Source organism: Canis lupus, chromosome 8 (assembly GCF_048164855.1).
Source record: "Canis lupus baileyi chromosome 8, mCanLup2.hap1, whole genome shotgun sequence".
In the NCBI taxonomy this organism is placed as follows: domain Eukaryota; kingdom Metazoa; phylum Chordata; class Mammalia; order Carnivora; family Canidae; genus Canis; species Canis lupus.
This window is the reverse complement of record NC_132845.1, coordinates 1,300,397-2,353,405: the sequence shown is the minus strand read 5'-3', so window position 1 is coordinate 2,353,405 and position 1,053,009 is coordinate 1,300,397. Positions and strand designations below refer to the sequence as shown.

General features: G+C 38.7%; 6 protein-coding genes, 5 long non-coding RNA genes, 2 other non-coding genes and 1 pseudogene across 33 annotated transcripts; 7 read left to right on the top strand and 7 right to left on the bottom strand.

Annotated features, from left to right (window-relative positions):
* Positions 1-38,363: 38,363 nt before the first annotated feature.
* Positions 38,364-38,469, top strand: LOC140639291 (U6 spliceosomal RNA). Its single transcript, XR_012036062.1, has one exon. It is a non-coding gene; the product is annotated as a U6 spliceosomal RNA (small nuclear RNA).
* A 55,376-nt stretch (positions 38,470-93,845) lies between these two features.
* CTH (cystathionine gamma-lyase) lies at positions 93,846-118,422 on the bottom strand. 2 transcript variants are annotated; one of them, XM_072834054.1, is made up of 12 exons: positions 118,042-118,422; positions 113,792-113,873; positions 111,651-111,746; positions 109,319-109,428; positions 107,142-107,273; positions 103,335-103,392; positions 102,626-102,703; positions 101,183-101,335; positions 98,909-99,030; positions 97,888-97,940; positions 94,902-95,040; positions 93,846-94,423 (listed from the first exon to the last, which is right to left on the bottom strand). In XM_072834054.1, the coding sequence occupies exons 1-12, from the start codon at positions 118,207-118,209 to the stop codon at positions 94,397-94,399; spliced, it is 1,218 nt and encodes a 405-aa protein (XP_072690155.1). In that variant the 5' UTR covers positions 118,210-118,422; the 3' UTR covers positions 93,846-94,396. The 2 variants fall into 2 exon arrangements, with proteins under 2 accessions (XP_072690155.1, XP_072690154.1); XM_072834053.1 differs by lacking the exon at positions 118,042-118,422 and adding an exon at positions 113,968-113,986.
* A 3,608-nt stretch (positions 118,423-122,030) lies between these two features.
* On the bottom strand, positions 122,031-150,155 carry LOC140637508 (uncharacterized). The gene is made up of 3 exons (XR_012034597.1): positions 150,022-150,155; positions 148,208-148,279; positions 122,031-123,021 (listed from the first exon to the last, which is right to left on the bottom strand). It is a non-coding gene; the product is annotated as an uncharacterized lncRNA (long non-coding RNA).
* A 7,070-nt stretch (positions 150,156-157,225) lies between these two features.
* ANKRD13C (ankyrin repeat domain 13C) lies at positions 157,226-242,886 on the top strand. 2 transcript variants are annotated; one of them, XM_072834045.1, is made up of 13 exons: positions 157,236-157,644; positions 180,134-180,175; positions 192,167-192,271; positions 197,469-197,554; positions 198,912-198,957; positions 204,159-204,225; positions 208,358-208,502; positions 213,465-213,596; positions 216,886-217,047; positions 228,731-228,810; positions 230,065-230,163; positions 233,732-233,832; positions 240,612-242,886. In XM_072834045.1, the coding sequence occupies exons 1-13, from the start codon at positions 157,269-157,271 to the stop codon at positions 240,740-240,742; spliced, it is 1,572 nt and encodes a 523-aa protein (XP_072690146.1). In that variant the 5' UTR covers positions 157,236-157,268; the 3' UTR covers positions 240,743-242,886. The 2 variants fall into 2 exon arrangements, with proteins under 2 accessions (XP_072690147.1, XP_072690146.1); XM_072834046.1 differs by lacking the exon at positions 216,886-217,047 and having other exon boundaries at positions 157,226-157,644.
* A 1,429-nt stretch (positions 242,887-244,315) lies between these two features.
* Positions 244,316-286,021, bottom strand: SRSF11 (serine and arginine rich splicing factor 11). Of its 5 annotated transcripts, XM_072834052.1 has the most exons (13): positions 286,009-286,021; positions 272,324-272,533; positions 266,243-266,376; positions 262,353-262,462; positions 260,266-260,358; positions 258,918-258,967; positions 257,396-257,523; positions 255,532-255,613; positions 251,294-251,425; positions 248,121-248,210; positions 246,147-246,242; positions 245,807-245,945; positions 244,316-245,702 (listed from the first exon to the last, which is right to left on the bottom strand). In XM_072834052.1, the coding sequence occupies exons 2-13, from the start codon at positions 272,506-272,508 to the stop codon at positions 245,505-245,507; spliced, it is 1,437 nt and encodes a 478-aa protein (XP_072690153.1). In that variant the 5' UTR covers positions 272,509-272,533; positions 286,009-286,021; the 3' UTR covers positions 244,316-245,504. The 5 variants fall into 5 exon arrangements, with proteins under 5 accessions (XP_072690153.1, XP_072690148.1, XP_072690149.1 ...); XM_072834047.1 differs by lacking the exon at positions 286,009-286,021 and having other exon boundaries at positions 244,316-245,699; XM_072834048.1 differs by lacking the exons at positions 248,121-248,210; positions 286,009-286,021 and having other exon boundaries at positions 272,324-272,539.
* Positions 269,219-269,322, top strand: LOC140639227 (U6 spliceosomal RNA). The gene has a single exon (XR_012036018.1). It is a non-coding gene; the product is annotated as a U6 spliceosomal RNA (small nuclear RNA).
* Positions 286,022-286,167: 146 nt separating the features above from the next.
* On the top strand, positions 286,168-334,299 carry LRRC40 (leucine rich repeat containing 40). 5 transcript variants are annotated; one of them, XM_072834042.1, is made up of 16 exons: positions 286,168-286,351; positions 286,546-286,620; positions 300,241-300,422; positions 301,534-301,607; positions 304,006-304,135; positions 306,982-307,105; positions 310,163-310,305; positions 312,406-312,578; positions 313,921-314,008; positions 314,126-314,171; positions 320,231-320,339; positions 323,345-323,452; positions 325,547-325,657; positions 328,173-328,250; positions 330,505-330,671; positions 332,883-334,299. In XM_072834042.1, the coding sequence occupies exons 1-16, from the start codon at positions 286,201-286,203 to the stop codon at positions 332,894-332,896; spliced, it is 1,773 nt and encodes a 590-aa protein (XP_072690143.1). In that variant the 5' UTR covers positions 286,168-286,200; the 3' UTR covers positions 332,897-334,299. The 5 variants fall into 5 exon arrangements, with proteins under 5 accessions (XP_072690143.1, XP_072690141.1, XP_072690142.1 ...); XM_072834040.1 differs by having other exon boundaries at positions 286,169-286,351; positions 330,505-330,690; XM_072834043.1 differs by lacking the exon at positions 286,546-286,620 and adding an exon at positions 292,793-292,902 and having other exon boundaries at positions 286,195-286,351; positions 330,505-330,690.
* LOC140637770 (uncharacterized) lies at positions 331,511-337,893 on the bottom strand. The gene is made up of 2 exons (XR_012034801.1): positions 336,134-337,893; positions 331,511-334,777 (listed from the first exon to the last, which is right to left on the bottom strand). It is a non-coding gene; the product is annotated as an uncharacterized lncRNA (long non-coding RNA).
* Positions 337,894-338,580: 687 nt separating this feature from the next.
* On the top strand, positions 338,581-419,894 carry LOC140637771 (uncharacterized). The gene is made up of 8 exons (XR_012034802.1): positions 338,581-338,851; positions 351,146-351,231; positions 351,637-351,743; positions 360,377-360,461; positions 365,272-365,492; positions 370,791-371,008; positions 374,921-375,964; positions 418,436-419,894. It is a non-coding gene; the product is annotated as an uncharacterized lncRNA (long non-coding RNA).
* Positions 339,492-350,482, top strand: LOC140639207 (uncharacterized). Its single transcript, XM_072837696.1, has 5 exons — positions 339,492-339,744; positions 340,099-340,415; positions 340,558-341,049; positions 341,624-341,775; positions 346,320-350,482. The coding sequence occupies exons 1-5, from the start codon at positions 339,492-339,494 to the stop codon at positions 346,486-346,488; spliced, it is 1,383 nt and encodes a 460-aa protein (XP_072693797.1). The 3' UTR covers positions 346,489-350,482.
* LRRC7 (leucine rich repeat containing 7) lies at positions 348,838-840,618 on the bottom strand. 11 transcript variants are annotated; one of them, XM_072834029.1, is made up of 28 exons: positions 840,488-840,591; positions 733,822-733,919; positions 697,454-697,529; positions 651,155-651,357; positions 614,598-614,715; positions 596,060-596,138; positions 585,007-585,096; positions 582,137-582,193; positions 521,493-521,556; positions 480,287-480,361; positions 474,364-474,508; positions 469,099-469,171; positions 451,199-451,328; positions 450,074-450,189; positions 445,299-445,368; positions 443,222-443,321; positions 440,617-440,741; positions 438,357-438,605; positions 433,322-433,522; positions 430,154-430,265; positions 429,761-429,941; positions 426,425-428,105; positions 422,334-422,474; positions 414,076-414,195; positions 392,595-392,816; positions 377,917-378,009; positions 364,066-364,140; positions 348,838-350,809 (listed from the first exon to the last, which is right to left on the bottom strand). In XM_072834029.1, coding segments are annotated over exons 3-28 (4,629 nt in total). In that variant the 5' UTR covers positions 697,455-697,529; positions 733,822-733,919; positions 840,488-840,591; the 3' UTR covers positions 348,838-350,701. The 11 variants fall into 11 exon arrangements, 10 of the variants coding, with proteins under 10 accessions (XP_072690130.1, XP_072690132.1, XP_072690129.1 ...); XM_072834031.1 differs by lacking the exon at positions 697,454-697,529 and having other exon boundaries at positions 364,066-364,123; positions 840,488-840,618; XM_072834028.1 differs by lacking the exon at positions 697,454-697,529 and having other exon boundaries at positions 429,761-429,881; positions 840,488-840,618.
* Positions 517,379-536,211, top strand: LOC140637772 (uncharacterized). The gene is made up of 4 exons (XR_012034803.1): positions 517,379-517,416; positions 519,569-519,703; positions 522,070-522,206; positions 535,570-536,211. It is a non-coding gene; the product is annotated as an uncharacterized lncRNA (long non-coding RNA).
* Positions 840,619-905,391: 64,773 nt separating the features above from the next.
* LOC140637507 (uncharacterized) lies at positions 905,392-1,031,044 on the bottom strand. The gene is made up of 3 exons (XR_012034596.1): positions 1,030,843-1,031,044; positions 1,021,137-1,021,203; positions 905,392-905,576 (listed from the first exon to the last, which is right to left on the bottom strand). It is a non-coding gene; the product is annotated as an uncharacterized lncRNA (long non-coding RNA).
* On the bottom strand, positions 916,855-917,357 carry LOC140637506 (U3 small nucleolar ribonucleoprotein protein IMP4 pseudogene; annotated as a pseudogene).
* Positions 1,031,045-1,053,009: the final 21,965 nt, after the last annotated feature.

Here is a 1,053,009-nt window from a genome sequence, read left to right as displayed (position 1 = left end):
TTTCTGACTTACCTATTTCACTGAGCATAATACCCTCTAGTTCCATCCAAATCATTGCAAATGACAAGATTTCACTATTTTTGATGGCTGATATATACATATTCCATAATTCCATCTCTCCATAATTTGGCTGATAGAGCTGATAATGCTGATAGAGCAGCATTATCAACTGGGATGCATGTACCCCTTGGAATCTGTATTTTTCTACCCTTTGGCAAATACCTAGTAGTACAACTCCTGGATTGTAGGGAAGCTCTATTTTTAACTTTTTGAGGAACCTCCAAACTGTTCTACAGAGTGGTTGTACCAGTTTGCATTCCCACCAACAACACAGGAGGGTTCCCCCTTTCTCCACATCCTCACCAACGCCTGTTGTTTCTTGTGTTTTTAACTTTAGCCATTCTGACAGGTGTGAGCTGATATCTCATCATGGTTTTAATTTGTATGTCCCTGATGATGAGTGATGTTGAGCAACTCTTTAATGTGTCTATTAGCCATCCGGATGTCTTCTTTGGAAAATTGTCTCTTCATGTTTTCTGCCCATTTCTCAACTGGATTATTTGTTTTTTGGGTGTTGAGTTTAGTAAGTTCTTTATAGATTTTGGATACTAGTCCTTTACCAGATATGTCACTTGCAAATGTCTTCTCCCATTCCATAAGCTGCCTTTTAGTTTTGTTGTTTCCCTCACTGTGCAGAAGCTTTTTATCTTGATGAAGTCCCAATAGTTCGTTTTCGCTTTTGTTTCCCTTGCCTCCAGTGATATGTTTAATGTATTTGAAAAATTATATAACTCAACAGCAAAAAATCCAATTAAAAAATGGGCAGGGAAACTGAAAAGACATGTTTTTCATAGAAGTGGAAAACAGGCACATAAAAGATTCTCAATATTACTAATCATCAGAGAAATGCAAATCAAAACCACAATGAGATATTACGTCCCATCTGTTAGAATGGCAATCATCAAAAAGACAAGAGATAACATATTTCTCAAATATGGAGAAAAGGGACCTTTATACACTGTTGGTGGCAACTGAAGTTGGTCAAGTCACTATAGATAACAGAATGGAATGCCTCAAAAATTTTTAAAAAGGACTACCACGTGATCCAGCAATCCCACTTTTGGGTGTATATCCAAAGGAAATGAAAACAGGATCTGGAGATATCTACACACCCTTGTTTATTACAGCATTATTCACAATAGCCAGTATATACAAACAATGTCAGTGTTCGCCAATGGGTGAATGGATAGAGATGTGAAATACACAGACGGAACAGCGTTCAGGCATAAGAAAGAAGGAAATTCTGTCATTTGTAGCCACATGGGTGATCCTTGGAGGCATTACGCTAAGTGAAAGAAGTCAGACGGAGAAATACAAATACTGTCTATTATCTATATGTAGACTCTTTAAAAAAATGAACTTGTAAAACTGAGAGTAGAACAATGGTTACCAGAGACCATGATGCAGGAAAAATGGGGCAACAGTGGTCAATGTGTACGAATTTCCAGTCATAAAATGAGTTAAGTCCTGGGGGTCTAATGTACAGGATGGTGATTATAATTAATAAGAATGTATGATATACTTGGAAGCTGCTGAGGAAATAGATCAGGAACGCTCTCACCACACACAAACCCACACAAAAATCACAATTATGTGATGTGACACAGGTGTCACGAAAAATAAAAAGGAAAGGATAATTATGGGATGTGATAGGGGTGTTAGCCAATGCTCTGATGCTAATCACTTTGCAATATGTAAGTGAATCAAATCAACACATGTACGCCTTAAACTTACACAATGTTATATGGCAATTATAGAACAACAAAGCTGGAAAAAATATTTTATTTTTTACTTTTTACTGTTTTACTTTATCTTTTATTTCTTACTTTTTACTTTTTTACTTTATCTTTTATTTTTTACTTCTTTTAAGTAAAATATTTTGTGGCTGCTTTTAAGCTTTTTTCTTTATCACTGATGTAAAGTAATTTGATTATGATCATCCATGGTGTGGATTTCTTCATTTTTTTTGTGATTTGGCTTCATGGAGCTCCTTGGACCACTAGGAATTTGGAAATAATTACAACCGTGATTGCTTCCAACATTTTTTTTCACCCCTCACTCCCATTGTCCCCCAGTTCTAGAATTTCAGCTATTAAGAATGGTATACTGCTTAGTGTTATCCTCTAGGTAGAACCAACTAGATAATTTGTAACCTTAAAATGAGGGAGGCCTCATTCAAAAATTGCTAAGAATTTCAAAAGGCACCAGTGGAACATTAAGCCAAGTGAGTGCAGGAACTGTGTGACAAGAAAGGTGGCTCATAGGTAATCAAGACTTTTTTTATATTATTCCAGTCTTTTTCTCACCCTTCAACTTGGATAGCTTGTGTTGCTGTGGTTTTCAGATCATTTATCTCTTCTTCCGTAGTGCCTAGACTGCTGTCAAGCTCATCCAAATTTTGTATTTGGGGGACTGTATTCTTCGTTCTACAAGTGCCATTTGGTTCTTTTGTATTTCTTGCATTTCCCCTTATGGCCATGTGTTCCTATATAGCCTCAACCAGAGATTAAGAAGAATTAATGGTTGAGATAGTCTGTCTCACCAGAAAACCAATGTGTCTCAGCACTACGTAATCTCCAGAACCTCTCACTCAGCTCTAAAGAAAAAAGAAAGGAGAAAACATCTGTAGCTGTTCTTGGCAAGACCTCAGACAGCCACCCTGCACACGCGGGACGCAAGAGACTTAGCATTCAGCCAAAACTCAAGAACCTCTCTGACGATTCCTCACTCCTCAAGCTGACCTCGCTGGTTCTCCCTGAATACCTTCATTCCTTTGTTTGACATTATTATATGTGCCAGGCACAGGAGTCCAGGGAGCAAGTACCATGGTTTACAGTACTACAATTTTGGGGGTTTTTATAAGTAGGCTCCATGCCCAGCATGAAGCCCAGTGCAGCACTTGAACTCACAACGTGAGACTGAGGCCTGAGCTGAGATCAAGCTTCAGACGTGTAACCGACAGAGCCACCCAGGCACCTCTACAATTTTTTTTAAGAATACTTTCTCTAAAGCTTTTCCCCAGAATTACACAAAATTAGGTACCTCTAATATATAATATATGTCCTTCCCTGGCAAAGCAAAACAACACATGCTGTACACCTATGAAAATCACAGTTCAAATCAGGCCCAGTGTACGTAATAATTTTTGCCTTCATCACATAAGTATCTGCTTAAATTTGGTTCATATACATAGCATCATCATGTGTTTTTTTTTTTAATTTTTTTTTTATTTATTTATGATAGTCGCACAGAGAGAGAGAGAGAGAGGCAGAGACATAGGCAGAGGGAGAACCAGGCTCCATGCACCAGGAGCCCGATGTGGGATTCGATCCTGGGTCTCCAGGATCGCACCCTGGGCCAAAGGCAGGCGCTAAACCGCTGCGCCACCCAGGGATCCCCATCATGTGTTTTTAAACTACATTAAAGATTGGAATAAACTCCAACACGCTTATTCACATACGTTATGAATAGTTTCTAACACATTAGAGACGATCGACTTAACAATGGGCTGCTGAGCGCACTTGCCTTTGTTTCGTGGTCAGAGTTCTGAACCTCCCGCCAACTCTCTGCACATATTCAACCTTCTTTTCAGTGTGTAGTTGATTAGTCTGTGTTCTATTCTTTTTGTGAATTTCACGTTTGCTTCTAGTAAGCTCTACAAGAGTGTCAGTGGTGGTCATCATCAAAGTTTCTGCACATCCTACAGCCAAAACAAAGGGAGTACACAGAAGATGGTAATTGTCATCCATAAGACCTGATTTCGAGTTGTTGAGTTCATCAAAACTGTCTCCTTGTTCTCATTAACTAGCTTATTTTAAGTGCTAAAAATTTGAATTTTTCAAGTAAATTATTATTAACACAATACTGCTTTATGTATTCTATAGGTCTTATATACTGGAAGTCCGCAGTAGATATAATTTTTCCTCAAATATATTTCCCCTTCCCCAAATCAGTTTTGAAAACCACTATTTAAGACGAGCAAAAAAATGTCAATGTTCAGAGAAACTCTGAATGGATTCTTGAGAGTGTACATCAGGCCACCATCAGAAATGGTGACTCGCCCATTCTAAGTTCGCCTCTGATGGGCATTCCTATTTATGATTGACTTCTTTTTCCCCTAATTTCCACGGTGAGGAAATAAACAGGATGTAAGGGAAAATCATCTTGCAGAGACTTACGCACTAGTCACTTTTTATTTTGTGGTCGGTCTTATTTTCCCAAAGTAGGTTATGTAGGGGAAAATATATGTGTGTGTGTGTATATATATATATATACACACACACACATATTTTTAATTAATATCAAGGAACTCTGATATGCTTTTTTGCATCATTAAAGATCAGAGACTGGAGATCCCTTGGTGGCTCTGTGGTGGAGTGTCTGCCTTAGGATCAGGGTGTGACCCCGGGGTCCCAGGATCGAGTCCTGAGTGTCTAAAGTGCAACCCCATTGGCGGGCCCTTGGGGGGCAGCAGTTCCCAGACCAGGGCCTGCAGAGGGGTAGCGTTGGGCACTGCTGCAAGAACGCTGGTAGGATGCTGCGGGGAGGTCGTCAGGCTTCCAGGTGGACCTCTGACATCAAGCGGGTGACCTTGTGGGAGGTCGCCGAGCTCTCGGACGTCAGCCTACTCGGTTGTGAAATTAGAGGATTTTGCTCTGCTTCATGCCCTCTGTCAGCCAGAAAACCTCCACAATTCTGCAGTAACCTGTCAGGAAGCTTGTAACACAGAAGTGTGCTTTCACTCCCCGCTGGACTCCAGCCCCGAGAATTGTGCCCAGGAAATAGGAAATTTTCCACGACTGTTTCTTGAATGAATAGAGGCATAAATAAGTGTCTGTTGAATGAACGCATATGTAAATATGTATCCTTTCAATGACTTACTAACTACTTTATGATTTACGTTCAGGGGACACGTAAAGAATTTTTTTTCAAAACTCCCAAGGCACCATGAGCTAAAACCCATGGTATAAAAAAAAAGAAAAAGTCACAGACTAAAGATGATATTTTCTAACATTTTTTGCTCCATAAAATACCTGGAGATTAATATACGAGCCACCAGGTGCAGCACAATAGACCGAGATCAGTGAAACCAGTGAGCCGAGATCGCCGGTTAGTGTTTGGGGAAAGGAAAAAAGTAGATGAAATCATTTTTTTTTTTCAGTTTTTGAATCTTTTGAACCGATGTTTCCCAGACTTCTAGTTATAAAACACGAAGTCAACAAATTCTGAGACGAGATATTCAGACGTCTAAACTGCGAAGGAACTTCGTCGTGGCCTGAGGCAGGCCCGCTGGGGCACCTATGATCCACTTGCCTCCTACGTATGTTTCAGTCTGAAACTAGGAATATACGGTGACCACTCGTGGGCCTCAGGAGGGAGTTTTCAGTGAAAGGTAAAAACACTTGTTGAAACCTACTGTATGCCACGCTTTTGATTTATATTGGCTCATACAACCCTCACAACACCTCACAGGGTAGCCTTGGGATTGTCTTACCGGTAGGGGCTTCCCAGAGTCACCCAGATATTGAGCAGCAGGGCCGGAACCTGAGCGGAGCAATTTCTCACACCCCAGCCCCCGGCCTTCCCACTGCCTCATTGCCACCCCAGGAGCGCCAGGAATCTCTTCCCTTCTGGCACATGTGCTCTCCCTCCCCCTTCTCTTCCTCTGTCTGGTTCCTCTTCTGACCTTCATCCCATGACTCAGTTGGTCTAATTTAAACCATTCAGCTAAACACTGGGTCACTTTGGTTCTGTTCCTTTCCTCCTGTCCCCTGCTCTGCCCTGGGCTTTGAAGAAGACATAGAAAATAAGAGTCTCAGACAGAAGCTTTGCCTGTGAACATCTAAAGATATTACTAAAGACCATGCACACATACTGATCCTGTCATTCGTTGAACCAGGAGTTCTTGAGGTCCACCTCTGGGCCACGAATATGTTCTGGGCAAGGAAGAATACGTGAGCAAGTAAAAGATATTAAAACCCCAACCCCCATGGAATCTATTCTATTAAGTTGGAGGGGTAGATATTAGGGAAGAGGAAAACGATAAGCAAAATAAACACAAGTAAATACATAAGATGTTAGATGATAATAAGAGGGCAAGGAAATGGGTAGGAGTTGGGGAGAGAGGTTGGCTGCATCTTTAAAACAGACCGCCAGGAGAGGTCTCCTCGTGGAGATGATGACACTTCAGCAAAGACTACAGAGTGTTTATCAATTTAGGTCAGAAGAGCATTTCAAGCAGATGGAAGAGTAAGTGCAAGACCCTGAGGTAGAAGCCCACCAGGCATCCTACTTACTGAGAAGTAAGGAGGAAGCCAGTGCGGCTGGAGATGAGTGACTCAGATGACGGTCAGATTAGATAAAGTTAGAGAGGTAACAGGCCAGATCGTTCAATGCCTCACAGCTTGAGGAGTTTTACTTCTACGCTCAGTGAGATGGGAAACCATAACGGGTTTAAACCAAGGAGGGACATCATCTGACTTCTGTTTAAGTAGGATCACTCTGTGTGCTTATGTAGGATGGACTGTTGGAGACAAAAGCAAAAGTAGAAAGATGGGGTAAGAAGCTATTGAAAATACACGCGTGTGTGGGTACACACACACACACACACACACACACACACCAGTCTACTTATAGTAGTTTCATTCACCCTTTCTTTTTTTTTTTTGTCACTTAATAAACATTTTGAGAGCCCACTGTGTGCAAAGAACTATAAATGATATTAGTAAAGCCTCTCACCTGCTGCCCACTCCTAACCAAGAACTTGGAAAGGGGACTGCTATACACTGTAATCCCCTAAAACTCATATGTTGAAATACAGTCCCCTATGTGATGTGTTGCCTGAAGACAGAGGCCTCCGAATAGGATCTGTGCCCTTGCAAAAGAGGCCGCAAGACGGTCTCCTGCACCTTGTACTACATGAGGAACTCGGAAGCAGGCTCTCACCAGACACCAACCTGCCAAGGCCCTCATCTTGGAGCTCCCAGCCTCGGAACTGTGAGAAATAAATCTCTGTTGTTTCTAAGCCACTCAGTCCACAGTATTCTGCTGTACTTGCCCAAACGGGTGAAGACAGGGCTTCTCTACAAGCATTGCACCAGCATCTTGCCTTCCAGGAAGACCTGACAAAGCCTCAAATAAATTTTTTGTAACTTGAATGCCTATCAAAGTAAAGACACACAACCACAGAGACCAACTTTCTGGATTGCCACATAATCAGCTTACTGCATTTGATATCGTTCCCAGAACTGCTGCATGTTTCCAGAGAAAAACTGTAGGGTTCATAGAAACACGACTGCAGCCCTTAAAAAAGACACTGATAATATCGGCAATTATTTTTACTGAAAGAGATTTCCATGTAATTCAAGAAAGAACTGCAGTCATTTTTGCTCTTAGAAAATATACATAAACATTATTCAAAGTTTCTACATCTTAAGATTCCAGGAAAAGGAACTTTGTTTTTAAATACCAGTGAGATGATCTGAGGGCCCAAAGCTCTGCAGTAATCCTGATGTTGTCCAGGATTGAAGTTATATAACAAGACTCTCCGATCAGAAAGCAAGCAATCAGAGAAGCATGGGGCAAAGTCACTAAACTTCGTAGCTTTAGCACATTTCTTGCATTGAAGCATCACACTAGAAAAAAGCATTGACCTTAGAAATCATATATATGTTTATTGCTCCTGGGATCTTGGAAAAATGCAACAGATCATCATTTCTATTATAGAATCTTCCATCTTCAAGTAAGAGGTTTGGGGAAGGGAAGGAATAACAAGGTTTTGGGGGAAAGTGTGATGTTGGAGCTTGAGTACCATCCATCTTACACCTTGATGCCTTGTTAATGCAGTTTGCTTTCCCATCTCTCCTCGATTCAAACACTCTTATTCATCCCTCAATTTCTTCCGGGGCACGTTTCCTGCAGAAGTTTTCGCTCAACATTGAACCTGTCTAGTGTTTGCGTGTGTATCTTATCACTTACCACGTATAGTGACTATCCTATCCATGAGACGATAAGATCCTTGATGAAAGGGATCCTATCTAATTCACATTTGTACCCATAGAGCCCACCATGGTATTTGACAAATAATGCGTTCAATGTTGATTACTTGAAATGGATTAAAGTGTTAAACATAAGACTCGACATCATAAAACACAGGAAAGAAGCTCTTTGGCAATGATTTTTTAGTCATGACACCAAAGAACAAGCAACGAAAGCAAAAATCTAGAGAGTATAATGTTAAGCAAAAGGAGTCAGAGCAAGACAAATACCATATTTCACTCACATGTGGAATTTAAAAACAAAACAAATGAGTAAAGGGGAAAAGAAGAGGCAGACAAACCAAGAGACAGACTCTTGGGGTGCCTGGGTGGCTCAGTGTGTTGAGCGGCTGCTTCTTGATGTTGGCTCAGATCACGATCTTGGAGTCCTGGGATGGAGACCTGTATGGGGCTTTGCACTCAGTGGGGAATCTGTTTGAGATGCTCTCTCCCTCTCCCTCTCCCCCTACTCGAGTGCTCTCTCTCTCTCTCTCTCTCTAATATAAATAACAAAATCAAAAAAAGAAGAAAGAAAAGAAGAAGAGAAAAGAAAAGAAAAAAAAGAAAAAAGAAAAGAAAAGAAAGAAAAGAAAAAAGAAAAAAAGAAAAGAAAAGAAAAGAAAAGAAAAGAAAAGAAAAGAAAAGAAAAGAAAAGAAAAGAAAGAAAGAAAGAAAAGAAAAGAAAAGAAAAGATTCTTAACTCTGGAGAACAAACGATGGTTACCAGAGGGGAGGTGGGTGGGGTTGTGGTGGAAATAGGTGATGGGGATTAAGAAGTGCACTTGTCGGGGCGCCTGGGTGGCCCAGTTGGTTAAGTGTCTGTCTTCAGCTGGGGTCATGATCTCAGGGTCCTGGGATCAAGCCCCAAGCCAGGCTTCCTGCTCAGCAGGAAGTTTGCTTCTCCCTCTCTCTGTCTCTTCCTCCCACCCTGCTTATGCTTGTTCTCTCTCTCTCTCTCTCTCTCTCAAATAAGTAAATAAATAAATAAATAAAATCTTTAAAAAAAAAAAGAAATGCACTTGTCATCAGTACTGGATGATGTACGAAATTGTGCAATCCGTATATTGTACACTTAACATTTATATAACACGGTATGTTAACTATACCGAAATTAAAAGAAAAAGTAATTAAAAAAGCAAAAATCGACAAGTGGGACCACATCGAACTAAAAGCTTCTGCTCAAAAAAAAAAAAATTAAAATTAAATTAAAATTAAAATAAAAAATAAAAGCTTCTGCACAGCAAAAGACACAATCAACAAAACCAAAAGGCAGCCTATCAAAATGAGAGAAAATATTTGCAAAGCATATACCAGAAAAGCAGTTAATATCCAAAATATGTAAAGAAATCACACAACTCAATAACAAATTTTTTTTTTAAGTCTAATCTAACAATGGGCAGAAGAACGGAGCAGACATTTTTACAGGGAAGATATCCAAATGGCCGGTAAGTACAATGAAAAGATTTTCAGCCTCACTAATCATCAGGGAAATGCAGATCCAAGTGCCGGGGAGACGCCCCCCCCCCCTCAGTGGTGTCATCCGAAAGACACCCAGATGGTGTCTTGTCATCTGGACAAGAGGTCGCGGAGGCCACGAGCGAACAGCACAGAGCTCCCCCCCCCGCCCGCCCGGGGCAGCAGCTCCCCTTGCAGGTGCACATCCGAGGGCAGTGAGCACAGCCTATGGAGGATACACACGCGCCCCCACTCCCAGGTCCCTTGAAACAGTATTCACAGCGGCCAAGACCTGAAGGCACCCGGTGTCCGTGGACAGCTGCGTGGGTGCAGAAGACGCGGTACAGACGGGCCCTGGACTGTTGTTCAGCCTTAAGAAGGAATGAAATCTTTCCATTCGCAACATAGACGGCCCTGGAAAGTGTGATGCGGAGCCAAACAGGTGCGTCAGAGAAAAGCAAATACGGATGATTTCACTCACAGGTGGGAATTTAAGAACCAAAAACAATGAGCAAAGGAAAAAAGGGACCAAGAAAATGGATTGGTAGTTCCGGGGGCGGGGCAGGGGGGGCTGCAGGCGATGCTGCAGGTGAGCTGCAGGTGACACTGCAGGTGACGCTGCAGGTGACGCTGCAGGTGATGCTGCAGATGATGCTGCAGGTGAGCTGCAGGTGACGCTGCAGATGATGCTGCAGGTGACGCTGCAGGCGAGCTGCAGGCGACTCTGCAGGCGACTCTGCAGGCGACTCTGCAGGCGACGCTGCAGATGATGCTGCAGGTGAGCTGCAGGTGACGGGACCCGAGCGCCCACTAACCATGCAGGTGTGCGCCGTGCGGGCCGCACGCACCAACACGACACGGTGCTCAGGACCCCGGAATCGCAAACGTAGATAAATTAATACCGTGTAAGCCAGTAGGTCGGCGTCTAGAAGGGCAGAGGGCGCCGTTGGGTGGGCGTCAGTTCCTGCGGCGTCCCGCCTGCCCGGAGCCCTCCCACCCCACAGTCCAGTTGCGCGGATTTTCTGACCCTTGAGGCCGCCCGTGGAGCCTCTGCCGCGGATGCGGGGGTCCTGGTCCCGGGGCTGCCCCCGCCCTGCCCGCCGCGCCCCGCGCACCGAGCCCCCCGCGGCCTCCGGGGCCTCACGCCCCCCCCCACCCTGCCCCAGAGGCCCCCCCACCCTGCGGGCTGCTCGCGGGGCTTCCTGCGGGTGCGGGACGGGCCCCCACGGAGGCCGGGGGAGGGGGGAGGGGGGCGGCTGGGGGGCATGGGGGAGGCCGGGGGTGTGCTGGTACACAGGCCAGGGCGCCCCAGGTCGGGGGTGAGCTGAGAGGGAAAGGGGCTGAAAATTCCTGCCCTTTCCTCGCCTGGTTGGTTCCTGGGGCGACAGACCCCATCCTTAGATGCTGTACAGCCGTCACCGTATTAACATAACAGGACACTTCTGTTCTTCTCTTCCCTTAGAAAATTCCAAAGGGGATGAGCACTGGGTGTTATTCTGTATGTTGGTAAATTGAACACCAATAAAAAATAAATTTATTATAAAAAAAAAAGAAAATTCCAAAGGTATCAGGGGCTCTGTGCCGGAAATGGGACAGTTACCAAGCACATATTTCTTACTGTGAATCACAGTATCACGGCCTCTGATCCTTCTTTGCCCTGTACACAGAGAGCTCTGCAAAATGCCCGTGGCTCTCTTACAGAAAACAGGCTGCTGGCTTCCCACTGACCTGAGGATAAAACGGAACCGAACAGTGTCTACAGGCCCTCACGACCCGCCTTAGCTGCTCTCCAGTTTCATCTGGTGTCACTCTGAACGCCAGACCCACGTCCTTCAGCTCCACCAGTGGGCACATTCCTCCCAACCTTGGGACTTCTGCGCACGCTCGTTGTGTCTGGACCATGTCCCCAGGTGCACCCCTGCCCCTCCGCATGCTCCCCTTACCACCTTTATTCCATGACCTTACGGCCTAGATCATGTTCTCATAATTCGGTCCTTCCATACGGTGCTTCTTTCCAAAGCACTCCTCCAACCTATTACTAAATTGTGAATTCTCTACATACGTATTTGATTTCTACCCACTCTTTTGAAATCTGTGCTCAGCAAGATACAGGGCAGGCACCGTGTCTCTTTTATTCATCTTCGGGCCTCAACACCTGCTCTATCTCGTAGGCACTATGAGTATCCAAGCTCCTGAGCCTCGAATATGATTTTTCATGACATCTTCTCTTCCCTCCTCAGGACACCTTTCCCTACCTCTCTCTCTCTCTCTCTCGTGCAATGTTTCCACCTGGAAGTCTCCTTTATATTCCTCAAGGCGACGCTCAGCTGTCACCTTGTCATCACGGTTTTACCCGACCACCCACAGGAAGCAATGACAGATTCCGCCTCCTTGATCAACAGCGTGATACGGAGCTTAGTAGAATGTGTGACCAAGTCTATGGCAGACATCTCAATGGGCCCTACTTCCCATACAAAACTATGAAATCCTTAAGCACATAAATCATCATCGAAGTCATTTATTTTGTTCCTCAGATATCTAGCTTTCCTCTTTCTGAGTGTTTGGTTGAATTATGCTTCCTATCCCCTCAAAGGCAGCCGGGACCATGTTACTTGCTTCGGGCAATGAAATAAAAGCGATAGTGGTCTGTGTCTGGGGTCAGGGGGGTGGGGGGGCACTCAGGACCTTGATGCCACGACTCCCGCAGGCAGAGTCTGGAAGGTGAGACCCATGATAGGAAGAGGAGGAAGGAAGAACTGAAACAAGAAAAGAAAAGGGAAAGGTGTTCACATCAGCCTAGACCTATCATCTCCCTGCCTTCACCCTCCTGACTAATTCGGAATTAGTCATTTAAGGTTCATCGTCTAACGTTCACTCCTGGGACACACCTGGCTGGCTCAGTCAGAAGAGCACGTGACTCTTGATCTTGGGGTCGTGATTGGAGCCCACGCTGGGTAGGGAGATTACTTAAATGAATAAAACTCTAAAAAACGTAAATTAAAGTTCACTCCGGCATCACTTCTAAGATTGCTCTTTGTTACATATTTTCAAAGATGTTTGCATAACAAACAGCCACACAGACAGTGTCTCTGTTCAGAGCAAAGGACAAGTTTGCGTACAGTCTGGGAAGATAAAGACAGCTCCCCTCTCTGAAGCAAGGACAGGTGTGTGCTGCCTTTTATGAAACATTCAGATGCTCAAAGCTAAAGATTCCTCTCCCGTAAAATAATGAGCTACAGATCCAGGGTCATCTGTCCCTCTTGGCAGTATCCTGCAGGAATTGGGGCTCCAGGAATGGCCCAAAAATGTTGATGGATACTCTGGCTACTGCTATTTCTGTGAGTAATAAATTGACCTCGGCCTTTGACTCAGGGCCTTATGTCTTCTACCGTCTCTCATGAGACTGTGTCAGGCTAACTTGTTAATTTTAAGGAGGGTAAAATCTCAGAGTCCTCACAATTCTTAAAAATAAGACGCTCAAGAGTAAACATTTCCATAAATATTGCTAATAGCACAAGTGTTAACCGATACGTTTTGATATAGTCACTCTATTATCCTGTGATTGTGGCCTTTGAGTTTTAAAACCTGAAACATTTAATTTTCAAGGGTTTCAGTTTCTGAGGTCCCAAAACCTGGGCTTTTAAAAATGTAAAATTGGGGGCACCTGGACGGCAAAGTCGGTTAAACCTCTGACTCTGGGTTTCAGCTCAGGTCGTGATCTTAGGATTGTGAAACGGAGCACGGCCTCCAGCTGCGCACTCAGCGCAGAGTCTGCTTGGGATTCTCTCTCCCTCTCCCTCTGCCCCTTCTGCTTGTGCTCTCTTCTCTCTCTCTCTCTCTCTCTCTCTCTCTAAAATAAATAAATAAATCTTAAGAAATAAAAAAAAAGTGAAAAATAAAATGTATAACGTGGCATGTGTGTACAATGGAATATTACTCAGCCATAAAAACGCAATGAAATCTTGCCATTTATAGCATCATGGATGGAACTAGAAGGTGTAATGCCAAGTGCAGTAGGTCAGTCAGAGAAAGACAAGCACTACATGATTTCCATGCATATGTGGAATTTAAGAAACAGAACACATGAACAAAGGAAAAAAAGAGGCAAACAAACAAAAAACGGATTCTTAAATGCAAATGTTTGCCGGACAGGTGGTGGCTTGGGGATTCAAAGTACCCTTAACTCGATGAGCCCTGAGTAACGGCTAGAATTGTTAAATCACCATATTGTCCACCTGAAACCGATGTAACACCGTATGTTAATTGCACTTCAATAAAAATACGTTAATTTTTTTAAAATCTTTTATTTATTTTTAATAATAAATTTATTTTTATTGGTGTTCAATTTGCCAACATATAGAAAAAAAAAGTAAGCAACATGAAAACAGGAAAAAAAAACTCTTTTAATAAACTAAATGTATGCTTTAAATGATAATTTAGAAAGAATAAAGGAAAAGTCCAGACTACATAAAGACCCCCTCGTTTTTAAGGATTTATTTGTTTTCAAGAGAGAGAGAGAGAGAGAGAGCATGAGTGGGAAGGGCAGAGGGAGAGGGAGAGAATGTCAAGCAGACTCCACACTGGGCGCAGTGCCCCGGCCTGGGGCTCGACCTCGTCACCCTGAGGTCATGGCCAGAGCTGGAACGAGGAAGTGGAACCGGCTGAGCTACCCCGGGGCCCTAAGCCTCCCTGTGACAGTGGGGGTGTGGGGAAGGGGGAGCAAGAAGAGAAGGCAGTGAGGGCAGGAAGGCTGCCTGCTGCTGGCCCCCTGCGAACGAGGCCTTCAGGCCGGGGAGGGTGGGGGAGGCAGAGACACCCTGAAGTGTGAGGGGACAGGCGGTCTGCGTCCTGTTTTCACATGAACCAGACAAGACTTACGTTCTTGTGGGATCTGTCCAGCTGGACCCTCCGCCCTTCGCCCACCACCGGGGCCAGCAGCAGAGCTCCAGTTTCTCTGTCCCCCAGGGCGACTCCAAGGCCCTGCGGCCCAGGCCCACGTGTGTCCGGGAACACAGTAGGGACGCACGGGCACTGGTTACTGACAGGGAGAGAAGCAGCGCACGTCTCAGCTCGTGTCCTGTGCGTGGACACCAAGAACCAAGGATGAGGGGAAACCCTCTCTGACCCCCCGAAGCCCTCCCGAACCCACACACAGTACAGGGACGATGAGCAGGACGGCCGGTGCCCCCAAACGATTAAACGAAGATTTCTTCTTCACCAGCAGACGGGACAGGGGTTCAAAATAAAAATATTTTTTAAAAAAAATGAGGAGTGCTTTTTTTATTTGTTCTTGTACATCACGGCCCGCACTCTGCACTTGCTAGGCCTGCGATCCTAAAACAATCAAGTTCAAGGATACATTTACTGTGATTCATCATTTAGAAAAAATAAATAAAGGGAAAACCAAGGAACTTCTTTTATGTTCCTTGCCAGAGTCTCCTGAATTTTTCAGCTCTCGTTATTGATGGATTCCCAGTGCACCTGCCACTACCTCTGCAGCGAGGGGATTTTAGAGACTTTACATCCTGCTAAACAACCGGCAGTCCTACAAATAATGGAAACTACTCCCCACCCCACTCTACCCTCCTCTGACTACAACTACTTTGCGGGGACAGGGAATTGGGAATTTCAACGCCACACACATTTCCTCTGTACAAGTGGATAAAAGAAACTTTATGCACAAAAGTGTCGATTTCACATGTAAAATTCATCCCTGGACTGTATTAGCCTCCCAGAGCCTGGGGAGCTTTAAGATCCTGGATTTTCTGAACCTCTCTGCATTCTTTCAGAATTGTACCCTTCAGGGGCCCATCTTTACCCCAAATATATTTTGACAACAGAAATGTTCAATGAAACTGGAAAACTAAATGACCTTGCAGTCTTCTGTAGAGCTTCTCCTACTAGAGAGACGTTAATCAGTTTTTATAACAATCAAGCAGCAACTCCAAAGCTCAAATTATTTGGGGGGGAGGAAGGGGTGTTTGTTTTTTATAGTAAACGTTGATTTAGATAAACAAAAGATTAAATTATTTTAAATTAAAGTTTCTACCAGACCAAGACATGCTGAAGAGGTTACAAATTTAGCTGTGTCCTCAAGGGAACTGAAGGTGATAAAAACAGGAGAGAAAAGTTATATGATTTAAAAGAGAACTTGATATAAAGCAGTCACCAATCCCCAGGTAAAGGTTATATTTGAGAGACAAAAATAGAGAGAGAATAAAATTTTACTTCCCCAACACAAATCTTCCACAAACCTCCCTTGTATATGACCTTCTTTCCCCAATATCTATCATATTGATGTTGTAACGGTTTACGAAATGCTCTCTACACCTGTTGCCCCCCCCCCCCCGCAACTTTGGCCTTCTTTTTATTCATATATAAACCTTTTAATGATCTCTTAGGCCCTAACCCAAATCACACACACACACACACACACATCTCCTGGGGCCCTAACTGATGTCTCCTCGCTGATAAACCCCCAAAATGTCTACAGCTCTCCTTGCCAGGCCAGTAACACCTTTTTCATCCTCTGATCTGCCACTTACGTCTGACCTATCCGATGGATCTTGATGTTACTTTGAGGGTCCGGAATGTGACTAACATAATTTTCTTATTCCCAAAAGAGCCCTTGTCAGTACTCAATAATTGAAGTAATTCTAAAAAATTATTCCAGAGTTGAATAAAAATTAAATTCCTTGATTCTACTGGGAAAGTATTACAATCTTCCAAAAAGAAGAATTTACCAGTTGAATGGCTCCAGTTGATATCAAGTGGCCAGTTTGAAGGGATACCTGTAGATACCAATTACACCCTTGTGTTTAGGGCTTTTGGACTCTTGAGTTCTAATGTTTTTCATTATGAGAGATAAAAAAAAATTGAATTTAGCTGCTCCTGAAGCTCTATACTTCAGAAATTATGTTGCAAATAAAATAGTAAGTCGATGAGTAAAGTGGAAATAAGCCAGAAACAGATGGATGATACTTCCCTCAAATCAGACCTGACTTTAAAAGTTTAAGACAAAGGTGATTGGGAAAAAAAAAAAAAAAAAAAAAAGCACCAAGCAAGCAGGATCCTGAGTTTAATACCTCCCAGAAACGTGTACAAGATATCTTGATAGTGCAAAATCATTTGGACTCATCCATCCCTGACAAACGGAGCATAAATCTAGCCTGCAATATCTTTCTTCTTTATTAGCCTTCAAGATATGCTTCTCCTTGAGTAAATGCACATCCCTCCCTTCTAATCTAATCTCTCCAATTCTTTCCCAATTGTACATTTCTTGTGCTTAGCATCATATCTTGGTAACCAGTTTTACAGAGCAAAGAAATAAAAGTTTTTTAAGAAGCCAGAGATCTATTTTTCTGGGGGGGGGGGAGAGAAAAAAAAGAACTTCACACACACAAAACGATGCATGAAGGTCAAAGCAATACAACGAACCTTATTCTGACTTCAGCGTTCAGGTCAAAGGGCTTATTTGTTCTCCACCACTTTTTAAAACTATAAATTACAAACACGAGCAAGTATTTACGGTCGCTGAAAATGATGTAACGAATTATCCTCCACCTGGCAAAACACTTCCAGTGCAAACATGTTAATGAACCAAGCACGTAGGCTAACCCCGCAGTGACGGAGTGACGATGCCGGGGATAGGATGGATGCTACAGACCAGGCTTCATCCCGAGGCCTCCCTGTAGACCAGCTGTGCGACCTCCACCAGCTACTCAAATTCTGAGTCCATTTCTTTATCTTTGAGATGCTGGTACGAGGATTAAGTAAAATACGTGCATCTCCTTAAAGAGAATCATCTATGAACATTAGTTTCCTCCAAGTCCAGGGCTGGTGCAGCGCTTCAGGAAGCCATCCAAGATCCGGGCTCACTGCTGATCTCTGCTCTCCCCACTTTATGTATATATATATAATATATAATATCAATAATATTATATAATTATATTAATAATTACATATTATAATTAATAATCATTAATATTTATTATTTAAATAATATTTAATTATATTATTATATGATTTTTATCCCTGTACTGTATTACTCAGTAATTTTATTTAATTTTATTATATTATTATATTATTTTAATTATTTAACTTAATATTTAAAGTGAGTTTCTCACAGACAGTATAGGTGGGTCAGTTCTTCTGAACACCCAGAAGATGGATTGCTGGATTATATATTAATTTTAGTTTGAGTGTTTTGAGGAACCTCCATACAGCTTTCCACGGTGGCTGCGCAAGTGTGCATCCCTGCCAACGGCGTACATGGGTTCCAATTTCTGCAGATCCTTGTTAACACTGATCTCTTTTTGATATATTAGCCCTTGTAACAAGTGTGAGGAGATATTTCATTGTGGTTTTTTTTTTTTTTCATTGTGGTTTTATCTTGCACTTCCCTGCTGATTAGTGATATCTTCTCACCCATTGGCCATTTGTGTAACTTCTCTAGAAAAATGTTTACCCAATACTTTTTGCCCATTTTAAAGTCAAGTTATTTGTGGGATTTTGTTTTGTTTCTGTGGGTTGCAGGAGTTCCTTGTATATATTAGATATGAGCCCCTGATCATAAGATATATGGTTTGCAAACAGTTTCTCCCAATCCATAGGTCTTGTTGTCATTTTGTTGACTGCTTCTTTTGCTGTGCTGAAGGATTGTAGTTTGGTGTGGTTCCACTCTATTTTTGTTTTTCTTACTTGTGTTTTTGATGTCATCTCCAAGAAATCCTTGCCAAGACGATGTCCAGAAGCTTGCCCCAGATGTATTTTTCTGAGAGCTTAATAGTTTCTGGTCTTATGTTTAAATCTATAATTCATTCTGAGTTGACTTTTGTGTATTATGTAAGGTAAGAATCCAATTTCATTATTTTACATGTGACTATCTGATTTTCACAACACCATTTGTTGAAGATACTATCCTTTATTGCATATCCTTGACTTCCTTGTCAAAGATCGGCTGACCGTTTATGCAGAGATTTATTTCTGGGCTCTCTAAAATTTTCCAGGGATCTAAATGTCTATCTTTATGCCAGTACCATACTATTTTAGTTACTACAGCTTAAAAATATATTGTGAAATGAGGAAGTGTAACACTTCCAACTTTGATCTTCTTAAGATTTCTTTGGCTCTTTGAGGTCAGTCGTGATTCCATATGAATTTTAGGATTTCTTTTTCTATTTCTGTTTAAAATGCCATCACTATTTTGATAGGGATCACAGTGAGACTGTGGATCCCTTTGGGTGGTATGGACATTTCAGCAATATTGTCTTGCTGTTTGTGACCACAAGATGCCTTTTCATTTATTTGTGTCTTTAATTTCCCTCAGCAAAGTTTTATGATTTTCAGTGTACAAGTTTATTTCTAAGTCTTCTGTTCTTTTTGAAGTTATTGTAAAGAATCATTTCCTTAATTTCCTTTTTTGGAAGTTTATTGCTGATGCATAGAGATGAACCATTTTATATGTTGATTTTGCAGCCTACAACCGTACTGAGTTTGTTTGTTAACAACTTTTATTGTGTAGTCTTTGGAGTTTTCTATATTTAAGATCATGTTATCTGCAAGCAAAGAAAATTTTACTTTTTCCTTTTTGATATGGATGACTTTTATATATTTTTCTTGCCTAATTGCTCTGGTTAGGACTTCCAGTACTATGTTGACTAGAACTGGCGAAAAGAGGCCATTCTTGTCTTCTTTCAGATTTTAGAGGACAAGCTTTGAGTTCTTCACTATTGAGTATGATACTGGCTGGGGGCTTTCTACATTTGACTTTTACAGCAATGAGGTAAATTCCTTCTATAACCAGATAGTGGAGAGTTTTTATCATGAAAGGGTGTTGAGTTTTGCCAAATGATTGTTCTGCATCAATTGAGATGACCATGAGACTTCTATCTTTTATTCTCTTAGTACATTGTGTGAAATTATTTTCCTCTTTTGAACCATCCTTTCATCACAGGGATAAATAACACTTGATCACCTATGTACGATCATTTTAATGTGCTACTGAATTTGGTTTCTAGTGTTTTGTTGAAAATTTTCGCATCTATCTTCATTGAAGATATTGGCCTAGAGTTTTCTTCTCTTGTGGTGTCTTTATCTAGGTTTGGTATTAGGGTAATGCTGGGCTCATAAAACAAGTTTGGAACTGCACTTTCTTCTTCAATTTTTTGTAAGAGCTTAAGAATAATTTGTGTTATTTCTTTAAATGTTTGGTGTAATTCACCAGTGAAGCCATCTGGTTCTGGGGTTTTCTTTTTAGAATGCTTTTGAGTCAATCTTCTTATTTGTTATTAGTCTGCTCAGGTTTTCTATCTTCTCACCATTCAATCTTGATAGGTCGTATGTTTCTGGAAATTTATTCATTTCTTCTAGGTGATCCAATTTGTTGGTATATAATCGTGCATAATTGTCTCTATGATCCTTTTTAAAATCTGTGACTTCGATTGTAATGTCTCTTCTGTCATTTCTGACTTTGAGTCTTCTCTCTCTTTTGCTTAACCAGTATAGATAAAGGTTTGTTGATTTTGTTTACCTTTTACAAAAATCAGCTCTTCAGTTTCATCAATTTTGTTCTATCATTTCTGTTCCCTATTTCACATATTTCTACTCTAATGTTTATTATTTTTCTTCCTTCTGATAACTCTGGACCTGTTCTTCTTCTACTAGTTTCTTGAGGTATAAAGTTATATTGTTATTTGCAATTTTTCTTCTTACTAATGTAGGCATTTATCACTATGAATGTCCCTTATAGCATCGTTTTTGCTACATCCCAAAAGTTTGGGTATGTTGAGTTTTCATTTTCATTTATCTTGAGATATTTTGTAATATCTACTTTCCATTTTGATTTCTTCTTTGGTCAAATGGATGGTCAAGAGTGTGTTGTTTAATTCTCAACATATGTGTGAATTTTCCAGTTTTCCTTCTTTATCAATTTCTAGTTTTATTCTATTGTAGTCAGAAAAGATACAGGGTATAATTTCAATCTTCTTAAATTTGTTTTGTGACCTAACTTGTGATTTATTCTGAACTCTACTCTGTGTGTGCTTAAAAAGAATATCTATTCTATTATTGGCTGCGATGTTTTGTAAATGTCTGTTAGGTTCATTTGGACTATAATATTATGGAAGTCCACTGTCCTTTTATTGACTTTCTGTTTCAATGTTCTACCCACTATTGAAAGTAGGATATCAAAGTTTCCTACTATTACTGAATTGCTATCATTTCTCCCTTCAGATGGGCCAATGTTTGTTTTACATATTTAGGTGATCTGATGTTGGGTTCAAATATGTTTATAATTGTGATCTCTTCTGATGAATATTTTATCATTATTATATCATTATTATATCATTATATATCATTATATAATACTTTTTGTGACAGTTTTTGACTTAAAGACTATTTTGTCTAATGTAAGTATAGCCACTTCTGCTTTCTTTTGGTTATCATTTGCTTCGAATATCCTTTTCCAACTTTTCACTTTTAGCCTATATGTGCCCTTAAAACTAAAGTCACTCTCTTACAGACAGCATATAACTAGATCTTGTTTTTTTTTTTTTAATCCATCAGCCACTCTATGTTCTTTGATTGAGGAGTGTCTGTGCCCCATCCACACCCCAAATCCTAACTTTCAAAAGTGATACTATTAGTATATGGGGCCTTTGGGAAGTGACTAGGTCTTAAGGGGGTAGCTCTCATGAACAGGATTAATATTCTTATAGAAGAGATCCACAGAGCTCCCTAGCTCCTTCCCCTTGTGAAGATACAATGAGAAGTCTGCAGTGAAGAAGAGAACCTTCACCCAAACATGATGGCACCCTGATCCTAGACTTCTAGCCTCCAGAACTGTAAGAAACAAATTTCCATTGTAAGCTACTAGTCTGTAGTATTTTATTATAGCAGCCCAAAGGGACTAAGTCAGCTTCTTTAAGATGACTGTTTTGAATTCTTTATCAGGCAATTCATATATCTCTACTTCTTTAGGATCAATTACTAGAGATTTATTTTATTCCTTTGGATGTGTCACATATTCCTCATTCTTCATGTTCCAACAGCTGTAGGTTGATGTCTGCACATTTGAAGAAACCATCACTTCTATCAGACTTTATGGACTGGCTCTGACTGGGGAAGATCTTCATCAACCTGGCTAGCTTCTGGCCTTTGTACCTAAGTGCCCCAGGTGTTCAGTCATTCAGTCTTTCTTCTTTCTCTTCTTTTCTTTTCTTTTCTTTTCTTTTTTTTTTTTTTCTTTTTTCCTGTTTTCTGGAACCCATAATCTCATACTCCCTCTGGTGTCTGACTGGTTCCTTTGGCTGTTTCCTTTGCCATTTACTGTGAACAATAAACAGAAACTGGCTTCCAGGGAGTGCATTAAAGCACTGGATATGTTGAAGACATTTTCTATTTCCCTCTCTCTCTGCTGGAGGAAAGGTCTCAGTTATGAGACGCTTCCCAATCTTGCAGATCTATGCTGGCTTTGAGGAGCTTTCTTCTCCTTTTCCTTTTTTCCTACCTATTCAAGGCATCCAAAGAATGCCAATTCTTTCAGCACTCAGTGAGAGGCAAGACAGAAACCGGCCCTTTGGGGCCTACGGTAAAAGAGAAGAAGACCAGGTGCATGCTCCACTCTCCTCCCTCTCAATACATAACTGTAGCAGTCACAGGCTGAGCTGACCTCTCTTGGCCCTGAGCTCTGCCAGTTTGCGGGGGTTGGGTTGACACAGATAAAATGAAATTACTCTTCTTACCCATTTCAGTGCAGCTGTTTTCCATTTTATGTTTGTCTGAGGTGCTGCGACTTCTTAATTAGATTCTGGACTTCTCATAAAGATAGTCTGGGACTGCCTATTCCACGATCTTTCTGACATCACTCAGAAAATTCAGGGAAAATTAGTTTCATCTAACCCAATGTATCCAAAATCTTATTTCAACTTATAATCATCATGAAAAAGTATTAATTAGATATTTTTATATTCTTTTTTACATACTAAGTCTTTGGAACATGGTGTGTACTTTACATTTATAACACATTTCAGTGTAGCTAATGACTAGTTACTTCATAGACAGTAGAGCCCTAGATCTTCTCCGTATCCATGGACATCCACAGATCTTAATTCTTTTCCCAGGGGATGATTCTCTTCATCTATCACTCTCCAGGTCTATAAGTGAGGCAGACATGATAGAGAATGTCTTTCCTGGAGCTACATGGTTTTCACAGCCCCCTCATAGTTTATGTATGTTTGGAGGGTCCATTGATGACTTTAGAGGTTGAGCAATCATAGTCTGTTGCTTGTTAAGTTTATGTATCTTTGGCAATAGAATTCCCTCAAAAAATAAGTATTGATTCTGATTAATTTTTTTTAAGATTTTATTTATTTAAGAGAGAGTGTGTGATAGAGAATGAGAGAGAACATGAGTGGAGGGGAGGGACAGAAGGAGAGGGAGAAGCAGGCTCCCCACTGAGCGCAGAGCCCAACGCAGGGCTCCATCCTGAGACTTCAGGATAGTGACCTGAGCCAAAGGCAGACCCTTCACCGACTGAGCCCCCCAGGTGCCCCTGTTCTATTTTTTATAAAGCAATCATAGTGGAAGATCTTGTGCAGACAGATTCTTAGGATATCTCAGGAGAGACCTGAGCTTAGAAGAGACCTGGGGCCTCCATATTATGTTTGCATTGGCTTTGGTGACAGACATAGGAGAGGTTGGCATTTTTATCCTATCAGTTAATACAGATTGCAGTCTGAGATAAAGTGTCTCCCCTATTAAAGATGTACTTCCAGAGGCGACTGGGGGACTCAGGTGGTTAAGCATCTGACTCTTGGTTTCAGCTCAGATCATGATCTCATGGGTTATTGGGATCAAGCCCTGCATCAGGCCCCTTGCTCAGCTGGGAGTCATGAAAGATTCTCTCCCTCTACTCCTCCCCATCAAAATAAATAAATAAATAAATCTTTTTTAAAAATAAAATTAAAAACTAAAAATATACTTCCTTCTCAAACATTATATGGTCTCATTCATTTGGGGAATATAAAAAATAGTGAACGGGAATAAAGGGGAAAGGAGAAAAAGTGAGTGGGAAATATCAGAGAGAGAGACAGAACATGAGAGACTCCTAACTCTGGGAAACGAACAAGGGGTGGTGGAAAGGGAGGTGGGCGGGGGGGTGGGGGCGACTGGGTGACGGGCACTGAGGGAGGCACTTGATGGGATGAGCACTGGGTGTTATGCTATATGTTGGCAAATTGAACTCCAATTTAAAAAAATATATTTAAAAAAATGTACTTCCTTCTCCCCTTGCTTCCAGTAAGGTAGCCAATCATCTGGCTTGCCTGGGACTAAGAGGGTTCCTAGGATATGGACTGAAATACTCCCAGGCCAACAGGGATGAATTTGCCACACTAGTTTGCAGATAAGTCAGATCTAGACTTATGTTGTCACTTTTAGGACTTTTTCCCCAAAAACTCCATTCCCACTGTATTTTACCATCTGTTATTTATAGCAGCCTGCTTCCAGGTTTTACATGTTGTATTACTTATAAGTTGCATGTGACTGCAAACATCAAAAGCCTATTTTGGAAGCTTAACCAAATAGAAGAATATTTTTCTCAATAACTAGAAATAAGAAACTAGATAGTCCAAGTCTGCCATGATAACTCCATAAAAAATTCAAGTTCTATCTAACTTTTTTCCACTCAACTTGAACATTTGGCTTTTGCCCTTATCATCACAAAGGCTGCTCCATCTTCAGGAACTGCATGTGTATTTTAGGCAGGAAGGAGAAGGAAATTTAGGGTGAAATACCAAAAAAGGCACTGTACCAACTGAGGCTGTGCTAATAAATTTGTTTAAGACTTTATTTATTTATGAGAGATACAGAGAGAGAGGCAGAGAGAGGGAAGCAGGCTCCATGCAGGGAGCCCGACATGGGACTCGCTCCTGGGTCTCCAGGATCACACCCTAGGCCGAAAGCAGGCGCCAAACCGCTGAGCCATCCAGGCGTCCCGAGGCTGCGCTAATATTAACCAAAAAAAGATTTTCTCAGAAGCATATATCTCATTGCCTGGATTATATAGCTACTCCAAGCTGCAAAGAAATCTTGAAGATGAGTATTTTTCAGTTTCATTGAAGCTTCAAAAGAGTACAGCTCCTGAGGAGCCTGGGTGGCTCAGTCTGTTAACATCAGCCTTCCACTCAGGTCATGATCCAGAGTCCCAGGATCCAGCCCTGGGATCCAGCCATGTGGAAAGTCTGCTTCTCCCTTCTGCTCTTCAACTTTCTGGTGCTCTCTCTCAAATAAATAAATAAAAATCTTAAAAAAAACACACACACAAAAAAAAACTATAGCTTCTGTTAGTAAAGGAGAAAGGAAGAAGGGTCTTGATCAGGTAACTGATTTATAACTGAATACTATATAATACAGGTAAAATTTATTTTATTAAATTTGACAGAAAAAATATACAAACTTTTTGAAAATAAAGTAATGATGGGAGGGCCTACTTTTACATGTAATTTTTCAAAAATGAATTTGCTCAGTGATTCAGTTAAGTTCATGACTTTTATGTGAAAAACTTCAAAGAAATGTGGGTGACCCTAAAGGAATTAGACTGAACCAAAGAGAGTTTGAGTAACTCCAGTCCTTGTTTGTTTTTGGTAATTCTTCAATGTCTCTGACTATTCTAAACCAAAGTCATGAACTCTGTCACCAGAGTGGTAATACAAATTAGTGACAAATATTGGCGTAAGACATATATTTTGATTACATGTTAAAAATGGCTTAATATTCTTCACATCTGGAGAAAAATATGCTTTCTTCCATTTTTTTTTTTGAAGTACATTGACTGTTAGGTCTATTTTTCATTTTTCCACTTTCAAGACATAGGACAGAGAAATAGTTCTGTACTGTGAGAAAAATAACAGTGCAAGCACGATGATAGATGGCAACTGGCATTTGGCCTGGATTTGGAAAGCCAGTTGTGAGTGCTTGTGTCCAGCCAATAGGAGAGAACCCACCCTATGTAAAAGGGGCCTAGTGCCAAGAGCTAAGCACTTAATATCACACAGAAGTTCATATTCAGTGTTGCCAGATTATGTTTAGGAACTGGATGTTTTATATCAGAGTTCCTGACTCTTAACTGTAGGTTCGGAAAAAAAAAAAAAAACATTAAAACAATGTACAAAGTAGGCATACCAGTTCTGTAAGTCAGATTGTAATTATGGACCATTAGTTGGATACTTCTGCACTAGGGAAAAACCTCAGAAAATTTCCAAAATGCCATATATACGGAAAGCAGTACAAGAGCATTAGCTGTTCGGACACGAGGCAGGGAGAAAATGAAACTGGTAGACCAGATTTGGAGGAGAAGAAAGGCAGAAATCACACATGATAGGTCCTGATGTCATAAAGGTGTGATCAACGCTTTAATTAAATTTTGCAAGGACTCTTTGTATACACTTCAGACTGATTTTGATCACTTTTCAAGTAATAGTAGTAATCAGAGCACTTTGATAAAAAACAGGGCTGGCTGAAGTGGTCGACACCAATAAATGTTAATGAGGTTCAATAATGTTTTGCAGACAAAGTACTAAGTCTTAAATTTTGATCTACAGAAGTCTGCAAATCTGTGTATGACATAGCCGCAAAAATGTGTGGGAGAAGGAAAAGAGAACTACGAGTTGGATAAATAAAAACTTAAACAGTATAGCAGGATGGTTAAAAAAAAATTAAGCAGATCTGTTTTAAAAGCTAGGACTTCGCATTTCATAGTTCTACAAAATGTGGTGAGTTATCTTAGTTTTTCAAGTATCAACTTTCTTCACGACCCAGCAACTGCACTACTGGGTATTTACCCCACAGATACCAAGGTAATGATCTGAAGGGGCACCTGCACCCCAGTGGTCAGAGCAGCAGCGTCCACAAGAGCCACACTATGGAGAGAGCCCAGATGTCCACTGACAGATGGTGATGCATAAGGACGTGGTATTTATGCATACGTCGGGATATCACTCAGCCATCAACAAAACGAAATCTTGCCTCTTGCAATGACGTGGACAGAACTAGAGGGTATCAAGCTAAGCGAAGTAAGTCGATCAGAGAAAGACAATTATCTCAGGATCTCACTCATATGTGGAATTTAAGAAACAAAACACAGGATCGTAGGGGAAGGGAGGGGAAAATAAGACAAAATGAAATCAGACAGGGAGACAAACCCTAAGAGACTCTTAATCATAGGAAACAGACTAAGGGTCTCTGGATGGGTGGGGGTGAGGGGACGGGGTAACTGGGTGACGGGCACTAAGGAGGTCACATGATGTCCCGAGCACCGGGTGTTACAGAGGACTGATGGATCACTGGCCTCTACCTCTGAAACCAATAATATGCTATATGTTAATTAATTAAATTTAAATTTTTAAAAGCATCGGTTTCCTTATCCACAAAATCTCACTAGCGAGAGTCCCTAGCTGAAGGATTGCTGAAATGCTTAAATTCCTGTTTAGGCACTATATGTGTTTAGCAAATACGCTAGCACAGAATGAGAACTGCAATACCTGATAGATAGAAAGACTCTCTAAGAGTATGCATACCTTTTTAGTCATATTTTTATATATAATATTCAAGAAGTCTATCACAGGCAAGGAAGTTCCACCAATTTTACCAGTTTGAATTATTTTTCCTTGAAGATTCTAAATACATATATAGCCTACTCATTCTGCAGCACTTAGTTACAGGAGGGTATTGATTGATTTAATAGACATTTTCCCTGGTTATACCAGCATTTTTTTTTTTTTTTTTTTTTTTTTTTACTGACAGAGGAAAAAAATGTGCCCTAAAGAACCGTGGCAGTTTTACTGTGCTTTACCCACAATCTCAAGTTGACATGGACTTAGCAAACCAAGGCCACTTTTCTTTCAAACATACGATGACTTGACAAGTGTGCGTGGACGCCCGCGGCGGCCTGGCAATCCATCAGTCGTGTTTCTCTCACTGAGTGATGCGCACGAGACAAAACACGCCTGCGGTCACAGGCCTCCCCTTGGGGTTCTTTTGAGGCTAGAGGAGAAGTCCTCTCTTTTTGAAATCTCAGAAATTGCCTTGTCGTAGAAGACTCTTCCCTGCAACACCCTTTGCTCGGTTTTTCCCCGCCTTGTGCACGCAGGGGCCAGCTGTGTGTTGTTCAGTCATGTTCCATCGTGTATGGAAGGTGACCCCCAGCCCCCTGTGCGAGTGAGCCAAACCCTAATCTTTTTATGTGGATACTTCTCCCAGTAGACAAGAGAAAGCTTGAAATGTCCAAAGCAGCGCTTAAATTCTGCACCATTGATCTAACAGCTGATTCCTCGGGTCACTTTTGAGTGATAAAAGCAAAGTCACTTCCTAGGGTTTCTCCCCCCTCTCAACAACAAGCATGTATTAGGCGCTTCACAAATACCTACCAAACTAAACTAATATTTTCCGTTTCCTTTTGACAATGACCAGCAGAGCCAATGTACTACTGATGTAATCTAAAGTGTACACGGCTTGTTCCTGAGAATAAACCACAAGGTAATGAAGTCATGAAATTGGAAATCTATAAAAATCAGAGCCAACTCTAATAAAAGAGGTAGAGCACAAGTTTTGAGTCGAGAAAAAAAAAATAAAACATTCTAATTCTAAACTAATACTAACTTTTCCTGAACTATGAGGCCTGCTGAAGAGAGAAAATAGTGAGCCCAACCGGTTGAAAGTTCAAAATGATTGTGTTAAATAAGAGCACCAGGATTTTCCCATGACTGCAAAATTCACTTGGTTATCTGTTACGGCATTCAGCGACAACCTATTTTGAGTCATTTGAACAAGAGAATTAAGGTTTCATCGAGGAGGAAACAGCAATTCCAGTTACATAAATGTAAGCAATTCAATAAAACACAATTTCTTCCGCAGAATTTGCTGGCATATCAAATAGATGCAATCAGTCTATAACCCGGACAGCTCCCATTAGGAACCTTCCTGATAGTAAAACAGGTGGCATAGTTCTGGGGGTGTAAAAAATATTTAGGTATGACTAAACACAATCTGAATCTTGAAATTTTAGGAAAAACATTTTTTGGACTCAAGTCCATTCCACCGATTCTCGTATGTGTGTCTGAAACACCCCACGTGTGCTTCAACTCACACTAGGCAGGAACTTGGTCTTTGCCATATAAGCTCCCTACTCCACTTCTCTGTGAGCAGTGTGTAACTATTTTTGCCTTAAATGTGTGTATTTTCTGGGGCTCTGGGGTGGCTCAGTCGGTTGAGCGCCGGCCTTCAGCTCGGGTCAGGATCCCGGGGTCCCAAGTTGGGCTCCTTGCTCAGGGGGGAGCCTGCTTCCCCCTCTGCCCCTCACCCTGCTCCTGCTCTCTCGCTCTCTCTCACTCTCTCTCTCAAATAAATAAAATCTTAAAAATCGTTTTTTTAAAATACATATATTTACATTTATATTTAATTTTGTCTTAAATGTTTTGCTTTGCATTTGTAGTAGGACGAGCATACTTGAGAAAATGCTTTAGAAAATGTAATTACTTCCTAAACCATGTGAGTTCCAAAGGGGAAAATATTTTCTTTTTTCTTAGAATGTAAACTAACAAGAGAAAGTAAGGCATGGAAGACATACGTGTGATTAAATAACATGACAACCGAGATCAAAAGTTTCTGGAAAAATCCTAAAATTCTCCTCTTCGAATGCGCATCTGGTCCTTCCTGGTCTCTGAGAGAGCATCGCACAGAGACCCAACTAGGGCCTAAATCTTAATGAAGAACCAGCTGCTGCTTTTCTTGATCCTCCGTTTGTTTCTCACTTCATTCATTTCTCTTATATTTATTTCCATTCGTCAATTCTCTTTATTTTTTCCAGCCCTTGCTTAAATAATTTGAGTTATTTTCAAATTGAGCTATAAATGAACTTGTACGTACTTTTCTTAGCAACTTGGAAAAGCAAAAACCTTCATTGTCATTCAATTTTAAGTACATTGTAATTTTCATTTTGATTCCCTCTTTATCTATTAGTATTACTTTTTTAATTGATAAAGCTATGTCGTTTTTCTAAATAATTTTTTAATTCTTGGCTTCTGATTCAAGGTACTGTGTTCAGAGGACACGCCCCAATCTTTACTGGAATTTCTTTTGAGAACTACTACCCGCCCAATCCTTATTATTGTTTCATTTATCATTAAAAAGAATGTGCATTTTCTATTTTGGAGTGCAGATATCAAGCTATTACTTTTATTCAAAGCCATTACATTTTTTATCTACTTGCTCTATCAATTCTTGATAAAGGTTTATTAAAAAAAATCTCCCAGTGTATTTGTGAATTGGTCAAATTCACTTTATAATTTTATCAGTTATACATTTTGAAACAGCATTGTGTACACAGGCATTTGTAATTTCCCTATCTTCTTACTAAATTCTTCTTTTTTTATTATGCAATAATCTTTATCTCTGTTAATGCTTTTTGCCTTGGTCTATTTTATACTATTTTGTTTTGCCACCTTTCTTTTGATTATAGTTTTCCTGATATGTATTTTAATCACTCTTTTATTTTTATATCTTTCCGTGTGGTTTAATTTCAGATTTGACTCTTGGATACATCATATAGCTAGATTTTGTGACGTTTATCCAATTTAATTATGTTTTTTATTAGTGAAAATTGATCAATATACATTTTTTTTTAATTTAACTTCAACTTGCCAACATATAGTATAACACCCAGTGCTCATCTCATCAAATGCCCTCCTTAGGGTCCGTCACCCAGTTACCCCAATCCCCTGCCCGCCTCCCCTTCTGCAGCCTTTTGTTTGTTTCCCAGAATTTGGAGTCTCTCTTGGTTTGTCTTCCTCTCTAATTTTTCTCCACTCAGTTCCCCCCTATCAATAGGGAGAAATCTTATCAAATCTTCATATGTACTATCACACTGGTCATAGCTTTACTATTTTCTTTTTTGTTTTCACTTTTTCTCCTTTGCCACATTCTACTGAATTGATAACTTTATATAATAACAGTAACAGCTAAAGTTGATGAGCATTTAGTATAGGCTAGCTATTGTAAGGGCTTTATGTGGATGAGTTCCTATAACCTTCACGATAACTCCGTAGGGGAGGAGCTGTGAACATCTCCATCTTACATTGGAGGAACCTGAGCACAGACAGGCCACGTAACATGTTCCACATCATGCGGCCAATACAAGGTGAAGCTGGATTTGAAATTGGCAGCCAAGTTCCAAAAATTGCTCTCTTAACCACCATATCATACTCTTTTTATAGCACCTTTCACAATGATTTTTTTTAGACGACTTTTTGGTTTCAGGAAAAACCTACACTTACATCCACAACAATTTCCAAACTATGAATATTTTCTAATCTAACATCAGCAGGGGAAAATGAGCAAAAGTTTTCTGTAAACCTACTATAATGTTACTCTTCTATTGATTGCCTAAAACTGAGGAGAAATGGGGGAGAAAAATCAACACATGGCCTTATGATTTTTTTAAATTGCATTTTCAAATTAAATGCATTCAAAGGAAAACTCTTTTGACCTATAGAACATAGAGCAAGCGATGACCTAGCGCCTCCTCACATAGGCCTTCAGACAGCTTCTGCTTCATGCTCATTGGCCCTTACGCTGGCATGCAAGAGGGTTAAGCAACTAGGGGTGAGGCCCCATGGAATGGCCCCGAGCAGGACATGCACTTGAAGAAGCGTCAAGTGCCAGAGCTGTGAGTGAAGAAGCTGTCCTCCATATTCCAGCCCCCACCCCTGCCATTCCAGGCATCCCAGCAGGGGCCCAGACTTTGTGGAGCTGAAACCAATCATCCCTATTGTGCCTTGGCCAAAACTCTTGACAGAATTAATGGAAACATTTGAACGATTGTTGTTTTAAGCCACTCCTTCCTCTTCTCTAATTTCCGCATCAAAGTCCAACCGGTCCATAAGATCAAGGAAGAAGCCATGTCACATGCCTGTGGCAGTGGCAAGGATGTCCACTAAACTGCAGCCTGACTCTGATTAGAGGGTGGGACATAACAAGGACATTTCTTCAGTATATGGAAGGATAATGGCACCCGTGAATAACATGGGTGAGCACTAAACACACCTTATAGCCATGGTATGGAAAATGTGAGCAATTAACTATGGATCATGGCAATAAATTGAGATGCAAATTGAGGGCAGAGACTTTTTTTCCTTTTTAAAATTTTTTAAAATTTCATTTAAATTCGATTAACATATAATGTATTATTGATTTCAGAGATAGAGGTCAATGATTCATCAGTCTTATATAACACCCAGTGGTCATCACATCACATGCCCTCCTTAACGCCCATCACCTGTTACCCCATCCCCCCACCCCCTCACCTCCAGGGACCCTCAGTTTGTTTCCTATGATTAAGAGTCTCTTATAGTTTGTCTCCCTCTCTGATTTTGGAGGCTTTACCTGCCAAATTCACCTAGAAAAGAATCTAGCAGGGGCACCTGACTGGGCTCAGTTGGTAGATCATGCAACTCTTGGTCTTGGGTTCGTGACTTCAAGCTCCATGTTGAGTGTAGAGATTACTTAAATAAATAAATAAATCTTTTTATAAAAGAGTCTAACAAATGCATAACAGACACTGTTTATTAAATAAATTATAGGATTATGGAAGCACACATTTTGCATCTAATTTCTACAAATATTAATATGTCCTTTTTGTTGACAAGAGAGTTTCCTATATATTTTTTCTTTCTGATGACTGTCACAGGGTTGGGATGGGATAAGTCACAATGGCTTCTGGGGACTATTTGATGAAATTGTCTAAGTGAAAATGGACACAGAATAATTAATACAACCTAATTAAGTTACTGAATTTCAGGGACAAAGGAATACTTTACTTACCCAGAGGAGAAAACACATTTAATGGTTAATTTTACGTATCAAATTAACTAGGCCAGGGGTTATCCAGATATTGGTCAAATCTTATTCTAGGATTTGTCTGTGAGGGTGTTTCCGGATGAGATTAACATTCGAATCAGAAAACCCGGTAAGCAAATTGTTCTCCCTAATATGGATGGACCTTCTCCAAATCAGCTGAAGACTTGAATAGAACAAAAAGACTGAGGAAGAGGGAACTTTGCCTGCCTAACTGTTGAGCTAGGACATCAGCTTCCTCCTGCCCTTGGGCTAGAACTTGCACCAATTGATTTTCCTCAGACTTTCAGACTTAGACCGAAAATTATGTCAGTGGCTCTTTCGGTTCTCAGGCCTTTGGAGTCAAACTGGAACTACGCCACCAGCTCTCTTGGGTCTTCAGCTTACCAACTGCAGATCTTGGGCCTTCTCAGCTTCCATAATCATGTGAGCCAATTCCTTATTTTATGTATTATATAGTTTATATCTACACCTATATAAATACATAAATTAGATATAGATATCTCAGGGACACAATATCTACATGCCCTTTTTGGACAAAATCCAACCAGCCAAGAGATGAATCAAAATAAAGGTCTCCTGAAATAGGGAAGTTGTGGTGAAACAGCCAAGAACAAGACTTGTGGTCCCCAAACAGCACTAAGAAAGCCTGAAAACATGAAAATGACAACTTACCTAGAAAATCAGCAAGACAGAGGAAGGGATGAGAGTAAATTGAAAAATACATATATTCTCATTTAAATAATAGCAAAATAATAGATAACATTAAAAAAACTCATGGAACAAATGGCTCCAAAGCCTTGGTTTTTCAAAACCTTTTATTATTAACTTTTGAAGGATTCTTTACAAAGTAATATATCTTCATGAATAAACATTCACTTAAATTTAGCAATTCCATCAGTTTCATCCATTTTCCTTTAAAATTTTATTTAAAAAATTAAATAAAAAATAAAATAAATAAAATAAATAAAATTTTATGAAGTTAAATTTAAAAATTTTAATTATAAGAGTGCCTTGCTGGCTCAGTCAGTAGAGCATGATGCTCTTGATCCCAGGATAGTGAGTCCAAGCCCAACATAGGGCATAGAGCTTCCTCAAAAATAAATAAATAAGTAAAATTTTAAAAATAATAATAATAAATTAAAATTTTAACATAATAGAGAATGGATGAGATCTATTTTTTTTTAAGATTTTATTTATTTATTCATGAGAGACACAGAGTGAGGCAGAGACACAGGCAGAGGGAGAAGCAGGCTCCCTGCAGGGAGCCCAATGCAGACCTTAATCCCAGGACTCGGGGTCATGCCCTGGGCCGAAGGCAGACGCTCAACCACTGCGCCACTCAGGTGCCCCCTATTATTATTGTTTTTAGAGAGAAATAGGAAGGGAGGGACAGAGAGAGAGAGAGAGAGAGAAACTTAAGCAGATTCCACATCCAGTATGGAGCCTGATGCAGGGCTCAGTCTCCCAACCCTGAGATCATGACCTGAGCCAAATCCAAGAATTGTATGCTTAACCGACTGAGCCACCCAGGCTCTCTGGATGTAAGCTATTATTAATCAATTATTTCTCTTTAACTTCTCTACCCAAATATACATAGAAAACATGTTAAAAAGCTTTTTTTGCTTTCCCAGAGAAAGTGTCCCCTACAAACATTATGAACATTATATCCCAATATGTTTTCCACATCGATAAAACAACAAATATTCCCAAGCATAAAAGAACCCAGGAAATATAAAAATCTTGAGAACAAACATGTATGCTTTAATTTATGCCAGTGAACTTAATTCAATAAAGAGATGAATTAAAAGTATGTATAATTAAAATTATTTTTGTTTTTAAATAGTGAGAGCCAAAACCATCTTTACCCCTTTATTGTCTACCTTTCTAGGACTTTATTATCCCACGCTCATCATCAATATAACTTTAGCATTCCAAAAAACTCTTACACAGTAAAATAAAAGTCGCAAGTAACTCTTTTGTTCTTTCCAATTTCATGAAAGGTCCATTAATTTTTCATTTAAAGAAACATAAGTGACAGTTTACATCCCCAGGCTCAACCCATCACCTCAAAATCCACCAATTTTTAAATATTACAACGGGAGCTTGGTTAAGGGAGAAAGAGCGTGGCCGTGTGATTTGTGGAAGATTATCTTACTACCACCTGTTCTGTCCAGAAGGTCTCAGCTGTTGTAATTAAAGAGTCATACCTCCCATAATAAATGGTAATGTTGGAAAGGGTAATTGTAATGTGATAGTTGTACCTTTAGTTCAGTGGTTTTCTAATTCGGTGTGAGAATTTACCAAAGCGCAGAGCTTATTAAACACACCAGTTCCAAAGCCTTCTTCCAGAGAGTCTGATAGGACCCAGGAGAATGCATTTCTCTCAAGCACTCCAGATGGTTCTGAGGCAGGAAGTCCATGATCCACACTTCTGACAAATGCTCCTAGAGACGGAAGGTGAAGGTGTTACACAGGCTTTTCTCCCCTCAACCTCCCAAGAAGGAATGCAACAGCTACCTTTAAAACTCTATTTTTAAGGAAGTTAAACCCACCTCAGACCTTTGTTAGGGAATCTTAGTCTTTGTCGTCTTGTTTGCCTCCAGCTTTTATGTACTTTTTCCCTCCTCATCACTATCCTGATCTGAGATATGCTTGAATTTTCTTGCTTGTATTCACTTCTTGCCTAGATTATTTACCTTGTATTTTCTTATTTAGTTGTAATTTTTGTTAAATTCTATCTTCAGGTTGCTGTAGACTAACTAGTAAATTACTTCTATCCGATAGGTCAACACTTAGTCAGGGGTGCGGTACCTGACTCCTTTGGAGCCATATCACGACTGCCATTCCTTTTATTGTTCAACTGTTTGTTTTAAGTCTGTTTGTTGGATAGTAATCTCTATAAGAACAGAGAGTTTGTCTCATACCCAGACATTTTTAAACCAAAATGTATCCATGATACTTGTTAAAGAACAGAAAGGTAGAATGTACTCAACAGAACTACCATGATGGTGCTAGAAGCCACAGAAATGGAGTTTTGAACTGAGGGAATGTGATTGGACTCAACTCTCAATACGAGGAAAATGGGAATTTATAGCAAAGGAGTGGGGTGCGGGATGGAAGGGAGTCAGTAAAAGGGAAATAGCAAGGATAAGGGCTATTCTGGCTAAACTGACCTAACAGGATGCTTGCTGAGTGTAGATCACAGTGCTCAGACATGACCTGAGGGATGATGGAGGATATGGGACCCCATCAGGATATCAGGAATGGGGGATTCTGGTTAAACTGATACATCAGTGTTCTTGTAACACTGGGCAATGCAGAGATCAACACAGAAAAAAAAGGAAAAAAGTCAAGGCCTAGTTAAAAAAGATCTCAAAAGAACCCAGTAAGAATTTGATCAATGGAAGAATTTCTGGAAAAAAAAAAAAAAAACAGGGTGGGGCAAGAATCTTCATCACTACATCTCCAGATCCTAACAGAATGCTTCCACATGACAAATCATCAGTAAATATTTGCTAAATTAGTTAGCATAAAAATGAAAAATGTTGGTCAAATTCATTGATTTCTATGTTAGTGGAACCAATGGTAAGATAGGCTTTCTAACAGAAATTTGTCAACGAGTTATATTATTACTTAGGAACACTCCTCATTGGTGATAATAGAACAGCATAAAATATCAAATCTGAGAAGGAATCAGTGCAATGAAAAGATTAAAAGTCTTTGAATCTTGGGACACCTGAGTGGCTCAATCAGTTAAGCATCTGCCTCTTGGCTTCAGCTCAGGTCATGATCGAGCCCCATGTCGGGCTCCACGTGTAAGGAGTGTGCTTCTCTCCCTCACTCTCCCTCTGCACCCCCCCTCTCTCACACACACAAGCTCTCTCTTGCACACACACACTCTCTCTCTAAAATAAATAAATAAATAAATAAATAAATAAATAAATAAATAAAATCCTTTTAAAAAAGGAAACTTTTGAATTGTATAAGAACTTTTTAAGATCCTAAGTAATAAATTTATTCTCTGTGTGATCTTAAGCAAGTTATTAAACCTTTCTGGGATTTCGATTACCTGGAAATTGGTGGTTATATTAACTAGGTCACTTATTTATGGGTTAGAAGGGTTGACAAACTATGATCTATGGGCCAAATCTGTTCTTGTGCAGTCTAGGAACAAACAGTGGTTTTCACATTTTTAAATAGTTGAATAGAAAAAGGAAGAGGAAGACAGACTCTATGTGACCCACAAAGCCCAAATATTTACTATCTGGCCCTTGGGAGAAATAATTTGCTAATCCCTGTGTGATGGTTAAATTTATATGTCAACTTGACTGAACCAAGGAATGCCCAGATCAACCTTATTTGGAGGGTATGTCTGTCAGGGTGATTCTGGATAGGTTAGCATTTGAATCGGTGGACCCAGATTGCTTTCCCCAATATGTGTGGGCTTCATCTGATCCATTGACAGGTTTCAAAAAGAACAAAATAGAATAAAAAAGCAAAGGAAAAAGAAATGTATTTCCTTGTTTCCTGCCTGCTGAGCTGAGCTATCAGTCTCCTTCTAACTTGGAAAGGAATTTGCACCATGGGCTCCCCTGGTTCTCAGGTCTTCAGATCCAGACTGGAATTATAACACCAGTTCTCCTGGGTCTCCAGCTGGTAGGTGGCAGATCTTGGGACTTGTCAGCCTCCATAATCATGTGAGCTCATTCCTGAGAAGAAATCTCTTCCTGTGTTATATATGTACACTATTGGTTCTGTTTCTGTGAAGAACCCTGACTAACATACCCTAAAATGGTAAAATGCTAACGAGCTGATATAGGCAGTTGAGGTAGGTTAATGAAGGGACTGAGTCAAAGCAAATTGTTTTTTTGTTAACAATGTCATTAATTAATATAGAGGAAAAAAACATTCAATAGGTCAATAATCACCAAGTGCCAGAAGGTGTGTTGATTTTCTCCAGCAACAAAATCTCATCTAGAAAAGCAGCTACTAGAACCACCACCAGATTAGGCTGACAGTAACCCACTTTCATTCTCTAAGATCTGCCTGTCTTCTAAACAGACCCAAAAGGTGAGCTGAATTGGAGCTGTAGACATCGTCATTCCTGCATCTCCCAAGTCCTTGCAGGCACTAGCTTCAGCCATCGAGTAAAGGCGGGCATAGAACACCCTTCCCGGTTTGCGTGGAACTTTCTTGGTTTGGCATTCTAGGACTCCCCTCAGTCCTGGATGAGCCAGAGTGGTTCCTCATCCTAATATAAGGAGTATAATAGTGATTTGGTTGCTTCTAAGTGACCTGGAGAACTAGAGGAAAGAAAATTATAAACTCAGAGTTTTAAGTCAACCACCCAAAGTCTGGGTCAGGACCTGAAACTCTAGAATGGACTGTCCTGAAAGGAACCTTTGCCTTACACGGGGATTAGATTATAAGTGTCTACTGATACCAATTTAAGTAACTGTTTTGCCACTGCATGCCGTGAAAAACAAGTGCACTTTTTACCAATGGAAACAAGGTCATTGCTGCCTTTAATCACATCCAAGAACCAATTCCAGAAAATCCAGAGCCAGTTCAGGATACCAATCCTTAAGGTTATGTTCTTCTGGAACCATGTCAATATCAACTTCTACAGTAGGTTCAATCAGAGAAAAAGAACTGGCCTAAGTGATACAGAAGAAGGACTTTATTATGAGATTAGGCCTTTCAGTACCCTGGGGGCTGGTAGTGCCGCACGTTGTATTTGAAAGGAGAAAACAAAATTTTACTACTCAAAGAGTAAATTCAGGTTAAACTCAGCCAATTTAGAACTTCTCATTTTCTGCTTCTCTCAAAGAAATGGCATATAAGTTCCCAAAGAAGGGTCATCCAAAGAAGCCAGGAGGTGGAGTTGCGGGGAGGGGGATTGCGCTCTTTGGTAACACATATACCAAAATTGGAACCATACAGAGAAGATTAGCATGGCTCCTGCAGAAGAACGACATTGCAAATTCATGAAGTGTTCTATATTTTTGCCTGTGATTTGCCCTGGGTCTGTTTTCCAATAAAAGAGGGAAGAAGAAGGAGAAGAAGGAGAAGAAGAAGAAGAAGAAGAAAGAAGAAGAAAGAAGAAGAAGAAGAAGAAGAAGAAGAAGAAGAAGAAGAAGGAGGAGGAGGAGGAGGAGGAGGAGGAGGAGGAGGAGGAGGAGGAGGAGGAGGAGGAGGAGGAGGAGGGAGGAGGGGGAGAAGGAGGAGGAGGAGGAGGAGGAGGAGGAGTGGGAGGTGGGAGGTGGGAGGAAGCCTTGTCCCCCTAGTCTCCGGGGCCTACGCTCTGCTGCCATCTAGTGAGATTCCACCCGCCCGCAAGGCTCTGTGTCCTCCACCCACCTTGGCATTCCTCGGGGCAGCCAGGTTCCCACCTGGTCCTTGGTCTGAGGGTCCACGCCTCTTTCCTCTGGGGTGTCCCTCATCAGGAATAGAAAACTTTCTCAGGTCTTCCAAGCTTCAGGCTCTCTCTCTCCCCCCCCCCCCCCCCACCATTTTCTCTCAACAGCTGTGTCTCCTTAAGGATATGGGGGAAACCAGCACCTCACCCCAGCCCAGCGCCACCGACTTCCATGGAACCTTCTGACCTCTCACTGTACTTTGGGGCCCTCCTGCCACAGAGGCACGGGGACCCCCTGACACAGCGAGGTGGCCTTCCCGTGCGGTTTCAGACGGGAAATGAGGAAACAGGTGCTCCTACTTCCCGGGGGGCCGCCCTCTCCCCTCACTGAGCCCTTGCAGGCTCTCCTCGCCCTTCGCCGGCCAGCGCCAGCCTTACCTCCTCCACTCTTCTCCCAGTTCGGGCCCACGGAAGGTTCCTCCTTCCTGTTTTGCTTGACTTTATTTTTGTTTGCTGGTGCCGGATTTATGTGTTACGACTTTACTAAAATAGTCTAAATATTCCGTGCACACTCAAAATGCTGCATTTTGTCCAAACTTGTATAACCAAGCGAAAGCTGAGCTGCCTGTCTGCTGGTGAGGGCCTTGGGGCCCTGCAGGCGCCCGGCCTCCACCTGCGGCCTCCACCTGCGGCCTCCACCTACAGCCTCCACCTGCAGCAGGGATGTCGACCTCCTGCTCAGCAGCAAGAAACAGGCTGGACCAGATCCAGAGCATGGAAAACAAAATAAAACAGGGCAGTTGAGAAATGCAAGTGTTCCTGATAAAATAAGAATGGAAATTAATGGTACAAAGTTGGAAATTTATGCTTCCTACTCGAAGCTTCTCAACAGTCAGAGAAATCAAAAAACTAATAAACCCTATCTCTTCTGGTTGGAGCCCACTTAATTTGCAACTGCAAAATCCAGTCTGTAGCTTATGAAAGCAATTCTTCTCCTTCAACAGCTATTGACGAGAAGATGCAGATTTTCAGCACAGGCCCCTCGCAGTGATGAATGGATATCATTTCCTTTTGGACTAAGTTCCTGGAACTTTGGTCACAAGTAACAGCTTCAGAAACCTTGGAGATAAGCAATAGCCCAAGTGAAAGTACCTACGAACAAGATTTAAATACATATGAGGGTGACCTCTCGAAGCAGCACAGAAAAGCCCCTGTGCCCACTTCCCCCCACCCACCCCATTCTCTGAAAAAATAGAAGTGTGCAATGTAAAAATGTAAGGAAAACATGAATTTGCTCAATTTGGCTTTCCTGAGATAGTGTAAATATTACATTTGAAACTGTTTTAACAGGAAGCAGATTTTAGTTGCTGGAAACAAAACGTGAAATGTTTCTAAAGAAATGAGGAATAAATTCTTCTGCTGGTGTGTAACGGAAGATCCTAAGAGCCTGTGAACTGCACCACCATGTTATCTTCCCTATTTGTCTGGTGACCATTCTTTTTTTTTTTTTTTAAGATTTTATTTATTTATTCATGAGATACACAGAGAGAGAGAGAGAGAGAGAGAGGCAGAGACACAGGCAGAGGGAGAAGCAGGCTCCATGTGGGGAGCCCGACGTGGGACTGGATCCCAGGTCTCCAGGATAGCGCCCCGGGCCAAAGGTGGCTCTAAACCGCTGGGCCACCCGGGCTGCCCTCTGGTGACCTTTCCAACAGGACCGTCTCCCCATCGCCACACCCTGCTCCCCCACCCGGCCCGAACTCAACATGCCTTCTGTTGGGTCCTCCTTCGGCTCAGGGCCTGGGAAGACCAGCAAGATGCTGGGGAAGTGTGCTGCACCAACTTTATTCTTATTTTGTTGTGTTTGTTTGTTTAAGATTTATTTATTTATTTATTTATTTATTTATTTATTTATTTATTTATGAGAGAGAGCGTGAGAGTGCACGAGTGGGGTTGGGGCAGACGGAGAGGGAGCATCCCCTGCAGACTCCCCACTGAGTGCAGAGCTCTACACGGGGCTGGAGCCCCTGACCCATGAGACCATGACCTGAGCCAAAACCAAGAATCCAACACTTAACCTGCTGAGCCATCCAGGTGCCCCTGTTCTTATTTCTGGTAACATCGGAAAAACAAGCAAAATTTCTAATTTTTGCCTTCAAAGCAAACATTTCTGCCTTATCTGAGTCTGATTTTTATTTGTAAGGTTTTGTGAGAACTTGATCGGTAAAGTCGTCATTTAGTTCAACAGGAAATGTAATATCCTGCAGGCTTGTTCAACCTTGATTCCTCGTATTTCTGTACTAATTCACTTACCTATCTAGAGATTGGAGAGTATCTCTAGAGCAGGAAAACCGGAACTTTGAAACTCAGTTGGGATCTAGGTTTCCTACTGTGGCTGCCTTTTCTTCTGGTCGAGCTCATTTTTTTTATTTTTTTTAGGATTAGTCTGTTTGGGTTGCTATCACAAAATACCATAGATTAGGCGGATTATATACAACAAATATTTATTTCCTACAGTTCTAGAAGCTTCAAAGTGCAAGATCCGGGAGCCAACACACTTGGATTCTGGTGGGAGCCCTCTTCGGGATCGCAGAGGCCGATGGCTCACTATGTTCCCCGGGTGAATGAGCGAGCAAGCCCTCTGGAGTTTCTTTAATAAGAGCGTGAATCTGCCTTGATGATTCCCATCGTGATCTGATCAAAGGCTCCAGCCCCCAATACCAGCAATTTAGGGGTCAAGATTTTAACATGTAAAAGTTGAGAGGACTCACACACTCCGGCCACAGCGAGACCCGGGCCGGTTCATTCGCTGGGCCTTTCGGCCTCTGCTCCTGGACGGTCGGCACAACCACGGGGCGTGGTTTCCCTTGCGAAGCACAGGTTGGGTTTAGGCTGCGTACTTTGTTTCCAGGTAGAAACTCTTCGTGGATATCAGTTTCCAGACGAGCACATTTCGCGGGAAGGTGTTGCAGCGCTCGGGGTCTTCTCACTGCTGAGGGAAAGGCCCGCTGGAAGGAATGCAAGAGACTGTGTCAAGTGGTTCTGGAAAACATACCAAACCTGGAAGACTCTGCGTCACTGCACACGTTAGGTTTTCTTTATTGTCTTGCAGGTTCAGCAGCTTCTCAGAAATCTGAAGGAATGTCGTCCGCTGTCAGGATCCGGGCGTTTAGGCCCCAGGCCTCCTGTGACAGGCAGCCCAGCGGCTGTGCTCACGCTGCCCTTGTGCCAGGGGGAGATTTTAAACCTCTCCTTGCCACGTTGATCCAGCTCAGTAGTCTCCCAAATCATAATTTAGACCCATGAGAGGTGCTTTCTCACTTAAAAGCCACGATAATGATATAAATGTGTTGGCGTCTAACCTGTGTTCTATACTCTGGGGCAAAGGAATTCTCGAAGGCCCCGGGCCTAGGAACACCAAGGGAAGGACCATGGCATAGAAAGCAGTGGGTGTGGGCGAGAGGGGCATACGGGGTCACGCTGACCATATCACTCTGCCACAGGATCTGTGGTCCAGGCTGTCCGTCTGTCCACAAGGAAGCCCATGTTCTGACGCCACCTGTCAAGAATTCCAGGCTCATTCCCTGTCCTGCCTAATCCTTCCCCTCACGCACGTGTGCCCCTTGCCCCTACAGTACATCGTCTGTGCCTCCTCATGCTCCATGACCAGGAGGTTTGGTTTTTTTCTTCTCCACTAGAACCTTTCGGTGTAACACCCCCTCCATCTGACAGCACGTGCAGTAAGCACCCAGCTCACATCGATGAAGGAGGAAAACAAGTGATGAACACTGCTCATCGCCTACAGGGTTGATTTTAATCGTTGAGCGCTTACCTTACCTTGTCGCTTGACAAACAGATGACTGTTCACTCCCCGCTCTGCCCCCTTCAGGCCCCACTTCCATTATGGCCACTCGACTGTGAGGTCTTTGAGGACAAGAAAAACATCATTAGCCTGTGTCCCCTGAAGCACATATCCCACTGCCTGGAACAAAATTAGTATTTTAACTGAATTCACAATATTTTCTCAGGTTGGCTTTTGCACCTTGTGTATCACTAAGTGGGCACTATTCTATCCTCCGTCACAGGCTTTAAAATGCATTTTATAATCTTCTCACTTTATCTCATAAGATTTACTGCAAATGGAAGTCACTGTGAGTGAGTCAACACTTATCATCAAGCTATTATGAAGATTTCAAAATGCTTTAAAATTGATTCAGCAGTTAAATATTTCTCCATTGCTCCTTAGAGAGGCCCTAGAAATCCTCCTCTTCTCCTTCTCTCGGTAACTTTATTTTATTTTGGTTTCTCAACATTTTTGTAGGACATTAAAACAAACCACTGAGACAAATCTATGAGGCAGTTTAAATGAATTGGAATTTGTAAGAACTTTCCTTTTTAATCTGAGTCCTCTAGGGAGTAGTAAAGGCAACATTTTGCTCTTGCAATTAAATTCATTCTGTCTTTTTCTTTAGAAGAAATAGAGGTTCCAGTATCAGGGCTCATTATTTCATCTTCCATAAGAGTTTAAACACATCTAACAAGGTAACTGGCTTTAGGAGGAACGAGATACGAGGAAGTAGGAAATCCATGACATAAAGTATGATTTAAGGACAGAAATCTGATAGTAACACCCTTGTGGGAAAACTATTGGACTTCAGTCAGTGATGGGGTCCAGTGTTAGTTATATTAAAGACATAATTCTTGTACAAAGGCCAAAAACTATTGTGGTTTTGTTTTGTTTTGTTTTTTGTCCTCTCTGCCAATCTAGTCAATTTCCTCGCCTGGTATTTGTGTTCATTGTCAAATTATACCATGTTGTGGGTAGGCTTCCAGAACCTTCCCACTACCAACAGTGGTAATAAGATATTTGACTTGCAAGTACCCCCAAGAAATCAAATAACTTTAATTGGATACTAACAACTTTAGATTCTTAATATAAAACAGCATTTCAATGCTCTATGCAAAGAGCTAGATCATAAATTCAATGTAGACACTTTCTTTTCTAAAGTAAAAAAAAGAAAAGTTCAAAAGGAAAAAAAAATTACCTTTCACTTACCATATCCTAGGGTGGGGGGATAGGTTACATGAGTGATGGGGATTAAGGAGCACACTTGTGATGGGCACCCGGTGTTGTATGGAAGTGTTGAATTGCCATAATGCACACCTGAAACTAATATTACACTGTATGTTAGCTACCTGGAATTAAAATAAAAACTTTAAAAAAATAAGTTTAAGGGGCACCTGGGTGGCTCAGTGGTTGAGCATTGGCCTTTGGCTCAGGCCATGACCGCCAGGGTCCTGGGATCAAGTCCCACATCAGGCTCCCTGCATGGAGCCTGCTTCTCCCTCTGCCTGTGTCTCTGCCTCTCTCTGTGTGTCTCTCATGAATAAATAAATAAAATCTTTTAAAAAACTAAAAATTAAAAATGAGTTTACAAACATTTAAACAATTACCATTTCCTAAAGGAGAAAATTATCACTCTATAATAAACATGAAAGCTCTCTCTTCTTCTATGATTAAGTCACATCTCATAATAGGAATTTGATATTCAAACAATGAGAGAAATCAGATTGTCAAATTTTTTGAAGAAGTGACAAAACAACCGCTTTGTTTTATTTATCAAAAAATCATATATTAGGGGAACCTGGGTGGCTTAGTTGGTTAAGCATCTGCCTTCGGCTCACATCATGATCCCAGGGTCCTGGGATCCAGCCCCACGTGGGACTCTCTGCTCACTGGGGAGTCCGCTTCTCCCTCTGGCCCCGCCTCTCCCACCCATGGTCTCTCTATCTGAAATAAATAAGTAAAATCTTTTTAAAAAACCATATATTAAACTTTGCTTTGGAATGATTTCTCAAGTTAAGCAAACACAAAACTTAGAGCACAAACACAGAGGAACTTTGATGAAAGGATTCCAGCAAAAGCAGAAAGACATTGGTACAAGGAATGTCTTAACTATAAAGAAAAGGAAGTTGCAAGGTTTTGGGCCAAATGTTTGTGGCACCCAATGTTTGAAGCTAGTGTCAACTGTTTCTTTGTGCACCCGAGTCAACCATTTACCTCATTCCCAGAGAATCGAGTGAATCACAGCAACACAGACATCTCAGCAACATCCTCTAGGAGATAAAAGGAATAAAAGAAAGCAAATATTAAACTTATATCATTATTTTCAAAGGAAAAATGTTTAAAGCAGTTTCTCCAGTTGGTTTTCTGTTTTATTGTTGTTTGGTTTGGGTTTCAGGAGTGGAATATGCAACCTCATGTTCGGGATCTAGTTTTCTTCAAAGGCACAGCAATGTGTGTTGTCTTCCAAATTTGCAGAGTCCTGATGGAAACATTAAGAATCTTAGGGAATATTAACTGCTTTGTACCCCCTTCAATTTTTGTTATTTCGGGCAGCCCAGGTGGCCCAGGGGTTTAGCGCCACCTTCGGCCCAGGGCGTGACTCCTGGGGTCTCGGGATCGAGTCCCATGTCAGGCTCCCTGCATGGGGCCTGCTTCTCCTTCTGCCTGTGTCTCTGCCTCTCTCTGTGTGTCTCTCATGAATAAATAAATAAAATCTTAAAAATAATTTTTTTTTGTTATTTCTATTTTGGTTAATCAGAAAAAAAGAACTAACATGAAATTAGAGGTAATTAGTCACAGATCATAAAATGAACGTTCCCTAAAGTGGGTCATTAATTTTTACATCAGTTACTTAAAAGGTGGCACTGAAATTAATGTCCAGCATGCAAGAGGACTCAGGATCAAGCCTGAAACAGCAACGTAGGACCCGAGAGCTCAGACGAAGGTTGCACATTGAAAATGAGTGAGAGTAAGCAACGAATGGCACATGCATGCTTCTCTTGAATTTCTGTATTATTCTAGTCATCTGTATTCCCCACATTTGTCATTAAAGCTCCTGGACATAAGAACCTGAAAAATATAATTAAACTTTTTATATACATTCAATTAATATGCATTTCATAATTTTGAAATTTTGTGACCAAATAAAGACACTTATCTTGCAACAATTGTTTGGTCTACCCTTTTCTTTCTTTAAGAGCACAATACCAGTTTGCTTTAAAAAAAAAAAAAAGCAGCATCACTAATGAAAACACCAAAAAAGAAATATTTTTGGAGAATGGCATAACAGAATAGAAATTCTCTAAAGACAGAGTCTCAATTTATCATTTTCTTCCTCTTATCCACTGGAAAAGATCCTCAATCTCCCAAGAATCAGTTTTTGTTTATCAGGCATATAAACAAAAGAATCCACAATTTATAATGTAAGAATGATAATAAATTAGAATGCCATCATGTATATTCCCTGTGGCATTTTTTATCTAGCAGCTGTCTCCTCTGTCTCTGCTAATTCTCAAAAACAAAACTAAATCTAGATAGTCCTCTTATAAATTGTCATATATTTCTGGGAACATTGGAAAATCTTCAGCTACGCTGCAATTGTGTCACACTATATATAGTAAGAAAATTATTATATTTTTGTCAACTTCCTGGTAGCTGTTGGAATTAAGTCAGGTTTTTATGAAAAATCACCAGAAAACCTTTTCTAATTATAGCATTGCCATTTGAGTAACTGATCATAGATTCTAATCTGTTCTAGTATTCTATTAATGTTTTAAATTACTAATACCATGTTATTGAACATCAATAGAGCATATTGTAGTGCTTAGGAAAATGCCTGACACAAAGTAGATTATTCAATATTTTTTTTTTTTTAATAAATGAGGGAAAAGGGGCTCCTGGGTGGTGCAGTTGATTGAGCATCCAGCTCTTCGTTTCAGCTCAGATCGTAATCTCAGGGTCATGGGATCGACCCCGAGTCGGGCTCCACGCTCAGTGTGCATTCCACTTAAGACTCTCTCTCCTTCTCCCTCTGCCCCTTCCCCCGTGCATGCTTACAAAGTAGGACAGACAAGTACGGTAATAGTTATAAGACAACAGAAAACACAAGAGTCAGAAGATAAGGGAATATACAAGGGTTAACCAGAGAGCTCAGCAAAGGTGTCATGGAAAAGGTAGCATTTGAAACAAATAATGAAAAGAGGTAACAAGCCTTTGCCATATGACATTAGAGAAATAGGATATCCCAAGCAAAGACAACACAGTGTACTTTTTGGGTTTCTTCAAGGAGCTATGACTAACCCACTTTTACTGGAACAAATGGTCAATGTAGAAATAAAGCACAAGAGTAGCCTGAAAGTTGATGTTCAGCTTGGGGCTGGGGGGTCCACGCTTATTGTAGTAGGTAAAGGCTTAAGGTTTGTATCAGTCAGGATCTGAAGCAGACAGCACATTCCAATGGTATCAATGAGCGGAGTGGGGTGAAGAGAATATTTACAAAGGGTGTGGGCTGAGTAAGGGGCGACAAGGGGTAGGAATAACATCCTGCCACAGCAGCAGAGTCAGCACCACTGGTCCCAAAAGGCCAAGTGGAAGGAAATGTTACTGGAACCTGAAGAGAGAAGCTGTAAGAAAATGCCTCCTGACATGAAGCAAGGCCTTCCCTGGAGGTGGGCAGGCAACCTGAGTGAGCAAGGAGAGAGCCTAACTTCCTTCCCTCCAGGCTGCTGCAAGTGCCCCCTACTAGCTAAATCCAAATGCAAGCCAGAGGCAAGGAAGCCCATTGATGTGGTCCAAATAGGTCTTCCTCCCAGGGCATCCAGCAGGACAGAGAAGGGAATGGATGTGGAGAGGCAGGAGGCAGATACCTAGCACAAAGTTTGGGGGGCATAACTCTTCTTGGGAAAATTAATCCAACAGTGTGGTGTCAATCCAATAGAATCAAGATGTGCACCTTAAGAAACTTCTCTGTTGGAGAAGACTAATAAAATGAGAGATTGGGCCTCAATGACAGTGGAAAAAGAAGTGAAAATTTGTCTATGAGAAAAATTATGGTGATACATTTTGAGGCTTCCAAAGGGTTGAATGGGGGAAAGGAAAATAAGAAACCCAGGTTTTTAAATATCAGTTCCTGGGAGAATAGGCCATTTTAGAAATGAAAATTAAGTGCTGGATTTTAGAGTAAAATAGGTAGAGCTGCTGAGTCCTTCTCATGGGAATGGAGTAAATGGGAGAATGTGTGCTAAGAGCAGCACCTTAGAAGTCAGGCACAACCCAAAGCACAAGAAAATGAATCCAGATCAATTTGGGGTCTAATATTACCCATATACCCTTCCTTAAAAAAACAAAACAAAATAAAACTACTTTTAAGAAATCATGCTGCCGATCTTTTCCCAAAAAATATTATCCAAAAAAAAACACATAAATAGGCAAGTCTTAGGGAAGGACAAGTGGGAAATATCTAACATAGAATGAAAAAAAAAAAAGCAAACAACTGTAGTAATTGTGGCTATAAAACAAACTGCACAGTCATAACACTCAGAAGGCTGCATAAAATAAAATCAGTAATTTGGCAATAAAACAAATAAAATTCCAAGAAAATACCAAAACAAAGAGTAGGAGGGGGAAGAGGGAAGAAGCATCACTGTCAGCAAGGTAGTGTCATAGGGCCAAACCCATAGGTGGAGAGAAAAGAATGTGTCTGGAAGAGGTATCTGTGCATGGAGGAATTGGAACATAATCAAAATGTCTTTAAAATTGGGGATGGGAAGGGGTGCCCGGGTGGTCAGTCGGTTAGGCGTCTGCCTTTGGGCCCAGGCCATGATCCCAGGGTCCTGGGATGGAGCCTTGTGTCAAGTTCCCTGTCCAGTGGGGAGTCTGCTTCTCTCTCTGCCCCTCCTCCTGCTCTCTCTCTCTCTCTCAAGTAAATAAAATAATTTTAAGATGTTTAAAATAATAATAATTAATTAAATAAATAAAATTAGAGGAGGGGAAATATGGACAGTCAATAAGTTGCTTGGAAACAGCTAATCTTTTGTAAAACGATTACCATGGGATGTGTTATCATGTATCGTTACATACCCGGCAAGTAGCAGAAATTCAAACTAACAGTTGCTTAAATAAAGTGTGGGTGGGGGGAGGTGTTACATGGTGGGTCGACAAGCACTCTGGGGACGGGCATTTCGGGAATGACAATGGCTTAACAATGTCACCAAGAGCCAGGTTGTTTCTCTTTCCACTCCCCCATCGTTATTCTGCTGGCTTTTGCTTTCACCCTTAGCCCCTCAAGACATAGCCAGATGTGCCCGCTGTACCTTATGACCTCAGGCCTGTATTCCAGGCAACAGAAAGGGGAGAGGCAAAGGGCGAAATGGCCGTAACAGTCCACACGTGCACCCAAATCTCCCCAGTGGTGGCATCTATAACTGGATTATTTTTTCATTGGTGTTTTTGTAGTTTTTGTTTTTGTTTTCTGCTTACTCTGAATTTTTCCAATGATCGTGCGCTGAATTTTGCCAGAAATATTTTATGACCTTATTTCCATTTTGCAGAAAGATTAATTGATCAAGAAAATCATAAATCTCTTCCTAAATCAGTAAGCCTCTATTGCTCTATGATTCTCAGCATTTTGAATGATCTTAAATTTTATTTTTAGCACGGACCACGTACCAGAATCCTTCTTGTGGAAAATGAGCTGCAGTGAAAACTTACTTTTATGTACCAAACCCCTGGGAGCACAAAAATTATGGGTTGTCTTAGCAAAAATGCTGAGCCTCTAAGAACTTTAGTTAATGCATCCAGAGAGGTTCTGTATTTCCAAGTATCTAATTGCAACTGTTAAAAATCTTTCCCAGCATGATCTTCCCAGAAGGGGAAGATGTGAGAACAAGAAGAGAAAAATCAACCTACAATGAACTTTTCAATACTCACCTCTATTTTCAGATTTTGCTTAAACAGTCTAGAACGTGCCCGTTTTTACCATCCAGGTGAATGTGATTTTTAAGCACCTAATAAAATCATAGAGTACCAAAAAGATTGCTAGATTTTGGAAAGCAAAGAAACGGCTGTGCTTGAGTTAGAAGTAAGCCCTCACTGTTCCCCAAACTAGAATGGTTCCTGTGATTAACGTCCGTGATATACTGAGGATTCTAATCAGATTAACGATCTCATAATGCGTGGGTTAGTCATACTAACAGTGGTGGCAGAAAAGCAGTTAAAGTCTGAAAGAAGAAAATGGTATTTAATTTAGGGTGACAGATTTTCCTTCCTTCCTGGTCTGCAAATAACGCAAGAAAGCCACTTGCTGGGTGCCGCTCCCCAGCGAGTCAATAGCCTTATTAACTACCCGGACTCCCCCCAGCAATTCCGGGGTGGGGGGCAGGGGGGGTCCCCCCAGGCTGCTCAGCCCCCAGCATGCACTCCGCCCTCCCACGTCAAGAGGAAGAGGGTGGACCCTGGCTGTGTGTGTCCCCTTCATTCTCTTCTCCACCAGTGGGATTGTGTCTGACTCACAAAAAAGAGCAGCTTCCACGTCAGCCAAAGCTTGCAACGGTAGCTCCCTAACGTCGGTGTGAATCCGTGCTCTCCACTGAGCAGAATCACCATCTTTAACAAGTCACTTGACATATTTGGTTCTCGGTTTCCTCACCAGTGACGTAGGTGCCATCGTGAAGATGACGAAAGAGCGGGCCTCAGCAGTGCCTTGAACACAATGACCATTTAATATGTTTTCGCTGTAGTATATATTATTTTATGTTATGTTACATGATATTGTTAAAGCCCCACCCATTTTTCGAGACTCCTACGTTCCCGTCCAGCTTTCTCGAGGAAGCCGTCACCTCCACAGGGTAGTCTAAGCAATCTGCCCATTTTTGTAAGACGTATTGTCCGTCCTGTCTTATAAGTCACCCCCCAGGTGTCTCATAACCTCTCGGGAAATCTTGATCCTAAAGGGTCTGGTGTCCTAATCCTGACCAAAGTAGGAGAAATACTGTGGTCCAACAGCCTGTGTGTTCTGGAATAATTCTGAGCCCTAGACTTCATGCAAATGAATGAGCTCCACCCAACTTGCTTGTCCACTAAGCTGATTTTCTTTTTTCCAGTTCGAATTTCCTTGCCTATAAGCCCAGGTGTCCAGAGCCTCACATCTTTCCCTGAACCCATTGTCCTGAGTTTGTATCTCTCGCTATCTCCTGCCTACAATCATCTCCCCCAAAAGGGAGGAGACTATCTTTCCTGCTTCCTGCTTCCACCTCCCAATCACAGGTAAGGACTATGCTAAAACTATACTGACCACCTAAGATCAGAGCATATGTGCCAGCAATGCCTACTCAGGTTTCCTTTGGCTTCTAAACGACCTTTGTCATAGCCCTTCCTCGCTGTGACCTCAGCAACATGACCTTGAGGAAGGCCCATCTCATGGGCCCACAAGCCCGACAGGCCAGAGCGATTGAGACTGTCCAGACCCTCAAGGAGAAGTAACCAAGTTTATACTTTGTCGCAATGAGAAGCCCCTGAGGGTTTTAAAAAGGGAAGTGACACGATGATAAAATTTGCCTTTTAGGAAAATCAGTCTGAGTGCCGTGTGAAGACATCTGGATAATATCTTTTTATTGTAAACATCAAGCCAGTTATGAAAGGAAGGAAAAACCTGAAGGACGAGAGGCCCAAAGAGGCTGAGAGTAAAAGGTCCAATGTTGGAAAGTGACGCACAGGCGGAAGGAAGCGGAAGGAAAATGCAAAGAGGGTCAATCGATAGAATTTCATGATTACTCGAGTACATCATGGGGTAAGAGAAATGAGAAAAATACGTTGCTTACGGTCAACTATCACATGAAAGCTTCCGGCCTCACCACCTTGGGACAAGCATGATCTCAAATGTTTTCATACATGGGTCAGCGCCCGGTAAATACGTGTTCAGCTTAGGGACAGAGAATCCCTAAGTCCACCTATGTTCTCGGCAGCCAGCCTGTCTCCAAGGAATTCTCTTATCAAAACCTGGAACTTAAGCTGCAAGGCAACTGTAGCCAGTTTTTCCAGGTTTGCATGGAAAATAATGCTGACAAAAATTGCAGAAACGCCTGGAAACTAGAATATCAGTTCACTCATTGTTGGAGAGGCTATGAGCTGACCCGATCCTCCTCGGTGTTATTAATAATCATTAGACTTAATTTGGACAGGAGCTCATTAAGCTCATTAAGCTTATCCAATGTAAACCAAACTTAAATCATCGCATTTAAGATACACCAGCGGTTCTCAAACTTCCGTGGGTATCGACAACCACCTGGAGGGTTTTGTTTTCCTTTCTGATTAAAAAAGTCAGCGTTTCTGATTTAGTTGATTTAGAAGAGAGTCCGAGAAGTCACTGGGAGAACCACTGCCTTAGGACAGGACTTCCAAAAGCTCAATTATAAAAACCAGCTACAGTAACATTAAAAATAAAGAGGCCCGGGTCCCCTGTGGTCGCCTCTGAATCAGAGGTCAGGGGGCGCGAGCAGGTATCCGTCTTTTAGAGAGTGACTCTTGTAAGCAGCCAAGCTTGCGCGACGCTACCCTAATGCAGCTCATGACTTGGGTCCTGTTATTATTCTTTTTTTGCAAAAGGGAAAACCGAGACTTGGCGAGCTCTAGTCCCTGCAACGTCCGAGCCCTTCGCCCTTCCACTGGGCCTCCACCGGGCTCCAGGCTCCCGCACTGAAGGTGCCTCGTGTGGAGGTACCAGGGGCCCTGGCACCCAAGGGCCCTCATCCCGCCTACGCCGGGGTCTCTGCAGCCTGGCCCCAAGCACATGAAAGGGTCGGTGAGAGCCAGGCCCCGTAAAACAGTGCCATGCCCAGGTCAGATTTCAAACACAGGGCAGCTGACAGCAAACAGACCAAAAAAAAAAAAAAAAAAAAGTCAGTTCAAACAACCAGTGACATGCAGGGAAGCAGCATCAAGTCATCATTTAAATGAATTGACTAAAAAATGAAATCAAAACTCTCAACCCACTAAGTCTTAGGAAGCAGAGGAAAAACAGAGATCGGCTTGGGTGCCAGAAAATGCATTTTACCGAGTATTTTATAACTGGCTCGACATTTATAATAAAAAGATATTACCCAGATGTGAAAAGCCTTAAAAGTGCCTTACAAAGTGTTTTACTACATATTTCAGGATTCTCAGAAAATGAAATCCCGCTGTTTGCAGCAACGGCGTCACATACACAAACTGTCCTTGCAGCTTCTTCCTCTGAAATGCTCCATGACTAGATTGAAGGATTCTTAAAATACATAGTATTAAAAAATAAAATAAAATAAAATAAAATAAAGTACATAGTATTTTGTATTCTTTGTAAACTTACGTGAATAGTGGCTAACCCTGATGGAGTGCTCTGTGTCTCTTTACACGTGTAGTCCTCACACCAAATATTTAAGGTAAATATTCTTATTTTCCTCACTTACACATAAGGAAACTGAGGCCCAGATAAGGACGGAGCTTCGCCGGCAGGTGGTGGAGCCAGGCGGTAGACCAGGCCGCCGGGCCGGGTGTCACACGCGCAGCCCGAGCGGGACGCTGCGCCCTGGGCATGGACTGAAGAACAGGTGCCCTGGGTTCACTTACCTTCTGCATCTGTGTGTCCGGGAATCGATATTTGCAGTAACAGAAGCATATTATGTGGATGAAACAGGGAGAATAAAGAAGGAATCATAAAGGAGGAATTCTCCAAAAGCGAAGGTGCCTAATTCAGTGATGCCCAGGCAAGGGAGGAACAGGGGTCCTCACACTTGCAGGGGTCGGAGCACCGGCCGCCGGTTGTTTTTCAAAGAGCAACTCTACAGGGACGAACAAGCTCGGCCAGATGACTCGAAAACTTTCCTGCTGCCAACTTGGCACCGAGCCTTCCGGGAGGATTGGGCCCGAGGATGAGCTGGGCCTTCTGGACCCCAGTCCTGGCGCTCAGGCTGTACGGCTGGGCCCACAGGGTGGCTGTGGCTGACCCACGGCCCCCCAGAGTGGCAGTGGACTTCTGTCCTGTTGGGTTCTTTTCAAAGATTTTATTTATTTATTCATGAGAGACCCAGAGAGAGAGAGAGAGAGGCAGAGACACAGGCCGAGGGAGGAGCAGACTCCCGACATGGGGCTCAATCCCGGGCCCCCGGGGGTCACGGCCTGGGCCCAAGGCAGCTGCTCCCGGGCTGGGCCACCCGGGGTCCCAGTGAACGTGGACAGACTCAGAAGACCTGCGAAGCCTAAGCCACAAGCAGGCCCCTGTGCTCTGTCCCCCCATCCCCCTCGCCTGCCTGAGGGACCCTGACATGGTGACCGTCTCCTACACAAGGACACACCCACAGCGAGTGTCCGTGGAGGGCAGAGTCAGGCACCGCGTCCCCAGGCCATGGCCGGTGTCAGATGCCACACTTGGGCGCCCACGTGGGACGAGAGCCCCTGGCTCGGGGGTTCCCTCCCCAGCTTGCTTCTCTGGATCCAGTCTGATTGGGGGCAAGGCCATGACACTAACCTTATAAATGCTGGATGTTCCCTCACACTAGAACCCCCCGCCTTCAGTTAACAAAGAGACGAACCCACAAGGGTTCTCCCATCCCAGAAACGCTTAAAGTCATCCATTCCGCCTACCGTGGCTTTTTATTTTCCAAAATATTTCTTATTTTTATCAAAGTAACACATGAATAGAGTTCAAAAACCAAGTTAAGATCCAAACACTCACAAAGAAAAGCAATTATTTTCTGTTACCCCTCCCCACTTATCCATTTTACTTTCTAAACGAAAACACTTCCTTTTTTTCCTTAATTTTTTCTTATATTAAGTGGGCTCCACACCCAACGTGGGGCTTGAACTCACAGCCCTGACATTAAGGGTTGCAGGCTCCGCTTGCTGAGCCGCCCGGCGCCCCGGGGCCAACGCTTCTGAAGTCCATTCAGTCCTATGTTGCAGTCATGTCAGACCTCAGAGTAATATTTTAGGCCGCTACTTGTCATTGAGCTATTCCAAACCGTATTCATGCCCCCCCCTAACGTATGCGCATGTAAATCTGTTCTCCCTTTCTCTAGTCTCCATTTTTCTCCCAACACAGTTATGTAAAGTGTTGGTTAAAATTGCTAAGCTCTGTTTATACTTTAGGACTTTGTGAAGCCAAGAACTTTACAGTGATTATATTTCCCTTCCTGCACGAACCTCCTGGAATTTCTCAGTTGGTTTCCTTTTCTTCGTAAAATTTACTTTTTATAATAATCCTTCCCTTTTGTAAGGTTCAATAGAGCATATCCTCTATGAAAACTCTTTTTTCTAGAGATTCTCTTGGAGAGATGTGGGGCGCCCGGGTGGCTCAGGGGTTGAGCATCAGCCTTTGGCTCAGGGCGTCACCCCGGGGTCCCAGGATCGAGTCCCACGTGGGGCTCCCTGCATGGAGCCTGCTTCTCCCTCTGCCTGTGTCTCTGCTTCTCTCTCTGTGTCTCCAATGGATAAATAGATAAAATCTCTAAAACAGAAACACACACACACACACACAACCCTCTTTTTAATTCTCTTCTGTTTCCTACCAGATTTCTGTATTTTTCTTTCATTGTTCAAGTTCCTCTCCCAAATATACAGCGATCCTCTTTTGCCTATTCGTATTTCAGAGAAAGGCTGAAAAACTGATGGAGGCTACTATCCGCACGAGTGGGTCTCAAAATATGGTCCTTAGCTTTACCCGGAAACTTGTTAAAAGGCAAATTCTCTGGCTTAATCCAGTCGTCAGAAACTCTGAATTTGGGTTCAAACATCTGTGTTTTAATAATCCCTCCGAGTGATCCTAATGCACACAGAAGTCTGAGGGCCAAGGCTGGCTGCCATTGCTTCTGGGTCACCTGGGGGGAACCGAGCATTCGTGCAGGGACATCTTTCCTATGGGGCTGCTAACTCCTTCAGGGACGAAATCTTGGGTCTTTTGCCCACAGGATAAATATCCAGCTGCCGGTGCTCTGCTGGGGGGTTGGGAGTGGGACACAATGAGCCCTGCCTCTGATAGGATGGCAAGGCGGACAAAGCGAGGCTTGGCTCTTTCAGAAGGGCTGTCATTTTTGAACAAAGAGCCACCGTTCCAATTCTCTAAGATATCTGTCTGTTTGAGCCAATGATTCAGTTTCCTGAACCAACTTTCTGAGACACTATCCTTTCCATGAACCGTGATCACCTGCAGTAGGTGAGTAGGTCCCTGTCCTTGCCACCTGCAACAAAAATAGAGTAATTTAAAATTACAAACACCTGCATCCTATGTACTATTTGATTTTTTTGGCAACTCAAAAATGTGTGTCAGGAAACAACAAAAATAATTCCAGCTGTTTAATAATAATAATAATAATAATAATAATAACAATAAATTCAGCTCTTCACTTTTAGAAAGTACATTTCATGTATTTCCACCAAAAACCATTAGGTGGCACTTTCTGCTCTGCTTATAATCACTATTTTCTCCTTTGCTTCCGGGGAAATCTTTCCTGGAGGTCCTTGGGCCTGTTGTGGCGGCTCTTCAAGATCTCCTGAGAAAATTGTTGCGTTTTAGTGACTCATTTAGTCTTCGGTGACTCATTGAATTAGTTCTGCTGCGTTAGCAGAGTCAAATAACGTCCCCTAATTGTTGATCCCTCTGTCACAAGCTGTGTGTGTTTTTGCCTTGCCCAGAAGGAAATCTGAATCTGAAATCCCAGCTTCGACAAAGTACCAATCAGCTGCCTTAATCCAAAATGTAGAATGTTTGCAAGCTTGTCGCTCTGGGGATATTTTCTCCCTTGCAATAGGGTCCAACCAGGTGAAGTTCAAAAGCAAAAAGACGGTTCCTGCAAATAAACACAAGTTCCCTCCACAGAATGGTAACAATGGTCCTTCGGCTTTTATAGGAATTTCCTTCTAACAAGCTTCAGTGATAATGCAAATCAGTATCTCGTTGATCATCGGGGATGTTTTTTCTTAGTTGGGAGGATTTCCTAAAGATTTTCCTTCCAAATTTTCCTGTGTATCTAAATGCTACTCATCCTTTAAGAATCTGCTCCCGCTTGACCATCTCTGACAAATCTTTACCAAAATATCACTGTTTTCTAAGCTGAACTAGGGGCCCCTCGTCGGTGCCCTGCATATGACTCACATGACACTTACCACAGTCTTAAAACTGTCTTTTTGTGAGTTATACCCCCTTAACGAGGGAGGCTGTGTCATAATCGTTTCTGTGGTGCACGTTGCCCTAGAGCCCCGTGGAGTGTCTAGTTAAATTTTCATTTGAAAAGCAGAATAGTCCTTAATTATTTGATGAGAATCCTTAATGTTCATTCTTTTTTTGTTTATTTTTTTTCCTTAGACGTCAACAATCCGGCTAACTCTTGAAGTATATCGCAAAGTAGCACCATTTCATATAGGGTGGGGCTGGGAAAGAAGAGCCAAGATTGCTGGAGTGGTAGAGACGGCCAGAAACAGGCGGGTGTCCTGCAGGAGCAACACGTTGTTCGGTTACTTCCCGTCCTTCGAAATGTCATAGAGTCTTAAAATATGTGAGTTTGGTCACCGGGAGTTTTTCCTTAAAACTCTCACCTTATTTTGCTAGTTTATCTCACCAAATAGCATGTATTTTCCATGACAGGAAGCAGTTCAAAACAGTCATACAGGTGCCACAGGCCTTCCACACTGAAAGGTCAGGAACACAAGTTAGAGGCACTGGCATCCGAATCATCACCCGCTGGCGGCTTCACGAAGGTAAAATGTAAATGCTTCCTTTGAACTCCAGCTGGCTCTCTTGGTGGGACTGGGGGGGGCGTGTATTTTTAGGGAGATGTATACAGACATTCTAAACAGAGGGGTAAAGTCTGGTTTTAGGAGAAAAGAGGAATTTTACGATGAATGATTCTTTACCATCTCCCAGGAGGAACTGTGAAAAAAATTAGCCAGGTGACGAAGTAGAAGAGCGAATAGTATTAACGACTCCCTCTGTGTCCTGCCAGCTGAAGAACGCCGCGCCTGTCACAGGAGATGATGAAGGAAGAGCCACAGACCAGCCTTCTTGCTTGGCCAGGAGCAAAACCGTGTGAAAGTGACCCAGAGAGGCCCCGTGGTTGGCCCGGGCCCGGCTCCCTGGCCTCGTCCAGCAGGTGGCCCAGCAGGAGGCCCAGGAGGCAGTCCAGCAGGTGGCCCCGTGGGTGGTCCAGCAGGAGGCTGAGAGGGTGGCCCAGCAGGTGGCCCAGTGGGTGGTCCAGCAGGTAGCCCAGCGGGTGGTCCAGCAGGTGGTCCAGGAGGAGGCCCAGCGGGTGGTCCAGCGGGTGGCCCAGCAGGCAGTCCAGTGGGTGGCTCAGCAGGTGGCCCAGCAGGAGGCCCAGCAGGTGGTCCAGCGGGTGGCCCAGCAGGAGGCCCAGTCTAGGAGCAGAGAATGAGGACTGTGAGTGACCAGGGCTATGCTGCTGTTTTCATGAAACTCTCGTCCTCCAGGTCCTCTCCACAGCTTGCGTGAACCTGCAACGAGTAGAACTGAGGAAACCAAACTTACTTGGTTTCAGTCCCGCCTTTGCCAAGGGCCTCACACGGGCGGACTGAAATGTGATTTCGTCCCAGTTTGCTGTTCGGAGGGGAAGGATGGCTGGGTGCTCTCCCCCGGGGTGCGCACCTGGAGCCCGAGGCCCGGGGAAGCTGGTTCTTTCCGTTTGCGGAGTCATGGGGGAGGTGGGGGCACGGAAGCCCTGGGTGACTCTGAGGCTCGGGCAAGGCATTCCGTGAGCTTCCGTGTCCCCTAAAGGGTCGATGATGGGATAAGGAGCCCACGGGGCTGCTGCCCGAGCCAGAGAAGGTAATCCTAACAACCACCCAAATGTATCATCTTGGAATAAATTTCTAAGGAGTAATTGTGCATCAAGAGGTGGATTCATAGACGCTTGCAAGCAAAAGGACTCCTTGACAACTTTTCTTTTTGAAGAACAGTAAAAAAGAAAAAGAAGAAGAAGAAGACAGCTTAATTGGATAAAGAAATAGAACTAATGTACCCAAGAAAAGGTAGGCATAGCCCAGCCACCAAAGTCACAAAGAGCCAGAGTTTTGCCAGGGAGGGATCTGCAGGCCTGGATTCCTATTCCAAACAGGTGCTACCTGGTGTGCGTTCCTGAAACCGGGCTCGCAGAGTCTCCAAAAGGCCTTGAGCCTTGCCCTAGAGTCACATCCACTACTCAGAGTGGAAAAATTAGTTTACTATTGAGTTTATTTGACTTCTTGCAATGAGCAGAAATGGCTCAGCTATTCCTACTGTCGCCCGCCGGAAGATTAGATTCAGAGTAGGGCCGTGCCTCCGTGGGGCTTGAGCCATTTCCCTCCTCAGTATCACCTAATGGTACCTCTTCTCCACCATAAGAAAGTGCAACGCGGGGATCCCTGGGTGGCGCAGCGGTTTGGCGCCTGCCTTTGGCCCAGGGCGCGATCCTGGAGACCTGGGATCGAATCCCACGTCAGGCTCCCGGTGCATGGAGCCTGCTTCTCCCTCTGCCTATGTCTCTGCCTCTCTCTCTCTCTCTGTGTGTGACTATCATAAATAAATAAATAAATTAAAAAAAAAAAAGAAAGAAAGTGCAACGCTCTGCAGATGAAGTAAGTCAATGACTCCCTTCATTTTCACATGGTCCAGTTTTGCACAAGCACCCAAAAAACAATTTTAAAAGAACAATTTTCCCTTTGTAGAAGGCTTCCCACAAGTACTATTTCAATGTGCTACTGATGGACTTTAAGAAAATAGAAATGTCACAAGAAACCTTAATAGGCCATGCCTATGGAATGAAATGACCATAAAGTCCCTAAACAATGGGGTTCAGAGAGCTCCCAGGGTGGTGAACACACGGAGGTGCCGGGAGAGTGGTATGTCCAGAGAGGGCACCCAACCACCCTCTCCACACCCTGCCCGGTGTATCTTTTCCATTTGACTGTTCCTGTGTTGCGTGCTTTGGGAATGCACTGGTAATAGTAAATAAAGTGTCTTCCTGAGTTCTTTGACACATCCTAGCAAATTATCACATCTGAGGAGGGGGTTATGGAAACCTACGATCTACAGCTAGTTACTCAAAAGTACAGGTAGCCTGGGATTTGTGAATGGCATCTAAATTGGGGACAGTCTTGTGGAACCTCAATTCGTGGGATCTGAAACTGATTCCAGGTAGACGGTGTCAGAACTGAATTGTTGGGCACCCAACTGGTGTCCAGAGAGTCAGAGAATAGGTTGATATAAGGGGGGAAACACACACATATTTGGTGTCAGAAATGAGTAATAGTTTAAGTATTAATTTTGAAGAGAAATAAATTTTACTACTTTAGAGCTTAAACATAAAGTTAGAAATGAAAATTTACGTTCACATGAAAAATGACCCATGAATGTTCATAACAGTTTTATTTGTAACAGCAAAGTACTAAAGAACCCAAACGTTCTTCAATGGGCAAACTGTTGAATAAACTTTGGTGCATCCGTAGAATGGAATGTTATTTATCAATAGAAAAGAAGGGACTATATATAGATACCCATGACAACCTAAAAGGTCTCCCAGGACATTATACTGGCTGGGAAAAAAAAAAAAAAAAAAAGCTGACTTCAAAAAGTTGTATATATTGTATGATTCCATTCCTAATATATTCTCAGAATGTCAGAACTATAGCAAGAGAGAACTGATTAATAGTTTCCAAAGGGCAGAGGTATGAATGGGGGCAGCAAATACCAAGAAGTAGCGTGATGAAATTCTTCTATGGAATAGTTGGAATAGTTCTCATCTTTTTTTTTTTTTTTTAATAGTTCTCATCTTAACTCTGGTGACGGCTACATGAACCTATACCTGGGATTAAACTGCACAGAGCTACACCCACAAATGAATGCAGGTTAAAACTGGTGATGGGTAAATTAAGTCTGGTTTATTTAACCAGACGAGTTAATAGTCTGGTTAATAGTTCAGTTAATTTTGATAGTCTAGTTAACAGTAATTTTAATAGCTTAGTTAGCATTTAATAGACTAGTTAACAGTAAGGTACCAATTGTACTATAACAATATGAAATGAAACCACCGCGGGCAGCTGGGCGAAGGGGACATGTGCGAGAGTCTGTACTATTTTGTGGTAACTTTCCATGAGTCTATAGTTATTTCAAAATGCAAGATTAAAAAAAAATGCAAGGTTAAAAAATAATTAAAATAATATATCAATGGAGATTTAAATTTTTATATTTAGTTGTTAACATTTGCTCTGGATTTCATTAATTTTTAAGAAAGTGGGAAATTTTTCCCCCATGTGTTATACAAATGTTGCTGCCTTTTCATGGACCATTTCTGAATTCACTTCATTCTGACCTGAAAGTAGAATGAAGCATTTCATTGACCTCCTCATTAAAACAAAAACAAAAACAAAAACAAAAACAAAAACAATCTATTTTACAAGGCATTGGTGAACAATACAGACTTCATTAAAATTTGCATATAGGAAACATTGCATAATATACAATATTAAGTTCCTAACTAGAATATGTAGAAGGATCCTGTTCACAATTACAACAAAACCCATAAAATGTGTAGGAAAAATATAACAAAAATATGTATAAATATATATCAAATTATAAAATCTTCTAAAAGATATCATTGAAAATTTAATAAATGGAAAAATATAAAAGTTCCAGATAGGAGAAGATAATGTTACAAAGATGCAATTCTCCCATTATAATTGTCAAAGTCAAAGCAATTACAATCAAAAATCACAGGAAGATTTTTTAGAAAAATTGATAAGCTTGTTCTTAAATTGATATGGTAAAGAAAAAGCATGATAATAAAAACAATGGCTAAAATTTCTGATCACTTAATATTTTCCATGCAGTGTCACAAATTATCTTATAATCCTCATTGTAACAATATTATCATCATTACAAATGAGGAAATTGAGATTAAAGAAGCTACGGGGCACCTGGGTGGCTCAGTCAGTTAAGCATCTGACTCTTGGTTTTGGCTCAGGTCATGATCTCAGGGTCGTGGGATCAAGTCCCCCAACAGGCTCCATGCTTGGCAGGCAGTAGGCTTTGGGATTTTTCTCTCTCTCTCTCCACCCTCCCCAGCTCCGTCCTCATTCATGCTCTCTCTCCTTTTCTCTTTCTCTCAAATAAATTCTTTTAAAAATCATAAAGGAGCCAAATGATTTGTCCAATACCACCAAATGAGCAAGAGGTAAAGCATTACCTCTGATCACAGCAGATCTGACCCAGAGTCTCTGCTTTTAGCCACTAGATTCTTCTACCTCTGAAGATATGAGTCCATAAATTCTTCAAAAGAAGAACAAAAATGAAGAACTTGGAATGGTAATTTAATAGTCATAATAATTGCAGGATGTTGTGTATGTACAAAGATAAACAGTAGAAAATAGAGCTCAAGAAAGGATCTGCAGACCTAGAGATGGAAACTTAGCCTGTAATATAGGTAGCATTTCATATTAGTAGAGAGAAGATGGTCTATTCAATAAAAGGTGTTAGTATAATTGGAAAATGTGAAGTTTGAGAGAAAGTCTGGAAAAATCAATGTTCGGTAAAAAATAGAGTATTAGCCCTACCTCATGACATATGCTAAACACATTAAAGATATAAATGTACTGAAAATTATAAAAACCCCTAACGACACGTGGGTAGCACAGTTGGTTGACTGACTCTTGGCTTCTGCTCTGGTTGTGATCTCAGGATCATGGGATTGAGCCCCACATGGGGCTCCATGCCCAGCGTGGAGTCTGCTTGGGACTCTCTTTCTCCCTCTGTCCCTCCCCACCTCATGTATGCAAGCTCTCTCTCAAAGAAACTTAAAAATCTTTTTAAAAAATTATTTAAAACACCTAAATATCTATAAAGGGATTTTTTTTCCAAATATTGAAGTAGAAAGGTCTTACAATCCCAGAAAACATTAAGAAAAAAATAGACTGATTTGTCCCAATAAAAATAAAAACTTACATGACAGGAGACACCACTAACTAAATTAAAACACAAGAGACAGAGAGAAATATTTGTAAGATATATAATAAACACCAATAACCAGATCAAGCAAGGCATTTTTTAATAAGAAAATCAAATACTCTCATTAAAAAAAAAAATGTGTATGTATTGGGACACCTGGGGGGCTCAGCAGTTGAGCGTCTGCCCTGAGCTCAGGGTGTGACCCCGGGGTCCTGGGATCGAGTCCCACATCGGGCTCCCTGTAGGGAACCTGCTTCTCCCACTGCCTGTGACTCTGCCTCTCTGTGTGTGTGTCTCCAATGGATAAATAAATAAAATCTTTAAAAGAAATGTGTATATATAGATGTATATTGTACAGAGAAAGAAATTTCAGGCAATTCACACATACAAAACTGTGATATTCCATTAAAATTTTTAAAAAGATGTTCAATCTCATCAACAGAGAAAAGCAAATCAAAAACAAAAATGAAATATTGTTTTTGCCTATCTGACTGGCAAATTTATTACAGATTGACAATAACAGGTAATGCTTTAAGAAAATGAGCTTTTTTTTTTTTTTTTTTTTTTTGGTAGAGAAAAAAAAGAATTGATTTCAGTGAGGCCAACACCAGGAAGACAGCAGACTACTGCCTCATGACTGCCTCCAGAGCGCCAAAAATACTTACTAACATTTTCTCTTGAGCCTTATTGTAAAAATACAGTGTGTGATACAAATAACCTACAAAATGTGAGTTAACCAACTGTTATCAGTCTTCTGGTCAACAGTAGGCTGTTGTAGTGAAGTTTTTGAAGTCAAAGTTGTACTTAGATTTTAGGTTGTTGGGGGTCAGTGCATCTAACCCCCACATTGTTTGAGAGTCAACTGTACTTGTTCTGTATGTTAATATTTTAAAGTTTATTTGAGGAGGAGAGGGAGGGAGGGACAGAGGGAGAGAATCTCAAACAGACTCCCCTCTGAGCACCGAGCCTGCTGAAAGGCTTGACCTCAAGATCCATTAGACCATGACCCGAGCAGGGCACCTGGGTGGCTCAGGTCGTGATCCTGGGATCGAGTCCCACGTCGGGCTCCCCGCAGGGATCCTGCTTCTCGCTCTGCCTGTGTCTCTGCCCCTCTCTCTCTGTGTGTCTCTCATGAATAAATAAAATAAAATAAAATAAAATAAAATAAAATAAAATAAAATAAAATAAAATAAAATAAAATAAAATAAAAAAGATCATGACCTGAGCAGAAACCAAGAGTCTGATACCACCCGGGTGCCCCTGTTTTGTATGTTAATTTAAAAGGCTCTGGAAAAATACACACCAAGACACAGCCAGCAGTCGGGACACTGACAGGACATTGGCAGCAGTGAGAAGATGAGTGGGTAAGAGGGACATTACTAGTTCACTCGTGTGTTTATTATTCTACAAATCTTACAAAGAACGTATTTGTGTGTTGCTTACGTAAATTTTAACAGAAAAAAATGAAATTGATATGGATATAATGACCTAGAAATGTAGCAAAGATAAATTGTTGATTTTTTAAATTACAGAATCACGACTGTTCGCACACGCATGTATAGGTATATACTCTGCAGGGATGTGTGTGTGGGTGTGTGTCCGAACGGAATCGCATGATTAGCTCTGAAAAAGGGGGTAGGGCCATGAGATTCGGAAGATGGAAGGGACAGGCAATGTTTCAGTTTTGCTTAAGTTTTTGTAATATAGATTACAGATAGATGAGAGAGAGAGAGAGAGAGAGAGAGAGAGATGGAGAGATAGAGAGATATTGGTAATTTTAAAAAGTTTAAGATAATACTTCTTTGCCTAAGGTTCACGGCCCTCTCCAGTTGGCCTTAAACTACATTTTCAAGCCTTTCTTTCACTTCCAAAACTTGTACAGTCCTTTCCATCAGCTCAGAACTGCTCTTTACATAAAGGCATATGTAATCACCTCAAGTCAAGACTGCGGGGAGCAGCTGTGTAAGGTGTGCCCTGCCTTAGAGCATCAGGCCAGTGGAGTAAGTGGGGAGCAGCTCGTGCTCGCCAACTCTGGCATCGACCTGGCCACCTCCCTGCCCTCAGCCAAGAGTGAACTTGCTCTCCTATGAATTCTTCTGACTCAGTCACTATCCTTTATAGAATAGTCATTTGTTGACTTTCTTTTCTTTTTTGGCGAAAGCCCTTGAGGAAGAGAAACTTCAGTTTACTATCTTTCCAAGTGCCCAGAACCCGTGTAATTGGGCAAGAAGTATCTGCTAAATGAAGAACGTATTTCTAAGTGTGCCATATACACCAAAGTAGCAGTGACCCTTTCGGTGTATCACACTTTTATCAATATATAAACCTACCTTTCACTACAACTGGGGAGATCTATATATATATATATATCGTTGCCAAACTTCGAGCTAAGTAAGCCATGAAAACTGGAAGGCAATATCCAACTTACAAAAGAGCAAAAATCTCATCACTTAACTTCAGGCTGAGACCAAAATATAATTAGCTATTTATTAAAACATAAAATTCTTTGCCCCTTGATTATATAAATGAACCAGATAAGGGAAATAAGCATTCTAACCAAATAACAATGCAGGATTGGAGAAAATCAAAGAGAAGAAAGATGATTTGCATTTGAAGGCAAATTAATACCATAAAGTATGCAACAAATATTGTGGCATTCAAAAATATTCTGTGGACTAAAGATACTTAACCCACTTCCCTAAAGGGCTCCGTTAATAGGTCATACTCCCAGGGGCTCTTAGGCTAGGCCAACAAGTATCATGAAGCAGGAGCAGACTCCAGTCTGTGGTCTACATTCAAACCAGGATGTGCTGATTAAGCCCCAAAGACTGGACTACAGGGAGCTATATAGTCAATAACCTCTGGGGATCATATTTGAGTATTTCAGCCAATTTAATTAATGTTTTTAGGTGCCAGCTTCCTTATGCAACGTGTATGTGCACTGGATAGATCTGTAGGCTTGACCTTAAATTTAGGGTTCCAGGATTTAATACCAGGATATCAGGGGATTGTATAGTGAGTGAAATGAAAATTATTTGGAGAGAAGCTAAATCCTTCTGCTACTCCTTAGCCAAAACGCCATGTTAATTACTTGTAACCTATTGATAATGGTTAGACTCTTACCTGATTGCCAGCGAACCTTATTCCTTATTGGCAAGATTGTTCAGGCAATGTGCTCAGAATTTCCAGATAATTTTATTTGACTTCCATAGTTTAGGCCCAAGAATTAGCTTGAACTCAGGTGCACAGAGCTAAAAACCTGCACCATAAAAGTAGCTCATTGAGAATCAAAGTCCTGGAAGATGTTTCATATTGATTTCATTTTGTTTTAAAGCAAATAAGCATTAAAAAACAAATAATTTTCTAAGCAGAAATGGCAAGTTTTCTGGAGAAGACACAGCTGGGCCCTTGGACATACTGCAGTCTGGTATAAGGGATGATCAATGGCTCATGGCGTCCTCTCCTACCTATGAGAGGAGTGAAGTTTCTCTATGGTCCTTACCTTGTGTCTACAATTTCTCACACTGCCCACCCTCTCCAAAGATCCTTCTTTTCCTAGATATCTGGATTTTGATGCTTTAATATTTCCCAGGTCACAGAGTCAATCAATAGAGGAACGAATTCACCTTACTAAGATGTTTTATATTCTCTCTCCCTCATGTCCCTGATTCCAATTTTAAAATTAGTGACACTTCAACCTTTCCCTCATGCCACATCTTTCCCAGCATATCTATGCTTTTGAAGACTCACTCTTGTGCGTCTCACTTCACTCTCCGATTCCTGACATGAGGAGAATCTCAATAGCAACTCATGCAGTCCTTCCTTTTGTCCAGTTATACACTTACTCAAGTGTGGTGGTCAGCCATTTTTCTTTGATTTCTTAAAAGGCATTTCATCAATAGCAGACGTTACTGAAGATTCAGGGAAATGCATAAGGTTTATATCAACGCAACACAAATGATCTAAAATTAAATGTTAGGCCTACCAGTACTTAAAAACTGTTCCTCAGTGTGTTTCCACCAACTTGAATGGCAACCTTCAATATTGCTACTCAGTTGGTTTGCCTCTTCACCTCCCCTGCCCCCCCCCTCTTCGCCCCTCCCCATTACTCCTGCTTGACTGGAGTAGGCAAATTCCTCTATCTTCAAAGCAGGCAATATCATCTCTCTTTGGCCATACTTCTATTTTCTGTTCTCACATCACTCTGACCATAGCCTCTTCCCAGCCCAAGGTCTTTACCCTTAATCACAACATCCAAGTCCTTTTGGCCACGGAAGGTAACCTAGTAACAAGTTCTGGGCGTTAGGACATGACCATCTTTATAGTGTGTATGGTGCAATCGATGAACATCTTTCAGGTGTATGTGGTGCAGGGAGTGGCATTATTGTGCCTACCAAACTGCCCATTCATTCGAACCCTTGGCATTCTCATATAGTTAGTGGAACGCACGTGGCAAATCCATTCTAGGGATTAGTTTCAAATATATCAAAATTAAATGTGTACATTCTCTTTGACTCCATATAACTTCACCTCTGTGAAATCTATGCCACAGAAATACTTACACATTTATATTCATTCAACAACTAATTATTGAAAGTATATGACACACCAGGTATTCTTCTGGTTTCTAGGAATAAAGAGAAAACCGTTGATCTCAAGCCACTAGTGGTAAAGCACAAGGTAATATGTATCATGCTAAATAGTGGTAGATGCTTTTTCCAGCTGATCGGACCAAAAGCTTCAGAGTCTTTCTTAATTCCTCTCCTTTCCATACAAACCAACACATCTTCCTGGTTCTATCTTCAAAATGTGTAAAAATCTGACCACTCCGTGTCCACAAATATGCATTTACAAAAATGTTTCCCAAAGGAAACCAGGAAATTACTACTAGATGAAAGGACAGCAAATAACAGGTAGGACACAAGCAAACAAGCCTCTACTGTGATACCTTCCGTACCAAAATGTATGTAACACAAAGTCTAGCCAAGTAATTAGCAGTTATCACACACTTGCATTTCATGAAATCTTCATAGCTATCTACCTTATTTTTATTATTGCCTAAATATTTTATACCTTACCTGAAGATACATTCTACTATGACGGTCTCTGTTGGACAGATCATTGAGTTAAATGAGTGTGATAAAGCAGTACATTGTCATATACAAATTGCTGTGAGTAAAAGCTAGCGTGGTAATGTAGTATTAAGATGGCACCAAAGTAAGATCTCACATTTTCTGGAACACATGAGAAACTTTTTTAAAAAAATCACAGAGGCAAATCCAGTCAAGACCAAGACCCACATGTTGGCATACCTTTTCTGTGAGGAGTGACATACTGAATATTTTAGGCTTTGCCAGGACAGGCCATTTAGAATCTGCCACAACCCTCCCATTACAGCACAAAAATAGTCACAGATAAGACATAAACAGCTGATCATGGCCAGGTTCTGGTAAAATCCCAAGTATCATATAATTTTACCCATTAAAAAGGTTAGTATGAATACCTAAGACACTCATTTTTAAAAACATAACCATAGGGATGCCTGGGTGGCTCAATGGTTGAGCACCTGCCTTCGGCCCAGAGCGTGATCTGGAGTCCCAGGATCGAGTCCCCCACCGGGCTCCCTGCAGGGAGCCTGCTTCTCCCTCTGCCTCTGTCTCTGCCTCTCTCTGTGTCTCTCTCTTTCTCTGTGTCTCATGAATAAATAAATAAAAACTTAAAAACAATAAAAACATAACCATAACCATGTTTTCAGTAGTTGATAGGCCAGGGGCCACAGTGTGAAGGTCCTTGGGGCAACCAGTTCTGTTCAAACAACATAATATTGAAAGACATGAAAATGCATAGCCCAATAAAGGTGAATTAAATGCAATTTAATTACATCAAGTGTGTCTAAAACATTCCTATGTTTAAAAGTGTGCTACGAATATGGTTCAGAACCCGGCAAGTCCTCATCTGGCCTCTGCTAGATGTGACTTTCTTCCTGAGTGCTACCGTTCAGAATAATAAGTGTCAGAGGGTGAGAGCAGGCTCTAATCCTTGGTCTATATTCGAAACAAAAATATCTTGACTCTCTTCAAAAGAACATCCTATTTGAAGCTTAGTAGTCAGGAACTGCAGGGCAGTCTATTTTAGTATAGACTAAATTAACACTCTCAGCTGATACTTCACATGGGTTTGAGAACATGTGCACTAATCCTTCCAGAATCCGTACTCTCCATCTTCCTTGCAGAGCAGCAGGATTTAGTGCCCAGATATAATGGGGGTTAAGTAGTGGCTGTGGGGCACATCAGAGCATAGAAAAATTACTTGGACAGAACCTGAGTTTTCATTTGACTCAATTCCTGAGACTTATTTACTTTCATTACTATTAATTTTATTCCAACTGTTTGGGCTGCCTTTTTTTTTTTTTTTTTTGGCTGTAAAGTTATTTTTTTTAATGACAAGATTGCCAAATGAATGAATTAAAAAATTTTATTGACCACCGCAACTTTAGCTTAGGAGCCAGTCCAAACAATTGCACAAAGCTAAATTACACAATTTAAATCATTAAAGTAGTTGGATGAGGATCAAAATTTCTGAAGAAATTCTGCATTGATTTTATCTTACTTAAAGCACATTTTAAAGCAAACAAGCACTGAAGTCAATATCTTACTAGACGATAACTGCAATTTTCTCCAGAGATCATTGCAAGGCCCTCAGTCGTCTATCTCTTTCTAGTATGAAACAAAGAGGGGACGCCTGGATGGTTCAGCAGTTGAGCAACTATCTGCCTGTGGCCCAGGGCATGGTCCCGGGGTCCTGGGATCGAGTCCTGCATCGGGCTCCCTGCAGGGATCCTGCTTCTCCCTCTGCCTGTGTGTCTGCCTCTCTCTCTGCGTCTCTCATGAATAGAAGAAAGAAAGAAAGAAAGAAAGAAAGAAAGAAAGAAAGAAAGAAAGAAAGAAAGAAAGAAAGAAAGAAAGAAAGAAAGAAAGAAAGAAAGAAAGAAAGAAAGAAAGAAAGAAAGAAAGAAAGAAAGAAAGAAAGAAAGAAGGAAAGAAAGGCAGGAAGGGGCCAAAGACCCAAGGACCCTGGGAGCACCACATTTGAAAGAAAGTCTCCCTTTCCCCACTCTTCTTCAAGCATTTTTCTATCCCTTTCTCGGGAATACCCATGCCCCTTCCTATAGCTCCTCTTCCTCATGAGCATCCGGGGCATTCATGCTGCCCAGGACCCTCCCTCCTTGCTTGACAGAAGGAAGCCTCTGACAAACTATTTCCAACAAAACATTAGTGACTTAAATACATCAGCCTCATCATTAGAATTGACACAGCCAATTCTAATTTAACCCCACATGTCAGCATATCCGGCCTCCAGTCCAATCCTAGATCCTTTCTCCCAGGATTTCTGTGATTTCTATGGTTAACCCTCTCCTGTCACTAATGCGTCTATCCCAGGATCCTTCATTATCGCCTCTCAAGATGTGTTGTTCCAACAGGTGAAACTTAGGTTCATGTCCTTGTTTTCTGCAAAAAGAAAAACAGGAAAATGAAAAACACACGGGTCATTTGTCTGGTAGCCTTCCGTGAAGGCCTAGGGACATAGATGAGGTTATGCAGCAGTGACACACATAGACGGTTCAATATTACCCCACCACCTTTGAGGGAAACCATCAGAACACCCAGTGCTCATCAATGACATGCTTAATGCCATCACCCAGTTACCCCGTCCCCCCACCACCACCACCCACCTCCAGCAACCCTCAGTTTATTTCCTATGATTAAGAGTTTCTTATGGTTTGTCTCCCTCTCTGATTTCATCTTGTTTTATTTTTCCGTCCCTTCCCCTATGATCCTCTGTTTTGTTTCTTAAATTCCACATATGAGTGAGATCATGTGATAATTGTCTTTCTCTGACTGACTTATTTCAATTAGCATAATGCCCTCTAGTTCCATCCATATCAATGTAAATGGCAAAAGATCATTTTGTCTGAATCTAACTTTTCTCTCCTCCTCCCCAGTCTCTAAAGGCAAGGGAGCTGAATGGAGATTTATTTACTCATTGAAGTGAATTACCAGTGAACTCTCTGCACTTTTGAACCAGCTAGAGTTCACTTTTATTTATAAGTAACTCTTACTTCATTCTGTAACATTATGCATCCTTTCCACCTGGTTAAGTGTTTCTCCCCATAGTGTGTTAAAACTACCTGTTTAGATCTCTCTTCCGGATAGACTGTGAGCTTTTCAAAGTCAGGAATCAAATATTATTGTTTCATTCCTAACTGTTTATTGTGAAAAATAGTCTCGTGAACTTCTGACACTCATCATCCAGCTTCACCAATTATCAATTTATGGCTGATCTGGCTCTGTATACCTTGTCCCTTGCTCTCCCCAAGATATCATTTTGAAGAAAATCCAGATATCATATAATTGCATCTGTAAAAATTTTAGTATTGGTCTCTTAGAGATAAAGACTCATTTAAAAACACATGACCATATTGGTACTATCATAAAGACATTAAAAACAATTGCTTCATTTAATCATGATTTGTTTTCTAAGTCTCCACTGCACGCAGCACCGGGCACATGGACGTGCCCAATCACTGGCTGTTGAACTACTGCACTTTCAAGAAAGCTCGTTTTGAGGAGGCAATACTCAATGTCTCCTTTTTTCCCAATGAATTCTGCAACTTTTCAAAACTCTGTCCAATACTACCTTTTCTATCAAAATTTCCTTAATTCTCCCAAATACAGTTAATTACTTCCTCTTGAGAGCTTTATAATTCATCATTCATATTTTTCATATGGATCTAAATAGTATGCATCATAATTATCCATTTCCTTGTCCGTGTTCCTGAATGTTGGCATTCTTTTAAAGCAATAATTGTACCTTGTTTTAATCACAGTAACCTCAACTCCCAGAAAGGCTAGTCACAAAAGGGATCATATAAGTATGTGAGGAAAAAAAGAAGGAAGGGAGGGAGGACATAAGAAGCTGGGGCTCGGTTATGCTTCCTGTCATAGGAAGTCTGTGGGGCATTCCCATGGCACCCCCATACCCTGACTCCACTCCTAAGTAAGTAATAAGGACAGAGATGTTAGTTTTACTTATTACTTTATCTCTAGCACCTGCAATAGTACCTAGTAAGAGTTTAATAAATGTTTATTGAATAAAGGAATGAATGAATAACTTAATACAGAGAAGGCCTTGGCCCTACACAAAAGATTGATAAGTTAAATGTGCATTTGTAAATTGTTTATCATATTAATATTTTTTAATGATCACCTGCTTTCACAAACTTTTCAAATAAACCAAATATTTATACTAGTGTCCATCATTTGTGTTCAAACCAGGATGTATTCCTCTCAGAAAACGTATGTATTATTTATTGTCTTAAATGCCTAACTAATAATCAGTGACCTGCCGGGAACTTGATTTTAATGTAAGATCCACCAATATGATCAATGCCTTTGATTGCTAGACTCAAAGGCAGAGGGCATTTCTGGGTGTAGTGATCTTAAGGCAAATGGCAACTCAACAATCAGAATCCATGCTTCTTCCTTTGGCTTAACTGGATCCGTCCCTCAAATCTAGCAGAGTAGCTGGTGGATGGGTCTAGCTAATTCAATTTACTGGGATAGAAATTACATTCTCCTTCTTATCCTTGGCTCAGAAGCTCAGTTTGGTTTACTCTGACCTGGAGGTAGTATTGGTCTACTTGTTTGGTTGTCAGTGAACTCTGGGCAATGGAGTCAGAAGCCCCTAGGGAATCCTGTTGGTGTCCCTCCTCCCAGACTAACAGTCAATAGCTTCAAGTACTAGGAGGCAAATCACCTGATCTACCATTTTAAGAAGACAAATATCCTTAACTTTCATTCCAAGATGAAATTATCAAGTTTTTGTCTTATCTGGATACTTAATCTACAGCTGACAGTTGATGACTTGGCACCTGCCAGGCTGAGACAAAAGAAAAATAGAATAGAGAGGGTGCAAAGCATCAACATCAAGTACGTGAGATTTCTGTCAACCCCCGGCCTCTATTTACACTCTTCCCACACAGCATGTCTACCTTTCAGTAAGTAGCCTTTCTTTCCTAGAGTGCTTCAAATTTTGATGTTTTTTTTTTTTTTTTTTTTTTTTTTAGATTATTTCCCATCCTGGAGTAAAATAATCTGATAAACAAATTCATGTCGAGATTTTCATGACATCTTACTTTATTCTACACACACTACACACACACCCCTACAGACACACACACATATATTTTTTAGCCAGGGGATTTCCAACCCATCCCTCAATTTTCAGTGCAATAATCATTTCTCTGAGCTAACCCACCACGGAGTAAATGCCCTTTCTCACTAGAACTAAAATTATCTCAATAGCAAATTAGAAAGGTAAGCCACAAAGTGGGAAAAAATATTTGCAAATTACCTATCTTATAATGGACTTACATCTAGACTTTGTAAGAAACTCTCAAAATGCAATAATAAGAAAACACAACTCGATAAAAAAGAGACAAAAGATTTGAACCAATACTTCACCAAAGAAGACCTGAAAAGATGCTCATCATTATTAATAATAAGAAAGGAAAAAAAAAAAAAGAAAGGAAATTAATACCATAATAAGGCACTTCTACATACCTGGTAGCTTACCTAAAATTAAAAAGACTGATCATGCCACATGTTACAAAAGATACAGAGTGAGTGGAAATCTCATACACTGGTGGTAGGAAAGTATAATAGTGGAATGGCTTTGGACATCAGTTTGGCAGTTTTTTAAAAAGTAATAAATGTAATAATTTTAAAATAAATTTTAAAATGTAATATATACTTACCATATGACCCAGCCATTCCACACCTAGGCATTTACCTAAGAAAAATGAAAGCATCTGTTTATATAAAGACTTGTATGCAAACAGTCATAACAGCTTTATTTATAATAGCCCCATACTGAAATCAGCCCAAACATCCATCAACAAATAATCAGATAAATAAATTAGGATTTAGCTTTACAGTTGAATACTTCTTAGCAATAAAAAGTAATAACTTAGCAATAAAAAGTATACACACAGAAACATGAGTAAATCTCAAAGTAGTTATGCCAAGAAAGGGAGGCCAAACAAAAAGAATACATACAATATGTGCGTTTATACAAAAGTTTTAAAAATATGGGACACCTGGGGGGCTCAGGGGTTGAGTATCTGCCTTTGGCTCAGGGCATGACCCGGGGTCCCGGGATCTAATCCCACATCGGGCTCCCCGCAGGGAGTCTGCTTCTCCCTCTGCCTGTGTCTCTGCTCTTTCTGTGTGTCTCTCATGGATAAATAAATAAAATACTTAAAAAAAAATTTTTTTAAATACAATGTAAACTACAGTGAAGGAAAACAGACCTAGAGTTGTCTGAGGAAAGGGGAAAGAGAAAGAGAAAGGGGAGGGGTTGCAAAGAAACAAGGAAATTTGGGGGAGTGATGGATATATTCCTTATCCTGATTGCAACAATGGTTTCTTGGGTGTCAAGACTTCAGATTGTACATTTTAGATACACGTGGTTTGTTTTAGGTTGAGTTATACCTCCATGGGGCACCTGGATAGCTCCGTAGGTTAAGCTTCCAAATCTTGATTTTGGCCCAGGTCACCATCGCATGATCATGACATCGAGCCCCACGTTGGGCTCTATGCTCAGCCCAAGTCTGCTTGGGACTCTCTCTCTCTCTCTGCCCCTTGCCCCACCACTCGTGGGCACTTTCCTTTCTCTCTCAAAGGAAAACAAGAAGTTCAATGATACCTCCATAGATCTATGAAAACAATATATGTCTTTAGGGATGAGGACCAAATATTAATTATATTTGTGTCCTTGAGTTCTGGATGCTGCCCGCCCCAGCTAGAGAGTAAGCAGACAACAGCACGACAATTGTTGGCAATTGGTGAATGAGAGAAGACGGCGAAACCAGGTCCTCTAGAGAAACCTCGCGGGCCGACGGTCATGTAGATTGACTCTCAGCAAGTAAACTCATCTCAATTTCTGCAAGTTGTTGAAGAATATTTGTGGTGAAGCCTGTTTCATGGAATACTTTTGGTTTTTGATAAATGTTTAGAAAAGACTTCCTATCATAAATGTCACTAGAATTCTGAGTGGGACCTTAGTACTCTATGCTGTTCTTAATTTCAGGTTTTCATTGCCTTTTGGCTGACTCTTCATTCAGAGCCACGGGAAAAAAAATAGTCTGTCGGTTGCAAAGTATGAAGAGAAGGAAGAAAAAGCAAAATTATTTTATCTATTTTATCTTTGATTAGAACATGATGATGAGTAAAATCCTAAAATGTTTATAGACTCCATTAAAAATATCTGGCAATAGATACAATAGTGAATAATTTTCTTTCACTTCATAACACAAAAAAGAAATACTGGTGAAGTATAATACATCCATTTGACCTGGGCTTAAAATTTGTAGTAAAAATGTAAATCATCTATATGGTAAAATTCACTCTTTGGCACTTTGCTCTTAAAAAGCACCAGGCTCTATAAATCTATATTTATTATTAATATTGGCTCTGAAATAGAATAACAACGATGCCATTAGTTGCAATTAAAATATTTGCCAAGGATTAGCTCATCCAGAAGGAACGTGGGAAAGACAGAGAGTTAATAGAAAAGGAAACACAAATGAGTCTTAAAAATAGGAGAAGATGCTCACTAAATACAAACTAAAATTATGATGCAGTACCATCTTTTAATGCATCAGATTAGGAAACATTTTTAAATCTGATAACTCCATATGTGTTGGTAAGTGTTGGAGAAAGAGGCACTTTTGTTCCTTGTTGGGGGAGAGAGCAAATTAGGGCACAACGTCTATGGATGACAACGGGCAGTGTCTCTCACAATTAAGAAGCACATACCCTTTGGCCTACGCGACCTGTCCGGCCTGCTCGTGAGTACACCAAATTTATGTTCAGTAGGAATAAATGCCAGGCACACACGTCCCTTTTCTTATTATTTACTATTAATGTATCGTATGAACATAAGAGAGCCCACCTAATATAAAATTTAAATGATGATATAAATTGTCAAGATTGAAGTTTCTACATCATATCTCTTCCCGTCTGGTCTATAAATTCTCACCAAGTGTGTCTTTCTTTTTTTTTCTTACATGACCTAGCAACCCTATCTGAAAAACAGAGACCATACCTACCCATAGCTACATGATATTGCACCCAAAATATCTTTTTTTATCTCTGTTTCTGCTGTGCCTAGCACAAGCACAGCACATCTGAGGATTTCATTACAGATTTGTTGAATTAATCTAGAGACTGGAGAGATTTAAGGAGTACTAAGGAACTACTGCCAGCGAGGAATTTTTTAATCTTACGACATCCGTGATTTTGTATAGGGACAGGAGGGGCCTATTTTTGACTCAGAGTCCAAGCAGAATTTGCCAAAGCAAATCTAAAATAACCCCGAACCCGCAAGCACAGCATGTGAAACAGAGACCTGTAACATCAAGAAGTCATTTTTATATCTAAATGCAAATAAAAAGGCAGCCAGTGGTTTGCCGAGCATATTAGGAGAAAGCATATCCTTCTGCAAAAGACTGTTAATAAGGGCTTGATCCTCAAAGACTGCACTTCAGATAAGTGCGGAATCAAAGTCCGGCCTCGTATAAGAGCCCTAAAGGCAGAAGCTGACAGGTCATATTACGTGGGACAGGACCCATTTGGGACGCACTCAACAGACTGCAGATAGGACCAGAATGGAGACTGTTTCTCTACTCCAACAGATAATGGATGTCACTGGAGTCTTAGCAAAGGGAGCTGAGGATTATTTCTGAGCCAACTAAGAATCCTTTAAAGTCCGTTACATGTAAGGATATGAGGTAAACATTTCTTCTTTCAAGATCTGTGTGTTTAGTCCTGTGTATTTATTTATTCCTTATCTTCACAAAGTCCCCAGGTAGAGATACCAAAGTTCTGCGAGAGTCCTGACTATAGCGCAGGTCGGGGTGAAGTGTGCCCTGAAGAACTGCAACGAAGCCTGCCTCGATCTTGAAAGGTAAAGAGCTAATGCCAATGTAGATCCTTCCAAACAGTTGTCTTTGAAAAATCGGACATGGCTGATGCTCCCTGGTTTGGGGGTGGGAGGGTCAAGGGAGACGATGCAGTAGAAGTTTCTTGGGTCAAAAACTGCTGACTCTATCTAGACCTCTCTTGGAAATTGATAAAGCACCCTAGCTCGCTGTGCTGGAGAGCTGCTGCACGAAAGGAACAGCTTTAACATCGCATTTCTCGAATGTACGTGATCAAAGAAAGGTGTTCTGATAATCAATAATACACAGAAAGATCTCCTATTTCACAAGACAAGCTTGGGAAGAGTATGCCACTTGGGGATAGTAAGAGACAAACTGTAAGGTGCCTCAAATATAACCAGGCCCCATAAACAGAAACTGTTTTTTCCCATCGCAAATCACAAATCCGTTGAACACAGACATTGATGGTTTAATACCCAGTATCCAGGAACCAGGGTAGAATTTGAAGTATCTTGGAGAGAATGACTTCCTGGGGAGCCTGTCTCCAAGACTTTGGTCAGAAATGCCGCCAGATTGTTTGGTTTGACCAACTGGAGGCAGAATGCAATGGCTCAGAGAAAGGGAGCCAGTCATGCAACATCCAACGTGCTCTTGGGAAGCACAATCTCAGTTAAGAAGGCATTAAAAGGAGAGGAGGGGATCCCTGGGTGGCTCAGCGGTTTAGGGCCTGCCTTTGGCCCAGGGTGCGATCCTGGAGTTCCGGGATCGAGTCCCACGTCGGGCTCCCTGCGTGGAGCCTGCTTCTCCCTACTCCTGGGTCTCTGCCTCTCTCTCTCTCTATGTCTATCATAAATAAATAAATAAATAAATAAATAAATAAATAAATAAATCTTTTAAAAAACTAAAAAATTTAAAAATAAATAAAAGGAGAGGAACTGTTCCAGGCCGGGTAGAAAGGTTCCTGACATAAGAAAGGTATAAAGGTTACGGATGATGGGTAAGAGGTCACTGGAGAAATTAACTCTGTTTCACAAATCTTTGTGACAAACTGACCTTATGTGGCAATTTGCAGCTGTTGTCTCAGCCTGAGAGCCAATAGCAACCATTTTGACTCTCAAAAGTGTTTTAGAAAAAAATAAGTAAATTTTAAAAAATGAAGTGTTTTACTGTGGGTGTAAGCTGCATGGGAACTCCCTGCCTGCTGAGTGCCTGCCATGTGCCAGCTGCACGGAGAGTAATAGAAATTTTATTATTTTATTTTATTTTATTTTATTTTATTTTATTTTATTTTTATTTATTTATGATAGACATAGAGAGAGAGGCAGAGACACAGGCAGAGGGAGAAGCAGGCTTCATGCCGGGAGCCCGACGTGGGACTCGATCCCGGGACTCCAGGATCGCGCCCTGGGCCAAAGGCAGGCACCAAACCGCTGAGCCACCCAGGGATCCCCAGTAATAGAAATTTTAAAAATCACGATCATAAGGCTGGTTCCTTGCACCCGAAAAGTGAACAATGTCATTACAGAGGCAGGGACGGCATGTCTAAGACCAGCTGAAACCACTGACGGACAGGTCTTCTAGGTCAAGGTCAGCCAACAAATTGCAAAAAGCAAGCAGCGAGGGGAGAGAGCATAATGCTCTTGAGCTGTTGGGGAAGGGAGACGGGCAGCCTGGTACCTGGAACCCAAACTGAATCGCTGCCCAGAGGGGACAAAGACATAAGTCACCAGTTCCTCGGGCCTGGAAGCCCAGATGCGGCAGTGCACGCACCCCAGGAAAGGCCAGGACTTTCCCTCATCTCTTTCAGACCACAAATATTCCAAGTTTGGAGTTCTATATATTTCCCCCCAAGAACCTCCTAACCTTTTAGCTCCCAACAAAGGGAAAAGGCAGGTTTTTGGCGTCTCGACCCCAAACTGCACAACTGGTTTAGTGTGTGTACCTCATGAGCTTTTTGTTTTCAGAAACCTCCCCAGGTGTAGGGCGGCCACTGCGTGGGACACCATTCCAGCCGCCCCTTGCTGAGCTCGATCAGCTCCCCATGGCCTCAGGGGAGGACCTATGCCACCTTTCTAGAAAGCACTACTTCCTTTTAATATGCCCTACTTCTGAGCAGAGCCATGGGAGGCCACAGCCGTGTGCCCATACAACACCCTTAGCGCTTGGTGGACCTGGGGGTCCTGGGAGGGGACCCAGGCCCAGCACGGCCCAGGCCGGCCGGGAAGGTGGCCGAGGGATTGCCTTAGCCCCAGCGAGTCAGCTCAGGCCTCCTGAGCTGGGGCCCTTTCATGGGGGTGCTTCCAACGCCCTTCAGGGCCTCCACAAGCGTTTCAGGGCCTCCAGGAGGGCTCCAGGGCCTCCACGAGGGCTTTGGGGCCTCCGGGAGGGCTTTGGAGCCTCCATGAGGGCTTCAGAGCCTCCACGAGGGCTTCGGGGCCTCCAGGAGGGCTTCGGGGCCTCCACGAGGGCTTCAGGGCCTCCACGAGGACTTCAAGGCCTCCACGAGGGCTTTGGGGCCTCCACAAGGGCTTCGGGGCCTCCACAGGGCTTCGGGGCCTCCACAGGGCTGCAGGGCCTCCAGAGGGCTTGGGGGCCTCCAGAGGGTTTTGGGGCCTCCACAGGGCTTCAGGGCCTCCAGAGGGCTTGGGGGCCTCCAGAGGGCTTGGGGGCCTCCAGAGGGTTTCGGGGCCTCCACGAGGGTTTCAAGGCCTCGGTGTCCCAGATTCCCTCTCCAGCTCGCAGGGCGGCCTTCCCTCGGCCTGGCCAGCCTGGGGGGGCCTGGACGGCACCTCACCCCCAGGGGGGCTGGGGCTCCCAGCGATCCAGGAGCCTGACATGGCAGGACGGCCCCATCCCCGGCGCCCTGAAGGGAGGCCACACCGCGGGGCCCCTCTCGGAGGCGCCCGTCAGTCCCAGAGCCTACGGGCCAGAGTAGACCAGGGGATGAGCCCAGGGCTGACGTGCCCGACCCTACGTAGGCCCTCAGTGTACCTTGTTCACCGAACCACTGGATTCCTCAAGCAACGGGCACGTCTGCGAAACAAAATAGAATCCACGGCATCTTCCTCAAAGGCAGCAGACGTTCCCCCAACAGGAGATATTTTTAAAGCACACACGGTAAAACATGCAAGGATTTTAGGACCCCAAAGAGCACTGACATGCAACCCTTTACACTGAGATTTTGATCATCTTAGTACGACTCACTAAAAGATAGGAAAAGCGTGTAGAGGCTCTTAACCATTGTGAGTTGATTTTCCCAGGATTTCGTGTTTTATTCTTCATTATCCAATGCACCTTTACGTCAAGATTCTAGGAATCCTTGCTAAATCTCTGCCACCATTTCTTTTCAGTGGAACTGATTTGAAACCAGGAATCAACTATGCAGGAACCTTTCCCCAACAGATTGTTTTAATTAATTCTAATTTTTGATCAAAGTATTGCATTGGAAGCATTTTCTCTTCTGCTATTGAAATGCCATGATGATTAGCCGAGAGAAAAGTTTATTTCTTTTCTTGTGAAAAGAAAAAAAGAAAAGAAAAGGAAAAGAAAGAAAAGAAAAGAAAAAAGAAAAGAAAAGAAAAGAAAGAAAAGAAAAGAAAAGAAAAGAAAAGAAAAGAAAAGAAAAGAAAAGAAAAGAAAAGAAAAGAAAAAAGAAAAGAAAAAAAGAAAAGAAAAGAAAAGTTAATACTCTTCACAAGTATTTCTTGTGCTGGACATTTAGTGGGCTTTTCCAATCTGGAGTCACACATGTTTCAATTCCAGGAAATTTTCCAGTATAAGAACTAGTTGAAAAATTCTTCATTTCTGTTTATTCTCTCCTTCTGGGACTTATGTGAGTGGATGGGGAACCCTCGGAAATAAGGCCATCTTTATTTTCCTATCTTTTCCCTCCTATAACCTCTTTGTCTTCTCACTTTCCTAGGGATTCTCTGAACTTTACTGACTTTTCTTTTGAATTTGTTTTTATTCAGCTGCCTTAGTTTTAATTTCTTGGAATTCTTCTATATTCTGATTGCACTTTTTCTGACATCCTCTTCTTGACTAACGGATGTCATGCTCTTATTACCTCTCTAAGGATAAGGACTTTAGGTCCTTTGATGTTTTCTTCTGTTCTCTGCATCATCTCTGCTTCCTCCAATGATTTCCTTTTTTCTGTTGATTTGTTTCGACGTCTAGTGCTCCTCAACTATCAGGGTCAGCCAACTATGGCCCTAGAGCTAAATGCAGCCCACAGCTTATTTTTGCAAATACCTTGATTTCACTTTCTCTAAAGACTAAATCTTTAGTCTCCTGTAGGAATAAAGAGGGTTAGTGCCCTGGTTAGCCAGTATGGGGGAGAAGGCAAGGTCAATCTAGGAGCTTCTTTAATAGACTCGTAAATAATCCCCTATCTTGGGGTCCCTTTAATACGACTTAGGCCTACATTAGGAGTTATCTGATATTCCAATTTCTGAGCTTCCCCAGGGTTCCTCAGGGCAAATTGATTTACTTGTCCAAAGGGAAATTGCTATCCCTTCTATAGATAAAACATTCACCCAACACACAAGGTCACCTTCTTGGTCTTTGAAGAGCCTGAGGGGAAATGTCACCTATACAACAAAGAGCTGGCTTCTGTGCTAAAATCACTATCCTGAGAAACCCAGCTCAGGATCAATATATACCAGAGTGAAGCCATCTGGTAGCGATATTGCCAAATATAATCTGCAGTGTAATTGAACATCTGCTTAATGACCTTTGAGAGCTCCAGGGAATGGTTTCTAGCCACTGAACCAAGGATGTCACTAACCACATTTCAAGTAGCCCAGAGTATGTCCGGAAGAATGATTTTCTGGTTAAGCAGAGGCCTCTTAAGCTTTCACACTAAATTAGACTGATACTGGAGAGGGTAGAGTAATGGGAGTCTTTGAAAAGAGATAGGGTATCTAATCCAGTTTTGCAAAGAGCGATTTGCTCTTAACAAATCCCGTGTTCGACTCAGAAAACAGCTCTGAGCTCAGAGATGCTGGCTTCAGAGCATGTAAAGCATTTTGCCCTAATTTTAGTTCCAAGTAGCCATGAGACAGAGAAAAGAAAGTGAGAGAAGAGGGAGAGGGACAGGGAGATAGAAGAATAAAATATAATAAAAGATGACTTCCATGAATAAATCAATCACTGACCTCTATTCAAAGACAATTTTTAAAAATTTTCTAAGTACATAATAGAAGACTAAGATGAAGCCCTTGTTCACATGAAGCCTAGTATAAAAATAGGAGATATGTATATCAGAAATATGGGATCACAGAGGAGAAAAATTATTTCCAGCTAAAAAGACCAGAGGTAGCTTCATGGGGGTATGATTGGAACTGGCTTCTAAAGGACAGATTAGATTTTGAACCAGACTGTAATAAAAAGAAGGACCAGAAATTCAGATTCAAAGAAAAGCAGTGCTTCTCACAGGTCAGGAAATATTCCAATTTTGAGGCGTCTTCCTGGCTCAGTCAGGACGACAAAAAAACTCTTGATATCAGGGTCATGAGTTCAAGTCCCATGTTGGGGATAGAGTTTACTTAAAAAAAGAGAGAGAGAGATTCCAATTCTCAGGCTCTCAGCGTAATAAAAAATAAAGAAATGAAAAAACACAAGGTTACCATCTATATACAGATATATAGTCACAAAAATATAGCGTATTTTAAACATTCAGTCTTGTGTATATGTCTGTTTAATTTTGAGGCAATATTTTAAAAATATAAATTTAATGGGATACCTGGGTGGCTCAGTGGTTGAGCATCTCCTTGGGCTCAGAGCATGACCCCGAGGTCCTGAGATCGAGTCTCGCATCAGGTCCCCGCAGGGAGCCTGCTTCTCCCTCTGCCTGTGTCTCTGCCTCTTTCTCTGTGTGTGTGTCTCTTATGATTAAATAAATGAAATATTTCTTTAAAAATAAATAAAATAAAACAATAAATTTAAAACCCTTTTTGAATCAACCCCTCTGCCCAAAGAAATGGTCTTTTGGTGTCTCACAACCATTCACTCCAAATAGACTCTGGGATGTAAAAACAAAGGAAGACAAATTTATAAAGCTTGTTCAGAAGAAATAAGTATGATCTTGATGACAGAAATATACAGGTTAGGTGGGCTTTTCCTTTTTCCTTCTGTATCTTTTTTTAAAAAAATATTTTATTTATTTATTATGAGACCCACAGAGAGAGGCAGCGACCCAGGGAGCCCGAGGCGGGACTCGATCCCGGGACCCCGGGGTCACGCTCTGGGCCCAAGGCACACACTCCACTGCAGAGCCCCCCAGGCGTCTCTCCTTCTGTATTTTTAAGAAATGTTTAAGGAAGTTCTTTCAGGATAAAGGAGGCACATAAAATGTAATTTTTTTAATGGCTTAAAAGCATTTATCTCTGTCCTTCGTGTACCTCTTCCCTCGTCAGCTGCAGTAACCACTTGCCTTCCCAATAAAGCATCTCAGATTTTCTTCCTCATCAGCTTTGATGCTGCAGCAAAAGCTTCCTCATCAGCTTTGATGCTGCAGGATGCTGCAGCTTTATTATTAAAGCCCGATGTGACTTTCCTTGCACCGGGAGCAGACTCCCGTGTCATAAACACCCGATGCTCTCTGTTCCAAGAGTCAGATCAGCAAGAGAGAAATCGTGCTCTGCGGGCCGGAAGCTCCTCTTCACAACAAAAACAGTCCATCAAAGTCATCGTAGATGCCAGAACCCGCTCGCTCATCAAATGGCCACTTCATGTTTTGCGAATCCCTTTTGTTTGGCCGACCGCACTTCACACAGAATTCACCCACTCCCCCGGGGTTCTTTTTCCTGTGACTCTGTTCTCAGAATTAATCATCATGACATTTCAGAAGCTGTTGCTGAACAGATCCGAGTTCATCAGACAGAGAAGTTGGCAACCTGCATTTCTCTAGACCTCAGGAGACACTGGGTTGGGAACCGCCAGGCAAGAAACTGTCGAAGGAGGTGGAAATGGGGCAGGGCCGGGGGGGTCACAGCAGCAACAAAAACTCTGAGATCTATCGGAAGAGGTCTCCCAGGATAAAAACAGGTAAAGACCGAGAGCTGGGAGTTCAATCTGAAAATAACCAGAGCATCGCTTGAAGGTAGAGATGTCGAAGTTATAAACAGTCTTGTTAGCTTCGGTATCTAAGTCATAGCTCCTTGTGTCGCAGGGAGCGGCTGTGCATCAGCTCACAGAGGATGCACCCTTAGCCGTCCTCTGTCTACACGGCCGTTTTTCTCCACTGACGAGTGTGTGTAGGAAGACGGGCACTAGCATGATTTCCGATGCTAGTGAAATAGGAAATTTCAGATTGAAATTTGAAGATATCTTTTTAATGAATAGGATTTAAACTATGTATATGCTATGCCTTAGTCTCCCTTTGGGAACTTAGCTTTAGGCCTTTCTCCATGAGAAAGACGTGCTCATGATCCCTCCCCCTGCAGTGTGACCCCCGCTCTCCCCATCAACAGGCCAAGGCTCCCCTCCAGCCCCGGGATCCGTGCTCGCCCTGGATGCTGTGCCAGCTGGAGGCCCTGGTCTCAAGGGCCCTGCGCCGTTCCTCTCTCATTTCGAGTCCTGCCGCTGCCATGGTAACAGGCCTGAGCTAGCGGGGCCCTGAGAGCCGTTCAGGGAAAGTGGGACTAATGCTGGATGGAAAATAGAACAAGGTGTCGACAGTATGGATGGACCTTGGGTTTGAGGAAACAGAAGCAAGAATTAAGGGGGAAAAAAAAGAGAATGTGACATTCATATCTTTTGCAATATTTTTTTGCAAGTATTTTTACTTTGAGAGGATTCATACAGAGAGGATGACAGTCTGCGGCAATTGTCCCTTGTGCATCAATCTAGTAGACTTTGCACACGCTGTAGTTTTATGGGTTGCTGTTCTTCCCCTTATATATATCAGATATTATCCCCTACAATCAGCTGAGAGAATGGTTAAGAGAAGGGAAAAGAAAAAAGGGAGAAAAAAAGAAAAAGAGAACCTCAGGGAAATGAACTGTATCGCATCAGCGGGGGGCTGTGCGGTGACTCCGGCCCTGCGGGTAAGGACTGGCCTCGACCCCCGTGGGCTGCCTCTGACACTATTAATAAAACTCTGGCACCAGCCCGGATGTTCCCGAAGGTTCACCAAGGATCACTGATATGGTCAGTCTTTTTGGAAACAAAGAACCACGAGAACACAGTATCAGCATTTCCGGCAACTTTTAAGACAGTGACAGGCGAGACGACAGTGGGATTTTGGGGTGTCTACGGTCAGAGCAAAGCCAAAGTGTAGGCGAATTTGGTCATGACGGATGCGGGCGGAGAGGGGGTGAAGACTTCTCTCCTGCAGGTGCGCCCCGAGGGGGAGAGGGGATCCGCCAACAGCCCCGCCACGCAGGCCGCGTGGAGATTCAGGACAGGTAGTGGGGTCCGGGCCCCGTGGGGGTCCACGTGGACGCAGGAGATGAGCCCCGACCCGGGCCCAGGGCCCCCAAGCTCCGCAGCGCCCCGGGGTGCCCTTGGTGTCCCTGCAGACCCCCCTCCTGTGCGCTGCTGGGCTCTGCGGATCCTCCAGCCGCTGCGCTTCCCGATGACCGGGAGACCCGGAGGAGATAAGCCGTCTGCCGAGAGCCCCAGGAGAAGCAGCATCAGGATTCGGGTTCGGGCCCGGGGCCTCGGAGGCCGTCCGTGTAACCCTGTCCTGTACCTGAACATCAGGAGGCCGCGTGTTCCCGGGCGGGCGGGCGATGGGCTGCTGTCGTACCCCTCGCAGTGTCGCCAGCCCGGCTCGTCCGTCGGGTTAAGAGGCGAGTCTTCCAAGGCGGAGTCTTTGTATTTTGTGGCAATTGTACGAAAGCTGGGCTTGGCCCAGTTTTCCCTTCTCGACTCCCGAGGGTACGTCTTGCCCGGGAGGCTGAGGCGCCCAGTAGAGGCCACCGGGCCGGGCGGCCTCCCCCCCACATGCACCTGCCTCTTGCTGTGGTTTCCGAAATCGGGCCTCGGGCGTCGGGGAAGGATGCAGCCTGCGGCGCGACGGGCCCTTCCTCACCCAGAGGGAGGTGTTGGTCTCCACCGCACGGCTCCCTGGGCCACACGGTTGGATTCCGCTCAGTACAGAGCGGGTCACGGGCAGCGGGGGCCTGGGGAGCGCCCAGGGGCCCCGGAGCGGAGCCGAGCGCAGGGCCAGGTCCACCCTGCGCGGGACCTGGGGCGGGAAGGAGGCAGTGATGTAGGTCACCCCGGCCTCGGTGAGGGACGCACGACTGTGTCTGCAGCTGCGGGCCAGGACCCGGGAGCAGGGAGCCGGGAGCAGGGAGCCGGGAGCCCAGAGCCGGGATCCAGGAGCCGGGAGCTGGGAGCTGGGATCCAGGAGCCGGGAGCCGGGAGCCGAGGGCCAGGAGCCAGAATCAAGGAGCTGGGAGCCGGGAGACAGGAGACGGGAGCCACAATCGAGGATACAGGAGCCGGGAGACAGGAGATGGGAGGCAGGAGCCAGGAGCCGGGAGACAGGAGACGGGAGCCACAATCGAGGATACAGGAGCCGGGAGCAGAGGGCCAGGAGCCGGAAGTCGGGAGCCAGGAGCTGGGAGCCGAGGGCCAGGACCCGGGAGCTGGGATCCAGGAGCCAGGATCCAGGGGCCAGCAGCCGGGATCCAGGAGCTGGGAGCCGGGAGCCTGATCCAGGAACCGGAAGCCAGGAGTGGGAAGCCAAGGGCCAGGAGACGGGAGCCGGGAGTCGGGAGCCGGGAGCCAAGGGCTGGGAGCCGGGATCCAGGAGCCGGGAGCCATGAGTTGTGAGCCGGGACCCGGGAGCCTGGAGCCGTGATCCAGGAGCCGTGAGCCATGAGCCAGGATCCAGGAGCTCGGAGCCAGGAGCAGGGAGCCGGGAGCCGGGAGCCAGGAGCCGAGAGCTGGGATCCAAGAGCCGGAAGGTGGGAGCCCGGAGCCGGGATCCAGGAGCCGGGAGCCAAGAGCCAGGAGTCAGGATCTGGGAGCCGGGAGCCTGGAGCCAGGCCACAGGGCCCACGCCTCCTGCCCCCCACACACACACATGCCCGGTGCTCTGTGCCCCCAGGTTCCCCGAGCGGGAACTTCTTCCCAAGAGGGTCGCAGAGATGAGATGGGAAGAGTAGTTGGGGTCCACAGCAAGAGAAGCCTTCAACCCAATGTTGTGGGCTCCAAAGAGGTGGGAAGGGGACCGCGAGCTAGGGGACGCGGAGGCTGAGCAGCCGCAGGTGACAGCCAGCAGGTGACAGGCAGTAGGCTCTGGGTCCCCCAGGGACAAAGAAGCGAGTGGCCCCCTGGAGCCTCCAGAGCCGACCACAGCCTGGCCGGCAGCACCTGGATCTTAGAGCACTGAGGCCTGGTCCACGTCTCCAGTTCCTAACTAGGGGGTGAGACAAATTGGTATCGTTCAAGCGGCCGATTGGGTGGTAGTTTGTGATGGTAGCGATGGAAAACTAACACAGAAGGGATGTTAGAGATGCGGTTTTTAAAAAGATTTGATTTATTCCTGAGAGACCCAGGCAGAGGCAGAGACCCAGGCAGAGGGAGAAGCAGGCTCCCCACGGGGGGACCAGGGTGGAACTCGATCCCGGGACCCCAGGGTCATGGCCTGGGCCCAAGGCAGACACTCCCCCGTGGAGCCCCCGGGCGTCTCCTTAGAGATGTTTTACCTTAACTAAATCCCTAGTTTTGATCCACAACCGGAGCTGTGGAATGTTCTTCCAAACCTGTTCATCTGGCTAATATCTGCTCTGCTTTCAAGGTTCACCTTGAACATCTCTTCCCCCCGACGTGTCCCTGGACCCCCAGGACCCGCTCAGGGACCCCTGCCTGCAGGGTCACCCACTGCCCGCACCGGCCAGCGCCCCCCAGCTCCCGAGGAGCCTGGCCTGGTGGTTCCCACGCGGAGGCTCCCAGGGGCACCTGTCCCCGCGGTCACACCTCCAAGGCCTGAGTGGGGAAGACATGTGTCAGAGCTCCCGCCCCCGGCCCCCCGGCCCAACGCCTTCCTCCGGTCCCCACTCCTCCGGGAGTGGAGCGGGGGCCCTGGGCCGGCAGGGGCTTGATGCCCAGCCCCACCGGCCCAAAGGCGGGCCCCCTAGTGCGAGCCCCTCCTCCTAGAGGTGAGGTCGTGGTGGCACCTGCCCAGCAGCCGCGGGACACTTCCTCTACCTGGAGGCCGCAGAGGCCCAGGCCAGCGCCCGGCTCAGGTGCCTGTGGGGGGCCGCCCGGGCTCCTCGGACTGGGACCCGCCGCCCACAGCCTTGGTCGCCCTGTTCCCCAAGTGTCTGCGAGGGGATCTCAGGGAGGTCAACTAGCAGGCGCCCATCCTCCGGGCGCCAGGCCTGCACACAGCAGGGCCCACCTTCCCCAGAAAGAATGAATTCCTTAGCAGATGGCCTGCAGACGTGAGCAGCAACGCGGGCCTTCCCCGTGGTTCCAGTCCGGCAATACAGGCACACGCACGTGCACACACACGCACACACGCACCTCACTGGTCCTGTTTCTCTGGAGAACCCAGATAAGAGAATATCAGACATGCAAATATGCCATCACGTACAACTGGTCAAACTAAAAATACGAAGAGAAGATCCCTATTTTCCTTAAGTGTTTGCTTCCTTGCGGTGTCAGACGGGACTCCTTCTGTTCAGGGCATCAGTAGCAAGCAAGCAAGGGACAAAGTGGCTCAAACGCAAACCAACAAACCAACAAAAACAAAAGAAAAGGGAAAGAAGGCCCGGTGGGTGCCAGGCAGTCAAAAACCAGAGGCGGCCACGCTGATTGCCCGACGGAATCGCCCTTGTAGGTTTTCGGTTCTCCTGCCTTTTGCAAGGTCTGTTTGATTTTATTTTAGAAAGATTTTACTTATTTATTCGACAGAGAGACAGAGCATGAGCACAAGCAGGGGGAGCAGCAGAGGGAGAAGCAGGCTCCCCTCACCCCTCCCCACCCCGGGCAGGGAGCCCCACGCAGGGCCATGGACCCCAGGACCCGGGATCCTGACCTGAGCCCAAGGCAGATGCTTAACCCACTGAGCCCCCCAAGCGCCCCGGGGTTTTTGATTGTTAAGAACCAAAGCCAAGAAAGGATACCCGGCACTAAGTATTTTTTACATCTTCCATGCGGTGAACCCCCGACGTGGAAAATTTTTAACAGGGAACTTCCTTTCTTGGCTCTTTTAAGACAAGAACAACTTCCAACCTTCCCATCACATTACAGTCACCGTCGCCGCTGCCTGGTGACGGTCGAACTTGTAATCTTGCCTTAAGGTTTCAAAATCCCCTGTTACCTGTGTGTTAGCTGCCCCGACGGGCCAGCGGATCCTCCCTGCGATAAGCAAGTAAAACAGCAACGACGACCAAGAACTCGCCCACGCCAGTTGGTGGAAGCAGCTTGGGGCTAAGCTAAGGGGATCCCCTCTTCCCCTCCTGCCAGCAACCAGAATAACCAGTCTGTGGGTTAATGACAGCAGGGTTCTAAGTCTCAACTGCAACACGACTTGAACCCGCAGTTTTTATTTGCCGTGACTCCAAAATTCAAAACACTGTCTGTGCAACTGGGGAGAGAGCTGGGAGCCGCGTGACGGTGGTGCTGAGAAGCCAGAGGCACAGCTCGCGGTGGCTGGGCACCCCCTGCCCCTGCGTCTAGGCCCCCTGAAGCCTCCCGGAGCACGCGCTCTCCTTATCCCCGTTTTACTGGCGAGGACGCCCACTGATGCTGAGCGCCGGCAGGTCAGTTGCCCAAAACAAGGTCAAGTCGCTGGTAAAACACGCGTGCGCTGCGCTGTGAACTCAGCCTGATTCCCACTCGTCTATAATGAAAGGCTTGTTTTCTAAAAACTGCTTTCCTGGGGCACCTGGGGGGCTCCGTCAGCTAAGAGTCTGCCCTCGGCTCAGGTCACCATCCCGGGGTCCCGGGTGGAGCCCCGGGGAGGGCACCCTGCTCAGTGGGGAGCCCGCGTCTCCCTCACCCTCTGCCCGCACCCCCCCCCCGCTTGCTCCAGTTCTCGCTCGTGTGTGCGCTCTCTCTCTCTCAAATGCATAAATAACATCTTTAAAATAAGTAAATACATAAACACCTGCTGTTCTGGTGTCAGGGAGCAAGAACTTACTGTCCCCTTGAAGGTCCTTCTAGCTGGACTAGGGTCTAACTAACAAGGGACACTGAGCAGGGGAAAACCAGGTTTACTCCGTAGGCACAGTACAGGGGCCGTACACAGACATGTGTGACCCTGGGCCACGGGCCAGGGTGGCCTCAATGGCAGTGACCCCGGGTCACGGGCCAGTATGGCCATCGACAGCAGTGACCCCCGCTCATGGGCCCGTGTGGCCTCGATGGTAGTGACTCGCTCCCTGGAGCAGGTCTTCTGGTAGAAAGCTTTTCCTGAAGCTGCTGGGTTTTGATTGGTTTTTGACTAAAAAAATAATTGTCATGCCAAAGGAGCCCGTCTCGAGGCGGCCTGCCCTGGGCCCCTATACCTGTAACTCCCTAAACTCTATGGAACAAAATCGTTTCTGAAAAAAAAAAAAAGGAAAGAAAGAAAGAAAGAAAAGAAAAAAATATTAGGGAAGGAAGGGAGAATGTCATCATGTTCCAATCACTGATCGCATTACAGGCCCGGTAACTTCTAGATTGGCTTGGAGGTTATCAGATACAAATGGACCCGGCTGGGCCCCGGGTGGGGGGGCTGCGTCCGGAGGATCCCACCCGGAACCACTGCTCCGAGTCTCCCTTTCCTTCTCTGTAGAAGGTGGGGCGTGCTCGTGCCTTCTACGGGAGCAGGTGGCAGGGAACAAGGGGGCTGACACCTGACAACTAAAACACAGAGAGAAACCAGGCCTGAACTTTTTTCTACTCGAAGGGATGGAGGTGCGCAGTCAAGACAGCAGCGAAGCGCGACGTGGGCGCCCGCCCGCACTCTGGGCGCCTGTGTGGTCGGAGGCCTTGTGCTCGGAAGACTGGGAATATTTGCACTTTCTGACACTTCCCACTGGAACAAGTCTAAATGGATTGTGGGAGCCATCAGTCAACATTGAGTCAAATGTGGATATTAAGAAGAAACAAATCCAGCGATCCTTTCTTCCACTAATTTTTAATTTCTTTTTTTTTTTTAAGATTTTATTTATTTATTCACGAGAGACAGAGAGAGAGCAAGAGAGGCAGAGACACAGGCGGAGGGAGAAGCAGGCTCCATGCAGGGAGCCCGACGCGGGACTCGATCCCGGGTCTCCAGGGTCACGCCCTGGGCCAAAGGCAGGTGCTAAACCCGCTGAGCCACTCAGGGATCCCTAATCTTTAATTTCTACCCCAAAGCAACTGTACTTTTCATCACACCTTATTTTTTTCTGAGTATGCCTTTGTATTATGAAGCCAATAGGATCAGGGTTTCTTTTACTGTGGGGACAGAAATTCTTTTTCTTTTCTTACTTATTTATCTTTGAATAATTCCTAAGAAAATTCTCCTTATTTTGAACAACACGACCTTGGCCACTGGATGACTTTTAGTGTAATCGTGTTTACCATCTCTGTCTCGCTCTCCTTTTTCTGCTCTCGGCCTACATGGTTGTCTTAGGAAGCATTTCTGTTCTTCTGGGTTTCTCTAAAATGCATTACAAGCTTTATTTCCTTTGCCCTGAAATTTTCTTTAGGTCTACCTGACTTATTAGGTGATTAGTTTTATCTTCACATTATAAAATTGCAGAGTAGTAGATTTCCACTTTTGTGAAAATAAATGTGTGGTTCCCAAGTGTTTCCTGGCTTCTCCGTGGAATCCAGGTCATGTAAGGCTACTCCGTGGTTAAAAGGGATGTCTATTTTTTTTTTAATATATATATTCCAGATTTTATTGTTACTTTCTATTGTGCTGGAGACTATCTCAGAACTAGTAGTCTCCAGCACAAAATTCCAAAATAACAGACCACTTTACCGACCTTACCTCCGACACAACTCACTAAAAAACTAAGAAAACGTAGAAAAACATCGAGTGGAAGAGCAAGTGCCATGTCACTTATTATGTAATAGACAGAAGCCAGGAGTCAGCTATGGAAAAGCTCTCAGATGCAAGTGTGGGGGCCACAGGCGACAGGAATGAGCTTGCTGTACGTCGCCACCCCTGCGCCGGCCTCTCCTGGGTGACACGCACGACGCTGTAGGTCTACTCCAGGTAATAGGACCCGCTGGCCTTGGTATAAGACACGAACTTCACTCAGAATTTCAACAGCGACCAGTAAACATGAGGGTAGAAAGAAACGTTGAACGAAACAACTTGGTGGGCCTAGTGCTCTGGAAGCCCGACCAGAATGTGGCTTATTAGTTCCCTCCTGCGGGACCGGATGCATCGTGAAAGGGGTGGCGGGTGGAGGGTGCGTGGCGTAAAGGCCAAATCACTGTCCCCGTGTCCGCTGTGGGAATGCAGAGACATGCCTGCTGATAACCAAAAGTTGTGGATGAACCCTGTAACCCCTAGTAGACCCGACGGCCCCTGGCGGGTGGTACGAACCGAGCCTCAAGCATGGGCATCATGGGTGACCGTGTCAGCTTGGCGGGGCTCACAGTCCCCGCCATTTGGGCAGAGACTAGGTCAGATGCATCGGGAAGGTGACTTTCAGGCGTGGTTGGTAAGTCAGCAGCCTTGGAGTGACGGAGACGGGCCCTACGGTGGGTGGCCTGCACCCCCTCGGCGGAAGACCAAGCCATCTGGCCTCCAGCCTGCAGCCCGGGAACCCGGGCTGAGGTTCGGGCCTGCGGGCCTGCTCTGCAGATCTGCAAGTCGAGGCAGCAGCTACTCCTTTCGGGGAGCCCCCAGCCGGCGCCCCTGCCGGGACGGGCCAGCCCCACACCACCTCACCGCATCAGCCAGTTCCTTCAACTTACTCTCGGTCTCCCTCTCCCCGTCTCTGTGCTCTGCTCCTCTGGAGAACCCTAACACGAGGGGGGCCCTGTTCACTCGAAGCTGAGGGACTGAACATGCACACAGACAGCGGCTGCACCATATAGAACAACAGAACTTTGACCTAGTGTGTGCACTAGTCTAGAACTAGACTAGTCTAGAACTAGAACTTTGACCTAGTGATCTCCCACGGAAAACCCTTTGTCTATGACCAGCAGCTGAGGGGGCCTGCCTGCGGAAACCCGACGGCTAGCTCTAGTGACAGTCCAGGAAGCCAGACGTTGACTTCTGGAACAACCGGCCCCAAATGGCCAGCACGTGGTCGATAACGGACAGCCTCCATGGCTGCAGTGTCCGTTTTCACCTGAGGCCCACCTGCCAAGCGAGCTGCCCCGCTAGCCGGTCTCATCAGACGGCCTACCTCAAGCGGGGCGGACTGCAGCATCCCCAGGCCAACAGCCCCCTGCTGGGGCCTGCCTGAGACCTTCGCTTTGTTCCACTACAAAGCTTTTCCACTCCTCTGGCAGCCCTAATTTTTAATTTTTAGGTTTCTTTTTTTTTTTTTTAACCTTTCTGGCTGTGATTTAATGTTACCCATTTAAAGGTCCTCTGACAGTTTTAAATACGGAAATGTCAGCCTCTCGTCTACATCAGCAGATATGACGATTTCTACCTTTTATGCTCTGCTTCCCTTTGAGGCCCTATCAAATCACGAGGGACAATAGCTGACTCCCTTGTAAGCCTAGAACGGATAGTGCTTCCTTTTCCGACTTAGTTGGTCGTTATTTCCACAGCACCCAGGTATAGGCTCAAGGTGCTGCTGCCCACACAGCCAGAATTTCCAGGCGCTACCATGTAATTCAAAATGTGAACAATACGTAACAGATGGCCTACGTATTCACCTCCTGTCCTGCAGTATTAGTCAAGTTCAATGTGTGCTTCTTAAAGGTGAAACAAATGCTAATAGCAAACAAATGACTAAGAGTCTTGACTATAAAAACAATTTAAAAAATCTATTTGACTTATGGCTTATTAACAATAGCTTGCTGACTATGCACTGAACTCTAAAAGATGCTGTTTTAAGTATTTCTTTCTTTAGGCTCACTAAGTTTACTATTACATATAATATACGCATCAAAAGCGGTACGTCTCTCTATAAAAGTGCCTTCTGACCTCCCATGACACACTCTATGATCTGCAAACACTAAGATTTGGACATGATACTTATACAGTTGAGTTTACAAAAATTATTGCAAGTGACCGTGATCTCCTAAGACTTGAGGATTAAAAGGACCCAAGAATACAAGTCAATGCCACATAATATAGGAATATCACAATGGGATGCATTTGGTAATTAGATTTATTTTGTTTTTAAATAGTAAGTACAACCTTATATCAGCAGAATTTCACAGTAGGCTTTTCAAGTATTTGATTTTTTGGCTTATGATAATTAATTGTAAACCACTGTTTTGAGTGCTGTCTTCAACAAGAGCAAAAATCACTCTTGATTTAAGAACATTCATTTAATAATTTAAATTCTTCAGAAAAACATAGAAAATGAATTGTCATTGTATTGTAAACATGATCGATATAAATCTTAAGCTATGGAAAAAAGATCACAACCCCAAAAGCAGCACAAACCCCACCTCCTGCAGAGGCAAATGTATACCAAAATTATCAAAAGGATATTAACAGAATTGACCTGTCAATTACAATAAGGGAAAGAGGAAACCGCTTTTAACAAGGAGGATCACCGGAAGGTTACAGCTCTGAAAAGTAATGAGGTGTCTCTAAATTTTCACTTGAAAATCCCGCAAAGGCTCATTAATGGTCCATTCGATTATCTAGAGTTGATCTTCTTGGGAGGCAACTTCTACTAGCAGTTCTGGAAGGCTAGTTACGACCTGCATTTGGAGGGTGCTGTATTAAAAGTGAAAGAAAAATATGTTATTAGAACTGCAGGCAAAGACTTCACGTCTTCTAAGGACTCTTCTCTCAATACCATCCCATTGTTTAAATCTGCACTTCAGCGGAGTTCCCTGCACACGTCTATACGCCGTCTATCACAGGAAAACATCCGAATTCAGTGAGGCCACCCTCTGTATCAACAATGACACCACGGTGCCTGGGTGGCTCAGTCGATTGACTCTTGACTTCAGCTCAGGTCATGATCTCGGGGTCATGGGATCAAGCCCTCCACCCACCCACCCCCACCCCACCCCCCCCCCCAGCCAGCCAGGCTCTGCACTCAGCAGGGAGTGGGCCTGAGATTCTCTCTCCCTCTCCCCCCACCGGCCCCCTGCGCTCTCTCTCTCAAATAAATAAATCTTTAAAAAATAAAACAGTGACCACTACCCCCCAAGATTAGGCTCACAAGCACCAGAATAGTTAAACTTACTGCTGCCTTCAAAGCTTGATCTAGATCTTCGAGTAGGTCCTTCTTGTCCTCTAAGCCCACAGAGAGTCGGATCAGCGTGTCACTAATGCCAAGGACATCCCTGTCGCTCTTAGGCACCGATGCATGGGTCATGATTGCCCTGAAAGAAAAGAATGAGCACATTTTCAATCACTATATTGTATCTGTCTCATAAACTGCGATTATTGTCAATGGGCTTTTCTGTTCTAAATATCAAGCTCTTCCTATGCCTATAAGGCTTCACAGGCCAAAAAATAAGGAATTGTAAAAATCATCTTTTCCAGTCATTATCTTAAGTGAAAACTACGACCTTTTAGCCTTTCTACACTCCATCCACACAGGGAAGGTGCCAATCAAGACTCCCAAGCAAGAGGGGAAAAGACAGCCTCCAGCTGCAGATTTTAGCATCTGCCTGAAAGAGGCCTTGGCCAGAGGTTCCATACCCCCGGCCCAAGCAGCTGGACTTACAAAGGCCTGTTGGACCAAGAACCAGCCAGGACTGATTCCCTCCTGACCCATGGATTAATCCAGAATGGCACCGTGTGAGGCAGCTCGGGGAAAGGCAATCCAGGGAGAACTCCGGTGGCAGCCGGGGAGCATTAGGAATTCCAGCACACGACCCATGGATGTAGAGGCCTGGAAGGGTTTTCGGCCCTATCCAGCGGCTCATCGTCGTCACTAACACGGATAAAGCTAAAGCACCCACCACGGGTCAGGCACTACGGCAAGAACTGGGAAACCAAGAAAAGTGAGATATTCTTCTCTACCCCAGACAACAACGCAGAAGCCAAAGACTCTGACAATTTCAGAAACACAAGGGTCTACGCTACCAGCAACATCGAGGCCTAAGTGGCTCCGTCCAATCACGCCCGAGATCCACGGATGGAAGATCTCGGACGTGGGTGACATAATCGCGTCTCCTCTTTCATCGCTCTACTGTGGCTGTACCTGCCAACGTCCTCCTTAAATGCTCTGCCTTTTAATTCCTTGAGAGAGAGCGTACACCTAAAAACAACGTACGCCTCTGACACCACCAGCCCTGTGCACGAATCAGCCTCTCCACACGCTGGCTGTGCGGCCTTGTGAAAGGCACCTGTCCTCAGAATCAATTTCCTTATGCAAAATAATAATGACAATAATAGCTATCATTTATTACAGGCTCACCACGAGGCAGGGACTCTCCTGGGTCATTTGTGTGCATTCATTCTTTTTTTTTTTTTAATGAATAAAAGGTGATAGAACTCCCATCCCCAAAGTTTATCACAGTCATCAAAGGAAGGAACACATATAAAGCATCTGCAAGTACCCGGAGTGTACTAGATGCCTAATAAAAAATAATACTTCCTAATAACAATTAACATCTATTGGGCCCTTGGTATGAATCAAGGCATTGGCTCTGGGACATTTTTTTTTCCCCGTGTTCCCATAACAACCCTAAGAGCCGAGGACAGGGCCATCCACCTTTTGCAACCGAGGAAACAGACTGGGAGGACACAGGTAACTTCTCGGAGGTTGCACGGTTCATACGTGTTGTTAGGCTGGACCAACCCCGTGCATGCTGGCTCTGCTTCTTCCCTCCCCTATTGCAATGCTGTACTCGTTGCAGCAGTTGTCACCCTCACAGAATGAGGGTGACGGGGCGGACAAGCCCTGACCTAAACTCACTCGTCCACTGGCAGGCGTCGGGGTTATGGCCTCGCCGGTTGGTGCAGCTCAGGGCCCAGCCACTGCGAACCACATCCTTAACGGAATCATTTTTGAGACAGCTTTAAAGTAATGCACGTTTCAGGACTATGAAAAATTACCCAATTTCATATGCCGAGTGTGCCCTCTTGTGCATCCGGACTTATTAGCAGGCGTCTTCCTGAAAGACTCACAAAAACCTATCTGGATTAGCCTCATTATTTGGGCATCATACCTTATTTTTTTTTTTTTAGACTTTATATGAAATTGCCCGACTCTTCACAGTGCTTCCAGAACATAGCTATTCCAGAAATGTTTATGAAAATTAAAACACAGACGCATACCAGGTACACTCAGTACTCCTGAAAATTACTGGGTAATGATGTGATTACCACAGCAATATTCACATCACTCGGGCAGAGGTTCATACAATAAAATCCGGGTACAGCTCAGGAATGCTCGATGGGACAGGTAATCAGTCAAAGGTAACTTATAGTTTGATCATTAATCCCATTTTTATGGATGAAAAAAACTGAGGCTCAGAGGTGAGTAACTGGTGGAGCAGGTCCCAAATCCAGACCTAGGCTACTCCTCCCTCCCCTCATTGTTTCTACACAAAGCCCAAAGCCTCAAGAACGAAGCCGCTGACACATTCCTACGTGGCATCTGAGTCATCGGCAAAACGTTCTGAATCCCTGTTTCCTTGTCTACAGAATAAGCTGCTGGGACGTCTGATCTCAGGCTGCATCTTCCAATATCCTCTGGTGCTTGATAGAATCAGATGAATTGACTGGATTGGGAATGGCAAGTAGATTTTGGGTTTGTCTTGCAGATACACGAAGCCTTTCGAGGTTTCGGCCGCGATGCGGTCTGACCGTCGGGGGGACGGAGGCTATTTCATCGGACACGGTCCCTGCTTCCAAGGAGCCTGGACCTCAGCCCTCCTAATACAAAGTCCCGCAACCTCCCTTCCAGGGCGGGGTGGGATAGAACCAGCAGCCCCGGGTCGCAGGTCAGAGATCCTAAAATATAACTCCGCTGGAATCGCGTCCGCCTTCGGCCGAAGGGAAAGAAGCACAAGTGGAGGCGACGCAAGTGGCTCACTGGGTTTCATCAGGGTCTCCAAGCTGCTGGGTCAGAGGTTCACTCTGATTAGAGAGCACGATGCTCTTCTTATTGTCAAATGACTTGAATTGCTCCTGATTTTTCCATATTCTTTTGTAAGCAATTGTAAAAGCTGACATCAGAGTTAAAACACGGAGGAAAAACAAAAATATATACTCACGGCAGCTCAGCAAGACTTTCGTATCCTCCCAAGCTCTCAGCCAGAGTAAATAGCTACGGCAAAGAAAACATTCATTTGGATCTTTCACTACAACAAAAATATAAAACTAAATGGTTTTAATAAAATGGCCCTGGACAGAGAGGGTGGAGAAATGGTGGTGGATCATGAAAAAAAATACAAATTGGGAGAGAGACCCAGAGAGAAAAATGAACATAAAAATCACTGATGTCACCGCTTGGACATGGGGTGTGCAAAACTTTTAAAACATCACAAGTTGAGGAAGGTGAATGTCTCACAGCTTCCTGATTTGTTCTTCTACTTGAGTAATAGCTAACGTGAGCCCTAAAACCTCAGAATTACTACATTTGAGACCTGGCTCTGCGGGGGCCCTTTGAATAAAGATCGCTACAGGTCTCCCAAGTCGCCTGCGCTTACTTACTCCCTCCTGGGCACATAACACACACCGGGGGAAAAAAAAAAAAAAGAAAGAAGAAGGAGAAAAAGAAAAAACCCGGTTTTGTATTTAGTGTTATAGTGTCACAGAACTTTACAAATAATCCCCAACTACTGTCCCGGCTGTACTGAGTCGCATGCCCCCCTCTTTCTGCTTTTCGTGCCACTTCTCACAGCAGGGGACCCCGACTCATGTGGCAGCGGCCCAGTCGTGACACCTGCTGGACGCGGGGCCCGGGACCCAGGACTGCGAGCTCCCTGCGCCCGGTGCACGCGGGGGCCTGTCCCCGGCCCGGGCCCTCGGCCAACGTGAAAGCCCCACGGAGCCCCCGTCCCTGCCCACGGCCCACGGAGCCGGGCCCAGGCTGCGGCTGGCGGGAGCCTTTGTTCGGTGTCCCGGCCACAGGTTACTCCGAAGCGTCACGGAGTGTTTCATTGGGAAAAGGGGTTCGGTTTCTGACAGTCTGGAAAGCCAGGGCATCAGGGGAGGCCACGGCCACGGCCACGGCCACGGCGCCCGGTGGCCTCGCAGCTGCCCCGCCGGTGCCAGAGGCGGCTGAAGCTTTACCTTGAGGTGCTTGAGAAACGCCTCGGCGTGCACGAGTGTGCCCTTGATGTAGAAGGTGATCATGCCCGGGCAGCCGGTGCACTGACGCTTCGCCAGCTCGTGCTGAGGATGCGAGGGCAGCCCTGCGGCCGGGACGCACAGCGAAGGTCTCGTTAGAGCCAAACAGGGAATTGCAGGGAAACGTAACATCCACCGTGGGCCTAAGCCTAGGGAGGACGGCTCGGGGCCAGGCCGCCTCCGGTGCCCCACCTGGGCCCGACCGCCTCCAGCGGCCCTCTGGCGCGTCCGCCACCTCCCCGGCTCCCCTGGCCCCGGCGGCTCGCACCTTCCTCACCCGGACCCTGTACAAGCTGTCGTCTTAGCCTGGAACATTCGCCCCTCTGCTAAGCGCATCATCCTGTGATTTCTTGTTTAACATGGGTCTTCCCTACCAGACCCGCTCCGCGGGGAGAGATCCGCTTCTCTTGTTAATAATTGGACCCCGGAGCCTAGTCCAGGGCTTGCTCCGTCATGGGCAAGTGATAAACATTTGTTGAAAGAATCGGAATGTCAGGGGTCCCCGGGGGGCTCAGCGGTTTAGGGCCGCCCTCAGCCCAGGGCCTGACCCCGGGGTCCTGGGATCGAGTCCCGCATCGGGCTCCCTGCGTGGGGCCTGCTTCTCCCTCTGCCCGTGTCTCTGCCTCTCTCTCTCTCTCTCTCATGAATAAATAAACAAAATCTTAAAAAAAAAAAAAAAAAAGAATCGGAATGCCTGTCCACACCCTTCCTTCTAACAGGTGCCCCCGCTCTTCAAGACCCAGGCCAAAGCTTTTCTCCCTCCCTCCACTCAAAACACAGCCAACAGCTCTCTCCCTGGGGGACACAGAGAGCGTCTCACCTCCTGCGTAGTTCTGCCTTAGTTTATCTAAGTTCCTCGGGGGCAGGAAGCAAGCGTCACTCCCCTGTCCACCCACAGCCACGATGCTAAAACATCAAAAGGATCCTAAGTGACCAATTACTTAAAGCCACCACAATTAAAAGGCCAGTAAAATAAATTCGAGGAGTGATAGACGCCCACTAAGGCCACATGAGCTGGCAGTGGTGAAAAAATTTGAAAAGGAAGTTAAGACAGCTTCTGGGGAATTGTGGTGCGTAAGCAGCAAGTCTCAATTTGATGAGTATCCAGTCCCAACCTGAATCAGGTAAGAGGTAGAGCTCATGCCCAGTGGCAGACCCAAGGCCTGGGCACAGACCAACTGGGAAGTACAATCTTGGAATCTTCCAATCTTCCAAGATTGGAAGTTGCAATCTTGGGACACTGAGCCGAGCCTCCAAGCTAAGGATCATCACTGGAACACCCAACGCACACAACTTCGCAACATCCAAGCAGCCTCTAGACCTCAGGCGACACCAGGACACGGGCCATGCCTATCTTCCCACCACCAGACCCAGCACCGAGCCTGACACACAGCTACCTCACAACAGGTGTCATGCACAGAATGCCTAGGGTGACCCACAGAATCCTAGTGTAAACACAGGTGCTTAGAAATAATAGTGAAAGGGAATAGAAGGGAAGGGAGAAGAAATGTGTGGGAAATATCAGAAAGGGAGACAGAACGTAAAGACTCCTACTCTGGGAAACGAACTAGGGGTGGTAGAAGGGGAGGAGGGCGGGGGGTGGGAGTGAATGGGTGACGGGCACTGGGGGTTATTCTGTATGTTAGTAAATTGAACACCAATAAAAATAAATTAAAAAAATAAAAATTAAAATTAAAATTAAAATTAAAATTAAAATTAAAATTAAAATTAAAATTAAAAAAAAAAAAAGAAATCATATCAACATTGCAGCACGTGGGCGGCTTGGTTGAGCACCTGACTCTTGATTTTGGTTCAGATCGTTATCTCAGGGTTTTTTTATTTTTTTAATATTTTATTTATTTATTCACGAGACAGAGAGAGGCAGAGACACAGGCAGAAGGAGAAGCAGGCTCCATGCAGGGAGCCCGACGCGGGACTCGATCCCAGGTCTCCAGGATCACGCCCTGGGCCGAAGGCAGGCGTTATACCATTGAGCCACCCAGGATTCCCCTATCTCAGGGTTTTTAGACTGAGCTCGGTGTTGGCTCCACACTTACGGGGAGTCTGCTGAGGATTCTCTCCCCGCCCCTTTCTCTTCACCCCTCCCTCTACTTGCACACACCTTCTTTCAAACAAATAAATCTTAAAAGGAAAAGAAAAAAAAAATTAAAAGTAAAATAAATAAAAAAAAAAAGAAAAGAAATCATATTAACTTACCAGGATAGATGACCTTTTCTACCCGAGGATTAGATTCCAGAAACTGAGCAACTGCCATTCCATTCTCAAAATGTTTCTCCATTCGGACGTGTAGAGTCTTTAGTCCTCGATTGCACAGGTAACAGTCCACAGGGGATGGAACTGCTCCAATAGCTGCAAAATGAACATATCCTGGGGTAATCTGAAAGGTGGGGAGAGACCCAGAAGATGCTCTCACTCCCTTTTTTTTCAGTCCAGTGACTGCGAAGCGGGCTACCCAGGTCAACGCTGGCGTTTCCGGGGGGAAGTTAACATATCGAGTCAGAAGCGTAAGAACGAAGCATAAAGAATGCTCGAAGACCTGGGCTTCGGGACGAGAGCGGAAATGAATATCCTGCAAACAACACGAACTTCTCAAATACGAACACACACAGTCCTCTCCATGATTTCCACTCAAGGACACACTGCCCATAGCTGAACCTTGTATTTCTTTGAACATGTAGAGAAAAACAGCCTCAGTTCCTGTTGTTACTGGTTCTACCAACATTCAACTTAGCTTTTTTTTTTTTCAAAAGTGACTCTAATGAGGATCTTGTTCAGGTACCAAGAAAAGTTTGGAAAGACATGATTTTTGTCGATAAAAAAATGATGACCAAGAATCAGGTAACATGACAGGAATTCACTCTCTCTTCTGTCCCATAGAAACATCTTAATTTTCCCCCAGTGCAACTTAGCTTTTGTCTAAAGCAGCCTAGGAGTTACTCTGCCTCCCAGATACACATCTCACCTCAATGTTTTATAAATGAACTTATTAAGCACTGAGTTTTGGTTTTCTTCCTCCGGGCCTTTTTTTTTTCTTTCTTTTTTACTTTATTGCTTATTTCCTCTATTTATTTATTTATTTCATACTTATTTACTTTATTCTTAATTATGTGTGTGTCTTACCTGTCAAATCGCAATGGCTAATCTAAGTGTCTTCAAATAAACAATTACCCATACTTGAGATAACTAAATTATCTAAACAGGAAATGGTACTTAGACATCTGTTAAAAAATATAAGTTTATATATTAAGTGCTATTTAAGATTAACCACCATTTCAGATATAAAAGATACAGTGTAAGAAAGCCATCATTCCAAATGTGTTATCTAAAGAAAAAAATCTAGTAAGTCTGAAAACTAAAAATTCAGTTGTGCTTTCCCCAATTATGGTCAAAATTAACATGATTTTGAGAAATAACAGAACTGATATCTTGAGTCATGTTGTAAAGCCCGGTTATGCTCTAACTATATTTTTATATTCCAATTTTTCTACTTTTTTTAAAAACCAGAATGTTTCTCCTCTATTTCTCATTTCTTCCCAATTTAGCAGAATGCCATCACTTCACAACATTTAGTGGAACTACAAATATCAAATGTCGTCTCTCTAAGAGGATAAGCGTAAATGCAGGCTTTTTAATACTTACAATTTTGTAAGAAACGGAGCCTGTCATGGAGGCTCTCAGAATTAACAGACACTAAGCCCATTACGACATCACTGTGGCCTAAAAGCAAAACAAAAACCTTTAAGTTAAAAACAATATACATTTATTCTTCATTCTAAAATTTAAAAAGGTGACTTTCATTTGAAAAAACTCTCTGGTAAAAGCCCTACAGAATAAGTTTAAATAAATTGTATTCCATCTGAGGATGCCCGGGTGGCTCAGCTGGTGTTGGCCCAGGGACCTGGAATCAAGCCCCACACCGGGCTCCCTGCTCAGGGAGACTCTGCTTCTCCCTCTGCCCCTCCCCCCAACTCATGCTCATTCTCTCTCTTTCAAAAATAAATAAATAATTTTTTTTAAAAAACCTGTATTCAATCTGACAGTACCAAAAGCCGTATCTGTAACAATGAAAATAAAAATCACATAAAAATTGTTTCTTTTTAAGCTGTCAGTAGGATAAAACTGTAATGTCTTTGAGTAAATTTTAATCCTCTGTTCATGGTCATGGGCATATTTTGTCTGCTATAAATGAAATCCCATATTTTATCCGAAGTACAATTTTTTTTACTTTCTACATGACTCACAACAAAACCTGAATAATAGAAGGAAAAGGATCAACATATCACGCCTTTGGGTATTTTCATCTACCTATGGAAAGGAATACTCAAAGTGTAGACTATGTATGCCTTACCATTCATATATTTTGTCGCTGAATACATACAAATATCAGCTCCCAGCGCCAAAGGCCGCTAAAAGGAACAAAAGATTTTCATTTTTTAAATGGTAAATCTCTTTCAAAAATGCTTCATGACATGCCAATTTGCTGTTGTAAATGTCATCCCTATTCTAACTTTTCAAAAAGTACACGCATCTTAAAGTTCTCCAGGGTCTCTGATGGTATCTTTCCCCTTTCTCTCCCACCAAATAAAAATACAAAGTCTGGACCCAATATTCAATCCAAAAGCACAAATTTTCTGGAAATAGCAAGTGAACTCAGGTCAACAGGTCTCCTGAAATTGTTTCTTTAGAGCAGTTGTCGGCTGGTCCTAAGTTAAGTGTATCACTAAATTTTACAATGCAGAGATGCTGACATTTTATGACTCAGTAAACATATAAAGTAGTCGACGTAAACACTTAGCCATTGTTACATCAAGTGAGAAGAAAACTAATATGCTTAGATTTTGATCATTAAAACCTGATACTATATGCTGTGATCATTCACTTGATGTGCCATGATCTTAACTCTTAATTACTCTTTTTTTCTTAATTACTCTCTTATTATACTAGTTTTGCCGAGCGTAAAGTCACTTAGAAAGAAATTTGCTTTCCTTCATCTGATTTTCCTGCAATTCAATCCCTTAGTCTTAAAATCTCTTTGTTTATAAGTGAGAATTAAAGTTATAATCAACTTATTCACTGAACAATATATTATCATCTTTCTATTTACATCTTTTTTTTTTTTTAAAAAAAAAAAGTAAGCTCTATGCCCACCACAGGGTTTAAAATCACATTCCTGAATCAAGAGTCGCATGCTCTCCTGACAGCCAGCCAGGAGCCTATTTATATTTTCTTTAAAGGAAAGTGTGTGTGTGTGTGTGTGTGTGTGTGTGTGTGTGTGTATGAACCTCACCAGTTGTTTAGTCTTTGGAAGGTGTTAGTATCAGGGGCTATAGGGCTTTTCATTTGGGGTGTTTCAAAAATAGGATGTTTTAAGCCAGGTGTTACTCGAAGCACTCTCTACATAGGTGTTTGCACATCTCCAAAGTGATAGAGTCAAACTAGATGATGGTCTCTCCCAATGGTAACATTCTCTAAACTCTGTGGTCAAAAGAAAATGAAAAAATGAAGAAGAATAACTAACATCTGTTGACCTCATTATATGCCAAGAACCACATTAAGTACTTCACAAATCTCAGTGAAGCACTATATAAAATATTTTACCTGACTCAATAAAATAAGTACTTAAAGATTTTCATTGTACAGCTGGGGAAAAAAGACTAAGAAAAGCAAAAGAGGGGCACCTGGGGGGCTCAGTCAGTGAAGCATCTGACTTGACTTCAGCTCAGATCATGATCTCAGGGTGGGGAGATCGAGCCCCTTGTTGGGCTCCACACTGGGTGTGGAGGGTGTGAAGCCTGCTTAAAATTCTCCCTCTCTTTCTCTTCTGTGCCCCCATTCCCATCTTGTCCTCTCTAAAAAAGGCAGGAAGGCAGGAAGGAAGGCAGGAAAAGAGGGAGGGAAGGAGGGAGGGAGGAAGGGAGGGAGGAACAGATCATTCAGATTAAAAAGCTGGGAGAGCTAGCACTCATACCAAACTATATGAATCCAGAGGCTCTACTCTTGAACTCTGAAACTTTACGATGGCCTGCCCATTGTGCTTTTTGTGACATTTTCAGAAGATCCAGAAGACAAACGGCAGGGAAGAAAGAGAATATATCTAGTTTTCGTGAAGGTAAGATAACGAGAGGACCTTTGTAGATCTGCTTTATGGAACTATGACATGCGGCTGCTGAGGGACAACACAATTCTGATTAACTCAACTGGAATGACTCCAAATTGAAATGAAGCAAATTGCAGACCCTGGCATGAGGAAATGTGATGTGGGCTTCAGAAAGGTAGAAAAACTGGACCTATTTTAGTGACAGTAAAGGGGGGAAAAAAGGGCTAGGCCTGATGAGTAATCTGGGCAGGCCCAGGCTAACATAATTCATGCAACCTCTTTGGGAATATACAGGACTCACTGTGACTCAGCTAGAGCAACCCTAGGCTGTGTTAACTAGCCTAGCATAAGTGGTATACGGGGTAAGGAGTTGGGATAAAGAATTCAAGAGTGAAAATCACCTGGGACAAATAGATGAGGCCAGGAGAGCTTCACTTGGAAATAGACTGTTTTACCTGATATAAGAAGCAGCCAAAGCTGTATGGTGAGCCAAAGGCAGGTGGACCATGAAGCTATCCAAATGCAGTGTAGCCAGGAAATGTGTTTGAGGAAAACAAGATAAAACCTAGTAGTGCTTTCTCAATAAAACGGAAGGTGAAGAACAGGTTTATACAAACTCCCAAAGAATTGGCCAATTGCATGAAGGCAGCAGCCTGCGCCAACTTCGGGAACCCAGAACAAGGTGGGCTGGGGGGGAGGGATATTAACTATAGAGCTCTAAATATCTGCCTAATTTAAGAGTAGCAGAAAATGAGCTGGGCTTTCAGGAACTCGACAGAGTAAAGGTAAAGTACAGGAAGTGTAATAAGAATGATCATAAGGTACAGGCAGCAAGCAAAGAGCGAGAAGAAGGTTAGCTCCCAATAAGGAAAGGAAACAGATTGAGCTACCTGGAGGGAAGAAAGAGAAAACATGTGGGAAAAAGGGCAGACAACTGGTCAGTTATAGAAAGATCCCTAGATGATCTACCCAAAGGAGCAAAACAGAAAAAAGTACCTGAGAAAAAGTAGGAGAAAAAAGAAAAGGAATGGACCATGAAAGGGGGAGTTTGAGATGGGAAGAGATGTACGTAAAGGGGTAGGCAGGAAAAGAGATGGTTTAGGGACACCTGCATGGCTCAGAGGTGGAGTGTCTGCCTTGGGCCCAGGGTGTGACCCAGGGGTCCTGGGATCGAGTCCCACATCGGGCTCCCACAGGGAACCTGCTTCTCCCTCTGCCTGTGTCTCTGCCTCTCTGTGTCTCTCATGAATAAATAAATAAAGTCTTTTAAAAAAGAGTGAGAGATGGCTTAAAGGGAGTATTATAAAGGCGTTGGTACTTATAGCTACAGCGTGAAACAGGCAGTAGAAATTCCTAATACAAACGAGGTAAAGCTATAGGGAGCTGGCCATAGCCTGTGGGGCACTGAGGGAAGAGACACCAGAGAGGAGCAAAGTGAAGAAATAATATGTGTGATGTACACTGAGGTGTCATGCAGTTTAGCTTCCATTTATTTGCAAAGTTAGCCAGGTTTAATGATATAATGTATATATTACATATATTATGTAATACATTTAAATATATATTAAATTATACAGCTTAATTATATATTTTAATAACTTAATAATACATTAATATATTAAAAATAAACATATATACGTTACATATGCAACATATATGTTTTTCAGTCACACCATATATATATATAAAAAACATCATAATGGACTTATTACCAGCTCATAAACATTAAAGTCCCTATTATTTCTAAAGCACTGACAGATAAGAATCACATAATAAGGCCAGCTCTTCAGAGAGTTCTCACATCCTAAGAGAACTTAAAAGCTTTAATTAAGACAACTTTTAAAACACACAAAGTCCCATATCAGATATGAACCTAGGGTTGATTGAAAAGATATTAGCTAATGGTAGAAAAGGTCCCATTTTAATTATTTGTCTAATCAGTAACTATGATTAGATCCCATGAGTTTGATAATGATTTTAACATAAATAAGTCTTTGCTTTCCTAGTTACAGGTGTCTATAGTCCTCTAATCATGCCAAAAAAATTATTTTCACTTACCTGGAAATATGCTGACATAAAAGTATTATCCACGACCAAAATGATGTCGCCACGTTTATGAACGGTGTGTGCACAGGCTTCAATGTCAATCATCTTCAAGCTTGGGTTTGTGGGGGTTTCAATCCAAACAAGCTAAAACAATTCAATAAATGATAATAGTTTATGAAAAATATACTGCACGGATATACGTGCCATCTATTGTAACCATGTGGCACACTGCCCTGGAGGAGCGTGGGTGATGAGGTTGCAAGGTTCGAATCTGAATCCTAGCCCCCATTAATTTCTGAGAGGCCACAGTTAAGTAACTACCCTCCAGATTCCCCGAATTGTACATCTGTACGGTAGGGCTGATGATATTTTATAGAGCTGTTATAAAGATCAAATGAGGTAATGTCACGTATAAGCAGAAAAGTGCTCAAGCTAATTCTTGTAAGGACTTTCCATTAAAAAGAGGATCAAGTTCAGAGACATAATTCAGTGTCTAAGAATTTTGTTCTCCAAAGTAAATAACATACAACACCGAGATTATAGCCTGGGAGTTTCATTAAAGAGAACTATGCCTATAATGCCAAACACACCTTAAATATTAACTTAAAAAGCGCCAGTTGCATTAGAAACTATAAAGTAAGCACCCAGAACTTGAAGAGCGTGGGTTTTAAAGTGCAGGAGAGAAAACCTAGTCATAGCTCATTTAAGAAAGAGGCACTAGCACATCCCAAAACCTAGTACAATTCAGACACATAGTAGATGCTTGACAGTAACTTTAAAGACCAAAGAAAAAAGAATTCCTTTTGTTAAACAAGATGCCACTGTGTTGCATGGCATTACCTACAGCCTTCTTTGTAAAAGGGTTAATGATTTTTGTCACTGTGTAAATGAACTATGTCTCTACAGTTTAAAATTCTTCCCATTCTAGAGTTTCACTGTAGAAAAGTTCAGGTAGTTAAAATAATGCATGGTCTACAAGAACCGAATTATTTTAAAAATCTATAAGGTTATTTCTGGGCAAGAATCTATTACTCCTATTCATGATAAAAAATAATCACAATGAAAGGAATAAATACAAAGTTGATTTTACGGGGACTTAAGAAAATCTACTTCATACAATGAGGCAGATATTTCAGGGGGGAAAAATGTATTAATTCAAGTCAGTAGAGAGCCACTACATAAAGTTCTGTTGACCAGGATTAACATACTCACATTTTGCTTTTCTCCCTTAGAAACACTGAGACCAGCTATTTTAATAAGTATCTTTCCTCCTAAGCAGGATAAAAAACAAGTTCCTTGAAAGCAAACCTTAATCACTCAAAGCTCCCCCGTGTGTTAATCTTCAAAGTAATTACTTGGGTGGGAAAAGGTTTTCACTTTTTAGCGATCACTGATCACTGCGGCATAATCTTGATTATACAATTCAAACCGTTTAATCATTAACAGAAAGTTGGAAAAGGCTGACTTAGAAAAGACACTGGGCCTTCTTTTACCCATGCAGAATTTAAATGAGGCCCCAAGAAAGAATATCACATATGCCATTCACCCGGGCACAAAACACCTTCCGGTGGCGTACAAGCTTCCCGGGACGAGGCTAAAGATTGCTTGTGGCCCATTCTCTCCTTGCAACTGTTATGTTGTTGAAGTATCGCTTAGAATTCTTAAAAAGCCAGGATGCTTAGGGTCTGGTCTGGGGTCTTGGCAAGCTTCCTTTTCTGCAACCCAGTCTCTGTGATGACTTCTGTTCCCAAGACCAGCCTGGTACCGCAGCACAGCGCTGTCCACTCCTGCTCACAGATCTTTTTTAAGTTCCTCTGTGCTGGGTCCTGTACTGAGCATTTCATCCGCCCTACCTCATCGAATTTACACAACCACCATTCTATAAAGCAGGCGCAATTACCCCCATCTTGCAGATGAAGAAACTGAGACTTTGGTTAAATAATCTGCCCGTGATAGCACACCGACTATGACACAGAATTAGAACTTGGGTCCTGCTGTGGAATTCATGTGCCCATCCATTATACAATAATATCCTGGAGAAGCCAGGCCCATCTCCATATCGTTGATGGTTTCCAATGGCTTCTAATAAAATGTGTTATTTAAACTGAAATTATGTCCTCCGGTAAACAAAATGATGAAAACAAAACGCCACCCAGAAAGCAGACAAAATTGAAAACTAACTGAGTTACCTTGGTTTCTGGTGTAATGGCTGCCTCTAGCAATTTGATTTTGGAGCAATCCACGAAAGTAATCTTTAATCCAAATTCACTTGCCACCTGCCTGAAGTACCTGTTTGTACCTGAGGCAGACAAAAAAATCAGACAAAACAGAAAGGACACTGTACTGAGAAATGTTCATTCTTTATAGGTACAAATCCTTTATAAATATAAAGAAGCGTCAATCGCGAATAAAAATACAACTGACAGCAATTCTAGGTGGGTTAGATCATTTGGCTATCTTGTATAATAAAGAATATAAGCCTTGGATTTTAAACTACAAGTTAAAGAGTCAAATAAAACACACTTGATATCCGTACCAAATGGCATGAAGCAAAAAAGTTTCTGAAAACACACAACTTCTACTCTTCAGACATTGAGTGGCATGCTCCTTGAAACATCAATAGGTTTTTTAGCAATTTCTTCCTAATACTCAAATTTAAAATAAATGAACCAATATCAATAAAATGTTCGAAATAAATTTTCAGGGGCGCCTGGGTTAAGCGTCTGCCTTTGGCTCAGGTCATGATCCCAGGGTCCTGGGATCGAGTCCCTGCTCAGCAGGAAGCCTGCTTCTCCCTCTGCCCCCCCCCCCCCTCGCTTCTGTGCTCTCTCTCTCTCTCTCTCTCTGTGTCAAATAAATAAATAAAATCTTTTTAAATAAATAAACTTTCAGTCTGATTATACTTTGATGATAATAGAAAAAAACTGGTTATTATTCTTTAGCTTTTCTCAATCTTTTTGTTATGTGGTTCTAAATGCTTTTATAGATAAATGAGGCAATATAAACCAAACAACTACAGTTTCATGGTGAAAGGAGATAAATTATTCAACTTTGAATAATTCGTCTTACAAACACTGTTCTGGATTTGATTTTTATTTTTACATAGGCAAATTTAAAGGAAAATATTTGTTGTTATTGATAGCCAACCAAAAAAGAAAGGAAAAGTATTTTATGATCAAAGATATACTGAATTTTTGATGCTATATAGACTGACCCTACATAATGTGATTGAAAAAGAATGTAAGGAATTGTTAAAAATCAATAGCAAATTTCAAGATTCAGTACCTATGTGTGCCATGAGGTTTTTTTTTTTATAATACACTATAAAAGTAACCAAAGGTGTGCTCTTTCTACCATTTCTATTTAACAAACAATCAGGGAACAACGATAAATACAAAGCACCGCAAATTTCTAAGAGGGTTAAAATGATTGCTAAGAGTAAGTCTCTTACTTCAAGGAACTTACATATTTGACTTTTTACTAATAGGAGACAGATAAAATGATAATATTCTAGAAATCACGTTTTAATTATTTGGGAGAATCTGGAATCCATATCCCTATCTTTATAAAAATTTTTGCTATTGTTTTGGGCATAAAATCAAGTCTTGCTTGAAGGTAAGGGCAACCTGTCTCACCACTTTAAATAACTTCCATTTAAAAAAAAAATAAAAAAAATAAAAATAAATAAAAATAAAAATAAATAACTTCCATTTAAATTGTTCACTTTAAATAACTTGCACTAAAAAGTGTTTAGAATGAAAGTTCTTACATTTGAACCCATGACGGACTGCAAGGGGTAAGACCCTTGACCCTAAAATTAAAATGAGAAATACTGACTGTAGTCTTAAGTACACTTTTCCACTTTTCCAGGGAAAAGGTCCATACTTCAAACAGGTTTTCAAAAGTTTCCCTAAAACCGCAAGCGTAAGTGTGCAGGGAGGCTAGAGAAGTGGGTAGAGATAAGCTGTTTGAGAGTGACCTGGGCTATACTTCATCTTCACTGCAGATAAACGTTTTAAATAACACTAGAACACTCTTTAAACACCATCTTCTCTGAAGCAGAAGGTATCTGAAAGTTGATCACAACTACATCCTCATTCCAGCAGCAGTTAAAAAAAAAATTAATAAACAAGTGTCAGAGCATAGACTCTAAATGTTTACACTCTTCCTTTACCAGGTCTGGGCCAACACTGAGGTGTCCATCACACCTTTAAAAGATAATAAATGGGGACACCTGGGTGGCTTAGGGGTTGAGCGTCTGCCCTTGGATCGGGTTGTGACCCCGGGGTCCCGGGATCAAGATCCACGTCGGGCTCCCTGCATGGAGCCTGCTTCTCCCTCTGCCTGCGTCTCTGCCTCTCTCTGTGTGTCTCTCATGGATAAATAAACAAAATCTTTAAAATAATTTTTAAAGATAATAAATGATCCATAATCCTGGTAACATTATTAATATATTTCAGGACCCACTTTATTGTCTTTAAGATATCAGCTGACGCAACCTGAATGAGACAGGTCACCTACCTCCGTACACATCATCCATACAAATAATTTGGTCTCCTGCTTTCAAGAGATGGGTAATAGTCACAGTGGCAGCTAAGCCTGAAGCAAAGGCCAAACCTAAAATGAAAGCCAAGGGAAGAGTAAACCAATTAGTCAAACCTCTGGGCTGAAAAACACCGACAGTATCTCCCTGCATTAGCTTGTGCTCTCACCTCTGCTGGCGATTCAGGACAGCCAGCACCACTGAGTCACGAGGGGTCCCCTGATGAATACAGGTACCCAACCCCCCTTTAATTTTAATTCCTTGAAATTAAAATATCTTTAAGAGAAAAAAACACCTAATTCTGCTTTGGTGGTAACATTTCTCTGAAACACTTCAAAGAAATAATTCTTTACAAAATTCTGAGACGAAAGGCCAACTGCCAATTCAATTACAGCTTAAAATCAACAAACTGAAAAAAAAAAAACATAAAACTTCAGAGCCAAGGTAAGAGTCACTCACTGACCACACGGCTATCCAAAACCCAAAATCAGGCCTGAGAGGTGTCTGCGGAATTGAAAAACTGGTTTGTTTGTTTGTTTGTTTGTTTGTTTTATTTTTTTTATTTTTAAGTGTAAATCTCTTTTAAACAGATATGATCCCGAAACCTCATAGAGAACAAAAACAATTAAAACAATTAATAAAAAAATAAAAATTAAAAAAATAAAAAAACAAACACGCCTGGCACTGCGTACATTAAATACCATGGAAGGAAATATCCTGACAAAATATCAACACATCCCCTTCATGATAAAAATCGCCTGCAAATGGTTGAAGGGAGAGTCCAATTAACTTGAAAAATGTGACTCTTAAAATCTTCTCAATGAAGTCTAGGTTGGGGTCAGCTCTGTGGCTAAGCTGTCACCTCAGTCAAAGCCCCCGGGTGTCCCAGAGCTGGTGGGAAAACCCACCGGCCTGTGAGCCCTGTGAGCCCTGTGAGCCCTGTGAGCCCTGGGAGCCCCATTGGCCCTGTGAGCCCTGTCAGCCCTGTCAGCCCTGACAGCCCCGTCAACCCTAGGAGCCCTATCAGCCCTAGGAGCCCCATCAGCCCTGGGAGCCCTGGGAGCCCCATCGGCCCTTGGAGCCCTGTCAACCCTGGTAACCCCGTCAGCCCGTGAGCCCTGTCAGCCCTGGGAGCCCTTCAGCCCTGGGGGGCCCTGAGAGCCCCGTCAGCCCTATGAGCACCGTCAGCCTGGGGAGCCCTGTCAGCCCTGAGAGCCCCATCAACCCTAGGAGCCCCGTCAGTCCTATGAGCCCCATCAGCCCTATGAGCCCCGTCAGCCCTGTCAGCCCTGGGAGCCCCATCAGCCCAGTCAACTCTAGGAGCCCCATCAGCCCTATGAGTCCCACCAGCCCTGGGAGCCCTGTAAGCCCTGGGAGCCCCGTCAACCCTGGGAACCCCATGAGCCCTGTCAGCCCTGTCAGCCCTGGGAGCCCCATCAGCCCTGGGAGCGCGCACCTCACGCACCTGCGGGCAACCACTACATCAGCGAGGTTGAGTCTTCAGAAAGAATTCCCCTCATCCAAAAGAAAAGAAAAACCTCCCCCAAACCCCCAAACCCCCACAGACATTTCCAACCCCTACACTCAACGCTGTGAGAAAACTCCTAAAACTCATTTTCTCTTCCCCATTCCGTCTTCGTTTATATAATTTATATAAAAAATACGAAGATGATTTAACAGTCATCCACTCCCTTCATGAGAAGATTCAAGGGGCTAACCCCTAATGCCCCTAATCCCTGGGGGCCCCCCGCAGGGCAGCAGGTAAATGCAGCCCGGGTTGTGCAGTGCTCAGAGGTAGTGTTACGAAACTCCGTTAATATTTACTCGTTTACACGGACACGTGCAGACAAAGAGTGCATTTACAGGAGTAGTAAACGGCAAAGTCTTGCCATTTTTGCCTCAACTCCTACGTATTTTTGCCCAACAATCACACGCACGCGTATGACGCCTGTCCTCCACGCCCTTGGGCCAAAATCTTCAACATCTTCGTAAAATAAAAAAATCTGAACTGACTAATCCTTATCTGTTTCCGACTCTAAGTTCTGTGCCTCTGTGATTTTGCTGATAGGCGGAAGAGTGGGGTCTAGACTCCACGAACCCTGAAGTGGAAACCACTTACTGTACTTGGCCCCATCTAGGGCCGCCACGGCTTTTTCCAAGCAATTCCTGGTGGGATTTCCAGAACGGCTGTATTCAAAGCCCTGAAGAAAAGGAGATAGAGTTTATCTTAAGAGATTTAAGTTTCCGTATCAGAGTCCTGACACAGACCCCTCCACAACTACGGGTTCCTCCTACCATCGTGATTTTCCACTATTTAGCTGTGACACGTCTTGCCATTAAATAGGAGCTGCACAGTCCTGTGGCTGCAGCGGTGGGAGAAGGCCCCGAAGCCCACCAGCCTGGATTAGAATGCTAGAGCTCCACTTACGAGCTGAACGCCACATACGTAAGCTACTGAACATTCCCTGACGTTGATCTCGGTACCTGAAGATGGGAATAAAATACAAAAAAACTAATCCTGTAAAATTGTTGTGATGATAAAATTATATTATGTGTAATAAGTTCTCTACGTGGTGCCCGGCACATGCTAACTACTAGAGAAACGGTTGTTTGCATTATTAGCATTATTATTCCTCATTAACCTGGGGACACCAGGAAAAGGGAATTACCGGAGCCAACAGAGTAAACTTAGGTCTGACCCAGATTTCATTTCCCAAGACCTAAGTGGTTCAAGTCCTGTTTAGCGTCCTACAAGAAACTACCAACAGGTCCTACAAATGCTCCAAGTTCAGATCTTGGCTCGACGAAAGTGACTCAAAAATACAGGGTAATTCTTGGCACCGTGGCTACATACAGTAATTTTTTTTTTAATTTGCTCTTTTTACATTTACCGTACTAGGGATATTCATCCAGTCATTTTATTTAATATCGTGGTCTGTTTTTTAGGAAAATGAAGCCAAAGGTCCTAGGGAGCATCGGAACCAGTATCCAAACCTAGGATTTAAACATTGACTGAAAATGCTACAATTTTCTCTCAGTGCCTCATATAGCACACAACAAAACACAACAACCACTTTTTACAGATTCTTTAGGATTTGGGAGCTCCCAGTACTAGTAATGGGTGTATATATACATTATAGATATAGGTACACACACATATATTTTAAGTTTTGGTTGTTTGTTTCGTTGTTTGTGACAAACTGAGTAGACCTATTTAGTAGGGTTTCGGGATATCCTCATCCCTCCCTACCATCACCTCTATGATGTGATCCCCAGGCAGAAAAAAGTCTGTGCGGATTCAGGTGGCTACTGCCACAGAAAGGCACCCCTGTTGCCATGAGGATTTACTGCAGAGATTGAACTTTCGGAGGTAGATGGAGAGGCGAATCCCAGTGGCAAATCCCGACCCTCACACCCATTCGATGGCTTTCCAATGGACTAGGAGAAACAGGTGCTTCTCATTCAGCTCCTCAGATTCTCTTTAGGGCTCTTCATGGAGTTTTTAAAGGTATTAAGAGGTGTTTGGTGTTTGTAGACTTCATCACCTCCGTTGGCTATCTGAAAATATCTAATTATTGATTTCTGGTTAAATGGTTAACTTTTGTAGCAAGACCTAATAAAACCTGGACAGTCACACATTCACAGAGCCTACAGCAGCAACAACAGACTGTAAACTTGGAAAACAGGCTGCGTCCCCGTTTTGGTTCCAAAATAAAGTAGCTGGACGTAACCTAAACCAACTGTAAAAATGCCCTTAGAACTCTACCTCACCAAACAAGGGGCTAAGTTTAAAAGAATTTTCCTAAACTCACATAGCATGACACGCTAAAGAGGTTTTTGAAGTGTAATCCAAGCTTTGGACTTACAAAGTTTACTGAACTAATTTCCTTAAAAGCTCAGCAACTTTTAATACTCCAGGATCTCGTCAGTATTACTAAAAGGGATTAATAGGTACTGCTCTTTCAAAACCTTACAACTCATTTATCTATAGCTCTGGGTCAGTTCCTTGTAAAAAAAAAAAAAAAAAAAAAGTGTGTCCTGTCCCTGCCCTCTGACCTGGCTACTATGAGGATCGAATGGAAAAGGTGTAAATGTGAACACCGTGAAATACCAAACTACTGAGCAATTATAATGCACCATAAAGTCTAACATAAATATCAACAATTTATGCGGTAGGTGCTATGATTAACTGCATTTACTCAGGATTAACCCGAGGCTTGGAGAGGTTAAGCAACCTGCCCAAGGTCACCCAGATCAGAAGAGGTGGGGTCAGCACTCAAACCTAGCCCTCCGGTGACTTATGCTGTGAATCACTAAACCATACTGCTTAAATGATGCAATGGGTCAGATGATTAGCAGAATTACTGGAGCACAGCAGGGTGTAGCCTAATGCCTCCGCGTAGCTTCTAGAGCAGGGCTGCAATCCCAGCGACACCAGTTACTAGCCATGCGGCCTCAGTTAGGCTACTTAATATTCTCAAATCTGTTTATTTAATGGGAAAAATGAGAACCTATCCAGACGAGGGTTGTCGTGAGGCTCATCCCCGACCATACCTGTGACGCACCTGACACATGACACGCAGGTCTGTATCTAGCCCTTAGCAGCTACTCAATCACTATTAACATTGAGCACAGCCACTGAGCATGATCTTGATCCCAGGTCAGTTATCAGATCCTGAGGGTTGTTTTGTTTTGTTTTTTAAAGATTTTATGTATTTATTCATGAGACCCACACACAGAGAGAGGCAGAGCCACAGGCAGAGGGAGAAGCAGGCTCCATGTAGGGAGCCCGAGGCGGGACTCGATCCCGCGGCCTTGGGGTCGTCTTCAGCTGAAGGCAGAGGCTCCACCGAGGAGCCCCCCAGGTGCCCCCTGAGGGTTTTTTGTTTTGTTTTGTTTTGTTTTGTTTTTTTAGTTGACTCCCTACCCCGGCTTTATGATTTTTGCTGCTAAAGGTAATTCAACAGTTATGACCCTCAGTTTTGAACTACCAATTTGCCAAAATTACACGAATTTCAGTTCAAATCTGTACAGTGGGACGCACTGTTCCTTCCAGTCCTGCTTGTTCCAAGAATGTGATCAGCGGGCCGCGAAGGCAGAGGGTCAGCGCCAGGAAGGTCCGCAGGTTGGTGCCCCCTCCCGTGCACGCTGCCTTGCACACCGCCGTGCACACTGCCTTGCACACCTCCTCCACACGGCCATGCAGACGCCTCGCACACGGCTGTGCACTCCGCCTTGCACACCTCCTTGCACACCTCCTTGCACACCGCCTCGCACACCTCCTTGCACACCATCTCAGACACCGCCTCGCACTCCGCCTCGCACACCTCCTTGCACACCGCCTCGCACGCCTCCTTGCACTCGGCCGTGCACACCACCTCAGACACCGCCTCGCACACCTCCTTGTACACCATCTCAGACACCGCCTCGCACTCCGCCTCGCACACCTCCTTGCACACCGCCTCGCACGCCTCCTTGCACACCATCTCAGACACCGCCTCACACTCCGCCTCGCACACCTCCTTGCACACCGCCTCGCACGCCTCCTTGCACTCGGCCGTGCACACCACCTCAGACACCGCCTCGCACACCTCCTTGTACACCATCTCAGACACCGCCTCGCACTCCGCCTCGCACACCTCCTTGCACACCGCCTCGCACGCCTCCTTGCACTCCGCCGTGCACACCACCTCAGACACCGCCTCACACACCTCCTTGCACACCATCTCAGACACCGCCTCGCACACCTCCTTGCACACCGCCTCGCACACCTCCTCGGACACCGCCTCGCACACCTCCTTGCACACCGCCTCGCACGCCTCCTTGCACTCCGCCGTGCCCACCACCTCGGACACCGCCTCGCACACCTCCTTGCACACCATCTCAGACACCGCCTCGCACACCTCCTTGCACACCGCCTCGCACACCTCCTCGGACACCGCCTCGCACACCTCCTTGCACACCGCCTCGCACGCCTCCTTGCACTCCGCCGTGCCCACCACCTCGGACACCGCCTCGCACACCTCCTTGCACACCATCTCAGACACCGCCTCGCACACCTCCTTGCACACCGCCTCGCACACCTCCTCGGACACCGCCTCGCACACCTCCTTGCACACCGCCTCGCACACCTCCTCGGACACCGCCTCGCACACCTCCTTGCACACCGCCTCGCACGCCTCCTTGCACTCCGCCGTGCCCACCACCTCGGACACCGCCTCGCACACCTCCTTGCACACCACCTCGGACACCGCCTCGCACTCCGCCTTGCACACCTCCTTGCACACCGCCTCGCACTCACTCGGCTTCGCACACCGCCGGCGCCCCCGCCCCCGGGGAACCCCCCCCCGCCGCCCGGGCCCCGCTCACCGCGTGCTGGCCGGGGGCCCCCTGCTTGAACGTGGTGGACAGGGAGATGGGGGGCACCACGGCCTGGGAGCTCCACTGCTCGGGCTCCTGGCCCACGTGGATGGCCTGCGTGGCGAAGTGCGGGAAGCGGGGCTGGAAGCCGTTCGGGGCGGCGTCCGGCTCCTGCATGCCGGGCCGCGGAGGGGACGGAGCGCGGGGGCAGGTGCGACCGGAACCGCGGCGACTGGGCCGGAGACGCGGGGAGCGGGAGCGGGAGCGGGAGCGGGAGCGGGAGCAGGAGCGGGAGCAGGAGCGGGAGCGGGAGCAGGAGCAGGAGCAGGAGCAGGAGCCCGCGGGGCCGCCGACCGCCAGGCTCGCAGGCCGCACTCGGCGCGCTGGACCTCCGCGGCCGCCGGGGCGGGGCGCTCGCGGGGGCGGGGCCAGCGGGAGCCAATGAGCGACGGCCGCGGCGCCACGCGCGTTCCTCATTGGCCGGAGGCGAAGGCGTTGCCCGGAGCGCCGCGGGCCCGCCCCTTCCCGGGGCACAGAGGGCAGTCCACGCGGTGCGGGTCCCCCGGGGCGAGGTTCCTGGGGGGGGGGCTGGGGGAGCCTGGGGGGCTGGGGAGCCTGGAGGGGTCGGGGTGCTGGGGAGGCTGGGGGAGCCTGGGGGAGCTGAGGGGCTTGGGGGAACTGAGGGCCCTAGGGGAGCTGGAGGGGCTGGGGGAGCCTGGAGGGGGCTTGGGGGGGCTGGGAGGCTGGGGGTCTGGGAGAGCTAAGGGACTTCAGGGGACTGAGGGGCTTGGGGGGCCTGGAGGACTGGGGGGGCCAAGGGGGTTCGGGAGGGCCTGGGTGTCTGGAGGGCTGGGGGGGTCGAGAGGGCTGAGGGGCCTGGCGGATCCTGGAGGGCGGGGGCCTGGGGGAGGCCGCCTCGTTGGCTCCAGGGCCCCCCAGCCCCCCGCCCCCCGCAGGCAGAAGCTTCGCCGGGACACGGAGGAAGGCAGGCTGGGTGGTGACACCGGTAACCTGCGAACAGGCCGCACAAACAGCCTGGAGGCCCGCAGCCTGCGTCCCCGACCCCACCCCCACCTCCTTTGCCCCGAGGGCGGTGCTGACCCGCGCCAGCGACCCAGGGCTCGACCTGCCGGATCTGCAGCTTGGACGCTCGGCAGCTGCGGCACCTGCCTTTCCAGGGACACTGAACCCTGTCCTGCCCCAGGACTTGCGAGGGGGGAAACGGGAGGGAGCTCATGTTCCTTAAGCAACGGCAAAGCTGCTGCGGTCGGCATCTCTCCTCGGAACCCTGGAAGCTTAAGAGCATTCACATTTGAGCTTTTGTCAAGCGTCGTTGAAGTACCCCGGGAAGCTCCCCCTGATGAAAAGACTGTGGCTTCAAAACAAAACAAACGGAACCCACCTTATTGGAGCCTCGGATCTTTACACAAAATGCCTTCTTTGTTGCACAATTGACAGCAACAGTTTTGCAGGAGAAGGGAAGCAGTGGGTGTGAGGATTTACCTCTCACCTGCACCCAGAGCCCTACTCCCCAAGGGTCGCTCCCTTAAAACAAACAACAAAAATCTCCTTGTTCCCTAAACAATACAGATGTGACCTACTTAGTGCTGTGCCTATTTTCTAGGACTAGGGAAGTTAGGGATATTTCTGTTCCTGCAAAGTATTAGCTAAAGATCTGGAACTGTTGAACCAATTAAGAAAGCAGAGAATACAGAATAAACAGTTCTTAAAATGTTAAGGACTGTGGCAATTTGCCTTGCAAATTAGCTTCAGGGACACTTAGCCAGGAAGCTGCTGGAAGGGCAGTGCCTAAGGGCCTGTGAGCTTCTAGAGGCCTCGCAAAACTTGTATGCCTGGCGGAAGAAATGGATAGACTCCGAAACACTGATAGATACTGATATATGTTTAATTAATATTTTTTGTTTAAAATATAACGTGTCAACTGCAAGTCCTCTCGAGGCAGATGTAACTGTACAGAGGTATGTTTTTATGTAAAATGTCTAGGGACCCAGGAGCCTCTAAAACGTCCTTATTAGGGGCACCTGGGTGGCTCAGCGGTGGAGCATCTGACTTAGGCCCAGGGCGTGATCCTGGGGTCCTGGATTGAGTCCCCCCTTGGGCTCCCTGCAGGGAAGGGACTCCCTGCTTCTTCCTCTGCCTGTGTCTCTGCCTCTGTGTGTGTGTGTCTCTCATGAATAGATAAATAAAATCTTAAAAATAAAATAAAACAGTCCTTATTAGTTTACCTCCCAATATTGGTGAGCAAAACCTGGGTTGTATAAATATGAATATTTTATTTAGTGTTACTGCAATAAAGGATTCTTTAAAAGCTAGCACCAATATAAAATGCTCTAAATGATGCCCTTTTTTACTCTTATAAATTGAGGAGAGTTTATTAGATGGCAGCTTAGTATTATGTATTGAGGATTCTTACGACTCGGCAATTTCATCTTCACGTGTATTCTTACGTGTGTCCAAAGATGAGCCAGGATGTTCTTTATACGTATTTTTGCCATTTTTAATATCAAAAGCATGGAAAACAGCTTAACTGTCCATCCATAGGAGAGCAGTCAGTGAGCTATGGTATAGCCACCGAGTGGCAGCAAAGTAGGAGACTGATGCCAACTGGCATGTCCTGAGCTCTAATTTCTGACACAATAGAGCAAGGTGCAAAGAAAAGTATATGTTATGCTTCCTTTTTTTTTTTTTTCAAAAGACTATATACCATGTTGCATTGTTTTTAGACAGATATATGATGTAATGTGTATAGAAACCATTCTGGTAGTAGAGAGCCATGGATCCCTAGCCGGAAGGTAACTTTCTTTATGTTTATTTGCTTTTGTGTTCCATTTTCGTACCATGGGCCTATTTTACCTTTTCAATAATAATAATACTGCCAAAAGTCCTAATTCAGAAATTGCCGTTAAGCAAATTATTTAGCAAAAAACTTTTTTTAAGATTTTTTTTTATTGATTTGACAGAGAGAGCACACAGGCAGGAGGAGCACCAGGGAGAGGGAGAGGGAGAAGCAGGGTAGAGGCAGTGGGAGAAGCAGGAGCTTCTGAGCCAGGAGCCCCACTGAGCCAGGAGCCCCACAGGGGGCTTGATCCCAGGACCCTGGGATCATGGTGGGAGCCAAAGGCAGGTGCTTAACCGACTAAGCCACCCAGCAAAAAACTTTTAAAATAAAAATAAAAAAAAAAAAAACTTTTTAAATAAAAAAAAAAATAACCACTTTAGAGTAAATGCCTGGGATGTGTGCCAATTTTTCATGTAAACTAGCTTGTAAACAACAAAATAGCATCATAATACCTACTGAAAAACTATTAATTCTAGAAACTGGGATTCAGTGGGGGCATATATTTTAGAGGAAATGGGAGACTTCTCATTTTTTATATTACTCCTTAAGCCTCTTACACAACACAAAGTTCATTATTACTCTTGTAATATATGCTTTTAAAAACTATGAAAATGTCACTGTACTGCTTGCATATGTACACAAAGACCTCAACTACTCTCATTAAAGGCCGGCTGTGGATAAGGATATTGTGACTGCAGAGTGCAAACAGCACAATAAGGACCTGGGGTTGGGGGCGGGGGGGCTGTCTACATATTATTATTGTCAGTATACATATGGAAAATTATTAGATCCATTTTGTTTTATCTCAAAGGAAAAAAAGTCTTGCTCTCCCTTAGGCTTTTGCAAATGAAATTATAAGAAGGGAATTGGGGGCCCAGAGAGAAGTCCTAAAGAGCTTAATTTGTGGGTTTGTAGATCACTGCAGGGGGCCAAAGCCCTCCAGATATCACTTACGACACACACCTTCACTTGCCAGTGGAAACAAGTTTTAAAAATAACAACAAAAAGAAGCAATCTGGTTTTGATACAACATAATTGGAAGTGACATATCTTGAGAACAAAAGTCTTAACACTGTGATGCAATTACTAAATTTAATATCAAAAGACACATTGGAAAAAAAAACAAAAGACACGTTGGAGAGCGAGTTTCTAGCACAGTTGCTTTGTTTTAGTGATGAGATGCAGAAAATAGAAGTGACGTGCTCATGCGAACACATTCAGTGAGTATCTGGGCTGAGAATAGAACAGACTTTCAGGCATTTGGGATGAGAAAGTAAAACAGAAATCATTAGAATGCATTCTGCAGCGATATAAAAGGAGCAAAATATGACTGGAAAATGTGAGGAACGACTGACTCAGGCACTTTTGGCCGTCAGTAAACAGTAAAGAGTTTTGGCGTCAGAGTGCTTGGGTTTGAAGCTCGGCCCTCGCACCTGCTCTCTGTGACCTTGAGCAGTCAGTGTACTTAACCTTCGTCTCCGTTTCCTCCTACGTAAAATGAGAAAAATAGTAATACTCGACAGTTCTCAAAAAAAAAAAAAAAAAAAGGTCCTTAGAAGCCCATGGCAGGCCAGAGATAGGGTGGTGGCCTGAAGGCAGGTGGCCTGAAGGAATAGCACTGAGGTCAGAAAGCTACTTTTTGACGTGTTTGACATTTTTGGATCTTTGCGGAGGCAGGCCACACTCAGGCCTCGTCGTCTAATGGAGAAAGGGGGTGAGGTCTTTTTCCACAGCTCACAAACCACCACAGAGATAAGATATAAAACGTATGATAAGGTGACTCGAGCCATCCAGCCATGCCGAAACCTTTTTCAACTGGCAATATAGCAATTGGAAAGCTCTTGACATTGTTGCTGACAATTTTATACCACAGAGAAGACATTTCAAAGGAAGTAGCTCCCCATGTTGCAGGATTGCCTGGCCTACTGCAGAGCAGGTATCCTTCCTGGGGGCCAGCTGCATACCCCGCCCCCCGCCCCCCCCATTTCCACCAACGCCAGTTGAGAACCATGGCTGGAGGAACCGAAAGACCATTCTGAGTTTAGTCTTTCCAACAAGAACGGATTGGTGATGGAGACATATGGAGAACTTGAGGAGAAAATGACTTCTTATCCGGAAGATTGTGGTATCTAGGAAGAGGAAAGCCAGATATATAAGACATACTAGACCAAACCTCCCCAAACTATGCCCTAGGAATATCTGAATATCTGTTAAAAAAAAAAAAGGCTCTTTGGTGAAAACTGTTTGGAAAACACCACATATTCAGTCATCTTTAGATTCCTAATGCCCATTCTTAGCATGATTATAAATGGTCAGAGAGGCCTCATGGTAAGAAACCAAGTATGAAATATTTCAAAAGGGAAAACTCTTTTCTCCATATACCTCTTAATATGTTCTCTTCCTATGGCCCTTTTTCCATTTCTGCTGTAACAGTGTTCTGTTAACAATTTAAAATGAGCTTTTCTGCACAGGTTTAAAATATTTAAGAAAAGGTATAAAATAATAAGAAAACATAGGTCAAGAAATTAGTAGAGAAATTTCAACTCTTCCACTAATTTTTGTTTGTTTGTTTTTTATGTAACAGGAATGTCAGTACTTTAAGATTCTCTCTTCTCATCCTTTAAATCAATCATAAATTCCCAGTTGTCCACAACTGGGTCAATTTCTTTTTTGAATGGCCATTATAGCTATGAAAGCTCTCCCTACTCTTTTTCAAACCCCAACTCCAGGACTCTCTTCCACCTTCTCTTCTTAGTAACTTCACAGAAAAGTAAGTGTGAACTCAATTTTCTCTTCTGCTCCCCAACTTTTACCACTCCTTTATTGTCTTTTGTCTTATCTGAAAGTCACACTCTTACAATAATAATAGTTATAACAACTTCCTTTGTTGCATTAGAACCTTCTTCTTAGGGTTCTACATAGTTACAGTTGACCTTTGAACAATGCAGGGGTTTGGGGGGCTGATACCCCCACCCCACACTGTCAAAAACGTGCTGTCAAAAATCCGCATATAACTTTTGACTCCCCCAAAACTGAACTACCAAAAGCCTACTCTTGACCCAAAGCCTCACTGATAACATAAATAGTGGATAAACACACATTTTGTAGGTTATACAATATATATTGTATATTCTATTCCTACAATAAAGGTGGCTAGAGAGAAGAAACTTATCAAGAAAATCGTAAAGAGAAAACACATCTACGTTACTGTAGTTTACCAAAGCCGTGCGTAAGTGAACCTGTGCAGTTCAAGCCCGACTGACATCATCCAATGTCAACTGTATTTTCTAATCCTTACGATAATCCCAGAGAGTAGGAATTACCTCAATTTTATAAGTGAGAAACTGAAGTTCAAAGAGTTTATGTGATTTGTCATGGGGTCAGTGAATGAAGACTCTAAAAGTCTAGATCCCATCCTTGACCTTCTTCTACATTTTTATTATATCCTCCCATCCAGCTCCATTCCCTCAGGATATACAACCATGGTCAAGCTCCTCCTGTTAAAAAAAAAAAAAAAAAAAAAAAAAAAAAAAAAAAAAAAAAAAAAAATTCCTGACCCCCTTCATCCTTCGCTAGCAACAACCCTAATTCTCTTAATCTTTTCAGGATCAATGTATCTTTTAAATACATGCTCACTTCTTCATGCTCATTGCTGCCTCCTTGAGCAGGAGTGTACCTCAGTCTATTCCCTTTCCAGTTGACCTTGCACGTTACGGGCAACATTGTTTTTCTAAAGTGTAGTTTTGACCATGTCAGCACTCGAGTGCCTCCTCTCAAGAAAGGACTTTGTCCCTAGAGCTCTGTATACATGTGTGGTGAACTACCAGCATCAAGCTATACTCATTCTTCATTAATTTAGTCATTCAACAAATTACTATTCGATGCCAGTCATGAGCAATCCTAATGTTTTGTCTTATCTCAGGTCCTTTATTACCTGTCCCCTGGAGTATCTATAACGCCTCCATTCTACCAGAAGGAATGTTGAAAACAAAGGTGCAAAACTGATCATGGCATGCCCTGCCTACAAAAAGCTTAAATTCCTTTACCTGGCATCCCAAACCCTCAGTTATCTTGCAAGTTCCCTTTGCTTATTAAAACTGCTACTACCAAAAACACAAAAACAAAAAAAAAACAAAACAAACAAACAAACAAACAAATAAAAACTGCTACTACCTAGATTGGTCTGCCTCTTTCTTTTGGTCTTTCTTTGTCCTCTGAGACCAGGGGCCAGTTTCAGATTACACCAGGGAAGCTCTAAGAGGGTTGCAAACCAGCACATCCCCACCCCTCTCCAGTCGTACCAAGCTATGTCTAGTTCCTTGAACATACCAATGCCCTTTCATGATTATGGGTCTTTATACACATGGTTATCCTGGGACTTTCTTCCCCCTTCCTCGCCAGAGGAGCTAATTCATATATATCTCAGGTCAAACTTCTCTTCTTTTGGCAAATTTATCTGAAGTTCCTATCCCCAGAATTAGTTTCCTTCCCACAGATATGGGTTCCATAATAGTTCTTATTGTTTTTAATTGAAATTCTTTGTTTAAATGTCTTTTGCTAAATTATATGTTCCTGGAAGGAAGGGGGCAATGTCATCTTAGTATCCTAAGCACCTACCTCTGTTTCTGGCTTACAGAAAATGCTTAATAAATATTTGTTAAATAACTAAGCAAATACTAGACAATCGAGGGAACAGCAATACTCACTCTTTGTCCACAAAAAGTCTAAAGAGTAAATAGTGGAAGCACACCGTTATTGCCACACTACTAACCGTGTTGCTTACGTGTTTTAAATGAAACTAACTTTTTAATGAAGGAATTTTCTTCCCAAATGAATGATAAACAGCAGATGATAGGAAATCTTTAAATATATTCATAGATCTTTTGTTGTCTGGAGTGATTTTTCTGAAGTATAAATATGACCATAGAAAGAAATGAATATGAAAATCGAACCAAAAAGACCATTGGGTAATTTTATTCAAATATACTGGAGCATTAAAATTGGGTTCCTCATACAGTAGTTTTTATTATAAGTAGACCTGAAAGTCGTATTCCCCCATTCATAACTCCATGGTTATTCATTAAAATTCCTTTAACCGGGGCACCTGGGTGGCTCTGTGGTTGAGCATCTGTCTTTGGCTCAGGACGTGACCCCAGGGTCCTGGGATTGAGTCCCACATTGGGCTCCCTGCACGGAGCCTGCTTCTCCCTCTGCCTGTGTCTCTGCCTCTCTCTGTGTTTGTCTCTCGCGAATAAATAAATAAAATCTTTATAAAAATAATTATATGAGAATACTAATAGTAATTATGGCAACAGATATGACAACTCAGAAGTGGATGATATCTTAGCAAAATAAGCATTACCAATGTTGACTTAAGAAAGAGGGAAAATTTGAATAGACCAAAGAACAGAGATGAGAAAAGCGAGGAAATTTCAACCATTGAAAAGTGATTACATGCAGCTCAGAGAATTTCATTTAAAAAAAAATTTTTTTTTAATTATTTGAGAGAGGCAGAGTGTGTGTGGGTTGGGGGGGGAGGTGGGAGGAGCAGAGGGAGAAAGCTAATCTTAAGCAGATTCTCCGCTCAGCATGGAGTGGCTGGGCTCGATGTGGGGCTTGATCCCAGGACTCTGAGATCATGGCCTGAGTCACAAACAAGAGCCAGACTTTCAACCGAATGAGCCATCCAGGTGCCCCAACAGCTCAGAGAATTTCAGTGTTCATGTTCATAGGAAACTCAGAAGGATCTAGTTAGTGTTAAATGCAGTTACTAATAAAGTAGCTATAATGTTATGCCCACGATTATAAATTTCCAACAAGCTGTTGCTAATACTGCTGGTCCATAGTCCACACTTGGAGTAACAAGGACTTAAACTACTGCAGTCATAGCAGAGGGAGGAAGTTTCTTAGGTTAATTTTATGATGCTAACATAATCTTAATAGGAAAACATGACAATGATAATATAAAAAGAAGGAGGAAAAGAAGAGAGAGAGGGAAAAATATGGAGGAGGGAGAAGTAAAGCTACAAAACAATATTATTTAATGGAAAATAGGCTCCAGCAATGTATCTAAAGAAAGTTATAAATGACCAATAAGCTTAGGTTTAAGATTAGGAAATCTAGCAACCTAATCCACTAAAACAGCAAATTAGGGAAAAATTCATATGATTATAACAACATGTGATAAAAATGCATTTGAAAAAATATAGTCATTATTTTTAATAAACCTTTAAGTAAAATTGCAACACAAGGAAAGTACTTACATGTAATAAAAATTATTTCCAAAACTCTATTTGGTTATTATCTTAAATGATTAAACCTTAAAATCATCTTATTAAAATTTATTATCCGGGATCCCTGGGTGGCGCAGCGGTTTGGCGCCTGCCTTTGGCCCAGGGTGCGATCCTGGAGACCCGGGATCGAATCCCACGTCGGGCTCCCTGCATGGAGCCTGCTTCCCCCTCTGCCTGTGTCTCTGTGCCTCTCTCTCTCTCTGTGACTATCATAAATAAATAAAAATTAAAAAGATATAATATAATATAATTTATTATCCTAAATGGTTAAAAGCCTTAAAATCATTTTATTAAAATTTGCTTTGGAAGTTTTCATGAAATCAAGATGAGGAAGCAAACAAAAAAAAAATTAGATAACTAGCATAAACATCAGAAGAGAAAGCTGATGGTTTGATAGTATTCCTGGGAATACTTTTAGTATTTAGGAATATTTTTAGTATTCCTAAAAACACCTAAGACTGGTGAAAAACAAAAACGATCTGCTGGAATTAATAAGGTAATGGAGCAAGCTGGCCAAATAGAAGAACATACATGAAAATCAATACCTTAACACCTACATAAGTACCTACAGAGGAAGTGTAAAAAGATATGCTACTCACAATATGAGCAACGCCTATAAAATATAAACTGTGTAGGAGTAGATGTAATTAAAAAAAAAGAACAAGAAGAAATCATTGAAAGAAAGTTCCATGTACCTAGATGGGGAGATTTGATAAACATAAACATATTGTCACAAAATTAACATCGTATTTTAATACAAATTCCAGTTAGAATTCCATGGAGGTGGAGCTGAGGGGCAGAAAAACTATTTGACAAAACAAAACAGGTTTAAAGATGCAGAGATGAGGGAAACCTGGGCGGCTCAGTTGGTTAAGCAGCTGACCCTTGATTTCAGCTCAAAGTCATGATCTCAAGGTCATGAGATCTAGCCCTGCACTGTGCTCTGTTCATTTAGCGCAGCGTCTGCTTGAAATTCTCTCCTCTCTCTCTGTCCTCTCCCTGCTGTGCTTTCTCTTTCTCTCTCTCTCTCTCTCTCCAAAATAAATAAATAAAAGTCTTTAAAAAAATAAATAAGGTGCAGAGATGAGAATAAAGTTGCTCATTTCTGGGGGTAAGAGGTGGTAGATGAAATAAATTTATAAGAATGAATGCCTGAAAAGAGCCAAGAAAATTATGAAAAAGGACAATAAGGGACCACTGGTATATTAAATACCAGAACACATCAAAAATCTTCTGTACATGGAACAGAGGGGTAAGTATGACCACTTGTGTGCCTGAAAGGTTTAAAACAATAGGTTCTGAACCTATTTACATAGGACAGCATCAGAGGTTGTAAAACAGGTTTTGCAACCCATTGTCCGTCTTCTTGTAAGAGGAGGTAAAGAAGTTGATCAAGATGTGGGTAGCAAGGATTTTGTTTTAAACAAATTTCAATGTGCTGTGTATTTATCATCCATCTGCTCCCCAAGGGGAAAGGAGACATATTTTCCCCATCTCCCATATGTGAGCCAAAACACTGGGATTTCAGAAGACCACTGACTTAAAATGGATCTCCTGGAATTTAGGGTGTGTAAAGATGACCTCTTGATACCTGAAAAAATGTAAAAGAGAATAGATGGTTGGTACTGGGTTGGTAGCAGGGCAAAGAAAGGGCAAAGAGTTGAAGCAATCGATAATTCTGCAATAGTTGGGTGAAGGTATCAGAGCACGATGTGGTCCTCACAGAAAGGAGCTAGAATAAGACATCCACCCAAGAAACCTATCGTGAAGGCTGAGCGAGAGTCTACGTGCAGAGTGTACTACTAGGATCTGCCAGGTGAGAAGTGACGAGTAACAGTCAGAGGACCTGTGAGGGGACAATCCATAGGGATGTGTGGGTCAGGAGTGGTCAAGATAGATGGTTCCAAGAGAGTTAGCTTTGGATGACTACCAAGACCAGGGACACTTCACAGCCAAGAGAGATCTACAGACGGCACCAGTCGTAAGCCCTCCTACATCCCTGAGACTGTGATGCTGACGTCCTGCCACCCGAGAGGAGCAGGAAACAGGAAATGAAAGAGAAGCAAGTGAAGGACCCACAGGAATGATAACGACTGACCATGCTGCCTCCTTACCCTCTCAGTGCCAAGCCTAAGGTAGGCACAGGCTTGGGGTAACAGGAAGTTTTATATTAGATGAGTGGTTGGAGCTTTCATATTTATTAATATCTGAACAAAAGTGGAAAAATAATCTGGTCTCATTGTATCTGACCGAGACCTCACAGAGGTGGAGTTGAGAGATAGAATAACCCATTTGACAAAACAAAACAGTTTTAAAGATGCAGAGATGAGGGCAGTCTGGGTGGCTCCAGTTGGTTAAGCGGCTGACTTGATGTTGGCTCAGGTCATGACCTGAAAATGATGAGATCTAGTCCTGCATTGGGCTCTCCTTACTTCGTGTAGAGTCTGCTTGAAATTCTCTCTCTCCTCTCCCTCTGTCCCTCCCCTTGCTTGTGCTCTCTCCAAAATAAATACATAAAAATCTCTTTAAAAAATAAATAAAAGTACAGAGATGAGAATAAACTCCCTTCTGCTTGTCCTCTATCCATTTCTACTTCATTCAGTTAACTGTTCACGTGATCGTATCAACATGGTATTAGAACAGAAGTGAGAGGAGCGGTGAATGGAAATGAGAGCCCAACATTAGGTCCACAGTAAAAGGAGTGGATCTCTTTAGTAAGTTTTGCTGGAGTCTAATCTAGGAGACTCTAAGGACAGGCTCAGGGTTGGAGAGCTCTCCACCCCTAGCCTTGAAACTCAGAAACAAAAAACATATTTGATTTTAAAGATAAAAGATTTTGGTATGACAAAAGAAACCCCAATAGGTAAGCAAGTGTTTGGAAATACTGCCGACAGAGGCTTAATTATCTGTATGTAATCTACAAAGAGGTCTTCCAAATTGATTTTTATTTATTTATTTTTTTGACTTTTTTAAAGGCAAAAGAAAAATTCTCTTTTCTAAGAAAACTTAGAAAAAAGTTAAGATAATGAATATACAAGTCATAGAAAAGCAAATCTGAACGATGAACCATATATGAAAAGGTGTTCAAAATCACTACTGATCAAGGAATTTAGATTTGCCATGACTACAAATATCATTTTATACCTAACAAGCTGTCAAAAACCCACAAGAGATAACCCCTGAGGATGCTGACTACTTATTTTACTTAGGCACTACTCTATATGTTTGTATGAATTGGCTTGTGTGATCCTCAGTACAACCCTGTGACGAAAGTACTAGAATTATCCTTATGAATAAAACAATCTATGTGCAGGTATATATAGTCATTGAATGTATAATTCCATACCTGGGAATCTACCTCACGTAAATAAAACAACCAGCACATAAAGATAAATGTATAAGGATATTTATGGGGAACGATGAATTAGGTGATGATTGATATATCCGGAGAATGGAATATTATGATCACATCAAAAAAGAATGAATTAGAGCTGCAACAGTTGACTAAAAATTTCCCGAAGGTATTGTTGGATGAGAAAAGCAAGATGAGGGGCACCTTGGTGGCTCAGTCCATTAAACGTCTGGCTTTGGCTCGTCATGATCCCAGGGTCCTGGGGTCAAGCCCCATTTTGGGCTCCCTGCTCAGTGGGGAGCCTGCTTCTCCCTCTCCCTCTGCCACTCTCCCTGCTTGTGCTCTCTCGAAAGAAAGAAAGAAAGAAAGAAAGAAAGAAAGAAAGAAAGAAAGAAAGAAAGAGAAAAGCAAGATGAAAATAATTCTACATATAATATAATCCCATACTTACAGAATTGACTATCAAAAACTTTAAATGTATGTGTATATGATAGAATTCTCGGAGCCTTGAGAAAAATAGAGAAAAAGAAAGAAAGCTGTTTATAAATAGTCCTTATAAAATAATGGTAAAGAGCTTCCATTTAGAGTCCAATTTTATAGACTCAAACATGAGATGTACCACTTAACTATGTTACTTAAGACTAGTAGCTTGGCCTCTGCGTCCCTTAGTTTTTTTTTTATCTACAAGATGGAGATGATTCCAGTATAGACATCATACAGTTGTTAGGATGATTAAGTGAGTTGATGTACACAAAGTAAATAGCCCAGAGCATAGTGAATTCTCAATAGAAGTTATTTTATTATTATTATTATTATTATTGAGAAATGGGAGGAGTCAAGTAAAAGATTTTCAAGTTACCTGAAAAAAATACTGTACAATTGCATTTGCATAAAATTATGTCCATATATGTATACATATTTTTAGTAGACTTTTTTAGAGCAGTTTTAGATTTATAGCAAAACTGAGTGGAAGATGCAAAGATTTCCATCTACGCCCTGCCCTCACTCCTGCATTCTCTCATCCATTATCAACATCCCTCACCAGAGTATTACATTTTTTATATCTGATGAACCTGTACTGACACATCGTAATCAACCAAAGTTCATGGTTTACATTAAGGATCACTCGTGGTGTGGTACATATTTTGGGTTTGGGCAAATATATAATGATGTGTATTCATTATAGTATCATAGAGTAGCTTTATTTCCCTAAATATTCCCTAAAAATTCTCTGTGCTTTCCTGACTTGTCCATCCCGCACCCTGACAACCACTGATCTTTCTACAGTCTCCACAGATTTTGCCCTTCCAGAATGTCATACAGTTGGAGTCATACAATGTGTAGCCTTTTCTGATTGATTTCTTTCACTTAGTAATAAGCATTTTAAGTTTCCACCACGTCTTTTTGTGGCTTGATAGATCATTTTCTTTTTAGCACTGAATAATATTGCATTGTCTGCATGTATCACAGTTTATCCATTCCCCTACTGAAGGACATCATGGTTACTTCCAGGTTTTGGCATTATTAATTAAGCTGCTATAAACAAACATCCATATACAGATTTTTCGTGGACATAAAATCACAACTCTTTTGGGTAAATACCAAGGACAGCAATTGCAGGATTGTATGGTAAGATTACATTTGTTTTTGTAAGAAATCACCAAGCTGTCTTCCAAAGTGAGTGTACCATTTTACATTGCCAAAAGCAGTGATTGAAAAATCCCTGTTGCTTCAAAATTCTCATCAGCATTTGGTGTTGTCAATGTTCTGGATTTGGGCCATTCTGAAAGGCATGTAGTGGTACCTCGTTGTTGTTTTAATTTGCATTTTTCTGGCGACATATGCTGTGCTTATTTTCCATCTGTGTATCTCCTTTGGTGAAATGTCTGTTGAGATCTTTGGCCTATTTCTTAATTAGGTTATTTGTTTTCTTGTTTTGAGCTTTAAGAGTTCTTTGTATATTTTAACACCTGGGTAGGCTCAGCTGGTTAAGTGTCTGCCTTCAGCTCAGGCCCTGATCTCAGGGTCCTAGGATGGAGCCCCACATCAGCCTCCCTGGTCAGCAGGGAATTTGCTTCTCCTTCTCCCTCAGCCCCTCCCCCTGCTCATGCTCTAAATAAATAAATAAATAAATAAATAAATAAATAAATAAATAAAAACTTATTAAAAAAAAAGAGTTCTTTGTATATTTTGGATAACAGTTTTTCATCAGATGTGACTTTTTTTTTGTTTTTAGATGTGACTTTTGCAAATATTTTCTCCCAGTCTGTGGCTTATCTTCTCATTTACATTGTCCTTCAAAGAACAAAAGTTTTAAATCTTAGTTTATCAATTCTTTCTTTCATGGATCATGCCTTTGGTGTAGTATCTAAAAAGTCATTGCCATACCCAAGGTCATATAGATTTTCTCTTATCTTCTAGGAGTTTTAGAGTTTTTGTGTTTTATGTTTAGGTCTATGATTTATTTTTTATTTATTTATTTATTTATTTATTTATTTATTTATTTAGTCTATGATTTATTTTGAGTTAGTTTCTGTAAAGGGTGTAAGATCTGTGTCTAGACTCTTTTTTTTTTTTGGCATGTTGATGTTGAGTTGCCCCAGTACTATTTGTTGAAAAGATTGTCTTTGCTCCATTGTATTGTCTTTGCTCCTTTGTCAAAGATCAGTTGGCTACATTGATAGCCGTCTATTTAAGGGCTCTATTCTATTCCATTGTTCTATTTGTTTATTTTGTCAATACCACACAGTCTCATTGTAGTAAGTCTTGAAGTCAGGTAGTGTCAGTACTTCACTCTAACTTTGCTCTTTTCCTTCAATAATGTGTTACATATTCGGGGCTTTTTGCCTCTGTATATAAAACTTAAGATCAATTTATTCATATCCACAAAATAACTGGCTGGAAGTTTGATTGGGATTGTATTAAATCTATAGATCAAAAAAAATCTATAGATCAAATTGGAAGGAACCTATATCTTCATATTATTGAGTCTTCCTATACATTAACATAGAATGTATCTCTATTTATCTCATTCTTCTTTGATATCTTTCATCAGAGTTTTATAGTTTTCATTATATACATCTTGTACATATTTTGTTAAATTATATCTAAGTATAATTTGAGGAGTGCTAATGTAAATGATGTTGTGTTTTCAATTTAAAATTCCATTTGTTAAAAAAAATAAAAATAAAATAAAATAAAATAAAATTCCATTTGTTCATTACTGGTACATAAGAAAGGAATTAGCGGGATCCCTGGGTGGCGCAGCGGTTTGGCGCCTGCCTTTGGCCCAGGGCGCGATCCTGGAGACCCGGGATCGAATCCCACGTCGGTCTCCCGGTGCATGGAGCCTGATTCTCCCTCTGCCTGTGTCTCTGCCTCTCTCTCTCTCTCTCTCTGACTATCATAAATAAATAAAAATTAAAAAAAAAAAAAGAAAATTTAAATAAAAATAAAAATAAATAAAAAAAAGAAAGGAATTAGCTTTTATGTATGTATATACTTTTTAATAATTTGATGATATTTTTTCAAGGACTGTGTCATCCTTAAATCTATTTCTTGAAATTTTCTTTCTCAAAATAAAACAGTACAGTATATTAAACTTTGAGTTTCATATAAATTCCAAATGTTTATCAATTTCTAGTCTAAAGAAAAAGTCACAGTACAGGTGGACTTCAAGTAGAAGGCAAGTTTATTTAAAATAATGCAGGTACGGGGGTCTGGATGGTACAGATGGTTGGGTGGTCAACTCTTGGTTTCAGCCTCAGATGGTGATCTCAGGGTCCTGGGATGGAGCCCCACATCAGACTCAAGAGCTCTACATGGAGTCTGTTTGGGATTCTCTCTCCTTCTCCCTCTGCCCCTCACCCTGAGTCTTTTTCTCTTTAAAATAGGTACATAAATCTTTAAAAAGTAAATAAAATAATTGCTATCTCTGGCCCATGTACCTAAACAGAAACAAAAAAAAAAAAAAAAGGATAAACTTATCTTTCTTGAAACTTACAAGCATGAAAATACAGTGGAGAATTTCCTATTTTTCAATGGAGCAATAATTTGGTTCATCGCAGAACATACTGTTCTTGCTAAATGAATCAGTAGAAATGAGTAGTTGATTTGTTTGAGAAAAATATGTGTTATCACCCTGGAAAAAGAAAGATGGTACTGGTTTTCTATCCTGAAATAGGTATAGTTTTTAAAAATACTTATAACCAGTAATACTGATACTGATAATAATTTTTAAAACCTATCCATTTGTATAATACTTTCAATTTCAAAGAATATTCTTATACACAATATGTTACACAATCCTTACACTAATCTGTTGAGGTCGGTATTATTGTGATCCCATTATACAAATGGGATAGCTAAGGTTCAGAGCATTTAAAAAAACTTGCTTGAATTTATACAACCAGTATGTAAATTGATGTACCTAGACTGAAGCTTGGGTCTTCTCATTCTAAATTCTAATGCTTACCCATACCTGATTACCTACTTACTGTAAATATATACACTATATCATCTTTATTCATTTGTCATTTATGGACACTTGAGCTGTTTCCATTATTTGGCTATTACAGACAAGGCTGCTATAAATACACCAGATTTATCTATAAAAATAAAAAAGTAAAAAGACTGAAGGAGAAAAACCTTCTAACCTGATATATAGGTGGAAAGTAGATATTTCCATCTTTTTTCCACCTTAGATGAAGACGTCAGAAGAGAATGGATAGAAAGAAGGAGCAAGAGAGTGATGGCTTAAAATATGTCTATTTTATACCCCTGTCCTCAAGACTTGAAGCCTAATTCTCATCCCCTGGAGTGTTGGCTAGGCTTGATGATTCTCTTCTAATAAATAGAATGATGGTGTACAGTTTCAGAGACTAAGTCATAAAAGTAATGTCTTCCTACTTGCTCTTCCTTTTGGATATGTCCCTCTAGGAGAAACCAGCTGCTACATTATGAGAATACTTTGAATTCTAGGTAGAAGTCCACATGGTAAGGAACTTTGGTCCACAGCCAATAACTAACACTAATTTGTCAGATTCTTGGAAAGAGATCCTCCAGCCCAGTCAACCTTCAGATGATTGTAGCCCCAGCCAACATCTCTACTACTATGACATGAAAGACCCGACCCAGAATGTCTCAGCCAAACTGCTCCCCAGTTCCTGACCCACTTAGTTTAAGCCACTCAGTTCAGGGACAATTTATTACACAGAAATAGATAACTGATACAAGGGCTTCGGTGTAAAAAATGTAAGTATAAACCAGGATGCCGAAGAATATTTAGAAAATCAGAGGGGCCAGAGTAGGGTCTAGAGGCTGTGTGTTAAGGAATCAGTTTCTTAATAAGTAATAAGTATATAAGGAATAAGTATCTCTTACTTGTTTATATTAGGAGTTTGTAGGGAATTATGCATGTTGAAAATCACATATTTTATTGGTCACTGGGTTAGCTGTTCACCTCATTCTTTTCCAGTTATATGTTGAGTCATTGTCCAACAGGAGTTGGCCTCTCTCCCTCCAGTCTGGAAATACAGCCACAGACCAATGCTCCCTTTTTACTTTCTCATTTTCTCCAGCACTGTAGGCAGTAATCAGTGGTTGGCATAAGACCTTGGATCTGTTTCCATCTCTATCCAAAGCATATTAGAAATAAAGGGCCACACTTTCAAAAAAAAAAAAAAAGTGACAGGTCTTTGTGTTAAACTGAAGTAATGGTGACACTTTCGAAGGTCCTTTGGAGTTATGTGACCTGATTCATTAAAGGATTGGAATGTAAAGAGGAATGATTGCTAATGGGTACAAAGTTTCTTTTTGAGGTGATGAGGTATTCTAAAATTGATTTTGGTGATGGTAGCGCAATTCTACAAATATACTAAAAACATTAAATTCTACAGTTTAGATACATGAAATGTATGGTATGTAAATTCTATCTCAATAAAGGTATTATTTTAAAAAGAAGGGTGGGGAAAAATAAAAAATAAAAAGAGTTAAGAAGATACAACCTTGACTTCCCAGTGATCAAAACCCAACTCTGACTTTGCAGTGACTTCAGTGTTGATCCTCCTTAAGTTATCAGGAGGCACAGTTTTTGAAAACATAATCGTAATTACAAGAAAATGAACCAGCAAAATATATTTAGAGCCCTTAGAAACAAATGCTTAGGTTTCTGAATCTTTGTGCAGTGTTTGAGCAAAGAAATTAACATTTGTTCAGTGTCTCCTACTTGTCAGGCACTTTGACATACATTATTCATTTAATTCTTGTACAATTCCATAAGATGGGGATTATTATTCCTGCTTAAAGGTAACATAGCAAGTGATAGAGTCTAAATTTAAATCTACGTTGTCCAGTTACAGGTTTAGTGTCCCTTCTATACTCTCATAAAAGAACCATACAAATTGCTTATCTGTCATATTTGTACTGTAAACAACCTTGTTGTCTTTTTTAATGTATATATTCTCTCCCTTAGTGATTTTAAGCATCTTATTGGCAGATGCCATTTTTAAAAAAATAACTTTTGTATCGCCTTTTATTCCAAACGACTAGCCTAATGCTGTGACCACATAAATATTTATCCGATGAACATGTTAAACCTGGAATGATAACAATAATTTCGGGGTGATGATTACTTCAGGATTTGGGTTGATGCTACAACCTCATGTATTGTGTATGCCACTACAACCCTCACAATCTGCAAGATTATGCAATAAAAAGAACAACGTTGGATTGAGGCAGACCACTCAAACCTATGCAATTTTATGGTCAAAGTGCTATCAAGAAAATAATTGAGGGATGCCTGGGTGGTTCAGCGGTTGAGCGTCTGCCTTCGGCTCAGGGCATGATCCCAGGATCCGGGATCGAGTCCCACATCAGGCCCCCTGTGAGGAGCCTGCTTCTCCCTCTGCCTGTGTCTCTGCCTCTCTTTCTGTGTCTCTCATGAATGAATAAATAAAATCTTTTAAAAAAAGAATAGAATTAGTACATCTGAAGAAACTTTGGACAGCCTAGATATCTCAATGTGTCTAGAGGCTACTTTAGGGAATACTAAATATGGGGAAAAGGGATGGGAGTGCAAATGCCAGTGTGAAGACAAAGTAAATGAAGAATTGCTTTGAACTAATAGGGTTGCTATTTCTCCCAGATGGAGAAAGACCACCTAAAAGGGGAACCTTTGAGGCGCATATCAATGATTTTAAAAATGACATTTATCCTTAGTCGATCATTAGTATCAGAATTAGGGGTGGCAGTTTGCTATCTACTGAATCATACTGGAATTTAGTCCCTAAGGACTAAATTTATTTACCAAATACTGTCTATTGATTTATTTACCAAATACTCTATCTAACGTTGCAATAACCTTACCACATGCCTCGTTCCTCCCTGCACTGCCAAACTCCCTTCCCTCAAAAACATTTTATAGCTAAGGAAATTGAGGCACAGAAAAGTCAAATGACTTGCCTAAAGTAACTTATCTTGAATCCAAGCAGACTGGCTCCAGGGTTCCTGTTCATAACCAATAAACCACCTACTCTCAGATATTGTCATGTGATATTATGGGATCTAATCTGATGAAATATTAGTCACTTTGTAAGTCATATCAAAATCTTATTTCTAATTCACTGAGTAGGGTCATGTAAAGTACTTCTGAAGGTTTTATGTATCAGAAGATGAGGGATCAACGTTTTTAGTTAATTATATTTAGGATAGTCGGTTATTTTATTCTTACAGAACACATTGTTGAATCCTCTTTTAAGTGCTTGTTGTATATAACCACTGGTTCTAATCAATTGCTGGATGCATTTTCTGCTTGGCTTTCCTATATTACCAAGGGGATTGATTAGCCCATTTAATTCTGGCCCAGTACCTTATTTTTTTTTTTTTCTGGAAGCATTTGGCTCACTTAGAGTTCTCTCTCTATATATATATCTTGCTTATACAGGTAGAAAAAAAGCACCTATCCATATTTCACAGACACATACTTATGGAATTAACAAAACACGCCTATATATTAATGTCCCTTATTTATATTAAAATCATTAAAACTTGAACATCTATTATATTCATTCTTTAATATTCAAAACACCTTTTTGTACATCCTACATTAACCTTTCTTTTTTCAATATCATTAGCAAATTCATGGGCTTTTTATACTCAACTTGTTTCAGTTAGCAAAATCATGATAATAAAGATTCTGATGCTCAGATTGTCAGGACTTGGTGGCTGGAAATCCCCTTATGATGGCTCTTAGTCCTTAAATATTGCCCCTGAGGGGGCTCCTGGGTGGCTCAGTTGGCTCAGCGTTTGCCTTCAGTTCAGGTCAGGATGCCAGGAGCCTGGAATCGAGCCCCACGTCTGGCTCCCTGCTCGGGGAAGAGCCGGCTTCTCCCTCTCTCCCTTCCCCCTGTTTGTGTGTGCGTGTGTGCTCTCTCTCTCTCTCATTGTATCTCAAATAAACAAATAAAAATTTTTTAGAAATAAAGAAATATACTGCCCAGACATTATTAAAATTATCCTTGCTTTCTAACGACAGACAAATAAAAAACAGATTTTCAAACAAAATTTTTTTTTCAACATCCTCTACAGAATCCTATTGCTTTTTTTCCTAGAACAGCTTTAAGGGACAAATATCTGGGCTGCAAGGGTCATGCATGACTTTCGGTGGTAGGCCAAGATGCTGCTACTGACATTGGTGCTTGATGACTTTCAGCACAGAAATGGAAAATTATATTTCTTTATAAGTTTATGAATTCATATTGAGTTTTTCCAACCCAACATTTTATGGTTTTTACATAGTATTTTTCTGATTTTGTGAAGTTTCAACAACCGCTGAGGCTTTCAACTATGCCTTCATCGGCTGTAAACCTCAGCTATCTTGATTTACTCATTTGTAAAACTGATGTATTCAAAGGATCGTTTGAATGAAACAACACATGTAAAGGGCATACAGCGTCTGGTAGGTAGTAAACTCACAGCCGTTGCTGGCTATAGCTGCGGATACAAAGCTCAGGACTGTTTTCTCTCTCTTGGTACCTTCCCTCCCCCCATCCATCAGGTGTCCGACAAGCTACCATTTTAGTAGAACTCAGCCTTAACCTTTAACGATAGTTGTTTGAGCTGGGACAGGTATTCGGAGGGACTCTGGGTCAAATGCCTGTTTACAAGCCTTAATTGTCATAATCTCTTCTGGGAATATTGGAATTAGTAGATTATGAATATTCTCTTTCCTTCAGAGTCAATCATTTTAAGATAAGTGTGCACCCTCTCCTAAGGATAAGAGACACATTTATCTGATGTGTCCTCATCTGGTTCAATTCGACACGACAAGAGAGGAAGGGCAGAGTCACAGAGGATAAGAACTCTCTTGATTTGCAGATTGGGGAGGTGAGGGCAATTTTTTGAAGAGAGGGCTCATTGTGTGATAGCAGGCACCCCCAAAGTGTCTAACGCTAACTTATAAATGAGATGAATAATCTCTAAAAGAAATTACTGATATTCTAGAGCAGCACAGTCCAGTAAAACTTTCTTTTTGGCCTTTATTTGTGCTACCCAATATAGTAGCCACTAGCCATACATGGCTTTTCAGTACTCGAAATGTCACTAGTGCAACTGAAAACTAAAGGCACAAAATTAATTCTATATCATTGTAACATACAATCTATACAATATAATTATATGTAGCGAGCACTTATTATATTGGACAACACAATTTTAGAAGTGTCAGTGAAACTGCATATCATACTTATTTAAAACTTCAGAATTTGGGATCAGTCGTGGGTACAAATTTGGTCTACGCTATTGATTATCTGAATGAATTTAAGTACCTTATTTTACCTATCTAAGCCTCAGCTTCTTTTCAACAGAAAAGTGGAAATAAACCATATTTTGTAAAGGATGGTGCTACTCAAAGTGTGGTTTGCATGTCAATGCCCATCAGGGAACTATTTGTTACAGGTCAGAAATTAAGAGTAAGCGACATAAAAAAAATTGACAGTGATTTTGTGTCTTTCGGTTCTAGTAAAATTTCACATGACACGCCAAATTTTCATTTTTCTCACTATTTGTTTTTGTTGTGTTTTACAAAATTATCAGTCTGCAACAGATTACAAATGAAAGATGATCTTTTACTGTCAGAGATTCACTGGGTGTATGGAGCTAGAAGGTCTAGAATGATGTCTGTTTTGTTACACGGGATTGATGAATGGCTATTTGGTCTTGTAATTTCTCAGTCTCTAAGGCAATAGAAACAATTCCTCCTTTGCATTGCTCAGAATATAATCCCATTGATTGATTCTGTGCCTGACTAACCATATCCAGGCCTGTAAGTCTCTTTCCTTGAACAGCTATCAGGCACAATAAATTAGAGTCTGTGCAAGCTAATAGCCATTTATTTCACTCCAACAATTGATTGTACTTTTGGCTGAAGAAGGTGTTGTTAATAATGTATGTAGGAAATGAAGTTTGTTAATCCAAGTAAATAATGAATAATATGTATTTAACCAAGAAAAACAGATTATTTTAAGTAAAGTGGAGCAGAGTAGATTTTTAGGACAATGGAAACAGATTGTGTGAGACTATAATGGTGGTTGAATGTCATATATTTGTCCAAACCCATAGAATGTACGATACTAAGAGTGAACTCTAATGTAAACTATGGATTTAGGGTGAGTGAGTGTGATGTGTCAATGCAGATTCATCAGTTGTAATAAATGTACCTCCCACTCTGGTGGGGCATGTTGCCAATGGAGGAGGCCGTACATGTGAGGCACATGGGAAATCCTTGTAAATTCCTCTTATTTTTGTGGTGAACCTAAAACTTCTCTAAAAAAATAATAAAGTCCCTAAAAAAAAAAAAAAGAAAAATTAATGAACTAAAATTTCTGACTTAATGTGGAAAACAAAGATTGTTAGCCTTCGCTGCTTTGGGGACTTATATGGCTATTTGGTAATAGTGTTTAAGGACTACTGGGTCTTAGAATACCTGAGTGGCTGAGTCAGGGAAACATCTGCCTTTAGCTCAGGTCACGATCCCAGAGACATCGAGCTCCATGCTCAGGGGGAATCTACTTCTCCCTCTCCCTCTGCCCCTGCTCCTACACTCTCAATCTCTCTCAAATAAATAAGTAAAATCTTAAAACAACAACATAAAAGAACTACTGGGTCTTAATACACTGGCGTATATTGCATAAGAATATACTTTATACTATGAAAAGAAAATTAGACAGGATTTATTACTAGGGACCACAAAGACCCATCATCATTAATTTTTGGACCATGTCTTATTAGATGAATATATGCAGCTATTTTATGTTGAAAAGAATTTGAAAGTCCAAATGTCACAGCAAATAATCAATATGTATTTTCTAAGGTTTTATTTGAGTTCCAGGTAGTTAACATCCCATATATTACTTTCAGGTGTACAATGTAGTGATTCAACACTCCTATGTGACATCTGGTGCTCATCACAACAGTGCACTCCCCAATCCCCATCACCTGTTTAATACATTCCCTCATCCACCTCCCTTCTAATCACCAACAGTTTTTTCTCTGTAGTTCAGAATCTGTTTCTTGGTTTGCCCCATTCTCTCTCTTTTATTTTTCCCTTTGCTCATTTGTTTTGTTTCTTATATTCCACATGTGAGGGAGATCATACAGTATTTGTCTTTCTCAGACTGACTTATTTTGCTTAGTATAATAGTCTCTAGATCCACTCACATCTTTGCAAATATCAAGATTTCTTTTTCTTAAAAAAAAGATTTGTTTATTTGAGAGAGAGAGAGAGAAAGCACAAGCAGGCAGAGCGGCAGGTAGAGAGAGAGGGAGAAGCAGGCTCCTCCTTAAGCAGAGAGCCTAATGCTGGGCTACATCTCAGGACCCTGGGATCATGACCTGACCTGAAGACAGACACTTACCCGACTGAGTCACCCAGGCACCCCAGATTTCATTCTTACTGATGGCTGAGTTAATTCCATAACATATATACATACATACATGCATACACACTACACATCATCTTTGTCTGTTCATCAGTCAGTGGACATCTGGGCTCCAACCCTAATTTGGCTATTGTTGGGAATGCTGCTATAAACATCAGGGTGCATGTATCCCTTTGTATTAGTGGTTTTATAACCTTTGGGTAATTACCCAAAGTATTTACCAAGGTAGTTCAATTGCTGAATCATAGGGTAGTTCTATTTTTAACTGTCTGAGGAAGCTCCATACTGTTTTCCAGAGTGGCTGCACCAGTTTGCTTTCTCACCAACAATATAAGAGGATTCCCCTTTCTCCATATCCTCACTAACACCTCTTGCTTCCTGTGCTGTTAATTTTAGCCATTCTGACAGGTGTGAAGTGATATCTCATCGTAGTTTTTGATTTGTATTTCCCTGATGGTGAGTGATGTTGAGCATCTTTTCATGTGTCTGTTGGCCATCGGGATATCTTCTTTGGAAAAATGTCTATTCATGTCTTGTGCCCATTTGTTTACTGGATTATTTGTTTTTTGTGTGTTGAGTTTTATACATGATATATTTTGGATACTAACCCTTTATCAGATACGTCATTTGCAGTTATCATCCCTCATTCTGTAGGCTGCCTTTTAGTTTTGTTGATTGTTTCCTTTGCTGTGTAGAAGCTTTTTATCTTGATGAAGTCCCAATAGTTCATTTTTTATTTTGTTTCCCTTGCCTCAGGAAGACATACCTAGAAAGAAGTTGCTGCAGCCAATGTCAAAGCAATTGCTGCCCGTGTTCTCCTCTAGGATTTTGATGGTTTCAGGTCTCACATTTAGGTCTTTCATCCATTTTGAATTTATTTTTGTGTCTGGTGTAAGAAAGTGGCCCAGTTTCATTCTTCTGCATGTTGCCGTTCAGTTTTCCCAACACCAGTTGTTGAAGAGACTGTCTTTTTCTCCCTGGACCTTCTTTCCTGCTTTGTTGAAGATGAGTTGACTCTACACTTGTGGATCCATTTCTGGGTTTTCTCTTCTGTTCCATTGATCTGTGTGTCTGTTTCTGTGCCAGGACCATATTGTTTTGATCGCTGCAGCTTTGTAATGTCACTTGAGTTCCGGAACTTTGATGTTTCCGACTTTGCTTTTCCTTCTCAGTGTTGCTTTGGCGATTCGGGGTCATCTGTGGTTCCATACAGATTTTAGGATTGTTTGTTCTAGCTCTGTGAAAAATGCTGTTGGTATTTTGATAGGGATTTTATTAATCTATAGATTTTATTAATAGGGATTTTATTAATCTATAGATTACTTTGGGTGGCATTTTGATAGGGATTTAATTAATCTATAGATTTTGATAGGGATTTTATAAATCTATAGGTTAATTTGGGTGGTATAGACATTTTGACAATATTTGTTCTTCCCATCCATGAGCATGGAATGTCTTTCCATTTCTTGGTGTCATCTTCAGTTTATTTCATCAGTGTTTTATAGTTCTCAGAGTAGAGGTCTTTCACCTCTTTGGTTAGGTTTATTGCTAGGTGTCTTGTGATTTTTGATGCAATTGTAAATGGGATTGATTCCTTGATTTCTCTTTCTGCTGCTTCATTATTCTTGGTATATAGAAATGCAACAGATTTCCATAGACTGAATTTGTATCCTGAGACCTTACTGAATTTGTGTATCATCAGTTCTAGCAGTTTTTTGGTGGAGTCTTTTGGGTTCTCCTTGCCACTTTTGGATACTTTTTATTTCGTTTTCTTGTCTTATTGCTGGGGCTAAGACTTCCAATATACTATGTTATAGTGGTGAGAGTGGATGTCCCTTTTCTGTTCCTGATGGTAGAGGGAAAGCTCTCAGTTTTTCCCCATTGAGGATGATACTAGCTGTGTTTTTTCATATATAGCCTTTATTATGTGGAGTATGTTCATACTTCATCTACTGAGATGGTCATATGGTTCTTATCCTTTTTATTTTTTTATTTTTATTTTTTTACTAATGTGTTGTATCACATCGATTGATTTGTGCAAAGTGAATCCTTCTTGCAGCCCAGGAGTAAATTCCATTTGATCATGGTGAATGATTTAATGTACTATTGGATTTGATTTATTAGTATTTTGTTTAGAATTTTTGCCTCCATATTCATCATGGTTATTGGCCTGTAATTCTCTTTTTAATGGAGTCTTTATCTGGTTTTGGTATTGGGGTAATGCTCTCCTCATTGGATGAAAGTTTTCCTTTCATTTATATTTTTTGGAATAGTTTGAAAAGAATAAGTATATATTTAATTTTTTTTGCCCCCTTGAGATACTGGGTATATGGAATACCTTATGGTTTATAGGCAAATGTGTTACGATACCAATAAAAGAGATTATTATAATTATATGACTGAAATATACCCAATCAAAAGGCTTCAATTACAAAGTGGTCACTCAGAGAACATATGTGCTTAATAAAATCTTGAGTAAATGATCTCAGAAAATAGATGCATCAGTGAAATAATTTATGTTACATAAGCAATTTATGTTATTACAGCTGCACTTCAATAATAAGAAAACAAACAAATAATATCTTATTAAAAGATAAAATGAGGGGCACCTGGGGGGCTCAGTGGTTGAGTGTCTGCCTTTGGCTCAGGTCATGATCCTGGGGTCCTGGGATTGAGTCCCACATTGAGCTCCCTGCTTGGAACCTGCTTCTCCCTCTGCCTGTGTCTTTGCCTCTCTCTCTCTCTGTGTGTGTGTGTGTGTGTGTCTCTCATGAAAAAATAAACAAAATCTTAAAAAAAATAGATGAAATATAATTACATAAGGTAAAAGAAGTTGAAATCATCACATAATATATTTGAGTATAGATGTGTAAAGTCTTCTAAAGAAATATAATGGCTTCCTGTATCAGAGTTGATAATAATCACAGGGAATGTTTTTATATTTGTGTATTTGTTTCTCTGTTGAAGAATAATTGACATACAACTATTCATTTACTGATGGACACAGATTTCTTCTATATCTTAGCTATTATAAATAATACTGCAATAAAAGTAGCAGTGCAGCGGCGCCTGGGTGGCTCGGCGGTTGAGCGTCTGCCTTTGGCTCAGGGCGTGACCCCGGGGTCCTGGGATCCAGTCCTGCATTGGACTCCCCACGGGGAGCCTGCTTCTCCTTCTGCCTGTGTCTCTGCCTCTCTCTCTCTGTGTCTCTCATGAATAAATAAATAAAAATCTTTAAAAATAAAATAAATGTAGGGGTGCACATGTCTTTTCAAATTAATGTTTTTGTTTTCTTTGAATAAACAGTAGTGGAATTACTGGATTGTATGGTATTTCCTTATTTAATTTTTTGAGGGATCTCCATCCTATTTCCCACATGGCTGTACTAATTTACATTTCCACCAATAGTACACATGGATTCCTTTTTCTCCAAATTCCCACCAAAGCTTGTTATTTCTTGTCTTTTTGATACTGGCCATCCTGACAGGTATCTTATTATGGCTTTGCTTTACATTTTCCTGATGATTAGTACTGTTTAGCATGTTTTCATGTCCCCATTGGCCATCTGTATGTCTTCTTTGGAGATATGTCTAATTGGGTTCTCTGCCTACTTTTTAATCAGATTTTTGTTTTGTTTTGTTTTGAGTTGTATAAATTCTTTTTTTAAGGTTTTATGTATTCATGAGAGACACACACACACACAGAGAGAGAGAGAGAGAGTCAGAGACACAGGCAGAGGGAGAAGCAGGCTCCATGCAGGGAGCCCGACGTGGGACTTGATCCCGGGTCTTCAGGATCACGCCCTGGGCCGAAGGCAGGTGCTAAACCGCTGAGCCATCCAGGGATTCCCGAGTTGTATAAATTCTTATTATTTTGGACATTAACCCTTATTGGATATATAACTTGCAAATATCTTCTCTCATTCAGTAGGTTGCCTTTCATTTTGTCAATGGTTTTCTTCACTGTACAAAAGCTTTTCATTTTGGTATAGTCCCAGTAGTTTAATTTTGCTTTTGTGTCCCTTGCTTTAGGAGATAGACCTAGAGATATGTTAACTAAGGGCATGTTCAAGAGATTACTCCTTGTGTTTTCTTCTAGGAGTTTTATGGTTTGAGGTTTCATGGAATGTTTTAATATAGCTAAAGAAAAAAAAAAAAGCAACAAGTAGATGCATATGAGATTGAGGGATGGAAGTGTTAGTCATCCAGGAATGCAAAGGAAAATGAGTCATAGAGACACAAGTTGGCCCTGACCCTCAAAGCATGGTGTGCTGGTGAGGAGTGGATTATTACTCCTCAGGTCTTTTGAGCCTCCATCTGCCTCACAGACAGCATTTCCTTCTTGTGGAAGAGTGCACATCAGGTTCCCAAAATGTAATGCCATTAAACATTAGAATCAAATACTTGACTCCTCTTATTCTGATTCCATGCTCACCAAGCAGCCTTCTGCTTATTTGGCCTTGCATGCAGTTTGTCTACAGGGGGGTGCACTGATGGATAATTCTAGTACATTCAACCATTAATTTTAGATTGGAATTCTGATATATTAGTCTTTTATCCTTGGCTATCTCATATCCATCCCTGGAAAATGGATTCACTCTTAGGGAATTGACAAAATTAGATTTCTTTACTTGTCCCAGTGATGACAAGCTCACAGACTACGGTGAGTCTATCTTCCTAAGTGTCACTATAGAAAGCTCTTGACTGTCAGCCAACATTCTACCAACAATAATAGTCCTTCGCATTCCCTGGGCCAAATGTTCCTAACAGTCAAGGAACCATAATAGGTTTAGATTTTAGCATTAGGGGTCCTCAGTAATTTTATGATTGCTTGACTTATTTTTCTACTCATGATATTGCCCCCAAATGACCCGAATGATGCTATTTTGGAAGCTGCAAAGGTAGAATGTGAGGATAAGAGTTACCTGAGTGCTAGAATGAGAAAGTTTGAGAAAAGGAAAAAAAAAAGAGGGTAAAGTTGGAGTAAAGATGGCATCCTTATGACACCATCCTTATGATAGCAATTTCACATACTGTTTTACCCTGCTCAACACGTTCTAAACTCAACTATTCACCAGTATCTGTCTTTTCTCTTGTTAATGAAAACGAGGAAATGCTAAGGAACAAAGACTCTATGAAGCATCTTAAAATCAGGCAGGGTTCCTTCTGCTCCTTGAAGGAAGAGTAATAATGGTATCTAGAAAACAGATAAATAGAAGGGAGAAAGCTCAAGGAAGCAAACCCAAGGAAGTAAAGAAAGGTTTTATTCTTTTATTAAGGTTGCAATGCACTGATATTTACATTGGCATTTGGAGCTGTTAGTAAATCACAAATCTTTAGTTAGAAGCACTTGGACTTTAAGGAAGATGAAGGAAGGAGCAACCTGAGAAGAAAATACACTTAACAATGAAATTTTCATTGGATTTCATAAATGCCAGTGCTCAGTGTTAATGCAGAACACTTACCATACAATGTCATCATGGCTACTGTATTTATCAAATCTTTTTAAAAAGATTTTATTTATTTATTCATGAGAGACACGGAGAGAGAGAGGCAGAGACACAGGAAGAGGGAGAAGCCGGCTCCCTGCAGGGAGCCCAACGTGGGACCAGGATACAGGGACCCCAGGATCACGCCCTGGGCCAAAAGCAAGTGCTAAACCGCTGAACCACCTGAGCGTCCCTATTTATCAAATTTGAATTTATAGATACACAAAGCAATTTTCAGAAACTTACCTGTAAGGCTGAGTGTGGTTTGTACATGCCAAGGGACACTTGCTATGTGTTTATTCTAACAAAAAGCAAGACCTAAAAAAAAAAAAAAAAAGCAAGACCTAGTTTAGGGGACAGATAATATGGAAACCAAACTTTGCAATGTGAATGACAGAAGAGAACTTTATCCCAGGTAATGATTTCTAATCTACACACTACGAGTGGTAAGATATACAATTTCATCTAGATACTGATTATAATATAGGGTTCGTATGGAAAGTAAATTTATAAAACACCTCAAGAATGTTAAATAAACCAGCCCATCATCCATTAACCAATTAACCACTACAGCAAATATATACTGAGGGTCCACTGGTGCCAGGCACTGGGTGGGGGCCATAGATGTTATGGTGAATAGAACATAGTCTCTATACTTTTAGAACTTGTATTTCCATGGAAGATACAGAAAACTAAGTCAGCAATTACACTTGGCAAAAATAAACATAGGTAGTGGTCAAAGTGCTGAATTCCCTGGCAGTACATAGAAGCACCTAACTCAGGTAAGATAAGGTGCAGGTGAAGTACTGGCAACTAATTTGAGATTTAAGGACAAGAGGAAATAGTACAGATGAACTTTTGAGGAAAATTATTCAGGACAAACAAACAGTTGTGTACAAACTGAAAGTGCCAACATTATTGGTAAACAGAGTCAATGACACCATGATGATGTTTGTAATCCGCTTTCAGTTCTTTGGACTTTTTCTAGAGGGCTATTGAAGATTTAAAAAATATTTAGTATAAATATTTGATGCACACAAAAAAGCATGGTAATATTAAAAATTCTGTATATACATCACGAAGCTTAAGAAATGAAACATAAACACCTTTTAAAAGGGGGGGGACCCTAAAAGCAAAAATTAGAAATATATGCTTAATACAAATACGTCTATGATGGAATTTCCTTATGAATACTTAACTGAAGGCACTTCTTTCCTTCATGCTCCATAGAAACCACTATCCTGAATTTGCTGTTATTATTCTGATACTTTCAGATTCGTACTTTAACTACATACATAAATCTAAATAACAAAAACAAATGAGAGGTGAGTAAGTTTGCCTGATAAAATACAATTGTAGGACACTCAGGTGAATTTGAGTTTCAGATAACAGTAATCTTTTAGTATAAGTATGTTTCAATTATTGAATGGATATTTGCAATATAGTCCAATGCAATATTTGGGACTACTTACATCAAAAACTGTTTATCTGAAACTCAAATTTAACCGAATGTCCTATAATTGTATTTATAAATCTGGCAGTCCAAGGGGTGAATGGATGTGGGGTTCTGCACATGCACGCATGAATGGGAAATGGAAATCAGAGACACCACAGTTTGGAGGCAGTTTTAAGCGATAGTGACCTGAACCCAACGATGGTCACTGTAAAGTCGAGAGACATGGTTCAATTTTAAAGCCATGTGAAAGGTAGAAAGGTCAAGATTTAGTAACTGGTTGAATGAGGGAGGAATTAAGAGTGATGGAAGTGATATACAGGTTTGCCAGTGGGATTGCTCATGGAAATAAGCTTTACATTGGACATATTGAGTTGGATGTTATCTTGAGGAATATTTAGGTTAATGGATACGGTATGTAGCTGGATGTATTCTAGGCAATAAAACAGAACCAGGAAGCCATGGACACAAGTACTGACCCTGATCCATCCATTCCATTTAATCTCTTATTTCATCTTAGCCTCTTTTAGGGAAAAATCCACTCCTATCCTGTCCCTGTACTGTCTCTTGTTCCAAGCCCTTGTTGGTGATCTAAAAATAATCTCACCTATAAATGGCACAATGTTATCTTTTCATATTCATCTCATATTGACTTGTTTTCTCATTACGCTCTTGGCATCTTTCCTCTCTCTCCTGCATAAGTCTGTGTGTTTTATCTGTCTCAGAGGAATTCCTTCCTTCCTTCTGGAACTTCCACAGCTATTGGCTCTGGTTTCCTTGGCAACCTCTGCCTCTCTGATTTTTTTCTGATTATTTAAGAGAGATCTGACTAAATCACTAATAATCCCTGATCAGAAATAGGAGGGAAAAAAAGAGAAAGTGCCCAACATTGCCTCAGAGAAAGGAAGTGGGAAGATTGAGAGGAAACAGGAAAATACTGAGACCTAGAGAGATGGATGTAAAATGTGTAAGGAAGGTATTGATCTACGTGGTTTGTTATTTTCATTTTCAGTGCACCGTTAGGAATGTTGTCAGGGGATGCTCCAGACGATAACCTCATTAGCCAGGCAGCTGTATCACCCATCCAACCAGAAGTCTCCTAGACCTAGCTCAACCAATATGGAGTGTAGGAAATCATTCTTTAGATTATTGTGAAAATATGAAATATAAGTCTTCAGAGAAGGAGCGGAAAAAGGACTAGTCTGAACTTGCTTTAATGTTTGCATTAGAAATAAGAAATATATTAGTATTCAAAGTAAGGGGGATTGAGTAAGATTAGTTAACCACCAATCTTAGCTGTAGGTCTGTTGATGCATTTATAAAATACAACCAGGGAGATTTTATTATTGTGTACAGTGCATTCTGTATTTCATACTGTGATATGATTGCTTTTATTAAATTAAGACACTAGGATGAGGATCAGATGCTTTGTCTAAAGCTGATACAGATATATACATTTATGCTAAAATTCAATCCGAGAATCAGGCTTAATTCTCTGGTCATTGCTGGGTGTCAGTCAATTGACCACTATTTGGATTCTTAGGCGCACCAAGAGGGAAATTAAGAAGAGGTGGCTGTAGGACAAAGAGGTAGCTGTATTATCTAGTAGACTCAACAGTCAAGTTACAAATTTGAATTGTCGGATTGAATTCTATCTCAGTAACATTTGAATAAGAAATAAATTTGCTGGAATGTCTGGGTGGCTCAGTGGTTGAGCGCCTGCCTTCAGCCCAGGGTGTGGTCCTGGGGTCCTGGGATCGAGTCCTGTGTCAGGCTCCCTGCATGGAGCCTGCTTCTCCCTCTGCCTGTGTCTCTGCCTCTCTCTCTGTGTCTCTCATGAATAAATAAGTAAAATCTTAAAAAAAAAAAGAAATAAATTTGCTGTTTGATGATGTTATTCACTCACTACTTATTGATATAATTGAAAATCATATTTTATTTCATTTTTTTTAGTTCAAGACACCATGACAAGAGGCAAGTTTTTTTTTTTCCAAGTGAAAATCTCACTTTAAGTCTGAATGTAGGATTTTTGCTAACTGCTCGTTTTTGTCTCCCTATCATCTTTCCCACCTAGTTCCTATTATGAAACAGTTTTTGCAGTTTGGGATGGTTTATCCCCAACTTTCTGGATTCAGAAATGAGTGGTTATTGGGCAAAACTAATCAGGGTAACCACCTCCCCTGCAGGGATTTGTTTAGGTAACTCAGGCCTGAGCCAAACGCTCTCCTGGATACAGGGATTGGACAGGGTCCTTTAATGAGTGTCAACTGCCAGACTTCTGTGGTTGTGGGCCCTCCCTCTGGACCTGAAGGAGGGAGCACCTGGCTCCCGTTACTGCTGGCAGCTGTCTTGTTCCCCGTGGAAGCCGCCTCTGGACCATCCTCCAAGCACCTTGAGTCACCTAGAAACTGACATGCGGTTTAGACCAGGCCGTTCTTGAAGACGTATCTCTGCCCCTTTCTATTATGTAAATCAATAAATCCATTTGATTTAAGCCTGTTTCAACTGAATTTATTGTTATTTGTAAATGAAAAACAATCCAAAATGAAATATTTACTCTTGGGTCTCCCATAAGAATCTAAGAGAGTAGTAGTCAACTTCGGTGGAGTCACATTGGGATTATTTGTTTATTTAGCATCTCATCATTTAGCTTACAATTGCCTTGGCATATTTTAGACACTTTGGGGTTTACATTCTAATTGATCGATTAGTTCAACAGCTTTTAATTATTAAGTATTCATTCTTTAACTGAAAGGCACTGCGCACAGAGCGATGGTGAACATAGTTCTAGTATTCAGAGAGCTCAGAGGACTGGCTGACAAAGCAGACAAGATATATCAGGGAGGCATGCAAAAGTTAAAATGGGTAATCAGAAAGCAAGCAATGGAGGGACACCTAATTCAGAAATGGTGGGGTGCTGGATAGGAGAGAAGGAGAGAGAGGGTGTCATTAAAGACTCCTAAAAAGGAGTTACTTAAAATTTTTTTTTATTATTATTGGAGTAGAGATGACATGCAATGCTATATTAATTTCAGGCGCACAACATAGTGATTCAACAGTTCTACACATTATTGTGTGCTCGCCATAGTAAGGGGAGCCACCATTTGTCATCCAACATTGTTATAATAGTTTTGACCATATGCCCATGCTGTACTATGCGTCCTTGTGACTTTTTTATTTTATAACTGGAAGTTTGTACTAACTTTTGTTTTTGTGCTGTGGACCTCTTTGGCGGTCTGGGGAGGCCTAGGGGCCCATTTTCAGAATGATATTTTTGAATGCATAAAGAATACCTTGGATTGCAAAGGAACAGCTATTAAGATACTTTTAAAAACAAAAATTCACTACAGTAACGATATGTGCTTCTTTACTAACTCATTAAGGAGTAAGATCCAGTAGTGGACATAATTATTAACATTTAAGGTTGAGGTAGTGATTAGTGTAAATAACATTTTGAGATATCTATGGCAACTATAATGTGATACAGAAATAGCTGTGTTTTCTTGTGTTGCAAAGTCACAAGAACCGCTAAGACTTTTGTGGTTCATGATCTACATTCATAATAGAAAGACGTGCTAACGTTTATTTAGACGTTTGGTTCAAGGTAATTTCCTGGACCCCTGAATTCTATGCCAAGTTAAAAAAAAAAGAAAAGAAAAGAAACCTGTGCTGAGACGAGAGAGAATTGAAGCTAATTTTGACAGGCTGAAGGAGGTACGTAGGTGACGGAAGTAGAAACGGGCTTGGGACATATGGCAGATCTTGTGCACAGGCATGGAAACATGACAGAGAATCAGGGACTGTCAGCAGATTGTTTTGGTTAGAATGAGGAATGAGTTTGGCAACGCGGTAGGAGGCGACGCCGGGAAGTTTGGCAGAGTCTCCCGTCTTGGGAATGTGTGTTGATTATACATTACGGTGATTAAATGTGATCCTGTCTTGACTGTGTTTGCAATCCTTCGCAAACTCTCCACTGCCTAGCACGTACAGTCCTAGGGGCTTACAGTGGCTCTTCAGGATGCAGCCCCAGCTTTCCTTCCTAGTCCTATTTACCCCCACTTTCTCTGTCACATACTCTGCTCCAGGGATTCTCAAATACACTGCTGCACTTATGCATACCATTCTTTTGACTTCTGCTCATCAGCTGGATGACCACTTCCTGGGCCTCAGTTGCTTCATCTGTATAATGGGGACAGTAAGTACCTCATAGCGTCGTGAGACTAAATAGGTATTGAAACTGACTTGAAGCAACGCCTGACACATGGTAAGCTCTCAGTAAATGACAGTTAGTATTATTGGGATTATTATTGTTACCTTTTTCCCTGTGCCCAACTAGTCAACTTTGTACATTCTTGAAAGCCCAATTCAGACAATTACCCTCCAGAAACACTTCCTGATCACCTGACTTCCATTTCCTCCAGATAGAATTAATGACTTCCTCCTCTGTATGATGTCAGGGTCTCATACAATTTCAATTCTTGAATTTTTCACGATGTATTGCGATCACATATATATATATATATATATATATATATATATTTTTTTTTTTTTTTTTAAGATTCTGTTTATTTGTTTGAAAAAGAATGAGAGAGCACAAGCAGAGGGAGCAATGGAAGGAGAGGAAGCTCAATCCTAAGGACCCCGGGATCATGACCTGAGCCGAAGGCAAGTTGCTTAACCAACTGAGCCACCCAAGTGCCCACAACCTTCTATTTTTATATCATTTTTCACTAATTATATTGTTGAACCCTAAAAATAAGGGCTGAATATTACTTTTTGGTGTCTGCAATGTTGGATTTTACTAGGGAAACTACTAAGGTACTTTTAAATTCTGGATCCAGTGATAAGATACTTCTCAGGTAATGGGTAGACTATTTGGTGTAGGTTTTAATCATAACAGGATCCTGGCCACTCTTTTTATATACAACCTTTATATATTGGTGTTTTATACTGGACTGGACCTTAATTTCTCACACTACTTACTCTTCCTTGGGGAACTCAAAGACGTCTGTGGTCATCAATTACTGTGTAGTGACAACTCCTGAATCTTAACTCAGACCTCTGCCTTCTAGGGTCATTTCAAAATATACAAAATGTACGTCCTCTAACTGCTTCTAGGTGAGCAACAAGAAGCTTCAATTTGATATGCCTAAATTGGAACTTTTTTTTTTTTTAACTCTTAACACCTGCTGTGGCATCACTGACTAACTAGGCTGATGCTCTCATAATTTCTCATCTGAATCATTGTATATTTAAAAAAAAAGATTTTTTTTTCTGATTAATAAAAATGAATACTTTCTCTTCGTAAAAAATATTCAAGCAATGTAAGAAATACATGATTTAGCAATCTCATCTTCCAAAGAGAACCACTGTTCACTCTGTGTAAAGTATGTTTTGCCAGTTTGACACGCATATACTAACACATTTTTTTTATTTTTGTATATTTTTTTATTGGAGTCCGATCTGCCAACATACAGTATAATACCCTGTGATCGCCCCGGCAGGTGCCCCCGTCAGTGACACACTTATTTTTGGATGACTGCAATAGTCTGTGAGTTTCCTTGTCTCCAGAACAGCCCCGCTGTAATATATTCTTCATACATACTTTTTCTAAAGTCTGAGTGAATGAGTGACTTTTGTAAAAGGGCAAATCTCACGTTGCCATTCCCCTATTCAACACGCCCCAAAGGCTAACCATTTCTTTTGGGATAAAGTCCAAACTTTGGAGAAGACCTACAAAGTCCTTCGCGACTGGGCCCTTTGCTATCTCTCTAGCCCTGCCATCACTGGATCGTGCTACATTCCAGCTTTGAAGCACCGGGCTGGTTTTTCCAACTGTCGGGTGAGGCTTAAACATAATCTCACGTGGAGATAACAGCAGGTCAAGCGCCAAGCATGCTGCTAGCCTTGGGGTCAACCAGGAAGAGGTTTCTGTATGTGTATGTTGGGCCTCTCTTGCTTTCTGAGGAGCATCCTTCGAGGTGGTTAGGTAATGCCTGAACTTAATTGGAACAGAAAGAAAGAAGGAAAGAAAGAAAGAAGGAAAAAGAAAGAAAGAAAGAAAGAAAGAAAGAAAGAAAGAAAGAAAGAAAGAAAGAAAGAAAAAGAAAGAAAGAAAGGAAGAAAGAAAAGAAAAGAAAGAGAAAGGAAAGAAAGGAAAGAAAGAAAGAAAAAAAGAAAGAAAAGAAAGAAAAGAAAAGAAAGAAAAGAAAGAAAAAAAGAAAAAAGAAAAGAAAGAAAAGAAAGAAAAAGAAAAGGAAAAGAAAAGAAAAGAAAAGAAAGAAAAGAAAGAAAAGAAAGAAAGGAAAGAAAGGAAAGAAAAAAAGAAAAAGAAAGGAAAGAAAGAAAGAAAAGAAAGTAAGAAAGTAAGAAAGGAAAGAAAGGAAAGAAAGAAAAGGAAAGAAAGAAAGAAAAGAAAGAAAAGAAAGTAAGAAAGAAAGAAAAGAAAAAAAAGAAAGAAAAGAAAGAAAGAAAAGAAAAAAAAGAAAGAAAAGAAAGAAAAAAAGAAAAAAGAAAAGAAAAGAAAAGAAAAGAAAAAGAAAAGAAAAGAAAAGGGCAAAAACAGTTTGATTTGAATAGATGTGAAGGAACGCGGGAGGTGAAACCGGGAGTGGCCGGGAGGGCTGCAGGCAGGATGCAGGCCGGTCCCGCCCCCCCCCCCCCCCGCCCCACCCCGCGCCCCTTATTTATTTGCAGGGCAATGAGGTCGCAATAAGGCCTCAGGAAGAAGAGATTTGAGAAAAGCACCTGCCCGTGTAAAATGCGGCTTTGGAGATGAAAGGGGTGAAGCTAAACCTTGGGGTTATTTCCCTGGCTCTCTTCCCTTGTGGCTCCCCACGGCTTTGGCTGTGTGGTCCAGAGCTGCGGGATGTTGGACGTGACCTTGGCATCCGGGGGCATCCGGGGGCATCCGTGGTGCTCTGCCCTCCGCAGGCGCCGTCGGGGGGGGGGGGGGGCACCTGCCTGCAATTGACCTAGGTGCCGCCGCAGACCGTGGGGACTCTCTTTTTTTTTTTTTTAAAATTATTTTTATTTATTCATGAGAAAGAGAGAGAGAGAGAGAGAGGCAGAGACACAGGCGGAGGGAGGAGCAGATCCGTGCGGGGAGCCCGACGCGGGACGGCATCCCGGGTCCCGGGGTCACGCCCTGGGCTGCGGGCGGCGCTAACCGGCGGCCCCGCGCATCCCCGCGCAACCCCGCGGCGACTCTCCGGGCCCGGCCGCCGCAAGGCCAAGGACTTCCGGGGCCGGGCTCGGTCGCGCGGCGTCTCCCGTCCTGCGCGAGCCCCGGGGAGGCCGCTGCGGCGGGCGCAGGTGCGCGGGCAGCCGGGGCCGCGGGGCCCAGCCCGTCCCTGCGGGGGGGCCGAGGCGGCGCGTCGCGGGGGCGGGGGCGGGGGCGGGGGCGGGGGCCCGGCTGGAGGCTCCCGGGCTGCCGGCGGGGCGCGCTGCGGGCCGAGCGCGGGGCGGAAACACGCGGCCGGGGAGGCGCCGCGGGAGCCCGGGCCCGGGGCGGGAGCCGGCCGCTCACGTCTCGCGGTGTTTCCTCCCTCCGCCCGCGGGAGCTCTCGCGAGACGAGCCGGGGCAAGATGGCCGTGCCCTGCTCCGCGCTGTGAGGCGGCGGCGGCGGCGGCGGCGGCGGCGTCGCGGCCCCCGAGCCCCAGCCCCCCCGCGGCGAGCGCGCGGCCCTCGGTGCCTCCGCCGGGACATGCGCCTGCCCCGGGCTCGCGGGCGCCCGGAGGGTTCATGCTGCGCCGCGGGCCCCCGGCCGCCGCTCTGATCGCGCCGCGCCGCCGCAGCCCCTGCTCCGCCGCGCGCCGGCAGCCCCCCCGCGCCCCCCCGCGCCCCCGGCGGCGATGACCGGGGAGAAGATCCGCTCGCTGCGGAGGGACCGCAAGCCCAGCAAGGACGACGGCGACCTGCTGGAGCCCGGGGACGACGAGGCGGCGGCGGCCCTCGGCGGCGCCTTCCCGGGCGGCAGGACCGGCGGCGGCAAGGGCGGCAGGCCCGGCCCCCGGGTCCTCAGCAACCACCACCGGCTGCCCGCCAAGCCCGCGCCCGCGCCCGCGCCCGCCCCCGGCCCCGGCCCCGGCCTCCCCGCGCCGCCCGCCGCCGCCGACGGAGGCCCCGGCCCCGCGCGCTTCCCGGTGCACGAGAGCGTCTTCAAGGGGGACGTGCGGAGGCTGTCGTCCCTCATCCGCACGCACAGCATCGGCCAGAAGGATGACCACGGTGAGCGCGCGCCGCCGCCCGGGGACCGGCCCCCCGACCGGCCCGACCGACCGGCCCCCGACCGGCCCCCGCGGCCGCCCCGGGCACTGACGCGCGGCCCCTCCTTTGTGTACCGGACGCGGCGGCTCCGCGCTCCCGCCCTCCCGCCCTCCGCGCGCCCGCCCGGGCACCGGAAAGGGCCCACGTCCCTTCATTGCCCGGCCCCGGCCCCGGCCCCGGCCCCGACCCCGACCCGGCCCCGCGGGCACCGCTGCTCACTTCCACCCGCCATCGGGTTGTCTGCTTCTTGCTTGCTTGCTTGCTCTTTTTCTCCCACCCGCCCCGCCGCTTCCATGAAACTTAGTTCGATACAAAGTGTCTGATGGAATGCAAAGTGTAGACACTCTATCGAGCTGGATTCCATCCTAAAGGTAAAGTGTAGACACTCTGTATCGAGCTGGATTCCATCCTAAAGGTAAAGTGTAGACACTCTGTATCGAGCTGGATTCCATCCTAAAGGCAAAGTGTAGACACTATCGAGCTGCATTCCATCCTAAAGGCAAAGTGTAGACACTATCGAGCTGGATTCCATCCTAAAGGTAAAGTGTAGACACTCTGTATCGAGCTGGGTTCCATCCTAAAGGCAAAGTGTAGACACTCTATCGAGCTGGATTCCATCCTAAAGGTAAAGTGTAGACACTCTATCGAGCTGGATTCCATCCTAAAGGCAAAGTGTAGACACTCTGTATCGAGCTGGGTTCCATCCTAAAGGCAAAGTGTAGACACTCTGTATCGAGCTGGGTTCCATCCTAAAGGTAAAGTGTAGACACTCTGTATCGAGCTGGATTCCATCCTAAAGGCAAAGTGTAGACACTATCGAGCTGGATTCCATCCTAAAGGTAAAGTGTAGACACTCTGTATCGAGCTGGGTTCCATCCTAAAGGCAAAGTGTAGACACTCTATCGAGCTGGATTCCATCCTAAAGGTAAAGTGTAGACACTCTGTATCGAGCTGGATTCCATCCTAAAGGTAAAGTGTAGACACTCTGTATCGAGCTGGATTCCATCCTAAAGGCAAAGTGTAGACACTATCGAGCTGCATTCCATCCTAAAGGCAAAGTGTAGACACTCTATCGAGCTGGATTCCATCTTAAATGTAAAGTGTACACACTTTGTATCGAACTCGATTCCATCCTAAAGGCAAAGTGTACACACTTTGTATCGAACTCGATTCCATCCTAAAGGCAAGGTGTGGACACTGTATCGAGCTGGATTCCATCCTAAACGCAAAGTGTAGACACTTTGTATTGAGCTGGATTCCATCCTAAAGGCAAAGTGTAGACACTCTGTATCGAGCTGGATTCCATCCTAAAGGCAAGGTGTAGACACTCCGTATTGAGCTGGATTCCATCTTAAATGCAAAGTGTAGACACTCTGTATTGAACTTGATTCCACCTTAAAGGCAAAGTGTAGACACTTTCTATCGAGCTTTCTATCGAACTTGACTCCATCTTAAAGGTAAAGTGTAGACACTTTGTATCGAACTGATTTCCCTCTTAAATGCAAAGTGTAGACCATTTGTATGGAACTAAGCCACACTGTAGAAGTTGATGGGCATCTGATACCTGGAGCAAGCCCCTGAAATTTTGTTGGAGTAGAGTGTTGAGCGTTTTGTGTGTTTTTCGTAATTGCTGATAATAATGTTTCACCTTGACAGGGCTGTGACTAAGAACCGTACTATGATTTTTCGTAGTGACTTCATCATAACCGATATGACAAAATAGAGTACCATTTATTATTCAAGGGCCGTATTTCTACTTTTTGCCGTAACTCGGGAGCTGAATTTTTTGTTCCTTTAGTTTTACAAACAATGTGATTGAGTTGACCTCTAAGCAACAGGACATTTATTTATTTATTTAAAAAATATTTTATTTATTTATTCATGGGACAGAGAGAGAGAGAGAAGTAGGCTCTATGCAGGGAGCCCGACGTGGGACTCGATCCGGGGTCCCCAGGACCAGGCCCTGGGAGGAAGGCAGATGCTCATCTTTGAGCAACCCAGGCTGCCCCACCAGGACATTTATTAATGAAAATGAATGTGAACCCTGATGTTGTCAGCATCTAATAAGCCATTTTAAATTGGGTAGTTGACAAATATTGTTGATAACTATGCTTTTAAATGAACATGACTATGGCACACATTTAATTAGAATACGCTCAACTCAGTGTTCAAAATAACACATAACACATTAACGAAATGCTTGCTTGAGGAATAAGCTCCCTTAATTCCATTGGACTTTGGGTTTCTTATCTAAAATAAGGGCGAAAATGAGATTAAAAAAAAGAATAAGATTTCTACTGGTTGTGTAATTCTCTAACAACGACACTTGTATCTGAATTTATAATACTGTAATAATATCACTGGCATTTATCAGGATTCAGATCCTCAAAAAATACCTGAAAGCTGCACCTAGTTTTTCATTCCTACATTTACTTAATCCTTTTACTGTTGTTGCAACAAGCATAATATTGTTTGTTGGTGGTAATTATATACTAACCCTTTGAGAAACAGCTTTTATAGGAGATGCATTATAGCTTCAGGTTATTCATCACTTAATTAGGAAGTTTTTTGGACTTGGCCTTCAGAGTAGGGGTGTGTGTGTGTGTGTTTGTGTGTGTATAAATTTAAAATACTTACCTTGAAATATCCGTGAAAACAGATTAAAGTTTCTTTTTGAGCATTAATTTCCTTTGAAAGAAGAGATGGATGAATATGACTGACAAAGTATGATAGTATAGTATGTTACAATTGATCTTCTTGGTTCGTCACGGAAAATACTAAATTATAGTGTTATTGGGCTTCCATATTCTGTAATCCAGCATTTAGAAATTGATTTGTTAAAATACAAATTCTGTTCAAAGTAATTAGAATCCGAAATCCCTTACGCTCTTGTCCTTTGTCCACTTGACTTCACTTTTTAAATTGCCTTGATATACCAAGTGTTTGCATTGTACTTAGCTGCCCTTGTATTGTTGGTATTTCTGATGATTGTAACCAGTGGTTCACGTACCTTTGGAAAGCGTAATTGGTTTTCTCCTGCGTTATATATTCTCATCTCCGGAACCCCCTGTGGCCACATAATTTCTCCATTACATTACATTACTTTTATTTCTCATATTTTACTAACCTGGATACTTTATTTAGATTTTAAGAATATTTTTTCCTTCACATTACAAAAGATAAATGCTTTTTAAGTCACCAGACATTTAAATACAAGCTATTATATCTGGATTGTTATAACATAAGTGCATAGCAGATTCATACACTCATACGGGTGCATAGCAGAACCATACAGTCATAGCACATCATACCACATAGTTGTATATTCATCAGAGAGATTCCTTCTACAGCATCATGATGATGACTATCATCATCATGAATACAATTTACTGAGTGTGTCAACACTATGCTAAATGCTACCTACATTATCACATTTAATTCTCACAATGACCATGCATAGCAGATTGTTTTATCCTTCTTTTAAAGGTCAGGTAAGTGAAACCTAGAGATGCAAGGAAACTTTGCTAAAGTTTCATACTTGGTATAAATTGCAAAGGTAGGAGCTGAACTAAGAGCTGGTACTCCAAAGTCCATGGTCAGCCTCTGTAAATATTTCTGTTGATCAGGACCCACTATACTGCACAGAATTAGATTCTATTAATGTGTAATGTGGTAATTTACAACAAGATTCTTAAATATATTTTTTCTCATTTAGTCTTTATAATAGCCTTATTTTGCCATTGGACAACTTTCAGAGTTTTTCTGTAGAGCCCAAATCTCTCACTCTTGTTTGTTCTTTCTTTTTTTATGTGATGGTACAAATAACTGGGCCACCTCATCCACATGATAGCCCTTTAGATATTTGACAAGAGCTATCACATTCTTATTGTTAGGTTAAACAGTCTTAACTTCTGTATCCATTCCTCCTGTGGCATGGTTTATAAAGTGCTTGCTTAGATGGCCCATGAAAGAGTAAATGCTATATACATGTGTTAAATAAATGAAAATCTTAATCATCTTCTTTTAGTGAAACTCAGTTTGTTAATTCTTCCCTTTGAGGATGGTGCTCAGGACTAACTTTAGTTGTCTCATAAGTAAAGACAAAAAGGAGGCTCTATTGCTCTAAGCAATATACATTTAGTAATGTGTACTACTAAGAAGCACACATTAAATAATACAAAGCAAGAATATGTTGATTTTTTTAATACTGCTTTTTCTCAGGTGATTGGATCTCTCTTTTCTATCCCTTCTTGGAGTTTTTTTTTTTTACCTCAAACAGAACTTTACATTTATTATATTTTATCTTATTATTTTTGATCCTTTATCCTACTTCACTAGAAAGCTTATTGAATCTTAATTTGGTCACTGTTTAGCTCGCTATTCATTCTTTCAGTTTCCAGTGATCTCTGATTCGATGAACTTTTTTTTGGAGTGCGTGTGTATGTGTATTTTACAAATTACTGACTTGAATAGGAGTAAAGATTGAGCTTTTTCTTTTGTGGTAAAGTGTTGGTTGACTATGAATTGCTTTTTCTGAGTCATCAGTTATTTTGAGGAATACTATATCTGGATCCAAACATATCTTTGAAATATAAGTTGAATACAGTAATAGATATAACATCATGAATATATTGTGTTTAGATATGCCAAGTGATTATGACTTATTATATACATATATATATAGTAAAAGCAATTTTGGGGGTAAGGAAAAAAGATAAATTACATTAAATGTACACAAATTTATTAAACTTTATATCTTTAGTGTGTCTTTAGTTAAATACTATTTTTTATTTTTTATTTTTTTAAAGATTTTATTTATTTATTCATGACACACACACACACACACACACACACACACACACACAGAGGCAGAGACATAGGCAGAGGGAGAAGCAGGCTCCATGCAAGAGAGCCTGATGCGGGACTCAATCCGGGGTCTCCAGGATCATGCCGTGGGCTGAAGGCAGCGCTAAACTGCTGAGCCACCCGAGGTGCCCCTATTTTTTCTTTAGTATAGAATTAAAGTTTAAGTCTGAGCCTTTTTTCACATTGTAAAAATTTTTCTCAGTCACTTTTGCCATTGGTAGTTAAAGTATCGTGGTGACATGCTGTTTTTGAAAATTCATGGTAATGAGTTTTACTTCTTTAGCACCTTTAGAATTGAGAATGCTTATTCGGCATATAGAAATTTTCTTCATTTTGACTGCACTTCTTATTTGTTAAACATGTAATTTTGTTTTTCCCCTTGAGTTAAATATCCTTACACGTAAAGTACTTTCTCTTGGACATTAATCAGAAGCTTTTAGATACCAGAGTGATGAAAGTCCTTGATACATGAATTGCTTAAACCAGCCTTTCCTAGATATGAACAATTTCTGATGTATTCTGAGAGATTTGGCAGTAGATTTCTACTGCCTTTAATTATATTGCCTGGCATATGACAAGCCATCTTCTCTATATAGTTAATTTTCATTTTTACTGAATTGTAGCTTAATCTTTATGTGGCTGTTTCACACAGTGATTAGAAATTTCAAATCTAAATTATATTTTAATTGAGAGTATTGCTGCCAATGTTGGTAACTCAAGGGAATGGTAATGAAATGGTTAACCTGTATTGTGTCTCTGCTGGTGGCTGGCACATTTTTTCAGACAGGGATTTTAAAACATCTTAATTTCAGAAGGATTAAAAATATATGTTTAAGAATTGAGGCAATAGCATAATCTGTTTGGTGCCCATGTGGTAGATTTATTTTGGCTTATTCTATGTAAATCTTTAAATTTCTTTTTGATATTATTTTCTCTGATTTGTGTTCGTCACTAAAATCTTTATGATGGGTGATGCATTTTGCATCTGAGTAGCGACTATAGAGCTACACTTTGCATGGCAAAAAAAATCTTGAATTAAGCCTTAGATGAACAATTTTGGCCAAGAGGGTTACAATGATGGCACATCCTTAAAAGAACAGAAATGGTTTTGTATTTTTCTCCTCACATTTTGTGGTTTTTCTGGACTTTGGTTTTGAAAGGCAGACCTCAGTTTGTCTTAGGAAAAAAGCGAAGTCGTTTCTGGAGGCTCAAGATAATCCATTAACGTGTCACGCACCTTCACTTGGTGGTATGAGCGGAGTTTGGTGGTGAAATCTGTCACTTCACTGATCTCTCAGTGTTGATTCAGTCGATCTTTACCACCATTGACATGACCTTCCTCTCACCTCTTCTCCCATGTGCATCTCCCGACAGAGTAGGACTGTACTTGGCTTAAGTTGCTGTTTCCTGATGGCGTCACTGTAAGTATTAGAATGTGACTTCACACTTTGAATTGTGATGTGAACACACCTGCAGAGCTATCTCATAAGAAGGTGGGAGGAATCCTCTTCTCTCCTTTCCTGTATTGAGCTATAATGGGAGCTAGAACTCTGACCTTTCAACTTTGGCAAAAAAAAAAAAGAAACAAATGAGCAGTTATTGACCACGTTGTGTTCTTTGCATCCTCAGTAAGGCAGGAGAATTCTGGAGGACTCCTTGAAGAATTGAATACTAGGCAGTCTGTCCCAATTTGATGTCATTCTTGAGTCATAGAAATCTAATGCAGAGTATAGTGTAATTGGCAGGATGCTTTGGGTTCTGGAAAATAGGCATAGTTCCTTAAAAATTGAGTGGGGGCTCGGCAGACAAACAGTGTGTTCTTGTTTACATACTATTTATTTCATTGGGAGATAGATGGAAGATCAGTTTTGGAGCAATACTGAAGTGTGTAAAATGGGGTAAGGGAAAGAGAAAAGGTCTATTTCCTCTGTGAAAATTATGGATGGTGTTTGTTATCAGAATATAGAGATTTAACTGTGTGACTTAGATGAACTTCATCTATTCTTAAGGCTGTTGCTCCTGTTGAAATCCTGAAGATGCCTGCAAAACTAGAAGGCTGTCTCTATATTTGGAATTAGATCTAACTTTGGGACCATGCTTTTCTGCAAACTGGTTTTTTATGAAATTATGCTATTTACTTAATTACTGAAAAAAAGCAGATATAACAGTATCTACTTCTTGAGGCATTATAGTCTCAAATGGAAGACTGTACTTGAAACCATTTTAACTCTGAAAGCTAATATAATAGTAATATCCATTGATAGCAATACCTTATTCTCACTTGTGGTGTTAAGTACCTTTCAGCAGAAGACATTCTTGTCCTTGAGGTTTAAATAGTACTTCAGTTGAGGTTTTATCTGGTACTTGAATTTATCCTGCCTGTCAGTGTACTAAAGGATTAGGTGTATTTGACTCTCCTACAAGTCATCTTTCATCTACTGGTGTGACTTGGTTTAGTGTATTTGGATTCTTGGCTGTAGATATTTATCAGTCATGTTAATGCATGTGCTCTCTTACTCAGCACTACACTGAATTCTATAAAACCACGTGTGCTGTGTTGAATATCCTCTTAAGCATGTACATACCCTTTGGTTGGCTTTCATAGAGAATCATGTGGAGACCTGCATTGTTCTGGGATGGAATGCTTTTTTGGAGAGTTAAAAGAGATTTTAACACTATTCTCATGGCTCTTTATAGTTATTTTTTTCTTTTCTTTGTTCATTCATTGCTTCATTTAACAGATACATACTGAGCTCCTAATATGTGAAAGTGTTTTAGGTGCAGGGGTTACAGCAGTGAACAAAGTGGTCAGAGTCCTTGTTCTCATGGAGCTTATTCTAATGCAAGAAGATAAGTAATAATCTAATAAATATGTAGTATGACTGATAATGATAACTATCATAGAGTGAAATAAAGCCAGGTAAGGAGAATAGAGAGTGCTGGGATTACAGGGGAGGGGAAGTAAAGTAGTATTTTGTTGAGGTCAGGGTCAGGGAAGACATCAAGGATAAGAGAAATTCAGTTACCTAAAAAAAATTAAGGAGCAGATATCTGGCAGACCAGAGTTTCAGACAGAGAATACAAATGTAAAGGTACCATGTTCAAGGGGGTAGAAGGAAGGCCAAGTGTGGTTGGTATGGGGCGGGGGGAGTGGTAGGAGATAGGAGATTTGAGAGGTAGCAGTGAGTATAAGCATGTGGAACTTTTGCAGACCAGTGTTAAGGATTTGGGGTTTCACTCTGAGCAAAATAGGAAGTCAGGGTTTTGAGCAGAGGAGTAACGGTGATCTGATTTTAGAAGACTCAGTCTGGCTGCCATATGAAGCAGAAACTTGGATGGGCAAGGGTTAGTTTAATGTGCTGTTAAAAGTAGGGGTAACTTTGGAAATAATAAGTAGAGCTGGTTAGGAGTCTGTGATGGATGTAATATTATGTGTGTATGGTTGTAGTAGTATAGTACTGTTTATGAGAGAAAAATACAAAAATTCTGTTTATACTGCTTGCTTGGATGGAACTTGAAAGGTGTCGGTAGAAGTTGGAGCTGTGTTGGTTCTAGTACTTAGAATTTTCTGTTTTCTCCCTACTTAGGGGCAGGTGATATCAGAACTATTTTTATAAAGTCATTACTTGCCTTTTTCACCATGCTGACATTTTTGCTGATGGTTCAAAAGCGGTGGTGGGCAAAATTGTTGGAACCTGAGTACGAATCAAGGCACTGAAACTGCTGGTATTCATTGCACATTCACTACCACATACTTGTAGTTTAAAAAAGAAAAATAAAAAAAAGCCAGTTTCTCTTAATGTCTATGATGCAACTTGTGAAATGATTACTTTTATTAAGTTTTAATCTCAAGTACATATCTTTTTGATATTCTTTCTGACATAATGTAGATTTTGCATGATGTTGTTCTGCATGTTGAAGGGAAAACACTTGTGTAGTTGTTTGAGTTGTAAGCCAAACCAGTAGCTTTTGTCATGGAACACTATTTTTACTTGGAAGAACAGCTTACAGACAAACTATGGCTATTCCAATTTGGATAGTTGGCAGAAATTTTCTGGAAAAGGAATGAAATGAGCCTGTGACTTCACAGAAAATAATTGGTAGTATTTGTTACCAATTAAAAAATTCAAGCTTTGAATAAAAAATTAGAATTTGGGAAACTCGTCTTTGTCACTCTTAAGTTTGACCGCTTCTGTCACTGAGTATGACAGCTTCCCAGTATTTAAAGACTTCTCTGGTCAGATTGGTGATATTACCAAATGTGATTTTTTTTTGTTTTGTTTTTTTTGGTATAATGAAATGTGTTGACATTTGGAAGATCTGCATAACTCCATTAACTTGTATTTTTCACATGATCAGTGTATGATGTTCCAAAATCATGCATCCATAAAAGATCTATTTAAAGTGCAAGAGGGACGCCTGGGTAGCTCAGAGGTGGAGTGTCTGCCTTCTGCCTAGGGTGTGACCCCGGGGTCCTGGGATCGAGTCCCACATCTGGGGGACTCCCCACAGAAAGCCTGCTTCTCCCTCTGCCTGTGTCTCTGCCTCTCTGTGTCTCTCTTGAATAAATAAAAATCTAAAAAAAAAAAAAGTATATATTTGTATATAGTACAAAAGAAACCAGTGTGTTTCAGTGTACTCAATACAAAAAGTTTATTGACACGGTTTTAAATTTCACATTGCAGCTAACCTTTAAGAAATCACCACTTAGTTTTGTTGTAGTAAAGAACATCTACAATTATTTAAAAGCGCCATTAAAATACTATTCCTTTTTTTCAACTGTGTATCTTCTGAATCTAGATTTTCTTCATATACTTCAAAGTAAAATTTACACATGATTGAATGCAAAAATAATTATAAAAGGTTAGCTGTCTATTAAGCCAGACATTAAATAAATTTATTTTAATTTTTTTTATTATTTTTTTTATTATTTTAATTTTTAATTAAAGAGCTTAAAATAGCATACTCCCGTCATTTATTTTTGTTTTGGGAAATGCAGTTTTTTTCATAAAAAATACATACTGATATGTAATGGAGTTATTGTAACTAAAATTAATAAAGTTTTACAACATGTAATTTTAATTTCTAATATGGTAAATATCAATAGATGTGTCCATATAAACAATCCATATAAAAGATCTTTAATAATTCTTAAGAGTATAAAAGGGGTCTTGAGACCAAAAAGTTTGAAAACTATTGGTCTAGTAAAAAGCATACAGATTTTAGAGTCAGGACTCACACATTTCTAGATATATAATTTTAGGAAATTACATAATTATTGTTAGCTTTATTTTTCTTACCTGTGAAATAGGAATAATATTTGTCTCAGAGGGTGTTGGGGTAAGATAAGGTTTATAAAGTATATAGGATAGTGTGGGCATATATAATAGATGCCCTGTAAATCCAGCCTTTTGGTTGATAATTTGCATACTTCAGCAATGCAGTGGTCTCAATGTTACTGGAATATTTTTTGTTCATTTGACAGAACAGAATTCATTTTATTTACCAAATTAGAACCGAGGCATGTGATTTCAGATTTAAAAACTACATTGTGGAAAGTTGGCAGGTTATTTTAAGTTTTTAGTATCTTTTATGTAACAAATTAGCTTAAGCAGCAGATTGAGATCTTAGAAAACTGAGGGAATGTCGTGACTGGGTGGCTCAGTTGGTTAAGCATCTGCTTTCTGCTTGGGTCCTGATCCTACAGTCCTGGGATCGAGCCCCATGGTCCTGCGATCGAGCCCCATGTCCTGCAATTGAGCCCCATGGTCCTGGGACTGAGCCCATGCTGGTCAGGCTCTCTGCTCAGTGGGGAGCCTGCTCTCTCTCTCCCTCGCCCCTCTCCCTGCTTGCACGCACACTCCTTCTCTCTCTCTGTGTCAAATAAATAAGATCTTTAAAAAAAAAGAAAAAGAAAAATGAGGGAATAGTAGATGTATAACTGGGACATCTGAGCACTTAGTTTCATGGTATACTTGGCCAGTATAGTAAATCCAGTGTTGGCTAGAGGAGTAGGAGAAGAATGATGAAGAAAATCATGCTGATTTATATTTAAAATATTGAAATCAAAGCGTAATATTCAGTATCATTAATTATGTGTATTTCTGATTATGTACTTACCTGTAAAATGAGGATTGAGTAGTTGAACACAAAGTCATTTCTAGTTCATAAATCTTTTGAAAATGTGATTAATTTGACTTTGTAAAATTACAGTAATTTTAATTTGCTTCAGTAGATACCAGTGATTTTGCCCTTTCTTTTTTTCCAAATTATATTTTATTTGTTTTATTTTTTGGTGAGAGGGCAGAAGAAGAGGGAGAGAGAATCTCAAGCAGACTCCACACCAGTGCAGAGCCTGACTTGGGGCTTAATTTCACAACCCTGAGATCATGACCTGAGCTGAAATCAAGAGTTGGGAATTGGGCAGCCCCAGTGGCTCAGTGGTTTAGCACCGCCTTTGGCCCAGGGTGTGATCCTGGAGACCCAGGATCAAGTCCTGTGTTGGGCTCCCTGCATGGAGCCTGCTTCTCCCTCTGCCTGTGTCTCTGCCTCTGTCCATGTGTGTGTGTCTTTCATGAATAAATAAATAAAATCTTAAAAAAAATTTTGGAAACTTAACGGACTGAGCCACCCAAACGCCCCACCCTTTCATCTATATATTCCTTGAGGGTTTAAGAAAACAGTAATAATCTAGGTATATAAAGGCCTGCTTTCTTTACCTAGTGGCTCTGTCTAGACTTTGGTGGATTCTTAATTTAAGTTTTTGAGAAGTTATTACATTCACATATGACAAAATTATAAAAAGATGTAAAAGATACATTATAAAAATAGTTTCTTTCCCAGGGTACCTGAGTGGCTCATGGGTTAAGCTTCTGACTGTAATCTCAGCTCAGGTCTTGATTTTAGAGTCCTAAGTTTTGGCCCCCCAGAACGCCACACTAGCATGAGGCCTATTTAAAAAAAAAGCTTTCCTCCCACTCATCTTCACCCACTTAGTTATCCTTCTTGACATCAACTGGTGTTACCAATTCCTTGTTTTCTTGTTACCATTGTCACCATTTAGAACATGGTCCTTTTAAATTTTCTCCTGGAAGATAGAGAAGTGAAGACAGACCACTATTATTACCTTTTACAATGTTAGGGGAAAAAAATGAGTATTTGCAAATTTAGAGATTTGATTTTAAATGTCTCTCTCTCTCTCTCTCTTTTTTTTTTTTTTGCTGTCAAATTTTTATCTCTAATCCAGACTTCTTGGAGTTCCCAGACTTTATAATCATCTCCACTTGGGAATCTCAGATATTTCAAAATTTTTTGCTCAAATGTTATTATTTTCTACCTTATACCCTCCCATCCGGCCACCCAGCCATTTATTAAATCACATCATTATTCACCTGGCTGCTCAAGCCTCAGTCATTGGGGTCATTTGTCTCACCTCCTCCTCCTACCTATACATATCGAACTCACAGGTTATTTTGAATCATTCTACTTTCTGTCTCCACTGATTGGGCTCTACCACCACTTTGAGACCAATTTTTATTATCTTTTCCCTGGAATATTACACCAGACTCTTAACTAGTCTATGTCCCCTTCCATTCCATTCTCTAAATGTAGTGAGAGTGATCTTGAAATGTAACTCGTATCATGTCATTTCCTTGTTCAAAATTCTTTAATGTCTTCTCTACTTAAAAGTAAGTTCATATTTCTTACCGTGTTAAAGAGCCCCACATGATCTATAGAGCCCCACATGATTCGGCCCTTGCCTGCTTCTCTGATACAATGTTGTACAAATCTCTCTTTTTTTCTTTGTTCTGGCCATAGTTGTTTTCTTTCAGTTCCTGGAATCTGACAGGTTATTTCTGGTCTCTTGACTGTAATGCTTTTCTTCTCATCCTTTGATTTCTTAGTTCCTGCTCCTTTTTAAGATCTCATTTTAAACATTATCTCATTAGAAAGATAATGAGAAGAATTAGAAGACTGCCTGGAGAATCAGAAAGTAATGTCTTTTATTATTTTTGGTCTTAGCTTAAGGTCATTTTTCCGAACACCTATCACAATCTATTTTGTCTTATTTTTCTGTTTTGTGACTATTAGTTCCATGAGGACAAAAGTTATTTCTAGCTTGTTTAGAGTTGAATCTTTTGGGCAGCCCGGGTGGCTGAGCGGTTTAGCGCCACCTTCTTCTGCCCAGGGCGTGATCCTGGAGACCCGGGATTGAGTCCCGTGTTGGGCTCCCTGTATGGAGCCTGCTTCTCCCTCTGCCTGTGTCTCTGCCTCTCTCTCTCTCTCATGAATAAATAAATAAGATCTTTAAAAAAATAGTTGAATCTTTCATATCTAGCACTATGCCTAGAACTTGGTAATACTGAGTTAAGTATTAAGTGAAAATGAATGGATTTTTACCTCTGGGTAAAATGTTGAAAGAGCAGAACATTCGAACTTCTCTCCTAACTTGACAGTAAGGTACAATAATGACTCTAGAATCAAGTAAACTAGATTATGAGAGAAGTTTTAATAACAGTTAATATGTGATTATATATAGAAGTTATATTGACTGACAGGCGTTCTATCCTAGAAGCAATGCAATATGACATGCAATCCTTACTGATTACAGCAGGGGTCTGCAACATAATTAAAGGGCAGGATAGTTATAGAGTTGTTGAATCACTGTTACACACTTGAAACTAATGTAACATTGTATGTCAACTATACTTCAATTAAAATTTTTTTTAAAGCTAGGATTTAGTAAATACAAGCTTACAGGTTGTATCATCTGTTGCATGAAAGTAGCCATTAACAATTGATAAACAGCACCTCGTTATGTACTATTAAAACTTTATTTATGTCATGTCTCTGAATTAGAGGATGAGAATGTGTCTAATATGGGAAACAGATGGGTGGTTGAGTGGCCCAGTCGGTTGGGTGTCTGGACTCTTGGGTCGTGATCTCAGGGTGGTGGGATCGAGCCTGGAGTCTAGGCATAGATCTTGCTTAGGATTGGGATTCTCTCTCTCCCTCCCTTTATACATATAGGAAATAGATGGCAGGGGGAAGTTTGTGCCCTACAGCAAGCCCACCTTTCCTTTTGCCTTCATTTATTGCTCTTCTTAAGAACATAGCTGTATCAAAAAAAAAAGAAAAAAAAACCCAAAAACTATTCCTAGTACCTTATTGAGTAGAAAAATTCATACCAAAGAAGCAAGTGGGCAAGAAAGTTTATTTTTTAGTCCACGGCTGGATTAACCTGAGTTATTATATTTATTTTAGTTTATTTTTTTGTAATCTCCATCCCCAAGGTGGGGCTTGAACTCACAACCCCGAGATCAAGAATTGCATGCTCTTCAGACTGAGCCAGCCAGGTGCCCCGCCTAATAAATAAGTTGTGTAGCCAGTACAAAGGCTTTTGTAAGGAAGACTTTTGCTTTTAAAATTATTAGGAGCATGAATACTTGCTGCAATTCTAGCAACTTTATCCCCTACTTATCTTCTGTTTATCTTAAACAGCTTTATTGTGATATAATTCACATACCATACATTTGAACCATTTAAGCTGTACAGTTAAAAAAAGTATTCAAAGTTGTATTCAGAGTTGTGTAGCCATTACCACAATTTGAGAACATTTTCATTACCCTAAAAAGACATCCTGTACCCTTTACCTTTCACTTCTGACCCTTCCCCCCATTTCATTCAGCCATAGACAGCCACTAATATCCTATACGTGGAATCACACAGTATGTGGTCTTTATGACTGGGTTCTTCCACTTAGCACATTGTCTTCAAGGTTCAGCCACGTTGTAGCATATATCAGAATTTTGTTCCTTTCTATTGCCAAATAATGTTCCATTGCATGGATGTACCTCATTTTACTTATATATTCATCAATTAATAGACATTAGAGGTTTTTCTACTTTTTGACTATTATGAATAATGCTCATATGAACATTTGTAAGTTTTTGTGTGGACATGTTTTCATTTTCTTGGGTATATAGCTTGGCTAGGTCATGTAGTAACTGTGTTTACCATTTTGAAGAACTGCCAAACTGTTTTCCAAAGTAGCTACAGTATTTTACTTTGTATGAGGTTTTATTTTGGTTTCCCATCCTTGCCAACACTTGTGTTAAGTCTTTTTTGTTATAGCCATCCTAATGAGTATGGAGTGGTATCTCATTGTAGTTTTGACTTGTATTTCCTTAATGGCTATATGATTTTAAGCATCTTTTTGTGGACTTATTGGCCATTTGTATATCTTCTTTAGAGAAAAAGCTATTCAGATCATTTCCTATTTTTAAATTGGGATTTTTCAGATTATTATTTAGTTTTAAGAGTTCTTTTTTTTTAAACTTATTTAAATTCAATTAGTTAACATATAGTATATATTAGTGTCAGATGTAGAGTTCAGTTATTCATCTGTTGCATATAACACCCAGTCCTCATTACATCAAGTTCTTTATATATTCTGGATATTATCAAACATATAATTTGCGAAATATTTTCCCCTCTGGGTTCTCTTTTCACTTTTCTGATGCCATTCTTTGCAGCATATTTTAATTTTGATGAAGGCCAGTTTATTATTGCTTTTGTGCTTTTGGTGTATCTGAAAAATCGTTACCGGGATCCCTGGGTGGCTCAGCGGTTTGGCGCCTGCCTTTGGCCCAGGGCGCGATCCTGGAGACCCAGAATCGAATCCCACGTTGAGCTCCCGGTGCATGGAGCCTGCTTCTCCCTCTGCCTGTGTCTCTGCCTCTTTCTCTCTCTCTCTCTCTGTGACTATCATAAATAAATAAAAATAAATAAAAATATTGAAAAATTGTTACCTAATCCAAGTCACAAAGGCTTACTCCTTTGTTTTGTTTTTCCTAAGAGTTTTATAGTTTTAGCTCATACATTTAAGTTCATGATTTATTTTGAATTAATTTTTGTGCATAGTATGATTGATCCATTGATATATAGGTCTGTCTTTTCATGAGTACATGCTGTGTTGATTACTGTGGTTTTGTAGTAAGTTTTGAATTTGGGATGTGTAAGTCTTCCAACTTTGTTCTATTTCAAGAGTGTTTTGGATAGTTTGGGTACTTTGAATTTTTTTTTTTAATTTTTTTTTTATTTATTTTATTTATGATAGTCACACACAGAGAGAGAGAGGCAGAGACACAGGCAGAGGGAGAAGCAGGCTCCATGCACCGGGAGCCCGATGTGGGATTCGATCCCGGGTCTCCAGGATCGCGCCCTGGGCCAAAGGCAGGCGCTAAACCGCTGCGCCACCCAGGGATCCCTGAATTTTTATATGAAATTTAGGATCATCTTGTCAGTTTCTTCAAAAAAGCCAGTTGGGAATTTTGATGGAGAGAGTTTTGAAATTATAGACTAGGGAACCCTCGGTGGCGCAGCGGTTTAGCGCCTGCCTTTGGCCCAGGGCGCGATCCTGGAGACCCCGGTTCGAATCCCACGTCGGGCTCCCGGTGCATGGAGCCTGCTTCTCCCTCTGCCTGTGTCTCTGCCTCTCTCTCTCTCTGTGTGACTATCATAAATAAATAAATAAATAAATAAATAAGTAAATAAATAAATAAAAGACTATTTTTAGAAGTACTGTCATTTTACCAGTATTTAATCCACAAACTCAGGATTGTCTTTCCACTTATTCAGGTATTTCTTTCAATGATGTTTTGTACTTTTAAGAATATGTCTTGCACCATTCTTCTTTGATTTCCATGCAGCAACTCTCTCTCAAATGTTTGATTTTCTTTGTTTTATCTGTAGTATTAGAATAGAGTCTTACAGGGAAATACTTAAATATCAGCTTGTTCTTTTTGCTTCAGAGTTTAGAAAAGGTTTCTGCTGTTCATTTTTTGAATGAATTGAGAGGAAAGTGGGAGCAGTCTGATTGTCCTTTCCCAGAATAGATTTGAATACATTTTCATTTCAGGATGGATGAACAGAAAAAAAAAAATCAATTGGTTGTCTTCGAAAAATACTCATTATACAAGAAGTGTCATTATAAGTATCCTGAAGATACTGTTAAATAAAGTCCTAATGGTATAGGAAATTGAATGAAATAAAAAATTCGTTTGAAAACAGACTGTAGTGGAAAGAAGAAAAATTAAAAGAATGAGAGATAAGCTATAAATAGTGAAGCTACACTTGTATAGATTTCATCTTATGAAAAAAAAAAAAGATTTCATCTTATGAGTAGTATATATTTCCAGAGAATAAAACAGAATAAGTGGATCAGAGGCAATACTCAAAGCTATAAGTAAAGAAGAAGACATTTTTGATCTAAACTTAGTTTAGACTCCAAAGTCAGAGCTCATAATGTGTTCCAGGGAAAATTAATGAAAAGAGAATATGTGTATCTTAGTGATATTTTGAAATTTAATGAAGAATTCTATATATATACAAGTAAAGAACACAGATTATTATTTAACAAATGAATATCAAATTGGCTTCAGATCTCTCCAATATTAGATCTTCTGTAGAATTCTTTCTAGGTAAGTATTCCTTTGTGAAAAATACAGTAACATTCTAGAAAATAGAGTAACCCCATGCTAGCATTCCTGAAAAGTATTATTTAAAGAAGTATCCCAGATCATAAGAGATGAATTTACATGATTAACCCAAGAAAGGAGAAGTTGTATCAGAAAAAGTTTGAGAATGAACATTGAAAACAGTTAAATATACCATAGATGAAGCCTAATAATCATAGCAAATATGATTAGAGTCTTGAGAACAAAGTTCCAAAAAAATCTTTTACTTCAAAATTTAAAAGACATGTATTCTATGAAGGATAAGAAAAAGGTTTATAACTCCTGATTGAATTAGTGAAACAAAAATGGAGATGAGAAAAAAAAGTATTGACTTATTTTTTTTGTTAAAGAGAATCAGTGATGTGTGGCTGGCTTAGTTGATTAAGCATCCAACATTGATTTTGGCTCAGGTAATGATCTCAGGGTCATGAGATTGAGCCCCATGTCAGGGCTCTGTGCTCAGAGAAGTCTACTGGAGATTCTCTCTCTCTCCCCCTTGCTTGTACTCTGTCTCTCAAATAAATAAAATCTTAAAGAAAAAAAAAATGTGTGGGTTTTTTTACTTTGTTAGATAAATGTGAGTTTAAAAATATTTTCTAAAAAGGCATTAATTTTGCAACAAATAGAATTTAAAATATATCTGCCTATATTGTGTTATTGCAGAAGATAAATTACAAATTACATTTACATAGTCCAAAAAAAAAAAAAAAGGAATAGAGAAGCAAAGCAAAAGTGCTTAAAAAATAGCAGTCTCCCAAAGTATGGTTATGGCAAATAAGGTTTTCTATTCCTATATTGTATTAGTAATGATTCTTGCCATTATAAGTGGAACTCATACTAGCTTAAGCCCAAAGCTTAAGCTTCAACTGCAAACTAGCTTAAGCCCAAAGGCATTTATTGGTTCATATAACTGAAAATGATAGGGTAGGAGCAAATATTGGACATGCATGTATCTAGACCTCCTACAGTGTTTTTAGGACTTTAGAAAAAATTTTTTTTTCTTTAAATAATCTCTTAGTCTGCTATTATGTAGAACTTCCTTCTTTCCTGTTGCAGTTGGGCTTTATCTATTTCAGTTTTCAACCTCTGCACTTGACATTTTGTGCTGGAGAATTCTTTGTGGGAATAAGCTGTCCTGTGCGTTGTAAGGTATTTAGCAGTATCCATGGCCTCTACCCTCTAGATGCCATCAGCACCCCCACTCCTCAGTTCTGATAACCAGAAATGGACTGGACACCACCAGCTGTTCCCTTGGTGGAAAAATTGTCCTTGATTGAGGACACTAACTTATTTGTAGAAAATAGTTGGTCCCATACTCATCTTCAAGCACTGTGGTTCCAGCAGCAAAAGACAGTCTTCCCTACCAGTTCTTTAAAAGAAAGGAAGAAAGGAAGGAAGAACGGGAGGGAAGGAGGGAGGAAGGAAGGAGAGAAGGAAGGAAAGGTTAGGTAGGTAGTTTGATTGCAGAAAAGAACCTTGACTTTGGTGGGAATTGTGTCCTTCCCTGAAACAGTTTTCTATTGGATATCAGACTGGTTAGGTTTAAGTCATGTCCTCTCCCTGGCTCATGTATTTAAGGCATGAGATTTGTTACTGAAAGAAGTAGGGGAAAAAGTTCCAAAAATAATAACTGTGACATCTGGTAAATGAGAAGAAAAGGACACATCTAATGGAGGTTGGAAAAAATGGAAAATTTGTTGTTAGCGGTAAAAAAATATGAATGGCAAGATTAATTACTGATAAAATTGAACTGATAAGAATGGTTTAAAAGCACTAGAGAGTAATTATATTTTGATAGAAGTTATGATCATTAGTCCTCATAAAATTATCTCATCTTTATGCATTAAGAGTATCAAAGAATAGAAGGCAAAGTATAGGGAGAAAAGTTAGCAAATAAAATCAAAGTAGAATTTCTGCTTGTAGTAATGATAGACTAGATTATTAGGACTAGTCTTCCTTAGAAGCAAATAAGAATAAAATATTCAACTTAAGGGTACTAGAGATCTAATGACGTAGGAAGGAGTTACTGGGCCAGGATCTGGCAAAAGATGGAAATCCAAAGATCTGAGCTTTGCATTTTAGGTTATTTTGCTCCAGTAGCTTTTGCAAAGCCAAAAGAAGTAGTTAGAGGCTGAGCTGCACTTTTAACAGCCTCACTGTGCTAAGAGGACAAAAGATAGAGGTCAGGGCCTACCGAGGGTGGGATATCTCTTAAACACTCTACTGTTTGGGCTGTAACTTGAAGAGCTTATACCTTAGGAATAATAGTGAACAAAAACTGAATCAGCTCTGATGGAGGCTGGAGCACAGCTTTGAGTCATTTGTGAAGGCTAGAAAAAAATGTCAGTCCCTGGATTAATGAAGTCTCATACCCCCTGCCACATGTCAAAAGCAAATGAAAGTATCTGGAGGATTTGTTTCTTAGGCTTCAAAATTTTTATATAGAGAGCGCATGAAATACTATATCCAGTATATAATTAAAGATGACCACTTATGCTGTTCAGTCTCTCTGGAGACTGAACAGCATGAGTGAGAACCAGGGGAAAAGAAACCCATGAGAGCTTTGTTTATTGTAATTCTTATTAGAGGCTATAAATAACAATGCTTATTATGTTCTTGGGGGGTAAGAGACAAGTTTGAATATTTAAGCGGAGAACTGAAATTTAAAAATTGAAATCATGTATTGGAAAGTGAACAAAGAAATTCTCAAATGAAAAAATATAAAAGCTGAAATTCAAATAGAATAAATAGGCTTACCAAGAGGTTTAGACCCTGAAGAAGACAGAATTCATAATCTTGGAAAAAGGTTAGAAGAACCTTTATATTATACCTATAATGAAAATGGGAAGCGAAAGAAAGAAAGTTAAAAAAAAATAGAAAGGGTGAGAAATTCTACATTAATTGAACCCCAGGAGAGAAGAGAGGAAGGAAATGGAGCTAAAGCAACATTTGGAGAGATACTTGCTGAGAGTTTTACAAAATTGTTGAAAGACACTGATTCAAAGACTCAAGAAGTCCAAGACAAGCAGAATAAAAAAAGGAATTCACATCGGAGTGAAATGGCTGATAATTAAAAACAAAACAACAACAACTAAAAGCAACCCACAAATGTAGCCCAAAATGTCACATTACTTTCAGAGGAGGGGTAGAAAGTCCTATAGCTGGCCTGTCAGCAAAAAAGGAACCCTAGGACCACATAGAGTGCTGGGTGTGGCGGGGAGGAAGGGATAACAGCTAGTCAATGATTATGTGCTCAGCAAAATATTCTTCAAGATTGAAGTTGAATATGTGTTTACAAACAAAAATTTCACTTATCTCAAACCTCCACAAAAGCTAATCTTGAAGGATATGTTTTGGGTAGAAGAAAAATGAGTCTGATGGAAGGTTAGAGATGAAGAAAGGAATGAAGAGCACCAAAAATGGTAAATATTGATTCTATAGAATAAAAATACAAACTTGTAGGACTAGATAAACTTTTATAACTAGCATAAAAGAAGATACCTAGCTCCCTAAAGGGTATGAAATATTTGGAGGACTGAAGTTTGTCTTTTGGAAAATAGCTTATACCAGTAACTTGCCAACTAGTGAAGTTCACTTAGTATTATAAGCAAAACCTTTTTTGGGGGGACATGCTTCAATGTATGATTATTAGTAAAGCTTGCATATCTCAACTAGAATTAGTTATGAGATGTGAAAACTGGGGAGTTTACCTCATTGCTAAGGGAAATTTGATTTTGGAAGAACATAATCTGAATTATGTTCCCCAAATCTGTTTTTTTTTTTTGTTGTTGTTGTTCCCAATAGTTAAGATCAAAAAATTTATTGTAGTCCAGATTTTTTGTTTTGTAAAATTAGAGAAAATTTAAGTTTAATGAATTTATTACACTTCTAAATTTTGCACAACATACTATTTGCCGTATTTACAGCCAACAATTCATATTCCATTGTGCTTTTATTGAGCAAAAGATTTTGTGTGTGTGTGTATGTGTGTTAACCATTTTGGCAGTTTTTGTCAAGCTAAGAGAATGAGGTAGATCATATATAAGGTTTTTAAAAAATGTCAAATCTTGTTTTATTCTGTACATGATTTTATTGGTAAAAATTATTCATGTAGTGCCTTCTGTAAAAATGCTCATATCTGAAAATCCGTGTACATTAATTCAGTAAGTTTATTTTCAAATATTATGTAGTTTTGCTTTCTTTTATAATGAAAATGTTTTTAGGTTACTAGTGTGGCTTAGGGTATCATTTTGAAATTAAATTAATCATTGCATAACATCAACTAATAGGATCTAGTTTAAACCTCGTAGCATAGCCTATAATTCACATTAATTTTCTTTTGCTCATCTTGCCAATATCATTATTTACTATTCTCTTTTACCCCCACTAGTCATATTTGTTTGTTTCCTAAATATAAACCGTTCTTCCATTTGAATGTAATTTGAGGGAATTGTTTTTAACATGGAATACTAGTCTGTGTTGCTTTGTTTGCCTATAAATTTCTAACCTATTCGTCAAGACTCATTTTAGTCTGGTCCCTCTCCAATAGTTAATTTTATTTGCACAGGCAAAATTAGGAGGTCTGTTTTATGTCCCACTATCATGCTATACTCTCTTCTATTCTAATAAATAGTAATAGCAATTATTTATTTTCCTATCAGTTTAAGACTTCTGAACAACTTGAGGGCTGGGATTGGGTCTTTTTGATATCTGTCTCCAAAGATGAATATATAGTAGATATTTAAATTCTTTGCTGAATGAACAAAGAATGATATATAGAGAAATTAGTAGCAAAGGAATCTGTGAAATCTATTGGGAGAAGAAACCTCAAAAGTAAACTGGGCATCCTTTTTTTGGTGGGTGTTGAAGGGGGAGGTGGAACACATTGTGTTTAGAAACCATGGTGTTTGACTGACTTTGAATTTGCCACATAAGCAAGAACATTTTGTAGTCACCGTAGTTTTGCTTAAAATCTGCCAGTGAAATTTCTGAAGGAACCAAAACCACTTTTAAATAAGATTTCCTATGTTTTTATACTAATTTAATTTGTTTTTTTTTAATTTTAGGAAACACTCCTTTACATCTTGCTGTGATGTTAGGAAATAAAGGTTAGTAAATATTTCCTTTCTTATGTTTAACCTCATTCATGTATTTTCACATTTAGTTAAAATTTTAAGATAGATTTTGTTTTTTGAGTTTTTAAAAATCTGCCTGATTTTTTAATTTACTAATTGAGTTAGGATTCAGTATATTAAAAATGACAATATTTTCTCACTTCCATAGTTCATCTCGAGAGTTAGTAAAAATCCTGTACTAATTTTATGCTTTTTGAAACTATGATTTTTTTATTTGTTTTATCAAGCAAACATTTATAATTTCCAAATATTAAGATTTGTTAATTATTATAATCCTTTTAATATTCAAAGAGTTTTTAAGATTCTTTAATAGGGATTGTTTTGTATCTCTAGACTCAGAACTCTAACCTTTTGTATGTTATATGATGGTAAAAACTTGTTTATTCTTTAATTAAAAAACACCTTTGTAGACAGGTGATTTAAAAGATTTACTTTAAAAAAAATTTTTATTTATTTGAGAGAGAGAGAGGGAGGGGCAGGGCAGAGGTAGTGGGAGAAGCAGACCTCTCCCGGGACCCTGAGATCATGACCCAGGCTGAAGGCAGATGCTTACCTGACTGAGCCACCCCAACATCCCTAAAAGATTTACTTTTTAAGGCTGTTTTTTTGTGCTGTCCTATTATTCCTATTCAGGAAGAGAAGTAACCAAGACTGTATGAGGAATCAGCCATCCTTCCCTTCTCTCTGTACCTACCTGCTTACCTGCCATCTGTCTTATCTTTTATGGTGTGTCTGCTGTTTTTTTTATATATTTGTAAATTTTATCTGTAATACATATAACATTAGGAGGAAAACAAAGCAAATGTGTAAAATGTTAACTATTGAACCTAGGTATAGAGTATTTGAACAATCATTGTGATCATCTTTCTGTTTTTCTGTATATTTGAAATTTTTTATAACAAATTATTGAATGAGGGCAGCCCCGGTGGCTTAGCAGTTTAGGGCTGCCTTCAGCCCAGGGAGTGATCATGGAGACCCGGGATTGAGTCCCACGTCAGGTTCCCTAAATGGAGCCTGCTTCTCCCTCTGCCTGTGTCTCTGCCTCTCTCTCTGTGTCTCTCATGAATAAATAAATAAAATCTTAAAAAAAGAAAGTATTGAATGAAAAACAAATGGTATTGTTATGCTTCATCATAGGTTAATATTAGTCTGTCTAAATTATATTTCACAGAACATTAGTTTTATAGCACACTGATACGTATTTAGAGGCAGCTAGTATTTCCAGGTCAAATCAATTTGAAAAATAGTGGATTAATAAGTATTAAGCAGTTTCCTTTATTTTGGACATTCCTAGAACTTTAATGTGCTAATATGCATTGTGATCTTCTGAGTTGGGGCAGGTGTTGGATATACAGTCATTGTTCCCCAAAGTTATTTGATTTGCTTTTTTCCACATGTAACTTGAGAGACTAGAGTTCCGTTGAATGTATTTTTGGGAAGCACTTGGTTAGATGATTCAGGGTCTACAAATAATGTCAGTGTTTGCTTTTTCTGAATCCTTTTCATGTAGAGTAGGTACAACAGTTAATATACTGAACCATTTATATTTTTTTAGTTACATACTCTTTTTTTTTTGTTTTATGGCCTTTTAATATATTTTTGAGATTTGGTTACAGGAGCAATATTTAAATGTGTAGTGGAAGATAACACATCTACCTTATTAGTTCTGTAAATTAATTTTTCATTGTACCACTCTTCGATCTGTGCCACTACATTCTCTTTTTATCTTCTTCTTTATAGATAAACTATACCTTTACTGATTTTGTTGTTGAAGGAAAACTTGCTATTTGTATACTTGTTTGTAAACATGGTAAAAATACCCAGGACCCTCAAATAATGTTTATTCATTGATTTAAAGAGGGATACCCTAGGACTTTTACACTATTATTTACTTTTCTCATTCATCTTAACTTATTAACCTTATTTTTTCATTATTAAAGTCTGATTTTTTTCTGAAATTCTAGGTCTGTTGGCCATGTTGGCCTTCTAGGTTGGGAGGTTGTTGAATTATGGATTTGAATTGAAATGGAAAGAACATTATACTAAAAGAATATTTTAGAAATCCTTAGAAGATGAAATAGAAAAGTAAACTATTTCTTATCCTTTTGGTTAGACATCAGAGAAGGGTTCATTAGGCCAGTTGCTGCAACTTTTAATTCATTCTTTTGGATCTGCAGTTTTTGTATAATTTTTTCCCTGAAATAACTCCAGGGTTAGTATTTCTGGATGTTCCTTTTTCTTTGCACTGTCCTATTTATCTTATTCTCTCTCTTTATATTTTATTATGTTCATAGCTCTTGCTTATTTGTATGTGATTTCTGTTCCTTATAATTTCATTTTATCCATCTTAAGTCCTAATTTCTTTGTGGCACATTTATGCATTTTTTAAGCCTTAGTGCCTTGGTTGTTAACTACCTTGTTTTTTTTATTAACTTGTTAAAATTATTGGGAGAGGCATTTGATTGATCTTGTTTTTTTTTTTTTTTTTTAATGTATCAGATTATGTCATAGGTGACTGGTGTATTTATGATTATCTGACTTTTTTTTAGACGCCCATTTCTACGTCAGTTGAATTATGACAGGTGAGTGAAGGACAGACATTTAGCAGGGTTTATGGCATATCAGAAGATACTGTTGACATGTCTAGCATGTACATAGATCATACCAATCTTATACCTTAGTTTACACAACTAAGATATTGCTTTAGATTGTTGTCCATCTTGCATTTTACAATTTTAAATTAAAAATTTTGAGGATTCTTAAAGCCTATTTTGAAGGCTATTAATAAATGCTTCTTGAAACAATAAATACTTCTTGAAATAATACAATACAAAGACATATAAAAGTATCCTCTCTTCTACTTTTCCCCCTAATAGAATTAACATTAATAGCCTAGTGGGCATCCTTGCACCCCTTTCTCCTTATTTATATAACATAGGGGCTTAATTTGTTTTTACTAAAGTTGAATCACCATACACAGTACTTTGCTAAATTTTTCTTTTCACTTGAAAGTTTATCATGAAATTGTTATATATAAGTCTGTAGATTTGTAGTCATAGTTTTGTTCCCCTAACTTCTTTATATGTCCACACATACACACTTAACTTTCAGAAAACCCCATGATGGTAGATTTTTTTGGAGAATCCATTTTATTTATTTTAAAAAATTCTTTTTTAGCTGTGCTGTTGTCCTTTTTCTATATTAACCCTCATCCCTTTTTTAAAGTTTTTATTTAAATTCCAGTTGGTTAACATACAGTGTAATATTAGTTTTAGGTGTAGGATTTAGTGATTCATCACTTATATACAACACCGAGTACTCATCACTACAAGTGCCTTCCTTAATACCCATCACCCATTTAAACTATCCCACTGCCCACCTCCTTTCTAGTTACACTCAATTTGTTCTAGGTAGTTAAGAATCTCTTTTCCGGTTTGCTCCTCCCACCCATGTTCATCTCTTCTTAAATTCCACATATGAGTGAAATCATATGGTATTTGTGTTTCCCTGGTTGACTTACTTCTCTGAGCATAATACTCTCTCGATCCATCCATGTCATAGCAAAATGGCAAGATCCATTCGTTTTGATGGCTGAGTAATATTCCATTGTATATATTTATCACCTTTTTTATTATCCATTCATCAGTCAGTGGGCATTTGGGCTCTTTACATATTTTAGCTATTGTTGGTAATGCTGCTATAAATATTGGGGTGTATGTACCCTTTCTAATTAGTATTTTTTGTATACTTTGGGTAAATACCTAGTAGTGTAATTGCTGGACCATAGGGTAGGTCCATTTTTAACTTTTTTGAGGAACGTCTATACTGTTTTCCAGAGTGACTGCACCAGTTTGCTTTCTCACCAACAATATAAGAGGATTCCCCTTTCTCCATATCCTCACTAACACCTCTTGCTTCCTGTGCTGTTAATTTTAGCCATTCTGACAGGTGTGAAGATATCTCATCGTAGTTTTTGATTTGTATTTCCCTGATGGTGAGTGATGTTGAGCATCTTTTCATGTGTCTGTTGGCCATCGGGATATCTTCTTTGGAAAAATGTCTATTCATGTCTTGTGCCCATTTGTTTACTGGATTATTTGTTTTTTGGGTGTTGAGTTTTATACATGATATATTTTGGATACTAATCCTTTATCAGATATGCCATTTGCAGTTATCTTCCCTCATTCTGTAGGCTGCCTTTTAGTTTTGTTGATTGTTTCCTTTGCCGTGTAGAAGCTTTTTATCTTGATGAAGTCCCAGTTAGTTCATTTTTATTTTGTTTCCCTTGCCTCAGGAAGACATACCTAGAAAGAAGTTGCTGCAGCCAATGTCAAAGCAATTGCTGCCCGTGTTCTCCTCTAGGATTTTGATGGTTTCAGGTCTCACATTTAGGTCTTTCATCCATTTTGAATTTATTTTTGTGTCTGGTGTAAGAAAGTGGCCCAGTTTCATTCTTCTGCATGTTGCCGTTCAGTTTTCCCAACACCAGTTGTTGAAGAGACTGTCTTTTTCTCCCTGGACCTTCTTTCCTGCTTTGTTGAAGATGAGTTGACTCTACACTTGTGGATCCATTTCTGGGTTTTCTCTTCTGTTCCATTGATCTGTGTGTCTGTTTCTGTGCCAGGACCATATTGTTTTGATCGCTGCAGCTTTGTAATGTCACTTGAGGTCCGGAACTTTGATGTTTCCGACTTTGCTTTTCCTTCTCAGTGTTGCTTTGGCGATTCGGGGTCATCTGTGGTTCCATACAGATTTTAGGATTGTTTGTTCTAGCTCTGTGAAAAATGCTGTTGGTATTTTGATAGGGATTTTATTAATCTATAGATTTTATTAATAAAATAAGGATTTTATTAATCTATAGATTACTTTGGGTGGCATTTTGATAGGGATTTAATTAATCTATATATTTTGATAGGGATTTTATAAATCTATAGATTAATTTGGGTGGTATAGACATTTTGACAATATTTGTTCTTCCCATCCATGAGCATGGAATGTCTTTCCATTTCTTGGTGTCATCTTCAGTTTATTTCATCAGTGTTTTATAGTTCTCAGAGTAGAGGTCTTTCACCTCTTTGGTTAGGTTTATTGCTAGGTGTCTTGTGATTTTTGATGCAATTGTAAATGGGATTGATTCCTTGATTTCTCTTTCTGGTGCTTCATTATTCTTGGTATATAGAAATGCAACAGATTTCCATAGACTGAATTTGTATCCTGAGACATTACTGAATTTGTGTATCATCAGTTCTAGCAGTTTTTTGGTGGAGTCTTTTGGGTTCTCTATGTAGAGTGTCATGTCATCGACAAACAGTGAAGGTTTGACTTCTCCCTTGCCACTTTTGGATACTTTTTATTTCGTTTTGTTGTCTTATTGCTGGGGCTAAGACTTCCAATATATACTATGTTATAGTGGTGAGAATGGGCGTCCCTGTCTTGTTCCTGATGGTAGAGGGAAAGCTCTCAGTTTTTCCCCATTGAAGATGATGCTAGCTACGTTTTTTTCATATATAGCCTTTATTATGTGGAGGTATGTTTCCTCTAAACCCACTTTGTTGAGGGTTTATTTATCCTGAATGAGTGTTGTACTTTGTCAAATGTCTTTTTCTGCAACTACTGAGAGGGTCATATGGTTCTTACCCTATTTTTTACTAATGTGTTGTATCACATCGATTGATTTGTGCAAAGTGAATCCTTCTTGCAGCCCAGGAGTAAATTCCATTTAATCATGGTGAATGATTTAATGTACTGTTGGATTTGATTTTAGTATTTTGTTTAGAATTTTTGCCTCCATGTTCATTGTGGTTATTGGCCTATAGTTCTCATTCTCTCTCTCTCTCTCTCTCTAGTTCTCTTTTTTTTTAATGGAGTCTTTATCTGGTTTTGGTATTGGGGTAATGCTGTCCTTATAGAATGAATTTGACAGTTTTCCTTTCCTTTCTATTTTTTTGAATAGTTTGAGAATAAACTCTTCTTCTCTTGAGGTAGGCCTGTGTTGCTGTATACTTCCCCCTTATTTCTGCTCTGTGTGTATCCCAAAGATTTTGGACGATTGCATTTTCATTTTTATTTGTTCCCTTGTATTGTTTAAATTTTTTTCTTTAAATTTCAACTTGATCCTTCATTCTGTAGTAGCACGTTTTTTTAACCTCCATGTATTTGTGGTCTTTCCAAATTTTTCCTTGTGGTTGACGTTAAGTTTTATAGTATTGTGGTCCGAAAAGATGCATGGTATGATCTCAGTCTTTTCTTGTTTATTGAGGCCTGGTTTGTGACCTAATATGTGATCTATTCTGAGAATGTCCATATATACTTGAACATATATTCTGCTGCTTTAGAATGAAATATTATTCATTCATATATTCATATATTCTCTGAATATATCTGTTAAGCGTATCTGGTCCAGTGTGTCATTCAAAGCAATTTTTTCCTTGTTTATTTTCTGCTTAGATTATCTGTCCATTGATGTAAGTGGGGCATTAAAGTCCTCTACTATTGTTATATTATCATCAGTGATTTCCTTTTTTTTTCTTTAAAGATTTATTTATTTATTTATGATAGAGAGAGAGAGAGAGAGAGAGAGAGAGGCAGAGACACAGGAGGAGGGAGAAGCAGGCTCCACACAGGGAGCCTGACGTGGGACTCGATCCCGGGACTCCAGGATCCTGCCCTGGGCCAAAGGCAGGCACCAAACTGCTGAGCCACCCAGGGATCCCCAGTGATTTCTTTTATGTTTTTATTAATTGTTTTGTATATTTGGGTGCTCCTAAGTTGGGGGCATAAATTTTTACAGTTATTAAATCTTCTTGTTGGATACTTCCCTTTATTATGATATAGGTGGCTTTCTTTTGATGTCCATTTGCATGATAAATATTTCTCTATTCTCTCACTTGTAATCTGCAGGTGCCTGTGGTCCAAAATGTGTCTCTTGTAGGCACATATAGATGAATCTTGTTTTTTTATCCATTCTGATACCCTATGTCTTTTGATTGGAGCATTTAGTCTATTTACATTCAGAATAAGTATTGATACATACTGGTGCCATTTTATTACTTTTTTTGTCATTGTTTCTGGAGATTTTCTATGTTCTTTTCTAGTCTTTGTCACTTTTGCTCTTTCCTTCCTACTCAAATAGCCCTCTTTAATTTTTTTGCAGGGCTGGTGTAGTGTTCACAAAGACCTTTAGCTTTTGTTCATCTGGGGAATTCTTTATCTCTCCTATTCTGAATGACTGCCTTCCTGGATAGAATACTCTCACTGCAGATTTTTCCTATTCAGCACCTTGAATAGATCTTGCCACTCTCTTCTGGCTTGTCAAGTTTCTGTGGAGAGGTCTGCTGCTAACTTAAGGGTCTTCCCTTCTAAGTTAGGGACTTCCTTTGTCTTGAAAATTTTACGGTTTTCCTTCATCACTATGTTTTGCAAACTTAACTATAAAATGTCTTGGTGTTGGCCTGCTTTTGTTGATTTTGATGAGAGTTCTCTGTGCCTCCAGGATTTGGTTATCTGTTTATTCCCCCAGGTTAGAGAAGTTTCCAGCTGTTATTTCCTCAAATAAACTTTTGACCCCTTTTCTCTCCCTTCTTCTTCTGAGACTCTTATGATATAAATGCTACCATGTTTGATGGAGTCACTGAGTTCCCTAAGTCCACTCTCTTGTGATCCATTGTTCTTTCTTTTTGTTCAGCTTAATTATTTTCCATAATTCTGTCTTCTATTTCACTTATTTGTTCTTCTGCTTCTTGCATTCTTTCATCATTACATCTGGTTGCTTTCAAATCTCAAATACTGCATTTTTCTTTTCTGCTTGATTGTTTTTTAATTCTGTCATTTCTGTTATGTTTCCTGATCCTGTTAGTAATGGCTTTATGAAGAAGAGGTCATCTATTGTCCAAGGCCTGGTGCTTCAGGAAGTGCCTCTGGTGTGTGCTGCCTGCAGTCTGCTGCTGTGTTTTATCTGTTCTTTCTCTCAGGTCAGTCCTCTGCAGAGGCTCTCCTTGCCTGTGGTGGACGGTGTCAGGACCTTGGCTGGAGTGTGGCGAGTTTTAAGTAGGTGTGTTCTGGTCTGCTTGCTAAATGAGACCTGATGCTGTTTCCACTAGAGTTGAAGCTTTGCAGAACTCTGTGGTTAGTAGTGGTGTGTGTGGGGATTTGTGCTGGTCTTCTGGGGGAGGGGCCCTCTGTGCTGGTCATTAGGCACACTTGCCTGAGAAAAGCAACACCAGCAGAGGGTGGCAGAGTGGGATCTGGTGTAAGCAGGTTAGGCAGCCAGTGTTGGCACTGGGCAGAGTACTGACATTGATTTCTGCTGAGGGGCAGGTGAAATGGCTCTAGCCAACTCTTTTTGTCTCTGGAGATGGGAGTCCAGGCCTGCTGCTCTCAGGGAAGCCCTCTCAGAAAAATGAATAATTTTCCCTTGTGTGTCCTAGGTGTTTTTGAGATCCCTGTTTTCATACTGTGTGTCTCTGGGTTGCTTGCCTGCGTGGAGCAGTGCTATGTACTTTGGGCTCTATTGTAGCCAAGCCTGCTTACTTTTAAGATTGGTATTGATTGATTGATTGATTGATTGTGTGCCTGTTAGCAGTGAGAGGGGCAGAGGGAGAGAGGCAGAGAATCTTAAGCAGACTCTCGTTGAGTGTGAACCTGATGCAAGGCTCAATCTCAGGACCTGGAAATCATGACCTGAACAGAAATCACGAGTAGGATGCCTAACCAAATCAGCTCTCCACATGTCCCCAGGCCTGCTTACTTTTAAAACTTCAGACTTTAGGGACTTGGTGTGGCAGGGACCTGTGCTGGTCTTCTGGGTAAGGGTCTTACTGTGCTGGGACCCATTCAGGCTTGACCCAGAAGAACAGTGGTGCCATGTGCAGGGATGTGGTATATGGAGCAAAGTAGGCTAACAAGCCAGTAGTGTACAGTGTCGGTTAGCCGCCCTCAGCAGGTGCCTCTGTACTTATGCTAAGGGGTAAGGGAGTGAAATGGTGACCTTGGGCTCCTTTGTTTCCAGAGAGGCAATGCTGTCACAGGTAAGATCCAAGGAGAGTAAACGGTCTCCCCTAAGCCCTAGTGATCCTCAGATTGCGCTGTCTTCTCAGGGGTTGCTTGCTTGCCTTCTCTCCAGCTGGAGGGCAGCACCCTAAGGTCTCTGTCCCAGCCAAGGCCAAAGACCTCCAAAACTCCAGTCTTTGAGCCCTGCTGATCGCAAAACCTCACAATAATCAGCCCCTCACGTTTTCCCAGGGAGTGGCTTCGGGGAAGTGTTCTTGTGCTTATACCTGTGCTTTCTGCTCTCTCACTTTTCTGTGACCCGGGCTCTCTTCCCTATCCAGAACCCTCATTCCTTTTCTCCTCGCAAACTGCTTCTTTGTACTTCCTACTTTCCTTGATGTGGCCTTTTCTCTCTCTCTCTAGTTGTGCAGTTTGTTCTTTCAGTCCTCAGGTCAATTTCTTGGGTATTCAGAATGATTTGATGATCACAGTGAACATTCAGATACTCTACCTAGGTTCAGTAGTTGTTAACATTTATCATATTTACTTTATTTTTCTCTTATTGTTAAATATATTATTTTTGCAGTATCATTTGAGAGTTTGATGTAGACATCATGACATTTTAGCTCCGGATACCTTGGCTTGCATCTCTAAGAATAGGACAGTCTCTTTCATAACCACAATATCAGTATCATACTTAAGAAAATTAATACTGTTGTTATAATCTCTTATATCTAATTCATATTTAAATTTTTCCAGTTGTTCCAAAAATGTCTTTTATACGTGCTTTATATTGAATCAAGAACCAGTTAAGGTTTACTCATTGCATTTGGTTGTTATGTCGTTTTCTTTTTATGTAGAAAAGTTTGCCCACTTTTTTTTCCCCTTTGTACTTCACTTTTTGAATAGTGTGCCCAATCAATTTGTAGAATGTCTCTCATCTCAGATTTGCCTGATTATTTTCTCGTGATGTAATTTAACTTGTTCCTTATCTTGTATCTTTTCTGCAAATTGAAAATAGCTATCAGGGCTTGATATGATTCAAGTTAAACATTTCTGGAAAGAATATTGCATAGGTCATATGAATTTTATATTGCATAACATTAGAAACACATAATGTCAGGTTATATGACATTATGTGTTTCTAATGCCACCACATTTGGTCACTTGTTTAAGCTGATGATCTCCAGATATTTTCACTGGAAAGGAACTTTTTTTTTTCTCTTTATAATTAGAAAGTAATCTTGGGATGATACTTTGGTATCATGTGAGTATCCTATTTTCTAGCACTATCATAGCATTTAGCCTCATGACTTTAGCATTCATTGAGGACATTTGCCTAAAAGCAGTTATTACTTTGGTGTTGTAATATACCTATTTTCAAATTTTACCATTTCTTCTACATTTATTAGTTGGCATTCTTCTGTAATTTATTGTTTTTAGTTTACTGTGTTATAATTGGACATTATTCTTTTTGATGCTCGGTTTCCCAAATTTGGCCGGTGGCTGACTATTTGACCAGATTCCTTGGTCCTTTTGATGCGACAGTATTCTTAAAAAATGGCTGTATATTACTGTAGTGGTATAGATGCATCCTATTAATCAGTCATTTCCCCATTATGGATGTTCATTTAGTTTCCGGTATGTTTGCCATTTAAGCTGTTAAAATATACGTTCTTGTACCTATATTCTCTTTCTTTCTTACTTTTGAAAGGGTGGGGAAGAGGAAGAGGAGGTGGGGGAAGGGCAGAGGGAGAGAGAATCTTAAGAAGACCATGCCAACAGGGAGCCCTATGTGGGGCTTGATCTCACAATCCTGAGATCATGACCTGAGCTGAAATCAAGAGTCAGATGCTTAATTGACTGAGCCACCCAGGCGCCCCTCTTGTACCTGTATTCTTATATACTGCTGTAGACTTTCTTAAGCACCTTTGTGAAATTTCTGTATTTATTTTACTTTATTCTAATCAAACTTCGTATAGTTATTCCTAGTGCTGTATGCTAATATAGAGGCTCCTCCTATAACTAGGAATCACATTCTTCTACCTGTGCTCAACCACAAGACATTGTCATAACACCCTTATTTCCTTCAGAGCACCTGTCATTCTCTGACTTATTTTTTTTACTTATTAGTTTACTTACTTTCTTCTAACAAAGGATATAAGCTCTCTGATAGTAAGACCTTGTCTTTCTTTCTACCGCTTATATCCAGGACTTAGTGCTTAGAAATGGTGTATGATAGGCATTCGGTAAATATTTGCTGAATGATTGATTGAATGAATGAACCATTCATGTAGGAAATTTAAAATGGGTAGCCATCCTAAATTTCCCATGAGCCTCAGTTTTGAAGTTTTTGCCTGTTAATATACTTTTTACTGCTAATTTTTAAGAAGAATATCCTATACCTTAGACTTTTTTTGCTTACTAGAAAACTGTCCAGATTTGTTCTTGGACTCATAAACAGACTTTTTCCTCTTTTGGGTGTTTTCCTGAAGTAAAATAATTGTAACATTTGAAAAATAAGGGTTTATAGAAACATTTCTGGTCCTTTTTGAAAGCCCCCCTTTTTTTTTTCTGAAATAAATTAAGAACTTTCTATTTGATATCACATACATACAAATCCTTTTTTGAGTTTTATTAGTAGAATTTTGATATAAATTACTCGTGTTATCTTTTAGACTGTGGAAATATTCTCACAGTACTCTAGTACTCTTGGGAATAATTATTAAGGAACATAATACTTCTTTGGAGAGATACAATTTATTTTTAAGTAATAGAATAGATCTTGAATCTGAGGATCTGAAATAACTTTGTTAGATATATAGGGCTTTTACAAATTATTTTTCTCTCTGTTACAGTGTTTATTTTATAGACCTATTTATATCATATTGATTTCTTAAATTTCTAAATGATTTGTATATTCATAGATTTAAAAAATTGCATGATGTTTGATATTATTACCACTTTATGTTTCAGAATGTGCCCACTTACTTTTGGCTCACAATGCTCCAGTAAAGGTGAAAAATGCTCAGGGATGGAGCCCACTGGCGGAAGCCATCAGCTATGGAGATAGACAGATGAGTAAGCAATATAAATTGTTGTTTATAAATATTCTAAAAATATGAAGTGATACATTTGATAAAGTTTTCATTTAGTATAACTTTCTATAATATGAAATGTTTGTAGTTATTTGTAAACTTGTATGTGAATTATTCATAACTTAGGAACTTGGATATTAGGAAGAATTGAGGAATCATGTTTGAAAGCATATTGTTTATAGTTTATTTTCTTTTATACTATTCTGCTCTACTGATATTTTTCCATTGTTTTATTTATTCAGTATGAAGGATTTTTAAAAGCTCTGAGACCTGACTGTCCTTTCTGGCAGATACTTAATTATATGAAACATTAATTGGAACTGAAAATAATCACAGTGTTTTATAATAGTTATCTTTTTGCTTTAATTGGTGGGAATAGATTTTACTGAAAGTGAGAAGGAAGTCTCTTTGTTTTGGTCTTTGAGAATTTCAAAAAAAAGTCACATGTTTTCTCATAGTACACACTGTGTTCAGTTACTCTACCTTCCCTCCTCCTGTTCCTGAGTTGGGTTTTTTTTTTTCCCAACTTCATATACAGGTTTTATTTTTGTCAGGCACATCTCAATAGTTGAAAAGTTTGTAAAATTTAAATCTGGATGAGTGAGAATATTATCTTCCTGGTAATATCTTTTTACAACTGGGATTGAAAATTAAATCTAGGCTGTGGAAGGCACGATTTAAAAAATTGGGCAGTTTTATTAAAGAAGTGCATTAGATTGAACACCCTTAGGATGTTACATGCATTTAGTTCTATTTAATACCACAGTTTGGGCTCTTATATTTTAGCTTTATATGTAATCCACATACTACATCTTTGTGGACTTTCTGCACATTTTGGGCAGCTCCTAATGATGAAGCTACATTTGGGCTTGGGATTTAATGAGATAAAATTGTGATGATTTACCAGTTACATGAGAATATATATTTATATTTTGTTATTTATTGACAGTTCTCCCTTTTGGACAAAATCAAGAGCTCCTAATGAGAGTTAGAAACCATACTAATCCTAGAATTATGTCAGGGAAAAGACAAAAAAAATGCACAGATCTAAAAAACTGAGAATAAATTAAAAGTTGCAGCAACCAGTCTAAAGGAACTTTCTCTGATGTTTCTAACCCATTAGCAGAATGGAGAGGAAACCAGATGGATTCCTGGGTTTCTGACACTGACTTATGTGGTTTTCACATAATAACCTTTATTTAGAGTCAGTGAGTATTTACTGAGTCCTTTCTATAATGCATGTATCTATAGTAAGATGTGGAGAATGAAGATATGGTCTCTGCTCTTTAGGAAGGCCAAGAAACAGTTTTCTTGGAAAATCAATTACTAAATTTTAATGTAAAAGATTGAGGTGCATAGCAGTTGAGATCTGCTTTTAAAGTGATTTTCTTAAAAAAAAATAAAAAAAAAAAAGTGATTTTCTTCTGTCAAGTGATGTCTAAGATATACATTCTGAATAGTATTCTATTGCCAATTATTATATAATTATGTATCTATAATTATTCAGGGATTAAAAAATTATGTTCCATCACATGAAATGGAAATATTTAACTGCTAACTTAAATAATAATAAATTTAACAACTATAAGCTACATATTTAGAAATATATGGATAGGGGATCCCTGGGTGGCTTAGCGGTTTAGTGCCTGCCTTGGCCCGGGGTGTGATCCTGGAGTCCCGGGATGGAGGCCCGCATCTGGCTCCTTGCATGGAGCCTGCTTCTCCCTCTGCCTGTGTGTGTCTCTCTCTCTCTTTCTCTCTCTCATTAATAAATAAATAAAATCGTAAAAAACCCGAAATATATGGATATATTTATAATAGTATTAAATGGGTCTATACTTTGAAATTATTTTAAATACTGTGATTTAAGTTTTTGATTACTTAGCTTGTGTTATGTTAAAATTTTCTGGGCATAAAAAAAATTTTCTGGGCATAGAAAATTGCATTATTTGAAAAATCTGAGATAATATATATTATCTAATTAGCAAAGTATAATCTAATATTATAAATTAATAGCAAAAACTGTAACCCCTTTCTCTTTTTTTATCTGATTTCTGCTGTTGTTTTTGTGGTACAGAACAGTGAGATATTACTAAACTATTTGTTGCAGACTAGAACAATAGTCTAGGGAGGTGGGGCCGGGAGGCGGGGGCAGTGAGCAGCACCCGGTTGACTTAGTTGGAAGAGCATGTGACTGATGAAGAGCATGTGACTTGATCTCAGGGTTGTGATTTTGAACCCCATGTTGTGTGTAGAGATTACTAAAAGAAAACCCAAAACCAAAAACTTTAAAAAAGAAAATTTCAAGATTATGTTGCTTTTCTGCCTTAATAATAATTACATGGTGAACAGTGATCAGCCTCCAGGTCAGTATCAAAAGAGAGAGATCAGTCCGGGATTTAATTTATTTGATGTTAGATTTATTGAGTTTGAGTTATCTATGGTATGTCCACAGAGCTATTTAACTAAGAAGTGGGAAATAATTATTCTGGAGCACAAAAGGAAGTAGAGGGCAGACGATACAGATTTAAGTGATTCTCGGAGCAGGAGGGCATAGTTCCAAAGGCTTTAGGCACAGCCAACTGAATACTTTAAAAGTACTTTGTATGGGAAAAGAAGGAAAGAGAAAGTTAATAAGCTGTGGTTTATTGTTCTTCATTTGAGTCTTTGTATGAATTCTAATACCATCCATATCCTCTAAAGCTAATTTTTAATTTTTATTTTTTAAAAGATTTTATGTATTTATTCATGAGAGACTCAGAGAGAGAGGCAGAGACACAGGCAGAGGGAGAAGCAGGCTCCACACAAGGAGCCCGATGTGGGACTCGATCCCAGGACCCTGGGGACATGTCCTGAGCCGAAGGCAGATGCTTAACCACTGAGCCACCCAGGTGCCCCGGTTAAAGGAATTTTAATAAATAACCATGGAGTTATAAATGGGGGAATATGACTTTCAGGTCTACTTACAATAAAAACTACTGTATGAGGAACCCAACAATGCTCCAGTATATTTGAATAAAATTACCCGATGGTCTTTTTGGTTCAGTTTTCATATTCGTTTCTTTCTATGGTCATATTTGTTCTTCAGAAAAATCACTCCAATAGACAACAAAAGATCTATGGATATATATAAAGATTTCTTATCATCGGCTGTTTATAATTCATTTGGGAAGAAAGTTCCTTCATAAAGAAGTTAGTTTCATTTAAAACAAGTAATGTTCAACCACTGAGCCACCCAGGCGTCCCCTCTAAAACTAATTTTATCTTTATTATCAGTCATCATTAATGTGATTCTTACAGTATGGGAGTACAAATCCTTATTCCAAAAAAGGTATTGCTAATTTTGTATAATTGCATTCTAAATGTTTGTTTCTGTTTCCATAAGAAAGTTTGAGTTGATGCTATTTTTAATGTGAAGTTTCATAGAACAAGCATCTCTTTGTTACCATATTTTTAAAAATGTTTGGCCAGGGCAGCCCGGGTGGCTCAGTGGTTTAGCGCCGCCTTCAGCCCAGGTAGGATCCTGGAGACCCAGGATCCAGTCCCACGTCGGGCTCCCTGCATGGAGCCTGCTTCTCCCTCTGCCTGTGTCTCTGCCTCTCTGTGTTTCTCATGAATAAATAAATAAAATCTTAAAAAAAAAATGGCCATTTTAATGTAATTGTTATTTACTGCATGTGGTCAGTGAGTTTCAATATATTTACTTGGTGTAAAATACATGACTTCCGTTTTTCATTAAGGTATCTTTTCTATCTATGAATTGAATTATTTCCATTCTTTACCTCGACACAGAGGTTTGTTTGAATTTAAAGGCAAATTGCCTTCTTTGGAGTCAAGGAAGATTTATTAAAGTACTTGAGCTTATTGTGGAGAAGAATTATAAAAAGAATTCTATTAAATTGGCGTAATCTAGCTTTGATATTAAGGTTAAATTACAACAAACATGAGATTAGCCAGATTCATACAAATTTGAATCTGGAAATAACCTTAATGATTATCCAGGTCATGGTTTCTCAGATTATTTGGATTTCACAGACCAGAAAAAAAATTATGTTTGAGAATTGATGTGGAGTACCTAATGTTTCATTTTAGCATGTAAAAACTCTAAAAATGATACTTTCTTCTGCAATCACCATATTAATACAAGACATTTTGATACCAAAAATAGTAGAAAGAATAGTTCTTAAATTGAAAAAAATATATAGTTTATAAGTAAAAAAGTAACCCCAACCTGATTTCCAATTTTTTCATTTTACTGCAGATCACTGGGAACTTGAACAGTTGGGCGCTGAAATGTAGACTTGTATTTGGAAACTACTAATCTAGGTCACAAAGCTAGTTGTAGGACTGTATGATGAACTGAGATCTCTTGTTCCTTTGGTAGTTAGTTTTAGCTAGTTCCTTTATTCTAATAGGTAAAAATTATATTTACTTAATTGTAAGCAATTTATATTGAGCCTTTACAGGAATTTCATAGAGGTTTTACTTTATTTTTATTTGACAAATGAAAAAAAGAAACTGAAATTTAGTGAAAATAAGTAACTTGTCCATTTACATGTGGCTAATAATTAGTAAAGCTGGGGTTTGCACTTAGGCAATGTGTCTAAATCTCAGTCTGAACTATTGAGAAAACAGTATGGAGGGCCTCAGGTTTTTTTAGATTCAGAAGTTCTTTTCACGGACATAATAGGATTTGTTTTAGTATTTTTTCTGCTGTGTGAGAGTACAACCTGTAGTGAGAAAAGAACACAAACACCCAGTAGCAATTACAAATAATTACATTTTTATAAAAGTAATATCCAATGGGATTTTTGAGATCTGGCTTTGAGATCTTTTAGATCAGTATTACAACAGGAGATTGTGTCATCTGAGATTGGTTAATCTTGGCTCACTCAGGTAAATCTTAACTGATAATTAAAAACTAGGAAAACTAGTGTAAATACAAGTTCATGTTGGGGTGTCTCTTCTCGATTTTCCTTGGGGTTCATAACAGTTTTATTAAACTTATTAACTTATTTATAATGTCTCTATCTGTATATGTCTGTGTTTAATAAACCAGTGGTTTCTAACATGGCAAAAAAGTTTTTTTTATAAATTTATTTTAATTGAGCTATAACTGACAATCTAACATGGTAAAATTTATTTTAAATTAAATAATTTTTTTTTGATTTAAACCTTAGTTACGGCTCTTTTAAGGAAGCTTAAGCAGCAGTCCAGGGAAAGTGTTGAAGAAAAACGACCTCGATTATTAAAAGCCCTGAAAGAGGTAGGCTATATATCTCTTTGCTCATCTTATACCTCAAGAGTAATTGTAAGTGTACTTTTAAGCATTTTTAAAATGCAGTCTAATCACTTGATTACTAAGAGTCAAGCAACGGTAAAAATCCTGTTTGAATTGAACAATAATGATAAAATACTCTGATTATAATGTATAAATTTAATGCTATGGAAGCACCATTTACTTTGGACTAGGACGGTGAATAAAAAATTACTGTTTTCAATAAATTAGATAAGACCTCTAAGAAAAAAGGAGGCTAATCATAATTAATGGCAATAGTTTTCGTTTGTCCTTTGGGTTGGAAGATTCCCTAAGAGCTGAAACCACTACCTACTAGCAGCATTTTCTTTACATAATAAAACTCTTTCTGTCTGTCCTATGTCAGAGCCGGTGGTAAGAGCCGGTGTGCTGGCACAGAAAGGCAGAGAGCTTTATTTTTTTTTTCTTATTCTCATTCACTGTATTTTTGATGTATGAAAGAACTAAGGGAGGAAGACAGACCTATCATGATAACTGTGTGTCCTCTGGGGTATGCTTTTTTTGTTTTTATCTCAAGAGATCAATTTTTTTGAAAATTTTTGATCACAGTAGTTTCCTTAACAGTTACAGTTTTTGCTGTCTAGCTTCTAATTTGTGAAATACAAACTTTCGCCATATATCTCATATGATGACGTGTTATTTCAGATTTAGTAAACTTGTGTTAATTACCACTTTATAGGGATCCCTGGGTGGCGCAGCGGTTTGGCGCCTGCCTTTGGCCCAGGGCGCGATCCTGGAGACCCGGGATCGAATCCCACGTCGGGCTCCCGGTGCATGGAGCCTGCTTCTCCCTCTGCCTGTGTCTTTGCCTCTCTCTCTCTCTCTCTCTGTGTGACTATCATAAATTAAAAAAAAAAAAAAATTACCACTTTATAGGAAAAAGTTTCTATTTCATTGTGTCATTTTCTTAGTCCATTGTGAGGCTGCATAAAAAGTCATTTTGGAACACATCTAAAGTTATTAGCTATTTTTAGTTAGAGTTATTATTATTGTTTTGGTTATGCTGAGAAATGGACTATTTATTGATACCAACTTAAATGCCTGTCAGTTTCAGATATGTTCTAGTAAAATCTGCAGTTGTATATCTTCCTTTGTAGATAAGTATAATAATGTGTGCTATTGTAATGTTTTAAGTAATTTAACCTTATTTTTTCTTTCTCCTATTCCAAAAATTGAAACTACTTTCTATTCCTGTCTATAGACCTTTAGTGATAATAGATTTTTTTTTAAAAACTAAAATATTCAATTGATATGAGAACTGTTAAACTAAGGTACATTCAGTATTTATTTGTATTTTGTTTCTCAGCTAGGTGACTTTTATCTGGAACTTCACTGGGATTTTCAAAGCTGGGGTAAGAATGTGTCATATTTTACTGTAAAATATGTTCCAATGTGGAAATGCACGTGCAAAAATAGCTTAAATATACATGTTAGCAAATTTGAACTTGTCCTAAGGAAAATTACATCTTTTTCATCACATTGAATGTAATGGTAATAAAGCCCTGTAGTAATACTTAATTATCCCAACCTGGTTAGTAACTTTCAAAAGTCTTATTTTTAAGACTGAAAATTATTCTTTTTAAACAGAATGAAGATTTAAGTATTTTAATAAATATAAGGAATTCTCAAAGGGAAGAGAATAATTTATGGGATTATTAGATTACTAATTTTTTTAAGGTTTTATTTTATTTATTCATGAGACACAGAAAGAGATTACTAAATTTAATGAGATTTGAAATATAATACTTAGATCCCTGAATGAGAAGAATTCAGTTAACATTATTTGATTTTGTATATTTTGTCATCTTTCAGTCATTTTGCTACTTTTATTGTATACTTCATATATATACCGTTTGGTTGTTCACTGTTTCAATTATTTATAAAACCTTAACCCCTAGATATTTTAGAGTCAGTTAATGATTTATCTTGGCATGATAAGTTTCTCTCCTCCCCATTTTAAACCTCAGTCCATTTAGGGAGAAAACCTTTGTATCTAAAGAGGAAGTGTGATCCTAGTGACTTTTGTTAATTAAACAACTACTAAAACAACTAAATTTGGGTTTCATTTTGAAGATTTAAAAACAATGTAATCTGTGTATAGGTTTGGACATAATGAGCTTATATTTTTTTAAGCATCTGAATTAATTTCTATGAAATAAAGATATTTAAATATTCAGTTATTGACAGCTATAAAAATCACTGTTAATGTTTCATATGAATGCTTTCAAACCCTTTTTAAAGTTTACATGAGTGTAAGTGTGCATGTAATACACAAATACATACATGCACATATATATTGTATCCTCAGAATTAGTTGTTTTAATGGGATCTTGCCATTATATCATTATACAGTTTGTCACTTTTATATAATGTATCATAGGCATCTTTCCATATTGTTAGCTCATGAGGAAGTACTTCAACAACTACAAAATAATGTGTAGCATGAATGATTAAGATTTTCCTAGTGTGTTTAATCTCTAAGTGTAAAGTTTTGATTTCTAAAGGTCAGTTCTTTTCCAACATTGTTACAACACTAGCTCATTAGGTTAATTTTGGCTCCATCAAAATCACACATGATTTTGTGACTCTGTAGGGCTACCTTGCCTTTATGCTTTATATATCATTCAGAGTCCAGGTGTCTTAGAACACTGAGAGAAAAAGAGGTTTGTAGTAGCTTTGTAAAATAGAAGAATTCCAAGTCAGATTGGTTTAAAGCCTGAATACCATTTTTTTTTTTCATGTGTAAAAACCCTAGGTCTGCTTGGCAATCTTATACTCAAGGTTGTCCCTTGAGCATATTGGTTCTTTAACTGATTCTCAAGAAATTGTTAGTGGTTTACATTCTAAAATAGTTGATTTATCTTGCTGAGCAAATGTTTTAAAATATTTTAAAGTAACATTTCAGTTACATAAAGAAATAGAAATGAATGTAATCACTACTATAATTGTACATATATCTGTAGTTATAAACAGTATAAATGTTGTATAACCAAATTCATGACATAACCACTGTGGTATTGGTTAAAAGTATTGCTTCTTTGGAGATTTGACTTTGGTGCAAAACAGCACATCTATTTCATTGTTGATAAAGGATTTTTCTGATTTCGTGTCAAAACTACTAGCATCTGATGGTTAGATGTCATGTATGATTTTAAAAATGAAACTTATTGGCTAGATTTAATTTAGACCCTTTGGATTAAAAAAAAGCAGCACAATCCTTTTTGTTAGATTTGATTAGTAAGCTTTTTTTTTCTAGAGTTTAGGTGTATTTCTTTCCATTGTCAAAACCCCTAATATTGGAGCACCTGGCTGGCTCAGCTGGTAGAAGTGACTCTTGATCTCAGCATTGTGAGTTCAAGCCCTATGTTGGGCATAGAGTCTATTTAAAAAACAAATGAAGAAGGAGGAACTTATAAATTCCCTTTGCAAACATAAAATGCTAACAAAACATGACTTTTTTTTTTTTTTTTTTTTGCTTAAAAAGAAACCCCTAATATTGAGGGGAAAAAAGGAAACCCAGAAATAAGGGGAAGTTAAAAAATATTGAGATCCAGAATTAGGTTTAATTAGAGGTAGTGGAGGATGCACACTCTTTCTCATATTGTTATATTTAGTGTTTGGCTGAAAGCCTCAAACTTGGTTAATAGCAAGTCTGAAGGCAACTAAAACTATTCCAGCTTAGGTTTTTAGATAAAGAGAAGCTTTAAATTGGGATCAGAAGTACTGGCTCCTATTTGATGTGGGAAATCACATATCTTTCCTCTGCCTCAGTGTCATTTTTTTTTTTTTTAAGATTTTATTTATTTATTCATGAGAGACACACAGAGAGAGGCAGAAACATAGGCAGAGGGAGAAGCAGGCTCCCTACTGGGAGCCTGATATGGGATTCGATCCTGGTACTCCAGATCATGCCCTGGACCAAAGCCAGGCATGCTTAACCGCTGAGCCACCCAGCCGTCCCCGGTGTCTTCATTTTTAAATGGGGATAATAACTGCCCCAGATATTGCAAACTTTTTTTTTTTTGGTGTGGATAAAATTATGTTTTTGAAGGAAACCCTTTATATACTTACTGTAAAAGCATGAAATAATTTATAGTATAATAATCATGACTTCAAATTTAGCTTTGTGTATATGGCATATTTCAACAGAAAAACTGTTTTTAGAGTTTCTTTACCTCATAATCTACAGAATATCCATTCTGTATTTGAGACTGTGTATTATAGATGGAAAACATTACGTTAATAAACTGTTCTTGATATCAGGAGTAAATAACAGCAAAACTAAGATTAAAATGTAGAGATTTCTTTTTTTCAACTCAGTGAATTATGCTACTTTTGGAGTGTTATGTTAAGCTCTCAGATTATGCTGAGATAACCTCAGATATAGAGAACTTGATCAGTTTACATGAGGGAGAATAAAGTCATTGCAGAATTGGGAAGATGCACATTGCTCTAATTTTGGAATGCATTAAAATCTAGCAGAAATCTTTTTTTCTATGTATTCTCTCTTTCCTTTTTATTAGCTTTTGCTTCTCAGTCCCTAAACTTATTTTCTCTCTGCATTTCTCTGTTCCTGCGCTTCTGATTTTTGATAAGTATTGATATATAATTCTAAATTTTGTTATAGTAGGTTACCATGCTATTTCAAAAGATGCAATAAATTAAGTTAAATTATCTTAAATTAGAGTGCTATATTTTAATTATCTTTTTCATGCTCTACTAAATACTTAAGGATAGGAAAACTGGATCTTGATTAGACAGCATAGAGAAGAGCTTTGATCATGTATATAGATAAATGCTGTTACTGTTGTTTTCAAGTTCTGTTGTTTCATATAAGGAAAAATTTTATCAGAAAATGATTACTGAGCCATCAGAAAGAAAGAGATCTTGCCATTTACAATGCTGTGGATGGAACTAGAGGGTATTACGCTAAGTGAAACAAGTAAGTTAGAGAAAGATAGATGCTTTCACTCATATGTGAAATTTAAACAAAACCGATGAACATAGGGGAAGGGAAGGAAAAATAAAATGAGATGAAAATTGAGAGGGAGGCAAATCATAAGAGATGCTGAACTCTAGGAAACAAATTGAGGGTTGCTGGAGGGGAGGTTGGTGGGAGGAAAGGATGACCAGGTGATGGGCATTAAGGAGGGCAGTTGATATAATGAGCAGTAAGTGTTATATAAGACTGATAAATCACCAAATTCTACCTCTGAAACTAATAAAAAAAAGAAAATGATTTCTTATATTTTTTGACTAGGGTAACTGTAGATATTCCCTTTGGGCAGTAACTTTTCTTATTTGTGTACAGTAAAATGTCTAGAAAACTGTCTTTAATGCCGGAAATCATTTTAGATTACATGACCTCTAGGAATTTAAAAAGGACATTGATATATTAATATACCTTTTTGGATAATTAGACAATATTGATGTTTTTTAAAAAATTAGCTAAAGGGCAGCCCCGGTGGCTCAGCAGTTTAGCGCCACCTTCAGTCCAGGGCAGGATCCTGGAGACCCGGGATCCAGTCCCACGTTGGGCTCCCAGCATGGAGCCTACTTCTACCTCTGCCTGTGTCTCTGCCTCTCTCTCTCTCTGTATCTCTCATGAATAAATAAATAAAATCTTTAAAAAAATGAAATAAAATAAAATAGAAATAAAAAGTTAACTAAAAAACTAGCCTTTAATTTCTATAATAAAGTTTTTACTTCTTTCTAACCGAGGTTGATTATCATTCATTTTTAAAACACTGAGTTTTGTAAAATATGCACGTAGTATATCTTATACACACACACATTCTTATATACACATGTACATGTGATGTGATTTTGATTTCAAGTTGTTTGGGCTTCACATTATTTCTTTTGTATGTGGTAGCTTATTATATCCTGTATGCAGATTTATTCATCCATAGAATAACCTGTATTTCCTAAAACATAGCAGACAGTAAATAATAAAAGAAATCAGAATATGTTTGTTATATGAATGTGAACAACACTGAATGTAGAAATCTGTAGGTGAATAGTATGATTCCGTTTTACAGATTTTGAAACTGAGGTTACACAGTGAGCTTCAGTAACCGAGGTCACATATTTGGAATTCAAACTCAAATTTGACTACTTAGCTCTAAAATTTTTTTTTTAAATACACATTACTTTCCTACTATTTAATGAGATTATATTTAAAGGATCAGATAGGATCCAGGTTAATCAGGTTACCTATTCAGGGTAGTTTAGTTGCTGTGGGGTATGGTTTTCGCATCTATAATAATGTTCTACAGTGTGTATCCAAGAGTGGCACTGTATTGACTGCTATTCATGTGTGTTTGTGGGAGGATGTGAGTGTTAAACTTTGTAGCAATTACAGTTAAATAGTGGGGATTTGAAGTTGCTCGGAATTGCTTTGTGTATTATTAGTGGAAAAATACTATTTTAAAGGAAATCATTACAATTTTAGTGGATTAATAAAATGTTGAAATTACTCTTTTTCTAATTAAGAAATGTGTAATGTTTCAGAACTTTAGGTATTTTTTATCTTTTCTTTTTAAAAACACAGTGCCTTTACTTTCCCGAATTCTGCCTTCTGATGCATGTAAAATATACAAACAAGGTATCAATATCAGGTAAGGTGACTTGATTTTTTTCTTTCTGAGTAACAGAAAATTGAGATTTAGAGGAAGCTTTTCTTTCTGTATTAATAGGTTGCATTTGGATGTAGTATTTTATAACTTAAACATGTTGTAATATATGCACAACATTTTATCTTGAGACATCCTGCGGAGAAGAAACCAAAGATATAAAATCTTGACTAAATCAAAGGTATTCTTATTCAACTGCTGACTATCTAGGAGGCAATCAGAGTGAAGATCACAGGATCTTAAAATGAGAAGATTTAAGATGGTTATCTCTGATCCTGACTATTTGGGGAATAGGGACACACATAAGGAAGACCCAACTCTTGTCCTTTTTTCTCCATCCCTCTCATACCCTCCCTCCTCTGTCCATCTGTCTAAGCATCTGTTCCTTCTAGTGCACACTTTAAGGCTAATTTTAATTTTCTTCTTTTTCTTTTTAAAATTAAGATTGATTTTTGGATCTGATGTTATTTTACTCAGTTTAGAGTTTTATTTTTATTCTTTGTATCTTAAACTTTGTATTAATACAGGTATATTTATAAATTATACATATGTAAGATGTGTATAATACTAGTGAACTGCCAACTTATATTTATATATCCATATTTTAGTGTATTTATAAATTATATAAATAATTTTGTAAATCTATTATAGCTCTACATATCTCCAGAATATTAATTTGGACATGTAAGGACCTAGAACTAGAAATATATTGAGATAATATCATAAAAACTTTTCATTTGATAAATGAGAAAATATAGAGAGGTGAAGTGATTTTTATAAGTGCATATTGTGAATTAATAGCTGAGCCAGGACCTCTGACTTCCTGTCCGTTCCTACCATGTCACAAGGCAGAAATTTTAGAAAGTCAACTCTGAGATTTATTCTGAGATATGTTGAATTATAGTGAAGAGATAATCTTTAGTTCAAGGTTAGTTCTAGAGAAATTGTTCTCAAGAAGTAGAATTTGATTAAAGTAGAAGTTTCTGGTTTTTGTTTTTAAAAAAATAACCTTCAGATGTTTCTAATTATGAAAGTGCATATGTACATTAAATTCATGATCATTATAGAAACCTTGCAAAATACAGAAAAATATAAAAGAAAAACTAGGAAGAGTTTTGATAATGATAAGATTTATTTCAGTAGCCTATTAACATTATATTATGATTTCATCATAAATTATACATCAATGTAAAAATGTTTACTATAGGTGCTTGCCAAAGGTGGTAGATAATTTGGGAGTGTAGTAGTATTTTCCATATGCTACTTTAAAAAAAAGGTTAGTTTTAGTTGTGTTTGATTCTTAGATTTAGGAAAAAAGTTTCTTTTAAAAAATTATTTCACATTTATATGTGACTTGAAAGTAAATGATATGATGCATATTACATAATGAGTATAAATAATAAAACCACAAAATGGTTAAAATAGAGACATGAGAATAAAAGCCTGAGGGAGAATAATTGTGTCAGAGAATATAGATTAAAGAGAAACTACTATAATTTAGGAAGACACTCAGCGCTGGGGCTTACATAAAGCAGCTGAGGATAAAGGAGAAATGTGATAAGGTTCTAAAGCTCTCATTAACAAAGTTTACCAGATTAATGGAGAGGCTGGGTTTTAGGATGGACAAAGGTTTTTCATAGATGAGAAGAATGAAAAAAAAAATCCATTATATTAAATAACTTTCATGTAAACATCATGAGACAGTTTTTTAAAAAAATTACTACAAATGAAACTGAATTTTAAAATATGTTCAAAGAAATCTTTAAAGTTTACTTATATTTCATGACAGACATGATCATTTAAAATATTTTTTCTGGTGTCAAGGAGAAATTAATACTTCGGTGGAAATAGGAAAGTGTAAGTAACTTTATTGTTGCGAATGTTAGTAAATGTTTTCACTATTAATAATTATGAGGTTATAGATTACCTCATAATAATACCTGATCATTTCAGTCAGTGAAATGATCAGGGCAAACTTTGCCTCATTGCAGGCTTTTTTCTGTCTTTAGGGAAGGCTCTATATTCTTTTTCAGTGTTACTTGGCAGTTTTCAAGCTTTTATGTCAAAAAGAACACTTTCTGTTTTTTCTATTTTTTTGAACATTTTCTATTCAAATCTTTGCAGTTATATAATTTTTTTCATGGCTAATTACATGGTAAGAATTACAAAAAATATATTTAGACTCAAAGGCTTAAAGCGAGGACTAGTTAATACATTAAAATACCATCATGATAAATTGTATCATTATAAGGCATGTAATACAACTTCCGAGGCCATCCAATATGTCAGGGATATTGCCGAAGATGTTTTGGGCAGCCTTTCAGTTGAAATTTACAAAAACACAAATGAAATAAAAATTGACAATGAGTGATATTTGATGTGGCTAGATCAAAAGGTTCAAATGTCACCATGTCAGTGTGTCTTTGTCTTTCTGTCTCTGTCTCTCTGTGCATCTCTTTCCTCACTATTCTTACCTGCCAACCCCTACCAGTCTCATCCGGGATAGGCAACAAGGAAATGGAGGCAGGAGATTACTCTTGTTTCTTTCCCTTTTTTATGTGGGGAAGTGGAGTACCCTGGTAGCTGAAGCTCGAAGTCCAGATAGACCACTTAATAGAAAATGATCTATTCCTTTGTGATATTTTCAGTAGCCTACATCTTACAGAGGTAGGGGATAAGCCTCTGTTACTGGCATTATTTTCTCTTATGCCACATGTACAAGGGGTAACAGGACATGTTTGGTAGTATAGGCACTACTACAGTAGCTGGCCCCCTGGAAGTGGACCAGGAGCTAGAATTCAGCTGTAAAGCAGCAGGCAGGATTCACCCCATGGGAATTGTTGATTTGTTTTTTTAGGGCTTTTTGATTTCACTCTTTGGGAGTGTATACATTTTGTATAGCTCAGGAAGGAGGCTCTTGTACATAAGGTAACCATACTTCCCTATTTGCTCTTGGTTCATCCCTGTTGTCCTGGCAAAATTATTAATAGTATCACCTTCACTTTTAAAAGGTACTAGTTTTGTTGATAAATTATATGTAACCCAAGTTACTCTTTTGATGAAGCCTAGAAGATACGTTCCAGTTCTCAGATTTTTCTGTGTAGGGAAATGAAGAATGCTCATTCCCTTTGCCTAGTCTGGGATGAGAATTGAATAACTTATGAAGTAATGAATTCTTGAAAACCCAGTAGGTGTGATCAGCATCTTTTAACAGCTGTGTCAACCCATTTTTTAGATTAAGGGTGGTGTTTTGAGCAGCCAGTAAGTGAGATCCTAATGTGGTCTCCTACAAAGTCTGGTGTTAAGATTGAAGCACTTCAGGGTGCTTGTAAGCTTTTCCATTCTAGTGTTATCACTCATTTCAGCAAGGTGGTTTGTGGAATTTATTTGAGACCGATCCATTGGGCTGGGCCATGCCAGGCCTTGGTTACCAAAGAGTATGATAAATACACAAGGACTGATCCATAAGGTTTTTAGGCTGTGGAGATGATGGGAAAGAGAATGCTAATCCGAATCTGGGAAGTCAAACAGAAAGGACAAGAATTTGGAGTAAGTTAAATGATTTATGTAGTTGAGGAATGAAGCAAGGTTTGGTATCGGATGGTTAGGCATAGGCACAGATGTAGATCAAAAGAGCAAGACTGGACACACAGCCCTTAATCTAGGAGTGTGGTCCATCCTTGCTGCTGTACCCTCCTTAGGTACTCTGCTGAGCTAGCAGCATGGTCTCATTGGGATCAAAGAATGTTAGACAAGTCTTCTTTCCTTTAATGCCCTTCACAGTTGAAGTAACTTCTGTGGAGTAGTTGAAGTAAGGGCAATGGTAGGGAACAAGGTATAGTTAGGGAGATATTTGAACAATGTGGAAACAATCTTTTCCTTGCTGGATTAATAAAGTACATATTCAGAAAATGAAATATAGGAAAAATGGAATATATATTTAAATATTCTTTCAGTGTTTTTAAATAAGATACTGTAACTTTCATTAGAAGTTTGACTTTGAAATATGGTGTTAGCATCTCGGTTTGAGTTTAGAAGCAACAAAGCTTGTTTAATTATTATGGAGTTTTATCAAAATTTCATTTGCCAGGATTTCTCATCTCCCCATCTTTCACAGGCTTGACACTACTCTCATAGACTTTACTGACATGAAGTGCCAACGAGGGGATTTAAGCTTCATTTTCAATGGGGATGCGGCACCCTCTGAATCTTTTGTAGTGTTAGACAATGAACAAAAAGTTTATCAGCGAATACACCACGAGGTGAGCATGTCGTCTTCTCGGTATTTCTCTAAATGTTTTTTTTTAAGTGTGTATGTATGCAACCAAGCTTCAGTGTAATTGTTTGAGTCATAAAGTCTAAGTGAGATGGTTCATTCCCGAAGCTTTCATTTCTTTACAACTAGCTTTAAATTTCGTTTTAATTTTTTTATTTTTTTATTTTTCTGGTCTTCATCGTGACCATTCCATTGAGACTTTGCTCATAATTGATGATCTCCTAGTTAAATGAACTCCAACTTGCTTGACTTCTCCTTTGTAGCACTCATTTGTTGAACCTGTGCTGCCCCTTTGACCATTTATTGTCTTGCTACCTTAACTTCTTTTAATGTTGCTGATCATCTCTTGTCTCCCTAGTAGCGGCATCTCTTTTGGCTGTCTGTACTCTTTTTGTACTCTTTTACTGTCCTTAAGTCTTTGGCTATTTTTCTCTATCTTTTCCCTTTTCCTTCTGTCACGTCTTATCTCCCTGTTGTTATTGCCTCCACAAGCACCACTGAAGAATCATATATACGTTATCTTTATCCTTTGTTCCCTGAATGTCCCATTCCCTGCTATAAACCAAAGAAAAAGCTTTTTCTGTGCCGCTATATCATTGATACCTTAAAGATGTTTTTAAGTCAACATTTTATTTTGCCACTGTTGCTTTTTTTTTTCATTTTCTTTGTGTTGCCTAAGATGGCAGTGAGCAATGAAGTTTTAGATGGAAGAGAAGATATTCCTTGTGGAGGAAACAGAATGAATAAAGTCAGGAGAGAGGGAATGAGGATGGTCTGTTTCAGAAGCAGAAAAGAGATCTACTTGACTGTGGTGAAGGTTTCTGTTATTGAGCATGGGAATGTGGTTTATAAGAGGCTTTAAAAGCCAGGTAAAATAACAGAATCTGCTTTAGTTGGCAACAGAGAGTCATAGATTCTTAAATAAGGTATTGATTTGATCCACAAGTAATTTAGGTGCTTTACAGCTTTTCTCATTAAATCTTTAAAATAATCTGTCAGAGCAAATAGTTTTATTATCTCCATTTTACAGATTAGAAAATTGAGGCTTATAGATATTAAATGACATCTTCAACATCACACAACCAGTATGTTGTGGATGGATCGGAAAAAGGGAGAGATTAGAGGCAGGGAATTTATGGAAAAAGTTTTTACTTTTTACAGTTTTACAGTTGAGAAGTGATATGGGTGGTGCAACGAATACTTAAAGAAATTATAACTTATATTTCCAAGAATGAAAGACTGACTTGCTGGTAGTTTGAGTGTACTGAATTGAGAATTAAAAAGATTTAAGGGTACGACCCAGCAATTGCACTGTTGGGGATTTACCCCAAAGATACAGATGCAATGAAACGCCAGGACACTTGCACCCCGATGTTTCTAGCAGCAATGTCCACAATAGCCAAACTGTGGAAGGAGCCTCGGTGTCCATCGAAAGATGAATGGATAAAGAAGATGTGGTCTATGTATACAATGGAATATTACTCATCCATTAGAAACGACAAATACCCACCATTTGCTTCGACGTGGATGGAACTGGAGGGTATTATGCTGAGTGAAATGAGTCCATCGGAGAAGGACAAACATTATATGGTCTCATTCATTTGGGGAATATAAATAATAGTGAAAGGGAATAGAAGGGAAGGGAGAAGAAATGTGTGGGAAATATCAGAAAGGGAGACAGAACATACATACTCCTAACTCTGGGAAACGAACTAGGGGTGGTGGAAGGGGAGGGGGGCGGGAGGTGGGGGTGAATGGGTGACAGGCACTGAGGGGGGCACTTGACGGGATGAGCACTGGGTGTTATTCTGTATGTTGGCAAATTGAACACCAATAAAAAATAAATTTATTATTAAAAAAAAGAAAGAAAGATTTAAGGATGAGTGTTGTGCTTCTACCTTGAAGAGTGGAATGATGTGGTGCCAATGGTAGAATTGGAAGTTCTGGATATGGAAATAGGTTTGGGGTTTTAGATGATGTTAATTATGAGTCATTTGCTAAAATCATTCTACTTGCTTCAACCTTCTCTTTATCAGACTTTGAAGTATTTGCTATCGTTGGTGACTCCAGTTCTTAAAATTATCATTTCATTAGGATTTGACTTTGATCGATTGTTCTTTTCCCATCTCTTCTTATTGTTCTTTGCCTGTTGCTTTTTCTTTGCCATCTCTTGAATATTGATGTACCCTTAATGTGGTTCTCATTTTTACAAACTGTCAGAATAATCTCTTCCATTCCTACATCTTGAACTACCTGCTATAGGTTGGTGATTCACCAGTATATATTTCTATCCCAGATAGATCTCCGAAGGAAGATCTACCTACTTAAGTTCCTAATGGATATGATATATGTCTCCCAGGTGCCTCAAAATTCAGCTCATCTAAAACTTAATTCTGTTTTTTCTCCTCCAAACTCCAAACCTGCCCTCTCTCCCATTGTCCTTTCTTTGATGGATGACATTAATCTCTATTCAGCCAGAAAACTGTGAGTTATTTTTGAAATATTTTCTTTTATTCCATGTTTCTTAAGTAGAGAATGTGTGTAGTCCTTTCTGTCTTCCTAAGGTCTTATAATTATCTCTTTTTAGTTGTACCATTACTGCCACAATTCAGATTTTCATTCTATCTCAACTGGTCCGTTGTAAAAATCTCATAAATGATCATCCTGGTCCCATCTTGTCTTCTTCTAAATTATCCCACATACTAGAGATAGATTGAATAATGAAAGCAAATTCATGAAAACTGCCTTCCTTAAAGATATTTTAAAAGATCCTTTTTCCTAAAGAATAAAATCCAAATTCCTTAATATGGCATGGAACCTTCTTGACCTGGCTTTTGCCTACCTTTCTAGACTCTTTTTACCTTACTAACTTAGGTACCTTCATACTGAGCTCTTTGTGGTTTTTCAGATGTACCATGCTGTTTAGTGCTTCATTCCTTTGTTCACATTATTTCCACTTCCTGGAGGGCTCTTCTTGCACTTCCACAGTGGTAGGGACCTACTTAGTGTCACTTCCTCCCTTGCCAGGTGACCATTGTTTTGTTTATGCTCCTACTAAATCTGGTACCATAGAGCTTCTGATACTATATTCATTGTATGGCTTTCTTCCTCTGCTCCCCTTGGTTCCTTTAGTTGTATTCCCTGGTACCTAATACAGCACATCAGTACATTCTAGGCTAGAGTTTGGCAAACTCTTTCTGTAAAGGGAGAAATAGTAAATATTTTAGATATTTAGATATATTTTTGGGCCAGATGGTCTCTGTCACAGCTACTCAGAAGAACAGAAGAGTTCTGTTCCAAAAGTTTATTTGAAAAGAGGGTTTTTGAAACTTAAGGCAGTTTTCTTCATAGACCATGTTGTATACAGCATTGTTCCCAAACTAATACATGAACTCCTAATTAATTTACAGTATATTTGAAACATAATATCTAACAGTTCTTTGCAACCTCTGCCAGCCAAAGTTTTTCTTTAGACAATTGTGTTCAGAATCAGTTTTGTTGCTAGGACTACATTTTCACCTTTTATAGCTTTAGCATTCTTCACTTGTAAAGGGTGAAGGAAATGGCACTGTCCTAGTACCAAGGTATTCTTTTCTATAGACTCATAGATTCAGCAATTGACTATGTCTGGGTGAAGTTTGGTGGTGAAGAATAGAAAATGGGCATCTTGGGAAGCTGGAAATCAGGAGTTATTTGAAATAGAGCCTCCAGTCATCATGAAACCCCAAGGACAAACTGTAGAAATGCCTCCTCAAAGAGAGGAAAAACTAAAACCAGACGAAATCAGACAGGGAGACAAACCATAAGATACTTTTAATCATAGGAAACAAATGAGGGTCGCTGGAGGGGAGGGGTGCGGGGACGGGATAAGAGGTGATGGGCATTAAGGAGGGCACTGGGTGATATATAAGACTGATGGATCACCGAGGTCTACCTCTGAAACCAATAATACATTATATGTTAATTAATTGCATTTAAATAAAAATTTTAAAACTCTTTGGACAATTCTTATGCCCTAGTCACCTCTCTAGGTTCTGCCTGTTTCCTCTTTTTATTTCCCCTTAAGACCCTGGAATATCAGAGTCCCTCTTGGCCTATTATAGAATAGAATCTCATTTTATACCTACTCATTTACCCTTCCTTACCTGGTTATTTAGTCTTCTGTCCCTGAAGGAAGCACAAACCTTTTTTTTCTCACTTAAAAAAATTATTATTAATCAATTATTATATACCAGCACTGGGGAATATGGAGAGGATAAGCCTGAAACAAGACTGATTATTAAGTTTTGAAACCATGGGTTGATATTTTTGGATTCCCTTTCTGTCTATAAGGAATATAGAAAGGATCTCCTTCCTTCCTCCCTCCCTCCCTCCCTCCCTCTCTCCCTCCCTCCCTCCCTCCCTTCCTTCCTCCCTTCCTTCCTCCCATACCCATCCTTCCTTCTCTCCTTCCCTTCTGCTCTCCTTCTCTTCCTTCTACTTATAGCTTTTGGGAAAGAAAGGCTCAAATGATAGTGGTGGGTCTTTGGAGTAGAAAGAATTAAAGTAAGACTGATTTATATTTAAGGAAAACCTTTATATTGGAATTTTGTCTCAGACCTCTCAACTTAATTCTTAATCTTTTAAAATTGCTCTGTTTATTCTATATTTCTATAATGGGTAATCCAGTATTGTTTCCATAACATATCTCTAACAATATAAGAGTACTGGATTTCATGTACCCTGTAATTATAGATTTATAATTAGTCATAATTCTAACTTATTTAGAGATAAAGAGTTTAAACTTCTGTAATTGGCTTTTAGAGTAAGTAGCACTTCACATGTTTTAGAATGTGTCCTTTTTTGGTTTTTGAAATCTGTAACATTTTAATTGTTGATATTTTCATATGTAGGACTAATAACTTTTGAAAATCTAGATTCTTATATTTACCTTTTACCCCCACTGCAGGAATCAGAGATGGAAACAGAAGAGGAGGTTGACATTTTAATGAGTAGTGATATTTACTCTGCAACTTTATCAACCAAATCAATTTCTTTCACGCGTGCCCAAACTGGATGGCTTTTTCGGGAAGATAAAACAGTATGTACAAATCTTGATTTTTCAACTTTAAAAATTGTTCAGTATTTAATGAACAATTAATAATTATTATTATTCATTATTCATATATTAATAATAATGAACAATTAATATTGCCAAAATAATATGATGGAGATGCAGGAAGAAGTAGCTTACTGAATTGTCTTCCAGTGGTTTATTCCTTCTCCTGAATCCAGATAAGGAATGGTTGTTTACAGAATTGGAAGATACTCTTACAAAAGCCAAGAGAGAAAGTTTAGCTCATTTGAATTTTGTTGAGAAAGATTCTTGCTGTCAGCTACCTTGTTGTTTGCAGGGAACAGTGTCTTTTAATGGTTCTATTACATTTCTTATGCTTTTATTCCTTAAGAGGATGGCAAAGAGGGATACACTTTTGAATTCGTTTCCCTGGGTCTTTTTTTTTCCTTTCCACTTTTAGACTTCCAAACTACTCACTCGCTGTTTCTCAGTATTCTGTATATATGACTAAAATAAGCTTTCATTTCTATAATATTATCATTAAATTAAATTTCTGTGGAGGTTCGTTCCCTTAGTGAATTGTAAATTCTTTCCATAATTCTCATTGCATTTGTCAGCAAGAGGTTCTATAAGATTATTCAAAATATATTTAAAAATTTTTAATTAGATATATGAAGAAGCCTTTTTTAAAGTTTTAAATAAAATTAAAAATAAATCATCACAGAGGCACCTGGCTGGCTCAGTCAGGGGAGCATGCAACTCTTGATCCTGGGTTTGTGAATTCAGGTCCCACATTGGGTGTAGAGATTACTTAAAAATAAACATATTAAAAAAAAAAGAATAAATCATCACATAGGTAAAGGTCAAGATTTATTGCTTTTAACAATTATGTTTTAAAAATTATGTTTCCTTATACATAGAAATCTAATATATTCTTACTGGGAAAACAAAAATAGCTTATATTAGAGTTCTCTTAGGAGGAAATCAGTAGGAAATCTCTCTTTCTGTATCTCTATATACCTAAAACACATAGATACATGTATATCTATATATAATATATGGATATAGAGAGAGAAGGAGGGAGGGGTGTAGGGGAGATTGATTTATTTAAAGGAATTGACTTATATGAGTATAGGTGCTAGCCAGTCTGAAATCTGTAGAGCAGTCTACCAGGTTGGAAATTCAGAGAAGAGTTGATAACGGTCTTGAGTCTAAAATCAATAGGCTAGAATCTCAGGCAGGGTTTCTATGTTACAGCCTTGAGTCAGAATTGCTTTTCCTTTGGGAAACTTTAGTCTTTGCTCTTTGGTCTGTATTTGTTTGGGTGAAGTCTGCCTACATTATGGAGGCTAACTGGCTTTATTCCAAGTCCACTGGTTTAACTGTGAATTACATCTAAAAAATACCTCCACAGCAACATCTAGACAGGTATTAGACCAGATAGCTAGGCACTATAGTCTAGTCAAGTTGACACAAAATTAATCACCATACAACCTTATAGATAAACCTGTAAAGTGCCACTATATCACTACTCAATCCCTAGAATACTTTGTAGAGGATTATCCATTTATATATCCTCTAGACCTTTCTTATGCTGTAAATACATTAATATGTATCCATAGTAATATGTATCTTTAGTGGTTGATATTTATTTTTTCTAGTGTCCTATTATGTCTTTTGTTTTGCAACTTTTTTTTTTACTCTTTAGTATGTTTAGAAAGCTTTTTCTTATCAGCAGTACCAGTTCATTTTTTTTTAGCAACTGCATAGTATTCCATAGTATGGATATATTGTAGTTTATCTAGTCTCTTATTTATGGACATTTTGATGAATGACACACATTTGTGTCCAGTTTTCTGCTATTACAAATGATGTTTTGCTTACCATCCATTTACATGCCTTTGCATTATCTGTTATAGATAGAAAAAAATGGAATGGCTGGATTTTGAAGAATATACACTTACAATTTATTTATTGATATGATAATTTAATAAATGCTTTTTCATTTTAAGATTTCAAAAACTGAGAATTATCTCCTGAGTATTTCTCAACCACAGAAAGATTCTCACTATTAGATGTAGGCTCATCAACTTTATTTTCTAAGCCTATTTGGCAACAAATAGTATTATGGGATTTCCAGTTGTGAACTCCCACACTGCAGTCCATTTGTCGGTTTGAAGTCTTATTTGTTTGTACTCTGTTCTTCTGGACAGCATTAGAAGGATCACCTCAAGAGAAGATAAAAATTGAAGCTGCTATTCATCTAGTGCTACTGCTAAGCAGCTTAAAGCTCTTGAACAGCGTCTAGGTGATCTTCTAAAATCTTTGACAGGTAAGGAGGGAGTCAGTAATAATTATGGTTCCCATTTTGTAGGTAGAAACAGGTGCAGAATGCCTAACTTTTTGGTGACTGGTAAGGAGGCCACCAAAAGTAAGGTGTACATGGAATCAACTCTAAACACAGTTTTGGAATGCCAAAAAATATCAGCAAGATGGGACCAGGTGATTTGCATACAGGTAGAAATGGGAAGCTTGTTTTCAGTAAGTTATTGATCATGGGTTTTGTAGTAAGGTATTTGAAACTGACCACTCATGGGTCTGAAAAAGGTAAAGGTTAATGTTGAAGGAGGACTTCATTGAAAGGAAGTAATAACTCTTTTCTTGGTATCATTTATATCACTTGAGTTTTCTTACCCAAATCCATAATGTAAACACTTAATTGTATTGGTCAGCAAGACCACTCTGTTGTTCTCTCTTCTTTATTGAAAGAAGCAATCAACTGTAACTCGAAGTTAGATCCTGTTACAGAATAGATTATTGGAACAGGTAATTAATTCTAGGTGTGCTAGAGATTCCTGTGTGAATTAGAATATTTATTTTCATTCCACTTTTTTTTTTTCTATCTGTAAAATGGGAACAGTAATTATCCCTGACCCCTCCTTGTTACTCATGGTGTTTGACTATCGGCTAAATAAAGTTTTCAGATAGCTTTGTGCTACTTGGGAGTAGATTCTAAAGGAATACTATGTGGTATTTTTATTTATATTTAATCATTTGCAGATTATCATATATCTTGTGTGTCTTAAATTTTCCTTTGCAAATGTGAAATGTGTAATTTTGTATATAATTGAGATAATTTGATAAGCTCAATTACCAAAGAAGTATTTATTTTTACCTAAATGCTACATGTTTGTGGAAAAACATGTATATTTGAAACTTTCTTTTTAATCTTTAAAACTTAAGATAAACTTAATTCATTTTGTTATTTTGAAATATTTTAATATTTTATTTTGATTATTTAATTTTGTTTTAGGAAAGAGTAGGAAACTTTTTGGCAGACTTTTATCTGGTGAATGGACTTGTTTTAGAATCAAGAAAAAGAAGAGAACACCTTAGTGAAGAAGATATTCTTCGAAATAAGGCCATTATGGAGAGTTTGAGTAAAGGTGGAAACATAATGGAACAGAATTTTGAGGTATAATATTTACTTCTAATTTATAACATGCTAAGGAGAGAAGGGGTAGACTTCATTCCTGGCACTCAGTGAATTTATATCAGTACACTAAGTACACCCATAGGGGTTGTTTTGTTTTTTTAACTAGCTATCACCTTTTATTTTTCTGTGATAGCGCCTTTGGTGGTTTTTTGTGAATCTATTCTTGGCCTCTGAGTCTTCATTAATAGATTAAAATCATTTTGTAAACATGAAACCCAGTGTTAAATTTTAATTTGTGTCCCTTTGCATATCTTTCCTGCTTCACCAACTGAAATCTTGTGTTGCTTTGAAGGCCCACTAAAGAATTACCTCTTTTATGAAGTCATTTCTAAGCTGTAACTTCCCATAAGTTGTATTCAGCATGTATATCTTGAGAGCATGCTATATGCAAAGAATTGTGTGACAGTAGGGAAAGGGGAGGGGAAGTTAGGAGATACAAAGGTCTATGAGACATCATCATTGCCTCTGCAATCTTATTTCCTCATAAGATGAATTGGATGGGTTCTTAAATTTATTTTTTATTTTGACAATTTTAGATTTACAAGTAAGTACAAGAAAACAGTACAAAGAATTCGATACTTTTAATCAAGATTCCCCAAATGTTAACATTTTACTACAGTTATAAGCAGTGCTTTTCAAATCAAAGGCAGCATAGGGACCCGTTAGTAGGTTATGAAATTAATCTAGTGGGCTATGACCATCCTTTTTTAAAAGAGAAAAAAATGAGAACCTAAGTAAAGATGTTAGAGTAAAACCAGAGCACATCACATGTAATATGGGTCATTATTACCTAACGAAATAATAGTTTCAGGGGTGTATGTGTCACATAAATACACAAATGTGTGAGTGCTGGTTTGAAGTGTAAAATATGACTCACAGGAGTAAAAAAGATTGAAGGTTACTATGAGGAGGCTTGAATCCGTGAATGTGTGGTCTTTCTCCTCTGGTATTATGCTAGATTATGTTTTAGGGATAAACTGTTTCAGAATAGTATGTCAGGTTCCAGCTAATTCATGGTGATGCTGTGTGTGTGGAAAATATTTTAGTTTTTTAGAAAGTTCATGTGTTTTGTGAATCAGCCATAGTTTATTTAGTTAAATAAGTGCAGAATATAAAATGTTTAAGAATCCTCATTAAATGTTAAGGAAACATTGTGATTATGCCAGTGTAGTGTGATCCCATCCCCTTCCTGCCAGATCCTCTTTGTATTCGTTTTTCTTTTGGCCTTGGATTAGAGCCTCATAGGACTTCATTTTCTGGGAGACTTCTGGTATTAACTGATCTCTTGGTCAGTAGGAGATGTAGGACACGATATGCTCAGGGAATAGAAATGGAGATGAACTGAGAGAGGGAATGCTGAGCTCAGTCTTTGACACAGCTGCTACCCTCTTCCATTATTGACCAGACAAAAGGCCATTTCTTTGGACTTGCATTTTGATTAAGATTTTATTGAACTTGTCTTTTTAAAAAATGATTTTGTTAGTTAAAAAAAAAAAAGATTTTGTTAAAAAAAGATTTTGTTGTCGTGGTAGGTATTGCTACCTATGTTTAAGTTTGTCAGTAAACTATTTTGGGATGAATACACAGAAACAAAACTTTATACACTAGAATTTCATGGGCCATTAGCCAGCCATTTGTCTTCAGTTGTCTTTTTAACTACATTTAAACTTAACAGTATACAACTTGATTTTCTTCAGGGCAGAAATGATAACCTGATGCACCTGAATTGTTCAAGGGCCATTTAAATGGCATTTTAATCAGCAGTAGTTTTGAACTTTGAACTTAAAACATAGTTTAATTCCAAAGAGGTATGTAATAGAACCAAATAATATGAAATAAATTAACTAAACAAGCTTTCAACTTCTGATCAGAAATTGGAAGAAACAGTTCCTGTGTGAAGCATAGCCCTTGAACTATATATAGGTGATGATGATTGATGAATATTTAAATTCAACTTGTCAATTTCTACAAAAGATAAAAAACTTGGTGGGATTTTGATTAGGATGATGTTGAATATATAGATCAATTTTTACATAAAGGTCTGCTCGATTTTTCTTAATTCATCTTTTTATTCTGAAATAACCATAGGTTCAAATACATAGTCCTAAGAGTATGCCTCACCCAGTTTTCTCAAATGGCAACAAACGTCTTGCAAAACAGTAATACAGTATCATAACCAGGATATTTACATTTCCAGTCAAGATACAGAACATGTCCATCACCACAAGATCCTGTATATTCCCCTTGTATAGGCACACCTTCTGCCTTTTTGCGCCTTCCCTGTCCTTCATCCCTGGCAACCATTAATCTGTTTCTCCATTTAAAAAATTTTGTCACTTCAAGGATATTGCACATAACCTTTTGAGATTTTTTTTTTCCACTCAGCTCAGCTTAATTCCCTGGTAGTTTTTCCAAGTTGGTGTGTAAGTCAATAGTTTGTTCCTTTTACTGCTGAGTAGTAGTCAATGTTGTGAATGTACCATAGTTTGCTTAAGTATTCACCTGTTGAAGGAAACATCGGTTGTTTCCAATTTTAGGTCATTTCAAATAAAGCTGCCATGAACATTCACCTGTAGGTTTTTGTGTGAATAGAAGTCTTTATTTCTCTGAGATAAATGCTCTCTTTGGGAATGTGTGAAGCTTGTGTATGTGTTTGTGTGTATGTTTGAGGGGTATATGGGGAGAGGGGCCCTGGAGGAGTGGGCCATCAGACCTTGTGTGCCTCACCACCCTGGTGGCTCTAGAGGACAGTTCATGCCAGTTGTCTGATTTATCTACTCTGTGTACTGTTCGTACTGTAATCGGGCCCAAGTGTCCAAGAACACCCAGCTCCAGTGAACAGACCAGGTTCAGCTACTTGCCACCGGCAAGATCCAAAAGCAGAGAGACAAGTGGTTGTGAAATAAGGAATTTATTTTCATGACGCCAACACCAGGAAGATAGTTAACTGAAGTCTCAAAGACTATCCAAAGTGCTGAAAATACTTCTGGGTTTATGTAAGGAAAATGTGGGACAAAGCTCAGTGGGCACATGCTGCTGAACAGTAAAAGTCAGGTTGATCATTGTCTTGGGGGGTCTTGCTGGTGTCAGGGCAGTTCTTATTGCTTGAGGGAGTAGTCTGGGTTTATAGTATCAAGGGATCCTTTGCTTGTAGGGTTTTTTGCCTGAGTTAAAAGATGACTGGAAAGAACTTAATTAGAAAGTACAGCCTGAGGTCAAATGGAGGTAGTGAAGTGCTTTCTAGCACTCATCTCTAGAATGCCCACATCCTGCCCTTGCTTTAGTCCATTCAGAACTCCCTCCACAATGAAGAGTTCACACATCCCTCTCTGGGGGGGGTGGGGGGGGGTGGGGGGTGGGTGGATTTCTTCATTCAGGTCCAAGTGCAATGAAGAGTACAATTAATTAATGGATTGGATGGTAGTTAACATGTTTAGTTTTATGAGAAACTGCCAAAATGTTTTCCATTTTCCATTCTCTAACAAAATACAGTAGATTGGATGGCTTAAACAACAAGGGTTTATTTTTCACAGTTCTAGAGGCTGGGAAGACCACGGTCATGATGCTGGCTATTTGCTTCCCAGATAAGGGTTTTCTTACTGACTTACAGATGACCTCTTGCTGTGTTCTTAGGTGGGGGAGAGCACTCTGGTCTCTTCCTTATCTTATGAGGACAGGAATCCCATCATGTGGGTCCCACTTTATGACCTCATCTAAATCTAATTACTTCCCAAAGGCCCCACCTCAAATACCATCTCATTGGTGGTTAGAGTTTTAACACGTGAATTTTGGAGAGAGAGGCATTTAGTACATAACGGATAGTGAACAGTGCTGTCTCATTGTGGTTTTATTGCATATCCTTAATGGCTAATGATATTTCAGTGCTCATATTTTCATGTGCTTATTTGCCATAAAATATACAGATTTATATCCTCTTTGATAAAATGTTTCTTCAGGTCTTTTGCCCATTGTCTAGTTTGTTTCTTTACTGTTAAATTTTAAAGTTCTTTATACATTCTAGGTACTAGTTCTTTGTCAGATGTGTGTGCAGATATTTTTTTCCTACTTTGTAGCTTATTTTTTCATCCTATTAAACTGGTCTTTGGAAGAGGAAAAGTCTTTAATTTTGATAAGATCCAGGTTATCAGTTTTTGTTTTATGACTTCCACCAAATCTAAAAACACTCTGCTTAGCTCCAAGTCCCTAAGATTTTCTCCTATATGTTTTTGCTGAAACTCTTATATTTCTACATTTTACTTCTAAGCCCATGAATTAATTAATTTTGTATAAGATTTGATGTATGACCAAGGTTTATTTTTTTGGCTTGGATGTCCAGTTGATTTAGCATCATTAAAAAAAAAAAAGAAAAAGAAAAAAAAGAAAAAAAAAGGTCTATCCTTCCTCCATTGAATCACAACCTGCTGGAATTTTTATTGGGGTAGTGTTGAATTTATAAATTAAAGTAAGGGAACTTGATATCTTAAAAAATATTGAGTCTTCTGTTTTATGAACATGGTATATCTCTCCATTTATTTAGATCTTCTGTAGATCTTCTGTAGATCTTCTGTAGAACACTTTCAGAAGTGTTTTGTAGTTTTTAGTATACCAATCTTACACATATTTTACTAAGTCTCCCTCAAGCATTTAGTATTTTTTAGTACTTTCATAAATGGTAATGTTTTTATAGTTCATTTTCTAGGCATTCCATTATAGCATATAGAAATACATATGATTTGTCCATATTGCTAAATTAATATATTAGTTATATAGTTTTTATAGACTCTTTAGGATTTTCTACAGATGATCATGTTTCCTTGCCAATCTTTTAGCCTTTGTTTTTCTTATTGCACTGGGAAGTAACACCAATATAATATTGAATAAGTAAGTTTTGAGAGCAGGTATCATGCCTTTTTCCTGACCTTAGAAGAGATTTTTTTTTTATACATGTGAATTTTTAAAAATCATTATACTAATTTTCAATCTGGCATGAGTAATTTCTTAATTACTAAGAGGCATGGGTATATTATTGTTAGCTCTATAATCCTTGTAAGATTACATTTTAATTGTTTTAGAATAAAGAAAATACGTATCTCATTATATATTGTTTGGACTTTAGATAGGGAAGAACTGAAGAATTACATTTGAGAATCTTTTTGAAGTTCAATTATAAATATTTAGAAGAAATTTAAAGAAAACAGTAATTCTGTCAGATACTCATCTATATATATAATTTGATTTGGTTGAATCAGGTAGGTGCAGGATGAAAGAACATCAAAATAGAATTGATAAATGTAATTATAAAAAGACATACAAATCAGCGGTGTATTTTGTGTGTGTGTATTTCTCCTAGACACAATTTGCTAACACATGAAAAGCAACATGAAGCTGATATCAGTTTAATTATATTCGATAGTGGCATTAAAGGAGAATAGAAATATTTGAATGCATTTTGTAGATAATTTTAGGAAGGTATAGTTCTTTAAACCTACATAAGCTTTTTAGGAAAGGTATATATTAATTAACATGTAAAGTTTAAAAATTGGGGTCAAAAAGAGTAAAGGGAAGGATCCATTGAATTCAAGAGTCATTTAATGATGAACTATGTTTAAAATTTTAACAGAGTTTAAAAGAATATATACCAGTATTGAAATTAATAGCTGCTAGGTCATATTTGGTAGTACAAAAATAAATCAACACAAATCAACATAATGCTTTATTAACTTTCAAGTCAGGATGAAATATAGATTAGTTACTCAAATGTATAGAAATAGAAAAGGATTCTCCAGTGGCCTAAGTTGAATGAAGTACCATAAACTCAAATTGAGTTTCTACAGTAAAAAACTGAATCCATATTCATCTCAACAAGTTGTTTTCTTATTTATGTTGGCTTAAAACTTTGGAGTTGTTTTTAGCATGGGCATTGTATTAAGTGTTTCATATATCATTTCGTTTAATTATTATAATAGCCTAATGAGATGAGTTTCATTGTCCCCTTTTAGAGAAAGGAAACCGAGGTTTAAAGAAATTAATCTATATGAAGTCACAAAACTAGAATGACAAAGGCAGGTTTTAATTTTAGGACCCTTACCCCAAGATGTCTGTGTTATAGTTGTTTCTTGCTGTATATTCAGATATTTAATATGTCTTAGCAATTCTTTCAAAATATTGGGAATCTGAAGTTGGAAAGGGAGTGGGGGAAACTTAAGATAGAATTCTGGAAAGATGCTACTGGTAAATGTTAAAAAGAAAAATCAGTATTGTGATGTTTTTAAAATTATGTGTATAGAACACATATTGGTAAAAAAAAATATTTTTGGCTTGGAGCATTATTGAAAATTTCAAGAACCTAGAAAATACATAGGACTATTCTGATTGTTTTCAGAAAACATGACAATATATTTTGAAACCAAATTTTTTTTTAAGATTTATTTATTTATTCATGAAAGACACATAGTGAGAGACAGAGGCAGAGACACAGGCAGAGGGAGAAGCAGGCTCCATGCAGGGAGCCCGATGTGGGACTTGATCCTCCATCCCGGGATCACGACCTGAACCGAAGATAGGCACCCAACCACTAAGCCACCTAGGCGTCCCTGAAGCCATATTTTAATAGAATTTCAGTTTTTTAAATGTCTAATTCTCTTCAGAATAAACTTATATTCTTTATTGTAAATGAATATCTTTGAGATTTTTTGTTCTTAAGGCAAATATTTGTTCTGATTTCTATAAGAAATAGTTTTTAGATAGCATTTAGGAGGAATTATTTGCCATTTAACTAGTTTCGCCATGCCTCCTCTTCCTTTCCTTTCCAGACATGTTTTTAATATTTAGTACATATTTTTGACAAGGTTTTTTTATAATAAAATTTAAGTCCTCAGAAATTCTTAAGTCACCGATGCTTAAATTCTTAAGAGCACTGATTGGTGCTCTTTTTCCTTTTTGTTCCAACTAATTATTATTGGAGGAGGGAATAATGCCCTGTTTATATCCTAGATATGAGAGTCTTTGGTAAAAGCATTTATTTTGTGCCAACTATATAGAGAGAATACTGAGTTAAGATTCACTAATGTCTTTTTTTTTTAAATATATAAAATCTCAATAGGAATACATAGATATAAAAGACATGAATGTCTTAAACTGCTAGAAATCTTTGCCATATAATAGAATAATAGCAAACCTAGTAATACATTTTAAAAAAGTATATTTTTTGTATGCTTCAGGGAAAACAGTCGTTAGAATTTTTGCCTTTAATTATGAGGAAAGGTTTGATGACATTTCAGTTACAGAGCCTGTTGACTTTGGGAAATAACATTTGAAAGCCATCTGCTGTCCTGTGGCAGCTTTCATGTCTTCCTATTTTATTAGACAGCGATGGTAACAACGTAGAGGGAACACTGAAGGGTTTAGCTGCAAGTGTCAGTATATAACAAAAGATCAATGAGAATAAACACATTAGGAAAGACCTTATTAAAACATAATAATTGGTACCATGATGAGATGAAGTACTCAGTAAAAGGTTAAATTAGATTCATTATAGTCTTTTTATAAGCTGGGTAATGTGCAATGTACAATTTAGAAAGAATTCTACTAGAAACAATAGAGATAGAAGTTTTTTACCTGAAAAAATATACTTGTGACATACTTTATACATTGTCTAATCATGCCCGGCGAGGGAGTCTTTACTATGATAATATGCATATATATATATATATGCACATGATAATATGTATGTGTACACATGTGTTGCGCATATATAAATGTATATGTATATATACATGATATGTACATATACACACATATATAATATATATATATAAAAACCAGTTATAGCCAAATGTACACAAGCATTAACTAAACTGGAAGCAAGAGTAGACAAATGTTAAGCAGTGTTGCCTAGTTAGGGATTTGGATGGAGGTAAGATTAGCCTTTGCTGTAGTTCTGGGTTGGAGCAGGAGTCTTAAATTTTTCCAGTCTCTTCCCTCAGAATTACAGGTTCTGTTAGCATGTATCTGCCTCCCTTTTGCAGTATCACAGGATACCGTTTTACCTAATATCTTCTCACAATATTTATAAGGGTCACTAACCGTCTTTTATGCCTGCTTGTCATTCCTCTAAGCCATTGCCACATGCTATAGTAGTATGTGTAGCATTCCGTTATATGTATTAAATTGGTATTGGTTGCTTTTTTCTCATGTAAAAAATTTGAGTTTGTGGTTTCTCTGCTCTGCGGGTTAATCTCAGACCTAGTCTTTTTTTAGTCTTACTTCTCTGTATTCTTAGATGTGACTCTTCATCTACATAGTATAAGATCGTTTATTACCTGTGTAATATTCCAGCTAGCAGGAATAGTAATTCCTAATAGGAATTTGGAAGGAAAGGACTTGCCTGTTTTGTTTGTAAATCCAATCAGAAGTTGCACACATCACCCTGCTCACATCCTATTGGTTAGAACTCAATAACATGGTAACACTTAGCATATTTTTCCAGGATGGCTGGAAAAGAAGTCTTTAGGAAGTCATATGTCCAGGCAAATTTGAATGAGAGGCTTTTTTTTTTTTTTTTTCTTCTTCACAATAAAGAATAGGAGAATAGATACTGGGTGAACAACTAGTAGTCTCTAATGTCTTCTTGGTTAGATACCTATCTGATGTTGCTTCTATTTACCATATAAGTACTGATCACTCTCACAGAATATAGTTTCAATTGTGACTACTCCTAATCATCAGCTCTGTAGTGCTCTAAAATTTAGTATGTGTAGGGGCCCCTGGGTGACTCAGTTGGTTAAGTGTCTGATTCTTGATCTCAGCGCAGGTCTTTTTTTTTTTTTTTAATTTTTTATTTATTTATGATAGTCACACACACACACAGAGAGAGAGAGAGAGAGAGAGAGAGAGGCAGAGACATAGGCAGAGGGAGAAGCAGGCTCCATGCACCAGGAGCCCGACGTGGGATTCGATCCTCGGTCTCCAGGATCGCGCCCTGGGCCAAAGGCAGGCACCAAACTGCTGCGCCACCCAGGGATCCCTCAGCACAGGTCTTGATCTCAGGGTTGTGAATTCAAGCCCCACGCTGGGCTCCATGCTGGGTGTGGAGTTTATTTAAAACAAATGAATAAATAAAAATAAAATTAGTATGTTTGAATCTGATCAAACAATTTTATTCCTCCTTCCTGTCTTTCTTCTCTATCTTGAGTGGTGGCACCATTATCTACTACCATTACCCAAGCCAACAACCTGAAATTTGTCCTTCGACTTCTTAGCTCTCCTTACGCCTGTGTCATCAGTCACAAAATCTTGAAGTTTTCTTCAATCTGTTTTTTTCCTTCCATTTTGAAATAGTATGCTATTACTGTTTCTCATTTGGATTCCTGAGATCAGTTTGTAACTTACATACTGCTCTGAGAGTGATCTGCCTAAAATAAAATGAACTATGTAATGCCTATGCTCAATAGCTAAAATGTATAGAGTAATTACTACATGTCAGGCAGTGTTTTGAATGAGGTACTTTATGTTGAAGAAATCATTTTTATCTTCACAGCAATGCTGTGAGCTTATATAGTTGACTAAACTGAGACAGAAAAGGTTGAATAATTTGTCTAAAGTCAGGTAATAATTGGTAAAGGCAGGATTTGCTGATTATTGTGGCTCCAAAATTTGTGTTCTGAAAATCCATATTATATTGCTTAAAATATTTGTCTGTTGCTTCCTGTGTAAAATGTGGTCTATTCAATGCACAAAATGGAAGGCCAGAGTACTCTTTCTCATTTCTGTCTTGCTTACCTACCCCTGTATCTTACTACTTTGTCTCCATGTGTTCTGCTCATACTAAGTGTGTATCACATGACTCTCCTGGCCATTGTGCTTTCCTCAGTCTTCTTCAACTGGTATTTTTGTTCCCTTTCTTGTAGACCCCTCTGTTCAGGAACCGTGATTCCTGGCACTTAGCTTTGGCTGCCCCAGTCTGGGTCAGAAACCCCCTCTTTATGATTTTAGGTCATCCTTTAGATCCCTTAATCAAAGTCCCGATCACTCGGGATTATAACCTACTCTCTGTGTGTCTCTTTGTAAAGTTTTCAAGAATGGAATTGTTGTATTTCATATTGCCTGGTGCTCAAACACTGTTAGTTTCCTTTTTTCCCCCACATCTTTCTGATGCTATTCAAAAATCTCAATCACTTCTAACCAAAAGAACATATGGCTCTTTTTCAAGCATCTTTCTCTTTAAAGTATTGTGATTTTAACAGTCTTTTGGCCTTCATGACAGCTTGATGCTCAGATTTTTCTTTTTTCTTATTGATTAATATCTGGCTTCTTTCTGTCTTTTTTTTCTCTTAATGCCATTGTTTTTAACTTAGTTATCAACCTCCTGTTTTCGCTTTTTTTTTTTTTTTTTTAATCTAGTCAGAGAATTCCCAAACCTTTTTTTTTTTTTTTTTTTTAGAATTCCCATATCTTTAACTGGATTCTTCCCTTTTCTTTTTGTAACTGCCCTCTGGGAACTTCACAGTATACAATTGTGACTGTTATTTACTCAATACTTAATTCTGTATCAGGCATTATGTTCTTTCTTTGCCATTTCTCCTTGATTTTGTTAGGTGTCCTATGTTTTGCAGGTGAGTTAAATTGACATGAGAGAATGTAATGCCCAGATTCCCACAACTACCAGGTATTGGAGCTAGGATTCCAACTCAGTTTGTTTTTTTCAAAATCCTTGATTTTAACAGCTCTAATATCCTGCCTACTAACATAGTAGGTAACACTGTGCTATGAATGGGACCCTCTCCCCATGGTAACTATGTATCTTGTTATTTATATCAGTCTTTGATTCCTTGCCCTTTTGCTCCACAAGTTTGTCTCGGTAGTTTTCCATAGCAGTTTTTAATTTCTGCTGCCACTCCCTTAGTTCCTTATTGCCAGTTTGTCCTGTGGTGATACCAATTCATATTTAGCAAAAAACAAGTTTTAAAATTCGACATGACCTTTATGACTATTGTTGATCTCCCTTTTGAACTTTCCTTTCCAGTTTAAATAAATCAGTCTTTTGTGTGTGGGTTTTTTTTTTCTTTTCTTTTTTTTTTTTTTTAACCATTCTCCTCGTCTAAAATAATTCTTTTTTATTTTGTTTTCGTTTAAATCTGGGCCCCAGTCCCTTAGTCTCCATTTATTGTCCATAGACGATTGCTCTCTTTTCTAAACTTCTGTTTTTTTGGTAAGCTCATTTGGCCTTTAACATACAATATTTTGTATTTCTCAGTTATGTCTGTATGTGATGTTTTTTTTCTTCTTCTTCTTTCCAACTTTGAATTGTAAATTCCTTGAGGGTTAGTTTTTATACTTGTCTTTAGTTCCCATGTTCAACATCTGGCATAATAGCAGGAACAATTTTAGATGATTAAGCTGTTGGACAAATGGATTTTATTACTTTGATACTTGTCTTATTTGAGATTTAGAAAAAAAATGCTAATAAATCTTAGTGAGCTTAAATCACCATGGACTTCTCTCAGAAGAACTCCTTAAAGCATTATGTTGAAGAGATTTAAGTACATTAGTAATTCACATAGTTTATTACATGTCTTCATTTTATATTTTTAAAAATATGTCATTTTTCTTTTTTCCTCCCTCTCTGTCTTTCCCTCTTTGTTTCTTTTTTATTTTTTGGCAGCCGGTTCGAAGACAGTCCCTTACCCCTCCTCCTCAGAACACTATTACATGGGAAGAGTATATATCTGCTGAAAATGGAAAGTAAGTATTTTTGTTGTTGTTTATTGATTTTCTTTTAGAAAGAAAGGACTTTTTTGTTTTACTTTATTTTATTCATTGGTTTTCAGAAAGAACAATTTGTAAAAACATGAATATTTAGGTGTAAAATTATTTTATAAAGAATTTTTAGTGTAGTTTTGTCTGAAGCAATTCTTTTATCATGTAAAATGTAGATTAAGTATGATGAGGGAGGAAAGTAACCCCAGTTACATTTGAATAAGTTGTAGAGCCTTTTTACATCCTGGCTGCCATTTTATGTAACCCCCAAACTTACAGACATTATTCTAAGAAAATGTAATGTGAAGAATTTCCCACTACAGTTGCTTGAGTTTTTTCCCTTATATATGAACTTTTATAATCTGTTATTATCCTTAATCTTTAGCATGGTGAGTGAAGTTGTTCACTATTTTTCTACTTTTTGACATTCTGAGCTCATCTCATCATTATCTGTTTCAGCCTGTGCCAGGCCTACTTCTCACCATCTTTACATAAGACTTTGCTTAATGTTATATTACTGATCCTTATTAGAGTACCTATTACATGGTTTGTATGTAGTAAACATTTACTAAATAAAAGGATGATAAGTGAATAAATGGTTTATTTTGAATGAATAAATAAAAAGATTTTTTTCTGGTCAACCTTGTCAAAGAAAGTATATAGTTGTTAGTAGAAAATGTTTTTTCCTTTTGGTAGAGAATAAAATATTAGCTACTTCCATGATTAGGAAGAAGCTGTCATGACTTATTTTGGTTAATATTTAAGGTTTATTATTATACTTTTCTAACTTCAAAATATTTCCATCTTATAATAGTCTATAGTTAATATAAAATTTTTTACTCTTTACTTCTTACTGGTCAGTGCTAAGAAGTGTAGACAGTAAAAGAGAGTGAATTGAATAAGTGATTTTAGAGGTATGCAATATTTTGTTCCAGAGATACAATAAAACTGTTTAAAGTTTATTTCTTCTAGCGATTTGCTTTATTCCTAAAAGTAGTGATTATTAAAATTACATTTAATATGAAATTTGTTGACTTTCTGAACCTTATGCTAGTTTCTTTTTTGTTACCCTTGTCTCATTTCTTATACATAAGAAGTCCTTTTAGCATAATTTAAATTTATTTCTATACAGAGTAAGAAAAATTGATTTATTGTCATTAGAAGATGACAGATTCTTCATAGGAAGATGGTAGCATGTAGAAAAGGTTTCCTAATTTTTTTTTTTTCTTCCCATTTTAGAGCTCCTCATCTGGGTAGAGAACTGGTGTGCAAAGAGAGTAAAAAAACATTTAAAGCGACAATAGCCATGAGCCAGGAATTTCCTTTGGGAATAGAGTCGTAAGTTTGTTACTAACTATATAAGTTTATGAAAGAAACTATGCAACCCTAAAGGCTGTAATAATATTTGTATCTGAGTGTTGCATTTGAGGCCTTTGAAATGAAAAAGCAAATAGCCATTGTTTGATAGTGTGTGCACACTTCTAGGTGTTTTCTAGTTCACAGACTACTAACATTTTTACTCTTTTAACCAGATAAGTTTTTGAGTCATTTTTTTAAATTATAAAAGCAATAAATGAATCCATGGTTATTATAAAAAAATCTAACAGCATGGAAGTTCATGGAATAAAAATGAGTTTACTGTTATGTCACTAATAGTTAATAAGTGAATAACTGGGATGGGTATTTTTGTCTAGATTTTTCTGTGTGTTTTGCATTTTTTTTTTTTTTTTTTAAATTTTTTTTTTTTTTTAATTTTATTTATGATAGTCACAGAGAGAGAGAGAGAGAGAGAGAGAGAGAGGCAGAGACACAGGCAGAGGGAGAAGCAGGCTCCATGCACCGGGAGCCTGACGTGGGATTCGATCCCGGGTCTCCAGGATCGCGCCCTGGGCCAAAGGCAGGCGCCAAACCGCTGCGCCACCCAGGGATCCCTGTTTTGCATTTTTTTATAGGATCAGGGAATAGTTTATATTTTGTTCTGTGAATTTCATTTTTTCTTTTAAAAATGAGTGTATCTCAGAGTTCTCCCAATGATTACATTTTTCTCTCTTCTTTCCTTGGTATTTTTAGTATTGATGTACTGTCCTTTGTTGTATCATCCTCCTGCTGATAAACATTTTGATTGTAGTTTGTCATCATTGTAACTAGTACTGCAGTGAATGTCTTGAATATATCCTTTCAAACCTGTACTCATCAGATGCTCATTTTAAAAAATCCCAATTTGTGGGGCACCTGGGCGGCTCAGTCAGTTAAGCATCTGACTCTTGATTTTGGCGCAGGTCCTGATCTCAGGGTTGTGAGATGGAGCCTTACATTGCGTTGGGCTCTACGCTGGGTATGGAGCCTGCCTAAGATTCTCCTTCCCTTTTTGTCTGCCTCCCCCTCTCAAAAACTAGAAATCCAATTTAGAGAGGTGGGTGGAGTGGGAGAGATGGGTGGGTAGAGCTGACTGACAGAAAGGTAACTTCAGGCTCCTTTCTAAAGGAGGGGATGAATTGAAGCACCATATGATTTTTCCTTCTTAGTTTTTTCCCTTTCTAGTTTGGCCTAGTATATTAAAAAATAATTCTCAGGGTGCCTGGGTGCCTCAGGCAGTTAAGCGGCTGCCTTTGGCTCAAGTCAGAATCCTGGGGTCTTGGGGTCAAGCCCTGCATCGGGCTCTCTGCTCAGCAGGGAGTCTGCTTCTCCCTCTCCCTTTGCCCCCCCCCCCCCCCCCCCCCGCACACATGCGCTCGCTTTCTCTTTCTCTCTCTGTCATGCTTTGTCTCAAATAAATAAAATCTTTAAAAAATAATGCTCATAGAAGAAAGGAGGACTCCTATTTTATGTACATGTCTCATACTTCTCAGGAACCAAAATTGAAAAAAAAAAAAAGGTAGAATGAGCTATGCAGCCCTCAATCTATAGATCAGAGAGGGAGATTGATAGTTGTCAGAAGATGTGAGAAGGGCATTAGCCATACCTACAAATCTGCATGATTCATCCTAGTTTGGACCCCACTGACTCAAGGATGCACCAGGTTTATATTCTAATAAAGAAGAAAAATGTGGCTGATTTATAAGAGGCTATCAATTTTAGGAGTTATCCCAATTTCACAGTTAGCATGTGAAAAAGAAAATGGATACATTAGAATTTATAAAATGTGGCCATTATAACCATTCCTTCTAAAAAAAATTAAAAACAGAGCATGTACAAGCCAGATAAAATATTTATTCCACAGTAAGATACAGGTCAAAGAACAGAAGAAAATTCCTTGTAAATGCTACAGAAAAATGTAAGAAGAATGTGAAATAAGTAAACTAGGTCATTCTAAGATGAGATGATAAGATAATAGAATGAAACGAGGAGGAGATTATAAGGCTAGGAAATACATTAAGCACTAAATAACACTAGTGTGGAACAAATACATTAGAAACAATAATGAACACAATAGATGTGGCTGAAAAATAAAATTTGATAGCTCATCGTGAATTTAATGAAAGAAGAGGTTAAAGAATTAGAGAAGCAATATTTATGGAGGACAAGAAGGTTCAACATAAGGATCACTGGTGATCCATTTACATGAAAAGCCTCCAAAATGTAACCATAATAGCAAAGTAGGGTAAAACACAAATCCTTTGTAAGGAAAAACAATCTGTAGCATAACATTAGGTTCTAAGAAAAATCTAAGGATGATTAGTAACAGTAATTATCCTGATTATACTGTTGGACTTCAGTTGTTAGTAAAGAAATCCAAAGGCATTTAGGCAAAAAAAAAAAAAGGTAAAAACCTAGCTTTGCATTTTTTCACATCTTGACATTTCTGAGACAAAGACAATGTGATCATGTAGTGTATCTGGCTAAGATGTCATTTACATATCAAGGCAATTGAAGAAAACACAGAAGAATTCAAGACATATGGCAGCTAGAGGTTCATTTTGAAAGAAAAGTAATACTACTTGAAAATGAAATCCAGGGTCAGTGGTTGAGCGTCTGCCTTTGGCCCAGGGCGTAACCCCGGGGTCTTGGGATCAAGTCCCACGTCAGGCTCCCTGCATGGAGCCTGCTTCCCCCTCTGCCTGTGTCTCTGCCTCTCTCTCTCTGTGTCTCTCATGAATAAATAAATAAAATCTTAAAAAAAAAAAAATGAAATCCATCCAACCAAAAGATGAAACGGGACATTACAGTTAAAGACTAATGGAATATTGAATTCAGGCAGGCTTTATGAAATTGTAATTCAGAGGGAAAGAAGTATAAACTGAAATTTTTTGCCAGCTAAATTTCCCTTTAAACATACAAGAAAGAGGGCAGCCCGGGGGCCTCAGCAGTTTACCACCGCCTTCAGCCCAGGGCGTGATCCTGGAGACCCGGGATCCAGTCCCACGCGGGCTCCCTGCATGGGGCCTGCTTCTCCCTCTGCCTGTGTCTCTGCCTCTCTCTCTCTCTCTCTCTCTCTGTTTCTCTCATGAATAAATAAATAAAATCCTTAAAAAAAATAAAAAACATACAAAAAAGAAACACTCATTTTTGAAATCTGTAAGAAATCAAGCAATACAAACAACATAAGAGCTCTTCACACATACAAAATTGACCGTGAAATTCAGCCACCCGAGCAGTGAGACTAATTAAAGGACTCTGGAGTGTGTAGACTTCAGGAAGAACATGGGTGTAAACCTTTCATTTAAATATAAATATAAAAATCAAACAACTGGAAACTCTGGCTTCAGAATCAAATGTAAATGTTGTAAACTTTGACACATGAAAGAGAGTAATAAAAAACCAGGAGACGTTTCCTCATCCTTAACCTCTAGACGTCAGTACTCCTGTCTGAGTTACAAAGCATGCGAAGGCATGCAGTTCTAAAACAACAGAAGGACAGAGGTCAGTTTGAAAAATGATAATATTTTTTTCTCCTTCCATTTTTCAGATTATTGAATGTTTTGGAAGTAATAGCTCCCTTCAAGCACTTTAACAAGCTTAGAGAATTTGTTCAGATGAAGCTTCCTCCAGGCTTCCCTGTAAAACTAGGTAAGAGAAAATTTATATGTAACTTCAATGTCCATTAGAAATACAGATCTGATTAGTAACATTTAATAAGAAATGTACTTGGAAGGAAAATGATTTCCTAGTTGCTTACATTTTTATAAAGTTTTCCAGTGATTACACGCATTGAGATTTATGTTTTATATTTTATGTTTAGAACTCCAACAGAGAATTAGAGAATTCTAATTCTACGGGATTTAAGTTAAATGTAAGGGATATGCAAATATTTCATACAAGAGGGTGTGAGAACTTAAAATGCCCTGTGATAATGTTTTCTAATGTCAAATAGGGAGACTGGGTTTTAGCCCAAATTTTTAGCAGACTCTTGAGTTTCTGAACAGTGGGAATGTTTGTGGAATCTTAACAGTCACTATTCTTGGGTAAAATAATACTCATACATTTTATCTTTTAGTTTTAAATGTTTAAGCTTAATTTCATCTTAAGCAATGATCTTTCAAAGCACTAAACTCCTGTTTTTGTCTGTATTTATCTTCCTAAGTATATCAGAAAACTGGGAACAGGAGACTGTTATATGGTTCTTTAGGAGTTTCGGCTTAGATTTAGTGTTAAGCTTCAAAAGAGCCAGTAATACCACCCATGTTCTATTTGGATGGTCATTAAATATGCCACCAATTATTTAATCAGTGCTTGCTGTGTGCCAGATGCTTTTCTAGGGATGAGAGATGGTAAAAGTCTCTGCCCTCTTAAGGTTTACATTCCAGTGGAGAGAAAAATAAATATATAGTAAGTATAACCTTTATTTAATCCCTCAGATAGATTTTATTTTTTTTATTCAACATTACTAAAATCACATTTCAGAATAATTAGGCCAAAATGCTTTTCTCTCAGAAATAATGCTTTCATTGCTAAAAATTAAACATGACCTTCTCAACTTTACAGACTTGGAAATAAGCATTTTGTGGGTTAAAATGGATTTTAAAACATTTTAAAAGGTCACTGTAGATTCCCTTTGTAATGAAATAGTATTGAGAACCCAGTGTCTACTTGAAGAAACCAGTGATAAGATCATAAGGTAGAAATGATTTGAAAACTAAAGCAATCAAGAGATGTGTGTTTGAGCTGCTGGTAGGGATCATTATGTGCTCATTTCTGCAGAAGCTTAAAATCCGATTGTAATATTCTATAGCCCAAAAATAGTTGATGCATTGGACTCTCTTCTAGGTACTATATTTTAAAGAGGCACAGTGACAAACTAAAACAGTGGGCAGGGATTGAATATATGAGAGTTTCTAACTATCTCTGTATTCATATCTATTTAAGTCCCAAACCTCAGTCAAACCCACAATACAATATAGATTTGTATTTAAAAGAAATGTTTTGATTATGTGAAAAGGAAAAAAAAAAGTAAACTATACTTCTTTGCAGGCATTTCTCTAATATAGAACCACATTCTTTTTTTTTTTTTTTTTTTTTTAGAACCACATTCTTAACAAGGGATTGATAATGTTTTGCTTGTATACTTTAAAGTTATTGGGAATTTGTTTACCTTTCTCTCTCTCTCTCTCTCTTTTTTTTTTTTTTTTGGTCTTTTTTGTCCTTCTTTTGAATTAACTCTGTAAAACTCTGATCCTGGGTTTGTTTAATCTTCCACCAGTTTTCTTATGTGTTCAGGCTAAAAAATACAATTGAAGGGAAAATTATAAAAATTTAGAAATTGTTAATACAATTATGTTTTCAAAATCAGCCAGAGCTTTAAATGCTAATTATGAATGACCTTTTCGCTTTTTTGCTTCTTCTCCCATTTTGCTCAAAGGCTAAATTTGAACCTCTTTTATCAGTCCCCAGTTTCTCCCACTGCTTCTTTCCACAGTCTAAGCAGGTGGTTTTTGCTTCCTTAATTACAAAAAACAATCGGAAATGAGACCTCCCTCTTACTTTCACCCCCTCCATACAGACTTTTTTGTCCCAAGTCCCATCTTTTCCTTTATCTTTCCTATCTCAGTGGAAGTGGTACTTCTCTTCTTAACTTGCATAATCTTTCCATTTGTACTATGGATCTGTTCTTCCATTTCTTTTAAAAAGCTTACTCTATCAGGTCTCCCCATATTTTTCTTTTATCTTCAGACTTCCTTCTCTAACTGCTTTTTCTTAGTTGTTAGGCTTTGTTCAGGTCTTTTCCCTTTCAAAATTTAACCAACTAAGTAAAATAACCCCTTTAATTCTACCCTACTTAGCACTTGGTCCTTAATCTTTGTTTTTCATAGCCAGGCTACTTGAAAGTCTAGTTTTATATCTCCATTGTTACTTTTATCTACAATTATATTGTAAAGGGGAGAAGGTGAAGGCACATAAAGGGAGGCAGAGTTTCTCTACTTCACTTGAACTGCTAAAAGGATGACACTAAAAGACTATGGCAAATTAGTTATATATAACATATATAAAATATATATAGCTAAAGAAACTATACAAAGAGGTATATTCAAAAACACTATAGACAAATGAAATTCTAAAGTAGTGTGGTAACCTACAGGAAGGCAAGAAAAGAAAATGAAATAAAAAACCAGAGACAACAACAAAAAGGCAGACTTAGTATGTGAATAAGTCCATTAAATGTAAATAGTCTAAATAGACTGTTAATTAATATGTAAATAATTCCATTAAATGTAAATAGTCTAAATAGACTGTTTAAAAGATAGAGATTGGCAAAATGGATTAAAAAACATGACCCAAGTATATGTTCTTTTCATGCCTCCATATATGATATAGGAAGGTTGAAAGTGAAAGGATGTTTCATGTAAACATTAATCAAAGGATAACAGGAGTAACTCTCTTAATGTTAGATAAAGTAGATTTCGGAGCAAAGAAAATGATCAGAAACAGATAGGGATATTTTATAATGATGAGAGGATCAATTCATGAAGAATAGCAATTCTACATGTATATGTACCAATGAACAGAGCTACAAGGTAGGGGAAACAAAAACTTCTGAAAGAAATGAAAGGAAAACATCTAAAATTATAATTGGAGACTTCATCACTCTTCTTCCCTAAACAGTTGATATAACAACTAGACAGAAAATCAGCAAGGATACAGAACACCTAAACTACAGCACTTAATTGGCATTTATAGTACAGTTTACCCAACATTGGCTAAATACACGTTCTTTTCACACGCTCATGAAACTTCCTATACCAGGGTAGGCCAAATCCTGGGCCATAAAACAAACTTCAATAATTGTAAAAGAATAAAAAATTAATCATTATATATTCATACTAGACAGTAAGAGAAAAAGAAGAGCAAAATAAACCTAAAGTCAACAGAAAGAAGGAAATAACAGTAGAAATCCGTGAAAGAGGAAACAAAACAAATCTTGAATGTCAATGAAGCAAAGAACTGGTTCTTTGAAAAGATCGATAAAATGAACACATTTGCAGCAAGACTGATAAAAAGGGAGAAAACACAAATTATCAAAATAAGGAATAATATGGGATAGTACTACAAGCCTGCAGAAATCAAATGGATAATAAATACAGTAAAGAATGAAATGGAGGGAACAAAGGCATTCAGAGCAGAAAGAAAGAAAACTTTTTCTGTTTGCAAAAGACATAATTCTGTAAGTAGAAATCCTAGTGATTCTACCAGAAACCAGAATTCATGGGTTCTGCAAGATGGCAGGATACAAATTAAACATAAAAAAACCAATAGTATTTCTAAATACTAGCATTGAACACATAGACATCAGAATTTAAATATTAAGTACTATTTACAATTAGACAATTGTAAAAAGAAATATTTAGGCATAATTTTGACTAAACATATACATTATTTATATGTTGAAAATCATACAACACTAATGAATGAAATTAAAGGAAGATCTAAACAAATGGAGAGACATACCATGCTCATGGATTGGAAAATTCAACATAGGAAAGATGTTCATTCTCCCCAGTTGCTATGCAGGTTTAGCATAGTTCTTGCACAATCCCAGCAATAGTCTTTTGTAGAAACAGACAAGATTATTTTAAAATTTACATGGGAAGGCAAAGAATCTAGAATATCTGTATTAGTTTTCTAGGGCTGCTGTAACAGAATACCACAAACTTGGTTGTTTGAACAATAGAGCTGTATTTTCTCATGGTTTTGGAAGTTACAAATCTGAGGTCTCTTTCATGGGCTTCCGGGGCTATCCATGCCTCTCCCCTAGTTTCTGGCGATTTTCCTTGTCTTCTAGAAGAGTCACTCCGATCTTTGCCTTCACTGAACTTCTTGCTGTGTGTCTCCAAATTTCCCCATTTTTAAGGACGCTGATCATATTGGATTAGAGATCACTCTAACGACTTTTAACTTGATTACTTCTGCAAACTGCAGACCCTATCTCCAAAAGAATAGCCAAAACAATTTTGAAAAAGAATAAAATGTGAGTTGTCTATTCAGTTTCAATATTTACTATATAGCTGTAGTAATCAAGATTGTGTGCTACAGGCTGAGGGATGAATATATAAACAACATGACAGACAGAGAATCCAGAGATAGACCCTCATAAATATGCACACTAATTTTTTATAAAGATGCGATAACAGTTTGATGGAGGAAAGATAGCCTTTTCAACAAATGGACATCCAAAGGCAAAAAAAGGAACCTCTACCTAAGTCCTGCAGTTCGTATAAAAATTAGTTGAAAAGGTATCATGGACTTGAGTCTACATATAAAATGTAAAACTATAAAACTTTTAGGAAATAAACAGAAAAAACTTTAGGGATATAGGTTTAAGCAAGGAGTTCTTAGACTTCACAAGCATGATGTGTGAAAAGAAAAATCAATGAATTAGACATCATGAAAAGTGAAGACTGTTTGCTCTCTGAAAGACTTAGTTAAAAGAAAGAAAACACAAGAACTTTTAAAACTCATCAGTAACAGAACAGGCCCATTAGAAGAGGGCAGAAGACACAGACATTTCACCAGAGAAAATACGTAAATGGAACGTAAGCACATAAACAATGTTGAGTCGTATTAACCATTCGGGAAAGGCAAATAAAACCACAGCATCACTTTACACTCCGAACAGAATGGCTAAAATAAAACATGGGAACACCAAATGCTTGTGCAGATGTGGGAAAAGTGGAGCACTCAGTACGGGCCGAGTGTCTGTGTCGTAGCCCCGAACTAGAGGCGGCCAGCTGTTCACTGCATGTTCTCTCTTCCACTCTTAACTGTGTTTATAATTGATACTCCTGCTGTTAAACCTGCTGGCTCCGCTCTGTTATCGTTCTGATAATCTCTCCAGGACTTGACTCTCTTGTGTACAGTCCTCATCCCTGTGAATGATAGGTCGTCTTCAGGTTTCCTCTGACTTCTTGGACAGAACTCTCTCTCGATCGTCTCCCTGCATGTCTGCTCCTTCTGGAACGCGTCTCTCCTTTTACTCGTCAGCCTCCATGACATTCTCATCACATCTGCCCACACAGTGCACGTCACCTCCCTGCTCACGACCTTCCACTGGTTCTCCTTTTCATCCAGAGAAATAGCCAAAGACTTGTTGACCTAAACCCCACCTGATCTGGGCGCCTGTCTCTCCTCCTGTTCATCTTCCTTTCACTCACCTGTCAGCCACACTGGCCTCTTAGCTGTTCCCAGGATACACGGGACGCTGTCTTTTTTAGGGCTGTTGTACTGTTCCCTCTGCTTGGGATTTTTTCCCTCTGGGCAGCTGTATGGTTCACGGCTCAGGTCTTTGCTGGAAGGTCACTTAATTGATGTTTTCTCATGACCACCCTGGTCAAGAGCTCCAACACGGAGACTCCTTTCTCCCCACCGTGCTTTACTACCTCTCTCTATATTCTTAGTTACACTCACTTTCACTTATTTCCCATGTCTCCCAACCCGGATATAATCTCCATCGATGAATGATTTATTTTTTTCTCCCACTCACTTGTTTTTTTCCCTTGTTTCCAATGCCTAAGATGGGTCATTAACTTTTTCTGAAGGATAGTAAATATTTTAGGTTTTGTGAGCCATATGGTTTCTGTCACAACTACTTAATTCTTGTTGGAAAACAAAAGCAGCCATAGACAGTAAGTAAATGCATGGCATCGTATGTTCCAATAAACTTTACTTAGGGACATTGGAGTTTAAACTTCATGTAATTGTGTGGGTGTGTGTTTTTAACCATGACAAAATGTAAAATTATTTGTTATTTGTATTTCTTTTGTATTAGAATGAAGAGAAATCAGCTCAGGGTCCGAATAGTATATACACTATGATATGAATAGAAAAGATGCCAGAATGTGAAAAGTACAAATATATCTGTCTCTTGGCCCCAAGAAAAAGATAAGAACCTGGGGGACTCTGTCTTAATAGGTTTAAGGTTGGGAAGCCATGAGAACTTGTATTTGTGATGTGATTCTTTTTTTTTTTTTTTTTAAGATTTTACTTATTTATAAATGAGAGAGAGAGAGGCAGAGACACAGGCAGAGGGAGAAGCAGGCCCCATGCAGGGAGCCTTACGTGGGACTCGATCCCGGGTCTCCAGGATCATGCCCTGGGCCGAAGGCGGCACTAAACTGCTGAGCCACCCGGGCCGCCCTTGTGATGTGATTCTTGATGCCTTGGTGTGTCTCTCTCTCCACCAATACAAAGCCCTTCTCCAAAATAGACGCACCCACTGTTGGACACGTATTAGGACTCATCAGTTCCCGAGTATTCAGTGCTTCCTTACATTTAAGGGGCGTGGATATCTCGGATAGTATTTCTAGTCTGTAAATAGATAAACATTTTACAATGTTGTCATTGATCGTCCTCTCTAGATATTCCCGTGTTTCCTACGATCACAGCCACTGTGACTTTTCAGGAGTTTCGATATGATGAATTTGATGGCTCCATCTTCACTATACCCGATGACTATAAGGAAGACCCGAGCCGTTTTCCTGATCTTTAGCTGACATGGAAAGTGATGTCCTCTCACCAAGGAAAGCAAGCAGATACAGAGACCCAGAAGTGAATCCAAGTAGAAGGGACAGGTGTTCTGAGAAGAAAAGGGAATTACATTGAGCCGACACATCAGTAATACGATACAATGAGATGGGCCTTTAAAAAGAATTTCGGCAAGTTTCCTGATGTGCCATTTTCAGTCTTTTTAAAAATATACATATTATAAGTGTAATAGTTTGACACCTTAATGACCCTGAGTACTTCTTATGTAAAACAGCTATAAGTGCTGTGATTTGTTTTTAAAGATTTTTACACTTCTTGTTGAAATATATATGCATATAAATATATCTATATCTATATCTATATCTAAAACACTCCTGGACCATTAACATAAATTAAATGTCTTAAGAGATATGAAGCCCTTTTAAACTTGTCATCTTATATTCAAGGTGACATTTATAAATATTCCTTCAAGCTTTGTTTTCATAAAATGTAAACTATGTAACATTATGTATAGTTCAGTAATTTGAATGTTTGTTCAGTATAATGAACTAGAAGGAATGCAGTTTTCTGTAGATGAATGAACCAAATGGTAACCATTAAACAATTGCATTTATATGTTGCAATACATTTCAGAAGGAGCGTTCACTCTGCAGGGAATAAGGTACCTCCTTTAGCACCTTAGTGCAATTCATTGTGGTGCTATTTGTTTTTACCTGAATTCTTTCTTCAATGGAAAATGTTTGTTACTAATCTTCCTTTCATAGAACCTCTATTTTTTCTTTTTTTTTTTCTAAACCTGAGTTTAAAAGTCCTTTTTGTGTTCATGATAAGGTATGGTTAGCATGCTTAAAGATATTCCTCTTCCAAATCTCAGCACTTTAAACAATCTCCAAATTTTTAAACTCGCTTCCTAATAAGTGCACATCATTCTGATTATTCTGTTTGTTTTTAATGGAATATGGATGCATTCGTGTCAGTTTAAAAAAAAAAAAACCCACCCACGTACTTTGGACATCCCTACATACTTAATGCTTTCAAAGTAAGGTAAAAAAACATTTTATATGCTAACAGAATATATTTGTTACAAGCTAAATTCCAGAAATGTACACAGGATTGACGATTCCTACTGTTTATTTTTTTAAGTCACGAGAAAATATTTATTGATTTTAATCTCCAAAGTGAAATCATGCATTACTCATTTTTGCATTTAAAATTTTTCATATTTATTCCAAGACGGTTTAAAGGTCCAAGACTGAAAATAAATTAGGGAGAATAATGTTTAACAGTCATAAAATGTTATGTTATATTAAAGAGCTTAGCTAAAAAATGTTTTTTAAATGTATCCTGATCAATGTGTCAGAATGCATCTGTCAAATTTTGTAGAGCGACCAACAGTCTAAACTTTTTCCAGGATTTTAAATAATTTGAATGAATTTAGAGACTTTTATTGAAGAGATGATTTATTTAAAAATCCAAAGCATCAACCATAAGAAAATTTTATAATAAACATCTATAAAGCTGCATCTTCCATGCTGAAACACGACATTGCATATGTTGACATTTTATTACATTTTATAATGAAGTGATCATAGTTACAGATTCAAAGACCAATTACTCCCACCGTATGTGGGTCTGTTGAATTTTGTGGAAAGAGCTGGTAAACCCAGATTAGGTTTATGGACTAGCAGTTGATCCCTGTTATTTTGGGAAGGCTTGTTGATCAGGGGACTTGGAGGTGGAGTCCTCCCGTGTGATGGCACGGGCGAGCAGGGCTGCGGGGCTGCGGGGCCGTGGCCGTGGCCGCTGTTGCCCCGGGCCCTCCCCGGGAGCGTGCTGTCCTGCAGGAAGGTGCTGCGGATCTTCTTGCACACGTGCGGACGACCTGACGCAGAAGCAGCGTGGCAGCCTGCAGCTTGGGACTTGGGTTCCTCGGAGCTGTGACTGGCTTGCTGGGGTACACTGGAGGTAGGGAGACTACTGAGAACTTTTGCACTTGGATTTTGTTCTTAACTCCTCTCCTTTTCTTTCATAAAGAGTAGTAGATTATCCATTCCAAAATGTCTTTGATCACAAAGGACAAGCAAATGTATCTCTTATGATGGTGAAAACAAGGAGTCAATAAATGCAAATAAACTTTTCACAATATTAGACTTTTCAAAATGTGCCTTTTAATCCAGTTGTTGAGTGCAGCGCTGTGCGCGCTGTGTCCCGGTGCCTGAAGCGCACCGTCCGTGAGCAGATCCAAACACCCTTCATTTTGATGATCTCACGTGAAAACCTAGGTTTTGCGGGAGTCCACAAAATCCCACGTGCCTTCCATTTGTGAGCGAAGCAACTGTTGGAAGTCGGGAGGCGGTAACGAGGTCATCCTCGGTGGCCCCTGAGAAGTGCTCGGTATCCCTGCCCCTGGGACAGGCGTCCCTGCAGGACATGATTCCTGTCCTCAGGGAGATGCTTCCCGACACCCAGGTCTCCTCCCTCTGCACCTGTCGGGTGTCACAGGGGGAGCATCGGCCAGGTGCGGTGGCTGCCGGGAGCACAGGTACAGGTGACGGTCTGGACGGCTTCGGGGAAGCTGAAACACTTCCCATAGCTGAGCCCTCAGCGGCGGGCGTGCGGCTGCCACCACCCCCAGTCAGGAGGCCCCGCGACTTCACTTCTAAGGGCCACTGGGGGCGGAGGCCCTGCGCAAACGGGATCAGCACCGTTTGTACTTTGTGTGCATCACACATTCTTACACAGGGGGAAACGGTAGAGGGTCATGAGAGAATGAGCCTGCAGGTCCTGCTGGGGATGGAACTCTGCGGGGGGGGGGGGGGGGGGGGGGGGGGGGATGGAGCATGGAGCCCTGGGGGGGATGGAGCCCTGCGGGGGGGGGGGGGGGGGCGGGGGCGGGGGGTGGCGGTCCTGGATGGCGCCCGCGCTCTCCGGGTGCAGCCGCGGGCCGGGCTCCCCGTCCTCGTCCCACGGACCCAAGGCGGGTGTCCCCGCGTCCCCGGCACCGTCCGTCCGCACAGGGGCCCCGGGGGCACCGGCGAGGAGGCCAGCGCTCCGGGCAGGGAGGGGGCCGCGGGGCCGGGACGCGGGGTGGCGCAGTCGCTCACCCGGACAGCGGGGCACATTGGACCGGCTGCTCCGAAGCCGCCAAGCAGCCGAGGTGGCCGCGCCCCAGGCCCCTGCCCCCCCGCCCGCTTCCCTGGCCCAGCCCAGGGCGCCCCGCCCTGGGTGGGGGCGACGGACACCCACGTGGGAGCCCGGGACCTGGGACCTGGAAACGTCGAGGCCCAGCGCCTCGCTGCTCCGCCTGGAGGCCCCGGGGCGGGGGGCGCCGGGTCCTCAGGGTGACGAGGGGAGGCTCGGGGCACCGTCTGGGACGACGCCCCCCCCCCCGATGGCCCGAGACCCAGGGCGGCCGCAGCTGGCCGTGCGCCCCGCGAGCCCCCCTCCCCCGAAGGCGCCGCCGGGCCGCACCGCCGGGTCGGGGCCGCTGTGCTTGGGGTCCGCTCGCGCCCCTCGGACCCCCGGGGTGTGTTCTTGTGTCAATAAACACAAATGCAGGTTTACAGGAGCATCAGCATAAGTTTAAGGGTTTTATTATCAAAGTCTTGTAAAACAATTTCAGAAACTGTACATCAACATGGCACAGACTGTAGCCTACTTTTGCTTTTACTGCACAAAAGTGAAGCTCGAAACTCCTGTAACTAAGAAAACAGTCGCCTAACTACTTTGCATTTAACATGGAATCACCGTGTGCATAAGGTTACTACTGCAGTAACAGTAACACAAATTTATTGGTTTTATACAACTCGAGATCAAATAAAAAGTACATTATCAAGTAGATTTGTCTTATTTTAAAAGCATATGAAGGTCAATTTAAAATGCACTACCCCTTTTTTCCAACACGGAGATTAAAACAAATTAATAAAAGACTGGAAAACTGACAATCGGGACGAGAGAGAACTTCCTTTTGCAGATGGACTCAGGATAGGCAGACGCGTTCACTGATGTCACGACGTGGAATAAATTATTTCAGGAAAACAAATTCCCAAACACCTTATGAAAAAGTATACAACTCTACTTCAAAATATGCTACTGACCCACTGCCGGAGACCGCTTCCTCTGAAACCTGGTTTTGTAATTAAAGCCTAATCAGCCATCAAAAAAAGGTTAGTGCATATATATAACCTTTCAGAGTTAAACAAAAGCCACGAAAATTCAGCCACGAGGCTTAAAGGATTATCTATTTCAAATGTTCATTTTCAGATGTAACTAGAAGAATGTTAATTTGTCATGTCAACAAACAAGACCGTAAGGAGATCCATCATGTTGGAGGATTTTAATGACATTTAGGATATTCCTGCCACAATTAACATGCAATCAGTGCATTCCCTACAGGGCTCTATACGGCAATGAATCAAATTCTAGAAATACTATAAGTGAACTGACTTAATAAAGAGGATCATACAACAGAAACAATCCATGCCTGCTGGAGACGCATGCAGCTTTTCGTTGTGTTGTGAAGCAGCACCAGGTTGGTACAGCTGCTTGGTTACTCGATCAGATCTCACCACGTCAACAACTGGTTACTCGTGTATCGTTTTCTAGAAGCTTTGGGGTGTAAATGACTAATATCACTATCAGGAGCTTTATAACCATTTGTAACTCAGAGCTGTGCACACCTAGGTCGGAGATGAACAAATACAGCGTTGAGGTCGCACGAGGAATGACACTGATGCATGTTTACAGGCGGGCGCCACGGGCCGGGCTCAGTCACTCATGTCCATGTCCTCCTCGTGATGGTCATCCCCATTCACTTTGGATTCCCGGAGGGCGTCGCCCGGCCCCTTCTCCACCGAGCACTCCTTCGTCTTAGGGGAACTCGGTTCGGCTGCCTTCTTCTCCTCCTTCTTCTCCTTCTCGCTGTCGTAGCCCTGCTCCTCTTCGTCGTAATCCCGTGTGACCTGCTTTGCCAAGGAGAATAAAGAAGTAAACGTCTTTCCAGAAAGACCGGCTGGCAAGATCCCCCGCGCTCCCCCGAGCGCCGGAGCAAACCCGTTTGTAAACCTACTTTGACGTCTTTGTCGCTCTCCGACTTTCGTTCCCGGTCCTTCTCCTTGTCTTTACTTTTCTTCTTCTTGCTTGTTGATCGTTCCCGTTCATCTCTGCTTCTCTCTTTGTCTTTATCTTTCTTCTTCTCCTTTTTATGTCTAGGGGGACAGGGACACACACAGCCTCAAACCAACGCGCTCTACGCACTGCTCAGTTCCCGGCGAGTGCGGCTGCGCAGCCTGGGTCAGGGCACAGGGCACAGGGCACAGGGCACCGAGCCACGGGAAGACCTGGGGGGGGGGGAGGGGGCGGGCGACGACGACGACACAGACCCGGGGCCCCAGCACCGACATCCTTACCTCCGAGGGGACGGTGAACGCGACAGCTTTCTTTTAGGCGACCGAGGCTTTTTGGGAGACCGGGTGCCACTGCGACTCCGCCGCCGCCGTCTCTCTCTAGAAGCACAGACGCACCAACCACGCTTACACGCGGCCCGCGCCTGCTCCTGCGGCCGCAGCTCGGTTCTGGAAGGCGCTGTTCCTCCGTGCCCCCCCACCCCCACACACGTGGCCCCTCCTGCTTCGGGCGCTCGCCTTGAGACTCGGGGACCCGCAGGGGGGCCACCACCGAGGGGAGGCACAGAGGGACACCCGACTCCACACACCTGCTCAGGCTCCTCCTCGCCCTTCGCCCCGTGACCCCCCAGGCCCCCAGCTCTCAGGCTTCGTCACACGGTCCCTGCAGCCCTGGACCCGCACAACCGCCCCCCAGGGTAACCCGGGTGGAGCGGGTTCAAACCTCTGCGGAGGCCGGAGGCGAGGCCGCGCCGTGCTCCAGGGAGGACGCCCCCGTGCCCCCGCGGGCACCCGCCCTTAGCCCCGCTCCTGGCCACCATCTAGCCCCGCCTCAACCTGCCCCTTGTGGACACTTCACGGACACTTCCTGCCAACGGGGTCGGCGCCACGCGGCCGGGGCCAGGCGGCTGTCGCGCGTGCTGCCCCAGAGCCTCTAGCGGACACCTTCCCTCTGTGAACCGCTGAACGGTCCTCCCCGGAGGCCCGGGCCCCTGTCGACCCGAGTTAGTTCACGGACATGCGGGCGGACTCCTGGGCTGCCGGCGCTGGCTGCTAGGACACTTGCGAAGACGTGTCCGTGTGGCCGCGGCGCTTTACACCCCCAGAGGGAACTACTGTGTCAAGAAATCTGGACTTTTTAAGGAATGGCCAAATGGTTTCCCAAAGCATCTGCCCCATTTTACGTTCCTACCAGCAACGCACAGAGTTCCAGTGTCTTCACATCCTCCCCAACCACTGGCTATCATCTTTTAAAAAAAATCTCGCCATCCCCTTCTGGGAACGCCACATTTTTGATGTAAGCATCGAGAGAAAAAGCACAACGCGCAGTGCTTCTGATCTGCACTCCCCTCAGCCTCTCACGACCCACTGGCACTTGGTTACGTCTAGAATCCTTCGCACGTCCCAGGTAACAAGGGCCTTCCTAGTTTCTCTACGATTTGCAAGCACCTCCTAGCACTCTGGGCCATCCTGACTTTCTTGATCGTGTTCTCTGACACACACGCCTTTAGGAGCGATGATTTCCAATTTTTCTCTATTTCTCTTTCGTTGCCATCGAGGAAACCACTACCAGATGCAAGGCCATAAAGAGTTAATTCTATGTTTTCTTCTCGAAAGTTTCAGTTGGACTTTTATATGTAGGTCTTTCATCCACTGAGCTGTTTCTTATACAGAGCGTGAGCCTCCCAGTGAATCTGCACAATCAAGATACCACAACAGAGCCCGGCAGCGCGACAGTGCAAGCGGGTGTGGAAGACGATGGAAGCAGGCGACGCTTCCTACAGGCGTCGGAACCACCTCGGGAGCGAAAAATACAGGTTCTGTGCAGTGAAGCTGCAACACCGAAATTTTCACTGTGGCACAATAAAGGATCTAGATCGGAACTTACATACAAGGCCTCTCATTTTATCAATAAACCGGTGCCTGCATGCACGTGGATGTTTTAAACATGACGTAATGAAGTTAATGTAGCACTTCAGCGTATCTTAGCCATTAAGACGTCACCGACAGACCGAATCAGGATGTGCCATGTATTTGGCAAACCTAAAACCTGACCTCTGTTGAATTCCATGTCATTTCAAACAGAACGCGGGAAAACATGAAGTAAAAACCCTTCACGTTATTCTTCACAAATGGCCTTTAAAAAACGTCGACACTGACGTATGCACCTACGAACTGGAAACCATTTCATGCCCACGGCCCACGGATATTCTTGCGCAAGTTATAAAAGGTGCCAAGAACACAGTACCACCCCCTCACCTGCTTGCACTTCTGGAACGTCTGGCTGTGCTGTAACTTTTTGGTGGTGTTTTGGAACGTTTCTTTTCTTTGTCTTCTTTCTTTTTGTCTCTAATAAACAAACACAATTTTAACGAACGCATTAAATTAACACAGCGCTGCAAATAACACCGGCACAACGAGCTCCGCTGCCACCTCCTTACAGAAACGAGCTGAAGTGGCAGATCAGTGGGAAATAACTTAGAGACAAATTCCACTTCCTGCTGTTCCACATAAACTTCTCTCCAATAGAGCAAAACAGACTATGCGGTGAAAAAATAATACAGGATGTTGTCCAATTTCCTGGTACGCTGGCAACAGACACCAACAGTTTTCACAACGATCTCCAGGCTCCTCAACGGCCCCTCTCCTCCCAGCGGGTCACCAGCTTCCCCATTCACACGGCCCTGCGTCCTCTACTCTCAGGCCCAAACCCACGAAGTGCTACCACGTTTAATCATCAATTACCAATATTCTTCCCAAGCACATACCCTGCGCTGCTGCTGACCTTTACACCATGGACCACGCCCACCTACTTTCTCCTGCTACACGTTCTGGGCTCTCCAAAGCTATCAGAAAAATACCCCATCACACTGGGCTGTTCCCACACATACCTCAGTTCTCAATCTTTCACATATTCTTGTACATTTAACTTTTACTTCCTGCAGCATTTCCCCCAGATTACCCTTCTCCCCAAGATCCTGGGTAAAGGTAATCAACATATTTGTTGAATGGGAAGTCCTGCACCCACACCTATACCTATCCTCGACTGTAACGGCAGAGATTGGAAGTATCCCTCCATTCCTTTTCTTTTTTTAAAGATTGTATTTATTGATGAGAGAGAGAGAGAGAGAGAGAGAGAGAGAGGCAGAGACACAGGAGGAGGGAGAAGCAGGCTCCATGCAGGGAGCCGACGTGGGACTCGATCCCAGGACCCCGGGGTCACACCCTGGGCCAAAGGCAGATGTTCAACTGCTGAGCCACCTGGGCCCCCCAGTATCCCTCATTCCTCTTGTTTTTCTAAGTCCTTCCCCTCTTTGGTCACCCTGCTTCCATGACTTACCCCCTCCTCGTTCCAATTCTTTAATTTCTAGTTACTGTGATTAGAGTCGCCCTTAAGGACTCCCTCATGTTTCCCCAAACTGATCCTCTATCAGAAATCCTTCCAAAGTACACATTTGAAAGCAGTAACCCTCCATCCTGTAACTTTTCCGTCTGTTCCCACTGCCTCCTGGGGCAGGTACAAACTCGGCAGTGGCAACACCACAGCCTCCGGTTTGTCACCTGTCCCACAACACCTCTTCGACCTCATCTAGTTTCCCCGGTGCTACTCGCTACCCTGCCATTCCAGGTACTTACGCTAACTCTGTAAACAACATCCTCTGCCTACAGCCACGCTCCAAAGTGCAGTCAACACCGTCAGAACGCAACCACCAGTCACTTCTCAATCATCTTCCCAAACTACTAACAAGGAGCCTTCCTTGGTAATTACCTTGATCCCACTCGTATAAAAAAAGGCCCTTGAGGGAAAGCATGCCCAACTCCTCTTTGTATGATACACATTTCATTATTCAGCTTTGCTTAATCAATTGGATTAAGAGAACCCCCTCTGTAAAATAGAATAACTAAAAGCCTCCTCACGGCTGAATACTCAGCAGAGCCACCCCCAAAACTTTGTTCCCAGTTGACTTACATGCTCACCAAGAACAAACTTTTTTGGACTCTGATTATTTTTAATTACATAATTAAATATATAAATGGACAATAGTATAAAAAGTCGCTTCTAGAAAATTAGGCAAATATTTTAGAAAGAAACAGTTGCTAAAAAAACACTAGCATTGTGCAACTGTACGTGTGCGACAACTATAAATGTGAAAAAAATAATAAAAGCCTAAGCCCCTTTTTTAAATTTATTTTTTAAATCTATTTTATTTATTTATTCATAGAGACACAGAGATAGAGAGGCAGAGACACAGGCAGAGGGAGAAGCAGGCTCCATGCAGGGAGCCTGATGTGGGACTCGATCCCGGGTCTCCAGGATCATGCCCCAGGCTGAAGGCAGACTGCTAAACCCCTGAGCTACCCGGGCTGCCCCCTAAGCACTTTTTAAAAGTGATAGTTCTCTTGCTACTGTGAAGATTGTTCAAGTGCAAATACAATGACATGGCAAATGTTACTCAAGACTACATATTAGGGATCCCTGGGTGGCTCAGCGGTTTGGCAGCTGCCTTCCACCCAGGGCGTGTCCCCGGGGTCCCGGGATCGAGTCCCATGTCGGGCTCCCTGAGGTGAGCCTGCTTCTCCCTCTGCCTATGTCTCTGCCTCTCTCTCTTTTCATGAATAAATAAAAATTTAAAACAACAACAAAAAAGACTACATATTAATTGGGACCCCTGGGTGGCTCAGCGGTTGAGCGCCTGCCTTCAGCTCAGGGCGCGACCCCAGGGTCCTGGGATCGAGTCCCGCACTGGGCTCCCTGCATGGAGCCTGCTTCTCCCCCTGCCTGGGTCTCTGCCTCTCTCTGTCTCTCTCAGGAATAAATGAAAAATCTCTGAAAAAAAAAAAAAAAGAAAAAAAAGAAAAAAAAAGAAAAAGACGGACTACCCATTATCTTAAAAGGGTTTGGCCCTATATGAAAGACCACTGCTGAAAGAATGCATGTTTAAGTCAAAAGAAAATGTTAAGGTACGATGACTGTTTAATGAATCCTCAACTTTAACCTCTAACTCATTCCCATCATGAGATAAGGGGACTGTCTTAAGCACGGCTCAGTGTTTACAATCTAGCAATGCTTAATGTTTATAAGGTGCCGATAACGGGATTTTTTTAAAGGTGAATTAAGGCATAGTTGTCTGCCATAAACTTTCCAGCATTATCAGGAGGAATGGTGGTAGCACTATAGCTTTAGCAGGGTTGAGTGTAAAGAAGGAAATGAAAGAAGGTAGTAGGTCACCTAAAAATTTTTACTACAAAGAAATCTTATGTAGGTTTTCAGCTCTAAGGAGAAATCTCAAGTTTACAAATTTGAAATAGTTCCTTTCTCCAATCTAACCTTAAGTCCTTTCATCAACTCTTTTGTCGGTAAGTAGCCCGTATTTAGGATCTTGGGAACTCTCAAATCTGTCTTCTCAACTAATGTCAATGGTCCACCGTACCTGGTTTTTGATGTGCTCCTTGACCTTCTACCTCTCTCTCTAGAATGAGATCTTCTCCGCCTTGGACTTTTGGATCGTCGCCGACTCCTTGACTTCGAATGTGATCTCCTTCTTGATCTGCTTCTTGACCGCCTAATAATGCAAAAGAAAGCCAATACACATTAATAAAGGCAGAAAGACTAGGTTTGTGACTGGCTTACTAGCATCAAATGATTCAGATATATGGGTTACCCATCAATAAGTGGGGGTAAATTTCAATCGGTTGCTGGTATTATTTAGTCCATAAATAAAACTTTTTTTCTTAAGATTTTCGTATCTTGGAGTGACTGGAGGGTTGGGGTGGGGGGGGTGGCAGGGGGTGGAATCTCAAGCAGATCCTGTAGCCAGATAGCAAGGCTTAATCCCAGAACCCTGAGATCATGACCTGAGCGAGCCAAAACCAAGAGTCGGATGCTCGACTGACTGAGGCACCGCCAAGGGGCCCCTAAAACATCTTTGATACCCTAGAAATGAATACTTAATACCTGGAATTTCTCACCTTTTAATCTTTTTACTCAACCTGTCAAAAGAGTCCTATGCCTCTGACATTACAACTCTGAACCTGAAAATCATGCTAGAGAATAAAGGAAAATAAAAAGTATCTGATTCATTAGCAGCATCTTCCACAACTACATAGAATATTTTAGCATGTGTATTATGGGATTCCTCCCTACTGCAGGTTAAGTCTATTTATCAATACCAAACACTTATGTGTGCTTACTACATGCTTTAAATTATTCTCAGCATAAGTACTGACATAATAAATCATAATAAAGCATATTATTCCCATTCTATAAATGAAACCACTTAGTGTGTTGTTGCCTTCTACAATTTCTAGTTGTTCTCTGAAATACTATTTCACTTCTCTGATTTATAATTTGAGAGAAAGCCAAGCAATGGAGCCCGACATAGATCTATACAACTCAGCACAAACTGTTTAACTCTCATTTCCCTTCAAAACTGTCACTGCCTCTACATCATCACCTCTTTCCTGTCACATAACAGAAGCATTTCTCTGGGCCCTCTCCCTACCTGTTTCCTCAATCCTGTACACGTTCTCTTCCAGGACTTCAGAAGCACAATTAACATTATGATGTTGTCACTAATCCTTTTGTTTCATTCTCTTTTAAGAATAATTAAAAATAAATTGCATCCTTTGCTTAAGACTTTTATCATTTAACTTCTAGGGACCATTGAATGTGCTTCTATGGGAAACTTCTATTATAGCCTAAAACTTTTCACATTCGTTCTTTCAAGATGCCCAGAGGACAGACACTTTAAAAGTGATAAAGATCTATATTCAAATCTCAGTTGCAAGCCAGCAAGTGGAGAGCATTCTTTGAGACTATTACTTCCACAAACAAAAACAGTATCATCTATATTAAAGTATTTGTTACTTAAAATGAAATTTAAAAGTTCATCTCAGTGCCTTAGTGTAGGTGCCCTTCTTTCCTCTTGCTAGCGTCCTAATACGTCTGCTGTTGCCTCCTCCTCTAAAAATCGCTGTTTCAAAACTCATCACTAGGGTCTTCCTGAATAAACTTCCATTTTAATCATCTATTTTTGACCATATTTGGAAACTGCTAAAACAATCCCTTCTCAATAACATGTCTATAGCCTAGAAATTGTTCATGTAATGCTTACCTACTGTTCAGTAAGCTTCATAAAAATGGGCAGTAAATTTGTCTTATTCAACACTATACTTTTGAGTAATTACTATAGTGCCTGACTCTAGCAAAAGGTAAAAATTTTACCAGTATTATTTTGGGTGATATTGACTCTAAAATACCAGAATCATCAATTTCTTCTTAAAAATTAGAAAGATATTGGAAAACAAAAAATTGATGTTATCAGAATGAAGTATTACTCATCTTTTGAGGATTTTTGGCTTTAAGAAAACCTTAAACTCACTATCATTTTAAATAAATGGAGTAATTCATTTTTCCTACCTTTAATGTATATGTAAAAAACAGATACAGAAACTACAAATCATAAGCACATTCTTAGAATGTCTTCCTAAATAATTAATAATGTAAAATAGTTTCAAATACCTAATAAGCAGAGGTACCGCGTCCATCTGTTCACTATAAGGTCCTGAAAGTTATTTTTTTAAGAGTAATGTGCTGCAGAACTACTTTAACACACTTAGTAGCTTACAGTAGTTCTTAGAAAAATCAGAGAAATATATGAAATTAGCATATTAAAAAGTTTGTTGAAAGTATGTCATTTTACAAGCCAAGATGCTTAAGATAATACTGCTCATAATAATTCCCTGTTATGACGTGGTTATTTCAAGTGTCCAAAAACACTCTTGTTCAAGAAATTAAGTGTCTCACTGTTATTTCCCATTGGTCCATACTGAAGTAACTCAAATTAAAATCTGATTAACAGTAGTATGTACTGGTTCTATACAGAAAAAGGACTTAGGTTCTCAAACTTTTTAAGTGTTAAACCTAAGAGCATAGTCTGGAAAATTAGGATAATTAGTACCAATTATTTCACATAAAGAGTAAAATTTTAGCTGATCCTGAGTGTTTGCTTTTTCCTTTTTGTTTAAACTGGAGTTCCTCGGGTGCAGATGAAGATGTGGCAAAGAGTGTTAGGCAGAAGGGAATATTATGAGCAAAAACACGGAGGGGTACGGAAATGTATATTTAGGCAAAAAGTACTGTAGTTAAGTGTTTTGGAGTGGCAAATGAACAAGTGTGGAAAGATAAACTGGGCTGAATAGTACAGAAACCTGAATGCCATTCTCAGGTTTTATTTACCACGTTCTTAAGGCCAATAAGGGCGCTCCTCAAAGATTAACATGATCCAGACTTGGTTTTTTTGAAAGATATCTTTAAGAATGAGACACGCTAGGGAAAGATGGGAGGTAAGAAAAAAAAGAAAAATAGAGGACAACCCTGTAACATTCTGCTATAGACTGAATTTTGTGTCCCTTCCAAAATTCTTATAGGATGATATGAGGTGGGACCTTTGGGAGGTAATTAGGTCATGAGACTGCAGCTTTCATGGGATTAATGACCTTACGAAAGAGATCTAAACCCCTCATCCATTCCCTGTGAGGATAAAGTGAAAAGTCTTATTAACAAAGGTCCTCAACTAAACACTTATTTTGCCAAGACCTTGATCTTGGACTTCCCAGTCTCCAGACACGAAAAAATAACTTCTCTTGTCCGTAAGCTACCCAATCTATGGTATTCTATTATAGCAGCCAAGTGGACTAATGCATAGCCTTGTAGGAGTCTATGAAGTGACTTGACACTGTCATGAGGTCCATAGGTCAAAATCACTTTAAAAAAAAAAAAAAAAAAAAAAAAAACCAAGATATTTGCCCTTTTCACCATGTTGACATTTGAATGGTGCAAAAGCAATGGTGGTGTCAAAGGGATAGCATCTTCTTAGCACAAATCAAGGCAGCAGCAACTGAATTGCCCTAGCAGTCGCTGCATTCTTCATTGGCAATTGGAGTATGCCCTTGCAGTAAAAGAAAAAAGAAAAAAAGAAAAAAAAGCCATTTTCACTAGAGGTCTTTGATGAAGCAATATAAACCATTTTCTTAAATCTGGTTCTTTGAATACTATTAACACAGTACTACTAAGTAGTAAACATTAAATCTAGTCCCTTAAGCAATGCTCTGTACAATAAATGCATAAATCACTTCTCAAATTAAAGCTCAATGGCTGTTGTTATTAAGGAACACGATTGTGTGAGTTGTGAATTTAACTAACTGCTTTTCCCATGTGAAAAGTGAAAGAACACGTTTACTGGGAAGAACAAGTACGACAAACTGGCTGTTCAGACTAAGGTACCGGCAGACATTTCCTTGAAAAAAATGCATGAAGCCTATCATCTCAAGAAAAATAAACTTGTTGCTGATGATAAAATCTGAAGTTTCAAGAGAAAATTAAATTTTTGCTAACTCATTTTAGCGCTCTACTCCCAGTGCCTTCCTCCCATCCTTGGATTTTGGAGCTTTAAAGTACCAACTGTCTTGTCTGTTCAGGCCATCTCCTTTCTCCATGTATACATATGGGAACCCACACACTAACCTCTGCTAACGGCAGCAGTTACTAAAACACACTTTAGCCAAGTAGAGCTAAGTAGATTAACAGGTAGCAAATTAAGAAGAATGTGAAATACAGAAATTATCTTTGTCTAAGGTATAATTAACTACCTACAACAACCAATCTAACCTGTGCCTAGAAGACGAAGGGGTCCTCCTCCTCCTAGAACGTGATCTTGACCTCGAGTGCCTTCGTTTTTCTTCTTTCTTATCTGGATTTAAAAGAAAGGAATCTGGATTTAGAAGTCATCAGATAGAAAGATTGTGCCCATTTGGGAGTTATTCTAAGAAATTATTATCTTAATTTTCAGATTTTATATATATCATCCTTAAATGTTATGTGATCCCTTTTTCTAGGCGTTCAGTAGGTCCAAATTAGACTTCTGATTTTCAGCTAGCCAAAGGTCCCTTTGACTATTTCATTTGTATCAGACTCGGAGGGCTGTGACGTATTATCCATTAACAACCTAATGAAAAGGATTATCCTCATTCTTTATAGGTTCCTAAATGAGAGTCCCTTTTTCCATTCCCAGGTTCTACTTTCCTAAATATAATTCACCCAGATTACAACTTTACTTTCATCTGTTATGCATTAATAACCTCTCTCCAACCAGCACTTAACTGTAAGATAAATATATTTAATAGATTCAAAATAACCAGAAATATAGGGATTTTTAAATTCTTGCTCCATTAACATGTTCCTTCTTTACCACCTAGGTCTATGCTCCTCTGCTAAGGAAATTCCTGTATATTTATGTTAAAGCGGTTAATACACAGGCTTAATATTTATCCTTCAATTCCAGAACGTCAGGACTCATTCACTCTTTGCACTATACTACTCTATGACAGAACTGGATTTTAGTAAGCTTAGCTCTCTTTCTTAATCTGAGCACCTCCTCTTCCTCTCCAGTTTTCAATGTATAAGTTAGAAGGAGACAGACCTAGATGATTTGACTCCCATTTCCTAGTTTTTAAACAACATTGAAACAATTCCTTTAACTTGAGACTTAAAGCCACTGCATTCTCCATACATGGTCTATAATCAAAGTGAGATTAAGTTTTTCTTTCACACTTAGATCATTTTATTAATATAATTTATTGCAAATGTCAGTATTAATAAGAAAAATCTTCAGATTTATAAGTAAATCACTTTTAGTAATTCCAATTACTAGCTGAGTTTTCGATAAGAACAGAAAGTTGCAGCATGGTGCCCTACTTTGGTGTCACATATATCCAGCCGTCCATCTAAAGCTCCTACTGCTTGCTTGCCTTGTGGCCTTGGACTCACTGATTCTGATGATTTAATAACTGATATAAAGCACTTGGTATTAATTTATCCAACATTACACTTACAATCATCTTCCTAAAACTATATATACCTAAAACCTTGCCATTTATTAAGAAATACGAGTGAAAAATCAGTAAAACGTTATTTAATGGGGGGAAAAATAATCCAGGATGAAACATTCAATCTATATAGGGCAGACGGTAGGATAATCATTTCATCTCAGAAAGACAATCTGTGAAGAATAAGGTATTTGCTTTTCTTTAAACAAATGTCATTAATAGAAGCATTTTTAGAAAGTTCTCTAGGTCAAATAAAAGACTAAAATCAAGGAGGCGATCCCAACAGATGCCAACATAAATCCAGGCTCTAGGATTCAAGAACACATTACTCTTTGAGGGATGGGGTAGGGTGTCGTAGGATGTTCAGCATCGTAGGATGTTCAGCTACATCCTGCTCCTCTCCCACTGGAGATGCACTTGGTACAGCCTAACAATTACGTACCTCCAGATATTTTCAAATATCAGGGTGACATATCCCCTACCCTCACCCAGGAGAGATCACTCTACTACGTCATCTTTTATCACAATTTAGAAAATTAAAAAATGACTACAGTATTACTCAACATTATTCCCAAACTTAAGCAACCATCATTTTCACCAACAATCCTATGGTTTAAGATTCAACACAACCACCTAACATATTTTACCTGGTTCTATAGCAGCAGAAATTAGGGACTGTGCTTCTCGTACTCTCTTCATGGCTTCCTCTATTTCTTTACTAGAGGTATCTGATTTCAGACTTGGTGAGACAAGACCAGCAGCTACATGATTCAACCTGAAATAGAACCAAGAACTGAGATCTGAAGTATTTTAAAACACACAACAGTATTACAAATAAATGTGTAAATGTTTCATATACCATCATCTTAGTAAGATACTACTTGAAAAGGGGGAGGATTTCATGTTAGTTTAGGTAAAGGTATGTACAGTATAGGAGGATCCTTTCCAATATTTACAATGGCATCTGCATTTTAAAGACCCAGAGACACCTGGAATAAGAGAAAGTACTTATTTAATTTTGCTGAACATCCATTAACTTTCCATTAACACAGGGTAAGAAATGCCAGTACCCATGAACATACAGATGCCAAAGATTTTTGATTGACAGAACTTTCCTTCATATAATTTATAAACTTTCTAGAGCAACATAATTTTGCTGGGCAAGAGTATTACTTGTAAGGCTGCAGATGGACAGATAACGAGGCAGAAGCCGATGGCACACCAAAGTTACTCAATGAAATTGCTGACTGGAAAGATGACCCTTTTAAGGATTTATACGTGTGTGAAAAAATTACAGACGACTGCAGGACAGTTAATCATTTATGGGAGAAAGGGCAATGTAAACAAAAATGGGTACAGAGGGAATTTCAACTGTGCTGGTGTTATATGCTGGTCGGTAAGTACACGCTAAGATTTTACCAGGTAATTTTTAAGAAAAAAGGCACTAAACTACTATAGTGAAATGATTCTGTTCTCCTTCCCCCCGTGCTCTCCCACTGATTTATCGTGGATTTTACCAAGCAGGAAAAACATTAAGTTCAATTTTAATATATCAAAAAATTATCAAGTGAAACATCTCATGACTTTTGTTACATTATAAACTACAGAACCTGACTGTTAACGGCACACAGAGAACTCTTCAAAGCACCTAAAAACAGACGTTGGTATTAGGTGACATGTGCTAGGTTTCTGCTCTGGGATAGTGTTTCCTTCACTTGTCTCCCTGACTCCCAGGCTCCGCCTCTCCCATCTTAACCTGAAGGTCTCCTTGTCGTAAGTTCCCATAGCATCTGTGGACTTCTTGCTGGATGCAGATACTTTACTGTATTTGAATATGTCTCCCTTTCTGACTAGAGTAAAAATGCTATGAAGGTACAGACTTCTAGTAGGTACTTTGTATGTATACATTTTTCAAGTGAATTAACTAAGGGTAACACTTAGCTCTTTTCCTGTCATCCTGGCAGAAGGTGTTTACAACTGTTCAGAAAGATTCAACTTACACTAAAAAAAACCCTTTATAAATGGGCTTACGTCTGAATTTTGCTCCTTGTTTCTAGAAAACAAATTCTGTATTGTATAATTTGAAAGAACTTTTAACTATCTAATATCTTCACCATTCACATACTATATATCCGTAACACCGCTGTAAACACAGAAAAAAATCCTTACTTGGGGTCAACAGTACTCATTAGCTTCAGCAACTGATCTGCGGCAAGAGACTGCAAAAACAAAAATACAGCAACGGTGAGAAAACATAAATGATCGCTATTTCATTTTTTCAATATGTTGAAATGCCTTAAGATAATCTGGGCAACTTACAGAAGTAATATTTTAGGGACATGAAGACCAACGGAAATATAATGCCAGTGAAAACACATATTAAGCTGAGTGCTTTAGCAAGTAAAAATATTATGAAGCTGTAAAGTCTAAATCTTATAAAACAGTTTACCTCCTGCTTATTTTGAGACTTTTTGACAAGCTTGTTAGCTCAGTTTCAAAGAAACGTGTAAACAAAACTCCAACTGCTTAGGCAGTATAATAAAAGATTTCCACAAGGTCAGGACTTCAGGAAAAAAGTTTCGCCAAATTACAATGAAAGAAAACAAAACTTCTAAGAGAGTAAATAACAAGAAAACAAATTATGAACCTTTCATGACTGTTTACTGCCTCCAAACATACTGATGTACTCGGCTCCCCGTGAAACTACTCTAAACTACATAAAGCAAGAGATTCTTTAATGGTCAAGGGGCTAATGATGCAGTGACCTTTTAAACTTCTCATTAACAACTTTATAAAGTAATAAAAAAAATTATTACTATACTACAGTAATCAGTTATCTCCAGTTCTGGAAATGCAAACTTTAACAGTTAATGGAACAAATCCTTTATTTATAAAAATGAGCTCATGGAGGTTCCTCAAAGAGTTGAAAATAGACCTGCCCTACGACCCAGCAATTGCACTGTTGGGGATTTACCCCAAAGATACAGATGCAATGAAACGCCGGGACACCTGCACCCCAATGTTTATAGCAGCAATGGCCACACAATAGCCAAACTGTGGAAGGAGCCTCGGTGTCCATCGAAAGATGAATGGATAGAGAAGCTGTGGTTTATGTATACACTGGAATATTCCTCAGCCATTAGAAATGACAAATACCCACCATTTGCTTCAACGTGGATGGAACTGGAGGGTATTATGCTGAGTGAAGTAAGTCAGTTGGAGAAGGACATACATTATATGGTCTCATTCATGTGGGGAATATAAATAATAGTGAAAGGGAATATAAGGAAAGGGAGAAGAAATGTGTGGGAAATATCAGAAAGGGAGACAGAACGTAAAGACTGCTAACTCTGGGAAACGAACTAGGGGTGGTAGAAGGGGAGGAGGGCGGGGGGTGGGAGTGAATGGGTGACGGGCTCTGGGGTTTATTCTGTATGTTGGTAAATTGAACACCAATAAAAAATAAATTAAAAAAAAAATAAAAATGAGCTCAAAGTTGAAGGGTATGAAGTTATACCTGAGAGTTCAAGTTTGCTCCAGGAAGCCCAAGTGCAGCAAGGGCAGGATCAAGAGTAGGAGCTCCCAAAGCAGCCAATGGAACAGCGCCAATCTGTGAAATTTCAAATTTTATTTACTTAAAATTTAACTTTTATTTCTGATACTGAAGGATCATTGTTTTTCCCTTTAAAGGACCACATAAGAACTAATTTAAGTCTGTAGCTATGTGCGCTGTGTTGCAACTACTCAGCTATGTATGCCAATGCAGCCTGAAAACAGTCAAAGAAAATACTAATAAGCAAATAGGCACGGTCATGTTCCAATCAAAATTAACAAAAACGAGGGTCTGGCCCAAGGGCTGTACTTTGCCTATTAACCCCTGCAATATATACTAGAGCTTCATTTTTCACTCACGACAGCACATTTATCCCTAAAACCAGAAATTAGAAAAAGATACAAGAATTTTACATATCTGTGTGCCAAAAATGATAAACATTTGTTGCTTCTTAGCTCCAAATCCACTGTTCTTTGCCCTGTTTTGTGACAATGAAAGCAGAACCCTTATAAGCATTTCTCCCTCGACAGCTGGCACGGTGTTAAGCTTTATCTGTAGGGGGAGGCAGAAGGAGGACACTGTAGAAGGGGTTTTTCTTCCTGGCTCCAATGTTCACTTTCTGGTTGTAACAGTAACCACAGTGGGATGCCCAGTGGCCTTCACTTCTTTAGTGACCATCGGTATCATCCTCTTGGGCAGCTTCCTACGAGTTCTGTGGGCACCCCAGGGGACTTGGTACTTCCATCCTTTTGAAGGTGATCTGAAACTTAGCCTGAAAGGGGGAAGAGGTACCCCCTCATCTGTGTTCCTTCTTCCTCAGCATCCCAAGTACTTCCTCTAACTGCAATTACTGTATTCACTGGGCGTTCTGCGAAGTTACCTCCTGTTACTAGTTAGTAACTCTTTATATTAACCTTTCCCTATTCATATCACCACATGTTCTTTTTGTCTCCTGCCTGACATAATTCTACTCAGTTAACAGATGCAGACCATGCAAAGTCCTATAGCTTTGGAGGCAGTCTAACTTGCTAAGAACTGTGCTAAAAGCTCTTCTAGTAATATCTAGCAAATAAAAGGTACCAAACTTCCCGTACTTTGTTTATGGAGTACAACTCAAGTAGTGTCACTATAAAAATGTCTACCTTCGTTATTACACAATTTTGTATGTTGAAGGTATCTACAAATTACCCAGATCCTCATTTTGTAAGTAAAAAATGAGGCCTTAAACGACAAAGTTATACTAAAAAAGATGGGAATTCCTGATTTCAGCCTTTTTCTGGTACTACATGGTTCACTTAATAGTTAACTTCAAATACAACAGTTAATGAAAAATAGAAAGGCAAAATGAAAAATAGAAAGTAATGCTGTTATAAAAAAAATGCTGGTTGAGGCTTGCTGTTCACTATTATCTCTGAAACCACTACTGATCAGTTCTAATCTCTCTGAATGAGAATACATGACATTTAAAGAGCCTTTTAGTTCTCAAACAGTATATACTATCAGGGTTAGAAACATTACCTAGCAAAAATGTTCTTCAACTTTATGTCACCTTCCCCATGTTAAAAAAAAAAATCTGCTTTAAGAATTCATTTTTATTTCAAGCCACGTGCTTAATTCAAACCTCAAGAGCAAAAGATCAAAGGGCATTGAGTGGGGAAATAAAAACACAGTAAGTCCAAATTTCACCTTTATTTTCTTTCTGGGTCCAAATGAACATACTATTTTTAACAGCATGTTCCAGAGAAGTCTCAGGTCTCATGAGATTCCAGCCCTGCCCACAACAGTTCCTTATGGGTTATTTTGAGAGCTAGCGGCAAACCAAATATAGCAGATTTACGATATTCAGAATGCTCTTAAAATGCAAACTTCCAAGAGATCTCCTTTAGTACTTATGATCATATCTAAGACAGCCTCTTACAATACTAGGCACACGTGGAATCACTCTGTGAACTCTAATCATGACCGCACTGAAAAAGCTCAGGTATGTTTAGATTTTCCCACAATCCTGCGTTCCTTTCCACCCTTTAGGAGTTCGACAGAACTGGGAGTACCTGGGTAAGTGGGTTGGGGGTAGGCAGGAGTCCACCACCGGGCAGAAGACCTGCCACTGCATTAGCTGGTGCCAACAGAGACAAAGCCTTAGTCTCATCAGGAATAACTCCTGCAGAGAAACATCCTTGCATTAGAACACGCTCTTTTGCAAGACAGAAAACACACAAAAACACCCAGAAAATGTCTCCCTGATACACCACCTGAGTTTGTTGAAAGTACTTATGTTCGCTAAAATATAAAGCTTGACTTCTATGATTATTTATCATTAATTTTATGTCAGAATGAAACTTCAATGTGTGAAAATTTGTTTCCTTTTTCTCTACAAATGGTTAAGTTTCTAGAGTAAAAAAAAAATAGCACAATACACACTACTTTTTTGTTAACACTGCCAAGATTTCATCACCTGTACTCGATTTTTAAGTCATGAACCAAACGTAAGCAAGCACAGTCGGTTCTCCAGGGGTGTGCTCTCAACTTTCAAAAGCTGTTTTATGAACAACGACTCGTGTCGGCTGCTTCACTATAAAGCACACAGAAAAATCAAGATACACAAGACAAAAAAAGTTTGATTTAGGGGTTAATAATATGGTACAGTTACTATGATTTTCTTTTACACCTACCATACAAATTTTGTAAAAATTAAGAGAAGAAAAGTATGTAAAGGAAATATTCTGTTGGAATCAAGCGTAGGGCTTTTGCTGACTCATGAAAATGAATATGAATGTTTCTGAAGGTCTCTGAATACACACACAGGACGTGCGTGTGAAAGTGGGTAAGAAAGAAAGAGAATAGGTAAAACAACATGGCACATTCCTTACCTGTACAGTAAAATGCTTTATGTTCCAACATGTGCCATGCTAACCATACCAAAAATGCTGCTACATAAGTGTCAGTTCAAAAGCTAACTCAGTTCAAAAGCTAACTTAGCCAAACTCCTAAAGCCAAAAACAACATGTATGTCTGTTTTTAAAAGCCTAATCTGTGTATTCAGATAAAATCTAAGGGCCCTAAACAAATATTTATGTAGACAATTTAAATTCTATCCAACAGCAAAAGCCCTATACAGATGGATTAATCTGTTAATGTGCCCAAGCCCCCAAAATGAGAGTTCAATAATACAATTAAACTACATATTTGCAAATACCAGTAGTATTTCTGTAATACATATTAAGAAACTGCATCTCATCATAAAACATACAATATGTACAGGGCACTTAAGAGAAACTGGATAAGCTGCAGAAGAAAACTGTTGGGTGGTATTTTCAGCAGGGCCTGGTATATAGTTCAGGCTGAACCAGGGAAAAGAACTGTAAAACACAACAACAAAAAAGAAAAACCACTGTTAAATAAAGGTAATGGTTCCTTCCACCTATACTGAGAAGTGCCGATAATATAAACAAATGTATACTACACAGCACTGTTATCTTGCTTGTGTCAGAGCTGTCATCAATTTAGATACCAAGAGTTATGGAGGGGTGGGGGGAGAAGATCATTTAGATATAGGGCATTAATGCATCAATATTAACAAACCTACAAAGATTATGGGATAATTTTGCATGCAAAATTATGTCTCAAGAGGATAATATTAAGTATCAACATCTTACTCAAATTAGTGCATTTGCAACATTTCTGGCAAACTAAAATCCTCTTGAATTTATTGTGAGACACCTGATAGAAGATCTGCATCCATTAAAAAAAAAGTCATGCATCTGATCCTCTGATTTAAAAAAGACTATTTAAAAATAAAACTACAATTTAAAAATAGCAATGAGGCCCCTCACCAGTTAATTTTCATGCGTCAAGAGTATTTTTTTTACTGCTGCTTTGATAGAACCATGAAATACTGCATGAATGTGTAGAAATGAAAGAAAAAGAAACAGACAAAAGAAACAAACATTAACCAAGGAACCTAAATAACCCCCAAATCCATTACTATTACGAGTTCCTTCCAAATCCAGCTATCTCAGTTTTACCAATTAAGACTATTCCTTACCGTACACTTTGTGTCTATTGTTCTAAAACACTGACCAAGAGCCAACACCAAAGTGTTAAGAGCTAAAAACTAGGGTGAATGGTGACAAAGGGATTGAGTACATCAGTTATTCAGCGGTGGTAACATTAATACAGCATACCATACCAATAAATCAAATACACCAAAAACAGATTCTGGAACTTAAAATATTTCTGTAATTCTATATACCCTCCTAAATATTTCATTTTCAGAACAGATCTAGAAAGGTTACTACAAGTCTAAAAATACTTTTGAAAGCCAGTTATATGATATACTGTATTATGTTCAGGACTCGGGAATAGGATACTTAGCCAGTAAGAATTCTTTAAATTTAAAGTCTAAGTTTTGCACATTACTCACATGATTTGAACTTTTTTTCAAAAACTGTATTTTACTTATCCTAAGTTTGAATTCTGTAAATTTTCTCTTGGTGATACGTCTTATCCTACAACAGGCACACTGATATAAAAGAAATTGCTTAATCAAAACACACTAACTCAAACGCTTATCAGCACATATATTTTAAAACCTTAAAACAGGGCTCACACACTTTAATATCATGGAGATAGATGTACTACTATTACATAGCATGCCTTACTTATTAACCCATCTATGAATGCAATTTAATTTCTTAGAAAACCACAAAGGCAATTTTTCTAAGTTTTAAGGACTAGACATTTCACAACTTTTACACGGCACGGTGTAAATGTTCACACTGGTATTCAAAGCTCTGAGATAGCATCTAAAGTTAACAACATCGAAATTCTGCTTCCACTGACCAGTTCATTTAAGGGGATAGCATTTAAATTCTGGTCAGCATTACGTTAGTTAGCTTAAAATCCAGTAATTTTATCATATTTCAGTGCTTTCTTTGATCAAAGTTTATAGTTACCGAAAAGCAAATCAAGTCGCAGTACACTGGGAACAAACTAATTATAAAATATGTCTCAGAAAATTTTACAAAATGGAATTAATATAGTGCTGTCTCGTCACAGTGGCTTTTTTAGATCCAAAAACCCTGCTCATTATTTTTCTGTCAAATTACTTTAACAGCCTAAAATGTAAAAAGAGAGAAAATGTAGTTAACAAATGGTTACACCAGGAAAACACTTGGGGGACTTGAGTGCTTGCTGGCCTTTAGTTAATGTCTAGAATCCCCTGTAGCTGCAGAGGACCCACTGTTTTTCAGTCATCTGGAAGAGTTTTGCATTTGCCTTCTCCACTACAAAAATCACACACACAAATAACAGAGAGAAGAATTTATTATTTAGAGATATCTAGAAAATATAGCAAGAATGAACAAGAAAATCTGGCATAAAAACAAATTACCCAGTGCCCATCTGGCACCTAAGCTACAGGAAATCTTGAACTTTCATAAAAACCAAAATCATTGCAACCCTTGGTATACTGGAATTCAATGTGGGATATTTTTTTAGTTAATCTGTCAGAGGGAGCACTACATACATAAAACTAACCTAGTCATTTATTCAAAACAGAAATAACATCATGCATTTATTTGGAGGTTTCTATGTAAATTAAATGTGCATGGAATGAACCATTCACCTTCAGGACTTTTTCATAAAACTCAACATTAAATTAACTAAGTAGATACAGCTTAAGAAATTACAATTAGGGATACGGTTTTAACGAACTTAAAATGTTTTAAAAGAATGCAAAAAGTTAAATATCTTATAAGAACAGGTCTAATTTTTAGAATTAAAAAAATCTGCAAGTAAAAACACGGACTGCAGTATAACAAGGGTTTCAAAATGTTAATAGCTTAAATTTCTAACATGCTACTAACGCTCACTCTAGAACTATACTGAGGTAGATGGTCATCATAGGATGCCCTCATAGGTAGTTAAACAAAGCACAAACCTTCTGCATATGGTACGACTATCAAAGCTCTGTCAACGAATACAGTGTTTGTCAGATGCTGTGCCACAACTGCTGAGTCCGGATCATGGAACTTAACAAAGCAGACACGGGATGAGACTGGCAAAGGTGAATCACTACAAAATAAACAAGTAACATAAAAAAAAAGAGAAAAAAGAATATCAGCTACAACACAAACGTATGACTCATAAACATTTGCATTCCAAAAGTAAAACAGGCAGATAAAAATACGTATCACATGTATTTAACCACTTCAAAAAATTTCAAATAAGGTACTGCCCACTGAACTCAAACTGCATGTAGACAGAAACAATCACTGTTTAAATTTACAGTACATCAAATTAAAAACCGTTTGAAACTATAATCTCACAGTTTGAGAAGACCACCAAAGTGTCAACATTTTTCCCATAGCACCAATACCAGCTATTTTAAATTGCAAGTAAAATAATTTTGGTTTAGAAAACTTTTCGTTACTGATAACTTTTCAGAGTAAAAAAAAAAAAAAAAAAAAAAAAAAACACTACTTCCACTTCAGGGACAAAAAAATATTGCGGGAAAGTACACCTACCTACTTGACAATGAGTTTTCTTGACCTGCCTACTAGGTGCTGTCCTCTTCCACCTACAGCATATTATAACTTCGAGGCATTATAAATAATTAAGGCTGTCTTACTCAGATTGCTTTCAGAAAAACCAAACAAAAAATGTGTACACACATGGGGATATATAGTACCCCCTGGTATCATTACACAAAATTCCCCCAGCAAATTGCTTTCTTAGGTAAAACAAGTGCTAAAATGCAACCTACAGCAGAGTAAGAAAGAAAGATTAGGCAGTGAACAGCATTTTTGTCTTTTTAAAATACAAGGTGTTTCAAATTTCTGCCACAAAACTCTGTGAAAAAAGGGAAAGATTAAATAAAGTTAAGAGTTGCTCCCTTAACCCCAAACCAAAAGTTGTTTGAAAAGTAATGGCTTAAAACAGTCATAATCACATCATCCCCGGCTAGACATCAGAACCACCAGCGGGGGTGGGGGGGGGGGGGCGCTAGGCTCTTCACTCTGCATGAATTAACGCAAGATCTTTTGATGTACGGAATGCCTCCTCCTTCTTTAATTCTCTGTGACCATTTTAATATGCACCCAGGGTAAAGAACAACTGCGTTATTATAACAACGCAACTGCATCTTAAGACTCAACAATGAAAAAAAATCTTACAATAAATTGGAATGGTTTTAAAATAGGTCTTATTGCTAGCTTTTCCAAATAAATTAGATTTTCATGTGTACATAAAAATGTAATTACATCAGACTCGGTTACACTGGTATTTCAGAGGTATTTGTTGTTGCAAAGAAAACTCTTCATAATTTGAGCACTAACATGAAGCCATTACATACGTAGCCCAAGCACTCAAACCCATTAGAACTTTCAATAGGTTTCTTGAAAGGCACTGGCCATACACCAATCAGTGATCCAAATCTAGGCTCAAAGCAAAGTTGACAATACTGTATATCCAAATGGAGTTTTAAGCCATCTTATTAAAGGAAGCTTACTGCCAAATATTTTCGAAAAGATACAGTGTTTTTTTTTTTGTTTGTTTTGTTTTTAATGTGGATATAGTGTTGTTTTAATGGGAAGCACTACGGGTCTAAAATTTAACAATGTTGCACCTATATATTGGAAAGAATGCCATTTCAGCAGGTTTTAGCTATTGCACTTCTCTTTTCTTACATATCCACATTTTTACAAAATTAAAAAGCTCTTTAAAATGATGCTGTCCTTCATTTTTAACACCTAACATGATGGTTTGGGAAGTAATAGACATTTACATTTCTGAAAAAATGATCCCTACCATTTCTTTGACACTCTTGTCATCTGACTAAAAAAGAAAATGACTCTAATATTAAGTTTTTAAAAAATATCAATACAGAGAACAGTTCCTTATAAAATAAAATTAGGAAATACTGCCTACATGTTCAGCGTATTTCCATTAATTTGGCAATTTAAATGATTCATAATTTTTCTATCCATTCATGTCATGGCAATATTACTGCTATTACTTCCAGCTATTACTTGGTTACATCAAACCCGTAAGTGGTGTGGAAGTAAAAACATGAATAATTAAATACCAAGGAAAAGAGAGTCACCGTAAGACAACCCAGAAAGACAGATAATTCATTTCTCCTTGCTTCAAACAACCTTGTTTAAAACCATTACTATTTGGACTCAGTTACAGTCTTATATATTCTCAGAATTTATTGAAAGACGACACATGCTAAGATAGCATGTAAATTTCACTTTCAGACTGTTGCATGAAATCAATTTTTCTACCTTAGAATTTTGTTCTAAAAATTTGTTTTCATCTTTTACGTTTAAGAATTAATATAGATGAGGTAGGGCAGTTGATGAGAAGCAAGATAGGAAAAAGCCAGCCCTGTGTGATGCTTTTGCCCTTAGGTAAAGAGTGGTATACTATTTTTCCCAATCTTTTTATTAAAGTGTTCTCTAAGGATTGTTTCCCAGTCTTCTGGGATGCTCATGGAAAATTCAGGTTTCTGTTTTCCATCAAGCCCAATGAATTTGAGAATCCCTTTACAGGAGGGCTTTGATTCTTAAGATCCACGGTTGATATTTATGCCAACTAAAGCATGAGAGCTTCTGGTTCAGACCACTGATGACATGCTTTCAACTCCCACCGTGATACTGTGTTAACCATTTCTGGGTGGAGAATTTGGGGCTTAAAATTATTAATAAAGGCATCTCCTAAGCCCTCAAAATGGCAGATCTGCGACAAAGGTAATGTTCACCTGAAAATGTGACTCTGTTGACCTTATAGCCCTCTCCTCCATTGAGTTCTTATTCAGTTATAAAGAAATACAGCAAAATGTTGCACTTAATAAAAAGTTCTCAAAGATAATCTTACCCAAGTGTAGTTACTTATGATCATTAAAGTATTTTTGGTGCTCACTTCCACAGCACATACACTAAAACTGGAATGATAGAGAAGATTCGCATGGCCCTCTGTAAGAATAAGACTCAAATTTGTGATGTGTACCATACTTTTATTTTTTTTCTAAGACAGTTTGTTAGAATGTCTGCAAAACTCTTCCTTAGAAATTTACTGTATTAGGTTTTATTTTTTTGCTCTGAAAGAAAATTTTAATTTTTTGTTTTCCAGTTGGATGAGTGAGCACATGAGTTCAATGTCAGTTTGTTAACAAGTCATCGGTTTCCGTCTACTTGCCTATGCATTCATGGAAAATGGAAGTCTTTCGGTCAGTATAAAAAATAATCTATTTTTGGCCACCAAAATAATTACCTAAATAATTGATGTGAACCTTCAGTTAATGCATAACTCTGACATATGCTTCCCTGGGATCATTACCCAATAAACACTCCAGTTATATTCTCCAATCTGAAATACACTAAAACCAAACATTGAAAGAATACTAACTGTCAAAAGAATGATTCCACTCATTAGTTGTTTGGCTGAATCAAGGAAATACTTTACCAAGTAGTAAAGGAGAATCACAACACTGGGGTGGAAATATGAATTCTGACGGTGGTAGAGTGATTTGGGAGTGCAAAACAACGTATGTGAATTTCAGTTCACTTGTTCAAAAAAACAGGTTTAAGATAAAATAGGAAAGCATCTAGCATATACTAGACATTCACACAATGCTGAATTTCTAAAATGCATTTTAGGAACAACTAGAATCAAAGGAAATACTTTCCTTTAGAAGAGAGGGAACAAATGAGGGGGAACGCCGACAGAGGCTTTCAAATAGCTGTTAGGGGCTGTCATACTGAAGAGAGGGTGAGAGTATTATTTCTTGTTAAAACATCATTATCACTGGGTGAAATTATAGGCCAGCAATTTTCAGCTTAAAAGAACCAAGAAAGAGAAGGATTCAATAATGAAACAAAGGGAGAAACCTTCGTGAGGAGGTGGACACTGAAATGTCTCCTGTAATCCCAGATCCCACAATCACCACTGCCCCCTCCCCATAGGTATTTATAACGGAAAGCACCATTTCGGAAAGCACCATTTCGGTAGGTGTGGGTTAAGGCTGTCCTATATGTACTTTAAACAATGCTCCATAGGTGATGTTGCTGACCTAAGGGGACACATACTCCAGGAGAGGAAGCTAAACTTAATCTGACAGTTGGTGAGGAGTGCTTTAGAGAAAAACAAGGCAGTTAAATTTAACGGGGGAGGAAGGGAGGGAGCAGGAGTGTTTTATTTTCATACAGGGTGATCAGGGAAGGTTTCTCTGATTAGGTGACATTTGAGTAACAAAAAGCAGCAAGCATGTCATAGACATCTATCTAGGTGAAGAGTCCTAAGTGAATATGAATGCCTTTGGTGGAAAAACAAAACACACATACACCCCATAAAAAAAAAGTAGCAAACATGTTTATGATAGTTAGAATTTTAAATATTCTGAACCATTTACTCTTATTCTATGAGTAAAAAAGTAGATTTTTGGAATGATGCACCTTTTTGGAGCACTATTTAGGACTCCACAGCACGTTATCCCCGTCAAGCTAATGCTGAAAAGAGTAATAAGCTTAAAGAAATTGTCCAGAACATTTCCAAGTCATGCAAGTGAGATTAGCAATTAAGACTTACATTAAAAAAAAAATCCACGTTAAATGAACAAAAGAAAGACTCTACATCCATCCTATTCAAATCCAGAAGGCCACTGAGGTAGTACTAGCATCTACTATATTGTAACCTTGTACAGTGTCAGATGAGAAATTATTTATATGTGGGAACAAATATAAAGGAGTCAAAGAGCAAAAATGTGTCAATATTTATCTTCTTCCCAATACGGGAAAAGGAGTCCCAACGCACAGCACCCCAGGTCACGTTATCTGATTCACATCAGTCACCCTTCCCCCCCCCCCCCCCTTATGATGGAAATACTCCTCTGACAACAAAGCAAAAAAGCCAAGACTGGTCCATCAGGACTCTAAGACACTGGTCATTCATTCGGTCAAAGAGGAGCCCGGAAAAGCCTATACCTGTGTCACCTTTTCACAAATGTGTCCTAAGAGCATCTTCAAAACAAAACATTTTAAAGTCAGGAACTATAACAAGAGTCTTTCTTTGTAACTTGCTGGGCTGGAAAGAATGATTTCATAAATCAATCCGGTATGTCAGATATTTTGAATAATAGCATTATAATAATGACACGTGCCATTCTCATTTTCTGCGTTTTCACTGTTAATTTCACAAAAACTTAACAAAGGGCATGTTTTCAGAACATGGAATAACGGCAAAATATTTTTTTATATTCCTATTATGAAAGCTATTTGTTCTTCCTTACCAAAAGCAGTCAAGTTTCCGTTCAAAACAAAATGTTTGTTCCCAGAATTCTACACTTCCTGAAAATCAATGAACTCTGAAACCTTTCTCTGCATGTATACTCCTCTAAAAATTCAAGACAACATAGTCCTCTGAAGACAGGAGGAATCATCTAAAAATACTTTCAGTAGAAAGTGATGAAATACGGAAAGTACTGAGCTCTGCAGTAGGATCAGCTTCTACTGGGGGACCACGAATGCGGAGTACAAGCACGGGGCTCCGGGGAGGGTCCGTGCTCCGCGCGCCCGCCGCTGCTCGGCACGTGGGTCCCGGTACCGGTCACCTCTGCTCACGGCTCCGACTCTCCCCGGCGATTCACGCCCTCACTGCTTGTGCAGGGAGCAGGAGTCCACGCAACAGACACAGCCATGCTAACTCCAAGATCCACCGTTGTGTAAAGCCCCTGGTCGGAGGCGGAGGGCAGGGTCCGCCGTTCGGGGCTGAGCCCCTCGGGCCCCGCGGGGACCTCGCTACCGCAGCCCCGTAGGGACCCAGGACGCGGCTGCTCCTCAAAGAGCTCCAAACACTCGCTTCTGCTCAAAGCAGCCATCGCGCGGCGCCCCGCGGGCCCGGCCGCTCCGGGGGCCCCGTGCCCTCCCCCCCCCCCCCGCCCGGCCCGGCCCCCGAGAGCGCAGGCCCGCGCGGCCCGGGCCCCGGAAGGCGGCGGCGGCGGCCAGGCCCGAGCGCTACTCACTCTGGCGGGAAGAGGCGCAGCTCGTCGATCTTGCCCAGGAAGCCGAAGAGGGTCCGCATCTGCTCGGAGCTGGCGCTCGGGGACACGTTGGTCACCTGGATCACCTCGGTGCCGCCGCCGCCGCCGCCCGGCCCGCCGCTGGGGCCCGGGCCCGCCGAGCCGGGCACGACGCTGCTGCTGCTCATGGCGCCGCTCGCCGCCGCGCTCCTGCTTTAACACATCAAACACACAACAAACCGTGAGAGGGGGGGGCCGATCCGCCGCCGGGGCTCGGGCCGTCCGCCGCCGCCGCCGCTCGCCACCCGCCGCCGCTCGCGAGGGGGGAGCGCGCGAGCCCGCCACCGCGAGGAAACAAACGGCCGCCCCCACCTCGCCGGCCACCACCGCCCGGGCGCGCCCCGCGCCCCACAAGGCCGTGCGCGCGCGTCACCGCCGCGGCCCCGCCCCCGCCCCGCCCCCCACGCCGCCGCGCTCCCCGCCGCGCCCCGCCCCCCCCACGCCGCCGCGCTCCCCGCCGCGCCCCCCCCCCCCCGCGCCCCGAGCTCTCCCGTGGAGCGAGCGAGAGGCATCAACTCCTGAGAACAACAAGCGCTGGCTCCTCTGCACAAGCTGCGCCGTCGAGCACGCGCTCCCATCAGAAATGCTGCTTATTTCTTCACGCAAGACCACCTAGGGATCTGTCCAGGGACTAAGGAAATTTCCACCGCAGCTACCAAAATTTTCCTATCCTAAAATTTTATGTCTTTACACACATTTTGGTGACATTACGTTTCTTTTACTGATATACTTAACTAATGCTCAATAAGCAAATGTTAGTGCACAAGCTGACTTTTTAAAAGCACACTTTTCAGTACCTAAATATGTCCAACTATATGATCTGAAATTTCTACAGAAAAACTTGATCTCCATGCCTATTCTTGCTTAAAATACTTCTGAAGCTTTGACTATAAAAAAATTGTCGAATTTTTCAACCCTATTTGAACTCCCGTTTTCATCCAATGTCACCCAAACCCTAGCAGTTTCCCAAATGCGACAAAAATCTCTAATTTAGGGGCACCTGGGTAGCTCAGGGGTTGAGCATCCGCCTTCCGCCCAGATTGTGACCCCGGGGTCCCCACAGGGAGCCTGCTTCTCCCTCTGCCTGTGTCTCTGCCTCTCATGAATAAATAAAATAAAAAAAAAACCCTCTAATTTCACTGTGCCCTTATCCACATCATTACTGACCTCCCTCACTACCTAACTACCATCCTCTGCTCGGCCTTCCGCAAGCAGAAGCTTCCTCTTCTCCGCTCAACGACAGAAAACACACACTCTACTTATTATAGTGACATGTATCTCCTCCCAAAGTGGTTGAGTTTTCTGGGTCAGTTTAAGATGTAAGCGCAACGTCTATCACATAGTAAATGTCCAGTAAAGGTGTTAAACACATGAATAATGAATTAAACACATGCCTTAATGACAGAGCTATTTATTCTAAGACAATTGTTAAATATTTTAACAATTTTGCCCTCAGTATTTTTGGAGGCTAAAACCTGAAGCCTTACAGACTATTTTTGTTGCTGAATATATCTACAGGATAATGAAGTCAAGGGTGTGATTTCTGAAAGACTAGAACACAAAGTTCCTGAGACCTGGATGGAGAGGCTATCAGCTGGGTGTGAGCACTAGCTAACTCACTTCTGCTACTTCTTATAAAAACAAGGCATGGGGCGCCTGGCTGGCTCAGAGGGGCACGCATCCACCTTCAGCTCAGGTCATGATCTCAGGGTCCTGGGATTGAGTCCTGCTTTGGGCTCCCTGTTCAGTAGGGAGTCGGTTTCTCCCTCTACTCCTACCCCCTGCTTGTGCTCGCTCGCTCTCACAATACTGTCTCCAATACATACATACATACATAATCTGACATTTTTTATATTCATACTCATTGAGTGGCATGCCATTTGTTGTAATTCGTAATTTTCCTGAGGCTTATATTCAACCAACATAGCCCTTATTTTTGTTTTGTATTTATCTTCTCATTTTGAATCAAACGCATGTAGCTGCTAATTACAGATTAATTTGATAGTTAATTTGTATCAGGACCCACAAAACGGGAGGCTGCCCTAGTGACCTGACTCATGTTACAAATCTAAGTCAGCCTGCACTTATGGGAATCACCTATCCAGAAACCCCACATACACCAATCACAATCCTCTAACTCAGCTTGAGTTAACTTACCTAGGTAATAGGACCTGCTAGCTTTATAAGGAACTCCTTCAATCTCCTGGCCAATCATGCTGGATTTGTGTGCCACCTCTCCCAATGTTCTCTAAAACATGCTCTTGGCTAAAATCTTTTGGGAAGTGTTCAACTGTTTGTGAGGCACTGTAATCCCCCAATCCATGCATTGTCTTCTCTGTAATAAAGGACATTAAATTCATTATTGTTTTTTTGTTTTGTCATTTGACAAGTTTAATACTTTCTAAAAGTGAATACCTGTGCATGCTACAGTGCTCTATGATAAAAGGACAACACAAACGCAGGGTTCATTCCTGCCTTTTTTTAAATGTTAGCATCTTTTCATTCATTCTTTAAGGTGGATACACAGAAACCTTTTATGTTATTCTACATATATTTGACATATTTCATAATTACACATTCAAACCAAGAAAGAGTTCTGTGATAAAATCTTTTAAATCATCACAAGCCAGTTTATGCATAACTTACTACATATGCCAAGAGATGGTGCCTCTGAATGGAGAAACAATGTGGTAAAAAAGAATCCTATTCTAAAAAGGAGAATTTTTGAGTATTTTATTTTCAAATCATCTGACAGGTAGAAAATATACTAGACTTAGAACACTACCCTGTCATTTATTAAGTGTGATTTGAAAAAATTTCACTTCGCTTCTAAGAATCTAAGTTCAATCAGAAACTGAATGAATCATAATTCTGAAAATATTTCTAGGTCTAATAAACTGATTAAATAATTAACTACTTTGATGACTTACTGTCTGTTGCCCATAGAGATAACTGAAGGCAAATACATCAAAGCAAATAAGTATAACCAATCTATAGATTTATTTTTTAAGATTTTATTTATTTATTCATGAGAGACACACAGAGAGAAGCAGAGACAACAGGGAGAAGCAGGCTCCATGCAGGGAGCCCTATGTGGGACTTGATCCCAGGGCCCCAGGGTCATGACCTGAGCCGAAGGCAGACGCTCAACCACTGAGGCACCCAGGCATCCTCAATCTATAGTAGTTTTAAATCACTTCAGATTTGTTTAGGATCCTGATTAAACAAAACTGTAAGAAATACAGAATCTGGAGATGAATATCATACTTGCCTTATTTTTTTTAAAGACTTTATTTATTCAAGAGAGACACAGAGAGAGAGGCAGAGACACAGGCCAGAGGAGAAGCAGGCTCCCTGGGGGGAACCTGATGCAGGACTCGATCCCAGGACCCCGGGATCACAACCTGAGCCAAAGGCAGATGCTCAATCACTGAACCACCCAGGTGCCCCTTGTCTTATTTACTTTAACCTCAGCGTCATAAGCAGTTGTTAAAAAAATCTGCAAATTCCTTCAAATATTATGCACCTGTTATGTTCCAGGATTTTCTTTTTTAAATGCTTCTTCAGTGCTTTCTTTTTTTTTTTTTTATAGATTTTATTTATTTATTCATGAGAGACACAGAGAGAGAGAAAGAGAGAGGCAGAGACACAGGCAGAGGGAGAAGCAGGCTCCATGCAGGGAGCCCGATGTGGGACTCGATCCCGATCCCAGGTCTCCAGCGCACTAAACTGCTAAGCCACCGGGGCTGCCCATGTTCCAGGATTTTTCTAGACACTAGAAATAGAGCAGAAAAAGATAGGCAGTGTCCCTGATTGCCTATAACTTTAGTATGGCAAACTTTCAATAAATACACGCAAAGATGTAAGGGAGTAACATGCTGCCATGAAAATAAACCAGGATAAAACATAGGAGAGAATGTGTTACTGAGCTGAGACTTTAATAAAAGGTGGAAGCAAGCCATTTGAATTTCTGGGGGAAGAGCCAATCCAAACAGAGGAAATAGCATATTAAAAAGGTCCTAAGGGTAAGAATAAGTTTGAAGCTTTCAAGAAAAGTTGGAAGACTATTCTTTATTGAATGAATAGTTTCTAGTTTACATTTCAGAGAGAGACTTACAAGGAGATCCTGTCAGTATCATGTGGAAAATAAAGTGAAAGAAATATGCAAAGGGAAGGGCCATAGCTCATCTTTGGAGTGGACTGGGAAGGCTTCTAGCTATATTTGCATGATAAATATTACCCGTTACCAAGGGTTAATGCTATTTCTAATCCAAAGCAAAAAGTAACCTGTCAATTTGGTCTATATACTAGTCTTATTATGGCCTGTATAGTCATAGTCATTTTTGGCCTATATATATGCAGTCATTTTTGGCCTATATAGTGCATGATTTCTGAAAGGCTTTTGGAATATAGAAAATAACTTACAGGCTCCCCATAATAGAGTACTGTTGGCAATGGGTAACTGCTAACACCACACTGCAGTATTATTTAGAATATCCTAGACATGGAAAAAACTTGTGTCCACTGACAAATGAATAAAGAAGTTGTAGAGTGTGTGTATACGCATACATACATGCGTATGTGTATATACACAGTGTACTATCTAGCATTCAGCCATAAAAAACAAGGAAATCCTTCCATTTCTGACATGGCTGGGCGATGCGGGCTTTATGGTTACTGAAAAAAGTCAGACAAGGAAGACGAATATTGTAGGATTTCACTTATATGTGAAGTAAAAACAAAAACACCCCTAAACTTATACAAAAAGAGATCAGATCTATGGTTACTAGAGGCAAAGGTGGGGGTGGGGGAATTGGAGGAAAGTGGTGAAAAGATACAAACTTCCAGTTATAAATAAGTACTAGAGATGCAATGTACAATATGATGGCTATATACTTAACATTGCTGTATGATATATACGCAAGAGTAAGTCCTTAAGAGTTCTCATCCCAAGGAAAATATATTTTTCCTTTTTATTTTTTAATCTAAATGAGATGATGAATACTAACTAAACTTATTGTGATAATTCACAATATACGTAGATCAAATCATTATGCTCTACACTTTAAACATATACAGTGCTGTATGTGATTTATATACAAATGTGGCTGGGGAAAAAAGAACACTTGCAAAAAAAGATATTTCCAATGCAAAAGGAAAAAAAATTCTCATATATTATTTGGAAATCCTTCAAATAAAAGATAGGATTTGGTACAGATATATATATAATCACTCTACCCACTGGATATCATGTTCCCATTTGGATAAATCAAGTCACCTCTGTTACTGTTAGCCACTTTTGTGCGAACTATTTTAGTATATATGCTGCTGAAGCGAGCACATGTGCAAACTAATAGAAGAAATGAGTTCTCCTAATTGACACAATTTTGCAAATCTGCACAAGCAATAGGACTTCAATCAAACTTGTTAAGCAGCAATTCCTATCTTGCAAATACATTTTTTTGAGGACAGGGAAGGTAACAGTATTGGTGTTTGTGTTTCCTCATGCCAGACAATATCTAGTACAAAATCAGTATTTGACAAAATTTACTATCATCTACATGCTTAGAAACTTCACAAATGCCTCACTCAGATAATATACTTAGCAAAGGCTTGCTGAATGAAGACAGGAATGCATCTGTCAGATTTATAAGAAAATCTGAGATAAATTGTCAAAGTATTTGGCTATCCATTTTTCCTCTATGGCTATAGAAAGCAGTAAGAAAAACTAGGAAGTACACACTAGGACAGAAAAAAAATCTACTTCAATTTATTTCCAAATACTAGTTTTGCATTGTCTAATTTATATTGTCTACCAATGGCATGAGAATCCGTATTTTTAAATTGACAGCACAGGATCTGTGAACACCTTGAAAATTTACATAGAGGAAAAAAAGTGATAGTCTGGACATTAAAATGCAACTGAGGGTATCCCTGGGTGGCGCAGCGGTTTAGCGCCTGCCTTTGGCCCAGGGCGCGATCCTGGAGACCCGGGATCGAATCCCACGTCAAGCTCCCGGTGCATGGAGCCTGCTTCTCCCTCTGCCTGTGTCTCTGCCTCTCTCTCTCTCTCTCTCTGTGTGACTCATAAATAAATAAAAAAAAAATTAAAAAAAATAATAAAATGCAACTGAGAAAAGGCCACTTGAGGGACTGTTTCACAATCTTTGAAAAAAGAAAAAATATCCAGTAGAGTTACAGGTATCTTTAAATAAACAGTTTGAAGTATTTTAATATTAACAGTTTTCCCTGATCAAGGAATTAAGACATTTTCACCATTCGAACTTTTTCCCCCTCCTATGTTATAAAAATAATTTTCTCTTCATGAGGGAAAATTATTTCTAAAGTCTGATAAAATTGGTAAAAAAGAAAGTGTACTCAACTCAGTAATAAGAGGACCTATAATAACCAAATGCTTTTATTTTATTTACTTATTTATATATATATTTTTTAACCGAATGCATTTAAAATGTCTTTTAATCCTCACAACAATTAAAAGATGCTACAGTGATTATGAAAACAGGCTGAGTCAAACTAAATTAAAGTAATTGTGACTCTGGTTCATTACTTTGTCCTTCAAATTCCTTATCTGAAAAATGATAGTAATGTTCACCTCACTAGGCTGTTAAGAGGATGAAAACACTAATACACATGCTTAGAAAAGATAAACTTCAACTATCCTTACTTTACAAATTAAAAATCTTTCATTTTGAAAAATGGTCACCTCAACTGGGTTCCATTTAATACCATCACTCTATTTTAGGCTAGTGCTGTCCCTTGGACACCATTCACATGGAAGATATGATCAGAAGAGCTAATATACATAGCAAGAAGAGTTTCTTAAGATCTCGCATTTTAATATAGGCTTCGTTTGTGGCATATTTTAAAAATTATAAAGTAATAAATGGAAAATGTTAAATATTCAGATTATAAGTGTAAAAAAGTACAAGTACCCCATGCTACTCCTCTCTGCATGTTCTCAACCATAGGTGCTTCCTACAATTAGCCATGTGAGCCCCAATTCCCTTATATGAGAAATGAGGACACAGGTACGAGTTTTTAAGGTTAGAAATGTTATGGATATGAAGCACCGACCCCACAGTCCAGCACAGAGGCACCCCAAAAATGATATATACCACTGTAGGAAAGTCTGTGTTCAACTTCCTTACCTTTCCTATGTCTTATCGACTGCCAAATACAAAAATACTTTGTAAACTGTTAAGTGGTAGTCAACATGCAAAATGCACTTATTAGATTCTCTTTCTTCCAGAGGCTGCTGCAACTGAAACATGACACCAACAGATTTCAACTTTTCATATTCACTTTGATTCTAAAGCAAGACTTTATCAATAGCATGCAGAGATAGATGATGGCTACACAAAACATACCTTTTTTGACAAAATGCAAATGTGTTGGGGTGGTTCGGTGGGTTAGCATCTGACTCTTGATTTCAGCTCAGGTCATGATATCAGGATCATGAAATGGAGCCCCATGTCGGGCTCTGTGCCCGGTGTGCAGCCTGCTAAGATTCTCTCTCTACCTCTCTCTCTCTTTCTAAAACAAAACACCAACAACCCCCCTCCATCCAAAAAAACAACAAAAAACCTGCAAATGTTCCATGGACAACATGAAAGGGTTCAATTACTTTTCTACAGTTTTAGAGTATTCTTATTTCCAAGACGTAAGTAATTGCATATATGCTTGATTAATCTTAAAAGTACTGTGACATGGGTCAGAGCCAACAAACCATCAAATGACGAAAGCACAGGGGGTAAAAAAGGGAAAATATTACTAAGTACGCTTAACAATCTGAATTTCTGATAAACGATGAAGCTAAACATAATGCTTTTTCCCAAATGCCACTCCAGTCACTTGAAGCTATGAACTATGAGCTGGAATTAACTCACAATGAAGTCTAAAACACGTGGAGATGTTGATCAAATAATTATTTTGGAGGGAAGAGATGGTGGAAAGGTAACTTTCTAGGAAATGAATTAAAAGAAAAAAGGTCAGAATCTCTAAAGTGGAAAATAATCAAAGATGTATTAACAGTAAATAAATTCAGTGACAAGTGCAAAACATGTATTTCTATAAAGCTGAAGAGCAAAGCTGGGCTCACAGATTTGCACTGTAGGGACCAGGTATTTAGGTGTTCAATAGTGTCTCAACATACCAATGATGGTACCTTCCATATTATTTAAGTACAGGTAACTGTGATATTTTAAGTGATGGGGAAAAAAAAAACCTGATGTGGAAAAAACTGTGGACAGTGTTGAAGTTATTCTCAAAGTTAAACTAGCATTTATTTGATTGTAATTGTGAGTATAAATATTCTGCCTTGAAATTTGAATATTAAATTTTTAAGTAAAAATCTATTGATTGTAATTGTCAACAAACTACCAAATTATTCTTATATTCTCCTCTTACCAACTTAAATTGACACTAAGAATAAAGTCTCAGTGACCATATTATCTTATTAGAACAGTCGGGGAGGCTTTGTTCATATAGAACAATATTTGTCATGAATAATCCTCTGATTCCTCTTTAAGTATTAAGCAAATGAAGTTGTAAGCCAAATCCAGCAGAAAAAAATTGTCAGCAGAGAGTGATATAAAGTCAAATTTTAAAATAGTGGATTTTGATTAAAACCAACTTTTAAACAGATTTATTTGACAGTGGGTTTGTATGTATTAACACAAAGACAGAATGATATTATGAAGTACATTCTAGGATTTGGTACCCTAATTTTCTCTATTAGTTAACTGCTTTAAAGGAGACAAATTCTGAAATCCTATAAAATTAATATTTTCAGTCTGAGAAACATTAATCTTGGAAAAATGAGCAAGAAAATAGCTTTTAAAGGTTAGGAGTAGGAATCCTTGGCAATAATGGGAAACATTCCCAGCTGATTTTGGAAAAATCAATAAACATTTATTTAATGACATAAAGACTGCTTTATAACCACCCACTTCATCTTTTTTTTTTTTTGATAGAAATAAACCAAAAAATAAAACTAATAGTAATTAGAATTAAAAAATGTTTAACTAGTTCCTCCATTTTCCTTCATAGGAAAAACACTAGCATGCAGAAGCCATTTTATTTTTTAAAAGATTCATTTATTTGGGCGGGCAGGGGGGAGAGGAAAAGAGGTTTTTGTTTTTTAAAGATTTTATTTCAGAAATAGAGAGCAGAGCAAGAGTGCATGGGGGTGGGGAGGGCAGAGGGAGTGGGAGAAGCAAGCTCCCAGGTAAGCCTAGAGCCTGGGGTGGGGATCCATGCCAGGCCCCTGGGATCATAACCTATTGAAGGCAGACACTTAAGCGACTGAGCCACCCAGGCACCCTGGAAGGAGAGTCTTAATCAGACTCCCCACGGAGTCCCATGCAGGGCTGATCTCACCACCCTGACATCAGGACCTGTGCCAAAACTAAAGTCAGATACTCAACCAACTGTGCCACCCCCAAGCACCTTGTAAAAACCTTTTCAAAAGAGTAAAATGAAAATGTTATCTTCCCAAAGCTGAGGACCGAAATTCTTTTGCATTGAAAGCTGAGAGAAATGTTAAGAACCGCTATTTTACTCAAAGATTAAACTACCTAGAGCAAGCTTCCTGTTAGAGGACTCAAAAGTAAAAAAGAGGGGGTGGTCCTGGCTAAGCTTCCGACTCTTGGTTTCAGCTCAGGTCATGATCTCAGGGTCATGAGTTCCAGCCCAAGTCAGGCTCCCCACTCAGCGGAGAGTCGCTGAGATTCTCTCTCCCTCTCCCTGATCCTCCTGCTTGTTCTCTCTTTCAAATAAATACATCTTAAAAAAAAAAAAATGAAAAAGAGAAGCATAGGGAACATACAAAAAATAGATATAAAATGTTCTAAAATAAACTGCACTCTCCATCAGAAAAAATTATCACAACTCACTAACAACAAAATACAACTCAAATCTACATTTTAAACTATGAATAGAAATGCAAAATATGTACTGCCTTCAGTGAAATAGTATAGAATGTTTTCTACTGACTACTTTTATTTTTTTTTATTTTTTATTTTTTTTAAATTTTTAATTTATTTATGATAGTCACAGAGAGAGAAAGAGAGACAGAGACACAGGCAGAGGGAGAAGCAGGCTCCATGCACCGGGGAGCCTGACGTGGGACTCGATCCCGGGTCTCCAGGATCGCGCCCTGGGCCAAAGGCAGGCGCCAAACTGCTGCGCCACCCAGGGATCCCCCTGACTACTTTTAAAAGTTGGTAGTTATAGGCATGAATGGAAAACATGCGAAACTGCGAATTGAAATTTTTAAAGGAAACTAAAAGACACGGGTAATGAACACCTGAAAAGTTGAGTTATTTAAAATATGGAGAGCCCCTGTCCTATATGATTTTGCTCTCAATTTTGATCATTTAAAACAACTTATTGATAGAGGCACAAATACAGAAAACTTTGAATAATAAGTATGTAAGAATGTAAAAAAATCCCACTCAAAAAACATTAAGCATTTTTTTTAAGTTCAACAATTCCAATCAATAATGACAGTGTTAAAAAGTGAAGTGTTCTTTCAATAAATAACTTTACCATAAAATAGCAGTTCCCACTGAGTAGGCAACATTCTGAAAGATAATACTAATTCAAAATAGGTTACATCTAAATCTATTAATTTACACAAAAAGAAACTTCCTAGAAATGTTTGGAAAGCAAATTCACTTTGCTCTTAGGTGGTAACATTTTTAAAAATTTTGCACAAATTAATGTCATTTTCCTTTACTACAGTTTCTTGATTTGCCTCAATAAATCCATCTTACTTTTCAGCTTTGAAATAAATCTAACGTGTAGCAATATTTATGAGAGTAATACAGACATGTTTGAAAATGTCTTACTAAACTGTAAAAGGAGAAGTAAGCCACTCTATCTTACTTTGATAAAGTACACTTTCCGTTACCACACAGAATAGCATTTTTTGGTTGATGTAATTCTTAGGCACATTTTTTCTTCCACTTTTTTTCATTTGGCAAAGAAGGTGGACAAGGCATTATTTACTTTAATAAAATGAAAATAATAAATTGTAGCTAAGCAAATTCTGCTACAAAAGGTAGCTATGGAGTAGACTCCAGCCTCTGCACAGGAGACATCCATTTCATGTTACTTCAAAAATCCTTTTTATTTTTTTTTTAAGCAAATGTTTGCTGAAATGCTCAAGCTGAGAAACTGCTGGGTTTTTTTGTCGGCAGTGAATTCTTCCTAAAGTAATACAATTAACATAAGGTGCTAAGTCCCAGGAAGACAAGTACATATCACTCTATGCTCTGATTATGGAGGCTCAATTCAAGTTGCTTACTCTGTACTTGCTCCGCAGGCATAACACACGGTGTACTATAAATAAACACTCATAAAATTTTACATGTCAGTTTATACCTATTGAAGTTTACCACAAGTATATGGTCACTTGGATTTTCAGAATTACTTTGCCATTAAACAGAATTACGCTTCTCTCATAAAAAAATGCAGCAACGTTTACTGTAAATGTCAATAACAAAATATTGCACTTCAAGCAGAAGCACAACAAATGAAAATATTACACTTTGCCTATTACTTAAAAAAAAAAATTGAGCTAAGAAAAGAATCTAGGATGGGGGACTGGTGGCTACTATGAATTTTCATACTTGAGTAATTCATCCTCCAAAGGCAGGCTGTTACAAACCACCAAAGAGGAAAAACTTTTCCCTAATTAAAAAAAACAAAAAAAACAAAACAAAAAAAAAAAGGGCAGCGCGGGGGGTGGGGTGAGGAGGGGCTCAGCGCTTTGGCGCCGCCTTCAGCCCAGGGCATAACCCTGGAGACCAGGAATCGAGTCCCACATCCGGCTCCCTGCATGAGGCCTGCTTCTTCCTCTGCCTGTGTCTCTGCCCCCCCCCCCCCATCATGAAATGAATAAATAAAAAAATAATAATAGTAAAACCTAATTGAAGTGTCCCTTAAAATGGTTCTAGGATAAAGAGGTTGAAGATGATGGCATAAAGGCCAATGGGCAAATCCTAATGATTAACAAGAAAGATTTGCGAGAGGGATCCAGTTTGCGTTCTTGGCCAGACCACTTACAGAACCTCGTGACCTTCAGCAAGTTTCTGGGTCCCTTTCAGCCTCCTTTTCTTCACCTGCAAAGTTGGTCACTGTTCTGAATATGAGAAAGCAAAGGAGATCCCCAGACACTTGGGGCTCAGGAAGGTGGTACCGATCATTACTGTCAAGATGAACTTGTGGCAGGGAGGAGGCTCACTGGAGACCTTGCAAAAACTACGGTCCTCGCCTCACAACCCACTCTCCCTGCGGGTGGTGTTGCTCTGCTACTTTTCTGCTACTCACTTTTAGCGTCAAGGATTCTGAAGAAGAACGGAGAAGAAAAAGCAGGGATTGGGGGTGTTGGTGATGGGGGTGTCGTTGGGGGTGTTGGTGTTGGGGTGGGGGTGTTAGGGGGTGGTGTTGGGGGTAGGGGTGTTGGCGGTGGTATTGGTGTTGGGGTGGGAGTGTTGGGGGTGTTGGTGGGGGGGTATTGGGGGTGTTGGTGGGGTGGGGATGATATTGGGGGGGTGCTGGGGGGGTGGGAGTGTTGGGGGTGGTGTTGGTGTTGGGGGTGGGAGTGTTGAGGTGGGGGTGGGAGTGTGGGGGTGTTGGTGTCGGTAGTGTTGATGGTGGTGGGGTGGTGTTGAGAGCGTGTTGGTGGTGGGAGTGTTGGGGGTTGTTGGTGTTGTTGGGGGTGTTGGTGGTGGGGTGGTGGGGGTGTTGGTGAGGGTGTTGGTGGTGGTGGGGTGGTTGGTGTTGGAGTTTGTTGGTGGGGGGTGTTGGTGTTGGGGGGTGGTTGGGGTTGGGTGGTGTTGGGGGTGTTGTTGGTGTTGGCGGTGGGGGTTGGGGGTGTGGGTGGTTAAAAGCCGCCTCTCAGGGGCGCAGGATCGCGGCGCCCCCCGGCTTGGTGGAGGGCTGGGGGCCGCTTCCCCGCGGGACACAATCACTCCGGGCAGCGGCAAGCCGAGCCCCGCACGGCCCTGGGCATCGGGGGCATCGGGGGCATCGGGGGCACCGGAGCCCCCGGGTCACTGGCCCGACGGGCCGGGGCAAGCGCACGCTCCCGACCCGACAGCGCGTCTCCGGGGCCACCGGGGCCGGCAGCAGCGTTTCCCCGCCGGGCGGAGCCGCCGTCCGCGCGCGCTCTACGCCGGGCGCTAGTCCTTGCGCGGCTGGGGCAGGCGTCCTTCCGAGGCTCGCGAGAAGCGCCAAACCCCCGGCCCGGAGCCAGGCCCCGGCCGCGGCACCGACGGAGGCGGCGGGATTCGAACGCGGGTGTCGCGGGCTTCCGGGCCCGCCGGGCTGCTCGGGTCCCGGGAGGCGGAGGCGCAGGCCCAGCCCCCCCCCCCCCCCCCCCCCCGCAGGCCGGGCCCGCGCGGACCGACGGCCTCGGGGCTCCCCCGCCACACGCTGCGGGCCGCGCCCAGGTCTCCCGGCTGCGCGCAGGCCCACAACCGGGCCTCCGACCACGGAAGCTCGTCCCGCCCCGACGCCCGCGGCCGCCGCGACCGCCCAGACGGCGAACCCGCCCGCCGCCGCCCGCCGCCGCCCGCCCCGAGCCCGTGAGCCGCACTTACTCGAGCCGAGCGATTTCCCAGACGCGGGGCCGGCGCCGGCAACGGGAAGGGCTCCTCTACGCGGCAGCCCGGGCGCCGGCGGTGACGACATCGGGGCCGCGCCGCCGCCAGCGAAGGCCCCCGCGCACGGCCGGCGGCGCCTGCGTGACGCGTCACGGGCGGGGCTGCGCGTGCCGGCCCGAGCCTCGGAACATGTCGCGGCCGCGGGGCGTGGCGGGCCGCGACCCGCGAGCGGGGTTCCGAGCCGAGCGGACGGACGCGGGCGCCTCGGTGCCCCAGGGGCTGTTGAAGGCCGCGAGGAGGAGCGGACAGCTGAACCTGTCGGGCCGGGGTCTCCGCGAAGGTGAGGCGCCGAGGTGGGGCGGCGGGGGGCGGCCGGGCCTTCCCCTCCCCCTCCTCCCCCAGCCCTTGACCCCCCGCGGCCCCGGGGCTCCCGCGCACGCGCACTGCGCGGCTCCCACGGGCCCCGCGGCGAGCGGCGGCTTTTTTTTTTTTTTTTTTTTTTTCTTTTTAACCACTGTGTCGCGTGTAGAGTAGACGGAGCAGGTGAAAGGGGCCGTGATGGTGATGTAGGCTCCGCTCTGCCTGCAGAAGCCTCTAATGCCTGGAAACGTAAGTGTCTTACAAGCACGGACGCCGACGCGCGTCGGTTCCCCAGACACACGGTTTCCCGCGGGACCCTCCCGTGCGGTTGCGGTTGTTTTGTTTTTGTTTTTTTTTTTTTTTTTTTTTTTTTTAATCTGTTTGATCCTGTACTGACATTTATCACCACCGAATGTACGTATTTGTGTATTGTCCTCCCTGCCCTCCCGCTACGATGTTAGTTTCGGGAGGGCAGGGAGCTTTGTTTCATTCATTGTTGTATCACGAACACCTCCCCCCCCCCCCCCCCCAGAAAAAAAAACAATGTGTGTGCGGTTCATAACAGACTCTTATTAAATGTTGGTGGAGGGAGTAAGTGAAGGAATATTGAATATTTTCCAAGTAGTAAGTGATGCGCCGGGTGTGGAGGCCGAGAAAATTAAGGCCATTCCGCCTTTAAGGTCAGCGTTAGCACAAGCAGAGCCGTCTCAGGCCCCCGTGAATGGGAGCTGCACTCTACCTTACTGCAGTTAAACTCCGTATTACAATGAGAACAAAGCTCAGGAGAATCCCAATATCAGAAAGACAACAACAACAACAACAACAACAACAACAACAACAAAACAAAGACAACAGAGCTCAGAGAATCCGGTATTAGATCTTAAGAATTAACTCCCCCACCCTTTCCCCCCATATTGGAATGGGGGAAAAAAAAAATTCCTCCGCCGCTTCTGAAAATCCCCTAGACCAGCGCATAAAACACCCAGCTGTAACCCACCTCGGGGTCCCAGCCCCTGCTCTGCTGTGTCGGGTGTACTTGGACCCAAGCTCGAGCTTGTAAATAAACCCTCGTGTGTTTGCCTCAGTGTCGGCTGCTTGGTGGTTTCTCGGATTCGCAGTCTCGGGCACAACACCGGAATGTACTTTTGAATTGGCCTCGGGTGGTTTTGTCTTTTAAAAGTCCAAGGGAGGGATCCCTGGGTGGAACAGAGGTTTGGCGCCTGCCTTTGGCCCAGGGCGCGATCCTGGAGACTCGGGATCGAATCCCACGTCGGGCTCCTGGTGCATGGAGCCTGCTTCTCCCTCTGCCTGTGTCTCTGCCTCTCTCTCTCTCTCTCTCTCTGTGACTATCATAAGTAAATAAAAAAAATAATAAAAAAATAAAATAAATAAAAGTCCAAGGGAGCAGATGAAGTGGGTGTGCGTCGTATTTCCGTGAGGTGGGGGGGGTTGGGGAATAGAAGTAGGAGAAGCACATGGCATTTGTAGCTTACATATCAAAAAGAAACCCTTGTTGCCGTAAAGTACAAGGTGTTTACCTAATTGTGGCCTTCGACATCTGTCTTTCAGCCTTGGACGCCCAGCCAGGGTAAAGCGGGGCTCTACGTAGGGCCTCTTGGGGGGCGGTGCTCCTTAGTTACCTGCCTTTGCTCATATAACTTTATTTATTTTTAAAGATTTTATTTATTTATTCATGAGAGACACAGAGAGAGAGACAGAGACACGGGCGGAGGGAGAAGCAGGCTCCATGCAGGGAGCCCGTCGTGGGACTCGATTCCAGGTTTCTAAGATCAGGCCCTGGGCGGAAGGCAGGCGCTCCACCTCTGAGCCACCCGGGCTGCCCTCCTGTAACTTTATTCATTTAAATATTTATTCATGACAGATACACACAGAGAGAGAGAGAGAGAGAGAGGCAAAGACACAGGCAGAGGGAGAAGCAGGCTCCATGCAGGGAGCCCCACATGGGACTCGATCCCAGGTCTCCAGGATCACACCCCGGGCCAGAGGCGGCGCCAAACCGCTGGGCCATTGGGGCTGCCCCCTCCTGTAACTTTAAAATGCATAATGTCATTGTACCTTATTTTCTCATTTATAATGTGGTAGTGATGACTGGACCCGCTCAAATTTAAATGAGATAATACACACAAAGTACTTGGCACATGAAAACTACACCATAAAAACTGTCATTATTTTTACTGATGTCACTATTGACATTTAATAGGCTTCCTAAATGCTTTCCTGGATTTCTTTAAATCTCACACTCTGCATCAGTGTCATCATCAAGAGTTTTCTTTTTGAAACCCGGATCTTATTATGTCACTCACAGTATTTAAGGACTCCCCATACATAACAAGATTCTCTATAAAGTTCTTGGGACAAACATACAAAAACCTTTTGAAATGTTGCCCCATAAGTATTTATAAGGCCCTCCCATCTTTTCTCAGAATCCTACACTTTAAAAACAGTGGCAGTAATGAAAGATTATCTTCCGCAAACAACTAATCTTTTAAAACATAAAACAGTCTTTTAGATTGTAGAACAACAGTCTCTTTAGAATAGTTTAGGTTTCCAGAAAATTGAACAGATGGTACAGAGCCCCCATGTATAGCCTTACCCCAGTTTATAGCTCTCTCTTTACTAACATCTCGCATTCAGTGGGACATTTGTTACAGTTAATGAACTAATATTGACACATTATTATCAAAGCGCACAGTTTATATTACTGCTTTCTCTCAGTTTTGTACAGTTCTTTGAATTCTTTGAGTTTTGACAGAAGCGTAATGCCCTGTATCTGCTGTCATGGTATCATTTAGAACAGTTTTACTGCCCTAAACATCCTGAGTTACACCTGTTGGTTCAGGCCAGCTTGGCAGCCACCTCCTCTCTGCTCCTGTAGCTTTGCCTTTCCCCAGAGATCATATAGTTGGAATCCCAGAGTATGTAGCTTTTCCATACTGGCTTTTTTCACTAAGCAATATGCATTTAAGATTCCTCTGTGCCTTTTTTGGCTGGATAACTCATTTCCTCTTATCCTGAAATAGTAGTATATGGTATGGGTGTACCATTTTCCTTTTGTATATGTGCTGCCGAAGCAAGCACTATCCATTTACCTTTTGAAGGACATCTTTGTTGCCTCCACTTATTGGCAGTTATGAATGAAGCTGCTGTTTGTGCTCAGGTTTATGTGTGGACATAAATTTTCACCTACTTGGATGTAAAGCTAGGAGTGCCATTGCTAGATCCCATGGTAAGCCTGTCCTTAGCTTTGCAGGAAACTGCCAGACCGTCTTCCGAAATGGATGTACCATTTCGCATTCTTAACAGCAGCGAATGAACGTTCCTGTTGATCCACATCCTTGCCACCCTTTGGTATCATCCGGTTTCTGGAGTTGAGCCCTCATGGGAAGGATGTAGTTCTATCTCAGTGTTGTTTTACTTTGCTATTCCCTAATGACGTATAATGTGAAACATCTTTTTATAAGCTTGTTTGCTCTCTGTATATCTTCCTTGGTGTGGTGCCTGTTCAGATCTTTTGTCCATGTTTTAATCGGGTTGTTTGTTTTCTTAGTGTTGAGCACGATTGTCCTCTGTCTTTTTACGCTGCATGTCTGTTCAGTTAGGGTTTAGCGAATAAGTGATACACAGAAGGCGGCCAGTGGCCTTTTGGATTTTTTAAAGTCTGTGTTATATGAAGACGTATAGATGAAAGGTACATGAGTGTTTTTGTTTCTGACATAAAGTAATTGCAGAAAAATGATTACTGTTACTATTTTTTATTAGTCTATACATTGTTGTATTTTTAAAGTTATACTCATTTTTTAAAAGTCTTTTTGGGTTGCCAGGTGGCTCTCAGTTAAGCCTCCGACTCTTCGGCTCAGTGAGTCATGATCTCAGGGTCATGAGATCCAGCCCCAAGTCGGGCTCCGCACTGGGCATGGAGGCTGCTTAAAGATTCTCTTTCTCCCTCTCTCTCCATCTCCCTCTGCCATCCCACCCTTGCTTGCTCTCCAAATAAATAAAAATTAAAAAGTTCATTTTTATCTTCAAATATTATTACATAAAATTGTGAATTATGTTCAAAAGTGATAACCAAACATGGCTTCTTTCTGAGTGCTATTAATATGTACTAGGTATCATGAGATATTTTATAAAAAAGATATGAGATAATAAATATGAAAATGTTGGAATTCTGTGGGGAGTTACAGATACTAATTTAAGTCACATTTGTTATACACCTGCTGTGGTTTTCCAGATATTGTGCGAAAGAAGCAAACTAACACTTCAAAGAATTTATAGTCACATAAGCATTTTAATGTTTGATTCAAACTTATTTATTAAGAATTGCACTTGCTAAATAACATATACTCATGTTGTATTCTTAAGTCTTACCTCCATGTTTATGCAGTAATTTAGAGGTATCTGTAATGTACACTCCTGTCCATTATTCCTACATTGGAAAAATAGAATCTAGCCTTTAATTTTGTTGTATATAACCCAAAGGAGTTAAAATTCTGTTAATTCTTTAGCTTAGATGATGGTCTCCTTGAATTGATTTTTCTTAGTGGAAACTCTAAGAATAGTGAGACATTTTATTACCGTAATAAGGTGTTAACTGGTACCTAGTACGCATTTATTTTTATCTGACATTGAAAGGGGTACTCTTGATGGTTTTACTACCCTTTCTTTTTGTAAGCCATAGTTCTTTTATGAACGCCCATTTATCATTTTCTTCTTTATACAAGTGTCTGTTATAGAAAAAGTACAAGCTATAGGAAGCAAAAAAGGGAAAATAATCATTCAGGGTTAGTCACTTGATATTTTGTAGGTTTTTCTTCTAAAGTTTTTCATGTGAATAGGATATATAATTTATCTTTTGTTCTTTATTACTTAACAAATTTAGCATTGTGCACAGTCCTGCTAGACTTCTGTTTATACATTTTTTTGGTGTCACTTGAAAAATCTGATTTTTAGTGAATATAATATTTTATGACTACTATAATTTACTTAAACATCTGAATATTGTTGGCAGTTTTAAAGTTATTCTTGAGTCAGTTCTATAACTTACTGACAAAGGTGTGCTGAAATAAAGTCACTGTTCATAACTAACTTCAAAGAAATATTAGAAATATTCTGAAAATTTTTAAATGACAGCTTTTTCCGAGCAAGTACACAAAAATATATATCATTGTTTGGTTTAGTATGGATCTTGCAGCTTTCTCATTGGACCAAGTAGAAGAAAGATGGAATTTAAAAGGAGGTATTGATTGTTGCCTTGTGGTTACATGACATTGGTAGAATAGTAGCATAGAAACTGTTTTTTGGGTGATACATCAAAAACTGAATGAAAATAAAAGGTATCAGAGTTTGGAACAGAAGAATGCTGTATATTTTAAAGGAAACCACATTTTGAACTGACAGGAAAAATGGTAAGTGGATAATTTACTAAACAAACCAATTAAATTTGCTTGGAAACCATATTATTTAAAAGGGCAATATGAGTATAAGGCTATCTTTCTTACTTTGAAGAGAGCAGTTTTGTTAGTTTCTATTTGTAGAAGTAAATCAATAGGTCTAGGGTGTCTAGGCCTCAAGATGTTATGCCATCTGTTTTAAGGTACTGAGAATTTGCCTTATTCAATTATGACATAGTAAAAACCGTAACATAAATTGTGTATTTCCCAAGTTTTAAATAACCATCCTTAATCTATATTAAGTGTCTTCTGCTTTACTATTTAGCTTAATTCTGTATTTTGACTACTGTTTGTCTTAATGGAATAACAGCTAATAAGAATTAACCAAAGTATCAGATTTTAGTAACAAGTTATACCAGAAAGAAACTATTGAGCGGATCATCTAAAAAACATTCTTAGAAATGAAAACAATAGGAAAGTGTTTTAATCTGTATATCATCGCAGAATCTTGAGGTAAAAATTTAATTTTTAGTATACTGAAAGCCAGGGAAGTCTACTTGTTTGGATTATAAAACAAGGAACAAGATGGTTAATTGAAAGTGCTATTCCTATTTCTTGATCTGTTGAAATAGTTCTGAACCTCAGTATTGCAATTTCTTGAGTAGTATACCTCAAGTTATTATCAATGCCAACATTTGCTTAATACATTAGTGCAAAGTTAAACTTATCTCTATATTAATATGTTCATTTACTTGCATTTTAGTATGGTTTCTTGAGTAGGAGAAGGAAGGGGACGTTGGTTAAGTGAATGCCATCTATCGTAGATACTGTCACAGGAGAAGTACAGATTGGGAAGAATGGAATTACAGTTTCAGTGAGGCTTATCTTCACTATAAAACTGAATGTACCCTGACATTAAAGTATAAATTCAAGCTTGTTTTTCTCTTAAAGTGATTGGTAAATATGTTTCCTTTTTTATATGTTAAACATTGTTTCATTTTTTCTTACAGCATCCTGCTGGACTTCCAGGAGTTCTCTTCATGCATTCTAATATAACAGTGACTCAAGGGTTCTAAAACACAGAGACTATCCCTGTGCACCAACTTCAAGCTGAAACTGAGTTAATGCCTTCTATGTAACTGTTTAATTTTGCTCTAGAGTATATATATATATGTGTGTGTGTGTGTATGAGTGTATTTGTTTCTTAGTAAACTTTACATGTAGTCTGAAAGTGACACTGAGGTATTACGGATTGTCAGTATGGGATTCTTTAAAGGGGCCATTGGTTGCCATGAATAAACTTGTGGAGAAATTTGTAATATTTGTCAGTGAGCTTTCTCTGATCTTTTACATAGTGCTAGACTTACTGGTTTATTCTTTTAAAATCCTCATAATTGGGTAGATCGTTTAGTGAATGGTATTTGTAGGATAAGCTGTTATTAAAATATTATTCTGCACCTAGCAAAAGCCTTTTTGTATTATTATTGCTGCATCCTAGCATTTAAGTTACTGTGGGACCCTCTCATTTAATCAGCAAGGAAGTTGGTAACCAGAGATGTTAGATTACTGGTCAGTTTGATTTGTTGCACAGTTTAAACCAAGCCTTAGTTCTTTGACTCTTTCGTCAGTCATACGTCCATGATGTCATACTGTGTATTATAGTTTAATATATTTACAGCCTTTTAGAAGAAGGAGTCTACGTATACTAGGGATATAGATCTTAATAGAAATGATCATGGTTTTCTACTTTAAGGAAATATCATGTACTAGGGTGATCATTATATTAATGAAACTGTTCAAAACCATCAAAAAAGATTTTTAAATCTCATGATTTGTTGCTCCTGTAGTTTACCGTGTACACATTCTTTCATCCTTCATGTAAACACCATGTTAAACATATTTATTTCTTCTCTGTTTCTTCCCTTACCCACTTCTAAGTATCTTCTCCAAATTAGACAGTTCTCTGCAATCAAGCCATCTGTAGTCCCCATTTCTATAATTGGCTATTGTCAGTAGAATAAAGAGTAATAATGCCAAAAAATCATGCAAAGAAATCTTTTCTCAGTCTTTGTTAACAGCCATTCTGTTCGTTGTAGAAGCCCCTAGTCACATATGGATATTTAAATGTTAATTAACCAAAATTAAATAAAATTAAGAATCATGTTCTTCAGTTACCTTAGCCACATTTTAAGTGTTCAGTAGCTATATGCCCCTAGTGGCTACTGTATTGAATAATGCAGCATATAGGATATTTCCATTATTGTAGAAAATTGTATCTGGTAGTATATGAAACAAGTATCATCTTGGGAGAAATATATGTGTGTATGTAGCTGTATGTATGTATGTATGTATGTGAGCTTATGCATATATATACTTCACTTTGTTCATTCACTTGATATGTACATATGAGTATATGTATACATACAATTACCTTGATATATTACATCATCTTTATTTTACTTTGAGTACCGTATTGGGGTATAATTTACAATGTGTGCATCCATTTTAAGTGTACTATTATTCAGCAAGTATATGTGTGTGTGCGTGTATATATATATTTATACACGTACACACACATATATATACATACATTCAATTTTGTAAATTGCTACCACAATAACAAATATAGAATATTCCCAACACTCAAAAAGTTCCTTTAAGGCCCTTTTTTTGTCAACCTCACTGCTAGTTCCGCACAACCAGTAATCTGCTTTTTGTTAGTATAGATTAGCTGCTTCTAGAGTTTCATTTAAGCAGAATTACATTTGCAATTTTTTTGTTTTAGGCATCTCTTGCTTAGTATGTTTTCTGAGGTTCATGTTATTTATATCAGTAGTTTTCTTAAATTTTTCAGTAATAATAGTCCATTGTATGTATATACCTCAATTTGTTTATCCATTCACCTGTTGATCACCAGTTGCTTGTTTTGGGCTATTATGAATAAAACTGCCATGAACTTTCAAATACAGTCTTTGTGTAAACAGGTTATCATTCCTGTTGAGTTACATACCTCAGAGTAGAACTGCTCAGCATGTAGTGATAAATGTGTATTTAACTTTGTAAGAATTTACCAAGCTTTTTGCTCCTACTAAACAGAGTCAGTTGTTTCAGGTCATTACCAACACTTTGTATTGTCAGTCTTTTAACATTAGCCATGCTTGTGGTTGTGTTGTAATACCTCCTTATGGTTTTATTTATTATTTCCTTAGGTCTCATAATGTTTAGCATCTTTTCCAACCGTTCATTGGCCATTTGTAGATCTTTTGCTAAGTGTTCAGATTTTTATTCTATTTTTAAATTGGGCTATTTGTTTTTAAATTGTAAGACCTTTTATATTTTGGGGATACAAGTACTTCTCAGATATCTATCCCTATTGATATGCAATATATTTTTCCAGTCTGAGGGTTAACGATTTCTTTAGAAAAATATAATTTTTTTAATTTCGAGGAAGTCCAATTTATCTTTTTTTTTTTTTTTTCCTTTTGGGAGTTGTACTTTTTCTGTAGTAAGAAATTTTATCCATCCAGAGGGTGTGAAGATATTCTCCTCTGCTTTTAGAATTTTTATAGCATTATCTCTCATATTTAAGTCTATGATCCATTTTGAGTTAACTTTGTCATAAGGTAAAAGTTGAGGTTCACTTTTTATTTATATGAATTTACAGTTCCAGGGCCATTTGTTGGAAAGACTATTTCTTTCTTATTAAATTGATACTTTTGTTGAAAGTGAATTGACAATATATAATTGCATGCAATTTTCCTGAACTCATCTCTTCTATTGGTTTATATATCCTTATACTAATACCACACTGTCTTGGCAAACTCTATGGTAAGAATTTAAATCAAGTACCGTTAAGTTCTACAACTTTTTTCAACAGTTTCAAAAGTTACTTAACCTGTTTTAGTTCTTTTCCATTTTGATAATATGTTTTAGAATCAGCTTGTTAATTTCCACAGAAATGCCTTCTGAGATTTTGATTAAGATTGTGCTGCCGGGGGATCCCTGGGTGGCTCAGCAGTTTTGGCCTGCCTTTGGCCCAGGACACGATCCTGGAGTCCTGGGATCGAGTCCCACGTCAGGCTCCCGGCATGGAGCCTGCTTCTCCCTCTGCCTGTGTCTCTGCCTCTCTCTCTCTCTATGTCTATCATCAATCAATCAATCAATCAATCTTTAAATAAAAAAAAGATTGTGCTGCTGAATCTGTAAGTCATCTTGGGGAGAAGTGACATCTTAATAATTAGTTTGTAATGTGATATATTTATCTGCTTATCTAGACCTTCTCTAAATTTTCATAGCAATATTTTATATTTTCATACCACAGGTTTTACATATATTTGTTGAGCTTAACTTTGAGTATTTCATGGTTTTAGATGCTGTGTGTTATAAATCTTTAAGCATTTAAAAAACATTTTCATGTATTGATTGCTAATGCTTAGAAACACAGTTGATTTTTGTATGTCTGGAATTCTGTGGACTCTCTAAATCCATTCCATATTTTTTTTTTTTTTTTTTTTTTTTTTATAGATTCCTTAGGATTTTCTACATAGGTGATCATGTTGTCTCCTAATAGAGACAGTTTTACTGTTTCCTTTTCAATCTGAATGCCATTTATTTGTTTTTCTTATTGCGTTGGTTGGGACCTAGAAGTGAAATTCTGAAGTAGTGATTGCGTTGGTTGGGACCTAGAGTGAAATTCTGAAGTAGTGATAATGGGCGTTCTTGTCTTTGGGGTGCCTGGGTGGCTCACTTGGTTAAGTGTGTGCCTGGCTCAGGTCATGATCCCAGGGTCCTGAGATTGAACCCTGAGTCAGGCTCCCTGCTCAGCAAGGAGTCTGCTTCTCTTCCCTCTGCCCCTCCCCCCTGCTCCTGCTCTTTCTCATTTTTACTCTCACTTGCTCTCTCAAAAAAATAAAACCTTTAAAAAAAAGCACTGAAAGTCTTTACCATTATAAATGATGTTAGCTATATGCTTTTCGTTTTTTTTTATTAAGATTTTATTTATTCATTCATATGAGAGACGGTGATAGAGGCAGAGACATAGGCAGAGGGAGAAGCAGGCTCCCCAAGGGGAGCCCTATGTGGGACTCTATCCTGGGACTCTGGGATCATGACCTGAGCCAAAGGCAGATGCTCAGCCACTGAGCCACCCGGGTGCCCCACTCCATGCTTGTCATAGAAACCCTCTATTAGGTAGAAGGAATTACTTTTGATACTTAAGTATTTTGAGTGCTTTTATCTTGTTGAATTTTGTCAGATTTTTTTTTTCATTGAGAATCATTGGTGTCTTTTTCTGTTAATATGATAGATTGCATTGATTGATCTTCAAATGTTAAAAGAGTCTTGCATTCTTGATACAACTCCCACTTGGTTGTGATGTATTTTTTAGATGTAGGTAATACATTTGTTACGGAATTTGGGGCCTATAATCACTGGGGAGTTTGGATTATAATTTTTTTCTTTTTTTTTTTAATGTCTTTGTTTTTGGTATCAGGCTAATGCTGGCTGTATAAAATGATTTAGGGTTTGTTCTTTCCTCCATTTTCTAAAAGACTCTATGTAGAATTAATATCATTTCTATTCTAAATGTCTGCTAGAATTCACCAGTAGAAGCCATCTGGGCCTGGGGTTTTCTTTGTTTTAAATACTTAAGTGGGAATATTTAAAATAGCAAATTCAATTTCTTTAACAGATGCAAGGCTACTCAGGTTTTCTACTGCTGTTGTGTTTTTCCCGCCTTTCAAGGAATTTGTTCATTTTATTTAAGCTGTTGAATTTATAGATGTAAAGTTGTTTATAGTATTCCCTTATCCTTTTAAACATCTGTAGGATCTAAGGTAATATTTCCATTTACAAAGAACCAGGTATTGATTTCATTGTTCTTTATTCTGTTTCATTGACTTCCCCTCTTTATCTCTTTGCTACTGTTTACTTTAGGCTTAATTTGTTCTTTATCTGGTTTATGATTGTAGCTTAGATCGTTGTAAATGAGATTATTTATGAAGCAATACTGGCTATGAGTTGATAATTATTAAAGGTAGGTGGTGGATACCTGGAATGATAATTCATTATACTATTATTTAAATTTATGTATATATTTGACATTTTATATAATACTTTAAATATTTACATAAAGCAAATGAGGGGCTCTTGGGTGGCTCAGTTCGTTAAGTGACCAACTCTTGATCTCAGCTCAGGTCTTGATCTTAGGGTTGTAAGTTCAAGCCCTGTGTTGGCCTCCACACTGAGGGTAGAGCCTACTTACTAAATAACACATTAATAAACCTTAATGCATAGTAACTTTTCAAATTTATATGCCTATTGACATCCATTTTTACCTGATAGTATCTGTTTCATTAATTGGTAAGCTACTTTTAGGCTGGCTCTATAGAATTCCTCAATAATTAGGACTTTTTAAGAATTTTAGTGGTTCTTCGTGTTTATGGGTGGGGGAAGAAAAGTGACATGAATCTTGATGGTATAAGCTTTTGAAGACATTGGGATACCTCACGAATAATTAAAGGGGAAAGAATGAGCAGTGTGTCAGTGTTTATGGAAAAGCAAATTGATAAATGTTCAGTAACAATATAGTATCAACAATTATCCATCCTTGATCAACTATCCTTGTTAGTTCCCACAAGGACAAATTTTGCTAACAAAAAATCTAAAGTAATTTTAAAACTAACATTTATTTAATGTAGTTAATGGGTAACATTTTCATTATGTTGTGTATAAATTTCTTGTGCTCCCCGCCTCCCACCAAAATTTGTTATTACATTATTTTTTAATTATTATTATTTTAATGTACCTCTGTATAGGTGTTAGAGAAAAATAGATGCATAAATAAATGCTCTACATATCTTTTTAGGAGTAGAATTGTGCATATCACATAGCTTCTCTGTACTTTTTAGTGTGTGTTTTGTATTGTTTTGTCTTGCCTTTTTTGTTCTGTAACTTTTTGTTGGTGACTTAACCTGTATGGCATATAGTAACTTAATTTTTTTTTTCTCAAGTGACACTGCTATTTAGTCAAATATATAGAGCATCCCCATTTCTGCTTACTTGTGGTGTCAATCAATTCACATGCTAATCTGAGTTGATCTGTGTTTCTTATTCCCACTCAACCCCCCATACCTATATACCAAAATAACAATAGTAATGGTAGCTATACTAAATGATACGTTTTATACGTTTTAACACAGAAGCTTATAGTTTCTGAGTCTACTTACATTGTGTAATATTCATATTAGCTAGAGATCCAGTGGTAGAAGTGTAAAGAGACTATCTAAGCAGAGAGAGGTAGGAGAGGAATATTTTAATCCATTCTAATATGAATACAGGTACCCCATTTTTTGAAGAAGTATAAATCTCATGACTATCAGAAGCTTTGCTTGGCTTCTGTAGAACCATTGTATCAGATTAATAATCCTGAATTGGACTTCAGTGTTCTGAACTTGAAACTTTGACCACACCTTTTCATTTAGTCTCATTCTGAAATCTTAACCTAACACTGCAAGGTATAACCAGTTGTTGCCTTGATTAATACCTGCTTACAATTCTCAATTGTACTAATATGTAGTTGTACTTTTATGAAGGAAGGACTCTAAAATAGTTTTGCTGCAATGCTATAGCAAGTTTTAACACCTCCTGGAGTTTCAGATTTTATAGTGGTGAACCTGGACTCTCCCTGTTCAACTTGTATGGTCTTACTTGCTATGTTTAAGAAGTTACTGCGTTTGCTGCAGTAGAATTCACACAATACTGTGTGATAAGGAAGAAACAAAATTTTATGTCCGGTAAAATAGCAGCTGCCAGAATTAGTTATGCCTTCCAAATGTCCACTCCGAGTCAAGACATACAGCTTTGCCGGTGTTTGAATCCCATTTCTGCTACTTACTAACTGTATGGCCCTGGGTAAATTATACATCCTGTGCCCCATTTTTCTTAAAATGAGAATAGTAATAGCTCCTAATTCACAGAGTCGTTACAAGTTTTAAATGAATATGTTAGAAAATTGCCTAGTATTTATAAATATTAGCTGTTCTTAGCTATTATTATTACCAGTGCTTCCTCAGTATGTGCTTCTGTTATAAACATGTGACATCACCTCATAAATGTTGATTTCCATTTTTATTCTGTTGGTGTAATGGGAGAGTCCCTCCTTTATCCGTCTTCTAGATCTACCACAACGTGCTGTGCAAAGTATACATGTAGGCCCTATAGTTGAATGAAGCTACAACTGAGATTTACTATATAAAATACATACCACGTTCTGTTTTTGAATAAAATCAACTTTAGTTGTAACTCATTGCTATTAGAATTTTTTAAGTGTTTTTTTTTTTTTTTTAACGTTTCAGAAATTGCTTTTCGATAGATAAGCCGAATGGTTGTTACAAAGGTATGTCACTTAGTATCTCACTTCCTGTTTTCTTTCTTTTTGGTGTGCTGGTGATGGAAATAGTGCCTCAGTGTGTCTGGAGAATAAATGTGGATGTTCCCGAGGAAGCTAACCAGAATCTTTCGTTCAGTGCTGCCGAGCGGTGGTGGGAGCAGACAGATTTGACCAAACTCATCCTATCCAGCAATCAGCTTCAGTCGCTTACAGATGACCTGCGACTCCTGCCTGCGCTTACTGTTCTTGATGTACGTTGACCGATGATGGGTCATTAGTTGAAGAGACTCCAGAGGTCAAGTTAAGCATCGATATACAGAAAACACATGTTTAATTGATAGAATACAAAGAGGAATAAGTTATTGGTGGCCATAGCATGAGGGTTCCGAGTGCACATCCTAACATCAGGCTTCTATTCTCATTGGCTGTGTGACCTTGGGAAGGTTACCTCCTTGTGCCTCAGTCTCCACATCTATAAACCACGACTAAGATTACCTATTTTTAAAAATTGTTTTTAGATTTAAATACATTATTGCATGAATCTGTATTTAACAAGTGGTTGCTGTTGCTCATCTTATTTTGTATTGCAGTTATTTTTCTCATTATTCTAGACATGAAAGCAATACTTGAAATTACATTTTTTTTAACTTGTCTTCAACACTGACTTGAATTATTGAACTTAAATTTTTGTGTATTTATTCAAGGACTATTTTTTAGTCTCATTTAGTCTCATTTTTTTAGTCTCATTAGTGTGTTTATTTAGACTATTTAGTCTTGTCATATTGTCAAGGAAAGCATGAGTAGTTTGTTGCACAATCTATGGAGTTCTGATGTACTTAGGAACATCAGAAATCTTGTAGTTCATGTCTGAAAATGTTGACTCTGGTCAAATTTCCAGAGAATTTTTTATTTTCTTCATTTGTAAAATGAATAGATTGGCTTAGATGGTCTCTAAGGTTCCTTGTACCTTGAAAATAATATGAGAACATGAGAGGTCCCCCTCCTCTTTCTCTCCCTTTTTTTGATATGTTGACATAAATCGTACTATCAAGTGCTATTAGTTTTTAACCCTCTTAAAGGTACAGCTATGTTTTTAAAATATTAGTTTTTAACCCTCAGTGAGGTACAGCTATTTTTTTAAATAGTAATATTTAAAATTGATGACATATCACTTCATGATTTTGAACAGAAGTTTGGTCACTTCAAATTACTTTTCTTCTTTTATACGTAGAACAAATTAACAGTACTCCAACTTTGCTGTTGAATTAGAATAACAGAATTATTATTGAAGAATTTTGTACAATGGCAAACTCATATGGTTAATTATGACTAAGATATTGACTGTTTTTAAATAACTTTTAGATACATGATAATCAGCTGACATCCCTTCCTTCAGCTATAAGAGAGTTAGAAAATCTTCAGAAACTTAATGTCAGGTAAAATTTAAGCTTATTTAATTTCAGTGTTGCTAATATAAGGGTGTAAATCTGATATTCTTAAATTTTTTTCTAACATCAGAAAATATTTTTGTATTATCAGAAAGTGGTAAAAGAGAAGAATTTTAAATTTCCTCAGATTATTTTTTTTCCTCAGATTATTTTTATTTTTGTTTTAGAATTACATGCTTTTCTGATTTTAAAAATATAAGGCCTTTTTTTTTTGAAGTACTTTGTTTTATTTATTTACTTTTTTAAAAAAAATATTTATTTATTGAGAGAGCGTGTATGCACGCCTGGAGGACAAGGACAGAGGGATAGGGACTAGCAGACTTCCTGCTGAGCAGGGAGCCTGAGGACCTAGGGCTTGATCCCAGGATCCAGGGATAATGATTTGAGCGGAAGGCAGACACTTAAGAGGCTGAACCGCCCAGGCGATCCCCTTTTTGTTTTATTTTTATGTAACAATTTTTACTGGGTATTTTAGTAACTGTATTGTTGATATCTCAGGTTTTAAGTTACTGTGATATTCTAAAAAATAGAATATTTTTTCCAAAATCTAGGAAATAGGAATTTTGAATAGGAAAAGGAATATTTTGAATATTAGGAAATAGGAAAAATTTGAAATGATTCTTTCATTAATGGTAAAAATGTCATGGTTTAAATATTAGTAGTATTTATTTATTTATTTAGATTTTATTTATTCATGAGAGACAGAGAGGCAGAGACACAGGCAGAGGGAGAAGCAGCTCCCTGGGGGGTTATCTGATGTGAGACCCCCATCTCGGACCTCCAGGATCACGCCCTGAGCCAAAGGCAGACGCTCAACCGCTGAGCCACCCTGGCGTCCCGAATATTAGTAGCTTTTAAACTTTTCTGAGAACTCCTGGGGTTCTGTAGATGTGCTTCTAGTACTCATTGGTAGGTGTATGGGAAGCCGGGCAGCTGAAGCTCTGGCTAACTTTGTTTGCTTTTCAATACACACCTAGACTTTCAAGAAATAATAACTATCTTATATTATATAAGATATTATATATATTATATTATATTATATTATATATTATATCTTATCTTATTATTTCAAGAAATAATAACTATCTTATATTATATAAGATATTATATATATTATATTATATTATATTATATCTTATCCAAGGCATGGATATGACCTGCAAAGTCAAGAATGGGGAGGGTTGAGAGAAGAGGTGAAGGAGTATGGATTGGGTATGGCAATGGCTTTAGCTTTGGCTTCCAGCACTTTAGAAGATAAGTGTTAGGATGGAGGAAGTAGATGGAGAATGGAGTAGAAGAAATGTGTAGCTAGAAATGTATTACGTCTCTGCCCAACTATGTCCCTGTGACATTTACAAAGATTTCAGTTAAGTGTCCAGTAGTAATAGCAAATTTTTGACAACTGTTTAGTGGTTTTAATTTATTTTAGAAGGTATCTTGTGGTATTTTTGTTTTAACTACTTTGATTTTTGTATAATTTAAGGTTATTTTTACCCCATTGTATTTCTTATGTCACCCTGTTATTTGTTAAATAATTGTAAATGGAATAAAAAATAGAATGGAATTCCTAAGTGAATAGTTGAGATAAATCTGGGAATAAGTTAAATCAGGTCATCTCTTAATTACCAGGGAATGTATCATCTTTAGTGACTTGGGACATCTAAAACAATAAACTGAGTAACTCTACAGAAGGACCAAGCTGAAAATTTAAGACTAAGAACAAAGAAGAGTGAAGTTGCATATTACATTTAGCTGGACATGCCAGGCCCTTAAACAGAAATAGCTATTTTTGTCTTGAGTGCCAGCTTGAAAACATAATCCCCATAGAAGCTGTAGTGTATATGTGCCCATATCTCTGTTAAAATTCTAAAATTCAGATATGGGGCACCTAGGTAGCTCAGTCAGTTAAGCATCTGGCTCAGGTGATGATCTCCGGGTCCTGGGAGAGAGCCTTGTGTCAGGCTCCCTGCTCAGTGGGGAATCTGCTTCTCCCTCTCCTGCTGTCCCCCACCCACTTTGCTCACACATACTTTCTTTCTCTCTAATAAATAAAATCTTCAAAATAAAATTCAGATACAGTATGAAAAATTAAAAGAGTCCAGTGTATCCTTCCACATACAAAATCAAGAGTAGGCTCTAAGGAAGCAATCAAAAGTTCACAAATTATTTGGTTTTAAACCTTTATTTCTTTGTTTTCTTTGAAACTCAATTTGATTACTCTAGATGACTATAATTTTAATGAGTTATACAGTTTTTGGATGTGAACTTTGATAAGTTTTTAAAATTAGTTATCCTATTTCATTTTTTAAAATGAGCCCATGTAGTTAGCAAAAATACCTAACCTGTTGTTACCAAATTACTCAGCATTTATTTTATCAATCAATAGCCATAACAAACTGCAAATACTTCCTGAAGAAATTACAAATCTAAGAAACCTGAAAGGCTTGTATCTCCAGCATAATGAACTAACTCGTATACCAGAGGGATTTGAACAACTTTTCAATTTAGAAGATTTGGTAAGTTGTGATTTTTGAATGTTTATATAATTTGGGGCTGATGGGATTTTTCATCAGGCCAAGAAATTGTATATATGATTGAAATAATGAAAAACATGGACAGCTGATTATATGACTAGATTATCAGAAACCATGTTTCCATTAGATTGCTCAATCAGTAATTGTAAATTTATTTTTCCTATTTTTTCTTACAAATTCACCTTAGGTTTTAATAAAAGAAGAGGGTATGGAAGAGGGTAATAAGGATGACTGTTACCAGAGGATTTTATGACTTTGCAAAATAGAGAATAGGTGTCTTTAGCATAAATGAATTCCCATTTCTATACCCATTCCTTCTTTATTGTCCCCATAACTCTCCTGTCCTTTGAGTGTCCAGTTTCCTTTAAGTCCTGCCTTTTCTTCCCTATTTTTCAGAATGTCACCTGACCTCACAAGATTTTCATTCTGTGTCATATCCTAAATAGAGATAACCGCAAAGCAATACAGATATTATTTTAAGAATAATGAAAACAATAGGCACGTTGCTTTGTTCTTTACAAACAGCAAGGTACATAGTTTTATCTTCTAGAACAGATATGGAACTATGGTTTATTAAAAAAACAAACAACACACAGTACCTTCTCTGAAGCCATGTTACTAATCAGGAATTCAGGATTTTAACGTAAGTCAGTTTGACTGCAAAGTGTATCCCTTTTTTTCTCCCACATACCCCTGAAAGAGTAAGATTCCATTGTAAAATATTCGATCTGAAAGACTTTAGCCAGATTAGATTAGTTGTTCCAATATGTAATCTCTACTACACATAGTTACTTCCTCTTATATTCTTGTTCTTTTCCCTATTACATATTTTCAAAAACTTACTTATGTCACTTTAAAGTTTATTTCTCATTAAAGGGAAAATTAATTCTTTTACCTTTTTTTTTTTTTTCCTGTGAATACATCTTCCTTGGATTCCCCTCATCTGCTCTAGTGCTTGAAATCAACATATATAACTCTCCTCAACCGTTCCTTCAATATCTCTCTTTGTTGTATTTCAATCTGATCAGATTGGACATAAGGTTTGGAAAGTGAAAGGCATAGGTAGATAAAATGAATAGCTAAAGAAGGAGCCATCAGATTTTCTTATAAAATTTAATGGTAAAAGATAGTAATTGATATATAAAAAAAGAAGAGTGTTTATATTAGCAAGGAAACCTAATAAACTATAGCAATTCCCAGTTGTTTCCTTTTTATGGGTTCCCAGATAGTCATTTGCATAATGAAAGGATATTTCAGTTGAGAATTGTGTTCTTAAGGACACAGTATTAAATCATAAATGTGAACATTAGAAATATAAGCATATTTAATAATTTAAGCAAGTACTATTTCTTAAAGTTATATAAAAACTTTAGCAATGGTACTAAGTAAATATTTATTGAAGAAGTGACAGCATACTGATTAATTTATATGTAAATATACATGTTTTATATCTAACTTATTAACTGCAATAATTAAATGTTTAACTTCATTAGTAATTTTGTTGATTAGGGTTCTTTTACCTTAAGAATTTTTGTGAATTAATATCTTTTCTGTGTCAAAAACTTAACTTTTTTATTTTGAAATAATTTTAGATTTATAAAAATGTAGAGAGTACAGAGAGTTTCCATAATTTGACATTTTACATACCCATGGGACATATGAAAAACTAAGTTATTAACATTGGTACAGTATTACTAACTGCACTATAGATTTTAAGATTTTCCTAGTTTTTCCACTAATATCTTTTTTTTTTTTTTTTTTGTTCCAGGATCCAATCCAGAACACTATATTGCATTTAGTGTCAGTAACATTTGATATTACAAAATATTTATTTAGTTGTAGTCTGTTGATTATTAGTGTTTAGTGTCGGAGTTATAGATTGTTGTTTCTTGTTGTAGACTGATGTCATTTATAATAGCAACTGTTTATAAAAAATAGCTGATCTAGCGTTTTTACCTTTTTCTGTCTTCTTAATTGATTTAGAGTTACAGAATGCAACTGTTTAATGTTAGACTAGATGAAAGTCTTCAGAGAACAAGTTCTCTTAAGTCATTTTTTTCTTATTCACTATTGCAACTGGCCCTACCTAACAGTTGGCTGATTGCTAATGGAGTACTTACACCTTATTCAGGTGTCATAAGAATTATCTGATTGTCTTTTAAATGAAATTTCAAAAAAAAGTTCTCTCAAAACTGTTTATGTTTTAAAGAAAAAATGGAAGCAATAACTTAAACAGGTATAGACATTCGATAAGCAAACTTGAATGAAGAAAAGTAGTAGAGAGTAAACTCCTGGACTTAGTCAAAGCAGACTTCTGAGGTCAGCAGAAGAACCAAGAGGGAATATTTTTTTTCCTTAAAAATTAAAATGTCCATTTTCTCAGGTGTATTTTTTTTCAAGAGTTTTCCTTCCTTGCAAAGATATTTTTCATTTCTTTTTACAGTTTACCCATAGTTTGCCTAATTTTTCACAGATATTAAAAAAAATTGGATGAACAAATAGATTTTTAATTAAAAACAATGCATTATATAGCATGACTTAATAATAGAAATATTTTTTTTTTTAAAAAGAAACCTTTATGTAAAATATTTCTGAAGTCAATTCGTTCTGATTCCTTTCTGCTACATTATTGGGCATATGGTGGTCTCATAGAACACTGAGGTAATGAATGACAGACAATTTTTGAAATTGTCAGTGATTGAGCGTTACAAACGATTATCACCTCTGAAATATTCTTTCTTTATGTTGCAATCTCCTCAAAATCCTGGAATCACTTTGAGGCACCCATCATTTACTTATTTATTCATTCATTCTTTCTCTTTCTAAAGGATATTTCCAACAATCGTCTTACAACTGTTCCTGCTAGTTTTTCTTCTCTCTCCAGTCTGGTGCGACTCAACATTTCCAGTAATCAGCTGAAGAGTTTGCCAGTGGAAATAAGTGGAATGAAAAGTAAATCGTTTCTATTTTAAAACATACATAAGTGTGAAGTTGGTGCAACTTATATTTAGAAAAATAAATTGTAATATAGTTACAGGGAAGTAAAATAATAAATTTTATGGTGGTAAAGCAAATAATAGTGGTAGTCATATTATTTGCAGACCATTATTGTCTAGTTTAACTTCCTAAACAGTTACCATCAAAAGCATATTTTGGCATATCAAAAAGAAGAAAATAAGATATGATTATGAATCATGGTAAAACTATATACCTGAGATATTGATTAGAGTTATCTCTTCATTCATTCATTCAGCATTCAATAAGAGGTATTCCCCTCTCATAGGTGATTCTCCTGGTGGTTATGTTATAGCTTGTAGACTCCTTGTGGTTCAAAGGAAAGACATCAGGAGATGGTGTCAAAAAAAAAAAAATGGCCATCATTTTTTTTTAAGGTTAAAATAGTGGTTTTATTGAAGTTTACCATTGAATCATTGTGTTGAACATATTCTAGAACTAATATTAAGGGATAAAAAAAGATTGAAGGTATGTTTCAGTACCTTTTAAATAATTATACTTAGTTCTCTTAGAATTCTTGATTTAGAGGGCAGAATCATTATAGTGAGTCTTTTGTTTTAAAGACAAACTATCATTATTTCTTGGTTGATGAGCATACTGTGTGTCAGCTGTACACTGTTTACCTTATCTAGTCTTTTCTGCTAATCATGTATAACCCCTCTTCATTTTTTTTAAACCTCCCTTTTGTGGAAGTTACAGGAGTGATTTTGTATAGATGATAGATCAGTTTGAGATAAATTTGTAAAATTGTGCTCTTTTTACTTTAGATTAATAGTCATTTGTCATTTGTAATAGGAATGTGTAAGTTAAATCTTCCATAAATTGAGTTGATACTTTAGGGGAGCCTTTACATGGGATAACAGTAATTGAAACTTTGCTTGTCTTTGCTGTTTTTCAATAAAGGTGCTAAAAAGTAGAGCTAAACATAAAATACATTATCTTAATATATAAGAAGCTTGGATTTTTTTTCATAAATTGGACATATCTTGAGAGATAGGAAAACAGGGAAATCAGTAGAAAAATACTTTGAATTTATAGCAGTTTTTCCAATATTCTATATAAATAATGATTGAACGCTTTATCCTTTTTGCCATGACAGTGATACTTTTAAACTGTCACCAATAGGGCATATACGTGTTTTTTCCACCTTTAACAACTAGACCCCAAGAACAATATCTAACACTTGTGTGCTTCTTTTTAACTCAAATGCTTTTACATATATTGTTTTGCCATCACAAAGTTATATTAGGTTAGAAAGATGTATATTTTTTATATTTTAGAGATTCATAAACCTAGGCTTATAAATTATCTTATAAAATGTTGAGCCAAGGCTTGAGTTATGAATCACAACATTTCTGTAAGGGTTTGAATCCTCTTACTCCATCCCCATTACTCTTTCCACTATGCGGTGCTTGTATTCTCAGTCTCTTAAATGCAAACAGTTGTGAAGACTATGGTGTCTGTTTTAAAACAAACTTTTAAAAAAAAAAAATTGAACAAACTCTTCTTCATAGAATTTCCTGGATTTGGGGTGGATCACATTGTGACATTTTAAAAATGCTCTAGCCAAATAATACATAAATTATTATAGCATTTGTTGAAAGTAGTGCTATTACATTTGTTTTGAAAAGCAAGTAGCCTCTTTAAATACTAAAAGAAGCAGTCTAAGGCAGTATCAACCTAGACTTGCATTATATTAAAATTTGTAGGCTCAAAGTACAGCTAAAAAGTTGTAAAATGCATATCACCTATTCAAACTAGAGGGTTGAGAGTGAATTGAGGAAAATATGTGATAGCCATTATAAGTGGAAGAATCTGAGACATGGATTAGGGAGAAACCTGCTTATGAAATGCTTAAGGGAAAGAAGACCTTTACTTTTTTCCATTTTTGTTTTCTTATATGCCTTTTAAGAAAGAAAAATCCAGGAGGTAAGAGAGATGTTGCAAGTAAGAACATCCTTCTCGAGCTATAGTATGCATTCTTGTCCATAGTGTTAGCTGAGATGTTAGAGAAAGGATGTAATTTAAGCAAAAATAGGAAAAGAAATGAAGACAGGGAGGGAGGGAGAAAGACAGTATGGATAAATGGAAAAATAGGACATATATGGAAATCCAAGACTTTTGGACAGAAAGTCAACTTGCTTAGTTTAAATACATGTGTCTCATACTAGCCAGTTACTTGACATCCATTCATGCAGTTCATATGTATGCATGTTTATGTCTTTACCTGAAGCTTTTTCTTTTTAAAGATGTATAATTATTATAGGGGTGCCTGAGTGGTTCAGTTGGTTAAACGGCTGACTCTTGATTTCACCTTAGAATATCAGGGTTGGGAGATCAAGCCCTGTGTGGGGCTCTGTGTTCAGCAGAGTCTGCGTGAGATTCTCTCTCTCCCTTTCTCTCTGCCCCTGCCGCTCTATAAATCAATCAATCAATCAATCAATCAATCTTAAAGAAATAAAAGATATATAATCCTGAGGAAAATAATATCATAGTGTGTAGTTTATATTTTTAGAATACCTTAACAGAGTACTAGAGTGTTTTGCTTTTTACTATTACAAAGATAACTTGGACTATTATTAAACATCCTTAAAAAAAAGATTTTATTTATTTATTTATGAGAGACACAGAGAGAGGCAGAGACACAGGCAGGGGGAGAAGCAGGCTCCATGCAGGGAGCCTGGTGTGTGGGACTTGATCCCCGAACTGTGATCATGCCCAAAGGCAGAGGCTCAACTACTGAGCCACCCAGGCGTTCCTATTAAACATCATTTTAATGCCATTTCCCTTTAATTATAATTAAATATAAAAGCAATCAATGTATGTTTTTTCCTTCAGTATTATTCTAGGATTCTTGATTATTATAGCAGTATATAGTAGCATGGGTTTGTAATTCTTCATGACGTACACATTCTTTGAATGTATACATAATTATAGACCAATATTTTTCTCTTTATTAAAGTATTTTTGTTTTTCACTTACTATGTATTGTAGGATTAAAGCATTTGGATTGTAATTCAAATCTTTTAGAAACTGTACCTCCTGAATTGGCTAACATGGAATCACTAGAATTGCTTTATTTACGGAGGAATAAATTACGTTTTCTACCAGAATTTCCTTCTTGTAGATTATTAAAGGTAATATTTATCTATTTATTTATTTATTTTTTAAATAATAAATTTATTTTTTATTGGTCTTCAGTTTGCCAACATACAGAATAACACTCAGTGCTCATCCTGTCAAGTGCCCCCCTCAGTGCCCGTCACCCATTCACCCCCACCCCACGCCATCCTCCCCTTCCACCACCCCTAGTTCGTTTCCCAGAGTTAGGAGTCTTCATGTTCTGTCTCCCTTTCTGATATTTCCTACCCTCTTCTTCTCCCTTCCCTTTTATTCCCTTTCACTATTATTTATATTCCCCAAATGAATGAGACGATATAATGTTTGTCCTTCTCCGATTGACTTATTTCACTCAGCATAATACCCTCCAGTTCCATCCACGTCGAAGCAAATGGTGGGTATTTGTCATTTCTAATGGCTGGGGAATATTCCATTGTATACATAAATCACATCTTCTTTATTTAAAGGTAATATTTAGTTGATTACTAAATAACTATATATTTTCCAAAGGTTAATTATGAAAATGAAATTTTTAATCTTGCTTTAAATTGGGAATATGTATTATATGTTTTCCCTATATGTTTCAGAATTTTAATGACTAAATACGTTAATGGTATTGTTAGCAGTAGATTTTTGTATTTTTATTTTTATTTATTTTTTAAAGGTTTTATTTATTTATTCATGAGAGACACAGAGAGAGAGAGAGAGGCAGAGACACAGGCAGAGGGAGAAGCAGGCTCCATGCAGGGAGCCCGATGTTGGACTCGATCCCAGGTCTCCAGGATCAGGCCCTGGGCTGAAGGCGGTGCTACACCGCCGAACCACCCAGGCTGCCTGTTTTTTTTTTTGTTTGTTTGTTTGTTTTTAAGAAGTCATCAAGTTTAGGAGTTTGTCCATCTCATCTGGGGAGTAGTTTATAACTGGAGAAGTAGATGATGAGGCTAACATAGTAAGGTGGAGCCATACTGTAGGACACCCGTAGTACTAGGAAGGCATATGTATCTAATTTAAGTTGCCACATCTCCTGTTTACTTGACCATAATCGAGTCTGTTTAATTACATTCTTTTGGTTTTAAGTATATAGCATTAGCATTGTCTTTTAAATTTGTCATAAACGTTGTCTTTTAACATTGTTCTCCTTCATGTGTTTTTGTATATTAGAGTTAAAAGGGCTTCTCTTTTTTTTTTTTTTTAATTTTTATTTATTTATGATAGTCACAGAGAGAGAGAGAGAGGCAGAGACACAGGCAGAGAGAAGCAGGCTCCATGCACCGGGAGCCCGACGTGGGAATCGATCCTGGGTCTCCAGGATCGCGCCCTAGGCCAAAGGCAGGCGCCAAACCGCTGTGCCACCCAGGGATCCCTAAAAGGGCTTCTCTTAAACAGAATGGTGGCAGTGTTAAAAGGAACTGAGAAAGTTATTTAGTTGAAGATTAATTATCCATCTGATAATTATAGATTCTGTTAATGGGAAATCACTATATTTAATAATCACTAATGAGGAGCACCCAAGTGACTTAGTTGGTTAAGTGTCTGACTCTGGGTTTCAGCTCACATCATGATCCTCAGGGTTGTGAGATTAAACCCCATGTCGGGCTCCCTGCCGAGCATGGAGTTGGCTGGAGATTCTCTCTTCTGCCTCCGACCCGTTCATGCACTTTTTCTCTTAGTCTCTCTGAAATAAACCTTAAAAAAATGATTACTAATTAAAATGTTGAATAACAACAAACTAATTATAATTTCTTATGCTTATTCCAACTTGTTTTTAAAACTTTAAAATTTTTATCAGCATGGTTCTTGGATTTGTATTTTTATTAATTCTATAACTGTAATTACTAAATCATTTCTGTGCTTTGGTTTGTAAACTTTGAACTTCCTGGCAGATTAAATCTTTAATTTTTTTTAATTATCAGAAAATCCTTGAACATGTTCTATTTTTACATTTTTAGCTATAAGATAGCTTACTTGTAATTGCAAGCTTAAGCACCTGAATTAGTTAGAAACTTATGTTTTTTCCATGTTTTTCAGTGATTTGAAATTAAGATTTCAATTTTATTTTTAATATCTAATATAAAATTGAATACAGGAATACATATGATTGATCTTTGGTTTTGTAGGAATTACATGTAGGTGAAAACCAGATTGAAATATTAGGGCCAGAACATCTTAAGCATCTGAATTCTATCCTTGTGCTAGACCTGCGGGATAATAAGTTAAGATCTGTTCCAGATGAAATTACACTACTACAGTCTTTGGAAAGGCTTGACCTAAGCAACAATGATATTAGTAGGTAAGTTTAAAGATCAAATGAATAAGAAATCATGCCTGCATTTGCTTATAATTCATTTGTTAATATTAATAAATATTTGCAAAAAATATGTAGAGATTTTTTTTTCTAAATTCACTAAATATTTATTGGACAAGTATCATATGCAGACCTACAAAGAATGGTTAGATTTGATCCTTGGCAGCAAGCTTAAAGTACTGATAGAATCAGGTATATTTATAAGTTACTCTGATTCACTCAGAACAGAAACTGAGAAATCAGGATTTTTATGTTTACTGCTCTAGCTCTGACTCCTAGATCAATGTCTGGGTAGATAGAAAGTGCTTGATAAATATTTGTTGAATTTATTAAATGAATGTGAAGCCATGGAAGAGATACAAAATGCTTTGAGGGCTTAAAGGAAACATAGGAATCAGCAATTTATTGAAAGGAGTTGGCAGCCTTTGTAGAAGAAGAAACATTCTTAGCTGCTGGATGGGACTGGGACTAGGGTGAGGCAAGTTACGTTCTTATAGCACAAAATTTAAGAGCACACTCACTTTCAGGATCCTGCCTTGCTCTAATCCACCATATGATCTTTCAGGGATGACTGTGATTTTTAAGTGCACACATAAGGTGTCACAGTGATTCACTTGGTGGGACAAAACTTAAGCATGAAGAAAACTTTGAAAGTTCAGGAAATTGTAGGGGTATATTTAGAGAACTGCAAGGAATTGAGTTAACCTGTTTAGTAGGGGACATTTAGGGAGATGGTGAGGAATTAGGGCTTGAAAGGTAAGTTGAAGCCATGTGGAATAAGTCCTTAAAATGCCTCTGAAGAGTCAGTTTTCCTTCATGAAGAAACGAGGAGCTACTGAAAGATTAGGAGCAGGATCAATTTGATTATAATCTTATTAAAAATATAAATTGGTGATTGTGGGGTGAGTACAGTTTTTGTGGGTACGAATGGTTTTGTGAGTGGGAAATAATAATAGATTATTAGGGACGAATTTCATTTGGTTACTTGAACAAAATCAGAACATTTAGTATCCTTGAATATGGCTGTCTTGAATCACTGATTTATTCAAATTTACTTTTTACAATTTTTATTTAGCAAATGTTTTGTAGCTCATACTTTTTTTTAGCAATCACAGTATGACAGTTTCAAAACAGATCTCTTTTTTCTTTTACATGTTCAGCATTTATCTGAAAAGGAAATACTTATGGCCTATGTTTCTTGGACTCTCTTTGACACTATTATAAGATATATAGTTGGTCATATGTTGTTAGTTTTATACTCAACTATTCGGTTGAATTATACTTAACTCTTCATGTTAACCCTGAAATCATTTTAATCTTTTTGTAGTCTACCCTGTTCATTGGGAAAACTCCCTTTGAAATTTCTGGCGCTAGAAGGAAATCCTTTGAGAACCATACGAAGAGAAATTATAAATGTAAGCATATTTAGAATTCAGTTCTGGTCTTTAAATTTGAAATTCAAACATACATTTTGATCTATGAAACTACAAGGTATGTCTTGATGAATATATGTCTTCTCTCCACCTTTTCAGAAAGGAACCCAAGAAGTCCTAAAATATCTGCGAAGCAAGATTAAAGGTACTTTTCTATTTTTTTCCTGTATTTTGAAGGATAGTATGAAAGACAGCGAAAAGCTAATAGTATATAAATTTACATGTATTGTGAGTATAAATTAGAGGAAATGGTCCCTGACAGGTGGTTTTAATGCTGAATCCATACAGGCCATAAATATGCTGAAATCATAAAAAAATCCTTAATTTCACAGTAATGCTTTATCTTTAATTTCTTTGATTTGTGTTATAGTATGTCAGTTGGAAAATAAAAGATTCAATAAACATCCTAGTGCTTTAACTTTGAAAAAAGAGCAAAACTTGACTTTTATGATATGGTATAGTATATGAATTCTGTTGACTAGGAGGCATATTAACAACTATTTGAATACTTGCTTCATACATAGTTTTGCTAAGTTCTGACAAGAATAAAGATAAAACACATTTTTCAGGATATGTTAATTTAGCATGAATATGCATCAAAAGAGAAACTGATACTGTACATTTAATTTTTAATGCCTCAATAAATTGTGCTATATCCCAATTTTTATTTTATGTGTGTCATTGTAGGATACACGAGTATATTTAAAAAGTCAGCTATACTAATGTATTGGTGTATAACAAACAGTCTACAACTTAGTGGCTAACCTAAGCAAATGTTAATTTAGCTCACAACTCTGGTTATGCACAGCCTAGCTTAGCACCATATTGGCAGTCAGTATATGTTAAATTAATAATTGTATACTTCAGCAATTTCCATTTACAACTGTGGTCTTCAAATAAATTAAAATTTTCTAAGACTCTTATTTCCTGCCAATCAAGGCATTTCATTTCTTTTCCAGGTATGCTTTCTCCTCCAGAAATTAATTTTTATTAATTATTCTGATATGAATCAGTTAGAAGTCATAGCGAAATAATCAAAACAATTTTTAAAAAATATTTTATTTATTAATGAAAGAGAGAGAGAGGCAGAGACACAGGCAGAGGGAGAAGCAGGCTCCATGCAGGGAGCCCGATGCGGGACTCAATCCTGGGTCTCCAGGATCACAACCTGGGCTGAAGGTGGCACAAAACTGCTGAGCCACCCGGGCTACCCCAAAACAATTTTTAAAGACTTAATGTTTTTAGAGTAGTTTTAGCTATACAATGAAATTGAGATATTTCCCATATATCCTCTGCCCCCACACATCCATAGCCTCCTTCATTTATAAACATCACTTACCTGAATGGTATATTTTTTTTCCCAAGAATGAACCTACATTGACACATCATCACATCCCAAATCATAGCTATGTTGGACTTCACTCTTGGTGTAGTATATTCTTTGGGTTTGGGAATTTATTCACCATTGTAATAATCATACAAAGTGTTTTCACTGCCATAAAAATCTGTGATCAGTCTGTTTATCCTATTATCCCCTTTATCAGCCCATCTGTGGAAGCCATTAATCTTTTTCTCATCTCCATAGTTTTGCCTTTTCCAGAATGTCATGTAATTAGAATCGTCCAGATTGGGTTCTTTCACCATGTAGTATGCATTTAAGTGTCCTCCATGCTTTTCATGACTTGATAGCTCATTTTTTTAGCACTGAATAATCTATTGTCTGGATGTACTACAATTTATCTATTCACCCTACTAAAGGGTATGTTGGCTGGTTGCATGTTTTGGCAATTATGAATATATCTATTCTTTTTTGCATGTGGATCTCCTGATGTTTCCAGCACCATTTGTGGAAAAGACCCTCTTTATTCCACTGTATTTATTGCCTTTGTTCCTTTGTCAAAGATGAGTTGACTGTATTTAGGTAGTCTTTTATGGGCTCTTTGTTTTATTCTTTTGTCAGTTTTTTACTGTCTCGATTACAGTGGCTTTATAGTAAGTCTTCAAGTTGCATAGTGTCAATCCTCCCACTTTGTTCTTCTCCATCAATATTGCATTTGCGATTTTGAATCTTTGCTTTATATAAACTTTAGAATCAGTTTGTCACTATCCCCAAATTACTTGCTGGGATTTTGATTGGGATTGCATTGAATATATCAAGTAGGGAAGAAGGGACTTCGTGACAATATTGAGACCTTTTATCCATGAATATGGAATAACTCTCCATTTATTTAATTCTTTGATTTCATTCATCAGAGTTTCTAATTGTCCTCATAGAGTTCTTATACATATTTTGTCATATTTATATATAAGCATTTCATTTGGGGGGGATGCTAATGTAATTACTATTGTGTTTTTAATTTTAGATTCTACTTATCGATATAAAGGAAAGCAATATACTTTTATATATGAACATTCTATCCTGCAACCTTACTGCGTAATCACTTACTAGTTTCAGGAGGTTTTGCTTGTCCCATCTTTTGGATTTTCTGCCTATGATCATGCCATCTGTGAACAAAGGCTATTTTATGTCTTCCTTCCCAATTTGTGTACTTTTAGTATCATTTCCTTACTGAATTGCAGTATCAAGGACATTTCAGTATGATGTTCAGGAGTGGTGAGAGGGGCATCCTTACCTCATACTTCATCTTAGGGAAAGGGTTCAAGTTTCTCACCATTAAATATGACGTGAGTTGTAGAGTTTGTGTAGATACTTCTCGGTAAGTTGAGAAAGTTCCCCTCTATTCCTCGTTTACTGAGAATTTTTATCATAAAGGAGCGTTGGCAGTTGTCACATTTTTTTTTAAAGGTTTTATTTATTCATGAGAGACAGAGAGAGAGAGGCAGAGACAGCAGAGGGAGAAGCAGATTCCAAGCAGGGAGCCTGATGGTGGGACTCGATCCCAGGACGCCAGGATCACGCCCTGAGCCGAAGGCAGCACTAAACTGCTGAGCCACCCAGGCTGCCCATGTCACATATTTTTTTTTGGTTTTTAGCCTATTGACGTGAAGCATTACATTGATTTTTGAATGTTGAACTAGACTTAAAATCCTGGGTTAAATACCACTTAGTCACAGTGTATAATTTAAAAAATACTTTTTAATATTAAATTTGCTCATATTTTGTTGAGGAATTTTGCATGTATGTTCATGAGATATAGTGCTTTCTAGTTCTTTTCTTGTAATATCTTTGTCTGCTTTTGGTTTTAGGTCATTGTTGGCCCCAGAATAAGTTAGGAAGTATTCCTTCTGCCTCTGTCTTCTCAAAGAGATTATAAAAATTGATAAAATTTCTTCCTTAAATCACCAGTGAACCCATCTGGACCTGGCTTTCTGTTTTGGAAGGTCATTAAATATTCATTTAATTTCTTTTATTAGATATAGGTGTATTCAGCTTCTATGTTTCTTTTTTTGTGAGTTTTGGCAGATTGTGTCTTCCAAGCAATTGGTCCATTTCATCTAGATTACCAAATTTGTGGGAATAAAGTTGTCAATTTTAGAAAATTTTCATCATCTCAGTGAGAATTTTCATACTTTTTAGCTATTATGGATAATGGTGTGATAAACACTTATTTACAGTGGGAGCTTGTGTTTTCATTTCTCTTGTGTGTATATCTAGGAGTGAAATTGCTGGGTCAGTGGTAAATTTATGTTTAGTCATTTGAGGAACTGCCAGACTATTTTACAAAGCAGCTGCACCAGTTTCCATTCTTACCAGCATTGTATGATTTTATATCCTCACCAACACTTGTTTTCTGACTTTCTGATTCTAGATACCCAGGTAGGTGTGAACTGGCACCTCACTCTGGGATTCTTGCATATTTCCCTGATGACTAATGATGTTGAGCATCTTTTTGTGTGCTTATTGGCCATTGGTACATTTTTAGAGAAATGCCTTTTCAGACCTTTTGCCCAATTTTTAATTTATTGAATCTTTTTATTATTCAGTTATAGTAGTTCTTTATATAGTACAGATATAAGTGTCTTGTCAGATGATTTACAAATATTTTCTATCCCTTTGTGAGTTTGTTTTTCATTTCTTGATGGTGTCTGTTGAAACATAGAAGTCTTTTTTTTTTTTAATTTTGATGAAGTCAGGTTTTTTTTCTTCTTTTCTGCTTATGCTTTTGGTTTCATGTCTAAAAATCCTTTGCAAAAACCTACTTTATGAAAATTGGTTCCTATATTTTCTTCTAAGAGTTTTATATTTTTGCTCTTACATTTAAGAACTTCATCCATTTTGAGTTAATTTTTATATATAGCATGACATAAGGGTCCAATTTAGTTCTTCTGTCCAGTTTCTTTGCACCATTTCTTGAGACTACTTTTCTCTCCTCATTGAATGGTTTTGTCATTTTTATTGAAAATCAGTTGATACAGGGTTCATTCTGGACTCAATTTTATTCTGTTGATCTGTATGTCTGTCCTGTGCTTGTACCACAATCTCTTGATTATCATCGATTTGTAGTAAGTTTTGAAATCGGTAAGTGTAAATCATCTATTCTTTTTTCTCAGGATTGTTTTAGCTATTCTGCATTTTTTCAGTCCCATATGAGTTTTGGAATCAGTTTATTGATTTCTACAATAAAGTCAGCTGGGATTCTGATAGGGATTACATTGAATCTGTAGATCAGTTTAGGGAATATTGCCATCTTAGGTTTTTTAATTAAAAGGTTGGTAAATGCACATGGCAAAAAAAAAAAAAAATTCAACCAGTATACAAGGATATATAATAAAGAGAAAATCTCTCGCATAGTTCCCTCCCAAGGCATGATAAGTTCCCTCTTTACATTCTTTCTGATGCTGATTATTAAAATTAGCTCTTTGAAAATGTTGAGAATACTCTTAGTATGTCTCAGTATGTTGTCATACTCATATACACATATGTTTAAAAAATAATGCTAGGTTTTGTTGTGATTTAATATTGCCTATCTCCTGATCTAAATTGGCAATATATATTTCATATTCTTTAAAGTGACATAACCAAACTGCTAGGGTACTTCTAAATACTAAAGCATTACTTAATACTGATAGATATCTTGGTGTCTTTTATTTTTATTTGATACGGTCTTTTATTCTATGCTACTTCTATAAATAAAATATCCATATGATGTTTGCATAAGAAATACTAGCTTAATGATTATTGATTAGTGAGTAATTAGTGAGCTCCATGCAAGAGAAATATACTTCACAGTATTCAACAAATGTTCAATAAAAGCCTACTGGAGGAAAACCTGGGGGGGCTTAGTGGTTGAGTGTCTGCCTTTGGCTCGGTGTGATCGCAGGGTCCAGAGATCTAGTCCCACATCGGGCTCCCTGTGAGGAGGCTGCTTCTCCCTCTGCCTGTCTTTCTGTGTCTCTCTTGAATTAATGAATAATTAAAATCTTTAAAAAACAAACAAATAAATAAATGCCTATGGGGCTGAAGCAAGACAAGGGGTACTACTATTTGTTTTATGTTCTTTTGGTGTGCTCTCTGCTTTTAACTTATGATGAATGCTAGGACTATTTCATTTTTTTCACTGTAGAAAATTAATAGTCATATTTTACTTCTGTTCAGATGGCTTGAAATCTCTTGCAGGTGTCCTGAAATATGCCTATTTGGTAGACATTTGTGGGAAGTAATACTTTTCCTTTGTTAACAAATTCCTTCTAATAGACCATATTATTTTTCTTCTCTCTTTTTTTAAAGATTTTATTTATTTATTTGAGAGAGAGAGAGATATATAGATAGCAACAGAGACAGCAAGAGAGAACATGAGCAGAGAGGATAGAGAGAAGCAAGAGCTGGACGAGGGGCTTGATCCTAGAACTCTGAAGTCATGACCTGAGCAGGAGGCAGATGCTTAACTGACTTAGCTACCCAAGCGCCCCTCCATATTATTTTTCTTAAGAGGAAGGATTAGTATCATTGTTTCTTCTGAGAGATTGTAGTTATTCTTTGAAGGTTATTTTCTACTCCTAAATTTTCTTAGGATAGGATTTATTAGAAGATTTTGAAGCCATATTATAGTAATTTTACCTATTTTCTATTAATTAAATAATAAGTTCTAGATGTAGATTTGAGTTATTAGAAATAAAGTATATGACTAAAGACATTCTCACCAATAATATCTAGAAGTCATGTGTACATTTTTACTATTTTCAGGAATTTAGAAGTGACTTTATAGTATAAATATTGTTTTCATGTAACTTTTCTCTTGCCAGATGATGGACCTAACCAAAGTGATTCTGTTGTTGAGACTGCCATGACACTACCAAGTGAATCCAGAGTCAATGTACATGCTATCATCACATTAAAAATATTAGACTATAGGTATGTAATTTTCTTTTATTTTTTTTTTAATTTTATTTATTTATTCATGAAAGACACAAAGAGAGAGGCAGAGACACGGGCAGAGGGAGAAGCAGGTTCCATGCAGGGAGCCTGATGTGGGACTTGATCCGGGGTCTCCAGGATCAGGCCCTGGGCCAAAGGCAGGCACCAAACCACCGAGCAACCCAGGGATTCCCGGTATGTAATTTTCTTAAACACTGCAGAACATAATAGGAAATTTTGAAAAATAATCCTTCAGATGAAAGGAAAGTTGGTGAGGAAGAATTCATCAGAGTGTATTGGTATTTAGAATAATAGCAATTGCAGAAACAGTGATGAGATAAGAGCATATTAAAAGTACAGTGAACTTAAATGACCATTTCTTCAGTGATTTGTGTTTATTATGCTTTAGAGATAAATGATTATTAATATTGACATTTTTATAATAAAGAACATTTTATGATTATAAAAAAGAATGACAGTATTGGCTGGTAATGTAATTTTTTGACTCAGTAACCAACCTCAAGAGAGGATTTTATTTTTGTTTATTTATTTATTTTAAAGATTTTATTTATTTACTTATGAGAGACACAGAGAGAAGGCAGAGACACAGGCAGAGGGAGAAGCAGGCTCCCTGCAGGGAGCCTGACGCGGGACTCCATCCCAGGACCGACCCCAGGATCCCTCCCTGGGCCAAAGGTAGATGCTCAACTGCTGAGCCACCCAGGCGTCCCAAGAGAGGATTTTATATTGGGAAGGTCTCTATTAGTAAATAAGAAATTAGTATTATTTAGTTAATGTAGACCTAAAGCAGGCAAAGCATTAATACGTATAAGCCAAATGATAAGCCATAATAATATGCTCTAGTACATATGTATTAAACCTGGAACAATTGCAGTATTGGTATAAAAGTTGAGACAGAAACCTAAAAATGTTTATTTTATGGACGTGTATTTGATTCCGAAAAGAAGATACCTATGCAAAGATTGTTAGGTACTCTTTCAGTACTGCCCAAGGCAACAATGATAGAAGTAACCAATACTGTCAAAGCTTCTACTGTGATTAGCTCATGTCTGGATATTATAATGAAAATACAAAAGGATACAGATTGAAGTTCCAAGTTCAAGTCAGGTGACCAGATTTATTGAGTTATTCAGTCTTCAGATTATTCAGTCTTAATGTGTCAGTAGGAACCACCTTCTCAGCAGTTAAGATACAGTTTCCATTTCAGATCTGTTGTTTCATTTACATTGTTTCCACCTCTCGTCTGACATTCTTCATTGTATATAGAAATCACTGCTTAAGCCTACTTCCTTCTTTGTAACACAAGAGAGTCTTCCATACTTAATATTTGCATCCCTCTTTTCTCATAGCATAACATATAGCATGTCTTTTCTTCCACATAACATACTTACTTATTCAGTAGACATTTTTGGAACCTGCTACGTTTTAAATCCTATGCTAGGTGTCACAATACACTGATGATAAGACAGACTTAATTTCTGCCTTAGAATTTTTTTTTCTCACCCTTTATTCCTTCAACCCTGGATATCATTTATTGAGTTCCTGTTCTATGCTAGGCAGGTATTTTACATATGCTGTTGCTTTTAATCTTCCAAAGAATCTATAAAGTAATATTGATACAATTGTATTTGTACCAATATCAAATGGTATTTGATAACCATTCCCACTTTTTAAAGTCACAGATACCACAGAAGTGTTATAAAGATAGCACTGAAGACCATGCATCTTATTACATTTTTTGATTCTGAATTTATTGTAATTTATTTTCCTCAGAGACTTTAACTGGAAAGGAGTATTCCATTAAAATATAAATGAATTCTCAATCTCAAGGCCTAAATGCCTTCAACTAATTTTTTTCAAGAGTGTGAATCTGCAGTGTTTGATTACAATAAATCAGTTTCCCATGACTTGAGCGTTTCTGATTGAAAAAGTAAAAATGCTTCATCTGCACAATAAAAAATAGGGCCCTACAGCAGTAGAGGCTATAAAAACTGAATTTAGGGTGTCTTTTTACCTATCTGTATTACAATGCCTTTCTTACAGGTTTCTCTATATTGGATGTTATATGTAATAATTGTTTCTTCTTTGTATAGTCATTAGTTTGGCATCCCATTAATATTTTTCAGTGGATGATGTATTAGGCATAAACATTATAAAAGAAGAATGTAGGGCTAATTATAGCATCAACATTGTTAAATCTGCAAATGTCAGAGTACTATTATATTTTTATTTAATATTAAATGTATACTTTATTGAAAATCTTATTGAAAAGGAAATTTATTTACATTTGCATTTGCGAAAGATCTGGCCCATATAACAATGAATAACTCTTCAGATTCTAATTTCACAGAACTGAGGTTAAGAGAAAGTGAATTTTTAAGAAGCTCCTTAATGGTAAAAAACCAGGAATAGTTTAGTCTAAGGCCACTACCCTGTCTACCTTGTCACATGCTGAAGCAGAGAGAAATTGGCTTAGGTGATGAGAAACAATTTAGTATAATGTTGATAATGCTTAACTTTTAAAAATGAGTATTACCTTGCAGTTAATTATTACATAGCTACATAAAGTTGACAGATGGTCCCTGTTAGAAAAGGGATGACAACAGTTTTAAAATTACAGATTTAGTTTTATTCTGAGGTAGAAGAATCCACTTCCTAATTACTATTTACTATATGATTTCTAAACATCTTAGACTCTGAAGATACATGTTTTTATTCACACTGAGTATGTGAATGCTCAAAAGGCATGATACAGTGTATTGCGATATGATATGGTGTCTAAATTCTTCATGGTTAGTATTTTGTGAGTTTGTAGGTTTTTGTGACATTCTTTACAGAGTTTCAAAATGTTCTTCATAAGCAACTGCTTTGCTGCCTTGAAAACTCTTATAAAATCTTTAAGGCCCTTTAAAAGTGAAAAGTGATAATCATATCTTTCTGACTGCTAAGAATGATGCATTTTAAAACCATTTTTCATTTAGTGATAAACAAACAACTTTAATTCCTGATGAAGTATTTGATGCAGTAAAAAGCAACATTATCACTTCCGTTAACTTCAGTAAGAATCAGCTATGTGAAATTCCTAAAAGGTGAGAGTTGTTCATGATGTCATTTCTATTAAGTTGTGACTCTTCCTCTGGTGTGTTTGCATCTCAGTTGCAAGAATAATTATTTTTTCATAGTTTTCTAGTAGAAGTATATGTAGAATTTTTCTTATTATTGATACTTGAGGGATTTAGCAAAATTCACCTAAGTATTCTCTGAGACATATTAACATTAGTTCTGAGAGGTATATTTTTTTAAATTTGGTTTCTTTTTCATTTATAGTTTAAACATGGAAAATGGGTGTTAGAATTATTAGTGGAAAAGTTTTAAGACACAATCCAAAGCCAGGGCCGTGTGGATTAATAGGAATTTTCATTTTGGGCTTTATGCTAATGAATTGCGAAGCCACTGAATTTTTTTTCACTGACTGTAAAAGTAATAAAAAACAATTAATTCTGTCAATATTTTCTTCGCAGAAAAGAATACTTCACTATCAAATATTACAAGTCACGGGCATTGTACTTGTACTGTTCAGTATGTCTTTGTTAAAATTAGTTATAGCAAAATCTTTAGGTTATGAGAGAAAATTAGTATAATATTGAACTTTTAAAATGATTGTTATCTCGTAGTAAACTATATACCCAAAGAGAGTTGACAAATAACCTTGCAATTAAAACAACAGCGTGAGAAACAGGATAGGGTGATGATAAAGAACTTGGACAGTGGAGTCAGTTGCATGTATCTGAATCCCAGATCTGGGAGTTGTGTGGCTTTGGACAGGCTAACTAGCTGCTCTTAGTTTCCCTACCTATGAAATAAAGAAAGTAGCTATTTTATAAGAATTAAATTAAATGACATGATCCACACAAAGTACTTAATTGGTGCTTAGCCCTTAAGTACTTAAAAAGAAAAAAAAAGATGATTGGGAAAATAACAGTCTGACTGTCAAAAATATTGTTTAGATGTTAAAATTTTTAAAAAAGACTAACTTGCTTTCTATTTTGCAGAGCATACTTTGGAAAATGTATCTTAAAAGTCAATTAACTTTGAAATTCCATAGCAGAAGGAGATCTAGTCCATCTACTTCTCTCTTCTTTAAAGGGCTCTGGGTACTGGACAGAAGAACTGAGCAGTTAGATTTGTCCTCAGTTAGTATAAGTCTGCCTGGGGAATCCTGGGTCAAAACTGGGAATGGAGGTGGAAGGAGTTAAAACGCATCACCTTCATCACTTATTTCCCAAGCATACTTTTCACTATATAATTTCCTGGTTGTGAAAATAATACTTATTCATAAAATTTTGGACAAAATGAAGGGACAGATCATTTTTAGTCCCATCATTGATTTATTCTGTTCATGGCATGTTTTACTTCAAGCTATTTCCCATTTAGAATTACCTATACCATTTCTATCTTAACTGGTTTCTTTATAAGTGTTTTCCTCTGTTATAAACAATACTTCTAAAATCTAAATTATCTAGTACTATAAGGTGGTTAATTATGGCAATGAATAAAACAAAACATACTATTTCTTTAGATCAGATTTCCAGAATTACCTCAGTACATATACGCAAAAACTTCCCAAAAAGGTTTTATCAGTTACCTATCCAAACTCATCTTTCTTTAGCACAGCAGTTGATATACTTTCTTTCATGTAGTTTCATTTGTTGGCAAATCATATCTAACATTTCTTAGAGTTAATAGCGTGCTTTAAAATTACTAAGGTTGGTTAGGCTTGCTTAGAAGTGTTTAAGTCTTTCTCTTTACGTCTTTGACTTAAGTTATTTAGTCATGACACTTACCAAACCTCGGAATTAACTTAATATTTTCTTGTAGTCATGATCAATATAACGTTAATTTGAACAAAAAAAAATCTTATACTTTAAAAAGTTTGATGTATCATAGTTAAAAATCATTGTGAGGTACTCAGAATATTATATTATGCAGTCTTAAAAGAAAACTACTATGTTACAGAATACACATCCAAACTGATTGAAATTTTAGTGAGAAAAGTAAAAGTTACAGGAAATCTTAATTTTAGCAAAAATAATATAGGATTTTTCCTCCTGTGATCTCCTTGGAGTTTTGAAGTTCTGACAGTAAATTCAAGAGCTAACATTTTAAAATTGTTTTTGTTTCAGGATTGTGGAACTGAAGGAAATGGTTTCTGATGTCAATCTCAGTTTTAATAAGCTTTCTTTTATATCCTTGGAATTATGTATGCTTCAGAAATTGACTTTTTTAGATCTCAGGTATTTATTGATGCTGTTGCTTCACTTTTTTTCATTATAACTTGTCTTTGAGTTTAGCCTAACATCTGTTCTTTCCCTCGTATTTCCTGAGTACGTGTGGAAATTGCTCTTTAGTTTATTAATAAACATTTTTGGACAAATCTAAAATTAGGCATTTAGGAAATATTTTAATCAAACATATATCATTTTAGGCAATTTATAAGTTAAGTAAGAAATAATTATTTAAAATATTACAAAAATATTAACACATTCTTTAAATTTATGCTTAAAATTACAAATAGCCCATGGAAGTGTTTGTTTCCAGTTGTTCCTTTTCTGAAAGTAAATGGCATAAAACTCAAAATCCTATGTTGGCACAGCAGCTAGCCTGGCTTCCCTTAAAATAAGAACCTATTTGGGGGCTCTTGGGGACTCAGTTAAGTGGCTGCCTTCAGCTCAGGTTATGATCCCAGAATCCTGGGATTGATCCTGCATTGGGCCGGGCCCTCTGTTCAGTGGGGTGTCTGCTTCTTCCTCTCCCTCTGCCCCTCCCTGCTTGTGCTCGGGCCCTCCTTCCCTCCCTTTTCTTTCTTTTCTTTTTTCTTTTCCTTTCTTTCTTTTCTTTTTTCTTTTCTTTTCTTTTCTTTTCTTTCTCTTTTCTTCTCTCTTTTCTCTCTTTTCTCTCTTTTGCTCTTTCACTCTCTTTCCCTTTCAAATTAATAAAATCTTAAGAAGAAAACCTATTTGGTTTCAAAGTATAGTAAACATTCAAGACCAGAAAGAAAGAAAAGACCACCATGAGTGGCAACAAAAGAAAAGAAAACAAACTATTTAAGGCTCTGTGGAGGTAATAGGAAGTTTAATTTAAATATGTCCTAAGTTGAAGTGACAGGATCGGAATTGCTACAGTTCTTTGAGGATTAGTAAAAATAAATGACTAAGAGGTAGATAGTCAAATATTTATTTGTTTGGGCTTTCAGATTTTTTTTTTAAATATGTTATTTATTCATGAGAGACACGCAGAGAGAGGCAGAGACCCAGGCAGAGGGAGAAGCATGCCTCCCTGCGGGAGCCCGATGCGAGACTCGATCCCAGGACCTGGGATCATGACCTGAGCCAAAGGCAGATGCTCAACCACTGAGCCACCCAGGTTCCCCTGGGCTTTAAGTCTTTATTTGTATACTATTACTTCATTATCTACACTTCCTACTCGTATGTTGTTACGAGGTGCGCTTTTAGTTTATTTAAGCTGTAACTCCTCTGCTCTGCTCAAACAATAGGTAAATAAGAATAAGCTAAGTTTTTTCTGTTTAAGGATTTATTCTGCTTGTAGAGACTTTTTTTGGCTTATGGGATTAAAGCAAATCTAATACTCTGCTCCTATTAAATGTCGAATTGCCTCTGTTTTGGTGTGGCAATTACACTGGCAAAGCTGTGTAAAACCATTTTGTAGTGTTCAGCATTAATGGAGCAGAGAGAATAAATTCATGTACTCGTTACTGCTCTCTTTATTTTTGTCCCATTCTTAGAGCGTGTTATGTGTATGCCATTGTCTATACCTTCAGGTTTCTAATTAAGTGACTAATGTACGCTTTTATATCTGATATCAGTAGCTATATAAGACTCTTGGAAAAGGGTAGAAACCAGCAGTACATTATTCAGTACAAGTTATTAGAGACAGTAACTGAAGAAAAGGAAAAAGAACATAGGTGTAGAAAGTATGACAATATATAGGCTTGACTTCTGAACCCAAAGAAATTTAGAGAAAATGACTCCATTGTAATAGGTAGCCATCTAGTTGGATATAATTTTCTCACAAATATTTTCTATTATTAGTAATTATATAGAGCCTAGAATCCTTCTTCTTGTTGTTAACCTTCCTTTTAACATTATTCCCAGATCCTTCTAACAGTAAATGAGATTCCGTTTACTGCCATCCTTGATTATAAGATTCTTAAAAATATTTCACATTAGCATTGTACAAATTGAAATTCTAAACTTAGTAGAAATGGACTTGCTTAATACCTATGGAGTAGAGAGCTCCAAATTTCTAGGTATACAGAATCTCATCACTTTCTTGTTTTTTGTTTTTTCATAAAATTTTACAGTTCTGCTTAGAATTTCATGTCTGTATGTAAGATATATATGTTAAACATCAATCAGATATTTGTGGCATCAAATAATACGGTATTTACAGGCATGATCTCTCCATGGCTGCCCTATCTGTAAGAAGTACTGCTGAGATTAGTTCGAAGGAGGGAAGTGATTAGTTTGCAGTATTTGCCCCATTAAGTGTATTATTAAAGATTTGGTTGCTTTATCAATTGGTTGTGTATTGGTATTAGGATTTGGCACACTAATCAAATACCTGAGCCAGCTGACTGATTCACAATTCTCAGGACTCAGCCTTAATGCGATTGGATTAAGGACTAACAAACCAAGCTATGTAGTTTTATGTCTGGTCAACACGTTAATTATAAATTAAACTTGTACAAATTTTCAGACTTCATAAATCATCTTTTTCTTTCCAATTTAGGAACAATTTTTTAAATTCTTTGCCTGAAGAAATGGAATCGCTGATAAGATTACAAACAATTAACCTTTCCTTTAACAGGTGAGAGAACAGACTAATCTATGACTAAGGATATTTATGTGGAGAATTTATAGGTCTTAGAGAATACACCTCAAAGAGTCCAATCAAAAGGCCTCGTGTGTTTATTTAAATATTCAGGTTTATTTTCACCTTATTCTAGTTAGAATTGAAAGTGATACTGCTTTCTTAGAATTTTCACAGCTGATGTCTAGTAGACTTTTCCTTTTAACAATTTTAAGAAACTTGTAACCTAGTAGGAAGACAGATGTAAATAAATAATTATAATTGCTATAGTGAAAATGCAGTGCCTAGGAAAAGGTGTTTCCTGAGATTGGCCAAAGGTAGAGGAGACAGCATTGAAGCCAAGACCTAAAAATTAGACGTCAGCCAGACACACAGGGATCAGGCTTCCCAGGCGGAGCACATGATGGGCACTAAGGCACAAATGAATGGGAACATGGTGTGTTTGGGACACTTCCAGCAGTTTGATATGGCTCGGACCCTCAAGTGAGGGGGTAGAGGAGTAGAAATAATAAGCCAAGTTGGTCATGTAAGCGGGAGCGAGTCCTTTCAGAGCTTTATACGCCAACTAATAGATTTTCTGCAAACACTGTAAAGATACTGCTAATAATTAAGAGTAGCTGATACTTATTGGGAGCTTATTATCTGCTGTCACAGGACTAAGGGCATATATTATCTCATTGACTCCTCACAAAAGGTAGAGGTTTCTCTCACTGTGAATCTGTCCTGTTCATTTAAAAATCAAGGATTAGAAGTTAAGGGAATCCTCCTAAGCTTTTCTTTTTTTTTTTTTTTTTTCTCCTAAGCTTTTCTATAAAATGTCTCCACATAGGTATTCTTCCTTAGTTCACTTTTATTTCTAATGAAACAGAATTACTGGCAGTATAATTAAGTAAATATTAGATATTTATGCTTTGCTAAGGTTCACAAAAATAGTAAATTATAGATCCGGGGTTAGAGCTCAGGTGGCTTGCCTCCAGTGCTTGGGCTCTTAACAACTAGGCTGTTTGTTTCCTATGATGTAAGCTGATTCTGGCAATAATCTAAATATTAATAACTAACATGTACTTACTGCATTCCAGCTTAAACATTCAGCCCTTATAACAATAAGTTTAGTACAATTGTTATTATTCCTCATCTGCAGTTGAGGGAGCTAAGGCACAGTGATGTGTCTAAAATACTGCCTATTTAAATTTTTGTTCTGTCTGCTTCATTATTGCTCATGCTTTCTCATGTTGTAGGTTATATCAGTATTTAAAAATATAATGTGCTTCTCAGATAATTTGCTAATCTTTGTGACCTGAACTATCAGTTCTCTATTGTCTATTGAGCTGTCAAAAACATTTTCATGTGATGTCTTTGGGAAGATGGCAGAAGCTAACTTCTGTGTTAACAGGTGAACTACATCTATTTAGATTCCCTTGTTCAGGCATTGCTGAGAAAGAAGAGGGAGGACTGCTTTGGGGCAGTTTGGTCCCTCCGTACTCCTAGGTACTAACTCTCCAGTCCCGCTGGAACTTCAGAGCCATCTTGAGTTTATGCTTGCCATTGCTCGCTTGCTTGCTTGCTTTCACATCAAGGCAACAAGACAAAAGGGCAGTATGGGGAAGTAAAAAGGCCACAGCTATTAAACTCTCCTTCAGCCCATCCCTTGTCTTTTCTAGTCCATGCCACAGTTTATCTCACACTGAAACCTTGCTAGCCACTGTCCCCCAAGAGATCCTTAATAATGTTGCTCTGAGCCTTGCCTTCTTTTTTTGTGACATCTACAGTAGTGCTTTAGATGAGCAAGCAGCAGTCAGTGTTAGTTTGTGATCTTTTCAAGAACCAAAGGTGCGCGTATTTTGGAAGCTTCCATTGGAGCAAAATATAAATCTCTAATATCTACTTAATATATTGGTAGTAATTCCATTTCATAAGAAGTAAAAGCAAACCAAGTAAGAATACCTACATGGAGATCTTTGTATAGAGGCTCTTGGGAGGATTTTCTTGTTTCATAAATGTGAAAAGAAAAACATAGGAGAATTTAAACTTTGGTTGGATTTGCACAATAAATACAAAGTGTTACAAAGTCTGTCCACTTAACATATGTTTCATGGTTTCCAGAATCCATTCATTTTCTTGAAAATTTGAATAGAGGACTTAAACCAGATACAAAATAAATTACACTGAAGAAAACTACATCATGGTATCAAACTTAAGATCATTTATTTGAAGGAATGATTTTGCCTTGATTCTGTTCATATTTTAATAGGTTCAAAATACTACCTGACGTTCTGTATCACATTCCCACACTTGAAACAATTTTGATTAGTAACAACCAAGTTGGATCTGTGGACCCTCAGAAAATGAAGGCAATGGAAAATCTGATCACATTGGACCTTCAAAATAATGACCTCCTACAAATTCCACCAGAGCTTGGTAATTGTGTGAACTTAAGGTAACCACACCATTACGCCAAGGTTTACCGTTTATTTGATCAGTTTGTAAGTTGTTTTTGTCTTGTTGAGGTACTCCCAGGAAAGTTGAGGTAAACAATTTAATGTGTTAAAAATAACAGGATCCCAATTCCATTTTTCAAGTTTTACCAAAAATGTGTATTTTTAGCTTTGTTTATTATGGCATAATCTATGTGTAAACATAGGAACTGATGGTTTTCTGATCCTTTTGTCATCACTGTGTGTGTATAACTCGAAACTCCACTGCATAAAAAATGTCAGGGAAATATAAACTCCCCAGTTATGTATATAAGGTTTTTCAAAATCTGATTACAGACTTTGACCATTTATTTCAAGCCCAGCATGGCCTTTCTTATTCTGTGTTTGTTGTTACTTGAGCCTTAAATGCCTCTACCCTGCTTTTATCAGTAATCAACCTAAATATCATCTTTGAAAAACCTTCCCTCTTCTCCAAGCAGAGTTAGTCCCTCCCTCTGATTTTCTATCCTGCCTTTTATGGACTCATTTATACCATTTCTTTTTCCTCCTTTAGAAGAGAGTTGTCCCAGTGCCTAGAACACAGTGAGCACCCAATAAGTGCTTGTTAAGTGAATTAAAGAGAGTTTGACATGTCAACAGAAAGCCAAGTACTTAAGCAGAATGTGTCAGAAGTAGTTTAATTACTGAAAACTGTATATGATGGTTTGGCATATTTTACTTTACCGGGGGGCACTGGCAGCTGTTTCGGTACCTCAATATTCGTGAACAGTAAGAGGCAAATACAGTTGGTTCTTGTTATTTACAGTAATTGCATCTTATAAAGTGAACACCAAATTAATGAGTACTGAACCATTACTGCTAGGGGAATTATAGACTTAGGCTCTTTGGAGCCTCTAGTCACATTTTCATGAACGAGTCAATATAGAACCTTGTTTTTGTGTGTGTTTCTGTATTTACTATTATTCATTAATATTTTAACTATGGCCAGACCACACTATAATTCACGCCCGAATGAAGCTTCTCTGGTATATTTATCTTCTCTGTAAGGCACACGACACCCTTCATGTGTTTAGGAAAAGTAGACAACACTTGAGCCACCACACTTGTGGGGCGTATTAAACAGCAAACTCACCAACACAAAGTACAAAAATGCAAAAAATGTTGCACTCCTAAGTAGATCACAGAAAGGACAGTTGATTACAGTATGAGAACTGACACAAGAAGGGACAGCATCACCTTATTTGACCTCAGCTGAGAATGTGCCTATTGATGGACTCAGATTTTTTGGTGCTGTTGTGCATATCCAAAAATGACCTCGAAAGTGCCATGTGTACTGATTTTGGGGTTACTAATAAATTTTAGTGGTAGGCAAATTAGCACAATATGGAGCCTGTGAATAATGAGAAAACTGGCTGTAATTAATTCCTTTTTATAAATTAAGATAATCAGTCTTTAAAAGAATTGTCACAGCCCATTCAAATTTTGAAGATATAATTTAGATCTACTGTACAATGGGGTATGAATCCTTTGGCTTTTGTTTACACAAATACTTCAGTTGCTGAAAATTAAAAGTCTCTTTATCTTATCATTTATTTCATTAATTATATAAAAAAAACAAATCAGCCAGAACATGTAAATAGATTTTGTGTGTGTATCTGGTCAAGGGAGGTAGAGTGCAGGCATGTGTCCTGGTTTCCCAGGGTCAAGGGCGGATATATTGGTTACATTATAGTCCTTGGTATGCTGACGAGTGTGCTCGTTGTAATGTGTAAATAGAATTCAGCCATGTAGTTCTCATCGTAAGATTGAGAAGAGGATGGATTATAAAATGGTGATTCATGTCACAGCTCTTCTGTTTAATGGCTGTATGATCTTGGACATAACTGTCTTCTCTGAATTTCTGTTTCCTTAATGGTGTCTACATATGATGCATTGTGCTGAGTAATTTATGTGTTATAATTAAGAGAGCCAGCGAACATAAATTACTCAGCACAATATCTTTCATATAATAATTATTCAATTAATGTTGTTTGGGTTATTGTAGTTCTAATTACATCTGTTGAAATGTTTAGATTTGAAAAGGGACAAATAGAAAAAAAATACACAGATTATATTTATAAAATTGCAAATGAAATTAGAAGAAAAGCCTCCCTAATAGAAAATGTAAAATTCTTAATTCTGTTTTTTTGTTTAGAACATTACTACTAGATGGAAATCCATTCCGTGTTCCTCGAGCAGCCATATTAATGAAAGGAACAGCTGCTATTCTGGAATATTTGAGAGACCGGATTCCTACTTAAATTGGAGCTATTTTATAATCTTGGTCATGTTAATTCTTAGACTTCTTACATTGATAAATAACATTTTTCTAAGGTATTATGCATTTGTAAAGGTGATAACCACATGCAGTGTTCATGCATTTATTCTGAATGATTTGTATAAGATTTATCTTACTTTCATTCCTTATAGCAGTTTCTTCAAAAGTGAATTTTTAAGTTCGTTTGATATTTTTATAATGATAAAGCATTTTTGTAAAAGTGGGGATTTCCCCCTATTTCTGTTTGTGTTACATAAAATGTGAACCATTGATTTGAATATGACCATCTAATTTCTACCTTTTTGTTAGATATAAAATTGAATTTTATTCCAAACTGTTTTTTGGTGTAAAAAAAATAAGACTTTTCCTTACTCATGATAAGACTTTTGTGATGTGATTGGTTTTGGTATAAGTTTTAAATTAACATTCACTGTCTTGTTTTTGTTTTAATCTAGTTGAAATGTTACTTGTTTAGCCTTTTCCCATTTTATGAAACCATTTTGTCAGAATTTCTAATGTAACAGAAATGCTATATGAAATGTAGTTATTGGTAGAGAAAACAGGGAAGAGTGTTGTTAAAATTGCTCTCACAGTTTTGAATCTAAAATTTGACAAGTTTTTTTTTTTTTTTTTAATGACTTCTTAGTATTTAGTTTCCATACAATGATCTAGTACTTCTGGATTCAAGAAATTTGAAGGGATTGGATCTGCATATTTTTCCCTCGAAGTATGTTTAGAAATACCTTTTGTTCTTCTTTTTAAAAGTGCTGAAGAGCTTATTTTATTAATTCAATAGATATCAGCAACAGAAAATAATAACATGTATCACATAGAAATCCTGGAAATTTCTTAAGTACTTATTACTAAGCAGGTATTTGTATACATTATCTATCTGTTGGTGTGTTCTAATCCAATCTTGTGTATCTTTTTTATTTCCAGGGCCTTACTTTTCAAATTTGCATCTTATCTTCATAAGACTAAACTTGTTAGCCATGTGGAAATTTTCTAAAAGGGAATTTGCTATAGGTTAACTTGATTTAGTAAAAATAAAATAGAAATATTTTTACTTACACCAAAAATGTCAGAGGTAAAATGTCAGAGGTAGGCTGATCAGTCATGATGAAACTTGCCATGTGATTCTATTAAGTAACGAATCAACAGAATGTATATTAATTTATATAGTTAGGTAGGTAGCTAGCTTGCTTTTGGCTCATAGAGGCATGCTTATATTATGAAAAAAATCATTGCTAGTAAAGATAAATACATGTTCATAATAAAAATTACATTTTTCAAATATGGATTATAATATGGTTATGTTTTTGGTTTAAAAGAAACATTCTCTTTTCATACTACAACTCTGTGGCTGACTAAGCAGTCTGCTTCAATATTAAACAAAAGACACTTTACAATAAGGTGACATTTTATTATTTATACAATAAAGAGACTTTTAGGTTATTCAAAACACGTTTTTAAATACTGAAAAAGTTGAGTACACCAAAGCCGAAAAATGGCTCTGCTATACACTGCACAGCATTATTGTAGTCCCTGTATTTTGTATCTGTACAGAAAGCATCTTCAAATGCATTCTAATCACATTGTACACCTTTACCAATTAGTGTCAATACATAAAAGAAACTGGAGAATACAGCTTGCATTTGCAAATTAACTGACAAAGTGATTAATTTCACTGATTCAGTAAATTTAAAATATAGATTCATAGGACTCCTTTGCACATAAAATGAAGCAGCTTTCAAGGTCATTATGGTCTTATACTGCAAAAAAAAACAAACTCCATTAAGTACATTCACAATCTATGTTAATAAAGTAGTAAATATGTCTTCATTCAGTGTTTATTTACATCAATATGTAGTTCAACTAAAAAGTACTGTTAATTGTACATTTTTAGCACATACAAAAATGACAACTTTTTATATAAGCTCAAAATCACAATTATCTCAAAATATTAATTACAATACAGCCATTTCAATTAAACATGTCATGATTTAAATTTTTTTTTTTTTTATAAAATGGTAAAATTTTTTACTAAAGTAAGCAATCTGCTTTGAGTTGGCTAGAGTTCATCCATGTAGAAAACCTTAAACGTTAAGAGGTGTTTCTTGCCCCCTCCCACCCGAGTTTGTATACAGCCACCTAGCCTAGCAAAGAGACAGAAAAGGCCCCAATTTATAAAGATTAAGCCTCTTTTGCTATACTCCTGTGGCTTGTTTCTTCCATAAAAGCTTTACAAGGGGAGTATCAATAAACTATGCAATGAAATGCATGCATTAATATACAATGTGTCTATGTAAAATGTTCCTGTTTACCAGTGCACATTAAAATGTTCACAAAGACCGCAAAAGAAGTCATAAAGTAGCATTTATAAAGATCTAGCAGTTGCGAACTGTGAACTTGAAAACTGCTTGATAACATAATGAAATTTCTTTGAAAACATATCCCAATTCAAGTTCTTTCTCTGGCTGAAGGAGTTCTTGTTACTTGGCCTTAAGATGTCACTGTTGTGCTGCACATATGGTAGTGAAGTCAGATTTTGAAAAAGAATGAGTCTAGAGACTGTCTTCATCTTAGTAAAATCATGGCCCAATGTTGCATCACTGCATAGGAATTTTTCTTAAAGAAGAGTGAAATATTTCACTAACTGACTTACATGATCTCAAAGGGAAAATGAATAATTTGTATGTGTGTGCATATGAAAAATATTAATATAAATGGGTGGAATTAGAACTTCTTTACACAGTATCCCCCTCCCCCAAATAAGTAAGATCCGAAGCAACCGGTTGTCGAGTAGTTTAGGAATGGAAGGAAGAATCATTTTCATGGATACTTAAAATTCTAAAACCTAGTATCTAATATCCGTTTACTTACCATTCTTTACAGACTAATTACACAAATCTATCACTGTCTATTTAGAATTGCTGTTGTTAATAACTCTTCCTTGAGTATAAAGAGACCATAGTTCATATTATGGGTTACTTATGTACAACTGGGTGGGCGGGGTGCCCCTGGGTGGCTATAAAGTGGGAAAAATGCAACTACGGCATTTGCAACCTGACTTCTATAAGGTCATCTGAGATGGCCTTTGAAACTGACAAACAATTTAGTAGATTCACCTCTGAGTTTTTAACTCGGAAAAAGTCGCTCCTTCACGTGCCATTGTCCTTAAGCTTCATTTAGTCCTTTCTGTACACAGTACGAAGAGCAACTTGCCCGGATTTGAGACAGCTTACCTGCCTATCAATTATCTTTCTCTTCACTGCCAAAAGAAAACAGTAAGGCTTGTGTTTTTAAGGAGAAAAATGCAGCTGAGGATGTTAAAGGAAAATACCTAAACATCGTAACGCAGTATAAAACATTTATTGCATTCCATTGACACTAGGCGTCATCAAAGCTAAAATCACATTTCCTGGAGTAGAACTTAACATTCAACATCACTCACTGCCCTGAACGGATGCCTTTCCCACATTCAAGACCAATAAGAGTGGAAAGACTACAGGTAGGGAGTCTAAAATTTATTTCAGCATTATACTCTGAAACTACATTAACCATCCTAACAAACATGGGAACTGCTTTATGTTCTTATCAGCCTGAGACTTGCAACTTGGTTTTCCTGTGGACTTTCCAAAAAATTAGGATTTCCTGACTCAATAAGAGATGTTCTCTGGTAGAGTGCTGGGGAAGGGGAAGAGAGAAAGATACAAAGAAACAGCCTGTGATTTCTTTTGTCCATTCACCAAAAGCTTTCCTTAATCCAGCTACCACAGAAGTCAGTTGACCTGCATACCTGGGCAATGTTTAACCTCATTTACCTGTGCAAAAACCAAGTGCACAAAGAAAAACACCTATATACGTGCCTCTCTACAGAGACACAAAACCTGAGTTGCAGTAAGTTTTTATATAAGAAAGCTTTTCTTCATGTAGGAAAATAACCTTTTAAAGGGCCAAAAATACCTTTGTACAATATAATCCAGTGACTTTAAAACTTCAGTGTGCTTAAGTATCCCATATTTTTATAAGACCCGACAAAGAAGGAATCATTTACATTTGATGATTTTCTTAGAGATACCCATGGTTTTATTTCTAACATCTATCTTCATTCCCCTGAATTCATTAACTTTTCAAAAAAAACTGAATAAAAAGCATATTCAGCATGGAGACTGTTTTTTCTCAATACTGAGGACATAGGAGACTTGGGGTGGCTAGGCTTAAAGCTCACTGCCAAGCCACGGTGGGATTCTAGAACTCAAAATAAGATACAGGATGTTATTACGGGAGAGATTACTTGGAAAACACTTCTGTAGGTGGAGTTGGGCCCGAGTCTGCAGGAGGCCTTCTCTGGCTGCAGCGGGGTAACTCCCAAGCCCTTTGCTCCCCAGGCCCCGCAGGTTTCCTGCCTCTTCCCTACGGATCCTGCATCGCCCGGGCTGTTACCAGGTTTCCGTGCGTGTGTCCATCCTGTCGCCTCTTCCCCGGAGCTCAGTTCTCGGGATGGCTCCTTGGCTTCCCCTCACCTGGCACTTGACTCACTGGGAGGAGGTCTGTGTAAATGTCCCCATTGTCCTAAAATCAGACCGACTTAAGGCCCCATTCGAGGCACACTTGTTCCCTGCTGTGCACATCTCGGGCACACGGAGGACGTTTTATGGGAAGGGGAGCGCCAGTCGCCTCCCCCGCGTTGCCTGTAAGTGGCCCTTGGGCCGGGGAGGAGGAGGAGGGGGAGCCGCGCGACCACGAAGGTTCCGTCCTGGCCTCTACGGACACCTGGATCAGGAGGTGCAGGGAGTCGGGGCCGGGGGGGGGGGGGGGGCTGCGGCGTCCCCGCGGAGGATCGAGGACCGCGCAGACAGCTCCAAGCGGAGCCACACTTTGCGCCGGTGACTCGTTACCATGGGAACCGATGCAGAACAACGAAGGCCTGACGGGAGGCTGCGCACCGGGCGCGGAGAGAAGCGACAGGGAGTCCGTCCGCCTGACGGGCCGTCGGGGCGCCCCTCGCGAGTGCGGGGAGGCGAGGCCACGGGCCCGGGTGCCCGCGGGCCGCTGGCGGGGCGGGGGCGGGGGCGGGGGGCTCCGTGCGCCGCCTCAGGCCGCCCCCGGCGAGCAGCCGCCCGTCCCGCGTTCCCCTCGAGCGGCCCGGCCCCCCGCCCCCCCTCAGCGGCGCCCGAGCGGGGAGCCCGAGCCCGGACGCCACGGCCACCGCTCCCCCGCAGACGGGCTCGCGGCCCTTCCGTCCGGGCGGCGTCCCTCTCGCGTCCGTCGCGTCGCCGGGGCTTCGCCGTCGGGGCCCCGGAGCCCGGAGCCAGCCGAGGGCCTCCTCAGGGCGCGCTCAGGCGGGCCGCGGGCGGCGTGCGCTCACCGCGGGGCCGCGCCTGGCCTTGCCCTCGGCAGGGCCCGGGGACCCACGGCCCAGGAGCGCGGCGGCGGGCCGCGTGCAGCGTGACGGGTGGGCGTCCGAGGGCGGCGCGTGGAGCATGACGGGTGGGCGGCGGGCCGTGCGCAGCAGGATGGATCAGCGTCCGAGGGCGGCGCGTGCAGCATGACGGGTGGGCGGCGGGCCGTGCGCAGCAGGATGGATCAGCGTCCGAGGGCGGCGCGTGCAGCATGACGGGTGGGCGGCGGGCCGCGTGGAGCATGATGGGAGAGTGTCAGGCCATGGGGAGCGAGACGGGTGCGCCTCCGGTGTCATGGAGCGTGACGGATTAGCGTCGGGCTGCGTGGAGCGTCACGGGTGGACGTCCAAAGGTGGTGCGTGGAGCGTCACGGGTGAGCGTCCAAAAGTGGCGCGTGGACCGTGACCGGTGAGCGTCCGGCGGCGGCTCGGAGCGTGACCGGTGAGCGTCCGAGGGGGGCGCGTGGAGCGTGACGGGTGGCGTCCGTGGGCGGGCGTCGGGCCTGAACCCTGCGCGTTCGCGCCGAAGGTCCGTCTCGCACTCAGGGGACCACGTGGGCTCCACGCGGTAGAAAGTTCCGCTGCCCGGGCCTCCCCGTGTGAGCACCCGGGGCGCCGCACGCCACAGCCGGTAAACACCAGCGGCCGTTTGAGAGCGCGAGGAACGACGTCTTTCCGAGCGGGCCCTGGACGTGCGCCCTGCCCGCGCCGCCGAGGACGCCCGAGGACCCCGAGGCAGCGCCCACCGGCTGGCTCTGCGGGACGAGCACAGGTCACGGCCGCCGCCAGCCCGCTGCGCCTCCGCGGCGGACGGGCCTGGGAGCTCCGTTTCCTCGTCCGACGCGCCGGGACTCCCCGCAGGGCAGCCGACTTTCCAGAACGTTCTCGGGCATGCGCGTGCCGAGCCCACTTTTATCACGGGGTTGCAGTTCCGCTTCTAGGTTAATTCTTACCCGACCTTAGAATAAAATCCTTAATTTTAATCTCAAAGAACAGACGAAAACGCGAGGATTTTGTTGGGTGGGAAACCGCAGCGCTGCTTCTCCCGCCGGCGTGGCCCGACGGCCTGGTCCCCGAGGACAATGTCGGGGACGTGGGGCGGCCCCGGTTCCGGGTGCCGCGGGGGTGGCCGGGTGGCCCCGCAGCCCTCCGAGGCCTTGGGGCGGGGGTCCCGGGCGCCTCGGCCGCGATGCTCGCTTCCTGGGAGGTGTCACGTGCCCCCGCGGCCACACGCCAGTGACTCAGTTGAAAGCCAAGCGTCGAGAGACAGCAGGCGTCCCCCGCCCCGTCCCTCCCCGTCAGGCGGCGCCGCCTCCGTGACTGCGGCCTCGGCCGGTGAGGGAGCCTCCCCGGGAGCCGAAGCCCAGGGCGCGTGGGAACCGCGGCAGCCCCGCCAGTCCGCCTCCCCGCGGGGGCGCGTGGGGCCGCCCGGCTCGCGCCACTCCACCCGCGCCGCACGGCGTCCGCTTCGGGGAAGAACACGTGGGGGACAGGAGCCTGCCTGCGGGGGAGGGAACGCGAGCCTCCGCACACGACCCCAGGTCACGCGGAGGGCGCCGCCCAGCCTCCCGCTCCAGCCTCGGCTCGTGGTTGGGCTCAGGTCACGACCCCGGGGTCACGATCCTCTCTACCGCTCCCTGTGCCCGCCCCGCCCCACCTTCTCATAAATCTTAAAAAACCCGGATCCAGCCGACGGGCCGTCCGCCGTCGCATCGGGCCAGGAGGGAAGGCGCTACTGCGTGGTTCTCCGCTCTCGCCTCGTGTGTGCGCCCACGCGGCTCCTCCGCACCGTCGCTCATCTCCGTCTCCCACGGTCCTCGGCGTCCTTTGCGCGTGAACGTTTGCGGCCTCCGCGGAGCGTGCAGCGAGCCAAGGTGTTTTCATTACGGCGACTTTCAACAAGGACAAGCTGCGGATTTCGGCCGCGGAAGGGCTGGGAGAGGGGCCTGGGCAGCCCTCGACGCGGCCGCGCTCAGCCCACACCCGGGCCTGGGCGAATCCTGCATGTGGGCGCGCTGGCGGCGCTTGCGGGGGGGCCACCAAGGAACAGAGCGTGCAGTGCTTGAGCTGCGAGCGGCTTGTGCTGAGCCAGGCCCCTGCACCGCAGGGCCAGTAACTATCATTTTTCAGAAATACGTGAAAACCTAGAAAGAAACAACAGACAAGGGACTGCCGCGTGTCCGAGCCCGCGCCTCCAGTCGGAGCTTCTCAGGGAGATGGTCGCCAGCCCGGCCTGGGACGCTCGCCGGCCGCGCCCTGGTGTGTCGCCGCGCTGCCTGCTGCACGCCGTGCCGCGACCACGCGGCGCCCCCAGCGCGGGCAGAGCCCCTCCCGCCCGTTGACCGACCGGCGGGCGCGGCTGACCAAGTCCGTCCGGAGACCCGCCCCCAGCGACGGTCGGACGCTCGTCCTGAGAGAGCGCGCCCTCCGCCCTCCGCCCTCCGCCCTCCGCCCTCCGCCCTCCGCCCTCCGCCCTCCGCCCTCCTCGCGGCTCTGACGCGGTCTGACGCGGCTCTGACGCGGCTGCGCAGAGGCTGGAGGGCGGAGGAGCACGTTCTCCTCGTTCTGCTTGGGGTTGAAGAAAAGACGAAGCGGTCGGAAAAGAAACAACGTGGACCCACACGCGGGGCGCTCGAGGAGGTTAGCAAGGGGCGTCTCAGAGAAAGGCGCGGGCTACGCGGCGGGGCGGGGGGCGGGGGGCGGGGGTCGGGGCCCCGGAGCTGGGCTCGGGCCGCCGGAGGACGCGGGTCACCCCGACGGCCCGGGGCTCGGCCTCCCGGAGGCGGCCAGGACTGCGCCCGCCGCGCGGATCCCCCTCTCCCCGCTCCGGGGCTTGGGCCTGTCCGCGGCGGGGACCCCGGGACCGGGGACGTCGGGAGTGTGGCCACGCAGCCCGCCGCGCCAGCACCGGGGGTGGGGCCGGCCCAGGCCTGTGTCCGCCGCCGCCTTCCCGGCCGCCGGCCTGTCTCCCTCGACGACGTCGCCCTGAAGCCCGGGGACCAGGTGCCAGGTCGTGTTTGACATTAGCCCGGACCTCGGAAAACTGCCCGGTGATGACGGTTGTTCTTTAGTGAGAGGACTTTGGTGATTTTTTTCGGGCCGAGAGGTTGCCTGCCTCACAAATTACCCATGGCATTACGAAGGAAGTTTCTGGAAATAAATAGCCATAGAATGAGAAATAATTTTGCTAGATGCCTTATTCTTTCATTTCGAGATCTCCCTACTTCTGGAGACTAGGAGGGAGGCCAGAAACCAAGAAGAGCCGAGAGACCATGCTTCCGGCCGGAGACAGAACAGAGAGGGAGAGAGGAGCGCGCCCGCCCCCAGGCCGATCCGGTGTCCGTCAGGCAGCCTCTGTGAGCCTCGGTCAGTCCCTTCTCCCTCTCCTTTTCCTTTTTCCATTCATCCCTAATAACTTCCTTATTTCTCTCCTGCGTCCAGCCTTCGAGTCTGTCCTCACCCTCATGATGCTAAAGTGCTCTTCCCTAACATGAAGCACTCTTCACTATTCTGAAATCCTCGTCCGACTCTAAAATGTCACTTTACTTTTCATTTTACTTTTCATTTTCATCTCCGTTGGTTCACACAGACATTGGCATCCTTTTCCTCTGCAAATACATAAACACGGAACTGTGAGACCAACGTGTAGACCTATGGAGAGCCTGAGGCACCAAACTCTTAAAGAAAATAATGATGAAAGTTTCCTTCAGTGTATACTTATGGCTTCTAGAATTTAAAAAAAAATCCCCCAAACGAAGCCATTATCAGCCATCTAGCAAGTTCTCTTTGTGTCAGGAGATAGCAAGTTCTCCTCGTACAAAGGAATGGAAAGTAATGGATATTCTTTGTATAAGCAAAATGGCAGATGAGACGTGGATTTAACACTGAGAATACTTCGCTAAATTCTGTAGTCAGTGTGCTTTCCAACTCAAATGGAAAAATTCGAGAAATATTTCCGAGAGAAAGCTGAGAAAGAAAGGCACAGAAATCAAGATCCTACCAGGTAATAAAGGAACTGTGGTGAGGAGTGTACCAGCCCAGGCCTTTCCCCTGTTTCTCCTTTGAGGGGCTGGAGTCCCCGTTTCCCCCTGTAAGGGATGTAGCTAAAGAAGCTAATGCTGGTGGAGCATAAATAGCTTTCTCTCCACTTCCATAGCAACAGGCCAGGTTCTGACCTCTGTAAAAGTGTGGCTGGGGGCAAGCGGTTTCCCCCAGTTAACCAACATTTTCTTGTGACTTATCTAAATAGGCATGTTACAGCTTTTGCAGCAGTTCTTGATAATTCTGGCTGGAGGGTAAGACATTTTCACTTTTGGGATACAGGTGGAAGCCATCCACGAAATGATGCCAAAACGCAGCGTGTAAGCCTTGTCAGACTTGAACTGTGGCCAAAGGCCTGTGGACGACTCTTCTTTATTGTACAATAGGCAGCATGAGGCAGAAGCTTCATTTACTTCCAGAGCTAAAATAGGGTGGGGACTCCCTCGGCCCAACCACCTCTCCCTAACCCCATTCCCGACCCAACCCAACTCTCTTAACCATTCTTCATGCCTCCAAATTTTAAAAATAGCTTTTGCAAAGTAATCTACCAAGTCACAACGTACAGGAAGAAGAGCGTTAAACAGAGTCTAAAACCAGATCCAGCCACGCACGGAGTCATGTTACCTCTTGAGGCCTTGGGCCTCCAAAAAAATGAGGGAACTAGGCTTATTATCTGTAAGATGCCTTTAAGTCAGAACCACGGCCCTGTGAGTTGAAATTCATGCACTCGTTCCTCTGAAACATTCCTGGAGTCTGTATGCACGACTTCTTCCAAGACAAGAAATAAAACCCAAACAAATCAAAAGGATAGGTGCTATGTATTCCAGGTCAATGAACAAAAGCCATGTCTTAAATTTTTTGGATGGTGTTAAGGTCCTTAGGACACAGAAAAGAGAAGTGAAACACAACTGCTGACACATGACAGAAGAGCCTAAAGGAGGGCAGGGGAATTAGATTAAAAGGGAGAATTAAAAAAACCAAAACCTGAACCCCCCCAGAAACCCTAGGCATGGTGAATGAACTGAGAAAGTGAAACGTCTGTGGTGTAAGATTGTGCAAGCTGGACACCAACTTCCCATTTAATTTGATATTTATTGTGTTTGTGTGCCAGGCCTGTCATCCGTGTGATCACTGTATAAACATTTATTGAGCACCTACTATGCTTCTGAGACTCAGACAGGCCCCAACGATACATGGTGAGCAAAACCGTAAGTGCCTTCTGCAGCTCTTCGGTCTGGAAGCCTCCCAAGTAGTTTCTGATCCCCTCCGGAGTGTACAGTTGATAGGAGAGGACGCGTAAGTAACAAATAGCTATGAGCTTAGGTGGAATGGGATAAGTGCTATAAATACACCAAAACCGGATATGACTATGATCATAAGAGAAATTTCTCTCAGTTTTATCTTGGTGGTGATGCTTGAGCTGGACTCTGAAGGCTGCATATAATTTTGGTAATTTAGGAAGAGGATGGGGAGAGGATTTGGTGGAGGGACCAGTGTGGGCAGAGGCTGAGGTTGCCAAGCACGGGAAATACTCAGGGAAAGCTCAGGATTTCCAGGGGTCTGAAACACGGACGAGGTGCAGGCAGGGTGAAGAAGCAACAAGTAATTCCTAGATTCAGAGGAATCCAACTTCCTTGGAGGAATGAATGGACGTCCGTGGTGTGTAAATACGTGTGATCCCACCTCACGCAAACAGTATTTTCGTGGGACGGGATGAACCAGGTGCAGTGGAAATGTCCTTCTCCCCATCAAAGGACGTGAGGTAAACAAACAGGAAACGCGGCTGGCTGAAGGAACATCCAGCTCATTGCATTTCCGGGTGCCTCCTTCTAGTACTGGATCCCGACGACTCCCACGCTCCCCGTAGTCTGTCAGAGGCGGTAGTCATAGGAGCAACCCTCGGGGGACGTAACACAGAAGAGCCTCCTCATCCAAAAGCCCACGCCTTTTAAAGAACTCATCACTTCCATGTCTTTCCCCCACATGTCGGGGGCAGATAGACACGGTGCTGGGCCAGGCTGAGCAGTACATTTTTCATTATATTCTCTCTCTTCTTTGCAACAAACCAACTGACAAAATTCTCCACAGATTCGAGGGACTACGGCCGCTACTCATCCTGTCCAGTAAGTCTCCACTTTGGCCACTCACAGCCTATCAAATACTGCCCGACATCTTGCCGAATATTGATAATGGCCGCCAAAGGCCGCAAGAACCCGTAAGGAGAACTATCTACAGCTCCGAGGGATCAGCCATGCTCAACCCCAGAAGACAGTTGACCAGATAAAGATGCTACTTCCTTTTGTGATACATGGGCTGAGGGCAAGGACAGAGGGACTCACCACATTGCCTTGTCCTGTCTTTTTTCCTGGGAGCTCTCTCATCTTCCCACTTGATTGTGAGACTCTGTGCAGAGGAGATCATGTTATATACCCTTTGCAGGGCCTGGTAGATAGCTGAAGCCCAACAAATGCTTATAAGCGTTGCACTTACTGTTCTCATTCTATTCTTCAATAAAATTCCCCCAAATGTTTTGAATTTTGAATGACGTACCTCGGTCATCTGAGATTCAGCTGTAGTAATTGTCTTTCTATGGAGAAAATATGGAGTTTTCTGGCAAAAATAAAAGTCTCAAAAAAAAAAAAAGTGTCTGTTCTAAGATCTTTTACTTCAGGTAGGGAGTGACCCGACCATAGGCTGCTTATGTTATTTTAAAGACACAAAGAAACAAAAGGAAAGCCTGGCACAAATGAGTGTGCAACAGTGATAGTTTCTAGGAAAAAAATATATGTACTCAAACTAGAGAAAGATGGGATGATTTATTCAACTTTTCTCAACACTCATTCCCACATACATTGAAAAGTATGCTCAGTTTGAATATAATATTTGTAGAAGTTTACTCAGGGCCTTTTCTTCAGGTCGGGCTGACACTGGTTCCAACCCCAGGCTAATGAGTCACAGGCACAGGATTTCAGTGCTTTCTACATAAACCCTGCCTGGATTTCATGATCTTCTACTCTTTGATGTGCTGCTATTAACAAAATCAGGCCAAAACAAACAAACAAACAAACAAAAAGTGTTTTGGAGCATCGTTTGGGGAGATTTCAGGGCAGCTGCAGAGGTAGTCTTCTCTGCCTCTCTTACATCTGGTCCCATTTCTTATCTTGCTTAGTGCTCAGTGGGTTGTTACAGAGTGTGAGCTGACTCCCTACAACAAAATCCAACCAGGGAAACTGGCAGGTGGAGTAATGCTTCTAAACCTTCTAAAGCTGGAACCAGTGAATTTTTCCCCTGCCCTAAGATTTTCTCTTTACTTCCCCTAGAACTGCTCTCAGGAAGATCAAGATAATCATATAGTTAAGAGTCCAGGGGATTCAATAGTCCTAGATTTTCATGTATTTTTTTTTTTTTATCAAAACTTGAGTGTATGGTCCCCCCAGCCCCTCCCATATATCAAAAATCTCTGAATTCTCCAGAGTAGAAGTCATGCAACTTTGACCCTCACAGGAGAGTTTCCAAACCATTCTCTTACAGATAGTGTCAAACCTGAGGAAGATTGGAACCTCTCCCCATAACAAACCAGCTGGCAGGCTTTGAGTCATTGATACAGTAAAATTTTACATTCTAAGAACAGAAGTGGAAACTTGGTTCTACTAAGGCATTATCACCCTCCCCCTAGCACACGAGGCTGGTTTGTTGTTAGAGACAGAATTGCTCTACCTTGGCACCTCGGTTAATGCTACTACTCCCCTCCCCGTTCCTTGGTCACCCAAGGAAGTTCTTCCCGAACTGGAAGCTGGAACCCTCAGCAGATCCTCAAGGGGTTCCAAACAACGAGAACTCTAAGGAGGCCTCTTATCCTTGTGCAGCAGGACAGAAGTGGCCATCCACTGCATCTGGAACACCAAAGGGAGTCACAGGGACGAATCTACAGCAGCAATAGCAGCAACGAAGATAGGCCAGTTTTACGTACGAGAAACGGAAATGCCCCCCGAAGGTCCAGAAAGTAGCAGCTACCCAGCTGGACTGCATCTGCTTTGAGTTTCACACAGCAGACTGCATCTGCTTCAGAAAATATATTCTCGGAAGAGTTTAGATCAAATGAATCCGAATGGATGCAGAGGAGAGCTGGCACCCAAGATCTCCTATGGTATTAACCCACGTGCTTTCTACCATGCACATCTGCTCTTCCACCGCGTTCTATTTTCTCACTGTCACATACACTTGGGGAATGGCCTGACGGAGCCATGGGGCAATATTCTGGGCCAAGGCAGGATGCTTTTCTTAATGGAAAGCAGTTATATTGCTAAGGAAAAAAAGTTCATGCAGGTGATCTCAAATCTGCAGATCCCCCCCCCCCCATTCCTACATGATGAGGTCACTGTCACTACCAACCATAAGAGAGGGCACATCACCAACCCAGTGTTTGAATATTTTATTGAGCTTCAGAAAGATTTTAGCATTCCTGTGAGAGGAGCATTCCTGGAGACTCAGCCCTGCTTTTCTGGATGCTAGAAAAAGGACCCATCTTCTCAACTTATTGGATTTCATTATGTTGCAGAACTTTCTACTGACCTACTGTTCTAGTAAACCCAATGCTGGTCAGTATATCAACAATCAGGCAAACATAGTGCCTGATTGAATATATCAAAGGCTCAGAGTGATAGTCCTTTACCAATGTGCCTCCCTACCTGGTTATGTTGTATTCTTGCCTCTTGATAACAACATACCCATGATGTGTGTGCCGATGACGGGCCAGAAATCGATGGAGGACAGTATTAAGAGCCAATGAAAAGACAAGTTGACGAACACACTATGTCTTCCAAATTTTTAAATTTTGGTGAAGATATTAAATATGATTTTATGATTTACAGTAAAATGTTTTTCTGGCTCCCTTCATCTAATCATTTTGGCAAATTCAAATACTTTTCACTTCATATTTGAATGTATAAACCTAATCTCTTCATTTTCCTCTGTCTAAATATACTCTTTAGTTCACCTGCTAAAATAGGTCCTACTTTTAAAATAAGGAATCATATTAGTAATATGTGTACAATCGTCTTTAAAATTAAAAACAAATTGATGCTGATTTGTCATCCTCACTAAAACTACTTTTCATCTTACAAGTCGTAATCCAGTCTAAGACCCAGAAACAACTGGGATTGTTTGAAGTTTACATAATCAACAGTTTTGATTAACCCGGGACGCATGTATTTTATAGGTTTCAGTGAGCAATAAATTAGCATGTTGTAAATATCAGCACATTATACTGATTTTGAGTATTCCTTGTCAAATGTACAGTTATGTTTTAAAATTACTGTATTTGGTGACTTGTCTGGAAGATGGGAAGTATCATAAGAGAGAACCTTTGAGGCAGTGTATTATAAGTCAGGTAAATCGTTTTAAAAATCGTCCACGCATGTCTACTTGGCTTTCAAAATCTGTAGGAACTCTACCAATACTTTTCAGTGCTTGTTCTTTCCACCATCGTGTTTTCCATTCCTCATCATTATGTCTTATTGATCCGCTAGATATAGACAGCTTCCTCAGTAGAAAAGATCTCAATAAAAATCAAATACCAAGAGGTGAGTCTATTGGAGTCATCACAAATTCACTCCTTCATTCTTCGTTGTTGTCGATTCTCTTTTTTAAAAAGGCATAACTTTAACTTTTTTGTTGTTGTTGTTAACATGCACCAGATTCCAATTTCAGGTAATAGAACCCATTTCTCCAAAAGTCAATACTCAGAAATTAATGTATTTTTGGTTTTAGTCATCTGTGGAATGAATTAGATTTTTTTAACCCCTTCAAGTAATTAGTGATTTTTTTTTTCAGTCAATCTAAAAAAAAAAAAAAAAAAGCCTTTTTTCATTATTACCTGCCTCTTCTCAGTCTGCAGCATAGCAGTACAATGGACCGTGAAGTGCTTTGGCACATCACATTTCTTTTCCAGTTGGTCAGGAATCCCTTTTCTCTTTCTCTCATTTCCTGTACAACAGGAAAGGTTAAAATACTGGCCCAGGACAACGTTGTCACACCAGGAGTGGCAGCGGTGATTACTATGATCCTTTTAGCTCTGTGCCTCAGAAGCATCTCCTGAAGCCCTGGGTTTGATGTGGAAACCTGACATAAGAGACTTGGGAAGTCCTATATGTGGCTCTTCTTCTACCTCTCCCATGAAAGATTAAACAAAACTGATGGGACGGGTTGAGATGCTTCACTGACCACCAGACTACACCCATGAGTTTGTTTTTCCTTTCAGTGATCTGGTGAGGCCAGTGGGGGGTCTCTATCTGGATTAATGACGATCATCCTATCATAGCAGCTGGAAGCGGTGGTACCGTGGTTTGGTGTGAGTTTTTAACAAAGAAAATTAGGCTCTGAAAGACATTTCTCATCAGAAACTGTCGATATATTAAAATGCATTTAAAAGTTACTTCTGGGAAACATATTAAATAGGCCAATCATTTAATCATTTGCTAAATGTCAAACCCTATAAAATCATGGTATAATGTCACCCTGACGTAAAGCAACATCAAAATTAGTGCATCATCTATAAAGTGAAGTATCATTTGCCTTCAAGTGACAAATTCTATTGCCAAAAAATACCACTGTACTTCTAATAAGTGACACTCATTTTAATAGACCCTACAAAAATACAGTATTTTCAATGTCCCCATAAAACAGTTAACTTACAAATATTACTCTCAGAGCTTTGGTGACATCAATACATGATACTATTGTGAAAATCCTAATAGAATACTTGAAACACTAGCATGTAAACTAAATTCATTTTATATATATACATATATATGTATACATATATGTATATATATGTATATAATGAGCTATGTGGAAATATGAGAGAGCATGCATACACCCAACTCTGGGAAATTATTCTGAAATTCCAAATTAATATTTTAATCATAGTAATGACTAATATATAAAAGAAATATTTTAAAGAATTATAAAATGGATTTTGATCATTTATAGAGGAAAACAATTCTAATGTAAAAATAACGAATTCTGTATCGACTATGCTTGTCTTTCCAGTGAGACAGAACCCAGGATTGTATACTTTGAAACTTTTTTGGAAAAAAAGTATTTTCCCTATTTTTGCCCACAAAAACAGGCACTGACATTAATAAATACAGTGGGACCACAGCTCTGAGAAATTATATTTGAAGTTTCATATTTAAATACCAAAGTTTTTTAATCATCCACCATAACTTTCTAACAGCGGTCTTTCTTAATGATAAATTTTATCAATCTCCAAAACTCATTTTAAATTATTTAAAAGTAGCAAATTAGATAAAGCAACACACAAATAAATTCCACATTTACAAGTAAGGAAAGCACAGGGGCTACAGTTTATAATCAACATAAACTTGAAAGAAATAAAGCAATATCTTTCCTGCCACCCATCATTCACTGCATAAATTTGTGGTGAAAAGGATTTATCTATAATGACCTTTAGTCTGTTTCTTAATTCTGTGTGTATTATAATTAGCTAAAGGCATTGAACAAATTAATTTGTCCTATTTTTATTCCGGTCCCAGAGATAAATGGCTAATTTATGAAATATTTCACTCTGTGTTAATGAGAATTTAGCAAATGAATATGGAACCAAGTATAAACACTTTATACCATATGTACAGTTACTTTCATAAGGCATTATCATGTAATTTTTATTGAAAAAGATTCAATATAGTAAAGTCTTATTTTAAGATATAGTTTCTTTCTCAATCCGAGATGTTTAGTTTATGAAAATATTGTTTTCTCTATATTCTTTTTGTATATATGCCAACATATACCTGTGCTAGAAATATTTAATGGGAATTACAATTCTTTATATTCGTATTTTCTATATAAAGGCATATACAACTTTGAGGCAGTGTTTCTGATGGAGAGCAGAATTCGTAAAGAGCTTGTATGTGCTTCCGTGCTCCGAAATTATATGAAATCCACTTCGAGAAGAAACTTATTTGATTAAAAAAAAACAAAACAAAAACAAAAACAAAACTGCACCAATGCACAGCCAGAGGCTGACAATTAAAACTAATACATAACCACATGAACATCATATTTATATAGTTAACATTTTTAAGGATGATCAGTGCTAACATATAGTATTATACATTTGGCACTAATGTTTGCCATTGGTCCAGCAATTGGCAAAATTTGTTTCTATGTATAAATTTATTTTTGAACATTAGGTCTGGCTAGACGTATCTTCACTATTTATAAAAAATATTTAGACAGTAAGCTCACGTTGAATAACTAGGTCTACTGTATTCTGGAAACTCTTCAGTAGTAATACAGCTTTTTCATGTTCCATATGTACAAAACTATGTCCATTTGCCTGTGAACACACAAATAAAACAGGGCAATCAATGCAAGATACTTGTCACCTCACCATTGTTTCTAATCATAAGATTCAAGGGAATATTGAGGAACCAAAAACTATCAGTTTTTAAAATTCACAGTAGAATTGGAACTATGGAAACAATCAATTTCACCCAGCTTTGATTCCATTTATTGATTCGACAAATATTTATCAAGCATCTAGTATGTCCTGTCTAAGGCTGCCCTCGCCACTGTTCTAACCATGGAGACACACTGGTGGATAACAGACGGGTACATTTGAAATACCGTCCTTGTTCTGTGGTTGGTCTTTTGATCTGTTTTGTTTTTGCAGGTACTTAGTTGAGATGTTTTGGAAGTGTCCACAGGACCACTGCCTTCTTGCTCTGGAATTACTGATAGGCGAATCCCTTCAGCAAGGTCAGATATTGCACTCATGACACACATAATTACACACTTACAGTCTTATTAAATCTTATTTTTACTCACTAAAAAGTTCTCAGTTAATACATTTTTATATTAAGGAGATTATTTTATTTCCCCTATTGCTAAATGCAAGTATATTCATTATGTATTCAGGTGGTTCTCAATGGCATCCAATACACCTAAGAGATCCATCCCTCAGAGGTAAAGCACACAGTGCGACATTAGTAACAGTGAAAATGCCTGCCATCTTCTAGTCAAGAATGATCAATCTATGCCTTCGATATCCATTTTAGACATAATTAGCCTAAGGTTACAATGTTGGGGTTCCGGCTGGTTATTAATTGATATTTACATGCTTCTCTATTGTGAGTGCTCATTTTTTTCTACATTAAATTACAGATTCTCTTGATTGGAATGATTTTTATTATGAATATACAGAGAAGTGGATCCCATAAACCTTCCCTGTCATGAAGGCCAAAAGAAAACCATGATCTTATTGAAACTTGGTAGGAATAATTCTTGGAAACTTAATGACTAACAATTATGTAACTGTTTTCCTGGCATCTGGGAATCAGTTGATTTGGAAGAGTCAGCTAAATTGACTACTTGGCAAAGTACAGACAATAGAGCTGGTTAATCGGTTGACATTTTCAGTTTTCAATTGATGGATACTAATTTCGGGAACTCATTGCCTTTTTTAATTCTTTCTTAAAATATGATTAATATTTCAAATGCTCAAGATATTTCACTGCCTTTGGCTTTTTTAGAATTTAAAACAGATCTCCATCAGTACTGTATAGACTTTATAATTTAAGTGAAAGTCATCTCGATACATTATATTTTATCACTAGTTTGTTAAAATTGGTTGGCTAATGGTATGATGAAAAAAGAAGGTCCTAAAATATTGCATTTCTTAAACCACAGTACATCTAACAAGGAAAATCCTAGGATACAGAAAGGTAAATCCATGAAAAGCCATATAGCTAGAAGCATACATTTGTTTGAATTGAAGAATCTCCTTCTCTATCTCCCTCTCTTCTCTCTCTCTATCTATATATACATATATGTATGTATATATACATACATATATATCTCCTTTAATATCTATAATAACATTTAATTATTGGAAATGCCTATTTCCAAAGTTGGCATTGGCTGTTTCAGTAGTTGGGTAGAACTTCAGCCCCAATTTTTTGCATAAGTTACAATTAAAACCAGACAACTGTGTCCGTGTGATGTTATTTCTGGTGGGGCGATGATGTGGGATAGAGAACACAGCATATGGTATATTCTTCTTTTTATTCTCAATCTGTATCTGACATCAGGAAAATAGCAAAATAGCAGGTGAAATGTATGCTTATTCCACCATATTTTTGAGGAATATACTAACTACCTTAATGCCTTCAGTTTGACCAAAAAATATACCTGAATTATGAATTAAATTTAACTTTATTTACTCACTTGTTTTAAGTAAGCTGGATACCCAGTGTCGGGCTGGAACTCACAGCCCTGAGATCACGGGTTGCATATGCTCTACTGACTGAGCCAGCCAGGGGCCCCTGAATCCAACTTTAATAATAGAGTTCTTGAATGTCCTCAGTAATCACTCTGTGAGCACCCAGATTGCTCAAAAGACTCAGAAGACTCAAAACCTAGAACTGCATTGCACTCACAACCCACCAGGAATTTTCAGGTTTGAATTTCAGTAGCTTAGTGTTTCAGGGAAAAGGAAATGTTCTAGGATTTGGAGGCCACAAATGGTATATTGTCCTTCATTAGACTTCACCATTCCTGGTTTTAGGAACTGTCAGTCTCAAAAATAATATCAATTTTAAGGGCGTAAGTGGCACAGAACCCAGATAGCAAATTAGTCATAGTTGTTAATTTTGAATACTTCTATCAAAAGGTCTTCAAAAAGGTGTGCTCCACTTCCACTATTATTTATTTATTTTTCAATCAAAAATGTCTGCTATGTGTTAGTTGTGCCCAAGGCACTGTGCTTGGCACTGGGGATAAGAAGTAATAAGAGGAGGCTCCCATCAAAGAGGTGACCATCCAGAAGGGGAAATTAGCCATGGACGTAATTAAAAATAACATAGAAAATGCCTTACCTGTAGTAGGCACTCAGCAATTGCTGAATTGAATTAACATCAGAAGAGATAAATTAAGTACTAGGGTAGCTCAGTGGAAGGAAAAGGGAAGAGGGAAGCTGTTTCTCTGAAGTGAACAACAGGAGTTTGCCCCATGCTCGCACCTCGCAAGAGTGTGATTGGCGGGGGCCCACCATCCTTGTCTCACTCAATCCTGGAGTCCCTTCCAGCCCTACACATGTGAACAGCTGGCTCTTTCAAGTAAGTTCTTCAACAATCCATGCAGGGAAAAGAGTTTTAAGATGATCTAGGTATGCAATCATTTTTAGAAGAATTTAAGAGTAAAAATACCAGTGAATTTAGACCCTAGGCCTTAGCATAGGAAACGACCATAAAAATTAGCTAATGTGGCAGGGCTTGCTAGGAGGTGGGGAGAGTTCGTGGATTCGTTTCTTCAAAATGAAGAGAGAGAGCCCAGAAAGTTCCTTCCTCTGACAGAACTTTTCTGGAGACAGAGAAAGAGGTAATAGGAGAGTAGGAGAATAGGAGCGAGTGCAAGTGGGATCTAGGCTAATCCTGTTATTTTGTAAGTCAAAGCGATACACTTCAGAGAGGCCAGGCCGCCTGGGGCTACACAACCAGGGCTGGAAAATCTGATACCAGAAGATTCCTTCTTACTATTTTTCTCAATACTTCACTGAAATAATAGCACCACAATTGCTTCCATTGATTTGACCTGACATTTCATTGATTATGACAAAATAATGAACATTTTCCCCTTAAAACTGTTGCTGTATCACCTCCTGACATAATTTGTTTTTTTATGGTGGCTGCAAAACCTTAATTCTCATTCAGATTCCTATCAGGATTAACTTAAGTCATTCCAAAAATACTGGTAGAAATAACATTTAGTCCTAAATTAGAATCTCTAGAAACGCTGAATCTCTCATTCTTATTATAGTGTTAACTCTGGCTTAATTGGGTTCTTGTAGCCATATGTGAGCTTTCTCTCTCAAAAGTGGAAAGCTTAAGTCAGGCTATCTGCTAGGACAGTGCCAGGAAACTTGAGAGGAAATGGATTAAAAAAGAAAACTTTTAGGGTAGAATCTATAAATGTGGCATTTAATTGAACAAGGGTATAAGAAACAAACAAGAATCAGACTGTGATGCCATTAGGAGAAAATAGAAATGAAGGAACAGCTCAGTTGGGAAGGCATCGAGTCTGAGGCCATGGCAATGGATGCAAAGGGAACTGTTGATCATATATTTAGAAACAAGACACGAGTTCAGGAAGGAGGTCAGGGTGGCAGCGTAAGCGACAGAGGTTAGGTTTTACTGCAGTTTGGTATTCACCACACAGAATCCGGAGGGATTTGTCAGAAAATACATGTAAAAGGGAGCATTGTAGAAGGAAAGGAAATCTAACCAGGGGATTGGGACGGGGTGGCAACTTGGGACATGCAGAGCAAAGCTGATAGGTGGTGTTTGCGGTTGGTTGCCCTGCGCAGCTAGGAAACTGACGTAAGGGAGGGGAAGGGGACGGGGAAGCAGAGCTTAACTCTTCCTGCCAGAAGATGGTAGAAAGCTGGCTCCAGTTTAATGGCTGAACCGAAGAGCAGGGATTCTTGTGGGACAAATGCTAGAGAGGAAAGAACAGGACAGCTGGGGTCCAGGTAGATGCAGGCGGAAGGCTAACTGGGAAGAGTGGTCCTGAGGGGGATCAAGGTACTGTGCTCACAAAAGTAGCAGGAAATCCAAGGGAATCAAGTCTTTTCCAGTGGCCCCAGTGAATCCCAGCTTTCCGCAGCACAGAGGGGAAAAAAGCAAGGAAAGGGCACAGCTGGATGAAGTCAGGCCTTGTATCTGGAGCTATTTCCAATAAAACAGGCTTCAAGATGTTCTGAACCACAGTCCGGGTTCTGATCCAGGGCTAGAAAGAGCCCTCAAAGAAAGGAGCTTTTAACATCACTTTAAACCATCAGCTTCTAGTTTCCATGCTTTGTAAGTGACAAATGAGAGTTATATAGTTGGAAGCTCAGGTACAGAGCTGACTTCCCAGAAGGAAATAAGCAGATTGATGACTTAGATCACTGAGGCAAATAAACAGTAGGACTCTACCTGTAATTTTAGTCTCCAGAAATATTTTGGATCTAAAACCAGAGCTTTGGGGGAACTTCAAGAGGCCTATTTAAGATGCCACCACGAGAGGCTGCCTGGGAGTGGCTTCGAAATTCCAGAAAGGGGGCCCCTGGGTGGCTCAGCGATTGAGTGTCCACCTTCGGCTCAGAGCGTGATCCAGGGTCCTGGGATCGAGTCCCACATCCGGCTCCTGCAGGGAGCCTGTTTTTCCCTCTGCCTGTGTTTCTGCCTCTCTCTCCCCCTCTCTCTGTGTGTGTCTCTCATGAATGAATAAATACAATCTCAAAAAAAAAAAAAAAAAAAAAAAACCTCACCCCAAAACAAAAAACAAAATACCAGGAGAACTCTGAAAGATCAGAAAGCTCATTATTTTAGAGAGTCTATTTAAGATTAAATGGGTTAATATATGTCAAGTGCTTAGGCCTGGCACACTGTAAACTAATCAAATGTTTCCTACTACTATTAATATTACTTTCACTATTGCCTTCTTGAATTTTCATTAAATTACAAGAATAGAAGGACAAAATGTCAGAGGAAGGAACTTTCTTTTTCTTGTTTAGTAAAAAGTAAATGCATTTTAAGATGAAAATGTGAGGACCGGTGACAGTATATGAAATATCCAGGATCCCAGAGCTAGTGACTGGGTAGGAATTTATATTACAGAAGTCAGCTTAGTAACTTGGCACATGATTCATTTCATTGGATGTTGTGAGGTTGTTAATGAATGTTTTAGGTTCATTAAGAGAATTCAATTTTTTAAAAAAAATTTTATTTATTTTACACAGAGTGAGAGAGCACAAGCAGGGGGGGCAGCAGAGGGAGAGGCAGAGGGAGAAGCAGGCTCCCCACTGAGTAGGGAGCCCGATGCAGAGCTCGACCCCAGGACACTGGGATCATGACCTGGGCTGAAGGCAGACGTGTACCCAAAACTAAGCCACCCAGATGCCAAAAGCAATTCAGTTTTTAATATGAATTGAGCCATTTCTTGATATGGAACATTATGTTAGGCCCAATGCCTGGCAAAACCAGGATGGAAGGGGTTGGAAGGAGGTGTTTGAATGAAAGAAGAATCTCAGTTCAAGAGAAGCTTTTCCTTCCACTCAGTACTGAAGAGCAAAGGGAATTTATATTGTATTTGTTAAAATGAATCTGGCTCTCTGGCTAACATCGTGGGCAGTTCAGACAGGAAATCAGAAAATTATGTGACTACATTGGTGTCGGGCTTTTCCAATTAAAATGAACCTGAGAAGAATCCTAATATTTCAGCTAGTAATGTTTTGTGGTTGTCTTATGTGTGTGAACAGAAAAAGGGCTGAGAAAGTAAAGTCCCCTACTCGGTGATATTGATTGCAGGTGATTAATCCAATGGTGCTTTGAAAAGTAAATGTATATAATCTACATTTGTGCATTTGATATTTTGAATATATGTGTAATATAAGTGCAAAAGATGATTTGAAGAATCAATGCTAAGTTAATGAAATTTTAAAATACATTGTCACAGTTGGTCACATACATGTTTTATATAAACACAGTCTTGTGGATTATAATAAAATGTGTGTACTTTAGAGGAAACAGTAATTTCATGAAAAATGAGAAATAAATGAAATAGCATATTAAGTTAAAATGAAGTTAATAAGAAAAAAAATTGAGGAAAGAAAAGATATTCTGAATATCTTATGCTTCAAGAATATATAATTAATGGGTTTCTGGCTTTAGCTCATTTGAAAATATAAAGGAACCTTTTTACTGTATAATCTTGATATTGTTTCTAGGAGATATCCTGCCTTTTTAAAATTGCACTTGACATCAGTGCCATAAGATGCTTTTTAATTGTCCCTTTGCATGATTTAGACTCGGAAAGATGGAGGGTTAATGAATATCATATTTACAATTACAGCAAAAAGTAGAGCTTTGCAATTATGGCTCACCAATTTACTGTAAAGTCTACTTGGTTTCTCGATTTCATCCTCTTGTTCCTTCCAAGATTTATCTTTGATTTCCTTCTCGTAAATGTTTTGTTAAATGCATAAATTTTGGATGTTTATACTACAGAAATTCTACAGAGGATGCTGTAATTCTCCCAGGAATTTTGTTGTATCCTTATTATTCAAAGCTCTAAATTTAAAAACTAATTGCTAAGAAGCCCTGGCCACAAGGCTGGTGGTATTATGCAATAAGAAGGACAGCATTTCAGAATTAAAAAAAAAAATGATATTAGGGACTTAGGTGTCTGATTATTGGTTGATTGAAACCCTCAGGGACAAACATTTAAAGGGGGAGTCCACATGTATTTTGTGCACTGGATATACGTTAGTACAGTAATATCTCTTCAGATATAGGCCTATAGCTCTTGGAATGAGAGAAAACTAAAAAATACAGCAACCGTGTTAGAGCTACAAGGGCAAGCCTTCATGGTGTTTAATCTCAACAGCAAGACATTACGAGGAACAGCAGGAATCTTAAATAATCATAATTATGTTTCACATTGCTACCTGGAATTTGTTCTCACTTCAGAATTTTAATCTGATAGAGCACTGCACTCTATCACTAAATATTGGCATATATTTGGAGCTGAATATGCTGCATAATTGATACCACATTGACCTTCTGCCAAGTCATTTGAAAAATTTTCCTTTCTATCAAAAATCTGAGCCACATATCTCAAAATTCTTGGAGAGTTCCCATTTGCATCTCATTTTTTAAATGTGAGAGAATTTGAAGTCTTAATGGCTTTTACTGCAGTATTAAAAAAATCTTCATAGACTCAAACATAGATAAGGATTTCTCTTCTATCTTAAGTGCACACACATATTGCAGCTTGAATGTTTCATGAAGTCTGGCTCAAAAAAGACACGGCTGGCTACCAGAGATGTGTCTAAAGACTTTGTCAATTATTTGTTTAGGAATTTGGGCATGGAACTAATAATACGTAGTGATCCTGAAGACACGTTTACTTATTCAATCGCTTTGATTTTAGAAGGCCTGTTTTCTTCTTTTCAAACATGCTGAAGGAACCTCTCTAACAAATGAATTCCCCACGTTCCTTTGCAGAACAGTTCCCTAACAAGCTGGAGCCCCGGGATGGAGTCCCACATCGGGCTCCCTGCATGGAGCCTGCTTCTCCCTCTGCCTGTGTCTCTGCCTCTCTCTCTGTCTCTGTGTCCCTCATGAATAAATAAATAAAATCTTAAAAAAAAAGACAACTACAAAATGGGGATGCCTGGGTGGCTCAGCGGTTGGGGGTCTGCCTTTGGCTCAGGGCGAGATCCTGGGATCTATCTGAGATAGAGTCCCTCATTGGGCTCCCTGCATGGAGCCTGCTTCTCCCTCTGCCTGTGTCTCTACCTCGCTCTTTGTGTCTCTCATGAATAAATAAAATCTTAAAAAAAAAAAACTTGCAAAATGAGCAGAACTGCAAAATTCAAACTCTCATTTTCAGGGGGCTTGTGTAGCCATGTTGGTCTCTGTTGGGTAGAGCATTTGCTCTTAAGACAGGCGAGAAGTTGATTTCATTAAGTGCTTAAAGTCACCTTCTTTCCTCTCTTCCTCTTTCATTTTTTGCTCAGGTGATTTTGAGCACATCTACTTCCTAGCCTAGGCTGTGTAAAGCCAGGGACTTAGTTACACTCCTTATTACATATTACACCGCTTGGCCCAATACTCTGTACACTGTGGCATTTGATATATATTTTCCAAATATATAAATAGAAAATGTGATGAATATGATGCTTTCAGTAAAGTCTGTTCCAGTAGAATCAGTTTTGCATAAACGGAAGAAGCTCAAATAAGTCATTTAGCCTCTGTCAACAGTAGATACCTTGCAGGGTTGTTGTGTGATATAAATGACACCATATAGGAGTTAATTGTTATTTTTATTTCAGCCAATTTATGGAAGTTAGAGCCAGTCTAAGAAACTTAACTTGTTTTTATTGGTTTTCCAGTTTTTACTTATTATGTAGAATATTATCTTTTGCTTTGCAATGTGTGTTTACTCAATCTTTTATTAGTTGACTGTACTGAACTTCATAAATTGAATAAGATATGCGGTGAAACTCTGGCATATGAAGCCATACACATTTGTGAAAATTATTGTTGTCTTCTAATTAAATTGTATTTAAAAATCTCATTCTTTAAATGTCTTATTAAAAACAATAATTTCCCTGAACATTAAGAATTATATGATTACTGACCCCTCTGCCCCACTTTTCCTCCAACCTCTCTGATGTTTTTCATTTTCAGCCACCTCCTAAGATCAGCTAAAGTAAAGCATCAACTCATTTGACCAACCTCTCTGATGTTTTTCATTTTCAACCACCTCCTAAGATCAGCTAACGTAAAGCATCAACTCATTTGACCTTGCTGGGAAATGCTTTAGTGAAGTTTCAACAGCTTAAGTTTATTTTTTGAAGGGTCCCAACACTTCATTTTAACCATAATGAAAATTTCTCACTCTACTTTTTTTGGTAGCTTTTTTTGGGAGAAATTTTTAAAAATTCAGAGACATGAATATACTCTAACCCATTCTGAATGACTCATGATGATAATTATGAACATGAACACCGTGGGATAAAGCTGTGGGCCCAGTTAGATGCTTCTATAAGAGACATTTCCCACAGTGTGTTCTGTGGAGGTAGTTAATGGATGTTGTTGGTAAAGAGAGCTGTATGGTCAAATATGTTTGGGACATATACATTTGTAAGATTTCTTAGGTTCTGAAATGCTTGATACATTGTGAAATCCTAAAACAAGGGATAGAGTCTGAGGTGGCTCTGAAACTTCTTTGACTAAGGAATTCTTTAAAAAAAGACATCATAAGGGATGCTCTTGGGAAACACTGTGGAGTCTATACTGAATGACTCTGCTGTGCTCTTTGAGTTTTGTTATGTTAAAAGAAGTTTTTCTCTTCCCAGACCATGAAGCTGCCAACTGTAACTTCTTGCTTCTGGCTGTGTGCCTGGATCCAGAGGCTTTCCCCTTGGTGGTCTGGAAAGCTAGGTACAAGACTCCAAGTATGAAATAAAGCCTTTCTTATGAGCAAAAGTCATGAAATTTAGTGCATGGACTTTGTGACATTCATTATGACTTCTCAGAGGCACTTTGCTTTGAGGTTATTGAAGAAATAAGCTTTAGATAAGTAAGATAAACTGTTAGCAGTGAACGATGCCTCCCGGTCATTCAAAGACATGTACAGCTTCCATTCAGGCAAGGAGGGTTTGATCTCCCGGTCAGATACAGACACAGCACTGGGTATCTGTATACGGTAGGTTCAGGCATCCATGGCTATTTCATTTATGCTTTTGGGAAGTCTAAACATTTTTCTCAAATTCTTGGCCTTAAAATTGTAGTATGGTAGAAGAGACTATGAAATAATCTTCAATTAGGTATCATATTAGTATAGTTTATATGACAAAAATCTGTTTTGATAACTGGTAAAACTTGGATGTGGTTAATAAATATCTATAAATTATTTATTTTCTCTTCTTCTGCCAAAGTGAGGCTCCTATCTGGGGAAGGGGGTAGGAAGGTAAATGAAAAGGATAAGGTTTGACTACAGTGATATAATAGAGTATTATACTTATATATATATAGTATGTAATATATTAGGTAATATACTTAAAAATGAGCCTCAGGCTATGACTGTGAACCACGTTAACTATCAAGTATGATATATTCTTTTTTTTCAATCTATTCATCTTTTCAACGGAGTAAAATTAATGGATTTTCTGTATTTTAATATATTTTGAATTTAAAATGTGTAATAAATTAGATAGATTTTTATTTTTAACTGGAAAGAACATTACAAAAAAGAAACTATGATGTAAAGCCAATGAAATTAATATTCAGAAATGGTCAAATATTGGCAAATTCAGATGGCTCAATCTAATAACCTTTTTTTAAAAAAATAATGCATGTGCTTTCACTTGTTCTCTCTCACTCCTGTATATTTGACTTTATGGAGGAGGAGGAGGGTGAGGTTGGGAAGTATCGGTTCTCCCAGCATGGAGCTAGCTCCTCATCCACAGGGTCCTACAGCTATATAACTCACTAAACACAGTAGGTAACTTGGGTATGTTCATTGATTATAGTGTATTTATTCTGGGAAAATGAATAGTAAAATGACAGAAACATTAACATTAATTAAGATAATCTCTTAATGCACACTTCTTTATGTAATTCCAATAACAAGTGCATGATCCCATAACAGAATAAGAAGAGAGTAATGGATGAAAAGAGTTATAGACAAAGAAAGAGACAGCTCTTCTATAATAAATTTAGGGTTTGGAGGAGATTTGGGAAAGATATGTCTTTTTTGCTATTCAATGTCTCTTCTGCTATTTGCTTTTGGGTTACATCAAACCCAATAACTGCCATCGCTTAGGCTCATTCATTGTTTTTGTTGTTGTTGTTCATTTGTTTATTTCTTTGTTCCTTTACCTTTATTTTCTAGGCTGTTACATTGTCATAAAGACTTGTCAATAAATTTGCTCCAGGAAGGACATATTTTAAGGATTTTCTAAATGAGAGATAACTAATTTTTTTCCATTATTCTTTAAACAAAGAGCCAGTAGTGTTATAAGGAGACAGAAATATAATCTGCCCTTTTAGCATCTAATGCTGGCAATGATTTCAGTTTAGAATTAGCCATTCTTACCTCTTTCAGAAAGTATATTGCCACTTGTGCTTTTTAACTAGTATAAGTAGAACTGCGAATATAGTAATTCATTTGCTTAGGTTGTCTGCGCATTTTTATTTTGCTGAAAATGGACTTTGATTTTATTGTACTAGATGCAAATGAGTCTAGAGCAAAAATAAAATGTTATGTTTTTCACGGTCATTTGTGAAGAGAAGAGCCAACCCAGGTGCAGCTCTTCTGCAGATTTGTGGCTTTTAGCTGATTCGGTTTATCATTCCTTCCTACTTCTTGCATTCAGGATTGCTGTGTCTGTATACCTCTTAGGGGCTAGAAATACTCAACCCTCATGTCCCCACATATAATCCTAGAACGGCCCAGCCAGAAAAGTGTTTTAATCCTGCGAATACGCACTAACTGAATTCTCATTTCCTTTCTGCAGGATATCTGTATTCATCTAAACTGATTGTCTGTCTATCTATCTATCTATCTATCTATCTATCTATCTATCTATCTATCTTATCTATCTATCTACCTAACATCTGTCATCTCTCACCTGTCTACAGATATATAACATTTTAACATGTGTAACAAATATCTACATCTAGATATATTTTTTTCTGAATCCAGAGAGAAAAATCTTTCTTTTGCTACCTGTGTCATGGATGAGGGCAACTCCCAACCTTGTCTCAAGCTATGGAAGGCTTCTCTAACTGGCATAGAATTCAGATAGATCAGAGATCTGAGATTAGCTGGCTACATTTTTTTTCTAAGACTCAGAAATTCAAAATCATTTCTTTGAAATTCAGTAGAGGAAAAAACTAGCCATTTCCTTTGCTAAACAGCAGCATTTACTGTTAGGGAATTACATTGTTAGTTTACTCTTGGCCTTTCATGGAAATTTATAAAATTATTGAATAGTTGAATTTTTAAGATGAGGGGATGTCAGATATAATATAAACCACAGTTCATTTTACACATAACAATTATGAGGACCATAGGCATGATATAAAATGCTTAAGATCAAAGGGCTACTTAGGAAATAAAATATATAGAACTTCCATAACAAATGGTAAAAATAAATTTAGATTATTTTGTGTCTTTTTTGTTTCAATATTTTAACTCTAAAGATTAACTGCTGGCTTGGTCTTCTGCCTGCATGGAGTGGACTCAAACCTGTTCGATGCTATTTCTACTGTGGACATTGTTATGGGTTCCAGCAACCCATGGTCTTCGGAGAATTATCATTTTTGAAAACTCGAGTTTTCAGGATCTTGCTAGTTTTAAGTATTTCTGAGAATAAAATATTAATGCTATATTTGTGATGTATATATAAATATATGTATATACCGTTATCTAGGGTTTCCACTTCTCTAGAACTTTTTGAAGGTGTTCGGTAAATAAAAGATAGAAGATCTCTTCAGAGCTGAGTGACCCATTTCTGTTATACAGAACTTTAAGTTAGATAGTACGTTTTAATAAGTTACCTTATATATAGTTAAACTTTTGTTCAAGTATCTGAGAAGGGGGGTGTAGGGAGATATAACCACGCACTTTACAGTAGTCAAACAGTAATAAGCTTACTGTTAAGAAATTAAGTATCCTATTTCACAGATGTCCTATTTCAGTACTTCACTGCTCTTACATATACTTGATAGCGATGCATAGATTCTTATACATTTCAATTCTTTTTATATCACCAAATAACAGTAGTCACAGAAGCAAAAGGATGCAGAATATCTACCATGTGCCATTTGGCATTCCAGTATTTACTGGAATATGTAGAATTATATCAGATTGAATTTGTTTCTGACTTTCCTCTCAACCCTTTGCCCCCACATAAACGCAAATAAGAAATGTGAAAAGAACTTATTGCCAGTCATTTAATTCACGTCCCTTGACGTAATAACACGGTTACGTATTTGTTCTAATGTGGCATTTGAAAGCGGTGCTTTTTATCTCTCTTACCTGAAGGATCTTATCACCAGGCTGCAGCAGGTTGGATGCTGGTCCATCAGGCTGAACCCTAGTAACAAAGATACCCTATAAGTCAGAAGTAACAGAGGTTAGGATTGATTGTATTATCAAGAACTAGGCCTAGTCAAAAATTTATTCATTCACATAGAAAACAATGAAAACAGACTAAAAACATTTTATACATGTAAGGTTCAAAGATTATCAAAGTATTTTTAAAAAAAGGCACCATTTTTTAAGTCAAATGTAAGAAAAGCAACATCTTTACCTGCATAACAAAAGCTGATCTTGATTTAAGGGGCACCTATGATTTATAAATTAATCTCATGGCAGAGTCTTAATTTCTTTCTTAAATAATTTGAAATATGATACTAAACCATCTTTCATATAATTCAGAAATCACTCTTAAGTTTTTCTTTATTGAAAACTTCTTCTATTTGACAGATTGTAAATTCAGAATACACTTTAAAAACCTTATCAGAATTACAAATAAATACTGGTTTATCTTAATTAGTATTACTTTGTATGTTACTTGAAATTTTAATATAAAATGCATGTGAACAAATTAAACACAAGAAAATTCCAATATGCATTTTAAACACAAAATTTCTGCCAACGTAGTTACAAAATCCCCAAACTGATTTAGTTTATAAAAAAGTCAAATTAATTTTGTTAATCATGTATATAAAGCAAGCATTTATTGAATGCCTACCATATGCTAGGCCTTGATTGCTAGTGTTATAGAGTTACACAGAATGTCATTTTTGGCTTCAGTGAGCTTATAGTAGATAAAAGTCAAGAAATCAACCATTATTAAAACATTAAAAATATAAATAATTCATATAAAATATATGTTAAAAATAAAGAGGCTATTTCAATAGCATTTCAATAACTCAATATTATTTTTTAGTCCCCAAGAAGTATTAATAGAAGGTAATATTGTGATGTCATTGCCTGTAATTTAGGAAGTCCTCTTATTTGTCGATTTAACATTTGTTATTTGTTGATTTGTGGATTTGACTCTCACTTAAGTCCACTAACTTTATGTGTGTGTGAATGGTTTAACAAAAAGGCCCTAGTTGAAATACTTCTATGAGTGTTATCATTTAATATTTCAGATCTTTATGAAGGTTATTAATTTAAAACTGTTGAATGATTTTTATCTTTCTGATTTTAATCTGTTTTCCTTTCCATTTAAAGATGAAACTACAGACAGCTATCAGAATCTTTGGAAAGCTGTGTAACTTTTAACCAACAATTCAACTTCTAGAACTTTTCTTAAGGAAGTAACTTGACAAGTTGCAACATTCATTTCCTCACACGTTCATCATAGTATTATTTGTAATGATAAAAGTCATAAACCACATCTAAAAGTCTAATAACAGAACTGATGAACTACGTTCCAGTAAATTTATACAAAGGTATGATATGTGGTCTGTAAAAGTGAAGTCCTAGATGGCAGCTATGGAAGTACACTAGTCCTTAGGGAAATAAGCGGGGCATAAAACATTATACTGTGGGATGCTGTTATTATGCTATGACATTATTTTTGCTGAAATGTTTATATGTATATTTGTGTGGGAAAACATCTGGAGGGATATATTCCTAAACGTTAACAGTGGTTGTACTGGGTGATGAGACTTCATATATGTATATGTATTTTCCCCCTTTTATTTATCTCTCTTTTCTAATTTTTCTGCAATGATCATGTACTGCTTATGTAATTAAGAAAATAGTAACAAAAACTTAAAAAATGTTCTAAGTGAACAGTGTCACTATTCACTAGACTGATGCTCAGCTCATTACTTTCGTCTGTTCGGTTGTGCAGGTGCTTAACTCCAGCGGGAGGGCAGAGCTGGTCACCTGGGGAGGACGGTCCCCCACCCCCGGGGTCATCCTCTGGAATCCCTACAGGACAGCCTGCCCCTTCCAGCTTCTAGCTGAGGTCCGCGCTGCTGGCACATAGGCTCCTTTTTCCTTTCCTTCTTTTTTTTTTTTTAAGCACCGTATTTAACAGAGAGCGGGCAAGAGAGTAAGAGCGAGCAGGAGCAGGCGAAGTGGAGGAGAGGGAGGAGCAGGCTCCCCGCCGAGCAGAGAGCCCAACGTGGGGCTCATCCCAGGACCTCCTGAGGTCATGACCTGAGCCGAGGCAGCCGCTTTCCCCGGCGGAGCCCCCAGGGGCCTCTAGTCCCCGTTTTCCACCTTTGGAGCCACCAAAGGGGCACCTCTTGGACCACTTTTCTGTCGTCACACCTCCCTCCAACCACAGCAAGCGGAGTCTCCGTTTCTAAGGCCCTAGGTGGTTAGACTGGGCCCCCCTGGACCCGGGAGAACAACCTCCTTACCTCAAAGTGCATAATTGACACCCCCCTGCCAAGTCCCTTTTGCTGTGTGATGGAGCACATTAACAGGTCCTAGACATTAGGAGGTGGCTATCTTTGGGGGACCCTTTTCTCCTGCCTTCCCCACAGTGTAAGAAGTAGGAGCACAGCCCTGGGGTTAGCCTGCGTCCTATTGAGAACCTGGGCACGCTAAGTAGCTTTGGTGTGGTTAACTTTCCCTCCCCTGCAGCATGGGCGCAGCGGGGCACACACCTCACGGTTATGAGATGGAGCGAATCTACAGACACCTAGACCCGTGCAGGCACGCACCGTAGCCTCCACGAGTGTTAGAGTGTGACAACTGAGTGACACCCCAAGGGCTTTATAACCAGTAGATCCCAGATGAGAGTTCCTGAGTCTCCAACAGCACCAGAGGTTCTCTGGAGTGCCCAGCAGAGCAGAGGGTCCACGTGTCCTCTAGGGCAGAGGGCGGGAGGAGGGCTGGGAAGTCCTGTCTCACTTGTGGTTTTCTAGTGGCGGCTCTCAGGGACAATGGCTCCGATCGTTGTTCACTGTCAGCTGTGGACACGGGTCCCAACGAGAGGGCCTGCTGATGGTTCTTAGGAACGTTCAGGGCCTACTTGCTTTGGTGGCTCCAAGTCAGGAGCACTAGCTCTTTTTCATAACAGCTGCCCCTGGCTTATGGCATCTCTGAGCATGTTTTTCTAACGTCTGCCATCCCATGCTCAGCGCGACGGTTGTCCCCTCGCACCACCTCCAGAGAGCGTCCCACCACAGAGGGACCCACGCACGTCGGAGCCAAAGCCTATCTGGAGACAGCTGGACAGGAGCTGCTAACGGGCATGACCTGTTGTCATTTTTCTTCCCCATTTTTAAAAAACCAGCCCTTATGCAAGTCATTAATGTCTTTTTTTTTTTTCTAAAAGTATCCAGAATAGATTTTCTAAAAAAAGTTTAACTTTTCACAAGTGATTTTGAAAAGTGGCGAGTATGGGAGGTTTTTCATAGTGTTAAGATCTGACCTTGTCTTTACAGGTTACCTAGTCTATCCACCTCTGGACATAAACTTTAATGGACTCAGAAAGTCTACAAGGCCAACATTTAACATTCTCACGTTAGAGGAGAAAGGAACTTTATATAGCTTTTTAATGATGAAGGTGAATGGCTCTGACAGACTCAGCTATTGTGAATGTAGGCCCCAAAATAGAACTTGTCTTAAGGGAACTGCGACTTCAATTTCTGAAATATGCTTTTCTTTAAAATTCTGAAAAATCTTGGCTGGAGCTGATGCTAAGAAATTGGTTTCTAGGAAGGCCATATCTCAAACAAAAATTGCATACTCTTATCATTACGATTCAGAACACATTCATTAAATATCATAAAATATAGTACCTTAGGCTTTCATATAATTACGAAAGTTCAAAAAGGGTTTCTGGAGGGAAAACTGACTCATAAAAAGCAAACCCAGTTATAAACTCAAGAGATTTTAAAGGTTATTGTTTTGTTTTGTTTCTTTTTTTGCCAAAAGTATGCAAATAATTTTTTGTTTTCATGGGTTGGGCAAAATTAATCTGAAGCTGTGTTGTGGCTCGTAGAATTGACTTGACTCCCATGATTAGTGGAAGACTCGACACATCAAGGATAAAGGTATCATCAGTAGTTCCCTTCTCTGGGAATCAGAAGTGTGATCATGAAATTTTTTTTTTTTTGATCACAAAATATTTTCAGACTAATTACTGAGTGTCAAATCTTCGGCTTTGAACAATTTGCTACCTTAATAACCGAGGAGTCGATATGTGGCACAAGAAGAGGATTTACCACATGGCCGTTAGAAACTAGCGGAGAGTGGGGAGGGAGAGAGACGGAGAGAAGGGGCCTCGGCAGTGAGCATGAGCTTCTGTGTATTAACGAGTCTTAGCTGACAAAACAATGAAATGTTAAATTCACAGGACAGGAACAGAAAGAATCATTTAGAAGCCTAGGAAATTTGAGCCTCAAAAGACAATTGACCAAAGTCCTCTAAAATTGCACAGAAGTCTTGTGCACTTCTGTGCGTAGATGTTTAAAGGAATGTTTAAAGGAATAAACATAAATGTTTAAAGGATGTTTAAAGGAATAAGCATATATAAACATATGTATAGTGTGTTTATTTATTCATTAAATTCTCACACATTTTAAAGTAAACATTAACAAAGAAATCACTTGGCCGCATTCCTAAAAAAACGTATTAAAAGTTCATTGGAGCGACAAGGAGACTGGTAAAACCTATAGGAAATGACTACACGATTGCAGATACCCTAGTGGCAATATAATGGAGATGGTCCTAGTGGACGAAGTCTACATTGTTTGCCCTTTAGGCTTGGTTGGTTGGTTTAGTAGCCAAATTTTTGAAAAATATAGATTATGTATACCAATATAGACAATAAATAAATATACACACACTATATATGTTTAATAAGTAAATATATAAATATATTTATATAGTTTTCAAGATACTGCATTTCTGACTTGCCAAAAGCATCCCAAAAGTAAGCTACTTTCTTCCCTTTTATTTGAGATTCCTGTAGGAAATGACACATTGACTACTAGAATATTTTTTATAGTTTCATGCTGATCATGATGCACTACTCTTTTTTGGGGGAAATTTGAGTGTCAGGGTTAAAATTATGTCTGACTTTGGTTACTTTATAATTATAATTTTCCTGTTATTAATTGCTCCCGGGTCCCAGTTACTAACTAATCGTGAAACATCTCCAGGATGTCTGTTCATTGTGACTGAAAGTGCCTTGGCTTCCTGTTCATTTCTTAGTGAAATTCTTGAGACTAAAAAAAGAGATGTTTTTCATTTGATTTTCATATTTTCTTTTAAAGGTAAATGATCATACTCCTTCCGTATTGTCTTTTCAGATTTTTGGCTCTTTGGAAAAAATTAAAAAAAAATCTTTTCATTTCTTTTATTTCACGGATTCTTTAGAGCCTATCTTTACTGTGCCACCTTGACTGGGAGTGAATATTTGGATTGCTGAGCTTCATACAGTTTACTGATTGTGTCAGAGCCCCCCATGGGTTTTCTTTTCAGCTTCAGATATAGCCTAAAATAGTAAAAACTATTAGAAACAGGAGTGGGGGGACTGTAGGTGGCTGTGGATTCTTCTTTGTAGCAATTCCTAAACTGGTATTGGTAATCAGCTTTCTGATTATCATCACGGCAGGGTTCCCCAAAGCCTCCTCAATGGCATAATTTTTGACACTATTTCAAAATAATGAACTGAAAAGTGAAGAATTCAGAGAAAACTTTGCCACTTTTGCTAAAATAAGGTTTTTGCAGTGAAAAATTATTTTGTTGGAAGCTATATTCAGTCAAACTATGATCCCTTTAGACTTAAGTTGTGGTTTTATTTAGTAGCAAAAACACATCATTGTATAGTTGGACCACGCTAGACGCTCTGCTCAGAGGTGGCAGTGAACTCAGGAGGTCGGGAGGCCGTGCTCGATGCCCAGAAGGCACATGGCCTGAATATAAGCTAATCTTTTATTTAAAAATATAACACACTGTGAATTCTGACCTATGAGTCTAATTTTCTGGCATAGTTCTACGACTTTCAGGTTAACCTGTCTTAGTCTCTCTTGGAAATCTGTCCTCATCTGTCTGTGGCTTTCCCCCAATCTATTAGAAGAATTCTAAGGGAGAATTTACAAAATTTAAGAATCAGCTCTTTGAGTTTTACATGATTTCTTCACACACTCAAAAGAGAAACATGACACAATAAAAGTGTTTTGTAGTTATTTGGTTTTCTTTTTTCACTTGTGTTAGATTCCTATGATCTTATCTCTTGTTACCTGGTTCCCCCCCCTCCGCCCCCCTCCACCCCGGCCCCCTGCTCCGCCCCACCTAAGGGTGTTGACGCCAAACTTCCCTCCTCCTTCTGATCTAGTTTTGCAAACCTTTTCTTTTGCTACCAAGGAACACAGATTTGGTTCAATTGGTGGTTATTATCTCTTACAGAAACTAGGACTATGTTCTTATAATATAGCAGTGCCCCCCCCTTTTTTTTACGAAAAATATTAACCAGAAAAATTACAAGGATTTAAAAGCTGATTTAAAGGGGTCTCACTGTGAAAAGTCTAACAGAGTCGACTTCAGGGTCCATACTGAAGAACCAGGTGCTTTGGCAATTTCTCAGATCCCATGGTTGAAAGCATGCAGGTCCTAGGGCAGTGCAAGCATAGATGCAAGCATATTGGAATGTCTAGGACTAAAGTGCTTTCAGTCTGAAAGATGGAAAGGAAACCCTATTGTGTTCATAATAATGTGCTGGATGCTTTTGCGGACCCGCCCAGATTCCCTTTACCAAATTGGTGCTCGTATCCCTACAGGTATTGCCAATGGCTCACATCGGACACTTCTCTTGAAAATGACCCTCAGCCGGGAGCCTACTTACTATGAAAGGCTTGGAAGGTTATACCCTCCTCCCTGGGGGTGTCCTACAGCCAACATGACACCGGGGTGCAAAGGACTGTTGCCCTCTTCAAGGTGACACCGCCCTGGTACCGTCCATCACCCGAGCACTCTGCACAGGCCTTCCGCATCTCTGGTCAGTTTCTCCCCTGCCCTACCTTGCACCCATCACTCCTTTTAGGTTTCACCCGAGAGCACTTCTTCAGTTAACTACTTGCACAACAATCCCCAGCTCGAGCTTTGTACCTAGGGGAACTGACTTTACACAAGTACAAACTACAAAAATTAGAGCTCTGCGGTATCTTCTTGCTTGGTACGGATATGCAGAGTCTATATTTTGCTTTCCAGTGATTCTTTGGAGGCCAGAGTCAGTACGGAATAACTTTGGGGGTGGAACGGAGGAAAAGTGGATGATACTATTATTAAATACAAATTATTGACATATATCTCAAATGTTACGTGGATAAAAAAAAATTTAGAAAATATTGCTATAGGCAGAGACCGCGTAGCTATTCCTTTTTATTTATTTATTTTTGTCTTATTTCTCATATTTCCAAGAATTCTAGTTGGTTTTTAGACTTTGGATTATACACTTTTCAAGCAAGAAAGTAGGAATACTACGCGGCCCCTGGAATACCACTTAAATCATGTAGTAGTAACTTCATAAATGAAAAAAGGTTTCACACTTCCCCAAGATCTTTTTGACCCTCAGTAATGAACTTTCCTTCATTGATGGGCTTGTCAATTCTTGTTAGTCATTATGTAAGGAACTATTTATGAATTAATTTTAAGCGCTTTCGTATTTTGACTGAGAAGTGACTAGTGCTTTTTCAGTAAATGTCAACAAACTTAAAAGTCTCTAAATCTTTTCCCATATTTTCTCCCTGCTTATTTTACTCACTTTGTTCCATGCCAAATGGGTAAAATGATGCAGCAGATGGAACATAAATAATGTGTAACTCTAGCAGACTAATGTAGCTGCTAATACAGTAGCCGTGTACTTGGGCTTCAATTTATTGAACAGTATTTTACTGATTGTTATAAAATATCACACAGTGATAGCAACTTAATTCCAGTGATTTTCTAAATATATTGTTAATTAAAACATTTCAGTTGGTGTTCTTATTTCAAATGGTGCTTTTTCATTGCCTTATATTTTTCACATGTATGCCCCAGTGATTTTTTTTTTTTTTTGTGAAGAACCAAGCTTGTGTTGAGTTTTATTATATTCTTTTATAAGCTGAGTCCATGTCTTGTCTTCTTTGTATTATAATGTCTGGAAGCTGCATTATCCAACTGTCTAAAGCACAGTGCCATGCCTTTTAAAAAAGTCTCATGTAAGTGGAATACCTGTGGGAATCGTGTTTTTTTTTTTTTTTTTTTTTTAAGATTTTATCCATTTATTCATGAGACACACAGAGAGAGGCAGAGACACAGGCAGAGGGAGAAGCAGGCTCCCTGCGGGGGGCCCGATGCGGGACTCAATCTCGGGGTCACGCCCTGAGCTGAAGGCGGATGCTCAACCGCTGAGCTCCCCAGGTGCCCCCCTGTGGGAATCTTATTGACAGAAGATTATGAGGAGTACATTTCTATCAATATTTCTAAATAGATTCTCAAGATTTTTTTTTGACACAAAGAACAGAATATGAAAAAAATATACTTTTTATTTTTTAAAAATCTCACTTTTAATGTCCTCAAAGTGGCATTCTGAACCTCAAATTACAATTTGACTAAGATGCAGCTGAAATAATCAATTATGCTTTAAAACAATTTATGCTTGGTACTTATTTTTTAAAAATTAGTTTTATATCTAAGGGCATTTGGGTGGCTCAAAAGGTTGTGTCCAACTCTTGGTTTTGGCTCAGGTTATGGTCTCAGGGTTGTGAGATGAAGCCCTGTGTCAGGCTCTGTGCTGGGTGTGGAGCCTGCTTAAGATTCTCTCTCTCTCTGTCTCTCTGTCTCTCTTCTTCTGCCCCTTTCCTACCTCACCCCCACCCCCTAAAAAAGAAAATCTACAAACAATTTTTAAAATGAAAATTTATGGGCAGCCTGGGTGGCTCAGCAGTTTAGCACCGCCTTGATCCTGGAGACCTGGGATCTAGTCCCACGTTGGACTACCTATATGGAGCCTGCTTCTCCCTCTGCCTATCTCTGCCTCTCTCTTTCTGTTTCTCATGAATGAGTAAATAAATAAAATCTTAAAAAAATAAATAAAATGAAAATTTAGTTTTATATCTAAAAAAATTTTTTTAACACCCTTCCTATGTTTAGTCCAAAATGCAGTATGTAAATAAAGAGTATTATCGCTATCCTTTGCTCCTGAATGTTATTCTCACATAATTCATAGATTCTCCAAATTACTTTGCATTACAAAATCACTTGAAGTAGAATTAAGGAGGGGGTAGATATATAAGTTATATTACAAAATTATTTTAGAAATATAGAAAGTAAATCATATGTGTCTAGTAGTTGTACAAAATAAAGGAAATATACGCAGTTTCATATTTATGCAGTGAATGTAAATCGTATGCTGTGCGGAGTTCTAGACATATGTGTTTGCTATTCTTGATTTTTATATCCATGAAGAATATATGACAAGAAGTAGGCATACAGCATGTGCCTTTCTCATAAGTCAAGAGCAAATCTCCTGCAACTTTTGTTTATGAATCACCCAGTGCCGTGAGGCTGAGCAAACCTGGAAAATCATTTTTGTGCATCTTCTAACTTGCCACTGCCAAGTGTTTTCCTCCGGGTGTTATTATTCCTGAGTAAGATATCAAGTAAATGCTTCAATTCTGCACCTCTAATCCTTCTTCTCTTAACATTAATCATATAACATTTTTTATTTGATGCAATACCCAGCTCCACACAAAGAAAAAAATGTTCCATTGTTTTTCTAGGTGAGGAGGGAAGGGTGTAAAAGTGTTTAGGCCCTGTTGCTGGCTGTTTCGGCATCTGGAGCCAGTCTTTTAGAAGTCAGGATGAAGTATAGTACAATGCTCTAAATTCCAGGATATTTATGTAGGGTTTATTGAAGATTATATTTTATATTTGCCATGACTCTGGGCTTGGGATTTTACCTGTACCAATGTTTAAGATATTTAAACATTTTAAGAACATGGATTTCTTCCTCCTACCATTTCCGTGTCTACATGCAGATTGCCCAAATCAGTGGAAATATGGGTAGGCTCTGTGACATCTGCTTAACGTGGTTATTATGCTAAAACTGTGGAGAATGAGTGATTGCTTGGTTCCAATGCCCCAATATGTATACGTCCTGATGTCAAGTGTTTTGGGGATACCGGTAACATAGCTTCCGTTTTGATGCTACGACCAGATGCTCTTCATGGGACTCTTCAGTACTATGCTTTCAGAGCATATAGAGAAAGGGGCTATGAGTTTTCTTAAATATCTTTTAACTTTAGGAGCTTAGTCTTTCCTCCTTAAATGAGGCAAGGAGGGATATCAACCCCTGAACGATGAGCTATGAGAATGCATCATTAAAAACCCACTCATCTTCAGGGTCTTATGACTTATGAAGACACTACAACAACGTGGTATCAGTCATCCATTTAATCCAGTCTCTTCTTTCTAACAACAATTTTCAGTGGAAATTGTATTGGTCAATTATGTGAATTTTGCCAACACGAGTTATTATCCCATGAACATTCAAAAATAGGCCAAGATTATTGTGGTTTGTTCCATTGGCAGAATCACCACTATCATGATACCTTAGTCTAAAAGCTATATATAATTGCTTAGTAATCCACTGTGTACAGTCTGCGTCTAATTATCTAGGTTCAATAGAGAATACATGCTGACTTCCAAGGACTTGTTGAAACAAATATCTAGACTATGACTAATTAGAGGACGTTGTAATACTTTCAATATTAGAATATCATATTAGTTTCATCTCTACAGGGTATAAATTCATCATGTGGCTCTTCTGCTAAGTGGCATTTGCAGATAGAGGCATGCATCATAGTGCTTATTAAGAGAAAAGGACTTAGAGTCAGATCAATTTGTGTTCAAATCTTGTCTGCCACAGATCACCTAAATGACCTTGGATGAGTTAATTAACCCCTCTGGGCCTCAGCAAAACGAGGGATAATAATACTCAACTAATACAAGTTGTTATGAAGATCAGATAAGTATATGTATATAAAGAGCCAAATAGAGTGACCAGCACATTACAGGTACTCAATAAAAGGCTGTTATTTTTATTACTTTTACTATTATTATCATCAGATTTGTTAGATCAAAATCTTTCATCTCTCCGCAGTGTATGGCTCTCCTGACAGCAATGTTTCCCTATGATAATAGACCAGATCATGGCTTCCACCCACTTCCCTGGGAGGGCAGAGGCAGGCATTATGTGGGACCATTTTTCATCTGGTTTTCTACACTTTTCCCTTTCCAAGTACGTAAAAGCAGTTGTAACCTGGAGGTGAGCCCCAAATAATGAACTGCATGATAAGTGAACTGGTCTGTTCAATCATTAAACCTTGTTCTGACAGTGACGTGAGCTGCGGGACTGACCGTGCTCTGCCCATTTAGCCCCAGGACACCATATTTGATTGGGACAAACTTGAGGTCTTTGAGAGGAGTTAAGTTTGTAAGACCAGGTGCTGTTAGAAGCTGTCAACGTCCAGTACAAAACAGTCCCCATGTCTGGCTCAGTCCTGAATTCCCCCTAAAGCCTCAGTTAACTTTCAGACTGTCTTAAGTATTTTCTGCGTAAACTCATGCTACCTCAGGTTTTAAATGGGAACTTCTGTCAGACTGAACAAGAGAGCTCACTTTTGCCCCATTCCCATATTCCCAGCCCATATTCCCAGGCTTTTGGGGTGACTACTTGACACTGCATGTTTTCTCTGTCCAACTCGATAGCAGGTAATCACTTTGGATTCTATCTCACGATGGTCCTTGGCAGTTGGCTGAAACAACAGCTCTCATCAATTGTAATAAAGAGGATGGAATAAATCTACTGTTTACCTTATATGTGAAATCCTCAATGTCTCAGAGACATTCAGGTATCTTGGATACTTAGAATTTTGACTGATACTGCAAAGGATTCAAACATTCATGAGCAGTAAGTAAAATAATATAGTGTGGTTTTTAAATTTTTTTTTAAGTTTTATTTATTTATTTTATGATAGACAGAGAGAGAGAGAGAGAGAGAGAGAGAGACACAGGAGGAGGGAGAAGCAGGCTCCATGCCGGGAGCCCGACATGGGACTCAATCCCGGGTCTCCAGGATCGCGCCCTGGGCCAAAGGCAGGCGCTAAACCGCTGAGCCACCCAGGGATCCCCTATAGTGTGGTTTTTGAGAATACTTCTAATCCATGAGGTGTTTATTGGAAGAGAATACGTATCATATTAAAATTTAGCTTTTGCTTGACTAGGACTCCTCAAAAAGCACCCACCTCTGACTCAGGTAATAGCTGTTGAATGTAAAGATCTGTTTAATTTGGTTCTCCTCACTCTCAGCTGTGAATTAGCCAACTTATGAAAAAGCAGCGTGTTTTTCAGTATTGGAGAGAGGGGTATTTTTTTAAGTTCCTTTTCACTTTCTTACTGTTTAGCATTTTTGTTACTTTGGGCACTGGGTTCTACTCTAAATATTATGCTACCACTACAAGAATGGGACACTGGGCTAAAGAAATGCAACTGAATTCCCAAGAGATTAATCCCTTTCCTTGTGAGTGAATTACGTTCATGTAATAATTGGCAAACCCAATGTCTTTAGATCCTCTCTACACTTTTAACTAAACATCCACCATATGTTTGGCATGACATCAAAAGTGGTCAATAAATTAAGAGCAGTCTTGAGAGGCTTCTGCAGATCTGGAACTTTTAATTACTCTCATCAATTTTGCAATAATAGAGACTCACTTTTCAGATTGTGAAGTGCTTTAGAGAGTAATCAGGCGAAGAAGAGTGCTTTTGAGGGGGAAATCTTTCAGTGGACACATTATCAATTTGAGCTTTATATCTGTTGCATTTAACCAAAAGAGCAAATTATAATATCATAGAAGTAGTTCAGTGTCATCAAAATGTTACAAATTAGAAGTTAAATTAATAGTTATAAAATGTTCATATTTGTCATAGTGGAAGAATTACAGGCAATGATCTTAAAGCCTTGCATTTACTCTCTCCTTCAGTTGAAAATAACAGCAGAAAAGCAACAGCATTCAGACCTCTTGACTATTTAGCAGTCCGTCCATCCCTAACTTAAAAATTTATTACCCTGTGCCATCCAGAAATACAATGAAAGGATGTATATGCTGGTGAGAAAGGAGAGAAAATATGTCTTTTGGATTCCAACTATCTTAAGAATAATAAGGTCATTAACTTTTCATTGGAAGAACTTGTGGAGAGGTGAGACTAGAGACAAAGAGAAGGGTCAAGATGAATAAAACAATGATTTGAGGCTTTTAAAAGTATATGTTTCTGATAATTTTGAACTTTCATACTCTTTGCCTTAAAGTAGATGGATAATTTGTTAACATTAAGTAAACACCTGGTCCTACCAAACTAAGAATATTTTAATTTCACTCTATGAATGGTTATTCTCAACATCATTTCCAAATAGAAAGGCAGTATTTCTGGTGCACAGACATTCTAACTGGCATTCCCCTGATTATATAGGACTGCTTCATATACATTCCTTATATTCCTTAAAGAGATTTTAATCACCTGATCCTGGCGACAAAGCATTATTTAATCATTCTGTTACCATGAGGAAACATTTTCCCAACATAACTGATCTGCAAGCAAACTTTTGGAAAAATTTGTTACAAATTGCCTGTATAGGTTTCTTTAAAAATATATACAATTGTGAACAAAACACAAAGCCAAAAACAAACAACTCTCCTTTCAAAGAGAATGCTTCATTTTTTGCCCTATTCTTAGGATTTGTCAAGCACTGTGGTGCTGGACAAATTTTTTGAAGTCCAGCAATTTTTTTCTGACCTTTCTTTTTCTGCAGTAAAATACAGTGTTTTTCTAATTAAAACTGTCAATAAGAAATTCACTTCTTACCTTGTCAGAAGGTTTAAATGGATTTCCTTGTCCGCTAATTCCACCACTGATACTAAATCCAAGGCCAGGATTCTTTTCTATTCTCACACAAAACTATGTAAAAAAGATATAAAAATGTGATCAAATATATTTGATAAACAAATATAAACATCTTCAAATAACATTACAGTAGAAAAGATTTACATTTCAATGAAGTTCTCAGGGTTAGCCTATGTTAGTACACAAAAGACAAAATATTTAGTGCTTCTATAGGCAATAAGTTATGATTGAAACTAGCTTGAAATTACCTGGGCAAGCAGAGATTAGTAAGTATTTATTCATTATTGTGTGTAGAAACACACTCTGATTAGCAGTTTTTGAAAATTAAAAGCTTTATAACAATAACAAGACTGTACATTATTTCAATTACTTTTTTTAAATGCACATATATTCTGGCCACTTAGAAAGGACAGTATGAATAAATGGAAGAAAATTTGCAAATATACATTGAGGGAAAATGCGACTATTCAGATAATTTGCTACTGCTTTCTAGGAGGCTAGTACAATTCATCTCGTTGGCAGATGATTCTATTGTTTAGGAATAGCAGGGCTTTTATTTTGAGAAAGGGGAGAACTTTTGACCGTAGTTTGAGTGAAGGTGGAACAGAGGAAGAATGTAATACTCAGTAATAGAAGTTTTGGGTTTGGCAGCAGCTCCTGGAGAGGCAGTTAGAAGCCTTGGAAGACAGAGGAGTGCACTGAAAACAGAAAGAGGTCAAGAATATGGAGACTGGGGAATAGTCAATAAATATTTATGACCATGAGGGCTAAAATTCTGGTGTTCTGTGCTGTATTATCTTCCCAAACCCTAAACCATCAGGGAAAGCCTGTTAAACACAAGAGTTTTGTGCTTTGAGACCTATGGGGAAATGATGGCACCCCAAGTTAGGTCCACCTCACGTGAAGGCTGGAGTAAAGCTGAGAGAGGGTTTTAAGAGTGGATGCAAAATGTAGATCAAGAATTCAGCAGAAGGGAAATCATTGCCAGGAATGACTTCGGGAGGCAGTAACAAAGCTAGGAATTGATGGTGATCCTGAGCTGGGATATGTATGAGGATCACGGTGAAAATGCTAGTTTTCCATATTAAGTGTGATGAGGTGACCCAAGATCAAAAGACTTGGGACCCCAGAGGGCGCATACACTTTGGTTACAGAAATAAAGAAAGAGAGAGAGAGAGAGAGAGAGAGAGAGAAGAAAAGAAAGAAAGAAAGAAAGAAAGAAAGAAAGAAAGAAAGAAAGAAAGAAAGAAAGAAAGAAAGAAAGAAAGAGAAAGAAAGGAAAAGAAAAAGAAAGAAAGAAAGAAAGAAAGAAAGAAAGAAAGAAAGAAAGAAAGAAAGAAAGCCACTTTTATAACTTTTAAGGACAGAACTAGTACTGGAATTAGGGGAGCCAAGTATTACCAGAGATTAGCAGGCAAAAGATTCATAAGGAGTTAAGAAAAAAGTCTAAAGAAATACATTGACAGATATCTTGTATTTATATAAATATAAACTGGGAAAGTTCTTAAAGATGATTGGGATGTTTGCTTTATTAAGTAGTTTAATGTTTCCCCCAGCAGTCTTGCTTAGTCAGCCTATTAATTTGCTTGTAGACAAATGTAAATGCCCAAACACTCTCTATATTTTTATTTTCAAGATACTTTTAATCTCTACTTCTTAGTTCAGAGCAAACTTGAGTACTGTTCCTGGCTTAATTAGCATATATTATGAGTCGCTGGGAACTGTATTAATTAGGTTTGGCCATTTAATGAGACTATCCTTAATTTACTCTCATATTTCATAATAATAAATATAATGTTTAACTATTACATAGTTCACTTGCAATACAAGGGCAAAACACTATCCACTAATGTGATTTTTATGGTAGAGTCTTTAATGAATAGTTTCTAGATTATGAATAACTGCAATTACCATAAGTACTTTCCCATATTTTTATTTAAAAGATACGTTTAATTATAACTTTTCCTCTAATTGAGCTAGATTTGTTAAAACTAGTTATCATAGGGTAATAGCAACTACAGTTTATAGTAGTTTTGTATTTATACGGCTCACCATCTGTGGATGTGAACATATAATAGCTTCGATGTAGCTCAAAGGAATAGTTTAACTTTATTCAATATACCTTCAGTTTACCTGGTAATCCTTTTTCGTTATTAGTGGTTAATTAGAAAATGGAAGAAAGGAACTAATATGATTTTCACATTTTACTTTCGTGCTTCCCCATATATCTGCACATTTCCGATTAAATTATTTGAAATTTGGGTTATATCTTTCTAATGTGAAAACCTCATATTGCACAGAGAAATATATGGAAGGGGTATAGACTGCTGGCGTTCCCCAGGCCACTATAAAACCTGAAAGGAAACATATGCAACAGATTTTATTTACAGAGTAAATTGCCAAGAGTACTTTCTAGTGGTTCTCCTTCAAGGTACTGACTATATCTATTTTATATTACTGTCAATCTGAAGGCACTAAAAATCTAAGGGAAACAAATTTCATATGTGCCAAGTATATGAAGAACTGCCTCAATATATTCTTTAATAATAGAAATAATAAAGATGACACTGTGGTTTTATAAATGTGACAAACAACCATAAATTCTGGTCTGAAGCTAGACCGCCCTTGGGCATGCCGTGGTATGGCTAATGGGTTGTGTTGCGACTGTTGTGTCCCATAAAGCATGTCGGAGAGAGTATTCATCCCACATATAACGCGTTCCACCTGCCTGGTAACAGGGCCATAAAATGTAAGAAGAGAGAATACCTCACAGCCACGAAGCAGTCGGAAACTAAAGAGGATTGGCAAAGAGGAAACGCAGTTTTCTTAGCAAAAGGTCAGAACTGAGAGGCTACTAAATAGCTTTTTTAGTGAAAATCAGTGTTTCTGTTTTCTATTAAGATATTGGTATCAGTGAATGAAATTTCTGGCCAAAAATATAAATGACAGCCTTGAAGTCAAGGGTGTATTTGCTTCTTTAGATTCTGCTTCCATCATTTGACTTTACTTCATGCTTCTGGCCTGCGTCCATCTTGCTCTAATTAACATGCTGGGCCTTATTTTAGAGAGGTCTAGGATTAAATGGATTGTAATGTGGCAGTGAGGTCCTGCGAAGTCGTAATATATAATCTCTAGAAGGTAGTTATCTGAGTTGGTCTTGCAAGGCTCTGGCAAGAACAAAGGAAATGGTAGCACTGGTGTGTACATGTGTACATACAAAAAATGTGCGTGTGTGTGTGTGTGTTGGGAGGTATAATTCGGGATTAGGGGATTGCATTCCAGAAAAATATTTTGTGATGCTGTAATGAGCTGGTTTATTATGATATGTTCCAATTACGATTCTCTTTCCTGGCAGCGTGTAGAAAAGCTTTGAATGGATACCTGTTGCTTTTGCTGCCCACGATCCACGCATCCTAATTCTGGTGGCTGTAACCTCAATCTCTTTTTGAATAGCCACCTACTTCTTTATTCCCAGCCTGTATGCTTTGGATGCATCATGTTATCTAGGCCTAAAACAAAGCACTGTATCCTCTAGAAATGGGATTGTTTACAGGATGGGGAGGTGATCCAATCAAAAAGGAGTAATGAGATGCCTACCAGGATTTCCAGGAGAAAGAATCTTCCTTTCTCTCCATCTAGTTTTAAATCTGAGAGTGTCTGGAGCTTTTGACCTATTTTTCTACCATGAGATGGGAACCAACCCACTGAAAGAAGTCATGAACCTAGCTTTCAGCCTCATCTGTAGCTTGCCCATCCCTGAAGTTTCAGCTAACGGTATATGAGTTTAAATCTTTTTTTTTTTTTTTTTTTTTGCTTAAGTCTTATTAGGTTGGGTTACTTATAATCAATAGCCCTGCTTGATGAAAAATCAAGGGGAAGATTGCTTACTTGTTGTAGAAGAATTGACTTTTCTTATCTTTTACTTAAAAAAAAACCCAAAATATATAGTTTAAAAATCTTTTTGGGAAGTGAAGCAAGCAGAATTTTAAAAAATCGATACTGATGGGAATTCAACGTGAGGTTTTGATCTATTGGAAGGTTGCTAATTGTTGAAGGATCCAGAAGGAACCTTGTAATGAAGAACATTTCTCCTCTGAGGCCATTTCTAGGCCTGACTCCTAAGGGTATTATCATAGAGTAGCTCTAGTGAGGTGGCCACATCCACATGGATTTTTATGCAAGTAGGATACTTGAATCACTTCTATGAATCATATCTATTTTATATCTATTATAAAATAGATATTATTATCTATTATCTATTTATCTATTACCTATTTAGATATCTAGATATATCTATATCTATTTCATATCTATGTCTTCATTGACTCTCTAGAACAATGGCTGGCACTCAATTAACTTTTGTTTGAATAAATATATGCATATGCGACAAAAGATATTTTCAAATATGCATTGTCAAAAGTATATAGTGGCTCCTTCTTAAAACATGTGATGAGCTATTAGAAGGTATGCCAGTTGTTCAATGGAATGCTTCAATTATGCAGTTAACTGCTTGGAAAAACCATGATAACTTTGAAAACAAAAATTGTTATAGTCATCATGATTCATGCCTTTATTCCATAAATACTTTTTGGTTCCCTACTAAGTGCCAGGCACTTTTTCCAGACATATAAAATATCATTGCCCTCATGGAACTTACATTCTAGTGGGGAAGACATATTAAATACATAATCAATAAATAATTTCAAAGAGTGAGATGAGCTGTGAAGAAAATAAAGCAGGAAAGGTAAGAGTGATGGGACAGGAATGTGGAGCCATTTTAAGGAGAATAGCCAGGAGATGATATTTCAAATGCTCAAGTGGCATTTTAGCAGAAATATGAATAATGTAAAAGATCATGCAACAGACAAAAAGAAAAATGGGAAAATTATGCCAGCCCCTAAAGTCAGCGATTTTAAATGCCCTAAGGATAAATGGATCCTTATAAAATCAAGAAACAATAAGATGGCATAAGGATAGACACACAGATCAATGAAATAAAATTGAGAGTCCAAAAATAAACCCTAACCTTTTATGGTCAGTTCATTTTCAAGGTAAAAGGTCCAAGGTAATTCAATGAGAAAAGAACAATCTTTTCAACAAATGGTACAGGGACAATTGAGTATCCACATGCAAAATAATGATTTTTACCCTGTCTCACACCATAAATAAAAATGAACTCAAACTAAATCAGGGACTGAAATGTAAGAGCTGAAACTAAAATAACCTAGAAGAAATAAGAATAAGTCTTTATGATCTTCAGTTAGGCAACGATTTCATAGATATGAAAACAAATGTGATAAAAGAGATGACTGATTTTATAAAAATTAAAAACTTTAGTGTTTCAAAGGACACTACAAAGAAAGTGAAGACAACCCATGAAGTGGGAAAAAATATTTGCAATTTATATATATGATTAGGGTCTTATATTCACAATATATGAACAACCCTTAAAGTTCAGTAATTGAAAATCCAAATAACCTAATTTAAAAATGGGCAGGGCCACCTGAGTGGCTCAGTCAGCTGAGCGTTTGACTCTTGGTTTTGGCTCAGGTCACGATCTCGGGATCAATCCGAGCCCTACTGTACTCAGGGTGGAGTCTGCTACAGATTCTCTCTTCCTATTCCTCCTGCTCTCTCTCTCTCTCCACCCTCCCTAAGATAAATGAATAAATAAATTCTTAAAAAAAAACACCTAAAAACATGGGCAAAGAATCTTAATAGGCTTTTATCTAAAGAAGACATATGAATGGCTAATAAATGTATGGAAAGACACTCAACATCATTAGTCATTAAAGAAATATATATGAAAATCATTACGGTATACTACTTCATAGGGTGGCTATAGTAAAAAAGATAGACAATGGTGAGAGTGTGAAGAAATTAGAATACTCCTTCATTGCTGGTGGGAATATAGTATGCGGCAGCCACTTTATTTACTTATTATTTAAATTCAATTAATTGACATATAGTGTATTATTAGTTTCAGAGGTAGAGCTCAGGGATTCGTCATTTATAGCACCCAGTGCTCATTCCATCACGTGGCCTCCTTAACGCCCATCACCTGTTACCCCGTCCCCCAACTACCCTCCCCTCCAGCGACTCTCAGTTTATTCCCTATGATTAAGAGTTTCTTATGGTTTGTGTTCCTCTCTGATTTCATCTTGTTTTATTTTTCCCTCCCTTCCTCTATGTTCCTGTTTTGTTTCTTAAATTCCACATATGAGTGAGATCGTATATAATTTTCTCTGACTGACATATTTCACTCAGCCTAATACCCTCTAGTTGCATCTACATTGTCGTAAATGGCAAGATTTCATTTTCTGATGGCTGAGTGATATTCCGCTGTGTATAGACCACCCCTTCTTTATCCATCATCTGTCAGTGGACATCTGGGCTCTTTCCACAGTTTGGCTGTTGTGGACACTGCTGCTCTAAACATTGGGGTGCAGGGGATCCCTTCAGATCACTACATTTGTATCTTTGGAGAAAATACCTAGAACAGTTGCTGGGTCGTAGGGCAGGTCTATTTTTAACTTCTTGAGGACCCTCCACACAGTTTTCCAGAGTGGCTGCCCCAGTGTGCATTCCTACCAACAGCGCAGGAAGGGGGCTCCCCTTTCTCCACATCCTCTCCAGCATCTGTTGTTTCCTGTCTTGTTCATTTTTGCCATTCTGACCGGTGTGAGGTGGTGTCTCATTGTGGTTTTGATTTGTATTTACTGATGTGGCAGCTACTTTAGACAAGGGTTTAGAAGCTTCTCAAAATGACGAACATAATTACTATTTAACCAAGTGATTTGATTCCTCAGTAACCTTCCCAGGAGAAATGCAAACATAATCTGCATTGAGACTTACGTATGAGTGTTTATAGCAATATTATTCATAAGGCCCCAAAGTGGAAATAATCCAAAGGTACATAACCTGATGGAAAAACAGTTGTGGTATAGCCATACGATGGATTGTTACTTGGCAATTCAAAGGAATGGATTAGCACTATATTCCACGCTTAGCACATTATGCTAATTTCAATTTCAGTCACAGATTTCAGTCAGTCACTAAAAAACTCACATATTTTATGGTCTCATTTATATTAAATACCCAGGATAGGCAAATATGTAGAGACACGAAGTAGATGAGTGATTGTCTAGGGCTGGGGGCAAATAAAGGAAAGGGGGTGTGGGAATGACTATTAATAAGTAAAAAGTTCCTTTTTGGAATAATGAAAATGTTTAAAAATCACATGATGGTAATGGTTGTGTAATTGTATAAATATACAAAACCCACTGAATTGTATACTTCAACAGATGAACTTTAAGATGTGTAGATTTTATCAGTACGGTTAACAACAATAACAACAGCAACAATGAGTTCAGCATTACTAGAGAAAAATATGTAAAGGAAGAGTAGAAAGAGAGGAGGCGGCGGCCAGATCTGTAGGGACTTTATGCCATAGTAAGGATGTATATGATTTCAGAAATTTCGAAGCCACTAGGGCTTTTTAAACAGAAGAGTGACATGATCTGATTTATATAATGACATGGTATGATAATACATAATATGTAATATATTAAACATATCATTATATATAATCATTATATATTATATTATAACTTATTATATAATCATTATATATTGTTATATAAGGCAGTTATATGTAATATATAACAATATAATAATATAGTAATACAATCAAATACACAAATGTTAATATTCAAGAATAATTAAATTTTTTACTCTTCTACTTCCATACTTTTTTTTTGTTGTTGTGAATTACAGATGCAAGTCCAACTCAAAGTACTAATTAAATCTTTTGAAAAGACATAACTAAATAGAGTGATGAATAAAATCCTCTGATGTACCATTATCTAGATCTTTCAGAAAAAATTAGCCAACTCCGGAACAGAAATTCATATGCTTTTTTGTCCGTAAATAAATTATAAAGGTCATTCATTTCATTTCCTTCATTTTACACTTAAGGAAACCAAGAAGATCATACATATATTTAGTGGAGCACCGAGAGAGTCCTTCTGTTCCTACTATAGTGTTTACCGAATTCTACTATTTGGCTGCACAGAACTTCGAAAGTCAATTCATAGATTTTGTGGTGTTGAGTTACACATTACTTGTTTCAAACTGTGGATTATAACTTCAGAGTTGGAGCATTATTTTGGTTCCCAAAGAACAAAATTCTAAAGGGAAGTATTTATAAATAGCAACACTCTAAGTGGAGTAGAATGAGGTTATGGGAGTTCCCTGAAATCAATTGAGTAAAAAACATATATTAAAATCATTTTAATATCTACTTTCTAACCATCCTTATCAAATTATTGCCTATTAATTTAAAAATCCATAATTTAAATAAAAAAAAAATCTCCAAGTTTTTATTCTTCTGTCAAACATTCAGAATAATGTTTTCTACCCTTGGCCTCTACAGAGGAAAGCCTCACCTTTGTGAGCTCTTGGGGAAGCTCACCAGAGCATCTAATCCAGAGAAATGTCTGAAATCTTGTCTTTTTGCCAACTGTCCTCTGTGTATTATTAAATATGAAAATGATTTCTTCCAAGGCAGATTGGGAGAGTTTTGGAGTTTTGTTTTCCGTCGAATATTATAGATGAAGGTCACTTTGTATGACTCACAAAGACTAATTCTAAGGTAATTCAATATAATCAGTTCTCTTTCAGGGACATACTCAGGAAGAGTCAGAAGACAACCATGGGGCTCCTGCCATTCTGATATGAAGGTTAATTAGTGGGTGTTCTCCTCCCGTCTGGGGCAGACGCGGACTCAAGGGTCTATGTTTCCACCGCTTACTACTTCAGCGTGAGCTCGCTGCTGACTTCGGTGCCTGGCTCTAGTGCAGCAGGCTGCAGCATATGGTGCAGTAGACTCAAGACCCTCGATTCTAAGGCCAGCTCAGCTTCTAGATGGTTGTGTGACCACAGGCAAGACAGCCCACTTCTATGCAGCTTACGTCTCTACTCAATAAAACAGACACGGCTCTATCCGTATCACATCCTTATGCATGGGATCAAGTCAATTAATATATGAAAGGGTTTTGAGATGTTTGGAGCATCATGTTGATGTCTTTCCTTCCTACTTCTGCTTTCGTATCTGTATGTTCCACGTGTATAGACATATGTTGTCATGGAGTATACATTTGCAAAAAAGAAACACCAAGTTGGTGTTAGTTTTTTTTTAATTTTTAGCAAATTATGAACAAGTTATGAATCAAATAAGTGATAAATAACAATATATTATTCACCTGGTAAATTAAATTGTTGAGTTAGACAGTATACCTATATTGTCTCTTAGCCTTGGCTACACAATGGAATCACTTGGGTAGTTTCAAAAGTCCCATTAACCAGGTCTCATCCAGACTAATGAAATCAATTTCTCTGGGGTTGAGGCCAAGGCATCAGTGTTTTTTAAAGGCCCTGAGTAGATTCTAATGTATGGTTGAGGTTGAGAACAACTGATACACAGTATTGCATCGTGAAGGGGAGGATAAGGCGCATAAAGATCTTTGCTTGGACTAGGAAACCAAGGAAAGAGCTGATAGGAGAAACACGAGGACTAAGGAACAGGAGGGCTAAGAGGTTTTTTTTTTTTTTATGTGGAGTGGGATCAGGCCTTCACTTTCTGGCTTTCCTCAGTTCACTACTTAATATAACTCTGACTCTAATCCTTTATTATGTTCGCCAATAGTCAAAATGGTTTGTGCATTAAAATCTCTTTTTAAAGTTTAATCCCCTGAAAATGAATTTCAAGTAACATGCACATGGTTTTGTGTTGTAGATGATTTGTTAAAAAGAACATCATTATTAGAAATCAGATTTCTGGGGACACCTGGGTGGCTCAGTGGTTGAGCATCTGCCTTCAGCTCAGGGTTGTGATCCGGGAGCCTGGGATTGTGTCCCACATCGGGCTCCCTGCAGGGAGCCTGCTTCTCCCGCTGCCTGTGTCCCTGCCTCTCTCTGTTTCTCATGAATAAATAAAATCTTATAAAAAACTCAGATTTCTAGTATAGAAATTAGTACCTTGAATCTGAGTAGCACTTTATGGCTTAAAAATTACTTCCATATATTTAATTCTAGAGTTGAAAACTGTCTAAATCAAAACTGATTTGATATTTAATGCTGGTGAAAAAATACACATGTAAACCTAAGTGCATCAAGTTAGAATTGTTAGGCATCTTGCCCTGTTTTATTGTGATGGGTGGTTTGAAAGTTGAGATATCTCATTGAGAAGGAACAACAAAGTTTGCTAAGTGCTTCTTTATGGCTAAACAAAGTTAAGAACTCTGGCTAGGCAAAAAATGACATTCATTTTAATTCAATGCCATCAGTGGTGGCACTCATTATAGATGTTCATTGGCGTATGGAACTTGTCCTAATCAGGTTAGAAATGCATTAGTTCTTTGGATCACATTAGGAGATACAGAGATTATGCTTTTGTTAACAATAAAATTTTTCACTTGTTTAGTACTTTTTGCTTTCCAAAGCATTGGAATTTTTCATGTGAGTTCAAGACCACGCTCTACCTGCATAAGACAGTTCTGGAAGTCTGAATTGTAGCCAAAACAGATTTAGTTAATATTACTTGACAAGAAGAAGACACTGAGGCCACAGCAGGTAAGTGTCTGAGATCATGTGGTTAATTTAATGGTAAGATTGGAACACAAAACTTTGGTTTTGGGTCAGAGAAACACTAGGGCTAAAATTCCAGCTTGACCACTTATAACTTTTACAAGTTACTTATTTTCTCTGCGCCTTGATTTCTTCATTTGTAAAAAAAGGAAAAAGAAAAGATTTTTGTGATGACTAAATGGAACATTATGTGTAAACAGGACCAGCTATGTAAGTAGCGGTGCCCAATGAAAACATGACGCTCCCTGTTCAATGACTGTTACTAATCCCAAGTTGGCAACAGCAGAGCACTAAGCCAAGTGTGGGGTCCTTCTAAACATAGGACCTTGTGCAACTGCACCGTCACACACCCCTGAAGCCACGCCTGTGTCAGTATTTACGGCACATGTACTGTAGAGTCCTCTCTCCTTATCTGCAGTTTTGCTTTCCATGGTTTCCATCACCCTGGTCAACTGCGGTCTGGAAGCGGATGATCCTCTTTCTAATTAGTCTTCAGAAGGTCACTAGTAGCCTGACGCTGTATCACAAAGCTTACGTCATCCACCTCACTTCATCTCATCATGTAGGCGTTTTATCATCTCCCATTACCACGAGAAGGGTGAGGACAAGATATTTTGAGAGGCAGAAACCACATTAACATAACTTTTATGGCAGCATATTGTCATAATAGTTCCATTTTATTATTTAGTATTGTTAATCTCTTACTGCACTTAATATATGAAATAAACTTTATCATAGGTTTGTATGCATAGGAAAAAACAGCATATGAGAGCTCAATGTTACCCATGGTTCCACGCATTCACTGGGGGCCTCGGAATATATCCCCTGTGAATAAGGCGGGACCAGGGTACACACTAGAGCATGGCAGCCGCTCAATGTATGGTAACTGTTGTCCTTTCTTCGATTTCATTCAGACCACTTTTCCCTAAATTCAAAAATGTTTAAGTGTATATTTTTTTCAACTATAGCATTGTAATAAGTGATAACTTTTTTAAAAAAGTAAAATCTCCGAACTTTAATAGAAATTAGTGTGTTTCATCATGCTGTGTACCTCCCTGTACCATGTTTATGTTTACTTGCACCTAAAGGTTATGAATGATTTAGGTTTTTTTCATATTGAGCAAATAGGTCTTCCTCAACTTACAATGGGATGGTGGCCCAATAAACTCATCATAAGTTGAAAATATTATAAGTCAAAAATGCATGTAATGCACCTAACTACTGAAATCATCGCTTAGCCTAGCCTACTTTATATGTGCTCAGAACACTTACATTAGCCTACAGTTGGACAAAATCACCTAGCGCGGGGCCTGTTTTACAATAAAGTGTTGAATTATCTCATGAGATTTATTGGCTACTGTACTAAAAGTGAGAAACAGAACAGCTGCAAGGGTACAGGATGTTGTAAGTGCGTTGGTGTTTACCCTGTGATTCCACTAGCCCACGAACACGAATTTTGATCTCAAAATCCAAAATTCGAAGTATGGCTTTTACTGAACGTGTATTGCTTTGGCACCATCGTAAAGTTTAAAAATCTTAGTCAAGCCTCTGTAAGCTGCAAAACGTCTGCACTTGACCAAATTAACATCCTTGTGATCATTTAGGAGAACTCTGTTTTTCTCTTTATGGCTCTTTTATTGCAGCACTAGAAATGCCTTATTAAAACAGAGTGTCTTGATTTATAGGACTGAAACCCACATTAGAAATTTTCAGTTACTTCTTTGGTCTTTGCACTTCGATCACTACCCTATAATTTTCATGTGAAACTGTACAGCTACAAAATATTTTAAATATCTCTATTTTTCCCTTTTGCTAACTATGGGATAAAAGCCTTTAAAGTGTGCATGCACACACACACATATTGAAGAGGTCTGAGTTTTCAAAAGAAATATAACTTACGAAAATAAAAAAATACATGGAATATTTTCATTATAATGTGACATCCATAACCTTCAGTCTCTCTCTCTCTCTCTCTCTCTCTCTCTCTCTCTTTGGTTTTATTTTGCTTTACTTGCTTTTCTGTTTGTAGATTAGGGAGGTTGGGACTGATAATGATAAAGTTCCCTCCAATATTTTAATTCTTAAAATGCTGTATTTCTATTTCTTCTATTTTCTATGTCTGTACTTGCAGTGCCAAACTTACTGTGCATGTCTGTAGAATTGCATTATTTAACTCTTAAGAAAACTTTTTTCTTTTTTAACATTTTATTTATTTATTCATGAAAGACACAGAGAGAGAGGCAGAGACCCAGGCAGAGGGAGAAGCAGGCTCCACGTGGGGAGCCTGATGTGGGACTCGATCCTGGGATCCCCGGGTCATGCCCTGAGCTGAAGGCAGACGCTCAACCACTGAGCATCTAGGGGCCCCTGAATGTTTCGGTTTGTACCTTCCAGTTTGAAAGGCACGTGATGTTGGAGCTGTGGATCAAAACACCTGTCAGGGATGGCAAATACCTTCTCTAAAGAATCATAGTGTTGTAAGTTTAATAAGTATGTAAACTCTGGCCTTTAGTAATCCTCTCATGGTCAACCTATACAATTTATGTATTCTTGAGAAATAATGTAAAAAAGGCCTTTAAATTTAGAGTGCTCAGAATAACTGCATGCTAATACTAGGCGTATTGTTCAAAGTAGGTGAAACAGGATATTGATCTCAGTGGATTTTTAAATGTGCTGATTCTGTGCAAAAAAAAAAAAAAATCATGTAGCTACTAATAGGAATAAGGAAATCCAAGAACTGCATTGAGTTTTATGATATTTGTTGGGGGAGGGAATATGAATAATTTTTAACCTTTTAGGTGCCTGTAGTAAAGCATAATTTAGAACTTTATTAACTTTTAAGAATCTCTGGAGACATTAAAAACCTCATATCATTACTTGATTATAAGCACGTGTCTGATTTATTTACCTTAAATCCAACACTTGACCTAGATCACAGCAGGACGGGAAGAAAACTATCTTTAAAAAAAAGCTTATGATTCTGAAGATGACTAATACCTAATCTCAGCCTTAAGAAAGGTATTAAGAAACAGAGGCAATGTCTAGAGCAGCTGGGATCCAAATAACAAATGGCTTTTAACAGTGTAAAGGAAAAAACTGGAGAATGAAGGTAATGTCCGAGATGTTTAGAAAATAAGGCAGGGTGATATGTGAAGCTTGAAGTAGGCAATAATAAAATGAAATCTTATAAAACGTATTAAGGAGTTAGAGAAGTCAGTAGGAGCTATGCCTATTTGTCTGAAGAATGAAATAAGAGAAATTAATTTTGTGAGAGTATGAAGATCTTAATGTCTTACTTTCTAAGCATAATATAATTCAACAGATAAGATCCTATTCGGTTTTCTGGTTCCAAGGAAGAAAAATACATTCTATAATGGAAAAGTAAATCCTAATTTTAGATAGGTCAGAAGAGCAGCAATTTTTTTTGCTACATGGATTTTATCAGTAGTTTTTGGAGCATTTCAGAAACGTTTCCCTTCTAACTGCTCTTTATCATTTTCTTTGTAGCAAAGCTTTATCTTTGTCTTATTCAACAATCAAAAGATAGGACTTTTCAAAAAGGTTTCCACAAATAGTCTACTTTTCACATTGTCCAGAGGCCTTCGTAAATACACCTTGCCCACTGAAGCTCTGTAACATTCAAAAGCCATGCTATAGCACTAAATTAGAGGTGAAAGTGAGTGGGAGAAGGTGTAGGGTCAACCAGAAAAATTCCTAATTCTTCAGTTTCTCCTGATGTGAATGAGCATTTTACCAACTATTAATTTTCGTATGTTGTAGTGTTGAACCAGTGAAAATAATGACAAAACCCCTACAAAGAATGTTCTGCTCCGTTCAACATGGTGACAGCAATAATTTGTCCCAGACTCCATGAGTGGTGTGTGTGTGGGTGTGTGTGTGTGTGTGTGTGTGTGTGTGTACGTGAACCATGGATTCCCTGGACTTCCTTGAACATTTCCTAAGAATTCATCAATGATAAAAAGTCTTCTCACCTGCTCCGGATATCCATCCATACTTCTTTGCCCTTTAGTTTGAATTAAGCACCGTCCAGGCTGAGGTCCCCGGGTGGCCTGTGAAGAGGGGATCTGAATAGGCAATGGTGACTGAAATTGCTGGATGGTCACTTTGTTTATATTTCCCTCATATGGCTGCTGCTCCCGGCTACGATGCTGAAGGCTTTGGGACCCCATCAAAGTCTGGATGTGGCTACCTGCCTGTGGAGAAGATCATTTGTTAGATGCAGATTGGTAGGAATGAAAGATGTGATGAAAGTAGAACACACGTACAGAATACCTCTCCGGTAGAGTGGCATCCTCGGGCTCTCGGCCACTGCTGGAAGGATAATGAAAGCACAGCGAGCGTCTGCCTACTGTGGCTCGTGAAAATGCTAATATTGGAGTAAGGTCGCATGAAATACGTGTGTAGTCATCTGGTGTCTTGCTCAAGATTATTTTATCCCCCATTTTAAGAGACCAAATTCTCTCTGAAAAATCTCGAGAACAAAAAGAAGTCGCAACTTTTAAAAATAAAGTGGAGTGCTATCTGGTATTTTAGTTTTAATGACAGCAGGGAGAGATACAAGAAGGGGATATCAGGAGGAGAAGGACACAGCCTGGTTCCTGAATCTGAAGCAAAAGAACCAAAGTGTGTATATTCCCTTACGTCACAGGCGCAGAGTGAGCTTGTCCAGGTCAGGGTGCTATTGACTCAGGTTCTGCATTATTAAAGCAAGAGTATGGTTTGGGGAATCTTTCAGTCACCTTGAAAATGATCCATGTGGCAAATTCCTGTATCTGTAGCTCATGGAGGGACTAGGTGTGAAAAGGTCTTCAGCGTGAGCTCTGTCTGTAGATCTTCTCATCGTGAGCTTCGTTAGTACCTCGTTTAAAGCGATAATGATCATTTCTCAATTCTTCAGGGTGGCTCTTGGAGGGAGAGGGCACGCTCACTTTGGTCTCCTATCTCCAAATGATATGGTGCCCACCACCGTTCCTTGCTCACTCTGATTTTCTCACCTGTGTTCTAGCCTACTTGATATCTCCTCCACTGAGCAGGCAGTTCTGCTTGTGGGCTGGTAACCCAGAACGTGCCTTTTACGATTATGTATGGTTTAACATGGAGGTCTAACATGGGAAGAGAATGCTCATCATTAATACTTTTAAACATATGTTTTACTGCTATGCTCGGTACTTCATCTATTTCTATGGAAGCATCTGAAGGGTTCCTTCCTGCATTCATTTTCTTTCTTGTTGATCTTTTAAGGGTAGATCATTTGAAATTCAAAAGTGAATTTCACCTTGGAATTCATTAGCTAGGGAAGCCTGTGAATTTTTCTATGTGTAACCAATTTGTGATTCACTAGTGGGGGAAGTCTGACTAATCAAGATTTTTGATTAAAAAGTCAGATTGGAGGAATAAAGGAAGAATTAAATATGCATTCATGGAAGATATTAGTTTGAATTTTTAAAAGTTCTTAAAAAAAAGTAACATTAAGAGACATAAGGAAATGACAGCGAACACAGAAAATCATTTGGGGAAGATGGGAGGCACATTGCTTGGTTCCAAACAAGAGGTGATTTCAGTGAAGAAAATACTCAAAATTATTAGTTGGCAATACATATGGCAAAGTAAACAACCATTTGATTATATTTTTAGGTACCCAACTGGTTGTCTTGTTATCATGGACAATTTTTTACATTTAGAAACAGTAAAAATATTTCAGTCATGAGAAATTGGAGGAAAAGATGCAGAAAAGAGACTCAGGCTATACTAGCACAATGTGAAAATCATTACCAATCCAACACTATCCAACACAGCTAACCAGAAATGGCAAAGCTATAACATCATAAACACAACTGAGATAACTTCATAAAAGGCAAATGTATCTTTCTTTCTTCCAGAAATCTAGATGCCCTTCTCAGAAATCTGAATGAAAGGAGATGTCGCACCTTTGAGAGCTATTCTAGGTGACTGAACACCCTCCTGGCCCAGGTTTTCCCCTTAGTTTGATTCTCTCCTACCTCCATGGAATTTTATGTTCTCTTGTTTGGTAGGAGAGGAAAACCGTGATAAAACATATGACATTTTGAGCTGCTATACTCTGAATGAACTCCCTGGCATGCTAGGTTATATAGTTAAAGACCATGATTTCCTGGAGTTTGAAACACTGATGATGTAGACCTACTAAAGCTGACTAGCCTGGCTATAGAACAATAAATTGATTTACACTTAAATCTGTTTGTCTTAAGTCAGTGCTTGAGCCAGTGGAAAAGAGGAAAACCAGCAGATTAATCAAAAGTCATCATGTAGACAAGCAAAGAATTATAACACCCAGAAAAACTTAGAGGGATCCAGAAATCACTTTAGGTCCATCGATGCATAATCTACATGAGAAAATCAGTTAGGACCACGTAGCAATCCCTCATTGATTAGAATATTCTGGTAATGGTCTATCCAAGGGTGAAAACCTGATTGCATAGAACTATGATAGTGTGTAGACTTATTTTTTCTGGTTTATTTTTTCCCTCTGATGGAACCGTTGGAGCCCAGGATTATGCTTTGATTTGGAAGTCCTCGAAGGCAAGCACCATATCCTACTTACCATCTCTAATGACTGGCATAGTAACTGGTGTTTAATAAATAATGGCTACTATCGAAACACTAGGTGTTAAACCTATCTTGCACATATTACCTCCTTTTGTCTTTACAACAGCATTAGAGGTGAACTAGTATGAATTATTACTAACATATTTTACTAATAAGGAAACTAAGGCCTGGAGATGTTAAGTAGCTTTCCCAAGTAATTTTCACTACTGGTAAACTGACAGGATCAGGATTTGAACCAAGGCATACTATTAAAGATCATGCTCTCAAACACAAAATTATACTGTAATCCCCCAAATAGACTCTCTCCCCCTCATAGTTGAACTGTGAATTGAAGAGGAACCATGAAAAGGAACAAAAGGATCAGATCGTAGGGTATATTAAATTTCTTTAGCAGCTCTTTAATTTGCCAAAGGGCCATCCCAACTTATTGAATCAGGTCTGTGATCTATTTTAGATCCTATGGATGTGACTTAGAGCATTATAGTTAAGCAAATAAATGCATTTAGTAATCTTTCCATGATTATGAAGTGAAGAAGCTTATGTTCTCAGTTTGGTAAAACATCAAGTGGGCATGGAAGGAATGTGCTGTAAAATGATTCTGTTTCCATCAGTATTGTTCTTTCACTCTCTACTGGGGCTACAGTGAATGGGGATGGGGAGTGACAGCTTTAGAAAGCCAAGAATTAACACTTAATTTTGTGTGAAGTTAAGCAAACATCAATGACAAGATATCTAAAGGGACAATTATGGTGTTGGAGGAACTGTAAAGAGAAAGTTTTTATTGACAGGCACAAAGGCTTAAGAAAGGTAATGAGGATGCTCATGATGAAGTACAAAGGGCTAATGAAAATGTAGCAAATGTCAGAGGCTGCATTTGTTCAAGCAGAGGGTTAGCTCTGAGAACACTGACTCATACTGAAGGGGAATTTGAACATAAAGGTTTTTGTAAAGACTGGGCTACACATGTGGAATAATAAAAAGAAATGGAGAAGATTTGACATTTATTTGAACTTTCAGGGGGAGGTTGGACAAAATAACATGTATTTGAGGGGAATAATGATGAAATATAGTGTTTTCGAGTTGACCCAAAAAACATACTGTCAAAATTTATAGAGGAAAAACTCCAATATCCATAGGACCCAAGAAAACATTAATGTCAACACCACAGAAAAGAAATATTGATTTGATACCAAATGGCACTGTTCATGCAAAATTCAGCCCACAGTTCATCAGGCTTATTATGTAGAAATTTAAAGTGCTTGGGAGGCTTTGTATGATATAAAATAAATTAGTTTCTCTCTGCAACAATGCTTTGGTTCACACTATTCTCTTAGAAAAGTCTTAGAAAAGACTGTTAGACTGAGAAGTGTATTACCCAATTTGGTCATCTGTTTTACGAGCCATCTTGGCTCTTGAACCACTTGGGGTTACTTCCAAAAATCAAACACAGCTTCAAAGGATGACGGTTTATGCCACTGAGAATATTCAAATGGACACAATTCATTCTCTCAAATTAAGTCCCATAGAGTTCAAAAAATGTTTGGGAGCAGTGTCAACAATACAGAATCATCTACAAAGGATAACTCAGTAACTGATTTCAAGGAACCAGTGACACTCATTTAAATGAGTCAGTTTCAGTAATTTTGTAAAACATCATCATCAACAAAATAGTCCAATTACCTTCTATTTATATTATGTGTTCTATAGTGATTTTTCTAGTTTTAAAAATCTAGGCAGTTGGACTTCTGCTTCCAGGTAGATGGACTAGACATACTGTTCCCTATTCCCTCCAAGAACAACTAAAACCTTGGACATTTTATGTAAATAAATATAAGGAAACTCTGGAAAGAAGACAGAAGAAAGCAGATCAACTACAGACATGGAGACGACGTAACAACATGGCAGTGAATTTCTTGAGTTTTATTTTTGTGTCATATAGTCCAGACTTGGGGTTGAGGAAGTGGGCAGCCTGAAAATGCCAACAGATGCAGAAAAGAAAAGCCCCAACAGAAGCTTTCCCTCCTTAGCCAAAGGACCAGAAAATGGGCAGCCCAGCAAGATAGAAGACTTTTAGACGATGACAATTCTACTATAACTAAACACCATGGAAAAAACTGACCTCACCCTGACAGTGCCAGTGACAGCCAAGTGTGGAGCCTAGAGATCTAGCCTTATAAAGATGTAACAAAGCACCACCACTCATGCTGGGGTGGTGTTCAAGAAAGCCAAGTGAGATGACACTGCATTCAGCCCCATCTGCCTGTAGCAAGTCTTCCCCCAGCCGAAGGATGCTGATGGAGACTACAGAAGGAGCCTGGGTTTCCACTCCCACCCAGCAGGAATGAGGCAACTATCTTGGCAATAATATGATTAGAGAGGACCCCATAGAGGGTCGGGACCTTCTCTATTACTCAGTGAAGCTACCCCCACTGAGTTTTCAGTGGAGACTATCTGGGGAGATAGAAATTTCTTCCTCAACAGTAACAAGAAGACTTTGCCTTAAGTGTCAGTGGAGACTGAATGAGAAAATTGGACTTTTCCTTCCCTGGCCAGAATGAGGCAGTGCCCTGTTCTTCTCCAATTGGAGTGGTGTCAGGGGAAGCCAGCTAAACAGAAGGTTTAAGTACAAAGCAGATTTTATAACATTATATGAAAATATCCAGGTTTCAATCATACCAAGAACCAGGAAAACATAAAACTGGATGGAAAAAGATAATCAGGAAATACCAACACTGAGAAGACAGAGATGTTAGCATTATTTGACAAAGATTTTAAAATAGCCATTAAAAGAAATTCTTCAATGAACAATTATGCATATGCTTAAAACAAATAAGAAAAAATAGAAACCCTAGAAAAAGTATAAAGTCTTAGCAAAGGAACAGAAGATATTAAGAAGAAACAAATGGCAATTTTAGAGCTTGAAAATATAGTAACTGGAAAGCTCAGTCGATGGGCTTAACAGCAGATTGTAAAAAAACAAAGGAAACAAACAGTAAACTAAAAGATAGGGCAACAGAAATAATCCAGTATGAATAACAGAGAGAAAACACACTGAAACAAAATGAACAAACTATTAGGGACCTATGAGACCATACAAAACTTCTAACAATCATATTGAAAGGAGAGGAGAAAGAGAATGCGGCTGAAACCCAAAGAAAACCATGCATAGACACATAATTAAGCTTCTGAAAAATAAAGACAAAAAAATGTCTTAAAGGCAGCCGAGAATAATGACATCTTACGAATGAAGAAGACAATTCAAATGACAGCAGATGTCTCATCAAAAACCATGGAGAAAGGAAAGAGATGGCACAATATTTTTCCAATGTTGAAGGAAAAGAATAGTCAACCTAAAATTCTATACCAGTGAGAATGTTCTTCAGCAATAAAAGGGAAATTGAGACATTCTCAGATGAAGACAAATGAAGATTTGTTACCACCAGATCTGTCCTAATATAATGGCCAAAGGAAGTTCTCTAAATAAAAAGGAAATAATAAAAGAAGAAGCCTTGGAATATTAGGAAGGAAGAAAGTACATGGCAAATAATATATGCGTAAATATAATGTACTTTCTTTCTCTTCTTGAATTTTTAAAGTTATGTGTGTCGATTGAAGTATGACTATGGCACTATCTGTGGTGGTTTTAAATGTACATAGAGGAAATGTCTGACAATTATAACGAAGAGGGTAAAGTGAAACAGAGAAGATTTCTACATTTCACTTGAACCATTAAGTGATGACACAAGCAGACTCTTGTAATCTATGTATATACAGTGTAATAGCAGGAGCAACCATTTAGAAAGCTACACAAAGAGATTTACTAGAAACACCATACATAAATAAAAATGAATTCTAAAAAATATCCAAATAACACATAGGAAGCAGGTCAGAGAAGATGAGAGAAGAAGAAGATGAAGAAGAAGATAGAAGGAGGAGGAGGAGGAGAAGGGAAGAAAAGAGAAAGAAAGAGAGGGAGAGAGCGAGCGAGTGAGCGAGCAAACAGAAAAAAAAATAAGATTAAAGTGTAAGCCTTAGGGACACCTGGGTGACTCCGTCCATTAAGCGTTTGCCTTCAGTGCAGGTCATGATCCCAGGGGCCTGGGAGCAAGCGAGGCATTGGGCTCCCTGCTCAACAGGGAGCCTGCTTCTATCTCCACCCACCCCCCCGCTCATGCCCACTCTCTCAAATAAATAAATAAAATCTTTAAGAAAAGTAAACCTTAATGGGTCAATTCTTAAATGCAAGGAGACTAAATGCATAAATTAAAAGATCTCTCCCCCATTTATCACTGGACAGAGGGGATTAAAGAACATTATTCAACTATATGCAGACATTATTTCAAATATAACAATATTTGGCAGGTAAAAATATTGCCCCAAAAGTAAAAGGATTTAAAAATATATGTCATGTCCTAATATTAGATAAAATCGATTTCAGAGCAGAGAAAATATACTAAAGAGAGGGAGGATTATTACATTATGAAAAAAAGAGTCAATTCACTGAGAGGACATAGCACTCTTAAATGTGTACACAGCAAACAACAGAGCTGCAAATACATAGAGTAAAATTGATAGAACTTAAAAAGAAATAAACAAACCCACAATTATAGTTGATCACAACACTCGTGTCTCAACACTTGATAGACTATACTAAAAATCAGCAAGAATATAGAACGCAGCGATACCATCAACAAACCAGACCTAATCGTCAGTATAGACCCCTCTACCTGATAGCAGAAGAATACACAGTATCTTCAAGTTCCCACAGAATATTTACTAAGAATGTATCCTGGACAGAACACAAATCTCAATAAATGTAAATGAATTGAAATAATAGAGAATGTATTCTTCAACCAAAATAAGATCACACTAAAAAATCAATGACAGAGAGATAAAACTATCTGAATCCTTGGAAACTAATCAATGCAGTTCTAAATAATCCATGGGTCAAAGAGGTCTCGAGGGAAATAAAATCATACATTGAACTGAATGTAAATAAAAATATGGCACAGAAACATTGGTGAACACAGCTAAAGCAGTGCAAAGAGGAAAATTTATGACCCTAAATGGATGTACTAGAAAAGGAGAAGCCTCAAATCAATAAATAAGATCCTATATCAAGAGCTTAGGGAAAGAAGAGCTACATAAACCCAAAGCAATCAGAAAGATGGATATAATGAAAAGAGCAGAAATTAATGAAATACAAAGTGAGTAACAGACAAAACAGATGGAAAGAGCTGCTTCTTTGAAAAGATAAAAAAAATGCTTCTAGCAAGACTGAAAAAGAAAAAAAACAGAAGATACAAATTACTAAAATTAGGAACGAAGAATGGAATATCGTTACAGATCCTGTAAACATCCTAAGACTAATACTGTAATACTACAAATAACTCTACACTTATAAATTTGACAATGCACATGAAACGGGCCACTTTCTTGAAAAAACTCAAACTATCATAATTCATCCAATATGAAACAGATAATTTGAATAGCCTGGTAACTATCCAGATCAGAATCTATAATTTAAAAACTTTCGGGGAAAGAAATCTCCGGGTCCAGATGGTTATGCTGAAGAATTCTACGCACGTTTAAACGACAACAATCAGGCGCTTAGGTGGCTCAGTCAGTTAAGCTTCAGACTCTTGGTTTCAGCTCAGGTTACGACCTCATGGGTCATAAGATGGAGCCTTACATTGGGCTCCACCCTCAGTGTGGAGTCTGCTTGAGATTCTCTCTTTTCCTCACCTTTTGGCCCTGCTGCCTGTGTTCTCTCTCCCTCAAATAAATAAGTCAATCTTAAAAAAAAAAAAAGAATTAACATAAATTCTACATTCTTCACCAGAAAATAGAAGAGGAAGGAACACTGCCCAATTTATTTTATGAAACAAATATTGCCCCAATAACAAAAGCAGACAAGGACAGTACCAAAAAAAAAAAAAAAGAAAGAAAGAAAGAAAAAAAAAACACCAACAAAGTAAACTACAATGATAAATGCAAAAACTCTTAAGAAAACACTGGCAAATAGAATTCAGCAACATAAAAACAAGATACATACACCATGACCAAGTGGGGCATAGTCCAGTGATTCAAAGCTTGCTCTGTATTTCAAAATCAACCAATGCAATGTACCATGTTAATGGGCTACAGAAGTAAAATCGTTATGATCCTATCAATGAAAGCAGAATAAATTTGACAAAATTCAGCACCCATTCATAATAAAAACTCCCAGAGGTATGGAAACGGAGGGGAACTTCCCCAACCTGATAAAAAAACACTTACAAAAAACTTACAGCTAACATAATACTTAATGTTGTAAAACTGAATACTTCCTCCCTAAGATGAAGACCAGGCACAGATGTCCACACTCGCCACTCTTTTTCAACATAGTGTTGGAAGTTCTAGTCAATAGAATAGGGTGAGAAAAGAAATAAAAGCCATACAGATTGAAAAGGAAAAAATTAACCGTCCTTATTTGCATATGACATGATTGTCTACATTGAAAATCAAAAGAATTAACAAAAATAAATTCCTAGAACTAACCAGTGGGTTAAGCAAGTTTGTAGGATACAAGTTCAAATGTATTTACATATGTTAGCACAGACGTGAACATCAAAATTTCAAGCAACACCATGTACAATAAAAAAAAAAAAAAGTGAAATTCTTAGGTGTAAATCAAATGAAGCTTGCACAGCACCTACATTCTGAAAACTACACAATGCTGATGAAAGACATCAAGAAGATTTAAATAAATGAAGGCATATTTATGGATTGGAAGATTTAGCATAGTAAAGATGTCATTTTCTCCAAATTGATATGCAGGTTTAACAAATTCCTATAAAAATCCCTGTAAGATTTTTCTTTCATTTTCATTCAAAAATTTATATCAAAAGGCAATGAAACTAGAATAACTATTATGACTTTTGGAAAAGAAGAAGAAAATAGGAAGAATAAGCCTGATTTCAAGATTATTATAGTTACAGTAATCAGGACTCTGTGGTATTGGCAGGGGGACTGACAGGTAGATAAATGGCACAGTGCAGAGAACCCATAAACAGACTGACAAAAATCTGCCCAGATGATTTTTGGCAAAGGTGCAAAAGCAATCTAATGAAGGAAAGATAGCCTTTTCAACCAACGGTGCTGGCACAAGTGGACATTCATAGGCAAAAATAAATGGACCGTGACCTGCATCTCACACCTGATATAAATAAAAATCAGCTCAAAATAGATCACAGACGTAAAGATAAAACATCGAGAATGGAAAGCAAACCAAAGAGTTTGAGAAAAGATTGGCAAATCACGTAGCTGACAAGAACTGCATCAAGGAGAAAGACCTCAAAACGCATAAGTAAGAAACTAAGTAATGCACTTGGAATGATGTTGAAAGATACGAAGGGGCATTTCGCCAAAGACAATACAGATGGCAGCAAACTGCACCTGGAAGGATATTCACCATCATCAGCTATTAGAGAACCTAATGCCACAGTGAGACATCACTACAGACGTGTCGGACTGCCTAGATAAAACAGAGTGACCCCAACAAATGCTGAGGACGATGAGGGGAGACCGGATCACTGAGACGCTGCTGCTGCAAAGAGAAAATGGTAGAGCCATTCTGGAAACGTATTTGGCAGTTTCTTAAAAAAAACTAAATAATGCAAGTACCATATATGATTCAGCAGTTCCTTTCCTGGACATTGATCCTAGACGTCAGAATTACAGTCAGACGAAATCCTGGCCATGAATGTTTGGCACAATTTTCTTCATAACAGGCTCAAACCAGAAACAACCCAGGTTTCCTTCAGGGGGTGCACAGGTAAGCAAATGGAGGCATCCATACCATGACATACTAATCAGCGAGGAAAGGGAAGAAACTATCAACACACATGATGACGTGAACAAATCTTCAGAAAATTATGCTGAGTAAAAGAGCTAATCCCCAAAGATTACACACTGCAGGGTTCCATCTGTATGGCATTCTTAAAATGACAAAATTATAGAAATGAGGGGGGGTTGTAGAAATGCCAGGAGTTAACTTAAAAAATAATAGAGGAAGTACAGATAGCACAGTCTTTGGAGTCTGATGACTCTGGGTTTTATTTCTCGTTCTATCACTTTTGGGGTTATGCGGTCATACGCAAGTTACCTAAGCCCTCTGCTTATCATGTGAAAACTGTAGACAACGACAACCGCCTCACAGAATATTGTGAGGATTGAAGAAGATAATGTAATAAATTGAGCATATTGTTTGGTGCATAGTAAGGACTCCGTAATTGCAATGAGAATAAAAAGCTCCCTGCTAAATAAAGGTCTGATTGTTCTTTGGACATGGCAATGAATAATCATCCCAAAGAACTGTTTTTAAAGCTGTTGCGATTAATTAATGACCATTTGCATTAGAAATCGCTCCTAAAAGTTAGCCAATAATTAACAGTCTCACTCAAATAACCATGCTTCGCCAGTTCAAAGTCAATGAACCCCTAAATATTCCAACTTCTAAAAATCCACCAATCCTTGAACTCCATGCTTTCCCCAGACTCCAGTTTAGTCAGAAATCTCTGTGCCTTACAAGTTCTTTGCTAGCAAGCAGTAAATTAGGCATTTTGTTTCAGATGTTGAGAAATGGCCTCTTTTATGGAGAATAGCACATACAAATTTAAAAAACAGTCTGGAATGCCTGGGTGGCTCAGCAGTTGAGCGTCTGCCTTCAGCCCAGGGTGTGATCCTCTATGTCTCTGCGTCTCTCTCTCTCTCTGTATCTCTCATGAATAAATAAATAAAATCTTAAAAAAATAATAATAATAGTTGCCAATAATTAAACACCAACATGACAGACATTGTAATAAGTATTTTCCATCATGATCTTAATTTTTAGGACCACCTTACAAGATATGCATCACTGTCCTCTCTTCCCCACTGCAGACACTCAACAGCAAAGCTTAATATACCCAAGGGCCAATTAAGGTCAAACTTAAAGCTCACAGTTTTTGTTTGTTTGTACTCCTGCTTAAAAGAAAAAAAAAAAAAAGCAAGACCTTAAAAACTAATTAAAAAATTGGGATTCTTTTTTTCCCCCTGCAGGTTAGTGCATAGTTGAGTTTTCATGTTTTGGTGTAATTGTCATTTTACAGGGATTGATCACTATTTGGTGCAGTTTTATCACTTTTACCAGTGGTTTTTGGTGACAGGATTGAGGTGATTTTTTTTTTTTTTTCTTTGAAAATGGAGACAGTATTAAACAGGAAGTGGTGGCTGGAATCTTCGATGATATGATCAGGAAGCTGGATATGCGCAATTACTGAGAAACAAAATGAACAAAATGAACAAAATTCAATATGATGCAAGAATCTATAGGTAGGTTTCAATCATGCGTAGATCTCCTGATTCTGTTCCTTCTGAGATTCACAAAAGTAAAGAATTTGTAAATGTGTCAGACTGAACAAAATGAAGTTTGGAAAACAAGTGCTTTTAAGATTATCTAAAATAGGGGCGCCTGGGTGGCTCAGCGGTGAGCGTCTGCCTTCGGCTCAGGTCATGACCCTGGGGTTCCGGGATCGAGTCCCACGTCGGGCTCCCTGCTTGGGGCCTGCTTCTCCCTCTGCCTGGGTCTCTGCCTCTCTCTGTGTCTCTCATGAATAAATGAATAAAATCTTTAAAGAAAAGAATATCTACAATACTTGATATGTGTAGGGTCAAGAACAACAAGTAGAAGAGCACTCAAAAATGATTTTTTAGCACATGACTGGAGCCAGGGTTTCTTTCTCTCTTCGGAGCAGGGAACAGAAGAAACCATACCAAGCTGTGGCAAAACGTACTAGCTAACTCTGTGTCTCCTATATTGCTGACGTTGAGGGTTATTGGCTACTGCAACAGGGCTACGCTATGATGTTTTCTGAATTTCTGTGGTTGAGTCGGGGGCGGGGGCGGGTCCCTTCCGGGATAACACCGTGGTCAGACCGGGCTGTAGAAGCAGACCTTCCTGGGCCCCAGTCCTGCGTTCTTCAACTGCATGCCTAGAGAAGACTTTTCTTCCGTTGACATTTCCACCACCTCCTATCCGCATTATTTTTGAGAACAAACTCCATTACGTGATAGAAATAGAGTAAGTTTAAAACGTCTATGAATCACATAATACTAAAATAAATTGATTAAGACTGCATCATCCTAGCTGTCAGCTTAACAAAACAAATCTTTGAAATGGATCATTAAATAGAGGAAGTTGCTTCATTGATTTCTTCAAAGGCTTCTTCCTGATCCGGCGACTATTACTGAGGACACAGATCTGCCTCCGAAGGGTCCTCTTTTCATAAAATTTTTGACTTCCTACAGGTCACGTACTCTTGCTTTGGCATTTAGTTGCTGCTTAACAAGTCTTTATATTTATTCAGGCTTCTCTGTCTTAGATCAATAATCTGCAATTATGGGGGGGGGGCATTGAATCTCATTGGTTATGTTCATTCTTATTTCTCCAGTATAGGGAAAGACACGGCCGCATTGATTTACCGGAAAAGGTAACATGTTAGCCAATCAATAAGCTAGGTTTCAAGAGTCCATCTGAATAACAGTTGTGATTCTGGTCACATAAAAGGAATGCGAATTGAAATTCTCAAGACGAGATTGAGCCCTTAGCTCACAACTCCCATTATTGTTCCTTGGACTGTTCTACGTGTTTTAACTTGACCTCTAGCAATGCATTTTCATTCTCTTCTGGATCAATAACATATTTATGCCATAAAGACCATGTTGAGGCTGTTCTAGTAGAGACAAAGGCATATAGGCGTCAGGGGAAGAAGTTAGTGCTTGTTCTTAATACAGTCACTAAAAATAAGCATCAGAAATTTCAAAGAGCCTCCGGTGAGTGGATGCTAACAATATTATCCATAATTGATACCCAGCCACAAAAGCCATGATTTTCACCTACCTACCTCTCTTGCTCCTGTCCCTGCCTAACCTGCAGGGGTATTTGTGGGAGGGTGGGTACGCTTGCCTCCCAGGCAACTGGTGTGTTGCTTAAAACCCCTTTTTCAATCTAAGGGTAAGATTTACACAAATAATCAGTTTCAGATTATATCTGGATACCCAAACTCCAAGAAAAGTAGGGTTGCATTGTTTTAGGTACAGAGAGTCATTTTCAGAGTCCTGCTCTATCCAGAGGGATAGAGGTTCATGCATTTGGTATCTTCCCAATGTCCCCCTCTCCTTTTTAAACTTTGGTCCTTGAAAAAGGTGGCTTTTGGTCAAGAGTAAAACTTTGCATACATTCGCGTAAGAAACGTCTTTCTGGGGATGATGTATTGTGCGATGAGGTTTTCTTGTTTTTGTAATTTAAAAATCTGTAATCGTATGACTTCATCAACTTGGCCTTCCACTGACTCAGTTCTTGGGTTTTGGGCAGAGCCCCCTGACGGAGGGTGCGTTTGGCTGCTATCTCTTCCTGGAGCTCCGCAGCCCCGTAGATATGCCATCACCATGGGTATCGGGGCAGTCTTTATTTTGCTCAACACGGAGCCCTGACACCACCATGAGTGAGGGCGACAGGAAGAGGGTGAAGGAAGCAAGGAGAATCTCAACCAACCAAGTGATTCACAAAGACCGTTTCCTAACATTTAGAAAAATGTTTGGAGTTACGAACGGCTGTAGAAAGAATTCCAATCTGTTCTTGATTTTCGGTGCTGGCCAGTCTACCAGAAGAATAAAGAAAAACCTACTCAGACCAGTACAAAATTTGCTCCCATCAGACACAAAAAATGAGGCCTGGGAAGGAGAAGCAACAAGGCGGGAGCCAGGACCGGGCTGGGCGCTCACGGTGATGGGGAAAGCTGTTCCCACTCGCCTGTGGACTGACCCAGGCCAGGCTCTCCCCCGGGGGCTCTTCTCTGTTACTGGTCTACACTGGGAGGGAAAAATGCAAGGCCTCGGGAGAAACCAACGCAACCAAACCTACGCAACCTGACACACCTCTTTCTGTATAAAAGGAGAGTTTAGCTACAGAACTGACAATTCCTAAGGGTGCAGAATATTTTTTTTTTAATCTCACTTTTATTTTAAACTACAACTGATGTTCCTGATTCTGATGTAGTTGATGGAAACGAGAAACATTTCTATCTCCCTGTATCTCATCTTTTATATGTAAAGTTTACTGGGATGATTTTCCTATCTGCTTCTTCCACATTTTGACTTGCTCTTTTTATTTTCTAAAAATTTGTTTATTTTAGAGAGAGCGAGCAAGCGCACAAGTGGGAAGGGCAGAGAGAAAGGGAGAGAGACTCTCAAGCAGACTCCACACTGAGCACGGAGCCTAACGTAGGGGCTTGATCCCGGACCCTGAGGTCATGACCTGAGTTGAAACTGAGTCGGATGCTTAACCAACTGAGCCACCCAGGTACCCCTGATTCAGTTGTCTGAATGATGTTTTGACCAGATGGTCACAGCGACACAACATGAGATTTTCAGAAGGTATTTTGGATCTTTTCTTTCTAAATACATGTAGTAAGAAGCAGTAAAATGCATTATACTAAGATATATGAGAAATGCCAAAATTAAAATAAGGAATGAATATTCCTTCCTAGGAACTTAATTAAAAATTTTAAAAATTCTTCATATGATCTGAAAGAGCAAAAATTCCAATTTGGGGGCCTTGGAAAGAAAGGATAAAATGAACATGAAAATGATAAAAAAAAAAAAAAAAGCCCATATCGTTTCTCTTGAATTTCTTTAAGTTTCTCCTAATGAGTTTCTGGGCATGCCTCAGAGATGCCAAGCATCTGGCAATCATGAAGCCCTTCATGGCTGAACTGGCACCAGAGATGTGAGAAAATCATGGGCAAATTCAGCACGAGGGATAAGTTTGTGAGCCAAGACTAAATTAGCTACGCATTTATGCTTTTCTTTTCAACGGTGTCCATCCCGGTGTTGACCCTTGATTATCTATCTTTATTATTCTAGCTGCCAAGCAATTACGTACTTAACCTAGAAAAATAGACACGTGGGAGGGGAAAAGTCACGAATGCTAAAAGAGAGCTTTGAAAGTCTAGTCTTTACATATTAAAATTTTTTCAGATTTAATATCACAAGGATTTTAAAGTTTTTTGGTTATTGCCTTTTCCGGAAAGGAAATGTTTTAAGTTTCATTTGTTTTAATATGCCACTTTAGCCTTTGGGCTGCAATGCTTTTCTGTCCAGCATTGTTCTATCCTTCAATTTTAAATCTTCTCAGGGATATTCAACCTTAAGACTCTCAGTATTTTTTTTTTTTAAGGCTTAATATCCTTAAAAGAGTTTATCATTTCAGAGTTAAGGAAAAACAGCCTTGTGACTTGTACGGAAGGAGTCGGCCAAATCAGAGTATAATGTTTGACTTTATTTTTTATTCTTTTTAATTTTTTTAAAAAATTATTTATTTGAGAGAGAGAGAGAGAGCACATGGGGGAGGAGCAGAGGGAGAGGGAGAAACAGACTCTCCGCTGAGCGGGGTGGGGTTGGGGGCTTCCGTCCCAGGACCCTGAGATCACGACCTGAGCACCATGACTTAACGAAAGGCAGGCGCTTAACCAACTGAACCACCTGGGTGCCCCTAATGTCTGACTTTAAAATGAAAAATTTTCCACTTCCATTTTATTCTATGACCTTCCTACTATTTTTTCTATTTCTATTTTACTATTTTTTTCTAAGTGCAGGAGAGTAATCCAAAGTATTTAGTCACCTGTGGAACCTTGGCATGTAATCTAACCTAAACTCTGTGTCTCTGAGAACCTCCGTTTTTTTCTTTTATACAGTGGATAAAAATACTAGTACTTACCTGATGTGGTTGTCATAGGGCTTAGATGAAGAAATACGTTAGAACATTCAGCACAATGCCTGCCACAGAGTGATATTTAATATGGTACATGATAGTTCTTACCAAGGTGACTGCAGCATAATCCAATAGACAGAGATGTGAAAGGAGTCTAACATACAAATATCCCTGAAAACACTGTTGTTTTCAGCCATTGCAAAATTTTTAATAGCAATCCTTAAAGTGCTGGAGTAGTACCACTCGGAACTCGGGGAGATTTACGTTGACTGTGACATGTTCTTCTAGCAATGACTCCCATATTTTTTGGATAAATGGACATTTAAAATTTGAGATTTTGGACACTGACGTGGCAAGAGAGAATTAACAAGTCAGTTAGATCCTACTTCTTGCCACTCAGAAAAAAAGAAAAGAAAAGAGAACAAAGAACAAGTCCAGATTTAAAACTCCCACATTTTGCCAAGGATGAGTACTCAGGACAGAAGCAGTGGGTAAAGAACAAAACGCTTTCTGATCGATGAGCAACTTTTGTCTAATTACTTTGCATGTCTAAAATATTTTATGTGTTGGAGGGCACCCAAATTTGTTCTCCTTTGGTGCTTGGGGCACTCATGGGCATCCCCATGAATACTATTGATATTAGTTCACCAGAGAGCTATGGTTCAGTCACCGTTCAGTCTAAACGTGTGTCTCCCACTGCATCTCTGAAGCATCACAGTGGTTTCTGGTCACAGTAGTATCACAGCACTAATACCACACAGTTGGGGTATCACAGCAGTAACACAGGAGTACCTCTAGGCATAGCAAGAAGATGAAAAAATATCTGATACATACAGAGACCTCAAGAAATACACTCAAATGGAGCTGGCTAAGACTTCACTACTTGTTTTCCTTTGATTCCCCATTCCATTAATAGTTCAATTTTTAATTTTCCATTCTCACTCTATCTGGCCCAATGACTACTCGTTTCAACAAAATGTAGTATTGATTTTTAAAAGCATTCGCTGTAGAATGAAATATAAACCCAAGAAATAATCGTATAATTTTCAGAGGTATTTCAGTAAATCCTGTAGCCCAGGCTGATAATTCCATTACCATTTTCATTTCCTTAGGTCGTTTTTCACTGAATAGTAATTAACTTAATATATTCAATTGTTATATATATTACATTCAATTATATGTTTTATTATTATACAATAAAAACCTGAATTTGAAAATTTAGAGCATTATTTATGCTCTCCATGTGATAATAGGTAGATATATCTGTATGTTCTAAAATCTCAGATTTTAGGCAAAAGTGCTATAACTTGGGGTAGTCTGAAAATGCATCTCGTGGGAAGAAGATACCAATGAATTTACACACGAAAGACATCATTTCACATTTGACAAGAAGTATAAAAGGTTATGACGTTTTCAGGTACATTAAACAACTGTGTTAGTCTTTAATAAGATCAACAGCCTCACAAATGTTTACTCCGTACGGGGTTGCATGAGGTTCTTAAAGCAAGTAGAGAAGCAAGCAAGTGATCATGATTTGTACTGATGATATGATTGAACATAATATTATGGAGTTTGAAAATAATTTTAGGTAAGATGGATATACGGATGGATAATGTAAACATCTGTTAATTCCATTTAGAGTAACAGGTGAATAAATCTTTGTCTTTTATGGAAAAATTAGAGTAGCCCTTTGCAACTATGTAAGTGGATATGGTTTCCTCCTTTGGTCAGGCCACCTTCCCTCGGCTCTGATAGGTATTCCCTGAACTTCCTGTCATCATATTCATCCTCTTATATTTCCTCATAAAGAAATAGATTCTCTTCCTTTCTTCTTTGAGATTTTCAACTTCCTTTTTACCGGTAGCTTCTTATCAGCCTTCCAATGTGGTCAGAGGTCTGCCATCTTTAATATTCCTTTTGTCTTTCTTCTATCCCTCTTCAGAGTCTACCATAATTCTCTCATTCCTTTCTTGAATTTTTGAGGTTTCTATGTTTATCTACTCCTTACTGTAGGCTCCAATGGATTCCACTCCATCAGTTAGATAAACTCCTTTTGCCAAGGCCACCATTCTAAATCCAAAGAGCCTTTAGTTATACTTACCTTGTTTGATTTTTTTTTTTTTTTGGCACCACGTAACACTGTTGGCCACTCCCTACTTAAAACATTATTTCCTTTTAGTTTTTCCTTCTTGTTTCCTAGTGGTCATTGGAGTTGAAAGCCTGATCTATTCTACTGCAACTGATTAGTCAAAGCCAATCATGATTTTATTAGACTTGCTGGGGGTGGAAAATCCTCAGCTATTTTGAATCAGTGAGATGTAAGAAGAGGTTTGTTGAGGGATTTGGGAGGTTTTGCTTATCAGAGACAGCTGTTAGGAACTTGGTTCTCTCCCTTGACTGATTTGAAAGAGGAAGCTTGTATCTCCATTTGTCATTGGCAGCCAACTTAAAATAATGAGAGAAACCAATTTTAGGATAAGCCAACAGTATGGATAGGAGAGCGGAGAGAGAGAGAAAAAAAACACCCCTATGTATTTAGGTTAAATAACTGGAGGCTAACTCTAATCTTGATAATTAGCTAAATATTCACCTAACATTCAAGGCTGTTTCCCTTGATTTTTCTATAACGTGTGGCAGAAAGAACCCTACTGATAAAATCTTTGATTACTCCTTCTCTGTTCTTCTTAAGAACATCCCTTAAATGTTGGCGTTCATGGAGTTCTGTGTCATCCATCTGTCTCACTCACAGCTCAATCGTGACATGTGTTTTGATGATTGCTAAGTTTGTATCTTCAGCTAAGATTTCTTTCCTGAACTTCAGATAAATATATCCAAATATCCACTAAGCATTATCACTCAGATACCCTAAACCTCCCTCAAATCAACACATTTAAAACTTAAACTACCCTCCTCTCCTCCACCTCCACCTATTACTCTTTCGGTACTTGCAATCTCAGTGAATGGCACAACATCAGTCCCTTGTCTAAGTTGGAAACCTGTGTGTCAGCCACGGAGCTTGTATCTATCTCCTCTATCCCACGTCCAGTCAATCACAATATCATATTGGCTCGCCTTTGAAGAAGATACTGAATCTATGCATTTCGCTCCCAACCACCGTAGATCACAAAAGAAGCTTTTTACCTGGTTCCAATGCCTTTCTACAACTCCTTCTCTGTAAAGCTATCAGAGTGTTCTCTAAATGAAAATTTAATCTTGGCTTTCCCCTGTTTAAAACACTTCAATGCTCCCCTTCTCCTTTCCTTCAGAATAAAGTGCAGTGTGATCAAACTTCTGTTTACCTTCCCTCCTTATTTTACACCACTCCTCTCAACTTACTTCAGTTTCTTTACTAAAAAGGTGCCCTTTCCAGATACTCTCAGAACCCTATATCCCAGCTTTATAGCATTAATCACACTGTTATGTTTTTCTGCTATGCTTAATACTGCCCAAGAGGTAGACTAATAACATGTGTAACACATACAAATATGATCATTCAATAAATAATTTTAGGTAAAATAATTTGATAGTTAATATGCATTTTTTTAAAAAAAGCAGTGGAAAGTAGTCATCAGGAGGAAAATCATCACCTAGATTACAAGTAAAGTATACGATTATACATGTAAGTTATGAAGCACAATTACAAAATAAACACTTGTGTACTTAAGAACTAAATGTAAGAGCCACAATTCGGCTTAGGAAACAAGACAGTAGCAAGAATAATGCAAGTTTCCTCCCTGATCCTACCCCAGCCTTCCCTTCAGAAATAACCACAATCATAAATTTCGTTAACCATTCCCTTATAAAAATAGTTTTCTGACTCATGTACTTATGCCTAAACAATATATTTTTAGTTTTGCTTGTTTTTGAGATTTATAAATATGAGTTTTGATGTGTTCCATCTTCTGAAACTTGTTTTTTACTCAAATTATGTTTCTAAAGTTTATACACATTATCATAATTATGATTAACTAATTTTCACTGCTATAAAATACTCTTCTTTGTGAATAACAGAGTTTATTTACATGCTTTCCTGGTGCTGGGCATTTGGGTTTTTCCAGTGTTCTACTGTTGTAAACATTACAAGTGTCTTGAATAATACCTCACGAGGGTAATTGTTGGAATGTAGGGTATGTGCATGTTCAGCTTTGTAAGATAATTTGATACCAAAGTGATTGTGCTTTTTATTCCTATAAGAACCATAAAATGGTTTCCATTGCTCCTATACTTGCAAACAACTTACATTTTTCAGACTTGACTTTTGTGATTAATAGGTATAAAATAGCATCTTTATTCTTGCATTTCTGGTTGCCAAAAATATTTAGTTTTTTAAAATATTTATTTACTATTCCAACTCCCCTTGTATTTTACCATTCTTTTGTATTGTGTTGTATGTCTTTTCTTATTGATTACATGAGTTTAAAAAAATATATTCTGGAATACCCATCCCTTGTTCCTCATATATGTTGCGATCATCTTGTGCTTTTCATTCCCTTCACGGCAATTTAATAGGTGGTATTATAATTACCTACTTATCACTTAGGCTACCTCAGTAGACTAAAAGGTCTTCAAGGTAAGACACCATCTTACTCATTTTTGTTCCCCAGTATCTAGCAAGCGCTCAATACATAGCTGAGTACATACAGTTGCTCAATAAGGATTTATTGAATGAATGGGTGAATGAGCTGCTGTGACTTTAAAAATGGTCAATCAACCTTTTCTAGTCAAATTTCATTTTACACAAACTGGCTACACACCATACTGCTGAGCTAAAGAGTGTCATTCCTGTACTTGCACTTTGAAGGTGGGAGCCCGGCACTGGTAAGAGGTGATAGTACCTGCAGAGAGGTGGCAGGATATTGTCTGCAAAAATTTGTTCCCAACTCTGAACATTTGGGAGTGTTCATTTCTCACTCTTTTCGATGTACCTATAGTTAACTAGACTCCCTATAGTGGGATAATATTTAGCCTAAATTTATTACAAAATTAGAAATGATGCTAAGACACAAGATATGGATTACATATTACAATGGATGCACAGGTTTCATGGGTTGTGTCATTAATTTGAAATTGGTTACCTTTTTAGTAATGGTGTCCGGAGGTACATCCCGCCTCCCAAGAGGATAAGGATTCCATTGGCCACTAGGAGATACATCTTCTTGTCCATTGTCTAAAATGTTGCTTTGCTGGGACGGGGTCTATTGCGAAAATGGTATGGCATTCTTTAGTGATGTAATAGAAGTTTATCATAGTTTTCTGAAAAGAGTCCCTAGTGACTATGATAAGATTAATTTTGCTTAATTGCAGCAAAACAAATATCCTGAACTGGAAGTATTATTATACACTATTTACTCCATAAGAATTCTAAATTGACAGCTTTTGGACGCAGTGAGAAATTCAATTAAAATAACCACCTTAGAGTTATTTACTGAATTTTAAAGAAAAGTTTAGATTATTTACAGTACCTGAATAAAAAAATATAATCAGAATAACATCAACCAATTCTTTAAAATCACAACATTTAAAACCTGCTCAATTCATTTCTTTAGTATGATCTTACCATTTAGAATATAAGCTGAAACCATCTAATGCATAGTATATAACTTTCAATATTCCAACCACAACTTAAACAAATTTTATAAGGCTGTACGGATTCTGGTAGAACATGCTTTGCACACTAATCCAAAACAGTGTTAATAGTAGCATAGTGTAGATTTATGGTTCTATGACATTACCTACAGAATCGCTTTTAGGGAAATATGAGAGGAACATAAAAAAATACTGTGCTATTAGAATCGCAGCATAAATAAATGACTGTTTTGATTCTGAATTTATTTATATAGATCATTTGTGCTTTAAAGTTTAAAGTCGTCATATATTTTAGCGGATTTACTGCTTATTACTTTTAGTAAATAATAATACCCCCTTTATTGTTATTAATATTAGATACTGGGGTGGGCTCCCTGGTCTGATCTAAGTAATAGCAAGGGATTGATTACACACCACCAGAAAGACAGCTTCCAGCGGAGGGATACAGTACTAGTCTGTTTTTCCTGTGGAAGCAGATCAACTTTTCTGAAAGACTTTCTCCTGCCCTAACCTACAGGCTATCCAGGCACTCCTTGATTTCCTGGGGAATTCTTATGTGGGTGAGAAATTACGCTCAGTGTTTCCTACACCATTTCCTGTATATGTTTTGAAGGGTCCCTATGGATAAATAAAGCCTGGTTGGAGGGTGTATGTGCAGCTCTTCTGTGTGAGGAGCTGCCCAACCCCAGGAGGGGAGAACTGGGCCATTCTCGTCACAACGTGGCACAGTTGAGCTGCTTGGCAGCCCTCATCTGGTTACACAGAGTGGTCCTAGTCGTTTTTTTTTTTTTTTTTTTTAAAACAATTATTTAACCATCCAATCTGCATTCTGACTGCATGCATTTATAAAAAGGGATTGCTTGGAACTGTTTTAAAATAAGATTATGACCCTAGATGAAGTTCTCCTAAGGTCTCATGGATATAATGAAAAGTAAGGAGGTAACTCAATTTTCTTCTTGTACTTTGGTCATATAAACTCCTTTCTCATGGGTCTATCAGAAGTGTGAAAAAAAGAGAATTAAAGTAGTGCATCGAAGCATCAAGGTTAGTTAGGAATGAATTCACTTGTGTTTGTTTGAAAAATCCCATGTAGGTAACACATTTAAAGTACATACTACTTGAAAAAAAAAAAACAGATAGCTACTCAATGGCTGTCTGTGTTCAAGTATTAATTTCTTAGTCTTTTCCTTTTTCAAATGAACATGTTTGCACATGCCCGTATACAATTTTTCTGGACATTAAAATATGACAAGTGAAATCATTAAAATTAAGCAGTTAAAATATAAGTATTTAGGGTCAGCACTACTGGCAAGTGCTCTTTTGCTTATTTTTGGTTTAAATTGATGGTTTAAACTAATATCCATGTCATTCTGGCTTTATTTCTTTGCCAGTGAAGTAGGATAATGAATGTGTTCATCTTGCTAGGTGTGTGTGCAAAATCTATTTTTGAGAAGTGGCCAAAATGTAGTGCAGTTATCTTTTTTCTTTTTTTCCCCTCCATAGCATCCTCCTCTCCTCCCCTATTTCCTGCACTAGTCTTGCTTCTGCTGCCCAGATGTGACTCCCAGTCACAGGGAACAACTGAGAATTGCAGAATTCTTTCTGGTGTTAAAAAAACAAACAAACGTGAAAACCCTTTAGTCAAAAATCCTGATATCATGATGGTGTAGGCTCTTCACTGGTTTAGGAATCAATCTTTCTCTTTCTAAAATTAGAATTAGCAACCACACCGATTCTACATCACAGGGGTCAGAGAAAACATAAACATGCAGACACATGAAAAAAATCCTTTCACTAGACATCAAAATTAAAACAACTTCCTGAAAGCAATTTCCTTTCTTCATTTCAAGAGTGCTGTGGCCTGTTTGTTTTTAATAAGTGAGGCGCCCTGGGAGCTTAAGTTTGGAGAAATAGAAAGACTGTGAAAGCCGTTTATTAATGCTGGGGTTGGGGTGGTCCAAAAGAGAATTATACAAATGGGTTCACGGTCTGTCTCAAAAAATGTATAGCTATTTACAAAAAAAACTGTACTTTAGATAAAGTGCTACTGAACTGTACATAGATGCAGTTGCTCAGTTGTTAAAATTCTATAAGGGATTAAAAGGAACAACTGAAAAATATACCCCCCAAAAGAGAAATTCTGTAGGCCTTTAAATAGTTTAAAATCATAGAGAAAATGGTCACTATGATTTATGAAAAATCAGAAATTATATTTGTTAAGAAATACACGAATGCTAGTTTTGCTGAAGGAATACAGTCCTGGAAATGACTGTGGACATTCGTAGATTTAACATTTACGTTTTCGACCACTGGGAATGACCATGAGGGACTACTGGAAGAAGTAATTTCTAATTTTGCTGAGACATAAATGTGCATGAATATCTGTGACATATATGCCACGTGTGTGAGTGTGTGCATGCGTGTGCTTACGTGTGTCCATATGTGAGTCTGTGTAGGTGTAGGAGTCACATCTATGAATAAATGGGCTTAGCGAGTCCAGTGGTTTTGCTTTGGTTAGCTAATTAATGGGTGCACCGAATGCTTGGCAAATATACGTAGTACATAAAGCTGGAGAAGTTATACGAGAGGGGTATTAGCATTTGGCACATTGCAAAGGTCTTGGGATGTAGGCCTTAAGAACTCAAGGATCTGTCTTGCTTAGTAATTGGCATATAGTTCACGAAAGGCATTACCATGGATTCAAAAGTGTCTGAAAAACAATTTTCCCTGAAGTATTTCTAGTGAAAATTATGGTTATTCGTTTTCTGCATATATTTTTTAAAAAATAGGTATTACGAAGACAAAGGTATGCCAAATTTCATTATAAATGATTATGATTTCAAGGGTTCAATCTGAAGGTTGTAATGTAACATTTAGATGATTTTTAAACCAGCATTTCACTATTTCATCTGTACGAGTCCTAACGTTATTATTTTGGTAATTTTAGCCATTGTCCATGAGGACTTATGTGGATTTACAGGTTGGAGGTTTTTTTTCATAATTAGAAGGATAAGTGAATCTTTCTTGAGTGATAGGTAGCCAATAATAAATGCAGCAGAATCAATAGAAACTACAGGCAGAAGTTGCCCCAAGGTGCTGCATAAATCTTGCTTTGCTTTCGGTGGAAAAAAAAATGGAATTAAGTAAGTAACCTTTGAGATTAGGGTGAATAAATGCATAGCAAACGTTGCTACTATTTGACCCTGAGTCATCTGCATAGATGCAGTAAGAAAGGGCAGAAGAAATTTTAAGATAATTTAGGTGCACACATTTCTATCCCAATTTCTCTAATCCAAAAAGATAGTGTATCAACTAATAAAACACATAGCAAGGCCATTTTCTTCCAGGCAAAATTCTATGAAAAGATGATTTATACATATATTTCCATAATTTCAACTCCCCTGCCCCTGGAAGTGTGATTTATACTAGTGCCTGTTGCAATATGCCAATAAGCAGCGGGCGCTGCGCTGTGATACGATGGTGGTGGGAGTTAGGAAGGAACAAGTAAAACAAGGTGTCAGCTCCTCCAGCATGGGGGAGATGGAAGCGACCCCACTCTACTGGGGTTTCTTCCCCAGCCCCACTCGTCTCTGGGTTGCGGGAGCAACAATGACTTAACCTGTGACTTTCTTGTGCTCACGGTCTTTGGCCTTTGGCCTTTGGCCGCCCTCGAGCATGTTTCTCGGTCATACGAGTGCCCAGGAGATGCGGGTGGGTGTTGAGGTGCGGGGGTCAGCGTGAGCATTCATTACGCCCTGCCACCTGCGGCACACGGGGCCTGATGGGGGTCACGCTGGGTCCTGGCTTGGTTAACGTGGCCTGCTGTGTTTTCTTCTCTTCATCCCACAGAATCTATTTTTCTGGGTGATTGTGAAGACGATGTGAGATAATAAGTATCTGAGAGGGCGCTATCGACTACGAGGAGTGGTGTTCCCTGAAGGGGCCAGGCCTCGTAGCTGGGCGTCCAGCAGAGCCAGGCTCAGGCTCTCCCTAGACCACGACCCCGGGAGGTGCGGGCTGCGACAACGGAGCAGGACGCAGGCTCCGGGCCTGTACGATGCACAGAACACCTCTCCTCGTGAGGTGGGCGTGAAGAACCGTGTTTAAAGTACCTAATGGTACCAGGTGCACAGTAGATTCTCAATAAATCCTAGTCTTTGTACTTCTGGCAAAATATTTATTCTACCATTAATCTGGTTAATAAAAATGGCAATTTGAACTGACATTTTACGATATTATATTTCCATCTAATGACATACAACTTCAAGACAATAACTAAGCTCCATTACAACAGAACACATCCGAAGAAGCACACGGAACCATTCATAATGTCATAGAAAGTTGCCTTAGATGCTTTTTGGAGAGGCAGCGAATAAATGATAAATGAATAAATGAATGAATAAATAAAGAATAGGTGGAAAATGCCAATAATGTTATGATTTGATCGTTGACTTCTGTATCTTAAATGTTCTGGTTACAAGTACTATTAAAGTTTTTAGGAAATTAGAATAAACATCAATGAATGAAAACATGAAAGGAAATTAAATGTTAAAATAATTCTGTTGTATTTCTCGACTTTCTGTTAATATCTTACCAGGCTTCATAAAATCACCATCGCCTACGTGATTTACTGTGTACAGCCCAGGAAGCCTACATGTGGCTTGTAATCCGTGAAAAATGTGTGCAGTACTTGACCTGGCGTGTAATAAACGGGAACAAATCAGAGAGCTTCCAAGCCCAGAAAAATCTGGGAGGGCCTTTCCTTTCCATCTACGTAAATATTCACTTTGCAAACCGAAGTAGAGATTCTTCCATCTTCGTTCGCAAACGGCTATTTCCTTCATAGGTGGATGATAAATTTGTTTAAAACTTTTGAGGAAAAAAAAAATGACTAGGTACGTTTGGTGACCTACATAGAAACTCAAACCAGAAAAACCAAATGATCTGCCGAGTGAGGCCCCGAGCTAGCAGAGACCGCGCAAGCGGAGGTGGGGAGGGGCTCGGAGTCACGGAGGCGCCCCGGCTGGGTTTACACCTGCAGAACGACGGTCTCCGTGGGACAGAAAATACAAAAAAGTGCTCCTTTCTCTTAACCGCCAGAGCGGAGGCTTGACAAGCAGAGCGTGGGGGAAGGAAGGGTGTGGGTTCAGCCCCCCAATGTTCCTGGAGGAGCAGCTGCCCCCCCATGTCCAGTGCTGAACCGGTGATGATACGTGAAAATATTTATTTAGATTCCTTGGGACATCCCGGGCTGGAGGTGGCTCGCACCGTCACTTAGGAAATTTATAAATAAAAACAGCTCCCATATTTCTTTGGGAGAATGAACGGTTTCATCAATTTTATTTACTGAAAACGCTTGTTTATCAATTGCTCTTACTCTGTATTTTCAACGCAGTTCTCATGGCTGACGAGCATTTAGAGACTGCAAAGAAATCTTAAATTGCTGATGCTAATTTTTATCATCTTAAGTAGCAAGACAAAAATGTTGCAATGGGTTTTGATGCATTTGTAAGCCCAAGGAAAATAATTATTTGCCTCTCCCCTCTCCCGGTGAGACGGGTTCAGGGAAACTGAACCTCAGCCATAAGGCCTGTTAGGAATGGTCAGTGGAGCCAAGAAAGGAAAAATTTAAAAGCGGTTGCTCTAAGACTTGGCAGAAAAACCAAAGGGATTTTTGAATTAAAGAAGCTCCGCAGAAGAGCTGTGTCTGAGCACGAAGATCAAGGGGCAGAGACTGAGAGTGGAAACCATGGGAGTGAGTAGAGTCTGGAACATTCTGGACACATCAGGCCTACCGCTGAAAGTTTGTAGGGCTTACAGTGATAGTTTGGGGCCATAAAATCCTTTAGGGGTAGTGGAATAATTGTCCTGTCTCTATCCCTTTTCCTCCCTTGCCTTCTCTTTTCTCTCCCTCTCTGTCTCTCTCTCTGGTGTGGACAATAACGTAGTGAGGATAATTCATCTTGAGATGGAGTCTTTCAATACTTGAGTTATATTGGGTTTGCAATTGAAGGTTGCTTCCAAAGAGGATTCCTTTAGGTCATCGCTGTCCAACCGAGAAAGGTTGAAAAGTCTAAATAGTGTAACTCTGTACTATTTTTCTGGCATAGATTATTTTAGAGCTGCGGTAACCGTTCATGAACCCCTTTTCTAGGGCACCCCAAACAAGACCAGGAAATCAATATGGGAACACAGAGGTAACCTAATTTATATTTGGGGCCTTTGAGGAAGAGTGTTTCAAATACGTTATCACGTTTCCGACTCTGGATGAATCTATATCATCCTAGAGATGGAGGAGGGAAAAGGGGCCAAACATCACACGAAATGAGGGGCTCTCCATAGAATGTGGGGGTGCAAGCGACAGCTCCTTCCCCATCAAGATCTCCCTACGCTGCTAATTGAAGTTTGAAACTCAGCCTTCTGGTGTAAGGGTTGGATTTCTATCAATTGCCAAGCCCTCGGGGCGAGGGGCCTCTGAGCTGTGACGTGGGAATCCGTGAGGGCAGAGGTGGGAGCCCCGGGGTGGGGGTCGTGCTGGCCTGTCCTGGCTGCTGGGACCTCCTTGGATTCGTGTCCCAGTCCTGCGCTCGGTGATGGCGAGAGTCTGGCGTTTGGCCACAGGAGCGGTTGTGTCACCGATGCGGGCACCCCCGGGAGCCAGGCCTCTGTTCGTCCCCCACCTCAGGTCCCGCCCCAGGGGACCGGGGACCGGAGAAACAGCATTCGAAAGTTCTTGACTTTGTGACTTTTAATTTAGTTAGTTAGTTAGTTAGTTAGTTAGCTTGTCCATCGCCCACCCGCCGGGAAGCCGGCGATGGAGCGGCCTGGCCCTAACCGTGGCTTCGCTGCTCTCTGGGGCACACGGGCCTGAGGCCTTGGCCTCGCACGTCGCTGTGTTCACGGCCCTGCCCTGCTGGCACCGCTCCCTGGCCCTCGGCCTGGCCAGGCTCCTGACTGCACCACGCGCGTCGTCGTGCTGACACATGGAGGGAAAACGACTCACCGGTGGCCATCAGAACGTCACTAAGACAGAGGCGTCAACCAACCGAAACAGGGAAAATGTACGTGCTCAGCTGTGCCTGAAGAAAAGAGCCGAAATGCTCCTTTGGCGGTGGGGGCCTCTCCCAGTGTGTCGTGCGGGCGCGAGGCCTGCGCGCCTCCTCCTGCAGGAGTCCGGGGGCAGGTGCCCGCTGGCCAGGCCGCCAAGCTCTCCTCGTGCTGCCCCCCGGGGGGGGGGCTCCCGCCGAGCCAGGGGCTGCAGGGGCCCGGGGGGGGGGCGCCGGCCACTTCCCTTCCCAGTGGGGCTCGGTCCCTGTGGGCCCCGCCGAGGCCGACGCTAATCCTAGCTCTGCGCTCAGAACCATCAGCGAGGGGGGACGGGGCTATGTGCAAAAGAGTTCAAAAGAACGTATGTTTACAAACCTACACACACACACAAAAGAAAGGAGAACAGACGATAAAAGGAAAAGAAATGGGTCCTGAGAAAATGAGCCGTAGAGCAACTCAAAAAGCCATGGATCTGCTCAATCCAAAAAGCACAGCCGTTAAGCAGGACCCGAACGTGGTCGTAGCCCGAGTGCTCGCCCAGCGGCTGAGAGCCCGGGCTCTACGGTGTTTGCCCTTGTGCTTTTTTGGACTCGGGAGAGTCTTCCGAGCGGGGCCGTATGTACAGCCTACACACAGTAAGTGAACAAACAACATTAATCGGCTTTGGTATGCTGACACATGTAAGGCAGTCCATACTTACTTTCTGGAGAGGTAGTTCTTGGAGATCAAATTTAGACTTAGTCTGCAAGTTTAAAGTCATGCTTCTGCCTGCATGCATTGCTGAAATACCTCCATAGGGCAGCATGCCAAGGTTAACTGTGTTGTGTTTGTAAGCAGCATTCTGAGTAGAGGAAATAATCATGTGACAGGGTGTGAACACATGCTCAACAAACTGATCATTACATGAACATGTTTAAATTCATAACATTTAACTTTAAGCGGGCAAACGGTAACTTTCCTTTCAACATGCACTTGGTCACACGGAAGCATACAGTCAACAGTGTTAGTTATGCACGTAATGGGCACCATCCAAACTACAGAGAAGACAAAAGCAAGGGTACAGTCTGCTTTACATCTGCTGCTGCCTCTTGGATGTCACGATAGTCGTGACTCTGGACAGATGCTGTTCACTAGTCTATTAATTAAAAAAAAAAAAAGAAAAGAAAAAAAAAAAAAAAACAACCTCCGGACAGCGAGGTCTTATCAAATTTTGCCAGCTCCGAGTCTCACGCTTCTCTTTCACACAGTGAGGTGAGCGCATACAAAGGACAAACGCCAGCTTCTAATTCTGCCTTAAAACAAAGGCACTCCAAGGTTGGAGCCAAAATCAGCGTCCTTCGTTGCTCGGGCTATAGATGTAATTATAGGAACTCAGAAAGAGAGCTGGTCAGAAAAAAAAAAATAAATAAATCATTCAGCCTAACTATCGGCTAACTGAACTGACTGATTAATCGAACCAGTCAAATAAATTGTAGGTGGATCCAAAGTTTCTGACTTTTGCCTGTTTGTTTCTTAAAAGTCACATTTTAAACTGGGGGAATTCCGTAATGAAACTAAAAGAACTGTGATCTGAACTACGGATGCTCCTTATCCAGTGCACCTAAATACCTAGGGAGCACCCTGGTGCCACCCGCAGGGTGGCTGCCCTCCCATGGGTGCATCTCAGGGTATTCCAAGGGGCCGACAGCTAGTCAACCTTTCTTCTACAGAACTTCATACGTGTGTCCCGCCATCCAATAGGTTCCGTTAGCACAATCTCCACTTTCCACCTCTCATCAAAAGGCAGTAATTGCCAGTATTTGGCCCTTTTAAATAATTCTCTTATTTGGGGGGAAAATAGGAATCTACCCCAGTTAACTCAGTAAACTTTTTAACCACTCCGTATTACTGAGCCACAGCAGCAGGCGGCTATTCTAGTCGGAGGACGTCGTGTGCCAAGTCATGACTTTCAGCGTCAGTTTCGCTGAACTCAACTGAAAGACTATTCTAGGCCTGGTGTGCTTGTCTACGGATCATGTTTGTTATGGGTCCTCGGCTGTTTCATCCAGAGATTTTTCGTTGTCACCAGCCGAAGCTGGAAAGGACCCTGAACGTCTCACTCTGGCACCTGAAGGATTAAGGTCTAAAATCGCTCCAGCCGAGGCCCCCCTTGGCCCCTGTCGGAGAGTAGCGGTCTGGGGCACGGGGGTTCACGCTTTAAACTCCCTCGGTCTCGGTGGGACTGTGTGGTGGAGGCAGGAGGCCCGGGGGGAGGCTGCAGGAGAAAGCAGCATCTTGGGTCCACGGTGGGAGTCGGGGCTGCCTCTCCAAGGCTGACGGCGGCCGAGACCCTGACCCCGCATTAGCTTGGGCCGTGAAGCCCACCCAGCGTCCGGGCCTCTTGGCAGTTCTCCCTTACGAGGGATGGACAAAGATCTTGTAGTTTCCAGTGTGACTATTGGGTTTCCGGGTTTAAAGCCTCAACTAAAGGAGACACACCACATCTCTGGTGCAGCCCGACTTCGGACGGGGTGTCAAGTAGCACAGCTACCTCCAAACTACTTTTACGTAAAAAGTCTGTGCTTTGCTACCCTGAATTCATCTTTTTGAGGAGCTGGGAAGTTTTAAGTAAGATTCAGCTTGAATAGCCCCATAATACGATGGGGGTGGGGGTGGGGGTAGGAGGGAGAGGGGTTACCGGGAGAAAACAAGAGGAGAAACTCTCGGGATCTAGTGGCTTGAAGCGATATTCTGGGGTGACCTAACTTCTTGGAATTAAATAAGAAGCTATGGACTATACATTGAAATTGCTCCGGAAGACCAAGGGCCGACCGGGGGTAACTGCAAACAGGCAGGGGGAGCGAGCAAACTCATCGAAAAGGACAGTGTCGTCCCAGCAGCAGGAAACACGCCTGGGTGTAGTTTTAGGGACCTGGATCCGGGACAGCCCGGGTGCAGACTTCCGCACCCCTGCCCTCCCCCAGGCCTGTTTTCCTCTCTCCAAATCCCTGCTCCAGCTAGAGGAGGAGCTCTGATCAAAGGAGAGGAACCATTTCTCTGAGAAACTGTAAATAAACGATGGTACCAAATGCTTAGCATCTCGCCTTCTTTTTCATGCTTTGTTTTCACTCACTCCTCTGTTGCCTCAGTTTACTAGTCATTGCACATAATGCTCCGAAGAGCTTCTTAGAACCTTTCTTGACTAGTTCATCTTACCCTGTTACGTATGGTCGTGTCTACACGAGGCCAGAGTTCCCAAACTGTACTGTATTATTTGGCCCCAAATATTTTCGCCCTCCAAGTTATCTGTCTACATGGAGGGCATAGGTTGAGGTAAGGCATGGTGACAAGTGACCAGGTGTCTCCCACTGACAGCCAGTCATGAGGCTTTGATGAGGCTCCCTTCAATGGGACTGAGCACACCTATTTGAAACAGACATTCTGATGAAAGATTTTGCAAGGCAGAACCAATTTCCACATTGAAAAACTAACACCCGCACCCACATTTATTAGTTCACTTGTCCCTAAAAGTAATTGTTTTCTTGTCATGTAGACACGACCTACAAACAATATAATCACGTAAAAAAAAAAGAGTATACCTGAAAACACAATATTATTCAATATTAAGGAGATGTAAGTGCAGTGACCTGTGCTTTTACCAGGACACCCGATAAAACAGTAAAACTACTGAGCGAAACTTTCTAATGATATATTATTACCCAGATCCCCGATTTGCACTAGGTATTTAAACTCTGGAAAACAAGAACAAAAGCCCCTCTTTTCACAAAAAGGACCTTAAGACTCTAAGATCGATGCAGAGCACGCAATTTTGCCCTCTACACCAAAGCCGCAAAGTACACTCAATGATAATGGTCAATTGATCATAGCTCTAGAAAATAAAATATCGGATTTCTCTTAAGGAGATATGAACAGGCAACAAAAGGAATTCTAGGCTTTAAAGCAATATATATATACAAACTATATATATATATATATATATTTTTTTTTTTTTTTAACTCTCCTCAATCACTACGGATTCCGTGCTGTATTGTGACTCAGTCTGTAACTGAATTGGGATTAATTTCCTTTTTTCGGTTGCACTATCCACACAGAATCTGTACCTTCGCAGTCGTCATAAAGACAGCACCTAGTTTTGTTGCCTATCGTATGCTCTGAACGTAGACATTTCTTTTTGTGTAAAAATCAGCGTTCTAAATGGCAGGATTTTTTTTTTTTTAAATTAAATACAGTACCGTGTAGGAGGGCATTCAATCTCTGCTTATTTTATTTTTCTGTTTCTTGCTGGGAAGATTATTGCTCATTAGAAGTAATAACTTCAGCAGTCCCATCGCGGTAACCGTATGCCAGTGTAGTAAACACGTTAGGCCTGCCTTTGCTGTAAGCGAGTCTGTGCAGGAAGGGGCTAAATGCTCACTTTTTTATAGATTCAATCAAAATCATACTCTTTGGGTCGCTAGAGAACAGTTGTGCGTCCTAGGAGAGGCATTCCGCCTCAATGGCTGGCAAGCAACTGAAGCGCCAGCCCATATAATGGAGTCAGGTTCTTTCTCCCTAGCAATACTTAGGCTCCATGTGCTAAGTCATTCACCTACGGGTTAGGGACTCTGGAAGAGCATTAAACAATATCCACGAGAGACTCTTATGATCAATTGCCCCACAACAGAGAGAGAAAGAAAATGCCGATCATCTATCCGGTCATGTAGTTCATGCTTCACTACATGTGCTTAGAAAGGCCGATCAAGTAAAACTAAAGGCAGGAGGGATATTCTTACAGAGAAATGCCAGACATACCCTGTCTAACCTTCTAGCTTCTATATGTCTAAGCAGCTGTTGTCTCCAGTCTGCAGGCATTTTACCACAGCTCTCCTCTCCCTTCACAGGAGTGGGCCTCGTCTTTATATCACTGTTATCTGATGGCTTGTCACCATAGTTACCCAAGTTATAGTCAGATGGTATTTTTTCCAAAAGAGCTGCCATAGTAGGCCTAGCTGAGACTGGCCTGGTTTGGGAGGCACCGTAACTCTCTGTACTGTAGCTTCTCGCAGACAACGGCCTCCTCTGGGTAAGGTTTTTAACCGGAAAACTTCCCGCCTGAGCTTTCACTTCTTGATATGAAGGGTGTTCATCTTCGTACCTGCCATTCCTTTTCAGGAACTGGGACTCAGTCACTGAAACGCTGCTTTGGCGATCCAGCCCTCCCCTATACGGGGGCCTGCCGTACCTCTCAGGCGGAGGCAGCTCCTGAGGTTCACTGACCCGGCGGAACATGGCCATTTCTGTGGAGCTGGCCAGGGAGTCGGCCCTCCTCAAGAAGCCCGCCCTGGCGCCCTGGCTCGCGAACTGGGCGTTCGCCACAGCGTCCTCGCTGACAGACGGCTGGGAGAAGGAGAACATCTGCTCCATCGGTGGGTATCCTCTGTAAGCTCTGGGACTGACCAGGTCCTTGGCCACGTTTTTGCTGGGCTGTTGCACGTACTCAGAATTGTGTTGGAAGGGGGGCGGTACCCTCTTCTCGGCCTTCACTTCCACCGCCCCTTGGGGGTTGAAGCTTTGGTCAAACTGATAGACTTTCTTAGTCATGGAAGCTTTCTGCTGTTGGGGCCCTTTACTGCTGCCGTACGTGAGCATCTCGTCGTCCAGCATGGGGACCGACTGGCTTCGCGACATGCTGGACATACCGTGCTCCGGCCCCAACAGTTTGTCCGGCCGTTCGTGGCTCCCCAGGTGGTCGCTCCCGGAAGCATAGTTTTCCAAGGGGATGTTGTACACCTTGTACGTACCGATGTCAATCTCATCGATACTCTGCGACTTCTTGAACTTATTGGACTTGATATCCTTCATCAGCGGGGAGAGCCTCTCTGTGCTTTTGCTAATGGAGATGACGCCTTTGGAAGACTCGGGGCGGCAGTGGATCTGAGAGAAGACGTTGCCAAGACTCCTGTTGGGGTTGGAGTCGTGATACTCCCACGGCACCCCCGGAGAGAACGGACCGGGTAGCTCAGCGGGCTCTTTTAGGTGTTCTTTCCTCTCGGGCAATGGGCTGGTGGTGGGGGTGGTCTCCAATTTGGAGGGGAAAGCGGTCCTATCTTCAAAAGGACTAGGGGTTCTAGTCCAGTTCTGCCAAGGGTTGGAAGGAGGCACTTCTGTTTCTGGTGTGTGTCTGTGTGTGGACTGCTCCAGCTCCAGGGGCACGCCGACAATCCTCTCCTGCCTAATCAGAGGCCTGCGTCCGTGGGAAGACGTGCTTCTGGATTTCGAACTCAAGAGAGGATTGCTGTTGGCGTTCTCGCCCGTGGCCTCCTCTGCGACAAAGCCCGTGTTGTCATAATGGGAACCGTCAGGCCAGTTGTCGGTGAAGGCGTCACTCATGGGCAGCCGGTCAGGACGCTGTGGTAGGTTCCCCGGGGGGACAGCCTCCCGCTGGCTGAGTAATGGCTTTGAATCAAGAGGCTGTGGGAAAGACGGTGCAATCCTGTGAAGACAGTGGGAAGAGGAGCCATGAGAACCGGCAAGAGCCGGAGACGCCACGCGGCCTTGCCCAAGGGATCACTCGCCCACAGCCCCTCGGTTGACGGGGCGGCGCTAGTCCATGCCCCCGACCCCCACGCCCACCGCTTTGCCTTCCTCTGATTTGTAGTTCCTCCTTGGAATCATCACCTCCTAACATATCGTGTACGCATTTTATCATTGTGTGTTGTTGAGCGTCCTCTGCCAGGCTATAAGCTCACGAGGACCGAGATTTATTTATTTTTTATTTATTTTTTCTCTTCAGGCCTGGCAGAGTGCCTGGCACAGTGTAGGCATCAAAATACACGTCTGTTGGATGATGACATCAAAGAAAGAAAGAGAGAGGTCTTCAGTAAAGGTCCCGAAACTTGTCTGATAAGCAGAATCACCTGATTCTTGGTCCCCCTCCCTGGAATTTCTGGCTCAGTTTCTTTCCAAATTATCGGTTAAGAGTATACCTTTCTTATAAATACTTGATCTGTCTAATGAACCCAAATTGTCTTCAGATAACATTTATTTGAAGGCCAGGTACTGAAAACACTAAACCCACTGTGCAGGGAGCACGTTTTCCTAGGATGTCAGTTATATTATACCATGACTTTTGGTCATTGGCTTGTTTATACCAGTGCCTCCAGTATTTCTAGAAGATGCTCGTTTTTCTAGGTTTATTCTCCCCGCTTGCACACTCATAACATTGGATTATATATTTGCTATCAGTAAGAGAAACACTTTTCAGCGCTTTGGCTAAATTGAAAAGTAGTACATTTAGGAGGAACCTTCCAAAGTACCTCATTAATCTCAGCTTATATCACAAATGATGAACTTCTAAACTGAAAGAGTTAAGATTTGTATCATGGGCACTGATAGGTAGAAATAGTCATCCATTCACTACCAAAGAACGCATCGCTAACAGTTCTGAGGTTATCAGCAAGCCATGAGGAAGGATCATGGGCGCCCCACACCACACGCTGTTGGATTTGCTGTTTGCACTGTAACCCACAGCAACAAGGCACAAAACAAGAGAATCGGCACTGGGTAATTACTAGCTCACTGGGTCACTTTTATTGTGCTCTTTGGCTTTTGACTTTTACCTGTAAAATGGAAGTAAGGTAGAGTAGGGATCATTTTGGAAAGATTAAATACTTTTGCCTACATCCTAACTTTCCCAGGTGGTGATAAAACGAGGGTGATGATGACATCGACGATGATGACAGCAATGAGGATGTTATTGACTATTTACTCCGTACCGGGCACACAAGTGCTTCCCATGCATCTTAGTTTATTCCATAAGCCCATTTTGGATGGGGAAATGCCCACGTGTGTCATAAATAAGTAGCGGGCAAACAGGATTCTTGGTTTCAGCTTTTTAAGATTTCTGTCCCTATCATCTCAACCTGATAATCTCCTACCGTCTCTCCCTTAAACAACGGTTTGCTGTATAAAATGGATTCCTCCTCTCCTGGAAAGCCCAGGGGGACCGTGTTTGCTTATCTGCCCCTTCCAGCTGTCTTCTACACCGCTCATGTGCTGAATGCAATTCAAAAACTAAGATCCCGTTTTTTAAAAAGTTGCTGAAAGTAAGCACTTGGGAACAGAAAGAAAGGGAAATTCTAAACACACCTGTTACCCCATAAAGAATTATGTACTGCATCTTTAGTTGTTGTCTGCAAGGACCCCACTTTAACCCGGGTGTTAGAGGATCCTGAGGAAGCCTGGGAAGGCGAGTAGTCTGAGTAAGTGCCTGAGGAAACACTGTTATTCAGACAGTGAGTTTTGTCAACTTCAGACTCATCAGTTGATTCTGAAATGTAAAGGGGAAAATGTTACAATGCTATGAACACTGACAGTAAGAAACACAGAAAAGCAAGTATGAAAACCCGAGAGCATAACAATGTTAGGAATACATATTTGTCAAATATTTCGATAGACTATGGTGTGTCATACGTTACAACTGGTGATTCATCATGCACATGCATTTGTGGCATATTTTCCACATCAGGTTCACAGTGTTACCTTTTTTGTCCTTCCCTAGCAGAACAAGTTTGGGTGGGTACAGAGGGGTCTCAGCTAATGAAGGGTGAAGTTCCCCAATCCTCATTTCATTAGCTGGATGAACAAAAGAATCCTGAGAGATATAATAATATAGGACAAGGAAAGTAAACATTTAAACATTGGTTAACCAAGATGGCAACATCTTTATTTGGCTCAGATTTAAAGATGGGGCTCTAGGATTTAAGTCCCTGTGGAGCATTGGGAGAAACGAATCACGTGTTTCTCTGAAGTCAGTACTAGAATGTTTTGTCTTTCTAATTTAAATGAGTCCATTTTGTTCATCAAACATTTTTTGGATGCCTGTTTATATGCCTGGCACTGTGCAAAGAACTGTAGAGTTTCCAAAGAAAGACAAAATGGCACCCACGGCCCGTGGAGATTCACCACCTAGGTGGGGAGATGAGATACATCTTCTAATTACACAGGACTGAATGAGGATAAGCTGTATGTGAGTCTGTGGTACGTACGTACATGTGGAAGATATGTATACGTGTAACAGTCTAAGGGGGGGTCTCCCGTAAGAGTTCTCAGAGCAAAGTCTATCACGGACCAACTGATTTTTTTTTTTTTCCTCATCAGCCATGCTCTGCACAAATGGGTCCTCTACATCCTGCTCTTACCGCCAATCCCCCTCTTAACTCCCACTGTTTCCCAAGTGATCTTATCCTCAGTTTCTTTAGTTCTGTCCTAACTTTTCCTAATGTTTTCTAGTTTCCTCATGATTGATCTAGCTTGCTAAATCTTCATTCTAAATCCATTCACTGAGTGTAATGAGCAACACTGGTATAAGAATAAACTTTATAAAGACAAATGAACATGTTAAGAAGCCTATGAATTTTAAACTCCTATGATTAAAATTGTTATTTCCAGTTAACCAGATAGTGAGAGCATTGGGGGTGGTAAAATACTAAGTTTTCACTTTCTTTTATGTATAAAAATGTCTTGTCTATGCCCATGGGGAGGTAGTGATATCAATTTATGCGTAACAGTTATCTTTATGTCTTTTCTGCCTAAACCTTAGGCTAATTTGAATTCAAAACGTTATTTTCAGTTTTCTCATTTATTGCTACTTGTTAAGTTTAAAACATTAATGCCACACATTTAGAAATAGTTTGTTAAATCAAAGAAAGAGTATACTTGAGCACAAAAGTATAGTAAGTGCAATGTATGCCAACTGATAATTAGTGATAGAAACTCTTAAAAAATTTTCACGCCCCACATAGTGAGTGACAGGCTCAAGTTTTGGGTGTTACCAAGAAACAGCTACTTCTTTCACTCCTGGCTTAAATTCTATTTTTTGGTTTGGTTTTGGTTGGGTTTGTATGAGAATATTTGCCTGTAAAAAACCTGGGTATATGTCTGATACTTATTAATTACTTAAAAAATATTTCTAGTCAACCCTTTCATTTCCTACAAGTGAATTTTGAGACTCAGCGAGGTCCCTGCTTAAAGGATTAATTAGATCAAGATCCAGCATAGAGGCAGGATTCTCAGGTTCATGTCCAATAATCTTCCCTTATATTGCCTCCTAGTGAGCTCAACTGTGAGCACAGTGTAGACTTACAATCCAGTTCCAGATAGGCAGAGGGATAGGAAAGAGTGTGGGGTTGGTGGAAATTCTGGAGATGAAGAGGGAAATCTGTGTTTTCATGGATTTTGAAGACCATTTCAAAGGCTTAGCATAAGAAACCTAATGATAAAGTTTTAAGGTGACAGAATAGAGTTAAAGTCTTTCCACGTCTTTGTAGAAATTTATAAGTAGAAGCAGACACAAGTTTGAGAAATTGTACCATGAAAAGGCATAAAATATGTTAAGGCTTGTCAAAAATGTTTCAATTATAGGGTGACATATTTCTATTCCATTCCTGCTTCATCATTTATTAATCAGATTATCTTGGGCAAGTCAGTGTACCTCTCTGTACTTTATTCAATTCATCAGTAAAATGAAGGGAATAGATGATAGGAATTAATGTTATTTTCTGTCTAGTACTAACATTCTAGGAATCGAAATATAACTTATTTGTTGAAATAATACTTGAAAAAGGAAATATTTTTATGACTCCTGATACCGAAGTACAGGAATTTTATTTTAGTCAACAAAACAAAGAATTGTACAAGCATAGAAGTGTAAATACAGGGGTGCCTGGGTGACTCAGATGGTTAAGCGTCTACCTTCATTGGGCTCCCTGCTCAGCGAGGAATCGCTTGTTCTTTACCTTCTGCCCCTCTGAATTATTTGGGGACCATGTGCACATTTTATATTTCTTTTCTCTCACAGTGGTTAGCACAGTGCTAAATAGATAGTTGGTGTTTAATCAATGCAACAAATCGATGCTGTGAAATGCAGATTTGTAAAAGAGTTTCACGAACCTAGATTTTTGAGAAGTAGGTATAGAAACTTCTAGATGTACTCATACCAGTTATGTTTCTAATGAAGATTAAAGAGTGATAACCAAATTAGCTGAAGGGTGGATGAGAGAGTAGAGGCGGCATAAATGTAGTTGAATTCTTTTCAGACCACACAAACTGATAAATATCTAGTTTATTCTAAAATATAGGAATTAAGTTTTACATGTCTAGATCCAGAAAAGATAAATTTCAAACTTATCTCCTCTTTGTCATTGTTTATAGTAGTGTTTCCTATAAAGGTTTTAACCCAAAGACAAAAATAAGCAAAAAACAAAACAAACAAAACAAAAAAACAAAACAAAAAAAAACCCCTCTAAGTCTCAATAAGGATTTTATTGAAATTTGCAGAGAAAGAAAAAAAAAATCTTTGTTTAGTCTTTTCTAATGACTCATACCATTAAAGTTTGGAGTAGCCAAAAGAGTAGAGTGAAAATGATATCACGCACTTACTGGCAGGGCCTAGCTGAGTGAGCAAGTTTTTCCTTCTGTGTGTATTGGAACTTTTGGAGCTGTATTAATAATTTTAGGCCATGAGGGTGTCATTTACCTGTAATTTATTAAATGCAACCCTCATAGTTTGAAAAAGTAGAGAGACTCATTTATATTTTAAGGAAAAACTGCACTTATCAGAGAAGATCTAATCATTAAAAAAAACCCATATAATTTAGTAATTCCAAAAAATCCAAACCACACTGGCAATTACCAATAACCTTGAAATACCTCCACTGTAATCTCCTTTGGGGCTACAGGCCACTTGTGTTCATATTTTTCTTTCACAGTTTGCTCCGTGTTAGCAGTTGGATTTGAATTCTCAACACGCACTCCATGGGTTGGCTTACCCACCAGATTTTGAACAGATTTTACCATATTCTTTAAATCCTCTGGGTAAGGAGTTGGATATCGTTTTAGGTTTATTTCAACCTAGAAGTTTATAAAAAAAAATTTAACATAAAAATACCTTCGGCAAACATGTTCACAAAACTAATCCATTTTATGTGCAGTAGTAAAACCAAATGCAATATAGTGAGTGCTGAGCTGCTGAGAAACTGTACTGTAGAGTAAGAACATAGTGTTCTTTCCACATTCTGCCCTCGTGGGGCTTCCTCCCGCCCTGCCCACCTTCTAGATTAAAAACGATTTTGGGATTATATTCTATCTTCAGACCTACCCTGCAGATCATTGAAGTAGCAGTAGGTCCAACATATGAGTGACTGGCAATCCGGAGATTTTAAGCATTACTATCAGCTGCTTTTATACTTTAGAGGCTATTCCTTCCCTATCTTAATTATTTATGATTATTTTCATGTTAATAATATCTTTGGAATATCAATGTAGATGATAAGAGGGGACCCCAAAAGATTTACAAGTAGAGATTTTGTATTAAAAAAATGGGGGAACTGACAGTATCTGCTACCAAACATGCATCAGCTCTGTGTTAATCAGCATGTTATATCCAAAGGTCAGGTAGCTAATTCTTATTAATACCTAAAAAAATATATGCTTCAGGGTGGCTATTATATTTACTTTTTACCCAAATAAAGTAATATGCTTTGTAGGTAATGTCTTAAAGTAAAAAGGAATTTAAAAATTGAGGAGATTTTTCTAAGATAGTCTAGATAAACATGTAAACTTTGGCTTATATTTACCCAGATATTTATTTTCATTCTTGAATTCATTTTTTTGCTTTATCGATCTGACTTTAGGGAACATATATATTAACGATTATTCTTCACATTTAATTTAGAGAGAGAAAATATGAGATGCTTCCAGATAGACTATCCCATTATCAGAGTATGTAAGATATGCTTAAATTGGAATAAATACAAATTATCCATGTGATTTAAAGGGAGTGAGAAGAAAAACAAGGAACAGATTTATTTGGCCTGGCTTATTCTAACCATCATGACTTTTTGCATCTGAGTAGAACCAACTTTACAAAATGGAATGGTCTATATGATTGTAGTGAGTATATGTGTGTGGAAAGTGTGTGTGGGGGTAGGTTGGGAGGAGGGGAGGCGAAAACAAAGCTGAAGAAGGAAGGCGTGGGAATGAAAGAGGAAAGGAGAAAGTGTGGGGGCACACACATCGCCACCCACCCACACCCATGTAATCCATGGGATGTAAGAAACTATGATGGTGGTACAGATCTGAGGATTGTAAATATGAATTCAAACACTTTTGCTCATCTGCAGTTTTAGCAAATCCACCAACTTTGTTATATTTATCTTCCTCATGGATCGTTTTCCATATCAAATACTGGGATTGGACTCACTAGATGACTTCTAAATTTCCTCGTAGTATTAAAAACATAAAATTATTTTTCCAGTAAATTTTTGGAAAGCTGATGCAAAACCAGATAATTTTGCTAGTATAAATATTGTTTTAGTCTTTTACACTCAAACAAATAAGAATGAAATTAATAATATATTGACATAAAGCTACAAAAATATAACCCAGGAAAAGTTAGACTTCTCAGAAAAAAAAGTGTAAGTTGTTAGAATGTAATATAAAGATAGCTCAGGGTACTTAATTTATAATGCATTCTTAAATAAACATAAAAAGAATGATATCCATGCTAGACAAAGTCCATTGGGATGCATGCATTCTTGGATCTGCTGTTAAGTTGGTATTAAAAATGTTCATCACAAATTAAATCTAAGTTTTAAGTTATATTGTTGAACTCATTTAACAGTATTTGACAGCGAAGGGCTAGAAGTCAAAAAACTACATTTAAAAAATATAGATTGTAGAGTGGTATGGAGATTATGCCAATTATGAACATCTTTAAATTTTTAATAACCAGTGGTATATGAATGAAAAATAATTCTCATGTAGGGCATTAAATTAAAATTCTATGTACCTTAAAAAATCCTCAATGTTAAGATTACACTTCTAAATGGAATCAAAAGCCAAAAAAAAAAAAAAAAGAAAAAAAAGAAAAGATGTGTTCAATTGAATTAAATTACACATTGAATAATGTAATCTATTTTTTGTAGATGCTATGTCTCATCTGACAATTAGAGGGCTATTTACTAAACTAGATGACTATTTACTAATGGCCACAGTGCCAATATTTTCTGGTTATTTTATAAGCAAGTTAATGTGATATTTTGGTCACATCATCAGAATATGATTGGGTACTTTATCTCTGAAAAATATTTAAATTTAGAAACAGAAGCAGATTTGTCAAGTTAATGAAGCTTAAGCTTTAGGGCCTGCCACCTGCATTGGCTCTTTCCAAAGCCTTGTGAGAGGCCATACTTATTTATTTACTTGGTTATTTCATATCCTTTTCCTTAAAGAGCCTCCTATCCAAGCTGCGGGAGTTTCAGGTCTTATAAAACTTGGATTTGTTCCACGTAGACAGTAAGCTCCTTGCTTCCCATTTCCTAGTCTACCAACAGAACTTGCTGGACCTGGGGTCGGAAGACCTAAATTTAAGCCACAGATTTACTCCCAACAAGCTATCAGCCACTAATCTTTCTGTCCAGTTTCTGCTCACGTAAAATGGGAACGATAGTATCTTTAGTTAATCTAGAACTAAAATGAGATAACTGTGAAAGTTTCTGAAAATGCATAAATTCTATGCGGAGATTAGATACTATTTTCTAAAATCAGATTCTACGTAGGTATTTTTTAAAATCTGAAGTTTTTGGCAGTTTAGATTCTACTATATATGTATATAAAAATACCAATCTATTCGCAACTGTTTGGACTTTTTTTTCAGTTTGTATACAACAACAGCTATCATTTATTCAGTATCTACCATGTGCCAGGCACATGCAAAATGTTTCATAGGGATATTTAATTTATTAATAGCTATTTATATAACAAACAATTTTTATTTACCATATAGATTTAAATATAAACAATAAGTAATTATAATTAACGTTAAATATTTATAATTAATTATAATTAAACATAGTTTAGATTTTATAACCCATTGTAGGATCTGTTCCTATTCACCTTAGAATAGGGCTCAGACTGTGTAAGTTCCTTGCCCAAAAGCCATACAGCTATAGGTAGCAATGTCCAAATTCAAACTCAGGTCTTTGACTCCAAAGATTATGCTACAGAAGTGTTACTTGGCTCAAGGCTATTCTCTGTTATAAGTAAAGCACATATTTGTACAAACTTGTGGAAGAAATAGTGTGTGCAAATCCAAAATGTAAATTTTATTGAGTTAAATAAGATAATTTCAATTTTTTAAAACATAAAGCTAATTTTATAATTTCTTTTAAAATGAAAATATAATATTTTATAATTATTATGTTTATAAGCTCTGTAAAAGCATATTTTATACCCTTTTACAGATTGTTTTGCCTACACCTCCTACTTTTTAACTCATGTGCAGTGCTTCAGAAATGAGTAAACATGATCATAAACACAATGTGATCAATAGTTCCGTAATGCCCAAATAAAAAGCTTCTTTATATTTCTAAATACATAGGCTAGAAATACTCCCTCATTCTAATATGAGATGGAGAAATATGTAAATTCATTTATGATATAAATAGGTGGGAAAAAAATCGTCAATTGTTTTTACCAAAATGTTGTGTATATCACTCACCATAAAGTATTTGTTCATTTTACATATACATTTTATTAAAATGCAAGATTTTCACTGTAATGTTACTTCATTTTAATTTTAGAAAAATAAAAATGTTTCACAACATTCTATATATCTCAGATCTAAAAAAAAGTGCAGTAAATGCAAATAGCAGCTGCAAGATGTTGGAGACTCTCAAAAGTTTAGCAATGGAAGAAAGAATTCATATTAATAGCTAGGGCATTTAGAGATGGTATCTTGAATTCTCAAAGAACTGTGGTTTTCTTATATAATGATAAAATTCTAATTTGGTTTGACTATAAATTCCAGTAAGAGAAGTAATAGTTTATGTTTTGATTACTGATCATTAAATATCTTATTCTGGGAATTAATCAGAACCTTTTACACAGAAAGGAAACTTACAGCAGTTTGGTAGGATTCTCAGCTGGCCTTATATTGCAGAAAGAATATAAGACACAGAATAAGAATCTAGTTCATTACATATGGATGGTAAGGCTTACTAAAACTGTAGTGTTCTTTCACAACCCATTAAGATATATATATTTTTTTCACTGAACTTTTTAAATACCCAACCCACTGAGATAAGGAAGCCCTATTTGCCACAACTCCCAAACCAATCTTCTCTTACAGGAATTCTCATCATCTGTGCCTTCAAATTAGAGGGAAGTTGATGCTTTTCAACAGATGCCCATCTTTGTGCTCAAAGTCCACTCTCAACAAATATCAATTCAAATCTCATGTTATTTTAAGAATCAGGTTTTTGTTATTTAATCTCCCTCTGAATTGATATACAAAGATGTGTGTGCGTGTGGGGGCAATTTGGATTTTATCAATAGTGTCATCAACATTCTGCCCAACTATTGGTATTCCCACACTTTAAAGAAAAAAATTTTTTTAAAAATAAAGGCATAAATAAAAATGAAGCACCCAACTCAAAAATCATGCCATATATCCCACCATTAGGCACCTTATTATTGATGTTCCCTCCCCTCTGACTTGGTTCTCTCCACCCCATTGCCAATGTCAAAGAATAAAACCTTAAATTGAGATCAAACACTGGCAATTGGATGGTTTCTATAGGATCAACGTTTCTTACCCCAAATCATGCAGAACATACCCCATAAACCACTGTTCCAAGGTTGCCTCTACATGGGGGATTCTCCTACCCCAAACACCTAGGCCTACCTGTCTGCCACTTAGAGAGGGAAGAGTGGTGGATTGTGCTGCAACTGGCAATGGAGTACACATGCTCCTTTCCTGCTGGAGGCCACTTATACAACCCCATGCCAGCTGTGGGTCATTCTGGGGGACGGGCATATCTTGGATCTGCTGATCACACCTGGCCCATGGTGTGCAGCAATCGCCAGACAGTCTGGCAGGTTGGAGAGTAATCCCACGCTGGCCCCTTTCCCAGGGGGCTTGGCAGGAGTGATCCTGTGGGAGAAGGAATCTCCATTTTCTGGGAGAAAGAGGAGCACTGTAGCAATACTTTCACTTTATCATTTTTCTACTCTTGATTTTTTTTTTCACTCTGGGTAATGCATTTAAAACAACCATCAGAAAATTAGTTTGAACTCTCTCTAATAAAACAGTACCAATATCAATATGAAGCTAATGGGTCACAATTTCTTCACACAAGGCAGCATTCGTACTACACTACACACTCTGTAAGTAGGGCATTATACTCTAGTCCATTTAGAAGTTGATGGCATAGGTCAGTGGTTCCTTTCTAAATTTTATGTAAATGAAAGGTAAAATGGTGCTAAATTTAATGTATATGTAATGAACCAGCAAAGTGTGATTAATTTAGTGTAAGATTGCTGTATATTCCATTCATCATACTTCCATGATGATTTATTTAGAAGTTTGTTTGTGTTCTAATTTGTCCAATAGCCAGTGGCATTGGAGATATTCAAATTAGTCAAAACCAAGTGTTTGAGACTTTTGAAACACATTGTTTCACCAAAATATAAGTAAATCAAATATAAATAAGCATAAAGAAAATGTAATCTAAAGTATAATGGACCTACTCTGATTATAAACAAACCCGACCACATAACACACAAACAGGGCTTCTAAATAATAATTCCCATTTACCATATTTTATGTTTTCATTGACACATATACCAGAGTATATTAAGTGTACTATTTTCTTATTGGATCCTTAGAGTATGGATTTTTAAGAATAAGTATGTAGTTTTTGACATTCAGTGAAGTAAAAGAATGAATCAGAGGTCCAGTATAGAATGCATCATCCATTGGTTCTAGATTTAACATATGAAATCTTAAAAGAAGAACTGAAATGTTGTAAGGGTCTTCATTTTTAGTTTGGCATTGCTTTTCCTAAGAATTCACAAGTTAAAAAAAAAAAATGTTTCTTTGGTTATTAGGTAGCACTAACCAAGCATCCAGAAACATTTTTTTAAACCCAAATCTTTAACAAAACCATCATTTTGATTTGGGAATTCATTTTGGATTTTCCACAATGATGTGGAGGTAGGCCTTGTCAATTACCTTACTGTCTAAATCTAGTAAGGTTCCAGGGTGTGTTGATTTAAGAAAAAAGTTTAGAAAATGTGGGAATGAGGGGACAGAAAAGAACACATTACACAATCTAGATCTATTAATAGGATGCACATACAATCACTTAGGCAATTAGTCACTCAGAGCGAGAACTGTTAGTATCCATGACGGTAGAAGTACACAAATAATACTAGACAAAATTAGTTGGAGATTCAAGATGTTGACAGGATGATAATAGGAAGATCTGATGTGGATAAAATCTGTTCGGACATTTCAAATCTAAATAATGAAAAAAATATAGATTTTAAAACTCATCTTGTTACTTAGATTAGTTCCAATAAAGGATTTAAAAAATATATATATTCGAGGTGAAAAAATTGAGGATCACCTGCTATTAGGCACTTGCCTCCTTTAAAACTTGTTTTCTCACTTAAGAAAACTCATAAATTCTTCTTGGATACCCTAGAGACATAAAATCTTTCAGAGATTTTAAAGCCAATATAATATATTAATCCACTGGCTCTCCTATGAATGTACACTTTGGTCTCATAGGGTCTGTCCGGTGCCTTGCTTAGTGATTAAAAGAAAACCGGGTCAGCGTTTCAAGAATATAATCATAAGATGCTTAGATTTGTTTGTCTTGGCTCTCTCTCACCTTGAATCTCCTTCATGTTGTTACTCTGGAAGATGGGGTGGTGGATCAAATTTGCTCAGTCAGAATTGGGACCTGAGTCTCATTCTGAAGCACACAATGCTTCTCAAATTATCATCCCGCTATAATGAAAGGTACCACCAGGAGATGGGAAGGTGTGTTTGACCTTCAAGCACAGGTCACTCAATTTGTCCCAAAGTCTATTTTAATAATAACAACGGACAAACAAAAGTAATGAGAAGAAAGAAGAAACAAAATGAAAAGTTTCACCTTAACTTTCCCAGCATTTTCGTCATCTTCCTTTTTTTCTTCAAATTCAAAGGCAACAGTCATGCGTTGTTGTCTCTGCTCTTCCCACAGTGTAGGGTTAAAGCTGTCACTGTCTGACTGGAAATCTACAGTTAGATTCCAAAGTATTATTGCTTTTTTTTTTTTTTTACATGAAGTGTCATTAATAGAGCTTAGTACACTATGCAAAAAAATGGCAATAGGTACTACAAACAAGCACAAAAACAAAAAAAAAGAGGGGGGAATAAAGAGAAAGAAAGAAGGAAATAAAGAAAAAGAAGAAAAGAAAGAGAGGGAATAAAATTCCCTTGATATTTGTTACATGGTTTTTTACACCTTAAGTCAAATTCAGCTTTCCTAAGTACATATTAATTATATATCAGGATTATAAAGTTTCCTAGTGCAGAGAATGGGCTCTCCAAAGGATGATAATGATATAATAATAATGATAATAATAATAATAATAGTAATAATAATAAAGAGAGCTGACCTATACATTTTAAAATATGACCTTTTTAAATCTTCACACTAGGACACCAGTGGTAGTACTAATACATCCTCAGTTTGTTAGCGAGAAAAATACAGCTGAGTTTTAAGAGATTTGCTCCAAGTTCTCTGGGCCAATGCAGGATTCTATCCCATGTCTGTGTGATTACAGAGCCCATATGCATATTTGTAGCCACTAGACTCTATCAGGATTTTATAAAAGATACTACATAACATTGGTTTTTCAGATTTTATAAAAGATACTACATAACATTGGTTTTTCAGTAAAACGTATAAGATAGCAAGCTTTTCTTTTTGGTGTATGTGGTTGGGGAGTAATGGAGGCGGGCTTGTTTTTAGGTGAACATATCGAAATCTAGTCTTTAATATTACTGTCTTAAAACTAGTCTAAATATGTCTCAAATTAACAGGGAAAATAAGTGGCTTATCAATCTTCAATTTATATTGAAGTGTACACTAATAGTAATATCTTCCTTGCCAATATTAAATGTGAAGATCACATGAAAATGTAAGACAAGTACTTAGTTTGGGCTAAATTCTTTCCCAAAAGATGACCTTTATCATATACCTCCTTGTTTGTTGCAAAGGATTCTGAAAATTCATTTATTATACTTCTGCCTGAAAAGCCAAAGGCTGACTTGCTTAAAGTTCAAGAGAATTTTTCTATTACCAACTCTCCTTTCCTCAAAGGAAAACAGAACAAAACAAACCCAGGCTAATTCCTTAATATCACACCTTGCTTAACTAGATTGACTTCATTCACTCCCTGCAATAAATGAGGGATTTAATATGCAAGGCCATATTTCAGAAGTGATCAGCAAATCTGAGACTCTTCACTTTTCCATGAATTTTTTGGAACGAAATATTTTGACAATCTAAGGATACTAATATGAAAACATAAGTTGCACGGATAAAAACAATTCTTACTCTGTTTTTCTTATAGCATATGTAAACATGGTGACTTTTCTTGCATAAAATCCAAAGATCAATTTTACTTAAGTCTGAAAAAAATGGAAACAATTTTTCCTTTTCCTACTTTTGTAAGTCAAAATTTGAATAAAAATATTCTAAAATATCCCCAAATAATTCACTTATGTTTATAAGTCAAAGACTAAGGACATTTATTATCTCCGAATCTATAAACAAATAGTTTCTTTTAAAAGTTGTTCTCATGCAAGTGGATTGGGTGGATTTAATCCATGGGTGGATTAAAGTGGGTTTACTCTTCTAAGAATTGTCAATACTGTAAGACTGTAGAAAATACGTGTGGCAGCCTGTCCTGGGTCGGGCTAAGGAGCTTAGGCAGAGTTCCAAATGGTAAAGGACAAACCTCCTGTAAAAATTTTATGAAATTTGTCATCATAAAGGATAGAAGGTTTAATTTTAAAAAAGGTTTAGGTTTTCAACAAGTATTCCTATCATCGCTACGGACATCATTTAGAGAAACTTAACTTGAAAGGGAAAGAATGATCATTATTTTCAAGGCATCTCTTTATGGTTGACTTAACATGAAATAATGTGGGGCCCGGGATCACTGGACTAAATGTTTAAACTGTGTTCATGAAATTGGTGAACACAGAAAATAAAACAGTTCGTTGAAACTTCCTTAAGATCAGACCCTTCTTAGCTCATGTCACTTAGCTGGATCCTATGTTTTGCATTCCACCAAGCGAAGCTGTTCCTAAAAATCAACATTTTCATATATGAAGAGGGAGAGTTATGTTTTTGGAATTTTATTTAAAATACTATAGTTTACATTGATTTTGTATCCTGAAACTTTACTGAATCCATTTATCAGTTCTAGCAGGTTTTTTCTTTTTCTTTTTCTTTTTTTTTTTTTTTTTGGTGGAGTCTTTCAAGTTTTCTGTATAGACTATCGTGTCATCTGCAAATAGTCAAAGTTTGACTTGATGATGAGATTCATGCTTAGGGTGAACCGCAGGATGATTCATATGTGTCATGTAATTATCTTTATAGGCATACCCAATGGGCCAGGATTCCTGGCTGGAGATCAGAATAAAATTAATCCCTTTTATCCATAATCATATAAGCATAGGAGAAATTTTTACTGACAATTTACCTTCATCACCACGAGGTTGCTGGGGAAACATATAGTTAGTCAATACTCTTTGCTTTGTTTCTGGATGGGCTTCAGTTTGTAAAGGGATAAGGGCTTTGGACTAGAAGCAAAGAACATATGAATTAGATTAATAAGATAGCAAATATGAAGGATGTTACATTTATTTAAGATAATGGTCAATAGTCTCGCCTCATTGAGCTGAATGAACAATTAAAAAAAAGGAAAGGAAAAAAAGTAATAAAATAAGAAAGCTAAGAACTAAGGCTATTGCTGAGGAATATTCTCAAATCCTAAGGCCTTCAAGCTGAGAGTCTCTTTTTCTCTAGTATATTCTTTTACAAAACCAATTCGTCTTCACTGGCAATGTTAGTTTTAATCTTAAAGAGACCAAGATGTCTTAAATCATTTCAACTAAGTAAGCTTGTGGTGTGCTTCTATATGCTCATTCATTTTCACAAATTGCTGCCCTTTAAAAAGACAGATGGAAATTGCTATCAAATTCACGCTATTACAAGATCATCTATGAGTTTAATTAGGTTGAAACATAAGCATTTTTTAAGAGATATTCTTGTAACCAAAGACAGAGTCTACCTAAAAATTAACAGCTGTGCTTTTTGTATCTGCTAGGTCAACAATACATTTCTTATGGGTGGTAACATTTCATTCTTTATTATTAATTTGATTTTAGAAATACTATTTCTTAAGGGTGTTTTAGAACTCTGATATTATATACTATACATATAAGTATGCTATATATATATAAGTATATTAGAAATGATGATCTCTAATGTTTAAAAAAATCCTCCTATTTGATGACATTTATTAATAGGAGTGAAGCACAAAGGGGGTTTGGGATACCAACCTGTTTCATGAAACTGAGTCAGAAACACATTAAATCACTGTTCTAAATAAAAGTTAAATGATGCAGTTACTGTTCAGTTCATTCTCTCACAAGAATAATAAATCATGATATTAGGGGATGTTTTTTTTCCCAATGCAAGACTGCAGCATCGACTGCTCATTAGCATAGCTCACATTGAATCCAGAAATGATTTATTTATAATGATATATTAATGCCTTGAAAAATCTATAGTTCATTGATAAGGTTTGAATTTGAGTGGCAATCTAATTTTTTTACTCAGCAGATGGGAGCAAGTGTTCTAATGAATATCGGAACACAAAAATTCTAGCACTTATATTTTACATTTTGTAGAGATTTACTTTATTTATTCACAAAAGTAGTCCAATACCTAGAATTCTGAACAATTCCAGTAATGCTGCTTTTATGCTCAGGAAATCATGATAAGAAGCTAAATTCAAGATGACTTGTTTTCATTTGGTTATTCGTATTTGGGGATAGATATTTCAAAATTTTAGGATTACAAGAAAAAAGTAAAAAAGACTAATAAACTATGTCAAAATTGTTTATGACCATTTTTTTTTTCTTATGGCAAATCAGATGTCTTCAACTGTTTCTTGTTACTTTCCAGTTATTCAAGTTCTTCGTTAACACTCAATTACTGGTTCAATTACAATCTACTTTTGTGAGTATAAAAAATAATATCAAACCAATTTCACAGAAAGTATTGGTAACAGTTGCAAAACGCATCTGAAAACTTCTTGTATAAAATTTTAGAATTAAGTTGATTATAATTAAAAGTATGAGAAAAAGAGGAACATGTAGGATAATAATTCTCTCTGTGGGGACTGTGGGAATGATTTCTTATTCTTTAACTTCAGAGATATAATTAAAGAACTCTCCCTAAGGACATATATATGTACTACTTGGAAGTAAAAAGGTGTGAAAACGATCATTTTGTGTGTGAGATCTCTGAGAATGAAACAGATGCTAAATCAAAGTATTTAAAGAGGGTGGGGATTATCCTACTGTATTGTTAGTAGCAATGAAATACATGCTCGAATTGCTACCTTTACAAAAATCTCTCTTCTGGAAGATAAAGAATCTATATTTTGTAGTAATTGTCAAGGATATCTATTGGGAATAAGTTAGTAATTCAAAGTTTAAACTACAGTTCATCTTAATACACAAAATAAACCCAGTAACAAAAGTTTTTACCTGATTGTCAGAAAGCCATAAAGCTGCAAGCTCTTTAAGTTTGGTAAATGAGAATGGTAAATTCTTCAATCTGCAAAAACAAGAACATTCTAATAGCATGGGTGAAGACGGATATAGTTCCTTTTTATTAAGAATTATTTAAAATACTGTAACATTCATTTCATTCTTTTCTCCAATCCTTTCTCTTAAGCAGTCTGAATAATCTTTAAAAAGTAAAAAGCTCCTCTTTATAACCCTTCAAATGCTTCCCATCATATCTAGGATAAAATCCAAAGTTGTTGACGTGATTTGTCAAGTCTTATAAGATCTGGCCCCCATGCCTCTCTAGAAACTTCTGCAAGTCTTTTCTTAACTCAGCCCCACCAGGGCCACCTGACAGGCCTTCTATCTACCCACTGTGTGGATTAGCCAAACTATTCACTCTGGAATATTCTTTCTTCCCGACTTTACTTCAGTAAATCCCACATGTCTTTTGGCTCTCATCTTAAATGCCATTTTCTCAAAGAGGCTTTTCCTGACTCTTCATTTAAATTACTCTCCCCAATAGTCACAAAGCACCTTATATTTTCTTTGATGGAACATACCATAGTTTGTAGTTATATATTTACTTTTATGATTACTTTTCTACTGGCTGATTGCCCCAAAGAACTGTAGGCTCCATGATGGGATGGGGTCATGCTTGTTGTACTCCTAAAGGTATTTACAGCTCCCAATGTTATACTGACTCCCAAATGTGTCCTTGTGTTCTCTCACCCTTTGCATGTCGTGTAGTACGTGTTCCAAGAGGGAATCCTTAAAAATGCACTTTGAGGTACGTGAGGTTTGGCATCTGCTTTGGTATTCAGTCGAAATTATCTATTTATTGTTGGCTTCAGCCTTTGGAGGGCCAAGTCGTCAAGTGCCTATTTCAACATACTATCTGATATCCCTGAAATTGTGCATGATGAATGAATTGTGATTATATAGGTTACCATCATAGCTACTCAGCAAAGTGGTGATATAATCAAGGCATGCAGATGGATTTATTGTCAATTTCTGTGTATTCTTTTTTGAATACAGACACACATTTTAGATAGAACCTGGAATAAAAATTTCCTCAAGTCCTTAATATGTTGGAATTCTTTCAGCCAATTGATGAGTATATGTTTTTTGATAATAGAAATGGGAAATATTATAATAATTAATAAAGATTATGGAAGTTGTTTATTTTATATGTAAAAGCAGTTAAACATTTTCAAAGAACGTAGTAAATATGAAAAGATATCGACAGCCAATACAAATATCAACAGTGTGCATTAGCCAGGTACCTTTAGGAAGAATATATTCTTTTTTTTTAATTTTTATTTATTTATGATAGTCACAGAGAGAGAGAGAGAGAGAGAGAGAGAGGCAGAGAGAGAAGCAGGCTCCATGCACCGGGAGCCCGATGTGGGATTCGATCCCGGGTCTCCAGGATCGCGCCCTGGGCCAAAGGCAGGCGCCAAACCGCTGCACCACCCAGGGATCCCTTTAGGAAGAATATAATAACCTCTTTGAGTTCATAAATATTTATAAAACATAAATAAAAATATAAAGAGTAACAGAATAATTTATATCATAATTCTCTTTTTATAGAATAATTGGTTATGTTAGTATTTATAACATAAACCAAATTACATAAAAACTGTCGGTAGTTTTTACTTATTTAATTTCAATTAAGCCAGGAATTCTGAAGTAAGTATTGTGGGAAGAGTTTTTCACATCATGTAGAGAATACCGATTTTCCCACATCAAAATTACATGAGGAGGAAATCTCCAGAATCATATATAATACTATATATAATAAGTCATCAATTCAATAAAAAATGTAGAATATAAAGAAAGAAGCCTTTAGAGAAGGATGACTTACATGCCTTTCTCCTTGCTCCTTCTCTAACCTACACTGAAAGTAAGCCTCTACTTAATATCACACATGTGTAATAAGTTGACCCCAGGAGCAATCTTGCAGTTGACAGTGCAAAGGAATAATGGTTCCTCAATTAGAATATCAAACTTTAAAAAAAATCTATTATAAATATGAAATTGTGATAGTAAAAACATTCGGATAACATTTCATATTTCACCTTTCATCCAGGCAGTTCTTTCTCTGATAGCGATGTTCAATTTTGGCCTCAGCTTTGGTGGAATATTGATTTTAACTGCAGTTTAAGATTCATTGATTCATTCATTAATTAAAAAAACATTAATTTGGCTCTATACTATGTTCCAGTCACTGGACTAGGAGAAAAATTAAGCTAATATAACTGGCCTGACCAAATATTTTAAGTTCCTGATATTGTGAGATTCTCAGTGTCTTATATCTTTTGCCCTAGCATCTAGCTATATGTCTGTCCCATGGTAGTTACTGAAGTATCCTTTATTTCCTGAATAAATAACTTTATTAGTAACCCTTCTACTTTCTTACACCAGACACAAAAATAAACTCAAAATGGATCAAAGACTTAAATGTGAGGCCTGAAATCAAACTCCTAGAAGAAAACAAGCAGTAAGTAATTTCCTTGACATTGGCCATAGAAATATCTTTCTCAGTATGTCTCCTCAGGCCAGGGAAACAAAAGCAAAATTAAACTACTGGGACTACACCAAAATAAAAAAAACTTCTGCACAGTGAGTGAAATCATTGACAAAACAAAAATGTAACCTACTGAATAGAAGAACATATTTGCAAATCATATATCTCATAAGGAATTAATACCCAAAATATATAAAGAACTTCTATAACTTAATACGAAAAAAATAAGCCAATTAAAAATGAGCAGAGAATCTGAATAATCATTTTTTTTTCCAAAGAGGACAATACAAATGGCCAACAGAAACATAAAAAGATGCTCAATATCACTTATCAGGGAAATGCAAGTCAAAACCACAATGAGAAAGACCTTATACCTGTCATATATATATATATGTGTCATATATATATATGTATATATATATGACATATATATGTCATATATATATATATATCTGAGATCTTGCCCATTTGCTAGGTCCCACGAGGTTATAGAGGGTATAATATTAAGTGATTATTTCACTTAACAGACAAAGACAAATACCACATGATTTCACACATATGTGGAATTTAAGAAACAAAACAGGCCAAGGGGGGAAAAACAAACAAACAAAAAACGATCATTAAATACAGAGAACAAACTTGTGGCTTCCAGATGAGAGGTGGGTGAGGGGATGGGTGCAATAGAGGGGATGAAGGGTACACTTATGGTGGTGAGCACCGAGTAATGTATGGAATTGCTGAATCCTTATATTGTATTTCTGACACTAATGTAACACTATATGTTAATTATACTTCCATAAAATAGTCAAAAATAAATTCATTTGTAATACTTCTAATAATGGGTCATTTTAAATATTTGATAGCATATTTTCTCTATCATAATGAAGATTATTAATGAACAAAAGTTGAGTTTACTAAGAATTTAAGAGCCTGCTCTAATGCATTATGAAAACCCCCCTCTAAGTTAACGGTAGTGGAGCTCAATTCCATCGGGGACTGTAATGGGATTTACGAGAGAATCCATCCTCCTATGATATCTCCATGACCATATTTCCTAATCTTATTCATAAGAATATACTTAGAACATTTTGAAAAGTGTTTTGCTGTAAGTCAGGCACAACATTCAATGCATTTCCCTCATTTTCCTGTCTGGTAACCCAGTCGAGACAGAAGATGAGGTTGGTTTGTTGTATTTGTTGTACCAAGCTACGAAGCTTCCTCGTCATCTTGATTTTGAAAATGAAATCCCAAACTGTTTAATAAAATGTCTTACTCTCTTACATGGGAATCTTATTGAATTACTAAGTGAATAATTTTTGAAAATCACATTATTATTATTATGATTTGTCTTAAACAAAAAAATGAGAACTAGTATATGTATCTTGACAGTTACTCATCTGAACATTCTTTATGGTTCCATAAAAGTCATCTTTGACAGTTTTGTTGCAGTCTCTTAGTTTCTTGTTCTGTCATTTGTCTGACTGAAACTTATTAAAAATAGAGTTCATACATTCTATTCTATGATCACTTTGTCTATCTTTAGTCGGTATTTATTTTTATACTTTTCTATTTGAGGACAATTGTGGTGGAAACACGGATGAATTCAGTTTCGCTTTTTCTTTTTGCCTATCCACCATTATAATACCTTTGTCACAAGAAAGGGGACTTTTCTTTCTTTTTTGGTTGTCCTCACAATAATGTATGAACTTTACGACTTTTGAGTATTAACTAATTGGCAATATTCTTACTGGCATTCTGGTGGTATTGACAATACACCCATTACCCAGTTAATTTACTAGAGACATAAATGTGTACATGAAAACATATGTGTGTGTGTGTATATATATATATATATGCATAGATACATACATACTCCTATACATGATTTTAATTAATACATTTTGTAGCTTTTTATTATAGTTTTTCCAGGAATTCATAATATTATGCCTTTTGCACATAGGAAGGTTTTGGCATATAAATTTGGGTGTATAATTTTTATATAATTTAAACATACAATATCATAGATGATCTGAATTTAATCAAATAAAATTTAGAAATATCAGTTTATAAGTAATTTAGCTTCTGCCATTTTCTCAATAAAACATGGATCTGCATTCTCTATACTTTATAAGACACAGAAAATGCCTCTAAAATCCTTAACAAGAAATAATAATTTGCTTTCAGTAAATAACTAATAGGTGATTGTGAAATGTTGCAGAAATACCTGTTGTCACTCAAATTTAAGACTCTTAGTTTCTGCATCTGTCCAATCTCTTCAGGAAGAAATTCCAGTTTATTGGAACGTAGAGACATAACTGTTACATTCTTACAGCTTCCAATCTGTGGGTAACAAAAGAAAGTAAGTAAAGAAATACACTGTAAACTATTTTTAAATTGATTTTAAATATTAAAATAATTTACAGATTTCCTTATCACTTTTAGGGCTCTTTTAGTATGTCTATTGCTTTATTTTTAAAAAATATCTCTTTAAAATATATGTATATATTAAATATTCCTTAGATATTAAGGCAATATATATCTCATGTTCTTTTGCATATTAGGAAGAGTTTTTTTTTATAATTTTATTATTAGAATGCTCATTAGCTTCACTGTTTTCATAAAGAACAATTGTTTTTGTCCATCCAAGTGAGTATTAATATATCTATGTTTCTAGTAGATCATACATACACAGAAGATAAAATATCATTGACATTTCCATGGCAAAGTTAGTTTTATTTCATGTTACAATGATATATGTCATGTTTATTCATAGCTTTTGGCTCTAAAATAATGACATATTGATTATTGTTCCTTCACTATGGAAGTGTTTAGTAGAAAACATTAAATTGAAAATATACTTCACACTTTTTTCTTGACATTAATAAATAAAAATCCCACTTAGAAATAAAAACTAACAGAACCTCTTGGTGACTTCTAAAATAAAAATAATATTATTATGCCACATGATATTTAAAAAAAAGTCATTTACATTAAAAATCTTCCACTTCAGAAATGGAAATGTAATTATCCCAGGATGTTATTCATTATTATTCTTAAAACCAAAATATTTAAATTAAATTATTTAAAATTGTATTCCTTATCATTGATTAACTTATAATATTTTATTACTTTGCTTTGCAAGTAATGTTTTAGCCAAATGGATTTTCTGGGTCAAATGTAAGAACTTATTATTTATTTAAAATGAATAATTAACACATTCATATGTAGATAATTCCTATACACTTTGATAGCTCAACTCATGGATATATGTTGCCATTGCACCTGTTAAGACTTAATCTCAAAACATATTCATTAAAAGTTAATTAACAGAAACAAGTTTATTCCTCACTTCTCTGGGTAATTCTGGAAGGAAATTCTCATCGACTGCTAATGTTCGAAGACTATGAAGGTAGCCAATAGTAGAAGGCAGAGACTCCAGTTCATTACAGCTACAGTCAAATTCTTCTAATAAAGATAAACTGAAAAGTTAAACACATTAGTTAGACATATCAAAAGGTAACATGGTTAAAGTGCTTTTAAAAAGCCACATATTCAAGTTCATTGAACAAAAAATGTTATTCATCTGGTGATGACAATAGTATCATATAAATTAATTTATCAGTTCACCCAAGTGGTTCAATACCATTTAATGAGTGGTTCAGTTTAGTGATATAAATGTGGCTTATTTTTTTACCTTTCTAAATTCACCTGTCATTTAAGCGAGCCATGGAAAATGACAGAAAGTTTTGTTATTGTTTTTAAAGATTTTATTTGTTTATTCACGAGAGACACACAGAGAGAGAGAGAGGCAGAGACACAGGCAGAGGGAGAAGCAGGCTCCTTGTGGGGAGCCTGATGCAGGACTCGATCCCAGGACCCCGGGGTCACGCCCTGAGCCGAAGGCAGACGCTCAACCACTGAGCCCCCCAGGGGTCCTGTTTGTTTGTTTTTTATGCAACTAAAGTGTCATTTATAGCCTGATATTCGTGATGCACATCCGTGGAGTGGAGGCATCTAACTGGCATGGTGGAAGCGTGTAGAGGGCAGGTCCACAAAAGGGAGGATAAAGGGGCAAAACATTAACAACAAATCAGTACTTAAATTTTAGGTATTTTACTAAGCATTTTAAAGACAAAAATACTCTTTACCTTATAATAACTCTCTAAGATAGTTATTATTTTAAAACCCATTTCACAGATAAGGAAATTGAGGCCTACAGAGGCTAAATAACCTGCCGGAGGCCACACAGAGCAGGAAGGCTGGGGCCCAAAACGCTCACCGCATGCCTCCACGGTGCTTCCTTGCCTCTCAGCCGGTGCACCTGCAGCAGAGGCTACGCACAGGGCTCATTTCAGCCTGCACACGCATTGGCGTTGGTTTACAGAGCACTTTATTTTTAGAGATTTATTTATTCGTTTGAGAGAGAGAAAGAGAGAGGGAGAGAGGTGAGGAAGGGCAGAGGGAGAGGATCTCAAGCAGACTCTGCTAAGCATGGAGCCCGACAGGGGACTCGAGTTCACTACCTGAGATTATGACCTGAGCTCGAACCAGGAGTCGGACGCCTAATGGACCGAGCCGCCCAGGGAGTATTTCAAAAAGTGGTAAACTCTAATAATGAGCCAGGCTGTGGGTGCCTCTTGAAGGAGGAGAATCTGGCAGCGCCCGGCTGGTGTCCTTGCGGGATGAGCAGGGGACACAGCGCCCCGGCTGGCTGCCTGTTGGTCACCGGGCCCGCTGCCCTGCACAGCCAGTCTCAAGCCCGGACTACACGACAGGAACTGCCTAAGTGCCCGTCCCCTTAGCGCCAGGGAACAGGACACTCCAGTGTGTGGTTCGCCGCAGCTGGGCAAGGGAGACGGCCTGTCCCTGAGGAGGCGCTCTCTGTGGTTCAGTTGTCCTCGGTGCTGTTGCTCAGATGATCACACTGTCACCGTCATTATCGTCATCACTGTAACCCGAGGGGGCCCCCACGTGTGAGGGTCCCACTGTTGTAAAGGGAGAGTGAATTAGGCTTAGTTGGAGCCAGAGTCGTAGAACCAGCTTCCTTCTTCACGTCGTGGAGCCGGCTGGCTCGAGTGCGATTCCCTGCCAGCATCCAGTCAATGAGTAAGCCTAGACATGACGCACGTGGGGGCGAGGCCGGGTGTGTGTGTGTGTGTGTGTGTGTGCCCAGCCCTGCCACTTACTAGATGTGCTGTCCCGGGCACCGAACCATGGAGCGACAGCCGTGCTCAGCCCCCAAGGCTGATTCGGCCTACCTGCCAGCCAGGGGCATGGGTGGGGGAGAGTCACCCGGTAGCGCTGGGGAGCCGGGGCCCAGGGGAGTGGAAACCCTGCAAGATGCTCATTAAAGGTTAAACACTTGCATTACAAAGAGCGTGGAATGAGGTCATAGGTTTGTGTACAGTTAAACAAATCAGGTCCCATTAACCACGGGTCAGGAAAGAATAACGTGGTAGGTTGAGTCTGACCGTGGTTCGTGGTCCTTGACGGCTTCAGCGGGTTGGTGAAACACAACTTTCAGCTCGGAATAACTCGTGAGCAAATGCTGCTTAAGTGAACTTTTTTCCTTCTTTTTAGACAAGGCGTGTAACGCTATCTCTGAGCCTTGGTTTCTTCACATTTGCCAAGAGGATGCTAATAATTCCTGCCTCGTGCAGTTGCTCTGAGTATCTTATGAGATACTGTTAAGTAAAGAATTTAGCGAAGTATCCACCATAGAATACATGCTCTGGAAATATTTTCTTTTTATTTCTCTTTTTTTTTATCAGGGTATTAGTGAACCCTGATAAATCCACTTCTAAATCCTTTGAGGCCCCATACACCAGGGTGGTTATGTCACTGGGTGTCAGGTGTGCATGGGTGTATGTGTGCATGCACATGCGGGGGTCAGGGATCAATGCATGTGCAAAACCCCCAACAGTTTGCTTCCTAAAAAAAAAAAAAAAGTCTGGCTCAGTGTCTTACATATATAATGTACTGAATAAATTTGGTAGAACTGAATAAGCCGTCTGTCGATGGTTTAGGGTTATGTGCTCGGCCAGTGGTCGGTCATAAAAACACCAGAGACCATTAAAAATAGAAGTTTCAGAAGTAGAAGTCAAAGACTTAAACAGTTCAAAATATAATGAAGGTGTCTCATTTTTCCTTTCTTTTATAAAACCATTTTTTAAATAAAAACCTGTCTTAAGGTTAGTCGTGAGTCACAGTCAAGCAGCCCTTACTCTGCGTAGTTGTGATAAGAATAAATTTCAGTCATCGTGGTTTCACTAAATAACGTTATTCCCCCATCAACAAGGCTCGGACCTCAGTATATTACCTGTGAGTAGCCGCATGAAACGCCAACTCTTCTCTTTCCTCTCGGGCCCGCAAGTCATAATGTAAATAGCAGATGCGCATCATGGTCAGTGACCGGCCACATCACTGCCGTAAAGTCTGCCGGCGATCGTCCCTAGACACCTGTCATTCGGTTCCCACCACAAATGGCACATCATGCCGTGCTTTACGTCCCTGTCAATCGGTAGGGAGATGCTACGGGTTCAGTACTGTAATATGTATGGCACTATCACTGTTGGAGAATGCTCTTGGGCTCCGTAGTGCTCTTGGTGATTTAAGTGAAAACTCGCTTTTTCTCACCGAGAGCAACTTCATTACCCCTGCCAACGGACCAAGGAGTTATTTCAACTCTGAAAGCCTATCCTACACAGGCTCTGAATAGGCTGTCAATGCTACAACTGGAGATCATACAGCTTCTGAGCTGAGTTTTGGAGGAAATATGACCTGAAGCACACAAACGAAAATATGTAAGCGTCCTGGCAGGAAGTCACGGCAAGCAGCATGCGTGCATTACAGCAGAAATCCTGACCACACTGTGCAGACAACTTTGCAGGGCGTGAGGAGACATAACTGGAGTTCTAGAAGACACAAGGACGGTGGGGATTTGCCTGCCCCTATTCAAGGGACTGGCTGTACCTTCGCTGCCAGGGGAGCTAAGGGGCAAGCCCATTGACATAAATGAGGCAAGTGGTTGTAACAAAAAGGATGACGATGTCCTAGAGGAAGTGACGCTGGTAATACACTTCCCAGGACTCTCAGAGATATTTCAGGTCATCGAAAGCACAAAGGACAGAAGTTTGGAAGCCGATTCCACCTGAAAAAGGCAATTCACCAACACATAGAAAAGACGTTCACTCCGAATTGTAATTTACGTGGTGAAAAGAAGGCGAGTGCTGTTCAAACCGATCTGGATAACTTGTTTACAAAAGACCCCACTTTAATTCTTGATGTCCCCATTGTTTTCAAAGATGGTGAACTAGAGGAATATTAATTTTACTATTTTTCTATTTCCCTGTACACTTATAACCAACCATAATAGTATTTACTGTTTTAAAGAAGGTTTTAAAGACCTTCAGGGAGAACTATTAGAGTTTTCCTTCACTGGTTATTAAGACTGTTGCATGGTCTTGGCTTGCACGGTTGTTTTCAGAGTCCTCCCCTACTGTGCAAGGTGAGAACTTCCTGCATTGAAAAGATAACGTTCTGATGGCACTCTGGGCTGTACTGAATTTTTTTTTAATTTATTTATGATAGTCACAGAGAGAGAGAGAGAGAGGCAGAGACACAGGCAGAGGGAGAAGCAGGCTCCACGCAGGGAGCCCGACGTGGGATTCGATCCAGGGTCTCCCGGATCGCGCCCTAGGCCAAAGGCAGGCGCCAAACCGCTGCGCCACCCAGGGATCCTGAATTAATAATTTATAGTCTGGAAGAATTTTGCATCTCTGGGTTGTAGAGAAAGCTATTAGATGCAAAACACACACTCTTCAATAATCTCTGAAATTCAAAAGATTTAAACTCATAACATTCCAGCTGACTTTGTTGATGGCTATCTTGTTAGAAATAACTTAAGGTATTTTAATAGGATCCTCTATGAAAAGTTATATCACATTTGCTCAGATTATCTACTGGCTTTCAAAAGATAATCAAAATAAGTGAAATCGGTCACCAGCGAAAGACAAATACTGTATGATCTCATATGTAGAAAAGCTAAAACAACGAATTTGAGCTCATAGATACAGAGAACAGATTGGTGATTGCTAGGAGTGGGGGTAGGGCACAGGAGAAATAGATGAATGTGGTCGAGAGGTACAAACTTCTAGTTATACAATAAGTAAATAAAGCCAGTCATAAAATAAATAAGCCATGTGGATATAACGTGCAGTATGGCAGTGACTACATGTAAAAATACCATATTGCGTGTGTTAAGGTTGTTAAAAAGATCTTAAAAGCTCTCATCATGAGAAAAAAAAAATTTTTTTGTAACTATGGATGGTGATAAATGTTAGCTAGACTATCGTGGCGATCATTTCATAGTATAAACAAATGTTGAATCATTATGGTGTGCCCCTGAAACTAATATGATGTTGTATCAGTTGTATCTTAATAAAAATATATTCATTATACTTTTCTGCAAAAAAAAAAAGACCTGAAGTTGCCCCACTTTTTTGAATTGCTCTCTGTAGTCTATAATTGTACACATTAAAAGGAAAAACAAACTACAAAGAAGGTGTAAAGTATGTGAAAGCAGTGCTTTCCAAACCTCACAGTGCCTATGAATCACCAGAACTTACTAAAATGCAGATTCAGATTCAGCGGTTGGGGGTTGGGGTGGGTCTAGAGCCTGCATTTGTAATACGTTCATAGGTGACGTCCTAGGACCACACGCTGAGTTAGCAGGAAGGCTTTAAATAAAGCTCTTGCAAATATTTCAAGAGTAACATTCCAGCACACACACACACACACACAGAATAGACATGCTCATAAAAGCTAAAATCTATTTGAATATCGGAAGGGGTGTGCTCCATAAAGGTTTGCCTTAGTTCCACAGCAGGACTACCGCTGAAGCATGCTACTGGAGGTAGTGATGTTTGAAATTAAGCAACAATAACAGTATTGACTTAATTTTCTAAAAATACGCTCTACATTTTTCTCTGGTTTGGTCTTAATAAATTAATTTTGGCTGGGAAGATATTGCTGTGTCATTAACCCTCAATTACCTAGCTAATCAGGAGGAAAGACTGTGACTCTAACACATGGGTTATCTATGATTTCACTTTAGCGTCATTCATGACTCTTAGAAATCATTAGATACTATCAAATCTTCCATTAGTGTAGATGCTAACAAACATAAAAATAAATGGCTTTGGGCTTTACTTTCTTCGTTTGGTTTTAACTCAGTAGGAATAATGTAATTCCGCAGAAAATAATTCAGACAGGCTTGGGTTCTAATTTTAGTGGGGCCACTTAATAGCTGAGTGACTTTTGTCTGCTATTAATCCCTGTTTTCTCATCTATAAAATTGGTTGATAATGATTACTATGGAGAGTTTCAAAGAGGATTAAATGTATGCTAAGCTCCTGCTAGATATACGGCGCTTTTTTTTCTTTTCCTGAAAATCCAGTTTATTTTCCATGTGTGGACAGATCCAGTCAGTGTGATCAGTTTTTCTGCATGTGTAATAATTTATTAAAATAAGCTTTCCCACAAGACTCTTCCATCAACTCTGAAAGTCCTGGTCTGACAACATACCCAAATAAAGTTCTTGAAAATCGCCTCTTAAAATTTGGAACAAAGTGTGTCAAGTCTTTCCTGTAACGTTAACTGAACTACAAATGGCTAAAGAGCAATATATGTTTTAAAAGGTGACTAGTACAACACTTGAGTTCAAGAAACTAGTGTTTTAGTGCACTAAAATGACCTGTCCCAAGGTGGAGAAAATAAATAAATAAAAAATAAAAAAATAAATAAAATAAAAAAATAAATAAATAAATAAATAAATAAATAAAAAAATCTTGAATAATGTTTCTGAACTATGTAAGAGTTACCCCATGATAGTCCCATTTTAAAATGAGTTGTTTCATATAAACCAAACCTTCTAGTAGACAAAATGTAAAACTACCTGCAGTTCATTAGTAAGGCATCAGAGCTAGACAAATTTAAGAGGATGTGTAGAATTTAATTTAAATATATTCGCAAAGATTTAGTAGAAAAGGATACACAGGCATAACTTGGAGATAGGGTGGATTTAGTGTTGTAAGGCGTACAAATGAAAATATTCAAGCATCAAGGCATTCAGACCGCAAATAAAGTGAATGTCACAATAAAGTAAATTGAATGAATACTTTGGTTTTCCTAATAATATTTTGGAGCATGTGAAAGTTATGTTTACACTATAGTTTATGTCTAAAAATCTAAAAAAATGGACATACCTTAATTTTTTTTTTTTTTTTTTTTTGCTATAAAATGCTAACCACCATCTGAGCTTTCAGTGAATCATAATCCTTTTGCTGGTGAAGGGTCTTGCCTTGATGTTGACGACAGTTGACTGATGGGTGGTGGTTTTCTGAAGGTTTTTGTAAAATTTCTTAAAATAAGACAACAATGCATTTTGCGATGTCCATTGACTCTTTCACGAGTCATTTTTCTGTGACATGTGATGCTGTTTGCTAGCATTTGATATACAGCAGGATTTCTTTCAAAATTGGAGTTGATCCTCTCAAACCCTGCTGCTGCTTTAGCGAGTACGTTTATGTAATATCCTTTGTTGTCATTTCAGCGATCTTCACAGCGTCTTCACCAGGAGTAGATTCCGGCTCAAGAAACCACTCACTTGGCTCATCTATAAGAGGCAATTCCTCATCCATTAACGTCTGATCATGAGGTTGCAGCAACTCACTCATGTCTTCAGTCTCCACTTCTAATTCTAGTTCTCTCGCTGTTCCCACCACATCTGCAGTTACTTCTTCCAGGGAAGTCTTGACCCCTCAAAGTCATCCATGAGGGTTGGAATTAACTTCTTCCAAACCCCTGTTTATCTTAATATGTTGACTTCTTCCCATGAATTACAAATGTTCTTAATGACATCTAGAATGATGACTCCTTTGTAGGAGGCTTTCCCTTGACTTTGCCCAGATCCATCAGAGGCATCACTATCTATGGCAGCTACAGCCTTCCAAATTGTATTTCCTAAATAGTAAGACTTGAAAGTGAAAATGACTCTTGGATCCACGGACTGAAGAATGGATGTTGTGTTAGCAGGTATGAAAACAACATGGATCTCGTCGTACATTTCTATCAGAGCTTGGGGGTGACTGGGTGCATCATCAGTGAGCAGAACTATTTTGAAAGGCATCTTTCTAAGCAGTAGATCTCAAGAATGGGCTGAAAATATTCAGTAAATCATTTTGTAAATCAACGCACTCTCATCCAGGTTTTGTTGTTCCATTTAGAGAGCACAGGCAGAGGAGATTTAGTGAAATTCTTAAGGGCCTTCAAGCTTTGGGAATGGTAAACGGGCATTGGCTTCAACCTAAAACCACCAGCTGAGGGTGCCTCAGTCCAGTAAGCTTCTGACTTGATTTCAGCTCAGGTTCTGATCTCAGGGTCCTGAGATTGAGCCCTGTGTCCGGTCAGGCTCTGTCCTCAGCGGAGCATCTGCTTCTCCTTCTCCCTCTGCCCCTCTCCTCCCATACACACACACTCTCTCTCTCTCAAATAAATAAGTAAATCTTTAAATCGAATCAAATCAAATCACCAGCTACATTAGCCCCTAAGAAGAAACTAAGACAGTCCTTTGAAACCACACGTTAATTACTCCTCTCTAGTCCTAGATGGCATCTTCTTCCAATAGAAGGTATTTCACCCACATTGAAAATCTGTTGTTTAGTGTGAATTCTCTTAGCTAGATCTTCTGGAAACTTGTTACAGTCTCTACATCAGTACTTGCCGCTTCACCTTGCACTTTTATGTAACCAACATGGCTTCTTTCCTTAAACCACATGAGCCAACCTCTCTGTTGGCTTCAGATTTTTTTTTTTTTTTTGGCTTCAGACTTTTCTCCTGCAGCTTCCTCCCCTCTCTCAGCCTTCATAGACTTAAAAAGATTTTTGCTGTGTATCAGGCATCGTTGGGGCAGGCAATGTTGGGGCTGGTTTGATCTTTTATCCTGATCATGAAAACTTCCTCCATAACAGCTGTAAAACTTTTTTTTTTTTTTTAAATCATTGGTGTGTTCACTGGAGTATCAGTTCTAATTTCCTTGAAGAACTTTTTCTTTGCATTCATAACTTGGCTGTTTGGAACAAGAGGCTTAGCTTTTGGCCCACCTTGGATTTTGACACATGCCTTCCTCGCTATGCTAACGCATTTCTGGCTTTTGATTTAAAGCAAGAGACGTGTGACTCTTTCTTTCCCTTGAACACTTAGAGGCTGCTGTAGGGTTAGTAACTGGCCCAATTTCAATATTGTTGCAAATAGAGAAGGCCAAGGAGAGGGAGGAAGACGGGGGAACAGCTGGTTGGTAGACCAGTGAGAACACAAATGACGTTTACAGTTAAGTCTGCTACCTTGCATGGGTGCAGTTCATGGTGCCCCTAGGCAATTACAGTGGTAACATCAAAGATCACTGATCAGAGATCGCCATAACAAATATAATAATACTGAAAAAGTCTGAATTATTGAGAGAATTACCAAAATGAGACACAGAGACACGAAGTGAGCAAATGCTGTTGGAAAAATGGCACTGACAATGTTGCTCAGTGCAAGGATACCACAAACCCTCATTTGTAAAAAACTCAGTGTCTATGAAGTACAATAAAATGAGGTATGTCTGTAATAACTAAAGGGAGAAATCTAAAATTTGTTTGGAAAAGGCAAAATAGCTTAAATAGCTTCTGCCTGAAAGCATCAGGATATCCCAGGCATTGAGACCAAACTGCAGCCAGCAGCTGGGATTGGAGTCTACACTCAATTACTAGCGGTAATATCTTCATCAAGTTACTTAATTACTCTGTACCTTAGGTTCATCACTGGGCACACGAGGGTGAAAGCAGTAGTTAAATATGTGTTACAAGGACTAAATACAGGCAAAACACTTAGAATGGGCACATGGTGAATGCTAAGTAACTTTTGTCATTATCCTTATTTTCAGAGATTATAAAATCATTTAACGTAGGCCAGGAATCCAGTTTTAGACTCTACCCTGAATTTTCTCATCAATAGGTAAGTTGCTTGCGTTGCTTCTAAACAATGCAATAAATTACCAAAATTGAAACTAATTCTTTTCTGTAGTGTTTACTAAATGAAACTCACCCATTTTTTTAATTGGTTAAGGTGAACCTTAATTCCTTAAGGTGAATTCAGTCAAATTGTGATGGAAAAAGCATTTGTTGGGAATACTCAATCATTTAGAGGTTTTACCTGTGAAACATCTATGTTGACTAGTTTTGAAGCTATCATCATTGTCAAGACAATATACTTTTCATTTGACCGAATTTTCCCATTCTTCCAAAGTAATCACTGATCTTTCCCTTCCTTTGGCTACTTTAGAAAGTTAATTAGGTTGGTTGAAAAGAAGATCTGTAATTTTTTTTATTATTATTATAGGAGAAAAGTACTACTCAAATGTAACATTCTATTTAGAAGTATTTTACTTGAACATTTCTACAATCTATGAGTAGAATATAGTTTTGCTCATTGCAAAAGATTCTCTATGTTCCCAGTTAGGATACTGAAAGATTTCTTAACCAACCAAAATATAGGAACATTTAATTTATGTTGCATTTATAATTTGGCCACAGCCCACAAATGGTCACAATCCTAAAATACAGTGGCAGGGAGTGAAGGAGAAAATAGGAAGGAGGACAATGGCTTTTCAATGGAAATTATTGCTGATTTTGGACCTGAACTGAAATCTTATACAATTAGTGAAGTTCCATTTGATCATTTCTCTGTACTTTTCTCAAAAACTTTACTTTTTCTATAAGGATAACTCTATCACTTTGGGAAATACATTATAATCTTTTTCTTCTGTATTTTAAATTTTTCTCTCTAGGTCTTTAGACTTTACAACCAAATACTATGATTCTAAAGGCTTGTCCTTGAGGACTCTGCCAAAAAGCATAGAAACAGTTTCAAACAGTGCTTTTTTTGAGAGTATCTTTTATAAGTTTAAAATATGGGATTCCTGGGTGGCTCAGGGGTTGAGCTGCTGCCTTTGGCTCAGGGCGTGACCCCGGGGTCCCGGGATAGAGTCCTGCATTGGGCTCCCTGCAAGGAACCTGCTTCTCCCTCTGCCTGTGTCTCTGCCTTCTGTGTCTCTCATGAGTAAATAAAATCTTAAAAAATAAATAAATAAAATAAAATAAATAATAAAATAAAATAAAATATGTACGTCGTGGACTAAATGTTCGTGTTCCACCTCCCAATTCATATGTTAAAGCCTTAACCTCCAGTGTGATACTACTTGGATATGGGCCTTTGGGAGGTGATTTGGGTTAGATGAAGTCATTGAGGATGGGGTCCTCATTATGGGATCAGTGCCCTTGTAAGAAGAGACACTAGAAAACTAGTCTCCTTCTCCTTCTCTGTCTCTCTTTCTTTTTGTATACACAAAGAAAAGGTTGTGTGAGCACACTGAAAGATGGTAGCTGCTTAGAAGCCAAAAGAGGAGACCTCAGAATGAAGTCTATCTTATCACCACCTTGATCTTGGACTTCTCAGCCCCTAGAACTGTGATACATAAATTTATGTTGTTTATGCCATTGGTCTGTGAAAATCTAATTATGGCAGCCTGAGCAGACTCAGGGTATTATTATATTTGCAAATCAGTATAAAACATTTTTTCTTTTTAAACACTGGATATTTATTCATGTTATATCACTAATCCTCATACAAGTGAACATAAATAACAATGACTAAATGTCTTTTTAATTATTACTATTAATGACTATTGTAACTTATTGAAGGCTATCTACCACTAGGTGGTAGATAACCTCTAAGATGAATTATTATTTCCATTTCTCAGATAAGAAAACTGCAATTTTGAGATGTGAAGTGACATGTTAATGAGTAGAGGTCCATTAGTTAATGAGGGGAGAAGCCAGGATTGAATCGGTCTAGTTCCAAGGCTTGCAAACATTCCCCTCTGCCATACTGCTTGGGTACACAAAATGCAAGAGATTAAATATACTCAAGACATGATCCCAGACTTTATGGAGCTTAAATTCTAGTTGGTAAGACATGGCAAAATAATGGAAAAGTCATATAATGATACAAAAGATAGACAAGAAACTGATATAAGAAATGGAAAAATATTGCAACTTAGAGTGTTCCCTGACTTGTACGCAGAGTTCCCAAAACTTACTGTCCATGAAACTTATGTGTCATACCTGTTAAAATCCCAAGTTATAACTGTTTTGAGAATTCTAATTCAGAAAATGCTGGCCTAGTTTATAGGTGCACAAGAACTTTAATTTAAGGAAGCTGCGGTGGTCTGGGTGAGCAGAAGAGAAATTAAGTTGTAAAAACAGTAAACAAATCTCTTGAATCCAAATCCCCAAAATGCAAGTTAACTAAGTCAATAATTTTTTACTTTATCAAACTATTTTTTGAAAACATTCATTGAATGTGTAGCACTATTTATTAATACATTTAATCCTTATGTAATCCACAACGTTCTTATGAGATAGGATCATAATTATAATTTCCATTGTATGAGGAAGGATTGAAGGCTCTGTTGTTACCCAACAGCAAATTAAAGAGCCAGGTTCTGAACCCGGAAGGTCTGGCTCCAGAGCCAGAGCAGCCACCCACTACGGTAAACTTCCTCCCCAAGGCAGCTTCATTTTAAACCAACATTTCTGGTAATTCTTGTGCAGGCACAATAGAGGAGGGTTTGAGAAGATAGTTAGCTGATAACTGAAAGCTGGATCTAGATAGTTGTTCTCAAATTTTAGCAGGCATCAGAGTCCCCTGGAGGGCTTGTTTACACGGATTCCCGGCCCAATGCCCACAGTTTCTCATTCAGTAGAGCTGGGATTGTCTCAGAATGTGCATTTCTAACAAGTTCCCAGTTGAAGCTGATGCTGCTGATCAGCCCATCACATGCTGACCCCAAACTTACTGTTTACCGCCAGTTTAGATGAGACTATAGAAAAGCCTGAATATTTGTGTTAAAGAATTTGGACTTTATTCAGTGAAGGGTGTGTGTGTCTGTGTCTTGTCTTTAATTTTTTGACTAATATAACATTACATGATAGAAAATTCAAAAACTGCAGAGAGTATATGATAAAAGCAAGTCTCCCTGTTTATTCTATTTATTCTATTCACAACCTCCTCCCTAGAGCGGTGTACATTTCTAATCTCTTACGTATCCTTTCATGATTAGAAAACAGAGGGAAAATGTTTTTTTAGCTTTAAGGTACCTAGAATAAAGTTCACTTATTTTCTTGTTATAACAGTTTAGTAAGTAGACTGCTGGAGTCGACTATCTAGGGTATTGACATCATAGAGGCTAAACACTGGATCCAAAAACTAGAGGGTTTTAGGTGTAGGCAGAGACTTTAAATGAGGAAATTAAGCGAACAGAGGGGTTAAATAACTTGTCCAAGTTCGCACAGTAAGTGGCATAGCCAGGGTTCATTCATACCCATGTTGTTCAACTCCAAAGCCAGTGCTCGTTGCATTATCCCTCAGGAATTTGAGGCCCAGTGAGAAGAAGGGGCTTACCAGCTTTGCTTAGATTTTCTGATTCCCAGTCCAACAGTCTTTCTGTTTGACCATACTCTATGAGGGAAAGACTTCCTAAGATTTCCATTCAGATATTTGAGTTTTTATTGCTTTTGACCAAGGTCACGAAGCTAAGAAGGAGAAGTATGCAGTTTCTCTTCCTATAGATGATCCTTTGTCTCTAGAGCAGTGGGATCCATTAAGTACCAAATATTATAAAACATGTGACTCAACTATCATATATATTAAGAGGCATCAGAGGTCAACTAACAGCTTAGCTTTGAAATCTGTTGACTTCTCTCAGCCTCTGTCTCTGTAACTGCTGATGGGAAAGGGGAGATCATAATACACATAGAATACTGCTAATGGGGGCTTTAACTAAATAACAATGTGTGTAAAGCACCAAACGTGGTATTTGGCACAATGTGAGCAAAAAAAAAAAAATGTTATTTTTCATTGTACATTCAGTTCTTAGGGTGGCTGCAACTCCTAGGTACAAACTAAAATTTGACAACAAAAATGATCAATTTTACAAGTCATTTTGCACAAAACCTAGGGAATCCATTTCAACTGTGAAAAATGTTCAAAAATTAATTCTTCTAGCAATTTTTAATATTTGGACTATTAAAAATGACCAGAGACAATTCTAACATATTAAAACATTCTAAGACTAGAATGGCAGTATCACTACAGCTAGTCTTAACATTTCCAGGATTTTGGTGTCCAGAGTTTTAGGTAGACTATTTCATAATAAAATGCAGACTATTCTACTGTTTATAAAACACTTTTTGATGTGACATGGAATGCCATTAAATAAGATCATAATCAAATTTCACCTTTAGCCTTGCACTAAACTTCTGATCTATCAATTCTGAATTTCCTAAGAAAAACCAACCTATTGTTATTATCGTTATTGTTGTTATTCTTACTTCATACAGATTGCTTATTAAGGTATACTATAAAATTTTAGATAGTTTGTTTTTTGTCACATATGCAAATTCAAAACATTTGTATGCAGGTGCTACCTTACAGTGAGAACATAAGTTAGATAATGGCTCTCGTACTTTTACTATACAAAACATGATGGGATATAGAACAGATATCTTCAAACTTGTTGATCTTAGGACCCCTTTACACTCTTAAAAATCATTGGTATCTCTAAAGAATGTGTGTTTATATTTTTTATATTTATCGATATCTACTATATTATAGATTAAAACAAGAGTTTTAAACATAATTATTACCTGTTAATAATAGTAAACCTATAAAATGTTAAATAACACATTTTTATTCAAAGTAACTATATTTTTCCCCAAACAAAAACATTTAGTGTAAAAGATAACACTGTTTTTATTTTTGTAAATCTCTTCAATGTTTGGCTTAATAGATGGCACTGGATTTTCATATCTGCTTATGTGTTCAATCTGCTGTGACACAGTGTTTTGACTGAATTATATGTAACACAATCCAGCCCCCCACAGATATGTAGTTGAAGAAAAGAGGAATATTCCAATAGTTCTTTTGAATAATTGTGATTATTCTTTGATACTAAACCAAAACTCAACACGTGGTAGTTTTTGAGGGGATAACTGCAATGTAAAATATGAAAGGATATCAATGAATTTCTTATTCTTCATGTCAATACATCACAATCAACTGGTCTATTTTGTATTTTGAATGGGTCTCTTACTCGTACCTGACCTTGTAACTCATGCATTGGTCATTTGGAAATACTACTTCACTGAGTTATATGGATTTTCCAGATGCTGACACATTTCATAATATAATATCAACAAATTACATTAATTTATATCACACTATCACACCAGAAAAGCCTGTAAGTTTTGGAAAGCTGTCAAGCTCACAGTGGCAGATAGGAATTTTCCAAAATTCCAATTTTTGCTTGATAGCTCAAATTTTACTGGCAGTGACAAATACTGTCAGTTGTTTTCCTGGAAGTGACAAGCTCACTTTGTTCATTTTTTGATAAAATGTCTTCCCAAAACCCAAGTTTAAATAACCAGTTTGTCAGTCATTCTTTTTCTTAAAGACAATTTTTTTTAGAGCTGCCTTAAGTTCACAGCAAAATTGAGAAGAAGGAATAGAGATTTCCCATATGCTTCCCACTGGCTTCTGTTTGTTTGCTTTTTCACTATTTTTTTGTTTATGTTTTAGTTCATTCTTTTAATACTTCCCTTCTATTTTCCCTGAAACAATAATCAAAGGAAGATAATGGCATTTAAAAATATCTGAAAAAATGATCTTTTATGACTAGATTCTAAACCTCTATCCTTAGAAACCAGTAATCAACTTTTGAATCGAATAGGCCCATTTATCTTTGATGAATCTTTTTCATACTTTCAAAGACAAGTAATTTTATTAATTTTTAAAAATTAAAACGAAGACTATGTAAATGACCTAGCACCCAAATTCATTACATGCTAAAAAAGCAACTTTTCTTTGTGCATTTTTAGTTTATCAAACTTCTTTAATTTGTCTTCACAGATGTAGGGCAATTAGTTTATATGACTTTATATAAGAAGTGTGAACATAAGGGTCAAAATACCAATCATGGCCTTGGTAGAGATAAATGGAGTTGAATTTAGTTTACTTGAATATTGACCTAAAGAAGAAAATTAGTACCTAAGACTATAATTAGATAGGAAGAAGTTTTTAAAAGCATCAGACTGATAAAGATAATTATTTTTATGTACCCCAAAAGAAAGTTAATTTCCCTCTCTATTGGAGAAAATGGGAGTAAATGTAGGGAGAAACATACTGCAATGTTATGGGCATTAAAATACTAAAAATAGTTAATATTTTTTAAAAAATTGAGATGTTTACTACTTTCCAAAATTTGAATATTGGAATTTGAATTTAGCCAAATTGTTCTGCTCTTTGGAAGCGAGATTTTTCCATATCAGTGGTTACTTGCCAATTTGGAGCAAGGGAGGGAGAGAGAAAAGGGTATGAGAAACCTTTGGGATTAAAGATTATGTCCACCATCTTGATCATGGTGATTATTTCATGGCTTTGTATCTACGTCAAAACTTATCAAATTGTAAACTTTAAATATGAATATTTTATTACATGTCAATTATACATATTGAATCTCACTTTGAAAAATGGCCAAGCCTTCCCCATCCCCCAAACATACCCAGATCTGTTAAATTATGGATTTATGTAATTTTTCACACTGACATGTGGGGCAGGATTCCTATAGAATGGCCTTACATAATTTTAGAATGAAGAGAGCATATTGATTTCTCCCTTGACACAAGTCATAAACAAAAGCATTTCAATGAAACATTGATAAAAATATATATTTCTTAAAGAACCATGAACCAAATGTTAGTGTCAACATAAAATTAGGAAGAGATTGTTCTCAAATAAATGCAATATATTGCATCCTTAAAAGGCAATGATGGCCTTTCATCCTGAAGCTTTCAAAAGTGCAAGCTAATAGTATAATGCTAAGCAAGATAAGTCAGAAAAAGAGAAATAGCATATGCTTTCTACTCAAGTTAGAATTTAAGAAACAAACAAACAAACAAACAAACACCAAGCTAAGGAAACAAAAAAGAGAGAGAGAGAGAAACCAAGAAACAGACTCTTAACTATAGAGAACAAACTGCTAGTTACCAGAGGGGACGTAGCTGGGGGGTGGATGGGTGAGATAGGTGACGGGGATTGAAGGGTGCACTTGTGTGACCAGCACTGAGTGATGTATGGAATTGTTGAATCACTATATTGTACACCTGAAACTAATATAACACTGTAGGTTTACTATACTGGAATTAAAATAAAAACCTAATAAGTTTTTTCAAAAATAACCACACAAAATTTGTAATAAAAGTTGAAAGAAACTCAATAAAATTTACTACAAAGTATAAAAAAATTCAATCTAACAAGCTCTGCTGCATTTTCATTTGATTCATATTTAGTATTTCATATTTATTTCTTTTCCCTTTTTCATTTTTTTTTTCTTTTCTTTCAAATTTTTATTTGACTTCTAGTCAGTTAACATATAATGTAATACTGGTTTCGGGAGTAGAATTTAGTGAGTCATCACTTACAAATAACACCCAGTGCTCATCACAACAAGTGCCCTCCTTAATACCCATCACCCATTAGTATTTCATGTTTAATGTTAGCATTGATACAACAGAATTTACATCTGCCATTTTAAAAAATGCAAACTAAACAGATGCCTATCTCTTCAGCTTCTAGAAATACATTAAACTTCTATGAATATCAGTTAGCAATAGCTATTATATTATTATAAATAACACTCACAGTACTATTATATAGTATTATTACTATAAACAATTACTAACAAAATGTAGAAATCACTTACAGTGTAATGGTAACATATACAAACTACAGAGCTTTATACAAACTGATTTGACTTCATAAGACATATTCAAGTGAATTTTGAGCTGCTCCTCGGTCAAAACCACCAAATTAATAGTATCTGGGAAATTACAGGCAATAACATAATTAAATATCCAGGTAATCCCTTTGCTCACCAATGAGTCATAGTTATTTCTCATATTGTATAGTTAGGTGTCAGTGCAATGTTCAGATATAAACCTAAATTAAGATAGAAAATGTTTTGAAAAAAAATTGAACATATCCTTTTGTGTGGCTTAGCGGGGCCGACTGGTATGAAACTGTGTCACTTACTTTCCGATCGTGTTGGGTAGAATTGTAAGTTGATTGTCATCTACTTTGAGAGTAGTTAGTTTTTTCAACAGTCCTAAGAGAGAGAAGAAGGCTGATTAATACCTAGGAACAGATCTCTGACCGGACGTACAATATGAAAGAAAAAGAATCACTTGTGGCGACTATTTGTCATGCCACTTGGCTCTACTCTGCTAATACAAACTACAAATATATTTCTATGTAGTCCAGCTGCAAGACCTTCACTGGCATCAGTGGGAGCTCAGGTACGTCAATGCAGACAGACCAACACAGGGCTGACAGCAACGCTACCGCATTTCCCTTATCTATTACGCTGCAAAGGGACCAGATGAACACTTTTAAGCCAGCTGTGATTTAATATTTAATTAACTCCTAAGCACTGATCACTAACATTCCTGTTGTGATACAAATTAAAAACAAATCTGAAGTGTACCTAATAATCAACAAATGGGGACTGAGGTGTTGCGCAATGCAGTGGTTATAATTACGGACTTGGAAAATTTCAACATATGACCTCATACTCTTTTCGTTACCATAAATCCCTGACTTGGATCAGCAAAAAGCACTAAAACCTTGCAATTTTAATATACTGAGTAGAAGTGGCCAAGAATTGGTTTCAACTATTTATATTTCACCGTCAGATTTATGCCTTCCATACCCTCACCGACTGCTCCATTCCCGGGGTTTTAATGAGTGATGGGCACAGAGTAACTGAAGAACGGCTTCCTTCATGGAGCCCCAGGGCAGTAGCTGTGTGGCCTAAACAGCCAACGTCCAAGGGCAAAGCGTGGTTAATTTTTTGTTTTATGTTGGAAATATGCATATACGCTGTAGGCTACTTGTTTTACAGAAAACTTGTTATTTTTTAAGAATTTTCAGGTTTTTTCTTTCTTTAATCCAACAGAGAGAAAGAGAAAAGTTGCTTTGCTGGATATAGTAGGTTTCGTGGTCAAATGTGTTTGGGAAATGCCACATGAAACCACACTAAACATACTTCTGTAACGAAGTTTTTCCAGGAGCTTTTCCTGTATCCGTGCAGCAGTGTGACCCCCAAGGTGACTGTGGAGCGAACGTGAGCGAGCAGGGCGCCCTGTACAGCCAGCGATTCGTGAGCCTGCCCTGGGAAGCACTGCTGCAGGTCACGCCCACCCACCTCCAGTGTTCTCAGGATTCCTTAAAGGCACAAAGTAAGTCAGAACGAGATGTGAGCTAAAACGTGATTATTGTACTTTGAATTCCAGCATGCTCCGCTACATGCTCTGTAGAAGCACCCAGAGTCTCCGCTCCCCCGGAGAGAAGGGTGCTAGTGGAAGGCAGCTGCTTGAGGAAATGTCTACACAACAGCAGAGCTTAACACGCCAGCCTGAGCCCCAGGATACGGGGCCGAAAGAGGGCACCGGGGAAAGAGGCGACTCTCCCGAGGTCCTTCATCCCCCAAGGGTGCTCACCCACTGCCGTGTTCATGTTTAAAGGGTGACTGCATCGCTTCAGCTTCTCTGCTGTGTATGTGAGAAATACCAGCCTTGGAAACACAAAAGAGCATGTTCATCGGTTGTGAAAAGAACACAGGGGGTGATGGATTACAGCCAACCTTTACGCCTTGGTGGCCCTTACCAAGCGGCTGCACCTGCCCACAGTGGAGCTAGGGGAGGGCTGACGGTCTCACCAGCCCGACTGGGTCCTGAGGAGTTTGGGGCTGGGTGACAGATGGCCTTTAAGACAATCACAGTGCCAGAGTCTGAAAGTAGTGGTGACAAGTCTTGAGGCACGCTAGGGACTAAAACCGAAAGGTTGATGCAACAATTTTTTGAAGGACGCAGGAGTGGCTCTGACCCCGCATGGAAGCTTCTGCAGCTTTAAAGGTGGAAGCCAGCTAGGTCTCTTTGCTTAGCTCCATGTCTGTGGATTTAAGGGAACCTTGCTCAATTGGGGTGCGGCTACTTTGTCACTCACGTATTCTATCCAAGGGGATGCTCTTTGGACACATTCTGGAGCTTCTGTAGCCACACGGATGTCCTTGGAGCAGAAAGAGGACCTCACCCTCACCTTCACTGCTCATGACTTCTCCCAGCAGATCATTCCTTTACTGCAGTTCTGTACCATGTCTGCTTGGACTTTCCTCTTCTACCCTACAGGAATCGAAGGTATTGAACCCTGTTCCTTCCCGCTCTTTGTGCCCTTCCCTAATTCCCCACCTCTTTACCCGACTCTGCCAACGTAGAAGTACTGAAGGGAAAGAAAAAGGAGGCTTCTTACTGTGATTTCAGCTACTTATATATAAATGTGTAATAAGCAGCAATGTATGAAACGTTACTATGATTTGTCATAAAAAATAGCTTATGTTTACATGGCATTTACGTGTAGGCAATGGAATTTTGAAGCCAAATAGCTGTGTGCTCATCAAATTTAAGATGACAATGATAGCTAACATGAGCACTTACGATGTGCCAGGTACTGTTCCAAGCAATTTTGTATGTATGAATTAATTTATTGCTGAAAACAATCCAGGAGGCAGGTGGTCTGACTGCCCTACTTCATAGATGAAGAAATTGAGCACAGAGAGATTACGTAGCTGGTCTAAGGTCACAAAGCTAGCAAGATGGAAAAGCCAGAATTTGAACTCAGGTGACTCACTACTAAACCTGTGAATAAGATAAATCATTTTGGAAAGTAAAAAAAAAAAATAATAATAATGAAAGCTCTATCTAGAAGAGTAAAAGAGCCCCTTTCATTTTCCCTGGAACCAGACAAGGAAAGAGACTCAGCATACGGGTTTTGTTGAGTGCATCACCCCATTCAAATACTTCACAGCTGCAGAGGAACTAACGTTGAGGGGAAGGAAGGAAAGATTTTAATTTTAGTTGCTATTTTCCATTATTAATTGACACTATGAAATTTCTTATCTTTACTGTTCTCCTAAATGTTGGTAGCCCGATGATGTCCAAATAAAGAAGACAAGAGGCAATTCCCCATCCAGTCAGAAGCAATCAATTCTTTTAGGGCCTTAGAACACAGCTCTGTCTCCTATCCAGACACTTCTCTTGACCCAAGAAAGGAATTTTTGGAGGAAAGTTAGCCATTTTGGAGGAAAGTTAGCCTCCCTATAATCAGGGAGTCAGGCAACTCTGCAGATGCACAAATGTAATTTTCTCTGAAAGGTCAATAGGGTCCAAAGAGACAGCCTGAGGAGTAAGCTGTTACAACAGAGTTACCGGCCTCATTTGAGAGCCATTCAGATTCTTAATGAAAGTGTTCAATACATAGGCCCACCTACCGATCCTGCCTGCTGCTCCTAGCCAACTACCCAGTCTGACCTTTTCTGTCACCCTCCATTCTGTCTGCCCCGCACCGCGAGAAGGCTGATTTCCTAGGCTGCTTTCTTGAAGGAAGATATTTTAAACAAATAATTATATCATCTTTTATTTCACTATGTACCATTTTCATTTCCAGGATTTCTAATTGTTTTTTTTTTCATAACCCCCTATTCTTAGTCAGTTTTTGTTTTATAAGTTCTTATTTTTATGAATGTTATTCTAACTTTTGTCTATTCGAGGATCTACACATACTTAAAAATCATTTTTTACATTGCTTGAGGACTTGGTAAATTATCCCATTTGGGTTTTTTGTTGTTAAAACATTAGTTTTCCTTTAGGATTTTTGTTTGCATGCTCATTCGTGAGGGTGAATGTTTTCTCCTTACCTATGCTCATCCCTCCCTGTCTGGCAGTTTTCTGGCTCCCTAACCCCGATCCCAGGTGTCTGGAGTTCAGAACCAGGGTTCACCTTAGGCGACATGAAGCTCTCAGCCCATGTGGATAGTGCAGATCCAGTCCGAACTAGCTGTGACTTGTCAGGGTTTTCAGCAGTGAATCTGTTATCTGTTCTTTCCAACACTAGGTCCATATAGTGGTTGTAGATTGTTCAGGCTCTCTTCACAGAAAAGGGGTTGTTGCCTCAATATCCTGTGCATTTGGACTCATCTGTTATGCTTATAGCACCTTTTTTTTTTTTTTTTCACTGCAGAAATGGAACTTACAGCTGCCACTGCTCTTTGTGGTCTGGAGCCCTTCAGGCCTAGGGTCATCTCTATATTCCCGTTCTAGCTCAGGTTGAGGTAGATGATCATTCTTCTTAAGCATGGCTAAATTATCTTATTTGCTGAATATTTAAGAAACCCTCATTATAAACTAGGGATAGTTCATGGTACTGAGGAGGCAGTAAGGAACAAAATTATATTCTTCAAATATAAGTAATTTTTCTATTCTCTTTACATCTTTGAAGAGATACAGCTTGGCGATCGAGTGGGAGTACGAGGCATGTATCTTGAGTGGTTATCTTGACCAGATGGTCATCTCTGTCATCTTAAACCAAGGTTGCTCTTTTTAACCATTAGACTTCCTCACCTTCTACAACATAAAACAGTGTTTTCTAAACTTATGTTACTACAAGTTTCATCTAAGATGTTTAATAAAAACAAATCAGAGGACCTATCACAAACTTACTGAATCAGAATTTTCAGAGAAAGAGTCTGGAAATGTGTAAGTGTTCAATAATGCTCTCAGATAACTCTTCTAATGGAATGAGCTGGAAAATACTGTTATAAAGTATGTGATTATATAAATAAAAAAAAATTATCAAATCCAGATAGAAAGAAAACCTAGCCTGCTGTGTTAAAACTACTATATAAAGATCTATAACAAAATGGATTGGGTGCTTGACGCATATTAAGACCAATTCTCTGCTGTCATGAATCTTAACAGCATATAAAAGACAATATATCTGTTTTTAATAATAGAACCACAAAGAGATTTTATATTTATTATACTTCTTTGTCATTTCTAGATTATAGCAGTGTTATAATAGTATTGAAAATAGGAGATGGCAGGACCCTGTGGATAGAAGCTACTCTAATTCTATGGTGATAAAAGGAGATATGCATAGTTATAAAATCATTCTAAATATAAAAAATATACTTTTTATAATAATACTTTACAACTTAAAATATCTGAATTAAAAAAATCAATTTGGTACGATCATTTTAACAGGAGAGCCTTCTTGAATTTGTTAGTGTTACCATTTCATTTTAAGATATTGGTAAACTACTATTTTTACATCTTGCATAATGAACTTGGTAATTTATTAGTATCAGTCAGGCTAACAGCATATTCCCTATAACTACTGACCAACTAGGACTAAGCCAAAAAAGACAATGATATATTTCATATAAACATTCATGAATATTCTCACCTATAGAGTCAGGCAACTGTTGCAACATATTGGATGACAGTAAGAGGTCCTCAAGGGCTTCACATCCAGAAATTTCCATGTCAACCGTTTCTATTCTGTTTTTTGACATATCCAGGTATACCAACATCTTTAACTTCCCTATAGACTTGATAACATTGCATAAACTCAGGGTTAGTTGAGAAACTTTCACAAGACATTTGAAAGTTATAAAAAGCACAACACTGTAAAACTTATTTTAAAAGCAGCTACAATAATAACAAGCATTGGCAGGAATGTAGAGAAATCGCAATCCTCGTACACTGCTAGCAGGAATTTAAAATTGTGCGGCCACTTTGAAAAACAGTTAGAAAATGTTGGAGTTTCTGTAGGACCCAGCAATCCCTAGGCATATACTCAAGAATGCAATATAAGCCCACACAAAATCGTAAATGTTCAAAGCAGTAGTATCCACAGTAGTCAAAAAATGGAAACAATCCAAATGCCTTTCATTTGATGAATAGATAAACAAAATGTGGTATATCCTCATGTTGTAATATTATTTTGCAATAAATGCAAATATATGCTACAAAATGGATGAGCCTTCAAAACATATGCTGTGAAAGATGCCAGTAACAAAAAATCCACCTGCTGCATGATTCTATTTATATGAAACGTCCAGAATAAGCATCTCTATAGAGACAGAGAGTGGATTAGAGTTGCTGGAGGTTTGGGGAGAAGGGGACATGGGAGAGATTGGGACTGGCTTCAAGGTTTCTTCTGGGGATAATGGAAATGTTCTAAAATTAGATTGTGGTGATGGTTATTTAACCATGTGAATATTCTAAAAGCCACTAAATTGTATATTTTATTTTATTTTATTTTATTTTTTTAAATATTTATTTATTTATTTATTTATTTATTTATTTATTTATTTATCTACAATAGTCACACAGGGAGAGAGAGAGAGAGAGGCAGAGACACAGGCAGAGGGAGAAGCAGGCTCCATGCACCGGGAGCCCGACGTGGGATTCGATCCCGGGTCTCCAGGATCGCGCCCTGGGCCAAAGGCAGGCGCCAAACCGCTGCGCCACCCAGGGATCCCTGAATTGTATATTTTAAATGAGTGAATTTTATGGTATGTGAAATATATCTCAATACAACAATCTCGACACTGCAGAAGAAATCAGCCAATCAATCAATCAATCAAAACAAAGATTGCCATGCCACCCAAGTAACATATGTTGACATGTGGATTCTTACAATTTCAAACACATAGAAAAAGGTTTTAAATCATGATTTGGACTTTATCCTACTAAACAGGTTCAATATTTTGTTCATTCAACAGTTCTTTTTGAGGATCTACTATGTGTCAGGGCTTGTGTTACACATGGAAGAACAATCATGAAGAAGTCAACTAAATATGATGAGAGACTTGTCATGATACAAAGTCTTTGATTCTTACAGAGCTCGTAGTAGTGGAGGAAACTGTCAAATAAACAAATAATTATGATTATTTATAATGATAGCAAGAAAAACTAGCATGTGTAGAATGCTGTAGAAGCACAGGGCTGCAAACTGCCTGGAAGACATAGCTTGTCAAGAAAAGGAGAACCTGCACCCGGAAGAGAAAATGACTCAGACACTCACAGCAAAATGTGAAAAATCATGGCATGTGTGAGGAAGAGTGGGAAATTTGATTTACAGCATTACAAGAAGCCAGGTGTTAAAAGGCCTTGTGCATTATGTGAGGAGATGTAAATTCTACCAAACAGGCAAGGAAAGCTGCTCAAGGCTTTTAAGACAGAATGACACGATCAGATTTGTGCTTTAAAACACTGCCTTCAGGGAACTGTGGAGGAAAGATTCATGGTGGGAGTGGCGGAGACCCATCAGAAGGTTCTGGAAACATGGCAGCTGAGGAGATGAGCAGGACCTGAGTTAAGGCAGCAGATGTGAGCATGAAGAGGGGACAGGCTTGAGAAAACTTTAGAAGTGGGAGAATTAGATTCGCAAGTAACTGCTGAGGACAGGGAAGAACAAAGTCCTACCGTGAACAGGAATTACAGGGACTGCTTAGCTGGGACGTGCACCACGGGAGTCAGAGCAAGATGAAAGTCCTCATTTTCTTTCTCTTTCAGGGCATGTTTTGCAAATAAATGCCCCCCACACACCCGCGTTCAGTGGGTCATCTGTCCTTCTAACCTACCTGGGCACACTTTAATATACTGTCTCTAATTATTTGACAGAGGGAAATAAATAAGTCAATAAACTTATTATGCACACAAGCACACCCTCGGTACTGTGCTGAGTACCTTACATATATTATTCGATTTAATATTTCATATCCTGGCTGCTCCTAATGTGTTTTGCAGACCAGCAGCATTGGCACCGTCTGGAAGGCTGTCAGGAATGTGGATCTCAGATCCACTCCAGACCTACAGAATCAGAATCTGCACTTTAACACACATTACAAGTTAGTAATTATGTGATGTCACACACTGAGTTCCCTGGAAAGCAGAGACAAAGGGAAGCTTATGCGAGAATGTCCTTGGGATCAATACCAGTGGAAAAATAGAGGGAGAAAGGAAGCATGACTGGGCAGATGCAGAAGCCCAGCCGTGATGGGTCTTGAGGGAGTCTGCAGCTGGCTCTTCAGGGCTCACTAAGTTGGGACTGCCCTGTATTTGTCCCGAGGAAGACCGAGGAGCCAGACCTTTATCACCAGGCACTGGGTGGAAGTCTCCCAGAATAGGGATGTGACCCGGGTAGGGAGGTTCTGTTCAGCCGGAGCAGTTCCTGAAGAAGGTGGAGAGCTGCAAGTAGCATTCCCAGAAGCTTCAGGAATAGAGTCAGTTCTTCATTCCAAGAGGATGATGCATGCCAGCATCTACTACCAGTAACCTTCCAAGGTTACCCCATTAAGAAGGGTGCAGCTAAGATTCAAACTCACTTTTCTCAGATGACAGACTACAAAGCCTGTTGATTATATGGGCAGTTTCTGACCTCTAACTCCCTAATTAACCCAGCACACATCTGTAGCCCTGCTCCCTCCTGTCCTTCCTCATGGAGGCAGAGAATGCGAGCAAGCTCTTGGAGTAGATAAACAGTGGCTAAGCTAGGAAGGAGTACTTTGGGTGACTTAGGCCAGAGGGCTGAATTCCCCGCATGCCTGGAAATATGTCACTTGGAAAAATACTGTCACTCTACTTATAGATTTCCTCCCTAAGGAGCTATTACGCTACCATGGCTCATTCTTCCCTTCTGGTGAGCAAGAAAAGGATGATAGATGTGGTGTGTGTGTGTGTGTGTGTTTCTTTATCATGAGAAAATTTCTTTACTCTGAACCTCCTTCATTGTTATCTGTAGTGGAACTTAATATTTTGCTGTGAAGTTTCTAAACATCATTTTTAGAAGCAAAATAACACTTCGGTGTTTATTTTTGAGTCTTCTTAAACTCTCACTTTCAAACACCTTAGAAAGGCAACAGTAGCCTGGAGTGATAAAGGCCTTTGAAGTCCAATGTCTCAGAGTCCTTGGGGATATTGAATCTTGCTCCAACATCCTCGACATCGAGGAGTCTGTATGTGAGCAGTAGAAGCAAATGAAAAGAGTAGAAGCCATCACAAACAAAAGATATTGGAGTTTGTTTAAAATCAAATATAGACTCAATGCATTATTTAGTCACATTTTGAATGACTGATCTTAGAAGGACACTCATAGGACAGCTATGTGGAAGACTAATTTTTTCATCATTATCTACTTGCTTCCCTGATTTACAAAAAACAGAGTAGCAAAATGATAGCTCAGGCTTCCAAAAGTATTTTAGAAGTATATTAATGAAAATATACTTTGATACATGAACTAATAATAAGATGAACTTGCTTTTTTCCTGTGTCTTATGACACCAAATATTTAGGATTAATCATTCTGTGAAACTGATAGACATGGGCTAGCTAAAGGCTGCGTTCAACATTAGCTTGTCAAAAACATGTGTTTCTAGGTACTTGCATAGCAACTATTTGCTAACACAAACATTCAGAAAGCCATGCCTCTTTATGGCAAGGAGATGGGGGTTCCCACAAGGAATAGAGCAAAATATGAAACTCAAGTGTACTAACATGAGAAATGTCCTTAAAGCACCGTATGAGAAAAATCTACTCTTGAAACAGGCAAAGTAGGCAGCATTATCTGTTTCGTGGACAATTTCATCACTACTTTTCCATTTAGATAATAAGGTTACTAAGGAGTTTGAGGTCTGAGTTGATTTTCAAGGTTGGATTTTGGGAATGTAATGCCTACAAAAAGTAAGATCAACGTAATTCTCATCTGTGCCTTCTGCTGATTCTAAAGCAGCAGCATTTTGGAACATCATAGTGAACAGCAGCCTCTGGTGCTGGTTTCAATGATCACCGTCTACCTGAGGCATGACCTTGAGCCAGTTACTTAAATTAACTCTTTCTGTTTTAGTTTCCTCATCCATAATATAGGGATGGTAATAAATCCTACTTCATAGGATCGTTATGAGGATTCAGTGAGCAAGTATTTGTAAAACACCTAGCATTTATCATGAGTGAGGCATTATCTAGGTGATTTTTAATTAATAAACATATTTAAGCGGCAGGTGTATTTTCCAACTAGACATACACCCTGATTCCTCAATCTGCACAGGGAATTGATGAGTATCTTACCTGTGTTGCCCCAAGATCTGTATATACCCTTAATATGGCACAGATCAGGCTCTACTCTGTAGTGGAATCTAGATCTCTCTCTCTTATTATGGATGAGCTCCTCAAACAAATATATTCAAGGTCATTGATTATATTATCTTTGTAACCCTAACATTAACATAGTTTTTGGTTCATAGAGGCATATTTGTAAACGGTTTTTGAATAAATCAATATATAAAGGATGTGCACGCTTTTTTGTTTTGTGTCTATGATGACAGTATAAATGTATTCTTTTGATAAGAGAAGAAAGTATTTTTTTCCTTAATCTTTTGCCAGATTTTCTCCTTTATGTGGCTTCATGCTTGTTCAAAAGAGAAAAACTTCTTGTTCTCGTTGCTTTTGCAATCATTCTAAGGAGTTTTTAATGTCAGGTCAAAAGAAGAATAAGACTGGCTTTGGGAACACATATCTAAATCTCAGTGGCTGAGGAGTTATTACAAATCCAGCTGTCCTGTCTACTTAGTTCAATGCCCAATGCAAGGGGTTTGAAATTGGCTATTACCAATAGGAACATTGTGGTAGAGGGGTGTGTGTGTGTGTGTGTGTGTGTGTACATACTTGAGTGCATGTGTTATGAGTGGCAAGACGCAGTGTTTTACAAAGCCCTTCTTTCACTGAATGGAAAAGGTAGGAGTGTTCACACTCAATGAATTGACCAGTAAATCCCTCTTGGGAGATATTACTGGATTGTCTATCTGTTAAAAAAAAAATGGATTCTAGTTTGACTTTCTTTTTTAACATTTTGTAATTTACCCTTATCATTTCCAAAAATTCAGATGTATTCAATTGGAAATTACCAAAATTGAGAGAAAGATTTTTATTTTGTGGAAGAGCTTTAACAATGTAAGTGGAAACAATCATCTAGTTACCTATAGGAATAAGTTTGATTTTGCAAAAATAAGACTTGGACTTTATACGTAGCATTTTCTTTTTCTATCTATAACAATATAAATTTCTCAGCTTTTAAAAATCAGTATGTAGAGAGATGAAAATGTAATCCTAAGAGAACAAGAGAAATCTTTCATACATTTTATATACCTACACCATTTACAGAAGGTATGTGAAATAAAGAAAAAAAAGCTATGAAAAACACTTGGTGTCCAAAAAATGCTCTTCTTTGAAAGGCAATCACTGAGATTTACAAATGAAGATTATCATTAATTACAATAAATATATAACAGATGCTAGACCACATGGCATAATAAAAACTTACATACCCCAGGTAGCACTTGCAATGCATTATTATCCATCCACAGCTCCCTTAAATTTTGTATCTGATCCAGAACTTCAGGCTGGGAGAGAGATAGGGAGAAAGACAATCAAATTAGTTTTTTTCTTAGCACAGTATAAGTGTAATTTCTTGAATCTGGAAACTTTATTTGTCAATCTAGTGTTAAGCCTCTAGGAAGTTCTCAGTTTAACCCAACCTCCATCAAAACTGGTAGTCCCTGAGGTAGCCAGCCTAGAACTGACCTGGAAACAATCACAACAACAATAATAAAAATTAAAATCTATTACGCTCTCTTAACAGCCTACAGTCATCCTTTATAGCATTTATCATACTCTAATTACTCAATGTGTCTGTCTTCTTCACTAGAATACAAGCTTTTGAAGGGCAAGGCAATGTTTGTTTTTTAATCACTATTCCTCATATCCCTTATATTTGCCTCGGTACTTGGCACGCAGTAGGTTTTTATTATGTGTGTGTAGTAGAGCCTTACACACACCCTCCCCATAGGCATCACATTACCGTGATATGATAATAGTACGAATTGGACCCACTCATTTCTTATCCCTTCATTTACTTGGCAGATTATTATTGGTTGAACAGTGGATGCCCTGTATGTGAAAAGCATACTGTAGAGTCCACAGTTATTCAAACCCAGTTCCTGCCTTGAAGTAGCTGATGATCTAATTGAAGAGACAAATACATATAAACAACTGAAACAGAAGGTAGCATACGAGAGAAGAGAATAATGTAGAGAAGATCAGAGAAAGGAGAGAGAGAACACGATTAGGGTGTAACACATGGTGCACAATGAAATACTCTAATTCCCTAAGTTGAAGTTGTCTCTAAATTCCACTTTGTGGGCAGCAGACTATATAGAGAGGATAGAGGAAGCTATTGCCACCAGCATCATCTCTTGATTTGTGATGACCTTTTTCTGATTTCTCTCCAAAAATTATCCCATTCGGGACCTTAAGGCCACCTGCTTTCCTTGAAGTTGACTCCTTTTAGCCACTCTAGGGAAGTGAGGAAGGCCTGTATTCACCTGGCCACAGGGGTTGGCTCAAGAATGGAAACTGGAGCCATTCAGAACAGATGAGAAGCAATGTTTCTTTCACTGAGACTTCAGGGGAAGAGACTCTTGGTCTTCCCTGCTGAATTAGCAACTGGAAGGATACAGCTCTGGGAGCTTCAGGCATGAAAAAAAAAAAAAAAAACAGGGAAGAGCTTGTTTGAGTTAAAAGATGGATCCTGATGACATACTGGGCTGAAATTAAGCCATGCCTGAAGTCAGATGTTTCCTCTCTTTCAACTGCAAAAAAAAAATGATCACTGAAACAAGATACTACCATAGTTCAATAAAATTTGAGACTAATTAGGAAAACCAGTGTATTTTATAGAAAAATAGTGGAAAAGAATCAAATTGTTTCTATGTAATGATGAGAATATTGGTAATTGTGAGACAGCAGGAGTTACATACAAACATCCGACACATTAGTAGGGCTGCAGAGACTGCGCGACTACCTTGGAGAGAGCCTCTGATGCCTTTGGACTGCAACTGCAGTGGAACATGGTACTGTTCTTTGGAGAAGTTTCATTTATAACAAGAATCAAAATCTAAAGTTAGATCATGGCATTCAGCTGTGGACTCAGAGGCATGTGTAAGTGTGGAAGATTTCTTTTGTGTGTAGGAAAATATTCTCACTTTTACTTAGATCGACAGGGAACAGGCAGTGAAATACTCTACCTGTATGTTAAGCCGGGCAAGGGTGGAAAACATGAATCAAATGTAGGAAGCACAGTCTAGCATGCAGAAGCTTGGAGGCAGAGGGATGGCTCGGAACAGTCAGGGCAGTTGGAAAATATCAGTCGCATGGTGCAGATTTTCCTATGCCTAGGCATCATGCAGACTTTAGAAAAAGGGAGGGTTGCATACTGGTAACTTCAATACAACCTCATCTTTGCAATAAGACAGACACTAATTTACAAATTTGGATCAATGAGCATCACTCAAGATAAACTTGATTGTGCTGTGGTAACAAATTAATCCTGAAATCTCAGGGGCTTAACACCAGATAGGCTTCCTTCCCATTCCCATTACATGTCCAGTGTCATAAAGGGATAAGTAAATTATTAAAGTACTTTTATCCATTCTTGTCATTCTTTTCTTTTATATGATGTCACTGTGTGGCATGGACAGTAGTGTTCAAATATTCCATGAATCTCCCTTATATCTCCCAGCCATTCTTGAACATAGGTCCAGGCCTTATAAACAGCTCTAGATGAGGAGAGCTGCCCCCACAGTCTTTTGTTGTTGTCATCTCAAGACTTCCAGAAGAGCAGGAGCCCCCACAGTCTTTTGTTGTTGCCATCTCAAGACTTCCAGAAGAGCAGGAGCAGAGAAGAGAGTGTAGAAAACTGGGCACTACTCTTAAAAATCTCAGAGTAGATGTGACACATATCACCTCTGCTTATAGCTCCTCATCTAGAGCTGTTTATAAGGCCTGGACCTACGTTCAAGAACGGCTGGGAGATATAAGGGAGATTCATGGAATATTTGAACACTACTGTCCATGCCACACAGTGACATCATATAAAAGAAAAGAATGACAAGAATGGATAAAAGTACTTTAATAATTTACTTATCCCTTTATTCTGTAAGTACTTATTAAACACCTCCGAAATTCCAGGCCTAACACTGATGCATGGTGTAGTCTAAACTGATGGTCTATTTCTAGGCAAACACACAAAAGGTAAATATATGGTATAATGGGAATATAAGGAAAGGGGGACCTATATGCCCTAATTATGAGGAAGCCACATAAGTATTCACGAGAGGGAGTTGGTCAGTAGAGAGGAGAGGACAGGAAGCACATTTTAGCCAGACGCATAGGGGAGAAATAGTATAGATGTATGAATGGCAACAGGCAGTTTGCTTTACTGGCATGTCAAGTTTGAAACAGAGTGAGTAGCAGAAAATGAGGCTAACAGAAGAGGGCGGGGTCTATGAAGTCCTCATATTTTGTTAGGGAGATAGAGATTATTATATGGGTAAAGGGACATCACCAACTATTTAAAAAATATTTTTAATAAGAAGTGATAGTGGAAAAAAGAAAAGAAAAAAACAAGAAAATTTAATAGGGCTAATAATGAAAGCGGTAATGAGGAATAAAGAGAAGAAGTTGGATTCAGGAAACATTTAGAAGATGAAAACAGTAGGATTTGGTGACTTGATATAAGGTGAGAGTGGGGGTCATGCATGTCCTCCAGTTTCCCAGCACCTCGTGGTGCCACCAATGGAGATGCAGAGAATATTGAGGTAGAAACAGACATGTGGGGAGACTGATTTCAGTTTTGACTATGATTAGCTTTAGGTTCCTGTGAGACACAGGTGGAGATGTCCAGGAACCGTTTAACTACTAAAATCTGAAGCTGAGGGAATAGGTCTGAGCTAAGGATACAACTTAGGTGTTTGTGGAGGTAGAAACACATGTGGACAAGTTCCCTACGTGGGAACGCGAGGGAATCAGAGGCGCAGCTGAATGAGAGAGGAACCCTGAGGAACACTAACGTTTGAGAGCTACACACAGGAAGAGCAGACTCAGAAGAAGGCAAGGAGGAACAGAGTCCAGGAGAGTAAGGGGTTACTAAAGTCCAATAAATAGAGTTGTATTAAGAATAACGGAGTGAATAAGAGTATCGTTTACAGCAGAGGCATCCAGTGAAATAAGAGACTGAAGATGTCCACTCAGTTTTGGAAATATTAGTATGCTGGTAACCTTGGTGATAGAAATCGAGGGGCTAGGAAGAAATTGAGGAAGTCAAGCTGATAAGAAGACACTAGTAGGAAGGGACAGATTGAAGACAGAGAAAATGCTATAGAACTAATGGAGTAAATTCTAAGAGGTGATAAATAAGAAGAAACCGATAGCACAAAAAGAGAAGCTGGCCTTGAATAGAAGTAGGATACCTCTTTCACTGAGACTCAAGGGAAGATGGTAAGGATGGTGTGGTTGTAGGTGAACCCTATGGGGGGAAGAAGTGGGGAGAGGGCATGTCTGAAAGTCTCAAAGTTTCTTGATGAAGTAGGGAGCAAGATAATCTGTTGAACAGCAGGGGTCAAGAATTTTCTATATGTAGAGCACCTGGGCAGAATGGCACATACTAGCAGAGTTTGAGGGGAGTCAAAGAAGAAGCTAGGGGCAACCAAAGGAGCTCTATCAATAATAATTATTTTAACTTTTTAGGGGCTAGGTGGGGGACTGACAGTCTAGGAAAAACAGAAGAAGCAAGAGATTTCAGTTTTCCATGAGGTCAGCGAGGAATGCAGGAGATGTGAGGGATTGAGAGAACTAGGAGGATGAAAAGTTCGTATGAGAGCAGAAGTTAGGAGTGTAAGATTTCTGAAGTGGTTCCAGGCATTGACAGACTTGACGCTGGAACTCTGGGTAGTATGAAATCTTGGTGTGTGGGCAGGGCAGGATGCTGTGGGAATTGGTCTCTAAAAATTTGGGTAGACTTTCATGCACTGCATAACATGTTCCCTTGGCTGTGGCAGAGAAGGTGGCAGATAAGGCTGACCAATTATACCCGTCAAATATCTCTCACACTGGGTTCTCCTGGGAACCCTAGACATCCATGACTACTTCGAAAGGGATGACTAATTCCAACTTATATTTCTACTTTATTTCAAAGGTTCTCATTTAATGTATTTAATAACATAATAAGGTAATAATAGTCCTACTTTATGGGTGAAAAATAGGATAATCATTTCTTGGGGAAAATGAGAATGATTTTATGAGGGTTGCATAACTGCAGCTGGGACCGTTCCTCAGGTCTTCTGGCTCCAAAGATGACATCATGTTACAGCTTAAGACTGAAATTCTGAAATAACGAAGAATGCTGGTGATCACAGATGCCCAATAAAGAAAGTAAAGCATATGCTAGATTTCAAAAAAAAAGATAATATGTTTATTACTGGATATTATAATAAAATGTGCCACAGAAGAAATTTCAGCTAGTTCCTAATAACATCAGAGAGAAAATATATTTAGTAGATCAATACATGACCTCGTTGAAACAAAAACCATAACATGAAGATGATGCAATGGCATTTCATGATCAATAAACAATCTTAAGTGGGTCTTTGAACTGAACTAAATGACCTGCACCACCCAACCTCACACATAAATTGCCTTTTTTCATACTACAGGTCTTCCGTGATTTACGATGGGGTTACTACTGATAAAGCCATCATAAGTTGAACATATTCATATCAAAAGTGCATTTAATACACCTAATCTATTGAGCATCATTGCTTAGCCTGGCCCACCGTAACCATGCTCAGAACACTTACATTCACATGCAGTTGGGCAAAATTATCTGATGCAAAGCCTATTTTATAGTAAAGTGTTAAATGTCTCATATAATTTATTGAGTACCGTATTGAAAGCAAGCAACAAAATGGTTGTAAACGTATCGGTTGTTTACCCTGGTGTCCCCCCTGGCTGACTGGGAGCCCCTCCTCCCTGTTGCTGCCCAGCACGGCCAAACAGCATCCCACTGCATATTGCTAGTCGTATGACCAAAATTCAAATTTTGAAGTCTAGTTTCTATTGAATGTGTACCGTTTTTGTGTTATTGTGAAGTTGAAGAATCATATGTCAAGCCACGGTTAAGCCAAGGATCATCTGTACTTGTTGTCATAGCAAAGTCAATTGTGTCCATTAAAAATGAATGAGTTTACTTATAAGAATGGCTTCGGGTATTCAATACTGATGAAGGTGTGTGAGCACAAAGTGCTTTGAGGATTATAGGTTAGCATAGTCTTCTAAGGAAAACGTTTCCAAATATGTTTCTCATGTCTTAAAAATATTCACATCTGCTTTCAGGCAACTAGCCTTACTCAGATGCTCTGAAATATAGAAAATTCTTACTGTAGAAAAATTTCACTGAAGAATAATATAATAAAATATTATAATATAATATTTATATACAATTTATATGCAATATAATTATTGATATATTAAAATTTCACTGATATAATTGATATATTGAAAAGTCACAGTCTAAATAAACAATAGCTTAAGGGAACATATAACCAAATAATGATAAAATCTTTTGTTGTTATAGTATATAACAATGAAAGTGAATTATCTATACTTTTAAGTGTGCTGATGGAAAGATCTTGAAGACATAAATGATAAAATAGGCATAAAAATTCATATAGCACAAGTTGATTTCCAAAAATTATAAAACAGTGCTATATATATATATATATATAAACATATACATATATATGCAATTAAAATAGAAATATATGGAATAGAAGCACACCAAATTCAAAGTTATAATTGTGCTGTGATAGGAACAAGACCAGGAGGGACCAGCATAAAGACTTCCATTTGAGCTACAGTGTTTTATTTCTTTCAAAAAAAGATTGAACTCAAATACAAAAAATAGTTAACTTGCTCATTTTGGTTAGTAGGAATTTAACATATTTCTTTAAAATTTTTATATTTTATATTTTATAAAATATATTTTAACATATTATATTATAATGTAAATATTAAATGCATATTTAATAGGAAATATTTATATATTTTATAAAAATATACTTTTATATGTTTTTACTTTTTTAAGAGTCAGAAAAATATCAGAGGAAACTACATCAAAATATTAATTTAAAAATATCAATGGTGAGATTATGAGAGATTAAAATTTTGTCTACATTTTTTCTATAATTTCCAAATTTTCTATAGTATATAGGCATTACTTTAATAATAAAAAATAGAGAATATTTTATTCTAAATTTATACTCACCTAAACCACTTTAGAATTCTTTCTGAAGTGACCTTACTTTGATTGCTAAAATGGTCTAAGAAAATGATTACATCAGCATGAACATGAACGGAACATATATTTTGCATGACTGCAACAAACTGCAATAACTCCTGTCATGTATATACAATTTTAGGCTGTTCTATTGATTTGGATATATGTGTTACTTTTATTCCACTAAATTACATGATAGAGTTTGACTATATTTATTTATACCTCTATTAAGTTTTTTCTTCCGTGAGGTTAAGAGAAATATTTACCGAAGAGCATAACATCTGACATGTATCTAATTTTGTCAAAATTAAACCAGGAAACCTTAAAATTTTAAACTTTAGGAAAAGAACTTTAGAGGGTGCCTGGGGGGGGGTTCGGTTGGTTGGGCATCTGACTCTTGATCTCAGGTCAGGTCTTGATCTCAGGGTCATGAGTTCAGGCCCCATGTTGGGTAAGGAGCCTACTTAAAAATAAACAAATTAAAATTAAGAAAAGAAAAAGAACTTTAAATTTTAAGTGTCTTAAAGTTGAGATGATCTGATGATATAATAATAACATCTTGTTATTCCCAGACACTGTGCAGAAGCTAGAAGGCAGCAGGATGGAATCTATTTCAAAATGCAGATAAATAAAAGTCTTTTTTTCTGAAATCAACAAATGTAAAATATCAAACGCAAGTCTGAAAAATTATATTCTCTAACCAAAGTGATATAATTATGATATTTCATTGAGATATTTCAGTTACTATATTTTTTCTAAAGTTTGAGATTGATACTTCAAATTATCATTATTTTATGTTTGCCCTCTTTGATAATTTTTAGAGTTTGCAATTTGCCAAGGAACCAAGGTTACATTCTAAGAAACTTTCTCCCGTTTCTCATTAATTTTTTTTATTTAATAATATGCTTGGTGTGCTACAGACCGTTAGCTCTCATAACTGGGAAACTTTCCATTCATGCATTTCATAGTGCACAGCTGAAACCCTTTCTGATACACAAAATTGGATGATTAAAATTGTTCTGCTCTGATGGCCAGCCGACTTGTTCATTCTCTCAATTGTTCTGTCCTACACACCTTGAGACCATTTAACTTCTTCAGTTAATTTCTTTGGAGATGAAACGGTTAGCTCCAGAGGGTCTCGGCCTATTTCCACTTTACGTTAGTTTTATGTTTCCCAATTTTATTTCAGACGCCATTCCCACAAAAATGTTCATATATTAAAACTTTACTTTTAATTTAATTACTGCAATTAGTTAACATTTAAGAAAATATTTTTACATGCCAGAAATTATTGAATGAATAAATAAACAGGTATTCTTAACAATTAACAATAAGATGCACTGCTGAAATAACTGTGATTAATTTATAATTAATTGAAACACTTTCAGCCATAAAGTTTAATGAATATTTTAATATGAATATGGATATGAACATAATATGTTCCATTTGAGTATGGTTGAGTATGAGTATGTTGACGGCACACAGGAAAAAAATCTACAGAAGACATGATGTTGAGAGGGAGAGACAATACATGAAATGACTGAATTAGTCTCCAAAAGGATCTGAAAACGTTAGAACACTGGACAGCTCTAATTATGTGAAGTTTAATAGGGACAAACATAAAATCCTGCCATATGTTTCCCAAACCAATTATACACATATACATTAGAGGCAGAAGTAAATGTGAAGAAAATTGAGGATTTAAGTCAAGAGTAAGCTCAGTGTTGACTATTTGCTCAGAGTTGCCTTCATTCGGTCCATAGATACCGCCTGCCCCATGCACAGAAGACATTAAGGTGATCTTTGGGAATATGATTCAGACTGTGAAGGGCTGTCCCAAGATCTTTTCTATCAACGTGCTGTTCTATATGCAACCATCAGCCCACAGAAGGACTACAGTATTCTGTTCCCCTCAGGTGCCCCAGGGTAAAGGTGTCTTCAACAAACCAGAGCTTATTCAGAATAAGCCATAGGAGAAATGGCGGAAATGATACAGAAGCTGGAGATACAGGGATCCCTGGGTGGCGCAGCGGTTTGGCGCCTGCCTTTGGCCCAGGGCGCGATCCTGGAGACCCGGGATCGAATCCCACATCGGGCTCCCGGTGCATGGAGCCTGCTTCTCCCTCTGCCTGTGTCTCTGCGCCTCTCTCTCTCTCTGTGACTATCATAAATAAATAAAAATTAAAAAAAAAAAAAAAAAAAAAAAAGAAGCTGGAGATACAGAAGCTACAGGCATGCAGGACGCCGGTCTTTGAATAACTGAAGGTTGTTGGATGGAGAGGGGCTGGATTTGTCCTACCTTTATCACCAGTTCAGAATTAGTATCAGTGAGGAAAGTTGTAGGAGTGATTTTTTTTTTCCCAATTAGATCTGTCTAAAATGAAATAGCCTAATTTCCCAAAGGAGAGAGTGATTCTTCTGTGAAATGAACATATAGCTCCCCAAGAAGATCCAAATAATAAGAATAAAACAGTAGCAACAACACAAGCTAAGTTCTTTTGGACACTTACTACAAAAGGGCATTTTTCAAGGTGCCTCTACATAAATTATTCTTACTGAATCTTGACAACTATCCAGTGTGGTAGGTATGATATTTGGACAGGTAGTAAGCAGGGTGGTTAAGAGCCTGGTTTGGGGAGCTGGATGGAGTTCAGCTCAGGGTTTTGTTGCTTACAGGCTATAAAATCTTGGTTTGGGTTCCTTGTCTGTAATAGGTGAATGGCAGGGGCACATTAGTGAGGATTAACTGCTCTTAAAATATTTGAAGTACGGGGGTCTCTGGGTGGTTCAGCGGTTGAGTGTCTGCCTTCAGCTCAGAGCGTGACCCTGGGGTCCTGGGATCGAGTCCCACATCCAGTTCCCGGCAGGGAGCCTGCTTCTCCCTCTGCCTGTGTCTCTGCCTCTCTCTCTGTGTCTCTCATGAATAAATAAATAAAATCTTTAAAAAAATATTTAAAGTGCTTGGAACACTGAAAGGTTTTAAGTGCTGTGCTCAATACTCAATGAATATTAGCTATTATCCCTACCTTACCGACAAGGAGATTTGGGCATAAAGAAGCAAATGACTGTGCCCATAATTTTATGGCTATTATATAGGGGAGACAAGAGCCTGATCTTGAAGTTTTGTCAGATGATGAATAAGAGGAGTATCCTAGAGAAAAGTGCTAAGTGGTTCATTTCTAGCATGGTGCTCCTTGGGCAGGCAGCTTTGAGATGAAAGCGTCAAAGGAAGAGATCAGATGCTAAAGAGAGGCTTTAATTCCTTCAACAAATGTGTTCAAGTCACTACTTATCAGGAGTCTATTTTGTACCAAGCACTGGAGAAAAAGTAGAGAAAAACACCAACCAACCAACCAAACAAGCTCTCATGGAGATTACATTCGGATTTCCTGGGGTGGGTCCCATAACGCATTGGCAATTAGGGAAGGGAAGGGATTCTGATTCCATGATTTCCATTTTAATGTACTATCCGCTCCCCCACGGAGATTACACGGCTTGATGATCTCGTCTGAATCGAAACCCAAGAGGGAGAAACTGTCTAACACATACGCTCGCATCTCACAATTCAAACTGGTCTCAGCCCTCTTTCTCCAAAAACCCACATCCACTTCCTCCCTCCCCCTTTCTACACTGCAGCCGGTAGGCCATTCCATTATGTCCGGTGTCCCACTATCCAAAGAATATGAATCTCGGATACCTTTACCATATGGTGCAAAGCAAGTCTCCTCTGACCCTTTCCTGTCCCTACACCTCCATTCAAAGTTGAGCCTCAAGGAAACCCGAACTCTGCTGTTCCTAGAGGCATCATGCTTTCTCTCACGACCAGGACTTCCCAAATGTTGTTCTCGAAGCCTGTGGGTCTGATCATTGATCGGGTGAGGTATTCCTTTGGTGTTGGTGTTCCTACTGGAGGACTTCGCGTATTATACTGGGAGCTCCTTGAAGCAGGGACCTGAATCCTATTTACCTTCGTATCTCCAACTCTTCCCAAGGGAATACGCTAGTGCTTCACACATTTCATCTGAATTGAACAGAAACAACAATCCACGCTCATAATCAATATTTTCCTCCATTCCAATTCAGTAACTCACTCCCAATACCCCACTTAAGCTGTCATCGCAGGAATGTGTACCAACTCTGAAATCTCAATCGCAAATTCCCCCTGGCTGACCGGGCTCCTACACTGATGTCCGTGCCCTGGAATTCCGCAGGAGCAGGGACTGGCGTGACTTCTAAGCTAACTTCACCTTTATTCATTTCTCTTTTCTTCCTTACCAGGCCGAGATTCACGAGTAACACTTCATCATCATGAACAGTTTCTTGCAAATATCGCTCGGCAAATGTGTCCTCTTTTGTCACATTCACCCCACTGATCTGAACTTGGGTTGAGGCCAACTTTCTGCCCTTTCTGCTACTGCACTAAGCTTTGTTTAGAAGAAATCACAAGTTGGCTGATTGTCTCACTTTAAATTCATGACAAATACCTGAAATGGGGACCGAGTCCTGCCACACAACCGGATTACTTTTCCTTGAGATGCTCAGCTCTCTGAGACCATTTCAGAGTTCTTCAGTCTTGTCAAAGATCGTATCCTCCTCTTACCCCCAGTTCTTAGCTTACCTATATTGTTCACTGAAACACACAAGGGGCCAGAGACGGATTTACTCCAAGGGTAGGGAAGCTTAACGCTCAGGCCTCTCACCTGCATGTTGAGACAGATTGGCCGAGGAATATATTATAAGGACAACGGGTTAAGATTGCTCTGATTTGCTACACATCCTTTCCCTCCGTCGTACTTCCTTGGGTATGATGTGGCACGTCTGAGATCTGGCTTAGTTGGAGCTGAGTTGGGGATGCCTCTAGTTCGGCTTTAGCACGATATGTTTATGTGTTTTGTAGTCACCTCTATGGCTCTCTTTCACTGGCCACCGCTGGCCTTTCCAAACGCATGTTCCCTTCCTGTCCATATAAGCTCTAGATCATATCTCTTCCATTTCTTCTCGATTTGCAAGGATCCAGACCTGCAGTTCTCCCCTTTCTCACACACATCAATCTCTGTCTCTACCGGGCCATGCAAACATGCTTTAGTTTCTCTTATCATGAAAAAATACTGTTTTCATAGCCTCTCTAGCCTCTTCCAGCTACTTTCCCACTCATTGCTCTTCTTCACAGAGACACTTTAGAGAAAGTTTTGTCACTATTTGCCTTTGCTTCCTTATCTCCCATTCACCCTTCAAGGCACTCTGAAGTATCACTGAAAACTCATTTTCTTGTGAAAAATCATCATGACTTCTACCTTGGTGCTGGGGTCCCTAAAATACAGCTACATAAATCAGACTTAACACGTAGTTGTTAGAGTCAGAGAATATAGGACAAATAGCAAATCGGGAAGAGAAAACAATTTTAATTAATTCATTAATTAATTAATTTTTAAAGATTATTTATTTATTTGAGATAGAGAGAGAGAGAGAGAGAGAGAGAGAAGCAGGCTCCATGTTGGGAGCCCCATGTGGGACCCAATCCCAGGTCTCCAGGATCACACTCTGGGCTGAAGGCAGCGCTAAACCGCTGAGCCACTGGGGCTGCCCAGAGAAAACAATTTTAAATATAGAGATAAAGGACTTATATTAAGGCTCTGTTGACTAAAGGAAATTTTATGGCTATAAGTATTTTCAAGGTAGAAAAAATTTGTAATTGCCAATGCAATTTCAAATTCTAGAATCTTTAAGTGATGTATGGATGTTCTTAATGCAAATTATAATTATAGTAAACTATATGATTTCTATGTTATACCTGTTTTCTCTTTGTCTTATTAATGTTTGAAAGGTTGAAAATACATGCATACACTTTTGGTTACAACATATTCCATAATTAATATATTTTTTATGAGCTAATCTCTGAAAATACCTACAACAGTTTTATTTATTTATTTTTTTTGTACCAGGTACGTATCTTTCTAATACAGATAGTTCACTGAATGAAAAACAAATCTGAGTCACCATTTTTTATTTACCACCATCGGTCAATTCCCTGATATGGATTAATTTATAATAGCAGTGATAATTTTTTTTGGAAGATCTATTTATTTGAGAGAGAGAGAGAGAGAGAACATGCATGCACTTGAGTGAGGGGAAGGGCAGAGTTAGGGAGAGATTGAATCTCAAATAGACTCCATGCTGAGCATGGAGCCTACCTTGGGGCTTGATCTTATGGCCTTGAGATCACGACCTGAGCCAAAAACAAGTGTGGGATGTGACTGTGCCACCCTGGTGCTCCACAGTGAGAAACGTTTTTAATAAAATTGCTAAGATGTGCATAAGAATCTATTACGGCATCAGTCTTATTTTCTGTAGATACTAGAAAACTTCTTTTTGTCTTGGTACTTCACGACATCATTATTGGATTTTACTTAAGTATAGTGAATGTTAGTTTATCTGGCAAACGCCAAAGCTGAAATTTCTTTAAACCTTTAGTTTGACACTCACTATTGTAAGCTTCTGGAGCAGTTCTTGCATCGTTGAATCCCTGACTCTTTGCAGTGTGCCTGTTGCAAAAATATACCGCCAATGACCCTTGAAGGTCATAAAGCTGTACTGCAGAACTCAAGTACCTTCTGAATCTAAGACTACTATTCAGAGTGTTTCAATGAAATTCAGAATTAAAATTCTTTGAAAATCAGTAATCAATATCTAGCCTGTATGATAACTAGTTCTCCACAAACTGTAGAATGACCAATTACTTGAACAGAAAATAGCAAAGAAGTGGCTACTGTTCTGCTATAAATAGCAAGAGTTGCAGCAAATAAGAAACCGAACTGCCAAATGTGTGCACATTATCTTTTCTGCTTGAAAGTCAGTCAATGATAAGCCAGATAATTACGTTTAATGACAGTATCTTAAATCTGTTCAGTGGAAGTGAAGAGCTCTATTAAAAATTGTAAATCTTGGGCAGTCTGGGTGACTCAGTGGTTTAGCGCCGCCTTCGGCCCAGGGCGTGATCCTGGAGACCCGGGATCGAGTCCCACATCGGGCTCCCTGCATGGAGCCTGCTTCTCCCTCTGCCTGTGTCTCTGCCTCTCTCTCTCTCTCTCTCTCTCTCTGCGTCTCTCATGAATAAATAAAATCTTAAAAAAAAATCCCCCCAAATTGTAAATCTTTCCATAGGAAGACCATTTTGTTGGGTTTGGTAGCAAGAGTAGTTTTTTAGGCATTCCTTTGGGTGATAAAGGAATGAAGACAAGACCCATTCACATTTGGGTTCCAAAGCCATTTTGTCTTCAATTTATAGCAGTTACAACATTCTAAACTGAGTCGTAACCATTAATCCTTACAATTTAGCCTAGTGGATGTTTAATAAATATTGGCTAAACGAATAAAGAAAGTGATTAGTATTATTGGTAGAAACCTTGACTCCTGCTGTGCTTTAAGTTTCCCATTAGAGAAATGGAAACCCTTATATTTATCCTATTCTACTTCACTACATAGTAATGTTACGTAGGTCAATAAAATTTTGTGTGTTACACATCACGGGCTTTTAAACGACACTTTTTTTTTTTTTTTTCTTAGAGTGAGACAGAGAGAGAGCAAGAGCACTGGGGAGGGGCAGAGAGAGAGGGAGACTCCCAAGCAGGCCCCATGCTCAGCGCAGAGCTCATCATGGGGCTCGATCTCACAAACCTGAGATCATGACCTGAGCCAAAATCAAGAGTCCAGATGGTTAACTGACTGAGCCACTTAGGCGCCCCTAAACTACATTTTGAGGACATATATATTTATAAACATTATTGGAGTTCTATGGGTTATTTTAAGTAGAATTTGAGTTATTAATATTGCATATTTTCATTTTATTATTCCTTAATATGTTAGTGTCTATTTATTATTCCTGTATATGTCATCTTCTACTTTTATAATATTTTCTGATATTTACTCCCGGTGTAATCTCAGTTAAGACTTAGAACACAAAGAGTAGAAGTATTGCTGGATAATTATCATATTTTCTCCATATCCCACATAAACAATATAAACGGATAAAGAAAAGATAACATTTTACAACATCTATCCCTAAACCTGGTTACTGTCATACTTATTACCTAACTAATAATAATAAATTAAATCTAATAATTTATGCTACCTCTCTTATTAGTTATTAAAACCTATACTGTTTATTTATAAATGTTCTAACCTGCCACTTCTGAAGATTTTTTTTTTTCACTTCTGAAGATTTAATAACTACTCACCAAGCCCTAACTTCATGGGCAGCCCCGTGTTACGGGATATAGGAGCATGTGCATGTGTGGGAGGGAAAACTCAAAGAGTATTATAATCTCAGATTATATAATCTCAGACAAAATGTAGACATAGGTTAATGCGGAGAGACATAGGATCCTGAGCTACATACTGTGGTGAAAATGATAGGAGTACATAAAGCCAAAATAAAAACAAAACGAATTGAGTAAAGAGGAAAATATTAGTGACCAAATACTTTATAAGAACTAGTGAGAAAATAAGGACAATTACCTGTTTAATCAGATTTTAACATTTCATTGTTTCCACACTTGCTTTAAAGCCCTTCAAAAGTCTCAGCTTTATTTTTCCTGCACAAATTCTATCATGTGAACTACACATTAAATTATATATTTTTTATTAGTTTTATACAACAGTTGAATGAGCTGTTTGCCAGGGTATATTAAACTGTCAATACAGTTCCACATCAGTACACCCAAATTATTCTTATGGTACTGTGTTGATTCCTTTATTAACCCCCATTTGACGGCTAATTGCAACGATGTAATTTAGTAAAATTATAATATTTATTGGTGCAATCTACAAAGATCAAGACGATGTAATTTGAAATTACATGCTTGATTGTTTTGCTTGTCACTGTAAAAAATTGGTATGTTTTATTGGACAATTTTTTTTTTATATTACAAATGAGCAATGGGTTTTGAGGCTGTGGCTCAAAAGAACTTCTATTGTATCAACTTTAAATGGGGTACTTCCTTATCTATGTGACCTTGCCCCATATTTATAATTCTAGAATTCCTTGCGAATTATCTTAAGATACTCTCACCTTCCCTCCTTAGCCTGCCACTAACATTTTTGTGACTCTCTCTCAAACTATATTGCAGTCACCATGCGCTCATCGTGCTCCTTCCAGCTCCCTCTTCTACCTAAAGTGCTCCTCCTCCTTTTCTTTGCCAGGTTAATTTCCACTCACCCTTTAGATTTCAACTCAAGATCACTTCTTCAGGGAAGTCTTTGGCCAAATTCCATGATAGACTCCTGAACACTTGTCATGGCTGGAATTTTACCTTTGTGAGTGCACTTGATTACTATCAGTTTACCTCACTAGATGCATGAGGGCAGGGACTATCTTTGTTTTTCACTTTACTTTTGTATATGAGAGTCTGACAGAGCCGATTAATAAATGTATTCACCCGAAAGATATCTATTGACGACTTAACACATATCAAGCACTGTGCTTGGTGTGGGGGGATATAACAGAGAACAAAATAAAATCATATAGCTACATTCAGTCATCCAAGAGTTGTTGAATGAATAAAGGAATAAATGATAACTTGTCGAAACAAATGATTCCATATCAACCTTTCTTGATATGGAAGGATCAATCTTTTAATATGTGTCATATGCGTGGTGCTTTACCATTAACATTTTGCATACAGTGCCTTGCAAGGAGTAGACTGCTAATGACCATTTTCCAGATTGGTGAATGGATTTATTTCTAAGCGGGTTAATTTTAGATGTGTAGCTGATGCTGGCTATGCTATAAGACCAAAGGAATATATATATATATATATATTTTAAATTTTTTATTTATTTATGATAGTCACAGAGAGAGAGAGAGAGAGAGGCAGAGACACAGGCAGAGGGAGAAGCAGGCTCCATGCAGGGAGCCCGATGTGGGATTCGATCCCGGGTCTCCAGGATCGCGCCCTGGGCCAAAGGCAGGCGCCAAACCGCTGCGCCACCCAGGGATCCCCCAAAGGAATATATTTTAACTCCAAATTTATTATCCATTTAGTAACAAGTAAATCTTTTCTTCATGAGTGAACAAGAATGCTTTTTTAAAAATTTTGCTTTATCATTATTATGGTTATTTAATATTCAAATTCACGCGAACAAGTCAATAAGGGATTTTGTTAAAAATGTGAATTCCAACCAACATAATATGAAAAAAAAAAAAAAGTTGTCCAGACTTCAACTTGTAACATATGCTTTGGTCTATTTTTTTCTTTTTCATATAGAGTTGTGAACAGATGCTTGGGCAGGTTAATTCTGTATTAAATCTTGTACTTCTGCACGTGCCATGAAGATGGATGCTTGCCAAGTCAGCCCTGTATCTCCCTTATTGGTCATTAATCACATCAAAACCACTTATTTTTGCTTTTATTAAATTAAAATGAAAATGAGAGTTCTGCTAACAAAGGTTTATTTTATAGAGTGGGGAGCTCCGCAGCCTCATCTTTCATTCCTCTGCCACAAGAACCTCTGCTCTCGTTAAAATAATCTAATTGCCAACCCTCAGCACGCTTGTGTTTCCTCACCTCCATCCATTCCTATGATCTTGTCAATCCCCTGGCTGGGATGCTCTCTTCCCTCCCCACCTGTCCAAGTCCAACTCATTCTTCAAAGCCCAGCAAATCTTGTGTCTTATGGAAAACTTTAAAAGATTACACCAGTCATCAGGAATCCCATTAACATACATCAATTCTACGGATTTAAGAATCTACTATGTTCAAATAGCTAGGCCACAGACAGGAGAAACACACACATCAGATCAGGCCTTGCCCTTGTGGGCTATAGTTTAAGAGAGAAAAAACATCAGCATTCATTTAACGAATACTTAATAACGGGTAACCATTTTCAGATTTACTGAGAATAAGAATCATTTCGGGAGTTTGATAAAATGTAGATTCCTAAGCTTTCCACGCAACCCATTGAATCAGAATTTCTAACAGTGTGATACAAATCTAAGTTTTTAAATTTTTAAGTGTTGATAGCCATTTGAGAGTCTTATTTAATATACACTGCTTATATACAGGGGTTACTGAGATGAATGCACAGATTCTCTGCCCTCAAGGAACTTACATCTTAGTTAGGGCAGGTGGTTAGTCACAATGCAAATAATATATATTGTGATGGCTATATTAAAAAAAAAATTGAACAGGCTTGTGAAATGGTTTCAGGGACCACAGAGGATAGAGAGAGTCAGTAGTACTTGTATGCAACGAAAGCACAAGTTAGCCTCACTGGGTTCTGAGGGATTGAAAAGAAATCCTTTTATGGACAATATTCACCAAGCACTAGAGGTAGGAGAAGGGAAGGTTGTGTGCTGTGATCATGCACCTACCCAGACAGGGACACATAAAACATAAGAATGAAAGTAACAGGCGCAGCAAAGATCTCTTTATACGGAATCTACAGGAGGGGAAGATAATTTCCAGCTAGTAACATCAGCTTGTTCTCTATAGTTGACAGTCTGTTTCTGGGTTTTCCTCTCTCTTATTTTCCCCTATGATAATTTGTTTCTTAAATTCCACATATGAGTGAAATCATATGTATTTGTCCTTTTCCAACTGACTTTTTTCACTTAGCAGAATACTCCCTAGCTCCTCATCCCAGTTACCCGATTAAAGGCAACATACCTGCTTCTTTTCCCCTTTTACTCACCCCACCCCTTTTCTGCTAGTTCTCTATTTCTGGAATCCGACTTTTTGTTGCCCTTCATTTCTTCTGTCTTCATTTCTTAGTTCTGGCTTCATCATCTGTTTCCTAAACTATTACAATAATCTTCACTCATCCCTGTTTTTAATCTGTTCCTATTAAAGTTCTGGGTTCTAACACAATTTCTGACACATAGCAGGTTATTGATAAAATATTGATTGAGTGATTAATTCATCCTGCATATTAGAGGTAAATTGTAAAATGTAGACTTTGAATATGTTACTTTCCTGCTCCACAATTTTTAGGCTATTTATCATTTATGAGCTGAATACTAGATGCTTAGCATGACATTCAAAGACTCCAATATCTTGCTTCAGTTCATTTTTAAAATCTTAACTCCCTTTATCCTACAAAAGAATCGGTACTCCAGCCATATCTGACCACTTCATTCTAATCCTCCTCTTCTAACTTCTACTCTTCTGTAACTCCCACAAGCTAGCCTCTCTCTCCTACTTACCTTTCAAGTGCTTCCTCACCTTGAACCTGCCTTTCCTCCCAAAGTCACTCTTCAGTTTCCCTGTTTTATAATCCATCTCTCCATCTACCTTTTATTTGCTAATTGCGGTGCTATCATTTGCACTTTCAACATTTCTGAAAGGTAAATTTATGTTTTATTCATCTTTGTATTCTCAGTGCCTAAAGTGCCTGCATAAATACAGAGTAAATGTATGGTGAATGAATAAACAGTAAGCTGATTCAAATGTCAAAATGGGTTTTATCTTCCATCTCCCCCCAAGTTCCCCTAAAACGACAAAACAGAAACAAAGCTGAAAACAAATGAAAGAGAAGAAATTGGTGCTGCAAGTAATGGAAAGGGTAAAAATAAGAAGCCTGAAACTTAGAGAATTTTGTAGAAAGTACAACGTAGATTCAATTATATTTTTAAAAAATTCAATGTGAATCACCTGTGACTTAGGACAAATCAAATGGGGTCCCGCTGGCAAGTCTGAATTGCTTGGTTTCTCTAATGAGATCCAAAAGTTTGTATAAATTAGTACTGCTTTTGAGAGGGAAAATTTGCAGTATCTATTAAAATGAATCACATATAACCAATGATCCAGCAATTCTACCTCTAAGAAGTCATTCTCTGCAAATATTTGCATATATATGTAAAAAGTCTCTCACTGCATTATTAAAATAGCAAAATAGTGAAAACAAGATAGATATCCATCAATGGGTTATAGATTAAATAATGTGATGTCCACTATAAGAAACTTTATATAACTTTTAAAAGTATAAAAGATATACGATGCCCATTTTATGTTCTTCAGTGAAAAAATGCATGTGCACATGTACCTTTGCAAATGAATAGAAAAAGAAGTCCCATGACAGACATTAAACTCTGTTTACCTCTGGGGAGTGAGACTGGGAGGTTGCTGAGGAGGATTTTTCTCTTTTTCCTTTATATACCACTGTATTAAAATCACTTTGGTAACTAAAGAGCAATATTAACAGTTTAACAATTTAAACAAAGAAAATTTCCAGATATGAAATAGCAGGGGAAGGGAGCAAAATAGGCCATAGTCAGTCCATAAGGAACAATTGAAGGACTCCTAAATAGTCAGGGATTAGTACTTAAGGTTATTTCACTAGCTGGAACTGCTTATTAAAGATCTTCCCATTGGCTTCTGATATGAGCGATAGGGTCAGAGAGAGAAGGAGGCAGTATTTTGGTTAACTCCAGGCTGGCACAATCAAGACAGCAGTGAAATTGTGTTTATCCTCATTGATAAGTCTTCCTCCACACCTTGCTGGCAGTGCAGCTGTAGCCTCTAAGAATTCCCTGGCAATGGCCAGAAAAGATAGTGGGTTGAGAACTGCTCTGCAGACCTGGTAACTCAACTAGAATATCTCATAACAGGTGGCTGACTGCAGCATTACTTATCTAGACATGGGCAGCAAGCAGACTTGGAATTGGACATTTGTCTTCTAAAGAAGGGTTGTCTTCTATCATCTATCTTTCTCGAGGGCCCCGTATGACATCTTCTTGTTTGTCTACCTGCTTCCTCACTTACCATTGCCAAATGTAGTACCCTGCTTGGAGGCCCAGGGAGAGTGAAGTAGGAAAAGGGAAGCAAAATTGTATAGGATAAATTATTTTATGGTAGAAGTGGCTCAGCTCTGTGTTTATCTCTTGGGGAAGCTATAAGGCTGGCGTTGACCCTTGGCTGAGATAAGGGCACTGAACTAATTAATTATTTATAATGTGCTATTGAAAGTTTAAAACTCCCCTGGGGATACCCAGGGCTGATTTGTTTATTGGGGCTTATATCTGGCATCCCCAGTTAGGTAGCCTGGCTTGGCAATGTGTAAAGAAGGGCACAAAAACCGCCATTGGAAACTTTTAGGGAGCTTTTTGAAACTAAGATTTATCATGTAAATCGTGGTGGTTTTATTTGGAGATGAAGCACATCCTTGTATGAATAAGAAGGATCTTGGGAAGCTGTACTTGGAAGGTTCTGGGTCCCCTGATGTTTGCCTACATTATCTTTCTACTGCTCTACTGTATCATTTGCCTTTATTGAAAGTCTTATGTGAGAACGCCCTGTGGAGACTTTCAAATCCTTCCAATTATCCAACATGTTGTAATCTTTGCAAAAACAATGAATACAACATAGCTGTATTAGTTTTTCAATGCTGCATAACAAGTAACTGAAAATTTAGCAGCTTATTAAACCAACATTCATTTATAAAAGTTCTCAGCTCTATAGGTCAGAAACCAGGGCATTGTGTGGTTGTGTTTTCTTGCTTAGGGACTCAAAAAGCTAAAATCATGGTATTGACTAGTCTGCATTATCATCTGGAGCATGGAATCCTCTTTCAAGCTTACGTAGATGTGGCAAGATTTAGTTCCTTCGGGTTGTAAGAGAAAGGTCCCGGTTTCCTTGCTTGCTGTCCCCTACTCCTCTGCTGGGGTCACTCCCAGGTCTCAGAAGCTATTACATTCCTTGAAATATGGCTTCTTCCATTGGCCCTCTCACACTTCTAATATCTTTAATTAAAAAGAGTCCATTCCCTTTTATAGTAGCCTTATTAGGTCAGATCCACTCAGAATAATCACTCTATTTAAGGTCAGCTGACTTGGAATTTTAATTACATAAGGCAAAGTCACTTCCTGGCACTACTTGTATTACTGTTTGAATAACTGGGAGAAGATTTCTGTATTTCAATAGGTTCAGATCTTGGGGGTCATTTTAGACTTCTGCCTTTCATAATGGTCCCCAATTAATAATTGAACCTATTAATACCAACCACAGAATTGCATTTTGGGGAGCCAGAGAAGGTAGAAGGAGACTGTTGGGTATCAGATTCTTATTTTATTGGGGTGACTTTACTTTTATCTATTATATACAGTTATAGTCTGTATAAATTATTGCTATTATATTTTGTTTGTACTCCTTTCTTTGGTAATCACATATAGTCTCACGGTTCTAAATTGCATATAAGTTGTATAAAAGTAGGGAGTTGTATAAGAAGTAAAAGTGTAGTTTTTGTATACAAATGAAATTAAGGGGTTATTAGTTTAAAATAGATTCTCATAATTCTAAGATGTTTTTGTAAGCTCATAATTAAAACAAAGAACATATCTATAGTTCACACACACACACACACACACAAGAAAGGAATAAAATATGCCACTACAAAAAAGTTAACAAAACACAAAGGAAGATCACAAGAGGAAAAAAAACAAAAAAAGCTACAAAGGAGACACAAAAAATTTTTAAAAAGTGGTAATAGTAAGTCATTCCTGATCAATGATTACTTTAAATGTAAGTAGATTGAATTCCTCAATCAAAAGACACAGAGTCATGGCTTTTGAGTTTGTATTTGTTTTGTTTTTTGGCTGAATGGATATAAAAAATTAGATCCAACTATATGCTGTCTACATGAGACTCACTTTAAAGACACACAGGCTGGGAGTGAACGAATGGGTGAAGATATTCCATGAAAATGGTAACTAAAAGAAAATAGGGGAAATCATATCCAAATTCCTAGAAACATACAACCTACCAAGACTGAATTATGAAGATATAGAAAGCCTGAACAGACCAATAACAAATAAGGAGATTGAATCAGTAATCAAAATCTCCCTACAAAGAAAATCCAGAACCAGAGAGTTTCACTGGTTAATTCTACCAAATATGTATAGAAGAATTAAACCAATCCTTTTCAATCACTTCAAAAGACTGAAGAAGAGGGCACATTCCAAACTCATTTATGAAACCAGCATTACTCTGATGCCAAAACTAGGTAAAATACATCACAAAAAAGGAAAACCAAGGCCACTAGCCCTGATGAACATAATTCAAAAAATCCTCAACAAAATACAAGCTAATTGAATTCAATAGCACATTAAAAGAATGACACACTATAACCATGTGGGATTTATCCTGAAGATGCAGAATGTTTTAGCATATGAAAATCAATCAAGGAGATCTACCACTTTAGCATAACAAAGAATAAAATATCAAAATCATCTTAATAGATTCAGAAAAGGCATTGACAAAATTCAACATCTATTATGATATAAACACTCCACAAACTAGGAATAAAAAGAAACTGTCTCAACATAATAAAAGCCATATATGAAAAGACCACACCTAACATTTTACTCAATGGCAAGAAACTGAACCTTTTTTTTTAAAAATCTTTTTAAAGATTTTATTTATTTATTCATGAGAGACAGAAAGAGAGAGAGAGAGAGAGAGAGAGAGAGAGAGGCAGAGACACAGGCAGAGGGAGAAGCAGGCTCCATGCAGGGAACCCAACGTGGGGCTCGATCCCCAGTCTCCAGGATCAGGCCCTGGGCTGAAGGCGGCGCTAAACCGCTGCACCACCGGGGCTGCCCAAAAATGAACCTTTTCTTCTAAGATCATGACCATGGCGAGGATGCTTGCTCTCACCGCTTCTATTTAACACAATACTGGAAATCTTAGAGCATATAGGCAAGAATAAGATATAAAAAGTATTCAAATCAGAAAGGAAGAAGTAAAATTATCTGTTTTCAGATGACATGATTTAAATGTATGAAACCTTGACTCCACCAAAAAACCTGATACAACTAATAAACAAATTTGAAAAAGTTGTAGGTATAAAATTAACATTCAAAAAAAAATTGCAAGAGGCTCAGTCAGTACAGCGTATGACTCTTGATCTTGGGGTCCAGAGTTCAAGTCCCACATTGGGCCTCGAACTTACTGAAAAAAAAATAAAACCCTTAAAAAAAAGAAGTTGCATTTCTTTACACTATCAATAAAATATCTGAAAAGGAAATTAGGAAATTAATCCCACTTATAATAGAATCAAAATAATTAAAATACTTAGAAATAAACTTAACCAATGTGGTAAAATACTTCTATATTGAAAACTATAAAACAAGGATGAAGGAAATTGAAGAAGACATAAATAAATGGAAAGATATCCCATGTTCCTGGATAGCAAGACACAATATTTTTTTAAATGTCCATACTAACCAAACTGATCTACAGATTCAATGCAATCACTCTCAAAATCTCAATGACATTTTTTACAGAAATATGGAGAGTAATCCTAAAATCTCCACAGAACCACAAAGGATCTTAAATAGCCAAGACAATCTTGAGAATAAAGAACAAAGCTGAATTCTCACAGTACCCAATTTCAAAAAAATTATGAAGCTATAATAATTAAAACAGTTAAGGTATCAGTATAAAGAGAGACTATATAGACCAAGGGAACAGAAGAGAGATCCCAGAAATAGGTCCACTCAAAAATGATCTTCTAAAAACATTTAGTAATGCACAATATAGGAAGGATAGTCTCTTCAAAAAAGGGTGTTGGGAAAACTGCATATCTACCTGTAAAAGAGTACAACAGGACCTTTATCTTACACTATACACAAAAATCAACTCAAAATGAATTAGAGACTTAAATGTTAGCCCTGAATCAATAAAATTCCTAGAAGACAACATAGGAGAAAAACTTCATGAAACGGTTTTGGCAATGATTTCTTGGATATAATATCAAAAGCACAGACAACAAAAGCATAAATAGACAAGAGAGAGTACATCAAATTAACTGCACAGCTAAGAAAACAATCAACAGAGTGAAAAGGCAACCTAATGAATGAGAATAAATATTCACAAATCACATATCTGATAAAGAATTACTATTCAAAATATAGAAGGAACTCCTACAACCCAATTGGGAAAAAGGACCCAATTAATATATGTACAGAGAATTTGAATAGACATTTCTCCAAAGAAGACATATAAATGTCCAGCAAGTGTATGAAAAGATGCTCAACATCACTAGTCATCAGGGAAATGCAAATAAACCCATAATGAGATCACTTCACATGTATTAGGATAGTCACTCTCAACAACAACAACAAAACCCTCAAATGTTGGTAAGAATGTGGAAAAACTAGAACTTTCATGCACTGTTGGTAGGAATGCAAAATGGTGAAGCCACTATGGAAAATAATATGGAAGTGCCTTAAAAAATTAAAAAAATTGAATTGCCATATGATCCAGCTGTCCCACTTCTATGTATATATCAAAAAGAATCGAAATCTCTCAAAGATTTACTTGCAGTCCCATGTTCATTTCAGCTCTATTCCGAATGGGCAAATGTGGAAATAACCTCAATGTCTATTCTATGGATAGATAAATGAATAAAGAAAATGTGATATATATAATGAAACGTTGATATATATTTATATATAATAATATATAAAATGTATAAAGAAATATTAATCCGTCTTATAAAAGGAAAATTCTGTAACGTATGACAATTCGGATGAGCTTTGAGGACATTACGCCATGTGAAATAAGTCCGTCAGGGAAGTATGAATACTACATGATTGCACTTACACGAGGTATCTAGTGTATTCAAGCCCATGGAATCAGAAAGTAGAGTGGTGGTTTACAGGGGGAAGAGTATACGGGGAGCTGCTGTTCGCTGGTGTAAAGCTTCAGTTACGTAAGACGAAAAAGTTCTAGAGATCTGCAGCACAGCATTGTGCTTATAATTACCTATAAATATATAGTAAAATATAGTACTGTATACTTAAAAATGTGTTAAGAGGGTAGCTAACGTTATGTGCTTTCCCCCCACAATTAAAACAAAAGAGAACTGAAAAAAATAAACAACCGCCTTGCATCTGGTGTAGTAATCTACTCAGAAGTAGAAATTTAATCTTTTAGTTGCTTAGGTCTTAATTCATGAAGTCGTTATTAACTACGATCCGTCTCTCATTCCTGACATCCAGTCTGTCAACAAATCCTGTTGCTTCTGCCTAGAGGCAGAAGTCCTTTTAAGTTAATGAGGTTCAAACTTCCAGGCCTCTTCTTGCACGAACTCCTCCTTCCCAGATCCTGGAAGGAAGCCTGGCCGTGTGTTCACATAGCTACGTTTTGTGCAATTTGCAAAATTAAGATTGTTTTCTTTTTTTAAGATTTTAAAAATGGAAACATAACTCACATACCATAAATTTCACCTTTTCAGGATATAAAGTTAAGTGGCTTTTTGTATGCTTACAAAGTTGTGCGACCATAACTATCTAATTCTAGATCATTTTCATCACCTCCCCCAAAACACCCCATAGTCACTCTCTCCACCCTAATACCCTGGGAACTACAAATCTATTTTCTGTCAGTGTGGACTTGTGTATTCTGGACATCCCAGATAGATGCAATCATATAATATATAGCCTTTTGTCTCTGGCTTCTTTCACATACCGTACTGTTTTTAAGGTCCATCTATATCAGTCTTGCATTCTTTTTTTATTGTCAAATATTCTATTGTATGGGCAACTTATGTTTATCCATTTATTAGTTAATGGACATTTGGATTTTTTTCACCTTTTAGCTATTATGAATATGCTGCTATTAATAAGGTCTTGTGTGGACACGTGCTTTAAATTTTTGGAGGTGGGGGGTAGTGTGGTCAAGTGAATAATAGCTCCCTAGCTCCCTATAGATGTGAACATCCTAAGCCCCAGAAACTGAGTATATGTCACCTTACATGGAAAAGGAGAAGAAAGGTACGATTAATTCAAAGATCTTGAGATGGAGAGGACGGATTATCTTGGGTTATAGGAGTGGCCCAATGTAGTCACAAGTATCCTTAGAAGGGGAAACTGGGAGATCAGAGAAGGCAAAAATGGAGATATGATGCCGAAGCAGAAGCTGAAATGGTGCAAGGAACGTAGGTGGCTTCCAGAAGCTGGAAAAGGAGAGAAAATGGATATTTCTCTAGAACGTCCAGAAGAAACAGCCCTACTGACACCTATAGAACTTTAAAATAATAAATTTGTGTTGTATTAAGCCACTCGATCTGTCATAATTTGTTATAGTTCAACAATGGGAATCGTATTTTGGAACTTGGAAGGGGGTCATTGCCATAATAAATAACTAAAAATGTAGAAGTGGCTTTGGAGTTGGCCAGGGGACAGAAACTGGAAAAAATTCTGGCTATTAATTTGTGACAGAAAAAGCCGAGATTGTTTTGAACGCAGTATTGGCAGAAGTAAGGATGATAATGACTCTCTGCTAGGAAGACTCTGGAGGAAGTGAAAGAATGAAGCACGGTAAGGAAAATCTGTGTCATCTTAGACATTACCTGATCATCACGAAAGGACGCTGGTAGCAACACGGACACTAAAAGCACTACTAGGTGGCAACTCAGAAGGAAATGAAAAGCATATTATCGCGGAACATGGAAGAAAGGGGATCTTTGTTATATAGTAGCTGAACTGTGTCATACAGTTATGCAGAAAGCAGAACCTGCAAGAGGTAAACTTAGTATATACTGAAGAAATTTCCAAGCAAAGTTTTATTTTGGTTTTTAAAAGATTTTATTCATTCATGAGACACAGAGAGAGAGAGAGAGGCAGAGACACAGGCAGAGGGAGAAGCAGGCTCCCTGCGGGGAGCCCGATGTGGGACTCGATCCCAGACCCGGGATCTCACCCTGGGCCGCAGACAGAGGCTCAACTGCTGAGCCACCCAGGCGTCTCTCCAAGCAAAGTTTTGAAGGTGCGTCCTGGTTTCTACTTGCTGATTACAGTGAAATGCAAGAAGAAACAGATACACTGAAAGAACTGCTAAGCAAAAAGAAACCAGGACTTGATGGGAAATTCTCATCCTATTCGGATTACAAAAAAAACAAAAAACAAAAAACAAAAAAAAAACAGCTAAAATTAGGTGATTCATTGCCAGGAAAGTGTGTTCTAGAAAGAAATCCAAGGATGTGTCTGGGCAAACTTTTGTAAGTGCCTTATAAGTATTAAGAGGTCGGAGCACTCATCCATCCATCCACCCATCCATCCACCCATCCATCCATCCATCCATCCATCCATCCACACAGCGCCTTCTGAAGAAACTAGTTAGGTGTCTCATGGAACCTGCCAGACATCTTAGAAGAAGCCAGCAATAGAGGTGGGATTATCCAAGGAAGATGTGTAAAGGAGCTTCTTGTGCAGTGAAGAAATCATCAGGATAGATAAGGGAGACCCACAAGGTTCTTAAGATTGTTGCATCAGCAGAAATACTGCCAGCAGGGGCTGACAGGGACAGAGAGAGGACACGATGAGGGAAGACGGCAAGACTCCCCAAATTCTAGAGGTAGGAAGCAGGTGATTCAACCTACCTGACTGCAAAAACTCGTGTATGTGACTCACTCAGCATGTGGAGTTTGAGCCACGGGGGTTAGTCCCAGGCTTTGAGACCTAGTGGAGTTTTCTTGGTTGGATTCTGAAACGGTTCCTGAGTGTAGGACCCTTTCGGACTCCTATCCGCCACTCCGTCCCCTTTTGTACGGGAATGTCTGTAGCTGTTAGGCCATGCCTATTCCACGATTGTATTTTGGAAGCAGATGAACTGTTTTCTAGTTTCACGGGTCTACAGATGGAGAGGAGCTTTGTTCCAGGATGGATTATGCCCAGAACTCTTTCCATGCCTAATTTAGATGCTTTAGATGATGAAATTTGGGACTTCCAAGCTGATGAGCTCTAGATGAGTTTTGTACTCGAGTCAAAGTTTTAATGGATGGGACTTCCGGGGACCTTGCTCCGGGGCAGGTGCATTTTCGTGTAAGTCACACATAAATCTTTGGGAGCAGAGGCCAGACCGTGGAGCCTGAGTAGCGGACTTCCAAGGATGCCCATGCCCTGATCCCCAGAACCTGTGAATGTGCGACCTTACTCGGTAAAAGAGAATTTGCTGATACGATAAGGATCTCGAGACAAAGAGCTTATCCTGGATTATTTGAGTGACCCCAATGTAACCACAAAGGCTCCTATAAGAGGGAGGCAGGAGGGTCAGAGAAGAGAGAAAGTAATGTAGTAACAGAGGAGTCAGAGCCGGAGATGCGCCGTCTGATACGGAGAATGAAGCGAAGCGAGAAAGGGACCACTCGTGGAACGGACACGGGCAGCCTCTAGAAGCTGGAAAAGGCAAGGCACAGGTTCTCCCATGAGCCTCTGAAGGGAACAAAGCCATGACGAAATGCGAACTGTAAGACCTCCGACCTCCAGAACCATAAGATAATACATTTGTATTGTTCGAAGTCCCAAAGGCTGTGGTCACTTGTTACGGTTCTGCGGTAGGGAAGGGATGCAGGCACACGCCTTGTCCTGGAATGTCGGGCTAAAAGTAACCTATTTTAACTGTGATTTCCATCTTGACTTGCCCTATGTTGTGGTTTCCCTCAGGTCAGGTAGTGATGGGATGGCCACCGGCATTTAGGGGGCCGGATGCAAGTCGTTGTGTGGCCATGGAGGTTTAGTGGGATATATTTATGAGATTTGCAATCCTGTTTGCACTTCTAGTAATACTCCTGCTCTTGTGCAAACTGTCGTGGGCATCAGGACATGAGAGTGCGGGGCCAGAGGACACACTGAACACGAACATCCCCTTTGGTTCCCAGCACCCTAAGTACACCGGTGGAGGAGGAGAAAGAGCCTTGAGATGTATGGAGCCAGAGGTCGGCCCAAATTTGGCAGCAATCCTAAAATTTTACAAGGCATATCAGTGAGAAATCATAAAGCTGAAATCAATGTTTCGAACTATCAGTAATAAAAATCAGAGTAAAGATTGGATTACTTTTCTATTATCTTCATAGAAACTGGTATTGTGAAATATGTCATGTGAAGACTGTCAGAGAGCATGAAGCCAAAACATAGGGGGGAAAAGAGCGTTACAGAGGTGTGCTTGTATGTTATTTTCCTGGAATTAATGGTATTTATGGCATTTGTTAGCTTTCCAAAATGCATGTTAGTAACTTCAGTTTATAACTCAAAATTCGTAGTTTCTTCTTCCGTCTTCAGTAAGCATTCGCTTTTGTGATCAATTGCGAGTTCCTAATTTTTGTTAATACTTATTGAAAGACGGTATCTCCAGTTTACAAATTCAGGTCCTACTTCCGGCCACTCCTTTTCAGATTTACCCAGAAATCAACTCCTCACCACCTCCGCTGCTCCGACCTCAATCTAGGACACTATTATTTCCTGCCTATATTATTGCAATAACTTTCGGACGGGTCTCTTTGACTTCACGTACCCCACTTTCCACTTCTTCTCAACACCGCAGTCAGTGATCCGGGTAACGTAAGGTAATGTAATGGAAGGTAACGTGACTTGTACTGTATGTGATGCAATGGGACGTAATACAACTTCACAGGCCAGGCCACAAGTTCTACTTGTTCAAAACCTTCCAAATGGCCTCCATTTTCCTTAGAAGAAGATGCAAAACCCTTACAATTTCTCACAGGTTCCTATCTACCCACCTCCCTGCCCCGTCAAACTAATGCATCACCTCCTTACTCCACCGTGTTAGCCTCCTTGCTGTTCACACGTCACTCTTGCTCTCATCTCAGGTGCTGGGATTCCCATCTCCTCTGTCTAGAACTAACCGCCACCCAGATACTTGCATGGTTCACTCCCTCAGCTACCTCAGGTTTTTACTAAAATGTCACCTTCTGAGTGAAGCTTCCCCAGCTGCCCTAATTAATTACATCTTCCATCAACAGACAACTCTATCCATCCCCCTTTATGGTTCTCCTTGACATTTGCATCTTCTTTTAGTTTTGGTTTATCGTGAAACCTGAAACCAAATGCATTTTTTTCTATTAATCCAATTTAAGATATTATGTCTAAATATTACTATTTCAGCACATAAGGGAGGTGGATGTCAATTTTATTTTGATTATTTTAAATAGAGTTTTCTGTTATTTGGGGGGTGATGTACAATCCCTATTCACAGCTCAAGAATATGCTCTTGGGTTTACTCCATGACTGTACAATACGTCTATTTTCTTTGTAGAGCCCGGAGTATAAATGTATATACTTTTACTTACTGTTGTTTATCTTGGTACAATTAGGGAATACTTCTTTTTCCTTTAATGTCTCTGGTAGAAACTGTTGACAGAAACACCAGGACACCTGACTACATGGAGATACCTGCCGTTCTTGGAAAAATCTACTTCTGGAAAGGCAAACAGAGCTAATTGATTTCATTCCTGGTACCTCGTCATGACGTTGCAGTCATGAGAAATGGCCATGAGGGAAAAGCTGCTGCCTTTGAAAGCAGGCAAAGATGACTTATTTTATTTCTGGGGAAGGGAAAGTTTGAAAGGAAGAAAATTAGTTTCTTTATTTGCACGTGTGACCTTGGAGCCTGCGAATTAAAGGCCTAGGTCAACAGATGCGGTATTTGTAAAAATGGAGGCCCCAATCTGATTGTCATCTGAAAAAAAAAAGCCTCCACAATCATTTTCGGTCAGAAAATACATTTCAATTGAATGATTCATCAAGATTTCCTTTCAAATTCCAGAGTTAGTGGCGATACAGTTTTATTTACTTATTGATCACAGTGGCAGATTGTGTCCTTCGGAGTTTCAAAGGGAAACTCATTTGGAAGTTTGTCTCAAAGTGAATTGAAATTGATTCCTCAAAGGATATCTAATTGTAGAATGATTGCTTTTCAGGGAAACTAAAAGTGTTTCCTAAACCTCTATTATTGTTCAGTTTGAATTAAAAATCTCCGATTTATATAGGCACGATGCTGATGATGAGAATTGACTGTTCACTTTAAAATCAAATGATTCATTCACTGGCTCAAAAACATTGATCAAGTGCCAGTTGGGGACGCGGTGCTCTCTGTCAGTGCAGGGAAAGCAGTCCGGAGGAAATGATGCCAAAATTGAGTCCGCAAAAGCAGACATTAGTTTTGTTTTATTTATTTATTATCATTATATTCTTACATCTGTTTTATTTTGAACGCGTAAGCTCTTGCCTTTCAGCAGGGGGCCTGCGTTCCTCTGCCCTACTTTGCAATTCTGAGGCTAATGCCATTTCTGTTTTGACAGGCAGCTCAGTGTCAGGCCCTGACAACTGGGGGGACTGGAGAGAGACTGGGAGGCTAGAGGCCGAAGGTGGGGCTTGCTCCTTCTATTTCATTCCTGGTCATGTCAGCGTCCCAACAGCAACGCTCCCTCCGGGGTGACACTCAGCGTCAGCATCAGCAGCAGAGCTCAGGTGTGGTTTTTCCACATAACCCAGAAGCAGCCTCATCACGGTCCCTCAGAGACACCAGCACCAGCCTCTACGGGGCTGAGTCCCCTACACGACCCCCTGCCATCTATTCCCTACCCTGAAGGTGCCAGCCGCTTCCTACAGTTATCACCTCTGTGATCCCTCAGTGTCCCTGTCCCCCTTCTGTCCTTTCTGTTTTCTGGCACATGAGTAACTGTTCTTTTCCTTAAATTCCCTTTGTTAAACAACTGATGTAGTTTCCACCTCCTGACCGGGCCTGGATTGATACAGAAATTGATGTGTCTCTAATAATTAAAAAAAAAAAAAGTTTCATTTCTCATGTTTCTCTTGGTATATTAATAACCTTTGGAAATGCCTGTGGTGCATATTTACAATCAACGTCCTCAGTGATTTTACAGACGCAGGAAATGGAGGAGTTAATAATTAGGACGTCTCAAGTATTTTCCTTAAGAACAGGTGGCCAGTTATGATTGCAAATTGTGTTTTCCTATTTTGTTCTTTTTAATAAGCTTTATCTGAAAAACACTTGACAAAACTTGATTCGTAGGTATGGGAAACCTATGCTGTAATTACTTATGAAGGAAATTGTTAGATATGCAAATACAGCGCTTGCCTCAGATATACACGCATCCTAGGTAATTAAAAAGGAGCACAGCTTGGGCTTACGAGGTAGGTGAAGCCATTGGCAGCTATGCTTTTATTTATTTACTTTTTATTTATTTATTTTTTTCAGCTACGCTTCTAGTAGAATGAGTTTAATTTAACTCTAATCAATTTAAATTACAAGTTAAACTATTAGCTGAAGTACTTGATTATTTCAAATGTCTATGAAAAAACATTTGTATGATTTATGTAGCCCAAATAAATATTCCATTGTAGGACCCAGGGGCAGGTAGCCCATAATGTACCACTTTGGCGTATTGACTATTTTGAACTAAAACTTACTTGAGTGTAAGAACACTCTGACTCCTTTTTGTCTCTAGAAACCAGGAGATAACTCTCCATGTGAAAGGTACTCTCCCTGTACCACAAGGTAGAGACATTCTTACTAGCAGAGATGGAATTCAGAGCCATGAAAGCTGTATAAACAAAGCTTGTATTTTACTAATTTGCAATTTCAGCCCAGTCCAAATTCTGTTTAGAATTCCTTACTGAAACCTCCAAACATAAATTTTCTTTGTCTTGTCAATTTCATACAGATTTATGGTCTTTTTGTCTAAAAAGTGTTAAAACTGCCTGCCTTGGTCATTTCTTGGGTCTTAATTTCATTACTGGAACACTGTACACAGTCAATTAAACTTTTTCTCCCCCCTCCTGTTATCTGTCTGATGTCAAATTAATTCTTAGACCAGCGGGAAGAATCTTGAAGGCTAGAGTAAACCCTTTCCGTTCCAACACTATACAACTATTGGCATTTCTTCTCAGCATCTCCATTCTTTATTTATGTATCTGAGATTTTTATTTTACCCTACAAATAAAGTGAGAAAAATCAATAAAAGTTATTCAGTTTGAATATTGAGATTAGAAATTCTTGCTTATGGTGAGTTGTAGCCTTTCTAAGCTTTCAAAATGGTGATTTTCAGAGTGCAGAATATTTTCTAAGCTTTTCTAAAGATAAGATTTATGGAATATCAGTCATCTAATACAGTTTATGGACTGCTGAATTTATGAAATGTTTTTATAAAGACTGCTTGACAGATTTTCTCAAATATTAGATAGTTAAAATGATACTACTCATTTCCTGATGAATCCCTTGGACTTTAAATACATTGAATCTTTGCATCATCTTTTAAAAAACTAAATGACTTTTTCATCACACACAAAATATATTTTTATTCTTTAAATATTTTTGTTACTGTAGTTTAGGTATTTGCTTTTTAAAATTCATGTTTTGTTCTTTAATCCAGAATGAGTGGCCTATGCTTTAGAAATGTCTCTGTCAGTAACTGGTACATTAAATAGTTCAAAGAGCTGACAATATTCTTAAAATGATCTATCATATCTCAAATTCTGGAGAATTAATCTTGGATAGTTTTAGGTAGAGAGGCAGAAATAATTTCTTTATGGAGATGAAATAAACATTTAAAAAATTATCCCTACTTGGTTACTTTTTCATAAAAGACCTCACAAAATAATTATTAAATAGCATTTTAATATCACTTATGATATCATACTCATATTCATAGTTAGTCCAAACTCCATAAGAAGATACAGAATATATAGATAAAAGGAAACATTTGAGGAGATAAGGCCTGATAATTTTCTAAAAATTAATGAAAAACATAAACCCACAGAGAAAGCACACAGGAATCATTATAAAAAACCAAACACATGAACAAAGATTTTTAAAACTCTCAGGGAAGATTGAACTGAATGCAGTTTATATAGAAGGTGAGGATCATCAGCATATCATGATTATGTTGGATTTATTTCAGACACGCGAAAGTCATTTCACATTTGAAATCTTCTATGTAAACAAAATTAAAAGGCAACCTACTGAATTGAAGATATATGCAAATGACATATCCAATAAAGGGTTATATCCAAAGAATTTAAAGAACTGATGCAATTCAACACCCAGAAAACAAATAATCCAATTATAAAATGGGCAAAGGATCTGAATAGACATTTCTCCAAAGAAGACATACAACTGGCCAAGAGACCCACGAGAAGATGCTCAACATCACTCATCATCAGAGAAATGCGAATCAAAACCACTATGAGGTATCACTTCACACCTGTCAGAATGGCTAAACTCAAAAACACAAGAAACAAGTGTTGGTGAGGATGTGGAGAAAAAGGAACCCTCTTGCACCGTTGATGGGGATACATACACACTGGTGCAGCCACTCTGGAAAAATATGGAGGTTCTTCCAAAAGTTAAAAATAGAGCTACCCTATGATCCAGCAATCACACTACCAGGTATTTACCCCCCAAACACAAAACCACTAATTCAGCAGTCATTACTAGATATTTATCCAAAATCCACAAACACACTAATTTATGTACTTGCACCTCTATATTTATTTCAGCATTATGTACAATAGTCAAGTTATGGAAGCAGTCCAAGTGTCTATTGATAGATGAACGGATAAAGAAGATATAGTGTATATATATATAAATAATATATACATATACATAATATATATATATATTTATTTATTTATTTATTTATTCAGTCACAAAAAAAGAACGGAATCTTGCCATTTGCCAAAACATGGATGGAGCTAGTGAATATGCTAAGTGAAATAAGCCAACCAGAGAAAAGCAAATACCATATGATCTCACTCATATGTAGAATTTAAGAAACAAAACAAATGAGCAAAGATTAAAAAAAAATGAGAGAGAGAGGCAAACCAAGAAACAGATTCTTCACTATGGAGAACAAACTGATGGGTGCCAGAGGGGAGGTGGATGGGGGGATGGGTGAAGTAGATGATAAGGATTAAAGATCACACTTATCCTGATGAGCACTGGCTAATGTACAGAACTATTGAATCACTGTATTGTACACTTCAAACTAGTTGATATTGTATGTCAACTATACTGGAATTGAAGAAGAAAGTCAGCTATGAATGTATAGAAATCATATTCTGTTAAGAGGTTGAACTCATTCTGGGGGAAAGGAAGGACTGCTGATAATCGTTGCTTGGAAAACAATCTGCTCAGAAAAAAAAATAATACATTCAATGAAAAATATTTAAGCCCAGATGGAAATACACTTGACTATAAATAATGAAGACTTTGGAGCTTTTAGAAAAAAACATATGAAGAGATCTGTTTGACTTTGGGGAGGCAAGAACTTGTTAAGCAAGACACAAAATATGCCAGGCATAAAAAAGTATGCATTTTATTACATTACAATTAAGAACTTCAGGTCATCAAGAGACATCAAGAAGAAAGTAAAACAAACAAACAGACAAACAAACCCCCAAAACTTGTAGAGTGTTGGAGGAGGTATCTGTAGCACATATAATCAACAGAAAATTAGCATCTAGGCTATAGAATAGATCCTGCTAAGTCTACAAAAAAGAGACCTCCAATAGATAAATGAGCAAAAGTACATGAACAGGCATTTCACAGAAGAGGAAACACAAACCACCACCAACATATGGAAAAAGCACCAATCTCTCTCTCTTTTTTTTTTTAAAGCACCAATCTCATAAAAGATCACACATAGGCAGATTCAGATCATAAGGAGATGCCACTGTCAGCCAACTCCTGGAAAAAATACGAAGTCTGACAAAATCAAGTATAGACAAAGATGTGGAACACAGGGGCTCTTAGACATGCTGGGGAATGAATACAATTATTTAAAAAAAAGCCTTATTTTTCAAGTGGAATATGTGCACAATTAATGAGTGGGAAATTCCACTTCTAAACATATGCCTTAGAAACATTCTTGCACATGTGCACCTATGGAAGTCTGCATAGCTGCGATGCAATAAAAAAATGGACAAAAATGATTGTGAAGGAAGAAGTAAATAAGGTATAGTATAGTCATATTTTTACAAAACCTGAGAACAAGCAGAGTGAAATAATGTAATATTTAGACACATACCAACATAGGGAATGTCAAACAAAATTCAGGGTTGTACTTGTCTGTGGGAATGAGGCAGGATCAGGTCAGGACGTACGGGCAGCTGTACAGGACTGGTACCCTGGGTCATAAACATACGGCAGTGCCTAACCAGGATGCATTTTATTATGTTTTGTAACTTAAATACATACCACATATATTGTGTTATATGTGTAACATCTGATATAATAGAATTTCAAGCCTGTCTGATTATTATTTTCTCTTAAGTTTGAATTTCAATGTCGCTATTTATTTTTTGGCCGCTATTTGACAGTCTTCCTCATTCAGCTGCCGAGAACGATCCTAACTCATAATGCTCGCAAAGAATCTTTTGAATTTGATAATCATGCATTAGTGTAGAATAGAACGCACACCAACATTCCGGTTTGGCAAATAGAACTATCTCTATGAAGACACGTACAGCCGGTAGGTACGATGTCACAGTTAGAGGGCGATCTCAGCCCTCACTTCTCGGACCTCCCTCCACGCGCATAGCAAGAGATGAAGAAATCGGGCCTCTCCTGGGATCCTCCTCCCCCGTCCCTCCTTTTAGGGGTCCTTTTGTGGCCAGAGGGGAGTGGAGACAAGGGACCCCCCATGTCACAGGAGATGCTAGTCCAGCGACCACTCTTGCCTCTGTCTTCCTTGCTGCTGGCCCTGTGCCACCCGGGCTGCTGTCTGCAGGTGGCTGGCCCGCCCGCCGCACCCTGAGCCACACACAGACCACTCTGCAGTGTGCTGTTTGTTTCCTCCGGGCTCAGCTCTTTTCTCTCTCTGGTTTGCAGAGAAGCTTTCTTACTTGAAGGTTCCCAGAGCAGAGGTTGGGAAGGCTCCGAGGGACACTTTTCTTATTCCCTTATTAGCGTGGCCCTTCTCCAGTGCAGGGAGGGGAGAGGGAAGGGGGTAAGAGGGTGGGAGCCGGAAGCTACAGCTTCATTGGGCAGATGGTCAGCTATGGCCTGACCCGGCTTCTGGATCCACCTGTCTCACCTTCCCCTAGGCTCTGCTGCTCAATCTGCTTCCTTCCGGGTGTTCTCACTCATAGCGATGTGCGCTGGGGCCTTTACTAGTCCCACTACCGGCCCAGGACGCGAATGGGACTCCCCGTTCGTTAGGTAGATCTCTATAGGCCCAGCGTGTGTACCTACCCCGTGGCAATCACTGCATCTGTTTTCAGGGTCCCTGACCATTCTATGACCTTGGAAAGTTCCTGATTATTCTCTGAGAGTAGAAGGCTGTCTACCCTCAGTGCAGAGGAATTTCAAGCATTGACGTTATCTAACGCATCAACCTACGATGTCCCATCTCTGACCTGGCCCTGAATAATACTCGTTTGGTCTAATTAAAAAGAAAATGATGGTGTGGGGGGAGGATACACCAAAAACACTGATAATGGTTATATAAGGGGATGGGATCATGGATGAGTCTCACTATAATTTTTACAGTTTTTCTAACTTTCTCAATTTAAAAAAAATGGACATTTGTTGATTTTATATTTAATGAAAATAAGCCGTGAAAGAAACAATAATAATGAAGATCTTTGAGAATCTATTATGTTCCCAGAACCTTGCCCAGGATTTTCTGGTGGTTACCATCCTTAGAAATATCAAGTGATTCCCTCTGTTTAGAATTATTCATTATGAACAAGGCATCCTTAAGCAGATATGTCTCCAAACCTCATTTAGGGCATTTACATTGAGTCTCAAGCAAGCAAACTTCTGTTCTTTCTATTAGATTTTCACATTATAAGGTTTTTTTGGGGACTTATTATCATCTTCTCTCCATAGCTGTCTCCTTAGAACATCACACAAAATGAATTCTCTCATAGTAATCTCCGAGGTGTCAATACCTAGCTACAGAATGGAACTTGCCCCCTTTCCTACACATGACATTGTTTCTAGAGGCCTCTTATCAAAGCAAATTCTCTTATTTTCTCATTAAAAGTTGTTACTTTCAGAGAAACAACAGCTAGTCCCACACATATGACTAATAAAAGCCAAGCATCTGATTAAAAGTGAATGACAGAAATGTGAAATTCCATAATTACACCACCCTTCCTCCTTGCTGCCGATGCCAAGTAACTGAGTGTTGTCGAATAAGTGGTCCCAGGACAAATGCAAAAAAAACAATTTTTTTTTAGAGAGACTTGTTTTGTAACTAGCATGGAATACTGGGAGTTCAAAAGAAAAGAAATGTTTCTGCTCAGTGATAATTCCTTAGATACCGCACAGCATATGTTAAAATAATGTTTTTTTTTTTTTTTAGTTTACATTTACTGTGTCTACTTTCCAACACGCAGACATACCCTATTCATCTCTGTTGGCCCAAATATTGATAGATTTGATTTCCAAAGTCATATGCCTGACAGAGGCAGAGTTCACAGAGCCATTTATCTCTTGCATGGATTCCGCGCCCCCAATCCTGTGAGATAGACAGCTTCGACGCCCTTATTTTATTGAAGAGGACACTGAGGCTAGAGAGTGAGCTTTAGACCCACAGGCGCCTAGCCAGCCGGTGAGGGAATCGGGAGTAAACCTCAGTTGTCTGAATCCACGGTCCATGTTCTTTCACCCACTAGACTGGCTACACCTCCTCGCGGAAGCAGATTGTAACTTCTTAATAACGGATTTTGAAACTCCCAGGACACAACAGTTACGAAGTTCACTGGCTCTGGGCTGCTGTGCCCTCCTGTCTGCGCTGAGGCCATCACAAGGTGGGGTGCACCCTCAGCAGGCTGGCTCGGTGGGGCCACGCAGCAGGGGGAGGGAGGCCCCCAAGTCTGTTCCCTGGGCCTCTCTCAGTTCACCCATCACGTGGACTCTCGGAGCCAGTCTGTGGGTGGTGGGGTCGCTCCTGGCGTTGAGGCCAGTGAGGTACCTTCAGGACAGGACCCGGGAAAGGCCGCTGGGCCTCCCGGGCCTCCCGGGCCTCCTGGGCCTCCTGACCTGCAGCCAGCCAGAGCTGCAGGGAGCTGCCCACGGAAGTGACCAGGGCCTCACTGGGCCCACAGTCCACACAGGGGGCAGCCCCAGCTGCAGACACGAGCCAGGGGGACAGCACGTCCGTCGGCTGCCTCTGAAAGGCAGCGGGAGAGCAGGGAGGCCCAGTCCCTCAGGAAGGCCTCAGCCTCCTTGGCACCCGCCCGCCGGCCACGTTGTAAGGAGATGCAGGGGCAGCCGAGGCCTTGCAGACCCACACAGGCCTGCTGTGCGAGGCCGCCACATGCAACCCAAGGGGATCTGGTGCCTGCTTCAATCACACCACGCTTCCAATTGCAGAAGGCCAAAAGTCAGCTCCCCCCCCAACCCCCGCAAACGGTGATGGAGGCCGGGACAGTGGCTCGATGGGTACGGCCCAGTCCACCGAGGTAGTGTCTGCACCTCCAGGGTGCGGCGTTGGCCGAGGTTCCCTCCTTCCTAGGCCCTGGACAGGTGTTACCTCACTTAACTCTCACGCAAGCCCCGTGGGGGGGAGCCACTGTAATTTCCATTTTAGAGAGATTGTAAAAGAGGCTTAGAGGTGAAGGAAGCTGCGCAAGGTCACACTGCTAGGAGCGTGGCCCGGAGAAGTAGCTGATTACTCAATTAAGTGTTTGAATTTGAAAATGGTTAAAATATAGTTTAGACGAATTGCATTTTTGAAATCTGAAGATGTTCAAGGGGAGACTTCGGAATCAGAAAGTCTGCTTGTAACGGACTGTTTGCTCTCTAATTTGCAATTGAGATTTTTTTTTTAAAGGATTTTATTTATGTATTCAGGGGAGACCCAGAGAGAGAGGCAGAGACCCAGGCAGAGGGAGAAGCAGCTCCCTGCAGGGAGCCCGACGTGGGACTCGACCCCGGGACCCCGGGACACAGCCTGGGCCAAGGACAGAGGCTCCCCCACTGAGCCCCCCGGTGTTCCCTGCATTTGAGATTTTAGTCTCCAGGCAAATTTTAATGACAGGTTAAGCCTGAGAGGAGCAGTGGGGATTCTGTGAGCCGCGGTGCAGGTGAGCTGATAGGAGAAAGGAGCTGGGGACAAGGGGGGGCCTGGCCTCCAGCCGTCCTCCCCCGCGAGCGACCTCAGAGGCGGAGGGCTCGGGGCCTGAACCCTGGTTAGTCACCTCTTGCTTTAATTCCTGCTCGGCCACGTAAAGGCTGTATGACCAGGACCACTCTGGGCGCATTTCCACCAGGTGAAGGTGGCAACGGGTCAGATAAGGGCTAAGTGAGACGACGACGCTTGGTGGCTGCCGTGGTGGCGCTCGCAGGCCTCGTTCGCACGCGCTTGCCCTCCGTCCCCACCTCCCCCCTTTCTCTTAACTGAATCTGATATTATCCAGTTCTCTACAGGGTATGATAGAGTCAGATCATCACTTTATTTCCTGGATTTCATTCTGCTTTTACATTTACCAAGTGCAAACGTGAACTTGGGTAGTAACCTGTAACCTGGGGTTACAGAGACAGAAGAGATAACCTCCTGGGGTGGATTTATCAGGGTTAGAAAATGCATTCGCTTACCAGCTCACTGAATTCATTATTGCCTAGGTCAAGTCTTTCCAACTGGGCCAGTTTGTGCATTGACCTATAACAGATGGAGAAAAATACTATCGTGAGGCAAGTCCATGACACATTGATTGCTCCAAAAGCATTCCACCCACCCCCAGTCATATTTACCTGGTTTATTTATTTATTTATTTTTATTTTTTATTTTTTTTATACCTGGTTTAATAGTGCACAGAAATGGGGGTGTTTTAGAGAGAGAAGTAAACTGCAAATACAAAACAACCGTATGCAAAACTACCACCTGCTTAAGACATTTCCAAAAGCCATTCTGTGGTGGGAATACAGAGCTCGCTGCGTAACACAAACCCGGGAAGCTTGTTAAATATCCATTCCAGTGTGAGGCATAGGGTGAGTCCACAACATCTACATTCTTAAGAATCACCCCAGATTTCGGGACCGATGGGGGAAACCAATCCTGAGCAAAGCATTCCAAAACTCACAATACGGCCCTGACTTCAGCATCAATCTTACCGTTTTCTACTTAAATGAACTTGTGTTACAGACAGACTGTTGTATTCCTTGTCTCCTAAAGATATTGGCTGGGATGCTGCTACGGCTCCGTGAAATGGTAAAGCCTCGAGCAGGATTTGGTGCCAAAGGTAGAGGTACCCTTGCTGGCGCCACACGCGACTGGCGCTTCACAAGCCATCCTCAAGTGCAGCATACCATGTAAGAAAAGATAGTGTTTTTCTTTGTTCCAAGTTTCCTTATCCTCCCACGAACCAGAATGCTATCCCTAAATCCTGACTCTACAGAAATTCTGGAAGCATCATTGACTCAAATCTCAGAAATTTCAGTTCCTTTTTCTTTAAAATGGCTACAGTAATTATGTCATAGCTTAAAGTACTACTATAATCCAGACACTCTCAGACACTCAGAAATGCAAAAATGTGTGTACCCTTTCTTCATTCAGCAACTGCTATTGAGCGATTATGCACCAGACAATCTTCTGGGGTCTGGAGGACAGCAATGAATAAAAGGGACAAAAACTCTTGCCCAAAGGGAGTTTCCATTGCATTGGGGGGAGAATTACAATCGATTACAATAACTAAGCATAAATACTAAAATAAATGAGTACAGTAGGATAATATATTAGAAGGTTATAAGTGCTATGGAGAAAGCTTCAGCAGAAGAAGTAGATATGAAGAATGGAAATAGGGGGATTGCAATTTTTAGTAGGGAGATTCAGGTAAGGCCTTACCAAGAAAATGAAATTAAAGGAAATGAAGGAACAGGCTAGTCACAGACATGCTGTTTGCTTGAAGACGTCCTAGGAGACCATGTGGCTAAAGCAGAGCGAGGGATGAGGGGAGTAAGAGATGATTACGAGGAGTCAGATAATATGAGGTCTTATCAGCCCAATGTGAGTTTGAGGATTTGATTCTGAGTAAGATGGGTCACTAAAAGGTTTTGATCAAAGGTGTGACTGAAGTGACTTATTTCTAAAGGATATCTGTGCCTGTAAACAGAGAGGGACGAAAGTGGAAGCCAGGAGATCAAATAGGAGGCTAATGGAAGAAGCCAAAGGAGAGGTGAGGGTAGTTTGGAGCCCGGTGGTGGTAGTGGAGGTGGTGGGAAGTGATTGGCTTCCAAACATATGTAAGATTAGAGTCAAATGTTTATTTGCTGAAACATCTGGGAGGAGTAAGAAAAAGTAGAGTCCAGTGTAACTAAGAGTGTGTGTTGGTCTGAGCAACTAGAAGGATGACGTTGTAATCGATGGATAAGGAAGATGGGTAGATCAGGGTTTTGGGTAGATCAGAGACTCGGTTTTAAGTGTTCTCCACCCCCCTCACTCACACCCTTCCATAAAACAAGGTAGATGTTTGAGGGGATGGGTGTGTCCATTAACCGGATGGGAGGGCGCTTCTCACAATGTGTACATACATCAAATAATCACCATATTTACTTTGAATAACTGGCCACTTGTCAATTATACTTCAATAAAATTGGAGTACGTGTCATAGAAAATACACGTGTGAGTTCCTGAAGAGCACAGGGAGAGGTCCTTTCTCAGTGTTGGGAGTAAAAGGCTCCATCGACACTTTGTTCTGGAGCATCGATCAGGCTTTAGAATCGGAGGAGATGGCCTTTTGGGGAGGAAGTGTCAAAGGGCTGGGTTGAAAGAGATCGTGGCCTATTTCAAGGAACCGCAGGTTAGCAAAAACAGTAAGGAAAACAGTAAGAAATAAGAAAGAATATGTAGGGAAGGGCCGCATCATAAAGAAACCCATGTCAAGCCAAAGAGTCTGAGTTTTCGCTTGAAGGCAACGGAAGCCTTTTGGATTCAGATCAGAAAGTATTTATCAGATTTGTATTTTAGAAAGCTCGCTGCGGCAGCTTGGGATGGTGTGAGACGTGGGGGGAGGATGTGCTAGCAGAGGGGCCAACTAAGACTGTCCCGAAATGCACGTAGGGCCAGAAATAAGACAAAGCAGCACGGACGGCGCTGCGGGCAAGGAGGGATGCTCTGGTGGAGAGAACTCGGCAATGCTGATGACTGACTGGGTGTGGGAGGTACGAGAGGAAGGAGGTTAAAATAGTTTCTGGATTGAGGACCAGTGTGGGAATATTGCAATGGAATTAAATATGTGTGTGTGTGTGTGTGAGAGAGAGAGAGAGAGAAACTAGAGCTCAGGGAAAGGTCTTGACTTGAAATAAAAATTGAAAAATAAATAAGTGATATTTTTTGTCTATTCCACCTCAAAATTATTATTATTATTATTATTATTATTATTATTATTATTTTTAGCTCATGTACCATTTGTTTTCTTTTCCATGATTTACTCGATATTTACCACTTGCTTCCTTGAATTGTCAGTGTTTTTCATATGTCTATGCCTCCTGTCTCCACTCCCTCCTTAAAATATGTTTCAAGACGACCGGAAGGGCTTGTGTGGGACCAATTACCAGTCCAAAGATGGTTTTGAAAATGTGGCCAGCGTTGTAAGAACATGGGCCTCGCCTCTTGTGTCATCTATGCCACTGAGTAAATGCTTCTAGGGAAGGGGATGGGAGTGGCTGGGCCCCAAGAAAAGAGAATTAGATTTTCTTCTTAGCCTGGGAATATTGAGGAATGGCAAATTCTTGTAAATCTCAAGATTTACAAAGCCCTGAGAGCCAAGGTAGAGGACCAAGTGGCCAGGTGTGGCAAGTAAATGAGAAATAATCGTAGGGGTAGCAGAGCCACCTTCACTGGGCTTCACCCTGTAGGCGACAAAGATTCCAGTGAGACTCACCATGAGCTGAAGACCAGAGGCCTTTCCACAATTTTCTGGATTCTGTAAATTCTATAGTTCTCACTGATCCCCTGAGGATAATTCCCCCCCAGCCTTAGTGGTAGAGAACCAAGATGAAATTAATTTTATTAAATGAAGAAATGGGGATGTCTTATAGCTGTGTGTCCTGAGGCAAATTCTATTACTTGTAGGACGTATCTTTTTTTTTTTTTTTTCCCTAGGCTAAATAATAGTGACTTCTTAAATCATCCTGTGTGTGTTAGGATTTCCAGGCTCCTTGAACACAAGATCATCCAGGATTATCTTTATCAATGTTTCTCTTCCAAAACAAGGCCAGGTCCAAACCTGGCACCTCTTTTTTTTTTTTTTTTTTGGTAAGTAAAGTTTTATGGGAACGCACCATGTTGACATATGACCTACGGCTGTTTATCACCACAACAGTAGAATTGAAGGGTTGGGGCGGAGATCACATGGACCACCCCAGAACCCAAACACCTCCTACCTCTGACAGTCACATGGCGCTCGGAACTGAACACTACTCTCTGGCTGTGGGCTGACCAAGACAACCTATGAAGAAACTATTATTTCTTGTATGTATCTGGGTAAAGTTTGGTTTCTTTTAGTTAGCCTCCATGTCACTGCGAAGCATTTTTCTCTTCCCAGCTAGTCTTAGGTCACTGCTTCTGAAACCCTTGGTTCATAAACTCATACCTAGAAACCATATTTTAAATGTGTTAACATAGCTTCCTACCATCCCTTTGCCATTCTTCTGAATGGGCAACAATTTTCCTTTTGCTTATTCCGGAACAACAAAAAAGCCTTCCCCATGAGGTTTTTAAAAAACTTTTCCTGAAGCTTATTTAAGCTCTATTATGTAAAATGGCATTTTTTAAATCTTGATTTTATCTCGTTTTATTTTTCTGATAATCGTTTCCATCAATGATCTTTACTGTCACCAAAGTTCATATCCATCATTAAATTCTTCTGTTTTTGAGTTGTCTTTCCGATATATAATTTCTTACATTTTATATTTTTAAAATGGTTATATTTTTACTTCTGTTTTTTGAAGATGTCATTCGATATTAGTTCTTACATTTTTACACCTTTGAAATCGACTGTCTTCCCGAACCACAAGATTTTAGACAGTCCGTAACACGACCTACTGCTTTTCTTGTTCATGTGCTAGTTGCCAAACTATAATTGTTCTGTCAAATTGTCCAATAAATGTTCCTTTTAGCTGAATGAATGTCTGTAATAGGTTTCAAATTTCATCAGGCTATAAACAAGTAAGACACTCTAAGAAAAATAAAATAGAATACACGGTATTTTGTGTTAGTAGTATTCTTTGTGGGTATTCATTCATTCACTCGAGTTTGTGTTCCTTAGGGCAGGCACCGTGTGGGCATTGGGGTCACCAGGATTTCTGTGGAGTTAGATTTCTGGAATGCAGGGTTTCTCAACTTGGCACGACTGACATTTTAGACAGGTAAATTCTTTGATATAGCGGCCTACTGGGTGCATTGTAGGATGTTTAGCACATCCTGCACAGTCTCTACTTGGAAAGACTTATTTTCTAAGTGGAAATGACCATCAAAAGAATGATTGCTTCACAAGGTGATAAGCGCTAAGGTAAAAATATGTATAGATTGCCCTAGGGTCTCAGAGGAAGGAATGTCTAACAGTTTAGTCATTAGGGAAAACGTTAAGAAGAGGTGACATTGCAGCTGGGCTTTGGAGAAAGTAGCTATATGAATAGTATATATTTACATATGTGCAAAAAAAATAATCAAAATACCAAAGACTACATCTAAAGCTGAAGTTCTTCTGAGATTGTAGCTTAAATCCACAATATTAACATGCATCCTTGAAGGATATAAAATATTTTGATCCAAAGTGAAGAAACTCTAAAAATTTCCACTGTAATTTATTGCAGGAAACCCTACTGTCCTACCCTCAGGGCTGGGCAAGGAAACTTCTAGGATACGGCTACCTCGTGCATTGAGGGATGGTTAGCAGCATATTGGAAACATTCTCTGCAGTTTTCACAACCAGTGTATTTCTGCACAGTGTCTAATGCTCCCAGGTTGGGGATGCAGAGTGAGGTTGGGGGGTGGGAATCATCTCCAGATGAGATCCACCATGCTAGAGGAATAGCTCGGGACTTTATCTCCTCTCTTTACTGATTAGTAGAAGGGTGAGCATCTCTTCTCTCTTTGTTTACCTCCTTACCCTGACAGTGGGTTCCCATGCGGGCTGTCCTTGTACAGGTCACACGAGCCTACTTGACCATGTGCTCTTTCCTTACCATAAGCTCTCGTGCGTCTGGGCACCTATCCCTCCATTCCTGTAGGGGAATCCAATGGGTCTGATTTCCCTTTACAAATGGCTGGTCTTGAAGACGTGGTCCCCGCCAAAGGTGGGGAAGCAAATGTGAGGACTTGGTCACAAATTGGGGCCACATTCTCTACCAACAATGCTGACAGTTTGACCTACATCTGCCTGAATCAGGTATCTTGCTGATTATTTAGATTCATTTGTAAGTTCACCTAGTAATTTAAAAGGTGCAAGTTCCAATGTAATTGGTTGTACTAAATAATATTTACCCAGCTTTGGTCATATTACATATATATATATATATATATGTAAAATTTCAATGATTTTTACTTTTATCATTGCTGTCACTCTTGACTATAATGTTCTTTCCCTAAATCTTCCAAAAGCTGGTTGCTCTGCCTCAACTCTGCGAATTTGCTTTGTCCTCAGGACAGTCCATTCCCCATTACTCAAATTAAAATCTCCTTTGCCCCTTCACCTTATATTATTTTGTTTCATTTTATTCTTAACACCACTGAAAATATTTATTATTTAATTAAATCCTTTATTTTACTTAATTAAATATTTAATACAGAAAATTAAAATCTTTCTGGTTTGCTTACTAATTATTTTTCCCCTGCTAGATTAAAGCTCCATGAAAGCAAGTAACTTGTTAGTCTTATTCACAGAGTAAATAGCTTTTCAAACGGTGTTGTTTAATGAAGACATTCATCCATGGATGAACGAATGATTAACAGTGAGAAGTTTGGATTCTAGAATATTTGCAAAGACAAACTGCTCAGTTTTTATCAGGTATCTACACTTAATTAACAGTTGCCAAGGAAGCAGTTACAATTAATTAACGGTTGCCAAGGAGATATCCTGATAGGCCTGTTTTAATAAATACTGTAATGAATATATGTTAGCTCATTTATTATGAACTATGCATGATGACAAAAGCAGATAAAGCTGAGGTTCACTAGCCTCTGGATATCTAAATCCTGTGTTACGTTGACCTAATGGCATTTCTAATAATAAGTCTTTCTGAGGTTCAAATAATAATAAAAAAAATATTCTGTGAAATGTTTAGGTAAGTTTTTCACTCTTTTGAATATCTGACACGTAACAACAAGACCTCAAGTGTGGAGTAGTTGAGGGCATGGACTCTGGGTTCAGATGACCTGGGTCTGAATCCTGATTCTACTACTCACTAGCTGTTTGATTTTGAACAAATTGAAGCATATCTTTTACCTCAGTTCTCTCATCTGTAAGTGGAATGATGATAAGAACACCCACTTCACAGAGTTGTGATGATTACAGTAGTTAATGTAGGAAAAGCACATAAACAGAGCCTGATACAAGGCAAATGCTCTATAAGAGTTAGCTATTAAAATAGGGAGGGTTTCAGAGTTGGAAATACGAGGTTTTCTAGGTTAGAGTTTCCTAAAGTTTTCTTAAGGATTTATAGATGTTGCATGATTTAAAAAGCTTTCAGATGGCCAGGAGATTTTGGCAAAGCTTGCTAAAAAATGTTAAATGAAGTATATCTTGAAATCTGGGATTGTGATACCTCCAGGTTTTTTTTTTTTTTAATAAGTCTGGTATGATTAATGGACAGTGTTATATCAGTTTCAGGTGAACAATAAAGTGATTCAACAATTCTGTACTTTACTCAATGCTCATCATGGTACGTGGGCTCTTAATCCCCTTCCCCTCTTTCACCCATCCCAATCCCTCCACCCACCTTTCCCCTGGTAACCACTGGCTTGTTCTCTATATTTAAGCCTCTTTTGTTTGCCTCTTATTTTTTTCTTTGTCTTATTTCTTGAATTCCACATATGAGTGAAATCATATGGTATTTGTCTTTCTCTGACAGATTAATTTCACAGATACCTCCAGTTTTGTTCTTTTTTAAGATTGTTTTGGCTATTCACGTTCTTTTGTGGTTCCAAACGCAAAAGATCATTGTTTAAGATGATTTGTTGTGTGAAAAATACTATTGGTATTCTCCCAAGGGTTGCATTAAATCTGTAGATGGCTTTGGGGGGTATAGACATTTTAACATTTGTTCTCCCAATCCATGAGCATGGACTATCCTTCCGTTTGTGTCATCTTCAATTTCTTTCATCAATACTTTTATCGCTTTCAGTGTATTGATCTTTCACTTCCTTGGTTAGGTTTATTCCCAGGTCTTTTATTATTTTGGTGCAACTGTAAATGGGGCTGTTTTCTTAATTTCTCTTTCTGCCACTTCATTATCAGTGTACAGAAATGCAACAGATTCCTGGGTATTGATTTTGTGTCCTATGACTTTCCTGAAATCATTTATCAGTTCTAGCAGTTTTTCAGAGACATTAGGGTTTCCTACGTATAATACCATGTCACCTGCAAATAGTGACAGTTTTACATCCTCTTGGCCGTGTGAAATACAGATGAAATACACAAAGGTTCATTGTGACTCTCTAATAGATGTAACTAATTTAGACTTTTTCCTATGTGACCCAGGGACATTTATTATTTTCTTTCCTATAGGACCTTTCTCAGACTCAGAGCACATTTTGAAAAACTTTTTGTAGACGATGAAATTGAATACTTGTTCATGAAAACACAGGCCTAGCCATATTTAAATAACTTATTTGAGTATTTAAATTTGATCAGATCATCCTCATTTGTCTGCTTGGAAATTCTGACCTGTTAGACTCTGTACCTCAGTTCCCAAGTTCACTTTAGGCTCTCCTTCCATTTATGACTGTTCTGCATATAGTTCTCTGGCCCAGCTTTCACATTTCCCTGAAAGACCGTGCTGTTTCTCGCCATCTGACCTTATGCACCACAACCTCAGTAAAGGGAAATGCTCACTTATCAGAGGAGAATTGGTGACTTGTTCAAGGTCACACAGACAGTCAGTAACAAGGCTAAGAATGATAATAAGGTCATTCTTTTCCCAGCACTGGCCTGCCATCTATATCTGGCCTGAAATGTTTGGATTGACCATTGTTTAAATATGAATGTTTTTATGAAAAGCGTGTTCTCTACAGGTCACCAGAGTCTACGCCAGGGGCCAACCAATTCTTTTCTGTAAAGGGCCAGGCTGGAAGTATTTCAGGTCCTGCAGTCCATCTGATCTCTGTCTCAACTGCTCAATTCTGCTGTTGTATGCAAAAGTAGCCACAGATAATATGTTAATACATGGATATGGCTTTGTTTCGATAAAGCTTTATTCACGAAAAACAGGGATGCCAGGTTTGGACCACACGCCACAGTTTCCCGACCCCTGGTCGAGATCACTCTTTAACATCTCACATCTAGATGGCTGTATGGGTTTATGATTTAATCCTGGTCCCTAAAAATAGTGAAGTCTTGAAACCTTTGCATATAGAGATGATAGGTAAATTAAACACTGGGAATATTATCAGAGAATTTTTGTTAGATAACTATTTATATTAATGAACTACTTGAAGTTCTCATTTCTTAGGGTACATGCTATTGCGATCCAGGGACATTTGTTCTTAATATTATCATTTTGGTTGTATTTGTGAAAATTAAATCCTTACTAGCATGTCATTACTTTATAGAATCTACCCAACTGCAAATCTGGAAAAAGACTCCAGTTGGAATGGAATTTTCCAATGCTGGAAAATAATGCAATATCTTGGTGCATCTGCATACAATGTATGGTTTTCTTTTTATCAGATGCAGAGGCTTTATTTATTTAAATGTACAATTACCCCTGAAGCCACATAAAGTTGGCAGGGCTATTGTTTCCCCATTAATTCCCAGTGTAGTAACTTAGATTTGCTGACTCTGGCAGGATTCTTTCAATTTTTGGCGTGGGTTTATGCATTCCAGCTTTAAACTTGTCTTTCAAATGTGCTCACACATTCTCTCTGATTAGTGGCTATTCATGGCACAAGGACAGGAAAACTCTCAGTTGTTAATGTCCGATGTTTCCCTCTTACTGAAACTTAGGGAAAGAAAATACCACCTTTCTACTTTGCTTGATCTGTTGTAGTATATTTAATGAACATTTCTATTTTATAATTTAGACCTGCCAAATTTGCCACATTATCATGTTCTTCCCTTGTGAATAATTTCTTTTCAAATGACCCTCATATTATAAATTTTTGAAAAAATAATTCTTTACAGCATCGGTACTGAACACTAGAAAGTCCAGGAATTGAGACAGTCTTGAGAAATGCAGCTACTGGCACAACTTATTTTGAAGGAAGATAAAATCTAGTATCTTTACAAGCCAGGAAAAATTAAAATGTAGTGCCCGATAGCAGATAAGCCCTAACCTCTATGATCAAATGTTTTATGATCAAACTTCTATGATCAAATCCTGCCTTTGTTATTACTATACCGTAACCCAATATCACAGCGACAATTTTTATTGCTTCCCATCATTTCAATTCAACCTCTTCCCGAGAACAAGAACAACAAAATGCTAAACCGGCTTCCTGGAATCTTCCAGATGGGTACGTAGCCAAACTAAACATCTATCACTTTGTCAAAGAATATTGGGAAGGCAATTTTTTAGACAAGTTTGTTAACGCTTCTCAATTAAGATAGTCTTCCCTGCAGTCCTTAAATTATTAGGATAAACACTTAAAATTTGTAATTTACATCAAGCTGTCACATATTTTGAGTATTTCCTTTGGGAATATATTTTCCTTTTAAACATTCAGCATTTAAAGGCTTATGTTGGTTTTATGACTCTTATTGGAAAAATTCAGTTTCTTGTAATTACTTATCTCTACTTTAGTGCAGAGCATGAAAGATTCTATATGAAGAAATAAACTCTCAAGTAAGCTCTCAAGAATACTTCTAGTTTTTACAGGGAGATACACTCATCCGATGAAGTAGATTAAAGTGAAAACTGGAACTATAAGGACAGCAGCTGGCTATCTAGGACAAATTCTGCACCGCTCATTTTAATGAAAGGTCTGCCCAGATGGGGGAGGTCCACATTTTGTTGTTCTTTGTCTATACAGTCCACTTGGGTTCATCACCACTCTTTCACTCTTTACATGAATTTCCCACTGGCCAAAAATGACTGTGCATCTCTAACTCATGACAATGCAGCAAAGACGCGATTATACCCGTAAGACTTTCTGAGCTCTTTGTGGGGGCCAAGGTGCCATGTAAGCAGGAACAATGATCCCCGGATGGCTACTTGCTGGAACTGACACTTCTAGTGTGCACTGCGGCATCAATCAGAACGCTATGAAGAACAGGATCCGCTATGAAGACGCTCGTTTTCACTACTGTGTATTGCAACCTGCATTATATGGTTATGAAGGGATTTTGAATATACTACTGGAAAATAATTAGGCGTGTAATAAATAATTATTAATAAATAATTAGGGTGTAAGCTCTTTTAAAAACTCTTATAGATACGTGAGCAGAGAACAGCAACAATGACCAGTCCCTTTCCTAAGAGATTCCTTTAACACGTACCCATGTGGGTGCACGTACACACACACACACACACACACACATACACACACACACACACACGACTCAGGCTCGTAGTTCCTTGGCCATACTTCATACAAATATTTATCACTCTTTACACTGGGCTTTGTAAATACTAACTCATGTGCTTTGGCATAGATTTGGTCCTAGATGATCAGTACCCTCACCGATGTATATACTACAGGGGGATGCAAGGGATGCAACTCTGTCATTAAGGTGTCGGAGGATTTGAACTGTAGAGGATGAAAGCCTTTCAGAATAACCTGGCAGTTAGCCACGGCTGGCAATTGCTCCTAGACCGCTGTCATCTCCCCCCCTTTCTTCCTTGCCAGTAGGATCTGCTGTGCCTCAGACTGGAAATGCCAGATAGTCACTCGGCACATCTCCTCTGAAGCTAGGACATGGACACATGACAGGAAGAGGAGGAGGAGGAGGAGAGAATGGGGGCTTGATTGCTGAGGGAGATTCTGAGAAGAATTGTCTTTGATTTAGAAGGGGGGGAGGGGACAGGGGAAGTCATGGGACTTTCCCCCTCTGTCTCCTTTATTCCTCTATCTTTCATGGTTGGAGAAGAATGTGATGTCTAGAGTGGCAGCAGACACTGTGCAACCGAATGAGGTAACGAGTCCAAGGATGAAAGCCAGCACGCCGGGGAGGGCAGCACAGATAAATGCAGAAAGCCCAGGCCTTTGATAAAATCATTAAGTTACTGAAACCAACTTCAGAACTGCTTACTCTGCGACTTTGTTAACGAGCAACAAGGTACCTGCTACTCAAGGAGTCACTTTTACTCAGAATTTCTTATAGCCCAAAACATACTTTCTGCTACACTCATTCCACCATTCTAGCGTTTGGGGGTCATGTGATAAAGTGCATTTTAAATAATTTCAAAATAAGTAGAAAATATGTAGAGAAACACTTGCATAGTTTTACATGTTGATCACAAGGTCAAAAACAAAAAAACATTTCTACAAATCATTTAGGGTTTAGGGTAGTTGATTTTTTCTTCCTGCATTTGACTTCAATATTCTAGATACGTATTTTGATGATTTCTTGTTAATAAGGTATTCTGTGAATTTTGGTGTGCTGTCTGATGTTTATAACTTCTGCTTTTCAGAAGCCCTGACCGATTCTATATATATTCTTTTCTTTTACTTTTTATTACTTTATAGTTTCAGGACTCAGGTAAATATGTTAATTTTTTTCAAGTCTATATTCCTCTTCTTTTTCATATTTATTACATCTTCAAAGAAAATTACTCCATAAATCATTTTCTCTAATTTCAATTTCCCCTTAAAATAATATAGGCCTCAGACTCAACTAGATATTTCTTCTTTCTAAAGTTATTGCTAGAGTCTTCCCAACTTACTATGTGAATGCTAAAACCTAGATTAGTGGTATATTTTTTGATAGTTTCTATGAATACACAGAAATAAAATCAGATTTTATTTAATAATTGGAATGATGCATGCTTTCGGCTGTATATGTTCATTTAAAATAGCAATTTTAGAACAAATTTCACTTAGGATGACTTTCTGGTTGGCCTTCACCAGGACTGATTTTTTTTTCCCCCATGGATACAAGTTGACATAAAGATTATTATGCTAAAATATGATCACAGCAATCAGCACTTAGAAGTTGTGAAATAAAATATAGTAGGATAGCTATCAGAAATAATGGACTATACGCTAGAAATAACAATGGGTAAGAAATCTGCTCTAAATGAGACCACTGTGAAATGTGCCTCATAATGAAAACTCATTTCAATCACAGAACTGTAAAAGACACTGAAGTCTAATTGTATTACTTCTCGTGGTTAATTATACTAATATAAAGTAAATCTTGCTTTAAAATAGTCATAAGTTTGACCAATGCTTCTTGCCAAGTTCTTAAAAAAATTATATTTCTGAATCTGAATTTTATTGAGGAAACATTAACTTTTTGTCAATGTGACAAAACACGTAGCTCTAATTGTCCAAAGTGGAAGAAAGGCCTGATTCTTCATATCATTGTTATCCTTGTAGACAAAATAGTAAGTCTATCATCTAACCTCTTTACTTTTGTACTATATTGATATTGCACTTCACAGATTCTCTGTAAATTAAGCTTCTAAATTCATTAACCAAATAATTCTTTATTTAATGCAACAAATACCTATTGGGCAGATATCAGATGCTAGGCTAAGGGCTGGTGCTATGATGTGGTTGTTGCCTTCACGCACCTCACAATCCAAAGGAATGACCTTAAAGCTTACAATTATTGGTATTAGGTACGTTATTATTAGCTACATTACTAGTCACACTATTAGTTACATTATTATTGACAATAGTAATGAATACTGTGAGTTTTTTATTCTGTGTGTGAGAATGATTCAGGGATTAACAAAACAAACACAATCGCTGCCCTGATGGAGCTTACATTCTGTAAGAAAATTCAGAAGTCGAATAATTATGAAGTTACTGTACTCAATTACTAAGCCTGGGAGTCATGCTACCCAGAAGGTGTCGGAATGCTCCGAGAACTTGTAATTCAGGAGCCTTGAGATAGCTTCATGTCAGGTGATACTGGAATTGGGGCTTAAGAGGAGAGTTCACCAGATGGTGAAGGCGGGAAGGAAATTACAAGCAGATGGTGCTACCACCAACATAAAAACTAGGTGTCTAAAGTAGTAGACATATTGTGAAACAGCAAAGTATTTTCTCAATAAAATTCTTTGCAACATGTAAGGGATCAGAGGCATTCACGGTTTCCTTAACATTAATGCCATAACATAAAAGAAGAGACAGAAAGTTCTTTCTCAAGAGCAAGGCACTCATGGGGGAGACCGGTCCACAGGATTATTCTCCTGTCGGGCTACGGTGGGCTGTGTTCCGAGGGTCAAGCCATGTTAGACCCTCCTACTGTGAGCAGTGGCTCATTCTTTTTATTAATTAATTAATTAATTAATCTATTTATTTTTATTTATTTTATTTTATTTTTTATTTATTTTTAATTTTTTTCAGCAGCTCATTCTTAAAGATGGAGGAAACAGCAGAGCCAAAATAAGAGGATGGGATCTATTTTCTCTACAAGGAAAGAAAGGAGCGACTGTCCCAATAAAGCAATGGCAGAATGGATTTGCCTCTTACTTCTCTATTTCCCATTTTGATGAGTGTCACCACTATCTTCCCCGTAGCCCAAAGTGGAAACTGGGAAGCCATCTGGAACTTCTTCTCCTCCATCACTGTCCAAATTAGTCAATTATAAGCATTGTTTATTCGACCTCCACTATACGTCTCGCATGTTCTTTTTAAATCTCCTCTGCCCGATCCAGACGTGGCTTCATATCAGATAATACTGCAAGTAAGGTTTAAGAGATTAAGTCTCTCGGTGCCTCTCATTTCTTAGTTTCATTTCTTTTTAGGCACTTCTTACCGTTTTAGGTCAGCCTTTCTTACTTGCTGGACCATGAAACCCCAGGCCTCTGTCACGGCCTTGTCACCAGTCTGCCTGCCTCCACTTTCAACTGCTTCCAATCCATACTTATCATTGATAATGGAATCATCCCTAAAACAATTTGGTCGTGTCATATCTGGGCTCAGAAATCAAATTATTTTAGGTGTTGGTCTAAATTCCTCCACACTGCATTCAAGGAACCTTGTACAATTGACCTTTGAACAAGATGGGTTGGAGCTTTTCTGGTGCACTTATATGCAGATAATTTTTTTTATTATTATTGAGTAAATACAATACAGCCCTGTAAATGTATTTTCTCCTTCTTTTGATTTTCTTAATAGGATTGTCTTTTCTATAGTTTATTGTAGGACTACAATATACAATAAATATAAAATACGTGTGTTGACTGTTTACGCTATCATTAAGGTTTCTAGTCAATGGTAGGCTATTAGTAGTCCAGTTTTGGGGGAGTCAAAACCCACACGCAGATTTTCAACTGCCTAGGGTCCTGGTGCTCCTTTGTTCAAGGGTCAAATATAATTTGACACCAGTTTACCTTTCTGATTTTTTTCTGCTTGCAAAACCCCATACATATTATAATGATAAGCCATTTATGGCATTCTAAAAAACTCTCCAATTCTAAGGGAGCCATTCTCTGACAGATTTCACTTTGGAGGTCATGAGACTAAATTGGGCCCCTTTAATGTATCTCAGAGGACTCCTCAGATTACAAAAAATGCAATTGAGAATAATCGCATTTTAGAAAAAGGAATCTTCAGAGAAAGTCTTTGTTACAATTTCAGTCCCTGAAAGAATATTGTCATTAAAAAAAAACTGTCATAATTTTTATAGAACACAAACAACCCCCCCCCCCCCCAGCTTTTGGTGTGTATGCAACCAATACGAAGTAGCTCACGTGTAGCCGACCAGTAGAAAATACTCTTTACAAATCCAGGGAAGGGATGCAATGCCATATGGTGGCCACAGGCAAGTCGCTAAAGGAGTAAATCCTACAAGTTCTCATCACATGGGAAAACAGTTTCTTTGTCTCTCTTTTTCTTTCTCTTGCATCCATATTGGATGATGTATGCCAACTAAACTCAGCCTGGTGATCATTTCACGCTATGTGGATTATTATCATTCTATACTCCTTATACTTACACAGTGATGAATGTCAATTATATCTCAATACGACTGGAATAAAACTGAAGAAAAAGCTTTTTATAAATATGGATCGTACTATGTTCAAATAAAAGGAAAGTGAACTTAAAAAAAAATCTATGGAAATTAATTTGTCCTAGAACATCAAGCAAATAGTAGGTAGCATCTGTCAGAGCTCTGCCCCCCCCACCCCCACCCCCGTGGTGTAGAAATAGCACGGAGGAGGCACCTGCAGGCTGGGAAGAGAGCCTTGCTGGGAAGCAGGGTCAGCCAGCACTTTGGGCTTGGACCTCCCAGCTCCCAGAACTATGAGAAATAAATTAAGCCACCCCGTCTGTGGTTTCTGGTTAAGGCAACCCAAGCTGCCTAATACAATATCTAATAGTTGGAAATTGTAGGCTTGAGTTATTTTTTTAATTGGCAGCCCAGCATCTGGCGTTTTGGTAATTGCTGCTTGAGGAGTCCTGGTAGGAGGCAAAGTTTACCTACTGAGCAAGGAAAACGGAGCCCTGACAGCTGACAGCTGGTGGCTAGCGGGGCTGCTACCCACTAGGCCTGGGATTTCCCCACTGATCACAACTAATTTCATAAAATAGCAACTTCAGTTGAGGGCTCTTTGTGGTCATGATGGAACAGAACAAATGGAAGACAACCAGCAGCTCCGGCAACCCTCCATTGCCCTGGTCTCCTGGTGAAAGATACTAAAATCTCCGCTGGCCAAACGCCCCGTCTTCAGAGCCTTCCCCATGCAGAGAAGACGACCGTGTTCTTGAACCTTCTCCAAGATCCCTACAGAGGCCTTCTAACGCCCTCTCACTGACCCGCTCCGTGGTTCTCCATGGTTTGCAGCCTCTCTTGCTGTAGCAACTAATAAACCGAATGCTGGTTTGTGGGGATATTTGGTGTCTTCACCGGCTGCTCATCAAAATCCTTCTCAGAAGCCTGAGGCCTGGCTTTCAAGGCTCCCTGGCATCGGCGACTTGGGCACCTGGTAGACACGCCGGACGGCGGGCTCCTGCACGGAAGCTACTGGACCTGAGGAAACAGCGGGCGGAGCAGCAGCAGGAGCAGCAGCTGCAGCAGGGCCGGCACCTGGGGTCGGGCCTGCCTCCTGAGCTCCACTTACTGTCTTCTGGCCGAGTCCTCCACGTCTGCGATGTCCTACCGTGGAAGCCTTCCCGGGCCGAAGTCGCACCGAGATGGTCACCGTGTCGCTAAGGAGGTGGGTCCTGCAGGCGGCCCGCGCGCTGCGCCTACTCGGCGGCTGCTGCCTGGACTACGGGGGCCTCCCGCCGCACAGGCTCCCGAGCCCGGCTCCACGCTCCGCTTCTCGTCTCCTGCACAGCATCCTCGGGTCGCACCACGAATCCGCACTTTCTCGTACTGAGCACAAGCCCGTCCCATGCCCAGGCCTCCTCCGCTCTCTCCGCGGTCCTTCCCATCGAAAGCAGAAACCCACGACCGATCGTTCACCGAGCCCTACGGATTCTTCTGTCTCTAAAATCTATTTCTTCTCCTTTCTATAGGCCCCTCCACAGCTCGAGCTCACAGCTTTCTCCACGCAGGGGTTATTTCCACGGCTCCCTCAACGGTCACCGCGTCATCCATTGTGCCCTCCGTAACCCACTCTCCACACAGAAGCGCAGAGATGGCTTTAAAATGCAAGTCATGTGATGTCATATCAAAACCCTCTTTGGTTCCCCTTTGCCAGAACAAAGCTGCTTCCAGAATTAAAATTCACGTGACACTGGAATGGCCAGAAATGCTCTTGAGTTAAGAATTCCAGTTGTGCCCTATAGAACGCGTATCGGTGTCCATGCCTTTGTCCAAAAGAGATCCTTTCTGGTCTCTGTTCTAAGCAGAAAGTGCTTGTGCTAAAAGGGTTAAAAAAAAAAATCCTTGCCATCCCTGTAGCACCACGGCTTGATTCTACGAAGCATCTACTCATTCATTCAACAAATATTTATCAAGTATCTACAATATATTAGGCCTTATTCTAAGATGCAAGAATATAGCAGAAAGTAAAACAGGTAAAGTGTCTGCCCTCATGGAGCTTCTGTTTTAGTGAGTGGACATGAATAAGGAAGAAATAAGCACAAAACGTAATACATCACGGGGTGGTAAGTGCTATGAGGAAATAAAACATGGGGAGAATGATTGAGAGCATTTGGAGGCTGCTATTGTGTAATAAAGTGGCCAGAGAAAGCCACTCTGAAGAGCTAACATTTTGCCAAAATTCAGAAGAAGACAGAGGAAGGTAATGACATAAAGTAATATGTATAAATACAAAAGCCTATACTGAATAAAAGCATGAGTTCGGGAGTTAGACTGGGATCAGTCATGAGCCCTGTGATCTTGGACAACATATTCACCTTTTCTGTGCCTCAGTTTCCCTGTTTGTGAAATGGAAACAATGTGAGTACCATATTGTTGGGTCGTGCATCTTAAATAAGTTGGTAGATGTAACGTGTTCAGAAGACGCAGCAAGTACTCAGTAATAGAAGTCATTATTATTTTGATAAATGTCTGCGAAAACAAAGAGTTGAGGTTAGGAGGAAAAACCTTCAATATCAGACTCAAGTCAGTAATTCGTAGCCCACAGGAGAAGCAAAGCCTTCGTAGAGCCTGAATAATGAAGACTCAGACGCCAAGCTTGGGGCGGGTGCCCAAGCAACCGTTCTCACGTTCATCCCGGTAGTCACTGCAAATCTACTGCGTTCCAAGCACCACACCAGACTATGGACACAAAAACGAGAAAGGTGGACATTGTCTTTTTCTCCCCAGAAACTTTACAGTGTAACCGGAAAGACACACAGTAAAACAAGCAATCACAGTAAAAGGTATAAAGGTCCTGGTACAGGATGAACAGGGATACTCTAGGAGCATGTAACTGGACTGGAAGGAAGAGCTATGAAACAACAACAACAACAACAACAACAAAAAACCCAGACGTGCCAAACAACATATAGAAAAATCTTCTGGATCAAACCAAACCATTTCATTAGCCTCACTTTTATCCTTTTAATCAAAGTATAAGATACCTATAAAAGAATACATAGCAGGAGCATAATTCTCACTAGATTTGTGTATGCTGGACTTGTTGCCCACGTAATTAATATCAGGATGAAGAAACGAAACCTTCCAGAGTCCAAATGCAGGCCCCTTCACGCACCCGCTCTTTCACAAGTCACCACCTCACCTCCCAAAAGGGAACCACTACCACGGTGTCTGATAGCATAGACTGGTTTATGCCTCATGTTGTATTTTATAGAAATGAAAATCTATATTATATATCCCTTGTGCCCAACATCTTTTCCTAAACATTTCTATAGCGACATGAATATTCATAGTGGCCTACTTGTAATAGTTAAAAAAAACTGGAAGAAAACAACTCATACACTATCCATAATGAGGTAAAAAAAAAAAAAACTGGTATATTTCCACAATGGAATACTACTCAGGAATAAAAATTGACAAACATTACAGCATGGACAAAGAAAATAATTATGCTTAGTGAAATATGCCAGACCAAATATATCTATATCTATATCATCTATATCTATGTCTATATATCTATATCTATCTATCTACTCTTATGATTGCATTTATTTAACATTCTGGAAAATTCAAACTCATCTGTAGTGAGAGACAGCAGAATGGTATTTGGGTGGCGAGTCGGTGAGCAGTGATTGCGGGAACGTTTAAGGATGATCGGTGTGTTCTCTATCTCGAGCACGGGGATGCTTTCACCAGGGTATATATTTTAGGTCTTATCCTGGGGTACACTCTAGGGATGCACAGTTTATCAGATGCCAATCACATTTAAATAAAGCTTTTTTTAAAAAAGGACTTCTGGGTATTTTACTGATAAGTATCAGCAACATCTTTCTGAATTCAATATGTATTCAAATCTCTAGAAAAAATATATCCTCCCACATCTTCACAACTTTCATCCGGATCTGGGTGCATCCTCCTCGGCGGGGCCACGGCTTCGGGGTCGGGCTGCCAGGTTCAGATGCTCGCCCTCCCCTTCCCCGCATCGTGACACGGGGCACGGTGTCACCTTGTCTCGGTTTCCTCGTTTGTGACGGCGATGAGGACACCTGTTCCCAAGGGCTAATGGGAAGGCTGCAGGTGTTGGCAGAGGTGAGGAACTTGGGACCCCATGAAGGTCAGCAGCCACGAGGACAGTTAGGATCCTGGGGTCTGTCTCAGGGGACACTAAATGGCCAGAGCCTGGCAACGTTCCCCAAACTGGGCTTATCTTCTCTACTGACATGACTCATGCACCACTGTCCGAAGCCCTCATCAGCCAGGCTCCCTTCTGCGTCTCCAAGGCCCTCTCTGACAAGCTCAAGCTAATACCACCAACCCCCCCCACCCCAGTGGCCCTGCTGGAACTTTCTATGATTCATCCATTTCCCACTCATCTACCTGCTTGTGCCCAGGCCTTTCCCTTGCCTTAGAGTGTCGCTTCCAGAGAATCAAGAACTCCCTGAAGGGACAGCCTAGATCCCTGAAATTCTCCACACGTGGCATAGTTCTCCCCGCGTTCTGAGTGCTCCACAAACGCTGGGCAAGTTTTCCCTGATTCCAATCCTCACTCTTTCACTGGCTTTTCTGTTGCTAATGTTAAACACACTGATTTCTCACCCTGTCCCCGAAGCTCGGTGTGGACTGCATGGACCATTTTGCACTTCTGTTAGAATTACGGGGTCCACATTGACTGCCCTTTTTAAATCCTCTTTTCCCCCCAGTCTTCCTTTATAATTAGAGATGCCCACATAAGCCTGTTAATCCACAGCGGCCTGATGACAATGATGTTCTTCCGCCTTTTCCCTAAAATGTTATCCAGTTTCTCTCCATTTTTTTCCCCTAAATTGCAAAATGCATACTGATTATCTGCATCATAGAAAATAAGGATTTGATTTTCAAGTATGAGAAACTTTGTATTAAAAAGTCGATTTAAAATTTTTATAGAATAGCAACGCCTTGACATGAGAAGCTACAGTTTCTGTACTCATTAAATCAAGGAATACTGAAGGCACATTATTCGGTAATTACTGTATAGAAACATCCTGGACTGCTTAACTGTCTTTTATGGTAATTACCATACAAAACAATTTATATTTCAAAGTTCCATCAGTTTGTGTGAAATCCTTCCGTGAAGCATGAACTTACAATAAAAATTATGACTCTAAAAATTCATCCTCAAGGAGAAACATAATATAGAATTAATATGTATCAATAAATAGTATAAGCTGACCCGAAAATCAGCACATTGCCTGTGGCACAAAGGATATTATTTATATGGTAGTAAATAACATTACAGTTCCGATTAACTAAAAGGGAAATATTTTTATGCCTTCCTTACCAGGCTAATGTGCAGGTCAGAAAAACGTATTCTTAAAAGCATTTTTTTTTTTTTTTAGTAGGCCTTGAAAAATGTAATGCGCGTCAGCTGTATGAGGTATTGTTACCTTTACAATCTTACATCTTAGGAAATGAAAAATAAGAAACCACTCTCATTTTAAAAGTTTGAAAAGATAAAATGGACAGTTATGGACACTGAGCCATCAAGCAAAGATACGATGAGCATCTTACATTATTACACATAATCTGATACTCTTCTAACCTTATGAAACTCACTGACCACCTCCTCAAGGTATCATTCTGAGGACAGAAGGTTAATTTATGATTCCAGAACACAGAAGCTACCCTGACATACATCTGAAGAGGACAAGCAATTCTTGTCATGTGTGATGAATACCTCTAATCTACTAGAAGTATTAATACAACTTGATTTCTAATCAAGGGCGGTGGAGGTATACCAGTCAAATGAGCAACATCAGCATAAATAATCCGAGATGGCTAAAAATATAATTTAAGCAAACTATAATCTGTGGGCAAACGGTGAGGATGGTACATGATGGAGTACCAGAGGGAGAAGTGGCTTTGGATGCAGGGTTTGGATGCAGGGATATCAGTTTTCCCATTGGTTAAAACAGTGGGAACACAGACCTTACACAGTTGTTACAAGATTTAATGAAACCGTGTTTGTGGGTAGACAGTCTTGCATATCCACCAGTCCACATTAGCGTCCCTTCATTATCAACGAACACAAGGCCACTTGTAGGCTAAATCAGTTTTGTCTGGATTAACGTTTTATTAGAAGGGAAGACGAAGTCTGAGTTGTAATGCATATGACTTCACGCATCTGCAGGTCTATCCGAGTGCCAGATGCTTAGAAGAGATTTAAAAATAAGTGTCGTACTGTGTTTAAATACATCAATTGCTTTATTTACTAGGACGTTGCACTAACATGCATTTTCTCTTAAGTTTTTAACTCCTGCCATGAACACCAACTCTTTCTTGTTACTCACGTAGTTAAGGATCCTTGACTAGCTTGCCAACTAGTCAGATCCGAGTTCCTCAGTCTACCTTTACACTCCACTGTTCCTTTGACTTATTTCAACCATCAGAAAAATCAGAGCTTTCCTGATTCCATTAATACACCCTTGGACACTTCTACATCCGTCATTTCCTCTGACTGGTCGCCACTGCTTCCCCCCAAGTAGTTGAAATGTAACTTTCCTTTTAAGGCCTAGACCCAATGTTCTCAAATCTGTCCTCTCCTCCTCCCTAACAGAAGTAATTTTTTTCCTCTCTCTCTCTCTCTTTCGGTAGGTGATACTTCCTTTCTATCTTTCTTTTCGTTCTTTCTTAGCTATACACACCATTGGCAAAGCCAGTATGCTAGCTACCCTGGGGGGACTAATAAAACACCAACCCTGTCCTCAAGAAACCTACAATTAGAAAATAAAGAAGGAAAGTACATAAGTAAATAATTAAAGTCTAGGTGGAATACGGAGGATGGAAGGAGAGAAGTGTAGGCCTCACATCCAGGAAGAAGTGCTGGATAAGGTCCCACAGAGTGTGCCTCTGATGTGTCCTGTCACTCCCCTCTAGCTTCCATACAAAGCCCACAGCAGACTATGATTCTCCTCCTCCGATAATTTTTCCTTGAAAGAATCTTCCAGTGGGACTGTTGTGTTTTCTCCTTTCAGAAAACAGAGGTAGAGGGAGAAGCTAAGTGGCCAAAGTGGAAGAAAAATATAAAGATGTCCATCTTATCCCAATGCACTTGGATGCATCTCTTTCTCTCCCCAACCCCAGAGGCTGCAAATATTTGGCCAACACCTCTGGTCATTTCACAAAGGAATATTAGTTATTTAGGATTTAAGTATGTTAATATTAGTAGTTGATCTCTTCTCAAGACCAGAGTTTGAGTTTTGTGCTGGTGGATGCTCCCTGTTGCTCTAAAAGAAGCAAACAAACACCAACGTTTCGGGTTCTAGATGGGTCTCATCCACCCTGGGCTCAGCTGGGAGATCCCAACTCTGGGGCTTAGGGATCCAGTTCCATTCCTTACCCCAGGATGGCTCCAGAGGGTCTCTGGCCAGAGCTTAGAAGTTGCTCTTCACCCCCAGAGGCCTCAGTGTACCACAAAGTCCCTCCAACGGTGGGGCATGGAGGGACTGCTTCTGCCTCTAGAGCACAGAGGTGGGATTTCCAGGAAGGGGGGTTTTCTGGGTAGGCCCTCTGGAAACCTGTCTTGGTTGCTTTGTTCTGAGATTCCAACCTTGCTTAGTTCGCTTGCTTCTTGGCCCGAAGCCAGTCATGCCATTAAACCTGGAGATTCCGTCAGGCTCTCGCACTGAGTTACTTCTTTGTTTCTGAGCTTGTCCTCCCTGGTGCACCCAAGTGATGGGCATATTCCAGCCAGCACTCTGTCTCTTTATTCCATTGGCTGCACTATACTCCTGTGATTTTTTATTTTATTTTATTTTTTAGCAGGTCATTGTCCATATAAGTAACTCCAAAACTTGCTTTATCTTCACCTATAGCACAGCCAGATCAGCAGGGCCACACTTTTCAGCTAGTGAGGTAAAGCCTGAAAGTAGGCCCAGAGAATGTGCCAGAAGCCTTATCTTACTTGAGTGTCCTCATAATGCCACCTACGTGTTTCCCCAACTGAACAGGAATTCCTAAACCAATCATGCAATTCTCTAAAAACCTGCAGTTCTAATCTCAGTGCAATGATCACATTGTCCCAAGTGGTTTTCCAAGGAAAATACAGCTCGTTCCAGGTTCACTTTTGAGCTTTTATACTTAAACTGCAGATGTCAGCCTGTCACGATTCCTTGGCTTTCTCTAAGGTCCTGCATTCTTCAGAGAAGTGATTTTAACTCAAAAAGCTAACAAGGGGGGGTGCCTGGGAGGCTCAGTGGTTGAGTATCTGCCTTGAGCTCAGGGCATGACCCCAGGGTCTTGGGATCGGGTCCTGCATCAGGCCCCCTGCGTGGAGCCTGCTTCTCCCTCTGCCTGGGTCTCTGCCTCTCTCTCTCTCTCTCTCTCTCTGTGTTTCTCATGAATAAATAAATAAAATCTTAAAAAAAAAAAGCTAACAAGGCTTGTGATATCTATAGATGGTAACCACAAAAGTCCTATTGACAAATATTTAGTGTCTACAAATACCTAGTACAAACCGTGAAGACAGGGAGGAAATAGATTTAGTCTTCAGCAAATTTCATTAAGATATCTTGACATGTTTCCTTCTACTTTCATATCCCCATGCATTTCTAATTCTTCTTCCCTGACTGAACCGTCTTCCCCTGCCATTCTGTCCTCACCACCTTGGTCCCTCCATCCCTCGTACCCTGCACACAATGGCCAGGCTCACAGGACCTCCTTCCTAGACGTCTTGTTTACCCAGAGTTCATAGTCTCTTTGGGAGTGAAATACTGTTCTGTTCTGTTGGTCTCATAACAATCTGGTGGAAACCGCAAAAACATTATGCTGAGTGAAAGACGCCAGACACAATAGACCACATATGTGATTCCACTGACAGGAAGTGTTCAGAGAAGGGAATTTATAAAGACAGTAAGGAGATTAGTGGTTGCTTGGGGCTGCTGTGGGAACTGATATCAAAATGAGGATGCACTGCAAATGAGCACAAGGAATTTTTGGTGGGGGGTGATGGAAATGTTCAACAAACACAAAATGTTATAGTGTGGTGGTGATCACAAAACTACAAATTTGCTAAAAATTATTGAATTGTACACTTAAGATGAGTATTATGTTATGCAATATACACCTCAATAAATGTGTAAAAAAAACCCAAAGGAATCTACTGAGTGGATTTTTTCCTTTGCTTCCGTATAGGGGCAGCTACCTGTGAATTCCTTAAATTTTATCCCATTACTCACAAATCTACATTACCATTTCTCCACTTAAATCTCTTTCATTAAAACATCATCACTGTCTGCAAAATGAAGTCTAACCACGGCATACAGTCCTTTCCATGATTATCTCCTCTATCCACCGATGGCTACTCCTTCCCCAGGCGTACTCCTTGCACATTTAATGCCTTGTGATATGTTCCTCTTGAAGTAATGCTCCTTTTCCTACCCTGCACTGGTTAAAAGACAATTTCTTGCCCAAAAGAATCCTTAGCCTTCATCTCCTTTGCAATTCTTACCTAAATTTTACCAATAGGGTAAGTGTTCTTTGCACTCTTTCTGTTCATTCATCACATTTCTATAATCCCATGTAATATGCCAAATTGTATATAATGCATAGGACTTGTCTACACCCCTTAGCAGACTACGATCGGCCTAACAGAAGGGGGTTTACTGTATCTGGCACCTCAGTTGCAAGGCTGTGGCACAAAGTAGGTCCTCAATAAATGTTAACTGAACTGGACTGAATCAAAAATCTGTATTCTCTCCAAAATTTACCCAAGCAGAGAGGTGACTAAGAGTTTGGTTTCGAGTGTCATATCCATATGTATCATAATCTGAAATCAAAGCACTTTGTATGTGGGAGGAAGGGAAGGCCATTATTGGTTTGACACATTTTTTACTTCAATGAGATTTTGAACAACTGTGTAATCTGTACATCCTCAGGCTATTCTAACCCTCTTCTGTTCTGAACCTATTTTTTACTGTAACAACAACCCTTTGCTGTAATTTCACCCCACTAATATTTGCTTTTTATGCCAGTAAATAAACATCAACTGTCTTTATCCACTCAACTTTATGTTGAGTGCTGGTGGCAGAAGCAAACAACGTAAAATAACACTTACAATACCTAATGGGACTTCTTTGCATTTCGTTTTTGACTAAAAATTGATAGGACAGCCATATTTTTGTGACAAAATTTAGATCTGCGCATTTCGCTCTAAAAAAAGTAGACATGGTTCAAAAGAAAATACAAAATGGTAGAAATCTTAGTAACATTTGATAGGAATAGAAACACAGGGATGGGCGAGTATCTGAAATTCTTCATGAACTCGCAGGAGAATCGGAAGATGCATCCTGCTTTCTGAGGCATTCCTAAGAGGCACAAAAACTGAACTTCATGAGATGTCAATAAGATGTTGAAGGGCAAGTCAGCGTTGTTGCTCACATGGTGGTCCAGATGCCTGAGAGTGTCACGTATCCCAACAGGGAGGAAAGAGCTCTGTTGTATACTGAATCCTGGAGAATGGACAAGCATATATTGTGCTGGCTTCTTCTTAAGAGGTATTTTTTAATCTTGTTTTAGTTTTTGTTTATTACTAAGCACATTTAGTCAAATTCTGGTTTAACGTGCAAATCCCACTATCATGAGTTTATAATCAATATATTTTTAAATGACAGCGCAAGAGGAAATCGTTATTTCAATAACTCCAAATGCATACAAACACATTTTGTCCTTTTAACGTTTTATCTAGTTTAAAGATACACATCTGGAGGCTAAAAATGATCTAACTATAAAACAAACACATTTAATATTGTTACGTTGGTATGTGTGAGTCTTCTCAGGGTAAGATTAGAGTGACGTAAACATTGTGCATGAATCTGTAGTCATTTAAATGAGTCGGGACGTTAACAGTGATGCACAGCACTAACAGTGGGCAAAAATGCATCAAGTATCGTATTCCGTGGTATTAGTTTACATTTTTACTTCGGTGATCACTTCTGCTGATACAGTCTTAAACCATTCCAGTTTTGACAACAGTTGAAATTCAAGTTACTTGTCAATTTTTTTTCTCATTAAGGAAAGTTCCCTTTATCCTACAAATACAAGCTTTCAGTTGTAATTATCATAAGACCAGAAACTCAACATGGCTTACTGCAGTGAGATGATGCCAACAAAATGATTCTCCAACAGAACTACTGCACATTGCTGCAGACTTTAACTGCAGCTCCGTAAGACTTGAAAATTTTAGCAACAGCAAGTCCGGTTTTCCCCTTGGAACACAACAGAGGCAGAACAGCAGTATTTCTTTAATCATTAAAGCTACTTCCTTGCAGAATGTTTTAAACAATCTCTAAAATGGTATTTGAAGGACATGGTTAAGGGCATATCATAAACCTACACTGGAATAGCACAATTTACTTTAAGCAGAGTCAGAGATTTACCTTGCTGTTCTGAGAACAGAACTTTCATCTATATCTGTATCTATCTAGAGATACAGGCAGTCTATGTAAGAATGACAGAAGTCAATTAACATAAAGCACACAGCTACAAGCAATGTTGTACAGTTAAAGTAGATGTATGAATCTTTACACACAGATTTTCGTAAGCACTCATGAAAAAAAAAATCAGCATTCACACCATTTTAACTAAAAAACCCCCCAACATACTTTCATATGTATATGTGTTTTTTTACAAAGGGCTATGCATTTTAGGACATCATTTTATTATCTCATATATTTTGCATGGTTAAAATACATCAAAACAAGAATACAAATCTTCAGAAGAGTGCATTTCAACTCTGTGGTGTAGGTTTGCCAAAAAAATGGCAGTTTGTAATTTCCTAAGTCACGAAATGGGATAAAAACAAAACAAAACAAAAAAAAAGGAAGAGCTATTAAGCTCAGTGTACCCTGCTCAGATGTTTTTAAGAAAAGAACTTTCTAATTATATTTAACCAAGCAACAGTTACAATAGAACGAGTATAAATTCTGTAGATCTTGTTTTGTTCCAACAAACAAATCAAGATGGGGGGTGAAGGATGACTATGTCGAACTGCACCAAGATGAAGCCCTCTGCAATCTGATTTCAAACTTCAAAATTTCAGTATGAAACATATCCTACTTCTAAGTCATATGTTTAAAGAGTTAAAAGTAGATGTACCCATTATGTCGATTGTTACTTATTCTGCAAAAACATCATTACAAAGACTCATTTTACATGCAAATTGGAATGCTATAAGTCATTGAACTGTACAGATCAAGCCAATGTGGTTAATTAACAACAATGTTTTATAGTTAGAAAATTAACTGTTCCACATTAAGTTACATAAAATGAAAGAATGCCGAAACCAATCAATCACTAGCTTTTCATATTTTGACTTGGGGCTATCTGGGAATAATCTTCCACTTTGCAAAATAAGTTCACGATGGAACATTTTTTAGGAAGCACGGCACCAAAACTGGGCAACCATACTCGGTCTCTGAAGAATATAACTGACTAGAGAAATTTTCCTATTTACTGCATTAGGCTGACTACTAAGATGATGAATTGTTCTGATCTATTCAAAAATACTTACACAAAAATTATATGCGACAGCAGCTTTATATTACAAATAATGAAATAAATTTGATAAAAAATATGGGTGATAATGTTTTTCGGAGACCGATAAAACTTTGTAGTCATTGAAATTCAAGGCAACTGAACACACTTGTAAAAAAAAAAAAAAATCAGGTTTCTTTGTATTAGTTGGAAAAGCCATTGTTAAATTTTAACAAAGACCAAACATTTTGCATAAATCTAGGGAGTAGTAAGGCAGCCCCCATCAGCAGGTGGGACGCCAAAAATGTTTGGTTTCAATAATATAGTTTGGGAGAACTACCTCTACAAAGTCTACTCGTGCTGATGCTCCTGATGCTGCCATTTCTGGTGCCCGAAAAGGCGCTGCCTCCACATCCTCTGCTGTAGGTGTCACTCACTGTATAGTCTCAGGCGATTGGGCAAGGGGCACACTCAGGATCTTCAGATGCTAAGATGAGAAAAATCAATTTCAATGCCCAAAAGATGGAACTCCTAATGCAGACGGTGACTAAAATAATTACCAATTGGTCTACAGTACAGGGAAGTTGGAATGTTCGTTTGTTTTAATGCAATTCCATAGAAATAGGTTTTAAGCAAGATTTCTGTAAGGAGGTACAGCTCTAGGATTAGGAAGGATCTTAGATAAGATAAAGACAGAATTAAACGGGGTGGAATTGGACCAGGTGACTAAAAACATGCACACTTCCTAAGAGGAGAAAGAAAACATTCACATGAAAATCGTGGAGTGATTATTTTCTCAAAACAAAAACGAAATCAAAACAAGACCAAAAAAACCAACCTGCTTCAACTTTCATTTCCAGGGTTATTTCTGCTCATTTAGATGAACTCTCTACACTAACAAGCATTATTGATGCATGCTATTAAGAGCAGAGTAGGAATGCATCCATCAGTATTTTAAGCTGAATTTCAGCATCCTTTTCTCTCTTTGAAAATAATAAACTTTACTTTTTTTTTTTTTTTTTGGTAAAGATTAATCCATTCATCCCACAGAGAGAGACACAGGACAGAGACACAGAGAGAGAGACAGCGAGCAGGGGGACGGGACAAAGGGAGAAGGGCAGAGAGAGAGCATCCTCAGAATCCCTGCTCAGCGGGCGCCCTTGCAAGGCTCCATCCCATGACCCCCAGATCACGACCTGAGCCAAAACCAACAGATGACTGAGCTACTCAGGCATCCTCAGACTTTATGAATGTCTTCTGTAATATAAATTTTTTTCCTCAAATATATCAGTTCCATAATACATGGACTAATTCAGCTTAATCTGTATAGTGTTTGAAAAAAGCTCTTATATGAGAAAATATCAGTGAAAGAAACCAGTGATAGATACATATGGAAGAGGACATGCTGTAGAAGACTCTATTTGATAAAAAGAATTTTGATCGAAAGAATGTTTTGAGTAGTAAAAAATAATCATTCCTCCCATTTTTACATTAAATATTTAAACAGCAGCGTTTCCCAGCATTTTTATGTTTTAAGAAAAATATATGTAATTTCTATCTGGAAGCATATTTTGAAAGAAAACATTGACTTGAATGCAAAATGATAAATGCATATATTAAAACAAAATAATTTGCAAAATATTTACCATCTCTGTAAACACAGCAGTAGCACAAACTAATATATTATGGCTATTTTTAATTAAATCAGTAAAGTAACCATCTTTTATATTTAAAAAATGACATTTTTATGACAGTCATTTATACAGCTTGTGCACCTGAGTCTATTCTATATGATATACTGTAAAGGGACAGACGATCACAAATTATAATGACAGATTCTTATTGAACATACTACTTCAACAGGAGCCATCCTGAGTCAATTAATCATACTATTACTCTATTTTAATTTTGCTCTCCATGTTTTTCCAGAAAAGCCACTAATCACAATTCACTTAATGACTTACACATATTTTATTTACAATTTTTGATGTACTACATTTTTTCAAATTAATTAAATGCTTTACTAACATATAATGATCTAAAGATTGGATATACTTAAAAACAAAGTAAATTATGGCTTCTCTGATAAATGCAATTATGATTATACACAATATTTAATGATAATTGAATACCTTAGCTACAATAGAAATTTCTCTTTGCTCCATCTAAAGAGACTTCTATATTTTCAATTAAAAAATATATTTTTACAATATTTTTGCATACAACTGAAATTAGTGCACGTTAATCTTAAAGCATTTTCATAGAAGGCAAGAAATAGAGTCCTCAAAACCATATAATTATTAATTATATTAGAAGAACTTGGCAAATGCTTTAAAAGCTGAACAATTCCAGGCTTACAATAGGTAGATTAGGAACGCACATAAGATATTTGAATAAAAATTACCTATTTGCGTGTTTAATTGACAGGCAACACATATACAGATTCTTTGTCAGGATAGTTCATCGCATAGATTTTGCTAAAATTTTAGTTTCATTTATTTATTTTTTGGTATAATATTAAGTAGCCATTTAAAATAGGTGTTTATTCACAAATTAACATAGCTATTTCACATCACTGTCTTAACTTTCCTGATGTATATTTATTAAGTCCATATTCTTAACTTTAGTGTCACGAGTAAAATAACAGCATGTGCAAATATTACAAAAGTATTATATTTTATATAAAATTAGATGTAGATAATACTAAGTAGCTCAAGTTCAAGTTGAATATAATTGTGCACTTTGTGTATTTTTCTTGGATAATTTGAAATATGCAACTGGATAGCTGTCAGACTCAGAGCAATAAACCTTAAGTGTTTTGTCTCAGATCTCTCTGCCTTATCATTTAACCTTCTCATTGGACGTATAGATTACTCAAGAATGAATAGTGATATAGCAGTCAGTATTCTCAACCAGCCAAAATTCAACACCACCTGAAAGCATAAAGTATTACAGCATACAATTTGCTTTTGAAGATAGGCCACAAGTACAAATCATTTTTTTTGAACATCAAAGGTGATCAATAGAGACATCTTCATAATGGCAAGTAACATTTTGTTCTTTAAATACATTGAATACATTTCCCCAATCTGTGTATCATCTGCAGCATAAGCTTACTAAAATTCAAGGAATAAAGAATATGCTTTTACTATAAAATGTAGTCATTTGATGAATAAGAAAATTTAAACTGTATGTTATTTGTATATAAAAGGTTGAACCACAAAAAATGCAACTGTGTGCAAGCTAAATCAAATTTGAGACTCCTCTGCTCTAAAATATACCTTATAATATTTCAAAATATTTTATCAATATGCTAAACTATTTCAAAAAAAGTTTAATAAATAAGTGGAAGGGTGTTTTAGCTATCGCCTCCAAATCCCTCCAGGAGGCATGCATTACAGGTTACAAATGGGCACCACAAGATTCTGTTTGGGGAATTCAAGAAACAATTTGAAGAGATAATCTATGATCTGAGTCTTTAGTTTTTCAATAGGATATTAGCATACAGTGAAAAAGAAGACATTCCAGGCACAGGGAAATGCATGTGTCAATGTATTAGAACTTTAAAGCAAATAACTTAGAAATGATGAACTATTCTTCTACAGGGGAACTTAATCTGGACAGAATTGTTGGAATATGAAGCAATTTATCATGTGTCTTTATACATTTATTTCTATACCCCATTCTTTTTGTTCAACCTAAAAATACATTTCTTCACCTATTTAGGTCAAATTCTTACTTGTCCACTTGATCCCAGATCTATCAACCTTTTCTAGGAAGGATCTGGCTTCTCACGTTTTCTTCTCTTTTCCTCTTCATTGCGGTTCTCTCTCCTCTTGGGCCATGTGCAATCTACAACCCTGCTACCTCCTTTCCTACCCGTAAAATACACGCCTTATGCCCAGCTCAGGTTAACATTTACTTCTTGGTCACTGAACTAAAATTTACTGAGCAGCTACTTTGTGCCAGGCAATGTACTTAACATTGGAGAACAAGACGAGTTGTTGGTCCATGTCCTCCTTTCTCCTCTTCTTATTTGCTTACCAAACATTCAGTCACCAACCCACTGCTCTCTAGATTTCTCACCCCTCCCATGGAATGAAACTGCCTTTCTCTTGTTAGTATTGCTAGTAGTCAGGCACGCCAGTTTCGGTGACATAGAAAGCAATCTAGAACTGACTCCCGCATCTGCCGCTGTCTGCTGACCTTACGCTGGTTCTCTGACTTTCCTTGAGTCATCATTTTTAAAAAAAAATCCATAAAACAGACACAGTGACACTTATCTCAGTTTACTGAATGAAACTCAAGAGGAAACATAACGGATGCTTTACAGCTCTTTACCCGGAGCCTGGCATATAAAAGTTCAAGGAATTGTTGGGTATCGGCATCCAAAAATCTTTCTGATTCCAAATCCAACTAATGTTTCTCAGTCTTTATCTTCTTTAGGGTCTCTCTGCTTCCTTTGCCTATTGATTATTCCCTTCATCAAAGCTCTTCCTTAAACTCTACACAAGGCGCCCTTCTGCTTCATCACGTGCGTTAATGTCTCGTTGGTTTAGTCCATTGCTCTCAGCACTCAAAGTGCAAGGATCTGCCCCCATGACATACCTACTAATGATGCCCAAATCTAGACTTTCAGCCCGACTTTCTTTGAGCTTCAGATTCCTATATTTAATGGTATGCTAGGTATAGAATTGAATCTTCCCAAATTGAATTCATTGTTTCCTCTTCAAAGCAGCTGCTCTCTCTGGATTATTTTTTTAAAACATTCATTTTCCTTCACTGATTTATACTCATTAGTCTGCAGAACATGGTGATTTCTTGCCTGTATTATTATAATAGTCTATTAATCCATTCCCTCTTCCTGAAATCCATATTTCACCTGGTTACCAAAGGAAATTTAATCACCTCACCTCCTTATGAGGTGAATAGTCTCCCTCGCCCTCCAAAATTCATATGTTGAATTCTTAATCTCCAGTACTCCAGAATGTGACTGTATTTGGAAATAAAGTCTTTAAAAAGATAAGTTAAAATGAGGTCACTACGGTGGACCTTCACCCAATATAACTTGTGTCTGTATAAGAAGAGGTGATTAGGATATAGATTCACAGAGGGAAGACCATGTGAAGACACGGGGACAAGACAGCTATCCACAAATCAAGGCGTGAGACCTCGAAATAAACCAATTGTGCTAAAACTTTGATTTTGGGCTGCTGGCTTTTAGAATCATGAGAAAATAAATTTCTGCTGTTTAATACACTCCATCTGTAGTGCGTTGTCATGGTAGCCCTAGCGAATGAATATACGGCCCTGCATATGCTTCTCTAACAGTTGTTCAAGTACATGCGATAGAATCTCAACATAACAAGCCTCCATGAAGCTTCCACACCTTTCTGTTTAGCTTCCTTTCCAACCTCTGTGTGTCATCATGCTGTTGTTCCACAGCCTTCCACTGCCTACAGTTCCCTGGACACACTGTATTCCTTCCCTTAGTACCTCGGCCACTACTGTCCTTCTCACTCACTGATTTCTATGCAGTCCTTTAAATTCAGCTTAATCGTTATCCTTCCAGGAAACTCTCCTTTACCCTAACTTGGTTTTTAAGTAAAGCACAAAGAAAACTCGTAAGCATAGATACATAGACAAAGGGGGGAAATCACTATGACCTTTTACCCTAATATGACCATTATAACTCTTCAACACTTTTCCTTCTAGCCAGTTACACAATTGAGATTTTTACACAATTGAGATTTTACTGTACAAGCAATTTTGCATTCTGTGCTTGTTAGATTTGATATTATTCTTTGAGGATTTTTCTATTACTTAAAAAGCAAGTAATTTTAATGACTCTCTAATGTATTTTACCATGTTGGTTTACCTTGATTAATCTAATCATTCTTCTACAACTAGAAATTCAGGACTTTTCATTGATTGTCCTGGGCTTGATAATGAATTGTATGTTACGATTTCCAAACTTTTAACTCTAGACTTCTCTCCTGGTCTTTGCATCTGTGTCACTAGAGCATTTTACCAAAACTTAGTCTGAAATGAACCTCAGTATTTCTACCTATCGCGGTTTCCACCCTTCCCATACATATCCCCCAAACCTCTTCTGAACCTGTTTATCACAATAATTCATCTAGTCTCCCAAACTAGCAGCCAAGTGAGTCATGCTGACTTTTCTGTCAGCCTTTCCTAATTCAAATTAAATCATTTACTAAAGTGTTTGGACTCTGTCTCTAAGTATATCCACGTCTTTCCTCTCCACTCTCCCATCATTGACTTAACCTGGTTCACCATAGTCTCTAGGCCATTGAAATGGTCCTCTCTGTATCCAGACTCTTCAATTCTATCTTCCTCAGACTTGCTCCCTAACTTTCACCATAACTGTTAAAGTTGCAAATCTCATCATTCACTCTACAGCTTAATTTTCTTCAGTAGATCACTGAAAACCATGTTCTAACTGAAATGTTGAGTAAATAACTGAGTTATTTACTGAGACATTGCCTTTTTTATTTTACAAATATTTTGTAATTCAAATGTGGTTTTTGCTTCCATAAGGATTTATTTATTTACTTATTTATTTATTTTTGCTTCCATGAGGATTAATTTTGAAAGGTTCATAATGACTCCACTGACTTCAGATTTTGCTTGAGATTGACTTGAATAAATTATCCTGTGTGTTCCAAATTTAAAAACGACAAACAAATCAACAAATCTATGTTCCAACCATTTCTCATGGCACCGTAATAGGATAGGTATTTATACACGCACCTACACACACATACACACACACTATAGGAAATCTGCCTGACTTTTCCATTCCATACCAGCGCTTCTTAAGGAACTATATTGTGACTGTTTATATAAATGTCTGTGTGCCTGACTCCATCCTCAAACTGGGAACTTGGAAAAACAAACTCTAAAAACTAAAAATTGTTAAAAGATCTAAAAATCTTCATGGTAGTCTCAAGGTAGTCTCAAGAATATTAAAAATAAGGAACTTGTATAAAATCATGATCAGAACTGAAATAATTTTTTTTTTCTTTTCTGAATTCCTTTGGCATGGAAACATGATAATTCTGTGAAGTTCTCTAAATGGAGATCTTACTAAAGTAGTTTATTTAAACCAGTGTCCCAAAGGGCCTGAAAAAATGTGACTTAGTACTCCTACTGTAAGTTTAAATATATATAAACTTCTGGAGGTTTAGTTAACTTGCAAATGTTGGAAAAACAAAAAACATATCGCTAAAAACATTATTTACCCTAAGAATAACTCATTAAGTCACAAGCGGCAATCAACAGAAGTACACATTCATCACTTCAAACATGGAAACTTAATGGAGCCTTGATGGTAAGCAATAATTGCCAAAGAAGCACTAATGCAGAATTGACATTCAGTACTAACAAATTAATTTGGGAGCTAATTGAAAAGAAACTTTGCTTTGAATAACACCACTATATTGTTATAATTTTTAATTATATTTTTAAAGAATGTTCTGATGCATTCATTATATGGGACACTTGGTTCCATACATATGTTATTAAGGCAGGATTAGAGTAAGAAGTTTTGTGAAGAAGAAATGTCAATTACCCTTAGAATCAAAAGGTCCATGTCTGAAAAGTGTGGACGCCATCAAATCCTAATCTTTAAAACTTACTTAAATTTACTTTGGGAGAATGAAAAGATATAACTTTTTAATATCTAGCCTGCTGCTTTGCGTCACACCTTGCCGGCTCTCTACATTCTGTCTAGTTTTTGCTCCATTTTCTGAAAATTAGTGAAAGAAACCTCACTAAAATGAGGCAGGCGTGACGGAGAGGCGGTGGAGGGGGTGCCACTCAACATCAATTATGGGAAGAACTGTCAAATTACCAGACCCCAACAGAAGAATCATCAACTGGAAAGAATCATTAATTACAATGCCTCCCTCCCTGGCAGGAAGGATATACACGGCATCTCCTGTAAGAAACTGACTAGCAGGGCGCCTGGGTGGCTCAGAAGGTTACGTGTCTGGCTCTTAGTTTCAGCATAGGTCATGATCTCATGGGTCATGAGATGGAGCCCCACATCGGGCTCCATGCATGGTTTGGGAGTCTGCTTGAGGATTCTCACACTGTGACCCTGCCCCCACTTGTGTGAGCTTTTTCTCTCTCTCTCAAATAAATAACTAAATCTTAAAAAAAAAAAAAAAAAAGAAATTGACTACCATCATCACCCTTGACTTGGGCTTTTCTCCAATGGACACAGGTTCAAACCAACCCCTTCCAAATTCAACCCGTCTTCTCCATAAAATAGTGTTCTTTGTTTGCTGCAGTTGCCTATAGTTTCATCACAGCTTGCATGTGGTGGAAGGGGAGGAGGGCGGTGGGTGGGGGTGAATGGGTGGCGGGCACTGAGGGGGGCACTTGACGGGATGAGCCATGGGTGTTATTCTGTATGTTGGCAAATTGAACACCAATAAAAAATAAATTTATTATAAAAAAATTTAAAAAATCCTCTGTTAATCCCAAATAAACCCATTTTTTATTGGGAAAATAACTGGTTTCTGTGTTGTTTTGTTGTTTTTAAGGTTAACAGCATCTAGACCCTATCATTCTCCCAGCCCTGGCACAGTAACACTGTCTCCTTTGAAAACTACACCTCTCATAAAGAGCATTCAGCTTTAATAGAGAGGACGTAAGGAGAACATTCTACTTTCTCTCACTGTCTCTACCCACTATTTCTGTTTTTCAGATGTAGTGACTCAAAGAAATTTTTAAAAACACAACAGATATACTTTTTTTCGTTAGAATGCCCACCCACCTGGGCTCTTTCATGCCAAAATGTGAGCGTTAAAAATAATAATCGACCTAAAGCAAAAACCTCCTACAGAATTTAGTTTGGGTTTCATTCGTTTGCCAACAATTTGCTATCTTGACAACTACAAACCTACTCATGATGAAAAAGTTAGAGGATGTACATATAGGCAAAGTTTTCTTTTCCAAACTCCATCTACCTGTAAATATTTTTCCTCTTGGCAGTAACACCCGAGAGCTACATCCTCAACCCACTACTGTGGGTGAATGTACAGTTATGCTGGTCACAGGCTGATTTTCAGGTGACTCCTGAAGCGACTGGTACTCTGTCTCTGTCATTTATATAAAAGAAATGCTCTTTGGTGACTCACTTATTCTGATGCTCTTGAGGACCTTAACTCCTTGGCCTTTGGAACCTGGTGGCTATTAGTATTGACTCCAAAAAGTTCACCATGGCTCCATTCCATCAGCTACTCTTAGTTCTTCCTTCTGACAATTAGTGCCTGACACTTAGCAGATATTTAATGAGTATTTGCTGAGTATTGGGCAGATGTTTTGCAGATGGTCAACTGACATCTCAACTAGGACCATAGGAGGTATGTAAGTACTTACATTGGTGCTTAGATGATCCTTTTTTAGGCCAGAGAAGTTATTTTCTGCAGGTTTGTTGGGGCTAGGGTGGAAGAAGTTACCCCCTGCTAGGATGTTTTCAGACAGAATAACAAGGATCACCTCATTTTTATACTTCTGGTCTATACTCACTATGTCCCTAATGGCTAACGGCAGCAAGTAACTCTGGTTGCAAATCGATCCTGAAAGTTTCTCAAAAACCATCTTGTCTTTGTGCCCTCATATTCCTCTTCTCTAGAAAAAATAGTTCACTTCCCTTAGGCAGCAATGGTAGCTATATAAATATATATATTTTATATAGATTTTTTATTTATTCATTTTGAGAGAGAGAGAGAGATCATGCAGGGGGATGAGCAGAGGGAGAGGGAGAAGCAGACTCCCCGCTGAGAGGGGAGCCTGATGAGGGGCTTGATCCTAGGACTCCGGGATCATGACCTGAGTGGAAGACAGACTCTTAACCGACTGAGCCCCCCAGGCGCCCCTGGTTGCCATATATTTATTAGGAAGGGCCACCCTGCACTATATTTTTACGTATGATTCTAAATATTCAAGTTTCCCTACCATAGGATATGGTATTGCCTCAGGCGTTGTATGTATCCAGTTTACAAAGAGATTATAATCACACCTTTTCTTTGGTTATAAATTTCCTCACTGAAGACCAGAGGGTGTTAACACCCTTTGTTTTAAGCAGTATTTCATTAGTGGTAGAAATCCTGCAAACCATCTTTCAGTCTAATAATGTAATTGCCACGTTACCTTATCTCCCAACACTTCAAATACAGGGCTACAGATAATTGATGTTGTTTTCTTAATATCAACAAACATGGAATAAAATTAGTGAATAAATTACTGAGTGTTGCCTGCCACGGTACTCGGAAGATCCAAGATGAATTTCACTAGCCTTCTGTTACGACCAGCATGGTTTTTTAATGCACATTCTTAATAGTGTATGTTTAAAGCTGTATTGAATGTCATCCTTGGATTTTATTTTTAATTTTGTCAGGTGAACCCATCCATCCATCCAATCATCCTACGCACTTCTTACTGCTATAGGTGATGTAGAAAGAAACATGAAAGACATTCTTCTGTAAAGGAAATTACAGGTCTATGAGAGAAATGAGCAAGTAAATCAACAATTATAGTACATGTATATATACATATGTATTTCTAAATTTTATTTCTTTTTGATATGAGAGCCCAGAAAAGGGATGGCTAGGACAGTCAGAGGGGGTTCAGAAAAGGATTTCTATAGGAGTTTATCTCCACTGAGTTATAAAGGGTAAGTAAACTAGTTAATCAAAGATTAGGGAAAGATGTACTGGGCAGAGGAAATAATATACACAAAGGCCCAGAGATGAGATTATATAATTCGGGATGACAAAGAGCATGGAGTGTGTTGAGGGGGAAGAGGTGATGACTACAGGAAGCAGAGATAGTTGAGGGACGCCTGGGTGGCTCAGTTGGTTAAGCCTCTGTCTTTGGCTCAGGTCATCATCCCGAGGTCCTGAGATCGAGCTCCGGGTCAGGCTCCCTGCTCAGTGGGGAGTCTGCTTCTCCCTGTCCCCCTGCCCCTGCTCATGCTCTCTCTCTCTCTCAAATAAATAAATAAAGCATTTAATAAAAGAGAGAGAGAGAGAGAGATAGTTGAGGCGCAGGTCATGGAGAACCATTATCTTAAAGAGGGTAGATATTCTTTTCTTGAAGGCCATTGAAGTCATTAAGAATTTAAAGGTAGAAAAAAAAAAGAATTTAAAGGTAGAAAATGACTTAAGATTTGTACTTCAATTTTGGAAAAAAAGAGTATAATGTGGAAGAATAGAGGCAGGAAAGCGGATGATTTTAGTATCTGAGGCATGAGATTCATGATAACCTGAATTAAAGCAACGGTAATGGAGACTAAGGGAAGGAAAAACAGATTTTAAAGTAACTACTCTTTGTTGTAATTTTACACTGACTTATGTGGTTATTTGATTAGTGGTTGTCTTTTTATTAAATATAACCTCTGTGAGTACACCGATAGGGGTTAGTTTTTCCCACCCTCATGTCTGCTATGCATACCACCATGCCTGACATTTAAGTACTTAATAAGTATTTTTTGAATCAATTCTACAATGAGTAAATTCCAAAAGTATACTCATGTTAAATGCATACTATGAATCGGACAGGATACTAGGTGGGGAGTGTAGAGTGATGACCAAACTAGGCAAGATTCCTATTCTCCGAGAAAAGTTTTAGAAACATGTGGATAGGGATGCCTGGGTGGCTCAGTGGTTGAGCGCCTTCTTTCAGCCCAGGGTGTGATCCTGAAGTCCCAGGATCGAGTCCCAGGTCGGGCTCCCTGCATGGAGCCTGCTTCTCTCTCTGCCTGTGTCTCTGCCTCTCTCTCTCTGTGTCTTTTATGAATACATAAATAGAATCTTTAAAAAAAAAAGAAAGAAACATGTGGATAAATAATAAACAAGAGAATTTGGATAGTAATCAGTGCTACAAAGAAATTAAAATAAGGCTTTTGGGACGTGCTGGGCTGGGAGTGGCTTCTTTAAATTAGAGGGTCATAAAGACTTTTGGGGGAAGTGACATTTGATTTAAGATTTAGATGATAAAAAGGAGTCAGCCACGTATGGATCTGGGGGCAGCAAGTTCCAGACAGAAGGAAATGAATAAGCGAATTAGACAGAACCTGTTGACTGATTGGATGTGGGAGTAAGAAAGAGGCCTAGGATGATTCACAGGATCTAGAAAATGTTATTTCTATTATTTCTAAATGAGCTTGGGGAAACTGGGAAAAGTACAGATAGTGATGTAAATGATGAGTTCATCACTGGAACTCTTGACTTCATGGTACCTGCAAGGCACCGAAATATATGGATAATTCATCTCCGAGATTCATTCTAAGAACAGGAAGAGTATAGACCACAGCGCCAAGGGATTGTTAGAGGCACGTTCTCTAGGCTGGATTCCTGACCTGAGATATCTTCGGTTGACTACATTTGCTGAGAGTCTTCCCAATACCTCCTGTTGCTATTCAGAGCCAAGAGATGCGTTTCTGTTTCAAAATTTTCCATTAATGTGGTCATCCAAATACAACACGACTGTTCATTATCGGGAGGCTTTAGACAGGATGAAATATTTCCCGGCAGAAATCTGGATATTTGGACTCTTCTACTGTACTCTTCACTATCATGCTTCCACGGTGCTTTAATTTCTGCTTTCTTATAAAGATAGATTCACTTCTGGTGAAAGAGGCCCAGTTCTTTTGGCTTCTCATCCAGTACTTTTGCCCAGGGAAATAACCTATATGTCATGTTTAAGGACCAACTAACACTTCTTCATGTTCATCCTAGACTACGGGGTTGAGTTCAGATCTGTGTCTTGGGCTGTAGATAGTTCCCATCGTGCAATAGATGAGAAGGGGGAAATCAGACTTCTTTCCTGAGGATACTTTGTGGTTAATTTTGGAAAGTATTGTACTAACTAATGAGCATCCAAGGTCTGAAGTGCCCTTTGTATCAACCATGCCACAGATTGCCCTTCTACATAAATGCGTAGCCACTGCTACCTCACAATGACACATTACCTCAATAGAGAAGGCCCAGACTCAAGGAATTTGACCTGAGACACCTGTCCCACTTGTCAGATAACTTTAAAAGTGCCAGAAAGCTGGACTGCCTCATATAAATTCTGATTATTTTATCCAATTGAAAGTGTTTGGAATTATAAAGGAAGATGGGTTAAATAAGTAACTGAACTCCATTAATGAGTAATTTTGTGAGAAATAACATTTTTATTTATATTTCATAAAAGAAACGATATATCTTGCATCCATTTAGATCTTCTTTTATGACCTTAGATTAAAATTTATAGTTTTCCTTCATAAGCATTAGGTCTTTCTTATTAAATTTATTCCTAGATATTACTTAGTTTTGGTTTCTATTGGAAAGGGAATATTTATTTCAGTCTCTTTCATCACTTTTTTTTCTAGCATGGAAAAAATATTGATATTCATGTATTTATTTTGTCTCCAACCATGTTGAAAATGCTTTACTCATTTTAGTCGCATATTATGGCTTAAATTTGCTAAGTGTACATTAAGCAGGAGTGTATGGTTAGCAAGTAACATGACTGTTAGTATCAGTTTCTTCCATCTGATTCATCGGGGAGACTGCTCTGTCTTTTCTTATCTACCTTTAAGAGTCATACAATACTGGGCAAGCTGTTCAACCTCCTTAAGTTTTATTTCCCTCATCTACGAAATGAAAACTGATAATGGGATCTATATTACAGTCATAACATTTGGACTAACTACATTGATAATATAAAATACTTTTGTACAGTGCCTGGCACATATAAAACCCTATGAAATGTTGACTATTAGTATTACTATTGCTGCTGAAGAATTCATAGTCAGAATATCAATTTTTAGTAGCATCTGTAAATTGTCCAGCAGTATTGCTTCTTAACAATATTTAAAAAGGAAATTAGATACAAAATTTTATTTTTATTTTTTTAAGATTTTATTTATTGATTCCTGAGAGACACACAGAGAGAGGTAGAGACAGAGGCAGAGGGAGAAGCAGGCTCCCTGCGGGGAGCCCAATGTGGGACTCGATCCCAGGATCCCGGGGTCACAACCTGAGCCAAAGGCAGATGCTCAACCACTGAGCCACCCAGGTACCCCAGATGTAAGATTTTCAATAGGCAACTAGAAGGCCTCGGATTCCTCTGGATAGCAAGAGGTTCTCCAGGCAATATGGAAAAAAAAAACCCAAAATAATCCAAACAAAAAAATACAATGACAGCCAACCATTTAGCAAAACAGAATCCAACAAAAAAATATGTATTTCATCCAATGAGCCTTTTCATGTTAAAGCAACAACAAACAACAATTAAAAAAAAAAAAAAACAACCCTATCAGAGAATTGATGTCTTCATGAAGAAAGGGAAATGAAAGAGAAATAGAATGGTGAATCAAATTTTGTGAATTGTGGGAACCACTGGGAAAAAACCATTGGGAAAAAGAGAATTGAGCTCATAAGTTGACTATTGCTTATGACTATGAAATAAATATATTCAGGATAAATGTCTTCTCACATCCTTTAGTTCAGTTTAACTTATTAATAAAAGAAGACTGAGAGTTTCTTCCAATATTAACACATCTTTTTGAAATCTAACTAATACTCTAAGAAGGTTTTTGGCTGCTTTAGAGATGGGTCAAAATGAACACATTGCATTTGTTACTTTAGAGAAACTTTCCACACTGTTTTGGAGTCTTTGTTCCTTTCTCAACTTTGTTAGGTCTTAACAAAATCATTCCATTTAGGGACAGCTTGACAGCATTTAAGTTTTTATAATTTAACTAAGAAAAGCTTTCCCCAAAGTGATTAATTTACACTTGTCAAAAGAAAGAGACTTAATATCAGAATCCATTAACCCTAACTGCCTCCAGAGAAAAATAAAAAAGGAAGAAAAAATTCTGGCTCAACGTATAACAGAAACCTGTACTAACTGAAAAGAGAAGAGCTATTCAGGTTAGCTGTCTGTCAATAGAATATTTAATTGGGGGATCAGAATCAATTAAGGATGACATTTTTGATAACGCGTAGATGGTAAATCGCTATAGGGCTGTGATACTAACATAACATATTAGAACAGCCAAAGAATAAACTTTAATCTGGATAATGCAAGACTCACAACGCACGTGTTGTCCGCAAATTAAAAAGTATTTAAATTTGTCTTCATCTAATTACTGGAAATGATAAATCAATTCTTACACATTTACTAATGTGATCCTTGAATACACAGACGATACAAACTGAGCCACTCTCGGCAGAAACACGCACTATTATGGGTCATACATGAAGCAGTAGATTTGGGTTTGGGATGACCCCGGAAGACTTTTTTGGGGCGAGCGGTGGGGCTTCCTTTTGCTTGTGAATAGTGACATTTATCTCCTGATCAATCCCCTGGGGTTACGAGTATACTTTATAGTTGCAGAAAACACCTCCTTAAACTTCGTCCTTTCCAGATCTTTTTTTTTTAATTTTTTAAAATTTTTATTTATTTATGATAGTCACAGAGAGAGAGAGAGAGAGAGAGAGGCAGAGACACAGGCCGAGGGAGAAGCAGGCTCCATGCACCGGGAGCCCGACGTGGGATTCGATCCCGGGTCTCCAGGGTCGCGCCCTGGGCCAAAGGCAGGCGCCAAACCGCTGCGCCACTCAGGGATCCTCTTTCCAGATCTTTATAAAAAAGTTTGTCCTTGATTGTCTCATTGGTGCCACTGTCTACTACGCACCTGATTGGGATATAAACAAAATCCACGTTTTACCCTTTTTATTTCCGTGTAAAGGGGCTCTTGTCGGATGTCAACACAGAAATTCAGCTAAACAGAGTTTTGGGTGCGCACCGGTTGGAGAAGAAATTCTCATCTTTTTATGAAAACCAACAGTAAGTTGTCTCCAAAGCTACATGGAACAGGGTGATCATCTTAGTGACTGTTCTTTCGGTGTCACACAATCCGGAAAAGGGGCCTTTGCTCGCTATTTTCCTCAGCACCAGTGATCCTCTGCCGAGCCTGCGGAATCCGGAGACTCACCGAGCACCCGACTGCCCTGGGGAGCACCGGGTTCTTAAACCACGTCAAGCACATAGAAGGAGTGTTAGAGGTTTTCGCAAACTCCGGATTGTCTTGGGCGGACGTTCGTAGGCTCTGGTGTTCTCCACGGCCTTCTCACGGCCCAGGCCGCGGTGGGCCGCTCTGACTGTCCCAGAGGGCCACGGCGACCCCCGGGCGGAGGCAGTGCCGGGCAGGGGCCGTGGGCATCGTGACAGGTGCAGCAATGTCCCACGGCGTTTGTGCGAGTGGCCTCGGCCGGAGGATCCCTCCGTGTGGGCCTTCTGCCTGTTTGGACAAGACCGCTCACGGCCTTTTCCTGGGCTAGAGTACGTTCGGAAGAAAAATCCCCACTTGTTGCAACAGGCACGCATCTTGGTCTGGTTCTGGCCTAACCGTGTGCCCCGTCCCCTTGCCCACACGAGCTGGGCCTCTGGAGCCCGTCACCGCCCCCCCCCCGGAGGACAGCACCTCCCTGCCGCTCGCTGCCGTAGCCAGAAGGACAGTCACGGAGGCGAAAATAACAGTGACGGGCGGGCCCGGGGGGCTCAGGGGTGCAGCCTCTGCCTGTGGCCCAGGGCGTGACCTGGGTGCCGGGATCGAGCCCTGCATCAGGTCCCCGCAGGGAGCCTGCTTCTCCCTCGGCCTGTGGCTCTGCCTCTCTCTCTCTCTCTGTGTCTCTCAGGGATAAATAGAATCTTTTATAAAAAAAGAAAAAATAATAACCTTTCCACGTGGGCTGCATGTGCAGGCTCGTGAATGCTGACGGGCTGTCCGGCGCGGCCGCAGGGGCTGGCCCAGGCCCACTTCCTCGCCGCCAGGTGTGGTTCTCCAGGCGGGTCCAGGTGGCCTTTGTGTGACCTTCCCACCTGTTCTTCTTCTGTGTGACCTTCCCACCCGTTCTTCTTCTGTGTGACCTTCCAGGCCATTCGATCATCACCCGGCACTTTAGGACAAGAGGAGTCTGAAGGCGTAAGGCAGTGGAGCTCCACATCAGCCGTGCTAGTGCCCCCGGAGCTGCACACACCTGCACACACCTGCGCACCGGGGGCAGGGAGGCCTGCACACCTGGCCCACGGGCCCACAGCGCGCCACCAGCAGCCACGCATGACCTGCGGGGCCTCAGCCGGTGTGACATGTACAGCATCCTCCGAGAGCCATCAGACGTCACTCCTACACACAGGCGTGCCTTTCTTTGGCCACAGGAGCAACCCCATGGAGAAGTTTCTCTGGGCTTCCTTCCTATTCCCTCCTCCTCCCGCGGCCCAGGGGGCACGTGGGCCTGGCACGGCCTGACCGCTTGCAACCCCGCTGCTGCAGCCCGCTCAGGCCTCGGTGGGCCGTGAGCCGGAGGGCGGGACACTCGGGGGCACTGAGGCTGCAGGAGGGCTCCCGGGCTCACGGGTGCAGGGCTCAGGTGGCCAAAGGCGTTCCAGGCCCCGCCTGGCCCTGGCCGCGGTGAAGTCCAAGTGCCTGCACGGCCGGTGCCTTCCCTGCTCCTGACCCAGGTGCCACTAAGGAGGAAGACCCCAGATTTGATTCTGTGAGATGAAATCAATCAATCAATCAATCAATCAATCATCAATAGAACTTTTGATTTGGGGCAGCCCCGATGGCCCAGGGGTTTGGTGCTGCCTTCAGCCCGGGGTGTGATCCTGGAGACCCGGGATCGAGTCCCACGTTGGGCTCCCTGCATGGAGCCTGCTTCTCCCTCTGCCTGGGTCTCTGCCTCTCTCTCTGTGTGTGTCTCTCAGAAATAAATAAAAATAAAATCTTTAAAAAAAAAAGAACTTTTGATTTGTTAAAATACTGGTATGTTCTGGACGTTTACACTGGATTTTAAAAGATTTTTTAATAAAGATTTTATTTATTCATGAAAGACACATAGAGAGAGGGGCAGAGACACATGCAGAGGGAGAAGCAGGTTCCCTGATGTGAAACTCGATCCCTGGACCCCGGGGTCACGCCCTGAGCCCAAGGCAGACACTCCACTGCTGAGCCACCTGGGCATCCCAGATTTTAAAAGATTTTTGACTTTACTACTAAAACTGTTGGAATAGCTCATCTAACAGCTGTCTGTTTTTTCAGAGCAATGATTATTTTTTGTTTTTAAAGATTTTATTTATTTATTCACAAGAGACAGAGAGAGAGAGAGAGAGAGAAAGAGAGAGGCAGAGACACAGGCAGAGGGAGAAGCAGGCTCCATGCCGGGAGCCCGATGTGGGACTTGATTCGGGGTCTCCAGGATCACTCCCTGGGCCGAAGGTGGCGCTAAACCACCCGGACTGCCCCAATGATTATTTTTTATTGCACACTTGTCAAGCACTAGCTTTATTCTGTGTGAAATTACTAAAGATTTCTGGATTCCCGTTGGATCAGGTCATCTCAAATATGATGGTTAAAAAATAGTTTGTGATATACCAAAAAATCTGTGTTGTATCTAGTAATTACAGATTTAGTAATTACAGATGAAAATGTCATTATAATCTAGTAATTGCAGATGAAAATGTCACTATGTATTTCTATTTTAAAATACAGAGGGAGAAAAAGTCAGAAGACAATGGAAGAAACTTAGGGAAGTTACTTATCCTTGTTGCAATTATACTCAAGGTCTCAACTTATAAACAGGCTAGAGTTAAAACAAAACTATGTTGATCTACTCATTTAAAACTTATTTTGCAGGTGGAATAGAAATAGCAAACATAATCAGTTTACTGAAGGGGATTTTATATCATCTATCCAAAACCTTATAAATGGAAAGTCTGCTAGATTTTATAAAGGAGTAAACTTTACTTATGAACCACTATGGAATGCTAATCATTATATTTGATAAATAAAATGAACTAGGGGTGGTGGAAGGGGAGGAGGGCAGGGGGTGGGGGTGACTGGGTGGCAGGCACTGAGGGGGGCACTTGACCTGATGAGCACTGGGTGTTATTCTGTATGTTGGCAAATTGAACACCAATAAAAAATAAATTTATTATTAAAAAATAATACACAAAATATTATGTAAGTCACTGAATGACAGCTGAAGGGAGAATTTCAGGTTTTCCATTGTGACCGTAAATGGTAACAGCCATCCACTCTCAAATCAACCGAGTTTATATTTCTCATCTACTTTATCCCACAGTTGCATTTTAGTCCTGCCTTCATCTTGGATTAAACTCTTTGAGCGTACTTCTTATGCTCAAATACTTATTTCAAATGCAAAATTTTCTATCAGGAATTGTATCTAAAAGGAAAAACTAAGAGGTGGTAGTTTCTGAATAACTCAAGTAGAATGCAATTCCATAAAAACATGGCTTTTGTACAATTTCAGCAAACTGCCAAATAATGGTTCCTTCAATGCAACAATGGAACGTATGTACCGTGTTTCATCTACTATGGTTTCTGTTTGCTTTTTTTTTTTTTTAATGATAGCCGTCTCATCAGGGGGGATGTGCAGGAGTTGCATTTGAGCATCATGCACGATTTAAAGATTTTGTAGACATTTCACTCAGTAAGCCATAGAAATTTTGGTAAAATATATAGAGAGAGACTATAAAAAATGGTGAAAGGGAATAAAAGGGAAGGAGAAAAAATGAGTGGGAAATATCAGAAAGGGAGACAGAACATGAGAGACTCCTAACTCTGGGAAACGAACTAGGGGTGGTAGAAAGGGAGGAGGGCGGGGGGTGGGGGTGACTGGGTGACGGGCACTGAGGGGGGCACTGGATGGGATGAGCACTGGGTGTTATTCTATATGTTGGCAAATTGAACAACAATAAAAAATAAATATGTTAAAAAAAAAAACAAAGAATAAACTGGTAGTTGCCAGAGTGGGTGGGGGGGATGGGTGAAATAGATGAAGGGAATCAAAGGAACACCTACCAGATGAGCTCTGGTAGGTGTCCGTTGATCTGTTGAACCAGATGATTCAATAATGTACAGAACTGTTGAATCACTATATTGTACACGTGAAACTAATATAAAACTGTATGTTAACTGTACTTTAAAAAATAAAAATGGATACACTACTGAAAAAAAAAGAGAATTATAATTACACTTTGGATATTCAGATACAAAGTGTTTTAAATGGTTTGCTTCCCCAGCAACAACACTTGGCAATCCAGAAGAGGCCATATTGCCTCAATACACTGTGACTTCGTTACTTCTTTCTTTAGAACACATTTTCATTTTACATAATGCTATGGAAATTCATTCCATGAAAAAGAATCGTGATAAATTTTCTTATAAGGAAACATAATCAAAGAATATACCCAGAGTTGATATTTATTTTTTTTCAGTTGAGGTAAATCACGTATTAAACTAATCCAAGAAACTAAAGTCCATGTATAACTAATAGCGTCCGTTGAAGCCACGTCTTTATATTGCCAACGCTTTTAAAAAAAGACAAAAGACGGCGATACCAATTTGACATCTGTAGTGCACCCCTTTCAAAGGCTCGGGGTGAGTGCAATGACCAAGAAGTATGCACGCAAAATGAGAAAAAGGAAAGACAATGTGCAATATGTTTGAGTTAAGTTTCAATAATCAAGAGCCAGATGCAGTGAGCAGATTGTTGAATGCAAAATATCACAGACTTTAACTTTCTATTCATTTCCGGTCCTTACAATCAATCAGGTATTTGCCAGGCGTCCCACGGCGTGCTTGGCTTTGTTCTAGGCACCGAGGCACTGCTTTCCATCCTGCTGTGCCTGCTTTCATTCAGCAAATGCTCTTTGGAACCTTCCTTATGCCCCACGTGGTTGTCAGGATCAAGGCATCGTTCTTCCGAGTGACCACTCACAACTTTGGGGGCATCCTCCTAGACCACCAGCCCTTACGATGTGGCAAAGGCCATCACAGAGGAACGCACACAATGGTAAGGTAGCAACGCGTAAGGGGTGACTTCTTGTGTCCTAGGTGTCCAGAGACACTTTGTAGAGAAAGGGGCCTAGGGTTGTATTTTAAAGACTAATTTTGATGGCATATCAAAGAAGACAGAAGAACAAATCAACATTCCTTCCGGTGTTACATTCTCAGTTACCAGTATTCCCTCTCCGAGACTCTGGTCCCAGCCCCGTGGCACCCTCCTGTGGACAGCCCGCCTTCCCCTGGCTCCTGTCCTCCTCCACTGGGGGTTCCTGAGGAAACCCAGCCAGCCGTTTCCTGCTGTGTCTGCAGCAAAGTATCTGAGTCTCTGAAGAAGACTGCTCAATTTCGCTGAATAGGTTTCCTTCAAATATATAACCTCAAATTTCAACGGACAGTCAACACTGCCAGGATGATGCTGTGGCATCATCCTTGTATAGTCACGTTCCCGTTCTAGAAGACAACTAGCCTTTCCCACTTTCTCACGTCTCCTCACATCTCCAACATTTCCTATTCACTCTCAGGTGATAACTTTCTTCATACTTGGTAGAGAAAAATCAAAGCAATTCGTTGAGAATGTTCCAATTTTTCTACTCCCCAGCCAGCAGTCCCCGTTTAGATCTATTTTGTCTAGGATCCTTATGTTTCCATATTAGATGTATTTTTGCTTCTATAGCCACTTGTGCTCTGCATCCCATTCCCTCACCTCCTCAAGCATTTGGTCTTATAATTAGTTCTCTTCTATCCTGCATCTTTATTTTCTCTGTTTCGACCGGAGCACTCCTATCAGCTTGCAAATATCCATCTTAAGAATCCCTTCCATGACACCAAATCCCATCCAGTTACTGCTGGCTTTTTACTGTTCCCTTCTACAACTAAACTCCTTGAAGGGATTGTCTGTACTCATCACCTCCTTTTGATAATCCCTCTTCTCCCCTATACCAGTCCAATGAGGCTTCACATAATACGTTACTGAAAATACATTACCAATGATCGACGTCTTGCTACTGCCAATGCTCAGTCTTCTGTTCCATTTTTACCCAACCTCTAAGTGGTGATGCAATTGATTCCTCTCTTCCTCTTTTTTCTAGACTTTTGTGTACTTTTTGCATTTGGTTTCCTTCTTAACTCTCTGGTAGCTCATGCTGAGGCTCTTTTGTAGGACCACTTTCCCTGCTTAAACTGTCAGTGCTAAAGTGTTCTAGGCTCAGTTCTGTGTTCTTGTCTCTTTTCTATATTCTCTCCCATGATTACTTTAACCAGTGTCTGAATTTTAAATATCCTTATGCAGTAAAGAGCCTTAAAATTGTATCTCTGTCTTCCTGACCATATGATTTATGTACCTAAGTGCCTACATTTGGTTGTCTAACAGGCATCTCAAAATTTCCAGGGCCAATATCAAATTTCTGATTCCCTTCATCTGCTCTTTGAATTTTCTCCATGTAAGAAAATTTTTCTGCTATCCATTGGTCAAACCTAATCTTTGGGAAAGTTCCCTGAGTCCTATATTTTGTTCTCCCCACAAATTCTCTCCATCAGTGAGGCTCTTCCTCCAAATGGATCCCGGATCTGACCATTCACAATTTTCATAGATACAATCCTAGACAAAGCCATCATCATTTTTTATCTTCATTACTGAATCATTTTCCTAATTGGTGTCCTTCTTTCATTTTGCTCACCAAAAAACCCCTTCTCTGCCGAACTGCCATACTGATCTTTGTAAAGCTTCAATCAAATCACACTTCTCTCTTGCTCAAATCCTCCAACGGCTTTCCATTGCAATCAGAATATAATCCTAATTTTCAAACGTGATTCACAAGGCACTTTCTATTTTGCCCCACCTGATTCTATCTCAGACTTCTTCACTCCATGCTCATGCTCACTACCTTCCAGCTACACTGATGCCTTTTTTATTCCTCAGATGCATTGGGCTCCTCCCATCACCAGTGCTTTTGCACCTGCTGGTTTTGGTTGCTGTTGTTTTTGCCTTTCCTCTAGAACTTCGAATCTTTTCATTATTCAAATCTAAGTGTAAAATGCCACCTTTTGTATGAAGGTCTTCCCTGACCAGCCTGGCCAATAAACAAACAAAGCAAAGCAAAACAAAACACCCCAAAGCAACAGCCCACCAACTAAATATACCCACCCCCAATCCAAGCACTTTCTATAGTATCATCTCATTTTCTTTACAGCAGTTACCTGTCTTATTTCTTACTTCTGTTTATTGTCTGTCTCCCTTCATCAGACCTGAAAGTCATTGAAGAATAGAGAATCTGTTGTTCATTGTCTCTGTTACTCATTGTCATATCCTCTAGTACCTACAATAGTGTCTGACACATGTTAGGTACGTGTGTATTTAGTTAAAGTTATTTTTAAACCGAGTTGTTCATTACACAAAGTGAGAACATATCAGTAACTGTGCAGAAGCACAAACCTGCAAGTTGTATTTAGAGAATTAAATAGGGAGTGGTTGGAGGGAACGTAGGGGTCAGGTTATTTAGTAATTTGCATGTCACCGTACAAGCAATGGAAAGCCTAAGGTTTTAAATTTTACATTCTCTCTTAAATAGAGCCTTTAGGGGGATCCCTGGGTGGCACAGCGGTTTGGCGCCTGCCTTTGGCACAGGGCGGGATCCTGGAGACCCAGGATCGAATCCCACATCAGGCTCCCGGTGCATGAAGCCTGCTTCTCCCTCTGCCTATGTCTCTGCCTCTCTCTCTCTCTCTCTCTCTCTCTGTGACTATCATAAATAAATTAAAAAAAATAAAAAAACCACATATAAACGCAAGGTAGAATTTAAGAAAAAAAAAATAGAGCCTTTAGGGATGAGCTCTTTCTTTTATAAAAGTATATATTTTAAAATGTGTATCCATTTAGTTGGATGTAATAATTAAAGAGATGCTCTTTGTGAATCTATTTAGGGTAAGAAATGCTTTTTTTCGTTCGCTTCTGGAAATTTCATGAAACATTTAATCAAAACCAAGTTTTTACTTTTAAAAATTTGTTTAATTTAGAAATGTTTCCCTATAATCATAAGAATCAATATCCTTCATAGCATTTTAATGTAATTAAAACACATAAATTCATTCATTTATCTAAATCGCTACTGAATATTTCTTAGTAGAAAATGTATTCTTTTTTAAGAATTTATTTTAAAGAGAGAGAGTGCTTGTGCAAGAGTGGGGGGAGGGGTAGAGGGAGACAACTTTCAAGCAAAATCCCTACTAAGTTCAGAGCCTCATGCAAAGCTTAATCTCAGGATCCATGAGATTATGATCAGATCAGAAACTGAGTTGGACCTCAGACTGAGACACCCAGGTGCCCCCGAAATGTATTATTCTTACCTTTTAATTCATGTAGCATATCATTTTCTGTCTCGTTTTTTAGAACAAACATAAATCTGAATAGCTAATGCTTGATAAGTAAGAGTCATATTTTAATGTGATTTATTTTAAAGTTATAGGGCATTTACTTTATAACTAGAAAAGATTGTTAATATGTGCTAAATGTTGAAAGAAGTCTTTTTAACATATTGAATAAAATTAAATTTCAATGTAAAGAAAAAATGAATATACAATGCAGTTAGGTAAAGGCTTGGGATCTTTTTAAGGATAAATAATATAAAACTAAATATAATAGAATTTATAAGTTTTTAATTTTGAAAAGGAAGAAATAATAATTTTTAAAGGCCATAAAAGGACAACTAAATATATCATATTACTTAAAGACAATATAAAATATATACTCAAGGAAATTAATGACATGAAGTTAATATCTTATGCGAATTTTTAGTTTTAATATTGCTCAGGCACTGATCTTAAATGTCATAGAAATTGTGGAAGACATAACAACTTAGAAATATTTCTCTTGCGTCTGTTCAGCAGAAAATCAAGCTTTTAAAGGATGTATTTTGCATATTGAAAGACCTGAATTAACCTTGACTTGAGTAGAAAAGAAAGTGGAAACATAAAGAAAGCAAAAATCTATAAAGAGTCAGATACATTTCATCTGTTTTCTTGGTTTTATTGAGTCAACTATGGTTTATTGTTTATTCATCAAGAGTCCTTTTTAAAAGTGAAAATCAAAACATGGGTGGCAGGGAAATCTTTTTAAATACTGGGGTAAAACTTATCTTTGGAAGTTCAGTTTTTTCTTCCTGCACTTACTAGAATACTATAAAAGGGCCCTAGTGGAGATCAATCACCAGTACCTCCTGAGTGTCCATTATTGCTGAGACTGTGTGCCATTACAAAATTTGTAATTGGGAAGGAAAAGCATACTGCTGGGCATTGCTTACTTGGTATCAGGCCTATGGAGCTGAAGCATATTAAGGTTTTTGAGTCAAACTATTTAGATCAAAATTCCTGTGAAAACGTTGCCTTTGAAAATCTCTAGCAGATTTTGTAAGCTACTACTCTGAATGCAGAAACTATGGCTAATTTCACAGCAAAAGTAATGGCTAATTAAGGGATGATTTGGGGTTTTTCAGACAGAAAAGGGGGAAGAAGTGCTTGGAAATGCAAAGGTGCATTATATATGGGATGTAGCAAAGAGATCCTGCAGGATGTAATGTTGAGAGGTAAGGGCACTAGAAATGTTGACTCCAAACTAGGAAGTGTCTTGACTTATTTGTCTTCTGCAATCTGTGAGCAGTTGTTGTGAGCTTTTAAACTGACATGTGCCATGGTGTGTTTTAGTAAGGAAGCTCTGACAACAGGAGATGAATTCCAATGGGGGAGATAAAGGTTCTGAAGAAGGAGTGTCTGGAGGCTAAGGCAAGTAATACAGTCAGGCAGTGACAGAAGGAAGAAAAGAGTTCTTGCGTGTGACATAAATTGATGGCTCATGGATCTGGCGGCAGTAGGACGGGAAAAGAGGATTGAAATATCTATTTTTTGTAATTAGGTGGATGGTAATGTCATTAGGCAGTATATAATTAGAAACCTGAGATTTCTGTTTTGTTTTGGTTGGGTTGGTTTAGCTTTGCTACAAAGTGATGGGTGGAAGAGAGAGATAACATCATTTTGGTTTTGATATTGGTGACAATTCCATTTGAGATTTGGCTACTAGAGAGCATGGCACTGGAATTCATGTAAATACTTGCCATTCACCACCGCAGAGGTAATAGCTGAAACCAAAAGGGTAGGTCTGTTAACTAGGTCTTTTGAGTTTTTGTTTATTTTTTTCTGGCCCAAGACTCTGAGACCAAGATCAATGCTTGGTCTATGATGCCTAGCACATATCTTAGTGAAGATACTACATTTATCCATAATGCAGAGAGCAATCACCCATATTCAGTGGTTTGAACTTGCAAATATGCACTGAATGGATTTATAAAAGTACAAGAAGTCATAAATAATGGATATGTTCCTTATAGTGCTTGTTGAGAGTTTTTGTTTATTTTTTTATTGTGTCTTTTACAATTTGAGTTCAATTTACCGGATTTAAAAATTTTAGCATTCTTAAAAAGAAGAAAAGCCTTTAAGAATTGATAACTAGATATTTAAAGTTTTTCATGTACTTTATTAAAGAGAGACAATAATTTATGTGAGTTCTCATTATAGTACTGCTCAAAAAATAAAAAAGGCATATTAGCATCACACGTTATTTTAAGACTTTGTTATAAAGTAAATAATAAAAACCCACCATTCCCTCTCTAATAAAGAGATTTTTATGAGATAAGATAAAAATATATAAATCATACAATTTTTAAAGCACATTAAAGTTTAGCGAGCACTATAACTACTTTTGTTTAAATACTTTTCTAGTTTTAAATACTCGCCAGACTCATTTCATTAACTGTTACCCAAAATATATTTTCCAGTTTCGTGGAGATAGTGACCACTGAGTATTCTTCAAAAATGATGACACTAAAGTTCAGAGTCATTAGATAATCCGTAAAGAAGCAGCAAGGGCTTGAACAGAAACCCAGGTTTCTCTGACTATAAAATATATACCCACTGAAGTACATTATGGAACTTTTCAGGTGAAATACAAGTACATACAGGCGATTTTTTTCTGTGAGAGACTAAGCCTTAAGCTCTTATGAAACTGAAGCCATAGCACTTTCAACCTTAGTATTATGTCAGGTAGTTTTCATCTTTTGATAGATTTGTTCATTAGGGATCAGAGTGGATATTAATTGAAATATTCTGAAAAAATTATTTGGTTCTGTGGTTCTATTTGACTTTTGGTCCTTTCGTAGCTCTTGACCGGATTTGACATAATCTTAATCTACAAATTAGTTCAGAAGAGACAGAGCTCACAGTGTTTCCTTTGGTGAATCTTTGGAAAGTGTATGTTTGATATTTTAGGAGGGACTCTAACAATCACATTAGAATGTGTTATGATATATAGGATGCTTTTAACGTATATTATTTCACTTCCTTTTAAAATAGAAGACCTGGTGAGAAGGAGTAAAGAAGACACTTAGTTCTAAGTGCAACCCTCTAAAGCCAAAGGTCACCAATATGGTTACCCTTGGTTTGTTAGCTTGTCGTATTGTCACTCTTGGTAAAGATCACCCAGGATGGGATGGTACCATGCATTTAACAAAACCCCATGCCTTATAAATCAATATACATTTGTAAAAACTAAGGTAATATGATTATAAAAACACATTGCAAATAATTATATATTATAGTCACAAAAATAGAGTTAATAGAAACATCAAAAAGCTATTCTGTAAGCTGTGCCTGACAACGGAATTCTTTGTCACAATAGCACTAAGGAACCTATTGAAGTAGCTTGTACAGTAATGCCAAATGAGATAATTCATTAATGGGATACTGAAATGAGAATAGCAAATGACTCAGTCACACCTGCCCAGTGCAGAGTACATATTATTTTATGACTTTTTCTTCATTACTCTGACAGTGATAACTGGTAGTAAAATAGATCACAAAGGAAGAGAGGTTTCAAAAGGGAAAACATGATATGTTCATTGTATTTTTGTAATCTGCCTATCAATTAATCTTCTTTAAAAAGAAAAATGAACTTACATGAAAACTAAAAACATGTATTTGCAAATGAATAAAAACATTGAATGATAATCATTAATATAGAGTATTTATTACCATTCAGGCTGGAAAATAATAAATCTACAATGTATATATTATTCACATATAGAGAACCTTTATCCCTAAAATGTTCATTTTTACTGTTGTTCTAGTACATAAATGAGTCTCCCCTTGTCCTCAATATACGCACGTATTTCAAAATTGAAGCTGATCATTGGTTGCCATAGGGCGACAGTGTTTCTTCTTATTTGCAAAGCTTCTATATTTTAAAGTAACTTTTTAAAATAAAGTTTTATGTTAAAACAATCATAAAATTATAAAAAGTTTCAAAGTACTGAAGCAATAACTTTTCTGAACTACTTGAGAATAAATTGCAAAACTGGTGCCCCATTATTTCCAAATATTTCAATGTATGCTTCCTACAGACAAGCACATTCTCCAACCAACCCAAAATACAGCCATCCAAATTAGGAAATTTACACTGCTGCGTCTTATTCTCAGACTCCATGCAAGTGGACCAGTTGTCTCAATACGTTTTTTACAACAAAAAAATCCAGAATTAATGTCTCTTTAGTCTTCTTCTGAAGACTAAAGGTTCTGAAATAACCCCTCAGTCTATTCTTGACTTTCATAATCTAATGTTTCTCATTAACAATACTTTGATGTAGTTCTGGCTTTAATTTGTATTTACAATTCAAGGGATTTTTTTTGTCTTAGAGAATGTCCAGATAAGGTATATGTTTCAGTGTAGCTTGTGAATCGTTAGATGTATGATGTATGTGGGTCCTTAGGCATTCTCACAAATACGGGGAATTTATATTTAAAGATAAAATTCATCATTGTCACTGTATATATGCTGTTAGATTACTTCTATGCAAACATTTTCTAAATTTCATTTCATTTATTTTTTTTCAAGATGTATTTATTGAGAAAGAGACAGAGAGAAGGAGAGTGCATGATGGGCAGCAGCAGAGGAAGAAGTAGAAAGAGAATCTCCAGCAGACACCATGCTGAGCACGGAGCCCCAGAACCTGATGCCGAACCAAAGCAGAGCTCAATTTCATGACCCTGAGATCATGACCTGAGCCAAAACCAAGAGTTGGACACTTAATTGACTGAGGCAACCCCTAAATTTCATTTAAGAAACTGTTCTATCCTTTCATCTTTATCTTGACAGATATTCTGTTTCTTGACTAAATGTATTATATTTTAACAATAAAACCAAAGAAATAAGTTACATGACTTTTGGAGTTTCTTGAGTTGTTTTAAATATTAATTTCCTTAACTTGAACTTATTTTCCTCCCTTGCCATGCCTTAGCTATCATGTGTAACTTAAAACCACCAGAGGGAGCATGCTTGTGCATGTATGTGTGTGTGTGTGTTTAAAAATCAAGGCTCAGCTATTAGCTATTGAGAGACTCATCTGATTATAATATTTGATTTTTCATATAATTTTCAATGGAGTAATCAAGTAACACAAAATGTCCAGGTCATATGACAGATATTTCTAATTGTGAATCAATATATTAGCATTTTTGATTATTTATTGAGCGCTAACTATTTGCCAGAGACTGTTTTAGCCACTGGAAACTCAGCAGGAGCAAAACAAGAAAAAAAAGTCTTCTTAACAGAACTTCATGTTCTCCTGAGGAGATCATCTCCAAGTAAACAAAGAGTCAAAATAATCCAGAGAATCATAAATGATATGAAGAAAACCTACAGGAATAGTGAAATGGCATAAAGGCTAAGAAGGGACAAACCACTGTGATGTGCTCTAGAGGCAACATCTGAAGAGAGATGTGAATCATAAGATCTAGCCATGCAAAGATCTGTGGTAAGAGTTGTAGATAGAGTCATAGCTAGTGCAAAACCTTCAAAATGGTAACAAACTCATTTTTTTTACTTCCTCTCAAAAAAAAAAAGTAATATAGAAGATCATTCTGCTATGAAGAAAACTGTACCGTGAAATCTAAAAGTTTTCTTTTTGGTTATCTGTTTTTTTTTTTCAGATGTTTAATATCCTCAATTATTACACATAATAAAGATGTACTGTTTCAGGGATTTTTAAGCAAATGTGGATCTGAGGGACTTAATTTTCTCACCCATTCATATACCTCAAAGAATGATCATAAGGGAGCAGTTTAAGAAAATTTATAATAGTAATGTTTTTAGTAACAAAAAATTTGTCCTAGAATCTGCATATGTCAAAACATCTCATATATTGACATACTAACTTACTTAAAGGACACATGTTTTAACGTATGTTATATTGTAATTCTTATACATTTTCACATTTTGCACAGACTGACTTTTAAAACAAAATGAAAAGAAAAGAAAACCACTGACGACCCCATAAGGACTTAGCATCCTGTTCGTATCCCCGAGGAAAGCATGAGCTATCTCTTGGAGTAATCATTATAAAACTAAAACTATTTTTCCCAAAATGACATTTTTCCTTTATGGTTATCAGAGGCACAAAATAAGGGATGATAGAAAATGTTCACATATCTCATAGTTACAGGTCTATATTGGTGATCAGAAGGTACTATATATAATATATAGTGAAAAAGTTCATTTTTATTCAAGACAAAACTTTATGCAATTCTCATTTTATAGACACCAAAGCTAAAATATAGTTCTCTGTATTTTATGCCTGTCCTTGGTTCTTTAGGTTTTTTGTCTATAAGTTAAAAATCAATATACTAGATTGGACATAACTTTAAAAATGATTTTTTAAGTGAAAAAATTAACGGTCTGCCAAGGACACCTAGTCTCATTTGTACATATATTTACAATGTTTCTTAAAGCCAGACACAGTTAAATCCATATTAATCTACTGATTTTAATTGTTTGATAGAGGGCCTACAGTTTCAAAGCCTACAGAATGCCCCTGCACCGACTCTGAACTGTTAACACAACTACTTCATATAAAGTCCATATTACCAATCAATGGTCAGATTTTAATTTATACTTAAAATTTCTACCTAAAAATACACACTTAAATACTTGACAACCTGTGTCATATTTATTTTATATTTACATGAAAACCATTATTTGAAAGAAGAGAGGAAAAGATTTTCCTCCACATACTGAATAGTTTCTTCTTGACCTAAACGTATATACATTTAGAGGAAAGGGACAACTGCTCTTTTGCTGTGGTTTGTTTCTACTTAGCCATATTTCTATTCTATTTTAAATACAGACACTTAAAACATTAGGGATAGGAGGAATGTTGGCAACTAGCTGCATTTGCAGAAGGTTACTTGCTGAACAAGCAACAATCCCAGCCCCGTATTCCCATCTTTGTTTATGTCCCCAACTTGGGAGAGATGCCTTCCCTTGGACCTCTCAAAAGTCGCTCAAAATTGCAAGATGTCCAGCTATTTAGACATTTTCTCCTTTTCACATTCTCTCCTTGTCTTCCACTTATGGAGTAATGAATAGATATTTTTTTCCTCTATGTAGATTTTAAAAATGGAATCATGTCATTATTGAAACTTTTATATTGCATTGACAGAATTTTCACACATAATATCATATATGAAGTATTACATTGATATATTGGTTAAACCAATGAAATTCAGTCTGGTTAGCTTAGGGAAAGGATTTAAAAAGTAAAAAATAAATCAAGTTTTGGTCCAGCAGTGGGAAGTTCTCAAAGTCCCGCTAATATGTTGAAAAATTAATCACTGTATTCAATACTTTTTCTGCAATACTGCAGGAGGATAATAACAGCAATATAGTACTTTCAGTATTTTAATTATAACACTTACAAGTCATATTGATTTATTTGCATAAAAATTTTCTCATTTTAAATAACTTTTGACTTAAAATTTTTTGTTCTGTCCAACACAAAATTCTATTATTAGCCATGAATAAGGCAAGGCGGGATGAAACAAAGTATTTTATTAAACTAAACATTCCATACAATTAGGAGGATGACTTTTTGTATAAAAATATTCATCCTTTTATATAAGCCAAAAAAGGACAGTTTGAAAGAATGCATAAAATTTCTGACAAACCATTTTAGGAACTTTAGAAAAATTTTAATCATTTTTATGAAATATTTCTGCATATTCTCAACTTAAAAACTGAAAGCTATCACAATCCATAAATTAATTTGAATAATTTGCAAATGATTAGATTGAATCTTTTGAAATTTTTGATTATTTTGAGCTATAAAAATGTCAGTTTCATTTAAAAGTGTCAACCAATGTGGTGACTTCCTGGTGTGCATGTTCAGCTACGAGGAGAACCTTAAATGGACTCTTCCTCCCTTGACTTGTAATTACACAGTTATATAAAACATGACATATTTTTACTCAATATGAATCTCTTATAGTATACTGCACTTTTCAGGCTCTAGGAAAAAAATCATAGATAGATTAACTCAATCAAAATGGTTATGCATAGCCCACATAAAAATAGCTATTTTTTTCCTACTACTGTAAAACCACAATTCAAAATTTACAAAATACACTTGGTCACTTACTTTGGTAGAGTTTTCAAATGATTTTCTCTTAACTCCAAGATCCGCAATTTGACAAGTCTGCAGAAGTGAATAGAAAAAAAATTCCTTCTTAACATTTCTCTGTAAAATGATAATCCTATGAGAAAGTCAATTATCACTGCATGAACCAGACAACTGTGTCTGAAAATTACCTATCATGGTTACAGATTTTAAAGAATTCTACAAATTGACTATAAATAGTGTTGCCTCAACATTGGACAATGACAAATAATCGCTTTCCTAAAAACTAAAGACCATTCAAAGATATCATTGGGTCCACGTAATCTAAATTTCAGGCTTTATAAAAATATATTCACTGTTGTTTAATTGTAGATAACAGATAATTTAGTATCTACTTAATACCAGGTGCTGTGTCCACTGGACTATAACAATATTGTCCCCCTAAGAGACTCTAAATGAACTTGTAAAGCAAATAGGACAGCACAGTGGTTAAAGCTTCAGCTTCGTGGTCAGACGAATCCGGATGAAGTCCAGACTCTGTCACAATCTATTGTTGTGACTTTGGGTGCACTAATCAACCTCTCCTAACTTTAGCTTCCCAGTCTGTCACCTACATCTCACACTGACTTGTTAAGCTCTATAGTGGGAGATACACTATTGTTAAAATGTCTGTAACTAAGCTTTAAAATGTACTCAGTTGAGGCTACTTTAGAATGCATATTAATCAGATTCTCTAAATTCTTGGTGTTTTGGGGATATTTCATTATTTGAACTATTTCTCCCATATTTACTTGACTTTTATATACTCATCTAGGTCTCTCTTTCCCCTTTCTTTGTGTTTTGACTCCTACCAGGTTTCTAATTTAATTTTCATTTTAAAACTCTTAATGTCTATATGAAATAAAGTGATCCAGTTATTCAGAGCATGGGTGTATCGCTAGTAATAGAGATTTCTTAAACATCTGTATGTGTCAAATCTTCTCAACATCTGTACTAGTATGAAGATATTTTATGACTTACTTTGGCTTTTAGGGGTACCAATCTCACATTTTGGAAGGAAATTTAATCATTCTTTTGTTACATTATCCAGCTGAAGTTTAACTTTTTTTTTTTTTTTAGATTACAGTAATAAAATAGAGTGTATCTAGGCAGACAATTCACACAAAATTAAATTCTAATTCCAAGTGGCTTTGGCTTTGGTATTATGTTTTCCGTTTGCCCAAATCTCTTCCTTGACATTAGGACCACTAAAAGATAACTGAGAAAAACTTAAGACCAAAAAGTATAGTTTAGGGTGATAAATATTCTCTGATTGATGAATCAAAAGTATATCTGTAGTTGAAGGCAGTACCAGACAACAGTGATAGTTTATATGAACAAATGGTGAAGTGTCAATTCATCTAGAAACAAGGCAAATGCTCTTTTGAAGATCTGTGAATTTTAAAAACTGTGCAAGTAGATGGTGTTTATAGGTGGTATGATATCCTTATCTGCAAAAGTAACAGAATTTGGGAGATATTGATGTGCTCTCTCCATGTATAAAATGAGGCTGTTATATGTTAAGTGACTTAATTATTCTACTGAGTTCTTAACACCAATAGATAGGTGTTGAGTTATACCCACTTATTATTTGAACAATCTCAAAAATTATCACTTGGAAAAATACAGTTGATGATAAATTAAAAATATCTTAACTTTTAAGATATATCTTTTATGTATAAAAGAACAGTTCATTGTCAAATACCTAGAAAATATTGAAAAATATGAAGATGAAAATAAAAATTATTCATAATTTCACTTTCAAGGAATCTTGAAATCCTTCAATCTCACTCATATTTTATATTCAAATTAGTGAAAGTTTATATATTTTATTATAATATGCTCCTGAACATAACTTATCATAGGAATTTAAAAAAATTTCCCTATGCCAGATTATAAATGGACATAGTATTGTCATATGGATGTACCATAATATATCCAACTAATTTAGACAGATGGGCGCTTCCCCTTTTTTCATATTATAAATAATGACAGATATCCTTGCCCATAAGTCTTAGTGTGGTATCTGATGAGGATACAGTTTTAGAAATAAACTACAAAGGCAGTGGTTGTAAATATTTTCAAGTCTTTTAAAACACACTGCTCTGCATGAAGGTCCTAACATTCTGCAATTTCATAAGCTGTGTGTGAGAATATCTTTTCTCCTTGTATTGTAAAAACAGCTTTTTAATATGATAGAACACAAAGTTCTTTATTGTCATTTTCATTAGTATTCTTTTATTGTTTGTGAGGACAAACTCTTCATGTGTTCACTAGCAATTTGTACATTTAATTATGAATTTGCTTGTGCATGTCATTTACTCATTTCTTTTCTAATGAGATCTTTGTCTTTATACTCATTTGTAAGAATTCTTTATATATTATGGATATAATTTGCTTTCCACATACAGTGGAAATGTTTTCCCAGGTTCTTGTTTTACCTTAATTTAAAAATCTTTTCTGATATTATTTTATTTTAAATGTATTTATGCAGTTAAAACTATTTATCCACTTATTATATTTTCCTTTGTTTCTAAACTGCAGAGGTATTTCCCAACCCAAGAGCCATAAATATTCATGTACATTTTTTCCAGATTATGTCTGATGCTATTTTTTGGTAGACTTAACTCTTTAATTCACGTGGAATTTATTTGATTATTAATGACATGTAACAACCTAATTTTATTTCATTTTGGAAAATGTCTCATTAATTAACCTTGTCTCACTTAATGAATAATCATGAGTTCTATCTTTAATTATAATTGTCACTTTTGAAGCCTCATCTACTGGAGCTGGTAAAGTACTTACCTATATTGAAATAAAATTTCATCATTTAAGTTTTTTATTCTTACCTTCCAAAATTGGCTGGAAGAAATTCAAGAAAGGCGTCATTCAGGTAGAGCTGGGTCAGATTTAGAAGCTGCGTGAAGCCATCAGGGAGTCTAGAAAGGAGTTAAAGGTTTAGTCACTGCATTGATGTTGCCATAGAAACAGAACAAAAATATATATCTCTAAGGAGAGAAAATAGACGTATAATACATTTTTCAACTCTCTTTTGGTATCATAGTAATGGAAGAATTTATTGAGCATGTTGTTACAGCTTGAAAATTTTGCCTGTTATTAAAATAAATGGCATTTACCCACCTCCACACTGCTCTCCTCTGCTGAGATTTATGTCACAGCGACATCATCTCTTACTGTTGCCTTAACCTTATGCACACCAGTGAGATGTTTTTTTATAGAAATTTCAAGCTGTATGCCATGTTTTGTTATTTTAAATTTAATATTCTTTCTGAACAGAGTATTCAGATTTATAGTCGGGCAAGGATATGTACTTACTCTTTCACTACAACATTAACACTTGTCTGTATGTGATGGCAGTGATGACTAAAATTGCCCAATGGGAAGGAATAAGTATTCTGTACCCCTAACTGGTAATGTATATATGTTGTAGCTCAAATTTTTTCAATTGATTTTCAACAAAAATGACCAAGAACTTTGAAACTATGAATATACAGAATCCTAAATGCCTAACGAGGCATTAAAAGAGTTGAAGAAATGTCCTTTGGGGAAATTTACCAGTTGGATGAAAATTTTATGTGAAATATTTAAGTATTTTTCACCAGAAAGATCTAACTCAAGGATTTTCCTGGAGACTTTTTCTTAGAAGAATATTTAATTTTTTCCTATAATTGAATTTCTATTTAAACATTTTAAAATGCTTTTGTCAACTGGCCAGATAAGACTATGCTCTTCTATAAAATACTTTTAAATTGTGTTCAAATTTGCCTTCACCTCAAATTACAGCCTGTCTCCCCCTTTGCATTTACTGACAAAATTATTTAAAGACCTGCCTATACTCATTGCTTTTTATTACTTGTCAAGCATTGTTTTCTGGCAACTACCCCAACTCTCTTATTGAAACCACACTCGAAAGCCTCCAATGACTTCATTTTGTATCCAGCACTGCCTAGCAACACTTGTAATCGATTGTTCTCTCCTTCCTGGCTTTTGGACCCTCTTTTCCTATTTCCTCTCCATCTCCTCCTGGGAGCCTCTGAGTTTCATCTCGTGGTTTCTCTTCCTACATCCAATCTTCTGTTATGAACTTATATGTCTAAAGGAATATATGTATATCTCACAACCTCATCTAATAAATAGAAGCAGTACCCTTAAAAAAAAAAAAGCCTCTGAATGCCTCTCCCTGACTACCTCATCCTATTTGCCCCTCAAATTCCTGAATGATTATTATTCTGCTTTTTAGTTCTACTACATCTACTTAAATCCCTAAAAAAGTGGTTTTTGTATTGTTTTAAACATTATACAAATCAAATCATGCAATGAATATTTTCCCAAAACTTTTAAAAGTTAGTATCAGAATTGTGAAATCCATCCATTTTGACGTCAATGGCTCATCACCCTAGTATTCCACTGTATGAATATACCACAATTTATTTATCTCTTTTTAATACTATAGTTGTTTCTATTTTATTATAAACATTGTTTCGGTAAATATTTTTTTGACATATGTCCTGGTGTATAGAGATTACTGAAATTATATCCCTCATCATAAGAAATTAAGGTCCCTCAGGAACAGCCCTCAATGAATGATTGACTATAAACACTTCAGCTCCTTCACTCATTGTATTTGATGAGGCTGTGGTACATGTTCAACAGTGTTTTCCAGAGTTCCCAAGAGATTAAGGTCTACTTGTCTATACTAGTAATAGTTTGATAACATACCCTCAACAAGTATTTCTTTAAAAAAATGATTTTTATTTATTTATTTGAGAGAGAGAGAGAAATGGAAAGAGAGAGAGAGCAAGCATGAGCGGGGAGAAGGGCAGAAGGAGAGAGATAAGCAGACTCCCTGGAGCTTGAACCCATGACCCGAGATCATGAACTAAACCAAAGTCAGATGCCTAATTGACTGAGCCACCCAGGTGCCCCTCAACAAGTATTTCTAGAGACCAATCTCTTAAATCCAGTCTTAAATTATTTTCTAAACACTCATATCTGGGGAATCCAAATTAAACACAACTAATATTTTTACATTACTTTGTAGGAGTTCTTTCCACCTTGTTAGGGTAGTGCTGTTCTATTGATTATTTTTTGCTGTAAATATCTTGTTTCAGTTTGTATTTTGAAGTTGGACTGTTTTATGTGGCTTCACAGAGGTTGCTTGCATCAGTTTCCCTTAAAGAGAGGTTAAGATTCATGAAAATAGAAAAGGAGAAAGAAGGCAGGGGAATAATGTAGAGGAGTCACTCACCTTAGGGGAGTGACTAAAAGAAGGCAAGCTCTAGGGAAAATACTTTGCGTACAAAGTATTGGGAGTTAAGATTTGAGAGTATCAGTAGGGGGACAGGATTTAGAAGGTGGTGAATGCTTGACTCCAAGGTTTGAATTTTATCCTATAGACTTAAAAAAATCTATGGGAGATTGCTGTTTTTCTCTAAGCTATCTTTTGTTGTAATACATTAGCTCATATCCTGATAGTATGATAGTTTTTATGATAATGGTACAGATGTCCAATAGACGTCAATACACGTTTAATTGTTATCTTACTTTAATGTCCTTATGGTCTCTATACCCATTGGAAAGAAAGTATCATGTATGACTTTTAAAAAAAGAAAATTAATACATGGAAAATGACAAGAATGTTAAAACCTTTGATCTAACAATTTATCTGTAACATGGTAGCTATTACCACATGAAAAAGCTTTAAAATGCTAATTTCCTAGTTATAGGGACAGTTTGAACTATCCAGCTTCCCTTAGTCTACTATTCTGCATATGTATCTGCACTAAATGGTATTACATTATACTACTTCTTTGATCAAATATGTATTTCTTTATTGCTGCTTCTCTGGCAAAGGCTATATTTTTTTTATGCTGCAGGGAAATCTGTTTCTTATATAGAACATTTCTTTAAGGGTTTGAGAATTGACTGCACTGTGCAGGCTCCAATTGTAAAACTGGACTGCTAAAAATAAGTTTTATGAAAAACCAGAATATAAAGTAAGTCAGCCTGGTAATAAACAAAGATGTGTTGACACTTTACATCAAACCTTCTTTTTAAAACTTGTAGGGTTAAAGTGCTTTTAATATCAGTATGTCCTATTTAATATCATGTATATTTTTTATTTCAGTTTACTTTGACAAGAATTTACTGAATAGTTACTGTGTACTTGGATTCGAAATCAATGTCTTCTTCCTCACTTTCTTTACAGAATTCAACTCATAGATTTAGCAATGTTTTACCAAATCCTTTATAACAGACTGTTCCTACCAAATGCTTATACCAATTGCTTTGTATATGTGTTGGGCATTTTCTATTCCTGGGAAAAGTTATTAAATTCTTTGAAGACAATGAATTTTTTATAATGTCCTCAATGATCCAGTATTATAGATGAAAATATATTATTTGAAAAATATATAAATTCAGTAGGTATGATAAAGAAGATAATTTTATTTATTTTAACTTTAAGGTACAATTGCATAGCCTCTAATAGAGACAATGGCCCTATTTATCAATATTACCATTTCCAGAGGATTATACAAGGAGGGGTGAGGAAGAGGATATTCCCTAGTAAGCTAGGTAAGTTTATGAAGATGACAATCATGGGTTGTCTTTATCTTCCCCAAGCTCTTCAGTGAAATCCAACATTTTACACTAAGTTAGGGAGCTCTCAATAATGAAATGGTTTTACTATCCCAAAATTACTGATAGTTTTCCACATTTGACTGATCTAATGAGAATTCAAAGAAGAAATGTTTTGTAAATGGGTAAATAATTCTCTCTACTAAGAAACACATTCATTTTATCAAACACTTAAATTAAAAGTGGCATATTCAAACGGCAACAAAGAAAGTCTAATACAACAGACACCCATATAGATTAGTGGTTGAACACATGGGCACTGATTTCAGAAGACCTGGGTTTGAATCAGTCTTTCAGTTGTTAACTCTGTGACCTGTCTAAATCTTTGCAAGATTCAATTTCCTTATTTGTATAATGATTACAATATTATCTATTTCCAGAGTTGCTCCAGTGATTAAATGATTACCTTCCCTATAGTAAGAACTCAGTAAGTGAGAACAATTATGTTACTTGTCCTTGGTATTACTTTTATTCTGACCTTTCAATATTAACTAGAAGACTAATTTAAGTACTTTTATTAATGCTACCTTTATTGTTAGAATAGGCAAATTAAGATTGGCTACTGACATCCTTGTTTCAACATTTTTTTCTAATTGCGTTTACTTTAGAAGTTAAATGAAAACATATTACAGGCATTTGACCCCTAATAGAACAGTTAGGCCAAATTACATTATGGGTTTTATAAACTGTGATCAAGGAGCCAATGTAAAATCTCCTACTCTAACTGAAAAGATATTTTGCATTGAAATATTTTAATTTATACATTGTAAAATTATAAAATTAATATAAGATTATAGAATACTTGGAATATAAAGAGAAAAGAAATATATTGCTCATAATTCCACTTTCTTAACACAACCACCATTACTATCTCATGTATTTGTAATTTAGTTTTCAATATGTTTTAACATCACTGCAAAATTATATCAATTTACTTTGTAATTATCTTTCAATTTTACTGTATAACCAGAGTGACTACATAATCTATCATTCAAACTAGGACATTTTTGAGAGTTAAAAGTGAGCTATTATTAATCATAGCACATCAAGAGGGGTAAACTGGGATGACTTGAGCAGACATATGGTTACCCTATATAATCTTTGTATCCATCCAGTAGATATGCCATCATTTATAAGCAATGTCCTTATTGTTATGCATTAAAATGTGAATACAGTGAAAGGATCCCAGGAATTTAAAAGCTATCTTCATGTGTTTCTATCTGTAAAAAAGTATGTAGATAATGTTTACCTACTCTATAAGGTTGCTGTAAAGATTAAAATGAAATAATGTATCTAAAAGCCTAAGACACGACAGGCTATCCTATCAGTAAATGTTGGTTCATGCTTTTCTCATTAAATAGCTTTTCTCAGTTTTATTGTGATAATTTTTACCAGTGACTTGGTTAAGGCATTCAGACTATACTATAAAGTTCCCATCTAAAAGTAAAATATGATGATAATACTCAAAACTATAACTTTTATATTCCAGGGTCTTCATGTCTTATTACTTTGTAGATTTCTTGAGTCAAGAAAACAAAGAGAAAAGCAAGCAAGAAAAAAAAAAAAAACACAATGAAACCTAAATATGGTTTTTTGAAAAGAGCAATGAAATTGACAACTCTCTAGTCAGACTGATCAAGCAAAAAAAATACAGAAGACATAAATTATGGATGCTAGGAATGAAAGAGAAAGCACCACTAGAGAACCCATAGATATTAAAAGGTTGATCAAAGAATATTATTAAAAAATTAGATGCCAATAAATTTGAAAACTTATATGAATCTACAAATTCCTGAAAATCACCAACTATCAAAGATCACTCAAGAAAAAAACAGGCAATTTGAATGATCCTATAGTTACTTTGGAAATTAAATTTTTAATTAAAAACTTTCCCATCAAGAGAAGTCCAGGCTTAGATGGTAGCACTGGCAAAATCTACCAATATTTAAGGAGGACATAATTTCAATCCTACATGAGCTCTTATAGGAAATAGAAGAGAATGTTTCCCAACTATTTTTATGATGCTGGTTTTATGCTGTTACCAAAACCAGGCCAAGAAATTACAAGAAAGGAAATTTCAGACTAATATGCTTCATGAATATAGACAGAAATATCCTTTACAAAATATTAGCAAATCAGAGTCATTAATTTATTTTTAAGAAGTAATACTTCCTGAGGAAGTAAGGTTTATTCCTGGAATGCAAATTTGGATCAACATTCAAAAACCATTCAATGTAATTCACCATATCATTAGACTGAAAAAGAAAAAAAATATCACGTCAAAGGATGTTTGTAAAAAAAAAAAGACCTTTGACAAAATTCAATATCCATTGATAATAAGAAGTCTCAGCAAAGCAGATATCGAGGATGTGGGAGACAGTTTCCAAGGTGGCCTCCATAATCCTCAGTTCCTGATGGTCATGACCTTGCATCATCTTTAAGTGTGATAAGACTTGTAACTTGCTTCGAATCAATGGAACTTGGAAAAATATGGTGAGATGTCATTCTCAAAACTATATTACATAATATCGTCTTGCTAGAAGATTAACTCCACTCAGCTGCTGACCTGAAAGAAGCAAGCTGCCACGTTGTGAGCTGCCGACAGAGAAGGTCAACATGGCTGGGAACTGCACCTGCCTCTAGGATCTGGGCCTTGAGCTGACAGCTGGCCAAAAGCTGGGGCTCTCAACTTTACAATAGCAAGTAAATGAATTTTGCCAACAACCTTGGTGAACCTGAAATTAGATTCTTCTTTACCTGAGCCTCCAGATAAGAATGTCTTGACTGATACCTTGATTGCAGCTCAGTGACTCTGAGGCAGGGAACTATGCTACAGCAGGCCCAGGTTCCTGACCCACGGAACTGAGAGATAATATATATGTGTTGTTTGCCACTAGACTAATGGTAATTTCTTACATAGCATTAGAAAACACACAGAGATTATGATATCTAGACTTGGATCTCTGCTGTACTAAGTTCCTGAAAAGGTGGAGTGGCTTAGGAACCATCTGATAGTCAAGAGACTGAACAATGGTTGGGAGGACATCACAGAGAAATCTGAGATTCCCTGTTAAGATTGAAAGCAAAAACCTAAACTTTGAGTAGCCTGCTGGGGAGAGCTCAAAAGGAAATGAGGAATGGGTTCTTGAAAATTTCCTCAACCTGATGAATGACATGAATGAAAAAAACAATAAGTAACAACCATACAGAATAGTGAAAGTCTGAATGGTTTCTTCCTAAGTTTGGGAACAAGGCAATGTCTCTTTTAACCTCTTTTATTCAACATTGTACAGGAGGTCCTATCTAGGGGACAATAAAGAAAGAAAAAGAAATAAATAAAAGGCACACAAATTGAAAATGATGAAAAAAAAACCCCTATTTACATTCACAGGCGACTTGATAGTCTGCATAGGAAATCACCCCAAATCTACAAAATATCTACTAAAATAAGTTAATTTAGTGAGGTTGCAGGATATAAGGTCCATAAAGAAAAATCTATTATAATTCTATGTATTAATAACAACAAACAACTGAGTAACAGAATAATCTTTCACAATTGTCCAAAAAACATGATATACTTAGAATAAGATGAATGAAACATATACAAGATTCATATGCTGAAATCTACAAAGCACTGATAAAATAATTTTTAAAAAATCTAAGCAACTCTAGAGATATACTATTCTCAGCAACAGGAATATTCAATATTTTTGAGATGCTAATTCTGCCCACATTGCTTTATAGATTCAATGTAATCTCTATTAAAATTCCAGAAGGATTTCATATTTTTGTAGACATTAGCAAGCTGATTATAAAATTTATATGGAAAAGTAAAAGTTATAGATAGCCTAAGTAATTTTGATAAAAATGAATAAAGTTGAAGGACTCACATCCCTTGATTGTATGAATTACCATAAAGCTATAGTAATTAAGATAGTATGAAGTGATATAAGAACAGGCATATAGATGAATGTACAAATGGAGAATTCAGAAATAGATCCAAACACATATGATCAATTGATTTACAAAGAAATAGTACTCAAGTAATTTTATGAAGAAAGGACAATATTTTTCAACAAATGGTAATGGAATAAATGGATATCCATATGCAAAAAAACACATCAGTGAGCGAGCATGGGGAGGGATAGGGGGAGAAGGACAAGCAGACTCTGAGCTGAGCATGGAGCCTGACATAGGTTTGATCCCACCACCCTGAGATCATGATTTGAGCCAAAATCAAAAAAAGCTTGACATTCAACCAACTGAGCCATTCAGGCACCCCTAAAAATCAGCCTTAAATAGATCATAGACTTAAGTGTAAAGCCTAAACCACAAAAATTCCAGAGGAAAGCATAGGAAAAAGTCTTTAAGACTATAAATTTAGCAAAGCTCACTTATACAGGAAGAAGCATAAACCAGTAAAATAATTTATGAGCAGCCCTTTGCCAAAATTAAAATCTTCTCCTTGGAAGTCACTATTTAGAAATGAAAAGAAAAGTCATGGAATAGGAGTAATTATTTGCATACAAATAAAGGGCTTTCAGCCAGAATATATAAAGAATCCTTATAATTCAATAATAAGACAGGACAATAAAAACGAACAAGAGATGTGGGGCACCTGGGTGGCACAGTTGGTTAGGCATCTGAGTCTTAGTTTCATCTCAGGTAGTGATCTTAGGGTCATGAGATGAGCCCTGCATCAGCCTCCATGCTCAGCGCAGAGTCTGCTTGAGACTCTCCCTTTCCCTCTGCCCCTCCCTCCAAGCACTCTTTCTCTCTCTAAGAGAAATAAATAAATCTTTTAAAAGAAATGAACAAGAGATTTAAACTCTTACTGAAGAAACAATACAAATTGTGAATACATACATGAAAATAAAAACATGTTACCCGGACATTAAAAATGTAAATTTAAACTACAGTGAAATACCACGATGAAGTACCACTTCTGCTAGTGTAGGTAAAAGTAGAAAAAAGTAAAAAACAGATAACACCAAAATCTGACAAAGATGAGAAACAACAGAAACTCTAATAAAATTGCTGATAGGAAAGGCAATGGGATATAGCTCTTTTGGAAAATGGTTTGGAAATTTCTTATAAAGTCAAACATAAATGTACAGTACTACCCAACATACCACTTCTACATGTCTACCCAACAGAAAACATATGCTGAAACAAACATCCTAAATGTCTATCAGTTGGTGAATACATAAATAAATTGTGGTATTTCCATACAATGGAGTATGATCTAGAAATAAAAAGGAATGTAATACTGAATCTTGAACCAATGTGGATAAATCTCAAAATCACTCTTTTAAGTAAAAGAGGTCAGACACAAAGGTATGATATCACTTATATAGCATTTTGGAAAAGGCAAAACCATGGATGTAGAAACCAGAGAAGTGGATGATTGAGCCAAGGGAACTTTTTGGAGTGATGGAAATCATCCATATCTTATCATGGTGGTAGTGCACCACTGTATATATTTGTCAAAATTCACTGAGCCATACACCTAAACAGGTAAATTTTACTTTATGTAAATTATATCTTAAAAAAACTTTAAAACTAGTACACTACTTAAATTGACTTCTGTGTACTTTATGAATTCCCAAACTACTTAAAGAGTTCAGGGTTAGGCATTTTTTCGTGAAATAAGTCATACTCAATCATCTTTTAAAAAGCTAAATGTATGGAAGGAATTCAGAGACTGCGAATAAAAGTACAGTTTTGAAGCTTTCTTAAAGAGATAAATTATCATCTGATTTCCATTCCCAAAGACCTTATCATGATTTCTAAATAAGATGAGCTCTTAGGATTAAAGAATTAGAAGTCAAAACCATTTATCATCTGCCCTGGATTATTATGACTCCAGTCAAGGACATGGCTGTAGTCTTGATGTGAAAAGTTCGTAATGTCTATTCCTTGTTGAGAGAGTTGCATTCTGGTGTAAGAGTTTCAGGAAATACTTTCACAGTTTTCTTTTTTCTTCCATATTCTACTTTTGAGATAGAAAAGTTGTTCTCTTTCAAACACATTTCTTGATGTTCCACACTTTCTATTAAAGGCCTTAAGTTATTTTACAAATCATTCACTGTAAAGATCTCCATCTAAACTTCAATCTCCTTTTATATTCTCTTCCTAATCTCACGTACAGCTTCTTCTCATGATCCATAGAGAAACCATCCTCATTAATCCCTCTTCTCAGTTGTATTGATGAAAAATTTCCCTACAAACTCCCTTTAATAAACTTCCTTTGTTCCTCTAAAAAGCACTCCACTCATTAAATGCCCAACCGGTGGGCTTCTGTTTCTCCCAGTCTCCCCAATTTCATATAAATAGAGGACTTAAGGTTTTTCTCAAATCCTACTGTCAGTTTTGTATAATTATAATGTTAGTCTTACTGAAACTCATTATCTGCATCCCAGTAGTACTGATTTGTTTCAACCTCTTCCAGATATTGCTGCTACTGTCTTTCCAGGTTCTACGCCCATCTCTACTGTTAAATGACCTTAACGCTGAGATTCATGATTTATCCAATCCATTCATTCCATGGTTTCTTGACCTATTTGATTGCATAGTACACATTATCCCTATGACATAACCATAATTTGCCAACACTGACACATGCTGGGTCTCGTCTTCCCATGGCATTTCTCTACTAACAGATCAGAAGCCACAAATACCCCATTTCTGATCACAGCATCTTTACCATCTAAGTATTCCATTCTATTATCCTCATAAAATTATCTTTTTGCTCTTCCTTATACAAAAAAAAAACAAAAACAACAATGACAATAAAAACCCAATAGTCCCATTTTCTGGTCATACTGAATTTATTTTTTAGCTAGAACTACACGATCAGCTATTTTAATATCTCAAACTCTTGTACTCCTTGAACTTTCATTAGATCCTTGATGTTAATTTTCCACTGTGATCATAACTAATAACTGTTTCTTTTCAGTGCTCTTTCATGGGATGTTGCCTGAGAGCCACAGGAATATGATGACATAGCTTACTTCAAAGTAATGCCATCTTGTGCCAGTTAGGCCTTCCACATTATTCAGCAATACTTTTGATCATCTTTTGCTAAATTGTTCTGATTTGATTATTTTCCTCATCCTTCTATTAAATTGAATTTTAAATGCAGCTTTAAGAGTTCATTTATTGTGTGAATTTCCTTTATCTGGGTATATCACTATCTAATGGAAACATAAATATAAATAAAATGTAATTATTCATACTCACTTAGAAATGGGATTGACACTGGCTTCAATAATTGTTAAACACTTACAGCACTTAATGTTTTCTGGAAATTCTTGTACACCTAAAATGTAAAAAAATAAAAAATAAAAAAAAGCATATGAAACTGTCCCAGCAAAAAATCTTAAAGTTCTAATATTAAGAATAATTAAAACTATGAATTAATACACAGTGTAGATAGAGTATCAATACAGCATCAGGATAATAATTTAAGTAAGTTTAATAATGTAATAATATATTAATGTTACATAATATATACAAACATTTTAAAAATAAAATTTAAATATTTTATCAGAGTAACAGTAAGAAATTGGATATAAAGTTGAGGACAATTGTACATTTGGTATAAGATAGATCTTGGCTCTATACTACCTTAAAGCAATAAAAATAGTTGGGTATTTGGTCATTAAGTGTTGCTACTGGGGCAAGGGATTATCAGCAGATATAAAGAAAATGGAACATAAAATCTTTGTTTCTTTTATTTTATAAGATGGGAAGACTGAACATATGCATGTGAAAAATATCTAAGGATATATCACAAAAGCGGTTGATATTCCCAAATTAATGTGGGTCTCTAACAAATTTTATGCAATTCTTCCTTGCTGGCAGCACAGAGTGTAGTTCTGCATCTGCCTGAGAAGATGAAGAGGAACAGCTCCTCCTTGGGCCCCCTCTGAAGTCTCTGAAATAGCCAGCCTGGCTCATCACCCTTGGAGAACTGCTCATATGCTGTCAAAGTTGTGCTGTAGGCTATCTGACAGAAAAACGGGTGTTTCTACAAAACTCAAAATCAGGTACAAATCTAACCCATAAATGTGAGGGTCAGAGAAATAAAAGATGTGGAGGATAGTTCAACTGATACAAATGAATCAAATCTAGTAGACCCTCTCCAAGTTAGAAAGGAATCCCATGGTCCCATTGGCCTAGACCACCATGTCCACAGACCTTTGAAGCCCAGTGAAGCAGCAGGTCAGTCAAACCAAGGCAGGTCATTTATTCACTGCAAATTAAGGGCACAAAAGTGGGTATGGGGATGTCTTTCATGCTTTCTCTCTCTACGTGAAATTTCATCAGAAACTATGCTGTCCTAAAGTTACTGCTGAAGTATTTTGGCTTCTTCATAAGAAGCAAAGCAAGCCTAAGAGCTGCATTAGGTACAAACTGAACGAGAAAAGCCAATTCTCTTTTTTTGGAAAGGCTATAACATCTACAGCTGCCCTCATTAACTAGACCTTAATAAAATGGCAAAGAAGTCGATAAGTCAGTCCTTGAGATGTCCTCAACATTTTCCCTTAGTATTTATATTTACTTCGGATATCAGCAACCAACAGAGAATAAGGCTTCTTTCACCCCTTTAGCTTTTTCTGTCTGGTCATCAATTTGGACTCATTACATCCTCGTGTACCTGGTGCCTTATCTCTACAGGTGCTTGCCTTGGGATGAATTTTCCTTAAATTATATGTAAACCAAGACATGGAAACAGAAGAAAAAATTTTAAAATGATTTTAAGAGTAACACTGTAATTCTTTACCTTCTACCGAAAATGGAATTCCCTGTTGTGGTGAGAATACTACTAAATTATCTGTTTAAAAACTTTTATTATGTTGTTTGCAGTTCAAATGTAAAGTTATTCAAAGTAGAGTCTATAAAATTAAGATGGAATCCTAACTTCATCAATTACTGGCTGGGTAACCCTATGCAAGTCATTTAAATGTTCAATGTCTTAGTTTCATCCTTAGAAAATTGGTGATTCTATGAATGGTTTCAAGGAGAGTTGTGTTGAGGATAGAGAGATAAAGCAGATAAAGTAATTGCCATGAAGTGTTGCATAAATGTCACCTATAATTATTAGAAATACAGTTGACCCTTGAACAACGTGGATTTGAATCGCAAGGGGTCCACTTATACCTGGATTTTTTCTTTTCAATAAATATATACAGTGATGGTGCATGGTGGTTCAGACGGTTAAGCGTCTGCCTTCAGCTCAGGTCATGATCTCAGGGCCCTAGGATCAAACCCTAGATTGGGCTCCGTGCTCCATGGGGAGCCTGCTTCTCCCTCTCCCTCTGCCTGCCACTCCCCCTGCTTGTGCTCATGCTCTTCTCAGTCAAATAAATAAATAAATAAATAAATAAATAAATAAATAAATAAATAAATCTTTAAAGGAAAAATACATGCAGTACTGTAAATGTATTTTATTTCTGCACATTTCTTTTCTCTAGTTTACTTGGTTGTAAGAATACCTTTAATGTGCAAAATAGGTGTTAACCAGCTGTGTGTTATTGATAAGACTTCTGGTCAACAGTAGGTTATTAGTAGTTAAGTTTCAGCAGAGTATAAAGTTATATGTGGATTTTCAACTGTGCAGGGGATTGCAGCCATAACCCTCCTGTTATTCAAAGGTCAACAGTAAGTAGAAACAGACTGTCTCAGTCAAGAAAGGAGTCAAATATCAAAATGAGCTGGCTTGAGGTAATACATTTATAATATTTATCCACCTAAGAGAACAAAGCAAATCAATAGGAATTAGTGTGCCGAAAGAATATTCCAATATCCAATCAATATGGTTTCTGAGATAAATGTTCTAAAAGGTTTCCAGGGGAACTTTACCATATATACTGCAGTTCAAACTCTATAGAGTTTTGAAAAAGTTCTAGAGCATATCTTTAATTCATAGTTCAGTGAAAACACGAAGACTTAGTTTAGCAAAGAGTGAAAAGTACTCATTGGAAGCATGACTAAATCTCAGTGTTGTCACTTAACTAGCCAATAATCTTAAATAATATAATATTTGAGCACCGCTTATTCATTTCCTATCTAATTCACAGGGTTGATCTGAGTATTAGATGGTAGGAAGGTAAAATAATTAGTATACTGTATGGCACTTAACAAGCACCTAATATAAAAATCTATGTATTAATAAGAGTTAAGGTAACCTACTCTGCTCTATGCCACTGTGTAAAATAATTTGCTTAATAATCTTGTGAGGAAGATATATTAGGCAATATTATTTTCATTTTACAAATGAAGAACCATACATTAACAAAGATGAGATGGGATCCCTGGGTGGTGCAGCGGTTTGGCGCCTGCCTTTGGCCCAGGGCGCGATCCTGGAGACCCAGGATCGAATCCCACATCGGGCTCCCGGTGCATGGAGCCTGCTTCTCCCTCTGCCTGTGTCTCTGCCTCTCTCTCTCTCTATCTGTGTGTGACTATCATAAATAAATAAAAATTTAAAACAAAAAACAAAAAACAAAAAAACAAAGATGAGGTGACTTATTTAAATACCTAATGGGTGTTTATAGATGAGAATGGATATAGGTGGGAATTAATTCAATTTTTTAACAACATATCCTTTATTCCTTTTTACTTCATTATGTTACGTCTTATTAAAATTATGTTAGATTTGATTATAGAATCCACACCTTTATCAACCAGTGTTTGTGACTGATCTGTCTGGTTATCTGAAACACAGTGTTTTCAATAGGAAAAAGATTTTATTTGTGTGACACAAACACACGCGTGCACACATACACACAAACACACACAGTCTCTGCATGAACTTTGTTTTGATCTTCAAATGTATTCATCCAGAAACAGAGGGACACATACCCTTCACTTTTAACAATATATTTTAACCATTTTTACTTGTGATAACTGTAGGAAATGGGGTCAAGCATTTGTAGACCATTACAATTCAAGTTCTATTCCCTGTTTTTCAGTTGAGACAGCACATAAAATTTCTAATGCAGATCCATAAGGAACTCTCTTCTAAGGGTATTGAGAGTTCACTTTTGGGAATCTGTGGAGATTCAGGTTCATTATATTTAGACTAGACACAAACCTAGGCTGAAAAACCAATGACAACTCTACTTTAAAATAATTATATGGCAAAGTATAATCAAAATAGTGTATTTACTTTTAAAAATGGGCACTGTTTCTTTAGTTGTAAAAAAATGGGCTATTTTTCTACTCACAAATAGCTGATGCTACCAATAAATGTTTACCTTACAAATTAAGACACTATGGTAATATTTTCCCAATATGTTCATTTCAGCAACTATACCACAAAATCTATTTTGAATATGTTTGCAGAAATACTGTTCAATGAGAAATGACATTTCTGCATCCTGAACTTAAAACCGAAACAAAACTTTTAATGTAATGGAATTAATCAAAGTTGTATTAACAGAATACTAATACCTTATAGTATAAAAGATGTAATTGACTACTTTTTCTGATTTTTTTTTGCCCTTCCTTTTTTAAGAGAAATTATATTGAAAAAGTTTCTGCTCAACTTTCAATTATTCAAGAAGTTACCCATTTTGTGGATTATTCATTCTTGTTCTCTTTCCTATTTCCTCTATTTGACCATTTCACATCTCAGTCATTCTTGCAGAGGATGTACAGAAGAAGGGAAAGAGGAGTATTCTGAAATCAATCAGATATGGACCTTTCCTGCCTAGCATGGGATAAGTTAAAAAGTCATGGCTGAACTTAGGTTTTAGTATATCTGGTTGGTTTTATTTGGACTATCTTATCTAGTACAAATGCAGATAACTAAGTCTTGACAAGATAATCTTAAACTTGTAAATATAGATTTCAACTTTATTTAGTTATAAAAATTATTTTTTAAGAGCAAAGCTAAATTGTCATTAAAATCTTGTGCTAGACTAAGTTGGTTTTAAGTCGATATTAAAGTACAAAAGCAGATGTTTTTTCCCATCCAATAGATAACTATGGAGTCTAAATGTAGCATACAATTTTGTCATTATCAAACTTAGCCTAATAATAGTAATAGCAACATTGATCCTTATGATCATAAATGGAAGTTCAACATGCCTATAATACATTTATAAAACATATAAACTTATTTTTAACTCTTACTTTCTGAATATATTTATTTAATATTATAATTTTTACCTGTCTTCATCCACTGTCTCACCTAAATCCTCAGTCTGAATATCATCCATACAAATACATTTAAATTCCATCATCTGTCTGAAAATTTATTCACTATTTTAGTCTAAGTGACTCTCTCCTCTTAACACCTAGCATTCTAGATTATACTGTGTCTGAAATTAAATAACACTAAAAAATAATGAGACATAGTACTTGCTTATAAGTTGAGGAGTCACTGCTTTACTATCTTATTGTATACAGTTTTCTGATATTTGAGTCACTAACTATAATTATAAGGTCCCTGTGAGAAAAAGGTGATTCATGTATTTGGAGAATATTTGAGTACCTACTCTGTTAGGAATTTTGCTAAATATCGGGGACACAGCATGAAAAAGATGGATACATTCTCCTCATTTGTGAGCTTGTATTCTAGCAGAGGAATGTGTACAATTAAACAGAGATAATTAATATAACTATAAATATATAAAATTACATAGTATCTTAGCAATAAGAAGTACAATGGAAAAAGATTTGAGCAGAATAAGGAAAGATCAGAAATACTGGGGATGTTAAAGTTAACTAGGGTGATTAGGGTAAGCCTCATTATTGATTAGGAAGATGGCAATTGAGCAAGGACTTGAAGAAGGTGAGAGAGATAGAGATACAGATGTCTGGATATCTGAACAGGAAGAAAGAACATTTCAGGCACAGGCAGTAGATAGTGAGATGGTATAAGGCCTGAGTATAAGGTCTGGTGAATTTTAGAAATAGTAAGGAGTCCAGAATGGCTAAAACACATGTAGGAAGAGAAAAGTAGCAAAAAATTAAGTCAGAGAGGTAATAGGGGTGTGTATGTAGGGGGTAAGATCAGGGTATCTACTCATATGGGGCTTCTTAAGCCATTGCAAGGACTTTGGTACTTACTCTAAATGAAATAAAGAAACATTGAAGGACATAAGTGTAATTTGGTCTGATTTATAATTTAAGAGGATCACTCTTAAAGGTCCCTGAGTAGGGTAGCCTTTCTAGGAGGAAGGCCAACTGGGCCTGTTGTAAGTAAAACATTAAAAGAGTCTTACTTCTGGGTAAGAGCAGAAGGAATGAGAAGTGAATGGGATATGGATGTATGTTGAATGTAAGGCCAATAGGATTTCCTGATAAATTAGATCTGGAGTATGAAAGGAAAAAGGGAATCGAAGATGACTCTAGGCTTTTTGGCCCAAACAACTTGAATGAAGGGGTTGCCTTTAACTTAGATGGGAAAAAGCAGTATGTGAAATAGGCATTGAAGAGAAGATCAAGAATTCACTTTTGGATATGTATAATTTGAGATGTCCGTTAGACTTCTAAGAGGACATGTCAGGTAGGTATTTGTTTATGAACCTAGAGTTTAGGAAAGAGGCCTAGACTATAGGTCAGAATATTGGGGATTCATTATTATATAGATAGTATTTAAACTGTTAGACAAAATGTGAACACCAATGATGTAAGATAATGAAGAAAAGAGGACCAAGAACTGAACTACAAGGGACTCCAAAAGGAGGATAGGGAGAAAAGGAAGAATCAGACTAAACAAGATGAATTGGACAGATGGGACAAAAAATAAGTGAGTATTGACTCCTAAAATCCAAATGAAGTCCCATCAAGTGCCCCTCACTTGATGGGATGAGCACTGGGTGTTATTCTATATGTTGGCAAATTGAACACCAGTAAAAAACAAATTTATAAAAAAAAATGAAGGAAATGTGTTAAGTAGTAGGAAGAAGGACTCGGTTGTTTGAAATGATGCTGATAGGTTCAGTGAAACGATGGTCAAAAACTGCCTGTGGATTTAGTAATGAGGATATTGGGGTGACTTTGACTGGAATGATTTTGGAGGAGTAGTGGGCTTGAAATGTGGAGTGGCTTAAGAGAGGATGAGAGGAAATAAGTTGTAGATAGAGAATATAGACATTCTCACCTAGAGCTTTTGCTACAAGGGAGAGGAGGACATTCAGGGACGAGGAACCAAGGAGTTTTCTTTAGGATAGAAAAAATAACAGTATGTGCGTATACTGATTAGAGTCAACAAGCAGAAAAGAAAATCTTAATGATGTAACAGAAAGCAAGGAGAATTGCTGGACTGATATCCAGGGGTAGGCAAGAGCCCAGCCTATTCAGTGGAGAGTCTGGCTTCAGAGAGGAACAGGAACAGTTGATCTGTACTAACAGGCAGGCGTCGGAGAATATGGGTGCAGACTCTTGTAGATGGGTAGATATTATGCCAAGTGTCTGGGAAGTTATAATCTGAGAGCTTTAATTTTTTCAGCGGAGAAGAATCAGTAGCCACTATGGTGGGAGAGAAAGTGGGAGAGTTTGAAGGCAGAGGAGAGCAAATGAAATAATCACCAGATGAGGAGAGTCAATGGACTAAGGAAGGATAATATGGCTTTTGGAAAGGGTTAAGGCTGCACATCAGAATTTTTACTGTGAATTTAAAGTGATATCGGTCAGTGTGATTGAATGATTTTTCCAGATCCTTTTAGAGATAGGTAGAGAGTTGGAGTCTGTGAGGTTTATCGTTTTATTGAGGAAGCACAGTGATGTGAGAGGAGAAAGGGTGTCAAGGGGTGTCATGTGATGAGTGACCACAGAATTCAAGCCATGCAAAGAGGGCAAAAGAAAACAGACAAAAAAGGCAAGGTTGGAAGGAAACGTCAGAATATTAGTAGGTTGGTGGTTCTGATAGGGCGAAAGATGATTGGAGTTGTATGAGGCGATCTGAAAAGAGGACGGAGTCAGAAATGAGATTCATCAGTCGACATTCAGTTTCTTGATGTTCTTGACAGTACCTCGATCAGACCTAGTTCCTGAAAACTCAGGAAGTGTTTATTAAATTGGGTCTAATTATATTTTCACATCAATACCTTGAAGCAATGGACTAAAATATGGAAATACTTGATTTTAGTACAGAGGCTTAAGATTCCAAGGTCAAACATAACATAAAAGACTTCCTAAAAAATATCAAATTTTGAATGAATTAGCGTTCTCTCAAGTGCATTAAAATATATCTTTATAATGTATAAATTTTGTATGAATCAGTACATATGATAATAGTTATGGATAGTGCATGTTGGCAAGCTTGTTCTCTGAATTTCACAGATATCATCAGTCGGCATGGTTGACTCTGTGACATAAAATTCCATGTGCTTATAGAAGAAAACAACAAAATATCATATCTTGTATAAAATAAAGGAGGACCTATTATTGATGAGATTTTAGTATTTTCATCTAATATTTTAATTGTGATGCGGACTTTTATGTTTTTCTCAATTTTGAGAGAGCAGGCAGGCTATTTGTTTATCTAGTAAACTGGATTAGATTTAGGAGCAGAAAAAAATGGAATTTATGAAGGAAATGTTATAAGCACTTTGCTTTATTTCATCTTCACAACTATTTTTTAAAGTGGTTTACGACTCCCATGTGACTAATGGGGAAACTGAGTCCCAGAGGCTAGCCAGGATATGAAACCAGGTCAACCTTATTCCAAATACTATCAAATCTTACCTATGCTAAGCCGCCTCCATCAAATCCATGATTTAAACTCTTTTGAGGAGTAAGTCTTAGGGACCCAAGACTGGCAATGTGGCATTCACAGCAGAGCCTCGGTCAAATGCAAACAACTCCAACTCTCTGAAACTCTGAGTTTAATGCACACTTAAGATTGACTATGTCGCATTTGTACCTGGGGCACTGTAAGCTGCATTTGTTCTGTAATTATCTTCAGTCAAATTTCAGATGGTATCAACATTCTGAAACTTTGACAGTAGTGGTCAGGAATAAAGCTCCTTATTTCTGAATTTAATATATCGGCAACAAGTGCTATAAGCCTCGTTCTGAATGTTTGTATTCTTTATATGCTGTTCAACTGATATTTATTACAAGGAATGAATAGAAAGGGGGCTGTTCAAAACAGGCAATGTGTCAGTATGAATGAATTATAACTGATAGTCTGGTAATTGAAGGGGAGATGGGAAAAACTACAAAGTTAATAACAGAACTCTTCAAGTTTTTCATTCTTATCTTGTGTAGAGGGTAAGCAGCTGCACATACTAAAAAAAGTTCAGTAAGACAGCCCATGATGAACTCGAGTCAATCTGGAAAAGTTCAATTGCATTAATGACACCAATTTAAAGAAGATAATGAAACATTCTTGGAAAAATTTCCAACCGGAATGATTAAAATAAAATATTTTGATAAATATAAAGAGATTGTAATTTTATCTTGGAAAATTAGTTTGTGTATAAACCTATATTTCCGAAAGATTTTGGTAAATGAGGCAATACTCCACTGAGTAGGAAGTAATGATTATAGGGAGATTTCAGAAGGAGCAATCTGTTGTACATGAGAAAGCAAAAACATTCAGCAATTAGGTTGGTAAATTTGGGAGAAACTGTGCAGGTTGGTTACATCTTAAAGGAAAGAGAGAGAAAAAACAAGAAGAGGGGATAGACTGGAATGGTTTGCTTTACCTCTAACCACTCTAGTGAAGAGAATCAAGAGCTCAGTAGGAACGTAAGCCAGGAGAACCAAGGGTCTCCTGCCAGACTGCCTAGTTCAGTGGCGTTATAAAGAGAAAAGCCAAATGCAGGTAAGGTAATTGATAATCTGATACAGTGATGCAATTGATTGTGCCGAAGGGTCGTGTCTGGCAAGAATTCTGAGAAGCCTTTGTGACCTTGGCCAACAATGAGCTGATTGCCAGAGGAATAAATCTGACTTAGACAAAACCAGTTAAAAAGTGATACTTGGTTGTCTCTCTCCCTTTCTCTCTCTACTTCAAAAACAAGCATATTGAAAAACAAACATATATAATAGTGAAATGAGCTGTCTAATAATCTCACTGCATATTTGGCCGATGAATTTTTCCCTGATTGTCAATCAGCCACTTTACTGAGCACCTGCTGTGCCTGCATGTTGACAGTGGCTAGTGAGGACCTGGAGACAGCGTAGGGTACAGCACTTCTTGTTCTTAAGCAGTTTATAGTGAAGCTGGGAGGGAGTGCAGAGTGGTAGAGAGGGGGCTTGCGCGCTTCATCACCAGTTCCATTTTGTTCTCTTACACTTTTCCAGGATTTACAGACACAGAGGATAGGTTGATTACTCTGACTACTCAGAAAAGGCTCTGCTGTGACTCAAGGAAAGGTTATCAGTTTAGGTGACAGGGCTCAGAACAGACTTCAGAAGGGTGATGGTGTAAGGGCAGCTCTTTTTACAAAAATATGTATTTTGAACCGCACTGTGAACTCCATCCCCTGTGGAGTAAGTGCTAGTGATACACATAAGCATTGCTTATTGATTTTATTTCCTGATGAAGACATCAAAAAAAAAAAAGTTGAAAGTCCTGGCATCAGGCTGAGAAGATGGCAAGAGGCAGACCTGGTACTTGTTGTCATCACATTCTCTAACGGAAATATGGGGAGTCAATCTTCAGTTTGTTTTGACACTGTCATCTTAGGTAGAAGTGGACTCTAGAGAGGAAAGGTAGTCTTATAATAAGGGAGGGGCTAGTGATTTTCAGACAAATAGCAATTCCAAGGGTTGTAAGGGAGCCATTCAATAAGGCCAAATACTAAGCTTTACTCTAAATAAATGGTCTAATGATTTGCCAGACACCAAAAAGAATATTTATTGTTAATTGAGAACAACCGCATGGTAACATTTTCTCCCCAATTCACATAAGGCACTCCGAAATAGATTCCCCCAAGAACTATATACATATTGCTAGAGTCTCTGTTTCTCCTATGCTTAAATTTTTACAGATTCTTATCATTTAATTGGTTACTCATATCCTCTTTTCCTAGCATGGTTGAAAAAAACTCCCTTTCCTCATTGAAAGTTGAGAATATTATTTGTCTTCGGTGTTTTGCATGCATTTGGGGGAAGGGTGGAATAATTGGCAAGTCAGTAAAACACATAATAACGCCTTCCACTCTGACTGCCTTTCATTTTAACTAACAATAGTGATTTCGCCCACTATGATGCTGGTCGAATCTATTCTTACACAGAAATAAGTTTTAGAGGATGAGAGAAAAATCACTTAATTGCTGCAGAATTAAGACGGACTTTCACGTTAATTCATTTTCATTAAAGTCCTTAAATTATAGTATCAGTCTTTCTGAAGCTATGACAAATCAACAATCAGACTTAAAACTGAACCACTGCCCAATTAAACCTCATCATTCATTGTCTCGCTTTATCGTATAAAACAATTTACTCTCTTATGACCATGTATCAGCTCTACAGACAGGCGTAGGCTATTTATTCAGAGCTCACAATATCATAAAATGCATTTATCTCTGATAGACATAGGATTTTTATTTTACTATTGAATTAAGGTCTGAGAAATAAATAATAAAATATCTGCTGGCATGGAAAGTGATGCATTTACCCATGGAGGGCTGCATGTAATCTTGGTAACAGAAAGGCTTACGAGAAGAAGGTTGATTTACATGCAGCATGGATGTTTATCTACTTGCCTCCTCTCTCTCTCTCTCTCTCTCACTCTCTGTCTCTCCCTCTCTCTCTCTCTATATATATATAGATAGATAGATACACATACCTTATGTAACTATATATTATAGTATTAGTAGATCCTTAATGCGTGCTCAATAAACAGACTATATGTTTTTATTACAAGCAGAAGGAAATATTTTAAAAATTGATGGTATACTTGGCCATAATGTGAAAGTCAATAAATAATGAGAAATCAGTATCATCCAGACCATGTAATCTCAATATAATTCAATAAAAATAATGTGATGACTGAAAAAGCTCCAAATATATTAAAGTACTAAAAACAAGTGAGTAAACCCTAAGAAAGTAGAAGGAGCATAATAAAAATTGTTGCAGTAGGAAGTAGAAAGGTAAAAATTAACAATGGAAAATAAACCACCCAGTCAATAGAGAGACTAACAAGCCAAAAAGTATTATTGGAAAGATTAGTAAAGTAGAAAAACTTCTGGCAGGATGGATGATAAAAAAAAGAAGGAAAAGACAGATGGCATGAGTAAACAATATTAGAGACAGAAAGGAAGACATAGGCACAGATATAGTAGAGATCTGTAAAGTGCATAGGAGAAGCCTACGGGCAATGCTTGCCAATAAAACTGAATACCTAAATGATGGAATAGGTGATTTCCTAGGAAAGTATAACTTTTGCAAAAGTGATGCAAAAGATATGAAGTATAGTATAAAATGGGAAAGAAAAAACTGTCATATGCAGATAATTTAATTTTATACATAAAAATTCAAAAGAATCTAGTGGTCATGTATTCAGCACCATGGCTCAAAGTAAGATCAAGATACCAAAATTACTAATGTTTCCATATAACATCAACGGAAATTTTTTAAAAGTCCTTAAAAAATGAGCACAATATAAAACTAATAACTTAAACTGCTTACTAATAATGCTAATAAAATGTGTACAAGTCTCTTGAAGAAAATCACAAAACCTTATCAAAAGACACAAAATAAGACCTAAATAAAGGTAAACAGCATATTAATAGATAAGCATATTAATAAATTATGCTTATATAATAAGCAGATTAATAGATTACAATGCTTACTATCACAAACATCAATTTTTCCCAAATTAATGTTTAAATCCAAGCTAATTTTAAAAATGACAATAGATCATTTACAAACCACAACAAGTTACAACTAAGATTCACATGAAAGAACTGAATACCAAGAACAGCAAGATAATCATGAGAAAGAAAAGAAATGGGGTCTTGTATTATCAAATACTGAAACTAAGTATTAAGTTATAGTGATTACAAAAATGTGATACTGGCCCAGGAACAGGGAGATGAGCCAATAAGGCAGAACAGAGTTTGGAAAAACATCTTTTGTATGTAAAAGAGTTTGAATTAAAAATTAATGAGGAAACAAGGGATGATTTCATAAATGTTGCTGGAACAATTAATCATCTATTCATATGGAAAAAGTAAATTTTGATCACATATAACACAGGGAAATAAGTTGGAAATGAATTAAAGGCCAAAATGTGAAAAGAAAAACTAATAGCTTTGGAAGAAAATACAGAAAAATATCTTTATGATATTAAAGTAGGAAAGAAGTTTTTACATAAGTTGTGAAAATGCAGACCATAAAGGGAAGAGTGAAAAATTTTATTACATTAGAATTAGCAACTTCTCCATGACAAATGGCATCCTAAGCAAAGTGAAAAGACAAGCCACAACTGGGGAGATAATATTTGTGACCCATTTTAACCAACAAGGGACAAGTGTTCACATAAATAGATCTTTCAAATCACCAAGAAGCTAACGGACAAACAAGAAGAGAAATAAAATGGGCCAAAATAAATATGGGCCAAAACAGACAATTTGTAAAGAAAGATTCTATATTTGCTAATGAAAAGAAATTAAAAAATGCCAATCTCACTAGTTATTAGGCAAAAATAAATTAAAATATCAGCCTACCCTTGATCCATCTTGTTGGCCAAAACTTAAAATATCTAATAATCCCAAATGTTGGCAAGAACATGAACAGTGGGAATATTGGTACTTTAGCTGGTATAATTACATGCACATTGACTTTTTCTTTTTCTTCTTTTTTTAGAAAAAGAGAAAGCATGAGTAGTGTGTGCGTGGGACGGAGGGAGGCACACAGAAGAGGGAGAGAGAGAACCTTAAGCAGGCTCCATGCCTAGCCCAGAGCCCAGGGCCCAGAGCCCAGTGCAGGGCTCAGTCTCAGGACCTGAGATCATGACCTGAGACAAAATGAAGAGTTAGAGGCTTAATTGACTGAGCCACCCAGGTGCCCCTGCACATAGATCTCTTGCAAATAAATTTCAGACACATATGTGGAATGCAAAACTTGCAGACATTCAATGAAAAAATCCATTATTTCCTCCAACTCCCACATGCATTCAACCACCAAGTCTTGCCAAATTACCTTCTACATGTGTGTCATATCTCTTTCCTTCTCACCATTTCCATCATTACGAACTTAACTTAGTCCCTTTGTCTCCTTCCTGGACGACCTGGATAGCCTCCTAATTGGTCTCCCTGTTCCCTCTATTCCGCTATTCCCATCACCGTTGCCAAAATCATCCTTCACAAAGTAGCACTAGTGTTAGCTTCTAAGTTGCAGAAATGGCGAGGTTATTCTTCTACTTATGCTACTTCAATTGATGTAGAAAGAGTGTAAACTCCTTAAAAGAGCAATGGAAACCCCGTGGTGCAGGTCAGGGGAGGTGATGAGTTTGGTTTTAAGTAACATTATGTTTGGGGTGTTTGTGAAATACATAGTTATGTACAGCATGCAGTTGGCTATACCCATCTGAAGCTCAGGGGAGAGTCAAAGCTTGACGTGAAGTAGTCATTACCCCAAAGACCAAGGATATTCAGTATGTTATTATATGGCAGTTTAGTGCTGATTTTTGTAGTCACTCATTATGTATTGCAGTGTCATTTCCATTTTTTTCCAGCACTCAGTCTTAATAGTTCCCTAGTATAATAGGTAGAGACCTTATTCTACGTAGGTTCCTAGCGGAATGTAATATAAACATACAAATATAAGGGCGCTTGGGGGGCTCAGTCAGCTAAATGTCTGCCTTCAGCTCAGGTCATGATCTCAGGGTCCTGAGATCGAGCCCCACGTCAGGCTCCCTGCTGCTCAGTGGGGATCTGCTTCTCCCTCTTCCTCTGTCCCTTCCTCCTGCTTGTGATTTCTCTCTCTCTCTCTGACAAACATTATATGTTCTCATTCATTTGGGGAATATAAATAATAGTGAAAGGGAATATAAGGGAAGGGAGAAGAAATGAGTGGGAAATATCAGAAAGGGAGACAGCACATGAAGACTCCTAACTCTGGGAAACGAACTAGAGGTGGTGGAAGGGGAGGAGGGCGGGGGGTGGGGGTGACTGGGTGGCGGGCACTGAGGGGGGCACTTGACGGGATGAGCACTGGGTGTTATTCTGTATGTTGGCAAATTGAACACCAATAAAAATAAATTTATTATAAACAAATAATAATAATCAAATAATCTAAAAATACAAATATATATTTGTTAAAAGAATGCTTATTTATCTGTCAAATATTTATTTTTTAAAATATTTTATTTATTCATGAGAGACACAGAGAGAGGCAGAGACACAGGCAGAGGGAGGAGCAGACTCCTCACAGGGAACCCATGTGGGACTCGATCCCAGGACCCTGGCTCACACCCTGAGCCAAAGGCAGATGCTCAACCGTGAGCCACCCAGGTGTCCCTATCTGCCAAATATTTATTGAGCACCTGCCATGGATGCTGCCTTTTGTTTTAGTGGCTCCAAATAGAGAAACAATAGTGTCTGATTTCAGGAGTTTAATAATCTGACCAAATATAGAGGGATATACAGAAATTAAAATTAAAAGTGAGGTATAAAATTTATATTTTATAAAATATAAAATTATTACAGAAGAAGAAACAATTCTCTTTGTTTATAAGGGATCAGGAATATTTCTCAGGATAAATGTCTTTTGAAGGTGACAAGGACCTGGTTGAGGAGGTACAGCAGTGAAGAAAAAGGGATATTTTGGGCAAGAAAAAAAATGGTATTGTTCCTTATGTTACAAGTAATCAGCCTGGTGCACTTGGGAACAACAATTTGGTATTACCTGACCATGAAATGGAAGGGGATCCGGGTCAGTTGGAATTGCAGATCAAGCTCGTCACACAAATTGTGTAGATAGCTTTTCTGTACACTACAGTTCACTTAAATAAAGCTTTTAACATAAAAGAGTATCTTTGAATTACGGAGGGAAAATGATGAATCAGGATGTCAGGTGGCAAGCGGATATGGAGAGTGAAGATTGGGGGGCACATGGACAATCAAGATCAGGTTTAATCTCAGCCTCCAAGTGAATTAGTGTCATTATAAAAGTCACTTGTCAACTTCAAGCACATTCCAAGCACTTTTTAGCTAGATTGACTGGTATTTGAGTGAGTCCTTGCCTCAAAATTAAGCATTCCACTGTCGATACCTAAATGCCAATACACATTATATTGTCTCACGCCTGGACGCCTCTATCAGGACTATTCCCACCTTGTCACCTCTGATGCTGACACTACACTTACTTTCCCCCTATCTACTCTTTCTTCCCTCGCCAGGTTCCCAGAGGGTGTATTTTACTCCTTAAGCAACCGGCTAGGCCTGACGCAGAATTCAGGGGCGGATTTTTTTGGGTATAATTTTGTGAAAGGACTGATAGGACAAAATCGTTTACTGATTACGACTTCTGTCAATGGCTGATACATCATCGTGTTCATCAAACCTTTTGCTCCCATACTAACTTTGCAGATTGTTTCGCCATGTCTACTATGTCTTTTTGTTTTTTTTTTATTTTTATTATTTTTATTTTTTATTTATTTATTTATTTTTATTTATTTTTATTTTTTTCTTTTTTTTTCTACTATGTCTTTTTGCATAGATATTTCCAGAACACAGAGATCATGAGCACAAGCAAAAACTCCCTAAATAATATTCACAAGGAGTTCCAACGATGCTCACAGACTTTTCTGAATCAAAGCAGTGTAACTTGAAATTCATGTCCTGACAACAAAAATTTCTTGATGCAGGAGGACCACTAGGAGATCATTATAAAATGACACGTTTCTTAGAAGTTTCATGTTTATATTTGGGGATGATTTTTTTTCCTAATCCTCTTTTAAAAATAGATATTTATTTACTCCTAATACTCAGCTAAACCTACCTGAAGACCAAGGGATGGGTTATGGTCAGCTGTTATGATATTTCTCAGAAATTGTAATTTCAAAATAGAATTTAATGTGTGAATGTATATAAATATATAAGCAGTATAAGTACAGAAATATCAATCCACACAAACATGTGGCCTATAACAATCTTAAAAAAATAAAGGTAGACAATGTCATCTTTCAATGGACCTAAATCTTGTCATTCTCTCTAAGTCTACAAATGGTCATTTTAGAATTATCTTCCCAACAACCCTCTATGTGGTTAGTTAGGTTGGTGCAGAGAGAGGTGTGTGTCCCTGTTTGCACTTTATTGTTTTCTTCAAATGAAATGTTCTCCTTTATTCAGCTGGTACCATGCCTCATGGAATCCCTCAAGCCACAGCCTTTCCTGAACTGTTCCCTACTAACAAACAGTCTTTTCCTTTTTTAAAACCACTTTATTGAAGTATAATTGACATACAAAGAACTGCACATGTGGAATGTATACAACTTGATGACTTTGGACATACACAAATGTTAATGATACCATCATCACAAATAAGGTCATAAGCATGTCCAAAATCTCCCAAGGTTTCCTCCTGTCCCCTTACTATTTGTGTGTGTGTGTGTGTGTGTGTGTGTGTGTGTGTGGTAAGAACATTTAACATAAAATTTATCCTCCTAACGAGTTTTGAGTTGGACGGTATTAAATTGTTACCTACAGACACCATGTGGAAAATGCATCTCTGTAACTTACTCATCTCGCATAAATGAGATTTTATAATCACTGAATAACGACATCTATTTGTCCATTTGGGCTTCAGTATCATTTCTAGGGTGACTTTCCCTAACCACACCAAATGGGTTTATTCCACTAGTGCGCATGCCCATCACATCCAATGTATCTTTCCTCTACTTGTTTATTTAATCATCCATAATTACTCATTTAATGTCTAACGCATTCACTGGAATGTAAGTTTCATGAAGGCAGGGGCCTGTTTCGTGCACGCCTGTTCCTTTGGCACCAAACATATTGCCTGAAAAAACTAAAGCAACACACACACGCACACAGTTTAACCAACTTGCTTAATGGCAGAGAGGTCATGACTTATACCCTCATAGTGCCTAGACATAACCCTTTGGATTAATCCTTGCTTTATTCTTATAAAATGAGGAGCCAAGGTCATTTGGAAGGAAATAAAGATTCGAGAATGCAGGAGGGCATGGGAGACTCCCACAAAGATTCAAAGGGAAATGTCATCAACAAGAACATTGACAGTAGCATCGCCATTTCACAACATCACCACACACGTAAGTTTGGCCAGAGGTACAGGAAACACTAGTGAGCACTTATTATTTTTCAGCCACTGCTCAAGACAGTTGAGATACATATGTCAGTGACCAAAACAGAAAAATCCCTCCCATCTAATAACAGAATTTATGTGATGAGGAAGGAAAAGATAGGCAATAACTGTAACAGATCAGTAAATTCTACAATACTGAGAAGATGGTCAGTGCTATGGGGAAACCAGAGCAGAGTACGGGGCACGGGGGAGTTCAAGTCTAAGTAGAGCGAACGGGTGGGCCTCACTAAGTTCTACTGTGATTTTGAGGCAAATAAACAGTGCAAAGGTAGTAAAATGTGCTACAAGAGAGTAAGTCAAATATCTGAATACATGGGGGAAGTGAGTCAGGGGCATTAATAAGTGGAAGGAAGAGAGGTTTTCATTTTGATTTATAGTTTAAGATTTAACTTTTCAACAAAATTAACTTCAAGTTACAACACAATCAAAATAAAAAGTGTTATTTGCTAAGAGAAAACAAAGCATATTTCCAATGAAAAAAATTCAAGTTATGTAGAGATGAGAAGAATCTTACCATTTTTACTGATGTCGAGTTCTTTAAGATTAACTAAACTAGCAATAGTGGTTGGCAGATTTGAAAGGTCATTATCAGGAATACTTAGTTTTCTTAGAGCTTGACAGTTGAACAATTGCTGTAAAAGAAAATAACGATTAATTAGATCTCAATTTGGTTAAATCCATTCATACGCAAACTTAGTAACAAAACTCATTTCCCCATCTTTATAAATAGGGTAATGAAAGGGCCAGCTGCAAAAATCCTACCTCCACATCGTACCCTTAGTTGTTTCCAGAATGCTTCACATTCCATCTCCATGCTCTCACCTCCCTCTTCTCTACTATCCTAACTCAAGATGGAAGGTATTCTATTTCTTCCCCTTCTGTTTACGATGAATGTTCAACTTGCCACTGATCCTACCAGTTTTCTTCTTTCAATTACTTTCTAGAGTTGCCCCTTCCTTTTTGTTCTCACAGCTACCAGGAAAACCTTAATTCTCTTTCTCTGCAACATGTATTATCTCCATGTAATCATGTTCGACAGTTGTTTAGAACATCCAAGAATAGCAATAAAAGTGAATACATGAGCTCACATTTCTTTTGTGTCCCTTCATACTGTTTCATAAATATCTAGCAAATGAAATATTTAACTTTTGATATTTGGTAAAAAAAAATCAATATCTAGTGATTGATTCATTTCTGCCATCAGTCCAAAGTACTGCATGGGGAAGAGTCAAGTGTTAAAGCGATGGTTCTCAAATCCAGCATGGTTCTAATCACTAGTAAGTGAAGGTGTTGATTTAAAATGTGGATTCTTGGGGGATTCCCTGGGTGGCTCAGTGTTGAGCATCTACCTTAGGCTCAGGGCGTGATCCTGGAGACCCGGGATGGAGTCCCACATCAGGCTCCCTGCTTCTCCCTCTGCCTATGTCTCTGCCTCTCTCTCTCTGTGTCTCTCATGAATGAATGAATAAATAAATAAATAAATAAATAAATAAATAAATAAATAAATAAAATCTTTTAAAAATTTTAAAAAATAAAATGTGGATTCTTGGACTTTACCGACAGAAGCACTGATGTGGTGGGTCTGGAGTGGGGGTCGAAATCTGCAGTTTTAAACAAGCACTCTTGTGATCTGATGATTTTGATGTGTGTGTTTCCAGTACCATATTTTAGGAAACAATGTTATATTTTTTAGCTATGTCAATCTCATTTTGACTACTCAAGATAGGAATAGTTGAAACGGAATATTTTATTCATTTCTGGAAGAATTGCCTTAATGAGATCTTTTATATTTGACATTTCTAATTCTATTTTTCTGAATTTCCACAGATGAAGTGTCTGGTATCCATGACTATGCAATTGGCTCACAGTACATTTAACTACTGCTTGTCCTTTCATGTAATTTGTTATTTATAGGCAAAAACAATGTAGAACATAATTATTATTTCTTAACTCATTAGTTTTTTAAAAAGTAGATTGTGCTAGTTGTTTCTTCAGATAAAGTATAGTTTCTTGCTTTAGGTTAGCCATATTTGGCTGCTTTCAAAGATTATTTCTAATATTTCATGTAATGCTAGAATTTCAGTATGCTATACAAAAGTATTACTACCTCTCTTTATAAAACCTGAAAAAGAGAACTTTGACAGATTGTTTTCACTGACTAAATTTCCCTTTAAAAAATAGAAAAACTGATATCTATATTCATGGTAGACATTAAAGTTTTGCCCAGTCTTTATCGTTCTGTGAGAACCATTCAGTCCACATGCAATGTGGTTAGTTATAGATGTATAGATTTTAGAAATTCAATCGCCTCATACTGATGTTGGTAAAATGTACTAATAACACTTTAACCTGATTATTATAATCACTTTATATAAAATTCAAATGATTTTCAAAACATTTTTTTAAAAATTCAAGTTTGATTTAACTTGAATTAAAGAATTTAACTTGAATTAAAATCAACTAAATTCTCAATTTTTCTCAAGAATTAGTTATAGGTCCTGGCTTTATCAAAGATTGATTGAACATATACTTATGGGTTCATTTCTGGGCTTTCCATTCTGTTCTATTGATCTATGTGGTTGTTTTTGTGTCAGTACCATCCTATATTGATCACTACAGCTTTGCAATATAACTTGAAGTCTGGAATTGTGATGCCTTCACCTTTGCTTTTCTTTTTCAAGATTGCTTTGGCTATTGGGGGTTTTTGTGCTTCTATACAAATTTTAGAATTGTTTGTTAAAGCTCTGTGAAAAATGCTGTTGGTATTTTGATAGCAATTGCATTATAAATGTAGATTGCTTTGGGTATTATAGACAGTTTAACACTATTTGTTCTTCCCATCCATGAGCATGGAATGTCTTTCCATTTCTTTGTGTCATCTTCAATTTCTTTCATCGTTGTTTCATAGCTTTCAGAGTAGAGATCTTTTACCTCTTTGGTTCAGATTTATTCTGAGGTATCTTATAGTTTTTGGTGCACTTATAAATGGGATCTATTCTTTGATTTCTCTTTCTGCTGCTTCATAATTCGTGTATAGAAATGCAACAGATTTTCTGTACATTGATTTTGTAACCTGCAACTTTCCTGAATTTGTTTATCGGTTCTACCTATTTTTTGGTGGAGTCTTTTGGGTTTTCTATAATGGAAGAAGTTTCTTCAACAGGAAAACTGGACAGCAACATGCAAAAAATGAAACTGGACCACTCTCTTATACCATACACAAAATATATTCAAAATGGGTGAAAGACCTAAATGTGAGACAAGAAACTATTAAAATCCTAGAGGAGAACACAGGCAACAACCTCTTTGACCTTGGCCATAGCAACTTCTTGCTAGATATGTCTCCTGAGGCAAGGGAAACAATAGCAAAAATGAACTATTGGGATTTTATCAAAATACAAAACTTTCTGCATGAGAAAGGAAACAATAAAACTAAAAGGTAGCCTACAGAATGGGAGAATATATTTGCAAATGACATATCTGATAAAAGGTTAGCATCTAAAATATATAAAGCATTATAAAACTCAACACCCCCAAAAAAAACAAACGATCCAGGTAAACAATGGGAAGAAGACATGGATAGATACTTTTCCAAAGAAGGCATCAATGTGACTAACAGACACATGAAAAGATGCTTAATATCCCTCATCATCAGGGAAATACAAATCAAAGCTACAATGAGGTATCATCTCACACCTGTCAGAATGGCTAATAATATAGAAAACAACAAGTGTTGGCTAGGATATGGAGAAAGGGGAGCCCTCATGTGCTGTTGCTGGGAATGAAAATTGTGCATTGCAAAACAGTATGGAAGCTCCTCAAAAAGTTAAAAATAGAAATGCCCTACAAGCCCGCAACTGCACTACCAAGTATATATACAAAAGATACAAAAATAGTAATTGAAGGGATACATGCATCCTGATGTTTGTAGCAGCATCATCAATGGCCAAATTATGGAAAGATCCCAAATGTCCATCATCTGATGAATGGATAAAGAAGAGGTGGTGTATATATACAATGGAATATTACCAGCTAGCAAAAAGAATGAAATCTTGCCATTTGTAAACAACATAGATGGAGCTAGAGACTATCATGCTAAGTGAAATAAATTAGTCAGAGAAACACAAATACCATATGATTTCACTCAGATGTGAAATTTAAGAAACAAAACAGATAAACATGGGGGTAAAGAGAGAGAGGGAAACCAAGAAACAGACTCTTTTTAAAATTTTTTTAATTTAAATTTAATTAACATATAACGTGTTAATGATTTCAGAGGTAGAGGTCAGTGATTCATTAGTCTTATATAGCACCTGGGTGGTTTGTCTCCCTCTTTGATTTTGTCTTGTTTTGTTTTTTTCCTCTCTTCCTCTATGATCGTCTGTTTTATTTCTTAAATTCCACATGTGAGTGAGATCATATGATAATTATATTTTTCTGATTGACTTATTTCATCTTGCATAATATCCTCTAGTTCCATTCATGTCATTGTAAATGGCAAGATTTCATTTTTTGATGGCTAAGTAGTATTCCATTGTATATATACTCCACATCTTCTTTATCCTTTCATCTGTCAATGGACAGTTGGGCTCTTTCCATAGTATGGCATCCTACCCCATCTTATGCCTACATTTTCTTTGATCACTGGGGAAATGAGGACATTAAGGTCAATGTGATAGTTTCTTTTAAAGCTAACTTTTTTTAAATATAAAGAATTGTTCTTTATTTGAGGCCATTTCCTCTCTCCCTTCATTTAATTGTTGTTACTGTTTTTTGAGAGAGAGAGAATCCCAAGCAGGTTCCACATCCAGCATGGAGCCCCACATAGGCCTCCATCTTACAACCCTGAAATCATGACCTGAGCCAAAACCAAACATCAGATGCTTAACAAGAAATTGACTCTTAACTATAAAGAACAAATTGATGATTACTAGAAGGGAGGTGGCTGGGGGGTGGGTTAAATAGGTGATGGAGATTAAGGAGGGCACTTGTTGTGATGAGCACTAGGTGTTGTATCTAAGTGATAAATCACTAAATTCTATACTTGAGACTAATATTACATTGTATGTTAACTAACTGGAACTTAAAGAAAAACTTGGAAAAAATGTAATTTAAGAAAAAGAATGAATAGAGGTCCCTATATTCTTCTCCAATTCGATTTTATTATATTTTTTAAAAATATGTCATTTATTTATTTGAAAGAAAGAGAGCATGAATGGAGAGAAGGGACATAGGGAGAGGGACAAACAGGTGCCCCATTGAGCAGGGAGCCCAATGCAGGGCTCAATCCCAGGACCCTGAGATCATGATTTAAACCAAAGGGAGATGCTTAACTGACTGATGCACCCAGACACCTCAATTTTTCTCATTTTAAAGGAAGCCATATCAGGAACAAAAGGTATAGAAACTGCTGAACACCCTATAACATGGAGAATCTAAGACTCCTGTGGTATAGTGATTAAGAGCATGGTGTTTGGGATCAGCTTGATGTGGGTTCAATTCCCATGCATTTAGTTACTAGCTGTGTGATCTTGAACAAGTTACCTAACATCTCTGAACTCGATCAATTTCCTCATTTGTAAAAGTGGGAAAACAACATTGCCTGATGTGAAGGGTTGTTGAAATGATTACATGAGTTAATATATTTCATCAGTTTCAAGTATTGCAATTTTTTGCATATTAACATCTTTGATATTTGGAATGAATCTTATAATCAAGAGCAAGTTACAATTTTCAGGATGCCTGGGTGGTTCAGTCGGTTAAATATTTGACTCTTGGTTTCAGCTCAGGTCATGATCTCAGCATTTTGAGATCAAGCCCTACTTCAGGTTCTGTGATCAGCACAGGGTCTGCTTGAGATTCTCTCTCTATTCTGTCCCTCCCCCTCTTCATACTCTCTTTCTCTCAATAAATAAAATCTTTTTTTAAAAAAGAGCAAGTTATAATTTTTAAGGAGTGTATCTTCCTTAGTGGTACAGTAAAGACATGTCTCATAATCGGTAGCCTTGGATTTGATAAAATGAATTACTTGTGAAAGTGTAAAACTGTGTTTGGTACATGGTCAGGGCTAAGAACTGTTGGCCATTTTGAATATTTATAGACATGATACGGAGGCACACCTATATAGTAATCAATTTCTTATTTTTGTAGATGAAGAGGTCTTTGAAGGTGGGAATCATGTCTAATTCATCTTGATATCAAGTTGTTTCACCTTTGAACACGCCAACGTAGCTAGCACTGTGTCTTGTACATAGTGTATGCTGCACAAATATCTTTGAAAGTATACTTGGATAAGTCAAGGGAAAATGAGGACAGTGATAAATCCCAGCTGAAAGTGGTACTTCACTGAACTGGAGTTTCAGATTAGGTAAACAACCTCAGTGGAATCTAAATTTCATAAACAAAGAGTGAACTTTGAATATGAGTCACAGTGCCTCCAAATTGGCAAAGAAATTAAGAAGGCATTTTAGTGATTCTTTCAATCAATATTCAAGCTTTGAATGAAAATGAAATAAAGAATGATTATGAACTAGCTGTGATTTTTTCATATAGTATAAAGCAGCAAATATAATTAATAGCTAATTAGAGTAAGACTGTTAATGGTAATGGTTATCCTGGTTTTCATTTGTTAATGATATTTCACATTTCAAAAACATTAAAACCGCTTTGAGTCTTAAAATATTTTGGTACTGAAGTATGCTCTTTCTTGGGCTAAAGGAAACCAATTTAACTCTGACAGAAATTGGTTTGAGACGAGCAGGCAATTTAAATTACTGACTCCAGAAACCAATGGTTAGATATTTTCTAAGAGAGCTGACACAAAAGATAAAGGTCTAAGTGTGGAAAATAAAATGTATTTAGACCCAAAATGTATATTCTAAGAGGTATATTATTCATTTATTCATGGAAAAATCATGAATCGATACTTGCTATAAACCAGATAACTATGCTAAGTGCAAGGGGCACAAAGTGAATAAGAAGCAGTAACTGAGCTCAGTTTGCTTACAATGCAATATTTATACAATAAGCTAAATATAATGTGAAAAAAACTTATGCTGAGACAAATATCAGGTGTGACATAAACACAGAAGTAGGATATCTGCACCAAATCATTCTGATGATAGTGGTGGGGGGGGATTCATGAAAGTATACCTGGAAGGGGTGATGACAAATGGATTGCCCAAGAGCCAGCACAAATTAGGCAGATGAAGGCTAAAGAGGGATAATGTTGTAATTTTCTGGAGCTTCTCAAAGTATACCCAACTCAAAGAATGTATAACTTAAACTAGTTTCAGATTATTTGTTTTAAAGCAGCTCAAGGTGACTTGGATCTTGCAATGAATTCCCTGAATCTACATGTATATGCATTTAAAACATATTTAGTGAATACTCATCATATACTATGGTCCACATTCAGCATTGAAATTAAAGACATGAGGAGCACCTGGGTGGCTCTGTGGTTGAGAGTCTGCTTTCAGCTCAGGGCATGACCCCGGGGTCCTGGGATCAAGTCCTGCATTGGGCTCCCTGTGGGGAGCCTGCTTCTCCCTCTGCCTGTGTCTCTGTATCTTTTTCTGTCTCTCATGAATAAATAAGTAAAATCTTAAAAAGAAGTTAAAGACATGAAATGAGGGGAGTCTGGGTGGCTCAGCTGATTAAGTATCTGACTCTTGATTTTATCAGGGTGTGGGATGGGGGAGGCAGGGTTCCACATCAGCAGGGAGTCTGCTTGATTCTCTTTCTCCCCCTCCCCCTCCTCCCCAATCATGTGGCTTTCTCTAAAATAAATAAATAAATAAATAAATAAATAAATAAATAAATAAATCTTTTTAAAAAGGCATGAAATGATACTGTCAATTTATGTTTTTAACCAGTATGGTGGACTAAATATTCAAAGAATATTTTAGTGCAGCAGAACTACACACACACACACACACACACACACACCCTTTATGCATAACTAAGCTCTGGTTGTAAAGTACAAAATCCTCAAATTCCAGAATAACAAGAAAATAATACATAGAGTTAAGTAGGATTTTTTTTTTTTTTTGCAAATATAGGGGGATGGAAAACCACTTGGAGTTTGAACAGAGTGGGGGATTGGCTTATAGGCTATTCCAGTTAGAGGTAGGGTCTCCTAAGAGCGACATCCTCTGTGGGCAAATTAGAAAAAACTGAGTCCTTCAAAGAGAGGCAGTGGGGGAATGCATGCCTTTCTCAGTTTTGACTCTAAGTGAAGTAAGAAGAAAGAAAGAAAAGAAAAAGAGAAAGAAAGAGAGAAAGAAAGTAGAGAGAGAGAAGACAGAGTGAAGAAGGAAGGAAGGAAAAATAGGGAGAGAAAGATGAGGGAAAAAACAGAACAGATAAAGAAGGAACAAACAAGGAAGGGAAAAACAAGAAAGAAGTCCAGGAGGAACAAAGGAGGAGGGTAGGAAAAAAAGAAAGGAAGAAATAAAAACAAAAACAGAAAGGAGAAAACCCCAAAGATTAGCTTTCTAGGGCTTACCAACCACAGTCTATCTTCCCTTGAATTAGGGTCTGGAATCTATATATATATATATTTACAGAATCTATAAAGCTCCCTAAAACCCAATCTGGAGTTATAGGTGGTCCTGGAGTACTATTGCCCCCAAATGCCTGCTAAAAGTAAATAAAAATCTCCTCTGAAGGAATACATATTAAATTCAGACCTCAATGAATTCCCAAAGATAAAGTTCTAAGAAATACAGGATCACTGAAAAAAATCACTAAATGTCTAATTAAATAATTAACAAAATGAGATGATGCAGAAAAACAAATAATCTTGCCTCTAAATAATGATATTAGAATTATAAAACACAAGATGCAATTTATATGCATTTAATGTTTAAAGAAATAAAAACATGATTTGAAAGCATGATGATAAAAGAAGAGATTATCAGAGAGCTCAGAGATCAGAAGAACAAACATTGCTGGAGGAAAGTCATAGCACATGATGTTAAGAATAAATTAACTGAATGTAAACAAGGGGATGGAAAATAGAAAAAAAAACTGTTTAAATGACATGAAGAACACAGTAAGAAAAGCTTTTAAAATTTAAGCAAAATTTATCACAGAAAAAGAGGATGAGGTGCTTGAGGAATTCCAAAATTGTTGTGAGGCTTTCATCTTCAGATGGAGGAAACTCAAAGAATTGTAAATAAGATAAATGAAAAATAACCTACATGTAGACTTATATGAATTTGCAGAGTATCAAAGGCAGTAGATCTTAAAAATTACCAAAGAGGAGAAACTACCTTCTAAAGACTGAGAATGAGAAAGACAGAGAATTTAACAATCAAAGCAATGACTCATTAGATATTACTGAAGTACAAAGAGTAAATAGTATAATATTTGTAGCTATTTTTAGGAAAAGGGAAAAATGACAGCATTTTTATATAAAGACAGTTTACTACCAAAACTCTTTCATTAAAACAACTGTCAAAAGATATCTTAAAAAAAAAAAAAGATTTATCGATTTATGAGAGAGAATGAGTGAGCACTCACACAGTGGGGAGGGGAAGAGGGAGAGGGAAAGGGAGAGAATCTCAGTCCGACTCCCCAGTGAGTGCAGAGCCTGATGGAGGCTCTATCTCATGACCTGCGCCAAAATCAAGAGTAGGATGCTCAACTGACTGTGCCACCAGGGCATCTCTCAAAAGATATCTTTTGGGAAGAAGGTAAAGGACTCTAGCACACAAGTCTGAGCTACAAGAAATAATAGCATTAAATTTTTTTAAAAAATTAAACAGAACATGTGATTAAATCTAAATAGACATTAGCTATATAAAATAATGACAAAATTTCAAATTATAGGCTTAAAAAATCAATGTAGGTCAAACAGTTTGGTAGTGGCATAAGAATGGACATATAAATCAGTGAAACAGAATTGAGAACCCAGAAATAAACCCAGTCATATACATTCAATGAATATCTGTCGAAGAAGACCCCCCCAAAATGAAAGGATAGTCTCATCAATAAATATTAATGGAAAAACAGGATAATCATATTCAAAAGAATATTCAAAAGACTGAAACTGGACCCCTACCTTATACCACTTACAAAACTTAATTCAAAGTGGATTAGGTACGTAAATGTAAGATATGAAACTGTAGCAATACTTAGAAAGACCCTGGAAAAGAACTCTTTCACGTTGGTTTTGGCAAAGATTTTTGGGACATGACCTCACAGGCACAAACAACGAAAGCAAAAGTTAAACACGTAAGACTACATCACGCTAATAAAATTGTGCACAGCAAAAGAAACAGTCCACAAAACGCAAAGGTAACCTGTGGAATGAGAAAGTATTTGCAGACCTTTTATCTGATAAGGGGTCAATATCCAAAATGCGTAAGGAACCCATACAACTCATTAGTCAAAACAGAACAAAACAAAACAAAGTTGATTAAAAATGGGCAAAGGACTTGAAAAGACACTTTTCCAAAGAAGACCTCCAAACGGTCAACAGGTACATGAAGAAAATGCTTGACATCACTAATCATCAGAAAATGCAAATCAAGACGACAATGACACATCACCTCCTTGCTGTTAGAGTAGCTGTTACCAAAAAGAAAAAAAAAAAAGAAACAAGTGTCGGCAAGGCTGTGGATAAAAGGGAACCTTTGGTGGAAATGTAAACTGGCGCAGCCACTGTGAAGAACGATCTGGAGGTTCCTCAGATTCTATTAAAAATAGATTTACCATACGATTCAGCAATCCCACTTCTGGGTATTTACACAAAGAAAATGAAAACACCTATTTCAACGAGATATCTGCACCCCCATGCTCACTGCAGCATTATTCACAATAGCCGAGGCATAAGAAACAACCTAAGTGTCCATCAACAGGGGAAGGAATAAAGATGTGGTATATGTATATATATATATATATATATATATTCCATATATATATGGAATGTTAGTCATAAAAAGAAGGAAATCCTGCCTTTTGAGACACCACAAATGGGCCATGAGGGCATTACGCTGGGTGAAATAAGCCAGATGGAGAAAGACAAATACTGAATGATTTCAATTAACTGTGACATCTAAAGAAGTGGAACTCAGAGGAATAGACAGTAGAATGGGGGTTGCCAGGGACCGTGGGATAAGAAGTACGAGATGTTGGTTAAAGGGTACAAATTCCAAGCTGTAGGATAAATAAGATCTGGAGATCTACTGCAGAGCATGGTGACTGTGATGATCAATATTGCATTATATACTTGAGAGTTGTAAGGAAGATAGATCTTAAGTGCTATTACCACACACACACACACACACACACACAAATCACAATTACGTGACGGGATGGAGATGCGGTGACTTACTGATACCTTATTACCTGATTGTGGTGACTATTTTGCAATCTACACATATATTTAATCATCACACTGCACTCTAAATTTCCATATGTTATGTGTCAATAATAGATCAATGAAGCTGGGGAGAACTAAAATTTTGAACAACAAAAGCATATATATCAGGGAAAGATAATCGGATTAAAACCGTCTCGGATGGAGCGCCTGGGTGGTTCAGTTGGTTAAGCCTCCAATTCCTGGTTTTGGCTCAGGTAGTGACCTCAGGTTTGTAAGCTCAGGGTGGTGAGAGCGAGCTCCTCACTGTGTCTGTGCTCTGCGAGGAGTCTGCCTCGGTTTCCCTCTCCCTCACCCTCTGCCCTCCCCCTGCATCCCCTCTTAAATAAATAAACAAATCTTAAAAATAAATAAAACACAACAGTCTCAGATATTTGCTTTGTTTGTGAGGACAGTAAAGGTACTGATTAACTTTTAATTTCTAGGGTAACAACTAAAGGAATAGCAATAAGGTGTACAATTTCCTACAAAATAAATGGAATAAGATAAAATAAAAAGAAATAAGAAAAAAATATCTTTAATAAATATAATGGAAAACAAGTAAATACTTGCTATATAGATAAAAATAAAGACTAGCATGGAATAAATTAATCCAAATATATCAAAAGCTGCCATCAATAAATATTTATCTTATTAGTAGTGATACACTGAAAACTTGATGGAAAAATGATAAGACTGGCAAAATTAACCAAAATAAATTTTATACCATAATACTGGTTTAAAGCAAAATGTATTAGTAGAGAGTGGCCATATGTTAAAAAACACTAGGTCACAAGGAATATCTAAATGTAAACTTGTATGCATCCACTATCATTACCTGTAAAATATTTAAAGAAAAATCCGGCTTATCTATAGGAGATAGCATTGTAACAGGGTATTTTGACAAATATCTCCTAAAAATTGATTAAAAACAGACAAAAGCTAGAATTGATGGCCACTAGATTGTCCTACTGGACACATAGGGAACACTGAACTCAACCGTATTTAGTACTTCTTTAAAAAGTGCATATGAAAAACTTGGAACTAACCATGTATTAGGCATAAAGTCTCAACAAACTTCAAAGAACTCGTAACAGAAAGACCAAGTTCTCGGGCCATAATGCAAGTTATAAATCATTTACCAAAAGATAACTTTAAAAACTTTGTAGAAATTTTTTTAAAGATTTTATTTATTTATTCATGAGAGAGGCAGAAACACAGGCAGAGGGAGAAGCAGGCCCCACGCAGGAAGCCCAATGTGGAATTCGATCCCAGGACCCCAGGATCATGACTTGAGTTGAAGGCAGACGCTCAACTGCTGAGCCCCCCAGATGCCCCAAGCTTTGTAGAAATTTAAATTTAATAACTCATGGGTCAGAAGAGAAATCCTATGGGAAATTATAAAATATAAGTGATAATAAAACATTGTGCGTTAAAAATGGCGGGAGATGGCTAGAGTAATGGGGAGTGACCTGTCGCCTTGAAGGCTCACGTCAGACGAAGCAGAAGGCGGGAACGAATGAGGGAAGCACGCGGCCTAAGAAGAGAGGCAAACGGTGACAGAATGTAGACGGGGAACGAAGATCAAGGAAAGTTCCTCACACTCATTAGTCTACGAAGGAAGAAGGAGAGAAATCCTGACACAACCCGCCCGGGAACGCCTTAAGCAAAGGCTCCATGTCTTTTGCAGGCCATTGCATGTACCCTATGACTGTTTTTTTGTCTTTTAAACTTTCTCGTTGTGACCTATGCATACGTAAGACTGTGCATAACAGGTAACGTTCGTTTAAAAATCACGACGATAAAAACAAAGACCCATATGCCGCAATGCAGAGTCCCAAAGCTACTTACGCGCCTCCCAGTCAGGTCTTTTGGTTCCTTTCCGACCCATTTTGAGGCAATCAATTTCTTGAATTTTTATTTTACTCATTTTGTCACTTTCATTTATACTCTTACCACAGGTCTACTAATCCTCGAACACACATTAAGATTTGTCTGTTTATATGAATGGAATAACACTGCGGGCTTTCTTCTGCAGCCTGCCTTCTTACTCAATATTATGCCATCAGCATTATTCCATGTTGAGGTATATCATCTACTTATTCACTTTTACCACAGTGTGTCCCATATAACACAATTTTCCTATATATTCTACTGTTGACAGAGTTTTGCTTCCCCCCCCAATTTTTTCCTAATATAGGCGATGGCGCTACAAATATTCTTGTACACGTCTGCTAGTGCACACATTCAGAAGTCCTCTAAGGAGGTGGGCATGTGCTTAAATTTACTAAGTCATGGAGTTTTTCCCCACGGTAGCTGTCACGATTTAAATTCCCTCTAACAAGGCCACGAGTTCATATTTCTTCATACTATTTCTGAACTTGTGTTGCAGACTGTTTAATTCTCCCCAATCTGTGATGTGTACCGTGGTAACACACTTTACCTAATAACTAATAAAATCAAACATATGTCCTTGTTTTATTCATTTGAAAGAATTCATCGCATATTCCGGTCACTAATTATTGCCAGTTCTTTCGATATATGGCTCATCTTTCCATTCTCTTTATGGTATCTTTTGATAAAAAGGCCTTTACAGTAGTCAAATTCATCTCTCAGTTTTAATATGTACCAGATGGTCTCCTATTTTTTTTTTCTTCTAAAAGTTTCAATGCTTTGGCTTGACTCATTTGGAATTTATTTTTGAGAATGAGGTGAAGCAAGGATCCATTCTTCTCCCTTTATACGTGACCAGTTATTCTAGCGCCATTTTGAAAATAGTCCATTATTTCTCCACCGATTTATAAGACGAGTCTGTGGTGTATGTGATTTCCACGTAAGGATGGTTAGTCTCTGGACTTCCTATTCCTAGTGTACTGGTCTCTGTCGGTCATTCTCACTGGCTCCTCATGAATCGAGAACTGTGATTTGGGCTTGTGTGGGGAATGACAAGAAAAAATAGGGAATTACACCCCGAGAAGGAGGAGACAGTTTGCCCAGGCTTCGGGAGAGGGATTGTTCTGGAGCAGGGGGTGGGAGGGGCACAGAAAACCAATGTGGAAGGGCCTAGGAGGCAAGGCTTCATCCCGCAGGACGCCCTCCATCCCGCAGGACTCTTTAATCGTCTGATTCACCTTTAGAGTTACTATCTCCAGAAATACACACACACGGGTGTACACACATGGATGCACACGCAGATGCACACACATGGATGCACACACACTGATGCATACACACAGATGCAGACACAGATGCATACACACAAGGATGTACACACAGATGCACACACAGATGCGCACACACACAGATGCACATACACAGATGCATACACACATGGATGTACACACATGGATGCACACACACTGATGCATACACACAGAGGCACACACAGATGCATACACACAAGGATGTACACACAGATGCACACACAGATGCGCACACACACAGATGCACATACACAGACGCATACATACATGGATGTACACACAGATGCACACACACATGGATGCAGAGAGATGCACACACAGATTCATACACACACAGATGCACACAGATACACACGGATGCACACACGGATGCAGACACACGGATGCACACGCAGATGCACGCACACAGATACACACATACATATCGGCGTTCAGCTTTGAACTTGCAAATCACGGGAAGCCCGTGCGGACCTGTGGAGCAGGTTAAGGACCTCGTAACAGGTCATAACATGAAACTTCTAAAAGAGCAGACGTAATCAGGTGCATCCCCCGCTTCGACGACTCCATTGTCTTTCTGCTCATTTCGGACCAAGCCCCAATTCCTTGATGTGGCTTTCAATACCCTCGCCCTGCACTTTCCCTCCCGTCCTTCCGCGGTCCCTGTGTCTTCGTCACACCTTCCCCTCCCCTGGCCTGCACTACGCGTCCTACCACCGCCAGCAGCTCCAGTTTCTGTGCCCATTGTACCCTGACCGCCTTTGCAAAGCCGGGTCTTCAGCCGAGGCTTTTCTCCATCGCACCCTGTGCCCCCTCCCGTCGACCTCACCTCCAGGATGAGGCCCCCCCCATCTTTCGGGTCACAACTTAAGACCAATTTACATGCCCCACGTGTGACTTTCATGACGTTCTGCATTTATGCCTATTGCGGCCTGGAGCCCGTGCTGGGGACGTTAGACGACAGGCTTCCCCTACAGGTGCCGTGCAATGCGGACACCTGGTGCTTCCTCCCTAAATCCCTTGTTCTTTCACGAATGTTCTAATGCAGGGGCGTGACTAATAAGATCTTTCAGGCACCGTTTCCCGAGTGCCTACGGTATAGGTGCGAGCCACTAAACTAGACTTTAAAATCTGTCATCTCCACTGCCTACGACAATGTAGCAAGGAAGGTACTATCAGCCCGACTTTGCAGACGGGAGGACTCAGGAGGCTCAGGCTTCCCCTACGGTTCACCCAGGACGCGTCAGGGCCGGGTTCACATGCATTTCCCTGGGGTGCAGAAGCGTCTCTATCTCCAGGGCAGCGCGCTGCTCCCTCTGCACCGTCAGGTCTGTGTTTCGGAGGGAGAAGGGTGACAGCCGAGCACGTGGCTGGCAGCGCGAGGAGGGAGAGGGAGCAGGACGGTAGCACGGTGAGCCCGTCACCCTGGGCCCAGGAGCAGTTAGGGAGCACAACTCAGACTCGAGGACTATCTTTGACAGCAAGGACCCAAATCACAGTGAACGTGAGCACACGTGACAGCGCTGTGCTACCCCCGGAGGGCTGCACACTTGCAAACTATTATAATTCGGAGTCAGCATTTTATTACCAGCTTTGTACTCAGGCTTGGAAAATTGAGGACACAATAAAAATGTCATGAGCGTGAATGATTATATCTCCAAACATCGTTCCTTGGGAAAAATAAGATGTTTGTTTTTCTACCACAAACAAAAAAATATTAGTTGCTTGTGAATAAAAAAAAAAATACTTTTCCTGAAAAGGTTCATATAAGGTCATAAATATTCAGGGAGAGGGTTACTGATGCCTTATGTTGGCAGAGGTGGATTCCAGCGGGGAAAAGGACTGTCTAATGAGCTGGCATCGCCGAATGGCTGGTTTCTTAGAAGTTTGTCCTCTGAATCCCTTTAAAAGCGTTCAGGCTCTATAGCGTTTCCAAGTTCTTTTGAAAGCTGTCTCAAAAATAATAATTATTATTATTTGATGCACATTGTAATAAAATGTTTTAAAATCCTTTAGTTTAATACAGATGTTAATTATCTTTAGTGAGAGAGGAGCCAACTCAAAAATAATGGAGTCAAAAATGGGTTGATATCCGTACTGGGTGAAACGGCAAGCTGCCAATGGTGACATTCGTTTGCTTCTTGTTTTTCCTTCCTCTCTCCCTCCCCGCCTCTCTTCCCTTCCCCTTCCCTTGCTTCCCTACTTCTTGCCTTCTTGCCTTCTCATTCCCCCTCCTTCCTGGCGACTTGCATACACCGAGCGCCTCTTGAGCACCGACTGGGCCGCAGACCCAGCGCCAGGACCCAAAGATAAAGAGCAGAGCACCCACTTCCTCAAGCATAGGGTCACCTAGTGCTCACAAGTCCAGGAAAAAGCACAGTGGGATGTAAGAAGCGTGACAAGGAAGAGAGGGCGCTGCAAGGTGCCTTCTTCTCCAAGAGAAGCATTTCCAGACCTTGCCTTTGACCTGGAGAATTTGGACGTGTGGGTGCTGGGCCTTTCAGGCTCGTCGACTGTTCCCTCACATGAACATCCTCTCCTCGGGTGTTCACCAACGGGGCAAGTGACTGACTCAGATTTTTATTTTGAGTAACAACTGGCATCTGTGACCAGAAGCAGGCAGGTGGGGCGGGGGTGGGGTGGGGCGCGGATCAGAGAACAGGTGAGAGATAAGGAGAGTCTTGGTTAAGGAGTGAGGAGGGCGACCCGCTGGGAGGAGAGATCTTCAGGGCTGAGAGCATCACAGAAGGTAAAGGGAACACGTGTGTGTCCCCGCCCCCATCCCTGGCAAATGAGCAGAGTCCAAGGCTCTGTGCTTCCTCAGGGAAAGGCCAGACTGCAACCAACAGCCAAGCATTTTATCCCAGAAAATGGTAAATCTCCCTGCTGTTGTTTCTGAAATGCAGATCTTTTCAGCAACGATCGGCACAAGGGCGCCGTCCAGTCATTTCTCCCCTTCAAACAGCAAGGCTACTTTAGCATTTGCCATTGCCTTCGAAGGCAGGAACTCGAGATCTGTTTTGCTGGAAGAACAGTTGTCAGTTTGAATATACAAGGCCCACAGCCTTGCCAAACCCATTCTGCTTGATGGAAGTCTGCATTTAAAGGTTTTTAAATGAGGGGGGTCCGGGGGGCTCAGCAGTAGAGCGTCTCCCGGGTCCCGGGATCGAGTCCCACCTCGGGCTCCCTGCAGGGAGCCTGCTTCTCCCTATGCCCGTGTCTCTGCCTCTGTCTCTGGGTCTCTCGTAAATGAATAAATAAAATCTTTAAAATAAATTTTAAAAAATAAAAGTTTTTAAATGAAAGGATTTTTTTTTTTGACTTACACGTCCATGATTACTTCACTTGATGGAAGCACGCCAATAACACCAAAAAGGAAATAGGAAAAAAATGAAAGCTGAATATAAAAGTAGCACTTTAAATGTTGTTAATTTCGACCCAGCTTAATTGCTACTAGGCATTTGGGAAAAAATTTTTGATATCTTTATAATTCTTAAGACTAAGTGATGTATGTGCATACGTGTGCCTGGGTTTGTGTGTGCATGTGTGCCCACAGATGAGCCTGGGTAGGGGGCTCTTTTGTTGTCTGGTTAGTAACTACTAGTTGGCAAAAAAAAAATCAGGCAAATAGACATTTATAAAAGCACTGGCTTTGGGATCCTTGGGTGGTGCAGCGCTTTAGCGCCTGCCTTTGGCCCAGGGCGCGATCCTGGAGACCTGGGATCGAGTCCCACATCGGGCTCCCGGCATGGAGCCTGCTTCTCCCTCTGCCTGTGTCTCTGCCTCTCTCTCTCTCTCTCTGTGACTATCATAAATTAAAAAAAAAAAAAAAAGCACTGGCTTTGTTTATAGAGAGAATAATCAGGATGGTGCATGAGCAATTGGGTTGAGTGGCATTAATTTAGACTTTCATATCTATCTATCTATCTATCTATCTATCTATCTATCTAGATACACACACACACACACACACACACAAAGTTCTTGTCTATCTGTGCTTTGATCAGTTGTAGGTAACTGAAAATCCAATGTGCACTGGCTCACCCTGCCCAGGTCAGTAAACCAGACAAAAGATGGTAGAGCTGGAGGCTCTTTCCCACTTGCAGCGATAGTGGAAGGGCAATAAACTTTGGAATCAAGCAAACCTAGATTTGAATTCTAACTCCACCCTAACCAGCTACACGCTGTTGAGCAAGTTCCATATGTTCTCCCTAAGGGTCAGCAGGCTTGAGACCTATCAATAAGGAGCCCATTCCGTTAGTTGGCTAAGAGAGGCTGAGGGCCCAACGAAGCCTTCATTGAGAGGGTGGAGAGGTGAGATTCTTATGAGTAAGGGACAGGTGGGGCTGGGAAGGGAGAGATAGACAGGGAACCATGTGATCCGGCTCACGGAAATCCCCAGAATGCTGAGGTGAAAGGAAACCAGAGATCAGGGAACAAGCCCGACCACCCTGCCCTGGGTGTGGGCGCGGAGGGTGTCTTTTCAGGACAGTCACTGGTGACCAACCCCGGATAACCAGACCCAACAAAGAAGCCATTTAAAGATGGAATCACCCGTCCTCACTCAAACCAAGCCATCGCAAGAACGTGAAGGCCACAAGCTCGCTGGTCAATTCTAAACAAGACGGTCAGAGGAGGCCCACATTGGCGACCCTGTCGGGACCCCTCACTTCTTAATAAGCGTCCTCGCTTAATGAAACTCTATGACTTCACTTACTCTCCTTTGTCCACAAGATTCACTCTTTGACTTGGCGATACGGGAACCTAGCTCTCCGGCTTCAATCAGATTTAAGAAATATATAGGTGGCAAAATGCACAGGACGCCCTTGAAGTTGGGCCACGTGATATGAAGAGCTGCCAGTTTGTAGCTGTCAGACGAGATACTGGAGAAAAGCTGACAGTTGCTGATAATGAGGCTGAGACTAAACTTAAAGCTATTTTGGAAGACATCCGTGTGAACCTGTTTACAAGGGCTTCTGAAGACCTTAAGACTCATATGGTTGTGGCCAATACAATGGAAGACTTCCAGAAGATTCTAGATTCTGGGAAGATTTCTCAAATTCCATTCTGTGGGGAAATTGACTGGATCAAAAAGACCACCGCCAGGGATCAAGATCTTGAACCTGATGCTCCATCCATGGGAGCTAAAAGCCTTTGCATCCCCTTCAAATGAGGGGGATGATCTGATGCAGAAGGTAAGTAAGTAGGGAGAGGATGATGGAGTCCTGCTATTTGTTGCTACTGAACGGACAGTCACCAACTGAGACAGAACATAGAACAGGAGACGGCCGGGGGCAGGGCGGGGGCACTAGACTCGTTGAGTGTGAATATTCAGGTAAATGCAGAAGGGACATCTAAATCTGAGGACTAAGAGATAGGGCTGAGCTGCCACAAGAGATGTGTGTCTCTCGTATGGCAGCTAAGACCGGGAGAAGGGGCAAATGGGGCAACCGAGATCAAGACCCCCTCAAGGTGTTGGCGAACAAGTCTCAAGTAAGACCTGGTGGCCTGGACAGGAGGGCGCTGGAGGTAGAGAGCACTGGGGGGTGTGCAGCCAATGGCTTCTGCTTCTGAGACCAATCACGCAGCCTGGGGCAATGAGAAGAACAGCATAAAGCCTCTTTCCGGCCTGGTCTAACGGATCACCTAGTGTTTGCCTTCCTCGGCTTTCCTGTGCCTCGACGATACCTCACCGTCTCCTAGAGCTCACCCCTGCCTCCTGTGACTCTGCTCTAAACCGAGTTCTGACCTGTCTGACGACTGTGCTGCTGGCCCGGCCCCGCTCCTCGTCTCCGGGGAGCCAGAGCTCGTGGGCAGGCCCGGGACCGGCGTCACCGGCCAGGACACAGGAGCCATCACTGGTGTCAATGGGCAAGTTCAGGGGGTCAACGTATGTACTACGGCTCTTACGTAGTCCGTTCTTCGTCATTCAGAACCAAGGAAGAGAGCCTTTCCTCCTAGTGAAGGCCACTGACACAGACAAGACACAACCGAGAGCCCCGGGAGTTAAACTTAACAAAATTAACCTTTATCATCACCTCGGGGAAAAAAAAAAAAGAGAGAGAGAGAGAGAACAAACGTTTAATTCATTTGCTTAAAATTTAAAGACAACAGAGTCAACTCTAGGCCATAAATACCACACGCACTCGTACACACGCAGACGCACACGCATACCCGTTCATGCCAAGATGAAAACTCAACGGTGAGGCTACTTAGTACGACTAGGAAACCAAGCAGGAAAGATTCTAAAGAGACATATAGAATATTGGCATTTCCTCTAACCTGTGGTCAAGATTTAACTGATTTATTGCTGGTTGGGGTTCATTACAGAAACCGCAAAGCACCTGTTGGTATAGAAAGGCTAAACATCTCTAGGATTTGGTTACAAACGACTTTTCACATCAGTTTGGTCAAGAAGAGGTATGTGCAAACAGATTTTCTCTTTTTATATTACCGTTAATTAAAAAAAAGAGAGAGAGAGAGAGCAAACAGCGTCCTTCCTATGAAGTGGATCATCATTTCTCATTTTACACAGGAATGTGAGCACGGCGAGGTGTTCTTCACGGCCCTGCAGCCGCTAGCAGCTGACACTTTGCCGGGCCCCACGACCGTACCTCGCATACATGGTGTTTTAATCTCTAACAGTGAAGAAGAATTACCACAAGGTCAATAAATGACAAAAATCAAACGCTGGCCAAACAATCCCGTAAGGCAGATGCTTTCTCCCACAGAGGAGAGAACCTGCGGTGGAGAACCGTCCCTGCCTGTGACTCAAATTCAGGCCTGCCTGGTTCTAAGGCCCCAGGGCTTTCCGCTACACCAGACGTTGTACGTCCAACTTCTCCTCCTCCCACCACTACGGGCTCTCCTGCAGTTTAGGAGCTGACCCCCAAAGTTAAATAACACCAGCAGCCAGGCCCTAAGGGTGAGCTCACAGCGTTCATATCCATTGCTCCTCTTGTTTCCCATCATTTCCGAGCAGCTGGGGAACAGTTCCCTACCCCTGGGGTCCAGTGGAGGGTCCCTGAAGCTTCTCGGCCACAGGAGCGCAACCAGCACAATACAGAGGACGCGCCTTGTCATCTTGGCAAAGGATGAATTTTGCATTTGATTCCATGACTTACTCACGTTTCTGTCCTAGAAACCTTTCTAATCAATAGTCATTCTAGAAAACCGTAGCATCTGTATGCTATAGGAGATCCTAACTCACGGCCTCATATGTCTGTACTAATTCTTGGAGGCAAATGTTCACAGGGAGACTTGCATACGACAAGAGGCTAGTCCTCTGTAAGGTCACCGTGTAGTCCCGCCGAAGGAATCCTCTGCCCCCGTCCCAAGCGGAGAAGGGCCTGCCGTCCCAGGAAGCCCCGGCCAACAACTGGATCTTGAAAGGGCATCCTACTAATGCAGTAAGTGGGACTCACTTTTGGAATGAAATCAGCCTTTAGGGAACTGATGGAGGATTATTTCTCTAAAGTGTAATAAAACGGACTATGGAGAACTCACCTTCTAACCTCTCTAGAAATTTAGGGGATAATCGTCTTAAAAAAAAAACAACAACAACAAGCAAATAAGAAATGAAGCAACTTGATTTATACTCTAGAGACCAAAACCTTTTATCAGTTCCCTAAAGGTTCATTTCATTCCAGGAGCGAGGCCCAATTGATGCATTAGGAAGATGCCCTCTCTCATTTAGAACCGCTCCACACACTAAGGACGGAGCCGGGAAATGAGTGACATTAAAACATGTAAGAATCAGCTGACGACTATTGTAAAAAGTAATGAAAAGAACAGATAGCAGATATTCACCTGCTTTTTTTTTATATTTACATTTTTGCTTTCTATGTCATTTTCTCAATGATACTTTACAATTTACCTGAGCCTTGGATGTTACATTTGTCATTGCATCTTATGGATCATTTTCAAAAGAAAGGACCCCAGTATGGTCCGATCCCGCAAAAGGTTAACCCCTGGTTTTCTCTTCCAGCTCGATTTTTTTTCTCCTAATTTTTTTAAATTCTATTTTTATTTTAGTAAAAGCCTTATAACAGTTCTTTGTCCTCTCATTTGCATCCCTCAACCTTCTTCTAGAGGTCGTTGCTTTCGACTTTTTAGCCGTTATTTCTCGTATTTTCTTCTATACTTCTAGAGAATTCATATGTTTTTCTACTTCTTGGCTTATCAACTGTAGACACTGCCTACTTACAGCGGACCCTTGAACAACATGGGTTTAAACCACACAGGTCCCCTTAGCTGGAGAGTTCAGTATCATAAGTGTATTGTCTCTACTTTATAATTTTCTTAATAACATTTTTTTCACTTATCTTATTGTAAGAACTCAGTATATAACACATATAGCATAAAATATGTTACCCAACCATCATGTTATGGTAAGGCTTCAGGTCAACAGTAGTTAGGTTTTGGGGAACCAAAAGTTATATGTGGATTTTTGACTGTACAGGGGTTGGTGCCCCTAACCTCTGTGTTGTTCTGGGGTCAAATGTATCTCGTAGCAGGGCAGCTGAAAAACCGTATCATTTTTCACCATTCCATCATCACTTTCTTTTTCCTCATCTTCTCTATATACTCACATACAAATTTCTTATTAAATCAGTAGTGAAGGCTGATATCAATCATGTGTGTTTATACACTGTGTGTGTTGCTTATTCATAAAAGGTTTTTTTCTGAAATTGCTTCATTGCTTTCTTTGCTTGGTTTTCTGTGCATTTATCCTTCATTTTTTTCCCCCCAAATGCTCAAACAGCTCTGTCAAATGCCCACAGCAATTATATATTTGAATGCTAAGCACCGCAGATAAATGTTCTCTTATTCTGGAGGAACTAACTCCTGCACCCTGTCTAGCCAGCTCCAGTCGGACAGGTTGCTCTCTCAGTAGGATACGGATATGGCTTCCATAGATATTCATTTGCTAGTGCCTCAAACTGGGCTCTGGCTTCTTCCCAAATTCCCTAGCTGAAACCTGAGAGTCACCTGTGACTCACTTTGCCTCTTCCCTCAAAATACAGATATGAAACAGATGACCAAATCGAGTAAATTTTGCCCCCCAAAAGCAATTTTAACCCATGCCCTTTGTTCCACCCACAGGGAGGAAGGCCAGGAGGGAGGCCAGGTCATCATCGTCTCTCACAGATTTCTCTATGTTTTGCCTACCTGGTCTCCTCAACTCTTTTATGTCTATTCTAGGTGCAGCTAGAACTTTGCAAACGATATTTCTGATCTGGGCTATTGCCAGGTAGACCCTTAAATGGATCTCCACATATTTCAGTATAAAATTCAAACTGCCCATCTTCGCGTGGAAGGCTTTCCTAACTCTCCAGCCTTGTACCTCATTGTCTCTCTTGTGTGGTGTTTAAGCAATACTTGACTTGCTTCAGGTCCTTACACATGCCTCATTTGCGCTGTCCCTGGGCACGCAGCTCTCTGTTCTGCTGGTGAACTCTTACTGTCCTTAAGTCTCAGTTGCAATGACATGCCTCAGGAAAGATGCTTCAACACATGTTTCCAAAACACCCACTGCTTCTCCAAGCATCATAATAAACAGCATACGGGATGCAATTACTTGTTCCATGTCTGCCTTTCATGCTACAAGGTACATTCATCTGTTCAACAGCTGTCTTCTCAGGGACTAGGGAAGTACCAGACACAAAGTAAATAATTATTTTTTTATGAAAAGAATAATAAATATCTAGGTTGCAAAATCCCAATTTTCTGCAGGAGCTACACAGATCACTTCAGTGCTGGGGGGAAGCTTGGGTGGAATCTGTGGCAAACTAGATCTGCTCCATCAAAAGAGCCCAGCAATACTCAGTTCCACCTAATTATTGTTACCAGTTGTGAATATGGGTTCTCCTGGGTTGTCCATTTTTTTTTTTAAAGGTTTTATTTATTTAGTTGAGAAAGAGACAGAAAGAACGCACGCAGGCACAAGCAGGGGAGGCAGCAGAGGGAGAGGGAGAAGCAGACCCTCAGGTCCAGGACCTCGGAATCATGACCTGAGTCCAAGGCAGACGCTTAACCAATGGAGCCACCCAGGCCTCCCCTAACCTTTTTTAAAAGGCAAGCCAGGAATCCAGACTTTTTGATAAAATCTGATATTTTTTTTTAAATCTGATATTTTATAAGTTAATCACTAACTCATTAAAAAAAAAATAGGCAGACCAAGCAAAACATGTTTCAGATCTCAGGGCAAAGAACTGATAAGTAATGACAGTCCTGGTCTTGCACGGCTGCTTCAGATCTATCACTACCTTCTGGTATCTTTTTGAGAATCTTAGCTAATATCACATAGTATGCATCTAAAACACAATTTGTCATGATTCTCTACACAATAACCTCTTCCAATAAATTTTTTAGTCGTGTTACTTTCCCAGGTCTCTAGGATGAAAATCTCATCATCTTTAATCCCTCCTGTTCATCCCCGAATCTAGCAAAATGCCAAATTCTGAAAGGTCTTCCTTCGGATTAGTGAATTGAAAAGGATTTAGAGTGAGATAGGCCAAAGTTTGTATTTTTTTTTTTTTTTTTTTTTAGTTGTATAACCTTTGGGAAATTCTTCAACCTCCTTGTGCTTCCGTGGCCTTACATTTAAAATGAAGAAAACGAAACCTGGGTGTCAGAGTTGTTCTGAGGACAAAAGAGCTATCATTGCATATGAAGGGCCTTGCACACAGTAGGTGCTCAATAAATACCCCTCGCATCTCCTGCCTTCTCGTTACTTGCTCTGTCGCTTGTTTTCTTCTTTTCTGTTGGCGCGCTGGCCCAGGCACATAAGCTAATGTAATTTTAACTTGCCTCTTGCAACTGGTTTTGGATTACCCACCATGTGAAGAAAAAACCTGACAAACTAGAGCTACTTCATACATTTGAGGCCCTCAAATCCCTTTGTAAATTATATTCCTTTGTAGTCCTAAACTTGACGCAGCCTCTTCTTCCACCGTCTCCGCTCACTTAAAGATCGCCACTTCCCATGCTCTCAGTTCAACGGCTCAAGCATTTCTGGAACACAGGAGCCTCCTATCATTTGAATCAAATTTCAATATCCATCCCATCCCTCAAGTCCCACAAACCATCACCATCTGTACCTATATCTCCTCGGTTCTCTCTCATTTAAATGGAAGAAGCGTGCCTGTTCTTCTCAAAGACATCCTCTTCGTGAATCCTATGTGAATCCTATGTGAATCCTATGTCCTCTTGCTTTCAGGACTTGCGGGAATTATTTTCTTTCAATTTATTCTTATCAGTGTACAAGCGCACTTTAATGTCATGGATCTTCAAAACAAACAAACAAATACTTATCTGACCTCCAACTTCTCTCTAGCTCGTCTCATTTCTCTGCTCTCCCTCACAGTGCAACCTTCTAAGAGTCTTGCGTGTCTCCACCATTTTCTTTTCAACTCACATCATGGGGTTTTTGCCCCACTACTCTTACCAGAGTCACTAATTACCTCCACACTAGCGGATACAACGGTCCCTCCTCTGTCATTTTCGTCAATCTCTTGGTTTCCGCGCCCTCTTCTTAAGGCACTTTCTGTTCTCTTCTGGCTTCCAAGGCCATTCATGGTTCCTCCTATACCCACAGCCCTTTCTCTCCTTGCGCTCTTCCTTGGCAATAGCAGTGCTTTCTAAATCTCTATGTAGGTCTTTCTCTCTTACCTCTCAAACCCATGCCATTAGCAAACGACAAAGCTTAGTCTAAAATCCTACTTCTCGGGATCCCTGGGTGGCGCAGTGGTTTAGCGCCTGCCTTTGGCCCAGGGCGCGATCCTGGAGACCCGGGATCGAGTCCCACGTCGGGCTCCCGGTGCATGGAGCCTGCTTCTCCCTCTGCCTGTGTCTCTGCCTCTCTCTCTCTCTCTCTGTGACTATCATAAAATAAATAAAAATTAAAAAAAAAATTTAAACTCCTACTTCTCCTTACTACTCTCAACCTAGCTGAAGCAACCCCCTGCTCCCCTGAATAACTACTGAGGGTCTAATGTCACCTTCACTCTCAGCTACCCACAGTTATTCCTACACTGCTGCAAGGGTGGTATTTTCACAAATATAAGTTATTTCACATCGTCTTTTTTCCTTAAAGTCCTTCCATGGCCCCTGAACTCACTCAGTATGAAATCTAAAGTCCTTCCCATCTTATTAACTAGCATGATGTAGCCCCACTACCTACCTACCTCTCCTCCTGCATCTGCCTCTTGTTCCCCTCTTCCTCTCACTCATTACACACCCACCTTCTTTCTGTTCCTTGAACACGCCACTATCATTCCTGCCCTAGAGTATTCCTCCTGGCAATGTTCTTTCTCGCACCTGCATGGTGCATTCCTCTCTTTCATCCGAGACTCAACATAATTCTCCTCCTTTTTTTCATCACGGCACTTACTGTTATGTGACATTTTCTTTTAAAAATTACTTCTGTTCCTTTTCTGCAGCAGTGAAGATTTTGCAAAAATCTTGTAGGCCTTACTCAATAATGTATCTCTGGTATCTAGAACAGTTGTCTGCACATAATTGGTACTCAAGAAATGCTTGCTGGATGAATGAACAATCAATGAATATATATTACCTAATATTTATGTTTTTAACACCATTTCGAAAAAACGGCAGTAAGAATCAGCAAATAGGTTGCTTACTCAGATTTCAGCAAGATTTGATACTGGGTAAAGGTTAGAAATAGGTGATAGGAGGAAAATAAAGTGATATGATGAGTAAGACTTCAGTTGGAAGATTGTAAAACAGTTCAAAAACTGACTGGGGTACTATGGATGTCCTAGTTTCTCACTGACGCACAAAAAGGGATGTTGATACTATAAAGTTTTGAAACAGTGAAATATTTTAAACTAAAATAGAAATCGGAGTAAGATAAAAATGATCTAAAATTTTCCACACATAAACGATGTTTGTTTTTTACAAATTTGTCCTTCATCTCACTTTTCCATGAGCCCCCATGGAGTCCACCTACATTATTTATTTATTGAAAAAAAAAACTATGCATTTGAATGTTAAAATAATGGCAATAAAAGAATACTTTTGGAGAAAGATGCTTCAGGCAAGAGACCGAACAGAGTCAAATTTTTATTATGCATGCATCACTCATGTGGGTTTCATTCTGGAGATGGTTTTATATACGCAGATAAATGCTACACCTGTGGCACCAGAGGCGACAGTGATGCACCACGAATATCTCTGAGGGAGGACAGAGTTGAGGTCTTTTTTTTCTTTTTTCTTTTTTTCCTTACTTAAGCTCGGGATCTTAGGAGAGCCCTCCATAGATATATGTTAGGTTCTGCATGTAAAATGCCAAGGTTATGGATAATTCCGTGTTTCCAAAATACAGATACTTAAGAAATCACATGTTCATGTGCAATTTAAAAAATGAGGCAAAGAATAAAAAATAAAATAAAAAAAATTAAAAAATGAGGCAACTTTATTAGACAAATGGCAGTTTTCACGTTCTCCATTTGTAAATTGAGGCCATGTTTAATCGAGAGCCAGGCTTTTCATTTTTCTCAATCATGCCATTGTTTAATCAGCAACTATAGTGATACAAATAGCGTCTTCCACTTCGGAAGATTCCTTTTGAGTAGAAGAAAAAAGAATCAATCATCATTCAAGTTTTGATGAACTAAGGTCAGAATTGTGAACTAACATCTCGACACTGGTCACCTTAAAATATTCCTTCTGTGGCCCCTTTGATCTCATCAGATTTCTCGCTAAACAACCAAGTGCCCAAATAATTTTGTTTAAGGGCCCAAGAAAAACATGGCCTCGGACTCCTAAATCTAAGGTAGCAAATATCGGTGAATAAAAAGAAAAAGAATCAGTTAAATTGAAGATATACGGTGTGTGTGACATCAGTGGACGGTCTTTTGCTTGTTGAGCATCCGTTCCTCTCTTTCCATTAGGACCCTGGCCTTCCCTTTAAGATCATCGCTCATTGTATATTCATTGGAGAAGCACCTGGAGTTTGAATCTTGAACAAACACCATGATCACATGGGGATGTTTGGAGACCAGGTTCCTCCCAAAGGAGCTCCGTGTGGCCCACCCGGCTGCTGTGCTGCAGATTCTGTGCAGCAACCCGGAGCTCGCTTGGTTCTCATCCTTTTCCCATGTCAAGTTCTCCAGGCTCCTAGTAAGTTAATGAGCCCCTGACATATTTCCAGGAAATGTTCATCTTCACCAAAAATGAGCCATTTCTCTTCACTCAAGAGTTACTCTTCATTCTACTGTTTTCATGGTTTTCAGATACTTTATACATTACTTGAGTCTCGCCACGATCCTCAGAAATGCACAGGAACCCATCAGTTGGCGTCCTCCGCAGACGAAGCCAGGGTTCAGAGGCGTCAAACAGCACGTCTGGAGCCTCGTGGTTAATCAGCAGTGGATTTGGGTTAAACCCAGGCCCTTGTTCTCCAGACCTGTTCACCCTGTACTGACACGCTCAGGCTCCGGGACCACGGTCACTGTCACAATGCTTCCCTCCCTTGCTCATCATTTTCAACTATTTAAAACTCAAGGGGTTGGATCACAAAACATTAAGTCTGAGAGAGACTGTAGGGGATCTATGCCTCCTTCCTCCCCACCTATGTGAAAGTAGGGTACACGACACCCTGCCTCCGACTGTCTCAGAGTCAGAGAACACGGTCCTCCCCCCGAGGGAACATCACGGGCCGGGTGTGACCCACAGGGACGAAGCCCTTGGGGTGGGAGAGGACCACACAGATGCCGCCCGCGGGGCGGTGGGTCGTGGACTGAGGGGGGATGGTCCCCGCGTCCTTCCCCCCCAGAACCGCAGCCAAGTCAACAGACACCCCAGCCTATCAAACCCAAGCCTTCTCTTGGGTGACCACTGTCCTGTGCCGGCTCCCGCGCCCCCGTCCTTCCTGACCCCCGGCCACTGTCACAGGTCCTGCTCTTTGTAAGACCCCAGCCATGCCCGGGGGCGCGGGGAGGGTGCCCCGCAGGCCTGCAGCAGCCACGGGCCACGGCCACACGGAGGGTCGGCGACGCGCCTCGCCTGCTGGGGACCACGGTGGCCTGGGGGACATCAGAGGAGCCGCCCCGGGCCCTGATGTGCCAGCAGCACCCTGAAGGAAAAGGGGGTGCCGGGCCAGGCCTTCCCGGGGGGCAGGGTCCAGCCGCACAGTCGGCCAGGAGCCCCGCCACTGAGGCCACCAGCAGCGCTCTGCGCCTGGATCCCGGTTCCGGTCCCCCCGTCTCCCTGTCTCCCCGTTCCCCGTCTCCTGTCCCCGTTTCCCCATCTCCCCGTCTCCCTGTCTCCCTGTCCCCCTGTCTCCCTGTCCCCCTGTCTCCCTGTCCCCCTGCCTCCCCGTCCCCCCATCTACCCAGCACCCCAGCCTCCTGTCCCCCCATCTCCCCATCTCCCATATCCCTGTCTCCCCATGCCCCTGTCTCCCCATCTCCCCATCTCCGTGTCTCCCCATCTCCCCATCTCCCAGCTCCTGTCTCCCCATCTCCCTGTCCTCCTGTCTCCCTGTTTCCCAGCTCCCTGTCTCCCCAGCTCCTGTCTCCCCATCTCCCTGTCCCCCTGTCCCCCTGGCTCCTGGTCTCCCCATCCCCCTGTCTCCCTGTCTCCCCATCTCTGTGTCTCCCCATCTCCATGTCCCCCTGTCCCCGTCTCCCCGTCTCCCTGTCTCCCTGCCTCCCTGCCTCCCGTCCCCCCATCCTCCTGTCCCCCGTCCTCCCATCCCCCCATCTCCCCACCGCCCGGTCCCCCCGCTCCGGCCCCGGCGCCCACCTGTGGCCCTGGAGGAGCAGCGGCGGCCTCGGGGGCCACCTGTTCGCGCCCCACAGCCGGGGCAGTGCTCTAAACTGGACGCACGTGGGGACGGGTTTATTTTCACGTTTTCTCTGTACCTTCAGGAACTCGGATTAAGCAAGCGCTGACTGAGGTCCAGGGCGGAACACAGCCGGGGACGGAGGCCCTTGGTGGGTGCCGCGCTCGCAGCCCAGGCCCTGACCCAGGCCCTGACCCAGGCCGCCCGACTGAGAAAACTGCCACACGCGGCCTTTATCGAAAGGTGCTCCTCGGCCTCGGCCACCCTGCGGCAGCCCCTGCGGCGCTGAGCCCGCTTTTTAAAAGTGGCAGGTGGCGCATCTGTGCAGAGACGGAGCGTTTGGCAGCAAGAAGGGACCAAGTACTGCTGGACGCTACGGGCTCGGGCAAACTGGGACGCGCTATGCCCAGTGAGAAAAGCCAGTCCCTGAGGGCCAGGGCGTAGGATCCCACTGGATGACACGTCCTAAAGCGGCAAATCCACAGGGAAAGAGATGTCTAGGAATTAGGGAGGCAGGGGATGCGAAGTGACTGCTAACAGGTATAGTGTGTTTCTGGCTGGGGCTGGGAGGTGATCGAAACCTTCGAGGATTAGTGCTGATGGCATCGCAATTCTGCAAACATAGTAAAACCACTAAATTGTACATATTTTGTAAGGGTAAATTTGGTAAGTATATAAATTCTAACTCAATAAAACTGCCATTTTTTTTTTAAAGAGTGTAGGTTCACTGCCTATCTTTTCTTACGAAGGAACACTATTTATTCTGTGTTTGTGAGTGTTTTCCATTGGGCTCTGAAAACATCCTCTAATGGTGAAATAATAAAAGTACTGCATGGGACCTCTGAAGTGTTTATTTAGCAAAGGAAAGAATGGCAGTTCTGAAAATCCAGAAGTGTGGGAGCTACCGATCTGGGTCACGCCGAGGCAGCAGGGGCCGCGTGGAGACATTATCAATATGCTTCTAGAAAATTAGCAAGTTTTAAGAATGTACAGTTTAATATTCAAATGACTATGGGTCCGTTTGGTCTTCTTGTTAATTATTTTAAGATAGTTGTGTGGCTTCCCTGTATCTCATCTGTCTTGTGATCCTTTGAATGTTTCATGGTATTATGATAAGAAGCCACTTCTCCTTTCTCACATATAAAACTCATATTTTATAAGTAAAATGCGCATGACCTTAACTTTTAAATGACTTGGAAGATTGGAAATTCCCAGAATTAGCTTCGATAGTAGCGCACAGTCAAGGTGATGTCCTTTTCTTCTCTTCATTATGAGCCAATAGGTTTTTGTAGAAATCTATATCAAAATCAATTGAGATGCCATATTTTTCTTACCCATGGAGTTTTCTTTCTTTTTCTTTTCTTTTTTTTTCTTTTTCTTTTTTTTTTTTTTACCTACATGGACAAAATAAAATTTCCCAATTTTATCCGTATACACAGAGTTGTTATGACTACTGGGGAAAGGCAGGTAACTTCTAGGCAAGTTTCTATGGTGGGTTTCTACTATCATCTTGCTTTTTATAATTTAATTATTTGTTTCTCGGCAATTTTCTTTTTCCTTTCTTCCTCAGGGACATTATCTTGTCTCCTGGTTTTAAATTCTCATCTCCAGGTGGATAACTCTTAAGTCCATCTCCAACTCTGACCTCTCTCCTGAGTTCCATCACATTTTGTTTACTTCTTTCTTTTTTTTTTTTCATTTTGTTTACTTCTATGTTGAATACCTCCATGTGGACGGATCTTTTTATTTGAGATACCAATGTCTAAAACCAAGCTAAGAGTTAGATCTGTCCAGAGGAATGTCAGTAAGGTGGCAAAGCAATTAGAAAGCATGTCTTTGAAAAACGGTCAAAAAAAAAAAAAAAAAAAACCCTGGAAACTCATCTTGGAGAAACAGAACCTTAAGGTAAAGTATAGGAATTCTCTTAGAATATTTGAAGGATCAGAGCAGTCATGCCAGAAGCAGAGTTCTTTGTCCGAAGAAGGCATGCGTTAATAATCTCTGTATCACCCCACGTGGCTAGCCCAGTTTTAGATGCATGGATAGATGGGTGGGCGGGCAGATATCATTAACATATTGCAGAACATTCTAATAACCAGAGCTTCCCCAAAATACAATAGTTTGCTTCTTAATTTGGTGACGTCTCCCACTAACAGAAATATTAACGAAGAGGTTGGATGACTGTTGCAAGAGCAATATTAAGTCGGCATTTCTGCACTGGGTAGGAAGTTAGATCGGTTAAGGGCAGTGCTCCTCATGGGACATCAAGCACAACTTTTGTTCAGTTATGGACTGAGCTTTTGACTTGCTACTGTAGCACGGCCTCGTCTAGCCTAATGATTACACCGTCTTCGATAACGGTTCTGGACAGGAATTGAACATCCCACGTGGCCTAAGAGAAGTAAATTAACTTTTCTGGCCTGGATTTGCTTAATAGGTAATAATCGAGCGCTGAATATAACAATCTCCCAGGCTGCGTCTACTCAAACATAAGACGACATTGTGATTCTGTGAGTCAGGGAAATTTTCTGGGAAAACAGTGGTATTATCACAAATGTGCTGGTGCGATTTGTGACAATTGCTGGTAGAATCAAAAACCTACACCCGATATAGGCAGGGCACTGATTTCCTAGAAGCTGTCTTAGGAGATTGTAGAGATAAAGTCACGCCACAAGATTTTTGTTTGTTTGTTTGTTTTTTTTGTTAGAGAGTCAATGCCCAGGACTATCTTGAGATGTCACAAAACCTCGCTCTTGTTTTACTCAGGGTAGTTCACATGGCAGTTTTCTTCATCTGTGGTAGGGGAATGAGGGATACCGATTATTGAGGATTGCTCTATCCCAGGTACATTCCACGTGCATTACCTCACCCAGTACTCATTTATCTACTACCTCCGACCTCCCAGCTATGGAGCCACTGGCAACCTCTATTATTGCCCCAGTTTTGTTAATGAAGAAACAGAGACTCCCACAAAATAAAATATCTTTCCAACCAAACAGCGGCGCCAAGATCTAATCCTAGGTTTGTCGGGTCCAAAGGTCAGGTTCTTGATCTCTAAGATATTTCAGGGTAGGTTGTAAACTTTAATATGGAGAAAGTCTTCTAGGTCCGGTGCCTCAGATGTCATTGCACCCCCTTTTATGTGTGGTGAAATCGATCTCATCTGCCAAGGTCACTCTCTCTATGTCTTTCGATTTTGGCCACGTATTAGCTTCTCCGAATTATATCTATTCCCTTTATTAAGGTTCCTCTTCAGTTTCAAGTTTCTCAGCAGTTTTTCTCTTTAAGGCTTCTTTTACTTCTCTCTTCCCACACTCCTTCATACATAATATACACCCGTTACGGTCCATTACTCTGTCTATAATTTTAAGTTGGGTTCAAAATAACAAGCAAAACGGTACTAAATTATAAGCTGTGTGGGTTTTCCATCACTGTGTGAAAGGCATGTCATTTTGTATTTTTACCTTTTACTACAGCAAATTAAGTAACACAGATTGAACCACTCCTAATCAAAAAACTTCCTGTTCTTTCACATCTATTTTCACGTCTTTTCTGACATAGTCTTGACATATCTTTTGCTAATGTCATTAACCTTGACTCTGTTCTACACCTGTTGCATAAGGTCTTACAGTAGCAATTCTTAGCCAGCTAGAATATTCTCAGGATCAAGTATCAGAAGGGAAAAAAATAAAAACTTTACAAAATGTAATTCTTTTCATAATGTAGTATCAAAAATACAAACAGCTATCTCATTTACTCAACGGCTTTGAAATCACCATGGTAACAATGCCAGGGAAACCTAAAGAAAACAATAAAAGAAAATGGCGGACAAAAAAGGTTTTATTTAATTTACCTTTGAAGATTAAGCTCCCTAAGACTCAATACTCTGCCTACTTTTCCTCATGAAACGATGACTGCCTAACATTTTGTCTGCTGTGTACACTGTGGTGATCTCCCCCAGAGTCCTTGCACCCCTTCCCTTTGCGTGGTGGCCAGCAATCACAAATCCATAGACGTGGCCCATCATTCTTCAACTCCATCAAACTAATCTCATTTTTCTTGCCATAATGGATTTGATAGCAAAGGGATTGGATCAGCAATGGACATATAACACAATTAAGGCCAATGAGACCCAAGAACAAGTTAAGACTTTCTTGTCCTCAGAAAAAGAGAGTTTTTATTTAACTCCTTGTTTTTCTAATATGCGCAAATATATCCCTGTACTATTATGATCATATCTCAGCAGCGGATAATTTAGATCCTATCTCAATATCAAGTACATTAGAAGAAAGTGACACAGGACTGTTATATGAAAGTGACAACCTTGAATTTGGGAACTGGAAGAAACTTTGAGAGATTATGTGAAAGATCTTTGAACTATAGGAAGCATACCGATAATAAAAGATTAACAATTTCTCCGCAATCCAATACATGGGGAAATTATACTGAGTGTTTGGTTTACTTGTATTATTTTTAGTTATTGCTGATCCAAGCTTACGAAGGCTCCTAGTGACTCACTTGGTTTATGAGACTCTCCAGTGACACTCTCTGCCTAACTCATGGAGTCAAACAATGCTGTGTGGCTCTCAATTCCTTTCCTAATCTGGGTCCTCCACGCTCTCCCTCCTCTTACATGTTGTCGGCACCCCTCACATGTACCTGCAGCTCCAGACTCTCCTCCTCCCCTCTCCATATGTATCATCTCAATTTTTGCATTTATACCTTGTGATCAAGCCTCCTCCCTCCCCCTGCAAGAATGAAACTCTTCTCTACAACAGTATTTGGCTCTTGGGCTCTGATTACACATGATCATGCTTTTGCCTCTAAAGCTTCAGTTTTCTCTGTAATTAGATTGTTAGATGCTTGAGAGTAAGGATTGAGATTTATTTCTCCTACACCCCCTAAAGCCTCAAACACTGCGTAGTAATGTACCTATTAAATAAGTACTTGATTGATAAACCGTGTTTATACCATTTGTTTTACACAATTTTCTGCTTGGTTCTAGAAAAAAATTTTGAATAACTTGATTGGCTTAGAGCTGTCAAGATTCAGCAAATAAAAATACAGGATGCCAAGATAAATCAGTATTTTTTTAGTATTCGTATGCTGAATGAAATATTTGGGGTATAATTCTACCAAAAATTTCCTGGTTCTTAGTTTAAAATTCAAATTTCACTGGATATCCCTTATTTATCTGGCAATCTTAGATTAGTCTGTTCTAAAAAAAAATACTTATGCTTACTTTTCCTAAATTAGAACTAAATGTCACATTTATGAGTGGCTTAAACCTTTTACCATTTTGCTAATCAAGTCCTGTAGTACATGAAGTTCTCTGCATTGTTCCACTTGGTAGCGGCAACAAAGAGATGGAAAGTCACCATGCATGCTAGTGTACCGGGAGGAGAAGGTGAATAAGATGCCATCTCTGCCCTCAAGAAGTTCATGGTCCTTGGGAGAAACAGCCCATTTCACATCAGCCTCAACTTGATGTGTATCTCCATGGTAATCCATACAGTTAAAACATTTTTTAAGCCTGACCCAAACTCCTGTCCCAAAATCCAAGATGACACTACATACTTCAGTTGTCAAAAATGAAGTATATTGGTTTTGAAGTACACATTAAATAGTTCCTGCCTCTGAAGTATTATATTAATACCATAATTTATAACCCTAAGTGAAAACAATTACTCATAATTTGTTTTGATATGAAAACAATTATTCATAATTTGTTTTGATAAGCATATTATTCTCTTAGTTTTTATTATGGAAGTTTCTTTTCTTGGTTCCTGGGTATTTAATATGCTTTTTTTTTTTTTTTTTTTTTTAGCATAAGCAATGGAAATGTATTGCAGGACATTTTTTTTTTCCCTTCTGAGCCATTGTATAAATCCTTTACAGGTAAATGCTATGCCAACTACTTAATGTGAGTTACTTATTTAGATGATCATTGTGGTTTAGATTTTGAACCTCTCTGCTGTGTGGCCTTGGTCTGTGTCAGCTAGTCTTTTATCATCCATCTTTTCTGCCATGGAGAACAGGAGACAAGAGATATTTTCTTTGCATAGCCAAGTGTCATAATGGTTTTGTGTGTGTGTGTGTGTGTGTGTGTGCAGAATTTGATATTAGTTAACTTTTTAGCTATACTATGCTTATATATGTATGCCATGTATTCAGTGGTGTCTATAATAATCAAAGATTCCAAATTCCAGAAATAACAGCATGTTTTTCATAATAGTATTAAGTGTGGCTATATGTGTGGAAGGATTAGACTTAGAACAAGTAATTCAAGGTTTTATAACAATGTTGTCTTAACATACAACATAAAATTTTACTTCTGGAATATAGTGTCATATATTTCTTTTTTTTTTTTTTTTACAAACATAAGCTATTGATCTCAACCCACCAATACTGATCACAATCTGTCTTTTCATGGAGGCCATTTTAAATTAAAATAAGGCATAATTCTTAAAATGATGATTTCCGTGGAGCTCAACTGGTTACTAATGTATCACATGAAGTTACAAATGACATGGTATTAATATATATCAACAAGAATATTGGGGAAAGTTCTATCAGTTTGAACAATTTGCTGATTATCCAGATGGAAGGCTATAGTTAACATTATCATTATGCCAAGTCTTTGGATATTATGAAATATTCATTTACAGTGTATAGTTTAGGTTGTCAAAGATTACCTTGGGTAGCTCTTCAATTTGATTGGCATCTAGATAAAGCTCCTCTAATGTCCGCTCAAAGTTAAAGACCTCCTTTGGCACCTGCTGAAGACTGCAGTGGGAGTAGTCTAAAACTGAGATGATTTCTTCTTCACCTCGGAAACATCGGCACGGCACCAGTCGGCCGATAATTTTCCGTTTGGTGGTCATCTCCAGGCACTGCACTAGAGGAAAAAAAACAGAAAAAAAAAAACTCTGCTTAATTGACTGCTTTTGGAGTGCATTCCTGCAATAGTAAAGCTTTAGAAATTTGATTTTGGTATATATTTTATGATTATATAATGCTTTCAAGTTTGTAGGAGATGTACATGCATTATATCAGTTAATAGTTGAACAGCCCTTCAAGGTATGTGAGATAGGTTTTATTCCCATTTAACAAATAAAGAAATGGAATTCAGAGAGGTTAAGAGATTTCCCATCATCACACAGTTTCGGAATGGCAAGATCTAACCAGAATACAATCCTGATTCAGTGCCATGCGATTACCATGCTTACACTCTCACTTGATGGATAAATCTATCTTTTTAAAAAAACTTTACACAAATTACAATGCAGAACAGAAATATCTGGAATTTGTTGGAAATGATTACATTTTTCCCATTCCTGTAAAAATATTCAAGTTTCACTCCTAAGGTTTATGATGACCTCTTTCTGACCCACAAATTCATTCCATTAATGAACACATATTTATTGAACAACCATATGTTCCAGGCACTGCTCTTATACCTGGGATAGAGTGATGAATTGAAGTAAGTCCCTGTTTTCACGAAGCTTCTATTCTACTGCAGCTACAGATTAGAGATGGATTGGTTATTTGCTTCAGAATGAGAACCAATCTTTATGAATCTTACAATTTTAATGGGAGAAAGCAATTTATAATCATGGCAGAAATTCCTGTAACATCTTTCTCTAGGTTAAAATGACCAAATACCATGAAATACACATATTTGTAACGTGCCACTCATATCACTTTATTAAATCTATTGATTTTTCATGCTATTCTTCTAGACTGTAAGTCTCTTGAGAGTAGGATCTATGTTTTATTCATTTTGCATTTGTCTTGGTGCTTGACAATATAGTAAATACTAAATAACAAATGTAGAATGAACAAATGAATTTGTATGGAACCACCAAAGACCCCAAATAGCCAAAGCAATCTTGAAAAAGAAAAGCAAAATTGGAGGCATCAGAGTTCTGGACCTCAAGTGATATTACAAAGCTGCAGTGATCAAAACAGTATGGTCCTGGCACAGAAACAGACACATAGATCAAAGGAACAGAATAGAGAACCCAGAAATGGGCCCTCAACTATGTGGTCAATTAATTTTCAGCAAAGTAGGAAGGAATAGCCAATGTGAAAAAAAGAGTATCTTCAGCAAATGGTGTTGGGAAAACTGGACAGCTTCATGCAAGAGAATGAAGCTGGGCCATTTTCTTATACCTCACACAAAAATAAATTCAAAATGGATGAAAGACCTGAGTATGAGACAGGAAACCATTAAAATTCTAGAGGAGAACAGAGGCAGAAACCTCCTTGACTTTGGCCATGGAAACTTCTTACTAGACACGTCTCCGGAGGGACGAAGTGGATGTGGAAATGGGTTAAATGGGTGATGGGTAATAAGGAAGGCACTGGTTGTTGTATCTAAGTGATGAATCACTAAATTCTACACCTGAAACGAATATTACACGCTGTATGTTAACTATCTGGAACATAACTGTCTGGAACATAGTTAACATAGAATCTAAATAAATACTTGAAACTAAAAAAAAAAAAAAACAAAAACAAAAACCCAAAAATACAAGCAAAAAAGGAATTCATGAATGGATAAATGAATATACTTAGGACTCCACCATCAGCTATTGACAATTTGTTTGAAAAGCTTCTCATTATAACTAAAAGGTCACTCTCTCTGCGAATGTCTCTCCAGGAAGAATCACTAGAGTCTTTCTCTGAGTTCCCAGAGCACAGATCACGTCACTTCCCAATTAGATGTGCCATTTCCCCCCTAGGTAAGTTCTCTGAGGAAAATATCTTGTCTTATTCATTTTTGAATTCACAGACACGGTACCGTTTGCCAGCTACAGAGTAGTACTCAATGAGCATCAATTTGAAATGTGAACTTTTTGGGTTGATTTATTTGATTTACCAAGGTAAGTTTATTGCTAGAAAGCAGTGTTGGTTTGCAAAAACAATACAGCATTTTGCTTTTTAAATTGCTCAGGTTAAATCAAATTTGGAGGGAGATGAGTAGAAAATGACGTTGGACGTTCAGCCCAAGCCGTCCTCATCCTTCCTTTAACTCCAACATTGATAACATGATAAAAAAAATAAAAAATAAAAAATAAATAAGAAATAAACTAATTAATTAAAAAAAAAGATAACATGATATTTTGACGACAGGTTCGTGAGTTCGTGCTTACAGATGGGCATGTGCGCATGCTATTCTGTAGGAGGCCAACTGACAACATTAAAAGGATGGCCTTTCTTCCTCATTGTTTTCTCTCTTGCATACCTACACTGCACATCTCTAGGAGCCTGCATCACAAGGTTTTGTAATTGTTATTTCACTTGACCTTACTTGAAATCCCTGATTATCAGTTGGCGCCTTCTCTGTCTCTACCGGGCCCCGGCACGTATTCGGCAGCCGGTAAATGCATCTAGTAAACACCCGACACATATTAGGCCCCTAGTAACTATTCGTGGAAATTATTACAGTTGTAAAGGCAAGTGATTGGTAGTTTAGACTATGAGAGTAGCAGTAAGGTTGGAAAGAAGTGATGGATTGGGAAGATATTTACGAAGCAGAATCCAGTACGCTGGTGATGGATTAGATGAGAGGTGGGAGGGGAGACCGGGGAAGACAGAGGCATCTCAAAAGATTACAAAGGTTTTTTGAGTCACCAGTAGTCCCATCAACCCCCCAACTGTCATGCCATAGGGCTGACTCAAGGCATACGTGTGGCCCGTCTGCCTCTCGGACCTGCAGATGAACGCACAACCAGCTGTTGCCCAGTGCCTAGCACTCACCCTACGGTGTTGAACCCTGTGACTACTTCTTGATACCTGTCTGTTGCTGCCACTGTAAAGTTTTACATATAAATGAAAGGAAAAAGAATACCCAGGCTTCCACCTAAACCATTTGGCCAGAGGGTCCACTGTCCACCAAGACTTTTGGAACTCAGCTTACTTAAGACTGCTTCCCCTTTCATTGCCCCAAAACGTAGGCTCTTCTGGTTATCTTTTCTGTCCGTTCTCTCATCCCCACAATGGACTGAAGTTTGCCGCTGGCCCAATTTCTCTCTTCTCTACTCCCTCTAAGCCCCGAGAATGTGCCTCATACCACGATCAATGATTTCATTAAGCCTTGCCCTCCTCCCTGGATGCTCCCTCATAGTCTCAACTAAAACTTGGTCTGCCTGTAGCCTTCAAAAGTGGAGCATGCTGACATTCTCACCCCTTAAACACCTGGAGTCGTTATCCCCCTTGCTCTCTAAAATCCATTACTCTCCTCTCACCCTGGAAAACTCCCCTTCCTTGGCCATTCCCATTCCCCAGCAGTAACATCTTCCTCTCTCTCGCATGCCATTCATTTACCGGCTCTCGAGCACTCTTCTGCACCCATTGACGATTTTGGTGTCTCATTCCTGGACGATCTCTCAATCATAACCCCTCCCGGTTCCTGATTTGTGCTCCTTACATCTAATAAATTTCAATTTTTGAGCTTTTCTTCAACTAAATTTCTAAATAATTGGATTTTTTAAAAAAGATTTATTTATTAATTTATGATAAACATAGAGAGAGAGAGAGAGAGGCAGAGGGAGAAGATGGCTCCATGCAGGGAGCCCGACGTGGGACTCGATCCCGGGACTCCAGGATCGGGCCCTGGGCCAAAGGCAGGTGCTAAACCACTGAGCCACCCAGGGATCCCAATAACTGGATTATAATGCTACTCCTTACTTTCTCAATTACAGGTTTCTAGCACGTAATGTGGTGGTTTCAACTTCCTTCTAACAACTTCTCATATACTTCTAACCAAGCAAAAATACAGAGAGAGCGAATTTTGTATTAAATTAATAGTATTTATTTTACCATGACTATATACTACTATAATTCAATCACATTTTATTTCTTGCGCATTTTTTTGTTTCTTTAAGAATTTCCTTATTTTTTTTCCTGCTTGATTTTTCTATGTACTTTTCATTGATTCAATTCTCTATCTCCTCTTGGTATAGTCAAGTGGGTATAATCTGTCATTTTCCCCTGGAATAATCCTTTAGAAACGCTGTGTTTTCTTGTTCCTCTTTGGAATATCTGTTTTTCTAAATCTGATATATATCTGATATTCTAAAATTTCTCTTCACCATTATTCTTTGAATTTTCCACTTCTTTCTTGTGTTACGTCTTCTATTTTCTGAATCCCATGTCTTTCTCCTTCTGAACTCATTGGAATACGACATCCAAGATAGAATATAACATCTAGTAATTTACTGACAAAGGATCTCTGATACATGAATCTCTGAACATGGTTTTATTCCATCCACAAACAATTGAAAGTTTGACTGGATATATATTTCCAGGTCAGAAATAATTTTCCTTCATATATTTGAAGACGTTTTTAATTTATTATTTTTTGGCTTTTAAAGTTGTTGCCAGGAAATCCAGTTTCATTACTATTCAAAATCCTGTTTTATACCCACCATCCCTTCGACCAGAACATACTAGAATTTCTATGTTATCTTCAGTCTTTTGAAATTTCATGATAATGTGCTTTGATGTGTTTTTTAATCCATTCTCCTGGGTATTTGACAGACCCTTCCATTTTGAAAGCATTTTTTTTAATTTTAAAAAATATTTTATATATCTATTCATGAGAGACACAAAGAGAGAGGCAGAGACACAGACAGAGGGAGAAGCAGGCTCCATGCAGGGAGCCCGACGTGGGACTCGATCCCAGGACCGCGGGGTCACGCCCTGGGCCGAAGGCAGATGCTCAACCGCTGAGCCACCCAGGCGTCCCAGAAGCACTTATCTTTTAACCCCATCAACTTTTCTGTCATTATTTAATTGGTAATTTTCTCCTCTTCGTTGTTTATATTTTCTCTTTTTCTGCAATATCGATTAGCTGGATGTGTGGCCTATCTTCTAGATTTACCCTGTAATTCAATTATTCTTTTCTTTTTTAATTTTCGTGTCTTTGTGCTGTTATTCTCTCTTCTGGGAGGTTTTCTCAATTTGATCTAAATCCATCTGCTATATTATTTTTCATCCGATGGCATATTTTCACTGTCAAAAGTTATTCGTTGCTTCCGAAATGCTACTTTCCCATAGTGTCCTGTTTGTATTTGAGGGTGTCCTATCATTTTCATTTCTCCTGGAAGATATTCACTGCAGGCTTTCTGTCTTTGTACCCCCTGCTCCTTGAATTGTTTCTGAGTTCCATTTTCTGTGTTTCTTTTGATCTTTATCTTTCATAATAGGGCTTTTCCGCAAATATTTGGTGATCCCTGCCTGTCCTTCAGAACTGAAGAGTGAAGCTCCAAGATGCTAATTGGAAGCTTTACATGCATGATAGGTTTCACTGCAGGATCACCTGGCAGCAAGCCAAAGAATATTCTGGTCTTCTGCCTGAAGCACAGCTATGTAGCTTTTTATAGAGAGTATTTCAGTCAATTTTCCTATTTTCAGGACTGAGTATCTTCAGTTTCTTGCCCGGTACCCGTTGTCTCCCAGACTGTAAGGAGGTCTGTGCCGTAAATCAATTTTCATACCCCTTTGTGGGTACATCATAGCATAGCTAACAGTGTATTTTGTATGTAGATGATATTAACTACATCTTCTTTCCCTTTTTTTCCTCAAAATTAAAGGAAATTTCTTATTTCCAGGTGCCTTCTCTTCTATTTTCTCTGTCTTTATGATTATATGTATTTTATTTATCTATTTTTAAAGAATTATTTATTTATTAGAGAGAGAAAGAGAGAGAGTGAGCACGGAGAAGCGTCAGAGGAGGAGGAGAAGCAGACTCCCCCAAGTGTGGAGCCCAACACGAGGCTCCAGGTGTGACCCTGAGACCATGACCTGAGCTGAAATGAAGAGTTGGATGCTTAATCGGCTAAGCCACCGAGGTGTCCCGAATATATGTATTTTAAAGTTCCTTTTAGTTTAGTGTGGAATAATCTGGGTTGCAAAAACATATACATAAGGAAGGCGAGAGATTCACTTTCATGTTTAAAATGAAGTTTTGTTTTAATCCTTTTCATACTTTTCCTTCCTTCTTACCTAACCTATTAGGAGTACTGGTCAGAGAATTACATCCTTTTTTTTTTTTTTTTTTTTTTTTTTGGAAATGTTCTTTCTTTGGCTCCCCTGACATCATACTCAGAACTCTGACATCTATCCTTGCACTTGTATTTCAGTCTTTTGGGAAGGTACCATCCTCTCTCCAGAATCCTGAGATTTAGGATATTAGATGTGCTCCTCTCCCGCCCCTCGGGCCCCAGGCCTGTTGCCTCTCTAGCTGCTCATTCTCTCCCTTTACAATCTCATTCACGTCACTTTATTTAACTTTGATAATAGGCGGCGGTAAAATTTCTTTTATATTCACTCAGATTTACTTCCTTCCTCATTTCCACTTTATGTTTCAGGGGCATCTCAAACAGAACATGTTCAAAACTGATGCGATGCTCTTGAAAGGTACAGAGCACATCATCGTGGTTAAGAGCTTGGACTCTGGAGCCAACTTCCTGGCCGTGTGAGTCGGCACATCAGTTTAGCCCCATGTTTAGTCATCTATCAAATAACAGAGTATAAACAAAATGTTTAGAATTGTGTCTTCAGGTTTTAAGCATTCACTAAGTGTTAGCAATTACTGTTCTGCCCAAACCTCCTCCTCCTCCTGTGTTCTCAACCTCAGTGAACGACAAAACCATTCACCCAGTTTCTCAAGATAGAAACCTTGGCATTGTTCTTGACTCCTCTAGTTCCACACTCCACATCTAGCAATCACCCAGTATTAACGATTACATGGCCGGAATAGTTCCTCAATCAAGCCTATTTTTCTTCATTTCAAGTGCCCAGCAAGCTAGTTCAAGCTATTATCTTTTGCATCTATACTTGTCTCTGCTTATTGTTCTCCCTCCACAGTACAGCTGGAGTGACCTTCATAAAACACAGATATTATGTCCCCCTCTTGCTGCAAATATTTCAGTGACTCCTCTCTGTCCTCTAGACAAAGCCCAAATTTTTACCGTGGCCTGCCAAATATCACACAGTCCTGTGGTCTGGCTCCTACCTTTCACACTCACACCTAGCCCCCTTGCAGCCTAATCAGGTAGGACCGCTCTTCTGATTGTTCTCTATGCTCTCTGCATTCATGATTTCTTTCACATTACTAAGACTAAATTTTCTTTTTCTTTCTTTCTCTTTCTTTCAACCTTTTTTTTTTTTTTTACTAGGGCCCTCTGAAATAAGGCTGCCTCTCTAAAGGACAACTTCCCTTGCCTTCTAGAAAAATCACATTAAGGGAAAACAGCCTCTCCCTATTCAACAAAGCAGGCCGTGATTCTTGAGAGTATGTTCTGACTATATGCTGCAATTCCCTCTGATTACATTTTATTTATTTATTTTTCTGATTACATTTTAATAGCTTACTCAGTATCACTCTTGTTCACTAGACTAAAAGCTCTGTGAAGACAGGGACCACATCTAGCCTGTACAACAATGTATATTTCCAGTCACATGTCAAGTATCTGGTTTAGAGTACTTTACAAATATGAACTATTAATGAATATAAGAGCTAAACATGATTACAATGACTTCTGTTTGTACAGACTTTTGAAAATTTCAAACCAATTTACAATCTATCATCTTGTTTTTTTTTTTACAAGGAATACATATTCACATATTATTTTCCATTTAATAGTGGACTAAAAGTTTAGTGAATCTGTGGTATACATAAGGTCACACACAGAATAATTAGTAGACCTGAAACTGGATCTCATATATCCTTACTCCAAAGCCATTGATTTTTTTTTCCTTTAGCAGAGTCTGTATTACAGTAACAGCCACGCATATAGATCAATTAGCAAATGAGATTTGACAAAGACATGAATTTACCAGCAGTTCTACAACACACACATACGGAGGCAGGCGCGCAAACACGCACACACTTGACGGTGACTGATACATAAGATATTCCATAGGTGCAGGATGGAACAGAGGGTAGCAGTGAAGGGAATATCTAGCAGTCAGTTCTAGAGACTTTTTTGCACGTCCAAGGGATGGAAATGTAGCCAGGTAGAGTGGAGAGAGTATTTCAGGAGTTGGGGAGAGCACAAAGCACAAAAAGCACAAATGTGTTGCACACATGATATACAGAAGCACGGATTTTCTTTTCTCTGAAACATGACCAGTGCCCAGCATACCGCAGAGGGTGTGTAGCCTCATGTCCAGTGTTTGGACTTTGACTCAGAAGCAATCCGACTTCCTGTGTTAACACGGATCCTTAGCAAACATCCAAAAAAGTAATTCTCACACTTTCGGTTTTTCAAAGAGATTTATTCAAAGAGATTCAAGAGGAAAACAGGTAAACGGGTATTCATTGCTTTCTGTTAAAGCTCTACCAGTAAATTCCTTGAAATATAAGGTAAGAGAATCCTTTTCTGGATTCTCAGGGTGCCGCATGGATTCTCTTCTCTCTTGAATGATATATGTGTGTGTATATACACACACACACACACAAATTTCATATATAATGTAAATATAAATTGAATTGCGAAAGAGGATTTTTCTTTTCCTAAACCACAGAGTGCAGTCAATAGCCTCCCTTTCAATACCCTCCCAGAGCCAAATGCAGTTATGCAGCGGGGCTTGCTAACCTGGACTAACCTAGGGGAAGTAACAAAAAGACGCATCTTACCTACATTCTTCAAATCCTCCTCTATTGATTAAATGAAAGATAATTTCCATCACTTGAGAATTATGCCTGCAGTAGGTGACTCAAAACAGTAAAAATATGTGTATCAAAACACCTGAATTTCAATGCCACCGTGTTCCCTAGAATTTCAGACCCACGTTTGTCCATGTTATCCTCACCTAATTTTCCATACCTGGAAAGATAAAAGGACAAAGAAAGTTCAATCTTTCCAAGATTTGTGATAAATACTCTGGCTGTCCTCATTAGTTGGCACAGTCTTACATTTTCCAAATGACAAATGTTTCTAATTTATTTGCTGAGAAACGCTTTGCTTCACTAAGTGTGCCACGGGGATATGGAAACCTGCCAAGCTCTCTCCATGTCCTACTTCAAGAAACATCTTTAAAGCCATCACTTAACCTCAAGTATGTCTCTGAAACCCCCTTATCCAGACAACATACATAGTAATTCTAGGACCCCAAGCGGAATATCTGAGGCTTCCTTCTTTGTTTTTTTTTTTTTTTTTTTTTTTTTTTTTACTGTTAAAATAATTATATTTCAAACATATTCAGATTTCATGGGTTTGTTTGCATTTTATCATTACAATACCTGAAAGCCTGCAACTGTTCCACGTGGTTTCGTGGTTTGGTTTGCTTTCCATACAAGGAAACCAGTTTATCAACATGAAGATCAGTGCACTGTTATTGGGACAAACCTCCTTATGGTCTTCAATGCTGATATTATCACACCAGCAAACAAAACAAATCAAGAAGGAAAGCACAATGTCTGGTACCAAGAAGGAGCTTATTAAATATTTCTAAGCTCTGTTTTTGGACGAGTTGTTTATTTTAAGAACAGCAATGCTGCATTCTCTCTCTGCACATTCTTCCCAGGAATTTTCATCTATTGACTTCAAAGAGACTTCAAAGAGTTTCTATGAATGATTTCTAATATAAACCATTATCCCTGATTTAGCTCCTAACTGCTTAATGAGCTACCAATCTTTGATTAAAACTCAACTTGACTAAGGCAGAATTTGGAAATATTTATTAAGCTCCTACTCTGTACCAGACACCATGCTCTTGATTTCTTGTGATTAGCTGTGTTTTCCTTCCCTCAATTCTGTACCCTGGAGTCCTCTTTTATTGCTCCTTTCTTTCCCTCTGTATTAAACCTCTCACATCTTCCCCTTCCTTTCTTTACCATGCACTCAATCTACTTCAGAATCTTGCCATCTCCTAGTACTATTGCTGAAAGTAATACTAAATGGAAGTGTACTATATCTAGACATCTACTGGGTTATATGCTAGGAAATACCAGTGAGTAAAAGAACTCTGATCACTACTCTAATGAATTCACTGGATTGTGAGGCAGATAAATATTAACTAAAAAAGTTTTTCAAATAAACCTGTAATTTCACATATGGTAATCACCGTAATAGAAAATATTAGTGACTTATCATTTTACATATTGACAGTTAATTAAATATCTTGATTAGTTTTCTAAAATGTATGTCTATCCCCCAGTTCTATAAGCTTCACTGAATCTATATTTTCAACAGCAATACTTTCCAGCCCATGCTCCTGGGTTATATTTTCCTCTAAGAAATAAGCAGTGTGCATTAGCATATTAAGGGCTTGGGGAGGTCTTGTGATAAGCAATTATGCTTATCTTTGTTCAAATCACTTTTTTATAAATTAAAAAATTAAAAGCTTTAAGTTTATCACTATAATTAGGATTTACTATTCTGATTCACACATTTTAGGAAAGGCTGATCTACAAGTTTCTTTAGCTTGACATTCAAGCTGTCTTCAAGTTACAAGCATATTTTTCCAATTCTGTGCTCTAGCTTACACCACTCCCTTAACCATTTTCTTCATCTATACTCATCCAAACAATCTACGGTAACACCCTTACATCTTTATAAATCTCATGTTGAAGGATTTTATTTGTTGGCTCTTATCATTTGTTTGCAGTTCTTAAAACAACATAGTACCAGATGTTAAAAAAATCTGTGAATTGGAACTTCTTGGAATAATAAATGGAATATTTTATTTTACTCTCTATTTCCTTGCCTAGTAGTCACAATGTGTGCTGTTAGAAAAAAAATCCATAGCATTTAAGTCTGGATCACTTATGGAAGCTCAAATATTTTTTATAAAGTCTTCTTTCACTGTTCCAGACTATAAATAAGGCTGCTTTCCTTGTCTTCCTTCTCTTTACCATTTATATTATCACCTTAACACTGACTACCCTAAAGAACATCAACCTAAGGATTATAGAATCAATCTGGAAAAAAAAAAATCTCTTAAGAGAAGACTTGTAATAAGTAATGGCATATACAAGCTTACTCAAAATTTATTCTTGTTATATCACAGAGATGAATAACAATATTTTAAAACTTCTGTCCTTTTCTGTCTGCACATCCTGTCTTGGAATTTTTATCTACTGACTTACTTACATATGCAAATATAGCTATAGAAGACTGCAGAGAGTAAACTTCAAGATTAGATTAAAGTAGTTCAAGTTGGGAAAAGTTCTAATTCTTTAAAAAACTGTTAACAGTCTATTTCATGATAAATATTCCTTTAAGGCAATTTGTGAACCTCAGTCAAGAGTAGCATGAAGAAACAAAGCTTTAGGACACTCTCAAAGATCTAACCTTCATAAGGTGGTAACCTAAAATAGTAAGTTTCTGGAAAAGGATCTGAAGACTTGTTTATATAGAGGTACAGAATAAGACAATAGAATGGAAGCAGTTACATATAAGCTATTTAATTTCTAGAAAGTTAGGTTTGGTTGGAATCTTAGCCTAATCACTTATTTCATCCTTGAATAAATTACTCAGATGATGGTTTTATACCTTAATATCTCTGAGATACTTGTATACTGTGGTATAAGACAATAGTTTATGTTCTTAATGATGACTGAGTTACTAAGAAAAGATCAGTCGCTCAGCATGATTTATTGAAAAGCCAGAGACAGATATAGTACATTTAGATGTAGTTTAATCAAATATTTTATTTAATGAAAATCTGGGTATATGAAGGCCAATACTTATTTTTGTAAAGAGTCAATTTATGTATGACACTTCAAATCTTGAGTAGGAGCTTTAGAAGGAGCTAGTAAGAAAGTATTTTCCATGTAGTTGTCTCATCTCAGGATTCCTTGCCTTTTGTGATGTTGACACAATGTCAATATGGTGCCTTTTGCAAGACATGACAAAAGACCTATGCTTTCAATCTGATATAAGCAGACTGAAGAAAGCATTTTTAGATGGTATTTCATGTTGCTTTATATTCATTCTTCAATCATAACTATAGATAAGTTCTTATATTATCTATGTTTATTAATATTTTAATTAATATTGATGATGGTGGTACTTGTGCTTTCAGGACAGAGCAAATGCTGCAATTTTGAAACTCAACTAAATAAACAGGGCTCGTAGTGATAATCTTTTAATCAATTAAGTTGCTTTGGGTATAAATCTAGGCAGTTACTTTATAATTGGAAAGATTTTAAGAGATTTATGAAACATATAAGCCTACTTGATGTCACCCTCAGGCTGAAAAAAGAGTTAAAATAAGAGAAAAATTAATTTAAGAAGCTTTCTGCAAGGAAGTTAAAGGCATGTGATAATGCACTCAGAGATTTAATAATTGTTAAATGAAATGTTCATGAAAGTTAACATGGAAGAACCAGACTCATTTTAAACTGGAACCACTTTGTTATGATTCTGAGACTTTTTTTCATTGTTAGTCTCTGATATGAGATTAAAAGTACAATTTCACGCACTAAATTAAAATATCTTGGGTAAATGCTTATCTTTATTCATTTTGTAAGTAATAAATGCTACATATGGGATTTTTGTTGTTCGTTTAAATTCTTGCTGAATTAAATTATTTAGGAGATGGTAAAAGCAACAAACAGGATTTGAGAAAATTAAGAGAATACAATCAGGAGCAATCTTTTGCCAAGAGAATTGGAAAGGGCTTTAAAAAGGCAGGAGAGCTCTTGGAGTGAAAGAGCATGCCTATATACAGGGGTCCTTATGGTAGGCAGAGCGTACTTCATAAAGATCACAGCCACTACCAGAGTAAACATTTCTAAGATTCAAATCTAGACATGTGTGAAATTCTTCACAGCCTCCTTGCTAATTTCACTATCAATCCTGTGTAGCTGAGTCCAGACTATAAACCTCTGCCAAAACTACAATCTCTTTCCAAATCACACTCATTCCCTGCCTTCCATGCTTTTGTGCCTTTGTATTTCCCCCTTTCCTGAACCCTCTTGCCGGGTCATCTCTTCCTTATCATTTTCGCCTAAATTCAGGGATTGTCCTTGTGGAAGAAGTTTCCTCTACTATCACTGTTATAGGTGAATTGTATCCTCCTAAAACTCATGTGTTGAACTTCTAAACTTTAGTACCTCAGAATTTGAAAATAGGGTTGTTGCAGATGAAGTCATAACCAGATTAGGCTGGGACCCTACTCTAAAATGACTGGTATTCTTATTAAAAGAATCCCATGTGAAGAGAGAGATGCACACAGAGGGAAGATGTAAAGAGACATCCATGTATAAGCCAAACAGACAGTTCTAGAACACATCCATCCCTCACAGTCTTGCAAAGAAATCAATGCTGACAAAACTTGATTTAGTATTTACAGCCTCCAGAATTATGAGACGACAAATTTCTGTTGTTTGAGCCATCTAGTTTGGGGTCTTTGATACAGCAGCCCTAGCAAACTAACACAACCCACTTCTTCAGCTTCCATTCAAAAGTTAGGTGGCTCTTCTCTAGTGTCTATGAAACTCAGGACCCAATAAGGCAAACACTTCTTACAATTGCTCTCTTGTCAATCTCTTGAGGTACTGTTCTTAATTAGACCATAAGCTCTGATTTTTGTTGTTGCTGTTGTTCTCCTAATCCAAGACAGACATGCAATGTGAAATTATCCTTGTACAGATTAATGCACAGAGGCAAAGATGGGACATTTGCTTGGCCTTAGATTCACCAATGGTTTGAAAAAGACTTAAAACTATAATCTCAGGTTGAGCTAAAATTGTCCAGCAAAAGTATAAAATTAGACACTGTGACATCACAAAAAGAACAAAATGCATAGGTTACCCCCTTGTTCTCAGAAATAAACATCCTAGAAAAGAAATGACTCTCAATGTCTTTCATCAATACACATAGGGAATATAATAAACTACTTGAACTTGAAAATTTAACTCAAAGACTTAAAGATTTCAGAAATGTCTTAAACAATTGATATGGTGGTTATCATATCATTCCTCAAAATGATAGGAATATCTTGTTTAGAAGGAGTAGTTTGAATGGAAAAGAGAGAGCACTATATATCAATATGGACATTCTTTTTTTTTTTTTTAAAGATTTTATTTATTTATTCATGAGAGACACACACAGAGAGGCAGAGATACAGGCAGAGGGAGAAGCAGGCTCCATGTAGGGAGCCTGACGTGGGACTTGATCCCGGGTCACCAGGATCACGCCCTGCACCGAAGGCTGCACCAAACTGCTAAGCCACCCGGGCTGCCCCCATGTGGACATTCTACATGATAATGGACGTAAATTGAAGATCATTTGAAAGAGAATAGAAATAGACACTATTAACCAGCAGATCATGTGAAATATATCTGAGTGATACTTTTCTAATGAGCATTATCATACTGGCAGAGAGAAAAAATTAGAGTAATGAGAGAAGAGCTATTTAGACATTGTGGGCACATAATTCTACTCAATCAAAATATTGCTACTTAAAATCTCACTTGTTATTTTCTTCAGAATATAAAAGTAATGCATAATAATTATTAAGAATTTGGAAGATATAGAAAAGTATAACAAAGCTCACTATATTCCTATCATCCAGAAATAAAGCACTATAAACATATTGGAGTATGTTGTATCATCCATTTAAGGTTGTATCCTAAATGCATGCATAGAGACACATACACACATGCACAAACATACAACACACATGTACATTATTAAAATTAAATATATTGTTTTGTGTTGTGCGTTTCTACCTAGCATTATACTTTCTCATATCATTAAACATTCCTGGAGACATATTTTGTTAAGATAATGAAATACTCTGTTGTGAATGTCTACCAATTTATTTGACCAGTCTTTTTTCTATCCTGTAAGTTTATGTTTCCATTTTTCCCAATTATAACTAATGCCTTGTTAAACAATTTCAAATACAAGTTCTTGTGCATTTACTAGGTGAATTGAATTTAAACACTTTTACTCTTCCTGATAAGTATTGAAAAATTGATCAATTATTGTACCTAGTATCAACCCAGAGTATTTCATAGGAATACCTAACATAGCATTTTTTATGTTTATTCTCAGTCATTGTCAGTTGATAGGGCAACATATAATTTGAGGTGTTTTTAATCTTTTCCTTTATTTGTTCCTTCATTAATTTACATTTATAAAATCAGTTTGTTGAATGAACTCAATGGCTTACAAATTGGAAACATTTTGTTTTTCACCCATCACTGCCTTTAAATATCATCTTTGAGAACTCTTCTCCCCTCTTGGATAAAAGCATCTGCTAATCCCATAGATTTCTCATATTTTAGTCACAAAAACAATCTCTTCTAGATAATTAGTCTCATTCTCAGTTCTAGTTGTAGGACAGTAAGTGAAAAATCCAGATGTTTTTGTAAGTGTATGATTGGCCATTGTTTTTGAGCAGGTAGGTCCACTATAAGCAGGAAGGTCCACTAAAATCTAAATGACTATATAAAGGATACATTTTTGGGGATCCCTGGGTGGCTCAATGGTTTAGCACCTGCCTTCGGCCCAGGATGTGATCCTGGAGTCCCAGGGTCAGGTCCCACATCGGGCTCCCTGCATGGAGCCTGCTTCTCCCTCTGCCTGTGTCTCTGCCTCTCTCTCTCTCTCTCTCTCTCTCTCATGAGTAAATAACTTCTTAAAAAAAAAATAAAGGATACATCTTTATATGTGAAGGGTTAATAGAATTTAAGGTCTCATTTGATTGTGCTTTCACGGAAGGGTTATATATAATAACATGAATAAATGGGAAGAAAAAAATTCTAAGATTTAATTCTCCATTGTCACTAATGGATCCTTTCAAATGGAAATGTCTCTTGAGAGCATTTCTCTTAACTGACCTTGAAAATTTGCACCAAGCTTAAATCAAGAATATTTTTCTTACTGATAAAGAATGTCACAGAGTAAATAATTATTACAGTAATATAAATCTGATATTTTACTTTGTTTCATGAACTCAGAGCTCAATCCACTTCTAGCAATTTTAGTGATCTAAACATATGAATGTTGTCAGAGCAAATCTTCCTTCTATCTCACATTTTCTAGATATATGTAGAACAAGACAAGGTGTAGCAATGAGCATAAAGGGAGACAAAATGTACCTAGTTTCTCAGTGAGTAGCAACAACTGTCTTCTTACTCTGGCTCTGAATCAAGGGGCAAATCTAATCTGAAGCAGAAAAGTAACATAATTTCATTATTCTCCTAGACCATCTGCTTAGTTTTTAAGAATATTTTAGAAAGGAATTCATTAAATGAATTTATATGCATCGTGTTTGTGTGTTTGCTATGTGCATGCTGAGGTTAAGAGCATGCAGGGTGAGAGTAGGGAATAAGATGAACACTGAGATAAATGAATATACCAGATAATCAGAATAATCTTTTTAGCTTCTTAGAATGAGCATTTCATTTATATTTTAAAAATATTTTCCCCATAGTAAAGGGGATAAATTTAGCATAATTAATTTTTTCTGCTTGTCTCAGAGTTCTTATGAGTACTATGGTCCATTTTATAAAGATTATTAGATATAATTGAGCAGAGTACATAAATTAAAGAATAAATAATCATATATTTTAGACATTTTCTACTTTTACATAGAGATACAGTAAACATATACAACCTTACTACTTCAATATCAGAGTAAGAGGCAAAAGCATTTTTTCTTCTTAAAAGTTTACATTTCAGTCCATCCTAAAATGGAAGGACACACATTCTTTTCAAGTGCACAGGGAACATCTCCAGAACAGACCATATATTAGGCTACAAAATAAGTCTCAACAAATTCAAAAAGAGCAAAGTCATTCCATGTATCCTTTTCTGACCACAACAGTATGAAACTAGAAACCAATCACAAGAAAAAAATCTGGAAAGAGCACAAATACATGGAAGTCAAAGAGCATGCTACTAAACAATGAATGGATCAAGCAAGATATCAAAGAGAAAATTAAAAAAAAAAATACATGGAGACAAATGAAAATGAAAACACAATGATCCAAATCTTTGGAATGCAGCAAAAGCTGTCCTAAGAGGGAATTTTATAGTAATACAGGTCTATCTCAAGAAACAAGAAAAATATCATATAAACAACTTAACCTTACATTTAAAGGATCTAGAAAATTAAGAACAAACAAGACACAAAACTAACAGAAGGAAGGAAATAATAAGGATTAGAGCAGAAATAAATGAAATAGAAACTAAAAAATAACATAAAAGAGATGAATGAAACGAGGAGTTAGTTTCTAGGAGAAATGGATAAATTCCTAGAACATACAACCTCCCAAAACTGAATCAGGAAAAAAATAGAAAACTTGAACAGCTTGATTACCAGCAATGAAATTCAATCAATAATCAAAAAAATTCCAACAAACCTAAGTCCAGGATGAGACAGCTTCACAGGTAAATTCCACTAAACTTTAAAGAAAAAGTTAATACCTATTCTTTTCAAACTATTCCAAAAAATATAAGAGGAAGGAAAGCTTCCAGACTCATTCTATGAGTTCAGCATTACTCTGACCCAAACCAAATAAACGATTGCAAACAAAATAGAACTATAGGCCAATATCTGATAGACATAGATGCAAAATCTTCAACAAAATATTAGCAAATCAAATCCAATACATCTAAAAAATTGTCTTACCACATTTTTAAAATTTAAATTCACCACAATTAAGTGGAATTTATTCCCGGGATACAGGAGTGGCTCAATATTCACAAATCAATCAAAATGATACATCAACAAGGGAAATGATAAAAACTATAGGATCATTTGAATAGATGCAGAAAACGCATTTGACAAAGCATGCATCCATCCAAGATAAAAACCCTCAACAAAGTAGGGTTGGAGGGAACATAGCTTAACACAATAATAGCCCTATGTGGAAACCCCACAGCTAACATCATACTCAACGGTGAACAACTGAAAGTTTTCCCCTTAAAATCAGTATTGAGGGATCCCTGGGTGGCGCAGCGGTTTGTCGCCTGCCTTTGGCCTAGGGCGTGATCCTGGAGACCCGGGATCGAATCCCACGTCGGGCTCCCGGTGCATGGAGCCTGCTTCTCCCTCTGCCTATGTCTCTGCCTCTCTCTCTCTGTGTGTGTGACTATCATAAATAAATAAAAATTAAAAAAAAAAATCAGTATTGAGACAAGGTTGTCCACTCTCACAACTTCTATTCAACATATTGCTGGACGTTCTAGCCACAGTAATTCAATAACAATAAGAATATACAAGAATAAAACAGATCCAAATTGGTAAGGGAGACATAAAACTTTCACTATTTCCAAGCGACATAATACTCTATATAGAAAATCCTAGAGTCCACCAAAAACTATTAGAACTGATAAATGAATTCAATAAGTTCACAGGATATGAAGTCAATGTACAGGAATCTGTTGCATTTCTATACACCAACAATACAACAACAGAAAGAGAAATTAAGAAAGTAATCTCCTTTACAATTGCACCAAAAGAATAAAATATATAGCAATAAACTTAAAGACATGAAAGATCTGTGCTCTGAAAACTATAAAAATACTGATGAAAGAAATTAAAGATGACACAAACAAATGGAAAGATATTCAATGGTCGTGGATTGAAGAACAAATACTATTAACACGTCCATACTACCCAAAGCAATCAACAGACTTAATGCAAGCCCTAATAAAACACCAACAGCTTTTTTTTTTTTTTCACATAACTAGAGTAAATAATCCTGAAATTTGGATGGAACCACGAAAGAAACCAAATAACCAAAACAATCTTAAGAAAGAATAAAACAAAGCTGAGGGTATCACAATTGAGATTTCAAGTTATATGACAAAGCTGTAGTAATGAAAACAGTATGGTGGTGGCACAAAAATAGTTCAATAGAACAGACTAGAAAGCTCAGAAACAAACTCATGATTATATGGTCAATTAATCTTCAACAAAAGAGGCAAGGATATGCAATAGGATAAAGTCTCTTAAATAAATGGTGTTGGGAAAACTGGGTGGCTTCATGCAAAAGAATGGAACTGGGCCAACTTTCTTACACCAGACACAAAAATAAATTCAAAATGGATAAAGACCTAAATGTGAGGCCTGAAACCAACAAAATCCTAGAGGAGAACACAGGCAGCAACTGCTCTGGCATTGGCTGTAGCAACTTCTTTCTAGATATGTCTTCCTGAGGCAAGGGAAACAAAATAAAAATGAACTATTGGGACTTCATTAAGATAAAAAGCTTCTACACAGCAAAACTAAAAGGCAACCTATGGACTGGGAGAAAATATTTGCAAATGACATATCTGATAAAGGGTTAGTATCCAAAATATATAAAAAAGATAATACATTTCAACACCCAAAAAACAAATAATCCAATTTAAATGTGGTATAGACAGAAGACATAAACAGACATTTTTCCAAAGAAGACATACCGATGGTTGATGGACACATGAGAAGATGCTCAGCATCCGTCATCATCAGGGAAATGCAAATTAAAACTACAATGAGGTATCACCTCACACCTGTGAGAACGGCTAAAATTAGAATTGCAAGAAGCAACAGGTGTCAGCAAGGAAGTGGAGAAAAAGGAACCTTCATCCACCACTGGTGGGAATGTAAACTGGTGCAGCCACTCTGGAAAATGGCGAGTCCTCAAAAAGCTAAAAATAGAGCTACCTTATGATCCAGGAATCACCCTGCTGGGTACTTACCCCAAGAACATGAAAACACTAATTTAAAAGGAGACATGCACACTTGTGTTTAGAGTAGTATTATTTACAATGGCCAGATTATGGAAGCAGTGTCCCTCGATAGATGACCAGATAAAGAAATGGTGTGTGTGTGTGTGTGTGTGTGTGTGTGTACACACAATGGAATATTATTCAGCCCTAAAAATGAAGGCTTGCCATCTGCAATATGGGTGCAGCTAGAGAGCATGATGCTCTGCGACATTAGTCAGAGAAAGACAAACAGCACATGATTTCAGTCATGTGTGGAATTCAAGAAGCAAACAAGTGAGCAAACAAGAGGAAAAGAGACAAACCAAGAAACACTCTTAAATGCAGAAACAGGGCCGCCCGGGTGGCTCAATGGTTTAGCACCACCTTCAGCCCAGGGCCTGCTCTTAGAGACCCGGGATTGAGTCCCATGTCATGCTCCCTGCAGGGAGCCTGCTTCTCCCTCTGCCTGTGTCTCTGCCTCTATCTCTCTCTGTGTCTCTCATGAATAAATAAATATAATCTTAAAAAAAATAATAAATGTAGAAAACAAGCTGCTAGTGACCAGAGGGGAGGTGGGTGAGCGGATGGGTGAAGTAGGTGACGGGGATTGAAGAGCACACTTACCAGGAGGAGCACCGAGTAACACACACAGTTGTTCATTATATTGTATCCCTGCAGCTAATAACACTACGTCAACCATAGTGGAATTAAATTAAAAGCTTAATAAAATTTTTAGAGAAGTTTACATTTCAGGTAAATACCGCAGATTGCTCTCTCCCGTGAATTTCTGCTCCAGAACAGATTCTCTACTTGGCAACTGCCCTCACTGTCTTTTCAACTGATGCTCGTGCTATTTTCTCCCTCAAATCTGACCTTCTTAGGGTGAAGACATCTTCCAGTTACTGAAGGAAGACACATCCAGTCTCCTAAGCTCAACGGTCAGAAGCATCCTCCACTTTGTATTTTCCACCCTTTACCTCTTCCAATGGCACCAATGAGACTGCTTTGCAAACGTGGCTCCTCCTCTCCGTATCCCTGATGGAACGTGGGACCATGCGGCTTTCTCCTCTTCCTTTGACCTCCTAAGCAGCTGTCTAGTTGGCTTCCACGTGGCCTGTTTCATAAACGCTGTCAACTGCTCCCGCCCAGCGCATCCACAATGCCTCTGGATTCCTCCGTACTTTGGCAAATGCTTTTCTCTATCAGGAGTGATCTTCACTCTCTCTCTCTCTTTTTAATTAAAAAAACTTTTAAAAAAGATTTTATTTATTTATCCAGGAGAGACCCAGGGAGAGAGAGGCAGAGACACAGGCAGAGGGAGAAGCAGGCTCCCTGTGGGGTGCCCGATGCAGGACTCGATCCTGGGACCTGGGGTCATGCCCTGAACTGAAGGCAGACGCTCAACTCCTGAGCCACCCAGGTGACCCTCTTCTTATTTTATTTTATTTTTTAACTTGGAGAAATCTTCATCATTCATCCTCAAGACAGCTTAGATGTCAGTCCCTCTGAAAATCTTTTCCAATTTCCTGCCGGGGTAGGTTACCCCCTTCCTTGGCCCTGAGAGCTCTCTCCAGCATGGATGGTGCTGAGGTGTGGGAGCTCATTCTGAGACTCCTCATGACCCCAACCTGCTCAGCCCTGACAAAGATGGGCAATTCCAAAACTCTTTAAAAGTATCCATCCCTAGCTAGCTAACAATTCAAATTTCTATTTAAATTCCATCAGAAAGGTAACTCACAGCACTTTCATCCTTCACCAGACATTACATACGGGTGACATCTAAGTGATGCATCATCTGCCGTGGGAAATGCCTCCTGTAGCATTTCTGTCCCGGACCCCCCGGGCAGGTTATAGCAAACAAGACCAACTCCACCTACTTTGACATTAGAACATCCAACATTAAAAAAAAAAAAAAAAGAACATCCAACATTAGAACATCAATTACTTTACGGTGCAGGAATGCAATCCTGCCATTAGGCACGAAATGATGCACGTGTTTTTAGGAATTCTTTGTCATTTATATATTACAGTTATGCACTGTAAACAATAACAAGATGATTGACAAAATTGAGAGCATTAATAATTTTCAGCTGCAAAGATTTAAAATAATGAAGGACTGTGGCCTGGCTCCGTGAAATAAGTCACCTTATTTTTCTGCTTTAATCTGAGAATGGTGGGCCATGCCTGTCTACAATCTGGCTGGTAAACATTATTAAATAAATCCCATTTTTTCATTATATATTCAGCTATTACTGATATGTCACGATGTTTATACACAGACACATGCAAATATATACACATACATACACGTGTAAATATCTTCCTTTTCTAAGATTTTATTTATTTATTCGTGAGAGACAGAAAGAGAGAGAGAGAGAGAGAGAGAGAGGCAGAGGTAGAAGCAGGCTCCACGCAGGGAGCCTGATGTGGGACCGGATCCCAGGACCCTGGGGTCAGAACCTGAGCTCAAGGCACTGAGCTAAAAGTGCCCCACATATAAATATCTTCTAATGACCACATATAACCTGAAGACATATTACCTGTTTCGGGTAAACATACCCGAAGGTAAATATATATATATATATTTAAAAATTTTTTAAAGGTTTTATTTATTTATTCATGAGAGACACAGAGAGAGAGAGAGAGAGAGAGAGAGAGAGAGAGAGGCAGAGACACAGGCAGAGGGCGAAGCAGGCTCCATGCAGGGAGCCTGACGCGGGACTTGACCCTGGGTCTCCAGCATCACACCCTGGGCTGAAGGCGGCGCTAAACCACTGAGCCACCCGGGCTGCCCCAAAATTAAATATATAAAATGACATAAAATTATTTTATTCATAAAAATGTTTTGCCTTTAAAATTACTATTGGTTTAGAAATCTTTTCGCTGGAAATATTCTGTTAGTTGGTTACACAGGAGTTGCAGAAAGCCGTACGGTTAAAGTATACAGTGTTAAAATATCAAGAAATATGCAATTTCTCAGTTCCTTAACCAAACTAATATGGTTTTAAACATTTCATATACCTCACTCTGCTTTATTCAGTTTAGAATCTGTCGGAGTTTTAGGCGGTTTTCCTTCTGAGTTTTTCTGTCACATAATTTGCACTGACCCGTGTATACAGACGTATGGCATTTATATTTCTGTTCTTGCTCTTTTAAGATCATGTTCAACTCTCCATCAGCTTTTTAAATCTTAGCATCACTTTCTAAAGAATTTGAATTGGCCTAAACACGATGAAAATTCATCTTGAGATGTTCTAAGTGGAAGGGATCTGGTCAGATCTTCATTTCTGTCTTGCTACTCAGTAGAGAATAATCTGCACAAGGCTGAGAAACCAATCAGGAATTTCTGTGGCCAGAACAGAGGTAGAGAAGAGAGAAGGAAACATAGTAAAAGATGAAGTAAATAAATAGATCAGAGTTATAATCGGCAAACTTGGTGACTGACTGGTCCTGGTTGGTAAATCTCCTCTAGCTTGCTCCTGTACTAAAATACCTTTATAGGGGGGTGCCTGGGTGGCTCAGGTGGTTAAGGGCCTGCCTTGGGCTCAGGTCATGGCCCTAGGGTCCTGGGATGGAGCTCTGGGTCAGGCTCCCTGCTAGCGGAGGGCCTGCTGCTCCCTCTCCCTCCACCCTGCCCCTGCTTGTGCTCTCTGTCTGTCAAATAAATAAATAAAACATTAAAAAAAAACCCAACCAAACTAAATAAAATACCTTGGGGACTAGTGGAATTCGTTCATTATTTCTTCTATCTCCTCCTTACACTCACCTCTGTTCTTTATTCCCAAATGCCTGCTTCCCACCACTGCTTCTCTCTACTTTGCACTTGCATGTTTTCTGCCTTCACAGGTGGTCTTCAGCATCTTTCTTTTGCCAGGCTTCTTCTCTTCTTGCCTTTTTTTGGGGGGGTGCCTAGTCTTTCCCTAGTCTTACTTATTCCCTCAGGTCTTAAAGTTTCATGTGAGCTCCGTGGAGCTTTGCTGATCCCCCTGGATTGCAGAGTTGCCAGATTTAGCGACAAAATAATAACAACCAAGTGCACAACCACCACAACCAAAAATGGGATGCCCAATTAAATGCAAAATTCAGATAAACAATGCATAGTGTAGGGCCCATAGGGTATCTGGGACAGGTTTACCCTACAGAAATTATTTGAAATTCAAATTTAATTGGGCGAGACTGAGAACTGTTGCTAAATGCTACATAGAATTTGGCACTTCCTATACAATCTATTACAGTCGTCGAAGTGGTTCCCTTCCCTACTCATCTACAGAGTAAGCTCTCAGTCTCCTTTTCTTACTGTAGATCCTCCAGTGCCCAGTGTAGTGTTGGGCACATAGTGGATACTTAGTAGATATTTGTTGTAAATTTATGAATGGATATTCCACGAGCTTGCTCTGTTCTGGGGGTTGGCAATGTCACAGGGTGAACTGTGTCCCCCTATAATTCACAGGTGAAGCCCCAATCTCCAATGTCACTGTTTTGGGAGACAGGGGCATCATAGAAATGATTAAGGATATGTGAAATTGTAAGAATGGGTCCCAATCCAATAGGACTGGTGACTTCATAAGAAGAGGAATAGACCCCAGGGACGTGCACACACAGAGAAAAGGTCGTGGAGGACAAAGCGAGAAGGTGGTTGCCTACAAGCCAAGGAGGGAGGCCTCAAGAGAAAGCAAGTCTCCAGCACCTTGATCTTGGACTTCCAGCCTCCAGAACTGGGCAAAAATAAATTCTGGCGGTATAAGCCGCACAGTATGTGATATTTTGTTAAGGCGGCCCTAGTAGCCGGATATGGCCATCACCAGTCAATACAGTTTTCCCCTTCTAGCTAGAAAATTGACCACACAATAGAGTCAATAACCTCTCGTCTCTTATTTATTTTCTCCATTTGGTGACTTTTTTGTATTAGAAGTCTCTTCCGATGTTACTCATATTGTTAATGCTGGATAGTTATGAAACTAGTTTCTAACAGACAAAGGCTACTTTAATTGTAAACTTTTCAAACGAATTCAGTTTGCCTAACGATAGTTCTTCGTTTGACCGTGTAAACCAGCGGCCAGATTCTCCTCTGCTGATTGACATCTTGAGAATTCAGACTTAGAGCCTGAACAATTTGTTGTATACAAACTAAACTTTGTGATTTTTTTTTTTCGGTAAAATAGGACTTTATTTATTTATTTATTTTGCACTTGCTATGGCCTGCTTTATTCATTTTTTTATAATAAATTTATTTTTTATTGGTGTCCAATTTACCAACATACAGAATAACACCCAGTGCTCATCCCGTCAAGTGCTTTATATCTTCACTAACTAGTTCTTCGTTAGATTAAATGAGGTATAAATCACCTAGTACAGTTGACCAGTAAATTGCCAAGTTAACCCAAGTTTCACCTAGTTAAATAGCCTGCTTCTCCTCTGATAATAAAAATATAAGTATTCAGAGCAATTGGGGGAAAAAATGAACACAGAGGCCTATAGTCCAATCAATTAGCTTTCTAAATGTGAGCCCCCAATCCTGTTTCAGCCTCGTGCTCTCTCCTGCTGTATCCATCCTGAGACTTGTATGGCTTCAGTCATCCTATGCCTGCTACGCAGCCTGGGCAGTCGATAGAGAGCCCCACACCTTCCTGGTCTTTGTGAGTTGGAAGCATTCCTTCTTCTATATTCCTAGGCTCACAGTGGACCTGCTGAAAGTCCACAGCTGTCCCCCTCTGTGACTAACACCTTTAATTACCATGCTCACCCTTCTCTTGGCCTCCTTCTGCTAGCCTCAGTGAGGGCAAGGGAAACGATATAATTCAAATGATGAGATTTCCCAGCTAATGCCTATCCCTCTATCTTTTCTTTTCCAAGTCAGAAAATAATAGATGGCAAAAAGCACCTTGATTTGCTGTCTTTATGTGGCCCCAATACACACGCTCAACTTCATCTCAGCAGCGTACTTTGCCATCAGCATCATTTCACCTCTGGTTACCATAGTGACCAGCTACTGCTATCTTGCTGTTAGTCAAGTCTCTCAAACCCTCTTTATTGTTCAATATGGGAGTTTTGCATTATACCCAGTAACCTAAAAACTGCAGTTTGGGCCATAATTATAGTTTGTTTTTCCTCTCTAAGGAGTTTCTCACTTGGTCATTTTTTTTTCTAGGTCCTGTTTGTTTCCAAGCTATTAAGAGTCCCCCAAGAACTTACTCCTGCCTATCCACTTTTTACTGAGTCTCTGGAGACCAGTTAAGTTTTTTTTTTTTTTTCTCTTTTCTATTCAAGCTGCCAAGAGTCATATTTGTAATTCCGGATAGTTTATTAAGTGAAGCAGTCTAGCTCTTTCTGTGTCTTATTTCTCTCACATAAACTACCCCTGGGGGGCCTTGCCTTTTACAACTAACAGATCCATCAGTGTGTTGTTTTTGAATAAAAATAGCTTCCCTCCCCCTCTCAAAGGGGTAGTATTCAATATTTCTCAGCAATTGCCTCAAACAGCAGCCTACTGTTAAACTAACACTTTGTATAACAAGAAAAACACATTAAGGCAAGTTTTAAAAGGTATGCCTTTTGTTTTAGAGTGCAAGGTTTCGATTTTAAAAGACGCTTAATGACCTGACAACAGAAAACAAAAGAAGTAAAAACTGGCAGAAAGAAAATTAAAAAAAAAAAAAAGGTTTATATCGCTATTAGAGGTCCCATAAAACACTCAAATACAGATTAGTACCAGCTCGGGAGTAGGTAAAGCAGAATGATGAGCGGTCAAGAACATGGACCATGAAATTACAAGAGCAAGGTTCAAATCCACAGCTTTACCAATTACTAGCTCTATCATCATAGTTACCTTTGCAGTAAAATAGAGATACAAATAGGACTGAGTAATAAGTGCAATAGTTCTTATTAGGTCTCGATATGTTTTCCATTTTCTATGGTCTCAGTGAGACAAAGACGGCTTTCTACAAGCAATTCAGCCCCCATTTGGCACCCAAAAGAGTTCTCAGTAAGCCCAGACAAGATATTTTTCCCTCTGGAATAAAATAAACCAGCCTCTGGCCAAACACAGTCCTATTTTCCTGTTGGACAAGTGCAATGTGAGTCTACAAATTCCTTGGGGTGAGGGTGTGAAATAAATGCAGCCAAAAGCTCCTTCTTCTCCTTCCCTCTTGTCTTAAAAAAGCAAGAGTAATATTTATGAGAAGACTCAGCTTCTTAATCTTTGATCCAAAACTCCAATATGAGACTGTGGTAAGTTTATCAGGGCGGATCAAGGGAAAGGTAGAAGCAGAATAAAGCAATATTTTACAAGCTTTCCTGGGTAGCACATGGACAGGTCTGAAACGGACTTCTGGGGACTCCCTCTGGAAGGGAGACCTACCAGAGGCAGTGACGTGGGATCACCATCCAGAAGGGGAAGAGCGTAAGGCATCTCCAGTGGAAAGGAGAATTAAACAGGGCGCTTTTATGTCTAGTTTGTGGCTCAGCAACAAAACAGAGAGTCTCTGAGTTGGAGAACTACAAAGGGTAGCAGCCACTTGAGGTCTTCGCAACCACAAGGTTTGTCTTAGCTATAGGCAGCATATATTGGGTGTAGTTTTGTCGGGCATGCAAAGCAGGTAGACTTGAAATGGCTAAAAATATATTTATTTAGTTCTATTTAAAGCAATTGGATATGTAAGAATTTGAGCTTGGCTCTGGCAGGCTTTGAGCTAAGCAGTCTGAACATGGTGTGAAGAAATAAATACAGAGGCCAGCACCCAGCGGTCATCCTTACCTTGTGTATATAACAGAGAAGACTCTCGGAGCCTTTGCTGACAACATTGTTGTCTGCAACCAATTCAAGGGCTGATAGTATCAAAGATAAGGTAGAGATAATGATGATAATGATAATAATCATGATAGCTCCATTACTTAGGTGGGGGCCTGCCAAGAATCTCCTAGGAAGAAGAAAGAGCTGGATGCTTTTTTCCCCTTTTACTGCAGATAAGGAGACCAGGTCCCCAAGCAGTGAATGTGTTGAGATTCAAACACACAAAGTCCGTTTAACTACAAAATCTGTATTTGTGCTCTACGTACATTCCCTACTTATCATGGGAATGAACTTCTGTATGAAAACTAACCAAAACCTCCAGCTTTCCAGATAGAAATTCTGTTTTCGAAAGTGTTCTGCTCCCCTGAAAGAGGTTCATGACTCAACTTATTCACACGCACTAATGAAATATTTTTGAAAATCAGCTTTTGGTGACCGGAAATGTCTCATTGTCCTTGGGAGATGACTGGATCACGTTAAAATACGATGGAAATATTAAGTAATTTTTATTTGTGTAAAACACTAAGAATAGAGAAACAGTAACTATAACTACATGCTTATTTTCTAAGAGGTGAAGATACAGCATGACTTAGCAAATGTTCAAATATTAAACATCATAGAGTTATTGAATAAATTAATAATTGTCTATTCTTAGTGAATCAGTCAGAAAAAGGAGTCAGAAAAAGTAATCAGATCTTATGGGAATAAAAAAAAGCTATATAACACTTTTTTCTGCAATGTTTAATCTCACAAATTCCAAATGTCATTTTTCAAAATAGAAAATTGTGAAATAATTAATTTCAACATATGCCATGGTTAGACTTGCAGAAAAGCAGCAAAAATTTTGTTTTAAAAATAACAGAGCAATGCCACTGTTAATAAATGTATATATTTTCCAAGCACCAAGTTCGGAACATATTACCAGCAAAAGTGAGCAAGACTAAGACTTGAATTTCTATTGCTTTTACTGGACTTAAAAAATTCATTGAATTGGGATCCCTGGGTGGTGCAGTGGTTTGGCTCCTGCCTTTGGCCCAGGGCACGATCCTGAAGACCCGGGATCAAATCCCATGTCGGGCTCCCGGTGCATGGAGCCTGCTTCTCCCTCTGCCTGTGTCTCTGCCTCTCTCTCTCTCTCTCTCTCTCTCTCTCTCTGTGTGTGACTATCATAAATAAATAAAAATTTAAAAAAATTCATTGAATTAAAAATAAATTTGTGAGTCCCAAGTGCAGAAAGTGAGAAATCAAAAAGGGAACTTCTTAAAAGAATACTAATACAATGTAGTAAAATGATAGAATATGCCCATTTTGCAATCCCTAATGGGAATTCAGTTGAGAATCATGAGTGGATGCTAAAGCAATTGGTTAAACAGTTGTTGGAATTAGGATATTCATATCTTTCAAATCCCACACAGTAATCAGCAATTACAAAGGAGAAAACGTTTAATGGAAGGACTTGACACCACTTCAATTAAGTGGTCAAATTCAGTATCATCAATTGTGGGACAAGATGACATTATATGTGTCCTGATGCGACACCAACGCTCTGGAAGTCTTGCCCAAATGGGTTGCCTACATATAATAATGAGGAAATGATGAACAAATCCAGGATCTCCAACATTTTAAGAGATGACCGACTTAACGCTTTCTAAAAGTCTTAGGTCATAAGTAGAGTAGAGCTAAATATGCCTTTGGACCAAATGACAATTTAGCAAACCCAGTATTTCTCTGCATAAAGAAAAAAACAGGTGCAGGGTTGAGAAATCTGTGGACGAGGTTTTTCATGCTAGCAAAGAATGGTTTGAGAGCTCAAAGGAGAGGAACAGTGGTCATGACACGTTAAGACTAAAAGTCAGCGGAAACCTGCAAGAATCGATGTGGGAGGCACCGACTTACAACGATTCTGCACCATGATTCGGAAATAAAATTAGAAATAAGTTGGGAGTCACTTGCACCTGAGATAGGTGAATCAGGTACTTAGTTAATGCAAATAAGGAAATATGAGTAGAAAATAAATAACCAAATCATGTTATTATCCTTGTTTCCTGAACGACTTAAATAAAATTATTTTGCTCGCTTAATTTTCACACTCTCTTCTCTGTCCCTGGGTGAATAATGTGCCATCTTATGGAATCTGAAGACAGGCATGTTCACAGAAAAGTGGAACAAGGACCAATTACAAGCTTAATTGCGTGTCTAACCGGGAACATCAAGTATCATCAGGAATCTTGCCAGAATTCCATTAAAATGCTTTGGATTGAGAGTCAGGAGACCTGAATTCTAGTCCCAGTTCTGCCATTAAGTAGCCACAGGATCTGAATCAAATCGCCTCTTATTTTTTAAGTGTCCTTACCTATAAATAGAGTACACTGGTTCCCATTGCTATAATTCCCTAAATTTACCACGTGTTAACTAGGTAAGAAAGTACGCGTCCCATCTATTTTCTCTTTAATTGCACTTCCTACCAAAGTCCATCTAGATCTCGTCCAACACTGAGGTCTCCCTCACAAATTAGATATTTCTCTCACACCGAGCCGGTACAGAGCCCCGGGATCAATTCCTGAGCCACCGACAAATTCCCACTTTCTCAAGAATGTATGGAGCCCCATTAACTATAAAAATGATTTGTTTCTAGGGTGTTAAGGTCTTACTCTATTGAAGTAATTTGGGCGAACATACATGTTCAAAGGAGCATGTTCATACATGTTCGTCTTCATTTGCATGTAATTCTTTAGTTGAAGGAATATAAAGTATTTTTTATTTATAAAAGGAGATTGAGCAATTCTTCATCCATGTGATCCAAATTCAGAGTCAAAATATTGCAAGTATATGTATATATTAAGTCCAACTGAGCACTGCAGAAATTTTCTGTCTCTTCTTCAATAGATTACTGTGTCTTCTTCATTATTCCCTTTATGAAGTCTCATTTTTGTCTAGATTATTGTCCCTATTTCTCAATATGAAGCAATCTTTATTTCATTCCCTCAAAACAGAATGTTAACATACAGAGTTTTAAAATAACTGCGGTTTCACAGTTCCTGAATTTGGGCAACATATTTAGATACTTTGTTTTTAAGTTTTTAAGTGGACTCTTTTTTTTTATTGACTAGAACTTTTGGGATTTTTCAGGGATTGCATATTTTATTCTTAATTGTATGTGTCTTCTTTTGGACAATCAGCCACATATGTGTTTCCTATTTTTCATTAGATTGTGCAACACTGTCCAGTTTTTTTAGAACTATAAACAACCTTCAAAAATCTATTTTCCTTTATAAAACATAAACATTTCTTTTATTTAAAAAAAAAACTCCTCTTGGGGGTCCTGGGTGGTTCAGTTGGTTAAGCCTCTGACTCTTGGTTTTGGCTCAGGTCATGATCTCAAGGTCTTGGGATCCAGCCCAGCACAGGGCTCCGCACCCAGCGCGGGGTTGGCTTGAGATTCTCTCTCTCCTTCTCCCCCTGCTCTGTGTCCCACTGCCCCACCTGTGTGTGCACATAGGAACACGTGCTTTCTCTCTTAAAAAAAAAAAAAATCCTCTTTTTCCTGAAGTATGATCCAGACCTTTCCAAAGAAAGTCAGTATTTTAAAATTAGCTAAGTATTATTACAACTAAGTTTTAACTATTTTTTAAAACTGTTATTTATTTATTTGAGAGAGAGAGAGAACGAGCAGAGGGAGAAGCAGACCCCCCGCTGAGCAGGGAGCCCAGTGCGGAGCTCCAGCCCAGGACCCTGGGATCATGACCTGAGCTGAAGGCAGGTGCTTATTAACCCACTGAGCCCCCAGGCGTCCCTACATTGGAATTATTTTTGCAAACTGGAATACATTTTTATTTGAAAGACTGGTTTTCTATTTTATTGTATTTTCTAGGCATTCAGTGGCTTGAAGACTCGTTTCATAGTTTGGATAAAAGAAATCAAATAAAGTTCTTTGCCTAGAGTTTTTTTTTTTTTTTTTAAACTGAAATTAACAAGTTAGCAATAAAAATGTTAATTTTTCTGTAAAGTGAGGAAACCTAGTAAGACTATGAAGGACATTTTCACATTTTACCTTGAAATATCAAACAATAACTTCTTACTTCTAATAAGCAAGACCTTTTAAGAGTGTGGCTCCTATTTCATAATTGTATTTCTTGCAAACTGCCATGAACATTTGATGTCATATTCTCTTGTCTTCAAAATTCACCAAGAGAATTTTTAGGAAGATTTGATGATATTCATAGATGGAGACCACTCTCAGGGACTTTAGCTTTGAACATTTTGTTCCAGAAACAATTTTCCAGGGATTCATGGGTGGCTCACCAGTAGAGCGTCCGCCTTCGGGCCCAGGGCATGACCCCAGAGTCCCAGGATCGAGTCCCGGATTGGGCTCCCTGCATGGAGCCTGCTTCTCCTTCTGCCTGTGTCTCTGCCTCTTTCATGAATAAATAAAATCTTAAAAAAAAAAAAAACAAAAAAACAACGTATACAGTTTTCCAATGTGTCATTTGACAGGAAGGTGAACACTTTTCAAGAATTCTAATCCAAGTAAAAATCTGCCTTGGAAAAGGGTGTCTAAATACTTAGTCTTATCTTTTTTGTTGGAGAATTAAGTCAGGTGCATTTTACTTTATGTTTCCGTCCTCCATACGTGTCTTATTTTCTCGCGATGCATCCACGTTTTGGAAAAACAATCGTGAACTTGTGCAACTGCCATGATTTAGCTTATAAAGCATATTGTAAACAGTGTGCTCCTGTCCCCCGGGTGTAGCTGCAAAGCTGAAAATCTAAGTTTACTCCTTTCATGTGTCAAATTCCTTGATGGCAAATAAAAGTTGTGGGGTTTCCCCCCGCCTCAGTAGAAAAAGTAGATGTGCTCCCATAAAATGAAGGAAGTGTTATTAACGTTCATGATTTCCTGGGCTAATGGTCATGGAAGGAGCTGGAATCTGCAATCCAGTGTTCTCTTTCCAATTTTCCTACTCTCTGCAGTGGCGGGGATTTGATGTAGCAGGAGCTCCCCAATCTGTCCTGCTCACAAGGAGAGCCACGCACAGTGGGTGAAGCCAGTGAACCGCAGGGTGGCTTTATCCTTCTTTCCCTTGCTGCATATTTTATGCCTTGAACATGCAGCTTCATCCCTTGTTAAGTGCATTCTCCAGGCAATTTGACAGATGGGATGGATTTTTTTTTTTTTTTTTGTGGTGTTTATATGGTATTTTCAAAGCAAGAACAAATCCACCTTTTCAAACAGTCTCTAGTTAGAACTTCGTGAAACCGTACATGATTCTGGTTGGATTTTTTTTTTCTTTTTCTGTTTGTTTTTGGTGGTGTGTGGGGGGGTGTTATTTATTAAATGGTAATTTAATATATTAGAACTTCACAGTTGCCCCCGCCAAAAAAAAAAAAAAAAAAAAAAGAAATCCAAGTCAATACATCATACATATTAAACTATTCTAATTTAAAGAGAACAAAAATATGGCCCTACCGATTCTGAGTAAAGTAATAAAACTGCCAGTAAATACGTATCTTAGGTGACCGCCAGAGGTAGTTGATACTGCACAAGCGCCTACAAGAACATAAGGTGCAGGGATGATTCAAAAGTGGTTGACATAATGATACAACACATGTTGATTCAAATTCCTCCTGGGAACTATTTTTACCCTCTCCTTACATTCAGGGCTGCCGTAAATTAATAATCATCAAAATGATGAACGGCTCTTATTTAACCTTTTCTATATTCATGAGCATGAAATTATAGCAAGAGTTCATATTTATAATTGTATGGTCTGTTTATTTAGTGTCTTCTAAGGAAATGTAGAACCCTCCATGATCTATGTAAACCCAGACTCTTCAATACGGTCGGAGCCCTGTAGTGATACATCAAGTCTCGCCCTGTAATTTCTACATTCCTTAGCTTGGAAGCTTCCATGGAAGACCTCCCTTGTGATGGCAGTTGATCTAGGAAAAGCAACTTGGTAAAATAGGGTGATTTTTCACATGGCACAGATTGACGGAGGCACCTACAGGAATCCCCTTAGCTTCCTTGGGCCCCATGCTAGAGGCCAGGTCTACTTGGGGTGAGCGTGGAGAACCGAGAGAAGATACAGCTCCCTAGCTGCAGGCGAGGTGGGTAAAGGAAGCATCTCTCTAGGAAAACCTGGTGGTATAGGACTGAGCTGGCAAGATGGTGGTGGTGGAGAAGAAGGTGGAAGAGACGAGTGGCTGCCACAGTAGATCTCTTATGGCAACCTGTTGAAAACAGATGCTTAGCCCTTCCTACTTGCTCCCTCAGTCTCTTCTGGGGTGCGGTGAAGGGCCGCCCTCCGCCCCTGGATGGACCCATTTGTCCTCCCGGCTGCAGGGAGGCCTGGTCAGGGCTCACCGGTGGGCCCCTCTCTGGCCGGGCCTTCCACTGGAGTCAATTATCTCGCCCAGGTTGTGCTCCTGGGATACCCCAGCCTCCTTGTCTCCCGTTGGCAGGACTCCGGACGGCTAGCCCAGGCCCGGGGATACACAGGGCTCCGTGGCTTCTGCTGTTTCTCTCTACCCCCCGCTCCCCAGTAATCCTTCTCTACCTCGGAGCCTGTTTCCAATATCTCAACCACCAGATTCCACGATCCCTTAGACATCTTGGCAGTTTTTATCTAACTCTTGATCATTTCTTTGCCCCTGAGCACTCTTTCAGCTCTTGCTTCCGTGAATCTGCTTTACCTTCGTCCTCTTCCTACCTCTCTAAATGCTTTTCACTTTGGGTTTTGGTTTTAACCCAATTTTCGCTTTCAGTCACCCTCTTGCTTTGTACTTTTTCTTGGGAAATCTCATCCATACCCCTGGCTTTGGTTCCTATCCTCATAGTAAAACCTTCTGAATCCAAATATTTAACTCCAATCCCTGCCCTGAATTTCAAAAATGCTCTAGGTATTGTTCCCTAGATATCGCATGCTCGCTCCGGAGAGACATTCTTCCAACCTCTCCACCATGATTCCCGCCTATCGACCCTTTGCACTACGACCAGAAGTACCATATTCCATGCATCAATACTTACTGGTATTGTCATTGTCCCACTGGTGTTGTTTTAAGGAGTTGTTACATGTCTCTTCCACAAACCTATGACTCTAGAGAATTTTATAATGGTGATAAAATTTTACAATATTCCCTCCAACCAATTTGTCTCATGCAAACTCTTTCTTCCTGGCAGTAGAATAGAAAGAGAATGGTCCTTTGAGTCATGCAGAAGTAGCCTGTAATGCTGATTATCCCTCAGTAACCGTGGTGCCTGTGGAAGCCACTTCTCCACAGCTCAGCCCCCCATCTCTCTTAGAGAGATACCACGAGGGCTACGTGACAAAAGGCGTGTATGAATGTTCTTGAACTACATAAACGTTACTCGATAAATGCCATCTTGCCTCCCTCCCGCCCTTCCTGTCCTCTCCAGGTCTACTGTTGCAGCTACACTCTAAACAACTACCCTCAGTTTCTAAATTCCGACTGAAAAGCGCCCACCCGGACTACAGGTAGGAAGAGGGCTCTTCGTTCAGTGCAGGAAATTTAGGAGTAAAGTCAGACAGACATGACACATTGGGAACTCATTTACTTGGCTTCGCGACACCTCAGGGCACAGAAGCCAAGTCGCTGGGTCGTACGGGGATCCCCGGGGCAGCACCCGTCTGGCCAGGAGCCTGGGGTGTGCAGCTGGTCTTGGTCTCTCGCTGCTTATCGTGGCCTTGACAGTCAAGTACGATTTGTGTCAACTTCACTGCTTCCCTCTAGCTTTCCCCTCCTAGGATTGCTATTTTGTGGCTGACCCCAGCATTTCAGGACTTCTTTCCTATCATAACATTTCCTAACCTTTAGACATCTAAGCTACATACAGGAATTAGAGTATTTGGAGAATCACGACATCAGTTTCATTCCTTATATTTTAAATTTCTGTCCCTCTCGATGCCACCTGTAATCTGTAATAGTTGGTTTTCAATCTCAGGTTATTTTCAATGGACACTATTAGATTATTTTTCATTTCTCTCTGTCTAGCAAACACTGCTGATACCCTTTCAAGAAGATATTTACTTAGAGTTGGTTTGGGGTTAGATTTTTTTTTTTTAAGTAGTATAGGCTTATTACATTTTAAGGAAATCAAAGATATAAACTGAATAAAAGTATAAATGATTATTCATAAAAATAATTGAAGAGGATTTATTTAAAAATAGCAAATCCCCATAGTACATTGAAATGATTTTATTTCAGAAATTCAGTAACAACACAGTTGTATAATTTTTATAAGTCTTTCTGCCATTCCCAAGTATAGGCCTCTGACTTCTCACCTCAACAGAGAAACCGCCCCTTGAGTGATTTTTACATCCCCTGTTTCTCTCTATCCTAGTCAGGATTGATTGTCAGGCTGTGTCTTTCAAATTCATAGGCCTAAAGTATCACTTCTTTGTGCAAGACACACACACGCAGGACAATATAGATTTCGTTGTTTTGTTTACTGCTATACACCCAGCACTTAGAACAGGGTTAAGCATGAAGTAGATGCTCCATAAATATTGGTTCAATAAATAAATCCTACTGTAAAATAACATAAATTTACCCTTTTTTATTGGTATGATTTTCCATGTTATATTCTCCTTCACAGACTCTAAACTAAAGCTCTGTTTTTCAAAATAGTTTAGAATAGGTTAATCAGTTCTGAATACAAATTCTGCTTTCTATTTACTTTCTTTTAAAACAAATTTGCTTAATTTGATTTTCTACTTACTGACTCAAGGCAATTATTTCATTTTATTAATTTTATTTTAATTTTTATTGATTTAAAAAAATTAATTTGAGTATAACTAATATACAATGTCATACTAATTTCATGTGTATGTACAGCATAAGGACTCAATAATTCTATACCCTACTCAGTGCTCATCACAATAAGTATAATTAATTTCCTTCACCTATTTTACTCATCATCTCACTGACCTCCCCTCTGGCAACTACCAGTTTGTTCTCTATATTTGTCTGTTTCTTTCATTTGTCTCTTTTTTTCTATATCAGTATATTATGTGCTTACGATGTGCCATGTGTCCTGTTCTTTTTTTATGCCAATCCATTTCTCATACTGTTCTCAAATTTACATATTTTTGATAATTAATAATCTATAGTTTATTAATCTATAAATATTTAAGAGATTACAATATAAGCAACTGATGAATTATTAAAAACTACATCTGAAGCCAATGATGTACTGTATGTTGGCTGATTGAGTATAAATTTAAAAAAAGAGGGATAGAGTAAATGGTGCATAGATACTTGTAATTTAGTTTTTATTCACTCCACTAAGACATATTATAGTCAAATTTGTATTTTATACGAATGGATCAAATACCTCATTTACAAAGTATGAATTTTGTCATTTTCATTTGCTGCTTCATTCACAACACCTAGACAATCTAATGAGACAAGTACAGTCACATTCCATTTTACAGATGAGGAAAACAGAGGCAAGGAGAAGTTAAGGAACCATTTTATACAGTCTTAAATGGTAGTGCTGGGTTTTAAACTAGATTCAACTCCAGAATGTGCACTTCAACCACTAGACTCTGCGGCCTTTGTGACATATAACACTTTGCTACCCTTCATGCCTATCAAACACCGTAACTTGTAAAGAATGGGGGACTCTAAATATCACATAAGATGAATAGTGATAAAAGGAAAAGCTTTAATTTCCCAGTAGTCTTCCTAATAATTTACGAGAACTAGCCACTAAAACATGGAGGTAAGTACTATAACCCAAGAGAACTTTAGCAACTTATTTAGTATCAGAAAAATTGAAAAACAATATTTTTTTCCTCTTCCTGGCATTTTGTGGTACTTTTATCTCTTAACCCAGAAGTCTCAAGTGAGGTTTACTATCTTTCATTTATTGACATCTCTTATCTAGAAAATAACATTTTCAGATAGCTGCACAAAAGCATTATATCGACACCTGAGTGGCTCAGTGGTTGAGTACCTGCCTTTGGCCCAGGGCATGGTCCTGGAGACCTCGGATCAAGTCCCACATCGGGCTCCCTGCAGGGAGCCTGCTTCTCCCTCTGCCTGTGTCTCTGCCTCTCTCTGTGTGTCTCTCATGAATAAATAAAAGCATGAAATTGTCTTTGTATTGCACATGAAATATAAAATGTTCCATAATTGTAAAACTCTTTCACAATCACAAGTGATTTAAAATAATGAAATAATTCATGAAAACAGACTTCCTGTCATAATCTATATGAACCACCCAACTGGGGCAGCCCTGGAGGCTCAGGGGGTTTAGCGCCGCCTCCACCCAAGGGCGTGATCCTGGAGACCTGGGATCAAGTCTCATCAGGCTCCCTGCGTGGAGCCTACTTCTCCCTCTGCTCGTGTCTCTGCCTCTCTCTCTGTGTCTCTATGAATAAATAAATAAAATGTTTTTTTTTTTAAAGAAAAAATAAGAACCACCCAACTGTTTCTAGGGAATTAAATACCAATATAAGTTACATGTAATAGAATTCTAGCAAAAATGAGTTAATTCCACTACAAAAGAAAAAAATGTATTTTGCCCGATACATTAAAAGAATGACAAAAACCAACATTAGCAAAATCAAATTTTAGGTGAGGAAAATATTTGCAATGTATTTGAAAGAAAAAAGGGCCAATATTTGTAATATATAAGGATCAGTTACAAAATGATAATAAAAAGCCAACACAATAAAAAGGTAGGCAAGAAATATCAACATACAAATTACAGAAGAGCATGTGACTAATACACATATGAAACGTTTAATCTCTCTGGTAGCCAGGAAAATGCAACCTGAAGTAATTCAGATATTACTCTATATCCAGCAGAATGAGAAAGATAAGAAAAGAGAGATTACAACTTATTTCTCAGTGGCAAATGTGAAAATGAATATTACATACCCATGGCAATCTAAATCATCATAGCTTTTGAGTACAATATTTGCCTATTAAATTTAGAAAGTTATATGCATCACATTATGGATAATGGTAAAAACTGGAACAAGCTCTATGCAGAGCAATTTTACAAATTCCACTAGAATTACATTGTATATAACAATTCCACTCTTCCTATGATATGCTTGCACAGATGCGAAACCATCTATGCCTATGGTCACTTAGAGTAGCATTGTTTGTGATAGCAAAAGACTGGAAGGGATATGAATTCACATAATGTGCTCTTAAGGAGTTTATATAAAATGAAAATAAAATAAGAAAATTCTTTACAAACAGATATGAAATTATATCCAATATTTTCCACTAGGTAGGAAAAAGGTATTGAACAGTTCCTGAATATGCTATAATCTAAGGGAAAAAGAAAAAAAAATGTATGTGTATGTACATAGGCCTATATATTGGAAAAATATCTCTGGAAGTTTATATAAGAAACTGATAATAACCAGTTTCCCTCTAGAAAGGAAAACTGATTGGTTGGGGATAGAGTTGGAAGAGACATTTTTCAGTTTATATCATATAGAAGCTTTTGATTTTTGAAATATGTAACATTATATATTAATATTGGTGATTTTCTATACAATAATGCTAAAGTACTTAATGCCAATGAACTGTATACTTAAACATGGTACATTTTATGTTATGTATACTTATCACAGTAAAGTGATTTTAAAAGTATATAGTATATAAAAATAAAATAACTTTAATATTACATGTATATAATATATATTACATATATATAAATTTACATATATAAAGTATATTTATGCCCCAGAAGCTTATATCTGGGTATGTATTTCTTTGTAAATGTTATACTTATTTAATTTTTTACAGATTTATTTATTTTAGAGAGAGAGTGTGTGTGAGTGGGAGAAGGGGCAAAGGAAGACAGAGAGAGAGAGAGAGAGAGAGAGAGAATCTCAGGCAGATTCCCAGAAAGCATGGAACCCAACACAGCGCTCAATCTCATGACCCTGAAATCATGACCTGAGCTGAAATCAAGAGTCAGGTGCTTAACTGACTGAGCCACCCAGGAACCCCTGGGTATGTATCCCCTCGGAAACATAAGCAAATAAATGAGGATATATTCAGGTTAGCTCACATACCATTATATTAAGAGGCAAAAATTGTAAGTAGAGTAAATCATCCCTAAATGGAGGATTGTTTAATGAAACTCATCCAGATATTCTAGAATCTAATGCAGCTGTTAAAAAGAATACACTATGAATAGATAGATTGTTCTAGGTCTGTACATTGAAATATTACTCAGTGCTAGAAAAAAATAAGCTATCAAGCCTTGAAAAGACATGGAGGAAAATTAAATGCATATTATTAAGTGAAACAAACCAGTCTGAAAGGATACATACTGTTTGATTTCAACTACATGACATCCGAGAAAAGACAAAATTACAGAAATAGTAAAAAGGTCAACAGTTTTCAGGGATTAGGAGGCATGGAAGACAGGATTTTTAGGGTGGTGAAAGTATTCTGTATGATACTATAATAATGAATGTCATTATACATTTGTCCAAATTCATAAAATGTACACCAAGAGTGAAGCTTACTATCAACTACAGACTTTGGATGACAATACTATGTCAATATTGATTGTAACAAATGTACCACTCCAGTAAGGGATGTTGACGGTGTGGAAGGCTATGCTTGTGTGGGGTCAGCGGATATATGGGAATTCTCTGTACTGTCTGCTCAATTTTTCTGCAAACCTAAAACTGCTCTAAAAAATAAAGTCTATTTTAGAAAGGATTCTAAGAGAAAGAAGTGGAAGACATGAAAATAAAAAAAGTACATTAGTCGTGTTAGTTGACATGCAAAAATTCCCATTATATACCAAAACAATATACAAAAAGTGTTTTGTTTTGTTTTTTTGTTTTTTTTTTTTTTGTTTGTTTTTGTTTTTGTTTTTTTGTTCTTTTTGCAGCATCATGCTTCTACGGAGAGATACTGGGAGAGATATATACATTTAAATAGAGAGCTGAGGAACCTACAAAACTAGCCGGGCTAAATTTTCACAGTGAGGAGAACCAAAGACAAGTGAGCTGAGCATCAAAAGATGCTTTCTCTGGAAGCATTTGCCAATTCTATGGCACAAAATAAGAGTCTGAAAATCTGGGTTTAGTTTGATCAAAGGGCCATAACCAGGGAAAGCCAAATAACAGGTCTGGGTGTCTGGAGAACCTAAAGTAAACACTGGAGAACTGAAGATACTTAACGGTATAGTTGATCTTTCCTTTGAATAATTTAGTGTGGTTTGGTATTACATGACACAGTAAACTAGAATTTTAGATAAAAATCTTTGAAATACAAAGCAAAATGTCCTGCCTTATCAATAAATTTACAAGGGGCAAGAGTCATAGTAAACACACCAAGATTTCAGTTGAAAATTCTAGAGGGTTACTACACTTTATAAACAGGAAATTACCAGAGATAGACTAAAGCACCCAGACTCTACTCATCTTCATCCCTGAAAAAATTAGGTGGAATATTTTTTCTACTTTATTTGCCAAGATATTATCACCTGGAGACTCTAAAATGTAGCATACTACACATCTGGCATTTAGTAAAACTTACTTAAAGAAACAGGTTCATAATGACCAAAATATAAGGGAATAAACAGACACTAAAAATAGATGCATAGGTGATCAACATATTAAAGACAAGAACTTTAACTACAATTGATATGTTCAAGAAACTGGTTGAAAAGATGGACACGCTATATCAGATGAAGATAAATAGAATTTCGCTAATTTATTTAGATAATAGGATAATCTAATTAGATTATTAAAATTTATTTAAAAATCAAATATTCTATAATTGAAAGATATAGTATCTGAAATTCAAAATTCAATAAATAAATTTAAAATCATGTTAAAAACTGGATAATGAACTGGAAGACAGATCAACAGAGAATATCCAATTAAAGTAGAAAAAAGAGAATATAAAATAATAGAGTATAAGAGAATTGTGTGCACAGTGAAAAGATCTATGTAGCTGAAGTTCGAGGAAAAAGAAAGAATGGGATTGAAACACTACTTGCAAAGAATGTGGCTAAGAATATTCCAAAATTGGGGATCCCTGGGTGGCGCAGCGGTTTAGCGCCTGCCTTTGGCCCAGGGCGCTATCCTGGAGATCCGGGATCGAATCCCACGTTGGGCTCCCGGTGCATGGAGCCTGCTCTTCTCCTTCTGCCTGTGTCTCTGCCTCTCTCTCTCTCTCTCACTGTGTGCCTATCATAAATAAATAAAAATTAAAAAAGAAAAAGAATATTCCAAGATTGGTGAAAATCTCTAACCAGAAATTTGCAAACTCTGGAGAAAACAACTGGAAAGAAAACCACACCCAGATGTATCATAATCAAAATGCTGAAAATAAAACAAATGAAGAGAAAATCTTAAAAGCCTATAAAGAACAACCAAAAATAGCTCAATTAAAAATTAGGTAAAGGATTTGAATAGACATTTATCTAAAGAAGATATATTCAGGGCAATAAGCACATGAAAAAGTGCTCAAGCGCTCATTATTAGGTAAATGGAAATCAGAATCATCATGAGATTATCATTTCATATCTATTAAGATGGTGACCATCGAACACACACACACAGACACACACATGAATGAGTATTGTCTAAGATGTGAAAAAATTGGCTTGCTTTTGCTCCATTGTTGGGAATTTAAAATGGTGTACTTACTATGGAAAGCAATATGGCAACTCCTCAGAAAACTGAAAACAGAATTTTCACATAATTCATAAATTCCACTTCTGTATACATACCCAAAAGAAAGGAAAGCTGGGATTTGAAGAGATACATGTACACCTGTATTCGTGGCAGCGTTACACTCAATCGTCAAAAAATGGAAGCAACCCAAGTATCCATCAACAGATGAACGGATGAACAATATATTGTCTATACACAGAATGGAATATTATTCCACCTTAAAAGAAGAGAAGTCTGACACAAGCTACAACACGGACAAAACTAAAGGACATTATGCTCAGTCTCAAAAGAACAAATACTATATGGTTCCACTTAGATTGCTCCAAAGTAGTCAAATTCCAAGAGACAGACAGTAGAATGGTGGTTTGCAGGGGCTGGAAGAGGGGCAGGAGAACAGGGAGTTACTGCTTACAGTACAGACTTTCAGTTTTGCAATATGGAAAGAGGTATGGAGACGGTTGGTGGCCATGGTTGTGTAACAACGGGAATATACCGAATAACACTAAACTGTCCATTTAAAAATGGTTAAGATGGTAAATTTTGTTATGCATATTTTACCATAATTTAAAAGCCATTCTGAAAGTCTTTTAAAAATCTTTTACACAATAAGACAAATAGTCATCAAAAAAGCACCAGTGAGACTTACGACTTTACTCCCAAGAGAAAGAACAGAGCTACAACACAATGGGGTGATATCTTCGAAGCACTGAAAAAGAAATTCTATAACCAGCAAAAATAATGTTTGGAAATAAAGATGAAATAAAAAGTTTCAGAGAAATAAAAACTGAGAAAAATTTATTTCTGGCACATTGGCACTAAAAGAAATGCAAAAGAGTCCTTCAGGCAGGAGAAAAAATATTCCCTAGTGGAAACACAGACATGTAGGAAGAAATGAAAGACAGACTGGTGTCAGAATGGTTTTGAGTGTGGCAGTTGTGAAGCAAAGGAGGGAGTGCCTGGGGGGTGGGGAGGGGGGCTCTGTGGTTGAGCGTCTGCCTTTGGCTCAGGTCGTGATCCCAGGTCCTGGGATCGAGTCCCATGTTGGGCTCCCCACATGGGGCCTGCTTCTCCCTCTGCCTGTGTCTCTGCCTCTTTCTCTCTCTGTGTCTCTCATGAATATATAAATAAAATCTTAAAAACAAAAATAAAGAAAGCAAAGAAGGAACACAGGAGAAGGACTGGGTTTTTCGCAACAGAGGCAAACAGATATTTGTCAGCCTACTATGCGAAATCATTTATGAGATTACTACATGAAATAATAATAGGCCATCTATATTTGATAGGATCACCCAGTAGTAAAAATCTCCTTAACCAAGATACATTAACTTGAATTAGCGCTATTCAAATTAGCGTTAAGTTTCAGGGAGTTATAAGGATGTTCTGAAAAGAAGTAAATCTGAGTTACAAATATGAAACTATGTAAGGTAAATATGAAAAACGTAAATCTATTATTGGGATTGATATATGAAGGAGATAAGGTAAAGAACAAAGGCTCTATATGAAAAAGGATTCACAAATTCGTTTGGCCTCCAAAGTTGGATTATCTCCCTTCAGGGGCTCCCACTGACTGCATGACTAACTGAGATATCTTTAAAAGTTTTCCGTCCTCAGTCATCCTCCTCCCAGGCTTTCCGGCAGCATCTGACATTGCCAACCTCTACGAATCTTCCTGCTTCTTCAATTTCTTTAAAAAAAAAAAAAAAAAAAAGTGAAACAAAAATACTGGAAGCCAGATTTCCTCTCACTGCTGACTCTTGCTCAGTTTTTGTGGCTGATTTCTCTTTCTCTACACAGATCTTTGATGATCGAATATTGATCCTAAGAATTGCACCTATGACAATATTCCCGATGACATCCTGGCGGCTTCAACCACTTTGTCTACTGGGAGACACCGTCTAGTCCTACCTCCAGCTGTGCATTTCTGACAACTCTGCAGTGTCCCCGTTCGGCTGTGCGGAGGCACCTGCACTCCACATTGCAAACTCAAGTCACCATTTTACCATCATCTACTGGAAGCTCTACACTTAAAGTTCCAGATCTCAAGCAATGGGGCCACTGTTCACCCAAACGAAGTTCCCGCAGAATCCAGGGAAGCGGGTGTTGGTTTCTATCCCAGCCCTCTTTATCGCTACTGTCAGCACCTTAGTGTGACTCCCAGATTCCCCAGCTGCGTGGCCACAAGCACCAGTCTCCTGGACTCCCACTCCTGGATTCCCTCAACAGCCTTCTTGATGTTTTTCCTTTTTAAAACACTTCTTTTAAGTTCTTCAATACCTTTCAAATTCTGGCCTTCTTCACTTCCTTCTGAGCTAAAATTGATCCCGACACTGACTCTTACCAACGTGTATCTAAAAACAATTATTAGAAGTTTCTCTCCTTTAATACAAAGATAGTCCAACTAAACTATTTTAAAAGTCTGAATTTTGAATTTTGATTCTTACACCCTACAGTGTTAAGTGTGTATCACTGTATGACATCCCAGGATAAAATGTCTAAATTTATAAACCAAATTTGTTAGGTTTTCACTCATGCTTTTTTATCTCTGAGTTTTACTGAGTTATTGTTTAGCCATCTTCTTATGAAAATGTATGGTTCGAATTTATAACTATTTGATATCGTTTGAATGTGTTATCATCCATAACTAGTCATTTATAAGTCCTTCAAAAAAAGACTGAAAGGGAAGAAATTTCTTTTGGCTTATAAAGTTTTTTTAGGAATCTTCTTTAAGCAGTTGAAATACAGTTTTAAAGAATGTCTATAATTTAAAAAGTTTCTACTACGTAGGATTTTAAATATAAAAACATGTATAATTTCTAAAATATTTTGATTGTGGATGCTGCCATCATTTCTCATAGATTTTTATTTGCAGACATATCTTAATCATCATCCACTGAAAAATATCTGTTAAAATATAAATATCTTGTTAAAGACCTGTATTTTTATCCTAAAAAATACATGGTTATTATTCTGTATGTGCATCTAAATGTGTTCATGTGTGTATGCATGGAAGTATATGACATGTACAGTTTCTAAGTACAAACTTCATTTCTTAAACCATATCAATGAAAGAATTGATGTAAATACTTTCCAAAATACTTTTAGCTTCAACATTTTCTGATTCTGTTACAATCTCCGAGATACATTCGGGGAGCAAAAATCAACCCCAAAATACTTTAATATGGAACCATGAGAGTCTCAAAGATCCTTCTTGCCATTCAAATAATCTTATTTACCCTTCCCACATTCTTAAATCTTTTTAAAAATCCATTCATCCAAACATTACATGTTCTTATCATTGAACCTCCTATTTCATTTCTTGAAAATGTCAGTGAGTACTGATAAATGGAAAGTTCCTGCTTCGTGTCTAGATTTCATTTGATATCACCTTGAAATTTTGAAATGTAACCTTCGAAAGTGAATGCAATTTCATTCTATTTCTTAAAAGCATGATTTTAATATAATTCCTATTAATGGTTTATGAGAGGAATTAACACATTTATACAGTGGTTTAATGTGTTACAAGGTATAGGGAGATGCTTTTTTTTAGAAAGGAATGTGTTGTTGAATTAGGTCTCTAAGTATAAGACCTCTGAAAAGATATAATTTTTAAACTCACTTTCTGACCAAAATCATTTCATTATTATTGACAGAAAATTTGTTTCCTGAAATCCATAGTTACCATTTTTTCTTCCTATTTTTATGATGTGATATAGTTAACACAAATACTACTAGATATGAATTTAAAATTACAAGACTATTTTGTAATTATAGAGTAAAGTTCCCAGAATACTACTGAATTCTACATATTTAAGCATAGTAAAATAACATAGTATCTACTTGCTAGTTATTCCTGTCTCTGCAGACTTCTAGGTTGTGACCACTTTGACTTGCATTTTTTTCATGTAGCGGGCTCCTTTAAAAAAAAAAAAGAAAATTTAAAAATTTTTAATTAACTGTACTTATAAATTGACAAATGCATCTAAATGAACATAATAAGCAAGAATGGAATGTGAAGAGCTTAATCAAATGTATTTCTAATTGTCAGGTTATACATCCTCATTAGAATAATTTCATAAACACTACCATCTTAAGTATTTGAGCTGTGAATATATAAATTCAGTATGGAACAAAAGGACACTATTGTCCAATATTCCTTCTAAAAACAATTCAGTATCTGCAAGGAAAATTCTTTGTATAGTGATTTTCCACCTTGCCTGTTTTATTTCCAATAACTAAGTAATTAATGTGAAATGTTATTTTTTTTAAAGTTATAAAGACAGAATTCCTTTTAAAAATTTTCATAATTTAGGTTCTTGCAGGTCAGAGCTGCCTTTCCTCTAATTATTCTGGGTGAATAAGATTTTATGTTCTCACTATTACACCTTAAACCCTGATTTGGTAATTCCCGGTGGTCATTAAAACACAGTGCTTTGACACTGGCACTTAGGTGTGTGTATATTCGTAGCTTAATGTGTTTGATATTTTACAATTAAGATAATTGAGCCTAAAATACCCATATGCATTTGTAATAATCAAGTTTATTTTTTAAAAGTGACTTTAATGAGATTAATGCAGATATGCATATTTATTTAGCATTGTAGTTTCTACTCTGCAATGTTACAACCCAGGGTTGACCTGGAAAATAAAGAAGAAAATGACACCTTGAAATTGTTTGTTTGAATACTTAATGTAAAGCCTTTATATGTATAAAATCCAAGAATCTCAATATAATTATTAAATGTATAAGTCAGGGCTATAGGAAACCTCCATTTATCAGTGGAACAGAGAAGTTATCTATTTGATACACAGGCTGAGCCTGGTATGCTTTAGGAATCATAAAGGGATGCTTTATTGATATTATTTAGTGCAATTTTTTAATAAGACATTTAAAAATTGGAATGAAAGGACCAAGAAAATGTACAAAATCTGTTTACTAAAGCCAAACGTACATAGTAACACTTAGGTACTAAAAGAAATCTCTCCTTGAAGTTAGGACTCTAAAGGATATTTTGGAAAATAAAAAATGTATTGAAAATATATAAATAGCAGTTAAAATGCTGGAGATTATGTTTATTTAATTGATGTAATTACTTGTATAAAATGCACAATCTTAAATAAAGCTTAGCAAACCATGTGTTTAGGCTGAAGTAATTTTCTGATTACAAATGCATTATTAAAAGAAATAGAAATTAACAATTTTTATGGTTATTCTTAATACCTTTGCCTTTTAACTTTTATACTAAAATTAAAAATGATTTACATAGCACCATTATAGGTTACATAATGAAATGCTTACAGCCTGCAATATGTTATCCTGAATTTCATAGGAATACAAAGATACAGTCTGGTTAAATGCCATTTAATATAGTCTAGAGTCTAGATTAGAAAACTGGAATCATCATCTACTGTAACTTCATTATCTGTATAGTGACAATAATAATTAACCTAAGTGTCTCACAAATAATCTTCAAAAAATAATACAAAGTAATATAAATTAACAGCTAAGCACACTTCTTAGGAGAACAGTCTTTGCTTTTATTTTGTTATACTGTAACAAGTAAAATTTTAATCCTAAATATGTTATTCCACTGCCCCAAAAAAGTGATATATACTTAAAAAAATACATTATTATATTCTTGTCATCTGTTCTTTTGTTGCTACTTTGTTGAAAATAAAAGTTGCCCCTCTACTTTCAGGCAGATTCACTATTCAATATAATGAAAGAAATATGTCTGAATTATTAATATTATTATTATAGTTATATTATGCTATACAATACTGTATTACAGTGTAGTGTACTATATTATAATATTGTAATAGTTATATTAGTATATTACAATTATATTATTTAGTATAATATACAGTGATATTATTTTAAGAATGAATAAACTTGCTTCTGTTATTTGCAAATCATTGGAATTGGGCTTCATCATGGCTAGTGAGACAAACACTCACTAGGGAAGGGAAATACTGTTAGGAGGACACATGCTCTTTTAAACACAGCATTTTATTTTTCTTTTACAAGAGACCTAATATACATAGTAACAGGTGAAACCACATTTTTAAGGCCAATGTTGAAGGGGAAAAAAAAGAACCTTTTGGTTATAATAGAGGCCAGCATACCAGCCTTGACGGTAACCTTTTACTAAATAACTTAAAATAAGATGCTTAAAAGAAAAATAATTTTCAAGTGTTTTTTTTCAGTGCTATCACTGATCCTTTGGGTCTAGTGTATGTAGCCCCCAGGGTTAAAGTCCATTTTAAGAGACTTAGTGGGAGAGCTAAGATAAGGAAGCATTGTATGCAAGTCTTTTGAAAGGTTTCTTGCTTTGGGCTACACTTACTTTGTGGTATTTCTGGTTTCTAGTCTTTTAGTCAACAGTCTTGATGGATAACCTCCTCACTCAGTGCCTATATTGTATGTAAATGATGACCTAAAAATCCATGTTATGCATTAAATGGATGTTGATTCTCACTAAGTAGTACTCCTTATTACAGTCCTTTTCTTCCCAAACTTTCCATATCTTTAGATGGCCTGAGCTGCAAGTAATCCCAGTGAGACCTGCCTCTTCCACCTGTTACTCAAAAGTAGAAAGTGCATATGAAAAATCCTTAAGGTATAAGCTACTATTTAAAACAAGGCCTCCCGGGGCCAAGTCCTCATTCAGTCATGCTTCTATGTAGCATCTATCACTCTGTAGATGTTGTCATATTTAACCAGTGTTGGTACAGCACTTGGGCTATGACAACGCAGTGAATAAGCCAGATTTGGGTGCCAAGCACCACAAATCCCAGCTTCACATTTCCTAAATGAGATTGCCTAATGTGTTTAAATGTCCATCAAAATTAACCTTTCACATCCAGAGGGCACAGTGGGTATTCTTGATAACACTAAAATTCTAGACAGGTTTCCAAATACTACGGGATAAATGAAAAATTCAGAGGGTTTGAAATGGCAAGAATGCTCTGAAACAGATGTTGAATTGGCTAAAGAAGTTTAACTGTCTCAAGGTTAATGTTCTCCTAGTGCTACTGTGATCTGATTACTAATAGTCTTTGACTATTTAATGCCAATAATACTCTCAGAGCTGATGAAATACAGGTGCTGCATATCACAGAAACTTCATAATATCAATCCAGGTAAGAACTATGGCAGGGAACATATTTAGGTTGAATTACAAGGTTGAGAGAAATTTTAAATAACCATAGTCTGCTCATTATGTTGGGAGGAATTTCACCACAGCTATCCTTAGCAAGTGAGGACCTTTTGAAGGTCACCAGTATCTTCAGGAAATTCATCGGAATTTGTGGTCACACCTTGCAGGTGTCCACCTATAGGAATTAGAGTGGGAGGCTTGCCAAGAGTGTGACATCGCACACCCAGCACCGGGTTTGTGAGATCTGGGTGGAGCAAAGGGTGTCTTAGTAGTGGCATTGTAGGTCATTTGACTTTAAAGACAGGGCTTGAAAGTCCAGATATGAAGGCTTTTCAGAAACTAGAAGGCAAAACAGAATTCCCAATATGAGACTAAGGCCCTCCAGATCCTGCCTGTGTAGCCTCTTGGATAAATTAGGAATAAACTCTTAATGGAGCTCATCACTGAAGGGCAGAGATTGAAAGCAGATTTAAGTATAATCTGAGACAGGAGACGACAGAAAGTGACCTTATTTCACTATGGGAGCCAGGGTCGGGGAGCGCTGAGCACACTCCAGAAGTTCATGGAAGGCTTCTGACTCGGTGGTCAGTCAGCGCCTTAGATGCCCCAGGTATTTTAGACATTTTATTAAATTTTCATTGAATTTCAATGAACAAACCAAGATCCTTTAAGTTTCTTCCACGCAAGTATATTATTTTAAAGGCAAGTAAAAAGGCAGAAAAAATGGCAGAGCCTCGTAAATCACTGTAAGCCTCTTGTGTTCCTTCTATATTTATTCCCCTCTCTAAATCCCTTGAACTCTCCAGGGAAAGGGAGGGATAGACAAGGCTAGAACTGCTGATATTTGGGGTTTAATTTGTTCCGATACCATCCAGTCTATTCTTTTTTTCTTGTCTAATATAAAATTTCATGAGTGAGACAGACGCAAGGATCATTAAAGAGAAAAAAACAAAATTACCTAGAAGGCAATAAACTGAGCACTCTGAATTGAAATAACGAAGGAGACCTTAGTATTCAGAGATATTCCTTTCCTGCTCCTAATATTTCCGTGGGAGGAATATACCACTGATGTTGGGCGTGTCTCTGTGACTTGCTCTGGTCAACAGCATGGGTGCAAGGAATGGTGGACCTGTTCTGATCCTAGGCCGTAAGAGGCCTTGTGTGTCTCCGGCCACATTGTCTCAGCTCTGCCATGTGTAAGAACTATGAGGTGAACATGTCCAGGTTGGCCCACGGGTTCGAGGAGTAAAATGAGAGATACACTGAGCAGAGCTGTGTCTATAGCAAAAGCATCATAGATCAGTTGACTTCTCTTTGACCTCCAGACATGAACAGAACCCAATGGAATCAGCAGAGCCACCAAGCAATGCCCAGCCTGGCTTGGTGGATTCCCAACCAATCCGCGGACACCGAGGTAAATAAATGCTCGCTACTGCGCGCCACTGAGATTCCGTTGCTGTTTGTTAGGTGGCATTGTTGTAGTGATAAGCGATACATCTCAGATAAAGGGATCAAGAAAGGCCGCGCTGAGAAGATGACATGTCAGCAGACACCTAAGGAGAGAGAGACCTATTTATGTAAACAGCTGATATTTAAATTCCAGGAAGAAAGATCACCACTCAGAAGGACACGAAGGTCTGTGGCATGCACGGAGGAACTTTAGTCTACCTAAGCCCAAGCAGCATGAAGAGCAATCACCCAAGGATAGATTGGGACAGGAGAAGCTGACAGATCAGACCTTGTATATGCTCTGGTAGGACATAAATCTTTAACATTTTTAGAATTTTCCGGAGCCAGTAGAATCTTCAGATGACCTGTTTAAGGCTGGTTTAGAAGTGGAAAATGAGTTAGAAGAGAGGACGAGGAATACTTGACGTGGAAATGTCCTTGCAAGGCAAGCACATCAGGGAGGCTTCCGTTCAACAGTAGGCTACGGTATAGGTAGGTTTTTGGAAAGTCAAAAGTCATTCGCGGATTTTTGACTGTATGCGGGCGGGGGTGGGGGTGGTTGGCGCCTCTAACTCCCCATTGTTCAAGGGTCAACTGTATACATAGCAGCTTTGAGAGTGCTGCTGGAGCTCAGAGGCCCCTCCACATTGCCCCAGTACCACCACGACGTAAGGACCTGGTAGGACAGGAGGAAGAGCCCTTGTAATCTCTGACTGATTTCACAGAACAATTTGCTGATCCCTTGGCCTATTTTTATTGGCCTAATCATGTATATAATTTTCCTTACTTAGTGGTATCTTTATGGCACAACTACTCTCTTAGAACATTTCACTGAACCACACGGTCCAGCAGAGTATACAACGTGCAGTGAAGGATAGAAAAGAAAATCAACAGACTTTGTAACTAGATTTCACTGGCATTTCACATTGGCTTGTCTGGGTTTTTATTGATTTTTTTGTTTTGTTTTTGTCAGTTCTAAAGTGGTTGTCTGCTTCCTCACTGGCCTCTGGGGGGACTCTGACTTTAGTTACCTCCCAAACTAGAGTTTAGTCTAGAGATGACTTTCTAAAACATTTCCTCATGCGTGCTTGACTTAGGGGAGCATGGGGTGAGGAGGAGGAGACTGACCTTACTAAGCGCGTATTCTATTGCAGGTTCTATCCTAGGTGGTCAGAGATAGTTCTCTCAGGTTGGTTTCCCCCGGCAGCAGGTTCTGCCTAAGACATAGATCTGGATGTCAATGCTTTATCTGGGAGGCAATCCAGTGAAACACCAGTATACAAGTAAAGAAGTGGAACAGGAAGTAATGAAGCCGCTGCCGTTCCAGGCAACTGAAACTGTCACCTACGAGGCATATGCTCATGCTCAGGGAGGGCATGAGAGGGGTGAGGAAGGTGAGCTATTTATTCCCCCACTCCCATCTCTCAATGACTGATGCTGCACCTGGAGGAATGAAGTCCTCTGAACCTCCAGGCTGCACTGAACACTTGCCCAAAGAAGGTTCTCCAGAGGGTGCAACAATACTTGCACTTAGATGCACGGGCACATAGTAGAACATTAAGGATCAAGAGGAGATGGATGGGCCACCAACAGCTACAGAACCTTTTTCTTGTTTATTCCTTATTAATGTTACTATTTTATTTTATTTTATTTATTTTATTTTATTTTATTATTTATGTATTTATTCATGAGAATAAGATTTTATTTATAAAAGAAAGACAGAAAAAATAAATAGTAAATAAATAAATAAATAAATAAATACTTTATTTATTTATTTATTCATGAGAAACAGAGAGAGAGAGAGGCAGAGACGCAGGCAGAGGGAGAAGCAGGCTCCATGCAGGGAGCCCGACCTGGGACTCAATCCCGGGACTCTAGGATCATGCCCTGGGCCGAAGGCAGGTGCTAAACCACTGAGCCACCCAGGGATCTCCATTAATGTTACCATTTTAAAGAGGCTTTTCTCATCCCTTAAAGATCTAAATCCCAGTTCCCTGTCACTCATTCCTTTCCTTCAGAGCCAATATCACAATTGTTCATTATTACTTTGCTTCTTTCCTTATTTATTTCTGCATTTGTCCCTAGACAGTGAGTACGACGAGGTCAGTAACTGAGTTGGTTTGTTCAACAACACGTAGCACAAAGGAAGAACCCAGTATTTGCTGAATCAATTATTGAATGAGAGCCCTATGGAGGAGGTCGTGTGATCTTCATTACTGAATGGGAATACTAGGTCATATTGGTGGTGACAGGATTCCAATCAGGATGGTCAGACACAAAATCCCATATTCCTTAACACACGGCGGAAATGACACCATGCTGCTTTTCTATTTGCTGCCTCAGAAAGCTCAATTAATTCCTATTTGCTACATCATTAAATTTAAATTCCTCTGCCTAACTTTCAATTCCTTCAATAACCTGGCTAGTTAGATTATGCTTTCACCTTAAAATAAAATGTGCTCAAATACATTATAGGATGAATGAAATGTTGCTTAAAACCATATGTTAAAATGACCTGCAGGTTGCTTATTGTCAATAACTAGTTTGATATGAGAAAACAGCGTGATTTGGGCTCCAAAAAGTCCAATGGAAAAGGCTAAAGGAATGTAAACATAATTTTTAGAGCAGTCAGAGGAGGAGACTGAATGACGGTGTAACACAAGACTGTTACTGGGGACAAAATGACTCGAACTCAGAGTCACTGATGATAGAACAGCAAAATTCCTCTTACTCATGCATAGGTAAGTGATTTTGCTTTAAATAGTTGGGCCTGAACAAAAACCACACAACTATACCAGCAAAATGGAACCGGGAGGGATGAAGTCAAAAAACAAGAAAACAACAACAGAAACCTAATTTACTCCCACTTGTATTTGCCAAGGACACAGAGGTGCTTCCATCTGCCTTATCTCAGGAAAGCCTCAGGACAAGGCCATTAGCATGACGGGAAGACCTGACAAAGCAAGAAAAGAGTTCAGCATTCAGGCTTTCAGGTAAGAAGCAACTAGTATTAGGGTAAAATTTCACCTATGAAATAATTAGATAATAATATGATTTTTTTTCTTTTTCAAGAAAAGATGCTGTTGAATGCATTGATGGATTGATTAAAATATCTGAAGCATTTTCCCACGCTATCAGGCTCCTAGGGGTGCTTCTTAGGGGAGGATTATGGCTCCTGCCCTGGTGAGGTTATCCAGGCCCTGTGACTTACTGTGGCTCAGAAAACATAAGCCAAGGGAAAGCTCTGCATCGGCCTGTGTCACTACTAGTGCTCTTTGCCATCTGTGGCAAATCCCAGCTTACATAAACTCCATTTTCTCTCTAGATTCTAGAGCAAAGAGAAGGCAGAGCACAGTCCCAGCCACTGCGTGGCCATCATGTAACAGTAGTGAAAGATAAATTTTGCTGTTGAAAATGCTGAGGTTTGGGGGCTGTTTGCTGCTGTAATGGTGGAAGCTGCATCAGACACAGTGGGTAAACGGGTCTTTCTGATTCTGGGGAAATTCAAAGATTCAAAATTGGGATCACGAAGGAAAACCAATTTTACACTCGTAATTTTGAGTTGACTGTCAGAAAAAAAAATGTATAAATGATATTAAAAGTGTTTATCATATTCAAAACATTGACACGACAGGGCACCAGAACATGCGGTTGCAAATGAAATGAGAAATGAGTTACAGAGTTTTAGTGTGAGGGGGGCAGAATAGGCAACCGCGAAATATGCCACTTTGGCATATTGATTACTTTGAATTAAAATTCCTCCAGAAATAACTGGTACAAAAACGACCTGTGTCTCCTGACAGCGGGAAATGCACCTCCCTGCGAAAGGCACCCTCCGTGTCCCAGAGGAGTGAGAGGCATCCTCCCCCCCAGAGAGAGGGACCCGTGGGCCTGAGAAGGCAGTGACCACTAATCTTATTTCCTCTCCATTAATTCAGTACCCTGTCCCCAGGTCTCTCTGTTTGCCGATACTTTACAAAATTATTTTCTTTGTTTATTTTTCTTATGTCTACAGAATAAAATTTCTTTTTCTCCTGTTAATTTGTCTGTGTCAGTTGAATTATTAGGCTAGCCAAAGCACGTGGAAGGGAAGGAAGGGACAGTTTTCCATCCCTACAGCTGTTTCCCTGAAGTATGTGGGAGAATTTTATTTAGTTGGATAACACTAGTATTGTAATGCCTCAAAGAACTTGAAATACGCTAACGTCAGACATGCAATCGATGAGATGTGCTAGAGTGGTTTAAGGGTGCAGAGAGGCTCTGCTTGTTACATCGGGGCTCAAACAATCTGATAAGGAAGGTAAGATGGTTTCGATTCATGGAGAGAGTGAAAGTATTTTTAGAAATTTAACAGATTTTAAATAATTAAGTTCTTTCATCAGATTATGTGTTTGAGAGACAGAGAGAACATGTGGGTGTGCCTGGGGGGAGGGGAGAGGGAGAAGGAGAGAGAGAGAACCTTCAGCAGGCTCCCCGCTCAGTGGGAAGCCTGGCCCGGGGCTCATCTCACCAGCCTGAGATCAGGATGGAGGCCGAAATCAAGGGATGCTGAATGGACTGGGCCACCCATGCATCCCTCAAGTAATAAAGTTTCAAGGTGACTATTAGAATGTACTAGATTTAGAAATAGAATAAGATTTCTATGTTTAGCTTTAAGAAAATTACTGAAAAATTAGGTTTAAATGTAAAAAAGTTAACACAAAAAATAAAAATTAATTTGAAAAATTACAGATAGCCATAAATAATTTTGACTGTGCAGAAAAGTCTTCCTATAATATTGAAACCTCACAATAGCAGAAGCACTATGAAGCAGTACTATATTTCCCATGTTATAGATGAGGAAGTAGAGACATAGAGAAATTAAAGTTGCCCAAAGCCAAAATTACGGTAATTTACCTGATTTAATAATTCTACAATTTGCAAAATAGTTTTTAAATGCTTCCTAAAATGTACTTTATTCTCTTTTTATCCTTTAAAATATTAATGTATGGTTACTTATAAAAGTTTTCAAAATTATCAAGTATAAATAAAGTTCTAGCTATTATAGATATCCGTATATCGGAAGAAAATGATTCTCTGGTTGATTTTTCTTTTGAAAATTAAAAATGCAATAAAAAAAGAAATAAAAAGGAAAATAAATGACTTATTAAAAGACTAACATTGAATGAATGTGTCTTCATGCTTCCTGGAAGAGACGCAACACAAGAAAAGCATAGGCTACAAATTCTGTTAGTTTGTTTAAAGGAAGCTCATTAATTCTGATATAAAATTCTTAAAGGTGTTTAATTTGCCAATTTATGTATCTTTTAACCAAGAATCCCTCTAAATAAGACCGATGACCAAATCCTTTACTTTTTCAAGTTTAAGAAGAAATGGAAAATAATAAGGGAAAGTGATTGAGTCAGTCAGTAAGTGATTGATTACTTCTATCTATACTTTTATGTTCATAGCCTTTTATGACAAATTGCTAATTAAAGAACAAGGCTCACAACGAAGTTAATGTATGTTAACATATGCATTATACACAGGCCACATACGTATACACAGACACTAACACACATTTGTACGATTTTGAGAATTTGAAGCAACAATTACATATCTGTGGAATGACGTCCATATATATATCAGAGATTACAATTTATTCTTACATAGATAGATAAATATGTAACAAGTTCTATCATAAAAGACTAAACTTATGGCATCCTTGGGTAAACAAACTAACAAGTGCAATTTAAGATTAAAAAATAATCTCAAAAAAAAAAACCTCAATTTTCATAGTCCCATCTAAATTTTTTTCTAAAATCCCTAGATTTGACATTGAAATATAAAAAGAGAGTACCAGTTTTATGAAACAAAGGGAAATAAGATTTATTTGTTTTTGTCTTGAAGCATCAAACGACTGGAAAAAGTAAATTATCTACTTTTAACCATGTCTAATCTTTAAAAATGGTGCCATGAGGAGAAGTCATTTCTGTGAGATTTTCCAAGAAATAAAATCTTTTCTTTTTCCTAAGGAAAAAAAAATAAATCAGGACAAGGTAAAAATAAATTGTGGTTCCTGAATTTGAAGTATTATGCGTTTAAAAATTGTGGTGGTGTTTTCAGAGTCTTCTAGGGTCTCCTAAGAACTAAAAGAGCATTAAGTGATTCGAGGCTATATTCTCTGCAAAAGGATCGGTGGGCCAAGGAGTGGGTCATCTCATGAACTTTGCTTAATGATGGTGTACATAATACATAACGCCAGAAATATAAATTATGTCTATGTGATAAACATTGCAATTGATCCTAGGAGATAAAGAACATGTCTGGTTAATGCTGGTCATAAAACTGCTCTCCCTTTCCTGACTGTTACTCTTTTTTGTTGTTGTTGTTGTTACTCACTTTTTTTAACACGAAGGTCATTATGACTATTAGTACATATTATGCTATGCCCACAATACTGTCTACACTTCACGTATCATCAAAATATTCATCTCAATAAGTTCCCCAAGCGCTATAGTTATATATCCAATCAAAAATCATTTTTGCATTATTTATGATTTTTAAGTTCACTTCTCTATCATACTCAGTCTTGATATCCTTCAGTGTGCACCGTGGTCCTTAAAAATTGGTAAATATAGCCTTTGAGTCAAGAATTAAAAAGTGAGCTTTTAATAATCACTTTTCCCTTTTTCCCCTTCCCAATTAATTTTATAAGAAGTTTAGTTAAGCGTTTGCCTGAGGAGAAAAAAGCTTGAAAGACAAAAAGCCTTAGAAAAAGCTTAAAAATCATTTTGTGGTCAACGATGCAGGAACTATCATTCCACCACGGATTATCCTTGGTAAAACTGTCTAGCCAAAGTATTATGAATAACAAGATGCCACTAAAAATGTTGCTGATCACAAAAGCTGTCATATTTACTGTCATCTGCAGTGCTCTGCTCCATAAGAGAGCAATAAGAACGGATGCCCTTTATGATGTGTTCTATCTTGCCTGACAGTAAACTGATAGGCATGTGACATGTCAAATACCAGAGGTGAAAATATGTTCTTGATTAAACATGGTGTGTGATGACCCATGAACACACAGGTAGCATTAGTCACTCTTCAGGCATGCAGCCAAATGACACAACAAGTCACATGTATTATGTATTTTCACAGTTAAAATTAAGAAGAAAGTATTTAGCTTTAGTCTTGATGGCAGGATGTTCAAATTCACAGGAAATAAAGCAACATAATCCCTGGTCCATTTGTTCTAAAAAATGTAAATTAATTTAAAAACAGAAGTTTGAGCAAGACTTTCTGCACTCTGTGCCAGATGGACACATCATCAGTTCAGACAGTTAAAACAGGTAAGATGTAATCTTTCTTTTGGCCTATACAACCCTGAAGATGCCATTTTAGAATATTTTTAAAGGGGGGGGGAGGGTAGAGGGAGAGGAGAGAGATTCTTAAACAGGCCCCACGCCCAGCATGGAGCCCCGCTTGGAGCCCTTTGAAGGCTTCAATCTCATGACCCTGAAATCATGACCTGAGCCAAAATTGACTTGGATGCTTAACAGGCTGAGTCACCCAGGCACCCTCATTTTAGAATCTTTAAGTACAGATACCCTCTGTGCACCAATTTGGAAACAAATTAAGCCAAGGTTTTCTAAAATAGCATGCTCTGGTTAAACATTTTTCCTTAATAAACCCAGAGAATCTTCCAAAGGGGCTAGCAGACATCCCTTGTGTTCAGAACTTTTATTTCACAGAAACAATTATTCATTCTACATATAAAAACAGCCTCATGTGGATCAGAGTTTTAGATGTTAATGAGTCCATCAGTAAACTCCAAGGAACATGAACTCATAAATACACCACTGGCTTTAACATGCTATCCATTTAACAACTTTCTTTTCCATTTTAGCACGGGTGATAGATTTAAAAAAAAACAACCGAAGTGTTTGTATTTTTATTTTTAATGAGGATGTCTTCTGCTGTTCATTATTTAATTCAGTAAATGAGTAAGCATTTATCATGGGCTCAGCATTGGTGATGCAGATGTAACGGAGGCACCAACCCTCTCTCCACAGAACTAAGGGTCTAGTGAAGCAAAATTCACAAGACAGCATTCTATTGCAACTATGTCTGCTTTGGGGGCCAGGATTTAATGATAACTTTATTCCAATAAACCTGAAACATTTAAACTGCTTTGGTTTTCTAACTGATATGTTATTGTCTTAATATACTTCTTGGTTCCTTTCTATAACATCTGATTTGACAATTTAGAGAAAAAGTTTCTTGATGCTTAGTCTGTATCTTTTATCCATAATTTTAAAGCCACAAGTATAATTTTATCTGGTACAAATAAAAAAATTAATTTGATGCTATGTTTTGTCAAATGTTTTTTTCTGCATCTATTGAGAGGATCACATGGTTCTTACGCTTTCTTTTGTTAGTGTGGCAAAAAATCTCTCAACAAAGTAGGGATAGAAGGAACATATTTCAATATCATAAAGGCCATAAATGAAAGACACACAGCTAGTATCATCCTCAATGGGGAAAAAAACAGAGCTTTTCATCTGCGGTCAGGAACATGACAAGGATGTTCACTCTCACTACCGTTATTTAACACAGTACTGGAAGTCCTGGCCTCAGCAATCAAACAAAAACAAATAAAAGGTACCCAAATCAGGAAGGAAGAAATCAAACTTTTACTTTCACCAACAATATAATACTCTATGTAGAAAACCCAGAAGACTTCACCAAAAAATTGCTAATGACACATGAATTCAGAAAAGTTGCAGGATACAAAATCAATGTACAGAAATATGTTTCTAGAAATCTGTATTTCTATACAGCAATAATGAGGGAGCAAAAGAGAAATCAAAGAATCAGTCCCATTTACAATTGCACCAAAAACTGTAAGATACCTAGGAATAAACCTAACCAAAGAGATAAAAGATCTTTACTCTGAAAACTATAGAACACTTATGAAAGAAATTGAAGAAGATACACATAAATGGAAAAACATTTCATGCTCATGATTGGAAGAAAAATATTGTTAAAAATATCTATTATCCAAAGCCATCTACACATTTGATGCAATCCCCATCAAAATACCCCTAGCATTTTTCACAGAGCTAGAATAAGCAATCCTAAAATATATGGAGCTACAAAAGACCCTGAATACCCAAAGCAATCTTGAAAAAGAAAAAGAAAGGTGGAGGCTTAACAATTCCAGACTTTAAGCTGCATTACAAAGCTGTGATCATCAAGACAGTGTGGTCCTGGCACAAAAACAGACACAGAGATCAAGGGAACAGAATAGAGAACCCAGAAATGGACCTACAACTATGTGATCAACCAATCTTCAACAAAGCAGGAAAGAATATCCAATGGGAAAATGCATTTTCAACAAATGGTATTGGAAAAATAGGAACATGCAGAAGAATGAAACTGGACTATTTTTTAAATACTATACACAAAAATAAATTCAAAATGGATGAAAGACCTAAGTATGAGACAGGAAACCATAAAAATCCTAGAGGAGAACCCAGGCAGCAACCTCTTTGACCTTGGCTGTAGCAATTTCTTACACGGCACATCTCCAGAGACAAGGGAAACAAAAGCAAAATGAACTCTTGGGGCTTCATCAAAATAAAAAGCTTCTGTATGGCAAAGGAAACAATCCACAAAACTAAAAGGGAGCCTACAGAATGGGAGAAGGTATTTGCAAATGACATTTCTGATAAAGAATTAGTATCCAAAATCTATGAAGAACTTATAAAACTCAACATTAAAAAAAAAAAAAAAAAAAAAAAAGCAATCACAAGCCTGTCTATTCCCTAAGAGTAGGTCAACAATATCAGGGCCAGAGGATGACCTATCCCCTTTTAACGGGACAGAGAGACAAAAATATAGCTGCATCTCAATTATGCCATGAAATGTGGTTGCTCAACATCATTATTATAGGGATGTCTAGAGCAGAAGCAGGATGCAACATACAACATACTTGGTTGTGGGAACAAGAAATATTCTAGAAATTTTGTGCACTTTTCTATATGTTCCTGGAAACCGGATATAATAACAGGAGAATCAGACAGGATTCTCAAACTATGGGAGGCTTCTTGTTGATTTAGTTCATGGCAGCTTTGGATAGAGCCTTTGCTTTCTGGGGCATGGTTTGGAAGTCATTTTGGATCAAGTATTTTGGCAAGGGGTCAATTTTGTCACGCACCAGAGAGGTGGCATCAACATATGAAAATATGGTGGTTGATAACTAAATTTAACTACTATAGGACAATCTGTATGGAGTTATGGCGCCTCATGGGTATGTAAGGTTTGTCAGGAGAAGCTTTCTGTGTTGGCCTTTCATTCTGAAACAGGTGTTCTAGGTATTGATGTACAGTCCCATCGTGGCAGACTGAGCCCCTGATAACTTTGCCAGAGATGGTTCATGGTTATAAGTGACATAGGAGTGTGGTAGGAGGGGACAGACTCATTGCTTATTTCTCTGGATTCCACGAGGAGGCATTTTCCCTAAACATCCTGGGACCTTGCCCCATTTCGTCTCTTCCATGGATGTAGAAGGAGTTATCTGGTTCTGAAGGACTGAGCATAAATGCAGATCTCAAGCCCTTATCCTGGCTTCCTCCAAGGCCTCAGGTGTACAATAGTAGGCCCCATGAGACGGGACTAGGTGGGCTAATTCTCAGACTGTTGCCATGTACTTGAGCCGCATCCTCCAATGTCAGTTGTATCAGCAAAAACCATAAGTAGCAAAAAAGTAGGTTTTGGTGGTTCAAATTATACCTGGATAGGTTTTTGATGGGACCAGGACATATGGCTATGGGCTTTCAGCTTTAGCAAGTGGGCCATGCAGGATTTGACTCAGGTGTTTGTTATAGCTCACAGTTTTATTCTTCAGCAAGTGGTTACTTTCTGGGGCATGGTTTGGAAAGATGGGACTATTTTGTCAACGTCGCATTGGCCCTGCTGACTTCAGTGGGTAATAGCCACAGTGTCTGAGTTACTGCTCTATGACCCTGAGCTTTGGGCTGAATAATCCCAAAAGAACTGTCCCTGGCCCTTATAACTCAGGAAACACTCATTGTGGAAGCACCCACAGAGAAGTGGTGAATCTGACTAATAAACAATGGAAAAGTAAAAGGGAGACCAAACGATGATGAGAATCTGCCCTCTCCTAGGTGGAACTGGAAAAGATAACAAGCAAGTCATTAAGCTTGCTGCCTACCTGAAGGATACACAAAGTCATAACAAAGCTATGTGTGTACAGCACATAGCCTTTAAAAACGGAATTTGTGTAGGGTTTCCAGAAGGAATTGGAGTGATATGAAAAGAGAGTTCGCCTTTATTATCAGAACAGAAGCAATAGAAAAATAAAAAGGGAAACTACCTGATTACTTTGGAGAGAGAGAGAGAGAGAAAAGAGATTTCCCTAGGAAATCATATAATACTGAGATTAAATGGGATAGATTAGACAGCTATGAAGCAGAAAATGAGATCTTAAAGGTTGAGAGAAACAAATATTAAAAGGAAATGGGTAGGGGCACCTGGGTGGCTCAGTCATTTAAGGGCCTGCCTTCAGCTCAGGTCATGATCCCAGGTGATCGAGTCCCCCGTTGGGCTCCCTGCTCAGTGGGGAATCTGCTCTTCCCTCCCGCTTGTTCTCTCTCTCTCTCTGTTTCTCACTATCTCTCTCTTAAATAAATAAATCTTAAAAAAAAAGAAAAAGAAGAAAAACAGAAATGGGTAGACCCGGCTCTGACGAAACTGAATGAGGAAAGTTGGAAAGTTTGAGCTGAACAAGTCAAACAATTGTGACTGGACCCTAAAGAAATCTAACCAAAGCAGAGTGACAGGATTTTAGAAAAACAATCTAGAATGGCTCCCTGGGAGAAGGCTGGGTCAGAGGAACTGAGAATGCAGCCCTTTTAAAGCTGTGGATAAAAAGTCCAGAGTGACAGCAACTGGGAATTACAACTTGAGAAATAGAGAACTATACACGGGGCCCACAAAACCTGGACAAATTTAAGGATAGAAGGTAGAAAACCAGCACAAAACATTTAAAGCATTCTTAGGTGAGTTTCAAAGTGATAAAATCATTAATGGTGATGGTACAGGTATTGCCTTGCCTTTGAGTAACATTCCAGAAATTTATAGAATCAGCAATGAAGAAAGATTCAGCAATGACAAGAAATATTAAGGGGAACGTATCACAGGAAAATGCATGCAGAATAATAAGAGATCAAGTCCAGGTGTGAGCCTGTGTAACTTCGTGGGAATCTTCCTGGGTGGGATTATCCAACCCAGGAGGGAAGGGATGACATGATTTGTTTAAATACTGAAGGCTTTCAAAGACTCAGTGCTTGACTCATTTCATGTCTCATATGGGAGACCTCACAAGACAATATTTAAGAAAATATATTAGAAAAATATATATTTGTGTCCAAAAGCAATAAAAACAAAGCAAAACAAAAGGTAATAGTAAATAATACTAGTTTTATATTGTTAAAGAAATAGACCAACTGGGGGCACAACTTAAACTCTTAGAAACTCACTTGAGACCCCCTGAAACAGGGTTTCTAGACTCAGTCAATAAAAAATAAAGGGTACTCTGATGGTTAATTTTGTGCCAACCTGTCAGCCTAGCCACAGTACCTAGCTACGTGGTCAGACGTTATTCTGGATGTTTCTGTGAAGGTGTTTTTAGATGAGATTGACATTTAAGTCATTGGACACTGAGGAAAGTAGATCGTCATCCATAGTATGAGAGGAGCTCATCCAATCAATTGAAAGCTTTTACAGAAAAGATCGATCTCTGAGCAACAATGAAGTCCATTAGCAGATGCCTTTTGGACTTGTCTTGCAAATATTGGTGCCTCCCTTGGCCTCCAATCTACCAAATCTATGCTGTAGATTTTGGGTTCCACAAGCATGTGAGCCAATTCTTTTCTTTCTTTCTTTCTTTCTTTCTTTCTTTCTTTCTTTCTTTCTTTCTTTCTTTCTTTCTTCCTTCCTTCCTTCCTTCCTTCCTTCCTTCCTTCCTTCCTTCCTTCCTTCCTTCTTTCTTTCTTTCTTTCTTTCTTTCTTTCTTTCTTTCTTTCTTTCTTTCTTTCTTTCTTTCTCTTTCTTTCTTTCTTTCTTTCTTTCTTTCTTTCTTTCTCTTTCTCTTTCTTTCTTTCTTTCTTTCTTTCTTCTTTCTTTCTTTTCTTCTTTCTTTCTTTCTTTCTTTCTTTCTTTCTTTCTTTCTTTCTCTCTTTTTTTTTTTTTTGAAAAAGAGGGAACATGCAAAGGAGAAGGGTGATGAGGGCGGGGAGAAGGGAAGAGAGAGAGAGAATCTTATGCAGGCTCCATGCCCAGCACGGAGCTCAGCCTCACCACTCTGAGATCACGACCTGAGCTAAAATCAAGAGTTGACACTTAGCCAACTGAGTCACCCAGGCGCCCCAACATGTGAGCCAATTCTTTAGTAAATTATATATACACACACACACATACATATACATAGAGAGAGGTCTATATATACTGAGACATCTATTTATGTCTATAGATATAGAGATCTGTGCCTATATCTATAATTAAATATAGTGGGGTTTTTTCTAAGATTTATTTATTTATTTGAGAGAGAAATAGCATGGGGGATGAGAGGGGCTGAGGGAGAGAGACTCCCAAGCAGACTCCTGTGCTGAGTGGGAGGTGGGGCGGGAGCCTGGATCTCAGGGCCTGAGCCTAAACCAAAGGTCAGATGCTTAATCGACTGAACCGCTCCGGTGCCCAAGATAATAGTGTTAAAAAAAGAAACATCAAGCCCAAAATGGAGTCATTGGCCCCAGTATGAGAGCAAACCGAGACTTTAGATACAGTTTCAATCTCATGCAGAAATGCGAGTTGTTACCCATCTAAAATTTCCTGAGCAGCACTAATGAGGCGACCTGCATGATAAAAACTCCACCATCCTCCCCGCCACCCCCCAGGCAAAAAAGATGTGACAATCCTTTCTTGTCTTTTGGTAATATCCTCTTGCCCCACCCTCCGTATAAACACCCACTTTGTACGGTTCCTCAGAACTCCCCTCTACATCCTAGCTGCTACCTAATTCAAGAATCACTTAACAAAGCCAATTAGATCTTCAAATTTACCTGACTGAATTTCGTATTTTGGCAATAGAAAGACAGATGGCTATCCTATTGTTTCTGTTTTTCTGGAAAACTCTAAAACAGCTACTCAGTTACATTTGAGTTTCAGACGAGGAATGAGTAATTTTTAATATAAATGTGCCCTAAATATTGTCTGAGACATATTTATGCAAAAAATTATTTATTACTTATCTGAATTCAAATTTTTTTAAAAGATTTTATTTATTTATTCATAAGAGACACACACACACAGAGAGGCAGAGACACAGGCAGAGGGAGAAGCAGGCTCCATGCAGGCAGGGAGCCCGACATGGGACTCGATTCCAGGTCTCCAGAATCAGGCCCTGGGCTGAAGGCGGCGCCCAACCACGAGCCACCCCGGCTGCCCCTGAATTCTAATTTAACCAGGTGTCTTAGAGTTTATTTGTCGACTTGGCTCTAAAAGTCGTAGAACAACAGAGGGAGATGAAACACACTATATGCCCATTTCACGTCTATAAAAAAGAGTAGAAAGAAATACTAGTCAAGGCCTATCTGGAATAGTCTAACACGGAGGAGGGCAAGTTTCTCAAAAAAGCAGGTATTTACCTCCCTGAGGCCCTTACTGGCTCATAATTCTCCATCAGCAATGGGTGCTTTTGGTCAGAAACATGCTGAGGTTAATTCTCCAAATGAGACCGACAAGCACGACGGCAGTTGTACAGGACTAAGCAAGTCCTCAGCGATGCACGTGGCGATGGCCACTAGGGTTCCAGGACCAGGGCACCTGCTCACCAGACTGTGAGAATCATGCCATGAGGCTCACGTGCAGTGCGCTGCTGGCACTTAAAGATTTGGAAATAGTTTTGGGGAAGGAAAGAAGGCACTTCATGATTAAGGTGTCCATCAATATAAATTTCTAAATTTCGCAAAAAGGCAACGTTTAACTTAATAGCCTCTCTCTGAAGGGAGACTGTAAATACAGGTACAGACGTATCACAGCACGTCAGGCCAAAATTGACCTCTGGACAGTCAAGTTCTCTCGGCCTAATTTAAATGCAGCAGCCGTGGATTCGGGATAACTAGTAGACCCGTGTGGCTAACTCCTTGATCTTGCTCCTATGTCCTCCTCTGTATGAGGCCTATTCTCTTCTAACCACTGAAAATTGCCCTCAAATCCCTCTCTAGTCCTAAATCCCATGACTTTGCTTGTATTTTTCTACAAAATGGATCACCTTTTAATAAGTTATTACTTAATTTATTTAATGTCTGCTTTTCCCAACTAGAACATAAGTCTGTTGAGAATGGGAAAGCGTGCCTCTTCTGGTTTTTAAACTTTTGCTCACTATGTATCACAAACACCCAGAACAGGGAAAGAGGCACAGGACAGGTGCTCAATCGGTATTTGTGGAATAAATGAGTGAATGAAGTTGTACCGCAGAAGCTCTGATAATCATGTAGGATGTTATTTGGGATGATAAGTAGAACATGAAATGAAGTGTCAATAGTTTGGTTTAAAGTGATTTTAGGGGATGCATGGGTGGCTCAGAAGTTGAGCGTCTGCCTTCGACTCAGGGCGTGACCCCGAGGTCCCGGGATCAAGTTCCCACGTCGGGCTCCCTGCATGGAGCCTGCTTCTCCCTCTGCCTGTGTCTCACATGAATAAATTCATAAAATATTTTTTTAAAAAATTAAGCAATTTTAGAGTGAAATCGACATGCTTCTCCTCTCTGCCCCCTCTGATCCCAGAAGGATCCAGGAAAGACTAGTGGTTGATACCTGGGTAGAAGCTGCCCTAATAAATTCCCCCCCACCCAGCTCTCTAAGGGCCTAAATAAAGTTTAAACCCAGTGGCTTAAGAGAGAAAATTCTCGGGAACATTGCACGTGGAGGTTCTTCTTAGGCACGCACCTAATTTCTCTGTGGAGAAATCTCCCCAACATTCCTGACTTTCCGTTTCTCCAACTCTTCGCAGGGAGTGCGGCCGTCTACTTAATTCATAGACTTTGCGGGAGAAGCAGATGTGTGGCTCAGGTCAGTCCTCCACCTTCTGTGACAGGAGGCTGCTTCAGGAGGTGGGCTGCCCGGATCTGCTCCTCAGCTGGCCTCAGGGACGTTGGCCCTAGAAGCCACCTGTGGTCCCCTCCTGTGGGCTGGGAAGCTCAGGGCTGCTGCCAAACGCCCCAGCGGTGTCCCCCAGACCAGCATGCCAGAGTCCTAAGACTGATGCTTGAGCGCTGACATGCTGTCAGCATCTGACCTGCTTCCAGAACTGTTCTAGGAGACTGAAGAGGTTTATTGGATCCCTTTAAACTCTAGGAAAGTATCATGTCCTGAACCATATTGTGCATTTTACAAGTCCTGCCTTTTTTTTTTTTTTTTTTTTCTGAATTTGTACTGGAGTAAGGACTCTACGCCAAACATTGTGCTTGGTGCTAACAACAGATGGAATAAGGAGGGTCCGCCTGCCCTCCAGCTCCTTAGAACCCAACGGGGAGGAAACAGATTCGCAAGCAACAGGGTGAAATACTGTGCTCCGGCCGCTGCACTGACAGTCTGCACAGGGGGTTCCCGGGACAGGAGGGGGTCCTGCCCTCCGCCAAGGAGGAGAAGGAAGCTTTCGTAAGGAGGAATGAATTGGCAGGGTGGTCACTACTGAAATGACAGGAAGGATGGGGAGATGGCTGAAATCTTCTGCGAAAAAGCCTTTCACCAGATAACAGAACCAACTCTTGGCAAAACTACGTAGCAGGCCAAACTTACGCTTTTCGAACTCTTCATCTATGTATTTGATTTCCTTTCCTTCTCTTCCTGGGCTTCCAAAGGTCTCTGGATGTTTGATTCCTTCTAATTCTTGAGGTCAGTGATCTGGAGTCACTTTTACATTAAAGAGTTTCATGATGTGACTAGAGTTTCCCCTCAGAGGTATTTGCATTTTAAAAGAAGTCCGGTAGAGGCTCTAACACAAATGAATGACAGGCTAAGCCAGAGGTGCTACAAAAATAACTGCTGAGAATCTTTCCTAAATTTGTATCCTAAAAAGAATCTTGGAGGAAGCTGTTTGCGGAGATAACTAAGCGAGTTGGCTTAAACCTATGAACTTTCCAGAGAAGAGCTTAAAACATATATATATATTTTTTTTTTTTTTTGAGTTATTTGCCTGGATTTCTATCACAACTCTGAAAGCTGTCTAAAATACATCAACCCTATACTAAGTTTGCATGAACATGATTTCAATGTTCTAATGTCTAGGAATGTTCAGGCTGTGAACCAACATTAATTTAATCTCTCTTTAATCTTATTTTTACATCATGTCAAAATAATTGGTCAAGAACATGTATTAACTTCAGGTGTGACAGCAAAATTCAACTGAGTGCAACTTCGGTTTTTGTTCTGGCACCGTATGAGCACAATCTAAGACATTAATGGAAAGAGTAACATGTAGTAAGGCTTCCCAGCCAATGAGAAATCACTGACCACTTGTTTCTCCTGAGTTGTCTTCTACTAAAATCATATGCATGATTGGCGTTATTGCAGGACTTAAACGTTCACCTTAAAGATAGACCTAAGCAATGAGGAGTGGGGACGAGTGGTCTCCTGGAATGAAGAAGGTGCTGAACTAAAAGACAATTGCAGGCGGGTAGGAATATGCAATCAGGCAACTCTGATATTTTAGGCACAGGAATGCTAATTTATGATCCTTAAACTGTACAAATATGTCATGTGCATTTCTTTGTGTGTATGATATTTTACATTTAAAAAAAATTGGGATTAAGCAGAAAGTGAATCCTAAAAAAACTAAAATAAAGACAGAGCAGAGTGGAATTACATAGAATGGAATAGAACAAAACGAGATAGCTTTTGGAATCAAATCTGAGTTTGTATTCCGACACACGTACTTACGAGATGGGTGTCGTTGTAGACATTACTTAACACATCTGAGATTCTATAGCCTCATCGACAAAATGTGACTAATAGTGATTTAGGCTTGAAAGGGAGATGCAGGAGAAGTGGGTTTTACTCCAAACCAGAAACGGAATTTTTAAGAAAATTAAAGGAAAAAAGTGAAGATAATGGCAATACGTACTGCCCACAAACTCTAGGGCTGGGATAGGAAAAGACGGCACTGAGTTGGATATAGGGATCCTTTAACATCAATGCCCAGATTCCTGATCTCTAAGGTCACATCTCTTCCATCCCTTATTCCCATTCCCAACCTTGTAACATTTTAAGAGAGCTAAGTAAATATGGACAAATACATACTGTAAGCAATAGCATGGGATATGGTGAGAAGAATTGTATGATAGGCCAAAGGACAAATACATTATCTAAAATTACTTTTAATACTAAATCAACTCTTTAAAGATTGGTGCAGTATAATGGTCCTATGCTAATGAGTGCACAGCCTTTTCCTAGAAGACAGTAATGACACATGAATAGAGACAGAACACAATTTAGGTCATGAAATGATAGGAAATGTTTTCCAGGAGCTTCTTGGAGGTTTTCTTTTTTCTTTTATTTCTTTCCTTTTTTTTTTTTTTTTTGAGGTTTTCTAGCATAAAGAGAAGTCCAGGAAAAGATAAGAATTCTTCCTTTGTACATTGACATCGTGCATACGTGCAAGGTCTGTAAGTATAAAGCCGGAGGATTTCATTAATTTCTTTACTGGATATGATCTTCACCAGATTTCCTCTCCATCCCCCAAGGCGTAAGTCCCTAGCCAAATGAGCGAAATGACAGTAGCCCCAGGTCACCAGCATCAGAGTTGAGTCACAGCTACATGGTTTGAAATCGGAACCTGGTAAAGAAACACAAGTATCCAGGGATCCAGTGAGGTCTGGTAGACAGAGGGTAACCTCGGGATCCTTTACAATAAAGCGCTCCACTCCTGCACTTAATGTCCCGTATTTCTCTAACTTGTTTACCATGCATCATCCAAGGATTGATTAGTTTTCAATCTTTGATTCATGAACACCGATTTATTTTTTAATTTTAACAAGGGTGGTTTATCGCCTTTCTGAAGGAGGAAACTAAAACAGGAAACAAGACGTCAGAAGAAAGCTTAGCTTAAAAGCAAGAGTAAAAAAAAAAAAAGTAAAAAAAAAAAAAAGCAAGAGTAACCACAGCAAAAGTGACAGCTGACAACTTGATATGTAGAAAGCACAAATCAAGTTCTATTACCATACTTTACAGTAATGGGTGTTTATAAAGCTGTCCTTGAACCATCAGAGGAGGGTTAAATCATGTTCAAGAACTTTCGACAGACATGAAGGCAAGAACTTGACGAATCACCATGATTTTCAACCAAACTGGTTAATAGAAGCATACTTTGACATTTGGAAAGGTAGCAGTTATTTGAAAACAATAATAATTTTAACTGTTACCTCCTGATAATATCAAATATATTGTCTCCAATAGAAAGTATAATACCCTTGCCGTAAGGATAGAAGTTCATTAATTCCTAATAAGCCTATAAGAAAGTCAAATTAAAAAAGAACACTTTCAATGAATTTTTCTTATTATTCAGAAACCCAACAGATAGGCTTTCTGGAATTTTAGTTTCCATAATATTGACTCAGTTTCATTCTGAGGAAACATGACACCTTCATAAACATTTCTCTATATACAAATAAGTGTTTTTTTTTAAGAGGATTTAATCTATCTATTTGAGAGAGAGAGAAATAGTGAGAGAGCACCAGCAGAGAGAAGAGGGAGAAGCAGATTCCCCTCACGGAGCAGCAGGGAGCCCACGGTGGGGCTCCAGCCCATGACCCCGGAGCAGCTCCCGAGCCAAAGGCAGACCCTTAGCCAGCTGAGCGACCCAGGCCTCCCACAATGGTGGTTGTTTTAAAGGCAGGTCACAACCCTAACTATGCTAACCAGGAATTTCTTAGCTATTGAAAATTAAATTGTTAAAAAAAATTATAACAAAGCTAAGCTAAAGGAGAAGTATATACAGCTTAAAGTTATAGGGAAAATCTAAGAAAATATACATTTGTAAAAAATAAATTGAGGATTGGGATGCCTGGGAGGCTCAGTGGTTGAGCAGCCTTTCATTCAGGGCATGATCCCGGGGTCCTGGATTGAATCCCACATCGGGGTCCCCGCAGACAGCCTGCTTCTCCCTCTACCTGTGTCTCTGCCTCTCTCTGTGTGTCTCCCGTGAATAAATAAAAATCTTTAAAAATAAATAAATAAATAAATAAATAAAAAGGATTGATTAGTATAGTCTCCTGACGAACTGGCCCCTTTATCATTACGGAATGACTTTATTATGTTTAACTTTGAACTTAATTTTCCTGATATAAATATAGTCACTCTAGCTTTCATTTAAACACTGTGAGATAGCTCCTTTTTTATCCTTTCATATTTAATATTTCTGTGTCTTTAATTTAAAGAGATTTTTTTTATAGACTACACGTGATGTCTTGCCTTTTATCCTTTATCCTTGTCTTTAATCTGACAAATTCTGCCTTTTAATTGAAGCATTTATACCCTTTTTAATTAATGCAATTACTGATATTTTAAGGCTTAAGTCTGCCATTTTGTTATTTGCTGTTTATTCCCTTGGTTTCTCATTCCTCTGTTTCTTTTTTCTTTCCTTTCTGCGGGTTATTCAGATTTTTTTAAGCTCAATTTTTATTTATTTATGATTCATAATTTTTTATTTTTTTCTAATTTTTGAGTATATAATTTTGTATAATTTTCTTAGCAGTTGCTATGGATATTAAAACATACCTATCTATTGGATTCAATGTCATTACCACTTAAAGTGAAGTAGAGAAACCTTATTAATTTAGGTCCCTTTACTCTCCCCACTTTGTATACTTAACTTACTTATTTCTTCTACATACATTGTGCACCTTATCAAGTGTTAATTTTTGCTTCAACTATAAAATATGAGATAAAAAATTTTATTATGCTTCTATTTTTATCCATTCTATTGTTTTTCTTTCACCATTATTTGAATTTTTGTTCCTTTATAGGTAAAAGGGCAAGGTTTTATTTCTCTCTGGCTCTTTATAAGATTTTCTTCTCTATCCTTAGTTTTCAGAAGTTTAATTATGACATATCTTGGTGGAGATATTTTAGGGTTTATCATATTTGGAGGTCATGTTGCCTCTTGGATGTCTAAATTTATGTCTTTTACCAATTTGGGAAAGTTTACAACCAATACATCTTCAAATACTTTTTTTCAAATGCTCTATTTCTTTTCTGAGACTCTAATGATAAAAATATTAGATTTTTTTGGTTAGTTTTGCATAAATTCTTGAAGTTCTGTTCATTTTTGTCATCCATTATTCTCTTTGTTGTTCAGATTGAGTAAATTTGAATCATTTGTTTTCCAGCTCACTTACTCTATTCTCTGCCATTTTCACTCTACTATTAAGTCTATTCAGCAAGATTTTTATTTTGGTCATTAAATTCTTCAGTTAGATAATTTCTGTTTTTTAATAACTTTTCTTTGCTGAGATTTTCTATTTTTTTCATTTGTGTCAAGAGATTATGTAATTGTTTATTGAAGCATTTTTGTAATGCCTGCTTCAATTCCTTGTCAGATTATTCCAACATCTGATTCATTGTAGTAATGGTGTCAGATAATTGTCATTTCTCATTGATTGTTGTTTTCCTGGCTCTTGACAGAGCGGTATAATACCATCTTTTTATCTTACAAATACATAATAATACCATTGGTATATATAATTATCGATTGTATCTTGGACATTTTGGTTATTATTCTAGGAGACTCTTGAACCTGTAAGAATCTTCTACTTTTTTTTTTTAAGATTTTATTTATTTATTCATGAGAGAGGCAGAGAGAGAGATGGAGAGAGAATGGCAGACATAGGCAGAGGGAGAAGCAGGCTCAGTGCAGGGAGCCTGATGCGGGACTTGATCCCAGGACCCCAGGATCACACCCTGAGCTGAAGGCAAATGTTCAACCACTGAGCCACCCAGGTGCCCCAAGAATCTTCTACTTTTACCAGGCACTTATCCTGTTTAGATTTAGCATGTAGAGTCTGGCTTACTTTTATGGGCTTCAGTTACAATGACAGTTTCCTAATTCCTTGTAATGTTAATGCTACTCTGGTCTGCTTTATTCTTCTGGCACCGCTGGGCTATTGCTCAAATCCTACTAGTGACATCTGTCAGAGTGGAAGTGCCTTTCTGGGCTCCCTAATGTTACTGAGTTACTTACTGGGAAGGCACAGAAACTACTGGGTCTGGGTCTCCTTATGCCACTGAGTGGAAGGTCACAGGGTTTCAAAGCCACCGTTGTTACCACTAGATAGGTCTGTGTGCTAGAGAAAGTAGGACTGGGTGGCGGGGCCTCATCGATCTGCTACTGTAGGTGGATTAAACTGCCTGTAAACTGGGAGTTTAGAATAAAGGTTAGGGCTTTCTCCAAGATATCTACTTAGGCTTCTCCTGTCCCACTCCTGTGGATTAGGAGAGCAGGCTTTTCTTGATGATGATGATGATGAATGTTTTTTGACAGTGCCAGTTTGCAGTTTTCTCTGGTGCTCAGTCTAGGGATATATGGATAAAAAGAAATACTCAAAAGAGACTGTCTATCCGGGCAGCCCAGGTGGCTCATCAGTTTAGCGCCTCCTTCAGCCCAGGGTGTGATCCTGGAGACCCAGGATTGAGTCCCACGTCGGGCTCCCTGCATGGAGCCTGCTTCTCCCTCTGCCTGTGTCTCTGCCTCTGTGTCTCTCATAAATAAATAAATAAAATCTTAAAAAAAAAAAAAAAAAAGATACTGTCTATCCTCAATTACTGAAGTCCCAGCCAGTTTGCCTTCTTTTAAGCCCTCATAATCCTTTCGCCATGGTCCATTGAATAATTTTCAGGGTATTCAGTTGCATTTAGAAAGAAAGAACAGGAAAAAAAATGAGTCCATGAGTTCGTGACATCTGTTTTAAAATAAAAAAATTGTTCTTCCGTTCTTCCTTCCTCTCTCCCTTCATTTCCTCCTTCCTCACATCTTTCAGTTAGTTCTCTTTCTCTTTCTTTGTTTCTCTATTTATTTCTCTTCTCTTCCCCCTCTCTTTCTTTCTTTCAGCCAGATTCCTATGTGCACTTTTATTTTAAAAGTTAAGTAATTATTTTCTTCACTTTTCTGAAATATGTGTTAAATATCTCCCAAGTTCTAGGCACTATACTGTGTGTTGTTGATATAATGGTAAATAAGACAGGTATCTTGCTCTTTAAAGAGCTGATGATATAATTTAAAATTTTTCTCTGGATGTGTCTAGATGCAGATCTCATTTAAATGATTGTATAGTACACTGTAAGACATTTTAATATGTGGTCACATGTTTTTACTATCTTGAAAAGTATAACCAATTAAGGCTTTGATTATTTTTCCTTTCAATCATTTAGATTTCTTTCTTAGAACAACTTTTCATTCTTAGGAGGGACTTCCATTTTTTATTTCTATACATTTGCCATTATTCTCCTTCATCTTTTTTTTTGTTTTAGTCATATTTCCTTTGTATTCATGGATGTTCTATATTTGTTCTTCCAATATCTTATATTTTTACAATGTCAATTCTTCTTTTACTGATCCCAGTGAAGATTTTGTCTGCTTTTAAGTTTCTTTAATACCTTTCTTCATCAATGTTCATTTTTATTTCTTCCTTTTGCTTTTTGAAAGAAAAATGCTGTTTTTTCCTTATTGTTTACTTTGCATCTATTTCATAGATATTCATCTTCTTGTGATTATTAAAAATTTCATACAGCTATCTAAATTTTTCTGGTTTCTACATTCAATATTTTCCAAAAGAATAATCTTCCTTTCCAGGGTAATTTTTTACATTGTTGTTATTCTGTGATTCCATATCATTTAAAAATATACATATTTTGTTTACCTATTACTGAATACATTCAGGAAATAAAAGAAAGCCCATGTGGTTGGAATAAAGAGAGTAAGGGAATAGAGTATGTGATGAAGCTGAAGGAATGGATACAAGTTAGACTCTGCAAGGTCCTATAAACTACAGTGAGGCTTTTGTCTTTCTTAAATGAAGAGTGAAAAGCCATGGAATCATTTTAAAATGAAAGGTTTCAGAACACTGTGTAGGAAAACAACTTATAGGAGTATTTGGGAGTCTTAAAATCTTTGCAGAGAAGATGATTTGGGAATAGATTCAAAACATATTCAGAAGGTAAAATTAAGTAGCCTTGAGATTATGGTGGACATAAAAGGAAAAGGAGAAGAAGATATGAAAAATCACTCCTAGGTTTGTGTCTTTTTCAACTTGGATAGTTAATAACATATAACATTTAGACCAAAAAAGAAAAAAAAGAAAAAAAGAAAAAAACAGTGGAAGAAGCTCCGGTTTGGGGCTGTATCAAGCAGATGTTTGGATATATGGAGAGAGGTGTGGGTTAGAGGTATCAATTTGTGAGATATCTAATTATAGGAATAACTGATGCTGTGGGTGTAATGAGGTTGTTCATGGATAAGTATATTTGGAAGAAGACTTCAAATAGTATTCAGAAATTTTAATATGTAATGGCTGGAAAGAGCAAGTTGTACATATAAAAGCATAACCAGAGAGATGGAGAAAGATCAGAAGAGTATTATATTATGATAGCCAAAAAATTAGAAGATTTTTAAAAGAAAGAAATAATCAACAGTATTGATTCTTGCTAGGAACTTAAATAAAAAGAGCATTACAAAAACTTCCTAGTGGATTTAACAAGTAGTAAGCAGAATTCTAAGACGGTCCCATGATCATCATACCCCCAAATGCTCAAGTCCTGCATAATACCCTTCAGATGTGGGTAGGATCTATGACTTGCTTTTAGGAAACAGAATAGGGATAAGGTAATGGTGCAGGTAGGGCCCCAAATCAATTAACTGTGAATTAAACAAAAGTAGATTTTCTTTTATTTCTGTCCCTTAAAAGATGGACAGCGCCTTCCCTGAGGACAGATTCTCCTTGTTGGCTCAATGAAGTGAGCAGCCATATTGAGAATGAACATATAGCAAGGAACTGTAGGAGGCCTCTAACACAAAAAAGTGGCCTCTAGCTAGAAGTCAGCAAAAAGCAGGGCTTTTGGTTATACAACCGTAAGGAAACAAATTCTTCCTACAGCCTGAGTAAGCTCAGAAACTGATGCTTCCTCAATTGAGCTCATGTTGAGACTTCTACCTGGTAAGATCCTGAAGCGGAGAAGCTGGCTAAACCCACCCTGGACTACCAACCCATAGAAACTGCAAGGTAATAAACGAGTGCTGTCTTAGCCAATAAGTTTGCAGAATTTGTTACATGGCAATAGAAAACAAATAATAGCAACACAAGCGATTATTGGTGGTCTGAATGAAAGCTGTTTCAGTGGAGTGGCTGGGGAGGATCCAGATTGCATGGGTTTGGAGGAGTGAATGGGAGATAAATAGATGGAATGAGTATAGAGGACTCTTACAGAGGCTTACCTAGGAGTAAAACAAGAATGTACTGCTGTAGCTGAATGGGGCTGTGATCTGGAGGACAGAATTTATATATTTGTTTGCTTAATGGGATAGAACTTGAGCATGTTTCAAAGTCTGTCTTGTAGGAAGCAATTTATTTTTACTGAAAGTTTGCTTGACTATGCTCGGCGTAGAAGAGCAAGATATAATTCACATGACATAATTGGTTAAGAGTTATGTCTGGCGACCTAAGGTTGATCTTCACATTGAAAATACTGCAGAAAAGTATAAAAAATTGTAAAAGAAAGCAGTATGAATTATGCTACCTAGCAAAATTTTCTGTATGTGATATGTCCCAATGAAACAGGCCTCTCCTTGCATCTAAAGGAGTCAAGCTCTACTCTTCCTTCCAATTCTCGGTAAAGAGAAGCCAGTACCATTTGGCTTTCTATGATGGTTTTCTAAGGTGGCAGCTTTCCATGGCAATTGACCCAGCAAGTCTTGGTCATGATCCCATATGGAATTTGTAGAATAACAGAGAAAGAGCTATGCCATTGTGTGAGAAAATTACTACCTACCATTGGATTACTACCTAACACTGCTGCAAGAATTTCAGATTTATGTCATTTTTGTACAACCTGTTGCTTGCTACGCAGTATTGTTTTTTAAAAATAGTGGTAGTACTTTCTATTAATTTCTATTTCTGTGATCAGAAACATGCTCATTATCCTCACACAAGATTCTTAGTTTGGAATAAGGAGAACAAGTGAAAAGGAAGAGGGAGGAAAGAAAAGAAAACCTGCTATGTCCAAGGTTCTATATCAAGTAATGACTACAGGTGTACCTCGTTTTATTGCACTTCACAGTATTGTGCTTCACAGATAATTGAGTTTTTACAAATTAAAGGTTAATATGGAGCTGGTCTATCTGTGTCATCTTTCAAACAGCATTTTCACTTTAGGTCACTTTATGTCTTTCTGTCACATTTTGGTAATTCTTGCGAAATTTCAAACTTTTTCATTACTATATATCTGTCCTGGTTGTCTGAGACCAGTGCTGTCTCCTGTTGCTATTGGGATTGTTTTGGGGAGCCACAAATTGTGTCCATGTAGGATAGCAAATTTAATCCATAAGTGTATGTGTTTTGACTGTTCCACCAACCACCATCTCTCACCCTCTTCTCAGGCCTCCCTATTCCCCGAGACACAACAATATCGAAAGTAGGTCAGTTAATAACCCTATCATGGCCTGTGAGTGTTTAAGTGAAAAGAAGAGTCATATGGCTCTCATTTTAAGGCAAAAGCTAGAAATAGTTAAGCTCAATGAAGAAGGTATGTCAAAAGCCAAGACAGGCTGAAAGCTAGGCCTCTGGTGCCAAGTGGTTAGGTAGGTTGTAAATGTAAAGGAAAAGTTCTTGAAGGAAATTAAAAGTGCTATTCCAGTGAATACATGAATGATAAGAAAGAGAGGGCAGCCCGGGTGGCTCAGCGGTTTAGCGCCGCCTTCAGCCCAGGGCCTGATCCTGGAGACCCCGGGGTTAAGTCCCGCGTCGGGCTCCCTGCATGGAGCCTGCTTCTCCCTCTGCCTGTGTCTCTCTGCTTCTCTCTCTCTCTCTCTCTCTCTGTGTGTGTCTCTCATGAATAAATAAATAAAATATTTAAAAAAATGATAATAAATCTCTCTCTAAAAAAAAAGAGAGAGAGAGAAATACCCTTATTGCTGATATGGGTAAAGTTTTCATGGTCTGGCTAGATCAAATCAGCACCAACATTCCTTTAAGCCAAAGCCTAATCCAGAGCAAGGCCCTAACTCTCTTCAATTCTGTAAAGGCTCAGAGAGGTGAGGAAGCTGCAGAAGAAAAGTCTGAAGCTACCAGAGGTTGGTACGTGAGGCTTAAGGCAAGAAGCTGTCTTCATAACATACAAGTGCAAGGTGAAGCAACAAGTGCTGATGTGGAACCATAGCAAGGTACCCAGAGGATCTAGGTAAGATAATTCATGAAGGTGGCTGCACTAAACAACAGACTTTTAATGTGGATGAAACAGCCTTCTTTTATTTTTTTTAAAGATGTTATTTATTTGAGAGAGAGAGCGAGCGTAGGGGAAGGAACAGAGGGAGAGGGACAAGCAGACTCCATGCTGAGTGCAGAGCCCAACACAGGGCTCCATCTCAGGACCCCGAGATCATGACCTGAGCTGAAATCAAGAGTCAGATGCTCAACCAAATGAGCCACCCAGGAGCCCCTGAAATAGCCTCCTATTGGAAGAAGATGCCATCTAGGACTTTCCTAGCTAGAGGGGGAAGTCAATGCCAGGCTTCAAAGCTTCAAAGGACAGTTAACTCTCGTTAGGGACTAATGCAGCTGGTGACTTTAAGTTCATATCAATGCTCAATGACCGTCCCAAAAATCCTAGAGCCCTTAAGAATTATGCTAAATCTACTCTGCCTATGCTCTATAAATGGAACAAAGCCTGGTGACAGCATATCCATTTATAGCACCGTTTACTGGGTATTTTAAGCCCACTGTTGAGAACTACTGCTTAGAAAAAAATTCCTTTCAAAATATGACTGCTCATTGACAATGCACCTGGTCACCGAAGAGCTCTGATGAAGATGTACAACGAGATTCATGTTGTCTCAATGTCCGCTAACACAACATTCATGCTGTGGTCCATGGATTGCAGAATCATTTAGCTTTTTAAGTTTTATTACTTAGAAAATACGTTTTGTAAGATTATAGCTGCCATAGGTACTGATTTCTCTAATGGATGTGGGCGAAGTCCATTGAAAACCTCTGGAGACATTTCAACATTCTAGATGCCACTAAGAACATTTGTGATTCAAGGGAAGAGGTCAAAGTGTCACCTTTAATGGGAGTTTGGAAGCAGTTCATTTGAGCCCTCATGGATGATTTTGAGGGCTCCAAGACTTCAATGAAGGAAGTAACTGCAGATGTGGTGGGAGCAGCAAGAGCCCTAGAATTAGAAGTGGCACTTGAAGATGTGCTGAATTGCTGCAATCTCACCATCACACCTTAACAGATAAGAAGTTGCTTCTTATGGATGAGCCAGGAGAGTAGCTTTCTGAGATGGAATCTACTCCTGGTGAGGATGCTATGGAGATGGTTAAAATGACAATGGAGCATTGAGAATATCACATAAAGTTAGTTGATAAAGCAGCAGCAGGGTTTGAGAGGACTGACTGCAATTTGGGAAAGAGTTCTACTGTGGGTAAAATGCTAGCAAACAGCATCATATGCTACAGAGAAACCGTTCGTGAAAAGAAAAGTCAATTAATGTGGCAACATTTCGTGTTGCCTTATTTTAAGAAATTGCCGTGGCCGCCCCAACCTTCAGCCACCACCCCTCTGACCAGTCAGCAGGCATCAACACCGAGGCCAGATCATCCACCAGCAAAAAGATAACAATTCACTGAAAGCTGAGGTGACAGTTTGCATTTTTTAGCCATAAAGGATTTTTTTTTTTACTAGGGTATGTACATCACTTTGTTAAACGTAACATTGTCGACTGACTACACTTTCTAGTGGTCATATGCACTAGGAAACAAAAAAAAAAAATCATTTGACTAATTTTATGGTGCTATTTGCTTTATGGCAATTCCATTGTCTGGAATATCTCCAAGGTATGCCTCTATAAATATTTAACTTTCATTCTCAACGCAACCCTATAAGGTAGACTCTATCATTATCCTCATTTTTCAGATAAGTAAATGGAGTCTTGGATTAAAAAAGCAATACCCAGGTTCCTGCAGCTGGTCACATTAAGTGTCACATTAGAGAATAAACCCTTCTGTGTGACTCTGAAGCTAATGTCTTAATTAACTAACGTGATACGCAGCTTTCATTCCGAAAAAGAAGCTTCTTACTTAGGGAATTAACACTGGTCTGTAACAAGGCAAGAGGAACTGCTCATTATACTAACAAGGGATAATGAAGACCTCTCTGGAAGAGAATAACATTTTATAAGTTTCTTATTTCTCATTATGTCTTTCCATGTTCAATAGCTTAGTCAACCCAACTGACTTCCTGTAAGGATATTTGAAAACTTGCCCTGACTGCCACCCTCCAGTTGATGACAACTTGTTTATTATAATACAAGCATCAGTCATTTTATGTACCTGACATGAAACAGTGGTAAGGCTTAACTCTGACGTATGCGGACCTTTATTAGTCTTTTGTCTCCATGATGATTTACCATTATCTGCAGTCAGTCATTTGCCTTAGGCTAGAGGTTTTCAAATTTGAGCTTGCATCAGAACGCCTGCAGGGTTCTTCTAAACACACAGATTCCTGCACCCAACTCTCAGAGGTTTTGATTCAGTAGATGTGGGTGGCAGCTCTTAAAATTTGCATTTCTAACAAGTTCCCAGATGCTGCTACTGTGGCTAGTCTGAAGACCACACTTTGAGAACCAATGACCCAGAACTGGGTTTAAAACCCTTTCCTGTAAAGAATCAGATAAATACTTTTGGCCTTGTGGGCCATATAGTCTCTGTCATAACTACTCAACTTTTCCTCCGTAGTGTGAAAGCAGATATACACAATACCTAATAAAATAAGAGATGAGTGTGTTTCAACAAAATTTTATTTACAGAAACAGGTGTCAGGCTGGATTTGTCAATGGACCCAGTGGTCAACCTCCATCCTAGACTAACTCAGAATTTTGCAAAATCACTATATATATACATACTAAATATCAGTTCTGAGAGAATCAATGATAGATTTATTCACCAAAATCCCTTATAAATTTTAAAATAAATTCTGAAGAAATATACCAGAGACTAAGTTAATTGCATTAAACCAGCATAGAGGAGAAACCACAGAGCTTCCCTACGAACCCAACCAAAAAGCAGAACTTTTGTGCACGAATCTGTATCCTATAGTTTTAGTTTTATGTTGCCCAGAACTCCATCTTCATTTTCAAATTTTAGTTTTAACTGGGAATTGTTTATAGTGTTAGAAGCAGTAAATCCATTAATTAAAAGAAAACCAACATTAAAAAAAAGAAAAAAAAATTAACACTATACTGAATGACACAGATGATAACCAATCAGGTTGTCTAAACTTTATAATAAAAACAAAATAGAATGAAAACACTCTACTTGCCATGAGTTGGCCCAACTTTCATGCACTTGCTCTTTACTCAGAACAGTGTACTTCAAAGTAATTTAAAATGCCAATATAATCCTAAAAGTCTATTAAGCTATATATGACAAAAAACCCACTGCATTAGCTCTATCCTTACAAAATGTAAGTTTCTCTAAAAGGACAAAATTCACATACATTTTTGCCATGATAGAATGCGATTCAGTTCCTTGAAAATAATTATGTGCACATTGCAGGAGGAAAGTTAGTATTACTGGTCATCTTATAAACTTAAAATGCAAATACTGTGTCAAGTGTCTCCAACAATGCTACAGACCAGAAATATTAAAATAAAGTCCTCATAGACGATCACATATTCCAATATTGACTAATTTGCTGATGGAGTAAAATGACTTTATAGTAAGATAAATAGCTTCCGTCTTTCAAAATGCTTTTCTAAATTTGATTAATCAAATGTTCCTTTTTGACTTATGGTTTTTTGTTTACCATTAGACATTTATTCTTTAGTCTAATGCAGTGGTTTTCAAAGAGTCCTCAGGTCAAAAAAAATATTGAAAGAGTCTGGTTAAATGAAAGTGGAACATAATGATTTTAAACACATTTCAAAAGTTTCTTCTATTTCAGACCTCCTCAGAAACATTAATATTTATGGTATGAAAACATGGTAGATTATGTAGCGTTTTCCAATCCTATTTGAACACGGAACTCAGTAGAACATCTTGAAGTACAAGAGAAACTTGTAAGAAAGTTGTAAGAAAACAATGTTCCTACTGTCTGAATCCAGGTATCATTTAATCATATTTTTTTAAAAAAATGTTCAATTTAATTCAACAAATATTTATTAAGTACTTCTGTCATTTGACTAATCACTTAAAAGTCAATCCTTTATTTTAAATGTTACTCACCAAAATCTATCTAGAACATATCTTAGTCCTATTAAACATACTTACACTCTTCTTCAGGCCTCTTCCGAAGTGCTGCACGAACTTCTTTACAAGGACTTCTCTGATATTGTGGGGGATTCCTTCCCCTTATTAGGTTCTCCATCCTATAAGAGAGAACAAAAAATAAATTTTAATACCAAAATCTTGATACATTTTGGCTCTTTACATCGTCTAAATCAAGAGTCAATAATTCAAGTACCTACACAGGCTCAGTGGACAACACTATTCAGTATCTATAAAGAAATAAGACAGTAGGGAGTGGCAGTAGGGAATATCGTAAACAGGGGAAGGCTTGACTTTTCCAGGAGTTCTAAATTAAAAAAAAAAAAATTAAAAACACCACATGGACAAAACTCATAAGCCCATTCTCCAATTAGAGATCGTTATGAACTGAATGTGTACGTTGAAGCCCTAATCCCCAGGTTAATAAAACATCTCACCTCCTAGCAACATTAGCCATGCTGACAACACTGAAATGCTAACAATGAGAAAATAGCAATAAATGAATCAAACGCAACTTGAGTTAGCATATTTTACAGCACATTCTTTGTCATATTTTTGGTTTCAGTGGACCTTACAGTTTTGTGCCACCAGCACGTAATCTACTCATTTTGATAACCCTATAAAACCACCGAGGGCAGTCAGAGATGCAAAAGGAAAGTTTTTTATCATTTAATATCTTTCCTTTTATATCTCTGCCTACCGACCATGTGAAATTGATTCCATATGTTTGTTTCCATATAATGAGTTAGAAAGCACTAGTAGGACTCCAGGAGAATTTTACTTATATGGTTGCTATTGGAATCGAATGCCTCCAAGTCAACCCCCACAGGAATTGTGGTGCCCAAAGCTTCATTCTAAGAATGCTCACAAGCAGACCTGCAAGAGATTACACGGCGGAGCCTGACTTGAATATGATGAGCCGAGGCTCTGCAATCAGATGGCCTAGGTTCAAACTCCCACTTTGTCTCTTAAAGCGTGATTTCAGAGAAAGATACCTACTTTTGTGCCTTCATTTTTAATCAGTAAATGAGGAAAGCATAAGCCCTCTCATAGGACTGCCATGAGGATCAAATATGTTAATACATGTAAAATGCTTTACATTGTGTTTATCACAATTCCAGGGCTCAACAAATGTAGTTATTATTTATCACAATTATCCCAAATAAAAATGAAATCATATACTAAAATTTAAATGTCCTGTATGTTAGGAAAAGTATGAAACCTCACCTTTATTCAATAAAGAAAAAGAACAGACAGTAATGATGAGGGAAGAAAATTCTGGCTAAATAAGTGTCCTGGTTGTTAGAAAAACACAAAACATCCAACCACATGAATTGCTAACTTTCAGAAATAAAGAACTCAATAAAGTATACTTCATTTTATCTAATAAGATTTAAGATTTACTTATGTTAATCTTTCACGGATACTAAGATGGATAAAAGTGGGTTGTTATCCTCATGAATTAACTAAAGTGCTACATAGTGTATGTTTCCTAGACAATTTAGAAGATATCTCAAAATCGTATAGTGCCCTTTGACCTTAGCAACTACAATAAATATATTTTATAATGTATTACCATTAATCATTTATTCCATTTTTGTCTTTACAATGACTTCCTGAAAGATCATTTTGAAGATGAGGAAACTAAGGCTCAGAAATGCTCAGTGACCTGCTCATGGCCACACATGAAATAAAAGGCTCAACAGAGATTTAATCAAGGTTCTCTGACTTGTCATCTTTTTCTAGTTGTTTCTTAATCTATCATTTCCATGAGTCTATTATTATTATAATTCCACTAGAAGACTGATACTTGAGGTTACCACTGTGTAATGAATAATGATGAAATTTTTCTTTTTTTTTTTTTTAAAGATGTATTTATTTGAAAAAGACAGTATGAGTAGGGGGAGGGGCAGAGGAAGAAGGAAAAAAAGAGAATCTCAAGCAGCCTTTTCTGCTGAGCTCTGAGCTGGTTGTGGGGCTCGATCTCACAACCCTGAGGTCATGACCTGAGCCAAAATCAAGAGTCGAAACGCTTAACTGACAGAGACACCCAAGCACCCCTAGTGAGATAATTCTTCTTAAAAACAATAATATTTATATTAATCTATGCCTATACATAGTATAACTGTTAGATATTTATATAAATATACTACACAAATATATATATTTGCATATAAGGTTATTTGCTAATTACATGTTGAGTTTTGACCATTTAGCTATTTGCACTGAAATGTCTCCTTCTATCAATGACGCTTCAGAAGGCAGCTATGCTCACTACACCACCAATGCTGCACCTATCAGTGATATTTTAAGTTTCTGAGAACCACCAAAGAGATAACTGGGGCCGAAGAAACTCACTATAAATTATATCTACAACACACTAATAGATGCAAACAATTCAAAACAGCATTGAAAGTTCTTTTTTTCCCTGGAATGTTAAACGTTATGCACAGGAGAAAACACACTTTGAATTAACTTAAAATTTTGCAGAGCAATGTTCATGTTCAAACTATCACACAACCGTGAGTCTTCCATCTTCCCGAAATTACACTCCCAGCTGCTTGAACTCTTCCACCAGTGTGTCATCTATGATCTACAGTTTACATTAAACGGTCAGACAAAAAGACCAAAAATGAAGTTTTGGAACACAGCCAGCACATAGCAAAGGAGCTATTGGCGCCACTTTCATACTTGGCAAGCGACCAGTGGGAGTGTGTTCACAGTGCCAGCAAGGAGAGATTAAGTGTGATGACCACGGGCAAGACAGATGCTCTGACAACTCACTGAAGAGCTCTGAAAAGAGCAACCTACACGTCAACTGGCGGGAAGAAGTGGAGGCAGACACATTAATATTAAGGAGCATGAGAAAGCAATCAGAGATTATGAGCAAAGGTGTCTAGAACTCTCTTATGGTGTTCCCCAAACCTAGGTCATAAAACCACCTGAGAGACTTTAAACGGTACAAATTCCCCCATTCCCAGTAGGAAAGATTCTCATTCAGCATGCTGGAGTCACAGCCACGCAGATGTATGTTTTTAACATTAATCAAGTATTTCTGAAGTAGCCTTATACTGATTCCGGATACTGCCATTTGGGGGCCTCTATCAATAAAAAAATATACGGGAGAGAGAAGTTCAGTGAGTTCATTCCAGGATATAGTTATTTGCTGATACAAAGGTGGAGAGAATGCAGTTAGGACAGGTACCATCAAAAATGAAAAGATTAGCCAAAGAGGGACCGTCAAAGGCTCGCCAAGTACTCTGGTGACCCACCAGATGAGCCACAGGGCTGCCCGCTGCTAATCTCGAGAGTGAAATGATTTCTTCCAACAAGGTTTGGCAGCTCATCTGGATGAGAGAACACGTTTGGATTAATTAATTAATCCAGAATCGTGGACTGGGTTGAGGGTATGACTAGTTAAGAAGGGAAGCAAAGCTCGGGTTTGAATATGGTTGAGTGAATTTACACTAGATGGAAGAGGAAGAGGGAGCATGACTGAGTCACTGGGGGACAAGAGTATTGAACTAAGAGAGTACAGCTATTAGGTATAAGAATCTCTAAAATGCCTATTATGCTCCAGGTGTGATGTTAGGTTCTTTATATATACAGTATCTACATCCTTCTTGTTTTATCCATGGTTAACCTGAGTTTCTGAAATGTCAAGTAACTTGCTTAGCATCATACAGAGAGTAAGTGCAAAACCCAGGATTTAAACCCAGATCTGTTTTATTCAAGAGCCCAGGCTTTTAGCTACTACATGAACTGTGTGGTAGAACTTTCTGTGGTGACGGAAATTTTCAACATCTGTGCTGTTTGATACAGGGGCTGCTATTCATACTCGGGTTATTTAGCATTTAAAATGTGGCTAGTGTGAATGAGGAACCACATTTGTGGTTTTTGAAAATTTCCTCAATTTATTTAAATTTCAGTTTCAATAGCCCCACGTGACTACTGCAGTAGACAGCACAGCATGCCTGGAAGTCCCCACTTAGCACTTGGCTGGTAAAGATACGATTCTCCACAGAAGAATTCTGGATTAGTCAACAAAAGCAGGGAAGTGAAGCTTTGGAAAAGGATTCCATATGAGGGTTTTCAGAGACAACTGAACAACTGAACTCCTCAGTGTAGAAGTGCTTCACAGTGACCCCCTCGGAGCCTGTTTGCAGAAAGACACTTTTTCGTACAACTACGGTTTTCAACCATGGAGCTCTGCCCCGAGTACAGCTAAGGGCCTTGAATATACACCTAAAACTCATTCCTGTCTCTGGGACTCTACGTAGAACGCTCCTATTGACTCAAATGAGTCCTCCTACTCGATCTGAATAATTCTTAATCACCCTTCCAGTCTTTGTCATCATATCACTTTTTAAGAAGGGATCACTGTGACACCTCCATCTAATGAGATCCCAAAATAAGGCTCCACCCTTCAGCCCAGAGTTTCCCATCCTAACAGTCATCACAAGTTGCAGTCATATATTAGTCTTTGAGAATTTCTACTTAATGTCTACCTTGCTCCTACCATCCCCCCATGAAGGCAGGGATTGATGCTGATTTTATTCTCCACTTTATTGGTGAAGCGAAGAAGTTGACATGGTGTTTGGCATTCACGAATTATCTGTTGTTTGAATGAATGAATAAACCTATCTTTGCTAATCGTGCCATGAAGGAAACCATACATTCTGGGATCACCAGGTGTGACCCAGGTGGTTGAGGTAGGGAGTGACCTTTCACTTACTGCTGTTGTTCCTTATCCCCAACTCATGTCCTCCCGTCTCAGTCATTCATTGGCAGCTCCTGACACCTTCTTAGGAAGCTACGCTGATAATCTCGAGAGTGAAATGATTTCTTCCAACAAAGTTTGGCAGCTCATCTGGATGAGAGAACTCATCGCTGCCAAGGCTACCAGATGTCGGAGAGCAGGGTGGACAGTCCCAGGTTCCACGTGCTGTAGGGCTTAGGGATGGGAGGAGATGACGAGGGAGCTGTTCTCTTCAGCTTGATGCTGCCCTGTGGGGACCTCCCTCAGCAGAACCACGTGCCTCAATTAGTGTGTGTGTGTTGGGGGGGGGAGGGTTAATCATGACACAAAAGAACTAGATTAAAAATTAAAATCTACTTGGTTTGCTTACAAGATACCAAACATACTGGGGCTAGTTTCTCCCTTCTCGTTGAGCTTATTACTATATTTGTGCCTTTGAGCACAACCCAAACTGGAAAAATGTAGAGCTTAATGGTGTACTCGATAAACAGACAACTTTAGATAAGCCACTAAATGACGACCAGCACACAAGCAATGCATTGAATATTTGTAAGCTCCTTTGTTTGAGCTCTGTATTCTCCCCAGGGCTGCTGAAAGAGGTTTTTTTTTTTTTTTAATCAGTTACATAGATATAAAATAAATTATAAAGAGGAAATATCCTTGACTTAGTTTCTAAAAAAGTAAACATTTCCACGTTTCGATAATTATTTTTAATTAAGCCATCCTGAACAAATGCAGACGTCTAAAAAATATCACTTACTTTCTATTGAGCTTTTATTTAACTTGATTATAGGCAGAATTAGACACAACAGACTATATTCCTATAAATAAAAACAACCCTTTATATTTAAAATGGCAATCGACATGAGTGGAAGGCTTAGTAAGACATAGTAATATGGCCATTTGTTGCCTTCAAATCTAACAGTGAATGTACAAGGAGCATTTCTGTAAGAGTACGTAGCCATGTGATATCGACTGTGATCTGAAAATTCACTCAATAATGTTGTGCTGAAGAGGGTACTACCTTTTAATTCAGCCGAATCCAAAGATTAAAATCTATAATGTGACAAAGTTAAGTATCTTTTCTTGCCCCTCCATCTTCCATGGGATCCCTCGGCACAGTGCCTAGACTAAACACTCCATAAATACTTAACAAACGATTTAATAAATGGATGAATGAAGTCTGCTCCTTTCTAGCAGGAACATTTGGAAGACTTTTTTTCTCCCATTATGAATTTTAACCATTCCTGAAGGGGCTGTTTAAGTCCTAGTTCCACTCAGAAACAAATCCAACCACTTCATGTATACTCAGTGCTTGCCTTCTGAATTTTCCATATTATATCTATGACACGTTAGAAGAGTAACCAGCAATTTCCAAGCTGATATTAGTCTCCATTTCAGTTTTTGTGCCCTTTGTTCATATAGATTCTAAATCATTTAAGGACTTTGACACAGTGCACTGTGGTTGTCAAAATACTTTCCCATAATTTGTTTCATTCTCATGACAGTTCTGAAATAGATATAAGACATCACTATTTTATGGATGGGGCACCTGAAAGTCTGAGCAATTGAGTGACATATGCAAGATAACACAGAAGGGCAAGAGTTAGGATTTGAACTCCCTTCCTTTGACTCTCAAATCCCAGTCTTCATTTCAAAAGCCCCCATGCACAGAAAATGTTTATTCTTTTCTTTCCTCTAGTGTCTCATGTGGTAGGATTCATAAGAAGTGAGTCATAGATGTTTCAAAAAATCTTGAAATGTTGAATATTTCATGTAATTGTCACTTTGATTCATGCTTCTGTATGGCTAAGAAGTCAACAGAAAGAATTCATGGCAAAACAAAATAAATACAAATAATGGGTATTAAAAAATAAAACCGTGCTTAAGCTTGCATATGAAAAGAAGGAAGAATAAGATTGCTCTCATTTTTGGAAATAATGATTAGCAGTCTGTCTTGCCCAGAGGAAAAGAAAAAGGAATAAGGGCAGCATGCTGTGACCATCCATCCTCACAAAGTTCTAACGCCAAGTAACCCCAAGTGAAGCCAAGCTTCAGGATTCCTTATTTGGCTTAGAATTCAAGAGAAAAAGGAAAGTTGAAGAAGTCGTGGAAGTGCTCTTGCTTTATCACTGAACATTATTTTCATTTAGGTGAAGTTGAGCCTGGATTCAGCACAATGAACCAAACCCCAGACTGAAACTATGCTTGCATGTTGAGCAAACAACAGCCATTAAAAAGTCTCAAATGTTTGTAAAGATCCAATTTGAACTGCAAATGACAGTGCAAAAATAATCAATACCCAATTACCTCAGCCAAATGTGTTGAGATGATAGTTAATAAGGACAAACTAGAGCAAGACGATTGTGAAAAGAAATTACTTCTTAACTACACTTAAAACTGCTGGAAAAGAGAGGGAAATGTTTAACAAAACAGAAAGATAGGCAACGTACTGTTGAGTTGGAAAAGTATCACATGCCTGAGTTTTCAGAGCCAGTGATGACTTATCATAACTGCAGGAATTATCAATAGTTTCAGAGAGGGCAAACTTATTTTTATATTTCCTTGTCACATATTTAAGGGATGACAAATACTATAGTATATTGTTTTCATCTTTTTCCAAAGAAATGGAATTCAAAGTAGGTAGGTATTATTATAGACCTCTTACAAAGTCTAGAGCTTGGGGATCCCGGAGTGGCTCAGCAGTTTAGTGCCTGCCTTCGGCCAAGGACGTGATCCTGGAGTCCCAGGATTGAGTCCCAGCGTGGGCTCCCTGCATGGAGCCTGCTTCTCCCTTTGCCTGTGTCTCTGCCTTTCTGTGTCTCTCATGAATAAATAAAATCTTTAAAAAAAAAAAAGTCTAGAGCTTATCTTTTAGAAACAACAGATCAGAACTGGAATGTTAATGGTCTATGTAATTTACTCCATAGAGGTTGTAGCAGACAACTGTTCCATGAAAAATCAATGAAATTAATGGGAAGAGCATATGTAGGAATGGAAAAAAAAAAAAGTCAAGTTCCTCATAAATTCAGGAAGCACATTATTGACAAAATTCTAGTTTTTTAAATTTTATTTTATTTATTTATTCATGAGCGACACAGAGAGAGGCAGAGACACAGGCAGAGGGAGAAGCAGGCTCCCTGCAGGGAACCCAATGTGGGACTTGATGTCAGGACCCCGGGGTCACGACCTGAGCCAAGGGCAGATGCTCAACCACTGAGCCACCCAGGGGTCCCCAAAATTCTAGTTTTAAAATTATTTACTCCTCCCCTATTTAAGAAAAAAATTTCTGTGTTTTTTACCTATACACAAAATAATACTGGTATCGGAAGTCTGTTACCCACATGAAGGTATTTTTATTGACAAATTCAGTTGGTACAAGGAGTAGCAAGCTTTCTTAGTGAAAGTCCTTATAGAAATTAATGGTTACCTGTAAGATTTAGGAATATATTTATCACTGAAATTACAAAAGGATAATCAACTAAGTTCACTAGACTGAGTTTTTTTTTTTAAAGTCCCTTAAAACTACGTAAATTAAGTGGCTAAATTAATAAAAACATTCGCCTACAAAAATGAATGGCATTCATAGGATGACAAGAATGCAAAAAAGGAATAAGAAGAAATAAATCAATACATCCAAAATACTCAAAAGATGTATATTTTACTCTCAAGAGCAAAGACAGAGAGCTGGCAATGAGGAAGAAATAGATCAATTAAAAATGGTAAGAATTCTTAAAGAAGTCTTAATGTTGAATCAACATAATTATGCAAAGATGAAGTTGATACTAAAAAATACTCAAACAACAATGCTAGATTCCTGAATAAGATTATTACCACTCAGATTATGATACTATCACAAGTTATACCCGATTCATTCATCATTCTTAAAATTTAATAGCACATGGAAATTATTTATTTGAAGACTTGTATTTTGGATAAGATAAAATCCAGAAGTACAATTATCTGCCATCTAGAAATTATCAGCATTTAATACCTTCAAAGAAGCCAATAGTTTGACTTCTTTTTTTTTTTAAAGATTTTATTCGTTCACAAGAGACAGACAAAGAGAGGCAGAGACACAGGCAGAGGGAGAAGCAGGCTCCCTGTGGCCCACCCTGGCTCATTCCTTTTTTATATTCTCTTTTCTTCCCACCTGTGGTTTGACTTTAAAGGAAGATAAAAACACCTGAGTCAACGTTTATGAAATGAGAAGACAAATACCAGCAGAATACAGAGACATGTCTCTTTGGGAAAGCCTATGATTTTGCCCATGTCCCCAATATCCTCTGTCTCGGTCCTATTAAGCGTCCTGCACACACATCTTATCACCCCAGCCTCCACTCAACCTCCTTGAGGGCGGAAGTTATTTCATCTGTGAGGATCTACTACAATTCACAGAATACAACAGAAATTAAATACTCCTTTTTAAATGAATAAATGGTATTAGAAATAAATGGATGCCCCATGCAGCTCCAGTGCGATCTCTGGTCATACAACATCTTCACGTGTATTAGTTATTCCCCAGGAAGAGCCTGTGAGCTTCGCACCATACAGATGAAGACATGGAGGTTCATTTACCCAAGGTCAGCACAGAGCCAGACTCATGTCTGCATTTTCTGATTCCTGCTGATCTTTCCACCTCGGCTCAGCTGCCTAGATGAAGGCACGGCTCAGCTCATTTCCAGATTATTCCACTTTCACGTGGAGCCTTCTTAAGTCTCAGAGAAGGGTCTACTCTCCCATACGGTAGCTGTTCAGACGCAGAACAAAATGTGTGTGACAGCACTGTAACTATTTTGCAAGAAAAGCATGTATTCCTTTCTCAAAGTGACATGGGGAGCGTTGGCAAACATGAATAAATATTATTCTTTTCAAAATGTGCACACATATCTGACCATAAACTCTCATATGTAAATTAAATGACATCATAGTCTTTATAACGGCGGGATGTCAAGGCCAAGTTCTTCCCTGTAGTTCTCTGCCTTCAGTGTGTTCTGCATCCTATTCCTGATGGATGGCTTCTTTCTTTTTTTTTAAGATTTTATTTATTTAATCATGAGAGTCAGAGAGAGAGAGAGAGAGAGAGGCAGAGACACAGGCAGAGGGAGAAGCAGCTCCCTGCGGGGAGCCCGATGAGGGACTCGATCCCAGGACCCCGGGGTCATGCCCTGAGCTGACAGTAGATGCTCAACCCCTGAGCCACCCAGGTGTCCCCGATGGATCTCTTCCGATTGCAGTTGTGGCCCACAGGCCCCTGCTTCACAGTCACTGAACTGAGATTTCTGAACGTTAGGACAATGTCCTCCCAGCAATTTCTCTAGAATTGTTGCACATGGTGCAGAGTCACAGAAGATACTCCAATTTTTCTTTAAATGAATGAACTGTGAAAATTAATGGAGTCTTGTTTGAGGGTGATGATTCTTATCGATGACAAAAGCAGATACCGTCATAACCAGAACCATATTTATGATTTCTAGGATGTTGTAAAGCATAAACGCTTTCAATCTCTTTGTATCTTATACTAAAATGAATTAAAAACAGGAACATGTGGTATGTTTTACTAAGAAAGAGGAGTCAAGATGACTCATCTAGGAAGATAGATTTCTGGGAAAAACCCAGTTATGTTCCTATTTGAGGCTCAGTGAGTACCTGAACAGCCTGAACTACTCAGATGGACATCACATAATTATGTGCTAATTCTAGGAGCATTTAAAAAATCCTTCTGCTTTTTCTAAAAATTTATGGGATCACAGGGAAGGATCACATCACATGGTGCATGGCTATCTCACCTCGAAATCCCTCACTGGGCATTTCATCCATGGTATCCTTCCCCTACCCAGCCAGAGGGGTTTGCTTTCCTTGGGCTCCTTTAGTTTATCTTCTGTTGGCTTCTTTTGTGGGTACGTAAATATATTATCCATTAAACGAATAGGACAGCGCATATTCATAGCGCCTGTGGTACAACCGTTGCTCCCCTTAGGGTCTATTTTCAATTCGGCAGCCAGGGTGTCTTTTTAAATCCGGAGTCAGCTCTTGCACTGCTCTGCTCCCAGGACTCTGAAGACTTCCAGTTTACTCAATGCAAAAGCCAAAGTCCTTACAATGGCCCAGGAAACCTTTGTGTCATGCTGCCTCAACATCCCCTCACAGGCCTTTCTTCCCCTCGTAGTCAACCCACTTGACTATATACAGTAGGCTCCTGCCTGAGGCCTTTGGTCCAGCAGTGTCCTCCAGAACCTTCCTTCACCTTGGTCAAGTCTCTATTTGGGTTACTATCTCAAGGATGTGCAGCCTGACCACCACATTCACTACCATACTTTGAGCAGCTCTCCCAATATTTCACTGCGGTACCAATACTTTTGACCATTCTTGACCAATGCTTTTGACCATTCTTCCCCTGTTGTAATTTTATTTTTCCATAGCGCCTAGCAACTTCCAAAATAATCTCTTAATCTACTTATTTGTAGAATACATTGCTAAAAAAAAAAAAAAAAAAAAAAGAATCCATTGCTTATTGACTGTAAAGTCCATAGGTGCTTTGAAAAGAATGTATATTATCCAAATAATTGCTGATATTTATTTTTGCTTCTATATTAATTGGTGAGAAATGCATGAATACTTCCCTAACATGCTGGTGAATTTGCCTATTTCTCTTTATACTTCTATGGGGTTTTTTTTTGTTGTTGTTTTATATAGTTTGAATCTATATTATTGAGTAAATAGAAGCTGTAACATCCTCATGAATTGAACCTTCTATCATTTTGTAATGATCCTAAGATCTAATAAGGCTGTTTCCTGACAATCTGTTTATCTGATAATAATATAGTTGCAAAAGCTCTCATGGGTAGCATCACATGGAATATCATCTTCCATACTTGTTACTAAATTTTTTTGGATCTAAGAAACATGTTAAGTTATGTTTCTTGGAAAGAAAATATTGTTGTAAAACTTAAATCTAGCTTTCTAAAAAATTCATTTTTTATTTTATGTTTTTATATTTATTATTATTTAAAGATTTTATTTATTTATTCATGAGAGACACAGAGAGAGAGGCAGAGACACAGGCAGAGGGAGAAGCAGGCTCCATGCAGGAGGCCCGACATGGGACTCAATCCTGGAGTCCCTCGACTCGACTTGGGCCGAAGACGTAGATGCTCAACCACTCAGCCCAGGCATCCCTAAATTAATTGTTTTTAAAAAACCAGAACATTATATTTGCATTTATCTGATTTTACTGATCATAATTTGGATTTATTTCTGTAATTTTATATTGTGCTTTCTATTTATACAGAGTTTCTATTTCCCTTCCCTCTTTCAAATTAAAGGTTTTTTCCCCCTGTTTTCATCTTATTTTTGTCTACTACTTTGGAAATTATGATTTCTATCTATGTTTAGATACAGCCATATACTTAATATTTGTTTTACCATTCTTTAATCATCTCAAAAACATTCTACCTTTGGTAAGTATCGTTCTTCCCGAAGCTCATCCTTTAAAATGGTCTGTGAAGTCAATCAAGAGATTTTAAATTTATCATTTGTTCATGTACATTATGTACCTCTTCTTCAGAGATAGCTCTATCAGATGAAGAATGAAATGTTGAACGATAACTTATAGCTCATTAAAAGTGTAATTTCCAATGGAGAAATCAGTTATGATTTTAACTACTCTTCTTTGGGAGGTAATCTTTCCTTCCCGTCTAGCTGATTTTAACATCTTGGTATTGTCATTTTTTAGTTGTACTATGATACTGTCTATTTGCAAATTTCTTTTTATGTTGGGTTTGATTTTTGATTTGGGATGTGCTGTCTTTTAGTGATTCTAAAAAAATCATTCATTGTATCTTGTTTTTTCTCTTTTTTATAACTGTTTAAATGTAAGTTAGGGCTTTGCACCCTATCCTCAATGTCCCTTAGCTTCTTCTTGTGCTGGGAATTCCCTCTTTGCCCCACTAACCCTCCTTCCTCCACTCTGTTCTTTGTCCTGGTGCACTAACCTCTATGTCATGCATCAACAAAGTTCCCTTGCCTTTGAATCCAGGTCTGTGTGACCAGTGGAAGATACTTCGTGGGAAACTCACTGGGGCAGGAGGGAGGTGGGGCGTTTATTTTCCCTACTGCATTCTTCTACAAAAGTCTGCAGCTCCTCTCAGATGATGCATTGCTATAGCTGCAAGGACAGCTCTCTCAAGATTCTCAAAACCTGTCCTTTTCCATCCTACTGTAGACACAGGGGTGAAGATGGCTCTTTGCTGTTGTCAGCCCCAGGATACTTCATCATACCATGTTGGTTTCTTTAATTCTGCCAAACGTGTTTTTCATAAATCCACCTGATTATTTTTATAGACTCCTGTTCTCTATTCACCTTTTTCTTATTTCTTAAAACACATACATTTAAGGTAATTCTAATATCTGAAAACTTTGTGATTTGATTCTTTTGGTTCTTCTTTCTGCTGATTCTGATTTATAGTGCTATGCTTTTTACGGTTTCTGGTTTCTTTATGCATGTTGTGATTTTATAAGATGAGCTCATTTTTCTTGGAAGTTTTTTCTTTGAGGATTCTTTGAGGTCCTGCTTAGAATGTACTTAGTCCAGAGAATATCTAAGCTTTACTTCCTGACTGCCTGCCCATTTCCAGCCACCAACACAAGAGCTCAAGTTTCCATAGTTTAGGAGATGGCCCTAGGGTAAATCTAGCTTCAATTCTTACCTATCTTTCATGGTTTTCTCCTTCTTTTAGCTTTTGGCTACCTCCCTATTATCTAGCCAGTTCAGCAACTCTTTTAAAGAAATGTAATTAATATTTCATCCAGATTTTTTTGTTGTTTTCACAGGAAGGTACTTTCAGGATATGCAGTGCATCATGCTGACAATAACAGAAATTACATGTATTTTACAAAGAAAATATTCATTTGTCATGATATATTTTGGAAGGATAAAAACAAACTAACAGGAATTACTTAAAATTTTACCACTGTATCCAAAGTATGAGGAAATTAAGCCTTAGAAATGCTAAGTATGTGAGCTGCAGATGACACAGATAGGAAGTAGGAAAGACAGGATTCAAATTCACATTTCTCTAATTCCAGAATCTCTATACTATAAGACCTCTGTTGACCCTAGCTTCTTTGCATTGAATCAAAATAATATTGTTAAGAAAATCGATAATTACTTTAGGATCAAGAAAGAGCCATTACATGCTCATGCTACTAGTAGAAAAGTGATGAGTTAAAAACAGCTGCTATAAAGTACACTAGAGAACATTAGCAAAATAGTATGCAGACTGTTTTAACCAATGGGTTTCCATAAATTTCAATATTAATAAACCAAATGAATTTATTTCATTTGGTAGAAATGTTCTATAAACAAGCATGGAGGATAAATAAATCTTCATACTTAGTGATAACATGAATTAAATAAAGAACCTGCAAGATAATATGATAAAAATCCATTCCTAAAAAAAAAAAAAAAAAAAAAAATCCATTCCTAGACTATTCCTAGACAAAAACTTTAAATAGCAAAAAAAAAAAAAAAAATCATCTGCACAAACCCTAAAATGTCTTTTTGTTCATCCTCCTCATTTCCCAGGCTTTCTCTGTATTCTATCTAGATTCTCTGCAGGGCTAGGCAAGTCAACAACATCTTATGGTAGATTCATTCAATGTTACCCCTCATAATATTTTATCATGGAAAAGATATCATGTATGCATTTTACTGGGGTGGTTCAGAAACAGCACCTGGAGGAAGGGAATCCTTGGGAATCTTTACAGTACTTTTCAAATTGGACAACATAGGTATCTTTCTAATCTGGCTCAGTGCTATATGTCATTCTGAAGTAATTCTACCTGCAAGAATTTTCCTGAAGGGCTGACAATTCTTTACATAAAATCGTATATGCAAAAGACAGTGCTAATAAGAGGCCAAAAAATTATTGGTTTAAACAAATAATTATGTTTTTGACTAGTCATTATACTTTTTTAAAAAAGATTTTATTTATTTATTCATGAGAGACACACAGAGAGAGGGAGAGACACAGGAAGAGGGAGAAGCAGGCTCCCTGCAGGGAGCCCCATGTGGACTCTATCCTGGAACTCTGGGATCACACCCTGGGCCGAAGGTAGACGCTCAACCGCTGAGCCACCCAGGCATCCTGACTAGTGGTCATACTTTAAAATATTATGTTTTCGTCTTTCAGATTAATCATATATGACAATATCTCAGGAATATCTATCACTAGTATTAGAAACAAGTACCGGTGAGAAATTAGGTCATGTGAATTTAGGTCAGTAACCAGTCTCTCTCACATGCACACAGACTCACAATGCAAGTATCTAATTTTGGGTCTATAACTCACTGTAGATTTTTATACCTTAACAAATAACTATGATTTTGCTTTTAATTGAATATTTATGTCTTCTATTTTCCTTTCTTTTCCTTCTATTTTTTTTTATAATTATGATGTAGTAAAGGATTATACTGGTTATTTTTTATTATTTCCATTATACTGTCATTCCTAATTAATCTCTACTATCATTAACATTATAGACATTTATCAGTATTTAATCAATCTTTAGGATCTAAAAGTTCTGTTTAGTGAAAAAGTTATTTTGAAACTCTACTTTTTATACTGAGAGAAATGTTTGTATTACAAAATATCTTAAATAACCAGAAAAATTGTGTTAGGAAACTAAAGCCACAAGTGGATGACTCCGCAATATATTTTTTTAAAAAAATATTCTTTCCTAATTATCTATTACTATATACTAAATAAGCTAAATGTCATTCTTTCCAATGTTACACAGCAACAATTTCTTTGATGTTTTAAGTCAAAAATCACTAACATGGTGAGAAGGGATGCGCTATTCTATACATAGGTCTTTAATTAGTCCTCTTGATATTTACTGCCTCTCTTTCCTTCTGTTCTGTTTTCCCAGATTTTGGACTACGTTTGACAAAGGTTTCACTAGGGAAATGAGAATAAAAAATAAAGTTTTGAGGTTTGCATTGAGCAATATTTCTGGCGTTGAAATATGCCTTCTCATAAAATGGTGGTGATAAGAAATGGTAAGTTTATCATTATTATTCTAATAAAATGTCATAACTTAAAAAAAAAATAGTACTCTGTGAAATTCCAGTGTCTGAGGACCATCAAATTGCATGATCTTGGAGAGGATCTTTGGGGAAAACATGGCATTCTTGACCAACATGATAAGTTGGAAATTGGTAATACTCTTGCTTAGCAAAATAAAACAAAAAAGCAGGAGGAAGAGAATAGCACTGTGATTGGAACATGGTAAGCATTCCAAAAACAGCACCTGACTGTCTAATGAATGAAAGTATAATTGTAAATATAGGTTGAAACATTTGTTTCCCAGCCAGAAATTTTGCACAACTGAATTGATTTTGAGGACTATGTGCCTGGCAGCACTAAATGATAAGCACATAATATGCACAAGTGAATAATGAAGCAACTACCAATAACCAATACACAGCATGAATACCTTTTACCAAAATTTATCTGAAGATGTAGGACAGAAAGAAAAATAATATTTTCCTTTGAAAATTGAGCTCAATTTTAGTAGAAAATTTAGAAGGTACAAATTACAACAGATAAAATCATCTTTCTTTTTTTAAAAAAATATTTATTTGAGAGAGAGAGTGAGGGGAGGGGCAGAGAGGAGAGGAGAGAGAGAATCTTAAGCAGGCTCCATGCCTGCCATGGAACCAATATGGGGCTGGATTTCACCATCCTGATAATGTGACCTGAGCCAAAATCAAGAATTGGCTCGCTTAACTGACTGAACTACTCAGGTGCCCCAAAATAACCTTTCTTAAATGTACTACCCTTCATACAAAAATATTTTTCATTTTTAAAGCAATATTATTTTACATAGGAGTCTTGAGAAATAATGAATCAACTATTTTGCTAGTATTGGATAAAAGTTATGTTTGCTAGCATTGAATGGTACAAGTCCTAAATTTTTTACCTAGAATGGCATTTTTTTCTATACTGGTTAGCATTATTAAATAGGCATTGGTAAAAATATAAAGTTTGATAAATAGATGCATTAATAAGACATTATTATATGTCAATACAGTGAACTAATCTGAAATAACTCTCATCATAGAAACTAAGACTTTATTAGATCTTGTATTTAAATAAGTTGCCCTCTGTGTTTGTTAAAATAATAGCATATTCTTGATCAGAAAAGCATGATGCATTACTACAAAATGAAAAGATATGTCATGTTGCTGTTTGTTTTGCACATTTTAGCTGAAGTTTAATGTCGAATAAATAAGGAAGCATGGAAGAAAAATGATGTCTAAGTAGATTGTGTTATGGGCTGAATTGAGCCCTTCTTCTTTAAAATTTAAATGTTAGGGGCACTTGGGTGGCCCATTTGGTTAACTGTCCAACTCTTGATTTACACTGAGGTCATGATCTCAGGGTCATGAGATAGAGCCTCATGTGAGGCTCCACTCAGTGCAGAATCTGTTTGAAGTTATCTCTCTCCATCTGCCCCTTTCCCCACTCTCCCTCTCTCTCTGACTCTCTCATAAATCAATCAGTAAATCTTTAAAAAAGAATAAAATTCATAAGTTAACTCACTAATCCCATATATGCCAGAATGTAAATCTATTTAGAAACAAGGCCTTTAAAGAGAGGCTTAAATTAAAATCAGGATTTAGGATGAGATTTAATCCAATCTGAATGGTGTCCTAATAAGAAGAGGAAGTCTGTCCACACAAAGACACAGCAGGGGCATGCAGGTGAGAAAAGACCACTTAAGAACATGGGGAAAAGGTAGCAATCTGCAGGCCAAGGCGAGAAGTCTCAGAAGAAATCAACCCTACTGTCCATTTGATCTTGGGCTTATAGACTCCAGAACTGTGAGAAAACAGATTTCTCTTGTCTAAGGCATCCAGTCTGGGGTGTTTTGTCATGACATCTTTAGCAAAATAACACAAATTGCATCTGTATTAGTATCTTGTGTTAAAGGTTAATTGATTATTTTATTAACTCAGATTTTGTGGCCTGATTACTGACAAATAAGGAATTGTTAACTGTACTTGCCTCTGTCACTTTGTGTTGAGATCAAGACAGAAAGACTTTATGGTGTGGGTGTAGGACGAGATTTTTAAAAATCAGAATCCTGTGTTAATATATAAGCTTAACTCTTAAAAAATTTCTTCCATAATTTTGGAATTTTGTTTTGATATTAAATAATTTTCTGTGGAAAGTTTTTTTAATGAAGTACTGGTTTGATCAATCATAATTTTTCTAAACACCATGAGCAATAATTCTCAATAGGGAATAAATCAAATAGCTACAGTTGGGGCAGGGATAGAGGTAACTTTCTAGATCAGAATCATAGCCTCTCTTTCTATGGAGAGGTATCTACCCTGGAGAAAACACAGAGAAACATTAAGCTAGAATGTTTCCATTAGCTCAGTAAGCAGTGTTTATTGCAAAGTACTAAAAATACTCATTTTTACTTATCTTGTTTTCATTTATTAAGAAGCCTCAACTATGTGAATTATAGCTGTGACTATGCAAAGAAGCCAGTAACAAACCAAAAATGAAATAAAACATCATAATAGCAAACTTTGTTCTGAGACTCAAGTGAGAATATACATGTGAAATATTTACATGAGTCCTTTGTGCTCAGCAAGCAATCAATAAATGTAAGCTAATTTGACTGTGGTATATACTTGTAGTAATGGTATTTAAATACAAGAAAAGTTTAAAATATAGTCATTTGATTAACAAAGAGAAAGAAAAATACATAAAACAGCTAGGAGAATGTCTATCAAATACTGTTGAAAAAATGGATGCTGAGTCTTGATAATTCAGCTTCAATTAATGGGCTAATAACCAAAATACATGGAGAATGTAGGCTCACAGGAATTACATAGCTCCTTTATCCTCATAAGAACCCTATAAGGTCAGCAATTTTTAGAGGACATTTCACAAGGTCCTTCCCAGCTAGAAAACGGTAGAATGAGAATTTGAATTCAGGTCATATGGCTCCCAAATCCACACTTAACCAAGAGAACTGAAGATTTCTATTAAAACTAAAATTTATTGTGCCTGCATAATCCCTAAATGTTATTTTATTTAATCCTCCAAATAACAGTCTAACGTTTTCCCCTTGAGAAAAATTCACTCCCCAAATATGGTGAAAAAGTGAGAAGTTACTGTAATACACATGTGGCTAACCTGCAGCCTTCTCTTTTTGACAACCTGGGGGAGGCCTCTTTCACTGAGAGTACAATGTGATGGTGACGATGGTGATGGTGGCCTGTGGAACTGTGGACACTGGCAACCATGAGTTACCACCGGCATTCACCAGGTCAGACTGTCAACCCCTGAGAGCAGAGAGTAAGCCATGTGCACTGCTATGGACTCACTGCCCGTCAAAGTGGTTGGGGTAAATCAGCATACAATTTGACCAATCTTAAATAAACAAATGCTGGCATAAATGTTTGATAACATAAAACCTAGAGTTCTTTTTAAACTACAAAGCATTATTTCAAAGGGAGTGTCACCCAAAACACATGAGTCATTGAACAAGAAAAAGTTATCCTTCCACATAACGAGAATTAAGCCAACTACCTCATTGCTGCAAAAAGCGTTAGTCAGCCCTAGTATTATATAAGCTCATATAACAAATGTTATATCATGCTTTCTACTATATATTATATATTATGACACTTTCTATTCACAAGAGAATTCATCAGGCTTTGTTAACATTAATGAAACACTTATAGCTTTGTTCATGTTATTGTATAGTATATTATTATTACAGGAGTTTATATACTATCTCATAAATGTGAGAACTCAAATTTTTAGTAATTCTTAGAATAATATTTGTGGATAAAATTTTAAAGATTTGACAATTAAGTAAGAATGTTTCCATTTTGGTTGTTACTATACCTGGGATGCTTCAAACACTTCTTTTTTAAAATTTTTATTTTAAAATAGTTTTTTAAATTTTATTTTGAAAATGTCTCTCTCCTTTTTTTTTCCTTGTGCCAGTTTGTTTTATTTTTTAAGTTCCTCAAATGAGTGAAATTATATGGTATTTGTCTTTCTTTGACTGACCTATTTCACTTAGTGTTATATTCTCTACTCCATCTATGTTGTTGCTAATGGCAGGATTTCATTTTTTATGGCTTAATAATATTCCATTGTGTATGTGTATACATATATATGTATATGCATTACTGTGTATGTATATATTTATACATATACACATATGTGTATGTAAATATTTAAATATATATTTAAGATTATTTATTTATTTATTTATTTATTTATTTATTTATTTATGATAGACATAGAGAGAGAGGCAGAGACACAGGAGGAGGGAAAAGCAGGCTTCATGCCGGGAGCCCCACACGGGACTCGATCCCAGGACCCCAGGATCGCGCCCTGGGCCAAAGGCAGGGGCCAAACCACTGAGCCACCCAGGGATCCCCTAAATATATATTTTATATACATACACAAACATATATATACATCTTCTTTATGTATTCATATATTGATGGACACCTGAATTGCTTCTATAATCTGACTTTTGAAGATGATGTAATAAATATAGGGGTGCACACGTCTTTTTGAATTCATGTTTTCATATTTTTTTGTAAATACCCGGTAGTGGAATTACTGGATCATATGGCAATTCAATTTTTAATTTTTTGAGGAACTTCCATACTGTTTTTCACAGTAGCTGCACCAATTTACATTCCCACCACAGTGCATGAAGGCTCCTTTTCCTCCTCATCCTCACCAACACTTGTTGATTTTTGTGTTTTTAATTTTAGCCATTCTGACTGGTGTGAGGTGATATATCTCATTGTGGTTTTGATTTGCATTTCCCTGATGATTTATTCTTTGGAGAAATGTCTGTTCATGTCTTCTGTCATTTTTTAATTTTTGAATTGAATTGTTTTTGGTGTTGAATTGTTTAAGTTCTTTATCCTTTTGGAACCCTTTATTAGATATGCCATTTGCAAATGTCTTCTCCCCACCAGCAGGCTGTTTTTTAGTTATGTTGATAGTTTCCTTCTCTGTGCAGAAGTTCAGTTTTTGTTTTTTAATGTAGTCCCAATGGTTTATTATTGCATTTGTTTCCCTTGCCTTAGGAGACATACCTAGAAAAATGTTCCTATGGCTAATGTCAGAGAAATTACTGCCTGTGCTCTCTCCTAATATATCACAGTTAGGTCTTTAATCCATTTTGAATTTACTTTTGTGAGTGGTATAAGAAAGTGGTCTAGTTCCACTGTTTGGCATGTAGCTGTCCAGTTTTTCCATCATTTGTTGAAGAGACTGTTGCTTTCCCATTACACATTCTTGCTTCCTTTGTTGAAGATTAATTGACCATATAATTTTGAGTTTACCTCTGGGTTTTCTATTCTTTTCCACTGATCTATGTGTCTAATTTTGTGCCAATACTATACTGTTTTGATTTATATAGTTTTGTAGTGTGTCTTGAGCTCTGAGATTGTGATACCTCCAGTTTTATTGTTCTTTTTCAAGACTGTTTTGATTATTTGGGGTCTTCTGTGATCCCTTACAAATTTTAGGATTATTTGTTCTAATTCTGTGAAAATGCTATTGGTATTTTGTTTTTTTGTTTTTTTTTTTTGTTTTTTTTTTTTTTTGCTATTGGTATTTTGATAGAGATTGCATTAAATCTGTAGATTGCATTTGGTATTACGGACATTTTAACAGTATTTTTTTTCTTTCTATCCATGAGCATGGTATATCTTTACATTTGTTTTGTCATCTTCAATTCTTTTCATCAGTGTTTTATGATTTTCAGTGTACAAGTCTTTTACCTCCTTGGATAAGTTTACTCCTAGTTATTTTAATATTTGTGATACAAATATAAATGGAACTGTTTTCTTCTCTTTTAGTTGCTTCATTATTAGTATAGAAATGCAAAGGATTGCTATACATCCATTTTGTATAGAAATGACCTTACTGAATCCACTTTTCAGTTCTATATTATTGGGGTATCTTTAGGGTTTTCTATATACAGTATCATGGAATCTACAAATAGTAAAAGTTTTACTTCTTCCTTGCCAGTTAGGATACTTTTTATTTCTCTTTTTTGTCTGATTTTTGTGACAAGGACTTCTAGTACTATATTAAATAAACACGGTTAGAGTGAGCATCCTTACATTTCTCATGATCTTAGGGAAAAAGCTTCCAGTTATTCCTCATTAAGAATGATGTTAGCTGTGAGTTTTTCATATATGGTCTTTATAATAATGAGGTATGTTCTCTCTAAATCTACTTTGTTGAGGATTTTTGTCTTGATGGATATTGTACTTTGTCAAATGCATTTTCTGCCTCTATTGAAATGATCCTATAGGTTTTATCCTTTCTTTTGTTAATGTGATTTATCATTTTAATTGTTTTGGGAATTCTGAACCACCCTTGCATCCCAGGAATAAATTCCACTTGATTGTAGTGAATAGCTTTTTAAATACATTGTTGGATTTGGTTTGTTAATATTTTGCTGAGGACTTTTGCATCTATGTTTATCAGAGATATTAGCCTGTAGTTCTCTTTTGTTTAGAGTTTTTCACCTGGTCTTAGTATCAGTGGTGGCCTCACAGAATTAATTTGGAAATTTCCCTCCTCTTCTCTTTTTTGGAATTGTCTGAGAAGAATAGGTATTAACTTCTCTTTTAACGTCTAGTAGAATTCACCTGTGAAACAATCTCATCCTGGACTTTTGTTTGTTGGGAGTCTTTTGATTACTGAATCAATTTCATTGCTGATAGTATATTCAAATTTTCTAATTCTTACTTAGTCAGTTTTGGGAGGTTATATGTTTCTAGGAATTTATCCATTTCTTCTAGGTTGTCTGACTTGTTGGCATATAACTCTTCATAATATTGTTATATAATCTTTGCATATCTGTGGAGTTGGCTGTTATTTCTCCTCTTTTTAAAATTATTCATTTATTCATGAGAGACACACAGAGAGAGGGAGAGACACAGGCAGAGGGAGAAGCAGGCTCCCTGCAGGGAGCCCAATGTGGGACTCGATCCCAGGACCCTGGGATCACGCCCTGAGCCAAAGGCAGACACTCAACTGTTGAGCCACCCAGGTGTCCCTATTTCTCCTCTTTTGTTCTAATTTTGTTAGAGTCTTCTCTCCCTCTCTCTCTCTCTCCCCCTCTCTTTTTTTAGGAGTTTGGCTAAAGGTTTATCGATGTTTTTTTAACCTTTTCAAAGAACCAGCTCTTGTTTTCATTCATCTGTCCTATTGTTTTGTTTTTAGTTTCTATTTCATTTATTTCTGTTCTAGGCTTTTTTTTTTTTTTTTTTCCTTTCTTATGCTGGTTTTAGGTTTTGTTTGTTGTTCTTTTTCCTAACTCACCTAGGTGTAAGTTTAGGTTATTTGATATTTTTCTGGCTTCTTGAGGTAGGCCTGTCTTTCTATAAACTCCCCTCTTAGAATAACTTTGGCTTCATCCCAAAGATTTTGGACCATTATGTTTTCATTTTCATTTGGTTTTGTGTATTTTTAAATTTCCTCTTTGATTCCTTGGTTGGACCATTGATTGTTTAATAATGTTATTTAACTTCCATGTGTTCTTTCCAGATTTTGTGTGTGTGTGTGTGTGTGCATGTGTGTGTGTATATGGTTGATTTCTAGTTTCACAGTGTTGTAATTGGAAAAAATAAATTGTATGGGATTACTCTCTGAACTTGTTGAGACTTGTTTCATGGCTTAATGTAATCTATTCTGGAGAATGTTCCATGTGTACTTGAAAAGAATGTGTATTCTGCTGTTTTAGGATGGAGTGTTCTGAATACACCTATTAAATCCATCTGGTCCAAAGTGTCATTCAAAGCAATGTTTCCTTGTTATATTTCTGTTTGTATGACCTGCCCATTGATGTAAATGGGGGTGTTAAAGTCCCCTGCTATAATTGTATTACTACTGATTACTTCCTTTATGTTTGTTATTAACTGCTTTATATATTTGGCTCCTTCCATGTTAGTGCATAAAAATTTATAATTGTTATATCTTCATGTTAGATTATTCCTTTTATGATTATAAAGTGTCCTTGTCTCTTATATACTTTGTTTTTAGGTCTATTTTGTCCAGTATAAGTATTGTTGTCCCTAGCTTTCTTTTCACTTCCATTTGCATGATGAATACTTTTCAATATCTTCACTTTTAATCTGCATGTGCCTTTAGGTCTGAAATGAGCCTCTTGTAGGTGAATGATTCAAATTCTCAGAAGCATTCTAGTATCTGTTTGCCCCTTCTTTACTAATAGAGTCCCAATTTTGTTCAAGGTAGTCGTTCCCTAAATATTTAAATCCTCCATTTCCCAAATTCTTTGGACTAGAAAGGTGGCAATGTAACCCAATCAAGGCTAACGCCTGTAAGTCAACATCACTAAGGGCTTCTGGGGAAGCTATTTAAAAGAGACAGGCACTGTTGCTGTCTTCTATGTCTTATCCTTTTGCCTCTCCTCTTCTTTCTTATGATAACATGGATATGATGTTAGGGATGGTACATGCAACATGCAGGGAATAAGCAGGAAAAAATCCATATGGCTAAATAGACAGTCAGAACAAGCTGGTGTTTCCGGTGACATCTCTAAGCTACTTCACCAGCTTTGTATTACTAACTAGAGTGGAGATAAGTATAGGAAAATAAAACACCTGATGTTTTAAGTCAGAGTCAGTTTGGGGGGACTTGTAATTCTAAAAACTGATTACAACCCATAACTGAAACATCTCTCAGTAATAAATGTATTTAAGCATGTATATATGGTCTGCAAATTCTTTTATTTAACTTCATTAAATATTTATCAAGTAGGATTTTGTTATAGAAATCTGAACAAGTTCATGGCTTTCTCCACTTGCCTAATTGCTCTGGGGATTCATCTGCTTACTTGCTTGAAGCGACCAATTAGTTGTGAGCTATGGAATATTATACCATCTTAGAAGAAAACCTTGATCATGATGAATGGCAAGAGCGTACACAAGTTGAAGCCAATCTCTTTGAAGTACTGGCCAGCATATCTGGTATGGGTAATTCTGATCATTTTTCATCAAAATGTATACTTTTTTATTAATTTCATTTCTGAGAAGTGCAAACCATTTATGTTATTAAAACAATTTATCATTTATTAATGGTGAATAAATGGCAGGCAAGTTGCCATATTCACTATTAACTTGCCTTAACTTTTATCTCCCTTGTTTGCAGAAGGATAATATGTACGGCCTTTCTTAAAGGCTAATAGCAGCTATTATCTTTTCAAAAATGAACCTATAATGCATAAAATAAGTACATTTGGCAAGGGTTCAGAAATGACTTATTGACGTTGAAAAGTTAGAGGTTTTGTCTTAAGAATGGTAGATTTGCTTTTCCATCTGGCATCACGACACAAGTGCAGTCAGGGAGGCATCTTAAGGTCTATTTGGCACCTACTCTGTGTGATGAGACTACTTCAAGAAAGGTTGTTGTTTCTTTTTATTACAACTCTTATTTGGGAAGCCAGTATCTGTTAGGAATTTAAATTATAATAACCACAAATAAAATATGTTTTCTCATCTGGATATTTTTGAATAAATGATAAAGAGATTAGAGGTTTACATTTTTATATTTCACTTAAAAATGTTCTTTGAATTGTATACATACAGTTTACTTTAGCAAGATGAAGGAGATATACCAGAAAAGAAAGTGAAGTAATAACCTACCTAAACTAGTGACATAAATGTAAAACTTCTACATTTGGAGGATTTTTCTGAAGTTTCTTATGCTGCTATATTTTGATATTTTATTATTTTACTAAGATAAACATCAGGTTCTTAGTATCATGTCTATGCTTTTTCTACTGTGACTCTGACTTTTAAATAAATCACCCAGTTCATTTCAATGTCTACTGCCTTTTAAAATAACTTTAATAGACATTGTGAAACAAAATAAATTGTCTTTGAATTGACAAATGTTATTGGAGTTTCAAAATTTCCTTATGACCAAAAAAGGATATATAATTTTGGTCTCAACTAGAAAGAAAGTTAGAGATCCCTTTTTTTTTGCCAACCTCAATTTTTTTTTTTAAATCAGTATCATAGCTAATACATAAACTAGGTTAAATTTTTCTGAGCAAATAACTTTTATAAGTATATTTATTTCTTTAAATAGACATACATTTGGAACTATATATGAAAAAATATGAATAAAATATTTAAAAAGTCATCATTATGTCTCTTAACTTTATTCCAGAACTTAGTTATACTCAGGTGGTACCTCTGGCTTGTCACCTAATTAGAAAGAGCTGACATTCATCACTTATTTTTATGAATGTAGGCATGCCAAGCTGTCTTGGGGGATGATTTAGCTGGAGGCCTCAGTCCATAATTCTGGAATTGACATCTATACTTGTCATCACTGCTGTAACTTTCACATAAGGATAGCATTCCTATCTGTGGCAGCTATAATCGAATGAAAGATGTGCTAAAATATACCCATTAAATTAGGTAAGCTATTGACAGTGCCAAAGTAATGATGCTTGCAATCTGCTCCCAAATTCTGCCAAAAGCATGTCTGCAAATTTGAAGCATTCAGAGTGCATTTAAGAAGAATGAATAAAAATTTTCTGATTATAAGAAACTACACATTACATTTTATTCAGAAGGAATGGTTAGAAATACTAATTGAATACAAAGCTTACAGGCATGCATGTATAAATCAGTCAAAGACTTCACACACCACCCACAATAGGTGGCTAATAAATATTTGCTTTGTGTATGAAACAATAAAAGCCTGTATAACAAATGAGACAGATGCTTGGCTTTTTATCAGAAAGTTTTTTGACAGTGCTGCAGAGTATTTTTTTTTTTTTAGGAGTAAATTTGTTCTTTTTTATGAGGAAGAAACAGAATTAATAGTAAGGTGACAGGGAAAGAATTTGCCTTGAAGAAGGAAAACACAAGATAAATAATAAAGTAATATTCTTACTGTTGTGCTATGTCCTTGAGTTTCATCAGCAAAGTCACATTGACTTTAATGTTTTATTTGAGAAATACTGATAGATTTTCTTTATATATTATATATATATATATATATATAAAATCTTTTATTGTGTGCTTGGCCATCATCATTGATAAAGGATTCATATCTGTACTGAGATTAAACCTCCTGGAGGAATGAGCCCCGATCCCCATGTGACTGTCATTGAAGGCCGAGATTTAGCCCACAAGGAGTTTCTTTTGAAATCCAACTTGTTCTTTATTCATTCTTAACTGCCTTTGCCAGGCACTGGGTAAAATCTGGGGTGCTTGCAGTGTAAACTGGGGCAGTTTGTTAACTGCATAAGGACTCTTGTCTTGGAACGTCTGTTCGCCAAACCATATGCTCCTGCAAGACGTTCCATCTGCATGGAGGAAGGGGAGTCTCCTTTCAATTAGCACAAAGGCACCATATGGGCTAACAGTGCCTTTGCTGACATCTGTCCTGGAGGGTTTCTAGCACTTTCTTATATTCCTCTCAGTCTCTACTCTCACCTCCTTTCAATTCCATTACCCAGATTATTTTCTAAAAAAGAAAATAATAACTATAGAAAGATGGATGTAACTATCTCCCTTAACTGCTGACAGTTCCTTATCTTCCAGATATTTAGTGAAATTTTATATATGATACAAGGTCCTTCAAAACCTTTGCAGCAATCACTTCCATTTGTTTTTCCATAGCCCTGCAAGTCGGCCTAAAGTCTAGGGTAGGCAAAGCAAATAAATCATTACTCACTGACCAGAGCAATAAGTAGTTTCTCCTTCCTTTAAAATTGGCAAATAACAATAATAATCAATAATAATAACTACTCACAATTTTAGAGTACTTGTGGTATGCTACACACCATTCCAAGCTCTTTATGAGGTAAAGTAGAATAGTTTCTATCATTATTTCCATTCTATAATTGAGCAAATTAAGGCAAAGAGAGGTAAATACAACTTAGCACCATATCAGGTAACTAGTAAGTAATATAACCAGGATTTGAAAAGTACAGAGCGTGAAACAGAGAATCCAAGAATATCTGTATGCTCACATTCCAGTAAAAATAACCTCTTAAAAAACTGAAAATTTTTTAAAAAACCCTGCAACTTAAGATTATTAATAACTATTTATATCTGTGTCAGGATATGATCATTTTCTCAAAATAATCATATATTCTCAACATTTTCTGGTGGCTCTCGATAGCGCATGGAAACAGTACCCATACCCTCTCATCACCTACTTTTTACCTGGTGTCTCATGGTGAACAAACAAACAAGAAACCCCAAACCAAACAAACATTACTTCAAATGTTCATAAAAGAGAGAACTGAACGAAGAGAAATGGGTTGAACAGAGGGTGGAGGAGCTGAGCAGCCCAGCAGGGGAGGGAGATGAGCAACAGCAGGTAGGCGCTGTCAACACTAATGTGTAGTGAGAGGGGGAAGGCATGTTCCCGAAGCCCACGGTACTGATTCATCGGACAGAAGCTGGGACCACCGTGGGCCTAACTAGCAGGAACCAGAGGGAGGGAGTGCAGCTGCTACTGGGAAAGCCGTCTGCGGCAGAGAAGTGGAAGACACTACTCCCTTCCCCCTTGCCTCTTTTCCAAACAGAACCTCCGGCTGTTGACTCCTTTCAGAAGCCAGCTCACAGGTCACCCCATGGAGCATGGAGCATGGAGCATGGAGCAGTGCAGTGGAAGAGCAAGGACTGACCGTAGGCACACAGGCTGGGCCCCAACATTCAGTGAATGCCACATTCTTAAGCTTTCCTCAGGAAAATCTCCCCGTTCCTCTTATATTTCCCATAAAACCAAACAATTAACTTCCCACAACACCGCAATCTGGGTTAAGAAAAATTTCCCACTAGATTCTGTTTTAAATATTTACTAGAGGGGCACCTGGGTGGCTCAGTTGGTTGAGCATCTGACTGTTGGTTTTGGTTTAGGTCATGATCTTAGGGTTGGGGGATCGAGACCCACAGTGGGCTCCACAATCAGTGGGGAGTCTGCTTGAAATTCTCTCTCCCTCTCCTTCTGCCCCTCTTCCTGCTTGCAATCTCTTTCTCTCTCTCTCTCTCTCTCTTTCTCTCTCTAATAAATAAATCTTTTTAAAATTTTTTTTAATTTTTTAATTTATGATAGTCACACACAGAGAGAGAAAGAGAGAGAGGCAGAGACACGGGCAGAGGGAGAAGCAGGCTCCATGCACCAGGAGCCCGACGTGGGACTCGATCCCGGGTCTCCAGGATCGCGCCCTGGGCCAAAGGCAGGCGCCAAACTGCTGCGCCACCCAGGGATCCCTAAATAAATCTTTTAAAAAAAGGTTTACTAGAAAAATCTTTCAGGCACCAAGATTTATCATAGTTCTAAATCAAAATGAACTAGGAGCTTTAATAGTATGATTTCTATATAATTTGATCTTTAATATAGCATTATGAATACATAATAATATCTCATTGTGGGTGTTTTTCTTGATAAGATATATTTCTTAAAAAAAAATAAAATAAAAAAAAATTTTAAAAAAGATATATTTCTTCATTAAACATCTAAGTTATGTATTACAAAGTATTTTCTCTAAAACAGGTAGTAGCATGTATTTGGCTAAGATCATGTGCTCTGGAGTCAGATGGCCTGCTTTCAGAGAGCAGTTCAAAACCAACTAGCTGAATGATCTGAACAATCACTCATGTTCTCTACCCCACTTTTCTGATATATAAAAAATAAACAATATTGAAAATCATGAATAAAGTATTCTGAATGTTGAACACATACAGAAAAGAAATATCAGAGATATCAATTTTGGGGGTCAGGTATCCTGATTTATTGGTATTCCATATAGAACACATAGAAAGGAGAATAATTATGGAAAGGCCAAGCAACAGAACTGAAGACTTGAGCCTGTGTGTTGTGAAGGCCTGCCATATGACTAAGTATTTTATGATGTTTGGTGCTACAGTAAATGTGATTTTAAAGCATTTCATTTTGAAAAGCTCTGCACCTAGTAGTATATAGAAATGTAACTGAGTTTTATATGTTGCACTTATATATTTTGAATTTGCTAACTTTTCTTAATCTAGTAGTTGTTTTTATAGATTCCTTCAGGTTTTTATAAAATCAATCATATCATTTGTAAACTTAAAAAAAAAAAAGTTTCACTTTTTTTCCCGAACTTTATGTCAGCCTTTACTACAGTAACTAGAATACCCAATACAATGTTGAACGCAAGTTATGAGAGAGGATATTCTGCCCTGTTCCCTACTTTAGGGGAATGCATTCAATTTATTGAGTATAATGTTTGCTGTGAAGTTTTGTAGGTGCCCTTACTTAATGGAGGAAAATACCTTTCTATCTCTATTTTTTTCTATCTTTTCTTTTCTATTCCAGAATTCCTAAGGGATTTTTATGATAAAGGATATTGAATATTGTGGTTATATGATTTTCTCCTTTTTCTATAATATGGTTTATTACACTGGTTTTTTAATCATGATGCATAAACCTCAGATAAACCTCATACATTCATGATGTATTCTCATTTTTATATATTACTAGAGTCAATTTACTAATACTTTGTTAAGGATATTTTGTGGTCTAGTCCCTAGTGAGGTATTAATCTCTAGTTTTCTTATACTATAGGATTTTGGTATCAGGGTTAGTTGAGAAGTATTTCCTCCTCTAGTACTTTTTGAGAGTCTGCTTAATACTGACAGTATTTCTTCTTTTAATACTTGATAGAATTTGCCAGTGAAACCATCTGGTTAAAAAGGCAAATCCCAATTTTATGTGTTTGTAACACATCTTTGAAATGTAAAAACATAGTACACTGAAAGTAAAGGATAGAAAATGATACATCATGCAAGTTGCAAACCTAAGAAAGTTTGTGGGACTAGAGTTTTATCAGAAAATGTAAAATATGAGACAAGAAATATCACCAGAGATGAAGAGAGACTTTTGGTAATGATAAGGAGGATAATTTATCAAGAAAACATACAAATCCTAAACATGAATGCATCAAGTAGGAGGTCTTCAAAATGAAGCAAAAACTGAAAGAATAAAAGAGAAAAATAGAGAAATCTACAATAATATTTGAAATATTCAACACCTCTATTTCAGTAACTGAATAGGTAGAAAATCATTCAGAATATAGAAGATCCAGGGGTGCCTGGGTGGCTCGGTCAGCTAAGTGTCCAACTCTTGGTTTCCCCTCAAGTCATGATCTCATGGGTTGTAAATAAATCTTTGAAAAAATGTACTGAATTGCTTTCAAAATAACAATAAAAAAATAATATAGAAAATCCGATCATCACTCTTAACCAAGTTAATTTATTGACATTTATGGAATATTACACCCCAAAACTGCAAAATACATATTCTTCTCAAGTGCACATGGGACATATTTCAAGATAAACTAAATACAGGGCAATGAAATAATAAAATCTTTCAAAGCTAAAAGTATTGCTCTAAGCACTGCTTTAGCCGCATCTTACAAAATGTAATATATCTTTGTTCTCATTCACAAAATATTGAAATATCTTCTGATTTTTGTTTGTGATTGCTTTGTCTCCATTTAAATTGTTTAAATGGTTTTAAGAAATTAATTTTTCATTTAATTCTGCTATCACCAGAGAACATACCCCATAGACCAACAAAAGAGTTATTACGTGCCTTCTTCCCAAGTAAGTGTGTGGCGAGAGTGGATTCCAAAACAATTACACAATTTTTAGAGTTCTGTCAACTGTTTATATTATTCTGACATCAATTCTTTAGTCTGTTCAGTAAAGAGAGAAAATGACTTAAGAGTAATGGTAGAACATAGAGGGTTTGAGGTAGTTTAGGTGTGCCCATCACTTGGTCTACCAAGGAGCAAGAATTTCCTATGGCTAACTCATAAGACAAATTGTTCATCATTAGAAAAGACAACTTGAACTGCAAAAGAATGGGGCTGTATCTTTAGGGGAAAAAAAAAACTGTAATAAGTTGAAGGAGCATGAGCTGGAAGGATTTCTCTTATACAAGAACAGATATGTGAAGAACCCACCTCTATGGGGTCCTTTGTAGAAATCATACCTATATCCCAAAAGAAAGTTAGCAAAGGATATCCTCCACTCAAAGACCATTGATGGAATAGGACTTGTGGTAGTAGTCAACTCAGATCTTTGATAGTGGCCAGATCACCAAGAGGCACGTGCCCTTGATCTCTGTCTTCCATCATTCAACACATATGAGGAGAAGGAGGGGAAAGCACAGAACATTCCTCTTACCTACTGAGTTCAAGACTGGCCTGTCTCAGTGAAGGTGAAGGGAGAAAGGATATTGTCTTGTGATTGAAGCTTTAAATTAAATTGGAAATTTAAACATTAGAAACTAATCAGGAAATTATGGAAACTGCCAAAAATGTTTTTATGGAGCAAGAAAGAGTGTGTTGCAGGTAGTGATTAATGGGGGAAAAAAACAAAACTGATGATTGAATCCCACTGAATAATGACAGTTCATAAGTAGAATTATCAAACAAAGTTTAATATAAAAGTCATAAAAGGTGTAAGAAAATGGTATAAGACCAGATCAATTCCTACTCTAATACAAAGGAAAATATTGCATGTGATTATAAACACATAATCATGCCACTGATTAAAAGAAGAAATTGGGGATCCCTGGGTGGTGCAGCACTTTAGCTCCTGCCTTTGGCCCAGGGCGCGACCCTGGAGACCCGGGATCGAATCTCACGTCGGGCTCCCTGCATGGAGCCTGCTTCTCCCTCTGCCTGTGTCTCTGCCTCTCTCTCTCTCTCTCTGTGTGTGTGACTATCATAAATAATAAATAAAAATTTTTAAAAAATAAATAAATAAATAAATAAAATAAAAAATAAAAATAAAAAAAAGAAGAAATTGGCTAAATCATCCTTGTTTTTACAAGGTATTTCACTGGAATCTTATAAATGCTATCCCACGTAATTCTCAGCAAATTCATTTAACAAATGGGGAAATAAAGTCTCAGAAAGCTTAAGTAATGAAGTAATTATGCCTTAAATTGGAAATGGGAGGACTAGATTTGAACATTAATGTGACATATTTTACTATGTGTCCTTTGCCACTGTATATTATTTCTATATAGAATTTGGAAAGACATGTTCCAAATTGTTTAATATGTCACTAACCACTCTGTTATTTAGTTTGTCTATATTTTTAGTATATATAATGAACCAAGATAGATGTTGTGGACCGTATATGGAAGATGTAATTTTTTTCTTCTTACAGGGATTATATGTATCCATCTCTACCTCGAGGATTTATTTAACATTATGTCCCACTCAGTCCACTAATTGAATTGGAAGCTTACCATTTAATGACTATCTTAGAATTACCCCTCAGACATCAGTTTAAAATGAGGCTCATTCTGGAGCGGTGTTAAGAGGCATAGGACTAACTTAGGATAAGTGGTGGTATTGTTGCTACAGCAATCATAGTGGCAGACGGTCAAACCAGTAAGCATATCAGACTGTCCAGTTAGTTATTATTACAACTATTAACAAAATAAATCTAACGTGATCTACTCAGAAGTACCACATTGTTTATCTTCCAGATTTTGTAGCCTGATAGTTCCATGTAATATCTGCATTGTAGATAATTAAAAAAAAAATTTTCAGTATTGACTTTACACTATGTTGAATTTAAAGAATATATTTTTCTGTTCAAAGTATGTAATTCCTGTGATAGTGAATAATTTTCCTTGTTAATAAAGCAAACGACCCAGATAATTCAAAAGTCATTGACATTTAAATTAAGATTACATTAAATTCTTTTTTTTTTCTAATAAATTGGTCTTCTAAAGTAGATATGCTTACACTAATTTTCTGTTTCTGTGTTTAACAATCCTGGGTGCAGACATACTTTCCTGTCCCTATGTTAAACAAGAGTGACAAATTCAGTAACTTATTACAAAAAACAGGTGCCATTAAAAAATGATGCTGGGGGGACGCCTGGGTGGCTCAGCGGTTGGGCGCCTGCCTTTGGCTCAGGTCGTGATCCCTGGATCCGGGATCAAGTCCCGCATCGGGCTCCCTGCGAGGATCCTGCTTCTCCCTCTGCCTGTGTCTCTGACTCTCCTCTCAATCTGTGTCTCTCATGAATAAATAAATAAATCTTAAAAAAAATGATACTGGGAACTAACTACACTAAAATAATTTACCAAAATTAAATAGTAAATGAAGGAATGCCAGGGTGGCTCAGTTGGTTAAGTGACCAATCCTTGGTTTCAGCTCAGGTCACGATCAGGGTCATGGGATGGAGTGCTCCGCAGGGAGTCTGCTTGAAGATTCTCTCCCTCTGCTTCTCCCTGCACTTGTAAATAAATCTTAAAAAATTAAATAGTAAATGAAAATAGTTTATCTATCTCAGCTTACTTATCAAGAGTTATCCAAGACACTTGCCTAACTATGCCCAATAATTCAGAGCTATTTTTCATAAACTGACCAACTCTAATCAGTTCTCTACCTTGCGATTTGCTTTAAAATTATATGATTTGGTAATGATGAATCCAGACCCGTGCTTCTGTTTGATGGTTTATATTACACTTTAGGATTAGAAATGACCAAAAGAATGTAGCTAAAAACTGCAATAAATGTAATTTCTTGACATTGTGTTAATAATAGGAGCAGGAGTACTTTCCTGTGTCTAAATTAAGCATTGTTGAGGCATTGCATAGTTTCCTGTCCCTGTGCTTACATTAAGAACAAGCAAAAAAAAAAAAAAAAAAAAAAATCTTGGTTGTAGTTCTATAAAATATTCATTCCCCAAAAGATAATTCTGTGGATTAATACAAAATTTTACTTTTCAAGATTATTATATTGTTTACCAATAGTCACTTCATTTTTCCTTCCTGTCCCAACATAGGCCTCTTCTTGCAGAACCTACCTGAAAATCTCAGACTAGCCTCATAAAACCTAAAAGATCCCCCTTGACCTCCCTATTCTGAGATACTACTACTGTTCTCTTAAAGTGATATTTTGTTACTTATTGTAATAGGCTTAAGAAAGTTTGCTTTGTTTGATCAAGACATATCTTTATCTCTTAAGAATGTCTTTTAGAAAATCTACTACTGACAAATCTACAAATACACAAGATGAAAGAAACAGACCAGGAAGTATGGTGGCTATAGGGAGTGGGATTATGGAAGGTAAAGAAATCAATATAGGTAATTCACAGAATACGTTATCTCCAAATAACTATAAAAGGGAAGAAAAGGAGAGAAAAAGAAAACTAATATGATTGATGATCCCTGTCTTAGAAGGGGTCTGATACTTTAAATGAATTACCTTATTTGATTTTCAGAATGAATTGACCAATTTTCCAAAATTTTTTTTTTTAAGACAGATATTTTTTTTTAATTTTTTTTTTATTTATTTATGATAGTCACACACAGAGAGAGAGAGAGAGAGAGAGAGAGAGAGAGGCAGAGACACAGGCAGAGGGAGAAGCAGGCTCCATGCACCAGGAGCCTGACGTGGGATTCGATCCCGGGTCTCCAGGATCGCGCCCTGGGCCAAAGGCAGGCGCTAAACCGCTGCGCCACCCAGGGATCCCTAATTTTCCAAAATTTTTGATAGGGAAATAGAATTGATGAGATTAAATATCTTGCCTAAATCACCATGTATAGTGACAGAGCTGTGATAAGAAATCAAGTCTTATAACTACCAGTCCTGGGCAGCCCGGGTGGCTCAGCAGTTTGGCACCACCTTCAGCCCAGGGCCTGGTCCTGGAGACCCGGGATGGAGTCCCACATCGGGCTCCCTGCATGGAGTCTCTTCTCCCTCTGGCTGTGTCTCTGCCTCTCTCTCTGTGTGTGTCTCTCATGAATAAATAAATAAATAAATAAATAAATAAATAAATAAATAAATAAATAAATAAAAATAAAATGTTAAAAAAAAACACAAAAAACTACCAGTCCCATGTTAGTATTTTCCTACCTAATTCTTCAATACTGAATTGTTTATTTAGAAATAATCCCAAAACAGTTGGTTAAGCATCTGCCTTCAGCTCAGGTCATGGTCTCTGGGTTCTGGGATGGAGCCCCAGCCTGGCTTTCCTGATCAGCAGGGAGTCTGCTTCTCCCTCTCCCCCTACCACTCCCCAACTGGTGCTCACTCTCTCTCTCTCTTTCTCCCAAATAAGTCAATAAGATCTTTGAAAGAATAGAAATAACCCCAATTGTTTATAAACAATATTGTTCTTTTAAATTTGAAAATGTAAAGGAAATGACCATTTTTTATGGAAAATATAAACAATTCCAAGAAGCATGAGAAAAAATCTAAATTTATTGAAACCACTAAAACTATCCATCCGGTAGTTTAAAATCAAGCATAAAATCAAACAGACATCTGACAAAACCCCCACTAAGCCTAGGTGGTTTGGATAATCGATGTTAAACAAACTACTCTGGAGGAAGGGAAGAGAGGAAGGGAAAGTAAGAGAAAAGAGAGAGAGAAAAAGATGGGAAAGATGAGTGAGGAAGGAAGGGAAGAGAGAATATTCCCCGATTAGTATGAAGTCACCATAAATTTTATGCCAAAGAACAAGACAAAAGCAATTTGTGAAAAGAAAATTAGAATCTAATTTAACTTATAAGCATAGTTGAAATATAAATAAAAATTAGCAAACTAAATCCATTCAGATATAGATATTTAAAACTTTTATGATTAATAGAAGTTTATTCCAAGAATGCACGGTTGATTTAACTTTAGACAGCCTATTATTGCAATTTCCCCACTGATCATATTAGAGAAGAAAACCATAGGACTACCTCAGTAGGCACAAAAAATTCTAGATAAATATCAACTCTGAGTTTTTCATATGTCAACAAACTAGGAATACCAAAATTTCTTCAACTTAAAATGGGCACATATCTAATACCATCAACAAACATCATGCTTAATGGTAAACATCATAAATACTTCCTTTAGAGTCAGAAACAAAATAACATACATCCACTCTTGATATTTATATTTAACATTGTACTAGAATTCCCAAACAGCCCACAATGAGAAAATAAACGATTAAAAGATTCTAGAAGTTCTTTTAGATAACTGCAACTTTCTTCCCCCTACAAAATTTACTTCCGTAAAAAACAAGTATGTGTCTGTGAGAGAAAAAGAAAGTGAGAGAAAGTAAGAAACCCACTGGATCTATAGTAATTTAGATTCCATTTAGTTAGTTAAAGAGAAGATAGTCTAAAGTTTAACATAGATTTACATTCTTTTTGCCTAAAAAGGATGCAAGCTTCCTCACAGAGTAAACTGTCATACGCCAGAAAAAGAAAAAAAAATGTTCAGTAGATTTGGAGTAGAACAGAATTGAATAGAATCATCTATGTGGTTGCATGAATCTGGTCATTCTTTTTTCAAGAAATGCATAACTCTACACCTTCCTAGATAGTCCTGAATTGGTGCATGGTGGATTCTTTAAAACCAGGAAGTAGGCTCAGCATTCATTCATTTATTCAATCATCATATAAATATGTTCCCAAAAAAGCCCACCACTGACATGAGAAATTAATCCTGAATTTTAAGGGAAATTGTTTTAATCCAGGTTCTAAGATCTGCACAGTTTGTGGTTAAAAACTGATATGGACTGTGTTCATTTTCATAACACCATCATTGTATTCTTTCATATGACTGGTGTTGTCAATAATGATTTTTTAGTTGATATATTATTGAATACAACATTGTGGAAAGTATACAATGTATTGATTTGATACATTTATACATGGAAATATGATCACCCACAGCATTAGCTAATACTTCTATCATGTCACGTAATTAACATATCTTTCTGATAGAATATCACAATAAAGTGAGTCAAGTGAACTTTTGGTTTTCAAATATAAAAGTTATGCTTACACTATTCTATAGTTTAAGTGTGCAAGAGCATTATGTCTGAAAAAACAATGCACAGACCTTTATAAAAAATACTTAACTTCTAAAAAATAGGACCCACCATCTGAATTTTTAGTGAGTTGTAATCTTTTTGCCAGTGGAAGATCCTGCCTCGGTGTTGATGGCTGATGACTGATTAAGGTGGTGGTTGCTCAAGGTTGGGGTGGTCATGGCAATTCCTTAAAATAAGAAAACTATGAAGTTTGCTGCATCAGTTGACTTCCTTTCGTGAACCATTTCTCTATGTCATGCAGTGCTGTTTTGTTTGCATTTTACTCACAGTAGAACTTCTTTTAAAATTAGAATCAATCCTCTCAAACTCTGCTACTGCTTTATTAACTAACATTAAGTAATATTCTAAATTCTTTGTTGTCATTTCAATAATCTTCATAGTATCTTCACCAGGAGGAGACTCTATCTCAAGAAAGAATTCTATCTCACTCTCTTTGATCATCCATAAGAAGGGACTTCTTATCCATTGAAGTTTGATCATGACGTTGCAGCAATTTAGTCACGTCTTCAGTGTCCACTTATAATTCTAGTGCTCTTGCTATTCCCTCCACATCTGTGGTCACTTCCTCCACTGAAGTCTTGAATCCCTCAAAGTCACCCAAGAGGTTGAAATCAACTTCATCCAAACTCCTGTTGAATCATACCTGTTCTTAGTGACATCTAGAATGGTGAATCCTTTTCAAAGATTTTTAATTGACTTTGCCCAGATCCATCAGAGAAATCACTCCCTACAGCAGCTACAATCTCATGAAATGTATTCCCTAAGTAATAAGACGTGAAAGTTTAAATTACTCCTTGATCCATGGGCTGCAGAATGAATGTTGTATTAGGAGGCATGAAAACCACATGAATCTTGTATGTCTCCATTGGAGCTCTTCAGTGACCAGATGCAATGAGCAGTAATATTTTGAAAGGAACCAACCTTCCTTCCTTTCTTTCTCCTTTCTTTCTTCTTTCTTTCTTTCTTTCTTTCTTTCTTTCTTTCTTTCTTTCTTTCTTTCTTTCTTTTCTTTTTCTCTCTTTTTCTTTTTCTCTTTCTTTTTCTTTCTTTTCTTTTTTCTGAGCAGTAGTTCTCAACAGTGGGCTTAAAATATCCAGTAAACCATGATGTAAACAGATGTGTTGTCATCAAGGCTTTGCTGTTCCACTTATAAAGCATAGACAGAGTAGATTTACATAATTCTTAAGGGCCATAGGGTTTTCAGAATAGCTGATGAACCAGCTGCATTAGTCCTTAACAAGAGAGTCAGAATGTTTCAAGCTTTGAAGCCAGGCATTGACTTCTCTCTAGCTGTGAAAGTTCTAGATGGCATCTTCTTCCAACAGAAGGTTGTTTCATCTACATTGAAAATCTGTTGTTTAGTACAGCTGCCTTCATGAATTATCTTAGCTAGGTCATCCAGACAACTTGCGACAGCTTCTACATCACCACTTACTGCATCACCTTGCACTTTTATGTAATGAAGATGGTTTCTTTACTTAAACCTTATGAGCCAACTACTACTAGCTTCCTCACCTCTTCAGACTTCATAGAATTGGAGAGAGTTAGGGGTACTTGGGTGGCTGAGTCAGTTAAGCATCTGTCTTCGGCTCAGGTCATGATTCAAAGGTCCTGGGATTGAGCCCAGTGTTGGGCTCCCTACTTAGCAAGGAGTCTGCTTCTCCTTCTTCTCCTCTCTCCTGGTTGTATTCTCTCTCTCTCTCTCTCTTTCTCTCTCAAATAAGTAAATAAATAAAATATTTTTAAAAAGAAAAAGAACTGAACAGAGTTAGGGCTCTACTTTGGATTAGGCTTTAGTTTAAGGGAATATTGGGGCTGCTTCGATCTAAGAAGGCCACTAAACCTTTTCCATATCAGCAATAAGGCTATTTTGCTTTCTTATCATTCATATTTCACTGGAGTAGCACCTGTAATTTCCTTCAAGAACTTTTACTTTGCATTCAAAACCTGGCTGTTTGGTGCAGGAGGCCTAGCTTTTGGCCACTTGACTTTGGCCATGCCTTCCTCACTAAGCTTTATCATTTGTAGCTTTTGATTTAACGTGAAAGACATTTGATACTTCCTTTCACTTGAACACTTAGAGGCCGCTGTAGGGTTATTAACTGATCTAATTTCAATATTGTGTCTCAGGGAAGAGGGAGGTCTAAGGAGAGAAACAGAGATGGGGAAATGGCCAGTGAAGCAATCAGAACACATAGACACTTATTAATCAAGGTCACTCTATAGTGCCCCTAAACAATTATAATAATAGGATCAAACATGACTGATCGCAGATTACCAGAACAAATATAGTAATTAAGAACTATGGTGAGAACCATCAAATGTAGCCACAGAGACAGAAAGTGAGCAAATGCCATTGAGAAAATGGTGCTGACAGACTTGCTCAACACAGCGTTGCCACAAAGCTTCAATTTGTAAAAAAAAAAAAAAAAAAAAAAGAAAAGAAAAGAAAAAAAAAGCAGTATCTGTAAAGCAAAGTACAATAAAATAAAGTATGCCTGTAATATACTATTGTTGACTGTAATCACTATGAATGCATTATTTCTCCATTACTCATCTTCCGACTGCAAGTTTGTACTCTTTGACCAACATCTCCCCAGTCTCCCCATCTCCCAGTCACTGGTAACTACCATTCTGCTTTCTTTTTCTTTTTTTTTTTTATATTTTATTTATTTATTTATGAGAGACACAGAGAGAATGGCAGAGACACAGGCAGAGGGAGAAGCAGGCTCCATGCAGGGAACCCCAATGCAGGACTCGATCTCAGGACCCCGGGATCACACCTTGAGCCAAAGGAAGACACTCAACCAGTGAGCCCCTCAGGCGTCCCTACCATTCTACTTTCTATTTCTACAAGTTTGCCTTTATTAGATTACACATATATGTGACATTATATCGTATTGTCTTTCTCTGTCTGACTTATCTCACTTACCATAATGCCCTCAAGGTTGACCTACGTTGTTGCAAATGGCAGAAGGCCTTTACTTTCATGATGGATTACTATTCCATTGTCAGTGCATCCAGTCATGGATCCTTAGGTTGTTCCCTTATGCTGGCTGTTGTAAATAACCTGCTAGAATGTCTATCACGAAAAGACAAGAGGTAAGAATTGGTGAGAATGTGGAGAAATGGTAATTCTCATGCACTGTTGGTGGGAATAGAAATTAGTGCTGCCATTATGGAAAACAATATAGAGATTCTTCAAAATTAAAAATAGGGGACACCTGGGTGGCTCAGCAGTTGAGCACCTGCTTTGGGCTCAGGTCATGATCCCTGAGTCCTGGGATCAAGTCCTGCATCCGGCTCCCCTCAGGCAGCCTGCTTCTCCCTCTGCCTGTGTCCCTGCCTCTCTCTGTGTGTCTCTCATGAATAAATAAATAAAACCTTTTTAAAAAATTAAAAATAGAACTATCATATTATACAGCAATGCCCACTTCTGGGTATATATCCAAAGGAAAATGAAAACGGTATTTTTAAATGATAAATACACAGTATTTATGTAAGGTACTACCTAAAGTTTTCAAAATCAACATAAAACTACATGATAATAAAACCTGGTGGTTAAAGCAGGCCCTCCTGCCAGACTACTTAGATATACTCCTGGCTCTTCTATTTTTTTACCCCTATAACCTTAGCAAGTCACTCAGAATCTTTGTGTAACCTAGTAAAATGTTTATATTAATTGATGTATGTATTTATATATTGACTTGGTTGAGCTATTATAAGAATTAATGTGTTACTAGATAAAAGTATTTAGAATAGTACATGATATATTTTAAATTATCAATTATTATCAAACTTTGTCACCTGTGTTGCTAATTGTAAATTAATTAAATCCTAGTATACTGAAAAGACTCTCAGACTGGATCACAAGACAAGTCTAATTGTAAGCTATTTATATAGATAGCAGTCAAAGAAAAATGACAGGGATCCCTGGGTGGCGCAGCGGTTTGGCGCCTGCCTTTGGCCCAGGGCGCGATCCTGGAGACGCGGGATCAAATCCCACGTCGGGCTCCCAGTGCATGGAGCCTGCTTCTCCCTCTGCCTATGTCTCTGCCTCTCTCTCTCTCTGGGACTATCATAAATAAATAAAAATTTAAAAAAAATAGAAAAATGACAGAAAGGGTTAAAAATAAAGTATTAGAGAAATAAAATACAATAAAATAAAGTATTAGACAAAAATATGCCAGAAAATATGATCAAGAAAGAAATATTAAGATAATATAAAAGTATTTTAAAGCAAGAAGCTTTAAATTGGACAGATATGGTGAGTTAACTTGGTAAAAGATATAGTCCATAAACACAAATCTTTATGTAACAAATAATAAGATATTAACATATAATCTGCAGAAATGTTAGAAATGCAAGAAAGTTAAAATAAATGGGACAAAAGGAGATGTAACTCATTTTTAAGAATCTTTTTTCCCAGAACTAAGTAAAAACTAAATAAGTAATGAGATCTGAATTCTATATTATTGATTTCATAGTTCCAAGTCAAAATTGGTAACTTATGGAAACCTTATACTTAAGTAGTGAGGTTAGCTTTAAAAAATACTGATCAGATATTATTCCACAAAGAAAGCCCCAACAAATTTTCAAAAGCACAGATTGTAAATGTTCTATTTTTATGATTTAACTGCAGGAAAATTATAATGCAGTAATACAAAGTAAAAAGAAAGATAAAACTCTCAACTATTTGGAAATTATAAAAATATCTTACTTAACTCTAGGGCTGCCTGGGTGGCTCAGTCAGTTAAGCATCTGACTCCTGATTTTTGGTTCAGGTCATGATCTCAGAGTCATGAGATCCAGCCCCAGGTTGGGCTCTGTGCTCAGAGTGGAGTCTACTTGAGATTCTTTCTCCCCTCTCTCCCACTCCCTGTTCACACATGCATGTTTTCTCTCTCTCTCACACACACAGAGCAAATAAATTAAATATTTAAAAAAAATACCTTACTTAACTCTTAAGTTACAGAGAAAATTAAAATATAAACTTCAAACTAGTTAGAAAAATTATAGCCTTAAAATTATGTATTTATTCATTAATCCCATATATATTCACTATTCTAGTCACTGAAGTTCCAGTGATTAACAAGACACAATCCGTGTGTCAAAGAGGAAAAAAAATCCTGGAGAAAAGCAAAAACTAAGTATAGTGACTAATGAAATAGTAATTTGGAGTACCAAAAGATGTAAAAGTGAAAAATAAATATTAAACGGTTTCTCAAAAAATAAAAATAATTAAAATGAGATTTTACATAGCAATTATGCAAAAAGATTAATCAAAAGCATGTGAAAGTAGGAATAAATTATACAGAAAATTTTAAATACTGTAAATGACACTTGGCACTTGGTTAATTATTAATTCTACCAGATATTAATGGACCACATAATACACTCCAGGTTCTGTGCTAGGTGTGGGGGATAACGTGGTGAACAAAACTGTTTTCTTTCCTCATATAGCTCAAAGTCTAGTGTAGGGGCTATAAAAAGTATTCAAGGAAGAAAAATAAGATCTGCTAAGTGCTAGAGAATGGAAAGAAGCAACGGTTGCCATGGACACACCTAAAAGTAGCCACTCACCCTGTCTTTGAGGTCCAAGGACGGGTTACAGAAATAAAAGCATGGGGCCTTGACCAGAAGAAGCAGCTTGTGAGAAGTCCATAAGGTTAGAGAGAACACATTTTAGTAGAAAATCTAAACAAGATTCAGACTGCCTGGTGTAGAGAGCAGAAAAATATTAAGAAAGAAAAAAAGGAAACAGAGGTCAATCAAAAAGTCTTATAAGCCATGATAAAGGTTTTAGATTTTAACCTTAGGTCAGCAGGGAGCCTTTGCAGCGACCTGAGTAGGAGACAGAGATGGTCAGATTTAAGATCAAGATGAACACACTGCATAGCTTCAGAGTTGAAAACGGGTTATGAACACACTGCAAGAAAGCTGATCACTGGGCCGAGTTTCTTTATCAAGCAGCCAGTCAGAGTGTAGTAAGATACAAAAGTAGAGATTAAGGTTTTCAGGAAAGGTGGGAGGAGAAGCCTGAAAAGTTATGTTTATCAATTATGTCTTTCATAGATCATGCCTTTGATGGTGCACCTGAAAAGTCATCATCAGATCCAAGGTCATATAGGTTTTATTCTATATTATCTACTAGGTCTTTTAGAGTTTTGCAATTTACATGTAGGTATACACATTTGGACTTAATTTTCATGACAGGTGTAATATCTGTGTCTACATTCCTTTCTCTTTTTTGCAAACGGATCAATTGTTCCAGAATTATTGAACAAGAATACTTGTGTATTCTTTTACCTATACCACATTGTCTTGATTACTGTAGCTTTATATTAGGTTAGAAGTTGGTGGTGCCACTCCTCCAATTTTGTTCTTCAAAATCATGTTGGCTATTTTATAAATTTTAGAATCAATTAGTCAATATCCACAAAGTAACTTCCTGAGATTTTTATTGAGATTGCTTTGGATCTACAGATAAAGTTGAGAAGACCTGACAACTTGACAATATTGAGTCTTCCTACCAACTAACATGCAATATATCTTCATTTATTTAGTTCTTTGATTTCATCAGAATTTTATAGTTTTCCTTGTATAGAACTTATACGTACTTTGTCAAATTTACATCTAAGTATCTCATATTTTTGGATGCTAATGTAAATTGTATTGTGCTTTTAATTTCAGATTGCAATTCTTCATTGCTACTATACATGAAAACAATTGACTTAGTGTAGTGATCTTGTACCCCACAACCTTTATTAAGGCTTCTTAGTTCCAGGAATGTTTTTGTTGATTCACTTGAATTTTGTACATAAATAATTATGACATCTGTGAAAAAGGTTTAATTCTTCCTTCTCATTCTGTATAGCTTAGTATAATTTTCTTGCCTTATTGCATTAGCTAGCATAATGTTGAAAATGAGTGGTAAGAGGGAATATCTTTTCCTTGTTTACTGTTTTAAGAGTTTTCTCACCATTAAGCTTGATGTTAGAGAATCATTAGTTTTTGTTGCTTTTTGTTTTTGTTTTTGTTTTTGTTTTAAAGTAGGCTCCATGCCCAATGTGGGGCTTGAACTCAGGACACTGAGATTAAGAGTCACATGTTCTACTGACTCAGCCAGTCAGGTGCCCCCAAAAGTTTTTGAAAAGAAAAATTCCAATGTAAAACATCAAACACCAAATATATTAACTGTATAACAAAGCTAACATAATTAAACTGTGATATTTTCACAAAAATATAATGAACCAATATATAAAACCAGAAATAATCTGAAAATAATTTAGGATATACTAAATAGGGGTTTCAAATAAATGAGAAAACAAAATATTATTTAATAAAGATATTGGCAAATTTTTCTTGGAGAAAAAATTATTTCAAATTATATTTCAGGTAAATTAAAAATTTAAATGGAAAACAAATCTAAACCAAAACAACTATAAAACAGAAACTGTGAGAAGAATATGCTTGTGAGTAGCTATCTTCAGACTTGAGACAGCTTTTATAAGGATAAAACTTTTACACAACTAGTCTTCAACAAAGCAGGAAAGATTATCCAACAGAAAAGACAGGCTCTTAACAAATGGTGTTGGGAAAACTATACGGTAACATGCAGAAGAATGAAACTGGACCGCTTTCTTACACTATATACACACAAAAAAATTCAAAATGTTTGAAAGACCTAAATGTGAAACTAAAAGTCATAGAAATCCTAGAGAATAACACAGGCAGTAACCTCTGTGGCCTCAGCCACAGCAACTTCTTACTAGACACATTGCCAGAAGCAAGAGAAACAAAAGTAAAAATGAATGATTAGGACTTCATCAAGATAAAAAGCTTCTGCATAGCAAAAGAAACAATCAACACTATTAAAAGGCTGCCTACAGAATGAGAGAAGTTATTTGCAAATGACGTATTTGATAAAGGATTAGTATCCAAAATTTATAAAGAACTTAAAAACTTAACACCCGAAAACGAAATAATTCAGCTAAAAAATGGGCAAAAGACATGAATAGACATTTTTCCAAAGAAGACATCCAGATAGCCAACAAGACATATGAAAAAATGCTCAACATCACTCATCATAAGGGAAACACAAATCAAAACCACAATGAGATTCACCTCACAATTGTCAGAATGGGTAAAATTAACAACACAGGAAACTACAGGTATTGGCAAGGATGTAGAGAAAGGAAAACCCTCTTACACTGTTGGTGGGAATGAAAATTGTGCAGCCACTCTGGAAAACAACATGGAAATTCCTCAAAAAAGTTAAAAATAGAGCTACCCCATGATCCAGCAATTGTACTAGTAGGTATTTACCCAATGGATACAAAAATACAGACTCAAAGGGGTGTACACACTCAGATGTCTATAGCAGCATTATCAACAACAGCTAAACTATGGAGAGAACCCAAATGCCCATCAACTGATGAATGGATAAAGAAGATGCGGCATATATATACACACAGAAATATTATTCAGCCATTAAAGAGAATGAAATCTTGCCATTTGCAATGATGTGGATGGAGCTAGAGTGTATTATGCAAGGCAAAATATGTCAGTCAGAAAGAGACATTATTTCACTCATACATGGAATTTAAGAAACAAAACAGATGACCATAATGGGGGAGGAGGGAAGGAGAGAGGGAAACAAGCCATAAGAGGTCCTTAACGATAGAAAATGAACTGAAGATTGATGGAGGGAGGTGGGTAGGGGATGGGCTAATGGATGGTCGGTATTAAGGAGGGTAGTTGTTATGATGAGCGCTAGGTGTTGTATGTAAGTGATGAACCACTGAATTCTAATTCTACTCACGAAACCAATATTACACTCTATTTTAACTAACTAGAATTTAAAGAAAAAGTTAAGGGAAAAAAACTTTGAATAATAAAGGTGATAGAGATTGAGAAGTGCATTTGCTGTGATGAGCAATGAGTGTTGTATGGAAGTGTAGAATCACTATACCATGCACTTGAAACTAATATTACACTGTATGTTAACCAGCTGGAATTTAAATAAAAAACTTTTTTTTTTAAAGTAAGGCAGGACTAGCAGATACGACAATACAAAAATGAAAATTCTAGAGAAAAAGAAGGTAACACCAGAAACAGTATAAAAACAAATCTTCTTTCAATGATATTAATACAAATAATTCAGACCAACCCCCCTAACAGAAAACAGACAAAAATACAAAGTATTTTGAAACATCAAACTGAAGTATCATAGAGCTAACAGGCAGTAAAGAAATAGGAGTTCAAGATGTAGAATAATAGTGATGCAGACAGCATCATTATTTGGAATAACTCTTCATTATGGGCAAGTCTAAAATGGGGACAGAAAATCTGAGTAGAGTCTTTTTATACTTCCTTGAAGTTAAGGGGAAAAATAAGATCAAAGTCCTCAAACAAGATGTTCTTGGGGATTACATCCTAGAAACAAGGGCAAATCAGGTACAGACAGGTGTCAGGAGACACTGAAACGCATCTTGAATTCTATATGTTGGCAAATTGAACACCAATAAAAAATAAATTTATATAAAAAAAGAAATCATATCATATTTTATGGAACTAATAATATAACCTCAAATAAGTTGTGAAAAAATTGAAAGTTCTAGAAGCAATTAGAGTTAATCTGCAATTGCAGTGAGAGGTTTTCATTCAACTCTCCCAGTAACTGAAAAAGAAATCAGAAAACACTCTCAACTAGAGAGAATAAGTTAATGGCCACCAAAGGGGAGGTGGTGGCTAGATGGGTGAAATAAGTGAGGGGAATTAAAAGATGCACTTATCGTGATGAGAACTGAGTACTGTACAGAATTTATTGAATCACTATATGGTACAATTGAGACTAATATAACACTGGATGTTAACTATCTTGGAATTAAAAATCAAAACTTAATAAAAAATAATTGAAATATATGAAAAAACCAAATAAATCAATAAGTATAGAGAAGTTTTGAACAATATGATTTAAAAAGTGTATTTACATTTAAAGAACATCATACCAAAAATTGTATAATATATATTCTATTCAAATGTATGTGGAACACTTGCAAACTTCTTCACATTTCAAAGGATTGAAATATACTATTCTCAGAAGAATTTAGCAAATAATTAACAGGAATAAACTGGAATAACTTCCTGGAATAAACAACTACTGCTGCATCATCTCCATTTTTTTCTTTCTTCGAAGAATACCTAGTTTACAGACTTTTTATGTTTTAGCACCTGTGATAGGTGTAAAATGCTATATCACCATTTTTTTAGTATTAATTCAACAATTCTATACCTTTGGCAATGTGCACCATAAGTATAGTCACTATATGTCACCATACAACATTATTAGAATATTATTGACTATATTCCCTATGCAGTACTTTTCATCTCTGCCACTTATTTATTTTATAACTGGAAACTTGTACCTGTTACTCTCTTTATCTATTTCACCCATCTCTCCCATTCATCTCTCCTCTGGCAACCAACAATTTATTCCCTATTTAAGAGTCTGTCTGGTTTTGTTTTTTAAGTTCCATATATAAGTGAAATCATATGCAAATAAAAAAGAAAATTCCAGATGTTTGCAAATTCAGAGTAAGTATTCTAAAAAGACCCATGGGTTAAAAAAGAAATCAAAATGGACATTAGAAAATATTTAATAGAATAATAATGTTACATGCCAAAACTTGTGAAGTTTGTAGATATATTTGTTTACAGCTAAACCTGTTTATAGCCAAACTTGTGAGTAATTTATAGCCATAAATTCATGTATTAATTAAAAAGAAAGACTTAAAACCAATAATCAAGCATCCATTTACAGAAATCAGAAAAAGAACAAAGAAATAAACTTCTCAACATACAGAAGTTTGGAAATATTAAAAGAATAGAAGAAATTATTGAAATATCAGGTAAACACAGAGTTGAGAAAATTAACAATGCTGAAAGGTGGTTCTTTGAGAAGATTGACAAAATTGGCGAAGGTCCTGACTGAGACTGATTCAGAAAAAAAAAAAAAGAGAAGACATATATTATAATAGGAATGAAAATGAGGCCATCACTAGAAGTTCTATAACATTAAAAAGTGAAGGCTATTATGAACATAATATACATTATGTTCATATATTTGAAATTAGAAAAACACAACATATAATAATTGTAAGAGATGGCATAAATGTAGATGATATAAATTCCCCAAAATCTAGAAATAAATTGTTTTAACTAACAAGGGAATTTATTAAAGTTGCTGGATATAAGATTAATATTAAAAAATAATTTTATTTCCAAATACCAGAAAAAAATATTTTTTTCTTACCTTGTGACAGTATAAGTACAACATAAAATATAAATAGTGATAGTGAACACCTTTGTCTGGTTTTCAGAATCAGAATAAAATTTCAGTATTTCACCACAAAGTATGATGTCTGTCTTTTGTAGATACTCTTAATCAGATTAAGGAAATACTTTGCTATTTCTACCTTGTATACTCTTATCAAATCATCACACTGTATACCTTAAATACATACACGTTTTGTCAATTATACCTCAATATTTTTAAAGTACCATTCACGACAGTATTAAAATACATAGGAGTAGAATAAATTATGCATATAATATCTTACAAAATACCATAAAACATTATTGGGGCAAAGTAAAGAATATCTATAGATCTGTATATATATCCCCTCTAGAGCTAGGGGATATATGGATTGGAAGTTACAATATTGTGAAGGTGTCAGTTCTCCCCAGATTTATTCACAGACTTCACAAATCCTAATCAAAATCATTACAGGTTTGCTTTTCTAAAGGGTTTGGTGAATTGCTTCTAAAATGTATACGAAGATGGATCGAGCATAGTCTACGCTCACGTAGTAAAGATAGGAGCCTACACAAGTGCAGGCAATTATAGTCTACTATATAAAGTATATAGCCAAGCCACCAAAAGGGAGAGTTATTCTCCCAAGTAGTATAATTATAAGGACACAGGAATTAAAATATGTAGTAATGACTTAAGGATAGAGAAATAAATCAATGGGAAGAACAGAGTCTAGGAATGAATGATGCATATGTGGACATTTGATTAGTGATAACTACTTGAACTAGGTAGCCATAATAGAAAAAATTAAATAAAACTTGATATCTACTTTATATTACATAAAAGAATGAAATCTAGGAGTGCCTGGGTGGCTCAGTGGTTGAGCATCTGCCTTTCACTGAGGGCGTGATCCCGGGGTCCTGGGATTGAGTTCCACATCAAGCTCACTGCAGGGAGCCTGTTCTCCCTCTGCCCATGTTTCTGCCTCTCTCTCTGTGTCTCTCATGCATAAATAAATAAAACCTTTGAAAAAAAATAAAATCTAGATGAGTATAGATTGAAATAAAAAATACGGAAATAAAACTTCTAGATTATAATATTGAAATATAAAAAATAAGGAAATAAAACTTCTAGATTGTAATTCTCATGAAGAGAATATCTTCATGACTCTGGTAGCCATATTTCTTAAAAAGAATCCAAAAAGCATATCCTACCCAAAAAAGACTGATGGAAATTAGATTTTAAAATTTTAAAAACCTTCTGCTTATTAAAAGTGGAAAAACAAGCCATAGAGTAGGAGAATATATTTAAATCATATATAATCAATATAAAATATTTATACAGAATATTTAAAGAAATCTTATTAATAAATAAGAAAAGTGTGTCCTATTAAAAAACACATGAGTCTTGAATAGGGACTTCATAAATAAACATATCCAAATGGCTAATAAGCATATAAAAAGGTGCTCAACATCATTAGTCATCAGGAAAATGTTAATTTAAATCACAATGAGATTCTATTACATGTCCACTGGAATGGCTAAAATTAAAAATGACTGATAGTACTATGCATAGGGACTAATGAATAATACCAGGAATTCTCTGCTGGAATGACTGTAAGTAGTTCAGTAATTTTGAGAAACAATTTGGCATTATCTGCTGAAGTTGAATATATACTCATCTTATTATCAAGCCATTCAACTACAAGGTGTCAATATCCCCAAAGAAATGTGCACATATCCCACTCTTTTTCCTTTCTCAAAGGTCCAAAGGGAAGTAAACCTGGACTTTGATTTATAGAGATTCTCTGGGCACTCAGGGATGGCAGACAAATTGGTTCCTGCCCTGAGCAGACCAACCAGGAACCAGTACTTAAGATGTAGCCTTGAGAAGGACCTGAAGCCAATCTTGAGCCCATGATCGATTAAGAGCAGTCACCTCTGATAGAGTTGTGAGCTAGTCCTTGACCTTATTTAGTATCATCAGTTTTCACTTGCTAAATTGAATAATAGTATGGTTTCTGATATAGTATGGGGAATTACTGAAAAGATCTTTCCTGTACTTGGAAAAGCGATACATCTGATTAAAATACTGTTATTTTGCCTGAAACATTGAGCCTTTTCAAAATCCAATTTGACTCATTTTACTACTACTTTAAGGTGAGTTTCTGTACAGTTCTCTTCATTCTGAACACTACACCAGGTCCTGGGTTTCAATGAGAGCCAGTATTTCCTAGGAGTTCCACAACTTTGGATATTGATGTATAAAGTCCATCATCTCTTCTTCCAGTTATAGAATAATAATCATGGGCTGTCTTGAAATTCATATCAGAGATGCTAAATCCAAACACAATTATGCATTATCACCAAGTTAGAAGAAGAAAGACAGATTTTGTCTTTTTATGACCTATTTGAATAGACTAGCATGTAGAAAATGGTCCTGAACTAATGAAAAGTCATATGCAGAAAAAGTCATCTAGAGAATAACTATGGTGAGAGTATGGTCCACATGTGGACAACAGTTTCCATCTCAAAACTAGTGTCAAGAAAATAATGTTAAAATTTAAAAATAATTGTTATAAATAAAATTTAAGATTTTTTTAAAAATTAAATTTAAAAATAAATTTAAAACCATCTACTTCCTGGATGATGTTCATTCCCATAGAATTTTCCATCTCTATTAGATAATTAGTAAACTTAGAAGGGTAGAAAGCATATTTACCTATACTGCTACGCAGAATGAGGAACTGTTCTACATAAGTCATTATTAAGATAGAAGATGAGTAAGGCAGGATTTCTTTGTTCAAGAAAGTTATGAGTCTAATTTCCAAGTAAGCCGGGTACACAAACAGATAAGGTAAAATAAGACATAATAGAGGCTCTAAGAAAGATACAAATAGAAAACTGGGAGTTCAGAGAATGAAAATATTATATAAAATAGTCTGGTAAAGCTTTGGGTAAAGGTCAGGATTCAGAGAGACACTGAAGAATAAAAAGAATTTAATTAGGTCTGAATAGGATGGAGAGGACATCCTTTTCCTTTGATGAAAGAACCGGCATAGGCGGGTAAAGGGCTGAGAGAGGACAAGGCAAGTCGGACAAAGGGTGGTCTAGTCCGGGGAGGGCTCAGAGGAAGTCCACGGCAGTAAGGGGAGAAGCGCCAAGGCCTGGGAGGAGGCTTCGCATACATTCCAAGCTGGAATTTGTCCTTAATTCAGTAGACATTTGAGGGGCACTGAATGTTTGAACCATGGTTTCATCAATAAGTAATGAGTAAGAAGAGTTGAATTGAGAAAAATAATTTTTAAAATAAGAAAAAGCAGACGAATTGTGTCACATATTTATTGCCCCAGTTTTAGAGGAGGGTGATGAGATTCCAAGGCAGGATGGCAGCAAATAGGGAGGGTGGTGGAAAATTTACCTCTTCCACAGACTGAACTTGCCAGAACGGCTGCTACGAGACTAATTAGAAAGTCTGGTATAAACATCTTTACACCTAAAAATGATAGAATCTGACAAGGCAATTTTCAAGCTAACACTTTGAGAGTAGAAGAATCAATGTCATATTCTAGTAGAGAGTGAGTGTAATTATTAAATAACTATCATATTTCAGCCAGGATATTTTCTAGTGAGAGAAATATCTCTTGTATGTATCTAAGAACGTGTTCTGAATTAAGTTCTAAAGATTTCCTAAAATCCTAAGGTTCCGGACAATGTGAGTCGGAGTTGGCAATCTATTAAGACTAATATAATTTCATGGAAAATCAGATGTCCAGGCTTTGATTTAGGACAGTTATTTTTCTATAATGGAATATAAGAAAGGGGAAAGGACAGAGACAATGGAATTGGAATAAATCTAGGTTTGAATTCTGGTTCCAGAGGATGTTGGGTAAATTGCCTCACCATCTTGCACCTAGATTTTCTCTTCTGTAAAATGGAGATAATTCTTCCTCATGGGATTTTTTTTTTTTGAGTATTTAAATATAAAAGTAAAGCACCTTGTCAAGGGCAAATCATAGCGAGGGCTCAATAAATGGTAATTACAGAAAAAGAGGACACATATTTACAAAACACACAAATAACAAGTAGAAGTGAATAGAAAAAGATAAGAATAATCCTTGTAATGGGAGGAATATTGTCAAAATCTTTCTAATTGCAGCCACATTAAAAATAACCCTAATGTCAAACACAAGAAAAAAATATTGAGAAGAGTGGCATTGTTTGAAATTCTGTGAATTTCTTTCATGTTGACACTGCATATGAAAAAAAATTCAGCCTCACGTAAACAAATAGTTGGAAAAAGAAGCATTTTAAGACGATTTTGGGTACTCTTCTTTGATACTTCACAAAAGCTCCTGGTTTCTGAAAGTCTCATTGCAATACAGAATCTGAAACTATATCAACTGACTTTTAATATTCTGTTTCATTAAAATCCATGGCTCTCTACTGCACTCTGAGTGGACAGTTTACCAGTATACGACATTGCCATATGAAACATTAGCCCTTTGGAAAACAGTGGATTCTCGAACTGTATGTTATCTTCCAAATGTTGATACATTTCATTATACAGTATGAATACTACCACCAGTCTCATCAGAAAAGTCTTCGAACACTGGGAAGCCTTCAGGCTCATAGTGGCACAAATTTCTGAAACTTCTAAATTCTAAATTCCTAAAAATCTATTTTTTACTTGAAACCTTGACTTTTACCACTTCTCACAAATACTGACAATTGTTGTCCTTGAAATAACTGGCTCACTTTGTTAATTTTTGAGGAAATTTCCACCGAATACCAAAGTCTGAATTGCCTGTTCTTTCAAGCAGAAACAGTATTCTAGAAAAAAAAGACAAGTTGATGTTGAAACTCAAATAATAGAAAAAGGGTATGTCCTTGGGTCTACCATGGATTGTACTTTGATGTGCAGAAGTTGCCTTATCCACACACTCACTTCTTCATGCAGAATATGAAAAAGATTTGTGCTCAAAAGTCAAGATTTATTGAAATGATTATTCTTCCCTCACCAAGGACATTTATAAGAAATTGATGATGCTTTGACTGCAAGTGAGTGGCAATGAAGAAGACAGGGGCTATGATTACATTTTGACGCACTGCTTTGATTCGTGTGAAGCCACCAGCGGTCCTATTCACTTTTTTTCATCACTATGGATGTCAACATACTGAAAAAGACATATAATTTCCACTAATTACTAAAAGAAAAACAAACAAACAAAAAGTTTTGGCCTCATAGGCCACCACCTCCCTACAAAGGTCCATGGACTGTAATTTGAGAATGGCTGGTGGAGGAATCACGAATCACTGGGATAAGCATCTGTGAGGCAGTAAAGCAGAGCTTGCACATGTGCCAACTCCTCCGCCAAAAGCTACATTGAACTGTGACACGAGTTAGAAAGAAACTTCTTTTTTTTTTTTTTTCTATATTTCCATATATATAGGTCAATTATATCCTTCCATTTGACAGTCTTGATTCTTTATCTCCTTTTTTTTTTTAAATAAATTTTTATTTATTTATGATAGTCTCACAGAGAGAGAGAGAGGCAGAGACACAGGCAGAGGGAGAAGCAGGCTCCATGCACCGGGAGCCCGATGTGGGATTCAATCCCGGGTCTCCAGGATCGTGCCCTGGGCCAAAGGCAGGCGCCAAACCGCTGCGCCACCCAGGGATCCCAGAAAGAAACTTCTATGGTTCACGCAGCCATTCAACGTTGAGGTTGCTTGTTGCGGCTGTAAGCCTCTGCATATAGAAATGGATAGTTGGGAGGTACCGTAGCAGAAACTAAAATACGAGGCATTAAGTGAATGTGAGGTGTGTGGGCCGTAGATGGCAAGGAGTCCGAAGCTACAAGGTTTGAAAGCCTTCTTCTGCTTTTCAAAACGTGGCGTAAAACCATTACTGGTGATAATGTGGAAAGTAGGCACATGTTCACAGAGCCCATAGCGCCAAGGAGGAGTAATGAGAAAGAATCAACATGACCATGTGTTGGGTGCTCTTGCTATTTTCAACAGAATCTTGACAGAAAGAGATGAGCTTAAGCCAAAAATGGGCAGGTTCGTTAGCTGAAGTGACATTTAAGAGAAAGTCCATAAATCTGAAGCCTTGAAGGAAAGCTAACGACAATTGCTTCTAGGTTCAAAACAATAGGAAATAATTTACCTCTGGGAATCAAAAGACTACTAAGTCTTTGCTTTTCTGGCAAAAATCAGATTCAGGGTATAACCCCCCAAGCCACGTCTGATGGCCTAATGAAGCTACCATCCAGTGGAGAGAACTGCATGGACAAGATAGACTAGAATCGAAAGATCAAAGCCTAATAAGTTCTCAAGGAAATTTTATGGCTAAAGAAACCAAGAGCCTGAATTTATGTGATATTTAAAATAACTCTTTGGCCTCGATACTTGCATTCGCCAGATAAGCTGTGAACATGGGGCACCTACCGAGGTAAATTCACATCGGATCTGGCAATGGAAGCTAAATGGAAAAGGAAGAACTTCTCAGAGCCTGGAGCCACAGGTCTTAGGAAAAAAAAAAAATGGATGAGTTTGTTTTTCTTAGTAGAACTAGAGTCTAATTAAGGAACATCCCTCCCACTCACACCACAGTAGGGGTCTTCACATCCTGCCTAGTCATGCTTCATATTTGTTATTGATAGTGTCTTTTATCCTTTCTCTATCTAAACACAAGCTTCTATTGTGTGGGATTTTTTTTCTGATTATCTTAATCAGTATATTTCACTATGTATGAGAGTATGGATTACTTTTCCTTTTAGTTTTTAGGCCCCTGGCCCACTAGGAACCACATCAAGATCCTACAGAGAAGACTGCCTACCACCCAAGGCCTGTCTCTGTGCTTTGACCTGGATCCAATGACTGAATGGGATTTTGGGCTGCCTTTCTGGAAGAGAAATGAGTATATTCTATGCATGGGAAAACAAATAACAGGCATGTGATGTTTGGAAGAATGGCCTGTAATAGACGTTGCTGGTGCTGACCAATTTCCATCCTCTCCTCATTCCTGAGTGAGAGTACATTGTCCACACCCTTTAAGTGTGGACTTGTGACTAGTTTTTCAACAATAGAATGTGAGTAGAAGTGATGTATGCCAATTTCTCAGTACATAAATATCTCATTCTCTTTCTTCACCTGTTGGCTGATGGAGAAACATCTAAAGGTTTAGAGAAAATAGATGCAAAAAAATACAAGGAGCCTGGATCTCTGGATGATTGCTTTCATAGAGTTCACTGCATGTGACATTCAAAAGAGTATGTGATAAATATTTTATTACATTATTTGCTGAGATTTGGAGAGTTTTTGTTAGAGCAGTCAGCTACACTGACCACAAGGCTAAGTACTGCAGACAAAATAATTTTCTACATTTGTAGACTTAAGCCCAACAAGTTCTCAGAGTATTTCCGATTTTTGACTCCTAGAATATAATACATTTTTTAACTTACAAAGATTTTTGTACCACATCGTGTCCTTGTTGCTAATGTATTATTCTTATAAATAACACTCCCAAGATATTTCTGACCCTGTTTTTTCAAACTGTAGACCTAGTAACTACTGACTGGGAACCTACTATGTGCCAGGCAACGTACTAGGTGCTGTGATACAAGGATAAGCAAGTCAGACGTGATCTTTTCCCTCATGGAAATGATATGCTTACTTATTTGCATTTGACTTATAGCTCCTTGATTTATGTTAGATGCCATCCTAGTCATTCCTGGGGCTGAACTCGTATATCTAGCTGCTGCCACCCATATTCCAATGTAACTGGGACATCCATTCAACTACCACAGCTGTGAGTAAAATGTATAAGAAAGGGGGCACTAACAATGAAACTGGACATCAGACAATTGCTGGCTGTGTTACTGATTAGAAATTGAATTTCTTTGTCATGTAGCTTGAAATAGACAGAGGATTAAAAATGCAAATACAAAATGGAAATTAAATTCTTCTCAAAGAACAATGAATAACTCTGACCTCCAACATTTAAACATTATCTAGTGGTTTAAAGTTAAGCACACGTTCTGACAGGATTTCTTCAGGAACACACGTTCCTCTCCGTTTCCTGCAGTAGGTTATGAACATGGAGGTTTCACTGAGTATGAAGTAGCTCATCATGGACAATGCTTTGGTGACTCCCGTTGTCCCTACTGTGGCCTGTCTCTTCCCAGTCTACACGGGTCCCTTTCACTTGTAAGTACAGGTCATCTCATCTCTCTGACCACCTACAAGGCTGACGTTTTTGACACCATATCTTTAAGGTCGAAGCCAGACTAACCTTGGTTATTCATTACCAAGATGGAGTATTTTAAGTGAAATTTCTAGGCTTCAGATTATTATTTCCCCTTATCATAAAGTCCATGAATGTATCAAGTCATCAAGCCTTTGGAAAAGTTCTTTCCCACTGAGCTTTCTATAATAATTATAACTCTAAATAAAAGATTGCTAAGTTAATTGAGGAAGCAAATACAAAGGACTTGAAGGCTTTAATATGGAATTTTTATTTTATTAAAAATTTGTGGGGCGCCTGGGTGGCTCAATGGGTTAAGCATCTCCCTTCAACTCATGTCATAATCTCAGGGTCTGGGATCGGCCTCGTGTTGGGTGCCCTGCTCAGTGGAGAGTCTGCTTCACCTACTCATGCTTGCAGGTGTGCTCACGCGCTCTCTCTCTCTCAAATGAATAAAAAATCTTTAAAAAAATTGCTTGTGAGGGTACTCAGGATATATATGAGGTATGGTACTACTAAAGATTTTTATTTTAATGGAGAATAATAGATCTATTATTCTATTCATTTATTTTATAAGATTTTGTTTATTTATTTTAGAGAGAGAGAATGAGAATGCAAGCGGGGATAGGGGCAGAGGAAGAGGGAGAGAGAGAATCCCAAGCAGATTCTGCACTGAGTGTGGAGCCTGATTCAGGGCTTGATCTCAAACTCCTGAGATCATGACTGGCTGAAATCAAGAGTCAGATGCTTAACCAACTGAGCCACCCAGGCACTCCTCTATTAATTATTTTAGAACATAAGTATAAAGGGTAGGCATACTTTTTTACAAAACCAAAAGGGATTGTTTTTACTATTTAAAAATTAGTACTTTTACTAATTTGATTTTTTTTACCAGTAAAAATTTTACTGTATTTTACTAATAAAAATCTATTTTCTAGGTAACTGAAATGGACATTAAATTTCATTTACTGTGCCATAATTACACTTAAGGTTATTTTAAGTATATTCAATGTCTACCATAAGCTTCTTAAAGGCAGATATTAGAATTCTAAGTTTTTGGTAAACATTGCAATGCCAGCACAGCACTGCTTTCATAGATGGCACTTGAGAAATATTTATTGGATTCCTTTGATTAGATTATCACATTTAAATTTGCCTTGTCTTTTAAATTATAATATATATAATATATATATATAATATATATATATATAAAGGTTTATTTTTCTTCATGTTAGAATTCTGAAAGTAGAAGCTCATGACATTGACTGAATATCTCAACAAAGTCAGCTCCTTGTTCTTGTTATTATTTTGGTCTTTTCCTCAGGATGGTTGTAGGCTCCCTAGCTGCAAGGGAGGCTAGGGAAATAAATTATGTTTTTAGCCTCTGTAGATGCAAGTGGCAAGAGAGAAGAGAAATAAGAATGTTTGCTACAAAAGTGTTTATACCTTCTTTACAAAGGGATTAAATTGTTGGGAAAATCTAACAGAGGATTTTGAGCAGGAAGAGTAATTACATGGATCTATATAGTCCAGCATATTTATATTTAATCTGAATATTTGATGCCAAATATTTGGCTAAAGGAATGTGTTTAGTTTAAAACAAAATATTTGCCTATTAAGAACAATTAAAGAAAACTACCCCAGGCTCTTGCAAAGACACAAATACAATATATCTGAGGTAGTTCTTATCCTATCCGGCGGGGGGGGGGGGGGGGGGGAGGGTACATGGGTACATTATGGAAATAGCTATATGTCACGCTAGAGACATTTTATATAACCCACGTCTAGTCTCCAAATTTGTGGCAAGTTGTTTCCAGTAATTCAAGTAATTAGAGTTGCCTGGCATAATTAGGAATTCTGTTCATTGCCACGGTAAGTAAATTAGTTGCGTTTTACAAATGAGGAAGATCACGTAAGTTGTTAAATTTCCGCATCCCTCAAGTCACACAGAAGTTAATAGGAGAGCCAAGATAAGTAATCAGTGCCAAGAAAGGAACATGAATGAAGACAATGAAAGTTGCCTAAGGGTGATTTAAATTGCTCCTGTTCCTTCCTGCACAAAAAGAATGCGGCCCAAATTAGTGTTTGGCCAGTGATATCAACGTGCCACAGAGGCCAGGACAAATGAGGGTTTTATCTGCCTACAGTGCTGATAGGTAAAAATGAACACACTCCCTGGCCGGTTTGCCTTCGATTTTAGTGGCACAGAAAAGACTGATACGCAGTTATCACACACTCCAGCAATGTATTCCAATTGTATTTAATATTGCTTGAAATATGTCGACAATGGAATTGGGTTTGGAAATTGTTTGTTATGATGAACAGTTTATTATTGTGCTCCTGGGTGTTTGTCTTAACAATAAAATTCAGAGAAGAGGATCTGTGTCTACCACATGTATTTCATGCTGGTATCCCTCCCATGTGCCCCTTCAAGCATAAAAGTGACTAACAAATACTCCTAGTGAGTGTAAGTAAATCAGTAAAATTTTACAATAAAAAGTTTGTGTGTATCTCTATACATATGACCTATTCATGATACATCTTAATTAATGCAAAATAAAAAGTAAACTGGTTTGTCAGGAAAAGAGCTATTAGATGTGTCATTGATGAGATGAGATGAATCTTTTCTAATTGCTAGAGTTTTATCGATGATAATATTGTGTTCTCATAATCATATGTCAGATAAATATTTTTATACATTAGTTTTTACTGTTTTCCAGGCTTTTAATGAAAAGTCATAATTATTTTTTATTATCCTTTCCTCTTGAACATATATATGCATATATTTTTTTTCTGTCATCAAACTGTAAATATAACTTAATGACACTAGGAAGACATCTTTCCAGAATAATTCCTCTTCTCTCGTCTCGTCTCCTGGTTTCAGGAAATCCACCATCTCAAAACTTACCAAAATGCTTACATTTGCTGAATCTAGAAACACACTGCTTTGCTCAACATTTGGAAATACATGGTTATCTAAGCAGCAGATATTTCAAGTCAAATGGGCTCACGTATGCTCGTCAGCATGCAGGGGACTGAGAATACAACAGTGAGCGAGACACATTCCCTGACCTCACAAATTGTACATCCAAGCAAGAAAAGCAGCAGACTTAATAAAATGAGGTCAATATCAACAGGAGGTGCTGAGTGTTTCACACCTTCACTTGAGAGACATCTCACACAGACTGGAAGATGACGCTTGGACTGAAAACTGAAGGATGAGTAAATGTTCATTAAGTGAAGAGGGTGGGGGAAGGGAAGATTATCTGAAGAGGCAGTCACGTATGGAAAGGCCCAAAAGTGGGGAAGAATAAGCCAAACTAGAGAACACAAAATTGTTTAATATAACTAGAGCTGATAGTGTGAAGTGTGAAACAATGAGCCTTGGTTTTAGCACTTGCTATGTGATCTTGGCCAACTTAATCGACTTGTGTAAATTCTTTAAGCCCCCAAGCTTTGCCTTAGTTTCATCATTTGTATGGTAGAAATAGTGATATCTTCAATACAGAGTTATTGTAAAAATGACTGTGTGTGTGTACATATATTTATGTTACATAACTAAGTTAAAAACATTAGAAATGTTTTGGGTTAAATTACATTACTTGTTCTAAAATATACAAATCAATTTAATGAAAAGAGTTCCTCATGCCACCAACACTCCAAAATTGTTGACATGTTCCTTCACCATTAAGGTTATGCACTTAAGGTAAAAAGAAGCTTCTATATCAACATTTTGTACTTTATGTTGGTATTTTTTCTCTTTAAAATGTCCTGCAAGTTTAGTGCTGAAATGCTTTCAGCATTCCTTTTTTTTTAAAAAAAAAAAAAGATTTTATTTATTTATTCATGAGAGACATAGAGAGGCAGAGACACAGGCAGAGGGAGAAGCAGACTCCATGCAGGGGAGCCGGATGTGGGACTCGATCCCGGGACTCTAGGATCACACCCTGGTCCAAAGGCGGCACTAAACCACTGAGCCACCCAGGGATCCCAGCTGTCAGCATTCCTAAGCAGGAAAAGGCTGTAATTCACCTTATAGAGGAAATACATTGGATAAGTTTTGTTCAAGCATGAGTTAGAGTGTTCCTGGCCATGAATTTGGTGTTAATGAATCAACAATGTATATTAACTAAGGTGCCTTTAAAGAGAACACACATCAAAGAAGTTGAGGTAGCAACTGGTTAATAGAAATGAACCAGAGGCTCACAGGAACATAAACATGTATTTCCACTAGGAGCAATGATTTAATATTCACTTATTCTGTGTTTGCAGCAACTTAACAAGAACATAACTACTATGAAATAATGAAAATCAACTGTTCTGAAATAATTTAAAAATTATTACAAATCTAAAGGCCGGTAAATAAGGTGAAAGGCAAATGACAACCCAGGAAAATATTCACAGTACCTAAGGCAGCAAAGGTTTAGTATCAATAATGTACATAAAACAGAAAAAGATGGGGATTCCTGGATGGCTCAGCAGTTTAGAGCCTGCCTTCAGCTCAGGGCGTGATCCTGGAGACCCGGGATCGAGTCTCACATCGGGCTCCCTGCATGGAGCCTACTTCTCCCTCTGCCTGTGTCTCTGTCTCTCTCTCTCTATATCATAAATAAATTTTTAAAAATCTTTAGGAAAAGATTTGAAAATAAAATATATTAAGAGCTAAATGATTTTAATTTCACTTTTGTTAAAACTGTATAAAATCATGGGTCACAAATTTCAAGAGTATTAATAAGAAATTTGAAGAAAAAAATACCTGCTACTACAGTGTTTTGAGAATAAAAGCACCAGGTTATTCGTTACTCTTTGTTGAAAAAAATATCAAATATTTATGTACATTTTCCGTAATACTTTAATTAAATTTAGAATTATTTTATATATTTTCATTTTAAGTTGAGTTTCTTGACTAAATATATTAAATAAGAGCAAAGATCTTTTCTATAGTCAGATATAGTAAAAATCCAAGAACTGTTGACATGTAACTGTGAGTCTGAGGATGTTTGTTATAGAAAACTATATTTCTGTGTAGTAAGCTGTGTGTTTCCTTAACTTTGTGAAATATTTTTGTCTTGAAGATTGAATAAATTCACCAGTGTTCTAACAGCTTACCCACTATGTGTTATAATTAATTAAGCCAGTATAAAAGAAAGGTTTCTTGTTAGATTAGAAACATTTTTAAAGGGTTCTTAAAAATGCTGTATGTAAAAAAAAATTAAACACGTCTCTAGTCTAGTTACATTAAAATAGAACAAAGCACCTGTTCATTCTACAATGGGAAATAGTACAATGAACAAAAGACAAAGAAGCAAGTTACTGAGACAGTTCAAAAGGCCAAACAATAAACACGTGAAAAAAATCACTATAACTAACAGTCATAGAAATGGAAAACAAATTACTAATTTCAGGCGATCATGTTGGAAAACAATTTAAAAAGAGAAAAGAAAAGGGAAAGAAAGGAAGGAAAGGAGGAGAGGCTAAAGGACATGTGCCTTAAACTAGTAACCAACTCTGTCATTGCTAAAAATGGGGCAATCTGAAATTGTATACTTCTTAAGAATCTTCTTTAAGTACAGTACACAGTCCCACTGATAAAGTATTCTTGCAAAAAAAAAATTATACCTGAATTTCCTCAAGCCTTTAAATTTAACCACCAGTTCACAGGGAAAATAAGGTGGGAAAGTAAAATAAAGATGGGAAAATGAACACGTTAAACAACCCAGGTCATAGAAATTTTTTGAAGAATAATGATTCTATTTCTTCAACACATGAATTGCAAAAAAGAAACAGAAAATAATTACAAAGTTCAATTACTTATTTTGTTTTGTCTTGTTTTACAAAGTTCAATTCTTATCTGTTAGAGATACCCACTGATGTACTTATGGCTAAAGTGATATATTATCTGAATTTTCTTTAAAAATTGTGTAAGCAAAATAAACACCAGTATAAATGAAACAAAAGTAGCAAAAATGAGGATCACTGTTAAAGCTAGATAATGGGATATATTGGGGTTCATAATATTCTTTTTATTTTTTCTGTATATATCAACAGATTGTGAGAAATAGTGGTGGAAGGTAGTTTGTAAAATGTCAGTTGTACAAATTCTCGTTTCTAGGCATGCTTCTGTATCAAACTGTGGGCAAGATGTCCAGTGTTTATTGTAGCACTGTATACAAAAAAAAAAAAAAAAAAAAGTGACGACCTAAACATCAAAAAAATTGAGTGCTGGTTAAATAAGATACACACAAACCAACACACACACACACACACACACACACACACAACCCATAGAAATCATAACATAAGAATAATTATTCACATTGGCTTGAAACAGGGCTTTGAAGTTGACAGGTTCAAATGACATCTATGCCACTTGCGATCTGGGCCTCATTTGAAAGTCCCTTAACACATCTCAGCCTCAGTTTCTTCATCCATAAAATGGAAATTATAATAGTATTCATATGAGTGAGGTATTTTTAGTATTGTTATTAGTGTTAATAACTAATATTAACTGGGTGATGGGATCAATGTTGATATTTCCTTTTTCCTTCAGGTTTAGCTTTATCTATTATCTCTCTATATATATGTATATACATAAAAAATTAAGATAGGCTCATAAGTTTATCTAATCTTTTGATTTTACACAGTAATTCTTTTAAGCTAAGATTAGAATGAGGTAAAGATTAATATATTGAAAATTTTCTATTATTGTTCAGTATAAATAATCATTTTATGAATATGTAGAGGTGAGTTAGATTTGAATAATGAGAGGGTAAAATATATGATCTGGCAGTATTACAGAATTGAGACAATATTCTAATAATTGTAATAAGGCAAGGTTGGCCCAAGATCAAACCGTGAAGTCCACAGCCTCCTTCCAATATCTTTTTTCTGCTTTTACAGCCTGGTTATTTCTTGTTACAACTAGAAAGCCTAATGCTTTCATGCTGCCTCTGCTAATCATCAGATAGTCCATTTGTCTACAATTTTTTTCCTATGGAGAAATACCAATTTCATAAATATCATGTTATGTTAGACTATCTGAACATGTTTTCTGATAAATTCTATTTTTTCCTGGTATGTAAAGTTGAAGAGACACATGGTACCTTAGAGAAAATCCCAGTTCTATTCTAAAAGCTATTTAGGGAAAACATTGAGTAGAATAAAATCTCTGAGGACAGGGATCTTACATGTCTTATTCCCTTCTGTACTCTATCACCCACCCAAATGTCTAGTCTATTGAAAACACCTAATAAATTCTTTGAATTTGTCAAAGAAGTGGAAAATAAACTAAGTCAGGGACAACATATGGCAAAGTAACTGGTATGTGATATTTTTTATTAAGTCATTTTAAGGTGTGATGTGATGCTGCCCAGCAGAGGACTCTCCCTAAGTACCCAGCAGGGCTTTCACGTCACATGACCACATCCAGACAGCTAATGGGTGGGTGCAATGAAGAACCTCAAATTTGGTTGCAGATGTCACAGGAGAGAGGAGATGCTGTCACAGTCCTTGGGAGTGAGGGCCACACCAGGAGCCTCACAGAGCCTTGTGATGGGAGGGGGGATGGCTACAGCACAGGTGTTGGCCAAATAGGAGATGGCCAAAGGAAGGTGCCTTAGGAAGGCTCTTCAGGCTAGTCTTGAAAACATAAATAAAGAAAAGAGAAAGGAAAAATAACTTGGCAGAGATCAGGAAACCCCAACTCATTTGTTGCTGTGCTATCCCAAATAATCAAAATTTCTACACTATTTAAAAATGATTTTTTAACTACAGTGCATCTGAGTGGCTCAGTAGGTTAAGTGTCTGCCTTTGGCTCAGGCCATGGTCCCAAGGTCCTGGGATGGAGCCCTGCATGGAGCCCCTGCATCAGGTGCTGGGTCGAGTCCCCACACTGAGACTCTCATCGAGCCCCTGCATCTAGCTCCCTGCTCAGCCAGGAGTCTGCTTCTGCCTTTCCCTCAGCCATCCTCCCTGCTCATGCTCATGCTCTCTCTCTCTCAAATAAATAAATAGAATATTTTTTAAAAATGATCTGAACTGTAATAGAAGGGTCTAGATTTGGAAAATGAAAAATCCAAAAGTGAGAGAAGCCCAAAATATCATCTTATAGCTTCCCTCCAGGAGGGAAGAATGTTACCACCTTGAATGTCAAGTATCTGCTTTGAAAGAAAAACATATTTCAGAACAAAAAGAACCTGCTCAGGACTGTGAGCATGTCCCTTTGGAATGGACTCCCATGGAAATGATGACTTAAAGGACTTATTTGTGAAGCTGTTTACAGCAAGTTCATCCTCAGGAAGCTGACTTTCCAGAGCAAGTCGAACCATTACAAATAGAAGAGCCAATACCTGCTAATGCTCAAAAATAGGCGAGCTCTCTTTCACAGAGCTAGACTTGTCCATCCATCTCACTTGGAAAAAAATTTTAATGATCTTAATAACTTTGATACCTTGGATGACCTCAAAATGAGTTATTTGTTAGGGAATCATTTGAGTTGGAAAGAATTATATTTGCGGGCCCTCCAGTAAACATACACATACTTGAAAATGTAGAACAAAATGTTTTTCAGTGTAACAAGGACAAAATTAACTCATTACTAAGACTCATTCACCTAGAAAGAACTACCGAAACAGAAGAAGTTATCTTCAAGACTAAATTTGAACAAACCAAAACTAAGCTTAGAAATTCACAAGGAAGAAACAAAGAAGAGGAAAGAAAAGCTAACAGAAGTAGAAAACCAATGTGCAGATCAAGGTATGAAGGGAGCAAAAATGAAAATTAAAAAAAAAAAATTTAAAAATATTTGGACGGCTCTTTCAGTTCCAGTAATGTTTATAATTTTAATTTGGTTTTATGTTACTGATTCCTGACAAAACAAAATAAGAAATTATTCTAAAGACAAGAAAGTAAAAATGAGACTGAAATGACTGAATTAAGTGAGTGAATTAAGCCCAGGAGATGATTATGATGACTTCTGTTTGCCTTCCAAAATGCTTGCTAATACTTCAAAATCTTGCCAATAAATCTTATAGCACCAATCACCAGGCCTCCATCTAAAGAGAATAAAATATCCCATTGAAAAATAGACTAAAGATTCTAAAGCAGCACCAGTTCTTATCAGTGCACCACCTGAAACTCTTCGGTCACCTCATCTTATTCTGAAAGATATCATCAATGTCCATTTGTCTCCTTCAGTAAAAATCAGAAAATTGAATCTTTTTTCCTAAAAAGAACAAAGAATAAAAAGAAACCACTATTGACCTTGCCTAAGTGTAGGTACACATCCAGCTCTAACTCACTTTGAAATAAAAAAAAAAAAAAAAAAAAAAAAGAGCAGTAACTTACTTAGGTGTGTTTCTTGAAATCTACTTTCCAACAATACAACAACCACCAAAAAAACCCCACAACTCTTAAAAAAAAAAGGGTACATCAAATACAATGACACTTTTGTCAGATGATCATTGTTGAAATGTGTACTATACCTCTCCCCTTCCTTTTTTTGCTCAAGAGAGAATCTGTAAGATTATGTAAGTGGGTTAAACTACCATGGACTCTACAGATTACAAAAACATCTTCAAAACCACACTGAAAATATGAAGTTTTATCTTAAGCTTTCAATAAAGTTAGGCTTCTTTATAAAATATAGATAGCTGGACTTGAGAACTGCTGTAGTACTCGAATAGATTTCTCAGACTGCCTAAAGCCTTAATTGTAGTCGAAATGGACTATACATCATTGGAAATTGGTAAGAGGCTTTTACTTTTTATTTACTTTTTCATTTGAGTATAGTTGGCACACAGTGTCCCATCGGTTCCAGGGGTATCACACTGTGATTGGACACATTTATCTGTTATGCTACGTCCACCACAAAGGTAACTACCATCTATTACCGTACAACATTGTCACAGCATCATGACTATGTTCCCCATGTCCTGTCCTCTACTTCTAGGACTTATTCATGCCATACCCAGACGCCTGTATCGCCCATTCGCCTTTATCCACTTTGCTCATCATCAATCTGTACTCTGTTCCATAGGTGTTTTAATTGTTAGGTTTTGGCACCTTCATTTTTTTCCTTAAGTGAGAAATATGACAATAGAATGATTTTTCAAGACAGACAGAGGAGCTTCTGAAACTCCTTATTCTAATATATGGGTAAAGTAACTACTGGATATTCAGAGTAGGGTGCACTGTGAGTTCCATGTCAATCCCTTATACCACTGATGTACTTAATTTCTCAAATAAAATGTGTTTGGGACCATGCTTAGAGAATTGATAACTTCTTAGGCTTGGGAACTGGGCAAGTGACTACCTCTGAATCAGCTCCAGATATATGTTATTTAAAAGTATATCTCAGCAAAACCACAATTTATTAGTGCTGCCAACTTTTAAGATAGCTCTTATTGAGTCAAAAAATCTAAAATGTCAAACATATGAATGTCAAGGATATTTTGTACTGGTTTTTTATAACTTTTTCATCAGCCAATGAGAAGGAACTAGTTCAGTTCAGAAAGTTTGAAACACAAGCATATATATGGTCCACACAAGCATATATATAGTCTTTCATCAAAACCTAAGTTTTAAGGCAACTATAATTTGTCCCCTTAAAAATAAAATCTTTGTAACATAAAAAATAATTTTGAGTCTGACTTAAATTTAACTTTTAGACAGTATCACCCTAGATCTTTGCCTAGCATTAGGATCATTTCCTACACCTGGCATATTTACTTCTTCAGCTGTAATTCTCAATGAGCCCTGTACTCTAGTCAAAAATGGATTTTCATTCTAAATGAATAAGTAAATAAGTAATAAAAATCCTTTCCCCTTACTTGTGTGTATGTTTTCATACTCACCTTAAGCTACTGCAATACTTTCCATCTCTCAGGACCTACATCAAATATTCCTTTTCCCAGGGACTATTCTTGAGTACCTGGGCTGGTAGTTGTCTCTATCTAATCAGAAACACAGTCATATAGCATTTATCTACATACTTTAGTCGAGATTATCAGTATACAAATTACCTGTCCCTAATAGACCTAACCACTTCTAAAGGAGGTGTTTTGTCTCATTAATTTTGGCAGCCTTTATAGCATATGGTCAAGCACCTTGCACAAAGCAAGTTGTCAGTAGCTTTGTTGAATGCAATCTATGTATTTACTACAACAGTCCAGTTCTATCAGGACAACCATTCTCACTAAGGTGAGGACACACCTGCCTATCTAGTCAACCACTCAGATATCCAAAGAGGTGCCATTTGTCAAAACCAGATTGCTCTCACACATTTCCTGAATGACTGATTTTTAATATTTTGTTATTAAAATATTTTGTAATCACATACATTAGGTATCTTTTCTACCTTCTTCATGTAATTCCATTTGTAGTATATAGGCTTTTTTTTTTTTTAAAGGATTTATCTATTTCAGAGACAGAGAGCACACAAGCAGGAGGGGAGTGCAGAGAGAGAGGGAGACAAGCACACTCCCTGCTGAATGGGGAGCCCCATGCTGGGCTCTTTCCCACGACCCTGAGATCATGACTTGAGCCGAAATCGAGAGTCAGAAGCTCAACCAACTGTTCCACCCAGGCGCCCTAGTAACAAATAGTTTAACTTTGCTTTACAGAGTACACACTTACTAATTTCTATTATCTCTCAAATCTTTCTTAGAGCTACCCTAAAACTGGCTGTGATAAAAATGTCGGCAGATTTAAAACCACTTATAAAATAATTATAGCAAAACCCATTAAACAATAAAAAGTGATGCCAAAGACATCATAGTCCTTCATCAAAACCTAATCTATCATGCATATCATCCTCTAGGGGTTCTGTTCTCTACTAGAGCTAATCCAACCAACCAAACCACTAAATCAAGTTAAGGTGTTATTGACGTAGTTTTTTTTTTTTTTTTCCTAGTTCCACATAGCATCTGAATCTTAACAGAAGACTTTTGTAACTCATCTGCCTCTCACTAACCATGAAAATTATTTGGGGATTTTACAAGTTTTAATTTTTTTAAAGGGCCAAATAGGGGCATGTGGGTGGCTCAGGAGGTTCAGGTCTGCTTTCAGCTCAGGTAGGGTCTTGGGATCACACTAGGGTGTGGAGAGGAGGGAGGTCTACTTCTCCCTCTCCCTCTGCCCTTCCTCTGTGTTCCCTGCTCACTCTCTCTCTCTCTCTAAGAAATAAATAAAGTCTTAAAATGTTTATTTATCTACTTATTTATTTATTTCAGAGAAAGAGGGAGAGAGAGCACAAGCAGGTGGAGGAACAGGCAGAGGGAGAGGGAGAAGCAAGGTCCCTGCTGAGTAGAGAGCCCTACCCAGGACCCTGGGGTCATGACCTGAGCCAAAGGCAGTTGCTTAACTGACTGAGCCAACCAGGTGCCCCTAAATATATAAAATCTTAAAAAAAAAGTAAAGGCCAATACAGAACATATTATTTTTTTTACTGTCATTTAATTAAAATTAAAAATGATTTTGTTTTGAGACCACAAATAAAATTGTGGTATTTAGCTCTGTGGGCTAAGATCAAATCTAGAATGACTTGGCCAAATAAAATAAGATCAGAAACTGTACAATTTTTAAGGGGTTTGGGGTTTTAGCCCTTGAATCTGAAAACAGCATAACCACCTATGTAAAGTCCTATAAAGAACAACAGATAAGTCATAATTTTTCTTCCAAAAAGTCTCACATAACATTTGCTTCTTCAGGTCCAAAGAAAAGAAAAAAGATCTTAAAATATTCAAGAACTTGATAAGGTTTAAAAAAATTATAAAGCTGATATAAATTCAATTTTTTTACACTGTTAAAATGTTTGACAAATAGTTCATTTATTTTTTAACCACATTTTGGGGAATAAAAAAAGCATAAGCAAAGCAATGAAAAAGGAGAGTGGTTACCATACTTCCTTAACTTGTCATCTATAATCTGATATTCCAAAGGATATATAGCAAATTTAAATTTAAAAACAAATTAGATATTTGTTTGAATATTATTAAAGAGATATTACATAAAAATAAAAATAAAATAATTTTAGAGCTCTGATATTGAACATCTAGACCCTAGGCCAAAAAAAAAAAAAAAAAAAAAAAAAAAGGGAAAAAAAGCAACAAAAGGAAACAAAAATTTCTACTTATTTTTTGCTTAAAAACTTATTTCCAATGGTCTTTTGGATTAAGATATAAGTCAAACAGAAGTTATAATGTGTAGAGAATTATCTGGTAAAATGGTGTTTCAGTAATGAAACATAATTAATATGAATTATAGTAAATGTAGGAGTTACATTTTTATGAAATGAAAAGAGTCATAAAATATAATCACTACTACATATCAAATTATTTTCAACATACTTAAGCTCTTTTCCTAACAAGCAAGGGAACTCTTCCATTTATCACATCCATCATCGTCATTACCAAATTTCACCAAGCTCATATAACTATAACAAAATTTATTGATGCTATTCTAAGGCATTGGGATTCTAAGTTTGTACCTACAGTAGACTGAATACCGGCTTCAAAAAAGATATGTCCAAGTCCTACTTTTGATACTTGTGAATGCAATCTTATGTGAAAATAGGGCCTTTGGATTTCGACATGATGCAGACTTAAGATAAGCTTCGCAACCAACCATGAGCATCCACAGAACGGAGACAGAAAAAGAAAAAAGAGACACAAGGGGAAAGCTATGTGAAGATGGAGTTAGGTACTGGAGTGATACAGGTTTACACCAAAGATCGCCAACGGTTGCCTGCGTCTTAGCCACCAGGATGTGGAAGAGAGGCACCGAACAGACTGATTTTTCCTCAGAGCCTCCAAGAGGAACCAATCCTGCTAACACCTTGATTTCACACTTTATAGTCTCCAATTATGAGAGAATAAATTTCTGTTGTTTTAAGTCACCCAGTTTGTGGTAATTAGTTATGGTAGTGCTAGGAAACTAATATAACACATAGGACAAAGGTGTAAAAATGATAATGAATAGCAATAATTTTAAAGTCAATTTTAATTTATTTTATCAAAATCCTTATTTAAAATTTCCCATTTTAAGCTTTTGTAAGAGTCAGATATGTAATAAAATATGTATCATAACCTCTAGGTATATAACATTTGTAAAGATCACTGGTTTATTTCAAAGTATATTTACTCTTGTAGCTGATTTTGTCTATGGAACTCTAATTATTAAGCATTATGGTCAATCTTGCACTGCTGATTCAGAATATCAGGAATACTGCTGATGTCACTTTTAAAAAAATTTTTATGATCAGGAATTTTTTTTTAAGATTTTATTCTTTTAAATAATCTCTACACCCAAACTGGGGCTCGAACTTACAATCTCACGATCAAGAATCACATATTCTATAGACTGAGCCAGCCAGATGCCCCTGCTTATGTCATCTAGCACCATCAATTAATTATGAAAATGTAAAAATAAATAAACAAATGCATGTATTAAAATGAATCCTTTTTGAGATGACACAAAGATGCTGTCAAAATTATAATTGAACAGAAAAACAGAAGATCTAGGTTTTGTTTCTGGCTTTGACATTTTAAGGTTTTAAAGTCATATGAACATGGAATTAACTAAATCTCAATTTCTTTGTAAAGTTAAACTGACAAAACTTGCCTAACTCATTAAGATAGTCACACAGAGAGAGAGAGAGAGAGAGGCAGAGACATAGGCAGAGGGAGAAGCAGGCTCCATGCACAGGGAGCCCGACGTGGGATTCGATCCCGGGTCTCCAGGATCACGTCCTGGGCCAAAGGCAGGCGCCAAACCGCTGCGCCACCCAGGGATCCCCTGGACCAACAAATTTTAAGTTGAAAACCATTTGGGCCTCAAGACATGTATCCTCATATCATTCTTGTAAATAAATGAATAAGAAGACAATATAAAAGAGGTTGGTATAACTTAATAGCTTTAACTTCTCATGCTGAGCTGGGAAAACTCTGATATATTGATATTTGTTTTAAAATATTAATCATCAACAATTTGAAGGTTACATTGTTATGTTAGAAATGACTACATTGGCAGGGAAAGGTGCTCACCTAAGTAACTCTGCAAATAAAAGGAGTCTCTAACATGAAAGACAAAGGTAGTTGCACATAAGCACTGTTCTCTAGTTGATGAAATTGTTTCCCATCTAAAAATGCTTTCACAATTCTGAAGCCAGAGACGACCGGGTGGCTCAGCGGTTGAGCATCTGCCTCTGGCCCAGGGAGTGACCCCGGGGTCCTGGGATTGAGTCCTGCATCGGGCTCCTTGCACGGAGCCTGCTTCTCCTTCTGCCTGTGTCTCTGACTCTCTGTGTGTCTCTCATGAATAAATAAATAAAATCTTTATAATAAACCCACAATTCCAAAGCCACAATATGTGTGTACACACATGCACACACACACATACTGAAACACTGTGCCATTAAGTAAATGGATGGTGAATGGTGGAAACCAGGTTTCTTACTATTGCAGTGAGAGATCCCAGAGAAACAGGAGGAGGTTAGAGTGATCTCTGTAATGGGTTAGAGTTGGGAGACAGCATGAATTTATGTCTAACAACATAGATACAGTTACACATAGAAATATATCTGGATACGTCTACATACACATTCCTATGCACACATACATTTCCTTGCTTGGTCAGCTGAGAGGGCCTAGAGGCAGTAACGCCCGAGGAGCAATACCACAACCAGTGCTCGGATTTTTGTTTTCTGACACAATTCTTAAAAAATAAAAAAGATTTCATTTATTTATTTGAGAGAGACAGAAAGCATGAGCAGGGGGAGGCACAAAGGGAGAAGGAGAAGCAGGCCCAGCCACCCAAGCACCCCTCTGATACCATTCTTTACAAAATGTACCAGAACTCCTTGGAAAATTGGCTGTTTCTGGGACTGGGATGGAAAATATACAAGATGAGCCTGAAGCATCTTGTAGGGACACAAAGTAAAGAAGTCATTAAAAGAATGTCAAAGGAACGTAGGAGTCCAATGAAAGAGTACCTAATGGTTAAAGCTGAAACCATTAGAACAATAAATTACATAAAGTTGTACTGGATTATAACCTGAAGAACAAAATAAACATCCATGAGTTCCTACTGGTACTTTATCACTATGCCCTTCCTCCCAAATCCTATAGACCTACCTAATCATAAGAAAAACAACAGAAGTCTCAATAGAGGGATTTCTAGAAAATTCCTGACCAGTATACCTCAAAACTGTTAAGACCATCAAAAATAAGGAAAATCGGAAAAGTGTCACAGCCAAGAGGAGCCTAGGAGGGAGGATGTGATGACTGAATGCAATGTGGTATCCAGGTTGATACTCTGGAGCAGAAAAGAACATGAGGTAAAAACTAAGCAAATAAGAGTAAAGTATGGGATTTAATTAATCAATATTGATTAACTAAGGGTAACAAATGTACCATACTAATGTAATATAATTAAAAGGGAAAGTGGGTAAAGGGTTATATGGGAGCCCTCTGTGATATCTTTCCATTTTTTCTATAAATCTAAATACACTTACTCTTAAAAGAGTACAAAAAAAAAAAAAGATTACATTCATGGAATTCTAAAAAAAGAGGCAGACTAATAAATCCCCCATTCCAATGACCTCACTTTATGTAGGAAATTAAGATACACATTGACTCATGGTCACAAAAATTATTACATGAAATAAATTGAGACTTCTACTTAGTTCAGTGTATTGCCCTCTCTGTACTAAGTTGAATACAATATCAACATATTTCTGAAGACAAATATAAAATTCATGGCTTTAGTTTCCTGTTACTTGCTGATCCCATTTCATAGACCCTGTACATAATTCAGTACTTTATCTACGTGGCATCACTTTAATGAAGCTCACAATGACTGGTTGCTACTAGATTTAACTGGAAAATACTAAATAGCACCTAAAAATATAATATGGTACATTTTACTTTTTTAGTCAACAGAATATACTAAATATGATCTTTTCTAAACATCATCTATGTGGCTTTTCTCTAACTCAGTGATTCCTTAAGGAGGGTTTCAGTGTGTGTGTTTCGCTTGCAGTTATTTTGTTTTCTACAGGAAATGAAAGCTAACCAGGCTGTATAAGAAAATTTTTGAAACAAAGAATACTTACAGTAGAAATTAGCAGTACAGAAAGCCAATAAACATTTATGGAGAATTAGCCTTTATGTCGAGGTTAGGATGCATAAGATGAGCTTAGAGCATAAGCTGTCCAGCACTATATTAAAGTGCTTTATATCCATTATTATATTAAATCCTTACATAGTAGATTTATTACTATTTTCTTTCACAGCCAAGGAATTTGAGACCTCGAGAGGTTAAATGTCTTGCCCCTATGGACTTTGATGCTGGAATGTTGGGGGCATTATTTTTCCAACGTGCAGTAGTTTATTTTATTATTATTTTTTGCTAAACTTTAATTTTTTCTCCATGTATCCTCATATCATTCTTGTAAATAAATGGAATTTACTTATTTATCTGAATAATTAATAGCATATGCGAGCACCCGCACGCGAGAGAGAGAGAGAGAGAGAAATAAAAAAGATACAAAACTCAGAATCACTCCAAAGAAAGTGCTGTTTCTTTTTCCTTAAAGTCAATGATCTGTTCTATCATTTAGAACAGATTTGGCTGAAAGTAATAGAAAACTTGGCTTCTTTGGCTCAAACAATCAAGAATAGTGTTTTAACTTGACATATAAGGTAAACCTAGAGGAGGATGGCTCTAGACTTTGAGCAGAGTCCTGGAAGTGTCACTAAAGAACTGGGGAGCTTCTATCTCTCTATTTTGTCAATTCCTAAACCAGATTAATTTCTAAGACCGGCTCATTTTCTGGCCAAATGTGGATGCATCAACTTCAGGTATTATGTCTAAATAAGAAAACATGCATGGGAATAAAAGGGCAGTTTATTTTCATGCATCTTCTTAGGAGCGAGGAACTTTTTTGTGCAGACCTCCTTTCACGTCTTATTGGGCAGAACTGGGTCTAAAGCAATCATTAATAAAAAGACTGGAATGGCCACATATTTGGGCTAGACTAATCACGACTGACCCTGGAGCTGGAAACACGTGTCTCTCTCCTGAGGTTTGCGCGAGAGGGCAGATGCCCAAATAAATTCCCAAATAACATCAGGGCTCTTCCAGCAAGGAAGAAAAAAGGGGCTGGATGCAAGCATGTAACTGGTCACGTCTGCTGCCATCCCAAATCAAGGAAATGGAAGAACCAAGGCCAAAACACCGCAAGCTCTGACTACTACGACTTTTCATTTGTGGTATGTTGCTTCAATTTATCAGATGTGGACTTCCTGATGAGTGAAATATTATTTTCAAAAGCTTATATAATCAAAAAGTTTTATCACAGTTTTATTATACTGATTTTTTTTAAATGATAAATAAGTTACAACGTGGCTTAGGATACAGACTGGAGTTCATTCTATACACAGTCTAGTCTTGTGCTAGAATTTGCATAAATTATTTCATAAGAATAGAGGATCCAGAGCGATGCAGTAAAGCTCCCAGTGAAAACTGAGCCTGTGTGTATGCTCACAGATGCAAGATGCGCTGTTGTGTTACACTACCAGCGATCAAGATCGCTGCCGGGGTGCTCCCTGGGGTGTGCAGAAGAATTCGTGGTCAATGTAGCAAAATCAAGAGGACACAGATAACCAGAAAGAAGTTGGTATGAACCACACCCGCACTCCATCCTGCCTGCGATCCTAGGCCTATCATTTACCCTCTCTGGTCCTTTGATTCTTCGTTCGTAAAACTGAGATTTCTACTTCGTGCTAGTGAGGTTCACAGTAACTAAATGTTGGAAATGAGCAAAACATGCTGTTTTTCTTTGTTTCTACTTTCACTAAAGAGACTCTTCCTAGAGCATCAGGCACTTTTGTGGCAAGTATTATGCTTCCTTTGCCATGCCAGTTCAGGTAGGAAAAAAAAAAAAAAGCATGTGTGAACAAAGTATACGAAGTCCACAATGACTTTAAAATTGTCTGAAATATGTGAATATGAGAGAGAGAGACAGAGAGGGAGGGAGAGAAAGAGAAAGCACTTCTCAATGGGACGGGATTTAATAACGTTCAGTAGATCCCTTAAAAAATATTCAGTAGAAATACTAAAGAATGCAAAATTTGTAGGATGTTGGATCACTGACTTTGGTAATGGACATCCTTGACTTAACCAGTTGCATCCAATATCCTTGTGTACCTTTTGGCTGGAAACACCTTGGTATTCACTTGGCTGAGCTATAGTGCCCAGGTGTTTGGTCAAACAGTCTTCTGGATATTTCTGTGAAAGTGGTTTTGAGATCAAGTTAGCATTCATTTAAACTGGTAGACATGGGGTAAAACCATTACCCCCCATCATGTGGGTGGACCTCATTTAATCAGTCAAAGACTTTAATAGAAAAAGGCTGTCCTTCTCTGCAAGCAGGAAGAAATTGTCAGACTCCGCCTTTGGACTCAAATTGAAAATATTTTCTGAGTCTCCAGCCTGCTGACCTACCTAATGTGATTCTGGACTCGCTAAACCTCCACAATATTCATGTGAGTTGATTCCTTAAAATCAACCCCCTGTCTCTGTCTCTCTCTACAAGATCCATGAACACACCATATCTATACATATATGCATACACATACATATATCTATCATCTATCATCTGTGTATCTATCATCTATCATGTCTATTATGTCTATTTATCTATCATCTATCATCTACCTATCACCTATCTATCATCTATCATCTATCTATCTATCTATCATCTATCTATCTATCTATCATCTATCAGCTATCTATCTACCATCTATCTGTCTATCTATCATCTGTCCATCCACCCTGTTGGTTTGCTCTCTCTGAAGAACTCTAATAGTGTATGTATCCTGAGCCTGCCCTAAACATTACTTGAAATAATGGAAAGGCACATATAACAGGAACAGAAGACATGGCCTCAGTTGGCCATTTCCTAATTCTTGGTAAGTTTCTTTGATTGCTTCTTAGTTGCTTTACTCCCCCAGCCATATATATCTATATCTATATCTATATCTATATCTATATCTATATCTATATCTATATATAAGCATTTTTTGGATATATATATATATATATATATATATATATATACATTTTTCCTATACGTAGTGTGTGGTGGTAATCATGTGTACCTTATAAAATAGCTATAAATATCAATGTACATGAAATTCCATATAATGGCTGGAAACAGTCCCTCGTAGAACATTCTCTAGTATCTTTTTTTCTATCAAGTATTCCTTGCTTTCTTTCTCCCTGTTTTCTACGACTATAATTGAAATGAGCCCTCTGGGGATCCCTGGGTGGCGCAGCGGTTTAGCGCCTGCCTTTGGCCCAGGGCGCGATCCTGGAGACCCGGGATCGAATCCCACATCGGGCTCCCAGTGCATGGAGCCTGCTTCTCCCTCTGCCTATGTCTCTGCCTCTCTCTCTCTCTCTGTGACTATCATAAATAAAAAAAAAAAAAAAAGAAATGAGCCCTCTGAGTCACAAAAGTATTTGCAAAAGGGGGGATTACAAAGGAAGTGATCACATCGCTACATGTTTTTATACGACAATGTCTGATTCAACGTGCTCGCAGTCTATACTGAAGCAAAAAGCAAATGGACACCAATCGAAATAGTTGAGTCAGGCTAGCAGACTGCGCCTCACACATTTCTTCTTAGTATCTTTTCAACACCCACTCACTTTGGGGTTTCAAGTCAATAACCTCTTTTCGGTCTACAGGAACTTGTTGGACATTTATTATGGATCTGGCATTTTCCTAAGTGCTGGAGACATTGTGTTTGATGCTGGGATTTGAATTAAATCTGGAGGATTTATCACTCAGATTTTAGAGAGTGGGACCAGTCTCATTTAATGGAAATTTCAAATTATACTATATGGTAGAAGGGGATGGAGGCTAGAAAGTACGGGAAAGACGGTAAGTTTACATCATTTAAATGAATGAATTCTAATAGTTCAGAAAGTCAAATACAACCTTTGTAGTCTCTGGAACTTTTGTGCATGATTTTTTCCTTTAATCTAGGACTGTCTCTCCAGCTCCCTCCATTTCTCTTCCCAGAACGTACATGTCACTTCTATCCAGAAGATGTCCTCTCTTTTCAAGTCTTGGGTACTTGACTATGTTCCTCTCTCATGTCCCCGTGTATTTCCCCCTATCTTAAAATTATAGTGCTTGCCTCGGTTTTATTTGTCTTTCCCTCAGAACTGTTAACGTTCTGACAGCAGGGGCCGTGTACTTCTTGATTGATGTTTATCTCCAGGGCACACAGTGAGTACTCAATAATTATTTGTCAGATAAATAAATGAATGGATCAGTTAAGCCACAATCGATATAGAAATTACAGATGCTTTCCCTAAATCTAATGATCTTCATGTCTCTACATCATTCATTCTTTCATGTCATTCTCCAATTATGTACTAAGCTTCAAGTCTGTATATCAAAATCAGAATTAAATGCTCAACATGTTCTGCTTAAGAAAGCATATCTGGATATGAATTAATTAAGTCATCAGTTGCTGATACCTAAATACTTATTATTTCCAATATACTCTATCAATTACTTATATATATTTTTATAGTCATCACAATAACACATCTTATGCCACACCTTCCAATTAGAATATGAGCCAAGAGGACAGGAATTTTTGACTATTTTGTTCATTCAGTCCTTTACCCTGAGTTCTTAGGTTAGTCACATACTAAGTACTCAATACGTGTTTGTTGCATGAATGAAATAATAAATTAATGAATATAAAGTAGAAGGAACTCTGGTTTATAGATAAAAGTCCCAGATTCAATCTAGGCTGGAAATCTCTGATAGTACCAGCTACACAGAGTTTTGTTGAGGGGTAAGTAAGGTAATGTTTGTGAAAGCAAACTGGGAAACACTGACCAAGTGTAAAGTTTTATCAGTAATATCGAGTCAGAAAAAGACCGTTACAGGGGCGCCTGGATGGCTCAGTGGTTGAGCATCTGCCTTCGGCCCAGGGCGTGACCCAGGGTCCCCGGGATCGAGTTCCACGTTGGGCTCCCTGCATGGAGCCTGCTTCTCCCTCTGCCTGTGTCTCTGCCTCTCTCTCTGTGTCTCTCATGAATAAATAAATAAAATTTTTTATTTTAAAAAAGAAAAAGATCCTGTTATAATAATACTGATAAAAGACAAGAGGAGTATTCATTGTTTTTTTTATTTCTCAGTTTTATAAGGTAACAAATGAAAATTTGAATGAATTTTTGAAGCTCATGGGCCTGCTTCGCCACCACACCAAGCGACTGGTAGCAGAACGCTCCCGATCAACCCGCTGTAACTAACTCTTTGTAAATGATGCGCAGCCTTCATATTCACAACAGAAGGGAAGAAGATGCTGCTTGCATTAAACCACATGCTCTATAGGTACGTCCAAAGGTGCATCGTAGCTGAACTCCATTTCTGTGCTCCAAATAGGCTCAGGGAGATGTTTAAAAGTAAGCTTTAGTTCCAAAAAGAACGTAAGTGTTCCAGCTTTTAGCTAAACCTAGTAAAAAAAAAACAAAACAAAAACAAAATGTTGTGCAGATCCAAACGGCTGACTTCCTGGTTACTTCATATGAAAGAACAAAGTCTGTTCCAACTGCAGCTGAAAATGCGTTTACAAGCACCATTTAGTTATAGAACAAGTCATCTCTCTGAGACACTTCAGTAGATATTATTATTTCCATCCACTGGATGTTAGGTTCGCATCCATCATCCAAAGCATCTCGTTAGGTGCCAATGGGCCTGTGGCTCGGTTAAGCTGCGCGCAGACCTCAGTGTGGTGAGATTTCTGTGTAGACATCTAGGCGGAGACGTCCCACCAGCAGCTGCCCGTGGTGGTCAACGGTAAGGGCCGAGGAATCAGGTCAGGGTCTCTGTTCTGCTTTCTCCATGTAATGTGCTGTGTGGTCTTGAGCAAGTTACTTAACCTCTCTAGGCTTTTAATTTTTTTGATCTGAGAGTGACAGAGGCCCAGGTTTTGCCGTGAAGAGCAAAGGAGGCGATCGTAGTAGTTATCACACTGTGTGGCCCCATCGAAGCGCTCTTATGATGAAGAAAGACCAGACTCAGGGCAGAAAATAACAAAAAAAGGCCTTTGCTTTCAAGTGTGTGGACAGTTCTCCTGACGCTGTGGACTCACAGGTATGACCGCCCAGGAGCGTGTGATTGACGATCCCTTCTTAGAAGCATCGAGGTGACTAAGGTCTCAGGGCACGTCCCACAAGCTCCTCCAGGTGACACAGTTTAGTAGCCCGAGGGTAAGCGATCGCCTCCTGAATGGATCATCCCGTTCATTTAGCTTTATTATAAAAGCTACGCAAGGTAAAGGGAACTTACTAGAAAGTCAAGTAGTATATTGGAGTCGAATGTTTGCAGAAGAGCCAGGCGGTGGGGGAGCGCACGCAGGGCGTGTGACCCGCGCGGGCCAGGCCAGTGCAGCCCCTGCCACGGGGACCAGGAGGCAGCGGCCACAGTGTCACCGGGCAGGTGGGAGCCAGAGCCCTGGGTTTGGCCCTCAGCCCCGACCGTCACCCGCCGGAGGCCTTGGGCGAGTTCCCGGACCTTCTCCTGCCCAACTGTCTTCATCTGAAACACGGACGCACCCGCCGTAGCTGCACCAAGCAGCGGGAGGCCTACATGAATAAATCCAGGTGAAGTGTTCGACCTAGCGCCCCAACTATGATAAATACTAAGAAAAAAATAGTGATGATCATTCTTTATGAAGTTCTCTTTAGGCTCAGTGACATCATCTTCTGTGTCTGTTGGTTATTAAAAGGGAATGGCGTAAGGAGGGCTCCTTCTCATCTTTTAAGTAACACCTGCTCCAGGTGGAGGAGGAGCTAGCCAGGCAGGCTGGGCGCAGTCACCGAGGAGGGAAGCGACATAATGAATGAAAAGTCAACGCAGGATCTGGCCACGTCCAGGTGCGGGAAAGACACCTGTTGGCACCAGAGACGACGACTCGGAGGGGGGGGAGGCAAAGTGTGGGTGGCAGAGAGCCCAGGTAAAGTGCTGGTGGAGGATGCCAGGCCAGAAATTATGGGCACCCATGTACCAGGGCACTGAGAGCAAGAAGAGAAAAACACGGGGCAGCATGAAAATTTGCCCCGAGAGTGCGGCCGGGACTTAGCAACGAGGGAGACGCAGGAGGCCAAGCGAGGGAGAGCGCAGCATCGGGCCGGGGAGGCAGGCAACACGAGCAAGGCCAAGGGCACGGCCGGCCCGTTGGGCGCCGCGACACAGCTGCCAGCAGCAGATCGGAGCCTGGGGAGCGCGCCCTTGGACAACCCAGGACCGTTGCTTCGCTTCCGAGCGTCTGTGTCCCGGAATGCTTGCCAGATAAGACCGGCCCCAGCAAGCGCCCTACATTAGTAGGATCCCCTTGGAAAATAATTTGATGCTGCGCATAAGGAGGACAAAGCTGCTCACCGTCGATCACACACAAACTCCACCTCCAATAAACTATTTTGATGACTTTAGTCAATAAGGAGCTAGAAAACCGCCTACACAGATGTCCTTCGGGCAAAACTGATACGAGGGTAAACGTCTGCGGAGCCCGAACGACCTTCAGGGACTAGTCATGTTGCAGATCAACTTCATAGAAGGTCATACCGAATCATAGATCGTAAAAACTACCGCTTTCGGGGCTCGTTGTACTTTATACATGGTCCATCTCATGGATCATCTCATTTGACTGTCGTAAGTCTCAAGAGTAAGTACTATTATCCTCATTTTACAAATAAAAAAAATTAGGCTTCAGAGAAATTAAGAAAACTGCCCAAGGTCACCCAGCTACTGGGTGGCAGAGGGACTGGAGACGCTGCCAGGGGATGGGCAGCTCGTGTTAGGGGACAGGGCCAGGTGCGTGTGGCCCTCGCTCTCAGAGGTTCCCAGTCTCTGCTTCCACAGATGACAAACTGCAGAACAAGGATGAAAGGTCAGGTCAGGCCCTTCGGAGTACAAAGCCCGTGCTCTGCCCACCAGGCTTCCCCAGTCGTGTTTAACTAAGAAGAGACGCGCATCACGCACCTTTTACAACCTGGAGTTCGGGTTGTAAAAGGTGCGTGTCTACAAGGTAAACAGAAGAAGGATACAGGAGGAAAGAGAACTGCTGTGTTTTCTAAGTTCTAACAATTTCCTTAGGTTGAAGTTTGGCTTCACGAAAAAAAAGGCATTTAAAAAGAAGCGGAAAAAAAAAATAAAATAAAATAAAATAAAAAGAAGCGGATGTTAGAGTTAAGAAGAAAATATTTTATATTCAATTTTACAAACCCAAGTCTCTTGATGACAACTCAAATTGTCAGTACATTTTTTTTTTAAATCAAAGAACAGTTGTTCAATATCCACTACTTGCTCAGAATGAGTATGAAATGTTTTAAATATCTGTGAACTGGTTCTAAAAGCAGAACAATATGAAGGATGTGTTAGATTGTCCAAATACAGTTTTATTATTATTAAAACCACTTAGATTCTACTGTGCGTTTTTTTTTCATGATTACATTATCTTTCGCTAATTTGCTTACAACAGAGTATGATTCTTTATTTCCCAATTTACCAAAATTTCAAGAATCACATTTCTAAATGGTCCAAGTTACAGAATTCTCATTTTCTATGCTCCATTATTCAGCCTTTCTTCCATGCTATGTACTACGCACCTAAATAAACTCAATTCTCTAAAAGAGCTGATTCTTTAAAGAACCAGTATACAGAATAAAACAAGATTATTAATTAGAAATATTATGCAGAAATTAAAAAGAAAACTAAAGCCTTTATGAGCCACTACAAGGTAGCACTTAAATGTGAAGATTCCTAGGCTTGGATCCTAGCTTTGCCTCAGACGACCCTGAGAAAACCACTCATCGTCTCCAATCACACATCTACACTTTCCTCATCCGTAAAACTGGGAGGATAAAATTCCCTTTCTCCTAGAGACGTCGTAAAACCCAAATACATGCTGGTCATTAAAGTATGCCTGGTAAATGAAAATATTAGCTGTTATTTTAAAATCTAGGATGCTTGGCATTTCTCTTCCCAATGTAAGTTCTTAAATTTCTTCAGGGCGCCCTAAATGCTCGCTGCCATCAGTTCAGTCCTGAACTCAAATCGGGCGATTTTTGCCCCATAAATAGAAAATTCACAGTGGTGTTGGGCGGGCAGTCAGTCCCTACAATGGAACAACTTAACACTCAAAAGTCATGAAAACGATCAAGTGTTGCCAAAAGTCAGCTTTTTTTTTCAGAAAAAAAAAGTTAAAAAAAAAAAAGAAAAAAAGTTACTTGTTCTTCTTTTTCCTTTTTATTCTTTTGCTAAGGAATAAAATATAATCCCTCTACATTTTTTTTTATTCTTGATCCCTTTCAAGTGATGTTCCTATGTTCTTTTGAATCAGCAGATTTTATATAATGATTTAATTTCATTTAAAACTCTCATTAGATTGGAACATCTGCTCCATTTTACTATTTTTTAAGGTTTTATTTATTTATTCATGAGAGACGCAGAGAAAGAGGTAGAGACACGGGCAGAGGGAGAAGCAGGATCCCTGCGGGGAGCCTGACGCGGGACTCGATCCCGGGACCCACATGGCACAAAGTAACATAACTGCCTTTATTCCTCTGGATCAAAAGGTGTTTCAGAGAAGAAATTAAGTCCATCCCCAGCACTTGATATAGTGCCTGTACACAGGGAACACGGTCAGAGTAATGTATTTTTAAATAAGTGCTTACGGGGCAAGAAAGAGAAAAGAGGAAAAGAGGAAATAGAGGACTGGCAACAGAAAGATATGAGGAAAGTCTGCGTATTCCTGAGGTAAGATGATAGATTAACCTTAAAGAGACGTTGTAGGAATAATTGGGATAAATTTGCTAATGCCTCAGTGACAAAAATAAACACGTCCATTCCTTGCTTGATCTAATTTTCGTTTGTTCTAATTGGATGAAGAAAGGGATAGTTAAGTGCCCCCTTGATCATCAATCCTGAATCACAGATTAGATCCCTGGCGAATTTTCAGATGATATAGAACAATAAAGAATATTTATCTTTGTGATACCGGGTTATGAAAAACTCTGAAATCAGAGGGAGTTGTCAAAATGCTGAAGATCAGATTTATAAATGTCCGTAGAGTAAATCCATCACGGAAGCTATTGTTTTTATCACGCTTTTCTATAGGGAGATTATTCGAGGATCATACGGCTTTACCTCCCTGCACGTATGATTTATGTTTGCCGGGCGGAGAGATTTTTCCTCTTGACACCTACGAGGAAACCTCTGTTCTGCCAAAGAGCTCCTGCCCCCGTCCTCGCTCTGCGGCGGCGATGGGACGTGTTCCCAGCATCAGATACTGGTGTGAACAAACAGCTGAAACCCACGTAAAGTGGTCTTACGCGTTCACTGAACACCCCTATCTGGTTTTTTTTCTTTTCTGGTCATTGATTACCACCGTTTTGGGTTCTGCCTATTTTGAGGAAATCTTTGGAAAATTACAAGGAGTGAGGTAAGGGAAGTCCTGTAACTGCTGAGCTCAGTGCTTCCTTCCGGTCTTCTATCCACAATCAAAGACCAAAGAGCATATACCCTGCTGTTTCCATAGGATTTTTTAGAGTTTATTTTCCATTTCCATTAATCGTGATCAACCGCGCACTTAATGAAAATTAAAACTTCAATACAAAAAAAAAAAAAAAAACTTGGATACGCACGGCCAAGATTTTCTACACTGATGCAAAGTACCTAGTTTCTAACCACCACTTCTTAACATAAGAACAGTGATACGTGATTATCTAGGATATCCTATTGCATCTTCTGTTTTTAACTCTTTTCATATTTATTTTCCGTCAATCTCTGCATCACTGTGAGAATAACAGAATTCAGAGAGATTAAATTTCTATAAAGATCCTATCCTTCATGTTTTTGTTTTTTTCTTATTTTGTTTTTTGGGGTTTTGTCTTGTTTTGTTTTTTGTTTGTTTGTTTTGGTATCTGTAGCTCATCTTTGATCTTAATTAAGCCTGGACTAACAAGCTGCCTAAACTGCACACGCTAAGAGCTCACGGTCAGCATTATGGGGCTTAACTGGACGCACCGTCAAGTCAGAAACCCGGAACACGATGTCTACTCGGCCCAACTGCGCCAAAGACGTGTCTTTACATGACACCCCAGGCAGTTTCATGTTAGTTTATCACCTGTCATGATGAGGACTTTTAGAGAAAGCTTTCCAATCCCCATTGTTGCCGGCAACTTTGGGAGCAAAGTAGGCTTCTTTTGTGCAGAGTATCATGTATTTTTTTTTTTTTAAGCTCCTCTAAAAGTTGCAAAAGTCCACCGTGGCCGGCTGCTACAGCGGCACCTGTCAGCTGCGGCATCGTTGTTAATATTGTCAGACTTGGTGAATTCTGCCCCCGGCCGGCTCTGTTAAGAGCTCCGGAGAAAGCAAGGCGGAGGAAAGGCCAGAGAACTGAATTTATTGACCACCCGCCGCGTGCTGGGCATCAACTGGGGGCTCAGCGTCTATCACCACATGTAACGCCCACATGTAACTTGATGAGGGACGTACTACTAGCCCCAGCTCGTAGGTAAAGAAATTACATCCAGCTCTTGTGTGCAACGTCTCCTCTAGTTGCGAATACGCAACAAACAACACACAAACTCATTACCCTATTTTTGGGGGGGATTTTAGGATAATTTAAAAATTTAGGATATAATTGATGGTTTATTTAAAATTTAGAGACTCTAGATTTCGCAGATTAATGGCCAATTAATAATTATGGCCGTATACCACCTAGAGATGTTTTATGGATAATACTCCTTCCTACATTTTCTTTCTCTACCTCCTGTGTCCCCTCCAACGGTGGAGCCACCAGCCCCCGTGGTAGGGGGACAGGATGAATACGGCTGCAAACAAAGAAGTTACTGCTCAGCCTTAAACTTCAAAACTGAGCGTTTAAAGCCCTAATCTGGCACAATCGTCAGAAAGCCAAATGCTTGTTGAGCTAAAAGGTTTTCTTAGAACGTCAAACGCTGGACATGAAGTGTGAAGGATAAGCTAGGAGCAATGGGGGGATCACAACTGTCGCCACAGAATGCAGACGAGCGTGTGGTCACCGCACCGCTGACCTCCGACCCCCAGGAAACAGGTGCTTCAACATGACGAGAGAGAGTGATTCAAACTGAGCCAAACTAGAGTTTGGGGATCACGGGTGGCCGAAGGCCAGCCCACCACTAGGGTCACGACCTCAGGTGGGTAGGACAGGAATATCCAAATAGCTTTGATGGGATCTCTTCAGGGCTTGTGCTTCTCTTTCCCAACACGTAACTGTAAGAGTCTCAAAGCTTCTTAAAACACCCCAGATCTACAACTGGCATCTGATCCAAAAACTAAGGGGACGTGTCCAGGGGCCAAGGCCTCTCTCCCGACTTCTCCGTGCCCCGTGGTCCTCTGCGGAGGCTCAGCGGGGTCTCAGGTGAGCACGCGGTGCTGAAGGCACGAGATGAGGAGGCCGTGGGCCGCGCACCTGGGCGACGATGACTGGCCCGGAGGGACGTACAGGGATGTCGAGGGCAGCAGCAGGGACGGCAGCTGACCCAGGGGTGGATGCCTCCGCTCAGCGCGGCCAGGGCAAGGGGAGGGATGAAGTGTCCTCGGCCAGCACGTGCGACACACCTACACACACCTGCATGCACACCAGCAGCGGCTTGCGGGAGAGGGAAAGAGGAGGATGCTACTGTGGACAAAGAGGGACTCGCAAGGTCTGTCAAGGAGAGAGGAGCTTAACAGATACAGAAGGGGGCCCCGTGAGATGCTCCGACCTAAGGCGTCAGTAGATTCTAAGAGTCTCGTTTTGGCGCGTCAGGCCTTGTGACCGTGACTGTAAATTCAATCCTCCCAAGATACTAAGTTAAAACCATCCAGGCTTTAAGACTTTACAAAACATGTTCATGTATTTGTCTCATTGGACGCTCATGGCCAAATGGTGAGGTAGATAGGAATACTTTTGTTTTCTTTGCACAGATGGAAAACACTGACCCCCCCAAAAAAATAAATAAAGAAAATAAAAATAAAGAAAAAATTAATTAAAAAGAAAAGAAAAAAAAAGAAAAAAAAGAAAAAAAAAGAAAAAAAAAAGAAAAAAGAAAAGAAAACACCAACCCTTGGAAAACTTCTGCAGCCTGTTTCAAACCTCCTGGCTACCACTTGTTAGACCTAGAACCCAAATCCATTTTTTTTTAAGATTTTATTTATTTATTTATGAGAGACACAGAGAGAGAGAGAAGCAGAGGGAGAAGCAGGCTCCACGCAGGGAGCCCGAAGCAGGACTCGATCCCGGGACTCCAGGTTCACGCCCTGGGCCAAAGGCAGGTGCTAAACTGCTGAGCCACCCAGGGATCCCCCCAGATCCATACTTTCCCCACTCTTCTAGATTGGTTTCATTTTAGTTAATGTTGATAAACTCAATGTAGATTGGTTTCATTTTACTTAATGTTGAGCTCAATGTAGAAAACCCAATGTTTAGTATAGTCTTTCCTCTGCATCTGATACCCACAAGAAAAAGACAATTTAGAATGCAGACCCCATCACATCATGCCCCAGGTAATTAGTAATGTGAGTATCCAGGCTAGGTGTCAATGTCTCGTAAAGTTCATTTATTTATTTATTTTTTACTATGCATTGATTTATCCCTCAAATATTCATGGCACAGGTACTGTGTGCTAAGCGCTGGCTGCACAAGAGTGAGATGCTAGTTCTGATGCCGCAGTGCCCTTCCTACTGGGAAAGACACATGGACAATCAACATCCAACAGAATCAGCCTTTTGATGGCAGGTATATGCAAATGACTTTCACAACGCAGAGGAAAAGCCACTGATTTTTACCCTGGAATACTAGAAGGAGAAAGGTTATAGGAAGCCTTCGTGGAGAAAGCGGCATTTGGGATTTGGGACAAGAATGTAAAATAAATAAATAAATAAATAAATAGAAGCAGTATCTCTGGCAGCCACCGTGGCCTGGAGCTTCTAGTGGCTCCCAATGGCCAGAACCCTCGAGGCGTCGTGGACGTGCCATCTAGTCGGGGACCTGGAGCTCGGGGGGCGGCGACGCTTTCCAGGCACAGGTGTCCTGGGCAGGCCTGGGTACCTCCCGAGGTCGAGGTGGAACCAATGAGCCGAAAGGGCCTTGGAAATCACCTGGGATTGGATATCAGGAAACAAGAAGATGAAGCACTTGGGACACCCGGGGGGCTCAGCGGTTTAGCACCTGCCTTCAGCCCAGGGCGTGATCCTGGGGTCCTGGGATCGAGTCCCGCGTCGGGCTCCCTGTGTGGAGCCTGCCTCTCTCTCTCTCTCTCTCTCTCTGTCTCTCTCATGAATAAATAAATAAAATATTAAAAAAATAAAGAAGAAGATGAAGCACATGCCGCTAAGGGAGGGAAGAAGCCTGGGAGGTCAGCGGTGGGCGCCGGGGAGCAGCGCTAGCAACGGCCGGAGGGGCGCGATTTCAGAAAGACGAGGTTTCGACCCACCTGTGGAGCACCCCACGGTGTCGGAGGTGAACACGCACAGACCCAGAACCCTCCGGACTCCAGACGGCTAGGTAAAGCAGCAGGGACACGAGACTTCTTCAGGTAAATAGACTAAAGGCAAGAAAATAATGTCCCCTGGAAATGCCATGACTTGGGTACGACCGTGAAGAGGGCAGGAACACGGCGGGAGTTGCCAGAGTCACTCGCTTTCCGTTTTGTTCCCCAGAATTCAGGAAACAGTGAATCCAAGGTTTCGTAACGAATGGGCTTTTTTTTTTTCCAGGATCTTAGATTCTATTGCTCAGTAATGGACGAAGGACTGTATTTTAAAGAAACAAAGAACGAGTGTTTCTGGAAGGTGCGTGAAAGCCCTGGGCAACGGTTGAAGGGCCACGAGCAACGTCAGGTAAAAATGTCAGTTTTATACTAATCGTCTGGTTTAAACAAATACGTCCATCGGCATCTAGTAAACTGAAAAGACTTGTTTTTTCGATCACAATAAAAATAGACCTAACGTTCGTCAAGACTGATTGAAAGTCTTGGGGTCAAGGACACGCGCTGGGCATCTAGCCCCCGAGCGCACCCTCCGGACGGGACCACCTGCGCGGCCTAACCCGGGCGCGGCCCCCGGAGCCCGGGGTGTGCACCTGCCGGCTGGGGGGGCCGCGCACACCGCGGGGGGCTGCCTCCGGACCCCGGTCCTCGGGCTCCCCTCTCACGGCCTCCAGTCAGCGGACGGTGCACGTCACGGCGACCCGGAGCAAGTCCCCGGGGCTTTCAGGGAAAGGACGGGCCCAGGAAAGCACCTGTCAAGCCTCGGCAGCAGGGCCCGGCTCTGCACGTCCTGCCCCGACCTGTCATCCCTGCACCTGCGGACCCCCCGGATGACGAAGCTCCTCGCAGCGTCCCCGCACCTGTGCCCCACACCTGTTCACAGGGGCCTGCTGAAAGCTCTGCACCCCAGGGCCCACGGCTCGCTGCCAGGATGGCAGGAAAGCCACGCGCTCGGCGCCGGGCAGGTGTCCCCGGGGGAAGGCCACAGGGTGTCCGGGCCCCGCTGGGCGCCGGGGCAGGATCGGGAGGAAGAAGGAGCACAGGATGCGTGTGACAACCTTGTCCGCTGCCCTGGAAGGCCGAGGAGCCTCGGCGTGAGGAGGCAAGCGGCTTCCTGGGCCGTGGGGACCTTCGTGGAAGGCCAAGTAAGGCTGCCGGGCGGCTGTCACAGGCCGGGTCCCGGCCGGGGGGCTGCGGGCCGAGAGGGCGACCGCAGCAGCGCGCTCAGCTCTTGCCAGGAGGAGGCCGGTGGGCACGACCTCGGAGCGGCTCAACGTTTTACTTTTTTATTTTTATTTTTAAATTTTTTTTGGAGGGTCAACGTTTTGAATCGACGGCAACTTACACTCGTCTTGGAATCCGGCGGATCCCCCGGCCTGGGAGACGGGGAGCGGGCTCAGGGCGCCAGCTCCGGGTCGGGCCACTTTCCCGAGCGCACTCGGGCCCATCGGCTCCTCTGCAGGTTCTCTGCGGGTTCCTGCAAGACTCCACGGTCCTTTCCATTTTAAGAATCATTTTTGTGAGTGAAGGTTCTTATCTGGTTGATAGGAACCTTATTTACGGTATAAAGGAACCAAAGGCGCTATCTCGTAAAATACAGAAGATGCAACAGTTTGCTAATTACAAGTTGCAGAGGAAAAAAAAAAGTTGCAGAGGGATACATCTCCTGGTAATAGTTCTTTTCGAATTCCCTGCTGGGCGGCTGTGTCATTCTGACAAGGTCAGCGGCCCCCTTCAGCGGCTGCAAGGGCTTTGTCACCTACTGTATTTCTAAGAAATGTTTATTACCGGATGGCCCACAAGTTTTTCCTGATGTCTGCAGCCTCCTTCAAAGCTTCTCTTTTTGTCTTTATGGTGCAAATGAGAATCGGTATCATAGATCCTTCCATAGGTCATGGGAATTATATTTAGAATAGTGACCTCTTCTATAAATATATATATCACGCACAAGATTAGACGATCATCTTTTCAAACGCTTTCTATTTCATCTAATCTCTGCAAGTGGTAAATGTACCCCTGGGGGGGGGGGGGGAAAGATCAAAATATTCTACAACATTTTCCTCATGTAATAAAATTTTCCTATAACTCTGCAGCTTTCCAGCAAAAAACAAAAGTACTGTTTTTCATTTTTATCCCCCCAAAAAATGGCGAATCAATAAATCATTTTCTTTTTTTTTTAATAAATCATTTTCAATGGGGAGGAGATAAGGTACTGTGATTTGTGTGTCCGAAATATCACTACAACAGCAGTGTGCTACTTTTTTTACATAAGTTATTTCATCACTACAACTGCAACTGCACAGGCATTATTATTTTCATTTCCAGGATTAGTAAATTATGACTGAAAGAGTTAAAAATAGTTTTCCCACGGCGGCCTGGCAAGAACGTAACAGAAGAAAATTTAGACCTGAGTATGTGCTCTGCCCGCAATCAACTATGCATGTCACTGAACCACAGACGCCCGCAAAATAAAATTTAGGTAATTGGTAAAATAAAAATCGCAAGTTGAGGGTGGCAGGAGGTAAGAGACTATTATAAGCCAGCCAACAAAAGTAATAAGAGTTCCACGTCTTCTAAAATGTAAAAACCCTCCAAAAGACCTCAAAGACTTTTGTCATATGTGATAATAGGAAAAAAAAAAAAAAAGGGAATTGGAGGAAATAATCATTCTGTGCACCTTTGCCTCTGCAGCTCTTTTTTTGCTGATCAGCCTGGAGCCCAGTTTCACAAAAACTGAAACCTGCCTCAACAGGATATTTAGGATGAGAGAAGTAATCCCAAGGCCTGACAAGCACAAAAACCAAAACCATCCTAATGAGCCGTATTCAGCAAAATGAGTCTTTTTATCTGCCTCAGATTATCCTGGAGTTGTGTTTTCCCTACTGCTTTGCTTATTTAGCTGGTCATGGAAGATACTCACTAAGAGGCATAACTGGCAGCCTCAAATACCTCTCTGTCTTGAAGAAGCCTCGAATGCACACCGATAATTGGTGTGATAAAGTGAAACCCTCTTGAGAGTTTTTGTGTGGATAATATCACCCTCTGACAGTCGAAGGAAAAAAAAAATGAAGGGCTAATGCAATGCAATCCTGTTTATACTCATTGGACAATTCAAATGACTGCTTGACTCTAAATTTGTTGGTGATCTATAGCTGACATTTAATAATGCTTCCATTTTCTTACAATTTCCTCATTTGGGGGTAAAATATTTTTTTTTTCTGTTAAAAAAGGAAGTGAGAAATTATAAAATAATTATACTTCGGCATGATAGTCCTTGAGTATAAAATGTAGTAATTTTCAAGCACAGCAGTCTTACTTGTCTTTTATGCATTGGGGTTGTTTGTGCTATGTCATTTGCTAAGAGTTCCACAATTACAAAAAATACTTGAAAACCATTCATCTAGCGGAGATTGTGTTACCATCCAAAGGAGGAGTCCAAGTGGCTTCAAAAGAACACCAAAGGAGGTTAAACATGAATGGTTTGATCTATTTACTTTTGAAGAATTTATTTTTAATTAGAAATACTCGCGATTTTAGTGATTCCACCTGTTAATACAACAAAACGAAAACTAAAATTTTCTTTGCAAAAAGATAGTTCATGAAATGATGGTTACAATTCCAAGTGCTAGCTGAAGTAGACATGAGCAAAACTGAAATATATAAGATTTGAATATTAAAGGGAATTTCAGATTACAGCTTTATCAATTGATAATTATCTTGAAAACTCCACAGTATATCCATTCTTAAAATCTCAATCACTCCACAGATTCTCCAGGTTTTCATTAAAAAATAAAATTTTATTTCATAACTAAGCTTCGGTACTTTAAAGAAAAGTCTGTTTCCCCAAGCTAAAACTGAATTACTATTAATCTAAATTTCAAAATGAAGGTTATTATTTTTTTTTTCCCAAGGGCCCCATGCTAGGAAAATAGCTGTGCTAGGGAAAAAGGAGGGCATAGGACAAGTAATTCATTTGAGAAATTTATAAAATAGATTTCAACTCAAAGAAAAAAAAAAACCCAGAATATATTCTCAAGTACTACTGTATTGGATAGATCTATAGATCTTCAAGTTGGCCAGGATTAAAAAAAAAAAAAAAAAAAAAAAAAAAAAAGCAAAGAAAAAGAAGAGAGACACTAGACAACTTGCAGTTGATAGTCATTGCTGCTATTATCCTTGGCCACTCGAAGGCCATCGCGGTAAGGTAGGAAAACTCCACATAAGTGCTAAGAACATGACCCAAAAGGTAGACAATGATCTGAAAAGAGCTGGAGTTCCTCATGGCATCACTGGGCCTTAATACCAGCGCAGGCATTTGCCCATCGATTGTCTTGCCATGACGTTCTCGGTTATGTGACTTGTGGGGCCAATGGGATGTGAACGGACATGAAATATGCGAAGTGTGAGTAGAAGCTTTCACTGAACTTGAACGGGTCGGTATGGCCCCTCGATCCTGCCTCTTCCGGGGAAACAAGGCGTCCCAGACCAGGGCTCCCCCTTCCGCCTGGATGCTGGAGTTTGGAAGACGGGGTGAGCACACCCAAGCAGAGCCGTGGCTACCCCCCACATCTGCAAGGAAGGGCAAGTCTCCGTGGCTGTCGCGCCGAGGTGTCTCGGGATTGTTAGTGACCACTGCTAAGTGGAAGGAGGAGCGAGATCACGATGTTACCCGGTTAAGCTACGAGCTGCTGGTGACTCGTAGGTGAACTCTTGCTCAAGAATGTGTCCTCAACATGTACATGAGTGGATGATCTTGACTCTACTCACGTACGCACTCTGGGAAGCAGGTTACCATGGGTCTTAACCCACAGAACTGGGTGCCGGGGAATCACAAAGGTGAAGGGCTCCAGGAGAGGAACACACGCGCGGATGTGCGTGGCCTTGCCCAGAGGAGCCCGCAGCACGGAGATGTGGGAAGCTGTGGAGCTGCAAGGTGCTACCAAGTACCTGGGATGCGTTGTTAGAACAAATGCTACCAATGGGTGACTCCCTCCTGCTCATCTCAAGAACCCAAATATAGGAGGACCAGAAGCAGATTGTTCTTTTCAGACCTTACAGCATAATGGAGAAAGACAGAAGAAATCAGTATTCAGAAGGAAAGGATCCACATGTGCGTTTCTTTTCATGTCTAAGAATAATCAGAAGAAAACTCTGATAGGGACTATTAAGGCGAGTCACTCTGACGCATAATCAATAATCGTTTATTTGAAAATACTTGTTTTCTTAAAAAGAAGCTTTCGTGGTTTTCCCCGCACACGTATTCACTACATTTCCAGTCATTTTAATTAGGGATTTTCAGTTTTTACAAATTGATGCTCTGATTCAGGTTTCCTTAGTGTGTCAGCCAGTTATTCAGCTTCCTTCGTCTTAGTGCCAATCTTCTAGTTGCACTTGAACAGATGAGCTCCCTCTCCAGGTTTCCCCAGACGGGAAATTGTACCTGCATGTATCCAGTTGTTCCTGTCAGAAATCTTGCAATAATGCTTGATACTACACTTTTACTCACTAGCCGCTCCCGATATCAACTCAGCAATGAATCCAGTGGGTTGAACGAAGCAAGGTCGTCTCAGCTTTGCCCACCTTTTCCCATTTCCACTACCACAATCCTGGCCCAACCTACTGGGCCCACGTTAGTGTCTGGCCCAACCTACTGTAAACATCTCCTAATTTATAAAGCCCTACCCCACTCGGGCCTTCCGATGCACTGTAAACACGGCCGCCCCGAAGGATCATTTAAAAATATCGATCCGTCCGTACCACCCTTCCATTTAACAATGCTTGATGACTTCACATAGGATGTAGAATAAAGATCTTCCATGTTTAACCTGGTCAAGAAATCCCGAGATGATCGGGCTCCTATTATACCATCTTCTCCTGACCCCTACTCTCCAGCCACGCCAGCTTCCTTCCAATCACTGTGACCTCCAAACGCCATCTCCGGACTCAGTCTTTGCAGATGCCATTTGCACAGGCCTAGAATTCTCCTGATTCCTCCCTTTCCTGGCTAACTTCTGTCATCCTAGAGGTCTTATTTAAGTATCAGCTCCTCAGAGATGCTGCTTCTCCTGCTCAGACCCTTATTATATTCATCCTCAGTACCTTGGTCTTACCCTTCTTAGCTCTTATGGGAGCCTGAAACCATTATATCCCTAGGATGATTATTTATTTAACATCTGCCTACCCTATTTGTGCCATGGAAACGGGGGTCACATGTATAGTCAGCCTTGACTAGAACAGGCTCTGGCACAGAGGAACAGCATAATAAATATTTAGAAGGAATGGATGAATGAAGACATAAACTTGATTAAAATGCATTAACTTGGAATATTTTGCAGATTCCAGTAAATACGGTAGGCTTCTTATTATAAATATTGCCCCTATCATCGACGGAATGGGAAAAGATAGATCAAATATGAAAATATTTCATGTGTTGTTTACAAATCAGAGGAGGAGTTAGTGCATTGTGCAAAAACAGCAGACTTCCGGTGTATCAAAATATGAGTGTACATTAAATCACAAACTGAGAGAGTCAAAGTGTTTGAAACCTTAAAATTTTCCCAAGTAGACGGAGGTCTATCTCTCTTAGAAATACCTTTAATTTTGCTATAATGTTAATCAATCATTAAATAGAACGCATTTTTGTATTAAAATCTAAACAGAGGGAAGCCCAGGTGGCTCAGCGGTTTAGCACCCGCCTTCGGCCCAGGATGCGATCCTGGGGACCCGGGATCGAGTCCCGTGTCAGGCTCCCATCATAGAGCCTGCTTCTCCCTCTGCCTGTAACTCTGCCTCTCTCTCTGTGTCTTTCATGAAGAAACAGAATTTTTAAAAATAAATAAATAAATAAATAAATAAATAAATAAATAAATAAATAATAAAATCTAAATAGAGGCATGTTCCAATAATGTCCCTTTAACTGTGATGCCAGACACTGCACATCAAGCTTCCACTTCTACTAGAATGTCACTCAGTAAATGAGTAAAGGCTAGGTTACCTTCAATAACAAACAGTACCCCCAGTCCCCAAATCTTAACATAATACCTTATTTTTTGCTCACGCTATGTAGTGAATACATGTGTGCAGGGATAGCCTAATTTAGCTTTATTTAGTTGTTCAGAGACCAAGCTGATGGAGGGTCCGACACGGCACAGGCCTCTACAATTGCTACATCGGCAAAATGCAAAGAGCGGACCAGGCCACAAACACTTCTATTTAAAAGAGACGCTCGTCCTCACGTGTTGCTCCTCTTGCATTGGCCAAATAAGCCATCTCCCGTGCCTCACGTGGAGGACGATCTGGGAAGTATAATCCTAGGATGCTCCTGGGGGAGGAAGGAGCAGAAGTCCAGGGGAAGGCTAACGGCTGCAAGAGTCCCGTGGAAGCATTCGGAAGCATGAGTGAGACCATTCATTCACACAACAGGCATTTTTTTCTGCGCTATGCCGTGAGCTACTGTGCTAGGGATAAAAAAAAACCGGGTAAGCCACTGTATACGTGCTGTTTTTGGAGACAGTCATTCAAGCAAACAATTACGTAACAACGCTAGGAATGACACACATTCACACACGGAATTATCCCGAAAAGACCGACTTACAGTGATCTTTGGGTAATCACACATCTCACAATTTTTTAAAAGAAGGTTAGGGCAGCCCCGGTGGCTCAGTGGTTTAGCACCACCTTTGGCCCAGGACTTGATCCTGGAGACCTGGGATCGAGTCCCGCAACAGGCCTCCTGCACAGAGCCTGCTTCTCCCTCTGCCTGGGTCTCTGCCTCTCTCTTTCTCTGTGTCTCTCATGAATAAATAAATAAAAAATCTTAAAAAAAAAAAAGGAGGATTACTTATAAAAAGGTTAATCAAGGGCAGCCCAGTGGTTCAGTGGTTTAGCGCCTGCCTTCAGCCCAGGGCCTGATCCTGGGGTCCGGGGATCGAGTCCTGCGTCGGGCTCCCCGTAGGGAGCCTGCTTCTCCCTCTGCCTGTGTCTGTGCCTCTCTCTGTGTGTCTCTCGTGAATGAATAAATAAATCTTTCTTTTTTTTTTAAAGGTAAATCAAGGAACTCTAAAGTTTTATTGAACTGTATTAACATTCTATGTATTTTCTGTTCAAACAAGCACTCTGAAAAGAACTTACCAACTTTACAGTGATTGTTGCCTGGCCTCAGGGTAAATTTCTCTCCTGACTCAGATCCAGAAGAGACTGCAAGATGCTTCCAGTAGTCTTTCAAGTAGCGTTTTAGAGCTTTTTATTATCTTTCTTTTCAGTGCAAATACCCGAAGCTATCATACTAGTTTTTATAATGTGAACATCAGCCTATAATTCTTGACTCCCAATAAGATATTCGATCTTCTATACCCAATATACACTATTTTGTCCATTATTGAGCAATATTATTAAAGATATTAAGTGACACTTGAGGCAAAATATTCATCCATATTCCCCGAGTCCAAGTTAGACTCTCTCTGTTCTGCATGCCTATCCATTTCTCACACATGATCATAAAGAAGAAATTCTATCAGGAAAAAAGGGAAGAAGATTAAGAACACAGTCTTAAAATTACGGATGATTTTAAACATGCAAAAAAGACAGGCGCCCCTGCGGTTTGGGGCTGTCCTGGTCACGTGGAGGGTCAAAGAGTGACAAGTGCAACCTCAAGACTGATGGCAGACAGGGATAGGTTCCTCTGCTAGCAGTCCCCGTTACACCACGCCTTGAGGGCTGAATTCATGTTAATTAGTAAATGTTAGAGAAGGCATCTACCTTACAAGCGCTACAGAAGGCAAGTGTGCTTGGCCTAGCTCACAAAGTGTATTAGGGTGGTGTCTACAAAGACTACACCTGGAACTAAAAGCTTGACAGGTACATTACTATATTTAGGAAAAACAGATATTAAACCCTGTTTATACAAACCCTGTTCTGACTTTTTTACTCGCCAGCAAATTTTAGACTGAAATGGTTCTCGATTACCCATTGTCTTCCCACTTTTTCCAACATGCGTGCAAAAATGAGCATGTACCCTATCTCCGTATAGAATGTGGTTCTGTTAATCCATATATTTATTAACTATGAATAAAGCTTATTTTCTTTATGATTCATATATAGAAAATGTATGTGCACCGGGGTTCCAGTGGTTTCTTCCTGTTCCAAAAATACAAAAATACATCACCTTTGCACTTCCCCTCCTCTGCTCATATCGTACTTTAGTATCTACTGTCTTTGAGTTTCAGCAGCTTGCTTATTGTCTGCAGCAAGCAGACCTTAGCTATGTCGAGTCCGAAAAAGCAAGAAAGAAGTAAGCAAGCAAGGAAGTAAACACAAACACCATCTCCTTACATTACAGGTCCCTAAATAAAATTAGACCTTCGGAAAGATAAAATGCTATTAGCCATGGAGGGGATTCAAATCCTCGACCGGCGAAGGTTGACATCTTATCTTTAACACCAAGTTTTAGGACATTCAGATTTTGTCATGTAAAATGGTGTGTGGGATTATATTCACAGATACAGAAATATGTTCCGTTCTATCACACCCACGAGTCCCAGAACGGTACACTGAAAGCTGGCATGAATAAGAACCATTCTACAAATGAAAAGCATAGCTAATGTGCTGATATGTAATGCGCTAATTTAGTCATCATGGTTTTTCTTCAATTTTAAGACATCACTGCTGCACTGAAAAGTTCTGATTTGCCTTTTAAAGAGGATTCTTAGATGTAACTATGTAGGTATGTCTCGTTACATCAATACTTTTGTTTGTAAATATTTCTATATGCCATTTGCTTATAAGCCAAATGCATACTTCAAGAGATGTACATCATAATTTCAAAAGTGCTTTAAAAATTGTTGCGAATATGTTTTGGCAGTCAGTTAAAAAAGACATCCTGCCCTAAGTTCCCCAGTAACGGAACTTCTTGATAAAGTAGGCTCAGAATTTTAGCATTAGAAAAGGCATTAAGTGAGAAACAGTTATTTCAGATTTGTCTCCTGAAAGAAGAGAGAATTAAGCCACAACAGATATATAAACAGCTATTTAGCAGTAAGAGGGAACTTGTAATTTCAAAAGACCCTTCAAAATGTTATTCCGCGATGCAAAAAAATTATTCACAGAAACAAATGTGTTTCACAAATTCCAACTGGATCGCATTTTATTTTCTTGGTTAAAATGTTTTCCTGATAAAAATCTAAGGCAATATTGTGTAGAAAGGCCTACCCTCACTTTAAATCATTCTTGTTAAGAAACTTCAATGATTGACCCTTAATGAAATTAGCAAATATAGAAAATAATCCATTTATATGAAATGAGTTAAACAGCTCTCCATCATCCAACACCAATTTAGTGGGCATTATGCTAAAAAGATCAATAATTTAAGAGAACATTTTAATTTTCATTGGAAAGGATAGAGTATCCAAATTTAGAATGCTTTGATAGGAGTGAAATTAACTCCGTATTTCTGAAATACAGGTATCTTTTAAACAATAAAATAGGTAATAGATGTTCAATTTAGAGTGTTTACTGCCTTAACAGTCAAATCAAAATGGAAAGCTAAGACGACTATCCACAAAAACAGGCCAAAATTCAGGTAAAAAATGATACGAGAAATGGATGTGTTTTGGACGGCGTCATCATATTGGCTGGTTTCATTAACTGGGTTCACTGGATTAAGCTCCTTTTCCCTATTTCCCTTTCCTCAAATGTAAAGGATTCCAACAGTTCCGAGAGCATGGTGTAACTGGCAGAGGTTGGGAGCCAAGAGATCTGGTTCTGTTTCTGTTTCTCTCACTAACAGCTCTGTGCCCTTGAGCAAGAAAACAAACTTAGCAGGGCTCAGTTTCCTCTTTTGTAAAATAAGACCCTCTAGACTTCCCGCCATCTCTAAAGTGTTATGAAATCATGAAATGAGAAGATTATAGCTCTGTGTGTGTGTGTGTGTGTGTGTGTGTGTATTGCAAAATGGAGCGATCACAGCTGCATGTGTATGTGTGTGGTAGGCCCAATGTTCAATATGGTATTACCCTAAGGACATTGCTAATATTTAACAATCACTCAAAGTTTAAATAGGTATCTGATTTAATTACAATAGCTTTTATAATTGTCTTAAGAAATTAATCACACTTGAGGAAAGAAAAATTTTTCATGTCTTGAATTACAGGGACTGAGAATAACACCAGAGTAAATATCCAGGGTGATATCAGTGCTCAAAATATGTAGCCTAAGGGACTCCCGAGTGGCTCAGCGGGTTGGGCGGCTGCCTTGGGCTCAGGTCGCGACCCCGGGGTCCTGGGATGGAGTCCCGCAATGGGCTTCCCGCAGGGAGCCTGCTTCCCCCTCTGCCTGTGTCTCTGCCTCTCTCTGTGTGCGTCTCATGAATAAATAAATAAAATCTTTAAAAAAAAATGCAGCCGAATGTGCAAATGCATCCTGCACAAGATGCCCAGTCATGGTAAGGGCCTCAATGCTGAATACGTTAGATGCGGAATGCTCGAGCAACTACTATGCAAGAAATCTAACTATCTGCACTTTTAAATAATTTTAGTTACACCATTTATGGCATCTTAATTATACATTCAGCTGACACATTTTAGGTTTGTGTCCATTACTCACCTTGTAGGTGCCACAAATGTCTTATTCGTAACACTTAGGCACCATCTCAGGCAAGTTCATTTCTCACCTTTCCTTCTATTAGCAAATAATTTGATGATGCAGCTAGGCATCTATAAAACATTTTGCCACTACACAAAAGTATCTCTTTCAGTATGATAGCAGTGTAAAAACCTAGGATTTTTCTTCTTGTTACATGAAGCCAAACAGTTCACTTTCAACTGTTTTTCTCATCATTTCCTATATTTCACGGTACCACCGTCCTCTTGCCCTAGGAAAACTGGCCAAGAATACTGACAGCACTTACACTCGCAGTAGTTTTCTTTTCAGGTTAGCTACCTCTTTTTTTATAATTGAATTGGAACCTGTAGCATCTCATGTGTTTACCTCTTAGATGGCACAAAATTCAATTCTATCTGGACACACACACACACACACGTTCTACAATTCCTTGTTCTTAATAAATTTGTTATGCTACTACTTTGGCCACAGCATCACTATGTTCTGCTGTTAAATAACGCTCTCAACCTTACTGAGCTTCAAGTAAAGCAAAAATACCCTGGCACAACTGAAGAAACCACATCTTTAAAAAGTCAGTAAACGAGTTCCTCTAACAACGTAAGTATTGAGTCCATTGTTAAAATATTTAACCGTATCATGTCAACGATAATAAATTTCAACACTTCATCCGTAGTAACTACGATTGCCTTCGTGTGTATTAAAGGAAAATGATAATTCTGTATAGATTTTAAGTAATTTATCAAGCAGTGAACAATGTAATGAAAATGAGTGTATGTAGGAGATCCTTTGGGTTATTAAATGTATTTCATATTTTTTTCCATGTGTCATTGAATAACAAATGATAATTTTCTATTATGGTTAATAATTTAAATAGCACATGTGATACCTCTCTAGGGGCTTATATATCAAATATATCATCATAGTTTCAAAGCAGACAGGACAGCTCTTGACTCCAAACTTGACTTATGGAAAACCTCCTTCATGGACATTTATATGACAGATTCTAATAGCTTATTAAATGTTTCTGTCATGAATTAATTACCAGGAAGATAAGCAGCGGTGGCTGCTGTACCACATTAAATCGTGGTCACCAAAGTAATGTAGTGCATTATGGCTAAATATGTAAATAACTTCGGAAGGCTGGTTCAAAACACTAGTTTCCCTTTATTCATCATGAAATAATCTACAGATTTCAGTCATTTAACAGGTATTAATTAATGCCTATGAGGGAGAGAGCATGGGGTGAAGAAAAAGGTAAAGAAGCCCAATGTGGATTTAAAGTTTTATCACTTCCTACCTGTGTGACACAGACTTGTCAATTCTGTCATTGAACCTTAATTTTCTAATCTTTCAAATGATGAGAATAATGTGTCTTACGAGACCGTTTTGAAGGAAAGCATCTGAATCATGGTAGGTGTTTAGTAATTGGTAGCTGCTGTTACGATTGTGGTTCACGCACTGTGGTAAGGGAAGCAAGATGACAAGGAACGGCTTCTGATCACAAAAGATCTCACGGATTTCTGAGCATAATCACTTAATTCCAAGATAGGAAACAGATATGCATAACTATTTCAATGGCATACCTTGAAAATAGACTATGCCATGCCTATAAACAACCCCCCTCCCACAGGTTACTATAGAAAAATTGACTTGTATCAAAAAGTTTATGTCCCACTCTTCTAAAAAGTATCCAAATCACTTTCCATGCACCAATTTCTCTTATTTGCCATGCACTAGAATGGTAAATTACTATTATTATCACTACCTCCATTTTACAGCATGAAAAGAGGCTAATTAAATTACCAAAGATCACATGTTTAATGATGGAAGTAATAAAACTAGTTTTCTAAGGTTTTCTTACTCTGCTTTCACTACTTCAGGATAATTCTCTAGAGTAATTTCTATAAGGCATGATTATTAGTAAGGATTCAAACCTGATTAACCAAACAAGGCCAAAAGCTTCATAAAGGAAAAATATGATTGATTTGGGGTCATCATCTTCCAAATACTGTTGATGTACAGTGCCACTTTTGAGTTTTCCTGGACAGTTCACATCTCAGTATTTTAACACACTTGCCAAATCTATCTTCTATGCATCTCCTGCCTTTGTGTTTCCTCAGAATAGAATTTAATTGCTAGACTATATGGTCAAATTGTCATTTTAATATTAAAATTCCATTTCTAAAAATCCTGAGGTATTAAAAACTTTCCACTGAATAGTGATGTGGCCCTCAGATTTAAGCACTAGAACACGAGAAAAAAAAAAAAAAGAACTTCGGGGTTCTCAGAAGATCCTGGGGTCATCTCCAAATCATTTCCTTGGAGATATGAACTACTTAATGGCCAGTTGGCTTGGCACAAACTGAAGGTCTGTCCGATGTCACAGATTTGAATTAATGGTCTTCCCGGAGTCAGATTGCAAATTGACATGACTGACTAAACTGCCCCAAAAAGAAGATGGACAGTGCTCCCCCGAGCAGTCATTGTTACTGGACAGAACACACGCTCCACACGGTGTCCTCCACTGACGGTGTGGTTGCCACACTTGTTATACTCAAGTGATGGCATATGTTCTTTCAATGAAGAACTTCCTAAAACTTATGAAACAATTTATGCGAAAGAAGAAAATGTAAGAAGAATCCAGAAGTAATCCAGATGGCAACTCATTAGTAGTTGGTTACCCTTTGTGTGCTGTGTTAATCTGGATATGGAAGGAAGTTATAATATCATGGAATGTGTGATCCATCCTGACGTTAAGGCCACAGTCATCTCAGGATAAGAGTAGAGTATAAGTAGGTGTGATTTTCATACATCAATTATCAAGTTATTCATTAACCAAGTGAAAGCATAACATCCTCACATTTTCAAGTGTCCTAAAGAATGGACATTTTAAGTCATGATTAAAGAGACCAAGTTTTTCTATCAATATTACCATGCACTATAAACTGCGAGAGATTTAAGGAATACCCCTGGGAATTAACGCCACGTGGGTAAGATATTTAATGACTCTCCTAAGTGATAAAAATCCTGTGATATTCACTTGTATCTTCACATTAAAAAAAAAAAAATCCAAAGCAAAGAAAAATACAGACACACAAAAACTTTGGGTTTATGTTCTGTATTTTATGGAGGGCGCAGAAAAATTAAAGGCCTCTGGAAGAAAGTGGATTAAGATGTTAATTAAGAAAATTTTAATGCCAAGCCTGCAGCAGTGCTAAAATTCTGAATAAAACGTGGCTACGGTAACGGGACCGGGCTTATTTCTTTAAGGAGTCGTTTCTAATTCTGAAGCCGCATATGTGCAGGCACACGTGATGGAGGATGTAAGGGTTGCCATGGTAAGCACCCATCCTCTCTTGGACAGCGAAGTATAAAAAAATGTATAAAGAAGTCTCCCTCCACAATATGTCACGGGGATGGGCTGCGCTTCCCAGCGCCACGCAGACACGATGCAGGCCCGCCCCGGGCGAGACTTCAGCCCACGGGGGCGGCGCCTACAACATGGGCGGAAAAACGAAATCAGCGGCCTCCAGGTGGGGGGCCCCCAGATCGGGGCCTCCAGGTGGGGGCCTCCATGTGGGGGGTCACCAGGTGGGGGCCTCCAGGTGGGGACCTCCCAGTGAGGGCCTCCAGGTGGGGGCCACCACGTCGGGGACTCCAGGTCAGGACCTCCATGTGGGGGCCTCCATGTGGGGGCCTCCAGGGGACCTCCAGGTGGGGAACCTCCCAGTAAGGGCCTCCAGGTGGGGAGCCTCCAGGTGGGGACCTCCCAGTGAGGGCCTTCAAGTGGGGGCCACCACGTCGGGGACTCCAGGTCAGGACCTCCATGTGGGGGCCTCCAGGGGACCTCAAGGTGGGGAACCTCCCAGTGAGGGCCTCCAGGTGGGGGGCCTCCAGGTGGCAACCTCCAGGTGGGGAACCTCCCAGTGAGGGCCTCCAGGTGGGGGCCACCACGTCGGGGACTCCAGGTCAGGACCTCCATGTGGGGGCCTCCATGTGGGGGCCTCCAGGGGACCTCCAGGTGGGGAACCTCCCAGTAAGGGCCTCCAGGTGGGGAGCTTCCAGGTGGGGACCTCCAGGTGGGGACCTCCAAGTGAGGGCCTCCAGGTGGGGGGCCTCCAGGTGGCGACCTCCAGGTGGGGACCTCCAAGTGAGGGCCTCCAGGTGGGGAGCCTCCAGGTGGCAACCTCCAGGTGGGGAACCTCCCAGTGAGGGCCTCCAGGTGGGGGGCCACCACGTCGGAGACTCCAGGTCGGGGCCTCCAGGTCTGGTACCTCGACACACAGGTGGGCGGAGAACTAGGGCTACCCCCGCGCCCCCGCGTCAGCCCAGCAGCCCCCGCCCCCTCGTCTCCAGCCCGCCCCGGGCGCTGAAGGATGCGCCGAAGGATGCTCGGAAGCAGGGACGCGACCCCGACCCCCGTCTGCAGCCTTTGGCAGAGCGAGCCCGGGCGTCCCGGGCGGTGGGGGCAGGTGGCCGGGCGCGGCCGGCAGGTGGCGGAGCGCGCCGGGAGCCCACGTGCGCAGGGGCTGCAGAACTTTTCCGCCGCGTCCCCGGGAGGACCGCCTGGCTTCCACCGGGGCCCCGCGGGGGGGCAGCCCCTCCAGCCCCCCTGGGCCGCGGGCCCGAGCTGCGGGGGGCGGGCGCGGGGCTCAGCCCGGAACAAAGAGAGTCGGGCGCCCGGACCGGCCTCTCCCGTCGGGGCGATCACGTGTCCTGCCTCCGCCGGAACGCGCTCCCGCCGCCCACGCCACGGAAACCTCCACCGGGCTTGGAAGCGTCGCCAAGGTTAAAACGGGATCACGTAGAACCGCTCCCGGCCGCGGGTCCCCGGGTCGGGTCCGACCCAGTTCGCAGCGCAGGTGGCTCCCAGGTGCTCCCCGCGCGGAGGCAAAGTGGCCGCGGAGGGCAGGTGCGGGCCCTTGGGGGTCGCCGCCCCGCCCCCCGCCCCCCGCCCGCGGCGTCTCTAACTCCTCGGGGAGGGGAACTTCCAGAGGCGCGTGGGAGTCGCAGGTGGCTGCGCTCCGAGGCCCATCGCGCATCCCGGGACTTGCGCGAGCGACCCGGTCCGTGCGCCGGGCGCTGCGCCCTCGGGACTCGGCGGGCGGAGCCGCCCCCCCCGCCCCCCGCCCCCCGCCCCGGGCCGAGGAGCAGCCCGAGGAGGCACCTGTGCGGCCGTCGCCCCTGCGAACTCGCGCTATGTTTCGCGGCAGCCCGTGCGCCCCCGGCCCCGGCCGCTCCCCGCAGGGGGGACCCCGCGCGCGGAGGCTGCAGACGAGCGCGAGCCGCTCCAGGAGCCCCAGGGCACCTCCTGCCCCCGCTGCCCCCCCCCCCCCGGCCGCCGAGGATCCCCAACGAGTCCCGCAAACCTCGGGGCTCTCGGGGGACGAGATGCGGAGGGGGCCCAGCGTGGGTCCGGGCACCGCGCGGGGTCTCCAGCTCCGCCTTTGCAACACAAAGGAGGTGTGTGGGCAGGAGCTGCCCGGCTCCGGGGGCTGGGGGGGGACACAGGCACCCCCACTGCCCGGGCTCCGTGGCTCCCCCGCTTCCTCGGCCCTCCAACCTGTCGCCCTCGTCGCCCCCTCCAGCCCCCTCCAACCCCACCCTTCCCCTCCAGTCCCAAAGGCAGCGAGATCCTCTTAATTGCCTTTCCCAAGCCAACGGGCATCCAACAGTAATACTACACCTGCCGAGATAAAGGGACATTTGCGACCTGCCACAAGTGTGCGTGGGGGGGGGGGGCACGGCCAAATGGGCGCTCCGTCCCTAGGGCACCTGCGAGGAGGCAGCACCTCGCCCGGATAACGGCGGGGGCTCGGCCCGGCCGGACCCGCGCTCCCCGCGCCCCCCGCGCCCCCCGCGCCCAGCCCTCGCTCCTCGCCTCCCCTTTTCGCAGTATGTAACCCTTTAGGGTCCCCGGCAGCCCGGGCCACCGGGGCTCCCAGGCGCCCGCACGGCCGGCGCCCGCGCCCAAGGCACCGCGCGCCCCGCAAGCGCGCAGCTCCCCGCCGCCTCCGCGGGCGCCCGGCCGGCAGCTCCCCGACAGCGCCCCGGGGCGCCCCAGCCCCGCACCTCGGGCGCTCGGCGTCCCCGCAGCCCCCCGCCCCCCCCCCCCCCCCGGGCCACGAAGCAGGAGCGCGCTACTCACATCGCCGGCGGGAGCCACTGCCCATGAGGTTGGCGAGAGCGAGTCGTGCCGCCGCCCGGGCTGGTTGCTGAGGGTGCTCGGGGTCCGCAGCGCCGCGGGCGCGGGGGCCTGGCGCGGGGGCCTGCGCGGGGGGCGCGGGCCGGCCGAGGCGCGGGGGCGCGTCACGCCATGGTGCCGGGGCCCTCCGGGCGCAGCGGGCAGGTCCGGGGAACGCGGCCGAGGGGAGCCCCGAGCGCCGGCGGGCGGGGAGGCTCGAGCGCCTCGGCTGCCCTGCCTCCGCCCGCCCTGCGCGCCGCGCGAGCGACCACGGCGGCGGCGGCGGCGCGGCTCCCTCCCCGCCCCCAGGAGCGCGGCGCACAATGAGCCGAGCCGGGCCGGGCCGGGCTGGGCGGGCGGAGCGCCCCGGTGCGCAGCCTGCGGCCCCCGGGGAGCCCGGCGCTGGGGCGCTGCGGGGCGCTGCGGGGCGCTGCGGGGCGCGGGCGGCGGCAGGTGGCCCCGGCGCGCAGGTGCGGGGCTCGCGGGCGCGGAGGGCGGCGCGGGCCGCGGGCTGAGCCTCCGCTGCCCCCGCCCCCGCGCTCCTCGCCCGCCCCCTCTTCCGACGACACCCGCCGCAGCCGCCGCCGAGCGGGAGAGGCGTCAAGGAGAGCGCGGCCACCCGAGGGGGCGCCCCGGTCCTCCGCCCCCGGCCCGCGCCGCCGTCCTCGCCGGCCCCCGCGACCTGCCCGCGGGCTCCCCCGAAGCCTCGGGGCTCCGATGCGAGTCCGCCGGGGCCCCGACCCGCGCCCGCCCGCGCGCTCCGGCCCGAGCCGCCGCTGCGAGCGGGACAAAGGGCCGGGCCGTGCGGGCTCCTCCCGCCGCCCGCGGCGCGCGGGGCCGGTGCTCCGGGGGCGGGGGCGGGGGCGGGGTGGGGGTGGGGGCGGCCCGCGGCGCTCCGGCCCCCGCTGCTGCTCCCGCCGCCGGCCCGGGCCCCAGGGGCGCGGCGACCCGCGGCTGGGCGGATGCGCGGCTGCGCGGCTGCGGCGGCTCCGGGCCTCGGCGCCTCCCCGCGCGCCCCGGCTCCCGCGCCGGCTCCCGCTCCCGCTCCCGCGCCGGCTCCCGCTCCCGCCCCGGCTCGGTGACGCGGCGGCCGGGCGGCGGCTCCCGCTCGCTCCGCGCAGAGGCGGCCCCCAGCGCCGCCCGGGCTTCCCGCCCCCGCCCCCGCCCCCGCCCCCGCCCCCGCCGCGGGTGCCGGGCCGCCGAGGACGCGAGTGTCCTCCCTCGGAGCGGCCCCCCCGCGAGCCCCCCTGCGCCCCCCCCGCACCTACCCTGCAGCCCCTGCACCTGCCCTGCGCCCCCTGTGCCCCCCTGCACCTCCCTTGCAGCCCCTGCACCTCACCTGCACCCCCCTGCACCTCCCCCCTGCACCTCTCTGCACCTCCCTTGCACCCCTTGCACCTCCCCTGTGCCCCCTGCACCTCCTGCACTCCCCTGCACCCCTGCACCTCCCCTGCACCCCCCCTGCAGCCCCCTGCACCTCCCCCCTGCACCCCCTGCCCCGCCCCGCCCCGCCCCGCCCGGGGCTCCCCTCCGCCCGCCCGCCGCGCCGCCCGCCTCCCGCCGCGAGCACAGCCGCGCACACGCGCCCGCGGGCTCCTGCACATAAAGGCACACGCACACGCGGTCCGCACACGCTTCCCTCCCAACTCTCCAAAGCAGCCACGCGCCCTGCCGCCCGCGGCCGAGGCTAGCCCTATGTTTAGACTCGGCTTCATCGTCCCAGCCCAAGCGAGGGGCGAATTCCCCCCTCGAAGCCGGGCCTGCGGTCCCGGGGTGCCGCTGTCGTGCGGCCGGGCTGCAGGGCTTTGTTCCTGCGCGGAGGAAGGAGTCTCGGCTCGCGGCCTCCGGCGGCCGCTCCGGGGCACGGAAGCGCTCGGCTGGCTCCCGGGAAGATGCACTTGCTCCCGGCCGGCCCTAGATTCGCAAAGCGAGGAGCCTCAAGGTCACAAACCTTTCCGGCTGCTGGGGATGGCCGAGGCTGACACGGTGCAGACTGCAGCTCGCGTCTGCACGGCCCCGGGAATCCGGATTAGTCCCCACTGCACCTGGGCCCTGAGGGTGGGCCGACTTCCCGGGATTGCAGACCATGTGCCTGTGCAAGGGGGCACGTGTTTCACAAAGTCACAGCGTGTTTGAAATGCACTATAAAACACCACGAGGGGGAAAAGAATGGTTCTGAAATGGCAAGGAGGTAAAAAAAAAAAAAAAAAAAAAACAGTTTGGTAGAATGATAGATTTTTGAATTGACCTCTGTGGAGCTCTATTTTTTTTTTTTTTCACCCATAGTTTTGTCCTTGTAAACATATTACCACCTCTCGGTGTCTCAGCTGGATGGAGTGAGATGAAAAATTTGAGGTACTGGTTGAAAATATTAAAAAGGTAACTAACCTCACACAACGATTTTACAATCGTAGCGAGCTTTTATACACTTCCAGTTGTTGTTGATACAGTTTACACAGAACTCTCACTTTTCCGAAATGACTTGATGGATAATGCGTGTTTACACTCAGGGGAAGGGCACGAAGGCCCAGCACAGAAAGGTGCCCAGTGGCCTTGTATTTGAATTCAGAATTTCTTATTTCTTAACTCCAGGGTTCATTTCCTTGTACCAAAACAGTTGACAAAAGTCTTCTAGTTGGTTGTAAGTAACTGCAGATCCTCCCAAACAGGTACCTAACACACCTACCAATGAAGGTACCGCCCAGGTGTTAAATGGAAGTATTTTCCTAAGAACAAACTTGCTCCATTCCAACGGAGAGAGGTATTTTTTTGCAATTCCAAATTAAAAATTGATGATGTCCTTAATATGTTTCAAACTGTATGTCCTCCTCTCCCCTTTATTTTATCCTCGAACCTTGATTCCAGGCCGTAAGAACCCAAATGGATAAAAGATTTAAACTATGTACAGATGTGATGTAGTGCCTGTGGTGTTTAAGAAGCATGCTTTTAGCATATATATTTAAAAAAAGAAAGAAAAGAAAAAAAGAAAAGAAAAGAAAAGAAAAGAAAAGAGAAAAGAAAAGAGATGAGTGTTTTCTGTAGAACAGGCTTTGGATACAATAGCCCATTTTTTTTTCCTGAGATTTATGAATCTTGAACAAAATGTGGCTACCTTCACTATTTAAACAATGAGGCATACTGAAGAGATTTCAATGCTTTCAGAGAATTATGGAACTATTGAAATGCAAATGCAGATGCTGTCTTTAAACTCCAAGTTGCCCTGTCATCAACCCTCTGGAAATGCAGATGACTGTCTGAAAATTGGAGAAAGAGGAATGAGTATCCTCAGGCTGTCACTCAAGCAGGGGTCTAACACCAAAATAGCGACAACTTCAAAAGTGAGATCAAGGCAGTTTGAACAGATTAGCTTTTCGGATTACACCTAGGGACGGCTTGACATTCCCCCCACACAACGCGGTAAATAGTTAATCAATCCCTTTGACTCACACCACTACAATTTTTGAGACGATGGCCTATTCCCAGGACTAAATTGCTCGAAAATAAAAGACATATGGTGATATTAAATAATCAGGTGCCAACTATCTTCCCAATATTTCTCTTTGGAGGCCGGAAATGTCACCCTTGTCTTGAAAGATTTCCTCTTGGGCTGTTCCTGATTAAGGCCACTCGGCTCAGGGAAAGCAGAGCGCTGTGAGCTGTTCCCACCCTTAATACCTCGGTTAGATACTGGTCCTTGGGGAAATAGAAAAAAAAAAAAAAAACACATTGTTAAAATTGGATATATGGGAACAGGTCTGAGCAGCTCAGCGCTGGTGGAGTTCGGGAGGACAGGTCTGGGGTCTGTGAGGGCCTAGAAGGGTGGGGAGCGCTGCGTTGTGGGGTAAGCTGGGGCGGCTCTGAAGAGGAAGTAGGAATCCCCAAGATTCTTCCTCAAGCTAGCTAGATGGCCTTTACTGGGAAACTCAATCTCAGATTCCCAACCTGCCCTAGCTAAAGAGGATGCTTCTTTGTTGTGGTTTTTAATTTATCCGGATCATTGTTTTTTATCTTTAAACATTCATTTGCCTATTGAAGATCTACAAAATACAAGGAACAGTGGTGTACCCACCACACACCTTAAGAAGGGAAGATTGAGGCTTCCTCTCCCATTCCTCTGTTTCTGCTCCCCTCACCCTACAGAGGTAATCTCATTCCTAAATTTTGTGTTAATTAATCAATATGTCATTAATGAATATATAATTAATCAGTTAACTAATTAATTGATCATTTCAGGACCTTTTACTGCCAACACAACTCTTACTGCTTTGCTTTGGAAATTTAACCCTTACGCAAATGATAGAATGCAATGTGCATTCTTTTGCAACTTGCTTTTGATTTTTAAAATTACATTACTTTTCTAAGAATGATTGATCTTCATGTGTGTCACAAATTTTTACTGCAGCGTGCTAGTTGATTGTATGAATTTGTCCTACTCGCATTTTGATGACAATTTTTGCTTTTATAATAATGTTGCTGTGGACTTGTTCGTTTCCATCTCGTTACGGATGCGTATAAGGGTCTTTCTAGTTGATAAATCACCTAGGAGTAAATTTCTTGGGTTGCAAGGTATATCTAATATTAAATTCTTTTCAGTTTACATTTCTACTATCATTTAGGAGAGTTTCCCTTGAACCACTTCCTGGCACCTCTTGGTATTCAGACATTTTCATGTTGTCCAGTCTTAGGGGCGTGAAGTGGCATTTCATTCTGGTTTAAGTGCATCATTTCCTGGTTACTTATGAGAGTGAGCACCTTTTCATAGGTTTATTAATAATCCACATTTCCATTACGAATTTCTTGGTTAATCTTTTTCACTCATTTTTCAATTTGGATTTTCTCAGTGTGTGTGTGTCCTGTCCTAATTCTTTGTCAGTTATTTTTCATCTTTAGTTTCCCCTGTTAATATGGTGTTTTAGGAAAAGAAGCCTAAATTTAATATAATCAACTTTAACAGTACTTTCCTTTTTGATATATCCTTTGTATTTAGTTTTTAAAAAACCTGTGCTATTTCAACATTAAAAATATATTCTCCTGTATTGTGTTCTAAAAGCTTTATAATTTTACGTTTTTACCTTTCAGACTTTAAACAATCTGAAATTGATTGTATATATGGTGTGAGGTAAGGGATCAAGTTTTGTTCATTTCCATTTTTTTCTTCGTAAGTAACGGAGGCCTCTCTATCATATACCACCAGCTCATTGGTCAATTTTTGGCCTGTGTGTTTGTTTCCAACTGTCTAGCTATAGTGTCTCACTTGAAAACTGTTCTAAAGTGCTTCGATACTGGTAATATAGGGAGAACATGGCATTTCATCTTATTCTTCTTCAAAATATCTTTGAAAAAAAATATCTTTGAGTTTTCTTCCTCCTTTCTTTTGGGCCATTGATTTGTAAGCATGGTGTAGGTCCACGAAAGCTTCTTTAATTTTTTTTCACACAACAGATCCCTTGAAAACAGATTGTGAAAGCACAAGACCTTGCTCTGTCTTGTGCTATATCAAACTGGCAATTCTCTCTCCCAAGCACTTCAGACTAAATTTATCATGCCAGTGCTCTAATAGGAAGGTTACTTAGATGAAATACGAGTAAAAAGACCAGCTAACAGGAATGAGATATCTTTTTTAAAAAGAAGCAATGCATATGAGTTCACTAACACACTGTAGTGTAAACTCTTCCTGAGGACATCTTTGCTACCTCTAGGTAGGTTCATATCTATATACAAAATTTAACATGCATTTTTCATTCTAACATTAATATGTGTAGTTGAAGTATCCTAAAGGTCTTTCTCATTCTAAAATTGCATCATCCTATGTTCTTAAATTTTAATATAGTACATTATTGTTAATTTGAAGAGATAAGAATTATTAAAAAAAAACAAGTAGGACATTGATGTTTTTCCTAGCAAAGTTTTTTTTTAAATACAACTATAAACTACCAAAGAACCACCAGCGATTTGCAAATATATGAAATCAAACTGCATAAATGACCAGAGTTCAGAAGATTACATGCACACTATCCCACATATTATACAATACTCAACTGCCCTTAGATAACATAATCCTTTAATCCAACAATCTATGCATTGCTAATATTACATTTTTCTGTATGCTAAATCAGTCAGTATAGAAACACCAATTATCTTTCCTTAGAGGTTAGGGCAAAATAATATATATTGCTTTTTTTCTGCTTTGTGTTTAGTCCTAGCTTCAGATGGATAACTGAAAAATGAGCTACCAATAAAATCTTCCAACTTTACTTTTTCAAATAACTGCTAGAATAGTGCCTTGCTATGGTCGATATTATGAAGTCCTATTGGCCCATCTATAATTGTTTTCTTATATAACACAAGTCTTGGACTTCAATTACAGTATCATGAATTTGCGTTGATCCAGAAAAATAATTCTTAGGAAAGAATATCTTTCCATTCAATGATGAGAGAATAGACTTGGCCAGAAAAATATTATGAGTACATTTTTGTTTGTTAAGATAACATCTAAATATAGATGGAAATGATGAAGGTAAATATAAATAGAATTAAATCTTAATTATGGCAATATATACCAAGCTGTGATAACTTTGATAGTCTTGTTTTATAACTTTTTCCCCTTTTGCAGTCTGCACAATCTTGTCAGCCCATTTACCTGAGACGATAGTCAAATGATGGTGCCCAACAGTTTGATGAGTTTATTCAAATTACTTATTTTTAGTAAAAGCAGCATGGAATGGTTTGGACATCTTATATAGTCAGGTGCGTAGGACTTTTTGGTTAGGATTCACTATTTTGCTTACTTGAAGGCCAAAGAAATGCCTTTAGGTATATAAATCATACTGGAACATAGTATGTTTAAGAATGGTGATATTTAGCATGGAACCTAATCAAAGGTCAAGATAGAGCCTTGATACTATTGATTATTAAGAATAACTTCCTATTATCTTGTTTTCTTTAAAACATCTCTATCATCAGAAAAGAATAGTTTTTGTTGAATGTGAAATAAATAGAGATTTTATTTACATTCAGGGTAGCACTTTATTTCAGTGAATTTCCCCCCAACATTTTTCACGTGATATCTTACAACCTGTAACTATGAAAAACTCAAATTCCAATATTTTATGTTAGAAGAAAATCTTTTTTACACTTTATTCTTTCATAACAATTAAGCTAGTGTACAATTCAAGGTTAATGTTATTATTTCTCAGTATTTTGAAGATATTATTCCCCGAGTTTTGGTGTTCATTGTTGCTGTTGAAATATTTGCCCTCTGTCAAATTGTCGTTTCTTTGTAGCCAATTGTTTCTTTCATTCCTGCTATTATTAGGTATTTTCTATCTGTGAGTACTGATGTTTTTAGGAATGATTTTCTTCCTTTTATTTCCTAATTTCTATCTGATTTTACTTCCTTTACTTATTTCTTTTTATGCTGTTAGGAATTAAAAATTCATTTGGGAAAAAAAAAGAAAAAAAAATTCATTTGGGGGCAACAATTAAGCCTTTATATATTATCTCTCCTTCATTCCTCTATATTGTCTCCTTATTTTATCTTCTATGTCTCTTAACCACTTTTTTACATTTTTCTCCTCTTGTGACTCTGTGCTACATTGTATATACATTTGTGTACTTTATCTTCCAGTTGACTAATTCTCCAATTACCTAATGTAGTGTTTAACCCACCATTGGGTTTTTAATCTAACTATATTTATATTTCAAATTCTATTACATGTATCAAAATTTTCTGACCTTTTCTGAAAGTGTTACATTTCTTGCTAATGTTTTTGATTCCTTCTTTTATATTACATGTTGTGTCTAATAATTTTAGTATTTGAAGTTCAAAGTACCTAAGTTGGGGTGCTGACATATTTTCTCCTGCCCCTTGCTAATGGTGTATTACCTTGGATTCTGAGCTGATTTTCAGTTGGATGTTTTGTGTGGAAATAATGTGAACCCTGGGTTGAAGATGTTTTCCTCCAAGGAGGATCTGTATTGGTTTTTTTTTTTTTTTTTTTTTCCATGCGCCCTGGAGATCAAGCTACCCAAATAGCTTCAATTTTTACCTGTGGGTTTCCCAGGCCACCCAAATAAATCCCAAGTGATCAAAAGGGCATGCCTGTGATCATAAATTCTCAGAGAAAGATTTTCTTCTCCATTCATAGTGAAGGTGAAGCAGATAATGTACCTTGTAATCTCTGTTTACCAGGGATAGGTAATTTTAAATTAGCGTTTTAGTGAAAATGTAGACCTTCATATTTCCCATTTGTAAGTAGAAGTCTCAGTTAGCTCCCATCTTTCTTGGGTGAAAGGTCTAGTGTTCTAGACCTAGAGGCACATTCTAGATTACTAGGTATCATAACGCCATCAGAGGCATTATATTTAATGCTTCTTTTTTATTTTAAGTAATCTCTACACTCAACATGAGGCTTGCACTCATAATAACAAATCAAGAGTCACATACTCTACCAACTGAGACAGCCAGGCAACCCCTCGCCGATTTATTAATTTAATGCTTCTCATCACTGTGATTTTCTATTTTTTCTTAATTTTTTGGCCTCCAAGAATATTCTTTTTGAATTTCACTCTCCATAAAATAATAAATAAAAGCAGTTTGCTATTTTTATCCAACATTTCTAGATATTTTATTCTAGAAGTATTTTCATGATATTTAGGCTGCCATAGTCTGGAAGTGGAACTAATTTATCTGTTTACATCACAATTTTTGAGGTGATATTTTTTCGTTGTCAAAATGTTGAAGTTAACTAAAATAGCATTTATGTATTCCCTTTTTTTGAAGCATGCTATTATAAGCGGTGGCAGTGGGAATGAGCCTTGCCACCATAATGTTGTTACAAATGACAGTGTGGTGACTTTACTGATTGATAGCTTTTAAGTAAAACAAACAAAAACACATTTGGTTATTATTTTTTGATATCCCTAATATATTTTCAGGGTCAGTGTATGCAAAAATCTCAACACCAGTTATCTCTACCAGTTAGATAATGAACACATTAATCTAAATTAGTTTTTTGATTATTATTATTATAGGACCCACTATGAGACAGCATTCATGGTTATTATTTGATTAAAATCAACTCTTCTGATAGCAGTATCACAAACAACTGGAATTATGAATGGTGTTCATCTACCAATCAAAAATTTAAATAGAAGACATAAAAGAAAACAAAAACAAGAAAACTTACCTCCTTTTGTAATAGATGGATTCTTTGATAAAGATATAGCAGTGAATTAACAAAACATTTTATATAATAATATACATGTAGTAATAATAATACAGAAATATATCATGATTGTTATAACGTTATTGAAAGCTAATGTGCAAAAATCGATAGGCAGCACCAAAATCCCTTCCAGAAATGTTAAACTAATTCATGTTGTCATAAATATTGTATCAAAATTCTTGTTTTTCTCATACAACTATTGGCCTTGGGTACCAGTCATCTTTTAAACCTTCCCAATCACATAGACAAGCATGTTTCATTACTTAACTTGTATATCTGCAGTAATTATTAAGTTGCAGTTAAGCACGTCTTTTGATGAAATTTGAAATGCAGAGGGTTTACCTTATTACTTGTTAATGGATAGGATGGTCTCCTTTCATCTTATCTTCTACCTGGGGCAAAAGAATAACCAGAAATGAGGTAACAGAATAGAAATCAAAATGTTCCCTACAGAAAAATCAGTTTTTAGTTGAGTCCCATGAGACTTTAAGTGGTAAAAGGAAAAGGTGTTGAAGTTCTCTCAATTCATTACACATCCCCACAATCCCAACCTGCAGCTCCTTCTCATTTCTCTACCAAGAAAAAGGTCATGGATCTGAGAATGTCTGATATCCTCCTGGATTTAAACCACATCAATAAACTAACCTTCACCTGGTTGACTGAGAGGAATGTTTTAGTGTTCGGACAGGAATTTGGACATTACATAGATATAGCCAAAGGGTTTTTGATAACCTTATTCTTCTTGCCAGACACTGACAGTTCACACTGTGTAATCTTCAAACTCAATAGCATTTCCCTGTTTCATTGTCTGAGAATGCCATAGACCAGTACCTCCGAGCATGGGTTACTCAGTGTATTTGTTCCTGCATAGGAAAAGAAAATTAGATACAGCTGTCAGCCATTTTGTCTTAAACTTGTTTATTTAAAAAAAAAAAAAGATTAATATTTGTTTCTGTTCCATTTCTTTATGTACTATATGGCATTTTAAAAAATAAGTAAGAATCTGGGAAGGTTGAGAATAAATAGACAATATGAACATCATTATGAATGTAATTTATTTATAGTATTGCACCAGTGAAGACATGTTTTGTTTGGTTTTGTTTACTTTCATCATACAGATAGATATTGGATCAGTAAGCACGCACTATCTTCTTAAAGCCTAACAAGGTATTATAATCTTAAATCTATAATCTAAAATGACCAGGAAGACTTTACCATTGTTATTCAACCTTTATGTATTGTATATCTTTAAATATGTCAGGATAATATTCCTGTTTCTCTAAAGTACATACTTGGATAATTTAAGATTTCTATGCTTATGCTAACATTAAATTTAAAGAGATTATTTCACTTCCCTGGAAATAACTCAACATTTTTTATAGGTAGCAGAGCTATTACATTAAAAACTCCTTAATTTAAAATTGAACTTTTCGGCTTACATTACCCACAATGTGTGTTAAAATATCTTTGTAACTGTGATCTCTACCAGAATTATTTAACAAAAAAAAAAATTCCTTTTTTATACCTTCACCATTGTTTTTTCTATGTTTTTTTAAATATTATGTTAACTGGTTTTCATAAAAGTGACTACAAAATTAAACCTCTGAGGTCTGTTTATAAATTCTGCTTCATACTGAATGCACAGTGAATTGTGTAAGATGATGTTCAACACATTTAATGACTACCTACTATATGCAAAACTCTTGAAGTACAATGGAGAATATAAACGACAGCATCAAGACTCCCTGACTGGCAATGACTGGTGTGGGCATTTGAATCCTTAGAGAATAGGAAGAAGGTCAAAAACTCCACTCAATTGATGAGGCTTATTCAACAATCTGTAGAGCTGATACCAATATTGTTACCTTGCCCCATTATGATGCTAAGAATTTGCAACTAGAAGGTAGACTCTTTTTTATTTTATTTTATTTTATTTTATTTTATTTTATTTTATTTTATTATTTTGTTTTATTTTATTTTATTTTATTTTATTTTATTTTATTTTATAGTAGACTCCATTTTAAATTTGTTGTCTTCCAAGAAGGAGTCTATTATTTCCACCTCCAGCCAGATGCTCTTTGATGTACCACCTCCAGACACCTGTTCTCTGATGATGCCGCCACAAGAGCTTAAAGATTTTTTGCCTTAAATTGTATAACTTCTCTCTCAGACAAGCTAAATCAAAGTGCAACATAGATAAGCTTCTAAGCATGGACAGACCATGTGCACCTCCCTAGCTCTTCTGGTTTCCCATCTTTGTTCTACTTTCCTCATGACGTAGCAGAGCAGTCATGCAAGTTTTACCTTTCGTAAACCACATCCATTACGGATGTGTCGATATATCAACTCCTGCCTCCAAATTCCCATGACCTTTCACAGTGAAGAGCACATAGACCAAGTCTCTGGATTCCAGGAGCTTAAAGACCAGTAAGTCCACGTAGATGTTGTTTGAAAAATTCCTAACAAAAAATGGACTGCTGAATTCTCTCCCTTCCAGTACATAACAATAGTACACCCTTTTCCAGAAGTGTTGGAGATGAGGAAATCTTTCCTTCACTAATTTATCTTATCTGATGGGTCTATTCTATTTAAGCAAACTAAATAATATATAATACAGGGTCTACCCAGTGCAAGGAACTATGGAGAACATAGAAAAGTTAAGTGAAATCCTTAGAAGTACACTTAATCTCTCTCTCTCTCCCCCATATATGCGTATGTATACATATATATATTTGAAATTTATTTATAATTTTCATTATTTTCTAGGATGTGGTGATTCATAATACCCAAATAAGCTTATTATTATTGTTATTTTTCTGAAGACTGGAATGGGCATGGGTCTAAGAGATGAGGGTAGAGGCTAATACTAGATAGACTATTCTGTGAAGTAAAGCCAGCAGTGGCAGGGTTGACAACTGATATAAACAACAAATCAAAGAAGGCAGGGGCTAGCATATTGGCCATTATTTGGGATAGAATTAAAAGAAGATCCCAGGAAGTGAGATAGTTTGGGGAAGAAAATCAGTTGGTGAGATTATGGGAGTCAAATGCCAAAATAGGATTCAGCTCCATGACTCCATCAAATCTTCACAAAAGGGGCTAAACGGAGGAAATGATGATTGTGTTTAGATCTCTCATAGCAGCAATGAAGGGACCAATGACCACATCCCAACTTCTGGAGGGAGGAGACAAGATCAACCTGAGGATGATCCACTTACCTGTGAACATGTACGGTAACAATTTATGAAAGCAGCCAACTGCTTCTGAAAGAATACATCATCAACAGGAAGTGGTTTATGAGTTCAGAACAAGGGTGGTCAGAAAATGTTTCATACATAAGGCAAGATTTCTGTGTCTTTGCCAATTTATCTTGAACCCCCCCCCCAGTATATACTAGTAACCCAAGTGGCAGTTTCCTATGTACCTTACGAAGCTCGGGAGCTCTTAAAGCTCCTTAGCGGGGCATGCTTGTGTCCTCCTGTGGGGAATATACGTTACAGAACTCATGTTCTAGAAAATATGAGATTGTGTTCCAGCTCTGTTCATAGCCCAGGCATCAGAGAGTAATTATGATTGTTGTACACGGACAAGTGTCTGTCACAGAAATCATTATTAGCCTCTTAAACGCTGACATCAAAGCATTTCCTTTAAAGCTTTTGGCAGTTCCTTGTCTACATCATAAGAAAAAAAAGCAAACTGAGTTCTTTCTGTTTTGTTGTTGTTGTTATTGTTTTCCTTTTGGAGTTCTCAGAAAGATATGCTATCGACTTAAGGCAAGGTCTCTTAAATTACATTCTTATAATTGATCCAAGCAACCACAAAATGTTTATAAAGGAGGATGAAAAGAGCCCTGAAATAGAGCTAAGTTTATTAGGTTTTATCCTCACTAAAGTCTTATCTAAGCTATAAGGTATTATCCTTACCAAAACTTAATATTCTTGGACTATCTTTGCATAGTCCCAGGTCTTTCTTATATGCTTCTTTGCCCTCTTGAACTATGATCGTGCACATACTCATTTTCAATGTCCTGGTAACTTCGATGCTGTAAGGACATTTATAGTCCTAGACGTTATGGATAAGCTGAAATATGACAAATCCTATGCTTTTCCCTGCCTTACAAAATTAATGAATAAATAAAAATTTTAAAAATTCCAGATGCTACACTAAAGAGGTTACCAGTTAGAGGTACACTGGTTAGGGTGAAGAACAAGGCACTGGAGTCAGGCCGATCTCAGTTCTGATCCTGGTTCTGCTAAATATTGCTCAAATGTTGGCATTTAAAAAAAAAACTGTCAGTGCCTCAGTGTCTTTTTCTATAACCTAGAAATGATATCTGAATATCCATGTTGTATGAATATTAAATAAAAAAATACCTAAAAAGTGCTTAACAACTGCTTGACATATAGGAATTCATAAATCATAGTTATCATTTATCATTTTTTAAATGTTTCTCTAATTTTTTTTTATTTATGATAGTCACACACAGAGAGAGAGAGAGAGGCAGAGACATAGGCAGAGGGAGAAGCAGGCTCCATGCCCCGGGAGCCTGACGTGGGATTTGATCCCGGGTCTCCAGGATCCTGTCCTGGGCCAAAGGCAGGCGCCAAACCGCTGCGCCACCCAGGGATCCCTATCATTTATCATTAACTTAGATATTTCAATGTTAATTCAGTCTAGGAGCAAAGATAATCACTTTTGCACGAGAAGCATTGTAAGTGCAAATAATGAGTGCCTTTCCCACTAGAGTGTAAGTGTTATGCAGGCAGGGATGTTTATCAGATTTACCATTCTAGCCCCATCAGCCTTAGCACAGGATGTCATCGAATTGTACCTATTGACTTACTGGATGCATAGGTATCACCTGGGGAACTTTGATAGAACATTAACGGTCCCAGACCACATTTGGAAAGCTGTATCTCCGCAGAGGGTCAATCAGGTATTCAGACTATGACTAAATAAAACGTGTCAAATTTCGCCAAATCCTGCTTTGGCTCATGTGAAGGAGGAGCCAGCTTTCTGGCCATCTGTTTATGATAAAAATACTAACAAAAGTCATTTGGTGATTCGGATTCATTCTCATTTTTTATGGGCAGCAACTTGTTCAATGTAATGCTGCAAGGTGCAGAAAGATGAATAGGATTTAATCTTCTGATCTAACAGAAGAAAAGCGCTGAGACAGGACAAGGATGGGGAGGTCCGCTGAAGAAGTACCATCAGAATGTACTGTGAGTGCCCACGTAGGGAAATGTTGAATTATTAATTATAAAAAGTTATTACTAATACCTGATGAATACATTTGGTAAATAAATCCTTATATGATCCATACATTTGTTCTCCCATGATCTCTTGATTTTATTCTCTACTTACTCCGCTTTCTGACAAGTTTGTGGAGCAGAAAGAATTATTTTGAGGTAGAAGAATCACTTCCCACAAGAGCTAGTACTTGAGTAAGATTTTGAGGCACGAGAGGGATAGCTGGAGAGTAACATAAAACAGACTATGTTTCAAAATTACAAATATTACTTAAGAAGTCTTATAGAGTCCACCATTTAATTAGAAAGAAGCATTATGTATGTGATTGTGATTATCGTTTTGATAGTTTGGGTACATTTTCCATTCGTTTGTCCTTGCAGCTCTCCATCTTCCGCTCTGTGAACGTGTGACATTACAGATGCTCCTGATTGCACTTTGTGTGACTTTTTCCTCTTCCAAAAGTCTCCTCCAGCTTCTTTTTTTTCCCCCTCCAGCTTCTCTATTCCCTGAGTGACTTCTTAACGGCAAAGTGTTGCATAGCTTTGATTTTTAAAATAACTCGGTTTCGTTATGTTCCAATTGTATTTAAAATAATCAAAGAAAAATAATCTCCAGAGAGTGATGTGAATGAGTGATCAGTCATGTGAGGCACCGGAGTTGCCTGTTTTGAAAATCAGAATCAAGTTTTTACATGTCCTAAAATAGCTTTCGTTGCACTGCGAGCTCCTCGAGATCACAAGCTTCATCCTCCCATTGCCTGGCCTGTAGCACAGGCTCATTCGAGTTTTGTTTAATGGATATGTATAGGGTTGATATTACATTAATGACTGATTAGTGGAGAATGGGGACGTTAACGTTGACTAAGGTTGAAGTTCATTGAGTATTCCTTCCACAACAGCTGGCTCAGTTTTGGGGGCACCCGCGTGGTTCAGTTGGTTAAGTGACTGACTCTGGGTTTGAGCTCAGGGCACAGCCTCCTCCCGCAGCATGAAATCAGCCCCGTGTGGGCTGGGCCAGGCTGAGCAGAGTCTGCTTGAGGTTCTGTCTCTGGACCTACCCCCTCCCCACTCTCATGCACCCTGTCTCTCTCTCTCTCTCTCACACACACACACATAAATAAATGAATTCTTAAAAAAAAATAACTAGTTCAGTTCTAACAATTTTTAAAGACCTGTTCCTGGTCCTGGAGACATGATGATGAGTAGCAGGTTCTCAAGGGCCTTCCAGGTTAGCTGGGAAAACAGACACGAAGCCACAGTTTAACTCTTCTTGTGCAACGTGCTATGAAGGAGAAAGCACCCAGAGCAAATGACAAGAGGATGTTTCTGATTGTAAAGCTGACATTAAAGTTAAACTTTTAAAAATGTTCTTCTAAATATAGCAAAGAACATGCTTATTGTTAGAACTGAGAGCAGACTCAGAGTAAGTAACATAAAAAAATCTTAAACAGGAAGAATTAAGATGAAAAGTTCCTCCTTTTCTCTGACAAGTTTTAGGCAAGATTTTTTTTTTTAAGATTTTATTTTTATTTATTGGAGAGAGAGAAAGAAAATGAGCTGGGCGGGGGTGGGAGGAAGGGGCAGAGGGAGAAATAGAGGCAAAAAAGCAGATTCCTTGCTGAGCAGGGAGCCCAACTGGGGGCTTGCTCATTCCTGGGACTCTGAGATCATGACCTGAGCTGAAAGCAGATGTTTAACCGACTGAGCCACCCAGGTGCCCAGAGGCAAGATTTTTTGATACTTGAAGGAACCTATTTTAAACATGAAGGAACCTGAAGAATTGGGGAGTGAGTTAATGGGGAAGGTGATTAAATGGACTGATTCTAGACATTATATCCCTAAAGCTCCTGTCACCACGCTTTACATGCAATATATACTCAAATAAGGAGCTAAATAAATTAATTTAAATTGATTTATAAGAGTAACACAAGATGATGGGTTAAAAGACACTTAGAAGAGAATACCAGAGTTGGGTTATTTTAATTAGGAACTCGGAGTGAATTTAGAAAGAAATTATATGACGGTGACTTGGACATAGGGATTTGTATTTCTTTTAAATCTTGCCCTTCAAAAAAATAAAAATAAATAAATCTTGCCCTACAATGCCTCAGTTTGTCCAAATATGACTTTTAATGTGTTCATAGCTAACTTATGCTTTTGGATGGAGGATCAATGCCGATCCAGAGGATATAAAAAAAAAAAAAGACAAAAAAGTGTATCTATCTGTCTACCTATTCCAATGTAGATTACAACTGCACTACTCTTCATCAGGACTCTCATTTTGAGATTATGCTCCTTCTAAATTTTAAGTGAGTTGTCATTTTTTTAAAAAGAAATAGGCATTATTTATTAAAACACAAAGTGTTGGCTACACCGGATTAGGTTACCTTTTCCATCACAGGTGACTGATTCGTAGAGACGCAGATTTTCACACAACTCTTTTCCCCTCCTTTGCTTTGTGCTGACAACCTGCTTGCCTTCTGAAGTAAATGAAAACAACTCTGATTTTCCTAAGTGGTAAGTAGTAGGTTTTGGCAGGAGTAGAGCTGTTGAGAAGAAACAGCGTTAAATTACATCTCCTCCAGGAGGTGGAAAGGGATATTGTTGGTTGTCTTATGCTCAGCCATTATCCTCTTCTACTTATTAACCCAAATGGTTTTAAGCCACTTTTAGTTGCACATTCTCTAGCTTGAAATCAAAATCATTCTGATTAATGGGGAGTTTGTGTGGATCTGGTGTAAAATAAATTAAGCAGTTGGTTTATATCTTAGTCTATCGATGTAATATCCTGATCATGCAATGAGTATTATATAGAAAACATTAGACAGTATACATTTCTAATAAAATGGTAGCATCCTTGGAGAGTTACCAATGTAATACTTGGTTTGCTCTAATATTACTCTCAAAGTTCTCAAAAGTGCTGAAAAGATAAGAAGGTACGTGTTACATCACTAGCAATCATAGTTAAATGGCATATCTGTTAGTGCAGCATCATAAATCTTTATTGCTATGAAAAATATAGCAGCCAGAGTTTTAAAGGACCTTACCCGAGGCCTGAATCAATCAGCCAAATGGGTGGGGAGGCTGTTCTAGACAAATGGAAGAACATGAACATCACTTGCCCTGCAAATTATTCCCTATGGCCAGAAAGAAAGCAACGGATAGAGGTTAAAAATCTATAACATGCTACCTAATGGGAATGTGAGAATAAAAAACAGCTATCTTATTGCGCGTAGGATGCTTTTGGTGGCAGAGATCAGAGAATATGACTCGGATTAGCGTAACCCACAAGGAGACTCATTTGCTCAAATGTGAGCTGCACACGGAGAGCAGTTCTCAGGGGTGGTTGGCCTAATACGTCAACAGCGTTAGCAGAAGCCCAGGTTCTTTCCATGTCCTCACTCACAGGCACCTTGGACGACTGGGTGGTTGCTGGTGGCTCCTGAAGCTGAATTCTTTCCTGTTCACATACAGACTTGGAATGAGAGGAAGAAAGGCTTTCCATGACTCTGTTTTAAACGGTAGGAATCAATTTTCTAGAAACCTCCACCGAACTTCTCTCTGGTTCTTACCAGTTTGAATCGGATCACTTGCCTGTTCTTTGACGAGTTCCAGATAAGGGGGAACAGGACTTTTAAAGCAATCATGATTATCCCAGAACTAAGAGATAGGGACATTTTTCCTGAGCCTTGTGAGCCACATGGAAAGGACTATTATACCTTAATAAGAGTGAGGTTCTGAGAGGAAGAAACAAGAGATAGATGGGTTAGAATAGGCAACAAAAAAAAGCCAGTTGCTTTTTAATCACCAAGAGCCTACTATATTCAGAAACGCTGGTAAGAATTTGTATTTAGTAAATGATTTAATTAGCGTATTATCTACAGATGAAAATGGTATTCTGAGGGGGAAAAACTATTTCTTCCAGCTGGCAACTTAAACAACTACGTAAGTCCTTTTCTTGATGCAAAAACATTTTGTTGTTATGAAGACGTGTTTTTCGGCATACTTCATATTTTTGTCACACAGAATTTATATCAGAAAGTATGTTCAAAGGTTGAGATTTAATTTAATAATTCTTGTTTCTTCAAGAACAGTCTCAAGTAAAATTGGAATTATTTTATTTATTTTTTTTAGTTTTTAGTTTTAAAGATGTATTTATTTATTTTAGAGAGTGAGAGTTGGAGGGGACAGAGGGAGACGGAGAGAGAAACTACGCAGACTCCCCACTGAGGCCGGAGCCCAACATGGGGCTCGATCTCACTACCCTGAGATCACAAGTGGAGCCAAAATCAAGAGTTGGTTTCTTAACCGACTGTGCCACCGCCCCTGGAATACTTTTATTATTATTTTTCAGAGTGTGAGTTCTATTTTTAATTATGATTTAATGAAAACGTAGTGAAAAACCACTGACAGTGCAGTTTGGTGCCACTGCCCCGATTCTTGCCACAAAGACTGCAATTTCACCCACCATTCCTTTTGCACCATCAGTACAAAATTCAACATGGTGAATAAATAAATGTCTTCATATTATTATAAAAATATTCTTGCCTTCATGAATTCCTTATAAAAGCTTTAAGGCCACTCAGGGGTCTAAAAACCAGTCTGAGAACGACTGCTCGTCAGAAACCTTGTAAAGTCAGCCGATTTAACTTACACATTAAGCTTAGTCTAAAAAAATAAAATAAATTGCGGCCTTGTTCTCCTCTTGGCACTGTGGTAAGCGTGAGGGCACAAAAAAATGTATAGTTTAATGATCCTGCTCTCCAGAATGATTCTGGGCCTGGGAGTTGAACCGACAACAGATCACCACCTCTCGGCGTCCTGAGCATTCTGATCTTTCTCACTCATCTTCGCTCTTCTGGGTAGTCACAGGGTTGCTTTTTATTAAAAACAAAACAACAACAACAACAAAAACTGCTTTAAATGTTCAAAGATTACCCAGTTGTAACAGTTTTCAGTTTAAGTTAGTCCCCTCCTGGTAGACGCTGTTTTCCATAGTTTTGCATCCTTCCTGTGCTCTTCCCCCAAAAGGCATTTGGAATCCCAGGGGAGATTCCTGTGTCCTTGGGTGCTATGGGTGGTAGGAAAAGAGCTTTGTATCCACGGGGCAGCGGGGTGTCCTTTGGGCTCTGCACGGAGTATTTCCTTGGCCAGTTGGTCACTGCGTTTGCAGCTGGCATTCGGTGACCAAGCTGGATTCTGTTTTTCCTGAGCCTGGGAAGGGTTCTCATCCTCCCTGATAACTTGGCCCCACCTAACTCCTCCCTGGCACTTGAACGCTGGACGCAACCTAATTAAACCCTAATCTACCTAAGCTTTAGTTCCTTTCTTCTGTCGCAGGAGTCTCTGCAGTAAACTCCCGAGCAGGCTGCTGTCTGTGCCCCGCAGGGCCCTGGGGAATGTCTAGGTGCCCGCGACGCTATAGGGCAGTCTGGGCACCGACACTCTGGGCCAAGAGCTGTCCACACACACTCTAAAACCACCTTTGGGATCCCTGGGTGGCGCAGCGGTTTGGCGCCTGCCTTTGGCCCAGGGCGTGATCCTGGAGACCCAGGATCGAATCCCGCGTCGGGCTCCCGGTGCATGGAGCCTGCTTCTCCCTCTGCCTGTGTCTCTGCCTCTCTCTCTCTCTCTCTCTGTGTGTGTGACTATCATAAATAAAAATAAAAAATAAAAAAAAAATAAAGCCACCTTTACTTTGTTTAATAGGATTGCTCTGGTTGAACAGAGTCATTCTGCAGAAGGTTCACCTCACCACTGCTGGTGAAGGACTGGCCTTTCGGCCCGGAACTGACTCTCACACACAGTCAACAGCCCTTTGTCAGGCTGGGGATGAAGTCAGGACACACAGGTCCTGCTGCCTCATGCCTTCACTTCAGGATTTCTCCGCTTTCCCGACATTCATCTGAGGTCAGAAGAGGCAAAATTTCCACTTACCCCAGATTTTAACAATATTTCCTCTACATCATCACATGCTCCTTCCAGAAAAGCCACTCACCCCCTTGTCCCTTCCCAGGGCTATATTGGTGGAGGGACTGCAGTGGGCACAATTTATGCGACGGAAGAGTGAAAATACATCCTCTTACATTTCAATATGATAATGTATGAGGAACTTCAAGCGAGATTGGTCATGTGGAGGTTTTTTTTTTATTTCATTCTTTCTTAAACTTGGTCACAAACCTTTAATAAAAAGGATGTTTCAAGAGATAAATTTTCTTGAAAATTTGGGAAACATTAGAGACTCTCAAAAAGGAGTCAATGAACCACAGGGTCAGATACAGGAGAAGAGTTCAGAAAGACGAAGACCTGGAATGAATGCACCACTAACTGGTCAATGGGGAGTTTCCTGGAGATATTAAGAACTTTTTATTTACTTTTTAAAAAAGATTATTTATTTATTTATTTATTCATGAGAGACACACAGAGAGAGGCAGAGACACAGGCAGAAGGAGAAGCAGGCTCCCTGCATGGGGGGCCCCATGTGGGACTCCATCCTGGGACCCGGGGTCACGCCCTGAGCTGAAGGCAGACACTCAGCTGCTGAGCCACCCAGGCGCCCCAATTTACTTTGTAAATGAGACTGTAGAGATCTGAGGGATAAGCGGAGATAAGAGAATGGCAGTGAGTGACACTACATTTTCCAAGGAGCTTGGTTGAGAAGTGAGTGAATTAGGGCAGTGGCTAGGGGAGAGAGCCTTCATAGAGAAATACTTAATTTTGGTGTTGAAGCATGAGCAAGTCCATAGTAAGGGTAACGAACTACTCAAAGGAAGTTATTGAAGCCTTAGGAGAAAGGAGAATGGAGCAAGGCCCCCAAAGCCATAAAGATGGATCAGACAGGGATTCCAGGGTTACTGTGGAAGCAGGACGAGGGCCCCCCGTGCCCGTGAAGCAGGAAGGGATGGAATTGTGTAAATATCCAAATGCGTCTACACACAAAGAAGAGAAGATGATGGTGGTTCAGGCCAGATGGCCTTAAGTTTTGTGAAAGTAGGGAACCAAGATATTTGCTGAGAGTAACTTGCATAGGGGGTTTGAAGAAAACCGGGAGGAAAAGAGCGAAAGTCTGAAAGTTCTGTAAAGAAAGTGACTAAAGTACTCGTTAAATATAAAAAGTGATTAGGTGCTGGAGCTGGAACCCATGAATTTGGTGACACCAGTGTGCAGAGACATAAAATTCTTATTAAGCAGCGCTCAGTAGCCCGGGTCAGAGAAGGCCAACTGTGGAAGTGATTCGGAGTTAGGATCTTTCTCTATGGATGACCCAAAAGGACATCAATTTGAAGGATCTGAGCATGTTGGTGAGAGAATAGTCCATGTAATCAACTGAAAATCCAGGGAAGAAATTGAGGTCAAAAAGGGGCGAATAAAATGGATACCATAAATAGAAGGATCCTGTACCTCATTGTATTTAGAAAGAATACATGAAAATCAAAAAAATTTAAGTTGAAGAAGCACTGGGCTGGGTGACAAAAAAAAAAAAAGATTTAGAATGAGGACGACTGAAGTGTGTTCTAGGTGAGTTTTCCTGGAAATTAGAAGAAATAACAATAGTTCATGATTGTCTCAAATGGATAGCCAGTTTTCCCATTGACCACTTGGTCTTCACCCTACTGATTTCCAATAGTTGTGATAAATCCAGTTCCCCTTACACGTGAGTCCATTTCTGTTCTACTCTCATGAGTGATTCTATGTCACATGAGTCTATAATAAAACAAATATTGTGGCTTTCAATATTTGTTAGGATAAGTCCTCCTCCAATATATTTCAAAATATTCTTGGCTCTTCTGGTCTAATCTTATTAGCATAAATATAATTTTTTGGTTAATCTTTTCAAAATCAGTGAAAAGCCCTGGTGAAATGTTGATTGGAATATCAGTGAATGTACAGATTAAATTGGGAGAATTTATCTTTTGGCAAAAGTGAATCTATCCATCTATGAATATGTTAGTTTGCTCCCGTTACATTCTTTCATGTTCTTCATGACCTTGTTTGTCACTAGGATTTATTCTTGGTTTGTTACAGGTTATTTTCATATTGTGAATACAACTATTTCTTTAAAACTTATTCTCCAACTGATGCTGATATTGAATGATATAGATTATTTATTTTTAGATATTGATTTTATATTTAGAAGCTTACTGATTAATAATTAGCTACGAGACTTTAGTTATTAATTCTTGGAGTTTGCAGAATCTGCTAATTTTATATCCAGTCATACCAAGGAGGAATAATATGATATTATTTTTTTCCATGCAAATATCTACGTTAGTCAGGTGGGAGGAACATTTGGGTAGAGAATAAAATGTCAGGAAGCAAGAGGTGTAGGTATTTGAGGGAGGAGCATTCTAGAAAAGTGGGCTTTGTTTTACACTATTATTATTTTTACAGTCTATTTTCTTTCCAAAAATTAATACCCCTTCTCTCTTTTCCCTCTTTCTTCCTAACCCTAGCTCCCTGTCAAATTTTATAAGGGTGCATTTTGCTTTCATTAACTTTATATTCTTTATTCGATAATTTCTATATATATTTTCATTATCATCTTTCTCTTGTTTCCATTTGCTTTGTTCTTTTTGTAATTTCTTGAGTTAACCTCTTACCTCAATAATTTTTAATTTTTTTACTTTTTTAATGCCACTGATTTTCCAATATACCTCATAAGTTTTGATTTTTAGTGTATTGTCAAATTCTTAACATTATGCAACCGACACTATTATTTCTTCTTTGAGATATTTTGAGAAGATATGTGAAAGTATGTTTTTTGATTTAAGTCATATGAATGTTAGGGTGTGTTTTCTTATTGACTGTAAAAATGCTTTGTGGTCAGAAATCATTGAGTTTATCATTTTTATTTGATTTTTTGGAGATGTACTATCTGGTAGGCAACCACATTTTTGAAGAAGTTTTATATGTGCTTGAGAATACAAATTCTCTAACTGATGAATTCTGTGTTCAATTTAATAATTATGTAACTTGTCATCTATTTTTTTCACTAATTTTTTCTGTGCTGAACTCATCAGTTACTAAATAAGTCTATTAAAATTTATTATGATTATTTATAGATTAATCATTACCTTTTCTGTAATTTTGTAATCTTGCTTTGTGAATTTTGAGCTATGTTATTCCATGTGTTTAAAATTAGAATTACAGTATCTTTATGGTAAATGTTAACCATTTTTTAGAGACTTCTTTTTCCCCGATAATATTTTTGCCATTATGTCAGTTTGGTCTGATATTAATGGAACCACACTACCTTTCTATTAGTATTTGCTATCATACTAGTTTTTCATCTCTTTATTTCTAATTTTTGTCAACCTTTGGGTGTTCAGTGTGTGTCTGAAACAGCAGATGTCCTACTAAGAAACAAATATTGGATTTTAATATTTTCAGTACATCCTGAGACACTTAAGAAGTTTATTACACATCCATTTATTGTCGTTATTGATAAACTTTGACTTCCATTTAACATCTTACTTTTGTTTTCTTTTTATCATACTTTTATCTTTTTTACTCTATGCCTGCCTTTGTATTAGATTGTTCCAGTCGTGTTCATAACCATTTTTATTTTATTTTCCTCTCCTCTATTGATTTGAAGTTTATACATTACACATTTACTCTTTAGGTGAATACTTGACTTAATTAAGTTTATTCTTAATCCATGTTTCTGGCTTACTCCAGAAGACAACAGAGATCTTACAGCATTTAAACTCTCCTCCACATATGCTATGCTGTATCTAGAATTTGAGTTCCAACTTGGTATTTTACCCTCAAATTAGTCATCATCATCCTTATTGTTTTTATATTATTTTAAAAAATTTAATTCAATTAATTAACATATAATGTATTAGTTTCAGAAGTAGAGGTCAGTGATTCATCAGTCTTATTATTGTTTTATATAATCAATGCTTATTTATATTTGCCAATACCAATTACCATGCTTATCATATTTCTCATATAACATTCTTTCTTTCTGAATTCGAATTTCTCCATAGTAAAGAGTGGGCCTTGGTGGCTATTTCAAACAAGGTCTATAAGTGGCAAAGTCTTTAGGTTTTGTCTGACATGTATTTGTTTTCATTCTTGATTAACAATTTATATGGGAACAGAATTTTCAATGAAGTTATTTTTCAGCAGCAGTTTGAAGAAGGTAAGCCCTTATTTTTCTATCTTTATCACTATTACTATTATTGCTTTCTTGCTAAATATCATTCTTTAAAGGTAACCTGCCTTTGTTTTATTTTGTTTTTAAGTTGTATATACAGTGTAAAAATTAAATAACAATACACATAAAACAAATAAAACAGTACAGAACATGGTAAGTTCAAAATAAGTCTTAATCATTCTTGTTATTACTTTAAACATACATATTTTTTCACTTGAAGTTTTATTTCAAGTTCTTAAGTTGCTGAATCTTCTGTTTATATTTTCTGCTAACTCTTCCTTATGATGAACTCTTTCCTTTCGTGGTAGTGGTTTTGCAGTTTTGTTTTGGGGAAAGTGAAGAAAATGACTGCAGCCATTTCCCAGTGGGAGCTTCTAGAACGGTTGGTTTTTGTGTTGTTTTTACCTTTCCATTGCGTTATAGTTGACATACAATATTTTGTAAGTTTAAGGTGTACAACACATTGATTTGATACACGTATACTGTGATATGATTGTCATGGTGGCCTTAGCTAACACCTCTATCGTGTCACATAGTTATTATCCCTTCTAGTGTTGGGAACAGTTAAAATCTATCAGAGAAGGACACACATTATATGGTCTCATTCATTTGGGGAATATAAATAATAGTGAAAGGGAATAAAAGGGAGAGGAGAGAAAATGAGTGGGAAATATCAGAAAGGGAGACAGAACATGGAAGACTCCTAACTCTGGGAAACGAACTAGGGGTGGTGGAAGGGGAGGAGGGCGGGGGGTGGGGGTGACTGGGTGGTGGGCGCTGAGGGGGGCACTTGACGGGATGAGCACTGGGTGTTATTCTGTATGTTGGCAAATTGAACACCAATAAAAAATAAATCTATTATTAAAAAAATGAATAAATAAAATCTTTTAAATAAAAAAAAATCTAGTCTCTTAACAAGTCCATCATTTACAATACAGTTTTGTTGTCTACGGTCACTATACTGTGTATTCCAATATTTATTTGTCTACCAGTTGCAAGTCTGGGCCCTTAAGCAACATCTCTCCTGTCCCCCGTGCCCCAGCCCTGCTAACCACCATTTTACTCTCCCTTTTATGATTTTCCTTTTTTTAGGTTTCCACACATATGAGGTATCACACAGTATTTGCCTTTCCCTAACTTATCTCACTCAGCATAATGTCCTGAAGTTCCACCCATGTTGTGGCAAATAGCAGAATTTCCTTCTTTTCTCATGGCTGAATAATATTCCAGTGTGCATATGCCTCTGTATGTGTATATATAGATCTCTTTCTCTTTTCATTCATGCTTAGCTCCCTAGGTTGTTTCCATATTTTGGCTATTGTGAGTAATGCTGCAATAAACATGGGGGTGCAGAGTCTCTTTGGTTATCTTTTCGTTTTCTCTGAGCTTATATAGAAGTAGGATTGCTGGATCTTATGGTAGTTTTTTTTTTTTTTTTTTTTAACTTTCTGAGGAACCTCCAAACTGTTCCCCACCGTAGCTGAACCAGTTTACAATCCACCCAGTAGTGCACAAGGGCTCCTTTTTCTCCACATCCTCACCAACACTTATCTCTTGTCTTCTTAATGATTTCCATTCTTACAAATGTGAGATGACCTCTCATCTTGGTTTTGATTTGCATTTCCCTGATTATTAGTGATGTTGAGCACCTTTTCATGTACCTGTAGACCATTTGGATGTCTTCTTTGGAAAAATGTTTAGTTCCTCAGTCTATATTTTTCCCCTCTGTCTATTTTTAGTCAGATTTGTGGTGGTGTTGTGGAGTTGTAATGAATTGCTTATAATTTTGGATAGCTCGCAAAACTTTTCTCCCATTCTGTAGGTTGCCCTTTTCATTTTGTTGGTTGTTTTCCTTTGCTATGCAGAAGCTTTCAAGTTTGATGTAGTTCCATTTGTTGATTTTTTATTTTCTTTTTTTTGTGTGTGTGTGCTTTTAATTATAACATATATTAAAATATTTAAAAAACTCATTGCCAAGACTATGTCAAGAACTTCCTGCCTACTTTTTTTTTTCCTATGAGTTTTATGATTTCAAGTCTTATGTCTAAGTCTTTGATCCTTTACAGTTCATTTTTTTGTGAGTGGTGTAAGAAAAGTGTTTAATTTCATGGTTTATCAGGTTTTTTTCTGTATTCACTTCCTATGGAGGTTTTGTTTGTTGATTTGTTATGTTGTTTGTATTTTCTTTCCTGTGGGCAAACCAGGAGTACTAAGTTCTCAGACTTTCCATAATGCAAAGCTTTTTTTTTTTTTGTTGGACCCCCTAGAGTTTTCCTAGTGTTGGGCCAACTTTTATACTTAAAGTCTTAGAATTCCTATTCCATATAAGTAGGGTCAATATGAACCCTACACCATATAAGACTCAGCATAAGATGGGAGCCTTTCTTTTTCTTGCTTTAGAGCAAAATGAACTCTTCCAGGATATCATCTTAGTATAAGTAGCTAGGTTTCAGGTCCTCACCTTACTCTGGTCCAAGATATCCTTTGCTTCGTGTTGTTTGTTAAAAATCACAAACCCTAACCCCTAGGGATTATATCTGGTTAATGCCTGCCTAAATTCCCACAGTATCAACTAATGGCCTTGTTGAAGTTACATTTGGTTACTTCTTTTCTGTCAAGTAGGAGTTTTCATCTTTTCCATCAGAGGTTGATTATATATCTAAAAATTACCATATTTCCTCAAATATTTCTATATATTTGAACAGGAGTCTTTTCCGTGACCACTTAGTCTGCCATAATGTTGGAAATCTATTTGTTTTTAAATCTGACACATGAAACATGTTCAATTAACACCAGTTTTTTGTTTTATTATTGAGCAGCTGGGTGGATGTAAACATCTAGTGCTTAAGAAAGAGATCTGTATTCATTTACTACATCCATTCACTGAGAATAGCATACATTTTTAGCTCATCGGGGACTTCATAACAACAACCCTGTTTGACAAGTATCATCCTTATCTTCTTTTTAAAGATAAGGAAATCAAAGATGAGATTAAATGAATTACCCAGAGGCAACAGATACCAGGATGATTATTCAAGATATTAACTCCAAATACAGAGTTCTTTTCTTCATAAGGCTGCTTATAAGTTTAACTGAAACTTTCCAGACAACATGTCTATTATTTTATGTAATGAAAGTTTGAGTCATTACCTCAATGAGTATTATAAAATATCAAAGTCATATCAGAAAGAAACCAGAATTTCTCTCAGCATTTTATGTGGTGTCTATTTTACCTGTTCTGAGATCTAAAATGTGCTCAAAGCCTTTGGGTCAAAGTGAGTTCATGATAAGCAAACACTTGCATAAGAACTATATAGGAGAAAATAAAGACTTAATGTGTGGTCCTGTCCTCCATGTCAAGAAGTTTAACTTGCTTTTTCTTTTAAATTGACTTGAATCAAAAAAGGGAACCATAATTGAGATTCAAAATCATACAGCTATCTTATATTATTTCTTTTTAGAATATCAGTGAAACTATGTTTATAAGACATTTACTCCAACTTTGCCTATGAGGTAGAGAATGCAATTTGCTGAATTAATACATCAATACGTTATCAGAAACTGTGTGTCTGTGCATACGCATAGACATGCATACATATACATTATATATCTAAACATACATAAATGTATATTTTAGATGTCTTTAGACTTTATAACATAATCATGTTTAATTTCATACAAAACTAAACTGTAGGAACTAAACCATACATTTTTAAGATGTCTTATCAGTTTTCTATTTATGGATGTAAGAGCTAGAAGCAAAATTAGAGATTATTTAGTTTTCTTCTTATTTCGAAGATGAAAAAATATCAAAACAGAACCAAGACTGAAATTCTAGTTTTAGTATCTTTCAAATGCATTATGGTTCTTTTAAAAATACTGAAATATAAAGGATAGAGTAATTTAACAAAATAAAATGTTTATTTACTTCATTTTAAACCTGGGTATTTAAAATAACCATTACCACTGAATTCTTTTATTCTGTATTTCATTAGATCAAGTAGTATTTATTCAGACCACAATCAATTGTCTGAAAATTCCTTATTTTTAATGTGGCTGCTTGACATGGGGAAATCAATAGAGTCAATGATACAAAGCTCACATTAAAATATTAAAAAATGTTAGATCTAGCATTTTTGCTTTGATGTTTGTCACTAGATTTGAAATTAGAAACAACACAAATATTGACTTATTCTCATACTAATTCTTCTGAAATAAAAAAATAATGAAATGGTCAACATTTTTCCATTGGCATAGCAGTTAGAATTATAAACTCTGGAGTAAGACTGGTTTCAATTCTGGGTCAGCTATTTAACCTTTCTGTGCCTCCATTCCATGTCTAGAATAGAGACCCTAACACCAGTGTGAGAATTATATATGTTAAACATATATATAGTGCTTAGAAGAAGAGTGCCTTGCGCAGAGTTGTAGTGAATGAGTCAGCTATTACTGTTATTTTTGGTGATGGTGTTATTTTTTCAAAGATTTTTAAAAATTTATTCATTCATGAGAGACACACAGAGAGACAAAGAGAGGCAGAGACATACGCAGAGGGAGAAGCAGGCTTCATGCAGGGAGCCCAATGCGGGACTCGATCCCGGGTCTCTAAGATCACACCCTGGAGGGAAGGCAGTGCTAAACTGCTGAGCCACCCAGGCTGCCCTGGTGGTATTTGTAACAGATTAATTTTATTTTGGTAAGAACATTTAACATGAGATGTACCTCCATAAAGCATTTCTAAGTGTAGAGTACATTACTGTGATTGTAGGCACAATGTTGTACAACAGATCCCTAGAGCTTATTCATCTTGGTTAAGTGAAACTTTAAGCTCATTGATAAATGATTCTCTATGTCCTCCTCCATTTTCTCCTCTCCCAAGCCGCTAGGAGTCATCATTCCATGCCTGGAACCTATGATTTTACTAATTCAAAGATAGTATAACGAGGATGGACGGAAACTTACTAAGACAGCCTTCTCTGAAGTATTGCCTAATTGACCTGTAAAATACGAATGATGAACTCTTTATTTAAATTGTTATATATGATTAGACCCTTCTTATTTTCTTTTCTCATTCTATATATGACTCTGTGTGCTGACCAAAGGAAGGCATTCATCATTGGCAATTGGAGGATTAGCAATTTTCATGGACTTTATTGTGAGAATTTGGCTTATATCTGATGATATTTACTAAGGAAGCCATAGATCTGTGGGCTGAAAATAATTTTTAGCCCACAGAATTGTATTTGTAATGGACATTGTATTTGCCTTGCTAGTAGTTATTTTACTCTTTCCCTTTTTGTGGACACCATACTTGTTCAGTGATTTTGAACACCTCATGAGCAATGGTTGAGTTGAAGCAATCAGGGAAATTCTATGTTTCCTTCCACAGTGAATGGTTTAGGAACAGTGCCCTAATGGTTTAGGGCACACAACTCAGGCCTACGCCATCTGGTATAAGATATTCTCATGATCACAGTAGATGTGACCGAAGTTATTTCATTCAGAAGGGGGCTTAGCATGTTATTGGCAATGAGTAAATGAAAGAAGCCCTCTTTTTCTCCTGGATCTTATCTAGGAAGCATTAAGCTGCTGTTTTTCTACCATGAGAAAAGCAGTCTGAAGATGCAGTTGGTCCATGATCATGGCTGAGTTGAGAGAAGCAAAGAGAAATGTAACCACAAAGAAAGTAGATGCATTTTGAACATGTTTGCTCTTAAAAAAAAAAAAAAAAGTTCCTGGCAAATCCTTTGACTCTGTCTTTAAAATATATTCAGGATCTGACCATCTCGCCCATTTGTTGCTATGGCCTAGTCCAAGCCACCTCCATCTCTTGCTTGGTTTATTGCAATAGCCTTTTAACTGGTCTTCCTGCTTCTCCCCTCGTCCCCATTCAGTCTATTCTCAGTATAGCATCCATCACTTGTTCAAGTGTCTGATCTGGCCAGGTCTCTGTGAGTGCTCCCTAAGAGCTTCCCATCTCATTCAGAGTGAAGTCTACGCTTCTCGAAATGGCCTATAGGATTCCATGTGCTCTGAACACTGTTTTCTTGACCTCTAGCTCTCCACTTTAACTCTCCCTCACTCTGCTCAGAACAAATGGCCTCCTTTCTGCTTCTTAGCATCCCAGGCAAACTTCCACCTTACATTACTTATTCCCTATGCCTGGAATATCTTCCTCTTAGGCATTTTCCTAGATATTCTCATGGGTCACTTCCTCATTTTGTTCAGGTCTTTATTCAGATATTACTTTTCAAATGAGAACTTTCAAGACCAAACTACTGTTACAAGCACTGTGCCGGCCACATACACACCCACCACAACTCTACTTGATTCCTTCTCAGCATTATTTTTTCCCTGTCATCTTCATCATCATGTAATTGCTATTCATTTTACTTATTAATTTTGACTTTTTTGTCTTCTCTTAATTGAATATAAGTTCTAGGAATGTCTCTGGTTTGCTGTTATATCTCCAAAACTGAGTGCATTTCCTGGCACAGAGTTGGCACTTAAAAACTTTGTGTTGAGTGACTCATGAATGTCTGAATGAAATTTTGCCTAAAGTCTGATCTCTCCTTGAATTTTTTATTTACATAAAGCAATACATTTCTTTCATTATGCAAGTAAATTTAAGTTGAACTATCTTTTCTTTGCAACAGACAGCAATGTAACTGAGACGGTAATTAAATATTTGATGGACAGAATGAGCCTTCCAGAAGCCAACTTCGAGATGAGAATTCATGTGAAAGTGATTTATTAGGAAAAACTTTGTTATGGGTTGAGGTGGGAGCTACCCGTACCCCCGACTCCCTGTGCCAGAGATATGAAATCCTAACCCCCCAGTGCACGTGAATGTGACCTCTTTGGAAATAAGTCATTAGTTAAGGTGAGGTCACACTGGAATAGGGTGGGCTCTTAATCCAATATGACTGACGTCCTTATAAGAAGGCAGAGATTTGGACATAGCCGTGAATATGGGGAGAATGCCATGTGAACACAAAGGCCAAGATCAGGTGATGCTTATGCAAGTCAAGGAGCATCAAAGATTGTCAATAAACCACCAGAAGCTAGGCCAGAGGCATAAAATAGATGGCCTAAAATAGATGGCCTCTCATAGGCCTCAGAAGGAAATAATCCTACTGACACCTTGATCTTGGACTTCTAGCTTCCAGAATTGGGAGCTAAGACATTTCCACCCAGCTTGTGGTACTTTGCTAAAGCAGCCCCGGCTTCATAACCCCTGTAAGCTGCTGGGGGATTTAGGAAGTGGAACTGAGATGGGAAGGAGCAAGCAAGGAGACAGAGGTCCACAAAGGGTGACTGGTTCAATCTCACAGCACTCTGTAAACACTGCAAGGACCACTTCTGAGTTGTCTTAGTCAGAGGCAGGAGAACAAGCACTTTTGCACTCCTGCACATAGCAGTTATCGATTAGGTGCATCCAGTGGGGTGGGGTGGGGCGGATGGAAGGGGCACTTCTGGCTTTCCTTGTGCTCGAGGGAAAGCTGGTTCCAGCAGCCAGCAGCCAGCTTGTGAATAAAGATACATGGATGCTAACTGCTAGCTTTTGGAGCAAAAGAATAACCGTAGGTTAAATGTGGAAATTTGGTAAAGGGCCTGCGGATGTGGGCAAAGCACTGAAATCATCTGGCACAATGGCTTAGGAGGCAATTGAGGGGCATTGAATAGCCGGAGAAAAGGGAAGAAATAAACCGGACATCACTTTCCTGCATAGTCAGGTTCTGGCGGTTATTTTTATTTACATTATTGGAGGTAATAAACTTGAAAATGACTATCATAAACATGTGTGTTGAGTATCTATAAATAACTTCCTGATGTTTAAAGTCATGTTTGATTTGAGCATCAGGGAACGACAAAAATGGAAACAAATGAGAAAGCAAACATTAAGATAAAGCAATGAAAATTGTATGAAGGGCACAACTGTCCTTTCAGCAGTGTGTGTGGGTATGGCGCCCAGGTGGCTCCGTACGTGAAATGACCAACTCTGGATTTCAGCCTAGGTCATGATCTCTGGGTCGTGAGCTTGAGTTTGGCTCTGCTCTGGGCACAGAGTCTGCTTAAGATTCTCTCCCTGTCTCCCTCTGCCCCCCCCCACATATGTGTGCACCCTCTCTCAAAAAAAAATACACTAAAATATGAATGTGGTGTGGGTGTGTGCGTGTGTGTGCGTGTATGTGTGTGTGATTTGAAAGGATTCACACTTAATTTGTCTACAAAGCTCTAGAAAAAGAGGGTAAGCAAAAAGAACCCGATAGATAGTACCCTGATGTAACCAAGTATGTACGTTGTCGGTACCCAGGTACAGAGCAGTTGCATTTTGTATTTTCTTGCCTGCCTGCAAGTGAGCTACCAAGAGGGACAGGTTTCTAAAAGTTACATGAAAAGGTCTCGATTCTTCTGCTTCTTAAGAGAGAATCCATTTCTATGTGTCCTCAAATCCAATAAAGTTAAAGAATTATGGTAATAAAAGATATCGTTACCGGCTGTATGGTTGATCTTCTCTGTGCAAGAGTCTACTGTCTTGCCTGTTGCACTCAGGTCAAGATTGCATTTAAGTTTTCATTTGTGATTTTTCTTTAAAATGCTTTTCATTTCACGCAGGTTATTACTTTTGATACATTTGATCAAATCCATGAACTGACTCAGAACTCTGAACCTATTATTTACGCAGATAAAGGTTTTGTGGTTATCAATCATTGCATTGTTTTATTTCTTTGTATTATAAGGTATTTTGTGTATAATAAGCACAAGAAATATTAGCTTTTCCATTATTTTGGAAGACTTTATTAGGGGCTTAACCGACAACCATTTATCCCTTCCTCCTTGCTAGTAAAGCCATAGTTTTGTTCAATGTGTCTGGCTACACAGATGAATCAACATTTGTCCAAGCCTATCATAATTTGAACGACCCCAGTCATCTTCGTTACCGTTTTGACCAATGAAATGAAAACATCTTTGGAGGAACTTTGGAGGAAATATTTTTCTCCCTGGAAGAAACTCTCAGAAAGGAAAAAGGAGAACCTTTCCCTCTTCCTCATTTAGACACTGTGACCTTGAGAAAACAAGCCAAAGACAAGAGGCCAGAAAGGCAACGTGCATAAGAGGAAGAATTGAAAACAACAACAACAAAACCCCTGGGATCTTAATGCCGTTGAGCTGCTCTGAAGAAATTTGGGGCAATTGACTTCTACTTTTGTTAATAAATGCAAAATGTCCAGTATGAGCTACGATCGTTCATGGCTTCCTTTACTTCGTCCTAGCTGAGACAATTATCTTTTGTGCACGTACCATGTGTTTGTCTAAAGAATTTCTTTACCTTTGATATCTAACCATGAAGTTCGTGCACTGTGCTTATTTTCCAATATTCTGGCTATGAATTATTCCTTGATGTCACACGTTTGTGATGTGATGTGTGTGTGTGTGACCTTCCTATCATTTTCCCCCCACATAGTCTCTCTGTTTTAGCTTACGTCCTAAACCTGTGGTTTTTTACCTCCTAAACCTGTTTCGTTAGTCTTCATCCAACATGATGCCAAAATGTAGGTAGGATTCTCGAGTTCCATGACGTTGGGCTCAAGCCCTCATTGTGCCATTTAATAGCTGCGTTAAGGTAATCAAGGTAATCTCTTAGGCTTCAGTTTCCTTACCTATAAAATGAAGACGCAAATGCATTTTCATTATCTTTTATTATGATGATTAAACAAATGTTCAGTCAATAACCAGCAATGATGCTTATAAAGATAATACTTCTGCCCTAAACATATGCATTGACCATAATCTGGAGTGTTTGCTTGGTTGCCCATGGACTCAGTCCCATAAATAAGGACAGAGGTTTTGTTTGTTTGCTTTCACTCTTGTATCTCTGGGGTACCTTGAATAGTGCCTGGAACACAGTAAGCGCTCAATAAATATGTTAAGTTATTGGATGGACTTAGATAATGACCTTGGTTTGGGTGGTTCTGTAATCTAGGGCCAATAGTCTTAGAGAAAATCACACCGTACCCTGGGAAATAATTTACCTATATAACAGCATTGATGTACGACAGGCATTGTGCAAAGAAATCCGAAGATCAGAGGTTGCCTAGCTGCAGGATCTGGCTGGAAGACAAGTTTTGTTTGTCTTAAAAATGTTACAACATTTTTCAATTAGTTGTCAAAAACATTTTTTTTTTTTACAGAGAGTCTGCATAAAATAAGTTCCTCTTTGAAATCAGATTTTAAGTTACTGCATGGCAACCAGCTGAAATGTAGTAGCTGTTGGCTTTAGATTGTTCAGGCTCTCAGAATCCTTGCCCTTCACTCCCATTTGCTTTCTTTCTTTTTTTTTTTTTTTTTAACATTTTATGTATTTATTCATGAGAGACACAGAGAGAGGCAGAGACACAGGCAGAGGGAGCAGCAGGCTCCATGCAGGGAGCCCGATGGGGGACTCGATCCCAGGACCCCAGGGATCACAACCTGGGCCGAAGGCAGACGCTCCACTGTGAGCCCCCCGGGTGCCCAGTTTTTGACACTAGTTGTCATCACTCAGGACTCTTGCACTGAAGGGTTTTGTTTTGTTTTCAGCTTTATGGAGGCACAACTGACAAATGTGTAAGATATTTCAAGTGCACGTCCATGATTCCGTAGTGACTGCTGTATGTATACCTTGTAAAGGGATGAGCACTGGGTGTTATTCTATATGTTGGCAAATTGAACACCAATAAAAAATAAATTTATATAAAAAAAGGGATAGCTCTTGTCTAGTTAATTCGCACATGCACTAGCTCACATGTTTCTCTTGTGTGCGGGGCGGTGGTGAGAGCTGCACAGTTTGGTCCAGGTTACCCTCCTTCCTGTACGACTGTCGTCTCTCCGGTCTGGTGGCACTGGAGTTTGCAACCTTTGCAGCTCAGACCCTTGAAAGCTACCTGGGGCTTTCTGCTTCACCATATGTATCATTTTCAAGTCTTCCTTTATCCAGACACTTGACTAAAAAGACTCAGAATCACTATTATTTAATTTATACTGTAGCGTCTCATTACTTTTCCTTTTTAAAGAAAAATCAGCTTTTGTTTTTGATCCAGATTTTTTAAAAATGCATATGGTTCAAAAAATAGTACTAGAAACCTATGCAACAGGATGATAAAATTAAGCTTCTTTTTCAGTTTTAGTCAATGTCCAAAGGCCAAAGGAAAAAAAAAAAATCATTGCCATATAGCCCATATAGCCTAGTATTCTGAATCTGGGTACTTGCAGACTTATGTTGTATAAGCTAAACTGTGGTGGAACTGAGTCTCCCAAGGTTGGTGATCACCCCCAGCCTGCAAGAGAGGGCAGGCTAACGAGCTGGGGGAGAGGATTCCTGGAGAAGGCTCTCACGTGCTGTGGTTTTTACCTCCAGAGGCAGAGGCTGAGGGCTGCGTCCGTCTCAGCTCAAGATGAATGAGAGGGGCCTTGAGGGGCTCACCCTGGCAGCTTGCATGGATCCCTTAGATTTTACGGGGCTTAAGTACTGGTGACTGGCTCACATCTGGGGAGGTTAACGTCAAAAGTAGTACGTGGAGTTGCCTGCCTGGCTGTGGAACAAAGAGAGGAGGTTTTTCCCCATTTTTTTCTTCCTTGGGAGGAAGCTGCATTTCCATTCTCCTTGGCAGGGATGTGAGGCTTTCTCATGAGCTCAGTGGAACCATAAAATGTACATGGTCTGCAGCCAAGATAAACCAGTGCATCTGGAGGGCTGAAGGCGTTACTGGACTCATAAACAAAGGGCACCACCCTAAGAGGGCAGGGTACTAGCCGAGACTCGTTGCCCGCAGCCAAAAAGGGAGCTTTGATTGGGGGAGCCCCGGAAAAAGTGTCCCTGAGAAACCCACAAAAGTGGCACCATTCACAAAAGAAAAAAAGGAAAAAGGAAAAGTAATAAATAGAGTAAAAAAAAAAAAAAAATAGAGGGGAAGCCTCCCATGGTCGGTCTGCTGTCACTACGCCCCTGCCTTCTCCGGAGGCTTCCCAGCCTAAAACAATCCTGAAGAGTAGAACAAGGTTTTAAAATGGGGAAGACTGGAGAGCTCTGCAATTATCACTTGGGTCCGGACAATGTACATACTATGTTTAGCTCTAAAAATGACCAGAGAACATTCTGTTGTCAGAGAATAACCTAAAATAGCTATTGTGTCTACTAGAAATTTTGCCCAAGAGTTAGAGAAAAAGAGAGCGCAGATTGTATTTGAAATAGCAGTGGAGGCATCAATTTGTTTTCCACTTGCACCTTATTGAATCCTGCCCGTATATATAAAATAAAAGTCACCCTGATATCAAAAAGTATCTGCGTCCAGGATGTCCTCCCTCTCGTCAGGCTTCCCAGAGGCAGCCACTTTTCAAGGATTTTAGGTGCTTCTTTGGTATTTACACCCATACTTCTAAATACCGCTCTGATTTCTCTTGATTGATTGATTTTGATAGAACCTATTAAAGTTTTCATTATAGCAGTTAAGAGTTTGGATGAGCTAAGGTTCTTTCTCTTATCTTCTCAATGCAACTACATCATAATTTTTGGTGAAACTCTTAGCATTTATATCACTAAGCAAACTGCTGAACCAGGTCGAAGACTGTGAATATATTTCCTTTTTGCAAAAACACATTTAATTTGACCAAGAGCTAATTATTGTCTTATTTTTATCTTTTTGCTCAGTGTCACATGTACCAATTATTATTATTTTATTCTAAATTCTCTAACGGGTCTGCCAAATATCTGACAGTAATGTTCATAAACACCGCTAAACATCAGATGATTTATCATTTTTATGCTTTTATTTTCATCTGTTTTCTCCCGGTCTTCCTCCTCTCTCCAGTTTTCCTTCATGCAATTGTCTGGTTTTTTTTTTTTTTTCCAATTTGGACAGATTTCTTTCTCAGCTGTCACCCAGGGACTTTCTTCACTTTTCTTTTGAAAGTCCCATTGGCTTAATTTCTTTGTTGCTTAGGATTTTTTTTCCCCACTTTATTTCCTTGTTCTGCTGAGATTCAACATCATTGGTCTCCTAAGAAAAATACATTACATGTAATGTTTTGTTTTGTCTTTCCACTTTTTACCTGGATAAAAACTTTATCCTCACAATTGAGAGTTTGGTTGAACATGTTATTTTAAGTTGGAACTAATTTTCCCTGAATATATTGAAAACACTGCTGATGGTTTCTAGTACCTGGAGCTGCTGTTGAGAAGCCCGGTGCCATGTTTTCTTCTTATTCCTCTGTATCTGACCTGCTTCTCCCATCTGAAGATTTGTAGGCTCTTCTTAGTATCCAGTGTTCTGATATCTTATAATGCTGTCTCGGTATGAGTCATTTTTATTTGATGTGTTAGATCCTTGCTGAGTCTTATCAATGAAAAGACTCAAGTCTTTTGCTTATGCAAATCTTTTTTTTTTATTGGTTATTTGGTAATATCTCCCTTTTCTCTATTCTTTCAAGAACTTCTATTATTCAGAAATTTAACCTCCTACACTGATTCTAATTTTCTATCGATTCCTTCCTGTTTTTGAGATCTTTATCTTTTTATTTTCCTCCAAGGTGATGTTATTTGTCAATACTTTCAACTATTTCTTTTGAATACTTTTATTTTGGTCATCATATTTCTTATTTTCAGAACTCTTTCTTCTCTGCCCCGTTTTTATAGAATTCTCTTTTATCAATGCAATGTGTTATCTTTCTCATATTAATTATACTTGTTCATTGCTGTTTTTCAAAACAGATGGGCCATAAGATGAGGAATAGTTTTCTCAGTGATCATTTCTTGATTGCTATACTTTAATTTGAAGTCTTTCATTTTATTTTTTATTTTTTTTATTTTTTTATTTTATTTTTTAAAATTTTTTTTTATTTATTTATGATAGGCACACAGTGAGAGAGAGAGAGAGGCAGAGACACAGGCAGAGGGAGAAACAGGCTCCACGCACCGGGAGCCCGACGTGGGATTCGATCCCGGGTCTCCAGGATCGCGCCCTGGGCCAAAGGCAGGCGCTAAACCGCTGCACCACCCAGGGATCCCCGAAGTCTTTCATTTTAAAAAGTAAATAAAACTTACCTGAAGGTTAAAATGTCTACTTGTTTCATTCCTTTTATTTAACTATAGGACTATTTATTATCATACAATGTAAGTAATGCAAGGTAGCAGTTACTTACATCATTTAATAAATTATGAATTATTTCTTCCCTTTGCACGTTTAATTTTTTGTGGATGATACCTTTGGTATTCTGGTCACAAGCCACTACTTGAAGAAACTGAGATCAACATTTAAGTTTCCTTCAGAATCTATATTTAGGTCATCGATAATACAGGATGATAAAATTTTCTTGCAGATTAGCATATGTGTAGAATTATTGAGGTCTTCCATTTCTAGAAAATAACAGCTGTTGCAATAGTACTTGTATCTGTATTTTGTTGCTGATTTGGAGACGATACTTTGACCAAAAAGCATGCAATACTTCTTCCTTGGATAAAAGAACAGCATGTATTTACCATTTGCTGTAGTCTGCTGAAAGTCAGCAGCAGTTTGCGCCAACGCGCTGCAGATGCTGCAGCAGTGGTAATGTATTCATGATGTGTGCAATTACATTTCAACGGCAACAGTTTTTTGATGTGTTTAGTCAACTTTTGGCCTTTGCAAGGAACATAAATATAGATTGCTTCATACACTGTGCACATCCATCAAATTTGAAATGGACCCTTATAAAAGGTAATATAAAAATCCATGAGCGTGATGGGGAATAAAGTAATAAAAGTTTTATTCATTATAATTTGAAATCTGACAGGTAACCTATGAAGTATTTGTTGTTTGGATGTAGAGTGTCTACTTAACTCGTGGTATAATCTATTAGCCAAGAAATTCAACAAGTCAAAATGTCCCATATAATATCTAAAGCTAAATATAATGAAAGGTGAGGTTAGCCCTGGCCAAAAAATCAATGTGATGCTTTAGATGGCTAATGGAACTAAAGTCTATATAGCATTAGAGCTTTAAACTGTGCCATAACTGATAGATTTTAATTACTATAATTATGAATACTTTCTTTTTAAAAAGGGCAGGAGAGTGCATACTTTTTAAAAGTGCATATTTTTTTCTCCCCTCTTCCAAGGCAACAGAGACTTTAGCTAGGTAGGGCGCAAATCACAATAAAGAAGATACTTCCAAACCTCAATTCAGCTAGGTTGTCCACATGACTAAATTTTGGATGAGTGGAGTGTAAATAAAAGTGGTATGTGATTTTTGAGTCTTTCCCAGGAAAAAAATGACCCACATTACTCTCCCTTTTCCCCCTTTCCACTAGGTGCAATGTCAACCTGGTAGTAAGACGTCGTATACCACTCAGGCACAGACAACACTTTACAAACCACGGAGCCCTTAATGAAGTTATGCAGCAGAGTCAACCAACGAACTCACACTTTTGCATAAACAAGAAATAAAATACTTTTGTTAAGGTCTTTTCTACAATTTTGCTTGGCCCACCATGTTGGAACTAATCTCTCCCATTCTTACAGTTCTTACATCACTTATCATGTAATCAAGGGCCTTTTTGTATTTTATCCTATTCCGTTTGAGGTTCATTTTTTTTTAAGGTGTGAGTATTTGTTACCCTTATAACATTATGACATGACTTTTCCTCTCTCAACTCCATCAAGAAACAACTACCATACACTCTATACTCTAGTCCCACCAGATTCCTTGAAAAAGCCAAGAATATTTTTCTCCCAGCATCTTTGCCCTTGCTATTCCCACTACCTGGAATACTATTCTAACAGGTATGTTATAAATATCATGTAATATATTATGACTCATTTCAATGCTACCTCTCCCAGATGTCTTCCCTTATCCTTTTTCACTTTAACTCCTTACCCTGCTTCTGTGCAATCAGCAAGGACACTAGATCAGAAACTCTGAGGAACTGCTGAGAGAGAGAATAAGGCATAGCAGGGCAAGATTCCTGGGTGGGTAGGAGTGATTTTTGGGAAACCGAGCTCAGAGCACATGGATAGAAGTGGAGAAAAGAGAATATTAGGGCAATCTCTAGTAAGCTGTGTTTGAAGCAGTTGAGGGATTGTCTCATGGTTGGCTGAGTAGTTAGTGGCTGGATTATTTGCCCAAAGTTTCAAGGGAGAAAAGGTGTACATTGAAACCTGGGGAAAAGAGCATACACACAGTAGTCAATAACCTAAACTGGAGTATGGCAACCAAGTGTTTTGGCATCCAAACTCCAAACACTAGCTCCTAGTCCACCCACCCCAGGATTTTCCATCATAAGTACCATAGGCAGGCAGGCAAAAAGAACCATGAGAAAATAACCAAGAATCACCGACAATTCAAGAAAAACCAACACCATCAAACAGACACCAAACTCAACATCAGTATTAATAAAACAGAAAAATGAATGTATATACTATATATCTTATAAGTATATTTATGAAGATATAATATGATGGAGAGTATTTCTGAACCTACCATGTATAATTAAAAAACAAAAATCTAAAAATGCTGGATATCAGAGAGAAGGCAGGTAGATACTGACTAGAACAAAGAGGACATTTGTTGCTCAGTTTTAAGATAGAGATTTAAATTCCAAGTCCAGGGGCACCTGGAAGGCTCAGTGGTTGGGTGCCTGCCTTCAGCTCAGGGTGTAATCCCAGGGTCCGGGGATCGAATCCCACATCAGATTTGCTGTAGGGAGCCTGCTTCTCCCTCTGCCTCTGTCTCTGCCTCTCTCTCTGTGAATAATGAATAAATAAAATCTTTCATGAATAAATAAAATCTTCTAAAAAAATAAAATAAATAAATTCCAAGTCTGGGACAATGATCTTTAAGCCAAATACATTTGATTTTAGTTGAAAGGGAAGATTGTCCTTGTTTTCATGAGCTGAGTTTTAACTATAAGGAGCAAAGTTTAGAAGAAAAATAAAAATTGCCGTAGAGCAAAACCATAGAAAGAGGAAGCTCAGAAGAGAGAAGCCTATTGATCATTAGCTGGTAAATGTCTGAGTGGCCACCTCTGTACTTCCCCCTGCAATTCAAATCCCAGTGCGCACACATATGTGCGTGTGGGTGCATGTGTATTTAGTAAAGATGACCTTTCTGCTCCTCGACCTCCCAAAATGTACTTATACAGAGCAGCACGGATTTGGTTTCACCCTTCCAAATGTGTGCAGACTTCTTAGAGATGTCCAGTAAGATTAAGGGAAAACGGAGGAGGGATATGGGCTAGACGGCTAATCTGATGAGAAATGTCACTTGGTGAAAGCAAGTAGGCAAGTAGCTAAGAAAGTCAGGCACCCCCTCCCTCCAACCTCCCTGGCCTCAGCAATGGGAGAGGACAAAGGAAGAGGAAGTAGAGTCCTTAGAACATGGTACCAGAGCTCAAGGGACACCAGACAACAGCCGCTGATGCCCGCGCAGAGTGAGACCCAAGATTAGGAGTGACCGTGTTCATGGCAGTCAAGAGGCGTAGACGGTGACTTCAGAGCAGATTGCACTTCCCTGACACACACACGACTCTAACAGTTCTCGGTTGTATAACAGAAACTCCTCCAGCTAGTTGAAGCAGAAGATTAAGTTACATTCACATTCTGTTTTATGGCTACAAGTGTCAATTAAAATTTAATTCTTAATTTAAATAGAATTATGAATAAATATGAGTAAACTAACATTTCATCAATCAATATTTTACTTTTCAGGATTTTGTTTTTATTACCTTGCCTCATAAATTATTTTGATTCATCTCTCATTTGACTAGATTACTTCAAATAACTTTTTAAACAGATTTATTTATTTATTTGAGAGAGAGAGAGAGAGAGAGAGAGAGAGAGAGAACGTTTGCAAGTGGAAGGGAGGCGTAGAAGGAGAGGGAGAGAGAGCGAATCCCAAGCAGACTCCATGAGGAGAGCTCAAAGACTGACGTGGGGCTTGATCCCACAACCCTGAGATCATGACCTGAGCTGAAACCAAGAGCCGGACACTTAACTAGCTGAGCCACTTCAAATAATTAAAAAAAAAAAAAAAAAAAAAAAAAAAGAAGATATATAGGAAATGCTTTCAGAGTGCTGGTGTATTCTAAAATGTCTTTTTGTTGCCAACACGTATAAATGACAATCTGAATGGCCGAAGGCCTTGATTTGCCCTCTTTCCCTTCAGGTTTGGACACTGCTCCACTGTCAACACCTAAAGCTGCCAAAGAGAAGTGTGAGTAAATCTATGGTGTTTCTTTGTAGGAGGCCCACTTATTCCAGTTGTATGTTTCTTAGACAAGCCGAATGTCAAATTGATGACAAATAGAATTTGTGACTGTCAATCTTTGAAATTTTTTTCTGACAAGTAGACCTCAGCAAGTCCTTCAGAAGCGCAGATTTATGTCATCTTTTATTTCGGGAAAGTTGCTTTTCATTAATACTTTGAAATTTTTTCCTTGTTTACTAGCTCGGTGCTCTTCTCTAGACGTACCAATAATCTTTGGTTGGGTATCTGCTGTCTTTTCCACCAACTACCTTTTTTTAATTGTTCTCCAGTGTATTACGTGTGATTTTCTGAACTCTCTACCACACACCATTGATTTGATCTGAAAGGTGACTCCATTCTTTCTGTGCTTGGGCTTGTTTATAAGCTCTGTTCTATCTTTGTTGTTCTCTGTATTTTTTTGTCCTGATTCTGCTTTGGTCTATTTCATTGAATTTACTACCATAACTCCGATTTCATAAAATCTGTTTTCTTCAATGTCCTTAATTGCAGTATAAATATTTATTTTTAAATACATGGTGTCAGCTTTGTGCTGAGGTCCTCTATTATTTTTTTGTTTACTTATGCTCAAGTAGGGTAAATTCTATTTAAATTCATATGTCACAAATTATAGGTAGAGCCTCCTTGGCTCTCTTTATGTTCATCTGTTTATTTTTTTTTAAGATTCATGTATTTATCCCATAGAAAGAGAGAGCGAGCGAGCATGTGCACATGTGTGAGTAGCAGGAGGAGCAAAGGGAAAGGGAGAAAAAGAACCCCAAGCAGACTCTCTGTGGAGCGAGGAGCCCAATGAGAGACTTGATCCGGTGACTTGAGGTCACAATCCCAGTGGAAGCCAAGAGTCAGAAGCTCAGCCGACTGAGCCACCCACACGCCTGTGTTCATTTGTTCAATGCACATACATTTATCGAGTGTCTACACTGTACCAGTGTCTACACTTCACACTAGAGGTATGAAAATTAACCTCCCTCTAGAAGGTTATATTCCAGTGTGAAAACATAGGCAATTAGATAAATACATAGGATAATCTTTAACATCGGAAAATGCCGTGGAGAAAATGACATGTGGGAATGTAGTCAAGCATGACTGTAGGACTGGTACATGCTCAGCTATTATTAGGTAAAGCTTCTCTGAAAATGCTAGAAACTAAATTCCACATCCAGTGTTTAGTATTCTGCTTGCTGATTGAAGGCCCATGAAGCTGGGACCCCGGGCAATGCAGTCCAATTTATTTTATTTTTTTAATCATTAGATTTGTTCTATTAAACAAGGATTATGTTTTGTCCCATTGATGGTGAGTTACCTTGAAATTCGGTTTCTTCTTTCTATTCTGACTGGCCCAGTTATTTTGTTCAAAATTTAAGTGGGAGTGATACCACACAATTAGTACAACTATTTTTTTTATATCATAGTCCAAATATTATTTATTTCTGTATAGTTATTCCTAGAAGGTATACCTCTAGCTCTCATTTTTGCTCGTGAAAAGGACAGGTTAGATAATAAATGTCCTGGTCGTGCCTGATTTGATGACTTAAAGAAGTCTTTTACATTCTTCCACAAAGCTCACTTTTATTTTTAACTTCCATCTATTAAAATCTAAAAGTAGAAATTTCTAACTTACTCGTCATAACGGTGCCCCACACTCCTGAACGACTGAGCTGCACATTAGTTAGCAGCCTCCTTCCTTAAGTTGGTTCAGAATTGTTTTGGATCAGGTGGGTTTTCACCAAAATTTGTGGCAGGAGATTGAATTCTTTACAGGTTTTGGAATAGATAATATTTTTATCTCCACTTGGGCTTTTCCGTTGTTATTGAATTCCTTGGTTTTTAAGGAGGGTTATTGCTAACATGTACTTATTTCAAAAATTTTACCATGCTTGTTGAAAACCCTCCCTTTCAGTGCTCTTCCTTCTACAGTTAGAATATTTATTATTTTATACTTTAAATACATGTCACTTATATGTGTCATATATAGGTGTATACATACATATATATAATATATTTTATTCATGTTATTCTAATATTTAATTACCAAAATATATCTGTTGGTCATATAGGAAGAAATAAAGCACAACATTGTCCAACCTTTATGAAAAAAAAAAACAATTTATTTGTTCTGTCTGTTTCAATATGCTACAGCAAAGAAAAAAAAAACAAAAACAAAAAACAAAAAAGCAGGAGACATAAACATTTTATGGTAATATATTTAGCTCAGTAAATTCTCATCATCTTTCAGCCCTACTGAATATTACAGTACACATACATGTATGCAGACTGTGAACAAATTACAACTCTCAATCACTATATATTCTGCAGGAGATGTAATGAAGAAAGTATAAGGGAAGACTGATGAGGGGGAAAAAAGTGTGTTTTGCTTTTCTGTATTCTTAGCACTACAAAATTTGTCACACATATCTTAAATAGAATGAGCAAACCCAAGTTTCTTCACATTTCTCTTGCCTCCAGAAACTAGTTAGATTTCCACCATTAATAATACAGAAAATATTCTCTAGAGAATCGTGGTAGCTCTAATGCTGTGAGGGTATCACCTATATTCTGTAGTCCTATGTGATATTTGCGGGCAGTGATTTCAGGGGAAAAGGTAAAACCCAAAGTGTTACTAAAACAAAAGAAAAGGAAAGTGTCCTTTTAAATTAAAACTATCGTTTGTTAACAATTGGCCATCGTCAGGTTGTGGTGCTTGCATCACAAGATGATCCACTGCAGTATAGAAATGTTTGAAAAATCCCTAGTTCTATGTATTTTTATCTTATACTTAAAAATTTGTATAGTTGGCTTATGTTCTCCATAAAAAGTTAAAGCAGTAGAACACGCATTTAATTTATAAATAAATGAGCCCACAAGCCTGAGAGGTACATGGTCAAACATTGTTACTAACAGAGTGCATAATGAAGAAAAAAAATGGATATTACTGGATGCAGAGCCAACTGCCCCTTCGTCCTCCGCTGCACTGTGTTTGCACCTTTGCAAAAGTCAATTTTCTGTACTTTTGTGGGCTTATTTCTGGATTTCCTATCCTCTTCCTTGATTCCTATCCCTTTATCAGTATCACACAGTCCTGATCAATGTAGCCGTATATTAGGCCTTAATATAAGATTTCTTCCACTTTATTATTTTAGCTGTTCTAGATATTGTGTCTTTTGATATTCATTTTAGAATAATCTTGTCTATGTCTACAAAAGAACTTTCAAGGATTTTGATAAAAATTGCACTAAGTCTGTAGATCAACTAGGGGAGAATTGACATCCTTCATATGAATATTCCAATTCTGAACACAGTAATAATCTTTTTTCCTTCCAATCTTTCTGTGAATATTATTGAAATACTGGATTGATATGAATATTATTCACATAATATGGTAACAAAAAAAACCTTAGTCTTATGAATTTAGATTTCTATTTGTCTTTTTCCCCCACTACCTTTTTCATCATTTTCTCTATAAGTTGCATTCAAATTAGTTTTGTTGTTGTTGTTGTCATTGTATGTATAATTAACATACAAAATGCTGTACATATTTCATGTATACAGTTTAATGAGTTGGGAGATAAGTGTACTCCCATGAAACAATCACCGCAATCTAGGAAACTGTGTGCACTTTGGCTATTGATCCTTATTCTCCCCCGACCCCCAACCTCTGGTAACCACCATCATACGGTTTACTTTTTAAGAGTCTATCTTGCATTCTTTATATACTGATATCATATATAGTATTTGCCCTTCCCTATCTGGCTTATTTTACTTAGCATAACATCCTCCAGGTTCCTCCACATTGCCCTAAGTGACAAGATCTTCTTTTTTAAATCTACATATTATAACACTGTATGTACGCACCACATTTTCTTTAATCCATTCACCTACCAATGGACATTTGGGCGGCTTCCATGCCTTGGCCATTGTAAATAATGCTGCAGTGAACATGGGGGTGCAGGCGTCTCTTTGAGATTCTGAGATTCTGACTTCAGTTCTATTGGATATAGACTCAGAAGTGCAATTCCCTGATCAGATGATAGCTGTATTTTTATTCTTTTGAGGGACCACCATACTGTTTTCTGTGGCGGCTGCACCAATTTGCCTTTTCACCAACAGCATACAAGGGTTCCTTTTCCTCCTCATCCTTGTTAACACTTATCTTTAGATATATCATTTCACATATATATGAACTTATAAATATTTAATTTACATATGTTACATGTACATGTGTATGTACTATATATAATTATATATACCATATGCAGCCACTCCAACACGTGTGACGTGATATCTCATTGTGGTTTTAATTTGCATTTGCCTGATGATAAGTGATGTTCAGCACCCTTTCATATACTTGTGGGCCATTTGTAGACTTTCTTTGGAGATATCTCTATTAAGTTCCTTCATACGTTTTTATTTTTTTATTTTTATTTTTTAAATATTTTATTTATTTATTCTTGAGAGAGAAAGAGAGGGAGAGAGAGAGAGAGGCAGAGACACAGGCAGAGGGAGAAGCAGGCTCCACACAGGGAGCCTGATGTGGGACTTGATCCCGGGTCTCCAGGATCACGACCTGGGCCGAAGGCAGCACTAAACCGCTGAGCCACCCGGGCTGCCCCATAAGTTTTTAAATTGGATTATTTGTTTTTTGCTATTGAGTTGGAGTTCTTTGTGTTTTTTTTTGGGGGGGGGGTATTAACCCTTTATTGAGTATGTTTTGCAACTATTTTCTCTCATTCTGTAGGCTGCCTTTCATATTGTTGATGGTTTACTTTGCTGCATGGAAGCTTTTCAACTTCACATAATCCAGTTAGGCTATTTTTGCTTTTGTTGCTGGTGCCTTTGGTGTTCATCCAAAAAGTCACTGCCAAGCCAGTGTTAAGATTTTTTTCTCGCGTTTTCCTCAAGAAATTTTTATGGTTTTAGGTCTTACATTTAAGGTTTTAATCCATTTTGAGTTTATTTCTGTGTATGGTGTAATAAAGGTCAATTTCATTTTTTTTTTGCATGTGGATATCCACGGTGTGTGTGTGTGTGTGTGTGTGTGTGTGTGTGACTTATTGAAGAGAACCATTGTGTATTCTTGGCACTTGTTGATGATCAACTGACTATACATGCATGACTTTGTTTCTGGGCTCTTTTGTTCCGGTGACCTGTACATCTCTTTTTATGCTTGTACCTGTTTTGATTACTGTAATTTTGTAATATATTTCAAATTAGAAAGTGCCGTGCCTCCGGCATTGTTTTTATTGCTCAAATTACTTTGGTTATACAGAGTGTTTTGGGTTCCAAAAGAAGTTTAGGATTCTTTTTTTCATATAAAAAATGCCATTATGTTTTTGATAGATTGTATTGCATCTCTAGATTGCTTTGGGTAGAGTGGGCATTTTAAAAATAATTTATCTAATCCATTAACACAGCATGCTTGCCTTTTAAAATTTCACCAAGGTTTTATGATTTTTGGTGTATAATTCTTTCACGTCCTTTGTCAAGTTTATTTCTAACTATTTTATTCTTTTTTATGTTAATATAAATAAGTTTATTTTCTTGATTTCCTTTTCCAGTTGTTTGTTGCTAGTGTGTATAAATGCAACTGATTGATATATGGGTTTTGTATCCTGTACTTTTCTTAATTTATTTGTGTGTGTGTGTGTGTGTGTGTATAGTCTTTAGGGTTTTCTGCATAAAAGATCATGTCATCTGCCAACAGAGATAATTTTACTTCTTCTTTGCTGATTTGGACGATTTATTTATCTGTCTTGCCTAATTGCTCTGGCTAGGACTCCCAATACTATGTTGAACAGAAGTGGTAAGAATGGGCATCCTTCCTTTGTTCTAGATGTTAAGAAAAACAAAAATTTTCACTGCTGAGTATGATGTTAGCTGTGGCCTTTATTGTGTTGAGGTAAGTTTTTCTATACCTTATTTGTTAAGAGTTTTTGTCATGAAAGGGTGTTGAACTTCATGAAATAGTTTTTCTTTTCTTTTTTTTTTTTAAAGATTTTATTTATTTATTTCAGAGAGAGACAGAGAAAGAGACAGCATGAGCGGGGGGCAGGGGGCAGAGGGAGAAGCAGACCCAGACTGAGCAAGGAGCTTGACACGGGGCTAAATCCTAGGACCCTGGATCCTGACTTGAGCCAAAGGCAGGTGCCTAACCAATGGAGCCACCCAAGCATCCTTTTTTTTTTTTTTTTTTTTTTTGCATCCTTTGTTCTGTTAATGTGGTTTTAAAACATCGATTGATTTTTCCCTGTTGAGGGATACTTGCATCCCAGGGATAAATCTCACTTGATCGTGGAATACGATCCGTTTAACATGCTGTTGAATTTTACTTGCCGGCATTTTGTTGAATTTTTTGCTTCTATGCTTATCAGGAATATTGGCCTGTAGTCTTCTTTTCCTGTAGTGTCTCTGTCTAGCTTTGGTATCAGCGTATCTTGGCCTCATAAAATGAGTTTAGATGTGTTTCTTTTTCTTCTATTTTTGGAAGTTTAAGAAGGACTGGTAATAACTATTTAAATGTTTGGTGGAATTCACTTGTGAAACTGCCTGGGCTTTTCTTTGTTGAGAGGTTTTTGATACAGATTCAATCTTCTTAGTCCTTACTGATCCCTTCAAGCTTTTTATTTCTTCTCGATTCAGTTTTAGTACATTGCGTATTTCTAGGAAACTATCCATTTTTTTCTAGGTTGTCCAGTTTGCTGACATATAATTATGCATAAGTCTTTTATGATTTTTAAAAATTTCTGTGACATTAGTTCTAATGTCTCCTCTTTCATATCTGATTTTATTTGGGTCTTTCTTACTTTTCTTATTCTTTGTAAAGTTTTTTGATTTTGTTTGACTTTTAAAAAAATCAACTCAGTTTATTAATTTTCTGTATTGTTTTCCCATTTTTTATTTCACTTATTTTTGCTCTAATCTTACTATTGCCTCTCTTCTGCTAACGTTGGGGTTAGCTGGTTCTTTTTTTCTTGTTCCTTGAGGAATAAATTTGGATTGTTTATTTGAAATTTTTCTTCTTTTTTAATGGAGGTGTTTACTTCTGTGGACTAGCTTCTTAGTAGAGGCAGAGGGAGAAGCAGGCTCCATGAAGGGAGCTCGACGCGGGACTCGATCCTGGGGTCTCCTGGATCACACCTTGGGCCGAAGGCAGGCGCTCAACCACTGAGCCACTCAGGCATCCCAAGATTTGTTTTTTTAACCTAGTGTATGATCTTTCCTGGAAAATGTTCTATGTTTCCTTGAGAAGTATGTGGGAGAATGTTCTGTATGCTTCTCTTAGGTACTTCTGGCCTATAGTGTTGTTCAAGTCTATTGTCTCTTTATGATTTTCTGTCTATCCATTATTGAAAGTGAGATATTAAAATCTCCTACTATTGCTATTTCTCTCTTAAATCTGTCAGTGTTGCTTTGTATATTTAGTTGCTCTGAAGTTGGGTTCATATGTATTTATAATTGTTATATCTTCCTGTTCAATTAACTCTTTTATCATATAGTGACAATCTTTGTCTCTTATAAATTTTTCTAAGATATATATATATGTGTGTGTGTGTTTATTTATTTATTTATTTTTTTTTTTAATTTTTTTTATTTATTTATGATAGTCACACAGAGAGAGAGAGAGAGAGAGAGGCAGAGACACAGGCAGAGGGAGAAGCAGGCTCCATGCACCGGGAGCCTGACGTGGGATTCGATCCTGGGTCTCCAGGATCGCGCCCTGGGCCAAAGGCAGGCGCCAAACCGCTGCGCCACCCAGGGATCCCTTATTTATTTATTTTAGAGAGACAAGGAGAGAGAGAGCAAGCAGGGCAAGGGGCAGAGGGAGGGCATCCCCAAGCAGGCTCCCTGCTGAATGTGGGGCCCAGTGCTGGTCATGACCTGAGCCAAAACCAAGAGCTGGATGCTTAACTGACTGAGCCACTCAACCACCTCTCTTGTGACTATTTTTTCCTTAAATTCCATTTTGTCTGATATAACTATAGCTACTCCTGCTTTCTGCCAATTATCATTTTCATGAGATATCTTTTCCCATATTTTCACTTGTAGACTCTATATATGCTTACATTTAAAGTGAGTCTTTCACAGAAAGCATATAGTTGCATCTCACTTTTTTTTCTGTCAATTCAGTCACTCCATGTATTTTGATTGTGGAGTTTAATCCATTTACACTACAAGCAGTTATTGGAAGCACCTGGGTGGCTCAGACAGGTAAGTGTTCATTGATTTTGGCTCAGGTCATGATCTCAGAATCTTGAAATTGAACCCTGAGATGGGCTCCAGGCTCAGCAGGGAGTCTGCTTGTCCCTCTCCTTCCACTTGCTCTCTCAGTCTCTCTCTCTCTCTCAAATAAATAAAATCTTGTAAAAAAAAAAAGCAGTTATTGACTAGTAAGGACTTACTACTTCCATTTTGTTCATTGTTCTCTGTCTTGTTCCTCCTTTCCTCTCTTGCTGTCTTCCTTTGTGATTTGCTGATTGTTTTGCATCGATATGGTTTGATTCCTTCCTATTTTTCTTTCGTGTATCTTCTTTAGGTGTTTTCTTTGCAGTTACCATGAGGCTTACATAAAACATCTTATGGTTAGGACATTCTCTTTTAAGCTTTTAACCGATTTAGATATGTAATTCCCTAAGTACTCTCAAAGCCACTTGCACACCTTATTGTGCTTCCTGTCACACTGTATTGACAATGTTTCCTTTATCACATCTTCATTTAGGCTAAGAGATTCTTAAAAGAAGGGCTTTTGCCTTATTTTCTTCATTGTTAATGGTTGGCACATAATACGTGTTCAATGTTGAATGCAATTAAGGGGCTTTACAGTTTTATAAAATCCTTTATTATCTTACTTGTTATCTCAATTACTATCTCATTCCTGCACTAATTGTAAGAATTAGATTGCTTCACTCTGATTTTATAAGGGAAATGAAATTCAGAGAGTGTTAGTATCTTCCTCATTGTTATAAACTTGCAATGACATACTGTTTTCTTAATCTAAGGCAATGCATTTTGTGTACATATTTACAATTTGAGACTAGATAAGTAGACAGATATTTTACAATTTTTGTTTTTTCAACAAGAGGAAGGAAAAAAGAGACTTAAATCAATTAGAAAATTCATATGTGGAAAATGGGAATAATGGTAAAGGAAGCTGTAATCACCCTTGCTAAATTATTTTCTGTTTCCAATCCACTATATTTAAAACAGAAAATCTCCTTGTGACAGAAAGGAAAAAATGAGGTATTGATTTATATCACACTGCCCTGTTTAAGGCTGTGTCAATAAAATGCCATAGATAAAAGTAAAACATATTTCATTTATATTCATCATTGAAATCTCTCATCTGAATTTTGGTAAACAGCTGGATGGTCTAGAATGACTGAACAGTTGGTATCCTGGAATCTAAGGAATCATAGGGAAATTCACTTTCTTTGATGAAAAATATGCTAAAATTGAATTGTTGATGTAAGGTAGTATTTGCAATGTCCCTGGCTCACCCAAATTAACTGAAAGTTTGACCTCAATATGGGTGCTGACACAGCCTAAGTGGAATGAATGCTGCTTGATTATGATGAAATCAAAGCAATGAGCTAAAGGTTTTTTTAAATCCTTTTCAGACAACATTTTAACTAAAACAAATATAAATCATTATATAATATATGAAACTTGTGGTCTGCAAGTGTTCCAGCAATAACCAAACTAAAATATCTTTCTTTTGGGTCAGAGAACCTTACATTGAAACCAAACAAATCTTTGAATAAGCTTTAAACAGATATAAAAGCTCTAAACAGGTTTAAAAGATAAAAGCTTTAAACACATATAAAATACTATGGCTTTAACATTTTCAATTCATATCTTCTATAATACTACATTTTTATCTGGGTAAAATGTCAACATAACAATAAAATCTTTAAATGATGCATAAATAGAGCTACTATAAAGCACAGAGTAGTTATTTGCTATAATTTTTTAAAAAAAATTTTACTTATTTATTCATGAGAGACTCAGAGCCACAGGCAGAGGGAGAAGCAGGTTCCCTGCAGGGAGCCCGACTCAGGACTCGATCCCAGGACCCCGGGGTCATGCCCTGGGCTGAAGCAGACGCTCAACCACTGAGCCACCCAGGTGTTCTGTGTTTGCTATAATGTTTTAGTGATTAAGTAATTTATAAAATTTCTTAAAACTTTTGGTTACTATGTGTATTTAACTTTCATCTGAATGGCTTTTATGATCTCATGACCCTTACTTGTTCTTAATTTTTTTTAAGATTTATTTATTTATTTGAGAGAGACAAGAGAGAGCTCAAGCCAGGGGGTAGAGACAGAGGGGGAGAGAGAAAGAGAGAACCTCAAGCAGACTCCATGCTGAGCACAGAGCCAGACCTGGGGCTCGATCCCACAACCCTGAGATCATGACCTGAAACCAAGAGTCATATATTCAACTGACTGAGCCACCCAGGTGCCCCTGTTCTTGATTTTTTTTTTTTTTCACCTTTCTTGTAAATCTGTTCACTTGCCATCACAGTCCAAATCCAAGCTTCATTCTAAGCACCTTCTCTCTTTTTATTTTGTATTCCATCTTAACTTCCAAGTGCTAATCTAGCCTGATACTTCCAGGCATTTTAACATATCTTTTCCCTATCACCACATCTCCTCTCAATTCAGTTGCTAATCAACTATCTGGTAAAACATCACAACTGTCCATTTCCCTGCAGCTTAGTCCTGCCCCCACCAAAACAACTTCCATCCTTTGTTTCTGAGAGTAGCATCTTTTCACCAGAGCATCAGACTTAAATAGGGATTTTTTTTTCACTTAGTTTCACAAAAATATATGTGTAGAAGTAGAACACGCCTGGCAAAACACTGATGTGTCTTGAGATATATAAATTTCTTGTGAATTAACAAAGTGGCAAGCCTTAGAACTAGCTAAATTTAAATAATATATAATTATATATTAGATAATATATATAATCTGTAATATACAATATTTTATACGTGCAATATATATTATGTACCATATATACCATGAGGTATATATTTATATGTACTTTTTATATATATAATATATAAAATATTTTTAAAAAATTAAAAAAATAAACTCTGCTTGATTCAATACTTAGAGCTCTTAGATTCTTACTCAGCTTCTAGGAAAATAACAATTGTTTCTTTCAAGGAAAAGCAGCGTAGCACAGGATGGTAAAAATTCTAGCTTGCAAGTCAGATAGAAGGTGATCCTGACTTTTCAGGAGTAAGCTCAGAACTTCTTTACTTCCACTGTCTACTCCTTCCGGTTTAGGTCTGACCGTTTGGGTTCCTTTTCTCACTTTTCTTTCTTTTAAAGGGAAGGCACCGGAGAGTGAGGCAGCTGGGATTGTAGAACAACAGTCACTTAATAACAAACAACAACACTGGTGTCTCTAACAATACCACGTGAAAAGCAACTGAAGGCAAAATATATGAGAAAGCAATTATTATTTTTTAAAAGATTTATTTCTTTATTCATGAGAGACACAGAGAGAGAGAGGCAGAGACCCAGGCAGAGGGAGAAGCAGGCTCCCTGCAGGGAGCCCGATGCGGGACTTGATCCCGGGACCCTGGGTGACGACCTGGGCCTAAGGCAGACACTCAACCGCTGAGCCCCCCAGGCGTCCTGGGAAAGCAGTTATGAACTTTCCCCAAACACCCAGGATAGACCATATCCAACCAGCCCCAGGCCTAGAAGTCGGCTGCTGTTCCAATAATCATTCTAAAACCATAATATTGCGCAGGTGTTGCGGGAGAACAAGATACAGACAAAACAAAACAAGAATGAGAAGTGATAGGGAGGCATGACGGGGGTGGCTTTCTAGACCCCGTTTTAAATTCTGAATCTTCAATTCCACTTAGATTTTTCAAGTTACCTAAAATCTTTTTTTTTTTTTTTTTTTTTTTTTACCTAAAATCTTTGAACTCTGGTTTGTTGCTGGTACAAATGAACTTAAAACATCTACAGCTTCAGAAGTCATGAGTAACGACACCAGCCACAGCTAATATTTATGTGCCGTGCATCCCATTTCAGCATATCCGAAGTGCTTTCCATACCTTTCATCGTTCATCAACGTTGTCGAATAGCTTCTGTAATTATCAAAAAGGGGAAAGTTCGGATTATGTTGCCTCACAGAACTTACACGAAAATTGGCAAGCGAGCAATTCACATGGAGGGCTGCCTACCGTGGGGCGCGTGTGCCTAGCGTCCTACAACACTACCCTTGATTACCTGAAAATACGTGTGTCCGTGTAACCGATACGTGTGCTGACGATATGTCGTCGGTTTCTTTCTCTTTCTCTTTTATATTTATAATATTCGTGACTCAACAATGAAATCATAGTAGTGTTGTTTTCAAGTCACAGACCCGGGTATCAATGAACCTAAAAAAGTCTTAAAATGTTTTCAAAGTATAAAACCACAGAACACAAGATTACGGCAAAAATAAATCGAGAAAAGCCTCTTGAAGAAGATAAAATGCAAGATGGCTTTGAAGGAAATGGTACATATTGACCAAAAGGGGGGAAGTGAGAAGGTGATTTGGCCTCCACATGGATCCCTATATAAAAAGCTGTTATTTCAAACAACTAATTTTATAATATTTTCATTGATCTTACAGGGTCTCTGTTATAAAGTTCTTCATTTGCCCACAGCAGTTACGTGCTTTCCTGCCGCAACAAAATTGACTTTGAGTTGTAATAACCTATTTTAGTTCTATGAGCCATATTCCTGTGAACTCTTTAAATCTGAGCGTTCCGTTCTTCATGAACATCTTGATTTACATGTCCCTCGTGCTGCTACAGCTGCTTTATTCAGCAGAGGCCCATTATTGGAAATGCTTTGATAGAATCAGAGGCAAATAGTCTCTTCCTTCACTGGGCATATGCTGAGCAGCCAGAGTTATTCATGAGCAAAAAAAACAAAAAAAAAACAAAAAAAAGCTTAATAAGTAAAACAGATAACAAAACTAGACATTCATAGATTTTTATTTTTATTTTTGGCAGAGATGATATATTGCAGTGAGGCCATTTACCAAATTAAGTGACTAGAACTTGATTTATTGTCATTTTATTAACTTGTTACTTCCGAGTGGCTTTACTCGGGCGGGTCCACGGACACAGGTTCGTCGTACTTTGTCAGATAATGGATTCGTCTCCATCCATATCCAGACACACCAAGCACTTGAGTGTAGACTCCGTGTTTGCATCTCCGCGTAATTAAACCATGAAGCGCGCCACCGTGTTGGTGCAGCAATGGGGCCCGCAAAACGCCAGGCTAAACGTTTGTACTTGGAAAGTGCTCCTGGAATGTTGATATCGACATGTCACTAATCATCAAAGAAGTGGATTTTACTATCTATTCATGAATAAAAATCCAAAGGGCTTGCTCTTGAAAGTCAGTGAAGTCTGTAATGGGTGATTGACGATTTTTCCTGGAAAGGGTCGTCAATGGCACTGAGGAGCAGCATCGGTGTGGACCCTGTGGTAGGTGCTGCCGCACAGACTGCCCCTCTCCCCAGAGACCTGTTTTTGTCTTATTTTTGCATGAAGCCTCAGAACCCAGTAAGGCTGGGGGCCAGGCTGCGGCCAGAGGCCAGTAGCCACGGGGCGTGGGTCAGCGCCAGGGAGGTGGGCGCCGTGTACATGGAGCGCTCACCTCCTGCGGATAGGCCCTGCGTCCTGGAGCTCCCCTGTCCCCCCACAGGAATGGGGCAAGGAGGGAGGCCAGCCGGCTCCAGCCAGGAGCACCCCACGCACCCCCCCCCCCAACACACACAAGAGAAAACATCACCTGGAGAGCACTGACGCCCCCGAAAGGCCTTGCAGCAAAAGTAGGCCTCGGGTTCCCTTCTTGGTCTTTGAGGTGGCAGAGAAGCACGTGCTTTTGTTTGCGAAGCAGCTATAATTGTAGGTGTTTTTGTTATAGTGTCTCAGCCCATCCTGTGAATGACCGAGGGGCTTCAGGGGTCTCCCCTCGCTGGACCTTTGAGACAGCCAGTTGGCATCTCTGCGGAGAGAACACTGAGGTACACAGCTCAAGCCTTTTAAACAATCGTTTGGTTTGTCCCCCCTGGGTTCCCACCTCTTCAATGCCCACGCGATTTGCTCCTGAATGTGCTCTTCCCTCCACGCCAGGTGTCCAGGTGTCCAGCTCCTCTGGGCTTCCCTGGGGCCGTCTCGCCACCTCAGCAGCAATTCTCAGTCATCTCTGCATCCAGCATTTCCCCGAACCGCAGTGGTGAGGTGCTTGGGTCTGTAAGGTGCAGGTTTTCAGTCTACATCATTGAAAAACTGTGTTGAAAACGTTCCATTTTTCATGGGTTCACGTAAACCAGACAGAAATAAATCTGGTTGCATTAAAAAGACCAATTCAATGAAATGCATAAGCTCTTCCCCTCGTGGAGACTGAAGCCTGGCTTCTTGCACGCACTTGAGAGACTTGCATTCCTGGCTCACGGTCTTCCCCTTCCCGTCCTCGTCCTTGGGGGTTCCTTGGGGACCCATGTAGCATGGGGCTCTGCGGACCCTGGCATCCCAGGGTGGTTGCTGGGTCTCTCTCCTCTCTGTCCCTCCAGGTGGCCGAGGGGGTCCCGCGCTCCTCCCAGCCGTCTGCTCTGCTGGGTGCGCCCGGATGCGGCCCTCAGAGGGTGAGTCTGCTCCTCCCTCCGGGCTTCCGACGCTCCAGACTTCCTCGTGACCTTCTGCGTTTCTAAGACATTTGCTGTAGGACCACGACTCCTTCCATTCAACTTCCTCGAGCCCTAAAGCGGGGCCTTCACCTTTCCTTGCCTCTTCCGGCGCGTCTCTACCTGCCTCCCCGCCCAGCCGAGGTTCCCTGGGCTCCGGTGCCCACCACACCTGGGCCAGCCTCCGGCCTCACTTGCTCTCCTCTCCCCCCGTTGCTGCCATGCGCTAGGTCCTCAACCCTAAGGAAGCAAATTATGTTCCCCTCCTTGCCCGTTCCCAAGGGCCTGCTCATGCCAGGAGAACCACAGAGCCCCGGGTGCCCCCCAGGTTCACACCCACCAACCTCCAACAGGTCCTCCATCCTGTACGTCAGTTCTGCTGTGTTTTCCTGGAAGACTCCTGTCTCACGGTCTGAAATAAGTATTTCGTACATTGTCCCATCTGTGCCTGTTTCCCCTGATTATGGCAGATAAAGGCTCCCTCCTCTTTGTTTTCTTTTCTTTTTCTAAGATTTTATTTATTTATTCCCGAGAGCCACATAGAGAGAGGCAGAGACAGGCAGAGGGAGAAGCAGGCTCCCCGCCGGGGACCCGAAGCAGGACTCGATCCCAGGATCCGGGGTCACGCCCTGGGCCGAGGGCAGATGCTCCACCGCTGAGCCCCCCGGGTGTTCCTCCCCTTTGTTCTCTATGCTCCATCCTTCCCTTCTTGAGCAACTGATCCCTTCTTTAACTTTTAACCCTGCACCCGTCACCATCCCCCCTTTTTACCCCTACCTCGGCCAAGTAGAGGATGCTCTGGCAGTAACCTCACTTCTCTGCATCATCATTTTCTCTCTCTTTATCTTCTCTCTGTATCATTCCCATCAGGATATAAGCCTGCCAGGGGACTTCCCATTTTACAAAAATAAAAGTAAAATAAATCGCCCTTGATCCCACACGCGTCCCCTACTTCCTCCACATTTCTTAGCTTCTGTTCATAATAAAGCGTGTTGTGAGAGTCACCTACTGTCTGCATTTCTTCACACCCCGTTATTTCGTTAAGCTTGCTAATCAGGATTCTATCTCCACCAAGCTTCTGAAATTGCCGCTTCCTATGCTTATCTTATCAGACCTTGAAGCATCCATCTTTCAGCATAATCGACCACCCCCTTTTTTTTTTGAACAAAACTTTATCTCAATTTTTATAACACTATGCTCTATGGGTTTTCTGACAAAGGTTTTACTTGCTCCTTCTATATACAATTATTGAAACTCCGCATGCGGCTCGGTTCTTGGTTCTCGTCTTTATATTTTCTTGCTAGATGAGCTTATCCATTCCTATGACTCAGAAAATCATCTTTATGCTGTCAATCCCATACTTGTATCTACAGCCCTGACATTTTTTTTCCTGGTATCTTGACTTCTTTAGCTGAAGAAATATTTGAATCTGCCACTTACATGTTTCACAAGAACTTTAGAGTTAACATCTCCTCAAATAAAACGACTGCATTTTCCCCAAAACCTAATTCCCCCCCAGGCTCCCTCCACCCCTCCACTAAACTGGAATTGGTTGCTCACTTCGGGAACCTGACAGTCCTCCCGTCCCGATCCCTCCATCTCTGGAAGGTTGCATAACCACCCAGCCCTGTTCCACCGGTTCTATACGACCGTAGAACGTGTCTGTTCGCTCCATCATCACTGCTTCTACCCCGGCGCGGCTCGTATCGTCGTCCCCAGTCTGATGAGCTCCTGACTTGTGGCCACAGTTTCACTTTGCATCCCTACAATCTCTTCACCGAACTCTCAGATGAGCAAAACATTGGCTAACTTAAAGCTCTTCTGTACCTCCCCACTGTCCTCGGCAGGAACTGTTGCTGTCCCCGTCATGGCAAAGGCTGCCGGCCTGCGGTTGTGCACGGGGGCCTGCCACCCTCCAGATCCTTGCACACTCTCCCTCTTGCTCCGCTTCCACGCTGCAGCCCCGCTCGCCTTCTATAGGCTCCTGTAAATGCCCAACTCCTTCCGATCTCAGGATCTACCCGCCTCTTTCCCATGCAACTAGGATCATCTTCCTCAGATTCCTTGAAATCTGGCTTCTCACCGTTTAAATATCTCTGAAAGCAGCTTCTTTTCCTATTTATTGATTTATGTAAAAAAAAAACTCACTAAAGGAAGATTTTGTGGTTGCTGTCGTTAATGCACATCAACCTGTCCAAGCCACCTTCGTGTATGGAGCACTTAACATTGGGGAAGTATTATAGAATCTGCTCTGCTTTTGAAATAATTGACTAAGAGAAGGGTTAATGAAGAGAAGACTTTATGGACATTTTTTTTTTTTTTTGGTGAATAAAACTTCTTCATAGCTATTCAAGGGAAAAATTAATGCAAGTTTATTTATTTATTTTTTCTTTGATTATTCAGGTCACAGTCAAGTTGCCGCAGCTGCGCTTAGCTGTGAGAGAGCAGCAGAACTCAGCCTGTGTTATGGTTTGCATACGACTATTAGACGCTGTACTGGGCTGTTTGTCTATTCATTACCTCGTCTCACTCCAGATTTAATGCTGGAAAGAACCGTAGGGAGCAGGGCTAAAGCCAATGTGGATTAAGGCCCTTAGAAAACTATTCATGACACAGAGTACATAATCGAGTGTGTATTTTCCAGAAAACACTCTTAAAAATTCAATTGGATTGATAATATGTGTTACTGAAGGTTATATTGGAATGCTGCTGCTCTTGGGATAGTAATTAAATGTCTGCCTTGCTTTTACAAAACCTTTATAATTTGGTTGAAAAGAATTGTCTAAAGGTAAAGCTGGGCTCAGCAGGACTATGATTTTTATTATGCTACCTTTCAAAAAATACAGTTCGGTATTTGTTTGTTTGTTTGTTTGTTAAAACTGTGAACGGCATAGATACCGACGCTTCAAGTGCTGTCTTTAACTAAAGGAGTTTTGCTTAAACCAATTTGGATATATCTTTGTATGGTAGTGCCCGGCCCCCTGCCCCTTGCTTGAATATTTAGAATTTCACATTCCTACTAAAATTGGTTGTGAATGAGCCAAAGGTTACGAGGTATCTAGAAATTTCGTGAACCTTTCTCTTAGTTTTTCTCTAATTGTACTTTATAAGGACCTCATCTCTTTGAAAGAAATTCTATGAATTCCATTACTTAATGGCTGTGGTATTTACTATCTACTAATTCAACATGAAATAATAATGATGTGATATCATCAAAGCTCTAGTAGCCTCAGGTTCTACTCAAGGCTCACTTTTATAGTGCTGTTTTGAAAAAGCAGTTTCTATAATTCCATCTTTCCTTTATGAAAGGGCAATATTAAATGAGTCAACCTGAGTAACATAATGTGTATCTTAACTAGAACATAAAGGCAGCTTTTACTCCTTTTATTTGCGAAAGTACTAGTGTGTGCAAAAATCTCAACTCTAAAGTGATTGTACTATATACTTGTACTAATCAATTCCTTACAAAATAAACACAAGGTTCATTTGCTCCTTGAACCCATATTTAGTGAATGCCCACTGAACATTGTGCTAAGTGTGGAATCATACACGCGATGTCCTTACATGGTATCAAACACAAAAACAATCCTGTCAAACATTAAAGATGACCACAAAATCTTTGACATGCCCCCTCTTGCCTATTCTGTTCAGGACAGATAGCTGCTTTTATTGGTAGAATAAAATGGAAATGATGTCGTCCCATCTTCAGAGTACACACCCAACCATTGTGCCACATCCTGCCGACTGGTTTTCTTGCCTCTTCTTTCCCTTGAGACTTCGTCATCGTGCTGCGTGGAAGCCTTATCTAAACACACAGGCTTAGCTAAAGACACAGGTAGGAGCCAACACCACTATGCCATCTGTGGTAGCCAGCCTCTAAGGTGATCCGCAGTGACCCCTGCCCTCTGGCACTCATGGCCTTATGCAATATCCTTCCACGCTGAATAAAGTTGAAGGGCGCTTGACCAATCAGATATTGTGGGAGCAACAGCAGGTGACTTCTTAAGCTAAGCATCACAAGCCATTGCAACTTGTGTTTTACTCTTTCTCATACAATGATGGGAAAAGCCAGCTGCCGTATCACAAGGTCACTCGAGCAGCCCTAGGGAGAGGTCTGCATTGGGCGGGGGGGAGGATCTAAGGTGCCAACAGCCAGTCCCGACTCCCAGTCCATGTGCCATTTTAAAAACAGATTTTCCAGCTTCAATCAAGGCTTCAGAGGACTGGAGCCCATGTGAATGCCTGGCGGTAGCATCATGAGAGACCAGAAGAAAACCCCAGCTAATTCCCTCTCAACACCTGACACACAGAAACTGTAGAACAAACAAAAAGATCCACAAGTGTTTCTGTCTCTCTAAGCTGCTAAGTTTGAGCTACACTGTTATGCACTAACGACTATTGCACCAGCCATTTCACAGAAGCCGTCTTGGAAGTTGGTCTTCCCGGCCCGCCTCCGCCACTCCACTGCCGCGGTGAGAAACAAAAGCAAACCATCCTTGCTGAGTTCTGTCCAAATGGCAGATTTGTGAACAAAATAAATGATTATTGTTGTTTTAAGTTTTAGTGTCATTTGCTGTGCAGCAATCAATAACTGGAGCATACGAGGATCAAGTAATATATGGTCCTACTGTAAGAGACTTAGTCCTACAGAGGCAGATAAATAAATTCACAGAAGTGTTATAATGGGGTAATAAATTGTGCCATTGGAGCACAGAGCACAGACCTCACCCAGACACAGGAGTAGGGATTTTGAGAAGCTTCCCAGAGTAAGTAAGTCTTGCAAATCTGTCTTGTAAGAGAAGAAGCTCTTATTCTGATATTTGGGAAGGTGGCGCGCTCATACGGATGTCAGTTACTTCTTCATTCCTCATTGCCCTTGGAAATCCAAGTGTACAGTCTTCTATAAATATGGATAAATAATAACTACGACTACCTTAACAGAATACAATTCTATGAAATTAGTCATTATTGTTGTCATACAAAAAAATCAAACCAATAGGAACAAACACATTTAATATCTTTGATTAAATGAGGATTTATATTCTAGCTGTAATTAGCCACGATCGCATTTAGAGACAGGACAGTCCAGTCTCACCCCCATCAAAACAAAACCTTTTTATGCTGATTACAGATCTGGATTCAGCATGTTTGTTTTCAGAATCTGTATTAAATCCTTACATTTCCGCAGAGTGTTGTCTCTCTGTCTCATTCCCATTGCTCCTCTGGGCCATTCTAAACCCCCTGGTTGATAGTGATCAGCGCGGGAAAAGCAATCTCAGCAGCAAGACTCCACAGTCATTCTGAACCCAAAACAGCTTGCACAGGTTACCATGAAAAGGAACTTACACCATTTCTTTAAGGCAGCGACGCCGGTACGTAGACTTGATGAGACCAGGTGAGTATGCGACTACATGCGCGTTACACACCCTAACTTTCAGCAAAGTCACAGGGGAAGCAGGCATGCCATGCACAAAAGACTTTTCAAGCACAGATTCGATTAAGCCTTCTGTATACAATTAAAGTCCTTTCACTCATGAGCTTAGCTTTTGTTGCTGCACCTACCCTGCCCTGGTGCCGATCAGACAATGTGGGGCTAGTTCTAGCTCTAATTCACTTCATTAGCATATGCTATTAGTCCCCATCCTGGCATTACTATAGAAAAGTCCTTTCAGGACCATCGGGGGGAGTGCAGGGGCGGCACAGCTTCGACCACCGTTTTAACGGTGCTCGGTCAAACATCCTCCGTGTTGTTTGCTCCATTGTTGTAGTATTAGCAACACATAATTTTTGTGCAATTTTCCCCTTCCTTTCTTCGTCTTCTTCTTTTCTTCTCCCAAACAGGCTTTAATCCATTCAACTAGACCATTAATCCAAATGTATTTGTTTTTTTTTTAAAGAATATAAAGATATAACTTTTATTATTTTAGTACAACCAATAGGAACATAATAAACATTTATGGTTTAACATTCAAAACAGTTAAAAATAGTCATTTGCACGTTCAACATACTTCAGTTGATTTCTTACAGATCCTGATGTATTTTCTTTATTGTCCATTACTCTCAACATTTTGGTGAAGTATACACTTGGTATTAAATTCCAAAACGGAATCACTTTATTTATCCTAATTATCTTTGATAGTTTTCCTTCTTCCTTTTAACAGAATTCTCTATTCATCGATACCATCTATGTTTGTTAGGATGTCTCTTTGGCTGTTCTAACAAAGACAAAATAACGTTGGCTCAGGTAACACAGAAATTTCACTCGGGAATATAAGTATAAAAAGTCCAGGTCTTAGGGATCCCTGGGTGGCGCAGCAGTTTAGTGCCTGCCTTTGGCCTAGGGCGCGATCCTGGAGACCCGGGATCAAATCCCACGTCGGGCTCCCTGCATGGAGCCTGCTTCTCCCTCTGCCTGTGTCTCTGTCTCTCTCTCTCTCTCTGTGTGACTATCATAAATAAATAAAAATTTAAAAAAAAAGTCCAGGTCTTAAATGGAGGATCCATAATATCAGAGATGCCATTATCATAGTGTGACTACCGTATGCCTCAGATGATTTATTATCAGGAATACCTTCCAGGCAACGGAAAAGGGATAAAGAGGAATCAAGAGCATGCTCCTTTCCTTCAGAGACTCAGCCTGGAGGTTGCACAGATCACTTTTATTTACAATGCTGGCCTCACCTAGTTGCAAGGGAGATTGAGATACAGAACTTCACTGGCACATGTGACGTACCAAAACGTGGGAATTCTATTTCCAAATAGAAAGAAAGAACTGATGATGGATTCCATCCAATTCTGTGAAGAAGAGATACAAAACTGGCATACTCTATTTCTAATTATGATTTCTGGGGAGATTTTTATTTATAGTAGATGCTGCATAAATATTGTTGAGGAGCTCTGTAGAATATTTGTTATGACATCATAGCAAAAACCCTAATTATTTTTCCTTTTGAAGCAGAGACTCATAAAACTTGTAAGACTCTTCTAGTATCAAGGACCAGAAAGCCACTTGAGAATCTCATGAGTCTTAGAGGTAAGAGTGGAACTAGAAATTTCAAACTAGAAAATAAGGAGCTTGCTCTGCCTCTGTCAAGCACCGCGCCATCTGTTGTACTCAGCCCTGCTCCGCGCTGGGCCCCATTAGCTCCACCACCAGCCCTCAGCGCGCTCTCACTTGATCAATCTATACACACGCATATATTCAGATAATGGCTATAAACTTCAGCTTTGTGCCATGGCCTCCCGGCTGTAGCATATTTTATTAATGAAGCCTTTCAGGTTCCAAATTCCTGAAACTGGAATCAGATTGAGGCAAGTTCGATTTTCCACTTCCACAAGTCACGGGCCAGTCTCCCTGTGTTTTCTCTGAGTCGGAATTCAATCATAGCTTGATCAACACTTTTATCAAGTGTCATGTTGTTTGTTTGTCTCTGTTAGGAAAAAAAAAGCAAAGTTCTAAAGGCCTTGTTTGTCAAAGGGCAGTTAGTATATTGAAATGAGAGAGGGTAGGGCAGGTAGTGACAACTGCCAGCGGGTCTCTCTGCAAGTCATTTGCCATTATTATTGTCATCACGACATCATGATCATCATCAAGCATCGTCATCTTTATATACTTAAGACGAACTTTACACTTTGTCGGTAGACATTTATTTACACTTCCTGAATAGATATTTAGATAGAACTCTAGAACTTTAGATAGAACTTTTACACAAACATAAATGCAAAAAGCAAGACAGATGAATTTAAAATTACTGAAAAGCTAGAGAACAGCTTCAAGAGCTTGCTAAAAGACTAAGTAATACAATAGGGGACAGGGAGGGGCGATGTCAAGCTTAAACACTGCAGAGAGAAGAAAAAGACAGAAATAAGAACTATAGATAAGAGAGGATAATAAGGAAAAAGGAGAAGATGAGTTAGAAGAAAGGAATACATAATATAGAAAATAGAAGTACACAAATTTGTGTTGAGAATTGGGTGCAGGCATGTACTAAGAGATAAATTTCAAAATTCTCAAAAGTTACTTTGAGAAGTGTTCCATGATAGAGAAATCACAAAGCCCAGACTGAATATCAAATTTTCAATATTTGGCTTATGCTGTCTCAAGAAGCAAGGACAACTGCATGCTATTCACAGGCATTTCCCATCCATATATTCATACGCGTTGACTGAACGCACAGGACATGCCAACCACGACTCGCCTTCCAGTGGCACTTCTCAATCAGCAGCAAACTGGCATCACCTGTGTGTCAAGTATTAGTGGCTTTTCAAGGTGTTTTGAATGTAAAGTTGTCTAGAGGAAAAGAAAATTTTCTGGGAATAGTAACCTCTCATACCCCCTTTCTGTATTTGATAAGCAGAGATATAATTCCATGACAAATTTTTGAGCTAACTTGCCGATCATTAGAAAATGCCAGAGGCATGGATGTACACATACTTTGATGAAGGACTGATACTAATGGCAACTGTGACAAATTTATTACTTATTTAATTATTGCAGGCAGTCAATGAAACCATTTAATTTAGGGAGTCTTTTCTCATAACACGTTCATGATTTTGCAAAGAAAGCCTGAATTTTGATTATATAATATGATAGTAAATTTTATGTGTCAACTTGGCTGGACCATGGTGTTCAGATATATGGTCAAACATTATTCCAGATGTTTCTGTGAGAGTGTCCTGAATGAGGTTAAAATATAAATCAGTAGACATTCAGTAAAGCAAATTGCCCTCCGTAATCTGGTGGGCCTCACCTAATCAATTGAAGATCTTAACAGATAAAGACTGACTTCTCCCAAAGTGGAATTCTACAAGAGACTGCAACATTGGCTCTTTCTTGGTTTTCCAGTCTGACGGCCTTTCGGCTTGAACCGCAACACCTGCTCGTCCTGAGTCTTAAGCCTACTTGCCCACTCTGCAGATTTTAGACTTGTTAGCCTAGTAACCATGTGAGCCAATTCCTTCTTTATAAATCTCTTTATAAACGTGTGTGTGTGTGTGTGTGTGTGTGTGTGTGTTTATCCTACTGGTTTGTTTATCCGAAGAATACTGATTAATATAGACTACCAACACACTTTCTCTTGATATTTTTACTTCATATATCATATGATACATGTTTGAAAAAAAATAAGCATTTTAAGCTTGAAACCTGCATTTCAAGTGTCTTCATTTCTGAGGCATTACTTGCAGTCTGTCTAAAGAATTTTTTTTTGACACCATCTCCGAAGGAAGATATTTTGTCTTCCTGTTGAATATTATGCAAAAAACTTGCAGGGTAACAACGATGACGTATATATTCCCTAGGAGAAAATACTAAAGTGCTTTTTATGGTCCTTTCCAGAGAAGATAGTTTTGGCAAAATTCCTGTGGAAGTGAACTGCTATGGACCAGAGATAGATCTACATGTTAGACCTGGTCCTTATACCTCAGGTTGGCTGATCTTTTTTTTTTTTTTTTTTTTTTAATCTTTTGCTGAATTAAACAAGTTAAGCATTAATAACTTAAAAATTTTATTTACAGAGCTAATAAAACAATGTTATGTTTACAGATTCATGAATCCTCACTGAAGAGATTTTTATTTTTTATTTTCCTTTGCTTTTAGCCTATTACTGTTGATTTCTTTCCTTAAAAAACACTAACCCCCGACATATCCATCATTGATTAGTTTTTAGATGTATTTATTTTTACATCTTTTGCATCTTTGGACCATACCATTTATGAAGTATGTGAATAATAGGCATGGTTTGCAAAAGCACATTTGGCTCCAAGTTCAACAGAGTGAAAAAAAAATGAGACTTAAGTCTCTTTATCATCCAGCAGTGTCTCCAGGAAGGTCTCCTTGTCCCTCATTTCTGCCACATTTATCATTCATATTGTTATCCGCTCTGTCCTCATGACCTACAAGTGTCACTGCTATTTTTCTAGCTTCGAGTGATGACCTGAAATGCTTAAAGTCTCTTGTGAGAGTGATTTTCTCAAAACTCTACTTGTGGTCCTTTTCTCCATATTAGGCTCTTCAAAAGATGACCTTGCTACTTCAATGTTTTTGTCATATTATCATGTATTCTACTAAAGTTTCAGGAAGACTCACGTTAAACCCCCAGTTTCTCCTAAAACCCCTCACTCTAGGTACTTGAGGCAACTCCCAAGAAAATTAAAACAAAAGTACATTTGTGTGACACTTATCTTCCCATCAATAGATGTTCTTTGCCACCAAGCAAACAAACTCTCAAAATGTGTTCAGATGTGCTTAAACTCCCTGAGTGTTAGAGCAATATTCACCTATTGGAATATATATTGGAATATATTACCTATTGGAAATAGCCCTTTATTCCCCATTTTGTTAGAGTTTTAATCTAGGTGTCCTGGAACCCATTGTCTTTATTCTGGAGCCCCTTTTTTTTCTTCTGCGACAATATGTCGCTTTTGGTTGTTGGATTCATGTTTGGATGGAAAACTTCCTTAAGTAGTTTTATTCTTCACTACCTTAACCCAGATACAGGTGTTGGTTGCACAAGATCTTTGTTAACTTGAAATCACTGAGCTTTGACAGGGTCTCTTAAGGTCTCTCAAAATACTCGTATCATTAAGGCGAAACCAAATATCAGTTTTGTCAGTTTTCAATCCCATTGCTTCCTATCACTGTACCTTAATATTATGATCCAGTAAGATTTTGGTTGTGTAGCAACTTCTCACAATGCTAGAATGTTAGTCCATGTTTTCTTCTCCTTTGATATGGTTAATTGGCAGAAAAGATGTTGGACAAACAATAAATAAAGAGACTAAATAGCTCAACTGGGGTGGCTCAGTGGTTTAGTGCCGCCTTCAGCCCAGGGTGTGACCCCAGGGTCCTGGGATTGAGTCCCACGTCGGGCTCCCTGCATGGAGCCTGCTTCTCCCTCTGCTTCTGCCTCTGTCTCTGTCTCTCATGAATAAATAAATAAAATCTTAAAAAGAAAGAATTAGGAAATCATTTTCCTCCTTCATCATGTTGGCTGTGAGCAGGGTCCCACACTAGGTCTCAGGTATACGTGGGGCAGAAAGGTAAGAATTGAAGGTCCCTACAAAGGTACAAGGCACTATTGCTGAATAATGTAAAGCCATAATAACACACACACACACACACCCGCAAGACAACAATATGCTCCTTCACGTCTATGGATAGTGTTAAGACTTTTAAAGCCCTAATGTGAGATGATCTCTAATCAGATACACAACAACACAACTGTCCACAACCAAAGAAAAATAACCTGGCATATCAAGAATATTCTTCAATTCTGTCATTTGTGGTAAAAGACTGAGAAACTGCGGAGCTGTAGTTTATGAAAGATGTTTTCAATTGCTTGTCTTTTTGGGAAGTAAAATTATAATTGGCCTCTTAGTCAACAGTTATCATCATCAAGTGAAATAAGCAAACAACAGAACAAGTTGATTTAAAATCACTTCCTCCAGGTAAGACACAGATCTAAACAGATTCACTGTCACTGTATCAATGTGCTCCGAATTTTAAAAATTATGGGTATTTCTACTTATTATGTTCACACTTACAGAATAATTTTGGTAATTTGACAGAACATTATATGGTCTGTGCTTATTTTTTAAAGTAATAAACTTAATTTTTTTTAGAGTAGCTTTAGGCTCACAGAGAAATTGAGTGCAAAGTATGGAGGATTCCCATATAACCCTCTCCACGCGTGCACAACCTCTCTCACTATTGACACCCTGCCCTACATTAGTACATGTGTTACACTTGATGAACCGACACTGATGGAGCATTATCACCTAAATTCTTAGCTTGTATTAGGGGGCACTCATAGAGTTGGGTGTTCTGTGGGTTTGGACAAATGTATGGTGACATGTATCTACCATACACAAAAGAGTTTCATTGTTTTAAAAATCTTCCTGTCCTGCCCGTTTATCTTGTCTCCACTCCCCATCCCCTGGCAACTACTGATCTTTTTACCATCTTCATAGTTTTGGCTTTTCCACAATGATAGATAGTTAGAATCACGTAGAGTGTAGCCTTTTCAGATATGTGCCTCTCTTTAAGAGCAATAGAAACATGACCAGACACCTGCAGCACACCTCTGCTTATGTCGTTGAGCAGAACCAAGTCACATGGCTGCCCCTAAACGGACCCATTAGAGGTTATCCTGCTCAGTATTGACGTGGGCTTCTTGAAGATCAACTCACAAGGGTGGTGTCTTGTGGGTGATGTGACACTATGAAATGAATAGGGCCTCTGAAGTCACTAAAAGACCTGGATTTTAATCCTGGGTTGGCTATTTACTTGAGTCACATTTTCCTCCTTTGTAAGAAACAGATATAAATCCCTATTGGATACTTGTAAGATTAAATAATCAAATAACGAAACTGACCCAATGCCTGGCAAAGAGTTGGTGCTAAATAGTTTCTCTCTGCCCCTGTACATGCTACATTCACAACACAATACAGGTGATTGAATACAACTGAGAATGGCGGGGCCAATTCAGCTAGTCATATCTATAGCAACGGATTTGCACAGTTACAAAGAAAATTAGATTATTTTAATTAAAATGGGTGGTCACTAGATTGTTATAAATAGGTTATTCCTAAGTAAATAACCAAACAAACCAACCAAACAAAAAAACACAAAAAGCATGCTTTGTTTTTATAATCCTCACTGGCAGTGTTTTTTTTGTTTTTTTTTTCTTTTATTTTGCTGCATGAAAAAAAATAATGCATGTGTTTGTGGGTATAAAGTTGGGATGATCCTATGCAGAGAAATGTCTTTTGACCCTTCTCCTTAATCTGAGTATGCCGTGATGTAGACACTATTTTCTTTCATCCATGGTCTTTTATTTTCTGAACTTCATTCGATTTTGAACCAGGTTCGTGAAGCTTTGCTAAATTTTCCCTGTGAGAAAACTATTTTGAGCTTGTCAGTCCATCAGCATGGTGACTGGGAAATATCTTAAAGAAAATACAAACTATAGTTATCCAGAAGCTGAAAATATAAAGCAGTGTTTTCTACTTGTCACTGTAAAAGCGCGTGACAAATTCATTGTTATCCTGACTTCACAGTCGTCAGCTGTTCTACATACGGTGGTCACACAGGCGCTGTGCTTGTCACCAGCAGTAGAGCTCGGTGTATCATTACAAAAACATCAACCATTACTGCACAATCGCAAAGGGACATGTCCACTACCCCTGGTAAGACAAGGGATAGCGAAAGATTTGTGATTTATTCACTCTGTGGTTGAACAACATCAGCAATGAGGTTCGTTGTGTTGTGTAGGTATTGGGGGCGGGTAGGCTTGTTTCTCCCAATTTTCATCCCAGTTTCTCATTAGTTTTCCTATAAAGGTGTGCAGCTGGTTGAAAAGGGGATCCTACTGAAGGGTATTTATCAATTATCAAAGTAGAGGAGAAGAAACAAATTCTCCGGGAAGCCTACCATATACCAAGCACTGTGCAAAACGCCGGGATGCACAGGTGGAGGCAGCAAGGTCGTCATTTGCAGGATACTCACGATCTATTTCTATTGGTGAAATGAAAGCTCCAATACAAGTGTGGTTGAGGCTGGATGGAGCTGCGCCCAGCACCCTGGGAGCACACGGGGGGCGGCAGGCAGGGGAAGCATATTGGATGACCACGGTGCACATACTGCAGGCGAAGCGTGGTAGGAAAGGACTTTTTGTGCCGAGGGGGTAGACGGCACAAGGTCACGGAGGTAAGAATGAGTGGGGGGTCTTTGGGGGAGCCGGTGGTCCAATGCAGTTGCAGTTTTCAGGTGCGGGGATGGGAGTTGTGGCAAAAGATCATACAGATCCTGAATACAAGGCGGGGAGGGATCAGGTCAGGGAGGTTCTCCATGTCACCACGACCTTGTATTTTACCCTGAAAATTACAAGGTGCCAGTACCAAGGTCATGAACATATTTGCAGAGAAGTTTTATAGCAGCATGGAAAACAAATAGGATGGGAATAATATTAGAACAAACTCCCTTCGGTTAAGGGCTGTAATACTGTTACTCAGCTCTTACTCCCCCAGAGTGATTCCTACAAATGTTGCAGGAGGAGGATGTTAAATTACACAGGAAAAGATCATCACTATTTCTGTAACCAAGGACAAATAATGCAACTCTCAAAAGCAAGGAAGATTCATGTCTGCCTCCGGGGACACTTCTCATTAGATGAGGCTCCGCGATGACGGTACTCAATAGGCCAGAAAACCATGCTGCACAGGAGAGCTCATGGTGGAAGGGTGTTTTCAGCAGTTAGAGAACAGAGCACACCGCTAGCTATTTGATCTGGGAATGCAGTCTCAGATGCTGCCAAGAAAAGCCTTCTGGCACTCTGTGGGTAAGGCCTCTGATTAGTGCTTCTTGCTTCAAAGTCGTTGGCCATTAGCTTAAGCTCCGCTCTCTGCTTGAATTCAGGCAAAATCAAGAAATGAAGTAGCCCATTAAATAACAGAAAGTTGCTCTCAATATATTCAATGCTTTGGGTTTCAGGAGTCCCTGAAAATGATAAAATGTGGCAGAAAGACATTGAGAAATTACTAATAGGATTCCAACCTTTTTAATTCAATAATAATAATAATGAGTTATCAGTAACTGGAGGTATTTAGATTAAGTATATGTTAGTCTGGGAATTGGCTCTAGTCTGCGAAGTTTTTTTTTTTTTTTCTTTTTAAGATGATTTTTGTTTTATGAGGCAAAGTGAACCCTCCCTGAAACCAATAATCAATTGTAGAAATAAAATATTATATGATAAAGCTAAAATAGAAAAAAACATATAAAAGCTATAATGAGTTTTCTATAAATTGAAACATATTCAGTGAAAAGCCATTCTTACATGGAGGCAGCTTGCTTTCTTTCTTTCTTTCTTTCTTTCTTTCTTTCTTTCTTTCTTTCTCTTTTTCGATGTTAAGATATTCTTTCTATTGGGAAATGATATTTGTAGATCTTAGGTTTTCTTGGTTGATGTTTTTATTGTCTTCAACTTGACAAAATGATAAGGTATCAAAGCAATGCTGACTTCCCTGGATACCTCTTGAAATGCATGTCTTTCATCAGCCATGAAATCCCAGAGTATAGATAACAGTATAAAAGAAATGATGGAAAGGGTATTTATTCATTGGATAGCAGAGGAATAACATTTAAAGTTTTTTCTCCAGTCTAAATATAAAACCAAATAAATGCAATTTCAAAAGTTAAAGGACCTTTTTAACTGTATTTTTTTTTTTTTTGGCTCATTACAAAAAGGTATTTTTTACATGTTGTTTCTCTGGAAAAGAGTAGTTCTGAAGTATATATTCTTTTTTAAAAAATATTTTTATTTAAATTTTTTTAGCCTGCTTCTCAATACCTCAAGAGGTTTTGAAATGTTTAATGTTAAGTTGCTTATGGTTTCAGAATAAAAAACAACTACAAGAAAATGTAATTAGTACATTCATAGTTGTTGCTTAAATAAATTATACTTCTAAGTTTAATATAACAAAAATAATGGTTTTATGAGAAAATCAAAATGCATGTATTTTATGCTTCCAAGTAACTTTAAACCTATCAAGAATTTTTAAGGATATTGTATATTTCACATTTTAAAGTATATTAGGAAAATGTTTTTCCTGAAATTATTAATAACAACAAACTACTTTGCCAAGATTTAAACACGTCTAGAAATTTTACAGTACAAGAAAAGATCATTGTAAATTGGTTTCTACTCCCCAAAACGCAACTCAAAACCATATTACTGATGACAAGTTGGCCACACTATCTTTGCTTACAGAAAGATAGGAGTTTAGAGAATGATGGTTGAGCAGAACTGACTGTTTTTCCAATCAAAAACCCTGGCTGACAAGCTTTATCTAGCAGCCATGAATAATGTCCTCATTCTTCAAAACTTTTATTATGTGCCTGCTCAAGTCCAGGAATATAGTTGTGTCCCCTTTGCAGTTTGCTACAGATAAAAGAAAAATCTACCAAAATAATTCTAGAGAACAGATATATAATAATGAATCTATTATTTCTCATGATGATAAAATAGATCAGAATGAGGCATCCAGGAAAGAAGGATATTGGACATATGGTAAATGGTTTAAATCGATAAGCCACAGTTTTATGCCATGTACAACTAAAGCCTCTGAAATGTTATCCAAAGACTGTCTAAAATTATTGAAAAAGAAATGATGGTATTGAAGTTGATAAATGCTTACTGAGTAAATCTTATGTCTTAGATATTGTGCAGAATTTTGAGAAGAATACAAGGGAAAACATGCCACAAACAACTGGAGAAATGGATGATCTATTGTTATAAGTATGGATATTAACCTAATAGCTCTACTGATGTGCAGTTTTTGAAATTACTCCCCATGCCCCAAATATACACACTTTTTAGCTTTGTAAGTGATCAAAGAGAATTCAAATTTATTAATTTTTTTATAAATAAAAAAATATGTAATTTTTTAGTACACACCCAACGTGGAGCTTGAACTTATGACCCTGAGATCAAGAGATCTACGGACTGAGCCGGCCAGGCACCTCCAGTGATCAAAGAGAATTCACCTGAAATAACATACTACTTATAATTGTTAAGTTGTACAAAATCAATTATTTTATAAATCTTTAATGTTGGAGAACTAGAGATAAAAATGCAGCAATTACCTTTGCAAGTAGTGTTGCAGATTGGCACAATATTTTTAAATTAATCCTGAAAAGTAATTCTTTTGAAAAGAAGCTGTACAAATCTAGATGTCAACTGCAAACATTTTTTAGCTAAGATCATCATAAATATCATAAGAGGACATTGAGAAACTTATAGAACACCAGTTCAATGAAATGTAATATGATCATAAACATTTATACTATAAAAATAAAGGCATACCTTCAAGATATTGCAGGCTCAGTTCTAGACCCATGCATAAAACAAATATCTCAATGAAGTAGGTCAAGTGACTTATTTGGTTTCCCAGGGCATATAAAAATTATGTTTTCACTGTACTGTAGTCTATCAAGTGTGCAAAGGCATTATGTCTAAAACCCAATTTACACACCTTAATTAAAAAGTACTTTATTGCTGAAAGATGCTAAACATCATCTGAGCTTTCAATGAGTTATAATCATTGATCACAGACCACCATAACAACAAAAACAATAATATTGAAAAAGTTTGAAATATTGCAAGAATTACCAAAATGTGACACAGAGACCTGAAGAAATTGTGCCAATAGACTTGCTTGACATTGGGTTTCCACAAAACTTCAACTTGTAAAAAACACAGTATCTGTGAAGCACAATAAGGAGAAGCAGAATAAAACATGTTATGTCTGTAATTTAGTGATTTCTTAGAAATATTTATTCTAGGTCAGTCTCCTGGCTATGATGGAGTAGTATGTAGCACACCAATATTTTCACCTAGAATAATTAAAAAAACAAAGCAACAACTACCAAAAATACTCCACTAAAATATTGATAAAGATATTAGAGAGCTTCTAATGTACCAGGGTGTGAGGAGCATATCAAACAGAGAATTTATTAAAGTGTGCCCAACTTTTTGGATGTTGTTTCTCCTCCTAGGACATTTGTTCATATTCTACATAGGTCAAGAGACCAAAAGACCAAGAAGCTTGCCAGAAAGGATAATGGCAGAGAAGCCAGTAGAATTTCAAAATGATCTCTTCAGTCTGGGAAGATAAAAGTTGAGTTTGGGGCAGCCAAAGCAACCTAAATTTGAAAGTTTAAGCTCTCAGTGAGAAGAAAGGGGCAAATAAGTCACTTTGACACCGGGTACATGTTTACCCCCAAAACATTTGCCATTTCTGCTGCACGTGATAAGAAGCTAAGAAATCAGACAAAAAATGATTGTGAAGCAGAATAGAATTCTGGTAGTCTTCTGGTGTTGAGAAGAGAAAAGGAGTTTGGAAGCCCCCAAGAATGAGGGCTTTAAAATATTGCTCAGACTTTTCACTGGGATCCCCGGAGAGCTATACTGTAGGAACTCGGGCAAAAAAGAAAAATGTTTGAGCCTAACAGACACTGAAAACCAGCTTTTTAAAAAAAAAATGTTTTATTTATTTATTCATGAGAGACAGAGAAGCAGAGACACAGGCAGAGGGAGGAGCAGGCTCCATGCAGGGAGCCCGATGTGGGACTTGATCCCGGGACCCCAGTATCATGCCCTGGGCTGCAGGTGGCGCTAAACCGCTGAGCCACCCGAGGTGCCCCTGAAAACCAGCTTTAAGTCAGTCCAGTCCATGAGCTGTTGCTTATCAGAGAATAGGGTAAATCATCTCTAAAGGGAGATAACATTAGCCAAGCCCGTACATTTTCAGATACAACATCTGACATTAAAAATAATATATTTTTTACATATGAAGAAATAGGGTCAAGAGAAAGAACAGGCAATACAAACAAATCCAAACCTTTTAAGAGAAGCCAGAGTTACATACACAACATTCACAATGCCCATGATACAAAAACACAAAACAAAATGAAAAACAGGAAAATATGACCCAATTGCCAGAGATAAGACCAAATAGAAACCATCTGCAAGAATACTTAGATGTTGGAGTTAGGCTTCAAGGATTTTACAGCAAGTATAGCGCTATTCTCAATGATGAAAAAGAAATACCACTGATGTGTGTGTGCGTGTACGCTCTCAGCACACAGAATTTTTTCCGACTATTCCTCATCTCTTGGGTCCAAGTCCATGTACTGACTGGTAAGTGGGCTCACTTCGTGCTCAGAAAGACTCTCTTGTGTGCGCTGGTAGTATAGGGGTGCCAGACCATTCCACGCTTGCTGTAGTCTCTTGCTCCACTGTGCCCAGGTGGATCACATACTTGAAAGGAGACGTAGTTATCTTGGTTTGAAATGGTGATGGCCAGGTGTTTGTCATCTTTGGGCACAGGGAACAGGTACTAGAATATGTCAGACTCTCCTTTGCTCAGGTGGAGAGAGAAGCCATATACGATGAGGTGAGGCTTAGCCTCTGACACAGTGTCCAGGTTGGGGACATCATGTCATATAATCCCATTCACAGTGTGTAATAAACAGTGAGGCGGAGGGGCAAGTAGCTGACGATGAACCCCACAGGGGTGCCTCTATGCTCATGAACAACCAGTATGTTGGCGACCTGTTGGTTTTGCAGGCTTGCACCAGCACCCACACCTCATGCCAGCCACAGTTCATGCACTGGGCACCCAGAAACCAACTTCAGCTCCCTTGCAAACATCTTGAAGTGGAAACTGGACCTGGCCTTGGGATGTTTGACCCCTGCTCATCATTAAAAACTATGGCATCAAGAAGATGAAGGGTAACACATTAACAAAGTGTTAAAAGAGAAGTAAGATTCAGCGTAGAATTCTACATGCAATGAAAATGTTCTTCAACATAAAAGGCAAAATGAAGATATTTAAAAATATAAGATAACTAAGAGTTAAAAAAAGTCCTTCCAGTTGAAGGGAAATAATACCATATAGAAATTTGGTTCTTTAGGAGAAAATAAACAGCATCACAGTTTGTTAAATATCTGAATGATTGTAAATATCTTATAATTCCTTTAAAATAACATGTACCATTTAAAACAAAATTATGACATTTTCTGGTGGAGTTTATAATGTATGTTAGAAATGTTACATAACTATAGCATAAAGGATGAAGGGTGATAAATGAACCTACATAGTTACAGGATTTCAATATTTTTTGTGCAAAATAGTACAAAATTAACTCTAAGTATACTGTATAACTATGGATGTATATGGAAATACCTTGAGAAGCAATGAAAAATAACAACACAAAAAAGTATAGCTAAAATACCAACGGAGAGATTAAAATGGAATTCTAAATGTATTCAAATAATCTAAATGAAGGCAAGAAAGGAGTTACAGAGACTAAAAACACTGAGTGGGAAGCTGTGTGGGAAGTGTCAAACAGCAAATGAAAAATAAAATATAAGGCCTAAATTCAATCACATTAATAATTGCATTAAAGTTTAATGCAGTGAGCACTCTAATTAAAAGTCAGAGATTATCAGAATGGATTTAAAAAAGCAAGACCAAACTGCTTGTTGTCACAAGAGATATGCTCTATATAAGACAGAAGGAAGTTGAAAATAAATAGAAAAGATATGTTATGCAAATAGTAAGCATAAAAAGTCTAGAATCACTATGCAATACCAGATAAAATGGACTTCACAATAAAAAGTGTTATCAGAGATAAAGAAGAACACTTCACAGTGATAAGAGTTAAGTCATAAGTATGAACTAACCATCATGTATATCTTTGCAGCTAACACCAAAATCTTGAAATATTTGAAATAAAAATTGACAAAATTAAAGGGAGAAAAACACAATTCTGCATAAAGACTTTCACTTTTTTCTTCTGTCAACTAAAAGAATATTTAGACAAAAAACTCAATAAAGACGTAGATGATCTGAATAGCACTATCAGCCGTCTTGACTTAGTTGATATTTACAAAACCCTATATCCAGCAATTGTACAATATACTTTCTTTCTTTTTTTTAAGGTTTTATTTATTTATTCATGAGAGACACAGAGACAGAGACACAGGCAGAGGGAGAAGCAGGCTCCATGCAGGGAGACTGACATGGGACTTGATCCCATGTCCCTAGGATCAGGCCCTGTACTGAAGGCGGTGCTAAACTGCTGAGCCACCCGAGCTGCCCTGTACATATACTTTCAAGTGCATATAGTATGTTCATCAATATAAACTCTATGTTAAACCATAGAATAAGTCACAGTAAATTAAAACATAATATACTATCTGACCACAATGGAATTAAATTAGAACCTAAAAGCTATTAGACAATAGTAAGATATTAGGGAAAACTCAAATACTCAGAAATTACATACTACTAAATAATCCATAGGTCAAAGAAGAAATCCAAGGAAATTATAAAATATGTTCAACTAAGTGATAAGGAAAATCTAGTATTTAAAAATATATGAGATGAAGCTAAAACAGGGCTTAAAGGGAAATGTATAGCTTTAAATAGATATATTAGAAAAGAAAGGTATTTAAAATTAATGATCTAGGTTTCCAACTTAAGAAGACAGGAAAAAAACAAATTAAAGCCAAAGTAAGTAACAGGTAAGAAAATAACAAAGGAAAGGATAGTACTAAAGAAAAGTATTAAAACTAAACTTGACACGAAAGAGAGAATACACTCTCAATATCAAAAATGAAAAAAAGATTATCATTATAGATTCTATAGATATTAAAAGTATAATAAGGAAATTTTATGACCAAGTTTATGCCAACAAATTTGTCAACTTAGATGAAAAAAAAATGAGTATCTGAAAAATGTAACTAGCCTAATTGGCACAAAATAAAACATATATATGTATATATAAGACATATGTATGTTATATACATAAAGGTATTTATATATATAAAGGTATTTTATATCTTTATAAAAGACATATGATATATAAAGATATAGATATATAATATATATATATATTTGAAAGACATTTAATTTCTTGCCCAAAATCTACAGGCACTTCAGACTCATAGGTTCTCACTGGAAAATTTTCTCAAATATTTAATAAGGAAATATCATCAGTCTAAAAAATTTTCAGTAAATAAAATAGTAGGGAACAATTACCAACTTATTTTATGAAACCAGCATAGGCTTGATATTAAAATCTTAAAAGGAGCACACACAAAAAGAAAATTCACCCCCCAATCTTCATTAATATTGGTAAAAATACTTCCAGAGTACTAGTAAATCAAATATAACAATATATCAAAATCATGACTAAGTAGGTTTATCCCAGGAAGGCAAGATTAATCTAAAATTTGAAGCCAACCATTTTAATTTGCCATTTTAACATTATAATGAAAAAGAAAAATATATATTATATTCAATGCTGTAGAAAAAGCATTGACAAAATTCAACATTAGTGATTTTAAAAAATAACTCTCAATAAGCTAATAATAGAGAAGAATGCCCAGTCTATAAAGATCTCTGAAAAATTATATGAAAAAAGTATATTCAATAACACAATATTTAACATTTTCTAAAATCAAGAAGATTCACATTCTCACGACTTGTATTTAACGTTGTACCAGAGAAACTAGTCATAAGACAAAAGAAAAATAATAGGCATAGATGAGCAAGGAAGGAAAAGAGTCTTCTCCAGATAACATGATTACTTATGTGGAAAATCCTATAAAATCTACAAAACAAAGGCAGAACTGCATATTGAATTTAGCGGTGTTGTAGGGACACAAGATTAACACAGAAAAATCAATTTTATTTTATATGCCAGTAGCAGACAATCGGAAAATAATATTTAAAAAACAATTCTCTTTACCATAGCTACAAAAAACTAAGTAGTAAATGTGATCGAAGGTGTACAAGACTTCTACGTTGAATACGAATAAAAAAACCATTTGAGCAAATTTTAAGAAGACCCAAACTAACAGACAACACATGTCATTCATTGATTGGAAATTTGAAATTTTATATAGAAATGTGAAAGATAAAATATCCAAAGGTATATTGAAAAAGTTCAAAGGTGGAGAACTTCAAAACTTACTATAAATCAAGTCAGTATGGTGCTGGCATAAGGGTTGATAAATAGATTAGTGAACTAGAATAGGGAGCTCACAAACAAACCCTCACTTTCAACAAAATTATCAAATCTAGTGGAGAAAGGAAAACCTTTCAGCAAATGGTTAACTGGATACATATATGGCAAAAAAATAACCTTTAACTCCTACCTTATATCATAAACACAGATTAATTTGAGATGTAGACCTAATCATTGAAACTAAAAGAATAAATATTTCAGAGGGTGAAAATATTTCAAAGAGAATGAATATATGAGAATGCATTTTTACCAATAGGTGGGTAGAAGTTCCTTAGATCAATCAAAAAATCAATGACCACAAAAGAAAATTTAAGAAATTAGATCTTATTATCACCAAACATTTCTGTTCGTTGAAAGATATCATTAAGAAAATAAATAGGCAACCCAAAGACTAGGAAAACATATTTCTAAAACCATACCTAACAAATAAGTGGTATCCAAGACAAAGAATTCCCACAACTCAATAATAGAATGACAAACAATCTGCTTAAAAATTTGAGTAAAGAATTGAACAAACACTTTGCAAAGTTGTGTTTTTTTTCCCCCTTCATGCCTATACAATTTACTATGGCTGCGTAAAATATTATCCGAAGCTTAGTGGCCTAAAACATCTAAAATATCCATCTACAATTAGAGACGGGCTCGATGGGGACGGCTCATCTCTGCCTCGGATGCATCAGCTGCCACAGCTCAAAGCCTAGGGGCTGAAACCCTGGAAAAGATTGCTGCTCACCGTAGCAGCCGGTGCTGGTGCTAGCCCTGCGACGTTCGCTGGGTCCGTTGGCCAGAATATCTCTAAGTAGACTCTCCGTGTGACCTGCACTGCCTCACAGCCTGCGTGGTAGGTTTTAGGAACCAGGGATGAGGAAGATAGAGAGAAGGATAGAGAGATTGGGAGGGTGGGGTCTTCAGTCCCTTTATGATCTAAACTTGGAAGTCACACGGCATCACCTCTAGGGCGTCCTGTTCATCAAAACAGCGGCAAAGTCCTGCTCGGGTTCAAGCAAATAGGAAATAGACTTCACTTTTGATGAGGTATAGCAAGATTCTGGACGATGATCTGGGATCAGCAATATGCCTGTACCCAATTTTGGAAAAACAAACCAAAAAAAGAAGATGTCCACTGGAATGTTTCATTCCTACTTCTATAATCGGATTACAGTACCTATTATTGCAATAAAACTCCTCTGCAAATATCACAGGCAACCCAATAGTTGTCCAATCGTCTGGTATTTCTTCTCTACCCGTCTTACTTTTCTCGCCTGCAACATTTGGCAGGTTGACCAATTCCTGCTCGTTGACCGACTTCCACCTTGGTTCCCTGGCATCGCCAGCTCCTCATCTCCTTGGTGCTAGAAGGACGTGCCTTCTCAGACTCCATGGTAGGTTCTTGTTCTACGGCCCATCCCTTATATTGGATATTTCCCGAAGTTCCACTCTCGCTCTCTTCTCAGCACTCTATCTAGTCTCTATGAGCAGTTGCGTAGCGTCTTGTAACTTCATTGACCTGGCGTACCCTGAACTCCAAGCAGAAACCAGTGTAGCCAGTGGTGTGATAGACCCCTGTGCCTTTGTGTCCTCCAGGCAACTTGACCTCTGCTTCTTCAAAACCAGCCTTACCTCATACATCTAGTTCTATGCGTCCCCCATGTCCCCTCCCCACCTGTGCTTCTCCTTGCATTTGCTAACCCGACTACTTTTTGGAGGCCGGGTGCCATTCTTGGTCCCTCCTTTTCCCATGTGGCAACAGTACGTTGGTAACCACGCTCCATTATTTCTAGCTCCTTATAATCTCATACATGTTCTTTTCTCTCCATTGTTTCTGTGGTTGACTTGGTTATTTCTGTGGTTGCCTTTATTATTTTCTCATGGACTATTGAAAAAGTCTTGTAACTGGTTTCCTTATTGTGCCCTCCAACTCACCCTCCATACTGTAGGCACAATAATTTTTTTTAAATGCAAAGCATATCACAGTACGCTTTGGGGAAAAATTCTTCAGTGGCTTTCTATTGCCTATCACAGTATGAAATCTAAAGTCCTTACATGGCATATCGGATTTTGCAGGCTGTGGCTCTGACTCTTTCGGTTTAAATCTGATTTTTAATCTAACCAAATTAATAATAGTATCTACAATTTACAAAGCACAATGTGGAGATCGCATTCATGATCTCTTATAAAATTTATAGCATTCCTTTATATTGGCAACTAAGTAATATTTATAGATATGTAACACATAATTTTAATGCATATTTAATAATTTGTTAATATTTATAATTATTATGATTTTACATAAATTGAGATTAAGAAAAGTTATCAGCCCAATGTCCCATAATGAGTTAGTGACATCGCTGGGTATTAACTCAAATGCCAGTCAGCCTACTGCCAGAGCCCAGGAGTCTATATCCCACAGAGTGGCCACAACTAACTACTTGAAGTGCTTCGAATGTGCCATGATTTTTAATCCAGGTATTATTTACATTGGGTTACTGTTTCCTTCCATTTTTATAAATAAAAGAGAGTTGAATCACATTTCTTTTTAGTTTGCATAGCTTGTATTCAAAGGAAATCTGTCACTCAACAATTTATCAAATTTATTCCAAAAATTAATTGTCAAAAAGTAGATTAGTTTTCTCATAATAGTGTGACAATTTTTAGGCCTGAAATGTCTCTTGAAACAATTTATCAAATTTTAGATCTACTGCCTAAAATTTCATCCCAGAATGAGCAAGAAGTGAACTAGAAGGTCTTCTTTGCATTTTCATGATAATTAATGCTGGATACCTTGAATACAAACTTGGGTTTTTCTTGACAATTAGCTGATGTTTTCTCAACCTTTACAATGGAATAAGCAGTACTTGATGCATCGTAAAGATTTCTTTTCTTAAATGGATAAACTAAGCTGTGAAAGTTTTCAAGATGATAATGACAAAGTCATGACATTTATTTATTTTGCTCCTGTGGAGACAGACTCATTGCAAGCTTCTTTCATAGAAACAGAAAAAAAGAATGTATTTTCTGTTAAAACTTGAAGGGTTGGAGTGATTTCAAAATATGCACATAGCTAGGAGGTATATATTTATGCTTTTTGGAGGTTGCTCTATGTCATTTTGACGGGGAGACCAGATGTAAGTAGATACAATAAGAAACCACTATAAATTTTCCTCTGACGACTCCTGTAATTGCAGCAGTAGTTCAAAGGCCTATGTTTAATTTAGAGATGTACCTGCACGGGAAATACTGAATTATATAAACGTTCATTTTCTAAATGTTTGTCCTACTTAGCGCATACGAACGCAACTTCCCCATGTTTTGTTCTTGATGAGATAAATGAATCCATAATCAGCCTTTGCACAGAGAAAATGAGCAGTAAGAAAAAATTCCCATTAAAGTTTGTTCTGAATTATGTTTTGTTTTTCTAGCTCAGTACTGGAGACCTCCCTATGTTTGATAACCTCTTATGTATCTATCATCACTGCTAACATTTCTTTCTCTAGTCCCAGTGGCAAAGGTATGTGTATTTCATTTCAGATGGTATTTCAGCCCATTTTAAAAGAGATAAGTGGACCATTTTCATTGTGAACATGAATTAGTGAATTAACCTCACTGACCTTCAATTTTCTTGTGTAACACAGAGTAATAAAAGCACCTTTATGGGTTTGGTGAGTATCAAAAGAGATACCATTTTTGCTGTATAAACTGACAAGTTGTGAATATTCATGATCTGTAACCTATGAATTATTCTTCTCAGCAGTCCCATCCTAGAAAGACTCTTAAGGGATAATTTTCTATGCTGAAAGAATGAAAATATTTGCGATATTTTAAAATATTTTAAATTTGTAAACCTGTTTAGTAGTAAGAAGACATTTCCCATTATTTTTCCTTCTACAAAAAAGGTATGACAACAATACACAACTTGTAGGATTCTTGCACTAATTCAGTGAAAAAACTACACTAAAATCCCTCAGAAGAGCACAGGGCATATAGTAAGCACTCAGTAAATATATTGTTATTACTAATGTTGCACAACCAAGTCCACAGGCAAATATTTGGAGGCAACAGGGACCAATATAGAAAATAATCTATTATTCTCATTACATAAGGCTAGTTGGTTTCCTCCAGTGAACATGCCCCAAGAAATTGGATACGAACACGGGCTGAAGATTGTGTAAAGAAACATTTCCTCTTCTCCTTTTACTGTATTCGCTCCATAAACACATTTTGTAAATTTCCCAAATAAATATTTGATAGGTGTCAACCCAGTGAGCTTGAATTTGTAAGAACAAAAAATAAAAGCCAAACAAACAAAACGGATTTCTTAATTGGAAGAAGATAACCCATCAACTACGAGACCTAACCAAGAATTGTGAGGATTATTTACTTAAATCCTGAAGTACTTTTACTTATGTGCTATCCATTGCTCCAAGTACTTTATTAGCTAATTTAGTGATTATGATATATGATATGGGAACATCTGTTACTATTTCCACTTACATATAGCAAAATTTCGCCACATAAAGAACACGTAAATTTTTTAAAGCACGCATTTAGCAACTGGAGTTGATTGGAACACAAGTAGTCTAGGTTCACAGCCTCTGCTGTTAATTACTACATAGGCTTTTTCTAGAAACTTTAGCTGCCCTCTCTACCACAGCTTCTTTCTTTGACCTATGCAAAATGTTCAATATCCCACCTCTTGGCCTTTTGGCTTATTGGGTCATGGATTCAAATTCAAATGAGAATGATTACTATCTTATCATTACTTGGTCAGGCAAACATGGTTATCAGGAGCCCTCATGTCTCAAAATAAAAACGTAGATGTTCTTTTCTTTGCTGTGTGAACCTAACTTATTCCACTGTTTTCCATAATGCATTATTTGTATGTGAGTTTGTGTGTGTCTATTTTACAAGGGAGGATCTACGGTTAATTAAGTGGGAAATGCTAAACAAATTTAAGTTGAATTTTTAAATCCTAGGACTCCTCAAAAACTTTGATATTTCGTGTATGTTGGGATTACTCACAGAGGAAATTAAGGAATAAGAAAAAATATTTCACAGCCTCATTTTGATTGGAATTTTTTTTATACAGAAAATATCAAAATCTCACACACATAATGCTTTGAAGGAAAGATTTTTTGAAATGCTTTGTTACTTTGAGACATAGTTTCTTATTTTTCTGGAGAAGAGTTTATTTTTTATGATTTAAATTAGGCAAAAATCCTATAATTTTGAAAAGAGGAAAGAAAAAAGCTTGTATTTACATTGCTTTGTTTCACCACTATGATTTGATGTAAAATCTGTTAAAATATCTAGAAAATTTATTCCTTAGGAAGCTGGAAGATAAATTAGAACAGCAGGCTGAAATTTATACTTAAACTAATAGAGGGCATCTTGCAAATTTATGTCTCATTTCTTAATGACAGGAAATCTCTATTACTCATCTTTGTATCTCTGTGCTTAACAGAGTTTCTTTCACAGAACAGGTCTGGATGGAATAAAACTTTCAAGGCAAACTTTCTCAAAGAAATTCCAAGTAGAAATGCCCATCGAGAGTGACTTAAGATATTTTTTTCCCAGGGGGCACCTGGGTTGCTCAGTGGTTGAGCATCTGCTTTTAGCTCAGGGCGTGATCAAGTCCCATATCAGGGTCCTTGCCAAGAGCCAGCTTCTTCCTCTCCTTCTGCTTATGTCTCTGCCACTTTCTCTGTGTCTCTCATGAATAAATAAATAAAATATATTTTAAAAAATATTTTTCCCAGAAACATTGCAATACTCTCATAATGCAAAAGTATATCATCTATCATCTATCTATCTATCTATCATCTATCTATCTTAAAACCAACAAAAACTTGACTATGACCAAATACAGAAAAAAAAATGATGCTAATTGATATAGAAAAGAACTTCTGGGGGATCCCTGGGTGGCTCAGTGGTTAAGTGCCTGCCTTTGGCCCAGGGTATGATCCTGGGGTTCCGGGATCTAGTCCCACATCAGGCTCCCTGCATAGAGCCTGCTTCTCCCTCTGCCTGTGTCTCTGCCTCTCTCTCTCTGTGTCTCTCATAAATAAATTTAAAAATAAAAAATAAAAAAAAGACTTGCTTTCCTATATAAAAAAAAGAACTTCTGAAGATATGAACAGCAGTATTTAAAATGAAGTGCTTTCAATTTTTCACATTCTTATCTTCGCCTAGTGTTATAAAATAATTACTATTCCAAAAATTAATTTTTAAAAAATAGATTAATTTTCTCATAATAGTGTGATAGGTTTTAGACCTGAGATGTTTCTTGAAATCTAGGAACTTCAGTCCATGATGCTCAATGCTTTGTATATAAATTCTACAAGAAACATGAAAGATTTATTTAACAAGCTTTATTGAGTGTCTACTAAGTAATCATTCACTCTCTTCTCTCTCACCAAAGTTCAATATTTTTATAGATCCTAAAGCTGGCAATCAACACCTTGACACACAGTTATGTTAATTTGGAGCATCAGAAACATATCCAAAACCTGCAGTTTTGGAAAAACTTGCTTAGCTATTTTGTAGGACTTAGACACAGAACATTAATTTTATTCACACAAGCTATGCCGTTGTGTAATTAACAGTACTGCTACTAAAAACATAAAAGATCACAGAATATCCTAGCCCACTGTCCTGCAAGCCATATAGGTCAATGTCCATTGTCTAACCATTGAGACACTTGAGGTGTTCCAAAGGACAGAGTAGGTGTTAGAAGTATATAGCAGTGGTTCCAAGGTGATTCAACTCAGGCTGACAGTGCTGCTTATCTACACCCACGGGAAGTATAGATATAGAACTAGAACATAGGAAGAAAACACCTTCTTCCAGACTCAAATGTGAAGACTGCCTCTGTTAACATTTGGCCCAAACACTTCGACTTTAATACCCTGTCTTCAGTACACGGAATTGTTCTTTATATTTAGATGTGACTGATAGAACTCTTCCCTGATAGTAGAATATGGAGTTCGTTAAAATATTTATCTTTTGTTATACATCCTTTTCTTCTGTCTCCCCATCTCTATCTTTCTTTTTCTCCACAGCTGTTTAAAGATGTTTTTTTTCTCCGCAAAAATTTTTCAATATGTAATGCTCTGACTTCAAAACAGGCCGTGATGATGACATATACCCAGACTTTAAATATCTATCAGTGACCTATGTGTTACCAACTTAATGAAGCCTATAAAAATTTCAGATGGTTGGTAGATTTTGCTTCATTTTAATAGCAATTGTTAGACTTAAAGTAAAACTATCTGTTCTATATTTATAGCATGAATGCCTCAGGACAAAAGCAAATCTCTTCCAAATGCAACCTACTTCCTTAATAAAGATGATATTCATTTGAGATTCCTTTGGTCAAATCTTTCAAAAAACGCATCCCACGCACTCTTACATAGAAAGGTATTAGAAGATGTCTAAATAAAATAATAAAGCCAACAATGAATATATTGATTTAAATAGTAACTTTATTATACACTTTAATTCTAGAATTCTATCCTATAATGAAATATACATACTAAAAAAATGCATACAAGTAAACTTTCCTTTTACTTTAGATACAGAATTTTTACTTTATTTTGAAAGCACCACAAAAATAAAACACCAAAAAGCAAAACAAGGTAGGCACTGTAATTATTTTATAAAATTTCTGATATTTAATCATTTCAGGAAGCAGAACTCAATGTCCAAGAAAGTTTGCAACAGAAATAGACCCACATATGATCCAGATATTGGAGTGCTGGGACACAGACTTAAAATAGTTATTATTGATATGTTCAAAGAAATAGAGGAAAATGTCGAGAGAGAGCTGGTTTGTGTAAAAAAAAAATTCATATGGAAATGCTTATGAAATATAATCATGGAAATAAAGAACTTGATAGATTTATTATAACAACAAATTAAACCAGCAGAAGGAAACAATAGTAAATTAGAAGACAGAGTAATGAAAGGTTTCCAAATTGATACACAGAGACAAAGAGAAGGATGAAAATGCACAAAAGAGTAAAAGGGTCATGGTGAAAGGATTTAAAGTAAATATAATTAGAGCATAAGGAGGAAAAATATTTGAAAAAATAGTGGTTAACAATTTTCTAAAACCAATTAAAGATATCAGGCGGTGTGATTCAGGGATTTCTATGAACCTAAGAATGTCAGACAGACCACTCTTAAGCACATAATAGTAAAATCTACATTGCTTTCAAAGAAACATCAATGAGTCTAACAGCTTACACATCAATAGAAATAGAAAAGCCAAAGACAAGAAACTGCATTGTTAAAGTGCCGAAAATAAAGTAGCTTCAACCTCAGATTCTACACAAAGCAAAATTGTTCATCAGTAAGTAATGTAGAAGAAAGAATTTCTAGACAAAGATTGAGATAATTTATTGTCAGCAGACATGCAGTTCACAAAATACTGAAGGGTACTCTTCAGACAAAGAAAATAATCTCAGATGAAATCACAGAAGGGAATAAAGAGCACCAGAAAGATAAACTGTAGGAAGTACTACTGGGGATTAGTGTCTTAGTCAGGATCTAGCCAGGAGACGGAAACCAAACCAGTTATTAGAACTGAGGAAATCTAGTGTAAAAACTTGTTCACTAGTCAAAGATACTTAACTATTAAAAGAGGCAAAATAGGTCCGTAAGTAGACTGTGCAAGGCAAACAAAACAAACAAACAAAACCAGCTGCTGTTTTGAGACTAAGGGAGAATGAAAACTAAAAGAACTGAGGACTTACGAGCTTCGCCCTACTACCCCCTGCTTCAGCCCAAAGCTGAAATTCAGACTTTTACAAAAAGACCATGGCTCTCTCAGGAACAGGCCACATCACGGTGGTGAAGAACTTTCCCGAGGGCACAGGCCACAACCTAAGGTCTTTATAAATGACCAACCACGGCTGGAAAACACCAGCAGGCTGGAGCTGTTGTCTGGAGCTCAGCTCCCTTTGCTGGCAAAGGTGTTGGAGAATGTGACCGTAGCTGCTATGCAGCCCACTGGGGCTTCCCAGGAGCAGCCATCGGGTGGGGGGACATGGGTCCAGACGGGGCTACCACAAAGGCACAAACAGGAGCTCGAGAAAGAACTACTGGGTATGGAGAGCAAGGCTTGATGGTGTGGTTGAAACTGGTCTTTGAGGTCCATAGGGCATCCACGCCAAATCCATGGACCCGGTCGGAGGCAAGTGCCTTCTTGCTGCTATTGCTTCCATTGTCAGTAGGGCCCTCTACTGACAAACTCTAACTCACATTGACCCAGATGGCAAGGAGAATTGTTCACAGGGCAGCCAGAGTATCACAAAGCCAGAGTATCACAACGTATATTTGGGGCCAAGAAAAATAACTTGATAATTGGGTCACTGATAATGTGTCTGGTATGGTTTAATAGTACCACAGTACATGTTAATAATAGCATAGAAATTGGGAGTGGGGTGAAAAAGTTATTTTTCTAAGATCTTTGGCATCTCTTAAAAAAATGGGAGGCATACTAATTTGAAATAGAATGTATCAAGTCAAGGATATTTATCTGAATCTTGAAGGGACAGTTAAAATCGAAGACAAATAGAAGCTGGCTTTGAAAATTCCCTAAGCAGGGACTCCTGGGTGGCTCAGTGGTTAAACATCTGCCTTTGGCTCAGGGCATGATCCTGGAGTCCTGGGATTGAGTCCCACATCCGCTCCCTGCAGGGAGCCTGCTTCTCCCTCTGCCTGTGTCCGCCTCTCTCTGCGTGTCTCTCATGAATAAATAAATCATAAAAAAGGAAGAAAATTCCCTAAGCAGACAAAACCAGTTTAGTTATACAAACAAAGCTTAGTTGAGTTTATTTTGCAAGACTAACTTGATCTGGGTCATTTCTTGCTTATGTACTGGAAAATTATAAACAAAAACTTAAAACTTTTCCAAAATTGATATGAGGTAACCACTAACCAATTCCTTATCATTTCAGAAAATTCTGATATTATAATCAGAATAAATGTGAAGAATAAACAGTCACTGCCTCTTCACTGTAAGTCGTATTATAACAAAACTTAATAAAATGCTTTATACTCCTGAGCCTTTCTGTGTTTTAGTTTAAGTGCTCCTGGTTTGCAAACTGCCTTTTTTGGTTGGGCGCACAAGAAACTTTTACTCATTACTACTTTGATGATTCATTGGTTTTTACTTCTGTTGTTTCTCAACTTTTGATAGAATTTATTAAAAGGATAACAAAAGACAGTATGGCTGATAAGTTCAAAAAGGGAACAAATAGAATAATTAAACATGATTGATCCCACAAATACAAGAAAATGAATAGAAAAAAAAAGAGATATACAAGAGCAAAAATTAATATGGTATACTGAAACCCAAATAAATTAGTATTTATATATGGGTATATGTTAAATTCTCAATTAAAAATAATGATTTTAGAACTGGAATGAAAATATAAAGAAAGACCAAGATTCGAAGTAAAATGAAGAAAAAAGAGATACTGTAAAAACTGAGTAAAAGCAAGGCAGGGAAACTCTATAATAGACAACTTGGACTTGGAGGCATAAAGTATTATTAGGGCCAAATGGGACTTTTTACAATAATAAAAGGGTTAATTCAACAGAAACACAACAGTCCATAATTTATATTATGATGCAATTAATAACATGGACTCAAAATACCAACAGCAAAATCTGGCAGGATTATAGGAGACATAGGAAAACGTGTAATTTTAGCTGGATATTTTATCATAACTCTGTCACTAACTGAGAAAAAAAAACAGACCAAATTCAGTAAGGAATAGAAGATTTAGATATCTTGATTAACAAAATGTGCTAATTTACATGCTTAAAGCGCAACATCAACAAATGGAGAATACATTTTATATTCAAGTACACATGGAACATTTACTAAAATTGACCAATTATTGTGCCATAAAGCAAGTCTCATCATAATTCAGAGCATTGGCTGACCATAGAGAACTTAAGCAAGTACGCAATAATAAAAAGATGACTAGAAAATCTCCCAATACTTTGAAGTTAAGCTACACACTTGTAAATAACCCATGGGTTATTTCAAAATGAATATTAGAAAACATTTTGAATAAATTATATTAAAATGCTACTTATCAAAACATGTGGGACCAGCTAAAGGGATATGTTTATATATAAATCCATAAATTAGAAAATAAGAAAAGGCGAAAATTAATGATTATAATCATCTATCTCAAAAAGCTTCAAAAACAAAGCAAACAAACAAACAAACAAAAAAACAAAACCCAGCAGCAAATTATCCCCAAAATATGGGGAAAGGGAAATAGTGACAATGTGAGAAAATTAATGAAATAAAAACAGACATACAATAAAGGAGATAAAAAAAAACATGCAAGTTGATTCTTCATAAAAGTAAATAAAGTCGTTCATCTTTTAGCAAGATTGACCAAGAAAAAAAGAGAGAATAAATGAAAAAACCACTTTCAGGAATAGAAAGGAGGATATAATCACATACCCTATAGATATTACAAAGTTTAAATGAGGATAGTATGACAACTTCATACCAAAACTGAAATTGAAATAAAATGGAAATTTCTTGCAAAATAATTTAACAAAATTAAAATTAAAAAAAATCTTTATAATCTCATATTCATCCAATAAATTCAATCCATAGAGCCTTCTCACAAAGAAAACTCCCAGAAAGACCCATATTGCCTGCATAGTTAATGAAGTCAATTCTTTCATTTGTGGTGTAATAATACATGAACTCTTTCAGAGGGTAGAAAACGAGGTAAAACTGCCCAAGTTGTTTTTTGTGATCAGTATTATGTTGAGAACAAAATAAAAGAATGCTAAGAAAAGTAAAGTATAGAACATTTACACCATTCTAAACAGAATATTAATGAATCCCGGGATGCTGAGTGATGGAGTGTCTGCCTTCGGCCCAGGGCATGACCCTGGAGTCCCGGGATCGAGTCCCAGGTCGGGCTCCCTGCGTGGAGCCTGCTTCTCCCTCTGCCTGTGTCTCTGCCTGTCTCTCTCTGTGTTTCTCATGAATTAATAAATTAAAAAATCTTAAAAAAATAAAATATCTTAAAAAAAGAATATTAATGAATCCAATTCAACACTATATTAAAAAGATGACACTCCATAACCATGTGAGTTACTCTCAGGAATTCACTTATGATTTGGCATCCAAGGAATTCACTGCTTAGCAAGATGGAGAAAACTCATGTGATCATATCAATGGATACAGCAAAAGCTGTTGATAAAATTCAAAACCCGTTCATGATAAAGACTGTTAGCAAATGAAGAGTAGATAGGAATGTCCTTAACTTCATAATCTGCAAAAAAAAAAATCCTTGGCAAAAATTATTAAAATTTCTTCTGTGTAGAAACAAGATAAAGATGTTTACTATCACAATTTATCCAGTGTTGAACTGTGAAACAGGCTATTCCAATAAGGTAAGATAAAAAGTATAAAGTTGGGAAAGAAAAAACTGAAGCCTTGACCATGGATATAGGAAACCCCAAATAAAGTACGAATAAATACTTGGGATTGGTGACTGAATTTAACAAAGTCACTGGATACAAGGTCAATGTCAACATCATTTGCATTTCTGATCACTTTTAATAAATTAGAAAGTGGAACTGAAAATATATCTTTGAAAATAATTTTTGTATATGCTTGGAGAGAGGAAGATGGCAGCAAGGTAGGAGGAACTTAGGCTTTCCTCATCTCATAAATGTAACCAGATTGTATCATCTTACATCTAGATCACAATCATCTTAGATACCCCAGAAACTGACCGTAAGACGAGCAGAACAAATCCCACAGCTAAAGGTAGAGAAGAAGCCACATTGCAGAAGGTAGAAGTGCAGAGATGTGGCTTGGGAAAGAAATGGATTGTGGCCACTGGGGGCTGAGGGGGTGGGAGACGTGGTTGTGCAGGGCCAGGGAGGGACTAACACATGGGGGAGTGCGTGGGGAAAGTGAACCCCGGCCACTGCCTTGGAGCACAAGAGGTGCTGGATTTCCTGAGTTCTTGCAGGGCTTAGAGCCTGGAGTTTTAAAGCTTAGCACACTTGTCTCTGGGAGAGCCCTGAGGACATTGGGGCTCCTCTTGGAGAGAAGACACAGTGAGCACCCCTGGGACATGCAGCATGGACGAAGGGACCTGCAGAGGCCTGGGACACAGATGGGAGGTTAACTGCTCATCTCAGAGCACATCCCAGAGAGATCGTATTCATGGAGACAGCTTTCCAGGAACAAAGGAACTGGTTGGCACCATTTCCCTCCTCCACCCCCCAACCTAAGCACGGGGCCACCTGTGGGAACCAGCACAGCACCAACACTTGCTACCGAACTTTCTTATACCAAGGCCTTCACACCACCCGCCCCATAGTCAGGGGGAACTGCCCCTCTCACTCTCACCTGCTAAAGCATGATGGGTCCCCTCCCCCAGAACACAGAGACCTTAACCTCTGCTCACACCGTGTCTCCCAAGGGAAGAGTTTTCAGAGCTTTGGTTCCAGTGACGGTGGCAACAGATCTCATCTCACAAAGCAATCAGAGCACTCCTCGTTACACCGTGCCACGTCCAGGCCAAGGACCAAACCCTGCCCACCACAGGCAAAGAGAGCTTTTGCAGATAACTGGCCTGAAGGATAGAGTGGCAAGGACAAAACAGCAGAGCACCTGCAGCGCACGTTGGAGACGCTCAGAAGCACCAGGGCTTGGGGAACAGGAGACACCACACAGCAGAGCACCCCAGGACCTCTTCATTGGGCTATTCCCTGCAAGAACGGGGGGTATAGAAACAGGCACAGAGATTTAGACAAAATGAGAAGATAGAGACATTTATTCCAAACAAAAGAACAGGACAAGGCCACAGCCAGAGTTCTATTAAGTAAGGTGCCTGTTAGAGAATTTAAAGTAATGATCATAAAGATATTCCCTGGATTTGAGAAAAGAGTGGAAGATGTGAGTGAAACCCTTAACCCAGAGATAAAGAATAACACAGCAGAGGCAAAGAGCTCAATAAATGAAATGAGAAACATGCCTCTCAAGGTGCTTAAATTTCTTCTTTTATTTCTTGGTTGACACATTCATTTTTTTAGTAGCACGCTATTTAGCTTCCATGTATTTGTGGTCTTGCCAGATTTATTTCTAGCTTTGTAGCATCGTGGTCAGAAAAAATGCACGGTACGACTTCGATGTTCTTAAATTTGTTGAGGCTTGTCTTGTGGCCTAATATGTGATTTTTCTGCACAATGTTGCATGTGTACTTGAAAATGTGTATCTTGCTGTTTTAGGTTGGGAATGTTATGATTCTAAACATTAATCCCATCTGTTCCAGTGTGTCATTCGAAACCATTGTTTCCTTATTGATTTTCTGTTTAGGTGATCTGTCCATTGATGTACACGTGGTGTTAAAAGTCCTCTACTATTATTATATTATTATCAATTAGTTACTTTTACATTTGTTATTGACTGTTTTATGTATTTGGGTGCTCCTATGTTGGGTGCATAAATATTTACAACTGTGATATCTTCTCATTAGATTGTCCCCTTCATTATTATATAGTAGCCTTCTTTTTATCTTGTCTTTGTTTTAAAGTCTATTTTGTCCTGGGGCACCTGGTGGCTCAGATTGTTAAATATTTGACTCTTGATTTCAGCTCAGGTCATGATCACAGGGTCATGAGATGGAATCCCAGGTTGGGGTCCACACTCAAAAGGGAGTCTGGTTGAGATTCTCTCCCCCTGCCCCTCCCCCTGCTTGAGCTTTCTGCCTCTCTAAAATAAATCAATAATTAAGTAAAATATTTTCAAAATAAATTTAAAAAGCCTATTTTGTCCTAGATAAGTATAGCTCCTTCAGCTTTCTTTCACCATCGATTTACATGATAGATGTTTCTCTATCCCCTCACTTTCAATCTGCAGGTGTCTTTAGGTCCCCTGAATGAATCTCTTGTAGGCAGCTTATAGATGGGTCGTGATTTTTTGTTCATTCTGTCACCCTAATCGTTTGATTGGAGCAGTTAGTCCATTCACAAAGTAAGTGTTAGTAGATACGCATTTATTGTCACTTTATTTTTTGTCATTCTTTCTAAAGATTTTCTCTGATCCTTTCTTGTCCTTTTCTCTTTCCTGGTTCGCTGCTTTTCTTTAGTGATATATTTGGCTCTTTCTCCTTATTTTTTGTCTATTTATTAGTGGTTTTTATATATGGTTATCATTAGTTTGTATATAGCCTTTTCTGCATATCGCAGTCTAGATTAAATTGATGGTCATTTAAGTTTATTTTATTTTTTTCAAAGATTTTATTTATTTATTCATGAGAGACACACAGAGAGAGAGAGAGAGGCAGAGACACAGGCAGAGGGAGAAGCACGTTCCATGCAGGGAGCCCAATGCAGGACTTAATCCCATAACTCCAGGATCAATCCCTGAGCCAGAAGGCAGATGCTTAATCACTGAGCCACCCAGGCATCCTGTCATTAAAGTTTAAAAGCATTCTTTACTCTTCTCCTCCCCACATTTTTGGTGTATGTTGCTATATTTTCTATCCTTTTATTTTGTGAGCTCCTTGACTAATTTTTTATAGAAATATTCATTTTTACTGCCTTTTTGTTTCCTACCTTTCCACTCCTTTCCACTCAAAGGGTCCTCTTTATTATTTCTTACAAGGCTGGTTTAGTGGTCATAAATTACTTTAGTTTCTGTCTGTCTGGGAAACTCTTTATTAGTCCTTCTATTCCGAATGATAGCCTTGCTGCATAGATTATTTTTTATTCTTGATTGCATATTTCCCCATTCAGCAACTGGAATAAATCATGCCACTCTCTTTTGCCTTGGAGTGTTTCTGCTAAAAAATTGCCTGCTAGCCTTATGCATTTCCCTTGTAAGTTACTATCTTCTTTTGTCTTGCTGCTTTACATTTTTTTCTTTATCACTATATTTTGCCAATTTCATTACAATATGTTTTGGTGTGTGTCTGCTTTTGTTAATTTTTATAGGAGTTCTCTGTGCCTTCTGAATCTGGATATCTATTCCTTCCCCAGATTAGGGAAGATTTTAGCTATTATTTTATCAAATACATTTTTACCCCATTTTCTCTCCTCTTTCTCTGGGATTCTTCTAATATGAAGGTTATTTTATTTGATGGAGTCACTGAGTTCCCTAAGTTTAGTCTCATTTTGCATAACTCTTTTTACTCTTTTGTTCAGCTTCATTACTTTCCATCAATCTGTGTTCCAGGTCAATGATTTGTTCCTCTGTTTCTTCCATCTTGTTATTCCACAAATTCAGGAACACTGAAGTCATACCATGCATCTTTTCTGGCCACAATGCTACAATACCAGAAGTGAGCCATAAGGAAAAAAATCTGGCAAGACCACAAATATATGGAAGTTAAATAACATGCTACTAAAAAATAATGAATGGGTCAACCAGGAAGTAAAAAAGTACATGGAAACAGGCAAAAATGAAAACACAATGGGGCAAAATCTTTGGGACGTTGCTGAACTAGTTCAAAGAAGGAAGTTTTTAGTAATACAAGCTTACTTCAAGAAGCAAGAAAATTTTTCAAATAAACAACCTAACCTGATATGTAAAGGAGCTAGAAAAAGAAGGACAAACAAAACTTATAAAGGAGCTAGAAAAGAACAGCAAATAAAACCTGAAACCAGCAGAAAGGAGGAAATAATGAAGATTAGAGTAGAATTAAATGATATTGAAACTAAAAAAAGAATAATAGAAGAGATTGATGAAACCAGGAGTCAATTCTTGGGGGAAAAAATCAGCAATTGATAAACCATTAGCCATACCTACCAAGAAGAAAAGGGAAAGGACTTAAATAAAATCACAAATGAGAGGGAGAAATAACAACCAACACCACAGAAATACAATTATAAGAGAATAATATGAAAAAGTATATGCAACAAAATTGGACAACCTGGAAGAAATGGCTAAATTCCTAGAAACATAAACTTCCAAAACTGAATCAAGAAGACACGAAATTTGAACAGACGGATAATCAGCAAAGAAATTAAATAAGTAATCCAAAAACTACCAGCAAGCAAAAGTCCAGGACCAGATAGCTTCACACCTGAATTCTACCAAACATTTAAAGAAGCGTTAATACCTATTCTTCTCAAACTATTCTAAAAATTAGAAAAGAAAACTTCCAAATTCATCTGTATCCTGAGAGACCAAAACCAGATAAAGACAACTCTAAAAAAGAGAACTATAGACCAATATTCCTGATGAACATAGATGTGAAAATCCTCAACAAAATACTAGCAAACCAAATTCACCAAAACATTTAAAAAAAATCATTCACCACAATCAAGTGGCATTATTTTCTTGGGTTACCAGGGCAATTTGATATTTACAAATCAATCAACTTGATACAATGCATCAATAAGAGAAAGGACAAGAACTGTATGATCATTTCAATAGAGGCAGAATAAAACATTTGACAAAGTACAATATCCATTCATGGTAAAACTCTCAACAAAGTAGGTTTAGAAGGAATATACCTCAACATAATAAAGGCAATATATGAAAAACCCACAGCTACCATCATCCTTAATGGAAAACAACTGAGAGTATTCTGCTAAGGTTAGGAATAAGACAAGGATGTTCACTCTCATCATTTTTATTCATTATAGTATTGGAAGTCCTGGCCACGGTAATCAGACAACAAAAAGAAATAAATGACATCCAAATTGGTAAGGAAGAAGTAAAACTTTTACTATTTGCAGATGACATGATACAATATATAGAAAAGCCAAAAAACTTCACTAAAAACTGCCAAAACTGATAAATGAACTTACTAAAGTTGCAGGATATAAAATCCAATTCCAGAAATCTGTTGCATTTCTATACATTAAAGTGAAGCAGCAGAAAGAGAAATTAAGAAAATGATACCATTTATAATTGCACCAAAAACAACAAGATATCTAGGAAAAAACCTAACCAAAGAGGTAAAAGACCAATACTCAGAAAACTAGAAGATGAAAAAATCAAAGACAACCAAAAGAAATGGAAAGACATTCCATGCTCATGGATTGAAAGAACACATATTGTTAAAGTGTCTATATTACCCAAAGGAATCTACACGTTTAATGCAATCCCTATCATACCAACTGCAGTTTTCACAGAGCTAAAACAAGCAATTTTAAAACTTATATGGAACCACAAAAGACCTAGAATAGCCAAAGCAACCTTGAAAAAGAAAATCAAAGGTGAAGAAGGCATCATAATTCTGGACTTCAAGTTATATTACAAAGCTGTAGTAATCAAAACAGTTTGGTACTGGCACAAAAATAGACACATAGATCAATGGAACATAATAGAGAACCAGAAGTAGACCATCAACTCTATGGTCAACTAACCTTTGACAAAGCAGTAAAGAATATCCAATGGAAAAAAGACAATCTCTTTAACAAGTGGCAATGAAAAAACTGGGCAGCAATATGCATAAAAATGAAACTATACACTAAAATAAATTTAAAATGGATGAAAGACTTAAACGTGAGACCTGAAACCATATAAATCTGGGAAAAGAACACAGGCAATAACTTCTTTGACATTAGCCATAGCAACTTTTTTCTACATATGTTTACTGAGGCAAAGAAAACAAAAGCAAAAATAAACCTTTGGGATACATCAAAATTAAAAGCTTCTGCACAGTGAGGGAAACAATCAGCAAAACTAAAAGGCAATCTCTAACAAGGGAGATTTTTGCAAATGGCATATCTGATGAATGGTTAGCATCCAGAGTATATAAAGGACTTATCAAACTTATCAAACTTGTTTTGGGGGTTCAAAACAAATAATCCAATTAAAAACGGGCAGAAGACATGAACAGACTTTTCTCCAAAGAAGACATCCAGATGGCCAACAGACATGTGAAAAGATGCTCATCATCACTAATTGTCAGGGAAATGCGAATCAAAACTACAATTAGATATCACTCCGCATCTGTCAGAATGGCTGAAATCAACAACACTAGAAACATCAGGGGATCCCTGGGTGGCGCAGCGGTTTGGCGCCTGCCTTTGGCCCAGGGCGCGATCCTGGAGACCCGGGATCGAATCCCACGTCGGGCTCCTGGTGCATGGAGCCTGCTTCTCCCTCTGCCTGTGTCTCTGCCTCTCTCTCTCTCTCTCTCTCTCTCTGTGACTATCATAAATGAATAAAAATTAAAAAAAAAAAAAAAAAAGGAAACATCAAGTGTTGGCGAGCATGTGGAGAAAAAGGAACTCTCTTGAGCTGTTGGTGGGAATCAAACTAGTGTCTCCACTCTGGAAAGCATTACGGAGGTTCCTCAAAATGTTAAAAACAAAACTATCCTATGATCTAGCAATCACACTACTGGGTATTTACCCAACAAATACAAAAACCAAAACCCTTACTCAAAGGGATATATGCACCCCTATGTTGATAGCAGTATTATTTACAATAATCAAGATATGGAAGCCACCCAGGTGTCCATATATAGATGAATGGATAAAGATGTGGTCTACTTCTACAGTGGAATATTATTCAGCCATAAATAAAATGAGATCTTGTTATTTGCAGACATGGATGGAGCTAATGCTAAGCGAAATAAGTTGGTAAGAGAAAAACAAATACCATGAGATTTCATTCATATGCGGAATCCAAGAAACAAAACAAATGAGAAAAGGGGAAAAAATAGACAAATCAATACACAGACTCTTACTTATAGAGAACAAACCAGGGGAGGTGGGTGTGGGGATGGGTGAAATAGGTGATGCGGATTTAGGAGTGCACTTGTGATGAGCACTGGGTGTTGTATGGATTTACTGAATTACCAGATTGTATACCTGAAAGAAATATAACTATGTTACCTAACTGGAGTTAAAATAAAATTAAAACTTAAAATATCAGATACCTACAAATAAACCTAATGGAAGACCTTTACAGATAAAGTTACAAAATACTGAGAAAATCAAAGACCTAAATAAATAAAGAGGTATTTCAGATCCATATACTGGTAAGCTCAATGTTGTAAAGATGATATTTCTTCCATAGGTAATCTACAGATTCAATATAATTCCAATAAAAATCCCAAGAGATATTTGTTTGTTTGTTTGTTTGTTTGTTTGAGAGGGAGGGGGGGATAGAAACAGACAAGCCAATTAAAAGTGTTCGTGGAAATCTAAAAAGCCAAGAATAACAAAGATGATATTAGGGACGCCTGGGTGGCTCAGGGTTTGAGTGTTTCCCTTTGGCTCAGAGCATGAGCCTGGCTGGGGTCCTGGGATGGAGCCCTGCACCGGGCTCCTTGCATGGAGCCTGCTTCTCCCTCTGTCTGTGTCTGTGCTTCTCTCTGTGTCTCTCATGAATAAATAAATAAAATCTTAAAAAAAAGATGATATTAAAAAGAAAAGAGCTAAGTTGGGTGAGAACTTATACTACCAGATCAACAACCTTATTACAGAGCTACTGTAATAAAAATAATATGATACTGATGCTGATGCTATGTTGACTGATGTAATTACAGGAAAAATACGGACCTTAACCTCTGATTCATACATACAAATATAATTTTGCATGGTTTGTTAACCTTACATGTGAAATTTAAAACAACAAAACCTTCCAGAAGATAACATAAGAGAATATCTTTGTGGCCTTGAGATAGGCAATTTTTAAAGATGAGAAACCAAAAACGTTCATGTTAAAGGAAAAGGTTGATATTGAGCTATATTAACATTTTAAAAATCATCAAAAATTCCATTAATGGAGTGAAAACCTCGGGCCAAACTAGATAACAGTATTTGCAGTACAGAGATTTTACAAAAAGCTCATATCTAGAGTATATACAAAATTTGTATTAAACCATAAAAAGGGACAAGTGGCACAATATTAACAAAAGATGAACAAATATATTTGCTTGACTGTAAGGATATTAAGATGTATTCAATACGAAAAATGTGTTCAATGTCCTTAATCATCAGTAAAATATAAATTATCCCTTCAATCAGATGCGATTCCACTGAAAATGGTTGAAAAATTCGGAATATCCACTGTTGATGCTGGTGTGGATCAACTACAACTCTCATACATGACTAGTGGAAGTATAAATTGGATCAATGATTTTGAAAATGATTTTACAATATCTACTAAAGCCGAAAACATGCACCTTATAGTCCTGCAATCCTAGACTAGGCATAAACACAACAAAACTGAGAACTACATTTTCTATGGCAATGTCCATAGCAGCATTATTTAAAATAGTCCCAAACTAGAAATAAATTGTTCAAACACTTAACAGGAGAAAGATTATCAACAAGAAAATGGATAAAAAATTTGATATTGATGTAACCTAGAAATAAGAATGAACAAATTGCTGCTTCAGGCAGTAACACAAAGAAATAAAAAATATAATATTAAGAAAACAAAGCTAGACACAGAAGAATACATATAATATCCTTCTATTCATGTAAATTACCCAAACAGGTAAAAACTAATTGATGGTGATATAAGTAAAAATATTGCTTTGTTAGGATAGTTAAGACTTGGATGAGGACATGAGCAAGGATTTGGGGTACAGATATCCGAGATTTGAGAGGTATCTACATGGTTGTAGTCATTTACTTTATCAAGGTATATACCAAAGATTTTTGAAGTTCTCACGTTATATTTAACTAAGAACTTTATAACAACAATAGTAATATGAACAACAATAAATATGACTATTCTATGTTGGTCACTTACTTTAAGGACACAGGGTTTTGGGTCACTGTTCACTAAATTCTCACATCAGTCTTATAAGATATTGCACTAATTTTGGTGACAAGAAATTGATTCTAGAAAAATTAAACAACTTCCTTGTCTGTGGTAGAGCTGGGATTAAAACTCAGGTCTGCTGACTGCAGAGGCTCAACTCTAAATCACTCCCAAGTACTGCTCCCAAATGCCACGTTGATGGCGCACATTGAAGGGAACGGCCACCTGCCGAAGACCTGTCTGTCTTGGTGGAGAAGATACAAATAAGGAGCGTGATAAAACATGTAGGTTAGGATGACTGAGTACCACTCGGGATACAATTGCTGCAATCAAGTTATGAAAGAAACCATATAACCCTGGCAGTGTTAATGCTATTGAGTCTGATGAAATGAGGTCTGAAAGAGTGTGTCGTGGTTATTTTCTAATGTCAACTGGTCGCGAGCACCATCCAAAGGGTTTACTGAGTCACAACAAGCAGGGCAATCCAAGAGGTAGGAAAAATGACAAGAGTCAGTGAATGTGAATTGAACATTTGCAGGCAGCACAAGGGTGGAAGTCGATGGGTTGTTTTCATCTACTTAGAGCACTTGTTCATCTATTTGGTCCATGAATACCCAGAGTTTTGAGTGATTTTGTAGGTAGAGGGTGAGAAAGGCAGAACAGAGAATGTGACTTGAAAACCTTAAAATACTTATTCAAGGACCATAAAAGTCACCCTGTTCCACTTAGCGAAATTAATAGAAGAGTTTATTTAATTCACAGGGTTCAAATGAAATAATACATATCAGTGCATCTCAGTTTTTCTCCCTACATACCTTCTGGGGCAGAAGACAGGGAAGGAAAGACCCTCATGGGTCTGGATGAACAGCACAAATTAGCTGAAGTTAAGTATAATATTTATTTAAACCTGGATGTTTCATTTAATATTTTTTTTTGCATTTAATAAATAGTAGCTACTTATATTACTTTCTGGCTTTATTTTTCCAAAATTTTTTTAATCGGCATGTTTATTAATGGAATGTGACCAGCAAACATACTTCTTCTGCTATTGATTAAACCTAATCAATATGGAATCGTAATATACACGAACTTCATCAAGAGTAAGTATGTGGACAAGATCATCCTACTGTCAGTGCAGTAGCTGACACTGAGTAATTATCGAGGGAAAGTCTCAAAGCAAATTGCTCTGGAAAATACAGGGGTATATAGGCATCTGCCCCCATGGAGTTAAGGATGTTTTGTGTGTGGGGAAAAAAAAGATACATTGCGTGAAACAAACCATAGCTATATATAGATAAAAGAAAAGCTGAATATAGTGAGTGGTCTCACAGAAAATAAAATGGTAAATTGGATCTGATTTAGGGAAGAGACAGTTTAACGGGGGATGGCATTTAAGTGGAGCATTGAAAGTTTAGGAATTTCAAAGAATGGTGAGAATTGGATACGTGCATTCTAAGTGGAGAAGACAATACGTGCAAAGACACAAAAGCAAGAATCTACAGGACATGCATGTAGAATGACAAATTTTGGCCCAAATATTGTAAAATTTGGCCCAATTATCTGTAGATACTAAAAAAACTAAACTAGGAGACACAGAATAGGATGGTGCTTACCAGGGCTGGAGGGTGCAATATTTGGGAAGATGTTAAAAGGCACAAATCTGAAACTACAAGATGAATAAGTTCTGGAGGTCTAATGCATAGCAAAGTGATTATATTCAATAATACTGGATTATGAATCTCAAAGCTGCTAAGAGACTAGGTTTTACTTGGTCTCACTACAAAAAAAGAAATGATAATTATGGAACGTGATAGAAGTGTTAACTAACACTATGGGGAGAACATACTGCAATATATAAATGTATGAAATCAACACTGTGTACACCTTAAACTTACACAATGTTATACGTCAATTATATCTCAATAAAAAGAGAAGAAATTGTTTTCTACAATGTTCAAGTGGTCCCAGTTTAGTTTTACTGGAGTCCAAAATAATGTGTTTTTGCATGTGTTTAAGTGAGAACTCAAGCTAGAAAAGTAAATTGGAGGTCCAAAAAAATGGAGGGCTAAAACAAAAAAATAATGAGGAGGCCTTACTTCAATGCTAGGATTGTAGGCTTTTTTTTTGTAGGCAATAGAAAGTTTTAAAGTTCTTTTTTAAGCAAAAGAATGGCAACAATAGGTTTGAATTAGACATGGCAAATATTTATAGTATATATACAATATACCAGGAACTGTGCTAGACACTAGAGGTATAAAGATAAATGAGACCTGAACCTCATCGTCATTTTGCTTAGAGTATAATAACAGAGATAGGCATACAAACAGTAATCAGAAAAACAAAAGTCTATATAAGCATCAGAGACTTCATTGATTAAAAAGGCTAAACATGCTATTGGGAGTATGAACGTGTGTGGCAGGGTGGCATTTGAGAGATGAAAGTGCTCTCTTAGGCTGATATGATAAAGTAAAGCCTACTAAGGAGGAAGAAGCAAATGCAAAAGGAGGTAAGTGGGAATCAGTGAGTTGTGTTATGAGAACTACCAGCAGTCTTACATTTCTGAAGCATGAAGAGTGTGCATGTGCATATGTGTGTGTGTATGTGTGCACATGTATATACTCACATACACTGGGGAAGCTCAGCAAAGGTGAGAGAGAGATTAGCAATCCACAGTATGAAACTGAATTATAAACTATAAAGTAGCTTAGAAAATTATAAAATATTAACTTCAGGGATCCCTGGGTGGGTCAATGGTTTAGCACCTGCCTTCGGCCCAGGGCGTGATCCCAGGGGCTCGGGATCGAGTCCCACATCAGGCTCCCTGCATGGAGCCTGCTTCTCCCTCTGCCTGTGTCTCTGCCTCTCTCTCTTTCTTATTTCTCTCATGAATAAATAAATAAAATCTTAAAAAATTAACTTCATAGGCAGCATAGCATCTTGGTTAAGATCATGGCCTTTGGAGTCAGACCAGCTGGGTTGATGGATCCAGCTCCAGCATTTATTAACTCAGTACTCTTAAACAAGTTCCTTAACCTTGGTTTGCCTCAGTTCTCATCTGTAGGATGGAGGTCCCTGTTTCACAAGGTGCATGTGAGGATCAATGAGTTAACATTTTTAAAGTACTTAAAACAATATTTGTTAGATAAAAAAATTAGATAGCTTTTATTTCATTAGAGAAGGTCTACCAGATTGGTAGAGTCAGTGATTTGACTGTAGCTTAATCAATGATCTTGACCTGTTGAGAGAGAAAGAAAGAAACAAAGAAAGAAAGAAAGAAAGAAAGAAAGAAAGAAAGAAAGAAGAAAGAAGGAAGAAGAAGAAAGAAGAAGAAGAAGAAGAAGAAGAAGAAGAAGAAGAAGAAGAAGAAGAAGAAGAAGAAGAAAGGAAGGGAGGGAAAGGAAGGGGGGAGGGAGGAAGGAAGGAAGAAGGAAAGGAAGGAAGGAAGGAAGGAAGGAAGGAAGGGATGGAAGGGAAGAAGGAGGGAAGGAAGGAAGGAAGGAAGGAAAGGAGGGAGGGAGGGAGGGAGGAAGGGAAGGAAGGAAGGAAGGAAGGTAGGAAGGAAGGAAAATCATGGACAGAAGAGGAAAGAGGAATGCTCAGCCAAGACACACTGGGTCGGGAGAAGCAGTGAGGATTGGCCTTCATTGGTTGTGCTAAGTTAGCAGAATCACAGCAAGAGGAAGACCAGCATAGACCAGTCTGAAACAAATATCTGTAACTGCACCTGTTGAAAACCTCTCTAGACTCTTACTTCTTTAAACATAGGACTAAATTTGAAGAATCTTGTTAGAAAAACAAAAAAATAAATGCTGGGGAAAAGCATTTCTAGAGACGGTGGGAGGTACTTCACTGAGGCTAGACGATGGGAGGATGTAGAAGCCGTGCTTCTTCTGGAAGTGGCAGCAGCAGGAGTTCCAGCAATGCCCATTTCGAGTGTGGTTCCAGAAGTAGCAAAGGTGAGTGAGACACTCAACTCCTGCTAAGTACCAAGGAGAGCAGCTCAAGGAGTACCTACCATTTATGTGCGACCTCCTGGGTTCCTATGGCTCATGTCGACTTCCTGCAGTTCTTAATCTGAGGGTAGGAACACAAACCTTTTTGTGCCTCTAGCTCTTCCAACGTCTCATTATTTAATAGCCTGAACGAAATTCCCATCTACTTTAAAAGCTTTCAGTTATTTCCGCTTCTCTGCTTTGATGCTTTGCTTAGGACACATATTCTTAGACCTTGGGGAGACGGGCTTTTGCGTTTTGTCCCACTCTGTTAAGCCATGGCTATGATGAAGGGCATCTTGAGAGACTGAATGGCCACAACACCAGGGATATCACAGACTTTTACATGAGTTGTCAAGTTACAACATAATTTAAATTCAGTTTTTCCATGTCACTGATATTTTTTTTCTAAGTTTTTACTTAAATTCCAGTTAGCTAACATACAGTGCAATATGAATTTTGGGTGTGGAATTTAGTGATTCAACACTTAAATACAACACCTGGTGCTCATCACAAATGTTTTCCTTAATCCCCATCAGCCATGTCTCTGATATGAGGGTGATGATTGTAAGGAGTGGGATCCCAAGGAAAGAGAATACATTTGGATGGCTTTCCATGACTCTGAGAACTTTGAAGCCCCTTAGTATCATGGGCCTCACTTGAACATAGGAGTAGCCCTTTCTTTTCTATTAGAAGAGACATCCCTTGCTTGAAGAAAATCAATGACTTTATCTAACTATGTCTGTTCTCCTCAAATTTCACTCTGTAACCTGCATTTCTGTTTATCTATCAAATACCCCAAATATTCCCCAGTGGAATAAATATAAAGTCTCAATACGGAGAAGAAAAATCTACCCACTAAGTTTTTCAAAATTTTACTTTATATCAGTAGAGACTGGAAAATTTGTTCAAGAATGTTTGCTGTGCTAGATCAAGGAGAATGAAACCACGTTACAATGGGATGATTTTATCAATACGGTTGCATTTACTTAACTGTTATGGATTGAATTTTGCACCTCTTACATACATATGTTGATGTTCCGACCTCTGGTACCTTAAAATATTACCATATTTGGAAATGGACCCTTTACAGAGGTAATTACAATTAAAAAGGTCATTTGGGTAGGCCCTAATCCATGTGATGGTAATTGGGGATACAGCCTTCAAAGGGGTGACTGAGTTAAAATGAGGTTATTAGGGTTGGAATCTAATCCAATATGACTGGTGTGTTTGATAAGAAGAGGTATAGACACTAAAAATGGATGTGTAAAGGCCATCTTATGAAGACACAGTGAGAAAGTGGCCATCTGTAAGGCAAGTAGAGAATTCTTAGGAGAAATGGAACTTTTCAACAGCTTAAGCATGGATTTCTGGCTCCAGAACTGTGAGAAAATATATTTTTGTTATTTAAACCACCTAGTCTGGGTATTTTGTTATAACAGCCCTAGAAAACTAATACAATGACATTTGGTATTTAATGGGTCAGTCTAAGCAGCCAAGAGTGGATCGAACAGTTTATTTGATTGATTTTTGAAATCTTTAAGCTCATTTGATACCTCACCTTAGTGATGAGCTAGATTCAATACCGGAATTTACCTGGTATAACGTAGAATGATGGTTCTTGGGGGTGCATATAGGAGTCACCTGGAAGACTTGCTAAGACTTGCCCACAGATTGCTGGGCCCCGCTCCCAAAGTTTCTGATTTAGTGAGTCTGGGTTGAAGGAGGAGAATACACATTTTTAATAATTTCTCAAATGTTGCTAAGGCTTCTGGTCCAGAGGACAAAATGTGAGAATCAGGCAAGTACACAGGCACTTTTTTCATCAAGGAACTTTTTAATTTTTTGGTGAAAGGAGCGTCAGCATCCATTTAACAGCTTTAGAGTGAATTTCCTCTATATTTCAGGAATGATGTTTGGGAGACAGTGGAAATAATGGGATGCCAGAAGAGTGAAGGCCTGGTGCCAGTATCTAAAATACCAGCTACAAGATGGGATATAGTTAACATGATAGGCAGCAAAGCTGGAGGACAGTCAAAATGGTTTATCCACAGGAACTTTTAGAAGTGGCTAAGTAATCGGTTTCTTCTTAGGAATGGAAGACGGGGATAACCTACTAAAATATCATTTGATCTAAATAACATAAAAATAAAGCTTTGGGTCTGATAGTCAGAACTTTGACTTGCGTTGTCCCAAAGGGCTTTTTCCCAGTTAGGTATGCCTAAGCCAATTCATAGATCAGCAGTCGCTTTATTGCAGGAGAGGTCGAGTTCCCTTGTACTGACACAAGTAATATTGTAAATTTTTAAACCTTTACTAAAGCAATTGAGGAAATGGAGGGAAATAGACTCGGAGAGGATCACTAAGCACTGGCTCAGGTTTGACACTAATCCCCAGGGATCTAAAATGACACTGTGGTCTAAGAGTCTAACTAGGGACTTAGAGAGGTCACGTATTAAATAAAATTTTGGTCTAAGATTTTCTCAAAGTAAGCCCCAGTGATTATACAGACATAATCAATTCCTGAAAGTATAGTTGAAATAGACAGTTTTTGGCAGCTAGTAAGACCCCACATTGGCTTCCTGACCCATACAGTAAGGTCAATTATATAAAACAACTGAAGAAAAGCCACTGAAATGTCAATAATGACCAAAATAGAAAAACCAAATGTAATACTGCATCCTTGAGGGCATTTCAGAAAGCAGTATTGTTACCAGATATTTAAGGTAGTGATTCCTGTAACAACTTCATTTAATTTATTTTTTGAATTGTGAAAAAGACCAATGGTTCCTGGAGAATGACTATGCATTATCATAAACCTAACCAGGTGGTTACTCCAATTGCAGCTTCTGTTCCGGATTGATCTCCTAATTGGAGTAATTCAGCACAGTCTCTGACATTTGGTACAGAGTCATTGAACTAAAAAATACTTCTCTTCTACTGTTTAGTAAGAAGCATGGTAAGTAGCTTGGTTTCGTCTGATGTGACAATTGCACACCTTTACTGTGTCATCTCGGGGTTAAGTCAGCTCTGTGGCTCTCTTGTCATAATCAAAACTATAGGAACGTTGATCGGTTTTGCCTTTACAAAAATCTCACACCAGTATGACTTTGACAATATCATGGTATTTGGACACCATAGCAAGAAGTATTCTAAATGACTTGGTAAGACACAAAAATCCCAGTGTGGAAGATACATTTATGAAAACTAAGGGGCATCTAGTAACGTTTCTTTCAACACAGTGTTCTGGGACATGAACAAATTGAAAGACAAATCTCACTTCCGAACTAGCCTACTACTAAGGAGGCGGCACAATGCTTGATGGGCCTATTTGGATTTTAGAAACAACATATGATTACGTTTGTGGCTACCTCTTTGATTCAGTTATTAATTGACCTATATACTTGACAGTTTTGAGAGGTGCCTAGAGTAAAAGAAAATTTGCAACAGATCTAGTCTGCAATGAAAATCTTCCTTGACTTGGTCCAATATGACCCAGTAGATTAGATGATGTGGAAAGTATATATGATAGAGATCATGTTGATATAAGCTGAGATGGTGTGAATCACAAGGTTTAGGGAACAAAGCCAAGTCTGTTTTAGAAAATGACTATTTTCTTTTAGAACAACAGCACCTCACTTGCTGTTGGCCACAAGTAATACATAAACGCTAGACCATGGGACAAGTGACAAGGATTGGGCTTATCTCACCCATCAACCCAGTAGGTGCAGCCGCATAATATCAAGAGGATACAACTAACACAAGGTTGGATTTGAGCAGGTATTGAAGGCAAAAGTAAACTGCATGAGTTTAAACCATTATTGTAACTATATTGTTACTCTAGGACGCCTGGGGGGCTTAGCGGTTGGGCATCTGCCTTCAGCTCAGGGTGTGACCCCGGGGTCCTAGGATCGAGTCCCCCATTGGGCTCCCTGCAGGGAGCCTGCGTCTCCTCTGCCTGTGTCTCTGCCTCTCTCTGTATGTCTCTCATGAATAAATAAATTTAAAAAATCTAAAAAAAAACTATATTATTACTTTTCTCCAACAATTTCTATGATTCCATGGAATAGAGATTGGCAAATTTTTCCCTGTAAAAGGTTAGATAGTAAATATTTTAGGCTTTGTGGGCCTTTGATGACTGTGATCATACCTATTCAACTTTGTCAATACAGTGTGAAAGCAGAAACAATATGTAAAAAAATGGATGTGACTATGTTTACATAAAATTTTATTTATAAAAGCAGGCTGGATTTGGCCCCTGGGCCATAGTTTGCTCATCTTTGTCATAGAGAGTTCCTTACAAGTAGTTGACTAGAGGAGAGAAATATTAGACCTGGGCTTTCTAATCACTCTGCACAATATGCTGGAATTAGCCAGAAAAGAACTGCTGCAACATTACAGGCCTATTCAAGGAAATTCTTGAAACATTGAAAGTAGAGAATTCTCCCAAAGAGCAGAAATTCAAGCAGTATATCTAATTGACACTTTATTTTGATAGAAAGATGATGGATCTACATTGTATGTATTATCACTGATTCACGGAGCATAGCTAACAATTTGGCCAGATGGTCAGGACTTGGAGAGAAAAAGATTGGCAAGTTCTTAACAAAAAATACGTACAGACAAGGTATGTGATAGACATCTTAGATTGTGATGGTATTTGTGCCTCACGGGAATAACTAACAAAGGACCTTTAGAACAGAGGAATATCTCAATAGTCGGGGAGGTGAAGTGTCTTTTGTTGTGGTCGGTTGAGGTCAGCCTACTGTGTAGTGGGTGGAATTGTGTCCTGCAAAAAGATATGTCCAAATCCTAGGTCCTCAGAACCTATAAATATGTCCTTATTTGGAAATAGGGTCTTTGCAAATATAATTAAGCTAAAGATCTTGAGATGACATCATCCTGTGTTTAGGGTGGTCTCTAAATCAAATGATTGGCCTCCTTATAAGAGAAAAACTAGGAAGATCTGTGACCCAGAGACACTCAGGGAAGGAACGCACATGAAGATAAAAGCAGAGATTGAAGTTTTTGGCCAGGAACACCAAGGGTTGCCGGCAGCCTTCAAACATGGAAAAGAGGCATGAAACAAGTTTTTCCTCAAAGCCTCCAGTAGGAATCAATCCTGCAACAACCTGATTTCAGACTTCTGGCCTCCTTTACTGAAAGAGAATAATTTTCTATTGTTTTAGGTCACCCAGTTTGTGACATTTTGGTGGCTTTAGGAAACTAATACACAGTGCTTGCTTGATGGAAAAGTGGACTTGGCATCAAGGATTGAAGGCTTTGCTCAACTATCAAGGCCAATATGGTGACTGTCCATGCAGAGTCCCCAGTCTGCCAACAAATGAGACCAATATTGAGTTCAGAACACAGCAGCATTTTAGGGGGGAGGGGATCAGGCCAGCCATCCAGTCACAGACTGATTACGTTGAGCTCTTTCCCTCATGGAATGGGCAGTGGTTTATCTCAACCGCTCAACGCTTATTCTTGGTCTGAACGTGTCGTTCAATGCTTCTGCATGTGAACTCCTTGAATGTCTTATTTAGGGTCATGCAATGTTGCTTCTGACCAAGCAACTAATTTCATATTAAAAGAAGTATAGTAATGGCTTTAAACTACAGAATTGTTTCTACATTATCCTGTTGCAGCTATCCTTATAAGATGTAGGAATGGCCCCGTGACTAATCAGTTATGGTGCCACGTGAGAGGCAAAACCTTATGAGGTTAGAGTGGTTGTCCTGTAAAAGCTGGAATATGTTTTGAAACATGCTGCTGTTGTTTCCATGGCCATAACTGGACTTCCGAAAGAAGAAGGAAGGGAGTAGAAGAATTAATGTTCAATAAGATTCTATGTAGAGGAATTAGCATGTGTTGGAAATGGTAAAATTTTACTTCAGCACATTTGCTCCTGGGAAAATTTCATAGGGCCTCTTATCTTTAAAAGGAAAACAATCTTCTTATTTTTATTTTTTTTATTTTTATTTATTTATTAAACATTTTTTTAAATTTATTTATTTACGATAGTCACACTCAGAGAGAGAGAGAGAGGCAGAGACACAGGCAGAGAGAGAAGCAGGCTCCATGCACCGGGAACCCGACGTGAGATTCGATCCCGGGTCTCCAGGATCGCGCCCTGAGCCAAAGGCAGGCGCCAAACCGCTGCGCCACCCAGGGATCCCAATCTTCCTATTTTTAAAGAGGTGGATAGCTAAGGTAATTAAAAGAATAAACACTTTCAAAATTAAATTAGCATCGTGAAGCAGAACAGGAGTAGTAGTCTACCCAGCGGATGTCAATCCCTGTTAACGTAAATTTAAAGCTATTCCAATATCAACAGTTGTGTGAAAGTAATAGGGTGTTCTGTTTTGGTTAAGTAATGAGGGCTTGGTAAAATGTTACACTAGGAATCATGTTCCAATGATAGCTTTTCAGTATTCATACTCTACTCCTAGCACCATTATTCTTTTTATAATTAAATTCAAATTTTATATGATTTTCTAAGTCTTTCCCTTGATATTTTTTTTGTAAGCTATCACATTCTTGTAACATTGGAATGTGGGGAATTTTATTTTCTGGTTTTGTTTTTAATTTTCATTGCGCACTCTGTCCTCATTGCTGCAAGCAGAGCTACCTCTGTTCTTTAAGACAATGACAGCTCAGATAGAGAATGATGAAGCACACATATTACCAACTGTAAATATCACTTTCAAAAAGTTATTGCGTTACATTGAATATCAAAGTGTTTCTAATCACATCTATAAATCTTAGGAATATGATTAGAATATACAAGTCCAAAATAATGATTTCCGTAATATGCCTAGAATTGGAACATAATGAAACATTCAATTTATAAACTTACAGAACCTAAACATTCCATTATTACAGATTTTCAAGCCAAAGAACAATACCATTTTTTTAAATGATGCTTTAAGAATGAAGCTATTGTGTGCTGCCTTGTACAATGATACCTCAATTAAGAAATACCCTGGAAAGAGAACTGTTTTAACAAGAATCATACAATTGAAAAAAAAGTCATCAATCATGCTAAATAGAGCTGCCTAAGATTCTACTCTCCACACAAAAATCCCCCAGTGCTCACATTTACACGTCAGGGCCCAATTGAAGGTAAGTAAAACAATTTTTAGAAGCCAGTGTAACATTTGTATTAGAAAGATCTTTACAATTTTTATATTTTTCTCTCTGCAGATCCTGGGGGACTGACTATTCCCAGAAACTGAAGTGCCTAAAACCTTGTACCTCCATCTATTAAAACGAAGAAAGTTCTGGTAATTGGTGACTTACTCTTGGTGTATTGAAGGATTCCTACAACTAAATCTCAATTGTGATGCTTTATTATCTTATTTAAGTCCTTAACTTTTAACTCATTTCCTCCAAATTTGTTAAAGTAAAATGACTAGCACATTCCTTGGTCCAGAAACCCTCCTCAGTGAATGATAGGCGCTTTGTCACTCCCCTCGTGTCTGCCCTTAACAGACTTTCATGAAGACTAAGGCTCTGAGGTTCTGAAAAGGAAACTATTGTAGAGGATCGGTGCATTTGGAAAAGAAGAAAACTATGATTTATCCATCTTTTAGATAAAAAGATGATGCTTTGGTATATGGGGAGGGTGATGTGCAGGTGGACATGACTGGGTAGTTGAACAGAAAAATGCCTTTTTTGCAATTCACTGTATCTTGGGAGGAGCTATTAAGGGGGGTAGGGATCCAGGTTCCACTGCCAAAGTTTAAGCTCCCAGTGCTTACTTAAGTAAGCTCAGTGGTACGCCAAACTCAGGTCCTGGGGGAAGAAGAGAAACCTGGCTGTAGTTTGGTCAAATCAAATTAGTGGCCATTTTGTCCAGACTGGTCAGTAGAGACAAACAGATTAGGTAATCATTTATGAGACAGATAATTGGAATTTGGAGGTTCTGTGTCTGGCCTTGTAATAGATTAACAATGAGGTCATCTGGGAAATTATCTAGGTCAGAGGGGGAAGAGTATCTCTTTGCAGTAAACCATTTCCTGAGAATTAAAAAAAAAAAAAAAAAAAAAAGAAGGTAAGGGGATTTCTTAACCATTGTTGCTTTCTAGGAACACAGGGCTCAGGTAAAGCTGAGCAATGTCAGTGCTTAATGTCTCCTCTTGGTGAAATAGTAAAACACTGGAGAGGAACCCAGCTCCTCTTTGAATGTCACCCCATTCTGAAGACAACGCTTGGCTATAAATCTCAGGTAACTAGGGGTGGTGGAAAGGGAGGAGGGCAGGGAGTGGGGGTGACTGGGTGGCGTGCACTGAGGGGGGCACTTGACGGGATGAGCACTGGGTGTTATTCTGTTTGTTGGCAAATTGAACACCAATAAAAAATAAATGTATTACTATAAAAAACAAAAAAAATATCCCAGGTAAATCCACAACCATCGAGGCCCATAGACGAGTGAGTGCGCTAGCTCCAGCACACAGCAACTGTGTGGGGAGGAGAAGTCTACATAATTTAGGCAAAGTTACCAGCAGTTCAGGTGATCCTGGGTTATTCAGGATGTTGTGTTAATAAGGGAAACTGAAACCCCTTTTCACCTTCTGTCTCTTCAATATTTTCTCATTTCTGCTTCATTGAAATCAAATAATCAAACAGAAAACAGGTTTTGATTTTGTCAGGTGTTTTTTAAATAATCTTCTTTATCTATTCTTAGTATGAAGATTTGAGTTCGTATCCAATGATAGTGGCTCGGATAAAGGCAGAAAGCTTGTGGAGGAAATATTTTGTCACAGAGAGGTGACCTAAACCCTTAAATCATGTGTCAGGACCTGGATAATGGCAATACAGAAGGGTACGGGATGCTTTTCCTGCTTGCCATGCCTTTATCGTCCAGGAGAGAGGTATAGTACTTAAAATTCGCTTATGACTTAATGCTGCAAGTACAATACAGGCCGGTACAGAAGGTCACTAAGACACAGGAGAAAATACACATAACTGCTCTCTGGGAAAACTCAGGAATCTCCTCACATAGGAGTGATATTTGGGTGAAATGTTGAAAGATTAATGGAAATTAGCAAGACAGAAAGCGTGGAAGGACCTTCCAGGAGGTAGAAATTAGTGGTTGTAGAGGCCAAAGGGCATATGAAATATGTCATATTTGAAGACCATCTGTTACGTAGATCGGGTGGACAGAAGGTAGGGAGAGTGGAGAAAGGGCCATGGGCTACAGAGCAGGGTGTTTCTCAAAAGGTGATCTCAGGAACCCTGCATTAGGATTTCCCGATTGACTGTTAAGAATTCAGATTTATGGTATTCATTTCTTTACTTACTGATTTTACTTAGATTTATTGTCTTTAAATGAGACCTACCATATGAGCCTGTTCATGGAATGTCTAAAATCTGCATTTTTAATGAACATCCCAGGGGACTCTGATCCAGAGGTTTGATAGTCACTGCTGTAGAAGTTTGCAAATTTGCATGACAAGGTTCGATATTTACTAAACTGCAGAGATCAAACTTTACCCTATACGTGTTTAAAAGTCTTCAAGATTTTAAAGGGAAGATTTTAATACTGAAGTTAGACTGATCCCACTTTCCATACGGCAAAGATCACTGGCTGCAGCGCCCGTGAAAAATGGGGAAAGGTGTGTGTGTGGAGGACATAATGATAAAAAATGAATTAAGATGTGATTGCCCCAGGCCAGGCAGGAGATATTTTCGTTGAGGATTTAAACTAAAGACGAGTAGGAGAAGATTTGAAAGACATTTAAAGGGCATAATGGGCCAGATTTTGTGCGCAATTAGATGTGGAGGATGAGGTGGAGGAAAGAGCCTGGAATGAAAGAAATCACTTTCTTGCTTTGGTGACTGTATTTCATAAAAGTGCGTGTGCATTGCTGCGCACAGTTGTGTGTGTTTAAATGCTTTACACACTTCACCTTCATAATACTTTTAATGCCCCTGAGGGAAGCAAGATCCTTGTCTCTATTTTATCTCTTACAGTTCACGAGACAGGATCTTAGAAGTGTGAGTAAAGCAGTCCTAGATCCCAGATGACGCAACAATTAAGTAGCAGCGACAGACAGGACACCGATGCAGGTGGGCTGAGGCGCGGCGCTCGCTTGCACCCTCTGCACCCACACTTTCTCCACCGAAACCAGAACACTGTTGGGGAAGGGGCGGCTGCTGTTCGACTTTTATGCATTTCCCTGAACGCTTCTCTAAGGAAGCCTGCAGTGCCCTGGCCAGATTATTAAAGTAGCAACAACAATAATTTGTTTCTCTGCACACTTTAGTCTTCAGCCTGCTTCGGTATTAATCACACAGCTCTCTCTTTCATGAGGTTCAGATTTGAGAATTAAAGAATTGTTCATTCTCTGAATAGCATAGCACCAAACACATTGCTCTGTTTTGAATGACAACATGGGCCACCCCTTGGGTCCCTCTGGGATTGGCATAATTTCTTTTCTTAGCAGATGATCTTTCATTTGACACAATAGCTCCGTTTCACAGTGGCCGAGGATTTAGGAGTCACATTCTCCAGTTCTTTTGGTTCCAGGGTTCAGGATACAGTTTATGTTTTAACAACGAGGGACATTTGAGCATGATTTGAAAGGGAGAAGTGAGGCAGAACCATATCCTTTTTTTTTTTTTTTTTCTTTTTTCTCTTCCCTTTGGCAGTGGCAAGTGAGCACATGGGCTTCAGCAGATGTGAGATGCTGTGGAGGTTTTCTTGTGATCATCAAGAATAGCTTCCCATAGTTTTCTGTCCTACTTGGCCCAGCCCGGCGGCCACCTGGTTCTCCACACCACACCTGGGGTGGTAAACCTGAGAGCTAGCGGACATTTCCCCTGCTGTTTGCATCATCAGCCCTTCCAACTGGTTTTGTAAGCAGTTTAGTCCCTTTTTTGCTAAAAATACTTAGTGATTTCTGCGAGTGACTTCTGTATCTTGACTGAAAGTTGGGTTTGGAATTGATGATGTTGAACTCTATCTGAGCCCCACATGCCTAGAAACCACGGCTGGTCATGAATCGCCCTTACTTACTTGTTCTTGGCCACTCCTGCCCTTGCAACTCTAAGACCTTCCTTCCTTCTACCTGAGGAATCCCACAAGACTGCAAGACTTCCTGTTTACCTGCCTCTGTAAAACCCAAACCGTCCTCCTCCTCTTTGAGACATTCTTCTTTAACGAAGGTTCTCCCTAGTAACAAAATAGCCTGAACAAAATTCTCTCTTTGATTGTCTGGTCCATTGTGTCTTTCACAGGATCACGCTTTGTTAATATCACTCTACACAGAGGCTACTTATGTGGGGACTTCATAAGGACTATGTCAGCAATTCTTTCAAGATCAATGGATAAGAGTTTCTCATTTTCAAAGATCCTCTTTTGACACCCGGTTTAAAGAAATTTCTCGACACCCAGATGTCGTTGTGGGTTCAAATGAGATCATAATGAAGAATGTCTGCAACTCATTCTAGGTTAGGATTCTTACTCTTATCTTTAGTAACAGTAATAGTAATAATAGTAGTAATAATAATCATAATGGCCTACTATGCTAAAACTGACTCTTGGCTATTAGGAAGCAGATTGTCAAAATAGAAGCCATAGAGTTCCTGCCATTTTTGACGACATGAAAGGATCTTGAAAATTTTTTGTTAAGTGAAGTAAGTTAGACAGAGAAAGACAAATACCATATGATTTCGCTCAGATGTGAGATGTATAAAACAAAGCAAATGAGCAAACAAATAAAAACAGAAATAGACTCATACAGAGAGCAAACTGGTGGTTGTCAGAGAGGAAGGGGTTGGGGAGGATGGGTAAAATAGGTGAAAGGGATTAGGAGGTGTAAATATTCAGTTATGAAATAAATAAGTCATAGGAATGGATAGTACAGCATAGGGAATACAGTCACTGAAATTGTAATAACTTTGTATGGTGACAAATAGCAATTATACTTCTTGTGGTGAACATTGCATGATGTATAGAATTACCAAGTCTCTATGTTATACACCTGAAATTAATATAGCATTGTACGTCAACTATACATCAATAATAACAGATTAAATAATCTAAATACATCAATTAAAGATCAGCGATTTTCAGAGTATATTAAAAATAAATATGCTGACTATAAAAAGGAAAAAAAGAATCGAGAGCTCCTATCTTTAAAAAAATAACAAATGAAATAAAAGCCATTCCTAGACTTATTGGTAGGTTATATTACTTTTAAAACTTCTATTACTTGCATTCAGATCCTACAGCAGGTCACTTATCTCTAAATTTTAGATCCTCTATAAAAGAAAAATAATTTCCTAAAAATTTGTGATAATATATGACAAAGGTGGCATTCTTTTTCAGAAAGTTATGCATGTTAATATAATCTCCTCTGTGGGAAAGCTTATTTAATAAAAATCCAGATTTTAACATAGAAAAGTTTACCTTTATAATCATAGCCTGAAACCCAAACTTTTTTATTAGTTGCATTCATCATCTTGTCTTTCTTTTATAAATAATTCTTGAAATAAGCAACACATGTCTATAGGAATTTGAGAGTGTAGTATAGCATTCGTGGCATTTTACACTTAAAATGAGGTTAAATTCTTTATTCTTTTCCCAAGAAATTTATTCTGTGATCCCCCTATGTTTTCACTGTATAAGCCCACCTCCGTATCCAATTCATAATAGCTAATTTTCCCCATAATGATTTTATCTTCTTTTCACATGTGCATAAATTATGGCTGATGTCCTAAACAGTGGGTGACAAGAAGTGTGATGCAAAGAATAGTGAGAAGCGAAACACTGTAGAGACTTTGTTATTATCAAATTAAGCTTGCTGTATTGAAAAGAAAATAAAGGTACCATCAGCTAGAGTAGACTGGTTTATGCTGTGATTACAAATGACTCCGATTCGCAGTAGTTTAAATACCAATGTTTTATTTCTAGAAGTTCATATAAGTCATCAGGGAGCTACCTGCATCACCACTTCTCAGGGACCTAGAGGATGGAGCAGCAGCATCTCAAATGCAGTAAGTCCTCATATCAGAGCAAAAGGAAGGCTCTCAAAGTCTTACATAGTCAATTGAATGGTCTGGTTTTGAACTGGCAGATGCCACTTTCACTCAAACTCATTGGTCAAAACTAAGCACTTGGCTCCTCTTAATCTCAAATGTACCTAGAAGGTAGATGGAAGAAAGCCAGAAATATTTGGTGTGACTACCAATGACTACCACAGAAACTGAGGGACGTGATCAATTCTATAAGATTTTATGAACGGCATTAATATGGGTTGGCCAATACTCACATGTGGCATCTGGGTTATACCTACACAAAGCGATATAGAAAACTTGACATCTTTAATTTGAGAGAAGATTAATACACACGGATAATCTCTAATGAGACTGCTTTTTTCTTTTGTAGCTTTTATATCCTATACTCTTCCCATTGCAAGATCATCCATATCTTTACCGAACATCTAGTATATACTCAGAGAGTATGAAGATAAATCAATGCATTGTATACTTATGGATCTTAAATTGTATAAAAGAGACAAAGCATATATATATGTTTATAATATAATAGATATTATAAATTAATAAACGTCAGAGTTTGAAGGAGGAAAAGACTACTTTGGCCTAGGCAGGGAAATGACAGTAGAAGAAATCACATTTTTGTCTTGAAAATCCCACCTACACCTACACCTCTCCTGCCTTCCCTTACTCTATAGACAATAGAGACAAAATTATAATTGCTAAATTTGGATGTAAACAACATTAGAAGAGATGAAAAAATATGTTTATTTTTCTCTAGAAAGGCCTCCACTGACTTTTAGATAAGGTCAAGTACCCAAGCTACATCTTTCTATAGCATGTCCCTTTCATTGTAGTTAGCAAGGAGCTAATAGTGAGTTGTATTTGAACACTTGTGAAAGGAGGAAATGGGTATTATAGGGAAGGGAATGGTATAAGTGAAGGTAAGGTGGTTGAACGTGGTGGTCTGTATGAGAAATGGAGTAGATCAGCCAAGAAGATGTGGAGTGAGGGAGAGAGAATATTGGAAATGTATGAAAAACATGGCACTAAAATAGATAAACTTAATTGTAAATATCATCTAGGAATTTCACCGGATTGCATATCAAATGTCATAAAGTTTGGAAAATGATCTTAGGAGCCTCAGGTAGGCCCAAAGATGAAATAATATCTCTTAGGCAAGGGAAACAAAAGCAAAAATAAACTGTTGGGATTAAATCAAAATGAATAGCTTTTGCACAGGAAAGGAAACCATCAACAAAACAGTAAAACAACTTACCAAATGGGAGAGGATATTTGTAAATGACATTAAACAAACTGATGGTGGTTGCCAGAGGGGAGGGTGGTGTGGGATTGGGCAAAATGGGTGAAGGGGAGGAGATACAGGGCTCCAGTCATAGAACGAATAAGTCACGGGAATAAAAAGCAGAGCATAAAGAATACAATAATATTGTAATAGCAAAGCAACGGGACGGGACAGAGGGCAGCTACACTTGGGGGGAACATGTAGCATGATGTATAAACTTGTCAAATCACCAAGTTGTACACCTGAAACTAATATAACATCATGTGTCATGTCAGCTGACATTTTAACTATCCTGAGTTAAAAAAAAAAAAAAAGAAAGAACTATTTTTTTTTTTTTTTAGAAAGAACTATTTTTTGACGTGACATTGAAGAAATTAGGAAATCTAGCTGTGAATGAATTTTGAAACAGCATTCTCAGGAAAAAAAGTTCAAGATGATCTAAGAAAAGGTCAACTCTAGCATATTTAACATGTGTAGCTTTCCAAAGGTAGTTGCAATTCATTACTAGGGGGGACCAGAACTATGGAGGCAGTAGTGATAGAAATCCACTCATCCATTCACTCACACATTCGTTATTTCAGCAAGAACTTAAGAAACTCTCCTGATGAACCAGGCAACTAACTTAGATGCCGATGGTATCTGTGGACGAAGAAGACTTTGAGTCTAATATTATTCAAATAAGCTTCTTAGAAATAGGAATGTCTTATTCATTTATTCAGAAATATTTATTAATCTGCCTCTAATTGATCAGATCTTGTGATAGCTGCTTTTATCCTGTATTAGGTATTTCACTGCTACTTGTCTTCATAATTCTTCAGAGTGGGTGGTATTTTCTTCATTTTAGAGATAAGAAAATGGGAATCAGAGAGGTTATATGGAATTCAGCAAATAAATTATTTGGCTTTCACCAAACATGCTAAGAACTTAATTTTCAGTGATGCCTGGGTGGCTCAGTGGTTGAGCGTCTGCCTTTGGCTTAGGGTGTGATTCCGGGGTCCTGGGATTAAGTTCCTCATCGGGCTCCCTTCATGGAGCCTGCTTCTCCCTCTGCCTGTGTCTCTGCCTCTCTCTCTCTCTCTCTCTCTCTGTGTGTGTGTCTCTCATGAATAAATAGATAAAATTATTTAAAAAAAAGAACTTAATTTTCTGGTAGCAAGTAAGCTAAAAGGAAAGTAAGCAAGTTGAGATTTACTTTTGCCATATAATCAGTTATTTGAAGGTATGTAAAAGTTTCTTTGGATATTGATTCAGTAGCTCAAACACATCAAAACCAATATTTCAGAGATTCTCTTGATCTCTCCCTACCCTACACCCCAGGCACAAGCATCCACAGAAAGAAGAAAACAGGAGGAAAGTGGTGTGGGTGATACTGATCCAATTGATTTAACCTAGAAAGCAAAATCTTGCCTAGGATTATTCTACCAGACTTCAGTGTATTCACCAAGATCCATAGCACAGGATACTCTCTACTTGCAAGAGAATCTGAGAAGGTAAATATTTATTCTTCCAGCCTCTATGATAGAAACAGCAGGGAAAGGAGGGTTAGGAAATTGGTGTTGGATTTCCTATACAATGCAACCAAAAATCATCGCAATACTCATCCCAATCTATTGCCTATATTCTTATAACAGGAAAACACACACACACACACACACACACACACACACACACACACCAAACAGTAAGACAGCCTGGAAAAGAGCTTGCCAGAGTATATGTACTCTGTTCATGTGTGCATGTTCATGTGTATGTACACACGTCCACATGTATGTGAGATAGGTGAGTGAAATACAGAGATCAACATCTGGAACCTAGATATAAGATACAGACATAGGAAACAGGACTAAGAGAGAATAGTAAGAGGTTTTTTTTTTTTTTTATGTAGCAGTTTATTTGTAATCCAGAAAAAACTGCAGAAAACACACCCCACATAGTATCATTCCCTCAGTGGCTTCTCATTGCTTAATAATTTTGGTAGATCCTCTTAACCTGATCTTTAAGGTTCTTCACTATCTGCTTTCAGACCCATTTTTAGTTTACCTGCTACCATCACTAACTACATTCTAGCCACATAGGTCAAGCTTATTCTTTGGTTATGCCCCATATTTTTCTAACATATTCATGCTATCCCCCATCTTAATGGTCTTCATTTATATTTTCTTGTTTTTACTTGCAATGTCTGCTATTCAAAGTCTTTCTTTCTTTCTTTAGAGGAAGAGGAAGAGAGCCGGAGTAGGGTCAGAGAGAGAGAGAGAGAGAGAGAGAGAGATAATCCTAAGGTTCAACCTCACAATCCTGAGATCATGGCCTGAGCTGAAATCAAGAGTCAGAGGCTTAAATAACTGAGCACCCAGGTGCCCCTGCTATTTAGTCTTAGGCATCTTCTAAAAAATGTCTTAGATGACAACTTCCCCATGAAGACTTTAGATTTCTTCACCTAAATGTCAACATTCAGACAACTGAAACTTCATAACACTTAAAAAAATTATTCCTTATATGATGATTGACTTGCATTTTTAAAACTTAATTCTGTACTTGTTTTCTTTTCATAAGAATGTCTTTCTTGACCTTTTGTTGCCTTCAGCACCAAGTCTAATATCTTGGATGGAAGAAAAAAAATGAGTGAAACAAATATGTTGATTTGAGGAAGAACACAGAATTTTCTCCTGATGACTTCTATTGATAGTTACGTCTCATCACATCTTAAAGATAATTAGGAATCTTTAGTAAAGGTAAGTATGTTCAGAGTTGCTGGATAAACTCATATGAAAATATTTAAATGGAATAACAAATTTTGAAGATGAGAATTGGTACAATGGTTCTATTAAAAATGTAAATGCTCATTTATAAACATGCATTTGTAGCATCCCATCTCCTTTCTCTCCCAAATATCCTATGTTTGATATAAATTTAAAAAGAAGGGGTGGCTCAGCAGTTTAGCACCTGTCTTTGGCCCAGGACGATCCTGGAGTCCTGGGATCGAGGCCCACATCAGGCTCCCTGCATGAGGCCTGCTTCTCCCTCTGCCTGTGTCTCTGCTGTCTCTCTTTCTATGTCTCTCATGAATAAATAAATAAAATCTTAAAAAAAAAAAAGACTGTAATGCTTCAGGGGTGCCTGGGTGGCTCTCTCCATTGGTTAAGGCTCCATTGTCTGCCTTCCACTCAGGTCATGATTTCAGGGTCAGGCTCCCTGCTCAGTGGGGATTCTGCTTCCCTCTCACCCTCTTCTCCCCTGCCCCCTTGCTCATGCCCTGTGCTCTTCTTAAATAAAAAAAAATATATATTATTTAATACATAAACAAATAAGTAAAATGATTATGCTGTCTGAATTCTATGGAATAAGATCAGCTGTTAAACATTAAAAAAGTGATTTTTATTTTAATAGTGTTTTTCTAATCAAAAGGTTTTTGTTAGGTTTTAGGACAGATTTGTTCTAGCAGATAAAAATTCCTCAGTGTGATTAATCTCTAAAACTCAATTTCATATAAGATTTATGCATCATCAGAATGAATTCCATAGTCTTCCCGTTACAGATTGGTTTTGTAGAAAATCCAGCTACCACCCCTTAGACCGAGATTGAGGGGGTATCAGTTACTTATTAAATGTCACTCTGTTGCAGTGTAAATCTGCACCGAGCTCTCTGGAAGAGTCGATTACTATAATAGTCTTACTATTGAACAACTACGCTCTGCCCTTCCTCAACAACAGCACCTCAAATTAGATCTCAACCTATTAAACTAGCTCATTCTTTGGTCTGTACTGATTGTTGGGCGTTAAGCATATCGATAGCATTTCAGAGTTTATTATATGCTTCTGAAGCTCATACAATATTGAGGGTAATATAATTACGTGGTGACTCTGCTGGGCTACCAAAGCCAATAGGATGAGGCTGTGTCACGGTGGAGAAAGGATAATGACCCAGTTTAGTCAGTGTCGTGGTGTAATATTTCTTCCCTGTGTGTGCGCGTGTGTGTGTGTGTGTGGGGGGGGCAATAATGTCGTAAACAGAAAATTAGACAAAATTAGACATCAGTTCTTTTGTAGGAGAAGTAAAGTCACCAACTCTTGCAGTTTATGTAGGAGCCAAAGGCAATGAGAAGAGAAATGCGCCCGTGTACAACAGTGCTGGAGGCACAGCGGGCTCTGCACAGCGCTGTTAAGGAAAATAAGCAACAGGACGAGTATTTGAAATACCTACGAAGGAGTGTTCTTCAGAGTGTTTTGTACCCATTAATTATCCCCCCTTTGGGGGGGACAGCACAGCACAAAAGCATTAAAAAATAAATCATTTAAGGTCACAAAAATCAAATCCTTAGCTTTTCAAAAGCCTAGACTTTAAAGAAGTCAGATGTATCATGCCACGAATGAGAACTCCGAAGGAAAGAGCGAGGAAACAGGCTACCACCTCCTCCCTCTCCAGGTGAGGAGGGTCCTCTCTGGAGGAGAATGGGAACCCGACAGGGGAAACAGGCAACTCAGTCGATGGTGTCTCCCCGGGACGTGTATTTGTGCCCCGCTCCTGCCTCAGCACGTTGGGAGCTCTTGAGGAAGAACAGGGGAGAGTGTTCTGGACACACCTGGGGCTAAGAGCAGAGAGGAAGCCTAGCTTCATCCCCAGAGTGGAGCCTGGAGGAACCTGCCCCATGGCACGCACACAGCTGGAGCAAAAGCCCACGTCGGTGCCCAGCTAACGTCCTGCACACTGGAAGTACAAAGGGAGCCCGTGGCCTGGCGGGCTTACAGTTCGCAGCATCTGTCTTTTGCATCCGGGAGGCGGTCTGGTCACCGCACAGGGGGTGGCGCCCGACGTTTGGAACAAGGAGACAGAGCAACTGACAGGGTTGATCCGTAGCTAGAGGTCAGACGGGGGAACCATATGGCCGGGGTTGCCGGAGTAAATCCATAATAATGTAGAGGTACTGTGCTATCCTAGGCCTCATGCGGCAGGGCCAGAGTGCCACGGAACCCCCTCTGCCCGTGGGATTGGAGAATAGCCACTGTGGAAGGATGGTAAGACTCCAAACTCTGTGGACATGTTTCTGGAGTAATAGACTTAAGATAAGGTGCATTGATATGAAATATGAGACTCCACTTCTCCCACACTTCCATTTGGGGCTTACTCATACATCCAGCACCCCACTGATAGGGACTTGACACTCAACGTGAGATTTAAGGAAAGATAATACACTTTCTATATTCAGAAGTAGAGCCGTATATCAGATATCAACATTCCAACGCAAGTGGGTTTAAACAAGAGTGTCCCAGGATTCAGAGTATAGACCACGTAGGCAGAAGAATGGGAAGCAGATCAGAATAGACAGTCTGAACGGTATAGAATCCATTTTTTGTCATTTTCTTAAAAAAAGGAGAAATTTAAAAATGTCTATTATAGCCCAAATACATATTATTTAGAGTAAATGGCATATAATTGCATATAGTAATTTGTAACTCATATAGTGACTTCTATTTCCACATTATGAGTTTGGTTATTCTCCACAAACTAGTTTGTCTTTAGATGTCCTGAGATTAAGAACAATTCCAAGCATTGTTGCAGATAGGTGATTGACCAGTGCCCTCTCTCTGCCTTTTATAATTAGGAAGTCTCTGGGTGCACAAAAAAGTTAATAATACACTTTACCAAATGTATTTTATCAAGACTTCTTTCTTTCTGTGTTTCCTAAATACTAAATATGCAAACTGGAGTCCTTGGATTTAACTTGTTTGACATAGATGTTGTGTCATCCTGACCTTCTAATTATATATGGATGGATGTAATTTCCCTTAAGTCTTTATCAAGTACATATCTGAAAACAAGCAGAGTTCATAGGTCATTGTAAATGGCATTAATGCTCCATCTCCTATCAACCCTTCTCTAACCTTAATCTGTTGAAAAAAGATATTTTGATACTTAACCTAGATCCCCCATGTAGAAACCTATTTCCTCAAGAATGTTGAGTATGCAGCAGAGAGTAGAAGAAAAAAAAAAAATCAATGTTTACTTACTATATTGTCCCACTTAGAAAATGAAATGAAATTTCACAATGTCAAACAAATTAGAATGGACTGAACCATTTACATGTTTACCCCCAAATAAAAGGATCTTAGTGTAGACAAAATGATAGCCTGCACAGCACATGGCACACTTGTTTAAGCCAGGAACGTATTAACCTAGGACTGGGAAGCGATTGGCGGAGTTAGCTGGACTACGCGTAGTCAGTTAAAAGAAATTATCTTTTCATTCTGAGTCCTGAAGCACCGTTTTGAGATCGAGAGAAACCATTTTGAACCAGTCTCGTATTCAGGGTTTAAGTAAGTTATCTTTGGAGAAACTTTTCCAAAATATTCTAAAACCCACTAAATAGAGGAGAATAGCATCTTCGCGTCTGTTGTTGTCGTCCTTAGGGCAAGTACAGGATCTCAAAATTTTCCACAAGCTAGAAACCTGTGGGGAATGTGTTTTGCTATGTAAGTTTGGTGTCAGAGTTTCACAGCTTCTATATTCTAGGACAGGCAGGTAGGCCTCTGGTATGGACTCAATGTTTGTACCCCTCCCCCCGCCCAATCCTCTAAATTCATATGTCAAAACCGTACCCCTCAACATGATGGTGTTTGGAGATAAGTTCCTTTGGGAGATAATTAGGATTGGAGGAAGTCCTGAGGATTGAGCCTTCATAATAGCATTAGTGGCCTTGTAAGAAGAGACGTCAGAGAGCCGTAGCCTTTGTCAACAAGCACAAAGAAGAGGTCAGAGGAGCACATGGTGCGATGGCTACTGTGTGTAGGCCAAGAGGAGAGCTCCTACCAGAACCTCACCATGCTGGCACCCTGACCTCAGCCTTCTAGCCTCAGGACTGCAAGAAAATGAATTTCTGTTGTTTAACTCCCCTGCTCATGGTATATTGTTACAGCAGCCCCAGCTGACTATTACAGGTTCTTTAGTAATGAGTGGGAATCCGAGCTCTGGAGGTCACGGGGGATGCGAGAGGTTTCCGTCCTCACTTCCTGTGTCGTCCAGGCCGACACGTCTTCTGCAGGCCTAGGGCTCCTACACAATCACCTCTTATGGTTCCTCCTGTGGGCCTCATCCCCTTTCCATTTCATGACTTTTGGCTTCTGGTCTATGATGCTAGCAGGCACCAGGCGTTCCCCTTTAACGCTGCTACCTGTTTCTCTAAGACCCCCGGTCCACTGTACTCTAGCTCATGCGGCCGTCCGCCCATTGTTACCTCTGAAGAAACAGGCAGGGATTCTGAAAGTTTAGTATGAGATTGGAAGGGAGAGTGAGGGGATAGGAAAAAAAAAAAAAGGTGGAAATTAATATTACCAATTTACCGTGTGACATGACAGAGGGGAATCGAAGAAGGAGGCGGCTCTTTAAGGGTGATTTCATAGGAAATAAATAAACAAAAGAGCTGCTATTGTAACAGGGTCCAGGCTACTGCCGAGAGCTAATCATCGGGGTTCTAGAGGTTGGGTTGAGTTGCCTGCCCACCTTCTAGGGGTGTGGCCTTGATGTGATCTTAGACAGATCACATCACCTCCCTGGGCCTCAGTTTCCTCATTAGTAAGATTTTAAGTTTGAACCAGATGAATTCTCGGGTTGCTTTCAAATCTTTGTGGAATAAGATGCTTTTATTTTTTTGCTTTGAATTCTGCCGGGGAAAGTTTCTATTTCAAAAATAATATAGGTCGCCTTTATTCATTTTTTTTTTTTTTTTTTTGGTACCAGCTGAGCTGGTCTTCTTTACATCAGAAACCCTGCAAGAGAGAATCCTAGACTATGAGTTGAAAGGGAGTTTCGGTCACATAACCCGTTTCACCCAATGTGGTCACACAAACATTGCAGCCTTGATATCTAATGGAGACTTGCTAGGCTCTTAATTAGCTTACCTAGAAAATGTCCACAAATCATCCAGGAGCAATAAATTTATTTTGTTGAACAAATCAACGTCTTAAAAATGCCTTAATGTCCACCTCTTGGTACCAGGCCATTAGTGAACACTAAATATGTTTCATTTCCACCTAATTAAATGTCCTTCATTTCTTTAGTCATTCCTCATACAACATGGCTTCAAGATCCCTCAGGCCTATGTCAAAATTGCTCTAAAAATGTTCTATTCTTGAAACTGATTTCTAATTAATTGGATAGTCTATGGTTGAATGCTTATGCCAGAATTCAAGAAACCATATAGTCAATGGAGAGCCTAGGAGATTCATTCACGTGGTAATTCCAGGACAGGCTGTCATCAGTCATGGTGCAGACGGCCATCATCTGCTAAAGAAACCATGACAAGTTTTTTGGAATTACAAAGCGTATAACTCTGGAGTTTGTTAAACAAAGAAAAAAATGACCTCATTATAACTGAATATATGGTACACTAAAATTCTGGAAGAAATGACATTCTTTGCAGCTAAAATAAGGGATAATTAGGGAAAAAAGGTTTTCCTAATTTGTACTTTAAAAAGTTGTCACAGATGCGGTATTGATGAGACACTTGCCTTATATCTGCAAGGCATAAATGTAAACATACTTCATTTAGACATCCTTTCTTGACACAAAGGGGACAAAGCTAGTAATTTATAAGAACATCAAAGAGTTCCTCACAAATATTTCCAACCCAAAAAAGGCAAGGTCGTAACTGATTAATGAAGAAGGATCTTTCTGTTCTTCTTCAGAGGATCTTTACATCTGTAGGATCACCCCTGACAAGAAACTAAATCTCTTTGATATCGTCAAGCCCATTTTATAGTATTTTTTTTTCCATTTTCTGAAGGATACTTTACTTCTCACATAAAATAAAAGTCCTGCATTACTGTGACATCGGATTTTCCATCAGGCATTTCTTGAACTTTGTCATTTTTAAAAAAATGCATAAGTTCTCTGTGATCCCCATTGTCTATGGAATACCCACTTCCTAGCCTACCCTTAAGGTGCTACGCATTTTCAGTCTACCCTATTCCTTCCACTTCTACCTCCCAAGGTGACTCATCCCATAACTGCAGCAGTTTAAAGTACAAAATTCCGTCATCTAATTTATCTAAATAAGGTACCAGTGAGTAATCCATTAAGGTGAAGGCTATGGCAACAATTCCTCTCCATCTCTGGACTTTAGAAGCGAATGAAACAAGTTATCTGCCCCCGAACACTCCTAAAATATGATCAGGGTGCAGGAATACAACAATTTGAGGCATTACTGCTAAAAAACAAACCAAAGCCCAAGGTAGAAAATGGAAGGCCAAACGGAGTCACTAGCCTACTGTAATGTTGAGTCCAGCCGGGCAAAGTCTAGCCAGGCTTCCTTGATTAGGCTTCATGTTCTAGAAGAAATCCTCGGTGGCTCTCAGTTCTGCCTTCTGGGCACTTGGTAATATCCTCGGGCTCTCGGTTCGGCCCTGGGTCATCCTTTCTTTTTCATGAATAATAAATAGCAAGGGCTTGCAGCTGAGTTTTCATCAGCCAGTGGAAACTGGGGGCTCAAGAGTTGCTTTTAATTTCACGCCCTTTCTGTTTCCGCAGCTGGGTCTACAGAATTTCTCCAGAATCTTGCGGGTACGCGCGTGCCCCAGGACCTCACGGGGATTTGTTTCTCTAGACAAAAGCCACATCCACAGCTTTTTGAGATGATGCCCTCCCGGGGAAGCAGTTTAGCAACCGCCCCAGGCATCGGTCCGCGGCTCCCGGGGAGCGTGCTCCGCTGTCCCGGCTGGGCCGAGGCCTGGACGGCCCACTGGGCCTCTCCTCCAGGGAGGCCTCCGGGCGCCGTGACCCTTGGCCTCTTCTCCCCAGTCTGCCCCTCTCCGCTCCCACTGGGCCTGGAGCTCTCCCCGGCTCTGTGCAGGCCCCCGCCCCCGGCCAGCAAGCTCTGCTCCCACCACCGACCAGGGGCCTGGCCCGGGCCTCATCTGCCAAGCGCCCTCCTCCTCCTGCGGCCCAGGAGCAGCAGCAGCCCCTCGGTGCCCAGCTCGGTCCCAGCGCTCTGCCTAAGGTGACTCGGTGTTGTCCTGTGTGATCCTCCAACTTCCAGCTGCTGCTCGCTGCTTGCTTCCCAAGGGGACCACACGGTCAGGTACTGGGGGTTCGGGCCTAACCTGCGCCAGGCCCTTCCAAGGGGTGGCTGGGAGCGTTTAGCTCCCCTTTGCTGTCGGCCTGTGCCCCTTCCTTGCGGTGGCCGGCGGGCGCCCAGCTCCCGGAGGCCCCTGCTCTCCACTGACGGTTCACAACACGGTTGTCTGTGGCTCCAGGTCAGCGTGAACTCTGGGTCATGGCAACCTCCTCTGCCACCTGCCAGAGGAGGCTGCACTTTTAAATGGATTAGATAAGTACGTCAAGAAAGTACGTATTAGTGACTTCTAAATTCTATTTTAAAAGAGGCCATGTAGAATCAGCTGCTGACAGGTCAGTAGAAGAAATACATTTTTGGCCAAAGAACCGACCCTTTCAGGCACCTTTCAAATGATAACCCAGAGATACACACTGACTTTGTCTCTGAAAAAGCTCTCTTGGTAATGGGGGTGGTAGAGGTTATCGGTGTTTGTAATAGTGAGTGGGTGTCTGGAAACTAATGACAACACCTGTTTCCGGAGTATAATTTGTACAAAGACAACTATGGTTCAGAATCTGATGTGGGGAAAAGAAAAATACTGTGGTATCTTTTCACATCTTGGTTTTCCCCCATTTATTGCTTTGTTCCAGGTCTTTGATATTGATTAAAAGAAACAGGTTGTTTCGGGGGCCGGAGCTATATAACTAAGAGGAAGTCACAGGTCAGTGGTACTAATTAGCTTTTTCAGGCCCAAAAGCAATTGGTATGCATCACTCTCTGTTCTCTCTCTCCATCTTTCTATCCACATTCAAGCCTTAAGTATGTTTAACTACAGGATATTACGATGCTTAGGGCGTTAGAACGTGTCTTTACTTATCGGCACATTCATGTTTTCATCCCCTGTTTCACTCTAGGTAACAATAATTTTGCTGAAAATAGTAGGGGAGAAAAGAACATTCTGAATCCATATCATTTCTCTCGGGGATCTTCATAGATGATATTTTCAAAGATTCCAGAAAACATTTTGGTACTTTTCCTTTTCTTATGATCATGAGTGGTACTAAATAAAAGTACACAATCTACAAAAATTAAAATGTTTCTAAAAAAAAAATGTTTCTGAAAGTGTGGTCAATAGCTGACCCGAAGGTGGTCAGAGGGTCTGTAGAATGTACCTTCACTATTCAGATTTGTAGGTCTTACCCCAGATCTAAGTCCAAGTCTCTGGAGAAAGGCCCAGTAATCGGCGTCTACCCAGTTCTCTATGCAGACACGATTCTTAGACGCTGTAATTAATGTTCATGGTGAGGAGATCCATCCGTCACACACACTACCCACTACCGCACGGAGCCTCTACAACAGGTCCCAATATCTCCGATTTCCCAAAGACAAAACAAGGACACAGAACGGCAAACCACTGGGAATAATTCACGTGAAAATTGAGCGGGCAAGCCACCTAGCTCCCTGAGCCGAGTTCAATGCCCGCCTCTCTACATCAACTTTACTCTCTAGGAAGAACCTCTAACTCAGAAAAGAGATTTTTTTGGCCCCTACCTATAGCTTCCTAAGTGGCACAAGCCCAAACAGCCTAATTTTTGCTCTGTGATAGCAATTATTGAGAGACTGTATTATTAACAACTTATATACATACCCTGGGCTTTTATTTTCAGAGTGCTTAATTTTGTCAAAGCACTTTAGTGCCTACTTGAACATTCTGAGTGTAAAAGCTCTGCCCCGGAGAGAGTACATTTAACACCCATGAGCGATAGTGCGGCATGAGGTTACCAGGAGCAGGGACGTTGCCACTGTTAGAGCAGATACAGATGACTTCCAACAGCCTCTGATGAATGACTCAGCCTCAACTGGACAGAGGTGAAGCTCTTCAAATCTACTGACAATTATCTTCTATGATGGGCGAGAAAATGTGTCCTGAGATCTTAAGCATTTTGTTGGCCAGCAAATAAGTTACTGATAAAGACTAGTCTTCTATAATTTATTGGACTGGAATTGGAGACCTTGTTTGTTTCGTTTATTTTTTTCCTCTCAAGTAAGTACATGAAGATAATAAGCATGGCCACTATTGACGGCTACTGATCTTGAACACTTACCATATGCTACAAAACTCAGCCTAAAGCTTCGTATCAACTGCCTAACTTTGCTTATCACAACACACTTATTATTTGATTCCATAAGAGAAAACTAAAGACTAGAGAAGTTAAGAAACTTGCCCATGGCCACCTTGGCTGGTAAATCCTTGTCTAACTGAGTCTTAACCACTGGATTACATTTTCTTCCTGGATGTATTGAAGATCTATTTTTATGAGATGCAAATGTGTCATAATTTAAAACAAGTGAAGAGAAAAGACCAGGGAAACATCTTTTATTTTTTTCCTGTTGAATGAAGGCTCTTCTAGTATGAGGATAACAAGTGAATATTCTCATTCAACCTACAAGGAAGATGGGGGAAGAGTGGTCATTGGTAATTTTGCATTCTTGAAAATCAGAGTGCTTTGAAGTTGGATTAACTGATCACTCAGATTAAAGAGATGTTCTGGGCAATAATGGGCTAGTTTACCTATCAGGCCAACTGGCCACCAGAACGGGTAGAGTTTTAATATGGTAGAAAAGGCAGGGAACTTCCAAGTTAAAGAGGAAGGGTCAAGACCCTTACAAGGCCAAAGGAAAAAGCACAGCTTTCAGAGTGTGTGCAATTAAATTCAGGACAAAAAAAAAAGAGGGCAGGGAAACTGAATAGCTGAATCTAACCCTCACATGTGCACAGCACAAAGGAGAAGAAATGTAACGAATGTAGTCCAGACAGCAATGTCAATAAAGGTATCTTCTTGAGAGTTTCCCAGATCGGTATTAGTAGGGAGAACCATATCTTCAGAAGGAGTTAGTCATAATTTTGGAGCTACATCTCCTGAATGGCTCTGATTCAAACATGCAGAATGACTTTGCAACCCTGCCGGGCAGCAGGGGTCTTATTCTTTCACAGTATTATTCTCTGAAGTTATATAAAACTGTCTACTTGATAACGTTATTTATATCCACACCACTTTTTCCTCGATCCACAATGACTCCTGTATCACTTAGTTCCAGTTAATGGTTTGATAGAATTTTGTCCATCTATATTCTTTTTTAGATAGGAAATCAAGTTAGCTTATATCCCTATCATTATAAATCTGCAAGTAGTTGAGCAAACTGGAGAATAAAATATCTTAAAATACATACGGATAAAATATTACGTATCGGCACTCTACTATTATTATTGGGAATTGTGCTCTCAGGCTTTAGCATTACCAGAGACTACAACTACCCCAGAATTTAGCAGATTAAAAAGCAACCTTTTATTTGTTCATGGTTTGGTGGGTTGGCTGGTGGGTTTTGGTGGGCATTCGCTTATGCAACCACATTCAGCTGGTGCGTTTGCTGCGGACTGGGTTCAGTAGTGATGGCTGGAAAGCTGGGCCTCTCTGCCTGTAGTTATTCATCTTCAAGAGAGACTAGGTTGGGCTGCTTTTTTTTTTTAAGTTTTTATTCAAATTGTAGCTAGTTAACATACTGGTGATATTAGTTTCAGGTGTACAATATAGTGATTCAACACTTCCATTGGACACCCTGTGCTCATGGCAAGAGGTGCGCTCCTCGATCCCCATCACCTACATAATCCGTCCCCCCACCCACTCTGGTAGCCATCGGTTTGTTCTTCATAGTTAAGAGTCTGGTTCTTGGTTTCCCCTTCTCTCTCTCTTCAGGCTGCACTTCTTAAATTGCAGCTTCAGGCAACACTGCTAGACAAAGCAAATGATGAGACCAAGACCTGTGTCGGTAGGGGAGGGGAGGACACCAGGGCCAGGGCATGAATACTGGATATCATTGGGGGGGGGGCGTTAGCATAACAATCTACCACAGTCACCCTCCTCTCCTTTTAAGAGTGAGTTCTAAGCTAGCATTTCCACCGCAAACTCCAGAATAAGTCCTCCTTAAGGACGGACTACTGACCAAAGAAAAGATGAAAGTGCCTTCCGTGGCTCAGCCAAAAGTTACCTCATTTGTCCAAGTTTCATCTGATTATTTTTGCCTCTAATCCATTCCTCTGCTCCTTTATCCACTTGGGTCCTGCTGAGTTATCTCTTGCTATAAACATCCTTTTCCCTGTCCTCTCCTCTAGTACGTGTGTCCGTGAGAGAGGAGTCAGGAATCAGAGAAGCAGAACCCGGAGGAGACACAGATATTAGAAGATTCCCCGCACGACTCGGGCTGCCGGTGGGGGCTCCTAGAGAAGTCTGATTCCTGGGTCGGGCCATCAACAAAGGCGAGCTGGCTCCCTGGGACAGGAGATGAAGCTCGGCCCACAGACGGAATTACTTCTTCAAGGAAACTTCAGCTCTTAGTGAATCAAGCCCCATCCCCCCAAGATGATCTAGGACAATCTCCTTTACATCAAATCAACTAACTGAAGACTTTAATCACATCTGCAACATCTGCAAAATACCTTCATAACAACACCCAGATTTATGTTTGGTGGAACCCCAGGGACTGCGGTCTAGCCAAGGTGACACAGCCGAAGGCCCCACATCACTCTTCAATGCTTGCTATACAGCAGCAAATTTGAAAGCTGGTAGGCCTTGGCCACCGCTGTTTTTTATTTTTTCCTGAAAAATGTGTGTTTTCTATAAATTGAACCTTGACTACCTGTGACTCACAATATCTACCTAATCTTATCATCCTGCAACATTTTATGCTCACACACTTAGAGGCACAAGCTGGTCATGTATGTAAGCTTCTAATTTTTAGGTTACTTTACTGTTTTGTTTTTCTTTTCCAGTTTTCCAACCACTGTGTGGTTGAGTGCGACCTTGGCAATGCACCATATGTATTTGTTTTCATTTTTCTTTCCTCAATAGCTGTCTTTCTGTTGATGCACCAATCTATCCACACATCATTCTATTTTTCCTGCAGAACCCAATCTACTACAGTCTTTGCCACCTCTGTTAACAACTATTCCAGTTTTCTAGTTACTTAGGTTCAAATCCTGGGGTTAATCTTTTTTCTAAAAGATTTTTAAAAATTTATTTATTCATGAGAGACACAGAGAGAGGCAGAGACACAGGCAGAGGGAGAAGCAGGCTCCCTAAGAGAAGCCTGATACAGGACTCGATCCCAGGACCTCAGGATCACGCCCTGAGCTGAAGGCAGATGCTCAACCAATTGAGCCACCCAGGCATCCCAAACCCTGGGGTTAATCTTGACTCCTCTTTTCCTCCAACACCATACTCAATATGTGAGTAAATTCCACTGCTCTCCTTTCAAAATAAGTGTACTTCTCAACATCTGTCTCAGTCACCTTCATTTTAATTCTTGAGAGGACATCACTTGCAATAGTCATGGTAATCTTTTGGAAATGAGTAAAAATAATGGAAAACCAATGGGAAAATGTGGCTTTTTTTTTTTTTTCAGTGCCTTCTGGCATTTGCTTTTCCCTCTGCCTAGAATGTTCTCTTCTAGAACTCACCTGGCCTATTCTCACAATTCTTTGAGGTCATTACTCAAAAATGTATTTTCAGTTGAGCCTTCCTTAGGCTCCACATCTTATATTATAACCACCACTCATTTCCAGCTTTTTTCCTTTAGCATCTTTCTTGTTTATTATCTGTATTCCCCTCATATAGCAAGTCAGCTTCATAAAAGCATCATTCTTGATGACTTTGTTCCTGGCTATATTCTGCAATCCTAGAAAAGTGCTTGGTATGGAAAAGATACTAAAAAATTATTTTTAAATAAAGGAATGAATGGGGTGCCTGAGTGGCTCAGTGGGTTAAGCATCTGCCTTCAGCTCAGGTCATGATCTCACAAAAAACTAAGTTTTGAATATTTTATATCATTTGTTAAAGTTTTACTTGGAAAAATCTTGACCTTTCTGAGCCTTGTTTACTCCTCTATAAAATGGGAATATTCTAATTATTTATTTTCTTGTAACAAATTACTTGGGATCCAGCCCTGAGTAGGGCTTTCCGTTTAGTGGGGGGTCCGCTTCTCCCTCTGCCCCTACCCTCTTGTGCTGTCTTTCTCTTTGTCTCTTCTCCCAAATAAATAAAATATTTTAAAAGAATGAATGAGTGATATTATTTAATTAATACAATGACTTTGGATGACAATATTGTTAAGGAAAAATGAAAAAAAAAAAAACAGAAAAGCATCCTGGCCAATATATGTTAAAGTAGACATGAAAAAGTAATAGGTAATAGGTTATTTTTAGCTTTACAAAAATTTCAGAAGGCTTCTCTCATTGCAAATAGCAACCCTAAAATATTGTAGGGCATCAGAAGTAAAAATGAAGTAAAATGTAGAACCAGAAAATGAAAGAATATTTTTTAATGGTGGATGATACGTTTCATAGGAACATGAAATTGAAAAACATGTTTCAGTAGTTAATGGGGGGGGGGTGGTACTTTTCAGTATTGATGTAGTACTTAAAATACTCTCCTTTATAGAATTCAGAGAGGCTTGAAAGATCTAAGGTTAAGAAACAAATTAGGATTTTGCATGAAATTTAAGGATGTTTTAAAATTCTTGACATCCAACCAGGGACTATCCTCTGCACCACAAGTTAAAATTTGAGGGATGGAAAAAAATGCAAAACCCTATGTCTGTTTTTATCTAATTACAGAAACCAGTCCTAAAGCCATGGAAAGTTAAGTAGCAAAGGGGAAACAAATGAATCGATTAATGAATGAATGAATGGATAGATAATTGCATGCATATATACGTGCATATGTACAAAATTTCTGGAAAAGAACGTACAGTTAATAGCTAAATGAGAGGAACTGTATTCAATGCTAGAAAATTAGGTAACATATACACAAAAAAGCAAAGTTATGTGTCAATTAGTTGACCTATAAAATAAATTAGTCCAGCTTATCAAGATTAAGCTTTAAAAAGAAAATATACCCCAAACAGTACTTGAAGTCCATCCAAATCCTAGATATGAGGATTCTATTTTGTTGTCATTGTTGTATTGCTATATGTAGACTATATAAGAAGTGACATCATTATAAGTGAGTCCCCCGGGCAATCCAGTATTCGGTTTTGAAATACTGTGACATAGTGGAGTGAATCTGAAGTAAAAAACAAAACAAAAAACAAAAAACTAAGTTTTAAATATTTTATATCATTTGTTAAAGTTTTTCTTGGAAAAATCTTGACCTTTCTGAGCCTTGTTTACTCCTCTATAAAATGGGAATATTCTAATTATTTATTTTCTTGTAACAAATTACTTCAAACTCAGTGACTTAAGACAAAAACTCAGCTATTTTGTTATGTTTTATGCTTTTATGCATCATAAATTTGGACAGGGCTCACTTGGGCAATTTCTCTGTTGAGTCAGTGTTGACCGAGATCACCCACTGGTATTGATTTGGGAAATGGTTTGGACGGGAGGGTCGTCAGTGGAATCACTCCCTTGTCTGCACCTTGTGGGAAGAATGTTTGGACTCAGCTGGTATTAGGGGATTTGAGTATCTACATGGTGGCCTCTTAGCATGATACCCTCAGAGTAGTTGGACTTCACTTTGGTTTAGGATGGGAGTGAAAGTTTCTTAAGAGAAAGGAAATGGAAGCTGTTAGTGTTTTAAGGACTCACTTAAAAATTGGTAGAGCATCACCTCTGTGTGTTCTTTGCACTTTGGCGATCACAGAGATGACTTACATTCAAGGCGAGGACACACAAGCTCCAACTCTTGATGAAAGGAATGTCAGAGAGTTTATGGCCATCTTTTATCTGCCTCAGGGAATAATATTCCCTATCTCATTAAAGTTATTATGAGAGTTAAATAAAATTGAATACAGATGAATCATGTTTATTAGAATACTAGAAAAAGTTAGAAAGCAAGCATACTGCATGATTATCACCCAACAACGGCTCCCATAAACTGCTATCTTTTCTAGGGTCTGTTTATCTCTAATTCTGCAAAAAATATCTAGTAGATATGATGTAACAGTTAGTCACTCTTAGGTATTCCAAGAATACCTTCTTTTTCCAGGTTTTAGTAACAGATCAGTCCGTAGGCATTTGAAACATTGGCTTTTCATTCAATTAAAATCTTTTCTTTCTCCTTATCCTCTAGTGGGGATGAAGGGAAGGCTTCCATTCTTGTTTTTAGTTGATATTTTCTAATACCAGATAGCTGTTGTTGGTGGTGGTTTTTTTTTTTTTGACAGTAGAAGCTAGGAAAGGTATGAGCAAAGGAGATATTACTTGTAATCTTTGTTTTATTTTATTTCTTTATTTTTATTTTTTTACTTGTAATCTTTTAGTGATACTTGCCAGATGTAGTGATATCCAAAGCCACTTCCTCTGTGACTCCATGGATCTCTGACTTCAGTTCCTTGATGCCTGTGATAAGTTCCAGTTGATCACATCCATCCCCATTTAGCTTTTGCCTCTAACACCTCTAGCTTTCCTTATGCCTAAGTGCCCTTTGTCTTTGAACAAAGGAGATTGGCCTAGAGTTATTTTCAAGACAACACACAACTATCTCCTTTCTGTAACATGGAGATCACACAGGCATTCATGCCCTGGTGAACTCTGGAGGTACAGCTCATTTTCAGTGAAGACTTTCTAATTCTTTTGCTATGGGCTACTTCAGCTAGTCCAAGCTGTTAACCTTCAGACTTTTTAAGGCATGAGTCAGATACCAGTCATTGCCTCCCTCGAATTCTAGGACATGCATTCAGACTCTTCAAATTCTTGTAATATCTCTTCCTCTATGTAAGAACAAAGCAATCTCCTCTCCCATCCACTGTTTTTCACAGTGACTGATGTGGAAGAGCAGAATACAGGACATATTGGCAATTTCTTCAAAGCAATCCCAAGATCTGTTTTCTCTAATTCCTCACCTCTCTTTTGTATCCTTGAGTCATGAGCTAAGAATTTCAATGCCGTTTTTACAATTTCTAAAGGCATGCTCTGCCTATGTGATCTGATATTTTGACTTTTTAAAAACAGGGTACCACAGACGGGATGCCCATTAAAAGGAGGATCTATGTTATCTCCACTTCACTCTGAAAAAGTTTGATTAATAAAACATGGTAGAGGTAACATCACATGGCTTTTGATGCTGGGTCATAGAAGATGATGGAGCCTCAGCCTTATTTGCTGAAATACTTGGACTGGAATTTCTGAGCCTCCATGTAAGTAGTCCAAATATCTTGAGGCAGCCCCACTGTGAGGAAGCCAAAGTCACCTGGAGAGGGCACACGTAGGAATTCCAGCTGGCAGTCTCCTTTTTGAATCCTCCTCAGTTCAAGTGCCAGACGTGTGTAAGCGAGCCTTTAAATGATTTTGGATCCTAGTTTTTGAGTCACCCCCCAGCCTTGGAATCAGCTGGGATATCATATATTGTATACAAACTCCTGACCCACAGAACATATGAACAGAAGAAAATGGTGTCTTATGCTTCTGAATATTGGATTATTTTGTCAAAACTGTAGTAATTGGAACAAGTACCTGACGTATGTGTGTGTATGTGTTTTCCCTCATCCTGGGATCTCAATCAAACCTGAGGAAGAAAGAGTTAATGTACTATTACATAAAGCACTTGGCACACAACACATACTTAATTAAAGATAGTTGTTATTCTTCTTGAATAACATAAGAAACAAAAGCTCTACAAGACTCCTTTACTCTCAGTGTGATAGGATTCAAAAGTCTTTAAAATCATTTTTTTAAAAAATACATGTCAGTAGGAATAAAAAGGGGCACGCAGCCAGGCTGTATTTTTCCATGCTTTTCCTAAGCATTTGCTTGTTGGCATGTCAGGATATCACACCACTCACATGGCATGTAATGTGACCCATGACTAAAGATTATGCATATTTCTCCTATGTTCAGCCTGTCAACTGCAGATGATGGTATCTGGGAGAAAGCTGCAGAAATCCATCCAAAATAAATATTAGAAAGTCTCATTAAAAAAAAAAAAAAAAGAAAGTCTCATTAAATGAGAAATCAGAATGCCAAAAGTAAAGAAAATGCTTGAATGGCATCTGCTCTCACCCATCACCTAACTCACACTGAGTCTGAAGAATTGTAAAATCATGGGGAGCTCTGTGGTACTAGTATGGTACTGGTGAGAGTTGGTTAAGTCTTCAGACTTGGTGGTAGAAACTCAAACACCAAGAGGACTCAACTCATCTGTTTAAGAAATGTACCTCGCTTGCTTTGACAGTGATTTTGCTTCTGACAAGTTGCAAGCAAATGGACATTTTGCAAATATTGAATACAATAGAAGACTACACTGGTTCAAGAAACATTTTTGCTTTCATCAAATGAAGGGTTTTGACAGTTTGATAAAGCCCATATTTTTATGTACTGTGGTGCAGATTCCTCAATACTGCTTACCACGTTGTAGTGGATATCTACGGAGGTGTTTGCTTAGCCCCTTGCCTTATCATGAAAGAGCTCTTTCTGTAGTCTTCATGGTGAGATGCTGGTCCTGCATCAATCAAGCTTAAATTATCTCCATTCAAGAGACCAGCCAGGGAAAACATTCTTATTGTTTTATCTTGGACCAACTGCCTATTTCTGCAACAACAGGCACAAAACGAATCCTGGGGCCTACCTACATGTCGGTTGTATAAGAAGGTTTTTCAGTATAATGACAGGGAGTGAGCAAGCAACTTGAGCATCTAGCATGTGAAGCAAAGAAAAAGTAGAGAAAGTGTCAGCAGCGAGCATGGAGAATGAAGCCAACACAGAGAAGAGCAAAGACGAATGATAAAGAGGAATCTGATATCATTTAAATTCTGAACTCCTTCCTTCCCTGAGACCAAAGAGATCCTTGATCCCTGGTCCATGGGCTATCACATTAGGTGTATAATAGTTCCTTCCTTTGCTTACTTAAGCTAAGAACATTATGTTTCTGCAGTTGGCTCTAACAAAATCCTAAAACACTACAACTTCATATTTTAACACTCTTTTCATACTCTGATCTTTAGCCATACAAATATCTCCTAGCTCCCTGAATTTCATATTCTTTCTTCTTGCTAGTTATTTGCACATATTCTGCCTTCTCCCTTCCCACCTCTACTGGACTGATTCAGCCTGTTCTTGTATAAAATCTAAATCTCAGCTTAAAAATAATTTATTTTAGAAACCCTTCTTAACCCCCATATCATGCTTAAGTTCCCTTCAATAATCTTATATTCCCAGTATGTCTCCTACTAATCAAGGAATTTCACTAAATTTGTCTATGTCTCCAATGACTGTTTGCTCTTTAAGATACAGGGACCTGGGCCATTCTTGCCCACCATCTTATCCTGGGTCCTACAGTATTGTCTGTCACATGGAGGTATTCAAGGCAATCCCTCACATAAACGTATAGGTTTACCTAAAGCAAGTGATACACATACACACTGAAGACACATAAATCATGTTGGTTGTGAGGGCAATGTCCACAATAAAACTTGTGAAGTAAACAAAATGTGTTCTTTTTATTCTGAAGAGTGTGTGCTTTTGTCTTCTTCCATAGTTGGTTTCCTTATTTTCTTCCAACTATGGTACTTCATTTTTTTGTTTTTCCTGGATCTGCCTTTTAAAAGTTTCTCATACTCAAGACTCTTTCCCCCATCCTTTTTTTTTTTTTTTTTTTTTTTTTAGAAAAAAATAAACAATTTTGCATCCTATTCCTTCATATCCTTCTCTGGGCAGGGCACCCACTGACACATTAGCACATTAGTCCTTATTAACATGCCAGTGAGCTTTCCTTTTCCAGTACCTAATAAGAATGTAATAAGTAATAAGAATGACTTCTGATGAAAATGTCTTACCCAAAAAATATGACTTGCATCATAAGAAATGTATCCAAAGGCAGCCCAGAAAGCAGGTAATATTTTTAAGTAAGGCCCTATATTCCTCAAATCAAATAAATAGGCACCTATCCCCCCTCTTTCATAGAGTTGATCCTACCTATACATAATTATCAGCATATCTCATATATGAAAAGAGAATTAACCAATTATCCTTACTTTTTTAAGCTTGTAAGAATAAGCACCTTGTAGATGATCAAACAAAATATTATTAACATAAACATATATGATGGCAATAAATAACAGGACCTGAATAATCCTCCCACTGATTCCATTTTATTTAGTGAATTTCTCTTTCTTCCCAATATCCATTAGTAAATATCTTACTCAAAGAATTATGAGGGGTAGGGAAGAGACAGCCAATAAAACCTGCTACATCTAGCTGCAGAGAGATGAATAGTGGCTAAAACTCTTTCAGAATGGGTCATATTCTTTCATTTCTTTACTAAACTCTTCGAGAACTTTCTTTGGTGAATTTTAAGGTTATCTCTGCTGTACTTTATTCGTGTCCTTTTACAGCGTTTTACCATATTATGCTATAATTTATTTCTCTGTTCATGTTCCAGTGGAATTGTTATGTATTCAAAGTCAGGGTCACTGTTGTTTTGGTTTTGTATACCCAGAGCTTGGGACTGTTTGTGCAGTCGCCGAGGCTGTGTGGTAAAGAGAATACATTCTCCTATTACTATTCACGTGGGTGCTTTTATGATATAAATATGTCTAGACCTCAAACAGTCTTTATTACTTCCCCTGAACTGTTTCCCTCTGAAGATGCCATTGCATTTAACCTGGGCTCTGTTACATACTATCCAGAAAGGAATTAGCACGCACATCTCATGTAAGGTCAAAAAGCAAAGGTCAGTGGTGTGCCTTTCTCACTTTCTTCCTAGCTACGAATATGTTTACTTCCACAATTTCTATTTATTCTCTTAGGGCTTCCTTGAGATGGCTATTTGCACTTGTACAGATATGCAAATTGTTTAATTAAGGAAGATGCCTCTATAGGATTTAAAAGTGTCAGGCCCTCATGGCAGTTTGAAACTATGAAATTTTGAACCTTGTTCTCTAATTGAACCTTTTTCTACCTACTTGCTTGTACCTCTATTTTATAATATTCTTTAAGTTAAATCCCAACAGTTTTTCTCTATTTTTTATGTATAGTTGTTTCAAATTTTCAGTTAATTTTAAACTAGCTCTCATAAATTCATCTCAATTATTATGTTCCACAAGCACATTTGTTCACCCACCTTTTTGTCCATTCACTCTTTAAATATACATTAAATATCTGTTTTTCAGCAGCGTTTGGGCTCCATGTTAGAGTTACAAAGAACAAGATAGCAGTCAAGGAAATTGCAGAGTTGAAAAAAAACGGATAAATGCACTTCAGAGTTTATATATTTTAGGAGAGTTTGTTTTTTGTCATGAAAAGTCAGCTTGAACTAGCATAAGGATAAAATGGGAACCACAAACTATGAGAAGCCCGTTCTGGATCATATGCCCATCCTGAACAGATGGATTGTGTCCAGGTGGCAACAAGTGCGTGAGAGCTTCTGACTGGGTCATGTATCACTGCATATCCATGAACTGTGGCCATTGGTTCAGGTCAATGAGTTAGGGACAGACAGGGCCAGGCAGGGCTGGGTAGGGGGCCACTGACTCAGGCTCATGGAAATCCCCAAAATGCCAAGGTGTAAGGCAACCAGAGATCAGGGAGCAAGCCAGACCACCCTGCCCTGGGTGTGGGCACAGAGAGGGCCTTTTTATGACGGTCACCCGTGACCAACAAAGGATAAGTAGACCCCAAAGAAGAAGAAAGCCATTACAGATGTTCTCACCAGTCCTCACTCAAACCAAGACAGCACAAGAATCTCAAGGCCACAAGTTTCTCAGTCAGTTCTCAATAAAAGACTGCCCACTACAAGCCCTCAGGGGCAACCCCGTCAGGCCCCTCTCACTCCTGAGAGCTTGCTCTGGATCTTGGCTTAATCAACTTCTATCACTTTCTTCATGCTCCGTTGTGCATGAGATTCATGCTTCGACTCTGTAAGACAAGCACCAAGCCCTCCCGTGTCATCAATGTTGTGTAGAACGGTATTTCCAAGGTAATCACATAAACCAGGAAGGAGTGATTACTAGAGTTGGGCACTTGTAGACAAAGCTGTTTTCCTAGCCGGTGTTTCAGTGATATTTTAGGAAACTGGGGTCACAACAGGTTAAGTATTAGGAGATGGAGTCAAGGGAACTTCATGAATGTGGTATACCTAGAGCTTCAAGCTTTAAGTGATGAGTAGGTATTTGCTAGGTGGGTAAAGATCGCGAGTAGACAACTACTCCAGGCAATGTAGCTGCTGGAACAAACACTTGAAAATGACAGAGCCCGATGGGTCAAGAGCACAATATGTGGTCAGAGCTTAGTTATAATTTTTGAGTGGGAGAAGGGGGACTGCAGACGGGGAATCAAGATGACAAACAGGTTGGAGGGTCAGGGGTACATGAGCTACTTTCAAAGTTTTAAGCAAGTAACTTTTCTTTCCCGAATTAAAAGTTTGCAAGGAAACCTAATATATACAAAAGATAGAACACTGGCTTGTTATGGTTGAAGGCAGACAGGTGAGTACAGAAGCAGAACTGGCTCAACTTGCCCCTGCCCCCCCTTTAGAGTCCACTATAAAACCGTGAGAACTACTGAAGTGGACAACATGGTGGTAGACAGGGGGATGACAAAATTACATTTTTGAAAGAGCACTTTTAAACAATATGGCTAGTATGGCTGAGACTCAAACTAAGGATATTAGGAGACGATTTTAAAAGCCTAGACTTAGGGCACCTGGGTGGTGGAGAATCTGCCTTTGGCTCATGGCGTGATCCCGGGGTCCTGAGATTGAGTCCCACTTTGGGTTCCCCGCAGGGGGCCTGCTTCTCCCTCTGCCTGTGTCTCTGCCTCTCTCTCTGTGTGGGTGTCTCATGAATAAATAAATAAAATCTTTAATTTTTTTTAAAAGTAAAAGCCTAGCCTTAGTTTTTGAATGAAAAACTAAAACTATTTAAAGCTAGAATAAAGGGAAAGAAGCATTATAAAACTTTTCCTTGGAAATAATAATACCTAGCATTCAAAAATCTAAGTTCATAATGATAAACACAGCAACATGAATGGATCTCAAATACATGCTTAGCAAAAGAAGCAACACACAAAAGTGTAAATACTGCAAAATTTCATTTATATGAAATTTTAGAAAAGGCAAACCAATCTGCAGGAACAGAAAACACATCTGGGATTGCCTATTGCCTAGAGCCGTATCTGCTTGTGATTGTGGGGCCGGGGTGGGGAATGGTGGGGGGCAGGCAGGGAATTGACTGCAAAGGGGCACAAAGGAACTTACTGAGCTAATGTAAGTGTTGCATCTCTTGATTGTGGGGGAAATTTCAGGGGAGTATAAAAATTCTCAACAATCATCAAACTGTATATTTCAAGTTATACCTCAATGAAGTCGATTTAAGAAAGAATAAGCCCTCAATTCAGATTTAGGTCTATTGCTAAATAACTGCATGACTTTAATAAATCCAGTGTACCCTCTGAACCTCATTTTCTACAACTGCATGAGGAGAATAATGAATAACACTGTCCAGTCTACCTAACAAGTTTGCTTATAAGCTAAAGTCAAATAGATAAAAGACGCAAAAGCAATTTTTTAAATGTAAAGCTCTATAGCATTAAGTTATGAGATGTTATCATTGGGTCAGAAATTTTAACAATGGGATTATATTATTCTTAAACAGGGTACATAATTAGGCATATTTCAGAGGACTGGTAAAGTGTTTCCCTACAAAGCCTGTCATAAACCCCTGTTATTAGTTCAAAATTGAATCGGAATTATTCTGATTAATTTTTTTAAAGAGCTAAAAAGAGTAAGTGGTGAAAAAAATACGATTTATTTTCTTCAAATGCAGCTACAGAAGAAAATTATGAAAAGGTACAATTCATATATTATTCCTATTAGAATAACTTTATTTCACCATTATCAAGAAGCATTTATAAACCGTTTACTAGTCAGAAAGCCCTGTGTGCTTGCAAAGAAATATGAAATGTTTTAAGTTTAAATTAAATTTCATTTTAAAGTATTCATGATTTAATGTTAAAGCTACCACTGGGAAGCATTCAGGAGCCTAAATCTAGAATAATGAAATCTATAGCAAATATTTACTGTCGTTTTCAACTATCTCTTATATAGCACACACATCCTATATATTGGAATAACATGGATAATTAGAATTAGATTTCAACATACTTATACAAGAAAAGGAGTTTGGACATAAGTTTAAAATTTCAGAGGTTCAGAGGTGCCTGGGTGGCTCAGTCGGTTAAGCATCCGACTGTTTCTGCTCAGGTCACGATCCTGCGGTTGTGAGATCAAGCCCTGCATTGGGTTCCATGCTCAGCTTGGAGCTTGGAATCTGCTTCAGATTCTCTTTCCCTCTGTCCCTCCCCTTGTGCTCTCTCTCTCTCTCCTCTCTCAAACAAATTAATTAACATCTTAAAAAGAAATTTCAGAAGTTCAGATGGAATGGGTAAATAAATAGAATAGGACCTCTAAGAATCATTCTCTTATGCTCCCCGAAAAGTAAAAGCTTTTATAGGAAACAAAACCAAACAAACCTTTGATTCTACTTGTGGTCGTATATAATGCCTAGTTTGTTTCTACTTCCTATGGAAAGGCGCATTCGTTATCTGAGAATAGGTATTGCAGGCTGGCGTTGGTAAATTCTCCATTATCCAGGCAGTAACCCTCAGTGTTTACAGTCTCAAAGCTTAGTCTTATAAAGCAATTAAGAGGTAATATATTTTGTAGCAATAGATTCCTATAAAGTGAGTTCAAGAGTGATGACCGGAACAAGAATACCAATATCAAAGTTTATTATAAGAAGTAAAACTCAGCAACAAAACAGATAATAGGTGAACATTATCGGTCCATTTCATCCAAAACATAATTAGAATCTCACTTGGTGGGCGTGGGAATAGAATAAGAGGCATGAAAAGAACTGGAAGTGTAATAGTAGCAGGCTAAAATAATTTGACATGACTGGGTGATAATGAGAATGGTCTTGTCAATAGGATAGAAACCAGCAGTTCTGCAAGGCCCCCTTTCGGAGGCCCCTTCATTCTAGCCAGTGCTTCAATGAGATGGACACTCTTGTCCTTGTGACTCTTCTTGGTCATTCTGTGGCAGGCCAGTCCCTCACCACTTCGAATTGATAGACACTTTCTATATAATTAATATATTCAGTTAGATAACCTACAATATAAATATTCTGAATCATGGTATATTGGATCTTATGGATACTTTGTGGCAGGCAATCTTATTTCTGTCATTTTTACTTAATTTCTTTAAAACAACAATTACAGTTTCTTTAGGCAAGAAGTTTTGTCATTTTTTTGTCATCTCCTCTCTCAGACTCTACAGCAGAGTTCTAATCACATAACTGACAGTTATGTCAGTTTACTAATGTCAGTTATGTCAGAATTACTAATCATCTGCATGATATTTGCAGATTCAAAGTGAATTCTTATCAATTTAAACTAGTACACAAAAAATAAACTAGTATAGATGTTTAATATAGTGAACAATTGCAAATAAACATATACATACATAAACGTTTCCCGAGTAAACATTTGTGTGCAGTCGATCCTGGTGATATACGAGAAAACTCATTTAGATCTTTCTTTTTATCAAAGGAATAAAACTTTTATTCCTTATTTGTATCAATCAAGGATCTGTTGCAGGTATCATATAAGCAAGAATTGAATGATACACTAAGAAAATTGTTGGAAGGGCTAGAGGACCAGCTGTAGGCCAAGCATCTGAGATTACTTCTAGAACACCATCACAGTAGCCGCCAAGGGAGCTGCCGCCTGCCGAATCAGGAAGCCTAGAAGTCTGGGAGCCACTGCTGCAGCTCCTAGCTCTGGAATCAATCCAGCTCTGCTGAGGCCTGTAGAGCAAGATGTTGCCACCACACTCTCTGCTGTAAAATATGGAAGACATAAGACATCACCCCAACCACTAGTTTCAAAAGAACATTATTGCAGCTAAGTCCATGCCAGGAAAGTGGGTGCTCAGTATTCTCCCTCTAAATGCCTGCAAATAGGAGGAATAGTTATTGAAACCGGTGACAGAGCTAATAAGGAAAATCCAAAGTTATTCTTGCCTGCTAGTACAAACGGGAGAATCCCCAGGGAGGGGGGACTCTGCATCACTTCTTGCTTCGAAATCCCTCATGGGTGTACTGGCTTAGAAGCAGCTAGATCACATGTGAAACTGAGCTATCAAGGGACCAGAGAAGCCAGGATTATGAGTGGGGTGGGGTGAAAAGGGCATGCAGGGCACAGAGATCAAGGGGGCATTCATTGACAGGTGCCAATCCTGTACTTGCACAAGCCTCGGAGTGAGTTCATCCTTAAATGTGGGGGACTGGGCACCTCACTTGCCTCTCTAGTCCTGGTCATACTGAGGAGTCTCTAGCCCCTCAAATGGAGCAGGTTGAAAGAGAGTTCATAAGCCAATCTCAGTGTTGACCGCCGCATGCCCCTTGTCTCCTTACCCCCTTCCTCCCATAGTAAAACTACCAACAAGCCTAAGGCAACACAAAGCCGCTATGCATGCTTTTGTCTGCCACAATACGAGCACCCCACAAATAAGCGAAAATTTAACATCTTTTCTCCATTTTGAATAAAAGACAATTGTTATCACCTATAAGATACCAAAAAGAAAACCAAATACCCTAAGACCAGACGCTCAGTTTTCTTTATTTTATCTCTTTGTTCCAGAATGCCAGTAGCCATAGAAACGTTTCTGATCAATCTAATTCATGTTATAACTTTTAGTTACTCTATTTATCATAACTAGGAGAGGAACTGTATTCTCCTGTAATTGCAAGAGTCGTTATCTCCTAGATGAAATGTCAAAAACAAACAAGCAAACAAACAAATATGGTTCAGTCTTTGTGCCCAGTAGGAGAAAACATAATCAGAAGAAACTGCTGCAGTTTCACAGCTAAATAATGCCAGATTTTTGGATACCACTGAAAATTTCTTGAAGTGTTTTTCCCTTCTGACAGAGAACACTCGGAGAGTTCACCTAGGATAATAATAAATACTTAACAAGAGGACAGAATCAAGTCTATTTGTTCCTAAAATAATACCTTAGTTGATTTATTTGTGAAAGCAGAGCTGCATATTCAAGGCGAAATTTTTCTTGATAAGGCATTAATAAGAAAAAGTATAACATGTTACCGGTATATTCTTATGGAAAAAAAAAAAAAAAACCCTGAGGAAGGAATACAGAAAGTATCTGGGTGAGGGTAGGAATTGCAATTTTAGGTGTGACATCCTGAGAATGTATTTCTGAGAAGAGGACTTTCTAGTAATAACCCAAAGACTGAAGGAAGAAGGAGTTACCCATGCTGATATCTTGGGAGAAGGGTAGCCAGCTTAACAGAACTCAATTCCTGAAGTAGAAGCATATCTGGAGTGTTGCAGGAGTTTGATGTGCTTGGAGCTGTGAGCATGAGTGAGGTAGGAAAGAAGATACCAGAGAGCCAGATCCTGGATGGCTTTGGCTTTGACCATTTATGAGAACTAATCTTAAAAAAAAAAAAAAAAAAAAAAAAAGAAATCCATTCAAGACTTAAAAACAAATAAATAGATCAAAAAAGATGGAAACTTCCTTACGCTGGAAAACTGGAACCTACAAAAATATCCAGAGCATGTAGTACATTTAAAGATAAAATGTTAAAATCATTCTCTTTAACATCAAGGATGTCAAGAATGTATACTCTCATGTTCTCATTATTTTTCTTTACACGTTGCAAGGAAGTCCCAGTCAGAACATTTAAAAGAAAACAAATAAACAAACAACCAGAAAATAAACAAAGCCGTAGTGATTAAAAGGAAAAGTATCAAAATCGCAGATGAGATGATTGCTGTTAAAAATCACCAACGAACCCACAGATAAAACATTAGAACTAACGCGTTTACGAATGATGATGGATATCAGACCAACGTACAAAATGAAGCAATGATTGATTGGAAAACGTAATTTAAAATAAACCATTTACTGCATGAGGAAGAAAAAAACATATGACTAAAAATTTTAGAAATAGTGTAGTACTTTTATGAAATAGATGGCAGCATTCATTTGAAGACATTATAGATTTAAATAGGAAGAGATATCCAGGTCTCTAGTTAGGAAGACTCACTCTAATAAAAGTGCTGCTTCTCTCTAGACCATTTCTAATCAGTATTCTCACAGGGTGGGGATAGATGAAGGGAGTCAAAAGTTAAAAAAAAAAAATCATGGGATCTTTGTAAAACTTTATAACTAGTTTAAAAAAATTATTCGGAGAAAGGGCCCTCTTCTTCAAAAGAGGGGCCAGAATTTGACCAGGGAGTGGTCAGACCGGTGGGTCAACATTAGGTGCAGCTGGGGGCACCCCGGAGACCCTGCCAGTAGGGTGCACAGGAGACTCAAGGGCCAGAGCTTGCTGGCCAACATTGGCTACGGGAGCAACATGACCACACGCACGTGCTGCCCAGTGGGTTGCCCAAGTTCCTAGTCCACAGGGTCGAGGAGCCTGAAGTGCTGTGGATGCGCAACAGATCTCAGGTGCAGAGATGGCTCACAACATCCCCTCCAAGAACCGCAAAGCCCATGTGGGGAGAGCAGCCCGCTGGCATCAGTCACCGTCCCAAAGGCAGGCTGCGCGGCGAAGAAAATGACCAGACAGACAGCTTATGCGCAGTTGTATTTGTGTTAATAAAAGCATAAAACTCCAAAAATATGATTTGGGGTAAAGAATCAAAAATTGCCCTGAAGATGATTTTCTTTCCTATAACAAAAACTACTATGAAGCTATGATTATTTAATAGTATAGTATTTGCTCAAGAATGGAATTCCAGACACATAAGAGAATCGAAAGTCCATAGGTGATTCTATCTATAGATGAAATTCAATTTAATTCATGACATAGTTGTCAGTGCAGATCAGTGAGAACAAATGGTTTTAGATCATTATTTATCCATTTGGGAAAAAAAAAAGGTCAAGTTAGCTCTCTACATACTCAAAGTATCAATTCCAGATAGATTTAAATGAGAATGGAAACCTCTATAATTATTATAGGATATTTATGACCTCGGGGCAGAAAACAGTTTAATTAATAAAAATCAGAAAATCCAAATCATAAAAAAAAAGATTGATAAAAATCTATTATTAGACTAAAATGAACAACTTCTGATCATTATAGGACTCCATAAAGACCAAAAAACACAAGCTAAGAATTTAGAAAATTCTCACAACATATACAGCCAACCAAGGATTAGTACCCTACCAATCAATCAATAAGAATAAAAGGAAACACCCAATTACAGTTGAACTGAAATCTCCAGAAGACATTTCATAGAAGAGGTACATGGATGACCTTTGGATACAAGGAAAGATGTACAGACTCATTAGCAAACCCAGAAGTGCGTTGACGTCTTAATAGCTCTTCGTTCTACAACACGGTATTAGCAAGGACGCGGAGCAACGACAATATTCATGCACCGCCCGCGAAGGGAAAATTGTTGCAAACACTTTGGGAGAGAGTTTGCCAGTGGGTAGTGAAGTCGAACAGGTACGGTTCCCTCTCCTGTTGTACGTATTAGGAAAACTCTTGCACAAGCGCGAAAGAAGGCGACGTGTAAGGCGCCAGTGTTTGCCAAAGAGAGTAAGTGCTAGTATTTTAAACGCTGGTCGGTGGTAGAAGGGATTAACAACCGTGTTGAACTGATAGGGTGTTAGTCAGTGAAAATAGATTAACTAGAGCTGTGAACTAGCTTAATTAATCCCAGGCCTCGGATATAAGGCCTGTAGGACTATACCACAGAAGCACGCACAGCGTGATTCTATCATCAAAAAATTTTAATTAGGAAATACCGATCATACATTCTTTAGAGTCACCTATGTCTGTGAGAGAAACTATGAAAAAGTCAAGGTGCTGATTAGCCACAAACGTTAGGATGACAGTGTCCTCCTGAGCTGAGTGGGACTGGTGTGCTCGGGGCGGGACACGCAAGGGGCACAGGGAAAGCTTTGAACTGTCTCTCACCTTGGGCTGCGGGTTCTAGTTCTTGCTCTGTCTTTACATTTGAATGTATGTTTAAAACCTGCCTGAACCTCTAACCTCTCTAAAGCTGTAAAGCATCTCCAACAAACATAAATATCATTTTTATTTATCCTTGTCTTATGAAAACGTTGAGGTCTCTAACTTAGCACGCACAGTTACATAAAATGCTTTTATGATACAGACTCACACGTGTCTCCAGCTTCACTTGAATTCCCATGCCAAAATTGTCCATATTTCCTCCAAAATCCACACCCTCCATGTGCAGAGCGGCACCTTCTGATCAACCAGAAACACTCCTGTGGGAGAGAGCACGTCGAATGAGGGGCACGTCGGGCGCTAAGTGTCCGCGGTGGCGTCTGGCCCAGCGCAGAGCCTGAGCACTGCCGCATTCTGGATCAGATGCTCTCCCAGGTATTCGTGGGAGTGTCTCAGTGAGTTCTCAGGAACTCAGGATGCACCTGCTATCATTTCTATTTTGCATATTAAAAAAAAAAACCGAAAAAACAAAAACAGGCTCAGCAACGATTAAGCAATTTACGTATGGCCGCCCAGCTACCTTAGGGTAGAAGAGACAATTACTCCCTGGTCTTCAGGTTCTGAAGCTGGGGCTCCTCTTGCTGCGCCCCACAAAGTCCCTGGGCCACAGACGTCCTGCGCGGTAGCTTCAGTGGGACAAGAGCTTAATCAATATTGGATGAGTGAAGGGGTGAGTCCGTGGGTTTCCTGCAGACACGGTCTGACTTGAACATGGATTGTTTTGTGTCCAGCCTGTGATTTCCCCCACCTTCAGGGATGTCTCTGCATAACCCTGGGCGACAAACGCTCACGTAGTCATTGGAAATCACCTTCTCGTGAGTGGATCGTTTTAGGCCACGCGCTAAGCAAACCACCTCACCGTAACCCAATTATTTTAACTCTGTCTTCTTCCCTTTTTTTATGATACTGTACTTGGCCTGCGAACACAGGGCCAAAGTGCTGACGGCCAGCCATAAGCTCTGCTGTGAAAACCTCGCAGGATAGAAGTTTCAAGTTATCAAAAAAAAAAAAAAAAAAAAAAAAGAATTAGGCCTTTGTGTTGCAAATTCTCTACTTCCCAAATGCTGCCAAGTGTTGTTTTGTAAAACAAACAACTGTGCAGCACGGGGAAAACGTTTACTTTTGACAAAAGGTTTTGTCGGACTCCAACCACTCTTAGCTGAGGAGTCTAGAGACTGTCCCCCCCCTTTCCGCTCAAGTAGCTGCAGGTTGAACAGTCGCGGGGCTTCCGCAGCTTCTTAATTTCTAAGCAAGATTAATTTGATAAGCAAGCGTCTATACTACTCCCCAAGACCTCCCTCCACCAGCTGGGAATCCTTTGCTAATAGAATCACAAGTTCTCATTGTAGAATCCGCGAGCTGCAGAAGAGCCCTTATTTGCGTGTCGTACATGGAGAACCCTTTATGGCCACACATAATAGTCAGATTTTGGCTGAAAATAATTTCTGGGCGACCCAGGGGAATCGGTGCCGAGAAGGAGCCCGCCCTAGGGCTTCCTGCGTGTTTTCATGTGTCGCGAAACAACTACAGACTAGGTGGCTTCTGTGTTAAGTAGTGAAGGTGGACTTTTCGTTTTCTGGGTGATTTATAGTCAAGGCTAATGGAACGACAAACCTCGACAATTTCATGATTCCTTCCTCCCTCCTTCACTCCCTCACTTTGCTTCCTTCCTTCCTTCCCTCTCTCTTTTCTTCTTTCAACCTCTTGCCTTTCTTCACTCTTCTTTTTCTCTATCCTTTCGTTCTATTCTCAGAGAAGACAGCAGAAGCTGGACTTTTAAGTCCTATCGCTGCAGTAGGAAAAATCTCTGTTTTTTTTTTTTTTTTTTTTTTTAAATCTCTGGGTTTTGAATAGTGATGGAACTTCAGTAAAAATTTAATCATGGAGGGAACCGTTGTCTTAATCACGAGGCAGTGGGCCTCCCACCTCCCGCTGCCGTGGCCACGACACCCGGTAGTGTGACGGGGCAGCTGGTCAGGTCCCTCCTCCTCTGAGCCACAGCGTGCTTATTAAAGGAGACTCAGGTGAGAGTGCTCGTGTCAAGGCGCATTACAGATAGCAAAGCTTCCTATCAGGTGGGAGCAAGACAATGTTCCTTTTCTCCCTTTTAATGTCTGGAATCACAATGGCTGTAGCACTTCCTGGATTTGCTATAATAAATTCCATTCGGCTACTTGGAGAAGGGGAGTAATTTGAAAAAGGAAGGCTTGCACACTGTCTTTGGTTGACAAGTCGCTATGTTTGATGTTGGTGGGACTGGGGGGAAACACAGGGGAACATCATTTCACCTACGGCAACCCAGCAGAACCCTGTGCCTCACCTCAGAGCTCCCACTCGGCGTTCAACTTGTCAACCATGTCACTATAGGGAATATTTTATTTTATTTTTTTTATTTTTTATTTTTTTAAAATTTTTATTTATTTATGATAGTCACAGAGAGAGAGAGAGAGAGAGAGGCAGAGACACAGGCAGAGGGAGAAGCAGGCTCCATGCACTGGGAGCCTGATGTGGGACTCGATTCCGGGTCTCCAGGATCGCGCCCTGGGTCAAAGGCAGGCGCCAAACCGCTGCGCCACCCAGGGATCCCTATAGGGAATATTTTAAATAGATTTTTTAAAATTAAATTCAAATGCATAATGCAGAGCACATAAATATTCATCCAAGCCGTCAAATGAACCACATTCGTAGACTGACAGTAAATATATATGTATACATCTTAAAAGATTAAACCTATTCTGGTTTCTTGTTTACGTCTCCATGATTCACTCTCATGTAACTCGGTTTGTTGGTCTGCACGTACAAGTTCACTGTAAACTTGCAGTCCTTGGCCTGCCCTCTCCAGACTGATTGTAATCAAGACAAAAATTTTGCTTTGACTCTGTTTCTTTTTGCTCAGTAGAGTGAAGTGAAGTCTCTGGCCTAGAGTGCATGGGCTTGAGGACACCAAAATGCTCTGCTTCCAAATTTTACTTGCTAGTTGAAGCAGATTGGGGGGAAAAATGAAAACATAAAACAAGAACAGATTAGAGATGCAGTGTCAAAAAGGATTGTGGAAACATTTAAGGCTTTATTGAGTATGTCGGGATTGCCTAATTGTTTGTGGAATATTACCCAGACATCCGTCCATGACGGTATTGCTATTGATTAACATGCTGAAATACCGTTTTCTCCCCTTGCTTCTGATAAATTCTTGTGGAGACTCTTATTTTGAGTTTTAGTTTTATTACTTAAGTCTAAAAGATTAGGTGAGTCCCATATGCTCCCTGAACTTCATCTCTAAAATTATTATAGCACAAAGCACAGGGATTCTGAGATTTCCATTATCCTTTTTTTATTTTTAGATTCCACATAGAAGTTATATAGTATTTGTCTTTCTCTGTGTAGCGTTTTATTACCATAATGCCTTCAAGGTCCATCCATACTGTTGCAAATGGCAAAATTTCATTGTTTTTTTATAGCTGAATAGTATTCCAATATGTATTTTTTTTTATTGATTCATCCATTAATGGACAATTAGGTTGTTTCCATATCTTGGCTCTTGTAAATAATACTGCAGTAAACATAGGGGTGCAGACATTTTTACAAATCACTGTTTTTGTTTTTCTTCGGAGAGATACCCAGAAGTGAAATTGTGGGAACATATGGTAGTTCTATTTTTAGGGTTTTTTTTTGAATATTTTATTTATTTATTCATGAGAGACAGAGAGAGAGAAAGAGGCAGAGACACAGGCAGAGGGAGAAGCAGGCTCCATGCAGGGAGCCTGATGTGGGTCTTGATCCGGGGTCTCTAGGATCACAACCCGGGCCGAAGGCAGGCGCTATATCGCTGGGCCACCTGGGATGCCCAATTTTTAGTTTCTTTGAGGAGACTCCACACTGTTCTTCATAGTAACATTCTGACAATTTACATTCCCACCAACAATTCACATGAGTTCCCTTTCTCCACATCCTCACCAACACTTGTCATTTCTTGTCTTTTTGCAGATGGCCATTCTAACAAATGTGAAGTGATGTCTCACTGTGGTTTTGATTTGCATTTCCCTGCTGATTAATGATGTTGAACATCTTTTCATGTACCTGTTATTCTTTGGAAAAATGTCTATTCGGATCTTCTTCCATTCGGACCATTATTTGTCTTGTTTTTGCTATTGAGTTGTAGGATTCTTTATATATTTTGGGTATTAGCCCCTTATCAAATATATGATTTGCAAATATCTTCTCCCACTTAGTAGGTTGCTCTTTTATTTTGTCGATAGTTTCTTTTGCCAGATTTTTTAGTGTGATGTGATATCATTTGTTTATTTTTGCCTTTGTTGCTTTTGCTTTTTGTGTCAGATTCAAAAATTTTACTGCCAAGACCTATGTCAAAAAGCTAACAACCTATGTTTTTTTCTAGGATATTTATGGTTTCAGGTCTTACATTGAAATTTTTAATCATTTTGAGTTAATTTTTGTACATTATGTAAGATAGTGGTTCATTCTTTTACACGTGGCTGTCCAATATTCCCAACACAACTTACTGAAGAGACTGTCCTTTGCATATTCTTTTTTAAAGATTTTTTTTATTTATTCATGAGAGACACAGAGAGAGGCAGAGACATAGGCAAAGGGAGAAGCAGGCTCCGCGCAGGGAACCTGATGGGGACTCGATCCCAGGGCCCCGGGTCACACCCTGAGCTAAAGGCAGATGGTCAACCACTGAACCACCCAGGTGTCCCCCGAATACATTCTTATACCCCATGTCTTCAGAAATTTCCCACTAGCCTCCATATCCTAGAGAAAATAGGAGAATATTGAAAGTGGGATAACTGATAACACTGGCATCAAGAATGAAAAATCAGAGGACATTGTTAATAGTTGTAATATTCCATTTGTAGCTTTATGAATTTTCATTTCTATGTCACATATATTTCATTATATTAATTTTTTTGAATGAACAAAATTAATCAAACAGAGAATATCTAAGCTCTTTGCCTGAATATTTCCTAGGTTAGCGAAATAGCCTTGGCCTTAAAGTCATATGGGAAGAAAAAAGAGCATCCACCACAAATGAGAAGGAAAGATGACTAATTCTTGTTCTAAGAGAGTAATCCTGTTTACCACTCACTGTGCCTGCCCAGATGGGAGAGGAAGAGGAACAACAGTCCACGTCAAAGTTAGCTCGAATTCTATATGCTTTGTAATCTCCATCCAAGAAACTAATGTCCTCAAACTTAATATCTTAATTCTTGCAGAGAGATTTCCTTGTTTAGCTCCAGATTTATTCTTGGATTACGATAAGAGAAGGAAAGAGACCTGATCTTCTCTAACAGCCTATTAGTTTCACCCAAACAATCATCTTTTACATATTCCTACCTTAAGTACTGAGAGATCTCTCCATCTACACTTTTCTCTGGTGATCTTATTAGTTGCTGGTTTTAAATCTCACCCATATGCTGATGAAATTAAACTGCATAATCTCAGCCAATAAATGCTCCTTAAATTCCAAATTTGAGCATCCAATTTTCTATATTCCCACTTGAGTGTTTAATATTATGTCTAAAGGAGAACTTCTATTCTTCCATTTTCTCCTTTGCAAAGTAACTACCTTTCTGTCCATGCTTGTGATTTGGGGAAATCCGTTATTTACTCTTTGGAATCCAGTAAGCCTATAGATTCTGTATCTAATATTTTCTTTTATCTCACCATCTCTCTTTCTCCTTCCCTCTCTCTTTCTCATCCTGTGTCCTTCTCCCTCAAATACCCTCTCAATAAAGGGGAAGTCATCTTCATTATCTAGACTTTTGTAAACTTTCCAATTGCTTCCATTCAAACTAATTTTCTTCACATAGTCACCAGAGATATTTTTTCAATTTTTTGATAAAGTTCAAATTCCTTAAATTGGCAGGAAGTGCCCCTAATGATTTACTTTCCTTCCTCTTTAACAAAAAATGCTTTCCTCGTGACCTGTAATGTAGCCATAATAAAGACTATCCATTTCCCATAAAGTGCTATCTCTTCCATATGCTAAAACTAATGCCTGCAATTATCATCATCTCCTCACTCATTCCCTGATGGATTTCCTTCTACCCTTTAGGACTCAACACAAGCATCACTTCTTCTCTGAATTAACCCTAATCCTTAGGAGCTGCAGCCTTTTGTCATTACCTCTGCCTACCTCTATTAACATTATTTTCACTTGGATTCTAACAATATAAGACAATATGGAACTTTGTCCTTCTCTACTTCTTATTAGATTATGAAGTCTTTGACACTAAGAATTTTTTTCTCTTCTTTTTTGTCTTGCTTATCTTTAAATCAACAAGAATCTAGCACAAAGTCTGGCAAAAGTTGGTGCTCTACAAATTTTTTTGTGAAAGAATGAATGTTGCCACATAAAAAGCATTTTTTTTTTATCTCTTTAAGATAAATCATTTCAGAATTATTTAACATAGTTATGTTAAGTAATCTATTAGGTGTTTGGTAGATATATTCCTCCATTAACACCATCTTCACCCTAAAATATGTAACAAAATTGCAATCTAAATTGTATTCTAGGGATGCCTGGGTGGCTCAGTGGTTGAGCATCTGCCTTTGGCTCCAGGAGTGATCCTGGAGTCCTGAGATCGAGTCCTACACTAGGCTCCCTGCAGGGAGCCTGCTTCTCCCTCTGCCTGTGTCTCTGCCTCTCTCTCTATGTCTCATGAATAAATAAAATCTTTAAATAATAATAATAAAATAAAATGTATTCTAGCTTTTACTTTGCTGTGGAGAAATGAAATACTTTGTATGAAGACTGCATTTAAAGAGAGAACTATTAAATCTCTGGTATACTTACAAGGTGTGATACCTTTATCTGGGAGTTGAGTTTCAGGGCATTTTCATAACAAGAAATTGGAAGTTTGAGCTTATAGTGGTGTTACAAGGGGCATCCCTGCAAGTGGTGAGATGTTTTAATCATCTACAGTTACAGAAAAAAGCCCCTTGAAATAAAATAAAATGGGGCAGCCTCGGTGGCTCAGCGGTTTAGCGCCGCCTTCAGCCCAGGGTGTGACCCTGGAGACCTGGGATCGAGTCCCACATTGGGCTCCCTGCATGGAGCCTGCTTCTCCCTCTGCCTCTCTCTGTGTCTCTCATGAAAAAGAAAGAAAAAGAAAGAAAGAAAGAAAGAAAGAAAGAAAGAAAGAAAGAAAGAAAGAAGAAAGAAAGAAAGGATTTAAAAACAAAACAAAAAGCAAAATAGGAGTCAATCCTCTCAAACCCTGCTGCTTCTTTATCAACTAATTTAATGTAATATTCTAAATCCATTGTTTTCATTTCAACAATCTTCCCAGCATCTTCACCAGAAGTAGATTCCAGCTCAAGAAACCACTTTCTTGGCTCATCCATAAGAAACAGCTTTTCATCTGTTAAAGTTTGGTCATGAGGTTGCAGCAACTCAGTCCCATCCTCAGGCTCTACTTGTAATTATAGTTCTCTTGCTGTTTCTACCACAACTGCAGTTACTTCCTCCACAGAAGTCTGGAACCCCTCAAAGTCACCTCTGAGGATTGGAATCAACTTCTTCCAAACTCCTCTTAATGTTGATAGTTTGACTGCTTCTAATGAGTCATGAATGTACTTAACGGCATCTAGAAAGGCGATCCAAACTGTTGTTAATGTTGATACTCTGACCTCTTCCCATGAATCATGGATATTCCTAGTGACATTTAGAATGGTGGATCCTTTCCAGAAAGTTTTTAATTTATTTTCCCAAATCCATCAGCGGAATCTCTAACCATGGCAGCTACAGCCTTATGAAATGTATTTCTTCAATAATAAGACTTGAAAGTTGAAATTACTCCTTGATCCACTGGCTGCACAAAGGATGTCATGTTAGCAGGCATGAAAACAATGTGAACCTCATTGTATATCCCCATCAGATGCTCTTGGGTGACAGGTGCATTGTCAATGAGCATTAATATTTTGAAATGAATCTTTTCTTTCTGAGCAGTGGGTCTCAACAGCAGGCTTAAAATATTCAGTAAACCATGTTATAAACAGATGTGCTGTCATCCAGACTTTCTTGCTCAATTTATAGAGCACGGGAAGAGGAGATTTAGCATAATTCTTAAGGGCCATAGGATTTTCAGAGAGCTTAATGAAATGAAGGCTTCACGTTGGAGTCACCAGCTGCATCAGCACCTGACAAGTGAGGCCTCCTGCCTTTTGAAGCTTTGAATCCAGGCATTGACTTCTCCCCTCCTGCTGTGAAAGTCCCAGATGGCCACTTCTTCTTCCAAAAAGAAGGCTGTTTCATCCACATTAAAAGTCTGTTGTTTAGTGCAGCCACCTTCATGAATTATCTTACCTAGATCCTCTGGGTACCTTGCTATGGTTCCACATCAGCACTTGTTGCTTCACCTTGCACTTGTATGTTATGAAGACAGCTTCTTGCCTTAAGCCTCATGTACCAACCTCTGGTAGCTTCAGACTTTTCTTCTGCAGCTTCCTCACCTCTCTGAGCCTTTACAGAATTGAGAGAGTTAGGGCCTTGCTCTGGATTAGGCTTTGGCTTCAGGGAGTGCTGGGGCTGCTTTGATCTTATGTCCACACCACCACAACTTCACCACGACTTTCTCCATTCCTGCAATAAGGCTCTTTCACTTTCTTATCCTTAATATGCTCACTGGAGTAGCTCTTTGCATTTCCTTCAAGAACTTTTCCTTTGCATTCACAACTTGGCTAACTTGATGCAAGAAGCCTAGCTTTCAGCCTGTCTTGGCTCTTGACATGCCTTCCTCATAAACTTAATCAGTTCTAGCTTTTGATTTATGTGCAAGTCTTTCACTTGAACACTTAAAAGACAGTGTAGGGTTATTAATTGGCCTCATTTCAATATTGCTGTGTTTCAGGGACTCGGGAGGCCTGAGGAGGGGCAGAGAGATGTCTGAATGGCGGTCGGTAGAGCAGTCAGACACACAGAGTATTTATCAGTTTGTATTTATAAGTTTGTATCCCATATGGGTATAGCTTGTGACTCCCCCAAACAATGACAACATTAAGGATCACTGATCTCAGGTCACTGTAACAAATATAATAATGAAAAAGTTTGAGATATTATAAGAATTACCAAAATGTGACACAGAGACATGTGGTAAGCGAATGCTGTTGGAAAAAAATGGTGCTAATAGGCTCGCTTGACACAGAATTACCACAAACCTTCATCTTATGAAAAACAATGTTTGTGACACACAATACTGCGCAATAAAGTGATACAGGCCTGCAGTGATAATCCTAAGCAAAATTAAGCAAAAGAGAGATCTATATCTGGAAGAGATCCATATGCTAAGAACAATATTTTAAAATATTCATGAGAGAAAAGAAAAAAAAATCATGAAAAAAGAATATAAGGGTGAGATTCAGTAAGACCTTGAGTCTGCGCTTTGTCTATTTGGGGGGCCTCATGCAAAATCTCTATTTGCCCTAAGGGCCTAGATACAGTCAGACATATCTACCGTCAGTTTCTACCTCATAAGGAGCAAAGGATAGACAGGAAAATAAATGAGGAAACAGTTTAAAGAAAGGAAAACCTTCTACCTTAAGCAGTTATTATTGTTATTAATAGAGTTAATAATAGAAGTAAGCAGATTAAAAAGAGAAGCAATATTAATAAAACAAGAGGACCATTGATGGTGCTCAGGTTTAGGGTGAGCCTACCAATGGATATAACTTTCCAGGGCAAGTTACTCCCCAGATACCTGAAATTATATTTCCTACCTTTCCTACCAATTATATTCATTCGGTCATTCCTTCAAACTCAGTTCAAGTTAGAGAATTTTGGAGCATTGGGCATTTCAGAGGTCCTTATCTAATTGCTCCTTTATATAGAAGCAAAGGAAGCATATAAAGTCCAGAAAGATTACATAATTTGGTGTCACTTACCCTGCTGGAGAGTAGTAGCACCACCAGATCCTATATTTGCCAACTGCCAATTGGATACCACGTTTGCGCCATGAATTTTCCAGTCTGTCTCCAGCATGAGGCCTGACCACTTGAGCGCACACAGCAGAAGAACACAGGCAAGAGTTACATCCCATCCCCATTACTATTTGACTTAGGTAAATCATGTCTGTGAGCATCAATTTTATATTTGTAAAGCAGTAATAATAATAATAAATGGGAATTAAAAAAAAAAGAAAGATTTATAGAACGCCAGATTCTGTGGTTGGTTCTGAAGACATGGAATTGACTGAAACACAGCCTGTACTCCCAAAGACCTCCCAACTTTTCAGCGCCACACTTCCCAAACTGTATTTTGTGGCATTCTCGTCCTGTGGGAGGTTAATGATGTTTGGATGAAAAAGTAGGAGAAATGATTAATTTTATGTCATCTTTTGTTGGAGATTTGAAATGCACATTAGCATATTGAAGACTTTCAAAAATTCTGCTTGAAATCGGTTTAGCATCAACAAATAAAGATCTGAGGCGATATTTATGAGAGTGCCTTGTTAACCGTACGGTAGAAGACAGATATAATATTCATCATACCCTTTTCCAAATTCGTATTAGTTTATCCTACTTAATTTTTTTATTTCACCATTTTTTCCCTACCCTTACTTCATATCTCTTAAGTAGGTAGTCATTTATAGATTCTAGAGGCAAATTCAGATTCAGCTAACATCATTTGCCAGGACTGAGCTAAGCACATTGTCCATGCTTTCTGGCTCAGCATAGTGTAAAAATACTGGCTGCTGTGGGGATGATACTGAACTGCCGACTCCTCTGGGCATCCGTGAGCTGGAGACCAGTAGCCGTGCTGTCATGGTTGACTCAAAGCAGTTGTCTTAAATACCTCTCAGAATTAAATTGCTACTCACTCCTGTCATCAGCAGTTATGAATGTTGGTCCTTAATGAGATATATAAGATTTTGCTCTGAAATTCATATTAAAATAAGGACAATAATAAGGTGAAATAGATAAAGGGGATTAAGAATACACTTATCGTGATGAACACTAAGTATTGTATAGAACTGTTGAATCACCGCACACCTGAAACTAATATAACACTGTATGTTGATTATACTTCAATTAGAAAAAAAAAGAAAAAGAAATTGCTTCAGAATGTTTCAGGACACCTTCTGATATTAACCAAGTACCTCCATGTGCAGGCTCGGTATTAGGAGGCTACATACAATTATATATTATATATATATATATATATAATATAATTTATTCCTTTCCACAACCCTTTCAAGGAGGTTGTTATCATGGGTTTTGCCATTTTTCAGGGAACTATTGAAATCCTTTTTTGGGGGTATTCTATTAATGTGGAAAATTAGATTTATTGATACTTAAATGTTGAACCAAAGTTACATAACTATAATGAAGCCAACTCATTCATGATGTATTTTTAATATATTTCCAGATTTGGATGGTTAATATATGTTAAGAAAGTTCATAGCAGTGTTCATGAGGGATACTGCTTTTTATTTTTCTTTCCTTATGATGTTTTGCTAGGTTTTATTATTGAAGATATGTTGGTCTTATAAATAAATTGGGAAGTATTCTCTGGGCCTCTATTTTCTAGAATAGATTGTGAAGGTTGTTATTTTTTCTTCCTTCAATATTTGATAGAACTCACAAGAAAATCTTCTGAGCCTGAAGTATTATTCAGTGAAGGCCTTGATAGTGAATTCTTTTCACATATATTTGTTATTTGTATTTTCTATTTCAACATCTTGTAACAGTTTTTCGAGCCCTGTGCTTGAAGAAATTTGTTGATTTCATCAAAGTCATCAAATTCATTGGCCTTATTGCTATTCATACTATTTTCTTATTATTCTTTTAGTATCTGCAGGATCTGTAGATATAATCCATCTTTTTTTCTTGAAATTGGCAATTTATATTTTCTTCTCTTTTGTTATTTATTAATATAGCTAGGGGTTTATATATTGTATTGATTTTACTAAAGGATCAACTTTTGTCTCTGTTGTTTTCCTCAATTATGTCTATTTTCCATATCTTTGATTTTTTGTTCTTAGTTTTCTTTTCATATTTCCACTTATTTTGACTTAAATTTTCATGGATTTTTCTAGCCTCTTATGCTGGAAAATTATAATATTGAATTTAAACCCTTCTTCTTTGCTAATATAAACAATCAGAGCTATAAATGTCCCTCTAAGCACTGCTTTAGCTGTCCACCACTGATTTTGATACGTTGTATTTTCATTATCATTCAGTTTGATATGTATTCTAATTTCTTTTGTCATTTCTTTTTTGACCCTTGACTCATGTAGAAGTGTGTTGTTTACTTTCCAAATAATTGAAGATTTTGCAGATATCCCAGATATCTTTATTTATTGATTACTAAATTAATTTAATTATCTTATGGTCAAAGAAACTCCTCTGCAAGAACTAGTGTGTTCAAATTAATGAGAGATATTTTATGGCCTAGTGGATAATTTATCTTGGTAAATGTTTCATGTACACTTAAAAAGAATATGTATTCTGTAGTTGTTGGGTGAAGTATTCTATATCAACCAGATTTAGTTGCTTAATTTTAGTATAATTGTTCTAACAATTACTGACAGAGTGGTGTCAAGATATCCAACCATGATGGTAGATTTTTTTTCTCTATTTCTGCCTTTTATTTTGTATCATGTATTTTGAAATACATTATTACATATTATTACATATAACCTTATTACATATATGTGTGTGTATATACACACAAGAAGTATGTATGTCCACATATGAATATATATACATACGTGTGTATATATATACCTGTTTTCTTTGCATGGAATATATTTTCTATTCATTTACTTCTCTGTGACTTCATGTTTAAAGTACATCTCTTAAAAAGGAATAAAGTACATCTCTTGTAGACAGCATATATTTGGTTTACACGTTTTTATTTAATTTGATAATCCCTGGTTTTTAATTAAAAGTCTTAATTCATAAATTAAATTATATTTAAGATAATTTTTATATTGTTTAATTCTAACATCTTGTCAAATGTATTTTTTGTTCTGTATTTTTTCCTCCTCTGTTTCTTCTTTTTTTATATATATTCTGTGTGTCAATGAATATTTTTGAGTATTCTAATTCTCATAATGAATTTTTCATTTTCATTAGTTCTCCAATATGTATACATATTGTACTTTGACTTATCAAGTATTGCTAGAATTAATATTATATACTTCACAATAAATTATAAAAAACACATACAATAAGACTATAACAATAAAACTCCATTTTCCTCCCATTATTTGCTCTGTTGTTGTCATATGTTTTAGTTTTATAAATATAAACTTCAAAAGACAATGCTGATATTTTTTAATTTAAACAGTCTATTCCAAAGAAATGAAAAGGAATATGGTGGTCCATTATATTAACCCAGACTTTAATATCCCTTAGTGTTCTTTAATCCTGTAGGTTATAGGTTGAATGATGGCCCATGAAATTTCATACGTTGAATTCCTGATTCCCAGAACCTTAGAATATGACCTTATTTAGAAATAGGGTTGTTGCAGATATAATTAGTTAAGATGAAGTATTAGGATGGGCCCTATTCCAACATGATTGGGCTCCTATAAAAAGGGGAAATTTGGACACACACACACATGCACATGCATGAGCGTGAACACACATGCACATACACACAGGGAAAACACCACGTGAAGATGAAGGCAGAAATGAGGATAATGCTTCTATACATCAAGAAATGCTACCGACCACTGCAAACCACCAGAAGCTAGGAAGAAGCCATGAAACAGATTTTCCCTCACAGCCCACAGAAGAAACCAGTGGCTGACACCTTGATCTTGGATTTCTATTATCCAGACCTATGATGCAATTAATTTCTCTTTCTTAATCCGCTCAGTTTGTGGTACTTTGTTACAGTACCCTAGCGACTAATACTCTGCTCACAGATCCAAGTTTCCATCCACAGATCTTCCCCGACTTATGATGGGGAATAGCCTGATAAATCCATCATAAGTTGAAAATATCTTAAGTCAAAATACATTTAATCAACTAACCTACCAAATACAGGTTAGTGTACCCTACCAAAACATGCCCAGAACACTTACATTAGCTTGCAGTTGGCAAAATCATCTAACACAAAGCCTATTTTATAATAAGGTGTTGACCATCCCATGTAATTTATTGAATACTGTATTGAAACTGAAAAACAGAATGATTGCGTGGGTACAGAATGGTTGCAAGTTTATCTGTTATTTACTCCTGTGATCACGTCCCTGACTGTTCGCTGCATCTCACCGCTACAGCCTAGCATTGTAAGAGGAGCATACTGCATATTGCCAGACCAGGAAAAGATCAAAATTCAAAGTACAGTTTCTTTTCAATGTATTATTACTTTTGCATCATTATAAATCAAACCATCATAAGTTGGGAACTATCTGTAGTATCATTTTTCTTTAGCCTGAAAAAAACAATGTCCTTTGGCATTTCTTGAGTGTTGGTTTGTTGAATCCAACACTACAAGCTGGATCCCTCAGTTTTTTTGTTTTTTGTTTTTTATCTGAAAATGTCTTTATATCACTCTTACATTAGGAATATTTTCACTACATATAGAATTCTTGTGGATGAGTTGGTGGATAATAGGTTGTAGGGAGTCTAAATTATGATGTCTTCCTTTAATTAATAGGGACTTTTATTCAGGCAGATGATTAAATTGCTGGCAGATACTTCTGATGCCATCAAGCTTAAGTTTACTGTTTTTTTAGGAGGATAACTTATTTCAGTTCTGTATTTCAGTCTTTTGACATGGCCATTATGCTGGGGTTTGGTCCTTACTCCTTCCTACTTACCGGATATCTGAGGTTCCCGGCCTAGGGAGGTCTGGCCTCACTAGTTAGAATAATGTCTCCTAGCAGTGTACTGCTTCAGGAATCTCATTCAGGTCTCAGACCCACAGCATTTACTCTCTGCCCGGCATCAGAAAACTTGCCCTATTATTTGTAGCACAATTTTTGTCAATAAACTGCATGGCCCTGTCCTCTGACTTCTGGGGCTCCTTCCCTCCACAACTGCCATCCATATTAGAAGTGTTTCAGAAGCCTCAAGGTCCAGTCTCTGCCTTCCCCGTGCTCTACTTTGGGTCCATCTCCAATGCCCATTGTCAGGAGGATGCCTCCAGGCAGAGAGCTTGGGTGAACAGAGGGCTCACTAACCCATAAGTTTTATCTCATTTCAAGAACCCAGTTCTGTACTGCGTGTTTTACAGCCTGAAATCAACTGCTTCACATATTTTTGTCCAGTATTGTAGTTGCTTACAGCAGGATGGCAATTTCAGTCTACTTACTCAATAGCTTCCTGTCATAGCTGGAGGCAAAATTCCATGACCATTTATATTTTACTTACCTAAGCCTTGGCATTTTAAATTGATTCACTGAAAGTCAAGGGTAACAGTACACCCAAAGTATCCTAGCTTCTAAAATAGCAGATAATTAGAAAATCTAAATTATTTCAATTTTGATTACTTTCTGTTATTAACAATAGAAGAAAACTTGATTTAATTGCTGAACATGTGACAATGGAATCATATTTTGTAAGACAGATGGCTCAAACATAAAGTTATACATAAACTACCAGTTCTGCTTTATAATTACACTAAAGAGGCCAGCCAGTTTTCTTAAATTTGGCATATCCACGCTGGGTTTTGATTACGTCTTATCTTATAATGTTTCCTTCAAAACATCTGTACTTTGGTTCATTTATTCTTCATTAAACCCATCTTCCACCCTTCCTCCCTTCCTTTCTCTTTATTTTTCATAACCTATTTCAATCTAGTATTGTCCCCTTTTATATCTGCATGCCCCTACCCTCTTTCCACATTTTCTTGCTTTTAAATGAACCCAATAATTTTGTTTTTGTCTTCTCAAGTTGTATGTAGAATCCACTTTTCTGTAATGATATTCCCCTGTCCATTTACAAATTGTACCCCACCACCTCACACACTTACTTTTCTGGCTCAAAATACTCCAGGCTTGCTCTCTGTATTTTCTGTAGGTATACCCAGTTCTTTAAAATTAGTGGAAGATAAGTTTTCCCACTGTCCTCAATGCCCCAACTTTACCCATTCCCTTTTTCCTCTAATTGTTTCTGATCTTATTTGGGAATATTCTTGATATGAATAAACTAATCCATGAACGTTTAAGAAAATCATCTCAGAAAATTGGCTAGAACTGCAGTTTGAAGTTCACCTTCTGAAACATATTTTACAGATGAATATTTAAATAAAGAAGTCCAAACTGGAGGAAATAAGTAATCTTCTGAAATGGGCTTTACAAATAATGATAATAATAAAAATGACTTTCATTCCCTATTTATGTAGCATCCATGCAGGCATTGAAATTACTGCTGTTAACTTAGGGTACACATTAATTTTCAGAAATATTTCCTTTATAAAAAGGCAAGGAAAGTCCTACTTCTGGATAAGTACTTCAAATTTCCAGTTCAGGTGAACAGAAATTGAATGGAAATACAGTTCATAAAAAATGTAAGCTGAAAATAAGTTCCTGACATTCAGTAGAAATGGCAGCTTAGATGAGAGAAGAAAATTTTGTTCGTACCCAGCATCAAATGTATCTGCAATATTATTGAGGAAGTAATGAGAATTTATCTCCTGAGGTCATATAATACCTGTTACTAAAGGAGTTTCAATTACTTGTTCTGTGGGCACACACACACCAGGGCCTTTAGCGCGTACACCAAAGGAAACACGATAATTTTGTGAAGCATATTTTCTAAGCCTAACTTCATGGTCTGATAACAATATTCAATACTGCAATCAAGATTATCTTATAAAATCTAGAATATTATGACCCCTATGTCTATAAAATAGAACTGGAAGAGTAAACTATCACTAACTGGATATTATTACTATGCATTTGACATATTGTATATCGGTTCCTAACAACAGTGTTATTACTAGTTATGTCTTTTTAATATAATACCTTGTTATTACTAGGTAGTCCCTTTTAAATATAAAACATTGATACAGCAAATAAGTGAAAAGATAAGATAGGAATCTAAGTCTGATTCCAATGCCCGTATTGTTAAGAACCTTGCCTTTCAAGGAAAGATTAACTAGGAAGCCACTGAACATTCAGATTAAGAACATGTAAATTGAGATATAGGCCGTAATTGAAAACTATGATAGAGGAGTCATGAAAATAAAATTTATAGAATTTTATTAGTATTTGATGTTAGTAGATGAAGAAGAGGAAGAATTTAGAGGAGACTCTATGTCAACAGTTCTCAAATGGATCAGACCCCAAACTCCCCATGTATAAAAATACTACTAGTAATTCTCCCTTATTTATCATGAAACAAAATTTCTAGGTACTTAAAAACTATGTGCATCCATTTATTAAATGAAATTAGTGTAACCCTTTACTTGTAATATATAAACAAAAATTAAAGAAAAAACAATTTTAGCAAATGTACCTCAGTATATAAACCACAGAACAATTACCTTGGGAAGATATAAGGAAGTTGTTATGTCTTGAATGAATGAATGAGTAGAAATGCAGGGACTCTTCAGATGTTCACACCCATATGAATAATCATTTCAACTGATGCAGCTATAAATGAAAATATATGGGATGGTTGTGTATTGGTGACTCAAACACCATGAGCTGTGTTGTTAACAGTGACATCATTTTCCATAACGGTGAAAAACTCTTGGCAGTGTTTAGGAAAAAGGACAATTTACATAGTGTATGAATTTCTGGAAATTCAATATATATTAAAACTGCCAAAAATTCTTCCTGTTGAATGTAAAACAGAGTTGAATTCTAGCTGTAAGAATTTTTTTAAATGTTTCTATCTTATCTGAATGCCTGGTAGGACATTTAAAATTCACTGAAGATAAGAAACAATTTTTGGGGACATGGTAGCCTCATCTGCAGGATGTATGGCATCTCTAGCCTGCTCCACACATTAAGGAGTACTAGCAAACTTCAATCCTTATACCAACCACAACCCAAAAGGCTCCACAAATATCTCAGTGCCCCCTTGGGTGAGTTTCTCTCCTTTTGAGAACTGCTACCCTAATATTTTGAGCCCAGATATTGAGGATTATGTAGATGTTATTAAGAAAGACAGGAAACATGTAAGAAAGAACAAGTTTTGGAGGGGCAGATAATAAGATCAGTTTTAGATACGCTGAGATGTAACTGATGTCGTATATTCATGTAGGGCTACCTATGACAAGGTGAAATGAACAAAAAGTTAAAAGAGATTAGACAATAGTTTGAAACTATAGGGATGGTAGCTGGTCAAGGGGGAATATGTAGAAACCAGAAGGAGGGATATATGAAGACAGATCCATTATATATTACTTTTAGTGGAGAGAAAATTGAATGGCAGACAGCAAATGAGACAAAGAAGATACAGAGGGAAAACAGAAATAGGACATATCCATGTTAAGGAAGAAAAACAAAAAGATTTAGAAAAAGTAGTGATTGGAGTTCTCAAATACTTGAAAGAAGTGAGAGGGAATAGGCTGAGGAACTGAGACAGTTGAGCAGAATCTGCTAGTGGGATACAGCTGAAAGCCATATTTGCAAAGGATTGAGAGGAGTAAAAAGTGAAGACATGCAAATAAAAAAGATGCAGTGCTTTCTTCACCAGCTCTACTTGGCATCAGAATCTGGCAACATTCAAGCTTTGTTTAGAGCAGGCAAATGCTGAGAAAATCTAGACCATTTAGAAATAAAAAAATTTGGTGGTATCACAGAGGCCACATTCCCACTGGCATATGGATTTGGAATGCATCCTATTACTTTTGCAGTCTTCAGTGGATCACAGATGAGCTCAAGGCATAAAACTAGCAACTGGTCTCCACATCATGTAGAGACAGAAACTCTTCCTTGACAGAGTCTATCTGACTTGGTCTGCATGCTCATCTGAACTCCTGTTCATGCGCAGCTTCTGAAATCAGCCCACTTCCAAAAGTTTCAGTGCCTGATTAGAACCCTGGTTCTCACTGAGCAGACCTTGTGGTCTGTGGTCCTATGGGTCTGGGTCCAAATATCACCAGTACCGAAAGGCATCTCTGAAATTCTGACAAGGCCACACCGTCAGGTAACCTCAGCATTTGTGAGTTTCAGTTCCAAAGGCCCCCTGGACGCCGTATTTGAATGTCAGCATTACGGCCAGGAGTCTAGCATCTCATTCTCCTTCAACAGCCCTCAAGCTCCAGCACCAGCAAAAATGGAGGCCACACATGGATGAATGAAGACAGTTAAGGAGAAAGAGCTAATGATACGGAACGACCATTCAAGAAATTTGGAGTAAAAAAGAGAATAAGGGGGGCAGCTGGGTGGTTCAGTTGATTAAGCATGAAATCAGGTCATGATCTCAGGATTGAGCCCTGCCTGGCTCAGTACTGGATGTGGGGCCTGTTTAAGATTCTCTCTTTCCTTCTCCCTTTGCCCTGCGCATGATCCCCCACCTCCAGCTTGCACACTCTCTCTGCAACACTCTCTCTCTAAACGCACACACACACACACACACACACACCCCAAAAAGTTACCCTTACAAATTTTAGGATTATTTGTTCTAGGCCTATAAAAAATGTTGATGGTATTTTGATAGGGATTGCACTAAATGTGTAGTTTGCTCTGGGTAGCATAGACTTTTTAACAATATTTATTATTCCAATCCATGAGCATGGAATGCTTTTCCATCTCTTTGTGTCATCCTCAATTTCTTTCATAAGTGTTCTGTAGGTTTCAGAGCACAGATCCTTTACCTCTTTGGTTAGGTTTATTTCTAGGTATCTTGTGTTTTTTGGTGCAACTGTAAATGGGATCAATTTCATGATTTCTATTTCTTCTGCCTCACTGTTAGTATACTGAAATACATCTGATTTCCGTGCATTGATTCTAATATCCTGCTACTTTGCTCAATTCCTTTATCAATTCTAGCAATTTTGGGGTGGAGTCTTTTGGGTTTTCTATGAAGAGTACCAAGTTGTATAAAATAAGAAAAGATCCCAAATAGCCAAACGAATGTTGAAAAAAAAAAAAAAACCTGAAGCTGAAGGCATCACAATTCTGGACTTCAAGATGTATTACAAAGCTGTGATCATCAAGACAGTCTGGTATTGGCACAAAAATAGACACATACATCAATGGAGTAGAATAGAGAACCCAGAAGCAGACCCTCAACTCTATGGTCAACTCATCTTTGACAAAGTAGGAAAGAATATCAATGGGAAAAAGATGGTCTCTTCAACAGGTGGTGTTGGGAAAATTGGACAACCACATGTTGAAGAATGAAGTTGACCACTTTCTAAGACCATATACAAAAATAAAATCAAAATGGGTGAAATACCCAAATGTGACACAGAAATCCATCAAAATCCTAGAGGAGAACATAGACAGCAACCTCTTTGACTTGGGCCACAGTGATTCTTACTAGACACGTCTCTAAAGGCAAGAGATACAAAAGCAAAAATTAACTATTGGAACTTCATCAAGATAAAAAGCTTTTGCGCAGGAAGGGAAACAGTCAACAAAACTAAAAGGCAACCTACAGAATGAGAGAAGAGATTTGCAAATGGCCTATCTGATAAATAGCTATATTCCAAATATATAACTCAATACCCCAAAAATGAATAATCCAATTAAAAAACGGGCAGAAGACATGAATAAACATTTTTCCAAAGAAGACATCCAGATGGCCAACAGACATATGAAAAAAAATGCTCCACATCACTCAGCATCAGGGCAATACAAATCAAAACCACAATCAGATACCACTGCATGCCAGTCAGGGTGGCTAAAATCAATAACTCAGGAAATGATGGATGTTGGCAGAGGTGCAGAGAAAGGAGAACCTTATTACACCGTTGGTAGGAATGCAAACTGGTGCAACCACTCTGGAATACAGTATGGAGTTTCCTCAAAAAGTTAAAAATAGAGCTACTATATGATCCAGCAATTACACTACTGGGTATTTATCCAAAGGACACAACGATTTGAAGGGGCATCTGCACCCCAATGTGCACAGCAGCAATGTCCACAATAGTCAAACTATGGAAAGAGCCATAATGTCCATCAATAGAGGAATGGATAAAGATGTGATATATATGTAACAATGGAATATTACTCAGCCATCAAAAAGAATGGAATCGTGCCTTTTGCAATAATGTGGATGGAAATAGATGGTATTATGTCAAGTGAAATAAATCAATGAGAGAAAGACAAATACCACATGATTTAACTCCTATGTAGAATTTAAGAAACAAAACAGGGATCCCTGGGTGGCGCAGCGGTTTGGCGCCTGCCTTTGGCCCAGGGCGCGATCCTGGAGACGCAGGATCGAATCCCATGTCCGGCTCCCAGTGCATGGAGCCTGCTTCTCCCTCTGCCTGTGTCTCTGCCTCTCTCTCTCTCTCTCTCTCTCTCTGTGTGACTATCATAAATAAATAAATAAAAAATTTAAAAAAAAAGAAACAAAACAGATCAACATAGGGGAAGGGAAAGAAAAATAAAATAAAATGAAAACAGAGAGGGAGGCGAATCATAAGAGACTCTTAACTATAGGAAAGAAACAGGGTTGCTGAAGGGGAGATGAGTAGGGGGATGGGGTAACTGGGTGATGGGAACTAAGGAGGGCATGTGAGTAATGGGCACTGGGTGTTGTATCCAACTGATGAATCACTAAATTCTACCTCTGAAACTAATACTACAGCATATGTTAATTAAGTTGAATTTTTAAAAAATCTAAAAAGGGAATAAGGGAATTTTTCTTCATAAATCATTATTATTAGATAACTGAGAAGCCATCCTGGGACAAAAACTTAGATACTGAATAAATGAAAACATTTTTTTTTTCAAATGAAATGAAAAAGAGGGGGAGAGAGAATGAGGGAGACAGAGACAAGCCAAAAATTCAGAGTAAGATAATTTGTGGGAAGTGGCAGGGAGAAGGACGTAATTGTATAGTGTCAACGGCAGTGGTCATGTTTTATTTCTTAAGATAGGTAGTATGTAGGTGTTTGTTTTATTATTATAAATATTATATTTTTAATGAAATGATAACAACTATAGCATCATTAACAGCAATGCGATCATTTGTTAATTGTATATCGGGCTCCAGATATTGTGCTGCTTTCTATTAATTTTCACAGAAGCTCTGAAAGATTGTGATTATTATCTATAAGCTTTATAATCAGGTAATAATTATATAGCCCATGAGCATGGGCTCCGGAGTCAAGTCTATGATTTGCCATCTACCAACTGTGTGTTCTGGACAGGCCTACTATCTCTATGCCTTCATTTCCTTCCTTATCCATAAAATGGGGATAATAAAGCTATCCATCTCAATGATTGTCCAGGAAATAACCAATGTATAATAGTGTTATTATTCTTATTCCCTGTATTGTTCTTAACTGATGCTGTCAAGCTTTATAGTTCCAGGGTCCATGGTATTCCATTGTTTAACCTATGGGCAGAGACTTCTAGATAGTGAAAAATAGACTATTTAAAAGATGAAAGATAATTAATAAATCAAGATTTCAGTTAGTGAGAGAGAATAGAACATTTTCACCTCTTTTATAGTTTAGGTATGTATAACAGTGCAGAACAGCTAATTTACTTTCCAGAAATAATTTTTAAGCTTTCTGTGCCCTTTGTAAAGCCAGAGATTTCATGGAAAATACATGTAAGGGGCTCTACTTGGCACCAGGAATAAGCATATTTAATCAGGTTTAATAGAAAGAATACCGATTCATTTGCTAAGGTTATCACATAGGCCATATTTTTCCCTTCTTCAAATATCATATTTAATACTCCATCCCACCAGGAGAGAGATGTGCAGTTTTCCATATTTTATTTTATTTTTTAATCTTTTTTAATTTATTTATGATAGTCACACAGAGAGAGAGAGAGAGAGAGAGAGAGAGGCAGAGACACAGGCAGAGGGAGAAGCAGGCTCCATGCCCCGGGAGCCCGACGTGGGATTCGATCTCGGGTCTCCAGGATTGCGCCCTGGGCCAAAGGCAGGCGCCAAACCGCTGCGCCACCCAGGGATCCCAGTTTTCCATATTTTAAACATTGTATATGAAACCAGGCTTTTATCTAAGTAGGGGCCGTAGATGGCTCTATCTTCCTCATGAAAATATTTTAACCTAAAATGTTCTGCAAGAACTTTACAACAATTGGAGAGAATTTCACATATAATTTGAATATATCCTAAGAGATTCCAAGTGTCTGTAATAATCAGCAGATAAACTAGTTACTCACATCATGATGGCTGTTTTAGGGACCATGTGACAATAACCACTGTTATTGATATGGGTCCAGGAGCCAAGGCACTTAGCTCTGTGATCTAGTTCTGTCTCTCACTGGCTGTGTGGCTATTGACATGTTACTTAACCTCTTATTCATAAAATAAAGTAAAGTAAAATGTACAGCATAGAGAATATAGTCCATAAGACTGTAATATCACTGTATGGTGACAGATGGCAAGTACACATCATGGTGAGCATTGTGTAATGTGTAGGGATTGTCAAATCACTATAACATGTTCCTAAAAAACCTAATATACTATTGTATGTTGACTGTACTTCAAAAATAAACTTTAAAAACAATAAGGATATTAATTTTGAAAATATAATACCCAAAATGAAGATAAAAGTAAATATAAACCTGTTTTCCCTTTGACAAATTCAACAAACACAATGCGGTTTAACAGTTCCAAAGATGACAAAAATTTTAAAATAAGTAATTAGTTTGAAAAGTATGACAGGCCCAAACTTTAGATGGATGATTATTGTTGGACATTAGCTTCTTTATGAACTTAACTGTGATTTGATTATTCATAATAAAGGATAACCCAGTTCTAAGCAAATCATTACATGGATTATTTGTGTGCTGAAAATATTGATGTCCATTTCGGTACCTGAAACTTCATCTATTAAAAATGTGAATATTGTAGAAGTCCCTTACACTTGTTGATTCGTGTTTTTTCAAAATCGTTTACCAAATACTTTCTAAATTATTAAGGCCCTGGACCAGGCAATTGAAATAATAAAATGAATTGCGTGATCCCTGCTTTAAAGACAAGTATAACAAATTATAACATAATGTGCTGCACTACGTTGTATTGCATGTGTTAGGAATAACATGTGGTATGTAGTTGTATGTAGTTATAACACAATATGTTGTGTCTGTATGAGCACTTAAAGTGAAATGGATTTTGCTGTATTGCATTCACCCTTCCTAGAAGCCTGCATCATTATACTGAGAAATCTGATTCACCAGCTCACTCCATATCCATATCCAAACAGATATATTTCAAAGTGTATGACAGTATTTTAAAAAATCTTAGAGTCAAATATTCTGTTCTTTATTATTGCAATTCACCAAAATCAGCATTAACCTACTTCAATAGTTATTAGTCACTTATGGATATAGGAAAGTACTTCTAAATTGATTAAGAGAGTGACATCTGAAATTCTGAACTGAAATGAAGGAATAATACTTGTCTATGATCCACTGGTGTTAAATGTTTTCTAGCTCTTCACTTGGCAAGTAGATGTCTAGAAGCTTGACATAATCAGGATTAAATGCTGTAAAGTATAAAAGGATGAGAGTATATTTGGATTTTTATGTCACTGACATTCCATGGGATAAGAGTACACAATCAATCAGTCATCATTTTGAGCTGGAAAGAGATTTTGTGATTCAAATCAGAAAAAAGATTCACCGAATCATCACAAATATAGAAGTGGCTTTGACTTTAATGACACTCAAAATTAGTAAGTTAAAAAAAAATCTCAAAATCATGTGGTAACATCAAAATATTAGCATTGCATCAGCCAGCATAGCTGTCTACCTATTTCAGAATTGTTTTAGCTCCGTATTTCAGAAGAATTCATAAGCTGTTATCTGCCGAGTACATTGTATAAACCTCTCTGGGTCTCTGCCAGTCTTTTGGATGGACCTGAGCTGATTAGTGTCCATGGAAGTTGTAGCCAGAACAGCTCACAGCTGAGAAGCAGTTCTGCTACCTTGAATATAGTTATAACAAATGGAAAGTGTTGTAGAAGTAGAAAAAATAGAATCAAGAATTCTTGATCAATAATGGACAAAATACTTCAGCAAAAAATAACACCCAGTAATCTTGATGGCCAAACCTTTCACCAGGTCCTACTTCTTCTCACATCATAATCTATGTTCCCATGTCTACTCTCTAAAGAGACTATGGCCAGAACTAATGGACAAGGGTATTAAAAAATATACCAAGGAAGCTCCTTGGAAAGGAATTTTTGAGGCCATGAAATAAAGTGGTTAACCTCAAATAACAAAAGTCTGTTTTTTTGGCTTCAAATAAGGCCCTAAATTAGAGAAGAAGGTGATAATGAAGGTGAAAACAAGCATTTACATAGTTCTCACTAGCTGATAAGCACTCTTCTTAATATTCATATATTTTCATGTATTCCTCAAAATAAATTCCTATAAGATTAGTATTATTTTTAACCCCACATCTAAAGATGTGAAAACTGAAGCTCAGAAAGGCAAAGTAACTTGCTCAAGCTCCTACAGCTGATAGGTAATAGGGATTCCATCATGGCACTTGCTACCTACATGTACTCTTAACGCCTTTGTTTTGCCAACAGTAAATACAGAATAGAGTGAATGGAAATATTTCCAAATATTTCAGATACTATATGGCAAAATCTTTTAAGAGTCATGTATACACACATATATATAGTACATATATTACATATATACACACACATACAATATTCATAACACACACTAAAAATGCTGCAGTTCTGGGCCCTATCTTTCAGAGACCTGAATAATGATAAGTGACTCATAATTCACATGTCCCATGAAATCCAATTTCAAAAATAAGAGTGAAAAAAACTTAAAGCAAATGCAATGTAAACATTGCAAAATAAAAAAAAGAAAAGAAAAAGAAAAAGGGAGGAGGGATGTCTGGGTGGCTCAGTGTTTGAACGTCTACCTGCAACTTGGGGCAATGATCCTGGGGTCCTGGGATCAAGTCTCCCATTAGGCTCCCTGCAAGGATCTTGCTTCTCCCTCTGCCTATGTTTCTGCCTCTTTCTGTGTCTCTCATGAATAAATAAATAAAATGTTCAAAAAAAAAAAAAAAAAGCAAAATGATAGCAATAGCTTTGTGGCCCCAGGTAATTACTAACAGCATATTTAAGGATCCACTCTTTGTGTTTCTTAATTCTGTAGGAAACAAAACATCTCATCAGTGTTTGTTCCCCTGGCAAGTGAATCTGCTGAACTTCCTGCTCATCTTCACAGCTCTGCTTTCTTTGACTCTCAGCAGCTGACTGTGAATCAGCCAATGCCTGGTGCGGAAAAGTGTATTGGACTATTGAGGATCATCCTCTGGATTTTCTTTGTCTCTGAGGTCTCAGTCTCCCCAGACTTGTGTCTTAGTGGCTCTCTGATAACTGAAAATAGATTTTTCTTTTAAAATATTTTTTCAGCTATTCCAACTCTTCGAAATGGGAGGCTCATTTCAATGCAAGGCAAATTAGTCCACCATTGTGCATAATTTTTAAAATCTTAAAGTCAAATATTCTGTTATTATTGCAATTCACCAGAATCAGCATTAACCTACTTCAATAGTTATTAGTCACTTATGGATATAGGAAAGTACTTCTAAATTGATTAAGAGAGCCACATCTGAAATTCTGAACTGCAATGAAGGAAAAATACTTGTCTATGATCCACTGGTGTTAAATGTTTTCTAGCTCTTCACTTGGCAAGTAGATGTCTAGAAGCTTGACATAATCAGGATTAAATGTCTATGTCTCTAATCTTGGTGGCTCTCTGATAACTGAAAATAGATTTTTCTTTTAAAATATTTTTTTTCAGCTATTCCAAGTCTTCTAAATGGGAGGCTCAGTTCAATGCAGGGCAAATTAGTCCACCATTGTGAATTAAACACCTGTCCTCCTTCCTACTTTAAGGGGAGATTTTTTTCATCCCACACAGAAAATAGAGACTGTCAATAGAATGCTATTTATCTATAAAAAATTGGAAACCTTGCCATTTGCAATGACATGGATGGAGCTTGAGTATAATAATCCTAGGTGAAGTAAGTCAGAAAAAGACAAACACCATATGATTTCACTCATCTGTTGAATTCAGAAAACAAAACAAATGAACAAAGAAGAGAAAAAGAGAGAGAGAAACCCAAAACCAGACTCTTAAAATAGAGAGCAAATAGATGGTTGCCACAGAAGGAGTGGGAGGGGGATGGGTGAAATAGGGAAAGGGGATTAAGAATACAGTTATCTTGATGAGCACTGAGTAGTGTATAGAATTGTTGAATCACTATATTGTACATCTGAAACCAATTTAACACTGTATGTTAACTGTACTGGAATTAAAATTTTTAAAAAAAGAAAAAAGAGAGAAAAGAAAAGAAATAGAGACCTTTAATCATTTGACCACTATGACAATTCTCTGACTCTCAAATTCTCACAAACCAGCCCCGGGCAGCTAAAGAGATATACCCTTGAATATCACTCTAAATAACTCTTTTTGTCTTTTTAAATAGGCATTTTTATGGCCGTTATCCCTTGGAGTTTATAGATTATGTTAATAGTTGCTTAACTTTATCTGTCAGGAATTCTAGAACGTAAGACACAGCACGAGAACCTTATATGGTTAATGTCCATCATTCAGGGATGATGGATTGGCAATAAGATGCATTAACTGCATGGGTCTTTGATTACTTCCTTATGGAGAGAGGAGGGCATCTTTCATTAAAGAATTAGTTGCATTATACTATTTATGATCATTATTTAAATTGTAGGTTTCAGATGAGATTTGTGTGTATGTGCACATGTGCAAATGTCACCCACAAGCTTGACCTAATATTTTATATTTGTTGCTTTTACAGCCAGTCTTCCCCTTGTGATTCCTTCTATGAATTGAGTACAAAATTTTGTTTGAATACACCTTTCCCATAAGCTCTTAATTCAAGTGTTAATGGTATAGCTAGCTCTAACCCCACCTACCATCTCTAAGGTCGACATAAGACCAAGCAAAGCAGAAAATCCTCTAAATGCAGTGATTGATACAATAGCTGGTCCCAGAATCCATACTTTTACCCTGACAGTCAAGCACAGGATCTTTGCTAAAATTGTTAAAAAAAAAAAAACAAAAAAACACTCGGCCACTGTTGTTGCTAAACTAAGATGAAATAAGTTTGAAATTCTTGTGGGCTACCATGAGAATAGAGTTTACCTGTGAGAGAAGCAGAGTTAGGAACCATCATCCCAATGATCTATGCACTTTCTGATATCCACTTAACCTAAAGGAAAAGAGAAATATTATTACATAAGGATCCCAGAGGTCAAAAGAACAAACTGCATATCCTCAGAATTGACACATTTCCTTTTCATTTTTTATTTTTGCTCAAACTACTTTGAATTAGATTTCTATAATTTGTATCTGAAAGAATCCTGATTAATATAATTCAACAGTTAATGAGTAAGAATTATGATATGCAAAGTCACACTAAAACTAGAATTTGGATTTATACTGGTGTATACTTTTCCATATTAAAAAAAATAGAGGTCTATGGGCTTCCTCTTTGTCAGGTTTGGCATGAATAGGGTTAATAAGAATGACACACAAAACAACTTCACTTGGGTTATTTTTCATATCCTAGGAATCAGGCCCAGGCCATTTGACTGAAACATCATACCAGGAGTCACATCTTTTTCACTTTTGTGCTTGTAAAGTGAGGCATTCATTGGCAAAACTCCGTGTAGAATGTAGAAACTCAGTGAAGAAAAGGGAGGGAGGGAGAGAGACATTCTTGTAACATGTTCCAAATCCACCAGGGCTCCAGGACCCACGTGAAGGGAAAGGAGGTTGAATAGGTTATTTTCAGTGAGCTGAAAACATTGTACTTTAATTATAAAATTGCAGGTTAAATAAGCTAACAAAAAGGAGGACAGGAAATTAAGACAGAAGCAGTTTGGGAACCAAGGGATTTCTCCAGTTGCTGTAGCAGATGCTAGATTTCCTGCTGAGTTCCCTCAGAGATGCCTGCATGCATAAAGTCAGATTTCTGGAATAAATCAGGAATTCCATCATATTTTTTTTTAGATACACACTAAAACATAAGATGATTTTATTCTATCCTGGAAAAACAAAGTTCAATTAAGCCAATCAAGCCTTTGGTCTATATGACACTGGTTTGATTGACTTAAAATGAAATAGCAATTTCAATGTTGTTTTGATATCACATACAGTTAATATCTTTGGTCCCTAAATCATGGGGATTCAATAAATTTTGTAAACAAACAAAAAGTAAAAATGTCTCCCAATCTCCCTACCAACCTCAGCCCACTTGCTTCACCAGATCTGCAGTTGGTATTATGGAATTAGTTAGTTCAGTGAGTCAAATGTTTTATTCGGTCATTTTGTGTCAAGCTAGCTAACTATTAAGATAAATGGTTATAGCATAGCATTGGAATCAAAATAAGAATAATAAAAATTTTTCCTGGAAAAGAAAAATTCTAAGAAATGGCTACTATTAACTGCTTCTATTTTGTGATGCAAAGATAAAAAACAATCTGGATCACACAGAAGAGGATTTATTTCTATTCTATGTATATAATTACTCTGGATTTTGCAAAGTTTGCCACAGCTCTAATATGCTGCTTGAGAAACAGTTCTTAGAACTTGCAAATAGAACAACTTTGGCTTCCATCAGACCCTCTTTGCTCTTTGAAGACTCCGTAGTGTCCATATCAAGTGCCCACAGCATTATGTTTGCAGTCTGTTTTCTCTTACTCCTGGGAACTTTTGCAATAATGATGTTGGCTCTTTGATGTTTACTCTCAAAATTTTTTATCTTGAAAGTAGAAAATAAAGGCACCTGCTTATTTCTAAAACCATTCTCACACAAGAAGCCTGTATTCACCTGCTGTTTATTTACTTGAATGGTTTTGTTTTCTAGTGAATCTTTTCTATTTACAAAATACAATAGAATCCAACAACTGTGTTATGATGCTTTGGGTTTCTTTTAGCACCCCGGTTAATTGGCTAGCAGCAACAGCAAGGTGCTTGTGTGATGAGAGCTGAGGGTCCACAAAGTAAAATCAAAGGACCTGCTTAGGCAAGACATGTTAACAAAACAGTTCAAAACAATATTTAGGTAGAAATCTGGCAGGAAGCTGGCAGTTAGAAACAGCCTGGAAACCATATTAATGATCATTAATCATAAATGATCCAGTGAGGACTGTAGGGCCCTAGGGTAGGCCACCTCAAAAGTGTCACTTTGGCATACTGATTATTTTTTAGTTAAAAGATACTTAAGAATCATCGGTACAAAAGAAACACTCTGACCACCCCCGGCTCCTGTTTCCTCTTCAGAGAGCAGGAAATAAATCTCTCATGTGAAAGGTAACTTCTCTATACCAGGAAGTGATGGGACATCCTTATTGCCAGAGATAAGGACTTCAGAGCTAGGAAGGCTGTATAAACAACCTTGTTTACTAATTTATTACCCTAACCCAAATTCTACTTAGATTTCCTTACTAACTGAGCTCCCAAAGTCTTCTTTGTTCGGTCAACTCCTCATAGATTTATTGTCTCTGTGCCCCAAAAATATAAAAACTGTCTGCCTTGATTATTTCTTTAGATCTCAACTTTATTATTGGGCATCTGTGCACAGATAATTATTTTTTTTCTCTTGTTAATCTGTTTCATGTCAATTTATTTCTTAAACCGACTGGAAGAATCTTGAAGGATACAGGAAAGTTTTTCCTCTCCAACACCTCCATCCTGCTCTGAGTAGATGGTTGCTCTACTGGGAAGCCCAGGAAATCAGACTAGATTAGTGTCTGACTAAACTAAAACAAAGTACATCCACAGAAGGGGAATCCTTTCCATTTCATCAACTGCAGAGAATTAATGAGTTCAGTTTTTAGAAGTGCTTGCCATAGAGGCTTAAGATTATTTGCAAAAGAGGTCTACACTCCAAGAAGATTTGAGATGTACTAACAAAGAATAATTTCCAAATGGTACAATCATGGCCCTCGTTTACATACAAAATGAACATGTATCTAAAGTTTATTTCACTCAATAATTGATGAACAACAAGTATGATAGTCATAGTAGCTCAAAGGGTATTTTGGGAATTGGATATTTATAGGGCATTTAGATAAAGAAGTTTTAGAAAAGATTTCTAGTTTAGATTAAAAAAACCTGGTAAATATTATATAGTTCACCTCTAGGGTTGACTTTTTACAAAGGGAATTATTCATGTCTCTACAATATAAAAACCTCCAAGTTCACATGTAACTTCATAGTCTAAACTCTTAATAAATAGCAAATAACAATGTCAAGTAATCATATGTTCTCCTAAAAAGTTAACCGTTAGATTGCTATGTTAAGCAACAGTTCAATGTGACATCAGAAAGATACGTATTCTTTTGCCCTGCTTACAGATTTTGGGTGCCTTTTTCTAACAATACTAAGTAGATAGGCAAAAAATAATTGTGTTTATAACCAAAAGGTGCCGTTACATATTCAATGTGTAATAACCTTAAATGATTAATGACCTTATTTTTCCTGTTGTGTTAACCAATAGTTTTAAAAGACTACCCCTACTTTCCATATCTTTCTGGCCTAAAATATTTTATAATTCTTTGAGAAGGACTAAGTTTTCTTATTTGTAATATTTAAAATCCTCAAAGGCTTATGGATGACCTTGGTGCTAGGATATAAAGAAATGTGATTTCAGATAAAAGACCATGTGATTTCAGGTAAAATATAACAATATAGACTTTTTTTTTTTCCCTCCTGGTCTAGTGAATGTAATAGGAGAAACAAAAATTTGAGAGACACTGGAGAAGAATGTAATGCTGAAACTCAAAAACTTGGTTAAATCTCTTTCTCTCAGATAGGTTTGGATTGAATATTATGACTTCTAATAGCTAATAAAATTCCCAAGTTCTTGTGAGCTAAACAGTCTCTGTTTTCTCTAATTTTACTCTAGGATCTGATGTGGTGCATGGCTGGTGCAGAGAAAAATCCAGGGGTCAATTATATCCAGATACTAATTGACACTGATGTCTTCTGTAGCTGATTAATTTAAAGATTTTCTTAAGAAGTTATCAATTTCATTTTTGAGTCTCCCTGGGATTAAATATGACAATATGTCTAACAATTTCTTACTTAAAAAACAAAACAAACCAAATCAACCAGTGAACCTTGTTCTTATCTACTAAAAACATTGTAAATAGATATGATTTTTGCCTTTATAAAGTTGACATTCAGCAGCCAATTGGTATAGGCAGAAAATTTCAAGGCCTGTATTTAACAAATATGTAAATCAAGACAATACTTGGTTGTGTCTCGAAAGGTAATCAATGAATTAGAATTTTACATATTGTTATTTAAAAGTGAATTTAAGATTTTTAAGAAATGTGTTAATCACACCAAGAAAAGGATAAAAACCATGTAATCATTTCAATAGACACAGAAAAAGCATTTGATAAAATACAACACTCATTCATGATAAAAGTCCTCAACAAAGTAGGTTTATGGAGGGAACATATCTCAACATATTAAAGGCCATATATGAAAAACGCACAGCTAACAGTATACTCGATGGTGGAAAACTGTGAGCTTTCCCCCAAGGTCAGAAACAACACAAGTATGTTCATTTTCATTACTTTTATTCAACAGAGTGCTAGAAGTCCTGGCCACAGCAATAAAAAGATATAAATTGCATCCAAATTGGTAAGGAAGAAGTAAAACTTTTACTATTTGCAGATGACATATAATATATAGAAAACCCTAAATACTCCACCAAAAACTACTAGAAGTTCATAAATGAATTCAGTAAGTTTTCAGGATACAAAGTTGATATATAGAAATCCATTGCACTTCTATCCACTAATAATTAAATAGCAGAAAGAGAAATTTAAAAACAATCCCATTTACTACTGCCCAAAAAATAATAAAATACCTAGGAATAAACTTAACCAAGGAGGTAAAAGACCAGTACTCTGAAAACTATAAAATATTGATGAAAGAAACTGAAGACAAACAAATGGAAAAATATTCCATGCTCATGGATTTGAAGAGCAAATCTTGTTTAAATGTTCATATTGCTCATAGCAATCTATAGATTTCATGTAATCCTTCTCAAAATACTATAGCATTTTTCACAGAACTAAACCAAATAATCCTAAAATTTGTGTGGAATCACAAAAGACCCCAAATAGCCAAAGCAATCTCGAAAAAAAAAAAAGAACAAAACGGGCAGTATCACAATCCCAGATTTCAAGATATATTACAAAGTTGTAATAATCAAAACAGAATGGTACTGGCACAAATATTGACACATAGATCAATGGGAGAGAATAGAGGACCCAGAGATAACCCATGATTAAATGGTCAATTAATTTTCTACAAAAAACACAAAGGAAAAAAAAAGAAGGAGGCAAGCATATGCAAGGGGAAAAAGTCTCCTGAACAAATGGTGGGAATGTTGGACAGCAACATGCGGAGGAATGAAACTGGACTACTTTCTTAAACTACACAAAAATAAACTAAAAATGGATTAAGGACCTAAAAGTGAGACCTAAAGCCATAAAAGTCCTCAAAGAGAGCACACACTGTAATTTCTCATTGGCTATAGCAACACTTTTGTGTTTTGAGGCAAGAAAAACAAAACTAAAAATAAACCATTGGGACTACATCAAAAGGAAGAGCTTCTGCACAGCAGAGGAAACAATCAACAAAACTAAAAGACAACCTACTGAATGGGCTAAGGTATTTACAAATGATATATCTGATAAAGGGTCATATCCAAAATATATAAAGAACTTATACAACTCAACCTCCAAAAACCAAATAATCTAATTAAAAAGTGGGCAGAAGGCGTGAATAGATATTTCTCCAAAGACATCCAGATGGCCACAGACACATGAAAAGATGCTCAACACCATTCATCCTCAGGGAAATGCAAATCAAAACCACAATGAAATATCACCTCACACCTGTCAGAATGGCTAACATCAACACAATAAACGAGTGCTGGCGAGGATGCAGAGAACAAGTAACCCTAAGGCACTGGTGGTGGGAATGCAAAATGGTGCAGTCACTGTGGGAAGCTGTATGGACATTCTTCAAAAATTAAAAATATAGAATTACCATATGATCCAGTAATTCCTCTACTGGATATTTACTCAAAGAATACAAAAGCAGTACTTTGAAAAGATATATGCATCTCTGTGTGTATTGTGGCATTATTTATAATAGACAAATTATGGAAGCAGCCCAAGTGTCTATTGGTAGATGAATGGAAAAAGGAAAAGTGGAATGTATAGATAATGGACTATCACTCAGCCATAAAAAAGAATGAAATCTTGACCTTTGCAACAACATGGATGGATCTAGAGAGTATACTGTGAAGAAACGGGTCAGTCAGAGAAAGACAAATACCATATTATTTTCACTCATATGTGGAATTTAAGAAACAAAATGAATGAACCAGGAAAAAAAGAGGCAAACCAAAAAACAGACTTTTAAATGTAGAGAAGAAACTGTTGGTTACCAGAGGAGAGGTAGGTGGTAAATGGGGAAAGAGGTGAAGGGGATTGAGAGTACATTTATCATAATGAGCACTGACTAAGGTATGGAATCGTTGAATCACTATATTGTATATTTGAAACCAACATAATACTGTATGTTATTATACTGGATTTTTTTTAAAAGAAACCTCTTTTGTTATTAGAACACTAAAATTTAAAAATGCATTAATCATTCACTTACATGAAGCAATATTTACTGTCTTAGAAGTAGTTTATTAATCCTTAGTCTTTCCCAACAAACAATTTTGTGTGCAATTGTGTATTTTAAGTGTGTGTGTGAGAAAAAAAATAAAACAAAACTTTGTTTTTCTTTTGGGAGGTGAAAGTCAGTCTGGGTAATGTCAGAACTAGGAAAGCCAATTCAACTTGCAAGTATATCTGAGCCCTGAGGTCCCTGACCTGTGTGACCTATGGACAGCCCCTAAAAGAACTGTATGACTTGATAATTTTCCAGTGGGAATGCAAAGCCTTGAGAAGCAGATGTGAAGAACATAAAGAAAGAAGCAATGTTTACTGCAGCCGGATTGCTATTATGCAGGGAAACTGAGTTTAGTAGGGTATTCAGAGTACCAAGTGTAAATGCTCAAAAAATGGAAGGAAAACTTCAGATAGTAACATAAGACAGTGTTAGGGAAACCAGTATTTTTGCATAGTAAACAGAATTTTTAAAATTCTGAGGGAGCCTGATTAACCGCTATAGCCAGAACCACTCTAGAATCTTCCCAGCCAACCCCATGATGATAATCAGAGCTCAGGGAGAAAAAAAAAATTCTAAATATCTGTTCATTAATATCTAGGCTGCAATGGGCCTAGAAGGAGAACAGGCCAAGTCGGTTGACAGGAATGGGTCAATAACGGAGGTTAGTGGGATGGCGTGGTGCTGCAAGAGTAGAAGAAACACAAATGGGGTGAAACCAATGGGTGGGATCTGAGGAGACTTACACATGAGCCATGTGAGACACAAGACCAAACGATGAATTTACCAAGATGTGGTGGCCATAAACCCAGATACCCCAGGGGTTCTAGGGGACACAAGATCAATTGGGCTAAAATATTTGGGAATGAGCTCATCACAGTGAATGCATCTTGAGGTTTTGAAAGTTGTTAGGACTTTACAGGCTGAATAAAGAAACTGCTACAAAACAAATAACATTGAGGCCTCACTTAAAACAACTAGCATCTATAAAAAAGCAATAAACTTGCCAAATTAAAAATAAAATATGTAAGGGAGAGTAGAAAAGTACAAAATAGAGGTTCTTTGTTTTGTTTTGTTTTGTTTTTGTTTTTTTAGTTTTGTATAGCTCTGCTTCTATTAAGCGTGTCTATTATGCATGCAGTGGGATGCCCCTCAGAGAAAAGAACTTTTTCAAATGCTAAAAAAGTCTTCCAATCTGATGGGTAAGTGTGCCATAACTAAGGTAAAAGAAGGTCAGGTCCAATAAAACGTATTTTTAAAAGGAGATTCTGAGATTTGATCTAAATGATAGCTGCACTCCCTGATTAGCCAGACAAGCCCAGTCGCGGTGATCATTTGAGGTTGTGGAATGCCTGCCCCTCAAGGTCACCTCACAGTGGTATGTAGGAACTTTGAGAACTGTTAAGGCAACATTGGTGGCGAATGGTATTAAAATTTAAAAATTTCCATTGAGATTGAGGACAACATTCAGTAAAGCTATGACAAATCTCTTATTTGGATCTTAAGTGTGTTAGAAAATAACACTCTTATTGCATAAAAACCCTAATAAAGTGGCTGAATCTATTATGTTATGCTAAATGGAAGGATAATTACTTAATGAAATTTTAGCTAGGGTTTTTTTTTTTTTTGTTAGAGTTTTGAAGGAATTAAATATTGAGAATTAAAGTACACTTAGTGAATTCTAATTCCCAAAATTATACCCATCTAAATGGCAAACATATTTAAACTAATACAAATAATTTATGACCCCAACATGATAGTACCATATTCCTACCTTAGGAACTTCACGTTAAACAGAATTACCAGGAAAAGTAAGGAAGAATTGACACTTTTTTTTGGGGGGGGGGGGTGAGGGGTTCTTTTTACATGAATTTTAGTTCTTTTCCCGCCCTTGCTGTTATTTGTTAGTGTACTTTATGAAGGATGAAAAGTAAAGTTTAGGGGCGCCTGGGTGGCTCAGTTGGTTGACGGTCTGCCTTCAGCTCAGGTCAGGATCCCGGGGTCCTGGGATTGAGCCCCCCCTTGGGATCCCTGCTCAGCGCCCCCTTCTCCTCCCCCCGTTCATGCTCACTCTCTCACTCCTTCTGCCACTCTCTAATAAATACATTCTTTTTTTTTTTTAATGAAAAGTTTATTTTTCTCATTAGATTCATTCTTTTCCATTGGCAGACCTCATTCCCCCCCTCCCTGAGCCCTCACTTCAGCAATGCGTAGATGCGATACCAGTAATGGTAATCATGTTCCGGTGCAGGGGGGTTCTTTTTGTCCATCAACTATCTGTTACCTGTCAAGATTCTTGAATCAGAAAAACTGAATATCTATTTAAAGCTTTCAAAAATTCGTGCAAGACAAAATGGAATTCAAGGCCAACTGAATGATACAGAAAGTACCACTTTCTACTTCACGAGCCCACAGGGAGGACAGAGTTGTCACACATATTTAAATATCATAACATCACAACCCTGAAAGCCAAACCTTCAAGAAGCACATGAGCAGACACACAATAATAGACACAGAAATGTAGCTCTTCTCCCCTCCCGTTAGATGCACAGACCAAAATATAAGTAGGAAAAGGAGGGATTTAAACAAAGGTATGGATGAAGTTGAATGGGCATAGACCTATAAATGTGTGTAGTAAAAAAAGGAACTCATCTGCGGAACAGTCATGGAGAGGGACTACATAGTTAAAGAAAAAAGTCATTTGGTTTTAAATTTGAAATAGCACAGACTGTGCTCCCAGATAAAGAAGGCGAATTCGGGGGAGGCCGCGCTTCTGGGCCGCGCAGCGGCCGCATCCACACCTTGCACCTGTCGGTGGGATTCAGGAGTCCGGGGCTTCTCAAGGCGGGATGTTACCAAGCAAGCTTAGGATTCCCTTAAAACGCAGGAGGGGGGATCCCTGGGTGGCTCCGTGGTTTAGCACCTGCCTTTGGCCGGGGCGCGACCCTGGAGTCCCGGGATCGAGTCCCGCGTGGGCTCCCTCCATGGAGCCTGCTTCTCCCTCCTCCTGTGTCTCTGCCTCTCTCTCTCTCTATGTCTATCATAAATAATAAATAAATATTAAAAAAAACAAACAAACCAGGAGGGCATCAGGGTTACCTGCCACTGGTCCATGGCCCAAGAACCAATCCCCTACCTCCAGAGACCGGGTCGTAGCCTGAGCACGTCTGTCTTCTGGCTGCTGCTGCTTTATCTCAACCCATTTCCCTGTTTGGAAAAATGACCACAAGGAAGGACACAGCGCTTTTTCATCCAGCCCTTGACTGACAATTGCCCAACTTCGGTTGGGCAGGAAAAGCTTGTAAAGGGCGGTATTGGAGAAACTTCTGGAACTTCAGTTATCAGTCTCACGGTTGCTAATTCTACTGCTTCAGTGACGTGTAGACCAGATGGGGGCTCCCCTAACACGAGCCACACGGAGAGGGCGTCTGCCGCCGACAGCACCGCGGGGAGCTCAGCTGCGACCGGCAGGGTCCAGGCCGGTCCCCGAGTGAGTCACGGGCGGGGGCAGGTGGGGTCGAGGCCGCCAGGGACCACGGCCACAGCGCGGCGGCCACGCACCGCCTTCCACGCGCCGAGCAGGGCCTCACCCAAGGGACCTGCGTGCGCCTGACGAGCGGGCGTCCATCCTCAACTAACCCCTCTCGGCCCTGACGGTCTCGTCCTAGGGTGGTCTGCACCCCCTGCCAAGGGGGACGGGACCTCGCGGCCCCCGCGACCCAGCGCACCGGCCCCGCGGCCCACGAGCCCTGACTGCCCCCCCCCACGACCCAGTGCACCGGCCCGCGGCCCATGAGCTCTGCTTGCCCCCCCCCCGCGGCCCCCCACGACCCAGCGCACCAGACCCGCGGCCCACGAGCCCTGCCTGCCCCCCCCCAAGACCCAGTGCACCGGCCAGGCGGTCCACGAGCCCTGCCCGACCCCCCAGGACCCAGTGCACCGGCCCGCGGCCCATGAGCTCTGCTTGCCCCCCCCCCGCGGCCCCCCACGACCCAGCACACCAGACCCGCGGCCCACGAGCCCTGTCCGACCCCCCAGGACCCAGTGCACCGGCCAGGCGGCCCACGAGCCCTGCTTGCCCCCCCATGCCCCTCGCGGCCCACGAGCCCTGCCCCCCCCCCCCCACCGCGGCCCATCGCACCGGCCCTGCGGCCCCCGAGCCCTGTCTGACCCCCTCCATGACCCAGTGCACTGGCCCACGGCCCACGAGCCCTGCCCGACCCCACAGGACCCAGTGCACCGGCCCGTGGCTCACGAGCCCTGCTTGCCCCCCCCATGCCCCTCGCGGCCCATGAGCCCTGCCTGCCCCCCCCCCACCGCGGCCCATCGCACCGGCCCTGCGGCCCACGAGCCCTGCCTGCCCTCCCCCAAGACCCAGCGATCCAGCCTCGGGGCCCACAAGCCCTGCCCGACCCCCCAGGACCCAGCGCCCGGCCCCGCGGCCCACAAGCCCTGCCCCCCCCACGACCCATCGCACCGGCCCATGAGCCCTGCCTGCCCCCCCGACGACCCAGTGCACCGGCCCCATGGCCCACAAGCCCTGCTTGCCCCCCCCCCCGTCCCCACACGGCCCCCCACGGCCAAGTGCTCCGGACTCCCCCCCCCCCCCCCGTGGCCCACTAGTCCTGTTTCCTCCCCACAGCCTTCCTCGGCCCACGAGCCCTGCTTGCCCACCAACCCCCCCCTCAACACACCAGCACCCCCGCAGCCCAGGAGCCCTGCTTGCCCACCCCTCACCCCAAAGCGCACGGGCTCCCCACTGGCAATGAGCTCTGGTTGCCCCCCTAAGCCCCCTCGCCCCCGCGGCCCAGGAGGCCTGGTTGCACCCCCTCCTGCGGCCCACAGCCCTGGAACCCCCCACCCCAGGCCCCCCACGGCCCAGGAGCCCTGGTTACCCACCCCGCGCCCCGCCCCCCGTCGGGTGAGCCCGCAGCCCGTGGTCCTTCCCTTCGCTGTCCGCCAGCGCCAACCCTCCTTATCTTGAGCCTGTGCAATATTTTGTATTCACTTAGGGATGGCTGACTTCCTTTCATCATCCCTGCTTCAGTGAATTTTGCAGACCGACTGACAAGCGAGTATCTTGAAAACACTGATGATGTCATTCTCAGGCTTGGAAACTTTCAGTGACTTTCAGTTGCCCGGAGTTCAAGTACATTGGTCAGGTTTTCAAGACATTTCTCGATTTGTCTCCTACCATATACTGGTATCCAGTCATTTTCTCAAACGTGGTGCTCGTAAAATATTGTGCTTCTACTGAGGCCTTTCTTCATACAGAAATTTGCCTGGAATACCCTCCTCCTAGCAACATCCACCTCCTAAATTCTTATTTATCCCACAAGGTCTAGTTAAAATGTTTTCTTCCTTAGAAAGATTTCTCCGATAACCCGAATTAGGAGCAACCTCTCCCTTTTCACAACACTGAAGGTTTATATCCATCGTGGTGCATCACATGCACTAGCCAATTTTTGGTAAACGTGACCTAACTAGCCTGCTATACCAGGGTCAGGAAACTTCCTGAAAGGCCAGTGAACAGTTAAGTAAATATGGTTTAGGGACCATACAATCTTTCTCACAACTACTCCTCGCTGCCTTCTTAGTGAGAAAGCAGCCATAGAAAATATGTAAGCAAGTAGGTGTCGCATTTTCCACTAACACTTTATTTGTTAAACCCCCCCCCCAAAAAAAAAAAATGGAACAGTCAGCCAGCCCAAGCACCGTAGTGTGCCGACCCCTGCATTAGGCCATCAGGTTCTGAAATGCGGAAACCACGCTATTGTCGTGTGAACACTGCTGGTACTATGACGTCATTTAGTGACTCTCCATAGTCTAGGCCAGGCATTATGCAAGTGCTTTAATGCATGATGCTTATGGTCACTGCAGTGAGTTTAAAAAGTACGGATTGTTATATTCCATTTGCAGATAACGGAATTGAGGTGCTTATCACAATTGGAATTACTATTTTCACGTATATAGTTTACTTGCTTTTAGTTGTCTCTCCCTCTAAAGGGATATTGTGCAAAAACAAAGAACGAGCCTATCTCATTTTGCTACTGTGTCTGGCACAGAATAAGACATCCAACAAGTGTTTATCTAATAAATTAATAGTAACCCATTTGTCCAGGGTCACACGCACAGTAAATAATGGGACAGGAATTAAAGTTCACATTTTTCTGTTTTCAGCATTCCTTCATTTTGTGCCTGTATTTCTTGAGAACTTCCCACATGCTGTGGGTCCTGAGCTTGCAGCCACACAAATCTGCCTGTCACCCTGTGTACAACACAGCCAATCCTCACCCATCTCTGTTCCGAGTACACGTACACACCGACTTACTAACAACCCTAAACGGCAGATACTGGTATGATCTCTATTTTACAGATAAAATTTAGACACAGAAATCTTATGCATCTCACCAAGGTCGAATGTCTTGTAAGTGGTATAATCTAGTACTTTAAAAGTAAAGCACGCTCTACTTACTTCCTTTAATAACTACTTTCTAAATACTGATAAATATTTGATTTATCCTTACCTCTTTTGTCCTTGTTAAGAGCTTATGTTTTATAATAAGCTGCCTAACAGCAATAAGATCCATGTTTTCTGAGAATGTTCCTCTCCAAAATTTCCTTTTAATTCTGGTCATATAGACCATCTCATTTCCACCTTTTCATTTGCTCAAATTGCTTCTGCAATCTGGAATACCTTCCATTTCCTGTATGTAGCTCCAAACTCTCAAGATAGAGAGATTTTAATAAGCATATATATATTTTTAAGTTCAATAACATCATCTCCTAGACTATATACCTGAATTTTGTCAGTAACTAGTCTGCCCAGAATGAATTAGCCTGTGGATCGTATCCCAATATTTGACACATTACATCAATGTCCCACGTCACGTAAAAATGAGCTAGAAATACATACAATAGTCTACATCCAAGTTTTGTCTTTTTGCACATTATTTATCAAGTTTCTCATTGGGGAGACATTAGCCACAGTTCACCTCTCCTTTCGGGTAGTCCTCCATTTCTAGGCTGTGATTTGTTTAAGAGCAGGAGCCGTGATGGATTCATCAAAGTTTTTTTTTTTTTTTAAGATTTTATTTATTTATTTATGAGAGACACACAGAGAGAGGCAGGCTCCATGGAGGGAGCCCAATGCGGGACTCGATCCTATGACCCTGGGGTCACAACCTGAGCCGAAGGCAGATGCTCAACCGCTGAGCCACCAGGCGTCCCAGCCATCATAGTGTTTTGTATAAAACAGACAACTGTGAAGTGACTGAGCGAATATGTGGACACGTGACTATGTGAGCAGCTACGTTATCTATTTCTACTTAGAATGCATCTTAAATTTACCTCTTAAATACTTCTCAAACCTCTAGTCCTGTCTTTATTCACCACAGCTGCTTTGGCTCAGGCCCCCAGAGCCGTCCACCGACCTTCTGATTAGGTGGACTCGGCCTCCCTGCATTGCAAGTCCCCTGAGTTTCAGCCCGTCCTCGTCTTTACTGCGAGGCTAGGCCGTGCAGGGTCGTCCACAGATTATAGTTCTCAGTGTCTGCCCCCCTCGTACTAGTGATGAGAGCTGAGGCTCCACCGCAGTGCGGGTCGCACCCTCCTGCCCAGCTCTCCTGACTCAGTCCTCTGCTCACACGGATTCTCTATTCCAGTCACACTGAGTACAGGCCTCGGAAGTTTCTGAAACCTACCGCACCCTTCCACCCACCTCGAACTGGGGACAAGTATTTCCTTCTGTGAAGAATCCTCCCCCTCGCCACCCCTTCTGCGGGATACACTTTTCTTCCAGTGTGGGATTCTCTCTTGATTCTCAAGGCTGAGTATAAATATCACCTGCATGATGCAGGCTTTCTCCAGGCCCCAAACTGAGATCAGTGCTCTCTCTGCTGCTCTCGTAGCCCCTCTCCCTTTTGTCTGAATACCTTTACACTGATTGTAATTAGATTATTTAGCTGCTCTTCCCGTTGAACTAGAAGATCTTTGAGGGTGGAAACCTTCAGGCATCTGTAGTCTTATCACAGTGCCTGCCATATGGCTGCCCCCTCCCAAAATCTTATAACGAATGGTTTAATCAATCATCAATACATCTATACTGACATTAAAGAAGTTGAGCTATAGATAGTGAGCATTCAACAACAACATTTCCCAACTGTAACATACATAAACATATTTTGAGTACAGCATTATTTAAAATCATGATATGTTATATATTCATATCCTTATACTTCATTTGGAAAGAAAATTTCACACGTAGTCATTAAATTGCTTTAGCAATTAATACCTGGCATTTAAAAATGGACAACCTGCCAATTGCATTGTAAGAAGCTCCTAATTATAAAAGGATATATAAAGGAACCTGGATTGATTTTTGATGGCTGCAGTATAAAATTAATTATATAGTTATATTAATTGTACCATGAGTATATTAATTTTCCTAAATGCTATTTAATTTTTGGTTTCTAGTTTTCCTATTTAACTACTGCTAATTGCAAATTTGATGAGCATTTATTTTCATTTTTGGGGGCAATACGAGAAAACTTTCTTTCAAAAGAAAAAGCTACTTTAAAAATTGAAAGCATTCCTATTTCACTAATGAGGCCAGTAGAAAAACATTCTAGTAGATCCTCCCTACCTCATTGTGCACTGCAGAATGTGTGAGGGAAACTGGAAGCCAATATCTGCTTTTACCACCCAAAGCAAAAAAATTTTCTGGTTTAATTTATTGCCCGAGTCACTGGAATTTGAGGCACCTCTAGGTTGTTTAGTGGGACATTTGACCAGAAAATCTTAGGAGACTATCATGTCATCAATCTTCCCAGAGGGAAAAGTTTGACATAAGGGGTGAATAAAAAATGTCATTATACTAATCTTGGCAAAGACATTTTTTTCTCAAATGGCTCCAGGACCTGTTATGAGTCCAAAATGCCTGTGCCTTAGATAGTGGTGTTTGGGTTCATGTTGTTAACCGAATCAGCTTCCTAGAAAAAAAAAAAAAAAAAAGATGTCTAAGCAAGATGAAGAAAATGCAGTCATGCCAATAAATAAAGTAGAAAGGAATAGTCACGTGAAGTACATTTTCCTAACAACTGGCAAGTGTTCTCTGGCAAAATAGTTTTTAGAGCTAGGACTGAATTCAGTAGAAGAAACTGGTTGAATGAATGAATATTACAACTCATGGTGTAAACATCTCTTGAAATAAAGCATTCTTTTTTAAAAAGGAGGAAGGACTCCTACTTGGAGAAGTTTTGGATAAATTTTGCCATCCTAAAATTGGGTATTTAGGACTGCAGAGTTATATCCAATAAATGCCAATTCATCTTTATAGTAGTCCCCAGTGCAGCTTTTCACAACTTTTAACTTAAATGCTCATAAAGGATAAGAAGAGAAAGAAAAGAAAAAAAGGAGGAGGAGGAAGGGGAGGAGGAGGGGAAACCAGCAGCATTACAAGAAGAATGACTCTGATTTCAACAACCAATTGATGGTCAAAGATACTTTATCCCATAAGGGAAAGCCATTCTCTCTGCTTAAAATAATATTGGAAACTGATGCATTGCTCTGCCACAATCTACTCCTTTGATAAGGGAATCAAGGTATTTATTTTTATTTTTTTTAATTTTTATTTATTTATGATAGTCACAGAGAGAGAGAGAGAAGCAGAGACACAGGCAGAGGGAGAAGCAGTCTCCATGCACCGGGAGCCGACGTGGGATTCGATCCTGGGTCTCCAGGATTGCGCCCTGGGCCAAAGGCAGGTGCCAAACCGCTGTGCCACCCAGGGATCCCAAGAATCAAGGTATTTATAAACCATCAACATTTTACAGGCCCCTTTCCACTTTGGAAAGGCCATTGGCTCCATGAAAACCAAATGTGTTTATTTTAGTTCACCATTGCATTGACAATAAGTAGAACAATACCTGGTACTCAGTTTTGTATGTAACAACTACATTTGAAATGAATAAGTTATTGAATTTTTTTTTTAGTATTATTCCTCTAATTCCAACTCCTTCACCTTTCTATCTCTTGCCCACCCATTCTTTTTCCAGACATTTGGATACTGCCCCTATGGGACAACACATTATATTCTCATACTTGTGGACTCCATAAAGAAATTATGAAGAATCTTATTAGTACAAATCAGACAATGCAATTTTCTTAATATCCCACTGATTCAGTACCACAGAGCCAGGCAAAACGGCTGGGAGTATATCCAATTTTAGGATGGCAGAGTTATGTTCGTGAATGTCAACTAGATTACAAATTTTATCCAAGGAAACTATCACCTATTTTCACCTATCACTTACACAGTGGGATGCTGTATTAAACCGTTACTCTGCTGTGTTAAACACAAGTTTAACAACTAGTTCTGGAAATAGGGGCTAAGTTCTGATCTGTGACCTTTGTTGATTTCTTTTTTTTTTTTTAAGATTTTATTTATTTATGTATTCAGGAGAGACAGAGAGAGGCAGAGACACAGGCAGAAGGAGAAGCAGGCTCCTCTCAGGGAACCCGATGTGGGACTCGATCCCAGGACCCTGGGGTCATGACCTGAGCCCAAGGCAGATGCTCCACCACTGAGCCATCCAGGCGTCCCCCTTTGTTGATTTCTATGATGCATTTTTAAGACAATATGACTTAATGCAGGGTTATGGAGCTAGCTGTAAGATGACACTATCTCTAGTGATATCTTAACAAATATTTAGACTTCAAAATCCAAAAAGAATGAAATACAAATAATAGAAAAATGGAATTATAAATAAATAAATAAATAAATAACTCATTCCTCATTGTTTGCTCAGTACCAAACAAGTTCTTTGTGTACTGTCTATATATTAATGTATTAATTAGTATTCTTTTCTCTATTTTATTAATTATGAAAATGTGTCCATGGTGATTTATGAGCTCCTTAAAAGCAGAAAAGAAATAATTCAGTTATGTATTTGACATTTATTATTTGCAACTATGTGAATTCTCTGTGATAAAACACAATGGACTCACAATAGAGTGGAATTCAGAAAATATGATACCTGATAACCTAGATTCTTTCAGGATTCTCTATAATCCCATCAGCTTTCCAACGTCCTCCCTGACTGATAGCCCCTGTGTCTCAAGCATTCTCTTGTAATATTTGTTGTCTGTATAATTCACACATAATTTAATTTTCATATGTATCTTTACATGTATTTCCATATGAATATCACAAATAAAGTAAGCTTCTTCTAGGTAGAGATTCTATCGTATTGTTCTGTATCATTAGAAACCACTCAAGTTTTCTATGTCCCCATAGTGCTTTATATACCTTGTGGTTTCTAGCAGACAGATCAGATTCTCAATAAATATTGGTTGCATTTAGTGGAATGATGTTGTCAAACTCATAATTTCTCATTCAGTTTCTTGATGTAATTACAAAATTTATGTTAAGACTAAATATGTCACTTTTAAAATATTAAACAAAAGCTATATTTACCTCTCCATTTTGAAAAAAAAATTATTGAAAATATATTATTTTTTTGGTATACTATGACAAAATAAAACTCTCCTGACTGATCATTTGAATTTAGATGTAAATCATGCCAAATTGCTGAACCATGAGAGAAAAAAATATATCACATTAATAAATCATTGAAATAAAGTTGCTAGCCTTTCTATTAAACACATTTCCATATTGACAGAGGATATTCATTGAATAGCCCCATGTGTGCTTTATAATTAGGAAGAAAACCACTGATTCTCATAAAATCTTTAAGTTTGCAAGCATTTTAGCTCTATCTATATTTTGCTGAAATGACAAAAGGCTGTCAACCCCAGGAAAATAAACAAAGAGAATGAAAGCATTTTTGACTTTTTCATCCAGATGTGAAATACTTTATAAACATAGCTACTCTTGAAGAGCACGCCTCTGTAGTATTTCTTCTAAATTATGAAAAAAAAAACTGGAAAACAGAAAGGCGAGTGTAAATTGGCTGTATGGTAGATAATCTATTTTCTTTTCAATTCAATGAATAAAGAAGTAGACATGATCTTAAATTGACAATGACACAGTCTAATAAATAAACTCACTAGAGTATTCTATATCCTATTAAGCAGGAACTATAAAACTGCCTTTCTCTGAATGTTCTCAGTGATTTATTAAATCCCACACTTAATGATATAAGGTGGAACTTTAGAATACTGTGTTGGTATAGGATCCAGACAAGAAAATTCAGTGCCCTCTGTATTTATAATTATTCTATGGTAGCATATGCATATTTCCCCCCCAATGATAGATTTTTCATTTCCATGTATGTTGTATTTTTTGAATAAATGATATATTTACCTATTCAAAAATACACAAGGGTACACTGTAGAAAGTCTTTCTACTACTACTATTAGTCGTTCATTACTGATTCTCCAGTCTGGAGGCATTAAATGTTATACATTTCTTATTCATCCTTCTCTATATCTACACAAGCACTTATTCTTTTAAAATAAATGGAATAGGCCATCCAGGCCTCCTATACCTCACCATTTTTCTTTGAAATTTAAAATATATATCTTGGGAATTGCTCCATATCATTGCATGCCTTATATATAGGGTTTTTTTTATAATTCCATAATTTTCTATTGAATTGTTGCCATATTTTATTTAAAGAAGTATCCATTGATGACCTTTGAAGTTTTTTCAATTTCTTACTGATGCAAACAATGGTGAAATGAATAATTTTGAACATATATCATGTTGTTCATGTGTTAGCATATCTGATGAATGTATTCTTTGGAGTAGATTTCCTGGGAAAAAGAATATGTGAATTTTCAGTTTTGATATTTGATATGAAAAAAATTGCCTTCCATAGATGTTGCACTAATTTACACTCATACCATCACTGCAAGAGAACATTTTTCTTTTTATTCCCTAGCCGAGATACTTTTTAATATTTCTGCCATTTGCATAGGTGAAAAGCATTGTCTTCACTTTTTAAAGTGAAACATGGCAGGGGCACTTGGGTGGCTGAGCAGTTGAGCATCCGCCATTGGCTCAAGTCATGATCCTGGGGGTCAAGGGATCGAGTCCCACATTGGGCTCCCCACAGGGAGCCTGCTTCTCCCTCTGCCTGTCTCTCTCTCTGTGGCTCCTACAAATCAATAAAATCTTTAAAATAAATCAATAAAGTGAAACATGGCAAATGTACAGAAAAATGTACAAAATCACAAATGGATCGATGAATTGTGTTTCACAAGCAGAACAATCCCACGTAACTTGCACCCAGATCAAGAAAAACAGAGTGTAACCAGAATCCTAGAATCCACCCCCCCATGAGTCCCCAGGAACAGTCTCCAATCCCCACCCAAGAGTACCCTCCATCTGACGTCTAACACTAGATATCAGCTTTACTTGTTTTTGACCTTTATGTAAACTGAATCAGTAAGCTTTATACCTGAATTCTTTTTTTTTTTTTAAGATTTTATTTACTTATTCATGAGAGACACACACAGAGAGGGAGAAGTAGAGACATAGGCAGAGGGAGAAGCTAGCTCCATGCAGGGAGTCCAATGCGGGATTCAATACCAGGACTCCAGGATCACACCTTGGGCAGAAGGTAGGGGCTAAACCGCTGAACCACCCAGGGATCCCCTACCTGGATTCTTTCAATCAACATTCTGTTCGTATGTGGAATTCATTCATACTTCACTAGGTGGATGTAGTTTTCTCCTATTCATTGCTGTATTGTATTCCATTTTGTGATTATTCTACAGTTTACACTCTAGTTTAGGTATAAACTGGGAAGTTTCCATTTGGGGATTTAACAAATAGTGATGCTGTGAACATATTCATAGATGTCTTTTAGTGGACCTATAGTTACATCTCTGTCATATACAGATTTAGGAGGAGAATACCTGGGTAATGGCGTGTGTGTACATTCAGCTTTTGTAATTTCTCCTGCAGTTTGCAAGGGCCTACCACTTTACACTCTCACCACCAGCATATCTGAATTTGAGCAGCTCCACATCCTCACTAGCACTTCAGATTATTTCTCTCATTTTTTTGCTATTCTGGTGGGTGCTTCTTAGTGACATTTTGTGGGAGAGCAACACCTCGGTGGGTAAAAGAAACAATGAGAACAGGGATACACATAAGTGGTAACAGCTTTATGGGTGTGGCAAAAGCCAGTTATTTCTGCCATGGGTCCAGACTGAAAATAGTACCTGCTGAAAACAGCAGTGACGGTGGGTGGATAGCCAGGCCTGCCTGGGTCAGTTCTCTCAGCCCCTGCAGATAGTCCCCTGTGCAGTTCCCTGCTGCCCCTCTCATGGTTGGTTTCTTGAGTTGCTCTTCCTCCCTGTGGCCACATACTTTACATCTACAGAAATAAAACCAACAGCCAACTCGGGCTTGGGGCTTCACCTCAGTGCCTGCACTTCTTGGAGATGCCTGAGGGATAACCCCTTTGGGCCTCTCTTTGTTCCAAGATACTGGACTCTCAGGAATCATTTTGTCTCTCATCCAAACATGGCACACGGCAATATTATACTTTGAATTTCCCTTAATATGGATGGCAGGCAGTTCTGATGTATTAACACTTATTTATATTTATGTTTCTTAAATCTGTTGCTCTACCTTCAATATACAGAAATAATATAACCACTCCTGACCACTTCTGCTCCTGCTGCTCTGAACAAAGCCACTGATATTTCTTATTTGGATAATAGGAAACGCTCCTGACTCGACCTGCTTCCATTCCTGTTCTCCTCGAGTCTAATCTCAACATAACAGAGTGATCTTGTTAAAGAGTGGGTCAGATCATGTCACTCTTCTGCATAAACCTGTCAATGCTTGTTTTACTCAGACCTACAGTTTCCTACATGATCTGGCTCAATTCCTTCTTAGACTTACTAACCAGCTACGATCCTTCTCGCCTATTTTCTCTAACTCAACGGATCCCTTTGTATTTTTCAAAAATTCTAAGCATGTTCTTGTCTTCAGATATTTATACTGTCTCTTCCTTATAGTTCTTAAGATATTCTTATGGCTAACTTCCTCAGTGTCTTCAAAATTTTGTTCATATTCTCCACGAAGCTCATCTGACCATGCTTACTCCTAACTTTTACACTCCTCATCCAGGTTATTCTGCTTTTCCCCCCCAAAGAATTATCACCTTCTAATATACTAATTTACTGATTTATTATATTTATTGTTTCTTACTGCCACAAAGTAATCTAAGAGCAGTGTCTTCAGTTTGTTAACTCCTCTCAATTATCCTATTCAAGTATATCATCTACTTCCTGCTGGGACCCCTGACTGATACACCGTTTTTACCTCCTCTTACAATTTCACACAGTACCTCTTGACCTTTTGTTAGTAAACATGAGGAAGTCAGCAGGTTTATATCCTCTTCCATCATCTATCTGCCTTCCACTTTCAGTTTCCCCTTTCAAATAATCTAATTTCTGTATTCTGTCAATTTATATTTCACTTTATAAGTAAATGCCTTCATTCTCTTAATATTAGACCCACTGCCAAATAGGTCCAGCACTCATTATCAGTTCATCTGCAATAATGTTCCAGCCATCCTTGGTTATGAAAATGTGTACTATACTGTTCTTTTTTTTTTTTTTAAAGAAAGAGTTATGAGGGCAATATTTTTGACTTCTTACATGTTGAAAATATTTGTGCCTTCACAAATACTGAATGATTATGGCTGAGTACAAAATTCTTAGGTCACACTTTTATTCCTTGAGAACTGTAGAACCCCCTGCCCTTGCACCCTCTTCCTTCATGCCCACAACACCTATATTTATGCATTTAATTCTCTTGTGAAGAAGATTAAGATCTCCATGTTGTTTTCCCCCTTTTTAGCATCTTGGACATTTTTTAAGAGGCTTATTTCTTTAGATTTGATGTTTAACAGTATTACTAATAGAATTCACAGTTCAGTACCAAATTTTGCTAAGTAGGTCCTTTCAAGTCTTCTTTATTTTTTGACTATTCCTCTGTTCCATTAATTTACTTTTCTTTTTTTGTGGACTCCTATAATGTATATTTCCTATATCTATCATTTTGTCCATAATCTTGATCAAATATTTATTATACTCATTTTATTTTTTTGAGTTTTATCATTCCTATATTTTATGTTCTTTACTGTATTTTCAATTTATTTCTCCTACTGTCCTAATCGTGTCTTCCCTGAACTCTTATATCTCTGCCTTGTACTCTTTTTCATAAAAATTATTATATCACTAATTTAAAAAATAAACATAGCCATATTTGAGCACAATTTTGATCTGCTCCATAATAATATCTTTAAGATAGGTGATATTTATCTGCAATAGTTTTTCCTATTCCTTCCTTCACTTTTTCTGGAACAATAGTGTGCTCATTGCTTTTGGATTCTTTATATTTGGATAAAATACATTGTTGGGTTCCCCCCATCCCACAACTAATTCTTTGCAGAAAATTCATGTTGGCAAGATGCCAAGGCTGTATTTTATGCTAGCAGGATTTTTTTCTTGAGATTTAGTGAATTCTTTTAGCTTTAATTACTTCATGCTGGTGGATTTAGGTAGCTAGCTATAAGCTTGCTCACAATGCAGATTTCTCTTCCTACTCTGGTATTTACAACCAAACCAGACAGAGATTTAATTGCTAAGCCTTTGCATCCTATTTCTTTCATTGTGAATATGAGATTTTGGTTTTGCACGTAACAGTGTCTCCTTCCCCTTGGAGGGTTTTTGGTGAAGTTTCACTGAGATCTGTAGCCACTCTATTTTCTCTCTCACTGTGGTAAAATATGCATAACATGAAATTTACCATTTTAGCGACTTGTTAAGTGTACACTCAGTGGCATTAAGCACATTCATGATGCTGTGAAACCATCACCATTATCTATTTTTTTGAACTTTTTTACCATCCCAAACAGAAATTCTGTACTCATAAAATAATAACTCCATAATATCGCCTCTTCCCAGGCACTTGTAACATCTATTCTCTTTTTCATCTGTAACTTTGCCTATTTTAGCTACTAATGTAAGTGGAATAATACAATATTTTTATTCTTGTGTCTGGCTTATTTCACTTGGTGTAATGCTTTCAAGGTTCATCCATGTTACAGCATCTATCAGAATTTCATTCCTTCTTATGGTTGCATATTCCACTCTATGTATACAACACATTGCCTTTATTCATCCAAGTATTGATAGGCAATTGGATTATTTCCACCTCGTGGCTAATATGAGCAATACCTCTATGAGAGTATCTGAATCTCTGATTTCAATTCTTTTAGGCTAGAAGTGAAATCGTCGGATTAACATTTTCTTCTTAATCCTCCTTCACCTTTGTTGATGTTCACTGCTTGTGGCAATGTTTCGACATATTTTGTAGATTATAAGACCATTCATGGTTTTATTACAGAGCATGTTTATTTTTCCAGTTTTTATTTTTCTTGCTGATTTTGTATGGTATCTGAAGAGAAAATGTGGGATGATGCTAATATTACTCTATCACTTTGAAATAGAAGTATTTAACCAATTTCCATTGTCAACAAATTTGCCTAGAGATTCTTATATATCACTACTAAAGTTTATTTCTCTTTCTCATATATAAAAACTGATAATTTTAATAGTTAAAGAAAAAAAGAGCACTATTGAGCACCTAGTATACTCTGGGCTAGGTGCTTAAGTGCCTTAAAATTGTATATAATTACTTAATTTATTTAATTTAATCATTTGAGAAAGTCTGATAAGGTAATGATTACTTCTGTTTTATAGATTAAAACCTGTGACATAGAGCTTGAGTCATTTTTCAAAGTTATAGATCTTGCTAGATATGTAACTCATTTTCTTTTCTCTATACGAAACTTCTAAGGACTAAGTTCATGTTTAGTAAAACCAAAACCTCAACTCATAGCACCAAAAATTCTAAATGTAGACATTAAACAATTGGAGAAGTTTAAATGTAAGTGTTTAATCCATTTGGCCCAATTCAGGATATATCTAAAAACTACTGATTGGGAAGAAGCAGAATTTTTGGCTTGACAATTGCGTATGTATATGTCCTCTCAAGAAACCAAACTCTCACTTCTAGTAAGAGAAACATAGGTTTCATAATTACCTGGTAATTATAATGAAAAGACTGCCTCCATCTGCCATTCTTCTATTGATTTTCTTTTTGTATTTCTCTATTGTTTTATGTACATCACAGCAAAATGCTGAATACTGACTTAAGTCAATAGTAAGGGCTAGCAATGTACACATTTGTGAATATTACCTTTGCTAAGAAGATTATGCTTTTTTAGACTTAAGTAAAATGTTGTTACTCTCTTGGTGAAGGCCATTAATTAGTATATCTAAATGAAAATATATTTTCACTTTTAAAATTACATTTACATGTTATATACAATATGAACACTTAACTAGGGAAACTTATGATTCTAACAATTGAGTTGTAAACTACTAAGTTAATGTTTACATAGAATTATAAAGAGAATTCTAATTTCAAACATTCTCATTGGTCCTCTTTATTATATGTTAGTTGGTGTTTGTATTTTGTTGTTTGTTTGGATAAGAAATATGTTTTTATATACTATCTTGTTTCAGAAGTGATTTAAAGCAATATATAAAGGAAATGTAAAATAAAGTAAGAGAAAAGAAATTAAGAGTAGGGGGCACCAAAGCAAAGATAACTGATACATACCAGTGTGTATGTATGTGTGTGTTATAGATCTTGGTATGATGAATTACCTCCCCAGGAATATAACCAGAAGTATAAATACGAAGAAAAAATCTTATGAGTTTAAATATATTATAGAAACATTTAAACATCTTAAGATACTATATATTAAATAAAATTTAAATAAAATAGGTTAATATATATATAGTATAGATTTTATATTTATATATAGATATATAATATTTATCTATATTATATAGATTTTTATATATGATATATATCATAGATAAAGTTGTCAAATACCTATAAGAAAAAGACAAATTCTTAAAATAAGGCAATTTCAGAAATTCCTAGGTATCTGGCCCAATTGCTAGCTCTTAGTAGTCTAATTTCATCTCAATTTACAATATGGTTTTTTACATCACAGCTCGACAAAGATTCAAAATTTTGAAAAATTACATCATGTGAAGGTGTGGTATTGTAGACAAAAACTAAAGAAAACAAAACAGAAGCAGAAATATGAAGGAACAAAATATTCCTCAAAAGAAATTTTAAATTGTGTGTGAGGGTAAAACTTGGAAGAAATATACAGATATCCTAAAAAAGGAAATACTATTAGATGAATAAATTATAGTATGACTAGACCGTAAGTTGTCATATAACCACTAAAATGTTGTTGCTGATAACATTTAAAGGTAGGAAGATATTTATGATATACTGGATAACTGAATATCTGGTTAAAAGGTAGCGTTATGTAACTTAAAAGCCTATATCATTGCTTTTTGGGTGAAGAGATAGCTTTTATGTTCTTCTTCTTCTTCTTCTTCTTCTTCTTCTTCTTCTTCTTCTTTTTTTTTTAATAATCTCCACAACCAACATGGGTCTCAAACTCATGATCCTGAGATTGAGTCGTATGCTCTACCAACTGAGCCAGCCAAGTGCCCCTAGATGTGTCCTTTATAATATAGTCTGTATGTTTACGTCACCACTGATCTGGCTTGATATTTTCAAATACTTGGGAAGGTGAATGGACTGTTCACTTTGCATGTAATGCTTCCTATATATTGTATCTCACAAGTGAATCCTTAGAAAACTGTGTTACAATGAGCTTAAAATTGTTTTGTTACTGACGAGGTCCTAATACAGGAGTATTTTATGCTACCAGTTATATAAAGACCCATGATAAACATCCATTTTGAAAGTTGTCTGAAAATTTAGGATCAATTTTTTTCTTTAAAATATTTTGATCTCATTGCATATAGTAAGTAAATAGAATTAAATCCAAATTATGCTTCTTATTTCACTGCCTCAATAATTATATGCTTCAAATAAAAGTTAAGCAGTGCAAACTCACACATCTCTCTGCCATCATTAGAAATGTGCTCCAGAGTTCTTTTTTTTTTTTAAGTCATTTGATTTATGGCCTTGATCTTTATAAGGCAGTTAAAACTTTGAAGCTATTTACTAAAAATATTAATTGTACCTGTAAAATAATTGATTTTACCTCTGCTTTTTGACTACAATTATGCACCAGAGCCCATCAGATACACTGACCTAAACTTCATCATGGCTACTACAATTGTCAGACTGAAATCAAGATCAATATTATGCTAACTTTAACATTAACTAGGTGATAAATGTCCCCAAACATAAGGATGCCTTGAAAAGTAGTTAACACAAAATGTTTATACACATTTGAACTGTTAGTAAAAATGACATTATCAACTCCGTGATAATAATAGTGTAGGTATTCCAAATGTCTATCAAAAATAGCCAGTGAGGATATTAATTAAAAATAAAACTCTTACCTATCATGAATACATATTGAAATGCATTTGATAGTCTATCAAATTCTGTGAGTTTAATCTCTGTTTGAACCCATAATATACCTTTCACTTAACTAAAATGGGCTGACTGCTACTGTAAATGTTGACTGAAGTATAACAATAATCATGACAAGCCACTGGATATATTTAATTACTTTCCAAAGTGAAATTAACTTTAACCATTATCATTCAATCCAAAACAGTTGATTATATTATTCCTCATCTTATCAATTCAAATTATATCAAATATGCTTTTCAGTAATGTTGCCATGGAAGCCAATTTACTTAATATGCTTAAATGACATTTAATATAATCTCTTCACTTTAAGTACTGAGACCAAAATGGCTAAATGACTTGCCCATAATGATAAAGTTGGGACAACTCAGTTCTCTTAACTCCCAAGTTAGCACATATATTTCTTATAAAAGAAAATAAAACATTTAAATGCAAATTATTTACTTATACATAAGTGCACATTTATAGAGATTTTTAAAACATTTACTGAGTCCCTGGGATACAAATACTCCACAGACTCATTTTTGAATAACTGAATTTGCTTTTTTTTAAATAGATAGGTGGAAAAGAAGTGTATCTCTTCATAAAAAGCAAATGTGAATAATTTGGTTTCAAGAAGAGGCAATTACTTGAAAGAAAGATAGCAATCCTGAGAGACATCAGTGTAAGTTCATCAAGGAGTTGGTCTCTCCTTAAAAAACTATATAGCCTTTGTATATATGAGGATTCTTGAAATTAATTTGTTTTCCACACCGACCAAAGTCTTTAAACAATCGCCATCTCATGACATCTCATGATATCTTTGTATCTGTCAGATGACAGAGGAAGTTTTCTTCTAAATTAAGGATGAGGATGAATTTTAGTCAACAAGTCAATGATTTTGAGGAACATATATTGTTCAAGTTTCTTTTTTCACTTTTAAAATTCTTACTTTCATAAATTATAGGAAGCAGATTTTGGTAATAGATAAACTATTCAAAACCATCTTTATATGAAAGAGTGAGATGTATAAGAAAAGTACATATAAAATTTCCTGAATTTTCCCCTAGAATTTCAAATGGTTGGATCGGATTTGTGGAAAATACGGTGATAAATTTTATATAACCTCTCTGAAAAAGCACTGGTTAAATAATCTTTAACTAAAGGCCAAATGTAATGTGTTAGTCTCCAAGATGTAAACATTAAATTCCATGCACAGCAGCTGCTGGATTATCTCCAACAATCTGAACTTACTTCACTTAAAAAACAGTTCCCTATATTCCTAACCACAGCTTTGCACAATCAAAACTGCCATATTCCTCACATAATTACATCTAAACACATCACGAACCCTCCAACAATTGTCTCCATGCTGTTTCTTCTAAATCCTTACGGTTGAAACCCATAACTTAACTCTAAATCTCCCTTTGTGTTCTGACATTTAAAAAGCAACGTGTGTCTTCACCACTCTCCGTTAACTTCCTTGACTACACGAATTCCCTCTTTTCCTTTTTGTTCTCCACTTGTTCCAGAGTTCCCTTTAGGATTCTGAGCCAATTACTTTATGCCCAGGACATCCCATTGATTTTCTTGTCTTTCCTCTACTTTTTCTATCTTTAGTCATTTCTGTCTTGTTTCTGGGTCCTCTTGCGGGCCTCATCCTGAAAACAGCTCTTCCCATTATGGATCGTGTCTTCTCTTCATACGGTTGCTTCAGGCCCCAGGAGGAAGCAATCCCGGCCAGCGACTTCCAGCCAGCATCCCTCTCGTCCACTGCTTCACTGAGCCAGCAGCCCCCGAGACAGAGGGCAAGTAGGGGCGGATACAGTAGCAATCCCTCCTCAGGGCGAGGGCTGGTTTAAGGACAGGACGACAGCTGCAAGCAAATACGTGTGACAACTTGGGTCCCGATTAATGAACGAATCAAATCTTTTCCCCGCATCTGGTTGCAGGCCCGTGTGAGGCAGGCGCTGTGCTACACCCTGAGAGGTGGTGGGAGCAGTGAACACGGTCCTCTCCCTCGTGGAATTTAGATTTCAATGAGAAGATAAAAACTGAATGTAGTCGTTTAAACAGCACGTTGGAGACCACTAATTTATCACCTCTGTTTCTTTCGTGCTGGAACAACGTTCTCATGCTTCATGTTCCGGAGATAAATAGGGCGTTAAACAGAACGCTTTGACCTACCTCTTATGTATATCAGCCTCCTGGTGATGATGGACTGAAATCACCATGACCGTCACTCTCTGGCTATTCTTTTCCGCAGCTGCATCTGGGAGCCGAGCTGGGTCGCCGGAGGCCTCCAACGGCAAGGCCATTTGGAACTGTCGTCTGTCTTCGTTATGCACGATGATATTTCACCTCACCGATGGCCCCATAGTTACGAAGCTTACAGAGACCATTTGGTTTTCTTTGCTTATATATCTCTGGGCACTGCCCAGTTATTGAAAAGAATTTTTATGATCAATAGATAAGGTGCACCAAAGAAAATCAGGGATAATGACAGAGTCTGATCTCCCAGACGAAAGAAATCCCAATAGCTTCTAGCAGTGTTGTTTCATGAAGATTATGTAGAACCCGGAAGTTAAATCAGCTCATCGATTATAAACAAGACAATTTCACATGTACCGTGTTCTTTACTTTTATGACCTTCGTGTTTTAGGGAGGAATCTGACTGGCTCCCGCTCATTGCTAATAAGAGTCCTGTGGATCCCAAAGTGGGGGCTCGTCTACTGCAAAGGGCGACGAGAATGGAGAAGGAGGAATAATCTGATTTGTTTCAGGAATGTGCTGTGAATAATGCATTGATCTCATTTAATTTCATGGGAGAAATCAGAGAGGTGCGAGGATAACTAAGCGGCCGATGTCTAAAGAAGCCTCGCAGAACAGGAATGTAAGGGTTTCCGGGGCACCCATGGCTCAGTCAGTCAGGCGTCGGCCTTTGGCTCAGGTCATGATCCCAGGATCCTGGGACGGAGCCTGGCTCTGGGCTCCCTGCTCAGCCGGGAGCCTGCTTCTCTCTCTCCCTTCTCTCCCTTTGCACCCCCCTCCCCACCCTCACCGCCCGGCTTCATTCTCTCTCAAAAATAAATAAATGAAAAAATATTTTTAAAAAAGAATTCCCCAAATAGGTCTACCTAACAACACATCTAAACAGACATGTGCTCATGCCTGCTCGTGACCCTTAGAGGCTTCCTGTGACTGAACCTCAAAACTTTGATGTGTTTCTTACTGTGGTGACGATAATGAACAAGGGACATCCGTAGAAGACACCAGGCTGGCAAGAAGACCTAGGTTCTGGTTCCAGCTCCCCTACACACACGGTGTGTAGCACGAAAACATCCACATACTACTACTCTCGTAACTTTGAATAACTGGGACTTCTCCGAACTCTAGTTTGCACGACCTCATAATCTCATAAACATTGATTATTTTTACTGATCATACTGTATGGACGTTAGAATGATCATACGAAGTCTAAAGTCACACTGACTCGTTCACTGGGTTCACTGACTTGAAAAATAATCTATCAGTGGCTAGAGTGGTTTGCTTCGGGGTGAAAAAAACCATCTAGAGCAAAAAGTGAACATGTTGACTTTGTTTCCAACCCAACCCCACATTCTTTTGAAGGCATACAGACAGCTCCTGATCCTGATGAAGTAATGGTCACAGGGAATAATTCCCCGGTGCCAAGTCTGGTTGCTGGCTCTGCAATCCGTGTAATTCTATGCACGGTTTTCCTCTTTGTGAGCAATAAAGCTAATGACTAGGCTGGCTTCTCCGGGGGCAATTCAGCAGCATTCTAGGATGGCTGGCCCACTTTACGACTGCAGAATTTTGTTTAAACATCAGACCTATAGATCCTGTAGCAGGATGCACTCATCAAACCCTCGTTGGAGCTGATGGAAAGCCTTTCAAATAAATACTAGATCAAAACGATTCTAATTCGGCATGAAACTTTAAGGTGCTTTAATTTTATGCTCGTCGCTGGCCAGAAGCTCACTATTGTTCTCCATGTAGAAGTTCAGATTTGACATCGAGCTTGCGGTCAGTGACACCCCACAAAAAGTCTTCCTTTGAGATAAAAAGAGCACCTCGAGGGGTGCGCGGACACATGTGGGCCCCGAATGTAGCAGAGCCCTATTGATATTTGAGCCTCAGTACGTAGACACCATTCTTCATTATTCTTTGACTTTTGTACCTGTTCTCCTTTCCCTTCTCAATATCTTGCTTTCGTGGGGAGCCTTGATGGGAGAACAAGAGGATATTTTTCAAAGGATAAAGTGTATAAGAGTTGTAACATCCTTCACACAGCAGGGAAACCAAATAAATAAAAGTTTTCTCTTTTTTTTTTTCCAGCTTGTGCATAACTGTGCTCTCAGGAATGTTAATTAATCGAGAAATGCTGCCAGAAATAAGAGTCGCAGGCATCAGACTTTGAAAAAGAGTCTGGAGTCACATACATATTTGTTAATGGATAAAAGGAAAGGAAAAAAAAATGTTTTCAGGAAGGATTGCTGAGTTTTTACAAGGGGTTTTTAAGACGGTCTGAATGTAAAAGGTTTATATCTACTGGGTGCATTTTTCTCAGTTCTTGTTCAAAACAGCACTTTGGGGGAATGAATGACACCAGCCTAAGATATTACATAATACGATATCCTAAAAATAAAATTTCTGAACATCAAATTTCCTCTGTGTCCTGAGGTTCCCAAGATGAGTGGGAAAAAAAAAGGCTTTGAAATAAGGCACAGGATTGAGAGCTGTGGGAAGAAAGTTAAAGCATACAAAACAAGGAAGGGTACGGGAGCTTAGGAAGCACTTTTATCTGCT

Excerpts from the sequence above, each read along its gene's own strand:
- CTH (XM_072834054.1), bottom strand. The coding sequence starts at position 118,209 with ATGCAGGAGCCGGACGCCGCCCCGAACGGCTTCCAGCCCCGCTTCCCG. Across the intron at positions 109,429-111,650 it reads TATGGATGATGTGTACGGAG|GTACAAACAGGTACTTCAGG; the intron begins GTAGGTGACCTG and ends TGTCTGCCTCAG. Across the intron at positions 107,274-109,318 it reads CCATTACACCAGAAACCAAG|CTTGTTTGGATTGAAACCCC; the intron begins GTAACTCAGTTA and ends GAATTGTTTTAG.
- ANKRD13C (XM_072834045.1), top strand. The coding sequence starts at position 157,269 with ATGACCGGGGAGAAGATCCGCTCGCTGCGGAGGGACCGCAAGCCCAGC. Across the intron at positions 197,555-198,911 it reads TATTAAAAGCCCTGAAAGAG|CTAGGTGACTTTTATCTGGA; the intron begins GTAGGCTATATA and ends TTTGTTTCTCAG. Across the intron at positions 233,833-240,611 it reads AGGCTTCCCTGTAAAACTAG|ATATTCCCGTGTTTCCTACG; the intron begins GTAAGAGAAAAT and ends CGTCCTCTCTAG.
- SRSF11 (XM_072834052.1), bottom strand. The coding sequence starts at position 272,508 with ATGAGCAGCAGCAGCGTCGTGCCCGGCTCGGCGGGCCCGGGCCCCAGC. Across the intron at positions 258,968-260,265 it reads GAGCAAACTTGAACTCTCAG|TCTCTTGCCGCAGATCAGTT; the intron begins GTATAACTTCAT and ends TTGTTTTTGCAG. Across the intron at positions 255,614-257,395 it reads TTCTGCTGCTATAGAACCAG|ATAAGAAAGAAGAAAAACGA; the intron begins GTAAAATATGTT and ends TTTTAAATCCAG.
- LRRC40 (XM_072834040.1), top strand. The coding sequence starts at position 286,201 with ATGTCGCGGCCGCGGGGCGTGGCGGGCCGCGACCCGCGAGCGGGGTTC. Across the intron at positions 314,009-314,125 it reads TACGAAGAGAAATTATAAAT|AAAGGAACCCAAGAAGTCCT; the intron begins GTAAGCATATTT and ends CCACCTTTTCAG. Across the intron at positions 325,658-328,172 it reads TTGACTTTTTTAGATCTCAG|GAACAATTTTTTAAATTCTT; the intron begins GTATTTATTGAT and ends TTTCCAATTTAG.
- LOC140639207 (XM_072837696.1), top strand. The coding sequence starts at position 339,492 with ATGTCGGGGACGTGGGGCGGCCCCGGTTCCGGGTGCCGCGGGGGTGGC. Across the intron at positions 340,416-340,557 it reads GGCCTGGGCGAATCCTGCAT|AAAGAAACAACAGACAAGGG; the intron begins GTGGGCGCGCTG and ends GTGAAAACCTAG. Across the intron at positions 341,050-341,623 it reads CACGCGGGGCGCTCGAGGAG|ATCTCCCTACTTCTGGAGAC; the intron begins GTTAGCAAGGGG and ends TTTCATTTCGAG.
- LRRC7 (XM_072834037.1), bottom strand. Across the intron at positions 430,266-433,321 it reads CAAAGGAGATTACAGTGGAG|GATTCTTTTGTTCATCCAGC; the intron begins GTATTTCAAGGT and ends TATATCTCTCAG. Across the intron at positions 378,010-392,594 it reads TGGATGGATATCCGGAGCAG|TTTTGTGTGAGAATAGAAAA; the intron begins GTGAGAAGACTT and ends TTTTTTACATAG.